Source organism: Anas acuta, chromosome 12 (assembly GCF_963932015.1).
Source record: "Anas acuta chromosome 12, bAnaAcu1.1, whole genome shotgun sequence".
NCBI classification, from domain to species: Eukaryota; Metazoa; Chordata; class Aves; order Anseriformes; family Anatidae; genus Anas; species Anas acuta.
In genome coordinates this window covers 3849198-4661022 of record NC_088990.1, presented here as the reverse complement: position 1 = coordinate 4661022, position 811825 = coordinate 3849198, and the positions used below count along the sequence as shown (strand labels likewise).

Sequence of the window (811825 nt, the reverse complement as noted above, 5' to 3'; positions counted from 1 at the left end):
AGTAGTTAACTGGCAAGTCTGAAGCATTTCAGCAAATCAAAAAAAAAAAAAAAAAAAGTAATTGCATTTAAGCCAGACATCCACTTCAAAATAAAGAAGTTGAAAATTTCCCTAAATTAAAAACCTCCAATCATGCCATTCTTTAGAAAATGTCTTCAGAAAAAAAAAAAAAAAAAAAAAAAATCCAATGTAATTGGCATTACCAAATCCCTATTCTTCCTGGAAAAAAAAAAAAAAAAAAAAAAAAAAAAAAGTAAAGTTTTGTGCAGAACTTCATCCAAGCACACAATTAATTTTAGCTGTTGTTCCAAATACATCACAGCTCACAGAGAACCAGCATAATCGCTGGTTCACACCTGTGCTACTTCCCAAATTACCCACTCCGGGGCTGGAGCCTTCCCAGTAGATAAGCAGGGTAACGTCTCAATCACAAATACCTGGTTTGCCCTCTGCACGGTTGCCTACCAAATAAATGAGGAGAAGGCATGCCGTACAGTTCCATGCTCCAGCTTCACTGTCTGTGAGGGTGAGATGCTTACTATTTAATTTTGCCTTTTGGAATTCCCTCTCAGTCCCAGTTATTGACGTCTGGGCAGGAAGACTGTGAGAGCTTAAGGGATCTGATGTCTATGGCTGAGAGAGTTAATACGCTGCGTCAGAAAACTGCTAACAGGAGCCAGGTAGCAGCCTGCCTGTTAGCATTACAGAGCAAGAAACTGAAGAGTTTTGGGGTGCATCCTTCAAGCGCCAGGAGCCGCTTTGCAATATTTTCGAGCTGAGAGCATACAAGGCAAATGCAAAGGATTACTCCCCCTCCCCTTCCAGTCCCCATCAGTCCCCAGCCCAGCCTGTAATTTGGCAAGATGAATGAAGTGTTTTCGGAGTGTCATCACTTCTGCCTCTGGCAGATTTGCTTCCCCAGTCTGCCTTTCGCCTTTTGGACCTGTCACTCAGCCCTTTGGCAGAGGGGAGGAGGGGGAGGGAGGAGGAAATCATCTCTTTGCTAATCACCTATCACAGGCAATGAAATCCCACAGGCTCCGTGCCAGCTAGGTACATTTCAAAGGGAAATGGAGGGGGGCAAAGTGTCACTCAAGGCAGATATTTATGAAAGATGACAGTTTGCAAATATCTCAATCTTGGACAAGGCTGCTCCAGTGACACAGAGGAGTGTTGCAAAATTGGAAGAGTCAGCAGCCAACATTTATTTCATCAGGACCTGTCCAATCTTCAGTGATCGCTTGACAGTCTGGGGATTGCTGGCACAAGCCAGCCTCTTTCTATTGGTTGCTTTCATTTAGTTTGCATGGATCAGTCTAAAGAGTTGTAATAAATATGTAAAGAAAGATAAAAGGAGTAGTTTTGCGGAGCTGCATCCTCAATGGGAGAATCAGCACAAAGCTGTGCTACCCTTTTTAGCTATGCCAAATAGGAACAGTAGTAATTACATTTCTATTGATTGTTAGTGCGTGGGAACAATGAGATATAGGCCCTATCTCGCTCATGGAGGCCCCTCGCGACTTTGCGCCTCTCCCATTGCAACAGCAGCGCCAGCTTCTGTGAGGGACTTTTCTCCTGTCCCCCAGCTATCCATGTACATTAGAGACACCCTCCAGCACCGAGGGGCTGCAGCTAAAGTTTGCCACTTCCACAGGGGTCAATTAAACGTATTTGCATCTAGTTTCCACTGCTGTTTGATCTGAGGGGGCTGCTGGGCCACACACTGCCTCCTCCTCCTCCCGCCCTCAGAGCGCTGAGGTAACTCCGCCATGGCGGGCAAAGCGCTGCAGCAGATGCTTGCGCTCAGTGGCTCAGCCAATCAGAGGGCTGCAATGGCATCACGTGACCACCATGACTACAGCACGCGGCCATCTCTTGAGGTGCTGGCGGCCATTTTGTGCCACAACGCTTGGCAGGGCTGGGGTAACGAGGGTGGCTGCGTGGCTCCTGGGCGTCGCCCAGATTTTGGCTACAGGTGTGCATGCAGAGCCAGGGAATCCATTCTTCACCGGTGAGAGTTTGCAAAGCTCCGGGAAGCGGCAAATCAGAAGAAAAAGCAGGTAGGAGGTGATAAAACAGTGATAAGGGAGAGGAGTGAAGGTGGAGCTGTGGTCCCGTGCAGGGAAATGGCGTCAGGGCTGGGTGGTGGGGTGAGGGTGATCTTCCTGCAAGGTTGTGGGAGCCGCCCAAATGAGGAAAAGCACATCCTGGTGAGGAGGTGCTGTTGCCATCAGCACTTCAGCAAGGAAGTGCTTTTATGGGGGCTGCTTCTAGCATTGGCTTTCTGCCTCGTTCCATAGGATCTGTAGCTTAATGCTTTGAGAACTGGTATTTCTCATCATAGCATACATGCCTCTGTCTCTTAATGTGCCTGTCATTTCATTTGCTCCTGTTGTAAGCTAATTTGGAGGACAATAACATAACAATACCCTCTCCTACTGGAACAATAGCCCAATAAATTAAATTACTCTACAGTTTCTGAAATGCTGTGTTAGAAAGGTCTGAAGTAAACGCAGTTATTGACAGCAGCAGAGGAACAAATGCAGCTAGTTCACACAAAAATTGGAATTTCCAAGTGAAGGCATTTTGTTTCCTACAGTTAACAACGAATTTTAGATTATGTTTGGAATAATCCTGTCTCCGTATTCACTGTTTTCATAGTCAAATGTAAGAAGATGCTAATTCAGCTACTTGCTATGTGGTGCTTTCTTGCATCTCGTGTAGTAAGTGTGTGTGTGTGACTCATGGAGAGTAACGTGGATGGAGGTGGATTTTGTTAGCAGAATGCAAAATTGTTCTTCTGTTTTAGGGTTTTAGCAATTCAATTGAAATGGGTCATGAATTCAATTAAAGGCCTTGTTCTTCCTTTCTTTATGCCTTACATATCTCAGAGTTTTGCATAATTTAAACTATACTCCAGCATAAAACAGCACCCGTATTTCAGTCATCAAAAACTAAGTGTTTTCTTCTTATGATCTCTGGGGTTCTGTCAAGTTGCACGTGGGTGATGACTGGTAAGATGATATAGAGCTCCTGAGGAAACTACCACCGTTTTGAGTCCTGTCGTCATTGCTAGTATATTTTAAGACAGCAGAAAACTTAATGACTCTATTAGGATGTTCGTAGAGCTGTATTCTCCAAAAAAAGTCAGGAAAGGAAAAGAGATGTACCAAAAGGGCTGCCTCTTCAGAGCGCAGCAATGCGAAGTGGGACTATACTCCAGAGGTTCTTAAAAGTGTGACTTGGTTTTTACTCAGTTCAGTGGTGTTTACAGGTGTGCTGAAGCCAACCACTGGTGTAGGCCCTGATGTTAGTGTCGTGCTAGCCAGAATGGTAAAAGTTGCAGTTGTCTTCATTGTCTGCTGTGTTAGCCTGTTCAAAGCTGGTGTGAAGTATCCTCCTCTGCAAGTTTCTCCCTTGGCTTTTCTGCCAGCAGCCCACAGAAAAGCTGATGAGCTGAGTGGGTGGGTTAGCTGAGGGAGAGGTTTGCACCTTCCTTTCCCTCTATTACAAATACCTTTGCCAAAACAAATTATCCTTACCCAAGGATTCCTGGGTAAATGTTGTATCACTGGGGGAAAAAAAATGAAGTGCTTAAAAGACTAGTTAATCACTGCATATCCTGCAAGGAGCAGAAGGCCATTCCGAAGTAATTGGAGTTATCTTCATTATTCTTACTTTCCATTACATTTCAAAATCAAATAACAAGTTGTCTTTCAGACAGTTTCATGATGTAAATCCCAGTTCTATAATTTTTACTTACTGCTTACTTAGACATAACTTCTGTTTGATTTTAATGGCCTCAGCTTCTGGAAGTAACTTAACTGAAAAAAAGAAGCTAAAAGTCTTGGTCTTCGAAATAGCAGAATCCCAAGCTGTCCACACAAATGCACATGTAGATGTTGCAAGTCACCTGTCCTGTTATTTAAATCTATATTCAAGTAAGTGCTTTTCAGGTGCCATCTTGACACCAATTAAACACACAGCTGTGCATCTGTTCATGTGTAGAACTAGATTACTAATGTGTTGTAACTCAGGCCATCAATGTTACTGCAGAGTAAGCAGAATGATTCTTAATAATTATTAAACAGTTAATGAAGGAAATTAGTGATGGTATCTAAACTATCCAAAGCAGGTGCAGAGTCTGGTTTACTGACTGTCATGGAGGTAGTCGGCTGTGTAGTTTGAGAGCTAGTGGTCCTGTGTTAGCTTATGCTGAAAGCGTCCAAGGAAAATGTCCTCCAGGGCTCTTGGACCTGGGGTGCGAGTGTTAAGACTGTGGCTATCCCTTGGTAAGAAGAGCAGGCCTGTGAGAGTTATGGAGACAGTGCTGTTGTGAGGTTTCCAGTTATTTTTCTCAAGATATTTTTCTGATATGTCTGTACATAGATGTGTGCATGCATATATTCTTACATTAGCACTAACAATCTTGGCAAGGTAGACACCTGATAGCAAGAAGATGCTTCTGTCTCCTATCAATGCAATTCCATCTCTTCAGAAGGCCTAAAAGTGATGCAGTGTGTAGGCAGCCATGTGCCTCTGTGCATCTCAGAACCCCTTTCTTCGTACTGCATATTAGTACCTTAGTCCTTTGAAATGTCTCCTCCCTTGCAGGAAGGAAGGGAACTTAAAATAATAAAAATAATTCAATGTTATTCAATGGAATTCATCCCACAGGACAGGAATTCCCATACAGGTCAGGAAAAAATACTGTCTCCTTTTCTGAATATCACTTTTCATACGGTAAATCCCTCAGAGTCTTTATTGTGGAATGAATAATAGATTAATCATTCCTCTGTGTGCAATGCCGGGGCTCTCTAATGTCACTGATTATTCTATATTGAATAAATAGTGTTGCTAGGTTGATATGTTTAAGGCAAATGAGATGCTTATTGGTATCCAAGAAGCCAGTTAACAAGATCCATTTTCCTCCATTGACTTCTACTCATGTATTAATGAGGTTCAAAAATGTCTTTTCTGTGTGTATCAGATAAACGTGCCTTTGTTATTCCCAAGAAGCACACAAATATTTGCTCCATTTATGTTTGTATTAATGTGTCACTGAAGCTAAATCTTCAGAAAGGGAATAAATACCATATCCATTAAGCCACTTAAGGGGTGAGTTCTGCAAAACTATGCTGCAGTTGTTGCCATGGCAAATATCCATATTTAGGGAATTGTGTGGCATCAAGTCTAGCATAAAGGACCAGAAGAAGGTAATGGACTTCTCCTCTGACAGCTAACACCTACCTGTATGTATTTAAAAAGTTTTAATGGGCACTGTAGCAAATGGTAATTCAAGAGTGCAACATGAGAAAGTGCAATACAATGCAGGGAGCACACCAAGGGAAAGAAGAGAACGATGAAAGACAAAAAGACTGAACAGAGCTCAATAGTGTTGGGCATTGGTTTCAAGATTTCCTGGGCAGTGGTGTGTTCTGTTATCCCCACTAAAAACAAGTAAATAAATTCCTGTCTTCTAATGCTACTTCTTGTCCTTTGTCCCAAAGTTGTCTGCAATAAACAAACTTGTTTTCTTTTTATGGACACATACGTATATTTTGCTTTCCTTTCCTTCACTTCACATGGAATGTCTGTGGGTACTTGGAAAGCTCTGTCTTAAGAGCTGACAGATCTTACAACCAGTAATCTTTAAGTGGTGAAGTAGATTTACCTTATCTTGGATCACAGATAGGATTGTGATCTTTCATATGGTTTTTAGTGATTTATTTTACCTGTTTAACACAGTTCTAAATGTAGTGATGGAAATGCCACCTGACTGTCAAGTAGAAGACAGGAGAATTGTTTGTACATTAAAATAAGAAAAACAAAAATGACTGAGACAGCTCAGAGGCTTGCTTTGGTGTCACAGAAGAGCCAGACTAAAATGACACAGTCCGTGTTGGTTTGTAACTGGCAAATATCTCCAAAACGACTTAAGTCTTTGTGTTTTCCTTCTATAGGGATACTATAGAGTATGACTAAAGTAACTAAGAAATGATTTAGGGTTGTTGCTGCCCTACAACATTTTGCAATGGTATAAATAGAAAATTGTGGAAGTGATTTCAAAGTTGGTGTCTAGGTTTTGGTTTTACTTGAGCACTTTGTGGGGTTGGATGAACTAAATGAAAGAAAACCAATAAACATGCTTTAAAAATACCTTAACAAGGCTTAATATAAAATCCTGACTGACTTCATGCCTGTTTTGAAATGTGGACATCCTGAGGTTGAATGGAGAATGAATTACACAAGGATGTTGAGACGGGGAGGAGAGATTAATATATAGGAAAGCCAAGAAATTTACTCCTTTTCTTCACCTGCCTGGAGCAAATTTCCTGGAAACATCTGCAAATGCTGTCTAAGGGGAAAAGCAGACTTGGGCCCATACTGTGCAGGAAGTCCCAACCTTGGTCTGCAGCACTGGATACAATAATATCAGGATGGCGGCAGAACGGAGGGTATCTCCGCATATAAACCCAGACCCCTTTTTTCTTTTTCTGGGAAAGGGGAAAGGGGAGACCGGGGACCAGGTTGAAGAACACCTGGGAGCCATATGGAATTTACAGATATTTTAATTAAAACGTTGTAGCTCAGTTTCAAACATTGCAATAACTTAATATAGAGTAAAACTTTACTGGATTCATTGCAGTAAAGCCCCCAAATATTCGCACGTTGCCTACAAATGGCAATTGTCTTCTAATGCAAGCTGTAAGAATTGCTGTTTCTCTGTGGCCCTGATCCAAATCCACAAAGTCAGCAGGGGGGCCTCTGGCCTCCAGATCAGGTCTGTAGCCTGGTTGACATCTCAAACCTTCTTGAGTGTTTTGAAAGTGCATGGGGCCCAAAATATGATTCTTTCTCCAGACATTGGAATGCTAGCAAAAAGTAGAGGTCAGACTCCTCCAACTGATATTTTGTTTACCATTCATATTCAAGAAGGGGGTTGATTTCCAGGTACAGTTTGGTCATGACCAGACTCTTACATAGACCTATTTGGGGAAAATCCAGATGGTGGAAGTATCATGAGAAGAGTTTTACCTTCAACATGCACAAAAGTCTGGTAAAATATCAGTACATAGGGAGTCATTCTCAGTCTGGAGTAAGACTCCTGACAGTGTGTAATCAGCTTCAGCTCTTTGATTTTTCAAGCTAAGGCTGACTCTTTTGAGCCAGAGGTTTTCCAGAAGCAGACCAGACACCCAAGCTTCTCCTGTGTTTTCTTCCTAAGTGTTTTGTTTCTTGGGTTGCCAGAAGGGATCCTGTCTTGTGCTGTGTATCACTAATTCAAAGCTATCTTTTCAATCACTACTATAAAGACAGAACAGGATTAGATATATGTACTAAAATTAGGTTTTAATCTGCATTCCAAACTGATACTTCTGTGGCATGAAAGTTTTAGAAATAGTGATTTTCACTCCTCTTCATCTAATGTTTTGTCAGAAATAGGGGGAAGAAAAAAAAAAAAAAAAACACAAGAAAGAGCCGTCCTCTCTACTTTGATTTTTATATCAGGCAGTTGGAAGTAACCAATGTCTTGTAATAAAGTTAGTTTTAATGAGGTTATTTTAGCTCAGTTTATCATCCATCTCTGAAAATAACTGAGAACATGAACTACATTTGCGTCTGTGTTTTTTTGTGGTTTTTGTGGTTTTTTTTGTGATAGTTTCTTGTTCCACAGTCTGGGGTTTTCAAAAAACACCAACCAAGGTCTTGCAAGATGATGATCTGGGGACTTCTCACAGTTGGGTTAAACTGGGATTCCAAATACAAACTTCAAGATTTCTGATCCCCTGAAGCTTACGAGCCAATGCTATGACCTGTTGAACCAAATGCAGAGTCTGTATCTTTCAAATAAACTGTCTCAGTCAGGGACCAGACCTTAGACCTGAACCTTACATGATTTCAAACTTTCTAAAAGTTATGGATTACGTGAGCCTGTTTCAAGTTACAGTGCAGTATCTAGATCATAAATATAGCAATGCAGTCCTAGAATAACATGGTGTGTTTTCTGTGATGGTTGACAGTCTTGCAGGTATTTAAAAGAAATCAGTACCTAATGAAAACCAAGTCTACAGAATGCTCCATCTATTTCTCCTATCCTAAAAGGCATACATTTCACAGAGGTATAAAGGATATAAAAGGATAATTATACAAAAAAAGCTAAATGTGATTGTGGTATTCATTGCAGGGCACCAAGAGGGGAGAAAACTCCTGGGTCTTTGATTATTTTTTTTATCTGTATGCAATTACATAAGTCTACTTCAAAGAAAAGCAGGGTATGAAACAGTAGTTGGAGATTTTGTGATGGAGATCAGCAAATCAATAGTTAGAAGGACACTCATGGAAAGGTTACTCTGTAGATGAAGAGGTTACTGCTTATTTTGTTACGAATTTCTTGTACACCTAGGGCAAGAAAGCAAAGGTATGTTATATTCCTGATTTGATTCCTCAGAAATGTATAGGATAAATTACATCTAATGACTGGCTTTGAAGAATAAAATAAAAAAGCCTGACTGTTACCAATGTCTTTGAAATACTTTGAGAGTTTCTGTCTGTGAAACTTAACTTCCGAGTAGTCCACTGGATTCTGTCCGAGTGGCACAGATGAGCGTAAGGGGAGGGCAAGGCTGACTAATTGAAAACTGGGAGCACTTTGCAAACTCTATTACATGAAACGTGAGAAGTGTAACACGGCAGAAACAAGGCAACGGCTGGTGTAAGCAGTTAATTGTGTTGTACAGTGGCGTGTTAGGCCAGCACACTTTGTTAGCATCTGATACGCTGCCATTTCCATCCTTCTCCTTCCCTTGATGACTTGGGTTACAGAGATGACCATTTGGGTGAGAGTGTCCCCAGGGGAGCCAGCTTGCATTAACCTGAACATTTCCTCTGTTTGATGTGCCTTTATCATACTGCAGCAGCTCGGTGGCTGCGGTTATTTATTTTTTTTTTTTACTAATGCACAGCAGTGATTTGTTAAAAGAGAATTTATTTAATTCAGGATGAATATAGGCTTTTATGTTAAAAGCCCCAGCTAGTCTTTACCTGTAAATGAGGGAGGCTTATTTGTCTGCTAACATCAGTGTCAGCTGGGGGCCAGAAGTGCTGTTTTCCGTAAATATCTTTTAGAGTTCACTTATTCAGGGGAAAAGAGGAACAGGAGAGCAGGTTTCTTCACAAACTTACTGAAACAATCAGGTAATGATTATCCAGTGCCGTAGGCTGCATTAATGCTGCTGTTACTGTTTTGGCAATACCTACAACTGCATACACAACCCACTATTGATGTGGTCAGCTATGTCTGTATGCTGCTCTGCTGTTGTGTCAAATGAGACTGATCTCTGAAGTTCAAGAAATACCACCATTTATTCTAATGTAGCCCTAAACTTTCCTCGGTTTCATGTTTGTGTTTCCACTTTGAAAAAAGTTGGTATTGTTTGGGGTGGAGGAGGTCCTCCTGGTTTTATGAATTGCAAAACCCCAGCTACAAGAACTAATTGAAGCTTCGCAGGTTTTGAGAGCTACACCTAAGTCCCTAATTATCCTCATTTATTGTACTCAACATTTCACAAAGGGTTAGGAAAACACACATCTGTCTGTTTATGGTATAGTCATTAATAATTAAACATCCAGATTATTTTGATATTTGGGAAGCATGTTCCAAAACAACCTTGCTTCATGTTTAGGAACTAGAAATGTAGTAGATTTCTTTTGGGGGTTGGCAAGTAGAGAAGTGTATGTGAATTTTTCTGTGTGGATGCAATGGATAATTTGAGGCTCTCATTGATTTATTATATTCAAAATCAAAGTATTCTTCGTAGGGCAGGTGATGTGGTTTCCAAGCCCAATAGTTCCTTCAAGGCCCTTAGGAATAATTTGAATCGGGGCCAGACATTGCAATCCTTAGCCCAGAATGGGGAATGAGCACTCTAACTCTGGGCTTGCAGATGCTAGCATGACTATGCTATCACCATGGATTTGCATTTAAGCCAATTTGACTACGCTATACTTCTTGTGCTCCTTTACTGGATACTGTCCATAGTCACAGCTGACTGCCTGTGGAAGTGTAATAGTAAACCCGGGTCAAGGCACAACAGCCCTGCTCCAGGAGAAATACAGTTAATTGAATAACTGAGTACTGATGGATTCGTTGTTCTGTGCTAATGTGCCTATGCTCCTGGTCTCATAATTGAGGCAGAACAAGTGTATTTCCTGAGTTTTCAGTTGTGATGTGAGCTTTTGACAGTCGTTACAGACGTGGCAAAGCCACAGCCCATGTCCCATCCCTACCCTTGCTCAACAAGTTCATTTCCTTAAAGGTCATTGGACAAAGGGTTTGCTCTAGCTCACAAAAATGCATTAGTCAAAAACCCCCAACCACAAAGCATTTTCATGGCTATGTTGGAAACTACCTGATTCCCAGGAGTAGTCAGTCATCTGAGGAAGCTTTGCAGAATCTAGGAGAACAAAGACAACTGTCTTTTGCTGCCTCTTTTATTTCCAGGGTGCGTAGGACTCTTAGGGCAGAAGTAGTGAAGACAGAAAAGCTTCTATGCACCAGAAAAGTCAGTATTCCCCCTTTCTAACTTCTGTCCTTTCACAAATAAGCCCTATACAAACAGCTTTGATGCAGCTGCAATCTAAACTGGAAAGGACTGTTACTGCTCTTATCCAGCCAATGCACATGAACAAGTGGAAGCCTATGTAATGTGCAGACATACACTTAGCTGCTTCTGCTTCAACTCAAAATACCTGTGGGAAGGTTGGGGAGGAGGGAGCACGCTTTTCATTAATCCCTCTGTTTAGTTTTCCCAACTGCATAATCATAAAACAACCTCATATGATGAAGTAATGAAGATGAAGTGCTTATTTTGACAGGCGGGCAGTGCAGTGTTATATCACTTGGTGGTACTTTGCATGCAAGAGCAGAGTGCCCAGACTTCAGAAACTTCTGCCTACCTGTTGGCTTCTTCCAGCAGAGCGCAGCTCTCAGCCAGCCTGCAAGGAGCTGAGGCCTTGTCTAAGAGGAAGCTGCACACGCAGAGTACTGATTCACTACAAAATACGTCTGAAAAAACTGTTCCCTGAAGTATAAAAGCTGCAGGGTCTGCCTCTACTTCCTGCCTGTGGATCAAAACTCACATTTAGGAGCAATATGACGCTTCCTGCCATGTGGCCATCTTGGCTGGTCGTGGCTGCAAATGATGCAGGTTGCAACAATGAATACTAAAACTAGCCCCAGCAAGGTTCCAATGAAGACTAAAGTATATGCTCTCCCTGTGTGGTTTTTCAAAAATGAATTATGCTATTAAGTGCCAAGAAGAAAATTAGCTATGAGCTTTTAAATTTAAAATGTTCCCCTTTTTAATTGTAAAACAGTGGCACTTAACTGCTATTGATCCAACGGAGACACATTAGGGAACAGGGTCACCATAACTGTTAATATTCACTGCTTAGTGAAAGAGCATCAAAGGACATTTTAATGTCACAGACTTTCTCAGGGAGTTTTTAAAGAAAGCTTAAATCGGCCAGCCTATGAACGAAAAGGACATGAGGTAGACAAATGTAGAAACAAATGTGATAGCAATTCTCTGCTAATCAAATCATAACTCAGAATTGATTTTTAGGCAAAAGTTTGTCATATAGATTTCCAAGGCATACCGACATTTACAAATCTAGACTATGTATTTGTAGACTGGGACTTCATAAAAATGGTCGTCTGGGAGGGGAGGTTTACTTACTGCTCATGCACCAGCTCACAGCAAGCTCCCTGTGGGCAGTGTCTGGGCCATTCTTACTGCATAACCTGGAAGGTACGATTAGACAGGGAACTCCTTTTTCAAGGGCTTACAATTTTTAAGCTGACACCACAATGGAAAAGCCTACTCTGAAAATCCATCTTGGCATGACCGCCCAAAAAGTGAATTCTCATTTCATTGTATCCCACTGGAAGTGCTGTGAGTTTGGCATGCCCTGCATCATTAGCTGTAGTGGTGGCAACGTAACCTGTGTCTGGATGCTGATGGAACACTTTCAGCAGTTGTCACTTTTTGCAAATGCAAGGCTTAGTTTAAGTTGTAAAGTTTTTGAACTTGAACTCTTTAAGCTGTGAACTAAAGTGATACTAGCAGTGCTAACTCTAGTATCTTAAGTAAATAACCAACGATATCCCAGCCAGATTTCAGGTAGTATTCCAAAATTGATTTTGGTAATCTCCTGTTTCAAGTACTCTGAGGAAGCACTTTGAGCAATTCCCTGTGAAGTCAGTTACTCATGATTGCTTATTTCCACTTTTAAATTATCTTTTTAGTTTTCTTCATCCAGTTTTTATAAGGAAAAAAAGTGGGGGATGAGGGGGTGGAGTTGCAAATACTTATTACATCTTTTGAAGAGGGTGTGCTACCCATTCTGAACGGGAAAAGCAGTAACTGCTGTTACCATGCAGCGTCTCGTTGGGCTGCAAACTCCTCAGAGCACAGGGTGGTGTCACCTTGTGGTTTTCACAGTCCCTTGCACAATGTACTGGCCTTTCTAACATAGGGTTAAATGTATCAATAACCTTTCATATAAAGGGAGAGAAAAATCATATAAAGAATAATTTGCCGCTGTTTAAAAGGTGCTGCCTCAAATACTAAACTGAATGGGAAACTTTCCTAAATGCAACAACTGACTCAGAGCTGAAAAAGATTTAATATAATCAGGGAGGTTTCCTCAATTTAAAATAAAATAAAGCAAGGGTAATTGCCATGCGAGAGAAATGGCTTCTTTCCATTTTGGGGCACCTTGAAGAAATCCTTTATCCACAAAGATTTTGTGTGAAAAGTTTGAATGAGGGGATGCTTTTATCCTATAGGATGGAATTTGATAACTAGGCTCCGTATCTCTTCCACGTGTGGGTGATTAGGGCTCTTTCACTCTTGGGATCAATACAGTATATGGTTTGTGAAGGAACAGATAGTTCTTGTCTCTGTTGTGAAGACTGTGTGGTTGTAGGAGCCCTCTTGGGACTCTTATAATGATCAGTACAGAAAACTCAAGTCTATCCTGGAGCGGGAAAGTGCATCGTTTAATGAAAACGTTGTCTGTTATTAATAGAGTGATGGTAGAACTGAGGAAGAAGCAGGCCTGGGGGGCCTTTGGGTCTTCAGCTAAGTGTTTCTACTCTGCTTCTCTTTTTTTTTCTTCCCAACCCCTGGAAAAGAGCAGTTACAGTAACCTCAAGGAAGAGATACAATCAAGAGACAGCCTAGAGCAAGAAAAGGTCTCTGTTGTTTTTCAGCGAGGTCATTTGTAGTTCACAAAGCAAGGTCAGAGGGATGAGACTGCTGCAGGCTCTACATGCAGTCACTATCACTAAAAGTTAAATTTTCATTTTTTTCATACACGTCTTGCTGTATTTTGTTGGGGGCTGCATGGGTCTATTCTTACAGAGCATGTTAACTATATTCTCCGTAACAGCCAAATGTGCTTGCCTGACTTCCAGAGACTTGTTTTATTAATCATACACTGTGAAATCAATTAGTAAGCACACAAGAAAGGGTATGCTTGGGACATTAACCTGCAAACTAACAGAAAGATGGAATGAGATTACAGCTGTTCATTGAGTGAGCTTGCTGGCAATGGCTTACGTAACTGTTAGCTTCTTTGTGTCTTTTTTAGTCCACATTTATTTTTTCCTGTTAACGTGCAATAGAAAAGTGAGAGATTCTCATGAATCCATGGGCAGCGGAGCAGTTGCTTGTGCAGCTGATTGCATTGTAAGAAATATCCATATTATTCAGAAGGTATATCTGTCCCCACACGTGGGGCATGGTAGAGTATATCTACTTCTCTGAGATCAAGATAGGGTTAGGAGCAAGCAAGGCCTTGATTTGCTTGAAGAGATGCAGGAAAGAAATATCAGTCTCTCTGTGCGTATATACATAGTCATATATATATGCCTGCATAGCTTGTGTATTATATATATTAGTTTCCTTAAGAAAAAGCTTCTCTACCCATTTAGATGAATGCTGTCCCCAAACTGCAGGGTTTGTTACTCCTATGCCAACCTTCTACTTGTGATAAGCTTCAAAACAACAAGTGAACTGAACTTGCAGGTAATGAACATTTTCCAATTGCTTTTTCTGGGCAAGGTCAATACTACAAGGTGCTGGTGACCAAAGCAGAATCAAGAAAACTCATCAAATACTTATGCAGACACTTAACTCAATGTGATGCTAACATGCCTATAAAAATCAACACCCTGTAAAGTTAAGCCCATAGAAATTCTCCCCCCCAAAAAAAGCGTTTTCTTTCAGGAGATGTGGCATGCATATCCGTGCTTAAAATTAGGCATGTGTTTAAACATTTCCGTGGACTAGTCCTAAGTGTTCAGTGGACTTGAGCTTTGTAGGGCTGGATTCTGATAAGTTCGAGTATGTGATTCCTTCTCATTTCAGAGGGACTCCTCGAGGAGTTAGGTACCACTCTGTATGAGTGAGGATGTTAGAAACTGGCCCATGATGTTGATAAATCATTTTGAACAGATGTTTACTATTAGACTGTATCTAACACTGCAAATACTGGAAATACATTGGACCACAAAATATGTGAGTGATATTCATGTAATGCCAGATTGCGCACACATGTTAGTGAGCACATACCCACTGGGAAGTCTCACTGAAATTGCTCAGATGAGTAGGGGCTTGCAAGACAGAGGGGTTGCACAATTAAGCCCTCAATAACTTGATTTATAAGCAAACCACCCGGAGAATGCTCCAAGGGGGTCTCCACCAATATCATATATTTTCTTCCTCAAATTATAATTAAAACCACTCCCTTAGAACTATTTTAAAAAAAGACCCCTGGAAGCCCAACACAAAAAGCGATGAATCTTAAGGGTCAGGGGAAAGCAGAATGTGAAATAAAGGAAACACAGTTTGGGGCAAAAGCACTTGACAGAAAAGACGAATTGTCACTTACAATTTCTCTGCCTCTCTTGGGTGGGGTTATGGCTTTATGGATGAAGTGATTTGAGTTGCTGGGATTGTAGGTATTTGAGAGTACCAGAATGTCCTCAGGGTCAGCATCTTACATGGTCTGCTCACGACTAAAGTGTGGCCATGCAAGTTTTGAAGAGCTGGAGCAGCACCCCGCTGAGCAGGAGTCACTCTTGTGAATGCTCTCGTGTTCTTAGAAGCTGTAGGGCTTTCTTCAAAAGGCAAGTGTACAGTTGTCAGCTCTCTGGAGCTGGCTTCATCCATTTGCTCATTGTTTTGTATAATGCTTTCAATGTGATGGTGTTTCAGTGTGAAATGCAGATAAATATTATTGAGCCAGGAATGTATTTGAACGTTATGCACTCATAACTATTTTGATAGATTATTGAAGGATAATTTCATTTAAAATAGCTATAAAACATTAGAGCATCTTGAATCTTGTAGTCATTGCAAATAATTCCATGGAGTTGACAAATTAATTTAATCCTACACATTTTTAGCAAAGCTAGTAATACAGACATTGCAGATGACTTAAAATATCTGAGAGAAGTCTTCTCTTTCCATGGGCAGACTCCTAACACATAGTCCTTTGTGAATGCACACACAAGATGTGGATTAATAATTGATTCAAAATCTGCTTTATTCAAACAGGAAGCTTCAGGCACAGGTAGAACATGCCCTCAGGATAGGGCTCTTATGCAGAACTCCAGATGTTCAAATTGAATTGTTTTTTTATAAATATCTGAAAGCAAGGCTGCATGAGAACTGGGCATTTGGGGCCACCGTCCACTACAGCCCAGCAAAAAAATAACCACATTTTGTGTTATACCTATTTATATCTAAAGAAATAAAGCACAAAGGCTTTCAAAATTGCTGTTGGGGCAGGGGGGTGGTGCATTTATGTGAGAATATATGCATGGCTAGGGTTAGACTTTGAATAATGTAACACATGGCCTCCAATTGACTGCAGAGTTGTAATCCAGGTGTTGTGCTAACTGTTTTAATTGTGTGGTGTGGTACATATGCCCGGGGCTCAAATTGGAAAGGGAATTGGAAGGAAAACAGTGATCCTCTTGTTGAAAAGTGTAATTAGTTTCATAAATGTAGTAGTGGACAAATGAGGGGAAAGAGATCCCTTTGTTAAATGTTTACCAATGCATCATTGCAGGTGCTCACATACGCTGAGTTATTCAATGTCAATGCTAAAAGACATCCATTCAAATCCACATATCCCAAAATGCCCTCCTTTAAAAGGAGAACCCTTTTTTCCTCATGTTCTTGCTTGGGAAAAAATGCTGTTTCACTTTTTTTCCTGAAGGAATACAAAGTAATGTGTGAGTTGAGAAGTGGAGCACCCACCTCCTATAGAAAAAGCAAAAGGCATTCCTTTTTCTGAACCAGCCTCTTTCAGGGACAAATTAGAGGCAAAATAGCGTAAATGTGCCACATTTTCCTCTGCGATTTCAGTGTTGATCCATACTTAAAACCCTGTTTTTCCCCAAGATCTGGGATATTTAAATGAGATATTCTAAGCTGAGTTTTATAAAACATTTCTTTCAGAGACTGCCCTACAGGCTAAAAGATCCCACTATCAAGTTCTCCTAGTGCTTAAAGTATCGATTCCCTGAATTCTGTCATGCTTTCTTCCAAAGCACTCCTTGTACCCTACCCAACTATTAGCCAAGTCAGACACAGGGAATTTCTTTGGGTAGTTTTCCCAGAATCACTGTATCTCCTGCTGGTCTGTCTGCCGCTTCACCTGTTTGCATTTTCCACAGGCTTCAGGCTTACAGCATTCAAATTCTGGTTAGTTCTGTTCCTGCATCCACCCCTGATCACTTCTTCAACCAATTTGACAAAAGAATTAGGACGCTTTTTTCAGCAAAGCTACCTCACCAAAGATTGTAGATTCAGGTTGACACTAACGTGTAACTTATTTGTGTTGTCAGCTTGTTTGAACTGTGAAATGTCCTCCAAAAAAAGGTAAATATCTAAATACTAGTTCCAATATTTGAAATTATTTCAGCTGTTCACTTCAATAAGCTTTGTTAGCTTACCTCTGTTTTTTTTTCTGTTTTGTTTTTTTTTTTTTCTGTTTTGTTTTTGTGCTAATTCACAAAATTACAGAAATCTCATTTACTTCAAGTACTTAGCCAAGACACCTAAACATGTGTGGATGTATGGGTCCCAGAAGTGCTCTATCAGGGTCTTTGACAGGGAGTTAGTGAAGTAGTCACTGCTCCAGGTATTGAGTAGTGGATCAACTGTTGCATATCGATGCTCATCTATAAGCTTATAAATTATCAATATGTGAAAAAAATGTATGAAAAAGCTTGTGAAATACTACTGAAAAATTAAAGAAAATGCTGCCTCCAGTTCTTGGAGAATACCTGCACTTGTGTATTGCTGAAACAAACTTACTGCAGAGTATTTGCACATCTGAGATAAAACTCCACAGAATAAAAGAAATACTTGGACAGCAAATAGCCAGCAGCATTTGGAAGAATTTGCAGACTGACTCTTCTTACAGCCTTCTTGATTATAAAAAGGGTGACTTAGCCTGCCAGCCAGGCAATTCAAAGGAAAAGTGAATTTGTAACCAAAGAAAAGACCACATTGCAGATGCCTTGATAGAAGACACAGCTTACATCTGCCTTCATGATCCAGAAGCCATGGAATGTCTGAGAGGGTGGGATATGTTTGGCAGTGTTACCTGATCCATGTGTCAAGGGAAGCATTAACACCATACTTCCATCCCTCGCAGACGTGGATTGATGGAAGCAGCATTCTTGTAAACAAATCACAAGGGGCCACCTCACTCTCCTCTCGCCGCTTCTCACCAGGCACATCCCACAAAGCCGTATGTCTTCAGCTGTGTTAGAAGCCAGGCAAGACAGAACCAGTGCATTGACACTACAAGCAGACAAAGCTGTCATCTTGGAAGTGCTAATTTTTTTCCAGTGTGCTGGGGTATATGGGTCTCCTTTGTTACCACAGACACGTGCTGTCAGAGGAGCTCTCCAGACAGATTTTTATGTAACATAGTTCAAAAAAAAAAAAACAACAACTAACAGGATAGGATATCAAGGGAACTAGAATGTTACAAGAGAATAACATTTAAGGAAAAGCTTACGGTGCTCGCTTCACAAAACGGAGTTCAAGGAACAAGGAGGGGGCAAGATGCAAGCAGAGGATAAATAACTAGTAGAAGATAACCTTGCAAATACTACTTAATTTTGTATGTCTAGGCAGAATCTCTCCTTCCACTGGAAGATATGATTGGTTTTAGACTCTTCATCCCACCTGAGCAATCTGAGGTGTGCACCATAAAGTTCACAATGATGCACCAGTGGAGTAAGAGGTTGATTTGGGTTAACAAGGTGTGCGCATGTAATGCACTGCACTGATTCTAATCTCTCCCACTTTGGGACATCCCCCCTGCAAAATAACACAGTTTACATGCCTGGAGCTGGGGGCAGGGGTTGGGAGTGGGAACATAGTTGCCTTAAAGCACAAACAGTAGTGCTATTTGTCTCAGGAGTGGAAGAGATTTATCATGTAAGTGTTTGGAACAGGCTGCTACTTGGCCACTGGGATCAAGTGCAAGTGATCTCACTGCTATGAAGCTGTGCAGAGAGCAGCTGAAACAGGAGAGCATCAGTGCCAACAGCTTGTGGCGTGTAACCAGTGTTAGTGAATGTCACAGCTTCTTTCAGGATAAATATGGATAGCAAAGTGATACGCAGGAGCAATTCGGTGTGCTCATGCTACTGCACCAGTAGAGCCTTATAATGTTGGTGACAGCATGTGTCTTAGCAAATAGTTTGCTAGGAGTGGGTCTGTTGAGCAAAGTAAGGGAGTACTTTGCATCCACATCGTTCAGGTTTTGAGGGGCTGCTTTGGGGCTGCTTTTGGCCTGGCTCTTTCTAGTCCCATTAGCAGCATTGTCGGTGCACTTGTGACACACACCTGCTTGTATTCATCCAAAAGGGATCCAGTTTGCACAGCACAAGTCCCCACAGTTCAAACCAAAGCACAGTAAGCAAGATTAATCAGAAGTGCACTACTAAAACCAACTAAAATGCTGAAGCATATGCACTTGGCATCACTCAGAGGTCTGTCAGGGCCATGCCTAAAGCAGTGTGGTATATGCAGTTAGTGCGTTGTGTGTTCCCTCAGTAATCCTCCAATCTCCTGGTAAACTTCAACTACTTTTGGTATCGGAGCTGAGATCTCAGACACTTTGTTCCTGTAAGTTTGGAAAACACCAATGGATGGATAGGAAGGAAAGCTGCTATCAGTGACCTTTCAGAAGGGGAAGTTTAGCTATTGAGTTAAGTTTAGGTCTTAAAAAGAGACCACAGGGGCTCCATAGGGACAGCATAAATACCCCAGCAACAGGAGGAACTCTGATTAAGGTTCACGCCTTATTAGACACAAAGCAATCCAAACATGAGACGCAATACCACAGGCTTCACACGATCCCTTCCTCTAAGAACAAATTGCTTTCTTACATTGCAGTCTTTTTCAGCGGTTATGAGGTGTAAGTTTTCACTGTCCTCCTGCTTGCATGCTGCGTTTTACAGTGCCAAGAAGAGATGCGTTGTTTTGCACAACTTCGCTGCAGGTGACAAAGTTCAGAGCCAAAAATTACAGGCACGGCAGGAAATAGCCCACGTGGACCTGTTTGCCCCACGCTTTAGCCGGGGGGCTGCACCTGAAGTCCCCAAAGTGGTAGGTCCAGTTTTCATCTACAGCCTGAGCTTCAATGCTGCATTCACCACGATGTAAAAATACCCTGGGTTCTTAGCTTACGCTCTGCTATTTATAATCTTTGTGTGATGCCAGACATGTGCATATATCAGTATGACACTTTCAGAAAGCAATGCTGCTATTTTAGCAGCCCTCTAATGAACAGCGTGGGCGAAGCCACCTAGACAAGCTGATTGAGAAAAGTGTTGGTGAGGGAGGGCTGTGGTGTTCTGCTGAAGGGAGGGAAAAAAAAAAAAGACTTTTTTTTATACTGTTGCCATTAAGAATAATCTTAAATGGCCCCTTTCTTCCCTGGCAGGCCTCCTTGCCGCTCCCACATGGCACCCCTCCCCCAGATGTCTTGATTAGTGGCTGTGTGTATGCTGGTCAGATTCTGGGATTAATGATGGCTAATTTGTCTGAGGTTGGTACAGCCTAGCCAGCAGGCTCTCTACCACCAGCTTTTGCTGCCATATGGGTAGAAGCAGCTGTTTCAATTACTTTCTGTGCCCAGATGTGTCAGACGAGACACCAGTGCTCTGCGGGGTACATTCAGCCGCTCGGCAGCTAATTACTTCAATCGCGTGTCGAAGCATGGTGCTGTATACTGTAAAAGGGGGTTTTGAAAACAGCCGAGTGCCAGCTGTCATTACGCCTCACATTGATGTGAGCCTGATAGTCTGTGACTAGATTTTAACTTCAACTTTCAGGGAATCTTAATACATACGGTGGATATGGCTAATGATGGGACTCTTGTCTGCTATGTATGTGCCTGTATGTGTACATAGCTACTTCATAGCAGGGAAATGTGTACTGTATGATGAAAACTATAGAATATATGCCATGTAATGTCCATATGTATATACATAAAATACTCTCAGCTGGTGTAAACCAGATGAGCTCTGTTAACTTCAGCAGTTTCAGACCCATACACCAACTGAGCATTTCCTTAGGCTGTTTTTTTTTTTTTTTTTCCTTCTCCTTGACCCCAGTATAAATTTGGAGTCATTATAGTTTACTTAATGCAGTTCCACTGACATAAGGTAAATGTGACAAGGGCATCAGGTCCATCAAATGTCTGTCAATCAGTGCTGCAATCTCATTCTAGATCTTAGTTGCCAGACTCAACTGCTTGGCCGCAGTCCTCTGCTTTTTCTTCAGCATGGTTTTAGCGTCAATCCCTGCTTCATCTGGCATTCATTGTCCCAGGTGGCAGAACCACATGTGGCTGTGGGCTCAATGCTTTCATAGTGGGGACATCTTTGTACCTGGCAATGTATTGGGATCATCCAGCATGCATATAAGGAAAAACACTAACTGTTATCCGAGCCCTAGGACAGTGATGAACCAGTAAACCTGTGTTACTAGAATTACTTTCTGGTTCCCACAATTTCCAAGAACATTTTTCTTGTGCTGAAGTTTGTCATTTTCAAAGGGTATCTTTAGTAGAGGGCTGCCAGGGGGCAGTTCCAAAATACCCCTCCTTCAGCAGGAAGGATGATTTACAAAGGTCCTGCTCTCTTCTGTCCCTGGCCGCTGGTTCCCATCCTTGTACACTGTGCTTGCTCCTGGATGCATCAGCAAAGCCATGGAACTAGATCTCAGCTGCATCAGAGACTTTGCTCGCCTTAAAAGAATTTATTTTCTTCATTGTGAAGGGAGCAGAACTTGATCTAAAAATAAATAAATAAATGATAAGCAGCAAAAGCAAATGTCCAGGGGTATGGGCAGGAATTTACTAAATGGTAAAGACCAGTATCTTAGCCAAAGATGTGATTCAGTTTTATAGCTTAGCCCTTGGTTCCTAGTGTTTGTTTGACTAGAACTGTGTTGAACTGAGGAGGGGAACTAGCATGGCCAAAACAGCGGCTAGGATTTTTTTTTTTGCTGTATTAACTTCCCAGACAAGCTTACCAGGATCAGATCAGCATGAGCAGTAGCTCAGGGGAAGTGAGATGAATTCAGCAGTGAAATCAGATGGCATCCTAGAAGCATCTGAAAGTTGATTGAGGCCAAAAAGTGAGATTAGACACATAAGGACTCAAGAAAAGCAAACAGAAAATCTTCTATTGCACCACTAACATTGCTGCTTCATTTAACTTAGTACCTTTTTTTCCTCAACATCCTTAAATCCAAACCTGCATGTACTCTATTGCTTTAAATTCATATTTTCATTTATTAAAATGTAATTTCCTGAATGCACAAGCCCTGGATGTAACTTAAAATCAAGCCTGTGTCCTCTCCTAGGTGAAAGTGTTATACAAAGGTTAATGGTGCAATGACTGATGTCAGGAAGGCGTCACGGTCAGCTGTGAAGTGATCAATGAACCCAACTGATATCCAAATTAATGGAGCTGGTTGAGGGGAGGGAGAAAGAGTGAGGGAAGAATCTGTTATAAATACACTTCTTTCACAAATTACTACGAGCAAGTCTGAAAACAAGTGCAGAGCAAAGCATTTAATGCAATGCCATTGGCATTTTGGGCAAATACTCTGTAATTTGGGGTAGTTACTAACATTATCATCATCATCATAATACATGTATTTAGGAAAAATAAACATTTGTTTTGTGCTAATTCTATGGTAATCAGGGTGATTGTACTGTACTTAGCTACTGTTTGTTACCATGGTTATTTCTAGTGGTTCTTGGTTATTAATGTCCTGGAAGATTCAACAGTCTTCAATACTATTTCAGCTTGCTCTCCTCCAATAGGCACGAGTAACTTGGGATTTGGGGTTTCGTATTCTAATGATCTATCACGGGGTTTTATAAACAAAAATAGATTTGCTTCTTGTCAGACGAACACTAGACACTGGCTTCTTGCCTACACAAAGGTTGCTTTGCATCAGTCTAGCAGTGTAAAGAGCCTGGAGTTGAGTGTCATCTATCCTCACTAGGAAGCTTTATTTATATTGCCAGATGGGTGTAGAGAAGCCTTCATGTAAAGAGTCAGTCAGCCCCATGTGTTTTCTCTGGTCTATAATCTCATAAAGATGGACGGTGTTGCAACATTCTTGTAAGTGAAATAACGGGTGTCACAAAGAACAACATAGAAACACGTTTTTAATATATTCTAGGAGCTATTTTTAGCCTTTCAAATGAATTTCAAAAAATTGGAAAAGTGTACTGGCATATACCTACTTCCACTTAGCATGATGGACATATTTGTTTGGGGATTAAAACTCAGATTTTACACACCAGAACAAGTTCCTGCTGCTGATCTATGATAACTGTGTACGTGTGTGATCTTATTCCGTGAGAGTGACCTGGGCTAACTCAGCACATCACCATGACTGCCTGTCACTTAACATGCTCTAACCTTTTCCTGAGTTTAGGCTTTACCTTCTAATCCTATTTTCCTGCTCACTTTGTATAACTTCCTACTTTGTTCCGTAGTTTCTGTACTGATAAAGTATATACAGCAATTAACCACCACTTCAGCGGGCAACGTAGGCAGTAGCTTTTGTACAAATAGCTTGTTCGAACTGCTTACTGTAACTCTTCATGCAAGTTCGGATGAGAAAGGAAGAATCACATATTAAAGAGTATTGATACTTTTTTTTTTTTTTTTTACCTTTTTTTTAAATTTGTTTATAACAGAAAAGTTTATAGTTAAGATGCTCTGGGGACTGTTCTTACAGTGTGACACATTGCTGTATCCTGGGAATGCTCTATGAAGGACTGATGGAACCCCAGGTACTGCCAGGTGGGAAGGAAAACTTTTGCAGCAGAACGGCTTTGTACAGATTTATTCCTGATGTGATGCATGTGATATCCTTGGAACAGTGTAGTTATTCTTCAGATAAATGCATCCCTTCTTCACTGACTTCACTCTGTAAGATTGTCTAACGTAAAATCAGGCTAAAACTTATTCAGTAGGATTACTACAGGTGTCTGTGCATACACAATAGGCAGGCTGAGACCTGAACCAGACCAAGTTTGGGTTTGAATTGGGGTATGTTTCCAGTGGCAGAGCAGAACAATGATGATAATAGCAAAAAGGGAGATGGTGGTGAGACCTTCCTGCATTTTTCATCTGTGTGTAACTACACAATAAAAAAGTACCTTCACCTTTTTTCAGCTGTGGACATTTGACTCCAGTGTCCATTCATGCCTACCTGATGTTTTAATGTACTTTTAGAAATATGAAATCGTGGCCAAAACTGTAGAGATTGGGACTTCTGTGAATGCATAGATCTAGAGACAGTTCTCCTGTCTTCACCTGTCAGTCTTGTGAAATTGGTGGGCTGCGGTACTGGAAATAAAATAAACTGTAAGTCAGAAGGGAATCAAGCCTGTTGATGGAAAGGCAGAGTCTTCAGATATGGGAAAGGACTGCCGAATTCTCTTCAGAGATGGACTTTGGGTATGCACAGGAGAGCTTTCAAATCCAACAGACATTGGCTTTACTGAGTCAGAACTCAGCAGATGGATTGTCATTTGCTGAAATGAAAGTCAGAACTACAAATGAATTGCTTAAATGTGACAACCTTGAAGCCTAATAAACAGACAAAAGAGTGGAAGCTTCCCAGAAATATTCCCTGGGGAGAAGTCAAGAATTATCTAATGTGGATAAGTAGGTTAAAAGGATATCCACATCTTGAGTTTTGATAAATTTAGGATTGACAGGTTGAATGAGGAAGAGGTAGCCCTAAGCAGAAGCTTGTATTTAGGGTGAGATGTCAACCGAGGGAAGAACAGGCTCAAAGCTGAGCCGTATGATTTAATCAAGGAACCTGACAGGCTCTCTGAAAACTTCTTAGATAAGACACTGGAAATAAGAGACGACATCAGTAAATAGATTTGATTCTCTTACTTGGTCCAAGAAGCACGATTTTCCACAAAATGGATGTGGAGACTACATTCAAAGATAACTTCATCTCTTCCTTATGGAGTAGGGTAGGGGATTAAATACTGAGATGTACAAGGGAAAATTTATGGCCAGGAAGAGCTTCACCGAGTTATTGTAAAACTTAAATAAGGAGATGCATCTTCTCTCTGTGGACTTTGCAGCATGGATGAGATTGCATGAGTTTGGGTATGGATTGCTAATGTGAGTTGAACTATAAAATGAAGCAGGTGATGTCAAACCATGACAGAAACCAGATAGGCCCAGTTGGATTTGGGCATAATTTGTTTTGTGTTCATTGCAGTCTCATAGCTAGATTTATGGAGGCTAAATGGCATGGGAAAGCTTGCACAAAGAGTCAATAGTTAATTCAAGATCAGAATGTTTCACGGCTTTATTCGCATATCCCTGCGGTACGTAACACACTCGCATTCTAGTGAAAGAAATGGCTTCTGATACAGGCCTTGATGAATATGTGCATCATATCCAGGGTTTAAGGAGTTAATTTAAAGGTTTCTTTTTGTTTATAGGCATGCATAAAATATGGGGAATAAAAAATTACTATCCTGTACAACATTAAATCATGAATTAATGACCTTAGGGGTCCAGTTTGTAATATGCTCTTGGAAAAACAGGTCAAATAGTTTGTGCAGAGAATTGCCAGGTCCTCAGAAATTGACTGTATAACACATAACAGTTGAGTTAAAACACAGGTAAAAATCCAATCCATGGAATCCTCTTAAAAGAGAGGAAAGAGTAGGCTAGATGAGTGGTTTACTGCAGCCTTTCTGAACAGAGAGAAAGGGGAATGTGAGCATTCTTAAGTTACACATAAAAATAACATTAGTTTTTCTTCTACATTTTTACGATTGAGGAGGGAGGCTCACTGGTATCTAAAAACTTCCAGAGCTGGCAGATAACTCACAGAGCTCTTTGAATGCGCTGCTACTCCAAGAACAAGACAGGAACCATCAAGATAATTGTGTGATACAAATCTTTTGTTAGAGTAATAGATTTTGTACTGTCACGATTCCTGAATTATAGCCATATGTACTAGTGAATGATGAAACGTGTAAATGGTAATTCATCATTAACTGTGTATAAGAAACCAAATTATTCTTTTCAATACTGTTCTTGTATCTGAGACATGATACATTACGTTGTGCTGTAATTTATAGACAGTGTGAATCAGCCAAAAAGTTCTTCTCTTCCAACACATATAGTTTAATATTTAAGCTTCTCTTCCCTCATTCATTCAATTTTTCTTTAATTGTGGTTTATTTCCTCAGGGAAAATTACACATAGTGGCTTTGTTCCAGAAAAATGGGGTGCAGCTTAATACGGCAATTTTGGATTTGTCTAAAAGTTCTGATGCCAATAGCCTGTGTAATTTTGAGGAAACCAATCAATCTCTCCTTGTGTTCGGTAAGGGGGGGACAACGATCTGCAACCATGCCCCAGGGGTGCCACTTAATATTTTAGAGGCTATGCATGGGGCTTTTTACCTTCTCCAGTCAATCAGCTCTATCAAGCTTACTCTTCTGTTTTTCAGATCTTGGTATTTGTGAATGAAATCCCCCTTTCTGTGTGTAAAAGCAACATTTTCTATTTTTAAAAGAAATATTACAACTTTGAAAACCTCAGTTTGGCTCTCACTGTTCCACAGCATTAATTTATTTGCTGTTAAATGCAACACGGTCTTCCCGTCTGCTTAATCATGGTGCTGGTGGGGCACATCTACTGAGGCAGCTCAGATAAAGGTTAGGGTTAGTTGCTGTTTTGGGGGCCCAAAATTCTCTGCTTGGTAAAAGAAGAAAGGCCAAGGAAAGACATTCAGAGCAATGAAATGCTGCCACAGAAGTTGTGTGATTTAACTGTTTATTGACATATTCATGCTGGCATGTTCTGTGCAAGCTGTAACACACGCTATGGTGATCAAATAGATGGCAAAAATATTGCTTGTTTCAAACGAAGTGATAAGAGCAGATTAAATTAAAATCAGAAGATGACTATTATGGTTTAATGGTCAAAGGAGGGGCAGATTTTGTACTAATGCTCAAGAAACAAGCCTTTCTAATTGCCTTTTCTGGAAAAAAGCTGTGTGGTTTCAGAAAAGTTTCCCCCAGCTTGATGTCCATTTCCAATGTTTTTTATTCCTCTCACTACATCTGTAAAACATAGAAGTGCTGTATTGTTTTATCTCCCAGGGAAGATATCCTTTCTTCTGGATGTAACCCTACCTCGAAATGACTTCAGAGTTCAGATTCCTGTAGGTGTAGTGGATATATGGCAATCCAGGCCGTAATTTACAATAAACCATTTTCTGACACCACTTCCATGACTTAACACTGAAAGTATGTTGTTGGAGAGACTGCTCTATGCTGCCATGGTAAGGGAGACTTACTGTGTCATGGTAAATATTTTATTATTTGTCCTGTTGTGGTAATTTTGTATGCTGCTGCAGACGTTTTCTCAATTTGTGTTTCTGCCTGGACATGTTTCCTGATATCCCTCCTGGAATAGGCAGATGTTCCTAATGGACAAAAAAAAAATGATGTTTGTAGCCTACATTGGCTAGTTTTAATATCTTTAGATACTGAATAATCTTTCCAGCTCTCAAGAGCTAGGTTCAAATCCTGAGCACAAAATATAAATGAAACTGAGCAGAACTGGGGGGGAGGGGGGGGTGTGGAAAACAGACACATCAGCATTGATCTTCATATGATTGGTCAAAATTGTTTTGTGTCTCTTGACTTCTTGCTGTACTTTGGGGTGGTGGCACTGCTTATTTTCACACACACACCAAAAAAAAAAAAGTAATTTTGAGAATGTAGTTGCTTCATCATGAAATTTGTCGGTAAACTATATTAGAGTAGCCTGCAAAATCAGTAAGTATTTTCAGAGCAAGAGGAGTAGAGCTGTGAAAAGTGACAGTATGTGGAATGCATGACCCCACACCTTCTCCTTGAAGAGCATGGTTGAAACATCTATGATCTTGAGTCTTTGAATTGTGAGAACAATATTAAGGAAGGACCCTGTAAAGATGAAACATCACAGTTTTCTCTGCTTATTCCACTAACATGCATCTACTATGTAGTGGTTATTTTTGTCGGGGAGAATATACTTTTAAAAATGTATTTTACACATGGCATTTGAATACAATTGCTTATAAAGTGTGTAACATGAACAGGCTTCTCTCAGGAGATGTCTTTTGGCAAAGTGAAAAAGCCCTGTTCTAGCATTACAAAATCCCTGTAGATAAATCTGAAAGATATGTCCCTTTCAGTGTTTTGACAGACTACAACTGAATTACCATGAATGAAAGAAATGTTGGGGGTGGGAACTGGAAGGGAGGGGACTGCTTTCACTTCAGGGACATCTTCTGCACAAGCCTGTGGCTGATGATACTCAGCTTCATTTCAGTGTTCATCATCACTAATCCTTAGTACAAATGAATATCTGCACTTTTAAACAATCAAAGGTTAAAGACAACTCAGCCATTCATGTGATCTCATTATACCATGCTGATTGCAGTACATGAGAGATATTTATAACCTTAGTTCATAAAGTTGGTTCTCAGTAAATGAGTTCCCTTTTCAAAGGTTAAATATTTATGTCCTTATTTTCTGTCTGAAACAGTCTATAGTTTTGAACATGTACTAACTAATGAAACCATCACAGCCATCTTCAAGAAGATAAATAACGTTCTGAGTTGCTGTACTGACTCCCAAAGTTACTCCTTGCACAAACCGCTTCTCACTGCTCCTATGTAGATTTTCAAAACAGGTCAGTGTCACGTCAAAGACTTTAAACCGTTAGATTTATATTGTCTGGCTTAGCCTCGCTTGCATGTGTGAAGCAGTAGTAGTAATAATAATGTCTTTTATCTGCTTTTCTTCTGCTGAGCTCAAAGAGCCAATACAGTTAACCCCCATGGACATTAATCCTTTCAGCCCTGTTTAGTTCATGTTCTAGGGACAGGTGTGTGCAGTCCCAGAAAGGGTAGGTGGGATACCCTGTGTCGTCATTCTTTTATCCCTCAATTAACACCAATTTTGATCCAGCAGTCTTTAGGTTATTGATTTCTGGACTTGTAGTTCTCCCACTTACCGAACACTGAGGTTACAGAGAGTGCTTTCTGTTTAAAATGAATCAGTATATAATGAGCTAAGTTGCACTTTCATAATCTTGAACAATATAAAATACTAGAGGCCTTTGTACTAGAGAAGTGCCCTGTTACATATTGTCCTGCTGGAAGGTACAGGGGGAAAAAAAATGAACATGAAAATATTTGTAATAAAGTAGGAAGCTTCATACTCAGAAGGCCTTCAAGGTATCAAGGCATTCTGCAGTTATGTGTCACATACACATCTGTGCTAGAATTTACTTGTTTTTTTTCATCTCGGGAGTTTTCTTTAAGCAATAAGTACTGGATAATAGCATGGTTAAGATCTGTCACATTTGTGCTTTAAAGTCAAATTCTAGTACTCGTTATGTGTCAGACATAGAGGTTTTGTCTCTTGAGAACAGTTTAAATTCCTTGACAAACACATTGCTCCTCAAACCACTCCAGACATTTTCCAAGATCACTGACACCTTCAGGTTGGTCTCCAAGAGGAGGATTTTTTTTGTTTCTGTTATTTCTGAACTTTTCCAACCACTCTGTGATTTCTGCATCCTAAATTCAAGGATGAAAAAAATGTGCAGAAATGTAAAAGAGGTAACTTGTTTGCGCCTCTTTTTTTTTTTTTTTTTTTTTTTAACCTGAGGCTCCTTATTATAAGGATAAGGCACGTAGCAAACAACAAGTACAGTAGCTCCAGTATGCCACTAGAAAGGCACAGGAGAGATCAGGTGTTGCCAGGACTGAGGCTTCCTGTGGGAGCAGGAAATTTGTTAAATTAGATACATGGGTAATCCTAGAAGGAGGATATTCACAATCGTAAGATTGTGAACTTCGCAATATCAAGGCCATCTTTAGAGGAAGGCATCCAATTTGCATGTCCCTTGCATGGGACATAGTAATTCCTGGGTTTCTGTGTGGGCTGGGAATGAGACTAGCGTCAGTTGTACAGTTGATGTGGGTGTGACCTGCAGTCTTTCCATCTAGTAGTCCATGTTGACACGTTTTTTTGAGGGACCGTTTTATGACATTTTCCTTGAAAATTATGGATGAATAACAATTTGCCAATTACCCTTCACAATCATGGTACAGCCAGAGAAGTTAATAAGCCACCTATGTAGCCCTCCTCCCTTCTCTGTACAGACATTTTTTAGCACATGGGTGAACACAAAGAAATAATCAGATAGGAGATTTTTCTTCTAAATTAGGCCTCTTGTTTGTAAACTGAAAGAGTGCTAATGCAGTTCAAACTCAGCTGTGTACCACATACGCACACTTGGCCCAGGAGTATTATAAAGAGTGGGAGAATAGGAGGTTTTGTTCTATTCTTCGGTCTCTTTCTATATGAGAGGGCCATTCATTCAATCCCTATGCTTCTCTCTCTCTCTCTATTTCTCTCCATAATGCCAGCATTAGCTGCAAGCTGCTAGCTGTAAAAGTGCTTTGATGTTGACCTCTCACTGCCATTGACAGACCCTCATTGGTGGGTGAGTAGCAGAGCAATAAGGGCATGTGTGGGAGAAAAGAGGATGAAAGCCTGGACAGCTAGGAAGGGATAATATGAACAGATTCCTGCCTGTTCACTTAGTTTCTTTTTTTTTTTTTTAACTGGGTCTTCTGATTACAGAGGTTACGAACCAGTAAAACTTCAGAAATGACCACTGAAAGCCTGCTGTACATGAAGAATCAGATAATTGTTCCAGCTCTTGCCTTGTAAAATTAAATCAAGCCATGAACTAGGCAAGAGCGCACAGGAGAGTTGAAAACATTTTCCTGTTGAACGCAATGAAATAGTGGGGTTTTGTCTGATATGTACCGTAATGTTACAAGGGCACGTGGCATGTAAATGGCATGGGAGTAGGGCACATAGGAAGGATGTCTATTAATGATGTTGATTATTTTGTGTCTCATCTTGTGCCAAAACCTAAAGCATGAACCTTCCCTAGACTCTAAAAGGATCACAACATAAAGGTGAGCTAGGACATCTAAAGAACATTGAGGGATTTCTGCCCCAGGGAACACGTGCACTTGTATATGGATGTATGTACATCAAAACCTGCCTATTGCTCCTCACAGTATTCTTGCATATGCTACAGGAGTTCTATATCCAAATCATCCAGCGATTTCTGGCCCCAAAGCAGCTTTGCACCCTCCAAAGAGAGCTGGGAGATGGAGGGTATGATCAGGACCATGGCTGTCCCTATGTCCCCAGCCAGCTGTTCTGGGAAAGTGTAGCCAGGAAAGCTGGGAATGCAGGAAAGTGTTATTCCTGCCTGGGCCCTACTGAGGTGTAGGATGGCTTAAGCCACTGTACCTCTGTGAAATCTCTGCTTGTCATACTAATAATTAAACTCTAAGGCTCTAACTTGAAATGGGTAAAAAGCTTTGCAGGGCCACCAGAAGGGACAGGAGGGAGGAGAAGTCCGCACAGATTTGTTTTTAGAAAGTCTGGATTTAGATGAGATCTGAAGGACCAGTTATGGCAATATAGCAGCGTGTCCAGGTTTCCACTGCCTGTGCTCTGCAGAGTAGCGTCTGGTCGTCTTGTTTGGGACATGGAGAAACTTGTCCTGCCTTCGCTTCAGACCCTGCAACCAGCTCCCTGCTGGCAGCATTCAGTCATCTGTCACCTCCCTGTGTTGGGTGAGCTGCAGACCAGACCTGGCCCATGCTGCTTGCAGTGCACACGCTGTTGTGTGGTGGGTAACCAGGGGCCGGAACGAAATGGATCCGTTGTTTGTAAGGGGGAATGGGTGAAACAGGTGCCCCCACTGCAAACTGCCCTACGTTGATTAGCAAGCAGGCAGGCAGTCTCAGCATGCAAATCGTTCTCTGGTACAAGCACATGAATAGGAAAGAAGCTGTCGCTGTTACGATCCATATTGGATTTCATCTTTAAAAAGAATAAGGAATTCAGCACACACGTCTGGTGCTGAGACTCTTCACACGCTAATCTAGAAAGCAAAAACTCTTTCAATGAATGATTAAAAATATTCACATTTTGGAGGGAACAAACTTCTACGGCACTTTTTTCCTTACTGTACGCGTTTGCTATCAGGGAACTAATTCTCCAGTCAATTTCACAGATGGTTTCCTGTCATTACTATACAATTCTATTTATTTGATAATAATTTTATAGGACTTTTCCAGAGGGATTTGGAATTACATATTCAGCTTGTAGCAGTTTTTAAAAGGTAGGTGAATACTGCACTCAGAACTTCCTTGCCTGTACTTTTAAAATAGAAAATGCATTTTCAATTCAAGCAAGAAATCTTGCCAGAAGTCTCTTGGCTAAAGTTTTTCAGCGCATTTATCTCAGTGTAAAGGGAAGTGTGTATAAGCCCCTCTGTTCTGTCACTTTGCCTTTTGCTCTTTCAACCGATGAGAAATAAAGGCTATTTTTCCTTCCAACAAGAAATGAAATAGGACTTCACTAGTTTTTTGAAAAGGTGCCATTTTTTAACATGAAAGCGGAATGTTGAGCATATTTTAATTTTCATATTTCCTTTTGCTTTTTTAAGATAGACATGATGAACTTAAAGACTGGGTCAAATACTGCAGAAAACTTTTTTGTGCAAGTTGGAATTCCACCCAACAGAAGGTTCATCTATCTTATTTCCATTCCTTTTCCTGGAAGGATATCTTCTGACATCAACCTTTCTGACGCTAGCTCTTTCTTGATGAATATTTTCCTTGAAACTATCTTTTGAACCAGTCCAGTCTTGGACATAGGTCTTGTTAAACTTCCTGAGTTCGTGAGCCCTTCCTGTCTGGGGACTCCACTGAGCGTGACATTGTTGGAGCAAGCAGGGTTTTTTTGTACACACATTAAGGAAGGCAGGTCTTAATGGGGAACAAGCTCCATTCCCCAGCTTTGAAGAGGGGCTGAATCTGGATTAAGCTCCTTGGAGCTATGTTACAGAATCCTCTGAAGCTTGTGAACAAGGCCCATGATTGGTTTAAAAATAAAAAGCCCCTTCTCTGGCGTTTTCAACTAGCCAAGCTTTAGGGGATCTGGATTGGCAGTTGGAGTCTCCATTCAAAAGGACTAAAAATATATCTTTGCCAGAGGTCGGACAGCTGTTTTGGTAGGTACTTTGTATTCTGCCTGTCTGTGGGCTGCTGGAATCCTTCCTGTTCCCCGATGTATCATTTCACTCCGCTGAAAATCACAAGCGGTAACTCAGGAGGCAGTAAAATTACAGGGGTCACAAAGTACCCCCAGTATGCCTGTAATCAGGTCACCAACCTCACTCAGCTGGCCCTGGAGTAATGGAAAACATGTTTGCTGCCCTTGGGTCTGATGTGGCACAGACCTGGTGATACCCTGTGCTCCCACTGAGCTCTGCCATCTTGCAGCACTGCACCCAATGGAGCGCTGCCTGCAAGCAAGGCCGGTTTTAGAAGGAAGCACAGCTAATAGACATGACTGGCAGCAGGAGTGGCTGTGCTACTGACTCCACAATGGTTTGATGAAGCACGTCAACATTGGTACTTCAAAATTTTATAGAATAAGTGGAGCGTGAAAAATGTAGAAGTGATGGGGAGCAGAGAAAAAGGGTAGGGATGCAAAAGGCAGAAGGCGCTCAAGTCCCAGTCTCCTCGTGGAGTTAATGGAGGAGCTATGAGTGGTTGAGTAAACTGGATCAGTCTTTCAAAATCAGGTTCAGCCAGACCAGCAAAGGAAGGATTTGATGTCATTTATAGGAACTCAGAATATTGCAAGGGTTTCCTTTATAGTAACACTTGCTCCTTGAATTTTCTTCTACCCTCTGTAGGAGAGTAAGGACTCCAAGCTGAAGGGTGCTGGGTGAATACCCAACATTTCTATAGCTGATTTCTAGCAATGTTACTACAGTGTTAACTCCCTGATTTCTTGTTTACCAACTGCTCTCATTACACAGTCTTCCTGATAAGCAGTCTTTTGTTCAGGCTTACCCAGCTGTAATTTTTGCTGATTTTTTTAATATCCAATTCACTGGAAAAATGATGAGCTGGACTTCTACCCATACTTCATTTTATCAAAACTACAGAGGTATGAGGTGGCTGTTGTACCATGTTACGTGTTCCTGCTCTGGGGGCCTCTCCTTGCTCTCAGGAGTCAGTACTCTGTTCCTCACTGAAACAAGCTGGGTAGTCTTGCAGAAGTCCGAATCTGCTGGGGTTTTCTTGTTTGCTTGTGTGGTTTGATTATGACAAATCAACAAAAGCCACAGTGATGACTTCTTTTGCTGAAAGACTCCAAAATCGTTTTGAGTTTCAGCCTTTCTGTTCCTTCTCACTCCAAACATCCTTCTTCCTGCTAGCTCTTTGCAGAAGGAGCTCAGAGATCACTGCCTTCACTTATAAGACAGAAGCAGTGCTCCTTCCTTGCAGTGGAGGGAAGAGCTGTTATAAATCAGTAAGGCAATGAACACATTTCAGTTGCTTGCTCAGTGGGATGGGGGCAAGGAACTGAGGAAACCACCTACAGATGAGGCAGTTGTGTGAGTCACGAGAAGAGAGAAATGTTCAGCACTTCTCAGGAGGTTTTTCCCAGTTGTAGAGAGGGAGCTGAGCACTTATGAGCACTTTTAGAAGCTTGTAGTGAAACTCCCAGAAAATATTAAGCTCAGATACCGCACGGACAGCCATGAGGAGGCCAGGACCCAGAGTTTCCTTCTGAGGGGTACTCATCTTACCATGGGAGCAGGAGAGGAGAACTTTCTTGCAGTGGATGTTATTGTCCAGAGCTCATCAGGGCAGGTTTGTTCCCTTGACTTTTAATATTCTAGTTTTTCCTCTGTTTGTGCCAGTAAATATTACTTGAGTTTCATTTTATAAAAATAATAAAGCCAGAAAAGGTTAAACTCGGGCTTGGCCTCCTTGCTTTCTAAAAGACAGCAACAGACATATTCAAAGGACCAATTCCAAGCTTTATTGTGCTACTACAAGGCCCGCAGGAGGGAGGAGTGTTATCCCCACCTCACAGTGCAGACAGAGAAAGATGGATTTTTAAATTATCTACCTTTGCTTTGCAACGTGAACATTTCAGGGCAATTATCCTGAGATAATGCCTACAAATTGCTGAAGACTTTGGGTTTATAATTGCTCGTGTTCATTTAAGGTTCCCAGCAGACTAGACCAGGAAAATCGCTGCCAGTCAAGCCAAGGTTGATAGTATACGGTAACTGAGTTTTTCTTAGAAGACAGACAAGCAAATCAGTTTTCTTTAAGAGCAATAATTCTAACTAATTGTTTGGTTTCATTGTGTTTCCATAGCAGGAGCTATAGTGCTTGGCAGGGCAGAACAGTGACACTTCCCATCCAAGACACATCCATGTAAATGGGCAAATTGAATTCCACCGCGTGAGGCTATTCTTGTGCAGGAGTCAGGAGGGAGCAGCGCTCTCCAGCATACCTCCACATGGCCTTATTCACACACCACTGGCCATTCCCCTTGCCTTAGAGAGTGAATCAGGAATTTACAGTGAGATGATTTTATCACATCAATGCAGTAAGAAATAGCTGTCGCTGCATGCCATGTCTGTAATCAAAGCATGCTTCTTAATGTAATATTTAGTGGAGGTTTCAAATCAGAAAGAATATTCGTAATAAAGGACACAGTTTCAAAGCAGTAACGTGTTCACATTCAGATCACTTCACTGCTTTTATATATCTTTTATCCATTTATATACCTATATACCTATTTATATACACCTATATATTCAGTATAGCCTCATTCCCTGATAGCTTTATAGTGAAACCCTAATAGCATTCCTATCGTGGACATCCTTGACTGGCCCCAGGCATCCATCAGACAACAGAATATTCATCTTAGCTTTGTGATTTGCTTAACAGAAGCAGCATTGGCTAGTTTGGGTGTCTAAACTCCAGCAGTGTAAAATCTCCCCTTCTGTCCCTCCAACTGTTGCCATTAGAACAGCTGAATAACTCTTTTTTTTTTCCTCATTCAGTAACTAAGATTAAAGAAAAAATTACAAAATAAGATTTAGTTCATGTTTCTGACATTTGGGGAAAAAAAAGACATTTCACACACAAGTCAGTCCTCCCCCTGTAAAGAGCATTAGGTTATCAAAAATATTTTGCTTGACCTATGTCACAAATGCTTTGGGTTTGTTTCCATGCTTGCTTGTTTTTAATGCACTTTAATAACATTTGGACTGAAAATGTTGTTGAGAGAGAAATAGCAAAGTATTTGGTTAAAAAATGTCGAAAGTCAGTGCCTAAGATTTTTCTGAATATTTTTGCATTTTTTGGCCTGATTTATAGATAACAGTGGTCAATTTGAAGCCAGATTTTTCAATGAAGAAACTAATTTCCTGAAAAATGCAGGAGCAGGAACCAAGTGACATGCCCTACCCCAGCCCTGAAAATGTCATTAGTTCTGTGCTTATGTACTACAGTAGCAGTTGCAAAATCATTCCATTTTTAGTGGCTTATTGCAGTGCTCAGTGCGGCAAGTTTTTGGTGCTTGTGCCTTTATAAAGTGGAAAAGATCGTGTGCCGTAGTTAGGTACAACACTGTAAGCCCTCAGCTCAAAACTCATCCTGCCTGTCAGCAAAAAAATGTGCTGTCTTCGGAGTCGCTCCTCCCCGGCTCTTCCTTTCCGACAAAATGTTTGTCTGGGTGAACATTCGGGTGGATGGCTTCTTGTTTGTTTCCTCCTGCAGTTTCTCCTGGTGTTCTGTTTTCCTGGTTGGTTTTGTTGTTTTTCAGTACTGTTTTTTTTTTGTTTGTTTTGGAAGTGTCCTGCTATACATAAAAAGGGCAGAGCTAGAAAAAACCTCGGGTCAGGGAGATGAGAGTTTTATGTCACCAAATCCTTGTTTGGGAATAAAAAGCCCAGAGATTTGACCCCTAGATACTGCCAGATTGTATTACAATTTTATTCATATTTCCTTTCTCATGAAAATAAATCTGCATAGAGCACAGAATCGCTACTTCAGCAGGCTGTATTGTTACCAATAGCTGATATGTGCCATGGACTGCCAAATCGAGAACTTCTAATAAATTGTGGATGTCAAGACATATTTCCAGAGAAAACCAAAGAGCATATGTTCCTGCCAGCAAGTGGGCTCTCAGAACGAGGAAAAAATTAAATTTTTATCTCCAGTTCTACTCTGCTTAAAAAAAAGAAGGGGGTTCAGGTTATGACATATCCATGAATTAAATTTGTCATTATCTTTTTGAGATAGTAGCTTGACTAACTCTTACCTCCAAAAGATTTTTGTCATGTTGTAGTCTCTTGTTTTTTGGTGTCGTCCTTTAGGGTGTCAAAGTGATCTCTTCTTCCATCTTCCCGGGTCTTAAAGGAATAAAGCATAAGACCAGTTGTGAAACTAAGAACATGTCTCCGGAATATCCAGTCTGTTTTGCTGCTCCATGGCAGTCGTCATCTGGTCAGATTAAATTTTAAAACTCTTAGCATGCATTGTATTTTTTTTATTATTTTTTTTTTTACTCCCTACACTCACTGGAAGGGTATTTCAGGAACTTTTACTTCAATGGTTAGAAATGTCTGGTAATTCCCCAGTTGTGTGAACTCAAAGCTGTTTTATATCCATTTCTTTTTGGGTCATCAGTACACATATATATCCTTAAATAGCTGCTATGGACACCCCCTGTTCCTGAATTGTAACTGTGTCTCTTTAAGGCATCATTTCGGTAGGCTGAACAAGCTGAGCTTGTTTAGTTTCCTCTTAGAAATTCTCCAGTCCCTTGATCATTGTAATAGTCCTCTTTGCACCCTCCGCTCCAATTTGCATGCATCCTTCTTGAGCATGGGTAACTAGAATTTACACCGTATTTCAGATAATGTCTCACCAGTGCTTTGTGTAGTAGCATTAATATTTTCCTCTCGTTATTAGCACTATTACAGGTGATGAATCCTAGGATTGCATCTGCCTTTTCAGTTGCATTATATTATGGCACATATTTATCCTGTAATCAACTAGCAAACCCAGGTCTTTCTCCTCCTTTGTCATTCCCAACAGCTTCTAGCAGAAATTCTCATTATTAGTCCTTTAGTGCATGACCTTGCATTTTGTACTGTTCAATTTCATCCCGTTTCTATTACTTCTGTCCTCAAGGTCATCCAATTCTTCCTGTATGATATTGCGATTTTCGTTTGTGTTGATGGTGCCTCCCAACTTTGTACAATCTTCAAATTTCATTTGAACACTCTTACTTTTTGTGCCAAGTTTATTAATGAACCATTATATGAGATCAGTCCAAAGGCTGCTCTTTGAGGAACTCCCCTAATATCTTCCCTTCAGTCCCGTATTTCTCCCTGCAGTGTATCGCTTCTTCACTTCCCTGTCACCCACCCAGACTAATTCTCTATTCGTTCTGACTAATTCTCTATTTTCCCCTATGGGAATTAAGACTGAACCACTGTTCATTAATGAATTTTAATTCTAAAATATTAAAGAATTTTAATTTTTTATACATATATGTCAAAAAACCTCTCAGGGTAACCTGGCACAATGTAGCTTCAGGAAACCTTTGTGATAAATGTTTGCCCTTTTACTCGCTTTGATTGTCTCCAAATTTCTTCTTAAAATCTAGTAAGTTATTAAGGACTGAGTGACAGATCTTCCCTAAGTTCCCTTTACCAACACTGAGAAGAGGATGATACCACCATGTACAAGTATTGCTGCAAAACTGGTGGTTGCTGCTGGATCTGCAATTTCATGTGTTCGTTCTCAGCTAGAGATCACCCAGTCTCCTTGCCAAAATGAATTGATATTTTGTTTCCTGCTCTGTTCAGCTACAGGTCCTATATTGAAATGACAACGTCCTTGTCTTTCCCTATCCCATGTTCCCAGTATTTTCCCTTTTCTGCCCATGTTTGTTGTTGCCATTCATAGAGAAAATGAGAGCAAGGTGTTCATTTAGGCTTGGGAATGTTTCTGAGTTCCCAACCCATCCTTTTCCCCACAGCAATTTCTGTTTTTTTCTTCCCTTCTTCGCTGTCCATTCACTTAAATTATGTTGTGATTGGGTTAGACTTTTTAAAGTTAATCAATTTTCTGAAGGTCACATTGCTGTCATGTCTTTAGAAGCATCCTTAAGAGCTGTGAACCCCTGCTGGAATTCCACTTCCATGGCACAACCAAAATCTGACTTCCTTGCTTATCAGTGGAAGAAAACCTGACAGCTGCGTGCATGCACACATGGTATTAGGCTTTACAGCAAGAAACACAAGTGATCAGAGCTCCATAAGGCTCACCGTGACATTTAATGAACCTTGATATGTTCTTAAGGGTCTCTGATTCTCCTTTTTCTTCACTTTCTGACTCACAGCTGCTTGGGGAACTTTTAAGAGCTCTCTTGTCATGTCAAAGTAGATTTACCTCTCTCTGGAGGCAGGTTACTCCATGGAAGCCAAAAAACATTTTATTCCAAAAGCAGCGGCTGCAAGAGGTGCCCCCTAAATAAACAGGGAATAGCACTGAAATGGCAGTTGTTCATTTCCAAAAGTGGAGGCTGACAGCACACCAAAAAAGCAGAGATCTGGCATTAAGAGGACGTGGAAGGACTTCTGAACCAATAAAAGAACAGTTCTTCTTTCCAAGTGGATTTCAAGCTGTGTCAGATCTCCCTCTGTATTTTACCTGGAGCATTCCTAGTTTGTGCACAAGTAGCGTGTGGAGTTCAGCCAGCCACGGTTAAGACAAAAAGCAGCACAGCGAGCAGCGTTCATAGAGCTAGAATTTGATAAGCAGAAAATGAGCTGGCCTGGCTGGAGAGTTTAACAGAATAGGTTCTCTTAAGGATTATTTTACTTGAAGGGTTAACTTGATGATGGCAGCAAGCTATGGTCTTCCGTGGTGGTGTGCACCGAACATCAGAGGTGCATCCTGGAAATGAGTTTCTCATCATTCTCCTCTCAAACCCTGGAGGCATAGCAGGGCCCAGAATTTCTCTGTAAGCAGAGAAGAGAGCCCACTGTTTGCTTTTTATGAGCTGGACTCTCCTGCTCTGTACAGAATATGCTGTTTGTTAATTATTCTCTTTCTCCTCTGCCTTCTCTTTCCTGCTCTTGTTTATCCTCCCCTGTGCTTTACTCTTCTGAGGGTTTGATCTTTTGTACTACAGCTCCTCAGCCCCAGCATGCCTTTTGCATGTTGGTTTTGATTTTCTTTCGCTTATGGGATTATACATTTATAACAGACCTTTCCAGAGCCTGAAAAGAAGGAATATGCGTTGATAGGCAGAATAAGGAAAACTTTCTCTCCCAGTAAAGGTTCTCTCAAGTTGGCTGCTGGAGACAGAGAGGGGTGTTCAAAGCCTTGCCCTCAGACTCACCCCATTTTCTGGACTGAGTTGCTTGTTTCAAAATCAGAAACTCCCAGCTTGGCTTGTCTCCTTTGCTTATGACACTGCTGCCTGTGTGTTGTGGCACGGTGCATAGATAGCAGTGTGATACCACAAGGTGCGGTGATGCAGCAGCCCAGGAATGTGGTCCCGTGGTTATTTTCTAATTCCCTATCAGGGCACATTGTGAAAGGAGGACTTGGCCAGTGAAGCTCCCATGCGAGGGTAGTCCTGGTGAAATCTCTGGTGCCATTACGGGGATGGGGGTTGGAGAGCCCTACTCCCAAAGAGGCTCTAGGTTCCATCTCAAGGCAAAAATCAAATTCTGTTTAATAGAGTTGTGTTATGCTGCAATGAATTCTACACTTCTTGTGTTTTGAATTACCAGGACACTGGAAGGGACATACAGGGGCAAATTAATGAAAAGAAGATGACAGGAAAATGCTGAAAGTAGCAGTCAGTGGAGGAAAAAAAGGGCTCTGCCATCAAAACCTTCCCCAGTGAAAAGACGCAGCAGGACACAGCGACTGAATGTATTCGCCACAGCACTGATAGCTAAGGGAAAGTTATTTTCATTCACCAGAAGTGGAAAAAGAAAAGTGAAAAAGCCTTTCTCCTTCACATTCCTTTAGTTCTTGTCAACAAAGTGAAGTTCTGAATGGCAAGGGGGGGGGAATCATTTCCCCGCATTTCCAGCCAGTGCAGCCTGCTTGGTGCATTGCTGTATAAAGCAGGACAATGATCACTCCCCCAAAGAGCGATTACAGCCCGAGCAATAAAATGGTGACACTGCCAGTGGAAGGCTGTGTTTTGATACTGCGTTTCCTGCAGTTCGTTTCCTGTGTGAAGCTCAGGGAGAACTTTATATTTTTGTGCATGTTGGGGTTTCGAAGGCTGAAGTAATCATCAAGGAACTTGTGGGAAGGAGAAGAACAAACTCCATCAGGGAGCTGCGCTTCCTTTCCATGCACAGAATCCAGGTGACTTCTGGCCCCGAGTCCTGTCCCTTGCCATGACAGGCAGCAAGGATCACCCTACGAATTACTAAAATACTAGGACAGGTTTCCTTCTGTGCTCCAGATGTTAAAAACTCTGGCATGATCTTATAGTCATATCTAAGTGGTTATTTGGAGTGATGTAGCAAAAGGTCTCAAGGAAAGAATTGTTTAGAGCACTGGAGTGGTCCAGCGGTGTCTCATCCTCCATATGTCAATAGCAGACCCATACAAATGTTCCAGAGGCTCTCAGACCACAAGCATCTGAGTCCTGGTCTCAGAAGATCTCTATTTCTTGCACTACCGTGGAATACATGAAGTTTCTTATAAGTTGGAGAATTTTGCAGTAGTCCCTAGGGTGCTTTACCACTGCCAAAGCCATCAGGTTGTTAGGGTGATTTGTGTTTAACCACTCTGCTCCCCGAAATATCTCTTTTTTGTATGCTTTGCATTGTAATACTGCATGTGACATGCTGCATTGCACTTATCTCTGTCTTCATACTAGAGAGCTTCTTCTCATCTTCTTTCATGGATGGGAGCAGAGTGGTTTAAATCAAAGCATTTGACTTTGAACCTCTCTTGAGCTGGCCTTCAGGCAAGTTCTTTCTGATCAAAGACAGAAGCATACCAGGGTCCAGGTATTAAGGCTGAATAATTGGTTCAGACTAAAATAAGAACTGTCCCAAGCCTCTGCAGAAAAACTTTTTGTAAAGTTTAAAAAAAAAAGAAGTGTGGGTAACTTTTTTCCCCTTGATATACTTCTGCATTTTCTGAGGGCATTCTGCTGCAGAGACGGCTACTGCTGTATCTGGCCGCACTCATATCGATGAGTTGCTAGACATACTGATCCAATTTGCCCAAGCTTTTCAGGTTCCTTTAGAAACACTTCAGGGGTCCTGAGGCAGTGGCTTTTTGTCTGGCAGAAGGTGGGATGCTATCTGTGTAACACAATCTAATTGAGGCGATGTTGGACGATCCTGATTTCTCTTGCAGCACAGGATTCCTCAGTTCTCTGACGAGATGCACACAGCCTGTGTTCCCACAGCACATCGAGCTGTGGCTTTTCTGGAGATATCACAGACACTTCAAATTGGAGGGAGAAAAACAAACCAACAACCAGGCAATCACAAGTGATTTACCAGACGGACCAGGATGCCTGTAGCATCCCAAGCAGCCTGCGTCTGTCTGCCTGTGTTGAGGATAAATACTGAAATTCCACCTCTCTGAACTCTTCTGCCTTGGCCCATCAGTAATGTGTATATAAAAAGTCTGTGCATGGGGATCAACTAACGGGATTATTCACAGACACAGACTGAAGCTGGCCCAATGCTGGCATCCTTTGCAGCCTGCTGAGAGGGGCAAAAGCAGGATCAGGCTCCAGGTCCTCATAATTTTGGCAGCCTTTGAGGAATGTGAAGAGAATCTGGAAGGGGGGCAGCGGTAGATGCAGGCACACATTTTTTGTTGTTGTTTTTTGCTTTTAATAGAACAACTTTCAGTCCTAAAGGAAACCCTGGCCAAGTGGTGAGGCTTTTGTCTCTTGCTATAATGCCACTGGGCTTTGGGTTGACCTGTGTGATACAGTGACACTGTGTGGTTTGAATTTTTACATACAGCTGCATAAAGCAATTCTCATGTAAATTTTGGAGGTAAATAAGCCTGCTGTTGGTCTGCTGCGTGGACACATATGCTCAAACCATTAGGCTCGACAGGAGGTTAGAATTAACCCACCCGTCTCTCACTGGCTCGCTCTTTCCCTCCCCACCACCCAGCCCTGAAGAGACCAAACCACCTCGCTGTTTTAACGAAGGGCAGCAGAATTAAGGCTGAGAGATTAAAATTGTTGTGTGCCCTTCCTCCCAGCCCTTGCCACACCTGCAGAGCTGTGGCTAGAAGCGGTGTGAATTTAGATGAGGCCACGAGTTGAGCACGGTGGCGTAGGGAAGCAGGTTGGAGTTGCTGCTCATCCCTCACTCCCCCAACCCTTTAAATGGCACAGGACTGAGCTGAACCCCTTTTTGTGCCCACAGTGGCAGCAGGAGGGCTCAGAGCCCATCGTATCAGGCCTCGTAAGCTTTCTTTTTGCCCTGGGTAGCTCCGCTACCTCCCAGTGGCTGAAGAAAGCTGGGAAGTCCTTTCCAGGCACCTGGCACTGGGACGGACCCCAAAGCTTTTGCAGGGCTTTAGTGGGCAGGCTCCTGCTGAGCAGCCAGCAGCAGGCAGTGGCCACTGGCTGCCACTGGCCCTGGACTTTGCCACCTTCATGGCTTCACTTTCCAACTGAGCGAGGTTTTTATCGCACGTTCTCTGAAGGCAAGAGACAGGCAACGCCTGCGCAAAAATGCAGAGGGGGTAAGCGGGCCAAGGGGACCCTGGCCTGGGGTTGTTTGTTTATGCGAACTTTAAATAATTCATTTTTGTCCCTATTGAGCTCATCACAGCGTGACAAAAATAAACGTGTCTTCTTGGCCTATTGTTTGGAGCTGAGGATTGTCAAGCGAGAGGAAAATATTACAGTGACTGAGGGAGATACACGCAAGAGGGTGACCTTTAACTGCAGTACCTATAACCAGTCTCATCAAATTAAAGCACTGTATATTTTCCTTAATAATCTCTGATTAGGCTCGGGGTATGAGCGGACACGAACGCCCGCCATTGCTATGCAGCGGGAGGCCTGCTAAGCACCAGCCGAGCGCTTGGGAATAAGTGAGCAAAATGCTTTAATTTGATAGGGTTAGAATCCTGCAGGCTCCGGGGTGAGAAGTCACCAGCAGCTCCGCTCGCACTGAATATGCAGAAATAAAAAAGTAAATTGCTTACATCTGCTGCAGGCAGGAGGGAAAATGATCTGATTGGCCAGGCCGAGGGCTCTCCATCTCTTTTGGGTTAGAAAGAGGGGTTTGGAGCATCAAAAGCTCATAATTGGAGTAATTCTGAATTAATGGACATAGACACACACACACACCAGCGCCCGCACCATTTTGAAGCAGCTGGTCACAGGATGCACATGCGTAGGAATGTTCGGGGATTGCAAAGACGCCGCTGAAAACGCTGTCCCTTATTCCTGGTGTTATTGACATTTGGATTTCATGACCTGTAAGAAGTGCAGCAAGTGCAAAAAGCCCTGCCCATCTGCCGGATAAAATTGTCTGCCTCAGCCCACATCTGTGTATCCACAATAGAAGCACGCCGTAGCCCTCTCCCTATCTGTCTGTCTCCTATCTCTGTTGTCTATCTGGTCTTTCATGTCTGAGGGTCTTCGCTGTATGCAGAATCCCCGGCTTTAGCCTTGCCATCTGATACTGTATTTAATCTATGTATTTGATCAATAGGAATCAAAGACGAGGCTCAAGGTCTTTTTGGCACAAGGCATTCAGCTTTGTGCTGGGTGTCAGAGGTTGTCTGCAGTGTCACCTTGATGGTGTCACACTAATTTGTAACCTACTTTGCTTGCCTCTGTGATCACGGTCTGCGCTGTGTTTTTCTCGGTCTCCCTTTTTAATGGCTGTTTTTATTAGTTTGGAAGGAACGAGGTGGGGGAGCACAGAGGTGGGAGGCGGAAGATGTTAGCTTAGAGGTTTAAGGAGCACCCTCCTGACCTTCCCCCGTCACTGCCTTCTCTCTGCGAGTTGCTGACGCCACAGGATAAGGGTGCTACCTCTGCCTGCCAAGCACCATGTCCCAAGGGGGGGAAGGAATTACAAAATCTAAAACGACCAAGGGAAGAAATCCTGCGAGGCGAACATTCAAGAGTCATTTCTCAGCTTGCTGCTGAAAGGGAAAGGCAAGCTCATCAAACCCAGGACTGAAAGGCCAGAGTCCAGCTTGCAGTTCACTTCTGGGTAAATCCACCGAGTAGGTACATCTCTAAATTTCGCTGGTATTTTTCTTGGAGCCAGGGTTCTTTGGATCTCACACTGATGTACAAACTTGAACAATTTGTTCTTTTATGGCTGCCTAAGGCTGTACTGCATCATTTCAATGGCCTTTTGTCTTGTGACAAGTATTGCAATGCCTATAATGTACTAAACATTCTAAAAATCCATGTAATTAATTCCCCAACATATCTAATATAGAACTATTATCTTGAGGACAGATAAATGCAGTTTATTATCTTTTTTTCCTTTGCCTACACCTCTTCGTTTTCTTTTCTACACTGTTATTTAACACAGAAAATAATAGCACAGTAAATGTATTATTTAACTCTTGTTTAGAATTGTGTGTGTGAGAAGGCACTGCACAAAAAATGAAGCTGCGTTTAGTCCCAGATCTGTAGATGTAGAGTGCAAACTCCACCACAGATTTCCTGAGGTACCCTGGAAGGTCAGCCAAAATTTTCAGAAATAGGTGACTTGCATTAAGCATCCATTTCTGCATTTTGCTCGCAGAGCCACCACGTTGGCTGCAAGAATCAATCGTGCATCCCCAGCCAGTGCATTCCGTTTATCTACTCGTAAAATTAATATTGCAGTATTAATTTAATGAGCTGCTGATGGTCCACCTACCCTGGGATCCTGTCTCCAATAACAGCTGGAGTAGGTGCTGAGAGATCAGTAACAGGAAAAAACGCAGTCATGTTTTTAAAATCCTCAGGCCTTGGGAAAAATAGGGGCCTAAGTGCATAGGTTTGCTGTTATGATTAAGCTTTATTTTGAAGTTGCACAGAACAAGAGACACCCTGAATGGAGCCCACACACTCTACAGACAATGCTGCTTTTCATGGCCGAGCTGGCTGTCAGCCGCTGGAGGGAGGAAGCAAACCGGGTCGATTTTACAGGTTTTACCCCCAAAGTTTCTTTGGGGATGCCGGCTGGTTCCTGGTTAAGGTGCCGTGTCCCTTGAATCGCTCCGCTCTGGTCTCTGTCATGGAGAAGCCTCTTTTGTCTGCCTGGCCATGCCTGCCACAGCCTATTGGAAGGTATTTGTCAACAATTATATGTCTATTAAGGACAAGTCAATCAGGCCATGTGCAAATAGCCAGACCTCCGGGGTCTGCCTATTGATAGGGACCTGTCGATAGCCAATCCAGTCTTTTTTCAACCAAACAAGAAATTAAGCACTCACCAAAATCATTGCTAGTCTAAGTCCCTGCAGCCCATTTTTATTCTCATAGTATTGGCCTGTCTTTTTTTTTTTTTTTTTTTTTTTTTTCCTTTTCTGGGCTAATATTTATTTAGAATAAACAAGAGAGACTACAAGGCGCTTGTCGAAGCACTGCTCTAACTGTAAGAAGAATGTCTTCTCCATGTAATTAAGAATATTACCAAATGATTGTGCTTGTAGGTGGCTGCAGTTAATCCTGATGGCAGTGAAACTATAAAGCAATTAATAACAGAAACTTTAAATTATCCCAACTGTAATTAATACCTACAGTACATAAATATCCACTCTTCCACCAACACAAATTTCAGACATATTTGCCTCTATTAGGCTGGGGAAGGTAGTAACATTATCCAATGTCTTCATGCATATTCAGTTTGTAAACTCAACAGTTGATTCTGTAATTTATATTGCAGATGACTTCCCTACATCACACGCACAGGCAGGAGAGAGAGTGGAAAAGGCAGGACTGTGTGCTGGAAGCAGGCTTTAAACAAAAGCCTCCAGCAAAAGCCATGACATGAAAAAGATGCTCCATAGGGCCATCGCCTTTGAACGGGCAGAACTCCGGTATCACAGACTACACTGGTGTTACACAACAAAAGGCAGCGTTAAATAACTCTGCACAAAGACCTGAAATGACCACAATATTGAAAGCAGATGTAGTATTTAAAGCAGAAATGATACCTGATCTGTCCTTTTTAGGTACATCACAGCTGGCTTTGTTAGCAATTACCCAAACAAACATTCTGTCCATCAGGGTTTTATTTCTCTTCATTTCTTCCCTTCAATCAGCACAAATACTGAGAGCGAAGCATTTGTTCCCTAATACTCAAGCACCAAATAATCAGTAAAACAATTAATGTTATAATTCATCATTTACCCGGTAACATCCTTAAAATCCCTCTTCTTTGAACTAAGGTGATGCATTTCTGCTCTGAAAAAATAGAATGCAAACGTCTCTCCTTAGCAAAATGCTCTGTGCTCACTGGAGGATTGCTGGTATAGTGACAGTTTTAATTTGATTACAAACTTTCTGATATTTTGAATTAAGCCTCAGACAAGGGAGAGCTTTTAACTCGATTTTTATTGCTGGCTTTTATCTTGGTCTTATTTTAGTTACTTGTTTCATTTTAAAAAAAAAAAATTACCTTTTCAGTTTCCCATTTTAAAACCACAAAATACTTTTTAAAAAGTCTTCCTGATTGTGGTTCTTTTTTGAATTCCTCACCCTCCCCCCAGACATGGACCCTTTCGAAAACAGCTTTGGTTTTTCTTTAATCTGATTTTAGCAGGTGCAGCACGTGGACGAAAGCTTTTCAGCAGATGCTTTGGGAAAATGAACATTAAAGGCAGGCGATTTATTTCACTGTAAATAGTAGCTATTTTTGCTAAGCAGCCCTAAAAAAAAAAAATCAAACATGTCAGTACACAAGTTTAGTGTGTGTGCTCCTGGCTTCTGGGAGCATTCTGGGCTGTGTCAGTTTTCCCATGTAAAATCAGCTCTCAGGAGGTCGTTTATGTAATAATATAACTTCACAGGAGATGAATCTTTACTATTATAAGGACACATTTAAAACAGCCTTGCATATATAAACACACATGTATATGGCCATAAGAACTATGACACCTCCTAAATAAGTACCAAATAATAGATATTTTCTAAAAACTTTTAATTTAACTTCGCTTTTTCCTCCCAGAACTGAGAGAGGACAATGACCACATAGATAACTGTTCCTAAAGCAGTTCCTAAATTCAGAAATTTTAAAGCCTCGAGAGACTGTATCATCTGACCTCCCGCGGAAGAGGTCACAAATCCTACCACCAGCTTCTGCCTGGCTCCTACAGAAGGAAAAGCATGTATGTTAAGAAATTATATTTTTAAAAAATACACACATCTATCAGTATCAGTGTTCATCTGATCGATGAGCTTCTTTAAAACACCCAGGGAAGGTTTTGTGGGCTTTTCTTTTTTGGTTTTAATTCAGGAGAGAAAGGGCAAATTTTATATTCAAAGGGCTTAAAACGCTGCTAAAGGTCTGTCTTTAAATTCCCTGAAGTTTAGGGCATTTAGCGAGAAGGATGACGGCTCTTCTATTCCACATTTGTATTTACACAGTAGAACAGCCTGCAAAGAGCATGACTCTCTAAACAGTGTGAAATAGGCTGTAATACCCTACTGGAAAGGGGTGAGCTAAGGACAGAACATTTGCCTTTGAATTTCGGGGCATTTCTTTTTTTTTTTTCTGCATATTGGTCAGCTTTAACCGAGTCATTTGCTGTGAAGTCTCTTTCCTTCTAAAATTGCATATTTGTTTTTCTTCATTGGCAAATTATTTTCTTAATCAATATGCAGGAAGAAAAATGATGCAGAAGGAAGGCTGTGCAGCTCGCTAGGCTAGGACCTAATGCAGGACTGCACCGACAGAGCTCGTTCCTGAGACAGGAGTAGCAGCCACTTGTCTCTCCTGTGCTGCTCCGATACAACTGAGCACTTGCAAAATTCGAGATTACCTGAGAAAAGAGTTCAAACCTTTGATGAGAAATAGCACACAGTAACAAAGACTCAGCCACTGTGCCTATATTTTTCACCTCTTTTTACACGAAAAAGATTAATAGGCAGGAAGAGGTTATTTGGGGATGATTTTTGTGAAAGGAAATGGCACAGAAAAATAAATGGTGTTGTATACAAGATGTGCACAGCACAGGCGCTTCGCATTTTGTTTGATAGTTTTACGGTGTTTTGCTGAGCAGCTGATACTTGCATTAGAGGGTTTCTGTGTGAAATACCTGCTTAAAACTGAACGGGAGGCAAATCACCAAACAAAGAAGAACCGTGCTCCAAAGCACAGAATTTCATCCCTTCCTCAGGGATGGCCAGGCAGTTAAAAGGAAATGGTTGAGCGTGTACCTCGGGCGATTCCCTCTTCACCAAATGGAGAAACAGACTCCGTCCAGAGGGGTTGCAAAAGGGTAACAAGTTCTTGCTGTGATTTTAAACTCTGCACGGGCAACGTCTATCTCTTTTGATGAGTTAGAGAGATACTTCTTCGTGAAAAGAATTGCCACCCTCTGCCGTAAAGTTGCGGCGTGCTCGGTTCCATGCCTCGCATGACACAGGTCTCTGCTCAGCGAGGACACGCACTGCATAGATTACCGGCCATGAAGGTTTCTCCTGCTCGGCTTCTGAGCTCAGCAAGCACAGGTTTGCTACAGATGCAAAATCTTAACATGTGTGGGAAAGTGGAGGTAAAGTCACCATTAAAAAAATAAAATAAAAATCCAGCATTTTGCAACAGATGACATCCTGTTACCATAGTTATAGCTTTCCATGCAAGAAAGGGATAGCACTCTTAGGTGCCCTTGCTCAAATGCATGTACAGACAGAAAGAGAGAATGCAAAATATTTGCATATTGTGCAGTGCCAGTGCAGAGATACAGCTCCGTGTACTGGCATACAGCTCTGAGACTGCTAAGGAATTTTTCTCATTTTACAAATTGTTAGGGCTCAGGGGTTTACTGAAAATATTCTTTTGAAGCTCGTCTAGTCCTCCGTGAGTGTTCCAATTTATCCTTCTTTTAATGGTGTGAAACTGGGTTTTGTTAGGGCTGGGTACATGATCTCTTCTGCCCAGTGCTCAAAGGAATGAAGGAAAAAGCCTCTGATGCAGATACGTAAGAAGGGAAGAAAGAAGCAGCCTCTGATCAGGTTATTTCATGAGCAAAATTCCTTGAAATGAACTTGGATGCAGTGGGCACTCTGAGAAAACACAGCTAGCGTAAACAAACCCACTGGAGGAAACAAAAAAATCCCGAAAGCCTTTATTCCCTCCGTGGTTTCCTCGGGCATCTTGTCATCAGCTATGGCCTGACGGAGAGGGAAAAAAACTTGCCCAGGCTTTGGACCAGGCTGCTCGGCTGTACCTGCCTGGCAGGAGGGGCTGACTGCTTACATGCGTGGCTTGTACAGCATGGAGCACCTGGTGCTTAACAAGCGATAAGTAATAATAATAACTGTCCACTAAGCGCCTAACTGTTTTAAGTATCCCGCATAAGTGGATAACTTGATTTGTAAATAAACTCCATTTCAGGAATATTTCATAAACATCCTGTGCTAAGTTGGTGCCTGGGGTAATATAGATTTGCATCCATATTCATCTCTGCGCGGGGAATTCCCCGGAGTTGATGGAGGGGGGGGGGGCTTTGCAGCGAGCAGGCTCTTTCATGCTTAAAATAAATAAATAAAGGATGCATAAATAAAATCAAAGCTGTAATAAAAGAAAAGGGGGGGGGGGCAAAAAAAAAAAAAAAAAAAAAAAAAAGGTTTAATTGCAAGAAAGTGCCCGCTCCCCGTGGAAGCCTTTACTCCCCCCCTTGCCGCCGCCGCTGCAGCCCCAGGCCCCTGCGCGGAGCTGCGCGGAGCCACAGCGCGGAGCCACAGCGCCATCTCGCGGCGTGTGGCAGCCTCGGGCCCCTTCTCTCACCCTTTTTCTCCTTCCTCTCCTTCTCCTCTCTTATTCCCGGGGCGCACAGAGGTGCCGGGGTCACAGCACGCCAAGCGCCTCCAGGGCTGCCTGCACCCTGCCCTCGCCATCTCAGGAGTGTGGGGCTCACGTGCAGGTCGGGGTTTTTTTGTGGTACTTGGTTGTTTGCTTCCTTAAGGAGAGCCCTTTGGGCAGCTCCTACTTCCTTGGCACTTATTTGTATAGCTGACCTCCATTATATGAGGCAGGAATCAGATTGTTTAAAAATTTCTGCATGTTTGTCTTTTGAGGAGTGAGAGCTGTGCTCAGGAAGGGCAAGGCTCCGTGGCTGGGCAGTGTGGGTGTCCAGCGGGCATGGAGGAATTGCACCTGCCTGTGGGCAGGCAGCTGGGTGGGCATGAGAGGGAACGTAGATCTGAGTGAATGTCTGCCAGCCGACTCCACAGTGGTGACTAAAAGGCATTTTTATGTCCCCTGCTTCTCACCCAATGCATCAGCAGTTTGGGTTTGGTCTTGTGGAGCACTGGTGAGACAGAGCAGCTACCAACACAAGCCATTTTACATGTGGTGTTCATTTTGGCAAGCTATTTATTGGGTGTTGGTTTAATTTAGAGCTGTTTGGGGCACCTGGTTGGCCAGGGTGATGGGCCTGACAGCCAGCAGCCACTGTGGCATCAGGCTTGCCCTGCTGCCCCCACCGTGTGCTCTGGCCACAGCTGGAAATCCCCAGGGAGTCTCTCCAAAATGGCCAGGTCCTCACAGTGGTTCCTTACCAAATAGCACCACAAAAACCTCTGGGAGCCCCCTGCCCAGCGCACACAGACTGCCTGGCTTGCTTGCTTCATGCTCTTGCTGTGCAGCCAAAGTGAGCAGCACTGACGCGTGTCTGCCTGCACAGCACCGGCACAGCAGCTACCAGGGCCTTGCTGCTGAGTAAGGGCTCAGAAACAATATTATTCCTGGATTTTCCTCCGGTAGTGTAACCACGATCAGCTGTGTATGGTGTTTAAAATACAGCTCCTGAAAGTGTGGTGTGTTTTACTCCAGGCCGTACCCTTGCAAGGAATGACATTGAGGTGTTTTCTCTTGAGCAGCATCGATCCTTATCTCTGTTTTCAGGTGCAACAAACACTGCCCTGTCTTGCTGTAGCTTTGAACGTTGTGATTTGCTCTTTAGGCGCTCACATTTAGGCAAAGTGGTTCAGTCGTGTGGTTAGCACTAGGTTACCACGCCTGACCGTACTTTTGCTAATGAGAAATGTACACATGCTGCTGCCTGTGTGGTTCTTTGCTTGTGTTCCTGCTGCCTGCCCTTAATATAAATAAGAGTTGTTTAAAATATTTTCAGCTTTTAAGGGGAACGTTTGGTAGTAAATATTTGTAAAATAAGAGCAAAGCATTTTCTGGAAATAGAAAATGTGATACGGTGACCATATTTTGCTTTTTTAGCAGAAAAGTTTTTTTTTAATATATTAATTATATTTTGGGATGGGTAGGACAACAGACTTGGGATGAAAGCATTTCAATCTTCTGGGGATTAAAATGAAGAGGTGAGGAAGGCGGCTCTGTGTAAGCCTGCTGGCAAGTGACCTGCCTGGCTCTTCCTCTGGGTGCTGGAAGCCTTGGGAGTTATTCCTGCTGGGGGAACCTGAGCAGACCAGAGGTGAGGCTTTCTTAAGCCACAGAGGTCCACCAGGGAGAGGATAAGAGACATACATTGCTTGAAAGTGGCTGGTGCTCCTCAGAAGGCTTTGGCAGGGCCTCACATCTGCCCACTTGTGAACCTGCCACACCCCACATACCCTGAGGTTTTTTGATTTAATATTTTGATTTCATTTTTATCCTAAAGGGGAGGTAAATACAAGACCTCCTCTTGTCACAATCCTTCCAGTCCTGGCTGAGGGACCGAGTTTTGCCCAGTGCTTTGCAGTAGTCAGTCCTCAAGTGAGATGCAGAGAGCCTGACTGATTTGAGTTCGCACAAGGAAGCAGGTAGCTGAAGGAGGGTTGGAGTCCTTCCAGTTTCATTTGAGTTTTGCCTGGCTAAGGACATAGGCATTTGGCTACAAATGAATTCAGCTTAGTTTTCACCCAAAGAATGCTGCAAACTCCCCAGAAAAATATTTTTTTTTCCCACTAACACAATCACAAAATAATACAAACTTCTCCCCACAAAGTGTTGATTGTTCTGTAATGAAATCCTAAGTAATTTTGTAGTTGCTTTGGGGAAAAAGCAGAAACTGTTCTTAGCACCTGCTGTATGATACCACAAAGCTACTGCTCATAATGATTCTAATATGTGAAGGCAGTTGCATAATATCATCATATTACAGTTTCTATAAGAAAAAAAAAAAAATCATGGGCAAGAGGCTGCCAGTAGAAACTGTTCACAAATGCTATTTTTTTCCTCCTTGCTGCTCCTCTGTCTCAAAATATCTTTGCATTTTCCTTGTTAGAGTCTGTAGGTTTCAATGGTGGAAATAACAGCCAGCAAATAATGAAGAGGGGAGAGAAAAAATTGCCATGTGTAAAAAAAAAAATGCATTTTTCTATAGAAGCTAATGTTCTATAAAGAGATGCAAAAGGAAGAGAAAAAGATACTAGATAGCACAGCTGCATTGAATTGCAAGACAGCTGGAATTTTTCAATGTAACCAGATTTTAGATGAGTTTTCTTTTCATTTCTCTATAATAAGATCTTTGTAAACCACAGTCCTAAACAAAATCTTGTTGGTGATGATGAAAATAGGAAAGAGCAGTCCTGCTTGTGCTGTGTGACAGTCAAAATATGAGGCCAGATCCTTAGCAGCTATAAACCCGTGTCAGCAGAGCTGCGCAATTTCCACTGGCTGCAAAGCTGCTTCGTTGCAGGCGCCGGGGTATAAGGATCGCAGCGGTAGGAAGGGATATTGTCTGGTGGTCAGGATGCCCTGAGTGCCCTCAGCTGAATGGCAAAGAACGAAAGAAATTTCAGGCAGAGCTTCTAATAAGACTTAGAGCTGAATCAGAATTTGCCCTGGAAAATCCTGGGCAGCACATTCCGCAGCAGCTCCTCCAGCCTTGGAAGGAATCCAAGCTGCTTCTGCCTCACGTCCAGACTCTCAGTCTGACCTCTCAGAGTGATAAATAGTGAGTTCACATTTCACCCTGATCCTTCCTGAACCTGCCCCCTTGCAGAGGGCTTAGCGCAGGAGAGGTCAGGGCCCTCGCGGGCATGCAAAGGTGTGATAAAAGGAGAGAAGTTCTCGTGCACTCTCTCCCTCGCTCCCTCCCTCATTACATTCACACGGGTCAGCCTCGTCTGACTCCTCAGCAGACAGAAGAGCAAGAGGCATTTCCAAGCTATAGTTCCTGTTCTGCCACCTGCCTGCCATGTGCTCTTTAGCAAGTTACCTAATCTCTGTCGGTTTACGGAGCTATTAAACGCAGTATAAATGAAGCCTTAGAGAAGAGTGTGTGCTTCTTCCCGTTAAATATCTCCTTGAGAAGCTGGTGTGTTCAGCTGCTTTGGACACCTTAATATGCAGAACTTGCCAAAAATAAAACCCCAGCAATATCCGTTTGATGAAGCTTTTTAATATTGACCATGGTCAGCACCTTAGTGGGACAGAAAGAGCTACTGGCTGTCTGCAGTTGGAAAAGTAGTGTCCTGACATTTTGTACCATACCCTAACAATATATTCCTTTGCACTGGAAATCAGTGCTTTATTCATTTCTCTAATGTGGTTACGTTTTGTTTTTAAACCGAATCAGAACCAATGCCTGTTCCTGTAGCAGCTGGGGAATGCCAGGATCGGCCGCCAGATCGCAGGTTCCAACTCACTGCTATCAGCAGTCATCCATCACCAAACTTGGGGGAGTACAGCAGAAATATAAGCACACTGACAATTTGCCAGAATGATTTAAGACCTGGCATTTAAGAGTTCCTGTTGTAGCTGTTCTTTTGACGTGTCTCCTAATTTGCTCCCATCTTGGAGATACTCAGTACTTTAAGACTTAAACAATCTTCATCTGGCAACAGAGCTCAGCAGCTGGAACAGAGGGGCTTAGCCAACAGTAAGGTTGCACAAGGGCAGACAGGTCTACTTACTTTTGGGTCATCGGCAAATATAAATGTGCCTGTAGTAGTGCTGTGGGCACTGCTCTGTTGGCTTTGCTTCTCATGTGGGAAGAGAAGCCAAAAAGCAATAAGTGTTATTGATCAGAATGTGCAGGTGAATGAAGATGGACAAGGGTAGGTCACAACTTCGTTAACTCCTTGTAGCCAATGCTTGCACAGGTCCACAGCTGGGTTATCCTGTCCAAATACCCCAGATCACGAAGAATAGTGGTCCACAGATCCACCCACTGCTCTGAATCCTTCACCAGGGGTTGTGGATGTGGTACCACAGAGAGATTGTGCATACAAAGACATCAGGACGTTGTGCTGTAACAGGCACAGATGCCAGCAGCAGCATCCAAGGCTGCCTGTGTTCCAGGAGCTGGTCTCTCTCTCCCAGGCCATTAAGCAAGAGCCTTGACTGAGCTGCTGGGCTGGGACAAGAGATGAGCAGTTGTCTCTCACGAGCACAGAGATAGATCAGCTGCCAGCTCTCACTTGCCCTTCCCATACGCACAGAAAAGCAGAAGAACCTGCTGGTAACTCGCATTGTCCCAGCACCATTTTTGGCTGTTGTCTCAACTTGTGTCCTAAACATCCTTTCTGTACTCCTGTGACAATCATTCACCATAGTAACGGGAAAGTCAAGAAGCACAAAAGCTGCCGATAGAACAGAACACAACCATGATGGAGCAAGCACCATTTAGGCAAGTTCACTGTACTACTGCAGAGCCACAGATCTTCTCTCGACAGTGCTAGATTGGGTGAGTAACTGAACCTGTGAAGCATCTTGCTGTTATTTAATTACCTCTGAATAGAGAGCAGCTTTCTGAGATTCATTTGCTCTTCACAATGAATCACTGAAATATTTTCATGGTCAAATGTGTTCATGGCTAAACTGCATAAAGTCTTAGATATTCAGAAATCCAAGCACTGTTATTTTTTTTCATTCTGACTAGATCCACTGATCATGGGTTACAAAAGGTTTTCTCTTCTGTTGCAAGGTATTTCCCATTCACTGCTGAAATTACGTTAGTTTATGCTGTTCTTCAGGCTTTTATCTGAAGACCGGTATCGTTAGCAACATCCTTGAGTAGCTGCAAAGGGAATCCAAACATGGACATGTTTAGAGTACAATAGTACTTCAAATAGCTAAGCTTACATCGTAAACCAAAACTTCAACATGCTTACATGTAGTGGGCAAGTATACATCCATGTGCCTGATCTGCACCTTTTAGAGCTGAAGTACATGAAGTCTGGCTTTTCTGTTTTCTCTTGCTACATATTTTTCTTTCTTGAGGAGATGAGGGTGACAATGGGACTTAAGTTTTTGAGCGACAGTACGTTTGAGTTGGCAGCTCCTTTACCATGAATACCCTCCTGAGTTTGTTCAGAATTGCATAGAGCTGTTTTTACAAGTGTTTCCACTGTTAACTGTGTTCAATAGAGTAGATGTAGAAAGCAAATCAAGTAGTAATGGGAGTGCTTTCGTGGAAACTGTTATGCTGTATCTGCTCGGCTTTTCCCAGCAGTCAGGATTTGAAAATGTTTACTAAATTTTGAGTAAAGATTTCTGGTGGCATCATTGCTGACAAATAAACTTGGAGCAAAGCTATCAATTGAACTACTAAATTTGGAGCCTGTGTTTGCTCTTTCCAAATAAAACAACTTCTACAGCTATATAGAAAAAATGCACCGTCTATTCAGATGTACAGTAAGGGAGAATGGAGAATGTCCAGAGCACAGCCAATGCCTACACCGGTCCAGTCTTCTGTCTCCTAAGCATGTTGATAGTGACCTAGTGAAAAACAGAGACCTGCTCAATGGTGAGGCGTTTTCTTCCTAAGCCAGCCAGCAGTAACCTTGGCCTATAACAAGTAAGGACACGCTACTTTTATAAAGGTCCGCTTTTTCTTTTTGATGCATTTCTGAGTGGGGGAAATGCTACTCAAATGCCCTTGAAAATCTTCAAGAACCACTCTAGGAACATTTTCTCTCTTGGGTTTGATCTTTATTTAGCTCTTTCTTTCATTACATGTCTACCTAATGCTGTCTGTTGGTTCAGAAGGGTTAATATGATGGTAACACCTGACCATGTTTCTTTAAAACTTACTCCTTTAAGTTATTTTTTCTTAGGGAAGAATTACAAACAAGAAGGCTATGTGACAACAGCAATATATGTACATGTATATATTCAAAGCTTATTTAGAGAGCAATATAACTATTAGGGAATTTGTTTGTATTTATTTTTAAGCAACCCCCCAAACACCATTTTGTCAGAGCTAAGTGAAACATTGGAAGTGTCAAGTTTGTGTCTGTACCCAGTCATGATGTCTGAGTAGGCTTCAAGGTCTCAGTCTGCCAAAGACTGACACGCACACTTAACTTTACACGCTTGAATATTTCATTGACTTTAATGCAGAAGTCTTTGTGGGATCAAGGCTGGTATTCATGCAGATCCATTAGCTGTCTCTTCTGCATCTCTGCTGTGCGCAGCCAATTCTGCTTCTGTTGTAATGATTCTTTAATTGGCTACAGGGAAAGCAGGGGAAGACTCTACTCATAAAGCATATGGTATAAAATGGGAGGAGATGAGAGAAGAGCAAAATAAGAGAAAGGACACATTATATCTTGAAGTAGAGCCTAAATCCTTTTACCTTGTAGTCAGTGACAGAACAGTTCCACAGAAACCCCCTTCTCTGAACAGTTAACTTACTTCTGACCATATGCCAGTGAATTCCTAGTAAAACATCACTGCTCGCCCCTTACCCATCTCCTGGCTTCTGATCTTCTGACAGGGACATGTTTCGTCCCATAAAACCACACGCACACACACACGTGCACACACACAAGCGAGCTATTTCCATGCAGGAGATTTCTCCCAGGGCGTATCAATGACGGCTCCAGAGTAGGAGTTAACGGCCAGTTTGAGGTGCTATTGGCATGCCAGGACTAAAAAGGGACCAAATGAGTCATGGTGTGAGGGAGGAGATGTCAGCCTAGGCAGAGCACACAATATGACTGGGATAAGGAAACAATGCGAAAACCAGCAGCGGCTAACAGATGAGGTATTAGGCCTAGCAGGGAGAAGACAAGAGCTTAAATCAAAAAGACATCCTGATGAGACTGGATGTAAGCTGAGCACACAAGCCTCCGACGAGGGATATGAGAGGTGGTTACACGAAACGCTGCAGGAATTCATCCGTAGTGAGCAGTGCAGGAGTTGGAGCAGCAGAACGGGAGAGGTGGATGCAAAGGGACTTTTCAGCACTGTCAAGGAAATTGCCCAAACACTCCCTCCTGGAGGTAGTGTTGTCAGGGCAGCATATGGCACATGTAAAAAAATAAATAAATAAATGGAAGGAAACTAATGGAAAAAAGAAACAAGAATATTTTAAGAATCTAAAAGATAGTCTCAGAGCAAGGCAATCACAACATACACGTGCTCAAAAATTCTGGGGTTTAGGAGAGGTCCTGCAGCCTTGGGTGGGTCTGGGAGCAGAGTCTAGGGAGGTAGCTGCGCTTCCATCCTTTCCGTAACACAGAGCAGGCAAAACAGTGCCCTGAGATGCTCCCGTGCTGCTCCCATAAACACGGGGAGCTCGGATCACTGTTAAAAGTACAGGGGATGAAGAAGAGGCATTCATGGAATCTTATCCTTTGTATTACTTCCCTCCTGGAGTTCACTGAGAGTTGTAAACTGAAATGGCAGCGGAGGCCAAGAAGTTACCCGCACAGCATCATCTATTGATAATTATTTGAAATGTGGAAAAGCACTTAGGGTTCTCATAAATGGCCACAGACTGGGTGGGTTCGTGGGAGATACGCTCCCACTGGTGGGAGCCAGCATCTACAGCAAGGCGAAAATGAGGATCTTAATCTCAGCATAAACATAAAGAGACCTGGGCAGCAGATTTAGACACACAATGCAAGAGTGGCCAGGGAAAAGCTTTCCAAGAGCAAGTAGATTGCGCAGCAACCTGTGTGACTTTCAAAATGCAGGTCATAGGAACTATCCTCTGAACTCATTGGGATGCTTTTGGAAGCTTTTGTTTAAGTTCCTGGAGTCTGTGGACAATCTGGAATTTCAAGCCTAATCCTCAGAGCTGGTGTAGGCCATAAGCTCATCTCCCACATACATATTTTTGTAATTTCATTTGATGGTGTAATGCAAAAATATTTTTATATTTAAAATATTTAAAATATTTATCCTATTAACCTAATGTAAAATTGTCAATATTTTCCATAATTTACATCTAACGTTCATTTACAGGCAGACAAATATAAATTTATCAGTATGTGTGCATATGGCTGTAACATATGATTAATATACTGTCAGCATAATCTAACAGCTCAGAACCATCAGTTGTGCAAATAGTTAGTCCTTTCTAGCCATGTTTCCTACTGCTATTTAGCCTTCTTCCTTCCCTTCCTCCCCCTCGTTCACAGCCTGTCTAACCCACACTCGCTTCAGTAGCCAGCCTTAAAATAGCAGGCGAGGTTTGTGCAGTGGCGACTCGGATTTTGCACATACTTCACAATGCCTCAAAACTCAGCGCTCTGTTCTCCAAGGCTTTTGGATACGAGAGGGACGGGAGTTAACAAAAATGTGCCTTTCTCCCAGAAATCTCCAAATGCAGCTACCAAAAAGGAGATGTCCAGGTAACGCTCTCGATTCACCACCCAGCCTTAGCTAGAAGGTCCCTAAAGGTGCAGTTTGCCAGCACGCCAAGAGCCCTAGGGCTCTGTCATGTCTTCCTCATATCTACACGAAAGGTCTTGAGCCCTTGGCCTCCTCACGCAGCATCTGAAATGCATCCCACCATTACACGCTGCTCAAGTGGGACTCCCCGTGGGGGCCTGGCCCCAGAGGAACAGCAGCTCCCCCGGATAACTTCGCAGATCTCTTAGGTGGAAAGGAATCTGAGCTGTTGGAGCCCAGCCCCGACTACCCGCCGCAGGAGTTCTGTTTTCAATAATCTTCCCCAAGAATAGATCAGGTTTGTTCGTGTAGCAGAGATGTCTAGCATACACATGAGTAATGTCTGTATCATTGCGGTGTTGACTCACGTTTCATGATACAATATATTTTGCATGCTTTATGGCCTAAACCTGAAATTTTTATTTGATGGAAGCGATTCTTGGTCCTCAAAATAGTCCTATTGACTTCATGGGACTCTCAGGACTTCCCATGAAAGTGAACTTTATAGTAGGACTCACATTTCTCCTTTATGGCCCAGAGCACCAAGCTGACCTTCAAGGAGGTTCTGTAGGGTGGTGACCGCAGCAGTTGCCTTTTCTCTTTTTCCTTTTTTTCCTCTCATGGTACCTGCTTCTCCCCGAGCAGCTCTCTGAAGTGGACTGCGAACACTTGCGGCGTGCACTAAACGCTTCCAGACCGCTTTGCTCAGGGACAGACACCTGTCTGATTTCACACATTCTGCTTCCTGAAACCCCTGCTTGGATTTACACCCCGGGAAATTGCTGTATTTATGGAGGCTTAATTTCCCCCTGTTTTTGGATCTCCATTCTTGTGCTTTCTCCAGTGAACCAAGTTCTGAGATATGACTGCAGTGTGTTGCTGCCAGCTGCTGTTTGGTTGGAGACCACGTAAGAAACCCACCACCAGCAAATGCCCAGATCAGGCTTCATTGATAGGGATTAAAATTTTGAACTGAGAATTTGTAATGAGATTTCTGAAGGATGCCAGCTTACCCTCTTCTCATTTCCCTTCCTTATCTCCATCTCTCTTTTTACTCTAAGTTGTCATCTTTTCACTCCGTAGTTTTGTTCCAGCAACATGTTAAATGATTACACATTTTCTCAAACTAATTCTGACTTGTCGTTAAAAAAAGCAATGAAAATGAAATGTTTCAAGATTTGAACGGAAAAGTGATTGATAAAAATAGTTTTTTTTTCAGTGAAACACACTTTTCACAAAACTTTCCTTTATTTGAAAAATCAGTTTTCCATCAAAAACGCTGGCATCAGAGAATTTTTCTCCCAGCCTTTTATTCAGTATCCAGTCCTGCTAACAGTTACTGAGGTGCAACATCTGTTGACTTCAGTCAAAGTTGCACCCCAGTAATTGAAAGCAGAGTTCGGTCTGTTATTTGTAAGGTGTGTTGAATGGACAGAACCTTACAGCGACTGAAGTGTAAGTCTTAGCAGCAAAGCGATCCTCTAATTTAATCCCCCTCTCTGTGCACATGTCTCAGAAACAGAAAGTTTAATAAACTACAGCTACATGGTAAGGGTGACTTACCCCTCAGCGTATTTCTCAGCCAAAACTATTAAGTAAACAACTCTTAATTGTAGGTTTGTGTTACCATTTCCATTACCAGGTAAAACCAAATTGGGTAAGCTATGTAACTACAGTTATTTTCTCAGCTTCCTCCGTTCATGTGGGATATTTCTTGGTTTTACATATTAATGCTAAATTATGAATGATGTGTGGCTGTTATTTTTTCTTTTATATGCTTCATATACCTATCATCCAGCGTGTAGGCTCCTGTGGTATGAAAAAGAATTTCCCAAAACCTACGATTCTGTGAGGGGTCTGGTACAGCTCCGTTCAGGTCCCAGACATATTTGACATTTAATCATACCTCGACTCAAACCTGCTTTTTAAATGTCTCGTACCACACATAACAAGTTCTACTTTTACATTTTATGTCATTTCTTCCACGCAAGAAAAGGTTAAATATATAATATATATATACACACACTGTTTATAATTGTTATATATTTAAATTTAAATTACTCATTTATTTGTGTGCTAGTTACTTTATCCTTTCTGTGGTTCTTTTAGTCTTAGTTTGGTGCTTGTTTCAGTAATTCACTCAGTAGTTTCAGCTCCTGCTATCAAAATTTTTTGCTACTTTAAAACTTTGTATTTATGACATTCATCTATGCTTAAAAAGGATTTTTTGAATGTATTTCCTCCAAGAAAAGGGTATCTCAGACACAAAACTGGTAAGTTGCATGCAGGGTATTTGCAACCAACACCTGGTATATTGAATGTCTGCAAGTCAGAAAAAAACACTGAAATACTGTTTCCAGAATAATCTGATAGAGTGGAAAAATAAGTTTCTATACCCATTTTTATGAAACTAAATACTTTTGATCCCCTTTTCTCAAAAATTTGGTATGAATTGAAACATTCACAATGAGTTGCAAATCTACTGAATGTTTAAATAACTTCTGTTTGACCAAAACTATTTTATTTTGAAGTGACAAAAATCTTATACCTGCTAGAAACATTTTAATAAAAGCAAAGTTGTGGTCTAACTACATGCTAAAAATATTTATGTACAATCTTTAAACATACAAATCGACCCAAATTAGTAGTGTTATTCAGGGGAATTAAGTTTTATAAGCATCTGAAACATGAAGCCTTTGTGTTTTGTACTTAGATTTTTGCCAACAGCAGTTTTGTAATAGTCCAGTGAGAGACCTCACCATTAATGACGTTTTAGAAGAGGTAAACAAAATATTTATTATCTAATTCATTATAAATTTTAATCAGCAGCTGTAATAGCACATTTTTTACAGGCATGCTTTAAAGTCTTGACCTGTTTTAAATCAGTGATGAAAAATACTCCTATCATTTCAATGATCTTTGTTTTAAATTCCTCCTTTTAGATAACAAGTTATTTCTCTGAGCAGTTGATTTCCAAAATCTCTGCAATGATACAATTCTGCAGGACCCCAGGGTGTTAGCCCAGCAATTATTTGGTCTTCTGAATTTTTGCATTAATAGGCAACCACACAAGTCTAATATGCAGACTTCGTGTTGTGATATTAAATACTGGTAGAAAAAATGTATGTGGTACAATAGTGTGGAACAATTCATTGAACCATTTAAAGCTGATTAAATTGTGTTGATCAATCATTTGAAATAAATGGTAAGGAAAAAAAATGGATATTGTGAGAAATGAAGATGGGACATGATTTTTCAGCAAGAAAAGCCTTCCTGGCTTAACACAAAAATATAATGTGTTAACAGAGTCTTAAAATCAATATACAATGAATTAGCAGTCAGCAGAGAACAGCCAGATGACAAGGGGAATATGATTCATTTCTTAGAATGACTAAGATCTCAGGCAGCTTGTTGTGTAGAGTATTTGGAGACTGTGAATACAGTTAAAAGAAATTCCTTTAATTTGATCTGGAAGCATGTTTATGACAGACGTAAAGCACTTGAATTCTACTGAGGATTTCCTCTTGTGCTGCAGCCTTCCTGACTCCACTCTTTACAGCTGTTCTTTAAGGACTAACTACTAAGCTAGACAGGGTAGTCCTCTTACACCTTATTACATGAAAATGAAGTTTCCAGCTCTGGCTGAGTAATTAGATAACCCAGCACTGACGACATAATGATAATGAAGTGAAGAGGAAAGGATCCCTAAATAATCAGATCCTTTTTTCAGGGATTTAAAAGAAAATGCATTTTGATGTTTTTCAAAAGACACTCAGGCATCTTCTTCTATCTCTTTCCTTTCTTTCATTTCAGCTTAAAAATTACAGCTAGTTCATCAGAAGCACAACATCCTTAGGTGTTCTGGATGCAAACGAATGTGGATTGCTTTGATATGGGAAGCGACAGCCCCTGACGTTTGTCTGAATATTAATGCTGAATTGGATGGAGAAATCATTATGGCTGATGGTTTGGGTTATTGAGTTTAAAATGTCAGATGCCCGAGTTTAAGTTTTCATGACACAAATGAATGTTTTTGTAATTTTTTAATGCTTATGTTTCAATTTATATTCAAATTCCCACTTTTTTGAACTTTCAGACTGTCTAGGAACTTTTATTTTGGGGGGATTGGTGAAAATTGAAGGCTAGTGTGAATTCAAGACAAAATCTTATTGTTTTTAATTGCAGGTAGCACTTCCTGCTTTTGTGAGGTCACCTTGTCTGTTGCTATTTCTCATTGGGTCATTTAGGATATTTGCAGAGGAGCTCTTGGCCAGTCTCTGTGAGTACTCCTCACCCAGACCAGATCTTCTGAACTGAACCCTGCAGTTCCTACCGATGTGCTTGCAGGCAGACGTTCAACAAAGCCCTCAAGCTGCTGAGTTCTTCTGAAAACCTGGCCACATATTTCTGTGTCAGGTTTGGAGCTACAAGCTGGATGCTAGTGCTGTGTGGCTGAGCTGTTTTGTTATTTCTGACCTTAGAGGGTTTGTCTGCAGGTTCAGGGCTGTATTTTCCTGGTGTAGCGCTAAGTGCCACCTGTTAGCAACCTCCTGCTTCAGCAAGGGCAGCGGTGGCCTGTACTGTAGTAAACCCTTACTGAGCCCTGCAATGAAAAAGACAGTCTGAAGGTCAGATTTAAGGAGAGAGATGAACCTGAACTCAGAGGGAAGCACTCCTGGTGGAGCAGAGGACAATGAATGGCCCTTGTGCAGAGACTTGAGAGATGACCACGTGTGGTAACAGAAAGGAGTACGAGGTGAAGCCATCTGCTGAGAGCAGCGAGGGAAATTCTAGATGTCTTTTAGATTAGTAACTCAGTAACCTCGGTAGGAAGCCTGACAGGCACAACTACCTTGGCAGAAATCTCTCACACATTGTACTTTCACATTGGTCTCTCTTTCCTCAGCCTTTCCACACAGGCCCTAGCTTGAGATCCAGCTCAGAGTGCTGCCAGTTACTACTGCAGAGCCACAGATGCCCTGCACCAACACGTCAGCACATCTTCAGCCCCACTGGTTCTGCCACGAGGGGTTTCAGGTCTCCAATCTGTAAATCCTCCAGGGCAGGGCCCGGGAGTGGCTGTGCACATGCAGAACGTCAGCTGCGCTCTCAGGCCAACATATTCAGAAGCACCTATGTGACTTAGAAGCCCAGGTCCCCAGCAGTTTCAACTTCTGTGCAGGCTCGAAATTGCTTTGACTTTCAGAAGGACTAGGGCTATTCAGATGTTTATTTGCTTCTAAAGCCATTCCCTCTGGTGCTTAACAAGTATCAGTGTATTCCCTCTTCAGGGTGCTGGAGTAAGGGCCCACTTCTCCTGAGTAATGCAGAGGAGAACTGAAGTCCTGTCCCCTACTGGTATCATTTGTTTTGGTAGAAAACATGCAGATTTTTTTCAGGCCTTCTGAAGCTGCTTGTTTTCTTCAGGTGCCTGTTTCCCCATTTGAATTCTGTTTTCTTCCTCCCCTTTCTAACACTTTGGACTTTAAATTTGGTAATGGTGAGGGAAAGGGAATGGCTTTTTCTTTCCCCTTTATTGTGGCAGAGAATGGGGGATGGAGGCCAGCTTTCCTGGACTTTTATATTCAAAATACCTATAAATAATTAGTTACAGGGACCTAGCTTCCCCCTCCTTTTAAGGCCTAATTTAGGTTCTTTATCAAAATGATTTAAAATGCCTTTCTCAGTAGGAAACCATATTTCAGAGCTTTTATTTATTAGACTTCTCAAAAAGTGTGTTTTTAATGCACATCCTGACTTTCTGCCAAAACTGTCCACTGAAACATTGGGACTGGAGCAACCCTTTGTATAGGGAGCTATATTTATTGGATTTCTACATATTGATAAAAAGCGATTCATCTAAATAAATCATACACAGAATTGGCACATAAATCTCCCACTCTTCACAGCTCACTCTACTATATTACTGTTCTGACAGCCTTCCCTCAAGTACAGGAAAACTTTCCTCTTGGTGTACATCGCTGTAGCCCTCTCAAAGTATCAATAATTTTCCTGAGCTACGTGGCTGGTTTGTTGTTCTGAGCTGGAGTCTGGGCTGTGGGTTTTGCTTTATTACGGAGGGACAGGAACGCCTTACTGTATGCTCAAGTAGAGCAAACAGGCCTGAACTCTGTGAAATGTGTGAGGGTCTGAAGTCAGATTCATAGTAGATGGTTGAGTATCTGAATGTTACAGCATTCTGAGCCCATTAAGGCATTGAGGTGAGATTACTTCCTTCTGTTTTAAGAAGTACAACAGTTCCTGTATCTGACAGCTAGTTGGAGCACAGTTTGCTTGAGCAGTTTCAGGACTTTCAGAATAAGTGTGTCTGTCTGTCCGTCCGTCTGTGTACATAGGTTGGACCCGACCATTCTGGGACACGCTCTGTCCCCATCCCAAACTCTTTCCTGCTCTCTGAGCAGAAGTCGCATATAAGACCATTTAAGCCTAATTATTTTAAGCAAATACAAATCCATAAACCATGGCTATGATTCAGTGTAACCCTCTGGAAATTTACGCCAGAGAAAGCTTTGCCTGGCTGTATTTTGAATACCTCTCATTACAGATCCTGGGGATGTGACAGCCTTCTCTGAAAACTAAGCTTCAGTCTTTCCCAGTGATGGTTTAAGAGTTGTGGCTTTCCAAAGGGATTTTGTAGTAGTGGGACCATCACTCCAGAAGGCTCTGGTGTTTCTGACGAAAGGGCTCTGACATCCAGGCAGTACTCCTGAAAGTTCAGAGTTTGGAAACTGGGAGCTCTGTAAGAAATCATTACAATAAAAGGTAGAACAGATTCTAGCAAGTGTTCAATCACTCAGCATGGTGCCACTTAGAGGCAGAAGACCTTAAAACAACCAGCAAGATGTCTGCAGAAGAAACCTCTGCTGCCAGCTCTCAGCGCTCTGTATCCTGTCATTTGACGCCTTTCATCTCGGGTTAGTTCAGCAGAGGGGTTGCAGCAAAGGCTGGGTCAGCGATCAGAGCCCGGGCACTGCTGCTGAGGCTCAGTTCAGATGTCGTGTGGGAAAGGGCTTGTGCAGGCAGTGCACGAGTGAAGTCAGGCCTCGGGAAACACTGGGGGCTAGTAGCTTGCACTGAGCTGCACTGTGTGACTAGCTGCTGCTCCTTGTCTGGTTTTTGGCTGTAAGGTGGGTCAGGGTGGCTAGTGCAGATGGACCCATTCAGCGTGTCTGGTCCCCACCAGGGCTTAAGGTTTGGAAACCAGGAGCTGCGGATGCAGTTTCTACCCATAGGGCTCAGGAAGTCACTGGTCACAGCCCTGAGTCCTACCTCCTGCAGAAGGGTGATGTGCAAGGCGAGTGGGCCAGCGTGGACTACGTGGTTGTGAGAGCAGGGATGGAGTGGCTAGCAGGACATCTCTTCAGAGTGTCCCCTGCTGTCTGTGACGCTCGGAATACCTCCAAGCTAAACACCTTTTTCCCCTCTAGTTGAGCTATTTGAATTAGCAATGCCAACAGCCTCACGTATCAGGTCATAGGTGTTACAGGGCGGTATCTCCCACCAACACTGCCATGAAATGGGGTTGATCCCATCTTTTAACTATGTGAAGGCCACAGCTATTATCCTTTTACTCAGTAGAAGACAATAGATATAAAATTCAACGCTAAGATAGTTTCCCTTGTTGAAAAAACAATGTCTGATATGAAGATGCTTAACTGAGCGATAGGGAAACCGAGGCACAAGGCCCAGTGACCTGCGTGAGCACAGCCCTGACACTGCTGTCAGCATTAGCCTCTGACTGGTGTCCAGCTGTCGCCAGCTCCTAGATCTGATATCTGGAGCATCTTTGGTGAAGAAAACAAACAAGGGGACCATCCTCCTGAAAAAACAAAAAACAAAACAAAAAAAAAAAAAAACCTTCCCAAATGCCCTTCTGTTCCTATGGGATACTGCAGCCCTGCACACTGGCAGCATGTCTCAGGTCATAGCAGCAGCTCGTGGTTTTATGGAAAATTCTGTCAGGTCTCCCTCTGGCCAGCTCTGTTTGTAAAAGGGTGGTAGGATTAATTTGAAAGTTCAGCTATAAGTGCACTTCAACAAGGAGAATTTAAATCTGTATTTATTACTTGTTAAGTAGTTTTATTCATAAACAGAATAAAAATGCACAGCTAAAGAGCAATACATACCACTAGTAGTTTTAATGAATGATGACTTTAACGTTTTTCCTATTTAACATTCAAAAATACTACTTACATTCTGCCTTAAAATATTTTTCATAAAATGGCAGAATTCTTTTAAAATACATATAAACTTGCCTTGGGAGAACAAATTTGTTTGGATGGTAAACAAAAATTCTGTTTTTTTCTTTTTGTGTTTTTTTTTTTCTTACCTTGAAATATATGTGAATGTCATAAAATATTTCCATGTACTTTCAAGAATAATTGAAGCATATGTACCCAAAGTGTAATACTTTTCATAATGGTTTCAGACTAAATTATCCATTATATGGGACTAGCACATAAAAGCCTTTCTGTACATCAAGTGATAGATCAAAGGGAGGAACGATGGCTTGTCCACATGCATAAACCACACCTCTCAAATTCTGAGAACAAGGATATGCAGTCTGCATTTTAACTACATCTCCATGACATGAAACGGTATTCCTGTGTCTCCTACTGTGGGAGAGTCAGGTAGTCCTGGCTACAAAGATTCCCTTTTACATTTCTCCCCTCTTTTTTTGTTCCATCTCATGGATGACATTTCAGTGACTAGTCCCAGGTGAGTCTAATTGGGAAACTAAACTTCACTCAGTTCCTCCCAGGGCAGTGGAGGAACCCGTTGAGGAGAAGCGGGGCTCTGTCATTTCCTGGTGGATCCACGATCCCAGTCCCCAGCCCTGCAGCTTTGCCTTGCTATCTGCAAAGTTAATCTGGTGGTATTTTCACCTGAAGAGGGATTCTTTAATTTCTAACTAAAATGCATTCCTTGAGATGTGAGCTAGACAAATACTGAGCATTACTGCTGGTAAGCAGTAAGGGATCACTCCACGATACAGTTCAAACAGTTTCAGCTTTTGGGGTATTTTTTGTGAGTTTTTCTCATCACCTATGTATTAGTAATAAGAAACGCAAACTCAGTGGCATGGTTTGTGTTTGAAATGTGACTGCAGTAGAAGGTTGCAAATGAATAGTTTCATCCAAGTACGTGCCTAGATCTAGTCTTCCAGCCAGTAGTTTGGATGTTAGCCGAATTATTCCCATTAGCATCTGGTTTATGAGCATCGCTGTACTACCATGATTAGAGAATAAAGTTCCTTAAAATAATCTACACTCACTGAAATGTAAATGTACCTTTTATTATTGTCATGGTTGCTGAGCAATGTGAAGTGCACCGGGGAGGTGCTGAGTTGTGGCACCAGAAGAAGAGGCTGTGATCATGGAAAGGTTGAAACTTCTCCTCTGATCATTTCTGACAGCTCCAAGTGGTTCTTCCACAATTGGAACCACTTGTGCTGCTTATTAATATAATGAAACTTATCCTCCAGCAAAAACAGAACCAAAGGTTGACACAAGAGCGAAGGGAGAGGTTGAAACCTGATCTGGTTAGAGATCTCTTAAAGATGATGGAAGACTAATAAAATCCAGTCTGCTTCCTACCTCCATTACAACTCTCACTCCCATTCTGTCTTCACAAGCTGAAGTGGAATAAAGCCTCCTTCCAGAGCAAAGCCAAACCCACCGTCGTGCTTCAGTACCGGTATATCCTAACAGCAGCTAACGGTCTTCGGCAGCATGGCCCGTTTTGGTACCTTCCCTCATCTGTGAAATTCTTGCTTTTGATTCCAGTGGGAGCTGGATGAGGCTCCTAAAATGTCTCTGGTTTCTTAAGGAATGGATTTTCTCTCTCTCTCTCTCTCTCTCTCTATATATATATAGTTGTTGTTTCCAAAGTACTTCAGAAAAGCTTCCTACTTGGTAGATCTTCATCATGGAGATAAAAATCAGTTAAGAACAGAAGAACAGGAACTTTTCTGTTGGGAACTGATTACAGAAAAAGTCTAAACTCTGCATTTTGTTGGATTCCTCAGTGCCAGGAAGGCGATGGTGAGATGCAGAGTAAAAATGTACCCTAGTGATTAAAAAAAAAAAAGAAAAAAGAAGCTAAGGTCTTCGAGAGGTAGCTAAACTGAACTGTAAGAGTAAGCAGGGCAAAATGTCAGAGTTGATATAACTCATTACATTTAAGTGGAAAATAAGGGATGAAAGTTTAGTTTAAGAAAAATTAAGGAAATACCCAAGAATGAGTTTACAAAGTGCAATATTTTCTCTCAAAGCCATAGGGTTAGCAGGTTGGTATCCAACATCTGTGACTGATTAGGGGCACTTGAGATGGCAGGTGGCTTTAGGAAATGGAAACCTTACAGGGCTTTACAAATACTTTCTGTAGTTAGGCAAAGTTATTTGATTTATTCTCACTGGTTCTCATTCTATAGCCTGGTTTAATATCTATCAACTTGTCTTAATCCATGTTAATATTTTCTTACAGACACAGTGTTGTGAAAGTTCTCCAATCAGATTCTTAGAAGTTGCCCTGGAGAATAATAGAGTTACTGGGTTTACACTACCAAGGGCCGTGTTAAGGTGAAGAACATAAATCATGGCATTTAAAAATGCCAGCCAAATCTTTCAGACAGTAATGAGATCAAGAACCAGATCTGATCATATTTGCTCCTGACAATTTTAAAGAGACCTATATTTCTGCGTACTCACACTATGTGTGGGCATGTTGAAATCGCACATCTCTATTAAGCAGCCATAGCCCAAAAAAGAAGTGAAACCTCCAAATCTCCTAGGCAGGCATAAAGACTGCAGTCTGGTTGATCACACCACTTGGCAGAGCGGTGTCACACGCTGGGGAATGAGGCTGCACAAGATGGAGGACCAGAGAAGAGCTTATGTTACTCCTCTTCTGGTTTGGATAGGAACCAAAACTTATCTTTGGGAAGAAATATTTGGAGGAGACAATCAAGACAGGGAAGTAAACCCCCTGGGAAATGGGCTGGAACTGCTTCACAAATCAAACCAACATACAACAACTGGCTCCTTCAGAAACAATAAGTGAAACAGAACGTGCAGCTGAGAGTAGTGCGGCTAATAGATGAGTCAGGGCAGGTGGAGTTTAAAATATGTTAGCTTTCCCAAATAGCATTCCTGGGGAGTAACTCGAGGAATACCACAGAAGCCTCGGCATAGGTTTGTTATTACTAGAGAAGAAAAACCAGCATTCAGCCAAACCTTTCATTATCTGATATTGTAAAACCAGTCCCACAGTGCTGCGGGAGATGTTCTAACCTCGGCACTTGTCCAGATCCATTTCCAGCTACGGGCTGTGTGTGTGTGTGTGCATGTTCTTCTGCAGATTTATTTTAAATCTCCCTTCCTGAAGCTGTTCGGCATTCTGTTTTATGGGATTTTACTAAGCTTCACGTAGCCTTTTCTTTTCTTTACTAAGTATGTTTTACTACTTTGTATTTTTTTCCCAAAGAAATAGATTTTATTGGACAGGGGTTCACACATAGCTGCATAATGTTTGTCTTATGGATTTTGTATTAAACCACTTTAACACTTTTGTAGACCTGAGGAACTCTGCAAATACTGTGAGTGAAATGCCCTGAGCTTCATCTTGCATGCTTTGAACTGAGCACGGTGAACTTTGCCTAGTTACTGAGCTGACACGTGAACAATCCATTTGCAATTCAGAGGGAGAGAGGGAGAGAGAGAGGGCCTGATCCTGCACTTACCAAAGCCAAAGGAAGCCCTGGTGCTGACTGCAGCAAGACCAGCAGCAAAATCATAATGAGTATTTAAGATGATATTTCACAAGTACAGTAATGTGACAATCATGATGAAGTGGTGTTTTTTCCAGAGGCGATGTCTGAATTAATAGGGTCTTTCCAACTAGCTCTCCTCAAAATGGTTTGCAAGAGCTAAAATAAATAAATAAAAAGTCTATAGGATACTTTCCCATTGTTAGGATTTTTATTCACTTCATAAATAGCTGTTATATTTTGAAGTCTTTTTTTTTTTCATCATTGTCATCTTCTCTTCTTTATTGTAGCATGAGTAATCTAATTTTTCTGCATAGCATGTTGCAGTTTGATAGACAGGTCTCTGAGGGATGCCTTACGTGTCAGCATCAGTGAAAATGACTTCTGAGGTTGGCTCACACCCCCGCGCGAGCGCGGAATCCAAATCACCCCAGAGTTACGCATCCGCTGGCCCCACGCCTCACTGCTGGATAATGTATTCATTTGCCTCTGGCAAGAAAAAAAAAGTGAGATCCTCCATCGCATACTGATGTCATGTGGAAGAAGCCATAGTTGGGACTGGTCACATGTTACAGGAACTGTAAGCTGCTTTTTGCTGTCTGTGTAGCTATAGTTCATCTCTTTTGATCTGCACCTATAGGCATCACGCACTCTAAGTACACGCAAGGTTTGGAGACCTAGCGATTCAGACACATATTTCACAAAAAAAAAGGGAAATGCTAATAGGCTGGAGGCTCCTGGGTCTTTCTCTTTGCCAGAATCTGATCATAGGGCAGGATATTTTTATTTGACTCCACTACTTTGGTTTATCAGTAATAATTAATGACATGTGCAATTGCATTCTCCTCTTTAATCAAGGACAGAGATTTCAAATCCACAGTTCTAGCAAGACAGCATTCACAAATCAGCTGCCCTTTCTTTTTCTTTTTGTCAGGCAGGTGCAGACAGGGGAAGAAGGATTTTTGATTCCCGAGCTTCATGCCTCAGTCCTTCCTCGCAGCAATACACCGTACAGAAGTTGGGCCCCGACTGCTTGCAGTCATTGTGTAAAGCCCTGCTAAAGGGACAGCAAGGTTCCCAGTGACTCGCCTGTTTCCAATTAGGCCCCTACGAGCACTCCTGCCCTTTCTTCCTGCTTGTAATAGCTGCAGAAGTTACTAGGTCTGCTGGGTCTAATCGGGGGCTCTGGATGGCCTGCCAATGGTTTGTGGCACTTGGATCATCGCTTGTTGGCTCCATTTCCCTGTCTGTAAACAGGTCTTTGGTTAGGGCATGGAGGAGACGTGGAGCACCTGTGGTGAACGCTGCTACCTGCTAATGCTGGAACAGCTCACACTGATTGTAGAGCTACATCTGCAGATATGAAGGCAGTAAGCCTGTAATTTCTGATTTCACTGTTGTCCCGCTTCCAGGTAGGGAAATTGAGCTGGTTTTGATATAAATCCACCACTTTCAGTCTTCTTAACCTTCAGCCTGGATAGCTGCAAAGGTGAACAGGAGAATGTTATGCCTAACATTTTAACTTGGCTTGATGTGCTTCGCAGCAGCATGTACATACGCTACCTTATTCGGAGCACTCTGTTCCTGACAGATAACCATTTAGCAAATTTAATTGTGCAGGTTGTGTGCATTTTTTACATGACGATGAAGAAACGAGGAGACGTCTTGATCAGAAAGCCACCAACAGCAGTGACTCTGAAGGGAAACCATCCTTGCTCCTCTGTTAGAGTGGGAGCCCGAGACAGTTGTAGCCTGAGGTTAGTCATATATGACATTAGGCATAGCTTTACTAGCAAACTGTGTAACTCTTAATCGCCAATGTATTTCCTGGCAAATCTCAAGTAATAATGTTGGTGGATATCAAATCTTAAGTACATAAGACTCAATTATGATGCTGCAGAATACAGAGGCTGCTCAAATCCAGTCCAGACTGTGAACTCACAATCTGCTGTTTACTTAAAGTATATAGAAAACACTTGACCTCTTCTCAGGGGCATCCATGTGGAAACACTTGACGATAAAGGCCTTCCTTGGTTTTTGTAGGAATCACGTTTCAACATTTTTATCTCCTGTAATTAAGGTCAGTGATCGTATACTCCCACCTCTCTCCTCGCCCCACTCTTCCACCAAAATTGCAGGCACTTACCCAGCTCCAGTTACCCTGCACGAAACACACGGGGGCCAAGTTGTGCATATGTAATTCCAGGGGGTGAACAAAGTCAGGGAGATTTGGGGCTTTGCTGAACCAAATGCTCTTTCTGGGCTTTTGTCTTCACGTGCTCCTATACCACGACGAGGACCAGAGTCTAACAGAAGAAAAGAGGAGGTGGGGGGTAGGACGGCTGCAAATGTAATTCCACTACTAGGATATTTCCTAACCCACAGCGCATGTTCCCACCCAGTGGGGAAGGTGTGAGAGATTTCTGAAGGAGGATGGCGGAGAGCGAATCTCATCTCCCTTTGCAACACTGTAAGTGCTAATTGCAGGCGGGAAGGAAGGGTGTAACTGGTAGACGTCTAGGAGAGCGCCTGGGGAATACGGCAAAAGGACTCATTTTGCCGTTGTCAAAGAAACCCAGGAGCATTTCACATCCCAGCTTCCCTGGAAAGATTCACTTCGACTGCTGTGCTTTGACTCGAGCTCTGGCTGCACCTTCCCCAAAACCCGCATCGTGCTCAGTGGGGCACCGCCAGGAATGCCAATGGCCCAGCTGAGGCTGTGGTGTTAGGATGGCAGAGGACACCTCTCAGCCACCACCAGGGCTGAAAGAGCACATCCTGCAGAGTAAAGGGCACATGGGGACTAGACTTACTCTTAAAAAGACCTGGTAACTTTCACAAGCAGTATACATCCTGCTCAACGATTATCTCTCTTCTACTATTTTTTATTATGAATAATGAATATTTTTTATTATTATTCATTATTGTTCAGTCTGAAGCAGCTGTGAATAGCTGACAATGAAAGGGAGAAGTTTGTGAAATAAAACTCTGTTGGTAGAAGTCACCTTACTCATGTAAAAAACAAAATGGGGTGAGGCTTCTTCAGAGCTTGGTATTTATTTAGGCTTGTAGCAGATGCGTTGCACTCTTTCCCTTTACACTGCCATGTTCTCATTTCTCATACATAGCAGAACAGCATTTCAGAAAAGAGCCAATGCTGTCTTTTTTCTAAAATATATATACATAAAAGACAAGAACAAAACTAACAGAGTTGTGCCCTGTGTGAGATTGTCTTGACCCTTTTCCAAGGCAGGCCTGTGAGCCGGGTCCTCAGCACCCCCAGCACGTTTCCAGCCTGACTCCTCTGCTTGCACTCAGCTCAGTCATGACTGTGGGTGCAGGATCAGGCCACCTGTTTTCTTCCTAGAATTACACAGCACCAAAACATGATTTTTTCCACCCTGTGCTGGGTTTAGAGGTAGCTGGAAATGTCTGTTTGCTTCTGCAGGTAAGTGGGGCAGCCTGTGCTTTAGTGCAGCTGGCACAAGGCTGTGGGGTCTGCACCCCAGCAGCTGGGAATGGCACCAGGAGTTTCCTGGCACTGGAGGTACGTGTTAGAGCAATTCAAGAATCCAGAGATGGATTTATCATGTAAAAGTAGAAAGTTACTAGTTCTTCTGTCGGCAGCAGGTGGGCTACTGCCACCACAGGGAAGGCAGCAGAGCCAGCATGGGGCCTTATTCTGGTACACTGGGACCGTCCCCCACAAGGAGCCCAGCTGATGTCAGCACCTTGGTGAAAAGGGGATACAGGACTGGGCCTGGTGAAAATGTGTCTAGCTCTTTACTTCAACAAAGAAAGACCCTAGAGAGCTTGTGATGGACACCAAGAGAATTTTGAGGCACTATAATAATTAAATATAAATGTATTCAGTATCTAATAAACTGAGTAAATTGTGTATGTGTTACCTTATCAATTGGATTTAATTTTGCATCAGTTTGCACGGTGTCCTCCTGGGCTGAATGTGGCACAATTTTCCTGTGACACATTTTGCCTTCTGCTGTTCCCATGTCATGTTCTGCATGCTGTGGCAAGAGCTACTTTGTGGAGTCATCTGTTTGAAGAAAAGTGGGGCTGCTCTTCCCACATTCAGGTGCCTCCTGTTAGGATTTTCTGTGCCGTCGCAAATTTGTGCTGATGTCAGTTTAGACACGGTGTTTTTCAACAAGTTGTGAAAGTTTGTGGTTTGTGCCCTGCCACCCCGTTTGCTGTTGGTTATTTCATGCTTTCTTTAAGTCTCTTTCTACATTCACAAGGCAAAAATCTAAATACCATCCATGGACGGGTTTTCTGTTGAGAGCACTGGGACCCTTTTTTGCAGAATATCTCTGGGCAAATCCCTGATCTCTCCATGCCTTAGTTCCCCATGTAGGGCTGCATAAAGTAACAGTAATGCTGGCCTGCCTTCCCTCAGATATTGCGAGGATCAATGCATGAAGAGAGGTGGTATCACAGTAATAGGGGTCACAGGAGACAGATAGAAAAACGAAGCAGAAACTAGTTAAGACTTTCTCAGCTGCTAAGGATTACTGCTCATTTTTAAATCTCTGGCTCTTTACAAATTGGGAAAGTTACTAACAAGCAGTAGAAAACAAAATAACAACAACCACCACAAAAAAACAGCCTTCCAGCTGAAATGAGGGTGTTAGCAAGTCTAACAGCACAGCACAGTGCACCTTATCTCTATCCCGGTGAAAAATCAAAGGCACGTTTCCAGCTGTGCCCGTGAGCACTATTTGGTCATTGAACAAAGCAACTGGCACCTCATATCCAACCTACCGAATGATCACAGCCTGATTCAGGTGCACAAACAAGTGCAGAAATGAGCTCCATGCACAGAACTCATTGTTATTCAATCAAGCCTTTAATTGTAAATGTTTTAAGCAAGGAATTGCCCTGTTTTATGAAAGTGTGCTCAGCATTACTCCGCCATGGACATCTGTCATTCAGCAGGCGCCACCCAATAAAAGTACTTAAAATGTTCTGTTCCTCAATTAAAATATAAAACAGAGCTGTTTAGGGGCTTTTACGAGGTGATTTCTATTTACCTGACAGATTTCCACACTGGAAGAGCACAAAGTAGGATTTCAGTTTCTGATCAGAAGCAATGGTTCCACTAAACAGTACAGCTTCAATTGTTCTGATTTATTTTTTCTTTCTTTTTTTTTTTTTTTAATCTCAGGAACACTAAAAATCCGTGAGGAAGAAAGAAAACTTTACTCCGAAGAGAAGCTCAGTAGGTTGTGTGCACTCCCTAAAAAGCCAGATGTCAGATGTCATCGGACTGGGCTTGCTCACTGCTGCTCCAGAACACAGAACCAGAACCAAACTGGGGAGTCTGCATCAACCCTGCTAGCCTCTTCCATGCTGAAACTGTGGGAAAAGCAAGGAAAAATGCCTGGTTTGCTCTGGTCTGAAGCCTCTTATGAAAGGGAATGAGACTATGGCTAAGCAAAGTCTCCTGTTTTCCCCTGATGAAACATTTCATGAATGTTCCTATGGTTATTCCAATGCTTGTGGATATTTCATTTCGTTTTTCCTCCTGCTACTCAGACATTGGATTGAGTCTTACACCAAATACAAGCGTTTTCACCGAAAATAAACAAACAGACAAATTTTAAAATCCTGCTATTTCTCCCTGTTCGAGAGACTCAGAAACTCACCTACACTGAGATGACAGATGCCACTTGTCATCGGCAGTCTGGCCACTCCAAGCAGGTCTAATCAGGGTCATAGAAACACGAGTGCCCTCATTAGAGGTGACATTTTTGCAGTACCAGCCCTGCTGCACCAACAGTAATGATGAAAGATTCACTGTGCCATCAGGTAGAAGAAGCACCCACGTGGAGCCTCACCAGGATTTCCCAGTTACTCACCTGCAGCTTTACTCAGCTGTATCCCATCCCTCTCTGGTACCTCTCCTTGCCGAATCGCATTTGGGAAACCTCTGCCAGCTCGTGCAGGAGGCTGATGAGCAGGGAAACACTGGCCTGATCCATCTTCAGCCTGAAAGTGAAGAAAAAACTTTGCTTTGTATTATGTGTGGCACCTGGAAACACAACGGACTGCTTCGCTCCATGGTCTCCTGTGCTCCATCCTCTGGAGGCCCCGTTCACCTCATCCTGTGCAGCCAGCCCTGGGATGGAAGAGGATGGCAGTGTCAGCACGAGAGGGCTGTGCCCTTATGAGACAAAGCCTTCAACACTGAACCTTAAACCCAAGCCATTCAGCTCTTGGCAGGTAACAATTTCTGAACCATTTCCCCCCTTACATTACTGTTACTCATTGCATTACTCTTCATCCCCCCGGGGTTACAGCTGGGCTCCGTCAGCACAGGAAAGCAAAGAACAGAGCTCATGGGGCTGTGCTAAGGGGGTGAATGTGGGTATATTTCCTGTCTTCTGCTCCACAGCCTGATGCCACTCTGCTTCTCTGCAGGTGCTTTCGGATGCTTGTGGTTCCATGGAGCTGCCGCATCAGGCAGTGACCCTCAGGGTGAGCCGCATGGGGATCCCACATCGCACCAGTCCACCTCTGGGACGTGCAGCCTTTTCCCAGGAGCTTCAGGCATCCCATGTTCATCCTGCATCACCTCACTGAAGAAATGAAACTACCTGCTCTGAGGTAAAAATAATTGCTGATACTAAGCCTCAAGTTGGTGATTCTCTGCTCAGCTGGCATTATAATCTTCCATGACAAATGTTAATTTCCTTTTAAAATTAAGGAGAGGAAAAGCAAACAGCAACTAAACCCGAGAACAGGTAAACAACTGGCTACTGGATTTGGCACAGCAGACACTGGGAGGAGGATTTCTCCTTTGAACAACACTGATCAGAAAATGCGAGGAAGTCTTACGTTAGCCCTTCACTCAGGCTGTTGTGTTGTGTTTTTTTTTTCCTCTCCAGCAGCAGCATGAGTTAAGGATGAAGCATTAGCCCTCGCTGCAATACCCCCACTGTCAGCTCAAGTCAGATTCTTCCTGTTATTTATATGTACCCTTTTGTAAACGTATCGATTACACAAGTGAGTTCTCAAGTACTCAGGCACTCAATACAGCCACACAATGGAGAAAAGCATCCAGGTTAACACAGAATTACACATGTGCTAAACATACCAAGGGACAAGAATAAATACTGACATGTACAATTCCAAGCCACACATTAAGAACTACCTGTTTTGTTGCAAGGCAGCACTTCATGCTATTAGAAATAAAACGTGCATTTTAATTTCTGAGGTGTAACAACCAAAATTTCTCATGGCCGTTCTTAGCCATGGCAGAATTGCCATCTTTCGGCCACTTTTGACACACCAGATTATTCCACAACAATCCAAAATCCAGTGCAGACCCCTCCCTTCCCTCTGTTCCTTTTACCCTTTGCATTACGAATGCTGTGGGGAAGGACTGCCTGTTTCACAGGGGGCTTGGTATCACAGAAAGCTGGTTGTTGATCTCTGGATGCCTGCAGGCCAGCAATCTGTGCTACAAGTTACCCCTCTTAAAAAAAAAAATAAGACAAGTGGATAAAACTGATACAAGCATCTGTAACAAGCTAATTGGACCCTTGTGGGCAACACAGCAGATACAAAATTAAAACAAACAAACATCTCATTGTACAACTGTACTTTCAGGACTGTTATCACAAAGGGATCCTTCTGGATTTTTATTTTAGTTTTGTTTTGTTTAAAAGGACCTAATTATGGCCAGAGCTGGAGTATCACAAGTCTGTTTTCATCTGTAAAGAAAGGATATTTTGCCTCTGAACCTGAGAAATTGTTAGAAGTTGGTAATTAGTATGACTTGTTAATAGAGTTTGGCTGTGATTAAGCTGTGATTGAGTGTGAGTTTGGTTCTTGTCAATGCGAATGCCTGTAAGGTTGAGAGATGTTTAATGAGACACCTGTTGTCAGCAGCACCCGGTGGGCTTTGTCGCGCCTGATTGGAATTTGTACTGCAGAGCAGGAGCGGCACAGCGCTGAAATGCAGCAGCACGCGGGCACCTGGCGGAGCACGAAGGGGCCCGAGCGTAAAGGAGGGTCAGACCCAGGGGGTGCGGCTGCCCAGCTGCAAGGGCAGCCCCTCAGTGAGAGCAGCCCTGCCTGTCTCCCGCAGCGCACCTTTCCAGCCTTCGGAAAGTTGTTGTTGAGCACCCTGGGGACGGGCCGTGCCCAGCAGGTCAGGCGATGCTCTGCAAGCTGAGCAGCTGCTCTAGTCCCAGCCACAGTGTTTGATATGAGAAATCCTCCTTGTCTATGCAATTACGTCTGGCCTGGGGAGTGCAACAGGCAAAAACTGTTGACATCTTAATTTAGCCCCTGTGGGGTGTTGACCTGTACATCATTGCCATGATGTGATAGTGAGTCCTTGGAAGATGCAGCCAGGCAGATTTAAGGCCCCCAAATGCTACCTCCTTGAGTAGTCAACAGCACCAGGGCTCTTCAAAATGTGACACCGATGGAGAAGGTCTGAGCCCTGGTCCATCCCTTCATCAGGGCATCATCCTCAAGCAAAAATGTTCCACTGAGCAACCTCTTTGGCCAGCAAGAAAGTTACATTCAGAGACTGTGTTTTTGTCTTAGCAATCAGCATAATTTGCCACGTGACTGCACGCAGTCACTCCTCACTCCAAAATCCAGGCCTGATGCTAACTGTGTATTTGGACTGCATATATAAAATACTGTTTCCCCTGAAACATCTATTAAATATTTTCAGTTGGCTGCTAGTTAAAACATACCTCAGTTTTACATGCCAAAGGACAAGCTGGAAGCAATCAAGCTGGCCACTTTCAGAGTCTTTTAATACCCAAGCAATACCTTAGCTAGGAACAAGAGCAGCAACATTTCAGCTCACGCAGTGTCCCTGAGGAACGAGCCGTTGGCTTTGTGATGAATCTGAGCAACCACTGGATGGCATTGCTCTACACAAATGTACCTGCAAGCACACGCAGCTGAGCGCAAGCACGCTGCTTCGCCAGGGAGATTAATTCAGACCCTAGAGGCTTAGGCCACTGTGACCTTACCAAGCCTTTAAATAACGGTCAGACTGCTCTTGGCTGTCCAGCTGTGGGCTCTGGGCACGGAGTTTGGTCAGAGCAAACAAAGCAGACTTCCCAAAGCATGCTTATTACTAGGGTGGGTGAATTTTTCTTTCATTTTATGTTAGATCAAATATTCAGCCTGTTTTTGATGGCTTTCATTCGTATGAGGTGGTAAAAAGAATCATTTGTAATTTGTGATCGTATCAACCTAAGGCAGGGCACGCACACCTGGCCAGCACGTTAGGACTTCACAAAAGCCCTGCTCCTGCAGCCGCCCTGGCCAGCCAGCACCAGCTCCTGGGGCCTGGGGCTCACCGAGGTGGGACTCAGCTAAGCCCATTTATCTGAGCAGGTTAGTCAGGTGGGCGGGTGTAATGTGAGAAGCAGAACTGAAGAAAACAAACAAACAAACAAACAAAAAAACAGGGGGTGTCAGGCATGTTCTGCTTTCATGTGGCTCTAGAGTTTTAACCCAAGTGCAGCGCCTGTCCATGTGACAGTGGCCTCAGCATGCGTAGTACAGCTCTGCCTTCTGCTCCATCACTTATTGATAAGGAGTCAGCTGGTAACCAACTAACCTGATGTTCCTATTTTCCCCTGGGGGTCTGTGTTTCTTCCATTAACAACACACTGCGTTGCCCTAGTTCTTCTAATGACTACATCTGGCCAGCCCTATCTGAAAATGTCGTTGGCCCAGTTCATGCCCAGAAGAAATCCACTGATGGCTCTGGAGAAGCAGCAGGATTTTTGGAATTGCAGCCCTACAGAAGGTGTGTCGGAAGGGGAATAATGCAGTACCTCTGAGAGTCAAGTCTGAAGGCAGTTGACAGGCATACTCAGCACATCTATCTTCAACTTAGGAAGTACCATCATCAAGTGAGTACTTGGTTGTGCACTGGCTGTTTGGTAAAGCTTTTCTGGGCACAGCTTGTGTCTTAGCATTGCCCCAGTTTTGACTGATCTAAAAATGTAATAATGATAGTCAGTTAGTGAACTCCACTTAGACTGAGAGTAATGTTAGATGGTCAGTTCCAGTCCTGCAAAAGCTCCTGCACTCAGTTCTCAGGTGCACTCACCTGCCTTTTTAAGTACTGGAAAAGTAGGACCAATAGATTGCTTTATAAAATAAATGTTAGATTTCTTTATGACCCCTTTATGACCCCCATCTGTCCCCTTTTTCTAGACCTACCTTCCATTCCAAACAAAAAGAGAACCGTATCCATCTGGATCTGCTCAGCAGTTCACTGATAAATGCCTCTCACTGGCAGAAATGCTTAGACTTAGGAAATTAAGGTTGTATCAGCAGCGGGCTGTTCAGAGCCAACTTCTGAGGGCCACCGCTCTGTTACAGGGGCTGCAAGAGGAGGCCAGGACAACTGCTGTTGATCAGCTGCTTACTTCTCCTATTAGGAACCCTTCATTGAAGTTTCCAGTGTCACCCAGGCGGAGACCTCTACAAAGGGGCAGAAGCCTTAAGTGGGCTTTGTGGTTTTAGACTCTTTTCACTGACTTCAGAGGAAAAGGCAATTTGTTCTCAACTTCAGCACTTCAGGGCTGTGTTTGGAAACAGGCAGGATAAATCTGAGTATCTTCATTTGCTTAGCAGTTGAGGAAGATAAAAAATAAAAGGAAAGATGCTTCCTATAGCTCTTCCATTGCATAACAGGTTGTGTCTGGAATATATGACTTGGGACCCAGCACTGGTGAGGGATGATAGAAATCCTGAGCAGGGCACCAACTGCTCTGCTGGCTATGTTAAGACTGTACAGGCAATCAGCTCAGCACACAAATTTGCCCTGGATTTTTCTAGAGTCAGAGCAACTCTCCAGGCCTACAGAAAGTCAAGGTGACCTTCAGAGCTGAAGGACAGTCCAGAATGCTTGTAGGTAATGGGAATTCAAACAAATGAAATTCTAGACTAATTCCAACCCATTACAAAACTCTCAGGAAAAATGAACTGTATCTGCTGAAGTGGCTCGCTCTGTTCAGTGGCACAATGTAATGGGGGATCTGTCACTGTCAGCACTGCTCTTGTCTTGCTGAAAGCCACGATGCCTTTCACAACCACTAAATAAAAATTCAAGCCAGCTGTCCCACCTGCCGGAGCAGTTTCTATTCTGGGCTCTGGTGTGCCGTAGGTATTGTGCTCATTGATTAGCTGTGGCTTATTGTCCCTTGACATTGTTAGGGAATATTCTCCTGGTTATAATCGCTAGGACTGATACAGGCAGAAATGTTCAAACCTTGCTGCAGCAGCCCAGGCTGCTATTGTGCGCGGGGCTGTGCTGTGGCTACGTCTGCAGGTCAGACTATGGCAGGAGGCTTTTTGGTAGGAAATGAAAAGGAAGCTAAAAAAGGAATGTTTTGAGAAGTCACCCAAGTCAGAAAAGACTGGGGGCCTCCCTGACTCTGGCTGTCAATAAGGTGTTAGATAGGGGAAGATTAACACCCTTTAGCAATGACACAGCTGTTCCATTGAAGGTGATAACATGCAATCAGGGGAGGGAAGAGTCTAGCACGGAATAATGAACAGTGCAAGTGACTGTTAGCGAAAGGGAAGTTTTTAGCCCAAGAAGCTGAAAGAGCCTCTTCAAGCTGCTTATTTTAGTGGATATCAATAAGTACAAAAACAAGCAGAGTCTCACGTTAGGTCTGCAAAAAAAGCTAAAATATTTACCTCTCTTTTTAAAGTCAGACTGGCTTCTAGGGAGAAAAATAGTGATAATGTAGATAATAAAGTCTCTTATCTGCCTCAGCAGTGAGCGTGCAGATAAACACAAAAATCTTACCCGAAAGAAGGCACGTAGCAGAGTCTCATCTTCTGAAAGCACAGTAAGTTGTGATAAGAGTTGGTTTTGGAAGACGATAGATTTAATAGTGGAAAGAAGCTGGTATTTTGCCCACAATTGTTTTTTGAGGAAGGGAATCAGAACAATGAATTTCTCCCTCCACTGCTAATGGGTAAAGGTAGAAATTAGTATATAAAGTCATCTTTATCTTTTCTGCCGGCCGAACTGAGCTTGGCCAATGAATCAAGATCCCTCAGGACAGTGTAAAATCAAAGCTTTCTGCTGGGAGCAGAAAGGATGCTTAAAGCAGGGTTAAACTTGGGAATTAGATGGTGCCAGCCAAGGGTACAGCTTCACAGTCAGCTTAAGCGATCTGTATGCAGGTTGCCACCAGCGTTACCTCCCCATTCAGGCTACGTGTGAACAACATTAATTCAGCCACGTGGGCCATTCCATGATTTTTGGCTGGGCTTGAGCATGCTGGGGATGTCTAGCTGAGAGATGGAGGAGAAAATGTGATCCCCCCTTTAAACAGCAACGTAGGCTTGAGCTGATGGTGAACTGTTCTGTGAAGTAAACAAAGTCGTGCAGAAAGAGAGGAGCCAAATCCCACAGTGCTCACTGAGAGAGGGAACATTTTAGTCAATCTGTACCAAACCCTTCGGAGCCTCGAGTTCTTGCAGTAGGAGCTGAGAACTGCCCATCTGGCCCCAACAGGAGTCAGGGACCTGCTCATCCTTTGCTGCCTCACTCCTCACTCCCCACCTCATCTGTTACACACAACCCATCAGAAAAGAAGAGGACTCTCAGACACTGGAGCCCCCAGAGCATCAGCGCCTGTCCCTCCCTGCAGGACGGCAGCCAGCCACCCACCTCTGCCAGCCCTGCCCCATAGGAGCAACCCTGCCTCCTTCCCTCTGAGCCACCCCACGGCCATCCCACAGGATCCATGCCTAGGGATGAAGTGAGACAGGCAGGGAGGCGACAACAGCTACATCTGTTCACTCCTCTCCGCACTCGGGATCTGTGACATTGCTATCCGTACAGCCTGAAACAGAGCGGGCACGAGCTCCGGGGAAGAGGAGCGGGTCTGGATGGAAACAATAACAACTGCAGGGACACCACCGGCACCAGCGGGAGCAAAAATGTTGCTTTACCACTTCTGAGAGCAGCAGAGCATATGGACAGTCTGGGACTGTTGTCAGCAACCCAGAATGGGGTAGCTCTGTTCTGGCAAACTCCATTTTTTGTCTTTATGACCAAAGAATAGTTGCATGTTGGAAGCTCTGTAGTTGCTAGGGGAAGAGCCATTAATATGTTGGCGACTGAGAAGTCAGCCAAAGCAAATGCTGAGATAAAATTACTTTTTCCCACTTCTGTTTTACCCTGAGTGTGTCATCCAGTGTTCTTTCTCTGCTCAGGATACCTCTTGCAGACTGTGCTGTGCTAACTTCTTTGTCCTTTTTGATTTTATTTTTCACCTTTCCCAACCAAGTCTCCAAAGAATAATATAAATCTGACAGCCTAGAAAGACTTCTTACATGATAAATCCCTGCTTACTGGCAGAATAAGACTTCAGGCTGTTTTTCTCCTACAACAAACTTTTCTCTAGTAGCCTGAGAAGTAAGAATAGCAAATAAAACTAGAGATGAGAACTGTGTTGCTAAAAGCATGGGAATAGGAATGTACCCTACAGAATAAAGAGTAATTCTGCTATAGGGCTTAGGGGTGTTACCCGGCTCCCAGCCCACAAGAATTTCACGCACAATTCCTGGGGTAACTCTGTGCTACCCTTACTCCAGAACAGCACCCCTTTTTTTTCCCCACCGTAGTTTCACCCCGCTGGTGCAGGCAGTGTTTCCCTGGTCCCTATCCCCTTGGCACAGACAAAGGCTGGGAAGAAACATGCTCCCCTTCTACACTGGTAGCCTGGTTCTCCACACTGGTCAATGCAGTCCGCAAATGTTGCCCACACCAGTGACAAATCCAACTCTGGAGAGGTTTAATCCCAAACAGAACAAAGTATTCTTATTCCAAAATCAATGCATCTGTAAATCTCCTGATTTTAGAACAGCATTCACTAAGCAGGGGGGAGAATACAAGGTGAGAACTTCGTAAGCACCCCTTCCTCCCTCCAGCTCAGTCCCCTTCCATAAGTACCCATGTAGTCATACACAGAAGGTATTTATTTTTTTCAAAAGCCCTGACTTTTAAAGCAACCGTTCCCAGTTCCTTCCAGCAATTCCCCAGACACGTCCCCTTTACCCTGCTACGTATGGCTCCAAACCATTCTTCAGTGAAGTCAGCTCTGCTTTTCCTGTTTGTTTGCTTTAACCCACACCACTTACAGCTATTTTCAAAACGGAGAAACAATACAAAGCCGCACTCCGTATGATCATGTAGTACCCTGCAAACAAAACCGTTCATTAAAAAAATAGTCTAGGCACTACGACTGCCAGCTTCTGACTCCACTGTGACACAGGCATATTTTTTTCATCTTGAGACACTGAACAAAAGTCATGAACAGTTGCTCTGATCAAAAGAAATCTCTGCTAGAGTCTGCAGCTTGTTCACCCCTTCCCTTCATGCCAGCCACTGTTCATTTCATTGAATGTTCGTTCTGCTGTACAGCTGGCTCTTGAGAAAGCCAGAGCAAATTCTGCACTGTACAGTAATGCATTTAGAACGAATGTGTAGTTTCTATTAGTGGAAAAGGAATTTAACTATTCCTGGGATATGGGAACCTTGAATACAGCTGTTAGCAGTAGTAAGATCTGTTAATCCCGTGCCCTTACTGTCAGGCTGGATGGACCTGGTCTTGTTCTGGTGCTAATCCGTGCTGCATATGCAACCAGTAGTCATTTTAAAAGTGCATTACTTTTATTTAACAGATCAGTTAGAGTCCAAAAAAATAGCCAATATGTTGTAATCACTTTGAAAGCTTTCTCAGTTCCAAGCTCATTTTCTCTGCAGGTACTGTACTATCCATTTAAACAGAAAGGGGAGGAGTTTGGTCACAGTGTTGTAGTACCTGTATCTGCTCCCCACCACTCTCAGCATCTCCAAGCACATGTAGTGACTTCCGACTGCTCCATAAGCAGGTACTGCACGATAATTAACTAGCTACTAAAGAATGGATAAATATTAAGCCTGTCTATTCAGAAAGTGTAGGAGGTGACAGAACTTCCAGTGAGTTTTGTAAGGACAGAATTATTTGCTGGATAACTTTTGGCAGACTGTGAACTAGATGGCTTTGGGTCGCTGCAGAAAAATACATCTCTATTTTGCATGAGCCTTGGTTTCTTTTTTTTTTCCCCTTTTTTTTTTGTCATTTGTTTCCACCCTAATTTGGAAGAAAACCACAAACTTTTTGACCTTTTCCATGGAAGAACTTTCCCTGAAACAGTGGGCACCATGAAATTGTGAGCTGGAATTACTTTGTTATGGCTTCTTAATAGAAAACTGAATCTGAGCTGGGAACGTCAAAGGTCAGAAGAGCCAGGAATCTTGGACCGCCATCATTTGAGCTCGCTGAATTCCAGCATAAGGCTGTATGAAGAACAAGCCCTGCTGGGGAAACCCCTGCTGTGCGTGAAGGTCATGTGTTGTAAGCTCCCAGATGACCATCTGCAGCCCCTGACAGAAGCTGAGGGCCTCAGAACACCGAATGTCCTCTCAAGTCTTTCCACTAGAGGAAAAAAAAGTCAGCGTGGGAGCTGATCATCCCAATGCTTCCCAACTCCTGGCTTCTCCCTGGTTTGGCTGGTAAACTGTAAAGGAAACAGGAGCCAGGAAGGCTGGTGGCTCCCAGTACCTCCCCAGGCAGCTGTGAGAAAGTTGCCTAACTGGTAGGGAAAAACAGATTCTCTCGAAACTTGGTCAGCATCTGACCCTTCGATTTTCTTCAATGGGAAACTGTTCCACAAGGGAATTGCGTCACTTCCAAGGGAATTGCAATTCTTTGCAAGTCACTAGTGTCATGATAATGGCATCCCCAACCACAAGAGTCACAGTGAAATTTATAGCGTTTGTGCCAAGAAACTCCACATCTTTCCCTAACCAGTGGTGGTCAGAAATTCACTGGTCCAGCTGGGGCTGGTAGGCAGCACTCTCGACTTCTGCTCTTTTTGCGCAGGGTTGTTTCAGAGCCATCATTACACACAGGCAGCTCTGATTGCAAAAGACCACGGACTTGTCTTTCTCACTTCTTGTCTATTCCCTATCAATGCTGAAATATAGCTTCAAGAGCTTTAAATACTCTAACTTTTTGTTTAAATGAAAGAGTGCTCTTCAAGGTGAAGGAAGAGCGAGACCCTTACGCTCTCTTTGTCTGGAGAAAACCTGTAATTGTTTGAATAAAATAGCCCTCCTCATCGACTCAAATGGAATAATTGAAACACCATTAATAGCCATTAGTTCGGTGATAAGAAGGCCCCGTTTAGTGAGGGTAAAGGATTCGAGAGGAAACTATTTTGAATTCCTCAAGAGGAGCTCCCTCTCCCACAGCACACCCCCTCCAAAACCTCCTCGACTCGATGGCTGCCCGGCTGACTTTAAACTGCCAACACCGACAAAAAGGGGACGTTGCATCTTTTATAAACAGCCTTTTGTTTGCCGTTCTGACACCTGCGAAAAGCAAAATTGTTATTTTCTTGCTGCTTGTTGCTAGTTTGATGCCCGCTCTGGGGCCCTACATCAGAGACATTGTTCAAAACAGGTTGCAGGGGTCCGTTTCCGTGCTGTCTGCCGATGGTGCTGCCTGAAGGAAAACCATGGAAACGGAGTTTGACAGGCTCGCAGGGACCCGCGGCTGCCAGAGCCGCTGCCTTTGAGCGCCTGATGAAGACATCACAGAGCAAACACAACATTAAAACGCTGCTGGCTGCTTTGCATCACTTAGAATGCAAATCTCTTTGTTCTGCTCGGCCCTTGCGTTTTGTAGCCGCAGAATCTGTGCCGTCATCGAACATGGATTTGCCGACCTTTCTTCCTCCCCTGCCCGCCTCCCCCCAAAAAATTCAGTTTGTGCAGGAGGGAGGCTCGCGTGGGGCTGTGCATGTGAAATGGCCCCAGCTTTTTTCAGGATTTCCATGCACAAATTAAACGCCCATACTGCAGAGCAGACCGGGCTGGGTTGCTTTGTTGCTCCCTGTGCATTATTTGACTTGGACTCATTTACATGGCAATTCACAGGGGTAGATTTGATGTCATCTTTATGCTGCAGATTAAAAGGCAAAAGTAATCCTTTATTTGAGCAGCACATCCCCTCCAACCCTTTAAACTATGCAGATGAAGATAGAGGAGAAAAAAGCAGGCCCTCCCTCCCTTGTGATTCTTGTTTTTTAACTTTTTATGCTAAAATTGAGCTGCGTGGTTATCATTCCCCGCTCCATTTGTAAGTGGCCTAAATTGCCGTTTCCAATTGCTTTGGTCACTGCCAGAACTTTGAAGTGCCCACACCTTTGTGCACAAACATGGGATTTTGGTAGCTCCTGACAAGCTGTGCGAAGCGTGGGGCAGTCAGGGGGCTTTGTGCTGATTGGAAAAACCACAATGAACGGCTGTAGAAGAAAAGAGCTGGTGGGGGGACAGCAAACAAACTGACCATCCTCTCAGAAGTGGTAATTTATCATTTCATTCACCCTATGCTGCCTAACTTGCACATTACTCACGCTGGGAGACGGCTAGCATCACTAAACTGCAAACAGCATACAGCCGAGGGCTGCAGCTCTGCAGAGTGGAGCAGCCAGGAAATTATTTAAGCACACGTTTAAATCCACCTCCACCACGATTCAGTAAGACTTAAATGGGCATTTGGGTTAAGACCATTCTCAAAGACTTTCCTAAAATACAGCTGTAGGGCTTACCGAAGTATCTTCTCAGGGAGCTTAAGGAAGCTTCTGCTCGAGGGTCATGGAAAGCATGCGTGACTGGTCCCTGCCCAGACCTGAGCACCTGGCACCAGGTGGGAAACCTTCACAGACCTATCTTGGGGTTGGACCAAAATGAAGCCACTGCCTCCTGCCCGGACTTTCTGGGGCTATTAGAAACAATCTGTAGAAAAGCCACAATTTTTCCACCCCCATTTTCAGTGAGCTCAGTGGTGCCACTGGAAACAGGACAGAGCCAGGAAGAAAAAGTTTTTCAAGTGGTGGCCAAATCCCACTGTGTTCCTTGTCACTGCCACAGCGGATGTTGTTCTGTGCCCTCCATCCGTCCATCCAAGTGAGGTCTTCATGCATAGCCAGAGGAGGACGGTCTGCCTCGACAAGGCTTTCTAGTGAGCAGTTGTTTTCTGCTTCCAGCACCGAGCCCAAGCTGCTTTGAGTCTTTTTTATCTGCTGCAGCCTGGGAAAAGGCACACCGTACAGCATGGTTTAGCTGCGCCTGCAGAAACTGTTATTTGTGGGTGAAAGCACTGTGCAGTTCTTGGAAAATACAGCTATAAATCTCTGTGTAGGTGTTGAGGCCCTGTCATGCCATATTTTGGCAGTCTCCGAAAAGATCCAGGTGCTCTTGTTTCTCTCAGCTTCCTAAGTTCCTTTGGGTTGTGGAAGTCATTCTCCTTTTATTCTCTTTTCCACCCTTTTTCTTTCTTTATGGGCTGACTGCAGGAAAGACCTTCCCTTTTCTTGCGGACTCACTGACTCCGCTTTCCTGACTCAAATCCCTGTGCAAGACCTTGCAGACATGACATTAAAAAAAATCACCATTTTGAGACCACATTTTTTTTCTGCCCATTGATGGTCCTCTGAGTTTGAATTGCAGTGTTTAATTTTGACTGTGAGGCAACGTGGCAGTCTCACAGCTAACACAAAATTGGATCAGAGAATATGAATGAAAACCAGAAAGGTGCCCCAGAATGTCTAAGCAGAAGACAATCAAATTTCTGTGTCAAAAAGAGGGCAAAACCAAGGATGTGGGACTGGCATGAAAAACCTTGCAGACAGTTATTTTTCCTCTTCCTTTCTTTCACAGTGGGACAAATTCCACTTTTATTTCAGTTCATCTGTAAAACATGAGGAGCCAGCTGAGCGTAGCGTTGGTTCAGAATGAGGGCAGCCGACAAGGGAAAGGTAAAGGGAACTTGTAACTGCTGCAGTTCTCTCCAAGAAATTATTTCAATGCGAAAAACCCTCAAGCCAACTTCTGAAGGATAGAAGAAGGCACTAGGACATCATCTAACACTCCTTGACACAGCAGACTCCAAGATATAATTACTTCATTAATTGCTCATATATAGGGCATCATCTCTTGCTGTCTCAGACTTCCTAGACATACATCATGTTGTCTGACATAGATCATGTTGTCTTCTATTATCTGCACATGAAGGATTGTGAACAAGAAGGAAGCTGCTCTAAAGCCTGGGAGCAGAGTTAATGGTCAGGACATGGGTGCAGGTGGAAGAGGCGAACACGGAAGAGCAGCTTGACTCTAAGAAGGTTGGGACCAGCTGCTGTAGTTAGCACCTAGCACATACGGCATATTTTGAGGATCAGTTTTTGTACTCATACTTCTCTGTATGTGCTAAAGACCACTGTGTGTTACTGTGATTCATGGACCATGATACTTGAAGAATAAAACCTGCATTTCATACACAAATGTTTAAAGACTTTGGAAATCAATCTTCAAAGCTGAAAAGGACGAGTTCATCAACAGCACGACATGGAACACTCCTCTCCTGCTACTTCTCCGTATGCCTGAAATCCCAGCTCTTTTTCTCTCTCTCCTTGACACAGAGATGTACGATGGCACAAGGCATTTCCCAGGGAACTGTCCCCACTTACAGTGACATTGCTCAAGTGGAGCCCGAATCCCATCAGCAGGAAAGGCCCCTCCCATCCAGACAGACAGTGGCACTGATCAGAGAGTTTGGGACTCCCAGTATGCTACAATTTGCAAGTCTACAGCTGTTAGACAGAGAGGGATATTCAGGAACACCCTAATTAGTTGTACTTTCTTTTCTAACCTCAGTCAAAAACCAGTCAGACTGTGCTTTAGATTTTGACATCCTATTAAATGCAGAACACAGGCCAATAGCTTTCATTTTCCCTTGTGATGCTACAGACTCTTGTTTTTATAGTTTGACAGAGAGACATAATTAGGCCTCAAAAAGGACAAGTCTAGACTATTAGTTCCCCACAGAGGCTCCCTGGAAATCAGAACCCACAATTGCTCTCCACTTTCTCACTGAGGCAAATTTATGGATACCTGTTCTCCTGCGTCAGATGTCCCGTTCCCAGCCTTTTACCTGTGACTTTACAGTCCTTTCATTTGAAGGGCACACGGAAAGATACAGGAAAGGATGATGCCAGTGTTGGACTTCACAAAGGGACAAGAGTAAGTAAAGGACGATATTGTACTTGAGTCACCTACAGCTTCACTTCTCAGTGACCAGTAAGAAGATTCAGCCTCTGGATGCTGCAGCCTCTCTCTCACAGGCAATTCCTTGGTCTTTCTTTGCCAAGTACCAGCTTCCCCCTGCACCTAGTCTCCAAATGCTTGGACAGTTTCTGTACCTTTCCTCACTTACTAAAACCTTGGACATGCCTGATTCCAGTGAGCTCTCAGCCTCAATATAAGCACAGAGCACTGGGCCTTTGTTTTTGCAGTAGCATCATATTTTAGATGCATCTTCAGTTTATAATCCCCAGTAATCCTCAGATCCCGCTGTGCCTAGCCAGCAGTCCTTAATTCTATGTAAACCATTCTACAGCTGTCTTTATTATATCACGTGTTGCTGTTTTCAAGTCATTACCCCAATCTATCAGCATTGCATTGAATTTTAATCCTGTCTTCCAAAGTGTTACTCAACACATTGTCTGGGAATTCGACTCAGAGGGAGCATCAGTTCCTGGTCCCTCCTGCCACCTGCTTCCCGGCACTGACCTTGGTGCATGGCCTGGTGCCGTGCCAGGGATGTGCAGCACATATTGCACTGCTGGCAGCTCTTCTTTGTTGTGGTGCTGCCCTTTTCTGCATAGAGTATCAAACCTATTCAAGGCTATTTTGTTCCATGAAAAACCCTTGACAGTTGATACCACAGACACGAGCAGTAATTACGGTCAGAGCTTATCTGCCCAGCTACAATTGCAAGAAAATGTTTTCCATTTCAAATAAACGAGGTTTAGTCCTCACTTTAAAGCCCTGGCCATGTGTTCTCACATCGCTACCAGGCTGCCACAGATACCAAAGTACTCCATCACCCAGGGGTGAGCAATTGCTAAATGCACCCACTGCTGACACTGGCCCCTTTTCCTGGCCAAAAGGGCATCGGTCGAGGAGAGCTGTGCAGACGCCAACTGCAGCACGCCACGCGGTAACCGCTCAATTAGTCTGTCCGCTTGTGCTCAGCCTCTCAAGCACTCAGTGAAAGTAAAATGCTTACATGATTCCTCTGCCTACAAGGCCTTGAAATCTTTAGGGGGCCTGGCTTTGCTGTCTGGTTTTCCATTGACAGGCTGATAGAGACATCACAAATCTCTCCAAAGGCCAGTCACTAGGCTTCTTTCAACATCAAAGGGTGTCAATGTTCGCTCTGCCTAGGAGCCTGGGGCAATATAAATCACACATGAATAGGTGAACTGAGTCTTTGAGGTTAAATTCTCTCTATATATACAAATATCTCTCCTTGGGTAACTGATATTACTGTGTTGTTTCCCCGTCAATATCAAATATTTTCTTTCAATTGCAGTATTCCAATGGAAAGCTTCATAGGCAAAATAAAAAATAATAAGGATGAGCTAGGGTGTTGTGGGCAGAAAATTAACTCATTTTAAGTATTTATTGTCAGTTCCTTGAAAGAAAAAACAGTAAACTGATGTGATTTTGTTGCTATCAGGCATTTTCAATGTCCATAGTTACCTTTATGATCTCTTGGACTGAGCCACCTTCCCTTAGTCACCCAGGTGTGTTTCTTCCCTGCCATGCTGGAGCCCCACCAGCCTCAGGGCTTGCCCATGGAGCAGCAGCTCCCAACGCCGCTCCCAGCCCCACACTGCCCACACGCAGCCCCTGTGCTGGGCACAGCAGGGCACAGCGGGGAGCCGGTGTGCATGGACACCATTCCCTGAAGCCAACCACGACTGACATCAAGGAGGCAGATTTGGAGCCTGCGCTTCTTGGGCTGGCACCTCCCTGGGATGCAGAAGCATCAGCTGGGCTGTAAAAGCCTCTGGTGATAGGAAATGTCTTTTCCCTCTTCTGTCTCAACCAGCTGACACCAGGCATCTATACCCACTCGGGTCACTGGCTGGGTAGGCAACATGCCTCAGTGGGGGCTGCTTGGAGAGGTTGATTCACCCTGACTGGCACAGTTGTGGCACCTCTGCGTGGAGCATTTACCACCTAAAAACAGGAGACGGGACAGCTGGGCCTGTCAGTAAATTACACTGCACAAAGATAGCTCTGGTTCCTGCCCACCCGTCTGCAGGCAGGGCCCTGGCAGCAGCTCCCGTGTCAGTGCTTCATCAGCACATTTGCGAGACGCCTGCGCTGCTGCCAACTGGCCCTGCCTGCTCCGAGCAGCAGTTGCGAGCACCTGATGCTGCTGCAGAGAGAACTGGGGCCAGCATCTTGCAGAGTATTCAACAGATCATCACGTGGGAGAGCGTGCCAAGTCTCTGGGGGGTTGCAATTCCCGGGAGAGAAATGGCTAGGGAGTTAAGACCTCTGGCTACTTGAGAGACTTGCTCGGCTCCACACCTCACCACATCTCCCCTGCGCTCTCAGTAGCCGGTTACATCCCCCTGCTTCTGCGGGGCACTGAGAGGCGCAGGCTGCAGCTCGCCAGCCTCTGCACCCTCCCGTACAGCACAGCACTCACCCTGCCCGCTCTCACTGCTTCCCTTCACACCTGAGAGGGATCTTCCCCGTGGGCAGCTGCCCAGCCAGCCTCCACGGCTTTGCACCAGGCAGAAACGTGAGCTGGGAAACTACCTGGTCTTAAATGGTGTGGGTTTAATGAGGTATTTTTTTTTATGACCTCTGCAGTAAATTGCCTGTGCTCGGTATTGTGTTTGAGTAAGTAACACCCAGCAGAAATTGTAGCAAGGCAGTAATTGCAGAGTATCTGTCTAAGATCTCCGTGCCATCAGGCACGGATTTTCATTTCATACATTAGTCACAATTTGCTGTCATAGCTCCATATAATCAGTACATTCCTTTTAATGTGCAGAAGGAAAAGGGGGAGGAGGAAAGGGGAACAAAAAGCTGCCCAGAGCTGGGGAAATATGTGGAGTTGCTGTTTGGAAGCCAAATTGTGTGTCTTGTGTGGCTCTCTCTGTTACCTCTCCAGATGACCAGAGGCTACATTGCTACTCGAGTCACATACCTCTTAACACAAAGTCAGGGATTAAGGCAGGAAAAATGTATTTGCATGCCCATTTCTGGAGGGTTTTAGTGAACATTGGGTGGATTATACACCAGATTTTACATCATTACCACTGCCCAAGCTGCAACAACAGCAGATTCCCAGCCATCCAATGTACACTCCTTTCTGGAAAGCTGCTCCTTAGAAATATGGACTCCTAAGTAGGATGGGGCAAGTGTCTCACTGCTTTGCTGAGCGATGCCATCTGAATCACATGCACCTACGGTTTTAGGTGAATTAGGAGAATGTGGGCTTGTGCTGCCTGATCTTTCTTTGGAGAGGTCATCGGGGTCCTGGAAGGAGAGGGAATCTGAAAGGGGCAATCGCTTCTGGCTTTTACTGCTAAAGCAGCCTGCGCTTCGGCTAGCAGGTGACAGGCTGCTGTCATTAGACAGAGAGCAGCTTGGAAAGTCAGAGCTGATGGTCAGAAAAAAGCCAGCATCATTCCTTCAAACCCAAATCAACAGCTAGAGAAGAACTATGCTATGGCCCCCATAATATGAATAATTTTTGGCAGAGCACTTTTAGAGTCAGCATCTCAGGCTGCAACTTCACCAACAGCCCGCTTTTACACCCTTCTGGTCTGTGCTCATTAGATATTGAGTGAGGCCATCGTTCCTGTACCTGCACATCTCCATCCAGTCTATAGCTTTTCACACAGCATAAGAGTGTGCCTTTTGCTGAGATTGTAAAAAGCATTACGATGAATGCCATAGGATTTTTTCACTCATTTGCGTCCACTGTCATGAAATCCTAATGCGAAAATCTTCACATTTCAAATAGCATTTGACTATTCCTGTTTCTTTTGACAGTCTGCACGGCTGCAGTTGGGGAATTACTGCCTCACAGTACTTGGTACCTAGTCCACCGACTCTGGGCCCATCTCATGTCTAGCCTGAAATCTGCATAATGAGCAGAAAGCCATTTTCCTTGCAATCCATTCTCCTGTTCAAAGCTTCTCATGTGCCAGGTTGTTGTTTTTTAATCACACAAAATGGTATATATTAATGAGCTCTGAAGTTACATAAAGATAGATCTGAAGCATAAAAACACTAATATGCCCTGTAGCATTCAGTGCTTTGAACACAGAATGGCATCTGTGTGAGAGTGTGATTGCATGCAGCTATGGAAACCAGTGCCAGAAAATGAGGAAATGCTGAACAAGTGGTGCAAGATTGGAAAAAACTGGGAACAAAGATATTCAATTTGCATAAAAAGGCCTAGTTCACGAGCAGCCTGAATTGTGCAACTTTCTGTTTTTAAATGATTATTTTCTAGTTCTGCTGGCAAAGTGTGGATTGTCGATTTCCTGGACGAAAACACTTGCCCCCTCCTGCCCCCAGCAGAAATAAAGGGCGAGCAGGTTCCCAGGTCAGATGTGGCTGTTCCAAATGGGACAAGTTCTGCACATGTGAATAAGTGCAAGGCCTTTCCTTGTCTTCGCGTGCGTCCCGAGCCATTTCCTTCTCATTTCCAGATGGTGCCAATTAAAAGTAAGAACCCCTGCCCTAATGGTTGTTAACAAAACAAGCACAATCTGAGACTTTAATGAGTAAAACTAGAGTCACATAATATGGCCAAGAGAAGCCAAAATGAAAAGAAAGATTGCAGTTGGCAAGCACTCGGGTTGCTGGGTCTTAAAATTGTAAAATGCAATGGCCAGAGATTTGGTTTTTAATACTGAGGGGTGCCTTCTACAGCTGAGTTCAGTGGGATTATTTTGGGGCTTAAAGATAAGCGCTTGGATAAACCATTCCAATCAGTGACTGAGGCAGGACTTAAACAGTAAAGCTGGGCCACATGTAATTCATATTAGAAGGTATTTATATGATGTATTATTGAGTTCCTTTTATTAATCAGTAATTGGCAATTAGGATAGCATCCATGCTTTCAAAAAAAATAAAAATAAAAATGAGGTATTTCTGCTTAGCAGAGTTTACCATTGAGGTGGAGCAAAAACCTCTGGCTAGAAATGGAAGCTACAAATCAGATCCGGATGTTTTAGTTCAGTTTAGTTAGTTTAACTATTTTCACCAATTACCTCAGGACATAGTGGATGATCTGTCACTTGAAAACCTCACCTTGAGGGTAAGCACCTATCTGGAGAGCATCCTCTAGTGCAGTTATGTATAACTTTTCTTAATCTGCAGGTTCCTGAATACTCCTGTGGAGGTTCCAGCTCTTGGGTAGCAAATCTGAAGATTGCCTTGTTTGTACTCGTTACCTTTTCCTGACTCTGCACAAGTAAGTCATGAGCCCTGAGATTTGTAGACCATGGTCTGAAAATAATAATAATAATAATTTGTGCAACCCAAAGTTCTGAAGTTGACAGAAGAATTACTGAAAAAATTCCCTGGTTTCTGACCATACGGTCTCTAAATCCATAAAGATATGTTGGGACTGTAGTCTAGAGGAGCTAAACTGAGCATATATTGGGAAACCTTTTCCTTTAATAGTTTATTTCTGTGTTGGGAAAAATACTGTGGTATTTTTATACTTGAAAATGCTCGATTTTTTTTGTATGTGTGTGATCATATTCAAAGCCTGAGCACACACCAGCTGGTAGGATCCTACATCACAACCATGCCCATTACAGCAAAAGCCTGTTAAAAAAGGAAGGAAGAAATACAAATATTTCAGCCTATTCTTCTATGCCAATTTCCAATATTTGCTTCCCTCCTTCATAGAGCACCAGCATGGAGCAGAGCAGGTTTAACACGTTCACATCACACAAGATGCTCGTCTTTGTAGGAAACCTATAGTCTGCTGGCCAAGAGGTGGCACTAACGAAACACAATGTGCTGTGACTAATTAAGAGAGGGGTGGGTTTTCCCCCCATCTTCCAAACTAATCTGCACAAATGTTGCTGCACTGGGTACATGACAATAAACAAATCCCAGTTCAAGTTTCTCGGCACGCTCTGTGCTGTTTGGGCATATGCTGCATCGCGCTTGGACTTTAATAAAGAACTGATGGTTCCACTTGCAAGGGGAGCTGCCACGCTGACATGCAAACCTCTGAGGTTGCCTCTCCATAACTCCGGAGTGTTCTTTTATCTGTTTGTCTCTTGCGCTGCTAATTGAGAATTGTGTGAAAATCTGCGTTCAGATGTTTGCTCAGGAATGGGATCACCAGACACTTCTGGCCTGAACAAAGAAGGAACAGCCATTTATAGCACGAGCAGATAAGGTTCCTCATTGTTCTAATTCTGCATCACAATTTAAGGTGACCCTAATCTGCTCCAAGCAATCTGTGACTCAGCAGGCGTTATAACCATATCCTGCCCAGCTCAGTAGGAGAGGCAACGTGGATGCACACACGGAGAGGGGTGCAGTGGCTCTGCAGGCAGGTATCTCATCTGCCAGCTTCACGCAGTGCTCACGCAGTGCTCTCTGCAGGTACAACTTCAGGACTTTTCAGATCACAGCAGGGCAGGGACAGAGAAGGGGGCTTGTCCCCCATGGCACCATGCCCTGTCAAAGCAGTGGAAACCACACAGCAGGTCTGCAGAGGCTGCAATTCCTGTAGGACGTAGGAGATAAGAGCAGTGACGTTCGGTCACACCATCTAGCCCAGTGATTTCGGATGTCCAATGACGAGTATGGGGACAGAGCTGGTACAGGACAGTATTTTGTGGCACACACTCCCAGAGGCTTTCTAAACCGAAGGCTGCAAGTAGATCAAGTGTAACACCCACCAACTTCCAGCTGGAGTCTCCTCCTTAAGCCTCTTATTCTACCCACCCTGAAACCACCAAAGGTTATCATGCGGCTTGGGAAGAAAGCAGCCATGCTCCTAGTCTGTTCCGCAGAGGATAAGCCTCTACAATCACAGGAGAAGATCCAGGATCCTTAAACTCAGAACTCCCTTGAGGGGCATGCAGCTCTTCACGATGTCCACATCACCATGGAGTCATCTCAGAAATTCACACAGGTCAGACAGCGAGGTGACTCCCTGCTCAGAGTCAACTCCTGCTTCCCAGGCTCCAAGAAGATCAATCTGGGCATTTCTCCCCATGCCCTGTAGCTTGCACAACCATTCGGGTTCTTCACTGCTGCTGTAGTTACGTTGTCATTTATTACTGAAGTGAGACAAGGAACACGACTGATTCAGCAGATCACTAAGGAGCAAAAAGAAAGGAGGAGCATTTGTCGTTCTTGCTGAGACAGCTTTAAAGTTGTTTGTATGTGTTTGTGTGTAACTGGACAGAGGGAACGAGTGTCCCGTAGGTGAGCAGCTGTCAAGAAAAGGCCTGCATTACTGCTGAGGTGTCAGGCCAGCGGTCATGGCACAGATGTGCTGAAGCTACGCTGGGTTTCTGCACAGATGTTGCTTGCCAGCACCAGTTCAGAGCCAGCTGCTGTGGATGGCTGGATATGGGGCTTGGGTTTCCTACAGAAATTCTGGGAGGGTAAATGGCAAAGGTCCTCTGGTTCGGGTGGAAACCCTGGTGCTCTGTCCAGATGCAAGGAGTCAGTTTAGAATAATGCTGTATGTAAGGATTTCTGAGCCAGCAAGTTGGGCTGTGCTTCATACTGCAATCAAAGAAATTAGAGGCAGCAAAAGGTTACATCATCCAGGTCTTAATCCAGAGATACACGTACTAAAAAACGTGGCACATGGTTAAATGCTTTGCTAGGTCAGAGACCTAATTTGCTCCCTGTCAGTAGGGTTGTTCTCTATCATGGACATTGTTTGGGCTAATTAGACTGTGCTCCTGGCCATTGCGAGAGCAAAACCCAAGGCATGAATCCTCTGGCACTTCTAAGTGCTGTCAGCATTTTGCAGATAACAACAAATAATAATAACAACCTTTGTGTTTGAGGACTGCACTCGGGGTGGTTTCAGGGGTGATCAGATCTGGCAGGAGGATTTCCAGGCCAATCAGGACAGCCCCAGCCCTGTGTGAAAGATGCCCCAGATACAGTCCTGAATGCAGAGTTATTTTTGTGCCCTTTTTTACCTCCCCTCTGCCTCCAGTTTCTAACCGTTCTCGTGGATCATCCCTCCCCAGTTCTTAGACTTTAAATGCTAACCTGCATCTTCGCTAGGTCTGATTTAAGGTTTATGAAGTACATTTGTTATTGCATGGCTGATTTGCGTACAGAATTAACTTCCATGCACCTACACACAGAGGCTGATGGTTATTAACAAGCTCGCCTGTTCCTGGATTCACCTACTCATTGCAGCTGGTTTGTAAACTTGCAAGAAAGGGCCCTTCCTGCACCCGTGTGTGTGTGCAGAGCCCAATCTTCTTCCCTCATCAGCACACAGAGGCACCGCTGCAATGCAAACAACATGCATCATGCCATAATGCTTGCTACACGTGCAAATCTGACACATCATCGGGCACATATTTTGTGCATGAAATTCCACAGTCGGCTTCAAGATAACACGCTCCTTCAACATGGTCTGTACTTTCCTTTCCGAGAGCTAGATTCATTTTTTAACACAGATGAAACATTTCCTATTAAAGACACTGACGACAATCCTGGGTTAAAGACCAATGCTACCTGGTTTTTAAAAATTAAGGTTTGTCTGACTCCTTTGCAGGCTTTTTAAGCCGTGTGCCTGCCACTCACATTTCTCGGGGACCGGAGGCCAGCAGGGCTGGCTGCGAACACTAGGTGGCACTTTGCAGCCAGGAAGGTTAGCAGCTTACGCAACTCCATGGAAACCTCATTTATTGCCCTCATTCACAGGGCAAGACTTTTTGCTCACCGTGTCCTCACCACCTCATTGGTCCTAATTCAGCGTTTAGTCCGCAGAGAAAAACCCGGTCAGTTCCCAGACAAATTCTCACCTTCACCAAAGGATAAATCTCTGGTGGCATGATTAGTTCATGATGAACTCTAGCTTACATTAATATCAGTCAAGCGACTTCGTGCTCTGCCTCAAGTTGCAGCATATGCACGGAGCATCAGCATGCTAATTGCTAGGCCAGACACTCCAAGAGCCGTAAAATCTTCCTCCCAGTGAAAAGACAAACCCGGACCCAGCAGTGATCTTGCTGCCACTTACCAAAGTGCAGCATCAGGACAGGAGGGTGCCCCTTCAGATTTAGATCCTTCCTGCCTCCCCTGTCGAGTTGTGTCTGGTGCTTCATGGATAATTTCAAAAGGTCAGATGTTGCCCCCAGTTCATGCCTGGAATTTGCCAGGCAGTGGCACAAGGGAGCAGAGCGTGGTGCTGTTACTCACAGCCAGGCTGCAACAGAGGAGAGAAAAAGTGGTCTAGCCCCACAGAGCAAACTGCTCCAAGCTCAGTGCTCTCAGCCTTCACCCAGAGAACAAACACACCCTGCGTGTATGTGCACGAGCGTCCTCATGCCTTGGGAAGACGCAGCCACTGCTTCAGACAAGCTGGGCAGAGGACAAGCTCTTCAAAAAGGTTTTGTGGGAATGCAAGCTCTCATTTTACTTAAGCCCACTCTGAATCCCAGGGCTGGGCTGCAAGCTCTGCTATGTTCAATCCCAGGACAACGAGGAGGAGTGCTCAGCAATGGGACCACTTGCTTTCTAAGGCACTGTGATAAAAAGGCAAGTATAGGGGCAGGTCCGGGCAGCACACGGGACAAGCATTTTCCTTTTGCCATATTGAAACAGTGGCAGGGAGACACCCAGGTATCTCAGACGCTTCTCCCCAGGTTAGCTGAGGACAAGGAGCTGCCCTTTTCCCCGCTGTAGCTGGTTCGAGGGCCAGCGCTCATGGGAACGTGGCCTCTTTTATTTACCCCTGAGGCTACTCTGGAATAGGAACCCACAGCCAGCCTCAGCCTGCCTTGCACAGCAGGTACGTGAACGTGAACATGGTCCCGAGCATCCTCCTCCTCTCCAGGAAGCTGAGGTTTACCCCACCCCCTGCCCAGTCAGGCCTCCGGGCAGTACTGAGCCCTGCGAGTGCCCTGCAAGCAGGGCAAGAAACCAGGCTGAGGCCATGGTAAACAACTTGCTGCTATCTATTTAGGTGCAAGGGTAAACTGCCGCTGAACGCACGGCAAACGTGACACACAGGAGGCTTAAGATTGCCTTCAGCACTCAGGTTTTGCGCGGGGAGCAGCAAGCACAGCTGGAATCTATCCTCCTAGCATTTGGGGCCCTCTGCTGAGCTCTGCCCCATGGCACCTTGCAGGGAGCTGTGCAGGCTGCGCTGCCACACGTGGGGCAGGGCACCGCAGGCAGGGCAGAGCTGCTCTACCAGTGGGCAGGCAGAACGGCTGCATCCTGCTGTGGCATGGGAACAGTCACACCGTGTGCTGAGCCCATGCCCTCCTTCACCCCTTCCTCTAGCCATCTCCCAGCTGAGATCCAGGGGAGATCTCCCACTGGTGCTGCTTCACCTGTTTCGGTAACCTTTTTCGTTCCTTGTACAGCCATTATCCCTTCATCCTTTTGATAAGGCTTCCACCTCGACTGACTGTCAGCTGCTGTTACTCACACGGAGCTGCAGCGCTTGGCCTGGCTTGATCTTTCCCAAGGTCTTTCTTAGCTGCTTTCAAAACAGATACGCACCTCCCACCTTTTGTAGCTATCTCTCTCTCTTCTTTCTTTTAAATAAAAGATATCTACATTTTTAAGCCATCACCTGGATTATTTCTTTATCCTTTCATCCTTTCCTGTCTCCTCACCAAGGTCAGTGCTTCATTGTTTGGAAGTATTTCTTAGCCTTCCCTCCATCAGATCACTGGACCTCTTTTTTCCCCAGCTACCCGACTGTCTCCTGTCCCTAGCTCCCCTCCAGTGACTTGCTGCAGTCTGTGAACCGGTCATGCTGCCGAATGGCAGACTGCACATCTGCACAGCTTCCCCTTATTCCAGGAAGAGCTGAACGATTCTCAAAAACAATTCCAGTTTCTGCTGCAGGAATTGATTCCAGCAAATATTTTCCTGTGGTTTGATTTCACGTTACTCGCCCTTGCTTTGTTCTGCCTCTGGTTAATATTGTTTCCCAGCTTCTCCAACAAACCATGGGCACATTCAGAAGGATGTTTGTCTAAGGACTGACTAGAGACCTGAAATTGTATCCTAGTCCCACAGCCACGGCTAAACAGCACTGGCAGCTACCACCATGCTGCTGCTGACCTCCACTGTTGGTGGTGGCTTCATCAGCAACAGCACAGACAGTGAAACGGCGGCTGTGACACCAGACAGGCAGTGCCTAGGGCCAGAGGGGGGCCACACATCAGTGGCACCAGTCCAGCAGCGGCTCAGCCTGGCTCACGGACTGGGGCAGATGAGGAAAAGCTCCTGCTCGTGGTCCCCCTGAGGAGGGAGCCACAGACGCCCAAGGTGGCTGGGCACAGGACGCCTCGCTGCTAACGCTGGCACCCAACACTCCCGGCCTCATCCAGTATTGTCTGCGCTGAAAAAGCTTCCAAACCAAGCAGACAACAGATTGCAGCATATTCTTCCATTCTTCCCTCATCACAGAGTATAGCCCTATTAACCTAATAAAGACGCTTCAATCTCTTTTCAGTTCAGGAGAATTCTCCCCATTGTTTCCAAAGAATTCTTTCTGGATGTACTGCCAAGAGCGTGCATTTTCTGTCCTGTTCCAAGTTGCTTGAAATAACAAAGAATTATCCTTACAATTAAGATCAGGCTGTACAATTTAGATACGTGCCTTAAAAGAGTTATTATTCTCTGCCAGAGATGTATTGTTCTTCCCCATTTAATTTTATTTACTTTTTTTTAGTGGATGCAACAGTTACGCTGTCATTTATCGGAGAAGAAGGAAGCAGCAGCTGCAGAGCTGTGTATATAAAATAAACACAATGTGGATGAAGCTATCAGAAGCTCGGATTTCAAGGAGGAGAGGGGGAGGATTGCTTTTAATAAGATCTTGTGTCAGTAAAGTTGTGAGACGGAACTGCAGGGTCTTACCTATTAAAAACAGGAGTGGGAACAAATTCTTTTCTTTAATGGAACAGCAGTGCTAGCTGCATGCATACAGACAGAGGGCTTAATTTAAAAAGTAAAAAGCAATTTGGTCATTCATGTTCAGACTTCGGGCACTCCACAGAGCATGCCAAACACACTCGCTTCTTTTTAACCCTTTGGCTGCAAGGCCTGTACGATATGGAAGAGGCAAAGCCACGGTGCATTTGTTGAGCTGAACAGAACTGTTTTCTCCCTCGAGGTGCTGGGGAGGCAGCCAGCTGATCCCCGGGAAAGGCAGGTGGGAGGCAGGCGGCCTGCCCCCAGCTCTGACGCGGCTTTGTTGTGTTAGCTTGCGTGAATCGTTTCGCTTGCCATCGGTACAAACACAGATGCTGATGCTATCAGTGGCTGCTGCTTGTTTGTTTATTCATCTGTACTAAAACCAGTGACTAGGAAGCCCCAGCAAGCATGAGAGCACCCAGACCAGAGCGCTGTACGAGAGCCAACTGCAATTGTACTCGGCGAGTTTGCAGCCGAGTGCCACAACATCGCATGCCGTGACATGAATCTGCCCCATCCCTCACAGGCTCACGCAGCGGCGGGCTGTGCTAGCTTGGAAAAATGCCTAAACCGCTCTGAGGCTGCACTCACACAATGAAACGTCTGTCCTGAAACCAACAGAGACAACTGCAGACGTGGGCTCGGTGGCTTGACCCACGCTGCACAACGTAAGGCGGTCGGTGACTCTGGGGTGTCCCGTTTCGGAGGTCCGCGCACCTCGTGCAGTGCATCCAAGCAGAGGGGGGACAGGAGCCGGGTCAGTCAGGCATGTAATAGGGTTGGATGAACATCCTTATTGCAGGTGTGTTATAATAAAGCTGAAAACATTTTGTAATACGAGATTCAGGTGATAAGAGTGATAACAGACACGCTTGTCCACTGCACCACGTCTGTTCAGGCAGCGACCTCACTGCAGCTGGAGCCAAACTTGCTCCGGACAACTCTGAACCAACCAACTGCGGCTGTGTTTTCATAAACATGCAAACACACACACAGCTCTATTGCGGGCATTATTTCATTAACAGCATAATTGTGCAGAATAGGTAAGTATTTTCTATAATTGTATAATCAGCATATAATTATATAGAGCAGAAAATATAAACATAAATTAAATAGGTGAACGCATTTATTATTCAGATATAAATTTCAGTGGTAACTGAAATCATGCCACTGTGTACGTGTGTGTAATTAATAGAGCACTGCAATGAAAGATGTTATATTTATATAACTGCCTGATAGAGCTACACCACCTTTGCTGTAAGACACAGGTTGCAGTGACGCTGCTTACAGAGGCATCAGAAGACTCTAGCCATGCAGCTGCATTTGAAGCCTGCTGCCAGCACAAGGGAAGTCCTTTTCCTTCTCACTCTGCTGAAAAACTAACATCCATAACAAAAGGAAATAGGTGTAGCTTCTGCTTTGAAGCTGCATTTGCACAGCAAGGTCTCATCGTGCAGGGAGACCAGCATCTCCACCTGCCTGCATGGAGAAATGGGAGCATAGCTGACTACACACACTCCTCTGAGGCACAAAGAGCTGCACTGGGAAGTCAAAGGAGAAAGGGCTTCTCTTCCTAGTTCAGCCCCAGGCCTTAGCCTGCCTACCTCCTGGACTTAAAACATGGCAATAGTCAGTAAAACAGAGGCAGCCAGAAGTGGTGTTACTTTTTAAGAAGATGCTGCTCTTTTAAATGATGTGACTACAGCATCTTGTGCTAGAGAATATGAAATCAGCATCTAGACCTCTTAGACCCAACAACCCAGCCTGACAAAAAGTAGTACGGAAATTCTGATAGAAAAGGTGCTTAGATCGTTGACCTCCTTTCACTCCTGCTTCTGCTTATGTGAGCTGTAGTTGGCCACTGGAGGCAGATTTAGGTCTCTAGGGTTTTATGTCTCATCTAGAAGAGCCATATTCCAGAAAAACAAACCCATTAGCCCAAGCATCTTCCAAGAGAAATGTTTTATCATATGGAACGGCTCAGGGATTCAGCCTTCAACGAGGACTGTGCTTCGATCACAGATGGGATCTTGGGAACTGCACTAAATCACAGATGGTATATTTTTTCCTATAATTCACAAAATGGGCTATTTCCACTGCTTGCCGTTGTGTTTTTTTTTCCCCTTCTCTGATTTTTCTATTTTGCACATGGCAATTGCAAACATAGATACAATTTTTTTAAAAGGGCCCTTGAAAACATTTTCTTTTAATGGTGCATGTAATCTTTTCCTGCTCAGTACATCTAACACCAACATGTCATGCTTTTCAGAAATTAAAACATAGTTAATTTTAATAGGATTGGGTTTATGGTTTATATGTTTTGCTTATTTATATTCTGTGTCATTTCTATTTTCTTGGATAAGCTCGAAATTCCCTTGTTATCTCTTGAAATATTGTGTCAGCCACGAGCTACTTTCTAGACTGAGACATGGCAGCCTCTGCCATTGCCCACTTGTGGGCCACAGGAAACTGGCGGATCCCACATTAGTACTCCTTACAGTCTGTCTTATCTTAATTCTGTGTTATCACCAGCTTAAGAAAGCAGCACAGCCCAAACTCACCCCATCAAACTTTGGCCCTCAGCTGCGGCAATGTACTCAGGCACCCTACAAAATCCCTGGAAGAGGGTGAGAGGAAGAGGGCAGAAGGAGGGAGGGGAGGAGAGGGAGAGAAAGGAGCGCCCCGGCCATCAGCGAGTCGTTCTGGAGAAGCTTCTCTCTCTAGTGTCTACAGCAGGAGCCTAAGGCAGGCAGGTACTTCACCCAAGTTGGAGAAGGAAAAGGAATTTGGACATCCTCCAAACAACTTAGTCTTAAAACATAAAACAACAGATGGAAACAGAGAGATATGGGGGTCCACAAACAGTCAATGAGATTGTGATAGGAGTTTGCGTAACGCACGCCAGTCTCTGCGCATCAGTGCAGAGCCTCTTCTGAGCTGCTAAGTGACAGCAAAAAAAAGCCAAAATTACATTTAATACTTGCCTGAAATTGCTTCATTGTTTTCCATGTAAACTGCTGCTATAGCTGGCACAAAGGTTTTATTTGTTTGCTGGTAGGACAGGCTATACAATACGAATAAGAGAAAAGGTAGCTATGAGCAAATCTCTGTTCATCCACGATTCAAGAAGATTTAGAGCTCCACATGTTGATAGCAGGATAGAAACAACCGGGCTCCCACCAGCAGCATGCTGTGATCCAACCTCTGGGGATCCTTTTCTATATCCATTTAACTTTTCCACCTCATTTGCTATCACAAGCTGCTCAAACGCTGTTGTCATTTTGTTTCTGTTTTGTATTTACTGATGTTATCAAGTATTACACTTCACTGGAGGGTAATCTAGGCAGCATTGCATGCCCTCTTCAGTACAGAGCTGCTCAAACATTCGCATCTCAGCCCCAAAGCCAAACAGCAAATCAAACCAAAACCCTATGCAAGTCAATGGGAATCTTTCCACCAGGCTTTGAATCAGCCTTTTTGAGAGTATTTCTAACGTACATTAAATCAGGATTGAATAATCCTTTGGCAATGACAGGAGCTCAGGGTTGTCGCAGGATGGACTCACATTCAGGCAGAGTTCAGGGGCTGCTTCGCTCACACGGGTAGCCGGGCTTTCCGTGCTTTGTGCTGATTTTTCTCACTCTCAGGAAGAGTGCTCAGCAGTATCCCCTGGTCACAGACAGAGATTTTGACCTGCTAAAGGACAGCACCAAATCCACCATCAACGCTTCTGCCTGAAATGTGATCCCACTTGCTACCACTCGTAACTGCACAAAACTCATGACCTCACACCAAGACCTTGCCAACGCACCTCTCTCACACCCTGCCTGTTTCTGTGAACCAGAAGCATGGTACTTTGTGGGCTAGGCGTTGTTTCTGGAAAGAATCTATCCCCCATGCTTTTTCTCCTCATTTAGTATATTTTTGTTGTTGGCCTCCAGGTTTCCACAGCCTCTTGTATCCTTCTCCACTATTTAAGTAGGCACTTGTGTGAAATAATATTTGTGTGTGATTTTTTTGGACTCTGCTGGTATCCTGTTGATGTGCTCCCTCTCCCAAAGCTCTCTGGTGTCAAATTGGCACTGTACTACCACTCCGGTTGCCTTCTTGGCTGACAATGTGAGAAAAGATGAGGGAAGGGCCAGGCATTTGTATTTTTCACGAACCCAGGATGCCAGAGAAAAAAGGTGTATGAGGGGCAGTGCTCTGACTGCATCTCGGAAATGTCCCCATGAGGGAGCTCCACAGCTGGAATGGATCCTGCTCCTGGGTTTTAATGCTCACGCAGCCTCTCCCGTATGGCCCAGCTATTCAGCCTTTATGAGACGGAAGTGGCTATGAGCCTGAACACTAGAGATGTAGTGAGCTTGTAGTCACACCACACATGATTTAGTGAATAACTGATGCAAGGCAAAAAGATGGCAGAGCTCTATGATCTAACAGCTGTGCAAACAGGCTAGAGAATTTAAAATTCAGGAAGCTGTATCTGCAGGAAAGCATTTAAAAAAAAATCCCTAGTGCCACATCTGGTGGCATCAAATTGTCATTATGACATGGTATTTAAGATGATTTAATGGGTTTATTGCCGAGTAAGAACCTTGGAGTTTGCTTAAACTACTGTGCATTAAAAGGATGTAACTCTTTAAATGATATTCTGACAAAGTACTGCCTAAACAGTTCATTATCTCCCAGGAACACACACGTATGTATCTCAGCATGTGTGTATATGGCAGCAAACAGATCGATAGACGGGAAGATGAATACAGCTGCTATCTCCATGCACGTGTATTTAACAACATACTACAGCGGACTCACGTGTTGCAGGAGCTATTTTTTGGAAAAATTCGTTCACTCCCCTTTGTCCTTCGCTCTTCTACACCTCATACATCCATATAGCTGGCAAGATTTCTGTCCACCTTAATTACTTCTCGCTTAGGGCACTGAATCAATGGGTGGTTTTGAAACAAAGGATTGAGCTACTAAAAACAGCATGGCAAAGTGTCTGGGAAAGGTTACTGATTATAGATGACTTCTAAGAAAAGGTGTCGAGGAAAAGAAAAGGTGTCTCTATTCTTGCTGAATAATTTTAATGTGACTTAGTGTTTCTTTCACCTTTAGATCCCGGAACAGTTCTCATTTCCTCTGAATGTTCTGACTTCTTATCTCAGGCCCTTTCAGTTTGTTGATTTTAAATTCAATCTGGCTAATTCAAATTCAAGCCACACTGCTCCTGAAGTCTTTCACCATCCCCTGATTCCACAGAAGGGGGCTGTTAATAGTATAGGGTTTTGTCAGTGAGGAGCGGCGCAAACTTCCTTTTACACTTATTCCTTTCATACTAGATTGACACAATACGTTGCAAGCTAATCAGACGGCCTTGCTGCAGGTGTCTGACTTGGGTGATTCTCTCTCTGTGACCGCACACAGAACGCAGGTTTCCCACCAAAGGTGCTCTGATGCACACCTCAGATGCCTTACGTGAACAATAAAGCTCATCACCAGGGAAATGATAAGACAAAGCAGATTTGCCTAACTGGACATATTCCTGAATAATCCCATCAAGTCACCAGGAGCTTTTCCATCATCTATGGCAATTTTCCACCACCAATGCATTTGCCTTTTAGCATTTGAACAAACTGTCAGAGCACAGTCTGCCTCTGCCAGCCAGCCCTTCGTGCGTGTAAAATGAAAGCGAAAAAGGCAGGCACAATTAGCTGCTCAGACACCTAGAGTGACCTAGCATGGAGCTCCCCATGGCCCAGGTGAGCCATCACTGACATCTGCAGTAACGCGCCTGGTTCATGAGGGGATGTCCCCCACGCCACCATACACGGCTCCGTTGAGCTGAGTCCCTGCTGCTGACCCTCCTCCGTGCAGTCCCACACAGGCAAAGCCAGTTCACAGACGGCTTTTACTGACAGTCTGCCCTATAGCATCATGCTGCCTGTTTACATCTCTGACTTGAATTTTTTATGTATCTATAAAAAATAACATCTATTTCTTTTTTTTTTTTCCCTTTGTAAAATCCAGCTCTGACAAGGCAGGAAGGAAGCTGGAGTTTGTTTCCTCTGAAAGTAAGTCATCTTCATTTCAAAACTGAAAGGGGTCTTCAACAGCCAAAGGGTTGGTTTTTCTTTCCTTTTTTTTTTTTTTTTCAGTAAGAGTTTGATAGTGAATAATTGTAAGAGGGAAAAAAATCACCTCAGGTTGTATATTGCCACTTCCTCTTGCATTGCAGTTAATGCAAACCTTTGATTAGCCTGCTGAAGAGACCACACATTCAATAATTTGAAGCAAAAGGTTAATGGTGTTATTACAACTATTATCCCTTTTAAAATCATTATCCTCTTGTTTTTTATGTCTATATTACCTTCACCTTTCCATGAACCCACTTTACCAGCTGTTTCCCTCTGTCATAAAGTTTGCTGAACATCATCCTAGGAATAGGATAAATGCCATGTTTTATCAATCAAGCCTAAGGGAATTCTCAGCTTCTCATAACCCAAACTGTAAAGGGAGACTATTACAAAGTTTCTATTTTGATTTTTAAATTGGCCATGAGTGAAATACACAGTTAATGTCAAGGTGCAAAATGCTGCAATTAAGACACCATTTTTTCTTGGGAAGTTTTATAGATTAGCAAAGTATGAAAACTGGAGACTTAGAAGAGGCTAATCAATTGTCATTTTTAAATTGGTTATTTGTTAGAACGATAAACAGTCCCAAGCAAAAAATACCCAGAATGACCAAAATGAAGATAAAGAAAATGCAAAAAGATAAGAGTCCAGTTCTAAATCATCTTCCCAATTTAGGCATTTAAATTGTATTGAGTATCAGGAAGACTTGTGCTCCTGTCCCTAATATTGGGAAATGTGGGTTAAATTCCTAAAATTTCATAGTGAGATTGACCTCTGAATGCATGGCAGTATCCAAGACATTTGAAAGTGCTCCCTGCCCTCCAGAGACACTAAGATGATACAGATTGTCTAACTTCAGCCACCTACACTGGGGTCTCTATCAATATTTGAGCTAAGTCTTTGCTCTTTATAAGAGAGAACTTCTTGGTGCTTTTTTTTTTGCTTTTTTTTTTTTGCTTTTTTTTTCCTTTTTTTACAGTTGGCATCATCTGTAAGCCGTTTCCACTTTTTTTTTCAGATCCTGAGGACACCATTAGTCAGCATCTTTATTGGTTATATACTGAGTCCAGGGTCTTAACAGTGGGCCTAGAAGAACATGTCCACAAGGAAGCAATTTCCAGTTTGCTTAATTAAGTAAAAAAATAAAATAAAGCATGAAAGAAATGAAAGGCCTTAAAACAATCATTTTTTTAAAGTGTTCAGTCTTCTGAATGCCGAATAAAAATAGGACACTTTTCCTAGAATTTGAAAAGAATCTGTTAATGATAATACCTCTACATGAAAATACCTTCCTTGCAGAATGGCGACAGCACAGCATTTACTGAGCTCTTAGTAAAATAAATGAAGTGCTCTGTGATTGCTTCCTTTGAACACGGAAAAATACAGGTAGCGCATACTAATGTTTTTCAACAATAGTGTCTATCAGGGAAAAGCTTTGATCTGTACAGATATTTAAGCAGAACAAAATGTAGGCTTCGCCTATGCCACTTTTATAATCATGGATGCACAGGAGAAGTTAATGCCTGTATAACTTAGAGTGTTGCTGGCAGCAGAAATGAGACATTTTCTTTTTCTCATTTTTAAATTCCAAACATTTGGCTACCAACTTCTGAATGGTAATTCAAGAACAAAAAAGGGAAATTTTTGCCACGTGAAAGATGCAATAAGAGGCAAATTCCCACTACGAAAGACCCGTGATTGACGTGGTCTTGTCATTATCATTGAAAATAATCTTCCAGTGTGTTATAATGACAAGAGGATGTGTAATGTTATTCTGATACAAGAAAAGACTGTGTACATCCATTGATCCAAAGAATTCTAATTCACCCTACAGAGGAAGATAAGAATCACTACACCAGGCAGTTAAAAGTCCGTCTAGACCGGTATCCTGGCTCTGACAATGCCTAATACTTCATATTTCAGAAGAAAATGTCAAAATAGGAGCCCCATTGTGAGCATTTCTAAAAATGAACAGTATTAATAGTAAGTGTGTTCTTATCTCCTGTGCTTTTCACTGCTAGCCGACCATTATTGGCTTCCACAACAATAGTTACTGTAGCAAGTGAGTTTTATGTGTGCTCTTCTTTTATATTTATGCATATATGCATAGCTGCATATATATACGTGTGTCTATAACACACAGATAATGCATACACATGCAGTAACTGAAATGATAATAAGTCCTAACATTTAAGAATTCATGTGCTTTTTTTAAAAGGAAATGCAAGCCTAACCAGTTTTTGTCAGCCAAGCTTTTTCATTTCTGTTTTAATCACAGCTTGAACTAGTTAACAAGAAATTTCTCCAATAAATGCTTAAATATTTTAAAAATGTGGTCAGCTCACTAATGGCTTTAAAAAAGACACCTGGTAAAGTTTAAACACAGAATTCCAGGTTTAGGGAAATGGGCCTCATGATAAGTGACATAAAAGATTCTGAACTTTTCAAAGGAAACATTTGTGAGAGTAGCTAGAAAAAAATAGCAAGAAAAATAGCTAGAAAAATTAGATCTCTAGAGAAGTCCACATTCAGCAATGTGAATGATTTGATCTGATCCCATACAAAGCAGCAAAACAACAATTTGCTATTTAGAATATAGCATTATCATTTGTACTTTGAATCGAGACATAATTTCCTTGCAGCTAGCTGAATAAAAATCAGAGGTGACTAGAAAGAATAATGGTGTTGCCATCTCCCGGTACCTTTAAGATGAAATTCAGTGTCTTTCTAGGCTACGTGCTCTGATCCAGTGTTTGTGACAGTCTTTGCTTGCATGCACATGAAGGGGGAGCGCGATGTGACTCCAATCATCCCGGTCTCCCCAGGGCCTAGGAAATGAATTGAGAGACTGAGATTCCCTTCCATAATGGGACATGCTCATAAAAGGTGCGGCTCTGCCCTAAGACAATAATTAGATTTCGTGCCCTGCAGCATCAGCTGGTTACCGGTAAATGTAAGAGGATTTTTTCCCCCAGGTTTGTCAGTCAGCTTCCATCAGTGGGGGCATTTTTTTGAAGGGGAGGCAGGAGCTACTTGTCCTCTCTTGTGACACCAAGGATATGCTTACAGGTTCAAGGTTGTTTTGGTCACTAGGTTTTAGGGAAAGAAGGTGGGGTGTTTCAGAGTGTGCTTGGTTTTCTGCCTTCTGCCATCCAGGGCTGATTTCTTGGTGGGACCACACAGGGAAACCCCACCTCCCCAGACCTTACCAGTGCCAACGCCGTACTTTCCTCCATTCCCTTCCTGTGCTAGGCACTCAAAGTACTTGATGACTGAATGGTGGCTTGGCCTTTAAGTTTGATCTAAAGCACTCAAGGAAAACTTAGCAGCTTGTGCTATTGGGTAGGCTTGACTAGATGGACTGAACTCTGGGCAGATACTACAAACTCCAAACCCTTCCTTGGTGTTACAAGCAAAAAGGCTCCATGTCATGGAACTCCAAGCTACTTGGTTATGAGATAGATTATCTGAATGTGTTTCTACAACACTCCTGACATCATCCTTTCTCTTGTAACACACAACAGTCTGATATCAAGCATAAACACCTCATGACGCATCTATTAAGGACATGTGTGGGTCTACATGGCAAATCATGCGGAAAGAGCAGGAAAAGCCAAGTAGCGCTGTCAGAAGTTAAAGCATGCGTTCCCATTAGCAGAGCTCAACTGTGATCCCAAGCTGCTTCCTGTCCCACCAACCACTCGTGTTATCTCAGGCTGCTGACACCACTTCCCATCCATGGCAGCTCTTACCCTACATTCCCTCTTGGCATGAAGCATTCCATTATCTCCGTTTTCTGCTGAAGTCATCCCTTTCCGAAGCCTGGGCAACAACAGCAGCAATCAGAAAGGGTTCTGTGAAAAAATCTGCTTCACACCAACACATCTGCTGTCATTAACGGCTGCACTGCGGGACCGTGCTGAGAGCTACGGGTAGCCTCCAGGGAGGCTTCTTCAGCCAGCCACTGTCCAGCAAATGGCGCGCTGGGAACCGTCTTCCAGGCGTTGGATACGGCTTCTGTGCTTCTGTAGCGATACAATCCCACGCCATTGCTTGGTGCAAATTGCTAGGGCTGAGGAGTCACCACAACACACACATTCCTGTTTACGAGAGTGCTCTAACAAAAGGTGAGTTCAGATCCAGACTTGCATTTCCCTTCAGTGTGAGGTACTCTGGTATGAGGTTTGGGTTCATCTCAAGTTCAAGTTTTTTCAGTCCAAGTATAAAAAAGATGCACTTTACAAAGCCATCAAAACCCTCAAGTTACAGCCAACAGTAGGAAACAGCTAAAGCAGCACATAAATAAGAACACAAATTAGTTTGTTAATTCCCCTTTCACTTTCTGGTTATTCATTCCATCGAGCCTAAACACCAAACCATGAGCCGCACATGAATAATGCAGTTGCTGCTTCAGAGTTGGTTCAACAGGAGAAATCTGTATCCTCCCTCTTTGTCAGATATTTATAGGAGCATTTCTGAACACCTTGCTTTGAAGTCAGAGTCACTGAAATGCAGAGGGGTACACTTTACAATTGTAGGAAGCTCTTCCTCCAGAGAAGCACTTCCAGAAGGCCACTCTAATTGTGCCGGCGCCAAGAAGCCCTATAAATCCTTCTGTCCTCAGGGGACAGCAGGATGAGGGGATGTTCTAACCAATTCCATTTTTCTCTACTCGTGCTCCTTGCAGAGCCTGCAGTAGCTGTAAACACTCAAAGCCACCCTCAAGCAGCCCTGTGCTGCCTGAGGAGCGCTGGATTAAAATCCCTTTTATGTAAGGAACCAGCCACAACAGCTCCTGCAGCCTGACCCATGACACAAATATCGAAGCAAACAGCAGGTCACTCCAGTGTTCTCTTTACCAGTGCATGAACACGATGGTTGGTGACATGCTGGACTGCAGCCCCTGTGTGTTGGGCTAGGAACTGGGACGGAGATCCTTGTCCTGGGAGTACCCCAAACTGCTCCCCAGCAGGCGAGGGGGAACATGCTGATGTTGTGCTGCCACTCACAGAGGAGACACCTCTTTCAAGATTGCACAACCATTCTGTAAGCCCAGCCCCTCGACCAGGGATGAGACACACTTTTCCCACGTCCTGAAGGTAATTGTAGGAAAGGGCTGTATGAGGCAAGCACTCAGTGCATGAGCCTGGACACGCTGGGCCTCAGCCACCACGAACACAACCTACTCTGCCCCTTGGCCAGATTTCCAACCTTGGCCGTCCTCCTGTCACTTCTGATTTTCCATTTCCATACATAATCTTGTATTAAGACCGGTCTGTTGGCCTTCAAGGGGATTCTGCTTTGTCTGAAGGACTGTGTGAAGAAACACCTGCCAAGATAAAATGCACCCATCTAGAGAGTCCTTGGCCACCGTAGCAGTGCTGGCTTTTCTGAATGTGCCACGTCCAGCCTGACTTAAAAATACGTTCACTGGTGTTAACGCTTTGGCAGTGGTGACATATCAGACTGTGCTTGCAGCAGCATTTGGAAAAGCATCTCTGGCTCCTTGCAATCTCCTACGTGTAAATGTCACTTAATTGTCTAAGAAAAATTTGGCTGACCTTTCAATTACTGGTAATAGAATAAAAGCAATAGAAGACTGTACGTGACAGCGAGTGTCACTAACACCCAGTTGTCACCTTCCTGCGCTGATTGGGAGCACCACAGAGAATTCACACTCCATTCCAGGGCTGCATTTTTGGCACAGCACTGATAAAGGAACTCACTGGTAAAAGGCCAGGAACTAGGAAATGAAAGGAACAGTCCCTCATCCTTCCCTGTCCTGACTCTATAAACAAAGCCAGAAAGAGGGTTTCTGAGTATCTGCAAGAAGGGCTTATGTTCTGAGGGCTTTGGTGGAACCTGAAAGAGCCCCTACCACCTGCTTTCAGGTGTAGACATTGCCCTCTTCCATAACTACTTCCTAATGCCTGCCACAGAGGTAGCTGACTGTTTACAGATAAATGTCCAGGTACATGGGCAAACCCTCCTGACCACGCAGAACAAAGGTCAGTATGGGGTTTACATGCTGTTTTTGAGCCCTGGGCCAGTACGTATGGTTTACACAATGTTTTGCACAACTGTTGTTGAGGGCATTTGTGAGGCTCTCGTTAAGGTAACGCCTTTCCCACGGCTATTCCACTGAACTATAGAGCGTGTAGTCACTAGTGGTGTCTGTCATGTTTGGTACTGGATAAGAAAGATACCTGAATGGATGTTATGGTACAGCAATCTCAAATAAACCCACAGTTTGTGATGTAGCTGTTGGCAGACACTTCTCAAAGCCCTCTTCCAGGAGCAGAAATAACTGTTTGCTCTTGGAACTGCCAGGCTGTTGATTAAGATCAGAAAGGTTTAACTGGCAACCTCCTAGTGCTGGTGCATGACTCATGATTAGGAGTGTTGGCTCAGCGTAAGTTGTCTTTAGTAGGAAGAGGACAGCAAACACTGACCACGTTTTCCACTTCCTTCCCACTTACAGCTTGGATCCCTGAAAAATAAGAGATGTTCTTGGCAGAAGTCACTAAGTGGCTAAGACCACTTCTCTTGTTATCTTCCACAGAAGACGATTACTTGTTAATCAGCTGTCCTTCTCTGTGTGCAGACTTGGGATCCATACGATACCTTCAAAAGTTCCTCTGACAGGCTCCAGCCCTGATAGCCTATTTTCAGTGTGTGTACTGAGATGATTTGCCAATAATGATTATGTCTAGAAACTTAAGCTGCCAGATACTTCTAAATTCAGTGATCTGACCACAGGAGTCAACTAACCATCAGAGCTACGATATTACCAGCTGCTGCAGAAAGATGTTCTTCTAGTTCCTTCACCTTCAGGATAAGAGCTGATCGCAGCCTCACTGCTAGAGATGATCACAGCTTTGAGGGCACGCTCAAGTGAGACCTTTCTTTCTGTATTCTTTACTCTTACAGGAGAACTCGTACGTTAATTAGCTTGCTAAGGCAACTAGTTCTTACATAGTCCTGAATAAAGGAGCAAAATAAAAGAATAGAAAGGACAATCAAGCATTTGAATCTCTCTTGCTCTTTCTCACATACACCCACACACATGCATCCAGTCACACGTACACTAATACAGTCTGAGTGTTCATCTGCTGTTCCTTCCTTCCTTCCGGCTTATCAGATACTAAAATAGTGGTGTGGTAGATTCCATCATTCATGCTGTGACTTCACAGTGTTGGTCAGTTGAAATGTCTCATGCACAAGAAAGTATTCTCAAGAAGGGTGGATGAGAAAACAGTCAATCACCGCATGATAATTTCAACAAGGAAGTTTTGGTCTTCGAGTTGTGCCGAAAAAAAAGCCTATCAAAGGGGAAAGAAACATCTGGAACAAGTAGCATCTGACTGTGACTGAGCGTTCCTACTCTCTGTATCTTCTGTGATCTAATTGTTCAAGTCATACAAGCTTCTAAACTCTCACTGATTCTGTGCATTTTTTTTATACACAGCTGTCCACGGTCACTCCTTGCCCTATCTAGCTCGTTGGCACTTGCAAGGAAATAATGGAAGGTGAAATTTGAATGGGCATGTAATACCTAAAAGAGAATTAATTATTTTTATACAGGATCTAACTCGTGGGAAAAGACGGAGATGTGGAATTTTGATTTTTTACCTCTTATAATACTTTCAAAATCAGTTACAAGAAATTGCATGCATTGTACGTAAGCAAATTTAGCAAATAGTCTTACGTGCATATCTGTCCAAGCACATTCTGTTGGCTTGCTACAAAACTAACCTGAAACTTGCTAATGTATGGAAAAAGGGTTATATGGAACAGGACAATCAAGCACTGTTAGTTTGATTAACTAAAAAAAAAAAAAAAAAAACAAAGATAGAAACACTTTAATAGACCTCTGTTCCCAAATATGATAAAAATATTTGTTAGTTTCTGTGAAAACTAATTCAAAAAGCACAAAGGAACTTGAACATCCAAAAATTGTTCAAATACTCAACGAAATCATCACAGCATTTTTTTCTTTAGTTACATAATTCTTCACCATGAGCAGGGGAGCCTGTGGCCAACAATCCAGATAAACTCTGAATTCAGCCCATCTGGAATCATGTTACTTGTCCCCACGTTATTACTGATTAACACCAAGCTGTGCGTTCACACGTAGCCAATGAAAGGTGTTCCAAAGGCCTATGTGGCCCTCAGCAAGGCCAAGTTCTTCCTCTCAGAAGTAATTCTGAACGTGAGTGTAGGTTTCAGGGGACAGGATATCACAAAGGCATGCCACGAATCCTGAGGAACCCCAAGGTCATCACGTCAGTTAGTTAGAAGCCGAGGCTCTGAGTGCAGAAGCCATTTTTTACTAATTCCGGTAATTACCTGAGTCAGCGGGGAAGCACCAGGCTGCTCCTTTCCAGTGCTCGTGAGGGATGGAAAAATGCAGGAAGCAGCAGCTGCTGGCAGCGTCGGGCACGCGGGTGACTCGGGCAGGGCAATGCCTCCTGCCAGCGAGGGGAACGCCGCAGGTCCTTCCCCACACACACCTTCAGGGAGAGGCCCTGCTGCAGACTCAGGCGATGACCCAGCGTGGCGCTTCCTAAACTCAATTAACTGCAGTAACCCGCCGGTGCAGGCACGTGCGTGGTGCTGTGAGGCGCAGCAGGTGCCCATGGCTCTGAGCACACGGCCCTTATCACCCTGCAGACACAGATCGTGGTGTCGCTCAGCCTACAGGTGCTGGGGGCTCTCCTAAATGTGTAAAGCTCAGAGTTGGGACTAACCGGCCTTACTTTATGCATGTGGGTAGGCTTGACAAGTATGAAGTGCAGAGTCTGTAGGGAAAGGCTTTGGCCGCGCTGCTGAGGCCTAGCGGCACGCGGCCCTGTGCAGCCACCTCACGGCCCGAAGGCTCGAGGCCCAGCCGGTGAGGGAGGGGATCGGGCAGGGGAACAAGGGCCGGGCACGGTCTCCCTGAGGCAAACCGGGGGGCACCGCCCCGCCCGACTTTACCTCAGTTTCCGCTTTCTGTCAGTCCCATCGCCCCTGCGCCTGACGGCAGCGCCTGCCCCGGCCCTGCTGACAGGACGGAGCCCCGCCATGGCCCTGTGCCCCCCTCAGGGCTCCAGCTTCTGACCCCCAGCCTCCAGCCCCTAACCCTCAGCCCCCAAAATCCCCATCCCCAATCCCAATCCCAATCCCCATCCCCATCCCCATCCCAATCCTAATCCCAATCCCCATCCCCATCCCCTCCCTCACCCCACACCCCGCCCTTCCCGCCCAGGAGCCCCCACCCCGCCCCCGCCCCCGCCCCTCCCCTCCCCGCGGCCCGGCCCCTCCCCTCCTGTTTACCCACGGGCCGCGCACGTGGCGGCCTCGCCCTTCCATTGGCCACCCCGCAAGCTCCCCGCCAATCGCCGCGCTGTCCACGCGCCTCCTCCCCCTACCCCATTGGCTGGAGGGCGGCGATCACGCCGCGTGACGCGGGGCCCCCTCCGCCGCCACCAAGCGGGGGGCGAGCGAGCGGCGAGGCGGGGGAGCCGCGGGGCGACCAATGGGAGGCGGCCGGGAGGGGAGGGGCGGGGCCGGGCGCTGAGGGCTCCGGCGGTGCCGGGCGGGTTTTAAAGGCACCGACGGCGGCGGCCGCGGCCTGCCCGGGGGGGAGCCGGGGCGCCAAGATGGCGGCGGCCGGGAGCGGGCCCGGCGGTGGTGGCGGCGGCAGCAGCGGGGCGGTGCGGGCGCTGGCCCTGGTGCTGCAGGACGAGGCGCGGCCGGGCGGTTACTGCAGCGGGGACACGGTGCGCGGCCGGGTGCTGCTGGAGCTGGCGGGGCCGCTGCCGCTCCGAGGGCTGCGCCTCGAAGCCGCGGGAAGGGCCCGGGTGGCGTGGGGTGAGGCGGCGGCAGCAGGAGGAGGAGGAGCGGCCCCGGGGGGAGCCGGCGGGGCGGCGGCGGGGCCGGTGGGACCGCGGAGGGAGGCGGAGGTGCGGTACCTGGATGTCCGGCAGAGCCTGCTGAGGGAGCCGCGCGGAGGTGAGGGGGAGAGGGGGCAGCGGGGAGGGGGCTGGGGGGGGAGCGGAGCTGCGGGGAGCGGCCCCCGGGGGGCTGGGGAGGCGAGGGGGGGGGGTGGGGTAGGGGGGGGTGAGCGAAAAGGGAGAGATTTGGGGTAGGGGTTAGGGGAAATGCTGCCTGCGGAGGGTGGGGAGGCGCCGGCACAGGCTGCACAGACCCTGTGGTGGGTAAGGACTTCACGAGGCCCCCAGCCAGAGGGTGGTGGCCCTGCCCTGGTAGGGTTTGGAGCCAGATGGGGTTGGAGGCCCCCCTCCAGCCTGAGCCGTTCTGCAGGAACTGCTGCACCGTGAGCCACAGGTTCAGAAACACAGCCTGCAGTTCTCACTGGGTTTGGTGCGTGGGTTACCTCTTCACGAATTACCTCAGGCACCTGAGTGTTCAGCACCTGAAGTCACCAGTGAAAGGCTCCGCAAGCAGCCAGCTTGCTTTTGGAGTGACTTAAGAGAAGCACCTTTAACCATCACACAAATGCTGCAGCGTTAGGGCAGTACTGGAGAACTAAAGGGAAATGGCATTTCATCATGTAAGGGTGAAATACTTCCCAAGTTTACCTGTAGGAGAAGTAACTATTAGGCCTTAAATCTCCACTACAGTAGGCCCTCTAAGAATGCACTGAGATTAGTAATAATAATAGTAACGCTGGCCTTAAACTGCAGCTTTTTAGTACAGAAGGTAGCTTAATTGTTATTGAATAAGTAGATCAGCTGCTGTCAGAGAATTACAGGATCATTTCAGTTGGAAAAGACCCTAAAGATCATCAAGTACAGCCATCAACCTGGCACGACCAAGTCCCCAGCTAAGCCACGTCCCTAGGTGCCAAATCCGTGCTTCTCTTAAATACTGTTAGGGGTGGCGACCCTATTGCTTCCCTGGGCAGCTGATTCCAATGCCTGACTGACCTTTCTCTGAAGAAATTCATCATAATACCCAATTTAAACCTATCCTGGCACAACTTGAGGCAATTTCCTCATCTCCTTTCACATGTTGCCTGAGAAAAGAGACCAACACCCACCTTGCTGTAACCTCCTGTTCAGGTGGTTGTAGAGAGCGATGAAGTCTCCCCTCCGCCTCCTCTTCAGACCCAGCAGCCCCAGTTCCAGCAGCCGTTCCTTGTATGTCTTGTTCTCCAGTCCCTTCTCCAGTTTCACTGCTCTTCTCAAATGCTTCCCAGCAAACCAGTATCTTCCTTGTAGCGGGGTGCCCACAACGAGTACTGAACATAGTACTCAAGGTGCGGTCTCACCAGTGCTGAGTACAGAGGGACAATCACTTCTCTAAATCACTTCCTTTATCGCAGTCCTGTTACAAAAGAAAAGAAACTCAGTGCTTTCCAGAAGCCATTTTGGATTAGAAATTGGCCAGCATCCTGAACTGAAACTCAAGGTCTCAGTGCTTCCTTGATTTTTTTTCATTGAAATCACACCACAGAATAAATAAAATGTGGGCTCCCATCCAGAACCCACTGGGATCAGTAAAAGCTTCTTCTGGTTCCTTGCATCTGGGTGCTTTCAGTCATAAATAATTTATAAAAGCCTCTGCTTTGTTCTATTTCTGGAATAACTAAAATATACTATTGGTTTTTATTCTACAGGTGAGGAAAGTTTAGTTCTTTCAGATGGAAGACATGAATTTCCCTTCAGCTTTCAACTCCCACAAGAGTAAGTTGAATAATGCAACCTGAAGGGATTGTGCTGGACACTGCTTGTTGTGGAACATCAACTCAGTGTAATTTGACTCAAGCTTCTTAATATCAACCCGATAGTTCAGCTTTATATGTTTGTCTTAATCAACCACCATGTAGGTTGGCCTTGTTTGTTACAGTTTCCCTAAGGCCTTAAAAGTACAAGAAGTAAATTGGTAAACACATATACAGGAACTGTTCATGTTTGCAACTGAGTTACAAACTGATGGGAATGGTTTTATGACTGCTTGTTTCAGGCCTCTGGTGACCTCTTTCACTGGGAAGTATGGCAGTATTCAGTACTACGTGAAAGCAATTCTGGAAAGACCTGCAGCACCTGATCAAAGCGTACAGACAGAGCTTCAGGTCATTAGCCATATCGACGTCAACTCACCAGCTTTATTGGTAAGCAGGTCCTCTGTTCCTCCTTCCTACCTTAAGGCCACCTGCAAAAATTAAAACTAATTTTAAAATGAACAGTTACCACCCAGCCATCTAGCCATTTTCATGTTACTCCGGAGTGTCATTTTCTGACTTCTGAATGCATATAAGCTCCCTAAGCTTTTCTCTATAAATAGATGATCTTAGGTTGTGTGAATAGCAAACAAAGTGGCTTTTTTTTTTTTTTTTAATACCATTGATTACAACCCTGCTGGCTTAGGTGCTCTTGCCAAAAAGTTATGCAGGCTTCAAATGCATAAATAAGGCTTAATAATAATAATGCACGAGTGTGAAGTAGTTGCTCTGGTAAGAGTAACTACATTCATAGGGCTGCAGTGTCCTAAACTCTTCAATAATAGTAGGTTGAGGAACAGTAATTATAGCAGAGTATTAATCATGCCCAGCCTGTCATTTATGCTCTGGCCATTATGTTACGTATCCTTCCATTTTGCATGTCGTTTTCTAACATGAAGTGTGTGCATGCAGCTGCTTCAGAGATCTTTTCAGTTATTTCCTTATGACAGATTTGGCCACATTAAACCATTGAGCTTCTAATAATCACTGGAAATACTGTAGAGTAATAAGAAAGATCGGGCATTAAGTAATGAGAAAATAGGCTAGATAGAAGCTAATGAGCTGGATTCTTTTATCTCAACCCATATTATGAAAATAATATAAAATTATACCTTGCACTTTCATGATAGCAACTGGATCTAAATGGTTATTCATTTAAATATGAATAAGTAATTTCTATTTTATTTAAAATGCTAGGATAATTTTAACATTTCATCATGATGTGAGCGTAGTTAGATGTTTTGAGCACTCTTTTTTTTCCTCTTTATTGGCTCACATTTTAATCTCTCTAGATCTAGAACTTACGGAAGTGTTTTGGCAGTGACATCTGTAAGCAGAACGTAGTCCTTATATTCAGCAACACGTTACGAGTGTGAAGGCAGTGCATCTAGTTACTGCAAAGAGGGTGTTGAGTTGACCAGGAGTTACTGCATAGGAGAGGGCAATGGGTCATCTGGTGGGAAGTGTCTGTTTTTGTGGATTACCAGACTACCACCAAAAAAGTGCAAAACTACACAAATTTGAGACATCATGATTACAGTCACTCGGTGGCAGTGCCCAGTAAATCATTTAACTATCTTGAATCCCAGCTGCTGTTTAAAAACAGTTGTGTGTTCAGATAGCTAAAACTTGTTTCCTTTTTTAAATGGTGGCAAAATGCCAATTCCATTGCATAGTACAAAGATTCAAATCCAAGTGGATTTCAGAATTAATTTCAATAATGGATATGCATTAATATTAAACTGCAATTGATAATTTCATGCCATAAAATGAAAAAAAACAACTCCTCTATTTTATAGACACCTGTTCTAAGAAGTCAGGAGAAGATGGTTGGTTGTTGGTTTTTCACCTCTGGGCCAGTGTCTCTGAGTGCCAAAATTGAGAGGAAGGGATACTGTAATGGTAAGAGGAGTTGTCTTCACCCTTCAAGATGTAAATATTAAACATCTAATAGGATTTTTCATCTCTGTAAAGGCGACACTTTATAGTCAAAAGAATAGCTCTGTTAAGGAGGTAATAAAGAGCTGTATGAATTCATCCAAGAAAAATTGTCTCACCCCACCCCTCACTCCCCCCTCATGAATATAAAGAGAAAGGAAGTCCTTTCTTGTGCAAAAGCCATGTACACTGAATGTGAAGAACAAGATGCTTTTAATGGGGTAAAACCATAACTGGGGATATAGTTTATTTTTAATGTCCCATTTGTGTAGGTTTACACTTCTGTAAGAATGAGCTTCAGCAGCTTCTTTGGCATCTTGATAACATTAGATAGATTTGAGGAAATGAAATATTCTGGAATTGAGTTAGCACTACATAAAAGGAAGACTGGTGCGTTTATTTGCAACTAAAGCTTTTATAGCTTGTTCACATTGTGCTTAATGTTTCAAAATGAATGAATCATTGTTTATACATAAAATGTAGTAGGTGGCTATAATTCTGCCTGAATACCACTCTGCAAAGAAACTAGCTTGAGGAAACTAACAAGTATTGTTCTCATAACATTGTGGATGATGTACGTGCTGCATAACATGCTTTGATATTCCCAAAGGAGAGCTGGTAAATACCAATTATTTATTGAACTTTCTCTGTTTTTAAGGGGAAGCCATACCAATCTATGCAGAAATTGAGAATTGCTCTTCCCGCTTGATTGTTCCTAAAGCTGCCATTTTCCAAACACAAACTTACCTGGCCAGCGGGAAGACAAAAAGCTTCCGTCAGATGGTCGCCAATGTGCGAGGAAACCATATTGCCTCGGGGAGTACAGATACCTGGAATGGGAAAACTCTGAAAATCCCACCTGTGTCCCCCTCTATCCTTGACTGCTGTATTATTCGAGTAGAATACTCATTAGCTGTAAGTATTCATTTTCATTGCAAATATGGAACTCCTGTGCAACTCTTGAATACTGCGTTAATTTGGGGAGAGAAGAACTTCCTTACTGAGCAGCTTTTACATTGTGAATTTGGGAACAACAATAAATATTGTATACAGGAGAGAGACTGAAGGTACTGAGGAGACTCTGAAACTGAAGGATAGGAATGATGGGGAAAATAAGCTGCTGCTTCCTCAGAAACATTTTCTAGTTCTATACCTGCAGAGGATATTAGGGGGAGAATATTTCCAACTGAGTGGGATTTTCTGGTCATTCTTGTCAGAAATGGGAAGGTAGGACAGTCAAATGCATAAATACTTTTGTGAGCCTGTTCAGTATTTTTCCTAATGTCATTTAGACAAGGTGTAGAAAGAAGGAAACGGTCAAAAAGTAATGAAAGCTGTCAGAGTATTCGTTAAACATATCTGATGAGGAAACTCCTAGTTTTTAAACAACCTGCAGCATTGGCAGTATGGTAGTTTCTAGGAACATCAATTCATTGTGGTTTAATCCTGTCTATTCCTATTCTGTTTTTTGTTGTCACACAGGTTTATATTCATATTCCTGGTGCTAAGAAATTGATGATTGAAATGCCTCTGGTGATTGGCACTATTCCATGTATTAGCTTTTCAAGCAGAAACTCCAGCATGACCAGTCAGTTTAGCGTGGATATGAGTTGGCTGGCGTTAACCCTACCAGAACACCCTGAAGGTAACGTATTGAACTTCACATAAGACAGCATAGTACTGTTTACAACAGAAAGATAATAGGGGCAGTTCAAGGACTAGATCAGTAAAGGATGTAGACTGTTAAAATTATGACTCAGGAGAAGTGAGGCACACAAATCTAACTCAAAATCCACAAGTATTGGTAAGGATGCCCTGCTCCAGCTTTCCTTAAGTCTCCACCTCTATCTGACTTGCAACTGAATCTTGAAATAACCAACCTCTGATGGTGGGAATTCTACTTCGGCAGTAGGCACCTTAAAGTTACTTACTGAGTGTATCTTGATACAGTATAGGTTTGTTGCTGGAGTAGCCCTAAATGGAGTAGTATGTCTGCAGAATCACTAATGATTACTAAAAAGAAAGTTCTAGATAGAATATTAATGAATATAGTGCACTTCATACAACTTGACGGTGTACAGTGTTTAATAAACAGGACCTTGTAGTCTTGGAAACTGTAATGCATATACTGTCTTGCTGTGAGTGAATACTTCTAAATTAGACTGTAATATCTCTTGTGTTTCAGCACCACCAAATTATGCTGATGTAGTGTCTGAGGAAGAGTTTTCCAGACATGTTCCTGCTTATCCACCACCAATCGACTGTGAGGAACAATTGTGTTGTCCTGTGTTTGCTTACATACAAGAGTTCCGGTTTCAGCCTCCACCTCTTTATTCAGAGGTAAAAAAATAAACAACAAAAAGGTTTCAAAAAAAAAAGCTTTTTGAAAAGCCCCTGCTGAATCTTAAGTGTGTGTACTGTCAGATGGCCAAAAAAAGATGTACCAAAATGCAAGAATCATAGGCAGTAATTGTTGACATTCTCTCTGTAGGTTGATCCACATCCAACCGATGTAGAAGAAGTTCAGCCTGTCTCATTCATGCTTTGAAGAGGACTTGTGATGAATGTCTTACCTTTCTGCTGCTTCAGCTGACAGTGCAACTAAAAAGGAGACAGTTTTCTTTTTCAAAACTGAAGGTTGTGTACAAAAAAGGCAAAAGAAAATGGAGAAGGAGGTATGAGCACGTTTGGTGATGGAAGAGAATCTTCTGGATTAGTCTGCACAAAGGATGCTGTAGGAACAATTATGCTTGGGGTACATAAGAAGTACTGGAAAATACTGAATGTGTTCTAAAAAGTGAACGTACTGCGTAAAGTGCACAGTGGAAATATAAGGATCTTCTGAAGAGAAAAAGAACTTACACTTCGATACTCTGGAAGAATTCAAGTAATTATGATGTTGAGAACTTTGTAGTAGAACAGAATGTAGGGTAAGAAAATATTTCCAAATGATGCCCCAGTGTTCAAGGGGCTTCCGCTTCACACTATCTGTATCCAAGAACAGAACGCTACTAAAATGTGGAGCAAAATCTTCACTCTAGCTTAACTTGGTTTCATGAGAGCCTGCCCTTTTAACTGTGAAGTGTTATTTTTTCATCATTTCTACTGATTCTAAGGATATCATGGATGACAGAGTAACTGTTATGCAATATTAAGAAGGCAACCATTTACTGAATGAAAGATACCAATCTGTAAAAAGAAAACTGAACTTTGATACAAGCTAATGCACTATGCGCTCTTTCAAGGGTTTTCTTAAGGGAATTATTCTGGCCTCTTCTACTGTGTAGTTCTTTTTCTGATCTTAACGTCTACGGATAGCATGATAAGGGGAAGCATGGCAAGGGAAGATCCTTCTGCCAACAGGTGTACTAAGCAAAATGGACAACACTTAATTTATTCAGAAGCCTTTATAAACCTACCTCTGTTTTGGAAATTCACTTATTTTCAGAGCTGAGACAAAAAAAGTCTTGTTAAAGCTCCAACATGCTTCAAGATTCTAAAAGGGATCCTAAATGGTTTCTGTGGTCAGTGAATGAGATTGGAGGCACAGGGAGAAGCATAAATATACCCAGAATAGATATAGCTTATAACTGAAGTGGAAGTAGACATCAGGGGAACAAAATCCTCTGATACTGGCACAGTGCTTCTCATTACTCCTGCATTTTTGTCTATAGATCTGTTGTCAGGGGCTGCACTGGTCATTTGCTATCCATATTGTTTTTTGTTTCCTTGTTTGTTTATGCTGTTTAATTTTGTTTTGGTGCAATATTCTAATGTTTTCTTCCTCAGGTCACTTAGAACAGTGAGTTTGCTGCTGCTAAGAACGAAGGCACATGATTTTACTTGGCCCTTTGCTGCCTTCATTTAAAGTAGAATGTTTGCTTCCTGCCAAGCATCAGTTGGAATAAGTAATCCACCACGAACAGATCACTTAAAGGAGCAGAAACACAGCATTCTTAATACGCATGTTTACAGTCAAGTCTTTATACAACAGGGAATCTTGAACTGTTAGAATTATTCCATGTGTCTTACAGAAAGGTTTGGGGTTAAAACCTTGTACTTTCAGATAACTACAAGAATAGTAATAGTTTCCTTCATTTCATCCATAACTGCAGTTTAAAAAAGCTTGAATGCTTTTTTTTTTTTTATGAAATCTGTCTTCATTCAAGAAGCAGGAATTTTTTCTACAGGCATACATGGATATATATTTTTAGTTTTCTTTTGGTATGACTTCCTCACATTGTTTAATTTCTAGCACTTCACCTCAAGTCACTTTTACATCAGTGTAAAAGACATGCTGGTGGAGATTCACATTTCTAAACTGCAGTTAAGTTTTTTTCATTTGCAAATTTAAGTATTGTCATCTATAGCAAATGCAGCTTTAACCAAAAGTTGAGTGCATGTTTTACAAAGGACATTCTAAAAATGAGTATTTCTCAACCTAAGTCTCAAGATATAGCTCCTTAGACCTTTTTATTTAAGTGATGGCAAGTCCATATAATCAATGCGGGATTTACAGTACCTGGAACAGGGAACAAGCATAATGTCCTTAAAAAGATACCATTATGGCTACTTGAAAAACACTATGGCTGTGTATTAATTTGCATGTTAACAATTCAAAATACTAGCTTAAAGAAATTTAGGTGCTTTTTTTTTTTTTGACTTTAATACCTGATAGGTGATGTGTGCTACCTGGCTAGTTGTTTGGTATAAACATGGTCAAGCAAACAAAAGCATGAAGGGTAAAGATGTGCTTTTTTTTTTTTTTTTTGAGTTGTTTTTCATTACTTGCAGATAAACTGTGGCCTTAGATTGTTTGCTGCAAAAAAAAAAATTAAAAAAAAAAACTGTGTTTCTTAGGAAGCACACATGGTCCTTCAAAGGGGTGTTGAAAACAAGATCAAATTCTGCTCTCTGACACTTGGCTTAGTGCAGAAATTGGTCCTTTAAATAAATACTGTTTGCACAATAATCAGTTCAATATGCAGGGGGTTTGTTTTGATAACTTAACTGTGAAACAGTTGAAAAGAGACAAAAGAAAAAAAATGCTGTTAAACTTTAACATACGGGAACATGATTGTATTTTGTACTAATGTATGAGCCCTATGGGCTCTTTTTTGTTAATAAAAGTGTAAAACCTGCATGGTGCTCCTCAGTGTGGTTTCAGTGTCCATAAGACAAATAGCTGTGCTGCCTAGAGCTACCTGAATTCTGGGAACTTTGAACAGATGTAGGTCTCTTAGTTCTCTGAGCCAGAAACTTTACCTTCATCTGTCACTGCTTTACCAAACAGGAACTGAAACAAACTTTTCAAACAGGGCCTGCTCTCATAGCTGTTATGCAATAACACACTACTAATAGTGTACATCTTACATCATGCATCCTGCATAATTAAGGGTAAGTGGGGTGTTTTTGAAAGGAAAAACTCATGTATTATTAGTAGATACTTTGTTTCCTTTGGAGAAAATTCTCTTTACTCAGGGAGTTTAGGGATCTTCAAAACAAAAAACGTGAATGTAGTAGTGTGTAACCAGAGTACTGACTAAAGGAGTAGCTCCTATCATGGGGAAACAAGATGACAAATTGCGTTGAATGATACTGATCTGCTGTATAATACACCTAAGCCATAAATGAGATGATGAAATCACTGACAGGTTCCTACTTCCCAAGGGTTTGAACAACAAAACAACTCTCTTCCTATTTCTACTTCTGAGGGAAGACAATGAACTGCTCCTTCAAAAATTCTAGGGGAAGATGATACTCAGGGTCACCAGACCAAAACTAACATAGCACTAAGTTCACAGCAGCAATTCCACTTCATCCATTGCTAAGTTTTATAGGGGACTATTTCTCTTGCCACACTACAATTATCTATTAAAAGGGTTAGTGCTTAAACAGGCAGTTAATGATGTGCCCTTCCATACAAGGGTAGAGGAGATGCTGCAGGCTCATGCTTGCAGCTCAGGCACTTCTGCTGTTTGAATGGAAACGCATACTTCACATACAGAGAAAGAGAGCTCACTTAACTCCCGAACTGGGGCATATTCCAAACTCTTAAAATAGCATGTTCCATTACTTCACTGTCCAATTTGAACACCCAAAGAGAACATCTAGCTCCTCCTGTTAAGTCTGTATTACAGACCTCAATTAAGAAGTCTGGGGAGAGCACAGCTGCCAGCCCAAGTTGATTTGAAGATAATCAATTGCTCTACTATCCCACCCAAATAAGCAGACATGCCTGCTTCCCAGTAAAATGGGGCTGCTTTTCAGTGCTCTCTTTGGAGGCAGTGAATGAGCACAGGGACATAAAAAGAGCCTTTCAGGCTGCTGCATTTTCCTAAAGCTGATTATATAATATCTTAACATCAATAGGGATAGTACAGGCTAGCGTGTAAAGTAGGTTCTCTAAAGAACTAATTAGGTCTGTGATGAGCCTGGTCATTTGCTTCTAATACTCAAATTTTACACATATGTAGCATAGTGGGATGACAGTCTTGCTCTAAATTATGTAGTGTTCATCATTTTATAACATGATTAATATAAAATATATACTACACAGAAGTTGTACTGTAGCATCATTTCATTACTGGCCTTTTAAGACAACTGACCAAAAGTAAGACAAAAAATGAAAAGCAGTTTGACGTGGAATGCAAAATGGTAATTCGAGTGGGACTTCACTACAGTAGCTGCTTATGCCAGCAACATGCTGTGGGTTGTCTTAGTTACACAGGACAGACTCTATCTGATTAAGTACAACTGTATTACTGATAAATCTCTGAGCACCCATCCCTTCAAAAGAAAAGAGGAAATCCTTCTTAGTTTTGGCTTACAACCAACCATCTGGCTGCCTGTAGGGTGAGGAGAACACGAAATGCAAGGTGAAAGTAGGAGCAAGTGCTGGTGCTTGACAGACACCTAAAACTAGATTTCCACAAATAATCGGATGCATGCAGACAAGCCCAAAATGATTTTATACAAATGCACGTGATATTTGTTCTGTCAATTGATGGCAGTTGTTTTTTTTTTGTTATTTGTGGTTTCAAGTAACAACTGTGGTCAGATTAAGGGTTGGATACCTAAGTAAGCATCCTGTAAGGCAGATTTTTAGGTATTTACCACTCAGCAAATGCTACAGCCTGATACAACGCATCACCCAAGCACTGAACCAGCCTTTCTGCTTTGCTTTTAGCTGTATTCAGCACCCCAACCCTCTCATGGACACCTTTTCCCTACTCCCATCTCCAGCAAAGCTGCTCGTTGGCACTTTGCTTGTAATGCAAGTTTCAGCTGCAAGCCTTGGTACGCTCGCAGAGATGGGGAGAGCAACACAAGGGCATTTCTAGTCATAGAAATAGAAGGGGGACAGAGAAACTGGTAAACAGCCGTCCATTGTGAGGCTGTGGGAGTGGGGAAATAGGGGAAGCATGGGAAGGAAAAGCTGTCAGTGTCAGCCAGAGGACACTGGTGAAGCAGTGAGCAGTCCTCTGGGAGGGGATTTAACCTGAACACCAAAAACAGCTGATCTCCCCTGGGGCCTGGAGTTTTACTGGCAAGACTTGGTATCAGACGTGACACACAATGTACGCAGACAGGATGCAGACACGTAGGCTAAACCCAGTCAAATAGTTTTGGCTATAAAAAACTCTCCGCTATTTTACAGTGCCTTGGAACAGCATCAGTTTCCCAATAAACCAGATATTGGGCACAGAGAGAGAGGCTTGACACTGACTTCCAGAGAGAACAGAAGGTGGGTGTGCCTGCATTTCGGTACCCAGTTGTGCGATACTTACACACAGGCTTTTGGAAAAAATGAGGAACATATCTTGCATGTATAGAAACAGAGACTTCTCACAAACCAACTTATCAGATATAACCTTACTCACAACCTGACCTTCTGTCGTAGGCATCTTCCAGTCGGAACTTGCAGCAACTGTACGTCATGAACAGCGGGACCTCAGCTTATGGGAAACACCAACACACTTTCTTCAGCCCTGGTTCAGGGAAAATGAAAGAACAGATACGAGCTGTCAGTGGGAACCAAAGAATAGTCAAGAAAATAATATTTTGACTGCAATCTTAAACAGGATTGTTGTACACCCAGAAAGAGCCCAGGGTTACATATAGGCCAGTCCTATTTGATGTCATGTCTCGAAGCAGGTTGGGTCAGTCCCAACGGGTCAGACCACAATGTGAGAAGAAAGTGATTCTTACTGCTGAACTAATTAGATTAATCAATGCACAAAAGGGATCACAAGTGACAAAAAGTTAAATTTTCATTTAAATAATTTAAACCCTGAAGTGCTTTTATCATATATCTTAATACGATGTGACCAATGCATTAGCCTAAACAGAATGGAAAATAGTCTGTGGTCCTGAGTGGTAAATGAGAGCAGAAAGGGAAAAGCATCTGCTGATCCGACAGTCTCACACTACAGCGTCCTGGGGGAGGAAACAAGTGTCAGAGGCTTCAGTATCCACGCAGACATAAGAAGTCTTGCATGCTGTGTCCAAGGGGTACCACTTGCCCCAGCAGTGGCATTTGGTGTCAGCACATCTCTCCCTCACTCTGAGATCCTACAGCAGCTTGGCCTGATCCATTACCTGCAACTCAGCGATCAGACCTGCTCAGCACACAGGAGTTAGGGCAGGATGAGAAGCCGTACCTCGAAAGGGCCCTGCTGAGGTGCAGCCAGCCCTGTGGTCCCTCTTCCATTACTGTGCTGTTGGCTGCAGGGAGGCGAGTACGGCAAGGGCGAAGATTCAGGAGGTCTGTTGGCACAAGGTGTTAAACAGAGAGGCCCCCAGGAAAGGCAACTTCGCAGGCTTTTTCTCAAGCGATCCCACCTGCCATCGCTGGGGCAGGACTTTACGCTCCTCCAAACAAATTAACAATTCATTTCCAGCCCTGACATGAAGATTAACCCTGCCAATTAATTCCTTAATCTCTTGCTGCCAACAAGACTCACAGTTGCCATGCGGATGCTTGTCCACTGGGGCCTGAAGCAGGGATGCTCTGCTAATTACCGCTGTGCCCAGGGTACGGTGTAGCTGATATTCAAACACAGTCCGACCAGACAACGCAGGGCCGTACCTCACACCTTGCCAATGTGCCAGCCGGCACCTGATGGATTCCTTGAAAACGGCACGGATCTCAGGGACTGGGGCAGCTCCTGTTGTGTGTAGGGAACATGTTGACCCATACAGGTCGCCGAGCCATGACATAGCTGCATGGCTATGGAAAATGCTTCTTGGTTGTTTCTAATGCACTAGCGTTACAAGCTGAACAGAACAGAACATTTTTGTTTCAGATGACTTGAAGACATAGTCAAACTTTCTCCTTCTGTCTATAATAAGCAACATCTTGCTTTTTGGCTCGCTGCTGGAGGGAGACGGAGCAGCCTCCTGCAAGCACAATTAGGGACTGGAGGTGTGATCTGCACCCACAGGAGCTGTGCATGAAACACAACAAAGAGGGAAAGTGATACTCAGCCACCTCAAGGGCTTTCTGTAAAGCAGCTAGGACAAATTGGGTCAATTTTCCTTTGTTTCTCTAGATTTGCCATATATAATTAAGAAGACACTGTCCATTAAGGTGCTTTGTGAAGTTAACTAATACTCAATCAAATCTATGAATAATATTGAATTAAAGGCTACAAAACGTCTCTGGACATACACAGCAGGAAATTGCAGGTGTATAAAGTAAGCAAGCAACAACAACAAAAAACAATTTAGTGCCTGTTCCAACTAGTTGGGCGGGTGGAACAAGGGAAGGTATTGCAAGGAGCACATGGGTTGTATAAACACAGCGTAAGCGGTGTTTACAGAGCTGTGTGGGGACGCAGGCAGTACCGGGTACTGGACGGGACTCTCTGCTCCGTGCAGAACTTACGTAACACTTGGTTTGGTGTTGGGGTTGTGTTTTGTTGTTGTTTTTTCACACATTTGGGTTCAGTGCTCAATTACGTACTGACCTCCCTTAGCCCAGAGAGGCCAAGGTCACCCTGGTGCAATAGCAGGCCAGGCAGAGTACAAACTAAGGTTTGAATTTCCCTGCAGATCTCTGTCTACCTGCTCCTGGCAAAGCTGGAGAAACATCTGCTGTCTGATTTGTGAAAGGGGAAACTATATTTGATGCAAAAGTTGCATCTACCTGATTGGGGCAGCCAGTCCAAAGCCCCACCAGTGACTATTTCAGGTGTCATTCTAGGGAGGTATTTTACTCTTCAGCAGAGCCTTTATTTAAGGCATGTGGCAAAACCAAGTGAGATCTGAAGACCAAAAAAATCATAACCACAGATCCCTACTCACTTAATGGAGGCGCCTTCAATGCCAGCGTCAATGCCAATGTCACAGGAGAACATCGTCTTGTTTCCTCAGGCTTTATTTCTAGAGGATTGGTCAGAAGGACAAAAAGCTTGCATCACCTTCTGCAAGGCTGCTGCCTGTAACGTGGTGGTTTTGTGCAGGACTCCTGAGCCGCCCTCGTTGGTTCTTGGTGGTGTTTCCTTCAGGAAGCCACGTGGGACCGACTCTCACTAGGATGTGAGGCTGGCGGTGTTGTAGGGGTTAATTTGCTGCTCTCTGCAGGATCATTTGGCAATTCCTCCTTTTCTGAAGTCTTCACACTTTCTTCTAGGAGCTCATACTATAAATAGCTCTTGGATGGGTGCCAGGTATGTATTTTTTTTTTCCCAACACTGCACTATCAAACGTGTCATACAACAGAGGGTACTGGCACGAGGGAAAGGATGTAATGCTTCAGCTACGTGCTGCGGGAGCTGGTAGGGAAGCCCCAGCAGTGACAAGAGCACCATCCTTCACTCCTGTAAACAATTTATGCTTCCTATTATTTACCAAATGCAACTTTTCCAAAGCCATACCAGATACTGCCAGAGCTCAGAGTCCTGCTGAAGCCGTGCACATAGATTTTGTCCCCCCGGGCTCAGAAGAGCCGATACATCACCCCCAAACACCTTGGTGCGCATCGCAGCCGGATCCTCCTGCCCCACTCCAACCCCTGCCTCTAGCACAGCGCAGCTCCCCGCAAATCCACCTCCACTGCTGTGCTGATCCTCCTTGACCAGCAGCTGCAGCAGTCGTTTCCATCTCCCATCATTAAGCCTTCTGTTTGATCACAGCCAGGCAGCCCTTCTGCGGAGCTGGCAAACACAATCCAGGCATGACGGGAAAACGACTTGAAGGCTGTTTAGGGAGGATTCCCGTGCCTGTCACAGTTCACAGTTCAAGGGGATCCCCGTGTCTGCCTGCAGCCCACACTGCTGGATACACAAGAAAACCTTGCTTTGGGAGGGGAAAGTCAGAAGAGAAAACAGCCTGGCGAGAAGTTCAGCAACATCAGCATTGATCTGGGATGTTTTCATTTAGCGCAGGATGGCATCTGGGGACAGGCCAGGCTTGGTTCTCCACCACCCCCTGCACCCTTTCCATTCATTTACGGTGGTGCCACTTTGCCTGGGTGCAAACCACGGCCCGTGGCCCTGGCAGCAGCCAGCCCTCCAGCCCTCCCTCCCACTCCTTCAATCCTATCTTCACAGCTCCCTTCTCCCCAAACAGCTGCACGCCAGCCACTGCTCTTGGCTACGTCACTGCCACAAACCCCGAGTGAAAGAGCAGCTATTCTCTTGCCAGCCCTCAGCTGTTCAGTGCTTCCCTTCCTCCCCACACTGAAATGTATTGCTCTTAAATCCCTGCACAGAGCAGGGGGCGGCAAACGAGCAGGATGCAGGCAGGGAACAAGGCTTCCTGTGCTCGCAGCACAAGCACTCGCTGGCACAGCTCTCCGTGCCAGCTCCACGCGTTGGAGCCAACGGCTGAATGAAATTAATAAGGCTGGGTCCCAGCCCCTGCTACGCTAAGTGAGAAGCAATCTTGCCACGGCTGGCACGCGTTCCTGGCTCGATGGCAGCCGGGGCTGGCAGGAGGCATTGCGGGATGCCAGGAGATGCCCCTGCTCGGGTGAGCCCCGGCAGCAGCCGGGCAGCCCTTCTGCCTGGGCTCTGGCACCGGGACACGCGGCTCGCACGCCGCGGTGACTGCTGCTGTGCCAACACTTGTTTGAGTAATGCTATCCAAGCTGACGCCCGCAGAGATGTTTGCATTTTGCTCCCATGCACCTCAGGAGTGTTGTAATTGATCTCCCAGCCTGGGATTTTCCCCAAATCCTTCGTGGTTTTGTAGCCTCACTTCCAGTAGGAGTTTTGCTCCCTTTTAACAGACTTCAGAGCAGCAATGCGTCACTTCTGTTCTCCAGAAGAGCTCGGGCTCTCTGGGCTTTACAAACCCAGATGCCGGTTTTCCTCCTCTCATCCAGCCCCTTGGCAATGTAACGCAGCTAATTTACAAGAAAACCTGCTGCAGACATTGTCGGCTTTCTGCATGGAAACTCCCAGTTCCTTTTGCTGTTCCTGGCTCAGGAACACTTGCGGTTTCTGGCACAGCCCTCCCAGGTACGAAACCCGTACGGCTGCTGAATCATGAGCCGTGCGGGGACTGACGCAAGGCGCCGCGCAGCCAACTTTCCGAGGTGGCCTTTGGCTGGAGAATTCACAGGGAGGCAGGAGGGGGGAGCACCAAAACCCTCTGTGGGGCTGTGGGGGCAGAGGAGTGGGCTACGGGCCAGCAGTAGCCGGGAAGAGGTGGCCCCAGAGGGAGGGAGAGGGCTGCGAGGTTCGTGCGGCTCGGCCTGTCGGGGCTGGGCTGCTCTTGCTCTGTGTGATGGGTCTGGCTGGGGGAAGCAGGAACAGGAATCAGCTGGGGGAAAGAGCAGAGAAGATGCCACCCCGACTGCCCCACCTACACACGTGACATCCCGTTTTGTCACCCCACTCGCCCACCAGGGCACTCCTAGCAAATTATTAAGGAATATAAATAGAAACATTGTCTAAGAATGAAACAGCGAGCAATGGTTGGTCGTAGAGCAAGGACACACTGGAAGGGATTTGTTTTTCTGTGCTGGCTCTCTAACAACCCAAAGGAGCCACGCTGTGGCAAGCACCTGAAATCAACAGCTGGAAGTCAGAGCTGCTTCTCCTGAGTGTCTTTTAAAGCAGAAAGGAAAAGAAAATGCTGCAGACAACCTCTGCCACTGCTGGCTGGTAAGAAAACACACTGAGCAGCTCCAGTTCGGAGGAACACACTGAGATGCTCTCCAGCACGAGCAGGGCTGCTGCCTTTTGAGAGGAGAGGTGTGATACAAACTGAGCAGCACCAGAAGAATTTCCTGGCCACAGAGCTGGAAATAGACCACAGCTAGGTGGTGGGGCTGGCATCGGTGTGAGCAGGCAGCCCAGCCAACTCACGCAGCCTTAGTCACAGCAACAGCAGTCACGGCCCTGTTGTACCAAGCCCAGCGTTCCTTAGGTGCTGCCCTGTCATCCATGTGAGTAATAACAACAACAATTAATGCTTCAAACATGAACAAGTCTGTCCTGCTCTTCTAAAAGGAAAAATATCGCTGCCCTTATTTGAAGGATGGGAACCCGAGATAAGCAAAGAGGATGACCTAATCACTGTTATTCTCTGGAGCAGGCGATCACTTAGGGTGTTTTGGTGCTTGGTTAATTTAGGTAATTATTTTTGTGATCCGCCCATAAGTAGAACAACAGAGACAAAGATTTGGAAATGGAGAACAGGCGTAAGATTGTGCTGCTGTGTAGGCTACCGAATGCTCTTCTCATTACCTGAGACATGAGGGAACAGACACAGGAGCTTTGGGGAAGAAAAGCAGAATACAATAGGTGAACACCCCCTGGCTCAGATCTTGGCTCCAGACCTTGCAAGCACCACAACATTCACGCACCCTGCCCTAAAGCTCTTGGTGTCAGGGACAGACACGATAAGGGGCAGTGATTTTAGCAGCTCTCTGTCCTTCTCATAAGCCTGCCCTGGAAAACTCTCCAAATACAGCTTACTGATCGATCCTCGTTACCTTGTCCTGCTCTGCACCAAATTCACTGTGTGCAGTCTGCAACCACTTTTACCCATCTCATGGTTCTCTCTATGAGGTGGTAAATTCTTTTGCTCCTGGCCTCAGACACCCAGGTTCAATCCCTTTATAAAAGCCAGGGTTTAAGCCTTTATACCCAAAACCTCCAAACACTTGAACAGCACTACAGTAATCCTCCTAACACGTATCCATCAATCCTAGGGTCAGCTCACAATCCCAATATAGCAGTTGTAACTTCTCGTGGCCCACGAGGAAGTCAGGGAATTCCTACAGCCCTGTCCTGCTCACTGGCTGCTGAGAGGGACAAGGACAGGTCACCAGCTTCTGAGCAGTGCAGGAACCATTTCACCCCGTGCCTACCTCCGTCACGTTTCTGTGACTGAAGCCAAGCTAGAGAAAAGTGGCGTTAACGAGGCACTCATAAAGCTCCTGACTTAAACCAACTTACTGGGGACTTTGCCGGAAAGGAACCTATCCGCCTTCCCAGATCCTAAATCCGGTCAGAGTGACGAGGCGCAGCTCGTAGGAATTTGTCACACAGGCAGTTTCATCCCCGTGCTAAGCACAGCTGCCCTCAGAGGTCACGGCAGAGACCTTTGACGCTGGCATATGACAGATGGAGACAGGCAGCTTGCGGGACGATCCACCCTTCCCCAGCCTGCACACCTCCGCCCTCGCTTCAGACCTGTGTTGTGCAGGCAGGCTGAGAGCTGCTGGTGCATCAGAACGGGTGACACAAGCAGCAGGACGACTTCGCATGCCACTCCAAGCTCTGTGCAACCCTACCCGGGAGCTGTCAAAGCTGTTGGATTTTGCAAAAGAGTTTGCAAAGCTGCGAGAGGCCTTTGAGATCACAGCCCTTGAAAAAATCACTCCCAAACGTCTCTGGTTTTTGTTTGCTGACAAAAAAAGCCAAGTAGAATACCACCACTGTCAGCCACACACATCGAACGTGGAAGAAGCAGGCTGTTTTCTTCATCCTCCTGCCCTGCTAGGCAAATTCACTGAAGTTCAGGAGATCATGTGCTTTTATGCAGGTTGGGGCCGGTGGACAGAGCGAGGGAGGATGGAGGAATTTCAGGTCTCGGTTTGGACATGCAGTCCAGCAATGCCAAGTAAAGAAATCTCAGTGGGTTTGAGCAACAAACAGATCTGACAAGGAGCCACGAGAAAGGGGAAGCTCAAAGGGAATCGGGAACGCATCCAAACTCCATCAGACTCAAGCAGGTCTTTTCCAGGATCCAACAAGTCAAATCACTGGTCCCAAAGCTATTCTTACCCCGACCCTTGTCTCATTATGTTGTCAGCACTGTGATTTGCCCCGCTGTGCCTTTCCTGAGCCAGCTGCTCTGAAGGAAAGGTAGGTGGTAATGACTACGTCTGTCTGCAACATCCTTCCAGGCTCAGGAGCCCACGAGTCTGGCATATGCCCAGCCTAACCCAATTCCCAGGAACTACCAACCTCACCTAATTCCCAGGAAGGAGCTTCTGATGGAACGTCAGCATCCTTCCACCGAACTCAGTTCCTTTAACTGGGGACAGACTACAATGCATCAGCAAGGACTTGGACAGCAGGGAGAACCTCTCTTTGTAAAGGAGAGAGCAATGATATTCCAGCCCCAAAACCATCCCAGTCCCCACCTTGACACTCTGTTCTCAGCTATATCTGGTAACTGATTTAACTAACTTCCATCATGTACGTTAGAAGCAGCACATTTCTTTGGATTTCTATTTCAAAGTGCATTCAGAAATTAGCCATTAATTGCAGAACTGGTGATAAAGGGATCAAGAGAATCCTGCCAGCAGCAAGACAAAGTATTAATTCAGTGCATCAGCAGTTCCCACCGCATTGCATCACACTGCTCGCAGCCTGCAGAGGCCCCTTTTCTCCCCAGCAGCTCCTGGCCTGCAGCAGACCTCTTTGCTCAGCTCCTGCACTCAGTTTGGCACAGTGGGAAGCTGTTAATCATCTCTGCTCTGCACACACATGACCTGGCTGGCCTCGCTTTGGAGACCAACCGAATCAAGCCGGTTTTATTTCACCACGTAAGTGATATAAAAGAGCAGCCCTGTGCAGCAAAGGGCTGATGGATCAGATTGAAATAGCAAACTAATGCTGGTCTATCCAGGCCGCTAAGAATCAGAAATCAGATTAGGGAGAAGTCACTTACTGCACTGTCCTCCACGCACGCATTACTCAGGGGATGTAATGGACGTGGAAGGCCCATTAGAAGTGAAACAACGCTAAAACGCAGGGCGAAGCCTCCAGTGAGGCACATCGTGTACAGGGTACACTGTTGGGCAAGGGCTGAGAGCAGCAATCTTTAATTACCTTCAAACACGACGCCTTCATTACTCGCTTCAACTGCTGCATCAGGCCAGGCTGCAACACTGTGCTGCACAAAGATGGAGCTGAAGAAGACTCAGTACAGGTGGCCAGGAAGGAGTGGGCTTTCTTGAAAATGAAGTACATCTTGAAAACAAAACAGATTTTTCTTATGGTTTAAAAGAACATGGACATTTTCCTCCACTTCTGCAGAATTTGGATCATTTAACTCCTCATTTGAAGATCATCTTGATCTTGTCAATGAAGAGAAGCAAGGATGTACCCTAAAAATGTGTTGTTAAATTTATAGCACATTGTCCATGAGACAGGAGCTACCTGTATGTCTTATTTTTGTACAGCACCTTGCACATGGGGTTCTGATCCCTAACACAGAATAATTCCGAGGTCTCAAATACAGTGGGCAGAATCTGTCCCTACATGGAAACACTGTTCTTAAGCTGAAACTGTTCTTGGATGTGACCATCCAAATGAAAACAACTCTGTTTTCAGGCAGATCAAGGGGTAAAGTTTGCTGCAATGGAAACTGGGCTGGACAGAGTGAGAAGTGTCTGAGGCAGCTATTTGGGTGTTAAGAGCAGTGACCAGAGCCATAAATTCAATGGGAACCTACAAAAGCAGGAGCTGATCTGAGTCAAAAAGGTTTGTAAGACTTCTGCAGCTGCAGCCCACAGCTAACGTGACTCTGCTCCCATCCTGCCAGCCAGGACACTCCTCTCCATGGCTCAGAGGCGTGAGCACTACCCACAGCTCTCTGTTCAGAAACTGGCTCGCTGGGCTCACTGTGGAAGGACCTTTGCAGTGCCCTTGTTTGAAAAGAAAACCAAAAGCCCGATGTTCACTGATGGCATGTTGACCCGCCCCAGCTGACAGTATCAGAAGCACCCAGGGAGCTGGCATATTAGAGGGTCTGGAGCAATCTCAGCTTTCAGGCTTTGGTAAGCATTGGGAGAAACACTGACTCCCAGCCAAAACCAACAGTGCTCACTGTACATGAATAGTTGATTTAAAAAATAATAATAAATAAAAGAACTGTCAAAGATCTTCCTTTCCTATCAACCATACATCTTGGGGTACCATAAAGCTGATGACTGGAGGGAATAAAGCAGAATTCTTGATCAAAATCCAATCCTATTCTTTTCCAGCTTGTGGAACAGAGACAAAGCAGCGTTGAAGTGTCTATCATTTACCACTGACCTTTGAACAGAAATTTTCTGACAGCCCTTGTTTGTGTTCCCATCGGCGATGGGCTGTTGCACAGATTGCCGGCTGTGTGCTGCGAACGCAGCGAGGCATATGGGAGCCCACAGAGGTTTCGGGTTTTGCAGTCATCCGAATCCTAAGGTAGTTTAAATATCGTTTAACTGTCTACCATGGTGATGCTTTGAGAGTCACACAATCCAGCAGAGAAGGCAAATACTGCACAGGCTGAAGTGGTGACTGCTGGGTGCAAAGCAAAGCAGTCCAGTCCCCTCTGGTCCCACAGAGCTTAAAATGTGAACCCGGCAGGATTCATTCCCCCAGTGGAAGATTAAAGAGTCAACGGTGCTTCCTGCAAGTGACAAACACACTTCTGAAAAACAAGAAATGCACCTCGAGTAATTAAAATCAAATATTATTAATCACAGTCAGCTGAAATCACAAGGACCCGACAGCAGTGTAATGAACAGCGAGTCTTGCAGGAAATCTGACGGGGTTAAAGTGTTAAGCATTTTCTAACTGGCTGACGCAACTGAGAAAAAAAATTGAAAAGATGTGAAATTTAGAAATAATACTGCTGAAAAAAAAGTTGTTTGGAATTTAAACACAATTTTGCCAAGGATTTGCTCAAATATAATCCTAGAGAAGTCCTTAATTATGTGATAAACTCCATTAAATAGTTTTAATCGTTGTTAATATACCCTCTTTTTATGTTAAATTATGACTTAAAATAAAAATAAGCCCCCAATTTTGTGCAACTTTACAAAATTCTGCTGGAAGCCAACAGCAACATTTCAACCTCCTGCCCAGTGCCACTTGGTCACAGTTTCACACGGCTGCTCCTAACGATCTGCCAGGCGAGGCTGCAGCAACTCAAGGCTGTGAAACAAAAGAACTTGTAAAAGCAGGAAAAAAATGTGATTTTCATGGTAAAAAAAAAAAAAAAAAAAAAAAAAAAACCTGCTAGTGGTCATGGCTTGAGGATGCCCCACTCATCCACTCATTCAGCCAGCCCGTGCGGGGCCACATCCCAGCCGGGCTCTCAGCCAGTCCCATGGCAGGGCCAGGCTCCGTGCTGCCTGGCCCCACAGCTCGGGGGATTTGGTCCAGCCCTGGCTGTGCCTCCTGCAGTGCTCGGTGCTGCAGGCACTCCAAGTGAAAGAGGAACCAGAGATGGTTTTCGGAGAAAAAGATTTCCTTTCTGCAAGTCACGTCTGTGAGGGTTAGGTCAGCCCACACAACGTGTCCCTGGCAGATATCTCGGCAGCCCCACGAGGCTGCCATCTCCGTGCTGGGTGAACACAAGCCTCATTTCTGGGAAATGCAAAGTCTTCATTCCTGGAGACAGCCAGGACAACAAGAGACAACTCCCAGCAGCATGGTGTGAACCCCACCTTGCCAAGCCTGCTGACCATGCTGAGACGCAGCCCTCCCAGCCTGGGTGGCAGCCCAGAAACACGAACGTGAGTAAGCACTGCCTGTTTCTTTCCTCAGATAAAGCCTCGGATAAGAGGCTAAGATGAGTGCCCAGGTCATTGCAACTCCAAGGTCACAACACTGCAGCTGCAAAAAACTGTCTAGGACTCCTTTTTTTTCAACCTGGAAGCCCATCACAAGCTCTGCAGCTGCTACGCTGGCTATTTTCTATATTTAATTTCCTTCCCTCTCCCCCCATCTCTGAGATGTTTTCTTCAGCATCCCAAGGCATTAGCCCAACATGTTAAAGGCTGAGCTGTGTTTCTGATGAACTGTGGGTCATTTTTCATCACATCCGTGTGGCGACACAGGGCAGTTGCTCTGTGATTCGAGTCCCATTTCAGCCACGCTAATCAGTCTGAGCTGTGAAGAAACCCCCGCTCTTTCAAAACATCCACGTGGTTTCCCCCAGCAGATTACATTGCAACAGGAGGACGTGAGTTTGGATTTCTTCATGCTACGGCACTGCCTGAAAAAAAAAAAAAAAAAAAGAAAAAAAAAATTTTACAACCTTGGGGTAAGGAGGAGGGAAATGTGAAAAAAAAAATAATTGCAGCCTGAATATCAACAGAGCTCCCAGCAGATGTGAAGGTCACTGCCCAGGATGGCCACTGACCCTGGGGCTGCTTCACAGATGCTGAAGAAAAAAGAGAACAGTACGGTATCTACAAAGCCAGAAGGAGTTTTCCTTTTCCTACGTGCTGGCACCAAATGAGAGAGGCGCATACAGAACCGTGGCCGTGTTTGCAGGGAGGAGATGCTGCCCAGCTGAAGCAGCAGCCTCCCAGCAGCTCAGCTCTCCAGGGTTCTCCTCCAGGCTGCTCTGCTTTGACCTCATTTTACCTACACTGCTGCGAAGCCCCGAGCCAGCACTGAAAGGTTGCAGCCCACTTTATGGCTCGTGCCAGGTGTGCACAGCAGTGCCTGAGTGCAGATCGCTCCGGCTTGTGTTCAGGAGAGCTGACTCACCAGCCACAGTCCCAGAGAGCCCGCTGAGTTATGGACATCAGCTCCTGTTCCCGGGAGTCCCACAGCTACGGGGTTATCAGACAGACACACGATGCTCTTCTGTTTTCTTTATGGCTTTGCAGGCAGAGGCTGGTGCCGCAGGAGCAGATGTGAGCGGTAAGAACGGAGGGAAGATCCTGAGATAAGTACGTGGCCTGGTCTGGAGCATTTGATTTTCATCCATCCTAGAGCACAGCACACTGGCAAGGCAGAGTGTCCCTCAGCAATTTTTAGATGACATTTGAAACAATCCCTCCCCGCAGAGGAGAGGGGATTTTATGTTCCAAAAATGTCACTGAAATGTTCCTGCCAGTTCATCTCCTGTTTGTGATGTAGGAAGATGTCGGAGGCTAATTTCCTGACAATGCACACTAAAACGGACCAGAAAAGCAGCAGATTTCTTCTTTTCATTATGGCCATAAGAAAGGAATTTTTTAATTTTTTCTTTTGGTCATCATCCCTGTATTCCCCAATGCCAATATTTCAGAAACTCCCATTGAAAAGCCACATCCTCAGAGAGATTTGGACACTTAACTCATGCAGACATCCTTGCAGCTGAGCACCAGAAGAGCACTGCAATGCTGCTGGTTTCAGACTCTGGCAAGTCAGGAAAGAGCAAAGAGAGATGAGGGAGAAAAACCAGCCTTGAACACATTTAGTCACAAATATAATCTTTACTTGCCTGAGAAAAGTATTTAATCTTGCAAACCATGTGAGATTAGAAGTAGGCTTCCAAGGCTTTCCTTTAGGGAAAGTTGTTGACATCTAGCGCTGTTTTCCCCTGCCTACTGGAGCAGCTAACATTTTCCCAAAGCTTTCAGGACTATCAAGACAACTTTGGATTCCAAAGAATGAAAACAATCCACTTTAGGTTTCCTTTCTGCAGATGCCTGGTTCTCCAATCCTAGCGAACAACCAGACTCCTTGAAGAAGAAATGTAATCATTCGCAGGGAGCCCATGCTGAACAGATCACAATATTTGTTCTCTGATCCCGTCTCAAAGACGTCATCAAGCTTAGAGCATGCCGACTTCTCATGACTAATCTGCACAGAAATATCATCCAGGAAGCTCTTTCCAGAGAACAGGAAAGTGCAAATACTCTGCTCCGATTTCCAGCTAAACGGGCATGTGACGCCGTGTTTTAATTTTATGTTAAATGTCCTAGCCAGAAATCTCATGTGGCAGCTGGGCCTGAGGATTCTGTAATATGATAATTAAATGTCTGCCTATAAACAAAAATGTTTGTATTACAAGTGCTTTCCCATGGCATTTAACTATGCAGCATGAATCAGATGCAGGCACAGAAGCAGTTTTTCTTGGGCCTAAGCAAGTCTCCTACTCTATATCCCAAGAGGAATAGAAAGGCAACTTCTTCTGGGATCTTTTCCCAGCAGTGTTGCTCGGCACAGACCTAGCAATGATAATAACGGTATCGCTTACATTGATACAGTACATGTGTCTTTTATTCTGAAGAATTCTCAAATCACAAATCTATCTCAGGATTTGAGAGTGCTGCTGTATCACGGGTCAATTGCAACAGCAAAGCCTCCTGCAGACTTTGCAGAGTCTCTGGCTGCTCTTTTTGAAAGGAGTGCAAGGGCTGGTACCAAAACCTCTGCCATGGGGACAAAAACTCACGCCATTAAATCCAAATACTTCTAGAAGACAGCTGAGTCCAGGAATATAGGAGTCCAGGACAGAACGTGAGAAAAAGTGCCACAGCCAGCTGGAAGCAGCTGCTGAACTCAGGTGGCTGCGATATCACCTCCAGGGAGACATCCACACCGGAGACTTGATCCGGGTTGTGCTCCCTCTTCTCCTAATACACACCAGCCAAGGCCTTCACAGGAATCTTCCAGCAATTTTTCATTATCTAGGTACTGAAAGGCTGGGATAAACCTGACAGCAAAGAGCAATAACGCAGGGACCCTGGCTGCTGGCTTTGCTCTTTTACATCCACGGGCACCCTTTTGGGTGCAGCACACAGCCACCGTGGGCTGGACCCTACTAAGAAACCCTCCCCAAAACCGAGGGGCAGTGCAGGGGATCCCAAAGGCTCCGAGGTGACCCAGAAGAGCGATGTGCTAGCGCTCACGTAACCTCACACGCGAGCTAACCAAATCTGACAGACAGCAGAGCACACAACTCCAATAACCAGAGGCCTGACTCGGATCTCTCACCAGCTTACCCCAGTGCCACTGCCTTCTGCTGAAATACTGCCAAGGTTGTGCAGCTTCGGGAGAGTCCAGCTGTAATTGTGCCTACCGAAGGCAGGGCCACATTTTAAGTGAGAACAGATTTAATTAGTGCTATTTGAACATGATGAGTTGAAGAATTAGGAAAGGGGGAAAATAGAGAAAGACGGAGCTCCAACAACTATAAATTCTAATCTCCCCACTGCGAGCTTAAAAAAATGCGGGAGATTTGAGGAAGGGAAGAGAAATTACCAAAGGGAAATAATGTCTCTCCTAACAAGATAATGCAGGGTTTGGGAAATAAAACCAAATAGAAAAAGCCTGGAGTTAAGAACCCTGCTGCTTAAAAGCAGCGCTGAATTCCCATCACTGCAGGTTGTAATGGAGCGGTTCTGCTTTGCTTTGTATTTAACATTCTGCATTTCACTCCCGTTCGCGGACCTCTGCGGAAAGCCAAGTCTGGCTGTGGGATTACAGTGCGGTGGCTGATGACCACATTAGCCATCTGGTCTCTTGCAGGTCCGAGCACAAGTCCAGGTCTTTCTCAGCCAAGAGTCGTTGGCTAAATGAAGTGACATTTCTGATTTGCGTGTCAAACTGTTTCCGCTGCTGCACGCACGTGAGCGGAGCCGCAGTTTGCTGCTTGGCACGGCTGAATCGCGTTTGAGACCTGCAGGAAGAAGACTTCCAGCCGAGCCCAGCCGCCAACGGCTCACCTGGCAGGGCTGCTGCCCATGGCCCAGGCGGTGCTTGCCAAGTCCAGACAGGGCTTGTGATGGATGAAGAACACACGCAACAAGTCCAGCCACGGCTAAATGGGCTCCAACACCTGGCCGCGAGCCAGCGGAGGCAGTGCCACACGTCTCACAGCACATGGGAGGGAAGGTGATCGTGTACCTCCAGCAACGGACCCGGCTCAGTGCCTGAGCTCCCTTATTTATGGGAAGTGTGGCCTGCCCATGGCTCATGCTCCAAAGAACTGAATAGTCAATGACGTAAGCTCCAAAGGATGCCTGAAATTGGACCAAAAGAGAAAAAACTCATTCTAATAATTGGCAACAGGCAAGAACTGTTATCTGCTTTAAATCAGAGCAGAAAGGAATGAACCAGCTCCCGGCTGTGTCACAGAAATGCCTTCGGTGCCCAGGGGAGCACAGCACAGAAAGGGAAACTGCCCTGCAGAGAGCTGCCCATGTCAGAGGGACTCCTTCCTCCAGCCTCAGCCAGCTGGAAGAAACATCCGCAGAGAAACTCCAGAGGCAGCATTTCCTTTGGAGTCCAAAAGCCTTCTTCAGCGTCTGCTATAAAAACAGTTTTGAGAACCTATTCAGTGGGGCTGGTGGTAGACCCAGGGCACTGCCCAGCACCTCAGGCTGCTGCAGACAGACAGACGGACGAACGGACAGACACTGGATCACTGCCCAGCCAGCCCACAGCTCTGCGCCTGCTCTGCTGTTCCAGCTCCCAGCTCTTCCTAACTTTGAGTTGTCACAATCCTGGTCACTTCCCTCATCTTTACATCCCCAGTCCTGCACTGAACAGCTCAGCTTGCTTACACCGCACTGGGTCTGAGGGAAGGACACCCAGGGGATACCGATGAGATATGCAATGGCTCATCAGTAAAAATAAATAAATAATAAAACCATTCTGATGGTGATTTCTCCACCATCACTTTAGAAAAGCAGACCAACTACTGGTACACGCTGGACCAAGCGAGGAGTTCCCTGTGAAGCACATGTGTACACGCACTGTGGCCACGGTCCTGAGCAAGAAACCAGGCCAGCTTCCAGAGTATTTATAGGTCTTGAAAAAGAGCCAGGACACACAGATAATGCACAATTTAACACTGTGCAAAGTCACTAAGCCTCCCAGTACTGACTGCACAGCCCTGACCTGGTACCAGCACGTGAGCAGTCCACCAGACGTCAGTAGATCAGATCACGGACTCGCAGACACACTCAAATACCCCTGCAAGCCGACTGCAACCTGGAATACAAAACACGAGTTGTTGACCATGGTACGAACAAAAACGTACTTTGGAAAATATAATCATAAAATTTAATACAGGCCTTTGCAAGGAAGCCTGAAGGTAGAGGCACGAGCCTGCATTTTGCCTTGCACAAGAGCTCTTCCCTGTCCCCCCACCCCCTTTATTTCTCAGAAGGAAATATTGTACATTTTCTCATCTTCGTTTTATATTGTTTTTGACTGTTTTGAAAGAAGCCCAGTTCTTAGCCCTCCAATAGCACCACATGGTATCGCACAAGCTGAAGGCCTTCACAAACAGCCCCGGCTGTTAATGTGGATGAGGTTGGTGGTATGAATGAAAATAGTTCCTTGTACCCTTGGACTCTCTTTAGCCTGTCTGATGGAGGAGATTAAAGCAATGCAAGAGGAAGTAAAAGTTCACAAACGGATGATTTGTGAAGGGATTTCCACAGGTTAGCTTTTATTTAAAGCTTTCTCAATCATCTTATCTTGCTGGGCTTTAAAATTGGAACAGTCACCTTGGCACCTACATCCAGTCCCTGAAGTGTAGTTATAAAAATGGCTGGGGAGGCCACTCGAGTTACCAGGGCACCACCAACCATCTGCTGTGCTAATGAAGGCAGATAATCAGCGGGCAGTTGAGGCAGGCATCGCAGCCTGGCTGAAACGAGGTCTGTGCACTACAGCCCTTCTTCCAAGAGTCACAGGCATCACAATCCAGCAGATCCCCAATTTTTGGCTTCTCAGAAGGGCTTTTATAGACTTCTGGATTGTAAGATGACCTTGAAACGTGACTGAAGCACAACAGAGACAGCAATACCTACTTGGCTTTGCCGAGAGCCTCAGTTACAAGTTCCAAACCTGAATTCCCTCGTGCCCTTCCCAGCAGAGGGGCATCCCATCACACAGAACCCCACGTGCAGCAAGTCAGGGGTGGCTTTTGATGCCTGGCCAGGGCTATCAGTGCCTGGTGTTGCACTCCATTTCCCCACCCCATTCCCACGCAGGTATTTCTACAAGGTCTGACATTTCTGGGTGAAAAGTATTAGCTCCGTTCCAAGGGGTGTTACTGCTCGGGAGCTTACTTAGGCCAGTTTTCCTGAGCTCACTGGAGCTCTACCAAAGAACAACCTGACCTGAAACCTCCTACCTTGGCTGGCAAGTAAAGCTGCTAATACGGCTTCATTAAGCCAGACCCAGGACATCTGACTTCAGGCCCCCTGTTGCACCCTAAAGCCTACAAGGATCTCTGTGAACAGAACCACCCAACCCTGCATGCCAACACGAGAAGGCTCACGGGGAGCAACTTCTGTGTGGGCCATGTTAGCACTTTAAGAAGTGCTATTTGTCCTTTTTTTCCCTTAAAATCTTTACTACAGACTGAGCAAATTGCATTTCATCGCTGTCCACTACCACCTTAACAAAAACAAGTTATTTTAATTAAAAAGTGGATACAAAGCCTGAAACCCCAAGCGATGGATAGACAGGTAGACATATTGACTGAAGGCGCCTCGGCTGTTTCGGTGCTGTGCCATTTTCTGACTCTGCAGCAAAAAGCTGTCTCCTGAGTGGCAAGCAGAGAAATACGTTTGATGTCTGTAGTTATCTGCGGCTCCGATTCAAGTCATTCCAAATCATTCCCAGTCCCACACCGCAGAGATCTTCCTCTGCCACAAGGGGCTACGTGCATCCAATCTCCATGCATTTACAGTTTGTAACTGTAGCTGTCTAGTAATGCTCTACATATGGGCTTGAAAGAACATTATTGACAGCATATTGCTTAAGCCAGGTAAGAAACCACTTCTCAACCTGTTTTCAACCTCATAATTCAGCAGTGTCCAAATTAATTTTATGATAATCTCATGCATCAATAAATTCAACTCACAGGTGGCTGACAGAACCCAAGATTTTGAAAATTACGTGCATTCCCCTTCAGGGAACAGACACGGGCAGAAGCAAAGGCTTGATTGCAGCCTGTGTATTTTTAGACACGTTAATTAAATCTGCCACATCATTTTAGATAGATGGCTCTGCAACTTTAATCCCAAGGTGCTGCCTTTCAGAGGGATTCCTGCGGGAGTCAATTATATTTTGTTTGCATAGTGTTAACAGGTGGTACCTGCAACTCTAAACTCTGGGCATGGAAATGAAAATCCAAAGAGCAAATTCTGTTCACTTCGCTAAAACAAATGTAATTGCAAGCAAATATCCAAAAGCCCCACTGGGATAAATTACCTTTCTTGAACTCCTGAGAAAGACAGCGTGCCAGTCCATCCAAGGCCAACTGCTGCCAAAGCCTGGCTCCTTGCTCAAAGAAACCCACGGATCGGTTCTCCTTTTTCTCCCCAAGTCTCTCTGCCTCTGGTTTCTTCCTCAGCATTGCTCTGCTGATACCAGAGTCTTCCCTCACAGGCATGGGAGGCTGACGAATTATCTCTTTCAGCAAAATTTAGTGAGGTTAAGGAAAAATTAAAATAGAGGGGGGACAGCCCAGGCAAGGTATTTCATACACACGATTGAAGCTCAGAATGCCTTCAGCTAGAATATAGGCATTGCAACAAAGACGGCAATTAAAACAAGTATCTGTGCGTTGGCTGGGATTTTTGGAGCACCCAGCTGAGATAAAAGATCATACTCATTAATCAATCTGGTAAAAATCCCTTAATTTCAAAGGCCCTGTGACAGTGATGAAGTTATATTGCTACCAAGTACAACAGATGATCACTAGAAGCCACGTAGACGATAACCACAATAAAGGCCTGTAGGCTCGATTAGGATTGTCAGGATAATTCTGGGTTGGGTTCAGGCACTTTCAAAACAACTTGACGTGATTCATCCTGATGGCTGGACAGATTTTAGACAGACTTGACCTGAAAACGAATATCCTGTAGTCATCTCCTCTGTTTTTGAGGGAGAGATTTCCTTTCTCACTTATTTTTTCACAGATTTCTAGTGTTTAACCTGGTGGAGCCCACAGCCCAGCTGACTGAGGGAGGTCTTCTCCACTGGCACGTGGCAGCAGTTACCTTGTATGAGGATGAGCCCGTGTTTTGGTGGTTATCAACCTTGATGGGGAAACATTCCTCCCTTGTTTTCCCAGTTTGCAGCTTCTGTGCTGTATGAACACGTTGTTTACTCCTGACATTCGGCTGTTCTGGTTACTGCACACCACGCTTGTGGTTTGTTCTCCGATCAGCCGGTGAGCGCTCAGTCCAAGCTCTTAAACATTATTATTAGTCTCAATTTATGAGGTACGTATCTACGTATCTTCCACAACCACAGGTCTTCTTTACTATTGTTAGTCTCTGTCAAAAGCAATCAGTTTTCATCCTAAATTCACTGCCAAACAAGTTTGCTTGGCTGTGGAAGCCAGACTTTAAGCAGATTTCAGGAAGAATTTTTTCCATGTAGATGGAAAAAATAGATCTAAAACCTAGCAAGAGCTGATAGTACAGACATACATCCCTGTCCTACTGATTTGGAAGACCTGACTGGCAGGACAAGGCTGTTCTCTGATAAGGCGGTTGGCAAACCAGGCCAGGCGTTCTCAGAAATGAGGACAAAAAAAGACCGTGAGGTTACAGAATCTGTCCTTTGGAGGAAAAGCAATGTTGCTCTTCACCACTGAACATTTTTTTAGCGCACAGAAGTTCAGCCTGGCGCTATTATAAGTGACTCAGGCAGTGAGGCATCCACCACATCCCTTGGGAATGAATCTGGCGAAGAGTTCAGCCTAAGTTCAACCTTCTCTTAATTACACCCTTTTATCTTTGTTGTATCCTCTTTAGGTGACCATAAGAAAAATTGGTCTCCTCTTGCTGAGACAGAATGTACAATAACCCCCTTGTATTTTATTCTAAATCCTAAAATAAATCCCCCAAAGCATTATTTAATTTTAATTTTGTTGTTTACTCACAAGTATTCATTTTTGCTCACATGACCTCAAGAGACAATGAGCATAACATATTTCACAAAATGATGTCTTTGTGATATTTTCAGCACAGCAAAATACGGGACAGACCACTGCCTTTGTAGAGCCTCAACTTTCAGTCCACAAATCAATGAGACTCAACCACACCGTCCGGTGACTTGAGACAAAACTCAGCCTACAAGAAATCAATGGGAGTTTTGTTCCTGATCACAATGGAAGCAGGGTTTTTCAAATGGGCTTTGCATTAAATGGCCTTTCTGAGATTCTCTGACATCTAGAGGTGACTTAATGCTCATCAGAAACACAAGCATGAACACAATTTGCAATTTAAGGAGAAAAAGAATAGCTCCCTGAAAACTGTGCTAGGACAGGGGTTAGCGTGTGCTCGCAGGGAAGATCCTGGTCTGCCTGCAGACAAGATGCACCTCCCTCACGCTTGGTACCTAAGCATGACATCTGCTCACCATTCCCCACATGGAAATCAGATGCCTTCTAGTTCATCAGGCTTCTTCCTGGACCACACAGGTCCACCAAAAGCCACAGAGCCTCACTTGACCGTGGACCACCCAGGTGCCATGCAGTGCTTTTATGGATATGGCATTGCCGTCCCCAGCCAGGCATCAAACAGTTTCTGTGCTGCTGGCCCACTGAAACAATAGCAAGGTGACAGAAGTATGTGTGATAGCATTACTAACCTGGAGAAGCCATCCCCTCCCCAGAACTCTCTTTTACCCACCCAAAGGTTACGTAGCCTATCGGGTCCATCAGAAGGTTCCCTAGAGGTCACTCACATCAGCAAGGCATCTGGGCTGATCTGTAAATGGTGTCAAGCAAACCTTTCAGACCCAGACTGCAAACACTCCAAGAGGCTGCTTCAGGAAGGGGGGGGAGATTTGGAGCACAGGCATCATTATCTCTTCAGCTCCTTGGTAATTCTGGCAGCCTCCCTTCTTCAAGGTTTCTTTCACTAAAGGTTCCTCAGAGGTGGAGCACCTCAAACTCTCAGGTGGTTTCTGAGATGACTTAATAGGGGTACCTAGACTTGCAAAGTCACCGTCCTAAATCACCCTGGCAGCTATCACCCTGGCACTCACTCCTCTCTGCTTTAAATAACATTCCTCTAAATAATTCTTCCGTTACAGTTGATGACAAACTTAAGAAAGAAAAAAAAAAATCAACAACAACAAACAAACACACAAACAATATTCAAAGCTGACAGTGTTCAATACCAAGGCTGGATGGGGTCCTGAGCAACCTGATCCAGGGGTGGCATCCCTGCCCGTGGTAGGGGTTGGAAGCAGATGGGCTTTAAGGTCCCTTCCGACCTGAGCCATCCTATGATATGTTAAGGAGGCAGCTTTTGAAACAACAAATGGAAGAAGTTACTGTCCTGATGAGAATATGAAAAAAGGAAACAGTGAGAACTGTAAATACTATAGGTTTGCTCCCCCCTTTTCCCACCACATTAATAATGTTGGGATTAATGTCCACAAATCTGTGTATTTCAAATGCCTGAGAACAAGGGGAATTGTAAAGCTGACCCATTCTTTTGCCAAGTCTTTGAATTCTTCATTATGCCTCCAACAGCTTATGAGAAATGTAAAATAAAGCTCTAGATGGTAAACTCAATTCTATTTTTTCCAGCATTCAACTCAATTCAAAGCATAAAAACAAAGCACAGGGTGGCATTTTCCCCTTTTGTAAAGGTACCCATCTTTTCCTCTAAAACAACAGCAAAAGAAAGCCTTTTATTTCTGCTGCCTTGCTCTCCGCCTGGGAAGTAAAGGCGCGGTGCCATTGTCCCATTAAACAGCGTGTCCACCTGCTCAGATAAGGCAGGCTCGCCTCTTGAATTTGCATGTGAAAATTACCCTGCTTCAGCACTGGAAATTATGCTTGTAGGTGTAAAGAGAGTAGCTTTTCTTCTTTGAAGTTCGCAAGGCAGCCACAATGAAGGCAGGAATTAACTCAGTACTGATTACCAGCTCTTGGTCTCCTCCGCATCAGACTTTTGAACACAGAACAGAAACACGCCGACCAGCCAGGTTACATTTCTTTTTGTGATCCCAAGCCCTCAAAGAGAGGAGACGAAAGCTGTATTTGTTCCTGGAGCCCACCCTTTCCTCTGAGCTGTCTGTTACTGACTCAGGCTCGTGTTGGAAAAAACACATCTTCAGAAAAGTCCCAACATCAAACAGAAGAGATTTTACAGGTACACATAGCGAGGCTCTGTGAAGTGCTGCTTCCCAACAAAAGCACGACCAGGGGAATGCACTGGAATATTTTGATAGTAAGAGGGGCACTCACATTGGTCTGTGGGCTGCTATCAAATAAGGGCTAACTTTCTTTTTTTATTTTTATTATTTTTTCTAACTGCCCCCTGCTTAGCACCACAAAATTCTGACTTGGATCCTCTACCAGGAAATCCCATCAGCATGCACTTCACTCCATCTTCATTCAACCGAGCACATAAACAAACAAACAATCTCACGCTTCAGACGCAGTGTAAGCCATACCAAAAAGGGGAAGCAGTGCCAAAACCGAACCTAAATCCACCATCTCTGGAGCAAAAGGCATCAGCCTACAAATGCAGAGCAGCTCGGGCCAGCAGTGAGGAGAGGGAAACGTCCCAAGGCTGCTGTTCAGATGCCCTCTCATGGGGCAGAGCCGTAAGGTGGAGCTGCAGAGGTTTGTGCAGACCCTGCTGGCCCCCCCCTAGCCCAACACAAGCTGTTCCGTAAGAGACTTAATATAAAGAGTCCTGGCCAGGCTAAAGAAAGAAAAACTAAAACCATGCAGAGGGAAAATTAAATTATTCCTTGATATTTTAATAATGTTCACGAAAGACAGCTTATTGGGTCAGTACTTCTGTATCCATCTCAGTTTATGAAATTAAAACCTTTGCAAGATTTAATAACTAGCAAAAAAAAAAAAAAAAAAAAAGACTTGGGGGGAAGATATCCCTCCAGCCTATAATTTTGCTTTTTTCATTATTATAATTTCCTTAAGCTACAGAGGAAGAATATAATAAAGTAGATAATTCTGTAGCTTGAAGCATGTGCTCAGGAGTCCAGCCCCTTCGATAAACCCCAAACTCCCTAACCGTATGTAGCACAGAAGTTTTGGAAACGTAGTAATTGGAGCCAGATAAGCCAAACAAATGAGAAATGTGCTGAAACGTTGCCCAAAATCTGGAAAGAAGTAGCAATCACACTTCATTTTGCTGAGAGTTTCAAAGAAGTCGCCATCACTTCCCTACTCTGCTTTAAGCTCCCACCTCTGTTTCCCTCCACAGGACCAGCTCAGGAGCTCACGGCACCTTCTAGGTCACCCCATCTCATCCCCTGGCGTCACCACCAGCTGTGCCCTATCTCTCCTGCCATAAACAGACCCCTCGCTGCCTTCTGCCTTGCTCAGCGTTTGCTCTCATCTGTCACAACACTCCCTGTGAAGGCTGGTCCTGGATATCACGCTCTGAAGATCAGCCGGCCACCCACTGGCAGCCCACCTTTCTTCTCGGTCATTATTTGCCTATTTGTTCTCGTGTTTACCTTTGACATGCTCTCAGCAGCAATCAGAGCCAGCCCAAGTGCTGATGGGCTGGATGAGAGGAGCTCTTTTGATCTCCCCAAGCCGGCCTGGCCTTTCCTGCCAGATAAGGACACCGAGGGCTGCACCGGGATGGCTGTGCAGTATCTCCCCGTGTGCCTGGGCCAGATGTTTGATGCTGTTACAGCCCCCAGCTACACAGGCAGGATATTTGGGTCATGGATTTGTAGAGGCTTAAGACCCTTTTCTTGTCCTGGGTCTGTTCTCTAAGTTAGTGCCCACCTATCACCGGCAATCTCCCGGCAGAGTGCAGAAGGAGGAGGTCAAATTGAACCAGGGGCTGATAACCGAGCACAGGACTGCGATAAGTCACGGAGAAAAGAACCTTAATACGCAGGCTGAGCATCCAGCTTAAAATCCACACTGACACCTACTGAAATCCTGACAGCAGGCAGCCTTTTCCCTTTGCTTGCAGAATGGCATGCGTTCAGATAGCTCTCAAGGCCAAAATTCACTTCTTCAGATTGGCTAATTTGAGTTGGCCCATTAAGTATTCCTGAAACAGTCTTAGATAGTCAATTGTAATCTAGAAATGTTCTGTAGATAGGGCTCCAGCAGGAATCCTTGAAATAAACCACAGTAAAAAGAGAAAATGATAGTCCATAATAGAATCACTCCATTCAACATAATAGAAAATAAAGCATAATCAGGGATTTGAAGAGCGACACACTGTAACTAGGCGCTACGCATTACTCATTCTCTTCAAATGATCAAAATTGCCAGGATTTTCTCATGTCTAGAGACCAAACAACCCCATAAAGAAACTGCTGAATATCAAGAGGAAGATTTTTCTCTACCAAGAAAAACCCTTTGGTGGCATTAACGTCTCACAGTCTGCCTCTTAAAGGCTGCAGACAATATTCAAAGGAACAATTTTAGATTCGACGATAGCCACGAGTGAGTCCCATTACACCTCTAAGCCGGCTTCCCAGCCTCCGGACCTCGCCGAACGATCATTTCTAGAACATAAGAGAATGAGGAACATTAAGCTCAAAGTGAGAGTAAATCTACCTGATGCATTGTTAAACTTGTCAAGCCTTTGTGACAAATTGCCAGTGCCTAACCTACAGCACGAGTCGCCATTGTCGGAGACGAGTGGTTGTTGCTCAGCCTCCCTGCCTCCAGCACAGCACACACATAAATCTTGTTAGCGAACTACGCATAACTAATGCTTTGTGTAAGCAGTTGTGTGTGTGATTTGAGCACCCAGGAATTCACCCTTCCGAAACAAACTGCCTTTCCTGGGTACTGCTGGTAGCTACTTAGTCAAGCCAGTAGTCGCTGCGCAGCCTTGGGATGCCAGCTCTGAAGCCGAATTCCCCCGATGTCACGATGTGACCCCGTGTAAGGAAATACAAGAAGAGGTCTCATTATTCCTAAATGCTTCATGCTCCAGGCTCTGGAGGTTTATGGTTATTGTGCAGAACAGTCAGACCTTGATGTGTTCACCTGGGAGAAAGCTTACAAAGGTCTGGTGTTCCCAAGAACGTATTTAAAGCTGGGTGTGAAAGAAGCAGCAATGTCATCTTCCCTCCTGACGAATCCCCCCTCCTCCTGAGAGCAAATCAAACACACATCTGGTGAGTTTCTCAGCATCAGTCACCGTGTACGAGCCAGCCATCAGGGTTCCCATAACATACAGAACTGTAAGCAGTCAGCAGCAGAGGATAGAAGAAGGCCTGTGATATTATGAGCTCTGATATTAGCCACGAGAACCTGCAGGATTTGCTGTCAGAGCTGAGTGAGAGCTAACCTGATCTTCCTGCTGCACGGATGCTCCAGGAGATTAAGCCATCAGCACAACCTCACGGTTCCTTCCTACCGCAATAAATATTTCTGCAGCACATGTGAAAACTGGCACAGTAGACACTTTACCATATTATTAGAGAAAAGCTTGAGGGGTTTCTAGTTCCTGTGGGTCCTGCCAAAACTGAGAAGAACACACAATGTGCAAGCCAAACACGTACTTCTACCTGAGCTTTGCCATTTGCAGCACCAGCCACTGAATGTCCATCTAACCATCTTTTAATCACGCCTGCCTGGCTCACCTTGTCTAACCCCCACTGTAAAGCAGTCTGGCTTTTCTTTACCCCCAGATCTGGGCATCTCACAATCTTTAACACACAAATTCTCACCACACCTCCATAGGGCAGGGAAATGCTGCTTTGCAAACAAGAAAAAGAGGCCCAGAGATCTTCAGTTCCCAACTCCCACCAAAATCTAAGTTTACCCATGCAGATCTGCCAAAGGGCAAGAAGAAAATCCGGAAAGCGAATTTCTTTTAATTCCCTCAGCTAGTGCCCAAGCAAGGGCCTATTCTTGCTCCCATCTGGAAAACAGAATGGATTATTTGAATCCATCCATGCAAAGTTGCATTAATTTTCCATAAGGTCAGAAGCTGACAACAAAACGAAGCTGAAAAACCCTAAAGCTGGTCCTCTGCTGGCCCTCTGTCCCCCTTGGTGCCATGGAGTCCCCCCTGCTCTGCCTGCGCCGTGACACCTGACAGGCCCAGAACCCCCCTTTGCAATTTAGCTCGAGAAGGGGATGTTCGTGTTTTACATCAGCCTGTCGAAATTAATCCACGCTTCCCCATCCTTCTAACGTGTTACACAGCTCTTCGATTGATACGCTCCTCCCTGGGAGGGAGCAGGTACATGTTCCGAGTTCCGCTTCGCTGTGTGCCATTGTGCAGGGAAACCGGAGCCTGTCACCCTCTTGTCATGTTAAGAGAATAATATAATTTAATCTTTACAGGCAGTTTAAATGAAGCCGCTCTAGCCTGAAATAGATACATGGGTGTACAACACGCAAAAGGCAGATCCTTCGATAAACACCTTACCTCTGCCTCTGTCGCAGCCGGGGACGTCAAAGGTGGCCAGGGTCGTGTGCCCCCAGCTCAGATAGCTGTCACAGCACAGAGGGGAACAAACCACGGGGTCTTTGTGCCACTTCTGGAGGTCAAACAGACTGGCCCGCAGGTTCCCCTTTCTAATGCTTTTCCTTTAGTAGAGCAGATGGAAGCTTTGCTGCTCGAGATCTCCTTCAGGCCAGCACCACGCAGAGGGGCGCTCACAGTACGGCTCCCTTCCTGCTGCATCACCCACAAGGGATCATTCCCTGCCCTCCACGATCTCACACAACATTTTCCACCCTCACAATTCTTCCTGCACACAATACCTGCCGTCACAAACTCTTCCCATTAGAGTCCTACCACTCGTTTAACCACAGGAGAGACGTTGGGCTCTGCTCTTGTCACTCAGGAACTCCTCATTCCAGTCTTGTAGGATCGCGTGCTCCCTGCTTTTTTGAGCTGGGAACAAGGAACACAGCTTAACTGCGGGGGCAGGAACACTCTCAGCACCCACTCATTTGTATTACAGAAATAAAAGGCATAAAATACTAGTCAATGGGAATTTGGACCACTAACTAACAGAAAGATTAAGTTCATACCCAAGCTATGGCCTTTCGTATATATAAAATGAGCTGAGCAATCCACCTTTTGCAGCCCCGTGCCTATAACACAGACACAATTCCTGTTGGTATAAGCACCTACACCTTCCACAGAAGCCAGGGATGACATCTCAGGGCAGGCACAGGCACCAGGAAAAGAGCACTGCTTGTTTTCACCCACCTGTGCAGCCGTGTGCCTCAGAGATGCTCTGAAAGATCCCTGGGGTGGCGTGACGGCCACACCGGGCAGTTTTGGGTTCCCAGCAGGGAACTGGGATGTTGCAGAGCCGGGGAGCCCTGACCAGCCCTTGCAGTGACCTACTTGCTATCTATCTGTGGGTTTTCTAAAAACATCCCTCAAACATCATCAAACAACCCATACTCCAATTTCCTACCAGTCCAGCTCACAGCCACACAACACTTGTCCTCTCCAGAGAAAGCGAGTTGCAATCGGTTTGAAAAATCTTACACATTTCTGAGTTGGAAAGTGTAATCCCTCTTTAAGCAAATACTTATTTTCTATTGCTCTAACACACTCTTGGCGACAGCACTTAGATTTGGAAACAAACTCCCGCTGCCACCTGAGAGACACAGTTTGTGTATTTGGTTACAGAAGGCCAACAAATGGAGGGCTTTCAATGCCAGGGGGACCCTTGGAGCAATCAGTGGCTTGTAAAAGAGCGTTTCTGTCTGGTGCTCAGTGGTTTGGGGGCTTTTACACGTTTGTAAGTGATTTTTGCATTTGTGGTCTTGTGGGACAAATAACAGCGGCTGGAACCAAGCAGCATGACTAAGTATAACACAAACTTCCTTGCAAGCCTCTTCTGGCAGAGCTGAAAATTCACCTCCACCAAGGCAGCTGTTACAGCAAGCACTCGGGCAGCTCTGAAATGGAGGCCAGGCACAGTCTCAGCTGCAAGAGCTCTGCTCTGAGGATAAATAATCTCCTGAGGGATTAAAACAGATTGCTAACTGCAGAAAGGCTCCGGAGGCAGTTTTGGGGACAAGCAGCCAGGGCAGCTGCCCAGAGCCGTGGTCTATGGGACAACACTGCGAAGCCACGCTAAGAGCCAGGCACTGGGGAGGGGGAGCTGCACTAACTGCAGCTCGGCAGTGCTGCAGCCCACAGGAAATTCCACCTAATCAAGCCCCATTCCCATTCCCATTCCTCTTCTAATGGAGATTTCCTGCTCATGGGCAGGACAAATTCCCCACCTTTGCTAAATCGTGGCCACAATTTAGTTGGGAGGCTGATGCTTGCACTTCCTTACTTCACTCCTTTGTGCAGCCTACACAGCTCAGCCCTAGAGCAGCCCATTAGAGCATTTGCTCTGACATCCAGTATATCACCACCTGCTAAAAATCACCCATAGGCTTGTGTGGAAGCCAAAGCTTCTGTGTGGGAAAGCTCCTCTGCAAGAGCAGCCCCGAGCCTTACAGCTCCCATTCACATTGCTGACGTTTGGCAGGCTGGAAAGTGATTCACGAAGTTAGTTGTAGAGAGAGAAGTTTGCTGAAGTGGTTTCTGATCTCGCTCCTTCGAAGATATGTGACAACAATACTGAACAAACAGCTGAACAAATGTCTTAAGTACTGTCCCACAAGGCCCTAGAGCTGCAGACGCACCGCATGGTGAGCTCTGGAGCCCACATTTCCAAAGGGATGGCTTCTGAGCAGTGCAGAAATCTGTAGGAACATCCCTGCCCCGTGCAGTGAGTGACAAGCAAGAGAAGAAAGAAAGGCAAAGAATGAAAAAGTGTTGCTCTGCAGCTGCCAGTCCTTTGGGGGTTGCAAGAGACCGGAGCAAGTGTTTCAAGTGCAAACAGTGCGAGGAGATACACACCCTGAGCAGCTGAAGTGTGGCCCTGTGGGGCAGCGTGCTCCCTCTTATACCTCTGTAGAGTACTCGTGGCCGTGTTCAGACACGCTGTCTGTGCCCAGCCATCACAGCCTTTACAAGCCAGAGAGCAGGTACAGGGCAGGAGCACGGCTTCCTGCAAGCAGAAGGGCACGGTACGCCAGCCCAGCGCTCGTTTCACCTCCTGAGCAGTGCTTTGGGCTTGGAGTGTGTGCTGGTGCTGAACTTCTCAACGTGTTGGGAACTGTGTAGTTCAGTCAGCCCCAGCCAGAGGACCTGACCCCAAAAGGCTCTCCAGGTACTGAAGAAGTGAGCGAAGTTCATGATGGAAAGAGGTACCGAGGTATTGATTTTCAGAGGGAAAAGTATTTCCAATTCTCCAGCCTCATCCTGCTGACATACAAGAAGCTGTATTAATTTGCAGTAAAATTAAGAAAAGAATGAGGTGCCTTTTGTATGGGAAAGCCTGTAACTACAATAGATACTGACCATGAATATAAATGGGAACTTATAGAAAAAAATAATAATCAGGCCAGGCAAATTAGCCAGTGCTAAAAGCCTAGATATAGCCTACACATGCCAAATGTTACTCTGGAGAAATCTTGTAATTGCTTTAAGGATAGGCTTAAGATACTGTAAGTAAAAGCCATTCAATAAGGAAGCAGAGAGCATAGCAGGCAGCTACCGGGAATGTCATCACGTAGAAAATGCTTCTTTCCATCTCCATCTAGTGGGTCAAACGAGCTATTGCTTTCTCCTGAGATGCTTTTATGGCATCACACGCAGAGAATTACCCTTGTTACATAACAAGCCTTTCAGTCCCTTAATTCTTTCCCCATGGCTTTCCTCTGTTCCTCTAGCTGCATCTCTCCCCGTGTCTCTCTCTTCATCACAAAAGAGTGATTCCCCAAGTTTCTCCATTTTGCCTAATGGTATTCATTGCATATTAGGGCCATTTCACAGTGAGATTTACAGCAATGTCACGAATAGAGAAAATTGTTGTAAAATAATGATGGACAACATTATAAAATAGCAATAAAATCAGCAATAATGCACAGCTGTGTATTTATGTCTGCCACCTGTTCCTTTTTTTAAGCCACCTCTAATCAGATCAACCAGTTCAGCAAAAGAATGATCTGATAATGCTTCACATGAAAGCAAAGGTCCAAATTTCAGCCAGCTATCCCATTGTACACAGACACAAAGACGGGGGGGGGTATCCTCCGTGCACACATGTACACATGCATCAGGCACAGGAACAGAGGAGATGTTCAGAGTGGTCAACAGCAGGGCAGTCATCAAATAACCATCTCTACACACAACACATGCACAAAAATATGCATCCACCCAGAGACACGTACTATAAATACACATCTGACCATGTGTTAGAGGCAACGACATCCATCTGCTTAGGTGTTCACAGGGTCCTAATCCCCTGTTTCCAGACTGATCTGGAGGTCCCATGTGGAACAAGAAGTCCTTGGCCATGGCCTGCAGAAAGCTGGCTGGCCACTGGGCCGATTCCTCTACATAAGAAGAAAAGAGGAAGATGTCAGCTAGAGAGCCAAGTCATGAATCGTAGGTTGGTGACAGGGGAATCTTAGGAAAAATTAAAAATAAGAGAGACGTGGGGCCAGAGAGGTGCAGGAAAGGCAAAAGAGAAGATGAGGAAAATCAGCAATGCATTTCAGAAATATTCAGTGAACTAAACAGAGGTTGAAATATGAGAAATACAGTTTCTTCATCACATTTCCTCATGAAGCACTGCTGTAAAATAGAAACACCTGTGATGCCCCTGCTCTCCACCAAAAGTGACCTCTCACTTTCCTTCTGCTGCACCCAGGGTGTCCAGAGCCCTTAGCATTGCTTGTGAGGCCCCTGGGGAACAAACGCTGTGGCCGTGCTGCAGGCAGAGCCCACCGCAACTGAACCAGTAACCTTCCCTGCCACACAGTCCCTTAGCTCCTCTGGTCACCCTCTTGGTTCAGAAGTGAATAATTCGGCAGGTGCTACTTTTCTAAGGCAAAAATCAGCGGATTTGGAAGTGTGCTTTATGTATACGAACATTTACCTGCAAGTGCAATGTTAATTAGCAAAGGTCAGAACCACTTACAAGCATTTCAGAGAACAGAATTGACTTTGGAAGTAAGGTATAGATGTTTTTCTGTACACCCACACATGATCTCTCTCTCTATTATATATATATATATATATATGTATGTATATATGTACACATATATACACAACTGCCTCAGGTCAGAAATAAAACCATGGATTGATACCTTCCAGATCCGGTCTTTAATACGTTCTGTTGTTATTTTTATTGGCAAGGACAAACAGACATTTTTGGTTGGAAGCAGAGGTTTCCACATGCCTGGCTCTCAGTGCACAGCACCAGCCATCCAGCTCACCATGTGCGACTCCTCTGGTTTACTCCTGTGCAAGCTGGGCATGTACTGATAGATGTAGGCACTTTCCTGTGGCTCTATGTCTTTTTATCAGGCAAAATTCCCCCTAACTCATTCAGTATCTTATCATCTCTCCAGCCTGGGGAGCCCATGACTCACATGTGAGCCAGAGCTCCCTTCTCTCCCTCAACTCCTCGCTGAATTCAACTGGAAGGCCAGGAGAGAAAGATCGTGGGAAAACAAATTAATGTTAGCGAGGAGGAAAGAGGTAAGTCTGCCTTCACATCAACGAGGGCTTCAGCACTTCTCCACCCCTGGGTGTCAACAAGTGGCCACAGGGGGCTCGGCACAGCAGCCCTCATGTCAGATGATAAAGGCTGAAGAATAAGTAAATGGTGAAGCTGAAAAAGGACAGTTTTATCCTTTAGTCTAACTTCCAACACAGACCATCCGTGATGGGCTGCACTTAGTATTTCAGCTCCAAATAGGCCGTCTGGTTAGTGCCAGGGTGGTTTGCCAAGCCCATCCTTCCCCCTGGGCAAGGGAGAGTGGACTGAGACCAGCCACTGCTCGCAGGGAGCGGATTTCATATGGTTTGCAACTTGCTTTCCACCTCTGGCAAGCATTTCTACATCCAACACTCCGAAATAATTGCTGTGGGATCTGTGAACAGCCTGGTGCATTTAGATATCCCAATTTGCTTTATGGATCATTTTGTGATGAACAAGGGCAGAACGGCTGCCTTGGGTAACATCCAACCAACAGTGATAAAAAGCAGCCCTGTGCGCCGTACCACCTAGCAGGAACGTGTGAAAGGGGCTGTCAAAAAACATTTGGGTAAACTATCAATAACCGCTCTTGTGCAAACCACAAAACTCTCTGGAACGGAAGGCGCATGGGCTGAATTTTAAATGTCCTACCCTGCTGCAGTCAGAGCCACCACAGACAGTTATTGGTCACACTCGAGGCACTTTTGTTCGGATGCTGCAGCTCTGCCTACAAACAGAACTGCTTGGTTAACACATGTTGTTAGCAGCCACCTCTGAATTAGGAGGGAGTTTTTGCTGCACAGATACCCAAGGGGTAAGACGTTAGAAGAAACTGCAAATGAGAGCAAGTGTAGAGCTGGTGAAAAGTTTCCGCTGAAAAGCAGCTTTAAGCGAGCGATGTTTCGCACAAAAAGGGCCTGCTGTCAGTGAAAGGATCCTCAGCAGGATGCAGTGAGCAGGTCTCATGCTCGCTCCCTTTTCCACCTGCCCAGATTCCCAACCCCAGCCCCAACCTCCAGGATCCAGCCGAGCTGGGTGACCGCAGCATGACGCAGTGCAACAGGAAAACAGGGCCCAGCAGGGGAGGGCACGGGAGCACGTGGTGCCTGAATTACAGCTCTTCTGAAGTTCAGTTCGAACCATTTAAGTACCCCATGTTTATTCCTCTTAAGTATTAGATATATTTTCATTGTTGTTAGAGAACTCTGAATTGTTGGAGTTGTTTTCAACTCCAAGTTGAAAAAAACTCAACCTCTTCTAGCCAAGAGGCACAGCACAACTCCACCTTAGCTGAAGGAACGGTAACGATATTATAACACAGCAAAACACCATACAAAAGATCTGCTTGGAGCCATATTAGCCCTGAATTTACTCATCACTGAGTCACACAGGGAGCAAGTGAGGTGTGTGTTAGGCTCCAGGACCATTAGCAAACCCTTTCCTTTCTCTGCTCCTCAATTCACCCACCCCTGCCCTGGGCATAATGAAGTTTTCTCTAACTCCCAAGCTTCAAGGCTAAATGCATTAATAACTGTAAAACACTCTTCCCTCGGTAGCTAGATGAAAAGAATATAAAAATTAAAACAATGTATACAAGATTATCATAATGGGGATGATATGAAAGCCCTTGTGGAAGTGCTTGAAGGCCATTGGATAAAGTCGTTCAGTGATGACCCTAAAGCTGTAATGAGCTTCTCATCTTGTACAGCTTCTCCGACTAATATAATATGGTGGTGAAAAAAAGGAATATCAGCCTTTTGTGAAACGAAGCCTGAAGGCAAATCTTTCCTTAGCACAAGTTCTGCAGGTCAAAATAGGATCAAGAATCTTCATCACTAGCAAGCAAATAATTACCCCAAAGGTGAAAGACAAGTAACTGAGGACCCATCCAAATTACACGCAGCCAGCCAGCACAAAGCAAAAAGATTTCTAATGTGGTGATCTTTCTCATGGTTATTTGTCACAAGTATTCCTTTATCTGACGGTTTCTGAGGAAAAGAGAAGGATCAATTCTGGCAAAGAAATCTCTACCCTGCAGTTGAATTTTCAAAGCTGTGACAGATCATATGGACATTGTATAGAAATGAAAAGAAGGTCAGGCAACACAGGCAGCCTGGCAGTTAGTGTTGCATTTGAGATGCATGAAGGATCAAGCAATGATAAGCTTGATACCATGCTGAAGTTAACAGGATAGTACACAAAGCAATAACGAAGCATGTACCTCAAAAGCACGACCCCACTCCTGTCCACAAAGGCACAAAAATTAAAACTGAAGCTTGCAGGGAAGCCTGTGAGGAGCGTGGGTGTGCAAGAAGAGCGGGATGCAGAAATTCAAAGCCATCGTTTTCAAATATTAAAACATCAACATTCAAAAAGTGGTGGGAGAAATGAATCAACCCACTTCACTGCTTCTAACAAGTGCTTTCTCAATGCAAAAACCCTTGAATTTTGTTTATTTTTGAATTTAAAATTCTTACAGACATCTTCAAACTTTCAGCCAGCTCTATCCTGCACAAAGTCAGACCACCAGGGTGTTGGGCAGTTCAAGGCACCCTACAAAACCAGAGAAATTTATTCCACAGAGCCCTTAGTGTTTAAATACCACTCCTTAGGCAGATGGCAAGTGATCCGACCAATTTCAGCCACCCAAACTATACAAATCCTGCTCTTAGGAGCTACCTCTCATGCACATTAAATCACAGGTGCCTCGCACAGGGATGGGATGAACAGGGCATCTGAAGATGGCTTAACTGCCCACAAAGCGTATGGTAATAAGGAAACTTCCAGCTGAGTTATGTAGCCTGCTAGCACCAGTGATAAAGTACAGCTTGTGACAACATGCTGCTCTGAGTTAGCAAATCACAGCATTATTGTTATTCTATTTGGCTGCTGCGGAGGGAGGCATTTAAAAGCTTAGGTCAATACCAACCATTTTTAGAAACGCCAGACATCCGCAGTTAAGAGGAGCCTCAGCTGCAGGCTCAGCTCTTCGGAGACAGGCCATGAACGCACTTCTCCAGACGGGCACCCAAAAGCGGAGGCACTCAAACCCAGCAGCTGCAGCTGGAGTAGTTGGCCCCGGTGTTTATTTCTCCCCAGCCCTCCCAATGTTGTTTACCGAGACCAGGAGATGGACTGGCCAAGAATGGGTTAGGAGGCATAAATTTAGCACTCTGGGAGTTTTGTCATTCCGATCATGTCTGCAATGAGCATGACATCATTCCTTATCATGGCAGGCGAGACCCCGAGGGAAGGAAAGAACTAACAGCTCTGACACACGCCAAGGACCTGATTCACCCTTACTTTACACCAGCTTTCTGTGCCACTGCAATTCAGTCAGAAACAGTGTGAATCAGCCCCGTGATTTTTATCAGGGATCTAGCTGGCTGCTTAATACTAAAATAAAATAAAACATGAAGTTCATAGTCGTCATCCTGGCACCATGGAAGAAAACACAGAGCTGCCTTCAGACCAGGTCTGAAAGGGACAGACCTGTCCCTGGTGCGAAATCAGCACACCATGGAGTGCAGCAGGGCCTGGACCTGCCCTAAGGACTGCGGAGGTGACTTAGCTCACTCCGCCTTCCTCCCACTATTTAGTTCCTTCTCCACTTCATTTTTTCCTACCTTGTCCAAAACTACAGATTTTGTCTACCAAGCACATGCCGACTGTAGGAGGGTCACAGCTTTCCTCATGGGAATGGTTCTGCTTCTGCAAAACAAAAAATCAAATAAATTTCGCCTCTGCTAACTTCTTATCACATGTTGGGCTGTCTTCAATGTCCACCCCTATCCTGCAGGGCTAACTATCACTTCCATCCGTATCAGAAGCACAAGAAGTGCCTGCAACCTTCCCGAGGCAGCAAGGGGTGAACCTGACAGATTTCAATGATGCTGACACGTCCTTGTCACCAAGGCTGTGATAGGGACACAGAAGCCCAATGCCAGTAAAACTCCAGCTCATCAAGGTAACTCAGTATAATAACCAGGAAGTAAGGAATGAGGAAAAGAAAATTTAAAAAGGGAAGAGGGAGGGTGATGAGCACCCAGCAAAGAGAGGAAAACATTTATCTGAGAGCTGCTACCAAGAGCTGCTTGGTGCAAGCTGCCACATGCACCAAGGTGCCACTAGTAGCACGGGCTCACTGTTGCTTTTCTCCTAGGGGGAAGTGCAGCTCTGACTCTCAGAAGTCCCTCTCCTCCTTTCCCCTTAATCAGGAACCTTAACCACATGGAGCAAACAATGATCTTGGCCTAATTTGCAATGCTTAGCTAAGATCTGTCTGCATTTAAGTGCTATGTCAGTGTATTTGCTGTAGGTATTAAGACAGTTAGTCATCTCTGCTGCTGAGCCTACAGCAATATTGCTACAACTTCAAAGGCCCTTACTGAGAATAATATCTTTTGGCTAATTAAATCAGGATATAATGTAACAAAGTTTTTTTTTTTTTTTTCTCTTCCTTGAGTTTCTGCTTTCATAACCTAATCAGGCATTTTACTGGGTGAAACATCTCTATTAAGTCTCTCATTTCTCAGCCACATGATACAAAAACAGGATGATAATTGAGGCTGCATAATTGATGTGCGCAATGACAGAATATAGAAAAGGGCTCCATTAGCCAGGTCACATCATTAGCATACATTACGTTCAACAAGATTGCTCTCTTCACCTCCTATTTATTAATGGGTTAATCCAGTCCCATCAGCCTGAATACATCATTGTTTAGGTCCTTTCCTGTACGATACAGCAGCTCGGTGTTACCTTAGGAAAGAACTGCTGCCAAGGGTAATAAAATCCCCTACGTGTCAGCGTTGCAGCGGTGCTGTTTGCAGGAGCACTCAGCTCCTCTGGAAGTCAGGGCTGCAGTAACATCTGCTGCCCTGTTGGCAGCAGAGGTCCGAGCAGAGAGGGAACTCTGCAAGGACACCTGTGAGATGCTGCCAGGCCAGACAACACATGGGCTCCTTCAACGATCCCAGCGTCTAATCCGCCTTTGATTTCCTGCCTTGGTGACCATGTTTCTCAATGAGAAGAGTTCACTTCCTTCCCTGCTGCCACTGACATAGACATCAGCTCCTGTGCCAACAGAAATTCCAAGCTAAAATGATGTTTTGTCCTTATGAGTGCTCTGCCCTCCTCCAGAAGTGTGGATACCTGGTTACCGCATTGGCTGCACTGTATTCACATTAAGAATTTGCTGTGGGACCAAAAACAGCTGTCCGTCATCGCAAAAGCTCTGGAAGAATTCTTTTCTGCTAATGGTAGGGTGAAGTTAAAAGCCTGGTGTCCCAGTGCTCTGGTAAATGCTGGAAGAGAAAGCCACCCCAAACACAAGCCAGGAGAACTTCTAGGTGCTGTCAGGGAGCTCTGATTGTATTGTGACCCTAGGGAAACCGGCCTTGTAAATTTGGTATATAACTAGGTGCCTTAAGTTAACCTGTGTTTTTCACATTCCTCCTTGTACAAAACCCAACGCTGGGTTACAAAATCCCTTGGAACTTCAAACCTCACAATTCAGAGGCAAGTCTTGGCCAACCTGAAATGTTCATTCCTGGATTATCTTCTAACAATAATCTGTGCGTGATCTCCCAAACTGCTCTTATGACTGTACCTTTTCAGGTTATTGTTTTAGCACATGGAGAGCTCAGAGCTCCATTGTGCTATACGGAACACGGGTAGGCAGATAAATGACAGAAGGAGGAAGAGCTATTATTCCCATTTCACATCTAGGTTCAAAAAACCTACATGACTTGTCTAGTCACATAGAAAAATCTATAACAGAAGGAAGTGAAGACATATTTCTGACTGTAGCCATGCTCCCTACCTGTGCTAATTAACCTGCCCCAAGGCAATAATTATCCACTTCCTTTCCTGGCCTATCTTGCTCCCCTCCACCAGAAAGGGAACAGAAGCAGCGAGGCCAATCTGGGATGATGAGAACTTGAAATGGTGAATGGCTTGCGCACGATCCACTTATTGCTCCTTAAGGAAGAAACCAGTCTTTGTAAATTGACTTCTTATTCTGGGAATCTGCAGATCAAGCTATTGCACTGCTTGTGTGAGTGACGTCCCTACAATGCAGAGAGCACCGAGCCCCCGCAGTTAATCAGCACTGCCAGGTGCACTTCTGCCTAGCAGTGCAGCCTGCTTGACTCTGCTACTTGAGCAGAGTAGGTGCACAAACCATTCTCATTTTCATATCTCATTCAGAAAGTGACACAGAAAGACTTCTGCGCTCGAAGCCGGTGATGCATTGATACATTTACTAGCATATCAGCAGCAGCACTGTGGCTGAGACATGAACATAATCTGCTGTGTTGGATCTCTCAGACACGTTAGAGTTATATTAATAAGACAGCAGGTTGTCAGCTCTCCTAGTGAAGTACCAGAGGTTTTTTTTTTTAAACACTTAATAGTAGCAACTCACAGTTTAGAAGCTCTGAAGTAAAATATAGGCTCCTATCTCTTAACTAGCCTTTCATTCATACTCTTTTTTTCAAGATTGGTATGGGAATACAGCACAAAATAATTACTCTGAAGACCTCAAAGCTCTCAAACAGCAAGCAAATGTACCTTTCCACCTACCCAGGATGCTGAATTAAACCATATACAACCCACAAAAATCTTCAAGTCCCATAGTAAAGTAAAAGGAAGTCATTTTAAATGAAGTGGGCACTGCCATTTCAGTTCACATAAATAGGGAAAGGAAGGCCAAACATCCCCGTTGCAGCTGGACCCTCTGCCCCAGCCCTCCACCAGAAAACCGAGATGGTTATTTTGCTACAAAAATATTTTCCCATATTCAGCTAGCATAAGCTATTGCGTATTTGTCTATTTTATATTTCTTTTTAATGTGCATCATTTAAATCATTTTCATTCTGGGTCTGATCAAAAATAGTTCACATCCAAAGCCAAATAAATCCTCACTGAAAGTGCATTTTCCCTGTGAAAACTCACTGATTATGGGACCTGAAGCCGCAATCAGCATGAAATAGCACGGCTTGATTTCACTCTTCAATCTGTGTGCCTCGATTCAGATCCTTGCCCAAGCCAGCTGATGACAAGGGAATCGTCCCAGGGCTACCCAGCACCACCTATGGAGGAATCTCTCCAGCACCGCGTTGACTGAGCACCCCACTGACACCCAAACGAAGGACCCTACTCTGGTTTTAGTCAGGATTTATGCAGCAAATTCTGGTTGATTTTTACAGCAGGTGGCCCAGGGACTGGCTTCAAAAAAAATCAGAATCTAGGGATTTGACCTGTCCTGGAGGGGGCAAATGGGGATGCCAACCACTAGTCAGTACTAAAGCTTTAGGAGGAAATAACCATTAGAGCTGTATGTGGCAGGAAACAAGGGAGGCTGGATCCACAGCTCCATCTGCCTTCTCCCCTCTTCTGAAGGAAGGAAGCAACCAAACCCGTTTATTTTCCCATGTGCACAAGGCCCCGTGTACACACACCCTGGAGGGGGCTATAAGGGGTTGGGGTCTCTTACTCTCACACCGAGTCAGATTTTAGTGCTGAGGAGAGTGGTTTTACTCTCTGATAAGGTCAGCATAGCTTACCCAGAGAGACAGAAAGGAAAGGGCTCTTTTAATTGCATTAATTATGATACATTCTCTTTTGTTTCTGATGACTGTTGCATTTTAGGATCCAGGAATGGTATCACTGAATTTTAATCAGAGATCTGAACAAGCTACTGAAATATGATTAGTTTTTCTATCTGACACTGTGATTACTGCTTAGGAGACATCTGCTGTTGCATAAAATCAAATCTTCCTTTTCTGCCTTCCATTGTGTCAACGCGGGAGCTTTTCTCTTTTTTTGAAGTAGGTGGAGACATCCTCAAGAAGCACCCCAGCCTGGGAGGCTGCTCAGTCTTTGGCACCACGTGCCCTCTGAGACCACGCTGGCACACCTCTCCGACGGATTTTGCCCTTTGCAAGACCTCTAGGCTGACAGATTGCCCACTTTGACAGTGCGGTGGGGAAGAATGCTTGACTGCCGTGCACGCATTTGCATGCGCAGGATGTGGCCCTTCTCTGTGTTGCAGTTGGGGCTGCCAACTCTTCCCGTTCTCGTGGCTCGCTGTTTCTCATTGTCCTTGTGACACCTGGTCACGGGAATCACTTGAACAGCCTGCAGCTGGGTCTCCGCTCCTGCTAGCATGTGCTGCTGAAACGCTCCTTCAAAACAAAATATGTCGCTCTCATCCAGGCGGGTGAAAAGGCCTTTTGCAAGATGACTTCATCAGAGCGCAGACGGTGGCTTTAGGCTACGCGTTTAAAGGCTGATCTAGGGAGGTGCTGATCTTAACGGGGGCTGAGGGCAGCACTCAGTACCTCGCAAAGCCAGCATCCGGAAAATAAAGGTAGCAGCAGAGAGGGAAGAGAGGGAGAGGAAGAAAAGAGAGAAGAAAAAAAAGCAAAAAAAGAAGAAAGAAAGAGAAGATAATATTTTTCACATCTGACCTCAAAGCTGCTGGGACTGCTGTGAGGCATTTTTCCCACCCAGGTTGGTCTGTTCTAAAAGGCTGTGGGCATCAAAGAGAAAACATTATAAAATATCCATCTTCCACTCGCCTGCATTTTGCCTGTAATAGGTCTCCCACTTACACTGTTATTTTTTCCCCCCTCATCTCACCACAGAACAGAGGACGGCTGCTCACAAGGCTCATTAATATGCATAAAGTGCAGTATAATTAGTTGCCACAGGTAACCCTTCTATAACTGTGTGAATTGAGCTAATGTGCAAATATATGAAGCACTGCAAGCAGGACGGTGTAAGTAAAAGTCCCCCATTTCATAAAAGGAAATATTTGAATAATATGCAAATGCACTGGATGTTATTAACAGGATGTCAAGGTTTGACAGTCCATGTTATTGTGGAAATAAATGAGTTTTGACACAAATAACTTAGATATGCATTGATTTTTTGAGCAAACGTTGTAATGAGATGTTATGTATTGTAGTGCAGGTTTATACAGATTTTGATGACTATTAGGGGGAAACATAACAGTGGATCAATTATTAATGTATTCATTAATATGCTCCAATGTGTAACAATAATTATTTTCTTTCCTTTCTCCCACCCCCCTTCGAAATGCAGTTCCTCTTGCATATTTAATATACCTGCTTGAAAGTATACAGAGCAGTCAATATAGGATTCAAATCAAAGATGTCGGGAAAGATGAAATATCCAAAAATAAAAAGGACTGCACCTAATAACCACTGACAAATACTACACAAATGCTCCTTACACTCTGAATTTCTTCACTCTAACTCCCTGGAGGAGGCATTAGCTTCTGTTCTTTCAAGGAACCCAGCTTCCATGCTGGAGCCCACAGCCAGGTCAACACTTCCTAATGTTGGTCAGTGAGCTTATGTGAATTTCCATTGTGCTGGCACTTGCTCCTGAGAAGCAGAGGAACGATGCATCCGGAAAGCATTCAATGCCTAAGGACAAACATCTGCTGAAATAGCTTGCTGGCCAAGTTCACCAACAGGGGAATCTGCAGTTGATCCATTCCGCTGAACCTGCCAGATGTCCTTGTTTTGTGCCATCCCGTCCTGATTTCTAAAAGGACTGTCAGAGAGTCCCAGTAGGTGTTTTGGAGTCCTGCATGGGCGAACTATCTGAGCCCTCCGCACTGTACTCACTGTCACATTTCTGTGCTTCAAAGGCCAATAGTGTGGGGAAGAGGACATGCAAGCAGTCAGCAGGGGTAGAACAGCAGCAAGAAATTCTGAGCTAATGGAAACTGATAGAGATTTAGCTAGACTCTTTTTATCATTCCTTCAACACCATTTCCATCACCCTGGACTTGCACAGTCATTTGCGCTGGTGCAAAGATGCTGCAGGACCTAGAAGGGCCACAGGAAGGTGCCCCAAAAAGCCAGTAATATTTTAAGGATGAAGATAAACAATTGAGCTTTCATTTCATCAAGATATCAATTTTGCTGTAACAGACTTATCCATACAGTAAATCTTACTGTTTTGTAGGACCTTCTGTAATATTCTCAGGTTAGGACATTCTGGCCCTAAAAGCTTACACCATAACAGAATCAGACGCAGAAGTCAAAGATTATTTCAGGACAAACTCTTTCCCAGTCATTTCATGAAGTGTAACAGAGCACCAATTATTCTGGAAGGTGGCCAATTGAAGAGGAGTAGTCCAATTTGTGAGTATGGTCCTTGGCAACTCTGTCAAGAGAAGGGTATTTGGAAGGGTAGATGAGAGGTTCCTCTCAGCTTAGGCTGAGAAGCACTGTCAAAGGTTTTTTGACTTCTTATGAAAGAAAAATGGGCACAATCCACTTCTTGAATAACCTGAAAATGTACTTTGTGAAATTCCCCAACTTCTCAAGAATACCAGACACACAAAGCTCAGTCCTTCCAGTGATCTTCCTGCCACATAGGATAGAAACTCCTGGCTGCTTGGTATGGTTTGTTAATAGGCACAGGGAAGTATATTCTGGCCTGTCAAGCGTGGAGACAAATTGAAGATGTTCTGTTGACCTTTCTCCATGATAGGTGGGATTCATCTTACTTAACTTTAGCTAAATTTAATGGCCTCAGCCATGGTGATTCATCCTAAATAACTAAATACACCTCCAGATTGTGCTGCTTCTCTCAGCAATAGATAAAGCCTGGATGATTAGTTCAAACTTGATGTCAACTTTCAGACCAGTTTTGTACAGCTGCTGAACTCAGTGACCCAACAACTTCCTGCTACTGTGGGACCTGGGAATTGTGGCAAGTAAATATTAATTTCCATCAACACCACAATTATTTTTAAACAGATGAATTATGATTATTAGTTGATGCCCTAGGACCACAAGTTACAAAAACTTATTACTTCATCGGGAGTTTTACACTTTTTCAGACTGTAGTCTGAGCCAGAAGTTAACTTTAATACCCAAAGTTTTGCCGTGATGCTACATGAGCAGCCACACCACCTATTTAAATGAGACACTCAGCAATAGGGATCACTATGACTAGGTTTAATTGCCTTTTGGCTATGATGTGAACAAGAACATGCTGGAGGCAAGGAGGCAAAAGAGCCACAGCAAATCAACCTAAGAGCGGATACCCCAAGCCCCGTAAGTGGGGAGAAAAAAAAAAAAAATCCAATACCAGATTTAAGATTGTAGCTAGAATCAAAGGTCTAGAAGAACTAAGGAGCACATTTGCTAATTGTGTGCATGTCATAAACAGTGGGCTAGCTAGAGATTCACTGCCTAAACCACTCGTTTCATACAGCCAATTAGCATGCTACCTAACCCATTATCTGGCATTACTGTGGTTATCACAGTGCACAAAGAAGAGGGTCATGTAATTATAACATGATCCAGGTGACCTTTTGTACCACAGGTAATACATCGTGCCTCTCACACTGTCTACCACTGGCCAGTAGGCTTGAGACAACTCTGAACTGTTCAGCTGCAGACAAGATTTCAGAAGTGTTTCCAGCCTTGAAGCATCCAAAATAATAAGTCATTTGAGGTCTCGTGTTTTCAGGAACAGGTACTGATTTTCAGGGGCAGATTAGATGCCTTGAACATTTGCTTCAGAGATAATAACTCTCTGATGGATTTTGCTCACAGACAGTCATCATCGCCAGGTAAGTGAATCTGAAAGCAGCACAAGTGTATAATTGACCGCACACTGGGGTCTGGAGCTGAGCACAGAGATATAACCAAAGAACAGTGAAAAGCTGCAACTGCCAAAAGGAGGAAATATTTTCTTTAGCCCATAAAAAACAGTCCCCTAAAACTGCGGGCTTTAAAACTCAAAGCCAAGTTTTCACACATGACTTCTAAAGCTAACCAGCTCCATACAAACCACTCCCATTCTCTTTGGTATTTCCCAAATTCCAAACGCTCTCAGACATAGGTGAAAATGAAGCTGTCCATTCTTACGAATACTAATATTTTTACAGGCATACCTTTTTGTGCTACAGAACATGTCCTGCGTTTATCATTTGCGTTTATTTATAAAAGTGCTGCCTCCCATCACTAGCTAGCATTACATGTTGCATATTTGTGCAATGCAGCAGAAGAGAATAACTGGGATTCCTGCTAGAAAGCCTAAAGAAATCATTTTGTGTTGGTTATTTCCAAGCCAATAACAATACTGTACAAAAATACAGCATTTTTCCTGCAGCAATCTCATGATGTCTGCAAAAGATCACCTCCCAAGCAAAAGGACTGACAGCTCAGATTTAACCCAGGCAATGCCAATCAGAAGCAGAAAAGACTTTTAAGTGATAGCTCCTACCTCTTGCTTTGCACTTCAAAAAATAAATAAAAATTGAAAATCTCCCAAAAGAAGAAAAAAAAACTTGTCTGCTCTTTATGGGCGTAGAAATTAGAGCAAGGAGGGATGAAGTGAATTGCCAATGATCCTCCAGCTGCAACATGGGGACAGATCAAATTCTTCTGGGCATCTCTAAGCCAAGCAGTGAACATGGTGCAGCATGCTGTAGGGCTCTGGTCCCCACTCATCTAGACAGGGCACCCAGAGAGGATATTTTATAGCTTCCCATTCATGCACCCACATTTCTTTTGTTCAGCAAAAAGCAAAGTACAGGTAGGGACAGAAGACCTGAGGAGTGATATACAGCCCTATTTTGCCCCCAGATGCAGCCTGGAAGCACACCTAAGTCTGACAGCTCGGCTTCCTTCACAGTTCCCCCAGTCTGGCTGGTGCCCCTCAGCTATTTTCCGCGTAGCTCACCAGCCAACACAACAGCCCTCAAGCTGCCTTGGCTGATTTGAAGAGGCATCTGACTCACTGTGTGCTTTACCTGAGGCATCTCTCCTCCTACTTGTCATAGTGAAATGAAAATTTAGGCTGTTTCCAGCCAGTGATATCAGTATCAGCATTACAGCTCTTATGTAAAGAAATATTGTTCCTTCATCCCAGCAAGAACTGGTCCATAGAGAGCTACACTTTTTTTTTTTTCCCAGCTGCATCATTCTAATTCGCTGTGTCTGCAGATGAACGAAAAGGAATATGCTCACTGTATTTTCAATGCAATGAACATCATCACACTCCATACAGTGGCTCCTAGATTGCTTCAGACTTCATGTAAAATGACTAGATTTCCATGAACTGATCCTCAGATGGGCTTGTATCAAGAGGCACCAAGGCAATTGTGAGCACTCCAGGAAGAGTGAAAAGGCTCACAATGGGATTCCTCTGAGAAGGAGTTTCCAGAAGAGAACAGATTAACTCAGGGCATTAGGAAACACTACAAGACCTTCCACACTATCCGTTTTTCTCATTGAAGCTGCAGCATGCACTTACAAAAGGTACAGACCTGTTCTACAGAAACCAGCACAGGACTATGGACTCGCCAGGGTTGATCCCCTGCCTGGGTAGGTTCCCACAGAAGGGTCATGGATAGAAGGGCAGGAAGCTAAGCACAAACCTTTGAACCATAACCAGATATTTTAGATCATTTATAGTTATGCAGTGTAATAGAACACAATAAAGGAAAAAAATGCATTATAATGCAGAAACAAAGTCTGCAAGAAGACATCTGATTTCATTCAATTTGAGCTGGATTTTTTCACTCTTACTCTCTCCATCCTTGGTTCAGGATTAAAATAAAAGAAATGAAAGAGGGGAAACAGGAAGTGCAAAAAAGTCCAAGTTGTATCTTTTATATTCAAAATTACTTTTCTTTTTTTATTATTATTTTCTTTCCTTTTTTTTTTTTTTTTAAATAAGCGATCTGTATGTTTTGAACACTTTTTACTTGTTTTGTTTTGTTTGGTTGTTTGTTTTCTACAAATCAGATTTACCTTCTATAACGGCTCCAACAGACAAGGAGGCAAGCAGACAGCTGCAATCCTCTATCTGGAAAGCTTTGCTCAAGTTCTTGCCCTCCCTAATGTGATTGCCAACAAGGAGTGACAGTTGATACCATCTGCAGTGCTGGTTTTTCTGATTTGAATAACTTCTCAGACTCTCAGTGAGACAAACAGGTCTTTTCTGATAGACATCAAACTTGACCAGCGTTTGGTCACTTCTGCCCCGGGTCAAATTTGACTACAACCTGTCACTTGCAAATCATCTATCAGTAGGTTGTTCTTCCAAAACCACCAAGTTCAAAAATACATGTAGAAAACCACAGACTAACCCCTTTATATTTTGAAATATTTAGTTAGATGAAGGATGATATTTAAGGAAACTTTTTAGGCCCTCATCTTTTTATCTACTGCTTCACAAACTTCACAAGAAATCAGTTTATTTTATTTGCCTTGGAAGGATTTAAAAGTTGACTAATATAACCAAAGGAAACTATATGTCAAAAAGGATGCTAAAATTCCGTGTCAGACATAACAATACCTGGTAACATAATGCTGAAGTGCAATTCAAGCAACTGTTTTCCCTTGCTTATCAGATAGATGATATATGGCCCTTCATTAGAAGGGCTTGCACAGACAGGCCTCCAAGGTCTTGCCTTCAGCTCCTTCAGTGCGTGCAAAATATATGAATCAAGAACAGCAGGGCACAGAAGGTGAATACTTGCAAAGATCTAATGACTGCCCATGTAACAACTGCACTGTACACAATAAATGGTCACGAATTTGAGGAGAATGCAGCAATGACGTTATCCAGTTACGTAATTTGAGAAAAGTTATTCCTGTTTAGAACTGATAAACTCAGGGGGAAAAAAAACACTGAAAATACAGAAAAAGCAGGATGCTTTTCAGACTATTTCCATTTTATTTCTAAAACAAAAGCCATCTCAGTGGTCTGAAAGCACTTCATATGACACTTTGCCTAATGATATAAAAATAGGTTAATTGCTTAGGCCAAAGTCTTCAATGTGTTTCAAACATCATGTTCCACATTCCTCTGTGGATTCAGGTGTCTAATTCACTTGAAAGTCTGGACTGGGAAAGAACACAAAGGAGAAGGACTACTCAGGCCTGTAGAGTGAACAGGGCCCCTCTCTTCCGTATCCAAGAAGCAAACACCAAGGAATAAGTATAATTTTCAGAAAAATATCTATTCCTTATACAGAAACAATTAAAAAAATAATCCACCATCACCCTTAATTTGTCAGTACTTCCTCACCCTTGTTGAGATAAACAGATACTGAAGTCATTTTACTTCAACATCCAACCACTTGTTATACGTTCACTGAGCAATTAAGCAATCTCCTACAAGCTAGTGTTTTCTTGCCATGGAGGCACTGAACACAAGTCATCCTCTGGTCTTTGTGATAAGCTAAATAGATCAAGAGTGTCTCTTGCATTACTCTAGGTGATCCATTTATGCATTCTCTCTGAATTTCCAGCATTTTTTTTTTCAGAATGTGAACATTGGAAGAATCAGACAAAATGCAGTACCATTGGCTTCCTAAAGACACCAGTAAGTTGCCTTCCCACTCCTCTTCACTGCCGCCCTGATTAAATATCCATGAAACACAAAGCCCTTCTGGAAGTAGCACAGACACTGCGGATTCTGTAGATGCATACACAGAGAAGCAAGAGCTAAAGAAAACTCGATGGCACCATATATTCTCCTGGCTCCACGTGAAGTTAGCAAAAAGTATACATTCCTGTGGATGGGATCTACTTTGCTGTAAGACCCAACTGCAACCCCAAGAAGGAATTTGCTTCACAACTCCCTTTACTGCTCCCAACAGCCTTTTTGGAACTTGAAGCTGACTTTTTGTACTGACCTTGTTACGTTCCCTCTTCTAGCGGTAGACTGACAAACATGTATCTTAATCATGTTTTCATGGCTGCTTTTACGGTTTAATGGCGTGTTATAGTTTAAATGGTCACCAATTGAATGGGCCTTGTTGGTTTATGAAATAGCTGTTAATATTAGATTGCACAGTTGGGAATATTACAGCGTGCACTTGTGCATTAAATATTAATTTGTCTGGTGAGAGCTGAGACTATTTGAAGTGTAAGAATTGAAATTTGGGCAGGGCTTCAGCGTGTTGTTGCCAGTGGCTTAATGATGTATGCAATGTACGCGCTAGGCTGAGCCGTTGGAGTGCTCCAGCCTCCAGTTAGGGCCCTTGGCCTGTATTTTCCATTTTGTCCTTGTTCCTGTTGAATACTGAAATAAAGACATACAGATTGCTATTGTACATCCTTTCTTTTAGCCAGTCCAGGGCTTTTTCCAGATGATCAAAAGCATTGCTTTCTATCCCTGCTCAAAGTGGGTCATACAACACAGTGGCAAACATAAATTTTGCTACCACAAGCCTCTTCATTGTAAACTACAGGTCCCTTAGGATAGTCTATTGCCAGTGTATACTTCTCTTTGGTGTAACTCTTATTAGAACAGTCCACGTTAAGTTTGTACTAGTCTCTCAAGTATCATCAAACAGCATACAAGAAAAAAAAAAGAATCAGCCAGAGGAAATACTCGCACTGAAAGGGTTTGCTGTGTATGTCAATCTTAAGCAGCAATGGAACGAATCCCTGTGAATAACTCGTGAAGCAGTAATTTTTAACTTTGGTGATTCCAAGTATTGCACTTAGCACACGTGAGTTTCTAATATGTAACAGCAACAGCACAGATACTGAAACTCTTTAAAAGTGTTCAGATACCAGATGGGCACACTGCAGACTCTATAGAGAGGAAAATTCACGTCACAGATAAAAATTAGCACATTGCATTTCATAAAGCCAGAATCGTGGTTTTATTCAAATACAAACAGAGGGGTTGGGTGAGATTATTTAGAGTTCATCCAGTTTAGCTAACAAGATGGTGCCTTAGCTAACCCATCAGTTACCCGCAATCCTTCTCCTTGCTTTTACCTACGCATGCATTCATCCACCCAGTACTGAATGATCTGAGTGCTGCTCATCTAAAATCTGTAACCTACTGAAGTGTCTGATAGACTGTGGCACCTGAGACATCTTCCTTTTCCATGTAAAAGTTCTGCCTGACAGGGAAAGTTGTTCCAATAATTTCTTATTTAGTTTCTTTCTTTGGTAAGCAGCTGCAACAACACAGTCAACGTTTGTGGCACCAATTCTTCCAGAAGTTAAACAGCAGCTCAACTAGCAAATAAGTACCTGAATAACTTCACACACAGTCCTACTGCCTTCCTACAGACTACCTGCATGGTTTACACCAATGCTCACTGGGAGAGTCAGACCATATTATCCTGGAGATTTCAAGGTATGATATTCCTCTGACCCAAATTACTGTATAGTTTAAAGCTTCATAATATTTTAGCCCAAAGACATTTAATGTGGCCTGTCGAGGCGTGGCTAGTACACTTTACAATGCACATTAGGTTGCTTTGCTGAAAAGCAGTTTGCAACACTGCATGATGCAATGCCATTAGTGAACTTCTGGAATCTGCTGCCACAGGCAGCTGTGGAGGCAGACAGTATGAGCAGGTTTTAAAGGGATTAGAGAAATTCATGGTCAACAGGTCTATCAGAAGGGGAGGCAGGAATGTGCCCTCTAACATCTTTAATCCAATGATTACGGAGGCTGAAGAAGTATGAAGGGAAAGGGCTGCAGAAGGTGGCTAAAGTCACATACTCCTCCTAGACAACATCTCTTGGGGGCAGTCTGAGACATCCAACCTGGATGAATGATTGGTCTGACCCAATCTGTACTTCTTACATCAGTTATTTATCTCTTAGTCTTTTTTTTTTTTTTCCACCTTACAGTTGAAGTCATTTTCAAGTAAGGCATTCAGATTTGCCTATACTTACTAGGAGCAGCGTGCTCCTGCCAGTATAACAGGAGCCTTATGGTGAATGTTCCCAGCATGGCTGCTGGTGGCTTAAAATCAAGAATGCAATAGCATTAGTAACAGCAGCACTGCCCACTTCATACAGTTTCACGTCACTTCTGGGGTTTCTGATAGAGTTCAGGACACATACAGAATATGCAGAGACCTCATACAGCTGCTCTGATTTCTCTTTCTGTCTGGTGAGTCAAAGTCCCTCTCAGAGGAGATCTCTCAAGGACTGTTATTTCTCTGATATTTCCTGATTAGCATTTCCAGGAGCAATTTTGCTTCATAAGGAAATCCAATGAATAGAGTTACTGATAAGCCTGAAACTTGCCTCCCGTGTTTTCAGCAGTGACTGATGATTTTGAGTACCTCTGTTTGCAGCTGGCCAGTTTGGGATGGTTTTAGAGGGCAGACGTGCAACAGAGGGACAAACTTTTGTCCTCTTGCAGGCACTTCAAACTGTGCACTCCTCTCTCTCTGCAAGGAAAGGAGCTAAAACCAACAGCCTCTGAGAAAAGTCTAAAACTCAGATTTTGAGATGCAGCACAAGTAGAATTAAAATGGTAATTATAGTTGCCACGGGGGGAAAAACTTCAGCACACACCTCCAGGTGAACTGATATTTCAGTCCTGATGAAACACATGGCTTTATCTCAAACACACCTTTGACATTTCTAGTTATGTGTTTGGGTGGAGATGGGTGTAAAACAGAGCACAGTTCCTGTAAAAAATGGAAGCAGACTTCAGAGCTCGATGGGAAACACATGGTGACACCAGATAAAAGAGACAGGCAGAAAATAAAAAGAGCAAAATTTCTGCCAAAGGGGAAAATCACAACTCACATCCTCTGCTTTGGAGATGGCTCTGTTTGATTACAAGCGAGCTGTGAATGTGGCTGTACTGATAAAAAAAAAAAAAAAAAAAAAAAAAAAAAAAAGAAGTCTTCACCATTCATATAAGAAAGTTTTTCTGTTGGAGGGGAAAACACTCTTCGCCTTTTTTCCCCCCTCAGCTAAGCATCTTTTGGGTACAACCAGCCTTACAATACACAAAGCCCTGCCTACAAGCTAATACCCAAATGCACACCCTGATTCCTAAGCGCATATTCATTTGAACCACAGTGACAGCCTCATTTAGAAACAAATTAGGGGTTAACTAAGAAGTCCAAGACAGAGGCAGAATCGAGTTTCCCTTTTCCCCTCACTGTCTGTTAGAATTAGAAAGTGTCTATGAGCAGTGTGTGTCAAGAATATGAACATGAGATGTCATTTCTCCTGCCTCTAATTGAAGCCAAGATAAATGAAGTGGAAAGGCGTCGTCCAATCCAATCAAAACATGAAAAAGGTATTTTGACATGTAAATTACAAACTTCCTGTGTATTTTGTCTCCCCAATTACACCCTCCCCTGTCATGTTTTTTTAAATTATATCTTAATCTCCCAGTCTCCTAATAATTATGTCATCATTCTTGGGCCTTGAACACTGTGTAATGGTATTTTATAGGATGTGCCATTCATTATTAACTAAACTCACTCTCTGTCCCCGGTGATGCTATTTCTCATGGTGTTCAAATATGCATTGTGTCAGTTCTCCCTTTGTAAATGTTAGGCCAGTTCCACTCACTGCTTCTTGATTAAATGGTATGGAGTAGGCAAGATACTTTCAGACAGTTTATTCTGCCCATCATTATTTTACAGGGATGCACGCTCCCTAGTATTTTTTTAATGGAATGGGTGAATGGTTTCAAATGTAACTTCTCAGTCAGTTTGGATCACTGAAAGAGCTTCGTGGCTTTCATGGTGTAATTGACTGTGTTTTCTCTCCACCTCTTGAAAGAGGAGACAGTATTGGCTCAAATTAAAATGCACAGTAAGGGATCACGAGAGTAAGATCAATGCAGTATATAACTACACCTACATGAGAGTACTTCCATCGACTGTAACAGTCTTTACATGAGATCTAACAGAATGACACCAAGGATCAAATTCATCACATCTATATTTAGGCATTGTGAACGTTACATCTAAGGTAGTCGTAAAGACCAAAATAAGCACTCCCGGAATGCTATTCATCTAATTTCTTTAAACCTCTATTTTTGGATGAGATTAATCACACCTTAGAAGTGCCTTTTTCTCTCAGAAGACCAGAACAGGAGTCCTCATGGCTTGTTCAAGCTGCAGAAGACGCCAGAAGAGGAATTCCACCCCAAAAGAAAGGAGACTGTTTCTGGTGTTACGGATCAGACTCAGATGCCATGTTAAGGGTGAAAAAATGACTATGGGGAGGAGAATTAGGTAAGTCTTATGATATTTGACCTTGTTATTAATGGAGTCAGGCACAGATTACTGGTAAACAAAACTCAAATAATAGCAATTTAGGTTTCTGAGCAGAGTCTGTCTAGAATACCACCCCAACCATCAAAGATTTGATAATGGTAGATAATTCTCCCAATACGAGAGACTGCATAACCATGCCATATTTTTCTGTTCTAGCAATTATTAGACAAAAAACGGGTGCCCTTTATGATGCTAAAGCAAATATTTAGTTAGATTTCACTGGTTCAGCAATATAGCTTAACTCTTGATTTTAAGAGCACAGCAAGTGCTCTCCAGAGGTGACTTGCACATAAACAGCTGGAAAAATTACAAAGCAAATGGCTCACTTGACTGTATCTAAAAGTGATGTTAAATAACTTCTGTCTACACATAGAGTTTTATGTTCTCAATCAAGCCTTCAGTGAGGCAGAGAAGTGTGTGAAATGCTTTCATCCCAGCCTTTCTGTTATTGAACACAGCATACACACAAGTCAGTCCTGTTTTTCAGCATCCACCTGCGTGACAGGAATTTTGCCCTGGATTTGAACTGCTCCTCATTTTTGTCTAAGCTCTGTATAAGTGAATAATGATCCCAGTATCAAAGATACAAAAGTTTGGCTTTGGATACACCTGGGTGATCTCTATTTATTACTGCAGTCAGTGAGTGCAACAGAGGAGCTGCGCAAAACCCTCAGTGGCCCTAGCTCAGAAATGAAGGAAATGGAAACTCCTATTGAGTTTCAGTGTTCTCCCTCTTTGCAGGAAGAGCTGTATCACTGGAAAAGCTCTGGTCCACAGCTGGGGAAAAAATAAAATAAAATCAGGAGCCCTCCTTTCCTCCCTCAGCAAACGAGCTGTCAGAGCCGGGCCCCACCTCATCAGGCCAGGGAACGGCCTCTTCCCTAGGCCTCTCAGCACAGACATCTCTTTACACTAGCAAGGACAAAAAGTATCTAGCTCTACAAAGACTATCAGTCTCCCCAGATTTATTTCTTCCTAGGATGTATTCTTCTGTCATTTCCCTCAGGCCTGTTGAGTAATATTTGACCTGAGGTGAGACTGCTGTTAACAGGGCAATCTCCTCTTCTTTCACACATGCTATGGAGAGTCCATATCTCTCTCCTCTTCCCTCCCCCCCCCCACAATGGTATCCTTTTTATTGTTTTTCTTCCTCCTTACCTCTCTGCTGTAAAAGCCTACACTTCTGATCACCTGTCTCCAAAGCACTCACACAGTGACTTCTAATAAATTAAGGAGCAAGCTGGATTTAAGAGTTAAATATCGAAGCCTGGAGCCCACCTGCTGAGGAGATCCCCCTGCTCTCTGCCCGCTCTGTGCGGACAGGCCCACAGATGCGTTAAGCCTCAGAAGGCTGCTCCTGGCCATCCATCCCCTGCTGGTGACTGGCTTTTTATATATTCACAGCAATGTTACTGTCCTGCTCATGTCCCCAGCTTCCCTGGAGATCAGCACCTCCGCTGTAAGCACCTTCTCCATCCTAGGCCACAGAGCTCGGGCCTTGTCCTGTCTGGCACATCCACAGGCACACACCTCTCATGGCAGTTCCTCAGGGAACTGCTCATCAGTGACAGGACTGGACACATCTAGATCCATTCCCATAAAAACAAAAGAATCAAATTGTTTTAGACATCCCATCATCTGAAGGTTCCCCTGCCTGAGCAGGAAGCAAGATTTATTGCATTTCCTCGCGTTCCTGCAAGTAGGCCATCAGGCCTCCTACCACACTGCGGCTTCATAGCCCCAGCTGCAGACAGGTTCACCAAGCTGTGTCAGCCCCACATACATGTACAAACGTGTATTTCTATTTGGAAATGAATGGTAAAGTTCCTGCCATGCTGGATTCAATCCATTAGCAGATGATGTTATGTTTTCCTGTAGCTGGGCCCTTCTAGCACTAGATATAAACAACAGGTACTCAGGCATGGTAGCACCAGTCTCACCTTAACTAAAGCCACCTGAAATTACAGAGAGGCTTTTTCTTCAATTGAAGCTTTTCTTTCTGCAAAGGGTTCATCTCTACCCATCCAGGAAGGTTCCCAGACAGACAGAGACCTCATCCATCTCTTGGGGTTCTCCTTTAAGTACAGCGTACATCTCTACCCAGATGAGGCAGGGGAAATAGCTCTTCTCCAAGCACACACTGTTACCAGTTTACTACCACCCAGAATAAGCTGGGCCAGCTTGTTATGCTTTTGTTTTTCATCAGGATATCTTTTAACACTTGTTTTTTGTGTGTTTTTTTTTGTTTGTTTGTTTGTTTTTAATATAAAATATAAAGACAATCCATTCAGAAAATGATTAACCTGACTTATATCAGACTGCTTGTTCAGATAAGACAGTCAAACCCCTCACCTCTGTGCTTTGCCTTGAGATGGAAACACATAAAGAGAAAGTTTCCTATAACAGCATTTCTTGTGGCACAGCCAGAATGCATTTGCAGCGTGAGTTGCCCAGTTACTATGTGAGTTATGCAGCCTGAACATCCCCATAAAAGTCGTGCATGTACCAGCCAATGACTTTCTTATGCACTCTGCTATTCTGAAATGCCTTCATGTGTCCTTCTCCCTTTCCATATGCTCTGAATATATCTGCACTTTAATAGATTTTGTCCTGTGCAGCCTAAGGTGCTAAGCTCACTCAGTCACAGAGTTTACCAGGCCCCTTCCTGAGTGATACTTCTGTATTGCTAACAGGTACGCAGGCAGGCCCACTGGCACCAAGTCATTGCACTGACAAATGTGTGAGCAGCATTTGCACCCATGGCTGGCAGTGCTGTGCAGGACACAAAAAGGGTTCTTTTGGGTATGGAGAAAGATGCTGCTCGTGAAGGGCCTCCCCTGCCTCCCCCCGAGCTCTCCACAGCTCCTGCAGTCACATCACGCGTCCAGCAGCAAACCCTCAGCATGGGCCCCGAAAGACAGAACAAGCAAGAGGAGACTACAAGGCATGATATAGCAAAATAAATGAAATGAGAGCTTGTACAAAGCTTTCCTCAAAGAGCTTCTTTCAGGGACTTGTATATATATGCATATATACACACATTAACCTCAACCCCTATCTAACAGAGGATGAAGAGCCATTTCTCGTCACATCCCTTCTTATCACAACCTCCAGCAGCGGAACTAGCTGTGTGCAAGGATATGTTCACCAGGTCAAGACAAAGAAACATCCCACTGTAAAGCAGCCTGTGCTAGCAGCTCGGGCTCTGAAGGAACACAGCCACAGCTGGAAGCCTGGGTTCCCCACAAGGAGCCAAATCATCACTGGAGATCCACCAAATGTCCCTTTGGTCACAGCATCCCCAACCCCAGGCATTACAGGAAGGGGCTCTGCCTACTCTGAAATCCACCACAGACCACCACATACACTTTTAAAATTAGTTTTAATGCAACAACAAACTCTGAACCCTCTACAGTAGTTGTGTTCCTGTGAACAGGTCACACTCCCCTTGGCAGCACCCAGCACAGATCCCAAGCCCTAGGAGGCTGCCCAGACCCATGATGTGCTGAGGAAATGGCATCTTCTGGCTCTTCTTTTCTGTGACCTCTGAACCCAGACAACACCTCAGCCACAAATATCCTAACCTCACTTTCAGATGCAAAAGTACATCAGTGTTACATACAACATGGGAAAACACATGTCTGATGAAGTCAGAATCCTTCCTTCTTGTGGGTGCATCCTCAGCATTTCTCTTCTATTGCTCATTCACACATTCCCATTCTAGCACTGATTTTAATTCGTGAACATATTTATTAGAGTAAATTTAAAAATAGATATCATTTCTAATATATTTTTAGCAGTGAAGAATTAAGAGAGAGAGAAAAAAATATGCTTGTACAGAAAAATGGCATGGCTCCTCAATGAGCTACAGACCTGGTCAAAAATGCTTAAAATCTGAGTTTTTCCATCAGTTCTCTTCCCCCCCACTCCCCTCATTTGTCAACTTTTACCAAATACATAAAGTAACGTTTGGACTAGAATTCATTTGTAACCAACAAGCCCTTTATCGTCATCAATATTGCTCCTACGACACTGCTTTCACTAGTAAGTTCTCGGATACTGAAAACACTGGATGCCAGTATCCCTGCAAATGCTTTCCCTTTTCTTTTTTTCCTTTGGCTATCAAATCCTAGATTTTAATTCCAAAGCACAGAATTCAACGCATACAAATTCAATACTACATTGAAAAGTGGCATTTGCTCCTGCTGGGCCAGATCCTCTCCTGATATAAATCAATACAGATCTCTTTAGCCTAAGTGCATTTGCGTTGTGAATCCGGCCCCTGGGATCCTTGAGCTCACATACAGGAAAAGTCTGCTTTTAATTAAAAATAAAATAAAAGGCTTTGCAAATGTGGGCTTAGTAGACTGCATTAGGCCTCTCTGCAGCTTTGCTCTGCTTTCTGTGCATTTTCATAGCTGGAAATTCACGTGCAGCCCACAGAACAGACCCGTGACAGGAACACACAGCGTGGCCAAACCAAAGGCTGGGATGGCCACTGCCTCAGCCCAAACATTCTCACAAAGATGTTAGTTTTGGCAGCACCCATCTCTTGGGAAGCTTGTCCCAGTTTCACCAAACTGCCTGTCTTTGATACAGGAAAGGAAAGGAGTGTTTAAAACCCGTTATTTTGATATGTACAAGCCAGAATTGAACTACAACTGTTTTGTTTGGCAATTTCCTTTAATTTTATGTTAAATGATTCAAAACCATCCTTAAAAGCAAAGCATTTATGGAACAAAACAGTTGTTTTGGGGAGAAATAAAACATTTATTTTGACACAAAAGAGTCTGCTCCTTCCCTTTCACAGTTAGATTTTTTTTATTTCACTTCAAAAAAACATATTTATTTTAATTTTTTTTTGCACTGCCAGAGAACAAAAATAATCAATTATTCACGCTGCTGTAGATAAACCATGCATAAATCATGAATAAAAGCATACATTAATTCCCTCTGCCATAAACTACCACTGTGAAAAGTAAAATACAACAGGAGTCTAAACTTATTCTTTGCCTCTCTTTGTCTTGTTTTTCACTTTGGATTCAAGTATAACAGCTTGGATCTTGGGACAACCTTAGAGCAGCTACGCTCCTTCCATGTTGTTATACTACCATCTACTGATAAAAGGATGCTACTTCTCTGGGATCTTATCTCCTGTCTTAGTCACCTTGGTGCAACAAGCAATATTTCAACTCAATCAGAGCTCGAAAATGAGCATTAACTGCTACATCAAGCGTTATCACCTGAATGCTCTTTTCTGCAATATAAACATATTCACAGAGTAATCAGCTGCACTCCAGAACCCTCGGAGAAAATAAGTTATTGGGGGATTTCTATTTGGTACTTCCTTTGTTTCTTTCAAGGGGAAAAAAAAAAAAAAAGCTAAGGGATGGAAAATGATCATTCAAAGCCTTTTGTCAACTTGGAGGAAGGAGGCTGGGAAGGTCTTCCACTAGAGGGAAGATTTAATTGCTAGTTTAAACTTAAAGATGCATTACACTTAAAAACAAAATGATAACAAATTTCGTCCTACAAAACGCTAATTGTTCCCGTTATTAGCAGCAGGAAAAGCAGTCACACGGCTTTTTGCAGTGTTCCCACACCCCTCTAGGGGGTTCTCAGTGTTTCCAGTGAGATGTCCCTGGTCAGCATCCAAGAAAAAAAAAAAAAAAAAAAAAAGACCTCACCCAGGATTACTGTTCTGCTTAAATGAGCAGCAGAGAATAGAGAAAAAGGCTGAGGACTCTTTGCAAGGTCTGCGGATGAAACAATTTTAAGTGCCAGTTAATTCCAAATCCTCTGCCCTTCGCAGATATACCCAAAATAGAAAGAGTGGCACGCACCTTTTATTTTAATCAGTGTGCTACAGTGATTCGGGGCTAATTAGATGTTAGTAATTAAGAAAAGACTGCTCTGACGGATGCTTTTACAGGTTGCATTGTTGATTCAAGAAATAAGACTGTTCACCTTTAAGTATTGTCAGTCACACTACTTTAGCTGGGAAGAATTAAATGTCAATTTTATCTTGCTTCATCACTGCTCTTTAATCAATGTCGATGCATCACTTCCCCCTATCATTCCTTCATCAAACACTGACCTGGAAATCTGACACTGAGCTTTCCAACACCAGCTCAGCTAATTAAGAACTTTGTTATTCCACCTTCCATCTTTTAAAGAAAAGTAAGAAAAGTGCCAAAGAGACTCTTGCTTTCATGTGGAAAAGCATCAGCAGGGGGTTAATAATAATTACTAAGATGACTGACAGCTCAAGCTAGGCTGTGATTTGGCCCAGCCCTGTAGTCACAGAAAGGTAAAAGCTAAGGAAAGTTAAGCCCTGAATTTCTACAGTGAATAAAGGTGATTTTAGGAAAGGAAACAGCTTCCTACCCTCCGATTACAGGAACAAGCCAAGATGGTCTTGTAACCCACAAAGGTGCTGGTATTTATCTTTGCATCCAACCCTTCCAGCATGGCCACCATATCCTCATTAAATCACTGCTAATGATCAGCAGAAGGAGCCAGTGACAGGCAGCACAGGCCACCACCAAGGAACTAAAAGCAGGGCAGAGCTATATCCTGGTGTGTTCGCTGGATTTTCCTGCACTCAGACACAAGCAGAGGAGACCATTTAATGCTCGTACCACCATGGATTCTGGACATCCTACACCCAGATTAAGATCCCAGTACTCTGGGAACTGCATGAAATGACAGCCCCAATCCTGACAATTTCTCAGCATGAGCCCAATCGCTAGAAACACCAGGTGGAGGCAACCTGCACGTGGCAGCACAGGAAACAATGGGAAAAAGTAAAAGCAATTAAGAGCGCTTGATCAGGACCACGTCATTGCTCCTGTCTTTGGCAGGCTTTTAGTGGGAAAGCAGGAGAGGAAGCACGGTTTAAGCATTACAAAAACAGGTGCTTGTGGAGATACTCACTACCTTTCCCCAAGTCCACGGGGAGCTCATAAGGCCAGATACCGCAGGAGTGTTTGCTGGAAAACTTCGCTGGTAGCGAATCAATTAGTTGTGGCCTGTCAGAAGTGGGCATAGATTTGTCAATACTGAGTAAGAGTGATAAGCAGGATGGATATGGGCTGTGAAGGCTCTTCAATAAAGAGACAGCCAGGACTAGCAGTGAGGGCTCAAGAGGCAGGAGCAGGTCAGAGCTTCCTGGATGCGGAATCCAGCAGAACAGCAAATCCAGACAAGAAATGGGTTTGTTTCTGCTGTGCGTCTGGAAGGGAAATACTAGGGGTGGTTTTTGAACGTAATCAGGAGTAACAACCAAGGCATATATTCAGCCGATATCAGTGGTTCCTTATTCAACAGCAAATAGTATCAGGAGGCTCAGATTTGGTTAGTCTAACTGCTTAGAGGTGGGAGCACAAAAGTCCAAGCACTTGGCACGAACACTGCTTATACGATCTCACCCAGAAGACCTGTACACCTAACAATTCAAGCAGACTTTGCGGGCTCTCACAGGATTATTTATGTGAAAAAGTATTTATTTTTTTTCCAGAGAACGAGGAATCAGATCTCTATATAAATTTCAAGGGCCAGATTTCTAGTGAAAGGAGAAAACATTCAAGTTGCACTCAATGTCCGTTTTCAACGATTTTCTTTGACATTTTTTTAAAGGGGAAAAAATTGCTATTGAGGAAACCATGTTACGTGGAGTTTTCATCACCACCTCAAAGCCCTCTCTCTGAGTTCCAAAGCAGGTTTGTGTAGCAGCTCCATCCTGCCCCAGCCCTACATCTCTGCTTCCAGCACGACTCCAGGAAATTCTAGCTCTGGAGGCCCTCCGTTCCCCAAACCAATTGCTAACCCACAGCAGGGCGCAGCAGGCCCCTCTCAGCTCTATTTAAAACCCATCAAATTACAATGTACCTGCAGGGCAGCTTGGATTCCCCAAGTTTTGAATCTTTTAATTTTTTTTTCCCCAAGTCCATTAAGGGGACATCTCATGGATAAAATGCTGAATGGAGGCACTGCAACTGTAAGTTCGTCTTTGCACTGCCACAAGCATCTTCGGAGACTGCTGGTAAACTGCTTCATCTTGCAATACTTCAGTCTCTCATCTGGAAACTGAGGGTTCCTTAACTTAAAGATTTTGTGAAGATCAATTCTTTAGTATCTGTGAAAGGCAGCATTAGAGCTTCTACAAAGGGACCTTGGTAATGCTGTTTGGGCCCTTAGTACCACCTTATGGATTGTATTCTTCCTGGAGCACACTGACCACGATCCTGCAAACTCTGTCAGCATAGCCTTAAAGTTTAGCTGATTTTTAAATGGCTTACAGAATCGGGGCCAATACATCCATCACAGATACATCCAAACACACAGCTGATGAAATAAATATCTTCTTAGCGTTCGTATTATCATCCAGTGTTTTGGGGCCATCTCATAAAGGCGCTTATGTGCAACAATGCCTAAGCAAAATGGGTTGATTTAAGAGGGCTGAGGGAACACTTAGCTGAGAATTTCCTGGCTTCAGTTAGTTGTAGTCAGAGCGTTAAGATTATATTTCAGTGTCAGTATATTGCTTTTATTTGCTTTATTAAATTTGCTTTAACTTGCATTGACATTTTCTTTCCCTTGTTACTCAATCTCTCAGCTGTAAAGATTCCATTTGCTGAATTGTTTTGCCATTTTGATCAGAAAGAAATGTTAATGCAATAGGAATTCCTGTGGTCTTTTTCATCAAGAAGTAAACTCAAACCCCAGATTCTGCTGCTGCCTCTCACCTTCCAGTCCCGGCCTGGACAGATTCGTGGGGAGCTTTTGCTTAAAGGTGGCTGCACCACCAATACCCACAATTTGTCCTTTCAGGAGACCACGCAGTTACTGGAGTGGGACACCACTGGCTGCCACTGAAGTTGTTTTTTAGTTAGCCACCCCCTCTTGCAGATGGAGAAGTATTAGTGTTAGCAACAACACTGCTGTTCCTGATCACAGCTACAGACAAGATCACATAGTACAAAATTTCCTAAAGATAACTACATTTTCAGCACATAAGCATAGTATCTGTAATTATTTTTTGTTGGCTAAGTGGTAGCACGATAGAATTTCCTTACTGGAAACGGACACAGAAAAATGAAAGCATATTTAGTCATGTCCTGGTGTGCAGTGGTACCTCTCTGTGTTATACAGCAGTCAGATATTCTGGTTCTGCAAAAATGATTTGCAATTTTCCAAAGAAAAAAGCAGTTAAAGTTTCAGATTTGATTGTAAATAAATGTCCAAAGAGAGAGAAAATGTCCAGATCAAACAGAGCTCTATATCAAGCATACAATCATTTTAAAGTACCTAGACTTGGTGTAAATAAGTTAGCCTGGCACATGGACTTTAAACATGCTTTGAGACATCGCATGAGGCTCTGCAGTCCCAAAAATTGATGCTGTAACAAAGGAGGACACCTAACACAGCTACAGCAAGGGCTACTGTGCTTTCTGTAAGGGGCCCCAGCTCCAGGACTTTGCACGGATGGGATCTGGCATGGGGCAGAGAGCAGCCAAAGGCACCAGCCCCTTTGGAAAAGGATTCATGCCATGATGTGTGGCAAAACATAGCCACAAATGCTGCAGGAGATAGAATTTATTAGGAGAGGAAAAACTGTCCATGTGCCTGCTAGGCTACTCCAGCACGTCCCCTGCACCGAGGCTCGTTTCCAGCCCATAAGGGCTTTTCAAGATCCTGATCCAGACCCAGCAAAACCCTGTGTAACAGTAAGTCATTCCCAACACCCTTTACCCTAAACTTGGCCCCAAGCAGCACATGGAGGACAGCAGCCGAAGAATGGGGTGACTTAAATGCTGAGCCTGGTAACTTCTGCACAGGGCTCTTCAGACCCGCACAGCCAGGTGCAACCCAGCCAATATGAGAGTTCAGTTTTTTATTTTTATTTTTTTCCCTTTCCTCCTTTGAAAAAGAAGCAATGGGAAGAAAAAATTCCAGTTCTCCAGCAGCGTAAGCAAAGAAGTCCACCTCCTCTCCCCACACCTGGTGGAGCACCTCAAAAAGGGACAACCTGGCTAAAGTCCTGTTTGTAGCCTGTCTTGCAAGGCTGTGCGTAAATTAGGGAATTTGGGCATGGGGATAGCCTCTAGCTACCAAATAAGATGTGTGTGGACCTACCCAGAGCACCCCCCACTGTATAACTGACATGCGGTTCAGCCCAAGCCTACAGCCTGCCATTTGGTCTCCCACAAAGTACAATGTGCCACTTTTTCTACACTAATAAACCCATAAGGGCAGGAAAGGCTGCAGGAAAAATGAGAACCACCAGAGCAGAACAGCCCCTGAGTTTTTGTTTATCGCAGACTAATTAAAACAAAAAGTCTACCATAACTCAACCTGTAATAATAGGTAACCAGATGTGTCGTTACTTGACCATACTCTATAGCAGTGTGTATATAAAAGTTATAATCTTATTTTTCAAAGCAGTGTGCCACAGCTAAGGGTTTCCCTGCACTTTTATAACAAACTTAGCACCTGAAGGGATTTTAGCTACCAAAGCTAAATCAAGAGATTGCTAAACTTCTTGCACACACACAGGTCCTCAACCTAGGAATGAAAATCTCAGCACGGGGAAATGTTGCAGAGCAGACTGCAAGACACCATTCCTATTAATAAGAGAGACTTCCTCTAAAAGACCATTTTTCTTCTTGAATTACACAAAAGGTCCTGAATAAGGAGAAAGGTGCCAGAACACCAGTGGGCTGTTCCTACTTTGTGTGCCCAGCTCACTCAGCCCCACCCAGCAGAAGCAAAACCTCAGTGTTTACAGCAGCGATAAATTATTGCGGCGTGAGCAATTTACCTGGCTGCTGGAAGGACCAGAAGCAAAAGGACAGCACTAAAAAGACTCCTAGGCCTAAATCCAATAAAGCCTGTAGGCTCCTAAAACCCCACGGAAATCACTGTTCATTACACACTTCTAGATGAGGGAGCACTGGTTATGTCTGAAACAACCCGGGATCTGCACGTTATTAATTTCATCCCTCTGTCAATCACTTTCCAATCCACCCAACCGATATTTTCCACCCTGATCTTCAATATCTCTTCTGGGGATTGAATTTTTGAGATGTCCAGCGCTGATTGAGCTCTCTCCCCATTAAAGCCAGCCTGGGCACTGGCAGGAGCGGCACCAAATGCTCTCAGGACCGATGGGCTGGACTCGGCATGGGCAATGTGGGGATGCAGCTGCAAGGAGCCGCTCTCTGTAGTAGCCTCACCTCTGTCCCCCAGGGCTGCTTCTGGCCCCAGGAAGCAGCACAGCTGCCTGGGCACGTGCAAGAACAAACCTGTGGGCAACCAAATGACTCCAGTGCTTGAAACGTGAGGCTTTGTGGGTCTGTCCTGTGCAGACACAGGACAAGAGATCCCTGTGGCTAACCCTGGTTTTGGCTTGGTGGTTTATTTTAGCAAAGTAAATAAACCAAACACATATATAGGCTTGGCTAGAAACATTACAAACAAAAACAAAAAAAAAACACAACGGTGCCTTGCACACAAAAACTGTTCTGACTGTTGTCCTGGCCAGAATCTCCCGTAGGTTGAAACACAGGCTTTTCTTTCTGAACCATAATTAACGTTTTTGCAATATTGCCTCAGAGTTCGCCCAGGCCATCTGATGAATCTGACTAATAGGAGAAGATGCTTTTAACCTGTGGGCTGCCAGACAGCTGGGTACCTCCGCGGCCACATATATTTGGCTGTCAGGTTGAAAGAAAGGCAGCAGATTCAGGGTTAAGCACTATTCCTGTCATGATTGCCCTGAACTTGCCCAGTTAAATTGCAACAGCATGGGTCTCCATAATTATCTAATTGTTAGTGTTGTGCCTTTACGTAATTTATGATGTAGCATTAAAGCCTGACCTCTGGTTTGAGATGAAGTGCAGTACTGCTGACATCCAAGCTCAAATTAGTAGGTAAGTAAGCACCCAATTAACGATTATGCCACTGAGCTTTCATTTCAATCTGACCACACTGCTACACTAATCAGTTTTCTAAGCCTTTCACCTTCCCCATAACTAATAAGCATTTCTCCTGCTTTTTATGTCTGCAAAAGCCTTGTTATCCTCATAAAAAGCACTCCAAGATTGCTGCTTCCAGTAATTCCTGCATTAAGCCCCTGGCCCAGTGGCACATTACTGGCTCTGCAGCCACCCGGTCAGTAAAACCCAAGGCACACAGCACGGGCAAGCTGCCACTGCAGCAGGGACAAAACCCGCAGCGTGGTGGAGGTGTTTCAGGCTCTAACCAGGGCAGTTTAGATGAGAGTTTGGTCCTGCCAGGGATCACAGTTTCACAGGAGTTTATGGACACAGGGATTGAACGTCAAACCACATTTTGCAGCTGACTAAATTCTGCCAGATTAACAGAACGGTGACAAGAGCTGGAACTGGAGTTTTAACCTGAGACTCATGAATCCCCTTTTATTTGCCGTGAGCATGCATGGAGGGGGCTTGGCCTCCACAGGCAGCTTGGGCTGTGCACAGACACTGTATCACAGCTTGCATCGCTGATGAGAATGTCACATTCCTTGAAAACCTGTGGTTTAGATCCAAAGACCTGTTCCTCTTGGAATTAGATTCCTGCTGCTGCATAGCCATGATGGTGCAAGGCTGTGCTGGATCACAAACCTACGTGGAGAAAAGAAAATCCCACTTCGCTGCCATCCCACGTCCTCCATCCTCTCTACCTTGCAGCTTACCAGAGCTCCTCTAAACTCTGTACCTTCTGCCTTCACAGGACTTGCAGCTTTTCCTTAGTAACCAGCTATTTAAATCTGCTCTCAACAATACAAGGGACAGCTCTGAAAAATAGGAGGTTTTCCAAAGGAAGAAAGCTTCACAGTCGAGCACCGCCACCGGGCCAGACAAGCACTGCAAAGCTGTGATTAAGATGTAGAAGTGTGCAGCAAAACACGATTCCACTCCAAGTGGAAGGAAGCGGCATGTTTTGGAAGGAATCACGTGCAGATAGAAGTACAAAGGCATAAACAGGTGCAGGAAGGAGTGTCAGGAGAAAGTAAAAAATAATAATACATAATTAGTGTCAGGCTTAAGATCTGAATACCACATCAGGGAACGCGATATAAAAATAATCTTACCCACAAAGAAAAAATAATGGTAGAAAAAGTTTCACATTGTAGGAAATCAGTTGTGTGAACCATGTAGAGAAGCTGACAGAGTCATAGAGCTGGAGAGGCTAATTTCCTGTTCCACGGGGGAGACAGCCCTGATCAGCTGGACTTAATACAGCCTTCTCCATGGCAGCTGGGTCAAATAGTGGCCTAAGCACTAGAAAATTGCCTGCCACGTGGACGAGTTTAGCGTACAAGAAGCTGTGCAGTAAATAAACATGGTTAGCACGTTCTGAAATAGATGCGTGCGCTCAAGAGTTCAGCAACACATCCGGACAGAGGCGGCTGCACATCGGCTGACTCAGGGTAACGCCGTCATGGGACCAGTCCTTGGCGTCCACGAGCTGTTTCCTACCTCACAACAAAACATTTTAATAAGAGCCACACGTGTGAGGAGCAAAATAGCATCGCTTCCTCATAACTCCGCGTGCGTACGGCAATCCTAATGGCAACGCTTTCCAAAAAAGCAGCCCCCATTTAGAAGGCATCGCTGCAAGCTCTCCTGGCTGTGGCACGCCGAAGCCCTGCCACGGCTTGCAGTAACTTTTTAAAGCTGCTGCCTCTTTCCGGGTCTCGCTCACACGCAATATGCTCCTGACTCTCCAACCCTTTTTTCTGTTAGCAACCGTATCCGCCAACTTACACCCTCGCCCACATGTTTTTTCAATGCCACTAATGAGTACCCCGGTGGATTAGGTTCTGGACTGCCCACTCATCTCTTACAAATTACCACAGATTTAAAGAAAAAAAAAAACTATTAAGGAGTCTATAAGGACATAAGCCTGGGTTTTACAGCCACCCTTGCCCTGGCTGAGTCAACAAGAAAGCACTCTACCTGACTAATTGGGAGTCGCTCTGCCTTCTGACATTCGTGCCTTCAGCTCTTATACCGAGCTACTCAGAGGAGACTTGGGAATGTTTTAAATTATTGATGAAGATAGGAAACCTATCTCTGAAACGCCTTTGGCAAACTCTTAATATTCTGGGATTTGGCATCGCAAAAGACAATGCTTCTCTCTCGCTCGCTCCTGCTGTTGATGCCTCTCACCCATTTACTCACACTATAAAATTACAGTTTCTGATTAAGTCCATGCAGTATGAAGAGGCAAATGGAAAGTGTATTGTTTATAGCTCTGAAAGCTTCTAGGTAATCCATCTTTGGCGCCAGAGTCTGCAAAGCCCTCCATTTGCAGAATTTTCATTGATGACAGGAGTCCTCAGAGAAGCCGACCCAAAGCAGTCAGTTGTCATAAACATATTGGATAATTATCTTAATTATTTATAATAGCACCAGTAAGCAAGCCAGCACTGAATGCACAGGTCCTGCCCTGGACAGCTCACATTTTAATCAGATGTGAACACAGTGTGCAAGACAGAGAGTGGGGATGACACACAGGCTGCCAGGTAAGTTCATTAATATTTTAGAGAAGGGTTCTTCAGTGCAGGAGTATTGGTGTTTTCCGACTCTGAGACATGAGAACATTAAACCTGACCAAGCATTCCATGACAGACAAGATTTTTTCCCCCATATACTAGAAGGGAATATATTCAAACATGACAAAGCCCTACTGAAATCTAATTATTTTCTCTCAACTCACATGGCTTCTGATTAGCTGCTTTGACTCAAGCTGTGTTGACTGCACCTTCAAAGTTAGCAAAGCTGAGCAAAATCTCCTTTGGTGCCTTGAGAGAGTTTAGGACAAAGTTCCCAAATCCAGAAGGGTTTTTAGGAGACTTGGCTCATTCTCATTTTACTTTGGTGGCTCAGGAGGAGCATTCCTCACAAGTGACACTGAGGGTGATGTATAGGTATTAATTACACCATCCTTTCTGAAAAAGCACCAGCCACACTTGTCATTATCAATAACGTAAGAAAGCAGCTTGTAACTACTAATGGGCAATGTTTCACCACCACCTTTGAGGGAAGGAAAAGAAAAAGCTCTAGGGGAGAGCAAGAACCTGCCTGCAGTCAGATGGCAGCTTAGGGGCATGCCAGGAACAGGACCAACCTCTCTCGACTCCCACACCCGCACTCCTGTTGCCAGACACTGTTCTGCCATTCAATCAAATTTCTTCAGGTTTTACCTGTAAACACAGTCCCCCAGGTCTGCCTAAAGATGCCACTGGCAATATGTGTGTGTGTGTGTATATATATATACACACACACACACATATATATATATCCATATATATTACACACATACACACGCACTGTCTGCCTTTCTTCACAAAGAGGCTTCTACCTGGATAAGGGCACCTGACCATACTGAGAGCAGTAAAGGAGGTTGAATTTGTCTTTAACCTATGGATTTTGCAAGTGCTGACTGCCAAAATATGTTTTTTCAGCTGGTTGGTATACCAGTCATTCATTAATCAACCAATATTTATTATCCATTAGTGTACATTAAGCTAAAAAACAAAAAAAAACAAAAAAAAAAAACGGATTTGGAGCAGGGATCCCATTCTTCTTGTTTTATCTAATTTTCTTTTCCCAGAGGAAGTTTATATTTTTTCATTCGAAAGGGATAGAATTACTGCAAAAGGGTCTGTCTGCACAGACAGATCTAGCTTTCTTTCCCTCCTCAACAGCTGGGTTATTATTAGAACTGGCAGAATAATTCATAATGAATAATTTGACACCTCTTTTTCCACACATATATCACAAGTTGCCCACATTTATTTGTTACTCCAAATTATTAACCGCAGACTTTCTGCCAATAATTCCCAAAGGGATATTACTGATACAGTATCTTCCTTGTCCCCCCAATCAGGAAATCCTTTCATTAAAATCAGAGTGGGAAGCATTAATTACCCCTTATTTAAGGGTAATAACTCATCATCTGTAATCACTCCTCAGATAGATGCTAGCATGATGACCCAAACTATTACAGAGTTCGGATTTAGCTTTGGATGCAGATGAAAATTCACTGCGATTATGAGGAAGAGCCTTTCCAGATTCCGGGTCACGTCCTTGTAAAAAGAAACTTCTGTTGGATTATGGTCTTTTCAAGACTGCCTGCATCCCTAAGAGATCACTTCTGCCTTGTCTAAAAGACTCAGACAGGAGCCATCGAAGTCTTTAAGCCACTGGGTGTGATCATTGCACTGTGTAAGCTCTGTTTTGAAAGATTAAGTGGGACTTAAGCACTGAATAGACCTCATTTTGGTGCCCAGAACAAAGGTGAACACTGACCTTTGAGCATTTGGTGGCACGTTGCATACATTCCCTTTTGTGGCCAGTTAGTTTTCATCTGTAGTGACCTGTAGTAACTTGGGCCAAACATAGCTCCAGGGACACATTTCTGCTAAGCCCCTAGGTAAATCAGCACACAATCAGAGAAGACCACAAACACATCCATTGCACCATTCCTACCTACAGCAAGTACATTGCAACTGAAAGCTTAGGACAGCCTCAGGTACCCAGTGGCATTAATATATGTTGAAACCACTCACAGAACACCCCAGCAGGCTTGTAAGCTCAAGACAAGCACCAGCAAATGTAAAAACCTGCTGGGTACAATAGCAAGCCTATAGCATATGGGTACAAATGCAATAACCAAATGCCCAGTCTAGAAACTACAAGAGCTCTCAATGCACTGAGACTTGCCTTTCACCAAGCGTACAAAAGCTTTTAGTTATTTTAAGTTCAACAGGTGAGTTTAAACAACCTGTTTAACATAAAACAGAAGGCTAAAAACCACAAGTAAGCTAAACATATTGGCATTCTGGCACCTTATGCTGAATAATTCATACATAAGGTACTGCAGAAAAGAAACATATGGTTTTGGTCCACAGTGACTTTTTAAGCAGAACATTTAAGAACCAACCTCCCAGTGTATGTCCACCATTAAACGTCTTGCGCAGAGTCAAAAGAGATTAGCACAACTGCAGTCCACCTCCATCTTCACCATTTCCCATGGTGATTTATATTTCCTTATTTGTTTTATCCACGAAACAAATGAGGAATGCTTATAAAATCACATCTAAGAGAAGATTTAGATTGCTATCTGGCACAGCTGTGCCCACATGGGCTTAGCTCATTTTGACACACTAACGGCAGATGCAAATTTGATGTATTAGGACACAAAAACTCTCAGAACCCAAAGTGGGCACCAGTTGCAGTCCAACCCGTCTGCAGAGGACTTGTCGTGCTACAGACATCAGTGCATCAATTCTCTCCTTGGTTGTTCGGAATAGTGTCCCTTACTGAGCACCATATGCATGCCTGATAGCTGCCATTAAAAATCATCATTGCTCACACCAGAGCTTCAAATACAGTCAGTGGAAAATAAACTCAGAATCCCATCATGGTAACTGCTGGCAAATGAAGACTTTTAGCGTTATACTCAGCCAAAGTACACAGCTACTTTACTCTTGGCTAATGATGCATCCTTTCTGAGACACCTAAACCTATGTGCAAAATGACAGCATTGCTGCAGTTACATCTTTAATCACAGCAGTGGTTAAAAGCCAAAAGTAAGCTAAACATATTGGCATTCTGGCACCTTATGCTGAATAATTCGTACGTAAAGTGCTGTAGAAAAGAAACATATGTTCTTGGTCCAGAGTGACTTTACCATAAAATATTTAAGAATTAGCCTTGGATGTACACATTCTATAGTAACCCATTGGTGTGGTCAAAGTCTATCTGTACCTGTTTGTACTCATTCAGTGTGCTGACAGAGCAAAGATTCAAATCCATACAGGGAACAATATTTTTCCACATTATTTGAACATTTTGAGCACTTCTTTCCAGCGGATCTGAATGGTAGCCCACAATGTTTCTCACGTGAGCTATATGAAGCAACGTACAAAGCTGTTCTTCCTCTACAAACACAGCAATGAGGATGTCAGAATTTACCAGTCCTTTACAGCATCCAGCCCAACTTGTATGGTTTTACATTCCCATTCGAGGCCTTGAATCCAGAGTCACTGCACAACAGAGCTCAGAATCAGGCCCGGTAAATCTGGAAACCCACCCAGACACATGCACACACAGAAGAAACCTTTTGGCATATCCATGAAGAATAGGCCTTCCAAAAAAACATCCAGTATACAGATGAGCCCTCAAATTAGTAGAGAAAGCATGACGACTTCAGCAGAGGTGGCTGATGAAGAGACACACACATATACACCTCTGCCACCAATCGTGCTGCTAGGGCATTCATCAAATTAAGTACCAAGAGGAACAACACCTCTGATATCTCTTCATTTGGGGCTCCAGTAAATGAGGCACTAGATTAGGCCTGACAGAGGCCTAATGCAGCTTGAGCTTTTCCTGGTGTAATTAATTGGAACCTCGCCAGCTTGACAAATTGGAATGATGAATCTATCTTGTATGAATGGGAAAAAAAAATGCATAATCAGTCAAAGATTTAGTTAAGACAGCTTCTCTCTGACTCCCTGCCATAGCTAAATCCATTAAGGCGAGGAAACATCACTTTAGGAAAAGGCACTGCTCTCCGTATGTTCAATTTATAACTTTTTGTTCTTGAATTTAATGGAGCAGTCAACCTGGACAGCTTTGACTTTGGAGGGGTGAGGAAGGGGGAGGTGGGAGAGGTGGGTTTATTTTTAGCATTCTAATCTGCCGTGCGCCTGGATCGTCGGGGAAGGAAAATCGTCGCTTCAGCCTGAACGTGCATTCGTGGGGTTGTAATTTAAATCGCGGGGTTGCGTGAGGGAATCTAATAAGAGCTCCCCGCATACTTTGCCACCAAGCTGATTTTGTGATAAAACTTGCTTGTCAAGTTAGTCCCCTACTCACTTGTTTAATTGCTGGTAACATTTAGGCTTCGCACGATGTGATAGATTGACTGCTCTGCCAGCACTGCTTTTTCCTCCCTAATTACCACCTAGTTGTGAAGGCCCTTTCCTGACACACGTAATGGGGAGGCAGAGGGAAAACGGGTTTGCTTACTTTTAAAATCTATTTGTATCATTCAGCAATTATTTCCCATATATTTAATTTAAACCATGTGCCTCCCCCCCCAATCTTGCTTGTTCAGCCTTAAGACACGAATGTTGAGAAGTCACTGAAGCAGCTAATACCCCTATTTGCGCTGAATGTTTAGAGAAACTTTACATTTCCTCTTCAAGGCCAGGGGTTGCAAAATAAGTTATTTACACGCTGCAGAAGAAATGCTCCTCGGGTAAGTGAGAACTGACAATGATGGTTTTTCGTTTCAAACAATCCCGAATCCCTCGTTGGCTCACACGTGCTAAAGTGCTAGGCAAATGTTTAGCTGACATAATGCAAACGATCGGCCGTAGATTTATTTGACAAACAGTTGAGCAGACAGCCCTATACAGCAATCTCGTACCCCACACAACCCCGCTGGAACCAGGAGGATTTTGCTGGCATGGACAAGAGCAGCATTGGACCCAAAGAGCGCGGTTCGCACGCTGAGCCCCTCATTTCTGGCCACTAGCCAGCCTGCCAGCCACATTTAAATAAGCCACCTGCTGAGTGGGGAGTTTAAAGAGCTAAGTGCTCGGGAGAGCTTGAGCTGAAAAGTATATTGAACTTCTGCAAGAAGGCGTGAAGTGACAGGATTTCAGCGACAAGGAGTACGAGAGGCCATATCGTGGTCCTGACCTCAGGTTCTAGGGCACACACGGTGCTCAGGCTGCTCCCCTACCTTACCAATGCTTTCAAAAATGCACAGGGGAGAAGCTCTGCCCAGAGACCACCATTAAACACGTCCCAAGAAGTGAGCTATACACAGCAGACACTCATATTTATTTTCCTTGACATACCTAATAGTGCTAGAGAACAGGAACACTTATGCAGAACACATCATTTCCCTCTGTTTAAATATTGTTGTGATTTTATTAAGAACAGGGTCAGCAGCACGAGGGGCAGAAGTCCTTTCCCACAGCGATCATCTTGCCACCAAGCCTTGTCTAAGGCACCTCGTGATCCCTCCCCACTCGCTTCCCAGCTCCTTGCAGACATTAACCGAGTTGTCTTTAAGCACCTAGACGTTGAAACGAGACTTCACTCTTTCCACTGCTGATTATGTGTGAAAAAAATAACAACTTTCTGTTATTACCAATCTGGCGACAAAAATTTCCCCAAAGAGAGAGACTGAAGGAAGTGACAGAAAGGCAAGCAATTCTGCCGCGCCAGTCTGTAACAACAGCAGATTGCAGGAGTGTTATTTGGCTCTTTCTTAGCCCCAAATTGTTCAAATCAAATCTACCCAAGTTATAGCTGCACAGACCACTGGGAGAGAGGCTCGCTCAGCAGCAGCCCCTCCAGCAGTCAGGCTCTCCAACCAGATTGCTTCTCCTCTGAACTTCAGACGAGCACACCTGATGCATTGCAGCCACCTCGGTAATCCATGCACACAGCCACACTCGTTCCTCATTTACGCTGCTACTGTTTAACTTTTCTCCTTCTCTTTGTTCAGAAAGCCCTGATACCAGTGGAAAGCAGCAGCTGATTTTTTATTTCTTTACCCTCAAACTGTCACACGAGTGCCTTCTGACTTTGGTGGCGACCCAGAGGTTGCGATGTCAAGTTCAGCAGCTGATTCACAGGCCATTACTCACACGACTGCCATTCCCCTTTTAACCTCCCCAGCCTGTGTTTAAAAACCAAAAACCCCCTCAGCTATCTTGCCAAGGAACACTTTAAGAACTTAATTCAAATAAAAAGAGGTTATTTTTGACATGGAAGAGCTGTTATTTAGATATAGGAGAACACAAGTAAATTTACTGCCAAACCCTCACTCATTACAGCCTAACACGGCAGCCCTGTGCCACCTAGGGGTTAATGATGAGCCAACAAAAAAGATGCAGCTGAGCAATCTCTTCAATATTGCAGCAATGTATTTGCTACAGTAGGTCCTCCTGTTCCAAGGGGGCTCTGCAGGCATGGTCCAGGAGCGATTTGCACATGCACATCAGGTCACGGTATTTCTGGTCACCTCTCAGCCCATGCCCCGACAGTGGGAAGGACGTGCCCATTGCTGTCTGCCAGCTGGGATTTCTCCTGTGCTTAACAGACAGAACAACCAAGGTCAGCAGTGGGCTGCTTTACCATAACACTTGGAGCCTCAGGAGGTTCCAGAGACTATGAAAGTAACCTGTGAGGCTGTGCTGTGTGTGCACACACCTTGTGCAGCACTGCCCTGTAAATCCACATGCACACCCAGCACCTGCACTGTGATTGCATCAAGAGGGAGCTAAGGGCAGAAATACACCAAAGCACAACCTACAAAACAGAGGTCTGAGTATGAAATGTCCGTGTGTCTGTGCGTTTGGCTCAAAATCTTATTTCAGCCTGTTAGAACTGCAGGAATTTCAATTCAGGCTTTGAGTTCATTTTTTCTCTAACACCACATTCCCAAACCTTTGCACACACACACACCTGCCCCTTGTCCAAAAGCTTTCTTTTTCATACATACATATATATACACATGTATATATATATATATGTATATTTAAGCTATCCTTTCTATGCAAGGAAAATCTGTCTCTGTCTCTTCCTAGCCATGTCCCTATTACAGAAGATCTTGTTCCAATAAATGATTGGTACACGCAGAATGCATTAAAATGAATTATAATGGCAATCCGATCCCCAGTGCCTTGGCAGAACCTTTCTATCACGGGTGACAGCTGGTTCCCTTGGGCTTAGCTCCGGAGAGAGAGCGCCAGACCTCAAAACTTAATCCACTAACTTTGTACAAACCTGACCAAGTACAAGGAGCATTCAGTTTTTCCCCTGCCCCTGCACTACTGAAGGCATACCTCAAAGGCTGTTCAACAAGCTGGCATATGCAACTTCATCTCAAATAAATGTAAATGCATTTTTCCATATATTATGTGATTACAGCCTCTCTCTGCCTATGGTGCTATGTTTTATTACAGGCCACCAGAAATAATTAGCTGGTGACCCAGAAAACTGATATATAAAATCCTTTTAATCACCAATATGGCTTTCAATTATATAGTGTAAACTTATTAACCTTTTTACTGCTGAGATTTGATTTATGGAATTCCAGCTGCATTAACATTACAGGAGGAGATAGAAAGTGTCTTGTATGCCACGTTGGGATTAACAACTGATAGCTGGCTTTGCCATCACAGAGTCTCACAGAGCAAAGGCAGCATCCTGCAAGTCCCCAGGGGCTCATTTCCATCACAGCTACGTTAAAAGTTTGGTCTGTGGAGTGAGGGTGTGTAATTTCTGTCACTTCGTATACAAACCTGAACACACAGGCCAGTTACAGCTTTCAGATAGAGCAGGGGCTGTGTGAGCACTGGCTGCATTCAAAAACAGTAAGAGCAAAGATACGGCTGCTTTTGTACCGCTCCTTACTCGCAGCATCAGAAATACTTTTATACTGAATTTGGTGAAATCTGCTGCACGGGAATGCTAAACAGCCACTTTATTCAAACAAAGGTTGCATACAGAGGGAAGAGCTGCTTGTTTGTAGAAGACAATTTTCAGATGTGTTCTCCTTTCATTTTTACTAGTCAGGTACTTCCCCTCTTTATCTGTAGTGGATTTTTTTTCTGGAAACCAGACAGTTCCCAGCAATTTATGGATCGGTCTAAGAGGAATTGTTCACTTCCACCTAGTACTGAAACAGCAGTTGGTGCTTTGTTCAGTCTTAGGCATTCCTGGTTATCTTCCTATGGGGCTGTGTTCCTAGAGATAACGCGGAGATCAACAGGAGAGACAGAGAGGTCTCAGTAAAGCCCTGCTAATTAAAAAACCAAATTGCTAATCTGAGCTAGATGATGCATCAAGATCCAATAAAAGATACAGACACCCAAAAGCTAAACGCTATAAATACTCTGTCATACCAGACCTGATTGATTCAGCCAAGGATGGGAAGCCAGGTATTTGTAGCCCACACATGTGATTTCATACAAGCTTCAAAAATATACAGAGAAATAACGGATCTTGCCATAACTTCTGTTAGCAGCTCCCCTCCTATTTCTTGGTGGCTCGTTAGTTCTTGTTTAATGACAATAGAATAGAATAGCAATGTTCTGTAAGATCATTTCTGCTGTGAACATCTAATTACCTCTTATAGTCCCAGCAGGACTAAAAATTAATAGATTTGAGTAAAATTTTGCACATAAATACCAGTTTTCAATTTTCAAGTCTTACCCTTTTTCAGTCTTAAGAAGTATTTTACAGTTAATCTACCTTTCAGGAATTTTTAATGCACAAACACCCCCAAATGGCATAAAACAGCAAGGTGAAATAACCAACATTCCACACAAACTGGGGGGAAGTCATCGTTCACATGGGTTTTTTGTTCTTCAAACCTGAAAAGCTTAGAAAGCCCCGCAAGGAGAGGCTCTTTGGGTAGGTGCTTTGACAGCCTGCGAAACAGCCATCATCTTTGTAGAAGGGAAACACCAATATTTGCCATCATCTTTCTGAGAATTAAACGTTGACGAATAAGACAACTTCCCCAACAGGCAACCCAGTCCCCTTTGAGCAGTGTTCAGGTCACCATTTCAGTAGATTTTCACCTTTGCAGAAGCATTTCACTCCAACCCACACACTGGGCAAAGACCCCCAGATTCAGACTGCCTGGCTCATACCTGGACATCCAGCAGGTGTATGCCAAGGTCAGCTCTGACGTCTCCTTCACAAGGCACAATTCTGCGTGCAGCAGGACAGCACACGCCACCGCCATCCAACCCACGCAGCCTCCTCCGAGTGCTAATAAGGCCCAGGGACAGCGAGATTTTAAGCGTATTCTGTGAAACAAGGAGAATAAAAATCAATGACACTACATAATCCAGTCAGTGCCTTCCTTTGCTCACAAATCTTCATTTGTTCAGCTGAGAAAATTATGAACTGTCTCGTTCTAATACAGTAAAGGCGGTCAATGACAATTACTGCACAAGGAGTGATAGAGATGGTGCTACGATTCTGGGATATTCCCTTCTCCTGAAGCCCATTTATAATTTTTAATAAAAACGGTAACGCTTTATGATAAGTGGACATCATTTAATGCTCAATTACTACGAAATTCCTTGGGAAATATATATTAAATGCAGCAGCTCTGTATTCATACCAGGAAGGCTCCTTGAGATTGATGTTATCGCAGCAAATACTAGGGGAATGTCAAGTCCAACATTCAATATTCTCACCCTCTAGGTCAGGTATCCTTTCTTCCCCCACCCTGACATTTGAGACGAGTCCTTATCTACTCAGAGAAGAGCCCCATGAATTACATATGTGCTGCATTTAAAAAAAATAATAATTTTACAACACAGACCAGCAAGGGCTTCAGCAGTAATTAACTGAGACACATCTGAGTAACACAGAAGGGTACAGCTCCTGAACGGACACCTTGCACTTGAAGGCCAACAGGTTTCTAAACCCTTACATTTATAAAGGAAGCATTACTACAGAGAAAATATAAAACCTTTACAGCAGAACTTACCAAAGGTTTCTCTTAGCAATAAAAATATCCTAAGCTTTGTCTTCCATGTGAAGAGAGAGTTACACCATCACTTCCTTTGTTCTACCTTACCACCAGAGTTCACTACAAACACCTGAGCCCTCAGCCTTGATGAGCCCAGGTGGGATTCCTCACCCTGCACAGCATGGCAGAACCTCCCCCATCCCCTCCAGCTGCCTGTAGTTATGCTTTTGGCCACAGATGTCAGTGCTGTGAATCACCACGGCTCTCTCCTGGCAGGTTGAGGGAAAACTTGTTTGTCCCGGAGGTATTTGGGAGGGAACATAAGGGGATGTGATCAGTGAAGCAGCAAATTGAACCCTAGCAATGGATGGCCAGACCTTGCTGCAGAAGCCTTAACCCAGAGGCTCCCATGCTTTGTTCAGCCACAATCTCTGGTAGCAGCTGAAACAACAAAAATGGCTGGACTTGGTTTGGGAGGTGCTTTAGGGAAGCTGAATCCGAGGTTATCCTTTCTCCCTAGATGTATCCACAGCCAGGGTTGTTTTATGAATGCAGTCCTTAACTCTCAACATAAAATCTGTCGCCTGAGGGTGGTAGGTGGCTACCTGGCCTCTGTGGGGACAGGGTGCTGCCACTCGGGTGCTGCCCCGCTCGCCCCGCGGTGAAGCCTGACAAGATTAGACGAGACATGAAAGATGCAGGTGTCAGGCACAGGTCGCAGGAGCCTTCGGTTTGTAACACTGCTAGGATCCTGAGACAAACGTAAAGGAGCACATCTCTTCCCAGGTAATAAATACCATCAGCAGCTACTTAGCAACTTAGGAAACAGCAACAGTGTTTGGAGGAAGGGGGGCGTCCTGAGTGCTATGCTAGAACATCCTTCCATTTCACCTTAAATCATATTTTGCATCTTCTGCTGTAATGCTATTTATCCCAGACCTCCGGGCAGCTTAGACACCTGGCATAATAGCCCATTAATTACTTCAGCATGGGAAATAAATTTTAATATCCTTCTCTTTGCTGCTAATTACTAACCACTTCACACATCCATACGCTGATTCTCCAACTGCTTCTTCAGTACCTCAAGCAAATACCCACATCAGTGGTTCATCCTTCTTCCTTTTAGATACAACAGGCTTTATTTTACAGTCTGACTTTGATGCTTCCCTCAGTTCTGGGTGGCACACGATCGTGTTTACACCCTCAGCCAGGGTCAGCGGTTCGTTTAGGGACTCGGGATAAGGTGTTCATATTTTGCTGCACTCGTGTTCTCATCCTGTTAAAGGTGATTACAACATCAAGTTTTGTCCAGTGCTTCAGTCTCTGAAGATGAAAGATGTTATGAGGTATAATGGTGGTAGGTCAGCACTTTCAATAAGCATCCATCTGTAAACACGTCCCTTGAAATACTGCAGCAGTGGGAAAGGAAGCTGCATCCTAATTGGGTATCGTGGAAAGCCATAGGGCTTATAAATATAATGTGTGGGTTATCTGTCTTGCCAAAAAAAAGGAGGTTTGTTATATGAAGGACACATTATACTTTTCTCTTCCTATGATTCAGCATGGTAAGTAGTCATTCCTAATTGGCTTACAGCTTAGTATGAAATATTAGGATGCCACACAATGTGATGACACAGCTGGATTCCTAAGGGAAGCCAAAGGGTGATCTGAGAACGGAAGAGGGACAAGAGCAGATGCAGATCTGGAAAAAAAAATAGTTGTAGCTTACAGAGTAGCATGTCATTCTTTATCCTCCTCCACCCGCGTACAGCATGCTGCGTACAGCACAGTGCTCTCCCAGTAGAAAAGCAGACTTGTCATTTCAGAGTTCTTAAATAAAACGTGGGGGGAAAAATGGGATTGCTGGGCGTATTGGAACAGGAAGAGGCAGGCAGGCTGAATAAATCTGGCCAATAGCTGCCTCATCATGAAAAAATATACTGCACAAATTTCATCTCTTTGTGCACCGAATGATGATTTCCTCGAATTTATTCTTGACTGAAAAGTACTTGCCAAATTACCTATTCAAACAGTCCGTGGGTCACTCGCAGAAGTTTGGCATTCAGGAGACGAGCAGTTTGACTAGGCACCCAGGTCGGCTGCTGGGGGCTTGATTCCTGGTGCTGGCCTCGATTCAGGAAGGTAATTAAACAGCTGCCCACCTGAAGTCAATAGGGCTATTCACATGAACTTAAGTGCTGCAGACACCAGGCTGAGGGGAATAGGCTTCTCAGGGGGAGATTTTTGCTGCAAATACTAGTGCTAATTCAAAATTCACTTTCTACAAAGTCCTCCTGCAGTCAGCTGAAATTAGCTATATCCACTGTTGTGCCTGCCAGGAAACTTGATAGAATATTGCCCAAAGTGAACATAAAGGAGAAATAAACACAGCAGAAATTAATAACAGGAGTTCAGACCAGTAGGTTGCAGAAGATGTGTTATAAATTTCATCCAGCTGTAATGCAAATTCTGCCAAATGAGTGGGAACATCTCCCTTTTTATATCACTGTCTCACTACATATTAATAGCAACCAGTTACTGATGCGGTACTAAAATATTAATGATATGGTCATAAACCTGAATCAGTGCCTAACTTGGCAGAACAACGTAGGGCGACTTTTCAATCACGTGCAAACAAAACCAGTTTTCAGAAACCATTTTGTTACTCTGAGACCATGTGAGCAGAAGTAATTGCATGGCTATTTTAGGCACAGAAATTGTTAGCCTTCCTTGGAAAATCAACAGCCCCATTGAGGTGTACAGTACGGATGCCCAGATATTCATGCAAGGCTGAGAGAATGGCAAACCAGGCAGAAACAAAGTTCATGCAATTAATTAGTAAGATTTCATCTGTGATTTCATCCGCAGCTGGTATTAGTGACTTTTATACGTACATTAAAGGGAATAGCCTCAAGCCCCCAGGGACTGATTGTTTCAGCAGGATTTAGCTCTTTGTTCTGGACTGAGCTGGAATATGCCTCCCGAGCAATGCAAGACATCCGAAGCAAAACCCAGAGTGTTTGCACTTGCCTGGGATAAGAGCAGATATTGGCTTTGTATTGGGCCATCTTTGAACACTACAGAAATTTGGGTATGTTAAGCAGATTTAAAAGAAGCTTCCCTTTCTATGGCACCTTCTATATTTTCCAGTCCACTACCCAAGCTGCTCTGCTCAGGATGGGGAAGCAGCCAGCTAAACAAGGCAGTTTTTGGGATACTTGATTGGATCTGTAAAAAAGAAACCTGTGTTGACATCCCCTTGCCTTTCACTTTACCTATCTTCCAGTGGAACTGGGCTGGCCCCCTTTATTATTCACATTTGTCCCTTTCTGTGAACATGGGGCCATATATCTGTATCTTTCAAACACCTTTAATTGCAGTCACAAATTAAGGCAAGGAAGGACAAGCACAGAAGGACTCTGTGTACAATTCCCAGTAGCCGCTAGCACCCTGGGAACAGCCTGTCCTGATCAAAGGTGCTAGAAAACTGACAAAATATTTTATTTATGCATTTCCACAGGGCACAGCTAATGGCTCACTTCCTCTGCCCGGTCACAAGAGGCACTGGAGGATACTTACATAGCCAACATTTTATGGTGGTGTAGCACATGAAGCCAAAGTCTTTGCTTTAAAGGTCTTTCACTGCTTCTTCTCAGAGGCATCAGTGCAGAAGTAAGCTGATTTTGGTCATGACTAACAGAATTTGCAGAGAATGGCATGAAATTCATTATGTCACAAAAAAGAAAGGCCTTTTCCTTTTAGATTTCTATTGCCATCACATAAATGAGGGCCCAAAATACCACCAAGACATCACTTAACGTGTTGTTGGTCTCTGGGAGGCAGGTCTGACCAGTGAGACAACGTCGTCATTATTTGCTGACCAGAGCTGCTGCAGCCACGTAGAGCCATAATAATCTTTCTTCATTATATCTGCAAGTAGATGTCATCAAGGTGTGAGTGACAATCATCCCTTTCAGAGTGAGTGATCATAGGTTTTCCAGTGCTCTCAGATCCACTGGCTCCTTGTTTATTAATGACACAGCTGAAATTGTAGTGTTGCTTCTGCTCAGGTGGGAGACGGCAGACATTTACCTGATTGACACCTGTCATTACTAAGTTTTCTCAAACAACTGAAGTGGTAAATTATGCAGTCTTACTGCAAACCGAGTTGCTGAGCAAAGAAACGGCTGTGGTTTACAGGTTACCGGAGCAGGAGAAAAAAAAACATGTTTTGAAGCTTCTAGTGAAGCATTAGAACTGCTGAGAGCAGTGGGAGAACCTCTAGGCAGCATTCAGTGCTGATCTCAAATAACCAGCTTCCAGCTCCTAACACAGTGCGTGGCAATTGTAGTATTTCACAGCTCCTTCCCACAACAAAACAACCAGCATTAGTGGAGCACGGGGAAGACAATTATACCTCCAAACATAGCTACTCCTTGGACAAAGTCCATGGCCTGCACTGGCACCATGATAAATTTGCATCTTACAACTGTAAAGAGCAGCTCCCACAACATCTCCCACATCTAAAGCCTACTCCAAAAAATAAAATGAAATTCTCTCTTGGAAGAAGACAAGTCAAACATAACTCATTCCTTTATTCTTTTTCTCTCTTACCATGCTGTACAGATGATTGTTTCATCTCATTCTTCTGTTTCCAAGAAAGATTTTCTAAATCCTCAGGCAATATTCAGAGCAGGCAGATTTTTCTTTGAGTGTTCAAGGCTGATCTGATCAATTAAAAAAACGAAGGTTACAGTACATTTTAAACCAAATACCCCATAGTATACGATCTCTGAGGTCATTTTATAAGAAAAAATATTTTTTGTCAGCAAGTAAATGCAAAAAAAAAAAAAAAAAAAGGTAATGGGGATTCAGCACAACCTCCTTTCTCATGTGTCCTGTGGGATTTCCAGCATTGTTCCCTCTGTTAAAATGGGTAAGGCTGCTGAGGTCCTGAACATGCGAGTTTTGTTCTCTGGATGGAAACTAAGTGTTGCAAATCACACAGAATTCTTCCAAGCTGTTTTGCCTCCCCACATTTATCTCCATTTTCCCTCACGAAAGCTACAAATCCTCCCCAGCCCCAGACTTCCTCCCAGCATGTGATGCACAACAGGGCCCCACAATCTTATCTGAAGCTTTTTGGGCCCAGCTGCAATGTAAACTTTCTGCACTACTGTGACTCCCTTACAGGGTTTTGAGTCTCTCTTTGCAATAGAAAATTTCCAGTGAAGTACAACTGCGTCCACGCGGTGAGTGTTCCCTAAGGCCTCGGGAATCAGAGCTGACATAACGTGAAATTTGCTTCCCCCTTTACCAACTCTGGCTAAATAAACTCACCTTCTGTACAGTAGGACACACTTCATTTTCCTGTCCTTCATTTTCTTCTCCCTCTTGTTGATTCCAAAAGGAGACCACATAGACCAACCATCACAGCCAATTTGATTTCCAATTTTCTGGGCAGCTTTGCAATCACACTCCATTTGTCACCTGAATGCAGTATCGAATTTGCAGCCTGGGTGTGAATGACTTCTGGAATTATCTCCCCTGGACAAGACACCAAAGCAATTCAAAAGCAAGTAAACAGAATGCAGAAATACCCCTGAATAGGATTACTCAGGTTTCTAAATCCTAATCCTGTTACTTCAGCAGCTATCCATTTCTCTTTTCCTTCTTCCCTTCTGGCTAATATTTTCCTGCCCAGAACTCAGCTCAGTACTGCCACAACAATCTGATATATTCTGTAAAGTTTCTAGGGCTGCAGGAACATTTAAAGCTCGGCAAGCTCTACCGTAACTCCAAAATACGTTCTTGACAGCCACTGACCCCAAAAGCTGATGTGATCAAATGCATCCCCCCATGAAAGAAAGAGTAAGACCATAATCAGTTTTACCATTTTAAGGAAAATAAATCCTAATCCTTTGTCTTTCTGTGGTATTCCTCTAATTGCTGTTTCCTTACACATTTAAACATCCACAATTCGGTCCCGTTGTTTGAATGTCACTTGGAATCAAATCAGTGTTGCGGATACAACGTCTTTGAACCTTTTAGTCCAGCTGTGAACTTTGGGCTTAATCCTTTAGGGCGTCCTTGTCTGGCAAGCTTTAATGTATATTAAATTTTCTAAAAGGAGAGGGAAAGTGGTCAAAGCAAGCTAGTGCAAGATTCTGTGTTTCATAAATTAATAAGCATCACCAACTGCATTGCTTGACCCTTTCAACTCTGTGAAATTAATATAAGTAGACAACCAAAGTGCACTCGGCCCCTGAAGAGCCTTGGAAGTTCACTTAAGCAATCCAAGTTTCCTTAAAGTTTTATAAGCCAGCTTTTAAAGCGAGTCCTTTGTACTTATTACTGGTGACAGTGAGCATTACAACAGCCAATGAACCTTTGCTGACTTCCGACCCCAATATGGTAGAGCACAGTTATCAAGGGAAATATCAGAATCAGAGCTTGTATATTACATTGAGGTCCTGACTCTTGAAAGAGCCCCCTGTAGACTCTTCAGAGTATGTCAGTGAAATAAACAGCTAATATTCTCAGACATCTACTTATGATGTACTGATATTATTGTTTACTTAAGTGCTTTTGGCATAGTAAACCCCCCACCCCCACCAAAAGGTGAAGCCTCTTAAGAGGAAAGCTGTGGCACTCCCCGTTCCCTTGCAGGAAGACAATATTTTAAGATCTTTTATTTAGCCCGGAAAAACACCCCGCTTGGTGGTGGCGAGTCAAGCAACACTAAGTCTTCATCTTAAGCGATTAATGGGTTTAAATTATTAACTGGCATTAGGTAGGCACGGTGAGGAATACATGGTCTTCTCTTAGCCCTCTGCGCGGGGTGAGGCTGCCTTGAACAATGAGGGAAATGTGTATCCACACCTACTGCGCCTTGGCATTAATTTTGCAGTCACTTGTAATACTTGAGTTAGCATCCTGTAGAAATAAGATATCTCACCCTTGCCAGCTGATTATATTTTTCATAATGTAAAAGGTTCTTGCTGAATTATTCAGGTATTTTTCCCAGTGCTTCAAAAAAAAAAAAAAAAAAGGGAAAGAAAAGAAAAAAAAGGAGAGAGACAGAAAACCTAAGGCAGGCTCTTCATAGGTATCTAGGAATAAACAGGCTGACATGCAGCTGTGCCCAGTATTAATAATCATTATTGGCCTGTAAAGCCCAATTAATGACAATGCTTAAAGTATTTTTTTCTGAAAGGCAAGTTGAATTTCTAAAACCAGGCGAGTGATGAGAAATCTCAGAGATTATCCACTGAAGGACATTGAACTCTTGCAGGTATTCCCCCCCGAGCAGTGAAGTCAGGGAGGGCAGGTGTTGTCTGTTCTCTCAAGCTATTTAGAAATTTGGGTGAAGCTTTTGGGGATATTTTGTGACACTGGGTTCCATTTGTTCAACTCATTTGTCTGCCTAGATCTAGACACCGACAGAGACAACAATATCATTGCATGGAGAAAATAAATACTTAAACAGAACATACGCACTTTATACATATGCCATAACCAATCATACACGAGAAATTAAACCCACATAGGAAGCAGAAGTCAACTCGCAGGAAAATAACTGCTGAAATTTCTTACCAGAAACACAGAGAGCAAGAAGAAGCTGGAAAAATGAGGTACTTTTGATGAACGTGGCTCACAGATTCTGTGCAAAATGAACATTAACGGGGAGAGGCTGGTGGCAGGGTTGCAGTCCCTGCTAGGCAAATGCTTCCTTAAGAGCAGCAAAGTTCATTTAGCAACTTCCTGACTATTAAATATAAATTGGACCATAACTGAACCTTGAAATATTTTGAGTCTATTCTGAAGCGTCTTGTTCCAATTCATGTTTCTGTGAGTGTAACCAGGTAATGATTTTTGAAGATGGAATCACATGGCTTGTTCATTATTGATAATGCAGCTAATTCCGATTGGTTTCCTTATACCCATTGCCACCTACAGTTACATTAGTTATTTAACTGAATGGCCTGATACTGAAGGGAAATGGCCTATATTCAAACGAATCCCATGCGCTGGGTGGCCAAGTAGTTTAACGGGCCACCCTAGAGCAGCATAAGCAGACAAATAACAAAATTTTTTGCATAAGAGAAAATGATTTCTACATTTAGGACTGCTTCATTTGAAAACCAGGCACTGACAGGCCTGCTGGTTGCTGCCTTTTCTCAGAGCTAATACTCTTGTTGCTTGCAAGCAGATCACCAGCTGGTACCAGGAGGAAATATCCATCAAGGCACAGAACGGGGCATTTTTTAAAGGAGGTGACAAAAGAGGTCTGTGTTCCCTTCCAAGGAGTGAAAGCCAACTTTGTAAATCCTGGTTTCTGGTTTTCTACCTGAACTTCTGAAGAAGGCTCTGGTAAATGCTCAGAACTGGTAAAATAGACTCTGCATAAGCAACAAAGACTTTAGCTCCTTATTAGCTCTCTTCTCAAGAGAACCATCTGTGTAACCCTACCTGCAGTGGAAGCCAGACACATCTCTCCCAGCTAGGAAGCTGCCTCCCTTGGAGCAGGTCAGTGTTGGAGAACCTACAGGAGTTTGGAGATAGGTCATTAATTTGTTTTCCACCTTTCCTCAGAAGATTTCCAGGCTTACAGAGCTGACAAATGAGTACTGTCTGTGTAGATCCCGTATTCACCCAGGCCTTGGACCCATCTTTGTCTTTTGGCTCCCTGGATCAGAAAAGCTTTCTGGGTCTGGGGGATCCCAGAACTGCCATCCCACTCACTCAGGTCTTCTGCAGAGCACGTCTCGTTAGCTCGCTGGAAAGGAAAAGCCCCTTTTATCAAATCCCCTGGGGCTAAAACATATCGAAAATAATCTGTTCTTAGCACTATTCGAGGCAGGCTTTCAAGTGATGAATGAAGAAGAACATTCTCTGTCGCAGAGTTTCCTTTGTTTTTCGAGTCCTCAGAGTGAGTTTGTGATCTCTGAAATCCCGGTACTAAGAGCACTGTCACTTTCCACTGAGCTTGCCACTGTTTTCTTACGCAGAAGGCTGAATGTCTTGAAAAAGAAAAGTACACATTCATTTGTTATCCTGGAAATACATGTTCAGGGTATTTCCCTAACTACGGTAATTAACTTGGGCTCCAGAGCTACATTTTCTTTCTCTGGACAGCATCTAGTACCAAATGCTGCAACCCTGACCATGTGTCCATGAACACTTCAGCCACATGAACAACTTTATAATAATGTGAAATAGCCAAGGTATGCCTGCTTTCATGCACCGGTTTTCAGTCCGTGTTCGTACATGTTCTCTTTGAAATGTGTGTTTTTGTTTTTTTTCTTTTTCATTTTTATTTTTAACTTTTCTAAAGTTTTGGGGTGCTTCTGTTTCTTTTTTTGTAAATTTTCAGCTGGATTTCATTATCTCTTGGGAAGAACAGAGATGAAATGTAATTAAAATGTTTATAGTTTCCAGTTTCACGGCAACTTTTCCTAAATACAAACAATTAAATAAATAAAAGGGAAACACAAAAATAGGCTTTGATCCAGTGCTCAAAAATTTCAGTGGCTAAAGAATGGTAGTGTGTTATTAATGGCTACAACGGTGTTTAACCAGAAGCTGGTACAATTTTTATGAAACGGCAAACCCTTTTCTGACTATTTTATCAGTGACGCTTATTAAAAGAAAAATCTAATAAATGAAAAGGAAAAATGCTCTAGTGAGACTAACAATTAAAGCTACAAATACTGCACTTGGATCAGAAACTTCCATTTCCACAGTAAGCAAATATTAATTTCAAGGATGTAACTTAGTTACTGCAGCATTACATATATCGTATGTTGTACATTACGTTGCACAAACAACTTCTAATGAGAACAAATACTGCTGGTCCAGTCCCACAATGACTTCCAGACACGTAACTCCTGATTTCCCCCGAACCATTCACTTGAGGGTGCAAGCACAATTTGCTTGCTTAGAGCTAGCTCAGGAACCTCTGTGCAGCACTGCCCTCTTGATACAGAGATATTTTGGTCCTTTGGCTTTGGTCCTCCCCACTATTTGGGTTGTCACTGTTTTTGGGTTAACACCTCACCTGTCACAGCTCTGGGGTCCCACCTTCCAGCCTTGCACCCAGAGAACAACCACGTCCCATCTGCACCACCAATGGTCTTCACTTCCAGCCTCCTGCCTCCAAGAAGGGCCAAAAGGGGAAATGCTGCCCATTCAGCTGTGGCCACAACAGAAAGCAATTGCCATTTCCCACTTGAAACCAGAAAAGTGTGTTTCTCCTCAGGCATCTGCCTGCTTTGATCTGGGTGTACATCTGCCCGAGGGGTGAGATGGAAATGGCTTCGGGGTAGCCCTTGTGATTCTTTCCTGCCAGCTAAGGGAAGGTTTAAAATGGGAAAGGTTGGACCTCAGCATGTCCCCAACTATTGAAATTAAAAGCATAAGAGAGGGGCTAAAACTTCAACCACTAGAAAAAAAAGTCTGGTATTAGCTAACAGCTATGCCAAATGAAGTCTAATTAATCCACTCCTGCCCAGGTGAGCCCCAGCTCTCCCTTTGGGCTATTTGTCTCCATTAGACACTGCAGCAAATTCAAATATTGCATTAGTCCCCAAAAGAAACCCCTCCCACACAGCCCAAACACACTGCAGCCCCCACAAAGGAAGGAGACTTTTCCACAGTTCCAGAAATATTCGTTTGACAGTTTCTCCTTCCTAGGCTACAGCTCTAGTAATTGATCTGCTCTATTATTTTTCCCCATTCTTCCCCTCTTACATTTAAATATGTCCTTCATATTTCTGGAGCTTTTTTTTTTTTTTTTTTTTTTTTTTCCCCAGCCTGTATCTTCACTGTTACATTATTTTTTATCTCTCTCCTCTATTTTTCAAGTGTGAAAAGGGTGCTCTGTTCTCTAATATTCACTTCTCTTTTTTTTTTTTTATTCTCCAAGTACTTTCTTTCCCATCTGTAACAGCCCCTAATATGCACCTCCATTCGATTTTACTTACCCAGCTTGAAACCCTCTCATTCTAATTACCTTTCCAGTTTTCTTCTATTTCTCCCTTGAGATGTCTCAATTAGTGTACTTTTTCTTACTGGCTGTCACCTCTGAGCTACAAGGTGGGTCTAACTCCAACTTAAACCATGCAGAAAATAAATGAGGAGCCGTTCTTGGCGGCCCCGCTGAAGGTGGTGTTACTTTACAAACTAGTGCACCTTTAATAGATGATAAATGGGCAGAAAAGTGGCCTTGTTAATGCAGCAACCCTTGATTTGGTTGCCATGCCGTGTCCTTTCATTACTCAAAGATACAGGAAAGGCAACCTATGCTAAGTCCTGGGTGATGTACTTCCATACAAAGAGAGTGAGTAGGGGCTAATTAACATAGTTCTGGTCAAAGCCTGAAATTAACTCTTGTCTTTAAAGACCAAAGCTAAAAATGTCATTTGTCTTGCCCGTAATTGTGTTTAGAGGTAATTATGGCAGTAGAATAACAGCAAGCAAAATGAATCTCGGAGTGAGTTTTTCTGCCCTTTCTATCTCTGGCAGAACACTAAATTCTATTTCTGTCAAAGAGAACCGGATAAAAATGCAGGTGACATCCGCAGCACATTTCTTTGATTAAAATTGGCACCGTCATATTGAAGTTCACACAGAGCTTTCAGAACCTGAGGAGTAAATTCTCTCTCTGCACGCTCCCACATAATAGGAACGAGAGCCCCCACCCCAGCCAGAGGCCGTACCGTGCAGCCAGGGGGAGATGTGGGCATGGCTGATTAAAGTGCCAGGCTGGGACCCGAGGACGGCATCCATAGGACATGACCTGACGCGTACACGTGTCCCAGGTCACTTCCAATGACCCAGGATATCTACATCTCACAGGGCGCCGTGCAGCACTCACAAGGAAGGAGCCCTGTCCCGTATTAGCACAGCATTATCTCTGAATTAAAGCACTCGCTTCCTCGCATAATTAAATTGTGCAGATCTGAGCATACCACGTCCAGCTTTCAACCTCCTTTGTCCAGTGCTGGGGTAGCTATCTCTGTGTTCTGCAGTGCACATACACCCCAGATGTCTGAACCCATGTATTTGAATTTAAAAACCTGAGATTGTTGTTATTATTGCTGCTATTGTGAAAATCCCAATGGCATATGCTGCTGTCACCCTTCAGTTGTCCAGAGATCCATCTACCTGCAGTGCCTGTTTCATACCATCACTGAAATTTATCAGCACGTCAGCCCTTACTGGGTTGGAGGATTTTTCTGTCAGGTATTTTAAAGATTTCAAACTAAACTTTTCTGAAGTTCTTATATATTTGGATCAAAGCTTGATGCTGAAGCTAAACTTTTCCCAAGGGTTTATTACTGAAAAATGTTTCAAATGCCTGATACAGCCAGATCTATCTATACACACATTCTTTCTTCCAGTTATTGCATTTATCTAAGGTGGCAAAGGCTTTTAGATTTCTCCTGGGCCTGAGAGTCTTCATGTGATACTAAACGTATATCTACTGGGCGCACCGAAATTCCTAGGGCATGCGTTAGTGGATCAGCTGCTGGCAAGCACCAAAGCCTGTAACACAAATGGACACAGAGCATATTCACTTGGGCCAGATTTGTCCTTTTCTTTCTGAAATTATTACATGTTACATTGTAAACTCAATTAATTTACCCTAAGGCCCATAATATCATTTTTGGCACAAGCACAAACTAAAATATAGTAATGATATTCATTGAGATGACAATACAGCACAAAACAAGCCATAGCAACTTTTTTGAAGTGCTGAGGAATAAAGATCGCCCATACAGACTTCCCCAATTCTTCCAACAGAATGACCCCTGCCAGTTTGATTAGTAACCCTCATGGTGAGCAGGGAATTAGGGCAAAAGTTCCCCTGAAAGGATTGGCCCTAGAGGTCCTGAAGGTGCTCTCTCTCTGGGTGCCAGACAGGTCTCAGTCCTCGGAGCTCAGCTCAGCCAAAGTCCTAATGTGAGCACTGCAGGGTACAGGAGCTCTGCTTCACAAAACACACGCAGCCATGGTATCCTTCTGAAAGTCTCAGTGCACTATCAAAGGTGAATTCTGACCTGTATATCCCTTGAGTTGTGACTTTCAAGAACTACAGAAATTTTCCAGAAAGCAGGACTCATGAACCCAAAAGTTTATATTTTTTTCCCAACGTATCAGTTATCTAATAAAAGTTATTCCCTCTCCCAATAGATGTTTCCTCACATACCTCTTCAGACCCTCACAGCTATCGTATTACCACGACAGCCTTTACAAGCAGCACAAGTACCTTTATGATGACATCTGCCAGCATCACCTGACAGATAAAACCACCAAAGTCCATCTGGAAATGTTGCCTCTTCCCATAATATCTTTGCATCTTTTGTGAGATTTTCTTGCAAAACTTTGTAATAATTTATTTACACACAAAAAGCTCAAGAGTTATGTGTTACTCTGACATCTACTACAGTCAAAATCTCTTCTGGGTCCTGTTAGTTGAGTTTCATCAATAACTAGATGGAACTCCAGGCCTCCAAACCTTACAGTGTTGTCATTTATGGGACCTTTGCTGAGGTTACAGGCTACATCTCTCCATTCCTAGCAGCAAAGCCACCTTTCTGCAGCACACACAGCTTAGCTTATACTCCCAGGGGAAGTGCAAATTATGCCGAGTACAAAACAGAAAACCATACAGTGACTTAAGTAATCTACAGACAGCAAACAGTAATCCTGAAAATAAAGTGTATTCTGCCCTTCCCTGGCACAGCATAGAACTGACAGAACAAATCTGGGATCTGAAAATGGAGTGTCTGAATTCATAGCTAGCACTCAGTCACCAGGGGCACGTGTGTCCCTCCTCTGGCCTGCAGGTGCCCAGTGCTGCACCACGAGCTGAGTGCTGGGGGCCAATGCTAGGAATTGGTTATGTCAGGAAGCTCACGGGGCTCCAAAGACCACCATGAGATTTACCACTGTTTAGCCATGTTAGTCCAGTCCAGAGCAGAATTTCTTAACGTGGTGAATATTGCATTAGGCTCTGAGATGGCTTGCATCTCGTGCTTGAGGTATTTCTGCCCATCTCTGTTGTGCTGAGCTTTGGTGTGCCTGTACCCACTGGGCAGCAGAGACATACCCATAGAGAAACTGTGTCCCTGCCACACTTGAGAAGTGGCACGGGAAAAGATTTTCAGAGACCCTGGTGTCTTTAGCCATGAAACAAAACTGTATCCCTGCAAATTGCTTCACAGGAGTGACTTACCTTTTGGTTTTGCTGTGGAAAGATCATCAGACACTGAGATGTCTGAACCAGGCCCACCTGTGGCAGAGCACTTTCTCCTTTGAAATCTGCCTAAGACCATTTCACCAGTACTGGCACCTAGATCCCACCAGTACTGGCACCTAGATCCAAAGTTCCTGAGTTGTGCTACTCGTACCACTGCATGAAGCCATTTCAAGGTGACTTGCTGCCACAAAAGGGCTCACTGTCTTTTCATCCATACGTTTGGGCATGGTTGATACCTACTCCTGACCCTGAGCTCACAGGATCGTGGTATTGCTCTCCTCAACATCAATGAGATACCTAAAACAATAAAATACTTCTACTGAAGCCCTCAGCTGCTGTCGGAGACAGAGATGCATATTGGAGGGTGAAGGTGAGGGCAGGAGCAGAGCTCCCAGTTTATGCTCAGCATCCAGCAGGATGAAACCCATCAATGCTGATTGGCTTCCAGTGGTTAATTTAAGTGAAGAAAGCCCTTTCCTTTACAGAAATCTTCATAAATCTGCAGGAATTCATGTCACAACTCCTTCCCTATTTCTACTGCTTTTTGAGAGCACCTTGGTCTTTGCAGAGCAGTGCAAACCAACACAGACAACTCTAAAATGTCTTATATGGCAGCTCCAAATGCTTACAGTTTATGTAAAGCCATGGAGCCAGCATGATAAGATCTAATTACCAAGCGAATTAGTAAAAAAACAGCTGCAAGGTTTGCAGAAATGTCTGGAAGTGCAGAGTAAATGGCCACAATTGATAGAGTTATTGCACAGGCATCCTGAGGGCACAGTCTGCAGCACTCAAGTCCTAACCAAAATCACTGTCAACAGTTGTTGTTTTCTCCATTCTGTTAAATGAAAAGAGCATGAAAATGATCCTGCAAACAGCCATTTAATATTCTCATGCACATGAACTGCAATTATCAGCAGCAGCAACAACAAACCCTGCTGTAATGTGTTCATGGTTAATCAATTCAATTGATCACTGTTTATTAAATAAAAACCTGCTCTCTAAACAGTTCTTCTCTAAGTGGCATGTTTGGGGGCTCTTTTTTTTCCCTATTTTTTTTTCTTTTTAATAAAAACTGCTAGGAAAATCAGGAGACCAATTAAAGCTTTTAATTTAAATCCAGGCTGAGAGAGATGCTAGCAGTGCATATTGCCTTTACAAAAGCATTAGCTTAAAGGGGGGTTTGAATCAGCCTAGCCACTCCCTGGGAGAGCTCAGCGGAATCTGATTCGTTCCTATTTTAAAGGCTTTCAAGCCACGTTAGCAACAGCCAGTGTATTTATCTGTGCAAGAGACAGTCATGACCAGGTCAGCTCAGGATATCAGGAAGTGGGCCGTTGATAATGCAGATTAGGGGGCATGCTTTATTCACATCAGCACTGTAGCATTGATCACCCCTATTCTGCACCTTTAGACGGTAGATCGGAAATCAATGAATTCCAGGCTGGAGAGATGCTGTAGATAACAGAAATCCTCTATAGTCGGTTATCTCCCTACAAGGAATAATGATCTTGCACAGAATTGAATGCTTTAAATGTAGGAAGAATATACACTACATTACAAGTTCAATGGCAGACTGATACCAGGACAGCCAGAGCCTGGCTCTACCCCAGCCCCAAGCCGATTCCCGCAGCTCAGTGCTGCGTGGAGAACTTGCACCTACCTGGAGTCCTCCCTGCCCTTCGGCTGCTCCGAGTGGTGCAGAAGGGAGGAGAAGGGGAGTGTTGACACACAAAAAATAACCTCACAGGATTTAATTAAGACTACTGAACCTGTGTCACTTGTAATTTATGGCAGATTTGAACCTATGCCTCCAGAGGGAGAAAATGAAGGCATTTCCAGTACATTAGCTGACTTCAATAACAAAGTCAAATCTGACGTCCCATGACCCTCGAGTGAACGAAGACTAAGGAGTCCCTGTTATCCCAATTATTTCTGGCTAGATTTGTGAGATGTTTGCACTGCCATGGAATCCAGCCACAACCAGGTACCTGCCCTAATGGGGGAAGTGCAAAGCCTCCTCATGCCACAAAACCCTTGTGAGAGCATTAGAAACCTCCAGCAAAAGTGGGTCATTAATGGTATGTTCCATGGAGAAAAAGGGACGCCGGGCATATTCCCTCCCCTGCCAGCAGGCACCTGGCCTCCACAGGAGCTAAGAAAAGGCTTACAAATAAAGCTGTGCAAATAACTGGCTTTGCCTTTTATGGCCAAAGTGAAAAAATAAACTTAGCAAAAATGCTTTAGGTCAACTAAAATGTTTTGTTCAGCCTCATATCAGGCGCATCACCTTCCGTCCTTTGGGAGACTGGGGGAAGGGTGAGAACATGCCTTATTATTGGGAACATTTTACAATGAAAAAATAAAAATAAAAGAAAATATTAAAATGTTTTTTTTTTTTTTTTTAACTTTTTTTTTTTTTTTTTTCATCCGGAATTAATTGCTAACCATCTTCCAAGTAAATTCAGCTGACTCAAAACTATCAGTCTGTCTCTTCAGGGGTAGGGGGAGAAATCACTGAAATCTTTTACTCAGATTAACTTCTACAAAGGTGCTTCAGGGAACCAAAAAGTAGACATACCTTTTTTTTTTTTTTTTTTTGAGCAGCCAAAGTAAATGAGTTCAATAAAATAATATCAAAGGGAAAACTTTTCACCAGGATGAGGCAGATGTCTTGCACGACTGACCAGCCCTGGAACCCATAACAGCAGCGCCAACGATGCTGAAAGCTGCAGCAATAGCAGCAGCCTCTCTGGTCTGACCTGTTTGAGAGAAAAGGGATTATTAGGGAATAAAATTAAATCCTTTCGATATAGGTTCCACAGCCAGCGAGTTTAGCACACAGCTGTCTCGTGGCTGCATTAAATCTGTCCTTCCCCTAGGCTTGCTAGGCAGCATCACGTAAATGAATCCCTGCCCATGCCGATAAGGAGCTGAGAGCTGTGCCAAGGGGAGGCAGGAGGCAGGTAGAGCCAAGTCAGCCACCCTGGGGGATGTTGCCCAGAGCATTGTGTGCAGAGATGTCCTGAGCTTGTGCCGAAAACACCGGCCTTGCTCTGGGAACACTTAGGGACACGCCACTTAAGGCTGCGGGTTGGTTTTTTTTTTTTCCCTTTAGGAAATTGCCACTCAAGTTAGGATAGGAGCAATGCCGCATCAAAGCGGTTCATAATTAGGTACAAATTTCGCTTGTAGTTCAGCAATTTCTCCGGATTAGCAGCCGCTGACCTTCGCCAGGCCCCGATGGCAGCCAGCCTCCATCCTTGGTCCCAGAGTGACCTCTAGTGTCGCCACAAGCGGCGTGCTCCCGGCTCTCCCCTTCAGTTCTCTGGCAAGGGGTTCGCCCAGAGAGCACTACCCACACGGTGAGCCTGCTTCGCTGCTGCTTTCACCTCATTTCTGTCCATGCACACAGCTTGACAGGGGCAGCGAGGCTGTTGGTGCCTTCTCCTGCCTGTCCTGGGCGCTGCTGCTTTCAGCCCTCCTCCAGGCAGCACCCACAAGCCCAAAGGCCTTGGTCCTTCCCGTGTCATCCCACTCGTCAGAGCAGGCTGCTGCTCTTGCTAACCCATACTGAAGCTTTAAATGGATATTTTTAAACCCCGACAAGGGAAAAGAGGGAGAGCTGAGTGAAGGGAGGTTGGAATCCATTACCACAGAGCCCAGGAGGCTGGGAGCAGCTGAGCAGGCCTGCTGTGGGACAGGATGCTGGACCAGCAGCAGGCTCTGATGGCTACTTACTCCTGCCCCTGTTTGGGACCCAGGAGCTCTAGCACCCCGCCACGAGGGGACAGGCTCCCGGCACCTCATAACACTGCTTCCCCTCGGGTCCAGAGGAGCACCTGGCACATTCAAACCAAGGCAACCAAGGCGTGAAGGCAAATGCATCACCGCGCTGCGACAAGTGCTGGAAGGGATCATTTGTACACTTCAACTTCTGACAGTCATCCATGCAGTGAGATATTCTCTTTTCCCCACAGTTTCCTTTGGGCTGGGGGATCTACTTCAGATTAGAAGAAAAAAAAATAGTTCTGAATGTTTTTGCTTATCCACCATTGCCCGCAGTAACAATGCATTGTGGACATCTATAGCGAAGGGTCAAAAATGCTCTGGAGACAAACCCTCCAGATCTTTTCAGTAGGGTTATAAGCATAACGTAGAATTATGTAGCATAAGCAAAGCTCAATCAGGTCTTACTGAGTGATCAGAAAATCATTTTGATAGACCACCTCAGTTCACTGCCAGTTCAGGCACCTGAAGAACCCCCCCATATACCAGGGGTGTAAGTCTAGCACAAGACTTTCAGTCATTTTAGGTAGACTTCACCTCTCCCCCATGGCTTCAATCTGACGATATTCACATCTTCCATAAAAGCACCAAGCTGGACGAGCTGTTACTGTGATCAGGTAATCTCACAACTTCAGTTTTCCCTGTACTAAAACTTAACGCAAGTGCTTTGACATGGACTGAGGACTGAGATAGGCAGATTTTCACCACTGGATTGAAGTCAGTGTTTTACAGATGCTTCACTGGTATTTCCAGTTCCTCTGAACTTTTACTTATTTCCTTTTCTCTCTCTTTTTTACGCCCATCTATAAGCACAATTCAGAGCACTCTACATTCCCACATGCTCCTGTATTTCATGGGCAGGACTTCACCATCCACAAACCAAAACCAGTCTTTGAGAAAGCCTTTGCCTTCCCACATGGGACTGAGAATATTGCCTAAGATTTAATAAATAAAATAAAATTCTCAATTTAAAAGCATCAGAAGATGTCATTCATTCACCTACACAAAAGAGTTGAAAAGACAAGTGCCTATTTTCGGCAGGGGAGGCTACAAAGTCCACTAGTGAAGGCACAGTGCTTTTCCAGACGAAATGAAGACATGAACCGGAACAGTGTGAACAACAGGGCTGGCATTCCTTGCAGGCCATGATTATCACTTATTAAATTACCCATGAGCAGAGCAAGCCAAGTGGAGCAGCACATCACACTGACACACACCAAACCAAGGCCTGCAGGAAGCCTCAGAACTCCCTGTCCTCGGCTGGGGGAAAGAAAGAAATACTGTAGGTTAGGCGTGAGAGAGTGACTCTGTGTTCAAAATTACCTGTTCTCATTTCAGAGTCGTAAAAGACAGAAAAAGAACCCACTATTCAGAAAAGAAATAAAAAGAAAAAAAGATATTCTGATAACATACAGGGATGGAAGAATGCGATAAAGGGGTTAAGGAAGTGGCAGCCTGGAATATATCTGGATTTTGTTCGGTTCAGTGTTCTCAGAGACTGGCCCAATAGTCCTTGGAGTCACTGAAGTGGTTTCCATTAATTTCAGTGAGCATTTAACTCACCCCCGGTCTGACAGACCTATCTCCAGAACACCTTGAGTACCACTGCACCAAGAAGAAATCTCATCTGAAAGAAAGTAGGTTCGATGACAGCTGAAATTAAGGCTTGTTATACACAAGACACAGAGTTCACATAGGAGGGAGAAAAATTAAAGGATGCCTAAAGACTCCCTGACAAGACACAGATTCTGGAATAACAGCACAAATAATCTGCATCCATTTTCAAAGGGCAATGGACCGCAAATGTGAGCTTCCACAGAGTGATAATCCAGAGTTATTCCTGACTGATATCTCCTCCTGTAGACAAACACTCACTTGTTAAAAGTGAAGCACAGTGTATTGACAGGAATAAACTGTCAAATTCAGATATGTTTGTTAAGGCCAAGAGAAGTGTAAGCCTCAAAGATAAAATTAGGGAAAGTTTCTAGGTGAAACTTGTTGAGGAGTCCGGGGAGAAAGCTAAAATCAAACACCACCAGACAGACAACTATCAGTAACCCAAACAACAAAGAGAGGTACAAAAGGCCAGAGGAATAGCAGCCCAGATGGTGGTCATGTGAAAAAACACATTCCACAGATTGCAAAGCACTTAACTTATTTTTGATTATAGAAGACAGAAGGATGGAAAAGTTAAAAAAGAAATATGCTTGGGCCACAGTCATCACAGACATACGCCAGTTGTGGACCTCTCTATTTTTGACCCACTGGTTCTTGCCTTATTTTTCCAGTAAAATTCCTTAGATGCTTTAGATACAGCTAGAAGTAAAAAATAAATAAAAAATAAATCATGTGAGACTTATGTCTGAGCTGTCCATACCAAAGACCTGCAGAAATGGGTGGTGGTTGCTTTTTTTTGAGAGACAGAAATTCTAGAAAATTTTAAAGTTGTCAACAGCTACTTGCTACATGTCTCCCCAAGGAAAAGCTTAACGTTATTGTGATGAGTGAAGTGATGGTACTGCAGCTTCTCCCAGCATTGCCTGAGCATCGATGCCCCAACAAGAGAGAAAAATAACCATGTCAGGAACATCTCTCCTCTTTGTCTTCATTAACTTACATTTTGGCTGCACACTCCAGAGGTGTGCAGCAGAGAAGAATATGCAGGCTCAAAAGGGCTCAGCTGGAATTGCAGCCCAGTTCTGCCATAAAATGACTCAAACTTCATTAAATAAAATAAAGCTGCTGTAGCCCAAGGATTGAGTGACTTGCAGTTTCCCTTGCTCCTGGGTTAATACAGCCAAGCTGGCACATTGATAGAACACTTAGCAGGACAGTGGGATGTGCTGAATTCAAATGAGTCTTCATAGCTGGTAGGACTGTACTAGGTGCTTCATACATAATCTGCTGCTCGGAGGAAGAGAAGAGAATACAGCTAAAGAAGGGAGCAAAAGTGTAAAAATCTACAATTGCACGCTGACATAGATTTCTCTCAGAAAACAGAGGACCCTTCAGGCCTAGAAGTGACTATAAATTAGAAAAAAACATATCAGAGTCAAGATTACAAGGATCTTCCGACTTAGACTGTAGTTTGACTACAGATCAGCCCATTATAAAAACTAACAGTGCAGGCATTGCAATGGGATATCATCAGAAATCCCAAAACAGAGTCCATGTGCTATGTCCAGCCCGCAGCACACGCGCTGGTCAACTGAATCACACAGCAAACCAACGATGACCAGAATGCGTGAGCTGTCTTGGACAGGTTCACGATTCCCAAAAATCTAAGAAGAGAACTGGAATGCCTCTGTTCCCGTTCTTGCTCCGTTCACAGCTCAGTCGTGCTGCACACGGGGTGTCAGGCAGCAGCTGCGCAGAGCTGCTGATGTAAAGTCCTGATACCTCCCAAGAGCACGTGATGTGGAGTCTGTCCATGAGATCCTACTGCTCATTTGCTGGAGGTTTCTATTCATAGAGGGACCTTGCAAGAGCTACTGTTCCAGGAGTGCTGTCAGACACCTAGGAGACAGAACATAGAGCGGATGGCTGTTAAACCCAAAGCCTTCTGCCAAAAGAAATAAGGAAGCACTATGACAAACCTTAGTTCTGGTGCCAAACAAGTCAGGCCAGCACTCCAGAAAGGGCCTTAGCTACTGGGACATCCACCCTTGGACTAGAAAGAACAATACTGAGCGAGGGCCTGTGCTGCCTGCGCTCTCTTGGCGAGGACTTGATGGAGAAGCACACGAGCCAGTACAATAGGGGACGCCAAGAAAAAGCACACATCCGAAACCTGGCCTCTTCCCACACTCACACAGGGTCTGCTGCCAACAATTAGGCACCTCTGTGATTCAGGCCTGAAGCTGGTTCCTACCAGCAGCCGGATGGGGCTGTGACCCCCGCGAGGATTACACGGCAACTTGACTGCCAAGCCTAAGGTGGCAGACCTCACAGGACTCTGAACTGGCTTTTAGGAGGTATTGGGGAAAAAAATCTAGTCCATTTTGGCACCATTTATATATAAGGGAAGGAAAGACATTCTGGAAACAAAATTTAGGGTCTTGGGAAGGAAACTGCAAACAAGAAATATTCTCTGAAAACATTCCCAGTAACCCTATACAGGACTGAAAAGAGAGGCAAAAACACCAAGGTTTAATACCTGGCTGAGAAGACAGTTAAAGAGCAGACTCACTGGGAACTGGGGACACTTCTGGAGGCAAGAGGACCCACAGCAGAAGGGCAGACATCTCTGACTCACTGCAGAACAGTCTTACAGGCACTTAAAATCAAGCAGGTTGTGAGCAGGCTTTTAAACTTGGGCGCAGCAGAAAGCAAATAGGTGCCGAGGCACAAACAGCTTTGGCTGACACTTCTTTAAGCCCAAAGCCATGGAAATCATGTATCCTTATGCAGGGAACACAGCAGGGGATGGAACAAGTCAGACAGAAAAAAGCAAACAGACTAAGTGCCACTTGAGTTAAGCGGCATGAGAACCAAACCAACGATAAAAAATCCAAAAGAATCTAATAAAGAGGAGAACTGGAATGCCTCCATCAGGTGAGAGCATCACCTAAATATGTAGTTCAGACACTTGGTGACAACTTGTGAGCTCCCCCACCCCACCCCACCCCACCCATTTTGTGGTGAGACAACCACCAAAAGGAACCAGACAGACATGGGGTGGTTTCCACTACCTGCAAGAGGAGATGCTGGGGAGGAATGCCCAGCAGCTGATGTTTGTTCTACGCTAGATGCATCAGCAGTGTTCTGGCAGCAGTGTTAAGGCACAAAAGCAGGGTTTGTGCCTGGGTGCACTCAGCACCTCCCTTGGGTGATGCTGCCATCTTTTTGGGGACCCGTTTGAGTGATGTTCTGCATGCACAGTGTATCACTGCAGAATACAACTGACTTTTCACACTGTCTGGAGAACAAAGTCTCCAAGCAATAGCATTGCTGGAGAAGAAACTCTAGTTTTGTGAAGACAAATTCCTGAAAGTGGGAATAATACATTGGGTAAAACAGTTAACATACTAGGGTGGGCAATACATTGCTGTAAGGTCCAATCAATCAGCAGGCATCCTGCCTGAAGAGATAAGAAAGCAACTCCTGAACAGGGGACTGGCATCGGAACTGAGAGTCTACAAGTTCACACCTCTGCACAAGCTTTTCTTTCCACCTCACTTGATGTTGACATAAAAACCTGTTATCTTTTGGGGAGTCCTCCCACTTCATTTCCTTGGTTTCTGTGTTCCTTCCTGTCCAGGAGCTCCCCCATTTGGAGCCATGCTCCCCGTGTTTGGTTCCTCTGGGATGAAATGTGGCAAGCTCTGTGTTAAGCTCTCTGATGAGCAGCCGTAGCACCTGTGCCATGAGCTGAGGCTGACCGGTGTCTCAGAGGCACGGAACTGAGAAGTGATAACCTGGCCTCTGTCTGCACACCTCAGATTTTCCTAAAATTGGCATCTAGTTTTTCCTTCTGGCCCAAGGCACGACCAACATCACTCCTGAGAAATGAATTATCAGGAGAAAATATCCTGAGAGCAGAAAAGCAGTTACTTAAACACCACTTCATTTTAATGCCTATCTGCTTTCAATCTGTATCTGTATCAGTGTGGGTGTGTTTAACGCGAAATTGTACAATTCCTAGAGTAATTTCAAGAACAAATTGTACCAGATCCATGGAAAGAGAGAGAGAGATCCCTAGGAGGTATTCGGGTAACATAATCAATTCATACGGAGTGAGCGGGTGTCTGAGTATGCATGAGAGTACAAAAAAAGCACATGTACACATACACCCACACAGCACGCCAGGATGCTGCAGAATCCCGTAGACATCACGAGTATAAAAGCCAGACTTTCGCATGCATTATTTCTGAAATTTCTCAAGCCCTCCGGTTTCACAAAGCTGAATTATTTAAAACCAACATGGAGAAGCAGGACTGCACTTTAAAAAGGAGGATAAAAAAAAAAAAAAAAAAAAAAAAAACACACACACAAAAAAACACCATTACCTGTATCTGAGCAAATCAGATTTTGTTTCATACTCAATTGCTCACAAAGAAAGTTTATAACCCTGGTTTGACCCTACCTAGAGCTGCAATTTTCCAACTCACAGGGTGACAAAACTAAGTTGAAACCTGTATCTGAATACAGTGACAGCAGTTTGACCCTGGCTAGAGTTAAACTGATTTTTATATCTAAAGACAACAATCATTTTTTGTGTCGTCAGAAGTAATGCCGGGGGACAACAATACGAGAAATGTCACAACATGGGGTGCTACGGACTGGAAAAAGCAGCTCCTTGATGGGGTCCCCTGGTCTCTGATGTGCCCCTGGTAAAACGATCTAAGTGATTCTGGCCCATTGCCACAAGCCTTCTTCTCTGCTGCATGTGCAGAGCAATGTGTTACAGCATTATGAACATGTCACTGGCACTGTTAGCAGTACAGAGATAAAACCCCACTCATCTTTAGCACAGCAAGTAGGAATGTGTATCATTCTTTTAATTATTAAGCCTAAGTGGGATATCCTCAGTTTCCCAAAGCCAGTTTAAACTGGATTGTGCCCTGCAGATTCATCACTCGTGGGCTGACGTTGAAGAGCTTTAAAAATATTTTGCTGTTCCTCTAGCTCTTTCCCAATCCTTTGTTCATTTATTTCTCTTCCTTGGACTCCCAAGCCTTCTGAATCCAAGGCGAGGAAGCACCAGGCGTGAACTCAACGCAAAGCTGGCAGCTCTCCTGCCTCACCCTTACCCTCCTGCCAGCAGGGAGCCCTGGCTCCATCTGCCCAGTCCTCCCAGCAGAGCTCAGGCACTCCCCTGGGGCAGGTCTCTAAGCCTCCTTCCATCCAAGTTCAATGCTGACACGAATCAGAGGAAGGGACGGCGCTGCCACAGCAAGTTGGAGCCCTTCACCCCTCCAGGAGCTGGGAAGCATTTGGCTGCTCAGGACACTGCTGCTCGGAAAAAAACAGGTTCTCCAGCACAGGCTGCAGGCCCCAGAAGAGCCAGGGGAGGATCTGTGAAATAAAAAGGATGAGAGTTTTGGCTGAAAGATCCTTTAAAGTTTTCAGTGCAGCATAATGCCCAATGTCCAATGCCCACGGCTGGCACCTGCAAGGGTTTGTCCTCTCCTCCTCCACCCAGCTCCTCGGGGCTGCTTGTCCACCATGAACAGACCTGCTCACTCGCTTGGAGGCCAGGAGGAGTAGCACTTCATTGAAGAAATCCAGATTCAAAATGAAGAGGAAATCAAAATAAATCCTTGGAATACAGGCCAGCCTAAATCCTGCTATTTGGATAATGGGATAGATATCAACTACACCAAAAGAATCATGAGCATTCAGGGCTCGGATTTTGCATCTCTGACTGGGTGTAAAACCTTGTGTTCCTTCCAGACCACATGGTGCCATCTGTCTCCGCTTCTCACCAACTCCATTTGGCCACGTGCCGCTCTTTAGGACGTATGGATGAATCAGCCAGTTAAGAGGAACATCACCTGAGGATTCCTTTCCTTTGCTCTTCTTGTCCCGGCCCTTCCACCCCACCAATGAACCAGACCCTGAGTTTGACTCCAAGACCAGGGTAGTTCAAAATGCAGGTCTGATTCGATTTTACTGATGGCTCATGGGCACCGTGAAAACTGGGCATGGGGTGGAAAAAGAACAGAAAGAGGAGGAAAAAAACTACAGTGCAAATAGTGTGAGACAAGAGAACCTTTGCTTTAGGAGAGATAACAATGGGGAAAAAAGGAAAGACAAATTCATCAACAATGTCTACAGTTTAGGATATATACTGCAGGATATTACTTCAGGTAAAAGGGGTGCAACTAGGCTGTTAAGAACAATCACAATTGGAAGGTGGAGAAACACCCAGGATTTCAGTAAACACAAATGTCCAGACTCCCACATTTAGCTCAAGGTCGGCTAAGTACAGAGTACAAACACAGTAACAGCTCTGCTGGTTTGTGCAGCTTTGTATGACAGCTGAATCCCAGAAATTTCAGGTGCTCAGACCAGACCCAAAGTTCCCTACATACTCCACACCTTCCCCGTGGTGGGGCTTTCCTCTTACTCCTGCTGGCCTTTCCAGCCCATCAATCATCTCACAAGGGTACAGCTGAGCTGAAGACACAGAGAGAAGTCCCTGCCAACGCCACCCTCCCCATGCAGCCCTCCAGCACCTCACGCCTCCTTCAGTTCCTTCTGGGCTCATTTGCTGCCTGGTTCTGCACTGGCTGTGCCCACCCTACACCAGCAGGACATCACCCAGGTGGTCCATATCACCCAAGGCAGCAGGGGAGTGCTGGGGGCACAAAAAAAAAAAGCCGTGGGATGGCTTTGGAGCTGATGACTGCCAACTTGCATTGCTTTGGCCACTGAGTGAGCCAGCTGCTGCTGCAAGCAGCGCTCAGAGAGCCCCACTCCAGTGCCAGCTGCCAGACGTGGCACTGTCTCTATGTATTACTGCACCATGCGGGCAGGTCTGGAACCCAGCTCGTTAAATCACAGCGTTGGTCCAAGCTGTTCCATGGCGTGGAGTAAACCACGCAAATCCTTCTTGTTATGCTTGCTAAGCTCAGTCCTGTGCTTCTCTGCATACATTAAACTGGGCTGGGGGAAGAGAAAGATTAACGCGGTGTCTGCGCTGGATTTTTCTCATCTGTCTGTTTTTGCTGAGAGAAGGGAGAAGGCAGATGCTTAACCCCCAGCAGGGGCGCACCACTGATGTTAGTTCTGCAACCTCCTCTTCCTTGCCAATGTTCCTGTGATGATCCTCCAGGCAGACTCTGGCTCACCTGCAGTCCCTTGCATCTGTGAGATCAGCTGCTTGGTGGCACCTCATCGCTGCGAAGGGCTGGAGCTGCTTCATCTCGGCTCCTGCTGAGTTCTGAGGTCAGCAGAAGTTGTGAGTGTCTGCTACATGGAGAAGCAAAACGCTGCTCTGCAAGCAGCAGGGTTTTGCAGCCCCTGTTCAGAAGAGAATGCAGCTGGAGATGTAAGCCAGGAGCCCCTGCCTGTTACCAGAGGCAGGATTTTGCTTGCATGAAAGGCATGTACCCTGCCTTCCCACCTCCTGCTTAGCTCGGAACCACATTTCCCTCTATAAGTAGTGCTGATACCTGCAGCCTTTCACTGCCACTAATTATGCTGATAGCTAGATCTGCACCACTCAGATTTCTGCTCCATACTGCGCTGCCTCTACTGAGCCCTACTGAACATTAGCCTTGTTGTACAGGGTTGAGGAAAGAGCGTAGAAAGCCACTTAGACATCATGGATACAACTTGCAAGGGGAGAAACAAAGTGAGGACCAACATCAGCCTGCTGAATTTCAATGAGTGCACAGGCAAAAAAGAATCTGAATAAACGTGTGGACTCTAGAAAGATTTTCTTGGCTGGCCAGAAAGCTCCTTAGAGCCTTTTGTGGAGAGTTATTTCAGAAACAAGAGGCACATGATTTTTTTCAAGAGAACTGTGCTTGAAGATATTTCTTTGTATTTCTGAGGCACAGCATACCTGTCTTTTATCGATCTGCTGTACAACTGGAAGAGCCAACAGAGCCCCACAGAGTAAGCCCCCACCAGGGCAGCACGATGCTCCATCAAACACTGGCCACCTATCCATTGTCATGCCCCCTGTATTTGTCACTACCCAGATCAATCCCATGCTGTTCAGCACATTTTAGGAACCCAGGCTAATAAATCATTTAAGTGCCTCTCACTTCACAGATGGTAAGTGCAGTTCAATGAAGGTAATTATAAAAAAAAATTACTTCTGGAGCAAAAAAATCAAAACATGGGAATATCTGTCTAATAGAAAAGGCTTGCAAAGAGATTTGGGAGTTCTAATAATTCTGAGGAGTAGGTTAAAGGTCTGCGAGTCTGACAGTAGGTTTTCCGTCTGATTGACTGAATCGATCCTGTCCTCGTGTAACAGCTCTGGGCCCCTGTATCCAGGATATTTCAGGTCCTGAAAACACTGCTGAAGAAAAAACTGTAACAAGCCTTGTTCTCTCACTACAATGTTGTTTGTTTTTTTTTTTTCTTTTTGCAAACACAATATCCATCACTAAGAAGATGAGGTGATGGAAAGGTGAGGATCCTGTAGGGAGCAGGACAATACTAAAGCAGGACCAAACTCTGGTAACAGCAGCACAAAGTGGTAACAAAGCAGACTCCCAAATTTCCATTTGATTTTTGTTCTTGGATTGCAACATGACATGCTGCCACCGTGTCATTTCAAGCTATCACTTACAATGCTCTTTCCAGCATGCCAGACGAAAACTCCTCAGTCTCTAGCTGATGTACACAAAAGGAAGAGACCCTTCTCAGCAGCACCTTGCAAGGCACGGTTCCACCTGGTAAAGCCACTCTCTCCAGCTGAGAGGCCACACCAAGTGAAGTCTCCCTTGTCCAGGCACTAAGGGCACAGCTACTGCCATCTCAGCCATGCACAGCCAAGCGTAGATGGGAGCAAGTCTAGTGAAGGGCCCCAAAAATGATTGATGAACTGGAGCATCTGTCATACAAGGAGAGATCGGGAGAGTTGCGCTTGTTTGTTCAGCCTGGAGCAGAGAAATCTCAAGGGGAATCTTACTCATATGTAGAAATATCTGATAGGGAGTAGAGAAGATGAAGCCAAACTCTTCTCAGGATGAGAGGCAACAGGCACAAATTGAAACACAGGACATTTCATTTTACCATAAACATTTAAACGCCTTTCTGCATAGGTATTTTTTTCTGGATAGCAGTTTCAAGAAGTAGTCTCAGACCATCTTCATCATTCCTTTGAAAACCTTTGATTACACACATCTTTTTTCAGAGTCACTGCTCTTGGAGCTAAAGGCCTCAGGTGCAACTTGTTAGCAACAGCTGAACAAGCCCTTTTATTTGCATACAGCTACCACAGGTAGCTGGCTGCTGGAGCAGATAGCCTTAACCAGAACAGCACCTCCCTTCAGATAGCAATCTCCCTTCAAATCTGGGGTTTACAGAATCAGTGCACTCAGTACTGCTGAGATATAGAACTAAATATTAACCTATTGGATTTATTTATATGTAGCATGGCAAAAACTGATTCAGAAATGGACAAAATCTCTCTAGAGTTCAAAGCAAAGCCAAAAAAAAAATAAAATCCAGAGTCATCTGATTACCATTTTCTTCCTCTCTTTTCACCTCGGTGCTAAATTCATGTCCTTCAAGCAATTTGCAAAGCCAGCCTTCTTACTCCACCTATCTTTCCAGTGTTATATAACTCAATTTTAACAAAGACATTAATTTAAAAAAAAAGTCACATCAGGCTGTCACATAAAGCCTTCAGAGTCGCTGGTGTTTATCTCATCCTCTTACCACCGAGGGAGTTCTGATCTTCGTCTCGATCCAAAGGCATCACGTCCCAAGGGTAAAGCATTGTTTATAAAGCTCTAGGTAAACAACAGTGGCTCCTCCTTACAGTCTTCAGGACAAAGAACACTTTCTGGATTGCAATTACAACTTGAGGAGCATGATATTTAGTGATATACATTCTAAATAACCTTAAATTGTTATGTAAAGGATGAATATGAAATATGATTCCAAGAACTCTTAGGAGATTAGAGATATGAACAGAACTACTGGTTGAATGAACACCTTTCTTGGCCCTGGAATTTCAGCTGGATCTCAATAACAGCTAATCACAAAACCCTTTTTATTATGAAGAGTCCTAAGAGCTGTATAAAACATGCAATGCTACAGAACAAGTGAGTAAAGATGAGGATAGTTTGGGTGAAATTTGTCACTGTGCTGAAGGCAGAAAGACCTAGCTATATCCCTAAGACCTTGGAAGTGCTATTTTTGATACACTCTTATAGACTGAAGAGATTTTACCTGAGATTCATCCCAGGCATTTGCGTATATGCATACAGACTGAATCAATAAAGTTTTGAGAGCTATCTGAGTTAGCATAACTTTTGTGATTTCCTAAGTGCCTGAAGCCTTCCTGTTTAGTTTCACTAAAGTCATCAACTAAACTAGTGTATAAACTAGGTGGCCCTGAACTCTTACTCCCTCTCCCACTTTGACAACAGCTTCGATTTAATTAGCACCTTATCATGCTGAGACATCTCAAGGCACTTTATGAAAGATGTACGGTCATATCGTCTGCTGTGCCAAGGTAACAAATGAAATCAAGAAAGAAAAAACAAGAAAAGCCTCAATTTAGATTTATAGAACAGAAGAGTGGCAAAGGACAAAATGGGCTGGATTCTCAGCAGGCAGGCACCAGTGACTGGCTTCTCTTCTCCACCTGCTGATGCTCTAGTCCACTAACTTCAATCAAAGTATTTCCTCATATTCGTATTTCCACACATAAGAAATTCAAACAAATAACTAAGGATGATAATCTGGAAACAATGTTTTGATATTGCTGATTGGTAACCCTTTACCCCCTTTAAAAGCAGCTCCAGAACAGTGTATGTATAGAACTAATACACAAATAAATAAAACTAAAAAAAAATCATAAAAATAATTTATTGCTCTCATTGTTTCTATTTAATATCTTGCCTGTGGGTCAAAAAGCAATGTATCTCACATCTCATGGTTAGAAGTAGACGGATGCCCAGCATTATGTGGTGCAGCATTATGGTGTGTGAGGCTGATACTGGGAGTGACACCCTTCAAATGAGGAATTAACACTCCTCCAATCTGCGTTTCTCCTAATCATCCAGATGGATACCTAAAGGAGCACGACACCCTTCACAAAGCATCGGGGACAACTCCAGTGTCTTGACCAGTATTTCCTAGCCAAAACAGCAGGGCTTTATGTCCTAGACAGTGAATAGTCATAAAATAGACACTCGTTTCCTCTAAAGCATTATTAACATTATTAATCTGGATCATGGGACACATCCAGATGTTCCTACTCAGATTCTGCTCAAGTGAAACTCCCAGTAAAAGCTGAGGATTTCCTTTTGCCCTTATCTGATTCATTATCTTACTAAAAGCCCCATTTCTGGAGGCTGTCACAGCCAGAACATGTCCAAATACTACCTTCAACAGGAAGGTAGCTGAAACGGAAAGAAGACCACAAGATATTAGGACAAAGATTTAAGTTTAGGAGTCTACTCAAACTTGTCAGTTGGGCCAAAGATTTATTAGAAACCCTGGTAAGGAAATAAATAGATACTTTTTAAAATCACTTTGTAAATTCCTTCTCTCATAAAACTCTTCATTAGGCATTGACCTCACTGCATTGTTATACACTGCATCCAGCTGCATTAATAAAGTGATGTCTAATGTATTAAATTTATGTCAAAAGTAAGTAGTAACTGAAAAAAAATCTTTTTCTAAGGGGTAAATGCAGTTTGGATGACATCAAGCACAGATGTGTAAGAAGATCATGTGTGCTCTGGCTTGATTAAAAAAAGAAAATCAAGAGCTCAGGCATCTTCCTGATGTGCAACAACGAACAAACCAAATTAGATGTGAAAAAAAAATAATAAAATAATAAAAAAATAAAAATAAAAACAACACACACACAAATAAAACAACAACAACAAAAACCACCACAGCAACCAAAAGGAGGAAAGATTAGAAAATTGAAACCAAAGTCTAATCTGACCCTCTTTGAGACTGAGCACACTCTACAACAAAACAACAAGGCAACAGGGAAGCAACAGTTAAAAAGTGATGAATAAGAATCCCTCTGCTTTTAATAAGCTAAATATGAATAAAATGAAACAATGCCATACAACAAGAATGTGTAGTAAGGACATAACAAGTTATATTTTCACCAGATCTTCACGGATAGGATTGGAAGAAGTGTATTTTTAAACCCAGATTTTCCCACTCTTCAAAGCTTTTGATAATATGTAAAAGCTCACGGTTTGATGCTGTAGAAAAAAATATCTTTTAATATAATTTCACATTATTCCTTTTTCTTCCTTTTAGTTTCTGTGATGCCCCTAAACAGAAAGAGTATTTTAGTTCAGAAAGATCTACTGGCCTGTCAACTTTCAAAATATCCATCAAGCCATTTTTGTAACACATTGGGGCAAGGAAAGGGGAAAACAAATTTGAAGGACTTGTCAAAGCTTATAGTAATTTATGAAGTGAATGGAAAGTGCCTTTGACAGTAAGAAACTACTTGCCGTGAAACTATTTTGCAGTGAAATAAATACTACAAACTGAACTGCGATGCCAAACTTCTTCCCACTCTCCTAGCAGGGGGCTGTGCGATGCGTTGCCATCTTTTGTACCTAATTTATGCCACTTGTGAGAGAAGATTGCTAGGATCCCAACTACAGAAAGCTTGTCAGCATTAATCAGTGGGACAGTCTCAAGGAAAGGTAAGAGCTGTCTTCACATTCATCCTCTACTGAAGAGGCACCATGACCTACCTTATCTAAGCATCACTTGGGTTACAAGAGCACCCACAGGCACCAACAGAGCCCCTGTAATGCTTGGCACCACACCAACATGTAATGGAAGATATGGGAGTTATAAAACCTTGAGAAATTATGCTCCAGCCACACAAGATGACACAGGAAGTTTTTCTGTCACCCATTTTGAAGGACAAAAGCTGAAAGTACTCAACATTTCTGGCAAAACTTGGAGTTTTGCCTCTCAAGTGCCTTCATTACAATTCGATTTAAGTAGGACTGAAACATCACATGTGGCAACAAATATGATGAAGGGTTAATAAGGATTGCAGAAATAGATAAAGCAAAAGTAGGACTGGCTACACAATTCCATGTTGTCTGGAAGAGGAAGAGCTCTTTGTGGAGATTTGGTTTTTAATAAAAGAAATTGTCTTATTGCTATTACTATTTCGACAGAAATAGGGTGCACCAATATAGCCACAGAGTGGCCTACTCCTACCCAGCCACTTGGGGTCAGAAATGAATGTATTGTACAGACATTCCAGTGAGGATTGCTGGGCAAGTCAGTGAAATGGTGCAGTGGAAACACAAGGCCGTGATACAAGGTGAAGGTACTTTGGGAGCCATACACACATCTGAGCTAACACACAGGGAGCAACTGAGGAACTTAGAGCTAGGCTGGTGAGAGAATTGAGAGGGCGAGCTCCGAAGAAGAAAACACTCTTGTGAGTAGGCACAACTCCTATAACTCAAGCATTAGTACAAGCATTATCCAGCTAGCACTGGAAAGAATTGAGAAGAATGAAGATTAGGTGGCTCACAGAGCAGCCTACATCACCAGTTAGTGGATTATCTCCCAACTGAGTCAGGAAAAATAAGTCAGATTTGAGGAGAATGTCAGATTCCTTTTGTAAGCCCAGTGGCACGTGGCTGATTAGAATTGCAGGCAGCATTCTCAGTCATCGTTTGTTGATGTTTTGTCTGTAAATCTGAAAAGTGGAGTAACATTTCATACATCCAAGGAAAATTCAGTAGAGAAAAGTAGAGAAAAAGGAGTCTGAGTAGCCCATTTACAGTGACCTCCATTTCTGAATCCCTTTATTCCTTATTGCTCTCATTTAATCAGTGAAGGTTATTAACGGAAACAGCCCTATGTTTTACTGGCTCTTAATGCCAGAGTTGATTCTTAACATTATTGAAGAGATGCTACTATGCAAGTCATCTTATTCAGCTCAGTAACAGTAAGACTAATTTCCAGGGCTAGTTGTAGAGCTAAAAAATTGTCTTTGCCATGAAAACTTTGTTTTCAAATCAGTTTTAAATAGTGAACATTACCTTAGGCTATGTCTTTATTTTCAAGCTTCAGCTCTTTCTTTATTTTTTTAATTGTTCCAAAATTCAAGGTTTAAAATTAGTTTGATCGGGTTTGGATGACTTTTTGCATTTATCAGCCCAAGGTCAGAGTTTGGATGAGTGCCTTACTAGCTTCAGGGTTTTAACAAGTAGCATAGGGGTGGGTTTCCATTCATAGCAGACAAGCCAGAGTCTTTTAATATTTAGGATGTTCTTTTGGACCCAATTGTGTTTTGGTTAGTACGGAATGAAGTCTCCCATAGGAGGGAAAAAGAAAAACAAGCGAATAAACCCACCAGGGCATTGAGTCCACATTCTGGGGAAGTACTGGCAGCAGACCTTCATTGTGCCAGTTGTAGGCTTCTGCATTTTCACATTTTTTTGTATGCAAAGTGATGGAACCAAGATAAATGGTTGCAGATGGTTGAAACCACACTTCAGAAAACAAATCAAGTTTACCTAGTGCTTTGCATATCTACGCCACAGATGTTTGCTTGGTTAGCAGGTCCTGCTGAAACAATTCAGAAAGGATTGCCTGTAAAAGCTGGCTTGGAGATGCAACCTGCTAAGATCATTAGTATATTCCCTTTTAAAAACATCATCAGTCCCTGCTCATTTTCAAGGACTTGTGATCTTGATGTAATTGGAGCTTTTGCCTTCATCTTCCTTCCAGTTGCTTCTGTTTTTTAAAACACAGATGAAGAATAACCTAGTGGGAGAGGGGGGCAGCTCACTCTCACAACATACTACGCTCTTGAGAATACAAATGCTGAAATGCAGATATTAGAGAGGACTATCATATGTCCTTAGAATTATAAGGCACAAGCAGAAGATCCAGATTCTAATCCCGCTTTTCCCCAGTGAGGACCGTTCATGTCAAAAACGATATATTAGATTTGGAAAAGATTCAGGGAGACATTATGGAAAACTTCCGTATAAGGGAGGCTCATACAGACTCCTTAGGGCTCCAGCTTGGAAAAGAAATTACTTGGAACTTATTTTAGGGGTAGATCAAATCACGGGTGAGAGATTGGACAGAAATGGACAGTTCACCATCCCTTCCAAAATAAGAATGAGAAGCCATTAAAGACTGGGAGAGCTATTTTCAAATAAGCAAAAGGAGGTTGTTCTTCACATAAGAGAAAACAGATGTGGAACTCTGCCAAAGGTATTGTGAATGCAAAGAATTTACATGACTTCAAAGGGAGGCTGGGCCAGGACTGGAAAGAAAGATCCAACTTCAGACGTTCTGATTTCATCCACCTCTTTCTGTGACTCTTCAGATCTACAGCCTGCCACTGCATTCTTCCCAGTGGGTAGCATATCATCCGAATCCAAGCGGCTTTCCTCGCACTTTTAAGTGGTACCTCTGTCTCCTGACTATCCAAAATCCCAGAGCCTGTGGGTATCAAGGAGAAGGATCAGATGAAGTTTCTTTTTTTTCAACTTTGGCCTATATAGCAACCTCCATAATTATAACATAGGAAGAGATCACATGCTGATGTAACAATTAAGGATTCCAAAATGGATTTCAGCAACTATCAGCAGATTACCAGTATTCAAGCACGAGAAGGAGGCTTCAGTAAACAAAATAATTACCTGAGAGAAGAGCTAATTGTTCTCTGAAACCATAAACTCATTGAAAGGTAATTAGAAACAAGTCCTACAGAAATGTCACTTGGCAGAAATGCATTGGGGTAGCGCGTTTATGTAGCAACACACAGATATTAGGGAGAAGGAATTCTGAAGTCTAATAATTGTCTCTTCCTAATAAAAGACTATTTTTTTATTTTTTTTTTACTAGCTAGAAGGTAATTCAGTTAACAAAGCAAATAGGTAGAATTCTCTGATAAACTTATGTATTTTCCCTGTAGGTCCAGAATGCAGAAACCATGGGTCTTGTAGTTCTGTACGTATGCACACTCAAAGATGACCCAGGGTATTTTCACGTGCAAGAGTTCATGACCAAAATGGTTCACAGTATTGTTCATCACTGGGAAACTCAAGGCAGGTTATTCAAGACTTTCTATGATAAGTGTAATAAGAAGGAGCATGCTGAGACCGGGCCAAACAGTGTCTAGGTTGCAGCATGATAACTTCCAGTCTACCACAACAGTTTCATGAATTTTGGAAAAGTGGAACTAGATGCAGAGGTACTGAATAACTCAAAATTGTCAACTGTTCCCAACGCAGTATAGATTTTCAGGAGAAAAGAAAGGGGAATATTTACCATAGATCATGGAGAGGAAAAAATAAAAATTCTATCACTGAAAAACCAGCAGTAAGTTTTGGACAAGCACACCACATTTCCCCCACTTCATGCTCTGGGGGACATAAAGCTTGTTAACCTGGTTCCTAGAGCAATCCATGCCTCAAGTTTCACAACAATGTTAATTACTCCTAACATATGGTTTGCTACACAATACGTCAAATTTATTAAAAAAAGAGACATGGCCAAGAAGCAAAGGCAGAACATGAGCAAGAGAGAGATTCCTGTATGCTTCTCTTTCTCCAAAGATCAGCAATCTCATTAAATGATTCAGGCCTTGATATTCACCCACAACATTTGCTTCTGTAACCTCCTATGACAGCAAGTTCCTGTGCTGAGTGAGAAAGCATTTCTTTTTTCTACCCCATATTCATTGCCATTGATTTCATTGATTGACCCCCTTTAAATCAGTCAGTGTAAAAATATAAAGGGCACCTGATAGGGTTCCAGAGTGACATAACTTGACATAATATAGCCTAATGTGACAAGCTGCTGAAGTCTGAAGGAAAAGATATTCCAATTCCAGCCAGATATCAAGGATGAACTGAGACAATCTGAGGTCCTCCGCTCACACCTCTGTGATGGAGCACCACCCTGTCAACCCATCTCCCTCCTTTGTCCTTCAGGACCAGTAGCTTTCAGGTGTGAGATGAATGAAGCTATTTACCACTTCAATATTCACCTTGAATGAGAAGGTCTTTGAGGGTGCACAGTCCTGCTGAAAACCTGTGGTGGGGAAGTTACAGGAGTCCAAAGTTTACACCCAACTTCACACCTGTGGCATTCACGGTGCCCGCACAAAGGCGCTGGAGTAAACATTTACATTGCTGTCAGAGCGGAGGTACAAGGACAGCTGGTTTTTGAGCACAAACACACGATGCTCAATGAATTTTCACAGCTCCCCCAGCAAATGGAGCACATGCCTCTCCCTCTGAGTTACAGCTGCTGACAGAAGCTGATGTTTTCACAGGTTGCTTGACCTGGAACGAGGTTAAGATTTGAAAGGCTTCCAGGAAATAAGATCCCATCTTGCACTCATAACGCTTAATGCTTTTCTTAAATATCATCATCCAGCAGCGTGTCATACATACAGCTCAACAGAGCTTGTGATTGCATGTGCAAAGGTGACTTCATTATTTGACACAAAGTACTCAGCAATGCAGATGCTGAGAAGCACACTGCTGTGCTAGGCCACTGGGAGAACTTCCCACAAAGCCTGATGCTCTTTCTTCACTCCTAATTCTTTTCACAGAATCTTCTTCATAATTAAATGAATATTTCAGCCCTTCAGACAGATGTGGAGGGGATAGCTAAAACCAAAAACAATGGGGACATGAACTCCACTTCAATTTAGCATGAATGTAGGCTTCTTACTTGGGAAAGCATATTCATGACATAGCCAGTGGAAAGAGAGGAGCTTCTCCAAAGAGGGACTCAAAGACCTACGTTGTGGAGGAGTTCAGCTTTCTCCACCGATGATATAGGAAGGAGTGAGGAACTGCTTATAGTAACAATCAGTCTTTGTTTACAGAAGTGATATTCTGTAAAAAGAAACAAGCAGTGTGCATAACATAGGTTTACAGATTGCAAGGGCTTAGCATGGGCTGCATGCACTCCCACGTCACAGTGTGACGATGTATGACAGGCTTTTCACCTTGACACGAGTTTACAAGAAAATTTGCAAGTTCTCTGGCTGTCAGACAAAAGTTTACGCCTTCCACACAACTTACAACTTATGTTTAAGCCTGGAGTCATGAAAGAAATAAATAGAAAGTAAGTTCAAGAACACACCAAGTTAGTTTCTTTTGTGTCATGTGCATAGATTTGCCAGGAAACTATGTTGACAATGTTCCCAGAAGATCCTCATATGAAAACTTTGAAAGAAGAAAAAGACACAGCTAGACAATCCTACTGATGCAGAAGATCAACTACATACTTCAATACTTCTGAAAGCAAAGGCTCCATATAGGAGGATGAAACCCATTATGTTAAATCCCTTTCAGTCTCCAGGTAACCGGGAAAGTAAAGGGACCACTTCATTTCACACGTCCTATCCTTCTTTCCTTACCACATACAAAGCAAATGCTGGTAGTCTGCCCTCCTTATGGTTTCTGGTCCTAGAATTAAACCAGACTCAACTCCACAATTTTAGCACTCTAACAACAAAACAGAACCTGAATCTCTTGCCTACTTATTTGTAAGACACAAGAATGAAACTAGATACTCAAATCCCCACTTGCCCTTCATCCTCATTCTTTTACATCCATATAAAAAACTTCTCCATCATCCAAACATTCGCACTGCTACTTCCTGAAGTGTGTGAAGAGGAAATGAACACAAGGTGTTACATTTGCCCTGCAGGTGCCCAGCTGAGCTGGAATCTGTTACTGTACATCTGCCCGTTTTTTTGCTGTACGTGACACATAAGGCATAAGGTTATGAGATTAAAGACCATGTAATCTTTCTCTATGGCAGAGGATGTTGGTTGGGAACACTGGGAGCAAAAAGCCATTAGGAAGCTCTGCAGGCAAGCACAGACAACTCTGTCAGAACTAGGAAGCAAAACAACTTTGTATTTGGAAACTTAAATAGGCTTCATTATGTCCCATCAGCATTTCTGTTTTCCTTTCCTACAGCTCACTAAAGGGTCTCTGTTTTTCTCTTGCTTTTAAGGTTCCGGTGGTGGTAGATTCCTCAAAAAAACTGCAATTTATCTCTCTCCATTAAGAAAAATGTTTACATGATGGCTGTTCTTTGCATATAGTGAAAAACCCTGCTTTGGAGTAAGTCAGCCTCACTGTTTTTCATGAAGGTACACAGATGAATGCAGCTGGGCCTTTTAGTGGTATCCTTGAGCCTTGCTTCTGGGACTCTCTTTGAACCTCAGCCTTCTCTTCCAGCTGCATCACTGGCACTTCATGTGCCAACAAAGGTGGTTCAGAAGTCAGAAGAGCCTCTCTCAGATCTAGAAATCTTTGCAGTGCAAGATCAGCCTCCTAAACAAACCACAACCAGAATATATTCCTAAAATCTGAGTGGTAATACCGACTTCCCTACCAAAATAAAACGAATAAAAAGTTTATATTATTTTCATCTTTCCCACACTATCCATAACCTCTGGATCCATACACCCAAAGTGAGAGGTGCAAATATCTAATTGGTTCCAAAGTCTCATATGTGCACACTTCAATCATTGAAAAATGTATCTTGAACTACAGCAAAGGCTCAGGTAAAGAAAATGCTACAAAACTACTTGTGATGATCAGCCACACCCCCCTCCAGCAGCTCGCTCTCCAGTTCTGCACACTGTATGATCAAACAGACGATGGCACGCTCATTATCAAACCCACCACAGAGTCACAACCCCAGGTATGCATTTCCTTAAACACCTCGGTACCCCAGGTGCTGCTTTCATTGTTTAAACACGCTTTTGAAGAATGAGGATTTTTCTTGGCTGGCCAAAGCATGTTTTATTTACATTTAAACAGTAAAATTATGATTCTGTCCCCATGTGCTTTGCATGACTGTAACTTGTGGGTTTTTTACTTGCAACTTGAAGAGATAGCACATACTGAGTTTATTTTAAATGGTTTCCCATTCAGCCACCCCAACCCACAGTATCCAGGACTGAGGCTAAATTCTCCCCTTCAGAATAAACAAACCTTGAAGCTTTCATTTCTCTCTGACTTATCTCTGATCTGTTTTAAAAACCTGACCAGATCCTTCTTTTCGTCTCACAAAAATTCATGCCAAGAGAAGTAACATCATCACAACCTGTCAACACTTAGAGGCTAAACAAAGAAAGAAACAGATCAAGAAAACAGAGATGAAAAGCTTTTGTGCCCCTCTTCCCAAACTAATACTCCCAAAATGTGTCTGGAGAGAGGGGGAAGGAGCCATTGTTTGAGCTAACACATCAGCGATGTGCTTATTTAACTAACTATCTCCATCCCCAGACATATCAAATGGAATGCAATGCCAGCTGAAAGTATTATGTAGCCTTCAGTGATGTGAAACATATAAGCTCTAAGGCATACAGTTTGGCTGAAGACTCCAGCTGGCACTGGTAGTTTTATTGTACTGTGAAAAACATTAAAGTCCTCAGATGCCCTGCTGATCATGGGATCTGAGAAACTTTCCTCTATCTGCCTGACACGGACTCACACTGCAATCAGCACACTCCTCCCTCTCTTTCATTTTCCCTCGCTGCAGATGTACACACGCACGTGCGCCCCACCAGTATTATTTAGCGTGCAACACCCACGTTATTTAGCCCAACAACACTTGTGTTGGAGTCGGTGTGCTGCTGCATTTTGGAGGGGGAGGCATTCTTTGTCCGAGTGCTAAAAAATCTGGTACCTCAACTTTCACTCGAAGGTGGCAGCAGCACATGTAGAGACCATTAAGGGCTGTGTTTTGCTTCCTAACTTTTCACATTTTTTCCTCCCTTTGCGACACGTTTATTGGCCTTGAAGGGCGAGGAGGGATAACATAGGAAAGCAAAGTCCTCCGTTCAGCTCTGACTCACCTATTGTGCACCCCTGCCTCATTTAAGGGCAGGTTGCACTCGGCATGGTGGCTAGATAGTGTGAGCAACTGGAACCATTAATCCCTGCTCACATCTGATTTTCGGCGAAATCTAAGCCAGTGGTAGTTAAATGTGTAGCTTGGGCAATTAAAAAAAAAAGGTTACAGATGAATATTATTTGGTCTGAAAACAAACCTGCAAGGGGTTTTGGAGACTAGTGCCTTGAGGATTACAGCTTATTTGTGGAGCTTTAACAGGAAACTGCTAATTATGACACCTGCACAAGTTTCCTTGAATGAGACCCTGGGGATTCACTGCCTTGCCTATAGATGTTAGCCAAAGCCTCGGGCTCTTAATCCATAGCCATCATCTTAAGTGAGAACAGAACAGCCAGCCATAGGGCATTTGCAATCTCTGTTAAGAAAGGGTATCATACAGTTTAAACTGGATGCTGCCTTGCAAGACAAACTACCCGAATTTTGAACATTCTCCCTAAGAGTTTTACCCTTTAGGGTGATGAACTTGTGAAATCAGCAGTCCGATTCACTGAAATGGCTTCCAAACAAAGTCAGCATCTATGCGGCACTACAAAAATGTTAGGAAAAATGTTAAAATTGTTACGAATCAATACAAATAGTCTAATCAATTATTGTAAAATAAAGGAATTTCACACAGAGCCATAGTATCACTGACTCTATTTCACTTAGAAGTGGACATGCATCTCTCAAGCCTTGCCTTGATCCCCTACATAAGATGACTATCAATTTCCATACTCCTCTGACCCTACTGAAAGGGCAATATTCAAACAACAACAAAGTAATGCAACATTTCTTTCCTTTTTGGGGCAGCAAGGGTTGACAAACAGGTGGCAGGACAACATTAAGCAATGTATTTGTAGAAGAAAGCACACCTGGGTTTGTTTCCTTGTCTCTGTCAATGACTTCTTGCAAATGTCTTAGCTCCTTCTTGGCTCAAACTGCTTAAAACATGGGAGCGTTCCAAGTAATAATAAACTCCTCGTCTTTAATTTATAACTCCTAAAATTGACAGAAGCCCAAAACACTTTTTTAAGCCTGAAAAGGTGGCAGAGACGCATATTGTGTTCTCAGCGCAAGAACTTCTGTGGCTGCAAGGAGAGCTGCCAATGCGCTTGCAGAAATAGCAGCAGTATTTTTTATTTATCCCAGCAAAGCTTGGCCAGTATATTTCACACCGAAGGAGCAGATTTACTACGAGGAACTGCTGCCTCCATCCCTTTTCACACTGCTCAGTGCAGAGCACGTCCCAGCCCCAGGCTGCGAGCCCTGCCCTCCCAGCAGCTCCCCACCCCGTGGCCACATCTACCGCAGGAGCACGGAGAAAAGCCATTACACCGGGTGCTATAAACCCTCCTGCCCGACTTTACAGTCTGGAGCCTGTGTGTCCTCTCCTCCACATCTCACAGCCCTTCCTATCTCCCACACAAGACCATCAGGCGGTCCCACTGCACCCTCTTGTCCTTCAGAAGCGTGCAGTAGATGGGCTTCTGCCCAGCAGCCTTGTGTGAGGGGCCTGGAAAGCAGGGGCTGGGAGCAGGGGCGATACACTAAATCCTCCATCTGCAGCCCAAAGTAACAACGGGGAGCGGGAGAGGGAGTGCGGTACACGCAGCAATACAAAAAGTAGTTTTTGTGCCAGGCTCATCAGTGTGGCAGGGTAATAAGGTCAATGTGAAAACAACTGGAAGGCACATTCCCCAGTAAACATGTGCTGAGTGAAAACGGCCCGACCTTATGTTGTAGAATCCAAACCCATTGAGTCAATTGCCAGAAAACATGACATGACCTTTCAGATTCAGTGAGCATCAGTTCCAAGAGCAGGCTGCCGTGCTCTTTTCCATTTCACTGCTGCCCCCGGAGGGCCTCAAGTCACCGGAAATAATAGCTCGGGCTCAAAATCTGCACTCCTTTAATGAAAAAAAAAATACACATGGCATCCAGTTTGACCCTGGTGGCAGATTTTTTATATGCTTAGCTCAATTTCTTTAAACTTAACAACTGTGCTTTTTTTTTATTTTATTATTTCATTTTTTTAAATCTTCCCAGAGCTCGGATTTTCCTGCAGACAACCCTTTTTTGGCAACAGAGGAAATATTTTGGTTTTGTGAATGAGGAAAATAATTAATAGCTAATGAGGTGCTCATTCCAGCCCACAGCTTTCCCTCCCCAAACAAGCAAAGAAAAAGCTATTCCAGTTGGAACACATTCTCCTCGCTTTCTGGACTGAGAAACACATAGAGATGCATTTTCGCCCACAAACCTCCAAAATCTTATTTTAATCCGCAGAACTCAAGCAGCCCGTGACAGAAGCAAAGCTGTGTAACGTTCCGAGCACTCGCAAGATGAGAGCTTGTGATATTAAGTGTAATTCAAAACGTACTTTCCCTCCCACCGAATTACTTTCCCTGCTAAATCCTGATTAAAAATTTTCTCCCCCTTTTTTTTGTCTCTCTGACAGACTGATGGGGCTGAGAACTGAAATCAACTCCAGCTTTTGGGCGAAATATTTATTTTGGGGGCCAGAGAAGAAGCTTTCTTGGATACTATTCAGATTTTCCCCTCCTCTGTCAAAAAGCAAAAAGGAGAGGCAAGGATTGCCGTCTGGAAATTGTATTTATTTTGACTTGAGCCGTGCCAACCTGCAGTGTACAAATACTCAGTCAAAACTGCCTACCATCTGTGTTTATTGTAGAGGAATAGCAACATCCAATGGCCAGTTAAATGCAGGTTAATTGCAGGCGTGTATTGAATTCCCCGGAGAGCCAAGTACACAGTTAGCTCCCCTAGTGTAATCTCTTTCTGCTACATGAAGGAAATCAAAAAGAGAAAGAACAACAATGCCAACTCACAGAAGAGCTGGATGCCTCTCTGCACGGAGGGGGGGTATCTGCAGGGAACAATAGGGGTCTATTAAATTCTTTCATTGGCACCGCAGAAGTAAAATGAACATAAATTAATCAGCTACAAAAGATGGGACAAGTGTTGGTGCAACTCTATTGAAGTCCATGGAGTTGTGGAAGGGATAAATTTAACCCAGGATCTTTCAATGTCTGCATATTTGAAAATGGCTTGTTGAAAAAAATTGGGCATTCTTAGAAAAGAAAAAAGGAGTGAGGGAGAAATGCCATCCTTTTAATATCCCTGAGCAGCCACATTTCTGCCATATTGACATTTATCATTTTATTTCCTTGCATTTATAAAGCCATCTGGCTAAGATTTTCAAAAGCACTGACAAATTGTGGGCACGCCACTTCGGAGTTTTAAAGACCCCGGACTGACAACGCTGCAAGATCCTCATGAAAATCAGAGCCCTGCAGAGGTGTGTCAGGTTGGGCAGGACACGATGCAGGTGCTCGGTGCATTTTGGAAGAAGTTGAGGAGCAGCCTCTGACCGATGTGAGCCACAGCAACACACGTGATCTGGGGCAGAAGCAGGGAAGAGGAGCCCATGGCTTCTTCACAATCCCAGCCTGGGGAATCCATACCCAAAAGCAAAGCACACGAAGTTTCAGTTCAACTCAGGTCAACCTCACAGCTGCCATCCTAAACTATGCATTGCATGTGGCCTAGAAAGAGCCACAAAACGATTAAAAAAAAAAAAAAAGAGAGAAAAAGAAAAAACACCCCACAAAGAGAAGCATGGGGGTTGCGGTGTACCCAGAAAGAAATTCTGGGTGGTGCCAGAAGGGGGGCAGAGAGCTCCCAGGCCTCTCTGGAGAACGTCCTTCCTGCGTGCACGCCGCTGGGGCCGTGCAGCACAATGCGCTGCGGCACGGCCATGAGGGTTTGAGGATTGCTCTCAGCGAAGCGAATCCCAGAGATTTAGGGCTTGAAAACGAGGACCAGATTTAATGGGGAGGGGTGAAGAGAAAGGGAAGGAGGGACTCGAGGGACCGCAGCCTTAGGACCAGATTTAATGGGGAGGGGTGAAGAGAAAGGGAAGGAGGGACTCGAGGGACCGCAGCCTTCATGTGCATTATCACACAATAGAGGAAAGGCCATGCCTTGGCACGGCTTCCCTGGGAGCGCCACAGCCGCCTCCAGCCCTGAAAGCAAGCAGCCTGCCCCTGCAGGGAGCAGGCGTTGGCCAGGCTAGCAAAGAGCTCCAGGGCAAAGACGTGCACGAGATAAGGGCAAGGGATAAGATACAACACTTCAGGACTACTGCCCAGTAAATCGGTATCACGGCGAGCCGCGTTATTTCCCTGACATCCCCTTTGGCTCCGGGAGCAGTAATTCACCTCAGCCTTAAAATACCCACTTCCCACCTCTCCAGCAAGCTCCGTGGCTGGCACGCTGAATTGACAGCGCTGTGACCCCTTCCTCGCACTGAAGGAAGGGCTCTGTGCCTCCCACACGCTGCACCATGTCCCAGGGGACTTCACGGGGCAGTCGCTGCTCACTCCCCCCCGTCCACTCGTGCGCACTCACAATTTCAGGCTCTGAACTGCTCGCCTCCGGGAGGGGTTAATGCGTTTTCTGCTTCCTTTCTGCATTGCCCGTGGCGATGTCCTTCTCACAGGCTCATGTTCTTAGGGGCATTTTTAGCTCTTCCTCCCTCTTCTCCCTGACATCCAAGCTGCCATTAAAGCTGCCTGCCCACCGTATACTGCTGAAGCCTTTCAGCCACGTCTGAGTCATCTCACGCCTCATCTCACTGCAGCTTTCTCCCCTCCAGGCTTCTGCCCTCATCCCCTCCAGTCCATTTACCCAGCCAGCTACCTTCTCTGCCATCCTCAGATCCTTCTGCCTCCCAGCCAATGCTCATCGCAGCAAAGCTTATTGTTTTCACATTCAGCACCTTGCACAACTTTTTTTTTTCTCCCTCTCTACTTCCCTTTCTCTTCATTTTCATCCTGGCCCTCCTCAGCTCTCCCAGGAGGCGATTTGTTCATCATTTTCTTTCAATTTCATGCCAGAGTTTCTTGCATATGCCACAAATGTATTCCCCGATCAGGCCGCAGCCCTCTACCAGGTCAGACCCACCTAGCACAAGTCTATGAGTAAGTTCAGTTCTTCCTCACTTTGATTCATTACAACAACCATTTCCACTTTGAAAATCAAAACTAACACTACACTTTTCTGCTTCCTTCAGTTACATCCCATTCCCATGCGCTCACACTGGCTTCAGATGCCAAGCTGTCCACCAGCCTTACATTCTTAGTGCAAAACATCAGGACTGCACGTGGTACCACGTGGTAATTCACGATCTCCCTGAAACTCCTTCCTCTCTTACATGTATTTAACTCAAAAGCATCCTATTTTGAAATTGTATCTTAAAGCATCTTCTTATATTACAACACTTACTATGAAATATTTTATGGGGTGTGGGGCTGGATTCTTAAAAAGCATGAGCCACTATGGTTTTATTGATATCCATGAAATATAAATGGCTCTATTAAAGTGTGTCGAGAAGTATCAGCCAGAAAGTTGGCTCCACAACTTCAAATCCAAACACAATCAAGTCAGTGATTCTGAGTTTAATCCAAAAATCACCATCGAACTCTTGGGATTTCACACTGACACATCTCTTTTAGAATCTAATGAGGAAAAGTCCCATTTTCTCTACATTCCAATGTTTCAGTTCAGAACAAGCAGCAGGCAGACGCTCTGCACAATGCCATCGTTTACACTGCAGAGCCAATGAGCTGAGCATTTCAGCCTGAAGCTGACACCTATCGCTGTGACCCACGGTGCCCTCATTTACCTCTTGAATTAAAACGGAGCGTATCAACACATTTCCTGTCTTACTCCTTGGATAGGCTCTCACAGAAGGCTTCAGCATGCAAAGTTCATCATTAAACGCAGATTATCACCCTCAGGAAGTTCCAGAAGCCCAGAGAAAGATGCTACAAGCTTTAGTTCCTGCAGTGGATTCAATTACAGTATGCAAGGGACATTTAAAACAAGCTTCCCCAGGATAAATGAGAGAAAAGAGCCAGCACACTCAGCATGAGTAAAATAAAAAGCAATCTTCAGCTGGTGCCGGCCAAGCATATTTTGAAAACCATCCCCTCCAGCCATTAACAGCAAAAAGTCAGCAAAAACTTATTTTAGAATCTGAAAAGAGAGAAAGTTAAAGCATTTGGCGGCACAATCTGTTACTTAGGGACAAGCTCATTAAAAATGCAGCACTATTTACTGAAGGCGAAACGCAGACATGCACTTTTGCATGCAAAGCAAGCGCTTATTGAACGAGAGGAACACCTTTCCTCCTGCCTGGAATGGGACGGGAGGTTGGTTTAATTGTGCTGATGGATGGATGACTCTCAGAAAGAAGGGAATAATTGCAGAAGCCAATCCAAAACCTCACATGAACCCATAAGGCCAATGACTAAGAGATTAAAAGAAGAAAAGAGCTGTACAGGGAGTTAAAAGGAGCATAGGAAGAACCATGTAATGGAACGTAGGCTGGGCAGACAAAACAAGAGGGAAGGACCCAGAGAAGAGGAGATTCATTATTCTCCTTTTTTCTACTGAAATTATTTTGTCTGCCTGACTGCAGACTGCAGCTAAAGTTTGTTGGGGAAACTCAGCTATTTGAGCCAGCTACTGATCTCACCATGGATTTACACTGCCATAAATCTCTGACCTAAATCAACTAGTTACTCCTCATCTTGATAGATCAGGAGCAAGCCCTTGGAAGTGAAAGGTGCTACAGGAGCATGAAACATTTTCTTAAAACACAAAGAAAAGACCCTGAATGCAATCAAACACTTGACACACATGGCTATGAATTCCCTTGCTACGTAAAGCCATTTATCAGCCATTCCTGTGGCTGATGGGAGCAAGTCACTTATTTGTTTCAAAAAATATAAATTATACACATTGCTTGCACTCTGTAAAACACATTCAATTAAATGCATTAAGCATTTTTGGTGGGTTTAATCTCTGGTCTTCAGAGCCCTGGGTGCCCATGACTCCCTTCAAAATATGGCCACATGTATGAAATTCAACTTAAAAAAAATAATTTAAAAAAGACACAAAAATGCAGGAGAGCAGTCAAGAGGCTTAAATTCAGGAGCTCCTGCCCAAGACAAAAAAGCAGGAGGGGAGGCTCTGCAAACTGAAAAGAGCTGGAAGTTTGAGATGCTTGCAAAGGAGAGTAGAGTAGTCCACTACACCTCCAGACAACAGCGTGTGGTGTTTGACTGCTGCACGCATGGAAAAGAAGGAATGGTGGAAGACATCCTAGTCAAATAATGTATTTTTTTCTGGTCAAAGAATTCTTTGTGGCATATCTCCAACATCCTACATGACTCAGAAAATAGAACATAAATCCAAACTGCACTGGCTTCACCAGAAACATCTCCAGAAAAATGAGATTTGCAACCACAAAACCCATAAAGTTCAGCTACTTAACACTGCTTCCTCTCTGGAAGGTAGAGAAGTATTCTCTCTGTTGGATAACTGGACACCCATACTAGAGTTAATTCATTAAAATGAGCCTAATAAGAAAGCAGAGGTTTATTTCCTAAAGAAGTCTTTTCCAGACTGTTTTGCTCCTTTAAATTTTCCCAATCTGGCAATATAAGGCAACATCAGTGGAAAACTGTATACAAGAAAATCCTTATTTTGTTTTAATGCAAGAAATAATTGGAATATTAAAAAAAAAGAAAACAATAATAATAATAATCCAAAGGGCTGTTATTGCTATTTCTTTGTGTCTTTACTTCCACTCCCTGTTCTGCTGCCTGTATACAAAAAAATAAAATGCAAGTGTTTAATACAGGATGCGTGGTGAGAGAATGGAAAGGAAATAAAAGAATCAGTATTCCTGGTGAATAATTTGGCTAGAGGAAAAAGACAGATAAAGATCAGATTCTTTTGATATGTTAAAAGCATCCCAAAATGCCTACGCTCTGGATGCTTTTACACAAATTATCTTTCATCATAAAAGTACAAAATACATATAATGGACAGCTCATCTCTCTCCAATGAATATGTAGCCACTAGCTGATAAGATAATAGACTAAACACTGACCTGTCACAGACTTGATGTTCATAAAAGTAGAGTTTAAAAAGTTGGTTCTCACATCTCAGGCATTTAATGGGCAGGCACTAAGATACGCTTCCAATCTTCAAACTCTTTTCCTGCCATTCTGCCTTAATAAGCCCAGGCATAACCCTCAAACTGGTAACGTTTGGAGAAGGACACTGTTTGTATATATGTTTCTCCTACAACCTCGTTTCCCAGGAACTCCCTCCCACCTAACCTTTGAATGACTTTGGTGTCAGGTAGTTGCTCCGAAAGAAACAGATTAAAAATATTCCGTACTGCATGCAGCAACCCATTCTGTTTTATATTCTAATCACAAGAGGCACCTGAGGCATCAGTTGATGGATAGGCTCCTAATAAATAATAACTATTATTGCAGTGTGCTGACGTGCTGAACCACTGAGAACAGAGCCTCACAACTGGCAAGTCTCCCAGAGGTAGCCTTCTCTGAAATGCCCCTGTCCTCACTACACGACCCGTGACTCCTCACTTCCCTGTCCCACTATGCCCACAAGAACCGAGCTTTTTTCCTATGTCACCTTCCCAGGCACTTCCTTCCAGGACAGGGAAGACAATGTCATTTTGGCCTTAATAATTAATTTAACAAGCACTTTCACTCCTGCACATGCACTGCGCATATCTGCTACTTCTCTCCTACACTGCAAAAGAGCCTGTAGCTGATAGCTCGATCCTCCCTCCTTCTCAGGATGCCCCTTTGGAGCCTGACAGGGTTCACGTAGGGACAGAAAATACTCACTTCTGCAAACAACACAGCAGGTGGATCCATTTGAACTGGGCAGAATGCGTTACAGATTGCTTTTATGTCGCTCAGTGTCCTGTAAGATGCCGCATCAAGATGGGCTGGTTATTGCTAAATATTCTATCTCAAATCAACAACCAGCCTGAAAGGAAACAGGCTGCTCAGACCTCAGAGCTGCTGGGCCTGGGTTCTCCCTACAGTTCTGTTGCTAACCCGCTGTGTGGTTCTTGGAAAGCCACTGACTCTCCCAATCACTATTTTATAATCTGAAAAACAGGAAGATTAGCTGAAAAATGGTAAATCATTAATGAGGTTGTAGTAGCAGGCTCATATGGGCCCTAACATCTCCTTCTATAAAATGAACAGAAGCTCAGCTCTTCAAAGGAACACAGGTGTTTATTTCCACCATAGAAGCTAAAAGTAGGGGAAAAAAGCAGACTGGGCCACCTCCTGGGGGAACAGACCTGCATCTCTCAAGGTTTCTGGTTTTCTGCCCAGTTCACATCACAATCACTTGTGTAGCACCTAACATTTATTTAAACCAATATTTATTGATTGAGTTAGGCACTTACACAGTTACAGCTTTTCATTCTTCCTTAGTGCTAGGCAGGCATCGCCACGTTGCTCAGAGGAAAGAGCAACTGCTTTTAGACGAGGAGAATGCAAATGCTGGCAGCGTTCAGGGGTAAAGGCAGGGCAGTGCGTGCAGGCACAGATGAAGTGGGGTGGCTACTGCCTCCCTGAGGAACAGACTCGTGTATGTCATGTGTCTCACTTTTATTTATCTTGGATATAGTTTGTCTATTTTCCCATACTTCGAGCAAGCCCTGGGTATCACCTGTTTTTATTTTGCAGAGTTTACTGAGCACCTGTAGTTTTTCCTTTCAGGAGGCTATGATGAGAAAAGGGCTTACCTCAGGAAGCTTCACCCTCACTCAGCTGCTTTAGCTCTGCATTGTTTAAGGCATTTCTTTTCTCGATCCAAATTCGTTTTGCTGACTGTCCTGAGAGGGGAAAAACACACTTTACTCATTTGACGGACCTAGCTTTTGACCCACTGATATGCACAAAACTCCAAAAAGACAGGCTGAAGTGCAGCACAGTGCTGCCCAGCAGAATATTCCAAGGACAGCGTGGTAGCCCCTTTGTTCGCCACAGTACCGTCCGAGTCCTTGGGAAAATTACTTGCATATAAACAGCCCTAGACCACCACGATGAGCACCACATATGCTGCCTTGAACAGAAAGAGGGTCCCTTTGGGGAGGAAGCCAGGCGAGCCTGGGAATGAGGCAATAGCAACATAAGCAGGCTGGCTCACAAGTTGAGTGGCACTGGGATGGTTGAGACTGGAAGTATTTGTTGCGGTCTTCTGCATACCCTGCGGTCTGTTTTCCTACAGCCTCTCAGTTACGAAGTATTTAATACAACAAAGACACATCTCTATAAATTAATTCTATATATTGTACTCTGGGATTATCACAGCTTGACTCCAAATCTATCCCATTTGGGTTAAGAAAAGAAGAACAGTGTGTGATTCATTTAGGCAGCGTTAGGGACAAACACTCTGGAAGTGCAAAAACAATGTTTTAATTATTTTGTGGCAAATAATCAGAAAGCACAATATGCCTGAAATCACCTTTCAGTGGTTTTCTGGAATACATAAGAGCTTGATCCAAGCTTGCACTGACTGGGAGCAAGATGAGAGTTTACACAACCACAACACTCGCTTGTTAAGACACTTTCACAAAGGTGTTTTTGATTTCACTTGCACCAGCAGCCTCACAATGAAGGGTTAGACTTACAATCAAAGAGAATCTAGGAGCTTGATGTAACATGAGATGTTTCTTTGCCAGAGAAGGAAAAAGACAAAAGTTTTCTCCCCAGAACTAGTAGGGTATCATTCAGTGTAGACTCAGAACCTGAACAGCATTAAAAGTCTTTTGGGTACCTTGGTTTACAGCTGGTGGGTTTGTGGACCCCCTGTGAAGCCCTAATCCAAGAGAAAGAAAGTGGCAGAGAAAAGGATGAAGCTGTGGCCATACTGCAGCTCCCTGCAGACCCACTCTTGGAGACCAGTTTGTTGGAGGGGCAAGGATTTGCCCAATGTTGCACCACAAGTCAGTGTTGAGGCAGTGGGCTCCTGGTGTCCTCTGCTGCTCAGGGACATGATTGCAGAAAACAATCTCTCTGGCTGAATTCAGCCTGTACACATGAATTAATGTACTCCATGGGTTTCTACATCTGGGGATTATGAGGGTCAATGTCTAGTCTAGAAATACAGCATTTTTGTTTATAGAATTGCTAAGTAGGTTGGACACAGTCTCACAAGTGACTGTTAAAATAGAAGTGGTTTGAAAGGATGAAGGTCTACTGGTAGGTACTTTGGAATTCATTCCCTCCCTTTTCCTGCCAGACCCTTGATTGTGTAACTTTCTAGAAGTGCTGAAATGCTAATCTTTCCCATTCAGCCATTAGGAAGGGATGGGATGGGGAGCCTGTGTGGTCTGCCACAGGGTTAATTATGGTGCTTATGCATTTCTGTACTGTCATGAGAGCAGGCTGATACTTTATTCTTTGTACTGTGTAATTCAACTATTGTCAAACATCAAATCCACACAATATAATACAGCTCTGTAAGGAGAGGGAATTCAATGAAATAATAGAAGGAATATGAGCAATGCCAAAGGATAAACAGAAGCCTAAGAGACACCATCTTCCACCTAGGCCTGAAACCCACACTATGTAGCAAACATGGAGTGGTCACTCAAAGAACAGAAAGGCATGTCACGCCTTGAGTGATGCTTCTTCCAGCTTCTGGCAGCCTGCCATTTAGGGATTTCCTGAGCCAGAGGTTGCATCTGCACCAGTGTATTTAATAGCCCCTGCTGGACCTATTTTCCATGAATTTGTCTAATTGCTTCTTGAATCTATATCTGTCAGCATTAAGTTCCACAAGTGAATTATGCACTGTGTGAAAAAGCACTTCTATTTGTTGTGTTCTAACGTAGCTGCCTGAAAATTCCTTTCATTGACCCTTTAGTCTTGTGTTACAAGGGGACAGGCATTTCCAATTCACTTTTCCCATGCCATTTCTGAATTTACACATACCTGTATTACTTGTCTCTCTTCCAAGCTGAACCACCCTATTTTATTTAATTTCTCCAATGAAAGTCATTTAATAACTCTGCTCATCCTGTTGCTCTCCTCTGTACCTTCTCATTTTCTATCGTATCCTTTTTACGAGGACAGGACTGTACTCTTGTTCTGGACACGGGTGGATCATAAGTCTGCAAGTTGCATAAGCCCCTTGTTTTGTTTTCTTGTCTACTCTTTACCTAATCATCCTAACACTGTATTTTGCCCTTTGTTATCTGGCTGCAGGCAGGTTGTTCCTCTTTTGACAGTTTATGCTGTAAGTTCTTTGGAGTAAAGCTGTTTTCTGATCTTGAGTTTGTACAGGGCTACTGCACGATAGGGGGCTACAAAACAGAGACTTTCCGAAGCGAGGCACTGGTAACCAATTTATATGCAGGTTGCAAGACAAACATGTTAGCTAACACCACTGCTTGCTGATGGCAACTTAGTGAAAACTGAGAACACAATCCAGACACAAGAGATGGTTGCTTGGGCCATGCACCTGTGGGGTTAAGCATTCTGCTGCATTCCATATACAAACGGTGGAGAGGTAATAGATAATGATATAAATTATAGAGACAATAGTAAACACTTCAGTTTTAGTAAAGTGCTCAACAATGAATGGAAAAAAATCCATTATGAGCAATTAATAATCACTCAAAACCTCTATTTCTGTCTCAGGAAATCCTAAGCCTTTGCTAATTTATCCCAGTGAATGCATGAGAAAATTAGAGCCCTAAGTTCTATCCTCAGAAGCTCTGCTGTTGGTCACTCTTCATAACAATGGGATACATACATCCTTTGTTTCATTCAGCATGTCTCTCTTCACATGTATATTTGCAACCATCTTAATTGCAGTTGCAGCTCACAGAGCCGACTGCTTTGCAAACCCACACGAGGCAGTTCCTACCTGAAAAGATTTCATTCAAAGGATGCACAAAAAGATTCAGATTTTTGTGCTCTGGGGCCAAATACATTTCTTGTTTGCTCTGGAATTGCACTCCTCAGAGCAATAATTCTCTTCCACTTCCTGATCAGCACACTCTGGCCAAGCACTGTGTCTCAAGTTCAGATCAAGTACCTTTGTGGGCCATGACTAAATCCTCTATACCCACATGTTCTCAACTACTGCTTCCATACCCAGCATTGTCTATTCCCCCGTATTCCTTATCTCCAGCATCCACAGACTCTACATCTGTACTTCAGAGGGTGATTGCAAAGAGAATCTGAATTAATTTTTAGAAGAGATTAGCTAAAATGCATTGAATATCTGTGTGGACTTCTGTATTCAGAATTAAAGTAGCCCTAATTCAATTTAACTTACTTCACTTCCAAAGTGAATTAAGGTGAATGTAATTGAGGCTACTTAAATTCTGATTAAGAGTCTTGACATCTGCCTCAAGTGAAGCTACATTATCCACAGGGAGTTAATTCACCACCTTAAGTGTGGAAACACAACCGACTGCATGACAGGAAAGCCAGAGTAAAAGGAAATCATTAGTCCCTGAATTGCAATGATCACCATAGTGTATTTTATGCTAAATGTTTATTTAATTTGTGAGGCAATATTCTTGCCTACCAAAAAGGGAAATAGTCTTACCTTGCTTAGAAGAAAAATCCTATAAAATTTCCCTTTATTTTTTTTTCTAACAGAATTATATCTGTGTCAGAACTCCAAAGAAGTTGATAAAAAAAACTTTTAAAGTTTCATCACAATAAGTGCAACAGCAATCAAGTTTTCCTTGCTAACACATAGCTCATGAGCAGCCATCTTTATGTGGGCATCATAGAAAATGTCTTAGAAAATTACCCGTTTACACGATACATCAAAGAAAAAAAAAAAAAGAAAAAAAAAAGAAAAAAAAAAAATTGGTAATAAAAGACCCGTGGATGTCCTTGAAAAAAATCATGGTTTCAACTCAGTTCAAGGGTGCTGTCCCTTGAATTTCTACATGCTAGAAATTCTTCCTATACCATTGGTGAAGATGTATCTGAGAAAGCTGTTTCTTCATGATCTGCTTTTACTCAAGCAGAATATGAAAAGCTATCAGGAGTGCCTGAATAAAGAGTACAGAAAAAGATTGCCTAAGAGCTAAACAAGATAGTAGCGGCCAAGGGACAAGATACCTTCTTTAGACTATCTGTTCCACAGCCTAATAATCCTCCTCCACTCTCTTCACATTTCTGCAGGTATGCAAGTCCTTATGATCTTTGGCCAAGGCTTTCATTGTCCAAGTCCTAAATGATGCTGTTAGGTATTCAGACCAGAAGGGCATACATTTTTCTAGAAATAAGTAAGCAGGGAAGCCATGACCTTTCCCCTGAAAATATCTCTCAAATAATAGTATCAAAAAGTTGACAAAAACAGTGGGGGAAAAAATTCATGTCTGAAACCAAAACATTGTGTTCTGAAAATCCCCTCAACAATCAAAGTCACCACTTACGCAAAGTGAAAAGAGATGAAAAGATGCTATATGATATTTCCAAGAGATTTATTCTTCTGAAAAAATATTTGTTGATAAAAAGGAGAAAAAAAGCAGAAAAACACCAAAAATAAAAAACACAGAAAAGTGGGGGAGAATACTTAAGGAACATAACTATATAAAGGATGTCAGATCTTCCTACCTCATCCCCAGAACTTTTTAGAGCAAGACTAATAATAAGATTTTAACAATAACCATGTAGGAATCAGTTTTCCTACCTGGAATTTCTTGCCTGACAAAGTGATCAAGGCCTCAGACTCAGGGAACTCATAGAGAAATAATATGTGAGGAAAATATAATTTTAATGTCTTCTACCAAAAATGATGCCCAGCTGTGCCCTCTATACTGGCATTATTAGTTCATTACTTCCAGATAATGGGGAAGTAGCTTTGCTGTGTGGTCGTAAGTGAAGTAGACTGGAGTAGTGAGTTCAAAAGTGACAGAAAAAAAGAATTCCAAGAACTCAACTGAGAAGCTTACTGGAAAAGTGGGACTGAAGATCTAAATGCAGGAGGTGGATGATTCAGTAATGAATGGAAGGCTCATTTTGACAGCTTGGGCTGCCATCCAAGCTAATTTGTTTCCAAGCCTTCAGTTTGCCAACTGAAGTGGCTGAGAAATAATAGGCCCCCAAAAATATTTCTAAGGAAACACAATGCCCATTATCACTGAAGGAGAAAGAATCTGCACATTTCAAAGAGGAAAAAGAAATTTGAGATCTGCCAACTTTGGCCAGTTCCAAATGACACAGGAAGGAGCAGTTACAATGTAGTGAAAGGAAAGAAGTAGAGTATTGTTAAATAAATTCAAAGTAAAAGTCATCATAAAAAATAGACACAATAAATAGAAGGATGTTTCTTTCACAGAGAGATGATTTTATGGCTAAGCCCATGCAAGCAGCCTATGATAAAGAAAAGAGAGGCACAGGAAAAAATGAAAAAGAAATTGGTAAAGAGAAGTTGATAATAATAAAATGAAAAATAATGAGACAACCTCTTTATGTCTGACTTGGTCATCAAAGAAACCTTTTTATATAAAACAGATTGGATATTTTATAAACATTAGGGACTTAATTATCTCCCACACACAAACACTTTGCAGCTCTCACTAAAGTCAACAACAGCAAGGAATGTTTTGTGATTATCACCAAAGGTTAAGCCTGTGTTTAATTTTCCTTCCAATCACACACTACCCATATGATCTTAGCTAAGACACTTATGACATGTCTACAAAGGGCACAGTGCAGAAATCCCCTACTTACCAGTAAGACCACATGCCATAGCACTGAGCTGCACTGGTTTAACACCTCGGGTCGGGAAATTCAAGAGACACATGATGTCCATAGGCCAGCCATACACAAGGACCATCCTGCTGAATAGGTGCTGCCTGTCTCCATAGCTGTTTTGAAAATACATCCACAGCCACTCTCTGCCTTCACGCCCTTCTCCTTCCAGTTTGCTAAGACCACAGCTCATCTAGAAAAGAGAAGCACATGATTTTCCAGAAAGTGAAAGGTCTTTTTTTTTTAAAAAAAAAAAGAAAATAAAAGACTAGAGCAACTAGATGTAGCCCTCTTTAACTCCTAGATAAACTTTATAGGCAGTAAAGCAGAATAAGAAACTTGGAAGCGCTAAGAAATTATTTCCAGTCAATAAGAAACACCTATGGAGGTTGCATACTCTTTTTCACCATTGACTTTTCTTAAAAAGTCTGGATATAGGTAGCATATACATTAAAAGCCTTTAATTTATGAAACACATTAAAAATGGTCAAAATTTGTAAACATAATTCCTTACTATAACATTTTTTCTACCTGAAGTCAAAAACTTCCGGATTTTTAGAATATTGGTATCACATCTGCTTTGAGACCTGCTCAGGAAAAAGCTGAAGTTTTCTGTTAGCCTTCACCTTAAGTTTTCCTGACATTCAGCAACTGGAAAATGCCTTTCTCATGTGATGAACACTTGCTGCTACACACATCCTCCCTTTTTGCAGCATTGTGCACAAAAGCAATCCTACATTTTGATGAAAGACTTGCCAATCTTTTGGATGATGCCATTTCTGTGATGCCCCAACAACACATGTCTATAGGAGCCAATTTCTCAGCTTCCTAACCATCTTCCGTATCCGAAAAACCCATTTTCTCTAAGGTATGTTCAGTCTGCATTTTCAAATGAATTAAGCAAGAATGAAATTACTGTAGGTTTTGGACCATGTATTGCTAAATCTCAAAGTGTTTTAGATGCAAGTTTCATGGTAGAAGTTATTGAGGACCATTCTGAATAGATGGATACAGGTGCTCACTAACTCCATTTCGACTGAGAATGGAATCCATCACCGACGGTTATTTTTTCTACTTCTACTACAATCGTACTACCAGGCTACTTAATTAAATGGGCACTCAAAGCTAACATGTTCCCTTAGGGTATAGCTAAATTGCAATGGGAAGGTATGACTGCAACTTACATAGACATACCCAGCTGAGTTTCCATCTCATGAGAATCAGTAGCAACAAAGCGTCAACTGAGCAGGCTTCATTGCAGGCTGTACCAAAGCACACATTCACACAACTGTTTCACCTCTGTAATTACTAAAACAGCTAGATTAAAACTTGCTCCAGTAGAATCAGGGCCAGCGTAGGACTCATGAAATGTTTAAGATAAAACATGGGGTCCCTTCCCCTTCCAATCACCCAGTGAACTTCAACCAAACTTAATTTCAGAGGCTTTATAATTGTCCCCGTTGCCAACAGTGTTTCCACGTGCTCATTTGCAGCAAAGGTATGCTTTTAATAAGTATTCACTGTCATACCTTGCGGTCTTTTCATGTCAGTTGTTTTCATGGGTGGTCACCTCTCCAAGGCAGAGCCCGAGGCTTTACTCAATACCTTGCAAATTGATTCTTCCTCATGAGAGGGTACTGGCTGGATGCCACTGAAACAGAAATAACCACGTTTCCGGAGGTGAGGTTGTTTTTCTTTATTCAATAAGCTGTATCTTCACAATATTCTGTTATTGAAAATCCAAGTATTTTAAGAAATTAACCTTTCAACAGAATTCTGACAAGGCAGGATGTTTTGGTGATAGATGAACAGCATCCTGACACACTTAAAAAGATTAATATTTGTGAATTTTGACATAATTACTGATTTCCTCAACAGATTTAAAGTCTAAGTTTATCTTCATGTTAATCCAATTTCATGCCTAGAACAGAGCAAGCACAACAGAATGTCTTTCGTAACCTTCTGATATCATTAATTATTGCTACATTGGGAGTTACAGCATGGAACAAACAGGTTTTTAAATGGAAATCATTTGTCTCTCAGCAGGGAGACTCAACAGTTTTATTTCCTTCAACACCAAGCTGCATTCAAGTAATCTTGTTTCATGGTGATCCTCCCTCGACAACCTGTAAGTCAATGGTGAAATCCCATCTATTTTGTCCCTGGATTGGTCAAATGTGCTGCCCATAAGGGGAGGTGTCTATTTCCTCTCCTAATTGTGGAGGAAGGGTTTTCTATATGTTAAGGCCACGCTTTCCCCAAGCTGTGGGCATTTGGTCAGGTTTCCTGGTGATTTTCCACAAAAGGAAATCCCCTAACTCATTAAAAAAAAAATAGATTAATTGACCGGTTCAGTAACAAGCTGCCCCAGGACCCAATAAACTTTACAAAGGGTACATTCCAATTACGACTGGGCTCAGCGTGAACCTGATAAGTAAGCCAGCATAATCTTTCTTCAGCATTAAGGATTTTTTTTCTGATTTTTTTTTCTTTTCTCCCACTAATTTAACTCTTTCTCTGCACTTGTGGATTGACTAACTTCGTATTTCCCCTTTTCCTGTGAATGTGAATCCTGCTAAACAATTCCTGGCAACATGTTCTAATGAGTTCAATAAAACCAAGCAGTGCTCTAGTCCCTTTCTTTGCACTGCTGCGGCCTTGAAAGAAGGTTAGCTACAGTGCTGCCTTCTTCCACACTGTGCCTGGTGTCATAAAATGAATCCAGATCTCAGACCAGGAGTGAGAAGAGGGAAAGTGATCTCGCAGCAGAAACATCTGGTGGAGCAATTGGAGCTGCTTGCTAGCGAAGTGCAGCTGTAAGCCTGCTGTCACTGGGTGAGAGGGCTGGGAGGGATACGGGGTCTTTTGGTAACATGCATAACTGCAGCAGCAGGAAAAGGAAACAGTAGGCAGACAGCAAGTTAAAGAGATAAAAACAAAAGGTAGTGGCTACAAAAGACTTGCTTTATATTCTCATATGTTAGACTTGCACAGCATTAGACAACACAGGCACATAAGAGCATCAGAGTCTCAAGTCCTCCTGGCCCTTTTGCACCTATCCCTGTACTAAGGCACAGTCTAGAAAAGAGTCTAATGTTCAGAAACACACTTGTCAGATGTTAGCAGGCCTGGTTAGCCACAAAGAAGAGTTCCTTGCTCTAGGTCTCTGCAGCAGTTCCCCACCTGAGGCCACAGGCTGCATGAACATACAGAAAACAGCACTCTTCAGCCCTGTCCCCTCTTTGCCTAGGAGAAAGCTCAAGCTCCAAGCATGGGGTTATCCTCAGACATAAAAGAAATCATTTGACCACTCTGGAAGCACCTGTATGTGGCTCAAACAATCATTAGGTGTCTCTTCCAGAGACAGGATACAGAAGGCAGGCAGAAGCATCCCATGAACTGCATCTGCTCTGCCAAGCCCCCAGCCTGACCTTGCTGCTACACAGCGTGGCTTGGGTGACAACCCCAAAATCTTTCACTGATGCAAGACAGCCTGTGTTCACAGAGTCTTGTTTAGAAAACATTCAGTAATTAGCTGGCTAGTCATGCAAAGCACATTTACACACCTGCCTGGTAGCTCCTGCTACTTTTAACACATAAAAATGCACAGACATTTGTACAGAAGACACAAACAGTTTGGACCTATATCTTCTTCTGCTCAGATTTAGAATATCATTTTCATACATTTATTACGCCTAGCCTGTACTGTATTTCTTACAGGAACAAGAATAGCTGTAATTATTGTTGTCAATCAAAGTTTCTCTGAAGTCCTCAGCTTTACTGTTTCAATAACTCATTTTTACCAGTGGCAAATGTCTTCAACAAACACTAGAGTCTAATTTGCAGTTTGGTTCCCTTGTCATTTTCTGAGTCATCTTGGTGGAATGCTGTGCGGCAAGAGATTAGTTTTAGAACTTTTTTTCATCTTCCCTTTCTTTACATCTGAGGGCTGTTAAGAAGTTTGCTTTCAATAGCTCAGACATATCCAAGGCATACTACAGGTACCGAAGGTGCAATGAAATACAAAGTTTATTCTACTTCAGTACAAAGAGAATACCTGATGTACTGTTCCAAAGTCAGCCTTAGCACATGCAGGTGCAGCTGTTATTGGTTTCACTGGAATTATAGTTGCTTACTACTGGTGCTGGATTTAGCTGCTTAAAAGCAAACTCTTCGGCATCACATAGGGCTCAACTGTGCACACCCGTTGGTGTAAACCAAAAGGAATTCTACCAAGGATGTGCAAACCTCCAGGTAAACCTCAGCCTTCCAAAATAGCTAAAATGCCAAAAATAAACATGATACAATGCTGATGGATTTATAGGCAACAGACAGTTTCCTCCTCAAATTCTTAATCAGGTGTCACTGAGAGGCGCTAACATAATTAGGGATGAGATATGGATTAATAGGAAGAAAATATCATAACCTCACTCTTATAATAAAACAGTCCGTACACTATACTTACCCGCAAACTGCACCATTCTTCTGGTAGCATGACATTTGCTAAAGCAAAAGCCTGTTGATAATTCTCCATAGTCCTATATAGCACTCTGCCATGGCTGCTCTTCAAAAGGCCATATTTATCCCCTGGGAAATATAGCTGTATTAATATGACATTTTGTCACAAATTAATCTTAAACAGGGGTAATATTTTTGACACTGAGTTGAAACTGGAACTAAAAGGCAGTTCAGGTGGTTAAAGTGGCAATATCCTGTAGCAGACTTATATTCCCTGAGATAATACCATTATGGTCTAATTACCAACGTACTGGGACGTACCAATGGGGAGAACCGTGCAAGTCTTTCTTCATTTTAACAATAGACATACAGGATCACTGGCCCTCTACTCTTTATTACAGCTGGTAGTACAGTAATGCCCACTGATCCCAAACATCAGAGCCTATGGTGACAGGTGCAGTATGGAATAACAAACCTTGTGCTCAGAAAAGCAGCCAAGACAGATAATTAGCACCTCATCTACCATCATGATGAAGTGCACTGTAGAAAAGTAGACAGACAGTTTAACAAAGATTTTTTTTTCAAAACTAATTTCTCATTAAAGCGATTAAAAGTGGCCTGGTCTGGTTTTTAATTGAAGTCCCATGGCACAAGTCAGTTGTGACGAAAGGGATTCTCTGTGATGTGCTCTCTTTCCTGCTGTGGAAGTTCCCAGGCTTTGTACAGTTCGTCAATGCCAGGCTAATTAACACAATGTAATATTGCCACTTACACCCATTTCCCAACTCATTTGCACATAGCTTCCACTATTACAGAAATCAGGGTAAATTCATAAAACAGATTTCCACAGGAGTTGACCTTATTGTACAAAGGATGCTATTAACCTTTTCCATTCCATCTTCAAAACTGTGTGATAGTGGTGGTCACCGAAGATGACTGACAACTTGGTGTACCAAAATATTGCCCTATGGGTACTTCAGCGTATGTCTCAGCTGTTCTTCACCCACTGCACGTCAATTGATTTCAATGGGATCATTTTCATTAAAGCTAATGTCTCTTCCTTGGCTGTTTAATTCCCTCCTGAACCTGAAGGCTGCAGCCAGTGGCCGTGAAAATATATTTGTGTTGTATCTGAACTGAAATACCTACACTTCTGATTAATATCCATCTTTGAGATGTGATGTGAAGCCCACTGACCACTACTGATCATTAAAGATCCTATGGTGCTTTTTGCAAGAGCAGAGGGTATTATAAACTCCAAGATCCTGGCCATATTCCAGTTGGGATAATTAAATTCTACCGCACTAAAATTCCCCCTGCAGTTTCAATTGAAGAACTCCTGTTCTTCACTTCCTGTTTTAACAACCGGAGTGAAGTGTTGCTCGTGCTGAATTGCCAACACGTTCCATCCCTGAGCTGGGGAAGGGGTCTCAACCCATGGGTACACATTCTGCCAAATGCTCTGGGGCTCATTAGGAAGGAGGTGTAGAACGTGTGACCTAGAAGACCATAAAAACATAGCTCCAACCTCAGCGTTACTGCAGGTTGATCGCTATGCTCATGTGGTGCTGGATTTTATTTCTGGCAGATGCAATCAACATGAAATGTCTGGGTATCTATCAATGCTACCCTGAAACTCCCCAGGCTGGACAAAGAGGTTTTGCTGGTGAGCGAACTGCTCAAGTAAGTGTAAGAATGAATTCAGTTGAGATTCAAAGTTGAGGCCTTTCTGTGCCCGAGTAACCGCTTGGTTGCGCTGAGTAAGTTTTAGGTAAGAAACGGATCTTCTAGAAACAGGCAGTAATTATAAGCACCCCTAACTTCTGTACTGGGGGACATCACAAAACATTGATCTGAGGGCAGGATTTTTTTATTTGACCAGGAACTCACCTTTGTTTAGCTGACATGTTTCCTCCTTCTGTTAGCTAAGAATATTATGCATCTCTAGTGAGGCAACGAGGAGTCACAGGGGTACCATTTTAATATCCTAGGAAGAGAGTAAAGAAAGAGACAACGTAAGAGTGGGAAGCACCTATATAACTTTGTCAAGAGGGGCAAATCCCTCACGTATTTAGTTTTAAACTTTGGTTTGATTGATTTTCATTTGAAAAACATTCCCCAGAACTGTAGGTCTGGGACTCAGAAATTACAATGGCTAAACAGTCCAATTCACTGAACTATTTAAGAAGCCTTGAAAATACTATTTCTGTGTTCGTTTGAGAGCAAAGAGACAAATTTATTTCCTCTAAATACCTCCAGCTTAGCATAAGAAAGATGATACACTGTAGATTCTGTTGCTCCAGGCAACTGATGAGGAACCTCTTTGATGTGCTTTGATTAATGCAGGCTTCTTTGATTCAGTGATATTTGGTTCCAGTTCTACTAAAAAATATAGATATATCCTTACCACCACCACAGGGGAAAACATTAAGGACACTTGCTTGGAAAACACTTGGGCTTACGTTAAGAGTTCTTATTCAAGATTGGAAAGTTTTGTTGCCTCTACTGTTCTCTCTCCTTTGAGCTGTCTCCTTGACTGCAAAGGTGGGTACCAGGTGTACTATCCTGGGGTAGCACTTTACATCATTTAGAATGGTAGAAACACAGCAGTGAAAGAGACTTCCAGAGATTATGTAGCTCCCCTTTCCTCCCAAACCACCTGCATTGTTTCTAACAGACATCTATCTGCCTCCGTGATGGAAGTTTCACTCTGCCCTGGAGTGCGCTATTTTAGGATTTAACTATCCCACCCACGCGCACCTTCAGACAAAGAGATGCCTTTGGGAAAGGTAAGGCCTCCAGAGAAATACAGCTGCTTCTGTAGTAAACTGTGGAAGTCATATAAAAATACAGAGAGCAAAGCACTTCAGTAATGTTTGCTTAAAAATGAAGATGGATATTTGATCTAGCTAAGGTGGAAGGGATTGAGCGAGAGTCAGAAGAGTCAGAATCTACCAGGATTCCCTGGCTACTCCACAACTTAGGGAATTTATTTTTGTTCATTTCCAGTCCAGTAGCTTTAGATTAACCAGGCTAGATCACAATACAAAACTAGCTTAGTCTGAAGTCCAGATAACAGAAGAAAAAGAGCCAGGAACAAGAAGGCGCAAAAGAAGACCACCTATCATGTTTCATTCACAGGGCAGACATCCTCAAACTCTCAGTCCAAGAGAACTCCCACTTGTTTCTGAACGAGCTGTTCAAAAATAAGCATTTTTCCTGAATGGATCAGTACAGCTCATAGACTAAAGGCTACTCTAGAATGAGCCAATGGCATTTTTTATCACTCTGAGTTAATATCAGTCTACACTGCAACATGTATATTGATAGTGTTATAAGTTAAATTTTTTTTTATTTTTTTAAGAAACGTGAATTCCCGTACGCCCTACTTTGGTAGCTTAAAGATTGTAGGAGGTCAAAAAAAATAGGTCAGTGAAAATAACATTGCAACAAGAAATTAATTGCAAAGAACGTTTAATATGACAGGGGACTACATAAAATCCTATTATATTTCTCCACTATCCTACTCAGTAGTCTGTACTATTGCTATACTCAAAGGCCAGGGCAGTCTCCCAGGGTAAATTGCTACATTAGTTTGACATTTCTGGCTCCAATTAACCTTATATTTGAGCTATTTTCCGAGGGTTTTTAAAAAAAAATCTGTGATAAGGTTATGTTTTTCTATTAGAGTTTCAATTGCTTAATGGCCTGTTCCTGATGCCAATCCCTCTTTATACACACCCCAGGTAAGGAAAGGAGGCTGTAGTTTGACAACACATCACCTCTGGCAGCAGGACCAGCCTAAGGTGGAAGCCTGAGAGTTTGCTTTGGCACCCAAGCCTGTCCTCACAGCACAACACCGTCCTCTCCCTTGCACCCACCTGACTAAGGGCTGCTCTGCAGTCCAGGAACTGATTGGCTTCAACAGCTTGCCAGAAGTCTCTTCTTATCAAGTCTGCATTGGGAAGGAAGCAGAAGAGCAGCAAAGATCTCTGATTTGCAAGGAAAACAGAACAACATCTCGTTATTGCCATGAAGGGCAGTGCATCAAATCGCACTTCATGTTCCACAGTTGGCCTGGCTGTAAATGCTACGTAAGGAGATCATGAGGGCAGGTGCTGAGAGGATGGCAGGTCACTGAGCAGGACCCCACAGCATTGACCACTGAATATACCAAAGCCACCAAATCACAGCTGCTGTGGTTCTGGCACGATTATCTTGTGTTAGCAATACAGAGACTTAGGAATAAAACAAGGCAGCTTCCACCATGGGGTGGTGCCAGTTCCTGCTCTCTTTCCTCAAGCTTTAAGGTGCAATCGCACCTTAGTTGAAGACCCAGCCAGTTCAGTGTGTTCTGGGGACAAATCAAAGAGAGAAAGAAGAAATTCAAGAAAGTTTTCTTGGTGGCTACTTGCCCAAATAACGTGCTGCGAACAACACTACCAGTGAAATTAACTTCCTCCCTCTGCCCAGACACAAACATATATTCATTATTTGAACATCACCAGAAAGTAATTTCTGGGAATAAGTCTTGGTCTATAATTTGCTGGCAAGCAGACTGCTCTAAGTATGAAATATTCAAAACACAAAATTCATGCTATATGACCTACAGTTTGGCAGAAGAGTCAAATCTAATGCTTTAATCACAATTCAGATATAAATGCTTACATTTATGAATGCAAATTCATTAGCTACATGCATTTGCCAAAAAAAAAAAAAATCCTTTTTTGAAACATTCCCAATGTCAAGTCTGTTTAGTAGAATGTTTCTGGAAGAGAATTACTTGGGAAGTGAACCATCTTAAATTTTATTTTTGTTTCTATATTAAAATACTTCAAACGGAAAGAATAATAGCTAGATTTTGCAGATCCCCCCAGCTCCAGTATTAGGTGAGTGGTATGCACAAAGCGTCATAGAGACAACTACAGAAGTGTGAGAGCTGAGATATGGTTGGCAAGGAAACCACAATTTACAATAGCCTGGATTTTCATATGCAGAACCTACCGCACTGTAATGTTAATTACGTACGGCAAGGCAACGCTCTGCTTCTGAAGTCGAGTCACTCCATTGACTACCACATGAGCCAAACTAAGCAAATACTGCGTCCTTTCATCACCGTGCAGAATTGCTCTGATAGAGTTGATGGATGTAAATGACAAAATTTGTATTGCCTTTCAGTGGACAAAGGTCAGGACCTTGGGCCTAATTTTATTTATTTTAATCTATTCTTAACAGCATTTACAATCCAAAACTAAGTGGTATGGTGTAATCTGTATGATGTAATCTAGTCCTTTATTAAAAAAAATAAACTGAATTTTGGTAACATACAATGAGATAATCATGGCTAAGGTTTTCAAAGTACTGACATCTAAGCAAGGTAACTTAAAAGGTAGTGGTATGGTCTTTGAGAGCACAGAAGCTCTTGAAATCACATAACAAACATAAGAACATTTATTTAGATGCCTACAGAAAAATCCAGTTAAAAGTGAAGTTTTAGTAGCTATCAAAAAATCTCAGCATGAACGTGATACTTTTGAACTACAAAAATCATTCACCTTGAACCTGAGATCCTGGCCAGAATCTTATTAAAATAAGGCACATTGGGGGATTATTAAACCAGGATACAGCTGCCCCTGAAACCTGAAGCACAAGTGTGACTCAGAGACTAGCAGAGCTGCCCAGACTTAGAGCAGACATCGGGCAAACCTCAACTCCTGCTGGTGACAGCAACTGCCTGTTGCTCTTTCCCTTCTCCTCAGCACCTCAATATCAAAGAGCTCGACCCCAAAACATGAAAGATCCAACGTGGAAAAACCTTCTTAGAAGTCACCTCTATACCAGGTGGTGATAGCGCACCCCAAACCTAGCGGCCCGAGGGACAGATGCTCCCAGCAAGCCTGGAGTCACCACGGATCTTGCCCGCTGTGTGAACAGGATCGGCAGCGCCCTGAGCCAACCTCTTGCCAAGTGAAGGGTTCCTGCCGAGGGACGGACGGAGCCTGTGGGGCATGAAGCAGAGCTTTAGACCCCGAGCACAGTGTGGCCCTCCCTGCCCACCCTGCCCAGGACACACCGAGCCAATTTACATTGTAAATGCTGCGCGAGCGCCACTTTATCCATCTGGAGGTTACCAGCATATCATTTATTTATTGTGTTGTTGAAAAATTACCTTTAGAAATATAAATGCTAATTTGACCGTAAAAAGATTGCATCAATGCAGAGATTCAGGCTGGGGGATGTTTTCTACATTCATTAATGCAAAATCAACTGTTCTGTTTTTCAGGAGCTAAGGATCAAGGACTGTCTTTTACATAATTAAAACTCTGAAATTTTAATATTATCTTCCCTGCGCAAGACTCAGAATTCAGGAAACACCTCTCTGAGTATTAATTGTGCAGAATAATATGGCTGTCCATCTGTATGATCTTTCCATCCTTTGATGTTTAAATTGATCCTAGTATTCTGGAGACAGCTTCTGCAGAACTGATTTCCTTGTCTTTATTTTAGCTAGGTTCATTCAAAGGGCAAAATATCTAAGCATTCAGCTTTTGACCCTACTAGCAAATATTTAATGTATGAATTAAACTGGACAGGGCTTTGCCAGAAGCTCTCTTCATGTTTTATTTCTGAAGCTATTTTTACCAACATTTAATCGCTTAAATGTAAGGAGATAAAGACATCTCTGACAAACTGTGTTTATTGAGCTAAATGCCATCAAGGAAAGCCCTTTTATTTTTTCATAATGGGTTCAGCGCACTTTGCATCCCTGGCTTTATTCTGAAACACACTGTCACAATCCAAGAGGGTGATACAGTAGCTAATATTACCACTAAATAAATGCACAAGTGCACGGACACAGGAGGCAAATTGACAAAGAGACAGATAGATAAACTGGAAACTGCCTTTAATAGGCTCCCAGGAAATAAAACAGTGGTGTACTGTCCCCAGTCACTCTCCCGCCCTTTCTGTATAGATTTACAAGGGACCACTCTGTAAAACCCATCAGCGAGCAAACAACAGCCAGGCACCTGACTAAAGGTCAAGCCAGCAGCAACAAAGCACGAATTAAAAGGGAAAACCCTGATTTCACTCCCTCTCCCCCACCCCACCAACAAGGGGGCATTACAGACTGGCTGCCTTAAATGTTTTGGATATTATCAGTGGTCCTTGCAATGGGCAGCAGGAGGAAGAAGGCAGCAAGGAGAGGGTTGTAAGCCAAAAGGTGGGGTGGGCAATCACAGGACAAGCAAGTGACAAAGCCAGGCCAGCATCAGGTGGAAGGGCATTAGAAGAGCACATGAGCAAGTAATTAGCAGCTGGAAGGGGAAGTAAAGGGTCAAAATCAATCTGTCAGGGGGCAGCAGGGAGGTATTACCATTGCCACTGACTACCCATCGCAGGAGGTCTGCACGCTGTTGGGAAGAAGTTGTTGCCAAACGTTTGTCCCAGCTCTCTGCAGGCTGCAGGGTGCTTTAGAACAGCCCAAACTTTTACTGTATTTTACTTCTACTGTATGCTCACCACTGCTGTTTCTGCTATGCTCGCTCCTTTCTGCGGGGAAGAGAGGACTTCACAGGACTATACTTTGTCCCCAGAAAACAGCCGATGAGCAGGCACTGATAACTGGACTTTCTATCTAAACAGAGGGACAGATATTGCCCAAACTAATTCTAGCACAGAAACGATTTTAATGAAAGTAGCTACACGTAATGATCCCTTCATTTCATTAACATCTTGGATCCTAACTTGTTTCTTCAAACTATTTTTTATGAGGACTTGTCATGGCCAATGAAGCAATACACTACAAACAGCAAGCATAGGCCAGACTCACTTTGGAGCTTTTTTCCCCCAAAAGAGATGAGGGGAATTTGTACACTCTTCTAATTTCAAGAACACAACTGAGGCTCTGTCTTTCTGAGCTACCCTTCCTTTGATGTTCAGATCCATCCTCAAGTACTGGCGAGAGCACTGCAGAACACATTTCTTGTCTTTATTTTAGCGAGGTTCATTCAAAGGTCAAATATCCAAGTAGTCAGCTTTTGACCCTAACTAATCTGCCTGGCACTACCACAGATGGGAAAACCCTGTCTACAGCAAAGAGGCAGAATGGCACGTGGAGAGCCAAACTTCCCCACCACACATCCTGCAGGACGGACCTCTGTCAGATTTCCATTTACCAGCAAGGAAACAGCGGTGTTGCAGCAAGTGAAGCCTCCGCCATGGTCTGGTCACCCCCTGCTGCCCCTGAGGAGGCCAACAAAGGCCAACAATAGTGGTGATTTTTGTCATGGGACAGTGATCTGTAATTTAAGTGGGGGCATTCATCATTCACAAGTCAGAGCTGAACGAGCTGCTCAGCGATGACCCTAGGGCACTCCCAGCCATGAAACCAGACTCAGACAGTGAGCTGGAGATGCAGGACCCATGTTTGGGGAGGAGTGGTTACATCCTGTCTCCCTCTCTCTTTCACTACTTCTATTGTTTAACAGAAGGGTTGAGACCCCACGTGATGTCCTCTATAAAGAGGACTATAAAAGTCTATAAAGATCTACATGAGTTTCAGCAATCAAAGGAAAAAGAAGACTCTGTTAATGAGTCAACACTGATGATCCATTCACATTCATCGTTAATAGACACACAAAATATAGTCTCCAAAATCTGAAGGCCCAAATACACTGCTCTATTGCACAGAGGTACATCAATCAACCATTCTCCCACTTCCTTAAGAGCCAGCTCCCAAATACAGCTTTTTTTTTTTTTTTTTTTGACAGTGATTGCAGAGCTATGAGCTGTCTCCAGGAAAAGAAAAAAAAGGGGCAAGGCAGGAGGTCAAAATTTTTTTTTTCCTCAAGGAGCCTCAAAACCCACTCTCAGGCAGGACTCATCACAAAAGCTATGATTTGTAATGGAGAAGGGCTGGAAGTCAGGAAGATGCTGAGAACATTTCATGGCCTGCACAGCATACACGGGACATCTGAGAATAGATGATCAGGCATCTTTATGACTGTCTAGTTACCGTGCCCATCTAATTACCTACTGGGAAAATTCTATCCATCATCCACTGCCTACCTCCAGTGAGAACAATGCTACTGCCCGCTCCAGTTTCCCAGTCAGAGCAGATTGCCAGGAACAGTAGCAGTAATGACATCCCCTTCTGTCCTCACAGGAACTGAACACAGAAATAGAGCTGCTGGGATTCTTCTGCACGCTTTTGCCAGCTCTGTTGCCAGAATCTAGCTGTAAGACAGACTGGGACCAGAGATGGCTTCATAAAGGAGGGGAGAAAAAAAAAACACCCCAGAACAACCAGATGTGCCCAATAATTGAGAAAGGAGAACTTTTCTTTGATACAGCTGTATGAAACTTGCAGCATTATGCAAGAAACAGCTTTAGCTAAAACATACAATGGGACAGAAGTCTCAGGATTTTGTTCCTGCTACTGATCCTTGTGCGATTCACTTCACTCATCTATCATCTATGCCTTGGTTTCCCAGGTCTACAAGGGGATGACAGTACTTTCCCATGCCTCGGTAGTTTTGTGAGGTTTAACCCTTATTAACATTTGCAAAGCAGATTGGGACCATTGAATGGACGGCAGAACAGAATTTTTCAAAGCTTTATTACTGAAGAGAAAAATATGGGGAAAAATATCCCAGCTAGGAGCAGAAGACTCTGTTCCCCTCCTTGCTGTGGTAGCATTCAGCTCTTTGGGACCCGTTTAACCCTGCTCTGTAAGGCTGATCTCTGGTTCAGCTGGCTCTGAACAATCATGCTCTGCATCCACCTCTCTTCATAGCCATTACAAAAGGTGAGCAATATTTATTGGTTCGAGCAGGGCCAAGGGCTGACATTAAGCAAATTTCAAGGGTTATTTGAAGTTAATTGAGTTTAATCATGTAATGATTTTATAATTAGTCATAGTTCCCAGTCTTGTACTGAAAAAGTCACGCTTAAGAATTATTTAAAAGAATATTAAAGCCAATTCAAAATAAGCAGCAGGAAACTCCATCGGTGACTGGTGGGAGCAGGTGAGGGGATCACAAGGTGTGCTGGCCACATGCGCCAGCTGCTTCAGTGCACCGAACCTCTGCCTTTAAGCGCAGTGAGCTGAAATCCCAGCTGGGGACTTGCACTAAGGGTAAGGACAGCAGTAAGTTTCCGAATATTAGTTATGCTGACTTGGTGGTATTTCTCACTGGCAAAGAGTTGGATGGATCCTGCCCCGGGGGAAAAGAAACTTCTGAGGTTTTCCACCTCGCTGGAGCCAGGTTCACCTAGCTGATTCACAAGCAGGCAAAGGCCAGGAAATCGTATTTATACCTCCTCAAGACATTGGACCTATCAGTGGAAAACTGTAATCCTTGGTTATATAGGGGAAGGGAAGTCCTGCAAAAGTAGTTATTCTAGAACTTCAAGCCAGTGCTTGGAAGTTGAATTTGAAATGCAATTAAAAAAAATCCCATGAAAATGGCATGCACAGCAATAAATGAGGCATAAACAAGATCAACACCATTGAGTTCAGGGAAGTGGTGACAATAAAAAACCACCTATTGTATCCTCTGCAAGACAGTTAGGACAAGTGGAACACAGCACCTCAGGAAGTAAACACAGATCTTTGCTTAGGGCTAAAGGACTCAGGGGTCATGCAGCCAGCTACCTGCTTCATAACAAGCACCGCATCTCCTCACTTCCCGCTCATCCAGGACACCCTTACAGTAACGTTACATGGCCTCAAGGAGCTGGGTTTCACCAGGTGGTATGTGATATTAAAACACAGCATGGAATGGTGCGAGACTGCTGTGGGATTAAGCGCATGCATGTTCCTCTTGAGAGCAGAGGGAACGGGCTCATCAGACTTGCATATTTTCACCGCCTGTGTATCTGAGTCCTGAACACCATGTCGTTGTCTACATCTAAACATTGACGTTTAGATGTAGAGCTTAGGGATATGGTTTAATGGGGCTGTTAGTGTTAGGTTAGAGGTTGGACTCGATGATCTTGAGGTCTCTTCCAACCTAGAAATTCTGTGATTCTGTGTGATATGTCAATCCAGTCACTGAAACAACATCAGTATCCCCCCAGGAAGAGAAAACCCAGTGCTTCTAGAGACTAAATCGGTGGGTATGGCTCCCACCAAAGCTGCCCCCGTAGTAGCTGCCCAGAGTATGCAGCAGCACGAGACCCAACTGCAGCTGCGACTTTTGGGGTTGAGAAGAAGGTCAAAATACATGGCTAATCCATCTCAGAGAAACAACAGAATTTCTCCCAGCAACACAAACTGTGTTCAGTCCCATCCCACTCAACAGAGGCAAAAGCCTCCTTGTGCTTTCCATGACGACCCACTTCTCTCCCCTCTCAAACCCTCCAGAGAAACCAGTGCCTGCCTGGCCCCTTCCCCTGCTCTTGTCCCCAGCAGCCTAAAAGGCACCCAAATTCAGTTTTACCTATACAACTGAGAAGCCTTGTGGGGATGCTGTCTGACTCTGTGTCTGGGAGGCATCGTAAGGTTTCAGCACAGGGTCACACTCTTCAGCGTGGCATGGATGGCACTAATGTTACGCTCCAGTCTTCCTGTGCACAGCAGCACAACGAGCAGCCCAGGGCAGGTCCCAAGGAGTAACTTATCTGGATTTAAGAAGTCCTGAAAAACAGTTAAGCATTTATAGGTAACAGTTCAGTAAACACACTTACCACCCTGCACAGAGACATAATTATTGATAAAATTGTACTTCTTCTCATCACCCACTGATAATTCTTTTATAATTGTCTTGCTTATTTTCACCAAATTACAGAACTGACGTGTCCCCAGCCACTTGGCAATGATGAGCCACATCCAGGAAGCAGGACTAGCTGGGGCAATTTTTTCCTTTTGAATACTTAAATTGCGTGGAAAATTCAGCCAAGGAAAAATAATCAGAGAAACAAACATTCAGAGCAACAATAAGAGCGGAGTGCAACACTCTAAAACTAAAATATTTTCATAATTATTTTTCTCATTTCAAAAATAAGATTTTAAAGTAACACCATCCTAGCTTTAATCACAAATATGTATCATAAGAATGCCTATTATAACTTGAAATGACGGGTTCTGCTTTTACTGAGGAAGAAAAGACTTCCGTGATAAGGCTGTGAGACAAGACTTTGAGAGCAGCCCACTAAATATTACGCCTTCATCCATTTACACAAAAGAATGCCTTGGAGGCGATGCTCTGCGTGTGCTGCCACTGGACCTGAGCAGTCATAAAACCTGCCCAAACCATCGCACCACTGAGCGCTGCCTGATGCAAAACCTCGGGTCCTTTTTGAGAGAAAAGCAACAAGGAGAACAACAAGAGGTCTGAGGACAGCTGCGCTCAGTAGGGGCCACGCCATGGGACATGCAGTTTTCCCAACAAGAGCAGTATCAGAGGCAGGCAGCTGGTGGGGATTTCTCTCCGAGCATGCCCACCTCCCAGGACAGCTTCCAAAAGCGAACTCCTCAACCCCAAAAGGCAGGGTTTCAAATGAGGCGCCTAGCAAAGACTTCTTTCCATTTTAAAGACAATCTTCTCCACATCCTACCCTCTCCCTACAGCCATAAATAATACCAGTGTATTACTTAATGATATGACTTATTTATTATTTATTTAAATGATTTATGCAGAGCCTATAGCCTTAACAACTATAACGATAACGATTCAAAAACCAGAAGCAACATGAAAAGGAGATGCTTAAATAATTAAAAGCCTCCCTCCTTTCCCGAAAGAGAGCTGAGGAGCAGTGTGTTTTTCTTTCTTTAGGTTTTTAGTTCTCCTACAAGTGAAAGGGCAGAGTGCCATTGGCTAAATGCTGGCTTAGCAAAGGAAAAACAATAAATCAGAACAACCAGTCTTAGAGAAGCTCTCAGCTAGCCTTTCCCATCCGTGCATCTCAGAGGAGGGTAAGTACCACAGGACCTATTTCACAGAAGGTGAAACTGAGGCCACAGAGGTGATGTAAATGGTCCATGGTCACCCAGAAGTTCACTTGCAAAGCTGGACATAAATCTTCTCCTCTTCCATCTATTAGACCAGACCTCTTCCACCAATCCACACTGCTTTCATATTTTCTTGCCTTGATTTTTTTTTTCTTTCGGGATCTCTGACTTTTCTGCATTTTCCATGTCTCTTCTTTACATCCTTCTCTCTTCCAGCCCCCCACTCCAAACATTCCTCCTTCCCTGGCAGTCTTTCCCTCCAACCTTATCCCTCCTGGCAGTCACTTTTTACCCAATTTTTCCAAAGAGGTTTTATCCTCTGCAATTAGGCAAATACTTGGCAACTCACAGTGCAAGTGGGTAATTGAGCACAGTTGTAAGTGGATTATCATTGAAATGACTGATTTTTCACAATGCAGAAAGCTCAAGGCAGCAACAGGGTGCTTTGCAATTTAAACATTGTAAAGAGAGTGAAAATATTTTCAGGTTTCATTTTAAAACTTTCCAAATACAAAATGGAAGCCTATTCCCCAATGGCAAGGCATAAATACACACTGTAAACTCAAATCACCGCATGTTTGCCTAGTTCTATAAGGGGAACAGATGAATTATCAGAATCAGACGTTACAGCGCAGCTGGAGCAGTAAAAAATAATATGAAATTCTTAAAGATCTTCTGGACTACTCTTCAAAACAACAAAAAAGACAGAAGTGCCTTGACGTATGTCTTGAGGTGCAATGAAAAATTTACTCTAGTAGACTGACAAGTATCTCCAAGTGAAAACCCTAAAAAATTAACTTCAGAGATCCCAAAGTTTACACCTGTGTTGTGGAGCATTAATAGAAACAGCCTTGAGAATTCATGCATGGTGTGGATTGGAAATTTCTAAATCCAAACCCAACAGTTCTGCAATCTAGGGATCCTCTCTGTCAGTTTAACACAGAACCAACTCTTTATCTAAAGAAGTCTTTGAGTTTTTCATTGACTTAGTTAAGAGTACAGAATGAGAAATGCCCATGGATGTTTGAATGGTTTTGTTTGTTTTAACATACTCAGGACACTGGACTGGTATTTGCTAAACCAGTTCAATATCCAGCCCTGCCACAAACTTTTTGTGTGACCTTGGAAAAGTCATTTAGGTCTACTCATCTACATTAGGAAGCTAATCCACCTAGATAATGCAGAGAGAGACAGGCACCAAAAGAGTGGGGAGGCAGACCACCTAAATTATACATAAAGATATTACTTTCTCCTACTCTTCATCTCCTCTATTGAGTATTGCTCGTTCGATGCTACATTATCTTTATGGCATAGACTTTTCTCCCACCCCCAATAGGATCCCAATTTCATACACAGTCTCGAAGTATTGCATTAATTCAAATAAAAATACAAATTCCAAATACTTATATTTATCTCATCAGAGCTGCTTACATTTAAAAGACTTAACTGTCACAGTGAACAGCTCACAAACAATCTGAAAACTAAGAAGGAAAAATAAATACAATGTTTTGTTAAAAGTTGTTTTGAGGAATGATTCGAAAAACCACAATCAACACAAGAAAACCACAGTCTGCCCAGCGGCCCACTGCACACACAAAGAGATATGAAGTTTGAATGAAAAAATTCATAACTTAATCTGCCAAACTACCTTCCTAATTCTCAGAAATAGCAAATAAAGGAAAGCATTTGTGAATAAGAAGTATCTGAGACTGGAAGCAGGTGCATTAGATATGGTGGACTGCAAAAGCAGATTCAGGCTGCTGGAGACAGGCAGTCGCAACAATTTCCAGTGTCAAAGAAAAATCTGGCACCTTGTTAAATATTAATAAGCTGTCAGGGTCAAAATGTTTAGGTCCTCCCAACTCAATCACTTTCATTTCTACTTCTCAGAAGCCATTCAATTGGAAATACCCTTTCCTGTCTTGCCCCTCCTCATCCTGCCATCTCACCCAGAGCCATGTAAAATCAGAGGAATATGGACAGTAAATGAGTTGGTAGCCAAATGATATTTTTGTCTCCCCTGCCTTTGCTGGTTATTTTGTTATTGTTAGTGAGGCACAGAAAATGTAAATACAAGAGTAAGAACAATGCGAAGAGTTGGTTTAGCAAATCTCTGCTGCATTTTCTGCAGGTTAGTGTTATTGATTACTGACACCTAAGGGTCTGACACATAATCAATAGACCTCATGACCCACATATGTGACATGGCCTGTGGGGGCTTTAGAAACAAGAATGAACATGGCAGCTCCATCCGAAGCTTTTCATATAATATTTATTTATTTATTTGCAGGCAAAGCTGTTTCTACTCAAATTACTGTCATGGTGAAAACTGGTGTCAGAGGAGTTTGCTCATTTCTTCTCCTGGTACCTGAAGACAAGAGCAACAATAATAACTGTCAGTGAAACAAAAATCAAACTCCACATCAGCAACCGAGGAGCTGATGCTCCCTTCCCTCACTCAATTAGTTACTCACAATGAGAACTAGTCATTTGAAGGAGAAAGAACTGCTTGAATAGGAGAACTTACCTTCATCTTTATGCAGGGTGCCAGAGCAGCGCAAATTAGCGTGGAAAATACAAGTTCGACATCAGATCAGAGGGGCTCTTTTCTGGTGCCCGGTCCTCAAAGCCAGACGAGCTTTCTCTCTAACCACTTTGCAGAACACCACAGCCTCCTCCAAACATAATTCTTTGTCTCATCATTGTCTTAGCTGAATCCAAACTGGTCACTCAGGATTACTCCTGGGTCTCAGGAGCTACTTCAGATGTGCTCATTTCCTTGACTTTAACACTGTTTTTGGCTGGGATTTTACACTCCCAGAGCTTGCTTTCTTCTCTCAGGTGACTATCTTCACTGTTTCTGAATAGTCATTATCTTCTCTCAACACTGTTCCCTTTTGGTTTGAGCAGTCTCCATGCTGAATTCCCATTTATGAAGACTTCAAATGAAGACAAAGATCTGAAATTCTCCATCTGGATTTTCAGACATTACTGAAGTTCTTCCTCCCTTTTCTCCAGCTTATTCTATCAGTTAGCTACCCACCAGCCCCACAATTTGCTTCCAGTTTGGTTGTGGTTTTGTTCAGTTTTACTGTCTGAGGGGCAATTGCTATACATTAATCATCACGCTGTAGTTGCGATACATTGGACATAAGCAGGCTGCTTCTGTTGGCACCTAAGATAAATGCAGGCATTTAACTTCATGAGCGCAACAAACGATTGAAAGCACTCATTAGAGTTTGGGAATCCTGGCTGGAGAAAGCCGGGAGACCAAGGAAAGCACCACGTCACCGGGTGGTCTGCATACGGCTCTGGGTATTCATCCTCACCCACAGACACTGACAGACAGCAGGGGTGGCACAGGCTGAAGCTCAGCAGGTGGAAGTCTTCGGCTAGCCTCCTGCTACTGGAGTGCTGTGCTGCTAAGGGACACGTGTTTCATTGCTTTGGTAACTCACTACATTAAGCAGATGATGTCCTACTACTGCGAGGCACCTTCCCAATCACGGCAAGTTAATTCTCTCCTGGAGGAGCAAATCCATGCCAGAAAAAAACTAGACTGTTTCATAAGCAAGCAATGGCTTTCATACGGTACCTGCCTTTTCACAGCACTGCAGCCTGCTGCCAAACCCAGCCCCAGGAAGTACTTGGTGGGGCTGTCTGAGGCCACAGATGGCAGCCTGCTGTTCTCATCCATGGGGACTTTTCAGCCCACTTCTGTCCCATTGACACTTCCCTGGCATGTTTTGAAGGAGAACATATTTCTGACCCAAAGCTACACGGGCTTCCAGCGTTCCTTCCAAAATGCACGGAAACACACTGCTGGAACCAGGCAGTTCCCGCCGAGAGCAAATATCCAGGACAGAAACCAAGATCTGATGGCAATCCTTTCTTATATTAACTGTCCTCCAAAGCACCTAATCTTGAGATATCAGTCAGCAAAAGTCAATTGAGAGCCTGTTGACAAGTCCCTCCACAGTCCTGTTCCCTGTGCCAGCTGCTTTGTCATGCTGGAAAGATTTCAGTTCTAATAAATTCTTTGTCAACACGAGCAAAGTTTTTATTAGGCCAGTGAAGCATGCATTCCCTAATGCACGCACCATGCCACACCGTGTTGTACAGGGGCAAATGCTGCTTCAGACAGAGGTAGAAATTAAGGACAGGAGGATGACCTGCACTCACCTGGTGGCCTTAAAGCCACTACAGTTCTTCAGTGGTTCACTACAGCTCTCACTTTGCAGAACAGTGAGGATTTCAGATGCTCACCTCCAAGCAAAGCTTGGCAATTCAACCCTTTCCACTCAAACTCCAGTGCTGTTCTGCCTTTCCTCAACAGACGTGTTGATTCCTGATGCTGGGCAGCTTCACCTCAGTGCTGTGCTCCATTTAAGGGCAGGTGGCATGTAGTGTTGAGCACTCTTGGTCTGTGAATTGTTCCGAATCCTTTGGGATGAAGCATACTCTATATTTTAGCCACACACATCTCACAAAAGCCAACTACCTACTTCTTTTTCTCTAGTTTTCAATTTCTTGCAAGACGCTGTTATTTTATGGAGAGCTGAAAAATACCCATAAGTAAGTCAGAGGCAAATAATACCCATTCACTGCATCACTAGAAACCCTATGAAGATTTTCTCTTTCCACAAGACCCAGCAATATCCTGCATGAGAGATGGCCTGCTGCTATCATTTCAGAGGTGCAATCTCTTTCTTTTTTTTTTTTTCCCCCTCCTTCCTGCTGCAGAAAATTCTTCTCCATCTCCTTGTAAACACTATTTCTGCTTTACCCTGTTGTGTCGCATGGGGAAACATTGCTGGGTGCAGGATCTTCCTGGTATCTATTTTACGCCTCCGGGAGTTTTCCAGCAGCCAGCAATAATAAAAAAGATCACCATGGACTGTGATGTGACCAATTACAGCAGACAGCAGTTATTTATAGCAAAGTCAGCAGCACTGAAGCTTTAACACCAGCCAGTGCACCCCTCTGCTTCCCATCACCTAGTGCGTACACTAGCATCCTGAAACACCCCACGTAGCAAGGAGTTTTAAGGCAATTACCTTGGTGCCTCACGAAGCTGTGGAGACACATGGCATATGCCCACAGGACAACCAAGGGGTAGCACTTTACATGCATGGTATGTTGGAGCTGCCACAGTGCATTTCATTTTCATAAATTGCTGACCTCAGATGTCACTTTCATTCCGAAATCCTTGTCCGCCTACTCAGCAGCATAGCATGTCAGGGCACAGCACAGTTGATGTGCGTAAGACCCTGTAACACACACCGTCCTCATCCCTAGCTCTTCGTAAAGTCTCTCTTCTCATACAACCTGCTCTAAGGGCTGTCCAAACACCGCAGTACAAAGGAGGACACACTAGCTGGGTTCCTCTCTGAACTTCCCTAATAATGAAATTAATTAAACTAGTTGATACAGCTTTCACTCTGCTGATGCAATCACAGGTGGAAATTCCACCAAAAAGCTGAAAAAAATCTCAGCAACCAAGCGGGTGATGTTACTTACACAGGTCGCATCCTGCCTCCATGAAACCCTGCTACAAGACAGGCAATGCTGATGGTCCCTAACATGTCCATGCCCGTTCTCAGAGCTGATGCACAGGATCAGGGCAGTTTGGGTCCTGCAGTTTGCAGCTCAGGCACCTGAGAGCAGTAACTGAAGAAATTTGGATTCACAATTTAATTTTGAATTAGTTTCCTTCTGGAATTTTTAATACACTGCAAGTGCAAAGCTGCTCTTGGAAACTGAGGGAAAAAGTTCATGGCCCATTTCTGAGGTGAGCATTTACAGCTGAGCACGCTGCAGAAAGAAATGCAATATTGCCATCTACTGTCCAGACACAGTAACAGCCCCTCTCCATCTGACATACTCGGCTGAAGATGAGATCAATGTTTCAGGACAAGGAATCTTTTAATCATAATGAAAATGTGTTCTTGACTGATCCGAGGTCACATTACATTAATACAGTCTTCAAAGCTTTTTTAATAATACAATTAACGATTTTTGCCATACCATTAAGAGAATTAAAGACCAAAAAGCTTAAGGGGTATTGACCTATTCAGTTTCAGTTTTTAAAATAACCTCAAAGCAACATGGACTTTTTTTTTTTTTAAACACCACTACCCCCTTTAAACTTCCAGATACATAATTCTTAGATGTGTTGTCCTATTTGTGTTCATGGATATTATACTTTTAGTAAAGATTTGGCTAAGCCTGTAGAGGGGATCTCCATTCTGATTAGCTAACCCTTTTTATCTCATGAACCAATAGGTCAGGCTAGGACAGCTTACACTACAGTAAGAAGAAAAACAACAACATTAATTAGTAAGGTTGAAACCACAGTTTGGTGCAGAAAGAGACGCACTTCCACAAAGGAGCTCTAATTCATCGCCCTCCATTCCCCAAGCCAACATCCTCATTCTCTTCCAGAACCTATCATCTCACTGAGGCACATCTGTGCCTCTGCAAATGACTTGGAAAGCTTTAAGGGGATTTAATAAAACCCAAAATATATCCTGGCTAATTTTTGCTCACAGTGAGTTCGCTCCTTAGCACCAGAAGCCACAGATTCAAACAGCATTTCTCAACAAGTGGTACTATGAGTTGGTTACTAAGCTTAGTGTGAGCATCCTTGGGTCCAAACTGCACCCTCAGCAGCAGTGCAGGGTGGATGCTGGCTCTCATGAATAATCCACCATCAGGACTCAGCAGGGCTCAATCTACCCAGAGGCTGTGGCCGGACAGCCAGGTCTGATGCATGCTGCTATGGTTGTTGTACAAGCAAGGTCAGCAACAGAAAGCAGCAACACTGAGTCTCACCCTGGTTGAGTTCCAGTAGAGATTTTAGCCCAAATGGCATTATATCATGTGTCTTTATATCAGCTGACTCCTATTTTCAGTTGTTTCCTTTGCCTTTTTTTTTTTTTTTTAAGGCATTATATATAAAAACTGGCAGTCCATGCTTATTTAAAAATAAGGGAAGTGAATCTGGGGTAAGTCATTTTGAATCAAGTGCAGTTATTGGCAGGGTTTTGTGAAGGTAAACACACTCGTCTGAGGCTCCACACTACTCCTGGGCAGGATACAAAAGGAGAGAAGCAGAACTGCGTCTGCGCATGAAAAATTGCAGATGAAATCAAGGGACCGTGTAAAATCTATAACAACAATGAAGAACACAACTCAGCTCACGTCATCACTGTATGAGCTTATTGTCCTGTGCAGGGGTTCAACCATGAGATCTGGCAAAGATGATTCTTTCTGATCAGCGTTAAACCAATCCGCTGCTACAAATACACAGAATAACCCAGCATCAAAACTCCCAGGGTAGTCTCACCCCACACTTCTGGGCTCTGAGCAGCAGAACACTGCCTGCCTCCTGGATTTCTAATACCAGTGGGTTTTCCCCTTGGCTAGAACAGGCACGGTTGTTTGTCCTGACCCTGATAAGTTGAGAGGTGAATTATCAGAATATGTTTTACCTCCCCTTCAGACCCCATCGCCAGCATGGCAGGGGACAGGGAATCACCTCTGTCATTGTAATTACGCTGCATCAAAGAGACTGGCTGATCTGAGAGCGCGCCACTGCAAGGCTACGACCAGGCAAAAGTACAGAGGCAAAAATCAAGCGCTTCTATTGCTTGCAACTGATGTCAGCTCTGTCTTTGGTAGAAACCTGCCTTCCCATTCCTCTGCAGGACTGCAACATCACTCTGCACGCTTAGGCCTATAAGTCAGAAGCCAGGCAAGGCCAGAGCACAGCATGGTACATCCATCTCTTGGAAGCCAAAGGCTCTCTGAAGCTCTCAGTCTCAGCTACCTCAATGAGTAGAAAGACATCAGGTCCCTCCCTCCCACCCCAGCACGGCAGATCAATGTGCTTTGCGATCCATCCCAAGGATATTACCTATCGAAGTGCTGGCGCCTTTGATGCCTTAACTGTTCAGGCAGGACATGCTAAATATCATCTCGCAGAAACTTCTGATGTCTACAGGGAGCAAGACCCCTTCGTGACCTCTTCTCTTGCTATTTTGCTGGTTTTGTTCTTTGCTTCTCAGAGGTGCTCCTCCATTCCAGATGCACAAAAGGGGTCAAACTAGCAGAGGTGGCTTGTGCCAAAGGCTTTGGCTTCCACCAAGAGACACTTTAAAAGGAAGATATTTGTGCTTGTGACATGGAGCGAAGAGGGACAATACGTCTTTCACTCCAATTGATTTACCCACCAACCTTCTACGCAAACAAGGATAAAAGCAGCATTTCAGTCTGTATTACAGCAGATGGGCTCTGCATGCAGCACAAGAGAAATAGCTTTAAAAAAAGACTGAGCCAACCCCAGGATCTGGAGAGGATGGGGAAATCAGAAGGCTCCTTTATATTGTGCAGCTTGAAGATGTCATTTACCTAAAATGCATCTTAGTTAAGATAGCTATCAAAGGCTTGGAAGAGAAGGGACATGCCAAGCAGGAAGAAACTTCAAAAATTAGTGAGTTGAACTAATCCTTTTAGGAACAGGTTTTTTCTTCTCCCTCCCTGCAGAAAGCTGGGAGGGGATTACTGGTTCTAGGTAGGGGGATTGAAGGTATGCTGCACATCTTTATCTTCTAAAAGCAGCATGGAACTAATGCCATTAAACCAGGGCCGCTCTGTTTACCAGAGGGCACAAATCGCTCCAAAGTGTTTCTCCGCTCATGGTCACTGACCTTTAACATACCACAGTCCAGAGAGGCTGAGCTATTAATTTACAAATCAGATGCTGTTGAATGAATACTGACATCCCCAAATGTACTCATGATGGTGAACGCAACCTCTGATCTCCTCCCTGAGAATTAAAAAAGAAGTTCAACTTCATCTACATGTCAAGTGGCCGCAAGAAAAGAATCCTTCCAGATGGAGGTTACTGATCTTCCAAAAAATGAACCCTCCATTTTAAATTAAAACCAAAAAGACTGCTTCAAAAAAGCACCATCAAAAAAAAAAAAAAAAAAAAAAAAAAAAAGACAAAACACCTTCAAGGCACAAAAATTCAATAAAGCAAGGATAAAGTCTAAGGCAAATAGGGAAGATTAAACAGGGACTTTACCATCAAGCTGGATTGCAAGAGGAAACAAATTGAAAAGCAGGCTAATTACAAACTCCTAATTTTGTCTCCTGTGTACTTAAAATTTTATTGCATGCTCATCTGCAGCAAGACATACATGAAGGAAAGCCTAAGTTAATACCAAGCACCTATCTATATATGGATGCACTCTTTGTTTATGCAGTTGAGTGACAGGTTTGGCAAAACAGAAATTCTATTTGGACATATTAATTTTGTCTCTCTTTTTCTGCAACATCGGTGATATGCTAATGTTAAGAAGGTCATAATTAGGTAATGAAGGATGCTAAAATGTAATTTGAACACCCCTAAATGATTCCAATACAACTGACCAGACTTTCTTCAGGAACATGGGTCATTTAGACAGAATCAATCCCAATTACATCAGCCAGACATTCAGCTCTAAGATGTCACTGAACCTTTATTTGGACACAGCCAATGCAAAGGTGCCAAGTTAGTCTCTTTCTGACCAACAACTTCAGACAAGCTAGCCCTTTTTTCCCCTAATTTTGCCTCCTACTTATAAGGCAGTCTTGGATGGGTCACTTCTAGTTCTCAAGTAATACTTGAAAGCTGAAAGTTGGTTCTTTAGAAGTGTTTAATTTGTATTTCTAAAACACTAAAAGTTAAAAAACAATAACATGAAAACACAGCAGAAAGGTTACAGAAGTTTTAAGTTGATCTCAAGCACATCCTTCAAGAACAGCTCATGAATGGTCAAACAGATCCCATAATACATTAATGTCATCATGGAGATGGCAAGGAAGGACATAAGCCCAACTTACTGATGTGATAAACTCTAAGAGTTGGACAGAGCTCCTGTATTTTAGCCGACATATGTATCACGCCACACTGATCATGGAGCGGGATAGTACAGGCCTGGGGGACTGGGAAATCACCCCAAACACAGACTTAGTTTTGGGCTTTCATGGGGCAAGTAAAAGAACAGAGAGTGACTTGCTTTGAAATGTCTGCATTTGATTAAGATGGTGAGCTGCCTTTAATGGACAACTTTGTCTTTGCACTGAAGTTTTACTATATCAATTCAACTAAACTTGAAACATTTCAAAAAATTAAAATAATTAAATAAATTAATAAATAAATCTTGTGCTTTCTTCATCTGTTCTTCTCTCCTTTGGAATGGTCACATAGAAAAAAGTAGCAAAGGAAGAAACTTAGCCTCTATGGCAAGTAGAGAACATATTTGCTTTTCTAATGCTGAAACATTCACAGCCTATTACATGGCAGCTGTTATTACATAAAAAGAAAGGCACAGAAAGCACTCAGCACTCTACAGCAAAGTATGGAATAGACAGAGAAGGGTCAGAAACAGAAAAATAAATTCTTAAATTATTTGTCAAACAATGGAGACAGAATTATCTAGTGCTGGGAATCCAGGAAATGGAAAAGTCCTACCCAAGCTTATGATGAGACAAGAGTATGAAGGGACACAATCTGGGTGCAGTTTCCATTTGTGCTACTCTGTGATTTCATCTTGGCTTCACAACTATTTGAAAACCATTAGCACTGTCCCAACTCAGGACAATCTCCACAGATACAATGAGACTGAATGGCAAACACAAGACAAGCTTTACTGCACCCTAAACCTCCTCTCTCTGAACAAGTAACCTTCCTCTGAAGAAGTCAAACCAACCAGCCATGTATTTAAACCCCGGGCATTGTCTCAAGCATCTAAGACATGGTGACCCTGTTAAGCTATGTAATGGTGCCATCTCGTGGTAAAATTAAGATGATGCCAGATCGACTCCACATTTCAGTAATAAAGCGTGTCCATTAAAGACAACACATTGAAATAAATACATCTTAATTCCTGTGTCGTATAATTTTTACAGTGTATGTTCACCACTAAGACACCCACCAGAATGAAAGAATCCTGTGATGATTTACAACTAGAGGTGTCAACAGCTGGGAAATGCTAGCCTATAACTGTCAGGGTGATCGTAACTGGAAATGGGTCCCTGATGATGTCCAGGCTTCTAAAAGGAATTTCAAAAATTAGAAAATCTCCCTGAAAAGACAAAAAGAATAAACCAAGAACTGGAAAATCTGTCTCAAAGAGACAGATCCAAAAATCTCAGTGCTGTTCACTGATATCATGACTAGATCACAATCTATCCCCTCACAGAAAGAATCCTCGTGGATTAAAAAACAAAAAATAATAAAAAAAAAAGATTGCATTTCAACCAAAACCAATGATTTTTGATACAGCAACAATGCATGAAATTGCCTGGCTTACATTACATAAAGCACCATAATGGATGAACATAATGAAATTTCTAGCCTTAAAGTTCACGTTTACTTTTTTGGAGCGTGACTCAAATACTTTGTTTAGTTGGCACCCACCCAGATCACTGCTAACACTAACACTGATGCCAGACTTAAGCATCTCTGCCCATAAGATAGGTGCTGCCATCCCTCTCACACACACATACTTACCTTGCCTCATAAGCAGAAATTCCATCACATCAACTCACAACCACCAAAGTGCAGATTCAAAAATAATTTAAATACAATTTAAATGTAAGTCCAAAATTCAGAACTGCTCATTCAACGCTTTGCCTACTCTATCAGCACTCTAAAATCATACTACCCATGAATAAACACAGGTTTCTTTTAGACACAAGAATTTTCACTGTAAGAAATTTGTACTGCCTTTTTCTGTTACATTCTCTTACGACAGTGAAGGTATTAGATCTATTTCTGCTCCAGGCTCTCTTAAGGTTCTTGTGATCTCACTAAGAAGTGCTTCAGACTGCCAAGACCAAGCTGCTGATCCAAGCTTCTAAATGAATCAGATACCTTAAAGCACTAATATAACAACAACAAAGAAATACAAAAAAGAAACAAAATCAATATTCAGACTGTAAATTCTCCAAGTCAGCATTTCTGAAAGAATACAGGGCAAGAATCATACAATCACAGAATGTTTTTGCTCTCCGGCAGCCTAGGAGTTTAGTACTGTTAACGAGGACCTTAGAAGTTGTGGCTCTGAACTCTCTCTATATAAGATGTGATCTGCACTTTCTGTTGTACTTAGGAGCAACCAGCATTACAACTCTTGATAAATATTGTATTAAAAAAAAGCTATATGTATTAAAGCACACATTGAGTAGGAATGTAGGCTGCTATGCAGGAGGACGTTTGGTTTCTAGCAGTCTTCATAACATTCCCTTTGTGATGTGATGAATCAACAACGAGAAGATGAACTGTGAAGTCAGTCCTAACTGATTCTCTTTGAGACAAAAGAACCACAGCAACATGATTAAGGCTATACGTTACCAATGTTTTACTTTTCTTGACAGAAACTTGTGGTTTCCAAGTATAGGTTTTTGTTTTGGTTTGTTGTTTGTTTGTTTTTGAAAGGGTACCTGGAAAGATCTGATTTCAATGCATTTCAGGTATATGGTTTACGGAGCAGCTGAACATGGGAGGAGTTACTTGGAAACACAATTAACTGATATGTTGAATCACAACCTATGGTCTTTAAATAAAATCAGGGTGACAGGGATACATGTGAGGAATTACGTGATAGATGGAGGAGAAAATCTACATCCTTACAATGTACCTACAATGTCTGCCTAGAGAACTGCCTTCCTCAAAATGTTGGATTGGTTCCTTCTTCCAGTATAAGAATTTCAGGCATGGAATCGATTCAGGTTCACAAATACTCTACTGTTCATCACTGGGCCCACGTCTTTGCAAAGACTTCTCCTACAATGGACCAAAGATCTGATCCTTAAGAGATTCATTCTTAACCATAAATACAATAATCGAGCATTAGAAAATCCTCACTTAAAAAAAAAAAAAAAATCTAATACAGAATCTGTTTGTGGCAAATAAAATTTCTTTACCAAGCCATAACCAGAGTAATCTGGAAAAATGTGTAATACTTCCACATTAATTAAATCTAAGAAATTAGGACAGATCCTTCAAGAAATACAACATGCAATATGTAATCTACACAAAGTGCTAAACCCTAAAATTACCTGTAGTATGATCACAGTGCCTGAATTTAAAGGCCATTTAAGGCCTGTATCTTACTCACTGTTCTGTGTACCAACCTTTTTCTGCATTAAGGGAGTTTGCATAACCTCCTGTCCACCACAGAGCTTTAGGCAGATTTTTCTAGTAGAAAAGCTCAAATGAAATCAAATGAAACATCTATTGTTCTCTTTGAAAGGAAGGTTACAGTTTTCATTCTGATACCAACGAGTGTTGCGGTATCTCCATAACGCAAGATGTGGTTTCCATAGAAATATCTTCTTACATCAGTATCTACAAGCCCTCCAATTATTCCCTTTTGGACATCTCATGCAATCCATTAAAATCTTTTTAGAGCAGGGAAATAAATAGGCTCTACTGCTACTTAATTTCTTGGTAAGAAGAAAAAGAAAAGACAACTAGTAAATAAAAGCTTTATTAAGACAAAACACAAGATGGAGAATGTGTCTTGCAAAAAAAAACTGTATCTTACCTGAAGAAATCTCTCTGGCGTTACAAATTATGAATTGTCAATTACAACTTTTGAAGACCATACTGAGATTTTGCTGATTTTTGAGAGTGCAATTATGGCATAATTCTGAATTGTTTGGTGGCTTTGTCTCCAACTAAGTCCCCAGGACCTGAATCCTTTCTGAATCCTTTGCATTGCTGACTATTGCTTCCACCTTGTTCTATGTCCTGTCATTCAGGTCCCTGCTAGTTTAGAGTACTTTCTGTTACTGTGTCATCTTTTTTTCCTGTGGCATCATCTCCTGCCACTTTCCCAGGATCAAGAATGAATTCAACGCCCTGAAATTAGAATCAAAACACAGGGAAAGCCAAATTATAACACAAACAACATAAACAGTGACTTGATAGTAATATGAAATGCCTTTATCAACCAAGGCCACCCCAAGCAAGCAAGGCAAAAAACTTCAATGCATTGTTTGTATAGAACAGTTTAATTCCTGCTGCTCTGCCTGTGTTTCCAAAAGTGTCAGTGTAAAGAAAAGTGGAAGTGCACAGAGCCTTGATCTGACTGGGTGGGCTCTGAAGCCATGACCACAAAACATAACACAAGAGCGTGCACCACAGGGGCAAGCACTGCCATAGCTCCCCCGGCAGACCCATATCTGGAGAAAACAAACTCATTTAATTGTTGTGCGGCAGCCAAAATGTGCTGGGAAAACAACTCCTACAGCACTTTGTTTTGCTTCTATTTCCTCTCTCCTTTTTCTTTATTATGTGAAAAAGCTTCACTACTGTGATTTGTTGTCTCAGATGTATGTTCCCCTATCTAGGCTGAGGCTCCATTTAAACCTTTTGGCCTGTCTTGGGCCTCTATCCTGCAAAAAGCTAAGAACAGTCAGTTGTGCAGCTCAGTAGTGTCATAAAGCAATTAGGACTGTAGGAACTTGTCTTCCTCATTCTAAAGGTTTGAGCCACTACAAGGCTGTACAGGCACAGGGAAAAAATAAAATAATAAAAAAAACAGTTCAGTTCAGAAAGCCATCGTATATGCAAACCTTGCAATCTGCTGTATGCCAGCTTTGATGCAGTTCATCAAACTAAAACACTGAGTGAGAACTGGACTTTACTATTTATACTATCTCAAACTACTACTGATTAGCTATATAAATCAATGGGCCAGCAGTAAAAAAGAGAAAAATCTATAGTTATTTGTGATGTTTTCTCATATTACAACTCACTACTTCAGTAGAAAGGGAAAAGGCCACCAATGAAAAAGCAAGTCATAAAATGGCAAATTAATCACTGTACCTTATTCATCTGGTCCACATCTGATTGTCTTTGTTTACTAGTTTGAGTATTCTCCATAAGAGACTTCTTCATCCTCTGGAGAAATTAGATGAATAGCTTTGCCCCACAAAGAGATAAAAGTGAAAAAAAAAAAAGTTAGCAGACTTCCACATAAATTTTCATGTAAAAAACAACAGAAAAATTGTTGTTGCTGTGAATGCTACCTTCATGTGAATGCTACCTTCAACCCTCCTTGCTTTTGCTAATTAACCAAACAAGGGTGCATGATAACTCTACCACAAACAACAATTTAAATCTGTTTGATCAAGAAACAACTATAATAGCTTTTTGACTAGCACTTAAAATATTTAAAGCTCCTTCTTTGAAAGCATTCCTAAACCAACCAACTAACCTTACCACAGAGGTGTGTTTTATAGATGCAACCTGAACACTTCTTCAGTTTCTACATAAGAATTTCCTATCTATAAATTGTTCAAAATATGTTTTTGACTGTATTTGTCTTTCCCTAGCTTTCATCAGCCTCGCAGATTAAAATATCACATTAAGAAATTGAAGAGAGCCTGTAAGCCATTTTTTCACTGTTTCAGAATAATCTTAATGATTAATAATGAGGTACATTGTCCACAACTAGCAAAACAAAACAAAAAAAAAATCAGCCAAGTGGCACTAAGCAGATCTGATTTTGATTATTTGAAAAGAAATGGAGAAAGACCAGACAATATTAAACTGTACAGACTTTATGTGCATGGCCAAATTAGTGCTATTGATCTGTTGCAAGTAAGTATTTAAACATCAGAATCTTATTTTTTTACTTCTTAAGGTGAACATCTATACTAGAAACAAAGTGACCCTGGGTCTTAACTTCAAAGTTCTGCTAAATTGATAATCCATGCATCGCCAGAATACTCCTATCCTTCTTCCCTTTCAGAAAATGCAGATAGTCTGACCAACTGAGATAAACGATTATAAGCAATCATTTGAAATTGATTAAATTCTTGCTCAGTCTGCTTATTTTTTGCATTAGCTTCACATTTACATGATTTATATGTACTCCTAAACTATTTTAAAACAGCTCAGCTCACTTCCTTGTAGATTCTGCAGCTAGAAATCAAACAGGTAACCATGTTAAATGATTCCTGTTCCTCCAATCAGCCTCAGGAGAAAAATGTCACTATGTTCCTATTACTGGGACTATTTGCTGTAAATAAATCCCTCATTTTTTCAAACAATAAGAATTAACTCAGTACGAATGATTGCAGCTATGGGTGATAAAACACTAAGGGACTCTATAGATACATGCATACATGCAGGCAGAGATACCTGTATAAATAACACTATGTGTATCTGCACACATCCAAATTGAAGTATCTGGAGCGCTGCAGTTTACCTGTGCTGCCACTAGATGCAGCCACATAACCTTGCAAAATTAAAAATTCTGACCTCAAGGTTGCAGAAACCTTTTTGGAATACCTTTGATTGTAAAATTCTTACAACAGCATTTACTGCATTCATTCCTCTGGAAAGACACAATGTGATATAAAGAGAATTTTTCCTTTTTTTCCCCCAATAATTTTGTTCCAAAACATAGCATTCAAATGTTGATGGGGATCTAAGAAACCACAGCAGAATAAGGCCCATCTATTTTTGTGGTTGTTGCCATAGATTCAGATTGGAGCTGACAATGTTGAATTACATTGTGTTTTTCTTTCTACATAAAGAGCACATTGGAATGAAACACTATGTTCCCAAGTGATCCCATATTCAAATGAGTGTGCCCATATAAAACAACAGGTAAGGGTACAACTCAGTTTCCATTCTATGCCACATCACTTTCCTCTCCGTGACTTTACACCACATCTCTAGAAACACAAATTTCTCTTTGGGTATACAGTAAGCAACACGACAGGTCCTCCTGGACAGCCCATGACTCCTGCAATCAGAAAATATTTCTGCTTTATCTACTATCTGCTGTCAAAGCCCTGGAAAATCCTCTTGTTATTTCCTCGCCAGCTATCAGACAGAGCTCTGCAGGCTTTACACTTCTATTAAGACAAAGCAAAACCAAGGAAACCCTCCCCTAGTCTTAGCAGGTGTTATCTGTCCTGTGCTCTCCCCTTGGTAATTTCCTGAGTGTGTAATATGCACAGTACAAAAAAGCAAGAAAATTCCATAGGTAAATAGATGTAATACCTGTATTATACAGTTTTAGATACTATTTGTGTAGAGGGTTGATTTTCCACTGAAGACAGTGGAAATAAAGCCTGTTCAGCACATTCTGTGCAAAGGGAAGTGCTGCCCAGTGAGCTGTGCTCCAGAGTGCAGAATATCATTTCAAAAGTAGATTTTTATTATATATTTTAGTGCCAAGTTCACTTGGCTTCTGCTCTCTTCCACTATCAAGATCATGCTGCAGTTCACAATCTATATATCAGGCAGCCCCCTGCTATCCCCACCCCTACTCCCCCATTCTAACATTTCTAGTTTAGACTTCTCCTCCTTCCTCTTTTTGTAGATAAAAATACTTAACTTCTATCCCCCCAAGGCAGTTCCCCGGCCTCACGTGCATTTTTTACCGACAGCCACTCTGATGGAATTACATTTACCTATGTTTTGCATTGTTTCTCTTTGTTTGTTTGTTTTTGTAGATGGCAAAATGAAAAATTAAATTATGCTCTCCTTCAGGATCTGCTTTCTTTTTGATGATTTGATCACAGTTCTCTTCAATTGCCATTAATAAACGGAACTGAGCAAGATGGATTAAAGGAAAAAGCAACACCAGATTTTGTTGGTTTAAAGCATGAGGAACATAAATTTAATGGCTTCAGAGAAAATCCAGCCTAAGGCAAAATTCTGGCTTAACTCTCCTGTGGGGTTCTGCAGACAAGATGAAATGCAATGTCTCAGCTGAAGGTCCCCAAGCCAGCACAAAGTAGGATAGATGTGGGAAGGGATGGGAGCAATTTGCTCTGCAGCACTCCTTGCTGCACTTCCAGAAAGAGACAATGTGTGCCCTTCTTTTGGAATCTAACACTGATCGCAGCTTGTGTGCAGGCAGCAGAGGGGGCCTGGCTGGATCCCCAGGCCAGCTGAACAGACTACATCAACAAGATCCCCACATGAACTGTCAAAAGGGTTTCCTACTCTGTCACTATCTTTTATGAAGTAGGCAAAAAATGCTCCCAGCAAGAAGGATTTACCCTGTAGGAGAGTATTTGAATCTTCCAAAAGCCGTAATGAAAATGTTTGTGTTTCCATCCAAGAATGGTACTGGCAGCAAATTGAAGGTAATTAAACACATTGCCCACTGGCAATATAAATTTATCCTTTGTAATAATTTCAGAGAAACAACCCCCTCTCCATAACCCAGACATTGTGTTGTGCAACAGGAATTTTTTGGGCTAACTTCTACCCTGCTGTAAATGCACTGCAATGGGAGTTACAGACACTCTATGCCAAGACTGTGCTTTGTTCAGTATCTCTCAGATGCTCTGTAGTTCAATTTCATTACCTCATAATTTCTAAGAATTGCCCTGTTTATTGGGAAAACACCAGAGAACTAGACTGTACATTTGGTAGTTTCTCCAAGTACAAACAACAGAGAAACCATCTTTATATTATCACTGCCTAACCCTTGATTTTAAATCATATCTTTATATAACTAAAGTGGCCAAGTTCACGCTATTTAACTCACTTCCTGAAGGGGATGACTCCATCTGAATCTTTAACCAGATATTCACTCGCTGACTCCAATCTCCTGGTGCTTCCACCTCCCACAGTCGCTTCTGCTCCTCAGGATAAGTCTGCAAGAATTTCTGGCAAACTGAAGAGAGGAAACCAAAGGGTAAAATCATGAATGAATGAAAAGTACAGTGGAAGAGGGAATCTATTCTATCCTGGAAATTCTCTGAGACCTACTTGGATTAGTTCCTCTGGAAATCTTTTCTTCCCTCTTCTCATCTTCCTTTCTTTCCTTTTAGGTGGAGCTTTTAGGAAAAATCTATGTGGAATGGCCCAGACAGGAATGACTGAATTCTGTCTGTCAGCTTCAGTCTAGATTAATTCCTTGTGAGCACAGAAATACAATGCTTCTGGAGGCGTTGCATCATGGAACTACCTCCAGACGGTTAGCAGGTTTGAGATTAGCAGCAGTGTGGGTTTTTTTTGCCCTCACTACTCTGAAATGAATGGGGCTTCAGTATCTTCCAGCATTAATGGTTATGAATGCTACTTTATTTTCTATTTATATAAAAAAAACCATCATATCAGATTGTTCTTCCATCAATACCACCCTCTATTTTACTACTGCTACCTATGCTTCATTGCTATGGTTCATATGGTTCTGTGAAATATACTTCTTTGGACTGGGAAAACAGGAAATAGTAAGAACTAATACAAAAATAACAAGGCTACCAGTGTCAGATGCATGATCATCTTTAGAAACCATATTTCCACAAATTCCTAAACACTGTTTGTACACTGAATATTAACATTTGAGTATACGATCAACTTCTGCTTTGGTTATCTTATCATATTGAAATCTGTCCCATTTAGTAATTTCCCCAGGAAGTCCTCAGAACCAAGAGGAAGAATATTTTGCAAAATAAATAGTTCAAAAAATTTAATGCAGATTTTAAAACTTTCCTTAATCAGGATTCTATCAGTTCTATCACTTGTAAATCAGGAAGATGATTTCTGTGCTTTCCTCAGTCCGTTGCAGTCCATCACACTGCAGTATGAATGTAAATGGGTCATTTACCTTCAGCATTCAGTTGAGTTTAACAGTGGGATGTTGAAACCAAAAGCCAATCTTTTGTAACATAAACATTTGTTTTACAGGAATGAATAGATCACTGACACTAATTTTATCCAAAGATATCCATGCTAAATTAAGTATTTCAGTAAAAGCTACAGAAAGTAACATATATAGAGAGATGTTTGCTAAATGTCTTTTTGCCTCCTTTCAGGCATCCATAGAACACTTTTATTATACATTCATTATACATTATATTATTATACAATCATACATAGCATACTAGTGAAAAGTGTGCACATTTATTACACAGTTTTAGAGTAAAAGGTTGCTATCTTTTGTCCAAGTATGAGATTGCGGTGCAAGTGAAAGGAAAAATAAGTAACAACTTCAATATACTCAATATGTACTCAATATTTAGCTTGCAGTATTAGTCTTTTATAAAGTAGGACCCAGAAAACCCAATTAGAACACGATGCAAGTCAAATTTATTCATGACTACCTCTAAACTTAGCTGAGATGAAAAGCATAGTCTTGCAATATATTGTTATCATTAACACCCAAACAACGCAGCTTTCTGATCCATAATGCCTAAACCATTGATGCCTACCATAGGGAAAATTTATTTTACCGGGAAAAGAGAAAGAATGTTGTCAATACTATTCTTTTCTGAACTTAGAAATAGTAGTACTTTAGGAACTCCTGGGGTACATTTGCATATATTCAATGGCACATACAGTCCAAGAGAAAGAAAAGGTGTGTGAAAATTTTGTTGACACATATTAAGAAATGGCTGCAAAGTCATAAATAAATAGAATGACAGTAAAGAGTCTGTAACACGCAGAGAGAAACTAACTTTTTTAGAAAAATGTTCCTCCAAAGAACAAAGTTTTATAAATAATATTATCAGTGATATTTTCTGTAAATTTTACTAGCAAAAGCTCCAACCTGAATACAGAGAAGATATATAACTACTTAGCAATCTTCTGAAAGTGGCAAATGTTCAAAGATAGACAATGATGAAATAAGTACTGATAAGACTGGATGAATGAGCAGAACCCAGGTATGCATTTTGTTAAATATAATTTCTTATAAATGCAGTATCTACAAGAGCATTACGTGCATAGTGTAGGCTTGAAAACATCTTATGAGTCTTCTCTCTGGTGTTAAACAATTTCTAGGTCACTGTTGAGGGCAATGACATAGTTCTATTTCTAAGACACAGTGAGATAAGAATGCAAAATTTCAAACAAGTAGTATGAGTTTTACTCCTCTGATTGACTTAAATAAATATTGGCCTACCTTTCTACAGGAAATTCCAGATATCTCAAGAAAATCAACATATGAAAAACAGTTAAGTTCAGACAAGTGCACTGAACACTCACACAGTTAAGAAAATCCTACCATGACCATATTGAAATTTATACATTATGCATGACCCTTACCTAACGTTTCCACATCAAACAATTTACCTTGATACATGGCAGCAGAAATAGGGCAACTGATCCCCAAGGCATCCTCAGCCTTGAAAGACTGACAGAAATCGTGCAGCATTTTCATCCCCAGGCCACCTCTTCTGTATTTTCTCTGGACAAATATAGTATCCAAAACTGGCAGCAAGTAACATTGACTGGTAGTACCATCACATAGGCTCCCTGCAAAATAGACATGGAAAAAAATATATGAATTTGAAAACAAACCTGCTATTGCTGCAGTACTTAACTGCTGTGTGATTCTAACCACAAACACTGCCTTGATACCTCTCCACAGGCTATGAGGCTGCCTCCTACTAAAGTGCGTTTGCATAGACAGTGGTGATGCCAAAGAGAAGTAAAACAGTTCCCAAGAGGAAGATTTGTGCCCTTAAGCTGAGAGCACCTGCTTACCATGTGGATGACAGGTGTCACCACTGCATTTACCAGAATTGGACCCTTCATAATCAGACCACCTAGATACACAGGCTGTGAACAAAAGTGAGTTAAGTGAAAATATATAACTGGCCTTAAAGGTGTAAGTATTCCCAAAATCTCAATATGTTCCTTTAGCTTTTGGCTATCCTAGTAAACCACTCCACAAACTCTTTCTACGAAATACATTAAGCCACACACCACAGCATGATCTAAATGCTCAGAAGGTCCGTACTGCCTGATGTAGCCCAGCAGTGCAGAAGGCTTCCAGAAAAACCTCCCTAATACTGCTTAAGCAAACAATTTAATAATGACTGCAGGAAGAGAACAGAGGCTCTCTTGGCCTCAAACTATTTGACAACACAAGCATTCAACCCTGAAATGAATGAGCCTCAAACTATTTGACAACACAAGCATTCAACCCTGAAATGAATGACCAGCACCAATTCAGCATCTACCTACATACTGGATAAGGTCACCACAGAAACATTACGCTGATTTATCTTCATTGTTAGAAAATATTTATAAAGATTTTACGCTTCTTCTATCTGGCTCTGTGACAGCTTAAATAGAAATGGATACCCATGCCTTTATACCAAAAAATATGACATTCTATTTTCTTGGTTAAATCTCATCAAGACCTCTTTACTTTTCTTTATAACCACTTATTAGTGTACCATCCAGTCTAGTTTTCAGTGTCTCAAGTCATGAAACTTTCATTAATTCACCGAGACCTATTTCACAGTTTCAGAGAAAGAAATGCTGGAATGGCTGTTCCTAAATTCCAGTGCAAGGCTTTTACTACAATCCACTTTTTCTTTATCGCAACCACACAGCTAACTTACACTGAGCTCTATTTCTGTTCCTTGAGATCCTGTGTAGTACCTTTTGCTGCTACACGCAAGGCCTGCCTTTGATTACTCTGTTTTCCAGGATACCAATTCAGTAAAGCACACATGAATATATTTAATTCTAGACTCTGATTTGTCAAGGCTGTAGCTCTTCATTTAGCAGGAATCCGTGTCGCACACCCTCAGCCATACGACAAGAGTATGTAGCTACAAAACCAACCCACTCACATCCAGGCTTGGTCCACCCCTGCTTAATCAGAGTGCATGCTTAACTGCAAACACATGTTCAAACGCATTGTTGGAAAGGAATGGTTTGTGGTGGTGTTTATAACCTTTCAATATTTGTAACACATGATGGGTAGTTATTCTTTTTTCAGGAGCCAAGAAATTGAGTATATCCCCAGTCCCATTGTTAGCTGCAGGCCCAGCAGAGATGATGTATTCCAGCAGTATTGCACCATACATTCTAAGAAAGGGACAAACTTTTCCTCATGAAGTCAATAGCTTTAAGAATTCCTGCATGTTGCAAGTGACCTTATAAGTTTATTATTAACTCATATAGTCTGTCTCTATAAATCCTTATGAGACTGCTGTGGTAGCAATCCCAGGAGCTGAGTGATTTATGTCTGTGCAACTAATTTTGTGTTGAGAAGATGACAAAAACTTGTAATGTCTAAAGGCATTGTAAATAAAGAAACCATGAAGCCATTTTTCACCTTGTCCCTGGGAAGCATATTAGGAGAGTCATAGCCTACAGCCATTTGAAATAAAATAAATAAACAAACAAACAAAAACCTCTGGAATTAAGGCCATTTTAACTCTAGTTCTGATCCAACAGCAAGGAGGCTCTCATAAGCTAACGGTGGCCCAGAGGTGACCACGAAGCTCTCATGCATTTTATTTAGAGGTTTGTTTCATTGTTGAAACACAAAGAATGAGTTTTGAGGTGAGGAAGGAGACAGGGAAAATACGAGCACTGGCGATGGGGTGGAAGTAGTCATGCAGTCTACCCTTTGGGAGTCTTTGATCTGTTTGGTTAGGTCACAAAATGCCAAACGACCAACTTATGAGCCAGCAAAAAACAGATATTATAAGGGCAGGAAAGCAGACAGCCATTAGCATTCCCAAAGAGCCACAAACCAGAAAAAAACAACCCAGTCCCCACATCCAACAGACCCAAACAAAACAGGGTTGTGCATACTGACTGTTTCCCTGCTGAACAAGTTGGCTTGGCACACACATGTTTGGACAGGCCTTCTGCAGCCTGAGTGCTTGTGTGAAGGGTGGGGAATATTTCTGCTGAATAGAACCCAAGGTCAATCCATTGTGTGAATTTGTATGTGAGAAGGGGAACAAAGGTTCTGGCTTCAATAAAATTAAATTAATTCATGTCTTGACTGGTATGTAGTCATTTAATTTTTATTACAGCCAGAACCTTCAGTCTGCCTCAGAAATGCACATTAAAAATATTATTGCTAGAAAACAGAGGGAGAGAAAAGCAATTATCCAACAAGATTTTAGCTAATTGTCTGTCAGGTTAGCTTCAATTCTGTGTTGTTGGTTTTTTGGTTTGTTTGTTTGTTTTTCCCTGTAAGAAATGTATGTAACCGGTGAAAAATAAAATTGTATTTTTTTAGGGATTTTTTTCTACAGAATGCCATCTAGGCCCCCAAAGTATTAAAAAAAAATCTGCAAACGCTTGTATAAAGAAAGGTGTGAAACAGATTTTTAGCTCATGTAAACACTTCCAAGAACAGTCTGAAAGAAAAGTTATCATCATTTTTGAAGTATTCTGATGTTATCTGTTTAAATGTTAGATATTCCTTTTCAATAAATGGCCCACAAGGTTGCATTACACTGTGTTAACTGGAAAAACAGTCAAGAAAAAACATCTGCCTCTTCCTTCCCAAAATAAGACCTGGCTCAAGGCTTCTCACAGGACACGGAGCCGTACTTGTGCTGTTCTTGCTCACAGAAAATAGCAAAACTGAGAGCAAACTGAAGAAGCAGCAAAGTTAGGTTTGTATGGTCTCATGCTACTGGGATGGAGGGATAGGAAGTGGGAATGGCCAGTGAATGACCCCACACCAAGCAGCACTTACACACACCTCCATTTTCCACTGCAGAAGCAGTTACCTCAACCCTCTACACATTCTGAGGCTCTGGGGAATGCAAAAAGCAGAGACTGGGTCAGGGGTGTTTTGTTGTCTACTTTCTATCAGCTTGGAGTTTTTGTGGTCAGGTGTTCCCAAACAGCGATCTGTGGAGCATCTCTAAAGAATGAATGTGAAGTCAACAATACATTAACTCCTGGTTCAATTGCATGTTTTACAGCCTTCTCAGAGAGCCCAATTTTGTTAAGGCTGGTTTGATTCATGTCAGAGAGAATACAATCTTTCTTTACGCTTTTAGCACAAAGGTTTGACAAAAGGCACATAGTGAGCTTGGGAAGGGACAAGCTTTGGCAATCTAACTCCTTTGCTTTTTGTACAGAAAAAAAAAGCTGTACAAAACAGCTTGGTCCATGACTGGGCAGCCCGTATGTGTTATACGAACAGTAATATGTAAGAATATAAGAAAAGATGAAGTCTTTTATGTGTGTGCCACAAAGGGTTTTTGTTATGTTTTATTCTTAAATCAACTAAAACACTCCTGGCTCACAGCATCCTCCAACTTCCTCACTGATTTATTTGCATGATGAATCTTCTACATTCTCCTGGCTGTTGGATGTTGGATGTGAAGGTTGTAAAAATCCATTTTCAGTAATTACTAACCTTCAATAAATAAAAATAAAAAGCAACCAACTTTCAGAGAATTACCTGGTCTCATTGTGCAAAAAACACTGTCAATAACCATGGTCATTAATCCTACCCCACTACACAAAACACATTCTTTTTCAGGTTTTCACACAAATGTAGAGGATGTCAGGATAAAAACCTGAAAGGAATACTTAAAAGAAATATAAAACAGATCTCAAAACTGAAGCGTCTATATGAAGGCTCTCTGCAAATTATCTCAGGTGTTGCAGGTTGTCCTCTGCAAAGTAAGAGACAGGTACAGGAAACTAATTTCCTGTTGTACCTTTAAGTAGCTACATTCAGTGAGGTCTAACTCTTCAGCTGTCTAATATGGAAGCCGCTGACATAGATAAAATTGGAGACATTTATCTTGGCACGTGACAAAGTGTCTTATCAGCCTCATTAGTGGCTTAGTACGTCTCATCAATCTTTAGTTTACCCAGTGGTAAATGCTGCATGCCTGTCATTGGACAGGAATAGGCACATACCGGAGAGGTTAGGGTGATGATCTGTGTAGTCATGAATAAATTTTGTTTTAATAAAGGTGTCTAATGCTCGTGAAAAGTGATAGCCTTGAAGAATGAGTCTTCTGTTTATCTACACAACAGGTGCAGGATGACCAGCATCAACAGTTGCCAAATTGTCTCAAGACACTGACTTAAATAAAGTTACTGCGTCTCTGAGCAAGGCAAGAGCTCAAAACCATCTGTCCCTCTTCAGCTAGACTACAAAAAGAGATCCAGTTCAGGATGTTCATAATATGGATGGATGTGTGGAAAGGGACCAAAATTACCAAGTTCACTTCGTACAGGCCACCTAGGAGCTGGCAAATGAAAGTGACTGCACAATATTGCCAAGCTGGTTACCTACAATCACTGATGTCCACTGAAAACTTTAGTTTGCATAAAGGCATACTAAATTCATAGCAAAGATAGAACAGACTCTCTCCTCCTTAGTCACCATTTCTATGATTCACACAGATTATTCATGTTTCAAGTAGCTATGCTCCACAGATCTGTTCTGGCTTATTTGGCTCCACTGAAGAATGCTTTTTTGAAGAATAATATAGATATTGGGAAATCCACAGATGGGAAATGCAGTTGAATATAACATCAGCATGAGAGTCTCAATTACCTACTGAAGAAAATAAAATTATACCAAATATCCAGGTAGCTACACGGCATGAAAATAATGTGATTCAGAACCACATGGTGGGCACAGAGGAAGACCATTTCTTTCTAGGACCAGAAACTATAACAGGGGTCCAGCAAAATGTAATGTCTAGTACTTAAAGCTGCCCCTACTAGATGTTCTGATCAGGACACTAAGAGGATAAAGAATGTACGTTAAGATTAAAAACAAAGTTTAAAAAAAAATCTAAACTTTGTGAAGTATGACTTCTGAGAGCAGATATTTAGTTTAGCCTGTTTGGGGCCTAATAAATCCCTAGCTCTTCTATAAAACACAGAAAACAGAATCAGCCAGAGCATGGATGATGTGAAACTGAAATCACAGAACTTCAGAAAGCAGAAATATTTTTATACACACAGCAAATAGCAAAAAGGGGCAAAAACAGTTTCAAGCTTCCCGAAAATGCTTTGGCAAAAGACTGCAGTATTTTGTGACACCGGCCAAAAACTTACAAATATAGCAGCCAGAGGAAAAAAAGCACTGGCAACAAAAGACAGATGCTGACAAAGCTGGACTCAGAGAACTTGTATGTTATGTGGACCTGGTTTGAAACCAAACTGTGACTCTCAATTTACTCAGAAACAGTTTCAACTTGACTAATACTCCACCCATAACAGACTACTGTGCAAATTTATTTTACTGAAGCATGAATCATTACAGACCATACAAGTGTTTCTTTCCAAAGCCTTTGCTCAGAAATACTTAGGGACTTAAAGGAAAATGCACAATGGCAGTTGAAGTGTTTGCCAGTTATGAAGCAACTCAGCATATTCACAAATATATACAAGGTTCCCTAATCACAGGCTGAGACACGATTCATCATCGATAGTGCAGTAGCACCGCACCAGAACAGTTGGTGTACAAGCTACACCTCGGCATGAAGAAGCACTTCGCACATCTTGAGGCAGCCGAAGAGCAGAACATCTTATTGCTGCTGCCCTTTGAGGCACTGTCAGGGAAGGCACCTTCAGATTGTCCTCTGGAATCTCAAGCAGTCAACATCTGCACAGCTCTGAACCTGTTTCTTACTCTCCTCCTTTTGACAGATGACTGCTGACTCGAACAACACATTCACATCCAAAGATACCAACTTCTCTACATTTAAGCCAATAGTACCAAGATGAATCCTAAAAACAAACAGGCAAACAACTCTTGAACGAAGGTACATACTCAGCTGCACACCTGGATTTATTTTAATGAAGCCTTTTCCACACTAGTTAGCAATAGACTTAATTACATTACCAATAAATCATCCTTTAAACTGGAAGTACCGTAACTGGATAAAGCAGTCCAGGACCAATCTACTGTATACATGTTCTTCTCTACACTATCCAACCACTGCTCCATTCACATCCAACGATATTCTCCTTGCCACTAGCCACTTCTGATACACTGTTTTTCCACAATGAACTGTACTCGTTTTTTCAGATATCGTTCTTTCCAAGATGCAGTTCTCCTTTCTGTGAGTAGGTCTTGCATTCTTTGTTCTTAGATGTACGACCTTCTACTTGGCTGCATTAAAGCATATTTTATTTGAATACGACAGTACCTCAGATCACTCACTGAAACTGAGAATAGAGTTTGGAGCTATCATGTCTAAATGAAAGTAATATGGATGGCTTCCAAATTCTGGAAAGGCTTGTTCCCCAGACTCATTCTGAGAGAGATTTGATATAAAAATGTAAATGAGAGCCAGGATTATTTATACTAAAAGATAAACAGAAGTATTACATTTCTAGCTTTCAGGAGCCAATGGGAACATGTCTCTACAATGACCTTACCTTTCATCTTGACCGAGTAAAAGGCAACGGCCTCGCCATTTCTCCAGAGTATCTTGGCACACTCAGTGGAAGAGTGAGGTAGAAAGAATGCATCATTAGCTGAACTCCCTTCCAGCATTCCAAAAATAATGTAGTTCAGAACAAAGAGGACAATCCTTTCTCTAAACGTCTGGACCTTAGAGAACAAACAAAAACAAAGCAAAGAAAAATGAAGAGAATAGTATTTTGCCTTTCATGAAGATCCTCAAAATTGAAGACTCTGGGAATAAAGGTCAGGAAACATGTACACTTAATTTGGGAAAAACAACTCATGAATTGGTTCAGATAGAATAATAAATATAATTTTCCCAGCATTCCACCCTCCATCCAGAGGGCATAGAATAATTTACAAACAATTTATAAAGTTCGACATATCTCCTCTGTTGTCACACACAGGAATTATAAAGCACTAGGAAAAGAAGTCTATTGCTTGTAGTCAGAATGAACTAGTCCCAGACTTGGACACAAGATGAAGGAAGTCTATTCCTACACAACGGAGAAATACAGACAGGATTCACTGTGCTATCCTGATCACCTCTTCACCATTACATGTCTTGCCACAGCATCAAAGAACTTTAGTGGGCCACGACCTTACTGAGCTAGACACTATACAAAACAGCATAAATACACAGCCTGTTCCTTATAATCTAGGCATAATAACAGAAACAATTAGCTTTTATGACATGATTCTTATTAGACAACCAACGAGACAGGCAGATGGAGGAATACAAAGGACAGCATATTGGTCATCAAGGCAAAAAGTGGTGCCAACAACATTTACAGGAATGTTTAAAAAGAAAATGAGAGCTTCCACAAACAAGGACAATTTAACAATGAGCATAAAGGGGCGAGATTTCTGTTTTCAGATATTTTTTTCCCCATTTTCAGATATTTTTTCACTCTCTTGATACAGCAGATGCTCAAAAACCTGAATGGTTGCGGTTTTAACCCAAGTTCTATTTTACAAGGACTTGTATCACAAAATCCGTCCAGTTCAGTTACCCACAAAAAAGCTAGTTAATTCAGTGAATAATTAAACTCTATGTATGGCAGATTATTAGGGGAAGATGACAAAGGAATCATTAAGGACAAAAACCGGGCATAGAGAGTTGTCTACGAAATAGAACTGACTTAACAGACTCATGGCAACACAAGGCTCACATACAGCAGGCAAATGACTTCTTAGTTGAAAACATAATATGGGATATTCAAATCTCTCAAATTATGAAAAAATAGTTGTATCATACAAAGATCATTTGTTTGGAAGAATTACATATATAAAAAACTATTAAATAACTTGCTTTATAAAATGAATTCAATATAAGCGTTATCCAAGGCAAAACAGTTTCACAAATAGTTTTATAAGACTGTTCCAAAGGGCACTAATACCTCCCATCAGACAGTCAGTCGACCAACTCTAATGTGAAGAGTTATTACTAATGCAATATTCCAGTTTATTTCATTATTCCTTTAATTGGCAGTGAGGGTAAACTAAAACCAAACATGAATAATACCGCATATGAATCATAAAACTGCATGCAGAAAATTGTTTAGAGAGGGTCAATGTGTATGTCACTCTGTACTGGAAGACTTTTGAAGTACCGGGTGAGCCACATACCCCGGATCCCACAGCTTATACAGCATGAGCTACAGGAGACCAGAGACAATTACTGACGATTATTCTAACTAGGAAGTTCCAGGGAAAAGTCAAATGTTTAAAATAGCATCCTTACCGAAATTAATCCATCTCTAGAAGGATCAGCTGTCTTTACAACATCTTCAAGAGGCCACCAACACTGGTTCAAATAAAGTGCCAAAACTACAAAAAGACAGATGGGAACACATTAACTGCAAACAAATACGAATCTGGTTCTGAACCCTTCTACAAGCAGCCCCAGATCTACTTCTCCCTCCAGCTGACTCCAGTTTGATCTTGTGTGAGACAACAGAACAACAGTAATATTTCAGTTTTACCTCCATGTCCCTTGATACCCAATTTTCAGTTCTGCACGAGGCATCAAGTAAAGGTATTTCTTAGGAATTAATGTGACTTTGGGAATAACAACCTCTATGCCATACGAATAAAGTACTCTCTATAGTGTCTGTTCTTTAGCATATTGAGTGGTATTTGGACCAAAGAAAGCTACCTGACTAAAGGGTACATGTGAAAAATCAGGGAGAGCAGAATGAAGTAGACTGCAAGTTCTACATAGAACTTACACTCAGACCTGAGTATGTACAGAATCAAGCATTTAAAACCTACTCTTTCGTGTTTGTCTACAGAATTCATTACCTACAATTAGGTTTACAAGAGAAAGACTGAAACAGCAACAGTAACATTGAAATTGTTCCCAAGCCCTGTTTAGAAAGAAAAAAAAATTACAACAGGGTCATTTCAAAGCATATAGGGTTTAGATTAGTTCTTAGAATAAAGACAGAAATTCAATCATTTCTGACCACCAACACATCGAGCAACACGTATTTCAGCAGAAAGAAACGCTATCTGTACATCAGTGACATCCACCTACAGAAACCACACCATCACATTTCCAGGGGTGTTCAAGAACATCAGTATCTCTATTGTCTTCAAATAGGGCAGCTCACACCCCAGTTTTTAGGAAAAAAATAGGAATTATGCTGCGCAGAACAGCGTGGAGTTCACACCTTGCAAGTCCTAAGAGAGAGCTGGTTCTCAAAGCTATCCAAATAAGGACAAACATGAGAAAGTTAAAAACCATGTGCCAGCCAGAGACAAATTTACACATAATGAAGTGAAATGGCTTTAATAGGATTCATCAATTACCTGTTCTAGCCTCAGGTTATACAAATGTCTCTGATGTGCACAGGTTAGTTTCCCTTTTTGCTTCAGCCTTTACCAGCTCCCACTGGCTTTCAGGCTGGAGATTCTGCTTAGCTAGCTTGTATTTTAAGTAAATTATTAAAGCATGTGCCAAAAAGCATTACACTTTGTATCCTGGGTTAACAATGAAGAAAGTATTGCACGCAAGGGCAGATGCCTGTTTACAGCACCAGATCCAATTCATTAAATATTATGTGCTTACTTGCATGGCAGTTTCATATTCCTTCTGTGATGGATTCAATCTGTTCCCCCAGTCCCTTCACTCTGCTCTCAAATGCAGGCAGCCACTGCTCCATTACACATCCCTGCTACATGGAGCTACAAAGGCAGCTGACAAAGAAGTCAGAATGGGCCAAACACTGACTTTAATGGGAGCTGCACAGAGGTTTGGCACACGGTCCAGACACATACAACACACATGGTAAAGGTCAGAAAAGTTTGAATAGGCTTTTATAAAAATAGGGAGATGCATTACCATGTTCTATGGAGCTACTTTTATAGAGCATTTACTGTGCTATTCAATAATTTAAATGTGTGGAGGGGGAACACTAGTTGACATAGCAACTGTCACACCGCATTACTTGAACAACCTTATCTATATGGATGCCTTTCTTAAAGGAAAAACATTTCTCCAGATTTCTCACAAACATATGTACTTCGCTTTTTGTTATCGTTTCTCAAGTCAACATCTGGTCCTCAGTTAAATCTATCCATGCTTCCTCATATTCTCATTTTCATTTTATAGTCAACTTAGACGAACACTACTTCAAATGCAAGTTCTGCAGCAAGCACACGTTCCTTCACTTTCTTTTCCCAGCCCAGCCTTATTGTCCTTTCCAAGGCATTGGGTTACATTCACCTAATCATGAGATCAAGCTATTGCTGATCAGTGAGCTACACACATCACCTGCACACCGTGAATCATGATGTACATGATTAAAATCATCTTGCAGTTGCAAGACGAGGTAAAATGCCTAAGCCCAATGCATTTCACTTCACAATTAATGAAGTATAGACATGCTCAGTGGCATGGCTTGCCTGTAAGCACCAGCTTGCTAAAACCTCAGGGCTTTGATCACTTGCAATCAAACACACTCAGGGTGTTGCAAGAAATTGAGAGCCTGTGAAGTGTACGGTTCCTTACCACTGCAGGTATTTGGTAAGGATAACTGAACAACACTGCACTGAGCTAGGCACTAAGTATAATGCAGTATGAAACATCTCCTTTTGCTACACAAGCATGGACTCTTTCCCAGCACAGGTCTGGATTATATTTTTACTTTCTAGGCTCTTCTGGCCAAATATTCCCATACTGGTGGGCAATTATTTGAGTGAAATGTGCACATCAAGACTCTACAAAGTAAAACAGAAAAAAAATAAAGCATCATCCAGTTTGATATATTTTTCTCTCAGCTTTCATCCAAGTCACTGAAACCCATCCCTCAGTCACAATCCAAATTAATGGCAAGGGTCTACATAAGAGATGGAATTTTAGTTTATTTAATAAATATTGAATCTAAAAGTTCTGCTGAAGACATCTTTCCCTTAATTTTGGAAGTAATTCAAACCCACAGCACACTTCAGATTACAGAGGTTGCTGGTGCCAGATTTCCACCTTGGAAGGAGAATGGTGAATTATCCCAACAAGGATTCCCAGGTACCCAAGCCTAGGTCAGCTCTGATAGCACAGCACGCTCAGAGATACTACATTAAACTGCATCCTGCAATGCTGAAATACCCTGAAGCTGTCTGTCCAAGTTCCCTATCTTTAAGCAGAGTAAGAGCATTTTTCTCTCTCCGAGTTTTATCGAAATAAATACATGAAAGCATGGGAGGCATGCAGATGCTGCAGTAATGGCAGCTATTCAAGTATCTAAGATAAATATCTTTCCTGCAACCAATTACATTTTCTTCTACAATTCAAGTTTTACTCAATGATTTGTTGCAAATGTCTTGTGATAAATGTTCCGTGGCATCTTAGCAGTTATTGTAAATTATTATATACAGCATACAGGAAGTGCCACAATAGGATATGTTTATTTAGTGTTATAAAGATGTTAATCACCCATGCTATGCTCTGTAAGCCCTTACAACACAATTTACATTCTCATAAAAATATCTGCACAGATATACTAACAGAACAGAACACTCAACCCATCACAAATAAATTAAAAATGCTCCCGACCAAGACCAAGTCCTATAGAAAAGCTGCCACACTCATTTTCTCTTTGAAATATGTAGGTCATTCCAGATAGGTTATCCAGAAGTGATGCGTAACACATCTGATCCAGATGATCAGATATAAATCTCAGTGTTCAAATCAACCCCTCTTTAACCTGTGTCCAAGAATTAAATGTCATCAAACTGCGCAGCCCTCCACTGGCAAACTTATAGCTAGGCTGTTAAATTCTGTGTTTTCCGGTCTAAACCATTAGAATTTCAAACAAATTATTATATTGAAAATAATCTAATCTTTGGGACCCGTGGGAATAACTGTGGGAAATACATATATTATAGAGGATATTATTTCATAATCATTTTTATCTATGCAGTACTAATCCATTATAGATTTAAGCACAAAGGAAGCTGAAAGAGGAAATCCCATCACATATGAACATAAGACACATAAGATATACAGCTCTCTCATTAAGGTACTGTCCAGGCATGTGATTAACCCCAATTGTGAAGGTTTGGTACAGAATTCATCACGGGGGGGGGAGGGAAATCAGGGAGCTGCCAAGAGCAAAGCTGGGGATGTTGGGAGTAAAGCTGAAAGAATTTCTCTCCCCCACCTGGATAAAACCACAGTTCACAAGAAAACTGTAAAGTTCAAGGGAGGATAAAGAACCTTGCAACCTGCTTAACGTTTTAACTTACTGCCCGTGTCCTTAACTAATGGTGACTGAATTTATAAATAGTGCTTTTTTCTGAAGAAATTGGATTTGAAACAATTTGATCTGTTCACTGCACAGCACAAAAGGTTCTAGAGGTAAGCAAATCCAGCTGGACTTGTCATGTTAACAGAATCTGCTGCTTTTAGTCAATACTTAATCTACTGAACAGTGGGAAAAAAATATTTGGACAAAATCCCTTAAAATGGATATACCCATATGTGTAGGTATGCACACACACCCCAACCAACTTTAGAGAACTAATGAAAATGTATTAACATTCACCTAAAGAACAAAGTCAAGTCAGTCCAATTTGATGTGTGTAGGAAGGTTGGCCATGTTTATAGCATATAGAATCCAGAAACAAAGAACTTCCAGTAATGTCCTTTAAATCATACTTTTAAAAGGAAATAGTTGAAGCCAGATGGTATAGGCCTTAAATTTCTAGACCTACTATCATCTGTAACTGTTTCTGGGACTGTGGATGACACAAGTTTAAGTTTTGCAAGGTGGACACAGTCATCAGTCAGCCCGTTGTTTATAACACAATGAAGTGTTTATTCTGCTAGGTTTAAGCTTTTAATGTAGATAACTATCATATAATTTAGTCTCCAGCGTGGACTTGTTTGACTTGTTCCTTGTGGGAAACCTTTACTTTTCCATGGACAAGTATCTCACTAATACATGTTGTTCCCATTCCCATATTTAACTGAAAATTTGTGCTCAGTGCATCGCTTTCACTTGCATTTATTTAATAATTCTCTATTTTCATGTTATAAACCCACTCCTCTTGTGCAGCCTAAACTATCTTAATGCTGTTTTCAACTACCTTCAATAGTCAGTAAGTATCCACAGCTGCACCCCGTGCAAGTTTGGCCTCTGGTGTAGGCGCTTCTCTCCTTTATCACACCAGTGCCTATCTCTCCTCAGAAAAATGTTAATGGAATAGATAAATTCATGTTAGGAAAGTACTTCGATCTCAGTAGTTTCAGAGGAACCATAAAGTCTTTTGACTACACTTTTATCTTCGAAAGGTCTCCCACCTTCAACTATGCGAATCACAGCCCATCAGTGAAGCTCCAATTGAAAGCGTATGTAAAAGGAGCTGGAAAACTTTGCAGAGTTCACCTCTAACCACAGATGATTTTAATCTGATTTTTGTTCTTATGAAGAAGTGCCCCGATTGCTTTGTTTGGACTGAGCAATGAATACTTAAGTTACACTAATAGTGCCTGTACTAGGAGAGATCATTACCCGACACTCTTTAAAACTGAACACAGAATGCTGAACTTGTTTGCCTTGCCTTTGTTGTATTATTAAAAATACTGGCTGCCAAAGCCTTTCAGGCATAAGTTATAGGTTATCCTTTCAGAAATACATATATGTGTTTTTAGTGACAGATGTCATTAGTTTGCTGCCGCATTTGGAAGCTGAAAAGTTAAGAGATTACAGAATCAGGGCTTTGTGTGGATTCCCTTATATAAGTGACACAGAGCCAACACACAGGTTCACAACTTTGTTGTAGATGTTCCAAAAACTGCATAGCCTGTCACTTTACAACAGCTCCAAAACTCTTTAACCTAGGTGGGTCACAACCTGTGCTTTTGGTACTATGCAACTTGGAGTCAACTTTCCAGTTCATGATGAGTATCAAGGGCTGATAAGTTTTCTGCATTTGCAGTTTTTCAAATCCTATAGTCAAAGATGCTTGCCTAAGCGAGTAAGTAGGAAGAAGGCAGCCTGTGTCTGAAAACACTGAAACCCTGAGAGTGGTAAGAGAAAGCTTACATACAATGATTGTTCAGTTCTTAAGAACCTGTTGATACTCTAAGCAGTGATTCATGAAACAGCATGTGCTTCCTGGTGCTTCTGACTTCTACCACCTGTAACTCGGTTGTAGTGTATCCCTTATCACATGGCTGCAACAGGAAAACACCAGCACTACTAGTAGTAAGTAACACAAAGCTGGTAGAGTTTAAAGGAAATATTGGGAAAACTGCCAAATAAAATGGATTTAACTCAATTGCTCAGCCCTGTTTCACTCCAAATTTACTCCACACACATCAGTACCAAAAATAGAAGGTAATTAAATCTAGAAATGAAGACACCACAAAAGAAAAACAATATGAGTAAGAATCAGTAAGACCTGATACAATTTCAGCCTTCCAGTACTTAAAGGGGGCCTACAAGAAAGATGGGGAGACACATCAGCGAGCATAGTGATAGGACAAGAGGTAATGGTTTTATACTAAAAGAGGGTAGATTTAGAGTAGATATTAGAAAGAAATTCTTCACAAATAGAGAGTGGTGAGGCACTGGCACAGGTTGCCCAGAGAAGCTGTCGATGCCCCATCCCTGGAAGTGTTCAAGACCACGCTGGATGGGACCTGGGCAACCTGATCCAGTGGGAGGTGTCCCTGGCATGGCAAGGGGGTTGCAATGATCTTTAAGGTCCCTCCCAAGTCAAACCATTCTAGGATTCTGTGATATACATTTGTTCATTTCAGCATTTCAGAATTCTATCCAAACTATAACACATTAAATTTCACATCATCCTGTATTAGAAAAAAACATATTCAGAAAGAATAAGGGATTTACCTGAGGTCACTTCTCAGCTACTAGCAGAGCTATGCTTAGAATCCAAAAGCTCTGACTGTCAATCACCCCTTTTAATTATTAGCCCACCGAAACAAGTCCCTGACAGGTAAACTGAATCTGCTTCATATTCAAAACAAAATCCAAAATATTTAAGTATATAAACCAGCAGACCAATTTAAAAGTAAAAAGAAAGTACAACTACTCAAATTTCGAAATATTTTGACCATTTCTAACCTGTCTCTTTATCCTGTGGATCAGTTAACAGCAACATTTTGCAAGTAGGATTATTTCGGTAGAGAGGGACAAAACACACACAGGAATCTTCAAGTTTAACCTAAAAAATAAACAAGCCCTGTAGCTGTTTGTACTGCAAAGCCGGCAAGAAGTACTTCAAGTATTAGATGCATTTACAGTATGTTTTACTAACATGCATGGTATATGCTTAGCACAACATCCTCTCAATCCTGAACTAAGCCACTACATGATACACACCTAATATTATCAGTTAGCAATTTAAAAGAAATCAGCTAAAGTTAGTGAAGGCCTTCATACTGACTCACTACAATTAGTACCTAACGTGGCTTTGAACTCTGTTACATGCGGACAAATGGTGTTATGAAAGACCAGACACATTTGTATCAAATGAAAACAAATATAACTTGCACTTCTCTCAGCATTGTCCAGCTGAGCACTTGTGGTGTTTTGCAAACAATGAATTAAGCCTCAGGGCATAGGGAGTATCAAAGCACTAGGGCAGTGCCTGGGCAGTTTATCTGTGAGGCACAGGGAGGGGAGATAATTGGCACAAGGTGGTTATGTTGCGGGGAAAGCTCAAATCAAAATGCAGCTCTCAACCTTTCATTCTTAAACTAAACTTCTAAATGATGTGACACATAAACACCAAATTACTATGCTCAAGCAGCTCTATATGCATAGAGATGACGATTTCCATATGAATATTGCAAATGCTCCCATGGAAGTTTAGGTACAGGCAAAGAGCGTGCATAATTTAGCACAGTATGTACTGTACTTTCAAAAATCTGGTCCATTGTGTATGTGTGGGTGTGCCTCTCTCTCTAATTGCACCCATTTGTCAGTTTGCTATGAAACTCAAATCAGTCATGTGATACATTTAATATTTCTTGGTGCATGGAAGAAGTAGTATGAATATGATTACTCGAGATAACAACGTTAAGCTGAAACCAGTGTTCACTAGTTTGTCAGTGGCGGAATCCTGGGATCATCTGTGCAAACGCTGGACTCCTGGAAGTAACTGAGAACTGCCTGAAATCTGTATTCATGAGCTCTCTGAAATCTCAGCATGTTCAGGGGATTCAGCCTTTCTTTGCATGCTACAAATATAACAACAGCACCGGTATCATTATGGCAACCGGGAGCATTTCTATAATGAAAAGGCCAGTACTATTTCCAATACTGCTATGATTGTTATTTTGTTTTGTAAGGTAATGTGCACTTTCACGGGTGCTAATAACATCAGGATGAGCCAAGCATAGCTTTCTCTTTTTGAACTCTGCCAACGTGCTTCCTTCCTGACTTGCAATAATCCTTGTTATTTTTGCACTGAATGCTTGACCAAAGACCATGACATACCAAAAAGAAGTTCTGTGACCTGAGCAAGTGGGCTGACAGACACTAATTATGCATGGTTGCTTGTCCTGCCACTTGAAACCTGCTTTAATTCAGATGCACACAGAGAGGGGAAGGAAAAAAAAAAAAAGAAAAAAAAAAAGCTAGTAACTACAGCCAATTATTCAACCACAGAAATCCTCATCCTTCAGGTTGTAGGTACACAGCAGAGATTGTTAGCTCTGATGTTCTCTGGGAATGGGGGCTTAACTGTATTACATTTAATTCATTTTTAATTACAAAATATCAACATTCATTGAAATATTTATTATAGAGTATAAGGGAAAAACAATACAGCATGAACATTACCATTACTTATGCCCTTGACTAGCTGTCTGACTGCAGATTAGATTAGACCTGAATTAAATGAATGCAAAGAGAAATGTGTTGCTATGAGACTCAAATCAGTCATGTGACATATTTAAGGTCTGATGACAAGCCACAGAATCAAGACAGTTCTGAATCAAAAGCCAGAAGTCCTCCTTTAACTGATCTCACTGTGTCTAATTAGTGCAGGAATATATACAGCACTGCCCTGGATGTTATCTTACCCTCCTTTCTAATGGAAGAGCAAATAAGCTCCTAAAAGTATAACCAGGCATGAAAGGCTGAGCTAAGGACAGAGAAGCCCTCAACTGGGTTCTCTTTGAATTTTGGGGTTTGTTTGTATTTAACCCTACATGGTCCACTAGAGGGCATTAAAAGAATATTTAAAGCTAGTTACATTCCCTGCTCAAAGATGTAGCTGCCCACCTGAAATAGCATTTTTCTGGAATCTACTACATACTATTTTCCTAAACTGTGGAAAAGCCACCATATCCCAACCACTTATTTCAACTAACACACTTACTGTTTTGATGGTACAAAACCAGGTAGTCCAGTACACCTTTTATCATCTAGAAAATGCCCAGCATGTAAGGTTTCTCACATTAACTGAAGTCAGAATTTTTAACAGGCCAATTCCCTCATCCCCAGTCCATTCTTCAGGTGCCTTGGGAATGGAATCTTTTAAAGCACCAGCACCTGCAGCATTTATACCATCTGTCAGTTACAGCTGATCTGAACTGGGAGAACCCACATTCAATACTATCAATACAATTATTAGAAAGGATGAGGCAGGGGAAGTTTAGGCTTGACATCAGGAGGGGGTTCTTCACAGAGAGAGTGGTTGCACACTGGAACAGGCTCCCCAGGGAAGTGGTCACTGCACCGAGCCTGACTGAATTTAAGAAGAGATTGGACTGTGCACTTAGTCACATGGTCTGAACTTTTGGGTAGACCTGTGCGGTGTCAAGAGTTGGACTTGATGATCCTTAAGGGTCCCTTCCAACTCAGGATATTCCAACTCAGGATATTCTATGAAAATAGAAAATGGACTATACAACAATACCTGTGTAAACTGCATATTAGAGGCAGACTACAGAGCAGAGCCCTGATACAAACCTCTACCAAATTCACTTTTGATTCAGCCCTGTGAGGAGGCAGGTCAAGGTATAAAGTTCAGCTAAGTACTTCAAACCCTCACCCACACTTGGAGGGTTTTAGGACTTGAAGTTTAAGCTTATCTCTAATTCGCAGCACACAAACTGTTTGAAATAACGCAGAATTTGCTGATTTTAAGACATTTGTAATCTGGCCATACCAGTTTACCCCTATTCACAGACACATCATGAACACAACCAACAAGCTAGTTTGCAATTACCCTACTTGTAGAATAAAAAATATCAGGCTATTACCTTTTCTCTTCCAGGGATAGAAAAAACATCACGAGTGGATGATGACTGCTTCAAGAGTTTTTCATAATATGCCTCAGCATCTGCTTGCAGAGCCTCTGGATCTCCCACTACTGTATCTACCAAGTAAAGGCAACCTGCAGTTAAAATAAAACACATGATATTTTTTAGTTTTAAAGTGAGCTAATAAATATGAATGTTAAAACCACAGTTTTCTCAGCAGTTGATTTTTGTAAATGGGCCCTCATCATTCCCATTGGAGCCTTTTGTAATCGTAATCTGAAACAAGAAGTCTGGTAAAATCCTATCTATTTGCTATCTACCTCTTGACATGCAATTTTACAAAGTACAACCATGACAGCATCAAATCACATTTGCCTCGTCTGAATTCAACAAGCAGAGTTTTAAATTTCTCTAGGTGTAAGTAAATCGCTTTAAAGCTGTAAGAAGAAAATTCTTCAAAGCACAGCCTGAATTTTAGTACTGTCCACAAATACAACAGGAACAGAATTCCAAAGCTTCCACAGTTTCTTGGAAGGCTGCCCCTTTATGTGCCTGTTCGTGCTCTGTAGTATATTGTTAGTTATCTCCTCCTCTCTTTTTTTTTTTTCTGCCATTTCAATCGGGCAATTTTACAACAATTGAGTAATGTCAAAAAATACCAAAATATTTACCCACAGAAGGGCTCCCAAAATAACAACTACAACCTTTTATGCAACATAACTTTCAATCCACGTGCCTCAATACTGTAGGATTCATGCAATGTATTTGTTAATTGCATGCAAATAAAAATTACATACATCTGATGCCTGCTACGTAAATGCAAATTCCAGGAGAAGCCAAGCATCCTCTTTCTGATACAAGAAATCAGACTGATTGGTGGTTCATCACCAGCTGAAGAACATTAGAGGCAACGGGTTAGCAGTCAAAATAGTATTCTGCCAGTCGCCTGCCACAGAAAGGAAATATTTGCAATTTAATATCATTTCAATCAACAAGCCACGCCTGCAACTCTTATAAGGCCCAAACTGAGGACAAGATCTTCTACCTCACAGCTATAGTTTGAGTCTTAGCTCTAAATCCTCCATTTTTAATAAAGGTTTGCTTTCACATGGCAGTTCCTGTGACCCAAGTTTAATGTGAAATAACTAATCTGATACTAAGTGCAAAGTAAATGGCTGAGACAACAGTCTTCTGAGGGCCACTGTAGGAGCTATTTATATCAAGATTCAGAAACTATGGATCATGAAAGTACAATACTGAAAACTCCACCTTTCCGTGTAAAAACAGGAGCACGGGACGTGCAGTACCAGGTGAGACTTCATCCACTGCCCCACCGTTCTGCCCCAGCACTGCTCAGTAACCGATTCCTTACCAAAAAGTAAGAAACTACAACTGATAATGCACCATGACCCAGCACAGCTAAAAATACTTTAAACACTGTTTCCCTGCCCTTTGCAGGCAATCAGCTTACATCCTGATAAGGCTTGATAGCAGAGCTCTGCAGTCAGACTGCTGAACAGAAGCTGCTCCACTGTCACAAGATGGGAGAAAGAAACATTGCAACACCGGCAAGTTGAGTCACTTCATAAAATCCCAGCCAGTATTTAGCACTAGCAGCTGTTTTTTTCTGCAGCGACCTTCCCCACCATGCTGGGTAACACCACCAAGCAAAGAAGCCATATAAGGGAAGGAAGAAATAAGGCAGAAATTAAACATTATTATTTAAAACTTACGTAATTTACTGAAGTAAACTTCCTAGGATTTTTTTTTAACAAAAGAGCAACATATAAGACTTAAGTTTAGCACAAAGAAAAATATTGATCATGCTGATAAATAACATTCATGACATGCTCCTGACGAGGCTATATCCTGCCACTGCTAGGCCAAAGCAACTTAATAAGCACTTTAAAGCTGTCTCCTCACTGAACAAAACAACCAGCACCTTCGAATTTACACTAACTTTCTGGTACCTAATCTACTGGTATTCTAAGGGAATGGAGATCCATTTGAACAATGAAATATTGTCACAAATTAAATGATGAGGCAGTAGAGAAAACTTATGATCAACACTGCCTTAATACAGCTTTCCACAGAATTATTTTTTCTCTAAAAATTGCTTTTAGACTTTCATTTAACTTGTCTTTCCTGTGTAATATTCTGAAAATGCTAAGTATGTTAGAAGCACGTGTTCCTATAAAGTGTCATGAATTAAACAAATCTGTCCCAACTTCTATATAGAAGGGGGAATCCTTCAGGACAATATGGAGCAGGTGTCTAACTTTTGGTGCCCTGAAGTGCCCTCAAGAAGTCAGTTGTGCTAAGGCTGGGCTCTATGAACATCCCCCAAAACCTGCACACCTGTGCACAACCACTAGGGCTGCTCGGCCGCCAGGGCAGGAGAAAGATCACTGAGGTAGCTTCAGTTTATGTTAACTGAAGCTTTCCGCAGTACAAAGCAAAGAAGCTATATTGCCTCTTCCATGTATGCCCCTTTCACATGCATTTTTTCTATAAAAACAAACAAAAAAAGTGACAAAGTCTAACCATAACTATAATTACTAGGCATTTGACTACAGCAGTAATTATTGCTGGCTAGCAGGACATTACAAAGGTTCCAAAATCCATTGCAAAATAATTTAACTTTGCTTTAAAAGGAAAGCAGCTATTCTCCTGCGAGTGCTTTGGTCTGAGGCCCCTACCAGCATCCAGGGATCCCAGACTTGCAATTTGCCGAGGACAGCCCTTTACCCCAATTTGAATTAGAGGATTTCATATGAATCTGATCTTAGGTAGCGACAACAAAAGAGCCCATTGTAGCTGCCTGACAGCTAGGGAGAAACAGCCCCGAGCACAAAGGGTTACGTCTGGGCGGGGAAGGAGCAGGGGAGCGGAGGGGGGCAGCGGGGGTGAGTCATGAAAAAGGGGCCTCCTGCTGCAGCCACAGAGCGAGGGCCCTGAACCAGGAGCAGAATAAATGTAGAACGGGAGGCCTACTGCGTTACAGGGCTTCCAGGCATTCATACTGGAGGAGTGGAGTGGAGGCTGCCATCGTACATAGCCAACGCTGGTAAAGAGGGTGAGTGCATCACATGGACTGGTGCAACAGTGGTGTGAGGACAGGTTTCCAACAGACAGGTCCAAATCTGGGGTTTTCGGGAGCTCCAGTGTCCAGGGAAATAGGAGGAAGTGTACACAGCTCCACTGGAAAAAAAAAGACTCATCCAGAGAAAAATGAAGGAATTGAAATAGAAATCTGATGGCCATGTTTCCATCTCAAGCATATAAAATGGATTTTAAAGCACAAACTAACGTGGTAATTCTGCTTCTGCTCTCGTTTGTTTCCATGGAGCAGGCTGGGCTGCGTACTCAAGCTACTACGTGTAAGTGCATCTGCTCACTCTGGTGCTGTGCCATCAATTTCTGCTAAGAATCTGGTACCTGAAAGGAAAAGCTGCAGCTATACACGCAGCCAGGCACTGCCTGTGCTCCATCATCCTTAGGGGACACTCACAGCACTCAGAGGCACCTCCCTCAGCCTACACCACCACGCTCCTCTGCTGATCAGCACAAACCAAGGCCCCCGTTCCAGCTCTGATCCTTAAACTCAATTTTTGTCTAACCCCACTTGTAATCCACCTCCGATTTCCTCCAGAACAGAGAACTGGATTTTATGGGTGCTTCATGAAGTGGACAAATGTTGTTCTTGTAGAGGTAAAAGTCAGACAAAGAGCAGTTTGCTTAGGATCCAAAAAGATCAATACGTGTGAATCCAGACAGATCTGACTGGCATCCTGACGTCCTGCATCAGGCAGATATATAACAACTGGAAGCACAAAACAGAAGACAACACTCTATCTTGAGCTAGAAATTGATTTTTCTGGACTAGAGACAGACCCCATCGTTACAGACTCAGCAAGAATGTCATTTGATAACTTGAAGTAAGCAGGAAATATTTTTCCATGGGTAAAAGAATGTATTCTCGATACAACAGAAAACACATGGTGCACACACTTGGATGCGAAATTCCACAAGTGAGACTGCAGAGTGCAGGAATGCCCGAAGGTAAATGAAATGCCTCGACTGATTCTTTTTGACAATTCTTCTACATCCTCTGCAGCTAAACCCTACATCATAATAGAAATAACTTAACTAGAGTATAGATAACTGGAGGCTAACATGCACGGATGCTACAGCAGTTTAAATCACTATCACGTTCCTCAAGCTCTTTTTGACTAGTCACTTCAGTACCTATGGATTAGTTTTACCGTTTTCTCACTATCTAACAAATCAGTTACAACTCGGCACAATCAACTCCATCTCTTCATTAAAATGCTTTAAATACTCATTTAGATTTCAAATTAGTGTGCACTGCCAATTTACGTAGTCCCATTGATCAAGAACCCAATATGCAATTTATTAAACAAGAGATACCTGCTTTAGTAGTTAAGAATTTTCTGTTCCTGCGTTCATACGTAGCTTATCAGGACTGGGTCCCTAAGCCAACACGTTGGTGACGCAGATATTTGGGACCTGACACACCACTGAGTTGGCAAAGATCCGTTAAGGTGTGCCGATACTTCCAAGAAAGTGTTAGTTGTTGAAAAGAGGATTTCAGAAATTCATAAGAGCATTTAGGATGCAGCTGGATTTGTGAAGCGAAATACATCAACCTCACTGTAGATGAAGCGTTAAAAGAGTGTTGTGTCTGAAGTGAATTAATCATTTATCCTACAACTACTTTTTCATGTTCTACAAACAGAGGGAACGACAGTACACGCATCCATTAAGTGGGTGTTTACAGAAGAGCTTTCAGTCACCGCATGATCAGTACCTGGATCGTGCATCTTAGTGTATGTGGTTGTGCAAATGTGCATTGCGTTTATACGTGAAAGAATGAAAAATACTCAGATGGGATTATTAATGGTAACAGACAAAAATAACCTAGCAGTTCTAACTTCTAAGTCTCATTAGTTTTTATTCAATTTTGCCGTTTGTTGTGCTTGGAATAGCAGTACTGGTTTCGTTTATTTATTGGCTTTATTTGCATGCCAATATATTTCACAATTTAAAAAAAAAAATAGAAAAGAAAAAAGAAAAAAAAAAAAGAAAAAAGAAAAAAGAAACTTCAGCAGATTTAAGTGTTCCTGATGGTATCATGGGTTTTTGCTGTCCAAGAACTATTTTCCACTTTTTTTTTGTAATCAAAAACCACTTTGCAATACGTAACAAACATACGTACACCAACGCAAAAAGTCTGCATATCAAATCAATATTTAGGAGGGAATGTTCTTGTAATTAAACCAGGCAACTAAGATTTATTCTTACCACAGGTGTGTTTTTGTGGCCCCCAACAAATCACTTTATCTTCTGTCTGGGTTGTTATCACTTAAGTGTACGCCTTATCTACCACTTCAAAAGGGCGTGACGTTTTTCATATCAGTCCCTCTGAAGTCACAACATGAAAAGACAAAGAAATCATGTAGCATAAATCGTTCTCTGTTCTCCCATGGCCTGTCGCTGCCACACTACGGCAGCAAACCCACGACAGCGTCTCAGATCTGAAGATAACATTTTTTGCTCCCGTAAATTGAGTACACGTAACAGAAGTACTTTCCATTACCCTCGCACAGGAGCGGGAGCTCTGCGTTAAACGGCAGCGCTTAACACCAACTTCTCCCTTCCTTCCAAGGGGCTTGAACAGCTCTGTGCATGTGGTTATCATTAGACAACCATATTTGTTTAACCTTTCAAAGGAAGGAAGAGGTCTTTGGCATGTTCCCGGGAGTACACGCAGAACCTAACTCTCATATCCTGAATTTAATTGAGCAACTTCATGTCAAAAAGCCCGAGCTGGAGTGTAAGTGAAACTTCAGCACAGTAACAATGTGTGGTGGCAGTGGAGCTATGGGCAAAGGCTGCGGTGTGATATCTGTCCAACCTGGCAAGGCAGCCCTTAACCACACGCTGTACATCATTAATGAAAACAATGTTCTGCCCCACTGCATTACTTTTCACCATTACTAACAGAGCAATCACTCTTGGAAGGTAAAGGATGAAAAAAATGCGTTGGCATCAGCATCGCTCTAAACCTTGAGCCAAAAATGCCATTTATGTTTTAAATGTAATTCTATCATAATTCAAATGGTGAAAAAGGTCTCAAGAGACAAACTAAATATAAGTTTCTGACTGCAGATAATTTTCTGCTGTGGAATCAATAAATTAAGGCAGAAGTGAAGGGAAATAATCCTAATCCCATCCCCAATTAAGAAACCAAACAGTTTAAATACGAGTTCAGTTGTAGCTTTACATGTCGTTATTGCAAATTCTGCAACTTATGAAATGGAAAAAAAAATAGACAATGGAATTAAATAATTGATTTAATTACTTAGCTCATTTTGGAAAAGTGCCCGGATGAAACCACGTTATTTAAAATGTTTTCAAATCTAGGAAAGCAAGTGTACATTGAAGGGATCACATAACGGCATTAATCAACCCAAACCTGCAGTGGTCCTGTGCTACAAACAGGTTTCAACTGCGTGTGTTTTCCTTCAGATGGATGTTCAGCAGTGTTACACTTTAAAAAAAAAATAAAAAATAAAGCCGCACCCAGCTCATAGTACAGATAAATTGAAATACATCTGTGTAAACAGGCTCCCCCTGCCACATTATACACAAACTGCACATCTGGGCTGGCATGTTTTGCACAAAGCTCTAACCTAATGTAATTGAGAAAAGCTGAGATATTACGGCCCAGAAACAGACTTCATAAATAAATACTGTAGCGTACTGTGAAAACATGGAAATGCTACCAGCTGTAACTATGACATATCAGGAATTCGACCTCCTGCACATGTAACTCTCTTCTTCACAGAGCATAGATGCTAGAAAGAGGTAGGGAGAACAACTCAGGGAAGATACAGTCCTGAAGAGAAGCGACCTTCAGGACCATAATCCATGCAGGCTGGAAGGTTCCAGTTCACACCATGCTTTCATCAAGGAAATTTCATTGACTCCAAGGGATTGCTACTCATAGGTCTGAATCTGAACATCTCAGCTAGATTCTTAATATAACTAATTTCAGCTACTGAAGACAGGGGAGGTAACAGTAGTAAGGATTTCCTTGCATATGTAAGAAAGATCTTTGAATTGGCTAACTCGATTATTTGTCTACGCCTAAACAAAATGGAATATACAAGCCAAAATGAACTTCTCCAAAACAACTACGTCCACATCAGGGGCTTTTTCCAGCACAACTCTGTGCTACATCTCACTTCATCAGACCCATAGCCAAAATAGCTATGCCAGCAGAAACTCCTATTTCCCAGCATGACCTCAAATTTGAGTCTGACTCTCAAAAGTCTAAGCAAAGAAGGAATGGGAGGCCCCAAATGACACTGAGATGTATCACTGAAGTACCTTCATCGTTCAAAGAGGCTGACTAGAAAGAAAAACTACAGCAAAGATTCAGTAAACAGCAGCAGAGCTTTTAGGAATCACAAGTTCAAATGTGATGTAATTAATTCAAGCCTTTACAAAGATGAACGGTAGGAAGGAGGACACAAATTGGCTAGAAGTCATCCCGTAACATAAGGGAAAAGGGGAAGACAATGTATCCCATAGTGGCAAACAAGGAGTAGTGAAATGGTAGGAAATGACAATTGAGTTGGAAAATGGACTGACATGAAGATGATTTCATCCCATGGGGACAAGCCAGATAGACTGCCAGTTCGGCCAGTTTCAGAAAATACTCATGTTTTAAGACCAAGGAGCATTTGAAGTGATTACTAAAACACCCACCCTCAAAAACTGGCACCAGGACTAACATTTGAGCAGCACATTAAATACATTTCCTTGTTACTACCATCATTCAAAGCATGTGCAGGGAACCGAAGACCACAAGGGCTACACACAACCCCTATCTTCATCTCATGCAAACTGCACAAATACGTGCAGCACACTGAAGGTTCCTGAAAGCCATGGTTTGCTATCAGAAAGGACATTCTCCAGGCAAATGATGCAGCAATGACAATACAAGACAACTAGCTCGATTGCCACTGTTACCAATCTCAGATCCCCCATAATTTAAGTTGCAAATGTTTTACATCTGAAAAATCTACTGCTCCCACCAGTAGAGTGCATAAGTCTACCTAAGATAGCTCAGCAGCCTCCCCAAATTGCTTGCAAGGCCAATTTGTACAGCCAGACTAATCTCAAAATAAAGCAATTAATTTGAGCAAAAAAAGGAAACAAAACAAAACAAAAATCCCTCTTTTCCATAACAATTTACACATTGCTAAATTTATTATGCAGCTGCAAATTAATACATCACCTTCACTAGCTATCACAAGCCTGTCTTGGAACTTCTTGCTCAGGCAAAAAATAAACAGCTGTACGTAGTGGAGAAAACATGTAAACATCTCTCTTGTTTCTCTGTGCCATTGTGTCAGCTATTCTACATGTCTTTGAAGGTGCTCCAAAATCAGCAAGGCTCTGCTTCTGCTTTTCCTTTTTTTTTCCCCTCTCTTCTCTCTCTCTCTTTTTTTTTTTTTTTTTTTTTTTTTCATTTTGGGAGGAGGAAGAAGCAGAAGGACAGACTGGCAATAAAGGGCTACCTCTGTGCTCTTCACAGTAAAGCTGAGATTGTTTAAATTCAGTTTACACAAACTCTTCTGTAAGGACAAAAGAAACCACTGCTGGTGGTTAAAAATGCAAAAGGTTTTGATTGTAAGGGCTTGACGATCAGCCAAAGATATGACTAGGGGGAAAAACACAGCAAGACAGCTCTGACCAGAATGGAGGAAACAAGGAAAAACACATGGCCTGACTTCAGAGCAGAAAATTGACTTAGGCTTTGCATAAACGACAGCATACCTCAAAGCCTGCCTGATCCACAGCCTGCCTGGAATGAGAACATGTAGTCTAAAAGCAGAGCCTATTAAAAGGCATGTTTCTAAACGGCATCTGTTGCGTACTAATAAGCATTACTTAAAGGACACAGGCCTTAAATTGCTACCAAACGTGCACTTATCTGAAACTGCTGCAAGGCAATCATTACAAAAATGTCACATGACACCATGGGAATTTGAATAATATAAGATGTTTTTATTTAGTTTGGCTTGAAATCATTACACAGAAAAAATATGGAGGCACTTTCTGAGATTTTGAGACTGTGGAACTTCACAGGAATGAAACACTAGCAAGAATTACATCAGCAGAGCCATTTGCCATCTGTTGTTGGTAATACTATAAAGACCAGCCACCAGACAGCAGTTTCGAAGGTTACAAACACACAACATTCTTAAGCATCCGCAGACCGCTCGGTAAGCAAGCAGGACCCAGTTTACTTTCGGTATGTGTGACCTGAGGGTCTGCCAATCGTTTTGTGAAGACAGCAAAACCGTGAATTGCCACCACAAGTTTGGGAGTCTCCTGGTGTGCAACCATTATACAACGCAGAAAATATACCAGCCTGTTCTACACCAGTTCTTATAACATACTCATAAGCATAATGGCTGCACACCTCCCACTCGGAATTTAAACAGGCTAGACTTTCCCTGGTGTTGTTTGTTCTCTCATACTCTCCTCCCAAGGGAAGGAGAAGGTTCACTGCAGTGCTATTATGGGTAGGGACTCAGGTTTGTTTGCTGGGCTTTCACTGTGTCTTTTCTTTGAGAGAAGTATTTTGAAGGAGGTAGGATTTTGTTTCCTGCTTCTTTGCCTTCTAAGACATAACTATGTATTTATGTTAAAGCAAGGTTACAGTAATCTGCCTTGCCTGTGGCAGGGAAAGCAAGGAGGTTATGAAAATCCCTCTCTCTCAGAGATACACACACACCTCACTCTGAGGAAAAGTCTGCTTGTTTCATAGAGTTTAGTTATACTGAAGGAATACGGTTGTTGATCAGACTCATCTTAGAGCTTCAAGTAGCTTTCTCTAGATGTAGGGACCACATTCATAACACATAGCACATCTACACTACCAGAATTTTGAGTTTCCACCTTTCAGGGTGCTGACCTCCTCCTACCTGTAAACTTTAACTGATTAACATGGATTTCATTGAGGGCAGGGAATTTTCCATCTACCTAGAGAGGCAGATGGAAATTTAAAGCTTCATTAGTGCAATTGTTGAACTAGATGTACAGGTTTGTCATGTGGCAACTATTTCCCAGGCGCCAGCATCGTATGTATTTTGTTACTCACTGAATGTCTTTTGCAGCCTTGTTGTTAGATGGTTAGCACGTACAAGTCCGACTCTCAAAATGTTCTGAAATCAAAACTGTCTTGTGGCAAGGCTGAATTTAAAACAAGAACCTCAAGTTCTATGTCAACATCTGGCCTGCTTTTCAATGGCAAGGTTTGTGAAGAACAGTTACAGGAACAGACCTCAGGAACAAGTAGAGTTGCGGCACCTCAGTTACAGCAGGGCATGAACTGAGAAGTACCACTTGCACAAGAAGAGCTAATGGCCAACTCCAGTATTTTCTTAAAGTGTTATATACCCAACCTGTTACCAACGATTACATAATTACTTTAAACCTACCAATATTCAATTCTTTAACTGTCAAAATTCAGACAACACCTGGAAACAATGTAATCCATTCCAAAAGAGGAAGGGAATGGAAGAAGAACTATTTTAAACATTTGAGAAAAATGAAAAAAAATGGGGAAAAAATGTTGACAGAACCTGAAATGCCCAACAGTACATTTGCCTGGACATGAAAAAATGAGGCTCATTCATCTAGAGATATGTTATTTAAAAACATCAGCAGAATTAAGAGTATTAAAAAAAAGGATTATTACCAATGTTTGACTTTCAGAAGTGGCTGATAAGAGGGAAAAAATAGAGCCATCTGACTACAGTCCATTTAGCCATCAGCAGTTAGAGGAACTAATGAACAACATCATTATTTTACTGAAGGGGATGAAGTAGGTGCTTTAGATAAATGGCAGCAACTTAAAATGCGTTTCAGAAGATAAATTCACTTTCTCTCCATTTACCTGCTAGCGTGACAAATTAAGAAAGAAGAGCATAAAAACAGAGCAGGAGGGAAAGCAGTGCAAAAGCTAACTGAGGTGATGCAACGGGCCCTTATCCAAACAAGTGCATGAACAGAGATTCTTGGAAGTGCTCCTAGTCAAATATAAACCAGGAACACTACACACGCCAGACTGCCTTGGAAATCCATGATAGAGCATGTGCAGAAGATTCACCTGTCCTAAAATAAGCTCCCATACCAAGCACCAGGAGCATTGTCTTTTGGGAACTCAGTGTCTACTCATGTCAAAGCCGTGTTCCACCTCATAACGAATTGCGAGTTCTCTGTTGGCCCACACGGGGCAGAGAAGCGCTTTAGCTATGGCCAAAACCACCAGTAGATTAACTTGTGCTGAAAGCAGATGATTTTTCTCTCCCCCCAAAATTAATCATTAGAAACCATGTATTTCTTGTTCTACAATCATCTCACGATCAACAAAGCAAGTATTTACTGAATACCCTTTCTTAAGTAACCAAGGGCAACGCAGAAAGCCTTTTATACCTCCTCTCTACACCAAAATAATGCAGCAAGTTATTTCTTGGTGGTCAAGACACAATGTGTTTACTGCTCCTTTCGTCCCCGAAAGGAGATGTGTTGTAACTCAGTCTGAGTAAACACTTTAACGTGTCCTCTGCAATTTGGCCTCACAGATGTAGAAGTATGTTTACACAGCACTGCCTCTGCTCTTTATTAGTTCTCCAGTACCTCACCGTTAAGGTCACAGGACAATGCACCTGTGCCTCCACACACACACCAGCTGCGCCATTTTACCAGCACCACCCGCTGAACCAAAGCTGACAGAAACTGAGGGGCCAGCTCCTCTCTGCTTCAAGGCGGGTTTGAGCTACCCTAAAAAAAAAAAAAAAAAAAAAAAAACTGGAGAAGCTCCTTGTGCCCTTGGGAAAGGGAGAAAAAGAAAAACTTCAGGGACTTGCTCTGGTAGACCCGCTTTGAGGAGGGCGTCGGACGGGACCACCCCGGGGGCACCTCCTCACCTCAGCCGCCCTGGGGAAAACTGCGGGTTGGAAACGCGGCCACGAGGAGCTCGGCCAGCCGTGCCCGCGGGCGAGGGGGGCACTGAGGTGTCGGTGACGAGGCCGGGGCGGCACGTTGGCCGCTTCAGCAGCGCCTCGAGGCGGGCGCTGAGGAGACGCCGCCATTTCGCGGCGGCGGGGGGCGCCCGGCGGCCCCTCACAGGAGGAGGAGGAGGAGGAGGCGCCCGGCGGGTGAGCAGCCGGCCCGGGGGGGACATGAGGGGAGAGACGGGACGAGGGGCCGGCGGGGGAAGGAGGCGAAGCCGCGGGCGAGCGCTCTCTCCCTCCCCTCTTACCAGCGGCTGCTCGTCCTCCTCCCTCGGCCTCCATCAGTGCCTCGGAGGCGGGCTCCGGCCGCCCGGCCCGCCCCCGGCCCCGGCCCGCGGGGGGATGGCGGCGGGGCGCTGAGGGCGGGACGCGAGGGGCCGCGGCCGGGCTGAGGGGAGAGGTGGCCGGAGGGGAACAAAGAGCGGAGGTTGCGATAAACCCTAACCCTGGCGCCGCTTCTCTAGGAGGGAAGGCTAAAAAGGGTGAGAAGGTGGCTCCAAACACAGGGCAAGGTGGTGGTGGGGTTAAGGAGCAGCTCCTGTCCTCCCCCCAATTCAAGCACCAGGCAAGCATCGCACTTCAACGTTAAAAAATGCTGAATAAGAGTTCTAAATTCTTCGCTTAAAAGGTCCAGTTTGACAAACGATAGGGCTAATGCCGGGTTCGTTAAGGGCTGGGAATAGTGAAGTGCAAAAATGATGTTTTTATGGCATTGTTCAGGCATGCACCGCAGTGATCTTCAGTCATGTGAAAGAGGCTTTTGAAAAATCTTGCCTGCTGCTCGATATTAAGAACTAAAGTAGAGGTAGGAATATGAAAAAGAATACACAGTTGTCAAAATTAGAAAACAGAATGCAGGTGTTGACTCCTGGGAGCCTTCCTACCGAGATTGTCTGATTGCTTAATTATTTCTAAAATAGCTAGCACAGGTATCAAAGTAAAAAATAGGGGGAGGAGGGGGAAAGTACATGGAAATAATAGTACATTTGCATAGAAACAAGCACACTTTCTTTTGGGCTTGCTGTTGGGGAACACCACTGGTTTCAGTCCCTCGGACACAATGCTTCAGGAACGTGCTTTAAGTGCCTCACGTTGCTGCTACACACTCTGCTCCCTGTCAGCATTTAAAAGAAAACTCCACAGGGTTGATCTTCCCTTCAAATATTTTTAAAAACATGGTAACAAAGACTTGTATTTTCTTTCCTCAACAAGGCAAAGCAATTTTTCTCTTCACAATAGGGCAACACAATTTCAGCACATACACGGGCACTCTCAAAGAAGCCAATGTCACACAGCCACCTCACAGCACATCAGTGAGTTTCTTCACATTCTTGTGATCACTTGAAGATTTGCACCTTCCAGCATTCCCCGAGTATCATGCATGTTCTCAGCCCAGAGGTTTCATCATCATATAGACCAATGGTCTATAGGAAATAACAAACTTTACACCAAAATGTTTGTCTCTTCTCTTTTTGTGACGTTATATTCCACCTACCTGTATGCCATCTTTGGTCTTCCCTGAGGATCATTTATTTTTATTGAATGCAAAAGAAATGTAAAGTGCTAGATGCTGAAATTTCTATTTAAAGTCCCATTATAGTTTAGTGTTAAATAGCATAACAGCTTGATTTCTCCCTCCTCTCATTAAACGTTGGACGGCTGAGATAAATTTGGAATATATTAAACACTTCCACTTAACAGTTTAACATGTTGGTTCGTTCTTGCCAATAGCAAGAAATAAAAAATCTATATGTAAGTAATAATAAAAGGGATAAAATTTGAAGAGCTGTTTCTAAATGAAGGGCCGTATTCAGTTTTTGTTACCTTCACCACTAAAGAGCTATTTGAGCAGTATTCTGGTACTTCTGCAATGTGGTGAGAGTGCATTTACAGAAAATACCTTTTCCTCTTAGCAGCTCAAAACCTTTTTAAACGTATCAGGCAACTGTATGGTAAAGTGTTCAAAGCGATAACGTTGGCTTTCGTGGTTGAGTTGTGTCCATTTCTTTTTGCCCCAAAATGAGTGCTATGCCAATCACGTTTGTATACAGCAGGAGGAAAAACAACCAGTGTTAGTTATGGCTGAGTCAGCTGTGTCTGTGATTTGCCTTCGAATAGCCAGGGCTCAGTTTCTTAATTGTAAAAGAGGGAGAAAAATTTGCACCAACCTCAAGTATCTGTATGCTATGAATACATATATGTGTGAGTGCTAATAGTAAAGCTACGCTTGTAGTTTCTCAAAAATTTAAAGAGTAGCTTTAATTTCAGTTGTTTCAGAGTATATGGATCTAACAGACATATCTATACCATGCAAGAACATCTAATAAAATGCCTTGTGTTTCCCAGCATTCAACCAATACCCTCCATATGTCTATAAAGCTGCTATAATGTCACAAACAAAACACATTCATAATTTTTTGTGTAGGAAATTAATTAAGCAACTGTAGGTCTTAAATCCTGTTTTATTCCTTGCATATGCTTTGTTCATTAGACCTCCCTATACAAGGTAAACTTAGATTATTATTTTTTTAATTTACCAATATCTATTTAAAAAGTAAGTACGTCTGAAATAACTGTGAGGACTGGTAGGTCATTGTCCTGTTCAGTATCACAGGAGAAGTTTTAGTAACCAGTAACACTGAAAATAATTGGTAAAAATCTTAATTGACCTAGGGGAACTAAAGGCTACAGCATTGTAGGTGCAATTCACTGAAGGTTGCATCAAATTTGGCATTATTTAAAGCTGAAGAGTTCTTCACATATACTGTATTAGCTGCTCCTTCAGCCTCAGTGGCTAGCAAAAGTGAGTTTTGCAAGTTGTATTAGTCAGGAAGAGACGTGGGCGGTATAATCAGGGTCATTTTATTTAAAAGAATCCACAAATTTCTCTCTCTCAGCGCAGGAGGATTCAGATGACAGAAGCAGCTCATAGCTCCAAACTTTGCTCAGCCACCACCCAATCCAAGAGATTTCTTCAGGCATTTTTTTCTTAAGGTCTCATAATTACCATCTCTCTTGAGACTATATAGTGGCTTTCTATTCTTAGTTTATTTCTCCTCTCTCTCTCACACACACGCATACACTTCCTACTCAAAACAAGACCCAGCAAAACCCTCTGCCCACATAGTTATAATTCCCGAGAGGACTTTCATATGCTTTTGTTTTGGGCAGTGACAATGTGCATATGTTTTGATTTCAGGCCCCCTATTGGTTCTTGCACTTCAGTTAATGAAGACAGACAATTAAGCTCCCCAGTTTCAACAAGTTATAACCCACCTTCCAGGGTTCCTTTGACCTTTTATGTTGGAGAGAAATTTTGTAATACGTTGTCCATTGGATGTTATTACCAAATAAATGTTTTCCTTTAGCAAATTAATATTTTCCTGTTTATTTTTAAAAGTGTTAGGTGCTTGAAGTATTTAATAAAAGGCATAAGATAAAGCTCAAGACTAGTAAATTAGGTAAGTGCTAGGAGGAAAAACATAAGAGTTGCCTCTCTGTATTTATAGGTGGTAAGAAAGAGGCACAAAGACAGTAGAAATGGACAGATAAATGTTTGTAGCTAATGAATTGTTCACAATTAAAGTGAATTACAGCTGTGCTGAAAACACAATATTCACAGACATACGATAAAATTGATTTAATTACTTTTGCTTACTTGTATATAAACAAGTTTCTGATATTGCAGGATATTTTTCAAAAAGTTTCTTTAAGACTTCTTTGTTCTTCCCCAAATACTGCTGTTGCTTGCCTGGTAACAGGAAAAGACATTTGGTGCAGTCCCAATTAACCAGGCTTCTATCTCTAATAATGAAACGTTAACAATTTGTTTTGAAAGTTGCATAGATCACAAACTATCCATGTAAGGTGAATCCCATGGATGAAACCTTTTTCTTCATCCCATAGAAATGTGCATGCTTCTGAACAGCTTGAATCAAAAAATAGATGCCCCAAGTGAGGAAGTCTGCCACAGGTGCATGAATTGTGATACTGTTGTTTGGAAGGGAAAGACAAGATTTCACCTGTTGGAGCATGGATTCGAAATCCACTGTGGTTGTAACTGGTAAGATTTTTTATTTTCTTCTTCTTTTAGCTAGAGATAGTATGCTCACACAGTAGAGCAACACATGGCAAGTTTCAGGGTCTCAGATTCATGGCAAGGTAAGGGAAATTTAAACAGGAGATGCTGCCTCATCACCACTAAACTAGACCATTAAATTAAATATATCAAAAGAACATGCCTGAACGTGCAGCACAAGGGACAGAATTTCTCTTTCTCTTGCTGGCTATAGCTGCTGCTGAATTACAGTGACAGAAACACCAGCTAGAGACTTCTGAGTTTTTTAAAAGGTTAAAGCTCTTAAGGAATGCTGCTGCTCACTATTCCTCTCATTGCCACTGGCTCATTTAAAGGCAATCATTACACATATCTTGACATGTGAGTTGCTGGATAATTTTCCAGTGTGGGTCATCTGAGGACGTAGGAATGAGGTTGAAGCTACATCAAAGAGATCTGCATCTTGCTGTTTTCAATTAAACACTTTTTTTTTTTTTTTTTAATGGCTCCAAGATGAGCAGAACTAGTTTGGCTCGCTCCAAACAACTGCAGTTGAAATGAATGGGAGTACAGAAGAGAGCAAGAGGTATTTGCTAACCTCTTAAAAGGCTGCCAACCTGGCTCTCTCCTATGATATTTATAGCATATAACTTTGATGGGCACACTTCTTTAGCACCTTATATTTTCTTCCTCTCCTTACATAGCCATTTAGGTGCAGAAATTATACTCGTTCAAATGGTTTCAGACTAGTGTGTCCCATTAGAGACACAGGTGCATCTTTAAGCTATTACAGAGATTATCACAGCATGCCTCTGTCACATTTTCACCTGCTCATAATATAAACCTGCTGGCACCGAGCCCAGTTTGTTATATAGTGCCTAATAATATTGAGCCAGTTAGCTCTTGAAGTTGTTGCAGGTATGTCAGTACTGTACAACTCTCCTACATTTACTCATTTCTTTTTGTAGAACAATTTTATCCCAAATGGCGGTTTCTTAAGGCCACGGCTGAGATGCATGGTTTTGTGAGCTATTTAATAACTGTATTACAATTCTACTGTTCCACACGCACACAGGTACACAAGCATGCACAACAGCTTCAGAATGAAGTGAGTGTCTCCCTAATTTCCCTCTGAAAATGGAGTGGGACTAGTCAGGTATTTTTTGTTCCCTGTGAATGTGAAATGCATGCTATTTCCCCTATTCCCTCTCCTCCCCCTAGTACAAACTTAAGCCTGAGGAAATCATTGGCAAAAGTATTAGCACCATCAGGCTTTTCATAATATTAAAGAGAAAATAGTGAGCAGTTACGAAATAAGTATCAACAAATTAAGAAATGCTTAAAATCTACCATTAATTATTAAAGCTGTCATAAACCTACATTTAGGCTTAATTGTTCCCATGTACAAGTAACTTTCAACATGCAAAACAGCAATCATTTGCTGTAAGTATTTATTTGTCCATTTGTAGATTTTTAAATATTTAAAAAGTGAAGCATTAAAACCATCTCACAAACCAGTTTTCCTGCCACCCAGTATCAAAGACTTGCCAACACAATGGACTGAGAACAGTAATTGAGATTAATAAAGATTGTGGGAGTATTCCATCAAACTCTTTAATGACAAAATGCCCATCTAGGTCAAAATGATTTTTTTTTTCTTTTTATTAAAGAATCTTGTAAAATTAAATCTAGTACTTTGGATTCAAAAAGTCCTTTTCCCTTTCCCCCTTTCTTTTCCTGTGGAGAACAAGTGATGAAAGATTTTGTCCAGTACCACAAAAAGCACATTTTCCCTGATGGAAAACTTAATTTTCTGTTACCTGGGATTAAAAAAAAAAAATTACAAATAAAATCCAATTTTACTCTTTCAAACATGCATGCCTTCATCTTCACGAGCCTTAACAATAAGAATAGTATGTTGACAGTGACCTGGGAGTATTTGACACCAGTTCATTTAGGAGTGGTATTTCTGCAGCAGATGATATCATCATCACCCAAATCATCACTTACATGAACCGTCCCACTGGCTCCAGTACATTTCCCAGCTTCAGTTAAGGACATCGCATAAGGAAGCCTTGACATGAATTAAGATTGTGGGATTAGCTCTTATGTCAGCACATATAAAAATAAAAATGCTATTCCTGTAAATGTTATAACGAGAAAAAACACTATCTTAAGAAAATGGCAACCTCCATAAACAAAAATATTATAACAAAGAACAAAATGTGGGTGCATACATGTCACCTAATGTCACCTACATGTCACCTAATCTAAACTTGCAGTGCAAACATAGGTTAAAAGCATCGTTTTTCCTTCCCAGGTTTTGGTCCCTTTAGACAACACCTGGTTAATTCTAGCTGGGAAGCAGTGAAGGTAAGCATAACAAAAAAAGGGAGGGAGGCGATCCAATCATAAACTGTTTCAAGGCTTTCTATTCCCTTCTAGAAAGTTACTTCTCGTGTCTTATTAAATAGAATTGTGCCTCTTAGAAAAGACCCCCCAACATGGAGGGAAGAGAATAATTAAGTTAAAATCATTTGCAAGAATATTTTTTTTTCCAAAATATTATTTAAAACATTTAGGATTTTTTTTTTTCCCTTGGGAATGGTGCCTTATCTGCAACTAATGCCACAGTTTATCTCTCTCTTCTGTAAACAGGCCATTCCATACCACAATGCATTTTATCACGTCTAAGGTGAATTCCTTCTCATACAAGCGTAGCCTGAGGGGCGTATGGTCTATTAGGGGAACTGAAATAAGGCTGTAAATATTTAAATTCATCAGGAGACTAAAATGAAAAAGGCAGCTATAAGTGGTGACTATATACTAGTGGTGACAGAAAGATAATGACCCTACAGGACTATGACTGTATTACAATTTTTGGTGACAGCTACTGAGAATCTGTCTTCAAAGTGAAGTGCAGTCAAGCCAAAATGATGGAAAAACAAGGAACTAGTAACTTTTTCCAAAGAGCAAAGCTATAGCAACCTCACCAACCCATACAGATTTTCTATTCTAGCTTTGCTGGGATAGGAACACTGAGTGGAACTTGGTGTTTGGAAGAACAGATCTATTATCCAAAGTCATCAGGGATGTTATCCCTGTAGGCTAACAAGAAACAAAAATACTTCTGTTATACCTTTCCACACCCCAGCCATCACACGAGACCCATAAATTATCTCAACTTCAACTTGACATGTGCCCTAAACCACAAATATTTGTCAGTTGACAATGTTTGTACTCATTATCTCCTGATTCCTATTGGTTCTAATTTTGGACACAATATCATCCGCTTCTCATTGAAAATAAAACATGTTCTTTATCTGCAAGCAAAACAGCCTAAAGCCAAAACGCACTGATGAGATGAGTTTTCTGTAACAATGCCATGCACTTGCTATGCCAGGAAGTTATATAACATGGACTACAGCATTCCATAATGAAACAGATGTCAGTCCTTGTGTATGGAGGATAACGAATCCATTTCCCTCTGGTGTGACACCCTCTGTGTGGAATTAATTTTTATTCATGCTGGTCATGCTGCTTTGGTTTCCTATTCCCTGGCAAAGGTAGTTAATCCAGACAATTCAGGGAAATTTGCTGCAAATCTGGAAGTACTTTGAATTTTGATAGGCTTTTCCATACTAAATAGCAATCTCATGGTATTGTTCATTGGGCTTGTTCACATGAGTAGTCCAATGGTCTTCAGGAAGCTCATGCACAGATATTAAAGATAGCAAAATGTAGACTTGGCTTGTGGATCCTGCACGGATCACTAAAGTGACATAAAGCCCTCCTGCTGAGTCTCTTTTCTGAGAATTAAGCAAGAGTACACTCATACTCGTCATCAAGGAAGCTCTGAGCAGTCAGACCAGAGCTACTGAATGGGATTATGCAGGATTAATGGTTGTGTAGCATTATCCAGAACGATCCTAATTAGTAGCTCAAAATGAATTGACACTTATCGAAAGCCAGGATACCACTGCAGTCTTGGTGATGTTGCAACACTGGTATCTGTTGTCTTAAGACTTCATATCCCAGGCAGGTCCTCACACCAAAAGCACCTCAACTCCTGTAGAAGTACGTGTATTGGGAGCCCTAGAATCCTAACTCTCAAAGTACAGCCTCACCCTCCATGCCTTTAGGAATGGAGCCTTTGCCAAAGAGCAATGGCTTCACTTTTGTGAGAAACACTCACTCTTACACGCATATGCTTCCTTAAAATCACTGTTGCCAGCTCCGTTGTAAGATGCTTTTTCACTCTCCACCTTGCTGATGGGATCAGCAACCTTCCTGAAGCTCTTTTCTTGCTGTAGGATGGATCAGACACTGATCCGGTGAGCACACAGCCATTCCAACAGTTGCATCCCTTCCATGCCCTTCACTGGGCACTCCAAAAAATAGTAGTGCCGTGTTGTTTCTCTTACAAATTAACTATTTACTACCTCCGATGTGGTGGAAAAGCAGATTTCCATTTTCTGTTATCTCCAAGAACCAGATGATAAGTGTTAATAAGACTTTACCAATCTCTGTTTCTGCTGGTTTAGAAAGAGCATTTGTTCTGAGTTTTTGGAGTTCTTATTGATGCTATGTACCTTGCCTCTTTTGTAACATGGAAATAAAATATTCAAAGCATGCGAGGCGTACCGTGCTATGTTTGCATTAACCCAAGTTCTCTTCGCAGCACAGGAAGCCTCGCACAGAGGGCATCCATCAGCATCACATCTATCGAGCTCTCTCATTCCTTAGCAAGTGCCCCTCTTGAGTGTTTAGGGAAAAGGAGAATCAAAAGGATCTGAAAGTACAGGTGAACCTGTCAATTCAGGGTCATTGAGAAAAGCTTTAGAGCTTTTATAGATGCTGTCACACGGCCCAACATGGTTGTCTAGCACTAGAAGCACAGCTTTTCTTCCAGAAACCTGTCTCACTAAGTTTTTCATGGTTCTCATAAGTCCATTCACCTGAAATACCCTCCTAAAATATGCATGAAATCTCCACCAGCAGCACTTTTAACTCTTGAAGCACAGAGCAGTCTCCCTAGAGGAAAACACCACCAAGCATTTACTCCACTTTTGCAGACAGACCACACTGAGATATTATGATGCGCTCTTCAGCACCACATGGGACCCTCGGAATCTCAGATTCCCTGAACTGTTTATTCTGTGTTACAGCCTGGTGGTCCCACCTAGCACCCCTTGATCTGATCCTGTTTCTGTGTGTCCTCCAGAAACTCCTGTCTGGTACTTGGCAGCTAAAATAGCCTAGCAGGACAATCTAGCACCAAGGTCGAAGTCTCCAGTTAATAGGGCACAAATGCAAGTTGAGTGACAACATTCACAGCAATTAAACTGTTAGTGCAAAGAACAGGTCACATTTCCAACTGCTTCTGGGAACTATGTTTGCTATCAGGAGATGAGGATCAGATCTCTGAGCGCAGTTTTTCATCCTGCCACTGGCCATGTGGTCTTTGGAAATTTGTCATTTAATCTCTCTCGCTCCCTCTCTGCTTTAGTTTCATCATCTGTGAAACTAAGACATTGCTATTCAGCTCCTCCATTGCTGTTCTGGAACTTTCTTACATCCCTGAAGCTTTAAAGAGGTATCTACAGGAGTAAGACAAAACAAAACAAAACACAAACTAAACCTGCAACCAAAAAAACCTTTGCAACATGATTGCAGACTGACTGGGTCAGCGGATATTTGTGTTTTTCTTTCTGCACCAACACATGCCTTTTCAAATAGTGTTCACAAAATTAACACACACAATATAACCCTCCACCCCCCGACTTCCAGGCAACCCAAATCAGTGGGAACTCAAGCAAGCTGTGTGAAATTTCCTGGAGTTTTCTAAAAGTTTAGGTTGCTTGTTGCTTGTAACACCCAGTGGGACACACAACCACTGCTTCTGAGCTCAACTGCTCTGTGCAAATCACCTCTGTTTGGAGAGGCGACATGGTCCAGAGCTCCTCTGAATTGGGGCTATGATCACCATCACTCCAGATTGTCAGCTGATAATGCTGGATTCCATTTCCCTTTTAGAAAAAAAATCCAACAACAACAACAACAAACCTTTATGCCTTCTTTTCAACCACTTTTCCCGCAAAAATGTCTTCCAAAACTTGTGTCATCCCTCAACATTTCCTTTTCTGTTTCAGTTACAACAGACAAAATTGTTTACTGAAATAATTCACCACTGTGAGCTCTTTAGTTTCCAGATCCAGTCTTCTTTTCTAACCATCTTCAGCCTCTCACCTTAAATGCAAAAAATATTCAGGTTGTTCCTTGTCTTAGCCTTCACCATTTTTGTTGTTTCGTTTGCACAACATCTGCTGTAATGGTGTGCAAGCCCGTGGTTAGGATTCCTAGACAACAGAGTAGTATACATTATTGACAACATGCTGGAATTTCGTGGGACGAAGCAAACTATCTGTCTTTGACACAAATTCCCAGCTCTGGGCTACCGGCCAGCTTCTGATTTTGTTCTGCACAAAAAGTATTCCTGCATTTTTCCTGTCACAAATGGTGACAACAGAATGTCAGTCCAGACAGCACAAGAGGAGAGTAGCCTAACAACTCCTCTCATCTCCAAATTCTGTACCGAAGTTATGGATAGTCAAGTACTTTAAGCCTTACAGTTAAAAAGGAAGAATCTCATTAAATGTTAAAATTAAAGATGTTTGAGAAAATAAAATGCTAATTGTGAACCAGCTGGGGTTTTCTTTTTTGGAAGCTAAGACACAGTGCAGCATTCTTAAGCAAGATGATGCAATGGCCTCTCAAAGACTGTCAGCGCCCAGAGGAAAAAAGGCTGGCAGTGTTCTCTAGATGTGTTTACTTCCCTGCAGGCATTGTTTCCTTGCTTGTGTCAAATAGTTTATTGAGCACAGCTAATCAATGTTTCCGCTGACAAGAAAATTGGAACAGTTTATATAGGAAGTCAGCGTTGAAGGGCAAACTTCCCAGTTAACACAGCTTAGAACTGTGGGCCCCATCCGCACAAGTATCCGTAGTAAGAAAGGAAAGCTTGAGGAAACAATGACATGGACAAAAAAGTTACAAATTTCTCCGTCTAATCAGATACTGCTGCTACTGCCTTTTTGCCTATGTCCTCCTTAGAAGCTCAGAAAATCTGTAGCTTCCTTTGGAAGTGGTCTCCTAGGATGCAACAGGAATTTTCAACCACCATTTTCCTTCTCTGGGACCGCTTTCTGCCTCAGATGCATCCTTTCTGCATCCTGCCACTGCAAGTATTCTACCTTCTACTTAGAGACCTATGCCTTGTTCCACTGACAAAACAATTTCAAGTTGTTTCCACATGCCATTCATCCCTGACTATTCTCCAGGACATCTTCCAACCATCTGGACAACCTGCTGATTTCAAGGATGCCTTTGTTTCTTTCACCTCAAACCTGAGCACCATTTTTGTTTCCTTTGGGAAAGGATCCTATGCAGAACTGCAACTAAATGACAGAGAGATAACATCGCAATAAATAACATTTCCTTCTTTTACCAGGGAACCATATTCTAAACCAAAACGCAATTAAACCCTTTCTAAATGTGACCTCGTACTGACAGTACAGCAGAGGTTACCTGAAGCATTTCAAGCCAGCTGAATGTGAATTCTCTCATGTGAATTCTCCCTCATTTGTGTCTCCAGAAGCGCAGGTTTATCTACTAGGTCTTCACGAGGAACAGATCGTAACTGCATCAAAGCATAATACATACTTTCAGCGTGGATCTTTTCTAAGAAATCCTGCATTTCATGGTTCCCCACGGACCGGTCCCTAAGCAGTAAGAATTACACAAACCACCCACTGGACACTGAGCATCCCTTTGGAAAATACAACAGTGGCTCAACACAGATGTGACATTAGGAAACAATGGGGCTAGGAAACAATGCATTACAATGCTCTTCCATATGTTTTCTCAGTTGGAGCAGCCCAATTTCTTTTATCACAGTGAGAAATCCAATGTTCTTATATCCCCAACATCCATCATGTTTTTTTTGTTTGATTTATTTTTTTGTATTTATAGGAGCTGTCCAAGAGAGGCCTTGGTAAAACCATAGATCTCCGTATCATGGAACTGCCAGTGGTTTACCAAAAAGCAAAGGAGCAAGTCCTCAAGATATGGACAACTCTTCAGCCACTAGTGAGTAGTTAGTTACAAGGTTGGGCAATCGTTCTCTTAATTTCTGGATAATACTATTTTCAGTGGATCTTTAAAAAGATTTCTAAAAGATTATTGCACAACATGCATCAGACAACTCTGGATAGTGACTATTAAAACAGTGATAAAGGTTTCAAACTGAACTTTGGAGCACACAATAATTAGCATGCTGTTTTAACTCTGTGCCATTTAAACAGCAGAACTGCATGCAGAACAAAGTAAAAAATATCCACCATAAATTGCATGGTGCAAAAAAAAAAAAAATGTACTGAAGCATTGAAGTCCCTAGTTGACTAGACACAACAAAAAAACAAACCAGAGCACAATTTTGTTCTCATTTATAATCTCTTATCAAAGTTTTCTTTAGGCATGAGCTACAGCAAGACTCCCTACCTCGCAGCTAGTATTTCACATAATGCTTGGCACTATTACATTACATGTTTTTAAAAAACAGGTCTCATTTTTAATTTCCTGTTATTCACTCCGGTGGGAAAAAACAGCTTACTGTTCATGTTGGGCTGGCTTCATCCGCCAAAGCAATCATCATCCTTGAGCAGTGTGGGAAGAACAAAGGCTACAAAGAGATGGATGCTTGTGGTTTTCACCCAGAAGGTGGCTGTTGCATGCTAGATGGTCCGGAAAAGATTGAATCTACAATTAATATGAAGACTCTCTGGAAAAACATTTCAGTGGAAGGGATTGATATAATCTTTTCCAGAGATGCGGGAAGGTAAACATTGCGTATCGGGGTCTCAGAGTAAACGCAGAAGTAATTCAGCCAGCTCAGTTAACCTTGAAGAATCTTTGCAATAACTTTTCCTCCAACCAAAATCACTTTGAAGCAAGGTCTTCAAGTGGCATAATATGAAACCAGGATAAATTTAAATTCTGTGTAGAGAAGCCTTTGTGAAAAACTACAGTCAGTAGATGTTTTTTTCCATGGATTTATGAATTCCAAAAGAAACAAGTTTCAACATAGCACACCCTGTGATTACCAACTCCAGTAAACCTGTGCTATTATAGTCTGAAAGCAATACTGACTGGTAGCAGATTTTAATCTATCTTTCCCAACTGGGAGGGATACAAAATGTAAATACATACACCGAAGAACAAAACAATTACAAGTACCTTTAGAACACTGTCTGTGATCTCATCATGAGTTGCAGTAGTACTGAAGCAATTTTCTATTAAGATTTCTTCATTTAAAAGAAAAACAAAACAAAACAAAATTATTGTTATTTTTAATCGCTTATCTTGGCCTGTGCTTTCAGGATTTGGGTCTCCAAGCTAAAAAGTAGGGTGATAAGGGAAAGAAAAGAAAAAAGAAAAGAAACAATCTCATCATTACTGTGTGGTTTTATGATCCACACCAAAAAAAAAAATTATTAGTGTACTGTAATGGCATGGTTGTAGTTCCAGTGGGGCTGTGTTACCTTTCTCATCTGACTTGTCTTACAGAAACCTAGAAAAGAATGCATGTCTTGTGATTTTATTTTTATTTTTAAAGTTCCTTCTGGGTGAGTGTCTGAGAAACTGAATCATCAGATAAGGAATATTTGTTTCTCAAGCTTGTTTCATTTCAGCATTTCCTTTACTCACTAAACAAATGTGTTGAATAATTTCATAAACCAGATATGGTTTGGCTACTTAAAGAATATTTAAATTTAATCAAAGTTTACCGTTCCTTTATCCAGGTTTCTGTTTCTGTTTTGTTCTTAATATTTCAGGTATATCTGTGATTACACCTATTACGCTTCTCTGTATTATGGCAATGGAAGAGCAGCTTTCATCCATGTGCCTCCATTATCCAAATCGGTAACAGCAGACTCTCTAGGAAAAGCATTACAGACAATTATCTTAGAAATGTTAAAACAGTGCGGGGAAGAAAGAGAGTAAGATGGATCATGAGAGGGAAAAAAAAAAGAGTATTTCTTAGAATGCAATTCCTTACCTCTTAGAAGTAGCAAATCTAATTGTTATTTAAAACCCTTATATAAAAGATTTTTATATTCCAAGTTATTTTTAGCGAAATCTCCTTACAGAAAACAAACTACTCTGGCGTAAAAAGCTTAAGAGAAAAAAAAACAACAACAACAATTCATAGTTTGTATTGCTAACAATGATAAGGTTGCTTCAGATTTAAGAAAGTGTGTGAATGTGGACTTAAAAGTTGTTACATGCTTTCTAAAATCTTTTAAGTTTGTTTTTTTTTTTGGAAATTTTAGAGAAAACAAGAAACATTTGGGACGCTCAATCCTAGTTCGGAAGGGCAGAAAAACATTACTACAGATTTACTGAATCAAGATCCATGCTTGCAGCTCTAAGGACATGCAGCACTGGATCTCAGAGGTCCTCAGTCCCTGCTCAAGTCCAACGAGATAGTTCATCTAATAGAAGGTGCCCATATAAAAACTTCAAATACAGGCGAAACCAAAACACACACAGGGGTCCGGTTATCTGAATGTTTCTTCAGATATCTGTATCTCTTGAAGACCCGCTGTAAACACTGGTTTTCACATCAAAAACAGATTACGGAGCTGGGGTGACTTAAAAAGAGAGCAAATAAAAAGCTAGAATCTGGCAGACACTGAAATGCTGTTAGTAATTTGGGTTTAAATTGCCCCAAAACACCATTTACCCCAAATTCTCAGTATCTGTCCCAAAGGAAAACACTGTAGTCCTTCCACAAAGCACAGAACAAAGACAACAGTCTTTCAGTACAATGGGTCATGGCTATTCAGGGATTTATACATCAAAAATCAAAAAGCTAACTTGTCCCAAGAAAGGCAATCATTGAAGCACTGTGCTGTGGAATGCGTTATGGCACATCATCTTTCTTACAAAACAGGAACCAAATGAGATCCCAAGTTGTAAAACTCGGGATCAGACAGTGACAGATCACTTCTGCGCTTCTCCCCTGCCAAGCCAGGCTCCTCGATGTCTCAGACGCGGCTATATACAGAAGCACTACACTATTAATGCTGGAGAAGACAGAGGTTTGTAGTGTCTTCTGTAACACACACAGAATGGCAACGCATGCTCTCCTTAGTAATTTTGCTAGTACCAAAACAGACAATTATGACATAAAGCTAGCAGTTAATTTTCAAAAACAGTCAGCAGAATGAAACAGCAGCACCTTAATATAGGCATCTGGGATTTTTCTAAGGAAAACAAAAGCTCGTTTCCTCAAGTGTCATGTCAGTAAAAAAGGTCAACAGCCAAGGACAACCTAAGGGCTCAGACGCCTGAACAAGCTCTGGGCCACCACTGTGCCCTAGTCAAGACTTTGACAAGAGTCAGAGGAATTGGAAATGTCAGATGTAATGCTAGTTTCCTTGCCACTATCTTTGCCAACAGTCTTTGCAGAAAACCAATAACCCCATGCTGGATGGATGAATGCCTCATCTACGGATTGCTGTAGAGGTAAATAAAAGGGTTTCCTTCGAATAAATAAATAAAAATGCTTCCCTTATTGAAAGAAACCACCTACTGCAAAGCAGGACCCAAAAGTCCCATTGAAAAAGGGCCCACAAACTCAGCGTCATTGGATTAAAATATTTTAGATTTCAACACAACATAATGGCAGTACTGACCTCCACAAAGATTTTTTTTCAGAGTTGCTCAATCATATGCAGCCAAAAGGGCAGAAGAAAAACAGATCTACTTTTTTTTTTTAAAGCTGTACTTGCTCTGCAATAAGTAACAATAAATTCAGAAAGAGACAAATGCATACAGAATTCTTTTATTTAACTTAAATCATGTAGTACTGAAACTACTAGAAAAAAGCAGAGTAAGAGAAACTAAAGGAGCCTTAGCTTCAGCCATTCAAAATAGACAAAGTTTCTTCTTTTCATAATGTAAAGAATCCCGAGTATATCGCAATAACAGGAATAAATTCTTACAACAGAATATACAAAAACATTTTGAATTTTTTTTTTTTATCTACTGATTCATTTTAATATAAACACAGGAATTTCTTTAGGAATAATTTATACACAGCAAGTCTTTTTTATGTAATAAATTGGCCATGTTATTGTTTAATTTTCTCTTAAAAAAATTTAAACAAGAAAACTTGGAAAATGTTGTATTTGCAACTGCATCCATTCCTTAGCACTTTCTAGTTTTGTTTTTGTCCCAGAGGTAGACAAACTCTGGCCAATCCTTTCATCTCAAACCTCACTGGTTTAGAAAACAGAAGAGCTGACTTTAAACAATACCTAAATCATCGTAACACTTCAGAAATGCAGTTAGCCTAATTTCAGGGGGGGGAAGGGATCTTCAGTATTCTTAAATAAAAATAAATAGGGACCCTGCTTTGCCTCTTTCAACAAAGCTTCAAATGGTACTCAGTATCTTTAGAGGCTGCATACAAACTTTTAGAACGATGAGACATCTGCAAATAGTTCTTCAACAGTCATTACAAAACTGTCTTCCCTCTTTCTCTTAGGCAGTCGTATCCTTCAAACCACCTGGCAACCGTTAAGCAGGTACTGAACAGCACAAGTGAGACTGCGTAGCAGCAAAACCCGTTCTGTTTCCCGAACCAGTGAGGTTCGTGTAGTCCATTTAGTTAACTGCACTAGACAGTAAAGTGAAATGACCAGTTAAGATGATCCCACCCCAACCAGAGGGCTCTGGAAGACCAGGATACTGAAGATACAGAACATTTCCCCAACTTCTTTATTCATTCGCTGTATACTGGGACACAAAGCTTGGGTGGGTAAGGGGAGGGGGATGAGCCATGAATTGGACAAGTTAGCAATCCTTTTTGGCATATTGTAAAGCTAGCTAGTAAACTGGTACCATCAAAAAAAAAAAACTGATCACATACAGACACACCCACACAGACACAGAAAAGTGCCCTTAAATTATATTTTAGGCATTAATAAACTACAAACATTTTATAAAATTATTCTATGTACTTACAAAACGCAATGAAACATTTAATTAGTTCTTGTAAACCAGATCTTCGTCAACTGACTACCCGTAATCTACTGGACTTAAAGCCCTATTGAAAATGCTAATGGATTACTAATCAACGTAACGCATACAAAAAAAGATGGATGCACACACGCACGCACGCATACAACCTAGTGATAGTCTTAAGGTACTTGCAAAACAGACCAAGTGTAGGTTGAGACTGATTCATACAGATCGATAATAAAAACCATCAAACTCCCGTTAACGAGTTTACTACTTCAGCTGGAAAGTCAAAAGGTTTATTTACAAGTACCAATGATCAGAATCTGAGCTCTGCTGCTGTCCCACACACCAAGCTCAGGAAACAACTTCAAACTTCTGCCAAGCCCTGTGTCTTTGTAAATACGCATTTCCATATCCTTTGTTTTCATACGTCTCCATACAAATACTTCTCAATTCTGATTTACCTGGCTGCACTCAATATTGGAGGCTGCTTTTCACCTCTGAGCAACCAGTTCTCTGAACTGAGGCATCCTTTGAAGCCCTCCTGCCTATTTGCAGTTCTGTATCTTCAGCACCCCTGGCCACTGTGTTTTTTCTACACATCATTCTTAAAGTCTTGTCTGCACAACTACTCATGGGTTAAGTTGCAATATCTGGCTTTTATCACTGGTTAGTAAGGAGTGGATCCCTTGCACCTTCCTCCACTGTTGTTTAGCCCAGTGATTAAACACGCTGTTGACAAACAAAATAAGAACAACAGGAAACAAGTGTTACTTGCACTAATGGAATGAACAGGGTTTAAATATATATATATCTATATTATAGATATACATATGCAGATATCTATATGCATATATAGATATATATGTATGGAGTTATACCAACAACAGGAGTGTCATTCACTTAGACTCAGATTGTACTGAACACCCCTCGGCAGTTCCCAGAGGACCTGAGAGCAGTTCCGTCTGGTGACCAGTCGTCCTGGGCAAACCGGGCTTCACTTGTTTCTAAACACCAACAGGAGCATCAGTGCGAGCATCCCTGGAATCATACATCACTTAGAACCAGCTTTACAGAGCAGAGGCATCGTGCTGAGAAAGACTTGGCGGACACAGGCTGGCCTCAAACTTCCCATCACGCTTGGCTTCTGCGTCTACTTTATCGCTCCCCTGAAAGTGCATCTCAGCACCGAGCAGCTGACACTTCTGTGCTTACATAGGAGCCACCTTCCTTTGCAACCAAACCACCTTCTGTGCCACTGCGAAGCTTTGCAATGCCAGTCAGGTGAGAACAACGGCCCGAGTGCTAAATCAAAGCCTCCCCCACTGCGATGACAATTTGTTAGCCTACTGCAATTAGAACATCTTGGTACCATTTGTCAAAATGCTGGTTTTCAGGACTGGGCGGGCTTTTGCTTTTAATTTATAAACAAATTGGATTACTTTAACTTTATTCAAACATAGCTCAAGTTCTAAATAAATTTTCCATACCAGACAAGCCAGTGGTCTCAGGGAAGAACAACATTACAAACCATATTATGACTCTATCAAGCCAACATTAATTCTCAGTTGTTCACATGCATAAACAACTTGATTTACTGTCCAAGGGAAGTCTGCATGAAAAACCCATGTGAATAAAGCTATTCAAAATGCACAAAACACAACAACAAAAAAAAAAGCTATGGAAACAAACAGAACAAAAAAGTAATTAAGCTTGAATTGCAAACACAGAACACAATGGTATCATGAAGGTGGTTTGGTCCAGGAGAGCTGACTGTCATCACACATGCGTACTTTTAGTCCCATGACTGTCTTCTATTGAAGTGCTTTTTGAAATGTTTATCATGATGGGTGCTACGTCATTAGTGTTTCTTCCTAATGCATTTTTAAACCACCTACATAAAATTATAAAAACCAGTAACTTGGACAGTTTTAACAAAACCCTCCTAGCCAGCTGAAAGATCTGAGGATCTCCAGTTGTGGTAATCAATATGTGCAAGAGAGGGGAATAGTCACTACACCAAAAGGTCACAAGAAGCTCAAAAAAAGGGGGAAAACAAAAACAGCATAGTAAAACCTTAATTTTTTTTTTTTTCAGGGTTTGAAAAATGCTCCCTCCAAAGACAAACCCTGTAGTACTTAACCACAGGACTGTATATTCAAGAGGCCATGTACAGCTCCAAGTAGCCAAGCACCACATTATTCAGATACCACAACCAACACCTGCACGAACAGCTGCCAGAGCTGGAAAAAGAGAAACATTATACATCATGTTGATGGCAAGCTCGTGTTAGTCCTGTGTGCCTGTAAACCAGTTACACGCTGTCAGAGGGCAGTTAAAATTTGATGGCTGGTCCATCAGAATCCACAGTTACGAAGCATATAAATGGGGGATGAAAAGGGAACTGAAGTTTTACTGGCACATTAAAAAAAAAAAAAATCAATTCAATGTTAGTTTTGAAGAAAAAAAGAAAAAAAAAAATCAGTGCTTTCATTAAACAGAAGCAGCAAAGATCCAAAGCTGTAAACTTGATGTAGTAATATCATCAGGCAGCCCAGGGCAGGTTTTTTCACTGTTTTGGTCAAAAAGAAAATAAAAAAAAAGCAATGCTTGCTGTATGAGCCAAATGAATGCTGATTCAGCCAAGTATCTTCTTGGTGCTTGTGGTATCTGAGGAAAGACTGGCAGGAATGACTTAGGACAAATAGAAAGTCCATTCCTTTATTCTAGAAACTCTTCTGGACCTGCAAACATTGTAAACAAATCATTTCTATAACAAATTTGATCAAATACTCATGATTTAAAGTTCTTATATCAGGTCACCTATTTGTCCACTCATTTAAACATGCCATGACAACACATTAAAATGGCTTCGTGTTTCCTTAGAATAACCTTAAGTCAGTCACCTCTTGGTTTTCTCTCATAGTAACAAATTGGGACCAAAAAGGCCAAGCTCCTTGGAGTTGAGGCAAATATTCTGAAGTGACCCTTTGTGATGAGCAGTGACTGTTCCCCTCCAGAACCTAGAGCATGTGGTTTATGGAGTGAGAGGTTACCAGTATCAACGGCATTTATTGGCTGCTGAGAAATGTGAGATGTATTTTTTTTATATACACACATATAAAAAAATAAGAGTGAGGTAGATAAATGTTTGAAAAAAATCAAAAACTGTCCCCCTGTCATACTCAAAAACCCTTATCTCAGTATTTAAATTTATTATGGGGCATCTCTACAGTGATTTAAACTGATATCACAAAAATAAATAAAAAAATCCTACATAGAATACCTTCTTAATTAACTTTTTTGTCTTTTTCATTTTTAGAAGGGAAAAATAACTATGGGACAGAGGCAAGAGAAGATAATGGGACCTAAACTACACAAGCAAAAAGCACTACAAACTTTTTAAAATCTCCAGTCAAAACTAGCAATCAGTATATTTTAATTCTTTGTTCTTACTCAAAAAGATTTAAACATTTCCATCCCAGAACCACCTCTTCACTGCCATCATTTGGTTGGATCAGTGCTAAACAAAGGCTTAGATGCTGTAACTAAGATGAGCAACTGGTACGACTCCTTGGTTATAGACTTGATGATGGCCCCCTCCTTCCCTTTTCACCAAGGCTTCTGCAACTGAACAAACAAGCTTACTCATTTTCTTTTGTTCTGAGGTTTGGTCTATGATTTAAGCAACAGGCTTGGACTTGTACAGGTTTCCATAGCTGCCAACACGTAGCTGTTTGCTAGCCGAGCCACTGGCCTCAGCTATGTGCTTCCACCCTGCCCCATGGAAATGGCATGCTGTTTTGTTGCATTATTTTGTTTTGACCAGGGGTGCAAAGTGCAGCCCAAGGCATCCTCCACGAGGGCTTCCTCAGCAGGAAGGCGAAGAGCTGGGGCCAGGTGGTGAACGGCCACCCTAAGAACGCCCGGCACCGCCAGCTGCAATCGGTACAGCTCTCGCTCGTGGGTGGAAGAGTTAAAAGAGTCATTTTAAAAATCAGTGACCCAAAAGCCTGGCGTCTGCTGTTGTACCCAACAAATAAAAAAGGTGTGTGTCTGTCTGTCTGTGTGGGGAGTGTGTGTGGGGATGGGTGGGTGGATGTGTGCCACGACCAAAACAAGCAGGGAGGGAAGGAGGGGGAGGACCCTTGTACAACAATGAATATAAACACTGAACAAGAATGTACTAAATATTTAACCTTTTTTCTGACCTGAGTTTGTATCATGCCTTGCACTGTAACAGACTCGCATGCTGCCTGGGCAGAGGTTAGTGGGAAGGAAGGAAAACCGGGTTTTAAAAACACCACACCGCTGCCAGAGTGTTTCCACGCAGGGTGTCCCTTCTTTCTCCATGTCCTCCTCAAAAGCCCTGTAACCCACACAGCCAAGATGTTGTAAAACAACTAATGGGAAAAAAAAAAAAAAAAAAAAAAAAAAGGAGGAAATGTATTTATAAAAAGGCATTAAACAGTTCATGGCAAATCATATGAAAGGTATCAGTTACTGGGAAGGAAGAAGTAAAAGTTACACACTATAGTACAAAGCATAAGAAAATCTGTTGAAGTGGGAAGGAAGGGAAGGGAAGGAGGGCAGACCTGAAGGTTTTCATAGATTAAATCCACAAAGATAAAGAACAAAAAAAATAGCAGCTTTTTTCTGTACAGACATATAGATGAGTATCTGAACCGTAAAAAAGTTATAAAAGTGACACAAAAGACAATGTGTATGCAAATGATCCATGGTCTAACATAGAACTGCAAGACCCTTCGAGAAGTCTTAATAATAAAGAGAAAAGGTCAACAAAGCATTATATACTTGAATCCGGTTACTGCTTTTTTTTGTCTTCTCCAATTTTTGTTTTATAGGTGTTTTTTCCTTGCAAGCCTGTGAAGGAAGGCAGGCTGCAATGATGGAGATCTCTGCCGGTTTTTTCATGTTTTTCATGTTTCATTTTTGGCGTGCGGTTGAATTTTTTTACTTTTTATTTTTTTTTACAAAATGCACACGTTTGTTTAGCTCACCACTGCCAGTTTTGTCCAGAATTCATAGGGATGGGGACAGGAGTGGAGAGAGGGCTGTTTCTTTACCCCATCCCTTTTATCTTCTCCATCGCAAGAAAAAAATCACGTTTTGTCCAGTTTTGAAAAAAGGTCTAGACAATTTGATTTTTGTTTTTATTTTAAATACCAGTGTATGATTGAATAGAATTTATTGGTCAGGATCTCCTTTAAACAGAGCAGTTGATTACTGTGCTCCTTCCATGCCTACAAAAAAAAACAAAAACAAAAAACAGAGTTCATTTTTTTGGCAAAATTTGGCAGCGTTGAAAATGGTAACAACCTTGGACGAATGATGGCCCTTTTTTATTCTTTTACGTGTTCCTAAAAAGATTAAAGAGCAACATTAAAAATCCAGTCTTTTTAAATTTTTTTTTTTTTTTTCTGTGTGTTTTTGTTATTTTTTTGTTTCTTTTTTTTTTTGTATGTGTTTTTTTGTTTTGTTTTTTTTGTTTTTTAATAAAGACCTACAGTGTTAGGCAGGTGCTTGCAAAGGTACTGGGGAGCCACCTGGCCTGCGATATCTTTGATCTGATAAAAGTGCTGTACGGTTGAACTTGCACGCAGATATGTTTCCCATTATGAAGCAAAGACAGAGACAGAAAGAGAGAGAGAGAGAAGAAAGAGAGAGAGAGACATCAGATCTCAAGTTTTCTGTTGCTATTAAGTGTTAACATTAGAGTTTTAAAAGGCCAACTGTGTGCCCCATGAATGGAGTCCTTTACTGAAACAAACATCTGCTTGCATATTGAAAAAAGAAAAAACGATAACTTGTTTACTGAAAAAAGGGTTCTCCCAAGTGCAGCTATGGCAGTTCTGAAGATCCACTGAGGTACAGTAGGCTTTGAATATATTGTAATTTTCTTTCTTTCTTCCCCCAATACGTGTGTTTTTTCTGTGTTTTGTTTCTGTGAGATTCTGGTTCTAAGGATCAGCAGGCCGAAGACTGGGGCAACGGTAAGGCCCTCTCGTTCTTGCGTCCCCCGTTCATGTGTGCGTACGGCTGTCTCTCCTCGAAGCTGGCCCGAAGGACCACCACGCCTGGGCCGTTCTCGGCTTTGTGTCCTGAGTGCTTGTCAGTGGGTTGGAGGGTGGAGGAGGGATCTAAAGGAATGCTCTCCATGTTTTCAGTCTCCAGGTCAAGCTCCTCTGTATCCGGAGGCTTGTTCTCTTCACTGTAGAAGAAGGAGACCTCTTTGAACGCTGGATCCAGCTCGTCTTTAATGCTCCCGATTATTTCCAGGAAGGAGGGCCTCATTTTCGGGTTGTACTGCCAGCACATGCGCATCAGTTCAAACCTGGACAGGAAACACAGAGCACAACCATTTACTGAGGTGTTTTACGAGCCCTGACTGGGGAGCAACCAGCCGTGACTGAACGAGACCACGCGCTCAGGAAATCACTCAGTTCTGGTGGAAGATGAAGCGATGCAAGTTTTACAGGCCGAGATCCCTGTGACACAAGCTGACCTTTCTGAGCACTGATTTACTTCTCCAGCTCCTATCTAAACCTTCTCAACTCCCTTCCACGCACACTTGCCTATAAAGCCATCTTGTGGATAGCTGGTATCCAGAAGCACTGCAGATGTTCATCCCAGTTTGGTGTTTCCCTGGTTTTCCTCCACAATGTCCTGTACTTACCCAATCGTACAGCAAACTGATAGCGCCTCTCAGAGCATCTTTTTCAAAGAACCAGTCCCTACTCTATCAACACTGTCTGGAAAGGAAATTAAAATAGAAAATACACAATGTAAAAAAGTCCCTTTTTCCTGAAAGAAGAAAATAACATTAAAATTAATTGCAATACCCAAAAGGCATTTACAAATCTCAACAACATTCTCTAATCTTTTATTTTAAAATTATGTTGTTTTCATTTATGGCCAGGGATGCATAATATTTTATGGAGTGTGAGATCATCTGTTTAAGCACATCCATGATTAGATCTGTACAATGTCCCATGCTGGTAAAAACAAAACCACAAAATGAAATAGTAATATGTTCATAATGAAAACAGCATTTTCATGACACAGCAGAATTGGATATTCCTGAGATCGCCCTGAGCTTTAAACACAACACCAAGAAAGGATTTCACTGTGTGAAGGTGGAATTGGGATGCCTTCTGTTAACGCAGCACAAGAAATGTGGCAAATTTCAATATGAAAAGGAAGATTAATTCTCTGAGTCCTCCCTCTGTGTGCACAGCACTCAGAGAAGCATGCTGTGTGTAGGATGGCACCACTGGCCCCAGCTACTGCTTTCAGTGATGGAATAAGAATGAATCTGGAGGGAATGAGAAAAATCTTTCATTCCAAGTAACACACTAGAGAATACTTCATGTTTCTGCCTTACCTCCCAGCCATGCAATCTGCAGTCCCAGTAAGACCCCATCTCTAGCCAGCAGCCAAGCCGGGGCACCTGGTGCCCGCCTCTGCCAGCCCTCCTGTGCCAGGTGAGCCAACTCACCTGAACTTCTAGATTTTACAGAGCACCACCATTTTCCTAACTTCCACAGATGTTCAGAAAGTAAGCAAGGCATTCCAGTTTTTCACTTTAACCAGCTCTCACTGCCTTATGCCCTGGCAGCAGTTTCCTGGATCTCTGCACTAGTGTGTGCAATTTTTATTTTTTTAATTAAGAAAAGAACACTTTTTTTTTTCTTGATAGCACCTAAGGCCTTCATAGACTAAGGCCCTAATTTCTCCAGGGTCCCTGCTCTAGGACAAACCTTGCAACACAACTGTCACCATGCTGGAAAGCCCTGGGCTCTGATGCCTGTTGCTGTGCACCGATGCACACAGCAGGGCTTGGAGAGCCTGGGAACCCTGGCCTGAAACAAACCAAAGCAAAGAAATCCCCTCCCCCAGAAACTTGCTCCTGGGGAAATTCTGTTCCATTTCCTCATCGGGTGCACTGTGTTCTCAGCTGACACGGACCAGCACAGAGGTGGAAAGCTGCTGTGACTGGGATGCAAGCACTGCTGAGAGTGCCTCACCAAACTAAAAGCAATCTTAACTCAAGCCTTTGAAGCCACAAATATTCCTTTTAGTGCTTGGCTGGCACAACTTTGCGTGAACAGAAGCCAGCCACCTGAGCACAGCCTTGTGACACCCAAAAAGAAGCTGGTGGAACCCGTCTGTGCTGTGAGAAGTGCCCCGGTCCTCAAAGCCGCACTGTAGCAGGCACGTAGACGCACCAACAGCGCCCAGCTCATGCCTGGTTTGGAGCCTTCAGGAGTCTTTCATAGCGAAAGTGAAGCCAAACTATAAAACTGCGTTCTACCCTCACCCACAAACGAGAAGGAAAGCTTGAGACATAAATACATAAAATCCATTTCTGTTACTTCATTGCTGTTTCCTTTCCAGCTGACTGCTGCGTCCCTGAATAGAAGCCTCGGCTGGAGCCAAGAACACTGGATATTCGCTGGCACCGCGCCCTGAGGCCTAAGGGCAATGCTAAGGAGATACCACAAGCAGTGGAGTAATGCATGTGACATCAGCACAAACAAGGACATGTGATGTTTCTTTTAAGCCATTCCAGATTTAAAAACCCTACAGAGTTCCCATAAAAGGATTTTTTTTTCCCTTATTAACTCTGTGGGCTTGAAGACCTTGTTTACATTATCTTAAACAACAAAAACAAAACTAAACTAAACAAAAACACCAACAAAAAACCCAACACGTTCCAGCAGACAATGGAAGAATTTACAGGCTGCTAATATAATCTGTGTATTCTATAAAGCGTGTTTCTGGCTGGTGGCAAGTGAGCCCAAGGAAGTTGCAGGCTTTATCACGAGCAGGGAGATAACCAGTGCTGCTCTAATGCACTCAAGGAATGCTGCAGAAACGGAGCTCCTTTTTGCGCTGAGACATTACAAAATGAAAATGGCAGATTACTGTATCAGATACTGTATCAGTTGCATTCCATTTGAGCATGCACTTGTGCTTTGCATCAGGCTTGATTTGATGGAGAACAGAGAAAGGGCCCCTGTTCCGTTGCTGCTGCACGCCAGGATTACCTCTGGATAGCAGACCCTGGTTTCAAACCAAGCGAGCGCCAGGAACAAAGGAAAAATCGGCAATACGTAAATAGTCTAGTCAGCTACATGTGGGGGAAGCAATTTTTACTTCAAAAACAGAGAGGAATTCCAGCCTCCACAACTTTTAAAAGCCCCATGGGAGCACACTGTCTGCGAGCTTCAGCTGGAACCTCCTCGCCACGCAGCCATCACCTGACGTAACAATGGCAGTACACAAAAACAACCTCATACAGGGGAAGAGGAGAAAAACAGCAAAGCTTCTCCTGGCACCGTCTTACTGAACCATCTGTCTTATTGCATGGTTCTGTCTGTAAAATCACGCAAGCTATGCCAAGAGGGTGTAGCATAAACAGAACTGAGTCTTGTTTCACCCTGTGCAAGAGTAAAAAGCCTCTTGAAATACCGTCCTCTTTGTGCTTGGCCCCTGTGCAGTGATTTACCACTTCTGCGAACCACAAGACGGCCGTGCCGTACGATCCACCTTTGCACAAGCAGCCGGGACAGCCAAGCTGTAGAACAGAACCCCTCCAGTTCTTCAAGTGTCCTTGGTCTCTGATCCACCTAACGACTCTGCTAGCAGGGGTTAGCAAAGCACAGCCACTAACGAGCATTATTAGCATTGCAGTCCTAGCAGAGATGGAACGGCCAAGACCGCTTGCACCACGTAGCAGTCACGCAGGGGGGGCAACGAGAGGCCCTTACAAGAGCTACTGTACGGTGGCTGGAGTGTGCACGGCTGTGTCAACACTCTCATAATCTGCACGGTTAAAAATAGTCGATTTGGTGTCAGTTGCAAAAAGATTCTTCTCTCTATTCTCATCTCTGCTTCCCCACAGCAGTCTACCTACTCCACCTGTTCTGGAGAGTTTGATATGTCAGTGTATTCCCCTCTCTCCTCAGAAAGGTAAATTTGTCTTTGCGTTAGATACCATCTGCCCATGATTACAATTTACTTGTTTGCATGTCAGGCTAATTTAAAGTACCTCTGCATTTGTATCCTACCACATGAGATTTATGAGTGCAGTTCCTAGCTCCACTTCTTGCTTGCCACTCATGCTATACTGAGTACAATAAGCACACAGAGCTTCCTGCAGCAGGCAGACAGCTTTCTGGGCATCTCGAGTTAATATTGACAGTTAATGTCAAAGTATCGCAGACCAGCCAGTCTCCAGCACTGAGAACACACAATATCTGAAAAAGAAGAACTTCCACTGGCACAGACATGGCAAGAAACTTGCCTTTAAACAGAATCTTTGTAGCAACCTCCAGAAAAACAGACCCCTTCCATTTACAAAAGGTTTTGTAAATCACTACTAAAAAGTAGTTGCCTGAAACAAGCTGGGAATGTATGGTAAAATCCAAATGCAATCTCAGGGCTCTTTGCACCTGTGTTACGAGCACCTTTCAACAGATTCAGTAATATTGTTATGTCCCACGGTGAGGAGCAGGTTATCAGACAGCTGGGGAGGGGAGAAGGAACTCTGCCTATGGAGCAGGTCTCTGCCTGCCAGCAGCAACACGTGTGAGGTTCAAGACTGGCACCAGCTCTCAGGTTGCTACGACATCTTTACAGCATCTTGGGCCAACAGGACAGACCATGGGAAAAGAAAGCACTACAATCATGTAAAGTATGTTCTTTGAATGCCAAACGCATGTGCATGGAGCAAAGGTAAAGATCATTCCTGGAGCTCCCTTCTGCTATTCCTATAGCAGCCTATGTGAATTCCAGCAGACTTGGGTGCCTGTCCTAATAGGAAGGCAAAAAAGGCTGAACAGGAAGCTAAAGCAAGTCATGGTTGGCTTCTAGAGTCAATTCTTTTTTCTTTCTTTTTTCTGCATTTGGACAGACAAGATATGTTTTTCACAATTGTATTAACAAAAGAGACATAGCTGAACTGGATAGTTGAACCCTACTTCTTGTTCTGACAGAGAGAAGCAGCTAAAATCCAAGGCAGGTATTTTCATTCTGCCCCTCTGCAACGTTGGACTAAAGTTTTGGTGGCACTAAATAATACGTGAACAGCTTCTTCATTTAAAATGAAGGCTTTTGTTGTTCTACGCTAGTGCAAAGATTCGTTCTATCACACATTCACCAAATTCTCCCTGTTTTCAAGCCAGTTACCCCCAAAGCGGACTCATCCTGTAGTAACACCCAGCACACACAGGATTATCTTGGAGGAGGAGGAAGGAGAACGGGCTGGGCAGGCTGCGGCAGGAGCTCCTTGCTGAGAGCTAACTGTGCCTCCCCTCCCTTCCCCCTGTTCATACCACACATGCCCCAGGTTAATGGGGAATTTCTAACGCTCAATCTCTTGCCAAGTTTGTTCTCACTGTAGAGCTAGTTTTTTCCCTACTGGCTCGGGGAGCAGACCAGCTTTACCTAGCCCCCTTCCCGCACCCTGTTCTTTCCCCCTTTTCTGCCTGCTTCTCCCCCTCCTCCATTACACAGCTCTGACCATGTTAAACAATCTCCAGTCAATCCGACTGCCAGAAATTCTCCACAGCATCGTGGAAGGGAAAGAATGTGAAATTGAGGAATCACATGGCACTACACCTCCCCCTGCATATACCACCCACCCACCTCAAACAACAAAACAACACTGCCTGTCATCTGAAACCAAAGCCAGCGGTCCAGCCAAAAAAGCTCTTTTCCTAAGAATCCCAAGCAGCTGAGGCCCTTAAGTGATTGTATCCCTTCTGTGGGCCTCCAACAAATTTCAATAACTGCAAGACACAGTATTTCCTTCCCAAAAGCCAGTTTGGGAAGTATATCAAAGTAATAAAGTCTGAACAACTGAAACTGCTGTACACAAAAGCCAGCAGAAGTATTTCAACAATGTAAAGCTAAAAACCGAAGCCTGCTGCACCGCAGACTCCTCTGCTGTAAGGCTTTGTACTGGGTCTAGGGGTAGACAAAGGTTTTTCTGCGTGCCTCTTTCTCTGCTTACAGGGAAGGAAACTGTTAGCAGGGGAGATTTGTTTATCTAAACACAATGAACACTGACTGAAAAGGCAGATCCAAAGCTGCTTCAGACAAAGGAACGATGGATTCGCGTATCTGTACACTGAACTGAAAAGTTGAATTCCGCAGAGTCGCTGCATGGTACACTTCAGCTTATCCTAAGCTCTTTTTTTTCTCTTAATACTCAACAACCTCACTTGAAACAGAAGAGACAAGAAGAGACACGTCCTCATAGCCCCTCTCGCAGGTGGGGCAGAAGCAGACATTGAAGGGATCACGAAGAATGAGCTGTGGACTGAGAGCAGAGAGAACTGCTGACACTTACAGCATATCGGGACAGTTGTCGGGTTTTTCCAGCAGACCTCCTTCCATCACAAAGCGGAGCACTTGTTCATTGGTCATGCCTTGGTACGGCTGCTCCGCTAACGTTGCGATCTCCCAAAGTACAACACCGAAAGACCTGGAAAACAAATCAGAATTTTAGAAAGCCAGGCAGTCTTTACAAAAATATTTCTGTTAAATGATACTGAACAGAGAGGTGTCCACCGGTTTTCCTTCACAAAAAAAATCCAGTTGCTAAAGAGTACGCAGCTACGGTGATATCCATATGACCTAACATCAGAGACTGTTCACTGTAAACACCTCTCATCGATGGAGAGAAACAGGGTCCCAGTTCTGAACGCTCTTCAGAATGGCCTCTCCCTACTGACTCTGGAAGTAAAGACCAGGAATGCTACACCTCTGTTTTTCACACCATAATCTACAAGTCAGAGCTGGTCGTGATCACAATCATTCAGTGGTACAACGGTGACCTACACAGAACAAGCATAAGCAAGTAATTGGTTAAAAAAAGCCACTACAGCCTTGTTCAGACTTAGGGTACCTCAGGAGGTGGGAAGAACACTGGAGAGGGGAAAAGGCAAGATGCAGGGATGGGAAGAAGGGGAGGGAGGGAGACCGTCCTACCAACCTTCTAAACAGGTTGAGAAGTGGCAGAGGCTAGTTGTTTAAAGAGAGCTCAACAAGCCCCCCATGGTGATAGCAGGAAAAAAAAACACCATACATTTAAAAAACTAAACCCCAAATCTTCATGTAACGTCTCTCTCAGGTACTCCTGACAGCAGCTGAGAAGGCAAGAACGCAGAGCTCTAAGCTTTCATTCCACTGCAAGCTGCTTTTCATCAGAAATACTTGAGTCACACAAATCTGATTTAAAAGCTGCATTTTCCCCCTACCACTCCAGCCAGCTGAGAGCTAGACAGCAAATGCACACCACCACACCTGTGTATCTCATCTGCCTCACCGTTAAAAGCAAACAAACCAAACAACCTTCATCCCCCAGGCACAAAAACACTCTGAGTAATACTTTCCATCTATCACTCCGCTCTGGTTTCTTCCACATTCTGAGTCAAAGGTGCAAAGTAAGGATCAAGGCATTTAACATACAGGAGCAAGCAATGAAAGCAATTTGTGAAAAAGACGTAGAAGAAGTGCAAATGTTCTCCAGCTTCTTGTACAAAGACCCTCCTTTGCTGCTTCAGCAATAAAACATTCAAGCCCCAAGGAGAAACTCAGTTGCTCCTTTTGCAACATGTATGCAACCATCATCTTGAAACAGAGCTCCTTGCTCTGTCCAACTAACTACAAAGGACAGCAGGATTGAAAGAAGAAGTTGGTCTAATAATAGGAATTGATTACTCATGAATAAAAATAAGCATAGTTATCTAATTGGATAGTTTGGATGTGAGTATTGACACTTTCTAAAAATATTTCAATTTAAAATTAGTTTATTGAGCAGACAACTCCAATTGTCTGCCCTCATTGACCAGTCATCTACTCTTAGAGCTGGTGTGAACGAAAACCTAGATGCTATCTTGCCTTCTGCGGCTGAAGTGCTGAGTCAAGTTCAGAGACAGAAATGTAGTTTCAGTAGGGTACTGTTGTGAAACCAGGAGCCCGGTATTATTAGCTGGTTATGGCAGAGTGGTTTTTATTCTTCACTTATCCACTGTATCTGAAACGGCTCACAGCTGAAGCCAGAAGCCACGAACAGACTTGCAATTGTTTGCCTTTCAGGAAAGGGAGGGACTGAGGGTCAGCTCAACATTTTGGTGCCTCTGAAGCTACTTTGATCACTGCAGGAATAAGAAGAACAAGTTCTGTGCACCTCCTAGGCATATCATAATGCATGCACTTATGTTGCTCCTTCAAGGCAAATACTATCTCTGAAAGAATGCAAGATGCTGAAGACTTATTAATAGAAATACACCCTCATCCTGAACTGTATTACTTTCATTTTAAAACGTTCTCCTTCCCTAACTACAACAACAACAACAGTCTTATCTAATTACCTCATTCTTCAGCCTGAAGAGCAATAGAAGAATGAATTGCTAAAATAAAGCTCCACCCTTAAAAACCTCCAGACACTCTTCTGCAGTTTGCCATTTCACCTTACAGCTTATAAATCTTGGGCTCTGATCACTTGCACAGTTTTGTCTTTTTGACATTTTGGCTTCTAAAGCAGATCTCTAAGAACATGGAACCAGATGTCAAAATATCCTAGCAAAAAGGACAGAAAAGCAATCTCTACTTTTTTTTTTTTAAATTGAAGAAAATAAATGGCCCTTGAAACAGCCAAACAACAGTTTTCATGAAATAACTTCAAAACCTGAACTAATACAAGGACTCAGGTGATTCTTCCTGTCCTTCCAGACAATTCCAGTGTACAGTGGCTACTTCAGAAGTATTGAGAAGTAAACCAGAACGATCCTCTTAGCCATAAGCTGATCAAGTAACTAGACACAATTTCATGACAGTGATAAACTGAGCTCAGATACATTTCAAATTCAGATCCAAATTTCTGCATCTCTAGCTGTGGATACATGGCACATGGTGTCTGTTTAGAACACCTATACATTTGCATGTTCCTCAAGTTGAACCAGTTGTTTTGTACCTCAGGTAGCATACCTACGTGAACCAAAATTAAAAAAAAATAAAAATCACTTCTAACAAGACCACAAACCATTCCAATGAGAAGTTTAAATACTGATGAGCTCCATGGGCCTGTGGTCCAAAAGGCATTTTTTCATCTCTCAATGCTTTAAAGTAAAAAATCGTAAAATTCAACTCTTTTGTAAGTTTTCCAACCTCATCATTAGTAAAGCTACTTCCCTTTATGTGACTTCTGCAGCCTGGCTAAGATATTTTGCTCAGAGATTGTTGGACTATCCCACTAACAAACTGCAATATTGTTTCATCAGTCTTGCTTCGGACTAAGTGACCGATGAGTGCCACATCTTGTTGAAAGGAGAACGTGCATAACTGCTGCAGCAATTCAAGTATGGATTTAGTACTGATGCTTGATTTAGCACCTCTTTTTTTTCTGTGTGTGTGCATTTAGAATCCGAGCTAGGTTTAAACAACAATGTCACTTAAGAGGTACAGGTGGAAAGAAGAACTTGCATGAACAGCAGCCATACATCAATTAAGGTGAAGACCAGACCTACTACAGCCCTGAAACAAAGGCTGGAAGGGATGGCTAGACTTAAATGTTACTGTTTGGTGCTCATGGGCAAGCCTGCCTGCTCCTCACTTTAGTTCAGGCTTATATCTGGGGATTTTTCTAGTCATATATTTCATATTTGTCTGCTTTGTGAAGCCATTACTAGTTCCAGAATTCTTTTACCCCAGAGGGAAGGCTGAAAGCATGCTTGCATGGCTGTTAGATAAATGGCTGATACAGGGCTTCCCCTTCAACTCAAAGTGGCTATTTTCATTGCCTTCCAAGTTTGAAGATTACAGGGTACATAAATAAGTTATTAGCCACATGCAAAAGATGTAAGTAACACTCTGATGCTTTGCTTTTTCACTTGTTACTTAATTTCTCTTAGGAACCTTTCACTCAAAGTGGATGCTGTGGACTGCAGTCCACTGACTCCTCCAAAATCTTCAAGCTGTTTAGAGAAAATGCAGTTTACTACTAAAATACCATTCCTACTGACTTTTAGGCATTTGGAGGCAATCAGCTGCCAATTCTGTAACAGATCAGCAGTAAAAACATCTTGTTAGGAAGGCAGAGAAACCATAAAAGACGGAGTAGAGCTTTTGCCAGTACATATTCATCTTTTGCCAAGTCCTCCCTATCTTTCTGCAAAAGTTTGGGGGAGGGAGGGAGAGGGGAATGTTCCAGAGTATTATTTCTACTAAGAAGTTTATTTTGAAATTTCCTGAATGCCTCTATTAATAACTTCACAGATACAACCACTAAGCAATGTGCTTTTACAGAAAAAACTATTTCTGCATCTTGCGGTATATAAAGCAAGCAAACAAAGCCCCAAATGGAGAAGGATATACACAAGGGAGAACTCCGAAGGAAAAAAATAAAACTGCTAGTGTACACAAACTGTCTGCAGCAAAGCAGAGTTATTTACACAGAAGATTTTGATAGAAAAGCAGGTCAACACTATGAACCTTTCCATATTCTTGGCAACTTTTAATGCTTTTCTTGAGGAAGGGCAATTTGAAAAATGACAACTTGCTCTTCCAGGTGAAGGTAATGTTTTTCACTGCACAAGTGATTTTACAACCCACAGCAGGAAACACGCCACCACCTCCAGCTTTGGAAATCCATTTAAGACTGTCTCTGAGAGCAGAATTTAAACTCACGAGCCCTTGATTTTTGCAACGGAAACAATATAAAGCAGAATGATTCACAGTGGATAATGAGAGCTACCTGCGAAGGGACAGGAGAAGCTGTATACTGTCTATAAAACAAGAGAAGAGGCTAGAAACAGGAAGGGGAAAACAGTTTTTCAAAGCCCCTTTTTTGTTACCAGACATCGGAGTGCGTTGTGAAGACTCCATCTTTCAGTGATTCTGGGGACATCCAGCGGACTGGCAGCAAACCTTTCCCTCCTTTACGGTAATAATCTGTCTCGTAGATATCTCTTGTCATGCCAAAATCTAGAAGGTACAAGTTTTGTGAGCTCAAATCATGAAATACTGAACATTTCCCCTTACTACAAGCCCCTGTAGCCAGCAGACAATCATAGTTTGGTGCAAAGAGCCTTCAATCTGTTATCACAGGATTTTGCTTTGCAGAGCCTTTACTTGCCTTCGTAGGGCTGGTTAGCTTCTCTCCCAATGAAACTAACAAGTATTTTTACCACTGATTTCAGTGGGTCAGAACTGGATCCAGATCAAGTCTCAATGATTTAAATATATTAATAAGAAAAGTTCCAGGACCTATGTTCAAGCCTTGCAGCAAGCTAAGTCTTCTGAAGCTCACATCATTCACTACTCTATTCTCTAAATTCTATGATTATCTTTTCTTTTAGATTAAGGAGTGCAAATATGTCCATTAGTACTTAAATTGTCTTTAATTAAAGAACCTTACATTTTGAGGGAAATGATTCTTTTACTCTTTTCCTCTCTTGAAAGTTAATTCTCTTTTCTGATGTAATTTTCTATCTCAAATGCTATAGAGGATGAGGCTATTCATTTATGACTAATACAGATCAATATTAAAGCCACACTTCTGGCTATACATGTGTCCTTAGCTGTAAATACGTAAGCGTTTGCAAGACTTGTGCCTAACAAGGGCCCATCTCCTGTTACTCAGACTCATTCCAGGTTTGTTTTTTCCTATGTTATCAGCTTGATGCAAGCAAAACTGCTGGGCCTTGGACTAGCCAATTTAAAGCAGGAACTACATTTTCAGATACCAACAAAAAGTTAACAAATCACGTGGAATCAAATCTCTTACTAAGATTAAATGCTATCTGCTGACACAAAACAGCTAGGGTAATATCCATTTTATCTTTTTTTCTTGCAAAAATGGAGTGACAAGTTAACAATTCCTCTAGCCTAAGGGGTTCTCACAGTCATTATAACTCATCTGTGGCTGGAGAGACTGACCGCTGATCCTTCTCATTCTAGTGTCTGCTAGGGACACTGCTACCGTCAGCGATTATGACTAAAAGCCCCATTTGTACAACTATCCCACCACTCCCACACACCAGGGAGATTTTGCCCCAACAACATGGAAAACTCTTAAAACATAATGCAAATAAGAAACAGATACACAGTGAGCACAGGACAGTGTAACGTAAAGCTCTTCCTTTGAGATCAAAACAGGCTAAGTTGGCGTGCTCCAGTCAATATGTTCGTAAACTGTTTCTACGTGAAGGGATTTTCAATACAGGCACATAAACGAGAGCAGCACAGCACATTTCATGAAATGCTTTTGGGATAACCATGTACCATGTTAAAGGGAAGAAACGCACCATCTCCAGTTCAAAGAATTAAAAAACAAAAAACATGCTGGATTAGGAAAAGTGGAATGGAAGGGATTCAGGCTGACTTCCCCAAACCTGCAGAAAATGTACAAAATCCCCCAAAGATCTTATTTCCTAATTAACTGACTCAAAATGAAATCATATTTTCTTTCTCCCAAATGACAGGATTACTTACACAAATCATCAAAATAGCTGAGTTAAGCTCAGAGAAAAAGAATTAGTTTCCTAGAGCAGAAGGCTGTTACCATACATACTATTTTAATATGCACAACTCAAAAACAGCCAAAAGCTTAAAATCACTCTCTGGAGAGAAGTATGAAAAAGCTCATCTGACACTATTTTGGAGGGATGGTGAAGGGGGAAAAGAAGTGGTGTTCTAACAGCAGAGCAGGAAAAAACCGTTCTGTTTGCTGGAAAGCAGAGCTCCAGTTCAGGCTGGAAAGCATCCAGCTGAAATCAAGCCTTACATTCCACTTTCAAATCAGATATGCTTTAAAATAATCCTACAATTCTTATTCTTGAATCAATAAACAGGAGGTACAATTATTTTTGCGCATTAACAGCGAAGCAAATGACACACCAGTGTTAACTATGCCATCCACCCAGATGTCTGCAGCATCTGCATCTCAAATCACTGCTCCACCAGCTCCTTCTAAGCCCACATGCTACTCTATTTCCTCACTGGAACGACAGCAAGTAGAGGTATTCCAAGAGTTTCAATTCAATGTTGACTGGTCACAGGTCTTAAATCACAGCTAGCCTTCATAAGGCACATATTTCATTCTGCAGAAATTTAAACTACAGCTAAGTTTTAAAAGATCTTAAAAACAGTTTTCAAAAAAACTAAAATGCTTTCTAACATACTGATTTTTCAGGGTGATTTTTTTAATTTCTGTAAAAGTCAAAAAGCACACCTCCGATTTTCACCGTGAAATCTTCTGCCACCATGCAGTTTCTCGCAGCAAGATCTCTGTGAACAAACTTGTTGGCGTTGAGGTATGCCATCCCGTCAGCAATCTCTCCTGCCATTTGAATCATCTTCTTTAGAGTTGGAGGTGTCTGGCCAGGATTATTCTGAGGAAGATTAAGAAGATCAAACAAGTAAGGGGAAATGAATAAATAATTTCTAAACCAAATTGCAATCTACTTGTTTTTTGTTGTTGTTGTTTTCTTCTGTTTTGTTTCAAATCACACCATCACAATTCAGTCTGACTTGAAACAGGCTAAATGAACTCATGATTATATAAACTGCAGCACCTGCTTGGTGGGAAAAACTGGCCATATCAAGCTGGTTTACAAACAACTCCTAAATAGCTCTTTTCTAACAGGCCATTCTATTTTAGGGAATACAAGCAAGAAAAGACTTTAGTGTAACAATGTTATACCTTATACCTCAGGAGTTTAAATAGTTTAATCAGCATGGATATTTTCCACATCCAATCATGCCCTCTGCTACTTTCAAGTTCTCTGTTTATATGGCATACACTCTCTGTTGCACATACTATATCAGAAGTTCTGGATCATGAATCTAATGGCAAAAGACAACCGTGGGCTCATTTTCTACATAGTCTACTATAATTTCAGTGGCAAGTGTCATCTTTCAGACCCTATAGCACATGGGGCAATTTTAGCTGTTAGACTGATGGCCTACATATTAAAGAATGCATATTAGCAAAGATACTGGATTTTTATCATAAAGCCCTCATTTGTATTTATTTTCCAACAGAGGAAATAGGAAGGATGTACAACATGAAATCATTATCCTAACGTGCATGCTTCAACTAGCCAATTTTTCTTCAACATCTTGACAAGAATTAGGTTAGGCAAGAGATTTAATTCAAAACTGGAAAACAGGACTCTGTAACACAAGATGGGGTACAGCACACTGGGCTATTTGCAGTAACTACCTCATAAAAAAAAAAAAGTGCTGCAGATCACAGAGCAGCATGTTTTGTTCTTAGATCTTAAGGAGAGGGCAAGAAAGGCTAATTGCCTGCTGCTTCCAACACGATTCCTATTTGCTCAGGATGATTCTAACAGAAGGAAAAAAAACATCCAACAGCTCATGACTCACCTCTGTGTCTGGCCTCAACGATCTCAGATAACTTTTGAGGTCCCCACGTGTCATCAGCTCCATGATAACTAGGGTAGGCTGGCCCTGAGAAACAACACCAAGCAACCGAACCTGCAAGGAGAAAAACAAATGCTCAGCTTCAAATACAGCTAACTGAACTGCAGTAATTGTTTATTCATGTTGATATGGAGCCCCCAGCACCTATGACCCTGTGGGAGAGGTCTGGAAGTAGACTTGTTTTCATGCTGACTCCTGTTTAACAGCATCCTAATGCTGCAGAACTGAAGCTAGAATCCCAAGTCCCCACTTCAGTCAGTGAAGACGTGCCCTGAGCACTCTCCTGCCAGTAAACCATCAGAGCCATATAAATCACAGCCTTATTACATATTCAGAACTTACCACATGGTGACAATTGAACTCCTTCATTACTGAGGCCTCATTTAAGAACTCTATCCTCTCACGCATGCTTGCAGACTCATTGACAGTTTTGATGGCCACCCTGGTCTCTGGCTCATCCTTCACCACTCCCTTGGCTATCCCCTCATACACCATCCCAAAGGAGCCTTGCCCAAGCTCCCGACACATGGTGATCTTCTCGCGAGGCACCTCCCACTCATCTGGAACATACACTGTGGGGAGAGAGAGAGAAGAGGCCATCATGTTCCATTTCTGTAAGCGGTGGGATCACTTGTGGGTTTACAATACCAACCGCCCAAATAGTTTTACTCTAAGCAACAACAGACGTAATGCTGACAACTGCCAGGGGATGTGCATACATTACAATCTTTCTCACACAGAGATAGGCAGGTATTTGGCATAGAAATAAATCTTAAAGGAATGAGTAGATGGACTTGAAGGGGCCTCACTATGGTACTAGCATAAAAGAACAGAAATAAGGAACTTTAATGTACAACATCCTGGTGGCAAGAACCTTCATTCAGTACTTGAGGCTTGAGCTTTTCTCACTACCATCGTTTTTCTAGCTCTTCCAAGGCAGCATCAAACATACTCGATCATCTGTACCAGTTTAGCATCTGCTGTATTCTCTATTAACTGATTGATTTTATGACTAAAGGGAAAGAGATTCTCTGATCTAACAGGTTCTTTGCATGAAGCTATTGTGCTTACTTGCACACCCACTGCTGCACCAGTAAAGGCAGAACTCGCTGCTGCTGCAAGTCTTTGATCTGAGGCAGAAGAGAGACCTCAGAAGGTGACTGCTAGGAGGGATGACTGCCTCAGGCAAGAAGACATCTGAGCTCTCAGTAGTCACTGATGCTGCTGCCCATCAGTCACCAAAGGAGGGTACAGTTGTGTCACATGCTTGGGATGGGTGAAATGACAGGATGCAAAAATAGAGGATTATAGCATGAACATCAACAGATCTTTAACTCTAATGGTGCTGCTCCAAGAAACAACGGTAAAAGGAAGTCAGCTCCCACTCTAGCTAAACCCATTAGCCTCCAGGGGGCTTTTGGAAACATCATTTTGGCAAAACGTCTAACGCAGCAGCACCAAACTAACCCATAAACTACAGCCCTGATGCCTCAAGCAAATTCTTCTCATGTTCTGATTTCCTCCTGTGCTTGAAGAGCTCCGCAAATAAATAATCTGCACAGTATGGGCACATGCTTGTTAAATATGCCCGTACCTCTATGTTGCAAAAAATAATTATTTAGTAAATAGGTTTCCAGTGGGAACCTAACTGCCTTTATTTATTTATTTATTTATTTCCAAGCAACTCATTTAGCCAGAAAGCTGGGATTGCAGGGCTCTCCTTTCCACAGCCATAAGCTTTCTGGAGATGCTGAGCCAAGGATACCGGGATTCTGGGGTCATTCAGCTCCTGCTACTGCCCAGGGTCAGCCAGCATGGGAACTGGAAAGGAGATTATCTACAGTAGGGTATGTCTGCTAATACTCTCCTGCAATAGTGAAGTGCAGGAAAATAATAGAGATATACAAAAAGCAAAATGCACACAAAAAAACCCACACAGTTCTAGGAACAGTGCGGTGGTTTGTTTTGTTGTTTTTTTTGGGGGTGGTGGTGATGGTGGTGCTTTCTGTTTTTTCTTCCTTCCCCAATGGTTTTAAGGAATTTAATCTTGTTCCAGATCAGGTAAAATAAATTTCATTTTTCTAAGGTCCAGAATCCTGGCAGACTTACTGAGACTTGCACACAAACAAGAAATTAAAACCAAACAATCCTAATGAACCATAAAACTTAATCATCCTGAAATCAAACTTTAACTCTTGGTTTTTATTTGGCGCTGGACACTTTCTCCATTGTCCAGCTGAAAATTATCTGCAACATCTTCCAAATCACTAAGCACTGTTGGATTTTCTCAGTCTTGTTGCTGGTCATGCAAACCTGTCATCTCATCTACTGGGTAATAAAGTACAGAGCCAGCTCCCAGCCAGCACCCCCACACTCTCAAAACATGCTGCAGACTATGCAAGTATCTCTTATACTATTTCCCTCAAGCTTTCAATGGCCACATTAGATGCTTTTTGTTTCTTTGCTCGAAGTGGAATAAAGGATGAAGGAGGAGTCACTTTTTGCTACAAGTGGCAAACAATCTAATTTTGAGGCAACAAGAACTTCTATTTTAAGCAAAACTTTCCAATTTACTAGCTAAGCAATAAAAGGGCCCATTAGCTGCCACTTCCAGCAAGTGCTTCTCTTTTTATCTTGTCAAAGAACGTTATTCACATTGCATCTCCATAGAAAATAGTAGGAAAATAAAGAATTAAAATCTGAAACTAGCTTTAAAAAACTTTTTTGTCAGTCCAAGAAAAACTGGCATACCCATACTCTAGATATTAAAAGCGTAGCTTACATAAAACATCCCTGCTCATTTTAACACAGAATTACTGCATGTGATATGGCTGGAAGTTCACACCATTGCCTTTTCCCTTTCCAACAACTTTTCACATTTGGAAAGAGTTTTATGGGGGTGGGCAGTGAGGAGACTTTTTGTTTAATTGGTAAACATAATTGTTTTCCACATGAGAAATACACAGAAACAAGCAGTGAGATTATTCCAGTAGGTCAGAAAAAGGCTTAAAAGGGCAAACATGAAAGACGATGAATTCATGAATTCTTCTTTCATTCTAGTAACAAAATCACCAGATAAGTAGACAATACTTTGAAAAGAAAACTAACCTATCCAAATTCATTTCAGCTGAATAAACTACAGGAGAAATTTCAGAAACCCCTCTGTTTCAATAGACAGGTAACATTTACATACGATTGATGATGGATTAACTATGGATGTGCTAATTAAATAAAAAGAGAAGGAGGTTTTACTACATCCCTTTACAAGAATTTGACACTTTCCGAAGTCTGACATGAGCAGAGTATATAAAAGTAAATGCATCAAAAGCACATGGCCACACTTACCGTCTGAAGCACTGAAGTACTCGGGGTTCACAGAAGCATAAAGTACCCCATTGCCCAGTCTGTCACTGTTCCTGTTGAAATATTTTTTTCCTTATTAATCTTTAAACTTAAGTAAATTTCAGACTGCTTCTTCTATGGCTATTCCACTGTTTGCTCAACCACAAAATATTGTTTACTGTAAGTGGAGAGCTTTTCAGAGAAAGGGGACAAATCAAGTTCTTATTCTACCACATATAATCAATGAGAAGAACAGCCCAGAAGAGTTTTCCCAGGAAACCTGCAGTCTTCTCTATACCAAATCAGCACTAGAGAAGTGTAAACACAAAGTACTTCTAGCTGCTAGGCAAACTTCCTTTAAGAAAGGCAGCTGCATGGTGATACATCCAGGAGACTTGTGGCTGAGAGCATTAATCACCTGCTCTACTGCGAGAGAGAAGTGACCTGGCAAAGAACAAGATTGTTTTTATTTGGAATTCCATTCAACTACTTTATAAATTGCTTCTGTTATTTTATTTTACCCTCATCCTTCTCCCTTGATTTTACTGGGGTGATTTTCAGAGTAAGACTTTTATTCAGCATTGTGAGAGCTCTTGCAGAAGGCAGGCTGTACAAATCAAGTTATTAATCAGACCTCAGAAAACCAAAGAGAAAACAGTTTTGTGTGCTAGAACAACAGCTTAAAGAAGGATGAGTTATCAGGCATTCAAGCCCAGAATGCTCATGGGAAGGTCAGGCAGGTACTTTACTTCACTAGATGCAAAGCCCTTTCTGGAGTGCTTGAGGAGAATTAGTACTATAGTCTGTACACAAATGAATTAGAGCTGGAAATAATGGAATATTCAAGGAGCATAATTTATATGAGAGTAATAAAAAAGCTCAATATCTAAAAAGTTGCAAGCCCAAATGTTTGCACCGACTTCTATTAAATTCTCATTATGTATTTCAATTAAATAAAAAAGAGCACTAGTTATAAAGAGATAAAACTAAGGAAAACAAATCAATCAAGCAGTCCCCCAAGACTGCTCTGTCCAGCACATAATTTTGTAAGTGGATGTAGAGACTTCAAAAAACCTTCAGAATTTGCAAGGAATCAAATTAACCTGACTTGAACTAAGTTTTCATGATTTATAGAGCAACCCATATTTCAAAGCTTCTGATTATAAAGGCTCAGTGTCTGTCATCATTGTCCCAGTGGATATGTTCCTGACAATCCTTCCTCTTTCCCTTTCAAACGTGATACTGTAATAAAAAGCCTCTTCATATCGCAAGCAGCAGGCAGATTCTCACTGGTAACTCTAGACCACCTTCTTGTACACACCAATAAGGCAGAATCTTCTTTAGCTTCTCAAGTGCTCTGAATGCCGTTTCACTTCTTAATTTCTAACATGCTCCACGGATACAGACTTGAAACCAAACAAGCCCCTTTTACAGTTCAGCATTAACCACAAGCATAAACAACTCACCTCTTTTTGTTAAAGACGTACAGCATTATTAGTAAACCCCCAATGATGAGCAGGAAGGCAATGGGAAGCACAATTATCAAGTGCAGGAAGTTTCCATAGTTTGCTGCTGCAACCAACAAGAAAACAACTGTATCAGGGTTTCTATAAAATCTCCATTAACAAAGAAACATTCAAAACCCACTCAGTGTATTTCCATACAGGAGAGAAATCAAAGTACTCATTTTCTTGTCTGATGTGGAAAAATGTACTCAGAAACACTCCCTGACTGCAGATGAGTGGAACAAGAAAAGAGACACTGAAAAGCATTAATTTTGTACAGAACAGTGTCTGTCTGGAGTTTGGTTTCACATGTTATGCTTAAGGACTTACATTCCTCAGGGAACAATACGCAATTGTTCGCTTGCATATTAACCTTTCTTTTCCTCCACCTTTTGTTCACCTTGCAATTTCTTGTACTTCAGAACATATTCACACTGGTCTTTACCTCAAGTTCATCAAATGCCAGGAATTAGAAAAACAAGAATGAATAAGAAGACAAAATTCCAGTTTTCTGGGGATACAAGTGCTCTTCAGCTAAACACAGAAGTTCTTGAGAGGGTCTCTGTATACCCTTCACAGTGCTATTCTTCCTAAACCTACATCACTCCCGTAGTCAAGACCCTTTCATCAGTCTTATCTCTGTTAAAATGTTATTCTGAACAAGTCATGTGAAAAAACATATTGATATTTAAAAAAAAAACTGCCAGCCAAAATCTTAACAAATGACCTGTTTCTTATAGAACTTTGCAACTGAAAGTAGGTTTGTTTAATTGCCACGGGTTTTGTACAACCCAGCTCCACGTTAATACTTCTAACACTGAATTCCCAACTGTGAGCTGGGCACCCCAGGGAGCCACAGTAGTGTGTTCTACACACCCATCACCTGATTGCACCTCTTATATGCATACAATCTATGAAAAAAAGCACTGTGTCTCCAATACACCTCCTGCTTGTCAACACTTCTCAAAAAAAATGGAACAGATGAATTCCCAAAAAAAACCATCAGCAAGTAAGAGTATTCAGAGCACAGGCAAGAGGTTCATACACCCAATTACAAATGTAAACATTAAGAACTATTAAAAAGGCCAAGTCCCCCAGTTTGACACAGCCTGCAAACATTCGTCTTACATTTGGGTTGTACATAGAAAGAGACTGGCTCGGTCCATGACCCATTTCCAGCTAACGAAGTGGCCTGAACTCTAGCAGAATAGTTTCCAGGGTTCAGGTGAGTTAGTTTAGCTCCCCCGAGTTTTTTGTATTCCTGTCTGGAAACACATTCCCGCTTCTCCTGAAAGACAAAAGCAATTTGCAGTTAGTATCGTCACATTCCTCCTTGAGAAGATGATGTAGCTGTAAGATAAGCTTGTCTTTATAATTAAAAGGCCCATCTGATAATTTTTTTCTTCCAACAGCTTAAAGAGATGCATGGAATCCAAAAACTGACAAAAGGAAACAAAGGAATGAGATGTTGATTGGTGCTAGGTATTTGAAGTCACCGTTTCTATCACTGGTATGTAGAGGCCCACAGAAACATGTTAAGAAAGATCCCATTTTGTATCTTAGTTGGCCCAAATGTAAAAGGGGATTAAATCAAACACTATTCAGTGATTTAAGTCTGAGTTATCTACAAATGTCTGAATGAAGACCACTACCATAAACACCATGCAAAAAGTTACGTAAGAATACAGAAACAGGTACATTTTAAAGATGACATTGCAGGTGAAAGTCAGAAAGGTAACTTTCTCAGTAGTAGCTGATCTCCAAGCTTTTTGTTACAGCCTGCACTGTACTGCAACTTAAAAAAATTAACAAAAAAATCCTTAAGCTATTAATTTTAAAGACTGAATATATCCCAACATTAGATTCCCCTTCCTCAGTTTTGAGTTACATTTCGTAGTTTTTTGAAGCATAATAAAGGTCTCTAATTTGAACTTATTTCAAATTCTTGTTTAGAAACTGCAGGTAACCCCTGTGAGCAGAAACATCTAATCTAACAGGGTAATAATTTAATTTATAATATGTCCAATGTCCAATAATAATTTGGACAGTAGACTAGCTGCTAATTCACCCTCTATATCAAAGTGCTACACGAGCCTCAGCAAACTCAAATGTGATGATGTTAGCTTTAAGTCACCAAATCTCTTCGTATAGCACTATGTCTTTTGCAACATACAAAGTCAAAGCAATGGAAGCATACTACAGTTGTACTCAAACCTGGATTCTCCAAGACTGAGAATACACTTAGCCCAGTCTTGCTTAGCTAGTCAAAAGTGACAAGATCAAAGTATAAAATACAAATTAGAGTTACAATTAATTCTGAACAGAGAAATATCAGATCCTCACCTCTCCATGCTGCCCATATTTGATTTCATACATTAGTATCAGCCCATTTGGATTGGTAGGCTCTAACCACCTCAGGTAGACGGTGTTTTCTTCTTTTGCTTCCCATGCTACTGTTCCTGGAATGTTATCTGCTCCCTCTGTAAAATATTTACAAGTGATGTGAGAAGAACACCTACTGCTTGAACAGGAACTTATAGAACAATTGATGGGAATAAAAAACAAAACAAAAGGTTCATACTGTTCTTTAGGTATCAAAGCATTGTGTTAAGCGCTATTTGAAGATCCAGAGAAGAAAACGCAGTTGCCAGGGGCTTGTTGGAGAGAAGTATTGCCTGAACTGCTGATTGCCAGAAATTGCAGCATAATGCAGCTTCACAAAGTATATTGGTGCTGTTTTAGTAACTGTGCTCTCTTTGTGTGACAAAGAACAGTTTATCAGCACCTGGTTGTTCTTTTGAAACTTTCCGCTACACCAAAACTATGCAGACACTGCTATTCCCACCAAATGGCTGTAAACAACAGCCTGTTTGCACATGGCTGCAAAAACAGTAAAATCTGCCCTACTAACATCCCTTTGCTGTAGGCAATCTCATGAAACTTGTCACAGTTTAAAACAGAGTCCCATCAGTAATTCAGCAATTGCTTTATCCCTAGTCATTTTCACTCCTGATGATTTCATGATTTTTACTCAAATCCTAAGAGTATGAAGATAGTTTCAAAGAGAAAAAAAAAGAAAAAAAAGGCTACTTTTCCAAAGATACAGTGGCTGAGTTTATGAGAAAATTATTTAGTTTTTAATTTCAGAGCTATACACTAAAAACTAGGAATGCTTTTTTCCTTTTCCCCCAACTAACAGATTTCCTTATTTCCTTGAAATAGGCAACACTTTTTGCTTTTTACTGACACAGCTGAATCTGCATTATGACAGAAACAAAGCAAAATTGCTACCACTCTGCATCAAATATTCCCAGACATCTGCTGGAGTCAGAAGCTCTTTGCTGGATGCATATGAGCTTACACTAAAATCATCTCTATTCTTCTCAGATGAAGTACAATCTGTGTAAGTCCCAAACATGAGTAGAACATTCAATTTCTCTTATTTGAAATATTCTAGATGCCCATGATTGGGCACAATGCAATACAGTACTCTTCCTGTTTCCAGGCTGGACAAATGCTTGGTCATTCTGTCACAGAAGAAACATTTGGCAAATATGCCCACCAGCAAACCTCTAACATCTGTAAACAGTTCAGCACAAGCATAGCAAAACTAAACATGAGCAGGGAAATGTTCCCGTCCTATTCAGCACACAGGGAATTGAAGAATAAAACCTTTAAAGCCATCATGTCTGTGGCTCTCATCTACACAGCCAGGAAACTGATTCTCTCATAACCATATAGGTACTAAAGGCACATCTGCACTTCTCCAGATCACAGGAAAAACTTAATACAGATCACTCGGTACACAGGAGAGACCAGAGAAGGCCATTAAACTACTGTAACAAAGCTTCATATAGTTCCAATTTATCTTCTTGCATTCACTGTTTACATTAAACCCCAATGCTTTCCTAACTGCTTTTGGAAGATTTGTCCCTTCTGAGATTGATCTGTTCCTGGAAAATAAAATAAAGCTTTATACTTGTGCGAGTGTACCTGAAGGCATGGTTCTTGCAAAGACAAAGTTGGAAGCGCTGCAGCCAAGTGTGTCAGCTTCATGGTTGCAGCTGTGAATATCAATGCGGTACAGAGTAAAAGGCTGGAGGTGGGAGATGACAGTTCTCTCCTTGCCATCCACTTTGGTCTCGAAGAACGGGTATTCCACCTCACTCTCCTCTGTGTCAGAAACATTGGTGAAGTGATCTGTCCCAGTCGTGTTCCTGTTTCGAGTGGCCAAAGTGGCATTTGCAATTCGGAACACGTCCCTCCGCTTCCGATCAGGTCTGTGGAGCAAACAGACATATAGAAAAAGCATCTCTTAAGAGAAATTCATTTTTCCTCTAGCTCCAGAATAAGTGTGGGAAGAAAAAAAATACAACAGTAAAATAGGTAACTATGCTATTAAGAAAATAGCTAAACAAAGGAAACTGCAAAACAAGAAGAAAGCTTTCTCTTAAGCTGAACCTGCAGTATGTCAGCACATCCTATTGCACTTTCTTGGTTGGAAACCTATCTAAATTCCAAGGCTCACATCAAGCCTCAAGATAAATGTACAAACTTCTGACCACCCTGGTGCTGGCACAATAAACTGAATAGCAAGAAGAGTTTCACTGTTATTTAATAAGCAAACTGGATCTGTATTTAATGACAGTGATGTTGAAGCTTAAAATAAAATCAGATGTTAAAGGTTTAAAAAGTTAGGAGAAAAAACTTCTCTGAAGTTTACTTGATTAGCAAAACTAACTCTCAATAGGTTTAACTTATTTCTTTGCAGCTGCAATGGAATTGTAGAACACTGAATGCATGGCACTGAGAAAAGAAACCTTGGACGGCAGCTGAAAACCATGAAAGTTAACAGCCACTAATGTACAGCAATTTGTATCTCTAATTCTCACACCTGAACAATATCTCTGCAAAGGAACAATCTCCCTATATTATAAAACAGAGCCCTAACATTTTGTAGAGCAAAGATTTCACCAAGCAACTTCACTTTACCTTACAGGCAGCCATATGACATTTAAGAACTGAATTAAACCTGAGGATTTACAGCAACACTGCTACTGTCCCAGGTCTAAAAAACTGCTATAATGGACAGGCCTGAGCGTCAGAACAAACATCAATACAGAAATACTCTATAAACATTTGGCTGGTATGAGCTAACTAACACATGATTGCTACATAACAGACATGTCACTTGGTCGTATGTCAGATCCACATCTGTTTTGCACCAAAGCACTGACTGCATAGGCAAGCTGGCTTTTCTACCTCCTGCTCTCTTTGTCACTAAAGTCAGCTGGACTGCTCACACCTGGAAAGTAACACACCAGGGGAACTAAAGTAAAAAATAAAGAAGAGTGACAGTGGTCACAAAAACATTTTTGGCTTGAATGCTATCCCACCTGCAATCACTTAGCCAGTGCCCATTTAGCACCTGATCAACGCAATGGTTATCAACAAGGGTGAAATCTAATACACATGTACTAGAGTGAGTTGCAGATCAGGTAAGTAAGGACTGCCCAAAACACACAACAGCAAAAAGCTGATGCAACAGGAGAAGTTAATTCACCATCAAATATACTGCCTTACCACACTCAGCCACAAAGCAGCATGTTGCAGAGCAAGCCAGAAAAGGCTGACTTGGTTTTGAAATCTTCTGGCACAGATTGGATGAATTTTTATTTTTATTTTTTAGGATTTCGCTACAATTTTTTCCAAATTCTTTTACTGCATCAAGTAGTCATTTTGACATTCTCAGTTGCATATAAACCACAGCACAAAAATAAATGAAGACAAGAGAAGGCCACATGGCAAACATGATTAAAATGTCAAGACATTTGACACCATTGCTTGTGTGTCAAGCAGTTTCCTGCTTTGGTGGAAAGGCACAGATAGAAACAAAAAAGCAAGCATCTAAGAAAATAAGGAAAAGTCTAGAGATAAACATATGAAAATTCATCTGTTCTATTGAAAGAGAGGAAGGAAGAAAAATGTAAGAGATACTGAAGGAAACAACACTATGTACATGTAAAAATAAAATCAAATTGACATTAGGAACTAAAAAATATAAGCCATTTAATATAAAAGCTAACCGTTCTTAAATTCAATGTCAATTTTTACATTAATTCCCATATACTTTCCATTGTAAACAGCACCCATCTTATCCTGCTTGTTAGAGACCCAAACATGAAGAATAACTTGTCCTCCTGTGGTCAGGAGTGTCTGCCGAAGACTAACCACAGCCGTAATGTTTGAAATCTACCTCATGACTACAGTAATAGATATGGGGTCATCCAGAAACTGCACACAAGATTAGATCAACAGTCATTTTAAACAACCTTAAAACCACACAGTTAAATATTTTCATGCTGTATTACATGCTGCATTTTGTTCATAATATCCTGAAGACAGGTACAACACTGGAAACAAATACTTCTATTGATGCTTGCATTAACGCATTAACTAACTTCTCCCTTGGGAATGAAAAAAAAAAATAAAAAATTGACACCAGCAAGTAACAAGCTGCTTAGGTTTGTCCCATAGAGACATTTCACTAGCTCATAATCTCTAATTTTCCTGACATACAGTCTCTTTAAAGTTGCTTAGCTATGCAGCTATTTCTGAGCATTACACCTTATCTGCCCTTGCTGTTACAAAACACACCCTTATGACAGTAAGTTAAGCAAAAGGGGAAACTGTCAAGCTTTCAGGAAATCCTTTGTGAACTGATCAGTTTATTTGTTACTTAGTTCAAGGTTCTATGATTTTCCTTTTGTTTTGGGGAATGAAAGAAAATTTTGGAGAAAATAAATGACAATAAAGGCCCAGAAAATCATGATTGAGAGTGATATAACCTAGTTCTAATAAGCAACAGAGGCACACTTCAGAGCTCTCAAACACAGGACTTCACCATAAACTTTACCTGCCAACAGAGATGATGAGGTAGAATGCATGACTGAAACGTGATTGCTTACAGACTGTAACGTAGCAGCTATACACTGTGTGCTAGGTCCCAAGATCCAATTATCTGAAGTAAGACCAGCTTACATAAAGGATAAATTAGAAACTCAAGGATCAAAATCATCAAGTAATTCAGTAGTATCTACTCTATGAAGCGTTATTATTCCACTTAATGTGTGTGCAGTAGTATTCATCACGGAAGAGTGAGTCTATTTACTATTTCTCTTCGGGATAGACCCAGGTAACCAATATGCCCTCTGCAATTAGTGCAGTGAAGGTATACCAGTTTCTATTCTGCAAGGTGAATGCACCTTCAAAGGCAAATAAATCTTCTGATTAGGAACATAAGCACTTAAATGGCTATTTAGAGAAAGATCTCATTTGAAAACCTTTGTCTGACACATGTTGCTCATCTCTGAGACCCTTATAGACAAAGAGCTGCTTAAGTGACTCTTGACTCTGAAAAGAAACCATCATGAAAGTCCTTGAACAATACAGGCAAGAAACCTTACTAATAGCTAAAATTGAGAGTAGGGTGAAAATTAGTGAATAAGAGAAGGTGCAAAGTAAGAAGACCACTGATTGTCTCACACAAATGAAAAGGCAATGTGTGTATGTTCCAGGTGTTATCTACATATGCTCTAGCATTCATGAAGCCTTAGCTCCAGGAAATGTTTGTTGTTTTTTTTTTTAAAAAAAGGCAATTATTAGCCAAAGTTCATTACCTGGGGACAAAGATGGAGTTGTGAAGGAAGTTCTCAAAGACCTTCCGGTACTCTGCTTCCTCCTTCTCAGCTTGCTTTTCTGCCTCTGTCTTGGGACAAGCACAACAAGGTCCTTTTTCTCCCCCACAGCCCTCTGGCTTGGTGGGCTCAGTAGCTTCTTCTGTATCAATGGTCCCATCAGCATATCTTCGAATAGGGACTTTATCTTAAGAGAACAGAGGCAGCTTATTTCTTTCCCTCTCCCTGTTATGAACATGGCAACAATACACCCATCCCTTTGTACTTGCTGCTATTCCCAAAAGCATTGTGAAGCAGGGCTCAGGCTTTAGCGCTTGTCAATAATGTGCCCTGGCAGGTAAGAGTCCCAGGCATTTCAACACAACTGCGTTTAGTTTTCCTACCTTTGGAGCAGTAATTGTGTCTGTAAAGATAACTGTCCTGAGGTTGCTGCTGCCATCGTACAATATAGTATGAGAGATTGCCATTGGGAAGAGAGGGAGGATTCCATTTCACAATCAGTTGGGAAGAGGAGTTGGATGCTGAAATAACATCCAAGGGAATGGATGGCACTGGGGAAAAAAAAGAAAAAGGAAAAAAAGAAAATGAAGGTATTTTAAACCTGGCATGTTCCACAGTATATTTGCATGCAAGCATTCACAGTGAATCCTAATAAACTGCAACAAAAACCACCATCCTGTCTTAAAGAAAGAACTTCCTATATGTATGCCTCACTAACAATGGTTATGAAGGGTTCAACTGTAGCCATGTACAGCCCAAACTGAAACTGCATTAAAATTTATCTTCACCAGTGAGACAAAGCCTGATACCCTACGGTATCAGAAAACCTCATACAAATTTTAATGCTGCTTTAAAATTATTGACTTCTAGCATTGCATACATTTGCCCCAGAATTCTGTTTCTGAACTTGCACATTAATGTAATGAGCATACCTGCAGTATTATCAACCTCTTAGCTAAGAGGCCAGGAACTTACCTGCAGCATTGGTTCGTATATAAACAATTTCACTTTTTGCTCCATGAATATGATGGTTTTCCATCATTGTGAGGGTAACAGCCTTGACATAAATGGCATACTGAGTCCAAGGTTTCAATCCCTGTAGTAAAATTCCAGGGTTGTTCTCTTTGTTTGGTGGCAGGTCAACATCAACCATGTTCCAGCTATTGGAGCCACATGCATCTTGACCATCGTACTCCGTTACATTTTTAAATGGCCTGAAATATTCAAATAAAAAAACTGTACAAAATATTTACTTGCTCCTAAAACTGTCATGCATTTATGAGAGCACCTCGCTTCTACACTGCTCAGTGAAACAAATAAAGCTTACTTGTTTTCAACAGCAGAATACAACAAAATAAAACTTGCTTTTATTTCCAAGCATTATAAAACTCAAAGTTCAGCTTTAGCTGCAGGTCTTATCTTTAGTCACTAGCAATAAGGCAAGGTCCTGCACAGAAATACTAATCCAGGATGTCTTTTGTTATCAGAAACAAACAGTGAAAAATTTCAGACATATTTAGACTTCACCTAAGCATATATGAAACAGAAGCGACTTAAAATACTTACTGACAGTTACTTAACAAGTTCTGCTTCTGTGTCTCACAGCCTTGCTCTGTATGTCATTATCACTGTTTTGAACCTACCTTTCAAACCCTCCAAACTACTTGTACAATTACTGGACTCATTCGTATTTTGTCGCTACTTTAAATCTGAGATCATACAAGGATATGCAGAAGCAGATAAACCTCCCAAGAAATTATGCTTTCTCCAGCAACTGTGCCACTTCATTATCAAGAGGTATTGCAGAAAACTACTGAGGTTGGATAACCTAAATAACCCTAAACCCAAAGTAAGGCAAGTCATCAAGGTAATACCACTGATTTGTGACACCCTCTTAGTACTATGACTCGAGAAGTAAAAGATCTCATTAGCTATAACAACATGACTTACAGAGAGCTCCAAAGTAGTGCCCTGAGAATACCCAAGCCATCCATCTCAGTTTTTCAAATTTGAAACTACCACACAGATTTGGAACCCATTTGTAGTCATCAGTCAAAACAATCCTTGTTTTAACTGGGGCGTTTGCTCCATCAAGAAAAGCATTCGAATGAAAGCAGGACTTGAAAATGAAATTTGTAAACAGGATGGAATCAATAAACTGCATGAAATAGGAACTACCTGAACAACTTAGCTAACTAACTGCTCTCAGCAAAACAGCAGTCAGAATAAAATTGTCTACCATCCCTTTACTGTCTCCATTAGTCTCTGAAAATATCTACTCACGCTTCTTTGTAGTAAACAGTGAAGCTAATGAGATCTCTGTAATCCGGAGGCCGATACCGTTCCCACGTTAGTTTAATCCGATTCTTCAGTGTAGTGTTGGAAACAAAACGCAGAATGTGGCTTTCGCCTGCAAGACAGAAGGACATCACAGGGCAGAGTTAGCAGTGCATCACCTAATAGTTTTTGCTCTTTCTTACATGTCACTTTTAGCTAATTAGCCTTTCCGGTAATGCCTATGATACCACAATATGCCAACTATTATTCCTGAGCTTTTCATACTCATTTCATACTCATTCAATATATATTTGAGTGCTTAAGGGTAAGCACTGTCCTCGGCAATCATTATAGTGTATGTTAGAGCTATCTGTTTATTACTTTTTTCTTTCCGAATAACATTTTCTTTTAATGCATCATCATAAAACTCCTGAAAACTACTTCAGGCTTTCCCTGGGTGAGAAATGGAAGTCCTGTTTATTCACAGGACTGGTTTAGTAGCCCTAAATTGATCAGCCAACTCCAATGTACAGGCAGTACCTGGCCACTCCATTCTCACTTTCCAAGACCATTTTTGATGATTACAATCTGTTTTTCTGGAGAATGGACAAGATAGAAAGGATAAAGGAGTTGACATTCCTATTCATTGCAGGCTGGACCAAGAACTCCAAAACTCACTTCATATACTGCACAGCCATTTGATGGCAGCAGCTTCCAGCTACTCTACTGAACAGAGCTGAATGAAAGCTGCCAGCTTGGAAACGAACAGCTTCCTACTACCAACTCACTGAGTTTTCCAATCCAAAACAAAATAGCATTTTAAAAACTTAATTCTTGGATGAAGAAATAGTGTTCTAAGTGTCAACTGTGAGTTTCTAATGTTCCATAGACGCCTCTGAAAAAATAAAGGACGTTTCACCCTCATGTACACTGGCACTATTGGTGCTATCTTTTCAAAGGCAGTTTAGCTTTTGTTGATTCTTTTCCCCTTTTCAGAGTCAGAAAGCTTTCTGTAATGTTTTTTTTTTTTAAAAACAGGCAGCGGCTGGCACTAGCCTCAGTGGTAGTAAGGACTGGCTGTGTGTCTGTAACTCCTCCAGGACTGCAAGCCTTTACTCTATTGAATGTGCAAAGAATGGAGTGTGCTTACAACAAGGATCTATGCCATCTGCATTTCTGCATCATGCCTAAAGAGACATTCAGCAGAGTACGTGTCCTAGTTTTGTAAACACCATCCAGAACAAGGGGACTTGACTTATACGCAAGATACATTTTAATTTACTCAGCTCCAAGAACACCACAAATAGACCAAAAAAAAATGCCCTGTCAGTTCTAAGAGTCTGAGGTCCAATTTGTAAGTGTTCCATCTTCTTAATTCCTACATGAGAGACTGCTTTTAAATGTGTTGGTTACACCTGGACACCTGATGTGAAGACCACCAAAGTCTACAGAAGACTTTCAAATAATTTTGGATACTGCAGAATCCAAAATTAAATGGAGAGACACTGAAGTTTAAGCATACTGTAGAATACTACAAACAATTCTCAAATAAAAAGCAAATAATTTGAAAATACAGCACAGAAAACTGAGTTTACAGCAAGCATTTCTAACAACATGATGCAATATTTGACCAGAGCTGAAAAGAAGCTTCAATGTAATGTAAATGGTTTATTTTGGAGTCTGTGGAGTTGTTATTTCAGCAGCCTCCTTAATATCAAGAAAGAATAGGTATCTGAGCAAGGAAAATACCAACAATGATGTAAATCTGCAAAGGAAACAGAAAAAAACACGTTCTTCATTGGCTATATCAAAAACAAGATTTTATTTCTCATATCCCAAGTATGTTCCTATTGTTATAGGATGCTGCTGTCACCAAAAAAAAAAAAAAAAGTGATTCTGAAAGTCGTTTTCTTCAAACATTTGTTACAGAAAGCCCACTGTAGTGTCTAACCTCTACATGTTGTAACCATCAGCAACATGGCCATGTGGTGTGGGTGGCTGTTTGAACTTACAAGAGGCTCTCTCCCCATTGTTCCTTGGATTTATATCTCCTTTGCTCTGTCGCCCTTTGGTTCCTGAAACTTCCTCCATACGGTAGATCTCAGAAACACACAGTTTAGGATTAAATGCAAAGTACATTTTCCCCTCCTTGATCGTCAAGTTATGATGGTTCCAGTCCCACAGCTGCTGAAGATTGTGGTTATCAAGCACATAAAAAGAATAATTCCTAGAAGGAAGTTTTTTAAGGAAAAATATTAGTTTTAATTCATAGCCAATTCCCACCAAGAATACCTTAATAAAAGCAAACTTTAAAAGACTTTATTTCCTCTCATTACTTTAAATTGCTATTCAGCAGAGTAAATGTTTTCTTCTCTCCCATGGAGCAAGTTTTCCCTGAACGCTCACTTTGGTCAGAGGGCAGGGAAATGACTTCCACAGGACTCCAAAGCTGACACCACACCGTGTAAATCCCATTACAACATGTGTTTTAATAATGAATAAATATGGAAGCCGCTACAAAGAATATAAATTCACTTCCCCTGGACAGCAGATCTCTACAATAGATTTTCCATTTTGTGGCAAATGGGAAGCAGTAACTGCGTATACCTTATGGGAGGAAAAGCATGCTGCAGTCCTGATGACAAAATAGTGAACACAGCTGTCTTGCTTATGTTTACAAAAGCAACTGTAAGAGTTTGCATAGCGAGGCTTCCTTGCCTCTGTGTCTTAGTTTACCTTTTGGCCCAATAAAGATTTCCTACGTTGTGCCAAGTACAGTTGCGCCTATACATCAAAACCTGACAGTGAACAGTTGCATGGACTGCACAGTGCAGGAGCCACACTTCAAAGTACAGAACTAACAACACAGGCGGCAGCAGCATGTGCTGAGCCCGCTCCCTAGGCACAGCAGTAGAAGAATATGAACATGCTTTACTTCCACAGACATTAAATGCAAAGTTGTATGTGTAAATCCTATCATACAGGAATTCCTGGTGCCACTTCATTGTGCTGAATGCAAAAAAAAATAAAATAAAAAAAAACAGGTGCAGTAAAAACAAGAGAAGAGACTCTACATCAGCAGTAAGACAACACCTGCAAAAACACATTTTCAGATAGCAGGACCAGGAATGCACAATCGGGAAATGAGTTAAAGGTTTGCGTAGCTGATGAACCTATATCAAAACAACCTATCACGGCAGTGTTTATTATTCTGTTGGAAGTCCTACCAACACAATTTATAAACGCAAAATCCATTACTAGTAAAATAAATACTTGCAATCTGTGTAAGCCATTTTGCACTGGTAAGTCCGTATCAACACACTTGTAGTGCGTAGTTAAAACTACACTTTCTGTGCATCATTTTAACTAGAGAGTTACAGTCAGGGTAACATGGCAGACAAACCATGGGGTTCATAAGAAGCTGACCACTCATTTATTGTTTTCCTTCCACTGTTCCAAATAAAATCCATCATTAATTCCTTCCTCGTACAACCTGACATGAAAACTGCATTCTGGTTGCTATTTACGCGCAACACAGTTTTTGCACAGTTGCAGTTTTCTTGTAACATACCAAAACGCTCAGTGTGTTTTCAGAACATGAGAAGGAAGAGGTTTATCCTATTTCCAAGTGTCCCCTAAATATCCATGACATGATTACTAATAAAGTTGATACACCTGGTACCACTGCAGTCAGAAGCTGAGAAGAATGTGCTCCAGTGACTAACGCAGTTGAAAAGGGAGCACGTAGATATAGGTGTTAAATGCATCTTGCTAGGAGAGAAAGATGATGCTACACCGCATGTGGGATTCAACAGATAGCACCAAAAAGCGTGTTTATTTCAGACACCTATTACTTTGTTACAGATGACTAAAATCCCTGCAGCTCTTTGTGTGCTGCTGAAAAGATGACACTTCACTATAATTAGCGTGTGATTAAGCGATGGCAACTAAGCTTTTCAGCAAAGACCCAAAAAGCTGGACTTGGATTTAATGCAATAAACAGAGGTGTGGCTCCACGACTACAGAAACCATCTTAAATATTTAATAACAGCCTAGCTTGTCTCCTGCTCACAACTGTGGCAATTATGCTTTAGACACTAGAGATAATTCCTGTATTAAAGCAATGTGGCTAAGCTTTCAAGAGAGGCGAATAAACAGGGCAAATCGAGCACACGCTGGTGCTTCACACAACTGCACACTGAGTGGGCCATGGCCTGGAATTTCTGTGGATCATACTTTTAAAGCTTTACAGCATTTAAAGCACAAGTTTGAGCAACAGTCAGGGAAGGCAAACAAGTCCTAAGAGCTCCTATATACACTGAAAGTATAAATTAGGGGAAGTTATTCTGGCACCAATCAAAGCACCAGGGAAACCACACTTGGAATGCTACACCCAGTGCCAGTCACAGGAGATGTGCAATGCTGCGTGGCTCGAAAGGTGGAACAGAGGGCAACTGGAGTGCACTTAGGGCTTAGGTTATAAATAAAGTTATAAATAAAGATTATATCAGACTTTGGCTCCAGCAGCTGTGGAAAAAAATAGGGATGCCAAGGAAGATAGGATGGAAAGAATAGAAGATTCAGTGTAGGAAAACAAAGCACTGCCAGTCAAACCCTAGAGACTGTACCTATGTGAATGACTGGAGAGCATGGCCTGAAGGACAGGCTAAACCTCCGAACAGGAGTAGGAAGCACAGCTGTTTGCAGGCTGTGCCACAAAAAAGCCTCAAGGCAACCTGCACACCCACAGGAGAGCACTCCCACAACAGGACATGTATTCCCAATTGCAGAGCACCCACAGCTACTTAATTATTGACTGCATACATTAAAAACCTGCTCCACGCTCCATATCTGCACGCAATGCTCCATCTGTCCACATGCACGCATCGTGAAGCAATGATGCGGAACGCTACATCCACCCCAAAAGGAGAGAGGGGTAGTAAGTGTTAAAACAAGCTTTTACTCACCCTTTATCCCCCTCCACAGCTTGCATTAATGACACAAAAAGTTCCTGAAAGGGGTAACGAACATACAAGTTTGCTGCTAAAAAAAAAAGTGGCAGTGTGTGATCTGTGAAGGCAAGGGACTTGCACCAAAAAGGGAAAAAGAACCGGCAGAGGACTAGTAACTGCAGTGGATGAGCTGGCTACAGAAAACCAGGTTTACAGCAGACAGAGCCTGACAGGCCTGGAACAAGACAAGCAACCTGTGGGACATCCAGAAGAGAAGCTGTCCATCTCTGTGCTACAATGAAGAGAGAGAAGGAAATCCCACTGCAGAGCTGGAACATCAACCAGTATAAGACGTGCAAAAAGGAAAATGCTGATCACTTTATACATACAAAACACTGCCTAAGCAGCTGCCTGTGAACTTGGGACATGTTCCATACCTGTGGCACAGTGCGACCCATGAAGGGCTGATGAGAACAGAGCCAATGTGTATACAATAGCACGGCAGGGAACAGTCATGCCTTGGCAATCATCTCCTTACTTGTTCCTGAAGCCCAACAATTGCTTGTTTTCCAGGTACCCAGCCTGGAGACACTGGGAGACGTGCTGTCCATGTGCCATCTACTCGCAGGGCAGCTGACATCGGAGATGGCAACGAGCACACAGCACCTTGGCAGAGCACAGAACTGCCAGGCAGAGCGAGCACCAGACCAGGAATCCAAATCCTACAGTGGACACCGAGACCCTTCCAGCACATCTCCGTTTCAGCTTCCCAATCTGTAAAGGGGAATTCTTTCCTTGCAGTGGGAGCACATTCACTACTGATGCGTTGTTCCAAAGAGGTAATGAATACCCTGGAAACAACTGAAGAAATTAAATTCCCTCTAAGCTTCTCATGTTCTGTGACAAACGAGGCAGGCACCAGTAACTGAATAAGGAAGAAATATTGAAGCAGTGTTTTTTTCAGTCCTATTCAATAAAAAAGTGATGGTGCAGCGGGGGACAGTCATGTAATGAACAACTACAGTAATGGTTCTTAATTTAACCTCTTTCTCACCCCCCAAGGCAACACTGGCATAAACAACTATTGTTCAAGCAGACCAGTACTTCCTAGGTTAAGATCCATTCCCTGTTGTTCATAGCTATGCCAAAGTTCTTGTTCAAGCTCACTTCCTTCTTGCCAGGTATCTACTTTCATCTAAACATTTTTGGAAATGTTATTTAGGTTGTGGTAATGCCTAAATTATGCTAGGCATCTTCCACAGAAAGCGAAAGAGGCATGTAACTGCAGTCATTTCCAAGCACGGGCAAAATTTAGCTCAAGTAATCCCACTCAGCCCCATTTTCCTCTTCAAAGCTGCACCACTTCCTTTTCTGTTTGGGAATCAGATTTAAAAACCTGCCACTTCTCTTCCTATCAGCTCTGCTTGCCAACATACAAGGTACCAGAAACATAATTACTACTTAAAACCCAAAGCTGAACTCAAATTTAAGGAGCGCAAGAGAGAGAGAGAGCGAGAGGTACAGAAGAAAAGACAAATGTGTAATTGGAGTATCTGTTAGAGCACACCACATCGTAAGTGGGCTGAATGAGCCTTGTGCTCAGCAGTGACAAGCCTCTAGGATTTGCAATTAGAAACAAGCTTTTCCATAGAGCCAATGTTCTTACTGAAAAAGACAGTGTGCTTTTCAAGTGCAGGATGAAGAGCTGCCCTTTAACTTGCTCTGTCAGATGGTGGAATTTGAAGAATTCAAGGCTGACCAAAGACTAGCCTGAGAGAAAGAGGGAGGTTGCGATGAATCCCTCATGCTGTAACTTTATCCTGTCGGGGCAGATAAATCAGACACAAGCAACCTTTCCCATGACCTTCCCACCACCTTTTCCTATACGGTTTCCCAAAATTCTTCATTTAATAGCGCTCTCATTACTGACAGAGACTTACTTCTCCCACAGAATACCATTTTAAGCTTGGGTTGCTACTTGATTCTCGTACTTGAGAACGAGCAAGGCAGTTTGTGGCAGGAACATCAGCACACCTCAGTGCCGCAAGTTCTGAGGAGATAAAAACTGTTGTCTCTGCTACCAACTACCATCATGGGAAAACAGAAGTTATACAGAGTGTGAAGTACCAGAAGTATCACACATTATATATACATTACAGCAGCAAAATAACCCACAGCGACCATTTCAGGGGATCAACTTTACTCTTCCTGAACAAGCTATTTTCTGCTTGATAGATAATTAATTTCATATTAGTATTTTAAGGAATTGCAAACAACTGCAACTTGCAAACTATTTCATACTAGTCTGGTCGCTTTCAATTGCACACCCTGGTTAGTGAAGTTCAGATTTCTTTTCGGCTGACATTCTCCATAAAACTCTGCTAAAAGCCAACCGTAACAAATTGTGAAGAAATTCAATTGTTTCTGAAGCTGCTCCTTTCTCAATGAAATAGAGCAAAAAAGAAAAAAAGGAAATTCTTGATCAATGTGAAGAATCTCCCTAGGAAAGGTGCTTGCTAAAGTGAAAAGCAACAGCAAAGTTATCATGAAAATACTCCTAATACGCTCAATTTAATATGCTGGCTTGGATAGTAATCCAAACAAGCAAAGGCTGTGCAATGGTGTTCACTGGGAGAAAAACACTGCTTATTAGTGGAAGAGAAGATTCTATAAATGGTACATGAATGTTCGTTAGGAGAATTAGTCTGTGGTTTTCTGCTGAAGTAAAATTACATCTACAAATACCTGAATACTTACCCGTCCACTTGTTCCTCTCCCAGAATATACCGCAGGTTCTTCAAGAAAGACAGGGAGACTAATGCATGGGAATGGCGAATCTTCACATACCCTGTTACTGTCTCAATCAGGCCCATAAAATTCTCCAGTTCTGAAGCGATGTTATCTGTATTAAGAAAAACGTAGCTTTATTATTCCAGAGCTCATACCTTTTATCAGCATTCTGCTTTACTATCAGTTCAGTAAAATATTTTCAAAAGCAACATATGCAAAGGAGTAGCAGTATTCCTCCTAGAGTAGCAGTTATCTGCACAGACAGACTGTTGAAAGGCCAAAAGAAAGACAGAGCAACGCTGGAAAACCACTCTTACCTTTTTTATACCAGGATACCTGTTTTTTCCCATGGAAACTGTACTCTAAAGCCAGCACCAAGTATTAAGCCAATGTTCTGGCAGGGCATAAAAGACCCTGGTATAAATGTGTACATCCATACGACTGGAATTGCTCTTCAGCTTCAGAGCAAGACTAGGACAGAAAGCTCCAATGGAAAATGGAGAGTAAGACTGAAGATAAAGACCTAGAGGTACGCTACTGGTCTCCGGGGCGGCATAAAGCACTTATTTCAATGACCTAGAAAGCTTTGGCTACAAAACTGGGAACTCTATGAAACAAACACAAAACCATGAGGATGTCCTCATGCCACAGAACATTTTCCACGCAGCATACTGAAGGTGATTGTCTCTAATAAGTTGTTAAAACCTCTTCAGAGCAAGCTCCACTCTGCAGTAGTGCCCTCTCCCTCGGACCTGTACTGTCCTTTCCTAGGTCTGCAACACCGCATCCTTCACCAAGTTCAAGGTCTGTAGTCCTTGCCTGCTGTCATCATGCTGCTGAGTTATGCTGCAGTTGTAAGGGGATGTTTTTAAGAAGCACTCAGGATGGGAGATGCTGCTGTGGGGTAAGTCTGCTATCATGAATTGAGGTCTTACCACATCACTGGGAAGTACAAATACCAATGGCTGGTTCCTACACCAAATGGGCTGGGACAAAGTAGATGCTCTTCAACGCTCTTAGATAATACTTAAATAACTCTCCCACTTTGCTCCACCTAACTTGAAAATCTCTCATAGTGAAGAATTCACTAGCATCAGTGGGACCATGAGTGAAATAATCCACACACTGCTGTTTCTAAACCACAGTTTTTATTCAGCAAGAGGAAGGGAATCATGCGTATCTGAGTCTTTCAACCATATTCATGAAACTAAAAAGCACCTTCCATAGGGAGATACGTTTCCAACAAAAACTAACAATGTTTTTCACATTTTTTGCGTTGGTTTGGTTTTTCTTTTCATTTGTTTTTAAAACTCATCAACTGTCAACACTTCCCTGGCTGATGAATCACCTGACAAATTGAATCTGAACTTGTTCAGGACATGCAGCCCAGATGGCCAGCTCACCAACAACAACCATCCAGAGGCGCCGTGCTAGGCTCCATACAAGTTTTCAGAGCCGTTGATTACATGTTTTAGCAAGACACCACACCTTGCTTTACAAACTGAGGCTATTCCCTGTCTCACAGGGCCATGCCCTACTTGCAGAGAACTCTTGTTTACTTACCCAGCTGCAAGGCTTTTCCACTTTTCCACCTTCTCAGGCCTTTATTATTCCTTGGGGACTATTGCTCATCTCCCTGCCTAATCCCAGCTCTCTGCCTTTCCAAAAATAATAATAATAATAATAAAAAAAATGCCAGCTTTCCCTACTTCATAGTTGGTAGTCGAATACCTATTCCATTAGCATGTTGGAGAATGGTGCTATAATAGGCCAAACCAAACAGGAGCACTGCTATGGGATGGAAACCAAAGAGTTCAGAGTTTTTAATGTTCCTATCATTATGCTGACAAAAGGAAAATATTAAAAGCAGCCTTATCAGAGGTTCATAAAGACAGGGCAATCACTTACTTCCACGACGGATGTTAATCAGCAAATTCCCCTTGAGAATTGTGCATCCCTGCAACATTTGTGCTGATGTGACAGAGTCAATGGTCTTCGTTTTCCCGTCCTCACAAATTTTGGGGCATGGCCCTTCACAGGGACTGCAGAACATACTGTTAGAAAAGAAAAGGAGACTGAAAATAAGTACATGCAGCTCTGAGTCCTCAGACAGTTTTAAATTCCGTTTTGAAAAACAGTTCCATCTGAAGTTTAAGAAAATACTTTAAACTAGAATGAAAGTTACTGTACTTCTGCAGAGGCCTGCAGATAAATGTAATACGCCTGGGGGACTCCAGAGAGGCTGGAACATTATACCTCCTGTTTACAGTGAAGTAGACTCGTACCTGCTGTCTGCCAGTTCTAAAAGGCTTTGTTATCCTTCTGAGCAAAAGGCACTTCAGGTTAAAAACAAACAAACAAACAAAAAACAGTGCCACTGCATTTACTCCAATTACAACGAGAAAGGCCACCCTCCGAATTCACCCAGACAGCACTGAGTGCTAGTGAAGTCTGGTGCTAATTCTGGCTCTACCTCCAAAACCAGGCCAGCTAAGAACCAGAGATATGCAAGTACTGTTACAGATTTTAGGAAATTTTCTGCCTTTGTGCCCTTAACTCAGTGTATCAATGATCCAAGATCAGTGCTAGTGAATTCCATGCTCCTGGCTGTTTTAACTTGGAAAAGACAACTGCAGGAGCATACGGTCCTGAGTGACGTGGAGAAAGTGAGCAGCCGGTTAGTCACTATTTCTCATAACATAAGAGGTATTAAAGCTGCAAGTTTAAACAAACAAAGGGATGCATCTTCATGCGAGGCAAAACTAATTTGTGTAACTCACTGCAACAAGAATTGGGAGAGGCAGACGAGAAGCCTAAACAGATCGAAAATGGATTACACAGATTAAAAGAGAATAGGTCCACCAATGACTAGAAAACATGAAGACAGGTACTGCCCCCAACTCAAAGAAATCCGACTGCCAGGCTTACTTGTGCCACTTCTTTTATTCACAGACATTTATAAGCACTTCTTAAAGACCAAATTCAAGGAGCAAGAATTCGGGCTAGTCTAGCCTTTGGCTAGAACAGCTTTTTAAAGGCTGTTACACTGTTGGCACACTCTTCTCAAAGTTAAACACTTCATGTGTGGACAAAATTTGCCCTCTGATCACTCCTTCTGGTAAATGTCTTTCCTGATTCAAGCTTGTTTTTATCTTACAAATCAAAGTGCTAGAATAAATATTTCATTATCACTTATTCTATATTATTGCTTTAGACAGAAATAATGAAAGAAAAAAACAAACCCAGCTCCGAAGTTTTTGATGCCAACACTGATGAGCATGGACTCGCTATTATATTTAAAAGAAATTGAAACCACTCTCTTCTAAGGCTTAAAGAAACATGTAAATTGATAACAACAGTTTTTCATGCACAAACAATAAAAGAAAGAAGCTTCCTTGTCTTAGTAGTAAGATCCTGTTTCAAAATCCTGCACTGTAACATGCCACAAACCACTAAAAGCTGCAGACACAAGCAAGAGGCATTCAGCTACATGTACAAAGAATGCTGGAAATGCTTTCCATTTGCAACTATTTGTTAACACCACCTCTGGGGAACAAAACGCTCACTGGCCTTGGGTTACAGCTCCTTTCAATCTCTGCAGCTGAGCACAACACTGAGATAAGATAGGATGGCCGTGCACTTCAGTGTAAGCACTTCCAACAGCTGGTACTGCAACCTCAGGTAGATAACAAGTGAAAGATTTCTCAGGTGAGTATTGGGATTTGAGCAAACACGGTGTTAAGTTGCTTATATCCAAACGTAAACCAGAGACTGCCTTAGTACTTGACTGAGTGGATGAATGGCATAGACATACAGCAAGTGCAGGAATCATCACAACCACTCTCCAAAAAGCCCAACATCTCAGATCTTGAAGACATCTTTTTAGCATTGTACTGAAGCACTAAGAATTTTAGCACCTTGACTTTCCCCTTACTTATTGAGGTCTGTAACTTCCACGGGTCAGCAGGCAGCTGAGGCTGTTTGCTTAACCACAGGTGTTAAAACACCATTGTTATCTTCTGGAAACAGTGAAAAAAAAGAGAAATAGAAATAAATATACTAAGGAACACGTGTACCTAAAATGCAAGTACAGATAAAGCAAATAATATGTGATGCAAGGTGACTCCCAGCATTTGCTCTGTATGTGATAATGATCATCTGCTGCTGGTCACCACTCCTGTCTTCCTTGGCTTGCCTTTTTTTTTTTTTTTTTTTTTTACTGTCTACTTGTATTGATCCGATCTCCTCAAGTCCTTCAGAAGAATTAGTAGGAACTGACAATGCACAGGACCACACACAACTGGACAATCAGACCTTTAAATGGTGTCTAAGCAAGCCTTTACTGGGAAGCCATGCAATTCCCAATCATATCTTCTACTGAACGCAATTTGTATCACAAGGCTGCTGCAGAAAAAAAGGGGGGAAAACAAACAAACAAACAAACAAGCATGCTAACAGATTTCCAGAAGCTGCATTACCTTTGGCTCCCGTTGCGTATGAATCCAGAGGGGCACTCTGCCATGCACTCATCATTGTGAATCACAAACCTCTCATATTCACTTGTTTCGGTGGCAGGGACTTTGGAGCAAAACTCCTTAGTCACGCAGCGCCAGCCCTCAAATTTGTAGGTGTTGGGAGGGCAGGTGGGCATGCAGACTCCTTCATAGTAGTAATTGCGGCAGGCCACGCAAGCGGTGTTGTTGTCAGGCGCTGTGCAGCTCCCCAAGCACTCGGGATGGCAACACTCATTTTGGTCTGTACAGGCTCGCTTGCCACATGAGCTGGGGCACACTGCAAGACAGAAGGCAAGGTAGCGTGAGTAAGAGCTGTTAAACACAGGGAGTGGTATGAAAGAAAAGTTCTGATCTGTATAAATCTGTGCTTTCATTCCCTTGGCTCTGGAGCAGCTCTGCAAAAGAACCAATTCCTGTAAAATTAACAAACTTGTTTTTTTCCAGTTTCAGTTTCCTGAAAATATATTTTTCTACAACCAAATTTATAACATGAACCAATGCAAAAAAATATTTTTTTTGAAAGCAAGATCACCATAAAGATAATGGAAACAACCAAGTACTGTAACCCATTCCACAGACTTAATATTATGGTGTGTTTTTGTGTGTGTGTGTGTTGTGTTTTTTTTTAAGTGCTGACTTATTGTCTTTCTAAGCATTTATCATCTTTCCCGTTTGTACTTCAAATTGGTCTTTTACTGGCAAGAAAGCAAGCTTCCTTTAAACAACTTAATTACACTTGTACAATAAAGCATTGCTATACTGCAGCACACATGGTTAGGTTGACCCCAATGTAGCATCCCAATGTTGCTTATGTATGCAAAATGAGGTTTAATAAAGTACAGATGGTACACATCAAATACTGTGCAATCAGGGAGCTGCTATTTTCCCCTGAAGAGCGTAACAGAACTCTGCCTTATCCCCAAATTCCAGGTTCAGAGAACAAAATATGTAAGGGAGGAAAAAAATGGGGTGCAAATTTATTGAGACATTCATTTTACATGAAAGCCTTTTGGCTTGGAAGAAGCGAACAAAGAGCAGAGTCGCCACCAGACAATCTCACTATTGTTGCATCAAACGAAGTGGCAGCATTATATTTATGTAACAACAACATTTTGATTACAGCGTTGTATGGCCTTTTAGCCATCCGAGTGGTGTGCCAGAGGCTCTGTAAACAAACACAGATAGGAAATCTGGTTTGCATTAAGTGACTGTTTTCCACTTTCTAACTTCGCTAAAAAACAGTACCAATAATAACAACGTAAAACAAAATTTCAGTAGTACAACTCCAGCACGATCCAAGCAAAGCACCACAAGATACTGAAACTGAGCTATCCGAGCAAAAAGCACACAACCACTGAAGAAGTCCCTGTCCCAAAGCGAACAGGGAAGCAACAGAGCACAGCCTGCAGGGAAAGACAAGGTTTTAAGGAAGCATAAAAATCCCACAGAAGTCCTGCACTGCAATTTCTCTTTTCTGACCCTCACAAACCTGAAAAGCAGCAAAGCAGTAGCATTTTAGAGGAAGTTTCATTAAATTCATGCAAGACACCGCTTCATCCCGCAGCTTTCTTGTACTGCCATTGCAACCCAGCTGCATGTCTGCTGCCCCCGCTGCTCCGCAGCTGCCTATTTGCTTTTTGGGGCGGAAAAGGAGAAGGGAGATGTGAGAGCAAGGGAACAGAGCAAGGAGGTGGCTGCTGTGCATCCTGCTAGCCATGCTCTGGCAGACACCAGCACAGGCAGCACAAACACTGCATGCACTGAAAGAGGCCAAACTGAGATGATTTCTGCAGAGCCAGTTATTTGTAAAACCCAGAGCAGCAATGAGGAGGAAATTACTGCTAAATAATGCACAGCGTTAATATGCTGTTGTTTTTTTCTTCTTTAAGAAGAAAAAATTATACCTACCACATCTGACCAAAAATAAATAAGGCTACAGGTGTAAAATCTTTTACTGATGGTCACTTTCACCAGTGTAAAAGCAGGGACGCATGCCCAGCTGCCACCTCAGCCAGGCACGTTAAGGTACACAGTACTACTCCCATTGCCAACTACTAAGGGATTTAAGAGGAAAAAAAAAGCAGCGTGTCTTGCTAGCAGATGGACTGCTGTTCTGAGTGGGTGCCAGAACTCAGATTTAGTGTGGTAGCTACATTTCCAGTTCAAAGCCCTACTAAGAAAAAACACACACCCCCATGCCTCCACAAAGTTCATTACCAGATTTATGGAGAAGCTCTACATGATTTTTGTTTTCATCTGGACAGACATTTGCTAAAAACAAAGGCTGCTGCATTAAGTGTTCAGATGAATGTAGTAGGAAAAGAGCGGGTTTATTTCATTCTTGGGAAACACTTTCATATTGCTTTAATGCCTCTGCAACTCATGAATAGTCTGGTATATAAATAGGATTCCCTGCATCTCTTCATAAATCTGCTGACTGTCGTCTGCAGAAATATAAATTGAAGCAAAGAAGGATATACAAGTTCATATGAAAAAGGTAATCAGTGAACTAGATTTTCCAAACTACAGTAATATTTTAATCACAGCCATTTTAACAAGAACTCTTGAAAACATTTTAAAGATAATTTTTTAAAAGCTCAGCAACCTCATTTTTCTCTCAGTCCCGTTCTTGCTAACGTTGGCAAAGCATTCAGCCTGGAGACAATACGGGTATCCTGTTTCTTTGAAGAGCCATAACAAGAGCTTGTGTGTGTAAGATATGTTATGAACAACAAAAACTCTTATCTGCCTTAACTGCCAGCTCTCCAAGTTACCCCTGTTAAAAAGCCTTACTAAATAACAGTGGCTGGTCCTACAACCCAGCCCCATCCAGCCTTCTCCCTCACCCATGCAAATCGTGCTCCTTGGGCTGCTGCATCTGTACCCAAACATTTCAAATGCAGGTTCCAAAACACTTCTGCAAAAAACCCAACCAACTTCATTATGCTTGAATACTTGTTGACTTCAGTCTGCAAGAACATTAGAGACAAACATAAGCAAAGGGTGGGCTGACATTTCGGGATGGAATTTATAAGCTAGGTACAACAGTGCCTTGAATCGTGAAGGCTGATGACTGTATACAAGGGGGGGGGGGGAATCCTTGCTGACAACCACAAGGGCAAGAAATACTGAATTGTCATCACGTGGAGCTACCGAGATAATGGAAAATTTCAGAGACCTTGGAGTGCAGCCATGGAAGAAGGAAGTCAAAGCAAGACCTAGAGAAGAGCAGACCCTTACGCAGCTTCATGATCTTACTGAAGAGATGAAGGAGGCTTGACCAGACCAGAGAGCCCAATTATTTACATTTGGGAGTGAAAATACTGAACAATCATCAGCTGTTCAAGGAATGACACAACAAGAATACCGGTAGCCACAAATCAAATTCACTGGAGCAAAAGTAACAGCAGTAGTGTCTTTGACCTTCTGTGCTTCATCTCCTCTCTGACTTCTTCACAAGGAAAGTTTTCCTTGTCAACAAAATTCAGATTTTCCAAATACTATTAAGATACTATAATCACTCATAAAAAATGCGAAATATTTCAAGATACCTGCTTACTGAGCAGCTCAGATGCAGACCTGCCACACAGAAGAGAGAGATTTAAAACTAAATGCAATGATCTTACAAACGAGCAAGAAGACTTCCAAGAGAATCTGACTCAGAGACTCATCATTCTCAATTAAAATCCCCAAGATGCTGAACCAAACTTGCAAACACGAAGCAAGCTTGAGAAACCCTCACACACAATTCTCCAAAAGCAAGGAACAAATCATCTCTTTGTATTTACGGCAGTTCCTTTTGGAACACTCCAACACTAAGGAGGTGGTAGTAAGTTTTTCTGACATTTAATATCTCAGCGCCGTTTGAAGCGTGCACAGAGCTTGAGCCCTCTGAAAGCACTCGGTGGTGACATCACGGCTATTGTACAGTTTGGACAGACAAAGTGCTCTTATCTCCAAGACGCCATGACTTCAGCAGCGCTGAAACAGAAAAATCAGGTGAACAAACAATCAGTCACAGGGAGGGAGAGTGCAGCCAGAAGAGGAAGACTTCTGGCAGGCCGAGGCATCCGCCTCTGCCAAGGATGGCACCGGGCCAGTCACATGCGGGCAAGCAGAAGGTTGCCAAGTGTGGGATAAATATTTTTTTAAAAAAAGATTCTTTCTCTCCTTGTAAAACGATATTCAATCCTTCCTTTTTTAATGTATTTTTTTCTTCTTTTTTAGAGCATCTTTCGCATAAAATACCGTTTCTGAAAGACAAGGAGAAAAGCCTAGCTTTGAGCAGAAACCAGAGGAGGAAGGGAGCATTTTCTCCAAGCCAACTACTGAAAAAATTAGCTGTCTAAATTTATCCACAAAGACAGAAAAAACGGTCATTTTTGGAATGTTAATCCCTCTACATGACAGATTTTTTAAAATATTGCGTTTTAATGGTCTAAACTTTGGTACGGACTTTCGAACAGCTGACTTCTAATGCTCAAGCAGCCTATACAAGACCTGGCTTCTTTTGCCCAGTATACCGTAAGAATGGAGAGACCGGAGAGACATTACTCAGAAAATCCAGTTCCAGTGATTCATGGCCAGGCCTGGAATTAAATAACTACAGAATAAAGGTTACAATAAGGAAAAACATGTATGAAATACATGCAGTAACGTGTTCCGATCACAGAAATACGGGTACAAGTCATCTCCAAAGAACTGAAGAAGCCGCTTATTTTGATCACTTGTGCGAAATCTTCATACTGCTATAGAAACAGGAATTAGGGCCACATTAACAATGGTGTATTTTTTCCCCCAGTTTTCCCCTTCAGTCTTAAAATTGGTATCTCATCTTTGGCAAAAATCCTGAAGGGGAAACAAAAAACAGAAAACCCACTCTACCATATCAAAAAGCTTCCCTACTTTCCTGCAGTTAAGACAGAAGATGTGGCAGATTTTGAAATTACCCAGCAGATCCCATTTAAATGTCCACTTTCAAACAGCACTGATACTATGAATTGAAAGTGATTGGTTTCTTTCCCTGTAACCTTCCAGTAGGCATACAATCATGCCCATCAGTAAAATGTTTGGTTTGGTCTACACAAACTTACACCAAGAGGCAAGACAATGGCATTAAGCTGACAGCCTGCAGGCTGTGTCGGACTTGAGATCATTTCACTAGAGCCGTGTTTCCCTGTTTACACCCTTCTTGTTACCAGCCTGTTTTTATGTGGATCTTGAAATTAGTCTGAAGTTGTTCTATGAATTATTTTCTTCCCCCATACATATCTAGTGGAAGTTCAACTACATCTGGTTGGCTTCTGCGCAAAGCTTTTTGGCCTCCTGCTCCTGGGTATTTCAGTTTGTCACAGACGCCACACACCACATCCCCAAAGTGAAAGGCCTGGTGCAATGAAGCATCCAGAACCTCAATGCAGCCATGGCTCAAAGGATTTGCCCAACCTGAAATCAGCCCACCAACAGGCCTTGGAGCCCACCACGGCCTTGGAGCATACAAAATGCTGGTGAAGAAGCTACTCTTCCATCCCCTTCCTTGGGATTTTGTGGCCAAAAACCAACAGCACACTAGAAGCCTGCATAGTACCCAGTTGGACGTGAGCTGGAAGGAGGCAGAAGAACGCAGTGGGGACAGGCGAGAAGAAGGCAGCCCAGCTCCACCCAGCACCTGGAAACTCTCACAGGCCACCAGATGAGGCGAGGCACGAAGAAAAGAGGACATTGATTATTCACTGTAATGAACGCTTTGCTAGAACGCATTGTTGTGGTGAAGCATTCAATGCCTGACAGTTTTGTCATTTTTTTTTCCCATCACTTTACAGTTCTCCCTCCCTTGGAACAGCTGTAGTAAACAGAACAGTTTAGGCTAGCACAGGCATCAGGAAAGCACACCCTCGAGGAACCAGAGGCCCATGGCATGGTTTGTAACCCCCTCCCAGCACAATGTATCTGCTGCTCTCCTTCCCAGCTGAAAAGAACACAACAGCCCATTAAAAACAACGGTGCAAATAATGCAAAGCACATTTCAGTTGGATATGCCAGAGTTTGAGGGCCCCCTCCCTACCTTTCTGCTATCTATCATGCATTCTTCACCCTACAAGTTGCCTCAAAACAGCATCTAGGCTTCCCAGTTGTGATAAATAACAATGTGTGCTAAATCTGTTTTACTTAGAGCAACTAGAGGACTCAGGGACACTGCTTGGCATTGCAAAACCTACCATCCCTTCGGGTTTTCTGCAAGGGAAGCAGTCAGCCCTGTTAAAAGCTCCCGTGGCGTTACAGCTACTCACACCTCACTGAAATTAGAGCAAAGGGAAACGCTGAGTGAAAACAACTACCTTAGACCACAGTAAACAGGAACCAATATGTAGTACAGTTACTCCATTTGCTCCGAAGTGCGTAATACTAGTGCCCAGGAAGGTGCAAATAAACACGGCTTATTGACAAAAACAGGCAGCACGAATTGCATTCTCTTTCAAAACAGTTTATGTTGCCCAGCGCTACTCAGACTGGCATCATTGCAGCTGGCACTTGAGCGAAAGAGGAAAAAAAACAAGTCCATTTTGTCCTTTCCACGCCAGTATGAATTCAGTACATAAACACAACCGAGGCGTATACACAAGCAGCTATTAGGCATCCGGGCCAGTTTTACTCTATCTTTGACACAAAGTAAGCAAATTGGTTGGGGAAAAAATTATTATCAGTGCTACGCTGTTCTAGAAACAGAAATTTCCTCTACAAAGAGCAAAAAATCTCCCACTGAGCAAACGCAGATCAGAGCAATAACTCCAACGCCACCGGGGATGGAAGCACGGCCTGCAGGAACGCGGGGCTGCTCCCATCACCCAGCACTCGCCGCACAAACTCGCTAATGCTTCTGGAGGGACAACCAAAATCCCTGAACTCTTCCCTAGCACAGGCGTAAAGCAAAGGGCTGCCACAGTACAGCTCTGAATCAAGTTATTTTTCTTTCCAATCAAGATTACATGTAATATATTGGCAGCGATGCCTACCCCCCTACGCCCCCCGCTGTTGCTTAAAGTAAGATTTAATCTGCCTGCCTTCCAAATTCTGCAAGTGTAAGGCAATAAGTTTTACATGATTTAATTAATATACTGCAAGCAAGGAGTGCTGGTCAGCCATCTCCTGGCAAAATCCCAGCTGGAGAAGAATCCTATTCACATTCCAGATTTATTCTAAAGGAAGAAGACAGTTTGATAACATTATCACACTGGCCTAAATTATGTAGCTCTCTTAATGTTGATGGATAATGGCAGTTTATTCTTGGACAGAAAAAGTCACCGGTTCCAAAGGATTCAAATCCTGCTACGTTTCAGGAATGCCCTTCACATTTATGCATTAAGCACATCAACAGGCTTAACCATTCTGTCATAAACAATGAAACATAATGTTAGTTTTAAAGGCACACATAACACTCCAGTTGAAGGCTAATTATCCTGTAATTTGAAAAAAGAAAAAAAAAAGAAGAAAAGAAAAAAAGGCTTCAGTAAAAACTAATGTTCATAATACAGAGACAGGTAGAATATTTAGAAATTTTTTGCTCATCTACAACTAGGATACCTGTGTTAACAATAAATAATGAAACCAGTTGCATTGGGAATGATTAGAACTCAAAGGAAAAAGAGTCCAAAAAGAATGCCTGAATCGCTTAGGGCCTGCTGGAGAGCCATTTTTTCAAGCAGTTCACGTGCTAGTGAGATGACCTAATATGAACAGGACTAAGATCTGAGAAAAACTGAGGAATCTGAGAAAAGAGAGCTACTACAATCGAAGTGCAAAACAAGATGCAAGAATACCAATGATTCGGAAAGTTGCCCCCAAGACACCTGAGTACAGTTGTATTAAATTACAGACTGGTAAGTCTGCGAGTGCATCATCACTGCAGGTATCTGCACACTGGAAGAGAAGTCATTCTACCAAGATCATGTGACTTCAAACAATATTAAAACCAATTATGTTTAAAATCATAGACAAAATATTGCCTTTGCAATTTCATGAAATACAAGAGTGTGTAGGCAAATCTGTCAGGAAATTAAGGTTATGTTCTTGAGATCCACAACAAACCAAGGGTGAGCACTTCTCTTGGTGTTAATAATCATGAAATAATTTTCATTCTAAATCTCTCCTCTATTATCAACACAGACAGAATACACAATGTGCCAGACTTCGCAAGACCCAAAGGCAGACTGGGAGATCCTGCATCAACCAGTCTCTTAATTTACCCTTAAAAGGGTAAATGTTGAGTGTCTTTTCAGACTTGATGCAAACCACTTTCACAGTTTGTAAGTCATCCTGAATTGTCCGAATGTGAATTTTTAACTCTGTCCTACACAGTTCAATCTCCAAAGAAAACTGCTGCAACAGTTGCCTCTCAGGTTATTAACGTTTTCATCCCTGACACTAAATGGCCAGAAGGACCCACTCTGAAGTGTGCAAGACAGGTGAACCACAGCTTTCACAGCAGCACCGCTGAGCCCCACTGAATCCACTCCTTGTGTTGGTATTCCACTCAAAGCTCAGTTCCCTGTTTGAAGTGATAAAAACCCCACAAAACTGACATATGAACATCTTCTGAAACAAACAAACAAACAAAAACACACACACAAAAAAAACCCACACTGTCATTCTAGAGTCCACATCTTTAAGCATGGCATCTACAGATTAGGATGGATGAATCAGAACACAATCCCAACACTTTGTTGTTGCCATTCCATAGTAGCTGTTTTTTGCTTTTGCAAAGGTTACTAGCCTGTTGCTAGAAAAGGGCTGAGCCTGGCAGCAGTGCCTGCTTTGAGAAGTGTGGGGATGTTCCAGATCCAAGGAGATGCTGGACACTGCCATGACGTGCCCCAAGTGAACTGCTGCAGTTCTGAAACACTAGAAATTAAAAAACACTCAAAAAAAAAAAAACCAACTATCACCCCTCCCTTTGGGTCACTGATGGGAACAGCACACAGGCTTCCTCAGTGTTTTCTTCTAACCTAAGAGGACACGCCTCATCCAGGCTGCACTTAGTTCACTATCTTGAAAAACATCCTCTGTTATCAGTTCTTCCAACACACCTATAAAATAAACTGAACAAGGAAACTGTGCTCTACTCTGCCATCTCCCAGAAACTACAAACACACGTAAAAACACTCACAACAAAGGGTACACTAGCCACTGCTGTCCATGTAGGCAAGTACAGTTAATACTTGGATGCACGAGCTGTCCGTGCATACTTACAAGCGCATGCTTTTGAGGAATTCCTGCTCGTATGACTGGAAAAAAAAATGACATTGCCTCTGACTTTCTAAATCCTTTCCTGCAGTAAGGATTTGTGATCAGATTAGGGACTACCAGACAGTTTTGTTTATTTATTTATACAAAGGACAGTCAAGGTGAGCTGTATCGCAGTATGTGACAGGGAGTCTGGGCTGCAGCAAAGCCAGCTCAGCGATGCTGCCCTGGCTGCAGTGAAGCGAGAGAAGGCATAGATATACAAATATACACATATATTTAAAAAAAAAAAAAAAAGGCACAATTCATGTTTTTGATACTGGCAAAAAGTAGGAAGCACGTTCCTTCCCACTATGTTTCAGCTAGAGTTTGGCACATCTGAGCTACACTTTTCCACTCTTGTACCTTTTTTTGCAGTCTCAAGTCACATTCACATGAACATATAAATACACAGATCCTTACACACTGCGTATAGCAGATACTTACATGGATGGTCTCAAAAAAGAATACTCTTTTCACACACTAAAAAAATTATACAGAGTTATTTTAAATTCAGAACTGTTTGTATATTCCTTATAAGTTTATAAAACTCTCACTGTCCTCCCATGACTAACGAAACTGGAATTGAGAGAGTAGTCTATATTTATAACTCGTCTGGTTGCTCATGCCTATGGCCCTATTTCCACTCTCCGTTACTGTACACAGAGCTATGTGAGGTATTGTGGGTTCCCAAACTTCACCGATTTCCTAACAAGGCAGGCCTGTGTCCCGGAGGAACAAACTGGGGGCTGTTTCGTTCCAGTATTGGCCGAACTCAGAGGGAGAGGCCTTGAGCTCTGTGGTTTTGGCAGCTCTTCTTGAAACTGGTATTAGAGGCCATTTCTGTGCAATTACATGCCTAACTGGCACCGGATTGTGTATCAATGCTACTGATACATCATCTGCAGCACAGACCCAGCCACAGCCCGGCCCGTGCAGCTGCGCACTTACCTTGTCGCCTTGGTTTGACTGCGAGCAGGAACACCTCACCGCTCAGCTGAGTGGGGCCCTCAACGTTACAGACACACCTCAAGCACCCGGCAAATCCACGCCACTGACATGAAGTCCAGCAGACTGCTCACTGCCCTCTCAGAAGGAGGAGGAATAAAAGCTAGAACTTGATCCAAAATCCTACAGAGACTACCCTAGGCTCAGTAACACTGGCACACTCCAAAACCCAGAGGGGCAGAGGAGAAGAGACTGTATCAGGTACTGAAATGCAGTACAGTAAGACAAAAGGATTTCATACAAATGAAGGCTGGGTGACACTCACAACCCATAGGAATCTAATCCATATGGAAGTCTCAAGATCTATCCAAGAATCATGCGATCATGTATCATCAGCATCTTTTAACCAAAACCACTTCACTGGTTCAGAAATCGTAGAGCGGCATGTCAGCCTTTACCATGCTAAAAGTACCTCAAAATTCACAGATTTTTAACACGTACCATGCACCTGTGGGGCACAGAAATTGTTTCTTATTTGCAGATCCATATCATGTATTAAATACATTTATATTGTATATCTGATGTAAATAAATTTTCATACATAGAATCATTGATTACTTCAAGTTTGAAGGGATGCCCAAGGATCACCGAGTCCAACTCCTGGCTCCACACAGGACCACCCAAAAATCAAACCCTGTCGGAGAACGTTGGCCAAACACCTCTTCAACTCAAGCAGGCTTGGGGCCATGACCACTTCCCTGAGCGCCTGTTCCAGGGCCTGCTGGGTGCAGAACCTTCTCCTGACCCTGCCCTGTCCCAGCTCCATGCCGTCCCCTCAGGTCCTGTCACTGTCCCCAGAGAGCAGAGCTCAGCGCCTGCCCCTCCGCCCCCGTCGTGAGGGAGCTGCAGGCCTCCATAAGGCCTCCCCTCAGCCCGCTCTGCTGTGAGGAACCCCCACTACTGACAGACAAAAGACGGAGGATAAGGTTTTTCAAATTCAAAATAGGTTCTGGTGGCTGAGTTTGGGTCCAACTCTCAAGGAGTTAGATTCATTATGGTTATTTGAGCTATAATAAACCACAGAAATCAACAAACCCACAGCTCTTTCTATTCGGCTTTGCAGTCAGAAGAGAGCTCCCAACAGTAGCCACCACACCAAGCACTAAGAGCAGGCAGGCAGACAGACTACCTGCCCAGCACCGAAGGAGAAAGGAAGCAAAGAAATATTTATCTTTCTGTGCAATTGTTTCATGTCCTAGCCTCCACGTGGAGACTGAGGTGATTTCCACAAAAACCCCAAAGTGTTGAGCAGTCAGACCATATTCAAGTTCAGGATAATTTATCTGGGAATCTACATTTTCCACACACCAAAATGTGGTAAGATCTGGACTGTGCTTAAAAAGATTAAGCCTCCATTCCTACTAACCAAAAGTATCACCAGGAAAGCAGTGGCCAGTGTGGTCAAATATGTCTAACTGAACTGTGAAAATTTTCCTCCAGCAAAATACATTTGTCCTTTGTATTTGTTCTAGCCGAGAGAGAAATCACCTAAATCATCGTATGAAGCAGAGCTAGATTTCAAAAACAAAAAACGGTGTAAGTCAACAAAGATGTATTTTGGTTAAGTGCAAACAAGTGCTGTTTTAATAGCTGAGCAGAGCAGCCTAACACATCACACTTCCAGACACAGGAACTCGTAAAGAAACATCACCATAAACCCACACAGAGCTCAGTGTCTGGTTTGTTTGCATTTTCTATGTGCTCAGAACAAGTACCAGCACGGGGAGAACCCCCAAACGTGTTTTGCAAACAATTAAGCCAACCTGAAACCAAGCGCTGGGGCTGAAGTCATCAGCCTGAGGAGGGCCCAGGCTCGCTGAGCCGCCGCTCAGCACAGGCAGCCAGGGGCAGCACCCCTCTTCCCTCCTGCCCTTTCATCCCAGCATCACTGTCACTGCTGTAGGTAGACTGCAAAGCTGCTCTGCGCACCCGCAATCAGCATTACTTTAGTAATTATTTCCAGTTTATTCAACTTTCTTTTTTTTTTTTTTTTTTTTTTTCCCCCTGCAATAAAGCAGTGAAGATTGACAGACAACTCTGGTGAGTCAGACATTCAAAAGGTAAAGGCAATCTGTGCTTCTCACCATCTACACAGTAATGCTGCTGGTTTCTTTTCCATGACTGTGCGTGTCTGTAACACAAGACAAACCTCCAAAAAGCTATTAAAAATTCTTCATACATTTCAAGAAGAAAAGCAATCTAAATTCATCACAAGAAGCTGAAGTTCACCTCACTTAGAGTGAGTGATTTAAATATGTATTTTTTTTTAAATCATAATTATGGAGAAACTTTTTTTTTTTTTAAGGAAAAAAAGGTCTGAAAAACTAAATACGGCAAAGCTTATCTTTTGATTTTTTTTTTTTTTAAACACAGGTTCTACATACACACTCCATTAAAAAGGGTTATGTTGCAGTACCTAAAACACAAATCCTTCTACAATTTAACTGACCCCTTACTAGAGTTTTTAAAACTCTTTTAAATTCCACCATGCATTTCATTTATTTTGCATAGGATTAGTATGAGGTATAGAAGCAGCAACATTTTACCCTTCCCAAAACAAACTGTGCAATTCAGCAACAACATCATTTATAATTTCATGCAGATATTTCAGACAGGCTGTGAAGACTTCACACAACTCTATTTGCCCTAGAAAGTATTAGGTTTATAGGACACCTACAAACACCTATAGAGAAAAAGCTAATTTCATGAATTCTAAGTTTAATTTCTCAGGGATGCCGCAGTAGACAAGACTACAATTACATTTTCTTCCAGCTATGGGTCATTGTGACTTCTCACCATGTACACAGTAACTTATTAAATTAAATCGTAACTGCAGATACATTTGGCCCTAGAGGTTAAATGGGTAAAAGCACTGCTGTTTTCATTTTCAGGAGCCCACATGGTGTGCTGTCTTTATACTATGCAGAAGTGCATCGTTTTCCTTCTACTTACTGATGTTTTGAACCTGTCAGCCATGCAGGTCACCAAGTTCTCCAAATGTACACTTACAAAATGCAAAGTAGATTGAGAAAAAAATGTTTCTGGCTATTCCAGAGTTATCAATATCGTGTCATCCCCAGCAGCATCTAGTGTTGACGCTGAGAAATGCTGTGACAAAGAGTTATCTGTCACCTCGGTTCCAGATACTTGTGACTATAAAAGGAGCTCGGGGACTGGTTTTGGCCAGCCATACTGGGACCATGTAACACTGCCATCAGAGCACGCTCAATTTGAGAAATGCTTTCCAATTCCATCATTAGAAATGACAGTGCTCTCCCCATGTGTATGACTGCAAAATGAAGCAACAAATGGATCTGTCTCTATTCCAGCCATTGAAGGCCTTGCCTCCTCTGCAGTTATGTGAACATAAACTTCCATATGCATTAATAAAAAAAGTTTGCTATAATTATGCAAACGTTAGCCTCCAAATATCTGAAAACACACTGACTAAAAAACACGCAAATTTAAATTAGCAGGTCTGAGTCTTCAATGAAAAATAACAAAAGGGAACCACCAAATTATGGCAGATCCTGCTTGTTGATGGCTAAGAAATAAGAAACAGAGAAGAGGAAAAACAATCATTATTCTAGGATTTGTCCCCCCTTCAAAACTAAAAGCATTAAATTGGATGAGAACAGAAAAGCTCATTTTGTCTGCAGTCAAGTACGGAGAAGTATCATTTAAATTGCAAATTACAGAGCACCAGATTTTTGCACAAAGTTCAAGGGTTTTTTATGGTTTGTTTTTAAGAATTAGAAATGACATGGGGAAAAAGTAAAAGGGTTGGCTTAGCTACTACCCTTAATATGTACTTCAGCTTAAATATGTCTCAGATTCATTTGATGCACTTTATTTACTCACCATGGCTTGTTAAAGTGATGACAGAAAGTAAAGCAGCTCCTCAGAGATCATCCCTAAGGATGCAGTATCTGCTGGTGGCCACACTGGCGCTGGAGGATTAGCTGCTATAGGAGTATCTCCAAAATGACTAGTTCCTCCCTCCTCCCCACATCATGTCCCTCTCCACAAAGAAAACTTAATCCATTCAGACCTTTCCTGGGAAGTTCTTTTGAACCAACAGTTCATTTGACAAACCTTCTGCCTCCCTTTTACAGGTTTTAAAGAGCTTGCTCCTACTCCCATCAGCTTCTTGGCCTTGGTTCCTACAAATTAAACTTCATGAAGGCTTAATAACAGAAAAATATATACTTCACGTTCATGCAGTGCTTTTTAACCAGCAGTTCTCAGAAGGCTTTACAAAGCATGACATCTAATTGAGTGGTCGTTTTTATGTCCATTTTAAGTGGGAAAAAATAGATGTAGTAGAAGAAGGAGAGTTACTCAAGGTTACAGCAGAAGATTTAGAAATAGAAGAAACTGATTGTCTTGATATACAAAAGCCCCTGACCCTACACGACCACAATGACTTGCTTTAAAAATGTAACAGGCCCTGAAACACAGACTTCAGTACAGGATTACACAAGGCTATTCAGATGACCTGGCATTCAAACATTTACTTGCCCGGCTGTTAGCACATAACAGAGAAAAGACAAGGCAGAAGCCAGATATCTTTTTAAAAAGTGAATGTATAGAAATCAGCCTTCTTGGGGATAATTGCAAAAGGAAAAAGAAAAAAAAAAAAAAAAAAAAGGAAAGAATAAAATCAGTGGATATATCAGTAACCACAAAGAAATAAATATTTCCACTCTAACAATGGACCTAGTCTGAAATTTGAAATATCTCTGTAATATCAAACCTCACATGGAAGTAAGCAAGGCTTCTCAGACCAAACAGTACTGACCCAATGACCTAACCAAGGTACATGATAGATGAGTACCTGTCAGCACTGGGTCACTTACCTGCAAGATTTAGCCTGGAAGGAGTATTATAAACTGTGTTAGTGCAAAGATGTCAAACAGTTTGAAGATTCCTTTAGGAAAACATAGACGAGGAAGCTTTTCCAAAAGTTTCTATCTTTGGTATTTTGACTCAAGGGCTCCTTGTTTTAAAACAAACAAACAACCCTCAAAAAAGTAGTAAGCCAAATGGTCTTACGAATTTTTAGTTTGTTTGTTTTTTTTAAATAAAACCAACTACTGTTTCCTTTGCTGTGTCCTCTTTGTATTCTTATTTTTCAATCACGGATGCAGATGATGCCACCTGGGTGATCCTAAATGCTTGCACAGTTGCGTACATGTATCCTTCCATCATGCCTAGAATTGATTTTAAGACAAGATATTGCTGCCAAATCTGGCACCTGAGAGAAGCAAGGTTAATCTAATCGAGCTTTTCTTGCTCGCCAAAGAGAGAAGGTGTGTGGTGGGTCTGGGCTAGCCCAGCAGCTTTGAGGCACACATCTCCAATACTCTTGGTCTCAGCTTTTTACCTGTGATCCTCACCTAACTCCACTGATCACAGTACCTGCTATGCAACCAGCATCAATCACTGCTGGATTTCCGTGGCTGCTGACAGCCACGCGGTTAAGCAGTGGAGCTGTGTGCCTCCTGCCTCAACACCGTGCTGGGGCAGCGACAGGACGTCACCCATGGCACAACCAGGGAACCTGGAGACGACGTGACCTGCCGTGGCTGCACAGCCCGGGACATGATCCACGCTGTCTGAATCCGAACTGGGGAGATTTCTCCAAATTGTCTTTTTAAGATTAAGAAATGTATCTGGCTTTACAAATTATCATTCAGAGAATGACATTACCAGGTCAATGTGTTCCTGTGCATTAAGTACCTCTGAGAAAAGATGATTTAGAGCATTTTGTGGTTCTCAGTACAATAGCTAACAACAACCAAAAAAAAAGGCTCAGCACAAATAACTTAATAGCAATGTCTCTGGAAACCAAAATCTGTTTAAACGTAGTTTGAAATCTGCCAAACTAAACTTAAAAGAGACTCTACAAGCCCACAAGCCCCTTGGCCAGCTACTCATTCCCTCAGATTTTCTCTCTTGCAGCACGGCAGCATATAGCTTTGCTTGTATCTCTCTTCTCCAGACAGATGCAGACAGCACCCTCCTCGCTGTACCATCAGTTTTTTTTCCTGCTCCCCTGTTGGTCAAATTATCCTCTGCAGCCTCTGCCTGTAGCTCTTAAATAACTTCTCAAGCCTCCTCCTTCAGACTCCAAAAAATGCTATCTCATCAGTTATTCCCTGCAAACCACTAATAAAGTATTACCATGAGCTCGGTACCTCCCAAATGCAGTCCTACTGGCAACCCTACCAATAACCAGAAGCTACAAAGTTCATGCAGCTCATCAAGCTTCTGCTGGTTTAGATCAGGGCTAGTGCGATAAATTAGCAGTGTTGACACACATCCAGCAAACTAAAGGATTGCTGAGCTCTAATATCTGAAGATGAAGAGTACAACTAAGAAGTATTCAGCTGGATGTCTGATCTCATGGTCTAAGTTATGTTCTTAGTGAACTACTGCAGCATATATTGTTTTATGGGCAGTACCCTACTCATTTATAATGTGCGCACCGTAAATCAAAGGACTCAACACAAGAGAAATTGAGCTATAATTACATTTAGAGCTAAATGCTTTTGAAGTCTAATCATTCACAATAAAGGGCTGGCAGGCTCTTCCAAACAATCTCCCATCCAGAGTGCTGCGGCTTCTACGGGATACACTATGGGCGTAAGGAACAATGCACCAGCCAGCCCCAAAACCCATTTTTATTAAAAACCTCCACTGGCTATACTTAAAAAAAAAAAAAAAAGTACAGCACTAGGTTTTATAAAATCTCACGTACTTTCATTGTTCTACCTGTACCTTTATGTTCTCTTACATGGCAGTAAGTGCACACTGCTTGCTCCTGTTAACATATTTTTGCCAAGAAAGCAAAGCAGGCTGCAATGCGGGCAGATGCGTTTAAAGAACTTTCTGTATAGGTTCTGCGCCCCTTTGTGCATCCTAAATCCAGCAGCTGAAAAAGGAAAAAGAAAAAAAATTAAAAAAAAGAAGAAAAAACAAAACAAAACAAAAGAGCCGCCTTCTGTCGTTTCATTCACCACTCACTCCCAAACATTCAAATCAGCACCAGCGCGGCGGGGAAATCCAATCAGGGTAATGCTCTCGCTGTCTATCCCTGGCTCTGCAGGGCCGCGCAGCCGCGTGACGCGTGTTTATGAGCCTGGAGCAGCATCACGAGGCACGGCCCCGCTGCGTCCCTGGTCCCGCTGTGCCCACGGCCCCCGGAGACCTGCTCCATCGCGGGCAGGGGCCTGGCCACCACCCCCTGCCACACGGAAGCCAGGTGGCATGGCAGAACAGCACAGAAATCATCTTTCCAGAACCGTACACATATACGCAAGTATATTAGCAGTATGTTTTTATGCTGCTAATGTTTCAGCGGGCATTTCTCAACTGCAGACTTCTGTAAAATTAAAGGGAAGCAGAGGCAGCCATTCACAGCGCAGTAAAAATGCACTTTTAGAAGCACGCATGAAGAAAACGAAGCAAAATTGAAAGGCAGCTTTTACCATAGGCTCAGTTTGATTCTGCAGGTATAGATTTCTCTCCATAAAAATCAATAAAAGATTATTTTAAGCCATTTGATTTCATTACCCTGTATCAAATCTCTGTTCTGAATGGAACATCTGAATCAATTTGTAAAGCTCCTACAGGCTATGCTGTCGTAGGCTTTCAAGTGTCTTTTCTCTGCCTCTCTTACCACAAAGAGATAAAAATCCCACACTGGAGGTTATTTGATACTTCTAAACAAGTACCAGCAGATTTTTTTTTCTTTAGCCCTCTGATTCTTTACACTGATGTTTCAGGAGGAAGGAAAAAATAACCGCGAATCGCACACAACAGAGGGCCAGTTTGACACTGCAGATACTCACTTCCCTGGGTATCATTTCCTCGAGGCACACCAGGCTGCAAGAGGTGCTGGTAAAAAGCCAGCAGGCTTCGTGTGCCGAGAAAATGCTCAATGCGTACCTGCGAGGTACTCGGTGTGCCTTGTCTGCAGCTGCTGACACCCCGCGAGCTCCCCGAAAGGCACCGCTTTGCTGCAGTGGGAACCCAAGAACCAAACTGTCCTATTTCTAGTACTGAAAGAGGAAAGCGTGCTGAATTAAACAAAGACACATGCACACTGAGCACTCGACATACTGAGGCGACGGGGTTTCACCACAAAAGACACAGATTTCTGATCGTTTAATACATTAAAAAAAGATGGCAGAGTGGATTTCTGTGTAGTGCTCTGAATCATAATGAAAGGCTTATTAAAAACTGAGCAGACAAAAGGAAATGTCACGGCATCAAGATTATTTCTGATATCTGCTTTAAACAACATATTGCAATATAAATAAGGAATGACGTTTCAAAGACATTTCCAAGCCTGGGTTTCTCAAATTTCCCCAAACAGATAACGTCCCTTTAGTTAAACCGCTGCATTTATAAGCCGGTCAGCACATCCTACGCTCCGTGTTCAGGAAGGTCATGATCCTATTTGTTTCCCCTTGGTGCAATTCCCAGTGCCAGGGCCGGAGCTGCACAGCTCCGCTCTCTGAGTGTGCCCTCGGCTCCCCGCAGCAGCGCGGGGTCGCAGCCCGATGCAGCTCTGCATCTCAAGGGCTGCAGCAACCTCCTGCAATCCTCTAATTTGTCTGACTTGCCTGCATCCTCAGAGTGAGTTAAAGTGTGAAAAATCCTAATAAAGATCGTATCAGCATGAACAAACTTGGCAACAAATTAAAACATTCAGAACAGAAAGCACAAAGCATCAGGATTACAATCAGTTAAATAATCACTATTTAACCTAATGCCTGTATTTTGTTTTTAATTATTAATTTTCACGTGACTGTTGTGCATTACTGTAAGACTGCTTTGTCCTACAGCATGCGGACACTCCTATCTGCCAGGTAAGCTGGTGTACTTAACACCCCACCAGCAAGAACTGGCATCAGCACACGCATTTACATTTCAGGGGAGGCGGGACTCAGTGGGACCACAGGGGGGTTATTTGTTGTTTTTTTTTTTATTCAGAATAAGAAAGTGAAAATGAATTCAAATACCTTCTTTTCTTGGCAGCAGGCACTGCATTGTTAGCATCTCAGCCCACTAGTCTGAGCACTGCAGCTGCCGAGAGGAAGAAATAAATAAATATGAGCCCAACCCTAACAGCAAGGCATTTCAAAGGACAAAAGGATATAAAAAGAAGAGCTGCAATACATTTTGGTATAGCCACAAGTGAGATATCCCGAATTCCTGCAATTTACAGCCACTCTAAGATTATTCCTATTTTTTTAAGCTCCTTACAGCAAGTACTGCAGATCAATCCAACGCTACCCAGCCCTCGCTTCCCCACCCTGTTTGCATTTGCTGCAAAGGCCGTCCACACGCACCGCAGCTCAGCGGCCGCTCCTCTTCCTCCGGGGAGATATCCAGAGCCTCTAGACCTTCAGGTAGCAAATTCAGGGGGCTTTAAATGCAATCTTGTTTTAAACATGCTGAATAATAATTCATGCCAGTGATTTCACAGCTGATGTTGCAACTGAGGGACTTTATGGCTTCTGTTCTGCTCTTTAAATCACCCGAGTGGAGAATCAGCCAGCACAGGTCGGTGCGAGCCAGGCAGGTGATGCCGGAGCACCAGGCATGTGGCCTCCTGCTCGGGACTAGCAAACCGAAGGCGACGGGATGGAAGATGTTCCAGAACTTCCAAAGCCTGTGTTTGTTGTACTTTGGTTGTCTCATCAAGGAGAAATGCAAACACGAACTGCAGGAGGGCCGTGACCTTACCCCTTTCTGACGCAGCGAGGAAGCGACAGCCTTGAAGATAGAGGTGACAGCCCTGATCCTTCACAGACAGGACTCATTTCCAAAGGGATGCTTAACTCCCTCTCACAAAACCCAGGCCTGCTGAACGTACCTGGAAGGCCAGAAGCCACTGCCACTGAGAGAAAGCCCAAAACACCGGCATCAGCAGCGCAGCCACCGGTAAAGTGAAGGTGCAGGAACCAGACATGGGGCATGGAGCACGCACGGCAAGATTTTCATACCAGCATTGTGGTCTATTTTACATTGTGTAACCTTGAGTTGTACAGTTGGAGGAGAATATTTTTACTGAAAGGAGAGCAGACAATAGGATACACTTGCATTTAAAGGCTTTTCAGCAATCCACCTCGTCCATTTCTGGAGTGCTGTGAAAACTGTGCTGGCACACACGGTACGAGATAGATTCCCTATAACAAAAAGGATGCCACTAGGTGCTTCATTTATCTAAGCGCCATATATTCTGGGCAAGTCCAAAGTAAATCTTATTAAAATGGTAAAAAACTCACCAACAGGCCAAAAACTTTTTTCTAAGCAGTACTTCATTCATGACTCCTCAAAAATAAAAACAAAACAAACAAACAGTTTCTGAGCACATGGTGATGAGGAGGATGATCACTCGGAGTAGCAATGCTTTGTCTACCTTCACAAAGTGTGGGGGGATGAGAATGGAGGAATGAGTTTCTGAAGAACAGCAACTGATAATTTGGGAAGCCAGAATTAGGATGAAAGACAAACACTGCTGGTCTCTCTCCACAATCAGTGCAAAGACGTGACACTTTGTGTATGGGCACCACACAGTACCTGAAAGCCTGTTTTGTTTTTTTTTTCTTTTTAAAAGAAAATGACACACCTGTAATTTTCACTCAGAGTTCTACAAAACAAATAACGTCACTAGATTACCCTCAAAGATTTAATATTAAGTTGTTAAATACGAAGATTTAATACTAAGAATTCACTAAGTAGAGATGCTAATTGCTACCCTAGCCGTACAGATCCTAACTTTCTCCAAGTTTACCCTAACTCCTTACAATGATTTTATCAGATCCACAATACTCCGAACATTTTGAAGAGGACTGCAACAAAATACATTAGAGCGCAAGTCAAAGGGATGAGCACTGATGTTGTTCTTCAGCTTCCATTTAAAGACCCGTCAGTTTGCTCGTTGATAAACACACCAAGTAACTGCATGTTCTGACTGCCGCTGAAAGCAGCACATGTCATTTTTCACAGAAAAACACAAAAGCCGCTGGTAAGCTGCCACCCTGCACTATCCATGAGTACCAATTTGCATTGAATTCAGGGAAATTAGTCAAGTACATCTGTCCTAGAAACGTGTGCTATCACAACAAAGCAAGGTTCCTCCACGCACGCATCGCCTCCAGAATATTCTGCTTCCCCGGAGCACGTGCATCATTCACACAGTCCCATGGAATTTATATAGAACAAATAATTCCTGCAGAAGTTGCCAAGAAGTTTCACAAAACACTTTTTTGACAGGGAAAACCTGGTTATGAAGATTTTATTCAAAACAGTAGAGTACAAGAAGTGTAAAATGGAAAAAAGCAAAATATTTAAACCATCTTGTTTCAGCACAGATAGGCAGAAAGGCAGCTAGCTGTAGGCTGTTGTAACCGGAATGCTCTAAGGATGCAAAGCAAGGGCTTTTACAAGAGAAACAAGTGAAACATGACCAACAGATGCTGTTTGAGAAGGGAAAAGTAGATTTGGGGGCATACAAGCCCTTTTTTTCAGGTCAGATGCATCCATTCTGGTAAGGGACTTAACTACTACTTGTTTTTACCACTGCTTTTCTTTAGCCAGGAGAAAACGTGCATCCCATTTGACCCTGGAACGGAGCAGACAGGAGAATATTCAGAAAGATTTGACAAAGCTCGTAATAGGAAGAATGTGCTCAAAATGAGAGTAGAAATTAAACACTGGTAAACTAGGTCAAATTACTGGAGGGGAGAGTATCCTGAAATACACCAAAAAGTAACTATTATAATTTCCACCTCAAATAATTTAAATGATTAATAGCAGGAGTTAGTAAAAATGAATTAACTCCTGCAACTAATTCAATTCCGTTGGATTTCCTTAGGGTGTCTGGATTTTTAAGCTTAGTACCCAAAGACCATTATGCTTTTACTGCAATACCCTGATGGACTCGCGTTCTTACTTTTTTTTTTTTTTTCTTTTTTCTGGCCTAAATTTTTCCTAGGTGTTCCTATTTATCAGCACCTTCTCTGAAGTTCCCGGCAGCCTCAGCACAACTAACTCACGTCTACCATCCCTCTTTGTGCTGCTGCAAAGAGGAAACCAGGTTCAGGTCACAGCAAGAGGTAGAAGACCACTTCTTTGAACCCGACACTGCCCTGCATCCTTGCACCGTGCTCCCCAGGTGTCAGGACAGTTGCCCCTAGGTGGAAAACCCCAAGGGCAGCTTCGTGCGGGGACAAGGAGCAAGAAGCTGTAAGCTGCTTGCCTCCCTGCACTGCACCACGCGTGTCTCGTGGCCATGGCAGCCCCAGCCCCTTCACAAGCAAGGAAAAGAGCTGTGGGGACTCGGCTTCCCAAGGGCTCGCAGCCACACAAAGGAGCTCAGAAGGGCAGACCCTGCCCTGCCACCCTCCACCCCTTCCTCTGCCTTCCCTGTCCTCCAAAACAGACCTTGGCCTCTTCTAAAAGGTGGAGAGAAGAAAAAAAAAAAACAAACACCAAAATAACCCACCCTCCAGCAACCCCAGGTTTTTCCCTAGAGAACGATTAAAACAGCTCCCGCATTAACGAGGAGAAACCCAAATTTAGACGAGGTGCAGCGTCCAAACACAGGCTTAAACACACCTCGCTCCTGAAAAGGGTCTCACTGTTTTATTCCCTCCGGGAGGAGACGCGGGCTGACCTCGTGCTGCCGGGGGCTCTGCCTGCCCTGCAGCACCCCGTGCCCACCAGCAGCATCCTGCCACCGGCAGCATCCCCGCGGTCCGTCGGCAGAAGCCAGCCCTGCTCCGCGGGGAGGATCCTCGGGGCCAGCCTGTTATTCCAGGCAGAAAGTAGTAAACAACCTCCCGGGGCTGGAGACAGAGGTAAACCCCAAAGATGTGCCATGTCCTCGCTCAGGCGAGCCTATGCAGGATGTAAACACAACATGGAGCTTCTGAGGCTGTGCTACAAAAAAAACTAAGAAGGCAGAAGCAAAGAATGCTGTTCCTATAGGAAAGGGGGAAAAAAAAAAGGCATATCTTTTTCCTGAAGGACATTAAAAATTATTTAAAACAAACTTTTCATGAATTACAGAAAATAATTCCACTAATTTTCCATACAGATCAATTTTAATACAGGTTCTTCCCCTCCTTGCTTTTACAGAGTTCCCTTTTTACCCCATGAAAAAACAAGGAGGGGGTGAGGATTATCGATGCACTGGAGTTAGCCGTGTTTTCTACGCGTACAGAAACACTGGAGCAAAACCGAGGCTTGGTATTTACCCTGATAACATACAGATGAAGGACGAACATTCCCAACGCAGCTGCCCCACGGGGGAGGATTTTTCAATTTGTTTAAAATGGTCTTTGACCACATTATGTTGCTATTCATGTGATGTCACGCCTGTTGCAAGACACAAAATGTGGCGCTCAGGCTCGCATCTAAGGCAGCTCTAACCGGGATGGGAGGATTAAGCTTGGCCTCTTGCGAGAGAATAAATTATTGCTGAAGATGTTTACACAATGCAGCTTCATGAGCCTGAAAGGTTGCTTTCAAAAGAGGCCCGGGCCCCCGGCCGGAGGAATGCAAGCGCAGCCCGTGTGGGGAGACAGCCCGGCAGGGCAGCCCCAAAGCCGGCGGCTCAATTTCGTCCTCTGTGCTGCACTTCAGGTGCCTATTTTTGGGAGGCACAGAGTTGTGTGTGTTTGTGCTGTAACTAGCTAGCTTTGAAAACATTTGGAGCATTCTAGCCACGACGGGCTCCGTATCGGGTTTTAAAAGCAAGCTGCGTTGTAGGAAACGTTAAAAAAAGGGTCGCCCACCAGCAGCAGCCCGGAGCACGAAGAAAATGCTAAAAATCGGATCACCGGGAAAAACATTGCCCTTTATATCACGGCACAACTACACAAAGAAAACAGCCCGGCTCTTCCCAAGTCACTGCCACCACACACGGTCTTACAAGGGAGCCAAAATTTGGCCTGGATTTTTTCCTCAAGTGCTTGAGAGGAGCACAGCCTTTCTTAATTTTGACACAGCTGCATATAGACATCACCGCCACCACTGCGTACGTATCACACACATCAAGAAACACCAAATTAAAGCATGAAAACATATTTCAGTGAATCATCCTCGACATTTTGTTTCCATCTTCTCAAAACTAAGAATAAGCAGATTGAAATGTTTCATAAAACTTAACATCTATTATGTAAAAAAACAGGGGGGGTAGAAGAGAGGACAATAGGAAAAGGTGAGCTCTGAATTGTGCCCAGCTCCTCACTCCCGGTGCTTTCGCTGAAACACGCAGTAGAAGACAGTGATAAGGGATTGTCAAGGAGCTGAGAATCAAACAGCAAGGCTTACAAGAGGGAAAAAAGAAATCCTGATGTACAGCAATCTCGAAGTTGCTTTAATAAGAACCAAAATCAACTGAATACTTACTTCACAGCATTGCTATTAAACTCCTGATGGAGTGAAGACATGAAAACACCCGACTTTAAGGCTATGCACTCTACAAGAACCTCCTGGGCATCTTTGTGCTTGAAACTCAGGGGTAGTGTCAGGATCTGGCTGAGCAGGAGCCCGACTGCTTCCCTGAGACCCCCAAACAGGGAGTATCAACCCTGCTCAGGCCCTGGGGAAAAACAAGGGGCTAAGAACCTAGCAGTTGATGCCAGCACGCTTACTGTCCGTAGGCTGGCATTCTGCAGGAGTCTGCACCTTCGCTGCTCTGGGGGTGGTTTGTTTGCCTTTGTTTTGGGGAGGACCACGCCACCGAGCTGGCCGGAGCTATTCCACACGCAGCACGCGGCAACAACTGCTTTGGGCGAGAAAAACAGATGTCAGCGTATCTTGTTTCTATACCTAGTTAAAAAAATCAAAGTATATATATATACACACACAAATCCTTCTCCTCTCCTCCCCCTCCCAGTGCCCTTTGTTCTCCGGGGTGATGCGGTCTCAAACTTTGCTCTTTGGGGCACTTCAGCCTGACTCGAGGTGCCCCCTGCTTGCTAGAGACCCCCCCCAGGAGCCACCAGCAGCAGCGGCCGCGTGCTGGACCTGCTTCCAGCCACAACCACAATCACGCAGCCACTGCAGCCCCCTCCAAACAGGTTCCTCCATGGGGAAGCTTAGGAAAGCAGAGGACAATTTCTGGGGATCAGGCAGGGTTAGACATGCCGAGTCGCTCAGGAGGAACGACACCGGATCAAGTAACAAGAAGCAGTATTTCGCACATCCACCTCATTTCAAGAGCAGCCAGCACCTGGCTCGGTGTGCCCTGACGCTCCCTACCGCACCCCAACACCACGGTCCCCTCCCTCATCCCCCCGCTTCTTTCTCTTCTTTAAAAATAAAAATAAAAAACGGGAGTGGGGAGAAACAAAGGAAGATGAGTCTGCTTTTGCAGGGAAAAAAAGAAAAACATTTTTGAAATTAGAAGTATAAACCTTCGTGTAGGCAAGAGAATACACTGAATTTACATGAAAAAGGCTTCCATTTGGAAGCCTGCAGGCAAATCAGCAGCAAGACATCTCTGATCAGCCATGCAATTCTTCTCTCAAACAAAAACACCTCCATCAGGCATATGGATCATCAACGTGCCTCTTGGAAGGGACGAGAGCGATTAGGTATCACCAGTTACACAAGCTGCACTTTACAAATCCAGTGTCAATTAAAAGATGCTGTGTATTCTGAAACTCCCACACTCCTCATGCCTACACATCATCTGTGGGCTTTGCTGGCAGGAGAAGTAGCGGCATTTGGCCCAATAACAGAGGATGCTGAAGCTGAATTCAATCCTCTTCCCTGCACTCCGGGAGCAAACAAAAGTAACAAACAGAACGAGTCAAAACTGGCCAAGAAGTTTCTCCCAGTAATACTCCATCTTCCGTGCACAACAAATGGCCCAGCATTATTTATTTGTTTTTTTTTATCACCCAAAAGCACGCCGTAATGTCCCAGCCCACCAGCATACCGCTCCTTATTCTCGCCATATAGCTGCATCCTCCTCCCCTGCAGACCCTCACCAAAACCCATGCCGGTGAGGACCTGGTGCCTTCACCCCTAGAAAGAAGGAAACTCAACTGGAAATGGTACAGAGAGGGCTGACAAGGACCTAGAGCTGGTCATGTGCACATGAAGACGATGACTTCTCCTCAGTGCTTCAGCCTGAAGAAAAAAAAGAACTAAAAGTCACAATTGCTGTCAAACTAATGGCACGTACAGTGCTTACACCTATCGTTCCTACACAGTGACCAGCCTGCAGCTGCCCTTTAGCTCCTTCCACCACATGGAGATAGCGTTCATTTACAGAAATTTGTTTTTTAGAAACCTTTCCAAAACCTACTTTTTTCTAGACCAAATAAAAAGCACGCCAGTCTCCAGTCCAGTATTTTTCTATGCCAGCTCCGAGTAGAAATGATTCTGAGAAGACAAGAGCTCTCCTGGCCATCAGCCGGATCTCCAAGCGCTGTAACTTCACGTCGCTCCACCAGAGCCAGCTGCAGCTCCCAGGGTACTACACGGGAGCTGGAGGGCAGCATTTACAGCAGAGAAGTGCTTCAAGCCGTTGCATGGCTCACTTCAAATAAAACATATTTGTATTGATCAATATTCTTATAAACCAGCTCTCTTTATTACTACTGGAACGTGAACAGTGTTTGACTAATTCAGGGAACACTTTTCACTCCCAGGATTATCACACAACCCGCAGGTACACTTGGACTGGGACAGCAGCCACACAGTTAGCTACAGGGAGAGTTAAAGAAGTAACACATCAGCTTTCCCACTGCAAAATTACAATGGACACACGTTATTCCTAAGTAAGAAGGCTAGACAGAGTCCAGTCTTATCTAGCTGTCCTGCGGTAAGAATTACACCAGGTCCCCCTTACCTGCAGTGGAACAAACAGCGTATTGCTAATTTTCACATGAGAAAGTTTCCTTTTCTGGCATTTGGGCAAAAAAGTATGAACTCTGAAAACAAGAAACACCAGCTGCTCTCCTAGTGAAGTCCTCCTGGCATAGTTAATGCCCCAAACGTACGCTTTCAGAAAGCTTCAAACCACCTCTCTGCCCAGATTTCATTCACCCGTACAGCAAACCTCATCTCAACACCTCTGAAGTCCTGGAGCCATGAATTTATCAGTGTCAGCCTTAGAGTCTAATGGACCTCTCAATCCAAATAATTATAAAAATGTTCCCTTCCCATTAAAACTAGTATAAATAGCTAAACAGCGATCTATAAGAGTGGGCGTTTTGGGGCTGATTGGCTCTACAAAAGCAAGGGATGAAGACATTTATATTCAAGACCACGTTTGTCTCCCCTCATGCATTTAGGAAAAGGCTCTGAACCATGAAAAAACAGGACAAAATTATTCTCCCAAATTAACTTATTTAATAAAAACTGTTTTGTCTTGTAAGACTAGAGCAGACTCAGTAATATCTGAAATCCTAAATAGTAGTGTTTTCCAAACAATGCAGCCATTTATAATAACTATAAGCTGTCAAAATGCCAAAGTATAAAAAGCAACTAAAATGGCAACTTGGCTATCTCAGTCCCTTTTCATCTTACGGAAGCAGAATAACATATGAAGAAGGAATCCAAGTGGGAAGCACCCGCTGGCAGGTACATCCTTACTGCCCTGCTTTTAGTCCCCCCATACAACCCCCAGCAGCTGCAGCACTGCCCCACAGATCCCAAAGATCACCCAGAGGTGGGCTTGAAATAACGGGAAAGAAAGGTGGATAAGGTAATTACACTGAATGGCATACTGTAATGCTTTGGGTTCTAAGTTTCTTGGGTTTGAAGTTTGGTAACACTCATGTTATCATATCAACAGCAGTACAGAAGTCATTTATCCAAAATCAGGTATTCTCTTTCTTTTGACGTTACTTTTTGCTGCAGCTACAGTCCATGCCACAGTCCCTGAGGTGCTAAGTCCACACTTAGAAGTAAGAAGTCTATCCACCTGCAGCAGTCTAGCTTTAACTCTGACTTTTTCCAAACATCAAAATGGATAAATAGTGATGTAACCCTGCCCTCAGGGACCAAGGAGATTCAGGTACCAGGCACGCAAGGCACAACTACGTTGGAAAACACAGACACCATCGCTGACACTGCCCCGTGTGCCCTGGTGAACTGGTGCCTTATGCCAACTGCTCCAACTGGGGTGGTGCAGCAGTCCCCGGCTCAAGCACCCCTTGGCCGAACTGGTTTGGTAATTTACTCCAACAAGGCGACACGTCACCACGACCGATGGTATGACAACATCTCCTCAGCTCCCTCCAAGCCAGCCTCTGTATTTGAGATGAATTTGTTTGTTTGTTGGAGCACACAGGGTGGATGGTCGGTTCGCCCTTGAAGTGAATCGGAGCATTCAGACCCCAAACTCCTGCGGGCTGTCCAAACTTTCCATCATCTGCAAGGCTGCACTTTAACTCCTGGGGAATCCCCTCCCTGCTCATGAAAGAAAATGATTTATTCTACTGAAAGATCTCTGTTAGTCTTACTTTGTTGCTCTTCTGCGAAGCATTTAGATGTTTAGTTCCATTTATTTTGTTACCCTGCTACAGTTAAACTATTCTTGTGAAATCAGAACACATTCAATTATGAAATCTGCAATTCTAATTATGATCTCCTCTCCCAATATACTTTTAAACTTGAGCCAGGCTAAGACTGCCGTTTGTTCGTGTTCGAACAATGTTTTTATTTACCATAGATAAAAGGAGAATTACCTAATACCACTTCAACAGAGGCATAAATTGATTTTTGATTAATATTTAATCAAAAACAGACCCATCTGTGAGCAAAAAATAAAAAATAAAGGAAGCAGAAAGCCCTGTTCATGGGAATTTCTTGAGCTTTGCCCAGCTCTGGGCAGTGACAACAGGTCTGTCCCCTTCTGCTGGTAGCAGCACAGCACTGTTGACAAAGCCGTTCACTATAGCTGGAGAGTTTCCTCTGGGAAACACTAATTTACAACAAGAGTATTTACACTAAATACAGGAACTCTACAGCACAAAGTAAGATCTAAACGCTACACTTGACAGGAATTTAAAGCACGGGGACAAGGCTCCCTCTCCGTGGCAGGCAGGCAGCCGGGGGTGGATGTCTCACCTCCAGCCCTGTTCCTCCCCAGTGCCACCCCTTGCCAGGGCTGTGTCCGAAACCAGCACTAAAATCTGATGGCTCACTGGGGATGAAGTCATGGTTTAAGGGACAACTGAACATCCAAAGCTTCAATGCAGTGTGACTCCTCTGTCGAAAGACTCAAAGGACCAGAGGAGCGTCAGCATTTAGAAGTATTCAGCATTCAAGATCAGTACTGTGTCATAAAAAAACCCCAACAACAAATACACATGAAAAATGAACATTTCTAATTTTAATCGGAAGAATGAAAGAAGCTATTCAACCTCAGAAGAGGCTCTCTTTCAAAGCAGAAGCGTATATACCAGTCTGGCGTAAACAGCTTGCCAGCGTGCTCTCGGGAGGGGTGTGAGATCCCAAAGCGACCCGGGGATATTTTGAGCGGCGCGGGCACACCAGGAAGGCAGGAAGTTTTTCAGCAGCATGTAGTGAAGCGGTTCTTTCCTCTTCTGGACGCAGCTTCAGCAACACCTGAGCTCATTTGCACGATCTTTTCATTCCTTTCTCACTTTTTCCTTCTCATTTTCGCATATGAGACCGGAGCGGCAAACCACGCTTCTTTAAAGCTTTTCACCGTCCCCAAGCCTCCTTGCACCAGATGTAAATACAAAGCAATTTTTTTCAACAATTAAGGTCTCCCAGAGAGAGGTGGTATATAAAAAAAAGGGCTAAGAACAATCTTAATTAGAGCTCTCTTAACACGCTATGACAATGAGCATTTATTCTTTATCAGACATTAAAAAGTTGTTATTGTTCTGACTTATCCAAAGGTCGGTGTAAAGAACGGGGCTCTCGTCTCTTGCAGCGAGGAACAGCATTTCCTGAGGCCTGTTTCTGCCTTCCACTGACAGTTCTGACTTGGGCTTTAGAAAAATAACTAACGGCATGTCCTCAGCTGGAGGAAAAATGTTCCCTTCTTCCCCCTGGCTGAGATGCTCATAAAAGAGCAGCATCACCACTCGTAGTAACGCTGCATTTCATTAGCCTCCGGGAGAACAGAAAGACTGAACCTCTGGCTATCCTTGTTTAGGTAAACAAAGGGAGCCGATTACACAGTTAATACTCGGTTTTGTTCATATTCCCCTTCCTCCTTCCCACCTCCCGCTCAAGCCCCGGCCTAGAATTACAGCCCAACAATAGCCCGATTGTAGCCCCCGGCAGCGACTTCCATCCGAACAATAGATCTTCCCCTTTTCTCTCCACCCAAAGTCAAATTAATAAGGCAAAAATCCTCTGATTACAGGGCAAAGAAAAACATTTTTAAGGGGGAAGACAGAGCGACCTATGTCCATACCACGGGGCTCTGAGCTTCCTTTGTACAGAAGAATTCGCATTCCCCTTCCCAGGCTCCTTTGTATCCCCCAGCCCCTCCTATGCCGGGGACGGATCGGGAGGAAGGTTATGTGCTCTGGCACGACCGGCATTTCCTAAGAAGGTCACCGCCACGGCTGCACTGGGGTAACGCCATTTACCAGGGCTCATCTACTCCTACAAGGACAGGGGGAGAGCTGCAAACCCCTTTTGTTAGGCCCTGAGATGACCTGGAAGGGCACGTGCCTTCCCCCAAAGCAGAGTTGGCAGAAACTCACACTGCGAGGAGGAGCAAAGCAGACTGGGTTTACAAAGCCAACTTCTTGGTGAGCTTTTTTTTCTAAAGACTATTTACATATAGGAATAAATATGTCTTACTTCCCGCTTTCCAGATGAAATAATGCATGTTACAGCACTGCAAATATTTTGGTAACGTGTGCCAAAACCCCAAAACAGAGGGAGAAGCCCCTCCTTCCTTTGGAGAGACAAAACCTTCCCAACTCACCATCGCGTAACTGCAGCAAGTCCAGCACTCGGCTCGTCATTTGTTTCTGGATGCTAAGGAGCCCAACATTGACTTCGAAAACGAAGTGACAGCAAACAGACAAAGCTGCTTTCCAAAGAAGTTGACAAATATTTCAAAAATTTTCTTGTGCTCTGCCAAGGATCCCTTGCAGGGGCCCTACTGGTGCAACCAGGGTAACCTCTGTCAGTGGGGGGGCGACAGGAGCAGGGAACATGATGGTTTGTCTGCAAGTTGTAACTGCCGAAGCAGCCCAACACGAAATTCACACTGATATTTGCTCCTACGACAGCTAGGCAAAAGCTTCTTTGAAGTGCCTCTAAATATGTGCAATTCGTCTGCATTCATCGAGGTTTATTCTCCAGGTTTAAGCACTTGCTCAGTCACTGCTCTCACTGATACTGCCATCTGATTTCTCCCTGCTGCAACTATTAGAAACAGTTCTGTCATTTGGCTGTTGCAACTAGGAACATGAACAACACCAGGTCCCGTTTCACTAAGGAAAAGCCAGCCTAAATACACACACCAAACAGCAAACCCAATGCTGCAAATGCCTTCGCTACATGCATATGGAGCCTGCCTTATCAGCAGGGCTCCCCCACCAGCTGAGGGCACAGTGAGAGGTAACCTTCTTTTTAATGAACATGCTCAAATTGGAGTTTTAACAGAAGCCAGCAGCTGAAGAGGGACATGCCCAGGTCCCCACATGGGAACGCCCAGGAGCCGCAGGGGGATCAGGCCAGACCCTTTGGCTTTTGCTCAGATCACAGGCGCAGCTGGGACGCAGCTCTCCAGCATTCACCGCATCCACCACCCTGCCAGGCTCCAGGCAAACACAGCCTCTTGCTGTAGTGGACAACGTGTCTGGAAGATTTAGGAGGTAGATGTGGGTGCAGCTGCTGTCCATCAAGCTTCACAAACCCGCCCGAGCCCCCCAAGTAAGAAGGCTCTCCACATATCGCTGCCCTGTGAGCCTCACCTGCCCTCTTCAGCCAGGCTTCTCCAGCCACGCGCAGATCCTGAAGCTATTATTTAGGTCCCACATTTTGAGGAAAAGGCTCATTTTTAAGATGCCAAAGCAGTGCTGTATCAACAAGCAGCAGGTATACTCACTGTATAGGAATTCTGTGGTGTGGGTGAAAGCGCTGCATCCGCTAAAAAACAATATGCTGGTATTTTAACAGGCAGCAATGATGTTGTTTTTTTGAAAAAAATCAACACTGACATTGTTCCTTGCACTCCTTAAGGAGGATTACTAACATTTCCTTGCTTCATTTCCTTTTTGGTTAATGTTTAAAGGCAAATATTTTGTTTATAAGTTACCCGAGCACGCATCCAGCTGATTTGTCTCAGCGTACTTCCTGCAAAGTCGCCCTGCGAAGATCTCCCGGCTGCCAACGGCTGCCACCCAGCGCACTCAGATCACCAGGGTACGGCTGTGGGAGTCGCAGGATTGGAAAAGAAAAAAAGTGCCAGCTATTCCTCTTTCTGCAGCGAGGCATTTATGAGGTGAAGATGTCATGCAGAAGTCCAATCTCTGCAGCAGCTCGTAAATAATGCAGCCTGACACTTCCCTCACAGACAGTAGAGGAAAAACACAAAACAGCCACCACCACTGGTTTGTTTATTTAGGTTAATACCGAGTTAGCTTCAAACTCCAGTTCACTTCACGGGTGTGAGTAAGCCCCACCTGGCTGTCCTTTCTGAACTTGGGACTACAGAACAGATGAGAAAACAATCCTCTGCAACTTGCTGGTGTGTAACCTTCACGTCCAGCATCTCTAACCTGCCAAGGAAGGAGCACACGGATGACTGAAACACTACGAGGACGCAGCGTCCCTCAGAAATCCCAAATATTTGTCCACAATGGAGGGATTTTGCTTCTAACTGGAAGCCCTCTGCCTTCCAGAGTGGATCAAAGCACCAAAGCAGAATGACTCGCCCAAGATCCCTGCAGACCCGAGTCTTCCTGCTCCCCCAGATCCACTCCACAAACCTGGCTGCCCTCCACAAGACTTCTACCAACCCGAGGTGGGCCGCGTGTGTGCAGAAAGCAGGGAGGGGAGGCAGTGCTTCAAGACATCCACACGGTCACGCCTTGGGCTCACGTGCAGTGCAGTTGCTAATGGCTTTCCTTCCACTTCTGTCAAGTCAGAGCCACCTCCGTTCCCAGATTTGAGCACGATCACCCCAAAGCCTCACAGCTAAAGCATCTCTGCTATGTACCTCCAAGGAAAGCAAGACGGAGGGAGGTGTGAGCAGGAAGCCTTGCACGCCCTCCGTCCCACCACCGAACTTCCTTTCAGCAGCTCGGCCACACTCACAATTTTTAGCATTCGGCGAGGGGAGCTATAATTCCTCACTTAGGTTCATTTAAGGACCTTAATTGTTTGTTTTGGCTCCAACCAGTAACCATGTTTATGAAAAACAGGTTAAGCTTTTGGCACCAAATTGTTTTCAAAAAAACCTCAGCCTTTGAAAAAGTGCTTGCTTAAAAAATTGTTTTTCTACCTCTAGACCCTGTATTTTCTCTTCAGAGACATTTCATCTCTGCTCCTCACTACACTGGTGTTAGCATTTTGTGTTTCCATTAATAAACCATTTCCCTCAACAGCTTAAAGGCAATCTAAAGGATTTTGAGCTAAAATTTAGCACGTGAAATTTCTGGGAAACTCTCAAAGCTATTAATTCTGCATCAAAACCCAATATTTCAAGTTTCAAGTTGCATTTGCACAAGTAATGTGGCTGTGTATGCCCCGAGCACTGGCGCCTTGCTGGAGGCTAACCTTTCCTATCGGTCATAGTAACTCAAAGAAACTCTTGACTCCTCATTGTACCCCTCATATTTCTTCCAAATACTCACACAATTGTCTTGTAGAAGTGAGACATCACTAGTCCAGAACTGGCCACAACAGCTTACACTCCTGCTCTGGGTATATATGAGCAGATTTCACTCCGTACTCAGCCTCCAGTGCCAAAAAACCACCAGCAGGAGTCACAGCCCAGAGCCCAGCACGCAGCAGGTGCTGCTCCTGATGAAGGTGCATCTATAAATGCAGTAGGAAACCCTGGGTTCACGTCAGTCCCTTTCTTCTTTAGTTCATGAAACAGCTGTTTCCATTGTGGTTGGATTCCAGTTTAATAGTTTTGTAGTGTTTTATTAGTCTCAATACTTGGAAAATTATTTTGGATGCAGAGGAAGAAATTCTGCCATGACTTTTCTCTTGCAGGTAGAATCAGAAATGACAGGGCTAAAGTCTCCGGACTGTAAAATTATCAGAAGCCTGCCCTGAAAAATAAACACTACATTTTTCACTGCCTGTTTGTCACCTACGTCGAAGGATACGCTTCAATTAGTCACTTGCACAGCACGTGAAGAACTAAAATGGGCAAAAAAAAGATTGGGGTGGGGTGCTAAAAAAAGACTGGGGTGGCGTGAGAGAACCAACTATCAGCATCTCACAAAAAGACAAAATATACCAATGTATTTTATAAAAATAAAGGCAAAACAAGATCCCAGTGCAACACCAGGCAGCCCCGACACTGTGAGGCATGCTCAGGGACTTGCAGATTGGCATCACTTTCAGATCCAAGCCCCGGACTGTGTCACCAACACGTCCTGCTCTGCTCTTTCAGTGGACCTGAAGCAATCAGGGCTTACCTTGAGAGTGTCAGAGCCCAGGGTAAGGCAAAGCAGAGCTGGGAGAGCAGCCGAGCCGCCTTGGAGCCCATGGCCAGCACACGAAGAGCTTGGGATCAGCCATGCCGCTTGGGGAAGCGCCTGCCCAGCTGTGCCGTCAGCTGCCAGCAGCAGAGAAGTGGGACAGAGGAAGCAGCGAGCACAAAGCACAGCCATCCAAGCCGTTTTGGTAACGCTGTCTATCAATTTTAACTTAATATCAGCTTACCCAAAAGCGCAGTCCAACCTCAGAATGCAGCTTTGGTCACATTACTGGCATGTAGAATTCAAGCTCGCGCAATGTGCTAGAACTGATGAGAGGAGAGGCTGTGTGATTTGACCTCCCGCACCAGCCAGAGGTTTCTAACCATCCATCTGCAGCTGGATCCCCAGGCTGATATCTGGCCACCTCAACTACAGCAGCTCCTGCTTTAAAAGGAGACAAATCTCACCGCCACCCCACTCCTCTACCCAAGCAAGGAGGGGAACGCTCACTACAGAGCATCCAAGCCCAAGTGGCAAGGATGTCCCAGCCACCAGCAGCACAGTAAAACAGCAGAGATGCTCCAACCCGCTGCACTGGGGCCACGCTGGCTGGTGAATTTAATATCACGCTTTTTGGAATAGCTCAGTACACGGCCTGTGTTGGTAAACTGAGCCCCACAGAGATCTCCAGCTTGTGCTTCAACGTAGAATTTGCCAGCTTAACTCATCAGAAATAACTTGGAGTAGCAATTGCGGGTAGAAAAAAGATCTTTATGTCTAGTCTTCAGTTTTCAACTCAGCTATATAAGACTTTCCCAGAATTAGATAAGCTAAAAATGGAAGCACTTCAGCTGTACTGTTTTTGCTTTCAACTAACAAGTGTTCCTCTAGGAAACCACATACAAGAGATGCCCTATAAATTAGGATTTTAAAAAAATTAGTTGCTATTTTTCAACGACACCCTATAAAGAGTAGCTGTCCAGTACTAAGAGCTGCAGCTTCTCCCTTCAAGGGGGGCTCAAATCTGTTTGGGCTTCAGCTTCATTACAGAAGCCCTAAAGCAGCCACCAGAGCTTGCCAAGAGCAGAGGGAGCACAGCAGCACCACAGTTATTGCTCAGAGTATCTTCCTCGACTTGGCTCGCGTGCAACACCTCGTGTACCTGTGGCTCACCTGGCTTGGGCAGGGATGGGAAATGCAGGCTGTGTGCTGTGTGCGTGCAGTCATACAAACACACACACCTACAGACGTCTGTCAGCCGCAGCCTGGAACATGTCCTGGTCTCTTTAGGTGCCCTAAGCTCTTCTGAAATGTTGTATGCTGTGAATATAGCACACTTCTTCCTGCCCTCAGCATCGATGCTGCTAAGCCACCAGGAAGAATTTAAGTGGGTACCGTTATTTTAGTTATTTTCCTAATGCCTTTTATTCTGATGTAAATACTTGCCAATACAGCAGGATTATTTACAAGAAAAGAAGGATACTACAAGCACGACTGAAAACCTCAGTCTCCTCTCCTTGGCCTAATGATGCAGAGCTTCTCCATACACCTGGTGATGAAGAAAAAATAAATTCCAAGATCCCATTTGATTTACAGCTCCAGTGTGGTTTCTTAATAATACAGCTACCTTAAACTGTTGCATACATTTAGAAAACATTCTGACTCCCTCCGAGATGAATTATAGGAGCTGCATCTCTCGCTGATGCTCACATCTATTTTTTTGTTCCTCCAAGAAAACAATTACAAAACATTAAATCACTTTTATATTGCGCTACGAAAACAGAAACCTTTAATTTGGGCCACGATATGAATGGCTTCCACAACCACCAGAGAATATGCAGGCTGCCTCACTGCTCGGCTTCCTGTTTGCAGCAAATCTAATTTATGGGGCAGTTGCCAGAGGTCAGGAGGAATCAGCTGCTCGCAGCCTTTTGGTTCATGATTTCTCGTGCCTCTTCCTACTTTTTCATCCTGCATGGAAGCGATCGAACACACAACCCTAAGGAAACCTTTACACTAATTGCTTCCCGAGCAATTGCTTCGTGCTTAACTCTCATTCTAATGATTGTTTCAGGAATCCCAGCCTGGAACAAGGGGCTATCTTTAAAGCTGCTCACACACATCTAGTGTGTGTCACATGAAACCCAACGTAGACCCAAGTCCGAAAGAAATTCCAATGGCTGCACCAGAGCAAGTTACCTACTGCTGAAAACCTAAAACCATCACTGTCATGACAGTACTTCCCATCCCAAACCCAGACAAAACCTTCCTGCATCCCTCCCTCCTCGTTTCTGTTCTCACAGAATGTTTTTAATCCAAAAACGTGAAACTAGACTATAGCCCGGAGGAGGCACTGGTTCTAGATGACTACTTTTCCTGATCATCGCCGCAAACTTGCCAGGGAAAGAGTGAGGAAATATCTTCTTTGGGGGATACAAAAAAAAAAAAAAAAAAAAAAGAAAGAAAAAAGAAAAAATGTAGTACTAGAAATAATAGGGTCCTGCTGTTGCATCCTTTTAGTATCCATCCTCAAAGACTAAGTTTTTGTTCTAGATCTGTTTGCTCACATCCGTCTTCTCTGACCGGTGCCAACGATGTCCTCACTCAATATAATATTTCATACTTTTCTTTTTAATCTACCTCCAACTGTACACACAGTCATTGTTTGGAGTGTCAGACGGGGTGCCTCAGCTCGCTGGTTTGAAAAGGTACTAAATTTCACTCAGAAATAATAAACAGCTCCTCCAGCCTCCAACAGCTCGAACCACCAAGATGTTGGGCTCAGCCCTCTGCTAACTGGCTAACAGGAAACAGAAGCCATGTGGGAACGCAGAGCTTATCTGTGGGGTTTGCTAGCCATGGAGAGAGTGGGAAATAAGATTCAAAAAATGTATAGCACAAAACTAAGGAAATCAGAAAGGTCTGTAATACGTGTCAGAAGTAAAAGTCGCACACCAACACCGATCCTGCTCAGCACGCAGGGTAGAAGAGCAAGTGCTGTAAGAACAGTAAGCAAAGCAGCCTGCCTGCTCTTCGTGCGTTTCATTACAGAGCCGTAAAAGCTCCCACGCAGTTCCACAGCCCTGGGAAACTTGGGAATCCCACGAGCTGCAGGAGCGATGAATCGCGTCTCATGTGTGTTTAACTCGCAGATAATAAACTTCAAAGGGCTCGGTGCCCAGCAGTTCCCGGCGGGGCAGGGGCGAGCAGGGGCTGCTCCTCTTGTTTGGCGGGCACGGGGCTGCCCGGTGCGTGACACCACCCCGCTGATAGGCCCGCGGTGACATCATTTTAGTGTTTGCCTCTGGGTTTGTCTTCAGTTCCCCCCTTTCAGGGACCTCCGGACCTCACACAGACCCGCCGAGAGGGCTGAGCGCGGCACGCCCCACGCAGGCTGCGCCTTCCCACCTCCAGGCTCTCTGGACGCGAGGGGACGCGGGGAATGGAGAGGCCTCTTGTCTCTGCGCCGTGGGGTGGTGGGAGCTCAGAGGCTAAGCAGGAGGCAGGCTGACAGCAACACGGCTGGAGTTAAAGCACAGCTCCAAAAGGTTTGCTGCAGGAAGACCTGAAGGCTGGAAAATGGAAACCATATGCAACGCACCAACAGACTCACTCAACGCCACCCATTCGCGCACGCATCACGATACACGGACACACAACAGACACAAAGAGCGCACCAGCGGGGCAAAAGCCCTTCAAAAACCACTCCAAAGCGCCCAAGCTTTTGTCCACGTCCGCAGCAGAGCTCACAAAGCGGCATCTGGGCAGAGCCCTGAGCGCCGGCGAGGCTGCCTTTGTTGGAGCTCGACATCCTGCCGCCCCAGCGCGCTCGCCCCTTCCCGGCTCGGCCGGCTGAAACCTGAGCCCAAGGAATGTTAATTTCTCCAGCGATTTTTTAAAAGCACCGAACGAAAAGTAACTTGATATTTTCCCCATCTTGAAAAATATTATCTTAGAGCGCATACAAGTGTAGGAAAACATGTCTGGTCTACAACAAGGCTTTGGAGGGACAGACAGAAAGGGGTGCTCTGCCTCCGTGTGCCGAGCGAGCCGCACGCTTTCGGTTTAGCACGCCAGGAGGTGTGTGCATGCACCTACACACACGGGCGTATGAATTATTTGTGTGCACAGAAACACAGACCCGGCAGGCAGAGGATCAGTTTCGAGTAAGTACAAAAACATGAACCCAAGCTCAGCGTGAGCTAACATCACAAACACGGCACGGGGAGTAACTCCTCCCGCGCAGGACTTCACCTAGTCATGGATCAAAACGTACCCACAGTGTCTGTGATTTAAAAATCTTTTTAGGAACGATTTACACACAAAATCAATTAAACAAATACAATGCTGCTCGGGAAACCGGTTCCTGTATTTACATAATGGATTTTCTGCACACTTCCAGCACCAGGCACCCTCAGTGCCTCTCCCCTGCACCATGTCCCATGGGAAGAGCAGCAGGCAGGACGGTCATCCCACAGACCCCAAATCTCTCCATCACTGCCACGTACCAACACCAGCCAGCATCACGCTATGCGACTGGGCAACTTTCAGACAGGCTGCACTGCTATCTGAACACGATGGGAAGAACAGCTTCAAAGAGAAGCTTTTTCTGCATAAAAGGCAGTACCTTAAGCCGCTGTAAATCCAAGCCAACATAGCTTTAGCTCCACCTGAATTCACACCCAGCACCACCAATCTGATCATCTCTTACACATTATGATACCACTACTACTTCTAGATTTTAAAAAAGCGTATTTCAAGTCACTGAGCCGACGTTTAGTTTTATGTTTGAAAGTATCCTCAAAACCACAGCACTACATTTAAAACCGTACCTTAATAGTTTCAGTTTTAATATATATTGCTTCCTACTTCAGCGCATTTTACCAAAACAGCAATTCAGGCTGTGCTCTCCTTAGACACAAGGAAACTGAAAGCTTTTATGTGCAAATAAAATAGAAATGCTGTAGAACTGCTCTCACTTCAACTTCTAGACAATAACAAGGAAGGGAAAAAACCCTGGTGAAATTAAGCAAATACAGAAGTGAGATTTTGTTTTGTTTACCTCGTGTGGTTTGGAATCTGGTATTTCACAGCGGTTATTTTCCACCAACCATCATCTCAGCAATCAAAGCTGCCTCGCTGCCACATGAGAAATGACTTGAAAAAGCAGAATCTGTTCTCATCAACACACGTCGATCGGGGTTAACAGGGTAAACCCCAAATGCATCAAGGCGACACAGGTACAGTTTAGTCTGTCTGATCTTCTGCTGCAGACACGAGACAGCTGCTGGAAGACAGATAGGCTCTCTGCCATTATCACAAGGGAATAGGTCATGCTTAGAGCACCATAGTGAGCCTTCTGGCTCGGCAAGCTTTTCCTGACTTCAGCAAAACAGGCTGCAGTCGTTAAGCAGGACCTGAAACGTAACAAACTCTTCATTTATCATTTACTTCCCAGAATGCTCTAAGCAGCCTTTTGTGCAAAACAATGTGTTTTCATCAGCCTTGAGAGCACGCATTCTTCTCCCGTAACGTCTCACCAAGAACAACCCCAGCAACATCCAGTGGGGCAGCTGAGCGTACCTTGCAGCAGGAACCGTCTGGGGGAATCATCGCTCTGATTCCAGCAAGATAGCACTCCTCTGAGCTCCTTGGGAAAGGGAAAAGATTGATCCCCTGATCTGATACAAATTGACAACGAATTACAGAGTTGGGTGCCCCAATGATGTTTGCCTTCGTTTTCATTTCACAAGACTGAGAAGGTTTCCAAACTGCTCCTATTAACCGCCACAGTTCATGATACGCCTTCAAAAACACTCCCCCACCCAACCACCCTGAAGTAGCAACCTAAAAATGATTTGAAGAGGAGGAGCAGAGGAGTAACTGCTGTAGGAGAACGCCACCACCATATGCTAGAGGGCAAGGACATGCCAGACAAGGAATCACGGGACAAACAACAGTAGGGAAGTTCCCAAATCCACCAGCTGAAATTGAATTATCTGAAGTTATCTCCCCAAAGTACACACGAAACAATCCCACAATCCAGGTAACGAGGTAATACTGATGAGCATCAGACAGTCTCGGGCAGACTTGTTTTGGAAACCACGTCCTAGCAGCCCTCGTGTCACCCACAGTGGTGTTCCTCAAGTTCAACGCCAACAAGCCCAGAAAGACCACTTGGCCATTGCAGAAAGGGTTCTGAGATTCATTTTACACAGTGCTGCCACAAAGCAAAAGCTGTTATAGGTTCAGTATTTATTCACTGTATTTAGTATTTTCCAGTTTAGTTAACTTTTGCAAGGGCTTAGAGATTTTTCATTTTTATTATTGCTTTTCATCTGCACTCCTGATGCCTTCCAGGTCACCTGCAGAGCCTGGGCCTTGAGCTGAGGAAAACTGGTTCAAGTCACAGCATTTATTTTGGGCCTCTCCATCAGGATCGTCCCCTCCTGGGTCCTCCCTAGCTCCTTCCTTCTCTCGCTACGCCTACACAGGGAAAACTGAGTAAGATCTAACATTTCCAAATGCTACCGCTGCAAAACACACTAGACAAAAGCACAAAGGACCTGAGACAAATCCCTAGAAGCAGCTCCTGGGTGTCTTTATTTACAGCACCAAATGGAGGTCTGCGTGTTTGTTTTAATAGCAGGACTTTCACTGCAGCCCAGATTGAAGGCATGTGCACTGTGCCGCTTAGAAAAATCCTGCAACTACCGGCCAGGAAGAACAAAAGGAAGAAATACAACTTCCAAAACAAGAAGAGAGGTAAATTCAGCCTCCCCACCCACTTTCCACAAAAACACCAAATATTTTCTTTCATAAATAATTGCAATAGGATGCCGTAGCCTTTTCCAAGCAAACAATAGCGAGATTGTGTAACGCTTCGCCCCAGGCAGGCCCGGGGGGGGGGGGACGGGGGACACAAAGGCCGCTTTCAGGGCCCGGGGCCTCTCGCTGGGCTCGGCGGGCATCGCTCCCTGCCCGCCGCCTCGGCCTCCCTCGCCGCCTCGACTTTGAAGCGTTGGCCATCCATCGGAGAGGCTCCTGCTCCACACAACAACAAAACAAACAAACAAAAGCTTGTTATGAAGCCCCTCCGGCTCCGCCGCAGACCTCACACGGAGCAACACGTTGTGGTGCCCCGGGACAGGCCCGGCCGCAGGCTGTGTGTGACGGGGCCCGAGGGGCCCGCTGCAAGCCCCTTGCTCAGCCCAGCGATGAAAGTTGTTGAAGGGCAGCCACCGTGGGCCGGGAAGGGTTGTGCTGCTGCAGATATGAAGGGAAAACAATGAGAAGATCTCCTCTGCCGATGAGGTGTTTTGAAACAATCGCCCGTTTGAGTTGAGAAACCCGAGAGCTGTAATTCACTTACTGATTCACCTTCCTCCTTCATGTCAGGAATTAGAAAACAACCCGCCCCACCAACATCAAAGGAATAATCGTGTTCCCCAGTAACCAAACAGCCATGAAAGGCATTCCTGCCTGCCTTTCATGTTGCAGACAGCTCCGCCGGTGTACAGCGAGTGACTAACTCCAAGCCCAGCTCCACATCTAGCCATCTCGGGGCTCTGGGCAAAACGTGTCTTCCAGACAGACTGCCCAGCTGGTTACCCCACCTCGGAGAGCAGGACAGACAGAAGTTATATATACACAGAAATATAAAGTCAGATCCATCAGGAAGTACTCGCACTGGGAAAAGAGTGAGCTGGAGTAACGCGAGCACCCAGCTCTGCCCACAACCACGGCTTGGTACCAGCAGCCTGTGCTGGCACCATCTCCCCAGAGCCAAAAGTTTAGCACAGAATGCTATTTAATAAAGCACATTTTATTATTCTGCTTAAAAAGAATATAATATCATAAATCAGCTATGTGAGACTTACTGGTTAGAATACTCTTTATGACAGAAGATTTAAGGAGCAACAGGTAAGCGTGGCCACTTGTAAGGGCACACACAGGTAGTTACGCACTAGATTGCGATCAGTTGGGTTATTTTGTTTGTTTTCTGAAGTGCATCAAAAACACGGCAAGAAACGCATCAGTGCGGGTAAATTGATCTGAGCTACACTTCAAAACACCCACCATGCTAGGCACAAAGAAAACAACAGACAGGTGCTAGCCACAGCAATTAACCCCAAGTTTATGACAAATTTATGCAAAACGCTTGCTTTAAAACTCAGGGGGAAAACAGTAGAATAAAATGCAGAACAGAAACATAAGGTCAAAGAACTTCAAGACACATTACAGATGGTGACACTGCCTAGTGTTTTTTTTTGGTGGTGGTGGTGTTTTGTTTTGTTTTTTCTTTAAATAGTCTAAAGCATAAAGAAAGAGGCATCCAGAAAATGGGGAAAAGCTAATGGAGCAAAACCACTTACCACCGACCTTACCCGGTCATCCTTGTAAAAACATGCTTTGAGACATTATAGTGTATTTCAAAAAACACTCCTTTGCCACAAAAGGAAAACTTCCTTAAGGACTTGACAGCCACAGAGCAGCACCCTGTGCACCCTCCACATGCCAGGACAGCTCGGGCACCGTGGATCCCCCAGCTGCGCTGCCTCCCTGATCCCTGTGTCTGAAGGCTGGGTGCCCCTACTAAGGGATCAAACAGAGACCCAACTAAACCTCACCATACCATTAAAAAAAATTAATGAATTTCTCCACGACGGCAGTTTTTTCTTTTTTTTTCTGTTTTTTCTGTTTTCTTGATCAGAAATATTTTCCCCTTGGCTCTCTACACATAAATGTCTATTTTTAACTTCAGGCTCATTACTGATAATTTGCAAAGAGATTTAAAACACCACCCATCAGCTGAGTACTAACATGTTTCCACAATACATATATGTAAGAGCTTAGTTTGGGGTTACGATTCCATGCTTTTTCCTTGTTTCAGGTGATAAAAGGTTCTGGCTGAATGTGGTGCATATGTAGACAGATATTTGGTACGTACATTTGACAGATACTAAAACATCGTGTATACATTAATCAGTGTGAAAAAGTTAGATAAAAACAGGGTTTCTCAATGGACTCTGCAGATAATCAATTTCATCAAACTGCTTTAGAAGTTCATTCCACGAACTACTTCAAACAGTTTCTGCTGTAACAAGTTCCAGCCTGGGCTCTGTAAATCACTCAGCCCCAGCGGAGCACGCAGGGTTTGGGAGATCACTGTCACAGTCACTGCCTGCTTTGCTGAGGGCTCAGGAGATCAGGATCTTGCGTGGATCAGTGGAGCCAAGCTGCAGAAAAGCAACCTGAAAATGCCAAGAAAGCTTCCCCTGCCCACGTCTCCAGGCTTAGTAAAAAGTCAATTGTTAAAATGTAAAGAAAAAAATGTGTATTTAGCAACATCGCCTTCCCTTTAAATATCATAACTAAAAGTAACTTGACAGTATGTAATGGCCTGGATTACAATGCATTAACTCATCAAAAAGTACATAACAGTGCTGTAACGCAGAAGCTCGAGAACAAAGAGCACCTTCAAAAGGTACTTTCCATACTTGCACTGTCTAAGCTGTTTGCATTGCCCAAGATCTGGAGGCTATTTGGACATCTCAGATAAAAGCAAGGAGCGTGGTTAGAAAGAGTCACAGCAGCCCATCTTCCTTGCAACCCACTTGGGCCTCTTGGGAGGGTCCATGGCAGGCAGCGTGGGCACTGCTCGTGCAGTCACATCTCCCAAAGGCACATGGGCAGAAGCGCTCGGCGGCACCACCACCACCTCCTGGACTTGGAGCTGGGTTTCTACGAGTTCAGATATAAAGCTCCTAGAAAGCCGTGGAGAAACATTTGCTTTTCTGATTAACGTTACGTTTAGCAGGAAGGATGATCTTCAGAGACTTTTCATTATAGTGAAAAAATGACATGGCATGCAAGAAATCAAGATATGTACGGCAAAAGTCTCACTTGTGATGTGAAACTGGACAACAAAAACACTCGCGTTCATAGGAACGTGAGTTACCAGTAGAGTAAAAGACAAACACTGTGAGTTAGAATTATCCTCTGCCAATGGTTGCTCATTATTCAGAAAACCTATACACTACCACTTCCATATAGTACCAATGTAAGAGATGACTTTCTAAGAAAAAAAAAAAAAAAAGAAAACTAAGCCCGATCTCAACATATGCTTTCAGCATCTATCAGGGTCTTTCTTTTTTCTTTTCCTTTTTTTTTTTTCTTTAAAAAAAAAAAAAAAAAAAAAAAATGAATGACCACAGATTAAAACAAGGTTATTTTACAAGTGATGTCATGTCTTCATTTACCAACCACCCCATCTCAAAACGTCACTAAAAGCTGAAGGTTTCAGTGCCAGCATTACGTTAACACTCAGGGAAAAACGCGCCGAGTATAAATGCTTTATACCTTAGGGGCTCCAACTATGAATTGAATAAAGAAGATATAGGTGTGCATGAAGAAAAATATTTTGATATATTCCTGATATATTTTATGAAAGTGCTTTGGAATAAGACTGACTGCACTTTAAATAGTTGACAAAGAAAACCTCCAAAAATTAACTCTAATAACTAAGCAGATCTCTGCATTCATAACTAAACCTACAGCTTTTCTGCAGGTCTTACACTTCAAAATACATTTATGAAAATCATGAGCACGGTAAGAAGTTTTAACAAAACATTTTGTTTCAAATACCAAATTTCATAATCCCTAAAATCTGCTAGTCAGAGACCCTAACTGTAAGTTTTAGATATGAGGCACATCTTACACCACCTCTTTTCAGGACATGGCTTCAGTTCTTCAAACAAATGGCTAAACGTGTGCTCTTCTTGACTAGTGGGAGTCTGGGCTCTACCAGGCATCTTATCATGAGAACAGGCTCTCTCAAGATTCCCAAACCCAATTTCTCAACCAAAAAGACTCAGATAACTATCTGAACATTTGCAATGCTTATCTGTGAGCTGCTTTTCTATTCATTTCTGCCTTGATGTTCTGTAGCCTCCACAACAAATGTTTGCCTAAAGAGAATTTCATGGCTATGCAAGTTAAAATTCCTCTGCACCTACAGTTAATTTAGAGGGAAGTCTCCACTGTTTTTTTTCTGAAGATCATGGAACTACATTTTCCTGCTGTACACGATGCATCCCTTTGACAACAATGCCCAGCAGTACAGTCACCATGAGGTTTGCCCATAGGTTGCATGCACAAATTGATTGCCAGAAATAGAGATCATTTTCCTTTGTAACTTCGTGTTTTAGTCCAACCACTTCAGAGTTGATTTGTGAACACGCTTTGTCATGATCTTGTAGATGAGCAACTTATTGCCGTGTCACAGCTTCCCACCTTTCTCAATCAGGCGCAGCCCCTTACACAGCGCTGTTTTATTTGGTAACTTCACCTTTACTGACGCTCCCCTAACTCACTACATTTTTCTTTCCTAACAGTAACTAGTCCAGCTGTCAGAGGTTTCCAATACTAAGATTAAATATTTAGCCTAAAAAAAGCTGAAGATCATGTGTTTTGGCTCATCTCAATGCGGAAATAGTGTTTTGCAATGCAATGCAGCATTTCATAATTACAAAATGAGGTGCTCTTCGTCAGAGGCAGGTATCTTGCTAATAAAAATACTTGGGGTACAAAACCAGAAAGACAGCGCAGCAGCTCCTAACCAACCTGCAACACAAGCTACGTACTGAGCCAGCCTGGCAACTCAGGGTTTTTTAAACCATTTCAGACCCACAAATTCAGTGCCAGCTGGGAGAGGGCAGATCGCATGTTTAAGCTTTATAACGAAGTGAGAAGGTAAGATACAGCAACTTCTGCAAAACACCTCCTAATGACAGCCCACACAACCATTACAGAGGCCAAACATATCAACTTCCCACTCAGCAAAGCTGCCAGAACTCAGCTCAAAGCAAAATTTATATAAACCGAACAAACAGTATCATATTCAGCTATCATTTGACTGCCTTCATTTTGAGAGCTGCAAGTGCAGAGCATTTTGAATTACCAAAAGAAGGGGGAAATGCCCCTTCACACCCTCACAAACACGACCATCCTTCTGATACCCCTTTCAAAACTTATCAGAATTCAAGAGCAGCTCTGCAGCCATAAAAACTTGCAGTATTTCACGATGACCCTGGAGGTCTTTTCCAACCTTAATGACTCTGTGATTCTATGATGGCTTCTTACCCTAAAACCAAATCAAAGCACCTAACTGAATGCTCTTAACATGAACTCTGGTTGTTCTCATCCCAACTGCCATGAACTTTGTTAGCATCTTCCTGTATTCTTCTTATTCCTCCCTATTCACTAGATCACAAGACTGCACTGTAAAAACATTACAACGTGAATTGAGCATTAGTATAATACATGGAGACACCTGCAAACAAACACTGCCCTTCCAAGTTCAAATTAAATCCTGACATAACAGTAAGCACATGGTATTATCTCAACCACAGGCACACTAAAAAGAATCATGTGGTGACCACCACGTGCGTGTTCGCAGCTATCATGAGTAGCAGTGCTTCACTCTCCGTGTTTCTAAAATTTAAGATTGGGAAGGAAGAGTTTCTGTTAGCATGAAAACAGTCTGCATATATATTAGGCGTCAATCAGATGGAAAAGGCTGGCACATCCATTACCATCTATTTTTTATTTTGAGGAAGAGACAAGCTTACGGAACGCACGATTTCCAGTATTTTGTTCTGAAGTGTGCAATGTTAATGCAGCCAGCAAATTAGATCACACTGCTCTTGCACCCAAAATACACAGAAAGATACTATGATAAAATACAGAGGGTGGTGCAAACACAAACAAGTGCTACACGAATAAAAGCATTACCTAAGAGGCAGCTTCTCCCCTTCGGTATTTTCAAGAAAATTCTAAGAGGATTTGCAGAGTTAAAGATAAGGACCAGAAGAGAGATAACAGATGGCAATGGAAGGAAAACAGCATATAATAACTTGATGCAGTACATTCAGTACTCTGGTACATTAGGAGAAAGCCAGAGACAACTTCCACAGGCGCGTTGCTTGGTTCCCAATTTATGAACAGTAGCATCATCAAGGGCTCATCACATAATATTTAGTTTTGTATCTACTGGCCTCTATTTTAGCACCAAGAAGCAAGTTATTCAGATCCTGTCATCCAAACCTTGAGTATTTATTATAGAGACAACATCCCCAGCTCTCCTGGAAGCAGTACTACTGTAAGCAACAGAGATGGAGACAAATAACCAGCATAAAGGAGATGTTGTGTACTGGGTTGTCTTAAGACCTCGCAGCTGGGTGTCCCAATTCCAAGCCCCACTCCCATTTCCCCCTCTCTGCTGCCAGATGATGCACACCAAGCCAAAGCCTATTAAACTTTTTAATTCAATTCGGTCAATGGTGCCAACATCTACCAGTGCCCTTTATTTCATTGCCCAAAAAGCCCAGCCACTTGCAGGTAAGGTGAGGAACAGCTTGGCAGTCTTGGCTGACCACCTTTGAAGGAGGCTTCCCTGGTAGACCAGGCACTGCAGGGACGAAGGGAGCAGCTCAGCCTCCCCATCACCCTGCCACCATCCCGGTTCCTCATCCCACACAGAACCTGAGCAAGCAGAAGCGATGCCTTCAGTGCTAAATACCTGAAACAGCAACCCAGTGCTTGCAAACCTTCCATGTCTAACCATTTGTGTGCTTGGTTTTTCAATACAAAACTCCATAAGCAAAAATAGTAAAAGGCCACAGGGAAGGCTTCCCCAGGCAATGTGCCGCTATTAAGGTACAGCCTGGTACCAGTCTCAGTGCCCTGGCAGAAGCACTACTGCCCTACACAGGTATTTCTGACCAAGCCATGTTTCTCCAAGGAAGAGATCTGACAGTCCCAGCAGGCACCCACGATCCTTTATTTCTGTGCTCCCACAGTTGTTTGTTCCAGAGCTGGAGGAAAACTAGTAATTATCCTGGAAAATGACAGCAGGCAAAGGCAAAACGCAAGAGCTCGTCTTGATCCAGGGTTACAGGGCTGCAGGAGAACAAGGGAACAGCTCAGCCTGCATCTGGAGAGCTGAAAGGCAAAGACACTTTGCATCCAAATGACAAGGCTACCGACAAACATGCACGTAGGCAGAGCTGCTAGTCGTTAGCTCTGTTTGGATTGTGCAGGAAGGAGACGTACAAGGGAGACAAAACGGTCATAAACTTCTGATGAAAACAAAATTCATTTATTTCTAAACAGGACTCCTTCAAGACCACGTTACGGGGGCAAATACCTAAACAGTACTGAACAAGTATGTAAACAGAGCAACCCAAGGTCGCCAAAGCATTGCGTGCTGCCTTTCCCGTGAGGCTACTTCCCAGAGTTTAGTCTTTCAGCGAAGTCAGGGTCCTCAGATTATGATAAAAGACTCATCCCTGGCCATGAGATGTCAAGTGCCTGGTACACAGTTCCAAAGATTTGAGAAGGACAAACTGCAAGGTTATCATATGTGGGGCCGCTTTTACGCTGCTTTTACCCAACCCGGGTCACTCCCAATGGCGAGCAATTACATTCCCGACCCATGTCGAAGCTCATCTTTTCTTCTGTGGAGAACATGGGGGCAACAGAGGCAAGGTAGAGTAGCATAAAACGCAAAAACAACAAAAACAGGACAGACAGACCACACCAGCAACTGCAACATGGTCTACGCTATCCTTCTGACCAGTCATGAAAACATGGGAGCATTTCCACGCCAAGCCAGGCCAGCCCCTCCATAATTGCACTTCTCCTTCCCAAGGTCATCTCAAAAAGCCCTCTAGGCTAGCTGGTATGATTCAAGCTGCTGTGAAGGATCTGCTCTTGAAAATATATAGACGGATGGACTATATATCTACACAGATAGATGCATAACCATGAACCCCTGAGTACAACGCTAGCTAGTTCTCATGTTTATTATGTTTCTGTTTGACCAGCTGCACCCAGACATGCAGTGCTGGGTGGAAAAAAAAAATACAGCTGTGTATAAAGCCCATTAAGGAGAACAGACACATTTGTAATTACCTCCAAGGCAAAGATTCCAGCATACAAAAACACAGAAGGGCCATGTTTTGCTTTGGTGTTTTTGTTTTGTTTTTTAATTCATTTTCAAAAAAGTGTTCAAGTCAGTCACAATTAAAAAATTCCTGCAGTAGCTTAGAAACAACAAAAATAAAGAAAAATCAATAATAATATCATAGAGGATTTTTTTTATTTTTTTTTCTAAATCAGCTCACTGCTGCTGAACCACGTACACAAAATTTCTGCCCCAGACATAAATGAGGGCAAATGTATGTCATGAAAAAAAAATGTGCAAGACAAGGAATTGGTCAGACCAGCAGAGATGCAGATAACACGTTCTTTATGGTCAAAACACCGATCTCGTCTGGAAGCATTGAGGTAAATGTGTACATTACAGGAGGAAAAAATTTCACGTGGAGGTATTTCAGAAGCAGATGCAGTCAAGATGCACTAGGACATCTTTTTCCTAAATGGGTGAACTGAAAACTGCGTGCAGGTTGGTAGCTTATGTACAATTTCCATGTGCAACCAGGTCACAATTCCACGTATCTACACTGAACTCGGCACACCATCAGCCTTGGCCCTCTTGGTGTCTTCTTACTCTGAAGAAGGAGAATAGTCCATGAGCTTCCCCTATGGGCTCGTTGCTCAAATGGAAATCACCTAGCAAGCACAGAACAGAGGCTTAGCTCATGCTAGATATAAAGAGAGATTAGAAAATCCGGGATTTCCCCTGTATCCTTTCAGTACTCATTTAGACTACCATGGGCAACAAATGAATTTAATTTCAAGAAAAGATAACCACAAAATAAAATAATGCATTTTCCACATAACAAAAATAACAACTGTTATGGGTTTGTTTAATAATATATTAATGTGAGGAAACTAAGAGGTATTTTCCTTCTTTGTTTCAGCTCAGTTTCACTGAATAGCTTACAAAACCCCCAAAGAACATGCCTGAAACTGCAAAGCCACAAACACATCCCTCCCCACTTCCCTTCCCAAATCCTAGTCCCTAATGTGCAACTAGGTAAATCTCAGAGAAGGAGAAAGGAGTTTTATTAGTAGAGGGCTCAGAATTGGAGGGCAACCGCTGAACACTGCCTGGAGCTAAACCTCTAAAGTTACGCGTTGGCTAAGTGTGCCTGCCTTTGATCGGTACGGTTCAGAGTCCGCTTATTTAACCTCGACAGGAAGAGCTCACTTATGTGGTGCAAGATGAGCTCTTTCCTACACTTTCTTCAACAGTTTTATGAAACTGGCATACTGACAAGGCTTTGCACGTTTCCAAATATTAAAAATAGCTAGGCAAGAATTTACAAGTAGTGATATCGCTGCTGAAAACTCACAGAACATCTACCTCCCAAATTGCTTTTCTTTTTCCAAGCCAGGTCCACAACAGATCACAAGTTCCAGTATCAAGGATATCTCCTCAACTAAGCCAGATAAGCCAGCAATCTCATAAAATACTTAAGCAGCATATGCTTGGTTGAGCATCCTACCAACATAAGTGATACAGAAGCACAGAGAGAATGAGACTGAGGAGGCCCTTCCAGAAGAGAAGCCCATACACTCCCATTTCTTCAATGTTTTTAGAAATCTTAAGTGAAAATTGGACGCCCAAAATTCCCTCAGACATCTACAGCAGGATTTAGGAGACGCCTGGGAGCCACTTCGGGGGTCACACTAAACACGTCTGCAGCCTACACTTATGCAACACTTCTGGAAGCAAAGTGTTGATCTGGCTGACTCTCAGAAAAAGAAGATGTAAATACAACTATACACAGGCTGGGGTGGAGGAACAGCCAAGTCTTTGTCTGGTTCTACCACTCGAAAGCTTTCTGTCTGTTGGGTCTTGAAGGTGCAAGCTTATCTACTCTGTGCCCACACTATGCCCTGAGTACTTAATTCCTCACATGAAAACTGATTTCTGCTCTATATTCCATTACTTGCACATTGCTCATCATAAAAAAACTAACATAATCTGCAGAAATCTTTTGTAGCAACTTGACGTCTCATTCCAGTCGCTATTAGCCAGCCTTTCATAGCCCACAAGCCTCTCAAGTCATCTCAGCTTACTCATCCCTTAAGGCTTTTCTTCAGAGACATGTGTCTACATTAGTGAATATGAGTCACAAAGAGGCCCTTCACTGCAACTCCAAAAAGGATTTGGATCTTAGGGAACCAGATTACTTTGTTCTGTATCTTTAGAAGTATATTATCACTGCTTACTTTTGGAAGAAATCAGAAGTGGTCTGGCCAGATTTTGCTCTGAGGAGGGCAGCCCTGCTCAAACCCTACCTGCCCAAACAAACGTGCGCGTTGCCTCCTTCGCCTTACTCCAGGACGACAGCCGTCAGCATTTGGAGCTACTCAGCACATTCAACCAGCAGTTCAGCATTTATCTCCACGTTGTAAAATGCCTACCAAATCTAGTATGACAATTCCAAAATAATTTTTAGCAGGAAAAAAGCAAGATGAACCGGCTCCCCCTGCCTTGCCCCAGACAATTCATTCGTGTTAAGATACAATTCTCAAAGGATCACATAAAAAACAGGAAATTAGTTTTCCTCACCATACTTCCCAACCTTTTCATCAGTTTCCCATATCCGGCCAAATAAGCCTTTCAGAGTTTTTCTGAAGTCACAAGCCAGCTTTGAGATCCCTACTGTTACTGAGATTTTCTCTACTGGAAAAATCTGGCCACCCGACACGTATTAGGCACACCAGAATACGCACACTTTTTGATAGTTTTCTAGGAAATTACCATTTACACAGCACAAGGTTAAAGGGATGAAATCCTAGTGTTTGCTCAGATGATTGAAATATCAGCTTTTTTGGAAATAAAATACAGGGTTTTTTTCTTTTACAGCAGTGTGCACAACCCTTTACCTTGAGGATGACCAGAAAAGTGTCGAGGCTGTTCAGAGGATGCTGATCAGTATCATCAACTTGCGGCTATCTGGCACAAACATTTTCACTCTCCTACAGCCAACAAATGAGCACCACAGTGGATGTGGCTTCCAAAGATTGCCATCTAGGCTAGGCAAATAAACTTACATGTGGGCTTTTTTGGTCTGTTTCCACATTATGGCAGTTTTTATGAGACTGCTTACAAAAAAAAATAATACACCAGACAATTGTGCTTTATGTAGTAAAAGTGGAAAAATAGTCAATTATGTTGTAAGACAAAGACAGGAAGAACAGTAACTAACACTGCAGCTTTACTGGGCAAGGGGAGACTGCAGTACTGTGACAAGGCAATATATACTTGAGCAGGTGACATGCTGCTGGGGAATTTTGTGAGATTGTTGGCTTAGCTGGCTTGAGGAGATATCCTTGATGCTAGAACTTGCGATCTCTTGTGGACCTGGATTGGGGTTAAAGTTCACTTTTCCCCCCCCCCCCTTTTAAATCAGGTTTGGGAGGTAGGTGGTTCGCGAGTTGCCATCAGCAATATCGCTACCTGTAAATAACATCCAGGATGTCCAAACAGGAACATTTAACTTACATATCGAATAAATAGGGGATGTGACACCAGCTTTAAAAAGCTTACTGTTGGTAATTAGGTTTCTAGTCCTAAACAGCCTCCACTGTTACAGCTCAAACAAGCGGCTTTAACTGAGTTGCTCATCTCTTTGTGTTCTTGTTTTGATAGAGGCTCAATTATGCTGGCGACAATGGCCTGTCTCTTCATTTTGCTGTGAATAGGAAGCAAGGGTGCCATTGTCACCCGGCTTCAATTCAGTGACAACAAAGGGGTTTGAAGTGTCGAAAATAATAGGCTACCTAAAGTAGCTGGAAGGAGGAAGCAGGGGGAGCCGGGCAGTGGCCTCAGGCCCCCTCCATCCATCTCTGCCCTCACCTCAGAGCGGCTGGGTGCTGGCAGTGACCAGAGCCACGCCAGGGGCTGTGGAGGCAGAATCCAGCCCTCACTGCCATGGCGAGCGCCACAGACAGGGATTTGGGCGACACGGTGCACAGCTCTGCCCGTACTTCACAGCTGTGGCACAAGAAACATGGGGTAGCTGTGTGGTTTGCTGCCCTTTTGTGTGAACAAAACCAGAAGCCTGGCCCTTTACTGTGTGTGAGGCAGGTGTCAGGGAAGCCAGGCGAAGAGGTGCGGGGAGGCGAAAGGGCAGTAGTAAATCACACAGCGGGTTCAAGAAGAAAAAAAAAAATAATTTGTTTTCAAAGAAAGCAGGACACCACATTACTGGAACACAGCATCAGTTACCCCGAGATGGCAAGGAGTGACAGGAGCCTCGCGGCAGAGGGTTTCTGCAGCAGCCATCCCCTCCTCCCCCTTCTGGGGCCTCACTCATAAATGGCTGCTGGGGAGCTCCAGCCGCGGCAGCGCCCGCGCCTCACTCGCGCAGCCAGAGGGACAAAACCTGCCCTAACGGGGACTGCTGACTTCTCGCAGCCACCCATTCTCGCTCTTCTCCCTCAAACCTATTGATCAAGCAGAAATTCGTGGCGGTGGGACGACTTCTGGGGGCTTGTTTACCAGCAGCGCCTTGAAGGCGGCGGCCATCCCGAGGCTTCGGCAGGCCGCGGTTCGCCACGCTGTGCTGCCAGACCTCCCCTCAAGGGCATCTTCATCCTCCCCCGTGGTGCTGAGGGCAGGATCTAGTGGGTTAGGTGTGCAGAGAAACAATCCAACTGCACAAGGTATCAAGGAGAAGTTACCACCTCAAATTTTGCTAGCTCAAAAACAATGAAGCTTTCCTACGCCTCCCCAGCTTACGCGCACGCATAGGTAAATCGATCGGTCCTCGCATTTGTTTTTGCATTATTTGCAGCTCAGATTTCCTTCAGAACGTTTTAATTAGGCAGAACGAGACTCAAACATGCCATAACAATATCGGTACTAATAAATCCCAGGCAATACAGTATACTGTTTGTACTTACAAAGGGAATTTCCAAAATGTTAGGGGAAAAAAAAAAGGAAGAAATTAAAAAATGTGCTTAGTAGCAAGAAAGATAGGAGAGAAAAGAACCCACCTGTTATGCTCAGTACTTGAACAGATGTAGCAATGCACGGATGAGGCATGCTAACTCCCCCCAAAACATTTATATTGTTTGAATAAGCTTTGTCCAAAATTTGAGTATTTGTCCAAAAATGGAATAATGAATCATAGCTGGTAAATGGGCGAAGGCCTAACCAAGGATTTGTTTCATTATCAGACAAGAAATTAGCTTAGTGAAACTGTCATCATCAGTGTGAGTCACTCATTTCTGACCCTCCTGTTAAACAAACCTGAATTCCTGCTAAACAACCAAAAATTCTCCTGCTAAACAATAATTCAGGAAGTTTAAACCCACTCCTTACAAAGCGATTTAATAAAGGACTTACTTTACAGCCAACTTTCCAAGGTAAGTAACACCCTTATGAAAGCAGATCCTTATTCCAAAATTGTTAAATTATTCCAATGTAAAAATGACAAAAAAACATTTATTTTCCATTTTCCTAAACAGCCAAAGGGGCCTACAGCCCAAACAGCATGCAAGTGAGAGCAGTCATTTGACCAGCACACAAAGCCTGCCTTGCTCTAGTTTATTCGGATTACTCTGTGGATGAAAAAAGGAAGGATCACATTTACACTAGAGGAAAAATAACCCATGCATATTGCAGATCTAACCCAAAATCCCAGAAATGTTTTATCACTGAAACTATTTTCTCTCTAGACCAGAAAAAAAAAAAAAAGGCCTTGAGTAAACACAAGTTTGAACTTGAACCAAACGGATTAAAGGTGCAGATATTTCAGTGACGTTTCATACAACCCTGCTTGTCCATCAAATGTCCACAGAATGCTGTGAGATGGTGCAAGATCCTTAGCACAGATCATCATTGCAGAGGCATTTCAAAAGACAATGCGGTTTCCAAACTCTCAACCAATCCCTGCCACATTTGACCCACCTAGCTGTATTCACTTACCAAACGAAGGAGTAAAAGTCCTAAGAGATTACTGGTTCATCCAAGCATGCACCTTAATCAGCACAGCTTCACAGAACAGGAATTCAAAGATAGGAGGTGTGTGCCCACTCCCACCCCAAACCACTTCTCAGGTTCCGTTCCCCCTCATCACACACCCATGAAACCCTGAAGACAATTCTTTCCCCCTGTAGTCATGCCCTCTGAAGAGCAGGCATAATGCTATCAGACCCAAAAACATGAACCACAGCTGGCACCTCTCCCCAGAATAACAACTTGTAAAATATTTCAAGAGTTGCCTACGGAAATCTGAAGAGCATTTGGTGGGAGCAAGTCCCACTGGCATTTGACAAATGCCATTTGCAACTGCTGCTCCCCGCAGGTGTGATCACAAGGGTAAGATTTGGCACCCCAGGAGAGATGGTGGGACCCGTCAGCTTTGCAGGAGAACGCCTCCTGATGAATACTCCAGCACCAGTTTTCTGTGGGCACAGTTTCCATTCACATTTTTGGAACAGTTTTAATTAAATCAGCGCTAGCAAGGACAGAAAATTCTTGGACCAGAACCATCATACTGAACTCTTGTGTACATCATCTGTGCCTCGTGCAGTATGGAGCATTTCAGCAACAAGAAAGAAAACATGCACAATCTGCTAGGCAGAACACATTTCTTCTTTATCTTAACTATATCATTACTTCAAACAGAATGAGAGAAAATTGGGGGCAGTGCCTGTTCAGCTGCTTGTTTGGCCCAATTCATCTCAACTGGCTTTGTGTTTGGCCAAGACACCAAACAGTTGCATGCCCTGAGCCAAGCAATTGGGTGCTGACCACATGTTGAAGTATAAAGTGATGCCAGTACCTGAGGGGTGTTTTTACACCGCTATATACGTGTATATATGCACGTTATATGGGCGTGAATACGTAAGCATCATGGCACAGCTTCAATGACCAGAGCAAGGTCACAACTTACAAAGGGCTGCTTTTATGAGAAAAAATACAACCAAGAGGACTGATATTCCTCGCTGCACTGGCTTGAAGCTTCTTTGTAGGGCATATAAACCTCTGATCATTGCTGCACAGTATGTCCTTTTAGGAAACAACCTAATATGAAGGAAGTTGCTTGATTTTCCTTCAACTCTGTGTGCTCGCCTCAAAATTAGCATTCTGGCAGAGGTATTAGATGCTGGAACTCTGGACAACCTCAGAGATAAATGAAATAGCCCGCTCAAGTTACAAAAAACTTGGGTTGTGGTAGCTCTTTCAAGCTTTGCAATACCCTGCTTTTTAGTATCAAAAGCAGATCAAGCTTTTTAGATAAGCTATAAAAACAACCAAATGTGCTGTTGCTCTAGTTCACAAATCAGGTATTTTGAATACGGGAAATAAGACAATGTAAAATGGTCCTTTTCTGTCATAATCTCAATTCTCCGGTGTCTAGCAGCACAGAGATCCACTGTTTGTCCTGAAGGCTACAAACAATCTCCACACGTACGTACCCCAACATCACAAGCCACAAGCCACTCCCCAGCAGCATGTAGCTAACTTCAGGCTTAGTACAAAAACCAGAAGCCACAAACGGCAAGTACCAGTGATCGTATCTGGCAAGAGGAAACTCGGTCTCAAATCTCAACAATTCACCAAGACCAAAGACAACATTTAATAACTTGTTCAGCTTGAACCAGAAACTCTAGAGGAGACAGCTTCCATTTAGTATTCATTAAAAACATGAATTTTGCACCCAGACAGAAAGCTTTTTTTTTTTTTTCCCTGTGGGTGTTATCTCAAAGTCTACTGTACAGGCAGAGCACTGGCTTATGACAAATAAAACAGCTTTTATACATTCCTCTTCCACTTAAACATCATTATGTTACTTTCCTGCAACTCCACGATGATCAGAGCCCTCACAAAATGGCAAAACAAAATGACAGGCAGGAACTTCAAACTCCAGTTGCCCTGGCAAAACACAGTCACTTCGGTTTGTTTCACTGCAAATGAGTTTGTCCAAAAAGTAACCACTACAAATCATATTATGTTCATTTTGGCTGGGGAAAAAAAAAAAAAAAAGATACAAAAATAAAAGCAAAGTAAGGCAGTTTCCATCTCCCTCAAAAACAAGAGCAGACTATTTCCACTAACAAAGATAGAGCAAGCAGAGACAGTTGGAAAGAATTAACTTTTCCTGTCAGACTGATAACAAACAGTAGCGCCAAAGGGGTGTATGGTGAGGAGCCGGGCTCCTCTGCAAAATACTGGACATAGCATAGGCAAAAATCAAGCTTGAGTCTGGTGTTTGCTGTGCCCTAACACGCCGAACCCCTGAGCAGAGCTCTTGAGTCACAGCTGGAACTTGAGTTACTCCGTTTCATCTCAGGAGCAGGGCACCCAGTTGATGGCTGTGTGGACACTGCTGTTCCCATCTCTTCACTCACCTGTCGGTCCACTCATCACCTCTAGGAGATGTCAACCTTGTACTGACCAGTGAGACTGCAGGCACCGCCACTCAATCTGCAAACACCTGCGTGTGGCTCAGTTTAAAATTCATCACCGTGCCCCGGTATTTTCCACAGCTGAAACTGGGAAGGAGAAGCCGGCCACCTTGCAGACAGCACACGTTTGTTTCATATGGAAAGAACCGGTGCCAAGCGAAGCCAGTTCCCCCTCTCCTGGAGCACCCAGCTGCTATCAACGGGCCTATTCACACCGCCAAGTGTCGTATGTTCCTACAGCATTTGCTCAAGACAAACACTGACGTGTCGGGTTCTTTGTCTGTGTTTGTTTTCTGACTGAAGTTCTCAGCTAAATGATTTTCCTGTGTATGACAATGACAGGCCAAATTAGTTCCCTCTCTGCGTGTCATTCTCTAATGCAGTTAGAGAGCTACTTCGTAACGTCATTGCATTCACCTGTCAACCCTGATCAATTTTCCATGCTTTCAGATTCCTCCAGGAACTCCTTGCCGTCCCCTTTATTTTTCTCTTCTCTCCCATCAGAGGGGAGATGCTCGCTTCTGCCTCCTCGGTTAACTTCTACGTGGACAAAGCTCTCATCCAGACCCTTCTTGCACGGTGACCAGGAGATGCTCACCCTGACACACACAGTGTGTGTGTAGACAACTCACACCCATGCACTGCAAGACCTGGGGGTGCCTGCAGGGAGGAGGTCACCCTACTGGGGTAACACCCAGTCCCTCTTTCCCACTGTGGCCCAGTATCTGAGTGTGCTGTGGTAACCACAGCTAACAACAGAAAAAAAAACTCACCACCTGTTTTCCTATTTGGCTTGAGCACCGCCCGACACGTACAATGGTTTTTGCGATTATCACAAACCAGTTTTACCCCAAACCGTCAGCTCCAACGAGAGGAGGTGTGGGGGAGGGAGGGGAAACTTCCCCAAACTCATTTGGGCACAGGATTTAGCTGACTTAATTTGAAGCTGCTTTTCCCTTCAAAACACTCACGCCTACTCAGCAAACCGTAACCACAGTTGACTCAGAGGAGGAGGACAGGCTCCTCAGCTTTTTTCTTCCTGTACAAGAGAAAAACAAGAGGGCACAACGCTCGCTGCCTCCCTCCTTCCTCCCAATCACAGCCAGCTCAAACAGCGCTCGCTCGGTAGTCGGAGCCAGGAGAAACCTCTTTCGGGGATACAAGCAGCAACAAAACCTCGGCTCTAATGGTAAACAAGCATCCTCAGTTCAAGTACGGGGAGGCTACGGGTTGAAAAAGCTGCACGGAAAGCCAAACTGCGTGTCATTCCTCTTCCCACACACATACAAAGGGCAGAAGCAGGCCACCCTCTCCTTCCCCCCTTTCGAGGTGCCTCACGCTGACACGCTCGCTGAGGCTAGGTTGCAGTGCCTGGAGCAGCTTAAAACAGACACGGGGCCTCGCGAAGGCAGGGAGCGAGGCACCCAGCTCCCCTCCCCGATCGCTGCTTTTAAAGGCTCGCACTCCCCGGCTCCTCAGCGCTCGCTCTGCTTCGCCCCTTTTGTTGTTGCTGGTTGTTTTCGCCACTTGGAGTACAGAAGGAGCCAGTCTGCTATAACCACACCCTGGATTTAAAAAAAAAAAAATAGAAAGAAATGCATAAACACAGCCTGATCTACATACATGCGTTTCTTTGAAAAACACATCCTTGGCACAGGAGCGGTCTCCACCTCTGGGGAAGGAAAACACCTCCACGCCGAGAGCTGCAGCGCGAAAAAACAGCCGCTCACCTGCAGCGGGCCCTGCACAGCCAGCACATCAGGAGCACCAAGCAGGAGTCCCACCCTAGCATTCGGCAGGCATCGCAAGCCTTTTAGAGGCAATGCTCCCAGATTTTCATGCAAAAGGAACTCTGAAGTGCAAGAAAACTAAAAACCGTGCAATAACTATAGCACAGAAACCTCTCCCCCTGTGCAGTAGGCTTTCAGTCAGCAGCGTATGATTTACTAGGAACTAAGACCGCAAAGAAGAGGGTATCAACATAGCTTTTTCTGAGGATATGGAAGTGTTTTCCTTGTGCTAGACTTCAAAATACTCCTGAGATAACCATTTTTAAGGCAGGGGAAAGTGGAAAGGCTGCCATGCTGTGGTACTGCGTGCTCTCAAGCTGTTAGAACAAGCAGCAGGAGCAGCGAGGAACAGTTCCTGCAGACTTCGTCTCGTCCCTCCCTCACTCTAACCCCCTGCATTAAACCAGACCCAAGTACAGGAAAACATCTCCAGGTGTCTCAGGTTATTGATTAGACTCAGGAAAAGTAGCTTACAAAACTTTGATGCCCCCTCACACCAGATTTGCCCCTTGGTGCAGCTGATCATTTATTTGCTGCAACACTGCGTACTGCACGCAGAAGCTTTTCAATTGAAAACTCACCTTCTGACACAGCTGCTCCCCCAGTCAGTACTTTTATACCTCTGCAAAGTCACTAGAATCCCCTTTTTCTAGCACTTCTGACTTTGCAGTGCTTTAAAATCCACACGACAAATCCAGCAGAAGCGTACTGCTCCCATATGGGGTGCAGATCCTGCCCAACCCCACCTGACTGCTCTTTTAACGGATTTGGGGATTTTAATAACTGCTGAAAAACGTACTGCAACTACTCACAACTACACTCAGCTCGTACAGAGAAGGGCAGGCAGCACAGCCCTCTTCTCAGGGGTTACACAAGGAGGGCTTACGTAGCCAGGAACTTGTCATCGTGCCCTTGCAAGACAATGCGACCCTGAGCAAGGTCGCAGGGAGATGTCCATTTGGGCAGATACTTAGCTCCCAAGCCACCATAAATAACTTACTTCAGCAGCACAAGGTTGCAATGATATCACCAATGCAACATCTTAAGGATTTTCATCCTGATTCTTACATGTGGTTAAGTTCTTTCAGCCCAAGCACAGTAACAGGGAGAGCAGCTGATTCCTAAAAACAAGTCTATTTGCCTATTATCAACAGAGATATTTTCCAGCACTGTATTTCAAATGAACAACCACCACTGGCACTGCTATGGTTTGAATTTGCGTTATGAACCCTGCTTTAAGAAGTTTATTATTTAGTTTCATGGACTTCTTCAGGCTGTATGTTGCTCTATAGTCCTAGCCCAGAAGTGTTTTCAACCAGAAACCCTTGGTTTAAGGATCTGTCATGCAAGTTAAGCCATGTACAAGAGAAGCTTTTGGAACAGCTTAAAACTATTCTGATCTTGTGATTTTATTTATTTATGATTATAAAGGCAAACTCAATGCAAAAAAGTAACCATACCTGACATTTGGAGAAGTAGATTAAAAGAAAACAGCTCTTCAAAAGATGTTGCACCGCCTAGAACAAGGCTTTTGAATTAAAAATGAGTAAGTGGGCATCCGTATAATATGCCCATTAGCTGTATGTAGTTCAAGCACTCACTTCTGCCTTCCTTAAACATCTCCCTGATTTTGAATGGAGCATTGCTTCCCTTCGAAGGACACGGTCAATGCTGTCTGCATTTACCAACATTGTTTTTCCTCCCAACGTGTTTCCTAAATCACACCCCAGAAACTCAGGAAAGCACACCAAGGCTGGAGGGAATCTCCTGGATCTCCAAGTCTCACAGTTTCCACCATGGCATGGAGTAGATTACAGCTTGTATACCACCTTGCTCCACTTCCAGAAGCAACAAAACCTAGCAAGCTACTCATGGGAATCCTCTGGTACAGCCCAGAGTTATGTGAGCTGTGAAAGGGTTTCTGGAGAATCGTCTCCAGTAACGGGATGTGCAAGGTGTCCTGAAACTTCAGGATGTTTATCATCAAACATCCTTTTATGAACAAAAGGATTCAGAAGTCTCTACCTAACAGGAGACAGCCCTGGAACTGCTTTCACGCATGATGGTTTTCCTGGATTTGTGTGTTTAAGGTAGGAGGAGCTGTTGGAGTTAATATGCCCTTAATTACACTGCTGAGCTGCTCATCATTACCAGCTCCAGCTCTGGCAGCAGCAGGTCTCCACCGAGCAGATGCTTGCTGCTACTCGGTGATGTTGGGATGATGAAGTGCAGTTCCAGTTCCCCCCTGAATGAAGGCAACGCTACCAAGAAAAACAAACTCCATTAACTGACAGGCTCCCATTTACTGCCCTCCTCTTCCCTCCCCTCTTGCCCCAGATTTTTCCCAGCAAAGGTGTGGATGGGGTACTAGAAGCTAGAGAGAACGGGGTCATCAGCAGGTAAGATAAAAGAGCAGGCAACATGCTAATATCAGCTACAGAAAGAAAGTGCTCCCCTGGAAAAGGGAACCAATACAGAGCCTTCCAAGTTTTGAGCAGCTGGTGGCTGCGAGATGCACAGCCACGTGTTCAATCTCAGGCTTTTCAAAAGCCACTGAAGATTTACAGAGCTCATGTCTCAGGCTCCCGAAGGTGCCTCTGTGCACTGCCAGGGACAGGCAGCAGGACTTGTGCAACAGGTAGGAAAAGCACATCGATCCCTTACCCAGAACACGAGGGCTGCTACCTCATCATGCGCACATCGCCCGTGTGTGGTTTTAGTTCTGTACCAGCACCGATCCCTCAATAACATAGGAGAACAAACGAGACCACTGGCGGCTCTGGAAGGATGACATTCCGAACTCTGGCTCAGGCGAGGGCGTGCAACACGAAGTGAAACTCCACTCAGAACTGAAACCAAAGAACTTCGCAATCGAGGGCTTCCAGTCCTGCAAATCACAACTTGGCACATCAGGTCCCCCCATTTCCCCAAATTACTTGCCCAAATTAAAATACTCAGACGAGGCCAAACCGAAGCCAGTAGTTCTCCACAAACACATACAAATGCAGCACTTAATTCTGCTCTTCCTTTACAGAAGGGAAAAAACAAGACAACCAAAACCCACAAGTGCCCATTGCATCAGTTTTCCAACCCCAGCCTCTCACTTGCACACAGCTGGACACAGTTACGCAGACACCTAAAGCACATTGCGTGGCTCTTCTCTAGGAAGGGCTCAGTGCAACACGCTGCCCCCTTACCTGTTCCTACCAAAACCAAGTCCAGAGAGTTTAGGTCAGGAAGTTCAGGTGCTCAAACTAGTGATAAGAACTTCAATTTTCAAAATGGAAATAGTAGCAATTTATTTTGTTACTTCTAATTGCACACTGAAAACAAAACCCTCCATAAAACAATTATTTTGAACACAGGAACAGTCGAGGCTTTTCCATAAAATGTGACTGCTAATATGGAAAAGCTTCCTTGGGGACTTAACTCTTATGCAAGGGGAAAAGACAGAGATTTTACATTACTTCTTGCAGCCAGTTCCGCTAAGTCAGTTGTGTTAAACGCCTGCATTCCCTAACGCACACACTGAAGGAGGAGAAGATTTACCCAAATCCCATCTCCAACAGAGCAGGGGAGTCAGGTAATGCTTCAACTACCACCTGCACTGTTGCCTGCTATGGCAACGGTTTTTTGTGGCATCACACAGCAGAGGAGCGCCAGCCTGGCTCAGCAGGCAGAGAAGGGACTTACTGCAAACGCGCTCAGCCCCAGAGCGCAGCACATGCAGGCAGCGCCACGGCCATCAGAGCTTTGGGCAATTTGAAGCTGTGTGGATGAGAAAAACGCACTAACACCAACAAAAAGGTAAAAGAGCAACAGCAAAGGGATGGACAAGCACACGCCTCACAGCAGCAACTGGGCAGCTGGGGAAGGCAAACCCCTGCACGTCCCCGTTGGAACAGGAAAGGTTTGGCTGCGGAGCGGTCATCAGGAAACGGTCAAGGAAACGAGCGGGTTTCTCTCCTGAGCCCCAACAGACTCGTCAGGAAGCACTCCAGGAAGCAATGCAGAGCTGCCGAGGCAGGAAGCATCCCCTGGCCAACAGGGGGGAGCTGGTGCCTCCGGGGAGCAGCGCGGGGGACCTGGCACACGGAGTGCCCTGAGCCCCCCACGCAGCCACGTGCTAAAAGCCTCCGCTGATGATGGACACATATCGCAAGCCAACACACAACACACAAGCCAGCCATCCTCACAGACTTGTACAAAGCCCAAATCCTGGACACGAGCACTGCAGCCCTTCACTAACAGATTTGTTATAGCCAAAAAGATGCTGTCCCCTCTCCAAGGCTGCCTTGTGGGCACACACAGCAAGCAAGATCCTTGCAATAGCTTCTTAAATAAATCAATAATAAAAAGACTCACTCTCTTTTTCACAAACCACCCATTTTTGGCCTACCTGGCCATAAAAGAATATCATTATACACAATGCTACTGTTTGTTGTGTCAGCTTTGTTTGAACAGCTTGATATTTAAAGGACAGCGTACCAAAATTAGAACAGACCGCTGGTGTACAAACCCAGAAGACAAGCACTGAGGTTACCAGATAGCTGAATAAATGTGGCCCAGCTTCTAATACAATCATAAAGGAAACTACAATTTTTGGGGAAAAAGGCTAAGCAAAGCTGCCTACAGCTCTGCTATAAAGCCATCATCAACAAAAGGCTAAGCTTACCAAAAAAAATAAAAGAATCTGTAGCATGCATCAGAAAATGAGAAATGATGAAGTATGACACGTGCAGTGGTCACCTTACAGCTGCAATAAGGAGAAGCAAATCTGCCAGAAAGGAGTTTCTGTGGGCAGAGTTAGAACTTGAATGTGTTTAGCTCAACAAGTGAAGTATTTTCAGTATCATCCGATGATGATTTGCTTTATTGTACACTTTTGGGGGTACCCCGTCTCAATTAATTATATGGCCTCCTAATTGAGGAACACACCAAGTCCGACTGCATGAGACACAGCACGTGCTTCTCTAATCCATCGTCATGTTGCAGGCTGACTTGAAGTTAGGGCTACACACAAAAATATTCAACATTAAAGCTCGGCCTTAAATGCTTTGGGTGAACACAGCAACACCAGCTCTCATTAACATGCTTGGCTGTTGGTAATACCGAGTAACTGGCTGATACTGACTTCAGCTAGCAGCCTTGCTGCTGTCCTTGGGGTTTAACTACAAGAATTTAGGCAGCCCATCTTCCAGAAATGAGAAAGAAAGTGATTATTTTTTCTTATTCCAAAAGGCAAAGCACCAAAATCAAACCAACACCTGTAGCACTGAACTGCTACAGACATTAAAACTGCTAACACCACATGAATTGAACATAAAGATCCACTGCTACCGAGTTAAACAAGCTACTGGGCTCACTACAGGCAAGAGGGAACAACATCTAATGGCATTTGATACTTAGAAGGCCAGAGTTCAGGGTTTCTCATCCCTTTAAAAAAAATAATGAAGGAATAACCTTTGTAAAACTGGGACAATTCGAGCCAGTTGTTGCCACCTCTAAGACAAAACCTTTGCCCACCCTGGTGCTGTGCTGCTCACCCCAGCTGCAGAGGCACGCAGGAATCAGCGCTGTGCCCCCAGCCCAGCCCCTCCACGCAGGGCGCTTGACATCCCTGTGCTCCGTTACCAAACTGCCCCAGATCAGAAGGATTTCTAGGGATATCTACAATTACGGCTGAATCTCTCCAACCCTTTCATCTCACTGCAACCTTTTCCCAGAGTAAGGCACAAACCTGCACATTCGGGGAGAAAAAACACAAGGATGAGAAAATAAACACAAAAAGCTTATATTCATCTCCTGCATTAGCTTTTCGCAAGCCCTGTAACAGGCTGTTCATACAGCAACTAAAACATACCCTTTAACCTTAACTCCTAGCAACACAGTCACGTTCTGAAAGCAGCATCTCTGATGCTTTAAGGACTATGAGGACTTGAAAAGTCAGTGGAAAACATATCTCTGCATTGCCAGAAGTCAGTACGTCTTCGTTTCTCCTGTCCAAATTCTGCAAATGATTTCTGTAGCTGAGGATTTCAGTTTTGGCCCAGCAAAGAGGAAAAAAGATTTGCAACACCTCAGTGTGAAAAACCAGCCGGCAGGGTGCAGCCAGCCAGCCACCAAAATAAACCCTCGATAAAGTCTGTGATCGTTCCAAGTAATCCATCAAGAGCAGAAAGCATTTGAGGAACACCCGCTCGATAGCTCAAGATTCGAAGAATTGAAAATATTAACTGTTCACACTACATTCACTTGGTTTTCAGCTTTTTTTTTTTTTTTTTTAACCTGCTGTACTACAATAAGCAACCTGACAGACTCTGATAGAACTGCACTTCTTCCCCCCAACCCCTTTAACACAGACCGTGTTCTGGGCAGCCATCCTGCACTCCTGCTGCCTTCGCCTTGCTGCATGTTACCTTTCACAGGTTTAACACGCAGGGAAGACATGAGGCCTCAGGGTTGATATTCTCCTTTCAAAAGCAGGGGAGCATTCTGAGGAGCACTGGAATAATCACACTGCAGATTTCTTTGGTTTTGTTTTTAACTCAAATTTACACACTATCCTCAGGGAAGGAAGATAAGCAATGCTCCTTACTATAAAACATTCAATTCCTGAATGCTGGTGTTGCAGTAAGAACTGTTGTTTGTAATTATCACCTATTTTAATCAATCACCACAACCGAATTGAATGCATTGAAATGCATTTTGTGCGTGACATTTTGGTTCTGTTCCTGGTTTCTAATCGCTTGCCCCCAGCTCTGCTTTTCAGGGAAGTTAGAGGGTTCCCCATCCCCACCAGGGAGCCACACGTCGCTTTCACTTCTTGCAATCGCTCCAGATGAGCGCTGGGCTGGGGCTGGTCCCTCCAGGGATGAGGATGTAAACCAAGCAGCGTTGATTAAAATAGAAAAACTTTCTTGTGCAGATGAGTGTGTGCAATCCCACTGCCTTGTTTCTTTTCTTACTTTTTAAGTAAACAGGACTTAAATTTAGGGCTAAACCCAAATTGACAGTGACCCTGTTATAACAACAGCACTTCGTGAGCTTTGCGGGCCGGTGCCAGTTCAAAGTTTAGATTCTGGCCGGCAGACCACTGGAGAGCTAAATTAATATTTCACTATAAAAATAAACTTAAATAAAGTGTTCTGGTTTGAGCTCACGTCTTTATCAAAAACACAAAAAAAAAAGCCATCGGCACTTCTCCAGGAAAAAAAAAAATACTTATCTGTAAGTTCAAAAGCAAATGCTTTGTTTCAATAAAGGACAAACATCATTCAGCACCCCAGTCAAACACAGAACATCACTTCTGATCTCTCAGCATGCAGACAGAGAGGCAATGAGGCAATGTTTGGGGTGGTTTCTTTTTGACACCACTTCCCCCCAGTCTATCCACAATTTTTGTTTTTAACCACAGAAGGGTGGAAGCCCCTGGATGGAGTCTGAAGCCCAGGGCCGTGAGTACAACAAGCCTCTGATCCATCCATCTTTCCAGACAAGGTTCCTTTACTTACAGAATTCACATGGCAGGACACGGCTTCGCTCCAGGATTATTTTCTATTTCCAGGTAGCAAAGCTGTCCCCGAACAAACTGCGCTATTTCACAGCTATCTATAGCACATACCAGGCAGCAAGTAATTTTAATCCTAAATCCTCTTCCCCCTTCATTATCCCCAAACTGACACCAAAAGCTTTCAGAAAAACCACCTCTGACTGAGAAACTCTGAGAAATGGAGCCCTTGGATCAAACCCACCAGGGTGTTCCTGGCAGGAGGATGTGACCCCCCCAGGCCTTCCCGTGGTCCCTGTGGTCAAAAAGGACTCACCTTGGAAGCGATGCCTTTTCTTTGCACCTGGAGAACTGGAATCACACCCAAAAACTCAAACAGCTTCGCAGACCTAAGCCACTGACATAGATTTTAATATCGAGCCTTCATAATGCATAAAAATAACTCTGTTCACCTGAAAGCAACAAAACACTCTACCCACTTCATCAGTCTGTTAATACCCTTCGGGTTTGATCACGTCTGTACCATACGCTATTGACACTGATACCGAGTCAATAGCTGTCAACAGCAGCTCAGTCACAAGAAGCTGTTCTGGTGGCATCATCTTACGCTGTCTGTGACTTCCCCACAGCGCTGTACGTCTTCCCCTCCTGCCCTCAGAGCACCTCGCTCCCTGCAAGTCGCCCAAGGGAAAGCTGGCTTGATTGCCAAGCGAAGCATCCACAACTTGTTCCACGTTCTCAAGCCCTGCTCGCAAAATGCAACCTTCACAACAGAGAACAAAGTTTATGTTATAACATCAACCAATTCCAAAATCACCCTCTGGTTTTAGACATCCTGGTCATATTAAAAGAACCCAGCCTATCAACCCATAGAAATAATTGCAGCCTTTTCGGTTCAAAAAATGTTCTTTGCAGTAAGTCCTGGTTACGTTCAAGTTTTCCCCTACTTCACTAAAGCTTAAGACTGTTGTGATTTTTTTTTTGTGTTGTACTTGTGTTGTGGTAGTTTTTATAATTTTTTATTCAGTAAAATCACCTATACAGTTGAGGGGTGCCCCAAGAACAAGGCTGCCAGAAGGAGACAAGTGATGCCGCTTATGGATTTTCCCTCTTCTTGCAGGATGCTCTGCAACCACGTCTCATCGAGTAGCCAGCGAGTGCCATTCTGGTGCAGTTCAGTCTATTTTCCTCTATCAATTACTAAGAGTTATGAAAGTGAGAATTGAGCTTTACATCACAAGTTCTCACACTCCCACTGAGCAGCTACTAGAGCTGAAACGCCGCACAACCCAGTGCTGCGGCGCACGCACGGAGAGAGGGGGAAAGGAGGGGAGAGCAGGGAGCGGAGGCAGAGCGCACACAGCAAACTCCTCTGTCCACAGAGTGGCAGAAGCTACGCTGAAATCAATGCCTCCGGCCCCAGCCTGCATTCATAGATTGATAGCTGATAAGGGGGACAGGGCAGGAGTTTCCCTGGGAGAAGGAGAGGTTAATAAGTTTCAGCTCTTCTCTAGTGTTCCTCCAAGAGTCAAGCCCCAAAAAACAGTATTTTGAGAGAATTATGACTAAGATGAATGCTTCTACCTTGGTGACTATTCTCTTCCCAACAGAACCTACAGTAGTCCATGAGTAATACAGACAAGCAGATAGAGAGCTGCTGTGTCAGAAGATGGATGCGTTTAGGTAACAAGAGCACAACGCTGGATCGCTATCTCCATTTAAAACCATTTTCAGGCTTCAATCAGAACAAGTCCAAAACAAGAGTTTTAAGAGTTTTGTCTTGCTTAGCTAAAGCAAAAAGAGAGGCAGACTCTGTCAGCCACTTTCCGTACCTGTTGATATTTAAGCTACAGCATCTAGAGCATGGGTACTCATAAAAGTTTGAGAAAATCATTTACCCAAAGTTTACTTCTTTATATCTCCAGTAAAAAATGCATTCCTCACCTGTGTTTCTAAGGAAGTTACTACAGGGCAATTACAACAACAGAAAGCTTTTCCTTCTTTCCAGTTCACTACTTCTTTGCCGTATGGCTAGGTTGGGATGCCAACTCCCACCACACAGCCACTGCTAACAGCACAAATTTAGGGCTCCCCCTGCTCCAGGCAAAAAGAGCACATACACACAGCTTAAGACCTCCTAGCATTCCAGAGCTACAGGGGAAATTTCAGCCCTGCCTCTCAATTCCCTGTATTTTGAGGAGAATCCTAACGTAATCCTCTAAGTATTTTGAGTTTGCCATGATAGATTTGTTTTATTTAAAACAACAGAGCACTATGTCCCTGCACTTTGACTGCCTTCAAATTACTGAAAGCATCTCCTCGTCAAAAAGAACCCATCAGAAGACTTTTACCAAGTCAGATATTCTGAGGGGGAAAATAACTGAAGAAAGATGAAAAATTGGCTTTTCACTCTGTAGCAAGTAATTCGGAGGAAGTGTAGATCATCCTTTTTCCTTGTTCTTTGAAAAAGAAGTTTGACTATGATCTTTAGTCTATCCTCTCAGTGCAGACTTGAAAACACAAGACACCGCCGAGCTTACAGACTGATCTCTACAAATCCTTCTCCTCTTTGGATATGGCACTAGTAGGTGCAGGGAGCCTTAAACTTGGCCTGCCAAACCCTTATACAGCAAAGAAAAGAAACTTTAGCTAATCTTTTCATTTCTCTGGGAATTCACACCCTTTGGGACAACCAGCTGTTCAACCTCCTGCTCTTTTACTAAGGCCAGTGCTCCTCGGACTGCACGCAGCAGCCCTACTGCACACAGGTTTAAGCATCACCGTGACGTTCTTATCCCTTACTGCCTGCAGGCAATCCCAGCCCCTTGAAGACGTATTCCTACAGGGTCCCTCCTCCACTACAAGCTGCTACAGCCCCAGAACTGCTGCGATTAAGCGCGTACATGAAGATCAAGGCTCCCAAGGCCATCAAATTCTGAACTCAGATAACAGCAATGACAGAAGCCACCACCACTGCTGTTCTGCTGAAGGCGCAAAGGTGGGGACGAACCACAGGAGCACTGCAGACCCACTGTAAAAGCAGGGCCAGCCCCACTCTCCCCACCACTTAACAGCACGCCTGGGGCAGACCTGGCTGCCCTGGCCCGGAGGGAGCTGGCGCTGAGGCTTTCCACCAGCTCGGGAGGAGGTGGAGCAACTGCTGGCACAGGAGCAATAGAAAACAGCTGGGAATCAGCGACGTCTCAACAAGCACAGGATGTGGATGGACAACAGCTAAATTCATTTACTGAAATGACTTAAGCTCTTTTGTAAGCTTAGCGCTGGCCTCGGATACGCCAGATGAGCGCCTGGTTACTCAACCCCGGGCGTTGCAGGCGAAGGAGGAGCACCACCCCGAGCAGCCTCCCCTTCTGCACCTCCTCCCACCCACCCCAAAAATCCCCCGACAGCATCAAGACAAGCTTAGGGTTATTCCAAGAAAAGAAGAGGAAGGAGGATTTAAAAAAAAAAAGAAAAAAAAAGAAAAAAAAAAAGTTGGCAATTCCTAAAGAGGACTTATTTAAAAGCCCTAAAAAAGCCAACAAAACCCACAAGCTATCGCATCAAGAAGCCCGTCCTTATCTCGCTCAGCAGTGTCAGAAACAGCTGATTTAGACAGCTGAAGTTGCCACTGATGGTTAGCCCTCACTGCCACAGAGTTTGGAGAAAAAACAATGCTGGTAGCAGCCAGCACGGGCTGTGAAGGGGTAACTCAGGCCAGGCACAACCTCCCCAGGAACTCAGTGGGGAACCTGAACCACCCCAACAGCCCTGAACCCAGCTGGGGGACTGCATCCTCTCACCCACCTACCTGTTAGACCCCCCCAATGCCATCACTGGCTTCAGCTGCTGCAGGAAGCTTTGAAGTGACAGCTTCACCTGATAAGTGACTGATCAGCTCGCTAACGAGCTGTCTGATTATGAGACAACGTGGCAGTAATCATCCTACTTGAGCACCCTTTAGAAACGTGCCATGTTAGAGTAGCTGGGGCTCAAACTTTGAAATTCCCTCCCTACAGCAGGCTTGCACTGGCTGGTGTTATCAAGCAGATTACTCCTCAGTGGCATTTGGGTAACAGCTGCATTTTTATTACGCTTATCTCCTACTTGTGCCTGACATGTCTTAACTAAATTTAACCCACTAATCCTAACACACCTGAGAGAGAGACAGCAGCAGCTAACGCTGGCACTCCTGCCTTAAACAGGAAAGCAAACCACGAAGTAAGATTACTCAGATTAAGTGATTGACTTGAGGTCACAGGAAGCGCGTTGTCTATCCCGAATTTGAGCTTGGGATGTGCTCAACACCGCCAGCCCTGAGCCTGAACCAACAGAGAGCAGTGGCTTTAGGGGAGCTGCGGTAGCACCTGGTCATCTCCTTACCTCTTCCCTTTCTCAGTGTTCACACAAATAGACTTGCTAGATTCATCACCTCTGCATGCAAGTTAAAGCATTATATAAATGTATGCAGGATGTGAGCATATTTCTGCTCAAACACACAAAACGCAGGCACCAGCAAGCACCAGAGCAGCCTCCCCCACGCAGAGCATGGGACATCCAAGAGAGATACAGCAAAGCCTGTGCCCGGCATCACCAGGCACGTCAAAATACTTCATGCTTAAATTGCCTTGCACCTAATCCTACAACACCACTGTGCATTAAAGCAGCCATCAACATTTAACAACGTGGCTGATGCCTTTTTTCTGCCCTGTAGGGCTGCAGCAGGGAAGCCGCAGCTCTGGTGGCTGGGGGGGGAGAGCCCGCAGCCCCTTCCCCCAGAGTGGGGCTGGGATATACCCAGGCTGCCCAGGGAAGCGTCCCGATGGGCTGGGGAGGCACTTTGTACACTAGGTGCCTTTCCTCTCATCTCATCACTTCATTCCCTAGAGTAAGTCCCTAACACCGCGTTTCACCAAACAATCATCTGCACAACAACATTCCAGGTGCTTTTGAGATTCTGTGCTATTAGCAAGCAAAAAAATCCAAATCACTGAGATTGGTCAAAGTGATGAAGAAAAAACGGGTCTGGAAGCCACCTAAGATTTACGCACTTGCTCATCTTATTATTTGTTGTTCCTCTTTTACTTTACACAGAACTCTACAAATGTGGCTTAAAGGGTCTTTTTAAAAAAAAAAAAAATCACTGAATTTAGTATTGTCTCATTTGTAGTTACTATGGATGCAGTATTCTATTCTGTTCAGATGCTAATAGTTTAACTTAACTCTTACTTGACCCATGCATCATGCAACGAGGAGCTGTTGGAAATCGGCATCTTTAAGTGTAAGAGACCATGCAGGATTCGGTGCTAATTCTGACAAATTCAGGCTTCATCTCCAATGAATTATCCTGGTGCAGATACTCCTGGCATAGAATTTACAATATGTGGAAGAAAGGAGTAAATTTTAGTATTAAAAATCCAAGAGCATAATACTTTTCCATGTATTTTAAGTTCAAATCTGCCGGAACAAGCAAAAAGGGGAAGAAAAAAACCACACAGCTTTTCTCTTGGCCTGATGCATCGTGGTCCAAGAGCTTCCTGCTGATTTCTGTAGTTAAATGTTTGACCCTTGCCAGGAATAGGACCCAAAGTGAAAAGAGTCATCGTTTGCCAAGTGAACAGAATCCACAAACAAGCATCTCACACTGGCTACAGTTTGTTTCCTTTGAGAGATTGAAGAGGGAGAAGGGAAGGAAGCCATACCGTGGCGAGTCTGTGTGTATTCTTGGGAAATGTATTATTTACCAAACAGAAAATAATGCACAGAAACCTATTAATGAAGAGAGAAAGGCACTCAACTTACTCTCCAAAACCTAGCATGTGTTTTTCATCTCCTCTTCCCTTTCCACAAATACAACTTCTCTCTCCAGCAACCCTGGTGTAATAAAAGCTTGCTTAACTTATCTCACAGGGCATTTCCACTGCTGAACACTGGCTAAACCAGAGAAAGCTGTCACTAAATAAATAAATAAATAGCTTCTCTAGGCATGAAAGGAAGTTTTTTTCTGTGCGTACACGCTGTTGAGTTGTACAAGTCCACTGGAGAATAATGTGCATTATTTATTATACATAACACTAGGAAATCTGTAATACTTACAAAAGACCATTACGATGCCATTAAAAAGATTTCATGTTCAGCTTTCTAGGCATCTTGGGCACACAGCCATAGCTACAATAATTATTATATTTATCACTATGTAAACTAACTTTAATGCTTCATTAAGATAGAGAAAAATGATATCACTGAGGTCCCTGCAAGAGCCAGCAACATTTTCCTCAGTTATGTGTAGGTTTCCTACTCAGGGCAGCTCCTGGATGGCTCAAGCAGGTTTTATTCTGCTCAGACAACCCCGACACGTGCTAATGACAGTCCTGAGCTGCAGCCCATGGCCCGCAAAGGCATTTATGAGGCAGCTGTGCGTACCAGCTTCTGCTAAACACCACGGTTTAGTTGTAAGCTTGGGACGCATGCTGCTCAGATAAAAGGCTCCAACCAAGGGGATTTTAATACCAAAAATCCTCGGTGGGTATCTTGTCGGGCCATCTGAGAAGTGAGGGATGGCTCTGTGCTCAAAGACACGTGCAACCGAGCTGCAGAAGGGACACGAGGCAGCCATCCTGGCTTAAATGGCTCAAAAACAAGGCTGCTGGAGGTGGAAAGGCGCAGCTCCCTCCCTGCTACCTGGCTGGCCCTGGGGCTGGCAGCCACAGGCTCCTATTGTTGTAAAGTGAACCGTCCCATGCAGGCACCGAGTTTGAGTCGGAAGGCTCCCTTCTAACGTGGAAAACTACTGAAGAAGTGGGCTCCTACGTCAGCCATGAGCCTTGGAGAGGTTTCAAACATGCTCGGCACTGATTGTTCACAACTCTTCAGGCTCACAGGGAACAACAGTTGCAGGCAAGGCTTCCTTCTCCCTTACGGCTTTGCGTAACCGGAGCCCTCAAAGAGTGGCGTTTCTGAGAAAAACAACACTGGGGTGTTCTCTCCTTTCCTTCTCCCTCCCCAGAAGCCTCCGGTGTGTGTCGGAGAGCAAACTTAACTCTTTGCTGCTGGATTTTCAAACCACTGAAGCCGGGTGCTTCTCGCTGCTGGCCAAAGGACAGGGACTGACACCGAACCCCGCTGCTGGAGGTGAGAAGTGCTGGGGCTCTTCCCTGCAGGCAGGCAGTAAAGTAAGCACACCTCACCAGGCCACGGCAATTGGGGTTTTCCAAGCTGAGCAGATGATCAGAGAAGGATGGGAAGATGGGAAGATGCTTCCAGCCCCGAGCCAGCCCCCTCATCTCTGTCAGAGGAGGAAGGGTTGGCTAGAGAGGAACTCCAAGCATCCCCCTGCTGATAAAAGCCCAGATTTATTAGGAATGAAGGAGGGTGTTTATCTTCCAGTAGGACACGAGGGGAGAGGGTAACACGGGCTGCAGCAAGGCACCCATGGCCGCACAGCCCCAGTCGGCCCCAGCCTCTCCTCCCCGCACAGGCCACGAAAGAAAAGCATCCCGAGTGATGCACTCAGGCCCCTCACGTGTTTCCTTCCTCAAACCCCAAATGGCATTTTAGTCAAATACTGTTATTTACTGAGGAATGCGAGACCTACAGAATCAGAGCAGGGCTCCACAAACATTCCTGCTTTCAAGTGCGGGATGGGAGTGGCAGCGACCTTACGGGTATTTCTGTAGCACCCCAGCAGCAGCATCCCAAAGCACTGCTCCATCCTCACAGTCCCTGAAATGCAGCACCACAGGGTGCTCTGCAGCAGGAGTGGGATTTTGTACAAAAACATCCCTTCATTATCAGGGAGAGTACACGAGAAACACTACAGACTTGGGGAAACTTCTGTTGTAATCTGGGTATCTTCTAGCCTGACGCCGCAGGGATGGGGCCACGAGACTACACATCCTGCACAGCTCTCCAGCTGCGTTGCTTTCTTCAAGGTAAGGATGTCACGGTGACCTGGAGTTGCTGCTTATCTGCTGCTAACCATGTGAGCATTTACAAAACACGGTGATTATCAGTGCTCAGCTATCATCGTGTCCTGCAGGGCTCCTGCTAGCTATGCTGTGGGCTCGCCGTAACGCCGAACCCAACGGGGTCTCCCCATCGCCACCCTCAGCGATGCCGCACAGCAGGGATGTGCCTGTCTTGGTGTTTGACGAAAGCAGCAGGGTCTGAGATGGAAAAGAAGCCCCCAGTAATCAGCAATTCACGGAGATGTGTGAAAAACCAACTCCTGTATCTGCAGACGTACAAGTCTGGCACCCCGACCAAACCTCCAGGCCTGGGCTGGGGAGGTGAAGCAGCAGCTGAGGGGCAGAAGGGGCCACAGGTGAAAAAATTTATGCCTAACTCCATTCCATGTCCAGGGCAAGTTGGTGCTGACCCAAGAGAAACAGGACAATGCTGAAGAGACAACTCAGAACCGTAGTTTGTATCTGTTGCCGTACTCTTTTTAACACAAATAAAAATAGTAAGCTGAGAAATGCGGCGTCTTTATAACAATCAAGTCAAATGCAGTCCTGTAATGGTAACACGTTACCCTAAATCCAGGACCTAAACACTATGCCTGGGCAGGAGCCGTTTCACTGCCCCAACAGCCCTACAGTTACACACCAATGGGGAACGTATTTCTAGGACAAACTGAGACCACGTTCCCCAAACAAATGGGGCACAACAGCCTCCAGAATGTCTATTCTTCCAGTTGCTATAATTATTTCTCGGAACTGATAATTAGCATGAGAGAAGCTCGCATGAACTGAAGTCCACAAACTCGTTCCAGCAGGAACATGGAATTACTCCATATTTGCCTTATGGAAGTCAAGACGTCCCCATTACAGACCAGTCACTGCTCGAAACCCCGCAGTAAAAGGACAGAGCCAGCGCAGAGCAATTCCTAGAGGGGCAGCAGCAGCCAAGTCAGAGCCAGAGAGCAGGCCGTGCCAGGGCAGCTGCAGGCAAGTGCTTGGACAGAACACGGTGGCTACAGCCACCAACCCATCCTACAACCTCCTTCAGTCCCGAGGAGCTGCCCAGACCCGTGGTGTGATCTGCACAGCCTCCCTCCACAGCCCCCACTCCAGCCCACTGCTGCTTGCCACTACCTCCCCCCTATTTCACACCCAAACTGAGACCTCACCTTATTTTGTTTTTTGAATTGTTCAGGGAAAGACCCTCTTGAATTTGGCAAAGCAGCCTAGTATGTGTATTTTTAAAAAAAAAATTTGGAAATGAGCATTTTTTAATGCCCTCAATTGCCCTGGTACTGCAACTTACCAGCTCCCCCCTTACAACACCAGTCCCGAGTCTGGGGACAGGTTTGCCAGCCCAGCCACAGAAATGAAGAGCACAACACAGAAAGCAGCTTCCAGCACTGGCACGCAGAGGCCACTCCAGCTAAACGAAAACACGGGCAAGCCTTACAGCAGAGGTACTCAAAACAAACCTGAGAAAAAACAGAATTGAACAGTTTGCAAATGCAATGCTAAATCCAGGACAACTCCCCCACGCTAGGATGAGGATGATTAAGAAGGAATTCTCTTTTGTTATTGGTAACCAAATGGATCAGCTGTAAAAAAACTGCACAGAGGAAAAATAAATTCTTGTGCACCCTTTGTCATAAATCCATATGGGTCAAACTGGAGCAGAAACCAGCCACCCAAGGAAAATAGGGATTAAAGACAAACAAAACTACATTAAAGAAGGACATTATTTATCCTGATACTAACATAATAAATTTATTCTCCAGGGTGCACCGATCTTCAAACAAACATCGTTCTCGCCCTCCCCTTCCCTGCTGCCACTCTGAGGTTGCTGTCAAACATTTTCATGTGACTAATGTTCAACACACATTCTTCCAGTAGCAGACATGCACAAACAAATGTTTTGTATTTTTATACACAGGAAGAACTCCGAGGACCTGGAATTTCTTTCTGCTTACCTAAGAAACAAAAGGGAGTGTGAAAACAGGATACTTCTGAAAATCACCGACATCGAGCTAGAAGATAATCAGCGCTTCTTACAAGTGATTACTTAAATATACACTCGTAACACCATGCTGCAGCCAAGACTTCTTGACTGTTACAAAAGAGAATAGAGGCATTTCTTAATAAGATGAACAAATTAGACACAGAAAAACAAGGTAATTATGTAAAAAAAAAAAAAAAACACTAAAGACACGAAGAATCAGATTATAGTCAGTAATTGGCACAAAAAACCTGCCTTTTGCAAGACCCTTCACTTGGAGCACTCTGTTCTGGTTAACACTACAGATAAACCTTTTTTTTTTTTAACACCAAACCTTCTCGTGTTTCACCCTAAAAGCAGCAAAATCCAGGCTCGGGCTCGTATCGTGCAAAACAGCGTCGCAGGCTAAGTGCTGCCAAGAAAGCCCCTCATCCCCCCCAGATAATTCTGCTTTAACCCCAGCCACTCGGAGCCCCTGCCTGCGTTACTGCAGGGCTCAGACTGCAACAGCCTCTGAAATAACCGGGGCTGGTTCCACGAGAGCTTTGCAGATTACAGCCCAGACCTAAAAACGTTCCCGATAACGTACAGGAAGCAGACGCAGCATCTGCCATACTAGGAACCAAGGCGTGCCATTTCCAGGCCCTTCATTAAACTGAGAGTAGACTTACCACACTAAAGCAATTTGGTGAAGCGCAAGGAAAACAAAACATATCATGTGTCATTCCACTTTCTAATTCTAGGACTTCTAAATGGCACTTGAAAAAAAAAAAAAGACAAAAAACACCACCTCCCTTCACCACCCCCAAATGAACCAACCCTACATCATAAACATCTCTGTTGTCTCCAAAGAGCTGGTGGCTAGGTTGTGAGAGCATCCTCATTTCCCACCTGCAGGCAGCAGAGAGGGCTGACAAAGGCAGAAGATGGACCCCAGGCAGCCCCAACTGCCTCAGGTAAACATGTCTGTAAGAGCACAAGAGCAAAATCCTACAGGCCCATGGCACAGCCTCCCACCCTCTCCCCACACCCTAAAGCAGATGGCTGCTGTGCCCCGGAGAAGCCCAGACTGGGCTTTTTATTACCAAAAAATCTGCTTTATTGGTTTCACAATTGGGTAAAACATGCTACTTGCTTAACAGAACAGGTAGCGCTCAAAAAGGCCCCGAACATCCACGAAGCAGGTCCCTCTAAGGCAGACTTAGGAAGCAGCAGAAATGGGGTACCAGGTCTGCTTGCCAAGCCCTCTGCACTTGATGGATAACTCAAAGCCCGGCCTGAACAGCCTCAGCAGCACCAAGGACCCCCGCAGCACCTCCGCGCTGGTGTCGCTACACGCGCTCGCAGGGCTGCACAGTGTTCTGGATCAGGAAACTTGATCCAGGTTAAAAATACAGTTTACTTTTTGGGACCAAGTTATTTTTAAACCCGATGGAGTTCTCTGCTCCCACTTACTGCTCAAGCCCATAAACAATTGGCCCAGCACAGCGGTTAGTACAGGGCAAGGAAGCACTGAAAGCAGCCATGCGAACAGGAGGGGGGACGCAAAAAAAAAAGCACAGCCATTTCCTGGACAGCTCTGCTCCAGATTGGTAGCTGCCATCTTCGGGGCATCTTCCTTTAACACCTATGAAATACCAATTAAATTCAGTACTTGGTTCTTCGCACCACTTCCAAACTCTCAAGGAGCTCTGCTTCTAAAAGTAGAGACCATCGCCACTACCGTAACACCCACGTAAGTCTTACACCAATACAAACTACCCTAAACATGGTCATTTAAGGTCATACGTTGTAAGAACTGAAAATATAAAATGCTAGACCTATTATTACTATAAAATGTGAGAGAACAAGCGTACTCACCAGAAACCAGGTGTGCCCTTCAGAGCTCTCCCAGCTCGTCCGCTAAGTTGGGAGTTGCACGTACCAGGCCATTACAAAAAGCACTTCCATACCATTTAGTATGAGCCAAATACATTTTTGTTTCTGTTTCCAGCATACAGCAGCAGAGAAGCACACCAGTTAGACCTCACATCGCCACTGCCTGCCGCAAATTAGCCCTTTTGGTAGATTTGGTAGGATTTGTTTTGTGATAATGGAAATAAATGTCATCTTCTTGCAGTTACTGATGAAGTACACCCAAGAAATGCTCATTTCCCTACTTCATTTGATACTTAGTCATAAGATTAGGCTCTTCTTCTTCAAACACACATCTTTACCTCTACAATCTCAAGGTGCTTGGCCTTATCTTTTATTATTCCTAATCTGGTATCTCCTTCTGTGGTGCTTAAGCAGCAGATTTACATGTAGCATAAGGGATTTCCAGCTTTCATTATTTCAATATTTGTTATAAAGAAAGCTATGCATGTACAGATGAAGCCTTGTTACTTTCAATGCAGTCCCCAAAATCCTCACCAGCAGCCACCGAAGGCACGCAGCTGCTGGAGCACACGGTCCCGCGACTGCGCGGCAACCCAAAACCAAATGAAGGCTTTTGTCTTGGGGTGGGTGCAGCCAAGGTGAAGAAACAAATTGTAAATCCTAAATTGTCCCTAACCATAAGAATTCAATTTATTTGTGCATTTGAAAAATCGGCAAGTTTTTAAAAGCAATGACAGGTAGATGAATGAGAAAAAACAATGTGGGTTACAGTGGAAGCAAGGCAAGACGTTTTTAGCTCAACGCGAGCTTTTATGGTTACTCTCAAAAATTACCAGGTTAAATAAGAATAATTTGTAAAATGTTTAATTGCTTAAAAGAATGTAATTGTTGTCTTGGAAATCTGAAATCCAAGTACTTGACACATTTTCTATTTAAATACACATAACCATAGCTATTTTTTGCTTAATTTCTTCAGCTTACAATGCCTTTTGGTTTTTGAAAAACATAAATACAACTTAAAGCGTTTCAGATTAGCTGAAATGCAAAGGTGGTTTTTTTGGTGGTGGTGGTGGTGGTGGTGGTTTTTTTTTTTCAGATTTTTAACATGATTTTCAGGTAAAAGCCCTCTCCAACATAAAATTGTGATTTTCTGGTGATGTGGAGAACACTTACTTTTGCAAAACTACCCTTCTCATCTTAAGGTCTTACCTCAGAGAAGTAACCCGAAGTATGGGGCTCAAACGTGTACAGGACTCAAACACATAAGAAATGATCGTCTGACCTCAATCATGTATGTGCTTTGCCTTTCAAAACATCCCAACAGCTTTGCAATTGATAGCACTGCTTTCACTCACTTTGTGGAAGCAACGCTGGAGCTGTTCTGCAAGCAATTAATAGTACATCATTGATAAGTCCATGAAGCCACAACAGTATTAAATTGAAAAAGCAAGGAAATGATCAAATAGTTGCATCCTCTGAACTACTGACACTTGGCTCCTACAATTCTAGAGGCACAACACCTTTGGTAAGTGCTGACTGAAGGAGGGACGATTTCCACTGGTTTCTATTTTTGGCAGGAAGATGTGGGGAATTTGGTGGCCTCGCACACAGCTCTGCGAGTGTAGCCCGAAGAAGCCTGGAGCTTCGTGTTGCTCCCGCCATGCTACCTGACCTGGAGGAGGAGTGATGGAAATAGTAAAATCATTCTTTCACCACTATCCAGCAGGGCTTCCTGTTCATACAAACCACGTGGAAAAAAGAGAACAAGCCAAATGAAATGAATAAAATCACAAGGCTGTGCCAGTAATTCTTCAGTTGGCCCAGTTTCACTAAACCTACCTCCTTTCAACAACCAGCTGCCCCCTTCCCCTTTTTCCCCCTAGGCAGTTCCAGCAGATCCTCCCACGTACAACAGGGAGGAGGAAGATGACTCAGTAAACCTCTGCAGGTCACAGTTCCCCATGCCCAACCCCAGCAGGGCACCCATGCAAGGCCACAGCACTTGGTCCATGCGTGGCAGACGAGGAAAAAGACCCAGCTGCACCACACAGCAGCCATCCTCCTGCCTCATTTGCAAGCCACAGCAAACCAGAGAACTGTTTGCCACCTGTGAGCTGCAAGAAGAGAAAAAAAAATAAAGAATAAAACCATTGTTTTTCTACTTGTTTGGATTCACTTCTGTTGCATTAGTACGAATGCTGCCGGCTGACGTAGGCTTTCTCTGCAAGGGAGCTAGCAGGAGATGCTCGGTGGATTGCCATCCCCACAACACCACCGCACAAAGCTGGCTATGGGGAGCCCACATGGGGCAAACAGAGCACTTCCAGCTCAGGCAGGAAAGAGCCTTTGGAAATAAAGCATTATTAACTGGAACTGCGGTCTTGGAAAACATTTTTGTTTCTGTACATGTGACTGAGCAAGGCGATCGTTCTCCATCAATGCAGTAAGCAGATGACTCTCCCCAAAATGTATTTGAAATATTGGGAATTTTGCAGATTTACTGCATCTTACTTTTCTAGTTTCAACAAATGAAATGCTGAATATCCGCTCACACTTCGGTACACCACCAATCCTCAATCGGTGCAATAAGCGAACAAAAAAAAAAAGGAGCAAGAAAAAAAAAAACTCGCTTTCTTCTGTTCTTATCTGCAGTTACGCAAACAGCAAAGGCTTTTTGCCTTAAAAATCCATGGGTATAGCAAATTCGTGGTGGGGAATCTGAGAGAAGGCCACGTCCTTGTCACCACTACTAAGCTGGCACAGCACGACCTTCCAGCTGGATTACCAAGACAAGCAGCATGTGATTCCTCTTCCGCTGCTCCTGTCTTAGGCGTGTGAGTCTGATCACGTCACGTAAGTATCCTGTATCTCATTTTCCCTATACATGAGCACAAAAGTCCTCCTGTCCCTCCGACAGCATTATCCCACTGGCAAAGACTCCTTGGAGCCAGGGAGCTCTCCCTGATGTGCAGATCTCACTCCCTAAGGTCGATTTGACCTCTGCCTTCCAGGCTGTACCGTGTGTTTTTAAGAAATGATCCTACACCAGCGACCCGTATGGTTCTGGGAGGGAAGGTTATAAATTAACCTCCCTTTCCAACCCTCTCCCACCACAATGTTAACATTTCTGTATTTGCCCGCACACAAGTTATTCCCACGGGAAATACAAAATGAAAAACCAAAGCCCCCTTTGCCTCCCTACAGGAAAACCCGCACGCGACCCCGTTAAGAAATGCTTCCCCAGAACCGACCTGGCTTCCTAGGCCACACGTACAGAAATACACCCTGCTCCCTCGTAGCTGAGATGGGTTGGATAAAGACACTAAAGGGGGACAAACAGCTTTTACAGCTGCATTAACGTAACTTAAAAACAGAGACATTTCAACTACAAATGCATGAAAAGAGACATTGTGAGGTTTTTTTTTGTGGTGGAACCGGTGGCTGCTATTTCTAAATGTCTGTTGTACCTGAAAGGAGGTCGAAGCAGCGTCAGGATTCATTCACATTCCTGGCTCCTCGGCAGAGAGCAGAACAGCAGCTTGTGGTCCCAGAGACAGACCTGCACTGGCATTTAGCAGATAAATGACTTCACCTTCCTATTCACCTTGACTGCTCACGTCTAGATTCACACTGCTTGCGTGCTTTTTATGCCTAACTGGGATGGGGACCAGAAAAGGGTCTACAGTTTGTCTCGTTTTTTTAATGCAGACAGAATTAAGTAAAACAAATCATTTCCTAACACAACTGGATCTTGAATTAATTATAAAATAAGTTAGCTCACTTATTTCCAACTTTTTAGGAGAGCTAGAGCTAAATTTACACAGCGTTTCATTCAAGCTGCTAAACTACAGCATCAACCTCTTGCTGAGACGCATTTGGAAAAAATCCTGCTGAGGCTTCCCAGAGCACATCCTGAGTTCACTTCAGTTCCTTCTGCACAAAGTAACTAAGCAATGTGAATTAATATGATATGGATTAAGGTAATTAGAATAGTATCCAAGAGTACTTTCCTTCCCTTACTCCCAGCTCCACTCGCGTGCTCTGTTGTTGCCTAGCGTGTATGAGCAGACATGCAAAAGAAAACAGAGTTAAAACAACAAAAACACGAACAGGAATGAGAGAAGCAGGTATTCATCTTGTGTGTGCTTCCTTCTTCCTCCACAACACCCCAAACTCTTTAAAAAGCACACTGGAAGAAAAACATTTAAGCTGTCTTTTGATCTTTGTACTCAAATGATGAGTTCAGGTCTCTTTCATTCAATGGGCTTCACATGTGCCTCCAAAAAACTTGAGCACACCCAAAGAAATTTGTTTTCCAGAAGCAGGAAGCTACGGGAATAAATACAGCCCTGCACATCACTGCTCCCCTTTCCAAGCAGGGAGAGGCAGCAGGGAGCAAACAGAAATGCAGGGCATCCACCCAAAGGCAGGTGAAAGGCTTGCAACATGCAGATACGCGAATCAAGTTGTGATTAAACTAATCTAAAAGCTGTGATAAAATTAAAATACTGAAAAGGGAACAGAAGAAATCAGTTTGGGGAGTATTTGAGGTATCTGAGCTAGGGAACAACCGTCTTACTTCTCTTACCAGGGATACTCACTACAAATTTAAAGCCAAAGCTATGTAAATTTCTGTAAACAGAAAACATGAAATATCAAACAAACTGACATGTTGCAAATCACCATCAGCAGTGCTTAACATAGGAATGAACGCAAAGTGTCTACAAACATTTATTTTTAAGCTGCTGGGAACAGAGTAAATTATTAAATGTTTTTGCACTTTACCCACAGGACAGATTCAAGAATATACTGCATAAGAAACGCTGCTTAGCATCGCCCCGAAACACTTAATACACGTCCAACGTGTCAGGAGAAAGGGCTTTGTCTTGCAGGGGAATGTCTTTCACAACAACAAAAAAAAGCAACAAAAAATAAGGCACGGCAAGGCAAGCCATCCATCATTCACATCCGTTGATATTTTTATGATACCAACAATCTAAAAATTGAGCTTTTCAAAGATGCAACAAGATAAAACCAAGCTATTCTCTGAGCAAAGATATAAACGGCTGCTTCCAGAAGCCTCGAATCGAGCCACTGCAGCCTTTCCACGCTTTTGAGATGCTCAAGCAGGCGACAGCAGCTTCCCCCTTCTCAAATAAAAACGTTCCCTGTGAGGGACGATGAAACGAGCCCCGGGTTTGCTTCGGTGGCGAAGTGCCCGGCACCACCAGCGTGCACTGAGCCCCGTGGTCCAGCTCCCAGCCCAGCCGAAATCCTTCGCTCTCGCTCCTACCTCCCAGCACAGCCCGGTCCCCACTTTAACAAGACATGTTAGAGAGTAATTACGGTTATTTATTGGTTGATTTTTGGAGTCAAGTAAAACGTGTCCCCAGGCTATAACCAGCAAGAGATTTTTTCACTTGGAATTAAATTGCTGGTTACTTTTCTGCGCTCCTTGTTGGGGTTAAAAAAGTGCCTGGGGTTCTCCGCGGCCTTTCTCCTGCCATAAAACAATCACAACTCCATGGCCATTTTCCCACTCAAACAATAAAAGCAATAAACACTGTTCAGACATTCCCCAAACCCGTGGACTAACAAAAGAGGATGCTGGGCGTGGGGGGTAAAATGAGGTCTGACAACAACAAACCCAAGGGAACGCGCTGGAGCGGGGAGATCCCACAAACCCCACGACCTCCCCGTGCCTCACGCGGGGTGAAGTCGATCCCAAAACCCACACACCCAGAGGGGTGCTGATGCCCTGCAAACGTGAGCCCAGCATCTTCCTTGAGGGTTGTCTTAAGATTTGGGGGTTTCTATCCCGAAACGTGGGTTAATGGCAGCAGGCACCCACCGGTTGGCTCCAGTCCCACTGTGAAGCTTTCTCCCGGTAGAAAGAGCCGTAATAATGAAAGGCTCCGTACCTTCGGGACTTCAAAAAGGCAACGGGAAGGCCCAATCAAACTCCAAGCGAGTCAAATGGAAGACAGATTAGCTTTAAGGTGCCTGCTTTTACTCGGGATGACACCAATAAATCCAGTGTAATTGGACAAGCCAGGAATTACTATTATAGATTAAATAGGTCCCTCTTGGTTGGCCTGCTCTAAACCAACCAATTTAAAATCCATCAGATGTATGAATTGCATAAAAGCCTGGGCATAAACAGCCATGTCAAGTGCATTGTCTGCCTTCAAGTAAATTGCATTAATCAACCAAAAATATTTGGTTGTTTTTCACGCCAGGAGTCAATGTTTACAGTCGGAAAAATCCTCTGGCCTAGATTTTCAAACAGAACTACTGGGTTCAGACACCTTGCACGTGAGCTGTCAGCTCCGAGAGCCATGGATCAGAGGAGTTCTTAAAATTAAAACCATAATAAAAACAAATAAATCCAGATGTCACACTGAAAAAAAAAACAAAAACAACAAAAAAAAACCCTACTGTTTCACCACTATTTTGTTTTTAATTTCCATATCCAGAAAGAGCTGAGCCTCTCCCCCAGGGAATGTCTGTGACACATAAACCTTAACTTGGGAATCAGCCCGCAGGTGACCCAAGCTACCCAAAGTCTTGGTCGCCCAAGGCACAGCCTGAAGTAGCAGCAGTGCAGGTTGCCAGAAAAGCTTCATGCCTACAAAAGCTGACGCCTTGGTCACATCCACAAGGCAGCAATCTGCAGAGGCAGCCCTTCTGCAGACGGCTTGCACTCCTCACGGCTGAGCCGTACCTGCGAAGGGTTTCCACGTCAGCTAACGAGGCACCAGAATTTCTTTTGTGTTGACACGAAGCCCCGCGTTCCCAGTGATGTGCCATTCAGAAGTTACCTGGCACTATGAGGTTCCAAGGCTTTGGCCCCTTCCTTGACTCTGGAGGATTTCTCCAGCTCCGATTCATAAAACCAGTGCTGAAGACAAACCAAACAGCCTTCTGTAACGCACGTTATAAAACACACCATCTGGCCCAGTGACTCATGAATATTTTTCTATATGATTACCATTTTCTTTCCTGTTTCTACACAATAGGTAGTGAGAAACAGACTACGACATGTCAGAGGTCTCACGAAGGAGACACATAGACCAAACCCTAAAGACACAGCTCACCTGGAGACAGGAATGCTGCCGATAAAAGATTCGAGTCCAGATCATGATTTGTCTGGAAGTCACTCTGGGAAGCAATGCCCTCACCTAGTTAAGGCAGCTTGGCCCAGGAATCTCAGAGCGGGTTGGCCAAACCAGCCTGCAGTCGCTCGCCAACTTGCAGCCCTCGCTTGCCTTGGAACAGCTCGCTCAACCAGCGCCCTGCTCCCTGCTCGGCTGCTCCGTCACCTCCTGGTGTCCCGTCAGCTCCTACACTGCAGCAGCACCAACCCAACCCCATGCTTTTATTACTTCTAAATCATTGTCCACATACGACGTAAAGCAGTTGAAGCATTCGTTACCGCAGCATTTCAGAAGGCAAACCCACGCCTGAAAATAAGCAAAAAAGAACGGGTACAACCAAGTGCTCAGGACAACACGAGCATTAAAAACACGCTCGGTCCCCACATCGTGTTTTGCTGAAGAATGTGACTGGAACTACATCTGGAGCTCTTCCCCTCCTGGTTGCTGCAGGCAGGACACTTAACTGGGTCACCCCAGAAAGCTGTGGCTTGCAGGCTGCCTTTTGGGCAGCAGGAAGGTCAGACCCCCTGCTGTACTCGCTCCTGGAGGCAGCGCTGTGCTTGCTCTCCCTCCGGTGCTTCAGGTGCCCCCCGGCCGTGGCCCAAGCTCCCGGGGAGATGGGCTCTCCCTGCTGTGACCACAGCCTCCTGCAGCAGCTGCATCGCACCAGTCACTGGGAACCACTCACATATCATTCAGTTCAATGAAACCTTACAAATGTGGGCAGCAGAGCCTTGCAGGAAAATGACCCAGAAAGTGAGGTGACCGAAGACCTCACAGCTTCTAATGTATGAACGTATCCCTTTGACTCTAGCTTTCCTGCAAGTACTTTCTTCATACCCGAGACACACCCCTTCACCCACACAAACCCTATAAATTTAATCAAGGAAGGAAGAAAGAGCATGAGATGTTTATTTCTATTTTTAAATACTTGGGAGGTGCCCCACGCTCCCTCCCTAGCCAGCTCACCAAGTAGGTGCTGCGGAGCCGCGAGATCTGGCGCACGATCTGGCAGCAGCAGGCACATCCAACAGCAGCACATCACAGAGGCTCAGAAGGGTGCAGCCACCAGGAGAGGTCTCTGAAAAACTGTTTCCTCTAAGCCAGGACAGACAGCAACACGGGGTGTTGATCCATAAAAGAAAAGGTACGCAATATAGAGAGATATATTCAAGCACACCGACACACTCGCATCTAAGCGGCCCTACAGCTTATTGGGAACGAGGCAGCCTCCTGCTTGTTCCCACAGTTCCCTCACGCCTCGAGCGACGTTGGTTGCCACTCTGGTTGCTCTCTCCCTCATCCAAATGGTTTGCATCGCAGATCTGCTGAAACATCAAGTTTTAACCAGGCCCTAATCCTGCTGACTTTTCTCGCAGAACTGCTGGAAAGGAATTCCTCCTGGCAGCTGCAGTGCCTCCACTCATTAGTTTACCAAGCAGCAGCAGCATGGAACAGACAGGCAGATCGTCCCCGTGCTGCTCCAGGGGATGGCAATGCGGCCCCAGCAGGCACAGGGAAGGCTCCTGGATTCTCCTGGGCATAGAGGAAAGGCAGAGGCCTCCAAAAAATCGGGGAAGCACCGCTTGCAAGAGCCCAGGCAGGTTTCTGCCACGCTTGCCGCGATGCCTGGAACACAAGCAAGGAGGAAACTACTTTCTTTCAACCTCTACTACTAAGATTTGGGGGTGGGGATATTTGTTTTGTTTTTTTAAACAAATCTCCCACTTTAAGGCGTCGTGTTTCACCAGGCACGACACAGAGTTATTCACAGCAATGCCAATCTCTCCTGGATACTAGAATAGTGAGCAGGATAACGGGGCGAAATAGCAGCCCGCTGGCTGCTGACACTGTTTGTCCAGACAGCAGCCTTGTGTACAGGTCAGGCCATGCGGGCCGCTCAGCAGACCCAGAAAAACAAACATTTTCACTTCTTACTACATGCCATAGAACGGATTTTGTTTATTAAACATGCTTAAAGCAAACAAAGCGCTTCTCCTGAAGATGTGCATGGAGCTTTGCACCATTTATGGTGACTGGTGAGCCCAGTGCTCCGCATTTCCTCCTCCTCCCTCATCCCAGGTCGGCTACCATTTTAATATTTACCAAGTAGAGAAGCACAAAAGCTTCCCAGCTTGAAGCTTTCAGGTCCTACACGCACCGTGGTGAATTTCTCCAGCCGGAAAGCTCGTGGATGCTGCGTGCAGAGCCCTGCCAGCACAGGGACAAGGCAGTGACCCGCTACGAGTAAAACTGAGCCATTCCCCAGCCACATCAGTTCACGGGGCACATTCACGATGCTCCTGCTCGAGCAGGCAGCCCAGCTCTGAAGCCACAAGAAACTCTGCGGATCTCAGCAGCTGGCCGTTTTCAGCAGCACTGCCATGCTGCAACACTGCCACTGCATCCCCCACTCCAGTACTGCCCTCTCCTAACTCTACTGCATCCATCTCCTAACAAAGACTGTCTGCAGGGGGCTGACAAGGCCATCAGCCCCAAGAAGCTTCCTAAGGGTAGAATAAAAGCTTGTCCGAGGAAGAATATGGATTTTTCCACCTCTAAGACATACGCCAATTACTTGTATTCTCCTGAAATCAACTTTACCCTAAGCCAACCTTTGAATTTTTTATTTTTTTTTTATAAGTCTCTGTTCGGTTTCCTGGAAGAGGTATCAGTTTCCCCTGCCACCACTCTTTTAGTTTTCTAGAGCACAGCAACACTGATTACTTTAATTTCTCTTCTAAAGAAGAGAAACGAACACACGCAAACAACTGCAGAGGGAAGACAGCTCCAGCTCTGAAGTGAGGATTTCCATCCTGGGTTTTATCTCCACCACCCACTGCAGCGTTTAATCACAGACTCTCAGATCACAGAAGACGGAGCAGACGGTGAGTCACTGCAATCTCGGGTCTGCGAGCAGCGTTTCGCGTGGACCAGTCAATTCTGATTCTGCCAAGCAGCCTTAAAGCAAAGCATCTTCCCTGGGAGACAGCTCCTACCTCCGATGCACGCGCTGCCTTCAGGAGGAAAGCTCCGGAGATGGAAGGGAATTTAGTCAATGTTTGCCCTTGACGTTGTAATGATTTCACATTCAACTCATGCTAGGTGGGGAGGCAGTGATAATGAAACACGGGCCTTGAGAGCCACAAACGTGCCCTGCTCCAGGCACCCACAGCCTGCCCCCGGAGAGCAGCTGCCCACACCGAGCAGTGGCTCAGGCTTCTGTCACGTGCTAGGCTGCTCTTTAAAGGGGAGTCCCCACAAAACAGAGATATATATCCATACATCCATCATTTTTCAGCTCTGGACTTGTTCAGCCAGCAGTCACAGCTCCTCCTCTCTACGCTCTAAGGGCTGGAGGCAGGCAACACTCCTATTAGATTACTTCAAATCCCCCAAAGGAAAAGATAAAACCCACTAAAGGGTAACACCAGCCCTGGAGACAGCTTTATCTCTCCCTGATCAATTATCGTGAGCACCAGAGAGGAGCAGGGCAAAGAGACAGACGCTGGGTTGGACGGCCGGAGATGCAGAGCAGCCGGCGTTACCGTGATCAGGGGCAGCAGGTTTGGGTTCTGGCTTGGTGGGGGCTCCTTGGTACTTCTGGTTTGTTGTTTGGTTGGGTTTGTGTGTTTTTTCTCCCCTCTCCTACAGAACAGCAGTTGCTTGGATCCGTTTGTGCAGCGCGAAGCTTCCTGGGTGTCACACGTCAGAGCAGCACGGAGCGCCTGGGAATTAGCACCGTGCTTGTCTGATACCTAGGGACAAACCTTGAGAGCAGCACGCCAGCCCCGCAATTAATCCAAAAGATCTCCCTGCCTTTTTAACACCACGGAAACTACTTCAACCAAAGAACAAGGAGATTTTTTTTCCTTTTCTTTTTTTCTTTTTTCCTCTTTTACCTTTACACCCCTTCGCCACACCCGTAGGGTGACCTATTTGAACCAGGCTGAAAAGCTCCATCCCAGCTCCGTGATACATAACTTCCATTTTAGTGAAACAATCCATCTGCTCCATGTGACTCAGAGCCTGCTTTAAGAATGCAATACTGTTTAGGCCAACGGTTGCACCGCACAAAGTGTTTTGTTCACATGCATTCCTTTGGGATGACAGAGCCTATCCACGGCTGTAACGGTTGGGGCCTGTGGTTTTTTTCCCTCATCCGCTGAATGCTGCAGTGACTAAGCTGACAAAAATTCCTAGCCAATTATAAACCCACTTAAAGAGACAGGCAACCCCCCTGCAACCTTGCCTTGCCATCCTATACGGGAAGTTTCTATACATAGAAAAACATCTCCTCCTCCCGAGGCCTGCGCTGATAGAAAAGACTTTCGCTGCACGCTCGACACTTCCAACATGCTTCCCAAATGGCATCATTTCACAAAACTGCAAGCTCTACCCCATCCACAAGCCTGCATCTCCCTCTCATCACCAAAACAGCCCCCACAGGAGAAGCAGACCCTCCAAATGGGTTTCGGTAGCATGAAGCTGGAGGGACGGCTAACGGGGACGAGGAGCCTCCAGAGCCAGAGAGCACGGTTTGTTAGGAGGGGACAGCCAAGCGCCTATAAACCAAATGTGTTGCAACAAGGAAAAAACCCATCACGAAGGTCACACTGATGTACAGGCTACAAGTCGGAGCCACCTAAGAGCGTCAGCTGAACTTGAGCAACAAAGAGAACTTAGAGTTGCCTCGAAATCCCTCTGAATGTGCAAATCAGCAACCAGATTCCCCAAAACACCAGCCACTGAAATCCCTCTGGATGTGGAAATCAGCAACCAAACTCCCCCAAACATTCTAGGAGGGATCCTCAAGTCACGTGCTGAATTCACGCTCACCCTCATCATCAAGGGCCATACAAATGCATTTAATAATTAGTCGGGGCATACAGAACTATGCCGTGGGCAGGTAACTACAAGTTCATTTTGCCCCACAAGATACAGTAAACGAGGAAAAAAAGAGGGAACAGCATGGGCTTTGTGAACTTACAGGCTCTTAGATTTAAAAACTCAAATTATGGGCACCTCAGCCCCGAGATGTTATGGTGGGCAAACTACTTGCTAAATCATTTTTAGCGCTGAGCTGATAGCACATGCACATTCCATTCCCAACACTGGAAACGTCGCCGGGGAGGGGGAGGAAGAGAGCGCCCAGAGCTGAACCAGGCTCAGTTCACCTCAAAGAGGGGAGAAAAAAAAAGCAGGTAATTGTACAATCTGTATTAACATACTATTATCCAAGCATCTTTTATTACGAGTTAATTCTCAGAGCCGTAAACAGACTTGAGAAGGAAATCACGCTATTAGCGGGAAGGAAAGCTAAACAACAACTGTTTCATCACTGCTGAAGACTGAAAACTTGGTTGCCACATGAAAACAGCTTATGAAAATGCTTAAGGACAATTCATTCCTACGTTCATGTGTGTTTGGGAAAGGAAAAAAGAAAAATGGCACCCACTATTCAAAATTTATGGGGCACGATTCCTCTCCAGGATTGAATTTAGGTGAGTTTCACCTTTATTTCTTATGAGAAGTCAGCTGGCGAGTTCAGTGAACGTGCTCACGTGCCCACCTCCAAGCCTCCTCCAGCTCACTGCAGCCAAATTCAACCCCAGATCAGTCACCGCCAAAGATCTGGCTCTACACATTCCACACACACGGACAGCTGGGCGGTGCACAGATCTTTTTAGGGCCCCCACCAAGATCAGAAGACTGCAGCTCGAGCTCACACTTCGTTAGATGTCTGCACAAGCAATCCCTGTCGGCACAGAGATCCCAGGACAGGCAGCCACCGCTCTGTCGCTGCTAGCTGGACTCCTTCATGGCAAGAGCCACCAACATCGAGAACTGCAGCAAACGCTAAGCCAGCTTCGGTTTGCCTCATCCCTGCGACATTTGCAAAAAAAACAGCTTTCCTCTGGTTTTACAATTGACATTTCCATGACATTTTGCTAGCTATTCCCAGTTCCCAGTTGTTTTGCTAATTTATCATAAAATTTAAGGCTTACACTGCATGTAATTAACAATACAACTGTCTGCTCTGTTACCAAACATTTGCCTACTGAGCACCAATGGTGCCAGGAAGTCCCCTCTAAGCAGGTTAACTAAAGATAAGGTTCAAATTTAGTGCCATGACAACACAAGGATGCTTTTATATTGTCTCATAAAAACTGGCATTGTTTTATCTCCCCACCCATTACCACAGAGTATCAGGAGAAACTCGACCAAGGAGTTAACGTACATGCAACCCATAAAACCAGGGGTTGACTGTTTGCCACAAATCATCTCAAATTATACTTATATAGTTCTTTTTCTGACAATGGAGCAGTTGTTTGGCTACAATACTTCACGTAAATCCATACCGTAATAGCAATCAAAATTTCTAAATTTTGTGAGACAGATCCCAAGCCGTTAAAGAGAGGCGTGGAGCAGACCTCAAAGGGTCTTCTGCCCAGCCAGCGATCAGTCCCAGCATGTGTAACAGGCTTTGACAGAATGCACAGAAAACTGGCTGCACTTCCTACCTCAAGCAAAGTTTTTGTGGGGTGTATCAACTTCAAAACTGATAACCCCCATCTCTTGGCACTCAGCATGGTCAGCCCAAGGCCTGTGCCAAGCAGTCTGTGTTACTGGGGAACAGGCAGATCCGTTTAAGCATCCTACTGTTATCTGTAAGGTACTGTACCTCCACTGAAGTCATGGAAGCATGCACTGATCTCATTCCGCTACATATGAATTTCCTTTCTCTATTCCTTTAGGAAGAGCAGCACCAGAAGAAATAAAGGATGCTCACTGGAAAATGCGCATCACCTGGTGAGCATCCACCTTTGGACTGAAAAATGAAGCATGTCAAAGCAAATGTAAAATAGCATGTTTGGTCAGCAGAAAAAAAAACTGCATACACGTGAATAAAAAATACACAAGAATCAAGCCCTCTGACAACATACTGAACTTTTTCCCCTACAATTTCAAGTTTTTATTCTTTACTCCAAAAAGTGTGCAAAAGTTCGAAATTTTTGGAACAATTAAAAATAAAAACTGTGGCAAAGAGTCACTGATGCACACAATTAATTTTGTCAAGCCTTTAATACTGGAAAACAGAACTTCAAAATGTGAAGCCCTCCCAAAAACACTGCACATTTACGCCAGAAAGCAGATAGGGAGCCAAGACAAATATTCAACACTCGCACTTAGTTTCTGGTGACTGGTACAGAGGCTGCAGGACTCGAGATGTTCCCTCCCAGGTTATGGCATCTTGCAACAGAACTTTGCTACGGAACAAAGAGAAATGGCAAGCATACGTTTGTTTAATTTTAGCCCTTTTCTCAGAATATAAACCACTGCTACAGTAATTAACTGCAGATTGGCCTCAACTGCTCTGCGGCCATTCCAGCTTACTAATTAAATATGCTCTCACAGCCATAATAAAAATTCTGGGAAACCTTTGGCTGAGGAGCAAGCTTCTCAGGAGGGGAGCGAAAGTCAGGAAAAAACTTCATTCAGAACGAAAACACTAAAAAAAAATTTTTAACGTGCTCCAGATTTTTCTAACTCAGTGACACCAACTGTGCCTTTTACGATTTTTTTTTTTTTGTCTACCCTTCTATTTATTCTTTTCAGAAGATGTTTGCTTGCTGGCGAGTTTGCATACCAACCAACCAGACAAACAACCTGTCCATTTCAAACTCTGTTCAGGTTTGTATGTTGTTGTTTTTCAAACCCAACCAGATTACGATGAGCATTATATACGCTAGCTTCACTTACCATCATAGCACATCAAAACTGCTTGCTACAAAAACTTTAAAAGCGTATTTATTGTCTCCTGCTGGTACAGGCAAATTCTATTACCTCTCAGGGTTAAAGAAACAAACAAACAAAGCAAAACCACACACCCTTAAATGAAGCAGCAAACAAAAAAAAATGCATGCAGATGTAATTTAAAACAAAATAAGGGCAATCTGATGGAGCACCGCTGGCTCCCTACTCGTCTCTCCTCTCTCTGTCCCCTCCCTTCATGTCTTCATATTGTTCCTATAAGATCCGTGTTTCTCAAAGACGGAGGAGTACTGAGGGTAGATTCCCTGAGAGGGAAGAGCACGGAGGAGAGAAGGGAAAAAAAAAAAATCCCAGCACATGGTTTCGCCACTACTCTGCTGAATCACCAGGGAGCAGATTCCCAGATGGCGTACACTGGTAAGTACCGCACAAGTCAATGGAGCTATGTCAAACGATACCACTCGACTGCATTATCTGGTGAGCTCCATGTAAACAAACAGGAGCAGATTCCGAATATTTGTGAGAATACATCATGTTACTGTCTCCATATGTTTAAACATTTTAGTGGAAGGTACATATGGACCGCTCTTCCCACTCACTGTCATTCTCTCCCTCCTGTTCCCCATTCCCCACATACACTGCAGCTTTTCAGGCCACCGTCAAACCAATTCAGAAAGGAATAAGGATACATTTTCATTGAAAACATTTTGTGCTCAGTTGCCATCTGCTTCTTTATCAGCCTCCAAATCCTCACATGCCTTTTCTGTGGTCTTTGGTTTCACACATTTGGAAGCCTCGCGTTTTTGGCCATTGTGTTTTGCAGTGCAGCCTACGTGAGCTATTGTTTTTCATGTCAAATTCACCTCTTAAAACATGCGCTTATGCTTATGGCCCTAATTCTCTTGACAACATCGATTTAAACGTGTTTTTTTTTTCTTTATGCCAGTGCCAAATTAATTCTAAAGATCCCTCATGTGCTTCAGATACTCACTTTCATTGTTTTTATGGAAAACGTGCTTATTCTGTCCCCAGAAGCTTCAGCCGAAGCCGTTACGCCTTCGCGGCAGGGGGTAGCAGTCTGTCCTCCCCTGCCTCGCCAGAGCCCTTGTTCTTCTTTTACCAGGGTAGCAAAGGATGATTTTCAGCTAATACTTGATGGAGAGTTTCTCCAAGTTAATTGGGGGGTGGATGTAAAGTGGGTGAATAATTAAGATGCAGCGCAAAAAGAAAAAACACACACATGTACTCCACAGATCGTATATGTGGATCTCTGCTAGTTTTGCCATTGCTCTCTTACAGACAGTTTGCCAACTTCATTTTTCATCGCCTCTGCAAGTGCAAAAAGCTCCTTAGGAGGTGTTAGCTGGACTCATTCAGAAAACCGAACACAAAGATTATGGTAGACAAGGGATCCTAAACTTCCAGGCAGGCTTTCACAACTGTAATTTACATTTGGTTTATGCACAGACCTAGCGACCAAAGCAGCAAACCTCCAAATTTAGTCATCAACGGAAGAAGATGGAAAACAATGGAAGTCTGCTTTACAGTAGGTCAATGGACAGGCGAAGCAAGCGTGTCACCAGTGACTGCTCTTTCAAGGGGCACAGCGGGAAGGGTTTTTCTGGTTCTCACATCAATCGCTGAGTAAGATGCAGGCAGCTTCCAGAAGTGTTTCCAGCAGTCACAACTGCCAGAAGGAGGCAAAAAAAAAAAAAAGAGAGGCTATCATCTTATTTGTGTGTCTGAACACTAAGTTTTTACCTTTTCCATCTCTACCTGTGCCCCGAAGTCCAACCATTCATGGAAACAACTTCAGAAATCTCCTTTTATCTTGAAAGAGGTTTTTATGTGGACCTGCAACCAAACTGAATGAAGCACGGCTGACATTTGATATGCCAGAAGAGAAGTAGGTGCAAGTCAGAGAGATGATAGCATGCCAAACCCAACAGAGCATGCCGCGGCTCCAAAGTGAGCGAACTAGTAAGGCTGCTGCCTTGGGGCACTCAAAGGTAAAGGAATGTATACTACACAGAAACCAGGGCAACAAAACTGGCAGAGACACTGCCGACACTTCATGCTGAACCTTTACAAAAAAATTTTTAAAGTTACAGCTTCTTTGTAGCTTGTTCAACTATAGAAACGTCAATGGATTATTCTAAGTCAAACACAGCATATCCTTCCCTCTCTCCTCCCCTCCACCCTCAACATTGTTCCTGCACGAGTTATATTGAAGGAAGCACAAGGTTTTTCCTTTGTTTGTGAGCAAGAAAGAGAAGGAAAAAAACAACTTCCATTCAATGGCAAGACTAAACAGAAGCCAGGCTACTTGAAAGTACTAAGTGTTCCCACACAACGTTTTACCCACCAACTTGAGATCTTTCAGCGTAAAACCTACCCAAGGACAAAAGAGATTTAATATACCCTCCTCCACAGATCCAGAACAAAGAAAAATAAAAAGGCATAAATGAACCCTGAGTGACAGACAGAATTTTCAGTTCAACATTACTGTGACGCACAAGGAGAATGTCAGGGTTAAATTAGATACTACACTAGAAAAATATTCCCTGGAAAATAACATGGGTCTCCTGTCTTTACTGGTAGGAAAACGCAGATTAAAAACACCCAGTCACTTGAAGTCCTTGCTTCTATTCTTTTTCATGTCCTTGTGTAGTTTCGTACAGCGTATCCTCTCCAGGCCAGGAGTTCATTGCCAATGCGTTCAAGCAATCTAGCACAACAGACAGAAAGCTTCCTTTTCAACCACTGGACATTTACACCTCCCTTGTTTTTCTTCATTAAGGGAACACTTTGGCGTTGTGTCTTTTTTTGTTGTTTGTTTTTCTTCAAAACAAATGGCTGGCAAATTAAAAGCCTTCCTCATGAAGTCAGTGGCTTATCGGGACTAGCAGATTAAATAGGCCCAACCTTCTCACTCTTTATTTAATAGAACTTGGCGATTCTTGTTATGCTATGCAACCTAAGATACTCTAAACCCACATTGTTTTCCACAGCGTAATACTCTTAACAAGCCTTTTAAGGCTCTTTTTCAATACTTTCTTTCTTCTTCGTGATCTCCCACAAAAGGAAGATGAAAGCATATAGGAAAAGAAAAACATTACTTACATCTCTGCTTTAAAAGCGCTGCCATCACAGTATAACTATGACCTCATCTTATCTAAACACATCTCTTCTCATGTGCATTTGGGATCCAAATTATGTTAACATTCCCCTAGAAGTCAACAGGCTTTTCTTGCACATTACTTTTGTCTACTCCAAACAGCCAGAGCACAGAGCAGAAAGCGAGTTGTTGTATCCCATTAAAAACACTACTTATACCCATTCAAATCACTGAAGGCAACGAGGTTGGCACAGGAATCACCTCGGTCACCCTCTGCAGACAACCAAGCTGCACTCTTAATGAGGATATAAATTCGGCTTGCTGAAGCCTAATGACTCACGGCAACACAAAGTAAGAAAGCAGAGCAGCTCACTTCCCTCACCTCCGACAAGTCATGCAGTCTTCCAGTAAGAGGCTGAGGGGCTTTCTTCTCTTTATTTAAACACTGCCTTTATTTCCTGGAAGAATTATTGATAAAATCATAGCCCCACAAATGCCTTTTCACAGAGACGTTTTTGGCATGTGGTCACTGAAACTGCCCTACAAGGTGCTTTAATTTCACTTCTAATTGAACGTGAGGGCTTCACAAGCACCTGATGACCTACTTAAGACATAAACACACAATCAGCTCTCCCAAAGGACAGTAACCTGAACAGCCCTGTTTCTGTTTTCTCTCACACAGGGGTGTTTCCTACCATCTAGTGTGGTAGTCAAGACTGCCCATGGAATTTAGGAACTGTTCCTCCCAGTGACGACTGCTTGTAATTAAGCCCCACTGATACTGCAGGGCTCAGCTTTCATAAAGTTACAGGATGAACTCAAAAAGCCTGCCATGTAATCATGTTATCTGAGTAAACTATGTATTTGTTTACTCTATTTTTAAAAAGTGAGAAGAGATCAGGTTTTGTTTTTTGCTAATGATTGCTATCAGAAAAACACGAACTCTGTCATACCAGGTAAGAACAAAAACAGGCAAGGATAACTTCGCCGAGAGTCAAGATACCCACTGACTCTTTAACACTGCACACTGTACTGTAACAAAAATGCTTTAAGTAAAAAAAAAAAAAAAAAAAAAAAATCTTAGGTACAGAATTTGTCATCACAGAAACTTCTGAAGGTGCATGCCAAGGGAGGCAAAGAACAAAGTCAAAGTGAGTTCAGTAAACAGCTTCAGCGTGGCAGCGACCGGGGCACACGTAACATCACTTCAGCGAGGAGGAGGACACGGAGCTCAAAAGCCACCTCCTGCTGAAGTCCTCAACCCAGCTGCACGTTAATTCTACACTTAAACACCTGGAAACTTTTTCATGGGGAAGTAATCCAGGAAGCTTGAGGGTTTTTGATACTTTTGGGTTGTTGTTTTTTCGATCAAGTGAGATGATCCTCTTCTAGCTGAGGAGGAAGGAATTTATCTGTCTAGTTACTGGATAACTCGTCATGTGGACTACATACCAGAAGAAAAGTTTAAGTTACTAATGAGCTTAAAATAAAACCATAAAATTAAACCTCTGCTCCACAAAGAGGTAACAGAAACACAAGCTATTCGTTTCTTACTTTTCTGGCAGTGGTTGGTGGTCCAGCACCGGTAGTTGTACTCGTTGTTAATAGAGGTCTTCTCGCACAATGGCTTCTCTTCCATTGTTCCTGGACACAAGTCCCCACATTCCTTTGGAGGTTTATTTCCAACAATGTAGTTATTGGACACCGCATCTAGGATGAGAGACCAGTCCACCGTGGAGAGGTAACACAGGTCAGAGTTCTTCTCAATCCGTATGGCCCCGCGGGTTATGTTCCTCAAATTGTGAAGCCCAATCTCTTTAAGATTTGTCATTTCAAAGATAACCAAGGCATAGTTGTAGAAAAGGTTCCTCCCACGAATAACTGTGAGGTTGGGGAAGAGATCGCTGAGGCTTTCCAAGCCTGCCACACGGAACAGCAGCAAATAGTCAGTTATGACAGTGAGCTTTGGGAAGCGGAAGTTGCGGTAATCCTCTGCTTTAGAGATGAGCAGAATTTGAAGGAAACCCTCAATTACCGTACAGTTCTCCAGACGTTTCAGCTCATGGATATCATTGCGAATGTCAACATTTGGCCCACAAACTGAAAGTGTAGAAGAAAACAGGAAAGTCAGTAAACAAAACATTTTTAAGGTTTGCAGAACTGTAATGCACATTCACTCTTCCAGTAGCCATAATTTTTTCCCCAACTTTATTAGGCTGCCCTGTTAAAATAGGAACCAAGTAACTGCTTTACATATACACTGAGTATCTATTTCATTTAACCCATCACTATTAACGCTACCAGCAGCAGCACAGGGCCACAAGCCACGTCCTTCAGACGACAGAGGAACGTTGTGTGATCACTGCTGTTGAAAAGAGAGCTGCATTAGCTTGAGGGACATAAACTCCGTTCATCTGCACACCCTGCTTCAAATTACATCATGACACACGTGCGAGCAGGCCAGGGGCTCAGCCACACGACTCCCAAGAAGTTGATCAGCATAGACAATAATCCCCTGGTCGTTACATTACTGATTTACATCCCCTCTACAGCACCTTGATACATGGACATAAAGGTGAACGCTATCCAAAAGATTCCAACTTATGACTTTTTGAATCACTCTTTCTTCCTGGGGCCACAAGGAGAGCCAGCCCTAGTTTTCGAGGGCTTGCCTTGCGATGGCTTGATCAGCAACCCCACAAAGCCCACAGAAAGCTCCTCAGCACCTCCTGCACTGCAACTGGGAGGAAAAGAAAGTGCTCGGACCTGTAACTAATGCATGGAATTCCGCTTTGCATGTTCCAGCGAACCAAGCTGCACTCATTTTGGCACCAAGGCACAAAAAAAGTTTCTCAAGTTCTAAGAAACACGGGATCAATTTATTTACAAGAACACACAGCATCACAGCGAGGAATTTCCCTTGGAAACAACAGGCTGAACTCAATGCACTCGAGAAAACAATGGCCCAAGAGGACTGGTCCCTAATAAATCTGTTTATTAGGTCTTTCCATATTAGACAAGTACCACAATAATAATTTTAAAGGGGCTGGAAGAAAAGTACTAATAATACAATAATTAGACACAAAACACACTTTGATGTAAAACAAAGAACTATGGTGTGGAGAGAGCTGTTGTTCTTGGACTCCCTCAGACTTGGTCTTCCGTGGAAAACAAGGAATAAAGACTCCCCAGAGTAGATAATAAAGCTGCTTGTAAGCAAACAAAGTAAAATACCAATTTATTTGAGAAACCCAAAACTTAAATAAACTCCAAGCAATTAAATTTTGTGGAAAGGTTCTCTTCTTACACATGCTAGGCTTAATTATTTTAACAACATTTTTTTTCCTCAGACAAGAAATAAGTCCAAACATAAACTCTGGAGCCAAAAATATTAATTCTAACCCTGACAAACTCTCTAGAGATTCAGAAACCACTCTGACAATCAAAAGCAGTCCTTCTGTCCCACAATTCTTATCTAAAGCTAATAACTTAAGCTAACAGAGGATCCAGGATGTGAACATGCTAAAACCATAGCAACTCTAACATCCAACAAGGACTTAATAATATCCGACAAGGACTTAAAAAACAGGTAGGACACCAAATGATTACTGGCAGATAATACACATTAGGGGCAAAATAAGAACCATGCTTCCGCGCTAGAGGGACAATGAAAAAAAAAACTAACCACAATAGGACAGGATCTTTGCTAAGAAACAGATGTTTTCTAGGCAACTATTACCTAGTCTTCCTTCTATTATGTATTTTAATGGGAACTGCTGCACTAGAAGTAGCCACAACCAAGAACATTCATTGCCTAAACCTTAAAAACAAACAAGAAAATCCTAATGTACCACGCAAAACACTTGGCCTTCAGGCGCAGCGAGATAATAAGTTCCCCTTTTAGCATATAGTGAGTACAGAATTGCATACTACTGCCTGGAGTAGATGTGTCAAACCTTTAAGCTCAAGAAAATGACACCGAAACAAAACAAAAAAAAAAGAAAAGGTGAATGGGTTGGCCATACCCAGCTCTAAAAAGCCAGACGGGAGGGGAATGTGAAAGATACCCAAGACAGTAGCTCTGGTAATAGATAGTCACATGAGGCAACAATGTGGGCTTCCCATCTCCCAGATCTGTAGTGAACACAACCGTGACCTGGATGAAATTGCTTTTGCAAGCTGGGATCCAAGCCTTGCTTTCAGCTTCTGAAACTTTCTTCAGAAAGACCCATCCTCCCACCCATCCTCAAGAGACCGTGCCCTCTGCCCGAAGCACAGCTCAACAATAATATCAGCAAGTTTACGTTTGGACATCAGGCTTCTCCTTCCTTTAGGAGGGAAAAAGAAAAAAAAAAAAGTTAAAATAGAGCGTTTCTCCAATTAAACTGTTTTGGTTTCTGACTCTACCTGTTGGCAGGACAAGGTGAACAGAATGGTTCCTGTTATGGCAAAGCAAAAGTAGCAAAATTTATTTTACTGCCATAAAATTTTAGAAAGCTTAGCTGCTCCAAGCCCTTTATTTTGTTATAGAAATAAAATTTGCACTTGCGCTGACATTTTGCAGGCAAGGTTCCAGAGTGATGGGTTTAAAAACAGCTGAGTTACAATACCCTAAAGAACAATTTGTAAGAGAAATGGCAGCAACCGTTAACTAAAGCATTATATATCTGTCCATGCATCTATTCCGAGGCTGGGTTTTCTAAGGCATATTGGTTTTAGCTTTATGTTTGTTTCAGCTTGAAAGTTACTTAATTTTAGATATTTAATGCTTTTATAAATCAATGAGATTCCTAGAACTTTATGGAAAAAGTATGCACTCACTTGCCTCAATTATGAAACATCATCCCCTTAATACTGAAAGGATGAAGTCCAGGGGGCTCGAATGTTAGCAATGGCTTACAGATGAGCATGCTGCTGACATTTGTGATTTAAGAACTTATTAGTCTATCTAGCAAATTGTGTTTTGAGAACTTGATGCATATAATGAGAACTGCAGAGACCTAAACGTGAAGTAGGACAAGCACCTTGGCCCATACTGACATTTGGAAAAAACAGTTCCAACTAAAGCAGCATTGGGTTGTTTGTTTTTTTAAAATTCTTTCAAAGTTTACACTGTTCACAAAAGTTAATTATACCACAATGCATCATCTTTTTCTCACGTTTTTCTCCCTGCCCTGAAAGGGATTATATGAAAAACAAATTAATCAGAGCTCAAAGTCTACTACAATTTCCATTTGGCAGTGCTGTGTTTTCTTTGGATCCCATTTTAGAGAAAGAGTATGCAGACTTACAATATAAACTGACCTGTCAGACTGAAAAGCACATAAAATGCTCTTTAGAGTATTTATTTTCCATCTAAGAGTTTTCAATATTCCTGCTTATATTGTTTTTTTTAAATATGACCAGTGTAACTCATCTTTGCTTTGTGTTCTGTTCCCAACTGGAAATTCACTATTATGTATTTATTTTGCTCACTAACAGCAAAATAAAAACGCAGTATCTGTTTTTACCCTGCCGTGAGTCTCAGGTAGGTTATCAGCTCCGGGATAACGGCCACATTAGATTTATGCTGTTCTCATTCAGCTGCTTGCAGACTTCCCAGCCTTTCCATGAACTACCTACCTTGTCTCAGATTTATTCTAAACCAAACCTAATTCTAAGTGGGAGATTACTTCTTTAAATAAGTATTTATGTATTTGTTTAAAAGATAACCTCCAAAATACAATAGAACAATGAAGAGAAGCAATATATCCTTTACCAGATGAACACAAACACCTCTCTGGAATAAGGCTTTAGCCCAGAAGTACCCACCTGCACCTACCACACAACTTGGGTTCCTTTTTTCTCAGGGACAAACTGCATGGAAATTTCCAAAGGTAGCACAGAAACCTGCTTCGAGCTGCAGTCCTTCTGAGGAGCTGCAGCCCATTCCTAGTCACAGGACAAATCTACACCTGATGATGAAACCAAAGAGGGCCAATGAAGAGCTCAACCTAGCAGTTTCTTTTCAACCTCTACTACGGCTTGCTAACATTCATTTTGATCAGACCTACATTTTGACCTGGACAACAGCCTCGTCACCTTGAGGAACCCGCGGTATTTAATCCTCACCCACCACCTAAGAACCATGTGCTCCATCCATGGCTTTGCTCTTCTTACACCTCCGCTCCTTATTGCGCATCAACCACTCCGGGAAGCACTCGCCTGCTGCCCCGCAGCAGTTTGGAGGAACCACTCTTTTTCCAAAACAGTATGCTATGAAAAACAAATCAACACAAAGCCTGCTGCAACTCCTGCCTGCTACAGCATCTTCTGTCACAGCCCTATGTATACTGACAGCAACTGATCTGTTACTGACACAGAGGTGTCAGAGGCAGGACCCCCAGCTCACAGGTATTCGCTGTAAGGGTCTGTTTCCTCGAAAAAAAACTGCAAACATTTCATCATGGTGTAGTTCTTTGAATCAAAGACGAGCTCTTGCTTCCAGATTTGATATTGCTCCAGGTTACTCCATTTAAGAGTTCTAAATAAACAAGTTTTTTAAAGCTTTTTCTTTGTGAAAAAGAAAAAAAACAAAACCCACTTTACTTCACATTTTAGGCCTTGCCTTGGGCCTGTTTCTTAGGGCAAAGCTGGAAGCCTGTACTACCCAACAAACAACCATCCCCACACAGCTCATCACCAGACCAGGGACAGCCGAGGCAGCACCACAACCCCATGGCGAGCCGATGGGCCCTGACAGTGCCCACCTGCATGGCCACACTCGCTTCTGACAGGAAAATTGGGACACCTGCCCTTAACATCTGCTTTCTGGCCCCGAGATGAGCTCCTGCTCACCTTTCTCCTGTTCTGTGTGCCCGTGGTGTGCTACCAAAGCGAGCTGTGAACTGTTGTTTTGCCTCTGTGAAAACTCCCTCCTTTATATCAGTGTGGGGGTACAAAGCTTTATTTAAGTAAGGAGCCTGGATACCTTCAGCTTTTCCCTTAAATAGGAAAACATGAAAAACAACCACATATCTCGTAATGCTGGTCGCTGGAAGAAAGCAGTGAAGACATAGAAATTGTCCCCATTTCCTATCTTCTTCCTGCCCGAGGGGTGTTAACGCCCATCCTGAGGGTTATCTGTGATCCATAAGGTTCAAAAGCCGGTTTTGTTTATTTTGATTATTTTGTTCATCTGTTTACTTTGTATTTATTATAAATGGAGGGCACTTAGTTGCTCAGCTCCTCACAACCCTGAAATACGGCACAGCGCCAGCAGGTACAGTACATGACCATCACCGCTGGACGATTTACACAAAGCGAGACCTATAGGGCCCAACAGAAAAAAAAAAAGTCAGTGATGTTGGGCAGAGCAGCTCGCTGCCACCACAGCCACCAAAGGAAAGCCTCCCTCTGGCAGTAGCTCCCCAGGAGCACTGCAGCGAGGCCATCTCTCCCGGCCTGCTCCTGCTCCTCCCCGGCCTGCTCCTGCTCGAGTCGCGGTGGCTGAAGGCAGCGACGCCGCTCTCCACAGCTCTCCTCAGGCTCGACCACGTCATCCTTCAGTAATGTCAGCACAGAGCCGCAGGACTCGCAGGGAGATCAGTACCTCTTCCGAACTGAGTTGTTTACTCCCTACAGAGCCGCCTCCTTTTCACCCTGTGTTTTTTTAAATCAGATCTTTATAAAAAATATATATTAAAAAAAAGTGTCCAAAGCAGCTACTGAATGTGGCTGTGGTCCAGCAGCGCTCATCCCAGATCCACAGCATACAGTGTCCTTTTCAAGGCACGCATCTCCCCCGTTACAGTCTCTTTCATAACAACAAAGAAGGCGCTTATTGTACCGGATGGATTCAGATCTGCATAATGCATAATGGTCTGCATATTGACATGTTTACTATATATTGGATTAACTCAATAGAGGGGCTGTCTGGCACACTGGAAAAAAAAAAAAAAAAAAGAAAAAAAAAAACAAACAGCAGTGACAAAAAAAGATCTTGCAGGCACTTGAGGGTTAAAGAACAACTTCAGCTGGTGGCAGCATCCCGGCCTTCAGGTTACTTGAAAAACTGACTCGAATCAGGTTACAAAAAAGGTACTAACCATACAATAAGGCCCTTCAGCAGATTTAAAAGGAGCCTCTTTCCTAAACAACTGTAATTGTTCAGAAAGGAAGCAAAAGGACACATCGGTGGAAACGGAGAGTAAAGAGTCTGAAAACATTACGCCCATACAGATTATAAACAGGGCGAAGCAAAACTTGATCTTAACCCCTCTCTTTGTTCGTACTGCTACCTATTATGCTTGCTTTAAGAAAGCCATCAGAACAGTCATACAGCCCCGAAGAAAAAAAAAAATTTATATATATATATATATATATGATTTGGCCATCTCTGAGCAGGCTACCCACAGTCTGGTACTAAGCGGAGTTCAGCCCTGTAGTTTCACTCCAGGATTTGTAAGGCCAGGTAAGGCTGAGAAGGATCTCATTGGCGACCACAATTTGCCTTCAAGCCTCTGAAAGGCTTCGGCACAGCTGTACTATATGCAGACGCAGGAAAAAAAAATTACTCCAGAAACATACGAACTCTTTAATTGCATACTACGCAAAGAAGAAATTAAACGTGGAGCTCACAGAAATCAGTGGTTGGAGCGATTTCTTATGACACTTTATATTAACACAGGCTTCCACCACCCACTACGCTCTTGGTTTTTGCCTTCGTAGTGACACTATGAATGAAATATATATTTTAGTGTCTTTAATGTACTTACACAACCTCCCACAAAATTTCTGTAACTCTCTAAGCTCACCTATCCTGTATGTGTCACATCAATCACTTGCTCTCTTCCCAGGGAAGCCAGCTGCTGTGTTACCTCTTGGGATGTCAGAACTGGTAACAAGGAAGGAACTAAACCTCTACCCCGTGATTTGAGCCGTCTCCCAAGCCACTGAACTTCTGCACTTCTTCGCTGAATACACTGCATCAACCACTCAAGGTTTACCAACGTTTTCTGATTTCCTCTCTGCATTGTGGAACAAAAAAAGATAAAAGGCACTCCACATGCCATAAAACATCCACCAGTTTAGCTTCTGCTAAACAAGTCCACAGCTGAAATTCAAATTCTGTGTTTCTAGCACTGGTGCAGCGCTGCCATCTTTGGCTTGCGAAACATGAAAGGGAATGCTCAAACCCAAACAAAAAACAACTGTTTCCATTTGAATGCAAGTCTTGAGAGTGTTCTTGTTTACACATCTAAGGCCCGGCTTTTTGTTCATTTAATTAAAAGTCAAGCTTTGGAGGACAAAGCTAGACCACAACAATCTTCTCAACTCTCAAGGGACTGGCGATTATACTGCAATGTAACCTGTCATTTCTGGGAAATATGGTCTGTGATCATTAGCTTACCCTGTGTCCCTCGACACTCCCAACGCTATTTTACAGCAGTCCTCTCTCCTAGGTTTGGAAGGAAAAAGTGGTCTTGTAAGGGGCAAATCAGATTTGGTCCACGTAACCAAGACAGACTGGATTCCCCTTCTCCACACACGTTCTGGTCGTCTCCCACAGCCTCTTGGAGAACACCCGTTCTATTTTAATTTTCTCTTTTACCGCTCTAACTATATATTCCCAACCCAAGGGCCATTGTGTTACCGAGCTGCCCAGAACAAAACATTGACAAAAACAACACACAGAAGGACTACAACCCACATCACAAACTGAGACTGGCTCTGCCTTTTTGCTCTTGCAATTTCAGCTGTCATTGGCTAAAGATATCTCTGGCATTGCTGCTTTCCATGAACTTCCTCCAACTTCCCCATAAGTGTATACAAAAAAAATTCAGAATAAATCACATTTCTGTCCCTCATCTCACTGACTTTCTCCCTGCCAACATTTTACTTTGAATGTCAACAGGAACAGCAGCTCCACAAAAACAGAGCCAACAGAATGAACTGAATCCCTATAATAATATTGATTGATGTCTTCTCTACACGGCTCACCAGAGCAAGTAGCTCTAGATTTAGCCTAGCTCACATGAAAGCATCTTCATGACAAAGTCATCCCCAAATTAATCCTCTCTCACCAAGACTGCACTGACCCAGCACATCCCTCAGGGGCTCCTCTGAAGCCACATCTGTTAGCTCCTGCGCCTGCAATAGCAGACCACAAGTGGCTCACTTGGCATGGGTTTTTGTTTGTCCTCGCGGGTTCACAGGGCAAAAAGGGAAGAAGGTATTGCAAGGCTAAAAACATTTAAGTGGCTTGAGCTTGCAGGGTAGCACTTGAATCCCCGACCATCAAACCAAGTCCAAGAAGCACCACATCTTGAACTTGGTAATCTGTACATCCCAGGTTACAAAATGTGTGCAAGACTCTGCTTCTCAATAAAAGAGAAAAAAAAAAAAAAGCTAACAAAGATCAAATCTGCAGCAAGTCCCTCACCCATGAGCATCCAGTATGTGTCAGACAACAACAGTCACTGCTGGAGCACTGTGGTCAGCACTAACATCCCTGGTGAGGTGTTTGTGTACTACAGGTGAGTGAAGGAGGTTAGAAGCACCAGCTAAATGCAATTGCAGAGTAATTCCAAGAACTACACTGTGGCACTTCAGGCTCACAATATGGTCACGTTGGCCAGCTTAAAAGAAAATTGTCCAAGTCAAACAAAGAAAAAAACTCTGCAAAAGAAAGCAGGTGAAGCCTAGATTACGAAAGACAAGCTTGATCCTCTTGAGAAAGACTGGCATCAAACCTCTGTGCTCCTCTTGCCCTGCAGAATCGCTTTTCTGACAGCGCCACGAAATAAAAGCATGCCATTCCGCAGAAGAAATGTAACACAGAACTGAGTAGGTGGCACGTTATGATCAATAACTATGAGCATAAAACTTCCTTTTTTATTTTTTTACTGGGGTAATAATGTTTAAACTCTATGCCAGTAGCTTCAGCCTAATGCCTGCTAAAGCAGAAATGGAAGACTAGAATTACAAGCTGTTTATAACACTGAATTTATGTTTCACAATCTGTGATGACAATAGAGCTTAACAAAAATTGTCTCTCCTGGGGACTGTTCTTCTCCACCTTTAAAAAATAATTGTGTGCATGAATTTATTTATTTATTTTTGGAACAGTTGTCTACGCATCCAAGTGACTCAGCAACTGGCTGACAGAAACCTATGGGATGTACACTTAGGATGCAGGGATAAGCAGCCAATTCTCCCAGAATGAAAAATCATCATGTGGCTGGGCTCAGTAACTCACAGTCAGGGACTCTGCTCCGCTGTTTGCTGCCTGCCGAGCTGCCATCCCGTGCTCATCTAGGAAAGTGGCTTCTCCGTCAAGTTTACCACGATTTATTTTATTTCTTTTCTAAAAACTGCGTGGCCAGCGAGGCCGGATCATTCGGACTTCATTAGAAGCAAATTGCCAAAATGCTACTATACTGCATTCATCTGCTAACGGTCAGCAAAAGGATTAATAGAGAAACATCAGCAAGTTTTACGTAGCTACACAGAAATCCACAGAAAAAAATAGAAAGCTGATGTAATTACTCTTAACAATATGTAAGATGTGACTACTATCCTATGCTAACAATCTCTCTTTCCTGGATGAAACAAAGAAATCCTGCGTTTTCTGACCTTCCACAATAGTTGTTTGTTTTAACAAACTGAACCGAGACTTTAAGACGATTTAAAGAAGCACCTAATTGCATAGAAAAAAAAACAAAACAATGCTACCAAACATCATTTACCGAACAGGGAGCCCTCCCATCCCTCCCTGCACATGGCAGCCACGCAGCTGAAGATCACATCGGTCGTGCTGCGACCTGTTTTCTCCAGGCAGTTAAAATATGACCAACTCACACCCCCAAAAAAAGGGCTTTAAAAGTATTAAATTACACATATGCAAGTGCTGTGGGGCTTTCCAGCCATGAGCTAACTAGGTTGGAAAAAGAACCTTCCTCTCCAAACACCAGGTGAAACACGCAAGCTGGCACCAGAGGCAAGGTGACGGGTTCAGGGCTTATCGACTGGGAACCGCTGCAGCAGAACAAAATTTAAGACAAATACAAACCAGAGGAGCTGTACCAGTAGGAGTCCCCATGTGAACTCACTCCTCTGGACAGTTGGGTGCTTTTGACTTGCTTTCAGTGTCACAAAGAGCCTGTCCAGGAAGTGCTCCGGGCACTGAACAGCAGCATTCACACAGGGTATTTATTGTCCCAGAGGCATCCCAAGAGCAGGAACACTGTGATACCAAAGTGCCTCTGGCCACAAACAAAGCTCTCTCAATGCACATAGGTGAGAAGTAACCCAGTAAACACGGTTTAGCACAGAAAAGCAGTGCCCTCTGAGACAGTCAGCTACCAGAAGCTCGAGTTTTCATTCCTCTGAAGATAAAGAACCATTTCCCACCCTACGTACAGAATTGTCACAATATCTGTACAGATCTTCTGCTCAACAATGAGCCGATCTTCCCTGTAAAACACTGGGGGGATTGTTAAACAAGTGCCAATTGAGGTGTACTCCATCACTTGTTCGCACACAGATTTAAATTCCAGGTGATATTTCAGTTGTGCATTTTTATACAGCCCAAGACAGTGGATTTCCAGCCCCACACACAGCTTTAGACACTGCCCATGGGCACAGCGGATAATGCACGACATTATAATTCTGGCTAACAGAATGATTTAGGCATTTAATCAGCCTAATTGTACAGTTCTTTTGCTTGGCAACCACACTTATTGTCACAAAGATGTTAAAACATTGTCAGAAGAGGATAGAGGCAGAAGTAAAAGAATTATAGTTCTTCCTCCGGCAGGAGGAGCCTGGGATTTCCCAGCTACAGAAGCCAGGATGTAAAAGCTTGCCCTAATGCATTTCTGACCAACCCACCCATGAGAAAAAACAGGGTCAAAGTGGGTTAAAGAAATACAGTCCTGGCATGCTTCACTCAGAAAACCATCACCAGCGATCGCCTATTCTGCTCCCTTTCTGAGCCAAAACTTGGTGAGAGGAGAAAGCGTTGGAAGAAAGGGCTGCAGGAGGTCACGGGAGACAGGACTTAGAGCTAAACCGAACAGCATCAGCAAGCCTGCTGGAGGCTTGGACACGCCAACTTCAGGCGCCTCCCTCCACCGGGATCTGCAGCTGCACACGCTCGTTCCAGAAGGCAAATCAAGGCCAAACTTGCTTGAGATGGAGATCTGGAGGCTCAAAGACTGTCTTCATGGTTATTTTTTTCACCCTGTACCTTGCATACAGAACACACTCATGGCCAAAATACAGCTGCAGAACGTATCCTTACACCGAGTTGTGCTCGCTCCCTGCTCTTGTTCCTCTATTTGTTCTGGTCATGAAGAAAGTGACGTAAGAAAGCAGAAGAAACGTGAGCCAGAAGGAAGAGATGCATAAAGTCGAGGAGACAAAAGAGCAACTGGAAGAACAGAACAGAGGACTAGCTCTTACCTACGTGATTACCACTGAGTACACACAAACACAAAGTTCACTATTTCATTTTGCACTTACACGTCACTGTGGGTTTCTTGCTCGTAAGTTCACTGGGATTGGCTAACTACTAAATGCTGATTTGTCACTACATTTTTACATTCACTTTGTACTTTTGCTAAACCAAAAGATGAGTAATGTATTTACTTAGAACTAAACATCTTTAACCAATTCTACAGAGGAATGCCTCAGCAAAACCAGCCGCTGGTCCTACAAGGTAAAGGAAGAATCTCATCCCCACTGCCAAGGATGCATCACTGCAGCAATCCCCAGAAGTTTTCTGCCTATCATTACAAGAAAAAAAACACAGTGTAGGTAAAAAGGATCTGCTCAGGAAGAAAAGAGAACAACTCTTTTCCAACTGCCCGTGACAGCTCGCTTGAAGGCAAAATCACTCGGAGAGCACAGCTGACGGACGGTCCTTGGCCTCGCCTCACTTGTCTGACAGCTCTACTGGCCTCTCGTGTTGTGAAAGAAAACCACTCTATTTGTGCAAGGCTAGTTGGTTCCATGTTAAGAAAACATATCTGAGCAGACTGTGCTTTGCTTTACCATATGCCAGCTTCATTCAGCTTCAGAAACCAGGAATTAGTCCCCTTCTTTCCTCCGCAGTTAACCAGCAATTTAGGGAACAGACAGGCGTGAATTTACACACCACCCCCATATCTGGGAAAGGTCACACGCAGGCACTAATGCCAAATTTTCTAGACCGCTCTGGAAAAGGCAACCACCCAAAAAACGGGAGTCCTGCAGTGATAGACGTGCCGGGCAGCACCACAGCAAAAATCACATCTGGTGCCTCTGTGGGTACCAAGAGAGGGCTCGTCCCCATCCTTGCCCCTTTCCTCCTCCCTCTCTTCCCACCTTCTCCCCCAAAACAGGGACTCACCTCCAAACGGCCACAATGCTCTCGTGCACCCTTGCCTGAGGGCTGATGGCACTGAAGCCAGGCACGTTTTGTCCCAGCTGCTCCAGTCCTGCCCAGCATCTTTGCAAAAGCCCACAGCTATCAGGCACCTCGGCCGAGGCACAGCTGCAAATGGACTTTTCATTCGGTACAGACAGCACAAAAGGGTAATATTGGGTAAACACCACTGAGGAGTCCTGCTTTAACCTCAGTTCAGATACCTAAAGTTAAGTCAAACCAAAGAGGAAAATGAAAAGCAGCAAAGATGAATCAGAACGGAACTTCCACGCGCTGGAGGGGAGCTGCTGCAGTTACGCTGCCAAAGCCTGAACCACCTCCTTTCCAACCCAAGTCATGTTTAGACATTCCTGGCCAAATTAATCCAAAAATCCCAACTGAAACAACTTGTGCAGGAAAAGGAGAAATTAAAAAAGAAATAGAGGCAATCTAAAGTCAATGTAAAGTATCATGTATGGAGCAAAATGCTTCAGGATCGCAGCAAGAGGTTTTGTTTGTGCGATGGGCCAAGTCCTGCCTGTGCTATCAGTCCTTTCCAGTCGCTGCCCTTCCTTCACTGCATTAAAAGCAAAGCATCTTTCATAATTCCTCTGAAAGGCCTGAACAAGTGCCTGAACTTCCACGATCTGCTCTCTATAGCCTTGAGCAAGTGTGACAGGAAATGGACACTGCTCTCCTCAATGGCTGCTTTCAAGCTTTAAAAATAATAATAATCATAACGTCAATCAGCATTAGGCCTATTACCAGTTTGGAAGATGCAGACCAGGAAATGGGGAAGAAGAGAAAAGCAATGGAAAAAGGAAGAGGTTTGATCTTCATACAACCCACTTGAAAAATCCTTACTTCAGTGAACTGGTAAATAAGCAATTTCAGATGTTTTAAACACCCTGTGCTACCTTCTGAAACCTAGCCGAGCTAACGAGAAACGGGTTAATTACATCCCTGATTCTCTAGAGTATTTCAGCAGGCTATGCGTTACCTTCTCCCGAAGGGACAAGGCGTTCTTTTGGTTATTTAGTTTGTCTAAACCAAACAAACACAGCGTGGCCAGTGCTAAGGTGGCCCTTACCGGCACTTCCACGAAAGCAAGGGAGGACAGGGCTGCAGGTTTTCTGCTACTACAAAGCACTTAAACCGATCTGCTCCTCTGACATCCTCTCCCTTCTCGGGTACAGATCACAAAAACAACTAAGTCATCTGACTTACTGGGGAACATCCTGCTGATTTTAAAAAAAAAAAAAAAAGACATTACTTGAGAGGATACAAAGCACCACCTCCTAAAGCGCTCTGCTGTCTCAGCACAACAGCCTTCTTGCCATTTCAAAGGAAAAATGGCCATATCAATTCCCCAAAACACAAGTATTATGACAATATCGTGCATTTAATTGGTTTAACAAAGTGCTTTTATTACAGCACATTGCAACACAGATGGTACGTGACAAGGTATGAGGTGACATGGTATAGCTGCAAGTATTTGCAGATTCTCCGCAAGCAACGGTTTGGGGAACTGCAGTGCTCACTGCTAATAAAAGTCCCCTCGCAGCTCCACAACTCTCATTAAAACCTCTCATTAAGACCAGGACGTGCCTTCTAAGCGTGGCTGTTACTTGTAAATTCACTACACCCTGAAGAAAGAGTCAGAGTGCCCTGAAAACTGGTGCCCTTTCCGTGCTTCACCGCATTTCAAGCACCCAACTCGGTGTTTCAACTTTTTCTAGAGGGAATCTCTTGACACCCTCTGGGAGTGATTTGGTTCTCTGGCTGTTCCCTGGCAGGAGCCAGACCACCTGAACCAGCTGCTCTGAACATGGGAAGCACACACCTCGCAGGTCCAAAATCTGGGAGATTTTTTTTCCTGTTTTGTTTATGCATTTGCAAAGCAAGCTGCTCTCAGACAGCAGAGCAACCACTGCTCTTCCCCCCCTTCTCAGCTTTCTGCAACCCTAGATATGACAACATAGGAAAAAGCTTGTACAGGCTTTCCAAGAAAAAGTATGTTTTTCCTCCTGTTTTAAGGCAGCGTATCAAAGTGCACGTCAATGGCAAGCTTCAGTGGCTCAGAAGTCATCTGAATAGCCACAAAACACAACGCAGACGGCTCCTTTGCCTTCCAAATTACCACTTTAGAAAAAGTCTGCAAAACTGCAATTTTGTGAGGGAATAAACAGAAAAGGGACAGCCCTACCTCACGTCTCCTCTTATTCCTCCAGGTAACTAACCTGCTTCCTCCTCGTGAATCACTTCAAGGCTGCCTTGCAGCTCGTTTCCAAACCTAACTCAGAGCTGTATAAATCCTCCCTTTAATTTCTTCCCCCTTCAGCAGAATTTACTTTCCCATTTGCAATGCAGGCAGAGTCCAGGAACTATTAAGTTATGTTAATAACAAACAAATGTTTTGCTAACACGAAGTTTGAGAATAAAACAAATAAAAATCCTTACCTACACGTGCTACGACAACGTTTCTAATTAGTATCTCCCAAAATAGCATTAATCCCATTTCACCGCAAGAACAGAACAATGCTGCGGAACGACAAGGTCAAGGATTCATCAAGAGATGATCACAAAAAGATAACGGGGATACGTGAAGTTTTCTCCATCCCAAAATTGCCATCTGTAGAGCCCGCTGGCTGAGGTTGTGTGCTCTCATGTGCATTTTGCAGTCACGCTGCGAAGGAGCAGGAGACTTGCCCAACCCCTGTACCTGCGAGCAAAGGGATTTCATGGCTCCTGAGCTCAGGGACAAACACGGGGTGATCAGAAGCACCTCCAGGACAAAGAAAGCTAACAACAAGGTTCATCTGTAAGCTTCTTCCAGCAGCCACCTCCAAAACCTCTCCCCATCCTGCCATGCACCTCGCTGACCCACTGCTAGGTCAGGGGGCTGGCCGCAGCACCCCGCTGCACTCAAAGCCTCCCATCTCACACACACCTGCTCTCGCTACCGACATTTTTGTACCAACACCCAGGGCAGCATTGAATTACTTTGCCGAGAGTCACTTCCACATTCCACCCTCAAACTCCCCTCCAAGAAGTCATCAGTCACTCTCAGCTTTCACACTTCAGTAATTTTGGAATCAACAGGAAACGGAGATCAATTGGGATTTTGCTAACTCAATCGTGACTCATCATCCAACTCCCCTTAGCCTCCAGATTCATCTGTGCAGAGATGTGATAGCGAGGCCAAATTTAAAACAGTGGAGCTGGCGAGCACACAATTAACACTCCCTGGTCCATCAGACTCATCACAGCTACATCTCCAGGCTTCCCGAGAAACCGCCCTGCTATGACCGTGTCTCTTATCCCCCAGCCAGTTCCCAAATGCAGTGACAATTTGGTTTGCTTAGCCTAACCACAAAAAAAATAATAATCAATCAAGAAGATTTACTGCACGAACCCACTGTACTGCGCCCTGGAGTTAAACCCGCCTGAACAGGAGTTAACTCTGCCCACCAGTGCCCTAGCTGCGACAGCCTGTCCCTGTCCTCTGTTCTTCCCGTTACGAGAATACTCTCAAATCATTAGATTTCTTTCTGCTTACATAACCGCCAAGCCAAAAAAGCCATTTGCATGAAATTAAAAGTCAATAAAACCCAATTATTTCATTTACAAAAATAGAAAATCATTTCATATAAACCACTTAAATGCATTCTTCTAAAAATAAACTTAATTACAAATCTAACATGAAATTATAACAGCATATATTAGGGCAAATGCCTACTGTAATTTAAATAAAACAAAAATAGTAAGCATGTAATTTACACAAAAACGTTTGGACTGGTGGATTCACTGCTCAGGGCTCTCTTGGAGCCACCCCTCGTTGAACGGTACGAGAGCTTTCAAGTTCAACAACTATTTGTGCAAGTGCCTCATTTCAATTCACTCAAACGGTTCCGTTCAATAAGGAAGGAAGGAATTCATTCCAAATTTTAAAAATAGCTGACCCCTGCGTAGAAACCTGTCAAGCAGTCAGTGGGCAAAATCTATTAGCTCTTAACTTCCAAAGGACAGCGAGAAACTATTCTATTGATTTTATTTTTAAATCATGCCTGTCCACCACACTGAGTTTTAATTAAGTCTCAAAATTCTTCCCCATTTTAATTACAATTCCATTTTCCGTCCAAATAGGGAAGTAACACAAATGAGAAGTAATCTAGCAGCAAGCGCACCATCCACCATTCTGTCATTTAAAGGTGCGAAAATTAAGGATCTGAGGAAAGGTATCGAAATTGCTTGTTTACATGAACACACAGAAACAACAAATGTTATTTACTGGCAAAAAAACTCTTTTTTTTCTCCGTAAAGGTCATATTTGCAAATTGAGGTGTTCTAACGGCTGTCAGTCAAGAAAAATTCCAACTAGAAAATACGCAAAATGAGATTAAAACAGTGTATTTAAAGCAAGCTCTTCCTGCCTGCTGTTTCAAGTCGCTAGGAAATCACCCACACCACCTCAATAAAGAAAACACGATAACACTAGCAGTGCTCCGAGGCCTTCGCACTAAGGAAGTAATAAACTTTGAACGACAAATTGGACCGAAATTGCCAGCATTCCCACCAGGTTCAGAAGTTACAGAGCAGCAGTGCCCGGTGGAAGCATTAGAGTTGCTTTCAGCTCCGTAAAGCTGTAGTAGCTCCGCTATGCTGAGCGCGGCTGGATGGCACCACCGCCGTCCCCACATTTGGACGCACTCCCACCTTGGTATGAAGCCCCTGCCTTTGCCTGCACCCATGTCTGTTCCTGCAAGAGGATGTCCTGTGGTGCCAGACCCCCAAACCAAGGCAGAGACTTCCACCCACGTACCAAGGGCCCCCTTGGAAGGAACACGACTGCTCCAGTCCCACATGGTGCCCGGCTAGGTGATGGACACGCGCCTCGCGCCCTTGACACAACTTGGCTTGACTCAAGGTCATCTTCACAGCCTCCTGGGAAGACCTGGGGTTTACTGAGGTGCACCAAGCACCCCAAGGCACGTCAAAGCTCTTAAACATGACCCTTTGGCCACCCTCAGGGCCAGGATTGCTCCACATTTTGCAAACAGGAGGGAAGCACAAGCATCCAGAGGAGGAACACAATTTCTTCCCATCCTTTGCACACCATCAGCTTCTGAGGCATGAGATGTGGTTGCTCCCTATTTTAGCACACATGAACGACTACCAATGTTGTTGCTCGCAAACCCATCCAATCCCTTCCTAAAAGGCAGTTACGGTATTTAGCTCAAGGCTTTTCCACCCAACTAGTGGATGGACAGAGGCGACTGCACCAATAACAACATCTTGTTATGCTATTTGCTGCTCACAGAGGACGAGAAACCAACACCCTCGCTCCCGATTTATCCTTGTCAAATCAGTATTTAAGCAAAACCAAATCCGGAAAGAAAAACAAATGCGAACACAACTGTGCAGCATTACGATACAACATCTGATGCCCACATTCCAACCCTCTCGCCCTCCGACAGCGCGATGCACTGCGGACAAACTTAAAAATAAAGTCACTGATATCGACGGCACAAATACCGCAAAAATCCTCAGACGCTCTTGGCTTAGCCAACGGAATATGTGATTGCTGTCCTCATCCCATCACTTTCTTTGAGGAAAAAGATCGGGAATACGTTTTTGCCAGGTCAACCCACTCCAACTTCAATCTTGCTGACGTTTCTTAAGCACTGCTGAAGAATTCCAACCACACGAAGCCTACGCGAGCCCTCAGCAGCAGCACTTGCAGGACTCCTTGCAGAGGTGAGCATTACTGCATGATTTGCAATGACCTATCCGAAACCAAGCAAGGCCCTAAAGGCCCAGCCCCGACAATTTTACACAAAGTGTATTTTCAGCCTTGATGTTTTTTTGCTTTGTGGGGTATTTTTAAATATTAAGGAGATGAAAGAATTGAGAACAGAGATTGCATCTGTTGCCATCACAATTTAACCACAGTCCATGTATTTATACAGTGGAATCTCCAAAATAACACTGCATCTGTTAAGATGACAGTGTTTTTCCATGGGCGCTGCGCTGTGTTAAAGGGGAGTTACTCCAAAGCAATTGCTTTTGAAGTGCTGATTGCAATCCACCCCAAATTCTTTTTGTAATCTTCTTCAAATGTGTTGAATTGTAAAGCTGTTGTTTCTCAGTATGGCCTGGGAACAACAAAACCCTAATACATCTCATCAGTGGGCATTTGGCACCGAAGCCTTATGGCTAATGCAACATGTTTATTTAAACAATGAACTACCAAAAGAGATGCACAAAACACAAACCACGTAAAAACAGATGTCCGTTTCACATGTGTTTCTGCTGAAGGCCAGAATCGCTGCCTGAGTGCACACACGCACTCGAGCGCATTTGTCTCTGTGCCTTATTTCTGTAGGATAACAACTGAACCAACTTGAAAGGATTTTTGTTCGGTCGCTGGTAATGCCGGCCACATTTCGGAACCACAACCCATCCGGGCGTGTAGAAGCTCAAGTTTGGGAAGGGACTCCCACAGCCCGCTTCAAGGATTGAATACACAGAACATGCCATTTGGTAAGGCACAATTTCAATGGCAGTACTCGTCTGCATAGGCAGCCTACCCTAACCTAACAAAAAGTCATACATTTTATTAGCACAGGAAATAGAAAAAAAAGCAAATCTCTCAGTCACTCCCAGATTTCAGACCCAGGTAGGCTCAAGCCAAACCTCAAAAAAGCGCTCTCCTTAAAACCCAGTTTTGCTGCTTCGTACAGTGGTAACTGCACAGACGAGCTCCATCACGGGTGTAGCCACTGAAAGCATGAAGGGAATACCAACAAAACCTGCTAAAACAATCTCTGGGTCCAAGGCATGTGAACAGGACTGACAGACCCTTTGGCATCTTCCCCCACACGAGTGGTCTGATGTTCTCTGGGTTTGCAAGCTGATTTCCCCCAGCCGCAGCACCTCTCAGGTGCAAGGAAAGGGAGCACAAGCACATTTACAGCACCTCATGTGCATCTCCTAGCACAGCCGGGCGTTCATCCCCTCTTTGTTCCCTGGAGACGTGGCATTTGCAGGGGACCAATAAAACGTACATCCATCTCCAAAACACACACACACGAACCCACCACCGCCGCAGCCACAACAAACTGAACGACGCCGGTAACGACAGCCAACGCAGCCACAAGCTGCTTCCACCTGCTGGGGACACAGAACAACTGGAGAGAAGCAGCTAAAAATCCCCTGTCGTGGCAGCCAGGCACTGTCGCGATTCCAGCGGGCTCCCCCTCCAGCCCAGTGGCTCTGAGGACTCCAAGGTGGTGGCAGCACGATGTCAGCCCCGACACCACAGCCCACCCCACGTTACCCCACCGCGGGCTCAGCAGATCCTGGTACGCCTCTCCCTGCACATCCTCTTGTAAAAAGGACCCAAGGGGAGGTGATAAGGGTGGCAGGGAAGCAACACGTAGTATTTGTACACAGACTGACTGAAAATGTGGAGAAAATGCTAAGCTGGAGCCCATGCAAGTAACGAGGAAAGCACGCCAGTGAGATCCAGGAATAACGCCCTATCCAGGTCCAAGATAATTCTCTTACAAGTTTGTTTCCAGGAGCAGCTGTCACCAGGCTTTGCTCCAAAATGCTGTACCTGTTCAAGACTGAAGATGTGAACTATTGGTCCCCATAATACCCTCCACATCCATAAATACCTCCGATGGTTTTCGGAGGGCTGCTCTACCACACATCATTTTACTGCCATAAACAACATCAGGAGCTCACATCTTGAAAGTAACGAGCTGCCTGCCCGCTAACTCACAGAACCAGCAATATTTCAAGGTGCATTTGGAGAAGCTGTTCTCACATCTGAAGAGATCAGGGATCCTCTTTGCCCACCAACAACCCTCTCCAAATTCATCACTTCAGGTCTTGCAAAGTTCCTCTGTGCTTAAGCGTTAGGGAGACCTGAAGCCGTGTGCCACGACCCAAAGCAAACCAGAGGCAGCATCCCACCAGGCGTCAGGGAAAGCCTGCTAGCACCCTGTCAGAGCACCTCGTGCTAACCACAGCAGCTCTACCAAGAAAGAGCAGGTAAAATAACGCGATGTGACCCTACCCTACCCTACCTTACCTCGCGCTGCCACCAGCAGACCCTTTGAGCAGCTGTGCTTACAGAAGCTTCCTCCCATAAATACTCTCCACGTTTCAGGAGAAAAGTGTACACAACTAAACACACCCTGAGCGCCTGGGCACTCCCTGCCACTTCATCTCATCTGTCTTTAAGACCAGCCACTGCAACATCAGCTGAGGATGATGATCACTTTACTTGAGACTTACACTCAGCTGCAGTTACCTGTTCTGTTCCAGCAGGAACAAATGGAGGAGATGCTTCAAAAAGCATATTATCCCGGCTCTAATTTATGCATGCTCCCTCTTAGCATCACGTCGTTTATTTTAAACCTGTCAGATATACTTGTAATGTAGCATCATGAATAATTTAAAGAGTAATCTGTATAAACCCAGTTTATAAACTTAGCAGTAGGTGCAGCGCCTTTCATTCAGACAGGCTGCACTCTGATTGAGTACAAGGCATCTCCGACTGCTTCAGCGTGTATTCGTTTCACGAACGTCACAAAATTCATCCTTCCTTCCTCCAATCAAAGCCTCTGCTATCTGAAAACTGTTGTGCAAGTCGCCAGCGTAAGTGAGCAGAGCACTAATCCGAGAATTGTTCATATTGAAGTAAAAACGACAAAGCTCCCAGAAACAATCAGCGAAAGCGATCCGCCGCGCGATCTGCAGCAGCAGGAAAAAAAAAAAAAAAAAACACACACACAAACCACACAGCATGTAGAGTTTGCCTCTATCATTAGGGGCTCCGACATTTGCTGCGTTTCCCTGCCCCATTTTGACACCGCTCCCCTCCACGGGGAGGAGGGATGCGCAGCCAGGAGCTCCCCAAAAATCCCACCTGCTAGGAGAAAGTGTTTTGACCAGAGCTGATGCTCACGCTTCCAAGCAAACAGCGCTATCTTTACAGCGTGTAATGGCACCAATAACAGCTCTGCAGATAACGCTCTCCCTGACTGGTCACGGAGCTAGCTCAGTAACTCGCGCTTTGCTGGCAGCGTGAAGGAAATGAACTCCTTGCATCACTGGACTTGCCCAAAAAACCACCCTCACCGACTAACTACTTATCACCAAGATCTGCCACAAAAGCACGATGCACACCTAGTTTGTAAACGACTGCATACAGAGCACCAATTTCCTGCTTAAGAATTATTGTTTGTATGATGTACGCATTTTTTTCCCCCAGCCCACAGCACAGATTAAGTTCTTAAAGCTCCACCTGGCTAGCGCTTCTCTACAGCGTCAATTTTAAATGTGATCCTTTTTTTTTTTCCTCCAAATTATTATTAAAATGACCTGGTGTTGCTACAAAAGCACACGCTTGCTGTTCTACCAAAATATTTCAAAGTGGATTTAGAAGAACAATCTTCCTCCCTCACTGGGGGTGAGATCTCATCTAGCTGGGTAGGTCAAGGAGCACAGTCACCTTGAAAAACCATCTGTAGAGTCACTGAAAGAGAGAAGCCTACTTCTGCTCACACCACCAAGTTCACAAAGAAAGGAAAAACAGTTGTAGATAACATGCAAGTCTGGATAATTCAAAACAAATTAAATGATATTATGTGAAAATTCATGGGTCAGATGCAAATTAAACTGTTAAATACAGTAATAATGTTTTATGTCAATTCTGCTTTTCAGCAAATTTTAAATCATCTTGTCTTCAAAAACACAACAGCCACTTCTTCAGCATACCCTCATTTAATAAGTTAATCTTTGCCTTGAAAGAAATCCTGAAGGAGCTGTGCATACTTGGCATTTGCAAAGGTTAAAACGGAAAACTTTTAATGATAAACGCAAGTTAAACCTTTACAATCCACCACCACGCTGACACCCGTTTTGCAGGAATGCATCTCCTTAATTAATGGATAAGCCAAACTGCCACAAACTCCGTTAGCAAAAGCTGCAAGCCCTGCACAAAGGCAGCAGAGGCTATTTTTTACTTTGAGGGATCGGTATGGCTCAGTTTGCAGAGCACAGAAATATGTGAATGAACATTGTATGTTGCTAATCACTTGCCTGTCCTCAGACAGTTCTGGACACAAAAAAGACAAATATAGTACTACAGAAATCAGTCCAGATTGTACCTGTCATGACTTGGCTAAGAGGGAAAAAAAAAAAAAAAAAGACAGGCTGGCTAACAACCACAAATGTGTCTTCATCAACTACTGCTTGGTGAGCTCTGGTTTTGTACAATACAACAATTTTCAAACTATTATTTTTAAAGTGGTTTTCATAAATCATAAACACTAATCCAACTAACCTACACAAAGGAGCTGTCTATACAATTTACAGTGATAGAAAAATTATACGTCAAATATATCAAAATACCAGAACAGTAGTTCTACCTTTCAAACACATCACTGCGCTCCTGAAGCCTTTCGGAGCCTTTTCAGAGGCAGAGCTCTGAGGAGCTCCATCACCTCCTAAGCCCAGAAAGCTTCAAAGCTCAGCTTTGCCAGAAAGATGTGAAATGAAGCGAAGCTACCTATCTGCAACAACGCTAATTACGAGAACCTCAAGATAATTAAAAAACACTGCAGTTTGAGTAAACTTCAGCAACATGCGTGATACCTGAGAACTGCAAGTTACCCGTTTCTATGTACAGGCACGCATAAAGACTTGAAAACAGCTGCTGCTTCAGGACATCACACATTTCCAAACGTGAAAGCTGTAAATAAACCCCTATTTGAATTTTAGAGGTTTGTTTTTGTTTTGTTTTGTTTTTTTCATTTTCATAAACCAAAGTTCAAAGAACACTTTTCGAGAGCTACCATTGCTTTTCAGTTGCTACCATTGCTACCATTTCAGGGAAACAGTCTTTTTTTTTTTTTTAAGCAATTTAATCCAGTGCATTTTGTAAATTATGAACTTTACAACCATCACAGATAACAGTGAGTTAGGCAAGTTGTTTTCTACGCAGGATCACAAAGCCAACACCAGGTTTGCTGTGCATATTACTCCTCTCTGGAGGTTCAGGACCGTCACCAAACTTCTCCACAACAGTCAGTGGCAGCTCACAATTCACACCCCCATGAAAATCTCCTCCAACATTTCCTTAGCAAGTGCCAGATTAGCAGAAAACTCGACATGATTTGAAACAACTTTTCCCAAGGTAACGTATACTGGCACAGATTAATTATTTACCAATTAAGACAGATTCAGAAATCGTTACACGGAAATTCCTCACCACTAGATTCGTGCACGCATCTCCAGATGAAGACAACAGGAGTTGTCACTGGAGTTGTGCTTCTCATATACAACGAACTTAGTTTGAAGGAAGAACTGACCAGGGGAAACCTAACCGAAATTAATGCAGTAATTTATCAAATCTGGGCAATTTCCTTAGGAAAGCCAACAAATCATGCCTGCTGTTGTGCTGAAGTAAAACTAACAGAGCCATCCTGCTCTCCATCCTGCTTTCCATCCCTCGCTTCCAACACGAGGCACATTGCGAGGAGCATCACTCTCCTGGGGCTGGTTCAGCAATGCAAGGCGTGTTGGGTTCCCCCTTTCCACACTCAGCCCTCCGCTTCTTCACGTTCTCCAGCCCTTTTGCCCGACACAGGCTAAGTCCCTGCCGTTTCCTAACCCACCAGTTTCTGAGTCACACGAGCCTTTGCTCCAGTTCTGGTACCGAAACGCCTGCAGAGCACCGCCTCGAGCAGCACAAGCCAAGCGCCGCCGTCCCGTCCATGGCACCGACGGCTCTCCTCCCGCCGGTGACACCGGTTCCTTTGGTGCTCTGGCATTTCAATTTGCAACCTCAATTGCAGAAGGGCTTAACCAACTCCCATTTACCAGCATTCGCTAACCACTAGGCGTCTGTGAAAACGCTGATGGGAAAGCGAGGTGTGTGCAATGCTGGCACTCGGGAGGTCAGGAGGGCTTTTGCTAAGCAACCCGGGAGAGGGATTGAACATACAACACGAGCTACTGCTTGTTAACATCAGGAGCGTGAAATACAGCCTGGATACGCAAGCAAAAGCTCATGGCTAAGATGAGCAGATCCATCAGGGTACCTACCAGTCTGAAGCACGGTATTACCCAAAACAGCTCACTTTACACGCTTAACCCACGCCCTTCCAGGCATTCCCTTTACACACGTACGCTACGTGGGACAAAAAAAAACAAACCCCATCGTGCTTCAGGTACAAAAGGCAGCAAACTCCAAGCTGCTTCATCCCAGGGGTGGGCTGAAGAGGCGGTCTCCAGCAGCACACCAAATGCCCTGCTCCACCGGCACACGCTGCACCGCGCTGAAGGGCCTTTTTGTTTTTATTTTTGTGCTGTTCTAACAAAAACCTCAGCAAATTCTTAGCGCTTTTTAACAACCGGTTTTGAACCAGCAGCTTACCACCGAGGCTACCTGCCTTTTCAGAAGTTTTCTGTCATTGAACCATGAGCAGATTTTATAGGATTTCGCATTAAAGAGATGGGCTTCCCCCCTCCTGTTGTAACTCCTTTGTATTCCTATTTAGGAATGCCTTGCTTGTTTGACCGAAAATGGAAGTGCCTTTTAGCTATGACACAGTATATATGAAAAACAAATAAAAATTAAGATTAATCTTCCTTCCACTATTGTGGGGAGAGAGAAGAATATGAAGAGATGCAAAACATCTGCTCTGGAGATCATTTTTCCCCCTAACAGCAAAATTCTTTCAGCAATAACTCGTGAAAACAAAGGCTATTAAACTGTAAACTACAAAGACGATCGATTAGAGGCAGTATTCAGCTAAGACAAGTTTTTCAGCATATCTCCCCGTATTTAAATGCCTAGATCAGAAGAAGGAGATATTTCATTTGGGAGGTTCTTAATTGGGTCATTTTAGCTAAACGGTAACTGCAAACACTTGAGAGGACTGGAAGCTGATATCCCAACCCACCGTTCCTGCCTGACTTTATTGTAAGAGTTGGGCAAACGTGGTTATTTGAAGGTGTTCTGGGCCAGGTAAGAAAACCCTTCTAAGCACACATCCCAGCAGTTTACGGGCACACCAGACCTACTCCTCCTCTCCTGTTTTCTCCGTGCTACCCGATCCTTTTCAAGCCCTTCCCTGAAGAAGGGCACTAGGGTTTTGTTTTCAAACCCAAACATTAATCTTCCCTCTTGAAAACAGCCCTGGCCAACAAGTTCAACGCGTGGAAGCAGGACTGCAGCTCTCCAGCCCGAGCTGGCCCTGCCACCACAACGCAAAAGCCTAAGCCGGGCCTTAATTTGCAACGAGTTAATTGGCATTCGCTGCCTAATGAAACACAGTATTACTCAACACGCGTTACAGGCTCCATCTATGCGCTTCTTGCTCAAACGCTGGGGTTTTTTTAGCCTCCTTGTCAGTGCATCCAAAGAACTTGCTTCTCTTTTCATCCTGAAACTACCACTTTTAGCAAAGCCTCTGCAGCTCCCACATTCCTTCCCTTTACACTTAAAATGGAGAAAATTGATCTCTCCCTTCCATCAACGCCTATCTTTTGTGCGAGCCGGGCACACGAGCACAGCTCGAGGAACACGCCGAAAAACACCCAGCGGAAGAAATTAAAGCATCCAGACGCAGGAAAAGAACCAACCCTGCCTCTGCAGACGGAGAGAGGCGCTGAAGGAGATGGAGCAGCTCTTAAAATGGTTGGGCTCCAGGGCGCGCTTCCCATCTCCCTGCCTGCAGAGAGCCGGGCCAGCAAACCTTGGGGAGGCCAACTCCGTATGTGGGGAGCCCCCAAAGCCACCACGAGCCCTGCACGGCGGTGCTCACAGCCTCAAGGCCCACAGCACCCCTGTCCCTTCACGCCCCGCAACCTCGGCGGCTTGGGGGAGCAGGGAAACGAAGCGAGGGGGCTACAGGGAAGCAGAGCCGCGATGCACCGAGCTGTATAAAAGCGAGGAGCCAAAAAGCAGCCGGGCTGCGACTTTGCAGACCGCCGTAACCCCGCAGCGAGGGGCCAGAGCCCTCCTCAGCAGAGGCACGGCCAGGAATTCTTCCAGGAATTCCTCACCCGCCGCGGCAGGTTACTCTGGCTCTTGACAAAGCTCAAGCTCCTTCCATGTGGGGAAGGCAGGCGCAGCCCTTCCCCGCCCGCCTGTGTTTACTACGCAGCTCGCAGCCTCGCCGGGCCCAGCACCGCGCCGCCGGGGCCGGGTTTGGGGGGAGAATGGGGAGGGGGGGGGATGGCACCGGGGCTCCCCCGGGCCGGGGGCTGCTGCGGCAGGGACCGGAGGGAGAAGCCGAGCCCCGGGTGGGTGGCAGTGCCCGAGGGGTAGGGGCGAAAAGGCTGAGGGAAGGCAGCGGGAGCCCCCCGCAGCCGAGCCCCCCCCCCAGCCAGAGCCCCTCACACAACGGCGCGGCCCCTCGCACGCAGCCCCCGGCCCCTCTGCGACGCCTTCACCCCCTCCCCAGCCCCTCACACGCCCCCCATAGCCCCTCACACGGCCCCCACAGCCCCCTATATCCCCCCCTACACACACACACACCGGTCCCCACACGCCCCCCCCCCCCCCCCCCAGACCCATACTCACTTTCCCCATTTGTCGGCCCCAGACCAAGCGCGGCGAAGGCGAGCAGAAACCCCCAGAAGACGGCGAGGGACCCTCCTCCAGCGCCAGACTTCATTCCTCTTTTTTTAATTGGACAAAATCCCCCTTTCCGAAAATTCTTTTTTTTTTGAAAGAAATAAAAAATGAAAGTCCCAAATTGTTCTCTCCCCCCCCCCCCCACCCCGCCACCCTCAGCCCCCCCCCTCCTCGTTCTCTAAAAATAACGAAGGAGCCAAAAGGGGGGCGAGCAGCGGGGCAGGATAAATAAATCCACGTTGCCTCGAGAAATGGAAAACAAACGAGGCAAAAAAAATAATAATAATAAAATAAAAAAACGAGAAGCGAGGAGCCCCTCTCGGAGCGGAGGGCGGCGAGGTCCCGGGGTGGTGTTGATCTTCCGGAGGCTCCGCGGGGCGCTGAGGGCGACGAGGAGGGGGCAGCAGCACGGGGGGAGCCCCGGGGCGCCGCTGGCCGGGCTGGGGGCTCCGGGGAGGGGGACTCCGAGGCTGAAGGCTCCGGGGCCGGGGGTGAGGAGGGCTCCGGGGCCGGTTCCCCTCAGCGCTGGCCGCGGCCGCTCGTCGTGCAGGGGAGCGGCGGGCGGGAGGCGCGGCGGGGCCGGCGCTCTGCATCTTCAACCTCCATTTTCCGACACCGCACACGGAGGCAGCAGCAGCAGCAGCAGCAGCAGCAGCCACACACTCACACACACACACACACACACACACACCGAAAACAGGCGGGGGGGGGGGTGCCCCAGACAAGCCGGTTACAAAACAACAGCGGCGGCCCCGGGGGCTCCGCGACGAAACGCAAAGGGTGGTGGTGAGGGGGGGGTGCCCTGGTGGTGGGATCCCCGCGGCCCGGCGGAGGGGCGGAAAAAAATTAAAAATTTAGAAAAAAAAAAAAAAAAAGCAACACGCAGCCACCCCCCACCCTCCCCCCCCCCCCGCACACGCACACGCACACACACACAACAGCACCGCCACACAAGTCCGGCTGGCTGCAGAAATGCGGAATCGGGGAGGAAAATGAATTAAAAAGGCTTCCCCCTACTCCTCCTCTTCCTCTCCTCGGCGCTGCTGCCGCAGGGCTCCTTCGCTCTCCCCCCGGAAAAAAATAAAAAATAAAAAATAAAAAAAAAAAAACACAAGGTAAAAAAAAATTATATATATATATATAATAATAATTAAGGCAAGGCAGCCCCCGGCCGCCCTCGCACACAAAGCGGCGGCGAGCGGAGCGGAGCGGCTCAGCACCCCGCCTCCTGCCCCCGCCGCTCTCCGGCTCGCCGCCCCGCGGGCCGCCCTGCCATCGCGCCGGGGGCGGGCGGGGGGCGGGCGGGGGGGGCCGGGCGGCGACGGCGACGACGACAACAACAACAACACACAGCACCCGGCCCGGGCGTACTCCCTGCGCTTTTTTTCCCTTTTTTTTTTTCCCCTTTTTTTCCCTTATTTCCTTTTTTTCCCCCCCTTTCTCCCCCTTTTCCTTTTTTTTTCCCTTCTTTGTTTTTTTCTTTTATTTTTTCCTTTATTTTTTCCTTTTTTTTCCCTTTTTCCTTTTTTTTTCCCTTTCTATTTTTCCTTTTTTTTTTTTTTTTCCTCCCCCCCACCCTCCCTCCCTTTTTCCCTCCTCCTCTGGGTGTGCGCACGCCGCAAACCTCCCCCTTCCCTCCCCTCCCTCCCTCCCTCCCCAACGCTGCCCAGCCGCGGGCAGGGGGCCGGGGGAGGCAGGCGCGGGGGCGCGCACGGGGGCGAGGCGGCGCGCTGCGCTGAAGGTCAGAGCGCAGGAGCTGGGTGCGGAGGGGCTGCGATGCCCTGGGGAGGGGGATACGGAGGAGAGGGGAAGGGGGGCAGAGAGAACGGGATGCCGGGGTGAGGCTCCGCTGCTCCTCCCAATTAATGCGCTCGCAGCGCTGTGCCGCCGCGTCTGGCTGTCTGGCTGCCCCCCCTCCTCTTCTGCCTCCTCCTCCTCCTCCTCCTCCTCGCTGGCCGCCTCCGCCCGCCGCAGTCAGCGCTGGTAAACAACAGCCCCGGCGCCGCTCCGCCGCCGCCGCCGCTTCTCCCCTCTGCGGCCGCGCGGGGACGGCGAGCGCGCTCCCGCCCTTCCCCGGGCGCGCGCCCGCGCCACTCTTCCAGGCGGCGGCGCGCGGGGCGGGGCGGGGCGGGTGCGCCCCGAAGCTGGCGCTCGGCGCGGTTCGGGTCCGCTCGGGTCGGTTCGGATCCGTTCGGATCCGTTCGGCTCCGCTCGGAGGCGGCCATGTGGCATCGCCTCCATGGGCAGCGCCCGGGTGCTTCAAGGCCTGGGTGCCCGGCAGCCTCACCCTGACTGAGGCGTTGTCACCGACCCTGGGGGCTTTTTTTGTCATCTCTGGGGCATTTTCGCCATCCCTGGGGTATTTTCACCATCAGGGCATCTTCAGCAGCACGGTGGGGCTGGATGCTGAGTGCCCTTTTTGTGCTTGTGAGGGCATCAGCATGGTGTAAATTGTGTTATTTGTAAGGAAATGTGTAAAGGCAGAGCTGAAGTGGGAATCGGGTGTCTGTCATCCATCATCCTGCTGTCATAAAGAACCTTTATGGCTGTGAAATAGCCGTTTCTTTCGTTATTTTGGTGAATAGGGCAAGTCGTGGACATGCACGTTGTACTAGCAGAGTACAAGCACAGAACAAAAGATGTGCTGTTCCCCTAAGAGCTTACGGTCTCACAAACACAGCCCTACAGGTGTGACACAGTTTGGTTCTAGGATTTGACAGATTATTTTAAAACAAAAAGGCAACAGCAACAGCCCGGTGTTGGTTGGAGGCACCGCAGTGCTCTCCAGCCTCCCAGGCTGCCCATCCAAAATTCATAATTCATAACTCACCTGTGCCCGATGTGCTTTGGGGTGCACAGGAGGAAACCCTTTATCTGTGATGCCCACAGCACCACGCTCATGGTACCAGCCCTGCACGCACACTCGGCTCTGGCATACGCTTTGAATCAGGTTCTGCTCCCCTATGCCATCCTCCTCCTCCACAAGTGGTCCTGCTGTTTTCAACAGAAATAAAATCGGGATTTTTCAGCACATCCAGCTGCAGCATGGGCATGTCTTTGAGATGAAAACCTCAAGCAAACTGCACTACACATGCAAAGTGCAAAATTAAAGAGCTATAACTTGGGCAAAATAAAGATAATTTCTATGGTAATGTGCAAAGGTACTTGATGATGAAATCAATTTCCTTGTAATCACTGTGTGCCCCCGCTTTTATCTATAGACCTGCTCAAATGAGGTTGATAGGAATGGTGCGAAGTTTTTATTTACTGGGAATCCAGAACTGAGCAACACAGAGGTCATAAATGCCGTTTGAACAGCTTGAGTCTTTCTTTGGACCAAGAGGTGATTAAAAATGTTTTGTTGGAACTTCATCACAAGAAAGTAAATCTGCCAGGGTATAAACATACCTGGCTCAAAAAGAAGATGTTTGGCAATTCACTGGGGTCCTGATCCTTGGTAGTGTCTCCTCCGTGAGGCCACTAATGATAAATAAATAAATACGGTGAATGTTGTTCAACATACATTGTGCATCTACATTCATGCAAAGTCTTCTCTTCCTTTTGTTTCACACATGAAGTCTAAACTCTTAATTTTCAACAGCAGAAGAAATGATTTTCTCCTGACGCGCCCTTCCCTGACGGTAGGAAACGACTTTCCCCTGTGTCCCATCGCCTCCACGCTCGTTCCTCCTCTCCGTTTGCGCCGGGCTTCGTGCCTCCCCTTTTTCCACTGCTGGTTTATGGTGCTTGAGACAGACAGATGGACAGAGCGGAGCACACGCACACACGTTTTACCCTCTGGAGAGCGATGCAGAATGCCACCAGCATACCTGCGTGCTGTTTAAAACGCCGCTTAAGTGGAAACTTCAGGAAGTGTGGCAGTGGGGATGAAACAGCGCGGTTAAAACAGCCGCTGACCCCGGTCTCTCAAAACATATATCTGCCCAAGGCAAATATCCTAATACTCAGCCATATTTTAATTTTAACAGCAGCCTCACCGCTGCTTTCTGGGGCCACCACTGGGGAGAAAGAGGCCTCACTATTTTCCCTGCCTCAGTGCTCGTACTCCTCATAGGCCTGGCTAGACTTTATTTTGGCTTCTGCACCACTTTCGGGGCAGGCTGACCTCTTTACCAGACGCTAGCTTGTCGTAACCTGTAAGCATCCAACGTCCTGTTTTACAGGCACAAGGGAGCCATCGATGTTTCTCCTCCCACCTTCTCCATCTGCATTGTCTCCGCAGGACAAATTTTGGCAGCCACCGAGCACTGCCCTGCACCCATGTCTGTACATGCACCACGTCCTCTTTTCCAGGGGCTCCCCATTTTGCCAACTAACCATCTTAGGGCTCCATTTTAGGCTGAATGATACTGTCATGGGCAGGCGTGTTGCGTGCAGCTCCCGTTTTTTCCTTAATTTCCACTTTGGAGTTGCATCAAGCACCAGTGACCTCTACAAGTTCCCATCTGTAGGAAAATGCCCAGCTGAGCATGAGGATGGGGCATGGCGCACACAGAGATGGTTGCTGCAGTGCCCAGGGTGTCTGTAGAGCCCCTTCATCACCAGACGTCTTTTCTTTTCCACATCTGCAACACGGGGCAGGATTTGGGAAGATGCCACCATCCCATGGCAGCAGCAAGGGGGCTGTGCAGTCCCTGCAGCTGCAGGAAGCAACGTCTTCAACACATGGGGGAAAAACCTGGGTATCTGTGAAGTGTGCAAGACTTAAATACCAGGGCACTGATCTGAGAGACCCACACGAAGCACACTTCTTTGGCTCTGTGTGATTTTTAATTCTCCTGGCCCTGATACAGCTGTAAACAGCAGCTCAAAATTGGTCCCTCCCGGAACAAATGAAAAGCAGAAGGGAAGGAAGGGCACTGTTATCACTGATTTCCCATACACCTCCCTCCTTCAGACAAAGAAGTATGCAGTTACATGGACGATTTAGGGGCAGCAGCCAAGCAGGAATAACTCTAAAATTCATGTTTTAATAACAACAACAGCAATAAGCACACAACAGCATTTATAACCCTAGTTACAGGCCTGGGATATCATATCCATAGCAACTGCAGCAAGTGCTGGATGCCGTATATTTAGAGTTCCCGTGCACCTGCCTAAAATAGCCGCCGATAAATTATGCTGATGTTTGTGCCTTTCTGACAGCGTTCAAAAGGCGGCCACAAAACCACGCCAAGCCTTCGCAATGGGAATCTCGCTTTCGTACCAAAACGTCCGCAGATTCACGTTCGCCTCCCCTTTTGCATCTCCGAACGTGACGAACGAGCCCAAGGAGCCACCACGGCAGCGAGTGTGGCAGCGAGCGGTAGGTGCCGCCTGCTCCAAGCGTTAATGCATTGACTTCATAAACTGTTGGGAGTAATTAGGGCGCTCTCCTGCTCCCGTCGTGGGCAGTGGCAATGTGGGCATTAATGGTGTGTGCATGACGAGCTTACAGAGAGGTACCGAGAGGCTGAGGGGTGTTGGAGCAGGCAGCCGCTCTGAGTTGGAGGTAGCTGCAGAGCCAACGGGTCAATTGCCTGCCCGTAACCGCGGCACGTGAGCATCTACCAACCATCTGTTGATGTGCTTATTGCATTTCGTAACACAAACACCCAAAGTGCTTATAACAGCCATTAATTTTGTGTGGTTAACTCTTTCTAAGAGATATATTTTAATATCTTCTTACAGGCGAGAATGCCACCGACTGAATCGGGAGTGGGATCAGAGCTCCCCCCGATGCAATGGGCAGAAAGGATCACCCCGTCCCATCCCATGCTCGCTGCTCTGAGCACAGTTGGCTTCCACATCACACACTGGATGCACAGGACCCCAACAGAGAATCCTCCTGAGGTTGTTTTTAACCTCAGATATACAATAATTTATTTAAAATAGGCTTCCAAATAAACTTATTGATTCTCTGTCTGTTTACAGTTGATGGAGGTGGATATTGGAAAAATAAGGTTATTTGTTCTAGTTTAACACAACACGGAATGGAACCCAAAATAAAGTCAATGGTGGCTTAAATTGTGGACTGGCACTAATCATTAATACCAAATCTTTGATAGAGCCCAACGCAGAATAAAATGATCTAAACATTACCTGCAGATGTTGCATTTAACAATGTATATTTTTAATCAGGTTTCCGGTAGTTTAATGACATGCAAGCATCAAAACTCCTTCAAGCATAATGAAATCCAAACTATCCTGCACTTCCAAGAAGAAAGAAAAATTGTTTTGTTCTGTTGTGTCTTTTATTCAAAAAGATTAGGGAAAAACACAGCCTTAGAAGTAATAAATTGGATCTCCAGCATAAAGAGTAAAAAAAGTCTCCAGAAGTTGCTGAAGAAAAAGAAAAACGTGATGCCCTTTTGGTTGGAACAGGAATTTTGTCCTTCTGTAAAACACAGGATGTGCCTGCTTTGTTTCTTTTAGTTTGTTTGTTTCTAAAGAGATTAAATTATCATTAGCTTTGGGGGTAAAATAAAGCACAACTGTGCTTTTACATACATTTTACATACATTCCAACATACATTTAATAATATCAAAATGCTTTAAAGCCATCAGAACATATTTCCAGGTGGATTGGGAATGTGTAAATATTAGCACATTCTGAAGGCTGGTTTTAAAAGGCCCTTTAAATTCAGTAGGTCTTGACAGTTCTCCCCTAACTCACCCTGCGTTAGTTCCCATGCGACCACCACATATTTTAAAATGTGTGCATCGTACAGGTTCAATGGCAGCAGCAGGAATATTGGTCAGAAGGCGGAGGACAAGGAAAGAAGGTTGTTAATCACAAGAAGCTTGGGAAAGCAATTTCTAACCCGTCTTTTCCAGGCCATGCCAAACACAAGAAACTCCACTATTCCTTTAGGAGCCGGCTTTCCACCGGCGCCTGGCTGCTCTCCTCCTTTGTCCCATTCCTCCGTCCTTATTCTTTGCACCACATATCAGCAGTCAGAGTGGGCGCGATGCCCACGTTGCAAAGTGAGGACGTCCTACTTAATACTGTGTTTAGAAAACTACTGTACTTCAATGAGTCAATGATACAGAAGGCCTTGGCTTGTGTACTAACAAAGTGGACTTGAACCAGAAATACCATCTTCAAATGTTTTCAGACTTCAGGTCAAATCATAATACCAGATACAGATCTAATGCTGGTTTTTGTTTAGAATTTATAAAGAATTAAAATGTTTGGGTTTTTTGTTTGTTTGTTTTTTAATGTGAGAGCTCCAAGATTATTTCTTTTATTGCAGTCTTAGTTTTCTCTTTTTGTACTTCCACTACCTACAAACAACTCTCTAATAATACATGTGTTATGTGACCAGAATGGCTCCGTAACAGAGAAATTACTCAAAGAAAGGACTTTGAATCTCAGTTGTTTAAATCCCGGTTGCCAGCAGATTATGACCCCAACAGAGACAAACTGTCTCCTTCACATAATGCTTTTGTTAACTCCTCTGTATTCAACGCCACGTGGATACATTCAAGCTACTGCTTTTTTCTGGATGGACTCCTCCAGCCCTGTCTGTGCTTCCATTCCGCCCCTGGAGACTGCCACAGCCAAAATTCAGTCCAAACAGGGAAAATGTAGCATAGCAGCTGTTGGGACCAGCCATCAAATAGCAGGTATGCAAACAGTATACCTTCCCTAGTGACTACAGAGCATTTATTGCTACCAGTTAACAAGTATCCTGGGCAATTAAAATATTCACTCAAACATTTTGGACAAACCAATCAAAGCATTTCCCTAATATCTCCCCCCATTTTCTTCTCTCAGAGCGTTTCTAACCCAAAACCAGTATTTGTGCCAATGAACTGGGGGAACACTGAGAATTTGTCCTTCAGCATCGTGTGAGCTTCTGGATTTGTTCTGTGAGAGAGAGTTGTCATTTGCCTGGAAGTTCCCATAGTGAATTTATTGGTCTTCTGACGTTCCTGGCGCCAGGTCTGCATTCCCATAAAACAAGCCAGAAGAAACTTTGGAAACAGAACCTTTATAGTATCCACATATTGGGCCATATTCAACTCCAAAGTCAGCAGGTGCAACTCCCATTGATTTCAGTGGGAATTCTGTCTGCTTACGCTGGAGCTGAACTTGGTCCATAGTATCTGGGCATCTTTCCCAAAAACTCTCTTCACTGAATGCGGGGAATGAACCAAAGCTTAATACACTTCTCCGCTGTCCCTCCGAAAGGAATCCGTCTGTCTTTTCAAGAGATTGCAGGGAAAGAAAAAATACCTGCTGGTCTTGCACAGCTGCCTTTGCAGTTGAGCCCCAGTGTGAGCATCCGAAATGTTCTCATGGACTCACAATTGCCCTTGTTTCAAGATTGTCTGTCTGCAATCACCTTTTTTTTTTTTTTTTTTTTTTTAGGTTTTAAAGGAATAATTCATTTAGTCTCTTTTTTTTTTTTTATGGCAGGGTTATTTGTTATGCAATGATTTTTAAACATCACTGAAAAAAACTTCTAATGCAAATAATGTGAGAAAGAATCTTCCTGAAAAGGAAACTGATTTTGTCTGCTCTTTCTGCTAAGTCATCTTGCACAGTTGCGTTAGATAATATTATACTGAAATCCCTCAGAAGGAAGGGAAAACCCTTAGGTACATTTTTACGACCCTCACTCTTTAGGGTGTGTCACTGAAGCTGAGCATATGTTAAGTGCGTTCTTAAATCAGACACTTTTGAACAAGGTCTTACATAACTGTATCTTCATACCAGAGGATTTGCATTTTGTAGTATTTGCTACAGAAAGTGCAGCTGAATTTAAATAGTATTATAATCTCCAGGCAAAGTCATGTGTGCATTAAGGCATGGGATCCCAATTTGTCACTGAAATCTGGTGAGACCAGATTGCTCAGAGCAATGTCCGTCATCGTAGGCCAGGGTCTTATCGGGAAAGGCTGCTCTCACAAGACTTTGGCGTAGATTAGTTCACGTAAATTTGAGAAAACTGTTGAGTGAGACATGAGGATGCCTGGCGACTTCCCCCATGTTCAAGGCCCAAACCAAGATGGGGCCACGCTGTCACCTGCTCAAGTCGAGCTGTCAAAATGCCCCTCTGACCATTCAATCACACCATACTCATCATCAAACCTGCCTTTGCAAATCCTCTTCTGGGCTTTTGGTTGGTGTAAGCCCACTTGTGTGTGGTTTTGGAGTGCTGTTTTCACTTTCCAACACACCAAATTGCAGGCCTTCCCCCTGAGGAGGCAGCACAGGCTGTGCCAGTGGGAAGGACAGCGGCCCAGCCGGAGCACAAGGACATTCAAGCCATCTCCTCCCTTCCCTTCCTTCTAGGTGGTGGCCTTCCCTTTGCTCCACTCGCAGCAGCAGCTATTACTCACAAATCAAACATCGTCACGCCATAATTGTGGGATCTCTTAAACAGCTCTTAATCTTTTGTAGGTGGACTCCTCAGAGCAGGTTTCTGGCGTAACAGTGGCTTTGCAGTGTCAAGGATCAAGAAGTGCACAGAAGTGCTGCATCCCTGCCCGGTGTGCCAAGAGGAACCACTGCATGGGATGGATTGGTTTGAGCAGGTGTGAAGATTTCTGCAGTGTGCCTTCCTACAGGGAGCCGGCCAGAAGGGCTGTGTCATTCAGCAGCGCCACTTGCTTCATCATGCACCTTCCAAATACCACCTGACTGATAAAAAAAAAAACAACAAAAAAAAAAACAAACACCAAACTCACAACTTCTCACACAAAGACAAGAAGAACCATGAACATTATGCCCAGAAAAAAAAAAAAAAAAAAAAAAAAAAAAAGTCTTACATTTTCGGAGTCAAAAGAAGGAGCAGTCACTGCTAGGAGACGTGGTCCACAAAGGAGCCTGTTTCTCTTCAGTCATTTTACACTGATTGTCCAACACACCATACTGCATCAGTTCAAGGCAAAAAATTTTCTCACTCGAAATACCTGTGCAGAGCCTGGCATGAGGAGAGGAGCATCTTATAAATCACTGTGAGAGCCATCTTCTGATCTGACCAGGTCTGAAGTACCTCAAGAAGAGGCTTGGAAAAACATCAGCTGTCAGGACAGCATCTTTGCTCTCGAAGAAGCTGCACAGTCACCTTCTTTTCCTGGATCCCACACGTTAATCCCAGCATCCAAACACTAAAGCCCCCAGCTCCCCTGCCGGCTGCATCCCCACGGAGCACAGCACAAGCCTCTGTGGCTGCAGCCACCATACAGTCATTTTATCACATGTACTGTAATATTGTTCCTTGTAAAACCTAACGCTCTCGAGTAGGCATAGTAAACTGAAGACAATCAAGATCTTAAAGGGTAATATGCTTTTATGTGTTTAGCAGCTTATGGCACTATATAACTTCAGAGCCCAAATGCAGCAGTGGCCTCTCCAAATCACGCTATTAATATCCTATAATGAGCACTGCTGCTACTCTTGGATTCTGGCACACCAGAGGGTAATTTCTAGCACTTCTAGTCCCCAGTAAAAATGTTATCCTCTCCACTGTGTGTGTGCTTGGCTTATCCTGGGCAGCACAGCTCAGGACTGCAGTGGTGCCTCTGTGATTGAGGGGGAGTTTTCAACACTGCTGCTGGTGTAACCAGAGATGGGAACTTGGCTTTTTGCTGCCCAGGAATTAGCTCAATTGCAGTAGAAGAGAAAATTTCAACTGCAGAATAAAGGTTCTTTGTACTCGGAACCTCCCTAGGAATTTTCCTCTGAGAACCAGACCTCCTCCCCTCTTTCGCCCCAAGTCAGGCCACAGAGCATCTCTAGCATTAGTGTGACCTGGCACATCCCCACATACCAAGTGAGGCTTAGGGCTTTGTACCTGACCCTCTCGAAATAATCAGTGGTTCTGACAACCTCTTTTCTGTCTGCTCCAAGGACAGAGCTCCTGGAAGTCAGCTTGTGCAGGCTCACACATGCAGGCTCACACAGAAATGGTGGGAGCTTTGCTGCAGTGTAGCCAACACCCACTGAACATAGACATGGGGGATGCTCCTGTCTGCTCGGTCATTCCGCACTTCTACAGCCTCTGGAGTTTTGGAAGTGAGGGTCCAGAGAGCAGAACAAGTCTCCATCTTCCCATCTGCTCCCTAAGAATAGCTTGAAATGAAGATTAAAAGCTGCCTTGCCTTTGGGCTTTGCTTTCCTCCGCCTCTCTGCAGGAGTCGCAGGAGCATCACACCAAGTGCAGCCTGCTGCTCTACACAAGCCTTCGCAGCTCACCACGGTTTTGTGCATCCTGAAATCTCTTCTGAGACACCACATGCAGGTGCTTGTAAAAGAACTCACTGAAATCAATTAAACAAACAAACAAAAACCAGCTCAGTAACAGAGGGCAGGACCAAATTCAGCTTGAATTACTCAAACACTTTTATAGGGCACAACTGTATATATGAAGATTGGGTCTTATATGACTTTTTTCTTTTCTTTTCTTTTGAAGGATGACTGAGCAAGAAACAGCCTTGTGACTGCAATTCGTTCCTTATTTGCCATCAGCAAGAGGTGTGTGAATGGCAGAGGAAAACAACAGTAGCAGTGTTTGTACAATGCATTGCCACTTCAGAAAATTTGGTTTCCTGGTAATAAACTGTCACATATGCAAGGCTAACACGAATTAAGTCTGTGATACACCAAATGTCATCACATTTTAAAATTGAGAACGTCTTGCTCAAAAAAAAATCTTCTTCATTTTGGATTTCCAATGCCCTGAAACAAGTCTCCTGCAGCAAACATGTTCCAGCACCTGGGCGACAGGCACAGGACAAAACGGAATAGAAAAGAACAGCTTTTTTCCTCAACAGTGGTATTTTGCTCTTTCCCACAGTAATTAGAATTCAGATAATGTTAATGTTCCCATTCTTATGTAAAAATTAATAGTAGACTGCTGGTATTTCAGCTAGACATTAATTGTATAATATTCATACGACAAATGCTATTAGTTTTAGAAATCTTCCAGATAAACTTATATAAATTTGTCACCACAAACCCATGAAAAAAAACTTTCATGCATATTGATTAGGGCTTTTCTATAGTAGTGCCAGAATCCTGAACAGTCCAATGATAGTTTGCCTGCTTCTGAATAAAAAGGAGAATATCCAGCTGTATCACTCCATTCTTTCGCTGTTTTTTTTTTTTTTTTTTTTTTTTTTTTTTCCCTCCTTTTAATGTAAAGCCTGGTGTTTCTCACAAGTATGTAACATTGAAGAAATTACCTTCATAGCAGGAATCACTTTTATAGACATGTTGTACAACAGGTTAACGACTTACAGCTATTATCTGAATATTATTTGGATTTCAGTGATTAGGAAAAGAGAAGAAAATACAAACAGGTCTTCTTTCAAGATGTGGCAAGGCGTTGGTACACGTTTCCCAAAGATAGGGATCTATAGTGGGGTTTCTGAGAACTTCACAGGCACAGGGAACTCAGAGAGCCCAGTTCAGCCCTGGTGGAAGCTCCTTGGCATCAGCTGAAGCATAGCAGCAAATTCCTAAGGGCCAGGTCCCAAGCTGTGTGTTGGGCCCCACGGGAGAAGAACAAACCGATGGCAGACACAAGTTGTGAGACTTCACCACTCTGCATCATGTGCTGCCTGTCTCAGCCCCTCCACATCAGCCAGCATCTCCTCCAGGCCCCTGCGGCCCCTCACCTTTACTGTGAGCCAAAATTTTGTCACCCTAAAGCTCACCTGTGGATCCCTTGGCATCCACAGCCCCATCTTATCTCCATAAACACCCCATGTGGTGCAACTAAGAGGAGATGGCCAGCTGGCATAAATATCACTGTCCACCAAAGCTACCTGTCTGATGATCTCGCTGGTATCCCACTGTACAAACATAACCCCACCTTTCATCCTTATGCTATTTGCTTTAGTGTTACAGGCCAGATGTTGGGATCATTATTCTGTTGTTCCTTGAGGACTGCACCAAATATTTTTTGTCTGTAGTCCTCTATGATCTCCTCAGCTCTTCCTTGACTTACCCAAATGATTGTTTGAAGGCTCAACTTACTTTTGAGGCAGGAATGTGGTTTCAGCCAGCCCTCTTCCCTTTTAAAAGGAAGAAACAGCCAGACTACGAAGCACAAACTGGTTCAGTAGAAAGAATAATTAACAAAGCTTTTCCTCAAAAAAATCAAAAGGTGGAAGTACTTGTTTCAGTAACTGAAATGCTGGATATTAGGGCAAATAAGCACTTAGCAGGGTACAAAATCCCAGAAACACAGACCTGGATCCTTTTTACGCAGGACTGTTAGAAAATTACTTTCACAAATGCTCTACAGTGCTTTCTGTAACCTGAGTTTTCCCATTTCCCACCATTGTATTCCTTTGTGTAATCCAGATTTGTAAATCATTCCAGGAAACTTTTTATTAACTTTCAAGAGCACTCCAAGACAATATCCTGTAGTTTCCCCTGGCCTGACTCAGACCCAGCCGTATCAGCCGAGAAATACCAATAACCTTTTTCATGTCATTTGTTTTCTGGTAATGACAACCAAAACCAAAGAAACTTCTGGTCAAAGTTCTGCTCCCTGCTTTGATGGGGAAGATTTTTTCCATGCTTGTAGCCCAGCTGAACTCAAACTAAATAACTTCATTACACCTGTGAAAGCTCGCCTTCCAGCTTGAGAAGCACCAAATATTTTCCTTTCATTGATTACAGCTGAGTAGTCTCACGCAGCTGCATTTCAGTGGAAGTGGGGCGAGGCCTTTATATGAAAGCTGTTTTGCCAAGAGCAGGTGGTGTGAGGCAGATAAAAAAAGGGCCCAATTACAGCCAGCCCCAGCAGGACCTCATCCATCATGCTCCAAGCATCCCATAGCAGGATGTTTGTGGCTCTGTCACCACGTTCAGGGGCACCTGATCTAGTGTCCCACTAGCCATGGGCTTCAGGAGCGGGAGACTCATGTTCCTTTTCTGCCAGCCCCTACTGGAGAAGAATCATCAATACATCCAAAACTTTCTCCCAACAAAAGTGCTGCTTCCCAAGGAAGACAAACTCATTCTCTTTTGTTTTCATCGCTTTTCACAGTGTACTTCTGTTGAGCTGACTGACATTTAAATAAGCCCCAGGAGAATTATACCTAAGACACTTCTACTAAATATTGCCGTTGTAGTAGGAGGGTGCAAACGCAAGGGAGGCATTTGGAAGAGACTTGTAAACAGTTGCCTTGGTACTACCTAATTAGAGTGTTACATTGTCTGGTGGGATCCACTCCCAGGAATGTGCACAGCCTGGATTAACTTCTCCAGAGCCAGTGTGGTAGACTGTGCAGTCGGGATCAGGAAATCACTTGTGAAAGGAGCCGGGCTGCTGCTGAGCCTCTTCCTGCAGGTTTCATCCTGGTGAGCAGAGAAGTTTTTCAGCCTGATGCTAGGGCAGCTGTGCCTGTGTGAGTGAGGGGTCAGGTTCTTCAATTAAAATTAAAAAAAATAAAAATAAAAAGGCATTTATCCTCTCTCTGTGGAGTTGTTCATGTGGAAAACAGCGTGGTCAAAGGAAGCATCTCCAGAGGAGGAGTAGCAAGACCTGGGTTGAATCTCGCTCGTGACTGCAGCCTTGGCCAAGGCATTTCTTCCCTCATTCACATTCCTCACACTTTATTTTCCTGGTCCTGGGGCTCTGGAGGTATATCTGCCTGTTTGGGAGCCAGCACATGCAGAGAGGAAAGGAAGCTTTCTCTCTCCTCAGCAGAGAATCAAGAGCGCTAGATGATTTTTCCTGTGCAGTCAGCGGTAGAGGATCAGACCCTACTTAGGATATATGAGAGATCTCATTAACACAGTCTAGCCATTTATTGCACATGCTAATTACTTACTTAATGGTATTGCTATTTGATTATTTAATGGCTGTAGCATCCCTTTTGATAATTCTGCTGTGCATGCTTAAGTGTTACAATTTCTAATTAATTAAATGGCTTTGAATTTCATATTACTTTTTAAATAAAAAGAACAGGGGTTAAAGAGAGCTATTTGAATATATTCTGACGTTCCTGAGATTTCTTATTTTTTTGAGTCTGTTTGCTCAGTTACGGAGGAGAAGCATTTCCAGGCTTTGAATTCTGAATGGACAGGAAGAAAAGTGCTGGGAATCCAACTCAGCCAACAAAACCCAGACTGGTGTTTCTATGGGGTTGCGGATAACCATCTTGGTGAAAAATTCTAGATGATGCAATTAGGGCAATGTGGAGGCTTTCCTTACCATGAGTTTTTTTTTCTTTGCAAGGAGAGCTGAATCCCTCCAGTGAGCTTTTGTTTTGTTTTGTTTTGTTTTGTTTTGTTTTGTTTTTCTCTACAAGGAGACCTGAATTTTTGCTGCATGCATTTTAAGCAAATTCGTAATTTGTAAATTTCAAAAATCAAAATACAAAATAATGTCATGCAAACTTGACACCACAGACCTGACAGAGCTCATCTAACATAATGTCCATTGACAATTTAATCGATTCCAAAAGAAATTCTACTTTTATTATTGCATAGCTGGCTAGATTTGGTTTCTATGACTTGACATGGGTGAGTCCACCTGCCAATTCTTGTGGCTTTAACCATCATATTTTAAAAGTGATGTTTTTTTTGTTGTTTTTTTTTTTTTTCTTGCTGTCTTTGCATCATTATGAAAAAAAAAAAAAAAAAACACCACATGAAGAACAAAAGGAAACTACTGAAGTGACCGCAGAGTGGAAACAGTGAAACTGAACACCCTGTCCGCAAAGTGATATTGAATGAACCCAGTGTACAGCCTGGAAAAAGAGAGAAGTGTTCTCCTTATCTCTTTCAGTTTTGATAATCTCAGACATAATTTTTGTAACACAGCAAAAAAACAGCCCCAAAGATGATTTTAAGGCACTTTCCAGAAGCGTTACGAGGACTTGAGTGGTATCGCTGCGGATCCACCCTGTGGGAGCGGGTCAGCCTGGCGCACGTCTCCCTCGTCCCTGGGAGCTGGCGACGGCAAAATTCGTGGTGTTTGCTTGCTGGGGCTGGAGCGTTTCCTTTTGCTGGGTGCTGAGTGACTCAGTAGGCAGGAGCTGCAGAGCGTGCGGGCCATATGCAGGGAGCTGCGGAGATCTGACTCAGAGATGTGGATCTGCGTCTGTGCGCGCAGCCGGGTGCTCGGCGACACCTCGCTCGTTCCGCCGGGTTTGCGGTTGTGGGGGCGGCGAAATGAAAAAGCCTTTTGTCATTTCAGGGACGTTTCCTTCGGAAGAAATCAATTTCTTCCTCCAGGTCGAGAGCGGCGAGCGCGGGTGGGCTGGGAGGTGCCGCTCCCTTGCAAGCAGCAGAACCCTGCGGGTCCTGGGCACCCCTGGCTGCTGGGGGCAGAGGGAGGAGGAACTGGAAGGTGGGCACTGGTACTGAGGCCATATCCATGGGGATCACTCAGGATGGGCAGCTTCTCCGTGGCATTTTGTGCTGGCAGTACCAGGGTAAGAGTGCAGGTGAGCATCCCCTTGGTAAATTGTTCTTGGTGTGAGCACTGTTTTGCTCTGTGCCTTCCACGTACAGAATTGCCCTTGTGATCAGGTGGAGGACCTGCCACAGGCATCATCTGGTCACGATGACTAGTGGGCCTTTTACATTTAAGCAATTAAAATTGGACCTACGGATCTAAGAAATTCTAGAAGAAAACAGCCTTTCTAGCACATCTTGTCTTGTTTCTGGGACCTGGCAGGGCTGCTTGAGGCCCCCTCGCACTGCCTGAGGTCGGGCCCTCGCTGTTGCAGCCGCTCCAGCAGCCTGTGCAAGAGCTGCTCGAGGCTGGAGCATTGCATCACGCCCGTAAACTGCAGATGGCTTTTGCATAACTCTCCAGCTTTAATTCTGCTGTTACGGCATGCTCTGGGTGTCTGCAATGGCTCCTGCGAGGAGTGTGTGCTCAGAAGCTTTCCAGAGCCTGGAGCAGACCGAAGATCTTAATCTCGGCGGTGCTGTTCCCGTCAGACCAGAAGGGGTTGTGCTCTGGGGCCGGGCAGAAACCCTCCCAGGGCCCACTGTCAGTGGCTTTTTTGCTTCTCCCTGACCCTCACAAGCTGAGCAGACCCTTAAAGAGTGAACGTGGGGAAATCTGGATTTCATTTTGCTGCTTTGGTGAAAAGTGACCAGAGGCTGGGGTGCTCCCTGGCAGCCAGGGCGCAGCACGGCTCTGGGAGAGGGAGGGATTGTGTGCAATGGCACAAAGAAAGAGGATCGGGGGGAAGAGCAGGAGCTGCAGGTCTGGGCACAGTCGTGCCTTCGCTAGGAATTTTGCAAGTCCCTGTCTGCGTGGTGGTGGTGTTGATTTTGCCATCTTTGATCAGGGTAAACAGGACTCATGTTCACAATGAAAACAAACAAGCCGGGCTAGAAAATATCATGAGTCAAGAAGGCTCCCTCGGTGCCTCCACCTTCCTTAACCCCGAGTCAGCAAATGCTTCGGTGCTTTGCAAATCGAGGGGTGAGCCTGAGACTTGGAGCCTGGGCAGCCCCAACCTCCTCACGCTGGTTGCTCAGAAGAGCATCAATTAAAAGTTTAAGCCATCCATTGAAGTGGATGACCAGCGGGGTGTTATGAACTGTAGTACAGCCACGACTCTCAAGCACTTCCTTTTGCCTCTGAGACCAACGCTGAGCCTGCAAAGGAGCCTCCCAAATTCATTTTTCTGGATCAGCAGTGAACCACTTTCTGCTTGCTGCAGAGCAGCAGCTGCCTCCCTTCACTCCTTCTCACCTCTTCCATGCAGATATCATCAGCTGGAGGCCGCACGCTGCTACAGAGCAGATTTTTCTTTCATCTGGAGCCATTTCTCAGGATGATGCAAAGTTTGGTCATTTCTTGCAGTTCTCTGCACTAGGCTGATGGAAAGAGAGCAGGAATTTCAGAATCATTCTCTCTTTTTGTATTTCGCTTCAGCTGAATCACTTCCCACGTTATTTTTATGACGAAGCACTCACACTTTTTGACATCAAGACAAATGCTGGCAACTTCCCAGGAGGCTGGGAAGCGCAGTGCATGCTGAGAGTGGCTCTGTCTGTCTTTCGGTGTGAATGGAATTTATTTGGGGTGGAAAGAGATTTTCCTGAGCACTGATACTGCTGTAACTCTGCCTTGCATTCCCTCACTCACCGCTGCAGCTCAGGATGCTCAGAAATGTAAAGGGATGACACGGGGACGTCCTGTGAGACATGGGGGAAGACAGGAGGCTGAAGCTGGCAGCAGAAACACTTCGGAAGGGGCTGTTGTACACAATTGTTGTACATTTTTATGGAATTTTACCAAAGCTTCACATACAAATGTGCCCCTTAAGTTGCAGACTTAGGAGAATGACAGGGAGCCTGTCCCAGGAACCCAGGGTGCCCCCATCCCACAGGCATCTGCGGTCGCTTCACTCACAGGGAGATGCTGGCATCAAAGGGGCCTGATTGCCAACTTTTTATTATTATTATTTTCAAGTAATAGCGAGCACTGGATATTTGGGAGCCCACAAAGAGAACACAGCCCCTGCATATCTTTTAAATTACATGCTTTGGTAAATAAATGAGTGCAAGGCACCAAACCATTTCTCATTTCTGGGTGTTTTTGAATCGACAATAAAAAACCCCAAGATATTAGATAACATTTTATTGCAGAATATAAATTAACCTCTGTCTAGCTAAGCAGAGAATATACCACTCAAAAATTAAATGCGGGAGTCCTAAAAAGTAATAAAATTATTAAATAACTAATAACGAGGATGTCTCGCAGACAATTATCTGTTTTCATCATGTGTGGCTCTTGGATGCACTTCTGATTATCCATGTATTTTATTTTATTGTTTGAAAAAAAGGCAGGATTTAGTTATTTTCATGTTTAAAAACCTTGCCCACATATTAAATTAAACTTTTTTATTGCATTGCTGAAATTAAGCAAGGCTTATTTTTGCCCCAGAAGTATCTCATGTGAAAGTATGAAAACTCTAACGCAGAGAGCCCAGTACAACTCTTCTTCTATTTGTAGTGTTTGATTTATTCTTTGGAACAGTTCTACCACGTTCAATAGAAATATTTGTCTGTCCATTTCACGAAGAACCATTCCAGAGTTTGTAACCGGTTCCTTAGCAACTATTTCTTCTTTTTAAGCTCAAATTGTTTTTAAGCACAGATGTAATGTAAAAATTATCTAGACCACACATCAATTGTTATAGTTACCCCAGTTTACAAATGATATACCAGTCAATTGTCCAGACAGCTGTGCAGATCATTCTTTTTTTTTCAGACTGAAAGAACATTTTGGTGTTTTCTTTGTTTCCGCTCAAAAAAGAACGTGGTTTTCCAATTTAGGATTTTTAAGGGAATAGCCAGCAAGTAGAATTAAACATATTACATTTTCCAATGGACTTCTGCAGTCTTCTTAACAAACAATCCTGCACCTGGACTTCTCACAAAGTGCATTTTCCATTGAGCATAAGAGGAGTTTATCTGAGAGTGGGCACCATTAGGTTTTGCGTTGTGATGGGTTTGGTTCCATCTCAGTGCTGCAAGAGTAAACCAGGAGTAACTCTGCTGGGCACCATGGGGTTAGGTCTGTGCGCATACACTGGGGGGAAAGGTAGACAGTGGGAATGGTACCTATTTCCTTAACTGAAATCCAACTTGTACAACTGACTTTCTTTGATAATCTTTAATTGCCTTGAACTTGTACTTTTTAATTTTTTTTATTTTTTTATTTTTTCCAAAAGCCCAGAGCTTCCCACTATGTACAACCTCCAAATTTCCAGCCATCAGCCCCCCGATGCACCATTTGCCTCCACACCGGTGTTTGGGCTGCTGCTGGTGCTTCCCCTGGTATTCTGCTGCCTGCTGGAGGTGGGCGGCTGGTGGCTGAGGGCAAACACAGCCTAAACCTCGTTTTGGGGAACTTGTTCACGTTTCAGTATGTGTAAAATGCTCTCCTGGTGTTGGACTTCTAATTCATATTCTGCACCCTACTTTTAATTTGCAAGAAAAAATGGGCAGGTTGCTTGCTTTTAAAGCTGCCAGCCAACTTGGTGACAGTGAATGGGTTTTAAAAGACAAATTCTGGCCCTCACTGTCCATCACAAGGATAACTGGTAACCAGGGTTATGAAAAAAAAACCTGACTCATTATGAAGATGTGCTACAAGGACTAACGAAGATGCCAGTTGCTAAAGCCCAGTCGTGGCTCTCATGGCAGCAGAGGTCTGGCGCTGCCCCCAGAGGAGCTGATCCTATGGAATTGCCTACCCTAAATAACACACGCACACCTCTTTTCGGGAGCTGTTTGGAGGATTGGTAAGATTCGCCTAAACTATTATTTTGATTTTCAATTTGTGATAGCAAAACTACTAGCTCAAAGGCAATGAAAATTAAATTGTACTTTTCTTTAGAATCAGGCAAAAATTTCCCATCACAGTTTCATGTAGATAATCACATATATTATTTAGATTTGCATCAAAATGGAAAATATGAATACTAACATTAGGTGTTACAGACCTTTTTAAGAACATGACAAAATAAAAATAAAAGTGTGAAATTAATATTTTTTAGCTCGCTTTTTTTATTTATTTTATTTTTCAAGAAAATTAGTAACATTTCAGCCTGCTACACATTTTTCCCATTGGCTCTCCTGTTTGCTGGTTGCAGCCGTGACCGGGGCAGACCCAATCCAACCCACGGAGAAGGGATGATCCCCAAGCTTGCTGAGCCAACGCTGCCTGCCCTGGAGGTTAGGACCGTGCCAGTGGAGATCAGCACAACGTCAGAAGTTTTGGTTCGTTATCCAAACAGCCGAATCTTTTCCAGCTGGCCCATCGCAGCTCAATAATCATATAGAGTTATATCAGTGGCACTCATTCATATTTCACAGGCTATAATAAACACAGCAAAAATTAGATGAGGTTCCATTTGAGGTTAAATGTTTCCATGAGATAATAACTTCTGTTTATAACAAGAAAAAAAAAGAAAAAAAAAAGACCAATGGTCTATTTTTAAAACCTAATTTAGTCACTGCATCCAAAGTCTGCAACAGACCATGAGCGATACAGGGTCCTGCTCCCTCCTTCAGAGTTTTAAATGTGAACGAGAGCACTGGGAATCCCACTGGGCAGAGGCTGGAGGAGCGAAATGCCGGGCTTTGCATTGCCCAATGACTCCCAGGGTAACAAATTTCCTTTCTTTCCTTCCTTGCCCTGTGTTCTGCTTCATAAAATTGGAAATTGCCCCATGCTGAAGGCTCCACTGCCCCCTGCTCCCCGCAGTCCCCTTGGGGTGAGCTCCTGGGGGTGCCATGGGGCTGGTGGTGGGCTGGGATGGCAGCGTCACACGGGCATGGCTGGGGGGCAATAACAGAGAGCCCAGGCTGGGAGGGATGCAGCAAAGGATGTGGCTGAGGATACAGCACCTGCTGCCAGGGAGAGCACCTGGACACAGGAGGCATCTGCTGTGGAGAGGGGGCTCAACGCCCAGTGCTACCAGTGCCAAATTTCTCAGAAAGGATCAGGGAAGTATCATTAATGGTGCCTCGTCAGGGTGTTTGTGCCTCAAATGAGGGCTGGACTGCGGCGAGCCAGGTGCTGCTCCAATGCAGCAGCAATAGACCGCGCTGTGCTGTTCAGGGCTACCTGGCCAGATCAGAGGGCAAGAGGTGGATTGCTCACCTTGCCTGGCAGTCTGGGAGCTGCAGCAGCAGAACATCTGCAGAAGGCTCTCCCCAGGGCCCTGCTAAAAGTCCCAGGCAGGGGCTGAGCAGACCTCGGGGCTGTGCTCGGTGCTGTAACCACACGGCCGCCCTTCCTACCTGGAGCTCGCGGCTGCGTTTCCTGGCCTCTTGGTGACTTCAGTAGATATTCAGGGTGCACAAAGAGTAAAATGTCCATAATTACAGGCACTGATGTGTTAAAGAGTACTCGAAATGCTTTGCTCTGGTTTTGCATTGGAGCAAGAAGGCAGAGTGCTCTTTTCCCTAGATCATGCAGCTATTTGCCGACAGAGCCGTGCGCTCTGGTTCTGTCCCATGCTGTGTGTGAGCCTCTTTTCAATGAGAAAACAAGAAAGCGACTTGCTGTTGTTTCTTGAGAGATGCAGAATGTTACACGAGCTGAGAAGAGCCATTTGGAAACACGGCTTGGCTTGGGGACGAGGGCTGTTGCTGCGCCACCCCATCCTCCAGCAGCTGCAATCCGTTGAGCCACTAGCACCATGCCACCAGCTGATAGCAGAGTTACTAGCTAGGAGAAAACCTTCAGGAAACTATGTGGCAACTTACTAAAAACGCATCCTTCAGCCTGCCAAAAGCAGCAGAGACAACGGGGGCCAATGCCTCTGTCCCTGGGATGGTCGGGGGGATGCCCTGGTCCCACTGTGACAAGGGGGGTCCGCTGCTGCCACCCCACATGTTGGATGGAGCCAGGCCACAGCAGCTTTGCTTCTGGTTCTTGTTGTAGCGTGAGATAAGCTCAGAAATCTGAAGAAGAGGCAGGCGCTCAGAGGTTTTCAGTTCGTGGTGCTGAGCCTTGGCTCCACAGGCTCCAAACAGGCTCCTGATGCTGGGGTCGGTCAGAAGTGCACACAGGACACAGGCTGGAGAGGGGAAATTTGGGATTTCCAGCCCCTGCAGCCAGTGTGATGGCAGCATCACAGCGATGGATCCAAGGTGGGAAACGGGGAACTCCTCGGCAGCTTCCCCAGCAGAACGGCTTCTCAGCCGCGTGGCACCGACGGCTGTCGTGAGGAAGCGTGTTTGCAACAGGGAGACCACACAAAAGCATGAATGAAGATTAGACTTCAGTTCTCTTTTTCCAACCCTAGAAAAATTTTAAAAGAGTTACCAGAGTGCTTGAAAATATTTTTAATAGTTTGGAACAACTAAATTTAGCTGAGCTGCAGATAGGCCTCTCTTTATTACAGCTAGAGTTACTATGGCAACATGCTACAATTATTTATCGCCATGACGATCCGCTGTAGATTTTTTAAATGCATTATCTATTTTTGTTTGCATTGTCATTCCTGCCAGGGGAGGGAAGACACCAATTTGGTGCGCAGCGAAATGGCCAGCATTGCATCCAGGCGGCCGCAGGGAGGAGGCCGGGGGAGAGTTGGAAACGAGCGGCAGCGAAAGCCAAAGAACAGCCACTCACATGGCTTTTTTTTTTCTTATGCCACCTAAAACAGGTTGCTGTTTCTAGCTGATGAGTGAATAGGAACTTGTTCTTTGAGGGTTTTCTTTCTGAAGGCTGTTCGATAACCTGTGATTAGTTGTGCCATGGTGATGTGCAAGCGGGCGCGCCAGCAGGAGCGTGGCTGAGGTCACACCGCCAGCTGTGACAGGGGTGGTGTTAGTTGAGGTGGTGCCACCACAAGTTCTCAGTGTCTGCACTATATGCAGTGGATCAAGGGGAACAGAGAAGCCTGGGCATCCCTGGTGTGCAGGAGGGAGAGAAGGAGAGCTGCTGTGTGCTGCAGCTGCTCCGCTGTGCACCCTGCAGGCTCTCCACCAGCACACTAGTGCTCGTGGGTCATTTTATTTTTTATTCCTGGAGCGGACACGCTCTGGCCTGGTGGTTTCTGGCCCCAGCAGAGCAGGATGGACCTGTCCCCTCCCAGGTTTCAGTGCTGGGGCTCACGCAGGAGCTGCAGCCTCCTTCTCCTTGCACAGAGGCTGGGGTGAGCAGACGTGCTCGAGGAATGGCCGGTGGATATTGTTCTGACCCATCCGAGTGATGCTCTGCTGGTCCTGTCCGGAGCGATGGTTAAGTAACCCCAAGGAGGACTCAGAAAGAGCTCCCTGTGTGGCTCGCTGACTAATGAAAAGCCCTTTGTATAATCCTGCAATCAACTGCATGGGGCTGCTGGGACGGGTAATTGGGCTACGAACGGGCTCCATTTACAGGAGATTATGTAATTTACCGCTCTGTCATCATCCGCTCCCCAAACTGTGATTATTTCTCCAAGGCTCACACTCCCGGAGATACAAGTAATGATCAAGGCCTGGCTCCTCACGTCTTGGTTCAGGAGCAGGATCTTTACAGACGTGGCTAGAAGGGGCTAAACCCGCGTCCCCATTGCACTGAGGCAGCTCCTGATGGGAGATGCCAGATTTTTGCTCTTGTACAGATGTGGAAGTGACGGGCACCCAAGAAACAAACAGGCAAACAACCACCGGTGTTCACTGTGGTTAAGGGAGCCAGAGCCAGGCCTTCACTCACTTTACAGAAAGCAGGGTACTGTTCTTCCCCCTCCTCCCTTTCCAAACGTGCACACAGCAGCTTCCAGGCAGAGCTGAGCTTTGCAGCACCCCATGGACTTCCCTGTCCATGAGGAGGTCTGCTTTGCACCCCAGGCACGGTGCTGCCCTGCGTCCCGGGGCCAGGCAGCTCCATCCTGATGATTGTGCCCACCTCCAGGTCCCAACCCGCAGCCACAGGTGGGTCAGGGCTCCCCTGAGCCATCCGTCCTATTTGAAACCCCAAGGGTAAGGAAGGTGGCTTGGAGGGAGTGGGATTTCCCCGATTTTGCCAGCTTGGCACCGGGATGGGGACACGTGAAGGTGCCCAGGGTGTCAATGCATGCAGGGACACACGGCCACTTGTGCGACGCATGCCATGAGCCAGTGGCTGCAGCACGAACCAGTGCAACAGGGAGCTGTGCAGGTCACCTTGTGCCCCGGGTCACCCTGAGCCTCTGCAGGGAACTGAGATGTGGACTGTGCTTCATGGGTTTTGCAGGACACACACCAAAAAGCTACGAGGAATTAGGCTCTCGTACCATGCACTGCAAATACCCACAGCGAAGGACAATGTCTGTCTCCTGCTGCTTAGGAGCTAAGCAAAGGGTGGGATTTCGACAAGAGACTGGAATCACAGGGGTGTTTGGTGATTTTTCACAGGTGATGCACACAGCACAGTGTTTTCTTTGGCCAGACTACTTACTGATGTGAAAACCAAAATCCTGCCTGTGAAATCAGACACGCTCTGTTTGGGAAGGTGTTTTCTGGGAATTAAATCTAGTTGAAGTCCTGAACAGGGCTTTGCAGAGCCCAATGCATCAGCTGCAGGAGGACGGAGCTAGTTTTAGGACAAACCTTGGGGACTACAGGGAGGCCTCTGATGTTTTGCAAGTGACAAATTATTTCAAGAAGCAGCCTGGGCTGTAGCAGCCCCTGCATCATGGTGGCAGGCCGAGAGAGGAACACTTTGAGATGTTAATTAATAGGGAAGAGCTGCCTTGCACACCAACCACAAAGATCTCCGGTGATCGCAGGAGGCAAAGGAGAGCAATAGAGCATTTCATTTGTAATGCATGTTTTTATTTCACCTTGGAGATCAGCTCATTGATGGATTTGGCATGCAGACAATGAAACTGCATTGCTGCAGGGTTCCTGCCTGCAAGGTGCTTAAGCACAAAGGGAAGCCCCCAGGAAAGCTCCTGGCAGGGGGCAGGAAGCATGGGAAGGAGTGGCAGGGAAAAGCTGCACCCACGGCAGGCTGCAGGCAGCACAGCCCGGGCAGGAGGAGGCTGGAATGACAGGGAGAGGATGAGGATGCTCTGCATAGGACCAAGCTATGTCCCACCTTAGCCATCCTTGGGATGCAACAGAGAGCACCCAGAGGCCTCTTTCATGGGTGTAAATCAGGGATAACCTCACTGCTGTCAGCTGAGGGGCCCAAGGCAGCACTGAGAATAAAGCCAGTGTTAATGCCTGAACCCTTCTCACAAATTCTACTTGGACACACACACAAAAAATATAAATAAATAAAAAATAAAAATGGGAAAAAAGTGGTTGGCAACCACGCAGGTTTAGGTCTTACGCAGAGACAGTTTCACCTCATTTATGTAGATCTGGAGGCTGGTCCTGTCTACTACATACAGATACAGCAACGGGGAAAGCAGGGGGAGAAAGGAGGGATAAGAGCGCAATCTCCACCAAATGTAAGGGCGTAATTAATCAGGTAATTGCAGTATTTGCATGGAGTGTCTGTAAATATTACCCCTATTTCTAAGTATAGTACTTTGGACCACATATCTTATCATGGAACCAACTGTCAAACAGAAAACACACGCACTTGACTGGAATATAATGAATATTAGGTCAGCCGAAATGCAAACCGGCTGAATTAATTCGTAGTTGTGTACCAAGTGATGCCGGTGCGATAAGTTAATGAAACCCTTCAAATAAATATCCGCTGGGGGAACAATGCAGGGGAGCAATGGAGTGCACACCGCAAGATCATGAGGGCTGTGTGATTGCAGAAGGAGGAACCCAAGAGCAAGCAGGAGCAGGGGATCTTGCAGGGGTACAGGGGCCAAGCAGGGACCCTGAGGTGCTATAGGACCAGTGATGCTCCGGGGACCCACAACTGCCTGGTGGGGACCCCAAAACTCAGTTTCAATTTGGGCACCATAAAGAAAGAGAGTTAAATCAAGAGAGAGAGCACGAGAGGTGAGCAAGGAGCAGTCTGAGCTCTTCGGGCAGTGGTGAGCACAGAGCTCCCCATACAAGCTGCACACACGTCTCATCTCCATGGCAGGACAGGAGCTGGATTTTTTGGGAGTTTATTAATTTGCCCGCAGGATGCGTCACAGGGCTGTCTGCTAAGCCCACACTGGCTGTTCACAGCAACGTCAGGTGCTCTTTATCGGATCCAGCGTTAGTCACCTCGCAGCGTAACACCAGAGGACCAACTGTTGAGGGCTAATAAAGTGACAGCTACGATGATAACGAGTAGCAGCAGCCGAGAGTCGTGTCTGGGCTGCTTGACGTCAGCCCAAACCCAGGCAGAGCACAGCACGACAAACACGGGCTGGAAAGCTCAGGTCACAGGGGACAGACGGAGTGGTGCTGCCGTCAGGAACCAGTGTGTGACCCATCGGGAGAGCCCGGGGCAGAGGATGCCGAGGAACCTCCAGGTTACCTCTGCTCCTCCAGCATCTGGAGGATGCTTGTATCAATCCTGGGGGATACAAAAGATGGAGCACACATGGATAAGGACATAAGGAACTGAAGGGCTTTCTTGGTGACATACCCGAGGTGTTATTGCCTGCACATCCTAAGGCACCACCACCTCCTGGTGCTGCAGCACTGGGGCTGGTGGCTGTGGACATCCTTGACAGCCACAGCCTCTACGTTTGCCCCACTTGGCACACGGCTTTTGTTGGGTAAGCACTGAAGCCGCGTTCCCAAGGTGGCCCTGGGTGTGGGCCGTGGGCTCTCCCTTCCCCGCGGCGAGCCGGGTGCTGCCCAGTGAGGTGCCGGGGAGGCTCCGTGCCGCCAGCCGGCTCTTCAGGCTTCGGCGTTAGCATTGCCGTGACTTGAAGAGCACAAGGAGGAAGGAAGCACCCCGGCTGTGGGGGCAGGGAGGGGAGGATGCTGTGGAAGGGCTCTCCAGAAGTGCCTGGGAGGCAGAGAACCACCTCCGTGGAGAAACCTGCCCGCGCCAGCCCGGGCAGAGCCTCCCATGACATCAGCCTGCAACCGGCTTCAAAACAAGCCGCTGGGGGGAGACCGGCAAAAGCCCCAAAACTCCCATGCCCAGACTCCCTGCGACTCGTGTCCAAGCCAGTCACCACGTCAAATGGCATCGAATTTACCCGGCTGCGAGCACCTGTTTGTTATCGTGACCGCTCTGACCCTGCTCTGGCACCGTTTCCTAAATGCACCCGAGTGACCCCAGGCTGGGAGGACTCGGTCTCCCGTACCGAAATCCCTGTCCTGCTGCCTCCCATGACCCCACCACGTAGCAGGGCTGCAGGATCAGGCCCGGATGCCTGCCAGGGAGGTGCTGAGCCCGGCGCGGGCAGGGACCTGCAAGCCCACGGGAGCCCAGGACAGGTGTTTTGCTGCTCTCGCCTGTGGAGGCATTGCGCAGTGTGGGAGGGTGCTGGAGACTCTGTAATTATAGCCTGCGAATGTAAATCCCACAGTTTGCAGGAGTTCTGGGATATTTCATGCAGCGTAAGCTCAGCAACACCTTTGTGACAACATGAAGACTCACAGGTTGCTGCCTCGCTGCGAGCTCTCGCTCATTAACCCTCACCCCACCGATGACTCCTTCTGTCGCCCTCTGTCACTGATGGGAAAAACGATGGAAAGGAAAGTGGCAAAGGGGAAGGGAAACCCTTCAGTAGCTGCCTTCAGGAACAGCAGGGCTCGGGGAGAGTGTGCCTGTTCCTGGGTCCCTGCCTGGGGTTGTTTCTGCCTCTGAGCAGGAGGCAGCAAGGTGAGAGGTTCAGGTCTCACTCTGAATTTTCTCCTCCTGAGTTCCTCCCTGCTGTATATGCAGAGACAGAGTTTCCATCACTTAACATTTAAAAAAACCCCTCATTTTCAACTCCTTTTCCCAAAGTATTCCCTTTAGCTCAGAAGTACTCAGTCTGGGCTCCCAAACTGAGGGACATCTGCTGGAAACGGGAGCCTCTGCTCTCTCTGGTCTCAGTTTGCCTCCTGCAGGGGAGGCCAGCGGGGCTCCCAGTTTGCTTGCTGGTGTTTTAAAGCGCTCAGCGGGGTTAACAATTTTCAAGCAACAAGTATTAGTTATGCTCATTGGCTCAGCATCGCCTATTATCTTAGCACAGTTATTTAATAACTCCATCTGTACCCTCAGCTTCGGAGGCAACACTACCCCGTTTGCCGCCCACAGCCTCAGCAGAGGCTGAGTGCCCTGCGGCACTTCACCTGCTCCCATTTGTGCCGCCTTTCCCCCTGATGTCTGTGCCTTCACAGCCCCAGTTTGTACAAGAAAATTGGGGACAAGGTGTGCGGGGAGCAGCAGGAACACGACAGTAACATCTCACCCCCACCAAACCTCTCGGTGCTGCTAATCGCGATGCTTCTGTGCTTTTTGGAATGGATTTAGCTTTGAAGAAAAAGCATAAAACCCATTTCCATCTGTCACTTTGCTGATTCCCACAGCTGGTGTGACAGTGGTGCTTGGCTGAGTTACACCTTTAGCTAACTGGGTTCTGCTCGCCCACCCTGCCATGCACGGAGGCTCTGCCTGCCCCCAAAGTCCATCTTACACCCCTTATCATAACTCGTGCAGCCAGCAGGCTGCTTCCTCTGGAATAATAAATATGCTTTCAAACAGAGGTTAAAGAAAGGCCAGGGAGCGCTGGGAGCACCGGGCAGGCAGGGACGTGCTCGTGTCGACATTAGCGGTGCTCCTGCTCCTCTCCCTGTACCAGCGGGGCTCTTCCTGCTCTGCTGACCCAGGTCTCGGGTGGGGGTGTGGGAGTGGGCGTTTTTGGTCCCTCCTGGGCAGGGAGAGTGTGTGGGCAGGAGCTGTGGACAGAAAGTCTCCTCTGACCCATAAGAAAACCAAAGAGAGGGATTGCAGCTACATCGCATCGTTGCACAAAGCTTTGCCGTGAGCATTTTGTTCTCCCTGTCCCAAGTGGACAGGGGTGAGCAGCTGGTGCTAGGTCCAGCTGAGCAGGGGATCTTCCCCATCCCCAAACTGCTTGTAATTGGGGTTTTTACATTCTTAAATGCCGCTGGAAAATGCTTGTGACTAAGAGCCCCAAGTGACAGGCGGTAATTCACACACCACAGCTTTTCACCCAGCTGTGGGTTTTCTAACACTTGCAGAGATGCAGTGTCGTCACGTCTCTGCTGCTCTCAGACGTGGCAGTGAAGTTCAAAAAGTGCTGTGGGGAAGGAGGAGAGGTGATGGGTGAGCAGGCAGACTTCTGTGTGTGACCACAGAACGGGGTCACAGCCTGCGGCAGGCAGGGTAACACACCGGGTGGGCAATGGGGGGTTTGTGTGCCTCTGTGTGCCAGTGTACACGTGTGTACATCCTCTTGTGAGGCTTTTTAATATCCCGGGAGACACAAAAAAGTGCCTCCGATCTTGAACTTCCTCAGGATCCCGGTGTGAGCACTCCAGCCTGGTTAGTCATAAGAATTTGCAGGGGAGCTTGGAGGTGGTGGGAGGCTTTTCCTCATGGCGTGATTGCACCCAGGACCTCAGCAAGGTCGTGTCAAAGATAAATAGATTCCTTTCTTCCCCTCCATGGCTTGCTTTGGCTTTCTTTGTGTCTGTGAGATAAGAGCAGTGGGGCTGAGCCTCCCGCCCGGGGATAACTCCGTTGACACGAGCTGTAGGGCCCGCACGAGTGAGGGCAGGGTTAGGCCCCTGGCTTTGAAGTATCCTTGTCCCAACAGATTTATCACTGGGGCCTAAGCAGGGCCTTGAAAGAAAGGAAGCCGTTCTGTTTTGCAGCCCTTTCCTCCACAAGTGTGTTTGCAGTTGTCCTTTTATTATTATTTTAGCTCCAGTGATTACACACGTGGGGCCCTTTCTGCTTTGAGGTCTTTTGGCTTTGTTGGTATCTCAGGGCTGCTAACGAAAGAATTATTTAGAAACTGAAATCTGTTGTTAAGTGGCTTTAGCTGGTAGTGGGCCTGGTACCGGGTTTTACCGTGCAGGACTTAATTAGTCATTGCATAAGGGACTGGCGAGTGGGAGGCAAAGGGTTAAGAGCGAAGGCCGGAGAAAGGGAAGACACATATCATTAAATAAAAATGTGACCACCCATGATTACAAGTGTTGTAGTCCTCCTTTTAACAAGCACACACCGTACTTTCATTAACCCGGGCCTGCCTGAATAGCAGCCTGTCCGGCCGAGCGGGCAGTGATTTTGTAAAAGCCGTCCCTAACGACAAAGCCAGGCCACCTACCATGAACTTTCCTCTATGACTTTATTCTTCGGCAGTGCTCAAGTGTAAATAAACTTGTTTACTCCCATCAGGATGGTAATGATAATGAAGCCTTATTTGTTTCGCCACAATGACAAAGTAATTTGTGCGGAGCCGAAGCGGAGAAGTAAGGGGGGGGGGGGGGAAGAAATCGCAGTTCTGCTGGGTGGTTTCTCCAGAGGCAGGGCTGCTGCAGCCGGGGCTCCTCGGCTCCTCTTGTGTGTGGTGGGTCAGCGAGGGAGAGCTCAGCACCAGGGTGTGGGGGTCCTGAGCTCTGCCGTGCAGGGAATGGGAAAGGAAACAAGAGCGGTGCTCACCCAGCAGTGAGGTGGGCAGTCGGGCAAGCCCGTCTGGCAGGGCGGCTGAGTTATCTGCTCAGCCTCGTGAGTCACTAGAGAATGCACAGAGCAGCACAGCATGATGTTAGTGAGGGTTTTTTCCATTCAGGCTGGTACCTCCAAACCATTAATGAGTCGCAGCAGGGGGAGGACATGGGGAGAGGGAAGGGAAGCCTGCAGCAGGTGGCAGAGGGCATGGCACAGCTGGTGAGGGCCTTACATTGCCAGGCAGTGGAGGATGCTTTGGGGTCACCCATGCGTGGCTCAGGCTCACCTAAGACTTCTGTGACAGCTTGTGTACCATCGGCTCTGCCTGGCTTGGGCAGCCTTGCTGTCAAGGATCCGATCCAGATGGAAATGGCTCTTCCCCTCTCTGTGATGAGCTCTTCCCACAGGCTGTGATGACTGGGGATGGTACTCACCAGAGCACCACACAGCTGTGGTGCCATCTTTTCTTACAAGCTCCCTCCATTTTGCCCACGTGGATCAGGGCACTGAGCTTTCCAAAATGTGCACCCCATCTGGCTGCCCTTGCAGAAGCTGCGATCAGCCTGCCTGGTGTCGAGGTGACTTTCTGGGGCACAGAAAAGCTCTCCAGGAGGCCGCTGCTGACAAGATGCCCTCACGCCCTCATTCTGCCTTCCTCCAAGCACAGTGAACAAGCACGGCAGTGACTCCAGGGCAAAACAGAAACAGTTAATCTGAGTAATAACACTTTGCTCCTCTATAGCACCTTCTTCAAGGGCCTCAAAGTGCTTTTCAAACATTAATGAATTAAAGCTTTGCAGACCTCCTAATGGAAGTGAAAAGGGAGGCGAAACACAGCATAGCAATGCTACACAAGCTTTAAAACTCTCCAAATTGTTTCCATGGGGACTGAAGCGCAGCCCTCTCTGCTAACAGCTGTGGGAACCAGCCCACCCCTCCAAAATGCTGCAGGAACACAGCGCTTGGGGGGAGATGGGAACCGGGGAGGGAGTGAGCAAGTCTGGCTGGGAAAAGGCCTTTATGCTGAGGAACGTGTTTGTACAGCTCTGTCTTTCTGCTCAGAGATGCCCCAAAATCAAATCACTGGATCCTCCTGAGCAAGCACCTGATCAGACTCCTCTGAGAAATGATGGTTCGCATGCAGCTTCTGGATTTATGAGAACAAGTGCAGACAATGCTGTGGAGCTGTGCACACAGCTTAGCTTTAAAACCTTCCTTGTACCACCAGATGCACAGCCCTGCTTGAGCACAAGGCAGCCCGGGATCCCTAATGACCTGGTTTTCTCAGCTCATCTGAGCCAGTGCAGCATCACGCCCTTCCCCACACCACCTCCACTCTCGCGCAGAAACAACAACTCCGTCACATGTGAAACCTCTGGCACCACCTCAGACGCTTCTTTGAGGACTTTCACCCCACGCCTGCCTTGTTTTGACACTGTTTAGCAAGGAAAACCTGTCGGGAGTCCCAGCACAGTGAAATAGAGGAGCTGGTCACCTTTGCTGCATGACTAAGGATGCAGATGTCCTCAGGCTGTAGGAGCAACTGCATCTACACCCCGAAATCATGATGTCTTTGTGGCTCTTCCCTTGCCAGAGCTCTGTCCAGAGCCAACTGCTCTGTGTTCGCTCACCTCAGCTGCAGGCAGGGCTGGGGTCTGGGTTTCCAGTTCTGCACCCTTCATCCTCAGAGCTGCAACCTGCATCTACAGTGCTCAGACTGGCCTCCAGGGAAGGAGTATTTTGGAAGCTGTGATACTATAAAAGATCCCAAAGCAGGAATCTGGTGGTTGTGTTTTCTTGATGTAGGTGAGCCCCAGCATTGCTTCAGAGTGCTGACGAAGGTGAGGTAGGGACCAGGGGACTCTCTCACTGTGGTGGTCCCAACATGGGAGAAAATGGTTCCAGGGCAAAAACAAGAGTTGGACTGGGACCCTGACACCTCAAAGCCAAAATAATTGTGCGTGTTAATTCCTCTGAACAGGGAGAAAACATCACGCTGGCGAGGCTAAATGTTAGTTCCTAATTCAGGTTTGGTTCACACACTGAACTGGAATAATATCAAAAATGATAGGCCAAGCCTCAGGGGCAAGCCTGGCTTTCTGGTACTAAACCAGAGCTGAATCTGACAAGCACCAGTAAGTGAAAAGGCCAGATAGATTACGAGAAATTAGTGTAACACATATAATAAGCACCAAAATCAATAAAAATAGCACAGCGTAATTTAATTGCAGGGCTCTATTATAGATTATTGAGTTATTTGTGTTTCGGAATTGATTGCTGCAACGCCTGTCTCAAAGATGTTTCTGTTGTTAACTCTCAAGGCTTCAAGCAGGACAAATGGCTCTGATGAAGGATGCTGAATTTACAGAAACAACCCCTTTGAAGGCTTTTATAGGTTGTGCTTAAGTATTGTCAGAGGTGATATATCTGTGAGCATATTTATGCTTTCTCCCCACATCAGCCTGCACAGATGCCTGGCTGACAGACAAGAAGAGGAGCACCGTTGCTGAGGTTTCTCTGAATATTTCAGGCCTGATCGAACTCCGAAAGCAAATGCTCTCAGCAGTTTCCTTCAGGAGCTCTTGCAAACAACCGGGTCTGCTTCTGTTAAAAAACACGATTGATGTCTGCCTGGGTATGTTTCCTAGGATCTAAATATCAGAGCAGCATTGCTGCCCTTCAGAGGTCCAAACAGGGGCTAGGTTTCAAGGCCCATTTATTGCTGTAGTCCCAAATGTCTCGGGGACTGAATACCCAGGAAGTGGTGGGAGGCCAAAAAAGTGTGGGAGGCCAAAACAGAGAGGGAAGGGAAAAATATTGGTGGGTAGTTGTAAAAGAAGGGGTGATTGGGGAGATATGGGAGGTTAGAAAAACACATAAGCTAGTCCTAAAAAGAGAAAATACTCAGAGGGACATCAAGGAGCAAGCTGCAGGTGGAAAAAGAGTGGGAGGCTGGGGCGGGGGTGAAGGCCGAAAGGGGAAGTTGGGGGTCGAAAAAGTGCAGAAGGCCAACTGTGAGCTGGAGATAGCAGGGTAGTCGATATCAGAGAGGGAGATGGAGGCTGAGATAGGGGTCTGGGGAAGGAGAGAATGTGGGATCACATGAATTCAGGACCCAGCAATAAACAAGCCCCAGGTCCCAGCAAGCAAACACAGGGAGGCTTGGCACGAAGGCCTTTCTAGGCCTCTCAGCATTGCTCTCCATAAGCAGGAGGAGCAACCTCTTAGGAAAAAAAATAAAATCTAGTAACACCCCATGATAACCACATGAAAGCCCAATTCCTGTGCGGGGGCTTTTGTCAGGGCCCTGTGACCATGTCACAAAATGTTGTGTGCTGCCATGGAGCTGTGCAGGGCCAGCCCTCGCCCCGCTCGAGGCTGCCAGGGAAGAAAGCAGGGTATTTAAGTGGGTGTTTATGCACTCAAGTGTTCCTTCACGCTTGGGAACTGCGACTAGAGCCTCGGCATCAAAGATAACTTCATAATAGCCTTTTAGTGGAAATAGCTGTTATTTACAAGCTAAGCTGAGGTGTAAAATAAAAGCAGTGGATATTATTCATAATGCACTAGAGAAGTTGTGTGCGTGCAAAGCCTTTTTTTGTTAACTTCTAAAAGCAACAATTTCAGGTTAAGAATCATGGGGAAAATCCTGGACCCATTGAAGTCAACACGAGTTATTTCCTTCCTGTATTATAAAGAACATTTAGCTTACGAAAGCTCACAGAATTTTGATCTAATTTCTTTTTCATCATTCTTGCTATTTGATTACTTTCTGTGCTTTTCAGTTGGACGGTGCGAGCAGATTGGTTTCTTTTCTGCTCTCAGTTAATTTAACCATACCATTCCTATGTCCAAGAAAACCACACTTCCTTACAATTTCTAAAAAAAAAACACAACAACCAACAAACTCCACACACAACTGAGCAGCTTTTTTCCTAACACCAAACTGCTCTTTCTTCTCTAACTCCTCCCTGCTTCTTTTCTGGAGTGACCAAAACTTGGGGGTTAAATTATCTCCTGGTGATCCTTCAGTGCAGTGAAATGCTGACATTCAGAAGGAAACCACTCGGTATTTTAAGCAAGTCACAAACTATATACTGGATATTTGGTTAACCGGGGTCTATCTTCTATTTGCATTCCCGGGTACTGAAAGGCGTTAGAGAACTAAAACAGAAGGATAACAGAAGCTGTGATGCTTGCTCATCTCACACACGCTTCTATACGATTTTTTCTCCAGACTATCAAATTGAGGTACGAAAATAGAATCACATGTCCTATGATAGACTGGATTTTTATTCTTCTAAGAGATTTCCATAGAGGAATTCTACCAGGTATGTAGTACAGCCCATTTCAACCCTGCGTAAGTGTAACATGAACTGCCTGGTTATTGCATGTCCTGCAAGGCACATCCCTGTCTGCCGTCCTCTCACCATCCCCATTAGAGTTGTGCCTGCTGAGATCCAGATTCAGGCTGCAGGGAGTTATGATCATCCTCCGTGACATAGTTCTGATGTTCTTCTTCCTCATTTTCTGCCCTGAACTCTGAACTGTTGTACTACACATTTAGGGCAGCTATGATGTCCTGAAAAGGACCTGGGTCATGAAGATCATGTTGGGATCATTTAATTTGCCTCACAGGAAGGTTCTGGGTCTCAATTAATTATTATCCAGAGAGTTCTTTAGCATTTGGGGCAGCATGCCCCGCAGAAACCATGCCACAGCAATTAGAAATCTCCTGCCCAGCAGCTCACAGCTCTCAATGAGCTTCAGAAGTTTGGGGAATGCCACACGCTTGCTAAAATACATGTTTTCCCGAAAAACTTCATAGTTCCATCCTGTGTTGTCCAAAGGGGAAAGAAAAAAAAAGGTATAAATACTGTATATGCAGTTAATTATTACAAAAAAATCTTAGCCTTGTGGCATTACCAGTCTTTGTCCCTTCCCTCTCTCCTTGCATTTAAGTACAAAAGCAAAAGCATTGTACTAGAAAAAAATATAGAGATTTTGTTTTATTTTAGATAGCACAGGCAGGAACCAGGAAGACATGCAATACTATCAATTCTGCAGTAGATACAGCACATGTCCAACTACATGTGCTGTATAAAAAACTTTTTTTAAGCATCTAAGCCCTATATTTTTATCATTTTTGCACTACACTGCAGTCATATTCTCACCATAAGGAAACAAGGAAATACTAAAACCTGTTTTGTTTGGCTGGAGAGAGCAACCTGTCTCAGACAAGTGAGCAAAAGTTATGTAAAGGCCCAGGAGTGAAGATCTTCTGGGTAAAACACACCATCTAGAGGCGGACACCACTTCTGCAAGTGCTCAGAAAAAATTCACGGGCTGAAGTGATTGAACTGCTCACAGAAAGAAGGAAACTCCCCTCTGTGGAGACAAAAAACAAAACAAAACAAAAAAAGCAAACAAACAAAAAAAAAAAAAAGAAAGAAAGAAATAACCTAAGACTTTCAGTCTTTGCAATAAATATATAGATAGAATTATAGAATTATTTTATTTTATTTTATTTTTTTTCTGAAAGAGGCACTTCTGTACCAAGTCAAATAAGGCTTCAGTTCTCACAGACCCTTTGAAAAGAAAAACAGGTCACTGCTCATAATAGTAAGATCCAGAGGTCACAGAAAAAATGTGCTTGCTCTCTGGAGCTGCAGCACGTACGGAGAGCAAAATTGCCCTGCAGATAACTCTTGTTTTCAGTTTAAGGCTCTGCAAAGTTTTACCCAAAGGGGTGCAAATATGGCAGGGTGACATATCTGAAATCGCTTTTCTTTGGTATCTCTCCCAGAAGAAATCCATAAACCGTGAAACTCCTGCTGAATCCAGCAGAGATGGTGGAGACACTGCAGGGAGCATGGGAGTGCAAAAGGATGCCCCTGGTCTGGAAGGAGAGAGAGAATCCTGTGGAAAAATATCACCTTCTGTATTTTAGTGAGTTTTTGAGGATTTACAAGCTTGGTGGAGCCCAGCAAACGGGATGCAGAGAGCCAAAGTCCATCTTTCCCCAGTATTGTGGAATTACCTGGTATTATTACAGTAGCAAAGCGCCGGTGTTTGCATTATTATCACTGTTACAAATGCAGGGTGGCCATGGCAGCCAAACGGTGGAGATGGGGAACGTCACCCTCCTTCCCACCCAGTACAGAGGAATATTCCTCCAAGGATCTAACAGAAGGAATTATCTGTAAACAAACAGGTGTTTTGAAGCTCCCTTGTAAACTGGAATCACAACGTCTTGAACCTTTTTAATAAACGATATGTTTTCTTTGTGTCTATCTATCTCAGGAATGTCAGAACCAGAACGTTTCCCCAGTGACAGCTTCATCCTTTAAACTTCGCAGATGAGACAGCATGCGGAGCAATCTGTGCTGAAGCAGGATTAGGAGTTACCAGGGTGACACTTTGTAATTTGTAGGATGCTGACAATGAACCTCAGAAAAGCACAAGACCTTTGCTGGAGCTCAAGAGACCACAGAGACCCAATTCGCATCTGCTGTCAATGAAGCAGCAATGAAGTTTGTGAATTCCCTCTGCTCTTTCCCTCCCCAGATCTTTGCTACTACAAACTGTGTTTTTTCATTTCCTAGGGGCAGGATGGGGCCCTTAGCACCAGGGATTTACCTGGGGAGGAGGAAGGCTCCAGGCCATTGCTTGTCTCAATTGTGCCAAAGATCTGCTGCTGAGAAAGTGACCTCTTCTGTTGGGCTCTTCTGCAGCCATCTTCAGGGGCTGTGATAGTGAAGCTGCGGCTCCTCCACCCCTCTTCCCCTAGGGCAAGACAAATAATAAAGGAAGCAGAAGCCTCTGGGTGTTTTTCACTTGCCCATCATTGGTAGATTGTGTCAGGTTGCTTTTCCCTTTCCTTCTTTTGCAGGCACAAACTAAGACTTCAGGAAAAAGGATGCCAAAGATGTGTTTGCATTTCAGGTATCTGCACACCTGGGGGCTACGGAGGGCTGGAATCCAGGTCAGACAGTGTCAATTCTGCTCCAGCAAGGGCCTAAACTTTGCTCATGACAGTTGTTCCCTATCCTAGACCACAAATTTCTTGCCCACTTGCTGACATCAAGGCCCAGGACCAAGCTACAGGCTGTTTAGCAGACATCAACAGGCACAAGTTTCACAACGAGCTGATTCCCCAGCCTGGAAAGCTGTTCAGCATCTAGAGAGAAGTTGTGGTGTTTTCTCAAGAGAGATAAAGGCAGAGGTTCAGTACCTCCTGGGTTTTCCACAATGTAATCATAAAAATTTATGAATGCAGCTGCAGCAAGAAATCAGTCAAGCTGTCGGCAAGAAAGAACAAGCGACCGCTAGCTTGACATTTGCAGGACATTTACAGCAAGCCCCAGAAAGCTCATTTCAACCAGCCGCCCTGCTCCTGTCAGTGCAGCAGCATTGCTGTGGGCAGCACGCTGCTTGCCAGCCTGCTCTTTATTTGGGGTTTTTAGGCTAACAGTGACATCAGAGGTAGAAAAAGCCTGTAAACCACAGGAACCTACCTCCTCCCAGAAGCACAGTGGTTTCCCTCATAAAAGAACAGCAGGTGTTAAAGCGTCACCGAGGGACTTGATTTTGACCACAAGGCCAAGAAAAAGCAAGTGTCTTTAGTAAATCTCAGCTTCCCGGTGACCTCTGACAGAGCAAATCTGCCAAGGCTGAATTGGCTCACTTTTAGGCCAAAGCCAATGATTTATCTGCGGTGGTTGGGCTCAAATCCTGGAGGCTTTATTGAGATTAAAAGGGAACTCACTCTGTGGAGAGCCAAGCAGCAGCCAAAATTTGGCCTTTCTGAGAGAAAGAGAGGTGGGCTGCAGAGGTGGGGGTCTTCAGGAAGGGGGGGACAGAGCAGAATAGGGGATGCTGTGCCCCCAGAGGGTGGATGCCATACGGCTGTGCCCCACTCCCCAGCTTCACAGGGCTTGTGCCAAATTCCAGCTGCTTCCCAGTGTGACTGGTGCTGGGAACCGTCCCGGGGAGTAAATGCAGAGGTGGCAGAGGTGCAGGTGCTGGCTGCCTTGTGTGAAGCAGCAAAGCTCTGCTCAAGAATTGAACCGCGTGCGTGAGAGGGAGCGAGAGAAAGAGTGCCTAGGGAGATGAAAAAGGTTCAAATGAGTCATCCTCATCTTTTCCTCTCATTTGGTAGATCATACAGGGAGCGATGCCTCCCTGCCTCCTTGCTGAGCAGCTCGCGGAGTCACGGAACCACAGAACCGTTAGGGCTGGAGGAGACCTCCAAGATACCTGGTGCAACCACCCCGCTACCACCGGTGTCACCCCCCGATGTCACCCCCCGATGTCACCCCCCGATGTCACCCCCCGATGTCCCCCCGCGCTGCCCAGCAGGAGCGGGCCGGGCCCGCCAGGGGACGCCGCGGGGCGGCGGAGCGGGGCCGGGGGCGGGGGCGGGCGGCTCCTGGGGGGCGGTGCGGGGCCGGGCAGGGCCGAGCCGAGCCGGGCCGGGGCAGGGCAGACCAGAGCAGCGGCGGGGCCGGGCAGAGCCCCGCGGGGAGGCGGCCAGGAGGGGAACGGCGCCGGACAGCCCGGGGACCCGCCGCGGCCCCGAGCCCGCAGGCCGGGCAAGATGTGGCGGCGCTGGGAAGCGGGCTGGGATGAGAAGAGGGAGCTGCAGGAGCTCAACTCCCGGCTGCGGCTCTTCGTGGGCCGGGTGCGGGAGCTGGAGGAGGAGAACCGCTTCCTGGCTCGGGAGCTGGCGGAGCTGAGGCAGCAGGAGCTGGTGGGGCTGCGGGTGCCCGAGCAGGAGCTGGGCTGGCTGCGGGTGCAGCTGGAGGAGCTGAGCCGGGCCAAGTTGGAAGCGGAGCTGGAGCGGGACGGGCTGCGGCGAGAGCTGGCCGAGCTGCGGCTGCTGGGCGCGGAGGTGCTGGAGGCGAGGCGCCGCCTGGAGCCGGAGCTGGCCCGGCAGTGGGAGCTGCTGCAGAGGCTGCGGGGAGACTGCGTGGCCCTGGAGGAGCTGCTGCTGCAGCTGCAGGTCGAGCACGGGCAGCTGGCCGAGAGGCAGCAGCGGGAGGCGGTGGAGATGCGGGAGCTGCGGCTCGACCTGGCCGCCCTGCCGCCCCCCTTGTCCGTGCTGAGCCTGGAGGAGCTGGAGGCGACCTACGAGATGGTGCTCGGCCAGAGCTGCCGGGAGACCCTGCTGCGCTACCAGGAGCAGATCCGGGCGCTGCAGGAGCAGGAGGCGCAGAGGAGCCGGGAGAACTTGGAGCTGCTGCGGGAGGAGGGCAGGCAGTGCCGCCAGCAGCTGGAGGAGCTCCGGCGGCAGGGCCAGGAGCTGGTCGGGCTGCAGGAGAGGCTGGAGGAGGAGCTGCTGGCCGGGCAGGAGCGCCACAACGCCGAGGTGGAGGAGTACGAGGTACCGTGGTGGGACCCGGCCGCTTCGCTGCTCCCCCGGGGTCTCCTCCTGCTCTCCCGCTCGCTTTTTGCTCGAGGTCCCGGCCCCCGGTGGGATGTGAGCCCTGGAGCCCCCTAAGCCCTGCAGCAGGATTCCCCCGGGCTGCAGGAGGAGGTGGCCCAGCAGGAGCTGGCTGCTGCCCGGCCCATCCCTGGGCTGCAGGGAGCCCCCTGTCCTGCTTTAGGGACATCCTGCTGTGAAGGGTGGGGGGCCGCAGGGTGACAGTGACCCTGTGAGAGCCGCTGGTGACAGGTGCTCCCCTCTCGATGTGCCCTCGCCAAGTTCCCCAGAGCTGCTGCCTTGCCAGGGCCCTGCTCAGGTTGACGCTGGGATGGATGAGCCATGTCCCTGGGTGGTGGGACACGGAGCTTCCCTTCTGCCCGGGGACTTGAGGTTGACCTCTTGGGATCAGAGAAAGGATCCAAAAAAAAATTTTTTTTTCACTTCTGGACATAGAGAAATGTTCATAGTCCATGCTGTAGTTGAGAAAAGTTAGTCTTCTGAAGGCAGGGAGTTTTCTTACAGTGCAACAACGTAAAGCTGAGTGGGAATTGTTTGGAGATAAAACTTCAACATTGTAAGTGGCTTGTAGCTGTTTCAGGTGGATATTTGGTTGTTTTAAACAGAGTTACCATAGCATCTGTAGCCGAGGATTTGTTTGCTGGCAGAATAACGTTTGGCAGCACGTATAATCGCCCTGTGTGTGTGAACTAATCAGGGAGATGCCAGGACAACAAAATATCAGTTCATCAGATTTAGGGCACAGAGCACATATTAGCTCATCCAGACCATCGATCCATTTCCTGAGGGCAACATTTCTTTTGTTCATTGCTAGACCTTTTACTAACACTCTGCTGGAGCTCCTTGTTTGTCCGAACCCCGTGTTTTCATGGTCATGTTGGGTCGAACAGCCATGGCAGGTCATGGAGGTGCTGGCCAGCGGGCAGGGACAGGGACCTGCTGCTGTGGGTCTGTTTTTTGTACACTACTGGCTTGTTTGCAACTTGTGTAGCTTGCAGATTGCAAGCTACACAATGATGAAAACATCATTTACCTCTAATCATCATTGCTTGAACTGAAAACCTTTAAATACAATGTTCTTTTAAAAAGAGCATTTAGCATCGCTCATTATCGACACTACAAATTTTTCTTCTAGAACCAGTGGGGTTGGGTGTGCTCAGATGCCTAGCTCTTTCTTTCAACTCAGCTAGGTGTTTTTATACCAGTGTGTTGTTTCTGTATCTGCTTGCTATTTTAAAGAATTTTATACAGAAGAGCAAGTGGAGACAGTCCAACACGTTTTAGAAGTCAGATAATCAAAATCAATGCATGCCCTGCAGTTGTTCTGTTTCAATACCCAAAACTGGATTGTAATTTTGCTACTGAGATGATAAACTTCTGTGTTACTCCCAAGAGCATCTGGCATGCTTTGTGTTTTTACAAGAACAGTAGCTAGTAATAAATAATAATAAAAGAAAAAAAACAACAGTGCTTTGATATCCAACTTGAAAACATGTGAGCTGTCTCATCTTTGTATATGTATATATAGATAGATAAAAAATGTTTGAATTGTGGTGAAAATGACACCATAAGGTTTAAATCTTCTGAACAGTTCCATATTTAAACTGCTGGGTTTCAAATGGAAAAGGTCTTCCAATGGCCAGTCTGTTGTACATGAGAAAGAAAGTCTTTCATCCACATCTGGTGAGAAAAAAATATAGAACGTGTAGAAATAGCTTTTTCAGGTTTTATTCTTGTGATCAAAGCTTTTTTTCTTTTATTGGTGGAAGTATATTTAGCATGGATTTCAAATTACTCTTTAAAGAGCATCTATCCCATGGTTATTTATTGGGAAGTGTCACATAGAAATGATATGTATGTACAGATTTTAGTCAAGTGGTTACTGTCCATTGCAGCTGCAATAGCAAGTAGATTTATTCATACTTTCCATATATCATCCAGTCGCCTTATATGTCCATCTTTGTCTCCTGCCCCATCCCTATCCTCGCTAAAGCTTTCAGCAATGTTAAATAGAAATATGTGCTTGGAGTTATAATTCAGCTGAACCCTGTAGGCAGTAAATCACGCATTGTTTGGAACGTTTTTGCTCATCCTGGATGCCGAGGGATGAAGTCAGTGGATCTCTTATGTCTTACCTCCATAATTTTAGCTGTGTGCTCTAACAATACTCACGCAAAAGCTCCCAGAGATCTGAATGCCAGTTTGCATATGTAGTGACAGCAGAAGGAAGCCCCGTATTTTTCAGATGTGTAAGAGGCCACAGCTCATCCTGCTGCTTCGAAAAGAGGCAAAAATCCTTCACTAATTCTGTGGGTTTAGGATTAGTTCCCGTGTCATTGTTGTTGGGTGTTCCAGAGAAGAAAACATTTTGTCAAATTAACATATCAATATTTTATGTGCATTTTTGTGTACCAGTTTCTAGCCAGCTAAGCAGAGAGTTTCAGTTCTTCCCCTTACTGAGCCACTGAGTGAGCTGTGGGTTTGGTGAACTGTACCAGATGGAAAGGGCTGGAGCCTGAAACCCTGGTTTTATTCCCTCAGTAGGTACAGTTTGGACAACCCAAGTACATTCTTTTCCTGCCAGTGCCCTTCTAAAATTTCCCACTGCTGACTGGAAAGGGACATCTGAAGGATGAGTCTATCACTTACATTCAGTTGTTCGGTTCTTGTAGGACCTCACCACAACTTGGAGGACAGTTGATGTAGGTGAGAAACAAATCTTTGCAAGTTAATCCCTTTGAGGAAACTCCATTGTGGAGCAAACGTGGCTGCAACAATGCAGATTACCTTTGGCAAAATGGAAGTTGGTCAGCTTGCAACCTCCCAGACTTCATACACCTTTTAGCATGCTTGGAAGCACTACGTAAGGCCAATTGTCCTCTGCATTGTGTTTAAACATCAGGGCAGGCCAGGCGGTGGCTGTCTGCCACCCAAGTCTATACAATGTCTGCTCCTGCTGGAATGAATTCCTTCAGAGCTATTGCACAGTTGGCCGAGGTATGTAGCCCCTTATGGTAATCATTAGGACACTGTATTTAACACAAACTTTTGGATCCCACGTGCTCTCTGAATCCAGTGGGTAGAATCTCAGTGGCTTTTCAAAGTCAGGCTGCAGACCTTTGGGGTGAGGAACCAAAGTTCCTATGTCTTAAGCACAGGCGTGCCTGTCTGTTGGAGTTGAACCCTTAGTCCAGCATACAGACTCTCTGTATAGGTTCTCCTGGGGTTTTGGCAACACCTGTGCATTGTGAAGCTCTTTTTAACATATGCATGCATATGTACACTTCAGCCTCTGCTTAATGGGGAGGCAACAAATGCCTGAATCACTTCTTGTCTTGTATCCAAGCTCTTACCACCTTTGGTAGTTGGTCCCATAGAGATGCAGTCTTTCTTGTCTTCTCTTCCTTTCACTGACTCTTCTGGTTCTGGCAACATCTTCTTCATTCCTTTTTGATAGCCTTTTCCTTCTAAAAGCAGGGCCTGGCACTTTTCTTCCCTTCTCATCTTGAGATTTTCCATTGTGTCAGTTCTTGAATAGGCCTGCTGCCTCAGAGCTGCTGAAGGTCAGTGGTTCTGCTTGCCATCATGCACGACCACACAGGGTGTTACCTCCGCTGCAGGCTGGATGAGGCAGGGGATGGTTGATGGTGTTTCAGGTATTATTTGCTATTATTAGCTTCAGATATTATTTGTCTTCTGACATTAAAAAAAAAAAAGTTTAACATACACTGAGGACTGTAGGCAAGGTTTGTCATATCGCCCAAGTTTAATACCCAAGCATCAGTGTAATTGTATATCAACAGCTGCAAATGAAGATGAATGTGTTATAGAGATATACCTACATGTCTAAGAAGATACAGGCAGCTTCCTTCGTAAAGCTTTCTTTTTGCTTTTACTTTTAAAAAAGGCCATTAATGTTGGCAATGCCAGCACCTCATATTCTTAATTCTTAAACCTCACTTCTGCCAAGAGCGTATCATAATGGCATTAAACAGAGTGGGGAGTCCCCTGCTCTATCTTTGTTTTTATGCTGTTGCTCACACTGTGATACCTGAGCACTCGAAGCATAAAAGTGAAGTATTTTGAATTTTTGAAAACTAGACTACCCGTGTCTTGATTTTGCATTTTGTATTGCAAAGGATTTGTTAAGATGTGTCTAATATATGCTGTCATGAATTCCTGTTCAGTGTTGTACGTGTGTATGAGATTTTGTTCACTAAGTGGCAGTTTGGTGTTCCTGCCTAGTGCAATGTGATGTGAACCAAATGGAGCCAGGCTTTTGCTGAGATATCCTTTCTGTCTTCCTAGCTCCCAGAACTAGGTGTAATCTATAGCATTTCTGTTAGCATCAGTCTGCTGGCTGAGGAGGACAGATTTGAGTTAGTAGATTATATCCGTAGCAAGGAAACCATTAAGAATCACACTGAGCAGCTAACATCAATACTTTTAGTTCTGAGTCTGCACTGAACAAGCTCCTTTAAATTATCAGAGGAGGGTTTATTTTCTGGAGATGGGAATTTGCCCTTCATGTGAGATGTAACACCAGTGATTAGAGTACTTGTGTCCTGCAGTGTATTTTCAAGAAGAGTCACTTACATTGGTCTAAATCAAATCTTAATGTTCTGTCGAATAAGTCTTTGCTTTTTCTGTTGGGTGCAGCTACCCAGTATTTAAAGTTCCATTTAGTATTTTAGAGTGTGTTCAAATATAGATCAATTTGGATCCTTTCTCTGCTTATCAGCTTCTTCCTCCATTTTCAAACTTGTTAAAGAAAGGTGGACAGGTTTCTCATCAGTCCTACTCTCTCATCATTTATAGTCGTCATATAAAGGTGCAATGTTATTTTGAGTTATCAAGATGAAAATAAGCAATCCCTTTTATGTCTTCGGAGTAGCTGTTAGGAGAATACTGGGTGGTTTATGAAGCAGGCATCCAAGTACTGTAGAAAAACAGACTGGAAGGAACCTCTGAAGGTTCATCCTTTACCTTCTAGACACTATTAATATCTCCAGATACTTGAATCCAAAGACTGGCTTGGGCACACATGTCCATGGACCTCAAAATACTGACAAAGAGAAATTGCCAAAATTCCCCATCTCAAGTATGATTCAAACACTTACACCTAAGCTCTTAAAATGATAAAATGGATCACATTCAAGTCACATTTATAAAGCAGTGTATTTTCCTTGCTAAGTATGCTTGATAACTTTTGTACAGGGCATTTGAATGGGTGTTGCTTAAGTATTTAACTAGCTTCATAAGGCATAAAGTGAAATCTTAGCATAAAATTTTGCTTCAATAATAATGCATATGGGGAGGTCACAGAGCTGATTTGTTCTGTTTTTTGAAGTGATAGAATATGTTAATTTATTGCTCTCTCAGAGTTTTGTTTATTTTGTTTGTTTGTTTAATTAAAGCTTTTAAGTTATTAGGCATACAAGTGTGACAGATGTTGAAGTTCATTCAATACTAAGAATCAATATTTCTGTTTAGCGGATAATCGACGCCCTAGAAGAAGAAAAGCAGATCCTGAGCATGTCGATCACAGACTACCTGAAGGACTATCAAGAATTACTGCAAGTGAAAGCCGGCCTCATCCTTGAGATTGAAACTTACAGGTAAGAGTTGCGGTCACACTCAATTGTCTAATCGGAGGGTGATTTAAATCCCAGATGTGGGAGTCCCATTCATCTTTCCACCATTTAAAATATCAATAGTTAACTTCAGAGCCTCAGATCTAGACTCCTTGTATGTGTTGTAGTTTTGTTAGAACAGAGCGAGTGGACCCCTAATGTCAATTTTTAGTTTGCCATTGACTTGTTCTGTGACATGGTTATCATGCCATTTTGTGCTTGACTGTGCAAGCAAGATGACACCCTTTCAGAAGGCTTTTAATATGTGATGTTGTTTGAGATCTCTGGAAAAACTGTAAGAATAGTAAAATATCATTATTCATAAGTAACACTGATAGGCATTATCAGTGGGCAGAGGTGAATGGAATTTGATCCCTTGGGCAAAACTAACTCTAGTAGTAATCCATTCTATTCCTCTGTCTGTAGAACATGTTAGAGAAGCCAATATAAACCACAGGAATCCTCCTATTACCTTTGTGCAAATATATTGGTATGTAAGAAACCACCTTAGTCCTGGTCAAGTTGACATCAGGTTGATGTTAATTGTTGATGCTGTATTTGATTACGAGCTGAGGAGCCACTATCTCAATCAGTAAAATGTGAGGCAGTGTAGCTGCCATCTGTCAACTTACACAGCAACCTTCATCATTTAAATATGTTGTCTACCGGCCACTTGCAATACCAATGTCAGTAATGAGTTTCCCATTCTTGTTTTGTTTCAGTTGCAAAATAGTGGGAAGGTCACAGAAAAGTGCATTTGCTAAATCCTGGCTTTCTATATCCTTGGTTTCATAGGGAAATAGGTTTTATTCTTGACATATTTCAGATATCAACAACCAACTTTTCAGCTAATAAATACTAAGTACTATATATATATATAAGTACTATATATATTATATATAATATATACAGTCTATATATATACATTTTATATACACATATGTGTGTGTGTGTATATATATGTATATATAACAACTTAGTAGATGTGCAGCTGAAAAGCCAGAGTAATTCTCGTCTGGACAGTCATGATGTATTGGTTGGCACATGGCATAAAATTGATTCAGAAGGTTATGAAAAACAAAAACATATGGATTGGAGGTAGATACTACTTTTATTTTAAAGACCATGTTTTCTTCTATTAGTTGCACAATATTTTAAATAAATTTCATGGAGCTATTGATCTTCAAAAAGAGAGAAGTATAATTCTTACTGAGCTAAGTAATAATTTGCAAGCATTTATTGTCAGCATACTTTCATATCCTTTTTAAGGAAGTATGCCTCAGTCATTAGCTCTTTTATGCAGTGTGCATTTTTCATATTCAACCTGCATAAATGTTTAATTGTATTTTAATCATAATTATTGAATAACAGAAAATTTGAGAAGCTTATAAGAGTAACTTCTTAATGGCTTGGTAACAAACTAGAGAGCAAAAGATGTCTGTAGTCCATCAAAAAGTAAAGAGTCCATGCAAGGTGCTTTGAGTATTGTATGCTGTGATGCACAGCCCCAGGCTGGCTCCTGGAAGGGATGCAGTCACAAGGAGCCTGTGGGACAAGTTCTTTGCTATAAATTGGTGAGAAATGGTACCTGGATGTTTGTTGGTGGAGTGGGATCCCAGTGATCCTTGGAAAGCCAGTAGTGTCTGGGGCATCATTAGTGGAAGAGGCAGACTCTGGAAAAGTTAGCCAATAGTGATCCTTATCTGTGTGCATTCTGTTACTTTTGCCAAAAAATATGATTTTTCTAAACTTAATCCCATCTGTGACATTGACTTTTTCTGGTTTCACTTAAACTTTCCCCATCTGGTTTATTCATCTGCAAAATGGGATTAGCACTTTCACACTAACAGAATTGATTCAATGATTAGTATTCAGCCAGAATTGGGAATGATAATGCCCAGATGTTTAGATGTTTTGACACATTCTTAGTTAATAAGTGAACCATCAGTGTTTCTGCTCTGCCTTGTAAGCATAGGAAATTCTGAAACTTCTCCAGAAGTTTTATCACTGATTATCTGAGCACTATTGGTTTGTCTAAGGATTCACAGCCCTTGATAACAGAGAACAATCCATCTGCAGCATGTGGTTGTTGTCCAGTTGAGATGCTTCCTCAACATGTAGGGTTTCTTCATTCATTTGTAGTGAATGCAACTGGTATCACTGCTCTTGGCAAGGCAGACTTCAGTGGACAAATGAGTATCTATCCACTGGAAAAGATCTGGAGATGAATCCAGAGAAATGGGCAGTTCAGATCAGAAAAAACACACAAAAAACACACAAAAAAAACCCTAATGCTTGCAAAAAAAAAAAAAAAAATCTTCTAAAATCTCAGAAGCTGGAAAGAATTTTTTATTTGTTTTACGTGTATGCAGTTTTACCTCTTTTTTTTTTTTTTTTTGTCTTTTCCCCTCCCCTCACTGAAGAAAATAATGCCTTCCATACTGGATGGCCTCTATCAGCTCTGCTGACAGAGGGTAAAAGCATGGATCCAGTTAGTAAGCTGCTTAGTAAGACAATTCTGGACTGCTCATCTATACTTTGAAATCCAGTCTTTCTGCCAGGCCTTTCAATCTGTGATACCCATGGCTTCACAGATTGGAACCCAGCTTCCATTCATTTTCACATATACCCTTGCTTATGCATATTGGAAACAAAAGGCACCTATTCAGGCTCAGTTCAACATCCTGAACTTTCCACGGAGAAGTTTCCATGAAGGCTTTGGCAGTTCCTTGCTTCTTGGCATTATAGGTTAAGGGTGTGGTGTCTGGTCTACTTCTTGGAGCTGTCCTTGTACCTCCCACCTATATTTTCCCTTTGTTTTACAATTCCTACAGGTCCGTTTTTAAAGCTAGTTCTTTCCATTAGTCAGTACTGCTGCTGAACTGGCAAGAAGGTTCCCTGTTGCAAGGAACACCCTTCCCCAAGGACCAAATGTACTTCCTCTAGGATTCTGTTCAGTCTTTCTGCTCTGGGCGCTGAGGCCCACTCAGGAAGTGAAATCTTGTATGGTTTTATAAAGTTAGACCTCATGGAAATATTCATTCCCAATCCTTTTTCTCCAGTGCTTAGTAAATGTTTATCAAGTTCCTTTTGATTTTGGTCTGTGTTCTTGGAAACCTGCAAAACCACAACTACTTAAACTATCCTGAGTTGTATTTCCAGAAAGAAGTGGTGAACTATTCACTGCTTAAGACTCTAAAATTAAAAGCAGATAGAAAACCTGCTTAAGGTTTCTCCCTAAATCTCCCTAAACTTTATTGTTGTTGAAGGGTAAAATATTTTATTTTGAAATCTTAGTGTCACACAAGTGTTCTATCCTCGGCTATCACCCTGCATTTTGGAGCAGTGGAGCCTACAAAGCAAGTTTTTTTGGTCATGGTCATTGTCAAGACCTCCTTGTCAGGCCTACTTTCCAATCTTTCTTAGGGTGATTTCCTCCATCAACCCCTTTCCTATCCTACCTCTCATGAAATCATCACCAACATTAAGGCCTCCTCAGCTCTTCACCATAGCTTCTACAGTCACTTGCATTACAGCCTGCTTACACCTTGTGCCGTCCAATACCACGTGTCTTTTGCTTTCCTGGAAAATATTCTGAGTCTATCATGCCCAAGGATTTTCATGTGCATTCAGTCACCAGCTGTTCTTCACACAGTCCTTGTTCTCTCATCCTGAGATAGAAATGAGATGTGTGGGATTGGCCTTTACCCCTTAAAAATGCTTCCCCTGTTCCATTTCCCAGAGAAGTTTTATTTGTTTGTTTGTTTTGTATTGTTTTTTTTAACTCCTTCTCAAATACCTGGGATGGAGAGGATGAATTTTTATGGCCTGCTGGCTAACTACCCCTATCTCAGATTTCTGTAACCGTTTCTGTAACTGAGACAGAGCAAGCTATTGCTGTTGTGAATGACCATGGTAACATTCGCATGGCATCATTTTACTTTTGGTAACTTATTTCTTCCCACCCCAAGCAGTTTATCTCATCCACCTGCTCTCCTGGACTAATTTTTATCATCCAGCACACAGCAGGGCTCCAGGTTGGCCACCATGTAGCTGCTTACCTTAGATAAATGGTATTAATAATGAGACGAGTTAAAGGTGCAGTTGTAGTATTTTCTGGCAGCATTTAAACTAAGTCTTAGCACAGTGTGGATATATCTCGTGTGGGGTCTGACCTCGAGGAAGTGGCTGGCAGTTATTTTTTAGGAGAGTGCTGCTTGGAGGAATTTTTTTTTTGTTATTACTGTAAATACTTAGAAGTTCATACAGTTAAGATTAATCTATTATTCAGGTTTAAGATAAGATTTAAAGCAGCCCTTACCACAAAGAGCTTATGACTTAAATAATTGGTGTTAAGAAGATATGCAAAGGAACAAAGAAGCAAAATGCCCTGCATAAACTCAAGCGATGGTGAAGCTGTTGAACAGAACCTGACTTTGCTGGCTTCCCGATGAGTGCTCAGTACATTGCACTACAGTTTCTTATGCTAGCTTATTAAACTAAAGTCAGTTTAATATTTTCTTGTTTATCTGACAAGCTTGATGAAATGCATTATGGACTGTGTACCGTAAAACACTGTCCAGTTTTAGAGAGGTTTCATGAAGCTTTGCCTTTCATTTTCAATTACAACATATTTTCAGTAGTAATATTTCAGCCCCGGCTTTTCTATGTGCTGTTGCCCTTTGCCATATACAGTTACCTCTTGGAACTTATTTTTAGTGACTTCATAGGTTGCTGCAGCAACTGAACAACTGTTGTTTTAACAGCAGCCAGAAATCCTTAGTCAAACTACCCACATTCCTAGTTTCCTTCATCATGTTTAACGCTTTCATTGCCAGTTCCTTGATACGCTTCTGTAATGCTACCAACTTTTCTAGTATGTATTTCAGAACAAAATTGTTGGCACCCACTAACTTCATCAGATAAGATGTTTGCTCTTGGGAGCGCTCTCTAGAAGTGTTGAAGTGATTTAATTCCTACCAAGCCTCTCTCAACATGCACAAAGATGAGTTGCTTTTACTTTAGTTTTACCTAATAAATGTCCTAGCGTTGAATTTGGCCAACAAACTACAAGTAAAACTGTTCATCTAAGCCTGCTCAAGGGGGGAAGTAGCCTGTAAATAATGTTAGGTAATTGTAGTCTGGCTTTTCTTCTGGCAAAATTGCCAATGATCTTTGCTGGTGTTGCATTGCCCTACTGGATCTAGGAGCAGTCAGAAACCAAAAGAAGCATACAATGTCCAAAGAGATTAGTCATGTCATGTAAGATCTACAGGTGATACTTAAAATGTCTGCATTATTCATTTTTCTAGAAATGCCCAGCAAATGTGTTTATCCCAAAATCTTCATGTACTTTCAGCTCCCCCCAGGGAGCCAGAAGCCTCAGCTATCACAGCCCTCCAGCCTCCCTCTTGACAACTTTCATGTTGCGGCTCTGTGTTATCAGTACAAAACATCTGGCATTTCCAAAACTGGAAATGATGAAACAGTTACCTCAGCAGTAGAAGTGACTCTAAAAACACCAAAGCACCATGCTGATTATTGCATTCAGTTGCATATTTAAAGAACCTGCCATAGGATTTTTAGGCTGCTGCACCACAACACTGCAGTTTAGCATTATTTCAGGGTATTGCATAGCTCATGCCTCAGCAAAAGTGGAAAAAGGGACACATTTTTTTTCTTCTTTTCTTGAAGAGCAGCTGGACATACTTCGTGTCAGACAGTACAAGCATATGGGTAGAAAGAGAGAAGAAAGCACACAAAAATTTCAAGAGAATTTACCAGGAATTTTGACATCCAGTCTTATTGGACCACCATATCTAACAATTCCTGGACTGAATAAGATGTCACTCTGGCCTCTATTTTTTGAACTTGGTAAATGGAAGAAGCCAATAATTTTATTTTTATAGGTCAGTTTGGCAATTACAGAGAATGGACTTAGTCCTTTTTCCCCAAGGGTACATAAGTATGTTGTGTGCCTGTATGAATTTTCTTAATGTAGAACAGTTATTTCTGAAAATGTTCTGCCCCTCAGCTTTGCTAATATCTCTGGGAAATGTACCTCTGGAGTATTTTCCACCGCTGTAGAAAGAAGAAAATAGAGGGTAGCAAGTTATTTAGGAACTGAGCGACGCTGTGGCTGCTGTCAGGTTGTTCTTGAGGGGAGGTGTTGTCCTTGCTCCTGCATGCTGTATAGGGAACAACGTTTGGTATAAAGGTAGGATAGCAATAGATTGGGTGCAGTGACTCCCAGAGCAGACGATGTGTGCCACGAACACAGAAGAGGCAACCTAGCAGTCCCCGTTCTGTGAGTTAGCACACTGAAAGGAGGTAATAGGCAAACATACAGAGCAGATTATCAGCAGTTGTTCCCTGCTGGATCTTTTATCCAGGCTCTTTTGCTTGTAATGATATAATTTCTGTAAAGGTGAACAACTTAGTTTGTCCTGTCCATTTCTGAAAAAGTGCAGCTGAGCTAATATGATGTCTTGGTTGGTCAACATGAGGAAGCCTTGACCACAAGGCTTGTGGAAGTGGCAGCTTCTGGAACTGTTAGAGAGGTGCTGCGGAAAACAAATGGATGGAAGAGACAAAGAGAGGTGCCACTAAAAGAAACCAAGCAGTTTCTATCGCAATGCTTTTTTTTTTTTTCTAAGTTCTTTGCTGTAAAATATGTTGTGTTCATTTCAGACAGAGTAAGATCTAAAAATAGTTATTTAATGCACTTTAACACTGTGTTTCCTCCAGCACTAGCCAGCATTTGACAGCAGAAGTAATACCTTTCTTCCCCTTTCTTTTGGAAAGGATAGAAATTAGAAATCCTGGGTGTATCAGTCCCTCATACATCATCTGCACCACTTTTAGTACTATATTACCAGCAGGAAAGCTGCTGATTATTCACTTTCTAATATTTTCTCATCTTTGCATTTTCTTTGTAAAACATTTCCATGTGTTTCTCTGAAAAAACTTTACTGAATATTTGCTAAGTTTTGTTTGGATTTATTTTTTCCTAACTCTCTTATAAGACCATCGTTCTGGAAAATTTTGCTAGCTTCTGTGATTCCATAGTGGAAATTGGTGGATCTTGTCCATGTCAGGAAACAGTATATTGACTAATTTGGAAGTTTTAATGTAAAACTGTATGGTTTCTTTGCTATAACCTACTGTAAGATTATTGTATTGTTCTGAAGAATTGGACTCAGTAAACTAAGAATCTGGAAGGAGCTAAAGATTTCTTATTCCCACTGATAAAAATACAGGATGTGAAAAACTCTCAGGATCTGACCTACCTGCAGAATAATGATTTCAGTTTCTAAGACTTATACATTTTAAATATTATGATTATTCTTCCCAATATTGATGGAATGCTTTCTATGTGTTTTGCAGAGCTTTGTTGGAAGGGGAGAGCAACCAGTGGATTATTACATGGAGAGAACAGCTTGCAGGGCAATTGCCTCAAGGTAAAAAATTACTATTAAAAATGAAAGTTGAATGAAGTTAAATATAACTGGAAACTATCGCGTTACGGTGTTTCTGAATTTTACGAGTGTACTGCAAAATGAATATTGAGTCAAATTTGAGTTTCAATATTTTAAATCAACATAGTGCTATGCTATATGAGATATTTTATAATTCATAAAATCATGAATCAGGTGGAGAAGGTAAGCAGGAAGTGATGTTTTGTAGCTCTAATAGCAAAAATAGCTCTACAAGCAAAGCTTTTGGATGCCCATAGCTCTGACGAGAGTTTTGAAGTATGGAGCAAGAGGTATTTAACAAAACTTAGTTAAAACCTTGGCATTTGTTATCACAAGATGTGAGTGTTAATAAGTTTACATGAGTTTAAAGACAGATTTAAACAGAGTAACGAAAGAAAAATCCAATACTTACTAAACATAAAGATACCATTTCTATCTTAGGAGCTGCAAATCTCTGGAGGCTGTGAGAGTATACCAGGGAAGTATCACTATTTACTTGCCCTGTTCTTATACTCTTCCCTATGTATCTACTGTTGGTCACTGAAAATAAGACACTAGATGAGACGGACCTTTCATCTGACTGTGATGGCCACTCTCCGCTCTCATGAATTAGTCTAGATAATACACCTGAGTTTTATCTTAAGTGTTGTCTTAAAATCATCAACCTATCATAGGCAGTAGTCCCAGAAGAGACTTGAAGGCTACATCTGTAGCAGCAAATTAAACAGTTGGGCCTAGGCTGAAACACTTGCATACATTTGTGTGTGGTGTTAGATTGTCAGCACTGCCCTGGCACGGTTTTGATCTGGACTATCTGGTCCTTTTGCAGACAATGCTCAGGTGTGCTCAGTGGTTACTGCAGGCCAGGAAGCACTACAGAAGTCAGAGCAGATGTGGCTAGCTTTTTAGGAATAGGAAATTTGAGTCAGTCTTAGAGCCAGTCAGTGCTTCCTGGTCCATTTTATTAGCTTGTGCAAATATGGCCTAAGAGGTTCTTTATTACTCTCTTTTGTTGTAGTTTGTTGTGTCTTGTGGCAACAGAGAGTTGTATTTGTGTTGACTGTTTCCATTATACGGTGGCAGATATGGCATTCATTCTTCAGAGAAACTGAACAGCTTCAGGCCACTTTGACTAACAAAGCAAAAAAAAAAAAAAAGGATATTAGCAAACATTGTTTAAGAAGAAGTTTTAAATGTAAATGAACCTTAATATAAATTTGAAATGTGTAATTCTTAAGTAAATATAATAACCAGTAGATCATAAAACATAAAATTAGCAAGCACTTGCAACTTAGTAAAAAGCTTTGCTTTCAGCTTTAATATATTTTATGCATAGACTTAATTATCATGCAAAACCTACTGGAATGCCTTGCCAAAGTTTCACTGAAAATGAAGAGGCATTGTTTCTTTCAAAATTCTAATATTACATTTCCTACTTCTCTTTATTTTATATTCTTTTTAGATACAAGCCATTATTTTAATGTTTGGTCACCTATACTCTTTTTGCAGATATTATAAACACTTCATATAACTACACTGATATTTACTCTGCTTATCAAGAAAGAAATAAAAATCAAGCTTCGCCAGCTATCAGGATCACTGATACAAGATACAGAATACCTGCAGCAAGTATAAGCAGCTCTGCACACTATTCCGCTCAGTCAACACAGGCTGGATCACAGACATCAACGAGTGGAAAAGGTTTTGGAAGAGATGTACTTGGTTCAACATATCGCCCTTCGACAACTGTTAGAACGGACGAAAGGATTGTGACAGACCACAAAGAATTAAGAGCATTTACTCCATCCTACAGCAGCTGGAGAAACACTGAGACAATTCCAGAAAGAAAGAAGACAGAAGTTACAGCTTCATCCACAGTATCTTTTTCAAAACAATCAGCACACACTGAAAGATCAGACAAGGACAGCAAAGCAGACAAAAAGCCAGAGAGTACTGAAAATATAAGAACAAAGCCAAGCTTCACTAAATTTCCAATTTATGAGCTGAATACCAGCTTTAAACCATCTACATATGAAGAAACCATAACTGAAACTCGGACCACGGTAAAAGAAAAAAGAGAAGGTAGCAAACCAACCGAGGAAAGAACATCTTTGCTGAAAGAAAAAGATAAGCTGGAGAAACAAACAAAGGAGGAGAAAAAGAAGACAGATGAGAAGACTTTTGTACAAGAACGAAGTGCTGATTTTGGAAGGAAGACTGAGACAAAAACAGGGGTAGAACAGAGAAAATATGTCCGTGAGGAAGTCATTAATCAGAAGGTAACAGGGGCTGATATTTCTAATGCAAGAACTATGAAAAGCGAATCAACCAAAAAAGATACAGACGTATCCAGAAGCAAAGATGTCATTGAGATACCCATCACTCTGGTAACGACAGCTCCTGACAAAGTATCTCAGAAGAATAAAGAAGACATCAGGTTTCAAGGTTTTAAAACTTCCACAGATGACCATGTAACCAAGTCTGATGAAATTCACAAAGTTCATGTTACAGAATCTAGTCTGAAAGATGAAGAGAGAATTAGTGACAGAAGTCATAAAACGGGAACTCTGTCAACAGAAAACATTGCAGAAAATATTGTTGCTGACATTCTTAAAAGTTTTACACAGTCTTCTAGTTCACAAATATCAACAGACACAAAAGTCACCTATTTTAATAAGGAAGAACAACCGGACGATGGGAAAATAAAGACTAAGACCACAGTGCAATCTCGAGTTCAGGAAAAGATAGATATTTCTGATACTGACCTAGGAAGTCTTTCTAACCAGGATGTTAGAAAAGTGGTTCGAGAGGGTGTTGAGGGAACTCCCTCCAAACAGAAGATAGAAGATATAGTACATCAGGGCCTGAAAGGAAGTGAGGGCAAAAAGAATTTGTCTGTTAATGTCGAGATTGTAGAGGAACTAGATTACGCCACTGATGAAAGGACTGATTTTTCAACACCCTTTGAAGTAGAAGAAGTGGAAGATACATTCCCTGAGAGAGAGAAGCGCTATGGCGATGAGGAACAAACCGTAACATTTACACATGAAGATATTAAAAAGAGGAAACAACGCCACGAGAGCTTTACTCATGTGGAGGAAATCACTGAGGAAGATGATTCACCTATTGAACAAAAATATTTTGTATCTGTTCCCGATGATCATCCTATCGTTAATGAAAAAGATGATGACTCAGTATATGGACAAATTCATATAGAAGAAGAATCAACTATTAAGTATTCTTGGCAAGATGAGTTCTTGCAAGGCACACAAAGTAAGAGGGATGAAGGTGTAAGCTCTGCAGAGGAAACGTATCGCGTGGTAGGAGAGGAAGCAAGTGCCCATATTTTAAAAGCAGAGCATCCCAAAGCTGGAACATCCCATGTTGAATCTGTTGTTATTGAAAAAGAAATAAAAATACCCCAAGAATTTCAGACTTCAATAAAGGGTCTTTTATCAAAGGAAACTAAGGACCCTAAACATCACTTGAAGGAAGCTTTGGAGCAGCTGGAAGGCAGTCTCCCAGAAAGCGTGAAAGAGGAGCTGTCTGCATTAACAAAAGAAAATCAAGCTGAGTCTAGTAGCTTAGAATTTGATATCAAAAAAGTTGACCAAACAGATGAGGGAGGCTCAGTGACAATTGTTGCTGAAGTCAATCTATCTCAGACCCTTAATGCTGATGAGTTTAATGTAGCTCAGCTTGGTGAAGTAATTGCAGGTGAGAAGGAGAAGACAACATTGCACTCCATGAAAAAAGAGAGCTCAGAGAGAGTTGATGGTAAAAGCGATATAGAAATAGATGTTTCTTCACGCAGTGATAATTACACTCCTTTGGCTCAAGAAGTCTACAGTTCATCCACAGTGAGGAGGAGTGGTGGCACAGGCTATCATACCACTGAAAAAGTTACTTATGATGGTTCAGTTCTGGAAACTGCAGATTTTGGAGAAGTCTCCCACTCACCAGAATCAACCAATGAGAGCAAATCCATCAGGCGCATTAGAGTTGGTCCAACAGAAGTCCAGAGATTTGAGCAGATCATATATGAACAGCCTGGTTCTGAAACATTCGGGCTCAGTGCTACAGAAGATGTTGTTCAGACAGAAGGCTCATCAGAGGTGAGCCGGTCTGTGAGGCATTTTAAGCTGGGTCCTAAAGAAATCCAAACTACAGAAGAAGTAATTTTTAGAAGCCCCAGTACTACAACCATAGAAGAGATTGATTCTGGAAATCTTTCCCAGCAGAAATTTTCATCAGATTTCAGTAGGTCCACAAGACAGGTTACAGTAGGATCAAGGCAGGTAACTGAAGAAATGTCTTTTGGAGAGCCTGTTTCAGGCTCCCTGGAGCTCAATAGCTCGGAGAATCTTTCTCAGACAGAAGGGTCTGTGGATGTCAGATCAGCAAGGCACTTCAGATTAGGTCCAAAAGAGATTCATACAGAACAAGTTATCTTTGAAGGACCAATCTCTGGTAAAGTGGAGGTCAGTGACAACAGAGACTTCTCACAGACAGAAAGTTCAGTGAGACACATTCAGTTAGGTCCCAAAGAGTTTATGACAGCTGAAAAAGTAATCTACCAGGGCCCCGTCACTGAGCACATAGAAATCAGTGAAGTGGGAGACGGAACTCGTTCAGAAGGCTCGGTAAAGCATTTTAGACTAGGTCAGACAGGAGTTACAACCACTGAGCGTATCATATATCAGGGCTCCCTTTCTGAAATCCCAGAGCTTATTAATAAAGGAGGACATCTTTCAGAGACTGAAGGAAGCTCAGATTTCAATACATCTTTCAGGCATGTTAAAATAAGTCCTGGGGAAACTCACACTGAGCAAATAGTTTTTACAAGACCCATTTCTGAAACACTGGAAGATCTTTCACAAATAGGAGAGTCATCTGAGAGCAGTAGGTCCATAAAGCATTTTAAAGTAGGATCCAAAGAAACATCTTATACTTTTCAAATGGATGTTTCCAATATGGGTGGAGTATCTACAGTGGCAAGTGGAGAACAGCAAGCAACGATGCTCATATCTAATAAGCAAGACCCTTCTTTTAATCAGTCACAGATTACAGTTGAAAGTGACCACACTGTAGGAAATGAAAGTAAAAGAAGTGGTTATGTTCTCTCCAGTTTTTCCCAAGGTCATGGTGAAAAGGTAGTGGAGGAGTCTGCTTTTGATAAAACTGTACAATTGCAAAGAATGGTAGACCAAAGGTCAGTTATTTCAGATGAAAAGAAAGTTGCTCTTCTCTATCTGGACCATGAAGAGGAGGAAGATGATGAGAACGATGGACAGTGGTTCTGAAAGGACACTTTAATGAAGTCTACTTGGTAATTTGCTTATACAGGTTTTGACTATCCTTTTTTTTTTTTTTTAAAGCAGGAAAAAAAAAGGGATGGGGAGACATTCAATCTGTTTTGATACTAATAGTGGACTGAGAAGTATTGAATCTAAGCCTCTGCCTATTCAGCACACTTTTTACTCTACTGGAAATTTTATTTTTGGGAGAAATCATGCTATTGCGTTTTTCCTCAGATGTGTTTCCAGTGACCTGAGATTTTTCCACCCATAGAGACAGAAATTTACTAGTGAGGAATTCAAAGGATTGTAATTTTGTTTGTTTTATAGCAGGTTAATTAACAAGTGTGTATTTGAATAGGATTTTTCAGTTTCTGAATACTGTATTCTTCTTGGTTACTAAAATACTCAACAATTCTCTTTTAAGCTACTAACCACAAATATAAGAGGTCATAAGACTCATGAAAGTGGTAGGTAGCTGGTTTTAAGTTCCATTTCTGTGTACTTGTATGCGATACCTAATGAAATTGTAAGATAAGATTATTACATCCGTAACAACTAAAAAAATCCTTAGGATGGAAATACGCATAGCAAGCAATGACAAAAATGGTAGTATTTGTATACCTATAATGTAATGAAGAAAAAAAAAAAGAAGAGGTAACACTGAAGCAAGAATTTCTCATGATATTCCTAGTGAGAAATATTAATTTTATGGTTGCAGAGTACATTTTATATTTTTGAAAAATCCAATTTAAAAAATAAGCTAGATAGTATTACTGCTGATGTAAGGAGAAGAACTCTTTACAGCTTCAGCGCCTACACACATTAACAACATCAAGTTATTTTGCAGTATATTGATTACCTTGACGCAAGGTATTGCTAAGGATAAGAGTGAAGTGTTAAACATTACATAGTGCATAATTTTGTAACAGTGGAATTAGCTGATACGTTCTCCGTTCTGAAGAAAAAATGTAAAAATGATACTGATCACGTCTATGATCATCACGTGTCAGGTAACTTCCAGATAATCCTTTCTTTGTTTACAAATGAGATGTCCTTTTTTCCCTAGCCCTGCAAACCCAACCTGAGATTTTAATCCCCCCCACTTTTTTTTTTTTCCTTTTTATGGTTATAACATTTTTCTCAGGCCAAAGTTGGTTTCTACTTAAACCATTTGAAAATAGGCTAGTTCACTTGGATTGCACATGGGTTAAGTGAAAGATGTAATTCAGTTTTACAATTGCAATTCAGTGACTTCAAAGTCCAGATCAGAAGCCAGAACCAGTAGCTGCACTGAACTGTGCAGTGATAGCAGAAACAAAAATAGCAGCGAAAATATTTTTGTCACTGGGGTAAGAAGATACGATACTGGACACATACAAGAAATATGAATCACAGAGAAATGAAAAGCTGCTATATTTGCTATATTCACATGCACACACGCACATTCACTCACTCACCCTCTCACACTTTCTCTGCAGAGCACACACAGCTGTATCCGGATGGCTCTGGTGTGCCAGTCTGGTAGTCTCAGAATTATTTTCCTGTGGTTCTGTAAGCATAGTTCTGTGTGTGCTAACCCAGATCAGAATCTAGTAAAACTATCGTAGTCTGGCGTGGATATTCACTTTTCAGAGTATTTTATATTAACAGAAGCTAGATTTTTCAAAACTGACTGCGACTTTATAATATGAATGTAAATGCAAAGCTAAGGAGAAGCTACATGCTGACTGACATATCATTCTGTTTCAGATATGGGACAGATTAATCATTGTGTGCCTTAGTAACTAAATTTAAAGCTGTATAAAGTATATTTAAGCTATTATCAGTGTTCCAAAGACAAACTTAGGAGGTTTGTCTGCATTACAAAATTTTCTGTATATTTTTCTGACTTTATATAAATGCAGCTGCACAAGTGCCAGTGTTGATCAGGATTGGATATTTTTTCAGTTATATACTATGAAATCGTTTGTTGAAATTGGCTGTGTAACATGCAGCTGGAAAATGAATAGGAAACTGAGGTGTGTAGAAGCACTAAAGGCATGTATGCTGAGCTTATTTATACCGTTCACTGTGTAATAATAATAATATTTTTTTAAATTATTCATACATGCTTATAAAAGATCCCGTGCTTCCATTTATAAATAGGATGTTATTAATTGTCATACTTCTAATATCATCCTATAGTTTTGTTTCATTAGCCGACCATCTACTTTTTAAAAATGGTAACATGTTTATTTTAATAACTGCATATAAACCAGAATTTTCCAGCTAGATGCCTAACTGTAAGCAAGCAAATTCTGTACTTCAGGTAGTAAATAACTAAATAAAGAAAGGAGTCGGGTCTATAATAAGTAACAGAGTTAAAAAAAAAAAAAAAAATTTAAAAAAAGTGTTATTATTCTCAGAGTTTGATTCTAACCTATAACTTAAACATTTTCTGTAAAATAAATCTAAGAATACTGGAGAGAATGTATTTTGTAATCAACAAAAAGCAACTTACAAGGTCAATCCTATTTATTGATAATTTGTGGAAGCTTTGACAGACATTCTCCTTAGGAAAAACTCTACCAACACTCCGTTGTGTTTATCTTCACCTGCTCAGCAGATTATGTCAACTGAAGGAATAAACCACTAAGGAGCATGTGAATCACAAAACACAGGTGTCCTTAGAATTGCAGGAGAAAAAAATAAAATAAAATAAAATAAATAGTATTGTTTCCACTGAGGCAAGAACACCTCTTTAAAAATTCCTGTTAACATCAGACAGGTATAGTAGATTATACCAAAATACGGTACTGGTTTGATTGCCTGGAGAGACAAATTTCTTTAGTGTACTTTCTGCAGTTCCATTTAAGATCAGGATTTTAGTGAGCTGTTGGAAAGTTAGTTTACTCTAGGGAATTGTCAATGTGTATTAGCATAACATTTAAATATATGCACAGTTCCTTTGGAAGAATACTTTCAGGCCGTGAAAACAAAGAAATCTTATACCTATGAATAAATGTGTATGGATGGTGTAAGTTTTAAAAACTTTTATATAAGCAGCCAATTTTCCATTTAGCTCTCATTAACCTGAGACATTTTGGCATAATGACAGCTTTTGGATAACACTACCTCCAGGCAACAAAACGTAGTTAGGTGGACAATCACATCCTGCAAGCCTAATAGTCACATTTGCAGAATGAGGGCCATAGGTACATATGTTACTAGTAAGAGCAAATATACCTTACTTACTGTGTAATGTACTAACTCACCCTATGTGTAATCACTTTCTGCATAAGTATTAGAACGTGGCTGAAAGGATTGGTGGTATCACCTCAGTCAGCATGCGCTTCTGAAGCTTGCTTATATAAGCTGTGCTTTTCATTAAATACAAAATAAAAAGAATTTTTATGCTGTTTGGATTAGGAAAAAAAGCTTTTAAAATAATAATTACTAATTTGGGGGGTAAAAACTATGTATTTATATGCTGAAATAGATCAGAAGTGGGGCACTCTTTTCTAAATGTGTAAACCACTGGTCTAGGAATCAAATCGAGAAAGATGTGTGACAGATCCAGAACTCTGTATTGACTGTTTGTGAATAGCAGGTGTTTAAAAAGACGGTAAGAATGTTGAAACTGGGTTGTTGATGTCAGCTGTATGAGACTGCAGGCAGCTTGTGTTTTGGTTATTTGCAATGAAACTGCATTTTTGTGGTGGTATAAGCTTTGTGATTTTACACTTTTTCACTCTTGAGTATTAAACCATCAAAATCAATGCAGATGTTTCTCTTTCTTCCTGTCTGATATTTTTAAGGCTGTTATGCCAAAAAAAAAAAAAAAAAAGGGTGGGGGGTGGGAATTTGCATTTATAAATATCTTGTTCTAAGGCCTCTCAGACTGATGAGTTCATTTCAGTCCAAAGAATTAACATAATTTTTATTTCCAGCAAAGACATTCCTCTTTCACATCGCTAATAGAAATGATAGCAAAAGATAGCATCTTCTTTATAGCAACTACATTTAACATGGGGGGACAAGCAGCAGTTCTTGAGTCCAACAACAGGTAGCAGGAGAGGAAGAGGCTAAAACAACACAGAAGGTGGGACAGAAGGTAGTTTCCAGTATTATAACTTGACCAAGTACTAACTTTTACTCTTTTTTAGCAAAATAAAACCTTTTTATGCATGCTTAGACTTGTAATGGAGAAGTGTGTGTGTTTGTTTTACAGTACCACTCTGTATGCTCTAAAGCTTATTTTTCTCTTCAACCATGTACTTTATTTGTAATGAGGTAGAATTATCAGGCCTTTAATCCAGTTTTATTTTGATAGAAGAAATGGGTCGTAATGAATTTTGTGTGTCTGTGTGGAAGTGAGATATTCTTAAGAGATCAGCTAGTTTTATCACGTTGAGAAAATTTCCATGGTTCTCCATTTATCCCAAAACAAAAAGTATCTGAAGTTAGTGACAAAACACAGCATTTTCTGAAGATGGTTAAATGATCAACAGCATAATTGCCACTGAAACTGGCCACTATCAGAAATCCATGTTTTCAGCCTTCATCTACGAAGTTAAGAGGTTTTGCTGCTTAAACAGTCAGTTAGGAAGATCTGATTTCCCTGAAACTTGAAGCGTGGCTCTGAATAGCAAGGAATGGCTCTCATGGTGGGTTGGTGTTGATACACTAGTTAAGATTTCTTTTCAGTTTCCTGTTTTTGACACACTTGTCAGTTGTGATGACACTTCAAAGATGCAATGAAGATAGGGTGTTAAATTCTAGAAAGGAGTACTTCAAATTAAACAAGGAAAAAAAAATAGGTATTTATTCATACTCCAGCTATGCCTGCCCCTGAATTTTACTTTGATTTTACTTCTTCTGTACTGAACTTCAGTGTTTTTTTTGTTTGTTTGTTTGTTTTGTTTTGTTTTTTGTTTTTTGTTTTTTTTTTTTACAAAAGGAGATAGAAAGACAGTAACTAATATGTTGAAAAGACAAAGAGTTTAAGACATGCTTATCTGTGTTAATTTTTCCTTTACTTACCTATGCAAGCAATCTTTCCTCAAATAAATTTATTTTTATTCAGTATTTCATGCAAAGAAAGGACATTGGGTCTTTGTGATGGATAAGAGAATTGGAACAAATACAGTCATCTTTGTTAAGAAAGAAAAGCCTGTCTTTTACTGGCCTTGTTTCCTGGTATTAATGTTGTGTCTAGGGACAATAGTCGGAAGGAGATTCATGGTGGGTTGGTGCTGTCAGTGTGGGTTGGTCTGTCTGATTCAACCTCTGTTTTGTCAGTTTTTTTGTGACTCTGAAAATGGGGTAGATTGTAGTTAATTATCAGGCTCACGTTGTTGCTATTTTAATTCTGTAATATTTACAAATGCTGCACAGAGGGTATGCTTGCAAGATACTCATACATTTCACACAACTCTGAAAAAAAAAAAAAGCACATTCTCTGTGTAATTGGAAACTTCTGCTTTTGCCTTTTTTTCTTTTTAAAAAAAAAAAAAAAGGCCATAATTTTGCCTTTATTTTTACTTAAGGGTGTTGCATCACCCTGTCAAAACAATGAGCTGCTGCATGACCAACTCTGTCACTATTTGCTATTATCACTAAAGCAGAGGAGTTAGCCAAAAGAGTTACTGACTTTCTTCATATGAGTTAGGAATAAAGCTGAAGGTGAAGATATTTGCTTCTGATTTTGCACTTGCTGCTTTGATTAATCAGGAAGCGGTGATGGTGGCACATGATCAAATCTTTTCAGACAACGACTGTTAGACCAGTGACATGTCTGACATTTAGCTGAGGAAAAAGTCTGAAGAGTTCGCTATCTGAACTGCTGCCCTGGGAACCTTCCAACAGTTTGACTCATCTGTCTTTTCCTGCAGGCATTTTGTGACTCTTGTGCCTAAATATCTCTGAGAAGTGCAAAGGAATAGATTCTAATAAGATGCAAAAAGATGCTCAGCCGAGAAGAGATCTAATTAAAAACTCACTGAATATAAGTCAGCAGTTCCTTGAATTGCTCTCCATCTTTTTTCATTGTGGATGCAAAATGAGATTTCTAACTGAAGGTACTGCACCATATAATTCAACAATAATGTTTCTCAGACTATCACTGGAGTAAACATTGATAAGGTAGATCAGGTTCTGTTTAGCAAGGGTTTTTAATGAGAGCTTAACAGAACTCTTCTATGGTATTTTGTTTTAGGCAAAGGGAATTGCTCTTACAGCAGAACGTTAGAAATCTGAATTAGGATTACTCTAAAATCCTTAAGTTACCAACCAAAGTGACAACAGAATACCCTGAAAATGAGTAAATAACCTTCATATTACTTAGTACCAGGTTTTTATTTTTGCTATGAACCTCTGAGTTAATATTTTTCTTTTCCCTCCTTTATCATGGTGATTTTATGCAAGCCAAGGAGTGTTTAGATGGGCTGAATAACCTGGGGTCACAATATTAGAGGGGACAAAGTGTTTCAAGGTTCAATGTTTTTGAGGAAATACTGAATTTACTAAATGTTAAAGTAAAGATGGTAGGAAAATATACCTTTCCAGATCAACTGATTAAGTTAGAAATAAAACAAATGTTTTCAGGTGCCTGTTTTTCCCCTGTTTCAAACGACCTATTCTTGGTTTACTGATGAGATTATTCATTCTCACTTAAACAATACTTTCCTGTTGCATGTATCATGTGCTGGGTGCTGTATCAGTAGATAATATGGAACTGTATTTCCAGAGCCTGCTTCATAAACATGTTAAGAAAATAGTACAGCATTGTACAATAGTACAGTATTGATGTTTAATAACTAGTTTTATGGTTGACTTTCAAAGCAATACTATAAATTATTAACCTTTAATTTCACTGTTACCAGCAAGATATATACTTCTGAGTTTTCAGAGATCAATTGTTCAAATGCAGTCTCGACTTCCAATTTGCCTTTTATATTGAAGAGGCAGACCGTTTCATAGACTCAAAGCCACATCTGGAAAAACTTCTATTCAAAGGGATTCCATACAGCTATGCTGGAAATGACCCCTGCAGCTGCTGCTGTAATGCAGAATGGAAATTAAAACAGCCTACAAAACCAGCCTTTGCTAAGAGACTTCTGGTCTCATTTTTTGAATTCTGAATCAGGCAACTTTTGTGGCTTGTATTCAGCTCTACAAGTTTCATTTTTCTGTTCGATGTTGCGACTCAGCTTCAGATCAGTTGTTACAAAAGAACAGTTTGCACAATTCTTGCTGAAAAATTTTTCTCTGCAAATTGGTAAAAGTTAACAAATTTCATCCAATTAGACCAATAACAGCACATTACTTGAATTTGCCTGCAGAAGGAGATCAGCTTCTGAGCAATGTAGCATGAAAAAAAAAAAAAATTCTAGTGTTCTGCATTTGCTTTTTAAAATGAAGCAAGCCATAATATTTCTTAGACTGCTGTAGAGACTCTTAAAGTCAATAGATGTGCTTTTATAAAATCAAAAAGCTACTTTCATTTTTTCTAGGAAATGTTTGTAACAAGTGATTGGAACTTGAAATACTAAATTTATCAAAGGGAGGAGGAGGGGAAGGGAGTAACTAGCAGGCTACTTTCTTGCTTTCTTTTAAAGAAGAATTAGATATAGACATATATACAAATTATTATACTAATTCTGTTAAGGGATAGGTAACACTGCCCATTTTTTCTTTAAGAACTAGCTTTACATCTTATTTTGCACCATGGTTCAGATAAGAGTGGACAGCATAACAATGGGTTAAACTGGTGCTATGAAATCTAATTTGGAGATATTTATTTTATGTGACACCATATACGGTTTTGCTTGCTTGTAGTTGAAAATAGATTAAACTTCATTTGAAGCATGGGAATTCACTGTACTAGGGAAAAACAGAAAGATAAGGAAAACTTGTTTTGCTAGCATTCCTAAGTGAATATAATTTTATGTCAGAACAAAAGGTAAAACAGAGTGTTCTGTAACAAATGTAATAATTTTATTTTTTTCTGGAAACTTACAAAGAATGTGCTCATTATTAAAATCACCCTACTGAGTTATATTAAAGTAAAATTGCTTCATCAGTTGCTGGTGGGCTGTTCAATATATTGATGACTTACTGATCCTTCTCTTTATGCTGGCACAAGTATTTTCCAGCCTAAGGAAGAAGGAAAATAAAAATAGAAGAAGAAAGTAAAAGCATGTTTGTTAGCAATTATTTGAATATATTACCATTTGCAAAGACTGGCTAATAGTTGGTCCCCAATTCTACATCATTAAAGTAAACGGTGAGCTGAATATTAATTTAATGCAAGAGATGATCAAACCCTCAGCAATGTAATCTGGTGACTCCCTTTTAGGACTTGTTTTCAAAGGAATAAGATTTAAATTATTATTTTTGGAAGGCAAGCAGCAACAAACCCTCCTCTTTTGTCTTGAAGCAGAGCAAATATTTTATGATATCATAAATAAAACACTTCCTGCCGGCACAAGCAGAGGGGAGGAATCTCCTATTATCAGTGCTTGTGAACCACCAGCCAAATTCCCAAGAGTGTAGGAGGGCTCTGGCAATTGGACTCTGTCATTTGAGGAGGTTTTTGCCCCCAGTTATCTGCCAGCAATTAAGTGACACTTTATCAAGGACAACAGAAGGGGATATGTCCAAGTTCTTCAGCTTCTCCAGTTCACAGACCTGAGTTTCAGTGCAGACTGAAATAGGTAATGGTTGAATTTCTTTTTAAACCATATAGCTGGATATAAACCTTAAACCATCTCTTTAAACCATATAGAGAGCATGCAAGTTAGAGTTCATAACAAAGCCCAGTGCCCTGATGGAGAAGAATACCTGGCTCCAACCCCAGCCAAGTCCTGGAAATGCTGACAGAATAAGATGGTTAATAACACAGGTTGATATTAGTTGGCAGAACTGAAAAGCGTAACTTTTTCCATGAGTGTTGGAATGCAGATGCCAGCGTCAGATCCTCCAAGAGGATCAGTCAGCAGCAACTACTAATATGGGATTTAGCTTCTCTGCTTGCTTTCGTGCTGCCCTAGTTCTGCAGATGGTTCGGATGAGCCAAGTTTCTGTTACTCAGATGAAGAACCCTGGTTCATTAGAAAAAGCCAGCCAGAGTAAGATCTGCCAGGGCATAACTTACCTATCTGAAAAGCATCTTGATAGCATTGCCAACCCTTAAGTTAATGGTTTTACCTGCTTTGGTTTCATTTGTGTTGTATTTCTGTGTCCTTTTACCCATTCTGTCACTTCAAGGCACCTCTCCGGGTTGAGATCCCTGTGTGTAGCTGTTTTCATTCCTGGCCCTTCTTTGGGCAACAGAGGTGATTTTTGTTAGAGAAATAATGGTAAAAACATTTAAAAACTTGTGGTCAGGGAAGAGAGGGAAAAACTATCAAGCCCTACATGAGCTAAGTAACCTCAATTTTTGTTACGAAATAAGATGAAATTAAATCCTACTGACTAAATAATAATAAAAAGTTTTCTCTGTATGCAGGCTAGTGTCAAAATGCCCTCAATTAAAACCTGTCTTAATTATAAGTGCAAAGTAACAACAGGTGTTCCCACCTGAATTTCTTTATTTTTTTTTTTATCACTAGGGAGCCATTAAAACAAACAAACACCACCACCACCACAAAAAAAAAAAAAAAAAAAAAAAAAAAAAAAACTTTTTTTCTGGAATTTACCAAGGTAGGTAAGAGTTTCCCGTGTTTCTGACAAGTTGTTTTTGCAAACTGTCTCATCCAAAGCCTTCTGAATACAGTGCAGAGCCTGCCGTTGTCTTCCACAAGCTTCAACTTGGTATTGCAATTATTATCCTTAAATACAATCCAAATGTATTCATCTGAGTTTTTGCCTGTAATGCCTTTTGATTCACTGTGTTAGTATCTGCAACCTCCAGCATTTGGAAAAATGTAATCAAAGCATCTATTTGTAACGATAAATGAGGGAAATTGTGGCTAACAAATCAAACATATTACTCTGAAAATTTTCCACTGTGGAAATGCTCTCCTAGCACACTGAAAATCTGCACAATGTATTCAATACCCTGCTCTTGCCCATGGCAATAGCACGGTGTGCCTGAGGTAGCCCTCTGCCTTCAACTTGCAGGTTACTCACAGCATCCATTTATGAGCAAACTAGTAAGTGGTGTCAGTAAAAGCTACACAATTAGCTATGCTGAAGAAAGAAGACCAAATTATGACAAATATTTCCCTTTGTTGTTTTCTTTCTTTATCACTAGTCATGGTAAACTGAGTGGAAAATTATAGTATTTCTATGGAGAGACTATAACAAAAAAATCTACTTTGATACTACAACTGAATTACAAACATAACTAAATTATTTGTGCATCTACATCCGATATCCCCTTTTTTTCTAACTGAAAATGAAGCAAAGAAATTTTAAGTTGGTCCTGTCCAAAAGTAAGCAATCGAACTGTTGCTGCTTTCTGTGTTCCTGTTACTGAGTAGCACTAAATTCTCTTCTTGACTCATGAGAGCTACCTAATATATATAGTCCTGTTTAGAGCATTAGCTCACTTTCTAAACCCTTGGCATTTGGGCCGGTCTGTAACTGGTACCTCAGTGGCAGCTATTTTAATCTTTCCTATGATCAGTTGTTCACTACCTGGTTAATTCAAGGAGCTCTTTCATTTCACTCAGGTGCTATGCGAGGGGAAGGCAGCAGCACTGCTGCAGCTGCTTACCCTTACCTGAATTCTGGGAACTCAGCTCAGCGAAGAAGGGCGTAGCTGCCGTTCCAAAATACTCTGTGCTATTTGTTTGTATGTACAAATACATGTATCAGGAGTGCCTTCCTGCTTCGTTGTACTCAAGCACATGCTATTTTAGGCTGACATTTTCAAACCAGGCCTGAGGGAGTTAGATGTCTAAATTAAATTCAGTTTGACTGATTTGGACATTGAATGTCTCAGAACTAAAATCCTAGCAATAGACAGTGGGTCTGTGCTCAAATGACATTATTTAGCTCTTCAGCAATGCACAACGTGTACATCTACATTTTTTTTCCTTTTAAATTAAGATGGCCATATAATTTAATTATTAATGCAGATACAGAACTTGAAGACTGCGTAACATTTTATTAAATTAACATGGTAGATAAATGCAGTGAAACAGCTATAGCATTGCCTTGAGCTGTTTTAATTTGAAGATGATATAAGCACTATGAAAACACTAAAGTCTTGTTGATCTAAATACTCATGTACTTTATTGAGTGACAAATAAGAAATTCATTACAGTTGGTTCTCTTGTGAAAGAGAACTTGTATTTTTCATGCTTGACTTCTGATGGTAGAGATTAGATGTTGAAAACTGATGGCATTAAACATGATTCTTGTTAAAACTCTGATCGTTGCCTCAGACTGGTATTGCACAGTGATATTTCTGGACAGAGGTGTGAAAAAGTAGGCTGTGAGCAAGAACTTGGGTTCTATTACCAAATCCTGGCTTATTTTGTATAAGCATTTTGAGCAAAATGACATGAGCATTTTGAATTCCAGTTTAATCATCTCTCAAATGAGTTTAAACACACAATAATAGGTTAATGAGGTTAAACGGGTTCTGATGTGTTTTGAGATTGTCCTATCAAAGGTGCCATTAAATTGTAACATTATGATTTATATAATAAATTAATAGGGAAAATGCTAGTGTGTCTTACATATCATAAGGGACAATATATAAGCATGAAATATAAATTCAGAAAGTTTACAGCAAATAGCACTGATTCCAAAATAACTGTGAACTGCTGAAATTCAGTACAATTATCCTTGTACTGAACTGTGACAACTGCAACCTGGGGAAGAACAGCAGAGTTGAAGACGTGTCCTTTTCTCTGGTGCCTGCTGTGCTGTGCAGACTGTATTCAAATGCTCTTTAAAGAGCACTGTCTGGAAGGGGCTCAAGCATTGAAAAGCAAAGAGGGAAACAATTCCAAACAAGGCTGCCTGTGTGCAGCTCTGTTTCTGGTATCACCCTTTGAAGGTTTACACTGAAGTACTCTTTGTCTCACAAGCTAATTCAGATGAATATCATTTATGGGAATAGCTATAAACAAAAAGCACATGTCTTGAATGCTTCTCAGTGCTGGGGAGAAGTGTTATTATAAAAGTCTGACACCAGCTGATGCTGGCCACCCTGGTAAGGCCAGTCTGGCTCAGGTTATCACCATTTTTCAGGCCAGCATATGAGAACTACAAGATTGTTCTCCTTTGACTGCCTCTCTTCAAACTGACTGCATCCAAAAGAGCTGTACTGGAAAAAAAGATCTAAATTTGTCTGATATAGATGTTTCAGCAATCCATACCTGTATGGAGCAGTTACCCAAAGCAGCCTGTAAAACTTGGAATTGTGAAGAAATGTTCTCAGGTTTGAAATGCTTAGGGAAGATGATTATTTGGGATCTGTATGTCCTTGGGGTATTAATAAGTGTACTACAAATAGTCACAGGAAAACACAAGAACCTTGATAAGTGACCCCAGAATGGGCATCTATACCCTGTGTGCTGACCTGTCACTACACGCATCTATAAGCATTACAGCTTGCTTTGAAATGAACAGAAACTTAGGAGGGGTAAACTTGCCAGCATATCCTACCTAATGTGCACTATCGATTTGCTCTTGGTACAATTCAATCAAAATGGTATAAGCCCTGAATGTTGTGAGAGCTGGCTTACCTGTGATCCCTTCCCAACAGCAATGTTTATTGTGAAAGCCAGGATGCTCCTTTCAATGTCATCTACATCTGACTGGCTTTTGCAATTGAAAATAAAAGTCTCTGCAGAAAGTTCCCACCTCTGGGAATGATTGTTCATGGGACTTCTGTGCTGTAGGATGTGTTCTGAGCATTTTTTTTATTTATTTTTTTTTCACCCTCTTTCTTCAGTCAACCTAACAATAGGACAGTCTGACTGCAGAAGCTTTTCTGGCTGCAACAAGAGCAGTGGCTTTTCTCCCCTTTTAAGGAAGTTCTCTCTGTGTTCTTTAAGATTTGTAAATAGCTCCAGGAAATTAAAGCACTTAAAAATCTCAAGTGGATAAATCAAATGATCACTTGCAGTTTACTGGGAAAGGAGCTGACTAGAAATCTGTAGCTTGAGTTTATATGGCAGTGCAGTCATCAAATATTGCTAACCTTATCGGTTGCACTGGTGAATTTGGCTTGTGATTGTGCGTCATTTTCAAATGTTTATCATTCTTCTTTCACTGGAGGCTCAGTGTAGCTGTGGAGTCCCAGCAATGTTACAGTCCTAACCCAGGGCTTATCTATATTGATGTATTAGCCTGAAGCCCACACTCAGAGCAGCACAATGGCTATATATGTGTATATTCTGCCCCTCCTGGGAGGGTTAGACACAGAGGAGGACTTGTACCCTAGCTCTGTACACAAGGGTTGTGTGGATTCCAATAGCTAGAGCTCTGCAAAGCAGTCAGCATGAGCTCTCTTCTCAGAATAATCCAGACAGAGCCCATGGTAGATCTCCCCAGAGCTGCATGTTTGCTGGAATGGAACAGGAGTTGAAGGAGTTGAAAGGTGCTACCTGATGAAGGGACGGCCCCAGCTGGAAAACAAACAAAAAATACAGGGAAACTCTAGTCTGCATCAGCAGGTCAGGTGTGACAAACCAGAGACAGATATTGCTTTCCATTCACAGTGGACTTGGGGCTAAATCAAGGCTGTAGCATCCTGACATAATCAAAGCTCTTTTCTCTGATGCAATCCTCAGCAAAATTTGAAACATTTTTTGCTTAGAAAGAAGATATTGCCGTGGTTTCTTCCCAAGTTATTGAAGCAAGAAAGCAAAACAAATATTCCAACTGTTAGGTGAAAATAAGAGAGCAAGCACAGAGAAAAACACAAGGAATATGTTTCCTTGGCTAGAACACTGATAGGACTCATGTAAACTTAGATTAACAGCAAGTTTGCTTTTCTGATTACTGTGTATTTCTACTTTTGTAATTTCATTGGGCTTAATACCTAAGCCTTTTGAAGGTAACTTACTTCTTCATTAAGGGGTGGGAAAGAAGAAGACTCCAAGGGATCTGAAACCAGAACACCTAATTGTTATGAGCAAAATGCTGTAAGTCTGCTAATGCCTGTCACATGGGGGGTTGGGCAAGTCAAATACTGCTGAAAAAGGGGTTTTATTTTCCTTTCCTTTTATAAACTTGCTATCCACAAATCTTTCATTGCCTTCCTGTCTCTGGTCACTTCAAATAGCCTTTTAAAATATTCATGAAAATACTTTGCTAGTAGCATTTTTATAAAACAATGAAATACTCAGCATAAATTATTCTGTGGAAATATTATCTCCTTCCCACACATTACATCTAATTGATCTGCTTAAACGGGATAGCTAGTCCATGTAGCAAAGTTAAGGATGTGGGTCTATCTTTATTGTTGAGTGACCCTCTGTCTGCAGCAAATGTTTTTAGAAATATTTTTAAATAATTGACTCAGCCCTGCAAAATCCTTATTTTATCTTGGTTCCTCCTTGATTCCTTCTGCTAGTAAATAAGCATAGTTTCTTCCTTGCACTAACATTGACTGGAATTTCCTCTCATTGAACTTTCAGAGATGAAAGTCTGTACAACCCCCTGGACATTTCATATTATTGCACTTAGAGCTATAATTTGGAGTGCAATAGATCTCTTCGTTGAGCTGAATTTCAGTTTTACTGAGTAATGTCTTTTTTTTTTTTTTCCAAAAAGATCCTACCCTTTTCTAGCTTTGCATGAGTAAAAGCATAGAGAAACACTACTAGCCTTGGAGTAATATTGCAATCTTTTGCTTGCAATATTTGCATATTGCTGAGTACTGAGTGCCACAGAGAGAATTCAACATTGGAAGATAAAACTAAAAAATCTCAAGAAAATAATACAAAACAGAATAAGACAATACGCTCGTTATCGAAGAATCCTAAACAGATATTAGTTAAGATGGTGAAATATGATGGTACTGCCCCTTAAACAAGGTTATTGAACTAAAAACAGCCAATTCCTTCTTACTGAGCCATTGAAGATAAAGTGTATACATTGCAACAACAACAAAACTTGGCAGTAGTTTGAAAAACTTAAATCAGCAAGATGAATAGAAGTGATAACTTGTTACAGATCTTCTAAATCTGCCAGATTCAAAATTACTTTTAAACTAGTATACAAACTGTGCAAAAGTACTCTTGTTCCTTTATGGAAACCAAGCAGTTCAGCAGGGCTCAAGATTACTGTGTTAGAATTCATGACAAAGACTGGAAAATAAAAAATATCTCCTTGACGATGGGGAAGAAATGTACTTATGCATCTTAACATACATGTAGAGCAACAAGTCTAAATCTAACAGAAAGCCTTACAGCAAATGTTTGTTGCTAGTTCTCTGAAAGATGGAGCTTTTGGCTAAAAAGTCCTGTCTCTCAGGGCATAACATCTGTTCTTACTGGAAGAGGAAAATTTCCTTTATTTGCTACACCTTTTGTGGTTTTTGAACTCTTCCATCAGGTGCAGAATGAACTCAAACACTGAAATCAGAACACTGAGACTCATCTAAGCACTTACCCTGTGTTATTTTTATCTACTAAACTTTGCTCCTTTCCCTTTTTGCTCTTATCTTTCAATATTGCTGTTGTGCATTGATCCTTGACTCTGTCTCTCTGCAAGGAGAAATATCTTTAGAAGTTATTTCATGTTCTTTCAGTGAAGTCCTTCCCCCAAGGAACCGAAGGAAAAGGTTTGGAGATTTTTCAAACATAAAGGGTTTGCCATTCACCCTCTACCACTTTGAAAACGACTCATGTGGTAAAGAGGTCAGGGAGGGAACACCTGCAAATGGAAGAAAAAAATATTTGCTTCACTGGCACAGTTTTCTCTGTAAGTGGGATGGCCACATCTTTGAGACCTGACCTCTTCTTCAGGAAAATAAAACTTAGGCTGTCATCAACCCATATGAATTTGACGTATGCAGCTAAATGCTGGCATACTAAACCACATAAATCTTCCGTGGAAGTGTGCCTCTCCATTTCATAATATCACAACACCTTATCAATTTCCTATCTTTCCCCACTTGTTGAAGGGTATGTTATGGGGTATGCTATGACTATTTAGGCGGTGTCTATGTGCAGCCTTTATTTTGTCCACCCAACAAAATTCCTCAAGTTAGAATTCAGTCTGAACTGTGCCTCTATTTACATCTCAATTCTTAAAAAAATATTTACTAGTGTGATTAGTCTTTAATGTAGGGCACAGTCGTGCTCATATACAAACAGAATATTGAATACCTGTGTGTTTGTGGTACTGAGTACAAAAAAGGTTATCTGCTTAATGCAAGGACTAAAAATCTTTTAGAGATTTTCAGCAAACGTTTTATGACTATGACAGAAACATGCACAGAAACAGTATATGCTCTAAAATATTTACAACCACAAATGTATTGGTGAACTCAGATCCTTATTTAGTTTCTTTTTTTTTTTTCCTCTGACGCAATAAAAGGAAAAACGCTTTTAACTTTACAATTTGTAGTCCTGATTAAATTAGCATTATATTCTTGAGGAAAACAAACAAACAAAAAATAGGAATGACAAAGCATATTTCTAATTAATTTTCTTTTCTGTTGTTCCAAGAGACCCTCCACATTTCACAGGGGAGACACTGGTTTACCAAGCCACCAATTCAAGGCAGAATAAAATGCAACAGAAACAAAAGCCCAGCTATGAAAATTCCTTTTCAGTTGCACAAAAGGACTGCAGCAGTGACAGGCGTGTACTCTCCAGCAGCCAAATTTTGTAAATGTTCTGTGTGCGGTTGTTGGCTGGCTTCCATTTTATAAAGAAGCAAATATTAATTCAAGGATTATAATACAGTTGCCACTGGACTTCTTTTGTAAGCTCTGTTGGTATGGCTGGATCTAATTCATAGCTCTACGTATCTATGGATTATTGTTTTAAAGGTGAGATCACTCACTAAAGATAACTGGGTGAAGTTCAAGGATAAGCATGTCATTGTGTTTTCAAGAAAATTTGAACTAACTGAGCCTGACTTCAATTCTAAAAGCACTAGGTCACTAAAAGGCTTTAACAGACCCAAAGTGTTGCAGGATTATGGGTTATTAATCCCTGCAAGAAAATAAAATGCACATGACTCTTTTTCCTATGCCATTGGTAAAAAAAATTAAAAAAAAAAAAATGAGAACGAGTTTCAGTGTGAGGGTCTAGTGACAGTCAGGTAAAGGTACTCTGAGTCTTCACTTCTGATTTGGAGTGGAGATGAGCTAGCTTTTTTTGTCATTCAGAACATTTTAACCTGTTACAGATGTGGTTTAGAAGAGTTTCCTGGAAGCAGAGCTGGTCCCAGACACAACACCCTGTTCTCCCAAACACCTCTTACACTGAGGGAAATGGGAGCTGGTAGCTAGTATTCTGTCAGGATTTTTACCAATATTCATGTGCTTAGCAGTCACTACTGTAAAACTGTTACTGACCATGATCTCAAAGCCTTCCCAAGCCAAATTAGACATTATCTTGACTTCTGCTACCTGTTTTAGCTCAAATTTTGACTGTCAGACGTCTCACTAACAATGTACTCAGGAATTTACATCAAATATTTCTGAGAGGATGCAAAGAACACTACATGAAAACAAATATACATTCTCTTTGACTCTTCTGGTTTGCTCCTGAAAACTAAACATTTTGCATTTAGCAGATCACAGTCTGCTGAGTGCTTCCCCAATGCATGGAAGACCCAGGCAAATATTTAACTATTCCTAGTGTGTTCAATAAAAAGAAAGGTCAGACACCAGCTGTAACCAGAGGGATGGCGTACACAAAAAGGAGAAACCTTGCAAGCTCTCTGCAAGCAAATCTCCCACTGGGCTCAGGAACAGAAGATTTCTATATCTGACTCCACTATAACAGGTTCCACAATATGCTTGCATAAATCAAAGAGCTGTGTATACACCACGCTTCCCCCCTTCACTATTTATACTCACTAGGAATGAAAAATAGCTCACCACCTGCCTCATTTCTATCATAATGTAGCAGGCCACAGAGTTAACACCCTTCTGATACAAATGGCAGAATAAAATTACAAAAATGGTCACTCTTACTCAGCCAAGACGTTTGGCACCTCAATTGCACCTTTTCCATAAGAAACACAAACATCTCATAAATATATGGAAATATGTTATTTCAAGTCTGTGTATTATGCGAAATAAAAATAAAATAATAAAAAAAAACAACAGGACAAATGCAGCGCACTTCAATTCAAAGCTTAGATGCACTAAACTTATGGAACTGCGTGAATGAGAGTATAAAGATTCAATATTCTGGGAAAAAAATAAGTAAATTTATAGGAATTATGGATCTTTACAAACGATATGGAGTTTCTCTACAAAGTATGGCCTTGTTCTGACACAGAAAAGCTTGGGACTCCTCTCTCAGAAAAATAAATAGCTAAGAGGAAAAAGAAAATGACATCAGGCAGCAACCATCATATCAAATTAAAGAATCAGAGTAAGTTCGACAACTAGAACTAGAAACAGCTTCAGAATAACCTTAAAACCACTGCTTTCAGGTGAAAGAATAACAACTTCTGCTCTGATTAGATCCAATGAATCATTCAAAATAGTCAGGAAGCCTTTGGCAATTATTGCAAACTCAGCAAATCTGTGGGTTGAACTTGGGGGAAGAGCAGTGAAAGTGAAGAGGAAGCAGAGCTCGTGCCGGACAGAACAGAGAAATAACCACTGTACAGCCTCAGTGGCAGCAGAGGGCAGTATGAAAAAAAAAATATATAATTGAGGTCATATAAAAATAGACCAAAGAACATTTCATACCATTTGCAGTCCTAAACTAAGAAACATCCATGCTGCCTAAGTTTGTTATATAAGTTTTACTATTTTCTTGTTGAACATGAAGCAAAACCCTGTAGACAACATCCTGAGTGTAAGTGGATTTAATTAAATCGAATCACTTAAGTTTAAGAAACTTCATAAAGTGAAATTCAAACTAAATAGATTTTTTTTCATTCATGTATTTGTGATATACAGTGATGTTGACAGATTGAAAAATAGTGAAATAGTTAAATGAAATTAATTTGAAAGTCTAGACTAACTTGTCAAGAAGTCACACAAAAAATCTCCATATGTGTTACTTGAATCTTTAGCAGTTATTAAAGAAGGTCTAATAACGGAATATGCCATGGAGAGTTGGCTGATTTGTTAACTTTGTGGCGATCTCATATTGAGATTTCCTGATGGAGCAGTGGCAGAAACATTGATTCTACCTATTGTTTTATCTGCTCAGTGCATTAACAGGGGAATTTGGTTTCTGGGGCAGTCAGAGAGGCATTGTTCTTTTTCCAGTCGAGAAAAATTATATCAGTGCGAATTTAGAATGAGCAGAGACTGCACAATCAGAGCCAAAATCCACTGCTCGCCTATTCTGCGTTAGGGTTGTCCAAACTGCTAGTAGTTTCCATTACTTCTTAGGAAATCCATTCAACAACATAATCAATGTGCTCATTATTTTCCTCAAATAATGAGCACAGCCCAACTTAGAAATAGACTGTTTTCAAAGTCTCTACTTTGAGCAAAGCTGATTTGAACCATAGCTGGCAATGCAAGTGAATTTCTTTCAAATTATGGCACTTGAGCTTTTTCATTAGAATCTCTGTGTCACTGAGACAACTCAGAGTGAAAAAGGAGCCAGTTAAACTTTAAGAAATACAATAACAAATAAACGGCAAGAAAAAAAGAGACTTAAGCGAAAGGTGGATGATGCCTACGCATCAAATAGAGGCATGTTGGCACTTGGCATGCAGGAGCTCCATCTGCCTTCCAGTTCTTGGTACTGCTGCAGAAGGCAAAGTTTAAAAGGGTTGGGGAATTGGAGTTAGCAGTAGTGTGATGAGTCACTGTAATTTTGTTCCACTCGGGATGATTTTGTCACTACATCAAAATTAACTGGAAATTAGAAAAGATCTAATAGGAGCCAGGACTTTCTGGAAAGCAAATTACTTGTGCATCACTAAATCCAGAAGGTGAGTTTATTTCTTCGTATGACTGAAAAATCAAAGAATGCATGTATAATTCCAAAAATACATAAATAATAATAATAAAAATCCTAAGCTCTCAAAAATTTTCCCAATTGAGATTTTGTATCATTGTGTACATGAAAGCTGTATATTGTATATACAGAAAAAGCATTATGTAAGACATTGTAAAGCGAAAACAAAAGTAGAATGAATAGATACAAAATTCAAATTAATCGGTATGAAGTACTGGAAGAAATATGCAAACTGAAACACTCTCAGCAGTGACAATCTGGCAGGTGTACCAGAAAGTCTGCTGGGTTACTACTCCTTTTTACTCTCGTGCATGTCCTATGCTAACACACTACTACAGACCAACCCTTCAGCAAGCAGAAGCTGAAGAAGGATGAAACTACATCAGCTGAACACAGGGTTCTTCTGTTGGTTCCTAGGCCTAGAAGATTCCTCCAGCCCACAGGACCTCCCCTGTGCCAGGTGTAACTGCATGAGCCTGGTGTTTAGTGATGGATTTTTGCTTCATCAAAACTCCCAGCATATAGTGATGTCTAAGAAAGCCCCTCTTGTAGTGTCAGTTAACACACTAAAGAGCAAAGGGTCAACTATTTGCTAATTATCCAACATTAAAGGAAGAAACGCTACCTTCCTGTCGTGTATCAGTCACAGCAGAGTTTCCTGCTGAAACAGCTGACCTTTGTTTGATTGCTCAGTGAGTATTTTGATCTTACTCTAAACTTGCAGTTTCTAATTTAATGCACACAAATTCAATATAAGTGGTATCCATGGTTCTAGGTGGGAAACACTCACTGATCATTACGGAAGCCAAACCTCAAAATATTTAGAATTCAAGTTCAGAAGCTCAGTAATACATTTTGGACCTCCTAGTTCTGCAAGATAGAGAGTTAGGAATCATCACAAAAAAATCAATAAAAAATTCTTTATGTACTACCTGCCTTGTTATGGCAGAAAATAGTTGCATAAAACTACAACAGAAAGACTTTTTGAGTTGCCTTTTCTGAAAGTTGTTAGTCTCAAACGCTGACCTGGTGTAATACATCTGATAGCAAATCATCATCCGTTTTTATTCACACTAAACACATTTGGCTTGTATAGATTTGGCAAAAACAGGATCGCCAGAGGAGCTGCGCCCATTTGCTCCAGTTACTGGATTTGTTCCAGTAAACCAACTGATGACACTGGCAACTGCAAACAGCTTAAGCAGATCTATTTCTATGAAGCTGCTGCACTTCAAGACAAACTTTAATAGCTTCTCTATGTAGGCACAGATGAGATCAGTCATCCTTCTGGGAACGATGTAAATTTTGAGCCCCTTGGCTTACCTGCTCTCAGAAGCACAAAATTAAGAATTAAACTATGGTAAAGAAAAAGTACCCATCTACTTAGTGAAGGGTTTCCCACTAGTCTCACTCATGGGATGGGAATGACTTGGCAACCATGCGGCAAGCATTCTCCTTAATGGAAGAACAGATTCCAATGCTCCTGTTCTGCTCATCATTTTTAGCCTTGTGACTACACAGGCAAGACTTTACACCTGTGCTGTGCAGGATCAGAGCTTCAAGGATCAGATTTCAGCTCTGAGAGAGCAGCACTTTTTAGAAGCACAGCACAGAATTTGATGACACAAGCTTGGGAGGTGTGATCACATCAGTTGAGGAAAAAAAAATCAGACTGAGAATGAGTGAGCGTGACAATTGCAGGCTCTGCAAGACAATGGAGAATCCTGAGTCACTGCTGCAGGAGGAAAGGCAGGAGAGAGAGTGAGATCTCCTAGCAGATAGGAGGAAAATGTAATATAGTTGAGGTGGGTGAGGATGTTCGTTTGTTTGTCTTGGCAAAGAACAGTTCATCTTTTTCTACAAAGACTACTCTTCTGCTAACTGAGAAGCAGTCTGGAGGGATTCGTGTATGTTACTCTTTTTTGTCAAATGTGAGAAGACATTTTAAAATACCGCTAGAAGGAACCGTCTCTCACACACACACACACACACACACACACAAAAAAAAAAAAAAAAAAAAAGAGAGAGAGAGACATTACAAACTATGATTTAAAATTGTCAGTTTTAAAATTCTCCCCCGGAATATTGACAAATCCAGTACTTTATATATATCATCAAAATCTTTAATAGTTTCAGTGATTGCAAACTGATTCTGCAGTTTATGTTGAATCCCCATGGAAATTGTTTTATAATGACTGCAGAAACACTCTGAGAGCTGAATTTGTTTTCATGACAGAGCAGAACCAAAGACATTTTAGCATTGCTCTCATCTCTGTAGCTCTTTTGTTTCTGTGAGCAGAAAAAAAAAAAATAATAATGAATTTATATTAACCAGTCTGTGGGAAATAACAAGAAATTGGGATTTTTTATTTTTTATTTTTGGACAGTTTATGGACCTAATCTTCAGCAAACAAGAATTTAAGAATTTTTAATACCCAGTAATGTTTAATATTCTGAACATTAGGGAATTTGCTGGCATTAGAACACTGACATAACAAAAAGACCTTCCTAAGGATAGGTCTTAAGTATTGGGAGTGACTCTACATGCGTATTTAAAACCAAAACCAGGTGAGCAGTGCATAGATCCACTTCAGTTTCATCGGGACCGACTATCAGAGGTAAAAATGGGGACAATGTGAGGTGGGGGCATAGGTATGTTGTCTAAGGGTTTTGTCTGCTGTCAGCAGAGAAAAAGCATTAGCTGTGACAAAATTTAGGGGGAGAAACAGAGTTTTGCCACAACTTTTGCTTGCAAGTGACATTTTTCCTTTGAAATGTGTTAGGAAGGGATAACTGGTGTGTTAAACAGTTCGGCCACGCATCCAGCACCACAGACGATCTCCCCCACTGTGCTCCCCCTGCCCCTCACAGCCCCGCCACAGCAGGAGGCGGGACAAGCGCTGAGGCGATCCGGCTCCTCATTGGCCGCTGCCGGACCTCCAAGCCCTGACAGAACCGAACTTCCCATTGGATACCGCGCAGCGGCACGCCTTGCGATTGGCTGAGAGGGGAGAGCGGGCGGCTGGGGGAAATCTCGCGAGAGTTGCGCGGCGCTCTCGCGCGGCCGCGGCCCGCCCTGCTCCGCCCTCAGGTGCTCGGAGCCGGCGGCGGCCCCGAGCGGAGGGGGTCTGAGGTGCTGCCCGCCGCCCGCCGGTGAGTGGCCGCCGGCCGCCGGGGAGCGGGGCAGGGCGGGTCGCGGTGGGGACGGGGGGATCCCCCGCTGCCCGCCCCGGCCGCTGCCGGCCCCCCGGAGAGCGCGGGCTCGGCGCTGTCTCCGCGGTGTGGGTGCGAAGCCTTCCCCGGGCCGAGGCCGGGGGCCCGGCCCCTCGCTGTGCCCGGCCTCAGTCTGCCTCAGCCCGGCCGCTCCTGCCCTGTGGAGGCTGGGGGCGCCTGTTCCGCCGGGCTCTGCTCCGCTGCCTGTGCGGGAAGGGGATTTAGAGGCAAAAAAATAAATAAAAAGGGTTGGCTGCCGGTGGAAGCGGCCAGGAGGGTTTTCCTTCGGGGTAACAGCCAAAATAGAGCTGTGTGGTGGTGGCAGCTCTGGGCTTGCACGGGCTGTAGCTGTGTGTCCACGGCTAAACGTGGTCCAAGGGGTTCGTGGAGCCTCGGCAAGTTCAGAGCATGGAGATGTGATCCCTGGAGAAGGCAGAAAGCTGTGGGGTGTCTGTGTGTTTTCTGACCTAATATTTTGTTCTTTTAAAGGCAGAAATAAAAACTAAAAGCCATGCTTTTAAATGGAAAAAGCAGGGAGCGAGGCATGATCTCCACAGAAGCGGTCATCGTGCCTGGGATTGCTTCATACTTATCAGGGAGGATGAGCTTTCCTTCACTGTTTCTCCTGTAGCAGCAGGTAGTGCTTAAATGCTCACAGACTTAAAAATTCTGATGTGCCTCCTTGAGTTATTTTAAAGCTGATCACAGATGTGGAGTTTGTTTCCTCTACCCGCTGAACTAAGAGAGCTTCAGTATAGTTAGTGCCGCAGGCCAGCAGTACCTGCATGCTGTCTCCTGAAAGTGACAGCCGATAGAGGCAACTGTTTGTTACAGCGATTTTTCTTCTCATGAAAACTGTTTAGCCTAACCTAAGTTAGCCCAATACTTTGGAATCTTAAAAAGAATTCTGAAAATGTTAGACCTTTGCTTACAGAACTGGTCTTAGTGTTTCCTGAATTGGGGATAGTTTAGGACTAGAAGAGGAGTGCAGGATATTACATCCAAGTTGTTAGTAGTATGTATGTCACACAATGAAAAAAAAATTGCTGTATTCTTCCAGAAGGGCATAGGTCATTGCTAAAAGCCACTTAGCTGCGAATCAAGAGAAATACTAGAACTGATCAAGTAGTTTGGTCTACATGGATGGTCCGGTTCTCAGTCTCCAGCTGAGTTTTATTTCCAGTGGCTACCTTATAATCAGATAGGGTTATCAACAAGAAAGCCTATACTTAAGCTTCCAGTAGGTGTTATGAGCTATCTCTTAGTGAAAGAATAAGCTAAAACGAAAAACTTTACTGGTGGAAAACAGTTGCAATTCTTTTTTTTTTTTTTTTAATGTAAATGAATTTATACACACAACTCTGTAGCAAACCTCCAACTTTAGATTTATAAATGGTCTGGATATATGATGTTTTCTTGAGTCCTGAGACAGTTGAAAAGACTGAATGTTGCTCTTACCCAAATCTACACAATGTAAGAATGACTAGAATTTTGGCTATATCTGCAGAAGAAGCTAAATAAAGTCTGGTGTCAGATACAGGTTAATTTTTAGCTTTTATTCGTACTTTGGTTTTTGGCTTTGACGTCAGTTAAAGCTTGATGCCTTGTTCTTTCTGTTCTTAATTTTAGTTAAGACAGCTGAAAGTCTGCAGTCACATCTAGCTCTTACTAAATTTTCTTGCTGTAGAATTTGCACTATGCTGTTTCAAAATGGTCATGCTTGCTGTCCATCTTCAACGTCAAATGCAACTCATAAATATTCCTGATAGTTTTATATGCAGAAGCTTAGCAAACTTTTGTAGCCTTTTGTCAGTCCTTCTTAAAATCTACATGAAGTTGTTTTAAGTGATCCAAATGTGCGTCCTCTGATAAAGTGTTTATTTTGCTTAAGATACATGGATTCTTCTTAACTCTACAGAATAGATGTAGAACGTCAGTAGTGCTTAGGAGAGAGGTTTTTTCCTTCATTTTTGGTGATGTTTTTTAGACAAAACTGTCTAAAACGTCAATGGAAAATGACCAGGGAAAAAAGAAGCATTGTGTGATTATGTATGTCTTAAGATCTTGTTAGTGCTGGTCTGAATACTGAGACTTTATGCAGAAAATAGTCAAAAACTTGCTTCTGGCATAACTGGTGGTGTGGAGGTTCTGGGTACTTTATGTATTAATAGGAACAAGTGTGTTTTGAAAGACTATCAGCTGTAATAACTATTTCCACAAAAGAACGCGTGACATAAACCTTGATACTGTCTTTTTTTGCTCCTCTTGTCTCCTAGAAATGGGCCTGTTTTCAGAAGATGCAGTGCACTAGATGTAGTGCTTGGAACAAGATTAGTCATGGCATCAGAACTATGTAAAACAATCTCTGAGGCAAAGCTGGAAAGGCACAAGAACTTGTTCTTAAATTACAGAAATCTCCATCACTTTCCTTTGGAGTTACTGAAGGATGAGGGGCTGCAGTACTTGGAGAGACTTTATATGAAAAGAAATTCCCTGACCACATTGGTACGACAACCTCTTTATTGTGATGTTTACTGTCTGTGTGTTTATAAATTCTGGTTTTGGAACAGAGAAAAAAAATAGAGAATTTAAAAAGATAATGATCTTTTAGCAAGTCTGATCCTTGTTGATGTCATCTGATGCGCACTACAAGCATGCGGTTGTATTATGTTCTAACTTGCATGGGTGATGTAGAGTGTAATAAATGAAAGTTTATGCCATTCCCTCTATAGCCTTTTGGAGCTCTGTGAAGAATTGCTTTTTTGGGGGGTATTTTTTTTTTTTTTTTTTGACTTTTAGAAGTCAAGCTCGGTGTCAGTGGTCGGGTCCTTTTACTGGTAGATACTGTGCAATCTAGGCTGCATTGCTTCATGGGGTTCAACAAGGTTTATCTTGGTGTGTGTCTTATTTTTACAGGCAATGCCAACCCCTGGGATTAATTCAGAGCTTGCTGATAAGGTGCCAGTGATCCCTTATGTCTGTGGGCTGTCATTGATGGGAAGAATAAAGAGATAATTTAAGGGTTGGGGTGGTCTTGATTTTGAGTGTGGTTTTTTTTTTTTTTTTTTTTCCCTGAACTGAACAAATCTCACAAACTCTGTGAGCTTGGAATTCAGTGTGGGGTAGTTAGAGTTGTGTGAGCTGTTCTGACCTGGTAGAATTCTAGAGAGGCAAAGCTTGGCACTGTCAGTGCACTGAAGTTTCAAAGTAATTCAATTTTTTTTTCCTTGGGCTCCTCTGTGGTAGGGTAGTTAATTTAATAACCAGGGCAGGGTTTGGAGGGCTTGTCTACTTAAAATTCACTAAAATGGTATGTTTCTCAGTGCTTCCTGGAAGAAGTCCAGTACTTGCCTTAAGGAGTATTTTTTTTTTAAGTTTTGACAATGATGCATTAGAATTCCTTAATAAAGGTTTCGCTTCATATGGCAGGAGCTGAAAGGATTCTGAAGGTTTTATAGCGTATCTTCATCCTGAAAGCCACTTGTGTTTGCATGTACTATAGGAAATTATTTTGGCACTTCTTGGGAAAGTCCTCTGCTTAATGATATAACGGGCATACAGCATTCATGGTTAAAAATGCTTTCAAAATTAACCTGATGTAAACATTTCAGCTTTTGACGCTCAAATTCAGTGATTGTACAGTTGGAGTGGACCAAAATAGATCAAATCAGCAGCATGTTACGAAATAAGGCAGGTATCTTTTTGTGCATAGGAAGTTTCCTGATCTCTGTTAAAAGCAGGAGATTGTCCTTGGATACTGTTAAAGCATGAGCTTGAGCAAGGACTGTAGTCTGGGACTTCGTACTTATGGAAGAACCTAGGTAAATTGGAAAGAATCAAGAAAGCAGCAACTAAGGATTTTTAGAGAACAGAGTCTATGAGGAGAAGATCGAGAGATTTAGGTTAATTCCTCTTGTGAAAAGAGAAGATGGAGTTAAAAATGGAATTGGAGGAAGGGTGAGAACAGAGGTCATCAGTTTTTTATGAAGCAGTACTTTCATGAAGAAACTGTATTATTTTATGTCCATTGCTGGTAGGAAAGTAGTACTCGCGGGCTCAGTATAGTAGTAGTTGGTTACACAGGGAGGGGAAAAAAAAATCTCATTTCAGAAGAGCTGCAGACTGTAATAGGTTTTTGAGGGAAGCAGTATTCCTTTCACTGGAGACTTTTGAAAGAGAAAATGTACCAAGTTCTTTGAAGGGCGATCCTGTCTCAGAAGTGTAGCTGTAATGTCTCTTCCAGCCTTGTGCTTCTTAGTTTGTATGAGATAAGCATTAGCTTATCAATAAATACTTCTGTGTAGATTATGAGCAGTCATCAAAACAAAACCTTCACTATGTTTTTTTGGAGGTGGTGCTTCCTTCTGTCACTGTTCTTCTAACAGCTGATTCTGAGTTGAAAAACATTGACTAAAGGAAGCTTTGCTTCTCTTTTCTCTTCTAAAATTACTCTAGTCCTTGAAAGATGATTTGGATGAAAATGTCTGGAGTAGTTACGCTGTCGAAATTTGCGTACACCTTGCCTAGGAATTATTTTTTGTCTTCATTGGCAAGATGGAAATGAGAGGACTGATGTAGTAGATCAGAAAGCTGTACAGCACACCTGCATCCCCACGTCAAGTCTTATTGCTACTCCTCTTTTAACGTTTGACTGATACCATTACCCTTCCAGTGACCCTATTTCCTCATCTATAACAAGGAAGTAAGTTTGCCTTCATGGCCCTGTCAGAAGCATGGTGTAGCTGTATCAAACAACAGTTGGTCTTAATTTACTGACTCAGAAAGCGCAATGCTGTCCTGTTGAGGTGAATCAGCAGGTTCACTTGCTGAAAAATATCCTGCGAGGGTGAGGCAAGCTTCCCTGAAGTGGTGGCAGAAGTGATTATTCATTTATCATTGTTATTTGTTGTTGTGTCACCGACAGACGGCAGTCTGCGTGTCGCTGACTTTTACTCCTCAGTAGACGGACAGATCGTGAATAGTTCTTTTTCATCTTAATGTTGTTGTGGGGTGTCGTATTGAATGACTTTGACTTAGAGCAGTTGGTTTTGCCATACTCAAGAAGATGAGCAGAATTTCTGTGATAGATTTCCCAAACTGTCAAATTGTTTCTCTTGAGTTTCTCTGTCTTAGAGAATGAAGCAGTTAAAAATAAAGCTATAAACCTCATGTACCAGGTGAAAATAGTTTGTATTTCAGATTAGTGGTATTATTCTAATAAAGGGCTTAGAATGAAAGAGCGTTTTTTCATATTCCTTCATTTTTAAGTTCAAGTTTTGTTTCATATTTGTACTGAAGCATGTTGCAGCCTTTTATGTTTTGCTCAGATTAAGCTGTACCGAGTTGTGCTGACGATGTGTACTGCAGCCAACGTGCCAGTAGGTGGCAACAGCTGATTAGTTGTAGCCTGTTTCTTGAGTCTTGATACCAACTGATACATTTATTATGGAGCCAACATTTGTGGCTCCCTAGTTAAAAATAAATCATTTTTTGTGTCCTTAGATCAAGGATGTGGCATTTTGGTTATGTAAGAATATCATGTCATTAGTTTTTCAGGTTGGCGTTTCTTCATAATAAATTTATAAATACAATGTTAAGAATTTTAGGTAATAATACAGATTAAATTTACATGACAGTGCAAGTTGCTGGGTCTCTCTAAAAGGAAACTGACCATGTGATCAAGCCTCTTAAAGTTTGTGCATATAAGGATAATGTAAAAAGTGGTCTTGTTCAGATAAAATCTGTTTGATGTGCATTTTTTTTAAGCAATGAAACTGTCTTAACCTTGGGTAACGTTAAGTGCCATTACCAACATGACATTTGGAACTTGGCAAGCCCATTTTGTGGTAGATGTTCCTGGTTATTAGAGCCATCAGGGAGCAGAACTGCAGCTAGGCATCAGCAGTTGGAAAACGATATGCATTTTAACATGTCAATATGGAAATCTGCTTCATTCGATTCAGCACTTCTGGTTTGGTGGTTATTGATTAAGCTACACAAGTTTGTCAGCCTTACAAAACAAAATACATTACGGTTAGATATCTTGTATAGTTCCTGTTCTGCTTAGTTTGTAAAGCTTACGGCTTTTTATCAGTCTCTCAGCCTCAACTAATTCATTTTAATATATTTTCAAAAGTGAGGTTTTATGTTCCATCTTTTCAGCCCTAGAAGTCTGCCTACCATTTGCTTGAGGGCATGTGAATTTCACCTCCAGGCTGTAGTTCAGTTTCAGGAATGAATTGCTCGCCCTTGATATATCCCAGATTGCACTGATGGAGAGTATGTGGGGGTGTGGAGATAGGGTATTGTATGCCAACTCCTCGTTGCAGCTTTCCTCTGACTAGCTGCTAACATGTTTTAGAGTTATTAAAATGAGTTGGGTACTCAATATGTCTGTTCTTTGTTTTAAAACCTAAAAAATCTCTAACTCTTTTTCAGCCAGAAAACCTTGCACAGAAGCTTCCAAACCTCGTGGAATTGTGAGTTTGTGTAGGACTTCTAATATATTTTTATTATGCTGATCCATCTTATCTTAAAATAATTTCATAATGTATTGCTTGTACATAACCTGTCTCTTAAGTGTGAAGGATTTTCTTGGAGGGAAAGAAAGGGTCATTTTGTGTTGGTTTTCTTTCTTTTTTTTTTAACGGGTACATCCAGATCTATTCAGTCATGTATTTTTTTTTATAATTTCTAGTTTACTGTATAACAGGATTTGTTATGCAAATGTCTAAGCTATTAAGGGAAGAAGAAAGCTTACCCACAGCTCCCGTGCAGACTGTTGTCACCCTGACAAAGCACTGAACCTCCAAAAGCAATGGCCGTGTGCTTGCGACAGCGACAGAGCAACAAGCTACTGCCTCCAGCACACCCCTAGTTGCTGATTGCCAGCTACTATGGATATTATCATTCTTGATTTGCTGATTGTAGACTCTTCTTATATTGGAACCTAGTCAGACTTTGTCAAATAGGAGCAGAAATGAGCAAGTGGGGGTAGTAACTACTTAATAATGATGGCTGTAGGCAGAATAGTTTATCCAATCCTGTCCAAAGAATGGATGTCATATGAACTGTTTTATTTTGGCAATTAATTTGAAGTTGTAAGTCCTGAGCCAACGATTTGTTCCCTCCCACTTTTTTTTCTTGTCAGGCTCTGATTTCTTTGCATAATAGCGTTGGGAGGTTAAAAGGGACACCCCCTTATAACTCATTTGGTTTGCTTTGAATTAGTAATTGAGGGACCATTGATTCTGTTTATTTAAGGGAAAGCTCCAAAGAGGTGGAGGTGTATATCTGAGTAGGCTGATGCATTCAAGTGTCAGATCTTGTCATCATAATTTGGCCCTTGAAACCACACCTTTCTGGTACACACGACCATAATTGAGCAGTTTTGTAGGTCACTGCAGTCTCCAACTTGCTTAAGAAACAGTCTTGTCTCATCATGCCTGAGCCTTATGAGTCTGTTTATGCTCTGAAGCAGTAAAATAAATATTTTTGTACTTGATATGATTAGTGTTTAATGATTTGCCACAGGGCATCAGGAAATCTCCATGTTATCTGATGAAGCCTTTAGCCTGTGTAAATTACGGCTTAAAATAATCTCTTACAAACACTGAACTGTAGGAGTCCGACCTAATAATTTGGGGTTCAGCAAGCTTAGGTGTACGACCGTTATCCCATGCATTATAGTGGCCTACAGAGAACTGTAGTGAGCCCATGATTTGCGTAGCTCTAACAGTACGTGTCAATTTCACATCAGTCAGTTTAAGAACTTCACTACTGTTTGTTTCTATGTGTATTGTGTCTGTCACTGAGTTACTTGTAAATCCTCATCATATACATCTTTTAACTTGCCTGAGTGAAATAGTCACAAGTATTTTCAGGAATTGCAGCTGAAATGAGTAGGAGAATTCTCATCCTGAGGTTATACGTAAGGATTTCTGCGAACAAACATATCAGCTGTCCCTGTGTTTCCTACATTTCTAGGAAACTTTGAATGTCTGCAATTTTTAAAGAAAAAGAAGGCTCAGGTGTAACATGCAGTTTAGGTGTTCGTACTTCTTTTTCCTTGTACTGCCTCTACCTCACTGAAAAGACAAGCTCCTGCTCTTGGAAATGCTGTTTGAATAGAATGGAAAAAAATGTGCTGTGCAAACAAACCACTTTGTGTGCCTTAAGCAACTCAGCACTGAATATTCAGTATTTCTTCAAAAATATATCAATACTTGAAAATTGTTGCTATTCTTTTCTACAGGAACCATTTATTTGTTTGCAGCAATGATGATTTTAGATATGAAAACTAAAATATACAAAATCACATAAAATAATTTTTAAATTCCTAGTAGTGCTGGAAGAGTTCCAGCAGAGGGTGCTGAATATTTTTAATGAGAGATCTGGTCACCCTCAGTAGCTACCTAAGTGACAATGGTAATACTAGGCTTTTATCTGGAAAAATGTCATCTAGATTTGAAATAACCAATTGAGGTGAATTGATTATGTGTGTTTCTTCAGGCAATCAATCATGGTGCAAGATTTTTTTCATGTACAGCGAGCAATGTGTGTAATTGGTATTTCTTGTGTGGGTTTGAGTTTTTTTTGTTGTTTTAACCTGTTTTTGATGTGGGATAACCTGGTGATTCATGGTATGGTCCATTTTGGTTATTCTTTGTGCTTTATTTTTCTTGTTTTCTTACGACTCTCAAAACTTAAGCCCATTATTCTAACTGTGAATGTTATATTTTAAATAATTGTTATTGCTTTATTTTTATGTTAATCATTTAATAGTCTAAGTGAAACTTAAACTGGCAACTGCCAAGTATTTATACAGTTTCCATAGCTTTTGTGGTTATAGAGAGGTTTCGAGGGTGCTCTTTAAGTCTGAAATTGGATATTTTAAAAACTGATTATGTAGCAGAAGTCCTTGAGGGTAACAGGTGGTATCCTCTGCTTTTTTTCTCCTCCCCCCAGGTACCTTCATTCAAATAACATAGTTGTTGTACCTGAAGGTAAGTAATCTACCAGCTCACACAATAAGTGGCAGGAATCATGAAATATTCATTTTTCTTCTTTGATGAGGCCTATTTTTCCTTTATTTTCCCATAAAACATTAAAGATTTTTTGTACAAAGCATACCAGTGTAGCCCTTACTTGATAATATCCTTGTTTGCATTTTATTACATTCTTTTAATGAATTATCAAAAGCATTTAAAGGCTATTTGCTTCAGTTCTAATTGAAGAAACTGAAAAGGCTAATGGCACTTAACTACAGAAATTAAAATCCAGAGCATCTTCTGCTTTGAGCTGGTTACCATCCAGAATAATATGCTGCTTTAGGTTTTGAAACCTGAAGTATTGAGGATTTGTACTGGTTTTCCTTCCTTGCACTAACAGTAGAGTTGTGCGTCTATCCTCAGGAAAGTACTTTCAGCTCTGTCTGAATTTCTAGATTGGATAGACTCAAAGCCAAGGAATGGAAAAATATTTCAGAGCAGAATCATCTGAGGAAAATCTAGAATTGGAAATATTCTGTGTACATCCTTTTCTTTCTTTCTCCCCATCTCATTGCCATCACTACTGTTAGATAGGTGAGCATTTCCACCAACTATGTCATTCAGTTGTCAGACTGGCTTTAATGCATCAAAATCTGCTCAGACTTAGGTGTTAGGTGCTGTGGCTTTTTATCCCCTCATAGTCCTATTAAGATGTTAACATTACTGTTGGGTCACATTCACGTTTTAATCTGTTCTCTCACAAGCCATTGGCTCCCTCGTTAAACTGCAGTTTCTGGACCTAAGTGATAATGCCCTCGAAATTGTGTGTCCAGAGATTGGTCGCCTGAGATCTTTACGTCATCTTCGCTTGGCTAACAACCAGCTGAAATATTTACCTGCAGGTAAGTACAAATGCGTGAGGGATTAGAGCAATGACAAAATCCATTTGAACTTAATTTGCACAGTGATCTGCTCTAGGTTTATTCAGGTCTTAGAGCTGAAGCATGGTACAACTTGGATTTAAAGAGGAGGCAGGGATTGCTGTTGTACTTCATTGTGCCAGGTGCGTTTTATACTTAAAAAATAAGGTGCTGTATGGACTTGAGGTAAAGAAAAGTCCTGAAAAATGTTTCTGCAGGGGGAAAAAAAGTATTTGTATAACAGTGTTTGCCGTTGTAACAAGAAAACATTGAATTTCTTCAAGAAAACATAAAACGCTAATGACAAATGTCATTATGATAAAATGAGGTTTCTTCTGGTTTTAGAGAATATGAAGTATTCCAGCCTTTCTTCTGTCTTTTTAGCCAAAGAGCCTCATACTTCTTCTGTAAAGACATGTGTCCAGTAGCTTTGCCTATGGCAGTTCCACCTCACTGTGACAGTAGATAACAAATGTTGGTCTTTCTAGTTTATAATAAAAAGGCAAAATTTATTCAAAGTGAATGTGACACAAAGTCAGAAAGAGTTGGCCATAGGCAGATTTTGAATTATTTTTTTGCCTTCTAAATACTTTGATAAGCAGAAGTAACAGATTCATCATCTTCCATCTCCCATCTATCTTTCCAGATAAGACGACAATGATTTTTAAATTTTTTTTCATTGTTTTATTTTTAATCTTGCTCTGGGATATTTGAGTTTTCTGATCTGTAGAGATGACAAAATATAAGGTCATTATTTCAAAAAATAAAGCAAAAAAACATGTAACTTAGTCTAACAGGACTAGCTTCTGGCTCGAATTTTAACAAAGTTCTTCAATGTGACTTTCATGTGCTTGTACGTTCACATGGCTTATTCTCAAGAAATATTCTGTAGTGGTTCCTTGAAGTCGTGGTTGCAGAAATCTAGCTGTCCTTTCCTTCTACTTCTCTAGGCATAATAAGCTTTGTAAAACAAGTCAAAGAATGATTGTGATTAAGGAAAAAAGGCTATTTAAATGCTCTGGAATGAAATTAGATAAACCTGTTAAACGTTATGACCCAAGGCCAGTAAAATTTCTATCAATTTTAAGATGTCCTACATTCAAAAGAAAGGAGTGACTTGAGTGTGCTTTATGTTCCTCAAAGATAATTTACCTTATGGTGCTGTACCATGAAAGAAAGACTTGTTCAAAGAAAAAGTGACACATTTGCTGCAAAACTTCACACATTAACTTAAAAAGGTTCCAAAAAAGACTACTTTCAAAAGGATAATTTACATTACTAAAGAGTTGATTTCAAGTCTACCACATTTGATTAGGAACTGGTATCGACTGCATAGAAAAGCTGCATTAAATATCCCCTGAATTTTACACGAAATTTGGTACTGAGCATCATCACTAAGCGCATTTTGTTTTGAGTCCGTGAAAATTTTGCATATTTAGAAATAATACTCCTGTAGCTACTTTTAAATTGGAGAATCCGGGGATGTCTGGTCTTTGTTTTGCTGGTAGAGTACCACTGATGTATACATTTGCCATCACTTCTATCATAACTACTCCTGTCTGTTCAGGTGCTGTCACTGTCAACGTGGCTGGATGTCATACAGCTTATGTGTTATCAGTCCAAGCAAGATTAATCTTTCACTTACACGGGAGAGTTTGCCCAGCTAATCTAGTGCATTGAGCGTTTCCTAAACGTAACGTTTCCTGAAAGGGGCTTTTGTGCATGTTTTCTTAGTTTTATTTAAACAGATTGTGAGGGTTTTAAAGATGACTTTATAAAATGTATACTCAAGTTTGAAAATGCCACTGATACTCAGCAATTGAAAAGTAGAACCAAATAGTAAGTTTTGATGAATTGTTCTCAATTATATTGGTAGCATTAATCTTCATAACAGAGTGTTAAATAGCATTCTGTCAGGAAAACTAGCAAAGCTAATAAAACAAAGCCAGATGAGGTGTGATTTCACTGGGTTATTGCTAACTGTGTTCTTTACGGTAGATACAGCATTGCAGCAAAGATTAGGCAAAAACAGCCCTTCATTCCTTTTAGTGATTCGTAAAAACAGTAAGTTACCACTGAAGATTAAATTTAATTTCTGCAAATGGAGCAGAATTAAAAAAAGCTGCATTAAAGAAATGACCACTGCCTTTACCTGAAGGTTACTTGTGGAAGTAACTTTTCAAAACCTGTGACCATTATTTTATCTCCGACTGCACAGATATCACACAAGTGGCAGTGAACCCTTTATCACAGCAGTGGATCCAGTTAAGAAAGGCTGATCACTGTTCACCTTGGGTAACCGGATAGGCCAACCTGCAGCACAGTGATGTCATCCCATAAAAAGCTTACTTGGGAGTTGTTGACCTATCATTCCTCTCGTCTCTCCTTTCCCAGTGTCTGGTGTTCCAAGTACTCTCAGTTTTTGTTAAAACTACGTGGATATTTATAAAGATGGTGCCCCCTCTTTGTAGCAGCTGATTAAGGATACAAATAAATCTCTTCAATACATCTGTGGAGCAGTTGGATGGTAAATGGTGCTCAGACACTTAGGGCACATTGCTATTGCACTTGATATTTTGAAGAATGGTTTCTGTTGTCATTAGTTTGTCATTAGTTGAGTAAGAATGGAAAAGCAATGAAGCTAATAGCATGTGGTAATTTATTACCGGTTTTAAATGTTTTTGTGCCACAGTTGTGCTGTTAACATTCATTGTTAGTATTTGTTTCATTATAGAAAATTCAGCATAGCTTTAATTTTAAAACATTTCAAACGGTCATCACAGGCATCCTTTAGACTCTAACAAAGGGTGAGTCTGTCCTGCAGGTTACCTTCAACGTGATGGGCACGAAGGTTTTAGTCTTTATATACCTGTTTTCTTACAGCTTGTTGGAATTGAGTAATTTGAAGACCTCTGTTCTTTCTCAGGTTTGGTCATGTCTGTCCAACTAGTTTTAAGAATCTATTTTGAGAGAGGATGTGGGGGAGAACGACAAAAATACATGCAGACAGCATGAATGCATTGGCCTTGGTTTCCTAAAGAAGTCAGACGGCTTGAGACTGATGGGGGAGAGAAGGGTGTGATGAAGCATGGAAACCGTGTTGCTTGGAGATGAGAAAGTACCTTCTATACTGTAGCACTCCTGTAGTGTAAATAATAATCCTACCTTTGTGCTCAGCAAACACGACCAAATCAGTGTCACTGGTCGATAACATCATGCACTTTGGTCTCAGAGCAAGCACCTTGTTGAATTGCATGCAACCACCGAAACCATGTGGCTTTCCTCACACATCTACACAGTGGTGTGAGAGCTTTGAAAGATGATGGAGCTGAACTTGTTGAAAGGCAAATAGCAAAAAAGGTCCAGAATAAGCATGTTGAAATTGAAATTCTCCCGAGTGCTTTTTTCATTAAAACACTGAGCATTTTTTTGCTCTGTAAACTGTAAGTCTAATAGCATCTGTCCCAAACAATTTATTGGTTCTTTCATATGATGCTTGAATCTCTAATTCTTGAACATCAAGTAAACTTTGGTGAAGCTTTCTACTGTGTAACTATAGCACATTACTCATCTAAATTCTTGAGGACTATTTGGAAATATGTAATGCCAGAAATCCTTTTTGAAAAACCTTAGTTGTAGCATAAATCAGGATTGATGTCATTTCTTGTTATAACAATAACTTAACTTTTGTTATAGCTTAACTTTTAAAGCTTTCTTTGTATTCAGAGAGTTGATGTTTAATTTTAATTTATAATTGTAGCTATTCCTATTACTATGTGTTGTCTGAAGTAAATTTCTGAACCTTCTGACTTAGAAATGACTACTTAGCTCCCTTTTTTCCTGACATTTATAAAGTGTGTATATATATAGTATATATTACATGTTCAATTCCTTTCATGCTTGAGAAATCATATTTATTTTGCCTTTTTCTGTAAGAAGTACTGTATCACTTGCAAAAAAAATAAATAATAATAATCCAATAAGCTGTACTGGAACAAAGATTAGTGAGGAGTCCCAAAGCTACATTTATCTCAGCTTTGGTGTGTTTCCATTCACACTTGGCTTTACTTTAGCCTCAGAAACTTTTGATGTGAATTGATGGTTCTTCAGGTTTACGTTTTGGTCCTGTAGATGGTGAATGCATGTTTGAACAACAGATAACTGAAAAGAAGGTGGGTTATACGCGGTTGGACTTAAGTTTTGTGTTTGACAAGGATTAGGCTTTTGATTGCACATTGCTTGACAAACACTTCTCCTTAGAAATGGCAAGTCGTAGCATCTTGTTCTAAGATTTAATTAAAAATGAGGTTATGTTTACTCAGCACATGTTGGAGTTAATTATAGATTTACTAAAATGAAGAGCTTAATGTTTTGCCAAGTCAAGAGCAAAAGCTAAGTAATTAAACAAAGAATAGGGTATGGTTTATGATCCCAGCACATCTTTTGGCAAAATTCCCGTTAAGATGGAAAAAAATACACGTATCAGCAGTTGTCTTTATATGGGCTAGACCAAGTTTCCATTTGTGTTTGTTGTCAGGGAACAACTCTTAAATGCTGCGAGCTGAGTGCATTGATCAGGCAAAAACATGCAGTCAAATAATAACAAATTTTACGTAATCTGTGTGATGATAGTTCTTTGATCTGCAAAGTGAAAGTGCAGGTGACAAGGGAGCACTCGCGGTGGTGGCTGCAGGGAGGTGCAGGTCTCTGCAGGACTCAAGCCCAGGTTTAGCAGATGCTCTTTCTTCCCCGTATAAGGAAACACGTTGCTTCCATTTCGAGCTGACATTTCTGTGTTCTCCTGAGATTACTGCATATTGCATCCACTTGTTGCCATTTTGCTTCGTTTAGGTTGAATCTGATGGAAAAATTATTTGTATGCCTTTGCTATTTTTGAAGTACAGACTGCAAAAATATTTAGGGGAGGTTAGTGATATATATAATCTGCATTTCTATTCAAATCCTTTTTCTTTAAGGCAAATTGTTTTAGAAATAAAGTCAGTTTAAGCCTCATTAAAATACATTTGTAGACTTATAAAACTTCAAAGCATTTGAGAAAGATCCTGTGAAGCTGATAAGGGAGTGTTATCCTCATTTTACAGATGGAAAAAAGTGTTTTTAACAGAAGTGATTTGCTCCAGGCCACAGCAGGAGTCAGTGTTAGCCAGAAATAGAACTTGGGTGTTCCCATTCCATTTGTGAAGACCACACCTTTTTGAGGTTGGTCGTATTTAATATTGGGGAGGACTGAGTCTTCCTACCCGTTATTAGGAAATGAGTAATTATCTCTCCATAACTAATAACCCTCTAAGTTAGTAGGAAATATAGTGGTAAGATCAGTGAGTTGTTGTAACTGAAACAGCGTGTGTTTCCAGAAGGCTGGAAGAGTTTGTGAAGATGAACTTGGAAAAATATTACTTAAATACAATGCCATTTTCTTTTGGATAGGTAACTTCAGGGGTAATGATAGGAAGGCTTCAGTCACTATTAAAATTATAAATCAAACTATAATTGTTGATTGTATAAACTGCTCTGCCTGTTTATAAAGTAACTCTAGGAGCGTTAATGTTAGTTGATAATTGCGAAGTAAAGCAGACCTAGCAATATGCTTTGCTAGCTGGGGGCACCAGAAGCTTTGAGATGTGAGAACTGCATATTTGTTTTTCTTTTTTTTTTCCAAGTCACCATAAAGTACAATATCTGTATTTACTATTCATACCAGTATTTCACTGGTAAAGACTTCTTGAACATTCAGCTTAGTAATTCTGAATAGAGCTCAATATAGGGTATTTCAGTAAATCTTAATTAAGAAGTTATGTTTACATGCCTTTCCCTACCTCCCTTTTCACAGTAGATTTCCACTGATCAGGGCTGCAGCATGCCAATAATGCTATTCTTTTTCTGGACCTGACATGGAAATATGTAGTCTAACTCACTTATTAAACTTGTTTTCCATATTTTGTTTTAGAGTCTTCAAAATGAGGGGGTGGAAGAAAGAATACATCTGTGGGTTTGGTGGTGTTGTTTTTTTTTTCCCCTATATTTCCCTTCTGCTTTTGTTACTGTCTCTGATTAGGATACGTTGCTTTGATACATATTAAAGCACTTTTTTTTTTTTTTTATAATGATTGGGACTTTAAAAGCTAAGGCACAAACTGATGCAGACCCTGTTCTTTTTTTCGGAGCTGGCATAACCTTAGTCCACTCTGCTTTCCTAATTTAGTAACATGTATAAAAATATGCACGACGGGACAGGTTTGGTACGCCAGGCACTAATCCAGGAGTGTGGTGTTTTTAAGTAAATGGACTTGTGGGGATTTGAGGAAAACATAGATTAGGTTACATGAGCTTTGCACTTTGTAAGTCTGTGACTATTTAAAGGAGCATGGACTCTTAAATAAAAATCTCTCCCAGTTCTTATCATAATATATTGTTTGTTCTGAGGCACATGATGTCTTAATTTTTTATTTAAAACAAATTTTTTTTTCTTAGCACAAATTGTTTTATACGATAAACTAAATCCAGCAATGGTTTGTTACACAGGACATAAACTTTACCAGAGTCAGTTTACCGACTGAAATTAACACTAGCTGTTACATTCAACAAGGAAAACATTTTCCTGAACTAAATTAATGTAGAACTTAGCAACACTTGCCTGTTAGTGTACTTTTAACATCAGAATTAGTAAGGCTTCAGTAATTATGCTGTAATAATGTAGAAGTGCAACAAAAATACCTTAAAGTATCTTTAAGACATACTTGGGATTTCTAGGAGGAAAAGACTGACACATTTTGATTTTGCTGGCTACCATACAGCCCTATCTTGACAACCCATAAGAAAGATATTTTTTAATAATAAAAAATTCCATTGAAAATGGAAATGATAGAAGAAAGTCGTCTCAGAAGAGCTGAGAACAAAATGGCCACATGGATGGTTACTGACTGTTGTTGGGCTTGGTGACCTAAATAGAGGTGACCAAAGCACAGGGTAGGGTATTGTACCAGTGGTGTTCCTTAACAGATTAGCTTTCATGCATGTCCAAACACAGTGGTGCCTATTTAATTAAAGGATGTTGGTGGTGTGAGATTTTGTAACAGAGTCTGCATTGCTCAAACATTTGGTTTGGTTTAAATTCTCAGGAGGACTACTAGTACTTCTGAGTGCTTTAAATTTATGGGGAGGGAAGTGAAGACAGATTAAAAAAAAATCCATTAAATTCTTGGAAATTTTTATGAACTGAAGTTTTTCTGTATACCCTAACCTGTGTAGTGTCAGAATGAGTCATCTGTACATACAGACCTGTTCACTATTCTCTATTTGTCTGCTTGCCCTTTCTTAGGTATTTTTTTTGATACTTCCGTGCCACTTCCCTTCATCGAGAGTCTTTTGAAAGCCTCTTTGTTAGTATTACACAACATTTTTTAGTACACTGTGAAAGGTTTGTAATGTTGCTGGATGCTGATAGCAAAAACACTAGTATAAACATGGTCAGAAAACTTCTACAGCTATATTTTCAATTTTAAATGTCTTTCTAATATAGATTTTTTTCTGTTGTTCCAACTCTTCTTCTAGATAGGCTTGTATTGGGTGTACTGGAACTGAAATATTTCCTGTAACTGCATCAGAAATGACGTTAAGAAACAACAAAAAAATAACCAAAACATCTCCTTCAACAATGGCCTGTGGTATTGCTTATTATGGTGTTGCACAGCAGGTTGTAAGAAATGCATGTGCTAAGTGTGTATGTGTTGTAATTCATTAATCAGGAAACTAATAGGAAACAGTTGGAAGAAGCCATCACTGTAACATTTAAATCGTGTATTCAAATATTGCTTTGTGTACGAGTGGTACTGGGCTAGCAAATTTAACTTAACGTTTGCTATTGTCATTGAGCTAAAATACTGGAAAAAGCATCTGGAAATGAAGCTATTTTAATGGCCATGTTGTATTTAGTAATAAGAAAAAAAAAAGAAATCTTGATGTGGCTCAGTTCATTTCCAAATACCTGCAGCTTTATGAAACGTAGGTCTTTAAAACAGCTGTGGTCATTGCATGTCTGGAAAAATGAAAAATGATTAGGGACAAATTGAAATTGGTGTCATGGTCTCGTGTCAATAACTTGAAGGTTTAAATCCTATTGAGGTAAAAGTGTAGAGACCAAGGTTCTATCAAGCATCAGGGTTTTCTGATATTCGTTTTACAATACGTAAAAGTTGCTCAAAATGTACAACTCTTTACTGATCTCAACTTTTTTCTTGCGTGTTTTAGCAAGATTATTCGTGTTCAGTCACACTTTTTTCTTAGGTCACATCATTTTTTTGATGATCCTTTTATCTGGAATATCTGCGTCTCGTTGAGTTTGACTATTTAATAGATGAACAGTGTGCTTATGCAGTTGCTGAGCTCATATATAGATTTCTGAGTGTCTTAGAGAGGAGTGCAGTATCTCACAATTTCAGACCATGTTAATTACATTTAAATTCTTTCTTTGATACTGGCAGAGGATGATTGACCTGTAAGGGTTCCCGCTTGGTCTGATAATTCGTAATGGTCACAAGTCTTAATTAGAGTTTTGGTCTCATCACATCTCTGGAAAGAGACATCTCTCAAAATGACACCATTTGATTTCTAATCATTAACATTTTTTATTATATTCCTGGTAGAGCAAATGTCTTTAAAAGATAAGAATATATTAGTGCAAGACTTCCTGTGACTTGATGGTGTCCAGTTTATCTTCCATTTTGATTTCCAGTGACACATCAAAATCTCCTGTGTGTGTTTGTGTGAGTATATTTTCATAGACCTAGAAAAGTCCATTGGTTGCCATTTGTTCCCTACTATTTCACTTGAGGTCCTTTTGCAAGGTATCGTGCATCAGACTTGCAGAATCTGGCCCCACCGTTCCCATACTTCCCCTCTGCCAAACCGTTCCTTTCCATCTCTGAAAAGCAGTTAATAAGAAACGTGGTGAGGTGAAGGTGAAATCAGGACGTAGGAGAGGAGAGCCAATGTAATTATTACAGGAGGGCTCTCAAGCCTGTTGTGCTTCTGGCTTTGCAGCACTCCACTCGTGAAAATCAAGATCTTTGCAGGAACACGTATGTTTTCTAAGCTTTGGGCCATGGGCTTTTCCCCCTAAAAGCCCCCTCAAGGGCTTTTAGGTAGTAGCTGAAGAAATTGTGCCAAGACAAAGGAGTCTGAATGCTGCTTGTAACGTGGAGGTACTTGGACCATATGTGCATTCCTGGGAGTATGGGAGCAGATCTAGCAGGATCCTCTGTTGTTGGGAGATTTGGTTCTGCCTCTTGAATCCTGGCTCGCCTACTGTTCAGCAGTCGTTGGTTTCTCAAGTCACTGTAAGCCCTGTTTCTCCAGGGGTTTTCTTCCTGTCTGTTGGGGGTGGGCTGGGGTTTTGAAGATGTTGAGTGTGTTTTAAGTAATCGTGACAAGCACTGATTTAAAGTTTAAAACTTTATGAAGATGTCAGATCTTATAAATAACTGTAGCAATACAGTAGTTATGTTGCATGTTCTTAGGCCTTTTTATTAAATAAGTCTCAAGTAGAATTCATTTAAACACATTTCATTAAACAGAATCACATTGTGTTATTTTAGTAAACCCAGATTCCTCAGTAAACTGTTAAAATGCAGGTTAACAATGTCACATCCATGTAACCTCTAAACTTTAAAAACAGTCTGTCAGTCACACAGCATATACAAAATATTAAATGGAAAAGGATTTGATATGAAATCCCGATTTTTAATAAAAGAGTGAGGTGTCTTTAGGTGGTAATGAAATCCATAATAGGTCAATATGGAAATTCTACTCCTATGCTCAAGTAGTTCATTCAGTGATGTACTAAGTAGTCTGACAAATATCCGACAGAAGAAATGACAACAGGAATGTCTAGGGTACACGAGCAGAGAAGTCTGATGGAATTAATCTACCTTGCTCTTCTCTCTACTGTTACTGTTGCTGGAGCTGCCACTTAAGAACAGAGGAGTTCTGGAAGTCTCTTGACCTTTGAATATGCTCCCAATGACATGCTGAGCCGGAGGCCACAAGACAAAAGTGGGAAGTTTTATGCAGCAGTATATAACTTTACAGAACATTAAGTTGTCATTGCTGCTTTGATCAGTGATAGAGTATAGTTTGATAAAACTCAGATAAACGGCTTCAGGCTGTACCATCAAAACAATGCATTCTGTTCCTTTTAGTTTGGAAAATGCGTTTCTACAGTCTCTTAAAAAGTAGAATGTGCTTGTGATAACTGATTAGACCTGGCACACAGACCTAAATAATGAAGGTCAAATAAAATGATTTGGGTTTTTGTGTTTTGATTGTTTAAAAGCTTGGAATCAAGTTTTATGGGGAAGACTCACTGTGACACAGCTATATAGAGCAGGAAAAAAGCTTTGAAAGTGGTCAAGATTACATTTGAATTCAGTGTTTATTCCATTTGTGGCATTTGCTTTGTGTGAGGTTATTGACTACATAACAGAGGAGGCGGACTGGAGGTTTTCTGGTTGGCTTTGGTCAGTTTTACTCCAGTGGAGTTGAATCTGAGATGTAGAAAAAGCAGACTACTAAGAATTTAATTCTGTAGGTATGTAACTCTGTGTTGTAGTCTTGCACTGAGTGTTTGAAGGTATTATGTATATAAATGCATTTGGAAATAGGTTAAAAACTACCAAAACTAGTATTTGTAGTTCTTTGAATTTCATGCACTATCTACGTAGACCCCAAAGCTCTACAGATCATTGTTATTCCAATGATAGCTCCAGTACATCCTTTCCCATCCCCTAAATTCTTTGTAGCATCTGATATTTTTCCTAAGTGAGGTGATATGAGGCTTCATTGCTAGGCTGGTTGGCTTCCTGTACAGTTGTCTCCAGTGCTGTGGAAAATGAATGTAGTCACCAAGGAGTATTATGACAGTGTGTTTGGATCTATCTTAAGATGTTGTGTTTTTTTTTTTTGTTTTTGTGCTTGTTTTAAATCAAATCCAAAAAGTAATTGTTAGGGTTGTTCAACTTGATTTTTGCATAAGGAGAAAAAAAAACAGACACATAAATATGTAAGTTACTGTAACTTTTTAAAGTTGTCATTCCCCTCCCTTCTTCCCTCAGCATGCTGCATCTATGACAATACAGCTTCTGTGGAATTTGATACAAGGTTTTCTCCATGCCATGGCTGGCCACAGTCATGCTCGGAGCAGCAGACCTTAAGGTTAGCATGAGGTGGGTTCTTCTTGCACAACGTGTACGTTAGCCTGCCTTTACTTTGTGAGGGGAAGAATATGGGACTTCGAAAAAGTCTGTTCTGTTGAGAGTGTCTGTTACTGGAAAAATTGCTTATTAGTGAGAGTCAGCATATTCCAAGAAATTAATCTGGAGCTGAGCGATCAAGTTGTGCCTAATACCAGGCTAACTTCCTAAGTAAAGGAATTTCAGAAGTTGATTTGTAACTCATGTCAGCACTAAATTCTTCTGCTGATGACTGATACTAAAGATCTGACTTTATTGATTGCCTGGTTCAAGACATATGTGATGTATATGAAGTTCCCTTCAGAAACTTCATAACAGATGCTCTTAAAAATACTTTTAAGAGTCTGCCTTTTAGATCTGTCCAGTGAAACTGAACTTAAAGGGTTTTTTAAGGTGCTTGGGGCCTGTCTCTCAAACATTTGCCAATAGCCATTCACAGAGGTGAAGACAGATGTGTATTGACAAGGCTGAGACTTAACCTACAAAATTTTGAGAGCTGGATGTATGCTGAGAAGGACGTTTCATATACAAACTGTGTGTGTGTGTTCGTAGAAAGAAAACTTCTTTAATACACACAATATGCTCAATGGCATTTAGGCTTTTAGAGAACTTCAGCTTTGAACAGATACTAAATTGTGGGTCTTTTTCCTCTGAATTATTTCATTGCTTTGTAAGTGTGAGAAAAAGGATATGGTAACAGTAACAGGTTGGCGAAGTGCAGGTTGACACGAGAAGTGTCCTATTGCTTTCAGTGTAGGACACTGCCAGAGGGCTCTGACTTGGTTTTGCTGCTCTGACCTACTGCGGGAGGATCCTAAGCAAAGGCCAAGTGAGCCATACAAGCATAACCAGCTTCTCAGTAGGATTATGCCCATGCTAACTGTCTCTGCCAGCATGGTTTATAAATAAGCGGTGAAAAACTGCACTTTGTTGTATCCTTCACCACTGTAAGATTAGTGGAAGTTAAAACAGCATGCATCTGCTGTGACAGCACATGGCTGAGGCTTGCTCACAAAATTCAGTAGCTGTTAGTTCAGGAAATGAAATTGTCGCAGTCATTTGCTGCTCACGTTTCATGTAAAACCTCTTACTAATTTGAAAGAAATGGAGATGATGTTCTAAGAAGTAAACATTTGTGACTTAAAAAATAGCTCTCAACCCTAGTTTTAGTCGTTTTTATAGGGTTGGATGCTAAAAGTATAAAGGCTTAAAAGTCTAAAGGGAAAAAGAATAAGTTTAATATTAAAGTTCTATATGAATGTAGCTTTCTCTCGTTGATTCTGTGTTGTTTTTTTTTTTTTTACATAGTTTAGGGACAGTGATGAGCTATATTAACGGGTAGTTGATTTTATGTGCGCATTAAGCGAATGCAATTCACTGGTAGGCTGTGAGTGGTCAGGGAAGCTTGGAGAAAAAAGCAATTGAGTCTTTGGAAGTGAATAAACCCAAACTGTTAGTGCTGTGTAGTAGAAGAATTTTAGAGTGCATCTGTTTTCATGTTGATCTTGCTGGCCAAATATTGTATATGTACCATTGTGGGAAAGTTAAATGAAAATACTACTTATTATCAATATCTTTGTTCTTACTCAGCTAGTCTATTAATTAAATGGAGGCAAAATAAAATGCATCATTTAAGGGAATCAATTGTAAATGGGAAAAGCCTTTAAAGAAAATGTGTATAACTGGAGGTATTATATAAGATTAACTTTCCTGTGGTTCATGTCACACGTGCAAAGTTTGATACCTGTATTTCTGTTAACTTAATTTTATTGCCCTAACATTTAAAATAAAGGGCCATGTTTAACTTAGCATTATCCTAATCTGCATTACATAGCCATCCTTTATGGAAGGCTTTTATACAGAATAACTGCAAGTATACTCTGGTTGGTAATTATTTAATGTTTGAGAGCTTTATGGACTAGGACTACTTATTTGTGTAGCTAAGGTAGTGCAATTGGGAATGACTGAGCGTGGGGCTATTTGGAGTGTAATTGCAAGCCTTGTCTATTTTGTGCTGCTGTTCAACGCCTAGCAGTGCGATCTTTCACTGATTAAAATAAGGCTTGCAATTTCTCTCATCATTTTGAAAATCAGAACATGTCTATCTTTGTGTTTGAATGTCTCATTTGGTACCCATCAGCCCATCAAACTGTTAGTAGTGTGTCCATACTGTTTTCCCTGTAGCAGCTCTCCTGCCTGCCCATGTCTGCCAGTCTGCAAGGTGGCCTCAGAGCCGGAGGAGCAGGAGAAGCTGCTGCCATACAAGGGCTTCAGGATCCAGAGTTGTCCTGTAAGAAAATTGCACCTCTATTACAGCAGGACTTCCCTGTGGATGTGCAGCCAGTCCCTCTCCTATAATGACTGCTGCAATTTGCAGTAAGTGCTCTCTTGTTGAAGTTTCTGCTGTGAAGTGGACTGGAAAAACTCTGGTTTGCATGGGAGTCGAGTTAAGGCAATCCCATCCATTACTATTCCTTCGAAAAACAGATTTGGTGACTTCTCTGCTGTAATAGTGGTTACAGACTGAAGAACTTCCTTTGATTCTTTTCCTTTCCCTCTTCCTAGTCAGGTTCATTTTTTGTTGTTATGGAGACTAAGGTTTACTTTTGGGGAAGAGGCTGCTTTGGCATCTCCCAAGAGTAAGATAAAGGAGTGGGCACAATTCAGTTTGATACAACCTGATAGTTTTCCACTGAAAGATGAAAATTTAACCTGGACCTATTGCTTTTGTTATGCATTTAGCTCTTTCATGGAGGGGGGTGGTGAAAAACCACAACCTTAGGAAAAGGAAAGATGTCTGTGTTCGGATGGTTGGAAACGGGTGATAGCAACGGTCACAACAGATAGGTCTTTGTTTGGATTATTTAGACACTGAAGTACTAACAGGTCAGTGTCTACTATACTCTGTCAGAGACGCCAGTCTGTTGTCTTGAAGTTTTTCCTCTGAAGAAGAAGAACGGAAAAAGCTGTCATGGAATTTATGGCTAGGACTGGTCTGTCTCTGTGGCTTCCTGAACTATCCTTAATCCCTCTCCTTAATCTCTTTAGGATGTACATTTGGTTTCCTTGTCTTTAGGTGATCACTGGTTTGTTGTGCATAAGCAAAGCATGTTACCGAAGTAGCCATCTCTATCTGGACAGCATCTCAGTTGAAATCATTAGCTCTTCATTTTATATACTAATTCCTCCTGGAAAGCATTTCTTCCCTCTTGCAGTGTATTGACCTTAGTACACAGTGAGTTGTAGATGATGTACGCCAATAAAGATAAGGCAGAAACAATACAAGCATAACGGATCTCATGCTTTATTCATAGCAAATTTGTTTATGTTCATACCACCAGGGAAAACAGCTTACCCACCAAGGTAGTAAACAGCTGTTCCTGCAAGGGAAGACAACAGCAAAAAAAAATCACTTCCTAAATGGGACTTTCTTCGTATGGAGCTAGCAGAATTTTTTGTGTAGTGTACTTGACCAAGTACTGTTCTCTTGTTGCTCTGTCAGCTCCTCTAGCCAAAATTTGGCAAAAAAGTTAGTATAATAATTTTGCATTTCTTACTTGTTTGTGTAAGACCAGTACTTTGCTGTGGGGTAGTAAAGTACTAGGTAGAGTACACTAGCACAAAATAGGGTGTTTTCTGAGGAAAAAGGGCAAGCTGATCATTTCATGGCCTTGGGTTACCTTTGTGCATAAACAACTTTTTTTTTTTCTTACTTCTGTTATTTTGGATAGCTTGTTACTCATTGCTCTAAACCTTTTTCCTTCCTTATCCCTCTTGCCCTGTTGACCATCCTTTTCCACTCTTCTCACGTTAATTTCTGGTAATTTTACTGTCTGATTAATTTAACTTATTGACACTGTCAAATTATGAAATAAAACAGAATTCCTAACCTGCTTGTAACCTTGCATAAGTCGAAGTTTAAGAATATCAGTTTAAAAATAATGTAGTCTTATATAAGGAGACTTGGTGAGGCATCTGTTATAAAGAATTTGAGCGTATGCGTAGACCTCGCTCTTGTAGCTGCTTCCGTTGGCATCGTGCTGAATCCTAACAGTATGCCTCCTCTAGTCATTTACTGCCTCAGAGGATTTGTCTTTGCTGGAGAATTGATTCACTTGTGTGGGTGATTTCCTGCTGAGGTTCACAGAGACCTGCGTAGGCTTAGGTGTGATGCCTGCACGTTGAGGGAGTTGCAGGAGGCAGCCTAATAACCACCCTGAGCTGAGTGCTCTGCCTGCTGCTGCACTGCTGATGCTGAGGAGAGCTTGTGAAATTGAGAAGGTGGCCAGTTGAAGTTTAATTGTGGTAAAAGGTGGGGACCTTTTGAATGGTTTGACTGAAAGACACCCTCATGCTTCAAGTCTCTTTTCAGCCATTTTGCTGAATGAAAGTTAATGGTTTGTAAGATTGGACTGTGAAATGCCACTCTTCTCACCTTTGCTTGTGAACAACGGTACAAAATAAGGTTTGGTACTACATTGGCATTTACTCTGATGTTTATCAGTGACATTTTTGGATAAAAGATGATATGTGGCTATTTTCAGTCAAAGTACATATTTTTTGCTTGGTTTTGAGTTGTCTGGTGCTGAAACGCTTCTGAGAATGTCAGTATTGTTTATGGCTGAGGTAGGCGAAACTCACAATTGGGCACATATTTGAGGCATTACTTACATGACTGTCTTCATTCACAAAGACCATCCTGCCCCAGAAAATCTTTTCTTTCCAGTCAGGATGTTTGTATGAAATGGAACTTTAAGTTTTTCTTAAAAGTGATGGATTTCAGCTTGATCAGCTCAGTCAGCTGGGATAGAGGTTTGTTGCCATATAATTTTTATGGGTTTGAATGCATATTCAGCACCTCGTTTAAAAAACAGGTTATTGATGAAATAGTTGCTGCACTATCCCAACACATCTTCAAGTTCCTCTGTTTTGTTTTTTTTTGAACTACAGAGCAAATAGCCTGCATCAGTAAAAGACAGGAGGAATACATTGTGTTCAGGTTTGTTAGGCATGCAGAAACAACACTTCTCGCACTTCTTAAGTTCTCTCATTAAAGATACAGTAAAAGCTCTTCATACAGCAGCATCAAAATGTATATGTGGTTATTTTTGCCTCCCCCTTTTTCCATCTTTAATGATCCCAATTTTCGGTTATGGTCAAACTTCTTTGTTTGAAGATGGCACAGGTCTGTCATAAGCACCAACTAGTGCAAGAGGATTTCATTTTTATAGGCTGTGAAATGTGAGCTACTTGGTAGGACAGTTAATGTAATATATAGTAGTCTATTTAATTTGTCTTAACCATCTTAAAAACTATTTAAGTTCTCCTGAGACATTCCAGAGTGGATCTAAAATACCCTTTCCCTCAAGCTCTTAGTAATTTAAACTTAACCTTGTGTTTCCTGTCCCATACAGTTTTAAAGTGATAATAGAAACACATTTGAAATTAATAGGCATGCATAGAGACTTGCATTTTTTTTTCAGATGGAACTGGTAATAAGCTTTGGAAGTATGAAAGACTCAAGACATCTTCCGCTCTCCATTGTACGGTCTGACAGGAAAATGCATCTTGTATTGAGGTTCATGAAAGGTGATGAAAATAAGGGTTTTTTTGTATGAAGGATGGTAGCCACTCTTAGCACCTCATATTTCTTTTCTGAGACAATCCACCACTTTGTTTGGAACACAGGACACAAAGGGATCGCTGCGTGCATGAAATCCAGTGCTTCATGTTTGCAGCCAGTCCTCCCTGTGCTCCATTTCATAAGGATCTGTAAGAATGTGTCCCCCTGGGTACCAAAAGCTGGGGAAAAAAAGACTGAGTATATATAGTGAAGACTTTTATACAGGGCGCTGCAGCTGTGGAACAGCAGCGTGCTGCTGGGGCTGCGGAGCGGGTGGCAGATGAGAGAGGATCGCCTCGTGTTAGGCTCCTTTGTAGCAGCATGCCAGATGGGAATGTTCGTATGATAATAGCAAGGCCATGGCTGCTAACGGTGCAAAGGTGTATTAATGTACTTCCTTGCTCCGAAGAAAACGCTGGCTCTATCTAGAAAGTGTCAGAGTTGCATTCTCTGCTGGCTCATGACCCTTAGGTGGTGACCAGTGTACCCGGTTCCTCTCTTCTATTGCTGTTTGAAGCAGGTATTTTTTGTTCCATTTCAGGTCACCGAAGTCTAAAAGTCTTTGTTTTTCTTTCTGAATGGAAATTTGATTATCTATCACGTTAGCAATGCTTAAAATATTTGTCATCACCAAGCAAAACCCAACTATTACTTACCAAGGCAGAAAATGGATTTTTTTAAACAAAGTAGCTCCTCAAGGAGCACCGCCACTGGTAATATTTCTCCATCCCAATCATTTGCTATGAGATATGGTAGTCATGTGCTAACTAAGAAAATTCATCAGAGCAAGATAAGCCAGAATACCTTCATTTACATTTGAAAAGACCTGTGTTGCATTTTCATTCTGCTTCCTGCTCGTGTTCCCGGCACTGGTTACTCCTGGTTGCTCTTTGCCCTTACAGTAAGATGCTGACGAGCACCGAGTTACGTTAACAGGGCTTCCTTGAACACACGTTCTATGTTTGTTCTCCAGCCCTAGGCTACTGTCCCAGAAAATGTCTTATTCATTAAGAATACGCGTTCCTGAGCTTGCAGTTTTGATATATAACCCATTTTTTCAGTTTTCTGTGATGGAAATTTTCTGAGCAGCTTCATTTCATTTTAGCAATGGATGTGGTAATTTTCAGTACTTTGTCTTTGTTCCCATGAGGTACACTGTCTCTGTCCTCATACAAAGCATTATTCTTATAGGAAAAAGATGATGCAAAAAGCTAAATTAATATTTGGTCTGTTCTCCTAATTTCTACCCCTTATTGACACCAGTTCTTGGTTTCTTGCTCTGCAGTTCTTATTGAGAAACCTTTTGTTTGTTCTTAATTTTCTCTGTGAGTTCCCATTTTCCTGGCCTCCTGGCAGTTTTCATTTAATTTCTGCAGTCTGACCTCTAAGTGGCAGCTCTTTGCTGATGAGTCCCTTTTTCCATTCCTTGTAGGTTCTCTGCTTTCTCTTAATATCCTGCTTTGAGGTGCATACTCATGCAGGTAGGTCTGTAGCCCTTTCCTCTCCCCTTTTTTCCTTTACTTGGATTGAAAGGCTTGGATAGTGTTTGATTTAAAGTAAATCCTTGCCTTCCATTCACTCCGATACAATTGTGTATGTGTTTCATAAATCTTTGAATGAAGTTTTGGGTTATGGCCCATCAGGGAGAGGTGGGGTTGCTCTTGAAAAGTAAAGAAAACTGTTAGTTATTTTTGAGTTATGCAGCTGGTGAGGCCTATACCCTCAGAAGGTTAAACAAGTTTGAATTGCCTTTGGCAATTATTATATGTTGTATAATCTGGTTACTTCCAGATGGACTTTTTTCTTTGGCTAAAACCATGGGAATTAATATTAAAAACTGGCATTTGAGCCACCTGAATCAGCTGTTTTTTTTCCTTTTGCCAGATATGGTAATATAAATACAGTCCATTTTGATAGAAAGTCAATGATTTTTGAAACTTCCTAGAATTCCTTGAAAGATTCACCTGGGGGTAGTATGCTGATGTTTCTTCTCTCCTTGTGTTGAGAGACAAACCCATTTGGCAGCTTTTCTTTTGGAAATACAAACACATAGGAGGACAGTTCGCTTGTCCCTTTCTCTAGGCGATTGCAGTGAACGCAAGGGCTGCTTTTCAGAGCTGCAGTTATCACTTCTGAGTCCTCCTATTATCAAGGATAAAAAGTGGAATTAATTACAGAAGTGCTGGCAATTCTGGAATACAGTCTGAAGTATTCGTATGTACGTTGGTGTCGCTGAAATCACGTTCAGAAGGCTGTAGGCAGGACATTGGCTATAAGCCTGTGCACAAGTTGCTGTGAGGTAAGGCAGTATGTGAATTTACAGGCTGTCAGCTACTTGGTGTAGAAGTACCCCACGAGCACATTTGTACCAGATGGCCAAGCCACAGAATTGCCCAACTGTGTGTGAAGGCAGCAATGTGTGCAGATGGACACAGCTGAAACACTCGGGTCCAAGAATCGGCGCTTGGTGCTTAGGCTTGGCCTTGGCCTGCCTCCATGTATGTGCCTTGCTCCAGGTTAGGAGCTGAGTGGAGAAACGGAGAGTTTGAGCCTGATGTCAAATTGGGGGTCAGCTCACTGCCTTGTTGGTTTGGATAGGCGTCAAGTTAATACTAGAGCTAATATCAATTTCTAAATTACACACTTATGAACTTCACTAAAATGTAATCGCAGCTCCTGCATGTGGTTTAATGGCGATGTATAATGCTTGTCTCTTTCTTATCCATTTAAAAAACCCATCTCTGAATAACAGTCCCTTCCCTGGTGGCTCTTGTTATTCGGGTATAACCTTTTTTTTTCTGAGTCTACCTAAACTTTCCAAAGCCCACCCCTCATAGATGTTTTGGTGCTTGATGAGGTGACGGCAAGAGAGGTTTGTAGGCTTTTCACCCTTTGTCAGGTAAAGCATCCTTCAGTATTTCTTGAGAGATTTTTTAAAGCATAAATAATAGTGTTTAGTGACTAAAAGCTTGAGAAGCTTATTAATGGGCTGTTTATGTTTTCTGTTATTCCTCTTTATTGTTTTCCTTTGCTTTAATGAGATGGAAACTAATTTAGTGTCATTAAGTAAGTATCTGAGCATGTTCCTCCAAATGAGCTTTCAGCGCTCTGGTGGGAGACCAGGGAGTTGGGTCTTTAATCTGATGGCACTTTAAGTGGTTTGGTTTACTTTTTAACTTCATCAGGGGTTGGTGGGTGTTTTTCTAACATATGGCACTATGTGTTGAGAGTGGATGTTTACATCTGGTCTGCATTGGAAGATTAAGGTAGAGAGGATGAAGTTTTGGACAAGTATGTGTTTTTTGGATGAAGGATAAAGTGAGAATACTTTTATTTCCTCTTAGATTTGAAACATATCATTCTAGCAATGCCTTTGAAACTCTGCCAGCTTTGCCAACCGTAACATTTATGGGATTTTGGACCTAAACTGAATTAGAAAACTGTTTTTAGTGGCAGAGAGAAAGGTTAGTGTATGAAAATAGCTAGGCCTATTATTGACTGCATGTGGTCAGTGGTTTGGCTGGATGTAGGTGGCTCTCTTCCTGTCACTGTTTTAAAGCATATGGCTTTGTTTGTGATGAATATAAAGTGCTCGAAAATGCTCTAAAAACTAGACTGTCCTACTGCAGTTCTTTTGCACAGTAGTTATTTGCTGTTTAGAAGTGCTTGTCTTGCTTTTGCCGTTCATTTTCACTCTTGTAATAAAGAAAACTTTTCATAAAGCTTATGATTGCTGTTAACGTAGAAACCAAGGCTTGAAAAATGTGGTGGTTATGTATAGCTGCTGCTTCTGTCAGTGTTTCATAAAAGGATGTGTGTACTGTGTTGGTGATTCTTTATTCTAGTTAATGCTGAGATCTGTTGTGTGTAGCAGCTCCTTTTAAATGCACACACCAACTTTAATGATTACTTTTCTGAAAATCTCTAATATTATAATTTCCTTTTTCTTGTGTTTCCAGTCCTAAAAGTATCGTTTAAATATTTTTTTCCCACAGTTAACTTCAGATATGTCATTTCTCTTTTTCCCATTGCATATATGACAAATATACCTGAAAATGCACCTTGAAAATAACCTGGCATTTGGTTAACTTCTTAGGGTATACTATTAAAGATGTTCAGGGATGCTACCAGAGCTCAGGGAGCAGTGGATTTTCTAGCTCCTGCTGTGGAGGGAGCTTAAGGGCACAGTAGGTTCTGGTTAGCTTTAACTCAAGTAGTGCTGCCCTATTTATTATCTTAAAATAAATAAAATAGGTGATAGATCGGTAAATTGTGCAGATTGCGTGGATTGTGTAGATTACGTGGTGTTGCCAATCTAGAAAATTCTGGGGCACTGTGTAGCAGCTATCAGTTGGAAGAGCTGGCTTCATTCAGCTGAGGGCAAAGTCACTTGGATCCCGCAGGATGCCGTGAGTTACCATGAGAATGGGGGGCACTGAGAGCTCCCTGAGTCGGCTCCCTTGCTGGGAATTATTGGCAAACTAAGCCAAACTGCTTAGCATTTCCTCATATTTGGGGAAAATAATTTATAGAGTTACCTAATTCATACAGTAATTGTAAGAGAATATGCAAACGATGAGCTGATGTGTAGAGCTTCTTAATATCTTTGTCAGTTGCTGCATAAAGAAGCACATCCTGGTTACAAAGGCCAGATGCAAGGAAATCACCCATAGCAGGGGTGGCTGCTTGTTTGACTGCATCTTGCTGACTTGGAAGAACGTTGTTTGTTACCTGCAGGAGAAGTTGTACAATGCTTCTGCTCTTAAAATTGTGAATGTTGACTAGATTCTTAAAAGGTTAAGAGAAAATCTCTCTAGAAGCTGTAGTAATTGCAACTATAGTTTATAGCTTACTGTAATAGACTCTAACATGATCTGACATAATTTACAGTTCATGAAGAAATCTGTTCTCTAAATTCAACTAGATTTTCTGAACTGTATTATGAAGACAGCTGTTGTTCCTAAGCATGCTTGGTAAAGTGCTGTCACTTACAGATGCATGCTTATCACTTCCTGCGAAGTGTCACTGCGAGAGAGACTTAAGTAAGGTGTATATAAGAGTTGCATCCTCAAATGTTAAAGATGCATACATTGTATTTGAGATGACATGAATTTGGGGTCATGCAAAATACTCTCGGTAACAGCAAGCTACGTAGTGTGATTCATTTTACTTTTTTCCTGCTTATTTTGACTTAGACCCAGGGAACTGCTTGATGTTGTTTGTAGTAATTAACACAGTTCAGCAATGCACTGTGTGTATAAATATACTGCCTAACCGATAACTGTTGCCTGTCAAAAAGATTTGAAATAAGATGGTGATGGAGATTATGAGTATCAGTTCAGAATAGACTGATAGAATTGTATCTTGAGAGAAACAGGACAGCTAACTGCTGACTTTTGTTTCTGATTTAAGTGATTTTTTTGTCTGGTCCTATTTATGAAAGTAGTTAATATAACGTATGTCAATGCTTCCTTTTTGGTTGTAGAGGTTGGAGACCTGAGAGAGCTGCAAACACTGGACATCTCAACCAATCGTTTGATAACCTTACCGGAAAGGCTGCATATGTGCCTTTCGCTGCAGTACTTGACTGCAGACCGCAACCACCTGTGGTATGTTCCGCGCCACCTGTGCCAGCTACCAAGCCTCAACGAGCTTTCCATGGCTGGAAACCGCCTTGCATTTCTGCCCCTCGGTGAGTCACTGCCTTCGCTGAGCTGGGGTGTTGGTCAGAAAAAAAAACGGGAAACAAGCTTGCCTTCCCCCCAAAAAAACATAGCAACAAATTTTCATCCGTGCTAGCCTCTACCAACTCTGTTTATGGAGTTGTTACAGTGATCACGTTGTTGGAAAATAATGTCAATACATGAAAAAAAATAAAAATAAAAAAATAAAGGTTGAGGTTTCATGTCTGTTTTAAAGCCATAGGTCAGCTATCAAATTTGCTTTATTTTTAGCTAACTGAGGGGGAAAAAAGTTTAAATGATGTCGTGTTTAAATATAGTACTATGTAATCTGAGTTCCACCACTTTGGGTAATGACCTGTTTCAGTCTGCTGGATCTGATGGTTTAACTAAGATTCTTCAGCTGGGGTTTGGAACTTGCTGTGGAGTCCTAGTAAATCCGTATAAATTATTTTTCATCATTAGGAATTTCAGTACTGCATAATCTAGCTAAGGCTTAATTTGCGTGCAGGCATCTGTGAAAACTTCTCCAGCAGGAGGACAAGAAAAAATTTATCTACCTCCTTTTCAACCCTGTAGCAGTTTGGATGTGGATAACAGGAGTTGCAGTGAGCGAGTGGCATTCCGTTGTGGGAAGTAGTTGTGATTTTAGTGTGAGTGGACTGTATAGTCTGTCTTTGAAAAGCAACTCATCTTCAACGTGTTTGTTACTCCTTAGCCCTGCTGAAGAGCTAATCTCTGCTGAAATACAGAAATGTATGCAGATTTGTCATGCCATTTGAATAGCCACTAATACTTTCTCTAGTATGCGCTCAGAGTTAGGCTAATTAGGTGCAGATGAAGCTACAATAATTACATGGAAAAGAAGCTTAAAATTGAGGTGGCAAAAAATGGGATGATTTCATTTCTAAATTAATTAACTGCATAGGTTAAACTTTATTTTTTAATTATTAGTGATTTAGTGATTAAAGCAGTTGATGGTAGTCCCAATAATTTTAGCACCTCAGTTTATTTGCACTGACAAGTAAGTGCAAATAATGTCTCCAGACATAGTGTTTCAGTTATGTCCCAACATATGTCATTATAGAAATGAGAAAACAAGTTCCAGGATGCATCAGCCAGATTTCACAGTACGATCGAAGAGTAGCTAGCCCTATTTTGGCAAATGTTCTTAACTACATTTCATGAGCAAGAGAAGCTGAATATTTTCAATTTTTAAAAATAAGATGCTGCTCAGTAGGAGAAAATATGAAATACTAAAGGGTAAAAGTTTCCTGTGCTTCTGCACTAGTAGCTTATCTGTGAGTGAGCTATGACCTGGATGAGCCACAGATCTGCTCAAGTGTTTTAAGTTCAAAAGGAGGAAATAAATCTGTAATATAATGACACACCTTCTTTTTTTCTTTATTTTTAGACTCAAATTCAAAACATTCAAAAGGAACTTTTAAAATAATGGGAAACATCAAAGACAGTCAATTGACCTTGTTCAGTAGTTCTTAATAGTGACTCACTGGTGAACATTTGGAGATAATTTGCTATCTGTGAATATGAAACCGAATCGTAAATCCTAGAGTTCAGAGGGAAAGCAGCACAGTATAAATGTAAACGTTTAATCCTTTTTTTCTGAAGCATCAGAAAGCTTCAGAATGGTCAAGATGTAATGAAATAAAGTAGAAGAGTGCATTGAAAAGCAAAAAGATGAAATCTGTCTTCTGCTGTATAGGAAAATATTTTGTTTGGAGTACTACTGAGTTAAGGCATAATTGTAGCATTATTTCTGATAGTTGCATGTTTTAGCTAATGTTTTTTTTCCTGTGTATTTTTACGTCTAACTTCTCTTTAATAGTGACAATGATAATTGTCAATTTTTTTAATTTAGGGAGTTGTGTAAGATGCCTGCTCTCCTATTCATCTCCAAACAGAATGTTATTTTTATTTTTTTATTAGATGTGTTCACATCAGCAGCTATAGTCATGTTTGGAATGTATTTCTTAATGCTTTTTTAAGCATGGTTTACTTTTTCATATGGTGGTTGACATCCGAAGTGGCAAGGTACCCATTCTTCCCCATCTAAGTATGTCCCTTGTTGCTGCCTGGATGGCTCCTGTTAAGTGTAATGGAAACCTGTGTTTTCCTGTTCCCAGGCTGATAGGTGTTAGATTTGTTCTGGCAATAGCACTGCAATTTCACTGCACTGCTGGAGAGGTACCAGGCAGCATTTTGACCTGCATGTTCTTTTAAATGGTAATATTTACCCTGCCTGAGTTGGAGGGCACATGCATCTAAAGAAAACAAGTTTAACATCTATCAGTTTTGCAAATTGCAATAAAAATACCTCAAGCCGCTCTGACTTTCATAACTGGTACAAGCAGATGGGTAAACAATAATGAATTAGTCATTTGTTGTGCAGAATACACTTAATTTTGGGATGTGCCTGTATTGGAAAATAAGAGTTTACTTGAACATAAACTGAAATAGCCAGCAGCTGAAAGAATAAGTGTGTGGATCTGAACCTTTAGGCCTTGCTAATAAACTTCTAAAAATACCCAAATTAGGTGTGTAAGTTTAACTGGAAACTCCTGGCCAGCCCTGTGGATTTTTTTTCTTTTTCATTTTTGCTGTTATTGTCAGGGTGGAGGATGTGCCTTTCATGCTGTCCTAATAAATGCTCTTAGGAATTCTGCTCTTGAATGGCAGATGGAACTACTGATCGTTTTATATCAATCTACTCAGAATCAAAATTACCCTTTGATAGAAAGCTCGCTTGAAACTTTCACCATGAGCAAATGTTTCGGTGCCTGAAAGCAAATTCCTTTGCAAGCAGAAACTTGACTTTGATGACACTGCAAAAATAAAAATAATTTATGTAATAAAGTACAAATATAATTCAAACAGGCCATAAATTCTGAAGTATACTGGCAGCACAGGGGATATTATGACAGCAAATACTCAGTGTTATATCACTTTATTGAGGGTTCATGCGTACTTCTTGTTTAGAAAATGGGTCTAGTAATTATCAGTGCACAGTAAACAAAGGTCTTATTCTACCTCAGTATATGCTGCTTTTGTGTCCTTGCCCTCACAGTATGGTTAAAAGAGCATCAGAGCAGACACACAAGAGCTTTTGTTCCATCTTCAGCCATGTGGAATGCATATGCCAGGGCCCTGAGGTTAAGAGAAGAAAAAGAAAAAAAAAAAAGGAAAAAGAAGGAAAAAAAAAAATAGAATTGGGGTTTGTTCAGGACTCATGGCATTTGGTCATTTCTGGGAGAAAGGTCTTTGATCTGGAAGCCTGGAAGGAGGAAAGTGGAAATGTTTTAGACAGTACAGTGCTTGCAAAAGCCACATAAAAACCTTCTTTGTAGCTTTAGCCTTTTCAGAGATGGAGAGCTTCCTTATTTTACAAAGTTCTTAAGAAGTGTGTTTTTAGGGAATTTTCAACAATATTTGTTGACTGATAGAAGACGAAAATTAATGGGGATGGTATACAAAGAGCTTTTTTAAGTGATTTATTTAAATTTAAGCTTTATGCATAACGTTTGAAACTTGAAAAAAATCTTTAGGGGACTGGAAGATGCTTGGTTATTTAATGCAAAGAAACTATATCAAAGGAACATTTATAGTTACAGGCTATTTGGCTTTGGGAATTGCATTTTTCCTACTGAGATATTTTGTCTAACATCCAAAAATTTGCTTTAATTACCTAGGAAATGCAGTCAACTCAGAACTTAGAATCTAAACATAGCATAAGATAAAGACAGAGGGAAGAGATGAGATGCAGCCTACCCCACCCCACCCCCAAATGCGTATGAAAAGAACAGCTTTAGGGCTTTTTTTGACTTGCCTGATTTCCAGCCCATTTGCATACATCTGTGTAGAAATGAAGAAGATGAGCCCTCTTAAAATTTTCTTCTATTCTCCAAATTAATGAGTTAAACACTATCACGTTCAAGCTACCCCAGCAACCCATAGTTTTCTGCTCTTCTTAGTCTGATTGCTTTCTGCAGCATGAGGCAATCTTCTTTCAGCTTTAGGTGTGCCGTGCACATGCTATTTACTTTTAATTTTATTGGCTAATTCTTTTCCACTGTTATAACATTTTACGGTGTTAGTGCCTCAGTATTGCAATATTTTTGTTCATGTAGGATAGTGATGTTTTTGTTTCATCTAAAAATATTCCAGAACTTCACTAAACTATTTTCAGCCCTGCAATACCGAGCCAAAATACCTCATCTTTTTTGAGGTGTTAGCTCTCAGCGATGCACAGCAGCATCTCACAGCAGTGCCGATCAGTCAGCAGAGATATTTGTGCTTGCTTCTTGGGGCAGGACAGTTGATGGATGCAGCAGATAGCTCTTCAAACTGGAATATCTTTGGGGACAGGGTCAAAGAAGAGTATGATGGATGAAAACATCCTGTGATGTCTGGTGACTCTGGTCTGAATGAAGCCTGGGTCATGGTCCTTGAAGCCTGTGGCAATACCTCCGTAGATTGTTGCAGAGTAAAGAAAATTAAAAGAAATTTAATTTTCTATATTAAAAGAAAAAAACATACTCAAGCCCTTGATGTTAATGTTTTTCATTCAAAAGAGGAACCTCTTAGTTTTCTGTTGGTATCAGTTCTTGTTCCTTATGGAAGATGTGATGCTGTGATCCCTTTGAAGCCCCCAGCATGTTTTAAGGTCTTTGCTGCTTCCAGCTGCCATTCAAGTGGGTGACAGCTGAAGACATTGAGTATATTTTAGGGTGGCCAAATGTTTGGGGAGATCACTTCAAATGCCGTTTGCTTTATCTGTGTTAAGTGGTGTCCAGAGCTCTGTGTACAAGTGAAACTGCTCAGTGACAAAGAACGGGTTGTATTACCTGTGACTATTGCAGGGAACGGTAAGAGATCACGATTCCAAACAGAATCATGCTGTACCTAGGTGTCATGGAAAACATTTTAATTCTTTTCTTGGATATGGGTACAAAAGGGGCAGAAGCTGTGTTCATTTTCTTGGTTATCCTCATCTTTGTGCCAATCAAGGTAATTGCCAATTGATAGAGATGGGAAGTCAGAACTAGCTGCTATTACTAGAGGCTTTCAGTGTTGCTGATTCACCAAATGCTTGTTTGTCTTGCCTGTTTTCTATAGCATACTCATGAAATTTTAAGAAGTTGAGAGGCATACACATCTTTTCTTAATGCAATTTGTCTGGGTTGCAGCTATCTCCTCCAACACGGAGAGGCTTTCAGACATCGGTGCTTGGTTTTATTAAAGGCATATGTCTCTTCCTAACCTAGTATCTTGAATGGCATAGGAACGACTGATGAAATGGGCTGCCCAGATGATCCTACGTGTCAGCTTCCTTGATAGTTCAAATCCTTTTAGATTATTCTTTTTAGTTAGTTTGGTTTGTCTTAAAATGCCCCTTAACATGTTTTTCACTTCCTTTGATAGCAGACTGACCACATCTTGCAGATAAGCAAAATTTTTCCTTGAGAATTCCTAGAAACTTAATTTTCCCCCTTTACTTTTGCGCTATTTTCCCCCCACTTTAATTTTCTAAACAAAATAAAATCACTCTATATCTACATGGTCATAGCGGGAGTTATATTAACATATTTAATATATTAGCATATCTAAAGCATACCTTCATGGACTAGAAATATGCTGTGCTTGCTTCTTTTGATTGCCAGCAATGAATATTTTAACAGAAATAATAAGCAGCACATGTTTGGATGTATTGGTTGTAGCCACAGCTTTTGCTGTGTAATATTCTGCAGTTTAATGGCTATGTATTTTCTTATGTTCTGTAACTTGACATAACACACAGACTTGTTTTGGAATGATCACTGGTTTTGTGTAGTTATGGCTAATGTAATTAAATGCGTATCTCTTCCTGGAGAAAAGAAACAGTGGGACAGAAGGCATTCTTGGTTATTTCTTTACCACTTTATGGATAGCAAAGCTGTGATTTCGGTGATGCAAGGCCTTGCATGATTTTCTCACAGTAGATTTGAAATGAGTTGTCTTTTTGCTTTTTCAAACTGATCTTAGAGTTCTTCAATGTCAAAATCTAAGTTTTTGTAGTGGGATTTTCATGGCTACTGAAAAAGGGTTTTAATTTATTATGGATGAATTGAAAAATTGGTTAGAAATAGCATTGCAATTTACTAAAAAGTTGCTGAAATGTTACAACTGGGATGTACTAATTTGTTTGCTTAACATTGAATCTGATTATTTATAATGATGGAGAATTGCCTTGCTTAGAGTTGCCATTGTCGTTCCTTCTCTCCCTTACTTATTTTCTTGTTTTCTAAACCCAGATTTAGGTCGTTCTCGGGAGCTACAGTATGTTTACGTGGATAACAACATTCATCTCAAAGGCCTTCCATCCTATCTGTATAATAAAGTCATTGGTTGCAGCGGGTAGGTGTGAATTAATTCAAATGTTTTGCCTGTGTGTTCAGTTTAGAACTCCTCAGATATACGTGTCTGTGTGATAGAAACGATTTTTGTGATTGATTCAGAACTAACGTTACTTTGAGGGGATTGCTGCAGCTGCTGGTTCTGTTTTTACTTCTGCAGCAAATGTTCAGTTAATTGCTGACTTCATATTTTCATGTTGAGCCATAAGGGTCGGTGCAGTTACTCTGAAGGGATTTTCAGTGATAATGTAAGTCCTGAAGCTGAATACTAGCTGCATTGAAAGATGGCCAGAAAAGTAGGCTTCACAGAATCTCCATAGCTGAAGAAGGCACGAACTGTTTCTTTGTGTGTTGCAGCACCTATCTGTCTAGTTCGTAAGTTCTCACATCTCTGTGAGCTTTGGGCCGTATCTTGGAATGTCACATGCAGCTTTGCTCGTTTTTACATCCTGGTATCAGCTTCTTTTAAGTCTTGGTTACCTACTAACTAAAATAAGTAATGTTTTTGAGGAATTAGGGATTGACAGGTATATTTTTAAGTGTCCGTTTTTAAAAATATCCTAGGCTGTCTCATGTTTGTGGTTACGATGTGAGGAAAAAGTGTTCTGTCTAGGACAGTAGCTTAATTCTTTCTACACTGACACTGGCATAAATTAGGATCAGCACCACTGAAATGAATGGAGCCTTACTGGTATAAAACTGATCAGAGGAGGATTGTCCTCATTACCATCTAATTATAAATTTCTGGTATGCTCGCTCTCAGCAGATCTTGCATTAAATATAAATTCCCTCTTTACAGCTTGCGCTCTATTGCAATATGCGAGGTGCTGAGTCTTGGCATTTTAAGATTTCTTTTTTAATATTCACATGTCAGCTGGTTGTGTGATATATAAATACTTGCAGTTGTATGAAATGTCTGCAGTCTCAAACTTTTACTGACTTTGTTTTTCAGGAGAGATAATTTCTAGCCTTTTGTTTTTTCAGGACTAACAGTCAATTGTAAAAATAAATAAAATTGACCTAACAGGTCATAGAACTGTATTGTTTGTGTCCAAACCACTATTGATAATGCAGAAAATGCTCCAACAAATATGGTCCAACTACCTGTCCACCTAGTTCAGGTGATTTCAAACAACCATATGGCTAATTTGTATGATGTTCTAATTCCTTACGTTATGCTTACTCAAATTGTTTTTGTTTTTGTACTGATCTGTTGTCATTATTGAATTTCTACAAAATGTCTTTTTTTAAAAGAAAAAGGGGGGGTGGGAGTGCGGGAAGAGGCTGATGGTTAAGAAGATATTAACACTTCTACTTGCTCTTGTTGCTTGTATACTGCTGGTGAGGCTAGCTGCTAGCATCTCTGAAAGGTATTACAAATCTAGTGTAGAAGAAACCAAAGACGTTGCAGTTGCTACACTGAACGTCCTTTAGTGCTTCTGTGGAATGAAAAAATGTGATAATCCAAAAATCTTTTTTTGATAATAAAGAACTCAAAAAAATAAAATATTTGGATTTTCATTACATAAAATAGTATTCCAGCCAATTAAATACTTGTCCTTGTTGTAAAACCTTCCTGAAATATCACAAGTCATTTATGAGGAAAATTTTGAACATAAGGAAAGTACCCATGTGTAAGAAAAAAAGTTATTTGGTGATGTGCTGTGTGATGCTGTTAAAATCATGTAGTGATGGTCATTTGGAGCACTTCTGTGTTCCTTCCAAGAAAGCATTAGTAGCCAATCCAAGTTCTTACAGGTCAGGCAAAATATTTGAAGCTCTTGGCTTTACAACTGTCTGTTCATCCACTGGACAATTAAATCTGACATGTTGCTGTTACTAAAATAAAGTGAGATTTCTGAAAATAGAATATAAATTGCATTGTGTAAGTAATGAATCTCTGTCTGGGAATCCTGCAGTCAGACTGACTGAAAAAGTCTTTTATGTAAGAGGTGATGATCTCAGTACTCAAAATAAATTTTGATCTTATTTTTTTTTTCAGATTGGATTTCATAGTTTGCTCTTAGGTGTCTGTCATTCTTGTTGAAAGCAGCCAATAAGTGGCCATAGCTTTCTTCCCTGCTGTGATTTATTCAATGAGGGTCTTTGGCAGCTCCGTTTATCCCAGCTGGATAGACCTTCTCTCCACTCTTCTCTCTCACCTTTTAAACCTCAATGGACTTTGTGTTTTGTTTTGTTTTGTTTTTAATTTTTTGTTCTTGCACCCAGTATTACTTCAAAGTTTTGATTCTTTCCCTAATACATTCTGATTTAAGGATGTGTCTCTTAAATTATTCCTCTTGATGGTCAGTTCTGCTTGTTTGCTTAGTTTTTAGTGTAATGGGAAGGCACAGTGGACTCCCTTTGTGCAGAGTAAATCAAGTAGCCCAGTTCTGAGCTGTAGAAACTGTAGTGGGCTTAAGGGTTTGTCTTTTATCTAGGTTGGTGAGGGGTTGAGAAGCTTGAAAATACAATATTGGAGGTTTATCAGTTGTAGTAGCTAGTTGATTGGGTATGGATTGCTGGGGAATGAATTATTGGGATATTGAATCTTTGATTTCTAGATTATATCTTACCTGTTCATGGTTTGTGGGGAAGTACTAAACATTTAACAAGAGGCTTATTTACTTGCTGTTTGATGCTGCTCTTTGCTCGTTTCTCAAAGGTGTTTAATCAAAGGAGAAGTGATTGTTATCAGAGAAGTTCCATCAGATTGCTTTTGCATCTGATAAGGTTGAACGTGGTTACCTCAGTTTTAGGTCCAATATCTGGGAAGGCTCACAAACTCGTGTTTGTTCCATTTGTTAGGACTGGCCCTAACAAGTTCCTCTTGGCTCCGAATTTAAGCTGTCATAATTTCAATTCCTCTGACTTCCACAGCCTTAGCAGAGTTTTCCTATGCATGTCTCTTTGGTATGATAACTTGTAACAGGGATCATGTGAAGAATTACTATTTTTAATACAGGCTAAGTTGCTTTACTTGAATCCAAATAACCTTCTTTTGTCTTACTATAATTTGGGAAGGATAAAGTTAATACTTCATAGGGGACCTTCACACTCTAGCTTAGGCTGTTGTGTTTGTTTTTTTTTTGTCATCTCCAAGGGAATTCTGTGGATAGTACAGAACCACCCAGTGGCACTTGAATCAGACTTGGTTGTGGCTGTAGCTTGCTTCATATTACGGTTGAGAGACTCATCATTCACCACTGATTGATCCAAGATATAGGAAACCAACTGTTATGTATGAAACTGCTCCCTTATGTAAAATGCTTACTAATAAATGTCATTCAGATGCTAAATGAGGTTACGTGGCTGCTTTTGGTAGTGCGCTTGGCTCACCTCCTTGGGATTGTGTTCTCATTTCTCTAGCTTTTGAATGTTAATTGATAAGACCTCCAAATGTCTAGTGACTGGCATGGCACTGAAGGGGGTGACCTATAGATGATATATCCAATGTATTGCACTCCACAATACGCCCTTGAAGGGTGCTGCACTGAAGAACAGTGTCCAGTGTGCTATGGGTTGGTCATGTGGGTTTCCTCCCGTTATTTTTTCTTAATGAATTTTTAATGTCTTGTGTCCTTCTAGCTGTGGTTCTCCAATTCAAGTTTCGGAGGTGAAACTGCTCTCCTTTTCATCGGGACAGTTAACCGTGTTCCTGCCAGCAGAGGTGAAATCTATAGGGACAGAAACAGATCATGTGTTGCCTTTGCAAGAACTGGCCATGAGGACCCTCTATAACACCTACTATGTATATTTGAAAGGTATGGGTTTCTTCTTTCTTCATATGCCCCATCGCTAGAAATGTTCAAGGCCAGGTTGGATGAGCTTTGAGCAATCTGGTCTAGTGAAGATACTCTTGCTCACAGCCCGGGGCTTGGAACTACGTGATTGTTGAAGTCCCTTCCAACCCAAACCATCCAGTGATTCTATGAGAAAGTGGAAGTGCTTTTCTGGCAATGATAGGAACATTTCAAATAGCTCTTTAAAGAGATGGACAGAGATTAATGTTTTAAATGATTTATTTAATCAAATTATTTTTGAAATGCTGTATTACAACAAAAATATTGAATATCAAAAAGAGAAATCCCAAGACTATTTCTAAAGTAAAGCAGTGCTTTACAAATGCTTTCTTGAGAACTGTATAAAGAAGGACGCTTTTTGCAGGAGAAACTCTAATGGAAATAAGAGATGAGAAATACAGTTCCTGAGGCAAGATTAGATGCATCAGCCAACAATGCAACTTCTTGCCAGGCAGCACACTCCTCAACTGGCAGGCTCGTTAAGCATAAGGCAAGAGAAATGCTAGCAGCCGTTGGCCATTTCAGTACAGTGTGACAGCTGAGCTGTTTTAGTTCTGCCCCAGTTCAGACTCTGCTGTAAACTGGCCCTTGGCTTATCTGGTTCCACATCATGCAGTCACATGAGTTAGCAAGATCTGGTAATATCTGCGGATTCAGGTTTTGTCAGATTTGGATGTATTAGGCATCTCCTCTGTTAGTGGCATCTTGGCAATATGTCAGCTTCACAGGTGACAGTAGAAGGCAGAAGCGTGGAGAGTTAGAGTGGAAATACTAAAGGGTTATGGGAAGGGGTCACTTACCTTGTGGCCACAGGAGGAAGTCTTAAGCGCTGAGCTACTGCTTTGCCAGGAAAAGCATATTTGCCGCTTGTATACGGAAAGGAAAAAGCTTCATGTTAAGGGGCATGATAAACATAAAAGCCTGTGATCATAGGAAGTGGCTCTGTTTTGTGTGGAAAGTATTAACTGATCTTCAGAACAATTTAATCGACCAGTCTGGGGTTGCCAGACCCAGTACAGTATTTTTTACGTCTGTGCTTTTAGAAGGAAGGTGAGAGGTTTTGAGCTGTTTAGTATCAGCATATCAGTAACCCGAAAACTACACAATGATGGGTGCTCTTTCATTTTGATTTTCAAAGTTCTAGTCTTTGAAAAGGAATTTGAGAATATAAGGTTCAAAGAAAGAAAGGTTCTATGTCTTGTAAATCACTAGTAACTACTTTACTCACCCAGTTGTGACTTTCAGTTTCTGGAGTCTGACTTTGTGAGTGCTCTTCAAGACACTGATGAAGTTTGGTTTGGAATAGCAATATAGTATTGCAAAGTCAATTTAAGAAGGGGTTTGTAGATAACTTACACAAGGTTATGAAGATTGTCTGGTTGCAGCCAAGGTGCAGAACCTGAAAAACATGGTGGAACTTTTAACTCTTGCCTACTTCCAGTTTGCTACAGTGTAGTGTTTTAGTGTGTGTGTATTTTTACATGCATACTTCTGAGTTAACCTCATTGAAGGTTATGTGCATTACCACTGGAGACACCCACATTTCACTGAGGTGGGAGCAAAGCATAGTTCAGACAGGAAAATGGTAATGGTGTCTTGGGGAAGCAGGTGGCACGCAATTAAAGGAGCAGATTTGATCTATCACTGGTTACTTAAATTTGCGGTTTCAAGGGTGCAGCTAAATACTCGGCAGCTGCTAGGTAAATGCGACAGCAGTGACCGGGCTACTTTTCCTCAGTTTTTGCTTGGCTATGGAATATGACCTTTTCTTTCTGACGCAGATGTACTATTTGTCATGCTGTCACCTCAATTGATGGTGTTGTGGAACATTGTGTATGGGGTTAAACCTTACAGTGTTTGAAAGCTGAAGCTAGTGTGATATTGCAAAACTGATTTATCAGGCACTGCATCTTGTCCTGATTACTCAGCACCTAAATTCATTCACCTCTCTTGGCTGTCTCTCACTTTCTAGATGGAGATTAACATGTTGTTTTTAATTTATAAAACACTGCATGACTTGGGCTAAGCCTGAGAACATGATTGTTCTTTCCTACAAAATGACCCTTATATCCTGTTTTTTTTTTTTTTTTTTTTTTTTTTTTTTTTTTTAAAAAGGCATCTTTTAAATATGGGGGCACACTTGAGAGATTATGAATATATATATATTTTTTTGAGTGGTCTCTTTATTTTTTCCTGTGAGGATTATGCTAGGCTATGGTATTTTCACCTAGATATTTGGGCCAAGTTAGTCTTATGCCCACAGATGTTTAATATACACATTGAACTTGTTGAATTTGTACATGGGAAGCACCATATGCATTGCCTTAATTGCTGTCATTTGCTTTGCCTTGCTGTTCTTTTGACCAAGTCTAAAGAAAGCTAGTGAAAGAGCTGATTTTCTGAATTAGATCATACTTCTTGTGTTGGACTTGTAACAAAACAAATGTATGATAGTCTTTTTTGTTTCTATTCCCTAGATTTGAACTTTCTGACTCCAATCTCACTACCCAAAAGCCTTCTGGAATTACTGCACTGTCCCTTGGGACATTGCCACCGCTGCAGCCAGCCTATGTTTACCATTGTCTACCCAAAGCTCTTTCCCTTGAGGGAAACTCCAATGGCAGGATTGCATCAAGGGTAATTATACAGGAAATTACACTGGGGTTTCATTTAGGAAGAAAAACACCTATGGAACAAACATATTCTTAAGGACTGCTTTTTAGTGCACTAGCCTATTAGATGTAAAGCCTGTGTCCAAAGAATGCACATAAAGGTAGACAAATCTCTTATTTACAAGACACCCAGCATATCGCTGGTGAACTGCTTCACAAGGCTTATCACATTTTCTTGCTTCAGATTGCTGCTAGATAGTGAAAGGCTTTGACGTGGTGGGATTGACTGATTTGTGGTGTTGCAGTACATGCATAGTACTTCTGTGCCTTTGGAAAGAAAAACTGCCTAACACCAATGCTTCCTCTGATTCTCTCAACCTAGGCTTCAGGAGGATGCCACCACCACATGAGTGTTCCAGGATTAAAAGCAGAAAAAAGCTCTAAAGCCAGATCTTAATGAAAATGTTCTGCAGTAAAATACTTTTTCTTTTCCACGTGAATTAATTTGTGAGATGCAGTGGAAACATTCTGCATTGTAAAAAGATGGCTTGCTATGAAACATATGTTAAAAATATTTCAGTTATTTATCGTTGCAGCAGTTGTCTGCAGCATTCGCAAGTCAAGTAGGCAAGGCTATGCAGACTTGCTGGCTTACTGGAAGTACAGTCCTAGGAGGGACTCAAAATTGGAATGTGATTATCACAGAGTATTGCCCTTACGTAGATGAAAATTTAAAATACCTTAAAGGAAAAAATATACCCTAAAACTGATCATTTTGCAGTGATTCTTTCCCTATCCCCTATTAGTCTGAGCAGCTGATCCTGTGGGCTGCCATGAACCATATCAGTGAATCCACATTCTGCGGTGCAAAAGCATTATCACAAACCTCAGAACTTTCAGAGATGTTTGCTAATCTGGCTTAAAGTACTTTTAAGTTTAGACATGAATTTATCAATATTGAGCTCAAATTTGTTGTGTGTAAATATCTGTACATAGTGGCAGTAGAATTTTTGTCACTTCTATGTCTTGCTTAATTTCTTTTGCCTCTGTCCCACTGACATAGCTGTGCCCCCTATCCTCTTTGGAAGGACTTGGGAGAGGGGAATTGTCATATTCTATATAGAAAGCGGTGAATGCCAGATGCTAGAGATACCAAGATAAGCTTGTTATCTTAACCACCTCCTTGATCCTGAGTGCAAAGATGCCAAACAGCAACATCACCTCCTCGTCTCCCAAGACACCAACTTAGAACTGCAAATACAGGAACACTGGAAGGAAATATGCAGTTGTTTCACTCTCTGTGAAGCAGGATCTTGCAACTCTATATCAAGCAGACTTTGCTTGTGTTCATAGCTTGTGTAACTTGGACAAAATTACAATACTGTTTGAAACCAAACTTGCTCTAAAGAAAAGTTTTGAGGGATTAAATGAGCAAATAAGGTGTTGAGGTTCTTTTTAGAGAATTCAGGTCAAACCATTACTTAAAAAGCATCTGCTTAAAGTTGGAGAGGAAAAAAAGAAATGCTCTACCAAAGCATGTTTCTGAAAATTATTTGCTGGTATATATAATGCCTAGGAATGCCACTTAGTTCTTGCCCTGCTGAAATCCATTGATTTGCTAGTTATCTTCCATAAAAATAAGGAACTGCTGTTCAATTAGAACATGTTAAAGATGTAATTGCTCTCTAAGGTTGATAATGTCTGTTTTCCACAGCTATATCACAGATGATTTTGCTGTGGGTTTGTGGCATAGTTGATATCTGATTTGTAAGCATTTCAGCTTTCTGAAATAAGAACAAATTTATGCTAAATCTGGGCAGCAGCTAGAAGGCTGCATAAATGTTACTTTGCAAAAGCCATCTTTCTCAGATCATCTGATCGTAGAGACTGCATACTTCAACTTGTCTTTCTGTTACAATTCAGTTGGATATTGAAATTCAGTGGGTTTCATGTTCACTCAAATATATTTCACGTGAGAGTTGACAATCTTTATATTCAGGGTGATGTAAGCTATTATGATCATGCCATAAAGGAATTTCAGCCATTCAGCTCCATTAGAATGGTGTAACTTCGTAAGAAAGTGATGGTAATCTGTATACTGCTCACTGAATCCTTTTATTATCTGAAATAATCCAACAGTGAGAGAGGAGAGAAGTCTACTTCCTAATTAAGTTTGACAATGAGCAACTTTAGGCAATTAGAGTTATGAAATGATAAATAAGTGTCTGCTAATGTGTCTAGGAGTTACTAAAATCATGACTCAACAAAAACATACAAGGTTATTTTTGAAGAACATTCAAAAATATATTAACTGCAAATAAATATTTCTTCATGGTTTTCACTTGTTAAAAATGATATTTTAATTACCTTATGTCAGTTGTCATTCCCTCCCTTAGAGAAGAATGTACTGTGCTCTACAAAAGGCAATAATGAGTACAGTCTTGAGTAGCTGGCATTTGATGCAAATCCACAGAAAATGAGATCTAAGTGGGGTAGCCTGTCATCCTTATCTCTGTAGCTTGTACTTGACATGGTAAGATTATGTGGAAGTGTAGAGGTGTGAGAGCTGGTTTAGAAAGATGTGAAGGGCAGGGTTTCTGTTCTGAACAGCTTACAGTGACCATGAAAACACACAGGGTAAGGATCTTGAATGTCTGAGCAGCACTGATTAGCACATGCCACATCCATGCCAGTATCTTGTCTGGGTTTCTGCATTGCATCCTGTATCCTCTCACAGGAAGGGGTAGTTAAGTGTTGAACTGGATTTCTTTATCTGAAAAAGCACTGATGACATTAGCACTGGGTGAAGTGTGAATACTGGGTTAGTAAATATCAGTTTTTAATATTTGACAAGTGGATATTTAGGTCCTGGTCAGGATGGAGGTAGGAGGAGGGTCCTGGTGAGGCTGGTATTAATGTGACCGTGCTGCCTGTTTGTCGTCCTTTGTGAAGGTCTGAGCCCGGTTTGTTCACTCAGCTGAATCAAATGACACTGGACTTCAGTTAGTTCATGCCTGCAAGCAGTAATTTAAAAACACATGAGCCAAGCTGAATCAAAGAATTACCCAGCTATTTTCCTCTTAGCTGTTAAACCTACTGGCTATAACACCCAGCCACACCCTGCACAGAGAGAAAAACCACATGCTGTTTCTTTAAACTGAGCACATAAGAAACCAGGAAGGTTTTTTTGAGAACCCCTCCTGTGCTTCTCTGCCTTTCTATCAGGAACTCATATATATCAAATGAGTCTTTTTCGAACGGGGTGAGATGGGCTAATCCTGTGTTTTACAAACCAGCATATTGTCTGCTTGGGAATGGGGCCAGGAGCTTTAATCTTTACTGACAACTGTTCCCCTCCACCCCCCCCCCTCCCCCTTTTTTTTTTTTCTAGGAGGACAACTGTTAGTTTTGTGGCATACTGCTGCTCCACCCAGTGTCTGCAGACATTTGACCTACTGAGTTGATAAACACTTAAAACTACCCAGGAGTGCTGCCAGTTTAAAGCTGCATTAGACGTCGTATCCCGTTGGTACTGGAATACTGCGCGTGTGCCAAAGCAGCAGAAGTGCCCAGTCGGGAACACTAAGAGGCACTTAAATCCTGCCCTATCAAATTTGGATGAAGTGCAGAAACTTTTCGGAAGTGTAAATACCAAGCTTTTAAAAGTATTAACTTCTCTCTCCTCTAAGACAGCATACAAACCAAATGAATTCACAAGTTCTGACTCCAGATTTCCAGTGTTTCTCAAATGTGGCTGCCTTCAGGTGGATCCATTGTGTATTTTGAAGCAGTTTTCATTCCTCTAACAGTGTTGTACTGACATTTAATAAAAAAAAAAGATAAGTTTTCACTTACTGCTTCCATCATCTTCACCCTACAACTGGATTTTGGTGCATATAGGTCCAAGCTGTAAAACCTTTGAAGGTTCCATTGATTTTTTTCCACAGAATTTTAACTTTTTTTTCTCATCTCAATATTTTCCTCAACAGAGTTATCCCAGTTGTATACAAAGCTATGTGTTAAAAGCAGATCTTCTCTTCTGGTGTTATTAAAAGCCACACTGTTTCCACTGTAGTAACTAGGATATGTCTGGAGACTGCAGATCCTGTTTCAGTAACAAAGGCTGGTACTGACATCTAACTAAGTGACCTTGCTCCAGCCTGTTTGGGGGTACATTTTATTCATCTTTTAATCACGTTTTATTTTTAAAAACCTTTTCCCTTTTGCTTCTGAGTTCTTCAGGAGAAAGACTTGAAGTTGTCTTGAAAACATAGTGTAAATATTTATTCATATTTATTGTTTTGACACTTGCAGCCTGTAGACCCACAAGGAGTTGGGCTTCATTTTTCTAGAATCAGCATTTTACTGATTTGTGAGAGCTTTTGTAAAGTGTTAACCTCAGAAGGCTGGAGGAAGGGGGGGGGGGGGGGAAGTATGTGTTTGCCCATGTGTGGGCACGCATGCTACACAGATACCCTCGTAGAAGGGCTGTAACATTTTTTCTAGGGTACTAATGTCAAATTTAGCACAAATTTCTAATCAATATCATATTTGGGAAATTATTTTTTTAGATCATGTTAATTTTAAAGGACAAAGGATGGAAAACAGGCCCCAAATGTCTGCATGAATTGAAATTTAAAATTTACATTGAAACAGTTAATATAGAATTATCCTCTTTTGACTTGTTTTGGAACATATAAATTTTTAATGTGCTCATTTTGTTTTAATTTTTTAAGGCGTAAACTATTTGTGGATTTAGCACAGCATTCTGCACTGCGGTGGTTAGTTTTATGCTGAAATAAATATGAATGAAACAGTGTGTTATAAAAAAGGCAAGATAAAGAGACTTGGTAGTATATTAGCATATGTTGTGGTGAGGTGTGCATACTTCGAAGGGAGGAGGCACTAGAATGTTTTCCTATTGCCAAAGAAGCATTTGTTCCCGCTGCAGGCTTCCTGGCATCTCTTCAATAAATGGAGTATCGTAAGAGCTTAAAAGGCTACCAGAAAGGCAGCTTTTGAGGGTAGAATTCTTAGGTTTGTGCATGTTACTTGTAAAATCTTAGCTGGTTTTATTGGGTCGATTTTAGAGAGTTGAATTAGCATTAAGAAATGTTGAACTTAATCCTTCAGGAATGCGAGTATCATCTACTCTTTAAGAGTTGTGAAACTTTGCAAAATAAATCCCATTTAATAAATCTGCTTTGCAGTAGGGGAAAGAGCCATGTCCAAACAGACACTTCACTACTGGATTTCTTACTGTCATTTCACTAATTTGTTTCAATGTTGGTATCCCCAACAGGCCTTCCCACCCAGTGGGGTTTACCACTGATGCAGCAAAATGAATCTTCAGCTGTCTTTCTTCGGAACTGCACAATTGAGATGTACATTACCCATGTACAGTATCTCCCTGTATCAGAAATGTGCAAGTGTAGTCCAGAACCCAGTGTGTTTAATGGATGGTAAGAGAACTATGGTAGTGTTAGAAATGCTACTTTTTGATATAATACTTCAACCAGGAATTTTCAGTATTATTTTTATTCCTCTGTATCCTTTGAAGGAGATGCTTTATTGGAAGTTTTTGTTCTTTTTTAATAGCAACTTGTAGACTTCAAAGCAAAGTTAGTCTGAATTCACTATGTAAATGAAATTGGGAGATAAATCTTCTCATTGGCTAAAAGGCATTGGTGTTGGTTTTATTAGGAGTCAGGTAGTAAGAATGGAGCTTGCTTTTTGCTTTTTTTTCCCCCTCCGTGATAATTTTTTGAGTTTATATCAGCCTATTATTGTCTGTAAGTGTAGTTCATCAGAAGAAATTTGAGTCTGTTCTATAAGCAGGATGAATCTTAACTAACATTTTAATAGATGATATTTCAAGAATGGCATGTTCAATGAATAAATGACTTAAACATGCAGTTGAAGCTGAAATGTCATACCCTATTTTTATAAAACAAGGAAGAGGAAAGCCAATAGATACTGAAAATGCAGCTGAATTTCATGTTCCTTTTTTTAATACAAACAGTGTTTGTATTCATCTGCATCTTTGGGTGATACTGTCCTAGATTAAAGTAACTCCGTTCTCACTTGTCCAAATTTTTCTAAACTTGTTCCACTGTAAGAGTACTTCATAACTAGTTAATGTGAGAGGCAGCTCTGCCGGTTGCAGAGAGGAGAGGGAGCTTGCTGCTGATTGAACTGCACCACTAATTTTTCAAAACGAGGTCAAATACTTCATGGCTTCTCTTTAAAGCATTTATTTCTAAGTAGTTTTTGATTATTTTCATTGGTCAGACCAGTTCATGTTGAGATTAATTTCTCCTCGAGCTGCAAAAATTCGGGTTCTAGCAGTATTTAAATAGGGTGTGGGGTTTGTTTTTTTTGTCATCAAAATAGATTAAAAATAAATTTTTAACTCTTTGCTTAAAGTGAGAGCAGGAGAAGTTTCTGATTTTTGTAGACATAAAGAGAAGTGCAGGAGAGGGAAGGAAACAGGAGATAAATTGGTAACTCATTGATGCTGCTGTAAAATTTCTCTGAGTAAAGGTTAACTCCTAATGTAATTAAGAAGCATATGCATAATTTATGTTGTCATAAGAGACACCATGTTAATAAAATCGAGACCCTACTGGGTTATGCTTATAGAGATTACTTCTAGTTCTGCCATAAAGGAAACGGGAATCTCTGGCTTTGTTTAAAAATACTACTTGAGCAGTTCTACACTGGACACCGTTACGTCTGGAGCATTATTCTTGGGAACCTTCTTGCTACTACCCCCTATAGAGAATCAGAAATACAGATGTCCTGTCCCAAGCAAAGAACAAGCTCTAATATCAAGAAGTGAATATTTTCCTGGTTTGTCCTGGTGCTTCTCTTGGGTTCTTACTGAAGTTCATTACAAACTGTCTATTTACTTCGTTGTGGTGAGGGTAAGATCTTGCATTGAACAGAGTGGAGCTGCTTATTGCCAAGTTGGCTTCAAGTCTTATAGATCGAATTCTGCTGAATCCCTTTTTCTGGCATGAAGGGAGGATGAGACTTAATGCCCGTGTGGTAACAGCGTGTCAGGTTTTACTGACATCACAGCCAAGCTGAAGACTGGAGAGTGACAAACCTTTCACTAGAGAGGGTGACTTATTTTTTGAAGGCCTCTGTGGCCTCATCAGTACCGCTGATAATAGAAGAATTTTTGCCTTGATGTCAGTTGAGGTTGGATCAAGTTCGAACTGATGAGAGAGAAGAATGTGTTTTACCATCTTTGTATTTCTTGCAAAAATGGGGACGATGTCATTGATCTCTGTGCCTACTGTTAGGCAACCTTTCTATCTGCAGCTGAACTTATGCAATTACAAGATGTGATTCTCTTTGCCTCTTACCTCCCTCTTACTACTCCTCATGTTGTTGCAAAATGTTACAGTTAACTCGTGATGGAAGAGGATGAGTAAACTGAATCCAGAGTTTTTCTTACTTTTTGTATTACAGACCTATTTTGTAAGAGACCAAAGGTCTGGTAGAAAGAAATGGCAAGGTTCTTGTGAAGTCTTTGTTGTTTTTGCTGTATGTACCCATCTTTGGATCACAACTTGAACTTGGATTGCATCTGAGTTCATTTTGTCTGCTGAAAACATGTGTATTGCTTTTTTGCTCTGTATTAACCAAATGTCACTTAGTGTGAAGGTGAGCTTGCTAGCTATTTTATTTAAAGTTAGTGGTGCAATTTATTGTATGTGCTTGTTAATAAACTATATTTTTGGATAGAATTATAGTCCATTAAAGTTAACTGAACTATTGTTCCTGGGGCTATTAAGCTGTGTTAGGATATAATCTTTAATTTACCTTTCTGTTCATTTGCTTAGTAATTAGCTAATAAGTCCTCCTCCCCAAGGTGGAAGAGGTGGGGCGGGGACACTTGAGAACACTACCAAGCTCCAAACACCACTTCAATTCACAAAACCCTTTTGTCCTAGACAATGTAGTTCACCAGACAGTGCCTAATACAACCAATAGCCATATGAAAATCTGGCTTTAGGAAAGAATCAGAACGGCTTGCGTTGGAAGGGACCTTAAAGATCATGTAGCCGTTACTCCCATGCCCTGGGCAGGGATGCTACCCACTAGAGCGGGTTGCTCAGGGCCCCATCCAACCTGGCCTTTACTTCAGGCCCTCTTATGGATTGATCAAAAGAAAAAAAATTTCAATAGGGCTGCATTACATGCCATGCTAACAGTCCATAGACGCAGACCTGGTTCATGTATTATTTACTGAGCAACATTCAGCAGCTTTTTTCCCCTTGTCTAACACATCATTGGAACAAGATTGCCAAGAATAAGCAGAAATTAAGCATCTGTTTCTCCAGTTACTTCACTCCTAGCTCTGCCATATTTTGCTTTGGTCAATGCTGCTACTCTGTTCTGCTGTGTTCTTTGGGTAAGACGTTCTCTGAATTATTGTACGTGTATCTGGTGACTGCTAGCATATCCAGTTGTAAACGAGACCTGTGCTGATCAAGGTGACTCTAAACATCAGTTACCACTGATGTCTTCAAGGTTTTAAATACAATTCAGACTTTGCTTGTTTGCTAGTAAGTTTACAGTGATAAGCCTTTTGAGTGTTTTACACATGACAAATTTTCCTACCTTTGTGACGGAGGTAACGTCTGTGTCAGCAGCAGGATGATGCAAGTCCCCCAAGAGAGATGAGAACAGCCCTTAACCTATAACTTTTACCAACCACTGCCATGTCCCTTATGAATTAGAAAGAAACAAATGGGAGAGCTTAACATCCTTTTCCTTTGCAATTAAAAGTACTTGGCATAAATGCAAGCTAAGTGGAAACTTCAGTGGCTGAATAATGCTATTGTATGCAGGAAATGAGAAGAGCTGAGGATCTCAGTTGGAAAGGCACTGGATATTTTTTGACTTTGAAGCCAAGATTTCGGGCTGTGCTATGTGGTGACATTTTGGGAACTTGAGAACCGAAATGAACCACTGCATCCGTGGCTCTCAACTTCAGTGTTTGCTTAACATTACAGTAGAGCCCTCTTTCTTCTGCACTGAAGAATACCGCTGGTATTCCCTAGTGCTGGCTCAGGGGCCTGGGCGTGACCATTTATAACCATCAGATTTCTGCCTACTACTTCAGCAAGAAAGAGGGAGAGCTGACCAAATGCTTTCTTTATCTTTTGACATTTTAAATATTAAAACCTTCATAGCATGCTTTTTGAGCACCCATTATGCCCTTCAGACATCTCCTAATCGCAGGAAAAAGACCTTGATGTGTGTTTGAGAGATACCGAGCCTCAACAATGAAAGCAGTTCTGTTGTTGGAGGTGGTGATGAGATTTGCCTTTATGATGTCTTCCAAATGGTAATCAAGGGCTAATTTCCCAAGTACCCTGATCCTCTTCTGTACATTCATGAGGAATGTAAATATTGACTGGCTCTTTCTGACAAAAAAAAGTTGTCAGTCATTGACTGTTCTGTTGCTAAATATGGCTACAAGCATGCTATGGGGATCAGTGCCTTGAAGGTGTTCTGCTGTCATTTTCTGTAAGCCTCAAGAATTTACGTACTGGACTTTTTTTGATTTCATTTGGATGAATTGAGAAAGCTTTCTGATGATGTAAAATGCAATACTGAGTTTGTTTGTTGATTGTTACTCTACATGTTCAGTTACTGTACTTGCATGACAGCAAATCAAGTTATTAAGAAAGCAAAAAATGTTAAATTCCATTTGGTTCAGGTAAACTCCACCAGAAGGATAATATTTCGTTGGAGATGAAGAAACAGGACGCGTAATCCTTGGTCAGTTGGAGATATGGTCTGAAGATGCAGCATAGATCTATGGAAAATGTTTAAAAGTTAACTCAAGTTCTTTCTAGAGGCAAGTTTTATTATTTAAATTGATCACTTGTTGCTATCCATCCTTATACATTTCCTTTGTATGTTATAGTTCTAACCATTGATTTTTATTGGTAAGGCGATTAGAAGAATTAAGCTGAATATTCTTGGGTCAGTTTCCGATAACTGATTACTTTGCTGGCACTGAAGTTTTGAAACAGTTTGAACGGGGACTTGAATTTGGCTGCCTTTGTTTCTGCACTGCTTCTGTTAGCTTTCTAATTTCATTTTGTAAAAAGCCAAATCAATGTGTATGATACATGAAGAGAAGGAATACAAAGAAAAACACTTTCTTCAGAAAGCCTAGCTTGGAAGAGGGCTGGCAACATCTCGTATGTGAATTCTAGGTAAGTGCTCTTTTTAAAGTAGGATGAAAAACAATGAGTTGTCTGGGCAGTAAAGAATCCCATGTCTAAAATTATCAGGACTAATTATTCTTTATATTCACACCTTAGTGTTGGCAGTTTTTTACAGAAACAAAGATAGTAACTGCCACAAAAGGGAGCTGGTTTGTATCTTCCATCCTTGAGGAATTAAGATGATCTATAACTTGCTTTTTAACTTGCAGTTTAATACCTGCTTCTGTTTTTCTTCCTGTATGAGTCCTCCTTTTATTTCTAAGCCTTTCTAAGAATGATGCTCCATTTTGTAGTCAATACTCAAACGCTGGCTGTGGTCCCATTTTCACAGATACTGTATCTGTGTGTTACCTGCACGGTGACTCCAGTTAGTTCTTCAGCAGGCGGAAGCATGTAATCACGTTTCTGTAAAACTATCTAGATCACAACTATGCCTTCTCTTCTGGCTGCAGATGAATAGAGGATATCTAACTTAACATAAGTTAATGGATTCATTTATATTAAATCAATGCTGTGTATCAGGCCTTTAGATCTAGCTGTATCTAATCCTGGCTCCAGAGCCTCCATTGTGAAACCTGGGGGCTCAAATTTCTCTGGTAGCTTCATCTAAACTGCAGCCAGACATCTCATGTCTGATTCCTAGAAACATACTTGGGAGAGGGTTTGAATTGAAAAGCTCTCATTAATTATCTCTCTTTTTCCTCCTCCTCCTCCTCCCTTAAGGAAGCTCAGATGGTGTAGGAGCTGATATCTGCTAGCTAGAAATTTCTTTCCAGGCCAGTGCTGAGCCAGTGCCCCTCCCTGCCCTGTGTCGGGTGGCATGCTGTCTGACATCCCTGCCCAGCTCGCTGCTCTGTGGCCCCGAGCTGCAAAGAAGAAAAATATTGATTCTACTCCATCTTATTGAAGTATTACTGTGAGGTGTTCATAGACATGCTGGGACTAGTTCTTTACTCTCAGGAACATTTATCCAGGGGGATCAGGTGTGGTGTTGTAGCAAGAAGCAGCAAGAGAGAATGAATTTACCTTTTTCATTTACAGTCAGTAGCCCGAAACCTTGCTATGGCTTTAGGTATTCTTGATTAATTTCATGCATGGATGCTCTTACTCAAGCATAAAAGTGCCTTGTTATGAAGGAGTTTAATTCCTTTAATTTCATTTTGGAAAAAGTACATCCACGCACCTGGAGTTTAAATCCGAGACAACAATTTCTTTATGAACACCCTACTCTGTTCTGGGTCATGTCTCATGTGTAGATCAATTCTTGCATTCGTCTAACACAAACATTTTTATTGTTTAAAATTCTTTCTTTTGGGAAGTACTTGTTTGGAAAATAAAACTTGTTTGGAAAATAAAAATCGGACTTGCAAGGATAAGTTTTCTTTCTGACTATAAGAAATTCTGAAAACAATTGATTTGGAAACACTGCATTGGAAAACATTATTACATGTCAGTTCTTATTTTACTGTTTTGCTCTGAAACATCTGTCTTTTGACAATTTGAAAAATTATTTTGAACTAACAGCTCTAATTGGGAAATGCAGCTTTTAAACATGGCTTGGAATATTTAACGTTACTGCAGTGAGAATGTCTCAAGTCTCGCCCACCAGGAAGACGTGACTGGCAGTGGTGCTTTGGACTGACTGTGCCCAGACGTCAAGGTAAGAAGCAGCGCTCAGAAGGTGTTCCCATGTGCAGCCCTCCTGCTTGGATGTGGTTTGAGTTCCCTAGACGTAATTGGAGGCTGCCACAGGGTCTCAGCAATCACTGTTATCTCTGTCCCTTGTGAGGCTGGTAAGGGAGGAGCTGATTAGGGGATGTTTTCTTCTGTGACCTGTCTTCCTTCTCTGGCTCTGAAGAGAACAGCAGCCCTGTGCCTGTTGAGCACCATTGTGGTGATGGTGATGTGTTCCCCTTCGTTAAACACACCCATGTTGTGTGTTGCCCACTGGGACTTGCTGTTCTGGTGCAATGCGATGATTTAAAGCTTGCTGTTTTTGCTCTGTGTGGATCTGGTGCTGCTGCCAGAGGGGTCTTGCATTTAGGTCTGCCAGCTTTCCAAGGAAGGATGTGCACTTCCACAGCACAGCTCGCGCGCTGTGAGCGCATAAGCACGGGGAGAGCTTTCTTATGTGTTACTAAGCTCTTTAAGATTTAATACTCTCTTGAAGTTCAAATCAGTGTAAGGGAAGGCTTAAGCAGCTTAATGGGTTAAAATGATCCATGACTGTGTCCTTCAGACAGTTTAAAGACCCTGCAGCAACCCAAGCAGGCCACCTGTTCCTCTCCCAGACAAACAGGTTAGCCTCCTGACCTTTATTCTGCCACCCTTCAATTTTGCCTGGCCTGGCTCCATGTGTGGAGTGATTGTTCTGAAGTTTGTCATTGTTTAAAATGCCACTTGCCAGAGTTTAATGTGCACAGCTGCAACCTGAGCCATCGCTGTGTGTTAATAAGACTAAAACCATTGGACGGACACCAAAAGATCTGCTTGCACTTGGCATGTCATAAATTAACATCATTCTTACCTGCCAGGGATGATTCACTGCTGGCTCAAAGCATATTTAAACTTTAGAGGATGCCAACAAACTGGGCGGTGGTTTGACCTGCCACGTGGCCTGAGACTGCTGCTTTTCTCTCTCCCTCCGCCTTCCTTCTGTTGCAGTGTCGGGAAACAGAAGCTCTTTATGGCCTTATGAGAGCATGTGTTTGTGTGCCTTCCTGGCCCTCCTGCCCCCGTCTGCCAAAAAGTTGGCCTGTTTGTGGGAAGATACTCGCTGGCTTCCAAATTCCGAACTGGATTGTTACTGCCTCTTTTGGGGATGAGGGGAAAGGTTAAGGCTTGACTAGACTGCAGCCTGCTGTTTCAGCAGCTCAGAAGGCTTCCTTCCCATGAATCCTGTCCTACCCTGGGCAGGTTGGGTTGTGATGTCCTCCTAGCATCCCAGAAAACACGTATACATTTCATGTCAGAGGAGTGCACTTGACCAACGAACAGCCCACAGCAGGTGGATGAAGCTCGTGCCCATGCTAGGCAGCACAGGAGGAAAGGGATGCCCCACGTGGAAGTGAGGGAGATCGTGTTGCGGGTTATATGCCAGAGGTTGAACGTGCTCCTCACAGCCCAGACTCGTGGGCTCCAACACTGCAGCGCCTGTGCGGCTGCAGGGTGCTGCTCTGCCCGAGGGACACGCCGAGCACGGGGCCTGCTGCAGCCAAAGGCAGGACATTTGTGTGCCGGCTTCCCCACTGTCAGTGCTGGACTGGGAATGGGGATGGTCCTCTGGGCTGTTGCAGGGTAGAGAGGAGTAGGAAATAAAGGATGGGAGAGGGTTAAAGACCCTTGTGCCCTCTCTCAATGAATTTCATGTGTGGGAAGAACGGGTGAGTATCTCTGGTGGACAGGGTGATACTCATTTGTCTTCTTCTAGAGACCAGGCTTTTTTATAGTGGCTGGAGATTTGTCACCTCACACTTTTCCTTCAGGGCTAATGTGCTCCTCATAAAATAATGTGAGGGCATAATGTGCTCCTTCAGTCAGAACAGTTCCTTGGCTTTCCGGGGTGCTTATTTACCTTGGCTCATCCAAATCATTTGTTAAATACCAGGGTCACATAAGCAGTTCTGTTTGCACTTTGGACCCTTAAAAGTCATGCTGTAGGATCAACAGGGATGGAAACAGGCCCTGCATCTGAGATGTTTGGATCTGATGGAAATCCAACGTGTTGTATGGAACAGGGTGTAGCCACGATTTGGTTAAGGGTAATTATGGTAGGCAATGCCAGCAGCAGGGTGCAGTCCTTGTGTTCCCCTCCACATGGCAGCTGGCTGGCAAATTAACTCTTACATAGCTACAGCTTTATAGTCATCATGATATCCACTACCTTTTGTTTTCTTTTCCAGCAGGAAAACAAAATGAGAGTCAACTCTGAATAGGTAAGAACCAAGGAGCCCTGGAAGGGGATGATCTTATTCAGCAGGACAGACAGGAGACCTGGCCTTGCAGCCCCAGCTTACCTGGTGGCACAGCTCACCTCCTGCATCAGCACCGCTGGAGCGTGATCAGTCAGAGCAGGAGCAGAGGTTAGAAAGTGTCTGTAGGACAAGGACTGCAGCTCTGCTTCGCTCAGCTTGCAGACATGTGGTGATTGCTGCCTGAGCTGCATAAATTAGGCTTACGTTGTCTATATTTTATTTTGTGGGTAGTGCGGGTTGTTGGGTTTCATTATTTTCTCTTTATGCAAGGTTAACATGGAGTGCAGAGCTGGTTGCTGGGCAGTGGGGATTGCAGTTGGTAATAAAGGTCTGTTTTCTCACTTTCTCTATTTTTGTCTCTGGGCAGGATGAGGCACATCAGGGGAAAATCTGACTTGAAACAGAAGCTCAATGTTAAGTTGGAGTTACACAGTCCTGCAGAGAGGTTTGCTTATGCCACAGCTGTCTGTCATCTCAGGGCATGCTGCTGTGACTTCTCATGGCAACCCCTGGGGTTCAGTGTCACCTCTTTTCTAGACAATTGCTGTAGAGTACAGGATTGCACCAACCCCTGATCTCATTAGTGTCCAAAGTGGTGTTTTGATGCCTGGGGCAGGATGTCTGCCTGCCTGTTGCTGAGCTCCCAGAGGTCTTGTGAACATACTGAAAAGGTGACATATTATCCTGTAATGGGGGAATGGTCTTTATCAGACACTGGAGTCGTGATTCCTGGGTCTTGCACCTTTCCCTCCTGTTTGGGGCATGTACAGACATTCTCAGCGTATGCTTTCGGCACAGAGATGTCTCTTTCTGTATGTGACCTTGCTGGTGGTCTGTTATTTGCAGAAGGATTCTTTGCTTGTGAGGAGAATTTTGCACTCACCAAGTGAAAGCTGTTCTTTGGAAGAGCTCAGGTTTTAGTAGTTTTAGTACAAAGCTCTGAACCTCTCCAGGTGAGCCTGTTTTCAACAAGGTCACCGGATATCCTCACATCTGCTCAGATCAGGAGATGAGTGAGGGCAGCTGAGTTGCATTTTCCATGTGCCCTCTCTAAAATGAACTGCAGAGCTGATAAATTCTTTACCCCTTGCCCCTGCCAGCTCTGCTAATTGCAGTTTCTTTAGAAGCTCGAGTGAAAAGCCAAATGCACAGGCTGGACTGCACAGCACCATTGCGAGTGTCAGTTGAGAGATGGACTGCAGCAAGCATAGACATGTGCCAGAGGGAGGATGCCAGCCAAACTACTCCATGGACAGCACCAGAATGTTTTTCTTGTTGCAGCTGAAGCTTGAGGCAAAGGAGAATCGGTGTTGAGCACTGCTGGAGGTGGCAGGAAGGGCTTGCTCCCTCTGAGTTACTGGTCAGTAGATGTTAGGGCAGGAGGCTGTAGCTGGTATTACCAGGAATAAAGATGATCAGAATCTGGCTTACAGTAAGGATGTTTGTGCTTTGGCAGTGGGTGTGAAAGGAGAAACTCCGGAGGGTTGGGCGGCAAATACTAGCTCTGTTCTCTTCTGTAGATGGCCTTCCGGAGACATGCTGGGTGAATGGAAAATGTAATGAAATTCCCAGAGCCTCCTGGTGCGCTACCAAGGTATTCCTGCCAGCTTTCCAGCCCAAGATGTTGGTGCGGCTGTAGGGGCCAGCTCCACAGATAGAGCTTATTGCTGATTAACCCCCACTGTGGAAGGAGGATAACTGATAGATGTTTGCTTCACCTGTGAAGGAGCACATGCTGTAGCCACTGTTGCCTTTGGGGTAAAATTAGTTGAATAAAAGGCTCACACTAAATCAAGCTCCTTTCAAACTGCCTTTATTTTGGAAAGCTCAGTTGTTTACTCTGGTTCACACATGGAGCAGTACAAACAGCAGTAAAAATGTGATGCGTCCCAAACTCTAGCTGTGAGAATGGGTTTCATGACCGCTGCAGTCTGCAGAAGGTCTTCTAGATCCAAACCATCTATGGAGTTCAGAGTATGTGAACTATTTGTGTTGTCTTAAAGGTTGATCAGGGAGTGGGGCCCTCATGTGCCAGCAGCTGTAAGAAAACGGAGACCTGCAGCACTGGCAGTCCTGAGGGTCTTGTTTTAGGCTTCTGTTGAATAGATTGATCATTGTCCTGCAGCATTTAGTGGGGGAGAAGAAAGGAGGGAGGAGGCTTAACAAGTGTGTCATATGGTTTGTGTTGTCTCTGCTGTTCTGAACCTCTTTCTGCTCACTCAGCAGGGTTTTTCTTTTGCCTCTGTTTCCTTTGTGCAGATGGTAGCAATAGGTTTCATTTCAACCTCCCCCCCCCCAGCTGTCAAATTAATAGCCTTGGCGAGTTTTCATTTGCTGGCTAGTTTTGGGTGGTGCTGGAGGATCACTCCACTCAGTACATTTCCAAGACTGGCTGTTTAACCCAAGCTCTACGAAAACAAGCGTTTTCTTGTTTATTTGTTTGAGAGAAGGGACCTTGGGAAAACAGATACAAAATTTGCTCTGACGCTGCTGTCCACTGAAGGAACTGGCTTTGAGTTGCAGTAGAATAGCAGATTGGTTTCTTGCACAAATCTCCCACAAGCTATGGGATGAACTGGGAAAAGCTGGTTGGCAGAGGTACTAGAAACAATCTTCTGTTAAAGCATCTGCAGGAGGCACTAATGAAAACTCTGGCCTCACGTCTCCAAACTCCACAGCAAAGCTTTGTAATCCACCCAGTTACACTGATCAGCTTCAGAACGCAATATCCTGAGCTTGTGAATTTGCAATGTGTTTTTCTCTTCTTTCCCCCAGTCATGTTAGTCTAGCATGATATGAATGACCACATCATTCTCCAAATGACAACCCCTCACCACTCTCCTGTAGCACTAGCAGCAATATTTAGCTTACAGAGAAATTAGTGGTCTGAACTATTGCATTGATAGATGCTGATGCAAGTGGATCCTAACCAGAAACAGGTGAAGAATTGCTATTTTTGTTCTATGAATGTAGCAAAGCAACCTAAGAGAGATGTACAATAGGTACTAGAACTTTACAGAAAGCCTATGGGAGGGACATAAACTAAGCCAAGCGCTCCTAAGTGCAGATCCTTGTGCTGTTTCTATGCTGTATTTTATTTGTATATACGAACATATAAAAATTTTTTATAAAAATACCAAATAATATATTCTATAAAACTGTATACGTATATTTTTAAAAATATATAGTTTATATGCTGGGGACAACACAAATTCAAAATTCTTTCAATTGCCTACCTTTCTAACTCAAAAAGCTCTTCTCTTGACATCTCTGTGTAGACAGGAAGCATGTATGGGCACATCTATGTTGGCAGCTTTGTGCATATGTGGTGTCTTCACCTTTTGGGGTTTACTTTGTGGCAGAGATCTGCACGATGCTAGAGACTGTAGGACCCAGACTTCTGGCTGTCTACACTGTCTTGAGGATGTAGTTTGAAATACTTATCAGGTGTTTCATTTCAAGTTGGGCCTACTTGAAAAAAGAAGTTGTATATCTAACATACTGCTATGCCAGGAACAACAGAAGATACAGAGCCACTGCTCAGCCTTGCGTGTTTCTCACATGTGTTACAGGACTGCTCTCCTTAAACCCCCTCCCTGGTTGTTTTCATCTGTTGCAGGAGCCGTATGTCTCCTAAGGAAAGACCAGCTCTGCTGTTTGAACAATTCTACTCCATCTGCTGCTGCTATTGCTATAGCTGTGTGTGAAGCAGCAACACAGTGACGCCAGGCCTGCAGGCATTTCATCAGTCTATCTGTCAGTGCTTGTGTGTTTCCAAGAACCGGTGCTAGGTGAGGTCATCACAAATGTGTATTGTAGCATTCGGCTCCGTTGATAGAAGTAAGACTACTGCCATCAGCAATTAGGCCAGCTAGGGTAAAAATTCACTGGGCGTTCAGACCTGCTACTGGAGAAATAGCCATCTTCATGCGCTGTGAGTTAGCTTCCAGATGTGTTCCTTACAAGCCTCCCCTCGCCATTAGGGACGAGACAGTGGACAAAAATTAGAGTTTGCTAATAGTTGAGGTTCTCTATAGGTTTAATTCCATCTCCAGCAAGTTGGGTTTATTTCAGTGGAAAGGGTCATCTCTGCAGCTGGCTTCAGATTTCTCAGGGAGTAAGCAAAAAGGAGTCAGATTCTCCTGAAGTTTTCTATCCTCATCAATGTGCAATACTAAGAGTAAAACCAGGTATCTTCTAGAGCATCAGAGAGGCCAGAAAGTCTGCTTTGCTCTGCGTGGAGTTTTATGGGGATGGATGTGTACTGCACAGCCTAGAACACTACTTGTTTGTTTTAATTAAATTAAAAATAAGATCGTGTTTATTTGCATCAGTTGAGGGGTCTCTTTCTCACAGCTGCTTGAAAAGTGAGCTCTTGCTGCCAAGTAATACAAGGTTTAGTGTTACAGCGTGCACTGGGAAGGGCAGAACTGGTAATTACTCTGCAAGCAGCAAGGCACCAGTAGGTATAACATACAGAAATAAAGAAATCCACACCAAGTGCAGGATCCATCTGTGGCCTGTGGCAGACACAGGACTGAGCTGCAGGGAGGTGTTGCAAAATGGAGCCACCTACAGCAAGTAACCCCTGTGACCATGTAGGTGAGGAAGCTCTGTCCTTTGGGAGGCCCTTAAGAGCAATTTCCTCCTGCCACACGCTAGCTGTCAGCCTGCGTCTGACACTCCCATTGTGCAGAGCTAGTCAGGAGGTGGCTAGAGTCCCTGGCTTCCTTTTAGCCCTGTCTTGCTGAGCTTTGTGCTCTGGCAAGGGCTGGAAGGCACGTTGTGCTGGGCAGTGCCTGCTCCTAGCTGCTGAGGGGACAGCTCATCTTTCCAGGTCTGCTTTCTCCTGTGCTGTGTGGACGTGTGCAGTCTTTGGGAGGTCTGCGTGGGCTTGGTGTTGGCTGCTGCTCTTTCCCTGTGAGATAGCCACAAGCCTGCAGCGCTGGAGGACAGCTGTCAGATGGGGATCTGTTTTGTCATCTCTCTTCAATGCCCATGGAGTGGTTTGCGGGGCAGTGGTGGCCACTGTGGTCTCAGCTGGTTTCATCTGACTCATCTGGTACAGTGGAATAAATGACCAGGATCCAAATGTTGTTTTACTGTGGCTGAATTTGAAAGCCCAAATATCAGTACAAGTGATGTGGTGCTATGTACCGAATGTATTTATAGACAGACTTTCCCTGCCTGTAGGGTATAAATGCAGGAAAAAGAGAGTAGGCAAGGAAAAAGGAGGCTCAGAGAGACTGAACTGTTTGATAGCTACATGCAGGGGGCAGAAGTTCAAGTCAGATCTTCTGACGCCTGCCAGCAAGACAGCCTTAGCTCTTGTTAATGACAGGGGAACGTGGAGGAGTCTGCCTGATAACCCAGATCACATGGAGACAGCGTCCTTCCCAACTGCCCAAGGGTCTCAGGCTGGCAGCGTTGGCTGGCCTGAATGAGCAAGGTCTCCTGCCGAGCAGCGTACAGTTGTTACCTGCACCTTGCTCTGTGACACAGCACCCACCTCCTCTGTGCTGGTGCAGCCAGAAGCCTTCTGTTGTTGCTGGCCCTCCTCAGCTCTGGATTGCTTTGTGACCAGAATTTCACAAGGCGGTTTACAATGGCTTTGACACCATTTGGGTAGATGAAGCTGGCTCAGAAAGCATCCACCCACTTGCCTAAACAATGCCTCTGTCTCTGTGCATTCAGCTGTTGCTCTGCTGCCTACATGCAGCTCTCCAGGTGGGCTTCGGTTTTGGTGTTATCCATCCAGCCTCCCCAACAGCCTGACTGGCTAGCTCTGACTCCACCTCTGCTCTCTCCTATCTAGAGTTTGTATTACAAATTTTAAGAGCTTGCCTGTAGCAGTCTTTGATGGACAAAGAACAAAAGGATTGCTTTTGTTTCAAAAAGTCTCTACCCTTTCAGTTGGGTAGTGAGCCAAAGACCAGGAGCAAGAATAATTGAATAAAAAAATAAAGGATACTGTACGTAGTAGTTGGAAAGCTTTGAGTCCAGTTAAGCACTTGTCTCACTTACTGGAATGCTGAGAAGGCCCCGGTTATTGTAAATTCTGGCAGAGTGCTGTCCAATACTGGTGACTTGCTGTAGTATTTGACTTACTGGAATTGCAGAGGCATGACATTTTGGAGAAACCTTGAATTAAGTTCAGTTTGATGTGACCAAGGTTCCAATTCTGAGTCAAGCTTTAAAAAAAAAAAAAGAGAAAAAGAAAAACAGCACAACAACAGTGCCACCAACAACTACTTTCTTTTTTTAACCAGAAGCATATAATCTTCCTTGGAACTCGTCTGAAGCACCAGGAGGGTGAAGAGGTGGATGCTGTGAGCTAGCGCAATTACTTGCAAAGACCGTGCTTTTCAAGACTTGTCTGAGGCAGATCAGCAAGTGTATGTACTGAAACCTGCAGTGTACAGAGAACGAGCAGCTTTCTGCCATACTGCCACAGTTGGGTGGGAAGTGGCCCAAACACAGGAAAGTTTTTTTTGGGGGGTAGGGAGGAAGAAAAGAGAAAAGTAGCTGTCTTCAAGTGTGTTTGAAATAATGAAAAGAACTGATGTGCAAAGCGATTAAGAGATCTTTGAGGATCAAAAGCCTTGATTCTGCCAATGGAACAAAACTTTTCATCTGTTCTTATGTGGACCTTAAAGTAGGGCAGAAGGGTGTAGTTTTTAAATGATTTCATTTCAAAATTTACTTTGGGCAGGGGGAAAGGGTTCTTTCTGTTTGTTCTTGCTCTTGTTATTCAGTGTCCTTAACACAAAAGGCTAGCCTGGCTCTGAAATGAAGAGCAGGGTCGTTCTATGAACTGGTGGTTCATTAGTTTGCTTTTGATATGTCAGAACAGTAAGGGACCCTTTTATTTTTTTCCCTTTCTAGTAATGTCTGTGTTCTTAAATCAAGACATCTTCCCTCATCATACAGCAGTGGCTGAATCTTTTTCAGAGATCTCCTAAGTGGGTTGCACCAATAACACTAATCCTGTGCAGACAGAGCATACAGTCAAAAGTTAGATGTAGAAGAAGCCAAAACCAGAGGTTTTGATTGCTCCATACAGCAATTACTACTTCCCAGTTTCATGTTTATTTGGAGTTGGGGCCTCTCAGCAGGGCAAATCTGTGTTTGTTTTCCCTGGTAGCTTCTTGCTAGCAGGACCGTAAAGCAAGTGTAGCCTTAGGAAATGTGCAATACAGGAGGCTTGGAGGTGCAGATTGCTGGATTCCTGCACTGTGACCTTGTCATCCATGTCCTTGTGCTTGGGGAAGGGGTGATGGAAGTAGGAGCAGAAGAAGGTGAAGTGATCTGCAGCTATGAGAGCAAAGATGAGATGAGGAAGGAGAGGAGACAAAACCCAGAAACGTCCTTGTCTTTGGGTTTCTATGGGGGACAGTGGAAGAGCTCCCTCTTCCTGTTCCAGACTGCTCTAACCATTGCCTTCCTTGCAGGCTGGAGCATCTCAGTGGCAGCATATATTAGCATGCATTTGCATACTGGAGGATCTGCAGGATTTGCTTTATAGGCTCCCCAGATCATCTCTACTGCACCGTACACTGTCACTAACGGGTTTGCAGAGCATTCATGGCAGAGTTGCAGCATTTGGGGGTTTAATGGCAGAAATCGCATTGATGGGGAAGCTGTGTGTTGGTCATGTCTTGCTGCAGAAGAAGTGTTGGCAGCAGGGAGTGTGTATTTCTGTTGCCATTGCAGCTATTATGCTCAGTAGGCATCTGGTGCCACAGCAGCACAGGTGCTTCCTGTGACCTGGAGCTAATGTACTTCTGGTGAGTGCTTTCCTGATCTACCCTAACTCGAGGCAGATGGTAGGTGTGTGCTAATCTGTTCAGTAGGGCATTTGTGATACACAGCGTAAAAGCCTGGTTGTGCCTCTAAAACTGAATTGGTACAAGTCATATTTTGTCACCACATGTGTGTTAGTGACGGCGGCTCCCACTGATGCTGTTAAGGGAACCATATGTGTAAGCTACATGTGCTCTGCCATGCTCTAGCAACACACCGATAGCAGTAGTGGAAGCCCAAAACCAACATCAGCAAAAGCTGCAAAGTGTGTATTCCCACGAGAGAGCAACATAATCAGCTGCAGGCTGAAAAAGTTCTGTTTTGTTGGTGAAAATTTCTGGCAAGGTGTGGACTGCAAAGTGAATTAACCTTCATTTTTCTTCAGATGTTTCTAGGTTAGCTCTCCCGGTCTGTTCCCGTGTCCATGTGAATGGCAGGAGCGAAATGTCACTATTTTCACAAGCCTGGTGTAAAAGTTGGTAATCGCAAGCTGTTCTGTGAGCAATATGATGGGTTAAAAAAAATGACCTTCTGTGGGGCTGGCGATCACCACCCCGTGGGACTTGAGAGCAAGTATACGTTAATTTCCTCCTGCTCTAACATCATTGTAAGCATGCGTCACTACAGCATATTATCAATTCTAATACAGTTGTGAGCAGCAAAAGAGAATAAAGAGGAGTCTTCCATGCCTGCCTCTGGGGGTGGGTGGAGATGACTGTCCACGCACTGTATTTTGACAGTAGCTTCTCCCTCGGTGTTGATGTATATAGTTATTTTTAGGAAGCTCATATATTTCCTAGTAATTGTTTAGAATGCATCAAAGAGTTCACAGATATAAATCCTGTGATTTATGGGTTCCCGCTACTTTTTAATAGCTGAACTTAAATCCTGGATTCACTGAAGCCATTTGGAAAATTGGGATTATTCCAAGCTGGAGCAAAGGGAGGGAGACTGGTATTTTGCCAAGATCAGCAGTGATTCATTCCCACATTCATGCTCAGCATCCAGTGAAGGGCAGAAGCTGGGAATGCTGTAAGGAGAGCTAGCAGGAGATTATCATGTTGAAGGTGAATCTGCCCTACTCACTCCCTCTGTGGCCAGATAAGACCTTTTAAATCAGAAGGACCAAATTCTGTCATGTTTTCCTTTCATCCACGCTAAGAGCTAATTTATTCACAGAAGCCCCAAACCAGCTAACTGTCCTCCTGCCTGTAAGGCAATAATACCGAGAGAACCGAATCTTGAAGAATGTCCCCGCAGGGGTGAAGGACTGGGGAGCACCTCAGGATAAATATACTTTGGAAATTCCTTACAAAGAGATGTTTTAGTGGCTGTTTGGAATGAAGCAATGTCTGTATCAGGTTAGCCCAGCAGTCTGGCAGTGTGAGAAGGAGCCCTGAGGGACATGTAAAGGGAGAGGGTAGACCCAGGACTCGCTGGTACATTCTGTCAGGCTCCAGTGATATTTGGCCCCCAGACACCAGAGTGAGAAGTGGTCACAGAGCAATTTAGATGAGTGATAGTATCATTTAGATTAGGTGATAAATCTTGAAGTAATATAAAAAGTGGAAACTTGCCCTGCCCTAAGTTTTACTTGCAAGATGGAGGTTTGTTTAGCCTGAGGACATTTATGCTTTTGGTGCTTGCACCAGGCTTGAGACTTAATCCCCTAGAACATGCAGCTAGACAAACAGCCACTAATACACGGCTGTGAGGGACAAAACGGGCTGTCTGTCCCTCCAAGTGCTGTCTTTGCTCTGTCCCTCCCTTGTGTGTGCAGGGGCTGTGCTCCAGATGCATGTCCAGTAGCCGAGGCTCTGCTTATGGGGAGAGTGAGGCTTTTACAGCAGGGCAGCTGAAACGCTGCTTGGTTGTGAGCCCCCTGGGAGGTGACTTTCTTCAGAGAGATCTGTCCTCGGGCCAGCTGACAGCGGAGTAAAATTTCTCATCGTGTTTCAGTTCTCCCAGCCCTGGGAGAGACGCGCAGGGAGATGGTAAAATAAATGGAGCCAACTATCCCAGCATGGTTCAGTCCCAGCAGAAAGGAAGGGAGATTTTTTCTTTTTTCTTTAGAGCAAGGGCAAAACAGTTTTCCTTTTTTTATTTTTTTCCCCTGACATGCTCATCCCTGTTGCTTATGCCTGAAACATAATAATTCTGAGGGCACTGCTGTCATGACAAGGAGACAAAAATAAGCAAATACGTATTTGTGGGTAAGAGGCAGTAATAGACCCCGGAATTTCTAAGCACATAGAGGAGCATTGACTTCTAAATACCAGAAATTCTGAGCCCTTACCTTGCTAATTCATGTGGCATTTGGAGGGGCTGTGGATTTTTATTTCATCCTGGTATTTGTGGTATTTCCTGCCATTAGTATAGGAAAAACCTTGTGTGGTAAATGCTGGCTTTTTCCTCTGTTGGTGGCAGCCACTGAAGCTTGGGTTCATGAAAGGCAAAGCGTCCTTCTCAGCTCTGAAGGTCCTTAGAGGTACCTGGGAAGGAAAAATCTCATTGGGGTTGAATGAGGATTTTGGTACTGTGATTGCGTGCCAGCTGAGCAGCTCTAAACAGAATCAAATCTTGTCTTGAGAACTGAGTGGGGCTTAAAATTCATTGGGTTATTTCAAAAGCTGTAGCTTGGAAACAGAGGTGGTGGTAAAATTAATATCAATACGTAAAAGTAATCTGGATGTAAAGGTTTCAGGTACAAGTATTGGCCCTGAGTCAGTAACCCAGCCTTCAGAAATTGCTGGGTTTATTGCAGATTAAACTGTAGATTGGGGCGTTCAGATTTGTAATGGAAAAATATTAGCAAACGTACTTTCCTCCCCTCCACCCTCTATCATCGGGGCATATATCAAATTGCACTATCTGGCAGGGAGTTCCAAATGTTATTTGAGAAGAGAGAGGAATGCAAGCGATGTCAGCAGAAAACAGCTGAGTAGCAGTTAAATTTCTTTGGCCTGAACCTGCTCCACGGGGAAAAAGAAATGCAACAACTGGCCTTGTTTCGTTTCACCCCAGCACAAGCCATCCTTTGGACACAGGCAGTGTTTGTGAGAAGCCTCTCCACAGAAGCTGGGCTTTGGGGATGCTGCTAGGTGGACGAATCCTGCTCTGCTATGGCAGGTCTTGGCTTGTTGAGGTCAATGGGAACAGCCTGCCTGTGAGCCCAAGTGACAGCCCTGGACCTCACAGGTTGGTGGCTGCCCCTGTTCCCTTCTGTGGCAGGAGCTGGGGCTGCTTCAGGTTGCATCTCCGTGGCCTGTTGAACTTTTTATCCATGCTTGCTTTAGAGTTAAAAGCCTTAAGTGCTGGCTCGAGTGAACTTGCCTACTGCATGGAAAAGAGCAGTGCAGGATACTGTTAGCTGAGAAGTTGGGCTGAGTTAAATGGTACCCTTAATCCCCTTGATGTCTGGTAGAGTCAAGTTAAAAGGTCTTCCCCACTTGGGGTGAAGGCTTTGCACGTGTAGATGCTGGTTCACTTAAGGGCAAGGCTGTCTCTGCAGCAAAAGAGCTTTCTCTTTCAGCGTTTGCCTCATTGCTGAGGGAAGAAGGATTTTTGCCATGTCTCACATCACAAGCTGGGCATCTGGGTTGAATTTTTTGGTCCAGAGAGGCTTTTAAATAAACAAGGGGACAGCAAAGGGCTGGAAACAGAATGGGTGAACAGGAGAAGAAAACAGATAAACACAACCCTGGTTTTTCTCGTACTGCCACTCTACAGTGTCACCCGATGTCTTGGCCTTGCACTCCCCATTTCAGCTGGATTTGCCGGGTTGTTTGCATAGCAGAGACCCACATTCTTCTTGTCATCTTCCCAGCTGCTGCAAGCAACAGGAGGTTGCAGTTCCCTGACACAGTCCTTCTTGGTATTTGGGGTCTTTCTTGCCTGACAGGGATTTAGGGTCCTTTTCCTTGCTGTGCTTTTTAATTTTTGTGCTGTTCCTTGGCTCCATCACATGCTGCTGGGACAGCTTGGTTGTCTTTTCTAGGAAAAAAACTCAAGTGAGCAGGGAAACAGCGGCTTGCTTCTCTGGTCTTGTCCTCAGCTATTTTAGAGGTCCTAGACAGAGATTACCAAAAGCTCCACAACATTCCTACTCAGGTCTCGGAGCCAGAATTTTTTCTAGTCCCTGGTCTTTAGGCTTGTCTCCAGCCTAAACCTGCATCTGCGTTTCACAAATGATGCCTAGTGAAATATTTTCTAGGTGTAGTGGCCAAAGCACACCAGGTACTTAGGCCCCATTCCCATTTACTTTAGTAGGAATTATGCAACTACCGCTGCAGGAAGTGTGTGAGCTTTAAGGTCAATTTTAGGGGATTCTGTAACTGAATGCAAGAGGAGGAGAACAGACCTGAAGCTGTGGCTTTTGCAGTTCTGATTCTACTGCAGTCAAAGGAAGGTCTCCCGTGAATTTAAATACAAGGAGAAATCAAGTCTAAATCCTATAGAAATCTAATGCTTCCAGTCGAGAGCTGCTCTTGACTTTAAAGACTTGAATTTCACCAGATTGTTATGGGAGAGTAGGATCTTCAGCAGTACAGATACTACTCTTTTTGGCAACACATGACACTAATTCCTTTAGTAGATTAATGAGAAAATGAGGCAGAGTCACTTGACAGAGCCCCAGTGAATGTTCATAAAATATTGTCAAGCAAATCAGAATTTGCCCATAAGTTTATTTTTCTGAGGGGTACAGAATAATTTCATAAAATGAGGAACTATTTCTGACAGTTGAGCTCTTTATTCTACAGCGGAAATAGTATGACCAAGTTAAGTATATTCGAATGCTGAATAAAATTCTTCATTAATGGAAGGGTCAGTAAAAAGGTACGAATAGCTTTTCGTTAGTGATTGCATGAATGATACTGCATCGGAACAGGATATTCAAGATCGTAAACAAAGTCTTAATTAGTGCTCTGAATCTTTTGTCTCTGTACTTCCTCTCTTTTTCAACCCAATTGTCGGTGTGCTGGTTATATTGTCTGGCATGGCCTTTTAAAACAGATGTATTTTTATTTGCATGCAAATTGGCAGAGGCGGCATCTCCCCTGTAAGTACTGTGCTAATGATTACAGGTTCTATGGTTCATCAGGACTTAGATTCCTAATTGGCTGCGGGATTGCCTGTAATTCTCAATAGCCTGATTCGGAGCAATAGGAATTGTTGAATCTACATAATAAAGTGAGTGTGATGAAAGGTGAGTGCGCACCTACTTCGTGTCTGTTATCATTCTCATCAAGGTCAAAGGATTTTTTTTTTCCTCCCATATATACATATTCATAGAGCCTGTGCACAATTAATGAGTCGGAAGATGAAATGGTGGTGGATTAAGAACAAACCTACTGTTCTCCTAATTAGACTCAAAGTTACTTAGTTCACCTGATTAGAATTCAGCACTGAAACCAGCTAGCACGCAGGCACGACACTTCTCTGCCACTTGCAAAATCGCAGCATAAGAGTCACTGTGGAACAGGCTGCCAGCCCCTTTCACCCAGTCCCCACAAATCTGAGGCCGATGCAGCTGGGCAAGGATCGGGGGCCCCCAGGATTTCCCCAGGGGGAGGCAGAGGGGCTGTGCTGCCAGGGTTAGCTGGCACGTGTGATCTGCAGCCAGGGTGATTTCTGTGTCAGATTTTTAACATTGGAGCAGAGACTTTGCTTCTAGTCCCTGGTAACAGACATGTTACCTAAGATACTGAGAGAAGTCCTTGCTCTTGCAGCTGTCATGCATTAAAATGCCTGTCTTTTTGAAACATACTAATGTATATAATTAGCAGCCATGACTCAAAGGAGTCCTTGCCCTAAGCCCCAAGTGTCACCCCTCTTCCCCCTAAGCGTGGAAGCGGTTTGTGCTGGTCCCAGGGCTTGGAAAGGGCTGCAGCATCGTCAGGCTCAGAAAACCTTGGGAGACAAATGGCTGCGACTAACAATAGGCATGAGTCAGTTTCTTTGCAGTTAGGTGATTTGATTTCCTGTTGCTCTGCTGTCTGGGCTGCTTGTTTTGGGGAACAAATCCTTATTAATGCTTTATCTATAACATCCTCGCTTCCACCAAAAGGATCCCCCGTGCATTATTTTCCTGACTTGGGCTGTGTATCACTTCCTCCTGCTCCCCAGCCGCACAGCTGCTCGTGCTACAGCTGCCTGCGTGAGGACTTTTGGCAGAGCTCCGTAATGAATGCTGCTCCAAGATGCTTGGCTTAGCTGCATGGCACCCATGAACATTTGTCCTTTCCCTCTAATCCCCTGAATTGTGGGAGTGTTCAGTACTTTGGCTTCAGATCCTTCCTGTTTTTATTCAGGTGTAGAAAAAGGGGAGAAGGGAGGGTGACAGCGTCTGGTGAAATGTAAGGAAAAAAAGTAATGATCGGGGGCTGCATTGTCCTAGTCTTTTTTTTTTTTGCACATGCATCTATTTTATTTCTTGTGATTGAAGGGTGGGAAAGGACCACGGGGACTGACCTGTGTATTTAATAAAAAGAAAGCACCAAATGTGAGAATTTCAAGAAGTTTTCACAGGTGTATTAAAACAGCATAAGATTCCTGTTTCCTTAATGAAAATGGGAGCAATGTGTATCTTTCCACAACAGATATGAAACAAAGAGAACTAAGAAATGTGTTGGCATTCAAAAGAGCAGGAAAGTAACACTGTTCCTGTCGCTGTTAGAAGGTTAAAATCCTGCCTGGCAGCCTATAAACTATTCAAACGATCCTACAGAAATTCCACTTACTGAATCATTTTTGGGATTTATAGCTAAATCCTTCACCCCAATTGAAGACCTAATGTACTCACAGGCCTGCCGGAAAATACACCTTAATGAGGGGGAATTGTAAAACCGGACTGAAAAAGAAAAAAACAAAAAAACCCTCTCTAGCAAAGCGAGGTCCTTGCTGCAGTCCTTGCTTCACATGGCCATTGAGAGTATGGCAGCTGTGCTGCTGTGATCATATGTGACCTAGATTTTGCTCACAGTAGTCCTGAGCTCTCCCTGATCTTGTGTAGGCCTGAATGAATTGAATAGAAACGTTTCTGGATGCTTTCAGAGCGCAATGATATCTTTTTCTTTCTCTCTCTTTTTCTTCAAACCGCAGCATCTGTTCCCCTTGTGGCTTTCTCCCTTTGCGCTCACACAGAGCTTGTAAAAGGGGACAGGGCTGGCGCAGCTTTAATTTGGCTAATGGTGGATGGGGAAATCAGGGCAGGTGCAATTCTTTCTTGGTGTACTGCAGCACAGCAGAGTAAAACTGTACTCCATGGGTTTTACCCCTGAATGCAGATAGGGGAAGACAGGAGGGCTTTGGGGAAGATGGGAGGGTGAGCCTGCAGCATCAGGAAGCCCTGGGTCTCTGCAGGGGCAGCGTGGTGCCTGGCAGCAGGACTCTGAGGTACCCCTCACACAAAGCTCTCCTGCCTGGGCTTGGAAAGAACCCTAGGGCAAGCTCTTAACTCTTTGGGAGGCGAATAATTGGAGAGGCTCATCTCCTCGGGGCTTGTTAATGCCATTTGCCTGCTTTAGGTGTGGACAGGAATAAGCACATTACGTGACAGCACCCACAGAAAGTCCGAGACCATCCCTTGCTGCCAGCACAGAGGCGGTGGGCCTGGCCTCCAGCCAGGGCAGCGGTCAGTAAGGTGCACAGCAACGTGCAGGGCCCATGGCTCAGCGTCGTTCAGTTCGTCCTCGGACCCGCTCTTCTGAACAGAGCTTTTGATGTCTGACTTCGCAGCTCTGACACTGATGCCATCTGTGTGCAGGAACAAAACTCACAAGTAAAGACACTCAGAGGAAGCTAGAGAGATCTGCTTTGATTTCCCTAGAGGGGAAGGCAAGGCCTTGCAGAGAGGGGAAAAAAAAGGGAGGGGGGAGATTGGAGCAATCTGCAGGGCGCGCTGCTAATGTTTCCTTCCTTCCATGCAGATCCTGTGAAGTCTTTTGAGAATTCAAATTTCTAGGATCAGATGGAAGAGTTTTAAACTTGCACCAAACAGTTGGCACTTAGAGGCTAGTGGGGACTCTCAGATACTGTTCTGATAGGAGCAAAAATAAACACTCGTCCTCTGCCTCAGCTCGTATGTAAAATGAAATTGTAGTGATCCCATCAGCTACTTTGCAGAAAGCCAGGAGGACAACTTCTCTTCAGTGCTGTCTTCAGTTACAGAGCTGTTCTGACAGTGGCGAGTGAGTGTTGCAGGTGGTGGGTGGGGGTTCCTTCCGAAATTTTATATAACTCCAATATTATCTGTTCCTGTGATTGACTTGACACATGAATTCAAAACAGTTGGAGCTTCTCTCCCACTCTTGTGTAGCAAACTGGATGTGAAAATGACACTTCCTCCTGGGAGCTGATAGTTTGCTGTTCGGTGCATGGTGTTGTGTTCCGTTGTTCGCTGAAGGTGGCACTTGGCAAGTGGTTTTTGCCACTTCAGGGTTGTCGGTTCTGTCTGCTAAAGGCCAAGATAAAGCCTCACAAAAACCCTTTCGCTCCAAACAGGGCTTCTTCGTAATGCACTGACTTGATGACAAAGGAACCAGGAGCTTAGAGGTGGTTTTGATTTATTTTCATTTTTTTCTCCCCCAAAGTCCGTGCTCTTCCCTTGTCATGCTTTTATTTTAATGTGGTATTTCCTACCCTGCTGTAAACACCAGGCTGGTTTTTGTCTTGTGACTCGGCAGCACTTTGCCATGACATTCCTTTCCTAACGTGTTGCTGATAGCACTAGATGTGCTGCTGGCTGCTTCCAAGGCTTATCAGAAGGGTTTGTACCAAGAGCACTTAGATAATCCCCGAGGGGATGCATTAGCAACAAGAAACCTGTATGAAGCACTGTTGTGATAGATTTGCTACAAAGCCATATGGAACACATGGGAAGAAATCTGCGGCCCTCTGAGAAGTCCTGGATTTCAATACAGCACAGTAAGGCAATGTGTAGAGTCCCAGTCCATAATGTCACTGCTTAAAGTGACCTTACTTACTGACAGCATGGTGCCAAGGGTGCAGAGTTGGCCAGCAGCATCTGTCCTTCTGAAGCCCGGACTGAAGTGCACATTAGTCATGAGAAAAGTAAATAACAGAAATGTGAGAAGTATTCATATCGATGGGACTTGCTGGGCTCTTGTTTTTACTTAAGACCAAATTTGTCATGTTCAGACACATTCGTGAACCCTATTGAGGAGCTCCTCAGTGGTGACGTGAGCCTTGTTAGTGGTATTTGCGGCTTTGGGGAGGTGAAGCCTCAACGCTTTTCACTGAGTTTTATTGTGTTACATATTTCTTTATATTCAAACAACAACGGGAATCCAGTAGGAATTCATAATTACTGTGCTTTCAAATTATATGCAAATGGCCTGACCCAAGCCATAAATTGATGGGTTGGCTTGTTTTTACTGGCTTCTGTAACACAGAATACAAATCACAAGCCACCCAGAGATACTGGCTCCTATTGCCATGCACCGTGCTTTTTCCCAGCAAGTGGGCAGTTGTCTGAATGTTCAGCTCCTAATGGGGGAGGAGAGGTGATAAATACAGAGGGAAGAGGCTAAAGCCATGAGTGATGTACAGACAGGAACACAAAGGAACTTCTGTACTGAGAGAGCCTCTCCTGTGTATTGTCAGGACTGTTGCAACCTCCAGCTGCCAGAACTCTAGGGCAGTGGGATAAATACCTAAATGTAGGAAGACAGCAGCAATAGGCAACAAATCCACAGAGATAGAGACAAAATATGTGCACTCCAACAATGGATCCTGTTATAATTAACGGTGTTTTTTTTTTTTTTAGAGACTTTGCAGGAACCAGGATTTGACTTCACAAGATGACATGAGAAACTTAGCAGGGATGAAGCAAGGTGTTACCACGCTGTTCATAATGCTCCTCGTTAGAAGCTGCTAGCATCTTCCTGCATAAAATGAAGGAAGCTACAGGTGATGGAAAAATAAATTGGTCCCTGTGGGCACAGTGATTTGACTATGTATGTAGATATGAGGCTGATGTGCTTGGAACTGCAGGTGAAATGGCAACAGTGATGCTTGGAAACCTGGTACATGAAAACCAGTGATGATGAGAGCTGCTCAGAAATGGTCAGTAATGCCATGTTTCATGCAAGCTGAGGCAAAAATAAACCCATCCAAGAACACAGAAGTTGGTTGTTGGAAGAGTGAATGGCAGACTGTGTGTATGATGCTAAATTTTCTGCACCCTTCTCACAGTTTTATTTCACGACGTGGGGCTGGCTGAAGCTATGGGAGAGCATGGTGGTACAATGAGGAACTGGATGTAGTTTCCTATGTACTAAGCCAGCTCCTCATTGCTGGCTCATCTCCTTGTATGTACTTCTGAAGCACTGAGCTTGTACATGGTACTGAAAAATGTTTGCAGCTTTTATAACCCCCCATACAGCTTTGGCTTCAGTCTGAAGCACAGTTACGTGGGCAGGGAGAAAATGTTCTCCGAATAAATCCATCATAAACATAGTGCCTGTCCTGTAATAACTGGGATTGGAGAATAACAAACTAATAAACCAAAGTCTTTTATTCCTTCCCTTCTCGTGGATCACATGCTGAAGGCTTCTGAAAAGTGCCTCTGTCTGCCCCAAGCCCGTAGCAGAGATGCTCTTAAAGTCTGAATTAGCCAGATGTGCTGAAGGAAAAATGTTTGCTGGGTTTGCTTTGGAGTTCAAAGTTAGGGTAGGTTTTTTTAAATCTGCTTGGGCATGGTCAAAGTGTTTTGGTAGCTATCTCTTTTCTAGAAGAGAACTATCTACACCAGGACTGTTCAGACCGGAATGCTTGTGAGGTTCCCTAGTCTTACGAAAGCTTTCCAGTCTCTGTAGTCATCCCTGGATATTAAATGCCACATAACATCACAGAGAGATCTTGAAAACACCTGAGCAGCTTGGGTCTCTGGCCATGCTGTCCAGAAAGAGCAGAGCATGGCCAGATCACATTCACAGTGTAAATTTCACAGTGATCTCATTGTGGAAGGTAGCTTTCATCAATCCTGTCCCACTGTGAGCATAGAAAATACCAATGCTTTGTTGATTTTATATCTGTATCTTCATATAATGTGATGTAGAATTATATGTGCATATTTTATATACACATATTATTATGAAAGTACATGTGTGTATATATATAAATAAAATTGAAGGTGGTCTTGCTATCTAAGAGAAGCTAGCACCTTTGTTTTCTCCTCTTTCAGGTAATGTCTTTTGGGCTTTTCCTGTGGTCAGCTTGAGCTGACTCCTTTAAATCCAAGAGCTTTTCTGTCATCCATGGGGAGCATTGTGAAGCCTTTCTCATTACAAACATGAGGTTTGCTCTTAATGTTCAGGTGCACAAAGCTAATGAATAAATGGCAGAAGGGAATCAGCCTTAGGGAGTTAATTTAGTGCCTTCTTTTGAGCTACAGCACACGTCTTCAGTAGTGGGACTCTAAGCTCACTTAGTGTAGTCTGTGCTCCTTCTGAGGGCAGTCTGCAAGCTCAAACAGGTTTGAGGAGCAAAATTTTCCTCTTCCAAGGGAGCTAGACCTTGGATGCTAAAGCATTGCTTGTATTATTACTGGAAAGCCCACAAAATTTGATCTAGGTATTCAGGGTCATATCAAAATCAAACAGGCTGCCTTCCAGGTATGGAAAAAAGACTTTCCATGGCAGTCTGAAGGCCAGTGGAATCACAGGAATTATTTTTCACCTTTTTCCAGGCTGATTTGTTCTTGTCATTTATTGTATTAACTCTTTGATGTAGCTCTATAGCCCGAAATGAATGCCACGATTATGCAATGAGCTGCCATTCTGCCTGTGAGATCTATGGTTGTGTTGTGTTTTAGCAGTACTGGGCTCTTCTACCATGGCCTCTAAACTTCTGCATAGCTTTTCCCACTCTTCTTAAAAATTACCTACTTGTCCTACTGGCCATGTCCAACAGCTTCTCAGGTCCCCAAGGGAGCTGAGAAGTTCCCTGCAAGTTCTGTAGCTCTCCCATACCTGTTCTGATCCCTTTCTATTTTCCAGCTCACCATCTTTGCCCTGCACAAGTTACTCTCAGAATGGAGCGGTTTCTGTCTCCATGTATTCTTTGACGGGTTCATTGCTTTTGGGGACAAAGATTTTTGATTCTGTGCAGATATCACAATGGTGAAATGCAGGAGGTAAGTGGACCACTTGTAATCTTATTTCACAGCTCTCTTTCTCATGCTTACGTCTTTAATGTGAGATTTGGGTTTGCACGTTTTCCTTCGGCAGCACAGCCACCCTGGTACAAAGCCTTAGCTTTATTGTATCTAACAGGTCCTAGAAAGTTTCTTAGATCCTTAGATCTTTAGTTCTGAGCTTGGCACAAATAACATGGCACGAGCATTTCTCAGTGCTGTTCTCATTATGAAGGTAGAACTTTTCCCTGGCACGCTACAATCATTTTTAGAAAGAAATTGGGAGCAATAAGAGTGAGTGGCAGCTCCCTCTTCAAAGCTTTTCTGTTAAGTGACAAGAAAGGATGCCATTTGCTTCCTTTGCAAATAAAACGTATAAAATAGCATTAGTGGTACCTCAAAATATCCCATTGAGTGCTACTCCAAGGCAGCCCAGGTAGCTGTTGAGAACGGACATTATTCAATCTCCGTCGTAATAACAAACTTACCTTCCAGACCTGACGGCGGGACAGTCTATTCTGAGGAGACAGAGCCTCTTTATATTACTTGACTGTATAAGGCTGTTAAAGGAAAAGATAAATTAAAAGTAGGCAAAAGAATTACATTACAAAAAATTGGACATGCAAATGAAAGCTCCCCTCATCTTTGAAGAATCTTCTTTAGTATTACATAATAAGAAATACATAACTGTGCCTATTTTTACTGTAATTTGCCTTCATTTGATGACATTCAATAGTAAGATTTATTATTACCCACATGGAAAATATCCTGCCTGGGGGTGGTTGAAATAGATCCTGCAGACAAGTCATCAATCAGCTCGTGTTTATCTCTTCAGAGATCAGTGATATCAGTGGCAGGAACAATTTCAACCAATCCAAGAGTATTTACTGATAATAAAAGGAAATGTTCATGTGGATTTATACTGCGTCGCTCACCGGAGGTCACAAAATATTTTTGCAGGAGGGCTGATTTATTTATTAAGCCTTGTTTAAAGATGAGGGATGGAAGGCTCGGAGGTGCCCACGCTCACTGCACAGGCAGGGGCAGTAGCCTTGAACCTGACCCGTGCTCTGGCCATCGTGCTTTTCCAGGGAGAAGAACTAACTTTTCTTTCACAGGGTGCCATGTGGAAGATTTTAAGATAACGCTGCTTTCTCTGTCCTCATTGCTGATGAGGTCAGCTAAAAGGGTTTCAGACCAATGCAAGCAAACAGATCTTTTACATCAGACGAATGGTGTGTAAAACGGTTGTCTCACTGTTTCTAGGAAGTAAATTGTAGCTTCTAACTTAACTCTGCTATAATTTTAAAGCAGAAGGTCTCATGTTTGTGTCCGCAGCAGAGAAGTTTTTCAGAAATTTATGACGACTTGTGGAACATTTATAGGTATTGACTGTGGCGTTCAGGACAAAGAACTGTTGTCCTAGAGGCAAAATAACAGCCCTGACTTTACCTAGCATTTGCCTCTCGATGCAATTGGTCTGGAGCTAGGACTGCAATTTTTATTTAACCTGTGCATCACATAAGTTTTCCTTCTCACTGTTGCTTTTTTTTTATTGTAAAATTCAGTATTTATACTTACTGAAACAAAGAGCACTTTGAATCACAACATGAAGTGTATATTAAAAAAAAAGTTATAAAGGAGTCTTTTTGTCTTTTTTGTTGGATTTTTGTGTGTGTGTGTAAGGAAATTTACTGGAACATTCATTTCTGTTAGAGAGGAAGCTTGCTCTATGTGGACAATAAAGATGTTAAGATCAGGATGAATGTCTATGGGAGATAATAATAGCGAATAAAAAAATGCACCAGCCCAGCACTCACATTTTCCATGAACTGCAAGAACTCAGTTCTGGGTTGTATTTTAAATCTAAGCACCATTGTTCCTGACTGGGTTCTGAGTCCGTCAGATTTCTTCTTAGTTCCTTTGAGCAGCTTCAGTCTGAAGCATGTGAAGTGTTCTCATATTTTAAGCAAAATTAAGATGCACGTGTGTTTACATGTTATGCCTGGAAGAGTGGAAAGCGAAGCATCTTTTTACTAGTTCCTGTTGAACATAGCGCAGTGCGCTGACACTGGCAAAAGTAATTTGACCTATGATGAGCATGTATGTGGGGGATGGCCAGAAGTTATCAATGGTACGTGATGTGTGCCACTAATACATTGCTCCTCTTGTGCCAGGGAACATGCCTTGTGAGGCAATGCAGCGCCAGCGAGAGCTTCACCTCAGGCATCCTGATAGTGTGGTGTGTGTCTTGTGGCGATGCTGACTGCGCAGGCTGACACCATTGGTTCTTCTGAGGGTTACAAGGTGGGTGAAAAGACTTCTTTTTTTTTTTTTTTTTATCTCCTGTTGATGCTCCTGCAGTTTGTAGCAATAATTATACATTGGCTCTGTCAGGGCCAGAATTGAACTGTGCCCTTTTACAGGTGAATACCCTAACCCGGAGCTACCGAGTTGCTTTTCTCCCTTTTCTTTGTTTCTCAGTCAGTGTTTTGTTTTTGTCTTTATCTTCTTTTTACAAAGCAAATCGCACTTGAGTCATGAAGTGCTGAGGTGACCCACCCTCTGACATTTTGGCGTTCACCCTCACTGCCAGGAAGAGTCTGGTAAACAGTTTCTCATTCTCAGACGCAATTTGCCAGCAGGTGAATTTGCTTTGCTTCTAAGAGAAGATATCTGGAAATGTCACTGCTCACCTTTTTAATACCCACCAGTTAAACTTCTTCCTTTTCAAAATTCCCACATAAGGTCTGTCCCAGCCCAGCACCCAGCTTCTGCCTCTGTCAATGTGGCTGTGCTTGTTCTCCAGTGTATCTGAAATAGTCTTTTATACCGAAAACTACAGAAGTCCCAAATTCCCGTGTCACACTGCATTGCAGCCTGACTGCTATTGACAGATTATTAATCCGTGAGAGGTCTGTTACAATACAACCTGGCAAAAATGAGCTTGAAACATACACAGGAGCTCGTTGCCATCAGCAAACCTGGGGTCTGTAGGAGGTCATTGTCAGCAGCACGCGGGGTGAAGCCATCCAGTGCAATCATGTTAGTGCTCGCACGGAGCATGAACTCCTGAGAGGAGACTTGGCGTTGGCTTCTGCTCAAGGGCGATTGTTGGAGCAGCTTTTGTGAACAGGCAGCCTGCCAGCGAGGCGGGCAGAGCTGCGGACAGCTAATAGACCGTGTGTGTGTGCAGGGAAGGCAAGATGCACAGCTGGGCAACTGGAAAGAGATTTCTATAAACTTGTGCTCTGAGGGGTGAGAGTATATTCAGGCGATGCCAATCCGTGGAGTAATGAAATGATTTCTGGCAGCTCAGACAGGTTCTTGGGCCTGCTGAATTTGACAGAATGCTGTGGGGGAGAGCTGGAGATGTCATGGTTAATGAGTATGGAAATTATATCAGTAGCTTGGCCATCTAGGTTTTAAGTGTTGTCAATCTATAGCATGCAATACGTGTCTAATGTTTTCTGGCTGACTAGTTTAAGGCACAAATGCAGACAGCCTCTCTGTAATGAGTTGCGATGTACAGACAGCAAGCTGTTGATAGCAGAGCAGAAATCTTGGCTTCTCATCTCAACAAGTTAAGTTTAAATTAATCAAAAAAGATGGTGGCCAGGAGAGGGAGTGGGGTTGTTAGCTTTTGTTTGCACATCTGTTTTTCACCTGACAAACTGAGTTCCCTGTGATTTCTGTCTCTCTCCTAGGCCCCCAGGAGCATTGTATTAATGCCTCTTTTTTCTTCATCTCTCTGTGCCCTCTAGCTCGTGAGCTATGCATTCCTCTTACCCAGCTCATCTTTGCATCCTTCAGTATATTTAGAACTTGCACCACAAATACTGGGTTAAAGCAAAACTGATTTACTGTAAACATGTTGTCACTCAGCCTTTCAGTTCAGAAAAGGGATAATTACTCAAACTCTAAGACAAAGGTGTCCTGTATCTTTTAGCTGGTGTATGGAAAGACTACTCCTTGAGTCTAATGAATTTGTGGCTCTTGCAGACATCCAAGTGAGCCTTGCTGTCTCCAGAAGAGCCAGAAAGTCACTCTGGGAAGGCAGAGTGTGGAATCTGACACTACCATGTAATTGAGGAAAAAGAGGCCATATGAATTATTTATGAGCAGAAGGCTGGGCTTAATGTTAACAAGGGAGAAGAAAGTGGCTTCAAAATGCTGGCTTTCTGCTCCTCCCTGTAAGAAAGACTAGTATTTTAAATTGCTTGCATTTTAGAGCAGGAGGGAGACAGAGCTGCTATTTATACCGTGCCTTATTTCGCGTCTATGGTGTTGTACAAGATTGAGGGAGAGGCAGGGACTGCCCTAAGGAGTGTGCACTCTGTTCGCTCAAACATGGCAAAGATGTGTCATGCACATGCCCTGTAACTAGCTAATCCCGATCTGCTCCAGGCAAAAGGTTTCACTGCAGGAGAGAAGCAAACAGAATCACTGCTGCTTTGGCATTTCCACTGGGCAGGGACCGTTCTGAAAGCTGATGAGTTGGCTTTGAATCCCTTTATCCAGCAGATGCCTCAGCCACTGTCCAGCTCTGGAGTCAGATGAGCTGATACTGGGGCTTCTGTCCTGCACCAGCAGGGTCTGTCCTGTCTGGTGCTGGGGTACGTGTTGGAACTGGCACGAGCAGCCAGTTGGGAAGTCTCACCTCAATCACACAGATGTGCTGGGGTTTTGTTTCTTAGCTGTTTTCTCACAATTTTCTGGAGAAATCCGGCCTGGCTGCCTGGTGTCAGCTTTTGCTCTTTATAATGACAACATGTGATTATTGCTAGTGAAAAATACCACGTTTCACAGAGCTCTGGCTGCTGAGCTGCCTCTTTTCTTCTGAAAACAGTGTGGGCTGAGGCAGGGCAAGTCCCTCCCTGTGGAGGGATCACCTGCCTTGTGGGGTGAGTGTTGCAGCTCGTGGCTGTGTTGCCGTCACACCTACGGGCGGTGCTTGGGTTCTCGCTGGATCTGTTTCCAGAGGAGCTCATCCACTGAGGACCCCACCACAAAGGGCGAAGGCTCTTCTCCCACCCAGCAGATTTAAATGAGGCTGCTGGTGGCTGCAGATCGTACCATGCTTGGGCTGAAGTCCGTGTTCTACATGCTTGTGTTGCCACCCTGGCACTCAACACTAATCCAAAAGCCTCTATTTCCAAGTTGTTTCCTGTTATTCTCTGTAGGTTCCCCAAAGGTAAATAAATGACTCTTCACTCCCTTTGTAAGGCTGCTTGCTTCTCCTGTCACCATTTCTTCATTACAGCTGGTTGTTCTTCCTTATGGCACAAAATTCAGGCACTGGTTTTGCACTTTGACTGCTTCCTGGTGTGGTCCAGAGCAAACAGCGCTTTGTTTCTGGGAAGAAAATCAGCCCAGTGGGGTAAGAGGAGAATACCCAGGCCTCTGTAAAAGTCAGGAGGCAAAAAGTGAGCACCACTGCACTGGAACTGATAGGGGAAAAAGCACTCTGTGCCTTGATTTCCAACACTCGGCTCATTGATTCTTCTCTTGTTTCAATCAGCAGTTACTGCTTTTCCTTAATCCAGGTCTGTAAATGCTTACTGGAGTAGGTTCTTAACAGAAATACCCCTGAGAAAACTCAGCAGCAGGGGGGAGAGCTGAACAACACGAGGATCTTACCTGTGGCCCAGAACGAATGCGTTAAAGCAGGGAATTGCTGTTTCTAATAGGTCTCACTTGAAAGTCACTTTGCAGGCAGGTTTGTGGCTCCACAGCTTGTGTGTGTGTCCAGAGGGGCCAGCAGACATACCTGAGTGGTCAAAGTGGAAAACATTTTCTTTTCCCTGATATGAAAACAGGAGTACTGTGAAGTTTTCTCTGCCCCCAAGCTTGTTACAGTGAAGAAGGTAAAGGCAGGAGGGAGTACTGCACAGCAATGTTCTTAAAGGAGGGCTTGGAGCAGGAGAGGCTGGAGGTGAGGCACAGGGATGGGGGAGGGAGGGAGCCCGTGTGGGGACTGGTGAGTCACGCATCCTCCAGCAAGAAGCACTGACTCACGGGGAAGATCATCGCTGCTGTTCCCTTTCTGCTAAGGCTGAGGAGCAGCGAATTGATAATCAACTTTACTCTGCAGGCTCCCCCGTTAGAGAGTGAGATGTAAGAGGATAGAAGCTGGAGACTACAGAAAGCAGCAGTGAGAGGCAGAGGTGAGCGTGGGCAGGTGCAGTGCAAATGCTTGGTGTTTCTGCAGAGGCTCCCTGCAGAGCTGGAGGAGAGGATCCCCTGGAGCACGGGCAGGATGCGGAGCAGCAGATCAGCCACGGTATGCAACAAAGTCTTGGATGCCTGTTAGCATTCCCTCCTCAGCAGGTTTGAGTCCTGGGTGCTCTCAGCACTGCTGCTCCCAAGGGGAGGCAAAATTGTCGGAGCCAGCCTTTGCAGCGTGCCACCTGGGAGAGCTGCCAGTTAGACCTTCACCGTGAATTCAGGTTGAGTGCAATCAATGGGGGTGTAGTGCTCTGCAGACATTTGTTAGCTCCCGTCCAGCTCATAATGTATGGCAGGATAAGGAGAGCCATCATTTATTCTGCAGTATCTGCAGATTTCGAAAAGAAAATGTAACCTCTCATTACCTGTGTATACAGGGTAGCAGTTCAGCCTGGGTGGAGGAAGAGACTGGAAGGCCGCGTGATTTTTCCTCCTCTGACATAGGAAGAAAACTTCTAAAAAGAATCCAGAATGACCCTAAAAGCTAATTCACACTCAGGTTATACAGTGTGAAAGAGATATCTTACGGGATAAGTGTAAAAAAGCCCTAATACACAATGTGGCATTCCAGTTAGTTGCAAAGCAGCCGTGACTGTCGGGGTTTGTGCAGTGAGCGCTGAGGGCAGGGGCTGTAACTGCAGAGTACAGCCAGTCCCCAGCTCAGGGATCACAAAGTGTGATTGCAATTGCGAGTCAGAGCTGCAATTTTCTTTCACTTTACAAGTTTTATATTGGTAATGTGAAGTAATTAATGAACCAGAGCAGTGCTGCAGAAGAAGAATAATTTTAATGTTCTTTTTAAAGATGCTACTAAATCAATGGGGCAGTTTAAAGAGGAATAATGGCTTGCAGATTAGCAAACTAATAATGAGGAAGAAGGCATGGTTTCAAGAGTGATCAAGTCTCAAGCAAGCAGGTTCTTTGTGATCGGCAGCGTGGGCATTTGTGTGTTTGCCATTCACTGGTCAAGGCAGATCTTGCTGACTTTTAGGCCTTGACAAGTCAGTCTGCAATCTTGGTCAGAATTAAACATACCCAGGACTTGGAAAAGATACTGAGAGGTAAAGCACAAGCTACGCTCCTGTTCCACAGTGCAGGAGCAGTATTTTTCCACTCCTGTCGTAGGTCTTCTGACTACCACCTACATAAACGATGTCTACATGGACTTTTGAAGGCAGATACGAGCTTACTCTGGCTGTCGTCCAAGAGAACCAGAAGCCATGTAGCTGCAGTTTGTGTGCTACATGCCCAAATTACTGTGGCGTGCTGAGAGGCAGGATATTAGCTCGGGCTGAGGGCTGTGGCCAGCTCAGACCATGGGTAAAGCAAATTTTCATTTCTATGCAGAAAAACATGTAGACAAGGATAGCCAACGTGCGTAGCAGATGGAAAGTCATTTTTATTAGCCTAGCCCTGATGCTCTGGTGAGTTAGCTGACCACATGAAGTTCAGGCAGACACAACTTATTGTGCCTCCTGCCCCAGGCACAAAGAGCAACACCACGTGGTTAGCCTGAGAGCCAGCCAGCTTCTCAGTGGCCAAAGAAAACTGCTCTGTGGGCTTCATCCAGATTGTGTGGGCCTCCAGTTGGCTATCCCTGTGGCAGGCATACCCAGCGTTTCTCTTCTGTTTTGGATGGCAGCGAGTCTTTATGGGCTTGTTATTTGAATTCAGTCTTCACTGTCTCTGAGTTTCTGCAGGAGCTGAATGTGACACCTGGTGATCCACACTGAATCCAGAGCCCTAAGGGAATACACAAACATGTATGTGTTTGTGTAGTCCAACTTTTAAGTAAGAAGGAAGGCTGCCTCCATTTTGGATGGATATGTTTTTTTTTCCTCCTAATATTTCTCATGATTTTCATTTTGAAGACTGCTTCACTTAAGAGGTTTCACCACGTATTATTGTTTAATGTTAAAGAAGAAAGCACTCTGTGTACACATTTATGTGCACATGCTGCATATAATGCAAGAATGCAGCTACGTTTATATGTTATGTACATGCACATAGTTTAGTCTTGCTTACCTTAGAACAACACAAAGATATTATGGATCCATGGAAAAAACTAGGAATGCAGCAGAACGTGTACTAGGCAGTAGCTTGGTGCAGTGAACCAGGGACCTGTTTTATCTTTCACGCAAAGCAAGTAGCCTCCCTCTCCTGCTCTTATGTTCCCCCATCGGCAGTATTTATGGAACACTAAAGCACTGTAAAAGCAGGAATTTGAATAAATATCTCAGCTCCTGGGGACAGAATGACGCTTTGAACAGGAAGCTTTAATTGAAACAGACCCATCAGGTGCAATCCTGGCCTTGTTATGGTCAAGGACATAACTTTCACTGACCCTCTGTGGAGTCAGGATTTTTTTCCTATCTTTTAACACTTGCCATTTCTGAATTTGAGGCATTAGTCCTATAGTGGAATAGATAAGCTAAAAATAGATGGCAGTGTGACCTAAAATAGTTTGACATCCATATCATAGTGCTTATTGTCTGAGAATACATCTCAGTGACACGTTGATTAATCCTGAACTGAGGAAAATGTGATTCATTGGAAAGAACTGGGATTGTACCAATAATTCAGTACCAGAAGCCACACGGGCACCAGCTCAATGTGCAATGTTTCCAGCAAAACTTTTATTTGCAAGCTGTCAGAATCATCTGCCATTTTCCCAGCTACGTTGGTTCCCTTCTGAGTGGCCTGGACAAAATATTCCATCCCTGTTCGTGTGGACTACTTCACTAAAGCAACTTTTTCGCCTGTCTTTTAGTGAAAACAAAACAACCGCATCAAGTCAGGTTGCTGCGAGCAGCTTTTAAGATAGATGTCGGTAGCACTTAGTGCACAGCTGGGGCCAAAGTGAAGCTGTGTAAGTGCCTGAGCTATTCAGCTGGAAATTACATCTTGTGCAGGAACCTAAATGTCAAGTTCCACAGTCCCCCTCACAGCCAGACCTCTTACGGCTCCCCCTTTCCTGTGGCTCTTCTTCACTTTCCTACAGATGTGTGTTTTCCTTCAGACACAATAAATCATATATGGGAATGCCACAATCCAAAGCAGAGCAAGCTGTCACCCAGGCCTTCAGATGACACTTAGCCACATTAACGAGTAAACAGAGCCCACAGGAAAGATGCCTTTTGAAATGCACAGTTTTTGTCAGCAGCACTAAAACTAATGAACCAAAACAATGAAGGAAAAAAGGGAATCGTTGGATGCACCTAAAGCTACATGGGCTGTGAAGTCAGATCAGAGGAGACCAGCTCAAATCGGTGCAAATCTTTGGGACAGCACATAAATTGTTCTGTGAGTCTAGGACACCTATACTCCCAGCCTCGTGCCGAGAGGAAAGCATTCAAAGAAAGAACAAATGTGGCAATGTGAAGAGGAGGCACCAGGAGTAAATGTGTTTCTAATTTTGGAACCTTCTCACGGCAAATAGGGAAGACCCAAGCCAAAATCTTCAGGACACAGAAGGAAGTTGGAACCATGACACCATTGCATGGCTCACAAGCAAGCTGGCATGAAGAAAGGGATCAGCTCCACATTGTTTAGGAGGAGCCACACAGAGCATGCAGTACAACATGCATCCCCAGGGCTTTTGGAGGCAATGAATATCAGCAGTCAGTGGAGCTGGTCCAAATTTACAGCAGTGTAACTGAATGATAATTTCACTCTTGATGATGGAGAAGCAAAAATATGTACCAGAGAAAAGAAACGACTTGCGGTAGGGTGTGCAAATGGTGCTGGGGAACTGACTTGTTGGCTTTGCTTGCTAGTGTTGGTTGGTGTTGCTGCTACATCCCTCAGTTCTGACTCTTGTAGTAGACACGTTAAAACTAGTTACTCTTACATTAAGCTACTTCTTAGATGATAATCCTCTGAAGCAACTGTTCGGATGACTACCATGATGTCAGGAAAAAGCTACAGGTTCTACGCTCTTGGTTACTGTATGTTGATACAAACACGGGTGCTTGATCTTGATTTAACAACAGCTGTGGTTTACATTTTTTTTCCTTCAGCAATTCCCCAAACAGGTTGCTTGTGTGTATAATTTGGTACTAGAGGCTGAAAAAACATCAATTGTAATAGTGGATTTCTTAAAAGCTAATATTAGAGCTAAGTACATAACATTTCTTCTAAAAAAAAAAGCAGGTATGCTCTGGTGAAGGGGTAGTTGAAAGCCATGTTTGTGAGAGCAGCAGTTGATGGCTTAGCTCTGCATGATAAAATAACATTGATTAAGTTCAAGCTCCAATACCTCAGATGTTTGTTGCAACAGAGCAGCAGCTTGGCTGATTGGCAGCCCTGGCTTAGTCGACACGTGTTAACAGAAATTGCTCAATTTACATGGAGTACTTCAATCTGCTCTTTCAGAAGTTTCAGTCCCACACAGGGTAGCATTTTAGCTTTTGAATAAGTGGAGGGCTTATAAGAGTCATTAAACTGCTAAAGCTTCTGCAAATGCTATAGACCAGATTGCTGACTGAGATGCAGAGCACGCATGTGTCACCGCAGATACTTCCCAGATAACGGTACTGATGAGATTTTAATCTGGACAAAGTGCTGGAGGCAACTTTCTTTCCAACACTCAATTATCCAGATAATAGCATACTATTTTGTTCCCCCCTGGGTTCAAAATGTGTGGCCTGCTGCAACTGTGCAGTGTGCATACAGTGGTGTTTGGAGTGAGGGGGGAAAAAATAACACAGAACAAAATTCATGTCACGGCAAAGGGCACTTAGTTTGTCCTCTGTGCTATGGGACTTATGCTGTGTCCATACCTTGGATAGCTGAGCCAAGTAACCACCATGGGAAATGGCTGTTTCTTCCCACAGGCTGTGGAAGGAGGGCTCCTTACTGGTTCTCAGCAGCCTTACAGGAATATGTTTGAAGCACAGGCTGCTGCTAGGACCATGTGGTATGTTGTATGGGTGAGACTCTCATTTTATTGTGTATATGCATCTTGTAGCCTCCCTAGTGGGATACTGATCCGTAACGGAGTCTTCTCAAGTCTCACACAACACAAAGAATTCAGAATAGTTTCCCACGGACGTTCTCTGTAAAAGCATTTTTTAGAAGAGCTAACTCAGCCAGGAAATGGAAACTAGTGGACCAAATTCCTTCATTTGAGTCAATCTCTCATTGGTAAAGGATTTGAGAAATTGTCACTCGATGACTAATCTGCATCCTTAACTTCAGTAACAGTTTCTAGAGATGAAGGGTGAAGCCATTTGAGAAAATCAAGCTTTACTTGCCTTTTATTCATTGGGGATTATTTTGCTAGATTGAATTACTAATAACAATAGAGATTATTAAAATTTATGAAACCTAGATTTACTTTTCAGTATCTCTATCATTTTCTGTTCCTTAATGCTTTTCATCAAGCTCAAGGAATGAAAACAAACTCAGCTGCTTTGTTTGTTCATGATCAACTTTTAGTGTGATCATGTCAGCATTATTGCATAGCTGTTATTAAACGATGGCAGAATGCAGATTTCTGAGACAAAGCAGAATTACCCATTCTCACCTTCAGCAGATTACAATTAAAAATGAGAAAATATACCGGATCTGCTAGGAGAGCCAGAGAAGGTATTGCTGCATTCACAGCCTCAGGTCCTCTCCCTACGTTATCTGCACAGATAGCTGTGAATTTGGCTCACTTTCTTTGTTTATGTGTCAAATTGTATTTGTTGCATGAAGTGAACGCACATGCCCTAGGCAACACAGAGCACTGGGCATAACTTTTTTGGCTTTTTATGGCTAGTTGAAAGTCTTTCCATTTATGTTAGATTAAGCTCTATTTGATTTAGTTAAGCTAGCGCTGGGTAGCCACTTTTATTCTGGACTAAGAGTGATTTGTGTCAATTTACCTTAAATCCGTTCCTAATTGACTTGCACTGAACTGAACTAACACCTGATTTATGCCCTCATTATCCCATTTTAACCAACAGCTCAGGCATGCTGTCCAGTTCCAGCAACGTAACGAGTTACCGCACCTCAGCTGGGGCAGGAACTGCAGCGTGCCTTTCTCTAGCCTGCAGCAAATGTGAGGTTCAGTGTGTCAGCTTAACCTCAGGGGCAAGGAAAAGAAAAGTCGAAACTGGTTGCTTCCATCTGAGATCGCCACAGGCAAAGAGCAAACACACATGGTCAATTACCACGGCTCAGCTGATGCATGGTAAGTTGTCAAGCATGTCAGTACATGAATGAGATCACTCATTCATGTATTCAGACCCTGAAAATATCATTTGAAATTGGCTTTACGCAAACAACTCTAACTATGGATATGGACACATGGACAAAAATTAGTGTGGGGATAACAAGTCTTTGTGTCAGCTTTTCCACATGCATACCTGCATGAAATGCCAGGTGGTTTGAGGTAGACTGACCTCTTTTCCCTTGAGGGGAACATATAGCTAAGGCTTGTTAAATCCAAGACCTGGCTCCTGTTGTAGTAGTAATTTTAACCTAGTTTAGGACAGTTTAGCTTGGGTGAAGCATGATAAAACATTTAAACTACCTCAAACTACCAGCTAATCAGGTATCTAAATAGGTAACTATTGCACGTTTTCCTTTTTGTTTAGATGGTGCCATTTTCTGGTCAAATCTTTGGATTATTAAGAACTTGTCCATTGACTTCATAGAGCAGTATTATATTGTGAACAGTGAGTTGTTACATTGCAAACATGATTGAAGAACTATGTTTTAGAGTCTAATTTAAAGATGAACTTATATCTTTCTTAAAAAGCATTGGAGGGGGAAAAAAAAGGAACAATAAGGCAAATCAACAAGACCAACAATAGAAGAAAACCAACAATCCCAAACTTTCATCTTTCCTCCCAAATCACATGAGTTTTCTTACTCTACCCTGTGGGAGAGCTAAGAAGATGTTTGCTCATTTCCACCTGGGAACACAACAGGATTTGCTAAACTGATCCTAAAGATAAGAGTTCCAAACCCAGGAGCAATCTAGGCCCTACGAAATTAGGGCCTAGGAAGCACAGGGCCAGACACCAAAACTTTGGATCCTTTTCCATTTTTATTCAGTACCGTCAAATTAATCTCAGTTAATCTTTCTCTGCTTCCATATAATAAAAGGAAAGACATTTGATTAGGTTATGTGAGATGCTTTTTCAGGCAGACTGATTCAACACATGGCTGCAAGACCAGGCATTATTATCTCGACTAACATGGACACATTTTGAACACTGCTTCTCACTCTATCAACCACCACCACCTCTGCAGTAATGTGACAGCAAGGGAAAAAGGACGAGAAGGTGATAAAGTTTGCCTACGCAAGCAGAAAAGAACTTTCTGTCCAAAGCCAGCTGGCTTGGCTTGGAAATGAAATGGCATTTTAGCACGAGCTGACACGTTTACGCGTGTACTAGAGCTGTGTTTCAAAACACTTGTCCTAGATGCAACAGCAGGGGCTGTGAAGTAGTTGATCATCAAGCAGCTACAGAAAACAGGTGAGCTGTTGGAATGCCAGTTTGTCTTCTAAACTGTTTGGCAAATGAAGAAACAATACTCAGAAATAGCAACAAATATGCTGCTACATTTCATTGTTAGAACTGGGCTTATTTTTAGTAAAGTTTTGAGAACGTATGTAATGATCTGAAATCACAGCCACAAAACCAGTAAACCCATTAATAAATGGCTGATACTGTTCATTCAAATTAAAAAAAAAAAAATCAAAAATGCACATTAGTTGAACCATATTAACACTGCTTAAATTTTTAAGGTTTGTTTTCCAAATTAGAGCAAACCTTCAGCATAAATTCAGTGCCACTTATGTCTTTACCTGAAAGTGTCACAGGGAGCAGGGCAGCTGGTATTTTTTATATATCCTGCATGACACAGACCAATCATCCCAGGTATAAGCCTAAAGAAATCAACAGAAGGCAAACCAAAGCCATGTTTGTACTTTGGAGCCTTGACGCAATTGTAAAATACTAGAAATGCACCTTGCATACTGCCGAAGTTTAAATTTTAAACTTTATTTCAGAAGTTAACTGCTATAAAGGTTTCTTTGCAATACCTTGTATATTACAGCAGATCAGGGCTCCGTATGTGAAGTCTGCCAGATCAGGCCAGTAGCATATGTCTTGTCTTATGCGCAATTTGGTCAATGGAGGTTACAGCAAAACAGATGAAATTCCAGAACAATAATCCTTAAACTTAAATTTTAGGAGCTGCACTAGCCAATTGCAGCGGGAGCTGAGGATGCTCTGCACAAGTCAGGAGCAACTTACTTGACTTTGAGTTCCATACGTGATTTGTCACTTGAAGGGCCCCACCAACTTCACATCTCCTTTAAAAAGTAGCTCAAAAACTTTTCAGGTATTATGGTCTCCTTTATCTATTTCTGTTCCTTTTGTTTCCTAACAGCATGGCATACTGACCACACATACTGCAGTCAAATATAGAAATTAAACTTGCAGAAGAAAGGAGACATTTTCTCTTTAATCTCTTGGAAAAAATTCTAGACTAAAGCATGGTTCTTAAATTGATAATATCCCCTTAAGAATTTATTTGCCAGGTAGTGTTAGAAGAAAAAAGACTTTAGGGTCAGTCTGAACATTAGAAAGACCCCCTTTAAAATCAAGCTAAAGTCTATATTAGAGATGAACAGTGTTTGAACGTGCTTCCAACTGATATATTCTAAACTGTAAAAACGCAAATAACTTGAAAATCCTTGTGATTTCGAGCTCTTTGGAAAAGGGACAAGTTCTATCCTAGGAAATATTTAATTGCATAAAAATACTAGTTTAGTGTTTCAATATATGACAGTCATAATATGTGTAAAGCCACCAAATTATTAACAGATGAAGGATTACGTTTTTGAATATTATAATAAATAAATTTTAAAGGGGTGAAATGATATAATACCATGGCAAGAGTAAAATACATTTTAATAAAGAAAATATTGAACATAACTATTTTTCTTTAGATCTACTAAGCAATCTGTGTGTTCTCTATGAGATGTCAAACTATACTGTGCATATGTACACTTTGCTCTCTCTATAAATATACATGTGCATGACACATTTCTAAAAGCAGTAAATGAATGCTGGGGAAATACAGAAACAATGAAGTTCCTAAGAGAAGCTTATTTTTTCAAGTTATTAAAAGAAGGTGGCAAGCATTCATGAGGATATGAAAATTTAAAGCCGTCTGCAGGAAACTCTGAAAACCTCTGGTTAAGGCTGCTGCCAAAAAATCTCAGCTATGTTATGTCAGAATGTTTAATTGCAAGCTGCAATTTTAATGAATGGAAAGATATGGCAAAAGCAGGAAGTTTCTGAAGCAACATAGAGCAACCATGAAAATAAAATACCGAAGGTTGTAATCTTGAATGCTGCTGGAAGCAGGAATTTCCATCCACACTCCCGACTCCTTTTCCTACTGTGCAGAATTTGCCAGCTGTCTGGCTGGAGAGAGGTAAGCTGTTCTGGATATCATCTCCTGGGCTCAAGGCAGCACTTGTTATGTCTATGCGAAGAAGTCAACTTCTTGCATTTGTCGTTGTGGGTGTTTACAGAAATGCAGTTTAGGAATAGGAGAGGGAAAGCAAATGTCAGAGTGCATTAAATAACATATTTTCTTAACTTTCCAAGAAGCTTGCTTGCAGCATGATGTTACTATTTATATCAGGTCTCTTAAACCCAGCTGTTGGTTCATGTTAACATGCAGAATGGTGAGAAAAACCCAGCAGAAGAGTGTGAATCCCAGGGAGACTTGTATTCTGTCATTGTGAAGACCTAGAAAATATCACAAGTTCTGCTGAGATACAGATCACCCATGCTGTAAGTGAGGCATGCAATACAAATATTTTCCGTGTTTGTCTGTGGTATTGGAGGGCCAGCAACAAAGCAAAAGGAGAAGTACCAAATGCTGCAGCAGGCGCCTTCAGATAGTGTTGTCTGAACCCGAGGCTGGAAAAGTTTGAAAGAGAACTTTTACCTGTAACTCCAAACTAGCAAATATACTGTACACCCACATTACAGCATTCTTAGACAAGCTGTGTCTGATCTAATCTTATGTACCTTGGCCACAAGTTCTGGAAAAACAAATATTCCCAAGGCAATCAGATTACTGAATGCACCATATAACGATGTGGAAATATTAGCGGTTTACAGAGGGCAGTTTATGACATGGATTGAGTGAAATTAATTCATGCATTGTCAGGCAGCTTGGACTTAACTAAACTAAGGAAATCTTTACTTGATTATATCTGTCTTTGGTGGAGCACCGGAGCCAAATAATAGTGTAAGAGCAATACTCCCAACCACAGAGAGAGGTCATAGGAGTTTGGTCCAAGCCAGCATTCGGAGAGGGAAAGTCTGTGTCTGCACTGAAGTGGTTGTTATGGGGTTAACAGGGTTACCCGAAGTATTCATGGAAAGGAACCATTATCTGCTCCTCTCTGGCTTCCTGCCCTGTAGTTGGAGTCCCCCTTCTCATATCCTTTGTTTCAAATGCAAGTTCCCATCCTGAAATGCTGCGAATACAATTTGGTTTTGTTGCAAAAAGTAGTCCCTTTCCAACATCTTCATTCATAGGGTACTTCCACCATTGTAAGTGAAACAATGTTAGGAATTAATCTACCCTGTGATTTTAAGAAACCTTGTTTGTAAAAACTTGTTCTTAGACCCTTCTTCCCTATGAAGGATAACTTAATTGTTTAAGAAATATGCAAAAGCTATATACATGTAATAGCCCCTACTCCTCCTATCCATAGCTTTAAAAGTCTCACATTATGTTTTTATACAAAGTTCACTTCTAGAAGCATGATACCTAAGAATTTTTCTCTAGAATATATGATGAAAAAGCTGCTTTCTGGAATATAAGAAACAATTAAAAGGAGGTCTGAGGGGTAGCCATGGTACCTCTCTCTAGTGTTTTGTGGGAAGGTCCCACAATGTAAGTTAAAAGTTAGAGCAGATAAAACTTTGGTGGTAGCATCTCCAAAATACCTTGAGTGGGTTGGTGGAAATGCACTAGAATAGAAATGCAAGGAAAAGCTGTAAACTGCTGGATGGCGATTCTATTCAATTGTGAGGTTATTTAGTTACAATTAAGACTGTTGTCTTTTATTTTTCCTATAGTTGTCTTTATTTCCTATTTTTGGGGGTTTATTTCTCCTTATAGGATATAATGGAGATCACACTGGCCTGCTATTTGGCCAAGGGAAGAGATTTCAGGTGGTTCTCTTTAGTCACTGGGTTGTATGTAAGACGGACAGAAATGTGTTGAGCAGTTGCTCCCTTATTTCTCAAGAGCGATCCTGGCAGATCCTTGAAATGTTTTTTCAATTGTCATATTGTCACTCAAGTGTGATGCTCTGTGGGAATCATGTTATGTTGCTGCTTCTATGGACAGAAATTAATTGGTCTTATAAAAATGGTACTTTTTTTCTCTGTAGTGTGGATTTGCCTTAATCACCTACAGCTTTGCATCCTTTAGATTATCCAGGTGTGTTGTGCCTTTGCACTTGTTCTGGAAATTAAACCAAACACAGAGCAGGGCCATCAAGTCATGTAGTGATTTTAGTTGTTTTGATGTATAAATCCTTCCGCGGCTTTATTTGTGTCACCCGAAGGGGTGATATTTTTCATTTATGCTATTGTGACACGTGAGAACATCTGTGCCCTCCCTCCCACCCATTCTTTTTCACCAGCAGTCCCAGGAGGGGGCTGTAGAAGCAGATGTAGCAGCAAATCATTGCGTATGGAAAACAACATCTGTAATTTCAATTGGATGCCATATTTTGCACTTCCTTTTCTCAGTTGTTACACTGGGCAGTGTTTCAGTTGAGACAGGACTGCATTTCAGTGTGAAAGATGCTACTCTGTACCCCTTAACTATCATTTGCAGGGCATATAGAAAAATCCTTGGAGCAACACATGCTATGCTTATTCTGCTAGTGCCACTGAAAAGGACAGATTATAACCAATTATTTATCTCTTTGCCTTCCTGCTCTTTTTTTCCAGTTTAGAATAAATTACATACTGAAAATGATTAATGAGCATTACCAGCAGTCCTTGCTCAGGCCTTGCTTCTGTGTCTTACTCAGACTTCCCCTGACTTTTAGAACTTAAGCTTATTGCTTTCATGAGAGGATTTTGTAGTCTTAATCTTCGCAAATATTATGGATGGTAGGTGTAGCGAAGAACAAGAGAATAAACTGTATTCATATAAAAATCAATGACAATTGAACTGTTTGTGTTGAGAAATATAAGAAAGCTGCATGTACTTAAATCTCTTCCTTGTAGGTCAATAGCAATCAGCACGGAAACCTGACGGTAGATGAGAATTATTTGCATGTTGTCATTTCTCTCTCACCTCTTGCACTTTCCTAGGTGCTGCTTTGAAGGAAAGGTAGATGCTTCAGAAGTTTTTCAACTTCTTTACAGATATTTAAATTCCAAGTAAACTGTAAATTATAAATACTGATCTTTAAGGCACAGTTCTCAGAAAATTTACTGTTTCTAGTTGAGCTAAATAATTGCAACCAGACAGCAGCCATTTACGTTCATTTTTAGGGAATGATCTTGGAGGATCTGCATTTTTCCACCCAGTGCTGTGGTTAACACACTTGGTGTTTCTTGACTTATTTTCTAACCCTGTTGGAGCTGTTTCTTGTACCTGACGCAGGAGCTGCCCTCCCAGCCCCAGCCCATCAGCTGCTGTCTCTTTCCCACAGGCAGCACTTTGGTTCTGGTGTCCCGGAGCAGAACTGCGTGTTCCCTCTGAGCCACTTCGTGTGAGGAAGAAGCCCTAAAGCACGGATTTTGGGCAAGTTCACTGGTTTTGTTACGAATTTTTTATTTTGGGGTCATTCTCCAGCATTTTGTGAAGGAGAAAAATTTTCACACGTTTTATTTCTCAGCTCTCTTTCCCTCCTCGAAGCCCCCTTCGCCCCAGCAGCCCCCTGAGGGGGCGATAACGGAGGGGACCGAGGGGGGGGGGTCCCTGTGGCGGCGGGGCCCTGACATGGCCGCGGCCGGGGCGGGGCGGGGCGCGGAGCCGCAGCCGTTGCCAGGCAACCCCTGGGCACGGCGCCGCCGGGCCTGGGCGCGCACCGGGGCTGCAGCTCCGCGCATGCGCCGCCTCCTCGGGGCGGGGCTTCCTACGTGCGTCATCCTCTGCCCGAGCCGGGACGGGGGGGGGGCCTCGTCCGCCGAGGCTGTGGAGCACGGGGCCCGGCCGCCGCCTTCCACACCGCGTTCCGCTGCTGATTGGCCGCCCGTTCCCTCTCCTCCCCTCCCATTGGCCGCCCCTCCCGTCACTCCGACCCTCCACGTTTCGCTAGCCCCGCCCCCCCCCTCCGCTCGGCCGCGCTGCCCTATCGGCGGGCGGCCCCGCGCCACGGGGGTGGCGGCCAAGGACGCGGGGCCGGCCGCTCCCCCGCGGCGACACAAAGTAATCCGCCCATGCCGGCCCCATCCACCGGGCCGCCGCCGGCCCCGCCGAGGGCCGCGGACACCCCGCAGCCTCCCCTCGGTCTCCCTCGCCGCGCCGCCCCCTGCTGAGCGCCCCGCGTCGGGGCGGGCGGGCGGGGCCCGCGGCAGGATACCTCGGGGAGCGCGCTGCGCGCTGCGGCCTGTGAGGGGAGAGCGGCGGGGGAAAGTAGTTCCGGCCCGCCCGGGCCTCCTTTCCCAAAAATAGCGCCCGAGAGGATCCGTGCGCCGGCGGCAGCGGCTCCTCAGGAGGCTCCGCGGGCGGCGGGGCGGCGGCGGGCGGCGAGGGGCCGCGGGCGGGTGAGCGGGGCTCGGGGGGACGGGGAGCGGCCGGGCGGCGGCAGGGGGCAGCGGGGGGATAAAGGGGAGGCCCCCGGGGCCTGGCCTCGGTCCCCGGTCCTGTCAGTCCTGTCACGGAGGGGGGGGGGGTCTGAGGCCGGGCCGCGGGGCGCCGCGATCCCCCCCGGGGCCTGCCCGGGCAGGGCAGGGCGGTGAGGCGAGGGCGAGGCCTTAGCGAGGGGCGGCCGAGGCTCCGCGCCGAGGGGCAGCGCCTTTTGTCCGGCTGCGAGGCCACCCGGGGGGTCCGCGGGGTGAGGCGGGGAGCGCCGAGGGGGGGGGGGGCGGGAGGGGAGGCAGGGACCGGCCGGGGGGGGCACCGCGGTGAGGGGAGGGCTGGGGGTGGGGGGTCGTGTCCGGAGGAAGGAAGGAGGGAGGGAGGCAGGGAGCGGGGCGCTGCCCGCGGGGTCTGTGAAGCCGCCCCCGGTACAAGGCAGGAGGGCGAGGCTGCTCCGCTGCTGCCCGGGGAAGGTGCCCGGAGTTGGGGGAGTTCGGACGCGGTTTCGGCTGCCTCTGAGATGCTGGGTGGCGAAGGGAAGGGAATCGTGCGCGAATTATGGTAGCGAACCGCTTGACAGGTAATGAATTTCGGAGTTGAAAAGCAGGAGTTTTCTGGAGGAAATATGACAAGCTCAGAAGAGTGTTTTTTTTTTTTTTTTTTTCCTTTCCCTACACTCAGCGTAAAAACCATCGTGTCGCTGGGACCGAATATATCGGGAGCGGGAGGGAGGAAGGGGCTTGTGGGAATGCAAAGAGACAACTGAAAGGAATAATTTATAAATAGTACTAAGGGAAAAATACTGCTTTTGGTATGGAATTGGTAATATGCACAGCGTTTCTTTAAAATGCTTTTCAGAATCTGGGAAATTTTGATGTAGCGTAAGGGAGGCTGTAAGCGTTCAAACTTCATTATGTTAACTATCGACACAAAATTGTTAATTATACAAGTCTTTTGCTATTAGGATCTAGATATCTATATTTTTATAGCTGTTTCTGTTGGTTTATCGATAGCTAGTGCTTAAACAACCTGCACAAAAGTGGCAACAGCTAAATATTCTATCCTGTTTATTTTATTCAAAATCTCTGTGTACCTTTTCCATGTAAGAACGCAATTCCTGTTTCTTTCCCATCTGTTTCCATTTGGGGGAGAACCATGAGATGAGTTTTTAAACTATTTTTTTCATTTAGGTGCTGGAAGGTGTGCAAAATCATGGGGTTTCTTACATAATTTAGATGAGTTGTAATGAAGGATGCAATTTTAACACTTTGGGTTTCTAAAGGGCGTAACTGCCAAGTGGTATTTTTAAAATTCTGTGCTTGTTGGACTAGCAGTACAAAAATGAGAAAAGGGAAAAAAAAAGTCTTGATGGTAAGGTGCCCATTTAGCGGTACCCAGTTAGAGGGTCTTGTGTTTGAGGGCAGTCGGTCTGGAATTTGGCAAGGAAAATACCCTGGTGCCCTTGTTAGTTTTTTTTTTCTCTCTCTCTCTGTACTTCTGTTCTAAATGTGCAGTTGACATAGTCCACCAGTAGTAGTAGAAGAGTGTCATTAGTAAAAGAGAAGAGAGAAGGATCCTTCAGTGAGAGGGATGGGGTCTCCTTTGGAGCAATTTTAGCGTAGATGGCAGGCTCTTTTTCTGCCAGCGCAGCCCATCTTAAACCACTTATAATGTTCTAGTATTTCTTATGTTTTATTTGGGAGGAGGCATTCCCAGATTGTAAACTGTGGAAGAAATATGTTAGTCTTTAGCTTGTATATTTGTTTGTTTTGCTCTATTGTTTAAGTGTGTATTTAAGAAATTGTAATTATATTTCACGTCTGTGAGTGGGTCTACAGAATGCTTTGCTTATGGTTAGGTATCTGGATTTAGGTTACTGTAATGTCATGCAACCTTATTTTCTTCTGCTGTGGAACAGAAGAAGAAATAAATGAACACTGAAAGAAGCTAAGAGAGCTGATCTGTGGAATTGAGTTAGGTTGGACTAATAATATAGGAAAGACTTGGCTGGATAGAAACTTGAAATAATTCTGGAGAATAAAACAGTTTAGTGTGGCAGAAGACCTGTCTTACTTAGAAACCTTATTTGAGTCGAAGTGAATGCGGTTTACCTTAAACTGGTTACTGTGGGCAGCAAAGCGTTTGCAGGGTTTATTTTAGAAAGTTAGCCAAGTTTCTCAGATAACCTGTTGATGTCATTCTGAGTATTCAGGGCCTAAGTGCTGCTTCGGAGACCAGAAGCAGCCTGCAAGGCTGTAAACAATGCCATACTTCCTTGCCTCCCTCGGTCCTGCAGGCACAGCAAACACAGCAGCTGGTTACTTCTGGCTGCTGTGGAAGTAGTGTCGGACAGCACTGGAAATGGGAAAAGCTGGACTAGTTTATGAACTCAGTTGTTTGTCTGAATAAGGAGTATTTCAGTTTTGTAATGTGTGGCTCGTTATGCCTTGCATGTGAGATGCTTGTGTGTTTCAGCTTGATTAAAAAAAAAACGTTTTCTAAAAATCTAAGTCATCACACTTTATTCACCTTACTAAAACCTGAATTCTTATTTTTGAAGGCCTTAACACTGGGACTTGCTTTTCCTTCTCATTGAAACCACCCTTACTTGGCTTTAATTTGAACAGCGTGTGCTGACGTAAATGCTGTGTAACTTCTTAATACACAAAGTGGCTTTATTTTTCACACTTCTTATTTTTGAAAAACATATTATTTCATGTATTTAATAATGTGTTCTTTAATCGATCACATGGAACAGAAGTCAGAATCTCAGCCCGTGATAATATGGAGGAGTTCTGGTGTCTTGCATTCAGATTTGATTTCTTCAGTAAAGAAACCAGAGAAAATAAATGCATTGTTCCTCCTTTGTATTTTGTTTTCTTGTGTGCTTTGCTGCTAGCATTGGAAGGCAGATGCACCCAATATTTGAGTTAAGCAGGCAATATGTTACTGAAGTGGCACTGAGCGGGGGCATAGTTTAATTCTGTCTCCTATCAGACAAAATGACCTCGCCTTTGGAGCCTTTATTCAGGTCCTGAAATATTTAAATCTAGATGATGTTTTTTCCTGGAAGTTTATAAAGTGCTTTTAGTGTCTTGTTCAGCTTGTAAGATTACAGCAAGACATTGGGAAAAAAGCAAAAGAAACAAAGTTAATCGTATCGATCTTCCAGTAAAAAGAGATGGGACATTTTTTGGGAGGTCAGCTAATCAAAATAGATTTTATATCATTGCTACAGTATCTAATAAATTAACAAAATGGCATCATTAGGAGGTAAAGACAGGCTTCTGCTGTGTAATATGACAGTCACACCTCCCCCCGTTAGTTCTGTGCTTTGTGATAGGGAACCAGCGAATAAATATTGCTATGGAGGGTGAAGTTGGTACTCTGCAGTAGTGCTGTCTGCTTCATTGTAAAGTAAGCAGCTGATCTAGGTCGCTACCTCTTACACCCCCTCACCTCATGCGTTCCTGTTTTAACACTTGTTCTTTCAAGTTACCGCTTATGGAATTGAAATAAAGGTGTTTTTTTTTTTCTTTCGCATTGAGGCAGTCCTTATTTTTGTTAGCGAATGCTCTCGTTTAAACTTATATTTAATGGTTCTGTGAGAAAGTTCCTAAAGAAACACCCGTTCAAGTTAAATCTGGAAAAATAACCCTCTGTGTTGTCTGCACTTCCATTTGATACGGAAGGGGAATTACTCTCCTGCAAGACAGCTTGGTTCCTTAGATTTCTGGCTGGTCTTTCCTCAGAACTTTGCAGAGGAACATGGAACCTTTTCTGTAGGAAACACTTGGGTCTTGTTAGCCCCTTGTTGTAACAGTACAGGTGTGCCCATGTGACGAGAAGAAAACACATCCTTCTTAATGAGAGCATGATTAATTGAACTGTTTTTAATGGAATTAACATTACTCCATGAAATTATTGTTTAAGGAATTATTAACATTGCTTCATGGAAGCTGTACTCGAATTCCTACTGGTGCTTAATTGGGTAGGTGTCCCAGTTACGTTCATCTCTGTCCCTGAAGAGATTTTCTATTCTGCTGAGGTCCTTACGGACCAACCCAAAGACGTGAGAGTGCGTTTTGTATTGATTTGTGCCCAGTAGGGGTTTCGTTACGAACTATTAAATATTGTTACAGCCTATTGTAAGCATATTAAGTTAAAAGTAGTGTTAGGAGTTAGCAGCTGAGTGTAGTTGTATAAAGGTGATTTAAAGAACTAAATAATCGTGAGAAAAATGTGTTTTCCTTCACTGTAGTGGTTGGAGATGCCCTAAAAAGGTAGAATGGGTGTATCTTTGCTTTTGATACTTGTATGACAGTTACTAGGGGAGGAGGATTTTTTTTTTTCCATTTCCTTTAAATCCCTGCAAGAGTTTTTGAAACTTAGCCTTATTTGAAAACCAGATTGCTTCCAGTATTGTAATTTGGGATTGCATGGATTGGACTAAGGTTATTTTTATTGTTTGAAAGCTAACCACAGACCTGTGAGGATACATAAGAGTGGGTACGTTGTCATGCTGCATGTACTAATGTTTGCAAGCTGTGGTCAGTCTCAACATTGAGTGCTATACCAATATACATAGGCCTGCTCTTGTTATTTTCTGTGATGATTTATGATGTTTGGAAGCTCAAGGGCAATAAATTATTAAACTTTTACCTATATAATTACGTAAGCACATCTATAACTGCTTTGTTAATGCTTTAAACATTGCTTTCATGACGAACCTGGCATAGAGAGCTGAGAGAAAGGATTCAGAGGTGATAATTTTGGTATCCCTTATATGTATAATGTATAGGAACACTTTGCAAGTGTAAAAAGGTGGGTATGGAAGAACTATAATTTTAAAAGGAGAGAATAAACAACCGGGTTCAACCTCAGTTGAACCTTGAGGGAGGGATGCGTGCATGGGCACACAGTGAGAGGTCTTAAAGTGCAGAACAGACTTGCCTTGGTGAAGGGTCTGTTAGAGACCACTGAAAAGTGTTAGGGTGAAGTGAGTCTTTTTTTGCTTTTTGTTTTGCTTGTGCAAAATTTGTAATACTTGAGGAGGCTGAGAAAGAAGTAGGAATAATTGCAATGAGGGCTTCTCTTTCCTTGTATATCAAAGAAAAGTGATGGTACTTGAAAGCGAGCATCTTTTTCCAGATTTTTTGAACTGTATTTCATTGATGGTCTTAGTAGTGTGGAAAACTTCTGTAGCATAGCTCAGAAGCATTGAGGTTATCAACATTAAGGATGTCTTTTTTTTGGTATCATTCTTTCACAGCAACTGCCCTCTTCCTGATATGACTGCATGCATCCTGTTTTAAAAACTGTAACCTGACAAGAATGAGTGCTAGTAAGCTGGTCTGTGTAGCAGTTCAGAAATGGTGCTTTTTCCATTGTGAGCTTTCAAATCACTGAGTCTGCCAAGAATATTTAAGAAAATTGGATGTTCCCTCATCACTGTGCTCATGTTGTGCTATCACACAGTGAGGGTAATAAACTAAACTTTTGAGCAATTGAATATTTTTCCTTGAAGGTGTTAAAACTTATGTGTAGTAATATGAGGTTTTAATTGCAAACAGGATGTCTTAAATCTGCACTCAGAAGCCACTTTGTTTCAGGGTAAATGAAGGGAAAGTAAAAGGTATGGCAGGAGATACAGTATTTCACGTGGTGTGTGCAGGAAGGAAAGTTGCTTTTTCCTATTTTTTTGTGCCTGTAGGCTGTAAAATTACCTTTGTTAGTCTGGGTTGGATGATGCACTTATTAGCTTGGCTAGTCGGCTTTTGGGAGTTAAAGTTTTGGATTGCAGAAGAATTTCTGAAGAGAATTTCTGAGACTCCTTGATACCCTCTCTGTTCTGTTTCTTTCAGAGAACCAGGGCGCTTTTTTTTTGTTTTTTCCCATTTTGGTCCTCTTGTTCTCCTTACCTTTGTTCTTAGCATGGTAAATGGTGGTGTCTTCCTTTTGTTACTGAAACATACATTAAGATGTCTGCTTTGATGTTAGGCTCAACTATGGAAAAAAGTGCCAGCGGTAAAGGTATCAATGGTTACCACAAAGAAGTGCTAAATTAAAAGAAATCTGAGGGAAGGAGGCAAAACCATGGCTGACTGGAGAGAGATGTGGCAGTAGGTGGAGGCAGGTATTCACTGCATACTGGAGGTGTGGAACGTGGGGTGTTGTGCAGCAGCTTGACTTCATAACACAAATGCTCTGAAAATTCACAAGGAGCATGTAGAGCATGTAGTAACATTGCTAAGTATCAAAGAACAATTTTCAGTTTTATGTAGGTGGTTATTGTTGTCTTTGTCACAAATGCTAACCTGGATTGCTGTCAAAAAGTAGTGGGGAGTTATCAGCCGAATGAACTGATGTTTTGAGCATATTTTTGCTGTTTGACCAAACCCATGTTACATAACTGGCTAGAAATACAGCACGCTTGTTCTTAATGGAGGCCACAGAAACATTCAAGTTCTCCAGTTGTCATGGGTTTACTGTGGGTTGAAATGTGAGGGGAGGGTGGCAATGGCAAGAGTTACCATAACACACTTCTCAAATAATGTTTTGTTTTCCTTTGAAAAAGAATCTAGTGGTCAAAGTTTCTCTTTATTGCTTCATGCTGCTAATTCAGTAGCTTCAAGGAACTGATAAAATGTGATATTGAAATGATAGAAATTTTTGGATTTTAAGACATAAATGATTTGTTGTTTGTGAATGCTGGAGTCATTTAGCTCCTTTATGAAAATATAGGGAAAGCCCTTTCAAAGACAAATAATTTGTTTGAGCAGTGAAATAGAGCTATGTAAGAGCTGACCATGTCAAATGCTATCACTGTCTTTTCATGCTGAAAGATGCTCCTGGTGACTCCTAGTTGTGTTTTTTTTTTTGTTTTGTTTTTTTTACATGCTTATATCTGTGCAGTGGCCTTGGATTCACAATGAGGTGAAATCAAACCTGACAGCCCGCAGTTCCCCGCTAGCTGCTCCTTGCAAATCCGTATGCAGGTACTTTTGGCGTGCCCTGTATGCCAGCCTTCTAGATCAGTGGGTTGCAGTCTTTTTTTCTGTTTGTCTCTTCAGCAAAAGCATAAGGGGAATCTACGGAGTCCTGTAACTGTCACGTTAAGCCTAACGGTGACATGCTTGCTTTTTTAGTTAGCTTTGGAGGCTGGCCTAGATTAGTCCACGAAACCTGTTGTCAAGCGCGTGAGTATTTGCAGTGAGCGCTGTTGTGCACTAGCACAAGATGCTTATATAAAAACTTGGACCAGATTCTTTCAGAAAATAACTGCATATAGTCATTCAAAAGGGGATTGAAATCTTGAGTATGAAGAGGCCCAGGTAAAAAAAAACATAAAAATAAAAAAAATACCTGTTTTAAAAAATGAAGAAAAGGACTTGCCCAGTGTTCATGATCCCAGCCCAAAGTACGGCGTAGTCATGTTAGGAGCCCCTGCAGCACCCTCTGGTGATCCAAACATGCTTGTGCAGCATTTGGGGTCCTGCCTGAGCTTCTGAATGAGCCTAGCCATCGTGTGTTGGTGCAGGGCTGAAGGACGTGCTTCAGAACAAGTTTGGGCTACAGCCGGCTTGATGTTAGTGATAGGTGCTCTTGGGTTTCGCTGCCTTTTTTTTTGTCTTAACCTTCTGATTTTTTTGTCTAGGAGGAGACAGAAGTCATTAAAAAATCTGTGGACTGTCTTGGCAATATCGGCGCTAAGCAAGCGTAACGAGTGTGATTTTGTGAGATGAAAGGCTTCCAGCATCATGGCTGTGTTGCTCAGGAGCAAATGCCCCATGGTATGGGGAAGAGGGAAGGACACAGAGAATGTCTGTATTAAAATTGTTGTTCTGTCTATTACAGCCCATTTTATGGTTGACATTAAAACATGGCCTGCAGAAACTGGAGTTACCTCGTTACTTACCCAGTATGAAATGCGCTAAACTTAAACCTGGCCTAAACAAAATAGTAAGGTAGTGGTTTTGCAAGGAACAAAACTTGCAGAACTTCTAATTTTCTTCCATTATTCCCTGATCTTCCAGAACTTTCTTTGTGTACAGTGCATTTCTCTTAAATTCTTTATCTTAAATGGCCGCTAGCTGTGGCTGGGCTGGGTAGGGGTAGCTGCTGCCTGCTTGAGTGGTCCAGCAGGAGCTGCTGCCTCTCACATTGCCGCAGATGAGGTGCTTCACTTGGGGTGTGTGCAATTGCCAAGTCCAAATCTCTGGAGCATTCCATAAACTCTTAAAAATAATTGATATTTTGCTGCTGCACTAGGTTGAAACTGGCCAAATAAATCAGAAGCTATCAATGAGGAAGATTAGACTGGGCCAAAGCAATCACATTTTATTCAAGGAGGTTGAAAAGGCTGTTAGTGATAGGTCCTTCTTCAAGACTTTACTGCCATTATTGATAATTCTTTCTTAGATAAGTAAACTCTTATTTCTGAGAAGTTTTTATTTGATTTTATGGAAGTAAACTCGTAAAGGTAGGACCACTTCAAACCGTGCCTTTGGTTTCTTATTTTGCCTTGCTTTTAGTGTGCTTGATTTGACCTAAATGTCATAGTAGGCTGTGATTCATTCAGTCAGAGAAGTTAAATCTTAACATATCTTCAGTTTGATGATGCCTGCTTAAAAGTATATGGAAGGATGTTAGTAAAGTATGTGTGATCTCTTAACCAGAGAGCCTGGCCAGGATGCCATCTGCAGAACACGGTAAGGGTTTGGGGATTCTGTGTGCAATATAGGATTTGCTTCTTGTGATCTAGAATTTGAGCTCAATGGCTTGCGATCACTACTGCCTGTCCTCTGTTGCTATTTCCCTTGTCAGACTTTGGACCATAATTGTGTATGATGGTTTTATACCAGTTCTGGACAGCAGTTTGCTTTGCTTCTGCTTGCGTCCTGGGGATGGGGGTTATATCCTGAACAGGAGGTTGTTTGCATGAAAGGAAGGCAGAAGACCTGTTTGTCTAGAAACCATTCGGATTTCTGTTTCTGTGCCACGTGCATAATCTTCCCTGTGCTCCTCCTCCCTGCCAAGGAAAAGGAACAGCTAAGGGAAGGAAAATCTTGTTTTGTTCTTATGAGACACTGATAACTTCATTAAAATTCCCACTGCCCTCACCCCCTGTATGTAAGGCTCATATCTGTGTTTTACTGAGGGCTTCCTGGATACTGTTTTCTTAGCATGGTATTTTTAAGGCTGAATTGTTCAGTATCCAAACCTACCACGGTGTTCCTGAAGATACTGGCTGACTAGTTCTCAAAAGACGTTTCAACCTGCTTTTCCATCATACATTCTTCTGATGAAATGTTAATGAGAAGATGATCAGATAAACTTCTTGAAAACCTGGTACAACGTACTCATCAGCTAAGGATTTTTTCTTCGGACCTGTTTCATTTAAGGCATCTGTATTTGTTTCTGTAGCTGTCTGTCTTAATGAGTGCAGATAATGCCTACGAGCAAGCCACAGAGATCATGGTATGCTGTTCTTCTCAGGCTTGGATTACTAATTTTCTGAAGGCCTAAGGAACAACAACCCTTCATGTGAAGTTCCTTTTGTGCCTGTTAAATCTGTTAGAAGCAGGATAAAGTAAGTATTTGGATATCTGAAGTCACTCTCCCAGCTACAATTCTGTGTTGCTATCTGATGAGGAATCCTCCAGGCTTCTTATCTTCAGTAACTGAGATCACAGTTTTTGCCTCTGACCTATCTGTGCTTTACTGCTTTTAATTTTTAATGGTCTCTTCTCTTTTAATCATAATGGCTTATAACGTGCTGCACTGGCATAATTAGTTTATCCTAAAACAGTCTGATCTGGTAGCAGTGTTGGACCAGGAAAGAGACAGCCAGCCCAGCAGGAATCGGGCACTCATAGGTAAGTAGGCATTTGGGCCACAGGCCAGGAAGGAAGGAAGGAGTAGGTGAGAGTCTTTCAAAGCTGTAACAGGGTCCTGAATGTAAATGTTTCAGCTCACCTGTGTATTTACAGATGGTTTTCTTTAGGACTTTGTAATGAAAGTTAAAGTAACTAGAAGGGATCACTTTAAAAATTCTTTCAACAAAGATACAAGCAACATAGAATTTAATAGACAGACAGTTCCTCAGATATCCCTTTGCTGAGGTTGTTTTTTGTATTTGTAGCTTGCTTTATCAACTCTTACCTTTGAGAGGGAGTGAGCCTTTCTAATTTTAGCTCAAGTGCTTTCTTGTTTTGAAGTTACAAGTGTTTCTGGTCTCAGACCTTTACATTTTGAAGTATCCTACCATTAATCTATCAGCTTACCTGGGACTATGTATCCAAGTTTGATTGCCTTCTACAATTCTTACCTTGCCTTTTCCATACAGTTTCCTTACAAAAAAACAAATATGGGCAAGGAAAAACGGCTTATAGTTACATTGATTCTGAACGATAAAGTAAGTATTTAAAATGCGTGCTTTTGGAAGAGCTTGTGCTGCAGTTGTCTTTGTAGTTGCTACATGATTCGAGGGATTAGAATACTTCTTTCTTATTATGTACGAGAAAGAACTTGATATGAAATACATTCAATATGCTGTTTGTCATGTGCTTTATTTCATGATTTCTGGAATGTGTTTAATTTTGATCTCAGAAGAGTACCTCTTTCTGAAGTTGAGAAAAAGCAAAATTATGTGCCAAGTTGCCCAGCTTTTTGTTGATTAAAAACTGATTTCAGCTCTTAGTGTGATACACGTAGTCATTTGGTTAAATGCTTAGATTGTTACTAGCTGATGTTGGGGAAACAAACACTGGCGGCTCTGGACTGAAAGCAGAAAATGTTCCATTATTTCAGCATGTAAAATGATTTTTAGGGAGCATTTGTTGTGTTTTTGGTTTGGTAAATCTGCTCATTCAGGAAACTAAAAACTCTGCACTGACAAGTTTGGGTCCTGATTTTTGATCTCAGGCCCTGTAACAAAATTTGTAGAAATGCTTTCTTAGGTAGCAGTTGAATTTGTACTTGCTGCCTTGGCTCCTATTGAAAGACTAACTTGGACTCTAACAAGCAATTAAAAAAAAATCCACCTGAAGTGAAACTCAAACATTATTAGGAGAATGTGATTTACTACTACTGCCCATGTGACAGGTAAATTTTATACAGTATTTTCCACCCAGGAAGTGAGAAAAACAGTTTTAAGCATTATTGTGTGCGTTAAAGTCTTGTGTGTGCTGCAAGATTGTTTGAGGTTTTCCTGTAAATTGCAGCAACTTGAGAAATCTTGAAGGTAGTTTATTTGTAAACTAGCTCAGTTTTGTTTTGCTGGCATTGCTGGCAGTCTGCTGTATACAGCTAGAGTTACAATAAATCTGAAGATTGGGAGGTGGAACTCGATTCCCTTCCTGTTAGGGCTATACTTCACAAAAGCTTGGGGTGGCCATCGTGTTAGTATGGTTCACTTAGGTAAAAACAAAATTGTTCTGGTTATAATTCTAGACCAGATTAGGTGAAGGCAGCTTGGACTGTGAATTTAGTACATCTTTTTGAAATGCTTGGTTTCTTTTTTTATATTTTGTTGTTTCTCCTACAGTCATTAACTGTAATTACAGTGAGATTGCAGTGAACTTGTTTCGCTCTTGTGGCTAAACCCTTGGCTGTAGTAATGATGTAGGTGGTGGAGATTCTCTTCCTGTATTACTTCTACAGTGTTTTCTTGTGCCTGTTACATCTATAATGAAAATACTGTAAGCTGTCCTCAGTGCATGTGTGCTTGTTACAGTATTAATGTTTTTGTCTGAAGGATTAGTACAGAGATTATTAGAAGAGGAAGTCTAGCACAGAAATGCATCCTTTAGACTACTTGAAACGTTGGAGGATTCTGACAGGGTTCCCATGGCAGTGAATGTGTTTTCTTCTAAACACATTAGTCAGATCTTGCTGTTGTCTTCCTTATAATGCAGCATGTTGGCTGTATTATAGTCAAGATACAAGTTGTCTTAGCAAAAACTTCTAGAGCTGTGTTTAAAATAAGTGTAAAGCTGTGTTTGGCAATAAAAAACAAAAAAGCTACCAGGTTGTAGTGGTCCCTCTGTATGCGTATACAGAACTTTCTTCTCCTTCATGGATTAGAAAACTTACTTGAGTAGCAGTCTTTGTCTCTTTTTCCATCTTAAATTGTCTAACTCTTATTTTAGGGAGACAATATGAGCACAACAAATAATTTATCTGAGTGATACCTGACTGGGTTATCATTGGTTAGAGAACGTCTCTACAATCCTGCGTTGCACAACTGCGTATCTGTGAGAGAGCTGCAGTAAATAATGAACTCAGCTCTTCAGTCTAATGCACGTAACTGGCGCTCTTGAATGTCCCAGCGTGTTGAGATGCTCTCCTGGATTTCCAGGGTTTGAGCACAAGTGTAGGGAGCACAGGTGGCATGCTGGTGGCCAAGGGAGCGGTGTGTCCGGTAGGTCTGTGCCGTGTGCTCAGACATGTTACAGGCTCACAGGCCTTATCTGCATTTCGTGCACAGGCTTATCTTAATAATGCTCACATTTGAAAGACTTGCTGAGCTACTCTGCTCGAGAATGTATGATGGGAAAAATATTACTAATTAGATCTGTCTTTAAGATTAGAAACCAAATTCAGGAAAATAGTCTTTTAGTCTGTTTAGCTGGAATTGCTCAGATCCCCTCCTAGATCAAAGGTAAAGCTATATTGTGATTAAAGGTGTGACGGCAATTTGTGTAGATAAATGTATGCAGGCTACCTTTAAACTAGTTAGTTTACTGTAGCTGTGCAAGTCAATGACATGTTAGGATACCCACGGAGAGAAAGTATTTGCTTTGGTTTTATCCCTACTGCTTGAAAATCCGTGGTGTCACAAAGTGCGCTTAATTGTAGTCCCTAAAGAGGACAAAGCTGTTTCTTAATGGAGAACGTTTCTTAAGAGTTGAATTTGTCATCTGTTAAGTGTTTGAGAGACTGAGTGAGTTCAATTATGACTATTTGTGAGTGAGAAGTGGGTGGCAGTGCACCTGCATTTGGAGGGGGGCATGTCTTATCACATGGTCTCGTGTGGTTTGTAGCTGTGAATTCCTGTTTCAGCTCTTGTTCAGGTCTTTAGCAGAAAATTACTGAAACTGATACATTCCAGTAAAACAAGTGACAGCCAGCACCAGCCAACTTTTACTTTGTTTCTTTATTAAATGTGGTTTGGTCATTTTCTTGTGTTGTGAGAATGTGATTCTCAAGGTTCTTGATTTAGCAGAAACTGCTTTATAAAATGTCTATCAAAATTGGCATAAAATGCCTTCTGGAGTAGGCCTGAAACTCTGTTATAGCAAATTTACATAAGTCATTTTTTTTATAAGGAAAAAAAGCGTTGCTTTTTTTTTAGTACTTAAATTAGACAATTAGACTAAAATGAAGTTTATGGCTTTCAGTAAAACTTGTAGCTCAAGAATCTGTCTGTGCTTCAGATCGATGCTTCTGCTGGGAGAAGAAAGCTTTGGCTCAGTCGGCCCTCACAGATCATGAGAGCTGGTGAGCTCAGGGTTTTGGTTCACTTAGGACTCTGTGACAGAGGCTTCTGTTGAGCAGATCCAGATCTCGTGGTGCTGATAGTGGTTGGCTGGTGGTGGTAGTTCTACTGTGTTGTTGTTAGACCTGACCGAGTGGGTGCCTGGCTCTGAGAGGTCTCAGTTTTAACTGTGGGGCTTAATTCTGTAGAGTAGAACTTCCATCGTCTCCTTAGGGAAAAATATGGAAAATAATATATATATAAAAAAAATAAATTTCCAGTGAGTGCTGTGTTTTTCCATTTGTTTTCAGTTCTTCAGCTGTTACCTGTAGGTTAAATTACAAGTTTGAATTGTTGTCTGGAGCACTTTGTTAGGCAGTTGTTTTAGCAGCAAATGTTACTTTTATTGCCAAACTTTGCTTTGCTCAAGTGTTTAATTGTTGAGGAAATACAAGATTGGTGCTTTGCCTTGCCATTGAACCTGGTTGATTGCTTTCTGACCCTGGTGCAAATGCTTTAAGCCTTGTCTCCCTACCTATGTGCAGGTTAACAATCTCTAGTCCTGTTCTGCCCTGTCACGCGGACAGGGAACAGTATTTTGAAGAGGAGAGGTGGCGTGCCCTGTGATATGGCTAAAATGAAGTGACGTAACCAGATGAAGCTATGCGGGGTGTGACTTGGTGTGACGATTTGGAAGAGTGAACGTTTTGGACTTCAGCTATGTATTCCTTCTAATCTTTTTTTTTTTTTTTTGAGAGTGATGCAAACAGACCAGAAGTATTTGAGCCCCAACTTTTCTACCCTTCTCTGTTTTTTCTGTAGCTTTCATTCATTTAATTTTCCATTGGGTAGATACGAGTTTTCTGTCAGATCTATCTAGTACATCTGACCTACTCTCAGTAACTATCTTTTTTTTTTCTTTTCATAATATCTTCCCTTCCGCTTCTGATTTGCCATGTAATGCTCTCAAGAATACAGTTTCAGATCAGTCAGGTGCATATATCACATGAACAGGGCTTTATTCCTTGTTTCCACTTTGTGTCTGGAAATGTCTGTGCTCCCAAACTGATCAATTATATATCAATACTTTCAGGAAATAAAACGCTTTGATCTTAAAATCTGCATAGCTTTACATTTTCTATGTCATGTTTTTATTATTAATGTTTAGGTAGATTTTGATTTCTGTTTTTGCTTCTTGTTTGTTTTCTGAAATACAAGAGAACTGTAACACATCAAACAGTTGCAGATAATTTAATGCCAAGTCTCTACCAAGGTCAGCATTTTTTAAATATTTTGTGTAATACTGAGCATTGTTCTTAGTCAAAACATGTTTCAAGTGATCTGTGGAACCTTAATATTATTTGCTTGCAGTAGAAACATTTGTATTTCAATGTTTACTGTATTGGTGCAATATCAGGTATCAAACTTCTGAATGTGTTGTATACTTGTAATGCGCCTTTACATCGTTGTTCTGTAGTGCTGTGGCTTTGTAGTAGTTGGTCAGAGTGGTATGTAATTCTTCAATCATCAAGATGGAAATAAGTTTTCAAATACGATGTAATGCCAAAATGGGTTCAAGCCTGATGCAAATACAGTGATTGCTTAAGTATCTGAGCAGTAACAAGTCAAGTGCTGGGTCTAGCAAAAGCGGACAATGGGACCCTGGGACCCTGATGGGCTAGGCTTGCCTTTTTGACAGTTAGAAGGAGGTGAACCACAGTTCCTGAAAAAAGTGGTTTTTGTTTTTTTTTTCTTTGCAACAACACTTTCTGTGCTCCCATGGGGTAGGGTGTGGGGACTCCTTACCACCAGCTGCACAGTGCCCAGGTGGCCCAGATTGAGTATGAAAGCTATCAGGTGGAATGCTGCCCTGTACCAGTGCTTAGTCAACATGGTGCTACTTGACCACATAAAGTATCTTCATCATGCTTATGTGTGGCATGAAGTAAATACAGATTCTCCATGTAGTTAGTACAAGTGTTTCTCCTGGTTCATTCAAAAAAAAAAAAAATCTTTCCTGCTTTGCAGAGATGATGGGGTGCCTCCAGCATGGTCCCTTAAGCATTGTATTATTTTTGAGGAATGTGAAGTGAGATGTACCTCAGTATGGTGTTGTAATCATAAACTTTATGAAGCATGAAAGCAATAACATGAACCTTTATATTCATTAATTATACTGAAGTTGTAATGTCTGAATGGAACCCAGTCAGTGTATTGGGACCATACTGTAAACTTGAGCTAGTTTGGTGTATAACCACTGAGTGAATGAAATTGCAAAGGTTCTACTGTTTCTCTTCTGTAAAAACATGATGTGCTGTATCTCTGCCACTGTATTATTTGATAAACTGCTGCTTCATTAGTCTCTGCAGGCTAATTTAAGGAGCTACTCAGATTACATAATGAGCAATCATTAAAATATCATCTACTCAAAATCCAGCTATTTATCACGGCATAGCTGTAGGTTTGCCTCCCTTTATGTTAGCTTGATCTGCCCATGGCATACTTCCAGGTGTCCTTCTGACAGCGTGGAGAACCAGGGATGTCTGTGCCTTCTTGTGGATTTACTGCTTGAGTGGAACAGGTCTAGATGTGTTCATAGTACACAGCAAACATGAAGTTGCATCTGAAGCAGGTACAGGGGATAACTTTAAACTAGCCACCGTGCATGTGGTTTCGTTAGCAACAGTCTGAGATTTCCATGTGTGAGCTAGTGGCCTAAATATTTACTAAAGGTCTGGATGTTCTCCCCTGCCTCCAGCTTCAGCGCTGAAGCTTATTGTGATTACACTGTTACTGATGAGTATTTGAGTTGAAGGAGTTAGGCTTTCCTCTGTGCTTCTGTAAAGGAAAGGATTAATGTGAATGCAGCAGAATACAGATACTTTTCCAATCTGTTTTGAGCTCTGTGATCAAATCTATTTCCGTTTCATTTTGGCTTTCTCCGAGGCAGTGGGCTGCAGCCATGAACCACGGTATCTGAGGTGCCCCCTGTGTTAGTTCCTGGGCAGCTTTTAGAAGACGTTTCCTTCCTTTGCCCATCGGGCTGGCATTTGCTGTGGTATCAGTTTTTGTGGTATGACATCGGAAAGTGCAGCGACAGAGGTTGATTAAATATTTGAAGTGTGCACTCAGTTTTGACAACTCAGATTTGTTTGCACTTGTTATATGCCAATGTGTGTATATTTATATGTCAATATATGTAGTGACAATGTGTGTCTTTATATATCAATATCTTTTATAGAGAACATCTGCTATGAAATTGTTAGAACAGCATGCCATGAAGCTTATTATGTGTTCTAGTAGCTATTGTGTACCCAGTTGGTTTAATAAACCACTAAAACATTTCAAACGTAGTTAAATATCATATCTGGTTAATAACGTGTCCAGTTTTGAATTTAATCCATCTTCTATGTCACGCATTATGGACTAAAATCTTGTAACTTTTTCCTTAAATTTGTTTAATGAGAGAATAAAAGACAAAGAAATGAGCTTTGGAGTCTTGAATATTAAAACCTCCTAATGTAAATAACAAATGTGAGGGTTACATGTGTGTTCTAAAGCACTAAGTGGGTTATGGTAGAACTGGCACACTTAGTGCTCTGTTGGCATAGCTTTTCCCTTCGGATGATTGTTTGGAATGTGCGGCCTCTTTGTATATTTGCTGTAGCAGAGCTAAACTCTAATGTCACTTGCGGGAGAAATTTAATACAAGGGGCCTGTACAGAACCGAGCTGCTGCCATGATAGCATGTGGTATATTTAGCATGCATGTGTCTAGTAACCATGTGATCTTACGCATGTGAATGAAGCAAATTCTCAGCAGTTATTTCCCTAATTATTTTCAGAGTTCTGTTAATTAAATAAAATGTTATCAAACTATGGCTCTGTTTGTAACTGAGAAGTAACCAGCCGAGGGATTTGGAATACCAAAGCCTTGTCTTCATATCTGTGGAAAACAGGAGTCAGAATTCCAAAATACATGGAATTTTTTAATCCACCTTCATTTTAGGAGTATTTTGTTTGGATTTAGGCTGTTAGGATTCACAGTTTTCTTCTGCTGTGATGACTGAAGGTTAATTTTTAAATGAAGTATGAAAATAATCTGATTCTTAGGTACTTAATCTATAAGAAAATCTACAAATTGTGAATTTTCACAATGCTGTGATACTGTCAGAAATTTTTACTGGTATCTGTGTTTAAAAGTTCATGTGTCATACACGTTCTTTGCATATTTAACAGGCAGCCATTTAGGACATTGTGCTGGGAAGAGTGGCACGTATAAATCCACTATCAGGACAGTGTAGCAAGGCAGATAATCTCTTCAATGCCACATTATCTCTCTGATAGAGAACCCTGGTAAAATTTAATGCCAACTTTTTGGATGGTGTGGTGCTGAAAGTGTGATATTGATGTTGGTTTACTGTTTTCAGGGTTTTTGACATCTTATTCTGTGTGGAAAGAGTGAGCTGGCTTGCATGTTATGCCCAGTTGCACGATACCATTTAGCATGCAGCAGCAAGGTTCTTCTTGCACTTTGAGAATGGGCCCAGATGAATAAAAATGTCCTAGGCTGGCTCTAAGCCCCAGAGCGCAGTTTTGATACTGAATGTGAGACAATTTCTAATGACCCATAGCCAAGGGATTTACTTAGCCTCAGAGCTGCCTAATTGCATTCTGCAGGCTTAAAGTTTCAAGTGGGTTCTGAGTGCTTTGGGAGCTCCTTTCTTCTTCGTGTCCAGTGGTCACACACAATGCCTTGAATCTCTTGCCAGCAAGACTTGGCCAAAAGCATGAGAAATGAGTGGCTCCACCTCCCCTCGCTATGAATTAAATTGTACATGTTCCAGCTGGTAACTTCTTTTTCCCACCATTTCCTGTTGAAAAGACTGTAGGCACTTTCTTCCAGCTAACAGGTGGTTGAAGTGTGTGTGTGGGTTTAATAGCATTTCTCTAGACTCACTGTCATTATGGCCTAGTAAGTTCCTTCAGTTTGAAGATACTGCCTATCAGGTTCTCAGGGTTTGGTAGGTACTGCATTAAGAAAAATTAGAAGGAAGCCCAGTAGACTTTCTGTTGAGTATTTTAATACTGTTTTGCTATGTGTGCCATTAGACAGCCTTAAACAGAGCAGAGAACTGAAATTATCCCTTAATGTAGCATGATAATGTTAATGCTCTCAGGTGTAGAGGCATGTACCTTAGCATCCATGCTGTTTCCTAGGCCTCCATAATATAATTGTTGGAAGCCAAGGCTGGTGTTTTTAAGTGCTTCAAAATATCAAAATTCTTCTCACACAAAGCTCCTGGATTAATAGTGTATGAAATCAACAGTGACCCCTTAGAGTTGACGTTTTGTTTTTCATAACATTAAAACATTTTCCTAGCAGTCTGGATCTGTGACACTGCAGAAGCAGTGATAATGCAGATCTCTGTCCAAGGCTGTCATTTGTTTGCAGTTGGTTTGTCAGTGCTACTGACAAGTATTTATTAATTTCAGTTTTGTGATTTTTAGCTTGCTTTTTCTTGTGGCTCTTGCAAATAAATTGTGGTTACAAGAACCAAGTCTTCTGCTTAATTGATTTTGCTTTCGGAGAGCCAAAGAATACCATGTTCTTCCTTGAAGTATCTTCCCTTAAAATGAAGCTTGGACAGTGAATGGGAACTGGTTTCTTTTTAATGTCTGTTTGAGTCTATTAAATTAAAACAAACATGCCAACATGTTCATTTCTTTGTTCTACGCTTGATGGCATCAAATTGGATAAAATGCCCAGATAAACTTAGTGTTAACTCTTTTTCCTGCTGTCTTCCATCATTTTTGTCCTCTGTTCTTGGGGCTTTCCTGTTCTCTGTAGTGCCTTTCTTCAAACTGTAGGGACTGAGCATCTGCCCTGAAACTGACTGGGATTTGCTTCAAAACAGAACCAATGGCGAAGTTTGATAGCTGTCACATGTGAAGCCTGTAGGGAATGTTTCCATCCTGTTCATAAATGTTTTGACTGAAGACCTCTCTACTGAAACAACTAGGCAATGGCAGCTATTTGAATCAAATGAGATTCTGAGTCTGAGGATTCACTACGTAAACTAGATACTTAACTGTCTGTGCCCAAATTGATGGCTTGCAAATACTGCAGTTGGACTGACTTGGTAGCATGGAAGCCTGAAAGCAGAAATCTTAGTGTTCTCTGCTTGAGCTGAACCTCAGTGCACTGCTACTTTCTAGATGCTCCACACCAGTGCAGTAAAACCACTCTTGTGCGTCCGTGTTGGTTAATGAACCATGCGTTTATGGCAGTATTCAGGTTTCATAGGGTACTTTTTCTAATGTGGAATTTGCGTTTGTTGAGCAAGTGAGGCGTACAAAGGGAAGTGCCTGTCATCTAGAAAGGCTTGCTAATCAGGTACTGCCATCAAAACGAGGTATCTTTAGTGTTAGACGAAGAGGAAAGAAAATCTTCAGGAAGCCAGAAAGAGAAATCTTCACGAGTATTGATTCAGGTTTTATGTTAAGATTAGTGTTTACTCAAAGTTGGAGGGTGAGCTTGTCTTTTGTATCTTCCCTTGGAAAGCAGGCAAATGCTTATAGTGCAGAGGATGTGTCCGCCCCTGCACCCATCAGAGCTATGCACTGGGGAGGACGGTGGCACTGTGCGCTGGTGGATTTGTACAAATATAAACATACAGCATGATCTTAGATGTGTTTGTGCAGGGGCAAAAATTTATTAGCTTCAGATGAAGTCAGGAGCAGCAGCTTTGAGAACTGGCTTAGATTTTTTTTTTCCTGTTGCAGGACAGGTAAAACACAACATTTTATGTTTTTAATAAGAATTATTTATTTTAAATCTCAGTTTAAAATCTGTTTGAGTTGGCTGCAGGATGAAATGTAGCTGAAAAGAAACTGTCAGTCCGCAGTTTGTCTGCACTGCAGTGTAAGTTGCTGGAAAGTTAACTTTCTCTGGTGTGAAGATAGAGACAGGGTTTTGTAGTCCTGTGGTTTTTTTTTCTTTGCTTCCTTTATGCAAACTGGATTTATTTACTTAAAACTTTTGTAGTCCAGCCTCAAGAGTAGAGTATGTTTGAGATGGGAGCTGGGAGAAAAGTAGAATTCAGTCACCAACACAATTTCTTAATTAAACTCTATTTTATTAAATTTTTCTTCCATTTCTTCTGTGCTGTCTGAATATCTTGTAATTCATTACTGGGTTTTCCCTCTTATTTGCGATGAATTGACTGTTCAGTTTTCGATAAGCAGTGTTTGGCCTCATGTAAAACTTGAGAAGCATCGGAGAGAATGAGTGGGGCTATGTAAGAACAGGGAAGGATGGAACTGAATAACCACAAGGTTTTTGCCGTACGCTTTGTAGCCAGTCAGTTTTGTATTACCATGTATGTTGCAATGGGATTGAAGAGCTAAGTGAAAGGTTTCAGAGTCATATATGAAAGCAGGTGTGTTCAAAGGTACTCCAGTCTTAGAGGGGAAAATGTGCTTTCAATACAGACAAAGGCAGCAGCGATAGCGATGCACATATAAGGCCCTGGTTATGCTGCCCCTTCTAGGATCTGTCTTTGCTGATGCAAGTGAAATTGGAGCCTGAGCACTGGTATCTCTGCTGTTTGCCAGCTAGCTGTCAATATTTATTGCTTCAGCTGCTGCAAGGCTTCAAGTCAGCATGTAAAAGGTTTTCATGTCCTAAAGGCCAGGAGAACTCAACCTTAATATATGAGTTTTTTCTTTCTTTTAGGATATAACATTTCTTACGGGGAAAAATGGAGTTAAGTGTGATGTTTCTAAGCAGGTTCTTGAAATTTGCATTTAAACTGCATGGCAGTTGGCTGTGGTTCTCCCTTTTTATCCCCACAACTCCATATGATCATATGTTGACAGAAGATTTACTTTGAATAAAATAAGATGCTGTAAAATAATACTTGTAGCATCTGATTTTGGTATATAGAATCCACTTTCATGAGTACATTTAATATGTGGGATTTTTTCTTAGGTGAATTACTGTGTAGTTTTTCACGGAGATGAGGTGCTTTATTGTCATACCAGGACGGAATGGAAGAGCACCAGTTCCTCTTCGTGCACTCCAGTGATACTGTTAGAACAACAACAAAATATTTCTGTGCCTTAATAAGTCTTATCGCTTCACATGCAGGAATTTAACATCATTTTAACCACTCACTTCTCCAAGCTCAGAGATTGCCTGAAGTCTCTGACCTTGCCCATGGCATACTTTCATAGAGCCACCTCCCAGGACTACAGGCAGCGTTGGGAGTTTTGTAGTGGCATGCAACTGCTCTTACCAAAATAAGATACTGCGATTAACGTTTACTGTAGCAGGTTCAACTAATACCTAGAAGCAAAGTCATTTTTGTTTGACTTTTACATGTTTGCTTTACAACCCAAATGAGCTCCTTGGGCCTCTCTGATATTTTTTTGTCGGAGATGAACAAGCAGATAGGATGGATGGAAGGGATCCAGCAGTGTATGTGAAATGGGTACTGTTTTCTGTAATTTTCCTTGCAGATTTAAATTGTTGATGCAATAACTACATGTTGAGATGTCCACTTTGACTATCTAATAGTGCAAGAGACCAGGCTCATCATGTAGTTTTGCTTCAGAAGTGGTTCTCAGGGCTGCTTGCTGGCATTTCTGGCAGTTTATTTGATAGGATAAATTTGATTTTCTTTTCCAAAATCAGGAGAGTAAGCTGTGTTATAGTTCTTACTTAATTTTTAATGCCTAATGGTGGATCTGAACATTGAGCTGTATTTGTAGTCTGTGATCCCTGAGTGATCCTGGTTACCACCAGATCAGGGCAGGCATTATGTCGAGCAGTACTTGGCTGATGAAGTGGTGAAGACAGAAGTGTCTCCCTTTCAGTGTGAAAAAGCTTGCATTTGCATCTAATGCTGTTTGTGCACGTTAATTGAATATCCTCGTTTTAATGGAAGAGGTTTTCAATAAGGAGACTCTGTGATAATCTGAGCCTGTCTGGGCATCACCCTCAGCTTTTGGCTACTTAATGTAATTGCAAATAGGCCAGTCACCATACATTAAGATCCAGCTTGTGTGATGCTTTGCTTCTCTTATTACTCCTGCCCTTGGTTAAGTCCTCAGTGATGTAGTTTATCAGAAGGCTTTGTATATTTACATACGGATAACTGAATTGATCCTTGGTTGGGACCTCAATCAAATCTGTCTGGGCATTCACTTAAAATTCTGCCAGCTCTTATCTTCTCATTCAGGCCTTTTTAGTGTCTCTTCTTATTTTGGCTGCTGGGGTTGGGTAGGTTTTGTAAGTAGGATTATGGCTACACTAGGGAAAAGCAATTCTATGGCCATGCTTAAAAGGTGCATTTAAGGTTTGCTTTCTTTTGGCAGGTTTAAAATCATTTTCATGAGAGGTGAAAAGTTTGGGAGTTCTTAAGATTCCTAATGCAATGTTTAATGGTTTTAATACAATAGCGGGAACAAGTTGGGCAATCTGTTCTCTTGGAGTCACCGAATGTTTTAAAGGATAAGTCATTTGATTTCAGAAGTTGTTGATGTTATTTCATGCTATGCACCACTTGAATTGTAGATTTGCTCTGAAGCAGTGATGTTAGTTAGGATCAAATGACTTAAGTTTTGTATTTGTTGCAGGCTGTGAGAAATGTGAAATCAAATTGTTTTGTCATATGCTCTGCCTTTCAGGTATAACATAATAGAGTTATTGTAGCATTGTGAATTTCTGCTCATCAGCTAAAGCATATTAATTGGCTGTGTGTGCTGGTTGGTTGCCATTGGTATGGAAAAAACGTTTCAAAGTTAGTTAATTTTAGAATTAGGTTTCTATTCAGAGAACAGTTCTTATCTGAAGATTCAGTGTGCTGTGATCAGTAGTGTAAGCAGTGTCTTTATATGTGAATCCAAGTGGCTCGGTTCATGTCAATAACATGAACAATGAGAGTACTAGATGTCATCTGCCAATAAAGTTAGTGTTAATCAACAGAAGAAAATATTCTGAATAATATATATATATATGTATATTTTAAAGTGGAAACAGATTTCAGCAGTGTGTTCAGGTGTTGGGGTATGTTTTTAAATGTAATTAACTCTGTCTCTAGTAGTTTGCCCACTATTCTATTTCGTTAGTCTTAGCTTGCAGTTGTTTTTAGGAATGTAGGCAACTAAACGGAGGGCAGTGGCCTCAGGCTTAAGCAAGAAAAACCAAGTGCTATTCAGAACTTGGATCAATAAGGTGCTTTTAGGTCTGCTTTTAAAAATGGCTACTAAAATTAGAGAGTTCATGGGCATCAGGTGGTTTCCTTTGTGTAGGTGCGTAGCGCCATGTCCCTGCTTCCATTAACGCTGTCTTCTACCTGGATTTAGTCTTTTGCCATACATCACTCCTGAGATGCAGCTGAGGAGATTACTCACTTTGTTATTTTATTAATTGCCACCTGTCTGTCTCATTTACGTTCTGAAACATTTAGATTACAAGGACACTGTCTACGTGCATGTTTGTAAAGGATCTGCCCTGTGAGACCAGCTGTAGTACACTTCTTCCCCTATTTTCCCTCCCCTGCCAAAATGATGTTTTAATTTACTTGAATACAAAATGGCTATTTGCGCGAAAGGACACAGGGAATAATTCACTGGACCTTGTTTTTTTATCTCAGATGTACAGCATATTTTTTTTCTTATTTAGAAGTTTAAACTGGTGATGTATCTAAATTTTAGAAGAAGAGACTGAGCTTTAAACAAATGCAGCCGCAGAAGCAGAATCTTAGTACTAACCTTTGTTAGAAACACGTAGGTGTCTTCATGGCTTGCTGAATGTCTCATTGAGGCATGCAGGCTGTTTCTGGCATTATGTTGTCGCGTCTCTGGTTTATAATTGTTGCACTTCAACAATATGACTGCATGCTGTTATTTAATCAGACATTGAATAAATGATCAAGAAAGCTTTCCGGATAATTGTTTAGTGGTTTAAAGCTTCTTACAGATTCTTTGATGCGTGGTCTCTCTTCTGTTTTTCTCATTTTTCCTGTCTTGTCCCCTTTAAAAGGGACACCTGGATCCCAGGGAATGCTCTGCAAGAGCAGAGGTGTGTGTTTGGTGAGAAATAGTTGTGGGGACTACCTGTCACAGCAGGAGGAAGAAGGAGAGAGGCAAGGAGCTTGGGGCCTGCAGCTCATGGAGAGCCTGAGGAAAAGCTGAGAGACAGGATCAGGAAGAAACAGGTAGCTAAGAAGGAGCTAAGCCATGGGAAGAAATTGCCTGAATACAGAGGGAGAGCATGTGGTGCTTTGCCTCACACAGCCTCTGACTGAAGCTAGACTTGCAAATGAAGACATCTTTCAAGGTGTCCAGGTTTCAGCTGGGACAGAGTTAATTTCCTTCCTAGTAGTTGGTGTGGTGCTGTGTTTAGGGTGAGAAGAATGCTGATAACACGCTGATGTTTTAGTTGTTGCAGAGCAGCACTGACACGAAGTCAAGGACTTTTCAGCCCTGACAGCAAGGAGCCTGGGGGTACAGAGGACCTGGGAAGGGACACAGCCAGGACAGCTGGCCCCAACTGGCCCAAGGGATGTCCTGTGCCATGTGGCATTGGGCTGAGCAACAGCGGTGGGGGCCTGGGCTGGGGGGGCAGCTGCTGCTTGGGGCTGGGCTGGGCTTGGTCAGCGGGTGTTCAGCAATTGCCTTGTGCATCACTTGTTTTGTATATTCTTTTATCATCATAATAATTATTATTCCCTTCCTTTTATTCCTGTCTTTATCTCCGCCCATGAGTGTTACCATTTTTCTGCTTCTCTTCCCATCCCACTGGGGGAGATCGAGCAAATGGCTGCATGGCACAGATCCTGCAGGATCAAAGCACACCACAAAGGCACATTGTTCAAGGAAGGATCTTGTTTGTAATCCTTCTGTATTTCCATTCACTCATTCACTCACTTTTCTCTCTTGCTAAGAACTTAAAATTTGCCATTTTTTTAGTTTATAGTCTTCTTTGAGGAAACTGTGTAAGGCGACGGTGTAAGCGGAGCCATGTGGAAGCTGCGGCTGCCTTTGTATCCCATTACATTCCTGAAGTCAGCTGTAGATGTTTTTGATTGCAGTGATGTTTGTTCAATAACATGTGTTGAAGGCGCTGTTAGGCGGCTGGTTGGTGCATTACCTCAGCAGTTCGTGCTCTGCAGGCGGGGTGGGCAGTCTTCCTCTGGAAAAAGTCAAAGAGAATCACCACGAGTTCAGTCACTGACGGGTGACCAGAACTTCGCTGAGCTTTAGGGTCTTGCTACAAATCACAACGTCAGTTTGCTGAAGTACACAGCCAATACAGTTTTCTACGTTAGTAGAAAAAAAATTACCTCACGATATATCTTCCTTTCATTTTTTCATACATACATATAAAGGAAAAATCTCCTATGATTTCCACTTATACCTTGGAAAACTATGCCAGCTGTTCACCAATTAATTTTAACGTACTGAGAACAGACACTGTATTTCTTAAGTGGAGAATTGCTTATTTGGCATTTGCACAAAGGAGCTGAAGTGCAGCCTGCACAATTTGAATACAATTTTAAAGAGTATTTGAAGGATAAGAGTAGTAAATCTCATAGCATTGCCCTGCGGTATGTGCTGTGTTCTGAATAATTTCTCTGCCTCTCCATTTCTAGAAGCTTTAAGTCTTATGTCAAGATGTTGAGTTGGACTCGATGGTCCTTGTGGGTCCCTTCCAACTCAGGATGTTCTGTGACTCGATGTTGCTTGTTTTGAGTTAGCTCAGTTGGCACCTTATTTAATTTTGAACTGCCTGAAAATACTAAGCTGTATTTGTTTTTTACTGGTGTTGCTTTCAGGTATGTTTTTTTTTCTGTGTAATCTAACCATGAGATGTGGTTATGGTACATCAGAACATACAGAGTGGTTTTTGTCTAGTTTTCTGTTTATAAATGTTCATTTTATGTAGGTTATTTGTTGAGGCTCAGCTGTTCTGACTGTGAAACCATTTTCTGTCCACTTGTCCCCAGTCTCATTCACTGCCCGTAGACTTGTTATTGTTGTTACGGTGCCTTTTCCAAATACATGCTTGTTTTTTTTTTTTTTTTTCCCCACCATGTGTAAGGTTATCTGTATTCTTTTAATCTATAAACTTTAGTTGAGATGGAAAAAGTAATAAGCCAAGACTGCAGTAATTAAAGCCTGAGTGTCACTGAGGTAACACTCAGTTAACACTGAATTGTGTTTCATTCTCTCTTGTTGTAAGATGAAAAAAACTGTCCACGCTGTTGGTGACCAGGTGTTGGTTAGTTAATTACCTGTGTTCATGAAGGTCTGTTTTCAGATGATTCTTACTGAATCATTAGGATAGCTTTAAAGAAATGGGAACAAGAAAATGGATTTTAATGCCACTTAAAGTCCATGGTCAAGATGTCTGTTTTTACAGATAGATTGGTAATGGCTGTTTTCTTTCTGGAGAGTGTAAATGCTGAGAATGGACTGATATGTATTTTATGGACTGAAGTAGTAAGCCAAGCGTTTATAATAATAACGTGAAAATATTTAGGTGTTGAGTTTAATTGAAAAGTGAACCCATTTACTTTTGACTAGCAGTAACAGAATTCCTGGCTGTCCTTGATCCAGGACCATGCCATGTTTCTTGTTATCTAGGAGTGCACATCCTGTTGTAGGTGATGCTGGTGGTTCCTGAAATCTGTTTGCTTCCTCAGCTCAAGAAAATCTCTCCTTAATAATGCATGTTCTAGGAGTAGTAAAACATGCTTTAAAAGCAGCCATCTGAATCTCAGTTGGTTTTTCATGCAGTTTATATTGCAGTAGTTCTGTTCACAAGAAGATGTTATTTGACTTCATTTTAGGCAGGACTTAACTGCATGTGAATGAATGGCAGGAAAGGCCATGTTAAGAGACAGTCGGTCATCATCAGGAGTTGCAGTTCTTCAGTAAGACTTTTTTAAAGTAGTCTGAGGTCTTCTAATAAGCCTTGAGAACCTGATTTGAAAAGCTATGTGACTTACAAATTAGAAGCTCAAAGTAGATTTGTTGTTTTTCATGTTGAAATTGAGGAGCATGTTTAGTTGCAGAGCTCCACAAATCCACTCTTCAAAGTTCACTGAAATGTTCTGGTGTGAAAGACGTGGATACTTGTGTGGCGTTCTTCCCAGCTGAAAGAAACGAGTGTTTTATCATGCATGAAAAGAATATCAGTAAAGAATTGTTGATGGCTTCCTGTTTTTTTCATGTTGTCCCACTTCAAAAAAAAAAAAAAAAAGTGATTTTGGCTAATGCTTGGATTATTGTTTTTATAACAATGCTTGTGTATCCCTTGTTAGCTGAAGACCCTCTGAGGCCAGTCCACTGGCCTGACTGTACGGCTCTATTTGGATGTAGAAGAATGACTAAAACAGAGGATGGAAAAAAATATTTTTTCCTAATATTGCAGTACGGCAAGAACTAGGAGGTCAAATGGCAACATAGAATTGTTTTAAAGGGGTAGACCTTGCTATTGTTCTACACATTTTTAAATTATTTGTAACAATGAATGATGAAAGGCTATAGAACTACCATTGTAGGAAATATTTTGGTCACTGTTTTTGCACAGCACTGCAAAAACCCCAGTGAGAATGTGGGCTTCATCTTTATTAAATGAAAACATAGGTAGCTGGAGTCCCTGCGGTTGAAATCTTAATTTTAAAATCTGACTTCAAAGTGGCAGCAGTGCATTTTGAAGCAGGGCTGGCTGAATGTCTAGAGTGCTGTGGTAACACCCCCTGGCTCTTGGCATGTTTCAGTGCAGATCCAAATCCGAGTGAGTATATCTTGTAAGTTGGTCTGATGCTTGACCCAGCTCCATACACCCTATTAACCTTTTGATGAATTGTTTTGGTGAAGGCTCTCTCTGACTCTTCATTTTCTTTAGCTATTGCTACTGGAGCTATGGGGTGAGGAAGGAGGACACTTAATGTTTCTAGGTATTACAGAAAAATGAGATAAGCTGTGATAACTGCTTTGTGGATGTAAACCAGTCAGGAGCTGATGATGGGCCTCATCTCCATCTCAGTATTTACATTCTGGGCGTGTCATTGTCACACATGCTAAGTATTACTTTGAATTATGAGTGAAAGAGCTGTGTTCAGCCTTGGGTTGGTTGTGCAGTCTATCAGTCTATGCCCATCAGTTCCTGCTTACAGGTAAAGGAGCCAAATCTATAAAAGTATCTGGCCCTGGCTCTTCTGAGACGAGAAACACCTGTTAGCTGTGATATGGCCCTGCTATCCAGTAAGCCCCAGGCAAGGCTCATGGCTGTAAGGTGCATCTATACAGATCCACACAGCTCTGGTTTTTGAGAGTTAACATGCAGATGATCTGACACGATGACACGCGTTTCTTTGCATGCATTGCAGTGAGCGAGCTGTGCTGATGTGGTTACTGTCAAACGCAACCTGTAACCATGATGGGGAAATGGAAGTTCCAAGAAACCAAAGAGAAGCAGAGGGAAATACAGGGAAAATAAATGGAAGGATTATAATTCTGACACAGTTTTTTCCTAACCTGTTATGCCAGAAGGCTTCAAGACCGATATAATTTGTTTCCACTGAACCCTTGAAAGGATCTTTCAAAGTAGGTCAAATACCATTTCCTTGCTTTAAAGTTGTATATCTTCCGCTATTTGTGAAACTGTAAGCAATCTTGAGAATGAACGAACTGTTCTGAGGTGCTCAAAATGCACAGTTATGAAGGTATATCTCTGCATATGTTCCTGATGTCTTTTAGTAGTTAGTGTGTGAAAAAAGAATCGATCCAATCCACAAAATTTGGAGTAAATAGTACTTTTATGCAGTAATAGAGGCTTCTACTTAGCTACCAACCTCATTTTTCTCCCTATTATTGTGAGCTGACATGATTTTCTGTTTGAAGCTTATCACGAGGCACATCATTTTTTCCTCTTATTTTTCTCCCCATAGTCCTACTTTTTTTGTTCAACAGGTACCAGAAATTGTTACCACCACCACCCCTAAAGAATTGCTTATGTGTGCCCATGAAGGCCGATGTAAAGCTTTGGTGGTTGTCATTGGTTTGTCACTTAGGGAAGTAGAACTTCACCTTTGGCGAGGTTATTTAATGTCAGTTTCATGTTTGCTTTTGGAAATAAATGTGCTTTCATCTTCATATGCCTACTAACCTCCCTTTATTTGGGCAAAAGTTTGGTGATGATCTACATGAAAAGGTGTTGTGACTTAAGAATTTTACCTAGGTATGTTTGCAATGGAGCAATTTCACCCCTTAGCTTTGAAAGTCACCTCTTGTGTGATGTCTGACTGAAAGGGTTGTCTTTGGCAAATGTTCTTCCAAGCCATGTTTCTGGTGTCCACAGCAACTGGTGCAGAGGGAGGAGAGGCGTCCCTGGCTGATGCAGACAGGATGGGTGTGCAAATGGGTGGGGGATTGGCCAAGCAAGAGGCTGCGGGAGGTTGAGGAAGGTAGCGGACCTGGAACAAGAGGAGGCCTCGTGCTTAGTGAACAGGGTGAAGCAGAGGCGGTAAATGGATGACGGATTGATGTGTTTGTGCCTGATAGAGCATACTAATTTTAGAGGACCTGAAATAGCACCCAGAATTATAACAAAATGTTGGTGAAAATGGCTGTTGGTTTTCCCATTTCTTTCCTGTGAGAGTTTCTGGAGCAGATAATGGCATTTCCTTACTACTGGTTTTTCCTTTATCTGACAGAAAATGTTTGTCTCCTATTTTGCCTCCTGAAGTGTACAGATCATATAATTTCACACCATATTTCTCTCCTCTACCTAGTTTCCCCCATGAGCCTGTTTTATTCACTGCAGAGACTTGGTTTTGAACACCTGCCGCTGGAGGTGGAAGATGTGAGTGGATGAGGCAGGTTTGTAGGAAGGGAGTGAGTGCTCCCACATCAGGGTTTTCAAATAGGGTTTGGGAGCACTGCTTTGCTTCCCAGAGTTCCTCAGGAAAAGTTTGAGAACTGGCATATTTCTGTAGGTCTATGTCTAATGTCTGTGTAGTAGAACATAAAATATTCTTATTCCTCTGTACAAATTTATGGTAAATTATCTTAAATTTTTGTAGACCTCTTACCTTGTGTACTGTGTACCCTGCTGGTCATTGTGGTGCAGAAAGAACAGAGCGAAACTGGAAAGGGTGGAGGGATGGAAAGCATAGCTACGCAGAGAGTGGCTTTCGAGCAAGAAATGATTGATTGGAATGGTATTCTTGAGTTTGGAGAGAAGTAACCGAAGGCAGATAGAGGATAGGTGTCAAAATCAGAACTGACGTGATGGGTGAAGACAACAGATGGTTCATTGCCTCGTGTTGTTCAAGATCTGTTGATATCAACACTAACAAACAGGATCAGGCTTAAATGAAAGGATGTGTCTTTCATTCTGATGCATAGCTAAGCTGTGGAGCTCCTTGCTTCAGGATGCAAAAAGTTTCCACAGTTTCAAAAGTGGAAGAAAATTTGAGGAAGAGTTTTGAATTTAAGATGTCATATATCGCTCCACAAGTTCTTTATTTAAAAATCACTGAATATCTGGAGAAAATGCTTTCTGAATATTGCTTCTAAGTGATACGTGCTTACGTTATTTCTGTTTCTCTCCCTTTTCATCCTAGTGCTCTTTGCTAATAGCCCCAGATAAAATGCTGGACCAGATGGACCTCTGGTCTGTCATGTGGTGGCTGTTCTTAAGAGTGCTTCTGATGGTGAGCAGTCTCACAAAGCAGAGGCAGGAATCTGATAATTTTGTACTCAGAGAACTACTTCAGTAGTATGTGGTAAATGAGAAAATGAAGCTGCACATGAAGAAGAAAACAGAATTTTTAATAGTTGCTCACAGAGACCCTTTGATAAGCCATGTCCAGGGAATGCAACCAGATTTTTGCATGACTAAATTTAACGTGATCATAACATGAGGTGATTTTTTTTAAGGGAATGAGGCAGCTGACTGAAGTCTGCATGTTATATGAACTGAAACTTAATAGTTTGCAGGGTATTCTTATGTTTTTTTCACAAAAAAAAAATAAAAAATAAAAAAAAATTTATATGCCAGCTGTTGTTTTCCATGTAAAATACTTGTTGTGTGCCTTTGGTTGTGTAGAGGCTGGCTCATCTGGCCTTAACTAGCTATTAATACTTTTTACTAGCTCCTTGGAAGTTTTTTGTTTGTTTGTTTTTTGTGCTTTTTTTTTTTTTTTTGCTTGAAGAAAAAACAAGGAATGCAACACTGCATGCTTTTCAAGTGTTTTGAAGTATAAATAACATCTAACATATATTTTTTGACCAGTGGACATCACATAATCTATGCTCCTTTGGTCATAAATTCCATTGACTAGTATTTCTAAATAGCGTTGGGCATTTTATATTTTTCCCAAAGCAGTCCTTTGTTTATATCAGGTAAATATAAAATGACATCCCTTCATTTTGTGATGTTCCTCCACCTCTTTTCTTTTTTTTTCCCTTTTCTTTTCTTTTTTTTCTTTCCTCAAGCTGCATCAGAATGGCATGGTTGTTTGCTCAGTGTAAATTGAATGCATTGTGAAGTGTAGCCTGTGACTAATCGCCTCTTGCTGTCTCTGCCTATTAACTGACTGACGGTGATGTGGTTGTACCACTTTCTACACATGGCCCCAAGGATCTGGCATGGTGACACCCATATTAAAATATGCAACGCTTGATTTCCAGTGACATTCTGGGTTGGAAAATTAGAGAGGTTATAAACTAATGTTGTGGCTGTTTTTACCCCTTTTGTTTTAATGAATATTAGGTGGTAATAGAGTAAGTTGTACGTGTTTCATGTCTGAATATGAATTTTAGTATACAGTCAGTGTTCTAGAGGCTATTTATTTAGACATTTTCTCCTATCTTGTTGTATTAATGTTATCCTAAAATTCAAACGCGGTCTGGAATATGGTTTAAAAGGTTTTTGGTGGTTGTGGTAGTTTTTTTTTTTTTAACAGAAAATGCATATAAAATTTTTAATGTTCGGCATCTGACAAGTTAGTTTGCATAATTACTAGATAAGCACATTATGAAGGCACTTGGCTTTTCAAGTTTGCATGCAGCTTCATGTATCTTACAGTTCACCAAATTTAAACGTGCTGGGCTAGTAATTTATTTATTGGCAAATGTGAAACTTAGAGGTTATTGTGGAGAGTAGCTGTGAATTTCTTGATTATTCATTGGTTTCTCGATAGATCCGAAATTCTCTCTGTTGAGAATATTTTCTATAGTCTTCATCCTTTTAAGTAAAAGTATTCCGTCTTTTTTCCCCTACAATATAAGGATTCCTAAAATAACGGATAGAGTTTACTAAAACATTCTGGGTCAGTTTTTGAAACCTAAGGTAACTTGATGCTTAAAGCTTAAAGAGGTAAGCACTGCCCCCTTGGACAGTTGTTGGTTTCTAAGCATCAGTTGAAAGGGGATGAGACTACTGTCTGTTTTTGAAGTAATTAAAAACAAAAACCACAACTCTAGCTGGAATTCAATTTGAACAAAGTGTGTAGTATATTTTAGCAATGAAAATACTTGTTTAATCACTGAAATTATTTTGTGTGCATATGTTTTGTGACTATGCAAGTGTTTTACTTAAAATTACTAAAGGAGGATCATTAATTTTTTTCAATTTTATTTTTTAGGGGTTTATAAGAAGAAATAAGAACCATTTCTCAAGTTGAAGACAAAGTAAAAGAAAACCATATCATGTGTTAGAATACCGAAGAGTGAAATTTCCTGGATTAGTATATTTCTGGATTGTGAAGTGAAGAAAAGAAGAGGTTGAAAATGGGGAGAAAGAAAATACAGATCACGAGAATAATGGATGAACGGAACAGACAGGTGAGAAACAAGGAGTCTGCATGAACATGATCATCAGTAATCCAAAAAGTGAATGGAGACTTAAGTACCTTCATTTCCTTAACTCACCTTTTTGAAGCTGAGTTTTGTCTTCATCTGTGTCTACAGATGGCATTACCAGAACACAAATAAGAAATACATCTCTTTATGTTTATACTGCATTTGTAGGGAAAATTGTTGTTATAAGTAATATCAATTACTGCTTTAAATCAAAATCATTGTATAACTGTTAGAACTTTTCCTATTTAAATGGTGCCTCACTCAGTCATTCCAGTAGATTGGAGGACTGTAGACAAGCTCTATTGAAACAGACGCCTTATTGGATCTTACAGCTACCAGGACCACATGGTAATGAAAAGACAGGATGAGAAATTCAGAAAGGATATAGTAAAAGTATTTTGGAATGACTTAGGATCTTCAAGAACAGTCATCGTGAATCAGACCAAAAAACAGCTAGTCCAGTATCTTTTCTCCTGTGATGGTCAGAAGCAAATAACGAGTGAAGTGTAGGATAGAGGTGCACATGTTACACTGCTCTGTAATCCTCTTCCAACTTCTAACTATTCTTAGCTCAGTGATTTCCTGAGCTGGATGTGGTTTCCGTATATTTAGTAACCATTAATGGATTTCCACCCTCCTGCCCCCCCTCCCCAGGGGACTTGTTCAGTCATGCTTTGAGCTCTTATAAAGTTGCAGCATTTATAAGATCTTTTGGCTCAGACTTCCTATAGGTTTGTTACCTGTTATTTCAAGAAAAAAAATCTCTTTAGTAATGCTTCTGCTAGTTTTTTTTATCTCTTTATGAAGGAGGCAGGAATCAGTCCCTACCCAGTCTATCTGTCTATCTTGCTTGTTATTCTGTGGACTTCCGCCATATTGTCTTTTCAGCTAACTTTTTTCAGGCTGAAGAACCCTGGCTTACTTGATTTTTACACTGAATATATTCCACACCTCGATCAATCTTGCTTCTTGTCCCTAAACCTTCTTGAATACTGCTGTATTCTTTTTTTGAAGGCAAAGGGACCCAGAACCGCACTCGGTATGCAAAGTGCATGAAAAAACATGAACATATAGCAATGAAGCAATGGCTGTTCTCTATTCCCTTCATAGACCACCAACTTGATGTTGTTTATCTCTTTATAAAGATAATGATTGATGCTGAGGGTAGCGACAGAGTTCCATGAGGCTGTCTTGTTGCTGCTGCATTAGCTCAGAGCCCATTGTTTTGCGAAATAGGGATTGTTTTTCTCCCTGTATCACTTTAAAGCAGTGTACACTCTGAGAAGGCTATATATAGCAAGAAAAGTATTATTGGAGTTTGGAAGAAAGCCAGGTATTGTGTTTAAACAGCTTTAATCACACAGTGACTGTGTGTTTGATGTAGATAAATGTCTGAAGTACAAGTAGTAAAAGCAGATGAATTATAACTTCTTTTAGATCTTACTGTAGAACTTCAGGCAAATTGAAGAGGTAGAAAATGATTGCTCCTCCCACCCCCCGTTTAACTTGGTTGGAGGAAGTTGGACAACTTTGTCAGATTTGAAATAAGAAATATCCTTATACTATACCCTGACTTCATTGGCTTTATTCCTTTTTTTTAGGATCTCCATATCATAGCTTTTGTCAGTGGAGTCAATCTTGTAGAGGCGTTGATGGTGCTCTTTAACACAACTGATGTATTAATTTGCTTTTAAGATTTTTTTGTTGATCTAGGTAAGGATAAGGAGGATATTTAGGGTTTATTTTGCCAACTGCAGAGCATAGTTCAGTTGTGTCCTGTCAGTTTTTCTACAGCATGTGTAGTTGGTTAGTAGGTCATGCATGAATATGAGCGATGTCCTGTCTTGCTGTTTAGTGTGTTTTTTGTTTGGAAATGCAAATAGAATGTGATAGATCTTTGCCTGTATAGCAAGTTTGTGTAACTTGTGGGAAGAAAAGCTAGTGTTATATCAGAAGCATCTTATTTCTGATGGGATTGTATGTGAGCTCAAAACAATTTATGTAGACCATTACTCTGGGGGATTACAATTGTCATGAGGCTGTCATTGTATTATTAATTAAGAAGTCTTATCTGCTTGAATGAGCTGCAGGGCATTTATGTTCATTAAGCTGAAGAGAATAAAGTACAGTAAATTAGATACCCAAGGAGCTCAGTCTTGCTGCCTTTACTCTCTTCTTCGTCTGCCCTTTTTGCTAACCAAAATAGAATAGTACTGAGGAAGCCATTGGCTTGCAGTGATCCATAGTTTGTTTTTAGTGTGGTCCAGAATGGACTTGCACTCTAAATGGCAAGAGACAGAAAGAAACTAATAGACTGCTTTGTAAGTTCTTAAGTGAGAATTGAGTTAATAACAAGCGATGTGCACCAAGTTAGGCCTGGACTCTGGTGGGAGTGGGGCTTTTAACCACTGGACAAGCACGAAGCAAATAGCCTTATGAGATGAGAAAAATAATGAATGAGTAGAGAGGTGAAGTTGCCTTTTGTAGGATCATACAGGTCCTCAGTGGAACTAAGCTTTCAGTCTTTTTACTTGCTGACTTCTCAAAGTACTATAGTATGCACACATCTTGTTTATGATGCCTTTTTTCTGATAAAAAATAAGCATAAATGTACCTTTCTGTACCTGCACCTACTCAGGTAATGATCTCTAACAGTGTCTTGTAATTGCAATATCAGAAGAAGAACAACTGCTTTAAAAATAAGTTAAAAAAATAAATAATAAAAATAATCAAAAATCAAAAATGTGAATTCACAGAGGAATCAAAAAATGTAGTTCTTAGCGTCTCATCCAAGACAGGCTAAATAAATCCCAAGTTTTCTGAAAAAAATATGCGTAAAGTGGCCAAACTGCTAGGAGACTTAAACATGATTGATTTTAAAAAGTTTTTCTTTAAAAAGCTGCTGGTTTGTATTATATGTGGTTAGCAAAATTTCCACCTACATTTGTGAGAAATATAACCAGTCAAGCTTACATTTGTACTTGGTCAACTTTCTGAATTGTTAACTGAAAACAGAATACCGACAGAAGATGCAATAAGGTCCACCCTGCTGGATTTTTGGCATCTTGTCTCAATAATGTATTGTAATTGTTTAACAATAAATAGCTAAAGAGGATCTGCTTGCCATCGTTGGAATTTGTGTTAGAGCACTCGAACATAAAGTTGTTTCCAAAAGAGTTTTGTGTCTTAATAGAGGTTCTTTACAAAAGATTGAATAAAAATGTTACTGCAAATATTCATCTGAATACAGATGATTCAGGTCTCGCGCAGGGCAGTGTGATTAGTGGTCTTCAAGAAGTTTCTTTGTCAGAAACACTGCACAGAAACTTAGGTGGAACTGGGGTTATAATGTGTCTGACTGCATTCATGGGAAAAAAATCTAGTCTGTTCAACTTCCTTCCATGGAACTACAGAGATGTTTAAAGGAACCTTTTTTGGCTCTTACTGTCTTGCATTGTTCAACGATTGGATTGATTTGACTGTCAGTGGGTGAGCTGAAATAAAGAGAGGGTTGCTTTTTCATAATTCGCACTGATTTTTTAGACGTAGGAAAAACTAGATCATTGCCTGAAACTTACTTTGAAATCTCAAACTAGCTTCCTCAGAATGAGGTCAAGACTAGATCAACAGAATCCCTGGGAGTTTTTTCTGCCTGGTTTCAGTGCTTTAGTAGTGTACCCCTTAAGGTAATGACTCGCCTTTCCCTCAAACCAAGGAATCCTAAGTTTTGTTGCAAACTTCAAATCTATGCACAGTATGTACCAGGTATGCTTTTAGGATTTAGTTAATTGGCATCCAGTTACTTGCATATAGTAAGCATATTTCAAATGATTTTTTTTCTTACATGTATGCCGTAGAAATTGAGGGAAAACAAAAAGAACCTTCTCTGTTGAAAATTATATTTGTAGAATGATATGGATGTTATAAGGAAGCCCAATATAAATGTTAAATCAACATTTTAATAGGTATTTAAGTTTATTCATATGAAAGGGACAAGACAAGTGAGAATTTTCCTTGCTGTTCTTAGTGTGAATTGAAATAACCAAGAAGGCTTCTTAAAAATGAAATCTGTGGTTTTAAATGAGTATAAACAAATGATCCTTCTTTCTTTGTTTGTGCTTGTCCTAGTCCACAGTACTGCTTTGGCAACGATCACACACATTTCTCATATGGTAACTTGGCTTATTTTTAGACTTGGTCTCTTCCTCGCACTAGGAATTTATTTGTCCTGGAAACCATGTTTTACATGTGTTTTCATTGTATATGTTATGATGTCTGTCTTTACGTGGTTAAAAGTGTGCAGAATCATAATCGCATACTTTCAAACATTAAACTTCATTGTTCCCTGGGAGAATTGTGCTTATTTTAGAAACAGGGAAGTGTAAAACTGACAGTCAAATAATCTGTTCAGTATTATGCGATATTACTAGGCAAGAACAAAAAGTGGATACTGCAGAGTACTGACGGTATAGTAAGTGGAGCATAAGTAGGGGATAGAAGGAAAGCAATGGGAAATTGCCTGGAACTTGGCCAAGCAGACATGAGTTGACTTGCTGTCGAGCACAAGGCACTCTCACTTCCTATCCGTCCTGAAAGTGTACTGATACAGCCAGAACTGATCCATATTCTCATCTGTCCAGCTCTTATGTTTATTACCTCCATTTGTACTGTGGCTAGGTGTTAACAGCCCAGGTTTTCAAAACCCTATGTACAGAGTGTTCCTTGTGGGGAGAGAAAGCATTTGTTAAAACAGTTTTTTGATAGACCTGGATTATGTTTTATAGGTAGAGAGGAACCTCAGGTCTGCAATACCTTTCCCAGCTTATATGGGGCAAGTGCAAAAAATGTGAATACTGTTTTAATAACTAAGTTGTCTGCGTGCTGTAAACATTTGTTAGCATATCTGTCTGCATCCCTTTGTGAGACTTGTTACGTACTGAGAAGGATGGTATGCATTTTGTGTTATGGGTAGTAATGAAGTAATACGTATAAGATCATAATCTCTGGAAAAAAATACATTAAGGTGTCTATACACAGCATTTTCCCCTCCATATTCCAAAAATGCCTTATAAACTTCAGAAATTCATAAAGCAGGTTTCATTGATTTGATTTGACATCAAATACGTGGACACTCTTGTATCCTTAAGTAACTGAAATCTTGTGAAAGGACTACATTTTAAAGCTTTCTTCCATGAATGATGGCAATTTTTATGAATACCCTGTTTGGCAAATGCTCCTTTTGTGATAATATGTAATGGGTGTATTTTCACCCAGCAGTTCTAATAGGACAAAATGATAGTTCCATCCTGTCCCTTAAAAGAATCAAAGTTGTGAGTAACTAAAGCTGATAGAGGTTAACTCTAATCATCACAGGAGAAAATATTTTAATACTTGGAGATAATGTTGGTTAAAGAGAAGGAAATGAAGTTAGAGGATCCTACAAGCTTTGACTCTTCTTGGTAGTTACATACTTGATTATAGTCCTTTATCATTTTATCTGGAAAAAAATAATTATTATTCTTTCTTCTCTAGGTCACCTTTACAAAGAGGAAGTTTGGATTAATGAAGAAGGCATATGAGTTGAGTGTACTCTGTGACTGTGAAATAGCACTCATCATTTTTAACAGCTCTAACAAACTCTTTCAGTATGCGAGCACTGATATGGACAAAGTTCTACTTAAATACACAGAATACAACGAGCCCCATGAAAGCAGAACCAACTCAGATATTGTTGAGGTAACAATTTGAAAAGATGATCTGTGTTCTTATCTCCTTAAGGCTTCAAATATTGAACAATATAGTATTTTAAGTTATTTTAACTAAATGTATTTAATAACTTGAAAACCTTGTCGTAAAATGTCAATTGCTGTTTTCAGTCTGATTTTTCTAAGGGTTTAAGTTGTCTTGAAATCTATGTTGTCTTTCCATTTGCCATCTACCCCCGCCAGCTGATTTCAACCAAGTTTGATAATGGAAATAGCGTATGAAGGATGTTGTTTTTTGGAAACAACAAATTAATTGCATATTAAGAATAAAAATAAGGTCTAGAGAGCGGACCTCAATCTAAACTACAATTACAGTTAATTTTGTTGTCCAGTTGCTTTGTATGTCAGTTAAAACATTGTTAGAACATAGTAAAACGACCAGTTTCTGCAGTAATAGAATAGCATGAATATTTTTGCTCAAAGGTTGTAGCTTCTGGTCTTATTGTGTTTGTGCTTCAAATATAATTTCAGATCGTATGTATGTATTTTATATAATTCCAGTATGTAATTTCTAAATTAGGTACAGCGGAAATCAGGGGTTGTCTTGGCAGTTGGAATCTTTCTATATTGTGACTGGGTTTCAGAGGAGTCATGTCTCCTGTAGTCTTGTAAATGGGCCAGAACAGGTGGCTGACTTGCATTTAAATTCTGAAGTTGTCTTCAAACAAACACAATACTTGTTAGGAGTGATTTAGGGATAGTGATTAGCCTTCAGTGTCAGCTGCCTTTTGCGATCAGAAGGAAAACCTCGCCAACTTCTGTCTTCAGCTTTGGGTACTACTGAGAGAAATAATATAAGCTTTAAAGAGTTGAAGGAGTATTATTTAGTCACTGGATTAGTATAAATAAGGTTAGCCACTGTAGAGGAAGGGAAAGCCTAATTCTTGTAAGGTAAGCTTTTGCCTGTGACAGACAGATTAGAGATAGGGATGCAAGCAGGCTGACTTTCATTTTGCAGGCCTTACTTGCTATGTTATGATTTGTTGAAATAGTGCTGCTTCTCATCCTGAGGAATGGGAACCTCTTCCAAAATTGTTTCTGTGCCAGGCCACCTGTATTTTATTTGTTTACTCAAACTGATGTCAAGTATTTGACTCCTGGCAGCTACATAAGAAAGGGCAGACAGTGTTAAAGTGCATATTTTTTTTCTATTCTGGGGGGAATATGCAAACCTGCAGATTGCTTAGAATGTTGCTTCTGTAGGTTTATTGTATTATACTAGTAAGGGACTTGAGATTTCTACTATGCTTGAAAAACAGGAGAATGAATTAAAATGATTTTGTGTACTTTTAGTCTGTTCCTAAGAACAGACTTCATTTCTTAGAAAAAAAAATTCCAAGACATTTAGCCCAAGAGGGAAGCGGATACTTCTGTGGGATATGTTTTTTTTTTTTTTTTTTTTAATGTTCTCTAAGGTCATGGCTGTGTTCTGGATGGCAAAGTTAAGTAAATCAGTAGGATGAAATATTTATAAGCTCAATATATTTAAGGTAGCTTGATTGTTTCTCTGTTGCATTCCAGGAATAAAAATTTTGTTGTACAGTAGTTGAGAGAGATTCTGCAGTTTCATTTTTGCAACTGATTGCATTTTAGATTTGCTCTATTTGGTCGGTAACTTTGTTCTATTGACTGTTGTTCTTTAGGCAATTAGGAGATTTTAGTCGTGGGTAGAATGGTTTGCTTCCCACTATAAGTAAATCACATCTTTTCCTTAATTTAGAAAAACAATCTTTTTTTTCGGAAGGTCATAAAAATAGCGATTCTTAGAGAAAAAATACTGGTTTTCCTGTTTTTGCAGTTTTAATTTTGTTTTCCAGATTGTTGGCTTATTCTACTGCTTATATTTGCCATAAGATCTTTATTTCCAGTGTATATTTTTTCTGTTGTTACTTAGTGGTAATTCTGCAGCTATCAGGTCTCTGGATTTAACAATATTGTACAGCCAGAATGTATCTCTTACTGGGTCTCACCGTTGCAGAAGTATAGGAGATAGCTGTATCTAGGATTTTAGCACAATTTGGACAAAACTCACCCAAATTCTAAATGTGACTATATTGTGAAATAAAATAAAATTGAAGAGATACGAGAGAGATCACAGTCAAAGTCTTGGTTTCTTAAAATTGCACCCAAAATCGGCACTTTGGTAAATATAAACCACAACCTTCTCCATAAATTTTCTTGATTTAAACACGAGGAAAGCTAAAATGTCATGATAAAGTGTTGCTATTTTTTAGTTGTTATTCCATTTCTTATTCTGTCATATAAAAAAAAAGATGAAATAAGAACTTCCCATGCCAATTTGTTTGTATTTAAATTCCAGTGATAAAAGGAGAAAGATTATCTTAAATTTTCTAGGAACAGGTTTCATTCTTATGATGGGGTCACGAACAGATGTGACTCACAAATTATGTGGAAAATTACCTACTTTTCTGCTTTGCAACAGAACTGAATTGGCTCAGCAGAGAGTATGACCTGCTTTGGAGCAGATGCAGTGATAGGTACAGCATGTGGGTATGCAGGGGTGTGAGAGGAGGGATGTGAAGGAGGAGAATGAGACTTCTGTACTTAAGCAGCAGCAAATTGTCAAAAGGTTGGTGCTTCATGTAATTTCACCATTAATGAAAGGTTGTGGCCTGATGCAGGTCAAGTTACAACACCAGTGTTTTAGAAACATTCTGAAAGAACATGAGATGGCTTCTAAAATGTGCCTATTTGGAAATACAACTTAACCAATATGTACATGTATTACAAAGGGACTAAATACCATTAAGTATATCCTAAACCAATTTAGCATAATTAATTTAATTTTAAGGAGTTACAGCTGATTTATGTTACTAGTTAACATTTAGTAATTCATTTGCATCCTTGAACGTGACAGGTAGTGTTTATTATATTGTAGGCTCACCGCGAAACTCGTTATGACCCACTGTGTTCCTGAGGCGTTTGACGGGGGTTTTGTTACTGTGGTAGAGGAGAAAGCTAATTCCAGGCAGGTCAGAAGCTGTATAAGGGAAGAAACAGATCTGCTGATGCTTGTTTTCAGCAATGTGTAGATGGCGATATTGTAAACGATAAAATGCAATTGATGAGACATCTTCCCCTTAGAGTTGCCTACTGCTCAGTTTTGGCATAGGAATTGCTTTTGTATGCCCAGAGCTTGGTCTCTCGTCTTGCTGCTGGAACGTTTGTGTGAAAACATAGTAGGAGGGAGAGCACTGATGTCTTAAATGAATATTAGATTTTTTTTATATGTTCTCTGCACCCGTACATTTTTAATTGTACATCTTATTGCAGATGTGAATGCTCTGTTTTTTTCCTATATTCTTCTCTGTGTTCTTATGTAAGAAATACGTTTTTTCAGCCATCTTGGCAGAGTCAAAGATGTGTGAATAGCTGGAGTTTGATGTTATGCACTTGGATTTTATTTTACATTTAGCTGTCTATATACCAATGGTATACTTGATGATAGTCCTATTCCCTGCCATTTGGTAGTGTGAAAATTAAGGGAAATTGTCTAGTAACAGGCAGTAATCAGCTTTAAAGGATAATTTGTATGGCACTTCTGTGCTGGATTCACAGGCTTGGTATGAAACAGAAGGTCTGGGAATAGCACCTAGACGTACATGGATACACACATGGATATGCAGAATTTGATGAGAAGGATTTTCAATTAATTGATCTGATTTTCTTCTTTAGTAGTTGTCACACTTTGCTTTATATCCGATCCCTCCAATCTAGATATGCATTAGGCACACGATTTGGGCTTCTGTATTTTGCTATTGGAAAAACAAACAAACAAAAAAAAACACACACAACAAACACAAGTACTTTGAATGTTTTAACGGTGTTACTATTGTTTGATCCACTTGCTTTGGTCTCTAGATAGCTTCAGCTGCAGTGTGGAAACAACTGGTATCCATTTAAAAGAATGAAGGAGCTTAAAAAATGGTTCCAGTTGAGTAAGGAAATGACTTGATAATCTGTTCATAGTGCTGAAAAGATGTAGGCATTATTGGACTTGATTTGCGAAATGATTATGTAAATGTAATTATACTGCATATATAACATCTGAAATACTTGGAGGCAGCATGCAAATGCCTTTGAGACATCTTAAGTAGGTGATTCAGAAGGATTTATGTATGGTTAAGGACTAAATAACTTTTAGCTTACCTTAAAAAGAGAGAAAATGCATAAAAACTGAACTGCTTTGGAATATGAGTCACTAAGAAATGTGGATGTATAAATACGTGTGTGTACATACACATATTGAGTCTGCTTCTTCCGAGTGGAAGTGTCTACTGTAAACCTGACTTGTAAACAAGGTGTGGCTTGGGGTTTTATTTCCCACTCGGGGTTCAGGAAGAAATGGCTTCTTTGAAAAATTTAACATTCTGTCAAGGTAGCAAATCCTTACTTTGAACGTGGGTACAGGGGTATTTCATGCTGAGCAGAGCAGTTACCTCTCACAATGGGGTGTCATTTACTTGCTTTCCTCCTTGTCCCCATATTTGGGAGATTAAGTTCAAGACTTAATCCCCAAAGTCTTTTTTTTTAATTTCTTTTTTGATTTCATTAATTTTTCTGTATTTTGTGTCTGGTGGAGTTGTTCTATTATATATGTAGAATGTTTTTTTTAATTCTTACTTGGCCCTGCTGAAATTTCTTTAGGCATACCAGTGAATAACATTGGTGTTATTAAAAAAAAAAAAATAAAATAATAATTGTTAGTGACTTCAAGAAAGTCAACAGTGTTGAAAAAAATGTGAAAACAGTGAAAAAAAAAAAATCGTTCTTAGTTAACGTTGTTTTGTGTTCCTTTATTTTTGATATATAAAGAATTGCCAGAAGTGAGAGAGGCTTAATTTTTTATAGTTCTGGCTTGCCTCTAAATAATCTAAAGCTATGCTTTCCTTCTGTCTAAACCAATGATTAAATTTAGTTTTATAGGGTTAAAAGAACTACATTTATCTCTTAACAAAAAAAAAGTGTCTTTTAGCATAAAAAAAAATAGAAAATTAGTGTGCATGGCCACTAACTTTTTTTCAATGTCAGTGGTTGACTTCAAAACAGTAGCATTAGCTACTCTTTGTATTCTTATTGATTTAATTTTGTTGGTATTTACAATGTAGCTTGATTTAAAACATTCTTAAGAATAGCTGTGTTTACAAACCTTTACAAATTTTAAATAGAGGTCTTTTTAGACCTTCACAAATAAATTCAAAATAGAGAAATTCTATTTGTGAAAGTGACTCTTTTGTTTTTGTTTCCTGGTGTCTTTTGTAGTGTTTAAAGAATTTCTCATAATTTTTGAAATATGTAGGGTGGGCGCGCACAGTCCAGTTCCCCACACTGCTTTCAAAATATGCATCCAAGATCACATTCTGGGTTTGGCTGTTTTGGTGACTTTGTGTTAAGTAGGACTGAAAAGCACCTGCAAGAGAATCAGCAGCTTCTCACAACTCATTAGTGCCAGAGTTCATGCAGGCAATCACACTCAGACATAATTATCTACCTTGTATTAACAAGTTCTTCAGGCTGTGCTGTCTTACGCGTTCTGCAGCTCTTGTGCTGCTGCAGGGTTCGGTGTTTCTGAAGCTCTGTGTTGCTAGTTAGAACAGCAGATTTGTACTTGGCGATTTTCAAAGCGGGGACTGGCATCCGTTACTTGAGAGAGTGACTTCGGGCAAGCTGTGCATGCAAAGAGCAGGTCTCAGAACAGTGCATCACCTGGAACTACAGTAAGGTAAATGACTATTTCTTCTGAAGATGCTCTCGATTTGATTGTAGGGTTAACGCAGCCCCAGCTTTTGACTTTCAAGCTCAAGGGTATGACAGTTTGATCATGTGTTCAGCTGTCAACTGTGCCAATCTGCCTGACTAACCACCTTGCAGAAGGGACAGCAGAAGTGCCAACATCTTGATCATGGGTGTTCATCAAACTGTTTTAGCACAAACCCTGAAAGAGGAGGGAGAGTGTCATTTATAGGATGCTTTACTGCTTGTTTCCTTTTGGAGCTCAGCATGTTGATGTGCTGTGTTTCTGTTGAAGAAGCTTCTAACACATTGTTTTTGAACAGTTTTAAAGTTTGGGCCTTTAACTGATGGTGCTTCTGCTGTAGCCCTCCAAGACAAATTGGTCTGAGTGTTGGTTCTTTCATCTAACCTCCTACCCACCTACACTGAGATGCGGCTGTGATGAGAGAGTTCTCATCGTGTAATGGTGGTTGTGGTTTGCCCATAGTGTTTTACTGAAAGTAGGGTCGCCCACCTAGGCTGTAAGATTCTTGACGCTCATCTGAGTAGAGGACTCGATGCTGATCCTTTCACCACATGTGTTCTGCTTAGTAATGTTTTTATCAGTAAGTATTTGTGGTGGTAGTTGTTGTGGTACAGACCTATCAATCTGCTAACAGACTTTTTTTGTATTGTATCTTTCTTGTTCTTCAAAATACTTACGAGGCAGTACGCATGATGTCTGTAATGGCTCTTCTGTGACTTACTGGTGATGGTTATGATAGCTTCATAATGTCACATCACTAATCCAGTATTTCATGTGGAAGCTTGCATTTATGCCATTTGTAGTAGAGACTATGGAGTATCAGTTAAGTTAGTTAAATTGTGATAGTGTGAATATTAACATATAAATGATGTTTTTTTCTGGAATTACATCAATCAGTGACTTTCAACAGAAAGTGTTTAATGTCATTTTAATAAGAACTCCTACATTTATTGGGAAAATTATGAAGATATTTTAAGTTCCTAAACATTGGCCCACTAAAGATTTGTCTAGCTGTACAAATTGGTATTTAAAGCCCTGCTCTTTTTTTTTGCATTGATTTACAATGTGATGCTTGTGGACTATTTAAAATAAATAAATAAATAAATAAAATCAAGTATGCCAGAGTCAAGCCAGTCTTTGCTCAATGCTGACATTAATTACACAAGGCAGAGTGAAGCTTACTCAGAGTTCACTATCCCTGATTCCTATTCAGCCTTTTCTCTCTACCTCGGTAGATCCAATTTCTGCATCCATATTCTCCTCCTTTCCAGGTTTGGTGGGCACAGTCTTCAAAAGAGTTGCTTTTGCTTTTGAATCATTCACTAAGTGAATGCAAGGAAAGGCACGTAAAATATATTCCTTTGACACATAACAGAGAAGTTCAGTATTCAGCATGAGTTATGAAATACTTCAGCTTTATGTGCCTTAAAAGCCTAGATTGTAATTAGTTTAGTTTAGGAAGAATAGAAATACATCTGTTTGGCACCTTTATTTGCAGAGAGGTTCGTTGCTTCCTGTTGTAAATATTTATCTCAGTTGGTGTTTTCAAGTACCCGTTTCCTGTTGTTTTATTCACCTTTATTGTTTTGCTGACTTTTTCTAAACATTTTGCAGCAGTATTATGAGCTGGGATAATGCTGCTAGATCAAGCTCATACACCTTGCCCCAACCCCAGTACCACTAGTAAAGGTAAACGAAGCTGCTTCTGGCAGACAGTAGTGTATCCAGTTGCCATAATCTTACATGTGAATGGTATTTGAATTATTTTATGAATGCTTTGACTCTACCAAACATATTTATTGGAAGTAGATGCTATTCGTGTTTTAGTTACTGTTCTCATAATACTAATTTATCTTGAGCACCAAGCCTTTGAAATAGTTTCTGTTTTCCTTTCTACTTTTCAAGCTGTAATGAGAAATTCAGGACGTGAACTGCTTGAAGCAGCAATTTGACATTACCGTATAGGTCAGTTGGCTGTAAGAAACCCATGGTTTGTACGGTCATGGTCATTGGGTTGTACGAGAGCTGGAAGATTTTCTTTAGCAAACCACTAAGCAAGTTTTGCAAGCAGAGTAGTAGATAATATTTTTCCTGAAGAATTTCTGAAAGACTCCGAAGTGAATTATGCAGCTGAGTTTGTTGCCTTTGGAAACTCTCCATGTTCCATAGGACTTATCTGCAATATGGTGTTACTGAAAGGAGGCATTCAGTCAGGAACTGCTGTGCTGATGGGCTGCTTTAACCCCTGTAGGTATGCGGACAGGTATACATGGGAGGATGCATATGTACATACACATGCTGTCACTTGAGTAAAGGTTGAAAATAGCCCTTCTGTGCCATAAAATATAGGTAGACACTCTCTGATCTTTCTTACAGATAGAACTGGATTTTCTTTGGTTTTACTCTGTTTTGTTGCAGACATCATTACTTGAAAGGTCTATGGAATGCCTTTAATTTGTAAGTTAAGGAATAGTTTCTGCTTCCTGAAGGCTAGCATAGATCCTGCGTTGTGTCTTTTGGTTTTAGTAAAAAGATTAAGATTGATTTAGATTGTCGATTTAGTACTCCTCAGTGGAAAATTCTAGTTGAAGGTACCTTCTGTAAAACAGGTAAAATGAAAACTTGCTCAGCAGTATATGATTTAATAATCTGTTACGGTGTTTAGAAAGTGAAACAAAGACAAATGCATCAGGTATCAGACTGAGACCCTAGCTTAGCTTTCCCAGAGGAAACAGTGTTATCAATACTAATGGATTACTAATCATTTTAAGCCTTAAGCACTTCATTTAGGAGTGAGTAATCAGTCTGATTCTGTAGGTGAGTAACTGCATCATAAAGTCCACAGTTCACTGAAAATTTCTCAAAAATCTTAAACAGGATTTCAGAGCTTCCCTTCCTGACTGCTCCAGTGCATTGTGTAATATTCTGGTGGTGAGCAAGAGGAGTGGATTTTACAGCCTGTAAAATTGTTATTCAGTAATTGCTGGTGGTTTATCTATTTTAAAATAATATTTCACAGCAAAGATGGTTCAAAGCAGAATTTTAGCTTCATACCATATCAAGTCTAAAAACCTTTTGTATGTGTTATTTTATATAAATGAGAGTTTGAATCCTGAGTGCCATCTTTATCGTATCTCGGAGGAATTTGACAGCTAGCTTTCATGTTTGGCAAGCTAAGGATACATGTTAAAATTTGCCAGATACTGGAAGTGCTCCAACATTTGAAACAAGACCCTGTCTTTTCTTAGAGTGGAATATAACAGGGACACTGATAAAATTTCAAGTCATGAACATTTTGTGTCTGTAAATGATGAATACCTTTGCCTAAAACTGAACATAGAGCATTGTCTACAGAGCTCTCCCTCATGTTTTACAGCCTGTTGCTCTGCAGGCTTCTAATTTCTTGGTTTTTAAAACCTTGCATTAAGTAATTAATCCTTAAAATATTTTTCCTAACATAATATTTGGCTGAGGAATTAAAATCATTGTAACAAACTTGAACATGATGTGCTATACTCAGAATTGTTGATGTCTAGATGTATTTTGCATAGTGTCAATAATTTACTTTTGATACTTTTTTAAACTGTTATAATACTGCTACTAATTGAGCACAAGTACGGAAAATAGTATTTGAGCTGACTAAAAGTAGAGTGCATAAATTTTTCAGCTTTTTCTTAGTATACATTATTTTAGTTAGGGAGCTTGCCAGAAAGGTTGGTGAGCCCTTCTTTGTTAAAAAGTGGAGCTCTCCAAGTTGTTTAGCCTGTAAAAATGGTGGTTGTAATCTAACTGGACTTCTTATGCACTGAAGTTTAGAAGGCTGGGCACTACTGATTATTTTTTTTTTTACTTTGCTGCTCTGGTATGTATTTATTTGGGGCTATAACTAGAATGTGAAATTGGATGGGAGAACAAAATGCAATTGAAAAGTGACTGCAGTACTGGAAAGAACAGCATTAGAGCTGAATTTGAGTAGCCTCCTAACGCAAAGGAAAGGAAAACAGCTTTGTGATGAAATTTGCAGATGCTTACATAGTTGAAGTTGAGAATATTCAGAGATCCAGAGGAAGATTCACAACGTCTGTAAACAATGCACAAAACAATCCAGTACATGTAATTTGTTTTGTTAACAAGAGATTCTAATCCTTGGAGATGTGAAGAAAAATGGGTTGAGGCAGGATTGTGTGGGGCAGCCTTTCTATCTGGCAAACCAATTGGCCGGGGGGAGCCAGCCCCAGAAAGTCCCACCCATTGTAAGTGGAGAGCACATTCAAGACCAGCTGATGAATCCAAACAGGTACAGGTCTGTGGGACCAGATGACGTGAATCCCAGGGTCTTGAGGGAACTGGCTGATGGAGTTGCCAAACCTCTCGCCATTGTAGCTCAAAAGTCCTGGCAGTTGGGTGATGTACGTGGAGAGTGAAGAAATGGAAACGTCATGCCCCTACTCTTCAATAATTAAAACAAAGAGTTGGACAAAGAGCACTACTCTGCAACAGTTAAAACAATTAGGACACATTCCTTCTTAGAAAGAGCGGTCAGGCATTGGGACAGGGTTGCCCAGGGAAGTGGTGGAGTCACTGTCCCTGGGGATGTTCAAGGAAAGGTTGGACGTGGTGCTTAGAGACATGGTTTAGTGTGTGACATCGGTGGTGGGGGAATAGCTGGACCAGATGAACTTGAAGGTCTTTTCCAACCTTAATTTTTCTATGATTTTATAATTTTTTTTTTAAATAGAAATTTAAGCCTACAGAGACTGTGTTGATGAACTTCAAATGCTGAACAGCGTTACTGAGTTGAATTAAGTATTTTTCTCTGGCTGCTTACTTTGCTGCACTTAAGGTTCCCTCCTGCTTTTATTTTAGAGAGTGGCAAAATTTCTATATCCAGTATTTCTGGGTCAGGCCTTGAATTTGTGGAGCCATGCTGTTACCTGGGAGAAAAACGAAACAATGCTACTTCTGAAGCCAAGTGACCTGCAGGAAGTTTAAAAACTATAAATAGTTTCCAGTGACTAAAAATACGCCTCATAGTAGGGGAGAAACGGTGATATGTAAAGGGTGATACACAGCAGTATTGTTCAGGGCGAGAGGAATGAAATAGTTCGTGTTATCAAAGAAGAAATTCAGCCTGGTTTTAGGCTCAGCTCCTTGGCAGTAGCATGTAATACGAAGCAAATAACAAAGCAGTTGTCATGCTTTCAACTTGCTGTTTTGCTCTATGTGAAGTCTGTAATGATTTATGTTGTTCTCGCCGGCCCAGCTCAGCTCTCTCTGCTGCAGGAAGGTGAACTGCATGCAAGGAATATGCCCTTTTTTTTCCTCTCGGATGTTTCATGTAATAAGAATGAAAACCGGGTGGGAGTCTGGTGCTGTGACTGTGTTTTTTTTTTTTTTTCTTCCTTTTTCCTTTGTGTATGAATATCTCAGAAAAAAGGTGGGGCTTTTTAGTAGGTTGCTGTTACCCGTGATGGGTTTGGACAATGGTTTGCAGCTGCCAGAGAGGACAGGCCTTCCCTTCTGCCTACTTTGCATCTCTGGTGCTCAGCCCGTTTATTCCTGCTATGACAACTGAAAACAGACCTATCAAAAATAAGTTAGAGAATGGCCAAGGAGAACTCTGCTGTTCTAGTGAAGAAGAAAATGGCTCACTGCAGGCTGAAACAGATGCCAGAGCTGGCTTAAGACTTATATCTAGGATCATGGCCTTTCTGTGGCAGTAAGTTGTTCTGTCACCTTGTCAAGCTGCACCCACAGACATTTCAGCAGTTCCCTTAAAGCACGGGAAGTGCCTTTAAAGCATGGATCTCTATAATCTTCTGCAGAGATGGAGTGAGGGACTGATCCTGAAGGCTGTGGTACGGCTGAATAGCTCAGTTACCCTCAGTTCTCTATTTTATGATTTTTTTGATGTTCTTGAACATTGACAGGAAAAGCTTTATTGCTATGTGGGCTGATGTTACTGTTTTCCGCATTTTATTGGTGTGAGGTTGCAGCTTCAGTCTTTCACCTCTGGATCTCCTGGTTCTTCCCATCACAGATGACAGAGTGCTGCTCAGTCCTGTCCTTCCTGCACAGAAGCTGAGTGCTGACAATTGCATCGTGAATAAGGAGCCTTTGGACTTTGATGCAAGTGCCAGCAGTGCCTTCTCCCTCCCTGCTATTGCACGGCAGCTCTCTCTGGAGCATCAGGGAACTGTGTAATCGGTTATCCTTTTTGATAACCATGGTGTTGATGCTTACTAAAGCAGCAGTGATATTTAGAAGTGTACTAGTAGAGCCTCTTCCATTACTTCATGCCTGAGGAATACTTACACTTAGAGAATTACATTTTTTAATCAAGTGTTTACTCCAACTTTGTGCTGCTTCACATCTTTTCCATGCTTGTACTGAAACAGCATAAACAGAACTAGCCATTATTTTTATTTGAAAGGTTTGCCTTTTCCAAAGGAAATCATTTTTTCATTTCAGTCTTAGTAAAAACTTTGGAAATGTTTTTTCCTCATGGTTTGGGATGAAACACCAGCAAAAATTCTGTTTGGCCAGCTCCGATAGTAAGTGCAGAAATGGAGCAGTTGACTTGATGCACTGATAGCAAGAAACGTTTCCTTTCTGTAATATTAGTAGACTACCAGAAACCCAACAGCGAAAACTTTTTTGAATGGACTTTTTTATTTTGCACTTCGTAACGCTTTTTGAGTTTCAGGTCCTCCTACTTTTCTGCCTTTTTAAGGCAGAAAAAGACTTCCTGAGGTGACAATTAACATAACCAACTTCTCTGCAGTTTTGCCAGCGGAGCTGGTGAGGAGCCCAGATCACTGCTACCAGAAGTCTTGGCCCTTTCACCACAGTTCGGGGGAGAGCACAAAACATGCCGCTTGTGCTTTCTGACCATCAGCAACTCTTCCTTTCAGAGTCAGACATAAAAACCATTATCTTCATGGAGAAGAGGACAGTTAGGTGTTGCCCTTCGACTTTCTGGTAGCAGTAATCTGTACCTGTCAGTTCAGTTTCTGCTTTCCAGCCCTGCTGATGACCTGCTGATACTGAGCCGGCGTAAGCTTCTGTGACAGGAGGTGGTCACCCTGTGACGGCCGTGTTGTCTTTGCACCCGCAGGGGTCACACCAGAAATAACTGGTGTTTTTGTACGCTTTGCAGTGCTGTTTAAGTAGAAGATGTGTTGACTTGTAGAGAGAAGCTAATTATGTTTTGTTGTTGTTTTGCAGGAAGCCCTTCTGTTCCTTAGATGCTTCTTGCAGAGGCATGATTCTTCCTTTAAACTAACAAAAAGCAGTGCAATTAAAATTTCTTTGTGGGGGTGGGAGGGGTTAGGAGAACAGTGGGGCTCTTGTACTGGGTGCTTGAATATAGTAGTTAAGCCTTTCTTTGCTAGTCCAACCTTTCTCATACAACGCCTGCTAAGCTCTGCCTTAAAAAAAATCAATATAAGACTAATAATTATTACATTTGCATATCTCTGTTCTACACAGTGGAACAAAAGCAATTTAAAACTTCTAGGTTGTTCTGCAGTACCCGTGCTACCTCAGCTGCCTGTTGCATTTGTATAGTAACTTCATATACAACACAACTATGTTTATTTTGTTTTTTCTTTTTTTTTTTTTTTTTTGCATAGAAGATTTCATACCTACCTCGGTTCCTCTTAAACGCTTGCTTTGTGTGTTTTTTGAGAAAAATCAATGCTTTTCCCTCACCCGTTAGTTCAGGCAGTCTGACATCAAAGCTGCAGAATCTCAGTGACTGAGGGCATAACGTAGTGTGTTGGCAAACATGTTGGAACAATTTCCAGTAATTTTGGACGAGTCTTAAAGGAAGCAGAAAGTACAGCAACTTAACTCCAAGGGCTGCGCATTCCTCTAACTGATCTGCAAAATAAGGCTTAACAGGGTAATTGCAGTGAGCGTTCGGTAGGAAGAAAATTTATGTTCTATTTTATTGTGTCTGATTTTACTCTTTAAAAAAAGTTTGCCGTATCACAGCAGAGAAATGAAACTCTTTGTTACGGCAATATTACTCAGTCTCACTAGCTTGTATGCCCCCCCCCCCACGATTTCTTTTATCTGCAGAGCTGGTAAAATTTCAATCCTCACGATGATGACATCCTGGAAATAGCTCAGGTAGGGCAGGTTATTTGCGTTCACTGGAGAAATGATAAACCTGAGCTACCGCACTGAGAGAGGGTGGAGGCGGCACTCGCGTGTGGAATTTGGCTCCCCTGGCCCCGCGCTCTCGGGGCAGGAGCTGCGGCTGGGCTGTGTTGCGCAGGCTTCGCCTGGCCCTGCGAACAGATGACAGCATTCCCCTTGCTCGTACAGCCGCGGAGCCGAAATGCTTGGCTGTGGTGTTCCCGGGCCGCGATAAAGCAGGCAGCCTTTTTATGGTTAGGTCCTCAAAGCGACAGTTCGTGTTTCAGCGATAAGGAGACAGAGCTTTGGCTATCAGACCCAGACTTATTATCTGTAACAGCAAACCCTGGCTTAAATCCTGCCACAATGACAGGAACCCCATCTGGAGTGAGGGTTTCCAGAATCGTAATCAGGAGACACTGAGGCATTTTCCTTCCTCATGAGTCAAAGCAAAGTTAACCCCATTGTTAGCGAAAATAAAAATAACTGATTGCCAAGAGGAAGGATGCATTTTTGCATTTAACTGAATGCATTCCTTTGGATTAGAGCTGTGAGTAGGATTTTTATAGGGTCGGCAGTATTACATATAGGTTTTCACTCGGTTGTTTTGTAGAAGGGGGAACGAACAAACCACTCATATTGCGATACTTAAAATTGCCTTAATGTTTTTATCCAGGGATGTGAAGTCGACTAAAGTCCCATGCTATGGCTGCTGTGTATTTCTTGCAAGATCTTTCCATATAATATCCAAACCGCGCCTCGAGCTCTGCGCTGAGCACTGCGCGAGGACCTACTGGGATTCTATTTAGAGCTCTCTGGGCTGCGGGGGTTAAGTGCGATGCAGATTACCCCGTGTTAACATTTTCCCTCCTGATAGCGAAGTGTAGCAGGCTGGCAGCCTGACTTGGTAGGAAGGGCTGGGAGGGAGACGGGGCCCCGACCTTGAGCGGCCGGCCCTTGTATGGCCACGGCCGGATCGGTGCCCAGGGGATTGGCTGCAGGGCGCCCGCGGTGCCCTGGCAGGTGCTGGGGGAGCTCCACCTGCTCGCCCCACGTGCTGCTCCGCTCGAGCGATGGTGTGTGGGGCTCCAGAGGCTGTGTGGGATACACCGAGCCAGCCAAGAAACTTGAGAAGGAGTTAGGGCTTAGGATGACCTGTGATATTAAAGGATTTCAGAGAGCGTAACTGGATTTAGGGACCGCTTTAAAGCTGAAGTAGGACTGGGCAGGGTTTTGCACAGATAGGAGCAGTAAGAAAGCTTTGTGTGCTTGTACTAGAAATTAAAGATAGCACTTGAACAAAAATGCTGATGGTTGCTCTAGCTGAAACTAAAACAGGCTTTTGTTTTTTCTAAGATTCAGTATGTTATGGAAACATAGTTTCTACAGGAAAATGACTGGAATTTCTTTACGGTGCTGAGAATGTCAGCTTGCAGACTGCGATTCTTTGGGGTCTCCTAGTGCAAAGTTCATAGAATTCAGCTTATCAGCAGAAGGACCCTACCCCTGTGCCTCTGCAGTCCCACTGCTGCCTTATATACTGCTAATGTGGATTTACTGAAAAATGTAGATTGCCTTCCCCATTAAATTTCTATTAAAACATTTAAGATTTTTCTGTGGTTAGCATTTGAAATCTTTTGTTGTAAATGAATACTTAGAAATTTCTGATGGTATAGTAGGATGAAAAGGACAAAAAGGAACACACATGTTATTTAATTGTTTGGCCCCAAGAGCTGCAGCTTCACATCCTTTCTTGGCAGCTTATTTGCAATGCCTAGATTGTAGACAAGTTCTGTTTCGAGGGGATGTTGATGCAAGTTCTCCATCAGAAAACAGGAAGTACCCCACAAAGCAGTTGCATCAGGTTAGAGTGAAGGAGTCTGAAAACGCTTATATTTAGCAAACTAAGTCATTTTGGAGCGGGATTATGTCATTTCTTTTTATACTTTTTTTTTTCAGTTCTTGTTACCATGCAGGATGACTGCAGTGCAGGAAAATCCTGCCTTTGTAAACCACCAAAACCGAGTGTTACATATATTAATGTCATGCAGTCGCTAAATTCAAACGAAAAAAAAATCAGCAATTGTATCTCTGAGGTTGAACTGTATGCTGTTTAAAATGTGAATATTACAATTGGGATGTGAAAATCAATTCACTAAAGATCCAGCAAACACTAAGATGGTTTTTAATTACCGGTGAGGACTTTAACTCCCTTCCTGTAGGCTTCAATGTTCCTTGTATGTCAGGCAACTGTACTCTGTCAGCCAGTGTCTAAAGCGGTTTTGCAAAGAACGCTGGCGAGGTGAAGTGGTTTTAGGTTAAAGCTACCTACATGTATGAGGTGGCACCTTGGGAGAGTCTGTGCCTCTGAATGAATCTTTTCTGTTGGTATACTATGCCACTATTTTGAAAGACTAAGCTTGTCTATTGAGTTTTGTCTGTGAAAATTTCGTGTAGTTTCAGTGGCTCTTAACTGATTCAGTAGTGTACAAAAGAACTTGGCAAGTTAGTATGATTTGTATGTGAATTTTCCAATTGTATTTCAGACCTTAAGAAAGAAAGGCCTTAATGGTTGTGAGAGCCCTGATGCTGACGATTACTTTGAGCACAGTCCACTATCGGAGGACAGATTCAGCAAACTAAATGAAGATAGTGATTTTATTTTCAAGCGAGGCCCTGTAAGTACTTTTATTTTATCTCTACTTTTTATTTGTTGATCCTTTTTATTAACTTCATTATTTAGGCTCTGAACAAGAAGGAACACAGAGGGTGCGACAGCCCGGACCCTGATACTTCATATGTGCTCACGCCACATACAGAAGAAAAATATAAAAAAATTAATGAAGAGTTTGATAATATGATGCGGAATCATAAAATCGCAGTGAGTACTTGAGTATGGTTTGTGCTTCTATTACATGCATGAGAATTTTCACAGATGTTGCTTACAGCTGTAAAGTATATTGGTTTGAGAAGGGAATGCATATTTTTGTGAGGGAAAAAATGAGGTGTTTACATTTGATCTTGTTAATTACATTTTATCTTAAGAAATAAAGAAGAACTTGTATTTCTAGCTTCTCATTTATGCTCACAGATTTTTTCTTACCTTGTCAACATGAGGTAGCACTTCCAAATTTCAGGAACTTAGCTGTGTTGCCTGATTCTGCCTAAAATACTTTGTATTTATTCTGGGGTGTAGATTAGTTTATTTGCATCTTATAGCCCTTTTCCTGTCTGATCAAGACTTCACAGTATGTTACAAGCTGACAAATAGAGTTGTACAATATTGTTATTAAATCAGTGGAGCTTACTTTGCTGAATACTGGATTTAGAAGGGTATTTAGTTGTTTAATGGTGAAGATTAGTGCACAATGGGATACTCAAAAAGATTAGTATTGTCTTGCAATTGCAACAGAGAACTTTCTTGCATGCTGAAAGATCTTTTGAAAATTTTGTAAAGTGTCTAACCCATTTGTAGGCATAACTCAATTACTTTGGAAGGATATAATCTCCTATTCTATAGTGTGATCAGGGCATCATTTTTGATTTTAATGTTATCTAATTAAAAAATGAGCCTTGTCATTGTCTGAACCCCATGTGTTTACTGGACAGATTGTTCATGTTCTCCTGAGTTTCATACCTCCCCTTCAATTTTGGGGTCAAAGACAAAAGGAAGACTTAGTGCAGGAGTACTTTTAGGTGAGACGTACTTGGGGATAACAGTAGTGTAAAAGTTAAATGTTCCTCGTGGAGGTGTACATGATGAGTATTACAGGTGAATTATTTTTCTAAGAGAACTATATGGGGTTCTGCCACTGCCTTTGAATTTTTTAACGTTGCAAATCTTGAAGCAATTAAAATAAATGGACTGGCTACGTTAATTGGCACAGACCCTGGGGTAATTGGATAGCATGTCCCTAAATGACTTGCTGATAGTGAAAATGATTTCATTGTTCACAGGAATAAGACCGTCTCTGTGAAATTAACAGCAAACTGGCAGTCATGACACCTAGCATCAGTTCTTTTAGCAAGTTCTTTATACTTGAATACAGTCAGTATCTCTTATTTGCTCATTGTTTTGAAGCTTTTGATACCCAACACTTCTGTGTTGAGACATCTTTAGGCTTCATCTCTTGGTGCGATACGGATAAATTGCACTCCCTTGATTTTTGGTGGTATTAATGAGCAGCCTAAATTCTCCATGTTGATATTGATGTAAATAAAAGGGAAATGTTATTTTTTTAGTTCTGTGGTTCTATATTTATAGTTTAGATTGTACCTGTAATGGTCCTGGTTCCAACACTTACAGGTTTTCTATAAGTACGTGGTTTCTTTCACTCTAGTGCAGTATTACTGTCAAAGGATAGGAATGAGGCAAAGCATGAAGAATTCAGTCATCCTAAATGCGTACCATAGATGGGCAGATGCAGCCCTTACTGTAAGGTGTGGGGGGAAGCTGTCATTTATAGCTTCTATATTGAGAAACCTATAGAAAAATGTTCCAACTGTTAACTTGTATGCATTGTTTTAAGCATACTTTAGCTATTCGAGTTCAGTTTGAGTTACTTAACAGCATGCTGTGTAAAAACATCCATTTTATAGATGTTAAACAGTTTCTTGAAGTAGTTTCCCATGAAGACAGGTATCAGCACAGCTTGTTATTAGTTAGATACTGTGAATGTTTTGCCACCGTTCTGTTGCTGTGCTTTACTTTTTGTTTCTATCTGTGCCAAAAATTGATAATTCTGAAGAATGCTTCAGTATGGACACTGCCATTAGTTCTCACTAGTAAGAGGTTTTGTTTCTTGTGTCAAATACGGTGTGCTTTTTTTCATTAGTGTAGCTTTTTGTATTTCAGATGTTTTCAAAATTGTCATTCAGAAGTATCGCTCTAAGTAAATCTTAAGCTGCACATGATAAAGCATATATTGATGAATATGTTTGCTGGGTCATGAATGTTTGTCATCTACATGACCTCTAAATCTGAGCTATTATCTCTGTCAACAAATTCCAATGATTTCTTTATTTATCCTTAACGTGTACCTGTCATGGTTTTGTTTCAAGTTATTCTGAGAGTTGTGAAGGAAAATAGTCGCTTTTGTTTCAGAAACACATCACTGTCAAAGGATAGGAATGAGACAAAGGCCAAAGAAGTTAGTCATAACCAAATGAGTGCCATAGATGGGCAGGCATTTAAGCTTTTGATTCAAATACTTGTTGAATAACAAACATATATGCTTGAGAAAAATAGTTGCCTTTTGAATAATGCTGTAAAAATTAGAATAAAAAGTTTTGCAGAAAAGATATTATTAAAGCAGGGATTTGTGGAACAGCTCAGAATAACACCAATTGAAATGGCTAAATTACTGAAGTTCGTAACTTTCTAAAGATTTGTTTATGTTTTTAGTGTGTTGAAAAAACTTTGAGATAAGCAAAATTTTGGCAAGGTTATTAATAGAAAATGTTATTACTAACTATTCTTTTTTGTCTTTGACTATTTTATGATGTGCATGTTTATGCTTACATTTTGAAGATGTAACAATTTGTTAATTTGTCAACGTATTTATCTTGTTGTGGCTTTATAATAATCCAAATTAACTGATGAATTTGTTGTATTTTTGAGCTATATGAATATCTTCAGGTTGTTGTATGTGAACTTCCTCTCGGTATTTTTAAGTTTATGAGTAATTCTTTTGGAACTGTATTTATATGACGTATGATATTTCAACACCAGAATCCACAACAAATGGATGTTTTAAAACTGTATGATTAATGAATTAGAGTTTCAAAACTAACATAATTAACTTTTATTTTTTACTTCAGTAATTCTTGGCAAACTTCTCATGCGTGTTTTAATAATGTACTCTTTCTGCAAATATGGTTAATGCTAACGTTGTCGTCTCTTCTGTTCCTCATCTCCTTTCCTTCAGCCTGGCTTGCCTGCTCAGAACTTCTCGATGTCGGTTACGGTCCCAGTGTCCAATCCCAACACTTTAACCTACAGTAACCCAGGGAGTTCCCTCGTATCCCCATCGTTGGCAGCCAGTTCATCCTTAACAGACACGACCATGCTCTCCCCACCTCAGACCACCCTGCATCGGAACGTATCACCTGGGGCTCCTCAGAGACCACCGAGTACTGGCAACGCAGGTAGGATTTCAGTACTGTTACCTTTTTTACCCTATTTTTATGTTTTGTTTAAAACAAATGGCCAACAGCAACAAAGAATAACAAGTTTTTAATTTATCAATGCATTTTCTTTTTTAAATTATTATTAGGTGCAATGCTGGGGACAACTGACCTCACAGTGCCAAATGGAGCTGGTACCAGTCCAGTTGGTAAGTGCAATATCATGTCTGTGTTGAAAAATAGTATTAGGGTTTCAGTTTGTACAGTTACTTGAAAGCAATTTTTTATTTTGACTCCTTTGAAAAAGTACTTTTGGAAGTACAAAGGTCATAATTTTTTTAATTGCCTTGTAATTGTTGAGTCTTGTAAATTCTTATCAGGCATTTAACTTTCTATTGCCATGACCCTTCCACTGCAGTAACATTTGCATTTTCTACTTTAGTGGTTTTCAGTAGCTTGCTGCTCTTGCTTTTGTGCTTCTCTGCAAGTGTAATTACAGCACTCTAGCGAGTTCTTATATTCCCCGTTTTTTTCCTTTACATGAAATTCTCTATGCTTACTAAACTATCACAATAAAGACAACTGAGCTGTTTTCTCAGCTTTAGTTTTCTGAAGATCTGGATGTTCAGTACTGGTTCTGGTGCCAATCAAAATGAAGAAAATACAGAATATATTGTTTATATTTCCATGTGTATCTTGCTAACTATTTTCTAGCAGTTATACAAAGAAAGCAATAAAGCTTGGAAGATGATAGCTAGGCTCTGTCTTAATTTTAAAAGGTGTTCAGAACAAATTAGAGACCTTGCCAAAAAATCAAATTGACAATATTTTTTGGGCTTCAGTAAATTGATATGATAGCATTTTTGCAGGTAAATAATATTTTTGTCTCATGTAAACAGAATTTAATACTCCGATAGAGAACAGGCAGATCTGAATTTTGTCATGCCACAGGAAGACAAATGATACTTCACACACCACCCTCATACTGCTTTGATTCCTTGAGATGTCTTGATAACTGAGGATTGATTTTGGAAATGTGCATAACTTGCCTTGGTAAATGTTCATGGCAAGGAATTAAAGAAGCAACTCTTGACCTTTCAGTGTTTGCCCACTGGTTACTTAATGTAGCAACTGGGAACAGGTTCTTTGAAGATAAGTTCAATTGATTGAATTTATGAATAAAAAATGCTGCAACTACCAGGCAGAAAGCACAGCATTGACTTTCTATTCTTTATCCATTCCTTGGCTATGTGCAGCAAATAAATATTTACGTGTGGCTTCCATTGGGTAAGCAAGATTTTGAATGGAGGAGACTTCCTCGGTAGAAGAAAAATGACTATTTTTAGAAACTGTGGAGGTCAGATGTGGATTTCTATAGTATTTCTCAAGTCAGAGTAAATAAACTGATTATCAAGACTTTTCAGTCGTCTTTTCCAAAATCAGGCTTTAGTAACAGCGGCTTCGTGTTTATGACGCTATCTATCAGTAAGAAAATAAAACAGTTGTTTACAGCACTTGCTATAGAATATTAAACCAGAGAAATACCCACTTAGAGCAGCTTGGTGAACATAATTTAATGCAGTAGAAATGTTTTCCTTCTTACAGTTATTAATAGTTTATGTGAAAAGTCAAAATGCATCGCTTATCTCTTGCTTTCCAGAACATCACACCTAAAATGTTACACACATACCCACTCATTTCTAAAAAGATTTTCATTCAAATAAGAGCTGTGACTATATAAGAACAGTGGAAGATCTATACGAAGTACCTCTAGCAAAACCCATATACCTAGTTAACACCACAGTACAGAGTTAGTACACTAAGTTTTTAGAGCTCCACAGTCCACTAGGGTATGACATGGCTTCTTTCAAATACTGTCAGGTGCACAGTAACCTTCTCAGTTGCAACCAAAATTAAGAAACCATGCATAAACAGATTGACTCAATCTGCTACCCTGTCAATTTCAGCGTGGCAGCTGCTAATGAATTGTGTACATCAAGTTAATGTCTGCAGAAAACAATGGCTTTAGTTTGTTGCTACCTTTACTGCAGAATTCACTGGAAACAAAATATCTCATTTTTGTAGCTCTCAGTCCATTCTTTTATACTTTTTAAGAATGGAGAACTCTCATATGGATATAGTTGTGAAAGGTCATGTGTTAATTTTGCAGCTCTCTAAAGGAGAGGTGTCAAAGATGAAGATGGAGTACTTGCAATCTAGATGTAAAAATGCCCATATTTTCTGATATAGAGATAAAGCAAAAACCCAGCTTTTACCATTACGAAGTTTTGAGCGTTTAAGATTTTGTTCTCTTTTTCATTGAAAGATACTTACACACTTTAATCTCCTGGTGAGAAGCAAGTAGAGGTCATCTTAGGACCTAGTTCAAGCAACAACGTTGCATAAAATGGCTCATTTAGTTCACATAAGTCTTTTTTGTTTTCCTCATGTCCTATGTAACTTGATTGGAATAGATAGGGTTTGCTTTAACAGTCAATCTGCCAACAACAGCTTTTCTGTGGAAAATAGCTTTTTCTGATGAGTAAAAATATCTGCGTGTTGTAGCAAAGATTGGTAGATGGCTTTTTATGTTTAGAACAGAAAATTTGTGATCATTTTACAATACTGAGAGCTTATTTCACATGCAGCTGTCATAACTCTGAAAAAGCTTTTCTATATTTTTTTATAAAAAATTAACCCACCACATGAAAACTTCAGCAGATCTTTTTCATTTAGCAAATATATCAGTTTTGAGAGAGGGAAAATGTTCTACGTTTGTCTTTGCTTTTGAGCTAATTCATTTTTTTCTGTTAATTGGATGGTTTGGAGCTAGAATTTTCATGATGCTGTTGTCCATGATCAGTGTTAATTAACCCTGTTCAGTTTGTGATGAGTATCTAATGTGCTTCAAGAATCCAATATCCCCAGCACGTGTACAGTTTGCTCTTTGTTATCAAGATCATCATGGTTTGAATGCATGCTGCATGTCTTTATTATTACTTTCCAAAGGGTGTGGATTCTGTTAGCCCAAGCACACCATCACTTGCTCTGAATAACCAAATACAGGAGAGAGATTCTTTGACTTTGAAAGGATACTCAATGGACAGATCACCTTCAAATTTGTCGCAAGGAGATCTGTTTCGCTATGTTCCAGTACATTTGGTGGTATTTGCCAGTGAAGTGCATTGTCATTGAAGTTATCCTGTTCATGTTAACTCTAAAAACTGAAAAGGCTTAAAAGGAGTTAAAGTACCATTGTTAACCAATTTCTACTTTTGCTCCAATGCCTTTTTCATATGGTGTTGAGCGAGATCCATGCAAAAGACCTGAGCTGCCACTTGGGACTGTGGCCTTTGTTGCTAAGCTTGCATGAAAAACACAAACCCTGAGACCTTTGAAGTGCGGTGAGCTCCCTAAGTATTTTCCAGTCCTTGGTGACTTTGAAGGAGCTGTTGAGAGAGTCCTTATAATTTTGCAGGGACAGAATATAACCTGTCTGTAAGTCTTGTTGTCAGTGAAGTAGCCCTTCTAATCAGTAATGCAGTGTATGGACTCAGTTCATTTGGGGAATTTTTTCCTCTTGCAATTTTGTCATCAGAAAGAATGGATAAGAAAGATACAGTTGTCTTGAATACTGAATTTCTCCTTTTCATTCCGGATCCACGTCTTCTGTAATATCCTCATTAATCTTCAGCTTCTGAGAATGTGAAGTAACTTCAGGTGTATTGAATTTCTTTGGACTAGAGCTGAAGGATATAACTGCTTGAACAACTGTGTCTTGTGAGCTACCGGATCCCTGCTAAGAGCCGATCTAGATCATGTGTCATCTTTCATCATGATACCATGACATCAGGAAGAATTATGGGAGGTGCATTAACAGCTTGCTTGCAACTGTAACCTGCCTTGTGCATTTCCAGAAAGGGATCAAGATGGGACTGTGAAAGACCACACCGGTAAATGGTTCGTTTTATCTTGAGGGCTTGTCTGACTGGGAGACCTTTTCTACGTGCCTAAGGATGAAACGATCTTTCAGATTGGTCTTTCACAAGTCTGTTAAGTGAAACAGCTAACAATATGCTGCAGTTCCCATAAGGCTTCAATTAACATCTTTCTTTGCATACCTTTCTCTTCATGTTGTTTTGCTTCTTAAAGGAAAGAGAGCACCTCATGAGAAGTATACAACTAACTAAAAAAAACAAAAAAAACAACAAACTACCTCTTGCAAAACTCCTGCTTAAAATTGGATTGATGGTACCAAAGGCTTCCTGAAGGAATCACTTCCTTCACCCTCTGCCCCCCACCCAAACTCACCATTTTGTATCTTCTGTGTCAGATAAACAGCTTACCACCATTGTGCCCTAGGAAAGCAGCCGTAAACCTTGAGCAAATTCCTGCTTAAGGTTGTACGTTACCAGCGGTACTTGTCTGCTGGACTTTCTCTTCAGTGTGACAGGTAGTATCTGTCAGAGGTAGTCTTTCACTTGACGCAGTTCCTCACTTCGTAGCCTTTATTGATGTTCAAGTGATACAAATAGTAGTAGACAAAGGTTCTTGCTCTGTAGTCTCAGTGTTGGCACAATGTTTTGCCTTGCTCTGATGTTCAGGGTTACCCAGGTAAATACAAGTCAGTGTTTCACTCTTCTCTAAGGAAGAAGTTGAAGGATGCCTGAGCAACACTGAGAGCAGCCTGTTCACCCTTGCACCTTACAGCTTCCAAGCTCTCCTCGAGGAAGACTACTGAAAGTGGACTGCAGACCAGCTGGTTCGCTGAACCCTTCTCCTTTGCTAGATGTAGACCCAGTTGTCAGCACATTTTAAAAAAAAAAAAAAAAAAAAAAAGTTTGATCCATCCATCGTCCTCTGATTAAATGTGCTTATGAGAAATGATGGGCTAATATTGACATGGAAAATAAGCTGGTAGAGGAAAGCATTTGAGTTTTTCTAATTGTAGCAAAATATCCTTGGAAACAACACATAAGCATGTGATCACTTCAGCCTCTGAACCACATCTAGATTTTTCATTAGAATTTCACATTGCCTTGCCATAATTTCTGATTTATGAGGAGGTACAAGGATTCTGGTTAGAATCAGCTACTTGTATAATGTCAGCTTGCCCAGGATACCACATCACACATCTTCTGAACATATCACTTCTATTCGCTATAATATTTAGATACAAAAGCATTTTGCTTTTGTTTTAATTTTGCTGCGGCATTCTGAATAATAACCCTCATCTTGAAGAAGGCTGATCTAAATGTCAATATTACTGAAAATTCTCTCTCATCCTTCCATGTAACCTAAGGAAAAAAAATTCCAGGAACCTTGAAAACGAGTCTTTTAAAAATTTTCTTCAGTTTTGTAACATAAGTATGCATTTCCTTGACATTTCCATGTGTTGTTTTTTGCTGTATTTTATTATCTAAAGTACTGCCATTAGAAGTCTAAATCTTATATATTAGATGTTTTACAATCTTATGCTGCTGTTGAAGGTATACTTTAATTGTAATCATGGTGTTATCTGAAGTATTATTCTTTAAACATCTATGCAAATACATTTATTCTACCTTCCTTAAGATGTTAAAATGAAGTTTTTCCAAAGGTAGCAGAGAACTAGGCTTTTTGAAATTATTATACAATCGACAGTGATTTCTATGCAAAGCTGCAAATCGTAGGAACTGCAGCTGTAGGTTGGTTTTTCCCCTTAAAGCTATCACACTCAGAAATGCAATTAAATGGAGCATAATGTGCATAGAAATGCTACTGTTGTATTTAGTTTCAAAACTCCCCCTACCTAGCCCTACCCACCTCCCCTCCAAGGTCCTACATGTAAACATTTTTCTTAAATAGATCTTATCTCATCCTCTGTATGCATCATGATTTGGCTTATTGCAAACGGTTTTCAGTTTACTCCTAATCGTGTGCCTTTTGTCAGATTACATGATGTCATTTGCATAAATATTTATTTGCTACTGTTTTCATTTTTGCTTAGTCTTACATTGCTTAGCTCCTTGCCCATGATTATTTTTCAGAACTATGTACAACCATTTAGTTTTTCCGAAGGTGAACCACAAAAAAAAAAAAGATTAATGGCATCAATGACTATAATTTATTCCTTGAGTAGTAATAAGAACATGCAGTACTTTCCAGCCACGTGTGTTCATTGTTTCAGCTGATGCGATTTATACAGTGAAATATGAGTCTGGCTCATGTAATTGAAAGCTGCATCTTGGACTGTAGGACAATAAATGAGATTAAGCTGTGTTACGTTTCTGAAGGCAGGGTATACAGTTGTTGAAATAGCTGGGTTTTAAAATCTAGCTTCAGAAAGTTATTTCAAAATTAGTCATTGACTAAACAAGAAGGGGGCTGATGTCCATTGGTAATGCTTATTGTCATAAAATTCTACTCGAATTATTTTAATCTTTGTTTAAAATGGTTCGTATAATTTAGTTTATCATCTTTGCCTTGGTTTCATTTTTCCAAATACGTGTTTTGAAAATGCTTTTATGGCTGTGCTTAAAAAACTCAGAGTTAAATAAAACTTTTGTGATGGAAGCAAAACCAGTAGTCTTAATTTACACTTGCATAGGATTTTATATTCTGTTTCCATTTTCCAGTTTGCTGGTGTTTTTAAAACATAAAATAATTGTATTTGGGGGAAGATGTATGGTGGGTGTGGTAGATACAATTTCTGTATTATACAACATAGTAAGTAGAATTTATGGGGTTATTAAAGCCTCAGTTTGGCAAGCTGCCTAACAGTTGCATCATCCTGTAATCATTATCTTTTTCTGGCTCCTGACCTTACTCGAAGAAATGCCGTGCTTTTAGTTATCCTTTCGCTCTTAACTTGTAATCTTTAACAGGAGAAAATGCTTTAAATTTCATATTAAATATTAATATTTTACAGTCTTATTGCAGCCACAGCATCTGGTTCTTCAAGTAATAGATATAAGCACTTCAGCATTTCTTAAAAATAAGATACTTACAACATCCAGCAAAATGCTTCTGTTAGATCAATACCCCTACTATTGTACACTTTTGATATTTTTTTCTCCCCTTCTTAATACATTTTTTTCTAAACACTCACACTCTGTTTTTAAAAAGTGCTCTGGCTTTTGACAGAACAAATGCTTGACTCTGCCCTGCTGCTGAATGGTATTGCCCAGAGAAGGCAATGGCGAGGAGTTTGTTGTTTTTGACAGCACCAATAAAAGCATGAAATGTTTCTGAAGGATTGGCAGAGCCTTGTAATAAGGGTTGCAGGAAATGACTGTATTGGGTGTGGAAGAAAGACACTGTCCAGATTTAACACATGAGCTACCGAAATACTTGAAAACAGAGGACAGGAAATGGTATCATAGGAGAGGCGAAAATGTGATACAGAAGTCCATTGTTTCTGAGAAGTGTTATTGTTCTCAAGTTTCAAATACAACTCAGACACAGCAGCATTGGCGTATAAAAGTCCTGACAGCCTAGCAAGCAGTAAAATGCTATTTCTTACTAGTTGAAAGCACCAATTTTTCTTTGTTATTACCATAAGGGCTTTAAATATACTGTAATTTTTGATAAAGCGGTGGATACTGTAACAGTTTGTCAGACTTGCATAGGTATTATTTTCAAATAATTTCTCCTCCCTTGCATCTTTTTCCTTATTCACTTCTCCTCTGTCCATCGTGTGAGATTTGCTTTGCAATGTGATGCTGTGTAGGCTCTTCATAATTAATGTGTACGCTCATTTACAGTGGATGGGTATGGATGCACACCTATCTAACAAAGCTGTCTTGCACTTTCGGGAACCTAAAGGCACAGCGCAGAACTTGGTTTCTTTTTCGGTTGTTTTTCCTGTGTGACCTGGAGTGTGTGCACTCTCTCCATCTGTTAAAATCGCTCTGTCTCCGTACTTGTTCTGCACACTCTTTTGCTTCATTTTTCTGTCCTAGCCACGTAAAGCAACGCAGACACCTGCAGCAGTAATTTGGAAATAAACCAATTCTGTGTGGATTCAGTTTCTGTGTGTGTGTGGTTCGTTCTGCTTTTTTATTTTATTTTTATTTTTGCCTGGAGCTCCTGCAAATCTCTTCTAACCCATGACAAAAAGTTACCAATTTTCTCCTAGCACTCAAGTGTATATTTAGCTCCATTATGTATTCTCCACTCCAAGCAAACTTTCCATCCACTTCAGCTGAATTTTGTCACTAACATAAAGCATCCCAATAAATTCTGCTGTTTTTCGTTGAAGAATGTAGACACTTAAAGACCACAGCAAAAACACATTTCGTGGTTAAAGGAAGAACACTGCCACAAACAGCTTCTTCTTTCTGCTGTCACTGTATCCTTTCTTTCCTGCCTGACATCCGAGTAAAATGGTAGATTTCTCAGAATACTGATTCCCCTATCTCCTATACAGGTCCTTCAGGAAAGTATTAAATTATAAAAACTTGTTCTTGCTCTGTTTCCCTTGAAAAACAAGGGACACATCTGATCATCCATGTATGGCCAGGCTTTTGGCACAGTAAGAAATTCACAGGGCAAGCAGGTCCATAATTCGAAATCTGAATTTGAAAGTTGTGAATTTTCTGCTCATCCGTATGCGAACAAGAATTCAGTGGTTGTAAGTTTCAATAAACTCCATCCACATACAGTTTTTTCTTGAAAAATATTTAGCAACAACTTGGTTTCCAAAAGACCTTTGTAGAACTCCGTAGAACATCTCCAGATTAGCATAAGGGATTTGTTATTCTTATATCAACCTTCACTTTTTCACATGCTAAATTTAGAAAATAATATATAGGATTCTACTCAGAGTGGGGAGGAAAAAGATGAGGACTGCATTTGGCAGTTCCCCCACCGTGTAACAAAGATAATTAATAGAAGAGGCTCCTTCATTAGCCTCCTGGTGAGTTCACACCGAGGTTCTCACCATACCTTAGCTCAGGATCTTATCCATACCAGTCACCTGCCCTTGCACGTTGTGCTGTCCTACTGATGTGTGTTCTTCATTCCTGTTAAGCATTTAAAGGCACTAGAAATTTTACCAAAGAAGGTAGAATGTGACACTGACAACTTTCTCATTTTAATTGCTTTTAGATTAATATGTACTTAATGTAATAAAATTGGATTGGGCACAGGGGCCTATTCAAATTAGAATAATAATACAAAATTCATGCCAGCATGGCGCTACAGGCTATTAGAAGAGAATTTCCCACACAGTGAACTTTGTGTAACAGAATTTCCTCTAAATTTTGACTACGAAGGCCACTTTCAGTACTGGAATGTCAGTGTAACCATAATTTTATTGTGAATTGTATTTATGTATATGCACACACATGTTATGTAGTGTGAAGTATAGTGTTCCCTGTTGAAATATCCCATTGTTTAACAATTTTTTTTCATTTGAAGCTGAATAAGCTGCAAGTATTTGAGGAGTTGTTGCTGTAAATCTGATATGATAAAATCATTAGAGTAGAGCTTAAAAAAATCTGATAAAGGTATTCTTGGTAACATGGATGCTTTTTTCAGTTCAGGAACTGCTGTACTATGCACTTAATTGTTTCAGCACCACATTACTCTCTGCTGATCTGAACGAAAGCTAAGGCCTGTGTTTTTGAGCACATTCAGGTTTTGGAGATTTCAGTGCTGTGCTCAGGACTTGTAGGATTGGGCTTGTCTAATTTTCCTTGGGAATGAGTATTGGGAGTGAGTGAGACAAAGACTTGTGCAAAATAAATCAGTGGACATAAATGACATGTGTATCTGTTTCCAGGGCTTGGCACGAGTTCAAAGGGAAGGAGTTTGTTCTCCTTACTGTTGCTAAATATAACAACCAGACTGTATATATTTTTGAGACTTGAAATTACTTTTGTTGTTGAATACATACTGGAGTCCTGCAGATCTTAAAGATATTTGAAGCACCCATTTTAGAAACGGAGACTTTAGGAGCTGACTTCTTATTCTGAGGCCACAACGTAATAATGTTTGTGTGCTGTGTGGAGTGGCGGTAGGGATGAGGTGGGGTTGTGCAAAAGCACATGCTTTCCTGCAAGCTCAGCCTGGAGAAACTTAAAAGGGAAAAACAACAAAAAGAAAACAACAGATGTTACTAGAAAAAAGTTCTTTGTCCTATGCTTTTCTCAGCATTTAAGCTGCCACAGTGTGCCCTTAAGGTGATACTGCCTTTATACATTGATCTTGTGGTGAAAGTGGTTTTTGTCTGGTTACTCTATACTGTTCCTCTTGGAGAAGTTGTTAATTATTTTAACAAAAGAAATGGTACATAATTTGTACATGCACCAAAAAGTTCTGTTGTTGATTCTCTTGAGACCCGTTTATCCTAAGGTACATTTGTTTTTTTCTCTTCCTCTTTCAGGAAATGGGTTTGTGAATTCTCGAGCTTCGCCAAGCCTACTCGGAACTACTGGCGGTGGGAATGGCTTAGGGAAAGTCATGCCTACAAAGTCTCCACCTCCACCTGGAGGAGGTAACCTTGGAATGAACAATCGCAAACCAGACCTCCGTGTTGTCATCCCACCCTCCAGCAAGGGTATGATGCCACCATTGGTAAGTTAAAACATTTGTTCTGTAATTTGCTTTCTTTATGGCAGGCTAAAAAGAAAGTGTTCTGCACAGGGAGACACTATCTCATCTGCTTACCATAAGTTACAGTAATAGAAAAGTCTTTTCTAAAGCAAAAAATAGCAATCTGACCTAAAAGTGGTTAGAATGCAATCCCAGAGACGTAGATTGGGATTGTTTTGATGTCTCATTGACTGGGAACGGAGAACTTTGCTGGTTTGGAGGATGTGGGTTTTAACAAGGATTATGCATTATTCTGTGCAGGAATAGCTGTTTTTATTGGTAACGTAAATGCTGTTAACGTGCCCCTAAGCACACTTGTACCTCTTTTTACTGGGTGGTAATGTTTGTGGGATGCAAAGTGTACCTTCAATGGTAATGATGGTCTGAGAGAAACTCTTGTGTGGTGTGACGTGCTGGAATGCAACTTGCATTGCGTAGTGTCCTGTGTTGGGTGTCCTGTCTTCAGTGAGCACACGAAAGAGTAATGAGGATCACGTTCAGTGCCTATTTGTGTGCTTTTCAGTACTACTATGCAGTTTGGCACGTTGGTAATAGTGTTTGTTCAGCATAGCACACAAGTTTCGTGTCAGGCGTGAGGCAACCACAGCACTGAGGCCAGAACAGGTCTGTCAGGAAGAGTTGCTCTTTTTTTCCTTTAATTTGGTTGACCAAATCCTTTGGCCTTACTCTTTCACTGTCACGTAGAAATCTTAGACATCTATGTGCATATTCTCTGTTTTCTGTTTATGGAGGAATGAACCATAACCAGGAGGAGCAGGATATAAACAATAAGAGTACTCTCTGAATAATTTGTGTTTGTTTTTAAGATACCACAAGTGCTTACATTTGTTACTGGTATTCATGATGAATAATACGAAGTGAATCCAAGTAACAAAAGTTACAATTATCCTCAGAGTAATGATTCATCAAGTTTTATTTTTTTTTTATTTTATTTTTTCAGGAATACTGAAAGGTAGAAGACATAGGAAATGCACTGGCTGATTTTTAAAGTAGAGATTATTTTTTAAGATTAATTAGAAATAGATACAAGAAGAGCATCTTGTTAATGCAGTTCTAATGTTAGTAGCGTACAGTACGTACTTACTGCTTTGTTGTCAAGAATGACTTAAAATTCAATTTATTTTTTTGTCTATCTGAGGAAATCGGAAGATTTCAAGCTAGAGATGCTAGGATGGCATAATGATTATATATGAAAAATAATTTTTTTTACTTAGCTGATTATGCATTGCATCAGTCCAGCCAGAAACTGCTGTGTTACCTATCTATGTGTGATGTCAATGTGTGGTTGTGTCCCTGTTTTTATGAAGCTCTTTCTGCACTGATTTGTCAAAGTGTTTTTTAAATACATCTTTTAAGTGACTTAAATTGCGTACCGTATTGTAACTTTAGTAGTATTATTTACAGATTCAGGTGGCAAATTCACATTATTAATTAAGTAAAAATCCAGAAGCACAAACATGACTTTTTCTTTCATTTTTGAAAGCAATGCTATTTTTAGTAACTCTGTTATCCCTCTTGTTTGCTGAGTACAGTCGGAGGAGGATGAATTGGAGTTGGTGAGTTTGGGCTCCTGTTTGATGAGAAAGAGCAAGATGCTGAAAACTTCTTCTACTACAGTTCTTCTTAACTGTAGTTTCATTAAATATTTTAAAGAATTCCAGTGTTCCCTTGCTAGCAGACCAAAATAGATTTGTTTTATCAAACTCAAAACCTGACCAATTCAAGTTGAATACACATCCAAAGTCTAGCATTTTCTATTTGTAAACTTCCTTTTTTTCCTGAAATAATTTCTGTTTTTCTTGGAGGGAACATTGGAAAAGAGCCTTACAGAGTAACTGTCCATGTGTATAGGATGTTTAATGGTCTTTATTATTGTTGTTTGTAAAAAATAAGCAACCTCTTATTCCCTAAATTATTGAAATATTTTTAGAAAGTGGCTTCGCTCATAAAGTTCTTCAGATAGTAACACAAGCCATGTATTACTTATTTTCATGGAGATTACATCATTGCTGGTGAGGTCACCTTTTTGGAGTGCGGAATTATTTCATCCTGCGTGAGATTATCAAACCACAGGGGTGTTCCCTGTTTACTGAAAGGAGTAGAGAATTGCAAAATGAATTATTCTACCTTTTTCCAGTGGAAAGATTCTGTTTTTGAAAGGAAACCCTTGGGATTCTTTTTTTTTCTATTTATTTTTTTTTCCAAAAGGTTTTAACATTTGGCATTCTGTCTGGAAAATAACGTAAGGCTGAAATAATTCATAACTTATTTTTAGAGCAATTTGCAAATTGTTTAGCTGCCGTAGCACGAACCGTGCAGAAGGTGCTGCAACAGCGTGCAATTGTAAAGACAGACAAAGAATTCTGCAGATTGTACAATTTGATGTGGTTTTGAACATGGACCTGTTGCTAATATGAGGCTCTAATTGCATGAAAGCATGGAATATGTAGTGACTTGCATACACTTCTTAATAAATGCATGCTGTTGGTTGATTTTTACCTTAAATGTGAACGATAGACTTAAGAAAGCGAGGAGAAACGATTTTTGAAATGTGGTACTGAAGTTTTTAAGGTTTATCGGAATGACTTGCTAATTGAGCACTTCCAAACAGCTGTCACGCACATCCTTGCTTCTGTAGAGCAATGTCTGGTTTCCAGGGCAGGAAATAGAGCTTTAAGTCAACACAGGAACATTTAATCAAATAGCGTTGCATACATGTCAGAAATTGGAATTATTCAAAAGCAGTTGAATGAAGGCTTTGCTACCAGCTAAACTCATTGCTCGGCGGTGTGAGGGGCTGAGGTGCGGGTTGTGTGTGCAGCGTGGGCCCTCTAGTGGCTCTCCAGTGGGCTCTGGTGCTAGGGGAAAGGCACACAAAGGAAAGCCAGCAATGCCTTCCTTAAAGGCTCTTAAACATGGCAAAGCAACACGAAGTGTACCTGAAATCTTGCTTATTATGCTCGTTTCTGATGCTAAATTTAGCGCTAGACAGCAGTTCCAAACCATGGCTGTGAGTGCTTGTTATGTGCGGTTGGAACTGAGCACAGAACGTGAAAACCAGAGATAGCACCGGTAGCATAGCAGGAAACGAAGGTATCCAGCTCTTCCTGTTCCTGCTATTATTTGCACCAGCTTAAAAAAAATAATAATTTGAAGGCTGTCACAAGTCTTGGATTGGCTGACTCCCAGGTACAACAAATAGTAGGTACTTCTCGGTGTCCTTGCTTGACTGAGTGTTCAGGAATTCTATTTAAAAATAAACCATCTCAGAAAACCACCTTTATTAGCCACTCAAAATAAATAAATAAATAAAAATCCCAAGGGGAAATCCTTTGGTCTGGATTGTTTCCCAGTATACTCCTAACTTTTCCATTATACTGTAATCCCAACTTTATAGGCTGCCATCCAAGAAAGCTTTGGAAAAAGGTCAATTACTGACAGACAGAAATCTGCTCTAATAACATACCTTTCTGCCAGATCAACTCGGGCTAGTGGAGATTTTCAGAAGTACATAAGTGATTTAGAAGGATAAATTGCACAGAAGATCAGTGGGACTTGCTTTGTGACTTTCGGCTTAGAAATCTGGGACCTGTGAAGCAGAGTGGGTACATCTACTGAGCGAATGCCAAAGCCTTACTGGGCCCAGAGGTGGGCTTTCTGCAGCGTCCAGACAAAACAGATCAGAGGGTGGTAGCCAGTGGAAGACTGTAGCCCATTTTAATATGGTAGCTGTGGTGTGTGATTTTTTTTTTAAACTGGAAGGATAAAAGCCAGGGAATGATAGCCCTCAATTCATCCTCATAAGTTTTAGCTTAAATTTGAATAGAGCCACGTTTTTGTACCTGCTCATCCCATTATTATAAAGAGAATCATGAGTTTTTAAAGCTGCTCACTCTCTCAAGATCAGAGTGGAGGGAAAAGAAAAAGTACTGCAGATACTGAAATGCTCATGTGCCTGTCCTAAATGAGAACAAGTCCTAGCAGCTTCATTCTTCTAAAGGTAGGAAATGAAACTCTAGCAAAGAGATGAAAAAATGCTATTCTTATAGCAAATACTTTTTTCAGAGACAGAGGGAGGCTTACTTTAAAAACATATTAAGCAATTTGAAATCTAGCTGCCTTAATCAAGAATGCTGCTTTGAGAATGCAGAAATACAGAGCATAGACAAAAGGACACTAAGCCTTCTGTAGGTAAGGGTAAGCATCTCTTGTTCAAAAATCAAAATGTGGCATTGCTGCACTTGAAGTTGCCTCCACGACTTCTGTGACAGAGCAGCTTTCTGTCTGGTGGTATTCAGCGCAATGTTTAATGTAAGGCTTTCGAAACAGCAAATTTAGTTGAAGAGCTTAATTTGAGTGATATGTTTGCTACAGATGTTCATTGCAGTATGTGGCAAAGACAGACTCTTCACGCCTACAGTTAGAACAGATAATCTGAGACAATGTAGTTCAGCTGTTTTTCCTGTCAAAAAGCATAGTTGCTCTGTGTGAAGTCAGATGTCATTTGCTTTGAAAGGGATCTGCTTTGTAACAAGTACTTTACCAGCTTCTCAGGAGCCATGGGAACGGCAGGATTATTTTATCACTGAGGTCTTATCAACAGAAATGTATAAGATCTCCTTTCAGGACAGGTGTAGTCAGCACAGTGTCAAAGCTGGCAGCTAAAACTTGAAAATCTGATAACCAACTGGAAAGTGGGAGTCTCTTTTCTAATGGAACTGCACCTCACCATCTGCATTAAATCCTCTTCAAAAATATGGCTTAAAACTCTTTAAATCACTTAAGAACTTCTGAGAATTGTTGTGTGTATCACTAAGATATTGCATTTATTTATGTCCTACAACTCAAATTAACACTGATGAAATCTGCATGCACAGAAGGGGGACCACTGAGTCTTAATTTTTAACTTCTGTTAGCCAAGATAATTTTTGGTTGAGTCTTGAAATGTTTTGGTTTGTTTAGAAAATTTATCCTGATAAGAAGTACATTTTCTTAACTAAAATAGAAAGCAAAGAAACACATTTTAATCAAATGCTATTTTTATATTAGCACGTAATTTTCCATTGTTCTAACTGATATCTCACAAGACGTGTTATTTTTAATCATTTTTAGAATACCCAAAGGATAAGTAGTTCTCAGTCTACACAGCCTCTTGCTACCCCTGTGGTGTCTGTGACAACTCCAAGCTTGCCTCCGCAGGGACTGGTGTATTCGGCCATGCCTACTGCCTACAACACTGGTAAGCATTGTTTTTAGTAAGTGACTTGATTTGTTGCGTGTACAAGGCTTTTGTGATTCGTAAGCCCGGAAAATTTGCATTTCTGTGACATTTAACTTGATTTTCCTCTTCAGTTCAAATGAAGGTTTTTATTCAAAAAAAAAAAAAAAAAGGCTTTTAGCATGTAAAATGTGTAAATGTTGAAACTTACAGCTGGCAGAAGCTTTCAGTAAGGTTGCACACAGCTGAATGCAGGAAGAGAGACAATGAAATGCATTGCTTTATAGCAGCAGTATTCAAGCTATCCATCTGAACTGAAATGCCTAACGTCGAAGTGGTAGCTGATACTTCAGAGCATACTGTCCCTTGCATTCTGCTCTGCTGAATTGCAGCAGCAGCAGGGAATCAGATTCTATGGGGACTTTCAGTTTACAAAAAGCCCAGCTGTATAAAACCCAATCTGGGCCTCTTCCTCTTCAGTAGTTTTATCTAGAGTCAGGTGGGGAGTTGCTGGAGGGGTATTGTCAGCATATCACCACAGGGAGTCTCTTAAGTATCCAAAGGACCTTAAAACTAGTTTTATCCAAAGTGTGATGCGAAGAATTTGATAATCTGAGTGGTAATTGGTTTGTCCGTTTCAAAAGTAGTTGAGGATGTGGTGCCTCCTACTTTGTCCATACCAACAGTGTTAACTTTGACTTAGATCTTAAGGTTCTCTATTTGTTACAGACCCTGTATGCAACAGGTAAAGGCATTTTTTGGTAATCCTTTCCTTGGAAAGGAAATACGCCTGTACCCTTGGTGGCGTATGGTTGTTTACTGCTTGTCTGTGATGCAGACCTGATGCAGGTCTGTGATGTTTAATTTCCAAATGCACTTGCAGAGAAACTACATTGCAGATAATTATCAATAAAATGTTCTGAGTTAAAATAGCTGTTGGTTAAAAGCAAGAAGGAAAAGAAAGGAAGTGCCCAGTTCACAGTTCTTTTTAAGTGAAGTCTAATTAAGACATTGAAATGTAAATTTCACTTGGCTTTTCTCTGAAAATCACTGTGTGTCTGTCATCTCTAAACTTTGGATATTTGGTTTAATCTAATTCCTGACCACTGTGTAGTCCTGTTGTTCCTCCCAAAACTATAAATTTTGCTCTGTGTTATATACAAGTAGAGTTAAAGTCCAGTTGTGGTAAATACTCTGCAATTAAGTGTGTAAATGTATTTTGTTGATGATGTAGTCTTATGCAACAAAAATTCTGAAAGGAGACTTCTGGCGTTAACTGTATGAGCACTCTTTGTGGGCAGAGACTTGAAGCAGTCTTCAAAGCTCAGCTTTGTGAAACTAAAAACCAGAAAAGGCAATGTATGAAGTGTTTTAAGATTAAGCAGTTTTTTTAAATGGAGCAATACTGTTTTTGAGAGGGCACGTGTGAAGTTGTTTCATGAGCTGTCACGTGTTCTTGTGGGAAGAGAAAGCATAGATGTAGCAGTTGGTACCTCGGATCTGATGTGGTGGGGTGTAAAGCCCCAGAGGGCGCAGTAGGAAACAAAGAATAATGTTGTGCAAAGGCCAGGACAAATCCAAAAAAAACTTTATTAAATGTGTAGAAAATAGCTAGAATTTGAGTTAAACAGAGGTTTCACAATTCTTTTCCTTTCCTGCAAGGAAGGACACCATCAGGAGTCCGTAATTTTAAAGGATGGAATAGATGGAGTAGCCATCCCTTCATAACCATTTTCCCAGCAAAAAGGTTGGATCTTATACATTCCGTCCACTTTTTTGCCTTTAAAAGTCTCCACTGTGGTTTTTTAGTTTATACTTGTAGCCATCTATCAGCTAAGCAGCTCAAATCATTTTTGGTCCTTTTTCCCTTCTCTCCCCAACGGTATTAATGTTTTCATTAGCCGACATTATTGCGCTTTCTCCATTGCTTTGGCCTCAGGGGCACTGCCCCGAGCACTTACTGGCGTGCATGAGGTTTGCAGCTGGAGAGGGACTGTTTACTCCTCAGCAATAGTAAATATTTATGCTGCGGTAGCACCCAACTAAATTGTTAAACATGAATGCAAATAATTGCTGCCCTGAGGGGGGTCAAAGTCTGCAGAAGTGAATAAAGAAGATGGGTTGCAGTAACAGCATAACGAGTGGAGAATTGTGCGTAGTGACTTGTTCCAAATTATAAACTCCATGAATTTGCTGGACACAGATTTCGTTTTGGTTCTTGCTACTGCGAGTGTTCATGTATTGCCTTTAATTACTGTTTAAAATAAATAAGTAGCTCTGGTCTCTACTCAGAGGACCTGCGTTTTGCCAGTCACCTAACAATTGCCATCGTTTCCTCATACAGTAGGGCACAGTGCTGTGTGTGTCCCTCATCCGCAATAACCTGTGAGCTGGTGGCTGGAACAGGCTCTTGGGATGAGAGGGGCTGGAGTCTGAGGCTCTGGAAGCAGCAAGGGCTATTGAAACGGGCTGTGATCACTAGGGTATGATTTTAAAAACCAGTCCATTTCCTTTTGATAATGCTGTGTTTTGTGAAGCTTCTAGCCTTTGGCATTTTTCAGACACTTCAGTGATGTTTGTGTTGGACTGAGCCTTTCAGGAGTCTTGCAAATAGAAATCTGACTTTGAAACCAAATTGTCATCTGGGCATCAGGGGTGGTCACTGCTTTTGTAGCAACTGCGCTTCTGCAGCTCTAAGGGCTAAGATAAAATTTAAATACATAAACAATGGTTGTTTTTTTTTTTTCCCCCAGATTGATATTTTTTTTTTTCCAGGGCTGGAAAGGATAGATTCAACTCTTTAATCATTTATTACAGTGTTTGTTATCAGTTCTGTACAGAGATACCATTCCATATCACTTGTTTTGCCAGAGAAATATTGTTCCTGCAGATTGCTGAGAGAAGGGCCACCAGAAGCTGAAATCCTTTTTCTTACACAGCCTAAACTTTTTTTTTTCAGTAGCCAAAATACACAGAGATATCAGCTCAGTAGCAACTTACACTTCAGCAGAGCATATCCAGCCATCACCTGAATTGTGTTCGTGTTTGGTCAGTCATTCTGCAGACAGACTTCAAAGGTGTCTGACTGTTTGGGTCCCAGCAGTAAGGGTTTCCATCACGCAGAAGGCACTGTCGTCAACTTGTCCATTTTGCACCAAGGCACTCGTGTAGAAATTGGTCTCCTGTTTTTACTGCTGGCAGATGTGTGATTATTTACAGAAACTAGAATGCAGATAGTTCTGTAGCGGCACATGTAACCTTTGGAAAAGTCTCCTCTAACCCCTGTCATCAGGCACGCTCTAAAGCATCAGAACCTAATTGCCCATTACCACTAAAGCTGTAATTACGAATAAACAATAGATGGAAATGAAACTCCTGCAAACATTTCCTTCAAGTTTGCTCTTACAGAAATGACGTTGACACAGTCCAGCACATCTCAGGTGCTTGTGTTGCTTACAGTTGCAGACTGGCACAGGTCTGGCAGCTCTGGATGTTGAGTGGAAGGATGATTTTTTTTTTTTTGACTTGCAAAAAGACAAGTTTGATTCTGTGCAGAAAAACTTGTGAGCTTCTCTGAGAAGGAACCAAAGGGCAGCTTACATAGCTTTACCTGCTGTGGTGCAGCTGGGAGTCCCGAGGTCTTCACGGAGACTCCTGCAGCGATGTGTGTGCATCTCTGTAAAGCGCAGTGTGCCTGCTGCCGCAGGCCTTCCCTTCCCTTATGGGGCATTAAAAGGGAAACCTAGGAACTGTCCACAGAAAACAAGTTGGTGGATGAGAATGGGGAAACTGTTCAAGAGAGAGGAATTGTAATGGTTTTGGCATTTCATGGACAATGCAAGGACGTACATTTTAAACAACAAGCAACCCTACTTAGTGAAATTTTTGGTTAATCAGCTGGCGATGTAAGTTTGGCTGCTGGCATTTTGTCTCTTTCTCTAGAGACCAGAAATTATTTTAAGGAAGCAATGTTACAAGATAATTAAAAGCAGAGAAGTGTTTGCAGTTTTGTTTCAAAACCTGAAAGAAAAGCAAGGGGTGATAATGATAAAATGAAAATAACTTTCCATGTGTGAACAAAAAGTGAGAACTGTCGAAGCATTACAGCCTAGCCAAAACCAACATCCAGTCATTCACTGGTGATTAGGAGCATGTTGCTTTTCTGTTACCCATTTAAATTGTATTTCTAAATAATGATATTATGCCTTCAAAATAGAGATTTCTTTTGTTTATTTGATATAGAGATGACAATTTAATCAGGCATAAAATAACTAGTCTGTTGTGCGAAGAGGGAGCACGTGGTGCTTTACAGTAGGGCTGCACAAGTGACATGGAAGGGGTCGGTCAGGCTCCTGGTCGCAGTGCCTGTCGTGCTGCCCCCACCACCCACAGCCCTGCCGTGCCTGGCAGCCAGGCCAACAGCAGCACGCGCTGCTTCGCCCCTTGCTTTGGGTATAGGCTGTAGAGCTACGAACTGCTCCGCAACAGATGAGGCAGCCAGAAGGTATGCGTGCCTTGTCTGAGCAACTGCTGCCTCCCATCTGGAGCACGTTTTATCTAGAACTGAACCGGAGCCAGGATTTCCTTGGTGAGTTCAGTGCAAGAAACACCATTCCTTTCTCGTGACTTGGTTCTTCCCTTTTTGTTTCGTTTTTGAGAAATGCAAGTACCTGTTGTACTTTAATGGGAGTTTATATTGTATGTGTGTGTGCATGCATGAAAGCTGCAGCCATGAGTTCAGAAGCAGCTGTGTAAGGCAGTGGCATGTAGGAATTGAAATGCAGAATGCGTTCGGTGGCTGGTGTCCTTTTGAGATCTATGTGAAGTTAGGAGGACTCTCTCTGGGTGTCAGAGTTTTCACCCATGAAATCCTTTGGGTCATTTGCCCTGTTATGGGTAGAAAGCCTTTATATTCATGTATGAGCATATCCCATGCACTCACATATTTATGCGTGTATGTGTGTATATATAAATAAATCTGTTCATTACTTTCTTGTTTCTTTGTTTTTCCCTCTTAGATTATTCCTTGACTAGCGCAGACCTGTCTGCCTTGCAGGGATTTAACTCCCCAGGGATGCTGTCCCTAGGGCAGGTATCTGCCTGGCAGCAGCACCACCTCGGTCCAGCAACCCTCAGCTCTCTTGTGTAAGTAAACGCGAGGTTACGGTACGGCATCCTGCTGGGCACTTCTGCCTTCAAGCTGATTTCTCTGCGCTGGGAAATGCTTAGCACGAGACTGCTTTAATTTTGTTTCTGCTGCTGATGTGTTTGTTGCTTTTCAAGTTTTCCCATTGGCTGCAGGAGCACCGATGATTTCTGTTATTTATCCTTTCTGTCAGTTCAGTACTGAAGCTGACAAGCTGGGTCCCTCCAGGCCCATCTTCTTGCAGGAGAGTCACCTACGCGGTTAACCTAAATGTTTGGAAACATGAGATATTTGGTTTTAGCTTCTGTAAATGCACTTCAGACCTTTAACTAATGCTTTCTTTCAACTTGTTTTCTTCCCCTCAGTAAGTCACATTTATTTATGTGCTCATTTTGTGGGTGTTGAACCACAAGACAATGCCATCCCACAGACGCATGAATTGTCACTTTTTCTTTTCTCGTGTTTTCTTATTTTTTTTCCTTTTGGTTTTCTTTTTCCCAGTACTGGCAGCCAGCTATCTCAGGGTTCAAATTTATCCATTAATACCAACCAAAACATCAACATAAAATCTGAACCAATTTCACCTCCCCGGGACCGTGTAACTCCCTCTGGGTTCCCGCAACAGCAGCAGCCACAACAACAACAGCAGCAGCAGCAGCAGCAGCAACAGCAGCAGTCGCGTCAGGAAATGGGTCGCTCTCCTGTTGACAGTCTCAGCAGCTCCAGCAGCTCTTACGACGGCAGCGACCGGGAAGACCCACGGAGCGATTTCCATTCACCTGTGGTGCTGGGAAGGCCACCAAATTCAGAAGATAGAGAGAGTCCATCGGTAAAACGAATGAGGATGGACACATGGGTGACATAAACTTGCAGTGTTGCCTCTTCAGTTTTGTGTTCTCAAAATGAACTGTCCTGACATATCTAAATTTATAAATAAGGACATGAAATAAGTATATTTATATGTATATACATACATGCATATATATATCTTCACATGCATATATATGTGCTAGTGTGTGTAGCATACACAAAATCATCAGGCACTTATTACAAACTTCTTGTATAGCTGCAGATGTCCCATGGTAAAATGTAACAGAACAATCCTATAGGTATTGATCTAGTCTGGCACTTACCTGGACTTGTTGTTTTAATAATATAACCTGTTTTGCAAAGAAACATTGTACCCGTATTATAATCCTACCACACTAGATTGCAGAAACCAAGAGGGCTCGCCTGTAGTAATGTCCCTGTGTGTTTTATTAAAGCTGTATGGTTACTTGTAGTTAAGAAATAATGCTTTGTAGCAGCAGAGCAGTAGAAAAGCAGGAAGAAGAAAGCAATACTGTACATAAAATGACCTTTATATTACCCAACCTGGCATGGGTCTCTATTGCAGAGGGTGCATGGAGAAGGGCTGATGCTAGAAAACATAAAAAAAACAAAAACCCTGTTTTGCACGTGCAAAAAAATAGTGTATTGGGTCAAAGAAGTGATTTTTTTAATGAGTGAAAGAGAGACATAGAGAACTCGCATGAAATATTCAGAAAATATTAGCCTAGAAAATAGAACATTAACAAAATAAAATTAATATATTAAGTTATAATTGGAATATGTTTGACAAATTTGTTTTTACGTTCATACCTTTGAAAAATATAGAAACGGATTTTAGCTCATGTATATTTTATATTAAAGAAAACAATACCCTAATGAATTGAAGACTATATATAAAGTTATATACAGTACTTTTGAACACATTCTGCTATGAATTATTTATATAAGCCAAAGCTGTATGTTGTAGCTTTTTTGTAGAGTATAGTTTTATCTTATTTTGACTTTCTAGTTTTTGCTTTCAAAGATGAAAAGGAAAAACTTGCAGGCGGAACCTTGGGGGAAAAATAAGCCATGAACACTTATATGTAAATTTAAATTTGAGCCAAACTCTTTGTGTATATAGCATCTTAAATATATTATCACCTTTGGTGTAAGTACCTATGTATTGTACGTTCACCAGATTAAAAAGTATATTTTTGTGGATTGACGCCAACTTGAAAAAGGCGAGGTCCTTATTAAGTAGAGTATTCACTGTTTAATATTTACTATTTTGTTAAATATACTGTACTTTCTTTGGATTTTAATTATTATTAATATTATTATCCAGATTTTTCAGAGGGTGTATAAAGGGGTTGTCCCCCTCACTGGTGGTGAATGTGTGCCGTTAAATTGTAATCTCTGTGCTGTATGGTTAAGCTTCATTATACATTTTATATATATGTATATAAATAGCAAAGTGGCAAAAAAAAATCCGGTGTTAAGTTCATCCTGCATAAATATAAAAAATCTGTTACAACACATTTTAAGGCATCATTTTAAAACTGCCTCTTCTGAGGAGGAAAAAAAAACAGTGGAAAAAACTTGACCTAATTTCTTATGATAGGGAAATAACACATATCAGATGAGCACAAAAGGTTTTTTAAGTGGTAAGTGGTTTGGGATAAAACCTCAGCCTTCAGAACTAAACGCGCTGTTCCTCTTTGCTGCTTCCATCCAATAGAGCAAGGAATCCAGAGGCCCGTGGTGTTGTTGCAGCTGGCGAGGAGAAGTTTGGTTTGGGCTCGGATTCACCGCGTGGCGTTACCTGGGGTTTGCACAACCCAGCTGTGCTGTAAGGAGAAGGGTGAGGAGGGAATTGGTGGCGCTGTCTGCCCTTGGCTTTGTAGGCCCTGGCCAGGGCAGTGGGCGAGTGGTGGTGAAGGCTGGGTGTGAGCAGCAGCCACAGGAGCCGAGAGTTTGGTGTTGCAGGCTGTGCGACCTGGCTGGGTGCGAGTGGTTTTGCATTAGGGAGCGTTGTTGCCTTGTAGAAATCTGATTCCAGTTCTGTGCCGTGCATCTCATCTCCCTGTGCACGTGCTCTTTTATACTGGGAACCAAAGGGAGTAGGTATTGGTAAATCTCACTGAGGTGGGTAGTTCTGAGGAAAAACTAGAGTGTTGTGTTATTCCTGAAACCCCTTTAAAGTAATCCCTGTTATTTATAAAATAAAATTTGGCTTTCTTTTTTTTCTTAATCGCTCACTTGATACTGTAAGTAAGAAGTATGGGAAATGAAAATCCGGTGCGGACAGCTATCTTGGCTGCTTGCTTTAATGTGTGATGGAAGAACAAAGTTAGGACGTACAGCTTCGAAAACCCACCGCGTGTTGTCATGGTAACTTCTGAAGTCGTACAGGTTTCAATTTGTTTCAGCCACTTAACTGTGGAAATCGTTCTCCATTTGCTGCAGTTCGTTATCAGTTTGCAGAAGCCGACAGGAAAACGAGACTTTTTTCTAACAGCAATTCAATTTCCAAAGTGACTGAATTCACTTACCACTACAGAGAACCTTTTAATGCTTTGAAAAGTTATGTGATTTTTTTCATTATTTATGCACATCTATGAACTTTGCTGTACATCTGAGTGGGAGTTCTGCATTCACATTTACTGTCTATTTTCTTGTGTGCCTTATAAGATGGCTTTGCTGACTGTATCTCAATAGTCTTTATTTCTATGCAGGTTTTTAAACAGTAAGTACTATTGCTGTTTTCTTAAAGAAAAAAGCTACATAAGGGTTAGAGTTTGTATTGAAATTGCACCAGTGAATTTACAAAAACAAACAAAATGGTTCTTAAGAACTGATCCTGGGACTGTTAACGTGTTGCCCAAACCCCTCCAACAGACTCGGCAGAACAAGTCTTTTGCAGACCTCCCGTGTCAGTGGGAGAATCTCATGCCATTAAATAAATGGGAATCCTGATTTTTAGTAATGAGTAATGAACTTTGGAACATACTTTTTTAGGAATTGTTAAAAAAAAAAAAAAAAGTTTTATAAAAAAAGACATAGCACAGATATTTCAACAGTTGAAAAATACTTTTTTTAATTAAGTAAATATATTGAATGATGTTGCAAGTGGATCCAATCCTAGTTTGAACCCATTCAAGTCTGACTGATTTAAGATTTTTATCTTCTATCGTGACAGATCACCTCTCCATCTTTGAGCTCTCACTATAGTATTTAAAAATTCACATGTAATCAGGGATTCGTCAGAGAAAAATGCTTTAGCCTTTCCTTTCACTTAAAGGACACTAATGCATCAGAAACTTGCGAATTACTGTGCGCACAAGAAATACATAGTAAATAAGGAACATAATAACTCCTAACAATTGATCATGGAAAGACATTAAATTAGAATGTGAAAGAAAGACTTAACAAATGTAAACATTTAAATCTTAGTAGAAACTTTCTTCACTTTGCTGTGCAAGAGAACACTGCTTTGCTATATTTAAAATGGCTTTTTTAAAAGAGATTTATGTATTTGGTAAATGTTTGTAGTCAACAGTTCACAAAGAAGCTGTTCACGGTTTAATGATGATAAGCCGTTTGGCGGCACAAGCTGGACTTTGTTGCCATCCTTGAGACGAATCTTTTAAGAAAAAAAATAAGTTAATCTCAATTTTTTCCCTGAATGTGTTGTTTTTTCTTCAATATACAATAAATATTCTAGTGAACTTTTTATCAAATGGTTAAGAAAAAATGCTAGAGGTTGTTGTAAAATATTTGTATCCTGCATTCACTAAAGTAAAGATACTGGCTTTTACTGTGTACTCCAGCCTCTGTCGTATTTGCAGAGCACGGTGTTCTGTGACTTAGTGTGTGCTTCTCCTCCCCGCCCCCAGTACCTGAAATACTCACCAGCTTGCCTTGATGTAACTGGTTTTAAGTGGCAGACAGAGACAAGTTCCACTAGGAACTTTTCTTTTTTTGGTTACATGCAATTTACAGTCAAACTAAGACCTGGGGTGCTCTAAGACACCTGTTACAAAAGGGTTAGACACGAGCCAACCCCTGACAGCATGACCTGGCTTAAAGGGTCCAGTGCCAGGTGCTGCTCCTGCACACCCCAGCTCCTGTGGGACTGCTGCTCAGCTGTGCCGTACAGCAGCTTGTGGTAACAATACTGCCCCCCTCCCCCCCAAAAAAATCACACACACAAAAACCCACACATAGTCTGGGGTGGGTGAGCGCCCCTTGTGCTTTTATTTCATTTTCCTTTATTTAAAAATGTAGTAGTTAATTACCCCTCTCCCCAACCATGAGAGATACTTTTTCCTTCACAGAAGAAAATACAAGGTTTGTTTTTTTTTTCAGTACAAGATACATTATGTGCCTCATTCACAAAATTAGGTTCCCTCAGGCTGTCCTGAGCCTTTTTTTGAAGGTTGCAGGAAGCCCAGGGAAGCCCGGGGTACTGGGTTAACACCACACGGTTCTGCTTGGTTTGTGTAATGGTCCTTGCCCCTTAGCGTTTGTTCTAAGCAAAAAAAAAAAAAAGTTAAAAAAAAAAAAAATGCTCTCAGGCTGCTCTTCCTCAGGCCAGGAAGGGATTGCCTCTGCACACCACCAGCTTGTGCTGCAGCATTCACCCAGCCTTGCTCACAGAGCTTTAAAAGCAACAGGAGAGGCTTTCAAGCCTACACACCACAGGCCTACCACCACCCCACAGCACTGCCTGGCTGCCTGCTGCCGTGCTGAAGCAGTTGCTCGGGATGAGCTGAACCCTGACACACGCAAGGATTCTGCCCGGAGCTCTGCCTGCAAGACAGCAGCGCCCATGCTGCCTCTGAAGGGTTTCCTGCAGGAGAAAAGCTCGTGACGTGAGTCACCCCCAGTGTCCTTGTGCTGTGGCGCACCTCAGCTAATCCCCTCAAAGCCATGGCTTTAAGGGTAGGTACACCAGGACTGCCCCTCTGCAGGAGAGAAAGACGACAATTCAGCAAAAAAGTCCCCACTTCTACTCTAAGCAAAAAGTGTTTTCTTACAATACAAGCAGCTGCCCGCTTTCCCGTCACACTAATACTGCACTCTGTGTCACAGCAGTAAAGGGCTCAGCTTCTTCAGCAAGGCCATTCGTAAGAAATACCTGCAGCAAACAGGAGTGATTGCTTTAAAATACTTCCCCTCAACAGAGTTCACAAGTGTTAAGCCAGCTGCCTCTTCATCATTACAAGCAACAAAGCATCCTTATTCTTCCATAAAACCACATCACCTCAGGTTCAGTCGAGTTCAGGACTACACCGTCAGCTACTTTAAAAAAGAAATTTAAAAAAATCTCTGTACTGTTATCCCCCCGATTGCACTTGTGGCAAAGTCACAGGCTTATGGGCCTCAGTGCTGGGAGGAGGGGCTGTGTTTGGCTGCACCTCCCCCTTAGGATTTTTTTCTACCTCTGAGCTTTGTAGTGGTTTCCCTTCTAATCCATCTGCTGAGATGTTTGAGGTTAGTGTTGTGTTGGAGGTATGGGTTGCGGGGCCATTCTCCTGGGTTTTAAAATAGATGATGTAAAATACCGGCAGGACGATCCCTATCAGGAGCATCACGAACACGGCGTTCCACCACTGGATCCCCCAGTCCGCACCAGTGCTGGGCTCCCGCTTCCCCGACTCACAGAGCGGCCTCTCCAGCGCCTCCGTGCAGTACTCGGCGTTCAGCTGGACCTCCGCCCGCACGGCCTCCTGGATGCTCTGGTCGATCCCCTTGAAGTAGTCGCTCAGGTGGCTGCCCTCAGAGCCGCCGGCATCAGCCTCGGGCTCCGGAAGGTCCACGAGCGTCACGCCGCTGGGGCTGTGCGGGGCCGGGGCCGGCCTCAGCTCCTGGCTGCTCTCCGTCAGCAGCCCGTGGGGCTTCACCGGGATCTTGATGGACTTCAGCGCGTACAGGTCCTGCTCCCTGATGAAGTTGTTGACGCGTTTGATATCTGCCACCTGCAGCACCCAAAGAGGACACCAGGATTAATTCAGACGACCCAACCAACCTGTTGCCAGCACTGAAACGGGAACTGGCTACAAAACCAGGCTGCGAGCACCAGCCTGAGGTGAAAACAAGCCCTGGCTGCAAGTGGCTTAGTGCAGTGCGGAGCCTTTCCTGCCTGCTCTGCGATGCTGGCGACACCTGAACAGGGGGTGGTTAACCCAGGGCCCGGTCTGGTGCCCCCGAAGCCAAGGGAACCCTCAGCTGCGGGGTCAGACGCCTGGCAGCTTACCCCCACGTAACATCAGGAATTAAACCCTTCAACGTTATTTTGTTAGGCAATAACAAGCTGACACAAAGCATCCTAACTGAGGCGATGCTTCAGTGTTTTGTTTTGTTCCATCCAGAACAGATCACTGGGACAGCAAATGTCCCCCGCAGTGTCTGCAGCCGAGCACTGCTATGCTGTGCCGGAGCCCCAGGAACGGGAAGGGGAGCAGCACCCACAGCGCACCAACAAAGCTGATGGGAAGAACGCAAGAGCACGAGGCTGCGCAAGCCATTTAGGCCATTTTTTGTACTCATTTTTGGCTGCAGCGAGCTCTTCTTGTCCCAGCTAAAAACAATGCCAAAGCCAGGCCCAGACTATAAATGGTCAAGAGTGAAAAGGAGAAGTTTCAAGTGCCTCGCATCTCTGCCAAGTTGTCTACAGCACACACAGAACTAACTACTCCTTGCACTGCCTCAGTGCCCCTGCCCCAAATAGGCCCTGGTAACAAACCAACTCCTTTGGATTTCAGAAAAGCTCATCCCAGACGTTTTGAACAGTCACAGACTTGTGCAGTTACAGACCTCAGTGCCCTTACAGGAGCTGCTTAACTGTGCGAGTAACCCAAGACACACCCACACTGTACCATGTCAGGGCCAGCAGGTACACAGATGGTCACACAGATCTCCAGCAATGAGGATTTCTCTCTCTAGTTAAACCAGAGCAGGTCAGAAGCGTGCGTTCTGGAAGCGGAGGCAGTTGGACATTCCTCCTGCTGGAGAACACGGCCACCCCAGCCCTCATCAGCTCCCTGTCCCCACCAAATGAGCAACTGGACTCTGAAAGCACTGCGGACAGGGAGGGCAGAGGCAGGACCGAGCCCTCTGTTACATTACGGGGCACACTGGGATGGTTCCTGACATAAACCAGGAGTTGTTCAGAATCCTTGGAGTTCATGGACTGCCATGATTTGGTGTAAGTGGCAATAACCATGCAGCTGCTGGTGCTGAAAGAGGAACATCTCCTTACTACAAAGTCATCTGCCATGGCTCTGAGGTCTCATTGCTCTACTGGTTCCAGCCAAAGCCCGCTCAAGCCCCACCAGGCTCTTCCTCACAAGCATCAGCTCGGCAGTGGAGCCCAGGAGGGCTTTTTTGTTTTGGTTTTGTTTCTAAGGCAATGGGAGGGGAGGAATTGTCGCAATTCCTCCAAGCCCTCTTGCTTCAGCTGCACCTCACAGCTGTTATTAAGCAAGACAGGCTGCAACAGCGCTGCAGCCGTTCAGCCAGTTCTGCCATTACCCCCAAGCAGGTCACTGTCCAACTGTTTGCATCATGGAACTTCTTAATCACAGTCTCGCTGGCAGATACAGAAGGCTCTACATACACAGCTTTAACTGCTAACCAATGGGGTATTTCTGATGTTCAGATCAGGTAATTAAAGTTCCCAGGAGTTTTTCCCATAAAGCTCACCCACTTTGGCACAGAGCTGATGTTTTTTAGCCTGTTCCAGCTCCAGAGAAAGCTCCCTGTGCACGTGCACTCCTGATGGCCGAACTGCTCGGGCTTCTGGGTGCTGCGGGGAACCACCAAACCCACACCCCGGCCAGCACAGGGGCTCTGTGACCCGGACTTTGGCTTCTCTGCTCCTCTAAGCCCACCCCTGCAGCGTGCCCGGCCACCGACCGCTCCCCACCGGTGCTGGGCCAATGCTGCCGGGAGGCTCGGGGACCCCCCCCCAGCGCCCAGCTCTCACCTGGCAGCCGTACTGCAGGGCCAGCTTGTTCAGGCTGTCGCCCTCCGCCACCTCTCTCTGCAGCAGCACCACGGCCCCCGCCCGGCCGCGGGGAGCCCCTGGGGGCCGCTGCTCCCCGCCGCGGGGCCGCAGCTGCCCGGCTCGGGGCCGCTCCTCAGGGTCGGGGCCGGGCCCGGCGCGGGGCTGGCGGCCGGGGGGGCTGCGGGCGGCCTCCATCGGCCTCGGCACCTGCGGCAGGGCCGGGTTGGTACCGAACCGCCTCACGGGGCGCTCACAGCCCGCTCACAGCCGCACCGGCGGCGCCCCGCAGCCCCCCCGCACCTCAAATCGCCTCAGCGCCGCCCCGCCGGGAGGGCCCCGTCAGGGCTCCCCTCAGCGCCGCGCACCTCAACCTACCGCCCCTCTGCTCCTCCTTCCCATTGGCTCGCAGCGCCGGGAGGCGGGACCTCAGCGCCAGCCGGCCAATGGGAGGAGGCGGAGCAGAGCGGCAGCGGGTTTGGTTGAGCGCTGGAACGTGGCCGGCGGGAGGGCGCCGCTTAAAGGGGCCGCGGCTCTGCCCCCAGGGACAGCGCCCCCTGGCGGGCGGCCCCGGGGCTGACGGAGGCGCTGTGGTGAGGCAGGGCCGGGGGGGGGGCGGGGCAGTGAGAAGCCGTCCCCTCAGCGCTGCCCGGCCCCTTCAGCCCTACGGGCCTTCAAACGACCCGATTTTACCTCAAAATATCATACCTGTTCTCACCTCTGTAAGAATTCTGCTCCTAGCAGAGCGGGATTATTCCACTATGAGTTAATTCACACAACAAAGATTCATTTTCCTGAAAAATAAGCACCATGACAGGAGGCTTTCCAAAACACCTTAGAGAATTATCTGCCGTCTCCAGGCTTTTTCAGCATCCTCCACTGAGCTTTCCGTTTGTAACCGCTCAGGTTCAGCCTCGTGTCATTCCCAAGCAGCTTTTGCTGGCTCCCCGGCCTCTTCTGAGCCATTGCAGCTCACACAGGACAGCCCAACCCCACAGCGCAGAGCAGCACGGCCCCTCTGCACTGCTGAAGCTGAATTTATGCAAACTATGGTCAATGTGGAGAGCACAATTGTTCTTACCAAGAAACAACTGCCTGTTCTGTAGGAGAGCTGACGCTGGCTCCAGGCCAGCTGGATGGGGGATGTCGTCATGCCCAAGCATTAGGATGTTTTTGTTGTCCACAGATACATTGTGAGAGCTGCACAGCCACGAACAACTGAAGCCTGTCTGAGAGCTGAATGCTTTTGTCATTATACACATTTAACCAACATAATTGTCATATGTGCCCTGAACTCCAGAAAGAAACCATCCCACTCCTGATTTATGTCAATGCAGAGGGCAACAGAACTGAAAAGTCTTTCCCTTAATCCCAAGTGGCAGTGGCTGTGACACTGGGCACCAGCCAACATTCACATGGACGCAAATTCCTTCCTGGGAAATGTCACGGTTAATGTCATTCTGATAAAGAATCACAACTTCAGTGAAGGTCTTGGTTCTGGCTTTTCCAGAAGAGCATGAACTGGAATAGGGTTCTCTCCTTTCTTGTCCCTGTGACTCCTTCAAGCTCTTTTTGCTCAGACCCGGAGTTGCTGTTCTTCTTCCTCACTTCTGCTTTGGTTTTTTTTGCAGGCTCACTTCAGAAGTGTTTTCATTTCACACATATTCCTTGTGTATTTCTTTGTTTCTCTTTAGGCAGTCTTCTGTGCTTTGCAATCAAATCTATTATTTGGATTCCAGGTCACTCAGTGATAGTCTGAGTTCTGCACTTGGGAAAACTAGTAACTTAACATACAGCTTGGAGAAAGCAGCCCCAGTTTTTTGTATTGGTATTCAATTAATTCACTCGTCCACAGATGGGCTGTTTCACACATCCACGCACGCTTTGCACATTGGTGCTACCTGATGTTTGGTCTACGGCTGCTCAGGTTGGCATCTGACAGTTTCCAACAGCCCAGCACTAGTAGGAGTGAAAATTGCAATTCATAAATCACCAGGGCCACCACTAATTGTGACCTGACCCATGATTTAAGATTAATAAAAGCAAGACAGAGTTAAATTATTCACCAATTTCCTCTGCCACACGGGCTATTAACAAGAAAAATGTAGAACGAAGAGCAGTCAATAAAAGATGGAGGAGGAACCCTCACAAATACTCAACTACAGCCCTGACACCATGTACACCACAAGCTGAAGAAATACTTTAGCATCCACTTCTTAATTTCAACCAGTTATTCCAGTCTAGTTTAGCATCTATAGGGGAAGACTGTAATACAGCACTGTGAGGCAAGAGGAATCTACCTCTGATATAATGCAGTGATATCACTGCATTATATATGTGTGTATATATATATCAATAAGTATTCCTTTCTATCTTTATTTTGATGTTTCCTGTTGGGAGACTGGGAACGCAGCTGTAGCTAACTGCATCCATATTCAGGACATCGCATTATAAAAATGATGAAGCCTCTATTGCAAATAATTTACAAATGTTAGGCTTTGCTCTGGTTTTGGACTTACGTAGCACAACTGATTTCAATGAAGATACCCCCTGTGTTAAAGGCAGAAGCACGAGCCAAATACAACGAAATGATACTCTCCCTGGTGTCTGGCGTGACTAAGCTTATGTGGGAACTATGTACACATGATTGAATTATAAACACAGCAACAAGTTTAAAAACTAGGTACACTAGGCACACAACGCCAGGAAGAAAACCTCAGTGAAATTAAATTCATTATAGGTGTATACTTAATATAGCTAATTGAGCTATGGAGGTTACTCTGAGTGCATGTTTGGCACTGTTACACCTTGCCTCTTTTCATGGTGTCTCCTGTTGGAAGCGCTTATCTAGCTCAGAAGGTTCCAAACTCAGCCACGGGCAACTCCATGCACGAGCACTACTCCTGCTGTTGTCTGCCCTTGAAAAGTCTTGGGCTGAAACTTGGCAGCCTCAGGAACGAGCTGACGGGTTAGGTGGTGGCATCTGGAAAGAAGCACAAAGTCCGTGTCTCCCCTCTGTAGCATAACAGAAATTATATTAAGGACCCAGATTCAGCGACTCATCTCCAGCTCAGACAAGAAATGACTCTCACCTACGAGGACTACATCTGCAACTCTCTCACATACACTGGGACTCTGAGGATTGAGGCTTTCATCTTGGGAACCACACTGCAGATCTGAACAGCACTGCCGTCTCCTGGAGGAGATAATGTGTCTTTGCTCAGAGATCTAGTTCTGGGCTTGGCTTCTATCAAGCAGCACCATTTGGCAGGGGCTGCCTGGTTTATGTGATAGCAGAGACTGAATTACTTAAGAAAAACAGAGACTTACTCTTTATATAAAAACAAATGACAAATTAAAAGTGGTTTTAATTTTGCAGTTCATATTTTCTTGGGATTGTGCCAAATCCTGGAGCCCATACTCCACACCCTGTCCTTCTGGAGGAATTTGGCTAGGGGAAGCACTGTAAGATTTGTTCCCTTTCCTCTCCCTTACTCTTAAAATCCTGAGTACTAGTAAAATCCCTCCCCTTCGCCCCCCTTCCTGCAACTGGTAAATTGTGAAGAACAGGAATGTTCCTGGGAAGAAACCCAGGCTGAATCGCATTCAGAACAAGTCAAAGATTTCTTGCATAGCTGAAGCATGTGTTTGCAATCCCCAACTGCTGGAGCACGTAAGCCCTGCCAGCGTATGTTTTCCCTTCAGATGTTCTCAGAGAGCTCGAAGCAGTGTCTAGGGCACCCTGTGGACAACATTTTGCGCAGGCATTGCTCCCTTTGCCCAAGCTGTTAATGGTGCCAAGGCCAAAAAGGTTCTCAGTGAAGGTACAGCAAACAGGCAGCAGCACTTCTCCAGGACCCTGCGTTAGTGATTGTCAGAGCCATCGGTCTGCATGACCCTGAGCCACAAACCGGCTCCATTCGGGCCAGTCAGTTTGGCTGCTGGCACCAACCTATCACCCCAGGCTTCAGGCAGCTTCTAGGGCTAATGAACTCTGGTGTAATTAGAATGTAGAGCCCCAACAAAGTACTGCCCAGCACAGAAAGAAAAAAAATAATAATTAAAAACATAACAAATGGCCAAAAGGTAAATTATAACTGTTGGGATGCGACAGCCAGCCAGTAGATACATCCTGTTCTCCCTTCTGCCCGAGAGCTGCCACTGATCTAGAGGGGATTTAAATCTTCCACTCAGTGATTCAAAACGGGAACGTGACGTGGCCAAGGAGGATGGGAGCTGGGGACCGAGACACTGGTTGGAAAAACACTGCTTCGGCATATTTGTGAGGAAACTTTTGTCCTTGGCACCACGCAGCGTGCAGTACATTACAGGAGCACAAAGTGAGTCCTTGCTCAAGCTGGTGCTGATAGTGGGGAAAGGCAGGTTGATGAAAGCATCACTTGTCTTTCCAATGACCTTATCATGTGAGCTGAGCTTGCCAAGAGCTGTCTCTCGCTCTGTGCTCCTCATGGTCCGAGCCAACAAGCCTGAACACACTGTGCTGATACCTGATATTGCTCAGCATTGCATGGCAGTCTCCGATCATCGCACACATCCTTGCAGAATGGGATGATGACTTTTCTGTGCTTTTCTGAAAGTCACATGCATCCTTCCTATCTCCAGCTTGTCTCAGTTCCAAACATGTCCAGTTCCACTCTGCAGTTTCTTGAACGTAAGGTGCCCCAGGGAAGGCCCTGAGCCTGCATGAGGAACAGAGAACACAGAAAGGTCTTTCAGTGCATGATCTTTGACCTCGGTACATGAGTGGCTGTGCTGTGCTTAGCTTGGCTCTCCATGCTCCCCAGTAGGGTTCCTACCTCTTTACTGGTGCATTGCAACAACAGTAAGCAAGTAACACAGGGTGGGGGGGGGCAGCAACAGGCCTTGCTTTCCTGTCAAACTCACAGGAACTTGTGGTTGTGGCGCCTTCCAAGGTCTTGTGGAACTGAGGTGTCCCAAGATTTGAAGGTCACTGTGCTGGGCACAAGCCCAAAGCGACCGCTACAGCTGATGGTGCTATGGGAAAAGCATGTCCTAGGAGAGAGGATTTTTGTGGCCTCATAGGACAGGTCATCAGCACTGAAACCTGTGCTTTTGTCACCGTGCCTGGTCTTTCTCCAGTTCCTGCAGTCCCTGCCCAAGCAGTTTGTGCTCGTGTTACAAAGAACACACAACTGGCAGACCATGAGAACATTGTCTGCAATGGCAAATACGGCCAGAACGAAAATGCCAGGGCTTAGTTCAGACCCTACTGCTCACCACTGTACCAGCCCTGCTGAGCTTGTGGAAATGCAGGCAGGATGGAGTCTAGCTTATGACTTTCAGTGAGGTGACATGAAAATAAGTGCTCTTACTTGACTGCACCAGGAAGAAAGATGTAGGGTTCATCTGATACTATTTATTCGGAATGTTCAGATAATGGCGAAAAGGCTTGATCTTGGCAGAGGTGTTAAAAGCTTTGTTTTCAAAGTAGGAGCATTGAGGTCAGGGAATTAGCCCTAAATCACAAAGCAAGGCTCTGGGATTTTTCAGACAGGGCTACTTCCAGAGCAGGATGTCTTTTTCACTGCTCTGTGTGAGCAGAATTTCAGGAGCTGCTTGTGCAAAGGATTTGCCTCGTCCTTCACATCAGCAGTGCCCATCGTGGTGTCTGAGTGGTATGGACCCAAGTTAATGCTGGAAATGGCAAGAAATTAAAAAAAAAAAAACAAAAAAAACCACAGCAAAAGCCAGCCCAGACACCAAAAATGATGGATGGATTAGAATGAGGGATGGGAAACAAAACAGCCCTGTTCCACATGAGTAATTAAAAAAAAAAAAAAGATAAAATCAGATAAGTGCCCAGATAGGAAAAGCATTTTCTGTAACCGAGGCTGTTACTTTAATTGGAAAGTGCTGTTAACACAACTGCCTGATGGAGGCAAGTGCAAGAGCACAGCAGGGCTGTTGCAGATCTGCAAGTAAACAGCCAAATTGCATCTCTCAGCTTCAATCTGTGAATATCTGAAGCCAAAAGAACAGCTTTAAATTTAAAACTTCTGTTGGAGCTCATGCTTCAATTGGGCTTTGTGCCAGGACATGCAAAGACTTAGGGCATTAAGAGTCTTGTGTAGAAGAAAAGACAGTGGGGAGTCATTTGAGCTGGCTAGTAATGCACTGAGCTATAGCAGGATCTGCCTTCATTCCCTTTAAACCAACTTGTGGGAGGAAAATAGTGAAAACTAAGATTTTATCACTTGTAACTGTTACACTGCAAAAGCTAGGGCTAAGCATGGCTCTGGCTGATACAACTCCTGAGTCCTGCACACAGAACAAAAGGGTCCCAGCCCCAAGCTGGCTCTGCCCTTTCATTAACGGGGTAGCAAAGAAACCCCTGAAGATGCCAGAAACTACAAAGCACCATTAAAGACATCCACATCTGTTGGCTGTTGTCTTCTGTTCACTTTGAACCATAATCTCAGGGAATTCTTGTTTTGCCCAAGAGCTCAAAGTGCCTAATAAAGCTGCAGCCACGCAATGCCGTGATGGTACCTCTGCTATTCCCCGAGTTACAGGGAAGTGAACTGATTCACCCAGGGCCGCACAACGTGTTGGCACGTCAGCACAGCCTGAATCCCAGCTCTGGGAATTGGGGGTAGGCAAGCATTAAGCAATGAAAGATGTGTCCGCCTGTCTGTAACGATCTGGTAATGCTGCGATTTCAAACTGTGAACAGTAGCAAAGGAACACAAACACTACCAGCATGACCACCAGGTACCAAACAAAGCACAAGAAGCCAGATCAGCTTCTTGTAGAGGAAAGGAGGAAGAGCTGAAGGATGCCTTTTGCTGTGGGCTGTGTCTCTGCTGGTTAATGCTGCAGTTTTCTGGGTCTTTGCACAGGCAGGGCTTAGATGGACAGGCTGAGAATAATTACCAGGAGTCAGTGCAATCCTTCCCTGGGACTCTTCACTGCCAGAAGCTGCTCTGCAATATTCCCAGCTGCTTCCCTAAGTATCTGACAGATTGGACAAAATTAAAGAAACATGGGCTTTGGGCTTCAAGGCCATTGGGAAGTAACTAATCGGGCTCCCAGCTGAGCCAAATGCAAGGAAGAACATCGTTAGCAATAAATCTTCTCTAATTGGAGCCAAGGAATGGATATTTTCTTACAGGAAAACCTTCCCCTCTCCTCTGGGCCACATTGCCCATGAGGAGAGTGACCTCAGTGGGCAGTGGAGGACTTTTATTGCGAGTGCCAGGGACCTGCCTTCTCAAGCAACAGAAGAAAATGTCACTGCAAAAGCTTCACAGATGGGAAGGAAAAAGAAAAAATAAGCAACAACAACAACAAAACCCACTAAAATACCACAGCTCTTGTTCTGGTATAGGGTTCTGGTCCAAAGGGGGAGGGAGGTGTCTCCACTTGTTTTGAGGCAAGTGCTAGGAAAGTCTCCTTAAAGCCAAATGCTGATCTTTCTTTTCAATGAACAATTCCAGGGGACAGGTCAAATACAAGGCAGTTGCCAGCTGCAGGTACAGCTCCTATCTCAACTGTAAGCTCCCAGCTCAGCTGTAACCTTTCTGTGCACCAACCAGCAGCCCTCTGCGCAGAGCTGCAGGCTGAGCACTGCCCCACAGCCAACCTCCAGCCCCAGAGCAGTGCCCAGGCAGGCAGAGGGTTGGCTGAAGGCCTCGGGGACAGAGCTGGCCCTCTGCAGCTGCAGCCCCTTGCATTTTGCATGCCCACACAGGTGGTGGGTTGGCAGTCTAGGGAGCAGCAGAGGTGGGGACCAGGCTATGCTTACAGATGGGGCTCACTGTGTACACACCAACCTTGCACTGAAGACTTTCTAGGTCCGGGGCCCAGATGCAGGCAGGGAGTTTCACCACAGTCTCCTCCACAAAAGTCAGAGAGGAGTTGGTTTCTGGGTCATGCTCATGAGATTATCAACATGGTGCATGGGTGAGCAGGTTCATGATGGTGAATGTGCTGGACCATCAAATCTGCCGGGACCCTGTGCCCTTCTCTTTTGATTTCGTCCCTCCTGGAGTGCTGAAATCAGAACAAGAACAAGGGGAGTGAAAAAAGGAGTGGAAAGAGAACTACTGTAAGAATTAAAGTGACAACAGCAATAAAATGAATACCACACAGAACCAGGCAGCAGTGGGTCAGGTAAACACCCCACTTGCCTCATTCATTAAAATTCAAAACACAAACATTCTGCAGTCTTGCTGAAAGTGACTTGCTGTCCCCTTATCTCATTGTTATGTGCAACCCAATGTGTAGCTGCCTGTGTAAGCAGCTACAGTGAATTAACACCAGGAAAAGTAACTGGACTGAGTTTACTAATGGAAAAAAAACACATCACAGGCATGTTGTTAAGAAAGAATGAGAACTAATTCTGTTTATTTGGATTCATCTTGTTTGATTGTGCAAGCCCTAGGAAACATGAGAGCTGGTGGGGATCACACGAGCAAAGAAAATAGAAGAGCAACAAGTTGATAGCGTAAAATTCATGCAAACGTTGTGCCAGTCACTGAACCAGAAAATAAAGTTGGCTCAGAGGCAATCACTATGTTGAGAAAGGATCTATTGATAAGACACTCTTGGGGAACAGACTCAGAATGATGTGAGAGAGATGGGAAATGGTGCTGCAGAGTTGTGTCTGGAACAAAGTGATCAGGAGAGAATACTGCATAGTTTGTCTTTTTGCTTTGCTTTCCTCCCTATTCTTCCCCACTTATTACTACGGGAAAGACCATCTTTACCTGCAAAAACCTGTGCCTAAAGAGGTGACACTGGGCTGTGCTATTGTACTGAACTACTTTTGCTTTGCTTCAAGTTGTTTGGGAAAATCAGAATAGAACTGTTACCTGTGGATCTCAACATGACCAACATTACCTCGACTTTAAGAACCTGCACTAATAAACTTTTTGTTTGGTAGGGAGGGAAATGTATCGTATTGCTTTCAACTCACCAGAAAATTGCTCGCACCAGCTACTCTTTGTGGACATGTCAAGGGAATAGGACCAAGTCCCATGTGGCCAGAGAAACAAGGTACAGTTGGACAGGAGGAGAAGATGCTCTCAAACACAGCACCTGAAGGAAAGCCAGGGCAGCTTTTTGGTCCAGGAGATAAACCTTCACGCCTTTTTTAATAGACAAGATGCATTTACAGTTGTTTCCAGAAAGGGGCAGTAGAGACCAAACCCACAGGATGAACAGAAAGAGACGTCCTCATCAGGGAGAAATCTAAATAGTGAGAATTGTTTGCAATGGCTTTTTCCTTGGCATAGAAATGCTCCACCATGCGTCCATTCACATAAAAACAGCAGGGCCAGCACATGCCGAAATGGGGCTGCCTGGTGTAACACAGTCATTTCAAGTCACTCTGAGGTCGCTTCCTTACCTGCTTTTCAGAGGAGGGCAGTAACCCTGCCAGTGTTTCAAATACAGAGGCTGTATGGGCTGCATCAGTTGGCATGAGGCCTTCTGGTGCATCAGAGGAGCACTATATAATGCACTACATGACACAGCCGAACCTTCAGCACCAAGGTTTTCTCTTTCAGGCTCATGATTTCCTATACCATTGCTAACACAATCAGGATTCCATCTGATCTTGAAAGAAAGGAGACAAGAGAAAAAGAGGTGTTTTTAAAATCAAGACTTCCAAAATCTCATGTTGTGACAGTGTGAAGCAGGGAAGCCCATCCCTGCACCACCTTTACAATCTCTTCAGATTCTCGTGAACCACAGAGAGCTAATTCTAGAGCTGACTGAAGTTCTTTACCTGGAGCAAATCCCACTATGTTTTAATTAATTCAAGGCCTTTATCCCAGCCCTGTGCTATCGCTTTATGCCATCCTCTTGCACCATCCATAATTCACAGTGGAGGGGGTGTTTCTGGTGGTGGACACGTCCAGAAACCCCAGTTGTGTGACAACACAAGCAAGCACAAACCATGCAAACCAGTCTCTTCCTTGGAGAGTTTCTAGCCTAAGAATAAGATTTCAAACCAGGAAGGCAAGCAGGGAGCAATGTGAGGTGAGAGACCAGCTGCCTGCAGCAGAGCAGCTGAGGCAGCTTTATCAGGAAACCAAGAACCCATTCGGATCCTGCTCGCAGCACAGCTCAACACACCAGATCTGGCTGCAGACTGAAATCTTGGCTTTCCCTGAAGCCAATGGCAAACATCCCACTGGCTTCAATGGGAGGAGGACTTCATGCCAGATCTCGTGCTTCCCATTCCTTTGCTGTAGCCATGAGAGCAAGCTTTCCTTCCAAGGCTGTGTCTGCAGCTAGGGCCTTCTGGAGCAGGAGAATGGTTCTCCTTGCAACCTAACAAGTATCAATGGGAAATAAAAGACTTCTTTTTTAACAGAAATGGTAATTGCCCCAAAAGAACAACCTGCTTTGAGACAGGGGGCTCTGTGGGCTGAAATGTTTCCTTTAGGTTTTAGTGTCTGCCTACAAGGTGCACGACAGCTCAATCACACAGCTTTTAGCTGTGATGAAATCACAAGGTGGAGAGATGGCATGAGCAGGGTTATGCAGCTGGAAACTCATCTCTCCTGGTCTTAACGTCCCTCACTCCATACCTGATCCTGTGGCAGTACAAATACAAATAGTGTGACTGACAGCAAACAGGCTGAGGGAGACTAAGGCAACCTGTCTCACAGAAACTGTATCCCTGCTGCTTTTATCACAACTGTCAGTGACTATTGGAGGGGGTAAAGAAAAGGGTGCTGGCAGAACTGCATGCTGACTGCACAGGGCTCTGTGTTTGCTCTGGCACAAAGGGTTACTTAGCTCACTGTGCAGGCTGGAGATGGGAGGTTCTGGTTCCTCTCAGGCTGGCAGACTTGGTACAGCACAGGAGGGATGCATGCCTGGCTGTTGAAACGAGCACCTCGAGATCCCTAAGCTGGCAAGGTCAGGGCTCACATTCCTTACAAACCTTTGCTTTCCTTGGCAATAATCAGGAGTTTTGTTAGGGAAATCCTGGTGGGTGTTTTGTGATCAGTCAGGCACAGCAGATTCTATTGCTGGAGGGTGTATGCAGGACCTCTCATCTTCTAGATGTAGTAAAATCAATCTGTTTTCTCCAGAAATCCCGGAGTCACCAGCATGGTGCTGATCAGCTGTATTATTTCTTAGGTCACACAGCATGTCTACTGGACAGACTGATATCTGTATAGCTGACTGTTTGCATATCAATCCTAGAGGCAAAGGAAATTCTTCAAATCCCATGGCACAAATGTGCACTGCTACAGAAAAGCAGGTGGAGATGTGCCAAGTTACAGTTCCTCAGTTGCTACCCCTGTAACAAATGCCCTGCAAGGAAAACTGGAAAATATTTCATGAAAGAGCAAAGATAACACAAGACTATCTGGCAAAGGCTGGAATTTAATATTAATGGCTTTCCTTTAGTCACTGTATTTCCTGTTCCTAACTTAACCCTCTAAAATCACCAGTGGTCAAAGAAGGGCTATAAACTTTTCCAAATCTAAAAGGCTTTTCCTTGAAAGATCTCAGAACATTTGGCAAATATTGGGGACTGCTGAGGGCTGGCTGTCCTCTGAGGATGCTGCTCATGTACCCAGTGTGCAGAAGCGTATTTGGTTCCTGAAGCCAAACACTGAAATTTAGGTCCCCCTTTGCAGGAATATCTTCCTTCACTGTCTCCCAGTTCATCACAGGAGTCCAGAGAATGAGAGGAACAGAGCTCCCCTTGAATTCATGCTCCAGATTCTGTGTGAGAAAAACCTTCCCCGCAGACAGATGGGTAAGAGATACACAGCACTGATGTGACTGTTACATGGAGACTGCTCACAGCTGTGCATGGCTCAGCTGCTGGCATATCTAAACAGCTTCATTCAATAACAGTGTACCAAAATTCTCTTTGATAGTGAGCTGGACCAGGCCCCATCTCCCCATCCATCCCTGCCAGTGGGTACTTACCTGGAGAAGCCCAAATATTAGTCAACATGGATATGAGGTGCAGACCGTAGCTCTTCCAAGTCTTGTGATCCCTTGGTGATCCTTCTGTGCCACCCCCATCTTCCATTAACCTGGCAAAATACCTGAATTATTGAGCTGATCCACCAAGAGAATTTTAGACTGGAAATATCTAGAGAAAGATGGGTCTCATTAAGGTCTGCAGCCTGCAACAGAGCACGGTGTTGGCTAGGGCAGAGAGCTGGGGAGAGAAGCGTTAGTCATCTCCTGCCTCGTGTTCAGCCCTTTCGGACAGTCTCCTCTCTTGGAAGATGCTCTGTTTTTGCCTGTCTGACTGTTGGCAGAAACTAATGAGCAGGGCTGGTTGAAGATTTTCCATCAAAACAATATTTTTGTTTTGCCAAAAGATACTTTAAAAATTAAGCGGAAAAATTAGGAGAAAGGACTTAGGTTTTGGCTGACATTGTTGGTTAAAAACAATCCCAAACTTAAGATTTTTTAGCCAAAAATGGAAGTATTTGGGGTGAGGCAGGGAAGGAAGGGGGAGGAGGCTGGCAAGTCTTAGAGATACCCTGAAAAACGACTAGAAAGTTTTTACAAATATGAGGATATTTTTGTCATTTTTTTTCCATAGTGAAGGATAGTTCTGTTTTTAGACCCATTCTACAGGGAGGCTGGAAAACAAAAAAACATGCTTTTTTTCTTTTTTATTATACATGCATAAGCACAGGCAGCAATTTGTCTAGAGAGACACTTAAGAAAGACCAAATCTCTCATAGGAGCTGCCCAGGAGCCTATTACCCAACAACTTCAACTCTTACCGTAAGGGACATCCACGCTGCCGATTCTGCTGTGAGTTCATACAGCTGATGGAAAGCCTCAATAAACACCGCAGTTGCCTTGCATACAAATAAATTGAGCCATGGGGGCAGACAGGGAAAAGGCACTGCTTGCAAAGGAAGGTACTGCACATAGCTGTTAAAAAACTGTCCCTCCTGACCAGCCCGCCAGCCACAGGCAGTGTTGTTGCTAATAATGGTGCAGAGAGAATGGCACAGAAATACCTGGGAACCCACAGAAAGCTGTTTTTTTTTTTTTTTTTTTTCTTTTTCTCCTTTAAAATAATTTCTTCATCAAACACGGCTGGGAAAAGGAAACAGCTAGAATCTTCCTCACCCTCTGGGAAACATGACTGATGACAGCATTTGTCAGGCTTACTCAGCATCCCCTCCTCAAGGTGTGGTCACAGCCAGCATTGTGAAATGATTTGGGGAAGCTGAGAGCGATGGAACTGGTGGCTCTGGGGACCTGGCTAACCCAGGACCCCACCACCTCGACACAAACCTGGGCATAATCAGAGGTGGCAGTGCTGAAGCCAACGCAGTGCAAGTGTCACAGAAGGCAAACCAACTCTGTGAGAAAAAAGAGATGTTACTAGGCAGTGGAGAGCAGGGGAGGTTCAATTTATAGTGATTTCCTAAGGAATTATACCATGATTCTGGCCAGTATTTATATTTTAGACAACACTTATTTTTTTTTAAAGGACTAATTCAATCTAGATGTGGATTTCATACCTTTTTCTTAATGAGAACAGCACCGGGGGAAGCACGCTTAGAAGTACTGACGTGTCCTGGCAAGGGCTCAGACTGCTGCAGCTCTCCTTGCTGACAGGCCAAGCTTGACTCTCATCCCACGACAGCCCGGGGTTACAGTCCCGGCGACTTCCACCACAAGCAGCTCTGGCTCCCGGCCGCCGAAGTGATAAAAGACTTCTTGTGCGAGCATCTCAGGAGGCAAGTTTGGTGCCAAACAAAGCTGCAGTCTGGTCGGGCCTTTTTGCCATCAGAGACAAAATCAAGGGGAATAAAGGCAGAGCTGGGGAAAGAAATGGAAGCTGCAAAATATTCAAATAATGCCTTTTCCAAGAAAATGAAAAAAAAACAACACCAAAACTAAAACAAGAATGGCTTGTCTGGCTTTGCTGGCCAGGCCCTGGATGCTCTCATCTTCGTGCAGCCTAAAGGTCCTGTTAGAGGATTGCCCTTTTTCACACTCTGAGCAGTTTCTCTGCCTGGCTCCACAACGGCTGCAGAAGGATGCTGTGTGCAGAGACCTCAGAGAAAACTGCTGGTGATCTTTTGACAGCTGATGCTTTTTGGGGTAGCAGAGGCAGCCATATGGATTGGCACGCTACCAGAGCTCTCCTGCTGAACAAATGAATCTTTCCCTCCCTCTGCCAGCCCACGTTTTGAGCAGGAGCCAAGCTCGTGGCTGGATCTTGCTTCTCAGTTGCTGCAAGAGGTATCTCCGAAGTGATGTGCACTTTACCCTTCGCTACTTCCAGTAACAAAAAACGTGTCTGAGGAGAGAAAACCAGAGGGGAATATCCCTTTCTCTTCTCTGCTAGCAAGGTAATGGCAGTGTAGGCTCACTCACTTCATTCAGAAGAAACCGATGTTCATCTCCATGCCTTGCTGCTGCCAATAACCCCAAGGAGCTGCTTTGGGAATCTTCTTTTTCCCCACGACCGCCTGCAGGCTGTAAACTCCTCAGGGAAGGGCCATTTCTTTGCACATGGCCCTCCAGCATCCCCGTCTGGTTGCAGCATCTATGGAAGCGCCACTGCCAAAAGAACACTGAAACGTTAGAAAAGACCTCAGAAATGAATACCAGCCAGAAAGCAATGAGACACAAGGTTACTACAGGAATATTTTTCTTCAGAGTGCTGAGGGAGGAGATTAAATGCACTTGTGCTGGTGAAGGACTGCTTTGTATCAGCAGCAGTTTCTGGTGGGTGCAAAGCTCACGGGACACAAAGCTGAGCCAGAAGGGAAAGGGACAGAGATTGTGCAGGAAGGGCAAGGCCATGAAGTGGGTCCACGGGGAACTGAGTAAAACCACCACAGAGGCCAACACAGGCATCTCAGTTACACTGAGACCATCAGAAGCCCGAGGTTTAGGAGGGGCTGGAGACACCGAGGACGCGAGGGCTCACCTGGATCCTGAGTCGTGCCAGGCCCCACACCTGGACGCCCTGTGGGATCTGCCATGGTGAGCGTGCGGAGCTGCTCGCTCCCGGGGCCGAGGGGACGCCGGGGCCTGCGGCGTGACCAGACCCAGCTGGAGGCTCCAGCTCCACCCAGGCTGCAGAGGGATGAAAGGATTAACCACCCCAACAGGAGCCTTTCACAGCCCAGCGAGAGGAGCTGAGGGAAACCACAGCTTTCCGAAGCCCAGCTGCTTCTTTCCAGCTGAGGCCGAGACCTACCCCAGGCTACGTGGACCCAGCCGGTGTCTCGGCTGTGGTAAAGCACGGGGTGCACACATGCGAGCCCCAGGCATCAGCCGCAGCACTCTGCTCGTTGGGAAAGTCTGTCCGAGCGTCTGGCCACCATTTGGCAGAGCCAGCAGCTCTGAGAAAATAATAACCGTGGTACAGCGCGGCCTCCAGACATTCATCGTGGGGTCTGTCACATGAAAGGGACATGAAAGGAGATGAGGCGATGTGAGACACACGGAGGTCAGCGCTGGAGACTCCCTGTTTGCTGCTAGGGGCTGTTTGTGGCCCTTCTCTGCTTAGAAACACTCATTTAAACTCTCCCTGTAAGCAGCCAGCTGCTCCCAGCCGAAGTGAAGATGCTCCAGTCCTCTTTGCCCAAGGCAGTTATGCTGTCGGGAAGTCTCTCTCCAGGCAGACAGGCCCGTTTCTAAAGAGGGTGAAGAGAAGCTGACAAGAAGGACAAATAAAAATGCTCTCTTAGAAAAGAGAACTGGTCTTGTGCATTAGTAGCATTTGAGGAACTCGTCTTCCTGCTGACCTGCCTCCAAATCCAGGTAAACACGAGGTTGCTGAAGGGCAAGTTGTACGGAGAAGCATTACCTGGCACCTTCAGCACAGGTCCAAGCACTCAAAGAAATGTTGCAGAGCTGTTCCCACAGCCTGCCTGCTTCTGGGTGCGCTCACACAGCAAGGTGACCAACCAGGAGTACAAAAAGCTCGTCTGCAAGCAGGTTACCAGGGCTTCTTTTGTTACACCATGAGGAAAGAGGGAGTGCATTGACCTGGCACCTGGCTCAGTTCTTCTCTGCCTGTACCCCCCAGCATGCCGTGTTTGTGCCCACTCTCCAGTACGAACACACGTCTTTTCCAGTGGACCACGTGGTGTAGGGGAAAGCATGAAGTAACACGCAGTTTTCCTCTACCAGCAGCAGAAGGTCCAATAGTAATGTTCTGGGTGATGCACAGATGATGCTGGTGCTCCATTTTTAAGCTTTTTTCGACAGAAATTTCCTTCCAGAGAAAGCAGGGTCCCATCGGCTTGCTGTGAGAGCTCAAGAGACGGCGAAGGTTGCTGTGTGCACCAGGGCTTGGAGGAGAGTGAAAGAAGCAGGTGGAGCTTGTGGAGGCACAAGTGAGTTCCAAGCAGCTGAGCGGAGATTATGCTTTCCTCGTGGTCCTTTTGTGCCAGAGGACCGGAGCCATCTGACCCCACCTGCCTGCGATGAGCTCGGCTGAGGTGTCTTAAAAAGACAACTGAGATGATGGGCAAGGAGAATGGCTCCAACCCAGCTGGTTTCTTGCTTGGAAGATGGGGTTTAGGGATAAAGGAAAAACAGCAAACTGCTACATGCAAAATAGGCAAACTAAGTACATAAGCCTACCGGATTTATAGACGACATGTTGGCACGTACCAGGAAAATTTCAAGCCAAATGTATGACAGCATTCCTTACACCCCCCCACCCTTTGCCATATCCCACAGCTTAATGTAATGCCTTTTGGCTTCCAAAGGCTTATAGCTATGTTTTATTGTTTAAACAGGTC

At 42.7% G+C, this 811825-nt stretch overlaps 8 protein-coding genes and 3 long non-coding RNA genes across 53 annotated transcripts; 7 read left to right on the top strand and 4 right to left on the bottom strand.

Annotated features, from left to right (window-relative positions):
• The first annotated feature begins 1893 nt into the window (after positions 1 to 1893).
• LOC137863010 (uncharacterized) lies at positions 1894 to 84309 on the top strand. The gene is made up of 4 exons (XR_011100646.1): positions 1894 to 2060; positions 76375 to 77432; positions 77631 to 77816; positions 79104 to 84309. It is a non-coding gene; the product is annotated as an uncharacterized lncRNA (long non-coding RNA).
• Positions 71382 to 333569, bottom strand: LOC137863007 (protein FAM169B-like). 26 transcript variants are annotated; one of them, XR_011100626.1, is made up of 34 exons: positions 333444 to 333568; positions 321077 to 321210; positions 317928 to 318027; positions 311078 to 311163; positions 309306 to 309480; positions 302250 to 302432; positions 299719 to 299847; positions 296028 to 296123; positions 294742 to 295058; positions 279630 to 279826; positions 277255 to 277434; positions 274016 to 274184; positions 272067 to 272539; positions 270076 to 270172; positions 268193 to 268314; positions 265257 to 265378; positions 263707 to 263920; positions 224319 to 224499; positions 212086 to 212193; positions 211051 to 211401; positions 207490 to 209173; positions 206639 to 206797; positions 142037 to 142587; positions 141442 to 141521; positions 140640 to 140994; positions 139431 to 139571; positions 133441 to 135877; positions 131796 to 132581; positions 131024 to 131123; positions 121574 to 121625; positions 120511 to 120797; positions 77069 to 77198; positions 73339 to 73498; positions 71382 to 72673 (listed from the first exon to the last, which is right to left on the bottom strand). XR_011100626.1 is itself a non-coding variant. In XM_068695772.1 (9 exons), exons 1-8 carry the CDS (start codon positions 333475 to 333477, stop codon positions 296065 to 296067), a joined length of 900 nt encoding a protein of 299 aa, XP_068551873.1. In that variant the 5' UTR covers positions 333478 to 333568; the 3' UTR covers positions 294669 to 295058; positions 296028 to 296064. The 26 variants fall into 26 exon arrangements, 1 of the variants encoding a protein (XP_068551873.1); XR_011100632.1 differs by lacking the exons at positions 131796 to 132581; positions 133441 to 135877 and adding exons at positions 100409 to 100594; positions 112166 to 112291; XR_011100621.1 differs by lacking the exons at positions 131796 to 132581; positions 133441 to 135877 and adding an exon at positions 232279 to 232543.
• On the top strand, positions 119026 to 128273 carry ARRDC4 (arrestin domain containing 4). Its single transcript, XM_068695770.1, has 8 exons — positions 119026 to 119459; positions 121090 to 121156; positions 121437 to 121584; positions 122994 to 123096; positions 123791 to 124047; positions 124615 to 124777; positions 125318 to 125472; positions 125624 to 128273. The coding sequence occupies exons 1-8, from the start codon at positions 119108 to 119110 to the stop codon at positions 125678 to 125680; spliced, it is 1302 nt and encodes a 433-aa protein (XP_068551871.1). The 5' UTR covers positions 119026 to 119107; the 3' UTR covers positions 125681 to 128273.
• Positions 332963 to 350237, top strand: PGPEP1L (pyroglutamyl-peptidase I like). 4 transcript variants are annotated; one of them, XM_068695776.1, is made up of 8 exons: positions 332963 to 333339; positions 337102 to 337258; positions 339573 to 339625; positions 345284 to 345400; positions 345919 to 346148; positions 347146 to 347233; positions 348776 to 348841; positions 349866 to 350237. In XM_068695776.1, exons 2-7 carry the CDS (start codon positions 337228 to 337230, stop codon positions 348812 to 348814), a joined length of 558 nt encoding a protein of 185 aa, XP_068551877.1. In that variant the 5' UTR covers positions 332963 to 333339; positions 337102 to 337227; the 3' UTR covers positions 348815 to 348841; positions 349866 to 350237. The 4 variants fall into 4 exon arrangements, with proteins under 4 accessions (XP_068551877.1, XP_068551878.1, XP_068551874.1 ...); XM_068695777.1 differs by lacking the exon at positions 347146 to 347233; XM_068695773.1 differs by having other exon boundaries at positions 332964 to 333339; positions 347146 to 348841.
• Positions 349145 to 524624, bottom strand: IGF1R (insulin like growth factor 1 receptor). 2 transcript variants are annotated; one of them, XM_068695769.1, is made up of 21 exons: positions 524411 to 524624; positions 496968 to 497513; positions 397864 to 398176; positions 395294 to 395439; positions 393353 to 393497; positions 387656 to 387870; positions 385650 to 385776; positions 384342 to 384580; positions 383750 to 383917; positions 383349 to 383553; positions 379663 to 379949; positions 378013 to 378149; positions 376798 to 376957; positions 375631 to 375733; positions 374168 to 374238; positions 371165 to 371394; positions 370766 to 370876; positions 369606 to 369765; positions 367228 to 367357; positions 362721 to 362855; positions 349145 to 356696 (listed from the first exon to the last, which is right to left on the bottom strand). In XM_068695769.1, exons 1-21 carry the CDS (start codon positions 524502 to 524504, stop codon positions 356330 to 356332), a joined length of 4089 nt encoding a protein of 1362 aa, XP_068551870.1. In that variant the 5' UTR covers positions 524505 to 524624; the 3' UTR covers positions 349145 to 356329. The 2 variants fall into 2 exon arrangements, with proteins under 2 accessions (XP_068551870.1, XP_068551869.1); XM_068695768.1 differs by having other exon boundaries at positions 375631 to 375736; positions 524411 to 524623.
• Positions 524625 to 525529: 905 nt separating this feature from the next.
• LOC137863009 (uncharacterized) lies at positions 525530 to 530844 on the top strand. The gene is made up of 3 exons (XR_011100645.1): positions 525530 to 526205; positions 529631 to 529790; positions 530156 to 530844. It is a non-coding gene; the product is annotated as an uncharacterized lncRNA (long non-coding RNA).
• Positions 530845 to 563916: 33072 nt separating this feature from the next.
• SYNM (synemin) lies at positions 563917 to 587055 on the top strand. Its single transcript, XM_068695329.1, has 4 exons — positions 563917 to 564826; positions 570380 to 570504; positions 577906 to 577979; positions 579507 to 587055. The coding sequence occupies exons 1-4, from the start codon at positions 564041 to 564043 to the stop codon at positions 583298 to 583300; spliced, it is 4779 nt and encodes a 1592-aa protein (XP_068551430.1). The 5' UTR covers positions 563917 to 564040; the 3' UTR covers positions 583301 to 587055.
• A 19321-nt stretch (positions 587056 to 606376) lies between these two features.
• LRRC28 (leucine rich repeat containing 28) lies at positions 606377 to 659636 on the top strand. Of its 6 annotated transcripts, none has more exons than XM_068695463.1 (11): positions 606377 to 606513; positions 607063 to 607210; positions 608850 to 609078; positions 613012 to 613052; positions 615541 to 615578; positions 616328 to 616465; positions 638859 to 639065; positions 645363 to 645465; positions 649053 to 649228; positions 651745 to 651904; positions 655271 to 659636. In XM_068695463.1, exons 3-11 carry the CDS (start codon positions 608911 to 608913, stop codon positions 655341 to 655343), a joined length of 1104 nt encoding a protein of 367 aa, XP_068551564.1. In that variant the 5' UTR covers positions 606377 to 606513; positions 607063 to 607210; positions 608850 to 608910; the 3' UTR covers positions 655344 to 659636. The 6 variants fall into 6 exon arrangements, with proteins under 6 accessions (XP_068551564.1, XP_068551563.1, XP_068551565.1 ...); XM_068695464.1 differs by having other exon boundaries at positions 606418 to 606513; positions 607067 to 607210; XM_068695462.1 differs by lacking the exon at positions 607063 to 607210 and having other exon boundaries at positions 606384 to 606513.
• Positions 659637 to 686251: 26615 nt separating this feature from the next.
• LOC137863063 (uncharacterized) lies at positions 686252 to 701755 on the bottom strand. The gene is made up of 3 exons (XR_011100657.1): positions 701638 to 701755; positions 691710 to 691839; positions 686252 to 686629 (listed from the first exon to the last, which is right to left on the bottom strand). It is a non-coding gene; the product is annotated as an uncharacterized lncRNA (long non-coding RNA).
• Positions 701756 to 701993: 238 nt separating this feature from the next.
• MEF2A (myocyte enhancer factor 2A) lies at positions 701994 to 790878 on the top strand. Of its 9 annotated transcripts, XM_068695906.1 has the most exons (13): positions 701996 to 702106; positions 705007 to 705098; positions 739247 to 739445; positions 744996 to 745199; positions 761699 to 761830; positions 761896 to 762033; positions 765080 to 765299; positions 765428 to 765487; positions 775648 to 775838; positions 777410 to 777433; positions 780990 to 781116; positions 786114 to 786240; positions 786743 to 790878. In XM_068695906.1, the coding sequence occupies exons 3-13, from the start codon at positions 739392 to 739394 to the stop codon at positions 787104 to 787106; spliced, it is 1641 nt and encodes a 546-aa protein (XP_068552007.1). In that variant the 5' UTR covers positions 701996 to 702106; positions 705007 to 705098; positions 739247 to 739391; the 3' UTR covers positions 787107 to 790878. The 9 variants fall into 9 exon arrangements, with proteins under 9 accessions (XP_068552008.1, XP_068552007.1, XP_068552006.1 ...); XM_068695907.1 differs by lacking the exon at positions 705007 to 705098 and having other exon boundaries at positions 701994 to 702106; XM_068695905.1 differs by lacking the exons at positions 701996 to 702106; positions 705007 to 705098 and adding an exon at positions 705678 to 706063.
• Positions 790879 to 791281: 403 nt separating this feature from the next.
• On the bottom strand, positions 791282 to 809614 carry LYSMD4 (LysM domain containing 4). The gene is made up of 7 exons (XM_068695915.1): positions 809439 to 809614; positions 808577 to 808877; positions 807006 to 807115; positions 802877 to 803096; positions 799571 to 799762; positions 795045 to 798045; positions 791282 to 793035 (listed from the first exon to the last, which is right to left on the bottom strand). The coding sequence occupies exons 6-7, from the start codon at positions 795258 to 795260 to the stop codon at positions 792394 to 792396; spliced, it is 858 nt and encodes a 285-aa protein (XP_068552016.1). The 5' UTR covers positions 795261 to 798045; positions 799571 to 799762; positions 802877 to 803096; positions 807006 to 807115; positions 808577 to 808877; positions 809439 to 809614; the 3' UTR covers positions 791282 to 792393.
• Positions 809615 to 811825: the final 2211 nt, after the last annotated feature.

Excerpts from the sequence above, each read along its gene's own strand:
- LYSMD4 (XM_068695915.1), bottom strand. The coding sequence starts at position 795,260 with ATGGAGGCCGCCCGCAGCCCCCCCGGCCGCCAGCCCCGCGCCGGGCCC. Across the intron at positions 793,036-795,044 it reads CCCTGCAGTACGGCTGCCAG|GTGGCAGATATCAAACGCGT; the intron begins GTGAGAGCTGGG and ends TGGGTGCTGCAG.
- LRRC28 (XM_068695463.1), top strand. The coding sequence starts at position 608,911 with ATGGCATCAGAACTATGTAAAACAATCTCTGAGGCAAAGCTGGAAAGG. Across the intron at positions 615,579-616,327 it reads CATAGTTGTTGTACCTGAAG|CCATTGGCTCCCTCGTTAAA; the intron begins GTAAGTAATCTA and ends TTCTCTCACAAG. Across the intron at positions 649,229-651,744 it reads CTACTATGTATATTTGAAAG|ATTTGAACTTTCTGACTCCA; the intron begins GTATGGGTTTCT and ends TCTATTCCCTAG.
- IGF1R (XM_068695768.1), bottom strand. The coding sequence starts at position 524,504 with ATGAAGTCTGGCGCTGGAGGAGGGTCCCTCGCCGTCTTCTGGGGGTTT. Across the intron at positions 378,150-379,662 it reads TGCAAGAACCATGCCTTCAG|AGGGAGCAGATAACATTCCA; the intron begins GTACACTCGCAC and ends AATATTTTACAG. Across the intron at positions 356,697-362,720 it reads GACAACTGTCCCGATATGCT|GTTTGAACTGATGCGCATGT; the intron begins GTAAGTGTCAGC and ends TTTCCTGTCCAG.
- SYNM (XM_068695329.1), top strand. The coding sequence starts at position 564,041 with ATGTGGCGGCGCTGGGAAGCGGGCTGGGATGAGAAGAGGGAGCTGCAG. Across the intron at positions 564,827-570,379 it reads CCGAGGTGGAGGAGTACGAG|CGGATAATCGACGCCCTAGA; the intron begins GTACCGTGGTGG and ends ATTTCTGTTTAG. Across the intron at positions 570,505-577,905 it reads CTTGAGATTGAAACTTACAG|AGCTTTGTTGGAAGGGGAGA; the intron begins GTAAGAGTTGCG and ends TGTGTTTTGCAG.
- LOC137863007 (XM_068695772.1), bottom strand. The coding sequence starts at position 333,477 with ATGGAGGCCGAGGGAGGAGGACGAGCAGCCGCTG. Across the intron at positions 318,028-321,076 it reads CTATCCCTGGAAGAGAAAAG|GTTAAACTTGAAGATTCCTG; the intron begins GTAATAGCCTGA and ends TTTATTTTTTAG. Across the intron at positions 296,124-299,718 it reads GGAGTCATCCCCTTCAGGAA|CTATTCATCTAATTTCTCCA; the intron begins GTGAGTTAAATA and ends TGTGGGGCAAAG.
- PGPEP1L (XM_068695773.1), top strand. The coding sequence starts at position 337,228 with ATGGATTCGAAATCCACTGTGGTTGTAACTG. Across the intron at positions 337,259-339,572 it reads ATCCACTGTGGTTGTAACTG|GTTTTGGTCCCTTTAGACAA; the intron begins GTAAGATTTTTT and ends TTTCCTTCCCAG. Across the intron at positions 346,149-347,145 it reads TTTTCCAGAGATGCGGGAAG|GTATATCTGTGATTACACCT; the intron begins GTAAACATTGCG and ends TTAATATTTCAG.
- ARRDC4 (XM_068695770.1), top strand. The coding sequence starts at position 119,108 with ATGGCGGCGGCCGGGAGCGGGCCCGGCGGTGGTGGCGGCGGCAGCAGC. Across the intron at positions 121,585-122,993 it reads TCAACTCACCAGCTTTATTG|ACACCTGTTCTAAGAAGTCA; the intron begins GTAAGCAGGTCC and ends TCTATTTTATAG. Across the intron at positions 124,778-125,317 it reads CCTACCAGAACACCCTGAAG|CACCACCAAATTATGCTGAT; the intron begins GTAACGTATTGA and ends CTTGTGTTTCAG.
- MEF2A (XM_068695907.1), top strand. The coding sequence starts at position 739,392 with ATGGGGAGAAAGAAAATACAGATCACGAGAATAATGGATGAACGGAAC. Across the intron at positions 765,300-765,427 it reads ACCGAGTACTGGCAACGCAG|GTGCAATGCTGGGGACAACT; the intron begins GTAGGATTTCAG and ends AATTATTATTAG. Across the intron at positions 765,488-775,647 it reads AGCTGGTACCAGTCCAGTTG|GAAATGGGTTTGTGAATTCT; the intron begins GTAAGTGCAATA and ends TTCCTCTTTCAG.